Source organism: Urocitellus parryii, chromosome 11, assembly GCF_045843805.1.
Source record: "Urocitellus parryii isolate mUroPar1 chromosome 11, mUroPar1.hap1, whole genome shotgun sequence".
Lineage (NCBI taxonomy): Eukaryota > Metazoa > Chordata > Mammalia > Rodentia > Sciuridae > Urocitellus > Urocitellus parryii.
The window spans coordinates 82562983-83716415 of NC_135541.1; the positions used below are offsets into that span (position 1 = coordinate 82562983).

The following is a 1153433-nucleotide window of genomic DNA, read 5'->3' on the forward strand; positions in this document are numbered from 1 at the left end:
AATGTAAACATAAATTAAAATACACATTAACTGGAAATCTACTTGAGAAATTTTTTTTAACCTTGCAATAATGTGGCCATAATTCTTACATAATAGAACTTTTTGGACTCTACTTATAGTAAAATTTTACTATATCTTCCTTTATTCATTAATTCTACAGGGTTAATAAAATGTACACACTATTTATTGACAATGATCAGCATACAATTTATGTTATACTTATTGTATAATGAATGGGTTATCTTATTATACACTTCAAAACTCCTGTACAAGATAACATAAATATCATGAATATGAAAATAAGGTAAATAAAAAATTTTAGTTGAGTACACTTTGGTATGTATCTATTTTGATAGAATATAATATATTTGGTACTCATTTCCATAGAGAAAATACTTTTTTTCCTTTTAAATATTTCTTTGAAGACATTCAACATAGCCTTACTATTTGTAGTGGATTGAAAAAGGAATCTGCAAAATTCATGTCCATTGGAACCTCAGAATATGATCTTGTTTAGAAATAAGGTCTTTGCAAATGTAATTATTTAAGATGAGGCCATACAGGAATAGAATGTGCCCTCAAACCCAATGATTGATGACCTTGTAAGAAGGTCACGGGAAGACCCAGAGACATGTATAGGGTGAATACCTCCTATGACAAAGTCAGAGATTAAAGTGATGCAGCTAAAAGTCAAAGAAAACCAAGGATTGCTGGCAGCCACCACACATTAGAAAAGGGGCTAGGGAGAGAATCTCCTCTGAGCCTTTAGAAGGAACCCACTCTGCCAACACCTTTATTTTGATCTTCTGCCTCCTGAACTAGGACAGAGTAATTTTCTATTGTCTTAAGTCATGGGGTTACTGGTAATTTGTTACAGAAATCCTAGGAATCTGCCCTAGCTCAAATTTAAAACATCTCCTTCTGTGAATACTAATAAGTTGAGCATTTACTGGAGCTCCACAAATAACTGCCAGCTGGTAACTTTCCAAATGAGAGTTAACTATCTCACTGGTACCTATAGGAGCATTTCCACAGTAATCTTAACATGATGAAGAAAAACCATCTTCCCCTTCTTTTTCATAGAAAACACACTGTGGATTAATATAAAATGCTTTAGTGCAATTTAAATAGCTTTGATCACATGAATATTTTTATATGAATTATAGTCAAAGGAGATGACATAAATGAAGCTTGTCAAATTTTATGATGTAAAGAGATGCTACTCACAAGTAATTTGAAGAAATTTTTTATTCTTCTGTCAAAACCCACAGCTGGTGCCCACATTGTGTTTGATTATTTAATCTTGGGAAGACACCAATAAGAAAGAAGTGATCTACAATACTTATGAGAAAAAAAAACAGATTAAATGTATTTTCTTGAATGATGAATTTTCATGATTTTATAACATGGAGAAAAAATATAAAAAATGATAAATGCCACAGGAATAACTTTAAAATATTATTTTTAAAAAATATTTTTTTATTTGCCAATGAACTTTTATTTTATTTATTTATATGTGGTGATGAGAGTTGAATCAGATGCCTCACACATGCTAGGCAAGTGCTCTACCACTGAGCTACAACCCCAGCCCCACAAAATTGTTATTTTTGTCAAGTCATGAATGCATTTTATTCAGAATGAATTTGTGCAATTTGTATATTCATAGTTAAATATGTTATTGAGTCTGGAAAAAAAAAAAAAAAAAAAACACTTGGTTGAATAAATTGCTTTTATAGAAAAAGGCCTGCAACATGGTCCACAGAGGCTTACTCAAGCTGTCATTTTGATGTTCTGTTGCCCTCTACTGCTCAGAGAGACAAATTACAGTTAGCCCTTTTCTCTACCAAAGTTGATTTCTTTTCTACAGGTTAAAAGAAAGAAAAAAAAAAGTCCATTTGCTTAATCAACTACTTATGTTCAGAAATAAATAAATAATACTGGAAATTAGAATACATAAAATCATCTGTTTATGTCTCTGTGAACTCCTCAATGATAGGGACTCCTTGTTTTATCTTCATATCCCTGGCAGCCAATATGCTGTTTAGTATGGTTATGTACTCAATAAATGTTAGGTAAAGAAAATACTGAGGCAATCTGTGCAAATATTCATGTCTTCATTTATCATTTTTTTATGAAATTCCTTATTATAAATATCATTACCCTATATTTATAAAATTAGTAAAAAAAATTCTAATATATGAATTCCATAAAGAATTAAAGTTATTTTAACATCGATATTACTCACCATTTCAGACCCTTTATTTGTAGACATTTTGACTGTGGTTTAACGTGAGTACTTTTGTGGCTATGTTATTCTTTTTAGTTAACTAGAGATTTTTTGCTGGTTAGGATCAACTGTGGGAGGCAGAAAATGTGAAAATACTAGTGACTTAAGATCTGAATTTGTTTCTGTTACACACAAATCTATGTATATCAGGTCTGACATGAAGTTTCCATTGTCCACAGGATCCTGACTCCTTCTGTCTTATAGCTCTGTCATGTATCAGCCATGTGTACTAAGTGTTACGAACAGACACAGAACTTCTGTGAGAGTGCATTAGGATGTCTGTATGCCACATCAGAGTGGAGGTTGGCATATGGGTATACTGACAGAGGTGTGATGTAATGGTCCATTAAAACTCTATAAGATTGGTGTGCTCAATGCTTTTTTACTTTTTATTTATAGACAGAGTCTTCATAATTTGCTTTAGGACCTCACTATGCTCATGCTAGCTTTGAACTTGGGATTCTTCTGCTTCAGTCTCCCAAGCTGCTAGGACTATAGGCATGTGTCAGGGCTGGTGTGCTCAATTCTGAGCTACATGATGCCCAGTAAATTTCAGAAATTGATATCCTATGAATTTATAGCCCTAAATTAGTACTCATAGGGCCCAAATATCTTGTTTCTTTTGTAACATATGCTTCTCATTCTTCACAGTAATGATCTTGAATCTTTTATTTCCTCAAAATTCTGGTCCTCACACTCTGTCCTTCTGATACTTTCTGCTTTACATTCTTACATCCTCATTTTTGCCATAGTTCTTCATTTTTCATTTAAGAAATGGAAGCTACTGAATGGGCCCTTTCTCCACTAGGTCATATCTTTTTTCTACTGTCATATCTCCAAACTCTCAATAGAGTTTGCACGTATTTTTTTTTCTTTTTTTGCATTGAAGGATGACTATCTACAGCTGAAGTCAGCTACAGGTGTGAATACAGAGAATTGAATTTTCTCAAGAACAGGGTTTTGAAAATGAGTAAGAGAAATGGATTATAGAGCAGGGAATAAAGGGATGTGTAAGATACTGATTAAGATGATGGATCATGGAATCTAAGTGGGACTAAAGAGAGAAATGAGGACATGATGAAGTGAGGACTGTGACAATATGGAAACATTAATAAATTGTAGGTCCTGTGAGGTCCTTTTTATTTGCCTATTAGGTTATTTGTCTTCTTATTGATTTATAGAATTCCTTGTGTGTTCTGAGGGCCATATTTTGTTGGTTTTAAGGTTTGTAATTTCATTCTATCTGGGGGTTTTCCCCCAAATTTTTATGATATATTTTGATGCACAGATGTTTTAAACTTTACCAAATTTATATTTTATGATTTGTTTTTTATGTTTGAATCTGGAACTCCTTTTCTATACTGAGGTTTTAAAGGTTTAATTTAAATCTAGGAGATTAAAATTCTCCTAGAATTTAAAGGTTCACCTTTTTACATTTAGATCTTCACCTAAAATGTATTTTTATTTTTAGTCCTTAATGCTCATTAACTTATTTCTGTCCCATCAGTTCATCAAAGATGCTTAAAAAAATACTGATGCTTTTTTTTTCCAAATTCAAAAGACACAATTGAGGAATGGGCTCCAAATTTCCTTGTTCAGCTACTCTGAATGTGTGAACATATATTTATATATTGTATACATTTGCAATTGTCAATTCATGTTACATATCGGAAAGTTAATTTTTTCCCTTAGATGCACAAGCACAGGCTCACAGACACACACACACACACATACACACACACACACATTAGGATTTTGTTTTAGATACATACACATGCATATATATTCATATAAATGTAATACACCCCCCCCCACACAAACAAACATCCAAGGAGAAAACAACATTAGGACTTGTTTGGTATTATATGTGCATATGTATTTCTCCCTTGGCCCAGGTGGACCAAATGGGAGCTTTTCTACAGCAACCTTGATTTTGAGCACAACTGAATAAAACAGCCACCTCATAAACACAACCACTCAGCCAGTTTAGAGGCTGAATCAAAATTGTGTGGGACTCTCCAAACACAACTAGGGGGAACAATGTGTTCCCCAGCTGACACCTGAGTGGCCTCAGGATAGGCAAGGCCACAGCCTCCTGACCCCTGCTTGCTGTTGGAGGTTGCAGCGCTGCAGAAGCCCCCTGGTGCCCAATACCCAGCTACAGGGCTGGGGCTCTCCTTCCTTTTCGGGCTCTTTGGCACTCTGTCACCATGCTGCGCGGGGTGTGGGGCTTTCTGCTGCCCACGGTGGCCGGGCTTGATTACGATGAAACCTACTGCGTTTTTGAAGAGCTCTTCCGGAAGCTGGACCTTCATGGGTCGGGGATGGTGGACATCAAGGAACTTCTGAGAGGCCTGGAAGTCATGGGCGACCCTCTGATGGAGGACAGCAAGGTGGGGCGCTGTGGCATCTGGATGGCAGGGGGCTGGAGTAGGCCGCTTGAGGCCGCTCCATCATCCCCATCTCTCCTCAGGGACTCCGACGTTCTTTCCCAGTGAGCAGCTTCCTGCAAATGATGGGGCTCTGGGAACACTTGGTGCAAGTTCATGTTCTATTAGTGAGCTGCTCTGTGAAATGCACAGGGAACCTTACTGTTCTGCCTGAGGGGCCGCCACCACCACCCAAGTACATAGAAGGAAACATGAACCAACTAAGCCAGTGGAGGGCCCCTCTTGGTGGCTGATGATGGTTCCTCCAAGCGGTCTCCTCAAGGGCATCCCAGCTTGGAAACTGCTGCCTGCCCCCCTGCAGAGGAGTTGCTCCCAAGGCCCCATCCCTGGGCAAGTGCTCATCAGGGAGCAGGAGCATGTCTTGGGCTTTCCCCTGTGCAGTCACCTTTTGGCTGATGCAGGGAGGGGGCATTAATTACAACCACAGATTTACAGCACAACCATATACTAAAGACATATCTATAGTATAATACTGTACACTATGGTATAGAATTGTCATAAGCAAATGACAATATAATTACTATTGTATTTTCAGAGTCTCTTCATTTCTATAGCTGTGTATTTAACCAGTTGACCCAATAAAGTAAAAAAACAAAACAAAAACAAAAAAAAAACAGTGTTTTACTTTAAGCTTCTCTAAGAGACTACATGGCCCAATGGGCACTGTGAGAGAGGTTTTGGGGGTGCAAATATGTTTAAAAAGGACTGTGACCCCAGAATTTGTAGAAATCTATTTTCAAGATAAGATACAGAATTGAATTCAGAAAGAGAAAAGAAATAAATCTACTAAATTTCTCTCTGGAAGACTTGAATTAAATGATGGATGTGAAGGCAAGGGTCTCTGAGTCCAGAAAAAAACATGTTAGCATAGTAACAATCAACATTAAATGTATCATTCTTAAGATTTACAAAGTACATGCCAGAGAAAATGAGACAAGTATGTAGTATGAATAATGCTATCTCACATTTTACTTATGGAAATTGATGGTTTGTTCCCTGAGGCCTATCAAACCACAGATGGCAGTGTTAATAATAGTCAGTATGCATTGGTTACACTGGATTCTGGGAGGCCACATTTTCTTTCTAGTTGTTTTGCATTCACCTTTCATTATACAAATCAAAACAAATAAAAATAGCAACACCCTCCCCAGTGGTTATATCATTCTTCCCGACTGAATTTAGTCCTAGAATCTTACAATAGCATTTATCTTTTCAGCAAGAGCTGGATCCTCTCCTCTTCTTCATCAGGCTGTCTAGAGTTAGCACTGTCTTCTGTACCTCCACCTCAGGGATGACTTGGTTCCCCAGGGACATTGGCATTGTTTCTGGACATTTTTGAAGATTCTGTGTGTTTGTGCATGCACATATGTGTGCAAAGGACCAGGGATATTGCTAAACATGTCATATTGCACAGGACAACAAAGGATTACCTGAATACAAATGTCAATAGTATTGACTTTGAGGTACCCTGACTTATTTCAACTGCAAATTCCTAGTGTTCCTTGCTCCTCCCAATAGATGAACATACCAATTATTTCACTGACTACATGGAGGTGGCCTGAACAAACCTCTTCAGACTTTTGGTACTCTCATAATTTACTCAGTTGTAAAATGGGGACAATAATGGTGCTTACCTCTTAGGATTATTTGGATGGTTAATGAGCAAACATATGGAAAATGCTTAAAATTGCTTGCTGAGATTTAAGCAGATAATTAGCCTATATATTAAATATGTCAAGTATTTGTTTATCATTATTTATGCCTCTGCTTACTTTCTTTCCTTTAGTCTCAGGGAGTGAAGTGTTTCTTCTCCTTTTCAAGTTTGGTACTTCTTGATTTCATGTCCTCTTATCTACTTTAAAAGAGGAAAAGTAAAACTTTCTTTTGTTTTTCAATGCTTTTGGTGTGTTTTTGTTTTTGTTTTTAAAAGTGCAGAGTATTATACCCAGTGTCTCTCTACCTCTGAAATACATTCCCAGTTCTTTTCATTTCTTTCTTTCTTTTTTTTGAGAGAAGGTCTTGCTAGGTTGCCCAGGCTGGCCTCAAACTTCTGATTTTCATGCGTCAGTCTCCTGAGTTGCTGAGATTATAGGAATGTTCCATGGTCCCTAGCCAACTTTCTTTTCTTTATCCTATATTTTCAAATTCTTCCTGTCTCATAACAATGATCCTCCCTTGACCCTGGCTCTCCCATCTTTCCCTTTTCCTACTCTCTGCTCCACTTTCCGTCAAGGTCTTTGACAGAGCAAGCTCTACACTTTGTCTTATTTCCCTTACTCCATTTGTCTGTTTCCTTGGTCCCAGGCTTGATCATCACCAGGTTCTGACTGAATCTGTGTACACTTTGCATTTCATCACACTAGAAGCACATCAGAGAAGGTACCTGAAGCACACTGCTTACACTGGACATCTTCCTTCTCTTTCCCTTTATTGTGCACACCCCAGCCCACAGGACACACTGTATGGGGGAAGCACAGGTACCATTAGACTAGAATGTGCCAAGTGGGCAAGTGCATTCTCAGTCAATCAAGGCAGCACAAGTAATTTCTCAACTATTGGCCTTGGGCATGGCTGACTACAGTCATAGCATCTCTCTATGCCATTTTCATGCCTGGTAAAGGTCCCTGGAAGACAACTGCTGCAAACTTGCAGGCTTGTGTTGGTACAGTGCTCAGAGACATAGGTTCCTACTGGACACTTGTCACAGGTTAGTACCTGGCCCGTTGCATGGTCAACATGGCGGTATGTGCCAGTGAGACTTGGTTCTGGCTGAGCCATGATGGTGGTGCTAAGGAATCTAAGTAGGAGAAACGAGCCAGTGATCATAGTGGTTCCAATTCCGCAGGTGATGCGGCTTCAATAGGCAAGGGTAGTGCTGCTGCTTTCAGAGATTCCCAGGGCTGGGTGGGGGGGGCGTTCGCAGGGATGCCCGGGGCGGGGCTTGTGGCTCCGTGGTAGTTGGAATCTGTGGCTGCTATTGCCCAGCACCATATCCACTGCCGCTTCCTGGGTCCGGAGCCCATCTACCTCCAACACCCCTTTTGCACCGCAGCAGCTAGGCAGCAAGACAGAGGAGAAAGGTTGCAAGGGAGGTACTCAGCACCTGCCAAGTTGCGTGGCTGCCCTGGCTGGGAGAAACAGCCTGGGCTGTAGCCTGGGCCTCCAGGTGCACTCCTCAGAACGTGGCTGAGGAGAACCAATGGGGAGGGCTGGCCCAGAGACAGCAAAGGGACAACTTCTCATAGCAAATCCTCCAGCCACTACCAAATACCCTCCTCCGCTGCCCAGACCCACAGGCAAGGGACTGTCCTTTCTTCTTTAAGTTAAATATTTCTGGTATTTTGTCACTTTGAATGGAAGCTAATTAACACAATATCTTTATAATCACTTTAGAATTAAGGTCCTCTCTTACTTTCTTAATCTTCAATAGCATCAATCCTATTCTTGGTCCTTTGCTCTTATTATCTTATATACTTTCATAAAATCTATATAAATTTTAGAACCAGCTTGTTTAGTTACATACACATAAGCATACACACACATATACTCCCTTTTTGGATTTTGATTATAATTTATTAAATGTGTAGTATGGTTTACTGGTGAATTGGCAAATTTATAATATTAAATTTTCTCTCATAAACATTACATCTTGGCTGGGGATGTGGCTCAAGCAGTAGCGCGCTCGCCTGGTATGCGTGCAGCCCAGGTTTGATCCTCAGCACCACATACAAAGATATTGTGCCTGCCGATAACTAAAAAAGAAATATTAAAAAATCTCTCTCTCTCTCTACCTCTCTCTTTTTTTAAAAAATTACATCTTCACTTATTTAGATCTTTTTTTTTAACATGAGCACTTATTTATTGTAAAAGAAAAAAGCAATAACAGTTCCAGGGGATGAGTGGCTACCATCCTGCTAGGACACAGCAGCACAGTCGCACAGGAGTCAGACCCTTGAGTTCTGGAGATATGAGGGTTAACCAGGGATAGCCAAGGCCAAACCACTTTCTGGATGATCACTGGATCTGGATCTTATACTTGTCCCACTTCTTTTCAGGGTCATAGGGCTCCCAGCAGATGACAGGGAAGATGTGCTTGTTCTTCTCATACCAGCTCCTCAGCACCACTTTTCCTGCATGAGACTCATACTTCTCCACAGTGGCATCAATGAGTAGCCTCCCATCATCATGAAGATCAAAGTTAAAGAGTGGCCAATTTTTCCCACGTACCTTGGTAATGATGAAGTCACAGAAACTGTGATGATGGGGAATGTTTAGTCCTCCTTGATGTACATGAGCTGCTCCACCCTTGCTGACCTGAGCTTACTGAAGTCTTCATGCAGGATCTCAAGTGCCTTCTGGAGGAACAGCTGCATTGTATTGCCCCTTTCCATTTTGACTGTCTGCTGGTGCCCAGAGCCAGCCCAGTAACTGAAGGTGATTTCAATCTCTTCACTCTTAATCTTCTCCTGCTTGGCTTCTCATTCGTGCTACAGCTCTTCCCAGAGACAATTTTCCTCCTCCTCCCTGTCTTGGTCAGGCAAGAAGCTGGTGTCCACATCTGGGTTCTTCCCCAATTTCCTTCTCTGTGGTGATCTCTTCCCTTTCCAGCTCCTCCTCATGCATGGCCACCTCCTTCTCCTTTTCTCTTCCCTCCTCTTCTTTTTTGCAGTTGAAGGGCAGGTTAGAGATCTTCTGTTTGGCCTCCTTCTTGTGCTCTTTTCTCGCAGCTTCTCCAGCTTTAGCTGCAGCTCCTTTGACTGCTCCCTCTTAGCCAGCTGCTTTTCCTGCTCTGTCACCAGTGCTTCCTGTTAGGCTTGCATGTCATTCAGGGTCACAAGAAGGTGCTGGACTTGAGCTCTGCCTTCACAGCATCGTAGTGTGCAGAGAACTTCTTGTCAATGTTGGATCTTATTACATTCTCTTCTGTGATCCTTTGCTTCCTCTGCTCCATCTGCTCCCACTGCTCTTCCCATTTCTTCATCAGATTTTTGGCGCATCCTGCCTTGCTTGGAGCGCCCTTGTACTGAGCCTTGGTGGCGGCAGAGGTAGCGGTGGTGGCAACAACTGTGACAGCAGCCCAGCTAAATCCTAGATTTTTTTTTTTTTGCTACAGTCTGGCTGCAGCAAAATAAATGGGGGGTGATGAGGAACTTGTGTAGATTGATACAGAAGGAGTGGGAGCCATTTATTGTAGGACAGGAGGGGTATTTATACATTCCACACAGCTTATCTAATTAACATAAACTAGATACAGCAGTCAACCAATAAGGAATCTCCACACTTAATGGCTCCCTGGCATTACTTCATAAACCACTCCCTCTAGCAAAATGCCAGGTGCCATCCTGACTTGTTTACAGACCTTAACATTAACCACTCCCTCTGGCAAAATGCCAGGCTCCATTCAGACTTGTTTACAGACCTTAACATTTCCCCCTTTTGTTTAATTTAAATAACAACCCTAGTGGTTTTTACACAAACACCATAAATAATCTGCTACAAACAGAAGGGGAGGATACAAAATGCCAAAATACGAAGCCAATTGATGGCTCCATGCAAGAAGCCCTTGGAAAGATTATACCAGCAATGACACCATTAGCAAAGATACAGTTTGTTGTCTCAGTCCAGGTAAAGTAGTGTCTCAATAGATTAACTCACAGTCCAGGTAAATCACAGTCCAGGTAAGTTCTAAAGGCAGCTAGCTTAAATCATAGTCCAGGTAAGTTCTGTAGGCAGCTAGCTTAATCCGAAATGTCATTTGGTTCTCAGCAACACTGGAAATTCTTTTACCCTCCTCCTCACTGGCACTGGGATGAAGGCAGGAATTCTGGTAATGATGCTAAAAAAAATCCTGTATTATTCCAGCAGGCCCTTAAAAAACAACCTTCTGAACAATTTAGTACATTATCTCAAGGTTTTTTACATTTCAAATAAGCCTTAATAGTGCTCATTACTCATTAGCTTCCAGGTGTGGGAGAACCATTGTAGTTACTGGCCTTGGAAATGATCAAACTTAAGGGACTAGGGCTGTCTTCCCCCTGCCCTCCAGGGACAGCCATGCCTCCAGGTCAAGTTTGGATTTGGGCTCTTGCAGTGGCGTCCTGCTCCCGGGGCTGGGAGTGGGGATGGGGAAGAGCGGGCTGCCACCTCTTGGAAAGTCCTTGCTGCGCCATGACCTGCTGGCTCACGTGGCAGCCGCTGCACTGATTCATGCACCCTCCAGTAATGAAAAGTATTCAGTAATAGCCTTTTGCTGCAACTTTTTTCCTGATAATCCTTCTTCTTCTGAACTTTCTTTTTCTTTCTGACTAGAGTTTCTGGGCTTTTATCAACACATGCCCTAATTATTCTTGGTTCCACTGGGGTGCCTTCTTTTTTCAACAATTTACTTCTCACCCCTTCCATATTTTCATCACAAAGACAATACAACATTTCAAGACAAAACAAGACACAAACATACTGTATCGATCTTCTCCATTTTCTCAAAATGGCCATTTTTCCTCTAGCCCTATCTAGGGATGAGCATATTTGCTCCTGTCCTATCTAGGGAAAGGCAGCTTTTTTTTTTGTCACTTACCCCCAAATGTCCCAGGGCACCATCTGTCGCAGTCTAGCTGCAGCAGAATAATGGGGGTGGGGGTGGGGGTGACAAACAACTTGTGTAGATTGATACAGAAGGAGTGGGAGCCATTTATTGTAGGACAGGAGGGGTATTTATACATTCCACACAGCTTATCTAATTAACATAAACTAGATACAGCAGTCAACCAATAAGGAATCTCCACACTTAATGGCTCCCTGGCATTACTTCATAAACCACTCCCTCTGGCAAAATGCCAGGCGCCATTCAGACTTGTTTACAGACCTTAACATTTTTTAACAGAAGGGATTGTTAGACCACAACGCAAGAATAGACCACTGACTCCAATTGAAATCAAATTAAAGCAAACTTATTATTTCGACCGGCCGGGCTGCCTTGCCCCTCAAAATCATGGGAGCCAAGGACAGCCCCGATGCTTCTTTGTCGCCCAGTTTTATAGCCCAAAAAGTTACACAAAGGGGGGTAACAGATAACAACACTCTGAAGAGCATAACACAAGTTTACATTTTTGCTGGCCCCGGCATCAGAATTTATGGAGATCTTAGAGACTCAGAGAGGGTCCTTATCCGGCCAGGGAAGGCCAGAATTTATGAGGTGTCACTAAGGTTTAGGAAAGGGTTGTTATATGGTCAGGGAAAACCGGACCTGGGTGAGTTCAGGGCACGGGCAGGCATTCCAATCGGCTTTACAACATCAACTAATGGTCAGGCCATACAGACATCCTGATAATTTTACAGAAAACAGAAATGAATCCTTCATAACTTGTGACAAGCTGGCTTCTGATCTAATGAGATAACTAGGCTAGGTATATTAGGGATAAGTGATGAAAAATGTCCATTGGGAGATTTCTCAGTGAAAGCAGTTTCAGCAGTGTGACAAAGGGCTACATCAGACTGCAGAGGGCTATTGAATGAAAGGGAGGTGAGGAGATGAGGTCTGTTATTGTGGTTTATTGATTTAGAAATATTGAGATAAAGAAAGAGAACAAATGAGCAAGTCTAAATGTTATTTATTTTTTAAGGATAGGTGAGCTTTGAGGAAGAATATCTGTCAGAGAAGGACATGTTGCACATGATGTAGAGAGAGGAGGTGGCTTATAGATGACAGGGAGGGGTTGGAACCAACAGCTCAAGATGTGTGTGTGTGTGTGGGTGTTTGTGTGTGTGTGTGTGTTGAGGTGGAAATGACAATTTTCCCATGGTAAATAGAGAAGACCTTGAAGGTGACATTTGAGTAGATCTGAAGGAAGTGACATGGACTTGATGAATCCTTGGGGGGGGGGGAGCTTTCCAGAAAAAAAAATAGGAAGAGGTAGGGGCTGAAGGGAGTTTGGAATAGAGTGCATGAGAAAGAGGATGCCAGGAGGTGTGTCATTGAAGAGGTAACAGGCCAGATCACATGAGGTCTTGCAGGAAATTGTAAGGACTTGGACTTTTACTGATATATTATTGGATGGTTTTAAACAAGTGTGTGACATGATATAACTTAAGTTGTAACACCCTCACTCTTGCTGCTGTATTGAGAGTAGCTAGGGTAAGGATGAAATCAAGGAGAGCAATTAGAGTAGTTTTACAGCACAGACAAAATTTGAGGGTGGCTTGTACTAGGATGGAAGAAGTGAGAAATGTTTGGATTATTGATATATTTTGAAATGGTGACAGGATTTTCTTCTGGGTCATGTGTATGATACAAAAGAGGGTAGTCAGGAGTTTTGATATGAGCACTAAGAAGACTGGGGCTGACATGTAGTGGGATGGACAAGATTGTGAGAGAAACTGGGTTAGGACAGAGTGAATATCAGAATCTAGTTTTGTTTTTGTTAAGTTTCAGATGCTAATCTGACATCTAAGTAAAAATGTCAAGTAGGCAAATTGAACTAGTAATCTGGAGTTCAAAGAAACACCCTAGCTAGAGAGAGGAGGTGGCTTAGAGCTGACTGGGAGGGGTTGGAACCAACAGATTTCAGAAAGTCTTTAAAGCCATGAAACTGGGAGAGATGACCAGGGAGAGAGAATACAGTATACTTAGTCCTAATATTTTCCAATGTTAAGAGACAGGGATGTTAGAGTCTGTAAACAAGTCAGGATGGCACCTGGCATTAGAGTGTGTAAGCAAGTCAGGATGGCGCCTGGCATTTTGCCAGAGGGAGTGGTTTGTGAAACACCACGGAACCATTAAGTGTGGAGGTTCTTTATTATTGGTTGACTGCTGTATCTAGTTTATGTTAATTAAGATAAACTGTGTGTCATGTATATATACCCCTCCTGTGCTACAATAAACGGCTCCCACTCCTGCTGTATCAATGTACACAAGTTGTTGGTCACCCCCCCTGGTTATTTTGCAGCAGCCATGCTGTGGCAGATGGTGTCCCAAATGGGGAGCCCCAGGACACTCGGGTGTAAGTGATGAAAACTAAAGGTGCCTGTCCATAGATATGATGAGAGAAAATCTGCTCGTCCCTTGGCAGATAGGGTGAGAGGAAAAATGGTCATTTTGAGAAAATGGAGAAGATTGATACAGTATGTTTGTGTCTTATTTTGTCTCAGTGTATTGTATTATCTTTCTGACGAAAATATGGAAGGGGTGTTAAGTAAATTACTAAAGGAAGAAGGCACCCCAGTGGAAACAAGAATTGTTAGGGCATGTGTTGATGGAAGCCCAGGAACTCTAGTCAGAAAGAAGAAAGTTCAGAGGAGGAAGGATTATCAGAAAAAAAGTTGCAGCAAAAGGCTTTTACTGAATACTTTTCATTACTGGAGGGTGCGTGAATTGGTGTGGTGGCTGCCACGTGCCTGAGACGGTCATGGCACAGCAAGGACTTTCCAAGTGGTGGCAGAGGCTCTTCCCCGCCCCCTGCCCTGGGAGCAGGATGCCACTGAGAGCCCAGATAGAAACCTGACCTGGAGGCACAGTCTCTTCTCTCAGGCTCTTGCTCCCTGTGCCCAGTGACAGTTTGAGTCTGGAACACTCCCCGGACACTCCCCAGGGCCATCTGGGGCTGCCCAGGATGCTGCAGGTGGAATAAGGCCTGGCCCAAATCCCTGAAGTTTGATCATTTCCAAGGCCAGTAAATACAATGGTTCTCCCACACCTGGAAGCTAATGAGTAATGAGCACTATTAAGGCTTATTTCAAATGTAAATAACCTTGAGATAATGTACTAAATTGTTCAGAAGGTTGTTTTCTTAGTGGAATGCTACAGGATTTTCTTTAGCATCATTGCCAGAGTTCCTGCCTTCATCCCAGTGCTGGTTAGGATGAGGATGGAAAAATTTCCAGTGTTGCTGAAAACCGGACAAAACTTCAGCTGAGAAATTGACAAGACTTCTGAGCTGTTGCTGTTTCTGCTGCTACAGCTTAGGCTAGCTGCCTGCAGAACTTACCTGGACTGTGATTTAAGCTAGCTGTCTGCAGAACTTACCTGGACTGTGATTCACCTGGACCATGAGTTAATCTATTGAGACACTGCTTTACCTGGACTGAGACAACAAACTATAATCTACAACAAATTGTAACTCAGTATATTTGCTAATGGTGTCATTGCTGCTATAATTTTTCCAAGGGCTTCTTGCATGGAGCCATCAATTGGCTTGGTATTGTGGCATTTGGTATCCTCCCCTTCTGCTTGTAGCAGATTATTTATGGTGTTTGTGTAAAAACCACTAAGGTTGTTATTTAAATTAAACAAAAGGGGGAAATATTAGAGTCTGTAAACAAGTCAGGATGGTGCCTGGAATTTTGCCAGAGGGAGTGGTTTGTGAAGTAACACAAGGAGGTATTAAGTGTGGAGATTCCTTATTGGTTGACTGCTGTATCTAGTTTATGTTAATTAAGATAAGCTGTGTGTAATGTATATATACCCCTCCTTTGCTACAATAACAGGCTACTACTCCTGCTGTATCAATATACACAAGTCACCCCCCAGTTATTTTGCTGCAGCTGGTCTGTGGCACAGGGGAGATGGGCAGAATCACACAAAGTGACCCAGAAGGAGCAACTAGAGACAAAAGGGGAAAACAGTAGAATACTCTGTTCTGGAAGCCAAATACAGATGACAGTTTGGGAGGAGAGAGTTCTTTCTGTCAAATGACTCTGGTAAGCTAAGACAAGGACAGAGGATAGACCACTGGTTTAGCGCTGTGGAAGCCATTGGTGGAGTAATGGTGGTAAGATCTTAGTGGGTTCAAAAATCACAAGGAGAGATTGGAGACAAGGGAGGTAACTGTTGCTGAAGTGTTGTTGCAAGGTCAGAGACAGAAACAGAGTGATAGTGGGGAAGGTGGAGACAAGAGTCTTTTTGTTTTTATTTATTTATGATGAGACTGCTTGAGCACTCATGTTTTGGGAAGAATTGGGGTGACTTGGGGCCTGAGAATGAGTGTTAGTAATTGAACTGGTGGCTTGAGGAGATGCTTTAGGATTAGCAATAATCCCTGGAAAAATAATGAGGACAGAAGTTGGCTGAGGCAAGAATTTGAAACCAAAATTAGTAAAGCAATCTATCTTGCTGTCTTTCTTCAAATTCTTAATTTCATTTAGTTATTTGAGAAATTCTTTGATGTGTTTTTTTTTTTCTACTGATGTAATGATGATTGAACCTAGGGGTGCTTAACCATTGAAGTATATTTCCAGCCATTTTTTATGTTTAATTTAGAGACAAGGTCTCTCTGAGTCTGGCTTTGAACTAAGGATCCCTCTGCCTCAGCCTTCCAATCCACTGGGATTATGGGCTTGTGCCATTGTGCTGACTCTGATGGCAATTTTAAAAATTCATGAAATTGTCTTGAACAGTATCATCTCAATGGGAATTATAATCCCATGACTATTTATACTTCTTTTGACATTTTGGATATTAGATATTTTAGATCCATAAAAATGGAAATTTTATTTTAAGATCTGCATCCACAAAGGGTATTTGTCTGCATGACTCTATTGCTAGAGAGATTAGCAATGAAAAGAAGTTATACGATGAGGTTATAAGCAGAAAGAAGGAGAAATGTTGAAGAAGAAGCACTAGCAGATTGGGATGTAATAATAAGGACTTAAATTTCTGCAGTTCTTTATAATTTATGGTGACAATGTATATACCATCTCATTTAATAATCCGAATAGTTCCTTATTGTATGAATTATTCCCATATAAGTTGGTGTTCAGGGCTGTTAGGGGGCCTCCATATCACAAAAGTAACAATGGACAGAGGTCTACTATAATCCAGATTTTCAGACTTGATGTCATTTTGATGGTTTTGAAATTTATAAATCACAATTTCTATTTGAGCAAATTCTTTCTTAAAAAATGTATAGCACAGATGTTGATGGGTCAATGACAGTGGATCTGGATGAATGGAAGAAGCATTTCCTATTGAAACCGGCCAGAAATGTTGAGGAAATTGTTCATTACTAGAATCATTTTACTGTAAGTAGTCTCTTTTTACTATTTGTTTATTTTATGTCATGGGCATAAAAATGTAATACAGTCTATAAAATTATGTGTCAATGTGACCTATGCCTTAGGTCATTGTGGGGATTAAAGTAATTAATAAAAGAAAAGCATTTAGTGTAAATCATTTCTTCCATTTGTATTCTCTTGTCTTACCCCTCCTTTCCTCTTATATGACATTTTGTATAACCCTGAGGATCGCCTTCCATTTCCATGCAATTTCCCTTCTCACTCCCTTTCCCTCCCACCTCTCATCCCTGTTTACTGTAAATATTCTTCTCAAGCTCTTCGTCCCTACCCTGTCCTTGTATACACCCCTTATATCAAAGGAGTCATTTGGTATTTGTTTTTTAAAGATTGACTAGCTTCACTTAGCATAATCTGCTCTAATGCCATCCATTTCCCTCCAAATTCTATGATTTTGTCATTTTTTAATGCAGAGTAATACTCCATAGTGTATAAATGCCACATTTTTTTTATCCATTCATCTATTGAAGGGCATCTAGGCTGGTTCCACAGTCTTGCTATCGTGAATTGAGCTGCTATGAACATCGATGTAGCAGTGTCTCTGTAGCATGTTCTTGTTAGGGCTTTAGGGAATAGACCGAGAAGGGGAATAGCTGGGTCAAATGGTGGTTCCATTCCCAGCTTTCCGAGAAATCTCCATACTGCTTTCCAAATTGGCTGCACCAATTTGCAGTCCCACCAGCAATGAACAAGAGTGCCCTTTTCCCCGCATCCTCTCCAGCACTTATTGTTGTTTCACTTCCTAATGGCTGCCAGTCTTACTGGAGTGAGATGGTATCTTAGGGTAGTTTTGATTTGCATTTCTCTGACTGCTAGCGATGGTGAGCATTTTTTCATGTACTTGTTGATTGATTGTATGTCTTCCTCTGAGAAGTGTCTGTTCAGGTTCTTGGCCCATTTATTGATTGGGTTATTTGTTATCTTATTGTCTAATTTTTTGAGTTCTTTGTATATTCTGGTTATTAGGGCTCTATCTGAAGTGTGTGGAGTAAAGATTTGTTCCCAGGATGTAGGCTCCCTGTCTATCTCTCTTATTGTTTCTTTTGCTGAGAAAAAACTTTTTAGTTTGAGTAAGTCCCATTTGTTGATTCTATTTGTTAACTCTAGCGCTATGGGTGTCCTATTGAGGAATTTGGAGCCCGATCCCACAGCGTGTAGATCATAACCAACTTTTTCTTCTATCAGATGCCGTGTCTCTGATTTAATATCAAGCTCCTTGATCCATTTTGAGTTAACTTTTGTGCACGGCGAGAGATAGGGATTCAGATTCATTTTGGTGCAAGTGGATTTCCAGTTTTCCCAGCACCATTTGTTGAAGATGCTATCCTTCCTCCATTGCATGCTTTTAGCCCCTTTATCAAATATAAGATAGTTGTAGTTTTGTGGATTGGTTACTGTGTCCTCTATTCTGTACCATTGGTCCACCCGCCTGTTTTGGTACCAGTCCCATGCTGTTTTTGTTACTATTGCTCTGTAGTATAGTTTGAAGTCTGGTATCGCTATACCGCCTGATTCACACTTCCTGCTTAGTATTGTTTTTGCTATTCTGGGTCTTTTATTATTCCATATGAATTTCATGATTCTTTTATCTATTTCTACAAGATATGCTGTTGGGATTTTGATTGGCATTGCATTGAACTTATAGAGAACTTTTGGTAATATCGCCATTTTGATGATGTTAGTTCTGCCTATCCATGAGCAGGGTATGTTTTTCCATCTTCTAAGGTCTTCTTCTATGTCTTTCTTTAGGGTTCTGTAATTTTCATTGTATAAATCTTTCACCTCTTTTGTTAGGTTGATTCCCAAGTATTTTATTTTTTGGGGGGATATTGTGAATGGAGTAGTTGTCCTCATTTCCGTTTCAGAGGATTTGTTGCTGATATACAGGAATGCCTTTGATTTATGCGTGTTGATCTTATATCCTGCCACTTTGCTGAATTCATTTATTAGCTCTAATAGCTTCTTTGTAGACCCTTTTGGGTCTGCTAGGTATAGAATCATATCATCTGCAAATAGTGATAATTTAAGTTCTTCTTTTCCTATTTTTATGCCTTTAATTTCTTTTGACTGTCTAATTGCTCTGGCCAGTGTTTCGAGGACTATGTTGAACAGAAGTGGTGAGAGAGGGCATCCCTGTCTTGTACCAGATCTTAGAGGGAATGCCTTCAATTTTTCTCCATTCAGAATGATGCTGGCCTGTGGCTTATCATAGATTGCTTTTACAATGTTGAGGTATGATCCTGTTATCCCTAATTTTTCTAGCGTTTTGAAAATAAAGGGATGCTGTACTTTGTCGAATGCTTTTTCTGCATCTATTGAGATGATCATATGGTTCTTATTTTTAAGTCTATTGATGTGGTGAATAACATTTATTGATTTCCGTATATTAAACCAGCCTTGCATCCCAGGGATGAATCCTACTTGATCATGATGTATAATTTTTTTGATATGTATTTGAATCCGATTCGCCAGAATTTTATTGAGGATTTTTGCATCAAGGTTCATTAGAGATATTGGTCTGTAGTTTTCCTTCTTTGATGTGTCTTTGGTTTCGGAATCAGGGTGATGTTGGCCTCATAGAATGAATTTGGAAGTTCTTCCTCTTTTTCTATTTCCTGAAATAGCTTGAAAAGTATTGGTGTTAGTTCCTCTTTAAAGGTTTTGTAAAACTCTGCTGTATACCCATCCGGTCCTGGGCTTTTCTTAGTTGGTAGTCTTTTGATGGTTTCTTCTATTTCCTCTATTGTTATTGGTCTGTTTAGGTTGTCTATATCCTCCTGGCTCAATCTGGGCAGATCATAGGACTCAAGGAATTTATCTATGCCTTCACTATCTTCTATTTTATTGGAGTATAAGGATTCAAAGTAATTTCTGATTATCTTCTGTATTTCTGAAGTGTCTGTTGTGATATTGCCTTTTTCATCCCGTATGCTAGTAATTTGGGTTCTCTCTCTTCTTCTCTTCGTTAGCATGGCTAAGGTATGTCAATCAATGGAAGGGTAACTGACGTGATACAGCAATTTGTATATGGGGTAAAAGCGGGAGTTCATAATCCACTTGAATCAAACCGTGTAATATGATGTATTAAGAACTATGTAATGTTATGAACGACCAATAAAAAAAAAAAAAAGAAATGATCATGAAAGTAAAATACAACAGTTACTAATATGGCATTATGTAAAAATGTGGATGTGTAACCGATCTGATTCTGCAATCTGTATTTGGGGTAAAAATGGGAGTTCATAACCCACTTGAATCTAATGTATGAAATATGATATGTCAAGAGCTTTGTAATGTTTTGAACAACCAATAAAAAAAAAGAAACCTCCAAAGGTTTCCCATTAAATGAGCCAAAAAAAAAGAAAAAGAAAAAAATAATAGAATATTACTGCACATGATTTTATTCTCTTTTATTGCTGAGTAATATTCCATTGATGTGGTGATTATTATTATCCAAAGTACAGGTATGAAGACAAGAATTGGTGGGAATATACGATGTAATATGCTAATAACCTTGAATTGGATCATTATGCAATGCTAAGTGTATTGAGACATTCCATTGTACCCCATAAATATGTACAATTATTATGTGTCAATCAAAACTAAATATGAAAAATTGTGCTCTACATGTGTAATAAGAATTGTAATGCATTCTGCTGTCATATATAAAATAAATAAATAAATAAATAAATAAAAGAAAAGCATTTAGAATAACAATTGACATGTTAAGCACCATACTTTTTTAGCTATTATGATTACCAGTAGAAAGTAAAGGACTTTGAACTGAAACTGCTATTTCAAAGCTGTGATGTCTGTTGTTTTTTTTTTGTGAAATTTACCTTTTTTTTTTCTTCAACACTTAATTTTTTCTTAACATTCTGTGTTATGGCTGGGTACTGAGGTGTACCTGTAATTGTGAGACTGAGGCAGGGGAAGCACAAGTTCTAGTACAGCCTGGGATTACAGGTGTGAACCACTGCACCTGTCTTGTCATTTATAATCTTACCAAGAAGGTATTAGTATTGTTTCTACTTCACATTTGACCTAATTGAGGCCCAGAGGAGATTTTCAGTTAGGATTAGGGAGGTCAGGATTTGATTCCATCTGATTCTTGGGTCCAGGTTCTGTCCCCTCAAAAATTCCAACTTATGATACATGTATAACAGAACTTATTTTCTGCTTTAGGTATTATGTGGAAATTATCAGACTTTCACCACTTCCACTATAGTTCAAGATGTAAAACAAAACTCTTTTAAATATGTTTTATATATTTTATATATTTTTGTTAAAGTATATTCTGACTGAAGATAACATAGCCATCCACTAGATCTTGAACTCTAATGAGACTTTGACATTATTGCCAATTAAATAGCTACTAGCTCATTAGTAGTTTGTTTGATTTGAGTTTTGCCATATCTAAAAATATTTATTACAATTTGAAAGAATATTCTTTTTGTATTCCGTATTTCATAAATTGTTTTCAATTAAAAAATGAAAGATTTAAAAATTGGTAATGTAAAGATTGTCATAAACATGATAATCTAGTTATTTTAAATTTATAATTGACAATATTATTATCTACCACTAGTGTTCTAGGGTGGGGCAAAATTAGAGAATTCTCTCATTTCATTTGGAGATGGGTGATAAACATACAGTATACTTTAATTCATGGAGAGAATCCAAATTGTGTCATGAAGAGACAGAGACTGGTCCAGGAGTTACACTCACTCTTTATTCCCTACCATATGAAAGAACCTGTAATTGCTTGTGGTCCCTTTGAAGTAGACCATACCTTAAATTGTTTGCCTGTGCCTTGGGACCAAGTTTCTATGGGTCTGGTGATGTAACTGTGACAAGGGGAGAGGAAGGGTTTCCACTGCTTCCATGTTGCACTTAAGGCAGAAATTATGGGGCTCTAGCAACAATCTCTATCTACTTTTACCTTTTTGAGCCATGGAAGAACACATTACTTTCTAATTTTTACAGAAATAGAGATGAAGCAAGTGTGATTGGTTGCAGATATTCTGAAACCAAGAAGGGGAAAGGGGTACAAGACTTTTTTCAGTGTGCATATATTTTCACCTGTGTTCAGTCCTGTGCCTCATTGAATGAAAACGGGGGTAATTGATTTATAGTGGGAATTGCCTCCTGTGATTATAGAGGGTAAGAAGTTTTGTGATGTACTTTCTGCAAACTGGAGAACAAGGATACCTGCTAGTGTCCAAATCCACAGGCCTGAGTACCATGGTTCAACTCTCAGTCCAAGATCAAAGACTTGAGAACTGGGGTGAAGGGTGAGTCTACTGGCATAAGTCTTTGAGTCCTGAGATTCTGAGAGCATGAATACAAAGATATCCCAGCTCAAGAAAATAGAATGAATTTCCTTTCCTCTACCTTAATGTTCTATGATGACAATCAAATGGTTGGATGATGCCCACCTATGGTGGATCTATGCATTCAAAGCTAATCTCTTCTAGAAATACCCTCATAGAGACACATATGAAACCAACTACAGGGCATCACTTAGCCTAGTAAAGTTGGCACATAAAATTAAACATCACACTCTCTATGCATTTTATTTTTTCTTAAGTATTTTTTATTGCAATGTCATTTTACTCAACATTTTTTGGAACTTTCCTCAATCATATTTTTTAACTCTTCTGTCAAACTTATTATTTTAGCAATCAATACTTTAATGGTTCCTATTTTTTTTTTGTACTTTCTATTGAAATGAAGTGTTCTTAACCACTGAACCATATCCCTAGTCTTTTTTATTCAATTTTTAAATTTTTGAGACAGGGTTTCAAAAAGTGAGGCAGGTCTCACTAAGTTTCTTAGGATCTCACTAAGTTGCTGAGGGGGTTGAATTTTTGATTGCATTCTTCCTGCTTTAGCCTCATGACATTCTGGGATTACAGGTGTGTGCCACCACACCTGGCTTTTATAATTATATTGTCTTTCTTTACTTCTTCTTCTTCTTTTTAATTGAGAGGGGTTTTGCTATGTTGCTCAGGCTGCTCTTGAACTGAACTCAGATGTTCTTCCTACTAAAGCAATCACATAAGTTCTAGTAAATTTTTCCAAGACCTGTTGTATTTATTGGCAAAACAAAGTATTTTCTTCTATGAGTAGTAAGTAAATGTATCTGTTAAATGTTGTAAGCAGTTAATCTACTCCATTTTCACTCTGAACTGTTTTCCTTCCTCCTCACTTAATTCCATCCCTTTGGACACTGTCAGATCTGTTTCCTGAAACACTGTTCCCATCATATTTCATTATTCAACAGTGGTACCAATATTTACTGAGCAACATTCATCTTTCACAAAAGTTTTAGGACATATGTAGAATGTTATTTTATACTGTCTTGCTTTCCAGATTTTTTGTATTTAAGCTTTATTTCTCAAATTTTCCTTCCCTTGAAGGAAAAACTTTATATTAAGTTTATTTATTTCTCTTAATATACCATATACATATTCATAGATTCATTTCTAACTAAATTTAGTTGATATAACTGAAACTAAAGTAACATTTTTAATAAGGTGGGAATGATTATTTTTTAATTTTTATTTTTATTACTTCTTTTTAGTTATTCATGACAGCAGAGTGTATTTGATATAATTGTATAAGAAGGGAATGTATTTTATTCTAATTAGGACATCATTCTTATGGATGTACACCTTGCTGGGATTCACAGTGGGGTATTCCTACATGTACATAGAAAAATTATGTAAGATTAATTCTACTACCTTTTCTGTTTCTATTCCCTCTCCCTTCCCTTCATTCCCCTTTGTCTAATCTGAACTTCTGTTTTCTCACCACCCTGCCTTATTGTGGGTTAGCGTCCATATATCAGTGAAAACTTTTGGTTTTTGAGGATTGGCTTATTTCCTTAGCATGATAGTCTTCAGGTCCATCATTTACTGGCAAATGTCATAAAGGCTGAATAATACTCCATTGTGTATACGTACAACGTTTTTTTATCCATTCATCTTTTAAAGTGCACTGAGATTTCTTTTCACTCCAGTGAAATTGGCAATTATCAAGAATCCAAGTAACAATAATAAATGTTGGGAAGAATATGTTGAAAAAGGTACATTTATAGATTGTTGGTGAGACTACAAATTGGTGCAACCACTTTGGAATACAGTGTGGAGGGAGATTCCTTAGAAAACTAGGAATGGAACCACCATTTGACCCAGCTGTCCCACTCCTTAGCATATATCCAAACAATTTAAAATCACATAATACAGTCATGCAGGCACATTATAGTAGCATAACTCACAGTAGCTAAGCTATAATTATCTTGTTGAATGATAAAAGAAATGCAATTGTACTTTCATTGAAATAACAGATTCATCTATGTACACATGGACATTTTAATGCATCTATTTGAGAATTTTGCCTAATAATCAATAATTTTGCCTAATTGAGAATTTGCCTAATATCTCACTTTGATAATTTGCTTAATTTGAAGTGCCTCCTCAGAGTCCCTCTTAAGCAAGCTTTACTCTTCTTATCACCATAGGTATTCTTGCTTTCTCTGTGACCAGTTTTGTGATTTTCTTATATCTTGCCTGAATAATAACAAATCTACTACTTTTTAACATGGAAAGACACAGGATTATCAATTTTTTTTCTCCTTTATGCCTTAAGGCAGAAATAAAAATGCCAAGTGACTTTGAATATTATAACATTAAAAAAAAGTAGACCAGTGCCACAAGTTATAAATTTGGGGAACCTTTGTATGAAATGTGGCAGTAGGCTCCCTCAACATGCCTTTGCATCTTGGTTCCAGTCCATACAGCCACACTTTCCTCCTACTAAGCTGAGTGCCATAGTAGGACTAAGTGGCCATTTTGTCTGCTTTTTTGTTCATCAAATCATCAGGGACTAGCTATAACTCAACTATGGGAATATTTTAACTCTACCAGTAATGCAGCATGGCATATCTGAATTTTCAGTGCTAATGTCCTTATTGGCAGAAATAAGACCAAAGAATAACATGGGGCTTCCTTTTTTTGAACATTTGAGTTCTGGAGATAGGATGATCGATTATGTCAGTGGCCAGCTTATTTCACGATCAGGAAATATTGCTGAAGTAAGTATTAAATAAGTAAGGTGTGTTCTAGTTTAAAATAAGCAAAGGCACAATAAGAATTATTATATATAGATATATAATGTATACCTTTTTCCCTCCCTTCTTTGTATTTCTAGTTCTAATACATGGAAATTTGATTCATGAATTATTGGATAGCACAGTTTCATGTTATGATTTATCTCTTAAAATATGTGTAGCCTGTGAACACACCAAATTAACTTTTTAAATTATTTTTACAATAGGTTTGTAAAAGGTTGCAGGCTATGTTCTTCTACTTGAAGCAGATCCCAGGATACTATCCCATGTTACTTTGATGCTATATTAATTGGTGCATACACCACTCTTCTGGATGCAGCATGGAAGCAGATGTCAAGGTCTATCCAACAAAGCTTACACAAATAGGTGTGTTTACATAGAAACTATACACAGTGTCACTTTACACATGCTCTTAAAAGACCAAAGCATGAATTTTGGAGACTCAGAGCTGGAAAAGTTTTTAAGTGGAGAGTAAATTTATTAACATCCTTTAGTCTGAAACACACAAAAACAAACCCATATAAATTCTGTTCTATATAAAATATGTTTGGGGAAAAAACTTGTTTTATGTTATTTGTTTCTATTTATTTATTCATTGATTTTTTAAATTTAATTGATATAATGTTTAGAATATGTATATATAGTTCTTTCTCTAATTTTAATCGATTAAAAGAAAAGTATTCTGGTATTATTATGAATGTAATCTGCATTTTACAATGAACTTTTCTAAAATGAAACTACAAATGGAAATGAACTATGAGAGCCAGCAAGTTGATTTGCGCATGTTTTCAGATTTTTCAGAAAGAAAAATCACTTCAATTGTGCCATTTGTGTTACAACAATGCCTGGACTAAAGCCAGCTAAAATAATGGATGCCATGTAAGCAGTTTTGAAATCTAATCAAATTTAACATTTTTCCTACTATATTACTATTTTTATACATTGTTTGGAGAAATCATTTGAAGGGGAAAACAGAATAAAACTGCTATAAAGTTTTGTATTTTTACAGATTATATTTTAAACCCTATCACTTTTATTACAACTTTGTTCAGAATGGTTCAACCTTTGTGAAACACCTTTCACTGGGTTCAGTCCAAATGTGTGGAGTAGGAAAATTCCCTACTCTGCCACTTGTTTCACCTTCCTTTCTGGATGTACCATATAGGTTGAATGAGATGAGAAAGGAAAAGCAGCAGTGTTGTGCTTTTTTAGCAGGTAAAGAATTTTGTAGAAGGTTAAAATGTAAAAGTGAATAGTATTCAAAAGGAAAACTTACAAGAAAAAGACTTTTTTATTATTTAGTTATAATTGTGTATGAGGCATTTATGTGTGTTTTTATTGTGTCTGGTTAATCCTTTTCTTATAAGTCATGGTATTACTTTAAATCATATTTAAAATATATGTTTTAAATCATTATTTTACTATCCATTTTCCTATATCTCTTCCCAGTTTTTAAAAGAAACTTACCTAAAGATCATTTAAAGGTGTCCTATCAGTTACAAAACACAAAACTGATTTTAAATAATTATTATTGGTGATTAGGGTTGTGGCTCCGTGGTGAAATGCTTGCCTTGCATGTGTGAGGCACTGGATTCAATTATCAGCACTGCATATAAATAAATGAATAAAATAAAGGTCCATCAACATCTAATGAAAGTTTTTTTGTTTGTTTTTTAAAATGTTTTTTCAGTTATTGATAGACCTTTATTTTATCTATACATGGTACTGAGAATCTAACCCAGTGCCTCACACATGCCAGGCAAGTGCACTACCACTGAGCCATAGCTCCAGCCACAAGTAATAAAAGTTTTAAAAAATTATTATTATTATGCATACAGATGCTCTCAATTGGACATAAAATTCTTCCAGCCATGTTTACTGGTGTCTGTTCCTGAAAGTAGATTAAAAATTTCAATCAAATAACAAGTATGAGTAAGCAAAGTAGGTTAAAGAACAGGCTTTCCTTTAAAAAAATTTCCATCATATTTCTAGAAAATATTTAATACTTGAGGTCACTGAAGTTGAGAATTCTCAAAACTAACCTGAAATATGTGAAATTGTGAAAGTATTATATATCTTCATGGCTCTCTCTGTTAAATTTATATTCCTTTAAATTTGTATCTGCTCAGATCAAATGAAAAGGCTTCATGGTACCTAACAACTACAATAAAATTTACCTTTTCATTTAGAATGATCATAAAAAAATCATAAAACTCTTTTTTGAGAGTGGAGATGTAGTTCAAGTATGTGTGAGGCCCTAGGATCAATCCCTATCACCACAAAAATAAAAAATAAAACAATTTTATAAAAGAATAAAATTAAAACTTTGGTTTAGTTTGATAATTATTTCCTATTTTCTCTTGACTGTTGGATCATCTATTTCCTGTCATTTCCCAATGAATCCATGCAAATACTCATAAAACTGAACTGAGCCATTGTGGGGGGAAAAAACATGCTGATATGAAGAATTTTAGGTTTTAGCCTATTTTATAGAAGCCTATTACATCAAATAGTAATCTCAGTCTTTTGATTATATGCCGTTGCTGTTAAATACCCCTAATATATACATTTATTCATAAATTGTATACCAATATATGTTAATGGTACCTGATACACTTACATACCAAGTATAGTATAGTAAGTAAATATAAATTCTGGTATTTTCTTCTAGCATGGAATGTTTTGCATAGTGCTTACTGGCAAAATTAGAATAAACTCAGATTTGCAGGTAGTTTTTTTGGAGGTGAATTTTAAAATGGATGGGAATTCATTTCTTTGGTGATACTATTGCAAAACATGTTATAATTATAAACGTCTATAATAATTGACAAAGCAGAAATTATTCCAAAGATATATAATCTATAAGCTGTATACTTTCAGAGATGAAAAGGTTAATATGGATGTGTAGGGGGAGAAGAATAAAAGTTTCTTCATTGGATTAGACAAAGGGAAGTGAACAGAAGCAGGGATGGGAATAGGAAGCCCATAGAATGAATTGGGCAGTAACTTTCCTGTGTAATTATGAACACATTATCAGTATGTTATATGGGAATTTATATTCCATGTATGTATAATATGTCCAAATATACTCTACTTTCATGTATATCTAAAAAAGAACAAATAAAAAAGTTAATATAAATATTTCTACATATAATTGATACAGATTTTATAGCATTTTTTTTTAACAAAGACAGACTGTACATATTTTAGGATACACAAATTTAAAGTCACCTTTGAATCTCTCTATCCAGGTTTCATACAAAATGTTGAATGGGTTTTTTAAACTATAGAAATGCTTTCTGACACAGACTGATATATATATATATATATATATATATATATATATATATATATATATATATATTAGCTGCTGTCATTGTCATTATCATCAAAGTTTGTAGCCATCAATCATGTATATCAACCATATAATTATCATATTTTATTACTTTATATGTTAAATATTTGATTTCTTGCTTTTAATTCATTAAAATAAAGTTTTTTGTCTGTTTAAAGATATCTTGAAATCAATTGTCTAGCACTTGTTCTTGGGGCAGAGGATGTAACTCAGTAGTATAGTGCTGGCCTAGCATAAAGGAGTCCCTGGGTACTATCCCCAGAACATAAAAAAAAAAAAAAAAATCTAGCACTGTTTTTTATTCTCCTTTGGGTCTTTTAAAAATCTGGTAAATCAGATGTAGTGGTACACACTGTATTCTGATCATCAGAAGCTGAAACTGGAGAATGCCTGTACAACATAGAAAGAATCTATCTCCAACAAAAAAGCAAAAATTAACCTGATAAAAATATAGAATTGGGGCTGGGGTTGTGGCTCAGCAGTAGATCACTTGCCTGCTATGTGGAAGGTCCTGGGTTTGATCCTCAGCACCATATCTAAATCAATAATATAAAGTTATGTGTCCAACTACAACTAAAAACTAAATATTAAAAAAAAAGAATTGCTCTGGGGGTGGTGGCACATGCCTATAAATCCTATTGACTCAGGAGGCGGAGGCAGGAGGATCATGAGTTTAAAACTAGCATCAGGAATTAAGGCATGCTGACCCTAAGGAATGTAGTGAGACCCTGTATCAAAATAAATTAAACAAAATGCCTAGAAATTTGGCTCAGTGTTTAAGTGCCCCTGGGTTCAATCCCCAATACAAAAAGAAATGTGTGTGTGTGTGTGTGTGTGTGTGTGTGTGTATATATATATATATATATATATATATATATATATATATATATAATTTTTTATACATATAATTTATTCCATAAAAGTTGACATAACAAACATACATTTTGCAGATAAATTTTAGACAGTTTGCAGACACATTTGAACTTATTCTTCTACCCCATGTTTAGAGTAACTATTGTGTGATAATACAGTTCATGAATTTGTATTTACTTTTGTGATTGACATATATGATTTTTATGATTGACATATGTGATTATCATACATTTATATTGCCACATATTTATCTTTTCTGTTAGGCTTATCTCATTTTTCTTCTGTTTTTTTCTGCTGCTGGAGAAGAGATACTTTTATTTCACTTAAAGGTTACTGCTGATTACTGGACGATATTTAGAAGCCAGATAAGAGATCATCTAAAAAGTTACAATGCAAGTTTATGTCTTAATGTTTTCTATATGTTCTTCAAACATTTCTTCTCATCCATCTAGTCTCAACGTTTGAGAGGTATGTTTTCCATAAATATTTCAATGGTATTTTTACGAATGTTCATTGAAAAATATAATAAAAATTTAAAGGAGGTAAAAAACTTTGAATATGCCAAGTTCTACTCATTCATATTATAGGTTAGGTTATGTTCAGAATTTGTAAGTTTATTTTTATAAGATAAAATTTTTGATCATTTTATGTCTTTTATAATGAAGTTACTGCTGGCTTGTTGAGTCTTACAGAAAAAAAAAAAAAAAAGAGTTAGCAGGTTTCCTTCTGTTTGTTGCAAGCTTGCAAGCTCCAGTTTCCAGATTCAAATGATCTTTTCTTATGTCACACAATAATGTAAATGAATTTATTGGAGGTTGAAAAGAAAGTTCTGCAGCAGTGTGATTCAGAATGTTCCATAAATCAGTACTAACACCATCATCTGAGAACTTGTTAGAAATGCCTATTTTTCGTGCCTATGGCAGACCCCTGAATCTTAACCTGGAGATGGAGAGGGCAAGGTTCGTAGGAGAAACTGTCTTCAAATCATCTAGGTAGCAATCACCAACTGGAAGAATGATTAGGAAATGTGAAATGGAACAACTATTTTGAATACCTATAACACCGGGGTGATTTCCTTCCTCACTTTGTAGAGGTATTCATGGATCAGAAATCTTTTTATTCCATTTTCACATGTTTGACATTTATCTGGATTGTCAAGATTGCTAGAATTCTCACCTTTTATTAATTGGGAACATCATGTGCATACAGACCCTTTTGCATTTTAGAAAACAAAACTTTCCTATTGTACAATTACTGGACAAACATTAAAATGAAGCATAGAATTAATAAAATTTCTGAATGTTTTAGTTAAAAAGCATTAAAGTCTAGATGTTGTTAAATGACTTATTCCAAGGTCTTACAGGTGGAAAAGCTAGGAATTAGACCTCAGCCATCTTATTTCTTAATTTTATGATCTTTCCAGAACACAACTCCATCTTACAAATGAGATGCCCCAAATCTTCCGTCTCATTTGGTGTAGAATATAGTAGAATATATTTATACTAGAATTCTATTTTTAGAATAGAATTCTACTATAAATATATAGTAGAATTCTATTTTTAAATTTTAAATACCAATTTTAAAAATTGAGTGTTTTTTTAAAGTCAGCTTTTAGTCATTGGTTTTCTTATATATTTGCTTTGCTTTTGGTACCTTATAAAATAAAAGTTTATGCCTAATAATTACATAGATTTTGAAATACTATGGATTTCAAAAGTAGAATCTATAGCTATAAAGAACTTTAAAAACCACCCAGCCCAATCCCTGACTGCACAGATGAAAAACCTATTCAAAAAAGAGAAAGTCACAAATTGTTAGAGAAAAAAAACAAAGCTGCAACCAAAATCTCTTACTTTTAATTCAGTGCATGTTTATCATATTATGACTGCTTTATAAAAATATATATAAAAATAAATAAGGACAGGTGAGAAAATGTTTCCATGACACAGTCACCAAAAGTGACCATGTTTGTCTTCAGTTTTTAAGAGTATGTTTTCATTTTAAATGATCCACTCAATTCTGTTGTTTAGGAATATTATTTTAGCATTTGCTGGTACCCTGAGGCATGGTCTCATTCCTAATCTCCTCAGTGAAGGAACTTATGCCAGATACAATTGCCAGGATGCTGTGTGGTGGTGGCTGCAATGTATTCAAGATTACTGTAAAATGGTTCCAAATGGTGTAGAGATTCTCAAGTGCCCAGTTTCCAGAATGTATCCAACAGATGATTCTGTTCCTTTGCCTGTTGGCACATGAGTAAAGAGAATTTATTAAAACTTGTTTGCTAATACACAGTCAACATAAAACTGCTCCTTGCTTAAAGAGCTTGTAACATGGTAGAAGAGATGGTGTGTCCACATAAACATGGTCATTGCAAAGATGTACAAGTAGTACTATGCAGTCTCATACAAGGGAGAGAGGAATAGTAGGTGGGACCCAGGGAGGAAGACTTATAAAGTAACTAAAATTTCACCGAAATGCCCTCTGAAAATGTGAGTAGGATTTTAGGAGAGTTTGTGGGGGAATATGGGAAGACTTGAAAGATGAAAGGTACAGTAAAGCATATTGAGTTGAAGCACAGTTTAGGACATACTGCTCAGCCTAGTTTTAATTTCTGTGTACAACACCTGAGGGTAGGGAGAGAATATTGAAAGGGTGAACCAGGTGTAGAGGACCTCGGCAACCAATCCAGGTAGTTCAGAGTTCATCTTATGAACAATGTTGAACTGATACACATTTTTGAGTGTTTTTCCACAATAGGGAATGTACAATAATATTACGTTTTTGTCACTTCTGATCTGCTTTTGTTATCATGTGTTCAGTATAAGACTTCAGGGGTGGTGAAAACTGCTTCAGGGCTAGCATGTTTGTGTCCCCATGATGTTTATATTTATCACAAAATACTCAAAAAACATATGTCAAAAATAATTCTTTATCTATGTTCCATTGTCCTACGTGGGTTTATATTATCAAGTAGGTATTTATTTTAGACCTATTTATTTTCTCACAATTTGGTAAAAGTTGCACAATATTTTTCTGTGCTTCATACATTTTAAAACTATATCAAGAATTTTATATGATAGATTCAGGTTTATTCCCAGGTTTTTTAAAAAAATAAAGTTTAATCAAATATATAAGGACTCTAAATTTCATTTTTAGTTTACATGCTTCAACTTATTTAAAAAAAATACAATTATATATCTCCCTATTGTCATCCTAAGTATTACTTCATTATTAATATGGACAAAGAAAATTATCTGTGGACTCTTTACATTCACTGGGGATATTTTCTGAAGTTATGATAGATTCCCATGTTTGAGAGTACCACTTTGCACATAATTTAATCACTATTACCTATGTGTGCAAAGGTGTAAGAATATTTAGGTGATAAATTATAAGCTAAATTCATTTATTGTTTATTGTTCTGCTAGAAACTATTCAAGCTCATCATTTCACCTACCTGCAAAATTACAAATTATTTTGTCACAGGCCTGAATAGTTAAAACTACTAATGTTAAATATTCATATGACAGATTGTATTATTTTGTGTAGTAGGAGCTGCTGCTTTTCCCTGGGCCTACTCCAATCCTTATTTCTCCCTCCAAAGAAACGTATGTGTTTTCACATTACTTAAGTTGTGGGATTTAGGAGAAGATCAGTATGTAATTTCTAATAGAGGTCACATCCATTCTGTCTCAAACAGGATCAACCATTGTTTGAAGTAATACAGGAAGCCATGCAAAGACACATGCAGGGCATGCAGTTCCGAGAAAGAAATGCTGGACCACTGATAGATCGAAACATGAATTGGTGTGAATATAATGTGTATACAACCAGAGATATGAAAAATTGTGCTGTATATATGTAATAAGAATTGTAATGCATTCCGCTGTCATATATAAGTAAAAAAGAGATATAAAATATTTATGTTTTTATTAATTTAATCTGCTCCTAGGTATCTAGCCTATGAAATAATATAAAACACACAAAAAAGTCATATTATATCATGATATTGATCATACCACCATTTATAATTATATAAAAGGAAGAAACAGCCTTTACAATTAACAGAAAATATTTACATTGACCAGAATAAAAAAATTACAAAATTATACCTATGACACACAAATGTGAAATCTAGTAAAAAAATATTTGATATAAGCCATTTATAAAAAAAAATTACTGTATAAAAACATTAGAAGGAAATATTTCTTTTGATTTTAAAATATGATTATGATTTTATAATTTATGATTTTAAAATATAATATTATATTTAAAATATATTAATATGTTAATGTTAATATGTTAATATAATGGCACAATTTATAACATAACGTAATGAAACTTTGAGTTTCTAGGTAACTCACTGCACTCATTGGCAAATATTTTATACTCAAAATTACATTTTATATATTAATTTAAAATCATTAATTTATTATTTCTAGCAGAAACATCCAAATACTAACCATGCTAACCAAAGTTAGCTTCTAACAATCACTTATAGTTCTTTTATCCTTCAGTAAATCAATAAAAATAGATTTTATACTTAAAGAACATATTTTGTGATATCTTTGAATTAATTTCATTTTTTATTTCAAATTACAGATAGTGGTATAAATTCTACCTCAAACTTAGTACTCAAATTAAGCAGATATTAACATTCAGTTATATTTTCTTCAGATCTTTCTGTTTTTGTTTGAAAAGAAATAAACCATATCAGGTATATCCAAAGCTTCATCTCTTCTTTTCTTCCTTTTCTCTCTAGAATTAATGACTATCTTATAATCAGGGTTCACTATTTCCATGTATATTTTTAATGCTTTAGATTTTGTGTGTATTTGAGTATATGCAAATTACATGTGATCGATGTTGTGTTGTATATATTTAGTGTACTATAACATATACGCTGTGTAAATATTTGATGTATTTTAAAATTATACACAAATACGTGTATAATTTTATGAGTTTCATATAGACCAGATAGACATGCATAGCTGTATACATTAGTATTATCTATGTTTTAAGCTTTTGCAGAAAAAGTTTTTATTATATATCTCTTTTTATGACTTGTTTACTCAATCATTATGTCTTGGATATTTTTGTGTACATAAATCTACTTTTATATCATTCCTCTACTGAGTGGTTTATTTTTTTGCTGATAAAAGCAATGTAATGATGAATATTCTTATAAGCATCTCCATGTACAAAAAAGTAAGGATTTCTCTAGAGTATATTTAGAAAGAAATGTAATTACTGTTCAATTTTACGTCTCTAATTATTAAGATATTACCAAGTTGATCTTCAGAATAGTTGTCCTGGTTTATTATATTCCTATAAATTGTATAAATATTTTAAATACAATATTAATTTTCATTTGTTATATATAATATGTACCGGTTATAGAACATTTGTTTTATACATTTTTTGGGTTTTTTTAGGTTTTACTATAACTGCAGGGGTTGATGAAAATACAGGATTTATTTATGGAGGAAATTGCTTAAATTGTGGCACATGGATGGATAAAATGGGAGAAAGTGACAGAGCTAGAAACAGAGGAATCCCAGCCACTGCAAGGTAGTGTTTATTTTAAAGTGCTTTTGTAATTATGCCCTTTTTTTAAAAAAAATATGTTTTAAAATATATGTATATATTTTAGTTGTAGGTGAACACAATATCTTTTTTTTAATTTTTATGTCATGCAGAGGATCGAACCCAGTGCCTCAGGCATGCTAGGTGAGCACTCCACCACTTGAGCCACAGCCCCAGCCCCCTAATTATGCCCTTTTAATTTACCATTTTAGTTTTTAAAAACACATACTTGTCGAATCTTTTACTTTATTAATGATGTATTCTTCATAGTAAATCAATAAAAATCTGCCTCTCTTCCTCTCTTCTATTTTCTGACTCATCCTTTCTCCTTGTCATGCAGATGTGTTCCTTTTGATATATGTTATACAGCAAAGCTGTCTGTTCTTTTTTTTTTTTTTTTCAGAAATTATCATGGTTTTAGCCTCTGCAAGTACTTAAAAATCAAGTCTTATGATCTATTATCCCAGTGGTTAATATTTCATTGTGCATATCTTTAGTAAATAAGAGCAACCATCAGTGGTTCTGTCTTTTATGAAGTCTTTTCTCTTCATAAAAAGGGAATCTTTTTTCTTCGTAATTCTTTAAACTTTTGTCCCAGAATTTGTCATTTTTCTTTTTTTATTTCAGAAGCTATCAACAAATAGCTTCTTGTACTATATTAAGCTGAGAAGCTCTTTTCTTCAAATTTTATCTTCAGTAAGAATTATCTAAAAAATAATTTTTAAATACTTGCTACAAGACTGGAGGGTGTAGCTCCCTGGTAGAACACTTCTCTAACTTGGGTGAGGCCTGGTTTCAGTCTCCAGCAAAATTATATATTCCTTATTAAGTTAGGATTTCTTAGTAGATAGTTGCTTTTATAATGAAATGGTTATACTATTTATCAGAATTGTTTATTGAATACCTTCTTAAGATAATGCCTAAACAAATCCTACTTAGAGAATAAAATTTATTTTTAATTTTAGAGATGGGTCTGCTGTGGAAATTGTGGGCTTGTGTAAACCTGCCATTTGTTGGTTGCTGGAATTATCCCAAAAAATATTTCTCCTTATCATGAAGTTAGAGTAAAAAGACATTGTAAGCTGTTCCATTTATTTACAAAGAAACTTCTAATACTGTTTGTATTTTTTAACTATGTACTCATCATTTGATGCAGTTAGCTAATATTAGAAAACCATAAATTTCAAGAAGAAAGAAAAATCATTAATCTCCTCTATGGATATTGTAGCAAATCTAGTTACTAACCATATTTTTGATAGCAGTTTAAACTGAGGCAAGAAAAACAACATAGTTACTGCCTTATTGTGCTTTTCTTTTTTCTTAGTGTGACTGTGAACAGGTCCTATTTTCATGAACAATTTTGAAATCTTTACATCTTTTTTGAGAAAATTTTGTCCAATTGAAATATTATTTGAGCCACATAAATAATTTAAAATTTCTAATTCATTTGTTAAAAGTAAAAAGAAATGGATGAAATTAATTATGTTTCATTTAAGATAATGTTTGTGAAATATTATTCAACATGTAGTCAATATAAAACTATTCCTGAAATATTTTATATTTTGGGAAGTACAGAGTTTATGAAATACAGTAAATGTTTTATATCACATCTCAATTTAGGCTATCTACATTTTCAAAAAGTGGCCAATTTATTTTTCCGTAGTAGATAAAAAGTAATAAGTGTACTAAATATGACTTTTTGGGTCTTATTAGAGGTTTGAATTGCTTTAAATGTCTGAAACTGCCATGTCTTTTCATCATTTTCCAGGGAAAGTTGCAACAGTCTCATATGAAGAATTTAACAGAAAAATACAAGACAACTTTGAAAAACTGTTTCATGTTTCAGAAGATCCTTCTGATTCTAATGAGAAGCATCCAAATCTAGTTCACAAACGTGGCATATACAAAGACAGTTATGGAGCTTCAAGTCCTTGGTGTGACTACCAGCTCAGGCCTAATTTTACCATAGCAATGGTTGTGGTAAGTGACATGTTTGTTACTGTCCAAATTGTGATAGAATTTATGTAATTATTTTTATTTTTTTATTTTTTACTGTTTTCATTGAACTGCAGAAAAAGATATTGCTTACAAGCTAGTTTTATATAGTCCTTTATAATTAAAAAATTTGGCTTATCACCTTTAACATTTACCAATTAGTATCAAAAAATAGAAAACAATGGAAGATGATCAATGAAGTATTTTCCTGATGTATTTTTCACATCCTGAATACACTTAGAAAATGGATTTTGCTGTTTATGCCAAATCCAGCTTCTTCAATGAGCCCCTGACCCACTCAGTTGTCCTGAAAGCTAATGATGCCTGTATTTCCAATCATCTGTGCCACAACCAGTGCCTCAGCATGCTAGATGGGAAGTTCTGGTGTAGTGAATTACCAGGAATAGCTTAAATTCACATGCTCTTTTATTGATAATTAATAAATTTTGTATAGCCAATGATTCAAGAGTCTCTCCTTTTAAAATTCTGCCTAAGCTGTGAGGGCAATAAAATAGAGGTTTGTGTTTCTCCATGCCTGCCTAGCTGTTTCCATTTTGTCAAAAACATAACTAAACATGGTATTATAAATTACAGTAGAATGAAAAACACACAGGCACACAGGACAGCTTTGATTCAATGTGCATTTGATTTATCTGTGCAAAATTAATGCAGATCCTCTTCTCCTTCTTCTCTGTATTATAAGTAATTATATTGTTCTACATTTTATTATGCTCCTAGAAGCAGAAAGTGTGTTCAGATATACCTTAAAGGAAACTATTGTAAATATTATAAAGAATAAATTACATGAGTTGAAGTGAGTTCTATATTCCTAATAACTATGACAACTTCCTGTTGATCTAATACATTTTTGAAGAATATCCACATATTTTCCTAACTTCTAAGGCCTAGAACAGTGCTTCCAAGTTAGCCTCATGGAATTAAATCTGGTTAGGCATCTACTCTTAAATTCTGCCCACACTGTATTTTTAAAAATATTCATTCTTTTTCAAGATGATGATGTGTATATGTAGGTGAAAGTAATTCTTCTGTGATGTGAAAAAGTTGTATATTTGTTTTTGATATTCATTAGGCCCCTGAGCTGTTTACTACAGAAAAAGCATGGAGAGCATTGGAGATCGCAGAAAAAAAATTACTTGGTCCCCTTGGCATGAAAACTTTAGATCCAGAGTAAGTTGGAATCTAAGTATTAAGAATGTTGTTAGTATTATATTTAATCCAAATATATTAACACCAGCTATCAATTTTTCTTATCGATAACATCTCCAAAATTTCATTCAGATTGAGTTTTTAAAAGTGTCATCTGTACTTTCATTAAGCATTAGTACTCAGAATGCCTCTGTCTTATTCTGTATTCAATTATCAATTAGCGTTTTAGTTTATAAATCTAATGTCATGAATATTTTCTGATGTGCATTTTTCTGATCATAAAGGTGGTAAATGATTATTATAAACATTAGAAGTTACAGATATATAGAGAGAAAAACATAAAATTACTTTAAACCCCTTTATCTAGAAATAAGCATCATTATCATCTGATCTATCTGTGCATTTTTGTACAATTTGGACCATATGGGCATATACCTAAGAGAATTTATGGAAAACATTACATGGGGTTAATCGCCAGCACCAGAAGAAGAAAAATAATTCATTCCCTTGCTTCCTTTCTTCACCTCAATTCTACTCATCAAAGGTGGTCATTATTTTCTATATTGTTTCTACTAATAGTTGTTTCTACATTTCTAAAAAAGTATATGCTGCTGTTTTATGATATTGTAAGTATTAGGTATTATTCACATATAGTGATGACAGATGAGGATTTAATTCTGTTCTCAATATTAGTCTTATCCATCCTTTCTTTGTAATTATACTACTCTTTTTACTTTTATCCATAAATGATTTCATTTTTATTTTACAGTTGTGGGTTTATGCCTTTCAAACTTTGTTTTTTTCTTGAGTTTCTAATAACCCTTCTGTCTTTCCTTTATGATTTTTCTTTAAAACTTGATAGTTGTTATTAAATTGCTTTCTGTATGAATTGATGACAGAATCTCACCTTTGTAGAATTTTCCTACTTTACTATGTACTCATTTCCATCATGAGATGCAAAATTTTGAATGTTTTTTCTTAACTACATTCTGAGATTCTCATATTTTCAGAGTAGTTAAGAGGCACTGATTAAAACTAAAACACAAAGTTTATTTTTGTGGCCACATCTATCTTAAAAAAAAAACTTTGTATTTAAATTAAATCAAGTATACATAGCCCTTGTATTTTCTGTAACAATAATTTTGTAATATTGTTTGCTGCATAAATATGTTATAAATTCTACATACTATCAGAATGTATGTTGAATTGCTATTTGTAGTGTGATGATATGCCAAATATAATTTTAAAATAACATCATGGACATGTTTCAAAAACAACCTTTATAATCTATAACCAGTAAAACCTTATCTATAATATTTAGTAATTCAATTTATTATATGGCCATTTTAATTATTATTCATATATTAGAGACCTTTTGAAATACTTGACTTTAAACCAATGGTTAGTGTCAAGCTAACTCCTGGAAGGCAAGATACCTGAATATTTAATATTTTTTATATTAGTCAGTATTTATTAATTATTCCTGAACACATTGCTAAAGTCCTCTGGACTCATTATATACTTATTTAAGGTTAAATTATGTTTTAATGCTGAGCTTATTCTATGAATTGGAAGATAACATGATTATTTCTCTTAACATTGCTATTGAAATGTTTTTTAATGCTTTCTATGATATCTGAGCTTCTTTTATTTAACTTAAGTTCCAATCATTTTGCAGTGATATGGTTTAATCTGGAATATATGACAATGCCTTAGACAATGACAACTACAATCTTTCTAGAGGTTTCAATTATCACCAAGGACCTGTAAGAATTTCATTTTTCTCTGAGTTTTCAGTTAATTTTTCAAATAGTTTTACATATTCACAGTTCTTTCTCTTTCCTTTACTTTTAAATTATCTTTTATCAGGAATGGCTATGGCCTTTTGGATATTTTCTTCATGCAAAGTTATATTTTTCCAAATTGATGGGTCCAGAGTATAGTGCAAAAAAATGTTTTTGGTTAAAAACGTTCTTTCTCAACATTATGCTCATCTTGAGAGGTAAGTTGTCATGGGCATGTAATGTGTATAACTGGTGTGTCCTCAGTTCATTAGATATTAGGTAAGTTGGGTTTTCTTAGGATTCATTTCTCTGTGCTCTAGGTATCACAATGAAGCTTGAAACCTTTCTTGTTTAACATGGCAGAGTCCATCATGGAAATTTTACCTTCCCTTCATTACTTTAGATAGTAAGTTACTTAAAGCTAAGGATTTGATATTGTATGATTTGAACATAAGGAATAGCCATTGATTTTCAAAATTTAGCTCATATTGTTAGAATGTGGTTAGCAAAGAATAAATACAAAAAACAAAAATATTTGAATCAGGCCTTTTGAACTAGTTATATATATATATATATATATATATATATATATATATATATATATATATATATATATATCAACAATTTTCAAAAATGTTCCAATTATAGTTAAAATATTGGAATTGGCCTTTTGACTGTTATTTCAAAAACAGTTTCTCACCTCCTCTGTCATAAATATTAGCAGATTAACAGTGTCAGAATTACATATTTTTCTAAAATGGTACAAATTTCATCAAGTCTATCTTAATTTCTCAAATTCTAGATTATGTCTTCATCTTATTGCTCAGACTAATTAGGCGTAATTGGCATAAATTGTATCACCTCTCTTTCAAGAACATAAGGGACTTCAATGTATCTGGCAAACATTGCATGAAAACTGGTTTTCATTAGCTTAAATATACTCACAGAAAGCCCAACTCTGTCGTTGCCCTGTACTGTTTCTGGGAGTTTTGTATTTCTTTTCTCTTAGTCTTACTTTTAACAGATAAAAGGGAACAATCTGGCATTCCTGGCATCATTCTACTTTTTCCTGTCATCTCTTCACTTCAGACGTCTTATGAGACCTTGTTCCAGTAATTAATTATCTTCTTTGGTATTCCACTTTATCTTTCCTACTTAAGCTACAGAGATATCTGTCAGCCCATTCTAAAACAAAATCCCTTCATATAGTTATTAAACTCAAACCTGGTCCTGTCTCTCTTACCAGCCCATGTCCCTGTCAGGAGTAACCTCTTTTTTCTCTTTCCATTTTGACCACCCACTTAGTCATTACCACCTTCATCTGGCTTTCGCTCTCACCACTCTGGCAAAGCCACTCAACAAGATCTCTCCTAGTTTCCAGACCCCATGACTTCCCTTCAGTTCTCTTCTTTGAGCTGGCTACTGCTTTCCTTTTTTTCATGAAAAACCTTATGGTACCATTAGTATTAGGCTTCCCTTGTTTACATGGTAGAACTAATGGTAATAACAACAAATGATATTCATTGATCACTTAACCCTGTTCTAGGCATTATTCTAAATGCATGTATGTAAAATGACTAATTTAATCCAAACAACTATATAAAATCGCTACTATTACCATCATCATAATCTCTACCACCACCACATATTACTGTTGTTATCCACTTGTCCACTTACTCACTGTGTGACCATGAGGAAGTTGTTTAACTTCTCTAAAGCTTGGTTTTCTCATCTGCATAGAGTGAGTTGGGATCTTTGGAGGTTGGATTTTTTCAAAGACTAATATATTAACATATGTTACATAGACAAGATAATAAGACAGTTATGAGCTCTCATTAATTATCTTCATTTTATAAACAAAGTTAAGAAGGTGAAGTAACTTAGACAAAGTCAAACAGCAAGTAATCCACTTTAGCTTTTACTAAGATCCAGGAAGTCAGGTCCTCCAGGCTTTGCTCTTAACTGCACTATTAACTCTGTTTACACTTTCTCTGGCTTTTATTTCCAGCACCTAAATATGCTCATTCTCTAAAAATCCAAGGGATTTTGTTTGTTTGCTTGTTTCTTATTAATGTTATTGCTTTGCAATACTGATTTCTAAACTCAGGGCCACATACATGTCTGGCAAACACTCTACCAGTGAACTACATCCCCTTCCCAGGCAGGCTTTGAACTTGTGATTTTCTCACCATAGTATCCTAAGTAGCTGGGGATACAGATGTGTACCCTGGTTGCCTCTTGTCCTTTCTAATACAGGTGTTTAGTGCTATACATTTCCCCTTAAGTATCAGTTTATCATATTCCACAAATTCTGATAAGTTGTATACTTATTTAGTTGAAGTACTTCCTTTTCTTAAAATTTTTATTTGTTCTTTTTAGGTTTACTTAGCAGTAGAATGTATTTTGACATATTATACATACATGAATTATAACTTCCCATTCTTGTAGTTGTATATGATGTGGAGTTACACTGGTTGTGTATTCATATATGAACACAGAAAAGGGATGTCTTCTGTCTTTCCTATTTCCACCCTCCTTGCCTTGCCTCATTCCCCTTCGTCTAATCCAATGGCTTTCTATTCCCCCACCCCTTATTGTTTGTTAGCTTATCAGAGGGAACATTCAGCCTTTGTTTTTTGGGGATTCATTTATTTCACTTAGCATGATAAATCTCTAGCTCAATCCATTTACCTGGCAAATGCCATAATTTCATTCTTCTTTGTGGTAATATCCCATGGGTATATATTCCACCTTTTCTTTATCTGTTCATCTGTTGAATTGCACCTTGGTTAGTTCCATACCTTCACTACTGTGAATTGAGCTGTTGTAAACATTGGGGTGGCTATATCACTGTAGTATGCTGTTTTTCAGATCCTTTGGGTATATACAGAGGGGTGGGATAACTGGGTCCAATCGTGGTTCTATTCCAAGTTTGGTTGAAGTACTTTCTGTTTTCTCTTTGATTTCATCTTTCACTCATAGATTATTTAGAAATTCATTATTTAGTTTTCAAATGTTCATGAATTTTCCAGAGCTATTTCTATTATCGTTTTTAAAATTGAGTCCATTGTAGTCAAGGATTATACTCTGTGTGACTCAAATCCTTATAAATTTATTAGTAGTAATTATTCAGAATTTTTTGTCTAGGTAATTCATCTGTTTTCAGTTGCAAAGACAATATATTCTGGGGCGGGGGATGTGGCTCAAGTGGTAGCGCACTTGCCTGGCATGCGTCCGGCTCCGATTCGATCCTCAGCACCACATACAAACAAAGATGTTATGTCTGCCGAAAACTAAAAAATAAATATTAAAAAAATTCTCTCTCTCACTCTCTCTTAAAAAAAAAAGAATATATATTATGCAATCCTTAGGCGGCGTGTGTAGAAATGTCAGTTGGATCAAGTTGGTTGATGTTCAAATTCCTTAAGGGATTTCCACCTCCTTGTTCTATGAATTACTGACAAAGGAATATTGCAATCTCCTGCTGTACTTGTTTCTGTGTGCTGTTGTATATGTTTTTGTTTCAGGTGTTTTGAAACACTATTATTAAGTATATAAACATTTATGAAATCACCTTCCTTGTCACTGATACTTCTCTACTCCAAGGTCTACTTTCTTTAATATTAATATAGCACTCCAGATTTCTTTTATTTGTTACCAACGTATATTTTTCCATATTTATATTTTCAAACTATCTGTGCCTTCTCTGGCTCTGAAATCCCCTGAACAGATGTCCTGAGACATAAATGCCCTTCCCTTATTGTCTTACACTCCATACTAGGCAACCTCTACATGCAAGTGCCTTCCTTACATAACTTGAATTCAGATTACTCTCAACCACCCCCACACCTGTTGTGACCTCCACCTCCTTCCTTATACCTCTTGAGTGCTGACATCTTGCTTTGAAGTACTTGTAATCTATCTTAGTCAGCTTTCTCACTGCTGTGACAAAAAAGACCTGACAAGAACAGCAGAAAGAGGAAAAGTTTATTTGCGGGCTCACTGTTTCAGAGGTCTTAGTCCATAGACAGCTGGCTCTATTCCTTGGGGCTCAACTCCATTCCTTAGGGCTTGAGGTGAGGCTGAATATCAGGGCAAAAGGGTGTGGTGGAGGAAAACTGTTCAAGACATCACAACAGGAAGAATAGAAAGAGCTCTACTCCTCAAGGACAAAATATGTACCCAAAGTCAAATTCCCAGTGACCTAACTCCTGCAGGTACATCCTCCCTGCCTACAGTTACCACTTAGTCCCTGTCAGCAGATTAATTCACTGATTGGGTTAAGGCTGTCATAACCCAACCATTTCACCTTTAAATCTTACATTTTCTCACATGAGCTTTTGGAGAACACCTAATCTAAACCATAACACTATCCTTTCCTTCTTTTCTCCTCCTCTCTCTTATTGTAGATACCCCCTTTGTTCTGCCTGCCTAATGAATTTAGGGATGAATTTTTCAGGAAAATAGACTTCTTTATATTAGTATGGGTATGTTCCATGTATTAGTGTTCACATTTAATTGTGAGTAGCATAGTTTTATAATCTTATAATTTTAGTAATTTTATAACCTCTCTTTGTTTCATAAGATCAGTAGGACTTTGTTAAGTCCTACTGATGTGCTGCCATAACAAAGCACCACAAACTGAGTGACTTCACAGAAGCTGTTAAACAACAAGATATTGTCTCAATTTCTACAGCCAATAATCTGAAATCAAGGCATGGGCAGGGCCATTCTCTCTCTGAAGGCATTAGAGCTGTGAGAGCAAACCTTCAGTCTTCACTGGACATTCCTTTTGTGTGCATGTTGGTGTCCAAATTTCTCCTGTATAAGGATGCCAGTCATATTGGATTAGGGCCCACCTTACTCCAGTATAACCTCATCTTAACTAATCATATCTGCTAATAAGTAATCATGAATGTGGAGAATATAGTTCAACCACTAACAGATTACCCAACTATCCAACTTCAGAGATTTGGCATTTTGCTCTGAAGTAACTTTAATACTTGGAGTCATTTAAATAATTTTTCTGTATTTTACGTTTCTATTTGATAGATTTTTTTTAAGGAATATAATACCAGGCTAGAGTCATAGCTCAGTGGTAGAATGCTTGTCTAGCACATGTGAGGCACTGGGTTCATTCCTAAGCACTACATAAAAATAAATAAAGATATGTGTTCGTGTACATATACCTTTATTAAAAGATAAATATAATACCTAGCTTCTTTGATAATACCTACCAAAAATAACTCATATTCATCTCATGGAATTATTTTTCTATTTTAATTATGAAATATTTCCTATGAACAGACGAATATTTGTAACACAGTTGAGTTCCAATGAAAAACAAGGAAATTAATATATTCTCACAACCCCACTTAAGATAGAAAAAATATGGGCTGGAGTTGTAGTTTAGCTGTAAAGTGCTCACTTAGCATGTGCAAGACCCTAGGTTCAATTTTTGGCACCACATAAAAAAACAAATAGATGTTGTCTATCTACAACCAAAAAAACAAAAAATTAAAAAAGAAATATTACACATTTCTGTATTTTTATTTCTTTGAAATTTGCTTTATATTTTAGGATGCATTTTGAAACTAAGAATAAATTAGATACAATAATATTTCTGTGTTCTAGAACACATTTTTAAAGCTTTATTAATGCCTCTTAATTCTGTATAAGTAAGGAGAAATTCTAGCTCCTGTATCATAGAGTTACAGTGAGCATTAAATGAGGTGATGTATATAAATTACTAAATATTATAACATAAGTGTATACTATAAAAATTTGTTATTTAGTAAAATGAAAATGGTCAGTTTTTCCCAGTGACAATTACTATTGTTTATTTATTATTTTATTTAGTTTTACAGTTATATCAAGATCACACATGGGGATGTACCTCAAAAGCAGAGTGCTTGCCTAGCATGTATGAGGCCATGGAGTTAATTCCCAGCACCACAAACACACACAAATCACACATACTATCTACATAATTACAACTTGAGTCCTATAATTTATTCTAAAATAATGAAATTAAGCCTCAAAGAATATTCCTATATTGCCTGGAATGGTGAGGGTTTACTATATTTCTAATAGATAAAAGGATCCTTTGTATTTGAAAGTTATGAATCCTAAGGGTGGAATAGGAAAAAATAATTTTAATCTAAATTCTTTATATGGACATCTTTAGGATATTCTGGTTTATTTTGTTACAAGTGATTGTTTCTGTACTAAAAGGCATAAAAACATGAAGTATTAACTATATTGTTAAAATGTGTTAGATTATGTCTCATAAAAAATCCTTTCTATTTTTCAGATCCCCTTGGAAAGGACTTCCAGAACTGACCAATGAGAATGGACAGTATTGTCCTTTCAGCTGTGAGACATAAGCCTGGTCAATTGCTGTTGTTCTTGAAACACTTTATGATTTATAGTTTGTTCAGATATATTTAATAAATATACAACCTCATTATGCAATGCAAGATCATAATGCAAATGCCTATGTATACAAATTCAAGTTTTAAAAAAATATTTCATATAATATTGATGCCCAATTAGGTAATATTATAAAAGCATTGATTTATCTTTTCCCTTTTTAATGTATGAAGATAGCTTTCAGTTTGAAGAAGAGAAAAATTATGATTACCAACAAAATTTTCTTTTGAGTTCATTAAGTATTCCTTGAAATCCAGAGTTAGAAAAAGAAAACTTATCTTAATTTTCTACAAAATGAAAATGGAAAAGTATCTTTAAATTGTGGTATATATTCAGGAACAATACATACTGAACAGGCTGTGGATGATTAACATTCTCACCATGTACTATGAACTTCTTTTTTTTTTTTTTTTTTTGGTACTGGGGATTGAACACAAGGGGCACTCAACCACTGAGCCAGCCCAATGTTTTGTATTTTATTTAGAGACAGGGTTTCCCAGAGTTGCTTAGCACCTCTCTTTTGCTGAAGCTGGCTTTGAACTTGCAATCCTCCTGCCTCAGTGTCCTGAGCTGCTGGGATTACAGGTGTGCACAACTGCACCCAGCCTATGACTGCCTTCTTATTACCTTATTCAATATATATTTCAGAAGTGCTTCATGAATGTAGAATTATCAACATTTCTACCATATATGTTCATAAATGAAGCACAGATGTTCAAACTGTGATATTATTTTTTCACTGTTGTATCAATATGTTTTCAAATGTTATGAATATCAATAGTTTATTAAAGACAACTGACTTGTGCTAATGATGCATAGACTGGGAAAAAGCAGAGCATTAATAAATTGATTTCATTAAAAACAGTTTTGTAAAGTTAGCCTCAAGTTCCAGTTTCCTGATATATGAGATGACTTACATTTTCAAAATAGAAATTGTTGGACACATTTATGAGAACTTTCAAGAAGAAAAAAATGTTATATTAATTTTTAAAACTTGATAGCTCTCTCTAGTTTCTGTGCAAAAGTCTATTGACAGAGCATAATAAATACTGCTTTCTGTTAATGAAAGCCTACATTGATAAGTTCAGTATTGAGAACAATCTTTTTTTTTTTTTTTTTTTTTTTTTTGGTGCTGGGGAATCAAACCTCATACATACTAGGCAAGCACTCTACCACTGAGCCACATTCCCAGGCCAACAACAACCTTAATATAATAAAACTATAGATACAAATTCAGTAGTTATCTTGAATCCAAGAAAATAATTTGAAACATATTTTGTTTTAAGATACCTTAAACTTGAAAATGACATAAAAGTGAAAAGGTTTTTAACATTTATAAGAATTTTCATTTTTGAATAGTACTTATTTCCTAGATGGAATTTTTTTTACTATTTTTTTTCTTAAGAGTAAATTAATTATATCATTATACTTTTGTTTGGGAGAAATTAGTTGTAAAAATCCTCTCATTACTATTTAATATGATTCAGGGATATGCATGTTTATATATAAAATAATGATACAGTAGAACTTTTCTCAAGAGATCATATACATAACAACCTAAGAAATGAAAATAAAGATAGGCATTCAAGGCACAACTTCTAGTACCAAAATCTATAAATGCATCACATGTCAAATGTCCATGTTGAAAGGCTCATGCAGTTTACTGCAGGATTACCTACCCACCCTTCTGCAAAGCTGACCCTGCTTTAGAAATAGTTTTCACTAGCTTAGTTTTCTGGTACCTAACCTAGAGCAGATTAAGTCCTACAAATTCAAGGAAGCTTGTGATAGTAATCTGACCACTATATAAAAATAAGAATTTCCAGATTTTTCTTTTTTCTTCATTCCCTCCCTTACTCAATATATAACCTCCTATAAACTTTGGAGGTAAATGGAATGACCTTAACCTGGCCTAGAAGCCCATACCTGTTATCCCAGCAACTCAGGAGTCTGAGGCAGAAGGATCACAAGTTCAAGTCCAGCCTAGAAAACTTAGGGAGACCCTGTCTCAAAATAAAAAATGAAAAGGACTAGAGATGTAGTATAGTGATAGAGCACCACTGGGTTCAATCCCCAGTACTGGGGGTGGGGGAGACTTACCTTCCTTGAGGGAACTATTAGTTCATCCAAGGTTTATGTAGCTATGCTGCTGTACCCTAACAATACAGGAAATAACAAAGGTAACAGAAAACCTGCATAGGTAACTAAAGCAAGAACTGACAGCTGACAGTTAAATGTGACTAAATAAACAAATAAACAACAAGTTTATGGTTTTTAAAAAAATAGATATGCCAGTTTTTCTACTGTAGGGGAAATACGCATCTTGGTTAATGTTTTGGATATTGCATTCTTAATTAGGAGTATTAATGAAAGAACATTGTCATATTATGCATGGTCTGCTTTAAAGTTTAAAAAGGCATGTTGTGAGCTAGCAATGCAGCTCACTAGTAGAGTGCTTTCTTCGAATTTGCAAGGCCCCTTGGTTAGATCCCCCACATATCTCCCTCCCTCTCTCTCTCTCTCTCTCTCTCTCTCTCTCTCTCTCTCTCTCTCTCTCTCTCTCTCACACACACACACACACACACACAAACATTGGGGAAAAGACAAGAAGAAGAAGAAGGCATGTTCTGCATTATTCCATCCATGGTAGTTAAAGTAACACTTTTAGACTTTAGAAGGATAAATGCCATTTGACTAAAGAACATTTATGTAGAATGCTTCATTCCTGTGCAACACTGGATAAGCTATTATTATATTACATTTTGACAATGGTCTAATCCTTGGTTTTTCATTAATCCAAATCAAACTGAACCCTTCAAAATGAGAATTCAACTTGCCTCTTTTACCAGTGTACTGTGATATTTTAGTAACTTTTTAAAGGTAATTAAGGAAACATGAGACTTATCATATGTATCAATATTGTAATATGAATTGTAATCCATTCTAATATCAGTCTTATGCTGCTGTATCTAGTGGGCAAATTTCATTTAAATCTCTGTGTGCCAAGAAAATAAAATGTTTTCTAAAGGACTGTGTTTTGATTTCATTACATCATTTTCCAATTAACTTGACATTAATTAAGTATTTGCTTATTTGGGTGCTTACCTTTTTGATAGGATGTGTGGGGATAGAGAAGAATTTTAAGATATTTGATAATTTAGTTAGTCATGTCAAAATTTGGAGCAAATTAAACTCTTGATGTATTAATAGATCTATTAGCAACTATGTACTCCTCTTGTATGTCTTCAATACCATGAACTTTTCATTTTTCTTTCAACTTATTAAATGCAAATACTACATGCCAAATAGACATACATACATAGTTTCTACTGAAGTAACCAATAACGAATTTGTCACTTTTATTTTACTGAATAATATATATGTGTGTATATGTATAACCTAAATTGATATATTTAACTTTTGCCTTAAGTAGTGTTGTTTCATTTTTTAATGCAGATATATATCTTTATCTTCAGATAAAAGGTCTTAACCTAAAAATCTAAACCTGTAACTATCAAATGGTTTTAGGATAACTTATCAAACTTGCTAAGTTTACTTATTCAAATCCTCAAAGTTTTGATATAATAAACTCAAGGAATTTGCTTAGTGCTTTATTGTTTTTGTTTTTTCTATTTGTATGGGCCTTGAATTATAAAGCAGTATTGAAATCTTGTCATTTTGGCTGCAATTTTTTTTCTTAGAGAGAGAGAGAGAGAGAGAGAGAGAGAGAGAGAGAGAGAGAGAGGGAATTTCAATATATATATATTTTTTAAATTTTTGGCAGACACAACATCTTTGTTTGTATGGGGTGCTGAGGATCGAACTCCGGCCACACGCATGCCAGGCGAGTGCTCTAACGCTTAAGCCACATCCCTAGTCCCAACGTTTTTCCTAATATGTGTTTTCCTAATATTTTTGGTTTTGTTATTTTGGCTAGGAGAATTTTTTGTTTAACTCACAAAGGCTTTTAAGTTTTCTTTAATCAAATCTTTAATTTTTACTTATCTCTTCTCTCCCTTCAAATTTTAATCAGACACACAAAATTTAATAAACATTCCTTCTGTTTTCCTTTGGGCTTATGGGTTTTTTAACAGTTATCTGATGTGAGGTAAAAATCACTTAGGTTTTTTAAAAATTTTTGCACTCTAAATTAAAGTTGAATATGTTTATGGTAATGCCTTTTTTCAGTCATTGATTTTTTTTAATAGAGCTACATTTAGGGATTATTGTTGAAGTTATCTGCCTACACATTCACTTAACTACTGTAGTTTTTGTTTTAATATTTATTAGTTTTTTTCTTATCACCTTACTTTCTAACCAATTCCCTACTCTTCATTTTTCAGAATTTTCTTATATATTCCCAACTTGGTATTCTTATGTATTTTTCAAATCCAAAAACTATTTGTCTTTTTCACTAAGTACATTTAATAAGAACTAACATAATTACAGTATTTAATGCGTGCGACCCGGGTTCGATCCTCAGCACCACATACCAACAAAGATGTTGTGTCCGTCGAGAACTAAAAAATAAATATTTAAAAAAAAAAAAAGCAATTAAAATGTTTAAAAAAAATTTATATAAAAACATAGACTGTTTGGGAATTTTTTGTTTGTTTGATCTAGTTTTTTGTTTGTTTGCTTTTTCTTGCTGCAATTCTTCCTAATTTTTATGTTTTGATTGTTCAAAGCTATTCTAGTTCAACTGATAGCCTATTAGTCAAAATAAAGAATTTAAATACAAGGCTGAAAAGGTACATGTGAAAGTATGTATGAGAATACGTGTATATACACACACAAAAACACACACATATAAATACATATAAGTGTGTGTGTGTGTATATATATGTTTTGAACCAGGGAAAGTTTTAATGTAAGTCATATGAATACACTTATTACATTTGGTGATGAATGTATATATAGGAATATATAATAATATATATGCAAATATACCATTGATAATTGTTATGACAAAATACATATAATATTTATAATACAATATATGGTTTTATTTAAAATGAAGTTTAGGTTTAGGATAAATTGTATCTAGGAATATATAATGGTGTATATACTATTGGTATATACATTGGTAATTGAACATAAAACTCAAATATACTGAATATTTATATGATTATAAATGCTGACATGTATAATTACATTTAGGTATAGTGGTAAGATTTAGTACTAAAGTTTGGGTTGAGTTAAGGTAGAGGGTTGGGGAATGAATCTGTATATTCAGAAACATCAATATTCATAAGAATGTATGCTTGAGAATATGTATCAAATCTTATATAAAGATGTTTTGAAATAGAAAATTGTTTTATGTGATGCTTATGAATACACTGCAAAAATCCACTGTATTGGAGTCTTCTCATACTCTCTGAGATGTTGTATTCTGTTTAGGTAACACCTTGTGGAGAAGCTGCCTGTCTGCTTTCTTGGTTTCATGCCACAGAGCAACCAGAAACAGGACCACTTCTATTCTGCCATCTTGGATCTGCCCAAATAATTTTATTAGGGAGAACTGAGAAGACCCTTCTAAATAGATGGTGATAATAGAAGGAGTATGCACCTGTTAATTCTCTAAGGACCTATAAATTGAGAATGTGTAGCACATCTGACCCCTGTAGTTACAATAAGAGATAGCCACTTCTACCTTGCTTAGAAGAAGATAATACCCTCCAGATGTCAATAGACTCTATATTTGTAGGTATGGGTGCCCCATGGACAACAGGGAATTCACAGACTTTCAAAATCATGTACAGTTCCCCTCAAATAGAATGTGTTATGCAATTACTTAACTCCCCATCTCATGGTATCCCCAAACCTGGAGGTTTTATTAATTGCTCCCTGTGAATAGACACCAATAACTTTTTTGTTCTTTCCATGTCTGGAGCTTGAAGAGCATGTTCTCTGTAGGGATGTCAACTACACTTAACAATATAGAGCTAATATTAATAGTTTGCCTCTTCAACCCCCACCAACCCCTGTACTCAAGAGGATGGCTTCAGGAAACATTTTTGTCTCAGCACTTGCCATCTAAGCATCCTAGACATACACAGGAAAGTTGACATCTCCTTCAGATAGCTTATGTCTGTCTTTGTGTCTGGTCACTAGATGGTTTCACTGACAGGTGGGGATATCAAAATGGATGTTCTCAAAGTGCTTAGAAGAGGGAGAACTGGGATCAGTACTGGACCCCCTTTCTCTTTCAGTTCCCCACCCAGGAGGCCTGTCCCCATGGACTCTTGAATAGAGAGGTGAGCCCCAACATATGAGAGGTGCAAGTCTCACATGCACACATGGAGTCAAGAGCCCAAAGGAAAACTTGTCTTGGAATGCAACTGGATCCACACTTTGATGGTGACAGCAAAGTCAGCCTGAGCCTTTCCCGCACCAACTAGAGCTTTATGAAAAATACTAATTCTGCGAAATAATGGATGCTCTTCCAAGATAGGGAGAGAAATGGGAAGAGGAAGCCCAAATCCAATTGTTGGTTGTCAGGGTGTTGAGGCCTCTCCATGTTCTCTTAGGGTCAGACTGAAATCTGAGATTCCCCAATATGATGAGGTGAGCAGGATTGGGATTAGTATCAGAACTGCTCTCATGTCCTTGACTGTCCTTGGCCACGTGGATTTTGTAAGTATTTACATCTGAATCACCTTATTTCAGAGACCTGATACATAATATCTACATTTATACATGTGTGGTATCATTAATTAAATAATTTTCATAGTGATAATTCAGTAAACAAATTGTCCAATTAAAGCATTCACTAAGTAATATCATGTCGTTAGGTCTTTCTGACAATATAAAACAAAATGATGTCTAGGAATTTTTTTCATCTGATATAGAACATTTTTTCAGTAACAGTGTATCAATCCTAAGTCCACAACTCTGTGTCATGACATATCCAGCTCCTTTTTCTCCTTTCCCACTCTCTTTGAAATAAAGTGCAACCTCAAAAACAAGGTGCACAAATTGGTCTCCCTGATGATTCCATATTCAGACCATCCTCTCAATCTGTCTCCATGGCCATTTACTCAGTGTCCTTCTCAACCAGGGTCCACTTTGCTCAGATGTGAAGACTGAGCTTTCAGCCCTGCAAATCTACTTCATCTGGATCATGATCAACTTACTTTCTGGTGTTCCCTTCAGGTGGCACCCTTATCTGAGATATGAGACCCTCAGTGCAGAAGGAGGCAAGGGTCATGCCAGATCAGGAGCACCTGCCTTGCACAAAGACAGCTGTACTGAAAGAGCTCAGTAAGCTTCATGGGTGCATTGTTCTTGACACACATATGATAACATATACTGGTGAACACCTTTTCTTCCCACTGGCCTTCTACTTCAGACCTGTTATGAGACCTTGTTCCAGTAATTAATTATATTCTTTGATATTCCACTTTATCTTTCCTACTTAAGCTACAGAGATATCTGTCAGCCCATTCTAAAACAAAATCCCTTCATATAGTAATTAACTCAAACCTGGTCCTGTCTCTCTTACCAGCCCATGTCCCCTTCAGGAGTAACCTCTTTTTTCTCTCTCCATTTTGACCACCCACTTAGTCATTACCACCTTCATCTGGCTTTTGCTCTCACCACTCTGGCAAAGCCACTCAACAAGATCTCTCCTAGTTTCCAGACCCCATGACTCCCCTTCAGTTCTCTACTTTGAGCTGGCTACTGCTTTCCTTTTTTTCATGAAAAACCTTATGGTACCATTAGTATTAGGTTTCCCTTGTTTACATGGTAGAACTAATGGTAATAACAACAAATGATATTCATTGATCACTTAACCCTGTTCTAGGCATTATTCTAAATGCATGTATGTAAAATGAGTAATTTAATCCAAACAACTATATAAAATTGCTACTGTTACCATCATCATAATTTCCACCACCACCACATATTACTGTTGTTATCCACTTGTCCACTTACTCACTGTGTGACCATGAGGAAGTTGTTTAACTTCTCTAAAGCTTGGTTTTCTCATCTGCATAGAGTGAGTTGGGATCTTTGGAGGTTGGATTTTTTCAAAGACTAATATATTAACATATGTTACATAGACAAGATAATAAGACAGATATGAGCTATCATTAATTATCTTCATTTTATAAACAAAGTTAAGAAGGTGAAGTAACTTAGACAAAGTCAAACAGCAAGTAATCCACTTTAGCTTTTACTAAGATCCAGGAAGTCAGGTCCTCCAGGCTTTGCTCTTAACTGCACTATTAACTCTGTTTACACTTTCTCTGGCTTTTATTTCCAGCACCTAAATATGCTCATTCTCTAAAAATCCAAGGTATTTTGCTTGTTTGCTTATTTCTTATTAATGTTTTTGCTTTGCAATACTGATTTCTAAACTCAGGGCCACACACATGTCTGGCAGCCCATTCTAAAACATCCCCTGCCCAGGCAGGCTTTGAACTTGTGATTTTCCTACCATAGTATCCTAAGTAGGTTGGGATACAGATGTGTACCCTGGTTGCCTCTTGTCCTTTCTAATACAGGTGTTTAGTGCTATACATTTCCCCTAAAGTATCAGTTTATCATATTCCACAAATTCTGATAAGTTGTATACTTATTTAGTTGAAGTACTTCCTTTTCTTAAAATTTTTATTTGTTCTTTTTAGGTTTACTTAGCAGTAGAATGTATTTTGACATATTATACATACATGAATTGTAACTTCCCATTCTTGTAGTTGTATATGATGTGGAGTTACACTGGTTGTGTATTCATATATGAACATAAAAAAGGAACGTCTCTGTCTTTCCTATTTCCACTCTCCTTGCCTTGCCTCATTCCCCTTCATCTAATCCAATGGCTTTCTATTCCCCCAACCCTTATTGTGTGTTAGCTTATCAGAGAGAACATTTGGCCTTTGATTTTTGGGGATTCATTTATTTCACTTAGCATGATAAATCTCTAGCTCAATCCATTTACCTGGCAAATGCCATAATTTCATTCTTCTTTGTGGTGAGTAATATTCCATGGGTATATATTCCACCTTTTCTTTATTTGTTCATCTGTTGAAGGGCACCTGGTTAGTTCCATAGCTTCACTATTGTGAAGTGAGCTGCTGTAAACATTGGGGTGGCTATATCACTGCAGTATGCTGTTTTTCAGATCCTTGGGGTATATACAGAGGGGTGGGATAACTGGGTCCAATCATGGTTCTATTCCAAGTTTGGTTGAAGTACTTTCTGCTTTCTCCTTTGATTTCATCTTTCACTCATAGGTTACTTAGAAATTCATTATTTAGTTTTCAAATGTTCATGAATTTTCCAGAGCTATTTCTATTATTGTTTTTAAAATTGAGTCCATTGTATTCAAGGAATATACTCTGTGTGACTCAAATCCTTATAAACTTATTAGTAGTTATGATTCAGAATTTTTTGTCTAGGTAATTCATCTGTTTTCTGTTGCAAAGAACATATATTCTGGGGCTGGGGATGTGGCTCAAGCTGTAGCGAGCTTGTCTGGCATGCATGAGGCCTGGGTTCGATTCTAAGCACCACATACAAACAAAGATGTTATGTCTGCCAAAAACTAAAAAATAAATATTAAATAAATTCTCTCTCTCTCTCTGTCTCTCTCTCTCTCTTAAAAAAAAAAGAAGAATATATATTATGCAATCCTTAGGTGGCGTGTTGTAGAAATGTCAGTTGGTTCAAGTTGGTTGATGTTCAAATTCCTTAAGGGATTTCCATCTCCTTGTTCTATGAATTACTGACAAAGGAATATTGCAAACTCCTGCTGTACTTGTTTCTGTGTGCTGTTGTATATGTTTTTGCTCGAGTTGTTTTGAAACACTATTATTAAGTATATAAACATTTATGAAATCACCTTCCTTATCACTGATACTTCTCTGCTCCAAGGGCTACTTTCTTTAATATTAATATAGCACTCCAGATTTCTTTTATTTGTTACCAACATATATTTTTGCATATTTCTATTTTCAAACTATCTATGCCTTCTCTGGCTCTGACATCCCCTGAACCGATGTCCAGAGACATAAATGCCCTTCCCATATTCTCTTACACTCCATACTAGGCAACCTCTACATGCAAGTGCCTTTCTTACATCACTTGAATTCAGATTACTCTCAACCACCCCCACACCTGTGCCGCAGTCCGGCTGCAGCAAAATAGCCAGGGGGTGACGAATAACTTGTGTTCGTTCATACAGCAGGAGTAGGAGCTGTTTATTGTTGCGCAACAGAGCTATTTATACATTTTGCACAGCTTATCTTAATTAGCATAAACTAGATACATCAATCAACCAATAAGGCATCTCCACACTTAATGGCTCGCTTTTGTTACTTCTCAAACCACTCCCTCTGACATTTTGCCAGGCACAATCCAGACTTGTTTACGAACTATAACATTTCTCTGGCAAAATACCAGGTGTTATTTTTGACTTATTTACAGACCTTAACACACCTGTTGTGACCTCCACCTCCTTCCTTATACTTCTTGAGCACTGACATCTTGCTTTGAAGTACTTGTAATCTATCTTAGTCAGCTTTCTCACTGCTGTGACAAAAAAAGACCTGACAAGAACAGCAGAAAGAGGAAAAGTTTATTTGCAGGCTCACTGTTTCAGAGGTCTTAGTCCATAGACAGCTGGCTCTATTCCTTGGAGCTCAACTCCATTCCTTAGAACTTGAGGTGAGGCTGAATATCGGGGTAAAAGGGTGTGGTGGAGAAAACAGTTCAAGACATCACAACAGGAAGCAGAGAAAGAGCTCTACTCCTCAAGGACAAAATATATATCCCAAAGTCACATTCCCAGTGACCTACCTCCTGCAGGTACATCCTCCCTGCCTACAGTTACCATTTAGTCCCTGTCAGGAGATTAATTCACTGATTGGGTTAAGGCTGTCATAACCCAACCATTTCACCTTTAAATCTTACATTTTCTTACATGAGCTTTTGGAGAACACCTAATCTAAACCATAACACTATCCTTTTCTTCTTTTCTCCTCCTCTCTCTTATTGTAGATACCCCCTTTGTTCTGCCTGCCTAATGAATTTAGGGATGAATTTTTCAGGAAAGGAGACTTCTTTATACTAGTGTGTGTATGTTCCATGTACTAGTGTCCACATTTAATTGTGAGCAACATAGTTTTATAATCTTATAATTTTAGTAATTTTATAACATCATTTTGTTCCATAATATCAGTAGGACTTTGTTATGTCCAGGGCTGTCATAACAAAGCACCACAAACAGAGTGACTTCACAGAAGCTGTTAAACAACAGGATATTGTCTCAATTTCTGCAGCCAATAATCTGAAATCAAGGCATGGGCAGGGCCATTCTCTCTCTGAAGGCATTAGAGCTGTGAGAGCAAACCTTCAGTCTTCACTGGACATTCCTTTTGTGTGCATGTTGGTGTCCAAATTTCTCCTGTATAAGGATGCCAGTCATATTGGATTAGGGCCCACCTTACCCCAGTATAACCTCATCTTAACTAATCATATCTGCTAATAAGTAATCATGAATGTGGAGAATATAGTTCAACCACTTACAGATTACCCAACTATCCAACTTCAGAGATTTGGCATTTTGCTCTGAAGTAACTTTAATACTTGGAGTCATTTAAATAATTTTTCTGTATTTTACATTTCTATTTGATAGATTATTTTTAAGGAATATAATACCAGGCTAGGGTCATAGCTCAGTGGTAGAATGCTTGTGTAGCACATGTGAGGCACTGGGTTCATTCCTAAGCACTACATAAAAATAAATAAAGGTATGTGTTCATGTACATATACCTTTATTAAAAATAAATATAATACCTAGCTTCTTTGATAATACCTATCAAAAATAACTCATATTCACCTCATGGAATTATTTTCCTATTTTAATTATGAAATATTTCCTATGTACAGAAGAATATTTGTAACACAGTTGAGTTCCAATGAAAAGCAAGGAAATTAATATATTCTCACAACCCCACTTAAGATAGAAACATTATGGGCTGGGGTTGTAGTTTAGCTGTAAAGTGGTCACTTAGCATGTACAAGACCCTGGGTTCAATTTTCAGCACCACATATAAAAACAAAGAGATGTTGTCTATCTACAACCAAAAAAAATTAAAAAAATAAATATTACGGATTTTTGTATTTTCATTTTTTTGAAATTTGCTTCATATTTTAGGAGGTATTCTGAAACTAAGAATAAATTAGATACAATAATATTTCTGTGTTCTAGAACACATTTTTAAAGCTTTATTAATGCCTCTTAATTCTGTATAAGAAAGGAGTAATTCTAGCTCCTGTATCACAGAGTTACAGTGAGCATTAAATGAGGTAATGTATATAAAATACTAAATATTATAACATAAGTGTATACTATATAAATTTGTAATTTAGTAAAATGAAAATGGTCAGTTTTCCCAGTGACAATTACTAGTGTTTATTATTTTATTTAGTTTTACAGTTATATCAAGATCACACATGGGGATGTACCTCAAAAGTAGAGTGCTTGCCTAGCATGTATGAGGCCATAGAGTCAATTCCCAGCACCACACACAAAAAAACACACATACTATCTACATAATTACAACTTGAGTCTTATATTTTATTCTAAAATACTGAAATTAAGCCTCAAAGAATATTCCTATATTGCCTGGAATGGTGAGGGTTTAGTATATTTCTAATAGATAAAAGGATCCTTTGTATTTGAAAGTTATACATCCTAAGGATGGAATAGGAAAAAAATAATTTTAATCTAAATTCTTTATATGGACATCTTTACTATATTCTGCTTTATTTTGTTAGAAGTGATTGTTTCTGTACTAAAATGCAAAAAAACATGAAGTGTTAACTATATTGTTAAAATGTGTTAGATTATGTCTCATAAAAAATCCTTTCTAGTTTTCAGATCCCCTTGGAAAGGACTTCCAGAACTGACCAATGAAAATGGCCAGTATTGTCCTTTCAGCTGTGAGACACAAGCCTGATCAATTACTGTTATTCTTGAAACACTTTATGATTTATAGTTTGTTCAGATATATTTAATAAATATACAACTTCATTATGCAATGCAAGATCATAATGCCAATGCCTATGTATACATATTCAAGTTTTTTAGAAAATATTTCATATAATATTGATGCCCAATTAGATAAGATTATAAAAGCATTGATTTATCTTTTTCTTTTTTAATGTGTGAAGATAGCTTTCAGTTTGAATAAGAGAAAAATTATGATTACCAACAGAATTTTCTTTTGAGTTTATTAACTATTCCTTGAAATCCAGAGTTAGAAAAAGAAAACTTATATAATCTTCATTTTCTACAAAAGTGAAAATGTAAAAGTATCTTTAAATTGTGGTACATATTCAGGAACAATACACACTGAACAGGCTGTGGATAATTAACGTCCTCACCATGTACTATGACCTTTTTTTTTTGGTACTGGGGATTGAACTCAATGGGCACCCAACCACTGAGCCAGCCCTATGTTTTGTATTTTATTTAGAGACAGGATTTCCCGGAGTTGCTTAGCACCTCTCTTTTGCTGAAGCTGGCTTTGAACTTTCAATCCTCCTGCCTCAGCGTCCCGAGCTGCTGTGATTACAGGCATGCACAACTGCATCCGGCCTAAGACTGCCTTCTTAATACCTTATTCAATATATATTTCAGAAGTGCTTCATGAATGTAGAATTATCAACATTTCTACCATATATGTTCATAAATGAAGCACAGATGTTCAAACTGTGATATTATTTTTTCACTGTTGTATCAATATGTTTTCAAATGTTATGAATGTCAATAGTTTATTAAAGACAACTGACTTGTGCTAATGATGCATAGACTGGGAAAAAAGCAGAGCATTAAGAAATTGATTTCATTAAAAACAGTTTTGTAAAATTAGCCTCAAGTTCCAGTTTCCTGATATATGAGATGACTTATATTTTCAAAATAGCAATTGTTGGACACATTTATGGAAACTTTCAAGAAGAAAAAAATGTTATATTAATTTTTAAAACTTGATAGCTCTCTCTAGTTTCTGTGCAGAAGTCTATTGACAGAGCATAATAAATACTGCTTTCTGTTAATGAAAGCCTACATTGATAAGTTCAGTATTGAGAACAATCTATTTTTTTTTTTTTGATACTGGGGAATCAAACCCAGGACCTCATACATACTAGGCAAGCACTTTACCACTGAGCCACATTCCCAGGCTGACAACAATCTTAATTTAATAAAACTATAGATACAAATTCAGTAGTTATCTTGAATCCAAGAAAATAAGTTGAAACATATTTTGTTTTAGGATACCTTAAACTTGAAAATGACATAAAAGTGAAAAGGTTTTTAACATTTATGAGAAATTTCATTTTTGAATAGTACTTATTTCCTAGATGGAATTTTTTTCTTTACTATTTTTTTTTCTCAAGAGTAAATTAATTATATCATTATACTTTTGTTTGGGAGAAATTAGTTGTAAAAATCCTCTCATTACTATTTAATATTATTCAGGGATATGTATGTTTATATATAAAATAATGATGCAGTATTACTTTTCTCAAGAGATCATATACCGAACAAGCTTAGCTAATACTGAGAAATGAAAATAAAGATAGGCATTCAAGGCACAACTTCTGAGTACCAAAATCTATAAATGCATCAAATGTCAAATGCCCATGCTGAAAGGCTCATGCAGTTTACTGCAGGATTACCTACCCACCCTTTTGCAAAGCTGACCCTGCTTTAGAAATAGTTTTCACTAGCTTAGTTTTATGGTACCTAACCTAGAGCAGATTAAGTCCTACAAATTCAAGGAAGCTTGTGATAGTAATCTGACCACTATTTATAAATAAGAATTTCCAGATTTTCGTTTTTTCTTCATTCCCTCCCTTACTCAATATATAACCTCCTATAAACTTTGGAGGTAAATGGAATGACCTTAGCCAGGCCTAGAAACCCATACCTGTTATCCCAGCAACTTAGGAGTCTGAGGCAGGAGGATCACAAGTTCAAGTCCAGCCTAGACAACTTAGGGAGACCCTGTCTCAAAATAAAAAATGAAAAGGACTAGAGATGTAGTGTAGTGATAGAGCACCACTGGGTTCAATCCTCAGTACTGGGGGTGGGAGAGACTGAACTTCCTTGAGGGAACTATTAGTTCACCCAAGGTTTATGCAGCTATGCTGCTCTACTCTAACAATACAGGAAATAAGAAAGGTAACAGAAAACCTGCATAGGGAACTAAAGCAAGAACTGACAGCTGACAGTTAAATGTGACTAAATAAATAACAAGTTTATGGTTTTTAAAAAATAGATATGCTAGTTTATCTACTGTAGGGGAAATACCCATCTTGGTAAATCTTTTGGATATTGCATTCTAATTAGGAGTATTAATGAAAGAACTTTGTCATATTATGCATGGTCTGCTTTAAAGTTTTAAAAGGCATGTTGTGAGCTAGCAATGCCGCTCACTTGTAGATTGCTTAGAATTTGCAAGGCCCCTTGGTTAGATCCCCTGCATATCTCCCTCCCTCTCTCTCTCTCTCACACACACACACACACACACACACAGACAGACACACACACACAAACATTGGGGAAAAGACAAAGAAGAATAAGGCATGTTCTGCATTATTCCATCCATGGTAGTTAAAGTAACACTTTTAGACATTAGAAGGATAAATGCCATTTGACTGAAGAACATTTATGTAGAATGCTTTATTCCTGTGCAACACTGGATAAGCTGTTATTATATTACATTTTGAGAATGGTCTGATCCTTGGTTTTTCATTAATCCAAATCAATCTGAACCCTTCAAAATGAGAATGAAACTTGCCACTTTTACCAGTGTAATATGATATTTTAGTAACTTTTCAAAGGTAATTAAGGAAACATGAGACTTATCATATGTATCAATATTGTAATATGAATTGTAATCCATTCTGATATCAGTCTTATGCTGCTGTATCTAGTGAGCAAATGTCATTTATATCTCTGTGTGCCAAGAAAATAAAATGTTTTCTAAAGGACTGTGTTTTGATTTCATTACATCATTTTCTAATTAACTTGACATTTATTAAGTACTTGCTTATTTGGGTGCTTACCTTTTTGATAGGATGTGTGGGGACAGAGAAAGAAGAATTTTAAGATATTTGATAATTAGTCATGTCAAAATTTGGAGCAAATTAAACTCTTGATGTATAAATAGATCTATTTGCAAATATGCACTCCTATGTTTTCAATACCATGAACTTTTTATTTTTCTTTCAACTTATTAAATGCAAATACTACAAGCTAAATAGACATACATACATAGTTTCTACTGAAGTAACCAATAAAGATTTTGTCACTTTTATTTTACTGAATAATATATATGTATGTATATGTATAACCTAAATTGATATATTTAACTTTTGCCTTAAGTAGTATTGTTTCATTTTTTAATGCAGATATATACCTTTATCTTCAGCTAAAAGGTCTTAACCTAAAAATCTAAACCTGTAACTATCAAATGGTTTTGGTTAACTTATCAAACTTGCTAAGTTTACTTATTCAAATCCTCAATGTTTTGATATAATAAACTCAAGGAATTTGCTTAGTGGTTTATTGTTTTTGTTTTTTCTATTTGTATGGGCCTTGAATTATAAAGCAGTATTGAAATCTTCTCATTTTGGCTGCAATTTTTTTTTTTTTGAAAGAGAGAGAGAGAAAGGGAATTTCATTTTTTTTTAATTTTCGGCGGACGCAACATCTTTGTTTGTATGGGGTGCTGAGGATCGAACTCTGGCCACACGCATGCCAGGCGAGTGCACTAACGCTTAAGCCACATCCCTAGCCCTAACGTTTTTCCTAATATATTCTTTCCTAATTGCCACAGTCTGGCTGGGCACAAAATCACAAGCCACTCACAGCTTTGTAGATTCAAACAGCAATTCGTTATTCCCGAACTCACACCGGCACTCTACACATGTTCTGGGGAAATCTACATTCTGGGCAAAATCCACACTTCCACTCGGCTCTGTACCCCAAAAAATACTCTCTGAATCCCACAAGAACTCAACAGGAACTCAAGGAGCCAGCACACCTGAGGCAGCAGGATACGCCCTATTCCCAGCAGGGTACACCTTAATCCTGGATCCGCCCTAATCCAGTAGGATCCTTCCTAAACCGGGATCCACCCTGGTCCTTGAGCAGGGTCATCTTTCTTAAACATACATGCAATGTCACTGCAAATGTCCAAGGCAAGTCCATTTCCACGAGTCCTTCCTCTAAGCAACATGGGGTACACTGGCAAGGAAATTATCATACCTACTTGGCTAATGGCTCTCAGCATCTGCCCCCTTCTGATTAATTAAACAACAAGCAATGTGGCTTAAGGACCATGCCTGGTAAGTTGTCCAATTCAACATATGGTTCTTACCCGTCATGGAAAATACTGACCTCTAGGTGTCAGCATCCTGTCTTAGGTTGATACCACTGCAATCGGATCATACCCGTCACTGACTACCGGTCCAGCATACAGCCATACTTGTGGATAGGCCTATGCACCAGTGGGGGGGTGAGGTTCTTGCCTCACTTCTCTTGGCCCCCAAATTTAGCCTTGGTGCCAGTGGGGGGTGAGGTTTTTTGCTTCACCTCTGTTGGCCCCCAAATTTTAGACCATCACTAGCAGAAGGGAGGAGGATACAGAAATGCCATGACACCAAGCCAGTTGACGGCTCCTTTGGAAAAATTGCATCACTGGTGACACCATCAGCAAAGATATGCCAGCACTACCACAATTAACATAGGGTGTGCTGGCAAGGAAATAAAAATTGCATCACTAATGACACCATTAGCAAAGATATGCCACCACTACCACAATTCCTGCACCAAACTATAGTTCACAATGCATACAAGTGATATATAGTCCAGGCAAGTTCTGCAAGCAGTTCAAAGTGGAGGAGTCTATCAATATGTCCATTTCCTCCCAAAGTAAATCAAGTCCTTGATTGAGCATTACTTGTTGAGTTATATTCATTGATGCATCAGTTTATACAGTTTACTGTGATAGCTATCATAGAAGCTGTAGTTTGGTTTTATCTTAGTTTTCACCTGCACTGAGATGGAGATGGGAATTCTGGCAATGATGCTAAAGAGACATTATCCTGAACAGAATTATTAAATATGATGAAAAGGAAAGGTGAAAGTAAACAAACAGATCTCTTAACCTCCTTTAAAAACAATCCTTACATAATTTAAATTAGTAAACAAACAGATCTGTTAACCACCTTTAAAAACAATCCTTAACAGCTGTTTACCTAATTTAAATTAAACCATTTAAATAACGTGCATAAAAAAATAATAATTTGAATCCTTTTTTTCATGAGCGCTCTTCATATATGATATATGGACATATGCACACACAGACTTACAACACAAAACACAAATGTGCACACAAACGTACAACACATAACACAATAATAAAGGCCTTGTAGCTTTACCTAGGTGAAATCTCCATTGCAATGTTTAAAAACTCCACAGTCAAAAAATAAAACTGATCAGAAAAACATTAACCTAGGTTTGTATGAACTCAAAAAATAAAATAGAACTTTATGATGTGGGAAAATGCAATAATAAAATAGATATTGAAAAAAGCACCCTGGTTAATCTCTGTCACAGATGTAAGAATAGCCAAGCTGGAGCACTGGATATCAGCTGTTATAGATTTGAGTCCAATCATCTTCTTTTTGGTCTGTAGAAATTGCTTTAGTTAATCTCTCTGGAATCCAAATTGGCTGCTGTTCTCCCTCTGGAAAAACACAAACAGAACCCTGACTCCAGACAATCACTGGGTCAGGACCTTTCCATTGTCCTGTTAGAATATCTTTCCAAAGTACCTTGGGTTATGTACATTTTTTGGATACATATGTCTTTCCGCATCACTAAGTCCTGATGAATCCAAATTTAAAAAGTTTAGAGTAAAAAGGGTTATTTTAAGTTTATCTTTGGGGGATATATACCCCTTTCCAATTCCCTTTTTTTTTGGCTTTAATAAGTACGTTTTAATAGTTTGATGAGCTCTTTCAACTATGCCTTGTCCCTGTGGATCCTATGGGATTCCTGTTATATGAGTAATACCAAATGATGAGCAAAATTGTTTAAAAGAGGTAGAGGTATAACCAGGACCATTATCTGTTTTTAACTGTTTAGGAACGCCCACAGTGGCAAAATTTTGTAAGGAATGAGCTATAACATCTTTAGGTTTTTCTCCGGCATGAATTGAGCCCATCAAAAATCTGGAAGAAGTATCTACTGTAACATGTAAATATTTTAATTTTCCAAATTCTGGCAAGTGTGTGACATCCATCTGCCAAGTATGGTTGGGTATCAGTCCTCTAGGATTGACTCCAAGATTAACTTGTGGTAAAAAGGTCACACAATTTTCACATTGTATTATTATGTTTCTGGCTTGTTCCTTAGTTATTTTAAAACGCATTTGTAAAGTATTAGCATTAACATGAAACCTTTTATGAAAATTTGTAGCCTCTTCTAGTGTAGAGAAAATATGTATATTATGTGTAGTTTTATCTGCTAAATCATTGCCCAAACTAAGGGCTCCAGGAAATCATGTATGTGCCCTAATATGTCCTATAAAGAATGGATCTTTTCTATCCCAGATTAGACTTTGTATAGTGGAAAACAAAGAGAAAACAGTAGAGGAAGGGGAAATCCTACCAGCATCTTCAAGGGATACAATAGCATTAACTATATATTGACTATCAGAAAATAAATTAAATACAGAAGCTTTAAACATCACAAAAGCTTGTAAAACTGCTTTAAGCTCTACCTTTTGAGCTGATTGTTTGTGTACTAAAAATGTAAAAGTTTGATCAGGGGTAACTACTGCTGCTGTACCATTATTAGACGCATCAGTGCATATATTTGGAGCATTAATGACAGGTATTTTTCTTGTTATTTTAGGAAAAACTACAGGATGCTTAGACCAAAAAGACAACAAAGGATTAGATGGTAAATGATTATCAAATGAAACATTAGATTTGTACATGATTATTGTCTAAGTATTTAACTCATTAGCTAACTCATCCATTTGATTCATAGTATATGGAGTAATAATTTTATTGGGAGAAATTCCAAACACTCCCTTTGCTGCTCTTATTCCTTTGAGTATTAATTGTCCTACAGCCTCAGGATATGTAGCAAGAATAGTGTTAGGAGAATAAGATAAATGTATCCACAATAATGGACCTTCTTGCCAAAATACTCCTGTAGGAATATTTTTTGTTGGTAGTACAATAAATAATAAAGGCAAACTTATATCAATTCTATCCAAATGCATATTTTCCATATATTTCTCAGTAATTTTTAATGCCTTTCTTGCTTTAGGAGTTAACATGTGGGGTGAATTTGGATCTGATGGTCCTTTTAGAATATCAAATAAAGGTCCCATCTCTCCTGTTTGTATGCCTAGATAAGGCCTTATCCAATTTATGTCTCCCAATAACTTTTGAAAGTTGTTAAGTAATTCGAGTTGATCTACTTGTATTTGAATTTTTGGTGGACGGACCATGGTTGAGGATAATAGAATTCCTAAATAATTAATTGGAAAATTTAATTGTACTTTCTCTATTCCTATCTCTAGATTATAATTTTTTAATAAGTTTGTGAGTTTGGCATAACATTCCAGCAATGTGTTTTTATCTTTATGTGCTAATAATACATCATTCATATAGTGAAATATTTGTAGTTCAGGATTTTGATTTGTAAGTGGCTGGATTGCTTTGTTAACATAGATTTGACACATAGTTGGACTGTTAGCCATCCCTTGGGGGACTACTTTCCATTCATATCCTTGATCAGGACCTTTATGATTTAGTGCAGGGATAGTAAATGCAAAATGTGGACTATCCTCAGGATGAATTGGAATAGAAAAAAACCAATCTTTAATATCTATAGCTAAAACATGCCAGGTTTTTGGCAAAGCAGACAATTGAGGAATCCCTGATTGAGCAGGTCCCATAATAACCATCTAATTATTAATGGCTCTTAAATCTTGTAATAATCTCCATTTACCAGATTTTTTTTTTATGACAAAAATGGGAGTATTATGGGGAGATACAGAAAGTTGTATATGTCCTTTCGCTAATTGTTGTTTGACCAGATCATGGGCTACTTGTATCTTTTCTTTAGTCAGGGGCCACTGAGGAACCCACACTGGTCTTTCTGATTTCCCAGTAATTTTGATTGTCTCAGTGGCCCTTTCCAAAAATCCAACCCATGACTGTCTATTCCTTGATCTATTTGTATTGGTGCTGCTATACCTTGTTCTTGTTCTCCTAATATTTATTTTTTTCCTAAAACCTTGTCTAGGCATAGTAGTGGGCGCATTAGGATTGATGTTGTTTGTTAACGTCAAACCTAATTGATCTAGGACATCTCGTCCCCATAAATTTATAGGAAGATGATCCAGTACATATGGCTGTATAGTTCCTTCACATCCTTCAGGATCCTTCCAATCTAATATCATTGCACTTCTATGGGGATTAGTCACAACTCCTAGGCCTTGAAGCTTTTGAGTGGCTTGTTGTAATGGACAATATTTTGGCCGTTCTTGACGAGATATGATGCTAAGGTCAGTACCTGTGTCCAGTAGCCCATTAAACTCATGTCCTTGAATATTTAGTTTTAGCATTGGGCGAGAATCTAAATTTAAAGACAGCATAGCTCAATCTACACCTGTGGAGCCTAATCCCCTGGAACCTCTTTCTACACTATGACTAGAAAATTTATTATGAAGGCTGGGTATTATTAAGAACTATGCTATTCTATCTCCAGGTGAAATTACTGATATACCTCTTGGAGAACTAGCTATAAATTTTATTTCACCTACATAATCGGGATCAATTACCCCAGGACTTATCATAAGTCCTTTTAGTGTAGATGAACTACATCCCAATAATAAGCCTACTGTTCCTTGGGGAAGAGGTCTTTTTACTCCTGTGGGAATGATTTTACCTCCCATCTCTGGAGTTAGTACTGCTCTGGCAGAGGCGCAGATGTCCAACCCTGTGCTCCCTTGGGTTTGTCTGATGAGGGATTTAATGGACACTTTGTCCTGAGCACTACCCTGATGGTGTTGCTGGGTTCCTCCATTGCCCCGTATATTTGTGGTTGTGGGCCCCGGAGCATTGGGCCCCCCAGTCTGTTTTTTGGCAATGGAGCCTGATGCCTTTCTCCATGATATCATGGGTAAATACCTGGTCCTTGTCCGTTTTTTGATAAGGGAGTACCCTCTATGGTGTTTTGAGAATGACATTCATTAGCCCAATGTCTCCCTCTACGGCATCGTGGGCAAATACCTGGTACTCTATTCTTTTGATATCTAGTTTTGTTAAACCCTCCTCCTATGGGTCAACTCTTTTTAAAATGTCCTGTTTGTTCACAATTATAGCATGTTTTTTGCCTGGCATCTAAAGCCTGTTGTAGTACAGCTGCCAAGACTTGCCCTTGTTCATTAATGTCTCTACATAATTTAATATATGTGTTTAAATCTTCATGTCTCCATGGTCTAATAACCTCTCTGCAGCAACAATTTGCTTGGTTATAAGCCAGTTGTTTTATTAATGGCATTGCTTGATCTGTATCCCCCAAAATTCTGGCAGCTGTTTGAATAAGCCTATCTACAAAGTCAGCATAAGCTTCATTAGCTCTTTGTATTACCTTAGATAGCTGACCTTGTAAATCTCCATGTCCTTGTAAAGTCTTCCATGCCCTAACTGCGTCTGCAGCAATTTGTGCATATATAGCAGGATCATATTCAATTTGTTGCTGTTGACCCTCATAAGGTCCTTTTCCTAACAACATATCTAGATTTCTTTGAAAGTAACCGGCTGCTGCATTTCACCTAGCTGTCTCCATGCAAAATTCCTCATTGGCAACCTTCCATAACAAATATTGTCCTCCATTTAGCACAGATTTACACATGCTAGCCCAATCTGCTGGTGTCATGTCCAAGTTAGTAATGGACTTGACCATGCTTACTGTGAAGGGAGCTTGGGGACCATAGGTTGTTACAACCTCCTTTAACTGCTTCACTGTTTTAAAATCTAAAGCACAGTGAATTCACTGCCCTCCTACCTGTTCAAGTACAGGGCATGCTAATCTTTGAGGTCCTGTCTCAGGATCCCATTTATCAACTATGGGGTTTGAGGGCCACTCAGCTGTCTCCATTGGTGGGGCTGTTGGTTGAATTATGCCCTCTGGTGATAAAACGGAGTTAGTAACAGCCTCCTGTTGTGGCCTTTTTCCTAATAACCCCTTTTCCTTTAAATTTTCTTCCTCTGTCTGACTAGCTAGAGAGACCTTCTCTTTTGCTTGATCTAAAATGTCTTTCTACATGGTCTGAACCTCTAACAATTTACTTAACACCTCTTCGGTTGTTTTTTTACTAATTTCTAATCTGCTATAAAGATAACACACCCCAATAAGATAACACAGAACAAAAACAAAACTGAATGAAACAGAAACGGAATAAAAAATCACGGTATCAATTTTCTCTACCTCGGGGCCAACAAACTTCAAACCTTTAGGCAACCATTTTTCCCAGTTTGCCTGAGAAATTTCTAGGGATAGGCAGCTTGAAACAAAAACAAAATAAATCAAAAGAAGAACACATTGGTTTTTGAAATGGTCACCCATTCTCTCGCCTTCCAACAGGGGTGAGAAATTTCACTTACCTCCAAGTTTCAGACGTTGCGCGTACGGACCACCAAATGCCACAGTCTGGCTGGGCACAAAATCACAAGCCACTCACAGCTTTGTAGATTCAAACAGCAATTCTTTATTCCCGGACTCACACCGGCACTCTACACACATTCTGGGGAAATCCACATTCTGGGCAAAATCCACACTTCCACTCAGCTCTGTACCCCCCAAAATACTCTCTGAATTCCAGGAGAACTCAACGGGAACTCAAGGAGCGGGCACGCCTGAGGTAGCAGGATACGCCCTATTCCCAGCAGGGTACACCTTAAACCTGGAACCGCGCTAAACCCAAGGAGCAGGATACTCCCTATTCCCAGCAGGATACACCCTAAACCTGGATCCTCCCTAATCCAGTAGGATCCTTCCTAATCCTGGATCCACCCTGGTCCTTGAGCAGGGTCACCTTTCTCAAACATACATGCAATGTCACTGCAAATGGCCAAGGTAAGTCCATTTCCACGAGTCCTTCCTCTAAGCAACATGGGGTACACTGGCAAGGAAATTGTCATACCTACTTGGCTAATGGCTCTCAGCACCTAATATTTTTTGGTTTTGTTATTTTGGCTAGGAGAATTTTTTGTTTAACTCACAAAGGCTTTTAAGTTTTCTTTAATCAAATCTTTAATTTTTACTTATCTCTTCTCTCCCTTCAACTTTTAATCAGACACACACAATTTAATAAACATCCCTTCTATTTTCCTTTGGGCTTATAGGTTTTTTTTAACAGTTATCTGATATGAGATAAAAATCACTTAGGTTTTTTAAAAATTGTTGCACTCTAAATTCAAGTTTAATATGTTTATGGTAATGCCTTTTTTCAGTCATTGAATTTTTTTTTAATAGTAGGACCTACATTTAGGGATTATTGTTGAAATTATCTGCCTGTAGTTTTTGTTTTAATATTTATTAGTTTTTTTTTCTCATCAACTTACTTTCTAACCAATTCACTACTCTTAATTTTTCAGAATTTTCTTATATATTCCCAACTTGGCATTCTTATGTATTTTTCAAATCCAAAAACTATTAGTCTTTTTCACTAAGTACATTTAATAAGAACTAACATAATTACAATATTTAATTTTATGTAAGAACATAGACTGTTTGGGATTTTTTGTTTGTTTGATCTAGTTTTTTGTTTCTTTGCTTTTTCTTGCTGCAATTCTTCCTAGTTTTTATGATTTGGTTATTCAAAGCTATTTTAGTTCAACTGATAGCCTATTAGTCAAAATAAGAAATTCAAATACAAGGCTGAAAAGGTACATATGAAAGTATGTATGAGAATACGTGTATATACACACACATATAAATACGTATGTGTGTGTGTGTGTGTGTGTGTATAAATATATATATATATACATATATATATATATATATATATATATATATATATATTGAACTAGGGAAAGTTTTAATGTAAGTTATGTGAATACACTTATTAAATTTGGTGATGAATGTATATATAGGAATATATAATAATATATATGAAAATATACCATTGATAATTGTTATGACAAAATACACATAATATTTATATTACAATATATGGTCTTATGTAAAATGAAGTTTAGGTTTAGGATAAATTGTATCTAGGAATATATAATGATGTATATACTATTGGTATATACATTGGTAATTGAACATAGAACTCAAATATACTGAATATTTATATGATTATAAATGCTGACATGTATAATTAGATTTAGGTATAGTGGAAAGATTTAGTACTAAAGTTTGTGTTGAGTTAAGGTAGAGGGTTGGGGAATGAATCTGTATATTGAGAAACATCAATATTCATTAGAATGTATGCTTGAAATTATGTATCAAATCTTATATAAACATGTTTTGAAATAGGAAATTGTTTTATGTGATGCTTATGAATACACTGCAAACATCCACTGTATAGGAGTCTTCTCATACTCTCTGAGATGTTTTATTCCATCTAGGTAAGACCTTGTGGAGAAGCTGCCTGTCTGCTTTCTTGGTTTCATGCCACAGAGCAGCCAGAAACAGGACCACCTCTATTCTGCCATCTTGGATCTGCCCAAATAATTTTATTAGGGAGAACTGAGAAGACCCTTCTAAACAGATGGTGATAATAGAAGGATTATGCACCTGTTAATTCTCTGAGGATCTATAAATTGAGAATGTGTAGCACATCTGACCCCTGTAGTTACAATAAGGGAGAGCCCCTTCTACCTTGCTTTGAAAAAGATAACACCCTCCAGATGTCAATAGACTCTATACGTGTAGGTATGGGTGCCCCATGGACAACAGGTAATTCACAGACTTTCAAAATTATGTAAAGTTCCCCTCAAATAGAATGTGTTATGCACTTACTTAACTCCCCATCTCATAGTATCCCCAACCCTGGAGGTTTTATTTATTGCTCCCTGTGAATACACACCAATAACTTTTTTGTTCTTTCCATGTCTGGAGCCTCTAGAGCATGTTCTCTCTAGGGATGTGAACTACACTTAACAATATAGAGCTAATATTAATAGTTTGCTTCTTCGACCCCCACCAACCTCTGTACTCAAAAGGATGGCTTCAGGAAACATTTTTGTCTCAGCACTTGCCATCTAAGCATCCTAGACATACACAGGAAAGTTGACATCTCCTTCAGATAGCTGATGTCTGTCTTTGTGCCTGGTCACTAGATGATTTCACTGACAGGTGGGGATATCAAAATGGATGTTCTCAAAGTGCTTAGAAGAGGGAGAACTGGGATCAGTACTGGACCCCCTTTCTCTTTCAGTTCCCCACCCAGGAGGCCTGTCCCCATGGACTCTTGAATGGAGAGGTGAGCCCCAACATGCGAGAGGTGTAAGCCTCACATGCACACATGGAGTCAAGAGCCCAAAGGAAAACTTGTCTTGGAATGCAACTGGATCCACACTTTGATGGTGACAGCAAAGTCAGCCTGAGCCTTTCCTGCACCAACTAGAGCTTTATGATAAATACTAATTCTGTAAAATTATGAATGCTCTTACATGGTAGGGAAGGAAAGGGGAAGAGGAAGCCCAAATCCAATTGTTGGTTTTCAGGGTGTTGAGGCCTCTCCATGTTCTCTTAGGGTCAGACTGAAATCTGAGATTCTCCAATATGATGAGGTGAGCAGGATTGGGATTAGTATCAGAACTGCTCTCAGGTCCTTGACTGTCCTTGGCCACGTGGATTTTGTAAGTATTTACATCTCAATCACCTTATTTCAGAGACCTGATACATAATATCTACATTTATACATGTGTGGTATCATTAATTAAATAATTTTCATAGTGATAATTCAATAAACAAATTGTCCAATTAAAGCATTCACTATGTAATATCATGTCGTTAGGTCTTTCTGACAATATAAAACAAAATGTTGTCTAAGAATTTTTTTCATCTGATATAGAACATTTTTTCAGTAACAGTATATAAATCCTAGGTCCACAACTCTGCGTCATGACATATCCAGCTCCTTTTTGTCCCTTCCCACTCTCTTTGAAATAAAGTGCAACCTCAAAAAGAAAGTGCACAAATTGGTCTCCCTGATGATTCCATATTCAGACCATCCTCTCAATTTGTCTCCATGGCCATGTACTCAGTGTCCTTCTCAACCAGGATGCACTTTGCTCAGATGTGAAGACTGAGCTTTCAACCCTGCAAATCTACTTCATCTTGATCATGATCAACTTACTTTCTGGTGTCCAACTCAGGTGGCACCCTCATCTGAGATATGAGACCCTCAGTGCAGAAGGAGGCAAGGGTCATGATAGATAAGGACCACCTGCCTTGCACAAGGACAGCTGTCTTGAAAGAGCTCAGTAAGCTTCATTGGTGCATTGTTCTTGACACACATATGATAACATATACTGGTGAACACCTTTTCTTCTCACTGGCCTTCTACTTCTCCATGGGTTCCTACAATCTCTGTCAAGACTCATCCCATGTCTCAGTTTTTGGTCCCCTGCACAACTCCCACAGATACCAGAGCATGAAACCAGCTCTAGTAAAGATTTTGTAAGGATAGTTTGAAATGTCTGTTTAATAGCACATATCTTCACACTAATTTCTTATTGTTATCATATAGGGCATCTGCTTTTCATGACACCTCTCTCTCATTCTTCTCAATTTCTAAAGATTTTCGATTTTCACGTGACTGTAATAATAATTATAAATCGTCTCTCCTGTATTCCTATATAACATCTTTGTTCAGACAAATATCAATACCTACATGATACCTATATAAGGGTTATTATATATAATGGGTATGTATGAAGCATATCATTCTTATGCAAGTTTTGTGAAATTCATAGGTTTTCTCTTCTTTTCATTAATAGTGGTCTCCTCCTACTTTGATCTTGCTTGATTATTTATTTTCTTCTTCCAGCCCATAGTGCAACTATACCAAGTATGATTTCCTTGTCTTTGCCTTATAAACCTGGGGGGTATTGGTTTTTAACAATCCTATTTTACTTGAATTTTTTTATAAAATCAGAGAAACTTTACCTCCCAGCAAGCTTTCATCACTGGATATGTAAAAAGGAACAATAAAAATAGAAATATCCAACACTTTCTAGACTTTATTTCTGAACTCCCTTGTCCAAGACTGCTCTTTTGATTTGATGAATTTCTTATGTGGAAGAGTTTATTTTAGTGAGGTCATAGATAACGAATTCTGTTTGTAACGGAAACAAAAGGAGACAGATTCAAGGTGCAAAGGCAGAATGACAGAATGTCCCTTGTCTAAGCTGCCAGCTTCATTAATTTTAATAAACTATATTGGGTCACTGGTATTAGTTCATTATTGTTTGTTGTGTCATTAGGCAGGTTACAGAGCAACATTATGCAACTTATTCCTCAGTTACATACTATAGTTGCTGTGTGCAATGTTAGGAGCTTTGTGTAGCTCTCAAGAAAGTCTGTTGTTTAAAGTTACTGTTATGTAGACAGGTTCAGGTGCAGCAGAGCTTGGTGAAACGTTGCAGCTGTCAAACAAGAGACTTTCTTTATTCCCAGGAGCCTGATCAAGGTCGAGGAAAATAGGACTCTAATACAGAGCCTCCTAATGCCGGGCATTTGTATTGCAGTCAGGAATTTCCTATCTGCCAGGCATTCTGTGTCTTTGCACAGGAACTTCCTTAGCCACCAAGCATGCCACAACCATGAAGCTTTCAGAGACCCCAATCCCAAACACAGAATCCTTACACCTTTTGTCTCTGGTTTTCTTTTCAAAACTGCACTTAGATGCTTGCCTTGGAAAGAAGAACTCTCCCAACCTGGGATGTGATGCTCTTGAAGGTTCAGCTGCTGACAAACATGGGTCTCAAGTACATGGCCTCATTAATGCCACAACTGTCCTGTGACTGAAGATTATCAAAAGAAAGCTATGGTTTAGCAAATGGAGAATAGCATGCATATTCCCTAGCCTTCAAGCTTTGGGTACAGAGGTGATTGTATATGTGGAACTGAGATGCACTTACTCTTTTTAACTCTTTAAGATTATAATTCCCTCTCATGCTGTGTCTTCTATTCACCATTTTTTATAACAGCTGATGGAGATTCCATCTGGTCTTACCTCTATCTTCCTTGAGTTGATGCCCTGCCATCCTCTATAATCTGCATCTCTTCTTTGAATTGGGGTCTCTGTCACCACCATACCACAGCTCAGTGAGATTGGGGTCCTATACCTATGAAGAGCATCTTCTAAACACGTGCTATCCTCTCTCTGAAATCATACACTTCCTAGGCTTTCTTGGTCTTCTTTCCTTGACTACACTGCCTCTTTCTTCTGAGAGTGTGGCCTTCATAAGTCACTGGCACATGGCTCCTTCTCTTGGGCCTGCCTTGAGAAAAAAGACTGAGTCAACCCTGTACTGTTCTCTTGGACATGCAAATGAAAAGTGTTATAACTGATGAGAAAGAGCCCTGAATACAAACACTAAATTGCAAACTGGGCTCCAGGTGGGCGAAGCATACTAGCCTGAGGCACAAAGCACATTTGTCTTCAGCACCACTTGCACAGCCCTGTGCAACTGCACATGGGTTCTTCAGGACTCAGTGTCTGGAGATCATGGATTCATTTCAGCTGACATTAACTAGAGAACATTAGAAGACACCGTAAATGGATATCAGTCTAATAAACATACCCCAGAGTGGTGCTTCATAAGCTCAGATCCTGAGCTTCTTAGGGTCTGTGTTCTTTCTTTTTATTCCTGTTTCCACATTTACATGTCAAGTTAAGAGTATAAAATTCAACTTTATTGAAATTGAAGTCTGAAAATATCAGAGAGCATGTTTATTGACTAACTTCACAAAAGTTAATTGGGGGACCAGCTCTATCAAAACCCAATATAAGGGTGGGCATGGTGGTGCATGCATGTAATCCCAGCAGCTCAGGAGACTGAGGCAGCAGGATCTCGAGTTCAAAGCCAGCCTCAGCTACAGTGAGGCACCAAGCAATTCATTGTGACCCTTTCTGTAAATAAAACACAAAATAAGGCTGGGGATGTGGCTCAGTGGTTGAGTGTCCCTGAATTAAAACCCCAGTACCAAAAAAAGGGGGGGGATTTATGTGCAATTTGGGGATAAAAATGTCCACCTATAATGCCAAATGGGAAAGATCCAGTCATGAGGGAGTTGGAGAGATGATGGGAGTTAGGGATATATTCACTACATCTAAATGATGCCACCATGCAACAGATACCTGGGGAGATGTCCTTTAAGATAAATGTAAGAGCACACCTGAGATTCTCATGTAAATGGTCAGGAATATAATTTGTGTATCAGCATTTTCAAAAGCTCTCAGATAATTTTATCAAGGAGAAGGAGCACGGGGTACAATATGATCTCAGATTACCAACATGAAAACACTTCAAACATGTGGTTTACTGTAAGGAAAAGACTGAGCATCTATTAACCATTAAGAAAAAGTTAATTTGCCTCTCATGATGACTCGTTTTATGTCATATAAAAAAATTCAAAGGAAAACATGCAAATTTATGGCTTAAACCTGCAGCCTCTCTGTTGAACCACCTGTGTACAACTTTTTAGAATACAAGATAAAATAATAATAGCTGCATTGAAACTCAGTGCACAGAAAACAATACCTCCTACCATTACAAATAATCAAAATGAGTATTTCCTTTTTAATTTTTAAAACAAAACTGCAGTTTTTATCCAACCACATGAACTCACAGCCTTTTAATAAAATCAAAACCACAACTGTGAGTTCTACATGAGGTCCATTACTTTTATTAGGTAAAATTCCCCAATATATCTCTTCAGTCTCACTCCCATGAAGACTACAGAATGGCAAATCACCATGGAAATGCAGAAAATGATGGTTATTTAGACTGTATTCTGTCATTCTTGATACTAGTATGGAATACTGTCAAGAAATCTTTCTCAAAGGAGAACTTGGGGAAGGAAAAAGAGGGAGGGAGGAGAATACAGTAATACAAAATGTCATTGTTTTACCTGAGGTGTCCAGAGAGAATGTCCTTAAAATAGTTCACCTTCTGACAGGGTGCAGAGTCACCTGCAAGGAACTAGAGAAAAGGATTTGGGCTGTGGTTGCTCTCCCTTGGCTCATGGCACTGTGAATGACTTCTTTTTCTCTTCTCTCCTGATCTGCTTTGGAAGAACTGCTAATGTTTCCCATGGATTCTTCTGTCTGTCTAACCAAGGGGACCCAACAGTTCAGGTGCCTGGGATGCCTCCAGATGGCAGCCTTCCTCTCCCTCCCTGTATATTTATGGAAAGGGCCTGAGGCCTACGCTTTGGATCCTGGCTTCTTAAGAAAGGTCATGTGGATTTACTTAAAGCTCTACTTCTGTGGCATCACTATCTCCTCATTCGTAAAATGTGGTAGTGGTATTGGATGTGGTCCGTGGTTCCTGTTGGTTCACCCTTCTAGAATTGGTACAACCCACCCCCCATTGCCATTAGCACCTGGGGCACAGAGTTTTAAGTGTGTGCACTTTTACTCTAACTCTGCATCAGTTTATGTCTAAACATGCAATACTCGTGCTGAGTCTTCTTCCCTTGGAGGTGGGAAAAGCCCTCAGTTTAGTTAGATAAAGAGGTACAGGAGGAAGGTGGTTGGTATCACTGCTGATGGGTACCACAGAACAGGTGCCCAATGTCCTGCAGAAAAATAAATTCAACAAAAGCATGCAAGACTTGTAAGAAGAAAGTTTAAGCTATTAATATGTGATCTTAAATACTATACAAAGACATGTCATGTTCCTTGTGTGAAGATTAATAAATAGCCAACATTTTATGGTTATATGTACAAACCACACAAGTCCAAATGGAATTACTTTGAATTTGAATTACTGTTGGTTTACTTTTTTAAGACACAGGAAACGAGTATGGTGGAAGAGTATGCCATAGAAGATTATTTTAAATGCATATTAAATTAAGCAAAATAATGTGTCATTGATGAAAAAATATTAAATAAGGCATTACAAAGGTATAAACATTCCAGCTTGAAATTGCAATGTATATGGGGACCCAAAATATGATAAATTTGGTGTTTTAACTCAGTGGGGAAAGGAAAGGATTATATAATAATCATGATAACTGGATATCTTTTTTGAGAAACATTAAATTCTTTCCAACTAGATTCATTTTCCTCATATTCAAAAACACTGAGCATCAAACATTCTATTAATTTCCAGATTAAAAAAGAAAATCATGTGCCCCCAAAAAGATTAAAAAATGGAAAAATAACAAAATTGACTTCACCAGCCACACTAAATTTCAAAAAGAGGTAAAGACTTTAAATTCCTTATATATCTGATAGAAAATAATGTTCAGTCCTGAGTTCTCAGTGAAAATATCTATTAAGCCGTAATCTCCTAGGATGCTGGGTTGAACAATTCCATGCAGAAATGCTAATAAATCTATGACCATTGTCTCTACCCAGGAAATGCCAAACATACTCCATTTATCATGGCAAGGGTCTGCATAGTTGTGTGGAAGATGAAGATACAACCCTACATCTCTGGGAGTCTGCTGCTCACACTTTGTACCCTTTTCCTCATCATACTGGCCATAGAGGTGAACCAGCTTCATTGCTATCTGGCAGATGTTTTCTCCCCAGGGAAGGACTAGTGCCTGTTCTCTACTGGAATAAGCCCCAGGTCAGTGAGTGCAGTTGCATTGCTATGTCCCCTATGTGTCCATCCTTAGAAAGCTTCAGTACTCAGAAGTGATCACAAGTTCTGCCCTCTGTTTCCCACATCATGTCACACATATCTGAGGACAGGGCCATGTGCACACAAGGAGTTTTCTGCTTTTAGAGGAAACACTGTGAGCAATGTGGGTGTTATGTTATGGGCATATTCCTTAATAGAAAATAAATGAATCCATTTAACCTTTTCCACATCTTTTTTGTTTTGTTTTGTTTGATTGTTTGTTTGTTTGGAGTATTGAAATTTCTATTACAGGGTGGAGTTACTCCTATGTTTGGGATGGATTCCAAATCATGCCATGGGTAAAAAAAAATATATATATATTTTCAGATATTTGAATGTTTTTAAAAGCTTTAGAATACAGTGAGGCTTTATTTTGTTATCACAAGATAATAATTTACAGATATATTGGTCATGCATATTTATGATTTTAGACTTTGTGAGAATAACAATCATAACTCCCTGAAATGCTTCAAATCATATGTTGCATGATCCAATTTGCATTTTTGGAAGACCTGTCCTTCACAACTGAAGCAATAATGACTTAGGAATTCAGGAATTACAGGACTTAGATGAGATGAAGGTGTTGGCATTATAGGTAGAATCACAAGATTACTCAGAGGTAGAGTTCATGAGATTTTTTGATTAAAATGAATATGGAGAACAATGAGAACAAACTGTCAAGAGCATGTCCAAAGTTTCCAACTACAAGGGGTTGGACTGGAAAGACATTTTCTAATGCAGCAACACTGGAAGAGTTTAGAGGAATAGATAAAAGAGTTTGCTTTTGGACATGGTCACAGTATTGGGACTAGCCTGAAGTGCATTTGGAGGACATTATGGTTATGGATCTGGAATTTCATGAACCAGAATCACAGACCTTCTCTCCCAGGGAGCCTGGAACATTATAAGGATAAGATACATCTGGCACGTAATCCACTTCAAAGTACAAAAGAGATTTCAGGGAATGAGGATGCCAGATAAAACATTTGGATGTTTTGGATATATTACACATCTTTACATTGAAAATGTTTTCTGTTTATTGGACATTTAAATTTAATTGTGTATCTTCTATTTTATTTGCTAAATCTGATAATCCAGAGAATATACATATGTTCCTGTCTCCCTAATCTAATTTTCTGGCCTCTATACATCTCTGCCCTGGAGAAAATATGTAATTGAGGGCTCAGGGTTGGAACATGAGCTTGTCTAGAGCAGCTAGTTGCTTTGCTAATGCTACCTTGTGTCCCGCAATAGGACCAGGTGAAGGGGATGTTGCCTGTAAATATTTATGTTCTATTCTGAGGGGTCCCTCATAAGGCTTCCCCTCTTCTGTAAAAGAGAAAGTTTTTCTCCAAGTGAGAGATGTTTTCTCTCTCCATACTTGCCTCACTCTGGACAGGTCTCTTATCTGGATGATGCCTGCATCAGCAGTTCTTGCCACAAAGGGGCGATATGTGACAACAACCCATGAATGGGAAGGAAATCTGCACCTGACTACAGTGCTACAAAGGGGCAGACTGCACAGATATGAGGATGAGTGTGCCATGGGTGAGTACACAACATTTCCCTGCTTCCAGTGAGTGTCAGATCAGTCAGTGTTTAACCAGGAGCTCCTGTAACTCCAGGAGTGTGTTCCACCCAACTGTCACCTCTCTCCATTAAGTTAATTTGCAATTAACTCTTCACCATCACCTTATATTCCATTTGGGGAATTAAATATATGGAAGGTCTGTACTTGATTCTTCACATAAAGCCTTCCTCAGCAGCAGTTTAGCTAGGTACAGCATACTGAAAGGCACTAGAGCAGAGATTGCCTGTGCTCTTTATTTTTTTGTTTGTAAATTATGTAAAAAAAAATGGAGAGTAAAAATCTACATGTAGCAAAATGAAAAGTCAACCCTGTCTCTCACCTTGTACAAAAATCAACTCAAAGTGGATTACAGACTTAGGCACTAGGACAGAGACACTGTTCCTAATTGAAGAAAAAGTAGGCCAGAATCTCTTCAATATCAGCTTAGGAATTGATGTCCTCAATAAGACTCCTAAAGTGCACAAGTGAAATCAAGATCAATAATTGGGATGGATTCAAATTAAAAATTTTTCTTCACAGCAAAGACACAATCAATGATGTGAAGACAGAAACCACAGAATGGGGAAAAATTCTTCATCACACACACCTGTGATAGGGCAATAATCTCCAGGACACATTAAAAACTCAGAAACAAATAAACACAAAAACCCCAATAACTCAATCAATAGATGGGCAAAGAAACTGAACAGACACTTCAAAGAAGAAGAATTGCAATCAATCAACAAATATATGAAATAATGTCAAAATATCTACCTGAAGCCAGAATTAAGGACAGTCATTCAGTGTAGATAGGCAAGAATCAGATCTAGAGAAGGGAGTCGAGTTTCTGTCCAGGAGGTTGGAGACCACCTCTGAGGAATTGAAATCTTAATGCCTTCCTCCACCCATATCAAGACAACCTGCCAAAGCTCCAACCTATTGCTAAGGTAACCTGCCTCAGGGATTGTCCCTCCCTTCAGGGACTTGTAAAAGTTGTTAATTAATGCACCCTGGGACTACCTCCTGCCCATATCACTAAACCTGGGCCCCTCCAGCCCATCTGCTTCTCACCTTTTGACCATCACACCTGAGCAATCTCCTGGGCCTAGTCACACATGCAGGAAGGAATGAGATAAGGAGAAGACAGCAGGAAAGCAAAGGAAGACACAATGCTCTCACTCTTTGGGACACGAGAATACTAGTTATGGCCCCCTTTTTTTCCACAGGAGAAGTTTGTGTTACCCCTTTATAAATAAGCCCTGTTTTACATTCTTGCCTCTGAACCCTTTTTAAATTTATACTTAAACATGTGAGGAAGCAGATCTCATCACTGATAACTGGTGGTATCATAGCCATGAGAGAAATGCAAATCAAAACTACACTGAGATTCCACCTCACTCCAGTCAGAATGGCAATTATCAAGAATACAAGCAATAATAAATGTTGGCAAGAATGTGGGGAAAATATACACTCAAACATTGTTGGTGAGACTGAAAATTGGTGCAACCACTATGAAATGCAATATAGAGATTTCTCAGAAAATGTGGGATGGAACTACTATTTGACCCAGTCATGCCACCCCTCAGTTTATACCCAAAGGACTTGCAATCAGCATACAACAGTGAAACAGCCACCTCTCTCTGTCCATGGAGTCCAGTTCTGTTCCCCGGCCCTAGTTGAAGGGTGCTTGTTAGGAGGAGGGCCTGCTGCTCCTTCTGGGCAGCATTTGGAGCTCTTTTCTCTAACAGCAAGCACATTTTATAGGTTTCACTGGCTTCTGTTCTATGTATTAGAGACAGGATTATGGCTACAACCATGATTAATAGAGAAGTAATATGCCCCAGTTCAAAGAACAATGTATTAGTGGAAGATTAACCAGTGTGTGCCTTTGCTACAAGATAAACTGCCAATATCAAGGGAGATTTATTGAGATATCATCCTGGACATAAGGAAAATGGTCTGTGTAGGGGACAGAGGAAGGGGACATGGTTAGCTGCCCTCATTTTATGATGATATTTCCAAATCCATTTCTTCAACATTGTCAAAGGCCCTGGTCTTCATCCAGGGCCTCACACATGCCAAGTTTAAAGGCAGTTTTTTTTCTTTCTTTTTCTTTTTTTTTTTACTTTAATATAAATCTAATACACATAGCAGACACATGCTGATGGTAAAGAAATTTGAATTTTGAATTTTCCTCTTAGAACTGCTTTCAATGTGTCCCATAGATTCCGATATGTTGTGTCTGTGTTTTCATTTAACTCTAGGAATTTTTTAATTTCCTCCTTGATGTCTTCTAAAACCCATTGATCACTCAGCAACCTATTGTTCATTCTCCAAGTGATGCTTGCTTTTTCCTTTCTTCTTTTATCATTGATTTTCAGTTTCATTCCATTATGATCAGATAAGATGCATGGTATTATCTCTACCCCTTTGTACTGTCTAAGAGTTGCCCTGTGACATAGTATATGGTCTATTTTTGAGAAGGTTCCATGTGCTGCTGAGAAAAAAGTGTAGCTACTTGATGTTGGGTGGTATAGTCTATATATGTCAATTAAGTCTAGGTTGTTAATTGTGTTATTGAGTTCTATAGTTTCCTTATTTAACTTTTGTTTGGAAGATCTGTCCAGTGGTGAGAGAGGTGTGTTGAAGTCTCCCATGATTATTGTATGTTGGTCTATTAGACTCTTGAACTTGAGAAGAGTTTGCTTGATGAATACAGCTGCACCATTATTTGGGGCATATATATTTATGATTGTTATGTCTTGTTGGTGTATGGTTCCCTTGAGCAGTATGAAGTGTCCTTCTATATCCCTTTTGATTAGCTTTGGCTTGAAATCTATTTTATTAGATATGAGTATGGACACTCCTGCTTGTTTCCGCGGTCCATATGAGTGATATGATTTTTCCCAACCTTTCACCTTCAGTCTATGTATATCTTTTCCTATCAAATGCGTCTCCTGTAGACAGCATATTGTTGGGTCTTGTTTTTGATCCATTCTACTAGCCTGTGTCTCTTAATTGGTGAGTTTAAGCCATTAACATTTAGGGTTATTATTGAGATATGGTTTGTTCTTCTATCCATATTTGTTTATTGATGTTACTAAACCTGATTTGTTATCCTCTTTGACTACTTTCCCCCCTTTACTGTCCTACCTCCCATTGTTGGTTATCAATGTTGTTTTCCATTTCCTCTTCCTGTAATGTTTTGCCAAGGATTTTTTGAAGAGATGGTTTTCTAGCTGCGAATTCTTTTAACTTTTGTTTATTGTGGAAGGTTTTAATTTCATCTTCTAACCTGAAGCTTAATTTCGCCGGATACACGATTCTTGGTTGGAGCCCATTGTCTTTCAGTGTTTGAAATATGTTATTCCAGGATCTTCTAGCTTTCAGAGTCTGTGTTGAGAGATCAGCTGTTATCCTGATTGGTTTACCCCTAAATGTAATCTGCTTTCTTTCTCTTGCAGCTTTTAAAATTCTCTCCTTATTCTGTATGTTGGACATCTTCATTATAATGTGTCTAGGTGTGGATCTCTTATGATTTTGCACATTCGGCGTCCTGTAGGCTTCTAGGATTTGGGATTCTGTCTCAATCTTCAATTCTGGGAAGTTTTCTCGTATTATTTCACTGAATAGACTGTTTATTCCTTTGGAATGGAGCTCTGTGCCTTCCTGTATCCCAATGACTCTTAAATTTGGTCTTTTGATATTGTCCCATAATTCTTGGATGTTCTGCTCATGGTTTCTTAGCAGACTTGCTGAGCTGTCTATGTTCTTTTCCAGTTGAAATACTTTGTCTTCATTGTCTGATGTTCTCTCTTCTAAGTGATCTACTCTGCTGGTAGTATTCTCAATTGAGTTTTTAAGTTGGTTTATTGTTTCCTGCATTTCTAGAATTTCAATTTGTTTGTTTTTTATTACCTCTAATCTGAATACTTAGATTAATCTATATTAATCTAAATACACAAATGAAAGAATAGATTTCAACTTGCAGAAAGAGAAAGCAATTGCTAAGCCACAAAACCTAACTACTTAGGAGTAGATCTATAAAGATGTCATCATATTCTTTCCAAGACTGTTTTTTTTTTTTTTTTTTTTTACTTGCCTGAGCATAAGAAACATATCCCATGCCTTTGGAGATGAGAAAGCCTGCCCCTCTCCACTTCTAGATAAGTCCCTCAAAGGGATAAATAGATCTTTATCTATTTATAATTAGGTTCACAGACTGGGTCTTGCTCCAGGCTAGGCCCCGAATAAGAGAATAGCTGTATGAAAAAAAATTTGAGAGATTTACCTGCATCTCCTTGCTGCCTTTACAATGGAGGTGCTGCTTTGGGCTTTGCTGTCATTCTAATTTTAACAGACATGCTGAGAACCTGGGTACAGGTGGGTTAAGGAGGCTTTGTTTCCTGTGGGATTACATCATTATGCCAGGAGGCATCAGATGTGTTTTCTGGGGAGGAGAGAGAGGGCTTGGTGTAAGGAGATATCTCTGAGGGTCAACAGGTAGATATGAGTGGTCTGCAGCAGGCAGCTTGGAGAGGGATCCAAGGAAGGTCTCAGGGCCCTGCCAAATTTATTCCAGCATCTGTTAGAATAAATTAAATAAAGAAGTATCAGCAACATAATGAAATGTTTGTAGAATTATAGGTGATTTAGATAGTCCCTATCAATTCAAAATATATAAATTTAAATTATTCCAAACTTGACAAAGCTAACCTCCTAATTAGCCCATCCTCTTTAGTTAAGCACTGAAACTCAAGGCTTTAGTAGAAATTGTTTCAAAGCCCAGTCCTGGAAGAAGAACATACTAATTTCAATTTCATAGACTCTTTGTGCTGTTGGAGGGTAAAATGTTATAGTAGTCTCAATAAAAGAATTTCTCAAAACCTAATGTTTGAATCACCTGAAAATTCTAAAATGTATATATTGGGCCACACCCATCACAATCTATGTGATAGGGTCTAGGCATCTCATTTAAACCAAGAACTTTTAGTGGCTAATTTGCACATTAAAGTCTAAGAAACACTGAGAGATAATGAATTGTTTTCTTAGTTTTCAGAGTTCCATAAAACTATGCAAGAGACTATTTCCTGGGGTAATATATACATATTAATGAAACTCTAAGAATGTAAACAAAATGCTTTAATTTTATAAAATTTGATCATTATACTAAGTTAATATTCCATCGAGTAAGTTTCCTAGTGAATTCCAATTACCATAGGTAGATATAAAAGAGGTTGACTAACTGAAAAGTGAACTAGTGGTAAGCCAGCAGAAAGCATGTTCCAGAGGTTTCTGGAAGTATACTCACAGCAGCAGCAGCATCAGCAGCAGCAGCAGCAGCAGCAGCAGCAAGATAAGCCATCTTTGCTGACATCTGAGGTTCTGAAGCCAGAAGTAGACAGGCAGTCAGTATAGACAGACAAATCCTCAGGTCAGATCAAGGAGGCCAATTTTGAGTGAGTCCAGAAAGTTGGAGGTGTCTCCTGGGGGATTGAAATGTTAATTTATCAGAAACCTTCCTATCAAGAACCTGCCCCTGCTCCAGTCTGTTGCCAGGGTTAACTGTCCCAGTAATTGCCCCTTCCTACAAGGAGTCAAAAGGTTGTTAATTAGTGTGTCCTGGCCTGCTCCATTCTGCCCTTCCCGCTTCAGCACACTCCTTTTCCACCTTTTGGCCAGCCCACCAAGCAGCATTTCCTAGGCCTAGTCAGGAACACACTCAAAAGTCTTTGTCTCAGTGTGAATTCTTTGTTGTTTACTGAGAGTGTGTTTGTGGCCAAAGGATTTCCCACACTCACTGCAATCATAAAGATGTTCTACACTATAGATACTTTTATAATGGACAAATGTGGATTTGAGTATGAAGACTTTCCCACAATCATTGCACTCGTGAGGCCTTGCTCTCCTGTGTACTCTCTGGTGTACAATTAGGTTAGAATGATGGCTAAATTATTTTCCAATTTCACCACACTTATAAGGCAATTGTCCTGCGTGGATTCTCTTGGGCTGAATAAGGTTGCCTTTTCGACTGAAGGCTTTTCCACCTTCATTGCACTCCTAACGCCTTTCTCCAGCGTGGATCCTCCAGAGCTGGACAGTGTAGCTTTAGGACTAAAGGCGTTCCCACATTCCCTACACTTGTGATGCATTTGTCCAACATGCAGGATCCCCCCTGCTTGCAGTTCTCTGGTCTGCTTTCCTTTTCTTTTGGGTGATCTTCTGTGGCAAGGTCCAAGGCTCCTCCAAGCTCTGCAATCCTCAGAGCTCCTGGAGCAGCAAGGAACCCACAACACCCAACCTCCACCCCTCTGCCCAGCCCCCCTGCGCCATGTGGGCCCAGTGCCCGCTCACCCTGAGGTTAGTGCCCATGGCTAGATGGCCCTGCGACGTTGCCGCTCCTTGGTGGGGAGCGTGGGGAGCGCTGCCACCGCTGGGCGGGTGCTCCTTCTGCAGCGAAGCAGGCTCCTCACTTGGTGCTCCCCAGTGGGTACAAAGGGGTACACAGCACCCAACTGCCAACTGTCTCCCCTCGCGACCTCCCCGTGACCATCAGCACGGAATGGGCAGGCGATGCGGGTCCCCTGCTCCCTCATAATTATACCAGCTTTTAAATGATCTTCTATCAGAAACCTTGCATTAAACATAAAAGCTGCTCTAACTTTGGAGATGGAAACTAAGAAGAAAAAGTTTCTGGCTGTGTTTTTATATTGGCAATGATTTCTTATATTTGACACACAAAAAAGACAAACTATTAAGGTTAAAAAAAGATAAACACCATGGAATCCTAAACTTCTACTGTTTGAAAGATTCCATCAAGAAAATGAAAAGACAAATCCCTATAATATTTATAATAATAATAATAATAATATACTTTATAGATTAACAGTGTTCAGATATCTTATTTTAGGCTTATATATATTATTAAATTATTAAAACATATACTTAAGGCCACATAAAAGTTAGAAATAGTAAGACAAGCAACTTAAAGAGAGATCATAATATTTCAATCCATACTACACAAAAAAGAGAATGTAAACATCAAAGAGCACCTGAAAAGATGCTCAAAAGCATGAGTCATAGGAAAACAAAAATGAAGACCAAATCACATCCATCACAATGTCTAAAATTCAAATGACCATGCCAAGTGTTGGAAGGATTTAGAACAAACAACTGCAGCTCCATTCACTGTTGGTGAAAGGGATAAATGTTACAATCACTTTGAAAAACTGTTTGGTAGCTGCTCTAGGTGAACATGCATTTATCATGTGACCCGTCAATGCTGTCACCAGACATAGAAGCACAAAGCTACAAAAGAACCTGTAACATGAACTTCAGAAGAGCAATTCCAAATGGAAACAAGCAACATGTCCATTAGAAAGTGCATGGCTAAAACAAGTTATAGTCCTTACAATGGAATACTACTCAGCAAAAAAAAAACAACTGATACTAGTAATAACAGGAAAGAATCTCAGAAATAATATGCTGAGCAAAAGAAGTCTCAGATAGCAAAGAATGCATGACAAATTATTCCATTTATATTTAGTTGCACAGGCACTTTCCTTCCTGCAAGTTATTCTTTTCGGGTATTTTGTTCACAGTGAGAAAAACCTGACTAAAACAATTCTATTTCATGAACTTGAAAAACATGATAATATTGGCATATAAACAAATATGCTAATAATATATCAAATCAGTGGAAGAAATGATAGCTTTTAAAAGAAAATCATGTATTCTGGCACAATTAGGTGTCCATCTAGAAGGAAATGACGCTGAGCCACTGTCTCATCAGACTCAAAAATAATTTATAAATAGATATAAGCCTAAAATGTAAAAGAAAATTAACTTAAGTATTAATTTCAAGACAGTAGATGTGTCTTCCAATTTTTCTCCATGATATATCTCTTCCTTTGTTGATACTTTTGGGGGCTTGTTCATTAACCTTGAATCCTATGACCCTGGCAAAATCACAAATTAATACCAACAATTTTAGGAAGATTTCTTAGGATTTTCTACATACTTTTTTGTAAATAAAAGTAGTTTAACATCTTCATTTCTGCACTATATTTCTCTCGGCTTGTCTTTATTTTTCCTTATTTTGTGGACTAAGATATCCAGCATGATAGTAAGTGAACATGGTTCCAGAAGCTATCCTCACCTTGTTTCCTAGGTTACATGGGGAATATTCAGCATGTTACTAGTACCTGTATAAGTTGTTTGTTCTTAATAGACGCATTTTGTCATTAAGAATGATTTCCTCCTATTCCTAGTTCTCTCTCTCTCTCTCTCTCTCTCTCTCTCTCTCTCTCTCTCACACACACACACACACACACACACACACACACACAGAATTAAATCAGGAATGAGGTGAAGGAAGAAACCACCAGCCAAGAAGTGGGTGGCTTCTAGAACCAGAAAAATTAAGGAAGCCAGATGTGCCTGGGATCCTCCACTGGGTGACAGGCCTGTTCCCCAGTGATTTTAAGCCAGTGGGACCTTCTGTGGACTCCTAACCTACCACTCTGATATAATGGATTTGTGTTCTTCTCAGCCATGATGCTTGTGAAAATTTGTTATGGCAGCAATGGAAAATCATCCCTAGTGCCTCTGTCACTCACCTCAGTAGTGAGGAGATCTGAGGGACATGATAAATTCTCTGTAAATTCTGAAGGCCTTAGGTCAGTAGGTCAGGAGATACTATTACATATTTGAAGTGATACAATAGGTATTTGTCCTCTGTTTTATTTTTGTCCTCTTTTCTGGGACTTTTCTTTCCCTCTTATGGGGCTTTCACTCTATTTTCTGAAGTAAGCTGACTTACTAAGTATGACTATTTGAGTTGTCCTGTAATCATTAATAATTTTATCAAGGCGACCAGCCCTTGAGGCACAGAGATAAAGGAGAGAACTTTGCAGGCTGAAGCAATAACCTCAGGGCCAGAGATCCTTACCATTGGCTGCTTTGTCTTTAAATTCAATAATGGGTCTGAGGACTTTCCAACCATTCAGCTGATTTTTCCAGCAAATTCCTCTGTATTATAAAGGCAAAAGCAGTCATACAAATCCTTAAAACACCTGGTGAAATGCAGGTTGACTTCACATCTCCCCATAGGTGTGGCCATGTCTCTACCCAGGGAGGTCTCTTGAAGAGTCTTTTGTTGTTGCTGCTGGTAATGGTCCTGGTTTCATTGATGATGATTACAGTTTTTGTTCTAGCTTCCATTGTTTGTGTTCATTCTTAACTATTTCTAGGACATCATTGTAGAGTAATGGCTTTATTTTAATTCTGGAAGGTAAAAGGACACAAGAATTTTCTGAAGGATTATTTTAAATTTTTATTTCAAAATTTATGGAATGATATGATTTTCAATTAAGGTTCATAAATGAGTTCATTGTTGTGACTCAGTGACATGTATAATGTGTGGTAAACTGTGGTCTGCAGCCCACCTGTATCAGAATCATCACCAGTGTGTTAAATTGTGCCTGCATCAGAATCACCTGGGATACTTAAAGAAAGATTCAGATCCTAGATGATAGTTCAACTCCCACTGAAGCACTTGCCATTGCAGCCAGGGAAGTTGCACCCACAATCCCACAGTTGATGTTGAAACAGACAGCCTTTGAAATTAAAATCTTCAAATTCTTTTAACCTTTGATCTTCTTTATACTGAGGATGGAGGCCAAGGTACTGCCTGGCCCTGATGGGCACTGCAAAGGGGACCATGCACTGAGACAGGTTTCTGGCTAACATAGCCTAGTTAAATGTACACTTTGGTATTTCCTGTCTTTATTCCCACTGTACCCTCTGTCCTTATGAAACCTTTCAATGACACTGAGTCACCAACAATGGAGACTCATGAAAGAAAATATTTTCCTCAACCCAAACTGGAAAGAGACCTATATTTTCATTTCCATCCTGACTCCTGAGTTTTAGTGCTGCAGAAGAAACAGCAAAATATGTCCTTCCCCATGAAAACTAAAAAGGCACATCAATTTTAAGAATCACTCCATCATATCTTAGATTGGAGATTTTTACAAAATGGCAAGAGGGAAAATTGTAATTTTTAATCTTAGACTTCAGAATTATTATTCTTTGTTTAAGTTTTTATAATCTTTAATTTTTTTCTAAGTAGTTATACATGACAGCCGAATAAATTTTGACACACTGTACTCAAATGGAATACAACTACTCCTTCTTCTGTCTGAACATGGTGCAGTCACACTGATAGTGTAATCATACATGTATATAAGGTGCTGTTGTCCTTTTCATTCCACTGTCCTTCCCACATCCTCTCCCCTTCAGTCATCCCCCTCTGCCCAATCCGAAGTTCCTTCATTCTTCTCTATCCCCCTTCTCCCTTGCATTATTAATCACCATCCTCTTATCAGAGAAAACATTCAGCCTTTGGTTTTTTGAGTTTGGCTTATTTTCTTTTCTATTCTTAACACTTGTTCTAGGGACTGGTCTAGAAATAGGAAACAACACAAAAAATAGAAAGAAAGAAGAAAAAGAAACTATTTGTATATACAATTTTGCTTTCAAAGAAAAAATGCCACTGAAAGACTGTTATTCTGTTTCACCCTCCATGTCCATGACTGATGTTGGCCTTCAACATATGGCTACAGCAACATAAAAAGAAGTCTCTATCATACATGTATACACATCTACTCACATTTTAGGAAAACTCTGGAGACACAAAACAGACTTCAGTACAATTGGTGTCTTGCCCACACCACTAAAAAATAAGTAGAGGGCTGCCATATGCAAGACTTTGCATAGGCTTGGTGTGGACATCAAACTCCTTTCTGAGGGAAGTCAGGTTAATAATATGGGGCAGCATACTTAATGGGGGACAGGAGGGCAGTAAATTTTGGAGAACATGGTAATAAAGGAAGCTGATTGTTATAAGCTATGAACGAGAGGGCTTCTTTGAAGTCAACAATATCTTTCCCCACATGGACTCAAAGAGCTCAGACCTGATGGTGCAGTGCAAAGTCCAGCTGGCTTGGCTCAGAGGAGCTACCTGGTGAGGTGTGGATCTGTGAAAGGTGTTTGCTGAACACCACTGACACTGTTCAGAAGTGCCCTGCTTCTCACTAGGGTGCTTCTAGGACTTCCAAGGAATGCAATGTTGGAACCATATGACTCATGTGTAGGGGGCAGCTGTTGTCCCCAAGCTGATCATCTGAGGAGAGCTGTTGAGGTGAGAACCATGCTGTGGTAGGTGTTGTGCCACAGATGCTGTTCAGAAGCAGTGTCACAAAGTTTACCATTCAATCTTAGGTGCTCTTTCCTTAATGTTGGGCCTGGTGGTATTGGGCTACTTGTATTCCATCACTGCCAGGAAGTCATTTTGTCTTTCTGCCTACCCTAGTAGGACACATCTCTGATCACCTCTTCAGATCTGCACTAGTTTTGAATGAACAGGGCCCAAGATGCTCCTTAGCAGATAGGGTTATTCGGATAGGGGGCGGAGGTAGGCCAAGGCTTCCTTGTGCTTTAGAGACCTGCGGTGGCTTTGCTTCTTGTGTGGCTCCTGTAAGGCAAGGCTTTCAAGACAGGAGCACACGGCAGGGCCCTTAAGGACTTTATGAGAAAGCAAACAAAACAACCCTGTTCAGATGGAACTGTCAGACCTGATGATAGTGCCCAGAGGCTGGAAAGAGGGCAAACCATGCAGGAAGGTAGAAACAGGGTGAGAGATGATTAAGAGGATGAGACAAGGAGGTGCACTGGGTCTGGAGGAGATTCCAGGTTCCAGCTTAGAGGAGAAGTGTCCCTGTGCCCTCAAATCCTTGCTGTCCCAGCCACCATCCCACTGCATGCTGTGTGGTCATATCCTACCACTTCCTTTTCATGAGCCAGTTTATGCTACAAGTTATGTAGTCTGAAGGGAAATAAAGGCATTTGTCATCTTCTAGGAAAAGTAGAATGGAGCATGAAAAACACACATGTAGAAACAACTTGTGGTGATTGGAGAGGACATGTTGGGGGAAGTTCCCTGTTAAGTGTGTATATTAGTTTTCTTAAGGAGAGGACAAATTGACAGGGACCTCAGACATCATCTAAGTCTAGGTCCACCTTTTACAGATAAGGGGCATCAGCTCACAGAGACAAAGAGGCCAGCTAAAGCCATACAACCAGATAGTGACAAGTCTGTAGTTACAGACCAGACATCAGGAAGAAGACAGGGTGGTCTGCACACTAGAGGGAGCCAGTGGGAACTGGAGGCTTCTGGGTTAACTTGGCAGGGACAGGATGAGGCTGTACAGAGGCAATCTTGTAAGTGTTGTGCTAAAGTGGCTCAGGAAAGAAAACAATCCTCAGAGAAGAACCAAAGGGAAGTAGAAAACAAGAGCTAGTTAAATCATGACCCTTGATCCTTGATCATGCTATAGGGGTCAAAGCTCTCAGAGTACAATTTAGGACATTCCTAGGAGAATGCTCAGCTCCTCTGATATTTACCATCTAAGTGTAAAGATTTAATTTCTGATTTTTAAAACAATCAGTTACATATCAAGTTTTTCTTCAAAGTATTTCTAGAGAATTATAGCACAGCATTTAAGTAAATGTAGACAATATCTGGTACACATATTTAAATTTTTTTCCCTTAAAGTTCAGTGTTTTTATTATCAGTTTTTTTTTATGACAATGAGACCACATGGATCTTCCTTCATTTTTTTAAATGGTGTGTCAAAATAAAATTGCTGTTCTTAATCTAATATTGTGCACTCAAGTCAATTTATAAAGTTATGCCTTGTTTGATTTTTCATAAATTAGTTCAGGAAAGTCCAGAATGTACAAATGGCCTCAAGATCTCCTTGTAGACAACTAATTTACAGACTTTAAAAGTTTCTTCATTCAAGGACCAACTTAACTGCATTTCTCCCACCTTCTTGCTTGACTGACATCAAGGAGGGAAAATTGGGGTAAAGAGGAGAGACAATGACACAGGAGAGCAAGGTCAGGGCAGGGAGCTGAGGGGTCACGAGGGGGAAGGGATGGAACCCTAGCTAGAGGCTATCTAGGAGCTAAGACCTGTCTAGTGGACCAGATTATATGCTTCTGGAAGGTCAAAAGAGGTCAGAGTCACTTACAGATCTGATGATAGTTCCTGATGTGTTTGAAGCAGACTCTGTGACTCTGAAAGGTACAACTGATTCTTTAGCTTCAAGTTAGTCCTTGCTTTCTTCAAAACATCATGTGTCCTGGTCACTGAACAATAAAAGAGCCCCACAGAGCTGGAATTACCAACTGGGCCATACTTGCTGGGTGTATAATTTCTAAAGCATTTTCTTCTCACCCCTAAATCTTGGGTCTCTTTCTCACCCTTCTTCCCCTCCCTATGCACCCACAATTATTCATAACACAGGAGGGTTGGGCCCAGGGCATTAGGTGCTCCCCTCCCAACATTCCTGTGCCTCTCTTCTGACTATTCCTCTGCAGCACAAGTGGGGCATGTGAAAGACCACCCCTTTCCTTTGCAGCACCACAGATCAGGGACACCGATGCTGGCTGATAATGAACTGCTCCATGTTCTGCTTCTGCTTGTTTTCAGTCTTCAGACATTCAGCTGTGCTCTGTTTGGATACTTGGGCTCGCAGATCCAGGAGCTCCCTTTTCATTGACTCAACCTAGGGAAGAGGGACAGGCTCTCAGTCAACAGTTTGGAGAATGGATGCATCCAGTGCTTTGTGGTTCCTACCAATCAGAAGCACAACTCCACAATCTTCTCAACACTACCATGACTGAGTTCTCTCCATTATAGCCTCTCAATCCTCCAGCTCAGAACAGCTGAGGAAGAGACCACAGGTAGGAATGTTGAGAACCTTCAAGCCCCCAATCATACTAGCACAGACCTACATTTCTGTGGTCAAGGAGACCCCGACTCCACACCTGAAGGAAACTCTCAAGTGCAAACAAGACCTCCATATCAGTCCTTGTAAAAGTTTTCTCTCACCCTTCCCCCTACATGCAGGACTTGGAATTTCAAAGATATTATGTCTGGGACTTGGGGATGCCCTGATGACAGTGCTCAGGTTTCAAAATGTCTGTACCAACCTGAAGAAAGTAAAGTACCTCCCTGGAATTAACATAGTTTCATCATAAAATAAACTAGCAACTTTAATGTAGAACTGGAAAATGGAGAGGGGATCAAGAATCTAGCCCACTTCAGGGCTGGCAATAAGAAACAGCCTGATATATGAATAATTCTTTGGTGGCAGGGGAGGGGTGGTAGTGGTGGTTGTCTGTCTTTCCCTAAGACTGGCAGAGAGATCAAAATTTTAAAAGTATGTTAATATTCTAGGAGCATGATCAAAAGAAGTTGCAGGGTCATAGTGACATCCTCTGACCTTTTGACCTAGAAGACCTAAGGAGTGAAGAAGTTTAAAAGGCCCCCGAATTTCTGATCAAACTTCAGAATTATTGGAAGTGAACATTTATACATTACCAGGGTGTCTATGTCTATGCTCCTCTATTTTCTTTTCTTCTCTTTGAATTATTATCTTGGGGCTGTGTGTGAGGAGGAGTTAAGGTAATCAGAGCTTCAATGAAAGCAGCCATGATAGACCAGGGGTCTTCCTCCAGAATCCTTCACTAAGGTTTAGCACATTCTAACGCCCATGTAGCACCTGACACTCAGAAGCCCGGCAACTGAGAGTACAGAAGCTTATAAGGCAGAAGAGCGAGGCTTTTATCAGAAAATGACAAACTGAATGTTTTACAATAATTTGAGAAGAACTCAGATATACCTATTAGCCATGGTGTCAAAACACTAAGGATTTATTCAGGAAATGCTCAAGAACCATAGGATTTTAGTGAACTATTGTGAATATGCAATTGAGTTCAGTGAAGCTAGACTTAGACAAAATTTTTAAAAAGGCCATAATCAGGAAACTAGTGTTAAACCACAATGCAAAGAAAAGACCACAAAAAAGAAAGAAAGAAAGAAAGAAAGAAAGAAAGAAAGAGACCACCATTTCAAATTTTAAACCAAGTACCATGGTTTTCCAGGAACAAATAGCAGAATTTCCCTATAAATAAAGTCTGAGAATAGATGTAAATTTTAAATAGAAGCTAAAATTGTGCAACTTGTATTATTTCAAAAATGTTTTTTTTTTCCTTTTCTAAAATTCTTTTCCTCCCCTTGATATCAGGGAGTGAACCCTGGGGAGCTTTACCAGTGAGCCACATTCAGAGCCCTTATTTTTTGAGACAGGATCTCACTAATTTGTTGAGACTGGCTTTGAGTTTATGATACTCCTGTCTCAGACTCCTGAGCCACTGGGAATAAAGGCATGAACCTCCAATTTCTAAAATTGTAATTATCATATTTGTGCACCCAGCTTTCTGTCAGGAGAGTTAATTGAAAACTCTCCTGAAGGCTGGGATGTGTTTCAGTGGTAGAGAATTCTCCTTGCATGCTGAGGCCCTGGGTTTGAGCTCTAGTGCTAGAGAGAAGGAAGGAAGCAAGGAAGGAAGGAAGGAAGGAAGGAAGGAAGGAAGGAAGGAAGGGAGGGAGGAAGAAAGGAAGGAAGGAAGGAAGGAAGGAAAGAAGGTTGGAAGCAATGGGGGACCAAGAGAAAGGGAGAAATAGAAAGAGAAAGAGGGAGGGAGAGAGGGAGGAAGAAGGAAGGGAAGGAAGGAAGGAACAAAGAAAGGAATGGAGGTAAGGAAAAAGATCAGGAAAAAAATTATAATGAACACCAATTAAAATGTCTTCTGCTAACCTACATATTAACCATCCAATACAGGAACCAAAGCACTTATGTGACTGTTTAAATTAACTAAAATTTTAAAAAATCAAATTTCAGTATCTCAGTCCCACCACTTAATTTAAGAGTGCAATAACCACATGGGCTGGTGGCTATCATATCTGACAGTGCAGTGCAGATACCGTACATTTCTGTCATGGCAGAAAGGTCTATTGGACAACACTGATAAAGAGGAAGCATCACATCAAGGTACTGGTATTGTGGATGTGTTAAAAATATTCTATCAATGTGGAGAAGGCCCAGGACAGCAAATCACAGGAGCACTGGCTTGGAACCAGGAAAGAGAGGCCAGCAGTCCCAGGTGAAGAAGGAGGTCAGATGAGGTGATGAACCTGCAAGTGATGCTGGTGTGCACCTGTCTGCAAACCACTGCCCAAAGATGTAGGAGAAGAACGAGGTGGCACAAGAGGATTTGGGGCTGTGAACATGGCCAGTGGCAAAACTGTCAGACAGGTGTCAAGGTGCACAGTTCAACTCTCCCACGATATATAGTACATGATAAGAAATGTTGATCTTAACAAGGTGATTGTTAAGTGTACTGAGAATTCATTAGGTCAGGTACTGTTCTAAGCACTTTTCATCTCACTCAACAAACTCAAATGAATTACTAGTTGATCTACAAGGTTATTCATCTATGACCTCAAACTTGACCATTTAATTAAATGCCATTCAAGTTTGGTTTGTAAAAAAAAAAAAAATTGACACACACGAGGTACAGTGATACCCATTTGTAACCCCAGTGAAGTAGGGAAATCTCAAGTTCAAGGACAGCATGGGCAATTTTTAAAAGGTCTGGGGATGGAGCTCTGTGGTAAAGCACCCCTGGGTTCAGTTCCCAGTACAAAAAAAAGTAAGTAAGAAAGAAAGGCACTTTTCCCTTTTATCAGGAAAAATTAAGTTCTTGCCCTTGAACCAAGGTTCTCTTGAAAAAAACAATTCAGTAGATGTCTAGCTCTTGCTCAGCTTCAAATTCTTGAACTGAGTGCAGAAAATATTGCAGCCCAAACAGGCCATGTTGTTCTCTAAGCCTCCTGAGCTCATTATGCACACCACTGCATTTCGTGTTTTGGAACCTACAAAGACAGCGTGATGATTTAAAGTTCCATTTATTTTTCATTCCCATAATGAAAAAGCAGTCTCTTTTATTTCATCTTCAACAAAATACAGTTGTCAGACTGATAGAATTATCCAGAAATGACTTCATTTTCTAGACTGGAGCTAAGTGCCTAAGTATAGCAATAGTATTTCTAACTACAATGGTTAAAATAAAATTAGTACCACATAAACTATGTGAGTGTAAAAAAGAGCTTGAGATTTTTTAAACAGTTTTCCTGTTTAAAAATTATTTTCCAAATGACAATTGACAGCTTCATTTTCTAATATTTTCTGTGTCAGCCAAAGATTGCCAACTACATTTACATAACTTGTACTAAGATTTTTGGTTTTGCCAGGTTTTACCAGTGACAATTATAGGGATGCACTTAAAGTTCTTTCTGAATGATATTGTTTCATTACATTTCAGTATTTAGCGTTTTAAATATGTCCAAAGTCTTTCAGGACATGGGCTTCAACAAGAAAATTATACATTTACAATAAAATTCAATGCTGACCATAAGAACATTGTATATAATGGTGAAAGAAGTTTAGAACAATTTTTAAGATTAAAAAAAAATAAAGTATGTGCAACAGAGCAGAAACATTTGAAGTGATAAAATATTACTGGTTTTAAAACAAGTAACATGGCTTCTTTAAGCCTCACCATTCAAAGAGCAGACTAACTGTATTTCTTTTATTGTAAAAAGGATGATTTATAGAACTGTTAATTTCTAAAATTGTGGTACAATACAGTTTTTTCACAGATAAAGCTTGTTTTTGTTTCAAGGAGTATCTATGTAATCATCAAGGCCACTATGTACAGACACAAGAGGGGAGCCTAATTTCTTGGTCTCTTCCTCCTTAGACAGAGTCTTGATGTCCTCTTTCTTGTACTGGAATGCTCCTCATAGAGCTTGTGTTCCTCCTTGGTCTCAGCCTGGTCAGCCAGAAGCTTTTTGTTGGCCTTATTTAACTTCAGTTTGGGAATATGTTCCATGAGGATCCACTTGTTTTTGAACACATTGCCCTTCACCTTCAGATAGAGGCTGTGATACATGTGATAATCAATATTAGATTCATGGCATCTCTCAGCAGCCTACACAGAATCCGCATCCTCTGCACCCAGGTGATCATTTCCTGCATTGGGGCATTAGCTGTACTCTTCTGCTTAACTATTCATGCATGCCTGTGCCTCTGGGGAGCCAAGGTTCTTTTCTGGCATGGAGCCCCAGAATGGACAGTCACTGATTTTGTGGATGATCAGCCAACTTTGATCAGCTTCCAGATCTGCTGTTGAGAGTTGGCATTGGAGATTTCTTTGGTCTCATTTGAATCCAACCAAACCTTCTTTTTGCCACAGCAGAGGTCACTGGAGGCACCTCTTCTGAAGCCTGAGCGTCCTCCTGGCTGTACCTGTACCATGAAAGAAAAGAGCCCAATATAGTTTAATGTTTTTCATAATATATCTAAGATTTAAACATTAAATACTTGTAACATGTTTATATATATATATATATATATATATATATATATATATATATAGTGTACACATATATTCACACAATTGTCTTCATTTGTTAACAGTGCACAAATGGTTACATAGTACACAGATCATATTTACTTAAGCCTGTTACCTTATTTCTGAAGAGTTCAGTGAATCATGCTAATGTTTCATCTTTCACATTTGAGCAAAACATCCTGAATTCAATGCATGACTCTCTCTCTCTTCATATATATATATATATATATATATATATATATATATATATATATGTAATATATATATGTGTAATATATATATGTGTAATATATATATATATATATATATATATATATATATATATATATATATATATAAATAAATGTGATACAAATCACACAGCCAAACTCTGGCCTGCCACTTGTTTTTGTTTGTTTCTTTGTTTGTTTTATACTAAAAAATATTTTGGGGATTATTTTGGTTGAGTCAGGGTCTCTTCATATTGCCCAGGCTAGTCTTGAACTTGTGGAGTCAAACAATCTTCCTCAGGCTCTCAAGAAGCTGAGACTACTGGTTCCACCATGCCTGACTTTTTTTTTTTATATTGGGGTCTAGCTAAGTTGCCCAGGATGCCCTTAACTGAATTCTCCATCCACAGCCTCCTGAGTAGCTGGGATTTACAGATGTGCACCACCTAAATAATATTATTCTAGGAAGAAATATTGGGCAAGATAATTGTGGCCCTAACAAATCAAGTCTTTGAGATCAGATATCAAACCCAATGGTTCTCAAAGTTTAGTGAGTATAGGAGACCCCTGAAAGATCTGCTTAAAACAGTGGATTTCCAATCTCCATGCTTCAAAACCAAGATAACTCACCTGTGCATATCCAGCTGTCAGTCTTCAATTCCTGCTATACAAATTGTATTTGATGATTCAACATCAGAAATAGATACTAGGCAAATATAACTATCTCAATTAAATACCTACTAATAGAAAACAATAGTATCTCTAAAAAGTATAATACTGTATTTTATTTCTGAATTTTAACACTTATGATAATAATCCTTTCACAACTTCATTTTCCCAGTTACCAATTATTTAGAAAAGCCCCTTTTTTGGCAGATGAGCCAGCCATGAGGAGACAGTACCTCCCAATCTAGTTCCTTCAGTCCACAAGTGAGACTTCACCATCAGGGAATGTTCATGGCTTACCTGAGGTACTTCTGCTCCTCAATATTTTAGCCTCATTAGGATTCTCAGCTCAAGATTTCATAGCAGCCTGAGGTTTTCTCTAAAAGAAAGATGTTAATTCTTCTTTTAATGGCAAAGTTGTTTTCTGTCATTAGTTTGTGTGCATGTTGGGATGAAGCTATGTCTAGGGGGACAGTCAGTTGGAACCCAAGTCTGCACATTCTATTGTGCCCTAACAGATCAGACTTGGCTTTAAATTTCTCTGCCTCAAACCAACATTAGGCAATTAAAAAAAATCCTAAAGTTGGTTTAACACTAGTCATATATTGAACACAACTTGTACAGTATTAGCAAATATCAGCAAATTTCAAATTCAATTTGACTGTAATTTCTATCATCATCTAGTATTAGAAGAATCTTTGATAAAGACATTTACTCACAACTTAAGTCATAGGACATACAAATTTCTTGAGAAACCATAGAAAAAATACTATTAAGGAAAAGATGAAAGAATAGTTTAAAGATAAAAAAATCAAAACTAATCTCTTATCCATGTTGCATAATAAATTAACCAGAACGAATTTACAGGCATGAACAATGAACACTGAACAAGGTATTTGTGGACAATTGTCAGAACAAACACATCTTTGAAGCAATGCAGTGAGACCCCTGAATAGAGGTGACAAACTTGTCCTGTATGTTGATATCTAGATATCCAGAATAGAACTGAAGTTCCACTTTAAACTGACATAAAGAATTTTAATCGTTTTTTGGTTGTTTTTTTTTTTTGTTTTGTTTTTTTTTTTTGTTTTTTTTGAGAAAGGGTATTCCTATGTTGCCCAATTTGGGCATTCATCTAGCTCAGTCTCCCAAGTTTCTGGGATCACTGGCGAGTGCCACAAGGCCCAACAAAATTTTTTTTTTAATGATGTCAATTTAAATGTTAATCCAAAGAGGGACAGCTTTTTTAAAAATTGAAAACAGTCCTTCATAGAGTAAGTTATTAAATTTTCATAGTTGGCTTAAAAACAGTCCACCAATTAAGAAAGCAATCAAGTGCAAGAAATTCTAATACTTTCCCATTAATTCCATTAATGTCTAACATTTTTCTAGATTAATCTATGTATAAATAGAAGAAATCATGTTAATATAAGTAACAAGAAATAAATTGTCCTGTCATAAAATTACACAAGAATGACAAGTGTCTAAATAAAAACAGATTAATCTATTGACTGTTTATTCAAGTAATCACTAACCTAACACAGGCATGTACCTAAGAAAAGATTCTAAAGAGTAAAAGGATCTGGCAAACACAAATCCCTCCTGTTTACCAAAAGCATCACCTATAGCATACTTTGCATCAGTCATGCCTTCTCAGTGACATATTATTAACAACTACAGTATCCTGATTGTGCAAAGGTCGCACAGTCATTTGTTCTTTAAATATGGACTTGTATGAATGACCATACCAGGTTAATTGTCTTAATTGACCTCTTAATTCACCTTAATTGTGAAATTGACCTCTCCATGAAAAGATAGGGATATTAAAATAAGATGAGAAGAGCCTCATGGTATTTAATTTAAATCAACTTAAACAAATCTTAACCTAATTAGAAGGAATAATGCTTAACCTATTGAAAACTTTCAGTTAGGGTGACCTTAGAGCAGAATACAAGCTCTGGTGATTAAAACTTAGATCATGCCAGTTGAAGTAGCACAATCAATAATTGACCCAAACATTTGATTGAAAAAATAACTTTTTCTAGGGTCAATAGTGCAATCTTACTCTAGAGTCCATATTGGCAATAGGATTTACGACCTGGATGTTGGATGGTGTAACCATCATTAATGATCCATTTGTTCAATGAGTAAAGTCCTACATAATCTGAGATTAGATCCGAGCAATCCATGTTGGTTTATATGAATCCAATATTTCTCCCAGTACAACAGAACAAGAGACATAAGGCCTGCTTGTAAGAGCACCCTGGATTTAATGGCTGATATAATCTACAATCTAATACATAACTATATGCCCTGACTCCAAAAAGGACTTGTTAAAATGCTGATCCCATTAACGGCCTAACATTTTATAATCCAATGTTCAACTTCAATTCCTAACAGCAGGTTACAGTTAATCTACTTATTATCCCTATTTTTCTCATTATAGTGTTATTAGCACTACTTGAATAAAATGCATTGGATTATATGCAACTTCCTAAAAGTTCAAACTGTGTCAAAAGGCATAATATTATCATTGTTTATTCTAGGAACTCTCATAATTTTATTTATATATTTATTTATTTTGAGTACTGGGAATAAGACCCAGGGGTGCTCTACCACAAGACCCCAAGACCATATATATATATATATATATATATATATATATATATATATATATATATATTTTATTTTGAGACAGAGGCTTACTAAATTGCTTAGTACTTGATAAATTGCTGAGACTGGGCTTACATTTCTGCTCCTCCAGTCTCAGCTTCCCTAGTTGCTAGGATTATAAGAATGAGCCACTATACCCAGTGGAACTCCAATAATTTTAATTATCCCTTATATTTAGCCACCTTTGTACCAATCATTTCATCAACACTTGCATTCTGAGAAGCTACTGTGGGCCTAGCATTACTGAACAGTGTATAACACATACAGCTTAGACCACATGTAAAACTTAAGCTTCCTTCAATGCTGAAAATTATCATATCCATAACTATATTTGCATCAGTAAGATGATACTCTAAAAATTCTATAAACTGAATCACTACATAGCCTACCAATTAGTTTCATCAAAATATTTCTCTTAAACCAATTTGGCAAAAATATCCTAAATTTTTCATTAATTTTTTTCCAACTCACTATGAGCACTGCTTTTAAAATTAACAACCCAACTCTTTCTCCAAGCAATTACAGTAAGTACCATGTTTCCAAAACATCAGATATAGAAAAACCTACATATCTACATATTGATTTTCTACAAATATACTTAGTCATGGCATTTACTGTCAGAAAACTAGTTCAAGTCTATATTCTTTTTGAGGCGACTCTAATTCCAACTCTAATTATTATCACCTAGTGAGGAAACCAAGCTGAATAATTAAGTGCAAGACTTTATTTCCAGTTCTGTATGATGATTGGCTCTTCACCTGTACTGATAGCATTATTCTATGTTCAAAACTCTACAGGTTCATTCAATTTTTTTTAATAACCTACTACCGAATTACCAAGCTCCTTTTGTAATGGCCTTCTATGAATGGCAAACATAATAGGATTCACAGAAAAAAATGTCCCTTTACAGCCCCTGCTTCTAGTTCCAAAAGCACACATAGAAGCCGCAGTTGCTGGATCTACAGAACTTGCAGCTGTGTTACCAAGACTAGGAAGCTATAGTATAATAAGCACTACTATAATTTCAAATCCACTAATACAATGTATACCCTATCCATTTCTAATATAATTCCTATGGAGACTCACCAATTGCTACAAATAACAAACTCTATTTACTTGAAACAGCCTTAAAAATAGCTCATCACAAATTTATCCACATCATATAGCACTAGTAATTGTGGCCACACTTATCCAAAACCACAAAGTTTTACTGGAGTCACAGTTGTAATCATCCCACAGCTTCACATCATCAATGCCATTTTGCCTCACAAACTCAGACTATGAATCCATAGTGGAACTACTATTAGTTTGTGGAATACAGATATTAACTCCTTTAATAGTAACATGATGAGTACTGGTAAGTCTAACTAACCTATCTTCACCACCAAGTGTCAGCTCAGCTGGAGAATTATTTGTAGCTATAGCATCATTTTCCTGACTTAGTTTACCATCATCCTAAGAGGACTCAATATACTAATTATGGCCTAATATTCCCTCCACACATTAATCACAACATGAGGGCAATTCACATACCACCATGAAAACTTCCTTCACACTATAAAACAATATTTATACATCACCAACCTAAATCACTCCTGTCACTTAACCCACAAATATTTTAGCATCCATATAAACACAACATTAGACTGTGAATTTTACACTAGAAGCTTAAAACTCCTTATTTACCAAGAAAGTGTACAAGAATTGCTAACTCATGCCTCCTTTGAAGTCATGTTGTAAATTACTAGCTCATTTATAATGAAATGACTCTCAAATTTTAAAGAATAGAAATAAATAATCTGTTGATATTAGGAGCCAAATAAAAGTTAAAAAAAAAAAAAGCTAAATAAAAGTAACACATTTAGGGGAAGGGGGGGTGCTCCCCTGTAGAGTGCTTACTTTGCACATGTGAGGCACTGAGTTCCATCCTCAGCACCACTTTAAAAAAATAATAAAGGTATTGTGTCCATGTACAACTAAATATATATATATTTAAATATATTTAATAATATATAAATTAATAAATATAAATTTAAATATATGAAATAATTATTAATTAAATAATTATTTATTCTACTTGATATATCTTTTAAGGAATTTTTTTCGAGATTTGTTGTTTTACCTGTTTTCTTGCCACTTAATTTGTTGAAGAAATTGTGTTGTTTGTCCAATAGAATGGCGCACAGTCCACATTTTGTTGGGTATAACCTGTGGCAAGATTTAATTTTTTTCAGTCCTAAGCTTACAAAGAGGTAGTTAGATCTAGAACCTTTTGGCACTGGTAACCATTTGGGGCTGATAATTCCTTGTTGAGGATGGGGGCTCTCCTGTGCATGTAGGCTGTTTCATTGCATCCTTGGCCTCTACCCACTAGATGTCAGTAGAGCCCCCTTAGCTATCACAATCCTCCCTCCCCACCACCCTGCCCCCCAAAAAACAAAACAAAAACAAACAAAAAAAAAAAACCACAGGTCTCCAGAACTTATCAAAGGTTTTCATAGCAGACCTATGTTCTGCTGTGAAAAGTAGGTTACCTATACTACAAAATTAACAATATGGTTGATGTCACCACTGCAGATTAAAAGATCATTCATTCTGGAACCAGATACTTTGAAGACAATACCTGAGCATGATTTGAGGAATATTTAATTTCAGCCTGAACAGAATTTAATTCAAGGCTGATTTAAAAGCAACATATAGAGAATGTGAATTTCCTTTTGAGAAGAAAAAATACTAGAGACAATAATAAAATAAATTAGTAAAAACACAAGTAATTTCTTCTCCATGATGGAAAATTCTTTTCCATTATGGGAAACTTCTGTTTCCAGAAGTGTTTTTTAAGACTTGTTGAACAACCTAAGATGTTGGACTTACACAATAGATACAGTGATGGTTTTTCTTTTGGAGAGGCACTTTATACTTTTATTATAAACCAAGCATTTTGGTCTTGCAGAAAAGTATCATTTTAGTAATGCAGTTTTCATACTCAAAATGGATTTGTGTGCTATAAAATTACTTTAAACACAACACAAGACAAGGGAGATTAATAAAATAATACTTTTAATTTAAAGGAGAGATGAAAACTGTACAGCTCACCTGTAATTTCAAATGAGTGGGGAGGAGCCTAAGTTCAAGGCCAGACTCAACAACTCAGTGAGGCCCTGATAAACGTAGTGAGACCATGTCTCAAAATAGAAAACCAAAATGTCTGAGAATAGCTCAGTGGTACATCATCTCTGGGTCCAATCCCTATTAGAAATAATAATAATAATAATAATAATAATAATAATAATCAAAATAATAATTTAAAAGTGAACTACCACTTTTGTTTGTCTTTGCAAGTGCCATATTTTGCTGGATGCAGGATGACAGATAATATATTTAAAAGATTTAGGAGAAGGATTCAGATTGAAAAACAACCCTACTTATAATTTAACCAGTGAAGAGTAATTCTTAAAAAACCTTCTCTGTGTCAGGTTTGACATGTAATACTTGGATGTTTGAGGATGCTTTAAATACAGATCCATTGTGGAACTTGTTGAGAATAACCTGGAGCAGATAGAGTGGCAAACTTTGCTTCCTTGAACTCTTGAGAGTTGTCCTCTACCTGGTGATCGACTTTCAGAATCCTTACCCCTTTTGTTGGTATCCTTCAGTTTTGAGACATAAGGGGCTTTATGAGTTGTACATGGTGCATCATTCCTCTAGTGGTTTTGAAGGAATGTTTGTTTGGGGTGACTTCAGTACTATTAGTGCTATTGATTTGGGAACAGGTATGTTTAATCCTTATGGGTAAATTTTTAAAAATAAAATCTGAAAAACAATTGTGGATCCAGATTCTATTTATCATATCCAGGTAATTTAAGGATGAATTGGTCTCATTTTCACCAGACCCTTTTTCATATGAGAAGTGTCTCTCCTTTTTCTATCAGTGAATGGTGTCTCTCTTTCCTTATCACCTGTTGTCTATCTTCCTTATCTCTATCTCCATATTATTTTCTCTTTCCCTGAATCCACTTTTCCCTGTATCTTCTCCTGTCTCATTTGGTCTACTTTATTCTCTTATCTTTCTTCTCCCTTCATAATTTCCTCTCCTTTCCATACCTCTGTCTCTATTTGCTTTTCTCTTCCAAACACCATTGCTACCCATTACACCCACCATTTATCTTAATCAGGAATTTGTTCATGATATTGTTAATGACATAGCCAGTTCCATTTTAATCAGGAACACTATCATCTATATTAAAGGGAATGGTGGATAAATTCAAAAGTAATTAATGCATTTTAAAATAGACTTCAGAGGGTGTTTGAGGTTAAGGAACTTCTCCATATTTCCTTCCAAAAACCTTATTTACGATTTAACTGTGGCTGCTCCACTCCAGCCTCTGATAATTTCTTTCTTCTTATTAGTTTGCTTCAATTCAGGCATCATGAGTTTCCATATAGAAAGTGTTTGGTGCCTTTATTTTCCAGTAGTTAAAATTATGTTAAAAAGAAACAACACTCAGCAGGAAAGCTAGATTCACCAAAAACCAGGGTGCAGTTTTCTAGTTTCATCCTCCCAGGGCCCTCCAAGATGCCTCTACCCAGGTGCACCACCAGCCCCTACACCATCCAATAACAAAAACAAACAAACAGAAAATCACTTTTGGGGGTGGGGGAGGTTGGTGTTGAATTAATTTTCATGCCTGTTCTCTCCACAGTCAGAGCTGATCACAGAAAAGTGTAATCTGAAGCAAGAGCCACCTAAAAGTCAGTGTCAAATGAGCCAGTAGGGGGCAGGCTTGTCCCAGTGTGTCCCCTTTCCTATCAATTAACTTTCTACTGCTGGGTTTTAGAGCCAGATGCCATTGTGCCCAGTAGAGGGAATGGGCAGCTTTTTCGTGGATTCTGCCTTAGGTCAGGGTTGTCCATCTGTCCTTAGTAGTTTTTGTTTTCTTTCTCTCCTCCTCATCCTCCTTATGCTACTTCTACCCCTCTTTCTCCTCTCCATTCTTCATATTTTTCTTTTTTGGTACTGGTGTTTGAACTAAGAGTACTTAACCACTGAGCCACATCCCCAGCTCTTTTCAGTTTTTATTGAGGCAAGGTCTCACTAAGCTGCTTATGGCCTTGTTAAGTTGCTGAGACTGGCTTTGAACTTGTGATCCTTCTGCCTCAGCCTCCTAAACCCCTGGGATTACAATCATGACCCCCCACATCTGGTTCCCAGCCCTGTCTTATGCTGAGACAGGATCTCACTTTGTTCTCCATACTAGTCTCAAACTCATGATCATCCTGCTGCAGCCTCTTGAATAGCTAAATTATAGACAGGTACCAACAGGCTCCATTTAAATGTAAGCAGTGCTAAAAGCCACATATAGTATTTGAGAACATTTGCAAGTTAAGAGATGGAAAATGCTAACTCTGAGATGAGGCTCGATTGTCATGTGTATTTGGTACATGTGACAGTGTGTCATTTGGAGTGGAGTCCCAGGAAAAAAATAAATCAGAATAGAGTCCAGCCTTTGAAAAATGTTGTGTCATTCCAGGTTTGGTGAACAGCATCTGTAATCCAGTCTCCCTGGGAGGCTGAGGCTGGTGGATTATGAGTTCAAGCAACGCCTTGGCAATTCAACAAGACACTGTCTGAAAATACAAAATGAAAAAGCCTGGGATGTAGCTGTAACAGAGTATCCCCAGGCTTCAATACCCAGTAAAACACACCCACACATATTTGTAAAGGGGAAATAAACAAATTTAGCACAGTGTGGTGGCATGTGTCTGTAATTCGAATGACTTGGGGCTGAGGCAGGAGGATCAAATTGCTTAAGCAAGGATTAAATTGCTTCAGCAATTTAATGAGACCCTAAGCCACTTAGTGAGACCCTGTCTCAAACTGAAAATATATAAATGAAAAGGAGATGTAGCTCTGGGGTGTAGTGCACATGGATTCAATCCCAAGAACCAAAACCAAAACAAAACAAAAAATACAACAGAAAAACAAAAAGAAAAACAGAAGGAATGAAGTTTCATATGATCTGAACCAAAGCAGAAATTAAAACTATTAGAATGAAGGGAAACTACATGTAGAGACCCTAAGTCCAGACCTCTGGTCATTTGAAGAGAAAGAAATGTGATATTCTCTTTGCATCACAAACTATGTGCCACCATTTTGTGTTTCTTTTTTGGTACTGGGGACTGAACCCAGTGGTGCTCTACCACTGAGCTACATCTCCACCTCCATTTATTTTTATTTTGAGACAGATCTTGCTAACTTGCTCAGGCTGGCCTCCCACTTGTGCTTCTCCTGCCTCAGTTTCGGCACTGCTGGGTTTGCAGGCATGTGATACAACTTCTTGGCTGAAGGTCACTAGGGTAGATTGTCTGAGTGTAGACCTTCTAATGGTTCTGTTTTGAGCTCAGTTGCCATATACCACAAAATCACTTGTTGCCAAATGCTCTGTTCATATCCCTGATGCTAACATAACAATGAGGACACAATTTTGAGAAAAATGAAAGGGAATGTTTGCTATTTTGGTAGAAAAAAAAAACCCCAAAACAGAAGGTTTTCTGTCCCAAAGGCTGTCATTCTGCCTATCAGGAACAGGTTGTTATTTTTTTAACTTGATTTTTTTTTTAAATAAATGACAGCAGAATGTAACAGGGGTTTTCTTGATGCACAATTATTTATAATTCTGGTTGTATATAAAGTATGTTGACACCAATTCTTGTCTTCTTACATGTAATTGTATAATGGTATCCATCACATTCCACCATCCTTGCTAATACCCTGCCTCATTCTTTTACCTGTGACTCCTCTGCCATATCTAGAACTCATCTATTTCTCCCATGGTCCCCCTTCCTACCCCACTATGAGTCAGCCTCCTTAAAGCTGAGAAAATATTTGGCATTTGTTTTGGGAGGGAATTTCTAATTTCATTTAGCATTATCTTCTCCAATGCCATCCATTTACCTGTAAATGCCATGATTTTATTCTCTTTTAATGCTGAGTAAAATTCCATTGTGTATATATGCCACATTTTTTAATGCATTTTTCCACTGAAGGGCATCTAGGTTGGCTCCACAGTTTAGCTATTGTGAATTGTGCTGCTATATACATTGATGTCACTGTGTCCCTGTAGGATGCTGTTTTTAAGTCCTTTAGGTATAGTCTGAGGAGAGTAATAGCTTTGTCAAATGGAAATTCCATTCCCAGATTTCCAAAAATCTCTATACTGCTTTCTGTATTGGCTGCACCAATTTGCAGTCCCACCAGCAATATATAAGTGTGCCTTTCTCCCCACAACTGACCAACACTTATTGTTGTTTGTCTTCATAATAGTTGCCATTTTGACTGGAGTGAGATGATATCTTAGAGGAGTTTTGATTTGCATTTCTCTGATTGCTAGAGATGATGAACATCTTCTCATATGTTTGTTGTTGTTTCTATATACTTTTCTGAGAAGTGTCTGTTCAGGTCCTTGGCCCATTTGCTGTTTGGATTACGTGATTTTTTTGGTGCATAGCTTTTTGAGTTTTTTATATACCCTAGAGATTAGTGATGAACAGATTGTTTTTACAGAGGTGTTTCTGAGAAAATTAGATTAGAGTGAAGAAACCAGGAAGGAGAACATCAGAGACAAGAAGATCAGGGAGGAGGAAGTTAAGGAGAAGACTTGGGGGAAACAAAAAATATATGTAAGATTCAAAGTCACAAGGCATTTAGTGAAAACATCAAGAAAACCCCTGTTACACACTGAACCACATCCCAAACTCCCCCTTTTTTGTAGAAACTGGGATTAGAACCCGGGGGTACTTTAACACTGAGCCACATCCCTAGTACATTTTATTTTTTATTTTGAGTGCGGTTATCACATACTTGCTCAGGATGTCCATGAACTTGCAATCCTCTTGCCTCAGCTCCTAAGTTGGTGGAATTAGAGGTTGTTCAACTGTGTCCACTACAATCCACATTTTTAAAAAAAACCCACCCCAAAATTATATTCAACAAAAGAACAAGGTACACAAGTCACTTTTTATTTTTCTCTTATTTTTCCCCCCATTGGTACCAGAAATAGAACACAAGGACCCTAAATCCCTGAGCCACAGTTCTAGCATTTTTTAAAAATTCAGTAAATACAAGTTATAGGAAATGAATAGTTCAAGTATGCAACATGTAGGGCAAATAGGCCTTTCCAATGAGTTCCGTTCCTGATTGCTGAAGCTTATTGCTTTGAGATAAGATGAAACATTGGACTGTTTCATTGAAAATTAATAGACACAATTCCCTACATTATTTAAATGTAGGCACAGAATCAAATTTACTAGTTGCATTTTGCTAGTCTTATTTGTCTCTCAGAAATTCCCTTGGTGGCCCTAGGTGTGTAGGTCACTTTGTGCCACCACCAAGCAGATTTCAGATCTGCAGTGTTTCTAATTTTCAAGGCTGCTCTTCCTGGTTCTTTGATCATCTTCTCTAACGGGTGTCTCTGTTTGTTTCTACCTCTGCTCACACTTCTGTGCTATTGCATCTATCATATGGGCTCTGAGGCTGTAGGCTCTGCAACTTTGGACTCAATCAACCTTGGATTGAACATGGTTTAAAATAAGTTCATCTGTAATGAATGTGTAGAGTCTTTTTTCTTGTCATTATTCTCTAAACAGCACAGTGTAAACTGCTATTTAATGTTCACATTGTATGCTGTGTTGTAAGAAACCTCAAGATGGATTAAAGCACACTGGAGGATGTGCATATGTTATATGCAAACACTGCATCATTTATACCTGGACCTTGAACATGTGCAGAGTTTGGTGTACAAAGGAGTTGGGGTCCTGGAATCAAATCACTGTGGATACTGAGTGGAGCCTGTATGTGGCTTTGGGCTAGTGAGTATAATTTTCACATATAATTTTACTCTCTAGGTCACTTGAACCCTACATATTTTCACACATCAACAATCATTGGTTTTGTGGTGGGTACCAGGGATTGAACTCAGGGACACTCAACCACTGAGCCACATACCCTGCACAATGGTGAATATATTTTAGAGACAGGATCTCCCTGATGATGTTAGTGCCTTGCCACTGACGAGGCTGGGTTTGAACCTGTGATCCTCCTATCTCAGCCTCCTAAGCCACTGGGATTACAGGCATGTGCCACTGTGACTGGCAACCATGGCTCTTAGTATCTAAAACTAACCCAGGTATATTTAAGAAGAGATAATGTACAGTAAGCATGTTATAAAGCCCACAAAATTATTGGCAAATGTAGGACAATGCTGTGGAGGTGGGCAGGTACCAAAGGAAGCTGGCTAGTGTTGTAATGGGCAAAGATGTTGCATCTGCAGTGGAGGGGAGAAATAAGTCATATCACACACTAGTGCTTTTTTCAATGCTTTATTCACATAAATCACTCAATACAATTTCACTGCATATGTTCTTTATCAAGAAAATGATAATCCTTAATGCTGGGCACTGCAATACACATAATTGATTCAAAACTAAAAGTTCTAAGTTAACTCTGAGCCCAGAAAACACTTAATCATGCCAGACTCATTACAGACATTCCCTCTGCATGCTCAGCTCAAGTGCCAGGTTTAGAGTCTCAATTCTAAGGATCCACTGGATGCTCACTCACTCACAGTGATTAGGTCAGGAAACAATGGAGGCTTCTCCTGGGCTGGATGTAACAGCTGGTTGAGGGGACAGTCTTAAGAGGAAGTCACGATTCTCACCAGGGTCGAGATGTGGCTGTAGAGTTTGAGAGCAGTGAGGATGATGCAGAGGATCAGGTGGATAATGACAAGAGTTGGGATATTAGTGCAGGACCTCATCAGGCTCTCCAGCATGTGTCCATGAGTGCAGCTGGCTGAATGTCTGTTCACTTGCTCCATAATTTCTACTAAATATTGGGGCTCTGCTCACCATTTCAGTCCCTATCAGCTATTACTGTGTTTCTTAGTGATGTGTTACATTCTTGGGTCATGGCCTCTGGTTTGACAATTTCTGCCCTGACCTTTCACCTCTGACTCCCATCAGGGTGAAGGCAAATGACCATGACTTTACTCTGAATTTCCACTGGATTGTAAACAGAGACTTGTCTTTATCAGGCTGTGCCTGATTCATACTAGAGGGCTCTGGAGGCTGTGCATGGTGGACCTGCAGGCTTATTTTCAACTGGAAATACTTTGGCTTAGGCCATTTTTAGGTTAAGGCCATCCTTACATCTAGCCTGGATCACAGCTTGGAGCCCCACAGAAATCCTGATTAGGACCTTCAGCCAGGTGACATAGCACATTGGGGGCACAGGTCACACCTTAGGCATTAACCCCAAACCACATCAAGAAGCAGAAAAATACATTTGACATTTTCATTCCTATCTACTGATGGTGGACCCTGCCTTACTTGGAGACTCCCATGTTGCATGGGGAATTCCTTGACACAGGAAGGGCTTTCATTCAGAGGCCAACTAAACTACACCTCAGCTACAAACAAAAACTAACACATATTACCTATCTCTATATGTGTGTATGCATCATCCCTAACTTATTCTATTACCCCTGAAGAGTCCTGCTGGCCTCCCTTGCCAGAGGTCTTGAGAGTTCAGAGAAGGGGAACATGATGGAGATGTAGAGACTGCTCTGTAGCTCTGGGTTTGGGTCTTACCTGTCGGGCTGGGACAGCCCACCCATTGCTTTATTTGGTGAATCATATTCTATGGAAAAGCCTTTGTGTATCCCCCATAGAAAAATAAAAACACACTCACTCTCTCCTTCCAGTGTGGAAGCAGCACTCTTAAGATCTCAGAAATGGCCTTCCCTTGCATTTCAAAATTTTTTCTGTGCTGTATGGTTTCTTGGTGTATCTCACAGCCAGCTTTCTACAGGAAGGGAACACAGCATATCTTCCAGTTCAGGCCACAGGTGAGAGTAAAGGCTCTTGAATGGGTTGGGTCTAATGGGAAGTCAGCCCCTTTTATATTTGATTTTGAGACAAGGTCTCACTAAGTTGTTTAGGAGCTTGCTAAGTTGCAGAGGATAGCTTTCAATTTGCAATCCTCCTGCCTCAGGTTCCTGAGAGATTACATGCATACAGCAGTGGGCCTGGCTTACTTAACAGGAATATTTAAACATTCAAAAAACTAATAGGAAAGTTAAAAACAAAATGGTGAATGTTAAGCATGGCCACAGTAAGAGGTTAAGGAATGCAGGAAACCAGGAGAAGAAAACTAAGGCAACCAAAGCAGAAGTTACAAGGAAAAAGATGGAATCCAGAGTACTTGTATCAGAGCAGAGGGAGGTTCTGTTCTGTTCACCTTAAAATGCTCTTTGGGAACTGTAAAAATTTTCTAAATCCCAGAGGAAGCCCAATGAAAAAAACAAAAATGACAGCATGTTCACAAATGACAAAGAAGGAAATCCAAACTCATCCCAGAAGAAAACACCAACCCACAGAAACAGACTAGAGAGTAAGGGAAGAAAATAGAGAAAAAGATTGAAAGAGAAATCAGAAAGAGAAACTAAAAACAAATAAGACCAGTCAGAAATAATTCTGTGTCTTTCAATCAAAACCTTGAATTTAAAGGGATTAAACTCCCCAATTATAAGATGGAAAGTGACTGAGTGGATTTTCTTTTTTTAATGGACTCAGTCACCTGCTGTCTACAAGAAAATCACTTCACATCAGGACACACACAGAGTGACCGTGAAGGGATGGAAAAGATATTCCACATGAAGAAAACCAACCTAGAGCAGGAATGGCTATACTACTGTCAGATAAAATAGACTACAGATTAACACAATAAAAAGAGACAAGGTGATCACACGATGATAAAGGGGTCAATTCAGCAACATGAGACAGCAATTGTACAAATACATGTATCTGACACCCGAGCACCCACATGTGCAAAAGAGATATTACTGGAATGTAAAAGAAGAAGTAGCCTACAACACAGTAAGAACAGTGGGGGCTTCAACTCCCCTTTTCAGCACTGGACAGATCATCTCTGCACAGAGTAGACATTTACAGACCATACCACCTAACCACTGCAGAGCAAACATCCTTCTCACAGCACACGACACATTCTCCATTTATTCTCAAAATAAATCTCCATAAATTTAATAAGAATGGAATCCATAGCAGGGGGAACACCTGGAAAGTTACAAAGCATGGGAATTCTTCATCGTGTTCCCCCAAAACGAATGGGTCATTGAAGAAATCAATACATTGACATGTATGTGAGAAATAAGAAAAATAAATAAAAATTTAAAAAGAAAGTATTAAATGCCTGCAGACCAATGAACAGGGCCACACAAGATTTTCAAACCTGCGGATACAGCAAAAGCAATTCTAACTGGGAAGTCCTCAACATCAAATACCTTCATTAGGAAAATAGATCTCAAATAAATGGCCCAATATTGAATCTCAAGGGACTGGAAAAAATAAGGGTGGGTCATGCCCCAGTTAGTAAAATTGGGAGAAAGAATAAAATCCTAAAGCTTCTCGAGAAGCTGGGATCCCAGGCATGAGCCACTGCAACCGGCTTTTCATACTTGCGTGTTATTGTTTTGGGGACAAAGACAGTGAGCTCAATGGTGCCACACCAGTGAGCCCCATCCCCAGGTAGGATTTTGAAACAGGGTCTCACAAACTTGCTTACAACCTCACTAAATTACTTAGGCTGGCTTTGAACTCACCATCCTCTGCCTCACCTCCTGAGCTGCTGGAACTACAGCTGAGCACCACTGAGCCAGCTTTTCCAGTTGTTTTTGGAAGAGAATCTTTCAGGACATGAGTTTGACCCACCTGTCCAGACCAATTAAAGAATGCTTTCCATTGTTTTCATGTGGGTTGTGTTTCTTTCTTTTTGAATATTTCTAACAGATTAATTAATTAATTCTATTCCAATTAAACCTTCCCATAGTGGTCACACCAATTTTAGATTTATTTATTTGTTTACTTATTTCTCTGATGCCTTGGATGGAACCCAGGCCTTTCCACATGCTAGCAAGTGCTCCACCACTGAGAAATGTCCCAAGCTCCCTGAGTTAGATTTGATGAAGTTCACTCATTTATCTAGAATAGCATGTGTTCTTGGTTTCTAGATTATGGAGGTAAAACTGGACAGTGTTCCAGAAGGGGCTGTAGAGTCTTTGGATACAGGTGCACAAATGACTCTGCATCTTTCAGAGGCCAAGGAGAAAAACGCAGTCCCCACTTCCTGACCCAGCCACCCTTAAAACCCAGGTCCTGTTTGTTATGACATCCTACAGTTGTGTGCTCTCTCACAGCACAAATCAACCAAGAGTCAAAAGATGAGGAACTCAAAGGGAGGTGAGTGCTTTATCCCCAGGCATCTGAGAAAACAAAGTGCCCTCACAACCATTCCAGTGTTCAAGGGGTCTGGAGGCACTAGAATATCTTCAAGTCCCGTTTTAGTCATGATAACTCTTAAAAGAACACATGATGACAGATCTCATTATGCAGATTTTCCTTGACTTTATTTGATCCTACAATCCAACAAATTGAATGTCATTCAGAACCTTCCGCCTGCCCTACACGTGCAAGCTAGACTTAGAGCCCGAGAAAAGAAAGTGCCACAAAGAGGGATCAAGGCACAAAGATCACTCTGTGGGTGACAGAGAGGCCGGCTCTGCTTGGTCCCGACACTGCTACCAGTTCCAAGAGTGAGCTGCGCTCTGTTTACACATCAAAGTGGGTTCCAGTTCACTATGTGTGGGGGATTATTCAAGCCATAATTAAAACACGTCCACAGGCAGCTTTAGAACACCTCAAATGAAGACTGAGTGGACCTCGTTCTCATCCTTGGATGGGAAACTAAGGCTAAGGTTGCTCCACAACCCCCATCAGCGAAGTCCTCAGTGGAAGGAAGCGTTAGGGCAAGATCTGTCAGTTACGTGCAACTCCCGCCCCACCAGAGCTTGTAATTGATTCAGTTTCATTTTGAAATATTTTCAAGTGTTATCTACATATATGATTCTACTATTTTGCTGAAAGGTAATTTGGATACCTTCAAGGGGCACCACTAGTTTAAATGAGGACAGACTACCTAGGTGGATGACAGGCAAGGTTTGGTGAGGCCCAGAGGCTCTGATCAATGAGCAGCATGGACACTTCCTGCAGGCACTGGGAGTGAGGCAATTAGGCCTGTCTTGTGCACAGATGCCCTCGCCCAGCAGATCCAGAGACTGGGACCTGAGTTTTCTGGGTCTACATGGAGACCCATGAGGAAGGACCAGCATTTAATGTCTGGGTGGCACTGAGGTCCACTGAGAAGAGGTTTCCTTGCAATGGCTCATGTTCAATGCCTACGTAGAATGTTCCAATCCATGTGTGTGAATCTGCATGTGTTAAGCCACAGAGTAGCCACATATCATGACCAGATTTCAGTTTGATACCTTGACTTCTTGGGGCTGAACCTCATTGTTCACCAAGTACTCCATGCCTTCTTTCTCCACAGCACCTGGAGAATCCCAAGGTTTCCTTAGGAAGCCACGTAAATCCAGTGCAGAAGACGTCAGAAGACTAACCTTGAGATTCTGTTCATTTCTGACTATTTATGGACCAGCCATGAAACACAATAGCTTCTTTCTGTGCCCATCAAGCCTAAATCCCATTCTAGAAATCCAGGTCCCTATGTATATCTCTATAAAGACACATGTCCTGAAGGTCCTATCCTAGGGGGCTTCCCTCCAATGGAGCCCCCTGCTGTACTTTCCTTTCCCCATGCACACTTCAGGCAATGTCTGAAATGGTGGGCTCTGTGTTCCCTATAAGGTGACCTTACATCCTGCTTATACCTCCAATTGCCTAGAAGTATGTTTTTGAAACCCAACCAACTAGGCAGGTGTTGGACAGGAGAAGTGAGTGAGGCCCTGGTTATACATGAACTTGTAGCCACAATGGCGGCAGGGGACAGTACAGAACACAAGGATGTTTGGCTGCCTAAAGTCCCTCACTATTGCTGTCAGCTCAGCACAGAGTTGGGAGCATCTCCCTGGGTGGATGGAACCCCAGGCATCATAGCTCTCCACATGGGTAGGGTACAGCTCTACGCTCAACTGGCTCAGCCTGGCAGTGTGAAGCAGCAGGTTCCTCAGGGTTGACATAGAGAGGCAGTTCTCATGGAAGCTCAAGATCACAAGCTGGGAGCAGTGGCTCAGGGCAGGCAGGAGAGTCTGGAGTGGGAGTCAGTGATCCCACAATCTTCCAGGTCCAGGCTGTTCAGGGTGGTTGCAGTGCTCTCCAGCAGGATTTGGAGGGGCTCCAGACTGAAATCGGTCAGTTTTGTGCCCCTCAGTTCCAGGTGTCTGAGATGTCTGGTGTTTGGATATCGGGAAAGATAATTCCAGTCAGAATCTGACAGTGGGCAGTTGGTTATTGAGAGGGTCTTCAGGGGGGTCTTCAGGTGCCTAAGGAAAAACCAGAAAGTTAGTACTGAGGAGCAATGTCAAGGAGGGAGAAGACAAATTGGCCCAAACCCAAAGTCACCCTGGTGATCTGACAATGGTCCACACTTAGAATGCTGCCTTTTGCAGAATCTGGTCATTCACATAACCCCATGTCAGGGTGAGCCTTTCACCACATCTCCTGTGAAAAGATGAGTCCACATCTCTGTGTCCCCTCCTCACTGCCAAGCAGAAAGTCACAGGTCTGGCCACAGGAGGTCATGGGGAGTCATGTATGAAGGAAAAATTTGGGCAGGATGTAACAAAATCCCCTGGTGTTAACCCTCTGAGAGGCTCACACCCTATATCCTCAGCAAGATTTCCACCCCTGCTCCTGACCCTTACACCCAGGATCACTACCTGGAGTTCAGAACAGCCTTTCCCAGGTGGATATAGAGGCAGGTCCTCTGCTCCCAGCTGGGGAGCACAGAGCTTTTCTGTTGACGGGTGTAAGTGTGGGGGCTTCCCTCCTTCCAAGCCCTCTTCTCTACCCACTTTCCACCACCTTATTTGGACAGGCCTCCCATGGAGGAAACATCAATCCCATCCCTAGCTCCTGTCCCTCCCAACTGGATTCCCAGCATGGTGGCACTTCCCAGACTATGGACCCTCTTTTAGGAGTCTGCTCCAATGCACATTATGCGATCTAGCTTCAGGATCCAATAGGAACAAAAGGATAGGTTATTGAACTTCCAGTGTCTTATTAACCATCAGAGTTTCAGTGGCTGGTAGGTGCAAATTTCCTGTAACTGGTCTGCAGAGGGTGCTCTCCCCCATCTTACTCACCTGAGAACCTGTTCCAGGTGGCCCTTGAGGAGGAAGATAGCATTGGCACAGAACTTCCGCAGGCAGTCCATCCTGAGGAACTGCGAGGTGAGCTGGGCCAGCAGCTGCTCCTGCTCCTCTTGGGAAGTGTAGGCAGGCACATAGACCTGGGAGACAAGCAGCTTCCTCAGGTTCCTCATCTGGCCCAAGAAAGGAGCAAAAGCAGCCAAGCTGGAGGCCGCCCAGGTGCAGTGCACTTCCACCTTCTGGATAGAGTCCAGCTGCAGCAGTCTCAGGACCTTCCTGGTGTGGCTGGTGGGTTTCCCAATGATCTTCAGCCAATTGTAACACAGGTGCAGCCTGTCCCTTCTCTGTGTGACCCACAGGAACAAGTGGGACAGGAATTCATCCAGGGGTCTTTTTCTGAGGCTCAAGTCTATGAAAACCTTGAAGGGTTGCTTAGCTGTCATTGCTGGACCAAGTTTCAATGTTCGATTCTTCTTAATGTCTTCTGGTGAGCAGGAGTCAACCACAGCTCCAGACCACATCCTCCAGAAGTTCTGGGGAACATTCCGCAAATCCAGCACCTGCAGTTTCCACCTCCTGCGGGGACGACAGCAGAGTCTCAGCCCTGAGACCCCTTCCTTCACCTCTCAGCTGCTGCCCCCTGCTCCACCTCTTCCTTCTGTCTCACTTTTCTCCATCCACTTCCCTCCAATGCAGCCTGGTGGCCCCATTTGTACAGAGTGAGGCAGGGGCAGGTACAGCCTCCTCCTTCATGGGTCACCACAGCTGCCACAAGCACCTCCACATCTGGAAGCCTTTCCCAGATGGGGCTCAGCATGGCCAAGGCCTCTCCACCCCTCCTTGCTGGCAGCACAGGAAGCCTGTGGTGCACAATTCAGCACCAACTCTCCCTGCCTATACCCATTCCTTCCCTGGCCCCGAGGGTGCTCCCTTCCAGGCCACCTGGGTCCCCCTCACCTGGGGTGATCCTGCTGGGCAAGCAGCATGTCCAGCCCTTCCAGGGACACTCGGATCATCTCAAGCTGTGGCTTCCTCATCAGGGCCCCCAGGGGCAGGCGGGTGAAGGGCCAGGCCTGCACCATTTTCTTCAGGACCTCAGTGTGTCCCCTGCTGAAGGCCTCCACAAAGAGTGGTGGGAAGAGCGCTATGGGCAGGTCCTCCAGATCCAGGACAGCCCTGGACTTGTTGCTCAGCAGGCTGCGCCCTGCCAGCTCCAGCAGTGTGGGTGGGGACTGGACTCTCATTTTTGGGAGTCTGAAAGAAGAAAGATCCTGGAATATGGTCCAGAGAAAAGGCCACTATCCCATCCATTGCCAGCCTCTGGGAAGGGGGTACTGGGAAGTCTATAAACACACCTCACTATTATGAGTGAAAGCTTTGGATTATTAGGTTGTCCTTTTAAAGGGGAAATTGGAGTGTCATGTGACCTAAACAGTAGGCTCCTAGATTCAACAACTATATGGCTGAAAATGGGCTTGCCCTCATATGGGTGACATTCGTTTTATTTTTTTTTAAATGAACATTTATAAAGCTTGTGGCCATATTATAAAACACTTGGAAATTACAACAGAGTCTCATGGATATCTGTTACACATGTGAGATTCTGCCATCTTAGGGGGATGTTGAAGAGAACAAACAGATCAGAGCAGAATCTATGAACTATTCCATGAGATCATTTGAAGCTTTTGGTTTAATTTGTTTAAACAAATTATAAATTACAAAACAACATAGGTCATACATTATAGTCTTTTAGGGGCCAATATTGGCGACTGAATTTAGGACACTCAACCACTGAGCCACTTCCCTAAGCCTATTTTGTATTTGAGATGGAGACAGGGTCATCCTGATTTGTGTAGCATTTCGTGTTCTGAGGCTGGCTTTGAATTCTAGTCCTCCAGCCTCCTCAACCTCTTGTGTTGGTGGGATTATTGGTGTGTGCCACCAACCCAGCAAAAGAGTATAATTTATAGGCACACAATATAAATATTTCCATCATCAGAAAATAGAATTGCAATCAATTAGAATGAAATAGAAATCCAATCTCCTTGGTGAAAAAAAGTAGCTGGGGCTTGAACTGGGCTTGATCCTCAGCAGAACATAAAAATTAATAAATGGTGACCTGGGGATATACCTCTGTAATTAGAGTGCTTGCCTCGAATATACAAGGCCCTGGGTTCAATCACCATACCACCAAATAAATAAATAGGTAAATAAATAAATTATATTGTCCATATAATCCTTAAAAAACAAAAAAAAATAAACAAATGAATAAAAGTTGGGCGAGGGAGCCTACACTTATAATTCCATAGGCTCTGGAGACTGACACAGGAGGATCAAGGGATCAAAGCCAGCCTCAGCAAGAGCAGGTGCTAAGCAACTCAGTGAGACTCTGTCTCTAAATAAAATACAAAACAGGGCTGGGGATGTGGCTCAGTGGTAAAGTGCTCCTGAGTTCAATACCGGGTACCAAAAACATTTTAAAAAAAGGAAATTTGAAAGTGACATAAACCAAAATGAAAATCCTAATATTTAGCATAAAGGCAAAACCACACTGAGAAGCAAAATTGAAGTCCTAAGTTGCTTCATGAGAAAAGACAGGAACAAAATTGTTCCTGAATCCACACAGGTGAGGAGGGAAGGCGCTGGTCCTTAGGCCAGTGACGGACTTACGGGATCTGGCCAGGTGTGCAGGTGCTCTGAGCTTCAGTAGGTCAGGATGTGTCTCCTTAGGCTGCAAGACACTTGTGCTTCTCTTCTGGCTCTGCAGAAGCGTTTAGGACCTCTCTGGCCACGCCCCCACCTCCATCTGATTGATCAGCATCCAATCAGAAAGCAGTATGTGATCACCTTCCAAAATCTCCACCCACTTAATAATGGGTGGCGGTTAGACAATTGCATTTCTGTTTCTTCGGTCTCTTTGTTTTAGTCAGCTTTATGGTGCTGTAACTAAAAGACCCAAGGACAACAACTACAGAGGAGGAAATGTTTATTTGGGTGGCTTGGTTTCAGAGGCCTCAATCCAGAGACAACACCTCCAAGTTGAGACTGAACATCATGGCAGAAGCATATGGCAGAGGGAAGAGGCTCACATTTCCAGAAAGCAGAGAGAGAGAGATGGCCACTTGCAGATACAAACTCTACACCCATATTTACACCCCAAAGATCAGCTTCCTCCAGCCACAGCCCACCTGCCCCCATTATCTCCCAGTTAATCCCACCAGAGATTAATTCACTGGCTAGGTTATGGCTATAAAACAATCATTTGTCCTCCAAAACTTTGTCACATGTGAGCTGTTAAGAGACACAGCGTCTAAACCGTGATGGTCTTTTGGGGGTATCTTGTTGGAAAGTGTCCCTGCTCACATCACATAATCATATGTAAGATGGATAATTACAATTGGCTAAGTTTATATTTGGTTTCTGTTTCACATAATAACTTACCACAAACGAAACACATTTAATTTCATGTGTGTGCAGCTATATAGGATTAAGGCTACATCCAACACTGTCTCTGGTTTTTATGCTCTACAATATTTGAAATCTACACTCTGATTTAATTTTAAGTTTCTCTGGAATTTATCTGTGTGTCACCAGCTGAAAGGGTGACTTCATGCCACAGCCCTGGCTTCTCTTATTACCCCTGACTTGGTGCACAAGGCAGGTCAATATTACAGTCAACCTATATCACTACAGACAGTGTCTCTCCAAAGAAAAGTGTAGACAGTCATAATAGGGCAGGAATGCAGGACACTTAAGGAAAGATGAGTCAGTGCCCCATCCAGGAGGCAAAGGGAGACAGGGTGTCAAAGGCAGCTTTGAATCTATTATCACTGGTTCCACAGATTCAGTAGCAAGGGTGGCCTCAGTTCAAGGACAATAGGTGGTGACTGGCCAGGTGTCCTCTTAGAAATTATGGGTTTATTTTATGCACAGCTGAGGTTGGGGCTGACAGGTTTGTGATAGTTCCTGCCATCATGCAGGGCTGCCCAAGGACCTTCACTTTGCAGCACCCTGCTTCCCCTTCATCAGGATTTGACACAGTTACTTCCTGTTGATTTGAGCACCATTTATGTTTCCCCCTTGGGATGAAGATTTTTTTCCTCTGGATGCATCAGCTAATGGTTAGGGTTTCATTCTGTCTCAGTGCCAGGATGGACTTTTCCTGGTTGGTCCAGTCCCCCATTGGAGGGAATTAATAGATGACTAGGAATCAATGTTGATACTCATTAAGCCACATTTGAACAACAAGGTGGGTTTGGAGGGAGTGCCTCTCAGTGTCCCTCCACCAGGAAATCTCTGTTAAATTCAATTTTGCCTGCTCATTAGGCCTTGGGTATCTCATCTCCAAGCTTTGGCCTTTACTATTCTATGAAGAGTTAGACTTTTGCAGAAATTTTATGAGTATAGATGTTCATTTTTAAAAAATATTTAGGCCCTGAATTTATGAATTTTTATTTTTTGGCACTGGGGATTCAACCCAGGAGAGCTTTACCACTGAGCTACATCCTCACCTTTTTTCATTTTTATTAATTAATTATTTAGTTAATTAAATTATCATATATTCAGTTTGGGTACCAAGGTTTGAACCTAGGAGAATTACACCACTGAGCTACATTCCCAGGACTTTTTTTTAGATTTTTTTTTTTTTTAATTTCGAGACAGTTTCTCACTAAATTACTGAGACAGGCCTTGAATTTGAGATCCGTCTGCCTTAGCCTGCTAAATAGATGGTGTTATGGGGAGTCCCTCCAGAAAGCACTCTAATTCTGAATTTCAAATCAAAAGAGAGCTTTACTTACCTGACTAGGAACTGTCACCCACTACAGAGTCTCAAGCTCTGTGAGAGAACAGCAACTTTCTTATCCATCCAAAGACAATATAAGCACAAAATCCACAACTCAGTGACTTGCTTATCTTCATGTAAGCTAGACAATCATAGAAATTGAAACATTAATAAGTGGGGCCTGTGGGCTCTAGGCAGGATCAGAATTTTCCTGTCAGGAAGCCAGCACATTAGCTTTGAAGTTCATTTGAGCACATTCCTGGGTTCAATCAGGTGCTAGACAGTCACATCCTGAATTTGAGTGGGGGTCATCAGGATGAGAATCTTCTTCAAAGTCATGTAGACCCACAATAGCATTCAAACCCAGGATATAGCTCTTCCTGACCACCAATGCATCCTGAGTAGGGTAAAATTTGTGGGGAACAAATACAGAAATGCAATTTTTTAAAAATAAGAATACGGCTGCCATTTCAGTTTCTCAAAAACAGCTCTTATAACAGTGTTACAGAGGAGGCAGCAAAATGGAGTCTCAGGCCTGCCTATGAGATTTTTTGCTTTATAATTGTCTTATCTCACATTTCAAAATTTTATATCCATCATCTGTATTTTTTTACTATTACATAACTATAGGTGACACACTTATCGATTGTATTTATCATTTCACACCACAGCAGATGGGATTAAAAGTGTTCACCACAACACCCTGTTTTGAATTAGAATTTTGAAAAGATAGATCATTTGCCTAGCATGCATAAAGCACTGAGTTTTATCCCTAGCAACAATAAATAAAGAAATGAATAAATAAATACATGGATAGATAGATAGATAGATAGATAGACAGACAGACAGATAGATAGGTGAGAGACCTGTGTTCAAGTAAACTTGTTAGTGTTTTTTTTTCTTCTTAATCAATTAATCTGATTTTCATTATCTTCAGGGAAAACATCCAAATGATAACTCTTTTAAAAAAATACAGAGAGAGGAGAGAGAGAGAGAGAGAGAGAGAGAGAGAGAGAGAGAGAGAGAGAGAGAGAAAGAGAGAGAGAGAGTTTTTTAATATTTATTTTTCGGCGGACACAACATCTTTATTTGTACATGATGCTGAGGAATGAACACAGGGTTTCGTGCATGCCATGTGAGCATGCTACAGCTTGAGCCACATCCCCAGCCCAAATGATAACTATTGATGATAAACATTTTAAATCTTCATGGCTTAAAATCTGTTGGCAATGTACGATAACCAGTTATTAACAAGGTGATTTGATTGGAATACATTTTTATATAATGTCCAGAATAATATCTGAAAACATAAGAGATTTTTATGAATTTTTGCCATTATAAAGTAAATATTAATAAAGTATCCCAATAAATATAACGTGAAAATGTTATGTCATATTTGACATGACTTCCCATCATAACAAATTAGGCTAATTGCCTTAATGTCTCTTTTCTTGAAATCCCTTGAGCAAATATGAAGTTCTCTAGAACATCCCAATGTTAGCTCAAGGTCAAATGACTGTAGACTTTCATAATAGAGAAGTTAGTCAATAATCTCAAAAGGTTTAAAGCACTTAATGAAAACTGGGGTCCCAGATCATTATAAAAGATAAGTAATTTCACCAGAGTGATGAAAGATATTTAATGTGAATACAGAAAATTATGTCCTATGAAATAATACTTCAACTTTTAACAGAGATGATTCAGTTTTCCTTTTCCCATGTAATCAGAGAACTTGATAAAACCAACTTGAAGCCAAAAAACTTACTCTCCCCTCCTCCTGTACTGAGCATTGAACCAGGGGCACTATACCACTATGTTACCTGCCCAGTTCTGTTTTATTTTGAAACAGGCTTGCCAATTCGCCAAGTCTGGCCTGAATCTTGCCATCCTCCTTTCTCAGGCTCCTGAGAATCTAGAATTACAGGCATGGCCCACCTCACCTGGATTAAAAGAGCATCTGTTTGAGAAATGTTCAACTGGAGCATTCCACGTGGAAGCCATTACTCTTTTTAATTGTCTTTGGAATTGTTTGCCCACCAGTTTCAAAATGTGCTTGAGAATGAACCATAATAGACTCCACTGCAGTGCAGAAGAAAGTCTCTAATGGAGTTTCTTGGAATTTACAGGTCCCATTCTGTGTTTTATTAATCTCTTGAGAGCCAATGATAAAAATCCTATGATCTTCTTTGGAAAGTTCGGAGTTTAGAAGCAATTTTTTTTGGTGTAAAGTTGTGGTTTTGGCAGAGTCCACCTGAAGGTCTATTATCAAACTCTCAAGCTCAAGGAACTTCTCCTGCATGGTCCTCTGCCCTCCACTTTTGTGAGGTTTTGGTACATAAATTTCATTTTGATTCTGCAATCTTTCACAGTAGCATCATCAGCTGGGACACTGTGACCACGGAATATTCTAAGCGATTACATGGTCAGTATTGGCTACCTTGAGTTGTCTGAATCTGATGGCAATCACTTGGCATGCAAAAGGCTGCTGGACTGTGTGTTTTTGTGTGTATTTGTGTGTGTGTGTGTGTGTGTGTGTTTGCATTTGTGTGTGTAGTACTGGGGATTATGTGCCTGGGGCAGTTTACTATTGAGCTACACCCCCAACACTTTTTATATTTTAATTTGAGACAGGGTCTGACTCTGTTTCCCAGGCTGGCTTGCAATATCTGATCCTCTTGCCTCAGCCTGCCAAGTTACTAGGATTCTAAGTGTGCACCTCAGTACCTGGCCATAGAGCATTTAAAACCCTCAAGAGTTTACACTGCACTGGGGAGCAAGTGCCATAATTAAAAGAGAATAATAGCCTCAGACTGCAAAATTCCTCTGGATGAACGTTATACCAATACCGAGACCTCAAATTACTCTCAGACCACACATTGCTATTCCAATTAAGCCTTTATTGCTGGCCAGCAGCAGACACTCTCCTCTCTAAAAGCAAAGATAACTCCTTCAGTTATGCCTCATATTGAAGCCAAAAAACCACAAAAGGGAGATTTGGGGGTGTAGTCAATGTAACGAAGCAAATTGAATATGTAAAGAAGTGTAGTGTAGTACAATTCTATTTATATTTTTATATTAACCAAGTTTTAGACTCTGTAATGTGGAATAATACTCTAAAATAACAGTTGCTGTTTCACCAGAGATGTACAAACCTTCATTTGTCCAATTAGTTGCTCTAGAGCATAAACCTTAACAGACACAATGTATTTAATATTTTAAGAAGTGTTTGTCATTTTAATATGTGAATCAAACTTTGGTTTATATCAGCACATTAATATTTTCTCTTAGGGAATAACCTTGAATACTTTTAACTATTTGTGTTACATATATCAACAACTTAGTAATAAAGAAACATTTTAATATTTATCCTTTATTTAAGATGTTTATATTACTTACATAGACCCTAATGTTTACTTAGATATATTATAATTATATTTTACCACATAAAGACTTTCTTACCTGGAAACATGTTTTTACTAAACATACTTTTATATTTAGAACCTTTTAATATTTTTTAATCCATGGATCCCTCTTTTTGTTTATACCTTAAAATAACCCTTATCAATTTCTGAATTTAGATAAATTAATCCATTTTAATAAAAGAAAATATATTTACAGTGCTCTACTTGAAATTCAGTTAAAACCTCTGGAAGTTTTTATATGGAATTATACCTACTGGGACTTTTAACTTTTAATAACTTTGTTTTTGTGATAAAAAAAACTAATTTTAATTTTTTAAAATTTATCAATATATGAAAAAACCAACAGTGCTTAAATATTTTACCTTATGGAATTTAAGGAGTTAAGGTTACTTGACATTATATTTAACAGTTTACATTTAAAATGTGTAAACCAATCAGATGTATCTAACAAACATATCCATGATTAATTTCATATATGTCAGATCTAATTTACATTTTATTTAAAAAAGGTATAAGACAAGTGCATTGAATAGTGTTTGTAATTTTTTCCCATTGTAGAAAAATCCTAGAGACAATGGATATTAGACACTTTTTAGACATTAATATTTTATTAACAACTGTTTGACCACCTGGAAAAAAAAACTGTGCATTAGTAATTTTAAGGACATTTTTACTTTTATTCATTCACCCAATTTTTTTTTTATTGGTCGTTCATAACATTACATAGTTCTTAATACATCATATTACACGGTTTGAATCAAGTGGATTATGAACTCCCGCTTTTACCCCATATACAAATTGCTGTATCACAACAGTTACCCTTCCATTGATTGACATATTGCCTTTCTAGTGTCTGATGTATTCTGCTGTCTGTCCTATTGTCTACTATCCCCCCTCCCCTCCCCTCCCCTCCCCTTTTCTCTCTCTACCCCTTCTACTGTAAATCATTTCTTCCATTTGTATTCTCTTGACTTACCCCTCCTTTCCTCTTATATGACATTTTGTATAACCCTGAGGATCGCCTTCCATTTCCATGCAATTTCCCTTCTCACTCCCTTTCCCTCCCACCTCTCATCCCTGTTTACTGTGAATATTCTTCTCAAGCTCTTCGTCCCTACCCTGTCCTTGTTTACACCCCTTATATCAAAGGAGTCATTTGGTATTTGTTTTTTAAAGATTGACTAGCTTCACTTAGCATAATCTGCTCTAATGCCATCCATTTCCCTCCAAATTCTATGATTTTGTCATTTTTTAATGCAGAGTAATACTCCATAGTGTATAAATGCCACATTTTTTTTATCCATTCATCTATTGAAGGGCATCTAGGCTGGTTCCACAGTCTTGCTATCGTGAATTGAGCTGCTATGAACATCGATGTAGCAGTGTCCCTGTAGCATGCTCTTGTTAGGGCTTTAGGGAATAGACCGAGAAGGGGAATAGCTGGGTCAAATGGTGGTTCCATTCCCAGCTTTCCGAGAAATCTCCATACTGCTTTCCAAATTGGCTGCACCAATTTGCAGTCCCACCAGCAATGAACAAGAGTGCCCTTTTCCCCGCATCCTCTCCAGCACTTATTGTTGTTTGACTTCCTAATGGCTGCCAGTCTTACTGGAGTGAGATGGTATCTTAGGGTAGTTTTGATTTGCATTTCTCTGATTGCTAGCGATGGTGAGCATTTTTTCATGTACTTGTTGATTGATTGTATGTCCTCCTCTGAGAAGTGTCTGTTCAGGTCCTTGGCACATTTATTGATTGGGTTATTTGTTATCTTATTGTCTAATTTTTTGAGTTCTTTGTATATTCTGGTTATTAGGGCTCTATCTGAAGTGTGTGGAGTAAAGATTTGTTCCCAGGATGTAGGCTCCCTGTTTATCTCTCTTATTGTTTCTTTTGCTGAGAAAAAACTTTTTAGTTTGAGTAAGTCCCATTTGTTGATTCTATTTGTTAACTCTAGCGCTATGGGTGTCCTATTGAGGAATTTGGAGTCCGATCCCACAGCGTGTAGATCATAACCAACTTTTTCTTCTATCAGATGCCGTGTCTCTGATTTAATATCAAGCTCCTTGATCCATTTTGAGTTAACTTTTGTGCACGGCGAGAGATAGGGATTCAGATTCATTTTGGTGCAAATGGATTTCCAGTTTTCCCAGCACCATTTGTTGAAGATGCTATCCTTCCTCCATTGCATGCTTTTAGCCCCTTTATCAAATATAAGATAGTTGTAGTTTTGTGGATTGGTTACTGTGTCCTCTATTCTGTACCATTGGTCCACCCACCTGTTTTGGTACCAGTACCATGCTGTTTTTGTTACTATTGCTCTGTAGTATAGTTTGAAGTCTGGTATCGCTATACCGCCTGATTCACACTTCCTGCTTAGTATTGTTTTTGCTATTCTGGGTCTTTTATTATTCCATATGAATTTCATGATTCTTTTATCTATTTCTACAAGATATGCTGTTGGGATTTTGATTGGCATTGCATTGAACTTATAGAGAACTTTTGGTAATATCGCCATTTTGATGATGTTAGTTCTGCCTATCCATGAGCAGGGTATGTTTTTCCATCTTCTAAGGTCTTCTTCTATGTCTTTCTTTAGGGTTCTGTAATTTTCATTGTATAAATCTTTCACCTCTTTTGTTAGGTTGATTCCCAAGTATTTTATTTTTTGGGGGGATATTGTGAATGGAGTAGTTGTCCTCATTTCCGTTTCAGAGGATTTGTTGCTGATATACAGGAATGCCTTTGATTTATGCGTGTTGATCTTATATCCTGCCACTTTGCTGAATTCATTTATTAGCTCTAATAGCTTCTTTGTAGACCCTTTTGGGTCTGCTACATATAGAATCATATCATCTGCAAATAGTGATAATTTAAGTTCTTCTTTTCCTATTTTTATGCCTTTAATTGCTTTTGACTGTCTAATTGCTCTGGCCAGTGTTTCGAGGACTATGTTGAACAGAAGTGGTGAGAGAGGGCATCCCTGTCTTGTACCAGATCTTAGAGGGAATGCCTTCAATTTTTCTCCATTCAGAATGATGCTGGCCTGTGGCTTATCATAGATTGCTTTTACAATGTTGAGGTATGATCCTGTTATCCCTAATTTTTCTAGCGTTTTGAACATAAAGGGATGATGTACTTTGTCGAATGCTTTTTCTGCATCTATTGAGATGATCATATGGTTCTTATTTTTAAGTCTATTGATGTGGTGAATAACATTTATTGATTTCCGTATATTAAACCAGCCTTGCATCCCAGGGATGAATCCTACTTGATCATGATGTATAATTTTTTTGATATGTATTTGAATCCGATTCGCCAGAATATTATTGAGGATTTTTGCGTCAAGGTTCATTAGAGATATTGGTCTGTAGTTTTCCTTCTTTGATGTGTCTTTGTCTGGTTTCGGAATCAGGGTGATGTTGGCCTCGTAGAATGAATTTGGAAGTTCTCCCTCTTTTTCTATTTCCTGAAATAGCTTGAAAAGTATTGGTGTTAGTTCCTCTTTAAAGGTTTTGTAAAACTCTGCTGTATACCCATCCGGTCCTGGGCGTTTCTTAGTTGGTAGTCTTTTGATGGTTTCTTCTATTTCCTCTATTGTTATTGGTCTGTTTAGGTTGTCTATATCCTCCTGGCTCAATCTGGGCAGATCATAGGACTCAAGGAATTTATATATGCCTTCACTATCTTCTATTTTATTGGAGTATAAGGATTCAAAGTAATTTCTGATTATCTTCTGTATTTCTGAAGTGTCTGTTGTGATATTGACTTTTTCATCCCATATGCTAGTAATTTGGGTTCTCTCTCTTCTTCTCTTCGTTAGCATGGCTAAGGGTCTGTCAATTTTATTTATTTTTTCAAAGAACCAGCTTTTAGTTTTGTCAATTTTTTCAATTGTTTCTTTTGTTTCAATTTCATTAATTTCAGCTCTGATTTTAATTATTTCTTGCCTTCTACTTCTTTTGCTGTTGTTTTGCTCTTCTTTTTCTAGGATTTTGAGATGAAGTATGAGATCATTTATTTGTTGGTTTTTTCTTTTTTTGAGGAATGAACTCCAAGCAATGAATTTTCCTCTTAGAACTGCTTTCAATGTGTCCCATAGATTCCGATATGTTGTGTCTGTGTTTTCATTTAACTCTAGGAATTTTTTAATTTCCTCCTTGATGTCTTCTAAAACCCATTGATCACTCAGCAACCTATTGTTCATTCACCAGGTGATGCTTGCTTTTTCCTTTCTTCTTTTATCATTGATTTTCAGTTTCATTCCATTATGATCAGATAAGATGCATGGTATTATCTCTACCCCTTTGTATTGTCTAAGAGTTGCCCTGTGACATAGTATATGGTCTATTTTTGAGAAGGTTCCATGTGCTGCTGAGAAAAAAAGTGTAGCTACTTGATGTTGGGTGGTATAGTCTATATATGTCAATTAAGTCTAGGATGTTAATTGTGTTATTGAGTTCTATAGTTTCCTTATTTAACTTTTGTTTGGAAGATCTGTCCAGTGGTGAGAGAGGTGTGTTGAAGTCTCCCATGATTATTGTATGTTGGTCTATTAGACTCTTGAACTTGAGAAGAGTTTGCTTGATGAACACAGCTGCACCATTATTTGGGGCATATATATTTATGATTGTTATGTCTTCTTGGTGTATGGTTCCCTTGAGCAGTATGAAGTGTCCTTCTATATCCCTTTTGATTAGCTTTGGCTTGAAATCTATTTTATTAGATATGAGTATGGACACTCCTGCTTGTTTCCGAGGTCCATATGAGTGATATGGTTTTTCCCAACCTTTCACCTTCAGTCTATGTATATCTTTTCCTATCAAATGCGTCTCCTGTAGACAGCATATTGTTGGGTCTTGTTTTTTGATCCATTCTACTAGCCTGTGTCTCTTAATTGGTGAGTTTAAGCCATTAACATTTAGGGTTATTATTGAGATATTGTTTGTTCTTCTATCCATATTTGTTTATTGATGTTACTAAACCTGATTTGTTATCCTCTTTGACTACTTTCCCCCCTTTACTGTCCTACCTCCCATTGTTGGTTATCAATGGTATTTTCCATTTCCTCTTCCTGTAATGTTTTGCCAAGGATTTTTTGAAGAGATGGTTTTCTAGCTGTGAATTCTTTTAACTTTTGTTTATTGTGGAAGGTTTTAACTTCATCTTCTAACCTGAAGCTTAATTTCGCCGGATACACGATTCTTGGTTGGAGCCCATTGTCTTTCAGTGTTTGAAATATGTTATTCCAGGATCTTCTAGCTTTCAGAGTCTGTGTTGAGAGATCAGCTGTTATCCTGATTGGTTTACCCCTAAATGTAATCTGCTTTCTTTCTCTTGCAGCTTTTAAAATTCTCTCCTTATTCTGTATGTTGGACATCTTCATTATAATGTGTCTAGGTGTGGATCTCTTATGATTTTGAACATTCGGCGTCCTGTAGGCTTCTAGGATTTGGGATTCTGTCTCAATCTTCAATTCTGGGAAGTTTTCTCGTATTATTTCACTGAATAGATTGTTTATTCCTTTGGAATGGAGCGCTGTGCCTTCCTGTATCCCAATGACTCTTAAATTTGGTCTTTTGATATTGTCCCATAATTCTTGGATGTTCTGCTCATGGTTTCTTAGCAGACTTGCTGAGCTGTCTATGTTCTTTTCCAGTTGAAATACTTTGTCTTCATTGTCTGATGTTCTCTCTTCTAAGTGATCTACTCTGCTGGTAGTATTCTCAATTGAGTTTTTAAGTTGGTTTATTGTTTCCTGCATTTCTAGAATTTCAATTTGTTTGTTTTTTATTACCTCTATCTCCCTGTGAAATTGATCTTTTACTTCCTGGATTTGTTTGTCAATGTGATCTTTCATTGTCTGATTTTGCTGTCTCATGTCTTCCTTGAGACTCCAGATCATCTGAAGCATATATATCCTGAACTCTTTATCTGATATTCCATCTGTTGCAGCTATAACCTCTTCTAGAGTTGAGTTGACCTGCATTGCTTGTGGTCCTTTCTTTCCTTGTCTTTTCATACTGCTCGCGTTTCTTTCTGCTTGGTGCAACTGTTGTGTTTTGAAATTTACCCCCTATTTATTTATGTTGCTCTTGTATACTTGAAAAGTCTCCCTTGCAGGTGCGGGCGGCGGCTGTGCCCCTACTCCAATTGGGGTGACGTGTCTACCACGCTGGCGGCTCTCTGGGCCTGTTCCGGGAGTGGAAGGCGGCTCTGCTCTGTCTCTATTCCAATTGGGGTGTCGTGACTACAATGCTGGCAGGTCGCTGGGCCTCTTCCGGTCTTAGGCGGTGGGCTTGGCTGGCGGGATTCCACCTAATGGCAGTCCCTAACCTCCCTGCTTGCTAATTAATGGCTTCTCTGAGGCGCCACGCCTTCTGTAGCTGCGGGGCAGGCCGCGCGAATCAGTTGGCGTGGATCTCCGGGGTCCTGCTGCTGGCTGTTTTGATGTTGCAAGCTGTTGGAGAGTGGTGGTGTATTCTTCAGCTTTCCCGGATGGTGGCCGCTGACTGCCTGGATGGAGTGTCCGCTGTTTTGATGTTGCACTCTGAAGGAGAGTGGCGGTGTATCCTTCAGCTTTCCCGGATGGTGGCCGCTGACTGCCTCGGTGGAGTGTCCGCTGTGGGGGATGGGACTGTACCGCTTCCTTCCCCTTCTGAGATCCCGTGCTCGGCCCACGGGTCCGTGTGGGCTTGGCTGGTGGGATTCCACCTAATGGCCTTCCCTAACCTCCCTGCTTGCCAATTAATGGCTTCACTGAGGCGCCACGCCTTCTGTAGCCGCAGGGCAGGCCACGCGAATCAGTTGGCCTGGATCTCCGGGGCCCTGCTGCAGGCTGCTGGGATCCGTGGCACTCTATCACTTTGATTCACCCAATTTTAATTGAACCTTTTAGGTCATATGAAGCAAAGGTATTTGGATCCATTTTTTAAATTTTAATTTATGAGCTTATATGTCAATTTTTAGTACCAAATATATGTAGACATCGCAATACATGTAGACAGACAGTACCCTGGTCCCCCTACCCAAAACAGACAAACAAAAGCCTTGTAGGTTGTGAAAAAAAAAAAAAAAACTATTAGACTGAGAATTAATCCTTGTAAATTGGCCTTAGCACAAAGCAGAATGTAATTAGAAAAAACATATTAATCTAGGCATATCAGATCAAAATTATAAATTTAACAAATATAGACTTTCAAAAACCTTCCTGGCCTTCTTCCTGACTTGGGCCTGCTCATCAAAGGTGAAAAGAATAAAGGGAACATAGATAGATATCAGGGCCTTATTCCTCCCTGAAGGAACTTCCCAAAGAGGAAACACCATTGGTCTGCTATGGATTCAATTCTTATTAAATTTATGGAGATTTATTTTGAGAATAAATGGATAATGTGTCGTGTGCTATTGAGAAGGATGTTTGCTCTGTAGCAGTTGGGTGGGATGGTCTGTAAATGTCTACTGTGTGCAGAGATGATCTGTCCAGTGCTGAAAAGGGGAGCTGAAACCCCCACTGTTTTTACTGTGTCGTAGTGGACTTCTTCTTTTACATTCCAGTAATATCTGTTTTCACATGTGGGTGCTCTGGTGTTGGGTATGTGTATGTGTACAATTGCTGTCTCATTTTGTTGAATAGACCCTTTATCATGGTGTAGTCCCCTTGTCTCTTTTTATTGTGTTTTAATCTGTAGTCTATTTTATCTGATAGGAGTCTAGCCATTCCTGCTCTAGGTTGGTTTCCTTCTTGTGGAATGTCTTTTCCATCCCTTCACTGTCACTCTGTGTGTGTCCTGAGGTGAAGTGACTTTCTTGTAGACAGCAGGAACTGAGTCCATTAAAAAAAAAAATCCATTCAGTCACTTTACATCTTATAATTGGGGAGTTTAATCCATTTAAATTCAAGATTTTTTATTGAAAGATACAGAATTATTTCTGACTGGGATTATTTGTTTTTAGTTTCTTTTTCTGATTGCTCTTTAGTTCTTTTTCTCTGTTTTCCTCCCTTCCTCTCTAGTCTGTTTCTGTGGGTTGGTGTTTTCTACTGGGATAAGTTTGGATTTCCTTCTTTGTGTTTGTGAACATGCTGCCATTTTGTTTTTTCCTTTGGGCTTCCTCTGGGATTTAGAAAATTTTTATAATTACCAAGGAGTGTTTTAACCTGAACAGAACCTCCCTCTGCTCTGCTACGAGTACTCTGGATTCTGTCCTTTTCCTTGTAATTTGTGCTTTGGTTGCCTTGCTTTCCTTCTCCCGGTTTCATGCATTCCTTAACCTCTTACTTTGGCCATGCTTAACACTCACAGTTTTGTTTTTAACCCTAATGGGAGTAAGAGGTGAGAGTTTTGGGAAGAAACTTTCAAACCAGATGTCGTGACCCTAGAATGTAAGATGTCACTAAGAAACATGGTAAGAGCTGATAGGGACTGAAAGGGTGAGCAGAGGCCCAACATTTAGTAGAAATGATGGAGCAAGAAAACAGACATTTAGACAGCTGCACTCATGGCCAGATGCTGGAGAGCCTGATGAGGTCCTGCTCTGAAATCCCACCACTTCTCATCATCTGCCTGATCCTCTGCATCATCCTCACCACTCTCAAACTCTACAGCCACATCTCGACCCTGGAAAAAATGGTGCCTTCCTCTTATGACTCTGTCCTCGACAAGCAGGCACATCCAGCCCAGGAGAAGCCTCCATCAGTTCCTGACCTGATCACCTTGGTCTGAGTGATCCGCTGGACTTCAACCCTTAGACTTGAGACTCTAAACCTGGCTCTTGAGCCAATCATGCAGAGGAAATATCTGTAATGAGTCTGGCATGATTAAGTGTTTGCTGGGCTCAGAGTTAACATAGAATTTTTAGTTTTCAATTGATTATGTGTATTGCAGTGCCCAGCATTAAGGATTATCATTTTCTTGGTTAACAACCTATACAGTCAAATTGTATTGAGTGATTTGAGTGAATAAAGCATTACAAAACATTAGTGTGTTAAAAGGATTTATTTCTCCCCTCCACTGCAGATGTCATACCTTTGCCCATCCCAACTCTAGCCAGGTTCCCTTGGTCCCTGCCCACTTCCACAGAATTATTCCAACTTTCCCAGTAATCATGTGGGCTTTACAACATGCTTACAGTTGTTCTCTCTCTTTAAATATAACTGGGTTAGTTTTTGATACTAAGAATGATGGTTGCCAGTCACAGTGTCACATTCCTGTGATCCCCGTGGCTCAGGAGGCTGAGACAGGAGGATCACAGGTTCAATTCCAGCCTCAGCAATGGAAAGGCACTATGCTCATCAGGGAGACCTTGTCTCTAAAATATATCCACAATAGTGCTGGGGATGTTCCACCATGGTTAAGTGCTCCTGAGTTCAATCCCTGGTACCCACTACAAAACCAATGATTGTTAATATGTGAAAATATGTAGGGTTCAAGTGACCTAGAGAGTAAACACATATGTGAAAATTATACTCCCTAGCCAATGGCCAAGTACAGCCATCACTCAGTATCCACAGTGAATTGATTCTAGGACCTCCCCCTTGTATACCAAATTCTGCACATGTTCAAGGTCAGGTATAAATGATGCAGTGTTTGCATATAAACTATGCACATCCTCCTGTGTGCTTTAAACCATCTAGGGGTTCCTTATACCACAGCATACAATGGGAACATTATATAGCATTTTACAGTGTGCTGTTTAGAGAATAATGACGAGAAAAAAGTCTCTACACATTCAGCCAAGATGTACTTATTTTCAACCATGTTCAATTAAAGGTTGATTGAGTACAAGAAGGCAGACCCTACAGCCTCAGAGCCCAGACAAGATGCAGTAGTACAGAAGTGTGAGCAGAGGCAGAAACAAACAGAGACATCAGTTACAGAAGATGACCAAAGAACCAGGAAGAGCAGCCTTGAGAATTAGAAACACTGCAGCTCTGACATCTGCTTAGTGTTAGCACAAAGAGACCTACACCACTGGGGTCACTAAGGGCATTTCTGAGAGACAAATAAAATTAGCAAAATGCAACTGGTAAATTTCACTCAGTGCCTCGCCTTCAGTAATGCAGGGAATTGTGTCTCTATTAATTTTTCAATGAAGCAGTTCAATGTTTCATCTTAGCTCAAAATCAATAAGCTTCAGAAATCAGGTAATGGAACTAATAGGAAAGGCCTAATTACCCAACATGTTGTATAATTAAACTATTCATTTCCTGTAACTTGTATTTATTGAATTAAAAAAAAATGTTAGAACTGTGGCTCAGTGGTTTAGTGTCCTTGGGTTCTACTCCTGGTACAAAGGAAAAAGAAAAAAAAAAGAGAGAAATAGAAAAACAGACTTGTGTACCTTGTTTTTTGGCTGAATAAAATTTTGGGGTGGGGAGTTTTAAAAAATGTGGATTGTAATGGATACCGTGGCACAACCTCTAATTCCACCAACTCAGGATTTGAGGCAAGAAGATTGCAAGTTCACAGACATCCTGAGCAAGTTAGTAATAACCCCTCTCAAAATTAAAAAAATAAAATAAAATGTACAAGGGATGTGGCTCAGTGTTAAAGTACCCCTGGGTTCAATCCCCAGTTCCTCCACAAAAGGGAGAGTTTGGGATGTGGTTCAGTGTGTAACAGGGGTTTGCTTGATGCTTTAACTAAATCTCTTGTGGCTTTGAATCTTACATATTTTTTTTCCTTTCCTCCAGTCTTCTCCCTAACTTCCTCCTCCCTGATATTCTTGTCCATGATATTCCCCTTCCTGGTTTCTTCTCTCTAATCTAATTATCTCAGAATCACCTCTATAAAAGCAACCTCTTCAACATTAATCTCCAGGGTATATAAAGAACTCAAAAAGCTAAGCAACATAAAAACCATATAATCCAATCGACAAATGGGCCAAGGACCTGAACAGACACTTCTCAGAAGAGGATATAGAATCAATCCGCAAACATATGAAAAGATATTCATCATCTCTTGCAATCAGAGAAATGCAAATCAAAGCTACTCTAAAATATCATCTCACTCCAGTCAAAATGGCAGCTATTATGAAGACAAACAACAATAAGTGTTGGCCAGGGATGTGGGGATAATGGCACACTCATATATTGCTGGTGAGACTGCAAATTGGTGCAACCAATACAGAAAGCAGTATGAAGATTCCTTGGAAATCTGGGAATGGAATTTCCATTTGACAAAGCTATTACTCTCCTCAGACTATACCTAAAGGACTTAAAAACAGCACCCTACAGGGACACAGCCACATCAATGTTTATAGCAGCACAATTCACAATAGGTAAACTGTGGAGGGAACATAGATGCCCTTCAGTGGATGAATGGAAAAAAAAATGTGGCATATATACACAATGGAATTTTACTCAGCATTAAAAGAGAATAAAATTATGGCATTTACAGGTAAATGGATGACATTGGAGAAGATAATGCTAAGTTACAGAATCCCCCACCCCCCCAAAAAAAACAAATGCAAAATATTTTCTCAGCTTTAAGGAGGCTGACTAATGGTAGTGGAAGTAGGGGGACCATGGAAGGAATAGATTAATTCTAAATAGGGCAAAGGAGTGGGAGAGAAAAGAAGGGGGCAGGGGATTAGCAAGAATGCCGGAATGTGATGGACATCATTATACAAATACACTACACGTATGAAGACAAGAATTGGTGTCAACATATTTTATATACAACCAGAGATATAAAAAATTGTGCTGTGTACATGTAATAAGAATTGTAATGCATTCTGCTGTCATTTATTTTTTGTTTTTTAAATCAAGTAAAAAAAAAAAAAAAAACTGTTCCTCTGATAGGCAGAATGACAGCCTTTGGGACAGAAGACCCTCTTTTTTTGCTACCAAAATAGTAAACATTCCCTTTCCTTTTTCTGAAACCTGTGTCCTCATTATTACATTAGCATCAGGGAGGAGAACAAAGCATTTGACAACATTTGCTTTAGTGATATAGGGCAACTGAGCTCAAAACAGAACCTTTAGAGGGTCTACACTCAGACAGTCTTCCCTAGTTATCTAAAGCCAAGGAGTGGTAGCACATGTCTGCAAACCCAGCAATGCTGGAGGCTGAGACAGGAGAAGCACAAATGGGAAGCCAGACGCAGCAAGTTATCAAGATCCTATCTCAAAATGAAAATAAAAGGAGGTGGAGATGTACCTCCATGGTAGAGCACAACTGGGTTCAGTCCCCAGTACAAAAAAAAAAAAATACCACAAAATAGTGGCACATAGTTTGTAATGCAAAGAGAATATCACATATCTTTCTCTTCAAATGACCAGAGGTGTGGACTTAGTGTCTCTACATGCAGTTTGCCTTCATCCCAATAGTTTTGATTTCTGCTTTTGTTTAGATCATATGAAACTTCTTTCCTTCTGTTTTTCTTTTTCTTTTTTTTTAAGAATAGTCATTTTTTAATATTTATTTTTTAGTTTTCGGTGGACACAACATCTTTGTTTGTATGTGGTGCTGAGGATCGAACCTTGGCTGCACGCATGCCAGGCGAGCACACTACCACTTGAGCCACATCCCTGGCCCTTTTCTCCTTTTTTTGTTGTAATTTTTGTTTTGGTTTGGTTTTGGTTTTGGTTCTGGGGTTGAATCCAGGTGCACTAAAACACAGAGCTACATCTTTTTTTCATTTATATATTTTCAGTTTGAGACAGGGTCTCACTAAGTGGCTTAGGGTCTCATTAAATTGCTGAAGCAATTAAATCTTGCTGAAGCAATTTGATCCTCCTGCCTCAGCCCCAAGTCATTGGAATTATAGATACATGCCACCACACTGTGCTAAATTTCTTTATTTCCCCTTTACAAATATGTGTGGGAGTGTTTTACCGGGTATTGAAGCTCAGGGATGCTCTGTTACAGCTACATCCCAGGCTTTTTCATTTTGTATTTTTAGACAGTGTCTTGTTGAATTGCCAAGGCATTGCTTGAACTCATAATCCACCTGCCTCAGCCTCTCTGGGAGCTGAGGATTACAGGTGCAGATCACCAAATCTGGAATGACATATTTTTTATAGGCTGGACTCTATTCGGATCTGTTTGTTTCAAGGGACTCCACTCCAAAATGGCATGCTGTCACGTGTACAACATACACATGACAATCAAGCCTCATCTCAGAGTTAGCATTTTCCATCTCTTACTTGCAATGTTCTCAAATACTCTATGTGGCTTTTAGCATTGCTTACTTTTAAACGGAGCATGTTGGTACCTGTATAATCCAGCTATTCAAGAGGCTGCAGCAGGATGATCATGAATTTAAGACTAGTATGGAGAACAAAGTGAGATCCTGTCTCAGCATAAGACAGGGAAGGGAACCAGATGTGCTGGGCCATGATTGCTATCCCAGTGGTTTAGGAGGCTGAGGCAGGAGGATCATAATTTCAATGCCAGCCTCAGCAAGTTAACAAGGCCATAAGCAGCTTAGTGAGATCCTGCATCAATAAAAATTGAAAAGAGCTGGGGATGTGACTCAGTGGTTAAGTACTCTTAGTTCAAACACCAGTACCAAAAACGAAGATGAAGAATGGAGAGGAGAAAGAGGGGTAGAAGGAGAATAAGGAAGAGGAGGAGAAGAGAAAGAAAACAAAAACAGCTTTGGGCAAATGGACAACACTGACCTAAGGCAGAGTCCACCCACAAGCTGCCCATTCTCTCTACTGGGCACAATGATATCTGGCTCTAGAACCCAGCAGTAGAAAGTTACTTGATAGGAAAGGGGACACACTGGGACAAGCCTTCCCCCTACTGGCTCATTTGACACTGATTTCTAGGTGGCTCTTGCTTCAGATTACATTTTTCTGTGATTGGCGCTGACTGTGGAGAGAACAGGCATGAAAATTAATTCAAAACTAATCTCCCCCACCCCCACAAGTGATTTTCTGTTTGTTTCTGTTATTTGATATTGTGTAGGTGCTGGTAGTGCACCTGGGTAGAGGCATCTTGGAGGGCAATGGGGAGATGAAACTAGAAAACTGGACCCTGGTTGTTGATAAATCTAGCTTTCCTGCTGGACTAGAGCTCCTGTTACTCCTGGTGCAGGCAGAGCCTGGCTGCATGTGGCCTCTGGGAACCAAGGGCCTCAACTTCCCAACTCCCTCCAAGGCCAGTCTTACTACCCTTGATACTGCAGGTTTCTTCCCTGCCCAGGAGAAGCTTTACTCCTCTTTGTGGTGCAAAAGAGCAACCTCGGGTCAAGTTGCCTAAGGCCACCTCCATGGTCTGCCAAGCTGCTCATGGTCACTCAAGTGCAAGCCATTCTTTTCCACCTTGGTGGCAATGATTCCTCTGAATCAAACAGTCCCTTTAGGGAGCATGGTCCTCTCAATAGCCTTCTGGAAGTGGAAACAGACCTCAGACCATGTTCCAACCCTGCCCAAGCATGCCAATTTCCACTTAGCAAGCCCTGCCTGGGGCCACCTTTCCATCCTCAGCTCCCTGCTCTCCCCTAGTTCCAGGTGATGAGTGGTCTCCTATGTGCCTTCTGTGGGAACCTCCCAGCCAAACATTCTGGTCATTCACCCACACCTTCTTTGACTCCAATGGCTTGGGTCATAAGTTTATCTCAAGAATACTGACAAGGTATCAGACTGAAAGGCTGTAGGACAGAAAGGACAGGACTCTGGATTTGGAAAAAGCCTTGGACAAACAAAAGCTTTGGAGAAGATTCAGGAAAACCCCTGAGGAGGAAAGTTGAATTGTGTTCTGGTTGGGATGGCACTTACCTGTGTTATGGAAACCCAGCTGAAACCAGTCATTGTCAGAGGACCTTAGCAGCCAGAGAGAGCTTCTGAAACTGCATTTTGTCAATGGTAATCTAGGATTGAAAACATGCTAATTATCAGAATACGCACACACACACTCACATACACACACATACAGAAATATATCCATTTGATGGATTAATCCACTAATTGGGTTATAGCTCTCATGATCTGATCATTTCACCTCTTGCATTAACACAGATGCTTTTGGAGGACAACTTATATCCAAACCATATCAGAAATAATTGCTTTGGATACATATCTTCTGCTCTCCAACTGGCCAAATAACTCACAGTTCCCACCTCAGTGGATTATGGAGACTGGACTCTCATATTTAACATACAATGGGACCCCAATCTGGGTGACTCTCCTGAGGAGACCAATGGAGTTCATCTTTGGGAAGTTTCTTCAGGGAGGAATAAGGCCTTGTCATTTGTCTATGTTCCCTAAATGCTTTTCACCTTTGATGAGCAGGACCAATTCAGGAAGAAGATCAGGAAGGTTTTTGAAAATCTATATTTGTTAAATTCATAATTTTGATCTGATATGCCTGGGTTAATATGTTTTTCTGATTGCATTCTGCTTTGTTCTAAGGCCAATTTACAAGGGTTAATTCTCAGTCTAATAGGTTTTTAATAAATAACCTACAAGCCTTTTGTTTGTCAGTTTTGTGTAGGGGCACCGGGGTACTGTGTGTCTACATATATTGCCGTGTCTACATATATTTAGTACTAAAAATTGATATATGAGCTCATAAATTAAATTTTAAAAAAAGGATCCAAATACCTTTCCTTCATAGAATTTAAAAAGGTTCTATTGAAATTGGGTGAATAAATAAAAGTTAAAATGTCTTTAAAGTTACTAATGCACAATTTTGTTTCTATTTGGTCCGTTAATAAAATGTTAATATCTATAAAGTGTCTAATGTCCATTGTCTCTAGGATTTTTCTTCAATGGGAAAAAATTACAAATACTATTCAATGCACTTGTCTTATACCTGTTTTTTTTTAAAAAAATGTAAATTAGATCTGACCTATATAAAATTAACCATGGATGTGTGTGTTAGAGACATCTGATTGGTTTACAAAGTTTAAATGTTAACTGTTAAAGGTAATATCAAGTAATCAAACTCCTTAAATTGCAGAAGATAAAAATATTTAAGCACTGTTCTTGTTTTCATATATTGGTAAATTTAAAAAATTTAAAATTATTTTACCTTATCACCAAAACAAGGTTACTAAAATTTAAAAGTCCCAGCAGGTATAATTCTATATACAAATAGTCAAGAGGTTTCAACTGCATTTCAATTAGAGTACTATAAATATATTTTCTCCTATTAAAATGGATTAATTTATCTAAATTCAGAAATTGATAAGGGTGATTTTAAGGTATAAACAAAAAGAGGGATCCATGGATTAAAAATTATTAAAAGGTTCTAAATATAAAAAATATATTTAGTAAAAAACATGTTTCCAGGTAAGAAAGCCTTTGTGTGGTAAAACATAATTATAATACATCTAAACAATAGAGTCTAATAAGTAATGTGAACATCTATAAATGAAGGAAAAATATTAAAATGTTTTTTTATAACTAAGTTGTTGATATATGTAATGCAAATAGTTAACAGTATTCAAGGCTATTCCCTAAGAGCAAATATTAATGTGCTGATATAAACCAAAGATTGATTTACATATTAAAATGACAAACACTTCTTAAAACATTAATTACATTTTTTCTGTTAAGTTTTATTCTCTAGAGCAACTAACTGGACAAATGAATGTTTGTACATCTCTGGTGATATAGCAACTGTTATTTTAGAGTACTCTTCCACATTACAGATTCTAAAACCTGGTTAATATAAAAACATCAATAAAATTGATGTAGTCGACACTACTCTTCTTTACATATTCAATGTACTTGCTTACATTGGCTAGACCCCCAAATCTCCCTTTTTTGTTTTTGTTTTGGCTTAAATATGAGGCAAAATTGTAGGGGGTTCACCACTCTGACCATCTCACCTTTGGAGAGTAGAGTGCATGCTGCTGGCCAGCAATAAAGGCTTAATTGGAATGGCAATTTGTGGTCTGAGAGTTATTTGAGGGTCTCAGTATAAGTATAACATTCATCCAGAGGAATTTTGCAGTCTGAGGCTATTAATCTCCTTTTACTTATGGTACTTGATCCTTGGTGCAATATAATCTCTTGAGGGTTTTAAATGAACTATGGCTAGGACCGATGTGCACACTTAGAATAACAGTAACTTGGGAGGCTTAGGCAGGAGGATCAGAGCTTCCAAGCCAGCCTGACCAACATAGTCAGACCCTGTCTCAAATAAAAATATAAAAAAGTGTTGGGGTTGTAGCTCAGTAGAAAAGTGTCCCAGGTATATAATCCCAGGTAATGCACACACACACACACACACACACACACACACACACACAGTCCAGCAGCCATATGCATACCAAGTGATTGCCATCAGATTCAGACAACTGACCATGTCAGCCAACACTGACCATGTAAAGGCTCAGGATATTTCATGGCCACATTATCCCAGCTCTTGTTGCTACTGTGAGGGACTGCACAATCAAAATGAAATTATTTGTAGGAAAACCTCACAAAAGTGGAGGGCAGGGGACCATGCAGGAGAAGGTCCTTGAGCTTGGTCATTTAATAATAAACTTTCAGGAGGACTCTGCAAAAACCACAACATTACACACACACACACACACACACACACACACACACACACACACAAATGCTTTGAAACCCCTAAATTTTCAAACAAGATCATAGGATTTTTATCATTGGCTCTCAAGAAATTAATAAAACACAGAATGGGACCTGAAAATTCCAAAGAAACTCCAGGAGAGACTTTCTTCTGCACTGCAGAGGAATCTATTATGGTTCATTCTCAGGCACATTTTGAAATTGGTGTGCAAATGATTCCAAAGACAATTAAAAGCAGTAATGGCTTCCATGTGGAATGTTCCAGTTGAACATCTCTCAAACAGCTGGACTTCAAGAAGTTCATTAAAACCAGGTGAGGTGGGCCATGCCTGTAACTCCAGATTCTCAGGAGCCTGAGGCAGGAGGATGGCAAGATTCAGGCCAGACTTGGCCATTTGGCAAGCCTGTTTCAAAATAAAACAAAGAGATCTGGGAAGGTAGCTTAGTGGTAGAGTGCCCATGGTTCAATGCTCAGTAATGGAGGAGAGGAGAGTAAGTTTTTAGGGTTCAAATTGGTTTTATCAAGTTCTCTGATTACTTGGGAAAATGAAAACTGAGTCATCTCTGTTAAAAGTTGAAGTATGGGTTGGGAATGAGGCTCAAGTAGTAGCACGCTCGCCTGGTATGTGCAGGGTTTGATCCTCAGCACCATATAAAAATGAAATAAAGATGTTGTGTCTACCGAATACTAAAAAATAAATATTACAAAATTCTCTCTTAAAAAAAGTTGAAGTATCATTTCATAGGACATAACTTTCTGTATTAGCTTTAAATATCTTTCATCACTCTGGTTAAATGACTTATCTTTTATAATGATCTAGGACACCAGGTTTCATTAACCGCTTAAACCTTTTGAGATTATTGACTAACTTCTCTATGATCAAAGTCTACATTGTCATTTGACCTTAAGCTAACATTGGGATGTTCCAGAGAACTACATAGTTGCTTAAGGGATTTCTAGAAGAGAGACATTAAGTCAATTAGCCTAATTTGATACTAGGGGAAGTCCTGTCAAATATAACATAACTTTTTCAAATTATATTTAATTGTATATTTTATTAATATTTGCTTTAAAATGGCAAAAACTCATAAAAAATCTTATATGTTTTCAAACATAATTCTGGACACTATATTAAAATGCATGCCAATCAAATCACCTTGTTAATAGCTGGTTATAATAATATCCTAATAGATTTTTAACTATGATTATTCTAAATGTTTATCATCAAGAGTTACCATTTGGATTTTTCTCCTGAACATACCTACAATCAGATTAATTGGTTAAGAAGGAAAAACCCTCTATCACGTTTACTTGAACATAGGTATCTAATTCATATATATATATATATATATTCATTTCTTTATTAATTGATGCTAGGAATCAAACCCAGGGCCTCAATCATGCTAGGCAAATGCTCTACCTTTTCAAAATTGCATTTAATAAAAAAGGGTGTGGTGGTCAACAATTGTAATCCCATCAGCTGTAGTGTGAAGTGATAAATACAATCAATAAGTGTGTCACCTATAGGTAATGTAATAGTAAATAAATACAGAATATGGATATAAAATTTTGAAAAGTGAGATAAGACAATTATAAAGCAAGAACTCTTATAGTCAGGCCTGAGACTCCATTTTGCTGCCTCCTGTGAAAAACTGTTATAACAGCTGTTTTTGAGAAACTGAAATGACAGCTGTATTCTTATTTTTTTAAAAATTGCATTTCTGTACTTGGTACCCTACAAATTGTACCCTACTCATGATGCACTGGTGGTCATGAAGAGCTATATCCTGGGTTTGAATGCTATTGTGGGTCTAAATGACTTTGAAGTAGATTCTCATCCTGATGACCCCCACCCAAATTCAGGATGTGACTGTCTAGCACCTGCTTGAACCCAGGACCCTGCTCAACTGTACTGCAAAGCCAATTTGCTGGCTTCCTGACAGGAAAATTCTGATCCTGCCAAGAGCGCACAAGCCCCACTTATTAATGTTTGAATTTCTATGATTGGCTAGCTTACATGAGGATAAGCAAGTCAGTGAGTTGTGGATTTGTGCTTATATTGTCTTTGAATGGACCAGGAAGCTGCTGTTCTCTCACAGAACTTGAGTCTCTGTGGTGGGTGAGAGTCCCTAGTAAGCTAAATATAGATCTCTTTTGATTTGAAATTAAGACTTAGAGTGCTTTCTCGAGGGACTCCCCATAACACCATCTACTTAGCAGGCTAAGTCAGAGGATCTCAAATTCAAGGCCTGTCTCAGTAATTTAGTGAGAAACTGTCTCAAAATAAATTAAAAAAAATGGGCTGAGAATATAGATCAGTTGTATAGTTCCCCTGCATTCAAACATTGGTACCCAAACTGAATAAATGAATAATTTAATTAACTAAGTAATTAATTAATAAACATGAAAAAAGGTGAGGATGTAGCTCAGTGGTAAAGCTCTCCTGAGTTCAATCCCCAGTGCCAAAAATAAAGAAATAAATAAACAAAGAAAGAAAGAAAGAAAAACAAGTGAATTCAGGAACTAAATATTTTTATAAAAATGAACATCTATACTCATAAAATTTCTGCAAAAGTCTAACTCTTCATAGAATAGTAAAGGCCAAAGCTTGGAGATGAGATACCCAAGGCCTAATGAGCAGGCAAAATTGAATTTAACAGAGATTTCCTGGTGGAGGGACACTGAGAGGCACTCCCTCCAAACCCACCTTGTTGTTCAAATGTGGCTTAATGAGTATCAACATTGATTCCTAGTCATCTATTAATTCCCTCCAATGGGGGACTGGACCAACCAGGAAAAGTCCATCCTGGCACTGAGACAGAATGAAACCCTAACCATTAGCTGATGCATCCAGAGGAAAAAAATCTTCATCCCAAGGGGGAAACATAAATGGTGCTCAAATCAACAGGAAGTAACTGTGTCAAATCCTGATGAAGGGGAAGCAGGGTGCTGCAAAGTGAAGGTCCTTGGGCAGCCCTGCATGATGGCAGGAACTATCACAAACCTGTCAGCCCCAACCTCAGCTGTGCATAAAATAAACCCATAATTTCTAAGAGGACACCTGGCCAGTCACCACCTATTGTCCTTGAACTGAGGCCACCCTTGCTACTGAATCTGTGGAACCAGTGATAATAGATTCAAAGCTGCCTTTGACACCCTGTCTCCCTTTGCCTCCTGGATGGGGCACTGACTCATCTTTCCTTAAGTGTCCTGCATTCCTGCCCTATTATGACTGTCTACACTTTTCTTTGGAGAGACACTGTCTGTAGTGATATAGGTTGACTGTAATATTGACCTGCCTTGTGCACCAAGTCAGGGGTAATAAGAGAAGCCAGGGCTGTGGCATGAAGTCACCCTTTCAGCTGGTGACACACAGATAAATTCCAGAGAAACTTAAAATTAAATCAGAGTGTAGATTTCAAATATTGTAGAGCATAAAAACCAGAGACAGTGTTGGATGTAGCCTTAATCCTATATAGCTGCACACACATGAAATTAAATGTGTTTCGTTTGTGGTAAGTTATTATGTGAAACAGAAACCAAATATAAACTTAGCCAATTGTAATTATCCATCTTACATATGATTATGTGATGTGAGCAGGGACACTTTCCAACAAGATACCCCCAAAAGACCATCACGGTTTAGACGCTGTGTCTCTTAACAGCTCACATGTGACAAAGTTTTGGAGGACAAATGATTGTTTTATAGCCATAACCTAGCCAGTGAATTAATCTCTGGTGGGATTAACTGGGAGATAATGGGGGCAGGTGGGCTGTGGCTGGAGGAAGCTGATCTTTGGGGTGTAAATATGGGTGTAGAGTTTGTATCTGCAAGTGGCCATCTCTCTCTCTCTGCTTTCTGGAAATGTGAGCCTCTTCCCTCTGCCATATGCTTCTGCCATGATGTTCAGTCTCAACTTGGAGGTGTTGTCTCTGGATTGAGGCCTCTGAAACCAAGCCACCCAAATAAACATTTCCTCCTCTGTAGTTGTTGTCCTTGGGTCTTTTAGTTACAGCACCATAAAGCTGACTAAAACAAAGAGACCGAAGAAACAGAAATGCAATTGTCTAACCGCCACCCATTATTAAGTGGGTGGAGATTTTGGAAGGTGATCACATACTGCTTTCTGATTGGATGCTGATCAATCAGATGGAGGTGGGGGCGTGGCCAGAGAGGTCCTAAACGCTTCTGCAGAGCCAGAAGAGAAGCACAAGTGTCTTGCAGCCTAAGGAGACACATCCTGACCTACTGAAGCTCAGAGCACCTGCACACCTGGCCAGATCCCGTAAGTCCGTCACTGGCCTAAGGACCAGCGCCTTCCCTCCTCACCTGTGTGGATTCAGGAACAATTTTGTTCCTGTCTTTTCTCATGAAGCAACTTAGGACTTCAATTTTGCTTCTCAGTGTGGTTTTGCCTTTATGCTAAATATTAGGATTTTCATTTTGGTTTATGTCACTTTCAAATTTCCTTTTTTTAAAATGTTTTTGGTACCCGGTATTGAACTCAGGAGCACTTTACCACTGAGCCACATCCCCAGCCCTGTTTTGTATTTTATTTAGAGACAGAGTCTCACTGAGTTGCTTAGCACCTGCTCTTGCTGAGGCTGGCTTTGATCCCTTGATCCTCCTGTGTCAGTCTCCAGAGCCTATGGAATTATAAGTGTAGGCTCCCTCGCCCAACTTTTATTCATTTGTTTATTTTTTTTTGTTTTTTAAGGATTATATGGACAATATAATTTATTTATTTACCTATTTATTTATTTGGTGGTATGGTGATTGAACCCAGGGCCTTGTATATTCGAGGCAAGCACTCTAATTACAGAGGTATATCCCCAGGTCACCATTTATTAATTTTTATGTTCTGCTGAGGATCAAGCCCAGTTCAAGCCCCAGCTACTTTTTTTCACCAAGGAGATTGGATTTCTATTTCATTCTAATTGATTGCAATTCTATTTTCTGATGATGGAAATATTTATATTGTGTGCCTATAAATTATACTCTTTTGCTGGGTTGGTGGCACACACCAATAATCCCACCAACACAAGAGGTTGAGGAGGCTGGAGGACTAGAATTCAAAGCCAGCCTCAGAACACGAAATGCTACACAAATCAGGATGACCCTGTCTCCATCTCAAATACAAAATAGGCTTAGGGAAGTGGCTCAGTGGTTGAGTGTCCTAAATTCAGTCGCCAATATTGGCCCCTAAAAGACTATAATGTATGACCTATGTTGTTTTGTAATTTATAATTTGTTTAAACAAATTAAACCAAAAGCTTCAAATGATCTCATGGAATAGTTCATAGATTCTGCTCTGATCTGTTTGTTCTCTTCAACATCCCCCTAAGATGGCAGAATCTCACATGTGTAACAGATATCCATGAGACTCTGTTGTAATTTCCAAGTGTTTTATAATATGGCCACAAGCTTTATAAATGTTCATTTAAAAAAAAATAAAACGAATGTCACCCATATGAGGGCAAGCCCATTTTCAGCCATATAGTTGTTGAATCTAGGAGCCTACTGTTTAGGTCACATGACACTCCAATTTCCCCTTTAAAAGGACAACCTAATAATCCAAAGCTTTCACTCATAATAGTGAGGTGTGTTTATAGACTTCCCAGTACCCCCTTCCCAGAGGCTGGCAATGGATGGGATAGTGGCCTTTTCTCTGGACCATATTCCAGGATCTTTCTTCTTTCAGACTCCCAAAAATGAGAGTCCAGTCCCCACCCACACTGCTGGAGCTGGCAGGGCGCAGCCTGCTGAGCAACAAGTCCAGGGCTGTCCTGGATCTGGAGGACCTGCCCATAGCGCTCTTCCCACCACTCTTTGTGGAGGCCTTCAGCAGGGGACACACTGAGGTCCTGAAGAAAATGGTGCAGGCCTGGCCCTTCACCCGCCTGCCCCTGGGGGCCCTGATGAGGAAGCCACAGCTTGAGATGATCCGAGTGTCCCTGGAAGGGCTGGACATGCTGCTTGCCCAGCAGGATCACCCCAGGTGAGGGGGACCCAGGTGGCCTGGAAGGGAGCACCCTCGGGGCCAGGGAAGGAATGGGTATAGGCAGGGAGAGTTGGTGCTGAATTGTGCACCACAGGCTTCCTGTGCTGCCAGCAAGGAGGGGTGGAGAGGCCTTGGCCATGCTGAGCCCCATCTGGGAAAGGCTTCCAGATGTGGAGGTGCTTGTGGCAGCTGTGGTGACCCATGAAGGAGGAGGCTGTACCTGCCCCTGCCTCACTCTGTACAAATGGGGCCACCAGGCTGCATTGGAGGGAAGTGGATGGAGAAAAGTGAGACAGAAGGAAGAGGTGGAGCAGGGGGCAGCAGCTGAGAGGTGAAGGAAGGGGTCTCAGGGCTGAGACTCTGCTGTCGTCCCCGCAGGAGGTGGAAACTGCAGGTGCTGGATTTGCGGAATGTTCCCCAGAACTTCTGGAGGATGTGGTCTGGAGCTGTGGTTGACTCCTGCTCACCAGAAGACATTAAGAAGAATCGAACATTGAAACTTGGTCCAGCAATGACAGCTAAGCAACCCTTCAAGGTTTTCATAGACTTGAGCCTCAGAAAAAGACCCCTGGATGAATTCCTGTCCCACTTGTTCCTGTGGGTCACACAGAGAAGGGACAGGCTGCACCTGTGTTACAATTGGCTGAAGATCATTGGGAAACCCACCAGCCACACCAGGAAGGTCCTGAGACTGCTGCAGCTGGACTCTATCCAGAAGGTGGAAGTGCACTGCACCTGGGCGGCCTCCAGCTTGGCTGCTTTTGCTCCTTTCTTGGGCCAGATGAGGAACCTGAGGAAGCTGCTTGTCTCCCAGGTCTATGTGCCTGCCTACACTTCCCAAGAGGAGCAGGAGCAGCTGCTGGCCCAGCTCACCTCGCAGTTCCTCAGGATGGACTGCCTGCGGAAGTTCTGTGCCAATGCTATCTTCCTCCTCAAGGGCCACCTGGAACAGGTTCTCAGGTGAGTAAGATGGGGGAGAGCACCCTCTGCAGACCAGTTACAGGAAATTTGCACCTACCAGCCACTGAAACTCTGATGGTTAATAAGACACTGGAAGTTCAATAACCTATCCTTTTGTTCCTATTGGATCCTGAAGCTAGATCGCATAATGTGCATTGGAGCAGACTCCTAAAAGAGGGTCCATAGTCTGGGAAGTGCCACCATGCTGGGAATCCAGTTGGGAGGGACAGGAGCTAGGGATGGGATTGATGTTTCCTCCATGGGAGGCCTGTCCAAATAAGGTGGTGGAAAGTGGGTAGAGAAGAGGGCTTGGAAGGAGGGAAGCCCCCACACTTACACCCGTCAACAGAAAAGCTCTGTGCTCCCCAGCTGGGAGCAGAGGACCTGCCTCTATATCCACCTGGGAAAGGCTGTTCTGAACTCCAGGTAGTGATCCTGGGTGTAAGGGTCAGGAGCAGGGGTGGAAATCTTGCTGAGGATATAGGGTGTGAGCCTCTCAGAGGGTTAACACCAGGGGATTTTGTTACATCCTGCCCAAATTTTTCCTTCATACATGACTCCCCATGACCTCCTGTGGCCAGACCTGTGACTTTCTGCTTGGCAGTGAGGAGGGGACACAGAGATGTGGACTCATCTTTTCACAGGAGATGTGGTGAAAGGCTCACCCTGACATGGGGTTATGTGAATGACCAGATTCTGCAAAAGGCAGCATTCTAAGTGTGGACCATTGTCAGATCACCAGGGTGACTTTGGGTTTGGGCCAATTTGTCTTCTCCCTCCTTGACATTGCTCCTCAGTACTAACTTTCTGGTTTTTCCTTAGGCACCTGAAGACCCCCCTGAAGACCCTCTCAATAACCAACTGCCCACTGTCAGATTCTGACTGGAATTATCTTTCCCGATATCCAAACACCAGACATCTCAGACACCTGGAACTGAGGGGCACAAAACTGACCGATTTCAGTCTGGAGCCCCTCCAAATCCTGCTGGAGAGCACTGCAACCACCCTGAACAGCCTGGACCTGGAAGATTGTGGGATCACTGACTCCCACTCCAGACTCTCCTGCCTGCCCTGAGCCACTGCTCCCAGCTTGTGATCTTGAGCTTCCATGAGAACTGCCTCTCTATGTCAACCCTGAGGAACCTGCTGCTTCACACTGCCAGGCTGAGCCAGTTGAGCGTAGAGCTGTACCCTACCCATGTGGAGAGCTATGATGCCTGGGGTTCCATCCACCCAGGGAGATGCTCCCAACTCTGTGCTGAGCTGACAGCAATAGTGAGGGACTTTAGGCAGCCAAACATCCTTGTGTTCTGTACTGTCCCCTGCCGCCATTGTGGCTACAAGTTCATGTATAACCAGGGCCTCACTCACTTCTCCTGTCCAACACCTGCCTAGTTGGTTGGGTTTCAAAAACATACTTCTAGGCAATTGGAGGTATAAGCAGGATGTAAGGTCACCTTATAGGGAACACAGAGCCCACCATTTCAGACATTGCCTGAAGTGTGCATGGGGAAAGGAAAGTACAGCAGGGGGCTCCATTGGAGGGAAGCCCCCTAGGATAGGACCTTCAGGACATGTGTCTTTATAGAGATATACATAGGGACCTGGATTTCTAGAATGGGATTTAGGCTTGATGGGCACAGAAAGAAGCTATTGTGTTTCATGGCTGGTCCATAAATAGTCAGAAATGAACAGAATCTCAAGGTTAGTCTTCTGACGTCTTCTGCACTGGATTTACGTGGCTTCCTAAGGAAACCTTGGGATTCTCCAGGTGCTGTGGAGAAAGAAGGCATGGAGTACTTGGTGAACAATGAGGTTCAGCCCCAAGAAGTCAAGGTATCAAACTGAAATCTGGTCATGATATGTGGCTACTCTGTGGCTTAACACATGCAGATTCACACACATGGATTGGAACATTCTACGTAGGCATTGAACATGAGCCATTGCAAGGAAACCTCTTCTCAGTGGACCTCAGTGCCACCCAGACATTAAATGCTGGTCCTTCCTCATGGGTCTCCATGTAGACCCAGAAAACTCAGGTCCCAGTCTCTGGATCTGCTGGGCGAGGGCATCTGTGCACAAGACAGGCCTAATTGCCTCACTCCCAGTGCCTGCAGGAAGTGTCCATGCTGCTCATTGATCAGAGCCTCTGGGCCTCACCAAACCTTGCCTGTCATCCACCTAGGTAGTCTGTCCTCATTTAAACTAGTGGTGCCCCTTGAAGGTATCCAAATTACCTTTCAGCAAAATAGTAGAATCATATATGTAGATAACACTTGAAAATATTTCAAAATGAAACTGAATCAATTACAAGCTCTGGTGGGGCGGGAGTTGCACGTAACTGACAGATCTTGCCCTAACGCTTCCTTCCACTGAGGACTTCGCTGATGGGGGTTGTGGAGCAACCTTAGCCTTAGTTTCCCATCCAAGGATGAGAACGAGGTCCACTCAGTCTTCATTTGAGGTGTTCTAAAGCTGCCTGTGGACGTGTTTTAATTATGGCTTGAATAATCCCCCACACATAGTGAACTGGAACCCACTTTGATGTGTAAACAGAGCGCAGCTCACTCTTGGAACTGGTAGCAGTGTCGGGACCAAGCAGAGCCGGCCTCTCTGTCACCCACAGAGTGATCTTTGTGCCTTGATCCCTCTTTGTGGCACTTTCTTTTCTCGGGCTCTAAGTCTAGCTTGCACGTGTAGGGCAGGCGGAAGGTTCTGAATGACATTCAATTTGTTGGATTGTAGGATCAAATAAAGTCAAGGAAAATCTGCATAATGAGATCTGTCATCATGTGTTCTTTTAAGAGTTATCATGACTAAAACGGGACTTGAAGATATTCTAGTGCCTCCAGACCCCTTGAACACTGGAATGGTTGTGAGGGCACTTTGTTTTCTCAGATGCCTGGGGATAAAGCACTCACCTCCCTTTGAGTTCCTCATCTTTTGACTCTTGGTTGATTTGTGCTGTGAGAGAGCACACAACTGTAGGATGTCATAACAAACAGGACCTGGGTTTTAAGGGTGGCTGGGTCAGGAAGTGGGGACTGCGTTTTTCTCCTTGGCCTCTGAAAGATGCAGAGTCATTTGTGCACCTGTATCCAAAGACTCTACAGCCCCTTCTGGAACACTGTCCAGTTTTACCTCCATAATCTAGAAACCAAGAACACATGCTATTCTAGATAAATGAGTGAACTTCATCAAATCTAACTCAGGGAGCTTGGGACATTTCTCAGTGGTGGAGCACTTGCTAGCATGTGGAAAGGCCTGGGTTCCATCCAAGGCATCAGAGAAATAAGTAAACAAATAAATAAATCTAAAATTGGTGTGACCACTATGGGAAGGTTTAATTGGAATAGAATTAATTAATTAATCTGTTAGAAATATTCAAAAAGAAAGAAACACAACCCACATGAAAACAATGGAAAGCATTCTTTAATTGGTCTGGACAGGTGGGTCAAACTCATGTCCTGAAAGATTCTCTTCCAAAAACAACTGGAAAAGCTGGCTCAGTGGTGCTCAGCTGTAGTTCCAGCAGCTCAGGAGGTGAGGCAGAGGATGGTGAGTTCAAAGCCAGCCTAAGTAATTTAGTGAGGTTGTAAGCAAGTTTGTGAGACCCTGTTTCAAAATCCTACCTGGGGATGGGGCTCACTGGTGTGGCACCATTGAGCTCACTGTCTTTGTCCCCAAAACAATAACACGCAAGTATGAAAAGCCGGTTGCAGTGGCTCATGCCTGGGATCCCAGCTTCTCGAGAAGCTTTAGGATTTTATTCTTTCTCCCAATTTTACTAACTGGGGCATGACCCACCCTTATTTTTTCCAGTCCCTTGAGATTCAATATTGGGCCATTTATTTGAGATCTATTTTCCTAATGAAGGTATTTGATGTTGAGGACTTCCCAGTTAGAATTGCTTTTGCTGTATCCGCAGGTTTGAAAATCTTGTGTGGCCCTGTTCATTGGTCTGCAGGCATTTAATACTTTCTTTTTAAATTTTTATTTATTTTTCTTATTTCTCACATACATGTCAATGTATTGATTTCTTCAATGACCCATTCGTTTTGGGGGAACACGATGAAGAATTCCCATGCTTTGTAACTTTCCAGGTGTTCCCCCTGCTATGGATTCCATTCTTATTAAATTTATGGAGATTTATTTTGAGAATAAATGGAGAATGTGTCGTGTTCTGTGAGAAGGATGTTTGCTCTGCAGTGGTTAGGTGGGATGGTCTGTAAATGTCTACTCTGTGCAGAGATGATCTGTCCAGTGCTGAAAAGGGGAGTTGAAGCCCCCACTGTTCTTACTGTGTTGTAGGCGACTTCTTCTTTTACATTCCAGTAATATCTCTTTTGCACATGTGGGTGCTCGGGTGTCAGATACATGTATTTGTACAATTGCTGTCTCATGTTGCTGAATTGACCCCTTTATCATCGTGTGATCACCTTGTCTCTTTTTATTGTGTTAATCTGTAGTCTATTTTATCTGACAGTAGTATAACCATTCCTGCTCTAGGTTGGTTTTCTTCATGTGGAATATCTTTTCCATCCCTTCACGGTCACTCTGTGTGTGTCCTGATGTGAAGTGATTTTCTTGTAGACAGCAGGTGACTGAGTCCATTAAAAAAAGAAAATCCACTCAGTCACTTTCCATCTTATAATTGGGGAATTTAATCCCTTTAAATTCAAGGTTTTGATTGAAAGACACAGAATTATTTCTGACTGGTCTTATTTGTTTTTAGTTTCTCTTTCTGATTTCTCTTTCAATCTTTTTCTCTATTTTCTTCCCTTACTCTCTAGTCTGTTTCTGTGGGTTGGTGTTTTCTTCTGGGATGAGTTTGGATTTCCTTCTTTGTCATTTGTGAACATGCTGTCATTTTTGTTTTTTTCATTGGGCTTCCTCTGGGATTTAGAAAATTTTTACAGTTCCCAAAGAGCATTTTAAGGTGAACAGAACAGAACCTCCCTCTGCTCTGATACAAGTACTCTGGATTCCATCTTTTTCCTTGTAACTTCTGCTTTGGTTGCCTTAGTTTTCTTCTCCTGGTTTCCTGCATTCCTTAACCTCTTACTGTGGCCATGCTTAACATTCACCATTTTGTTTTTAACTTTCCTATTAGTTTTTTGAATGTTTAAATATTCCTGTTAAGTAAGCCAGGCCCACTGCTGTATGCATGTAATCTCTCAGGAACCTGAGGCAGGAGGATTGCAAATTGAAAGCTATCCTCTGCAACTTAGCAAGCTCCTAAACAACTTAGTGAGACCTTGTCTCAAAATCAAATATAAAAGGGGCTGACTTCCCATTAGACCCAACCCATTCAAGAGCCTTTACTCTCACCTGTGGCCTGAACTGGAAGATATGCTGTGTTCCCTTCCTGTAGAAAGCTGGCTGTGAGATACACCAAGAAACCATACAGCACAGAAAAAATTTTGAAATGCAAGGGAAGGCCATTTCTGAGATCTTAAGAGTGCTGCTTCCACACTGGAAGGAGAGAGTGAGTGTGTTTTTATTTTTCTATGGGGGATACACAAAGGCTTTTCCATAGAATATGATTCACCAAATAAAGCAATGGGTGGGCTGTCCCAGCCCGACAGGTAAGACCCAAACCCAGAGCTACAGAGCAGTCTCTACATCTCCATCATGTTCCCCTTCTCTGAACTCTCAAGACCTCTGGCAAGGGAGGCCAGCAGGACTCTTCAGGGGTAATAGAATAAGTTAGGGATGATGCATACACACATATAGAGATAGGTAATATGTGTTAGTTTTTGTTTGTAGCTGAGGTGTAGTTTAGTTGGCCTCTGAATGAAAGCCCTTCCTGTGTCAAGGAATTCCCCATGCAACATGGGAGTCTCCAAGTAAGGCAGGGTCCACCATCAGTAGATAGGAATGAAAATGTCAAATGTATTTTTCTGCTTCTTGATGTGGTTTGGGGTTAATGCCTAAGGTGTGACCTGTGCCCCCAATGTGCTATGTCACCTGGCTGAAGGTCCTAATCAGGATTTCTGTGGGGCTCCAAGCTGTGATCCAGGCTAGATGTAAGGATGGCCTTAACCTAAAAATGGCCTAAGCCAAAGTATTTCCAGTTGAAAATAAGCCTGCAGGTCCACCATGCACAGCCTCCAGAGCCCTCTAGTATGAATCAGGCACAGCCTGATAAAGACAAGTCTCTGTTTACAATCCAGTGGAAATTCAGAGTAAAGTCATGGTCATTTGCCTTCACCCTGATGGGAGTCAGAGGTGAAAGGTCAGGGCAGAAATTGTCAAACCAGAGGCCATGACCCAAGAATGTAACACATCACTAAGAAACACAGTAATAGCTGATAGGGACTGAAATGGTGAGCAGAGCCCCAATATTTAGTAGAAATTATGGAGCAAGTGAACAGACATTCAGCCAGCTGCACTCATGGACACATGCTGGAGAGCCTGATGAGGTCCTGCACTAATATCCCAACTCTTGTCATTATCCACCTGATCCTCTGCATCATCCTCACTGCTCTCAAACTCTACAGCCACATCTCGACCCTGGTGAGAATCGTGACTTCCTCTTAAGACTGTCCCCTCAACCAGCTGTTACATCCAGCCCAGGAGAAGCCTCCATTGTTTCCTGACCTAATCACTGTGAGTGAGTGAGCATCCAGTGGATCCTTAGAATTGAGACTCTAAACCTGGCACTTGAGCTGAGCATGCAGAGGGAATGTCTGTAATGAGTCTGGCATGATTAAGTGTTTTCTGGGCTCAGAGTTAACTTAGAACTTTTAGTTTTGAATCAATTATGTGTATTGCAGTGCCCAGCATTAAGGATTATCATTTTCTTGATAAAGAACATATGCAGTGAAATTGTATTGAGTGATTTATGTGAATAAAGCATTGAAAAAAGCACTAGTGTGTGATATGACTTATTTCTCCCCTCCACTGCAGATGCAACATCTTTGCCCATTACAACACTAGCCAGCTTCCTTTGGTACCTGCCCACCTCCACAGCATTGTCCTACATTTGCCAATAATTTTGTGGGCTTTATAACATGCTTACTGTACATTATCTCTTCTTAAATATACCTGGGTTAGTTTTAGATACTAAGAGCCATGGTTGCCAGTCACAGTGGCACATGCCTGTAATCCCAGTGGCTTAGGAGGCTGAGATAGGAGGATCACAGGTTCAAACCCAGCCTCGTCAGTGGCAAGGCACTAACATCATCAGGGAGATCCTGTCTCTAAAATATATTCACCATTGTGCAGGGTATGTGGCTCAGTGGTTGAGTGTCCCTGAGTTCAATCCCTGGTACCCACCACAAAACCAATGATTGTTGATGTGTGAAAATATGTAGGGTTCAAGTGACCTAGAGAGTAAAATTATATGTGAAAATTATACTCACTAGCCCAAAGCCACATACAGGCTCCACTCAGTATCCACAGTGATTTGATTCCAGGACCCCAACTCCTTTGTACACCAAACTCTGCACATGTTCAAGGTCCAGGTATAAATGATGCAGTGTTTGCATATAACATATGCACATCCTCCAGTGTGCTTTAATCCATCTCGAGGTTTCTTACAACACAGCATACAATGTGAACATTAAATAGCAGTTTACACTGTGCTGTTTAGAGAATAATGACAAGAAAAAAGACTCTACACATTCATTACAGATGAACTTATTTTAAACCATGTTCAATCCAAGGTTGATTGAGTCCAAAGTTGCAGAGCCTACAGCCTCAGAGCCCATATGATAGATGCAATAGCACAGAAGTGTGAGCAGAGGTAGAAACAAACAGAGACACCCGTTAGAGAAGATGATCAAAGAACCAGGAAGAGCAGCCTTGAAAATTAGAAACACTGCAGATCTGAAATCTGCTTGGTGGTGGCACAAAGTGACCTACACACCTAGGGCCACCAAGGGAATTTCTGAGAGACAAATAAGACTAGCAAAATGCAACTAGTAAATTTGATTCTGTGCCTACATTTAAATAATGTAGGGAATTGTGTCTATTAATTTTCAATGAAACAGTCCAATGTTTCATCTTATCTCAAAGCAATAAGCTTCAGCAATCAGGAACGGAACTCATTGGAAAGGCCTATTTGCCCTACATGTTGCATACTTGAACTATTCATTTCCTATAACTTGTATTTACTGAATTTTTAAAAAATGCTAGAACTGTGGCTCAGGGATTTAGGGTCCTTGTGTTCTATTTCTGGTACCAATGGGGGGAAAAATAAGAGAAAAATAAAAAGTGACTTGTGTACCTTGTTCTTTTGTTGAATATAATTTTGGGGTGGGTTTTTTTTAAAAATGTGGATTGTAGTGGACACAGTTGAACAACCTCTAATTCCACCAACTTAGGAGCTGAGGCAAGAGGATTGCAAGTTCATGGACATCCTGAGCAAGTATGTGATAACCGCACTCAAAATAAAAAATAAAATGTACTAGGGATGTGGCTCAGTGTTAAAGTACCCCCGGGTTCTAATCCCAGTTTCTACAAAAAAGGGGGAGTTTGGGATGTGGTTCAGTGTGTAACAGGGGTTTTCTTGATGTTTTCACTAAATGCCTTGTGACTTTGAATCTTACATATATTTTTTGTTTCCCCCAAGTCTTCTCCTTAACTTCCTCCTCCCTGATCTTCTTGTCTCTGATGTTCTCCTTCCTGGTTTCTTCACTCTAATCTAATTTTCTCAGAAACACCTCTGTAAAAACAATCTGTTCATCACTAATCTCTAGGGTATATAAAAAACTCAAAAAGCTATGCACCAAAAAAATCACGTAATCCAAACAGCAAATGGGCCAAGGACCTGAACAGACACTTCTCAGAAAAGTATATAGAAACAACAACAAACATATGAGAAGATGTTCATCATCTCTAGCAATCAGAGAAATGCAAATCAAAACTCCTCTAAGATATCATCTCACTCCAGTCAAAATGGCAACTATTATGAAGACAAACAACAATAAGTGTTGGTCAGTTGTGGGGAGAAAGGCACACTTACATATTGCTGGTGGGACTGCAAATTGGTGCAGCCAATACAGAAAGCAGTATAGAGATTTTTGGAAATCTGGGAATGGAATTTCCATTTGACAAAGCTATTACTCTCCTCAGACTATACCTAAAGGACTTAAAAACAGCATCCTACAGGGACACAGTGACATCAATGTATATAGCAGCACAATTCACAATAGCTAAACTGTGGAGCCAACCTAGATGCCCTTCAGTGGAAAAATGCATTAAAAAATGTGGCATATATACACAATGGAATTTTACTCAGCATTAAAAGAGAATAAAATCATGGCATTTACAGGTAAATGGATGGCATTGGAGAAGATAATGCTAAATGAAATTAGAAATTCCCTCCCAAAACAAATGCCAAATATTTTCTCAGCTTTAAGGAGGCTGACTCATAGTGGGGTAGGAAGGGGGACCATGGGAGAAATAGATGAGTTCTAGATATGGCAGAGGAGTCACAGGTAAAAGAATGAGGCAGGGTATTAGCAAGGATGGTGGAATGTGATGGATACCATTATACAATTACATGTAAGAAGACAAGAATTGGTGTCAACATACTTTATATACAACCAGAATTATAAATAATTGTGCATCAAGAAAACCCCTGTTACATTCTGCTGTCATTTATTTAAAAAAAAAATCAAGTTAAAAAAAATAACAACCTGTTCCTGATAGGCAGAATGACAGCCTTTGGGACAGAAAACCTTCTGTTTTGGGGTTTTTTTTTCTACCAAAATAGCAAACATTCCCTTTCATTTTTCTCAAAACTGTGTCCTCATTGTTATGTTAGCATCAGGGATATGAACAGAGCATTTGGCAACAAGTGATTTTGTGGTATATGGCAACTGAGCTCAAAACAGAACCATTAGAAGGTCTACACTCAGACAATCTACCCTAGTGACCTTCAGCCAAGAAGTTGTATCACATGCCTGCAAACCCAGCAGTGCCGAAACTGAGGCAGGAGAAGCACAAGTGGGAGGCCAGCCTGAGCAAGTTAGCAAGATCTGTCTCAAAATAAAAATAAATGGAGGTGGAGATGTAGCTCAGTGGTAGAGCACCACTGGGTTCAGTCCCCAGTACCAAAAAAGAAACACAAAATGGTGGCACATAGTTTGTGATGCAAAGAGAATATCACATTTCTTTCTCTTCAAATGACCAGAGGTCTGGACTTAGGGTCTCTACATGTAGTTTCCCTTCATTCTAATAGTTTTAATTTCTGCTTTGGTTCAGATCATATGAAACTTCATTCCTTCTGTTTTTCTTTTTGTTTTTCTGTTGTATTTTTTGTTTTGTTTTGGTTTTGGTTCTTGGGATTGAATCCATGTGCACTACACCCCAGAGCTACATCTCCTTTTCATTTATATATTTTCAGTTTGAGACAGGGTCTCACTAAGTGGCTTAGGGTCTCATTAAATTGCTGAAGCAATTTAATCCTTGCTTAAGCAATTTGATCCTCCTGCCTCAGCCCCAAGTCATTCGAATTACAGACACATGCCACCACACTGTGCTAAATTTGTTTATTTCCCCTTTACAAATATGTGTGGGTGTGTTTTACTGGGTATTGAAGCCTGGGGATACTCCCAGCTACATCCCAGGCTTTTTCATTTTGTATTTTCAGACAGTGTCTTGTTGAATTGCCAAGGCGTTGCTTGAACTCATAATCCACCAGCCTCAGCCTCCCAGGGAGACTGGATTACAGATGCTGTTCACCAAACCTGGAATGACACAACATTTTTCAAAGGCTGGACTCTATTCTGATTTATTTTTTTCCTGGGACTCCACTCCAAATGACACACTGTCACATGTACCAAATACACATGACAATCGAGCCTCATCTCAGAGTTAGCATTTTCCATCTCTTAACTTGCAAATGTTCTCAAATACTATATGTGGCTTTTAGCACTGCTTACATTTAAATGGAGCCTGTTGGTACCTGTCTATAATTTAGCTATTCAAGAGGCTGCAGCAGGATGATCATGAGTTTGAGACTAGTATGGAGAACAAAGTGAGATCCTGTCTCAGCATAAGACAGGGCTGGGAACCAGATGTGGGGGGTCATGATTGTAATCCCAGGGGTTTAGGAGGCTGAGGCAGAAGGATCACAAGTTCAAAGCCAGTCTCAGCAACTTAACAAGGCCATAAGCAGCTTAGTGAGACCTTGCCTCAATAAAAACTGAAAAGAGCTGGGGATGTGGCTCAGTGGTTAAGTACTCTTAGTTCAAACACCAGTACCAAAAAAGAAAAATATGAAGAATGGAGAGGAGAAAGAGGGGTAGAAGTAGCATAAGGAGGATGAGGAAGAGAGAAAGAAAACAAAAACTACTAAGGACAGATGGACAACCCTGACCTAAGGCAGAATCCACGAAAAAGCTGCCCATTCCCTCTACTGGGCACAATGGCATCTGGCTCTAAAACCCAGCAGTAGAAAGTTAATTGATAGGAAAGGGGACACACTGGGACAAGCCTGCCCCCTACTGGCTCATTTGACACTGACTTTTAGGTGGCTCTTGCTTCAGATTACACTTTTCTGTGATCAGCTCTGACTGTGGAGAGAACAGGCATGAAAATTAATTCAACACCAACCTCCCCCACCCCCAAAAGTGATTTTCTGTTTGTTTGTTTTTGTTATTGGATGGTGTAGGGGCTGGTGGTGCACCTGGGTAGAGGCATCTTGGAGGGCCCTGGGAGGATGAAACTAGAAAACTGCACCCTGGTTTTTGGTGAATCTAGCTTTCCTGCTGAGTGTTGTTTCTTTTTAACATAATTTTAACTACTGGAAAATAAAGGCACCAAACACTTTCTATATGGAAACTCATGATGCGTGAATTGAAGCAAACTAATAAGAAGAAAGAAATTATCAGAGGCTGGAGTGGAGCAGCCACAGTTAAATCGTAAATAAGGTTTTTGGAAGGAAATATGGAGAAGTTCCTTAACCTCAAACACCCTCTGAAGTCTATTTTAAAATGCATTAATTACTTTTGAATTTATCCACCATTCCCTTTAATATAGATGATAGTGTTCCTGATTAAAATGGAACTGGCTATGTCATTAACAATATCATGAACAAATTCCTGATTAAGATAAATGGTGGGTGTAATGGGTAGCAATGGTGTTTGGAAGAGAAAAGCAAATAGAGACAGAGGTATGGAAAGGAGAGGAAATTATGAAGGGAGAAGAAAGATAAGAGAATAAAGTAGACCAAATGAGACAGGAGAAGATACAGGGAAAAGTGGATTCAGGGAAAGAGAAAATAATATGGAGATAGAGATAAGGAAGATAGACAACAGGTGATAAGGAAAGAGAGACACCATTCACTGATAGAAAAAGGAGAGACACTTCTCATATGAAAAAGGGTCTGGTGAAAATGAGACCAATTCATCCTTAAATTACCTGGATATGATAAATAGAATCTGGATCCACAATTGTTTTTCAGATTTTATTTTTAAAAATTTACCCATAAGGATTAAACATACCTGTTCCCAAATCAATAGCACTAATAGTACTGAAGTCACCCCAAACAAACATTCCTTCAAAACCACTAGAGGAATGATGCACCATGTACAACTCATAAAGCCCCTTATGTCTCAAAACTGAAGGATACCAACAAAAGGGGTAAGGATTCTGAAAGTCGATCACCAGGTAGAGGACAACTCTCAAGAGTTCAAGGAAGCAAAGTTTGCCACTCTATCTGCTCCAGGTTATTCTCAACAAGTTCCACAATGGATCTGTATTTAAAGCATCCTCAAACATCCAAGTATTACATGTCAAACCTGACACAGAGAAGGTTTTTTAAGAATTACTCTTCACTGGTTAAATTATAAGTAGGGTTGTTTTTCAATCTGAATCCTTCTCCTAAATCTTTTAAATATATTATCTGTCATCCTGCATCCAGCAAAATATGGCACTTGCAAAGACAAACAAAAGTGGTAGTTCACTTTTAAATTATTATTTTGATTATTATTATTATTATTATTATTATTATTATTATTATTATTTCTAATAGGGATTGGACCCAGAGATGATGTACCACTGAGCTATTCTCAGACATTTTGGTTTTCTATTTTGAGACATGGTCTCACTACGTTTATCAGGGCCTCACTGAGTTGTTGAGTCTGGCCTTGAACTTAGGCTCCTCCCCACTCATTTGAAATTACAGGTGAGCTGTACAGTTTTCATCTCTCCTTTAAATTAAAAGTATTATTTTATTAATCTCCCTTGTCTTGTGTTGTGTTTAAAGTAATTTTATAGCACACAAATCCATTTTGAGTATGAAAACTGCATTACTAAAATGATACTTTTCTGCAAGACCAAAATGCTTGGTTTATAATAAAAGTATAAAGTGCCTCTCCAAAAGAAAAACCATCACTGTATCTATTGTGTAAGTCCAACATCTTAGGTTGTTCAACAAGTCTTAAAAAACACTTCTGGAAACAGAAGTTTCCCATAATGGAAAAGAATTTTCCATCATGGAGAAGAAATTACTTGTGTTTTTACTAATTTATTTTATTATTGTCTCTAGTATTTTTTCTTCTCAAAAGGAAATTCACATTCTCTATATGTTGCTTTTAAATCAGCCTTGAATTAAATTCTGTTCAGGCTGAAATTAAATATTCCTCAAATCATGCTCAGGTATTGTCTTCAAAGTATCTGGTTCCAGAATGAATGATCTTTTAATCTGCAGTGGTGACATCAACCATATTGTTAATTTTGTAGTATAGGTAACCTACTTTTCACAGCAGAACATAGGTCTGCTATGAAAACCTTTGATAAGTTCTGGAGACCTGTGGTTTTTTTTTTTTTTTGTTTTTGTTTTGTTTTTTGGGGGGCAGGGTGGTGGGGAGGGAGGATTGTGATAGCTAAGGGGGCTCTACTGACATCTAGTGGGTAGAGGCCAAGGATGCAATGAAACAGCCTACATGCACAGGAGAGCCCCCATCCTCAACAAGGAATTATCAGCCCCAAATGGTTACCAGTGCTAAAAGGTTCTAGATCTAACTACCTCTTTGTAAGCTTAGGACTGAAAAAAATTAAATCTTGCCACAGGTTATACCCAACAAAATGTGGACTGTGCGCCATTCTATTGGACAAACAACACAATTTCTTCAACAAATTAAGTGGCAAGAAAACAGGTAAAACAACAAATCTCGAAAAAAATTCCTTAAAAGATATATCAAGTAGAATAAATAATTATTTAATTAATAATTATTTCATATATTTAAATTTATATTTATTAATTTATATATTATTAAATATATTTAAATATATATATATTTAGTTGTACATGGACACAATACCTTTATTATTTTTTTAAAGTGGTGCTGAGGATGGAACTCAGTGCCTCACATGTGCAAAGTAAGCACTCTACAGGGGAGCACCCCCCCTTCCCGTAAATGTGTTACTTTTATTTAGCTTTTTTTTTTTTTTAACTTTTATTTGGCTCCTAATATCAACAGATTATTTATTTCTATTCTTTAAAAGTTGAGAGTCATTTCATTATAAATGAGCTAGTAATTTACAACATGACTTCAAAGGAGGCATGAGTTAGCAATTCTTGTACACTTTCTTGGTAAATAAGGAGTTTTAAGCTTCTAGTGTAAAATTCACAGTCTAATGTTGTGTTTATATGGATGCTAAAATATTTGTGGGTTAAGTGACAGGAGTGATTTAGGTTGGTGATGTATAAATATTGTTTTCTAGTGTGAAGGAAGTTTTCATGGTGGTATGTGAATTGCCCTCATGTTGTGATTAATGTGTGGAGGGAATATTAGGCCATAATTAGTATATTGAGTCCTCTTAGGATGATGGTAAACTAAGTCAGGAAAATGATGCTATAGCTACAAATAATTCTCCAGCTGAGCTGACACTTGGTGGTGAAGATAGGTTAGTTAGACTTACCAGTACTCATCATGTTACTATTAAAGGAGTTAATATCTGTATTCCACAAACTAATAGTAGTTCCACTATGGATTCATAGTCTGAGTTTGTGAGGCAAAATGGCATTGATGATGTGAAGCTGTGGGATGATTACAACTGTGACTCCAGTAAAACTTTGTGGTTTTGGATAAGTGTGGCCACAATTACTAGTGCTATATGATGTGGATAAATTTGTGATGAGCTATTTTAAGGCTGTTTCAAGTAAATAGAGTTTGTTATTTGTAGCAATTGGTGAGTCTCCATAGGAATTATATTAGAAATGGATAGGGTATACATTGTATTAGTGGATTTGAAATTATAGTAGTGCTTATTATACTATAGCTTCCTAGTCTTGGTAACACAGCTGCAAGTTCTGTAGATCCAGCAACTGCGGCTTCTATGTGTGCTTTTGGAACTAGAAGCAGGGGCTGTAAAGGGACATTTTTTTCTGTGAATCCTATTATGTTTGCCATTCATAGAAGGCCATTACAAAAGGAGCTTGGTAATTCGGTAGTAGGTTATTAAAAAAAATTGAATGAACCTGTAGAGTTTTGAACATAGAATAATGCTATCAGTACAGGTGAAGAGCCAATCATCATACAGAACTGGAAATAAAGTCTTGCACTTAATTATTCAGCTTGGTTTCCTCACTAGGTGATAATAATTAGAGTTGGAATTAGAGTCGCCTCAAAAAGAATATAGACTTGAACTAGTTTTCTGACAGTAAATGCCATGACTAAGTATATTTGTAGAAAATCAATATGTAGATATGTAGGTTTTTCTATATCTGATGTTTTGGAAACATGGTACTTACTGTAATTGCTTGGAGAAAGAGTTGGGTTGTTAATTTTAAAAGCAGTGCTCATAGTGAGTTGGAAAAAAATTAATGAAAAATTTAGGATATTTTTGCCAAATTGGTTTAAGAGAAATATTTTGATGAAACTAATTGGTAGGCTATGTAGTGATTCAGTTTATAGAATTTTTAGAGTATCATCTTACTGATGCAAATATAGTTATGGATATGATAATTTTCAGCATTGAAGGAAGCTTAAGTTTTACATGTGGTCTAAGCTGTATGTGTTATACACTGTTCAGTAATGCTAGGCCCACAGTAGCTTCTCAGAATGCAAGTGTTGATGAAATGATTGGTACAAAGGTGGCTAAATATAAGGGATAATTAAAATTATTGGAGTTCCACTGGGTATAGTGGCTCATTCTTATAATCCTAGCAACTAGGGAAGCTGAGACTGGAGGAGCAGAAATGTAAGCCCAGTCTCAGCAATTTATCAAGTACTAAGCAATTTAGTAAGCCTCTGTCACAAAATAAAATATATATATATATATATATATATATATATATATATATATATATATATATGGTCTTGGGGTCTTGTGGCAGAGCACCCCTGGGTCTTATTCCCAGTACTCAAAATAAATAAATATATAAATAAAATTATGAGAGTTCCTAGAATAAACAATGATAATATTATGCCTTTTGACACAGTTTGAACTTTTAGGAAGTTGCATATAATCCAATGCATTTTATTCAAGTAGTGCTAATAACACTATAATGAGAAAAATAGGGATAATAAGTAGATTAACTGTAACCTGCTGTTAGGAATTGAAGTTGAACATTGGATTATAAAATGTTAGGCCGTTAATGGGATCAGCATTTTAACAAGTCCTTTTTGGAGTCAGGGCATATAGTTATGTATTAGATTGTAGATTATATCAGCCATTAAATCCAGGGTGCTCTTACAAGCAGGCCTTATGTCTCTTGTTCTGTTGTACTGGGAGAAATATTGGATTCATATAAACCAACATGGATTGCTCGGATCTAATCTCAGATTATGTAGGACTTTACTCATTGAACAAATGGATCATTAATGATGGTTACACCATCCAACATCCAGGTCGTAAATCCTATTGCCAATATGGACTCTAGAGTAAGATTGCACTATTGACCCTAGAAAAAGTTATTTTTTCAATCAAATGTTTGGGTCAATTATTGATTGTGCTACTTCAACTGGCATGATCTAAGTTTTAATCACCAGAGCTTGTATTCTGCTCTAAGGTCACCCTAACTGAAAGTTTTCAATAGGTTAAGCATTATTCCTTCTAATTAGGTTAAGATTTGTTTAAGTTGATTTAAATTAAATACCATGAGGCTCTTCTCATCTTATTTTAATATCCCTATCTTTTCATGGAGAGGTCAATTTCACAATTAAGGTGAATTAAGAGGTCAATTAAGACAATTAACCTGGTATGGTCATTCATACAAGTCCATATTTAAAGAACAAATGACTGTGCGACCTTTGCACAATCAGGATACTGTAGTTGTTAATAATATGTCACTGAGAAGGCATGACTGATGCAAAGTATGCTATAGGTGATGCTTTTGGTAAACAGGAGGGATTTGTGTTTGCCAGATCCTTTTACTCTTTAGAATCTTTTCTTAGGTACATGCCTGTGTTAGGTTAGTGATTACTTGAATAAACAGTCAATAGATTAATCTGTTTTTATTTAGACACTTGTCATTCTTGTGTAATTTTATGACAGGACAATTTATTTCTTGTTACTTATATTAACATGATTTCTTCTATTTATACATAGATTAATCTAGAAAAATGTTAGACATTAATGGAATTAATGGGAAAGTATTAGAATTTCTTGCACTTGATTGCTTTCTTAATTGGTGGACTGTTTTTAAGCCAACTATGAAAATTTAATAACTTACTCTATGAAGGACTGTTTTCAATTTTTAAAAAAGCTGTCCCTCTTTGGATTAACATTTAAATTGACATCATTAAAAAAAAAATTTTGTTGGGCCTTGTGGCACTCGCCAGTGATCCCAGAAACTTGGGAGACTGAGCTAGATGAATGCCCAAATTGGGCAACATAGGAATACCCTTTCTCAAAAAAAACAAAAAAAAAAAACAAAACAAAACAAAAAAAACAACCAAAAAACGATTAAAATTCTTTATGTCAGTTTAAAGTGGAACTTCAGTTCTATTCTGGATATCTAGATATCAACATACAGGACAAGTTTGTCACCTCTATTCAGGGGTCTCACTGCATTGCTTCAAAGATGTGTTTGTTCTGACAATTGTCCACAAATACCTTGTTCAGTGTTCATTGTTCATGCCTGTAAATTCATTCTGGTTAATTTATTATGCAACATGGATAAGAGATTAGTTTTGATTTTTTTATCTTTAAACTATTCTTTCATCTTTTCCTTAATAGTATTTTTTCTATGGTTTCTCAAGAAATTTGTATGTCCTATGACTTAAGTTGTGAGTAAATGTCTTTATCAAAGATTCTTCTAATACTAGATGATGATAGAAATTACAGTCAAATTGAATTTGAAATTTGCTGATATTTGCTAATACTGTACAAGTTGTGTTCAATATATGACTAGTGTTAAACCAACTTTAGGATTTTTTTTAATTGCCTAATGTTGGTTTGAGGCAGAGAAATTTAAAGCCAAGTCTGATCTGTTAGGGCACAATAGAATGTGCAGACTTGGGTTCCAACTGACTGTCCCCCTAGACATAGCTTCATCCCAACATGCACACAAACTAATGACAGAAAACAACTTTGCCATTAAAAGAAGAATTAACATCTTTCTTTTAGAGAAAACCTCAGGCTGCTATGAAATCTTGAGCTGAGAATCCTAATGAGGCTAAAATATTGAGGAGCAGAAGTACCTCAGGTAAGCCATGAACATTCCCTGATGGTGAAGTCTCACTTGTGGACTGAAGGAACTAGATTGGGAGGTACTGTCTCCTCATGGCTGGCTCATCTGCCAAAAAAGGGGCTTTTCTAAATAATTGGTAACTGGGAAAATGAAGTTGTGAAAGGATTATTATCATAAGTGTTAAAATTCAGAAATAAAATACAGTATTATACTTTTTAGAGATACTATTTTTTTCTATTAGTAGGTATTTAATTGAGATAGTTATATTTGCCTAGTATCTATTTCTGATGTTGAATCATCAAATACAATTTGTATAGCAGGAATTGAAGACTGACAGCTGGATATGCACAGGTGAGTTATCTTGGTTTTGAAGCATGGAGATTGGAAATCCACTGTTTTAAGCAGATCTTTCAGGGGTTTCCTATACTCACTAAACTTTGAGAACCATTGGGTTTGATATCTGATCTCAAAGACTTGATTTGTTAGGGCCACAATTATCTTGCCCAATATTTCTTCCTAGAATAATATTATTTAGGTGGTGCACATCTGTAAATCCCAGCTACTCAGGAGGCTGTGGATGGAGAATTCAGTTAAGGGCATCCTGGGCAACTTAGCTAGACCCCAATATAAAAAAAAAAGTCAGGCATGGTGGAACCAGTAGTCTCAGCTTCTTGAGAGCCTGAGGAAGATTGTTTGACTCCACAAGTTCAAGACTAGCCTGGGCAATATGAAGAGACCCTGACTCAACCAAAATATTTTTTAGTATAAAACAAACAAAGAAACAAACAAAAACAAGTGGCAGGCCAGAGTTTGGCTGTGTGATTTGTATCACATTTATTTAAATATATATATATATATATATATATATATATATATATATATATTACACATATATATATTACACATATATATATTACATATATATATATATATATATATATATATATATATATATATGAAGAGAGAGAGAGTCATGCATTGAATTCAGGATGTTTTGCTCAAATGTGAAAGATGAAACATTAGCATGATTCACTGAACTCTTCAGAAATAAGGTAACAGGCTTAAGTAAATATGATCTGTGTACTATGTAACCATTTGTGCACTGTTAACAAATGAAGACAATTGTGTGAATATATGTGTACACTATATATATATATATATATATATATATATATATATATATAAACATGTTACAAGTATTTAATGTTTAAATCTTAGATATATTATGAAAAACATTAAACTATATTGGGCTCTTTTCTTTCATGGTACAGGTACAGCCAGGAGGACGCTCAGGCTTCAGAAGAGGTGCCTCCAGTGACCTCTGCTGTGGCAAAAAGAAGGTTTGGTTGGATTCAAATGAGACCAAAGAAATCTCCAATGCCAACTCTCAACAGCAGATCTGGAAGCTGATCAAAGTTGGCTGATCATCCACAAAATCAGTGACTGTCCATTCTGGGGCTCCATGCCAGGAAAGAACCTTGGCTCCCCAGAGGCACAGGCATGCATGAATAGTTAAGCAGAAGAGTACAGCTAATGCCCCAATGCAGGAAATGATCACCTGGGTGCAGAGGATGCGGATTCTGTGTAGGCTGCTGAGAGATGCCATGAATCTAATATTGATTATCACATGTATCACAGCCTCTATCTGAAGGTGAAGGGCAATGTGTTCAAAAACAAGTGGATCCTCATGGAACATATTCCCAAACTGAAGTTAAATAAGGCCAACAAAAAGCTTCTGGCTGACCAGGCTGAGACCAAGGAGGAACACAAGCTCTATGAGGAGCATTCCAGTACAAGAAAGAGGACATCAAGACTCTGTCTAAGGAGGAAGAGACCAAGAAATTAGGCTCCCCTCTTGTGTCTGTACATAGTGGCCTTGATGATTACATAGATACTCCTTGAAACAAAAACAAGCTTTATCTGTGAAAAAACTGTATTGTACCACAATTTTAGAAATTAACAGTTCTATAAATCATCCTTTTTACAATAAAAGAAATACAGTTAGTCTGCTCTTTGAATGGTGAGGCTTAAAGAAGCCATGTTACTTGTTTTAAAACCAGTAATATTTTATCACTTCAAATGTTTCTGCTCTGTTGCACATACTTTATTTTTTTTTAATCTTAAAAATTGTTCTAAACTTCTTTCACCATTATATACAATGTTCTTATGGTCAGCATTGAATTTTATTGTAAATGTATAATTTTCTTGTTGAAGCCCATGTCCTGAAAGACTTTGGACATATTTAAAACGCTAAATACTGAAATGTAATGAAACAATATCATTCAGAAAGAACTTTAAGTGCATCCCTATAATTGTCACTGGTAAAACCTGGCAAAACCAAAAATCTTAGTACAAGTTATGTAAATGTAGTTGGCAATCTTTGGCTGACACAGAAAATATTAGAAAATGAAGCTGTCAATTGTCATTTGGAAAATAATTTTTAAACAGGAAAACTGTTTAAAAAATCTCAAGCTCTTTTTTACACTCACATAGTTTATGTGGTACTAATTTTATTTTAACCATTGTAGTTAGAAATACTATTGCTATACTTAGGCACTTAGCTCCAGTCTAGAAAATGAAGTCATTTCTGGATAATTCTATCAGTCTGACAACTGTATTTTGTTGAAGATGAAATAAAAGAGACTGCTTTTTCATTATGGGAATGAAAAATAAATGGAACTTTAAATCATCACACTGTCTTTGTAGGTTCCAAAACACGAAATGCAGTGGTGTGCATAATGAGCTCAGGAGGCTTAGAGAACAACATGGCCTGTTTGGGCTGCAATATTTTCTGCACTCAGTTCAAGAATTTGAAGCTGAGCAAGAGCTAGACATCTACTGAATTGTTTTTTTCAAGAGAACCTTGGTTCAAGGGCAAGAACTTAATTTTTCCTGATAAAAGGGAAAAGTGCCTTTCTTTCTTACTTACTTTTTTTTGTACTGGGAACTGAACCCAGGGGTGCTTTACCACAGAGCTCCATCCCCAGACCTTTTAAAAATTGCCCATGCTGTCCTTGAACTTGAGATTTCCCTACTTCACTGGGGTTACAAATGGGTATCACTGTACCTCGTGTGTGTCAATTTTTTTTTTTTTACAAACCAAACTTGAATGGCATTTAATTAAATGGTCAAGTTTGAGGTCATAGATGAATAACCTTGTAGATCAACTAGTAATTCATTTGAGTTTGTTGAGTGAGATGAAAAGTGCTTAGAACAGTACCTGACCTAATGAATTCTCAGTACACTTAACAATCACCTTGTTAAGATCAACATTTCTTATCATGTACTATATATCGTGGGAGAGTTGAACTGTGCACCTTGACACCTGTCTGACAGTTTTGCCACTGGCCATGTTCACAGCCCCAAATCCTCTTGTGCCACCTCGTTCTTCTCCTACATCTTTGGGCAGTGGTTTGCAGACAGGTGCACACCAGCATCACTTGCAGGTTCATCACCTCATCTGACCTCCTTCTTCACCTGGGACTGCTGGCCTCTCTTTCCTGGTTCCAAGCCAGTGCTCCTGTGATTTGCTGTCCTGGGCCTTCTCCACATTGATAGAATATTTTTAACACATCCACAATACCAGTACCTTGATGTGATGCTTCCTCTTTATCAGTGTTGTCCAATAGACCTTTCTGCCATGACAGAAATGTACGGTATCTGCACTGCACTGTCAGATATGATAGCCACCAGCCCATGTGGTTATTGCACTCTTAAATTAAGTGGTGGGACTGAGATACTGAAATTTGATTTTTTAAAATTTTAGTTAATTTAAACAGTCACATAAGTGCTTTGGTTCCTGTATTGGATGGTTAATATGTAGGTTAGCAGAAGACATTTTAATTGGTGTTCATTATAATTTTTTTCCTGATCTTTTTCCTTACCTCCATTCCTTTCTTTGTTCCTTCCTTCCTTCCCTTCCTTCTTCCTCCCTCTCTCCCTCCCTCTTTCTCTTTCTATTTCTCCCTTTCTCTTGGTCCCCCATTGCTTCCAACCTTCTTTCCTTCCTTCCTTCCTTCCTTTCTTCCTCCCTCCCTTCCTTCCTTCCTTCCTTCCTTCCTTCCTTCCTTCCTTCCTTCCTTCCTTCCTTGCTTCCTTCCTTCTCTCTAGCACTAGAGCTCAAACCCAGGGCCTCAGCATGCAAGGAGAATTCTCTACCACTGAAACACATCCCAGCCTTCAGGAGAGTTTTCAATTAACTCTCCTGACAGAAAGCTGGGTGCACAAATATGATAATTACAATTTTAGAAATTGGAGGTTCATGCCTTTATTCCCAGTGGCTCAGGAGTCTGAGACAGGAGTATCATAAACTCAAAGCCAGTCTCAACAAATTAGTGAGATCCTGTCTCAAAAAATAAGGGCTCTGAATGTGGCTCACTGGTAAAGCTCCCCAGGGTTCACTCCCTGATATCAAGGGGAGGAAAAGAATTTTAGAAAAGGAAAAAAAAACATTTTTGAAATAATACAAGTTGCACAATTTTAGCTTCTATTTAAAATTTACATCTATTCTCAGACTTTATTTATAGGGAAATTCTGCTATTTGTTCCTGGAAAACCATGGTACTTGGTTTAAAATTTGAAATGGTGGTCTCTTTCTTTCTTTCTTTCTTTCTTTCTTTCTTTCTTTCTTTCTTTCTTTTTTGTGGTCTTTTCTTTGCATTGTGGTTTAACACTAGTTTCCTGATTATGGCCTTTTTAAAAATTTTGTCTAAGTCTAGCTTCACTGAACTCAATTGCATATTCACAATAGTTCACTAAAATCCTATGGTTCTTGAGCATTTCCTGAATAAATCCTTAGTGTTTTGACACCATGGCTAATAGGTATATCTGAGTTCTTCTCAAATTATTGTAAAACATTCAGTTTGTCATTTTCTGATAAAAGCCTCGCTCTTCTGCCTTATAAGCTTCTGTACTCTCAGTTGCCGGGCTTCTGAGTGTCAGGTGCTACATGGGCGTTAGAATGTGCTAAACCTTAGTGAAGGATTCTGGAGGAAGACCCCTGGTCTATCATGGCTGCTTTCATTGAAGCTCTGATTACCTTAACTCCTCCTCACACACAGCCCCAAGATAATAATTCAAAGAGAAGAAAAGAAAATAGAGGAGCATAGACATAGACACCCTGGTAATGTATAAATGTTCACTTCCAATAATTCTGAAGTTTGATCAGAAATTCGGGGGCCTTTTAAACTTCTTCACTCCTTAGGTCTTCTAGGTCAAAAGGTCAGAGGATGTCACTATGACCCTGCAACTTCTTTTGATCATGCTCCTAGAATATTAACATACTTTTAAAATTTTGATCTCTCTGCCAGTCTTAGGGAAAGACAGACAACCACCACTACCACCCCTCCCCTGCCACCAAAGAATTATTCATATATCAGGCTGTTTCTTATTGCCAGCCCTGAAGTGGGCTAGATTCTTGATCCCCTCTCCATTTTCCAGTTCTACATTAAAGTTGCTAGTTTATTTTATGATGAAACTATGTTAATTCCAGGGAGGTACTTTACTTTCTTCAGGTTGGTACAGACATTTTGAAACCTGAGCACTGTCATCAGGGCATCCCCAAGTCCCAGACATAATATCTTTGAAATTCCAAGTCCTGCATGTAGGGGGAAGGGTGAGAGAAAACTTTTACAAGGACTGATATGGAGGTCTTGTTTGCACTTGAGAGTTTCCTTCAGGTGTGGAGTCGGGGTCTCCTTGACCACAGAAATGTAGGTCTGTGCTAGTGTATGATTGGGGGCTTGAAGGTTCTCAACATTCCTACCTGTGGTCTCTTCCTCAGCTGTTCTGAGCTGGAGGATTGAGAGGCTATAATGGAGAGAACTCAGTCATGGTAGTGTTGAGAAGATTGTGGAGTTGTGCTTCTGATTGGTAGGAACCACAAAGCACTGGATGCATCCATTCTCCAAACTGTTGACTGAGAGCCTGTCCCTCTTCCCTAGGTTGAGTCAATGAAAAGGGAGCTCCTGGATCTGCGAGCCCAAGTATCCAAACAGAGCACAGCTGAATGTCTGAAGACTGAAAACAAGCAGAAGCAGAACATGGAGCAGTTCATTATCAGCCAGCATCGGTGTCCCTGATCTGTGGTGCTGCAAAGGAAAGGGGTGGTCTTTCACATGCCCCACTTGTGCTGCAGAGGAATAGTCAGAAGAGAGGCACAGGAATGTTGGGAGGGGAGCACCTAATGCCCTGGGCCCAACCCTCCTGTGTTATGAATAATTGTGGGTGCAGAGGGAGGGGAAGAAGGGTGAGAAAGAGACCCAAGATTTAGGGGTGAGAAGAAAATGCTTTAGAAATTATACACCCAGCAAGTATGGCCCAGTTGGTAATTCCAGCTCTGTGGGGCTCTTTTATTGTTCAGTGACCAGGACACATGATGTTTTGAAGAAAGCAAGGACTAACTTGAAGCTAAAGAATCAGTTGTACCTTTCAGAGTCACAGAGTCTGCTTCAAACACATCAGGAACTATCATCAGATCTGTAAGTGACTCTGACCTCTTTTGACCTTCCAGAAGCATATAATCTGGTCCACTAGACAGGTCTTAGCTCCTAGATAGCCTCTAGCTAGGGTTCCATCCCTTCCCCCTCGTGACCCCTCAGCTCCCTGCCCTGACCTTGCTCTCCTGTGTCATTGTCTCTCCTCTTTACCCCAATTTTCCCTCCTTGATGTCAGTCAAGCAAGAAGGTGGGAGAAATGCAGTTAAGTTGGTCCTTGAATGAAGAAACTTTTAAAGTCTGTAAATTAGTTGTCTACAAGGAGATCTTGAGGCCATTTGTACATTCTGGACTTTCCTGAACTAATTTATGAAAAATCAAACAAGGCATAACTTTATAAATTGACTTGAGTGCACAATATTAGATTAAGAACAGCAATTTTATTTTGACACACCATTTAAAAAAATGAAGGAAGATCCATGTGGTCTCATTGTCATAAAAAAAAAAAACTGATAATAAAAACACTGAACTTTAAGGGAAAAAAATTTAAATATGTGTACCAGATATTGTCTACATTTACTTAAATGCTGTGCTATAATTCTCTAGAAATACTTTGAAGAAAAACTTGATATGTAACTGATTGTTTTAAAAATCAGAAATTAAATCTTTACACTTAGATGGTAAATATCAGAGGAGCTGAGCATTCTCCTAGGAATGTCCTAAATTGTACTCTGAGAGCTTTGACCCCTATAGCATGATCAAGGATCAAGGGTCATGATTTAACTAGCTCTTGTTTTCTACTTCCCTTTGGTTCTTCTCTGAGGATTGTTTTCTTTCCTGAGCCACTTTAGCACAACACTTACAAGATTGCCTCTGTACAGCCTCATCCTGTCCCTGCCAAGTTAACCCAGAAGCCTCCAGTTCCCACTGGCTCCCTCTAGTGTGCAGACCACCCTGTCTTCTTCCTGATGTCTGGTCTGTAACTACAGACTTGTCACTATCTGGTTGTATGGCTTTAGCTGGCCTCTTTGTCTCTGTGAGCTGATGCCCCTTATCTGTAAAAGGTGGACCTAGACTTAGATGATGTCTGAGGTCCCTGTCAATTTGTCCTCTCCTTAAGAAAACTAATATACACACTTAACAGGGAACTTCCCCCAACATGTCCTCTCCAATCACCACAAGTTGTTTCTACATGTGTGTTTTTCATGCTCCATTCTACTTTTCCTAGAAGATGACAAATGCCTTTATTTCCCTTCAGACTACATAACTTGTAGCATAAACTGGCTCATGAAAAGGAAGTGGTAGGATATGACCACACAGCATGCAGTGGGATGGTGGCTGGGACAGCAAGGATTTGAGGGCACAGGGACACTTCTCCTCTAAGCTGGAACCTGGAATCTCCTCCAGACCCAGTGCACCTCCTTGTCTCATCCTCTTAATCATCTCTCACCCTGTTTCTACCTTCCTGCATGGTTTGCCCTCTTTCCAGCCTCTGGGCACTATCATCAGGTCTGACAGTTCCATCTGAACAGGGTTGTTTTGTTTGCTTTCTCATAAAGTCCTTAAGGGCCCTGCTGTGTGCTCCTGTCTTGAAAGCCTTGCCTTACAGGAGCCACACAAGAAGCAAAGCCACCGCAGGTCTCTAAAGCACAAGGAAGCCTTGGCCTACCTCCGCCCCCTATCCGAATAACCCTATCTGCTAAGGAGCATCTTGGGCCCTGTTCATTCAAAACTAGTGCAGATCTGAAGAGGTGATCAGAGATGTGTCCTACTAGGGTAGGCAGAAAGACAAAATGACTTCCTGGCAGTGATGGAATACAAGTAGCCCAATACCACCAGGCCCAACATTAAGGAAAGAGCACCTAAGATTGAATGGTAAACTTTGTGACACTGCTTCTGAACAGCATCTGTGGCACAACACCTACCACAGCATGGTTCTCACCTCAACAGCTCTCCTCAGATGATCAGCTTGGGGACAACAGCTGCCCCCTACACATGAGTCATATGGTTCCAACATTGCATTCCTTGGAAGTCCTAGAAGCACCCTAGTGAGAAGCAGGGCACTTCTGAACAGTGTCAGTGGTGTTCAGCAAACACCTTTCACAGATCCACACCTCACCAGGTAGCTCCTCTGAGCCAAGCCAGCTGGACTTTGCACTGCACCATCAGGTCTGAGCTCTTTGAGTCCATGTGGGGAAAGATATTGTTGACTTCAAAGAAGCCCTCTCGTTCATAGCTTATAACAATCAGCTTCCTTTATTACCATGTTCTCCAAAATTTACTGCCCTCCTGTCCCCCATTAAGTATGCTGCCCCATATTATTAACCTGACTTCCCTCAGAAAGGAGTTTGATGTCCACACCAAGCCTATGCAAAGTCTTGCATATGGCAGCCCTCTACTTATTTTTTAGTGGTGTGGGCAAGACACCAATTGTACTGAAGTCTGTTTTGTGTCTCCAGAGTTTTCCTAAAATGTGAGTAGATGTGTATACATGTATGATAGAGACTTCTTTTTATGTTGCTGTAGCCATATGTTGAAGGCCAACATCAGTCATGGACATGGAGGGTGAAACAGAATAACAGTCTTTCAGTGGCATTTTTTCTTTGAAAGCAAAATTGTATATACAAATAGTTTCTTTTTCTTCTTTCTTTCTATTTTTTGTGTTGTTTCCTATTTCTAGACCAGTCCCTAGAACAAGTGTTAAGAATAGAAAAGAAAATAAGCCAAACTCAAAAAACCAAAGGCTGAATGTTTTCTCTGATAAGAGGATGGTGATTAATAATGCAAGGGAGAAGGGGGATAGAGAAGAATGAAGGAACTTCGGATTGGGCAGAGGGGGATGACTGAAGGGGAGAGGATGTGGGAAGGACAGTGGAATGAAAAGGACAACAGCACCTTATATACATGTATGATTACACTATCAGTGTGACTGCACCATGTTCAGACAGAAGAAGGAGTAGTTGTATTCCATTTGAGTACAGTGTGTCAAAATTTATTCGGCTGTCATGTATAACTACTTAGAAAAAAATTAAAGATTATAAAAACTTAAACAAAGAATAATAATTCTGAAGTCTAAGATTAAAAATTACAATTTTCCCTCTTGCCATTTTGTAAAAATCTCCAATCTAAGATATGATGGAGTGATTCTTAAAATTGATGTGCCTTTTTAGTTTTCATGGGGAAGGACATATTTTGCTGTTTCTTCTGCAGCACTAAAACTCAGGAGTCAGGATGGAAATGAAAATATAGGTCTCTTTCCAGTTTGGGTTGAGGAAAATATTTTCTTTCATGAGTCTCCATTGTTGGTGACTCAGTGTCATTGAAAGGTTTCATAAGGACAGAGGGTACAGTGGGAATAAAGACAGGAAATACCAAAGTGTACATTTAACTAGGCTATGTTAGCCAGAAACCTGTCTCAGTGCATGGTCCCCTTTGCAGTGCCCATCAGGGCCAGGCAGTACCTTGGCCTCCATCCTCAGTATAAAGAAGATCAAAGGTTAAAAGAATTTGAAGATTTTAATTTCAAAGGCTGTCTGTTTCAACATCAACTGTGGGATTGTGGGTGCAACTTCCCTGGCTGCAATGGCAAGTGCTTCAGTGGGAGTTGAACTATCATCTAGGATCTGAATCTTTCTTTAAGTATCCCAGGTGATTCTGATGCAGGCACAATTTAACACACTGGTGATGATTCTGATACAGGTGGGCTGCAGACCACAGTTTACCACACATTATACATGTCACTGAGTCACAACAATGAACTCATTTATGAACCTTAATTGAAAATCATATCATTCCATAAATTTTGAAATAAAAATTTAAAATAATCCTTCAGAAAATTCTTGTGTCCTTTTACCTTCCAGAATTAAAATAAAGCCATTACTCTACAATGATGTCCTAGAAATAGTTAAGAATGAACACAAACAATGGAAGCTAGAACAAAAACTGTAATCATCATCAATGAAACCAGGACCATTACCAGCAGCAACAACAAAAGACTCTTCAAGAGACCTCCCTGGGTAGAGACATGGCCACACCTATGGGGAGATGTGAAGTCAACCTGCATTTCACCAGGTGTTTTAAGGATTTGTATGACTGCTTTTGCCTTTATAATACAGAGGAATTTGCTGGAAAAATCAGCTGAATGGTTGGAAAGTCCTCAGACCCATTATTGAATTTAAAGACAAAGCAGCCAATGGTAAGGATCTCTGGCCCTGAGGTTATTGCTTCAGCCTGCAAAGTTCTCTCCTTTATCTCTGTGCCTCAAGGGCTGGTCGCCTTGATAAAATTATTAATGATTACAGGACAACTCAAATAGTCATACTTAGTAAGTCAGCTTACTTCAGAAAATAGAGTGAAAGCCCCATAAGAGGGAAAGAAAAGTCCCAGAAAAGAGGACAAAAATAAAACAGAGGACAAATACCTATTGTATCACTTCAAATATGTAATAGTATCTCCTGACCTACTGACCTAAGGCCTTCAGAATTTACAGAGAATTTATCATGTCCCTCAGATCTCCTCACTACTGAGGTGAGTGACAGAGGCACTAGGGATGATTTTCCATTGCTGCCATAACAAATTTTCACAAGCATCATGGCTGAGAAGAACACAAATCCATTATATCAGAGTGGTAGGTTAGGAGTCCACAGAAGGTCCCACTGGCTTAAAATCACTGGGGAACAGGCCTGTCACCCAGTGGAGGATCCCAGGCACATCTGGCTTCCTTAATTTTTCTGGTTCTAGAAGCCACCCACTTCTTGGCTGGTGGTTTCTTCCTTCACCTCATTCCTGATTTAATTCTGTGTGTGTGTGTGTGTGTGTGTGTGTGTGAGAGAGAGAGAGAGAGAGAGAGAGAGAGAGAGAGAGAGAGAGAACTAGGAATAGGAGGAAATCATTCTTAATGACAAAATGCGTCTATTAAGAACAAACAACTTATACAGGTACTAGTAACATGCTGAATATTCCCCATGTAACCTAGGAAACAAGGTGAGGATAGCTTCTGGAACCATGTTCACTTACTATCATGCTGGATATCTTAGTCCACAAAATAAGGAAAAATAAAGACAAGCCGAGAGAAATATAGTGCAGAAATGAAGATGTTAAACTACTTTTATTTACAAAAAAGTATGTAGAAAATCCTAAGAAATCTTCCTAAAATTGTTGGTATTAATTTGTGATTTTGCCAGGGTCATAGGATTCAAGGTTAATGAACAAGCCCCCAAAAGTATCAACAAAGGAAGAGATATATCATGGAGAAAAATTGGAAGACACATCTACTGTCTTGAAATTAATACTTAAGTTAATTTTCTTTTACATTTTAGGCTTATATCTATTTATAAATTATTTTTGAGTCTGATGAGACAGTGGCTCAGCGTCATTTCCTTCTAGATGGACACCTAATTGTGCCAGAATACATGATTTTCTTTTAAAAGCTATCATTTCTTCCACTGATTTGATATATTATTAGCATATTTGTTTATATGCCAATATTATCATGTTTTTCAAGTTCATGAAATAGAATTGTTTTAGTCAGGTTTTTCTCACTGTGAACAAAATACCCGAAAAGAATAACTTGCAGGAAGGAAAGTGCCTGTGCAACTAAATATAAATGGAATAATTTGTCATGCATTCTTTGCTATCTGAGACTTCTTTTGCTCAGCATATTATTTCTGAGATTCTTTCCTGTTATTACTAGTATCAGTTGTTTTTTTTTTTGCTGAGTAGTATTCCATTGTAAGGACTATAACTTGTTTTAGCCATGCACTTTCTAATGGACATGTTGCTTGTTTCCATTTGGAATTGCTCTTCTGAAGTTCATGTTACAGGTTCTTTTGTAGCTTTGTGCTTCTATGTCTGGTGACAGCATTGACGGGTCACATGATAAATGCATGTTCACCTAGAGCAGCTACCAAACAGTTTTTCAAAGTGATTGTAACATTTATCCCTTTCACCAACAGTGAATGGAGCTGCAGTTGTTTGTTCTAAATCCTTCCAACACTTGGCATGGTCATTTGAATTTTAGACATTGTGATGGATGTGATTTGGTCTTCATTTTTGTTTTCCTATGACTCATGCTTTTGAGCATCTTTTCAGGTGCTCTTTGATGTTTACATTCTCTTTTTTGTGTAGTATGGATTGAAATATTATGATCTCTCTTTAAGTTGCTTGTCTTACTATTTCTAACTTTTATGTGGCCTTAAGTATATGTTTTAATAATTTAATAATATATATAAGCCTAAAATAAGATATCTGAACACTGTTAATCTATAAAGTATATTATTATTATTATTATTATTATTATAAATATTATAGGGATTTGTCTTTTCATTTTCTTGATGGAATCTTTCAAACAGTAGAAGTTTAGGATTCCATGGTGTTTATCTTTTTTTAACCTTAATAGTTTGTCTTTTTTGTGTGTCAAATATAAGAAATCATTGCCAATATAAAAACACAGCCAGAAACTTTTTCTTCTTAGTTTCCATCTCCAAAGTTAGAGCAGCTTTTATGTTTAATGCAAGGTTTCTGATAGAAGATCATTTAAAAGCTGGTATAATTATGAGGGAGCAGGGGACCCGCATCGCCTGCCCATTCCGTGCTGATGGTCACGGGGAGGTCGCGAGGGGAGACAGTTGGCAGTTGGGTGCTGTGTACCCCTTTGTACCCACTGGGGAGCACCAAGTGAGGAGCCTGCTTCGCTGCAGAAGGAGCACCCGCCCAGCGGTGGCAGCGCTCCCCACGCTCCCCACCAAGGAGCGGCAATGTCGCAGGGCCATCTAGCCATGGGCACTAACCTCAGGGTGAGCGGGCACTGGGCCCACATGGCGCAGGAGGGCTGGGCAGAGGGGTGGAGGTTGGGTGTTGTGGGTTCCTTGCTGCTCCAGGAGCTCTGAGGATTGCAGAGCTTGGAGGAGCCTTGGACCTTGCCACAGAAGATCACCCAAAAGAAAAGGAAAGCAGACCAGAGAACTGCAAGCAGGGGGGATCCTGCATGTTGGACAAATGCATCACAAGTGTAGGGAATGTGGGAACGCCTTTAGTCCTAAAGCTACACTGTCCAGCTCCGGAGGATCCACGCTGGAGAAAGGCGTTAGGAGTGCAATGAAGGTGGAAAAGCCTTCAGTCGAAAAGGCAACCTTATTCAGCCCAAGAGAATCCACGCAGGACAATTGCCTTATAAGTGTGGTGAAATTGGAAAATAATTTAGCCATCATTCTAACCTAATTGTACACCAGAGAGTACACAGGAGAGCAAGGCCTCACGAGTGCAATGATTGTGGGAAAGTCTTCATACTCAAATCCACATTTGTCCATTATAAAAGTATCTATAGTGTAGAACATCTTTATGATTGCAGTGAGTGTGGGAAATCCTTTGGCCACAAACACACTCTCAGTAAACAACAAAGAATTCACACTGAGACAAAGACTTTTGAGTGTGTTCCTGACTAGGCCTAGGAAATGCTGCTTGGTGGGCTGGCCAAAAGGTGGAAAAGGAGTGTGCTGAAGCGGGAAGGGCAGAATGGAGCAGGCCAGGACACACTAATTAACAACCTTTTGACTCCTTGTAGGAAGGGGCAATTACTGGGACAGTTAACCCTGGCAACAGACTGGAGCAGGGGCAGGTTCTTGATAGGAAGGTTTCTGATAAATTAACATTTCAATCCCCCAGGAGACACCTCCAACTTTCTGGACTCACTCAAAATTGGCCTCCTTGATCTGACCTGAGGATTTGTCTGTCTATACTGACTGCCTGTCTACTTCTGGCTTCAGAACCTCAGATGTCAGCAAAGATGGCTTATCTTGCTGCTGCTGCTGCTGCTGCTGCTGTGAGTATACTTCCAGAAACCTCTGGAACATGCTTTCTGCTGGCTTACCACTAGTTCACTTTTCAGTTAGTCAACCTCTTTTATATCTACCTATGGTAATTGGAATTCACTAGGAAACTTACTCGATGGAATATTAACTTAGTATAATGATCAAATTTTATAAAAATAAAAGCATTTTGTTTACATTCTTAGAGTTTCATTAATATGTATATATTACCCCAGGAAATAGTCTCTTGCATAGTTTTATGGAACTCTGAAAACTAAGAAAACAATTCATTATCTCTCAGTGTTTCTTAGACTTTAATGTGCAAATTAGCCACTAAAAGTTCTTGGTTTAAATGAGATGCCTAGACCCTATCACATAGATTGTGATGGGTGTGGCCCAATATATACATTTTAGAATTTTCAGGTGATTCAAACATTAGGTTTTGAGAAATTCTTTTATTGAGACTACTATAACATTTTACCCTCCAACAGCACAAAGAGTCTATGAAATTGAAATTAGTATGTTCTTCTTCCAGGACTGGGCTTTGAAACAATTTCTACTAAAGCCTTGAGTTTCAGTGCTTAACTAAAGAGGATGGGCTAATTAGGAGGTTAGCTTTGTCAAGTTTGGAATAATTTAAATTTATATATTTTGAATTGATAGGGACTATCTAAATCACCTATAATTCTACAAACATTTCATTATGTTGCTGATACTTCTTTATTTAATTTATTCTAACAGATGCTGGAATAAATTTGGCAGGGCCCTGAGACCTTCCTTGGATCCCTCTCCAAGCTGCCTGCTGCAGACCACTCATATCTACCTGTTGACCCTCAGAGATATCTCCTTACACCAAGCCCTCTCTCTCCTCCCCAGAAAACACATCTGATGCCTCCTGGCATAATGATGTAATCCCACAGGAAACAAAGCCTCCTTAACCCACCTGTACCCAGGTTCTCAGCATGTCTGTTAAAATTAGAATGACAGCAAAGCCCAAAGCAGCACCTCCATTGTAAAGGCAGCAAGGAGATGCAGGTAAATCTCTCAAATTTTTTTTCATACAGCTATTCTCTTCTTCGGGGCCTAGCCTGGAGCAAGACCCAGTCTGTGAACCTAATTATAAATAGATAAAGATCTATTTATCCCTTTGAGGGACTTATCTAGAAGTGGAGAGGGGCAGGCTTTCTCATCTCCAAAGGCATGGGATATGTTTCTTATGCTCAGGCAAGTAAAAAAAAAAAAAAAAAAAACAGTCTTGGAAAGAATATGATGACATCTTTATAGATCTACTCCTAAGTAGTTAGGTTTTGTGGCTTAGCAATTGCTTTCTCTTTCTGCAAGTTGAAATCTATTCTTTCATTTGTGTATTTAGATTAATATAGATTAATCTAAGTATTCAGATTAGAGGTAATAAAAAACAAACAAATTGAAATTCTAGAAATGCAGGAAACAATAAACCAACTTAAAAACTCAATTGAGAATACTACCAGCAGAGTAGATCACTTAGAAGAGAGAACATCAGACAATGAAGACAAAGTATTTCAACTGGAAAAGAACATAGACAGCTCAGCAAGTCTGCTAAGAAACCATGAGCAGAACATCCAAGAATTATGGGACAATATCAAAAGACCAAATTTAAGAGTCATTGGGATACAGGAAGGCACAGAGCTCCATTCCAAAGGAATAAACAGTCTATTCAGTGAAATAATACGAGAAAACTTCCCAGAATTGAAGATTGAGACAGAATCCCAAATCCTAGAAGCCTACAGGACGCCGAATGTGCAAAATCATAAGAGATCCACACCTAGACACATTATAATGAAGATGTCCAACATACAGAATAAGGAGAGAATTTTAAAAGCTGCAAGAGAAAGAAAGCAGATTACATTTAGGGGTAAACCAATCAGGATAACAGCTGATCTCTCAACACAGACTCTGAAAGCTAGAAGATCCTGGAATAACATATTTCAAACACTGAAAGACAATGGGCTCCAACCAAGAATCGTGTATCCGGCGAAATTAAGCTTCAGGTTAGAAGATGAAATTAAAACCTTCCACAATAAACAAAAGTTAAAAGAATTCGCAGCTAGAAAACCATCTCTTCAAAAAATCCTTGGCAAAACATTACAGGAAGAGGAAATGGAAAACAACATTGATAACCAACAATGGGAGGTAGGACAGTAAAGGGGGGAAAGTAGTCAAAGAGGATAACAAATCAGGTTTAGTAACATCAATAAACAAATATGGATAGAAGAACAAACCATATCTCAATAATAACCCTAAATGTTAATGGCTTAAACTCACCAATTAAGAGACACAGGCTAGTAGAATGGATCAAAAACAAGACCCAACAATATGCTGTCTACAGGAGACGCATTTGATAGGAAAAGATATACATAGACTGAAGGTGAAAGGTTGGGAAAAATCATATCACTCATATGGACCGCGGAAACAAGCAGGAGTGTCCATACTCATATCTAATAAAATAGATTTCAAGCCAAAGCTAATCAAAAGGGTTATAGAAGGACACTTCATACTGCTCAAGGGAACCATACACCAACAAGACATAACAATCATAAATATATATGCCCCAAATAATGGTGCAGCTGTATTCATCAAGCAAACTCTTCTCAAGTTCAAGAGTCTAATAGACCAACATACAATAATCATGGGAGACTTCAACACACCTCTCTCACCACTGGACAGATCTTCCAAACAAAAGTTAAATAAGGAAACTATAGAACTCAATAACACAATTAACAACCTAGACTTAATTGACATATATAGACTATACCACCCAACATCAAGTAGCTACACTTTTTTCTCAGCAGCACATGGAACCTTCTCAAAAATAGACCATATACTATGTCACAGGGCAACTCTTAGACAGTACAAAGGGGTAGAGATAATACCATGCATCTTATCTGATCATAATGGAATGAAACTGAAAATCAATGATAAAAGAAGAAAGGAAAAAGCAAGCATCACTTGGAGAATGAACAATAGGTTGCTGAGTGATCAATGGGTTTTAGAAGACATCAAGGAGGAAATTAAAAAATTCCTAGAGTTAAATGAAAACACAGACACAACATATCGGAATCTATGGGACACATTGAAAGCAGTTCTAAGAGGAAAATTCAAAATTCAAATTTCTTTACCATCAGCATGTGTCTGCTATGTGTATTAGATTTATATTAAAGTAAAAAAAAAAAAGAAAAAGAAAGAAAAAAAACTGCCTTTAAACTTGGCATGTGTGAGGCCCTGGATGAAGACCAGGGCCTTTGACAATGTTGAAGAAATGGATTTGGAAATATCATCATAAAATGAGGGCAGCTAACCATGTCCCCTTCCTCTGTCCCCTACACAGACCATTTTCCTTATGTCCAGGATGATATCTCAATAAATCTCCCTTGATATTGGCAGTTTATCTTGTAGCAAAGGCACACACTGGTTAATCTTCCACTAATACATTGTTCTTTGAACTGGGGCATATTACTTCTCTATTAATCATGGTTGTAGCCATAATCCTGTCTCTAATACATAGAACAGAAGCCAGTGAAACCTATAAAATGTGCTTGCTGTTAGAGAAAAGAGCTCCAAATGCTGCCCAGAAGGAGCAGCAGGCCCTCCTCCTAACAAGCACCCTTCAACTAGGGCCGGGGAACAGAACTGGACTCCATGGACAGAGAGAGGTGGCTGTTTCACTGTTGTATGCTGATTGCAAGTCCTTTGGGTATAAACTGAGGGGTGGCATGACTGGGTCAAATAGTAGTTCCATCCCACATTTTCTGAGAAATCTCTATATTGCATTTCATAGTGGTTGCACCAATTTTCAGTCTCACCAACAATGTTTGAGTGTATATTTTCCCCACATTCTTGCCAACATTTATTATTGCTTGTATTCTTGATAATTGCCATTCTGACTGGAGTGAGGTGGAATCTCAGTGTAGTTTTGATTTGCATTTCTCTCATGGCTATGATACCACCAGTTATCAGTGATGAGATCTGCTTCCTCACATGTTTAAGTATAAATTTAAAAAGGGTTCAGAGGCAAGAATGTAAAACAGGGCTTATTTATAAAGGGGTAACACAAACTTCTCCTGTGGAAAAAAAGGGGGCCATAACTAGTATTCTCGTGTCCCAAAGAGTGAGAGCATTGTGTCTTCCTTTGCTTTCCTGCTGTCTTCTCCTTATCTCATTCCTTCCTGCATGTGTGACTAGGCCCAGGAGATTGCTCAGGTGTGATGGTCAAAAGGTGAGAAGCAGATGGGCTGGAGGGGCCCAGGTTTAGTGATATGGGCAGGAGGTAGTCCCAGGGTGCATTAATTAACAACTTTTACAAGTCCCTGAAGGGAGGGACAATCCCTGAGGCAGGTTACCTTAGCAATAGGTTGGAGCTTTGGCAGGTTGTCTTGATAAGGGTGGAGGAAGGCATTAAGATTTCAATTCCTCAGAGGTGGTCTCCAACCTCCTGGACAGAAACTCGACTCCCTTCTCTAGATCTGATTCTTGCCTATCTACACTGAATGACTGTCCTTAATTCTGGCTTCAGGTAGATATTTTGACATTATTTCATATATTTGTTGATTGATTGCAATTCTTCTTCTTTGAAGTGTCTGTTCAGTTTCTTTGCCCATCTATTGATTGAGTTATTGGGGTTTTTGTGTTTATTTGTTTCTGAGTTTTTAATGTGTCCTGGAGATTATTGCCCTATCACAGGTGTGTGTGATGAAGAATTTTTCCCCATTCTGTGGTTTCTGTCTTCACATCATTGATTGTGTCTTTGCTGTGAAGAAAAATTTTTAATTTGAATCCATCCCAATTATTGATCTTGATTTCACTTGTGCACTTTAGGAGTCTTATTGAGGACATCAATTCCTAAGCTGATATTGAAGAGATTCTGGCCTACTTTTTCTTCAATTAGGAACAGTGTCTCTGTCCTAGTGCCTAAGTCTGTAATCCACTTTGAGTTGATTTTTGTACAAGGTGAGAGACAGGGTTGACTTTTCATTTTGCTACATGTAGATTTTTACTCTCCATTTTTTTTTACATAATTTACAAACAAAAAAATAAAGAGCACAGGCAATCTCTGCTCTAGTGCCTTTCAGTATGCTGTACCTAGCTAAACTGCTGCTGAGGAAGGCTTTATGTGAAGAATCAAGTACAGACCTTCCATATATTTAATTCCCCAAATGGAATATAAGGTGATGGTGAAGAGTTAATTGCAAATTAACTTAATGGAGAGAGGTGACAGTTGGGTGGAACACACTCCTGGAGTTACAGGAGCTCCTGGTTAAACACTGATTGATCTGACACTCACTGGAAGCAGGGAAATGTTGTGTACTCACCCATGGCACACTCATCCTCATATCTGTGCAGTCTGCCCCTTTGTAGCACTGTAGTCAGGTGCAGATTTCCTTCCCATTCATGGGTTGTTGTCACATATCGCCCCTTTGTGGCAAGAACTGCTGATGCAGGCATCATCCAGATAAGAGACCTGTCCAGAGTGAGGCAAGTATGGAGAGAGAAAACATCTCTCACTTGGAGAAAAACTTTCTCTTTTACAGAAGAGGGGAAGCCTTATGAGGGACCCCTCAGAATAGAACATAAATATTTACAGGCAACATCCCCTTCACCTGGTCCTATTGCGGGACACAAGGTAGCATTAGCAAAGCAACTAGCTGCTCTAGACAAGCTCATGTTCCAACCCTGAGCCCTCAATTACATATTTTCTCCAGGGCAGAGATGTATAGAGGCCAGAAAATTAGATTAGGGAGACAGGAACATATGTATATTCTCTGGATTATCAGATTTAGCAAATAAAATAGAAGATACACAATTAAATTTAAATGTCCAATAAACAGAAAACATTTTCAATGTAAAGATGTGTAATATATCCAAAACATCCAAATGTTTTATCTGGCATCCTCATTCCCTGAAATCTCTTTTGTACTTTGAAGTGGATTACGTGCCAGATGTATCTTATCCTTATAATGTTCCAGGCTCCCTGGGAGAGAAGGTCTGTGATTCTGGTTCATGAAATTCCAGATCCATAACCATAATGTCCTCCAAATGCACTTCAGGCTAGTCCCAATACTGTGACCATGTCCAAAAGCAAACTCTTTTATCTATTCCTCTAAACTCTTCCAGTGTTGCTGCATTAGAAAATGTCTTTCCAGTCCAACCCCTTGTAGTTGGAAACTTTGGACATGCTCTTGACAGTTTGTTCTCATTGTTCTCCATATTCATTTTAATCAAAAAATCTCATGAACTCTACCTCTGAGTAATCTTGTGATTCTACCTATAATGCCAACACCTTCATCTCATCTAAGTCCTGTAATTCCTGAATTCCTAAGTCATTATTGCTTCAGTTGTGAAGGACAGGTCTTCCAAAAATGCAAATTGGATCATGCAACATATGATTTGAAGCATTTCAGGGAGTTATGATTGTTATTCTCACAAAGTCTAAAATCATAAATATGCATGACCAATATATCTGTAAATTATTATCTTGTGATAACAAAATAAAGCCTCACTGTATTCTAAAGCTTTTAAAAACATTCAAATATCTGAAAATATATATATATTTTTTTTTACCCATGGCATGATTTGGAATCCATCCCAAACATAGGAGTAACTCCACCCTGTAATAGAAATTTCAATACTCCAAACAAACAAACAATCAAACAAAACAAAACAAAAAAGATGTGGAAAAGGTTAAATGGATTCATTTATTTTCTATTAAGGAATATGCCCATAACATAACACCCACATTGCTCACAGTGTTTCCTCTAAAAGCAGAAAACTCCTTGTGTGCACATGGCCCTGTCCTCAGATATGTGTGACATGATGTGGGAAACAGAGGGCAGAACTTGTGATCACTTCTGAGTACTGAAGCTTTCTAAGGATGGACACATAGGGGACATAGCAATGCAACTGCACTCACTGACCTGGGGCTTATTCCAGTAGAGAACAGGCACTAGTCCTTCCCTGGGGAGAAAACATCTGCCAGATAGCAATGAAGCTGGTTCACCTCTATGGCCAGTATGATGAGGAAAAGGGTACAAAGTGTGAGCAGCAGACTCCCAGAGATGTAGGGTTGTATCTTCATCTTCCACACAACTATGCAGACCCTTGCCATGATAAATGGAGTATGTTTGGCATTTCCTGGGTAGAGACAATGGTCATAGATTTATTAGCATTTCTGCATGGAATTGTTCAACCCAGCATCCTAGGAGATTACGGCTTAATAGATATTTTCACTGAGAACTCAGGACTGAACATTATTTTCTATCAGATATATAAGGAATTTAAAGTCTTTACCTCTTTTTGAAATTTAGTGTGGCTGGTGAAGTCAATTTTGTTATTTTTCCATTTTTTAATCTTTTTGGGGGCACATGATTTTCTTTTTTAATCTGGAAATTAATAGAATGTTTGATGCTCAGTGTTTTTGAATATGAGGAAAATGAATCTAGTTGGAAAGAATTTAATGTTTCTCAAAAAAGATATCCAGTTATCATGATTATTATATAATCCTTTCCTTTCCCCACTGAGTTAAAACACCAAATTTATCATATTTTGGGTCCCCATATACATTGCAATTTCAAGCTGGAATGTTTATACCTTTGTAATGCCTTATTTAATATTTTTTCATCAATGACACATTATTTTGCTTAATTTAATATGCATTTAAAATAATCTTCTATGGCATACTCTTCCACCATACTCGTTTCCTGTGTCTTAAAAAAGTAAACCAACAGTAATTCAAATTCAAAGTAATTCCATTTGGACTTGTGTGGTTTGTACATATAACCATAAAATGTTGGCTATTTATTAATCTTCACACAAGGAACATGACATGTCTTTGTATAGTATTTAAGATCACATATTAATAGCTTAAACTTTCTTCTTACAAGTCTTGCATGCTTTTGTTGAATTTATTTTTCTGCAGGACATTGGGCACCTGTTCTGTGGTACCCATCAGCAGTGATACCAACCACCTTCCTCCTGTACCTCTTTATCTAACTAAACTGAGGGCTTTTCCCACCTCCAAGGGAAGAAGACTCAGCACGAGTATTGCATGTTTAGACATAAACTGATGCAGAGTTAGAGTAAAAGTGCACACACTTAAAACTCTGTGCCCCAGGTGCTAATGGCAATGGGGGGTGGGTTGTACCAATTCTAGAAGGGTGAACCAACAGGAACCACGGACCACATCCAATACCACTACCACATTTTACGAATGAGGAGATAGTGATGCCACAGAAGTAGAGCTTTAAGTAAATCCACATGACCTTTCTTAAGAAGCCAGGATCCAAAGCGTAGGCCTCAGGCCCTTTCCATAAATATACAGGGAGGGAGAGGAAGGCTGCCATCTGGAGGCATCCCAGGCACCTGAACTGTTGGGTCCCCTTGGTTAGACAGACAGAAGAATCCATGGGAAACATTAGCAGTTCTTCCAAAGCAGATCAGGAGAGAAGAGAAAAAGAAGTCATTCACAGTGCCATGAGCCAAGGGAGAGCAACCACAGCCCAAATCCTTTTCTCTAGTTCCTTGCAGGTGACTCTGCACCCTGTCAGAAGGTGAACTATTTTAAGGACATTCTCTCTGGACACCTCAGGTAAAACAATGACATTTTGTATTACTGTATTCTCCTCCCTCCCTCTTTTTCCTTCCCCAAGTTCTCCTTTGAGAAAGATTTCTTGACAGTATTCCATACTAGTATCAAGAATGACAGAATACAGTCTAAATAACCATCATTTTCTGCATTTCCATGGTGATTTGCCATTCTGTAGTCTTCATGGGAGTGAGACTGAAGAGATATATTGGGGAATTTTACCTAATAAAAGTAATGGACCTCATGTAGAACTCACAGTTGTGGTTTTGATTTTATTAAAAGGCTGTGAGTTCATGTGGTTGGATAAAAACTGCAGTTTTGTTTTAAAAATTAAAAAGGAAATACTCATTTTGATTATTTGTAATGGTAGGAGGTATTGTTTTCTGTGCACTGAGTTTCAATGCAGCTATTATTATTTTATCTTGTATTCTAAAAAGTTGTACACAGGTGGTTCAACAGAGAGGCTGCAGGTTTAAGCCATAAATTTGCATGTTTTCCTTTGAATTTTTTTATATGACATAAAACGAGTCATCATGAGAGGCAAATTAACTTTTTCTTAATGGTTAATAGATGCTCAGTCTTTTCCTTACAGTAAACCACATGTTTGAAGTGTTTTCATGTTGGTAATCTGAGATCATATTGTACCCCGTGCTCCTTCTCCTTGATAAAATTATCTGAGAGCTTTTGAAAATGCTGATACACAAATTATATTCCTGACCATTTACATGAGAATCTCAGGTGTGCTCTTACATTTATCTTAAAGGACATCTCCCCAGGTATCTGTTGCATGGTGGCATCATTTAGATGTAGTGAATATATCCCTAACTCCCATCATCTCTCCAACTCCCTCATGACTGGATCTTTCCCATTTGGCATTATAGGTGGACATTTTTATCCCCAAATTGCACATAAATCCCCCCCCTTTTTTTGGTACTGGGGTTTTAATTCAGGGACACTCAACCACTGAGCCACATCCCCAGCCTTATTTTGTGTTTTATTTACAGAAAGGGTCACAATGAATTGCTTGGTGCCTCACTGTAGCTGAGGCTGGCTTTGAACTCGAGATCCTGCTGCCTCAGTCTCCTGAGCTGCTGGGATTACATGCATGCACCACCATGCCCACCCTTATATTGGGTTTTGATAGAGCTGGTCCCCCAATTAACTTTTGTGAAGTTAGTCAATAAACATGCTCTCTGATATTTTCAGACTTCAATTTCAATAAAGTTGAATTTTATACTCTTAACTTGACATGTAAATGTGGAAACAGGAATAAAAAGAAAGAACACAGACCTTAAGAAGCTCAGGATCTGAGCTTATGAAGCACCACTCTGGGGTATGTTTATTAGACTGATATCCATTTACGGTGTCTTCTAATGTTCTCTAGTTAATGTCAGCTGAAATGAATCCATGATCTCCAGACACTGAGTCCTGAAGAACCCATGTGCAGTTGCACAGGGCTGTGCAAGTGGTGCTGAAGACAAATGTGCTTTGTGCCTCAGGCTAGTATGCTTCGCCCACCTGGAGCCCAGTTTGCAATTTAGTGTTTGTATTCAGGGCTCTTTCTCATCAGTTATAACACTTTTCATTTGCATGTCCAAGAGAACAGTACAGGGTTGACTCAGTCTTTTTTCTCAAGGCAGGCCCAAGAGAAGGAGCCATGTGCCAGTGACTTATGAAGGCCACACTCTCAGAAGAAAGAGGCAGTGTAGTCAAGGAAAGAAGACCAAGAAAGCCTAGGAAGTGTATGATTTCAGAGAGAGGATAGCACGTGTTTAGAAGATGCTCTTCATAGGTATAGGACCCCAATCTCACTGAGCTGTGGTATGGTGGTGACAGAGACCCCAATTCAAAGAAGAGATGCAGATTATAGAGGATGGCAGGGCATCAACTCAAGGAAGATAGAGGTAAGACCAGATGGAATCTCCATCAGCTGTTATAAAAAATGGTGAATAGAAGACACAGCATGAGAGGGAATTATAATCTTAAAGAGTTAAAAAGAGTAAGTGCATCTCAGTTCCACATATACAATCACCTCTGTACCCAAAGCTTGAAGGCTAGGGAATATGCATGCTATTCTCCATTTGCTAAACCATAGCTTTCTTTTGATAATCTTCAGTCACAGGACAGTTGTGGCATTAATGAGGCCATGTACTTGAGACCCATGTTTGTCAGCAGCTGAACCTTCAAGAGCATCACATCCCAGGTTGGGAGAGTTCTTCTTTCCAAGGCAAGCATCTAAGTGCAGTTTTGAAAAGAAAACCAGAGACAAAAGGTGTAAGGATTCTGTGTTTGGGATTGGGGTCTCTGAAAGCTTCATGGTTGTGGCATGCTTGGTGGCTAAGGAAGTTCCTGTGCAAAGACACAGAATGCCTGGCAGATAGGAAATTCCTGACTGCAATACAAATGCCCGGCATTAGGAGGCTCTGTATTAGAGTCCTATTTTCCTCGACCTTGATCAGGCTCCTGGGAATAAAGAAAGTCTCTTGTTTGACAGCTGCAACGTTTCACCAAGCTCTGCTGCACCTGAACCTGTCTACATAACAGTAACTTTAAACAACAGACTTTCTTGAGAGCTACACAAAGCTCCTAACATTGCACACAGCAACTATAGTATGTAACTGAGGAATAAGTTGCATAATGTTGCTAACTCTGTAACCTGCCTAATGACACAACAAACAATAATGAACTAATACCAGTGACCCAATATAGTTTATTAAAATTAATGAAGCTGGCAGCTTAGACAAGGGACATTCTGTCATTCTGCCTTTGCACCTTGAATCTGTCTCCTTTTGTTTCCGTTACAAACAGAATTCGTTATCTATGACCTCACTAAAATAAACTCTTCCACATAAGAAATTCATCAAATCAAAAGAGCAGTCTTGGACAAGGGAGTTCAGAAATAAAGTCTAGAAAGTGTTGGATATTTCTATTTTTATTGTTCCTTTTTACATATCCAGTGATGAAAGCTTGCTGGGAGGTAAAGTTTCTCTGATTTTATAAAAAAATTCAAGTAAAATAGGATTGTTAAAAACCAATACCCCCCAGGTTTATAAGGCAAAGACAAGGAAATCATACTTGGTATAGTTGCACTATGGGCTGGAAGAAGAAAATAAATAATCAAGCAAGATCAAAGTAGGAGGAGACCACTATTAATGAAAAGAAGAGAAAACCTATGAATTTCACAAAACTTGCATAAGAATGATATGCTTCATACATACCCATTATATATAATAACCCTTATATAGGTATCATGTAGGTATTGATATTTGTCTGAACAAAGATGTTATATAGGAATACAGGAGAGACGATTTATAATTATTATTACAGTCACGTGAAAATCGAAAATCTTTAGAAATTGAGAAGAATGAGAGAGAGGTGTCATGAAAAGCAGATGCCCTATATGATAACAATAAGAAATTAGTGTGAAGATATGTGCTATTAAACAGACATTTCAAACTATCCTTACAAAATCTTTACTAGAGCTGGTTTCATGCTCTGGTATCTGTGGGAGTTGTGCAGGGGACCAAAAACTGAGACATGGGATGAGTCTTGACAGAGATTGTAGGAACCCATGGAGAAGTAGAAGGCCAGTGAGAAGAAAAGGTGTTCACCAGTATATGTTATCATATGTGTGTCAAGAACAATGCACCAATGAAGCTTACTGAGCTCTTTCAAGACAGCTGTCCTTGTGCAAGGCAGGTGGTCCTTATCTATCATGAATCTTGCCTCCTTCTGCACTGAGGGTCTCATATCTCAGATGAGGGTGCCACCTGAGTTGGACACCAGAAAGTAAGTTGATCATGATCAAGATGAAGTAGATTTGCAGGGTTGAAAGCTCAGTCTTCACATCTGAGCAAAGTGCATCCTGGTTGAGAAGGACACTGAGTACATGGCCATGGAGACAAATTGAGAGGATGGTCTGAATATGGAATCATCAGGGAGACCAATTTGTGCACTTTCTTTTTGAGGTTGCACTTTATTTCAAAGAGAGTGGGAAGGGACAAAAAGGAGCTGGATATGTCATGACGCAGAGTTGTGGACCTAGGATTTATATACTGTTACTGAAAAAATGTTCTATATCAGATGAAAAAAATTCTTAGACAACATTTTGTTTTATATTGTCAGAAAGACCTAACGACATGATATTACATAGTGAATGCTTTAATTGGACAATTTGTTTATTGAATTATCACTATGAAAATTATTTAATTAATGATACCACACATGTATAAATGTAGATATTATGTATCAGGTCTCTGAAATAAGGTGATTGAGATGTAAATACTTACAAAATCCACGTGGCCAAGGACAGTCAAGGACCTGAGAGCAGTTCTGATACTAATCCCAATCCTGCTCACCTCATCATATTGGAGAATCTCAGATTTCAGTCTGACCCTAAGAGAACATGGAGAGGCCTCAACACCCTGAAAACCAACAATTGGATTTGGGCTTCCTCTTCCCCTTTCCTTCCCTACCATGTAAGAGCATTCATTATTTTACAGAATTAGTATTTATCATAAAGCTCTAGTTGGTGCAGGAAAGGCTCAGGCTGACTTTGCTGTCACCATCAAAGTGTGGATCCAGTTGCATTCCAAGACAAGTTTTCCTTTGGGCTCTTGACTCCATGTGTGCATGTGAGGCTTACACCTCTCGCATGTTGGGGCTCACCTCTCCATTCAAGAGTCCATGGGGACAGGCCTCCTGGGTGGGGAACTGAAAGAGAAAGGGGGTCCAGTACTGATCCCAGTTCTCCCTCTTCTAAGCACTTTGAGAACATCCATTTTGATATCCCCACCTGTCAGTGAAATCATCTAGTGACCAGGCACAAAGACAGACATCAGCTATCTGAAGGAGATGTCAACTTTCCTGTGTATGTCTAGGATGCTTAGATGGCAAGTGCTGAGACAAAAATGTTTCCTGAAGACATCCTTTTGAGTACAGAGGTTGGTTGGGGTCGAAGAAGCAAACTATTAATATTAGCTCTATATTGTTAAGTGTAGTTCACATCCCTAGAGAGAACATGCTTTAGAGGCTCCAGACATGGAAAGAACAAAAAAGTTATTGGTGTGTATTCACAGGGAGCAATAAATAAAACCTCCAGGGTTGGGGATACCATGAGATGGGGAGTTAAGTAAGTGTATAACACATTCTATTTGAGGGGAACTTTACATAATTTTGAAAGTCTGTGAATTACCTGTTGTCCATGGGGCACCCATACCTACACGTATAGAGTCTATTGACATCTGGAGGGTGTTATCTTTTTCTAAGCAAGGTAGAAGGGGCTCTCCCTTATTGTAACTACAGGGGTCAGATGTGCTACACATTCTCAATTTATAGATCCTTAGAGATTTAACAGGTGCATAATCCTTCTATTATCACCATCTGTTTAGAAGGGTCTTCTCAGTTCTCCCTAATAAAATTATTTGGGCAGATCCAAGATGGCAGAATAGAGGTGGTCCTGTTTCTGGCTGCTCTGTGGCATGAAACCAAGAAAGCAGACAGGCAGCTTCTCCACAAGGTCTTACCTAGATGGAATAAAACATCTCAGAGAGTATGAGAAGACTCCTATACAGTGGATGTTTGCAGTGTATTCATAAGCATCACATAAAACAATTTCCTATTTCAAAACATGTTTATATAAGATTTGATACATAATTTCAAGCATACATTCTAATGAATATTGATGTTTCTCAATATACAGATTCATTCCCCAACCCTCTACCTTAACTCAACACAAACTTTAGTACTAAATCTTTCCACTATACCTAAATCTAATTATACATGTCAGCATTTATAATCATATAAATATTCAGTATATTTGAGTTCTATGTTCAATTACCAATGTATATACCAATAGTATATACATCATTATATATTCCTAGATACAATTTATCCTAAACCTAAACTTCATTTTACATAAGACCATATATTGTAATATAAATATTATGTGTATTTTGTCATAACAATTATCAATGGTATATTTTCATATATATTATTATATATTCCTATATATACATTCATCACCAAATTTAATAAGTGTATTCATATAACTTACATTAAAACTTTCCCTAGTTCAATATATATATATATATATATATATATATATATATATATATATACATATATATATATGTATATATATATATATTTATACACACATATACGTATTTATATGTGTGTATATACACGTATTCTCATACATACTTTCACATGTACCTTTTCAGCCTTGTATTTGAATTTCTTATTTTGACTAATAGGCTATCAGTTGAACTAAAATAGCTTTGAATAACCAAAACATAAAAACTAGGAATAATTGCAGCAAGAAAAAGCAAAGAAACAAAAAACTAGATCAAACAAACAAAAAATCCCAAACAGTCTATGTTCTTACATAAAATTAAATATTGTAATTATGTTAGTTCTTATTGAATGTACTTAGTGAAAAAGACTAATAGTTTTTGGATTTGAGAAATACATAAGAATGCCAAGTTGGGAATATATAAGAAAATTCTGAAAAATTAAGAGTAGTGAATTGGTTAGAAAGTAAGTTGATGAGAAAAAAAAAACTAATAAATATTAAAACAAAAACTACAGGCAGATAATTTCAACAATAATCCCTAAATGTAGGTCCTACTATTAAAAAAAAAAAATTCAATGACTGAAAAAAGGCATTACCATAAACATATTAAACTTGAATTTAGAGTGCAACAATTTTTAAAAAACCTAAGTGATTTTTATCTCATATCAGATAACTGTTAAAAAAACCTATAAGCCCAAAGGAAAATAGAAGGGATGTTTATTAAATTGTGTGTGTCTGATTAAAAGTTGAAGGGAGAGAAGAGATAAGTAAAAATTAAAGATTTGATTAAAGAAAACTTAAAAGCCTTTGTGAGTTAAACAAAAAATTCTCCTAGCCAAAATAACAAAACCAAAAAATATTAGGTGCTGAGAGCCATTAGCCAAGTAGGTATGACAATTTCCTTGCCAGTGTACCCCATGTTGCTTAGAGGAAGGACTCGTGGAAATGGACTTGCCTTGGCCATTTGCAGTGACATTGCATGTATGTTTGAGAAAGGTGACCCTGCTCAAGGACCAGGGTGGATCCAGGATTAGGAAGGATCCTACTGGATTAGGGAGGATCCAGGTTTAGGGTGTATCCTGCTGGGAATAGGGAGTATCCTGCTCCTTGGGTTTAGCGCGGTTCCAGGTTTAAGGTGTACCCTGCTGGGAATAGGGCATATCCTGCTGCCTCAGGCGTGCCCGCTCCTTGAGTTCCCGTTGAGTTCTCCTGGAATTCAGAGAGTATTTTGGGGGGTACAGAGCTGAGTGGAAGTGTGGATTTTGCCCAGAATGTGGATTTCCCCAGAATGTGTGTAGAGTGCCGGTGTGAGTCCGGGAATAAAGAATTGCTGTTTGAATCTACAAAGCTGTGAGTGGCTTGTGATTTTGTGCCCAGCCAGACTGTGGCATTTGGTGGTCCGTACGCGCAACGTCTGAAACTTGGAGGTAAGTGAAATTTCTCACCCCTGTTGGAAGGCGAGAGAATGGGTGACCATTTCAAAAACCAATGTGTTCTTCTTTTGATTTATTTTGTTTTTGTATCAAGCTGCCTATCCCTAGAAATTTCTCAGGCAAACTGGGAAAAATGGTTGCCTAAAGGTTTGAAGTTTGTTGGCCCCGAGGTAGAGAAAATTGATACCGTGATTTTTTATTCCGTTTCTGTTTCATTCAGTTTTGTTTTTGTTCTGTGTTATCTTATTGGGGTGTGTTATCTTTATAGTAGATTAGAAATTAGTAAAAAAACAACCGAAGAGGTGTTAAGTAAATTGTTAGAGGTTCAGACCATGTAGAAAGACATTTTAGATCAAGCAAAAGAGAAGGTCTCTCTAGCTAGTCAGACAGAGGAAGAAAATTTAAAGGAAAAGGGGTTATTAGGAAAAAGGCCACAACAGGAGGCTGTTACTAACTCCGTTTTATCACCAGAGGGCATAATTCAACCAACAGCCCCACCAATGGAGACAGCTGAGTGGCCCTCAAACCCCATAGTTGATAAATGGGATCCTGAGACAGGACCTCAAAGATTAGCATGCCCTGTACTTGAACAGGTAGGAGGGCAGTGAATTCACTGTGCTTTAGATTTTAAAACAGTGAAGCAGTTAAAGGAGGTTGTAACAACCTATGGTCCCCAAGCTCCCTTCACAGTAAGCATGGTCAAGTCCATTACTAACTTGGACATGACACCAGCAGATTGGGCTAGCATGTGTAAATCTGTGCTAAATGGAGGACAATATTTGTTATGGAAGGTTGCCAATGAGGAATTTTGCATGGAGACAGCTAGGTGAAATGCAGCAGCCGGTTACTTTCAAAGAAATCTAGATATGTTGTTAGGAAAAGGACCTTATGAGGGTCAACAGCAACAAATTGAATATGATCCTGCTATATATGCACAAATTGCTGCAGACGCAGTTAGGGCATGGAAGACTTTACAAGGACATGGAGATTTACAAGGTCAGCTATCTAAGGTAATACAAAGAGCTAATGAAGCTTATGCTGACTTTGTAGATAGGCTTATTCAAACAGCTGCCAGAATTTTGGGGGATACAGATCAAGCAATGCCATTAATAAAACAACTGGCTTATAACCAAGCAAATTGTTGCTGCAGAGAGGTTATTAGACCATGGAGACATGAAGATTTAAACACATATATTAAATTATGTAGAGACATTAATGAACAAGGGCAAGTCTTGGCAGCTGTACTACAACAGGCTTTAGATGCCAGGCAAAAAACATGCTATAATTGTGAACAAACAGGACATTTTAAAAAGAGTTGACCCATAGGAGGAGGGTTTAACAAAACTAGATATCAAAAGAATAGAGTACCAGGTATTTGCCCACGATGCCGTAGAGGGAGACATTGGGCTAATGAATGTCATTCTCAAAACACCATAGAGGGTACTCCCTTATCAAAAAACGGACAAGGACCAGGTATTTACCCATGATATCATGGAGAAAGGCATCAGGCTCCATTGCCAAAAAACAGACTGGGGGGCCCAATGCTCCGGGGCCCACAACCACAAATATACGGGGCAATGGAGGAACCCAGCAACACCATCAGGGTAGTGCCCAGGACACAGTGTCCATTAAATCCCTCATCAGACAAACCCAAGGGAGCACAGGGTTGGACATCTGCGCCTCTGCCAGAGCAGTACTAACTCCAGAGATGGGAGGTAAAATCATTCCCACAGGAGTAAAAAGACCTCTTCCCCAAGGAACAGTAGGCTTATTATTGGGATGTAGTTCATCTACACTAAAAGGACTTATGATAAGTCCTGGGGTAATTGATCCCGATTATGTAGGTGAAATAAAAATTATAGCTAGTTCTCCAAGAGGTATATCAGTAATTTCACCTGGAGATAGAATAGCATAGTTCTTAATAATACCCAGCCTTCATAATAAATTTTCTAGTCATAGTGTAGAAAGAGGTTCCAGGGGATTAGGCTCCACAGGTGTAGATTGGGCTATGCTGTCTTTAAATTTAGATTCTCGCCCAATGCTAAAACTAAATATTCAAGGACATGAATTTAATGGGCTACTGGACACAGGTACTGACCTTAGCATCATATCTCGTCAAGAACGGCCAAAATATTGTCCATTACAACAAGCCACTCAAAAGCTTCAAGGCCTAGGAGTTGTGACTAATCCCCATAGAAGTGCAATGATATTAGATTGGAAGGATCCTGAAGGATGTGAAGGAACTATACAGCCATATGTACTGGATCATCTTCCTATAAATTTATGGGGACGAGATGTCCTAGATCAATTAGGTTTGACGTTAACAAACAACATCAATCCTAATGCGCCCACTACTATGCCTAGACAAGGTTTTAGGAAAAAAATAAATATTAGGAGAACAAGAACAAGGTATAGCAGCACCAATACAAATAGATCAAGGAATAGACAGTCATGGGTTGGATTTTTAGAAAGGGCCACTGAGACAATCAAAATTACTGGGAAATCAGAAAGACCAGTGTGGGTTCCTCAGTGGCCCCTGACTAAAGAAAAGATACAAGTAGCCCATGATCTGGTCAAACAACAATTAGCGAAAGGACATATACAACCTTCTGTATCTCCCCATAATACTCCCATTTTTGTCATAAAAAAAATCTGGTAAATGGAGATTATTACAAGATTTAAGAGCCATTAATAATTAGATGGTTATTATGGGACCTGCTCAATCAGGGATTCCTCAATTGTCTGCTTTGCCAAAAACCTGGCATGTTTTAGCTATAGATATTAAAGATTGGTTTTTTTCTATTCCAATTCATCCTGAGGATAGTCCACATTTTGCATTTACTATCCCTGCACTAAATCATAAAGGTCCTGATCAAGGATATGAATGGAAAGTAGTCCCCCAAGGGATGGCTAACAGTCCAACTATGTGTCAAATCTATGTTAACAAAGCAATCCAGCCACTTACAAATCAAAATCCTGAACTACAAATATTTCACTATATGAATGATGTATTATTAGCACATAAAGATAAAAACACATTGCTGGAATGTTATGCCAAACTTACAAACTTATTAAAAAATTATAATCTAGAGATAGGAATAGAGAAAGTACAATTAAATTTTCCAATTAATTATTTAGGAATTCTATTATCCTCAACCATGGTCCGTCCACCAAAAATTCAAATACGAGTAGATCAACTCGAATTACTTAACAACTTTCAAAAGTTATTGGGAGACATAAATTGGATAAGGCCTTATCTAGGCATACAAACAGGAGAGATGGGACCTTTATTTGATATTCTAAAAGGACCATCAGATCCAAATTCACCCCACATGTTAACTCCTAAAGCAAGAAAGGCATTAAAAATTATTGAGAAATATATGGAAAATATGCATTTGGATAGAATTGATATAAGTTTGCCTTTATTATTTATTGTACTACCAACAAAAAATATTCCTACAGGAGTATTTTGGCAAGAAGGTCCATTATTGTGGATACATTTATCTTATTCTCCTAACACTATTCTTGCTACATATCCTGAGGCTGTAGGACAATTAATACTCAAAGGAATAAGAGCAGCAAAGGGAGTGTTTGGAATTTCTCCCAATAAAATTATTACTCCATATACTATGAATCAAATGGATGAGTTAGCTAATGAGTTAAATACTTAGACAATAATCATGTACAAATCTAATGTTTCATTTGATAATCATTTACCATCTAATCCTTTGTTGTCTTTTTGGTCTAAGCATCCTGTAGTTTTTCCTAAAATAACAAGAAAAATACCTGTCATTAATGCTCCAAATATATGCACTGATGCGTCTAATAATGGTACAGCAGCAGTAGTTACCCCTGATCAAACTTTTACATTTTTAGTACACAAACAATCAGCTCAAAAGGTAGAGCTTAAAGCAGTTTTACAAGCTTTTGTGATGTTTAAAGCTTCTGTATTTAATTTATTTTCTGATAGTCAATATATAGTTAATGCTATTGTATCCCTTGAAGATGCTGGTAGGATTTCCCCTTCCTCTACTGTTTTCTCTTTGTTTTCCACTATACAAAGTCTAATCTTGGATAGAAAAGATCCATTCTTTATAGGACATATTAGGGCACATACATGATTTCCTGGAGCCCTTAGTTTGGGCAATGATTTAGCAGATAAAACTACACATAATATACATATTTTCTCTACAGTAGAAGAGGCTACAAATTTTCATAAAAGGTTTCATGTTAATGCTAATAATTTACAAATGCGTTTTAAAATAACTAAGGAACAAGCCAGAAACATAATAATACAATGTGAAAATTGTGTGACCTTTTTACCACAAGTTAATCTTGGAGTCAATCCTAGAGGACTGATACCCAACCATACTTGGCAGATGGACGTCACACACTTGCCAGAATTTGGAAAATTAAAATATTTACATGTTACAGTAGATACTTCTTCCAGATTTTTGATGGGCTCCCTTCATGCCGGAGAAAAACCTAAAGATGTTATAGCTCATTCCTTACAAAATTTTGCCACTGTGGGCGTTCCTAAACAGTTAAAAACAGATAATGGTCCTGGTTATACCTCTACCTCTTTTAAACAATTTTGCTCATCATTTGGTATTACTCATATAACAGGAATCCCATAGGATCCACAGGGACAAGGCATAGTTGAAAGAGCTCATCAAACTATTAAAACGTACTTATTAAAGCCAAAAAAAAGGGAATTGGAAAGGGGTATATATCCCCCAAAGATAAACTTAAAATAACCCTTTTTACTCTAAACTTTTTAAATTTGGATTCATCAGGACTTAGTGATGCGGAAAGACATATGTATCCAAAAAATGTACATAACCCAAGGTACTTTGGAAAGATATTCTAACAGGACAATGGAAAGGTCCTGACCCAGTGATTGTCTGGAGTCAGGGTTCTGTTTGTGTTTTTCCAGAGGGAGAACAGCAGCCAATTTGGATTCCAGAGAGATTAACTAAAGCAATTTCTACAGACCAAAAAGAAGATGATTGGACTCAAATCTATAACAGCTGATATCCAGGGCTCCAGCTTGGCTATTCTTACATCTGTGACAGAGATTAACCAGGGTGCTTTTTTCAATATCTATTTTATTATTGCATTTTCCCACATCATAAAGTTCTATTTTATTTTTTGAGTTCATACAAACCTAGGTTAATGTTTTTCTGATCAGTTTTATTTTTTGACTGTGGAGTTTTTAAACATTGCAATGGAGATTTCACCTAGGTAAAGCTACAAGGCCTTTATTATTGTGTTATGTGTTGCACGTTTGTGTGCACATTTGTGTTTTGTGTTGTAAGTCTGTGTGTGCATATGTCCATATATCATATATGAAGAGCGCTCATGAAAAAAAGGATTCAAATTATTATTTTTTTATGCACGTTATTTAAATGGTTTAATTTAAATTAGGTAAACAGCTGTTAAGGATTGTTTTTAAAGGTGGTTAACAGATCTGTTTGTTTACTAATTTAAATTATGTAAGGATTGTTTTTAAAGGAGGTTAAGAGATCTGTTTGTTTACTTTCACCTTTCCTTTTCATCATATTTAATAATTCTGTTCAGGATAATGTCTCTTTAGCATCATTGCCAGAATTCCCATCTCCATCTCAGTGCAGGTGAAAACTAAGATAAAACCAAACTACAGCTTCTATGATAGCTATCACAGTAAACTGTATAAACTGATGCATCAATGAATATAACTCAACAAGTAATGCTCAATCAAGGACTTGATTTACTTTGGGAGGAAATGGACATATTGATAGACTCCTCCACTTTGAACTGCTTGCAGAACTTGCCTGGACTATATATCACTTGTATGCATTGTGAACTATAGTTTGGTGCAGGAATTGTGGTAGTGGTGGCATATCTTTGCTAATGGTGTCATTAGTGATGCAATTTTTATTTCCTTGCCAGCGCACCCTATGTTAATTGTGGTAGTGCTGGCATATCTTTGCTGATGGTGTCACCAGTGATGCAATTTTTCCAAAGGAGCCGTCAACTGGCTTGGTGTCATGGCATTTCTGTATCCTCCTCCCTTCTGCTAGTGATGGTCTGAAATTTGGGGGCCAACAGAGGTGAAGCAAAAAACCTCACCCCCCACTGGCACCAAGGCTAAATTTGGGGGCCAAGAGAAGTGAGGCAAGAACCTCACCCCCCCACTGGTGCATAGGCCTATCCACAAGTATGGCTGTATGCTGGACCGGTAGTCAGTGACGGGTATGATCCGATTGCAGTGGTATCAACCTAAGACAGGAGGCTGACAACTAGAGGTCAGTATTTTCCATGACGGGTAAGAACCATATGTTGAATTGGACAACTTACCAGGCATGGTCCTTAAGCCACATTGCTTGTTGTTTAATTAATCAGAAGGGGGCAGATGCTGAGAGCCATTAGCCAAGTAGGTATGATAATTTCCTTGCCAGTGTACCCCATGTTGCTTAGAGGAAGGACTCGTGGAAATGGACTTGCCTTGGACATTTGCAGTGACATTGCATGTATGTTTAAGAAAGATGACCCTGCTCAAGGACCAGGGTGGATCCCGGTTTAGGAAGGATCCTACTGGATTAGGGCGGATCCAGGATTAAGGTGTACCCTGCTGGGAATAGGGCATATCCTGCTGCCTCAGGTGTGCTGGCTCCTTGAGTTCCTGTTGAGTTCTTGTGGGATTCAGAGAGTATTTTTGGGGGTACAGAGCCGAGTGGAAGTGTGGATTTTGCCCAGAATGTAGATTTCCCCAGAACATGTGTAGAGTGCCGGTGTGAGTTCGGGAATAAAGAATTGCTGTTTGAATCTACAAAGCTGTGAGTGGCTTGTGATTTTGTGCCCAGCCAGACTGTGGCAATTAGGAAAGAATATATTAGGAAAAACGTTAGGGCTAAGGATGTGGCTTAAGCGTTAGTGCACTCGCCTGGCATGCGTGTGGCCAGAGTTCGATCCTCAGCACCCCATACAAACAAAGATGTTGCGTCCGCCGAAAATTAAAAAAAAATGAAATTCCCTTTCTCTCTCTCTCTTTCAAAAAAAAAAATTGCAGCCAAAATGAGAAGATTTCAATACTGCTTTATAATTCAAGGCCCATACAAATAGAAAAAACAAAAACAATAAACCACTAAGCAAATTCCTTGAGTTTATTGTATCAAAACATTGAGGATTTGAATAAGTAAACTTAGCAAGTTTGATAAGTTAACCAAAACCATTTGATAGTTACAGGTTTAGATTTTTAGGTTAAGACCTTTTAGCTGAAGATAAAGGTATATATCTGCATTAAAAAATGAAACAATACTACTTAAGGCAAAAGTTAAATATATCAATTTAGGTTATACATATACATACATATATATTATTCAGTAAAATAAAAGTGACAAAATCTTTATTGGTTACTTCAGTAGAAACTATGTATGTATGTCTATTTAGCTTGTAGTATTTGCATTTAATAAGTTGAAAGAAAAATAAAAAGTTCATGGTATTGAAAACATAGGAGTGCATATTTGCAAATAGATCTATTTATACATCAAGAGTTTAATTTGCTCCAAATTTTGACATGACTAATTATCAAATATCTTAAAATTCTTCTTTCTCTGTCCCCACACATCCTATCAAAAAGGTAAGCACCCAAATAAGCAAGTACTTAATAAATGTCAAGTTAATTAGAAAATGATGTAATGAAATCAAAACACAGTCCTTTAGAAAACATTTTATTTTCTTGGCACACAGAGATATAAATGACATTTGCTCACTAGATACAGCAGCATAAGACTGATATCAGAATGGATTACAATTCATATTACAATATTGATACATATGATAAGTCTCATGTTTCCTTAATTACCTTTGAAAAGTTACTAAAATATCATATTACACTGGTAAAAGTGGCAAGTTTCATTCTCATTTTGAAGGGTTCAGATTGATTTGGATTAATGAAAAACCAAGGATCAGACCATTCTCAAAATGTAATATAATAACAGCTTATCCAGTGTTGCACAGGAATAAAGCATTCTACATAAATGTTCTTCAGTCAAATGGCATTTATCCTTCTAATGTCTAAAAGTGTTACTTTAACTACCATGGATGGAATAATGCAGAACATGCCTTATTCTTCTTTGTCTTTTCCCCAATGTTTGTGTGTGTGTGTCTGTCTGTGTGTGTGTGTGTGTGTGTGTGTGAGAGAGAGAGAGAGAGAGGGAGGGAGATATGCGGGGGATCTAACCAAGGGGCCTTGCAAATTCTAAGCAATCTACAAGTGAGCGGCATTGCTAGCTCACAACATGCCTTTTAAAACTTTAAAGCAGACCATGCATAATATGACAAAGTTCTTTCATTAATACTCCTAATTAGAATGCAATATCCAAAAGATTTACCAAGATGGGTATTTCCCCTACAGTAGATAAACTAGCATATCTATTTTTTAAAAACCATAAACTTGTTATTTATTTAGTCACATTTAACTGTCAGCTGTCAGTTCTTGCTTTAGTTCCCTATGCAGGTTTTCTGTTACCTTTCTTATTTCCTGTATTGTTAGAGTAGAGCAGCATAGCTGCATAAACCTTGGGTGAACTAATAGTTCCCTCAAGGAAGTTCAGTCTCTCCCACCCCCAGTACTGAGGATTGAACCCAGTGGTGCTCTATCACTACACTACATCTCTAGTCCTTTTCATTTTTTATTTTGAGACAGGGTCTCCCTAAGTTGTCTAGGCTGGACTTGAACTTGTGATCCTCCTGCCTCAGACTCCTAAGTTGCTGGGATAACAGGTATGGGTTTCTAGGCCTGGCTAAGGTCATTCCATTTACCTCCAAAGTTTAGAGGAGGTTATATATTGAGTAAGGGAGGGAATGAAGAAAAAACGAAAATCTGGAAATTCTTATTTATAAATAGTGGTCAGATTACTATCACAAGCTTCCTTGAATTTGTAGGACTTAATCTGCTCTAGGTTAGGTACCATAAAACTAAGCTAGTGAAAACTATTTCTAAAGCAGGGTCAGCTTTGCAAAAGGGTGGGTAGGTAATCCTGCAGTAAACTGCATGAGCCTTTCAGCATGGGCATTTGACATTTGATGCATTTATAGATTTTGGTACTCAGAAGTTGTGCCTTGAATGCCTATCTTTATTTTCATTTCTCAGTATTAGCTAAGCTTGTTCGGTATATGATCTCTTGAGAAAAGTAATACTGCATCATTATTTTATATATAAACATACATATCCCTGAATAATATTAAATAGTAATGAGAGGATTTTTACAACTAATTTCTCCCAAACAAAAGTATAATGATATAATTAATTTACTCTTGAGAAAAAAAAATAGTAAAGAAAAAAATTCCATCTAGGAAATAAGTACTATTCAAAAATGAAATTTCTCATAAATGTTAAAAACCTTTTCACTTTTATGTCATTTTCAAGTTTAAGGTATCCTAAAACAAAATATGTTTCAACTTATTTTCTTGGATTCAAGATAACTACTGAATTTGTATCTATAGTTTTATTAAATTAAGATTGTTGTCGGCCTGGGAATGTGGCTCAGTGGTAAAGTGCTTGCCTAGTATGTATGAGGTCCTGGGTTTGATTCCCCAGTATCAAAAAAAAAAAAATAGATTGTTCTCAATACTGAACTTATCAATGTAGGCTTTCATTAACAGAAAGCAGTATTTATTATGCTCTGTCAATAGACTTCTGCACAGAAACTAGAGAGAGCTATCAAGTTTTAAAAATTAATATAACATTTTTTTCTTCTTGAAAGTTTCCATAAATGTGTCCAACAATTGCTATTTTGAAAATATAAGTCATCTCATATATCAGGAAACTGGAACTTGAGGCTAATTTTACAAAACTGTTTTTAATGAAATCAATTTCTTAATGCTCTGCTTTTTTCCCAGTCTATGCATCATTAGCACAAGTCAGTTGTCTTTAATAAACTATTGACATTCATAACATTTGAAAACATATTGATACAACAGTGAAAAAATAATATCACAGTTTGAACATCTGTGCTTCATTTATGAACATATATGGTAGAAATGTTGATAATTCTACATTCATGAAGCACTTCTGAAATATATATTGAATAAGGTATTAAGAAGGCAGTCTTAGGCCGGATGCAGTTGTGCATGCCTGTAATCACAGCAGCTCGGGACGCTGAGGCAGGAGGATTGAAAGTTCAAAGCCAGCTTAGCAAAAGAGAGGTGCTAAGCAACTCCGGGAAATCCTGTCTCTAAATAAAATACAAAACATAGGGCTGGCTCAGTGGTTGGGTGCCCATTGAGTTCAATCCCCAGTACCAAAAAAAAAAGGTCATAGTACATGGTGAGGACGTTAATTATCCACAGCCTGTTCAGTGTGTATTGTTCCTGAATATGTACCACAATTTAAAGATACTTTTACATTTTCACTTTTGTAGAAAATGAAGATTATATAAGTTTTCTTTTTCTAACTCTGGATTTCAAGGAATAGTTAATAAACTCAAAAGAAAATTCTGTTGGTAATCATAATTTTTCTCTTATTCAAACTGAAAGCTATCTTCACACATTAAAAAAGAAAAAGATAAATCAATGCTTTTATAATCTTATCTAATTGGGCATCAATATTATATGAAATATTTTCTAAAAAACTTGAATATGTATACATAGGCATTGGCATTATGATCTTGCATTGCATAATGAAGTTGTATATTTATTAAATATATCTGAACAAACTATAAATCATAAAGTGTTTCAAGAATAACAGTAATTGATCAGGCTTGTGTCTCACAGCTGAAAGGACAATACTGGCCATTTTCATTGGTCAGTTCTGGAAGTCCTTTCCAAGGGGATCTGAAAACTAGAAAGGATTTTTTATGAGACATAATCTAACACATTTTAACAATATAGTTAACACTTCATGTTTTTTTGCATTTTAGTACAGAAACAATCACTTCTAACAAAATAAAGCAGAATATAGTAAAGATGTCCATATAAAGAATTTAGATTAAAATTATTTTTTTCCTATTCCATCCTTAGGATGTATAACTTTCAAATACAAAGGATCCTTTTATCTATTAGAAATATACTAAACCCTCACCATTCCAGGCAATATAGGAATATTCTTTGAGGCTTAATTTCAGTATTTTAGAATAAAATATAAGACTCAAGTTGTAATTATGTAGATAGTATGTGTGTTTTTTTGTGTGTGGTGCTGGGAATTGACTCTATGGCCTCATACATGCTAGGCAAGCACTCTACTTTTGAGGTACATCCCCATGTGTGATCTTGATATAACTGTAAAACTAAATAAAATAATAAACACTAGTAATTGTCACTGGGAAAACTGACCATTTTCATTTTACTAAATAACAAATTTATATAGTATACACTTATGTTATAATATTTAGTATTTTATATACATTACCTCATTTAATGCTCACTGTAACTCTGTGATACAGGAGCTAGAATTACTCCTTTCTTATACAGAATTAAGAGGCATTAATAAAGCTTTAAAAATGTGTTCTAGAACACAGAAATATTATTGTATCTAATTTATTCTTAGTTTCAGAATACCTCCTAAAATATGAAGCAAATTTCAAAAAAATGAAAATACAAAAATCCGTAATATTTATTTTTTTAATTTTTTTTGGTTGTAGATAGACAACATCTCTTTGTTTTTATATGTGGTGCTGAAAATTGAACCCAGGGTCTTGTACATGCTAAGTGACCACTTTACAGCTAAACTACAACCCCAGCCCATAATGTTTCTATCTTAAGTGGGGTTGTGAGAATATATTAATTTCCTTGCTTTTCATGGGAACTCAACTGTGTTACAAATATTCTTCTGTACATAGGAAATATTTCATAATTAAAATAGGAAAATAATTCCATGAGGTGAATATGAGTTATTTTTGATAGGTATTATCAAAGAAGCTAGGTATTATATTTATTTTTAATAAAGGTATATGTACATGAACACATACCTTTATTTATTTTTATGTAGTGCTTAGGAATGAACCCAGTGCCTCACATGTGCTACACAAGCATTCTACCACTGAGCTATGACACTAGCCTGGTATTATATTCCTTAAAAATAATCTATCAAATAGAAATGTAAAATACAGAAAAATTATTTAAATGACTCCAAGTATTAAAGTTACTTCAGAGCAAAATGCCAAATCTCTGAAGTTGGATAGTTGGGTAATCTGTTAGTGGTTGAACTATATTCTCCACATTCATGATTACTTATTAGCAGATATGATTAGTTAAGATGAGGTTATACTGGGGTAAGGTGGGCCCTAATCCAATATGACTGGCATCCTTATACAGGAGAAATTTGGACACCAACATGCACACAAAAGGAATGTCCAGTGAAGACTGAAGGTTTGCTCTCACAGCTCTAATGCCTTCAGAGAGAGAATGGCCCTGCCCATGCCTTGATTTCAGATTATTGGCTGTAGAAATTGAGACAATATCCTGTTGTTTAACAGCTTCTGTGAAGTCACTCTGTTTGTGGTGCTTTGTTATGACAGCCCTGGACATAACAAAGTCCTACTGATATTATGGAACAAAATGATGTTATAAAATTACTAAAATTATAAGATTATAAAACTATGTTGCTCACAATTAAATGTGGACACTAGTACATGGAACATACACACACTAGTATAAAGAAGTCTCCTTTCCTGAAAAATTCATCCCTAAATTCATTAGGCAGGCAGAACAAAGGGGGTATCTACAATAAGAGAGAGGAGGAGAAAAGAAGAAAAGGATAGTGTTATGGTTTAGATTAGGTGTTCTCCAAAAGCTCATGTGAGAAAATGTAAGATTTAAAGGTGAAATGGTTGGGTTATGACAGCCTTAACCCAATCAGTGAATTAATCTCCTGACAGGGACTAAATGGTAACTGTAGGCAGGGAGGATGTACCTGCAGGAGGTAGGTCACTGGGAATGTGACTTTGGGATATATATTTTGTCCTTGAGGAGTAGAGCTCTTTCTCTGCTTCCTGTTGTGATGTCTTGAACTGTTTTCTCCACCACACCCTTTTACCCCGATATTCAGCCTCACCTCAAGTTCTAAGGAATGGAGTTGAGCTCCAAGGAATAGAGCCAGCTGTCTATGGACTAAGACCTCTGAAACAGTGAGCCTGCAAATAAACTTTTCCTCTTTCTGCTGTTCTTGTCAGGTCTTTTTTTGTCACAGCAGTGAGAAAGCTGACCAAGATAGATTACAAGTACTTCAAAGCAAGATGTCAGTGCTCAAGAAGTATAAGGAAGGAGGTGGAGGTCACAACAGGTGTGTTAAGGTCTGTAAATAAGTCAAAAATAACACCTGGTATTTTGCCAGAGAAATGTTATAGTTCGTAAACAAGTCTGGATTGTGCCTGGCAAAATGTCAGAGGGAGTGGTTTGAGAAGTAACAAAAGCGAGCCATTAAGTGTGGAGATGCCTTATTGGTTGATTGATGTATCTAGTTTATGCTAATTAAGATAAGCTGTGCAAAATGTATAAATAGCTCTGTTGCGCAACAATAAACAGCTCCTACTCCTGCTGTATGAACGAACACAAGTTATTCGTCACCCCCTGGCTATTTTGCTGCAGCCGGACTGCGGCACAGGTGTGGGGGTGGTTGAGAGTAATCTGAATTCAAGTGATGTAAGAAAGGCACTTGCATGTAGAGGTTGCCTAGTATGGAGTGTAAGAGAATATGGGAAGGGCATTTATGTCTCTGGACATCGGTTCAGGGGATGTCAGAGCCAGAGAAGGCATAGATAGTTTGAAAATAGAAATATGCAAAAATATATGTTGGTAACAAATAAAAGAAATCTGGAGTGCTATATTAATATTAAAGAAAGTAGCCCTTGGAGCAGAGAAGTATCAGTGATAAGGAAGGTGATTTCATAAATGTTTATATACTTAATAATAGTGTTTCAAAACAATTCGAGCAAAAACATATACAACAGCACACAGAAACAAGTACAGCAGGAGTTTGCAATATTCCTTTGTCAGTAATTCATAGAACAAGGAGATGGAAATCCCTTAAGGAATTTGAACATCAACCAACTTGAACCAACTGACATTTCTACAACACGCCACCTAAGGATTGCATAATATATATTCTTCTTTTTTTTTTAAGAGAGAGAGAGAGAGACAGAGAGAGAGAGAGAATTTATTTAATATTTATTTTTTAGTTTTTGGCAGACATAACATCTTTGTTTGTATGTGGTGCTTAGAATCGAACCCAGGCCTCATGCATGCCAGGCAAGCTCGCTACAGCTTGAGCCACATCCCCAGCCCCAGAATATATGTTCTTTGCAACTGAAAACAAATGAATTACCTAGACAAAAAATTCTGAATCATAACTACTAATAAGTTTATAAGGATTTGAGTCACACAGAGTATATCCCTTGAATACAATGGACTCAATTTTAAAAACAATAATAGAAATAGCTCTGGAAAATTCATGAACATTTGAAAACTAAATAATGAATTTCTAAGTAACCTATGAGTGAAAGATGAAATCAAAGGAGAAAGCAGAAAGTACTTCAACCAAACTTGGAATAGAACCATGATTGGACCCAGTTATCCCACCCCTCTGTATATACCCCAAGGATCTGAAAAACAGCATACCGCAGTGATATAGCCACCCCAATGTTTACAGCAGCTCACTTCACAATAGTGAAGCTATGGAACTAACCAGGTGCCCTTCAACAGATGAACAAATAAAGAAAAGGTGGAATATATACCCATGGAATATTACTCACCACAAAGAAGAATGAAATTATGGCATTTGCCAGGTAAATGGATTGAGCTAGAGATTTATCATGCTAAGTGAAATAAATGAATCCCCAAAAATCAAAGGCCAAATGTTCTCTCTGATAAGCTAACACACAATAAGGGTTGGGGGAATAGAAAGCCATTGGATTAGATGAAGGGGAATGAGGCAAGGCAAGGAGAGTGGAAATAGGAAAGACAGAGACGTTCCTTTTTTATGTTCATATATGAATACACAACCAGTGTAACTCCACATCATATACAACTACAAGAATGGGAAGTTACAATTCATGTATGTATAATATGTCAAAATACATTCTACTGCTAAGTAAACCTAAAAAGAACAAATAAAAATTTTAAGAAAAGGAAGTACTTCAACTAAATAAGTATACAACTTATCAGAATTTGTGGAATATGATAAACTGATACTTAAGGGGAAATGTATAGCACTAAACACCTGTATTAGAAAGGACAAGAGGCAACCAGGGTACACATCTGTATCCCAACCTACTTAGGATACTATGGTAGGAAAATCACAAGTTCAAAGCCTGCCTGGGCAGGGGATGTTTTAGAATGGGCTGCCAGACATGTGTGTGGCCCTGAGTTTAGAAATCAGTATTGCAAAGCAAAAACATTAATAAGAAATAAGCAAACAAGCAAAATACCTTGGATTTTTAGAGAATGAGCATATTTAGGTGCTGGAAATAAAAGCCAGAGAAAGTGTAAACAGAGTTAATAGTGCAATTAAGAGCAAAGCCTGGAGGACCTGACTTCCTGGATCTTAGTAAAAGCTAAAGTGGATTACTTGCTGTTTGACTTTGTCTAAGTTACTTCACCTTCTTAACTTTGTTTATAAAATGAAGATAATTAATGATAGCTCATATCTGTCTTATTATCTTGTCTATGTAACATATGTTAATATATTAGTCTTTGAAAAAATCCAACCTCCAAAGATCCCAACTCACTCTATGCAGATGAGAAAACCAAGCTTTAGAGAAGTTAAACAACTTCCTCATGGTCACACAGTGAGTAAGTGGACAAGTGGATAACAACAGTAATATGTGGTGGTGGTGGAAATTATGATGATGGTAACAGTAGCAATTTTATATAGTTGTTTGGATTAAATTACTCATTTTACATACATGCATTTAGAATAATGCCTAGAACAGGGTTAAGTGATCAATGAATATCATTTGTTGTTATTACCATTAGTTCTACCATGTAAACAAGGGAAACCTAATACTAATGGTACCATAAGGTTTTTCATGAAAAAAGGAAAGCAGTAGCCAGCTCAAAGTAGAGAACTGAAGGGGAGTCATGGGGTCTGGAAACTAGGAGAGATCTTGTTGAGTGGCTTTGCCAGAGTGGTGAGAGCAAAAGCCAGATGAAGGTGGTAATGACTAAGTGGGTGGTCAAAATGGAGAGAGAAAAAAGAGGTTACTCCTGAAGGGGACATGGGCTGGTAAGAGAGACAGGACCAGGTTTGAGTTAATTACTATATGAAGGGATTTTGTTTTAGAATGGGCTGACAGATATCTCTGTAGCTTAAGTAGGAAAGATAAAGTGGAATATCAAAGAATATAATTAATTACTGGAACAAGGTCTCATAACAGGTCTGAAGTAGAAGGCCAGTGAGAAGAAAAGGTGTTCACCAGTATATGTTATCATATGTGTGTCAAGAACAATGCACCCATGAAGCTTACTGAGCTCTTTCAGTACAGCTGTCCTTGTGCAAGGCAGGTGCTCCTGATCTGGCATGACCCTTGCCTCCTTCTGCACTGAGGGTCTCATATCTCAGATAAGGGTGCCACCTGAAGGGAACACCAGAAAGTAAGTTGATCATGATCCAGATGAAGTAGATTTGCAGGGCTGAAAACTCAGTCTTCACATCTGAGCAAAGTGGACCCTGGTTGAGAAGGACACTGAGTAAATGGCCATGGAGACAGATTGAGAGGATGGTCTGAATATGGAATCATCAGGGAGACCAATTTGTGCACCTTGTTTTTGAGGTTGCACTTTATTTCAAAGAGAGTGGGAAAGGAGAAAAAGGAGCTGGATATGTCATGACACAGAGTTGTGGACTTAGGATTGATACACTGTTACTGAAAAAATGTTCTATATCAGATGAAAAAAATTCCTAGACATCATTTTGTTTTATATTGTCAGAAAGACCTAACGACATGATATTACTTAGTGAATGCTTTAATTGGACAATTTGTTTACTGAATTATCACTATGAAAATTATTTAATTAATGATACCACACATGTATAAATGTAGATATTATGTATCAGGTCTCTGAAATAAGGTGATTCAGATGTAAATACTTACAAAATCCACGTGGCCAAGGACAGTCAAGGACATGAGAGCAGTTCTGATACTAATCCCAATCCTGCTCACCTCATCATATTGGGGAATCTCAGATTTCAGTCTGACCCTAAGAGAACATGGAGAGGCCTCAACACCCTGACAACCAACAATTGGATTTGGGCTTCCTCTTCCCATTTCTCTCCCTATCTTGGAAGAGCATCCATTATTTCGCAGAATTAGTATTTTTCATAAAGCTCTAGTTGGTGCGGGAAAGGCTCAGGCTGACTTTGCTGTCACCATCAAAGTGTGGATCCAGTTGCATTCCAAGACAAGTTTTCCTTTGGGCTCTTGACTCCATGTGTGCATGTGAGACTTGCACCTCTCATATGTTGGGGCTCACCTCTCTATTCAAGAGTCCATGGGGACAGGCCTCCTGGGTGGGGAACTGAAAGAGAAAGGGGGTCCAGTACTGATCCCAGTTCTCCCTCTTCTAAGCACTTTGAGAACATCCATTTTGATATCCCCACCTGTCAGTGAAACCATCTAGTGACCAGACACAAAGACAGACATAAGCTATCTGAAGGAGATGTCAACTTTCCTGTGTATGTCTAGGATGCTTAGATGGCAAGTGCTGAGACAAAAATGTTTCCTGAAGCCATCCTCTTGAGTACAGGGGTTGGTGGGGGTCGAAGAGGCAAACTATTAATATTAGCTCTATATTGTTAAGTGTAGTTGACATCCCTACAGAGAACATGCTCTTCAAGCTCCAGACATGGAAAGAACAAAAAAGTTATTGGTGTCTATTCACAGGGAGCAATTAATAAAACCTCCAGGTTTGGGGATACCATGAGATGGGGAGTTAAGTAATTGCATAACACATTCTATTTGAGGGGAACTGTACATGATTTTGAAAGTCTGTGAATTCCCTGTTGTCCATGGGGCACCCATACCTACAAATATAGAGTCTATTGACATCTGGAGGGTATTATCTTCTTCTAAGCAAGGTAGAAGTGGCTATCTCTTATTGTAACTACAGGGGTCAGATGTGCTACACATTCTCAATTTATAGGTCCTTAGAGAATTAACAGGTGCATACTCCTTCTATTATCACCATCTATTTAGAAGGGTCTTCTCAGTTCTCCCTAATAAAATTATTTGGGCAGATCCAAGATGGCAGAATAGAAGTGGTCCTGTTTCTGGTTGCTCTGTGGCATGAAACCAAGAAAGCAGACAGGCAGCTTCTCCACAAGGTGTTACCTAAACAGAATACAACATCTCAGAGAGTATGAGAAGACTCCAATACAGTGGATTTTTGCAGTGTATTCATAAGCATCACATAAAACAATTTTCTATTTCAAAACATCTTTATATAAGATTTGATACATATTCTCAAGCATACATTCTTATGAATATTGATGTTTCTGAATATACAGATTCATTCCCCAACCCTCTACCTTAACTCAACCCAAACTTTAGTACTAAATCTTACCACTATACCTAAATGTAATTATACATGTCAGCATTTATAATCATATAAATATTCAGTATATTTGAGTTTTATGTTCAATTACCAATGTATATACCAATAGTATATACACCATTATATATTCCTAGATACAATTTATCCTAAACCTAAACTTCATTTTAAATAAAACCATATATTGTATTATAAATATTATATGTATTTTGTCATAACAATTATCAATGGTATATTTGCATATATATTATTATATATTCCTATATATACATTCATCACCAAATGTAATAAGTGTATTCATATGACTTACATTAAAACTTTCCCTGGTTCAAAACATATATATACACACACACACACTTATATGTATTTATATGTGTGTGTTTTTGTGTGTGTATATACACGTATTCTCATACATACTTTCACATGTACCTTTTCAGCCTTGTATTTAAATTCTTTATTTTGACTAATAGGCTATCAGTTGAACTAGAATAGCTTTGAACAATCAAAACATAAAAATTAGGAAGAATTGCAGCAAGAAAAAGCAAACAAACAAAAAACTAGATCAAACAAACAAAAAATTCCCAAACAGTCTATGTTTTTATATAAATTTTTTTTAAACATTTTAATTGCTTTTTTTTTTTTTAAATATTTATTTTTTAGTTCTCGACGGACACAACATCTTTGTTGGTATGTGGTGCTGAGGATCGAACCCGGGTCGCACGCATTAAATACTGTAATTATGTTAGTTCTTATTAAATGTACTTAGTGAAAAAGACAAATAGTTTTTGGATTTGAAAAATACATAAGAATACCAAGTTGGGAATATATAAGAAAATTCTGAAAAATGAAGAGTAGGGAATTGGTTAGAAAGTAAGGTGATAAGAAAAAAACTAATAAATATTAAAACAAAAACTACAGTAGTTAAGTGAATGTGTAGGCAGATAACTTCAACAATAATCCCTAAATGTAGCTCTATTAAAAAAAATCAATGACTGAAAAAAGGCATTACCATAAACATATTCAACTTTAATTTAGAGTGCAAAAATTTTTAAAAAACCTAAGTGATTTTTACCTCACATCAGATAACTGTTAAAAAACCCATAAGCCCAAAGGAAAACAGAAGGAATGTTTATTAAATTTTGTGTGTCTGATTAAAATTTGAAGGGAGAGAAGAGATAAGTAAAAATTAAAGATTTGATTAAAGAAAACTTAAAAGCCTTTGTGAGTTAAACAAAAAATTCTCCTAGCCAAAATAACAAAACCAAAAATATTAGGAAAACACATATTAGGAAAAACGTTGGGACTAGGGATGTGGCTTAAGCGTTAGAGCACTCGCCTGGCATGCGTGTGGCCGGAGTTCGATCCTCAGCACCCCATACAAACAAAGATGTTGTGTCTGCCGAAAATTTAAAAAAAATATATATATATTGAAATTCTCTCTCTCTCTCTCTCTCTCTCTCTCTCTCTCTCTCTCTCTCTCTCTCTCTCAAAGAAAAAAAATTGCAGCCAAAATGACAAGATTTCAATACTGCTTTATAATTCAAGGCCCATACAAATAGAAAAAACAAAAACAATAAAGCACTAAGCAAATTCCTTGAGTTTATTATATCAAAACTTTGAGGATTTGAATAAGTAAACTTAGCAAGTTTGATAAGTTATCCTAAAACCATTTGATAGTTACAGGTTTAGATTTTTAGGTTAAGACCTTTTCTCTGAAGATAAAGATATATATCTGCATTAAAAAATGAAACAACACTACTTAAGGCAAAAGTTAAATATATCAATTTAGGTTATACATATACACACATATATATTATTCAGTAAAATAAAAGTGACAAATTCGTTATTGGTTACTTCAGTAGAAACTATGTATGTATGTCTATTTGGCATGTAGTATTTGCATTTAATAAGTTGAAAGAAAAATGAAAAGTTCATGGTATTGAAGACATACAAGAGGAGTACATAGTTGCTAATAGATCTATTAATACATCAAGAGTTTAATTTGCTCCAAATTTTGACATGACTAACTAAATTATCAAATATCTTAAAATTCTTCTCTATCCCCACACATCCTATCAAAAAGGTAAGCACCCAAATAAGCAAATACTTAATTAATGTCAAGTTAATTGGAAAATGATGTAATGAAATCAAAACACAGTCCTTTAGAAAACATTTTATTTTCTTGGCACACAGAGATTTAAATGAAATTTGCCCACTAGATACAGCAGCATAAGACTGATATTAGAATGGATTACAATTCATATTACAATATTGATACATATGATAAGTCTCATGTTTCCTTAATTACCTTTAAAAAGTTACTAAAATATCACAGTACACTGGTAAAAGAGGCAAGTTGAATTCTCATTTTGAAGGGTTCAGTTTGATTTGGATTAATGAAAAACCAAGGATTAGACCATTGTCAAAATGTAATATAATAATAGCTTATCCAGTGTTGCACAGGAATGAAGCATTCTACATAAATGTTCTTTAGTCAAATGGCATTTATCCTTCTAAAGTCTAAAAGTGTTACTTTAACTACCATGGATGGAATAATGCAGAACATGCCTTCTTCTTCTTCTTGTCTTTTCCCCAATGTTTGTGTGTGTGTGTGTGTGTGTGTGAGAGAGAGAGAGAGAGAGAGAGGGAGGGAGGGAGATATGTGGGGGATCTAACCAAGGGGCCTTGCAAATTCGAAGAAAGCACTCTACTAGTGAGCTGCATTGCTAGCTCACAACATGCCTTTTTAAACTTTAAAGCAGACCATGCATAATATGACAATGTTCTTTCATTAATACTCCTAATTAAGAATGCAATATCCAAAACATTAACCAAGATGCGTATTTCCCCTACAGTAGAAAAACTGGCATATCTATTTTTTTAAAAACCATAAACTTGTTGTTTATTTGTTTATTTAGTCACATTTAACTGTCAGCTGTCAGTTCTTGCTTTAGTTACCTATGCAGGTTTTCTGTTACCTTTCTTATTTCCTGTATTGTTAGAGTAGAGCAGCATAGCTGCATAAACCTTGGGTGAACTAATAGTTCCCTCAAGGAAGTTCAGTCTCTCCCACCTCCAGTACTGAGGATTGAACCCAGTGGTGCTCTATCACTACACTACATCTCTAGTCCTTTTCATTTTTTATTTTGAGACAGGGTCTCCCTAAGTTGTCTAGGCTGGACTTGAACTTGTGATCCTTCTGCCTCAGACTCCTGAGTTGCTGGGATAACAGGTATGGGCTTCTAGGCCAGGTTAAGGTCATTCCATTTACCTCCAAAGTTTATAGGAGGTTATATATTGAGTAAGGGAGGGAATGAAGAAAAAAGAAAAATCTGGAAATTCTTATTTTTATATAGTGGTCAGATTACTATCACAAGCTTCCTTGAATTTGTAGGACTTAATCTGCTCTAGGTTAGGTACCAGAAAACTAAGCTAGTGAAAACTATTTCTAAAGCAGGGTCAGCTTTGCAGAAGGGTGGGTAGGTAATCCTGCAGTAAACTGCATGAGCCTTTCAACATGGACATTTGACATGTGATGCATTTATAGATTTTGGTACTAGAAGTTGTGCCTTGAATGCCTATCTTTATTTTCATTTCTTAGGTTGTTATGTATATGATCTCTTGAGAAAAGTTCTACTGTATCATTATTTTATATATAAACATGCATATCCCTGAATCATATTAAATAGTAATGAGAGGATTTTTACAACTAATTTCTCCCAAACAAAAGTATAATGATATAATTAATTTACTCTTGAGAAAAAAAATAGTAAAAAAAATTCCATCTAGGAAATAAGTACTATTCAAAAATGAAAATTCTTATAAATGTTAAAAACCTTTTCACTTTTATGTCATTTTCAAGTTTAAGGTATCTTAAAACAAAATATGTTTCAAATTATTTTCTTGGATTCAAGATAACTACTGAATTTGTATCTATAGTTTTATTATATTAAGGTTGTTGTTGGCCTGGGAATGTGGCTCAGTGGTAGAGTGCTTGCCTAGTATGTATGAGGTTTGATTCCCCAGCACCAAAAAAAAAAAAAAAAAAAAAAAAAAAAAAAAGATTGTTCTCAATACTGAACTTATCAATGTAGGCTTTCATTAACAGAAAGCAGTATTTATTATGCTCTGTCAATAGACTTTTGCACAGAAACTAGAGAGAGCTATCAAGTTTTAAAAATTAATATAACATTTTTTTCTTCTTGAAAGTTCTCATAAATGTGTCCAACAATTTCTATTTTGAAAATGTAAGTCATCTCATATATCAGGAAACTGGAACTTGAGGCTAACTTTACAAAACTGTTTTTAATGAAATCAATTTATTAATGCTCTGCTTTTTCCCAGTCTATGCATCATTAGCACAAGTCAGTTGTCTTTAATAAACTATTGATATTCATAACATTTGAAAACATATTGATACAACAGTGAAAAAATAATATCACAGTTTGAACATCTGTGCTTCATTTATGAACATATATGGTAGAAATGTTGATAATTCTACATTCATGAAGCACTTCTGAAATATATATTGAATAAGGTAATAAGAAGGCAGTCATAGGCTGGGTGCAGTTGTGCACACCTGTAATCCCAGCAGCTCAGGACACTGAGGCAGGAGGATTGCAAGTTCAAAGCCAGCTTCAGCAAAAGAGAGGTGCTAAGCAACTCTGGGAAACCCTGTCTCTAAATAAAATACAAAACATTGGGCTGGCTCAGTGGTTGAGTGCCCCTTGTGTTCAATCCCCAGTACCAAAAAAAAAAAAAAAAAAAAAAGAAGTTCATAGTACATGGTGAGAATGTTAATCATCCACAGCCTGTTCAGTATGTATTGTTCCTGAATATATACCACAATTTAAAGATACTTTTCCATTTTCATTTTGTAGAAAATTAAGATAAGTTTTCTTTTTCTAACTCTGGATTTCAAGGAATACTTAATGAACTCAAAAGAAAATTTTGTTGGTAATCATAATTTTTCTCTTCTTCAAACTGAAAGCTATCTTCATACATTAAAAAGGGAAAAGATAAATCAATGCTTTTATAATATTACCTAATTGGGCATCAATATTATATGAAATATTTTTTTAAAACTTGAATTTGTATACATAGGCATTTGCATTATGATCTTGCATTGCATAATGAGGTTGTATATTTATTAAATATATCTGAACAAACTATAAATCATAAAGTGTTTCAAGAACAACAGCAATTGACCAGGCTTATGTCTCACAGCTGAAAGGACAATACTGTCCATTCTCATTGGTCAGTTCTGGAAGTCCTTTCCAAGGGGATCTGAAAAATAGAAAGGATTTTTTATGAGACATAATCTAACACATTTTAACAATATAGTTAATACTTCATGTTTTTATGCCTTTTAGTACAGAAACAATCACTTGTAACAAAATAAACCAGAATATCCTAAAGATGTCCATATAAAGAATTTAGATTAAAATTATTTTTTCCTATTCCACCCTTAGGATTCATAACTTTCAAATACAAAGGATCCTTTTATCTATTAGAAATATAGTAAACCCTCACCATTCCAGGCAATATAGGAATATTCTTTGAGGCTTAATTTCATTATTTTAGAATAAATTATAGGACTCAAGTTGTAATTATGTAGATAGTATGTGTGATTTGTGTGTGTTTGTGGTGCTGGGAATTAACTCCATGGCCTCATACATGCTAGGCAAGCATTCTGCTTTTGAGGTACATCCCCATGTGTGATCTTGATATAACTGTAAAACTAAATAAAATAATAAATAAACAATAGTAATTGTCACTGGGAAAAACTGACCATTTTCATTTTACTAAATAACAAATTTTTATAGTATACACTTATGTTATAATATTTAGTAATTTATATACATCACCTCATTTAACGCTCACTGTAACTCTATGATACAGGAGCTAGAATTTCTCCTTACTTATACAGAATTAAGAGGCATTAATAAAGCTTTAAAAATGTGTTCTAGAACACAGAAATATTATTGTATCTAATTTATTCTTAGTTTCAAAATACATCCTAAAATATAAAGCAAATTTCAAAGAAATAAAAATACAGAAATGTGTAATATTTCTTTTTTAATTTTTTGTTTTTTTGGTTGTAGATAGACAACATCTATTTGTTTTTTTATGTGGTGCCAAAAATTGAACCTAGGGTCTTGCACATGCTAAGTGAGCACTTTACAGCTAAACTACAACTCCAGCCCATATTTTTTCTATCTTAAGTGGGGTTGTGAGAATATATTAATGTCCTTGTTTTTCATTGGAACTCAACTGTGTTACAAATATTCTTCTGTTCATAGGAAATATTTCATAATTAAAATAGAAAAATAATTCCATGAGATGAATATGAGTTATTTTTGGTAGGTATTATCAAAGAAGCTAGGTATTATATTTATCTTTTAATAAAGGTATATGTACACGAACACATATCTTTATTTATTTTTATGTAGTGCTTAGGAATGAACCCAGTGCCTCACATGTGCTAGACAAGCATTCTACCACTGAGCTATGACTCTAGCCTGGTATTATATTCCTTAAAAAAAATCTATCAAATAGAAACGTAAAATACAGAAAAATTATTTAAATGACTCCAAGTATTAAAGTTACTTCAGAGCAAAATGCCAAATCTCTGAAGTTGGATAGTTGGGTAATCTGTTAGTGGTTGAACTATATTCTCCACATTCATGATTACTTATTAGCAGATATGATTAGTTAAGATGAGGTTATACTGGGGTAAGGTGGGCCCTAATCCAATATGACTGGCATCCTTATACAGGAGAAATTTGGACACCAACATGCACACAAAAGGAATGTCCAGTGAAGACTGAAGGTTTGCTCTCACAGCTCTAATGCCTTCAGAGAGAGAATGGCCCTGCCCATGCCTTGATTTCAGATTATTGGCTGTAGAAATTGAGACAATATCTTGTTGTTTAACAGCTTCTGTGAAGTCACTCAGTTTGTGGTGCTTTGTTATGGCAGCACATCAGTAGGACTTAACAAAGTCCTACTGATATTATGAAACAAAGAGAGGTTATAAAATTACTAAAATTATAAGATTATAAAACTATGCTACTCACAATTAAATGTGAACACTAATACATGGAACATACCCATACTAATATAAAGAAGTCTCTTTTCCTGAAAAATTCATCCCTAAATTCATTAGGCAGGCAGAACAAAGGGGGTATCTACAATAAGAGAGAGGAGGAGAAAAGAAGGAAAGGATAGTGTTATGGTTTAGATTAGGTGTTCTCCAAAAGCTCATGTGAGAAAATGTAAGATTTAAAGGTGAAATGGTTGGGTTATGACAGCCTTAACCCAATCAGTGAATTAATCTGCTGACAGGGACTAAGTGGTAACTGTAGGCAGGGAGGATGTACCTGCAGGAGTTAGGTCACTGGGAATTTGACTTTGGGTACATATTTTGTCCTTGAGGAGTAGAGCTCTTTCTATTCTTCCTGTTGTGATGTCTTGAACAGTTTTCCTCCACCACACCCTTTTGCCCTGATATTCAGCCTCACCTCAAGCCCTAAGGAATGGAGTTGAGCCCCAAGGAATAGAGCCAGCTGTCTATGGACTAAGACCTCTGAAACAGTGAGCCCGCAAATAAACTTTTCCTCTTTCTGCTGTTCTTGTCAGGTCTTTTTTGTCACAGCAGTGAGAAAGCTGACTAAGATAGATTACAAGTACTTCAAAGCAAGATGTCAGCACTCAAGAGGTATAAGGAAGGAGGTGGAGGTCACAACAGGTGTGGGGGTGGTTGAGAGTAATCTGAATTCAAGTTATGTAAGGAAGGCACTTGCATGTAGAGGTTGCCTAGTATGGAGTGTAAGACAATAAGGGAAGGGCATTTATGTCTCAGGACATCTGTTCAGGGGATTTCAGAGCCAGAGAAGGCACAGATAGTTTGAAAATATAAATATGGAAAAATATACGTTGGTAACAAATAAAAGAAATCTGGAGTGCTATATTAATATTAAAGAAAGTAGACCTTGGAGTAGAGAAGTATCAGTGATAAGGAAGGTGATTTCATAAATGTTTATATACTTAATAATAGTGTTTCAAAACACCTGAAACAAAAACATATACAACAGCACACAGAAACAAGTACAGCAGGAGATTGCAATATTCCTTTGTCAGTAATTCATAGAACAAGGAGGTGGAAATCCCTTAAGGAATTTGAACATCAACCAACTTGATCCAACTGACATTTCTACACACGCCGCCTAAGGATTGCATAATATATATTCTTTTTTTTTTTAAGAGAGAGTGAGAGAGAGAATTTTTTTAATATTTATTTTTTAGTTTTCGGCAGACATAACATCTTTGTTTGTATGTGGTGCTGAGGATCGAATCGGAGCCGGACGCATGCCAGGCAAGTGCGCTACCACTTGAGCCACATCCCCCGCCCCAGAATATATTGTCTTTGCAACTGAAAACAGATGAATTACCTAGACAAAAAATTCTGAATAATTACTACTAATAAATTTATAAGGATTTGAGTCACACAGAGTATAATCCTTGACTACAATGGACTCAATTTTAAAAACGATAATAGAAATAGCTCTGGAAAATTCATGAACATTTGAAAACTAAATAATGAATTTCTAAATAATCTATGAGTGAAAGATGAAATCAAAGAGAAAACAGAAAGTACTTCAACCAAACTTGGAATAGAACCACGATTGGACCCAGTTATCCCACCCCTCTGTATATACCCAAAGGATCTGAAAAACAGCATACTACAGTGATATAGCCACCCCAATGTTTACAACAGCTCAATTCACAGTAGTGAAGGTATGGAACTAACCAAGGTGCAATTCAACAGATGAACAGATAAAGAAAAGGTGGAATATATACCCATGGGATATTACCACAAAGAAGAATGAAATTATGGCATTTGCCAGGTAAATGGATTGAGCTAGAGATTTATCATGCTAAGTGAAATAAATGAATCCCCAAAAATCAAAGGCTGAATGTTCCCTCTGATAAGCTAACAAACAATAAGGGGTGGGGGAATAGAAAGCCATTGGATTAGACGAAGGGGAATGAGGCAAGGCAAGGAGGGTGGAAATAGGAAAGACAGAAGACATCCCTTTTCTGTGTTCATATATGAATACACAACCAGTGTAACTCCACATCATATACAACTACAAGAATGGGAAGTTATAATTCATGTATGTATAATATGTCAAAATACATTCTACTGCTAAGTAAAACTAAAAAGAACAAATAAAAATTTTAAGAAAAGGAAGTACTTCAACTAAATAAGTATACAACTTATCAGAATTTGTGGAATATGATAAACTGATACTTAAGGGGAAATGTGTAGCACTAAACACCTGTATTAGAAAGGACAAGAGGCAACCAGGGTACACATCTGTATCCCCAGCTACTTAGGATACTATGGTGAGAAAATCACAAGTTCAAAGCCTGCCTGGGAAGGGGATGTAGTTCACTGGTAGAGTGTTTGCCAGACATGTATGTGGCCCTGAGTTTAGAAATCAGTATTGCAAAGCAATAACATTAATAAGAAACAAGCAAACAAACAAAATCCCTTGGATTTTTAGAGAATGAGCATATTTAGGTGCTGGAAATAAAAGCCAGAGAAAGTGTAAACAGAGTTAATAGTGCAATTAAGAGCAAAGCCTGGAGGACCTGACTTCCTGGATCTTAGTAAAAGCTAAAGTGGATTACTTGCTGTTTGACTTTGTCTAAGTTACTTCACCTTCTTAACTTTGTTTATAAAATGAAGATAATTAATGAGAGCTCATAACTGTCTTATTATCTTGTCTATGTAACATATGTTAATATATTAGTCTTTGAAAAAATCCAACCTCCAAAGATCCCAACTCACTCTATGCAGATGAGAAAACCAAGCTTTAGAGAAGTTAAACAACTTCCTCATGGTCACACAGTGAGTAAGTGGACAAGTGGATAACAACAGTAATATGTGGTGGTGGTAGAGATTATGATGATGGTAATAGTAGCGATTTTATATAGTTGTTTGGATTAAATTAGTCATTTTACATACATGCATTTAGAATAATGCCTAGAACAGGGTTAAGTGATCAATGAATATCATTTGTTGTTATTACCATTAGTTCTACCATGTAAACAAGGGAAGCCTAATACTAATGGTACCATAAGGTTTTTCATGAAAAAAAGGAAAGCAGTAGCCAGCTCAAAGAAGAGAACTGAAGGGAAGTCATGGGGTCTGGAAACTAGGAGAGATCTTGTTGAGTGGCTTTGCCAGAGTGGTGAGAGCGAAAGCCAGATGAAGGTGGTAATGACTAAGTGGGTGGTCAAAATGGAAAGAGAAAAAAGAGGTTACTCCTGACAGGGACATGGGCTGGTAAGAGAGACAGGACCAGGTTTGAGTTTAATAACTATATGAAGGGATTTTGTTTTAGAATGGGCTGACAGATATCTCTGTAGCTTAAGTAGGAAAGATAAAGTGGAATACCAAAGAAGATAATTAATTACTGGAACAAGGTCTCATAAGACGTCTGAAGTGAAGAGATGACAGGAAAAAGTAGAATGATGCCAGGAATGCCAGATTGTTCCCTTTTATCTGTTAAAAGTAAGACTAAGAGAAAAGAAATACAAAACTCCCAGAAACAGTACAGGGCAACGACAGAGTTGGGCTTTCTGTGAGTATATTTAAGCTAATGAAAACCAGTTTTCATGCAATGTTTGCCAGATACATTGAAGTCCCTTATGTTCTTGAAAGAGAGGTGATACAATTTATGCCAATTACGCCTAATTAGTCTGAGCAATAAGATGAAGACATAATCTAGAATTTGAGAAATTAAGATAGACTTGATGAAATTTGTACCATTTTAGAAAAATATGTAATTCTGACACTGTTAATCTGCTAATATTTATGACAGAGGAGGTGAGAAACTGTTTTTGAAATAACAGTCAAAAGGCCAATTCCAATATTTTAACTATAATTGGAACATTTTTGAAAATTGTTGATATATATATATATATATATATATATATATATATATATATATATCTAGTTCAAAAGGCCTGATTCAAATATTTTTGTTTTTTGTATTTATTCTTTGCTAACCACATTCTAACAATATGAGCTAAATTTTGAAAATCAATGGCTATTCCTTATGTTCAAATCATACAATATCAAATCCTTAGCTTTAAGTAACTTACTATCTAAAGTAATGAAGGGAAGGTAAAATTTCCATGATGGACTCTGCCATGTTAAACAAGAAAGGTTTCAAGCTTCATTGTGATACCTAGAGCACAGAGAAATGAATCCTAAGAAAACCCAACTTACCTAATATCTAATGAACTGAGGACACACCAGTTATACACATTACATGCCCATGACAACTTACCTCTCAAGATGAGCATAATGTTGAGAAAGAACGTTTTTAACCAAAAACATTTTTTTGCACTATACTCTGGACCCATCAATTTGGAAAAATATAACTTTGCATGAAGAAAATATCCAAAAGGCCATAGCCATTCCTGATAAAAGATAATTTAAAAGTAAAGGAAAGAGAAAGAACTGTGAATATGTAAAACTATTTGAAAAATTAACTGAAAACTCAGAGAAAAATGAAATTCTTACAGGTCCTTGGTGATAATTGAAACCTCTAGAAAGATTGTAGTTGTCATTGTCTAAGGCATTGTCATATATTCCAGATTAAACCATATCACTGCAAAATGATTGGAACTTAAGTTAAATAAAAGAAGCTCAGATATCATAGAAAGCATTAAAAAACATTTCAATAGCAATGTTAAGAGAAATAATCATGTTATCTTCCAATTCATAGAATAAGCTCAGCATTAAAACATAATTTAACCTTAAATAAGTATATAATGAGTCCAGAGGACTTTAGCAATGTGTTCAGGAATAATTAATAAATACTGACTAATATAAAAAATATTAAATATTCAGGTATCTTGCCTTCCAGGAGTTAGCTTGACACTAACCATTGGTTTAAAGTCAAGTATTTCAAAAGGTCTCTAATATATGAATAATAATTAAAATGGCCATATAATAAATTGAATTACTAAATATTATAGATAAGGTTTTACTGGTTATAGATTATAAAGGTTGTTTTTGAAACATGTCCATGATGTTATTTTAAAATTATATTTGGCATATCATCACACTACAAATAGCAATTCAACATACATTCTGATAGTATGTAGAATTTATAACATATTTATGCAGCAAACAATATTACAAAATTATTGTTACAGAAAATACAAGGGCTATGTATACTTGATTTAATTTAAATACAAAGTTTTTTTTTTTTTTAAGATAGATGTGGCCACAAAAATAAACTTTGTGTTTTAGTTTTAATCAGTGCCTCTTAACTACTCTGAAAATATGAGAATCTCAGAATGTAGTTAAGAAAAAACATTCAAAATTTTGCATCTCATGATGGAAATGAGTACATAGTAAAGTAGGAAAATTCTACAAAGGTGAGATTCTGTCATCAATTCATACAGAAAGCAATTTAATAACAACTATCAAGTTTTAAAGAAAAATCATAAAGGAAAGACAGAAGGGTTATTAGAAACTCAAGAAAAAAAACAAAGTTTGAAAGGCATAAACCCACAAATGTAAAATAAAAATGAAATCATTTATGGATAAAAGTAAAAAGAGTAGTATAATTACAAAGAAAGGATGGATAAGACTAATATTGAGAACAGAATTAAATCCTCATCTGTCATCACTATATGTGAATAATACCTAATACTTACAATATCATAAAATAGCAGCATATACTTTTTTAGAAATGTAGAAACAACTATTAGTAGAAACAATATAGAAAATAATGACCACCTTTGATGAGTAGAATTGAGGTGAAGAAAGGAAGCAAGGGAATGAATTATTTTTCTTCTTCTGGTGCTGGCGATTAACCCCATGTAATGTTTTCCATAAATTCTCTTAGGTATATGCCCATATGGTCCAAATTGTACAAAAATGCACAGATAGATCAGATGATAATGATGCTTATTTCTAGATAAAGGGGTTTAAAGTAATTTTATGTTTTTCTCTCTATATATCTGTAACTTCTAATGTTTATAATAATCATTTACCACCTTTATGATCAGAAAAATGCACATCAGAAAATATTCATGACATTAGATTTATAAACTAAAACGCTAATTGATAATTGAATACAGAATAAGACAGAGGCATTCTGAGTACTAATGCTTAATGAAAGTACAGATGACACTTTTAAAAACTCAATCTGAATGAAATTTTGGAGATGTTATCGATAAGAAAAATTGATAGCTGGTGTTAATATATTTGGATTAAATATAATACTAACAACATTCTTAATACTTAGATTCCAACTTACTCTGGATCTAAAGTTTTCATGCCAAGGGGACCAAGTAATTTTTTTTCTGCGATCTCCAATGCTCTCCATGCTTTTTCTGTAGTAAACAGCTCAGGGGCCTAATGAATATCAAAAACAAATATACAACTTTTTCACATCACAGAAGAATTACTTTCACCTACATATACACATCATCATCTTGAAAAAGAATGAATATTTTAAAAAATACAGTGTGGGCAGAATTTAAGAGTAGATGCCTAACCAGATTTAATTCCATGAGGCTAACTTGGAAGCACTGTTCTAGGCCTTAGAAGTTAGGAAAATGTGTGGATATTCTTCAAAAATGTATTAGATCAACAGGAAGTTGTCATAGTTATTAGGAATATAGAACTCACTTCAACTCATGTAATTTATTCTTTATAATATTTACAATAGTTTCCTTTAAGGTATATCTGAACACACTTTCTGCTTCTAGGAGCATAATAAAATGTAGAACAATATAATTACTTATAATACAGAGAAGAAGGAGAAGAGGATCTGCATTAATTTTGCACAGATAAATCAAATGCACATTGAATCAAAGCTGTCCTGTGTGCCTGTGTGTTTTTCATTCTACTGTAATTTATAATACCATGTTTAGTTATGTTTTTGACAAAATGGAAACAGCTAGGCAGGCATGGAGAAACACAAACCTCTATTTTATTGCCCTCACAGCTTAGGCAGAATTTTAAAAGGAGAGACTCTTGAATCATTGGCTATACAAAATTTATTAATTATCAATAAAAGAGCATGTGAATTTAAGCTATTCCTGGTAATTCACTACACCAGAACTTCCCATCTAGCATGCTGAGGCACTGGTTGTGGCACAGATGATTGGAAATACAGGCATCATTAGCTTTCAGGACAACTGAGTGGGTCAGGGGCTCATTGAAGAAGCTGGATTTGGCATAAACAGCAAAATCCATTTTCTAAGTGTATTCAGGATGTGAAAAATACATCAGGAAAATACTTCATTGATCATCTTCCATTGTTTTCTATTTTTTGATACTAATTGGTAAATGTTAAAGGTGATAAGCCAAATTTTTTAATTATAAAGGACTATATAAAACTAGCTTGTAAGCAATATCTTTTTCTGCAGTTCAATGAAAACAGTAAAAAATAAAAAAATAAAAATAATTACATAAATTCTATCACAATTTGGACAGTAACAAACATGTCACTTACCACAACCATTGCTATGGTAAAATTAGGCCTGAGCTGGTAGTCACACCAAGGACTTGAAGCTCCATAACTGTCTTTGTATATGCCACGTTTGTGAACTAGATTTGGATGCTTCTCATTAGAATCAGAAGGATCTTCTGAAACATGAAACAGTTTTTCAAAGTTGTCTTGTATTTTTCTGTTAAATTCTTCATATGAGACTGTTGCAACTTTCCCTGGAAAATGATGAAAAGACATGGCAGTTTCAGACATTTAAAGCAATTCAAACCTCTAATAAGACCCAAAAAGTCATATTTAGTACACTTATTACTTTTTATCTACTACGGAAAAATAAATTGGCCACTTTTTGAAAATGTAGATAGCCTAAATTGAGATGTGATATAAAACATTTACTGTATTTCATAAACTCTGTACTTCCCAAAATATAAAATATTTCAGGAATAGTTTTATATTGACTACATGTTGAATAATATTTCACAAACATTATCTTAAATGAAACATAATTAATTTCATCCATTTCTTTTTACTTTTAACAAATGAATTAGAAATTTTAAATTATTTATGTGGCTCAAATAATATTTCAATTGGACAAAATTTTCTCAAAAAAGATGTAAAGATTTCAAAATTGTTCATGAAAATAGGACCTGTTCACAGTCACACTAAGAAAAAAGAAAAGCACAATAAGGCAGTAACTATGTTGTTTTTCTTGCCTCAGTTTAAACTGCTATCAAAAATATGGTTAGTAACTAGATTTGCTACAATATCCATAGAGGAGATTAATGATTTTTCTTTCTTCTTGAAATTTATGGTTTTCTAATATTAGCTAACTGCATCAAATGATGAGTACATAGTTAAAAAATACAAACAGTATTAGAAGTTTCTTTGTAAATAAATGGAACAGCTTACAATGTCTTTTTACTCTAACTTCATGATAAGGAGAAATATTTTTTGGGATAATTCCAGCAACCAACAAATGGCAGGTTTACACAAGCCCACAATTTCCACAGCAGACCCATCTCTAAAATTAAAAATAAATTTTATTCTCTAAGTAGGATTTGTTTAGGCATTATCTTAAGAAGGTATTCAATAAACAATTCTGATAAATAGTATAACCATTTCATTATAAAAGCAACTATCTACTAAGAAATCCTAACTTAATAAGGAATATATAATTTTGCTGGAGACTGAAACCAGGCCTCACCCAAGTTAGAGAAGTGTTCTACCAGGGAGCTACACCCTCCAGTCTTGTAGCAAGTATTTAAAAATTATTTTTTAGATAATTCTTACTGAAGATAAAATTTGAAGAAAAGAGCTTCTCAGCTTAATATAGTACAAGAAGCTATTTGTTGATAGCTTCTGAAATAAAAAAAGAAAAATGACAAATTCTGGGACAAAAGTTTAAAGAATTACGAAGAAAAAAGATTCCCTTTTTATGAAGAGAAAAGACTTCATAAAAGACAGAACCACTGATGGTTGCTCTTATTTACTAAAGATATGCACAATGAAATATTAACCACTGGGATAATAGATCATAAGACTTGATTTTGAAGTACTTGCAGAGGCTGAAACCATGATAATTTCTAAAAAAAAAAAAAAAAAAGAACAGACAGTTTTGCTATATAACATATATCAAAAGGAACACATCTGCATGACAAGGAGAAAGAACGGATGAGTCAGAAAATAGAAGAGAGGAAGAGAGGCAGATTTTTATTGATTTACTATGAAGAATACATCATTAATAGAGTAAAAGATTCGACAAGTATGTGTTTTTAAAAACTAAAATGGTAAATTAAAAGGGCATAATTAGGGGGCTGGGGTTGTGGCTCAAGTGGTAGAGCACTCACCTAGCATGCCTGAGGCACTGGGTTCGATCCTCAGCATGACACAAAAATAAAAAAAAAAAGAAGATATTGTATCCACTTACAACTAAAATATATACATATATTTAAAAATACTTTTTAAAAAGGGCATAATTACAAAAGCACTTTAAAATAAACACTACCTTGCAGTGGCTGGGATTCCTCAGTTTCTAGCTCTGTCACTTTCTCCCATTTTATCCATCCATGTGCCACAATTTAAGTGATTTCCACCATAAATAAATCCTGTATTGTCATCAACCCCTGCAGTTATATTAAAACCTAAAAAAACAAAAACATTTATAAAACAAACGTTCTATAACCAGTACATATTATATACAGCAAATGAAAATTAATATTTTATTTAAAATATTTATACAATTTATAGGAATATAATAAACCAGGACAACTATTCTGAAGATCAACTTGGTAATACCTTAAAAATTAGAGATGTAAAATTGAACAGTAATTACATTTCTTTCTCAATATACTCTAGGGAAATCCTTACTTCTGTGTACATGGAGATGATAAAAGCAATGTAATGATGAATATTCATCATTACATTGCTTTTATCAGCAAAAAAAAAAAAAACACTCAGTAGAGGAATGATTAAATGCTGTTTATATATAGGGAAACACCCTATATCATATAAAATTTTAAAAGTAGATTTATGTGAACAAAAATATCCAAGACAAAATGATTGTGTAAACAAGTCATAAAAGGAGATATATAATAAAAACTTTTTCTGTAAAAGATTAAAACATAGATAATACTAATGTATATAGCTATGCATGTCTATCTGGTCTATATGAAACTCATGAAATTATACACGTATTTGTGTATAATTTTAAAATACATCAAATATTTATACAGTGTATATGTTATAGTACACTGAATATATGCAACACAACGTAGATCACATGTAATTTGCATATAATCAAATACACACAAAAGTCTAAAGCATTAAAAATATACATGGAAATAGTGAACCGTGATTATACGATAGTCATTAATTCTAGAGAGAAAAGAAAGAAAAGAAGAGATGAAGCTTTGGATATACCTGATATGGTTTATTTCTTTTCAAACAAAAACAGAAAGATCTGAAGAAAATATAACTGAATGTTAATATCTGCTTAATTTGAGTACTAAGTTTGAGGTAGAATTTATACCACTATCTGTAATTTGAAATAAAAAACGAAATTAATTCAAAGATATCACAAAATATGTTCTTTAAATATAAAATCTATTTTTATTGATTTACTGAATGATAAAAGAACTATAAGTGATTGTTAGAAGCTAACTTTGGTTAGCAGGGTTAGTATTTGGATGTTACTGCTAGAAATAATAAATTAGTGATTTTAAATTAACATATAAAATGTAATTTTGAGCATACAATATTTGCCAATGAGTGTAGTGAGTTACCTAGAAACTCAAAGGTTCATTACATTATATTATAAATGGTGTCATATTAATATTAATATATTAATATATTTTAAATGTAATATTATATTTTAAAATCATAAATTATAAAATAATAATCATATTTTAAAATAAAAAGACATATATTTCCTTCTAATATTTTTATACAGTAATATTTTTATAAATGGCTTATATCCAAATATTTTTATTTAATAGATTTCACACTTGTGTGTCATAGGTATAATTTTGTAATTTTTTCATTCTGGTCAATGTAAATATTTTATGTTAATTGTAAAGGCTGTTTCTTCCTTTTATATAATTATAAATAATGGTATGATCAATATCATCATATAATATGACCTTTTTGTGTGTTTTAGATTATTTCATAGGCTAGATACCTAGAAGCAGATTAAATTAATAAAAACATAAATATTTTATATCTTTTTTCACTTATATATGACAGCGGAATGCATTACAATTCTTATTACATATATACAGCACAATTTTCCATATCTCTGGTTGTATACACAGTATATTCACACCAATTCATATCTTCATACAAGTACTTTGTATAATAATGATCATCAAAATTCACCATCATTAATAACCTATGCCCCCTCCCTTCCCTTCCAACCCCTCTGCCCTATCTAGAGTGGGATAGGGAGCAGGAATATGGGAGGAATATTTTATATCTCAATAAATACATTTGTAAATTTTCTTTTTTTTTTTTTTTGAGAAAGGGTCTTGCTAAGTTGCTTAGGACCTCACTAATTTGCTGAGGCTGGCTTTCAACTGGCAATCCTCCTGCTTTAGTCTCTCAAGCCATGGGATTACAGGTATGCATCACCATGCCTGACTGTAAATTATTTTAAAAAAGGAATGCCATCACAAATTGGTGTGAATATACTTAGTATACAACAAGAGATATGAAAAATTGTGCTCTATATGTTTAATAAGAATTGTAATGCATTCCACTGTCAAATATAAATAAAAAAAATTAAAAAATAAAATAAAAAAGGAATGCCATCATTAGTATATAAATACTTCTCAAAACTAAACATTTTTGATTTTGTTTGAATGGATCCCTCCCCACAAATTTAAAAATTGTAATCATGGCCTCCAGTGTATCTGAATGTGAATTTACTTAGAAACTGAACTTCACAAAGGTAATCAAGTTTCAAGGGTCATTAGGGTGGACCCTAATCCGATCTGACTGGTATCTTTAGAAGAGGAGATTTGGGCACAGATATACCCCAAGGGAAGATGATGTGAACTATAGGAAGAATGCCATGTGAACATGAAGATCCCATACTAAATAAAGAGAGAGGCTTGGAACAGATTTTCCCTCACAGCCTTTTTGAAAGTTGCCTTTTCTCTTCACCCTTGAATAGATCCAGTATTTGATGAAAGTGCGTAGCAACTGTTGTGCCCCTTTTCTTTTCTAGGGTGCACTCTACATGTGACTGTGATTTCCAAGGAAATTTGTTGCTATTTGCTGGGGTTTTTTGGGGGGAGGGAATTAATTTCTAACTCCTTCCACTTATAAATAAACACATGGATTGAGTCTGTAATTAAAAGAAAAAGTTTCCTGTCAGTCAATGTCTTATATATTTAGCACAGATTTGCAACTCAAAATTGTATGGCCTTTTTGGAACCCAGCTGTAGACTTGGTACATAGAAGTGTGGGCCAGAAGAGAGATGCCTACAAAATGACTGGCATCCTTTCAAGTTTGAGAATGTAGGCCTGCTTCACTAAGAAGCCAAGGATGTGGAGAGAATATTTACCAACAAGGGGAACAGCCAGGGGAAGTCCTTTATTTCTTTTTGGCACATAAAGACTCTCTATCCCATTGAGATTCTCTAATGATTCTCTAATGAAAATCATGGAAACAGTCTGGAGGAGAATCTCTGTAAGTGTTAAGAGGGTTTTTTTTTTCTTCCAGCTTATTTTGATTGTAATTTCTAGTTTTTAAAAATGTTGGATGGAAAATTTAATTTTATAATTTTTTATCACAAAAAAATCCTCAAAAAACTAACAAAAAAAGAGGAATGGAATTCTGATACACATACAACATGGTTGAAATGTAAAAAATTATGCTCAATGAAATAAGCCAGAAACAAAGAGCACATATATTATTATTTCAATTATATGAGGTACACAGACTATGATTTAGATGTTCTGGAAGCTGTAAGAGGTGTGGCCTGATGAAGGTGGTTGAGTCACTGGAGACATTACCATTGGAAAAGATCAATGATGACTTTCAGAGGGGATTTGGTTCCAAAGAATAATAATGTCCTGACCTCTAAATCTCTGGCTTTCTTTCTTGTCATGGGATCTCCCCCACACATAATCTCTCCCACTATAAGGGTATCTGGCATGATGTGATATAACAAAGAGGATCCTCACCAGAGACCAAACTCAACAGAGATGCTTCAGCTTATACTTTCAGCCTCCAAACATTTGAGCTAAATAATCTTTTTTCTGTATAAAGTGGCCTGCCTCAGGTATTTTGTTATAGTAACAGACACTGGACAAATACATTCAAATAGTTAAATTCATAGACACAGAAAGTAGAATAGCAATTTTTAGGAGCTGGGAAACGGGTAATGAGTACTTATTATTTACTGGGTAGTTTCTGTTTGGGATGACAAAAAAGTTCTGGAGATGGATAGTGATGATCCCTACACAACAATGTGAATGTAGTTAAAGCCCCTGAACTGCACACTTTCAAATGGCTAAACTGGGACATTTTATAATACAATACAGATGAATATACCACGGTGATTTTCACCTTTATGTGCATCTATTAAACACCAATTAAAAATGGCGTTTAAAATTAAAAATGTATAAGTAAATAAAAGACCAGTAGAGTAGAGGAAAGGGAATATGGTCAGGTGAACATGGTGGGGGAAAGAGGGGAAGGAAAGAAGAAGTACTAGGGAGTGAAGTGGAGCAAATGCTTGTGTGATTATCTCAAAATGAACCCAAAGTTATATATAACTATAATGCACTAATAAAACATTAAAATGACATATACATAAAATAATATGTGTTTTATAAAAAATAAATATACAATAAATGCATTAGAATGATTCTGTAAGAGAAATAGGGGAAAATGAAACAATTAGCCTTGCATTGGCTGGTAATGATTGTGTGCCATAAAATAAAGAAGAAGAAGTTAAAAGTTTATCAACTTTAACTTGATATACATATATCATTTTTGTAAAAACTGTTTTACAGGGGTAAAAGCCAAAGAGAGAGACCAGGGGAAAAAATCCTAGTTTGCCACTTAGTAGCTCTTTAGCTCTAGGCAGGCTACTCTTGTATTCTCATTTAGTAAAAATGAAAACAAAATAACTTGTTTCAAATGTTCTTTGGAGTATTAATTTGGAACAACATAGGTTAAATAGTTAGCACAATGCCTACCAGATAATGACTCAATTTATGGCAATTAATATTGATGTTATCATTTTAAATTGTAATCATCAATATAATTGTTAATATTGGCTGACTAGAATGATATGAAAATTCATATTTTCTGTATAAACTAAAAACTTGATGAGATCAGAATCAGTCTTATGTTTCTCATTGTTATATCTTAAGTTTTGCATCGATTACTGCAAAGTGAAAGAATGATTACAAGATTAAATTTCTCTGTATCAGTGAATATTCACTATGGAGTTAAAGTTCCATACCTTCATCCTTCATGTTTCTATCTATCTGTGGTTCAGCATTCCTTTCTTGGAACTGCATGCCCTGTATGTGTCTTTGCATGGCTTCCTGTATTACTTCAAACAATGGTTGATCCGGTTTGAGACAGAATGGATGTGACCTCTATTAGAAACTACATACTGATCTTCTCCTGAATCCCACACCTTAAGTAATGTGAAAACACATACTTTTCTTTGGAGGGAGAAATAAGGATTGGAGTAGGCCCAGGGAAAAGCAGCAGCTCCTACTACACAAAATAATACAATCTGCCATATGAATAATTAACATTAGTAGTTTTAACTATTCAGGCCTGTGACAAAATAATTTGTAATGTTGCAGGTAGGTGAAATGATGAGCTTGAATAGTTTCTAGCACAACAATAAACAATAAATGAGTTTAGCTTGTCATTTATCACCTAAATATTCTTACTCCTCTGCACACATATGTAATACAGACTAAATTATGTAAAAAAGTGGTACTCTCAAACATGGGAATCTATCATAACTTCAGAAAATATCCTCAGTGAATGTAAAGAGTCCACAGATAATTTTATTTGTCCATATTAATAATAAAGTAATACTTAGGATGACAATAGGGAGATATATAATTGTATTTTTAAAAAATAAGGTGAAACATGTAAACTAAAAATGAAATTTAGAGTCCTTATATATTGGATTAAACTTTATTTAAAAAAAAAACTGTGAATGAATCTGAATCTATCATATAAATTTCTTTATATAGTTTTAAAATGTATGAAGCACATAAAAATACTTTATAACTTTTACCAAATTGTGAGAACATAAATAGGTCTAAAATAAATACCTACTTGATAATATTAACCCATGTAGGACAATGGAACATAGATAAAGAATTATTTTTTGACATATGTTTTTTGAGTATTTTGTGATAAATATAAACATCATGGGGACACAAACATGCAAGCCCTGAAGCAGTTTTCACCACCCCTGAAGTCTTATACTGAACACATGATAACAAATGCAGATCAGAAGTGACAAAAATGTAATACTATTGTACATTCCCTATTGGGGAAAAACACTCAAATATATTTACCAGTACAACATTTTTCATAAGATGAACTCTGAACTACCTGGATTGGTTGCTGAGGTTCTCTCACTACCCTCAGGTGTTGTACACAGAAATTAAAACTAGGCTGAGCAGTATGTCCTAAATTGTCCTTAAACTCACTATGCTTTACTGTACCTCTCATCTTTCAAGTCTTCCCATATTCCCCCACAAACTCTCCTAAAATCCTACTCACATTTTCAGAGTGCATTTAGGTGAAATTTTAGTTACTTTATAAGTCTCCCTCCCTGGGTCCCACCTAGTACTCCTCTCTCCCTTGTATGAGACTGCATAGTACTACTTGTACATCTTTGCAATGACCATGTTTTTGTGGACACACCATCTCTTCTACCATGTTACAAGCTGTTTAAGCAAGTAGCAATTTTATGTTGACTGTGTATTAGGAAATAAGTTTGAATAAATTCTCTTTACTCATGTGCCAGCAGGCAAAGGAACAGAATCATCTGTTGGATACATTCTGGAAACTGGGCACTTGAGAATCTCTACACCATTTGGAACCATTTTACTGTAATCTTGAATGCACTGCAGCCACCACCCCCAGCATCCCAGCATTTGTATCTGGCATAAGTTTCTTCACTGAGGAGATTAGGAATGAGACCATGCCTCTGGGTACCAGCAAATGCTAAAATAATATTCCTAAACAACAGAATTGAGTGGATCATTTAAAATGAAAACATACTCTTAAAAACTGAAGACAAACATAGTCACTTTTGGTGACTGTGTCATGGAAGTATTTTCTCACCTGTCCTTATTTAATTTTATATGGATTTTTAGAAAGCAGTCATAATATGATAAACAAGTAATGAATTAAAAGTAAGAGATTTTGGTTGCAGCTTTGGTTTTTTTCTCTATCAATTTGTGACTTTCTCTTTTTTGAACAGTTTTTTCATCTGTGCAGTCAGGGATTGTGCTGGGTGATTTTTAAAGATCTTTATAGCTATTGATTCTACTTTTGAAATCCATAGTATTTCAAAATCTAAATAATTATTAGGCATAAACTTTTATTTAAAAAAAAAAACTTTTATTTTATAAGGTACCAAAAGCAAAGCAAATATATAAGAAAACCAATGACTAAAAGCTGATTTTAAAAAAACACTCAATTTTAAAAATTGGTATTTAAAATTTAAAAATAGAATTCTACTATAATACACCAAATGAGATGGAAGATTCGGTGCATCTCATTTGTAAGATGGAATTGTGTTCTAGAAAGATCATACAATTAAGAATTAAGGTGGCTGAGGTCTAAATCCTAGCTTTGCCACCTGTATGACCTTGGAATAAGTCATTTAACAATGTCTAGAATTTAATGCATTTTAACTAAAACATTCAGAAATTTTATTAATTCTATGCTTCAGTTTAATGGTTCTCCAGTCATAGTACAAAAGGAAAGTTTTGTTTTCTAAAATGCATGATGTTCCCAATTAATAAAAGGTGAGAATTCCAGCAATCTTGACCATCCAGATAAATGTCAGACATGTGAAAACCGAATAAAATGATTTCTGATCCATGAATACCTTTACAAAGGGAGGAAGGAAAATCACCCCTGTGGTATAGGTATTCAAAATAGTTGTTCCATTTCACATTTCCTAATCATACTTCCAGTTGGTGATCGCTACCTAGATGATGGGAAGACATTTTCTCCTACCAACCTTGCCCTTTCCATCTCCAGGTTAAGATTCAGGGGGTCTGCCATAGGCACGAAAAATAGGCATTTCTAACAAGTTCTCAGATGATGGTGTTAGTACTGATTTATGAAACATTCTGAATCACACTGCTGCAGAACTTTCTTTTCAACCTCCAATAAATTCATTTACATTATTGTGTGACATAAGAAAAGATCACTTGAATCTGGAAACTGGAGCTTGCAAGCTTGCAACAAACAGAAGGAACCCTGCTAATTTTTTTTTTTTTTCTGTAAGACTCAACAAGCCAGCAGTAACTTCATTATAAAAGATATAAAATGATCATAAATTTTATCTTATAAAGATAAACTTACAAATTCTGTACATAACCTAACCTATAATATGAAATAGTAGAACTTGGTATATTCAAAGATATTTTTCCTCCTTTAAATTTTTATTATATTTTTCAATGAACATTCGTAAAAATACCATTGAAAATTTTATGAAAAATATACCTCTCAAATGTTGAGACTAGATGGATCAGAAGAAATTTTTGAAGAACATATAGAAAACATTAAGACATAAACTTACATTGTAACTTTTTAGATGATCTCTTATCTGGCTTCTAAATATCGTCCAGTAACCAGCAGTAAACCTTTAAGTGCAATAAAATATCCCTTCGCCAGCGGCAGAAAAAAACAGAAGAAAAATGAGGTAAGCCTAACAGAAAAGATAAATATATATCAATATAAATATATGATAATCACATATGTCAATCATAAAAATCATATGTGTCAATCACAAAAATAAATACAAATCCATGAACTGTATTATCACACAATAGTTACTCTAAACAAGGGGTAGAAGAGTAAGTTAAAATGTTTCTGCATACTGTCTAAAATTTATCTGCAAAATGTATGTTTGTTATGGCAACTTTTATGGAATAAATTATATGAATAAAAATTATATAAATATATATATATATTCATATTTCTTTTTGTATTGGGGATTGAACCCAGGGGCACTTAACCCCTGAGCCAAATTTCCAGGCTTTTTTTTTTATTATTTTGAGACAGGGTCTCCTACATTCCTTATGGTCAGCATGCCTTAATTCCTGATGCTAGTTTTAAACTCTTGATCCTCCTGCCTCCACCTCCTGAGTCAATAGGATTTATAGGCATGTGCCACCACCCCCAGATCAATTCTTTTTTTTTTAATATTTAGTTTTTAGTTGTAGTTGGACACATACCTTTTTTTATTGATTTATATGTGGTGCTGAGAATCAAATCCAGGGCCCTGCATATGGCAGGCAAGTGCTATACTGCTGAGCCACAACCCCAGCCCCAATTCTACATTCTTATCAGGTTATATTTTTTGCTTGTTTGTTGGAGATAGATTCTTTCTATGTTGTGCAGGCATTCTCCAGTTTCAGCTTCTGATGCTCGGAATACAGTGTGTACCAAAACATCTGATTTACCAGATTTTTAAAAGACCCAAAGGAGATAAAATCTAGCACTTTTTTTTTATTTTTATTTTTATTTTTTTTATTATTATTTTTTATGTTCTGGGGATAGTACCCAGGGACTCTTGTATGCTAGGCCAGCACTTTACTACTGAGTTACATCCTCTGCCCCAAGAGCAAGTGCTAGACAATTGATTTCAAGATATCTTTAAACAGACAAAAAAACTTTATTTTAATGAATTAAAAGCAAGAAATCAAATATTTAACATATAAAGTAATATAATATGATAATTATAAGCTTTAAAGATTCTACCCTTCCTTTAAGGATAATAAATTAAACTAAATATGAAATGATTACCTGAATGATAACCAATTATATACATATTTACTCTATTATTCTGGAGTTAAACACATTACCAAATTTCCTATTAATTTAAAATAAATTAGTACTGTTACACTTTGTATACAATGAATAAATATGTTTGTCAACTGAAAATAAATATATTTTGGCTGGGTGTTGTGGCAAAAGCCTGTAATCCCAACAATCTGGCAGGCTGAAGCATGAAGTTCACAAATTTGAGGCCAGTCTCAACAATGTAGAAAAGCCCTAAGCAATTTATTGAGATCCTGCCTCAAAATTTAAAAAATAAAATAAAAAGGGCTAGGATGTAGCTCAGTTATAAAGCACCCCTAATTTCAACCTTCAGAACTGCCCCCTCAAAAAAGGAAAAGTAAAAATAAAAGAATTTTTAAAAACTGTTATACTTTCATAAAAAATTTTTGCAGATGAAAATGGGATTATGTATGCTAAACAATGAACATTTGTGGTAATTATAACTTTTATGTATAAGATAAAAATAGGATATGTAATAGAAAAAATTCTAAAATTTTACTTTTAGACTGATTTGAGTTTCTTTGTTTTTTTTTTTTTTTTCCCCTGTGATTCACGAGATTGAAGAAAGGTTCTTGTACATGTTAGGCAAGTGCTCTACCACTGATTTACATCCCCAGTCCAGTTGGGTTTTTTAATAAAACATTTGAAGAAATATGATTGCCAGCTGTCTCAAAGTAAAAATTTAAAAAGGGGTGGAGATGTAGCTCAGTGGTTAAGCACCTTAGGTTCAATCCCCAGTGCCAAAACAGAGAGAGAGAGAGATGAAGAGGAAGAAGAAAATAAGAAATATTAGAACAAAGGCAACATAATACATATTTTCTATGCTATCTCCAAAATGATGGTACAGAGTTTCCCTAAACACACTGTGTGTTTTTAAATATGTTTTTTAGTTGTCAAAGAACTTTATTTATATGCAGTGCTGAGAATTGAACCCAGTTCCTCACTCTTGCTAGGCACAATCCCAGCCCACACTGTGTATTTTTAAATAATGGTTGATATACACTATTGATGGCTTCAAACTTTGATGATGATAACAATGACAGCAGCTAACATATATGTAGCAGTCTGTGTCAGAAAGCATTCCTATAGTTTAACCCATTCAATATTTTGTATGAAACCTGGATAGAGAGATTCAAAGGTGACTTTAAATTTGTATATCCTAAAATATGTACAGTCTGTCTTTGTTAAAAAATGCTATAAAATCTGTATCACTGATATGTGGAAATATTTATATTAACTTTATTATTTGTTCTTTTTTAGATATACATGAGAGTAGAGTATATTTGTACATATTATACATACATGGAATATAACTTCCATGTATGTATAATATAACATACATGTATAATATAACACACTGATCATGTGTCCATAATTACACAGGAAAGTTACTGCCCAATTCATTCTACAAGCTTCCTATTTCCATCCCTGCTTCTGTTCACTTCCCTTTGTCTAATCCAATGAACAAACTTTTATTCTTCCCTCCCCACACACCCATATTAACCTTTTCATCTCTGAAAGTATACAGCTTATAGATTATATATCTTTGGAATAATTTCTGCTTTGTCAATTATTATAGAAGTTTATAATTATAACATGTTTTGCAATAGTATCACCAAAGAAATGAATTCCCAGACATTTTAAAATGCACCTCCAAAAAACCTACCTGCAAATCTGAGTTTATTATAATTTTGCCAGTAAGCACTAGGCAAAACATTCTATGCTAGAAGAAAATACCAGAATTTATATTTACTTACTATACTATACTTGGTATGTAAGTGTATCAGGTATGCATTTATGAATAAATGCATACATTAGGGGTATTTAACAGCAACAGAATATAATCAAAAGACTGAGGTTACTATTTGATGTAATAGGCTTCTATAAAATAGGCTAAAACCTAAAATTCTTCATATCAGCATGTTTTTTCCCCACAATGGCTCAGTTCAGTTTTATGACTATTTGCATGGATTCATTGGGAAATGACAGGAAATAGAAGATCAAACAGTCAAGTGAAAATATGAAATAATTATAAAACTAAACCAAAATTTTAATTTTATTCTTTTATAAAATTGTTTTATTTTTTAGTTTTGTGGTGATAGGGATTGATCCTAGGGCCTCACACATACTTGAACTACATCTCCACTCCCAAAAAAGAGTTTTATGATTTTTTTATGATCATTCTAAATGAAAAGGTAATTTTTACTGTAGTTGTTTGGTACTATGAAGCCTTTTCATTTGATCTGAGCAGATACAAATTTAAAGGAATATAAATTTAACAGAGAGAGCCATGAAGATATATAATACTTTCTACAATTTCACATATTTCAGGTTAGTTTTGAGAATTCTCAACTTCAGTGACCTCAAGTATTAAATATTTTCTAGAAATATGATGGAATGTTTTTTAAAGGGAAAGCCTGTTCTCTAACCTATTTTGCTTACTCATACTTGTTATTTGACTGAAGTTTTTAATCTACTTTCAGAAACAGATACCAATAAACATGGCTGGAAGTATTTTATGTCAAATTGACAGCATCTGGATGCATACCAATAATAATTTCTTAAAACTTTTATTACTTGTGGCTAGGGCTATGGCTCAGTGGTAGTGCACTTGCCTGGCATGTGTGAGGCACTGGGTTAGATTCTCAGTACCACATGTAAAGAGATAAAATAAAGGTGCATCAACAACTGAAAAAATACTTAAAAAAAATTTCATTAGATGTTGATGGACCTTTATTTTATTCATTTATTTATATGCAGTGCTGATAATTGAATCCAGTGCCTCACACATGCTAGGCAGGCATTGCACCACGGAGCCACAACCCCAATCTCCAATAATAATTATTTAAAATCAGTTTTGTGTTTTGTAACTGATAGGACACCTTTAAATGATCTTTAGATAAGTTTCTTTTAAAAACTGGGAAGAGATATAGGAAAATGGATAGTAAAATAATGATTTAAAACATATATTTTAAATATGATTTAAAGTAATACCACGAGTTAGAAGAAAAGGATTAACCAGACACAACAAAAACACACATAAATGCCTCATACACAATTATAACTAAATAATAACATGGTTAGTATTTTATGAGTATCAAAGAAATTTTACTAAGCAATAACATACAGTCTTGGATAACTTCATGAATTTTTTTTAAAAAGTCTTTTCCTTGTAAGTTTTCCTTTTGAATACTATTCACTTTTACATTATAACCTTCTACAAAATTCCTTACCTGCAGCTTAAGAAGCACAGCACTGCTGTTTTTCCTTTCTTATCTCATTCAACCTAAATGGTACATCCAGAAGGGAAGGTGAAAGAAGTGGCAGAGTAGGGAATTTTCCTACTCCAAACATTTGGACTGAACCCAGTGAAAGGTGTTTCACAAAGGTTGAACCATTCTGAACAAAGTTGTAATAGAAGTGATAGGGTTTAAAATCTAATCTGTAAAAATACAAAACTTTTTAGCAGTTTTTTTCTGTTTTCCCCCTTCAAATGATTTCTCCAAACAATGTATAAAAATAGTAATATAGTAGGAAAAATGTTAAATTTGATTAGGTTTCAAAACTGCTTACATGGCATCCATTATTTTAGCTGGCTTTAGTCCAGGCATCGTTGTAACACAAATGGCAGAATTGAAGTGATTTTTCTTTCTGAAAAATCTGAAAACATGCCCAAATCAATCTGCTGGCTCTCATAGTTAATTTCCATTTGTAGTTTCATTTTAGAAAATTTTAGTGTAAAAGGAAGATTACATTCATAATAATAGCAGAATACTTTTATTTTAATCGATGAAAATTAGAGAAAGAACTATATGTACATATTCTAAACATTATATCAATTAAATTTAAAAAATCAATGAATAAATAGAAACAAATAACATAAAACAAGTTATTTTCCCCAAACATATTTTATATAGGATAGAATTTATATGGGTTTGTTTTTGTGGGTTTCAGACTAAAGGATGTTAATAAACTTACTCTCCACTTAAAAACTTTTCTAGCTCTGAGTCTCCAAAATTCATGCTTTGGTCTTTTAAGAGCATGTGTAAAGTGACTCTGTGTATAGTTTCTATGTAAACACACCTATTTATGTAAGCTTTGTTGGAAATACCTTGACATCTGCTTCCATGCTGCATCCAGAAAAGTGGTGTATGCACCAATTAATATAGCATCAAAGTAACATGGGATAGTATCGTGGGATCTGCTTCAAGTAAAAGAACATAGCCTGCAACCATTTACCAACCTGATGTAAAAATAATTTAAAAAGTTAATTTGGAGTGTTCACAGGCTATGCATATTTTAAGAGATAAATCATAACATAAAACTGTGCTATCCAATAATTCATGAATCAAATTTCCATGTATTAGAACTAGAAATGCAAAGAAGGAAGGAAAACAGGTAAACATTATATATAGATATATAGTATATATCTATATATAATAATTCTTCTTGTGCCTTTGCTTATTTTGAACTAGAACACACCTTACTTATTTAATACTTACTTCAGCAATATTTCCTGATCATGATATAAACTGGCCACTGATATAATCGATCATCCTATCTCCAGATCTCAAATTCTCAAAAAAAGGATGCCCCAAGTTATTCTTTGGTCTTATTTCTGCCAATATGGACATTAGCCCTGATAATTCAGATATGCCATGCTGCATTACTGGTAGAGTCAAAATGTTCCCATAGTTGAGTTATGGCAAGTACCTGATGATTTGACATGAACAAAAAAGCAGACAAAATGGCCACTTAGTCCTACTATGGCACTCAGCTTAGTAGGAGGAAAGTGTGGCTTTATGGACTGGAACCAGATGCAAAGGCATGTTGAGGGAGCCTACTGCCACATTTCATATAAAGCTTCTCCAAAGTTATAACTTGTGGCACTGGTCTACTTTTTTTAATGTTATAATATTCAAAGTCAATTGGCATTTTTATTTTTGCCTTAAGGCATAAAAGAGAAAAAAATGATAATCCTGTATCTTTCCATGTTAAAAAGTAGTAGATTTGTTATTATTCAGGCAAGATTTAAGAAAATCACAAAACTGGTCACAGAGAAAGCAAGAATACCTATGGTGATAAGAAGAGTAAAGCTTGCTTTAGAGGGACTCAGAGGAGGCACTTCAAATTAAGCAAATTGTCAAAGTGAAATATTAGACAAATTCTCAAATAGGCAAAATTATTGATTATTAGGCAAAATTCACAAATAGATGCATTAAAATGTCCATGTGTACATCACAGAGTCTGTTATTTCAATGAAAGAACAATTGCATTTCTTTTATCATTCAACAAGATAATCATAGCTTAGCTACTGTGAGTTATGCTGCTATAATGTGCCTGCATGACTGTATTATGTGATTTTAAATTGTTTGGATATATGCTAAGGAGTGGGACAGCTGGGTCAAATGGTGGTTCCATTCTTAGTTTTCTAAGGAATCTCCCTCCATACTGTATTCCAGAGTGGTTGCACCAATTTGTAGTCTCACCAACAATGTATAAATGTACCTTTTTGAACATATCCTTCCCAACATTTATTATTGTTACTTGGATTCTTGATGATTGCCATTTTCACTGGAGTGAAATGAAATCTCAGTGCACTTCAAAAGATGAATGGATAAAAAAACATTGTATGTATACACAATGGAGTATTACTCAGCCTTTATGACATTTGCCAGTAAATGATGGACCTGAAGACTATCATGCTAAGGGAAATAAGCCAATCCTCAAAAACCAAAAGTTTTCACTGATATGTGGAAGCTAACCCACAATAAGGCAGGGTGGTGAGAAAACAGAAGTTCAGATTAGACAAAGGGAAATGAAGGGAAGGGAGGTGGAATAGAAAAAGAAAAGGTAGTGGAATAAATATTACATAATTTTTCTTTTTTTAAATTTTTTTATTTTTATTGTTGTTTGTTCAAAACATTACATAGTTCTTGATATATCATATTTCACACTTTGATTCAAGTGGGTTATGAACTCCCATTTTTACCCCATATACAGATTGCAGAATCACATCAGTTACACTTCCATTGATTTATGTATTGCCATGCTAGTGTCTGTTGTATTCTGCTGCCTTTCCTATCCTCTACTATCCCCCCTCCCCTACCCTCTCCTCCCCTCTTCTCTCTCTATTCTGTCTACTGTAATTCATTTATCCCCCTTGTATTTTTTCCCTTTCCCCTCACTTCCTCTTGTATGTAATTTTGTATACCCCTGAGGGTCTCCTTCCATTTCCATGCAATTTCCCTTCTCTCTCCCTTTCCCTCCCACCTCTCATCCCTGTTTAATGTTAATCTTCTTCTCATGCTCTTCATCCCTACTCTGTTCTTAGTTACTCTCCTTATGTCAAAGAAGACATTTGGCATTTGTTTTTTAGGGATTGGCTAGCTTCACTAAGCATAATCTGCTCTAATGCCACCCATTTCCCTCCAAATTCTATGATTTTGTCATTTTTTAATGCAGAGTAATACTCCATTGTGTATAAATGACACATTTTTTTATCCATTCGTCTATTGAAGGGCATCTAGATAGCTTCCACAGTCTTGCTACTGTGAATTGTGCTGTTATGAACATGGATGTAGCAGTGTCCCTGTAGCATGCTCTTTTTAGGTCTTTAGGGAATGGACCAAGAAGGGGAATAGCTGGGTCAAATGGTGGTTCCATTCCCAGCTTTCCAAGAAATCTCCATACTGCTTTCCAAATTGGCTGCACCAATTTGCAGTCCCACCAACAATGAACAAGTGTACCCTTTTCCCCACATCCTTGTCAGCACTTGTTGTTGTTTAACTTCATAATGTCTGCCAATCTTACTGGAGTGAGATGGTATCTTAGGGTGGTTTTGATTTGCATTTCTCTGACTGCTAGCAATGGTGAGCATTTTTTCATGTACTTCTTGATTGATTGTATGTCCTCCTCCGAGAAGTGTCTGTTCAGGTCTTGGCCCATTTGTTGATTGGGTTATTTGTTATCTTATTGTCTAATTTTTGGAGTTCTTTGTATACTCTTGTTATTAGGGCTCTATCTGGAAGGCTGGTTCAATATACGGAAATCAATAAATGTTATTCACCACATCAATAGACTTAAAAATAAGAACCATATGATCATCTCGATAGATGCAGAAAAAGCATTCAACAAAGTACAGCATCCCTTTATGTTCAAAACTCTAGAAAAACTAGGGATAACAGGAACATACCTCAACATTGTAAAAGCAATCTATGCTAAGCCTCAGGCTAGCATCATCCTGAATGGAGAAAAATTGAAGGCATTCCCTCTAAAATCTGGAACAAGACAGGGATGCCCTCTCTCACCACTTCTGTTCAACATTGTTCTCGAAACACTGGCCAGAGCAATTAGGCAGACAAAAGAAATTAAAGGCATAAAAATAGGAAAAGAAGAACTTAAATTATCACTATTTGCGGTTGACATGATTCTATACCTAGAAGACCCAAAAGGGTCTACAAAGAAACTATTAGAGCTAATAAATGAATTCAGCAAAGTGGCAGGATATAAAATCAACATGCATAAATCAAAGGCATTCCTGTATATCAGCGACAAATCCTCTGAAATGGAAATGAGGACAACCACTGCATTCACTATATCCTAAAAAAAAAAATAAAATACTTGGGAATCAACCTAACAAAAGAGGTGAAATACTTATACAATGAAAACTACAGAGCCCTAAAGAGAGAAATAGAATAAGATCTTAGAAGATGGAAAAATATACCCTGTTCATGGATAGGCAGAACTAACATCATCAAAATGGCGATATTACCAAAAGTTCTCTATAGGTTTAATGCAATGCCAATCAAAATCCCAATGGCATTTCTTATAGAAATAGAGAAAGCAATCATGAAATTCATATGGAAAAATAAAAGACCCAGAATACCAAAAACAATGCTAAGCAGGAAGTGTGAATCAGGTGGTATGGCTATACCAGACTTCAAACTACACTACAGAGCAATAATAACAAAAACATCATGGTACTGGTACCAAAACAGGCGGGTAGACCAATGTTACAGAATTGAGGACACAGAAACCAATCCACAAAACTACAACTATCTTATATTTGATAAAGGGGCTAAAAGCATGCAATGAAGGAAGGATAGCATCTTCAACAAATGGTGCTGGGAAAACTGGAAATCCATATGCAACAAAATGAAACTGAATCCCTTTCTCTCACCATGCACAAAAGTTAACTCAAAATGGATCAAGGATCTTGATATCAAATCAAAGACACGGCATTTAATAGAAGAAAATGTTGACTACGATCTATATACTGTGGGGTCGGGTTCCAAATTCCTCAATAGTACACCCATAGCACATAGAGTTAATAAAAAGAATCAACAAATGGGACTTACTCAAACTAAAAAGTTTTTTCTCAGCAAAAGAAACAATAAAGGAGGTAAATAGGGAGCCTACATCCTGGGAACAAATCTTTACTCCTTACATAATTTTTCTATGTACATGTATGAATACCCCATTGTGAATCCCACCAAGGTGTACATCCATAAGAATGATGTCCTAATTAGAATAAAATACATTCCCTGCTTATATAATTATATTAAATACACTCTGCTGTCATGAATAACTAAAAAGAAGCAATAAAAATAAAAATTAAAAAATAATCATTCCCATCTTATTAAAAATGTTATTTTAGTTTCAGTGATATAAACTAAATTTAGTTAGAAATGAATCTATGAACTATGTATATGGTATATTCTGAAAAATAAATAAACTTAATATAAAGTTTTTCCTTCAAGGGAAGGAAAATTTGGGAAATAAAGCTTAAATACAAAAAAATCTGGAAAGCAAGACAGTACAAAATAACATTCTACATATGTCCTAAAACTTTTGTGAAAGGTGAATGTTGCTCAGTAAATATTGGTACCACTGTTGAATAATGAAATATGATGGAACAGTGTTTCAGGAAACAGATCTGACAGTATCCAAAGGGATGGAATTAAGTGAGGAGGAAGGAACAACAGCTCAGTGTGAAAATGGAGTAGAGTAACTGCTTACAACAAGTAACAGATACATTTACTTACTACTCATAGAAGAAAATACTTTGTTTTACCAATAAATACAACAGGTCTTGGAAAAATTTACTAGAACTTATGTGATTGCTTTAGTAGGAAGAACATCTGAGTTCAGTTCAAGAACAGCCTGAGCAACATAGCAAAACCCCTCTCAATTAAAAAAAGAAGAAGAAGAAGAAGAAGAAGAAGAAGAAGAAGAAGAAGAAGAAGAAGAAGAAGAAGAAGAAGAAGAAGAAAAGAAAGATAGTATAAGTATAAAAGCCAGGTGTGGTGGAACACACCTGTAATCCCAGGTGGTCATGAGGCTAAAGCAGGAAGAATGCAAGTTCAAAAATTCAACCCCCTCAGCAACTTAGTGAAATCCTAAGAAACTTAGTGAGACCTGCCTCACTTTTTGAGATCCTGTCTCAAAAATTTAAAAGTTGAATAAAAAAAGCTAGGGATATGGATCAGTGGTTAAGAACACTTGAGTTCAATAGAAAGTACCAAAAAAAAATAGGAACCATTAAAGTATTGATTGCTAAAATAATAAGTTTGACAGAAGAATTAAAAAATATGATTGAGGAAAGTTCCAAAAAATGTTGAGTAAAATGACATTTTAATAAAAATACTTAAGAAAAAATAAAATGCATAGAGAGTGTGATGTTTAATTTTATGTGCCAACTTGACTGGGCTAAGTGAGGCCCTGTGGATGGTTTCATATGTGTCTCTCTGAGGGTATTTCTAAAAGAGATTAGCTTTGAATGTATAGATACACCATAGGTGGGCATCATCCAACCATTTGACTGTCATCATAGAACATTAAGGTAGCGGAAAGCAAATTCATTCTATTTTCTTGAGCTGGGACATCTTTGTTTTCATGCTCTCAGAATCTCAGGACTCAAAGACTTATGCCAGTAGACTCACCCTTCACCCCAGTTCTCAAGTCTTTGATCTTGGACTGAGAGTTGAACCATAGTACTCAGGCCTGTGGATTTGGACACTAGTAGGTATCCTTGTCCTCCAGTTTGCAGAATGTACATCACAGAATTTCTTACCCTCTATAATCACAGGAGGCAATTCCCATTATAAATCAATTACCCCCTTCTTTCATTCAATGAGGCAAAGGACTGAATACAGGTGAAAAAATATGTACACTGAAAAAAGTCTTGTGCCCCTTTCCCCTTCTTTAAATTCAGAATAGCTGCAACCAAGCACACTTGCTTCATCTCTATTTCTGTAAAAATTAGAAAGAAATATGTTCTTCCATGGCTCAAAAAGGTAAAAGTAGATAGAGATTGTTGCTAGAGTCCCATAATTTCTGCCTTAAGCACAACATGGAAAGAGTGGAAACCCTTCCTCTCCAATTGTCACAGTTATATCACTAGACCCATAGAAAATTGGCCCCAAGGCAGAGGCAAACAATTTAAGGTATGGCCTACTTCAAAGGGACCACAAGCAATTACAGGTTCTTTCATATGATAGGGAATGAAGAGTGAGTGTAACTCCTGGACCAGTCTCTGTCTCTTCATGACACAATTTTGATTCTCTCCATGAATCAAAGTATACTGTATGTTTATCACCCATCTTCAAAAGAAAGGAGAGAATTCTCTAATTTTGCCCCACCCTAGAACACTAGTGGTAGATAATAATGCTGTCAATTGGAAATTAAAAATAACTAGATTATCATGTTTATGACAATCTTTACATTACCAATTTTTAAATCTATCATATTTTTAATTGAAAACTATTTATATAATATGGAATACTAAAGGAATATTCTTTCAAATTCTAATAAATATTTTTAGCTATGGCAAAACTCAAATTAAACAAACTACTAGTGAGCTAGTAGCTATTTAATTGGCAATAATGTCAAAGTCTCATTAGAGTTCAAGATCTAGTGGATGGCTATGTTATCTTCAGTCAGAATATACTTTAACAAAAAAATATATAAAATATATAAAACATATTTAAAAGAGTTTTGTTTTACATCTCGACCTATAGTGGAAGTGGTGAAAGTCTGATAATTTCCATATAATACCTAAAGCAGAAAATAAGTTCTGTTATACATGTATCATAACTTGGAATTTTTGACGGGACAGAACCTGGACCCAGGAATCAGATGGAATCAAATCCTGACCTCCCTAATCCTAACTGAAAATCTCCTCTGGGCCTCGGTTACCTGAAATGTGAAGTAGAAACAATACTAATACCTTCTTTGTTAGATTATAAATGACAAGACAGGTTCAGTGGTTCACACCTGTAATCCCAGGCTGTACTAGATCTTGTGCTTCCCCTGCCTCAGTCTCCCAATTACAGGTACACCACACCACCCAGCCATAACACAGAAGGTTAAGAGAAAATTAAGTGTTGAAGAAAAAAAGGTAAATTTCACAAAGAAACAACAGACATCACAGCTTTGAAATACCAGTTTCAGTTCAAAGTCCTTTACTTTCTACTGGTAATCATAATAGCTAAAAAAGTATGGTGTTTAACATGTCAATTCTTATTCTAAATGCTTTTCTTTTATTAATTACTTTAATCCCCACAATGACCTAAGGCATAGGTCACATTGACACATAATTTTACACCCTGTGTTACATTTTTATGCCCATGACATAAAATAAACAAATAGTAAAAAAGAGACCACTTACAGTAAAATGATTCTAGTAATGAACACTTTCCTCAACATTTCTGACAGGTTTCAATAGGAAATGCTTCTTCCATTCATCAAGGTCCACTGTCATTGACACATCAAGATCTGTGCTATACATTTTTTAAGAAAGTATGTGCTCAAATAGAAATTGTGATTTATAAATTTCAAAAACTTCAAAATGACATCAAGTCAGAAAATCTGGATTATAGTAGAGCTCTGTCCATTGTTACTTTTGTGATATGGAGGCCACCTAACATCCATGAACCCCAATTTATGTGGGGATAATTCATACAATAAGGAACTATTCAGAGTATTAAATGAGATGGTATATACATTGTCACCATAAATTATAAAGAACTGCAGAAATTTAAGTCGTTATTATTACATCCCAATCTGCTAGTGGTTCTTCTTCAACATTTCTCCTTCTTTCTGCTTACAACCTCATCTTATAACTTCTTTTCATTGCTAATCTCTCTAGCAATAGAGTCATGCTGACAAATACCCTTTGTGGTTGCAGATCTTAAAAGACAATTTCCATTTTTATGGATCTAAAATATCTAATATCCAAAATGTCAAAAGAAGTATAAATAGTCATGGGATTATAATTCCCATTGATATGATACTGTTCAAGCCAATTTCATGAATTTTTAAATTTGCCACCAGAGCCAGCACAATGGCACAAGCCCATAATCCCAGTGGATTGGAAGGCTGAGGCAGAGGGATCGCTAGTTCAAAGCCAGACACAGAGAGACCTTGTCTCTAAATTAAACATAAAAAATGCCTGGAAATATAGTTCAATGGTTAAGCACCCCTAGGTTCAATCATCAGTACCTCAGTAGAAAAAAATTAAAGCAAAGAATTTCTCAAATAACTAAATGAAATTAAGAATTTGAAGAAAGACAGTGAGATACATTGCTTTACTAATTTTGGTTTCAAATTCTTGCCTCAGCCAACTTCTGTCCTCATTTTTTTTCAGGAATTATTGCTAATCCTAAAGCATCTCCTCAAGCCACTATTTCAATTTCTAACACTCATTCTCAAGCCCCAAGTCATCCCAATTCTTCCCAAAACATGAGTGCTCAAGCAGTTTCATCATAAATAAATAAAAACAAAAAGACTCTTGTCTCCACCTTCCCCACTATCACTCTGTTTCTGTCTCTGTCCTTGCAACAACACTTCATCAACAGTTACCTCCCTTGTCTCCAATCTCTCCTTGCCATTTTTGAACCCACTAAGATCTTACCACCATTACTCCACCAATGGCTTCCACAGTGCTAAACCAGTGGTCTATCCCCTGTCCTTGTCTTAGCTTATCAGAGTCATTTGACAGAAAGAACTATCTTCTCCCAAACTGTCATCTGTATTTGGCTTCCAGAACAGAGTATTCTACTGGTTTCACCTTTTTTCTCTAGTTGCTCCTTCTGGGTCACTTTGTCTGATTCTGCCCATCTCCCCTGTGCCACAGTCTAGCTGTAGCAAAATAACCAGGGGGTGACTTGTGTACATTGATACAGCAGGAGTAGGAGCCATTTATTGTAGCACAGGAAGGGTATATATACATGACACACAGCTTATCTTAATTAACATAAACTAGATACAGCAGTCAACCAATAAGGAATCTCCACACTTAATGCCTCACAGGTGTTACTTCACAAACCACTCCCTCTGTCAAAATGCCAGGCGCCAACCTGACTTGTTTACAGACTCTAACATTTCCCCCTTTTGTTTAATTTAAATAATGACCATAGTGGTTTTTACACAAACACCATGAATAATCTGCTACAAGCCGAAGGGGAGGATACCAAACACAACAATACCAAGCCAATTGATGGCTCAATGCAAGAAGCCCTTGGAAAAATTATAGCAGCAATGACACTGTTAGCATAGATACCAAGTTACAATTTGTTGTAGATTACAATTTATTGTCAGTCCAGGTAAAGCAGTGTCTCAATAGATTAACTCACAGTCCAGGTAAATCACAGTCCAGGTAAGTTCTGCAGGCAGCTAGCTTAAATCACAGTCCAGGTAAGTTCTGCAGGCAGCTAGCCTAAGCTGTAGCAGCAGAAACAGCAACAGCTCAGAAGTCTTGTCCATTTCTCAGCTGAAGGTTTGTCTGGTTTTCAGCAACACTGGAAATTTTTCCACCCTTGTCTTAACCAGAACTGGGATGAAGGCAGGAACTCTGGAAATGATGCTAAAGAAAATCTTGTAGTATTCCACTAAGAAAACAACCTTCTGAACAATTTAGTACATTATCTCAAGGCTTTTTACATTTGAAATAAGCCTTAATATTGCTCATTATTCATTAGCTTCCAGGTGTGGGAGAACCATTGTAGTTATTGGCCTTGGAAATGATCAAACTTCAGGGATGCAGGCTGGGCTGTCTTTCATCTGCAGCATCCTGGGCAGACCCAGATGGCCCTGGGGAGAGTCAGGGGAGTATTCCACACTCAACCTGTCACTAGGCACAGGGAGCAAGAGCCTAGGAGATTGTTCCTCCCCTTCAGGTTTCTATCTGGGCTCTCACAGTGGCATCCAGATCCCAGGGCAGGGGGCGGGGAAGAGCCGCTGCCACCAGTTGGAAAGTCCTTGCTGTGCCATGACCTGCTCAGGCACGTGGCAGCTGCCGCACCAATTCAGGCACCCTCCAGTAATGAAAGTATTCAGTAATAGCCTTTTGCTGCAACTCTTTTTCAGATAATCCTTCCTCCTCTGAACTTTCTTCTTTCTGAATAGAGTTCCTGGGCTTCCATCAACACATGCCCTAACTATTCTTGGTTCCACTGGGGTGCCTTCTTCCCTTAGTAATTTTCTTTTTTTTTTCTTTTTTTTTTTTTTGAGAGAGAGAGAGAGAGAGAGAGAGAGAGAATTTTTAATATTTATTCTTTAGTTCTTGGCGGACACAACATCTTTGTTGGTATGTGGTGCTGAGGATTGAACCCGGGCCGCACGCATGCCAGGCGAGCACGCTACCACTTGAGCCACATCCCCTGCCCCCCTTAGTAATTTTCTTAACACCCCTTCCATATTTTCATCACAAAGATAATTCAATACGCTAAGACAAATCAAGACAAAAACATACTGTATCAATCTTCTCCATTTTCTCAAAATGACCATTTTTCCTCTTGCCCATCTGCATAGGGACAAGCAGATTTGCTCCCATCCTATCTATGGATGGGCAACTTTTGTTTTCATCACTTACCCCCAAGTGTCCCTGGGCTCCCCGTATGCAACACCATCTGCCACAGCATGGCTGCAGATGACCAGGAACTTGTGTACATTGATACAGCAGGAGTGGGAGCCATTTATTGTAGCACAGGAGGGGTATATATACATGACACACAGCTTATCTTAATTAACATAAACTAGATACAGCAGTCAACCAATAAGGAATCTCCATACTTAATGGAACACTGGCATTAATTCACAAACCACTCCCTCTGGCAAAATGCAGGCGCCATCCTGACTTGTTTACAGACTCTAATGCCAGGTGCCATCCTGACTTGTTTACAGACTCTAACATCCCTGTCTCTTAACATTGGAAAATATTAGGACTCAGTACACTGTATTCTCTCTCCCTAGTCATCTCTCCCAGTCTCATGGCTTTAAAGACTTTCTGAAATCTGTTGGTTCCAACCCCTCCCAGTCAGCTATCAGCCACCTCCTCTCTCTTGCTAGGGTGTTTCTTTGAACTCCAGATTACTAGTTCAAGTTGCCTACTTGACATTTTTACTTAGATGTCAGATTAGCATCTGAAACTTAACAGAAACAAAACTAGATTCTGATATTCACTGTCTTAACCCAGTTTCTCTCACAATCTTGTCCATCCCACTACATGGCAGCCACAGTCTTCTAAGTGCTCATATCAAAACTCCTGACTACCCTCTTTTGTATCATACACATGACCCAGAAGAAAATCCTGTCACCATTTCAAAATATATCAATAATCCAAACAATTCTTACTTCTTCCATCCTAGTACAAGCCACCCTCAAATTTTGTCTGTGTTGTAAAACTATACTAACTGCTCTCCTTGATTTCATCCTTACCCTAGCTACTCTCAATACACCACCAAGAGTGAGGGTGTTACAACTTAAGTTATATCATGTCACACACTTGTTTAAAACCATCCAATAATATATCAGTAAAAGTCCAAGTCCTTACAATTTCCTGCAAGACCTCATGTGATCTGGCCTGTTACCTCTTCAATCACACACCTCCTGGCATCCTCCTTCTCTTTCACTCTATTCCAAACTCCCTTCAGCCCCTCCCTCTTCCTGTTTTTTTTTTTTTTTTTTTTTTTTTGGTAAAGCTCCCCTCACAGGATTCATTAATTCTTCCATGTCACTTCCTTCAGATCTACTCAAATGTCACCTTCATGGTTTTCTCTGTTTACCATGGGTAAACAGTTTCCACCTCAACACACACACACACACACACACACACACACAAACACACACACACATGTCTTGAGCTGTTGGTTGCAACATCTCCCTGTCAGCTATAAGCCACCTCCTCTCTCTACATCATGTGCAACATGTCCTTCTCTGACAGATATTCTTCCTCAAATCTCACCTATCCTTAAAAAAATAAATAACATTTAGACTTGCTCATTTGTTCTCTTTCTTTATCTCAATATTTCTAAATCAATAAACCACAATAACAGACCTCACCTCCTCACCTCCCTTTCATTCAATAGCCCTCTGCTGTCTGATGTAGCCCTTTGTCACACTGCTGAAACTGCTTTCACTGAGAAATCTCCCAATGGACATTTTTCAGCATTGATCCCTTCTGTTAAAAAAAAAAAAATCTAGGATTTAGCAGGGCTGCTGTCACAGTTGTTGCCACTGCCGCCACCTCTGCCGCCACCAAGGCTCAGTACAAGGGCGCCCCAAGCGAGGCAGGATGCGCCAAAAATCTGATGAAGAAATGGGAAGAGCAGCGGGAGCAGATGGAGCAGAGGAAGCAGCAGATCTCAGAAGAGAATGTAGTAAAATCCAACATTGACAAGAACTTCTCTGCACACTATGATGCTCTGAAGGTAGAGCTCAAGTCCAGCACCATCTTGTGACCCTGAATGACATGTAAGCCTAACAGGAAGCACTGGTGAAGGAGCAGGAAAAGCACCTGGCCAAGAGGGAGCAGTCAAAGGAGCTGCAGCTAAAGCTGGAGAAGCTGCGACAAAAGAGCACAAGAAGGAGGCCAAACAGAAGATCTCTAGCCTGCCCTTCACCTGGGAAAAAGAAGAGGAGGGAGGAGAAGATGAAGAGGAGGTGGCCATGCATGAGGAAGAGCTGGAAAGGGAAGAGATCACCACAGAGAAGGAAATTGGGGAAGAACCCAGATGTGGACACCAGCTTCTTGCCTGACCAAGACAGGGAGGAGGAGGAAAATTGTCTCTGGGAAGAGCTGTAGCAGGAGTGAGAAGTCAAGCAGGAGAAGATTAAGAGTGAAGAGATTGAAATCACCTTCAGTTACTGGGCTGGCTCTGGACACCAGCAGACAGTCAAAATGGAAAAGGGCAATACAATGCAGCAGTTCCTCCAGAAGGCACTTCAGATCCTGCGTGAAGATTTCAGTGAGCTCAGGTCAGCAGGGGTGGAGCAGCTCATGTACATCAAGGAGGACTAATCATTCCCTATCATCACAGTTTCTGTGACTTTCTTGTTACCAAGGTACGTGGGAAGAATTGGCCACTCTTTAACTTTGATCTTCATGATGATGGGTGGCTACTCAGTGATGCCACTGTGGAGAAGTATGAGTCTCATGCAGGAAAAGTGGTGCTGAAGAGCTGTTATGAGAAGAACAAGCAAATCTTCCCTGCCATCCGCTGGGAGCCCTATGACCCTGAAAAGAAGTGGGACAAGTATAAGATCCAGTGAGCATCCAGAAAGTGGTTTGGCCTTGGCTATCCCTGGTGAACCCCCATGTCTCCAGAACTCAAGGGTCTGACTCCCCTGTGACTGTGCTGCTGTGTCCTAGGAGGATGGTAGCCACTCATACCCTGGAACTGTTATTGCTTTTTTTTTTTTTTTAAAACAAATAAGTGCTCATGTTAAAAAAAAAAAAGATCTAAATAAATGAAGATGTAATTTTTTTGTTTGTTTTTGTTTTTGTTTTTAAAGAGAGAGGTAGAGAGAGAGAGAGAGAATATTTATTTTTTAGTTATTGGCAGGCACAACATCTTTGTTTGTATGTGGTTCTGAGGATCGAACCTGGGCCGCACGCATGCCAGGCGAGCAAGCTACCGTTTGAACCACATCCCCAGCCCCAAGATGTAATGTTTATGAGAGAAAATTTAATGTTATAAATTTGCTAATTCACCAGTAAATCATTCTACACATTTAATAAATTATAATCAAAATCCAAAAAAGGAGTATATGTGTGTGTATGCTTAAGTAGGTAACTAAACAGGCTGGTTCTAAAATTTATATAGAATTTATGAAAACATATAAGATAATAAGAGCAAAGGACCAAGAATAGGATTGGTGCTATTGAAGATTAAGAAAGTAAGACAGGACCTTAATTCTAAAGTGATTATAAAGATATTGTGTTAATTAGCTTCCGTTCAAAGTGACAAAATACCAGAAATAGTCAACTTAAAGAAGAAAGGACAGTCCCTTGCCTGCTGGTCTGGGCAGTGGAGGAGGGTATTTGGTAGTGGCTGGAGGCTTTGCTATGGGAAGTTGTCCCTTTGCTCTCTCTGGGCCAGTCCTCCTCAATGGTTCTCCTCAGCCGCTGAGGAGTGCTCCTGGAGGCCCAGGCTACAGCCGAGGCTATTTCTCCCAGCCCCGGCAGGTGCGCCACTTGGCAGGTGCTGAGTACCTCCTTTGCCACCTTTCTCCTCTGCCTGGCTGCCTGGCTGCCGCAGTGCACATGGGGTGTTGGAGGTAGATGGGCTCCGGACCCAGGAGGCGGCTGTGGATATGGCGCTGGGCAATAGCACCCACAGATTCCAGCTACCATGGAGCCACAAGCCCCGCCCCAGGCATCCCTGTGAGCGCCCCCGCTCCCCACAGCCCTGGGAACCTCTGAAAGCAGCAGCACCACTCTTGCCTATTGCAGCCGCATCACCTGCGGAATTGGAGCCACTATGATCACTGGCTCCTTTCTCCTACTTAGATTCCTTAGCACCCCCATCATTGCTAAGCCATAACCAAAGGCCCCAAGTCTCACTTGCACATACCGCCATGTTGACCATGCCACTGGCCAGGTACTAACCTGTGACAAGTGTCCAGTAGGAACCTATGTCTCTGAGCATTGTACCAACACAAGCCTGCGGGTTTGCAGCAGTTGTCTTCCAGGGACCTTTACCAGGCATGAAAATGGCATAGAGAGATGCTATGACTGTAGTCAGCCAAGCCCAAGGCCAATAGTTGAGAAATTACCTTGTGCTGCCTTGACTGACCGAGAATGCACTTGCCCACTTGGCACATTCTAGTCTAATGGTACCTCTGCCCCCCCATAGAGTGTGTCCTGTGGGCTGGGGTGTGCACAATAAAGGGACAGAGAACGAAGATGTCCAGTGTAAGCAGTCAACTCGGGGTACCTTCTCTGATGTGCTTCTAGTGTGATGAAATGCAAAGTGTACACAGATTGAGTCAGAACCTCTTGGTGAACAAGCCTGGGACAAAGGAAACAGACAAATGGAGTAAGGGAAATGAGACAGAAAGTGTAGACCTTGCTCTGTCAAAACCTTGACTGAAAGTAGAGCAGAGAGTTGGAAAAGGGAAAGATGGGAGAGCCAGGGTCAAGAGAGGATCATTGTTATGAGACAGGAAGAATTTGAAAATATAGGATAAAGAAAATAAAGTTGGCTAGGGACCATGGGACATTCGTATAATCTCAGCAACTCAGAAGACTGACACATGAAAATCAGAAGTTTGAGGCCAGCCTGGGCAACCTAGCAAGACCCTCTCTCAAAAAAAGAAAGAAATGAAAAGAACTGGGAATGTATTTTAGAGGTAGAGAGACACTGGGTATAATATTCAGCACTGTTTAAAAAAAAACAAAAACACACCAAAAGCATTGAAAAACAAAACAAAGTTTTACTTTTCCTCTTTTAAAGTAGATAAGAGGACATGAGATCAAGAAGTACCAAACTTGAAAAGGAGAAGAAACACTTTACTCCCTGAGACTAAAGGAAAGAAAGTAAGCACAGGCATAAATAAAGATAAACTAATGCTTGACATATTTAATATATAGGCTAATTATCTGCTTAAATCTCAGCAAGCAATTTTAAGCATTTTCCATATGTTTGCTCATTAACCATCAAAATAATCCTAAGAGGTAAGCACCATTATTGTCCCTATTTTACAACTGAGTAAACTATGAGAGTAACAAAAGTCTGAAGAGGTTTGTTCAGGCCACCTCCATGTACTCAGTGAAGTAATTGGTATGTTCATCTGTTGGAAGGGAGGAGCAAGGAATACTAGGAATTTTCAGTTGAAATAAGTCAGGGTACCTTAATGTCAATACTATTGACATTTGGATTCAGGTAATTCTTTTTTGTCCTGTGCAATATGACATGTTTAGCAATATTCCTGGCCCTTTGCACACATTTGTGCATGCACATACACACAGTCAGAATCTTCAAAAATGTCCCAAAACAATGCCAATGTCCCTGGGGAACCAAGTCATCCCTGAGGTGGAGGTACAGAAGATAGCACTAACTCTAGACAGCCTGATGAAGAAGAGGAGAGGATCTAGCTCTTGCTGAAAAGATAAATGTTATTGTAAGATTCTAGGGCTAAATTCAGTCGGGAAGAATGATATAACCACTGGGGAGGGTGTTGCTATTGTTGTTTGTTTTGAATTGTATAATGAAAGGTGAATGCAGAAAAACTAGAAAGAAAAAGTGGCCTCCCAGAATCCAGTGTAACCAATGCATACTGACTATTATTAACACTGACATCTGTGGTTTGATAGGCCTCAGGGAACAAACAATCAATTTCCATAAGTAAAATGTGATATAGCATTATTCATACTACATAATTGTCTCATTTTCTCTGGCATGTACTTTGTAAATCTTAAGAATGATACAGTTAATGTTGACTGTTACTATGCTAACATGTTTTTTTTTTCTGGACTCAGAGACCCTTGCCTTCACATCCATCATTTAATTCAAGTCTTCCAGAGAGAAATTTAGTAGATTTCTTATTTCTTTTCTCTTTCTGAATTTAATTCTGTTTCTTATCTTGAAAATAGATTTCTACAAAATCTGGGGTCACAGTCCTTTTTAAAAATATTTGCACCCCCAAAACCCCTCTCACACTGCCCATTGGGCCATGTAGTCTCTTAGAGAAGCTTAAAATAAAACACTGTTTTTTGGATTTTTTTGTTTTTGTTTTTTACTTTATTGGGTCAACTGGTTAAATACACAGTTATAGAAATGAAGAGACACTGAAAATACAATAGTAATTATACTGTCATTTGTTTATGACAATTCTATACCATAGTGTACAGTATTATACTATAGATATGTCTTTAGCATATGGTTGTGCTGTAAATCTGTGGTTGTAATTAATGCCCCCTCCCTGCATCAGCCAAAAGGTGACTGCACAGGGGAAAGCCCAAGACATGCTCCTGCTCCCTGATGAGCACTTGCCTTGGGAGCAACTCCTCTGCAGGGGCGCAGGCCCCAGTTTCCAAGCTGGGATGCCCTTGAGGAGAGCGCTTGGATGAACCATCATCAGCCACCAAGAGGGGCCCTCCACTGGCTTAGTTGGTTCATGTTTCCTTCTGTGTATTTGGGTGGTGGTGGCCCCTCAGGCAGAACAGTAAGGTTCCCTGGGCATTTCACAGAGCAGCTCACTAATAGAACATGAACTTGCACCAAGTGTTCCCAGAGCCCCATCATTTGCAGGAAGCTGCTCACTGGGAAAGAACGTCTGCGTCCCTGAGGAGAGATGGGAAAGATGGAGAGGCCTCGAGCGGCCTACTGCAGCCCCCTTCTGTCCAGACACCACCGCATCCCACCTTGATGTCCACCATCAGAGGGATGCCCATGACTTCCAGGCCTCTCGGCAGTTCCTCGATGTCCACCATCCCCGACCCATGAAGGTCCAGCTTCCGGAAGAGCTCTTCAAAAACGCAGTAGGTTTCATCGTAATCAAGCCCGGCCACCATGGGCAGCAGAAAGCCCCACACCCCGCGCAGCATGGTGACAGAGTGCCAAAGAGCCCAAAAAGGAAGGAAAGCCCCAGCCCTGTAGCTGGGTAGTGGGCACCAGGGGCTTCCACAGCGCTGCAACTGCCAACAGCACGCAGGGGTCAGGAGGCTGTGGCCTTGCCTATGCTGAGGCCACTCAGGTCTCAGCTGAGGACCACATTGTTCCCCCTAGTTGTGTTTGGCTGGAGAGTCCCACACAATTTTGATTCAGCCTCTAAACTGGCTGAGTGGTTGTGTTTATGAGGTGGCTGTTTTCTTCAGTTGTGCTCAAAATCAAGGTTGCTGTAGATAAGCTCCCATTTGGTCCTCCTGGGCCAAGGGAGAAATACATATGCACATATAATAACAAACAAGTCCTAATGTTGTTTTCTCCTTGGATGTGTGTGTGTGGGGGAGGGTGTGTATTACATATATATGAATATATATGCATGTGTATGTATCTAAAACAAAATCCTAATGTGTGTGTGTGGGGGGGTGTCTGTGAGGGTGTGCGTTTACATCTAAGGGAAAAAAATTAACTTTCTGATATGTAACATGAATTGACAATTGCAAATGTATACAATATATAAATATATGTTCACACATTCAGAGTAGCTGAACAAGGAAATTTGGAGCTCTTTCCTCAATTGTGTCTTTTGAATTTGGAAAAAAAAAGCAACAGCATTTTTTTAAGCATCTTTGATGAACTGATGGGATAGAAATCAGTTAATGAGCATTAAGGACTAGAAATAAAAATACATTTTAGGTGAAGTTCTAAATGTAAAAAAAGTGAACGTTTAAATTCTAGGAGAATTTTAATCTCCTAGATTTAAATTAAACCTTTAAAACCTCAGTATAGAAAAGGAGTTCCAAATTCAAACATAAAAAACAAATCATAAAATATAAATTCGGTAAAGTTTAAAACATCTGTGCATCAAAATATATCATAAAAATTTGGGAGGAAACCCCCAGATAGAATGAAATCACAAACCTTAAAACCAACAAAATATGGTGCTCAGAACACACAAGGAATTCTATAAATCAATAAGAAGACAAATAACCTAATAGTCAAAGAAAAAGGACCTCACAGGACCTACAACTTGTTAATGTTTCCATATTGTCACAGTCCTCACTTCATCATGTCCTCATTTCTCTCTGTAGTCCCAATTAGATTCCATGATCCATCATCTTAATCCTTATCTTACACATCCCTTTAATCCCTTTATTCCCTGCTCTATAATCCATTTATCTTACTCATTTTCAAAACCCTGTTCTTGAGAAAATCCAATTCTCTGTATTCACACCTGTAGCTGACTTCAGCTGTAGATAGTCCTCCTTCAATGAAAAAAAGAAAAAAAATAGGTGCAAACTCTATTGAGAGTTTGGAGGTATGACAGTAGAAAAAAGATATGACCTTGTGGAGAAAGGGCCCATTCAGTAGCTTCCATTTCTTAAATGAAAAATGAAGAACTATGAAAAAAATGAGGATGTAAGAATGTAAAGCAGAAAGTATCAGAAGGACAGGGTGTGAGGACCAGAAATTTGAGGAAATAAGAGATTCAAGATCATTACTGTGAAGAATGAAGGCTATGTTACAAAAGAAACAAGATATTTGGGCCCTATGAGTACTAATTTAGGGCTATGAATTCATAGGATATCAATTTTTGAAATTTACTGTGCATCATGTAGCTCAGAATTGAGCACACCAGCCCTGACATATGCCTATAATCCTAGCAGCTTGGGAGACTGAAGCAGAAGAATCACAAGTTCAAAGCTAGCCTGAGCATAGTGAGGTCCTAAAGCAAATTATGAAGACTCTGTCTATAAATAAAAAATAAAAAGGCATTGAGCACACCAATCTTATAGAGTTTTAATGGACCATTACATCACACCTTCTGTCAGTATACCCATATGCCAACCTCCACTCTGATGTGGCATACAGACATCCTAATGCACTCTCACAGAGGCTCCGTATCTGTTCGTAACACTTAGTACACATGGCTGATACATGACAGAGCTATAAGACAGAAGGAGTCAGGATCCTGTGGACAATGGAAACTTCATGTCAGACCTGATATACATAGATTTGTGTGTAACAGAAACAAACTCAGATCTTAAGTCACTAGTATTTTCACATTTTCTGCTTCCCACAGTTGATCCTCACTAACCAGCAAAAAATCTCTAATTAACTAAAAAGAATAACATAGCCACAAAAGCACTCATGTTAAACCACAGTCAAAATGTCTACTAATAAAGGGTCTGAAATGGTGAGTAATATCGATGTTAAAATAACTTTAATTCTTTATGGAATTCATATATTAGAAATTTTTTACTAATTTTATAAATATAGGGTAATGATATTTATAATAAGGAATTTCATAAAAAATGATAAATGAAGACATGAATATTTGCAAAGATTGCCTCAGCATTTTCTTTACCTAACATTTATTGAGTACACAACCATACTAAACAGCATATTGGCTGCCAGGGATATGAAGATAAAACAGGGAGTCCCTATCATTGAGGAGTTCACAGAGACATAAACAGATGATTTTATGTATTCTAATTTCCAGTATTATTTATTTATTTCTGAACATAAATAGTTGATTAAGCAAACCAATTTTTTTTTCTTTTTTTTTTAACCTGTAGAAAAGAAATCAACTTTGGTAGAGAAAAGGGCTAACTGTAATTTGTCTCTCTGAACAGTAGAGGGCAACAGAACATCAAAATGACAGCTTGAGTAAGCCTCTGTGGACCATGTTGTAGGCCTTTTTCTATAAAAGCAATTTATTCAACCAAGTGTTTTTTTTTTTTTTTCCCCAGACTCAATAACATATTTAACTATGAATATACAAATTGCACAAATTAATTCTGAATAAAATCCATTCATGACTTGACAAAAATAACAATTTTGTGGGGCTGGGGTTGTAGCTCAGTGGTAGAGCACTTGCCTAGCATGTGTGAGGCATCTGATTCAACTCTCATCACCACATATAAATAAATAAAATAAAAGTTCATTGGCAAATAAAAAATATTTTTTAAAAATAATAATTTTAATTTATTCCTGTGGCATTTATCATTTTTTTTTATATTTTTTCTCCGTTATAAAATCATGAAAATTCATCATTCAAGAAAATACATTTAATCTGTTTTTTTTTTCTCATAAGTATTGTAGATCACTTCTTTCTTATTGGTGTCTTCCCAAGATTAAATAATCAAACACAATGTGGGCACCAGCTGTGGGTTTTGACAGAAGAATAAAAAAAAATTCTTCAAATTACTTGTGAGTAGCATCTCTTTACATCATAAAATTTGAAATGCTTTATTTATTTCATCTCCTTTGACTATAATTCATATAAAAATATTCATGTGATCAAAGCTATTTAAATTGCACTAAAGCATTTTATATTAATCCACAGTGTGTTTTCTATGAAAAAGAAGGGGAAAATGGCTTTTCTTCGTCATGTTTTAAGATTACTGTGGAAATGCTCCTCTAGGTACCAGTGAGTTAGTTAACTCTCATTTGGAAAGTTATCAGATGGCAGTTATTTGTGGAGCTCCAGTAAATGCTCAACTTATTAGTATTCACAGAAGGAGATGTTTTAAATTTGAGCTAGGGCAGATTCCTAGGATTTCTGTAACAAATTACCAGTAACCCCATGACTTAAGACAATAGAAAATTACTCTGTCCTAGTTCAGGAGGCAGAAGATAAAAATAAAGGTGTTGGCAGAGTGGGTTACTTCTAAAGGCTCAGAGGAGATTCTCTCCCTAGCCCCTTTTCTAACTTGTGGTGGCTGCCAGCAATCCTTGGTTTTCTTTGACTTTTAGCTGCATCACTTTAATCTCTGCCTTTGTCATAAGAGGTATTCACCCTATATGTGTCTCTGGGTCTTCCCATGACCTTCTTACAAGGTTGTCAATCATTGGGTTTGAGGGCACATTCTAATCCTGTATGGCCTCATCTTAAATAATTACATTTGCAAAGACCTTATTTCTAAACAAGATCATATTCTGAGGTTCCAATGGACATGAATTTTGCAGATTCCTTTTTCAATCCACTACAAATAGAAAGGCTATTTTGTGTGTCTTCAAAGAAATATTTAAAACGAAGAAAAGTATTTTCTCTATGGAAATGAGTACCAAATATATTCTATCAAAATAGATACATACCAAAATGTACTAAACTAAATTTTTTTTATTTACCTTATTTTCATATTCATGATATTTATGTTATCTTGTACAGGAGTTTTGAAGTGTATAATAAGATAACCCATTTATTATACAATAAGTATAACATAAAATGTATGCTGATCATTGTCAACAAATAGTGAGTACATTTTATTAACCCTGTAGAATTAATAAATAAAAGAAGATATAGTAAAATTTTACTATAAGTAGAGTCCAAAATGTTCTATTATGTAAGAATTATGGCCACATTATTGCAAGGTTAAAAAAAATTTCTCAAGTAGATTTCCAGTTAATGTGTATTTTAATTTATGTTTACATTTATAAAATGTATAAGAAACAAATTATTTTAAAATTGTACCATATATTAAATTTAAAAAGCCTTAAATAATCACAGAGCACTCTTCACCCTACACACCTTTACCCTGTCCCCATTTGAGAATTGCAGCCAGGTGAAGTATGAAACCAATTACCAACGCAGTTCTACCTCAATTTATATTATCTTCTTCTTTTTTCCTTTTTTTTTAGTTGTAGATGGACACAACACTTTCTTTCTTTCTTTCTTTCTTTCTTTCTTTCTTTCTTTCTTTCTTTCTTTCTTTCTTTCTTTCGTTCTTTCTTTCTTTTTATGTGGTGCTGAGGATCAAACCCAGTGCCCCACATGTGATGCAAGTTCTCTACCACTGAGCTACAACCACAGCCCTGAATTCACATGATCTTAGAGACACTTTTAGAGTTTTCAGAGAATAAAAATCAAGACTAAAGAACTTTAAAAAGATGATAAAGGGAAATGCCATTATGTTGCTTAACGACAGGGATGTATTTTAAAAAACAAATCCTTAGACAATGTTATTGAGTGAACACCAGAGTGCACATACACAAACCTAGGTGGCATAGCCCCACTACACACTAAGCTGTATCTTCTAGCTACCAAGTATAAGGTTTGTCTTGTTGATAAAATTATCTGCATTCAGCACATGACTCTACAATGAATTGTACAATTCTCATTATCAGAAAGGAGGAAATGCATCTGGGTTTTGAAAAAAGTCAATTTTTTGTAGCAACGAGTTGTTTGAAAAAATCTTTCTGAAAGATAAAGATAGCTGATAAGGTCTCTTAAAAATTCCTAAAATAATCACAATAACAGGCTTAATAAGGGTACTATGTTGTGTTGTTAAAATGAAGGTCATAAAGCTAAACCATAACTCATACAATGCAGTTATGGCTAAGACTAGGCCAATGATTGTTCCAACTTATTTGAAGAATAGAGGTTAAATAATTGAAACAAATGTCCTCTAAACACACTTCAAGTATCACCCTCCTACTGGCCTTTTGGTAGGCAGAGGATGAAAGACTCTACAAGCCATGCTCCCTGATGAAAACCCAAAATTAGTAGTCGGAGCTGCTAGTTCTGAACATGCTTTAAAACAATTGAGCAGACAGAGAAGTGACCTTTTAAAGATAGTATACCCAAATCAAACTCTGGTTGAATACATGACACATTCCTGCAAGGAAACTTCTGGGGTTTCAAGACCCAGCCAAAGACTTCTTCTTCCCTACTTTTCTAAGGCCTAATGATAAATGGGAATTAATTCAGAACAAGAAGGGAAGCAGGAGAAGAATTGCCAGTGCAGAATGGAATATGCAAGAAGTGATTTTTGTGTAGGAGAGATAAGTCTCCATGGCAGAAACCCACAGAAGCTTCAGGCTCAGTTTGCAGGTGCCTCTAAGGGCAGAGAGCTAGGAGGCTAAAATGGAAGGATTGTTTGAAAGTGGGCGTAGCACATGATGGCACCAGATATCTGCCTACACTTCCTGCCTTCCTCTGCCATTTTTAAATACATGAAATACCAACTAGCATTTCACCTCTGGGAAAAATAAAATAAGTTTTCTTCTTCTGAAAAACAGAATAAACTGAGGAAAATTAGGTATGCTGAGGATGGACATCAATGTCCTCAGTAAAGCCCTCTGCCTTCTTCTTTGGAGTTCCAAATCTCTCCCTGCAAAACTAAAACTCATCAACATTCTAACCCCAAGATTAAGGCAACTAGTGGGTAAATCTGTTTATTGACACTGTGGTTAGCTGGGGCTAGGGTTGTGGCTCAGTGGTAGCACACTTGTCAGGCATGTGTGAGGCACTGGGTTTGATCCTCAGTACCACATAAAAATCAACAAATTAATTAATTAAATAAAGGTATTTGTCCATCCCCAATTTATATATATATATATATATATATATATATATATATATATATATATATATATATAAGCTGTGTTTAACTATATAACAATAACTTGACTTCCTCATTCCTTAACCTGATGCTTTTCTGGGAAGGGACTACCAGACTGGGTATTTCATTTTCTGGCCTCCCTTATATCCAAATGTAGCTATTTAACTACACAGAATGTGAGTAGAAGTGGTGTGTGTCACTTTCAGGTCAGGTAGTTTAAGACAGCAACTGCAAACCTGGGATGTAGCACAATGGTACAGCACATGCTAAACATTTGTGAGGCCATGTGTTCTGTACCCAGTGGATGGTCGGGTGGTGGGGAGGAAGTGGGAAAGAAAGGAAGGAATAAAGAAAGAAATAGTGCCTTTTCACATTCTCACTCACCCTGTGCCAGCCAGAAGCAGAAGCCACAAAGGTCAAAGATGGCTGCAGCATCAGTTGAAGTTGCCTGGGTCTCTGAGTCACTACATGAGGAAAAGCCATCCATGAATCAGGAACATCTGAACCATGCTGCAGTTGAGAAACAAGCAAATATCATAGAAAATCAATGAAGTTTTGAGGCTTATTTTGGTAACCAGCATTACCATAATTAATTATCCTTCCCATGAACATGGAGCTCCCAGCACAGGCACTTAACTTGTAGGAGGAAAGACCTATATATTCAATAGTTAGAAACTCCAAAAAGCAATCTAGGACAGTCCCATTCTTAAACATGATGGGCAACTAAAGATCCACTTTAGTGGTAAAGTGCCCCTAGCTTCAAATCCCAGTAACTCCCCAAATAAAATTGAAGTGTTGAAAGACAAAGAAAATAAGCAGAATAAACAAACAAATCCAAGATTTACTAAATCAGAAAAAAAGAACAGAGATTGTAGGCTTATAAAATAGGAAAAAAAAAACTAAAATATTTGAATTTGTATTCTTAGAGAAATTTGAAAATATATTAATTACTTCCACAAAATTAGCCCTAGATAATCCTACTCCTCACACTGCCCCCCCACACACATCAAAATAAAAATACAAAAGGAAAGTCTTGTAAACTAAACATATGATTGCTAAAATTTTAAAAATCAATTGAAAGTTCATGGGACAGTGTGCCAGGTTTTGTGGCACATACCTGTAATCCCAGGGACTCAGGACGCTCAGACAGGAGGATCACAAGTTTCAGGCCAGCTCCAGCAACTTAGTAAGACCATGTCTTAAAATAAAAACATAAAAAGGACTGGGTATGTAATTTAGTGGTAAAGTACCCCTAGGTTCAATCCCCAGTAACATCCCAAATAAAATTGAAGTGTTGAAAGACAAAGACTAGGACCCCTTCTAGAATATAAATCAAAAGATTAGAAAAAGAGAGCTTCAGAGAAGGTGAAACAAAGAAAATAAATCCTTAAGTTCCAACATCCAGCAAATAGAATAGAGAAGAAAAATAGCTGGGGATATAGCTCAGTTGGTAGATTGCTTGCTTCACATGCACAAGGCCCTGGATTCAATCCCCAGCATCACACAAGCACACACAAAAAATGCTGGGCCTGGGGTTGTGGCTCAGCAGTAGAGAGCTCACCTAGCATGTCTGAGGTGCACCTGTGAAGCCCTGGATTCGATCCTCACCACCACATAAGAATGAAATAAAGATAATGTGTCCAAATACAACTAAAAAATAATCAATACTTAAAAAATATTTTAAAACAATAGAGAAGAAATAAAAATAAGTAAGAATGAAATGGTAAAACTTATAGAGAGATCTCCTCCAAAGTTGAAGACATAACTATTCTTAAGAAAGGGGATAAAGGAGTACCAAGGGAAAAAAAAGACCATGTCATGTTACCACGAAATTTTAGAACACCAAATGATTAGAGAAAGGATTTTATTTGTATATTTTACTGTAGTAAGAACATATAAGATGAGGTCTACCTTTTTTACTACATTTTAAGTTTATTGGACAGTGTGCTCACTGCAAGTACAGTGTTGTACAGCAGATCTCTAGAACTTACTTATCCTGGTTCACTGAAACTTTCTAGACATGGAACAGAAACTGCCCATTTCCCCTCCCCCAGTACCTGGCAGCCACCATTATATTTCTGCTTTTACAAATTTGACTATTTTAGGAATCTCTTGGAAGTGGAATATTGCAGGATATGTCCTTCTGTCATGAACTCATTTCAGTGAGCATAATGCCCTATACGCTTATCTCTGTTGTTGCAAATGGCAGAATTTTCTTCTTTTTATGGCTGAATAGAATTTCCATTGTGTACATACCACATTTTCTTGATACATTCACATCCTGATGGACATTTAGGTCGATTTCATATCTAGGCTATTGTGCACAGTGCTGCAATAAAACATAGGAAAAGTAGATTTTTTTAAAGTCTCTAGAGAAAAAGAGGAAAAAGAGGTCACTTACCAAGAAACAATAATAAACTGGCATCAAACTTCTTATTAGGAACACTCTGTGCTAGAAGAGAAAGAAACAATGTCTTCACCATTCTGAGGAGGGAAAAACTTTGAATATCCAATTTTGTGCTGCCCTAACTGTTCTTGGTTCCACTAGGGTGCCTCCTTCCCTTAGCAATTTACTTAACACCCCTTCAAGATTTTTGTAACAAAGACAATACAACAAAAAATGTATTAATCCTCTCCATTTTTTCAAAATGCCAATCCTTCCTCTTGTCCTATCTACTTCTAGGGATGAGCAGATTTGCTCCTGTCCTATCTCTAGGGATGGGCAGCTTTTCCTTGTCTCTTACCCCTGAGTGTCCCGGGGCTCCCCATATGGGCCACCATCTGTCGAAGTCTGGCTTGGCAAAATAACTGGGGTGGGGGTGGGGGGGTGGATTGTTAAAAGAAACTTGTGAAGGTTGATACAGCGGGAGCCACTTTATTATGAGACAGAGAAGTATATATACCCAACTAATTACACACAGCTTAACTTAATTAACATAAACTAGATACAGCAGTCAACTAATAAGGAATCCTCATCATCTTAATGATTATACACAGCTTAACTTAATTAACATCATTAGATACAGCAGTCAGTCAGTCATTAAGGAATCTGCATCATCTTAATGGCTCACTGGCGTTACTTCTCAAACCACTCCCCCTGACAAAGTGCCAGGTGCCATCTTAACTTGGTTGTGACTCTCAACATTGTGCTCTACCAAACTATAAATCAACATGAAGGCATATGAAAGACATCTTCAAATTTGCAAGTGCTCAGAAATTTCATCTCCCTTCTATGTGTTTGTTTGTTTCTGTTCAATATGCCTTTGGATATATTCCAGAGAAGTGAGGTACAAACCAATAATGAGGTACAATAAGAGGGATTGGAACTAGGAGTGAAGTTTAATAAAAAAAAAAATCCAGGTTGAGAGTTGTGCATGGAGTTTGCTAAACAATCTAAATCAGAATAGGAAGCCATTTGGCCCCCAAATACAATGCCTTAAAGAACAAAAATGAAATGTGGCCTACATTAAAGATAGAATAATTATGGAAATGTGTGATATCCATAAAAAAATGTTCCATAAAGAAATGTTCTCTCAGTAAAAATAAAAGAAAGACAAATAGAAATTTCAGGAAACACAAACAACAAAAATTGTGTAAAATAAGTCATGATACAAATACAAAGCCCATTAAAATACAGCATCATCTTAAGTTATTTCTGAAATGATAAAAGAGAATTTATTTCATTTGGGCACTAGAACATTCTTCTCCTAGGATTCTAGAGATCATGACCTTCAATCTATAAAAAGAAATGTAATTGTTGCACATTATTTGACTATGAAGTAAATGATAGTTAAAAAGACACAATAATATAAATTAGGGAAAGCACTAAGTTTCAATTTTGAAGATCAACCTATAAGCAACATATGAAAGATGGGTCTCAGGTAAAGAATGAATTTGGAATTGACCTTGAAATGCAAAAGCAAAAATACAGCTGACAGAATATGTGAGGGTTCAGGTAGAAGCATGTAGAAGATGGAAGAAAGGAGAAAAGGTCCAATTGCCTCATCAAAGCATATCCAGAGTCTCAGGCAGGACTGCCTCTGAGGATGCAGGAGGATTCCGGCCCTAGGGGGGATAGCTGGGGGGGGGAAGCAGTGGGGGCTGCCAATGGGAGCCAGGATGATCGGCTCGCCCCTGGAGCGCCATGGCAGGGCAGCCTCCACCTCACCCTCTTGGGCTGGGGAGCCGTTGCCCACAGGCTCCGAAGGGCAGAGGCAGGGGTCACTGTGGCCTCTGTCGAGCAGCCTGTCAGCGCCTGTTGTTGGGCCTCAACAGATGGTGTGAGGCCCCAACGGCTCAACTCCTACAGTGGCCCTGCCTGGGTCTCTGGCTCACAGGTCGAAAGCCTCTAGAAAAAGCAGCCGCTTTTTCCATGGTTTGGCTTGGATATTGGTGGAACCCTTGTCATGCTTGTTTAATTTGAACCCAAAGACATCACTGCTGAATAAGAAGAGGAAGAAGTGGAGAGTCTTCAAAGCCTTCGAAATTACTTGACCTCCAATGTGGCTTATGGGCCCAGGGGCATTAGGGACCTGCACCTGGAGCTGAAGGCCCTGACTCTGTGTGAATGCAAAGATAGGTGGTCTTCAGCTTTGCAAACTGCATGAACTAGACTGCTTAATCCAAGGAATTTTATGTATTGACTCAGTTGGTTTCAATGGACTATCACAGTGCTATTACTTTGAAAATCATGCTGATTCTGAAAAATGTCAGAAGTTACCATTTGAGTTGAAAAACCCACATCCTCTGCTTCTGGTGAACATTGGCTCAGGGGTTAGCATTTTAGCAGTGTACTCCAAAGATAATTACAAGAGGGTCACAGGCACAAGTCTTAGAGGAGGATATTTTTTTGGTGTCTGCTGTCTTCTTACTGGCTGTACCACTTTTGAAGAAGCTTTTGAAATGGTATCTTGTGGAGGTAGCACCAAAGTGGATAAACTAGTGTGAGATATTTATGGAGGAGATTATGAGAGGTTTGGATTGTCAGGCTGGGCTATAGCTTCGAGAACATTAACTAGGTGGTATTTGTTGGAAATTTTTTGAGAATTAATACCATCGCCATGCAGCTTTTGGCATATGCTTTGGATTATTGGTCCAAGAAACAGTTGAAAGCACTTTTTTCAGAACATGAGGGTTATTTTGGAGCTGTCGGAGCACTCCTGGAACTCTTGAAGATTCCCTGATTGTTACCTGGGAGGGTATCCTGAAATTTCTACAATGGGATCTGTGGAGTTTTGTTTTTTAAAAGACTTACTCAGTTTTATGATCCTGTACTACCTGAATCAAGTTGAGAAATGACATGTATTTTTCTAAGTCATCAAGATAAATCCTTAAAAAAATTCAGTCTAATCTAGCAACCAGTAAGGAAAAAAGCATTAAAAAACAAGTGGACCATGTTCAGGCAGCATGAGGATTGCTGTGTTTAAGTTGCCCTTCAGAGTAGCACTGTTACACCTGTGGTGTTTTTGGAAATCTCAGCATAACTCACTGCAGACACCTTGGAAGAGCTGTCCTGCCTTGAGCTGGCTGTGGTTGTGCATCCTGATTTAACTTTCTGTGTGCAGGACAGGCTTCTGTGTGTGATAATCTAGTCACTGTTTTCTCAGTACAGCCTTTGAGATCACCTGTGAATTACTCTGGTTTGCATTTAGCCTTTGTGTGTACATATTGAAAAATGGTTTATTTTAAGCATCTGCAAACTTAATTGTGTGGGTTAGTTCTGTTCCTGAAACTGAAAAAGCAACTTTTAGAAGGGCAGCTCTTGTGTTACTTCTCTAAATCATGGGAAGATCCATATGGAAGGAGAAAACTGGTGGCAGAATTCCCTAGGGTAAGGGGCATAATGACCTGACCAAAGTGGGTGAGCTAGTGGAAAAAGCAGAGGCTGGCAGTGTGACACCAAACAGCCTCTGGAATTGACAGCTCTTCAAAAAGCCATGTAGAGAGTATCCTTTCAGGCTGAGTAGCAAAGGAGGATTTGAAATGTCTGCTGATGAAATCTGGGAGCCTCTGGGGCTCATGGGTTTCAGGCTACTTGAGTGTCTTGCTAAGGACTGGTGCTCATGGGTTTCAGGCTACTTGAGTGTCTTGCTAAGGACTGGACCTTTTCTTTCTGATGTGCACAATAAGTTAAGAAGCATTCACCTTGGAGACAGTGCAGCTTTTATATCTAATGTACCAAGTGATGTGGGAATCACAGTTGAAGGCAAGGAAAGGCCTGGTATAAAGCAGCCTTGTAACCAGAAGGAAGATCTTAAGGTCTTCCCTGTTCTGTGATCTCTACATGTAGCTCAGTTTCTTTCTGTGGTGGAAGAGAGGGGTGAGTAGATTGGGTGTTGGCTGTGTGATGGCAGCAGAGAGCCAGCTGCATGCAGGGCATCCCATAGCCTTTTCCCCAAGGAACATGTGCCTTTATGCATGTGCCTTGACACATCTAGAGGGTGGGTCCAGCTGGGCTGGGGCCTCCTGCAGCAGAGTAAGAGTGTTTTTGCTTGGATTGCAGTCTACCCTTATTGCAGCCACTTATCTCTAGGCCTTCCACTCTCAGTTGTCTGCTTGTTGACTGCACTTTCTCCTTGCTTCCCAAAACACCACCACCATCTATCCACTTGTACTGGGACTAGAGTTAGGTATTTCTCAGCTCCTGTGCCCTTGGATTTCCTGCTCCTCTGGGCAGATTATTCCCATGAACTTCCATCTCATGGAGCACATGAGGTTATGACAGTGCTCTACATCGGCAGTCTTTTCAGCCCTGGCTATTCCTACAGTCTAGCCTAGAAGGAAATTGAAGCCCAGAAGAACAAATATACCCAAGGTTACACAGCTGCAAATGGGCAGAACTGGAATCAAGCCCAGATCCCTCTGGACCCAGAGCATGAGCTGTGAATGTCTTGCTGGCCTTCCTCCAATCCACTGCTCCTCTCTTGAGAAGCTGTTTTTTCCTCACTTTTTACCTTGTGTTCAGCCCACCGTCATTCCATGAGAGTGTTCTTTATAGGCCACCAGTGAACCTCAAGTTACAAATCTAATGGGTATTTCAGGATCTTAGCTCTGTCAGCTCTTAGCAGGCTCCTCTTGCTTCTCTGCCTTGTGAGATATTTCCATCTTTGCCAGCGTATTCTCTGATGACAGATGGTGTCAGTTCTCAGACACAATCCTGGATCTCCTCAAGCCATCACCACAATCCTGGATCTCCTCAAGGCAGCACCCCACCCAGATGGACCTTGAACTCAAGCCCTAGATGCTGTTTCCTCTCCACCTGTGGACCTCCAAGCTATCCCTGCAGATGTGCACATCCTCATCCAAGCTTCCTGTTATCTCAGGACCTTTAGCCCATAAGGTGCACTCAGGGTGGTCACCATGGCCAACACCCTGTCTGCTCTCAGTGGTTGTCCTAGTCTGCATTCTATCTGGTGGCCTGAGTGTCTCACCTTATCCTACCCCCAGTAGAAGCAGCATGTGAGCTGTGGCTATGGTGCAGAGAAAAATATATGGAGGAGGGTGGCTGGTAAGTGGTAGGAGGTGGCTGGGGGTAGGGAGATGAGGGCAGTAAGGGCACCTATGCTTGATTTTGGACTATCAAATAGGCAGCTGAGTTTTTAAGTCAGAGATACAGAGCTGGATAATGTGCATGCAGATGGGAAAAGCAATGGGATTTTGTGAATTCCAAAAGCATGAGAAAAATAATGGTAATGCAATGGACAGTGAAGGAATAAAAGACAAAACAAGCTATTCATAGGGGCTAGTGGCTGAGACTGAGTGTAGGTCTTCAGGCACCTGGTGGAGAATGGATGAGGCTGTCCAGATTCAACTACATGGTCATAGATGGCCTCACAACAAGTTTTCCTGAAGCCATGGGACTGAAGCTAAGCTACAGATGTCCTAGTGAGGAGTGAGGAGTAGCACTGGCTTAGAGGACTTTGGACCAACACTTTTTCTCTTCAAGACAAATATTTTCAGGTCTGGGATATATAGCAAGAGGGTTGGTTTGGGGGTGAATTCTTGGGGTCATGTGGGCTGAACAGGGAAAAAGCCCAGTCCTGCTACTTCAGGCCACCCTGAGTTCACAGTTGGAGACTGTCAACATGTGCCTGTATAATTGAAGCCTAGGTAGTTGGTAAGGCCTGGACTTCCACTGTAATCTCCATTTGAAGCCTAGAATTCTCAAACTATTGTCTGTTACAAAAGTGGCTAAAGGCATCAGCACCTACCTCCTCTGCTTAAGCAGAACCTTTCCCTTTGTATTTCCAAGTCTTGCTACCCAGGCAACTACTCTGAGTTGAAATGCACACACTTGAACATTAAGTATTTTCAAAACCTGCTTTTTATTTACATGTGTTTCAGTTTTTAAAAAAGTGATTAGCAAAAAAAAATACATTAAAATTTTAAAATATCAATTAAATATACAAAAATATACCTTACAAAAAAAGTATATCCAGAACAGGCTACTTCACTAACTCCAAGAGCACTGCCTACTCAGAAGGAACCTCATCTTTCTGGGTTATTTAAGAGCTGCATGGTCAGTCCCCTGCCTCCACCAATGTCTTCCTGCACCTATCAACATGGAAGACACACACAGCCTTCTAAACACAGGCCAGATCATGTCACTTCTCTGCTCAAAACCTTGCAGTGGTTTCCCATTGAACTTAGAGTTAAAAAAAAATCCCTAAATTGATCCATGTGGCCTTCCACCATCTCACACTCCTGCTTTGAGGCTTTTGCTGTTGCCCCTGTCTGGAACTTTCTTCCAAAGATATTCACATGGAATACAGAAAGTGAATAGATAATATCTTTCATGGTTTTGTTTGTGTTCCTAGGGATAGAACCCAGGGACTCCTGCATGCTAGGCAAGTACTTTACCACTGAGCTATACCCCCAGCCCTTATCTATTTTTATTTTGAGACACAGTCTCCCTACATTAGCCAGTCTGGTCCCAAACATGCAATCCTCCTGCCTCAACATCCTGAAATAGATGGGATTACAGGTATGAACCACTGTACTCAGAAGACAGTAACTTTTAATTTGAGAAATAAAGAAATATCAGCAAAAGCATATAATTGAATGCCTGGAGGTCATTACCAGAATACTAAAAAGAAAAAATAATTATTTTTTGCAGTACTGGCAATTAAAAAGTGGCTGCTGTTTCTCATGTGCTGAATAACACAGCAGTCCACAAGCACAATGGTTGTCCTATAATGTGATATCTAGTGGTTATTGACATGGTAATTGTTCCAGTTTGTATAAGTACATACTGTGGTGTTCATACAATGACAAATTGCCTAAAGATACATTTTTCAGGACATAGCACAACCATAGGCAATGCATGACCATATGTATGTTTGTGATGAGCTGAGAAATGAATTCTTGAAGGATAAGCACCAGATTACTTGCAGATGTAACTTTTCAGGGATCAGTTGAAAGGAATATGGGGATAATAATCAGTATTAAAGGTTTTAGTCTTTTTAACCTGCCAAAAAGGGGAGAATATTTGCCTGTGGTAAGTGGGACTAGGAAAAAGGCTAAACACTTGTTTTTCTATAAAAACTCTCCAATAGTATTTTATTTTTACCTTGATGGAAAGTAAAGAAAATTAATTTTAAAAAAGAAGAAGAATAAACAGTTCTTGGTTCAGTCTAGCACATACAAAAATGTACACTTGAACCCCAAAGTACCATCACAACTGAGATGATGCTAGATTTGGAAATTTTCAAAGTTTTACCAGCTGCTCACTAATAAAATAAGATAACATGAAACATTTGTTTTTAAGCATTTTAACTTCTTGATATCAACCCGCAAGGATTTCAAAATGTTCCTCTATTAACAACATAGTCAAAATATGAATATCAGGGCCTCTTCTCTTATTCACCTGTCAGCTGCTTGGGAACTGGTCCTTTATTTTAACATTTGGTCTTATTTTTCTCCCTCTGGATCACGTGGTTGGCTTGGCCAAATGCAAGTGTAACATGCCAAGGCAAACATCTGTCACTAGGCAGCAGGACATTTATTGGTCTTACCTAAAAGAGTGTTTTCTACACCAGGAACACTGTAGTCATTAAGCCAAGATGAGAACCCAACCTCGGTGAATGGTGTGGCTTGACCTCAAAGTCTCAGGGAGCAGCCAGATTCTCCCCATGCTCACAGAGTCCTGGAGGGCCCAGCCTCTCCTTGTCAAGCAATGTCTAGAAAGAGAACAGGGAGGAAATTCTGATGAAGAAACAATAGGCAGGTGTACAAAGAGTTATTTGAGTCACTTCTATAGTTTCTATACAACTCAAGGGCTAAAACTAAGAGTGGCTTCTGCTGCTTATTCATGGGTCAGCCTTGGCATCTGATGCAAATGCTCTTCCAAACCCTAGCTGGCCAGGGGGGATAATAAACACAGTTTTGTCAAGACTGCAAGCAAAAGTGAAATTCTGGTTCTCTACCCCTGATTTTATCCCAGGCAGGAAGGGAAAAAAATAACAAAAGTTTCCTGTATCTCCTCAGCAGATCTTTAGCATGGGAATGAGTATGTTGCCCTGGTTATGAAGATCAATTGACTACAACATAGGTAAGTGCCAATTCAAACTGGCCTGTGGTGCCACATGCCTGTAATCCCAGTGACTAGAGAGGATAAGGCAGGAGGATAGCAAGTTGGAGACCAACCTCAGTAACTTAGTGGGGCCCTGTCTCAAAGAGAAAACGAAAAGTGCCTAGGAGGATACAGCTCAGTGGTAGAGATTTACGTAGCATATAGGAGGCTCTGTGTTCAATTCCCAGCACCAGGAAAAGGGGTGATAAGGGGTGGGGTGTGTGGGAGAAAAGCCATTTAAGGTGTTTAAGATAACAGGTCCCAAAAACTTTGTCTGTGTATTTATGTGTGAACTTTTGAGAACAAATGCCTGAAGGCTATATTGCAGTCCACACAGGTTAATTTGTTATGAAGTTTATTAAGTTTATAAGACATCTAACAATTACATTTTGGAAGTGGGTGTTTGGAGAGTAACATGTCGTTAGAGTGCATGATTAGAATGTACAAGTCCCTAGAATTAGTCCCCAGCATCAAAAGATACAATACAAGTAAAATAAAAATTGGGAGAATGTATCAAATATGACATTCATTTTAGAATTATTAATATCATTCCATTTTTTTCTGACAATGATATTTCTCAAGGATTGATTGTCCTTTAAGATCATTCTTGCTTCTTGAAAGAAAACCCCTATTATCACCTAATTAACTATGGCTCCCCCAATTCTCCAAAATAGTGGGGCAATGGGTTAGAAAGGGAACTTCCTTTTAGAGTACTTTTTAAAAAGTCACCCCCTCCAAGTACTGGGGATTAAAACCAGGGGCACTCTTACACTGAGCTACATCCTCAGTTCTTATTTATTTATTTATTTATTTAGAGACAGGATCTCACTAAGATGCTGAGGCTGGCCTTGAACTTGCAATCCCCCTGACTCAGCTTCCTCCACTGCTAGGCCTGAGCCACCTCATTCGCCTCTCCCACTGCTTCTTGATTTCTTAGTTTTTAGGCCTCTTAAGCATGATCCCAAGTATGCATTAAAACCAAGAGTTTTTTTGTTTACCTCATAACAAAAATTTTTCCTAAAATCGCTCCCTTTGCCCACCCTGTTATTCTCATCTGAACATATTATTTTAATTTACAGCTTCTATCCCAGGTTATAATCCTAAATTGTAACTATTTGCCAAAGTATTTCCACTTTCCTCATACAACTGAACTTCATTTCCTGATCTCACCTGCAGTTAGGTGTAGCCAGATGACTGTTCTAGCCAAGGGAATATAGGCAGCAAAAAGTAGCTTCCGGGTCTAGCCTGCAGAGTTCTGCCACATGTAATCCTCCATTCTCTTTTTCCATTTACCAATTTCATAGATAAGATTTAAATACCCAGAGGAGTATAGAACTGCAAAGGAGAAGTAGGTTAGTGCTTATGGAGAGAGTCCAGGATCTTAAAGACATCAGCAGCAGCCTGGTTGGATCATTCCCTAACCAAAAGCAAGTTTTTACTGGATTAGTCTTTTGAGTTCTCTCTCTCTCTCTCAACTTGACTTTGAACTCTGGCACTTTACTGCTAAGCAACATCCCCAACCCTTTTTATTCTGGGACAGGATCTCACTAAGTTGCTGAAGGTCTTGCTAGATTGCTGACACTGGCCTTGAACTTTCATGCCTCCTGCCTCAGTCCCCCATGTCCCTGGAATTAAAGGTAAGCACCAGGGCACCCACAGGAGTTTTCTTCTTATAGAAGATTCTAGTTAATAAATTGAACAAATAATGATAGAATTAGATTACCACCATTTTAAACACTAATGAATTAATGAATCTAGACAATGATCATCAATGACTGTTATTGTTGATGGAAATAGGGATCTTTGAGATTATTCACAGAATACTAAGAACCCTTCATTGAGGCCTAGGGCTCTCTTTTCTATTTACATTCACTTCCAGATCGTAATCAATCCCAGTTTTTAATACATCTATACATTGATAACTTCCAAAATTATATCCCCTTCTCTAACAATCCATCAAAGTTCTAGATTTCTATTTTGATCACCTTCTCAAAGTCTCTACTTGGCTCCTTACAAGGAATCTAAAGCATAACATGTCTTCCCCATCTGAGTAGATGAGTCTAGGCCACTATTGTCTATCACCCAGTGACAATCTTCTAAGGGGCCCTCTCTAGGAAGTTCTTCACACAACATCCAGAGCCAGTTACCTTTTCAAAAACACAAATCAGCACTGTAGCAGGGCTTGCTGAGATCCTGGTGGAGAATCTCTCAGAGCTTCTGCCAGCAGCCCTAGGAGGCCATGGGGCAGACTGGGAGGTGGCCTATGCTGCTACTGAAGAGCAGGGCTCAGCGGGCGCCCTGGCTCAGTGCCCTGGCAGCATGTCCCAGGGGGTCCTGCTCAATGGGCTCAATGTCAGTGTCACTCACTTCCCCACCCCCAAGCAGACACTATTCCAGGACCAAAGTCCTTCCTATACTGCTTGTGGTAGGCCCACTCAGACCTGGACTCAGACAAGGTAAGGGGGGCGCAGGCCCGCCAGGGGCCCCGGCCCCGCGCATAGGCCACAGGACAGCACTGCAACCTGGTGCCAACTGCTGTCACAGGGACTCCGGTCACCATTCCAAGGGCGCCCTTTGCCCTTGCCTCCTGCCTCCAGTGGTGGAGGAGGACGTCCCCCAGACCCCTGACTTAGCTGCAGACCTACTTTTTCTCCCTGGACTCTGGCCCTGGGGTGAAAGGGGTGCCTATTTAATTGACAGGATCCCAGGGACCTTGGATCTGTGTTGAACTCCTTGAGACATGGGAAGCTGGTCCTTAACAAAGACCTCGCTGAGGAAGGAGTGTGGGAAGAAGCAGAATTTTACAACATCACCTCACTGGTAAAACTTGTAAAGGACAAAATTAGAGAACGAGACAGCAAAACATCACAGGTGCCTGTGAAGCATGTATACCCTGTGTTCAGTGTCAGGAGGAGAGGCTCACACAGATGGTGTCCACCATGCCTGATGGCTGGAAATTTGAGCAGCTGGTCAGTATGGGCTCCTCTTACAACTATGGGAAGGAAGACCTGGCCGAGCTCTCCTTGTGGTTTCCAAGGAGCTGCCCAACACCCCATATGGTACAACCAGTGAGCCCAGTGAGGAGGCCAAGATTTTGCAAGAACGGGGCTCAAGGATGAGAGATGCAGCACTGACAGCCGAGGAAATGATATACTTTTGCCAAAGATTCAGTGAAACGCCATGTCCAGGAAGTACGTATGTTAGAAGAAAACTGCTTTTGATCATTTCTGTAGAGATCTGGGTCTGCATCCTTTTTTGCCTCAGAGATGGCTGGTGAGAGATAGCCCAGCTGTCTAAGGCCAGGCATCCCCATGGACAGGAAGCACAGGGGCCAGGGGGGCTCTCTGGGAGCCTGCTCTGTTCTTTCCCAGTGTTGAATGGGACTGAGGCAGGGTTCTCCCAACTAGCCTGCACAGTCCTGAAGACCATTGGAAGGGCAGGACCCTTGGTGCTACATTCACAGTCTGTGATAGCAGTTCAGGCCTCACCAGGAGGAAGGAGCAGCAGCCATGTGGATTGTCCAGCACACTGTGACTCAGGTCCAGATGCCTGGGTGATCACTGTTTAAGCACCTGAACATCATCCTCAGGTCAGGGAGGATGCTCTGTCTTCAGTGTGATCAGTTGACAGTTTCTCAACCTCAGCAAAGACCCCTGACAATGGTGGACTCCACATCATCACTACTTTCTGGGCACCTACCCTGAGGGCCGGCCTCCTTCAGAGCCAGGCTCTTATTCCAGCCTGCACAGCTAGGACAGTCAAGGCTTCTTGATTTGTATTTTCCAGGCAAGAGATTTTTGTATCCCTTTTTTTTAAGTGTGGATAGATTACCCAATGTTTATATTCTTTAGACATGACTAAAAGTGTTGCTATGTTTTAGATGGATCTGTCAAATTGTTAAAAGAGAAGTAGAAGTTTTGCCTCATGGGTTCCACCTGAGGGCTCATCGGGGAGCTGGTGCCCACCAGTGCCTTTGTCACACCTGGGATGGAGGCTAGGTGGAGGCCTGTCCCCTAGCTTCTGGAACTGACACTCCGAGTCACATTGAAGAGTAGGGATATTTTTAGTGCATCATGTGTCTCTTCCACTCTGGCTCTGTTTTCTCTGTAAAACTATGCAGTTCTTCTTTCTAATACTCCTGGAGCATTTGAGACTTGACACAACTTACATGACCCAGCCAGTGTGCCATCCATGCTGCTGGGGTTACTGTAGAGGCTGCCCCCTGCAGGCTCTAAGACTCTTGAGTGGGGGCTGGGAGCCTGGCTCCAGTGAGCAAGCTCTGCCTCTTGAACTCTGCTTCCCAGGGGAGCTGTGCAGACTGACCACTGGAGTTGCCTGTGTGAGGTCAGATGCTCTGATGCTGTCCAATGTCAATGCTTGCAGAAACTTCTTGCCTAGGTCCTCTTTTTTTTTTTCTTTGCCAATAACCTGATTAACCAAGTTTTTCAGCATCTAGGATTTACCTCCTCCTTTTGTAAGGCCTCTTGTATGTTGTTAAAGGTTCAGCTTAAACAATTTATAAAAACCTTTCTATAGGGCAGATTTAGTCACTGGCTGAACTGGTCCTCCCCAGCAGAGCTCCAAGGAAAGGTGTCCCTGTTGGCCCTGGGGAGCTGCTGGGTACTAGCATTTTTTGATTTTGACATTGACATAATAGGTATGCTTGTGGATTGTTTTGTTTTTGTTTTTTAACTTAAAGATATTAAGACTTAATTCATTCAAATTTATCCTAAGGTGATATTTATATTTTTGTACTTTTTTCAGTATCCATATTTTATCAGCTTACCATTTAATGCCTAAGTTTCTCCTGAAAATAGCAAATAAAATTGTGTATTTATAAATGAAAAAAAAATCAGATAATGCCACAAACTTATGCAGAATCCTCATACATTCTCCTTTCACACTCAGTAAAATTCAGACTTTTTTTCATGGCCTCTTCCTTCCTGGATACCTCTCTGACTTAACTTTCTACCACTCTTCTGATTCTTTACTCTTCTCTACTTTTGTGATTGTTCCTTGAAGGCAATAGCTCCTTGCTGCCTCTGGGCCTTTGCATCTTCTCTTCTTCTGCCTGGTATACTCTTCTACCACGTGTCCTCATGGCTTTGTCACTCACATCATTCAGAAATCCTAAAGAAGCCTTTCTGGACAATCTATCAAAAAATAGCTCCTTAGCCATTCACAGTGGTGCACATTTGTAATCTTCGAAGTTTGTGAAGCTGAGGCACGAGAATCTAAAGTTCAAAGTCAGCCTCTGCAACTTAGCAAGACTTGTCTCATAATAATAAATAAAAGACAAAGGGTCTGGGGATGTAGCTCAGTGGTTAAGCAACCCTGGGTTCAATCCCTGATAATCCTCCCAAAATAGCATCTTGCCTCTTCCCATGGCCACCACCCACTTTCACCATCTCCTTCCCCTGTTTACTCTTTTCCATTGCCCTATTACTACTTGATATTACATATTCACTTGCTTATTATGTGTCCATTTAAAGCCTGAGGAAGTTCATGAGCACAGGAATTTTGTGTGCCTTGTCCACTACTGTTTCTTCGGTGCATAGAAGAAGTGCTCTCAATGCATAGGAATGCAATATATATATATATATATATATATATATATATATATATATATATATATAGTTTTTGAACAAACAAATATATTAATGGATTCTAAACAAATGTTCCTGTTTCACTCAATTAGAGTTGTGAATATAATTTAGCAAATCCTATATATTGTTTACTGATTGGGTAATCTTAGGAGAGTTGTTTAATATCCCTGTGCCTCAATTTCTTCATCAGAGAAATCTAAGAAAATGTCACCTATTTCATTAAATATGAGGTTTGAATAAATGAATACATGAAGTGCTTATTCTGGAATAATAACTACTAATAATAAGTATTCTATTAGTGCTTGCTGATATTGTTGGGTTTTGTTTATTTATTTATTTATTTTTTTTGGTGGTGTTTGGATTGAACCCAGGGCCTCATGCATGTGAGGCAAGCACCCTACCAACTGAGCTATATCCAGCCTCCTGATATTGTTATTGTTACAGAAATCTAGACTTTCAAAGTTTAAATTAAGGATGTAGAAGAAAGGGCCATTTTTCACATTATAAAGGACATTTGAAAATCATAACAAATGAATGTGCATTAGGATTTACAAAGCAGAGGTTAAAAGTAGTAGAGAAACTTGAAATGAAAGTCTTAGAAACTTCTGCCAATTAAAAATCAATCAGCAGCTGGGTGTGGTGGCACATGCCTGTAATCACAGCAGTTTAGGAGGCTGAGGCAGAAGCACCTCAAATTCAAAGCCAGCCTCAGGAAAAGCAATGTGCTGAGCAACTCAGTGAGACCCTGTCCCTAAATAAAATACAAAAAAAGAGCTGGGGATGTGGCTCAGTGGTCAACTGTCCCTGAGATCAATCCCCAGTACTAAAAATAAATAAAATAAAAATCAGCAATAAAGACAAAGGAAGTCTGAAACTATGATGGAACCATTCAAATTTGATTAACAACCAAAAAATTAGTTTATATACAACTTTACAGGATAACAATTGCAGTTTATATCAAAGCACATATGTATCTTTTAAACTAAATGCCACAATATAAGCAAAGAAGATGGAATCCTTTCCCACTATTTTTGTGTTCCCACACCACAAAGCACCATGTCCCTCTTTACTAACAGCTTTGATCTGAAGGAAGCAACATAATTTTTGCTCCATCCCAGACTTATCACATTAGTGCAAAGCCAATAAACTTGACCCACAAAAAGGGTTCTACAAATGAAGGTGATTGATTAGCTAAGTATTAACTATCAATTCTGCACTAAAAATAAGCCAAAAATTGAAGCAAAACTATGGATTTTTTTAATAAAATTTGATTTTAAGCCAGTTGCTTATTCATTTATCTCAGTTTCTTTTTCTACATGTAATTAGGGAAAAAATGTCTTTTTCTATCTTTTTTGCTGTTGTTATCTGCATTGTACTGGTGTTTTTACTTTGTATTAAAACCATCAGGATTCTGCTGTACTCTCCTTTGGCCAAACTGTCTTGCCAAGCATGTAGCATTCTTCTGTTCCCACAAAACAACCTCCCACCTTTTCTTACAATTTCAAAGCATGCCAAAGAAAGGAAATTGTGCTTGGTGTTTCAACATACCTTGAGCCTCAGCCCTCCTGTCCCTCCAACAGCCAGGCAAAAGAAGAGCTTCTCATAAAGACAGTTCTTAAGATTCAAGGGAGAATTAAAAATCAGTGAAGTTAACTATAGCACTATAAATACCATTCTAGTTGAGCCTACCGCACATTCCTACTGTGATTTCAGATTGAAAATGCAAAGCCATTGATATGGAATAAAGTATTGCTTAGGAAATTTTGTGTTATAAAATGGCTCAAAAAATTTTAAAAAATAAAAAAATGACTCACTTGTAATAACAGATCTTCCCTCCCTATTTAGTACCTTGTGAAGCAATTGGTTAAGCACTATTGTTGTTGTTGTTGTTATTATTATTATTATTATTATATCTTAACCAATTTGGAAATCTGAATACTCTTTCTCAGAGAGATTGCCAACTGAGAAATTGTATTTCATTTCATGACAACAATTGTCTATGGGCTATTTATTTTAAATTTGTTAAGCATATCAGATTTAATCTAGAAAGTCTTTCATTTTAAGTGTTCAAAGAGCATGTGAGCTAAACGCTTAAATCAAGTCTTTCCAAGGATGGACACTTTTTGTTGTTGGTACAATAAATATCTTTTCTGCTACTTTAAGAATTCTCTTGGTTAAAGATATTTAATGCAGTAAGAAAATCTATAGACCTCAGACACTTTGCTAACCATGAAGGTCAGCTTAAAGTTACAAGAAGCATTTTTTCAACCCTCAGTCTGAGAGAATAAATACACTTAAGAAATAAAGAAATAGTATTAAATACAAGTAACCTGGACACTCATTACCTCAGTGCAAAAATTCAAGATGTCCCCAGTGCCTTTCTCATTTTCATCATTGGCATCAGTTTTATATATATATATATATATATATATATATATATATATATATATATATATATATATAGAGAGAGAGAGAGAGAGAGAGAGAGAGAGAGAGAGATGAATAGATGGATATAGATGCCTAAAATTTATGTATTTTTTTTCTAAAATATATTTTGAATGTGTTTCTTTCTTACAAGAGCATATTTTCTAATGTCAACCTAAATCTGATTTCCCTCCTGCATTTCTTAAATTTTCTTGAAGTACCACCATCCTATTTATCACGGAGTCTTTTAATACCAAAGTAATTTTTTAAAATTCTTCCCTTATTTCATCACCATATGCACTTAGTTGCCAGGTTCTATTGGTTCTAGCTTTGCAATAACCTCTCGGGTGCCCTCCTCTCCAATCCCCCTAACTCAAGAGATTACCTGCCCTGCTGTGATATGTACTCCTACAATTTGTCCCTGCATTTAGCCTCTCCCTATCTCAAGGCAAATAGTTCTCTCAAATCAATCTTTTAATAAACAACTATGATTCTTCATTCCCTTCTCAAATGTCTTATAAACTACAAAACAAAACTTAGATGCCCCTCTCTAGCATTTAAAACCAGAATATGACTTTGATCTACCATCCACCACTGAGCCACATCCCTAGTCCTATTTTGTATATTTTTTATTTAAAGACAGAAGTTTCATGGAGTTGATTAACATCTCTCTGTTGCTGAGGCTCGCTTTGATCCTCCTGTCTCTGCCTCCCAAGCTGCTGGGATTACAGGTGTGTACCACCAAGCACAGATGTTTTGTTTTGTTTTGTTTTGTTTTGTTTTGCTTTTAGTTGTAGATGGACATAATACCTTTATTTATTTATTTATTTATTTATTTTTTATGTGGAGCTGAGGATGGAACCCAAGGCCTCCCAAGTGTGAGGTGAGCGTTCTACCACTGAATTACAAACCCAGCACTGCGACTGGCTTTTGTGCATAGTTTTTTAAAAACATTTTTAGTTGTAGCTGTACAGAATAATTTTCTCTATTTATTTACATTTTTGTGTTGCTGAGGATTGATCCCAGTGCCTCACATGTGCTAGGCTAGCACTCTACCATTGAGCCACAATCCCAGCCCTTGTGCACAATTTTTAATGGACATTTCACAGGAAAGCAGGGAGCTAAAACTCCAAACCTCTGTTCTTGCATTCTGATGAAAGAATATTTAAAGTCAGACAATGAAAGCCATGCAAGAGAACTTGATTATAAGTAAATGTAAAGAGAAAGTGAGGTGAAAGTAAAGTAAAATTCTATTGAGGCTTAAGCAGAGAGCACTGTCAAGAGAGAAGATGGGCTGTCTCCCAGCAGAGAATGACAAAGGAGACAATGCTGTCTCCAGGTTCATTACTGTGTGCTGTTTACCAGGAGAACTGGGGACTGCCTTCTGCACTCTTTGCCAATCAGATGTTCAACTCCTCCTTCACCTCAGGCAGTGGAGTTTTGACCTTAACAGTCATCTCAGGGGCTGTCATGGTGGCCATCCTTTTGGGGAGTGGGGAGTGGTCATCTACAAGTCAATCCCATGTTAATGTGGGCACTGGAGTCAATAGCCAGTTAGAAGTTACCTTAGTGCACCTGAGCTACTAAAGGAGCCTCCTTTCCCACACCAATGGAAACCCCTGTAGCCATAAATTCTAGCCTCACACCAGTCTTAATGGGCCCTGTCAAGAGTTAGTCCCATTAATCCTTTCCTCTTGATGTGTGTTCTCATTAGCGTCTTTGCTTCTATTTATTTTCTACAAATGAACTACCATAATTTGCTTTCTCATCTACTTTGGAAGTAGTTTAAAGAACACTTCTGACATTGCCATTCATTTCACTACTCATCTCTAGCTACTGCCTAACAGACAGATATGCAGAACTATTCTACTTTCTTTATCATTAGGATGAAGCAACACTCCTGATTTGGCCCTAGCTTGTTCAAATAACATTTGAAACACCATCAATTCTAAATATGTCCCATGTGAACACAGCACCTGGTAGTAACCATTTCCTGAAAAATAAATTCTTTGTTTCACTATGAACTTTTTGGATCACCTTAAGACATCATCAGATTTATTCTTATTTTGTTTTGTTTGTTATTTTCTGTGTGTGCCTAACAAAGTCTTGTTATTAAAACAAAACAAAACAATACCTCAGTAAATATTGAATGAATGAATGAATTAATCAGCCACATAATCAATGGATGAAATGAGCATGCACATTGTACTTTTTTCCTACTATCTCCATATTAAGAAATAGAGCCAATAAAGAGCTTGGTTCCTACTATCTCTGTATTAAGAAAGAAAGCCCCAAATACATATAGCAGAATCACATCTGTTACATACTCACATTTTTACATAATGGCATATTAGTGACTGTCTTAATCTGCTACCTTTCCTAACCCCTAGAAATGGGAGTTCAAAACCCAATAGAGTCAAATGTATGAAAGATGATTTATCAAGAGCTCTGTAATGTTTGGAACAATCAATAAAAAAAAAGAAAGCCAATAAAGAGCACCACAGATAAAAGTAAATACATGCTAAGTTGAATTCATACAATTTTAGAGCCAAAGAGGACCTTAGAGATGATTCCAGTTACTTCTCTCCCTTTATGAGTACATAGTTGTTTTGAATACGTATTAGCAAAAACATTTAGTTTTTCTCCCTCCTTGAGGGCAAAGACATTATAATGACCAGTGTCCTTGCCTTCACCTCACCTGTTCACCTGTTGCTTGGGGGATTGTAGGCACTCAAAGGTTTCTGAGTGATGGCATGAGAGTGCATGTAGCCCTCTGTTGTCCAATAAGCAGCCATTAGGTACATGAGGCTATTTAATTAATTAGAATTAAATAAAATTTAAAATTTATCCTTTGTCACACCAGCCTCATTTCAAGTGTCTGTCATCATATGTGGCTAGTGACTACCACATAAGCAGAGAACAATCCCTTCATTGTAGAAAGTTCTATTGGCCAATGCTGGTCTAGACAATTTCCCTCAATTTGCAGAACTGAATGAGCTCAGGGAAGTTGTCACTTGCACAAAAACAAGCTATTAGGAGCAGAACTGGGAGTAAAACTGGAAACTCCTAAATCAAATCCATTGTTGTTAAGTAATAGATGATTCATTGCAGAATTCCAATTATGTGCAACCTTAACTTAGAGTTCCAGTGATATTATATGAAACATGGTCTTTGACTTATGATCCCTATAGAAGTTATTTGTATTTTAATTATCAATTTGAATGTTTTATTAAAAATTTACAGCAGGTACAAAATGTATCTAGGAGTTCTGTACTTCTGGTGTATGAGTAAAAAATGATGCTAACTTTCAAAATGCTTTCAATGTGTTTATCAAAAATAATATTAAAATATTATGGGTTTGTGCCAATTTAATTAGAAAAATTGATTCATAGAATAGAATCTGGATTTAAAGGATGCTTTTTATTTTGGTTTCTTTTAATGCAGTCCCAGATTTACTGATTTGTAAAAATTGACTGGATCTTAAACAAAAAATGAATAGTTTGTTATGACTTGAAATTCAAAGTTGGTTTGAATTTGAAAAGATTTTTTTTCTCCTTTAATAGGGAGCATCAGTGTTTTTTTCAATGCCTTTAGAGAAAAAGTCTAATTTTCTACAACTTCCATGATGTCTTTGTTTATGAAATTAGTGTTTAGTGTTCTCTGGAAAAAGAGAAATCCAGTTCAGCCTGATAGGACCCGAATAATTATAAAAAGGTGATGTGCTAGTAGAAGCAAATGTGACTCCATTTTGTTTTATGACTTCATCCTATAAAACAACCATGCCAAGTAGAAGAGTCATAACTGGGGCAAAATGTTCTTTTCCTTTTGCTATAGAAGCCTTTAAGAACACGGAACTAACCTAATGGGGCATTGTTTTTGTAACTAGGGTAACGGGGCTCTGTTTCTGTAACTGGGGTGACTGGGCTAACTGTGATTGGTTAGGCTTCCCTCTGCTTGACTGCACTGTCCTGTTTCTGAAACCTGGCTTGCTTGCATTGGCTAGACCCCCTGAACATCCCTTTTGTGATTTTCAGGATTATAAGGAGTTCCCTTGCAATTGTTCGGGGCTGATCAGGGGAACAGCTTTATGTTCTGGTCAGCCACCACCGGTGTGCTTCAATAAAGGCTTGATTCAATTATTTGTGAGTGGTCTGGTAGTCAGTTTATGAAACCCTGGGACAAAGCTTTAACTATAACAGTGACAAAGCCACTGTTTCTGATCATTCATCTGGCTTCCCTAACAGTAGACTGTGAAGAAGGCTAGGAAAGGAAGGACCAAGTAAGAATTTGGAGATCCCCTTCAGGTTATCCCCTAGAGAGAACTTAGAGTTCTCACAGTTGCTCAGCTGAAGATCACTTTTGATCCACTCAAGTTATGTCCTAACTAGAAAAAAGTTCTTGAAAAACCATTCTCGTTTCTTTTTCTGTCTTCGTTTTTTCATTTGAGCTTTCTACTTATACACAGTCATTGAGTTCATCCCAAGAAATTCATGGTATTTTGTTTTGCTTTTTATTCTAGGAATTGAACCCAGAGGCACTTGACCATGGAGCTACATCCCCAACCCTTTTTTAATTTTTATTTTGATCTCCTAAGTTGCTTAGTGCCTTACTAAGTTTTCCAGGCTGGCCTCTAACTTGTGTTCCTCCTGCCTCAGCCTTCTAAGTTGCTGGGATTACAGGTGTGCACCACCACATCTGGCTAAACATTATAGTTTCTGATGGAAAATTCTACAATCTAATATTTGTTTCTAAAAGCTACAAAGGCAATTTTTCATCTTTCCATAGAAATTTGAACATGGGTCAAACAAAAAGAAATAATGATGAAAGAGATCAAGTTTTAGCATTAAAAGATAATTCAGAAAGGTTCTATATTTGAAAACCTTTATTCTTTAATCAGGATTACTAGTATTAAATATGATTATGTATCAGTTCTTAGGGATCAATAATATCTATTCAACCACGATACCAAAGAAAAATGTGTGTTTACCACCACATTTCTTCAGAAGTGAACTTTAAAAAAAAATTTTTTGGATGTTGATGGACCTTTATTTTATTCATTTATTTATATAGGGTGCTAAGAATTTCACCCAGTGCCTCACACATGCCAGGCCAGCACTCTATCACTGATTGATAACACCAACCCAGGAAGTGAATTAAAAAACAAAACAAAACAAAACAAAAATAACTTTTTCTTGGCTAGGAATGTAATTATTTTGAGGTCCTATGTGTTTTTTAAATCTCTCTCTCTCTCTCTCTCTCTCTCTCTCTCTCTCTCTCTCTCTCTCTCTCTTTTTCTCTCATACCCCCCCCACACACACAAATTTTATAGACTTCCAATAGGGAACCAGGCTGATAGAGCCTTTTCCATCTACAACACCTGGCTTCAAAGGTCATTCTTGACACTAATATGCAGCCATCAGATGGAAAGAAGATTGACAGGATCACACCCAGGAATTCTTCAAGAACCAGGCTTGGAAGTTGCACACATTTTGCTGACTGAAATTTTCTTGCAGCTACATCTAATTACTAGGAATAGTTTAAGTAAGAAATATCAGCTTTGGGAGTTGAAGGTGTTTGCTCTAAGAAGTTTAAAACTTCATTTTTTGTTTACAAGACCAAGGTAATATGTATACTATTAGGGCTCTTCATTTGAGGAGTTTATTTTCAATTAAGCTGGCAGTTGGTAGGATAAGGAGGATGATGGTGAAGTATAAGACTGATGCTAGTTGACCAAAAATAATGAATGGGTTAGTGTAAATAGGTCAGCTACCAGAATTCAGAATATCAGAATATACACTGACTCAATGGTAGGAACATCATGCTACTTTGTTTAGATATATGGAGTATAGGAAAGAGTATAAGAATTAGGATAGAAAAAACTAAGGCCAATATGCCTCCTAGTTTATTAGGAATAGATCGGAGGATGGCATAGGCGAATAGAAAGTATCATTCTGGTTTAATGTGAGGGGTTGTTTAAAGGGTTAGCAGATGTGTAATAATTGGGGTCTCCTAGGAAGTCTGGTGAGAATAAGACAAGGACTATTAGGACTAGGATAAGGAGAAGGCCCCCAAGGATGTCTTTGATAGTATAATATGGGTGAAAAGGGATTTTATCTGAGTCAGAGATAAGGCCAGAGAGATTGTTTGACCCTATCTCCTGGAGGAAAAGAAGGTGATTATTACTAGTGCTTCGATAATAAATGGTAGTACAAAGTGAAATGCAAAGAATCCTGTTAAAGTAGCTATGTCAACTGAGAACCCTCCTAAAATTCATTCCACGAGGGTGGTTCCAATGTAGGGGATAGCACATAGAAGATTTGTAATTACAGTTGCCTCTCAGAGTGATATTTGGCCTCAGGGAAGAACACAGCCTATAAATGCTGTGGCTATTACAGCAAAGAGAAGAATAACTCATGTTTCATGTTTCAAAGTAGGTGTAGGACACATAATACAACCCTCAACCTATGTGAAGGAAGAGACAGATAAGGAATATTGAGGTGCCATTAGCATGTATATAACAAATGAGTCAACAGTAATTAATGTCTCCACAAATGTGAGTGTCAGTTGAGAAGGCTGTTACTATGTCTGATGTGTAGTGTATTGCTAGAAATAGCCCTGTAAGAATTTGGATAGCTAGGCAGAGACCTAAAAGGGAACCGATGTTTCATCATGTGGAAATATTAGAGGGTGCAGGTAAGTCGATAAAGGAGTGGTTGATGATTTTTATTAAGGGATGAGTTTTGCGGATATTTATCATTAATGTTTTTATAGTTGAATAACAATGATGATTTTTCATGTCATTGTTCATGGTTACATTCCATGTAAAAATAATGACATACATTACATATTTATTAAGCATACTTTTGTTTGAGGTTTTGTAAGATTTTCCTCAAAGCCGTCTTCTATTTATGGTAGGTTAGTGTTAATTGTTAGTGGAGAAATTGGGTGTGAGGTTGTATTACATTTTGGAGGGTCTTTTTTTAGGTTTGATAGTATTTTTAATTTATTTAGGAGATATGTTAGTGGTATTTGGTTATACTACAGCTATAGCAATGGAAGAATATCCTGAGACATGGAGGTCAAGTGTAGTAATTTGGGGTGTACTGTTGTTAAGATTTTTAATGGAGTTTTTGATTGTTATGTTTATGGTATTGTATGATGAGGTAGAGATTGTAATTGAATTTAAGAATTCTGAGAATTGAATGATGTTTGAGGGGGGATGAGTTAGGTTTGATTCCTGAGGATTTAATGGGGGTGGCAGGTATGTATAGTTATGGGAGTTGATTGATGGTTGTAGAAGGTTGATCATTATTTGTTAGTATTTTTATTGTAATTGAAATTACACATGGAAATAGAGTACAGTGATAATTGCTAGTAGTGTTGAGATTAGGAAGGATAGGAAATACAATTTGATGAGACCCTTTTGGTTTGAGGTTTTAACAGAGGCCCTTGAGTGAAGGTTGGCCATGAGTTTGAGGATGCCTTTTTCTAATCAGACTAGGTCTAGCAGGGTTGATGAGAGTTTTTGACTCATAACGAGGTTAAGGTAGAGAACTGAGCAGTGAATAATAGTAAGGAAATACCCTAATAGTTTGGAAAACATTGATGTGCTTGAGTACATTTTAGTTTTAAGATAGAGGGTTATTAAATTTAGTTCCATAGCAATTATAAATCCTATAATGGTGATTAGTAGTGCTGAGATTTTTAGATACATAGGCATGGTTAGTACTGGAACATTTATAGGCAGGATGTGGTAGGAAAGGATAAATTCTGCAAAGATACTGCTGATTAGAAAGAGTTTAATTGAATTAAGTAGCTGGGGGTTGTTTTCATTGCTAGAGTTTAGTGTTGAAAATTGAGGCTGTCCTTTAAGGGCATAGAAGATAATTCGTGTACTATAGACAGCAGTTAGGGAAGTGGCAAGAAGTGTGATAGTAAGGGCTCAGGCGTTGGTGGTATACAATGTGTTTGCAGACACAATAATTAGGGCTTTGAAATAAAATCCAGTAGATAAAGGGTCCCTGTTAGTGCTAGGCTTCCAATAATAAGTGAGGTTGGGGTGAATGGAAAGGCTTTGAATAGGCCTCCTATTTTTTGAATATTTTGTTCATCATTTAGGTTATGAATTGATTGACCCAAAACATATAAATAGTATGGCTTTGAAGAATGCATGGGTGCAGATGTGGAGAAATGCTAAGTTAATTCCAGTAGTGAGTATTATTAATTCTAGTTGGCTTGAGGTAGAAAATGCGATAATTTTCTTAATATCATTTTGGGTGAGGGCACAGATGGCAGTGAATAAGGTGGTAATGGCTCCCAGGCAGAGAGTAAGTGTTTGGATAGTCTTTCTATGTTCTATTAGGGGATAAAAACAAATAAGAAGAAATACTCCTGCTACTACTCTAGTGCTGGAGTGGATTAGAGCTGATTAGGGAGTAGGGCCTTCCATGGCAGAGGGCAATCAGGGGTGTAGGCCAAATTGGGTGGATTTTCCTGTTTCTGTTAAGAGTAAGCATAGGAGGAGAAGTAGAGATACATCTATTATGAAGAGTTGTTTATTTATCATGAGTTTGAGTTGAGTAGAAATCATGCTATGGCTGAAACAAATCCAATGTCACCAATTTGGTTGTATACAATAGTTTGGAGGGCTGCTGTATTAACATCTGTGCGATCATATCATCAACCAATATGTAAGAATGATATAATGCCTACTCCCTCTCAGCCAATGAACAGTTGGAATAGGTTGTTGAATGTGACTAAGATTATCATGGTAATGAGGAATATTAGTAGATATTTGAAGAAGCGGTTGATAAAGAAGTCTGAGTGTATATATCATATTGAGAATTCTATAATTAATCATTTAACAAATAGTGCTATGGGCATGAATAGCATAGAGAAGTAATCTAATTTGAAGCTTATGGAGAGAATAAAAATTTGAATTGTCATTCAGTGTCAGTTTGAAATAACAAGTTCATAATTTGAATTGAAAAATATTAGTGTTGGAATTATACACAATGAATATGCATAGATAATAGATGTTTTTACATAGTTTGGGTAGTTGCTGTGTTTATAGGAGTTGGTTATGGTTAGGAGAATGGGGAAAGTTAGTGTAATAAGTGACATAAGGATGAGTGAAGAAAATATATTAATTACTTTTATTTGGAGCAATTTTTTGCTCCTAAGACCAATGGATTACTTCTATATAAGTTAAGAAAGTCATGGGTGTAATCACGGAGAGCATGAATTAGCAGTTCTTGCATACTTTCTTGGTAAATAAGGGATTATGTTTCTCTATTGTTAGATTCACAAACTAAAGTTTTATTTAAACTATATTTACAGTATAAATGTCCCAGGATGATAGTAGGATTTGCTGATAGAATGATAAGTGGGAAGAGTTGAAGTAACATGAGTGTGTTTTCTCACGTGAAAGAAGGATTAATGTTAGATGTGTGGTATGTAAATTTTCCCAGTTGTGTTATGATTTATATATATAGTGAGTAAAGGGCAGTGATTAATATATTAAGGCCAGTTAAAGTAATCGTAATATTTGATCAGGTGAATGATGATGTGATAATGAATAGTTCTCCAATCAAGTTAATTGTCGGGGGAAGAGCTAGATTAGTTAGACTAGCCAGAACTCATCATGTTGCCATAAGGGGAAGAATGGATTGTAAGCCTTGGGCTAGCCTTATAGTTCGGCTATGAATTTACTCATAATTAGTGTTTGTGAGACAAAATAGTATGGAGGATGTTAATCCATGGTTAATTATTAGTGCTGTGGTTTCTATGAAGCTTCAGGGTGTTTGAATTACAATTGCTACAATAACTAATGCTAATGACTTACTGATGAGTAGGCAATGAGGATTTTAGGTCTTTTTGTTATAAGCAGACTGAGCTTGTTATAATTATATCTCATAGCGATAACATAATAAAGAGATATGCCATATTACTTGCAATAGGGTGGAGTAGAGCTGAAATTTGAATTATTCCGTATCTGCCAAGTTTGAGTAGAATAGCTGCCAGGATCATAGAGCCTGCAACAGAGGCTTCAATATGGGCTTTGGGGAGTCAAATGTGGAGACCATATAAGGGTATTTTTACTATAAAGGTTATAATACATGCCAGTCACAAGATATCACTAGTTCAGGAAGAAGACAGTACAGATGACTGGTATATACAGATAATAAAGTTTATGGACCCAGTGGATTTTTGAACAGACTAATGTTACCAGAAGGGGAAGGGAACCTACCAGAGCATAAAATAAGAAGTACAGTACTGCATTTAGATGCTCACTTTGCTTTCCTCATCGAGTAATAATAATTAATGTGGGGATTAGGGTGGCTTTGAATAGAATATACAATATGATTAGTTTGGTGACTGAAAAAGTTATAATTAAAAATGATTGGGCTGGGGATGTGGCTCAAGCTGTAGCATGCTCGCCTGGCATGCGCGTGCAATGGTGGGTTCCATCCTCGCACCACATACAAATAAAGATGTTGTGTCTGCAGAAAACTAAAAAATAAATATTTAAAAAAATCTCTCTCTCTCTCTCTCTCTCTCTCTCTCTCTCTCTCTCTCTCTCTCTCTGTCTCTCTTTAAAATATGATTGAAAGGAAATTAGTATAAGAATATAAGTTTTTTTTTAAGATCAGTGGCTCTCGGGCTAAGTGGTTTTGGCTTGCTAGAAATGTAAGGGGAAGGAGTCATGGTGTTAAATCAGTAAAGGGGAAGATAGCGGATCTGAGAAGAAAGTTAGTGAGAAAATTAGATCTGTGTTTTCTGTTTGATTTAATGTAATGAGCACCATTAGCTGATTATCAGACTATGGATCGAGGGGTTGATTCAAATTATTGAGGGGTTTGAGAATCATATAAGGGGGAGAGTAGAATTGTAGGTATAATAATTTTTAACATTGAAGGATATTTAGGTTCTGAACATAGTCTAGTCCATATGTGTTAGACACTATTACAAGGAGAGCTAGCCCTAAGGACGCTTCACACGCTGCAAACACTAGTAAGACAATAGGGATTATAAATGATAAGGAAAAGTGAAAGTTTAGAATTAGGAGGGAGCATAAGACAAATATATATAATATTATGCCTTCTAGGCATAGCAATGATGATATTAAATGAGACAAGTAAGATGTTGTATAAACTAGGAGGATGTTAAGTATGATAATAGGCATTTTGATAATTATGGTAACCCATAGTCTAGTGAGTCCAAATCACTTGTTTTATCTTAAACTAATTATCATATTCAATTCATTCTAAGCCTTTTTGAACTCATTCATTGGCTAACCAAAGGATGAGAATTAGAACTAGAAAAATGTTATAGTTAGTATAAGATTGAGATTGTTTGAGAGGCTCAGGGAAGGGGGAGAAGTAGAGAAATTTCTAAGTCAAATAAAAGGAATGTAATTGCAACAAGGAAAATTTTATTGAGAATGGTAGGTGGGTAGATCCTATGGGATCAAAATACATTCATAGAGACTTGCTTTATAGGTGTATACATTTAGCTGGGGTAATCAAAATGCCATGAGACTAGTAATAGTGCAATAGAAGAATTGATAAGTAGGGAGATTATAAGGTTTATTACTCTCTCCTGGGTTTTACCAAGGCTTATTTATTGGACGTCAACTGTACTGATTAATACTAAGGGAGTATGAGCCTCATCAATAAATAGTTACATAAAGGAATAGTCATATAGCATCTATAAAATGTCAGTATCATGAGGCTGCTTCAAATCCAAAATGGTGATTAGATGTAAAGTGGAAATTCAATTGATGAATAAGGCATACTAAAAGCAAGGTTGACCCAATAATAAGGTGGAGACCATGAAAGCCTGTAGCCATGAAAAATGTTGAGCCATATACACCATCTGAGATTGTGAAAGATGTTTCTAAGTATTCTGAGGCTTGAAGTAAGGTTAAATATAATCATAGTGCAATCATGGTGGATAATGCTTGAATTATGTGTTTTCGGTCCCCTTCAGTTAGACTGTGATGGGGCCAGGTAATTGAGACCTCTGAAGCTAAAAACATGGAGGTGTTGAGTAGTGGAACTTCTAGGGGATTAAGAGGGTTAATTCCCATTGGAGGGCATCAGCTGCCTAATTCTGGATTGGGAGCTAGACTGGAGTGATAAAATGCTCAGAAAAATCCAGCGAAGAAGAATATTTCTGAAATGATGAATAGGAATATCCCATATCATAAACCTTTTTGAACAATTGTTATATAGTGCCCTTGGAATGTACCTTCATGTGCAATATCTCATCATCATTAGTATATTGTAAGGATGATGGCTATTAGGCCTAAAATGAAGAGAAAAGAGTAATTAAAGTGGAATCATCTTACTAGACCGGATGTTAAGAGTAGGCGAGAAAGGACTCTTGTTAAAGATCAGGGGCTAGGATTAACTATATGATAGGCATGGGTTTGGTGGGTCATTAAGTATTATCATGTAAATATAAACTTACTAGGAGGGTAAAGACATAGGCTTGAATTAGTGAGACAGCAAATTCAAGTATTGTTAATATATAAGTATTGTTAATATAAAGTTGGATAGCTGTGGGAGGGCTAATCGATGTTAATACTAGGGTGGATCCTCCAATTAAGTGTATAATAAAGTGGCCAGCTGTAATATTAGCTGTTAGTCATTTGGCTAGTGCTATGGGTTGAATAAAAAGGCTAATTGTTTTTATAATAATTAATATTGGGATAAGGGGGATAGGGGTTCCTTATGAAAGAAGATGGGCAAGGGATGCTTTAGTCTTGTGGTGGAAACCAGTAATTACTGCACCTGCTCATAGGGGAATGGCCATTCCTAAGTTCATTGACATCTGAGTTGTTGGTATAAAAGAGTGAGAGAGTAGACCTAGTAGATTTGTAGAGACCATGAATAGAATCAGTGAAATTAGTATTAGGGATCAGGTTGATCATTTTGGGTTATGTATGGCCATTATTTGTTTTAGTACAAGGTGAATTAATCACTGTTTGAATGATACTAGGTGGTTGTTGATAAGTTGGTTGGGTGAGGGAAAGATGATGTTGGGGAACATAATAATAAAGATAACAATAGGAAGTCCTATTATTGTAGGGATAATGAAAGAGGCAAGTAAATTTTCATTCATCTTTCTTCTCATATGGTTTTTTGTTCAGTTAAACTAATGTCTTTGTGGGAAGGGTTAGACGGGTACAGATGGTTTGAAATTATAAGTTGAAATATGAATAATAGGGCTAGGATCATTGATAAAATTGTAACAAATTATGCTCATGTGTCTAATTTGGGCATCTCATTATGAGGAGATTTTGGCTCCTAATCTTCAACTTAAAAGGTTGACGCTGCTGTAGCTTCATAATGAATTTATAACATTGGTGAGGATCAACTTTCAAAATGTTTTAATGGGACCAGATCAAGGACGATTAGCATAAAGCTACAGATTTCAGAACATTGCCCATAGTCAAGTCCCGGCCATGTTGATGTTAAGGTAGCCTGACTAAGTCAACCAGGAATTGCATCCATTTTTAAGCCAAGGGATGGGACCACTCAGGAGTGGAGCATGTCTTCAGATGAAATTAGTATTTGCACAGGTAACTCTATTGGAAGTACTACTCAGTTATCTACTTCCAGAAATTGAGGATCTCCTGCAGCCAGATCCAAGGTTGGAATCATATAGGAGTCAAAACTAAGATCTTCGTAGTCTGTATATTCATAACTTCAATATCACTGATGGCTTTTAGTTTTTACCATTAGAGATGGGTCGTTAATTTTGTCCATTATGTATAGAATACAGAGTGAGGGAAGGGCAATTAAGATGAGAATAATAGCAGGAAGAATAGTTCAGATAGTTTCTACTTCTTGGGCGTCTACGGTACTAGTATGGGTTAGTTTTGTAGTTAATACCAATGAGATAATGTAGAGGACAAGAGAGCTAATTAAGAACACAATTATAAGAGTGTGGTCATGAAAGTGTAGGAGCTCTTCTATAATAGGTGATGTGGCATCTTGAAATCCTAATTCAAGGGAGTATCCCATAGAGATATAAAGGAGTTTAACCTATAAGTTAACTTTTACAAAGTTATGTAATTATTTTACTAATATCTCATGAAGAAAGTCACAATGGTTATGGGGCTGGCTTGAAACTAGTTTTAGGAAGTTCAGTTCTTCCCTTTCTTGGTCCAGGCTTTAATAAAAGTCGGTTCTTCAAATGTGTGATAAGGTGGAGGGCACCCGTGTAGTCATTGTAAGTTACTGGGTGTTAACTCTATGGTAAGAACTTCTTGTTTTGATGCAAATACCTCTCAAATTATAAAAATTATTATTATGATAGCTGTGAGGGAAATAAATGAGCCCATCAAAGATACAGTGTTTCATGCTGTGTATGCATCTGAGTAGTGGGAGTATCCACATAGTATTCCTGATAATCCCAAGAAGTGTGAGGGAAGAAAGTTACATTTACCCCTACAAACATTACAGTAAAGTAGATTTTAGCTCATATATTATTTAGCATATACCAGAAAAAAGGGGAAATCAGTGAACGAACCTTCCTACGATGGCAAATATGGCTCGTATACATATGACATAGTAAAAATGAGCTACAACATAATATGTAACATGTAAGACAATATCTAATGAAGAGTTAGCCAGAATGATTCCTGTTAGCAGGAATTTGCTAACCTCCAATGGTGAATAAGAAAATGAAGCTGAGGGCTCATTGTATTGCTGGTGACCATTTAATATTATCTCCATGTAAGGTTGCTTAGTCAATTGAAAATTTTACCCCTCTTGGAATAGCAATAATTATCATTGCAGATTTGAAGGAAGCTCGGGTATCATTGACATCTATCCCAACAGTGAACATGTGGTGCACTGTTACAATGAATCCCAGAAAACCAATAGATATTATAGCTCATACTTTTCCTATATAACTAAATGGTTGCTTTTACCTGACTATATTTTACAATATGGGAGATAATACCAAACCTTAGTAGAATAAGAATATAGATCTCAGGGTGCCCAAAGAATCAGAATAATTGTTGATAGAGGATAGGATCTCCACCTCCCATGGGGTCAAAGAATATAGTATTTAGATTTCAATCTGTTAGAAGTGTTGTAATCCCTGCTGCAAAGACTGGAAGAGATAAAAGAAGGAATACTGCTGTAATTAGTATGGATCATACTAACAGAGGGTTTTGATATTGGAATATAGCAGTGGGTTTTATGTTAATAATTGTAATAAAATTAATTGCTCTTAGAATTGATGATAATCCTGCTAAGTGAAGGCAGAAGATGGTTAATTCTACTGAGGTTCCTACATGGGCAAAATTTCCAGCTAGTGGGGGATATACTGTTCAACCTGTTCCCGCTCCTGCTTCAACTATAGAAGAAGCAAGCAAGAGGAGGAAGGAGGTGGGAAGGAGCCAGAAGCTCATGTTATTTATATGGGGAAATGGTATATCAGGGGCTCCGATTATAAGGGGTACTATTCAGTTCCCAAATACATCAATCATAATTGCCATGAGTATAAAGAAATTTATAACAAATGCGAGTGTAGTTACGATAACATTATAGATCTGATCATTGTCTAAGAGGACTCCGGGGGTTGGCCTAATTCATCCCAAATTAATAGACTAAGTGCGTTCCTTCTATTCCAGCTCAAGTGTCAAATAGGAGGTAAAGTGTTCCGATATCTTTGTGATTAGTTGAAAAGAATCAACGGTTGATGAACATAGGTAGATGGTAAAATGGCCAAGTAAGTATTAGACTATAAATCTAAAGACAGAGGTTGAGCTCTCTTTTTACCAAGCCCAGAGGTGAATAATAGCATTGAATTGCAAATTCAAAGGAGCAGCTTCAACTCTGCCAGGGCTTCTCTGGCATTTTTACTTAACACAGGAGAAGTAGATTGAAGCCAGGTGAATTAGGCATTTAGCTGTTAACTGAAGTTTTATGGGTTTAAATCCCATTATTCTAGATGGAAAGGGCTTAGCTTAATTAATTGATTTGAATTCAGTTGATGTAAGGTAGAGTCTTGCAGTCCTTAACTCAGGAATTAAGTGTTGGACACTTACTTAGGGCTTTGAAGGCCCTTGGTCTGGGTTAACCTAAATTCCTAGCTCAGAGATGATAGGGGAGGTGTGAGTGGTAGGGAGAGGACAGAGATAATAATAAAATTTGGTAGAAGGGGAGTTAGTTTTGTATTTTAATTTTTTTATTTTTTTTAAAGAGAGAGTGAGAGAGGAGAGAGAGAGAGAGAGAGAGAGAGAGAGAGAGAGAGAGAGAGAGAGAGTTTTAAATATTTATCTCTTAGTTCTCGGTGGACACAACATCTTTGTTGGTATGTGGTGCTGAGGATCGAACCTGGGCCAAACTCATGCCAGACGAGTACGCTACCGCCTGAGCCACATTCCCAGCCCAGTTTTGTATTTTTAAAAGTCACTTTATTTTAGTGTTGTTAAATGATGGAAATAGGGTTAGGGATGTAGAATAAATAAGTCATGTGTAGAAATATCAATTTAGGAGGTCTAGTATTGCTATTAGTATGAGAAGATGATATTGTTGTTTGAAATTAGTTCCTTAATAATAATTAATTTGGGGGCAAATCGGGTTAGAGGAAGTAATCCTCCTATTGATATTAGTATGATTAGAATTGATGGGGTTAGTAGGAGGAATTTATTTTATAAATTTGAAAAGGAGAGGGTAGAAGCTTTTTGTTGTATTGGAGAAGTATAAATATATTAATGGTAAGTAATATAAATGATTAAGTTAAATATTATCAAAGTTGGATTATATGTAATAATTGCTATTATTCATCCTATATTCGTGATTGATGAATATGCTAAGATTTTTCATAGTTGAGTTTGGTTGAGTCCTTCTTAGCCTCTTAACATAATAGACAGGATTCCCATAAGTAATATAAGGGTGGAGTTTATGGAAGATGCAATTTGATATGTATGGAGTTTGGGGCAATTTTTTGTCATGTTAGTAGGATTAGTCCTGATTTAAGTGCAATTCCTTGAGTGACCTCTGGTACTCAAAGGTGAAATGGGGCAAGTCTCATTTTTATTGAGTGTGCTACTGTGAATATGAATGATGAGATTTTATTGCATGAATTGGATAGGGTCCATTGGCCTAAGTTTGTAAAATTAATAATTGTGCCTATTATTAAGATTACTGATGCAGTGGCTTGAATTAGGAAATATATGCATGCAGCTTCTGTGGAATTATTCCTTTAGGATGGGAATAATTGCCAGCATACTTATTTCTAAGCCTAATCAAATAAGTAGTCAGTGGGAGCTAAATAGTGTAATTATTGTTCCAGAAAATAAGGAGAGGTAGATTGTGGAGGATTTTAAGGGATTAATTAATACATGAAGGATATAAACCAACATTTTCGGCGTATAGGCCCGATGGCTTATTTAGCTGACCTTACTTTTTAGGACACAGTGTAAAGGTAGCATGAAGAATTTTGAATTCTTAGGATTAGGTTCAAGTCCTATGGTTCTAAAAATAAGAGGATTTAAACTTCTATTATTTACTCAATCAAAGTAACTGTTTTACCAGAGATATTTTTTAGATTAGGTGTGATATACATGCAGTGATAATGAGAAGGGAGATATGTCACATGCATAGGACCAGAGTGAGGCATAGGAAGCTTTTTCATTAAAGATGCATAAGTTGATCATAACGAAATCGTGTATAGAATGCTCAAATTCATAGAAGTTAAAATGAGGGTTTTTAGGGTGAAACTGAGTGTAAAAGTTTCAGGAAGGGAAGGGATGAGTAATGTTCCGATAAAGAAGGTTGCTCTTAGGGCATTCATTATAATAATATTTGTGTATTCAGCTATAAAAAATAAGATGAAAGGGCATATTCGACATTGAAGCCTGATACAAGTTCTGATTCTCCTTCCGTTAGTCAAATGGAGTTTGGTTGGTCTCTGCTAGTGTTGAGATGAATCACTTTATTGCTAGGGGTCATGTCAGTAGTAGTAGTCATGTGAACTGTTGAGTAGTAATAAGGGTAGATAGAGTAAAGGAGCCATTTATTAGTAATACAGAGAGGAGAATAATGGCTAGGGTTACTTCATATGAGATTGTGCTATGACTCATCATGCTCCAATTAGAGCATATTTAGGGTTGGAGGCTCAGCCTGACCACAGGATTGCATATACAGCTAGGCTTGAGGTAGCAAGAATGAATAGTACGCCTATATTTATGTTGGTCAGGGGTTGGGGTATGGGTAGGGGGATTCACATGATAAATGCCAGGGTTAGGGCTAGGGTAGGAGCAACAATAAATAGTATAATTGATGATGTCAAAGGTTAACTATCAGTGTTAACTATCAGTGAATTATTCGGTCTGATATAAACTTATGCAGGGAGAACTATCTTCTTGTTACTCATTTTAACATAATTTCTTCTATAAGAAAAATAGATTAGTTCAGTGTTGGTTTAGGAGGTTATTGAGAGTTAGGTATTAAGTTTTGATGATTAGGTTAAGCTTTAATGCTTTTTCAATTGAAGACTGCTTTTAGGCCAACTATGGAAATTAGCAGATTTACTCCCTAATTAAGGTTTTTCCTTGATTCTAAAGAGCTGTCCCTCTTTAGATTAACATTTAAAATTACATTTGGCTTGCTTGTGCTTCAGGTAAATTTAAAGTAGATCTAAAATTCTAATCTGGACAACCAACTATCACCAAGCTGCCTAAGCTTTTCACCTCTACTTATAAGTCATTCCCCTGTTTTGCAACATAGACAGATGAGCTCTTATTAGCTGCTCTTAAGTAGCTCATCTGGTTTCAAGGTGCTTGGCTTAAATTCTTCTTGTCAAGGGTTTTCTGGTCAAATCATTATGCAAAAGGTAGAAGTTTTAGTCTTTGCTTTTTTACACTATAAATTTTTTTTTTTCATCTTTCCCTTATGGTGCTTTCTCTATAGCTCCTGGTAATAATTTCTATCTCCTCTACTTTTATTTAAGATAAATGTTTTATTTATTAAAATGAATCATATTTTAGTGGGAAGGGATTGTGGGCTAGCATTAGTTCAAAATGTTCATAGTGGGTGAAATCTCCCGGGTGTAGGCCGGGTGATTTAGTGAATAAGCTACATTTTGTTTATTCCAAACACACTTTCCAGTATGTCTACCTTGTTATGACTTATCTCTTCTCATACAGTCTAATCAAGTGGATTATGTATCAGGTTTTGTGTAATTATATTTGAAGAGGGTGAAGGGTGGTGTGTGCATACTTTATTGCCCAATTCAGCTAAGCTCTCTATTCTTAACTTACTACTAAATCCGACTTGAGCTTTTAAGTTTCATAAAGCTGTCGTGAAGATTTGTTCTAAGAAGTAGAAAATGTAGTCCATTACTTTCCACCTTATAGGCTACACCTTGACCTAACATATTAATGTAAAATTCTCTTGCTTACTATAAGAACTTGTTAGGGTTTGCTGAAGATGGCAGTATATATGCTGATAAATGCTAAAGGTGGTGAGGTATATCAGGGTTTATCGATTATAGAACAGGCTCCTCTAGAGGGATGTAAAGCTCTGCCAAGTCCTTTGAGTTTTAGGCCATTGCTTGTAGTACTCTGGCGAACATTCTTGTTTGTTGAATGTTTATATTTAGGGCTAAGCAGAGTGGGTTATCTCTAATCCCAGTTTGGATCTTAGCTATCCTGAATTACTAGAAAGCAGGTTTGGTGATAACCTTGAACTCTATGCTATAGTCCATCCATTTGGTCACCAAATCACCATTTCATCCTTTATTTTTAGCAAACAAATAATATGCTCATTCCCTCACCAAGTAAGATAACCTAAAATCCCACCCAGCCATTGCATTAAATTCAAAATACAGGATTCCCAGGTAACGCGCAGGATTCTCCATCTGGTCGTGATATCTCTCCATATTATCCTGTGGCCCAATAATTCTCAACCAGAGGTAGTTTTTGTGGAATGTCTGGAAACGTTTTGACTGACACAATTCGGGGTGTGAGCGGGATACTATTGGCAACTAGTGTGCAGAGGCCAGGAAGGCTGCTGAACATTATAAAATACACAGGACAGCCCCACAAAAAGAACTTTCCAGTCCAACATATTAGTAGTGCTGAGGGTGAGAAACTCTACTGCAACCCATGAACTGATATCTGTTCCAACCTGCACCCAGTATGTAACAATGCAGCAAATTTACTGCAATCAACATGTCCAGGTAGGAAAGCAGGGAAAAGAAGACACTGGCCTATGCAAAGATGAGATTCTGCTAGGAGGCACTGTGAAGGACCTGAACAGGAAGTTCCACCACTAGACCCTGGTACCACTCTCAGTGGGGAACCCCCTTGTCCTTGGTCCCCTGTGGTCACTAGGTCTGTGTTCTGTAAGTTCTTCCTCTAAGCCTGCATTTGAAATGGGTATTGAGAAGCATGACTTCTGTAGAAAGAGTACAGCTTTTAAAATAAGCTCTTAAGTGATTTTCTTAGCAGTACAATTTCTCAAACACTGAAAAGACTTTTGATCCATTTCCTTCCCTGTCAGTTCCATAAGCCAGTAAACATGAAAGTTTCCTAGAGATAAATCTTGATCCTATTTCTTTGCTTCTTCATTCCTATGCCTCTTCTCCTCTGAATTTGAGGGAGCTACTTAGAGACCTCCAATGTGAGGCCATGCCCTAAATCTAATTTTTGCTGCATAACTGAAATTTCATCGACCTTTGTTGCTCAAACGCCTTTTCAGATTTTTTTCCTATTCTTTGAAGTATAGAATAGTCAGTTTTTTCAACCCCTCAAGGCTCCAAAGTTCTGAACTCTCTATATTCCTTTTTCATCATGTTTGGAAACATTTTCATTATTCTAGGAGCTCATCTTATTTTTCCAATATCTTGTTAAATACAGCCAGTGAATATAGCCTACCAGCATTTCATTTTCCAACCTCTTCTAGAGCTATGGGATTTAGAGGCATCTTATTGTCCTTTTAAATTACTGCAGTCAATTCTTACCAAATGTCTTGTACTATGGTTTCAATACCCAAAATTTGTACTGAAACTGAATCAATATAGGACAGTAAGAGAAAGAACCTTTAGGAGGTGTTTAGAGCTCTTCCCCCATGAATGGATTACCTCATTTATGTGATTGATAGATTAACACAATAATAGGATAATGGATTGAGAGTGGGTTTGCTACAAAAAGCAGTTCTCATGGTCCCTCTCTCCTGCCTTGTGATGCCTTGCAACACTTTGGGACTCTGCCAGCAAGAAGGCCATCACCAGATGCAGTCCTTTGACCTTGAAGCAGAACTATAAGCCAAAATAAACCACTCTTCATTGTAACCTATCCAAATTGTGGCATTATGTTTTTAATAGGAAAAAAGATACCAAGACATTTTGCCATGGATTTCCATTTTCCAGTCTCTGGTAAGTTTTCTTGCTGTCTACAGCCTGATAAGTTTGAGATTTTTAAAAGAGCATCCTGCTTCTGTAACAATTTTTGTATGAAGAAAATGCTAGTTGTTGTGGCATTTTGAGCATATTCTGTGCCCAGGCTGGTACTGCCATTTGGCAAGAGGCCCGAGAGGTAGGGCGGCTCAACGGGCTGGAGGACCAAGTGCATGTCCTGCAGGGTCCGGTGGAGATGGTGGAGTTGCCAGAGCACGTGGATGCCATCGTAAGCGAGTGAATGGGCTATGGACTTCTGCATGAGTCCATGCTGAGCTCTGTGCTGCACCTGCAGACCCAGTGGCTGAGGGAGGTCGGTAGTCTCCTACTGATTTTCACTGAGCTCCTTGTAGCCCCCATCAGCGACCAGATGCTGGAGTGGTGCCTAGGATTTTGGAGCCAGGTGAAGCAACACTAAGGCATGGACATGAGTTGCCTAGAGAGTTTCGCCACAAGCTGCCTCATGAGCCACTCAGAGATCTTGGTGCAGGGTCTGTCCGGCCAGGATGTGTTGGCCTGGTTGTAGCACTTTGCTCAGCTCCAGCTGACCTGCGGGCCTGGAGCTGGAGCTGGAGGCAAGTTGGGTGGGAACTTCCGCTATAGCTGTTATGGCTGGGTGCCCTTGCATGGTTTGGCCTTTTGGTTCCAGGTGACCTTCCCTGGAGGAGATTCGGAGAAACCCCTGGTGCTGTCCATCTCGCCTTTGCACCGGGCCACACTCTGGAAGCAGGCACTCCTCTTCCTAAAGGAGACAGTACAAGTGGAGCAAGGCAGGGTCATTTCAGCAGAGATCATGCTGCTGCCCTCCCAGGACAACCCTCTTCACCTGTGCTTTCTGCTGCGCTACAAAATGGGGGACCAGGATGAAAAGACCAAAGACTTTGCCATGGGGGAATGAGCATTGCTTTTTCTCCCAACCACCTCCCAAGGCAGCCTGGCCTGTTTGGGAGAGGAATAGGGAGGTCGGAGGAGAAAGGGAGATTTCATGTGCAAATAGGGGACTATCTCTCTTTTCCCACATGGTTCTTGGGGAGAGAGAGTGACTTCAGTCTCCATTAGAGGAGATTCTTCTGGCAATTTTTAAAGTGATCTTCTCAATCACGGATACAACATGCTTAAAAGCCTTAAAAGCATGTGGTAACAAGCACTTGTATTTCCATTTCTTTTCTTTCATGGAGGAAAAAAAAAAGATGGATAAAATGTCAGTTTATGGTGGGTCCCATGCACCAACTAAACACCTCACACCTTATCTAAGTCTGCAGCTGGGAAAAGGGTATACGAGTTCAGTTTCATTCTGGAAGTTTCCACTATGACTTAACCTCTCCAGAGCCTTAATTTCTGTGTCTGAATTCCCTCCATTGCTAGATGCCTGTAGGCTATGGTACTTGTTCCTCATTGTTCCCTAAATAAAATTCATTACTAGTAATTAAGGGGTGGAGATTAGGAAGTAGTTTATATAACCCAGTTCCTACTACTTATTGGGTGCTAAAGTTTATGAACACATGGAAATGGACTTTATATACTTATATAGCATACCTAAGAATTTCAAAATCCACATTTAGGAAAAAAAAGTCTGAAAAACTGTGAAGTAGCATGGATTTTAAAAATTCTTATTACTATTAAAACTGAACCAAGAAAACGTCTTATTGTGTTCCATAATATTGGAGTAATTATGAAACAGGCAGATAGAGAAGGTTTCTGGACCTAAACCCAGGCCTTATTCATTACCATGGGTACATTATTTAAGCTCACTAAAATAAGGAAAATACATTCCCAGCTAGAAAAGTGTAGTCAATTTAAACATGTGGAGGGATTAAATAACTTGGCCTATTTACATCTAGTGAAAGTTCCTTTCTTTTCTTTTTTAACTTTTTTTTTTTTTTTAAGATCACCCAAATGTGAAAGTTGTGAATTTGGGAAAATGGCTTGTAATGAAGTGTGAGTCATGTTGTCCAATTCATTCCACTGATATTTCCCTCCTTATCTCTATGGCAAATAAAACATTTGCATTCCTATTATTTTTAGAGATTAAGTAAGACTTTTGTGCTGTTTATGAGTTATAGTGCTTTTTGCCTTTTTAATGCCAGTTCTTAAGTGTTACAAACCCTTCAGAACATAGCTTCAGGACAATTCAAAAGACTAAAGGTATGGTTTTTGCATATTAGTAGCTTTTATAGGCTAATAGAAAAAGTGCAGAAGTTGTGTTCTTAAGTACTCTAGCATTTTATTTATTGTAACTTGCATTCTCTTTTTCTTCACTGCATATTAAAGTATTTAAGTCTAAAAATAAAAATAAAAGAAATATCTGGAAAAAGCAAAATCTTAGAAACAAATGGTAGATAAATTGTTTTCACTTGAGTCTGAGGGGTGGGAGGGAGGTATAGAATGACTACTAATGAGTGCAAGCTTTCTTTTGGAGGAAACAAAAATGTTCTAAAATTGATTATGGTGATTTCACATACTGAATATACTAAAAACCATTAAAAATATCTTTTAAATAGATAAATTGAGTATTATGTGAATTATATCAAAAAAGTTGTTTTAAAAAACAAGTGTTTTCTGATTAATTCCCATCATGCACAATCTAATTCCTTGGACAAGTGCATTCTTTTATTTAACAAATACCTATTGAATATCTACTAGATACTATTTCAGGAATTAAACTACTTATTATTTTTTGCTTTTTTCAATACTATGAAATTATTTTTCTTGGTGTTTATTCTCTTATCTGTACAATGTATAAAGATTTTATTATTCTGATTTATCTTGATTTCCATAATCTGTATAGTGGCTATTTTTTTTATTAAATTTAGATTTTTAGGATCAGATTATGTATCTAAATTCTATTAGAAATTTTTAACTTGTATGGCAGTTTATACTCAAGAGCAAATGTTATCATGTGTCATGTTAGCCGGTGAGTTTTATGTTTATTATTCCTACCAATATATCCATTATGGATTGAATAAAAGAATTTCTTTTTTTCTTAGGTGATTCTGAATATTGTCCTCCAGCCTCTGTCTTAGGGTTTAGGGAACAAAGTTCTTCAAGGTTGACATTTCCCACTTTTGACAGATTTGCTAAGACATGGACAGAACCATGAAGGAATGTTGAAAACATAGTGTCCAGCAAGAGAGCAGAGAATGTTTTGGGATATAGTGAGGGACAAGAATGCAAAGTGTATTGAGTGTTAGATTTTGTGTGGATGCCAACATAAAAATTGGGCTTACTTCTGTTAGGTGCAGGACAGGCTGAGTAAGCTGTCTGCAGGGCATGCCAAACAAAGTTAGCTGCAGGATGACCTGGCCTCTCAAACCCTCTGTCTGGTTCTTTATCACCTGTTTACTTCAAGCCCAAATGCCCAAGCCCCCGCTCAAGGCTGAGCACTTTTCCCCCCTGCTCAAGGCTGAACACTCAGCCCAACACTCAAGGCCTAATACTTAACCCCCTTGTGCTAACAAGGCAGCTTGCAGACCCAGAGACCCCATTGTGCTATAAAAACTCCCTCCTGCTGGGCCCCTCTCTGTCTCTTGCTATCTCTCTTGCTTTCTCTGTCTCTCTCTCTCTCTCTCTCTCTCTCTCTCTCTCTCTCTCTCTTGCGCTCTCTCTCTCTCTCTCTCTCTTTCTCTTTCTCTCTCTCCTCTTTCTGTCTTTTCTCCTCTGTTGCACTGCTGTAATAAAGATCTCTTGGTTGATCTGAGTGTTGTGGTCACTTTCCTTTCATTGGTGTCGAATCCCGGGAGAGGGTTAAAACCCACTTTTGGGTCCCTCTTCCTTCCGAAGTGCCACTAACTGGACAGCCTGAACCCATTTGCTCGACCACCAGAACTCCATCCTCCACCGGACTTCAATTGGTGAGTTTCCCCTTCCTGGAGTCCTAAACCCAATGGTGGTGGCAGGAGGATTTGACCATTGACAATCCAGCAAACCTCTTTGCCCACCTGTGGGGAGGAAAACACCCCACCACAGCCTTTAAGGCCACAGTGGTCCTCAGGGACTCTTTCCTTGGGCAGATTAGACTCTTGGGTTCAAAATTATTCCCCTTCCCAGCTGGTAGTTTACCAGAATAGGCTTTGTAGGTCTCCCTCAAAGGACTGTGTAACCTCCAGGGACACATAGCAGAGAACCAAACATCACACCCTACCCAGACCTTCACGGTTTCAGTGGTTCTCATAAAGTCCTAGTCCTCACCTTCACGGGGGTGCTAGAGAGATGCTTACTCTCCCCTTCCTCTCTCTTCCCCTCTCTCTCTCTTTCCCCTCTTTATGGCCCTGGGATTATCTGGCGTCTCCAGGAGGGTTCCCAAAAAACCTTGGCCAAGGTCTCCCTCGGCTCTGGCTCCATCCAGGAGGAGAGCTTCCACTGTCAGGATTTGGTGATGACCAATCTCTGCAGCTCGAACCTGCCACTAAGGCACTCCTAATTTTTGGCTCTAGTGGGGATGCCCCTTTTGCCAATAAATCAGTTTCCTCCTCCTCTCTTATACTATCTTTGTGTCTTCTTCCCTCTCCCTTATACTATGTTTGTGTCTCCTTCCTTCTCCCCTATACTACTTTGCGTCCTCTTCCCTTCTCCTTATACTACGTTTGTGACATGGGTAATCTGTCCTCTCTGCCGGTCGACTCTCCCCTACAATGCCTCTTGGATAACCTCAAAACCCTCTCCTTGACACCAGACATCAAACCCAAAAATTGATCAAATATAGCACCCAGCCCTGGCCCACATATCCCTTTAACAACCAAAGCAGATGGCTCCCTTTTGGGTCCCTGGATCCCTCCATTCTAAGGGATCTCTATAATTACTGTGAGCATTCAAAAAAATAGTTAAAGATCACTTTCTAATTGCTCCGTTCCAATTATGCTCTCTGCACCTCTTGCAAACATCTACAAATTCTTCCAGCTTACAAATCAACTCCCCCAACCATCGATCCCCAACTTTCTCCTCCTCCGCACTCCAGGTGCTGGACACCCCCTTGCTAGTTTTTCACAAGTGCTGACTACATTTATAAGATAAGGGAGTTACTTACTGGGCTCCATGGTAACAGCTGGCAGGGGGAGGAAAGAAAGGGAAGAAAAAGCTCTCCCCTTCCCAGGTGTCCATGAAGGGTTAACTTTCCCAGAACAGGAAAGAAAAAAAAAAAACTGCTTTTTTGAACTTCTGCAGACTGTGAACTTCTGAGCTCCTTCCCTTATATGCTGGGTGCAACATTCTGAAACTACCTAAACTTGGAGTTCAGGGGATTAATTGATTATAGCAGAAGCTCTGCCCTCTGAATCTAGCTGCAACCAAATAAAACTGTTTCCCTATCTTCACTGCTATCTTACGTGCCTTGCCTTGTCCATCCCTAGCACAATATAATTATATACATTTAAACATTGTTTATGCTTTCATGAAATGGTAAACAGATGTGATTAATTGTGTACTGCAAATAACAAACTATCTCTTATTAAATTGGAATAATTTGCCTAAATTCAGAAATTTACAAGGATTATTTCAAAGTGTGAATAAAGAAAGAGTTAACAGATGGGAAAGAGAAATTAAAAGGTTCTAAGTATGGATTTAATAGAAGGAAAATGTGTTTCTGGATAAGAGAGTCTATTAAGTAAATAAGAGGGTTTAAGCAAATGATAAAGAAGGTCTGTGTACATTGGCTATATAAGTTTAAGCAAGTGATAAAGAAAGTCTACGTACATTGGTTATGTATGTAAGTTTTTTGAGCAAGTAATCTTGAAGGAATTCAGGATTATACAACTATGGTTAAACAACAACTGTTATTTTGCAATATTGTAATATGTTATTTCTTTAAGAGCTAAACTTGATTAATATGAAAACATAAATGTAATTGTGGTACTATTACTCTTCTTTGTATATTAAATGTGTTCATATTTTCCAGGTATATAAGTCTTTAAGATAGGAGCTTTAAAAAAATTATATCAATCTGATGTTCTCCAAAAGGTTGAATGGTAATTTTAGGCTTATTAAAATAACATATTGAAGATGTATTTATATCATTTAATGTTCTATAACTGGACCTGTTATGAATAAGATTAATATAAAGTTCTATACACTGGGTACAATTTAAATGTAATATCATATTGTGTTAGCTAATATTCATGTGACATCAAGCAACAATATATGTAAACTTTATAAAATAATATATTTCTAAAAAAGATCAACTTCAATACTAGAACACTTTACCTAAGATTTATAAAGAGCCCTGGCTTACCTGAGATAAGTCTATGCCTTCCATCTTACTACATGTCAGAATGACTCCAAAGTAGGCCAAACTTCAGCTAAAGCCCAATACTCTTAATTTAAGGTGAAACTAACATTGCTGGATGTTTATGATCAAGACTTAAACTTAAATTAAAATGGCCAAGAAAACCAATATTTGGCCCTTGCCCTCTGAGTCAGTCTGAAATCTAGGGAACAGGGAATTTTTCTAAAGCGCTTTGCACCTCTAGCTCACATAACCTCCTCATCAGGGAGACTATTGAGACCACTGGAGAATGAAAAGCCAATCAGTGCATTTGCTATGAAGAGTAGGTTCATTAGAGACAAGAGACATCCCTGATGCTTCCAAGGGAAGCCACATGGTCAAGCAAGACCTGGACCCATCCTAGCGCAAATGGCACTAGCAGAACTAAGAAGCTGTTCTCAAGTTCCCCCACGAGAGTGACCCCTATGGGAACTCAGCTGACTCTTCACAATAAATAGAAACAAAGTCAATTTTGTCCAGCTTGATCTTAAACACCTACCAAACAGTTAAGCCAAAGCACAGACATTCCTAGGAGTAATGAAGGACAAGAACAGCTAGAAAAGAGGAGATAGCAACCAGGCCAACAGTCTCCATGGGGAATGTTCACTCAAATATGGCGTTGGCTCCTCCCCCTCACAGGACCCCTATTAGTTCTCTTCATGTTTCTCCTAATAGGACCATGACTATTGAATTGCCTACAGAAGTCCCTGCAAGATCAGATACATAAATTCACCAACCAGTCATTCAATCAAGTACCAGCCCCTGATGCCCAAGACAGAGACCTGGGACTCATGACCAACTCCTCTAACTCCAGAGACTCTGTGCCTATCTAAAACTCTCTCTAACCCGTTTTTCCAGTTTTCACAACCCCTCTTTCACATCCTAGGAATGAGAACTACTGTCCAGCAGGTCCACTCTGCTTGTTCAGTGTGCTCTACAGTATCCCCACAAAGAAGCAACAAACCTAAACTCCCCACACATCAGATGAGGAGCCACTAGCCATGCAAAGACTGGTAGATCAACTTCACTCACATGCCTAGGCACAAATAGCTTCCCTACCTACTTACTTTGGTTGATACTTTTTCAGGTTGGATAGATGCCTTCCCTACATCCTGGGAAATTGCTGACACTTGCCTGCATCCTCATTGAGGGGACCATTCCCAGGTTAAGACATCCCACCTCCATCCAGTCAGACCACAGTCCCACCTTCACTTCTCAGGTTTTTCAACTAGTCTCCAAAGGCCTCAACATCACTTAGAGGCTCCACATCCCCACCCAACCCCAGTCCTTGGGTAAGGTTGAGAGGCCTAAGAGCATTCTCAATGATCATCTCACTAAACTTGCTTGAACTCAGGTTATTCTGGCCCAATTTCCTACTGTTGGCCCTCACCTGAATTCAGATAGCCCCAAGAGCCCCCTCAGGCCTTAGCCCCTTTGAGCAACTATATGGGTGCCCTTTCTTAACCACTCAAAGCTTTCCAATCATTCCTCCTCCCCTTATGTTCTACATGTTCTATCTCACACTTCTATGCAAACTCCTAAGGGAAATGTAGACCAGTGCCTTCCTCTGCTATTCATTGCCTCAATCCCAACACAACCACAAACTGAGGTGGACCCTCTTCAACTGGGTGACTCAGTCTTACTTCAGGAACTGCATTCTCAATCGTTGGAGCCTTAATGGACGGGACCCCGTACGGTCATACTTACTACCCCAATGGTGACCAAGCTTTTGGGCCACTCCCCCTGGTACCATGTCTCCCATCTTAAAAGGCACCTTTCCAAATGTCCAGTCCTGGACTTCCACCATACCCACCAAACTCAAAATTTCTCACCAACCCTCTTCTTCTTGTTCTAATCATTATTCTCTCTCAGTTTTTATCTCAAACCACAGATGCTGCTTCTACAACCAAGCCACCAGGATGACACCACCTACTCTCACTTTATGGGTCGAGGCAATTGCTCTTCCACTGGCTGCAATCAGGCTGTCACCATTAACATTACTGGATTCAATCAAGTCACTTCAATACTTCCTAGATTCCCTACAACAAGACCAATGACTGACACCAAAGATTTCCTCCTATCCGAAAGGGTTTGATGCCATTGACAACCAATGGCTTCAAAGAACTTTTATGGACTTTACCCCTACCAAAGTAGTTATCTATAGCCACTGAGTGTTATTTTTTGTTGAGAGCCACAGCCTAGTCGGAATGGCCCCTGGCATGTTGTCAGAAGTGTTGGTTGAGAGGCAAGCCATTAAGATGATGCTGGATTGAAACAGGTTGTGTATTCAATTGTATATAGACCCCTGCTGTCCTCCTGGGAAGCCTGCTACTTTGAAATTCTCCTGGGGATTCCTGGGGAGTTCACCTTGGTTGGTAAAGTTCTGGTGGTGGGAGTTCCGGTTGGTGTGTGGTGTGCCTAGAAGGGCCTCATGGGTGGTGTTCTGTTCTCAGGAGTTCCAAAAATAAATAAAGTTTGTTCCTGCTTGAGTAGCTTGTGATTTGTACCCAGCCAGACTGCAGCAATTTTTGGTTGTCCTGGTATTCTCAGATCTGTCCCCGACCCCAACATTCCTCCACTTCCCCTTCTAGGCCCAACTCCGCCCACCATTAAGCAGGAAGTAGCCAAAGGACTTTACACCATCCCCCATGTCACTTAGAAAAGCAAAAAAGGGAGGAATGTTAGGTGAAGTACATGCTGAGTAAGCTGTCTGCAGGGCATGCCAAACAAAGGAAGCTGCAGGATGACCTTGTCTCTCAAACCCTCTTCTGGTTATTTATCACCTGTTTGCTTCAAGCACAAATGCCCAAGCCCCCACTCAAGGCTGAGCGCTTTGCCCCCCTGCTCAAGGCTGAACACTCAGCCTGCCACTCAAGGCTGAACATTTAACCCCCTTGTGCCAACAAGGCAGCTTGCAGACCCAGACACCCCATTAGATTCTGGCTATAAAAACTCCCTACTGCCGGGCCCCCCCCCTCTCTCTCGCTTGCTCTCTCTTGCTTTCTCTCTCTCTCTCTTGTGTTCTCTCTCTCTCTCTCTCTCTCTCTCTCTCTCTCTCTCTCTCTGTCTCTTCTCTTTCTCTCTTTTCTCCTCTCTTTTCCTGCTCTAATAAAGATCTCTTGGTTGCTCTGAGTGTTGTGGTCACTTTCCTTTCAACTTCTGTAGCCAATATGAACTTTTAAAAATTTTTTTAGATGTAGATGGACACAATACCTCAATTTAATTTATTTACTTATCTGTTGTGCTGAGGATCCTAACCCAGTACCTTACACATGCTAGGCAAGCACTCTCTACCATTGAGCCATAATCCCATCCCAGCAATATGATGTTGAACTCACTTTTTACTGAGTTTAAAATTATAACAAGATCAGTATAGAAAATTTGGAAAATGCATAAAATTACCAAGAAGGAAAAATGTAACCCATCAGTGGTTATCACTATTAACATTTTGGAGTATAGCTTTCTAGTTTCCTCTGATTCATTTCTTTACATAGTTGAAACTAAATTGCATACACGTATTTTAACTTGTTTTGTTTAACACTGACATTATAAAATAAGCATTTTCCATGTTGTTAAGAACTTTAGCATATGTTATTTTAATAGTGCCGTACATAATATTCTTTCAGGATTGCAGTGTAATTGAGGATTGTTCATTTTAGATATCCCTATTGTTTACAATTTACTGCCTTTATTTTTTATACATATTTCTTTTGGATCTCTGAATGTAAGGTGCAAGTAAAGTGTATGAAGGTATGTATATGGTTGAGGGATAGCAAATAAAACAATACCCAAGGGCCAGAGGATGGAATTTTGGTAGAAAGAGACCTGTTTCAGGAAAATGAGGGGCATGATACACGAATAAAAATATGAAAAATAAAATGGCTCTGGAACTGTGTGGATACATGGGGTGGGGTTAGAGCTGCTGCTTTTATTTGACAATATATTATCGATCTCTGAAGCAGACCTTTCATTGAGTCCTAGGAGAAAAACCAGGTTTCCAGGACTCAGTGAGTGAGCAAGTGGTGAAGCTCAGAAGCATGGAGTGTAATTGTATTTTTGGGAGGTTTGTTGATGAAGAGAAGGAGAAAAATGGAATGAGGTAAAAGGGAGAAAACAAGAACAAGTAGCATTTTTATTTTATGTGTTTATTTATAAAGATAGAGACTGGAACATTGTTAGGGCCAAGGTATAGCATAAGAGAAAAAAGTGGGTTGGGATTGTGGCTCAGTGGTAGCGCACTTGCCTGGAATGTGTGAGGCACTGGGTTTGATTCTCAGTATCACACATAAATAAATAAATAAATAAATAAATAAATAAATAAATAAATGACAAGTAATAACTAAAAGGGAGAGAGAGAGAGAGAGAGAGAAAGAGAGAGAGAGAGAGAGAGAGAGAGAATAGGGATATGAGTATTAAAAACAAACTAAAGATTGGAAGTCCATCTGCTGTTTTACATTTTTTTCTTTTTTGTCTTAACCCTGGTAGTTAGTTTCAGAAGAAGCTTTCAGACTCCTCGTAATCATTTGGTATTTCCATGCCTTGTGGCTTAGAATCTGACCTACACTCAAGACCTATTTTAGCCTAATGAAATGAGGAACTACACATAATGTTGATTTTAGACTTTGCATGTTTGTTTTTGTTTCATATGTGTCATAGTAGCATAGCATTAGAATAAGCTCATTTAGTAACATTCTCTCTGAAATTTTATATATTTAAATATATAAAATATATAAAATTATATAAAATTTTATATATTTCCTTGACCACAGACTGCAACCACATTTCAATGGTAGTTTCTGGGAATTCTCTAGTGCTGATGTCTAAACAAATTATTAACATTTTATCTCCTATTGTTAATCTTTTTTGACCTCTTCAGGTTCCCAGTATGTTTTTTATTTTTAAAATATCACCTTTATGTCTCATCTGTGCATTTTGGTCATTCCTTATTGTTAATCAATGATTTCTAGCAAGCTCACCTGATTATCTTTCTTGGACTGTTCTTGTCAAATAAAGACGGCAGCTCTAACACCACCCAATGTATCCACAAAGTGCCAGAGCCATTTTATTTCCCATACAAAAGATTGTTCATAGAGCTTGCAAAAGAAGGTAATTGGTCCTAAAAGTTTGCTTTAGACTAAATAAAGAGTCTTTTATAAGCAACTGTAAATGAGCCACTATAAATGACACAATTTCTACTAATGGAAAAATAATCATCAGGTTAATAATACAGATAATATGTATTTGCAATTAAATAAGTTAAGAATTGTAAATTCATTATACTAATAAAGTGCCAGGCTTCCTTCAGCAACCAGGAAATCAGTAATAACTGCAACATTAGCACTTAGCATTTTCTCATTTGTGAAAACTAATATATCAGCTCGTAACAAGTCAAAATAAATTTGAAAACTCTTTTTGCTACTCTAACTGTATAAAACCTAGCTGCTATATAACTCTCTGCTGTATTATATTGCCTTCAAAGAAACATCTGTTTAGCATTCAAAATAATTAAGAAGATGTTTTAATTTTTTTTTTCAGTTTCTCTAACTCAGCTACCTGTTCATTCTAGGTTTTCTTGATGTGAGAGGTGGTGTCAGACAGGTCAAGTAATGCAATGTAATGCATAAATATGAAGCTTATTTGTACCAATTGTGATCATTATCAGCAGGGAATTCCACAGTAAAACTGTTCCATCATTGCACCAGAAACAATGCAACTCCAAGAAGAAAATATAGGATCAACATTTCAGCATACAGGCATAGAAAATGACTTTCTCTATAGGACCCCAAAAGCTCAAGAAATAATGCTAAGAGTTAATAAATGAGATGGCACCAAATTAAAAGGCTTCTGCACAGCAAAGGCAATATTTAAGAATGGAAATAGAGAACTTAAAGAATGGGAGAAAATCTTTGCCTAGCTACTGTATTGAGAGAGGATTAATATCTAGAATATATAAAGAACTCAAAAAAATCAAATGACCCATTTAATAAATATAAACATACAAATGTATTAAACAGACACTTCTTAATAAAAAAAAATACAAATGGCCACAAATATATGAAAAAAATGTTCAACATCATTAGCAATTAGGGAAATGCAAATCTCACAACAGTCAAAATGGCAGTCATTAAGAATTCTAATAATAATAAATGCTGGAGAGGATGTGGAGAGAAAGGGACACTTTTACACTGTTGGTGGGATTGTACATTAGTACAAGCACTATGGAAATCAGTATGGAGGTTCCTTAAATGGAACCACCATATGACTCATCTTTACCAATCCTCAGTGTTTATCCTAAAGAATTAAAGTCATCATATTATAAGGTTACATGTATATCCATGTTCATAGCAAAACAATTCACAATAACCAATCTATGGAAGTAGCCTTGGTGTCCATTGACATTTGAATGGATTAAAAAATGCAGTGTACATACACGATGAAACTTTATTGAGCCATAAATAAAAATAAAATTATGTCATTTGAAAGAAAATGAATGGAAACAGAGAGTATTATGTTAAGCAAAATAAACCAAAGTCAGAAGATCAAGTGTTGTTATGTTTTTCTCTGATATGTAGAGGCTAGAGAGAAAAAGGAAAACAAAAGTTGGGGTGGATCTCCTAAAAATCAGTGGGAGGTCAAAAAGAGGAAAGGGACCAGTGAGTGGGAGAAGGGAAGTGAGGGAACAGTGCTAAGGAATGATATTGGCCAAATTATATTCTTATAATGTGTGCATGTATGAATATGTAACAAAAATCCCATCAATGTGTATAACTATGATACACCAATAAAAATATTGAAAATAAAATTCATGACACAAAAAGGAAAAGAAAAACTATTCCACTAAAGAAATACCCCAGCATGTGTGCTCAGTACAGGCCTTTTATATACAGCCTCCATGGAATCTCATCCTTTCACAGATGTGTAGATACAGCCCTTCCAGTCTCCTGCCCAGACCTTCCTTCAAAGTAAAGCTAGCTACTAGTGTTGCTGTTTCTTTGATGGTAATTTACTTCAGCTGCAGGAGTTTGTATGTTTGTGATATCATTATTGTGAGGATAATCCAGACAGCCAGAATGGAGCTTCACACTAAAGTTTGCAGCATTTTTTGTGCTGTTTTGTCATGCTCCAACTGTGTCATATTTGCTCTTTCATTTTAATCTCAATAATGTAAACATTTTGCATTCTTCTCCTTAACTGTCTCTCCAAGAATGTCTTGGTGGCCTATACAGGCTTTTCTCACTCCACTACTTAATATTCCTGTTACAGAAAACCCTTATACATTTTACTCCTCTAGAATTATGTATTTCTCTTTTGTAAGAACTTTGTTGGTAATACCAGCAAAATACTTTCATAATACATATCAAAATTACATTAAACTCTTATCCCTTGCTCTTGTATCTTTTCTTTACAATGAGACTACTACAGACCTACATGTAGAAGACTCCAGGAGTTTAGCAGAACAAGAGAAATATGTTAAGCAGGGACATAAGAAAAGCTTTGGAGTGAAGGCTTTTTTTTTTTTTCAAACTTGACAAGCTTTTAATGTCTGCCTAAGGCCAACACTGACTATTGCTGTGTACCATTATTAAGTATTCAATAGATTGAACTGTAGATATTTCACAGAAGTGATTCATTTGCAGTAGGGAATCATTTGGCACCAAGAGACTGGGGCTTATGAACAGCTTGTGATGACAACAGGAAAGTGCAAAGAAAGAGCCCCATTTGGTTTTGCTGGACTCAGTCACATCCATGGGCACTTGGGGCTGGATGCAGCTCAGCAGAGCCCAGAGCGAAATGACAAATGGGGCCACTGAGTGCTCGTACATGGTGGGGAGGGGTGGCCTTTGGCTATGGTTCATTAAGGAGATGGAGGTTTCTCCTTGAAAACCTGGGCAGCAGCTTTGAGAGTCTTTCCAAGGATTTAGTCCTGACTTTAACAGGCCTATGTAAAGGTTTCTTTTGTCTGAGTTTGGGTGTTTTGCAAGGTTTTAGCCATTGAGCTTATTTATTTTCTTTTTTTTTTTATTGGTCGTTCATAACATTACATAGTTCATAATACATCATATTACACAGTTTGATTCACGTGGATTATGAACTCCCCCTTTTACCCCATATACAAATTGCTGTATCATATCAGTTTCCCTTCCATTGCTTGACATATTGCCTTTCTAGTGTCTGATGTATTCTGCTGTCTGTCCTATTCTCTACTATCCCCCCTCCCCTCCCCTCCCCTCCCCTCCCCTTTTCTTTCTCTACCCCTTCTACTGTAAATCATTTATTCCATTTGTATTATCTTGTCTTGCCCCTCCTTTCCTCTTATATGACATTTTGTATAACCCTGAGGATCGCCTTCCATTTCCATGCAATTTCCCTTCTCACACCCTTTCCCTCCCACCTCTCATCCCTGTTTAATGTAAATCTTCTTCTCAAGCTCTTCGTCCCTACCCTGTCCTTGTTTACTCCCCTTATATCAAAGGAGTCATTTGGTATTTGTTTTTTAAAGATTGACTAGCTTCACTTAGCATAATCTGCTCTAATGCCATCCATTTTCCTCCAAATTCTATGATTTTGTCATTTTTTAATGCAGAATAATACTCCATAGTATATAAATGCCACATTTTTTTTATCCATTCATCTATTGAAGGGCATCTAGGCTGGTTCCACAGTCTTGCTATCGTGAATTGAGCTGCTATGAACATCGATGTAGCAGTGTCCCTGTAGCATGCTCTTGTTAGGGCTTTAGGGAATAGACCGAGAAGGGGAATAGCTGGGTCAAATGGTGGTTCCATTCCCAGCTTTCCGAGAAATCTCCATACTGCTTTCCAAATTGGCTGCACCAATTTGCAGTCCCACCAGCAATGAACAAGAGTGCCCTTTTCCCCGCCTCCTCTCCAGCACTTATTGTTGTTTCACTTCCTAATGGCTGCCAGTCTTACTGGAGTGAGATGGTATCTTAGGGTAGTTTTGATTTGCATTTCTCTGACTGCTAGCGATGGTGAGCATTTTTTCATGTACTTGTTGATTGATTGTATGTCCTCCTCTGAGAAGTGTCTGTTCAGGTCCTTGGCCCATTTATTGATTGGGTTATTTGTTATCTTATTGTCTAATTTTTTGAGTTCTTTGTATATTCTGGTTATTAGGGCTCTATCTGAAGTGTGTGGAGTAAAGATTTGTTCCCAGGATGTAGGCTCCCTATTTATCTCTCTTATTGTTTCTTTTGCTGAGAAAAAACTTTTTAGTTTGAGTAAGTCCCATTTGTTGATTCTATTTCAGTGAAATAATACAAGAAAACTTCCCAGACTTGAAGAATGAGACAGAATCCCAAATCCTAGAAGCCTACAGGACGCCGAATGTGCAAAATCATAAGAGATCCACACCTAGACACATTATAATGAAGATGTCCAACATACAGAATAAGGAGAGAATTTTAAAAGCTACAAGGGAAAGGAAGCAGATTACATTTAGGGGTAAACCAATCAGGATAACAGCTGATCTCTCAACACAGACTCTAAAAGCTAGAAGATCCTGGAATAACATATTTCAAACGCTTAAAGAAAATGGATTCCAACCAAGAATCGTGTATCCGGCGAAATTAAGCTTCAGGTTAGAAGATGAAATTAAAACCTTCCATGATAAACAAAAGTTAAAAGAATTCGCAGCTAGAAAACCATCTCTTCAAAAAATCCTTGGCAAAACATTACAGGAAGAGGAAATGGAAAATAACATTGATAACCAACAATGGGAGGTTGGACAGTAAAGGGGGGAAAGTAGTCAAAGAGGATAACAAATCAGGTTTAGTAACATCAATAAACAAATATGGATAGAAGAACAAACCATATCTCAATAATAACCCTAAATGTTAATGGCTTAAACTCACCAATTAAGAGACACAGGCTAGTAGAATGGATCACAAAACAAGACCCAACAATATGCTGTCTACAGGAGACGCATTTGATAGGAAAAGATGTACATAGACTGAAGGTGAAAGGTTGGGAAAAATCATATCACTCATATGGACCACGGAAACAAGCAGGAGTGTCCATACTCATATCTAATAAAATAGATTTCAAGCCAAAGCTAATCAAAAGGGATAAAGAAGGACACTTCATACTGCTCAAGGGAACCATACACCAACAAGACATAACAATCATAAATATATATGCCCCAAATAATGGTGCAGCCGTGTTCATCAAGCAAACTCTTCTCAAGTTCAAGAGTCTAATAGACCACCATACAGTAATCATGGGAGACTTCAACACACCTCTCTCACCACTGGACAGATCTTCCAAACAAAAGTTAAATAAGGAAACTATAGAACTCAATAACACAATTAACAACCTAGACTTAATTGACATATATAGACTATACCACCCAACATCAAGTTGCTACACTTTTTTCTCAGCAGCACATGGAACCTTCTCAAAAATAGACCATATACTATGTCACAGGGCAACTCTTAGACAATACAAAGAGGTAGAGATAATACCATGCATCTTGTCTGATCATAATGGAATGAAACTGAAAATCAATGATAAAAGAAGAAAGGAAAAATCAAGCATCACCTGGAGAATGAACAATAGGTTGCTGAGTGATCAATGGGTATTAGAAGACATCAAGGAGGAAATTAAAAAATTCCTAGAGTTAAATGAAAACACAGACACAACATATCGGAATCTTTGGGACACATTGAAAGCAGTTCTAAGAGGAAAATTCATTGCTTGGAGTTCATTCCTCAAAAAAAGAAAAAACCAACAAATAAATGATCTCATACTTCATCTCAAAATCCTAGAAAAAGAAGAGCAAAACAACAGCAAAAGAAGTAGAAGGCAAGAAATAATTAAAATCAGAGCTGAAATTAATGAAATTGAAACAAAAGAAACAATTGAAAAAATTGACAAAACTAAAAGCTGGTTCTTTGAAAAAATAAATAAAATTGACAGACCCTTAGCCATGCTAACGAAGAGAAGAAGAGAGAGAACCCAAATTACTAGCATACGGGATGAAAAAGGCAATATCACAACAGACACTACAGAAATACAGAAGATAATCAGAAATTACTTTGAATCCTTATACTCCAATAAAATGGAAGATAGTGAAGGCATAGATAAATTCCTTGAGTCTTACGATCTGCCCAGATTGAGCCAGGAGGATATAGACAACCTAAACAGACCAATAACAATAGAGGAAATAGAAGAAACCATCAAAAGACTACCAACTAAGAAAAGCCCAGGACCGGATGGGTATACAGCAGAGTTTTACAAAACCTTTAAAGAGGAACTAACACCAATACTTTTCAAGCTATTTCAGGAAATAGAAAAAGAGGGAGAACTTCCAAATTCATTCTACGAGGCCAACATCACCCTGATTCCGAAACCAGACAAAGACACTTCAAAGAAAGAAAACTACAGACCAATATCTCTAATGAACCTTGATGCAAAAATCCTCAATAAAATTCTGGCGAATCGGATTCAAATACATATCAAAAAAATTATACACCATGATCAAGTAGGATTCATCCCTGGTATGCAAGGTTGGTTCAATATACGGAAATCAATAAATGTTATCCACCACATCAATAGACTTAAAAATAAGAACCATATGATCATCTCGATAGATGCAGAAAAAGCATTCGACAAAGGACAGCATCCCTTTATGTTCAAAACTCTAGAAAAATTAGGGATAACTGGATCATACCTCAACATTGTAAAAGCAAGCTATGATAAGCCACAGGCCAGCATCATTCTGAATGGAGAAAAATTGAAGGCATTCCCTCTAAGATCTGGTACAAGACAGGGATGCCCTCTCTCACCACTTCTGTTCAACATAGTCCTCGAAACACTGGCCAGAGCAATAAGGCAGACAAAAGAAATTAAAGGCATAAAAATAGGAAAAGAAGAACTTAAATTATCACTATTTGCAGATGATATGATTCTATACCTAGCAGACCCAAAAGGGTCTACAAAGAAGCTATTAGAGCTAATAAATGAATTCAGCAAAGTGGCAGGATATAAGATCAACACGCATAAATCAAAGGCATTCCTGTATATCAGCGACAAATCCTCCGAAACGGAAATGAGGACAACTACTCCATTCACAATATCCCCCAAAAAAATAAAATACTTGGGAATCAACCTAACAAAAGAGGTGAAAGATTTATACAATGAAAATTACAGAACCCTAAAGAAAGACATAGAAGAAGACCTTAGAAGATGGAAAAATATACCCTGCTCATGGATAGGCAGAACTAACATCATCAAAATGGCGATATTACCAAAAGTCCTATATAAGTTCAATGCAATACCAATCAAAATCCCAACAGCATATCTTGTAGAAATCGATAAAAGAATCATGAAATTCATATGGAATAATAAAAGACCCAGAATAGCAAAAACAATACTAAGCAGGAAGTGTGAATCAGGCGGTATAGCGATACCAGACTTCAAACTATACTACAGAGCAATAGTAACAAAAACAGCATGGTACTGGTACCAAAACAGGCGGGTGGACCAATGGTACAGAATTGAGGACACAGTAACCAATCCACAAAACTACAACTATCTTATTTTTGATAAAGGGGCTAAAAGCATGCAATGGAGGAAAGATAGCATCTTCAACAAATGGTGCTGGGAAAACTGGAAATCCATTTGCACCAAAATGAATCTGAATCCCTATCTCTCCCCGTGCACAAAAGTTAACTCAAAATGGATCAAGGAGCTTGATATTAAATCAGAGACATGGCATCTGATAGAAGAAAAAGTTGGCTACGACCTACATGCTGTGGGGTCGGGCTCCAAATTCCTCAATAGGACACCCATAGCGCTAGAGTTAACAAATAGAATCAACAAATGGGACTTACTCAAACTAAAAAGTTTTTTCTCAGCAAAAGAAACAATAAGAGAGATAAACAGGGAGCCTACATCCTGGGAACAAATCTTTACTCCACACACTTCAGATAGAGCCCTAATAACCAGAATATACAAAGAACTCAAAAAATTAGACAATAAGATAACAAATAACCCAATCAATAAATGGGCCAAGGACCTGAATAGACACTTCTCAGAGGAGGACATACAATCAATCAACAAGTACATGAAAAAATGCTCACCATCGCTAGCAGTCAGAGAAATGCAAATCAAAACTACCCTAAGATACCATCTCACTCCAGTAAGACTGGCAGCCATTAGGAAGTGAAACAACAATAAGTGCTGGAGAGGATGTGGGGAAAAGGGCACTCTTGTTCATTGCTGGTGGGACTGCAAATTGGTGCAGCCAATTTGGAAAGCAGTATGGAGTGAAGTCTTAAATCATAACATTTTGTGGTTTATGTAATGCTTTATGTGTATCTATAAAAACAGTAAATATTCCTTTTTTCTTTTTTTAAGAGAGAGTGAGAGAAGAGAGAGAGAGAGAGAGAGAGAGAGAGAGAGAGAGAATTTTTTTTAATATTTATTTTTTAGTTCTCGGCGGACACAACATATTTGTTGGTATGTTGTGCAGAGGATGGAACCCGGGCCGCACGCATACCAGGCAAGCGTGCTACCGCTTGAGCCACATCCCCAGCCCTAAATATTCCTTCTTATAGTTTTATTTTTAATAAGAAACTACTCACATATGTTTATGGGGTACCATGTGATGTTTCAGATAAATTAGCATATGCATCACCTCAGTATTTGTCATTTCTTTGTAATGAGAGCATTTAAAAATTCTGTCTTAGCTATTTTGAAAAACACATTATTACTAATTATAGCCCTCCTCCTATCTAACTTAACCTCATGCCTGTTTACCAAAGTCTCCCCTTTCCCCATCTAACCTCCTGGCTGCCTCCTGCCTCCCTGCCACACACATGAGACTTGGTAAACACCATTGTACTCTCCACTTCTATGATTTTGACTCTTAGATTCCACATGTTAAGTGAGAGCATAGGTTTTTTTCTCCCACTACTTGGCTTATTTCACTTAACATAATCTCCTCACTTAACATACTGTCATCCATATTGTTATAAATGCAGAATTTCCTGTTTCTGTAGGGTGAATAGTATTTCATTGTGGATGTATACCACCATATCACCTTTTGAAAGACTCCTTTCATGGGTGGGGCGACACGGGTTATTTCTGTATCTTGGCTATTGCAAGCAATGCCTCAGTTAACACAGTGGTATATACACTAAGAGCCACAAGTTTCTTGAGGAAACTGCCAATAAAATTATAAAATATGTGACTATAGAAAGTGTCCACAGCTATTATTTTCACCTGTGTTTTTAGAATATTCACAAAGGGCAAAAAGACTTTTTTTTTCAAATATACAGCACTTTTTAAATAACAGATAACCTCAGTTTTTCGTATTTTTTAAGAGCTAACTTTTTATTTATTTTTTTTCATGTTATTGTACATTTCTTTGTCTTATTCAGAAAGGTGTTAGTTTTATGCCTCTCTGAAAAACATTTTTACCTTCTTTTGAAAGGCATAGTTTGGACTAGGTATAGACGCCACAGTTCACATCAACTTCTGAGTTCCTATTCCCTTGTTGCTTTCTCCATTTTTTTTATAATTGCAGGACTGGGATTGAATCTCATGCTTAGTTGTCCTTCATTCACAAAGCTGCATTGCCAACTCTTTTAACAAGTGTGATTAGATGTATCCATCTTACAGTACCATGCAGAATGTATCCACCATCCAGTACTACTATGTAGTGCCAGGTAGAATAGTCCCATTGCCCTAAAAATCCACTATGTACCATCTTGTCTTCCTTCCTCTACTCCAACCCCAGTTCCTTTCACTTTCTTTTTAGTCTTACCTTTTTCAGTAGGTCACAATTCATAAATGGATTTTAATTTCCTATGTCCTCCAAGGTGGTGAAGTCTGGCTGGGCACAAAATAACCGAGCCGCCACACAGCCTTGTAGGTTCAAACAGCAACTCTTTATTTTGGAACTCTCACCACCACTCTACACACACTTCCTAGGAACACACTCCCTCCACCAGGGTCTTGTGCCAATTCTCCTGGAACCAAGAGAACTCCAGGGGAACTCCAAATAGAGGGTGCCAGAGGCAGCAGGATCTGCCCTAATCCCAGAGCCCCAGAGCAGCCCTATTCTCAGGGCAGGTTCACGTTTCAACCATTCCCTCTGGCAAAATGCCAGGAGTCATTCCGACTAAACTGTGGCTCTGGACATGCAGGATTTTTAATCTTATTGAAATTGGGGTGTTTTGTTTGATTTTCTAGACTGGGTGTGTGTTCTCAAAATTTCATTTTGAGGTCTTTCCTTGGATTGATCTAGCAATTTTTCTTTCATTTTTTATTGTGTCTTCTGGGTCTGTATTGTTCTTTCTAGAAAGTGTGGAATTGATGAATTTGTATAGCTCTAGCCAAAAGAATTTACTTTCTTCAATGAGTTTGAATTTTAGACCCTATGTAAGTGAGATCAAGCAGTATTTGTCTGCGTCTGGGTTATTTCCCTTGGCATAATATCCTCCAGGTTTATCTACATTGTTGCAAATGGAAAAAATTTCTCCCCCTCAATCCAGTTCATGGGGCCTCCGCCTTCCTGCGGAGCCCTGGTGCCTGGGCTTCAGTAGCTTCTGGTGAAGTGAGGGTATGGGGGTGGTGAGGGGGGGTGTGGCACTCTGCTAGCAAGGTCCTTGCTGGCCACTATGCCACCATCCAGTCTGCCTCCAGACACCACATGACCCTGGGAATGTCCAGCATGTGTGAAGCCGCCACACCCAGCCACATCGCCTTGGCCAGCCATGCCCAGGACCTGAAGCCCCAGACAGGCCCCTCTCAGCACCTTGCCATGGAGCGATTTCCCAGCCCAAGGTGCTGGCATCCAAGGCACCCTGCCAGTCCTGGACCTGATGCTCCTGCAGCCGCGGGTTGTACTCTGCCCAGTCTCATCCCTCTCTGGGGATGGGGGAAGGCCCCAGCCTTCCGTTATCCTCTTGTCAGAGCTGTAGCACCCCAGCCATAGCGGGAGTCCCAGCCATGACACTCTGGAGGTCCTCCATGGCCAAGGAGGTCATCTGAATAGTGCTGACTTTCTCGCTCTCCCCTGGCTCTGGCGGCATAGGAGTTCCCCCCAACACCCAGGTTATGGGGTCTCCCACCTGGAGGGGTGAGTCCCCTCTAAATGGCTGAGGGGGTATACAAGCTCCCCCTAGACACCCAGGTGGGAGGAGTCTCCCGCCAGAAAGGGAAAGTACCCTCTACCATGGCTGTGGTGGTGTAACAGCTAGCCCTGATACCAAGGTGGGAGTGGACTCCTGCCTGGAGGGGCCAGTCCCCACTACCTTGGCTTCAGGGGTATAGGAGCTCCACCCACCACACCCAGGTGGGAGGGATCCCCCGCCTGGAGGAGCAAATCCCCTCTACCCTGGCTCTATAGGATCTCCCACACACACACAGGTAGGAGGGGTCTCCTGCCTGGAAGGGCCAGTCCCCTTTACCCTAGCTGTGGTGATATATGAGATCCGGCTGACACACAGGTAGGAAGTGTCTCCTGCGTGGAGGGGCAAGTCCCAGCTAGCCTGACTGTGGCTTTATATGAGCTCCACCTGACACCCAGGTGGGAGGGGTCTCTGTCCTAAAAGGGTGATTTTCCCCTTCCCTGACTGCAGGGGTTTACCAGCTTTCCCAAGACCAAGGTGCGAGGGGTCTCCTGCTTGGAGTGGCGAATGCCCTCTATTCTAGCTGCTGTGGTTTAGGAGCTCCCCCCCATACCAAGATGGGAGATATCTCCCACTGGAAAGGGCGCATCCCCTCCACCCTGGCTCTGGAGATACATGAGCTCCTCCCCACACCCAGGGGAACGTGGTTTCTTGCCTTGATGGGCAAGTCCCCTCTACAATGGCTGCAGCAGTATAAGAGCTCCCCCGACAACTAGGTGAAAGGGGGTCTCCCACCTGAAGGGGCGAGTCCCCTCTACCCTGGCCAATGAGGAATACAAGCTCGCCCTGGCACCAAGATGGGAGGTGTCTCTCACCTGGAGGAGCGTGTTCACCTTACCCTGGCTGCAGCAGTATATGAGTTTCCCCTGACACCCAGGTGGGAGCAGTCTTCCAACTGGAGGTGCATGTCCACTCTACCCTGACTCTGGTGGTATAGGAGCGCCCCCTGATACCCTGGTTATGGTGTCTCCTGACTAGAGAGTTGAGTCCCCTCTACACTGGCTGAGGGGGTATAGGAGCCCCCCCCCCGCATAGCCAGGTGAGAGGGGTCTCCCTCCTGGAGCAATGAGTCCCTTCTACCCTGGCTGTGGATGTATTCAAGCTCTTCAAGACACACAGGTGGGAGTGGTCTTCTGTATGGACAGGAGAGTCTCCTCTACCCTGGCTTTCACGGTATACAAGTTTCCCTGACACCCAGGTGGGAGAGGTATCCCGCCTGGAAGTGCGAGTCTCCTCTACTTTACCTTTTGCCATATAAGAGCTCCTAGTACACCCAGGTGGGAGGGATCTTCTGCCTGCAGGGGCATGTTCCCTCTACCCTTGCTGTTACAGTATTGGAGCTCCCTCTGACAGCCAGCTGGGTGGGGATCCTGCTTGTAGGAGTGAGTCCCCTCTACCTGGATGCTAAAGTAATCAAGCTCCCTTGGACACCCAGGTGGGAGGGGTCTCCCTATTGGAGGGGCGAGTCCTCTCTACCCTGCCTGCAGCAGTATAAGAACTCCCCCTGACACCCAGGTGGAAGGGTCTCCCTCCTGGAGCTGCAAGTCCCATCTACCTAGGACACCCAGATAGAAGGGGTCTCCCATCTGGAGGGGAGAGTTCCCTCTACCCCACCTGCAGTGGTTTAGGAACTCCCCAGCCACCCAGGTGGGAGGGGTCACCCACCTGAAGAAGAAAGTACCCTCTACCACGGCTACAGTGGTATAAGATCTCCCTCTGACACCCATGTGGGAGGGACCTCCTGCATGGAGGAGCAATTCCCCACTACTCTGTATTTACTGAATTAAAAAAAAATGCTAGAACTGTGGCTCAGTGGTTTAGTGTCCTTGGGTTCTACTCTCGGTACCAAAGGGGGAAAAAAAGAGGAGAAAAAGATAAAGTGACTTGGGTACCTTGTTCTTTTGCTGAATAAAATTTTGGGGTGCGGAGTTTTAAAGGCTGTCATTCTGCCTATCAGAGGCATAGGTTGTTATATTTTTACTTGATTTTTTTTTTAAATAGAGTACTGGTATCAGAGCAGAGTGAGATTCTGTTCAGCTTAAAACGCTATTTGGAAACTGTAAAAAAATTTCTAATTCCCAGAGGAAGCCCAAAGAAAAAACAAAAATAACAGCATGTTCACAAATGACAAAGAAGGAAATCCAAATTTATCCCAGAACAAAACAAAAACAGACTAGAGAGTAAGGGAGAAAAACAGAGGAAAAAGATCTAAACAGAAATCAGAAAGAGAAACTTAAAACAAACAAGACCAGCAGAAATAATTCTGTATCTTTCAATCAAAAATCTTGAATGTAAAGGGAATAGACTCCCCTATTTTAAGATGTAAAGTGACTGAATGGATTTTCTTTTTTTAATGGACTCAGTCACTTGCTGTCTACAAGAAAGTCACTTCACCTCAGGACACACACAGAGTGACAGTGAAGGGATGGAAAAGATATTCCACATGAAGAAAACCAACCTAGAGCAGGAATGGCTAGACTCCTGTCAGATAAAATAGACTACAGATTAAAACACAATAAAAAGAGACAAAGTGATCACACCATGATAAAGGGGTCAATTCAGCAAGATGATACAGAAATTGTACACATAAATGTGCCCTACACCGAGCACCCACATGTGCAAAACAGATATTACTGGAATGTAAAAGAAGAAGTCAACTACAACACAGTAAGAACAATGGGGGCTTCAAATCCCCCCTTTTTTGAGAGAGAGAGAGAGAGAGAGAGAGAGAGATTGATTTAATATTTATTATTTAGTTTTTTTGTTGGACACAATCTTTGTTTGTATGTGGTGCTGAGGATGGAATCTGGGCCCCTCACATGCCAGGCAAGCACACTACTGCTTGAGCCACATGCCAAGCCCAGTCAACTCCTCTTTTCAGCACTGGACAGATCATGTCTGCACAGGGTAGACATTTACAGACCATCCCACCCAACCACTGCAGAGCAAACATCCTTCTCAACAGCACGCGGCATATTCTCCATGTATTCTCAAAATAAATCTCCATAAATTTAATAAGAATGGAATCCATAGCAGGGGGAACACCTGGACAGTTACAAAGCATGGGAATTCTTCAGCGTGTTCCCCAACAACCAATAGGTCATTGAAGAAATCAAATCATTGTTATGTATGTAAGAAATAAGAAAAATAAATAAAAATAAAAAAGAAAGTGTAAAATGTCTGCAGACCAATGTAAAGGGCCACGCAAGATATTCAAACCTGGGGATACAGCAAAAGCAATTCTAACTGGGAAGTCCTCAGCAAGAAATAGCTTCATGAGGAAAATAGATCTCGAATAAATGGCCCAATATTGCATCTCAAGGGACTGAATAATATAAGGATGGGTCATGCCCCAGTTAGTAAATTTGGGAGAAGGAATAAAATCATGAAGCTTCTAGAGTACCTGGCATGTGCCACTGCAACTGGCTTTTCATACATGATTTTTATTGTTTTGGGGACCAAGCAGTGAACCCAAGGGTGCCACACCAGTGAGCCCCATCCCCAGGTAGGATTTTAAAACAGGGTCTCACAAACTTGCTTACAACCTCTCTAAGATGCTGAGGCTGACTTTGAACTCATCATCCTCCTGCCTCACATCCTGAGCTGCTGGAACTACAGCTGAGCACCACCAAGCCAGCTTTTCCAATTGTTTGTGGAAGAGAATCTTTCAGGACATCAATTTGACCCACCTGTCCAGAACAATTAAAGAATGCATTCCATTGTTTTCATGTGGGTTGTGCTTCTTTCTTTTTGAATATTTCTAACATATAGACAGCTTTATTTCAATTAAACCTTCCCAATGTGGTCACATCGTTTTTGGATTTATTTTTTTGTTGTTTACTTATCTCTGTGATGCCTTGGATGGAACCCAGGCCCTTCCACATGCTAGCAAGTGCTCCACCACAAAGAAACGTCCCCAGCTCCCTGAGTTAGCTTTGATGAAGTTCACTCATTTCTCTAGAATAGCATGGTTTCTGGGTTTTCTAAGTTGTGGAGGTAAAATTGGCCAGTGTTCCAGAAGGGGCTGTAGAGTCTTTGGATACAGGTGCACAAAGGACTGTGCATCTTTCAGTGGCCAAGGAGTGAAACCCAGTCCCCACTTCCTGACCTGGCCACCCTTACAAACCAGGTCCTGTTTGTTATGACATCCTACAGTTGTGTGCTCGCTCACAGCACAAATTAACCTAGAGTCAAAAGATGAGAAACTCAAAGGGAGGTGAGTGCTTTATCTCCAGGCATCTGAGAAAACAAAGTGCCCTCACAATCCTTCCAGTGTTCAAGGGGTCTGGAGGCACCAGAGTATCTTCAAGTCCCTTTTTAGCCATGATAACTCTTAAAAGAACACATGATGACAGATCTCATTATGCAGATCTTCCTTGACTTTATTTGATCCTTGAATCTAACAAAATGAATGCCATTCAGAACCTTCCACCTGCCCCACATGTGCAAGCTAGACTTAGAGCTGGAGAAAAGGAAGTGCCACAAAGAGGGAGCAAGGCACAAAGATCACTCTGTGGGTGACAGAGAGGCCGGCTGTGCTTCACCCAGACTCTGCTACCAGTTCCAAGAGTGAGCTGCAGTCTGCTTACACATCAAAATGGGTTCCAGTTCACTATGTGTGGAGAATTATTCAAGCCATAATTAAAACATGTCCACAGGCAGCTTTACAATACCTCAAATGAAGACTGGGTGGACATTGTTCTCATCCTTGGATGAGAAACTAAGGCTAAGGTCACTGCACAACCCCATCAGCCCTGTCCTCAGTGGAGAGAAGTGTTAGAGGAAGATCTCTCAGTTATGTGTTAAACGTGCCCCTTCCACCAGAGCTTGTAATGGATTCAGTTTCATTTTGAAATATTCACAAGTGTTATCTACCTATATGATTCTACTATATTGCTGAAAGGGAATTTGGGTACCTTCAAGGGGCACCAAAGGTTTAACTGTGGACAGACTACCTAGGTGGATAACAGGCAAGGTTTGTGAGTCCCAGAGGTTCTGATCAAGGTGCAGCATGGACACCTCCTGCAGCACTGGGAGAGGGACAATGGGGCCTGTCTTATGCACAGATGCCCTTGCCCAGCACACCCAGAGACCAGGACCTGAGTATTCAGGGTCTACATGGAGACCCATGAGGAAGAACCAACATTGAATGTCTAGGTGGCACTGAGGTCCACAGAGAAGAGATTTTCTTTCAATGGCTCATGTTCAATGCCTACATAGAATGTTCCAATCCACCTGTGTGAACATGCATGTGTTAAGCCACAGAGTAGCCACACATCATAACCAGATTTCAGTTTAATACCTTGACTTCCTGGGGCTGAATGTCATTGTTCACCAAGTACCCCATGCCTTCTTTCTCCATGAACACCTGGAGAATCCCAAGGTTTCATTAGAAAGCCACGTAAATCCAGTGCAGAGGATGGCAGAAGACTAACCTTGAGATTCTGTTCATTTATGATGATTTATGGACCAGCCATGAAAGAAAGTACCATCTTTCTGTGCCCATCAAGCCTGAATCCCACTCTAGAAATCCAGGTCCCTATGTATGTCTCTATAGAGACACATGTCCTGAAGGTCTTATCCTAGGGGTGTTTTCCTCCAATGGAGCCCCCTGCTGTACTTTCCTTTTCCCATCCACACTTTAGGCAATGCCTGAAATGGTGGGCTCTGTGTTCCCTCTAAGATGACCTAACATCCTGGGTATACATACAATTGCCTAGAAGTACACTTTTGAAACACACTCAACTAGGCAGCTATTGGACAGGAACACTGAATGAGGCCCTGGTTATACATGAACTTGGAGCCACAATGACGACAGGGGACACTACAGAACATAAGGATGTTTGGCTGCCTAAAATCCCTCACTATTGCTGTCAGCTCAGCACAGAGTTGGGAACATCTCCCTGGGTGGATGGTACCCCAGGCATCATAGCTCTCCAGAGGGGCAGGGTACAGCTCTACGCTCAACTGGCTCAGCCTAGCAGTGTGAAGCAGCAGGTCACTCAGGGTTGACATAGAGAGGCGGTTCCCATGGATGCTCAAGATCACAAGCTGGGAGCAGCGGCTCAGGGCAGGCAAGAGGGCTTGGAGCTGGGAATCAGTGATCCCGCAAGCTGCCAAGTCCAGGCTGTTGAGGGTGGTTGCAGTGCTGTCCAGCAGGATTTGGAGGGGCTCCAGACTGAAATCGGTCAGTTTGATGCCCCTCAGTTCCAGGTGTCTGAGCTGTCTGGCGTTTGGATATCGGGAAAGATAATTCCAGTCAGAATCTGACAGTGGGCAGTTGGTAATTGAGAGGGTCTCCAGGGGGGTCTTCAGGTGCCTAAGAAAAAACCAGACAGTTAGTTCTGAGGATCAATGTCAAGGAGGGAGAAGACAAATTGGCCCAAACCCAAAGTCACCCTGGTGATCCCACAATGGTCCACACTTAGGATGCTGCCTTTTGCAAAATCTGGTCATTCACATCACCCCATGTCAGGGTGAGCCTTTCACCACATCTCCTGTGAACAGAAGAGTCCACATATCTGTGTCCCCTCCTCACTGCCAAGCAGAAAGTCACAGGTCTGGCCACAGGAGGTCATGGGGAGTCATGTATGAAGGACAAATTTGGGCAAGATGTAACAGAATCCACTGGGGTTAACCCTCTGAGAGGCACACACCCTATATCCTCAGCAAGATTTCCACCCCTGCTCCTGACCCTTACACCCAGGATCACTACCTGGAGTTCAGAACAGCCTTCCCCAGGTGGGTATAGAGGCAGATCCTCTGCTCCCAGCTGGGGAGCACAGAGCTTCCCTGTTGACAGGTGTCAGTGTGGGGGCTTCCCTCCTTCCAAGCACTCTTCTCTACCTGCTTTCCACCACCTTCACTGGACAGGCCTCCCACGGAGGAAACATCAATCCCATTTCTAGCTTTTGTCCCTCCCAACTGGATTCCCAGCATGGTGGCACTTCCCAGACTCTGGAGCCTCATTTAGTAGTCTGCTCCAACACATGTTATGCGAACTAGCTTCAGGATCCAATAGGAACTAAAGGATGAGTTATTTACCTTCCAGTGCCTTATTAACCATCAGAGTGTCAGTGGCTGGTAGGTGACAATTTCCTGTAACTGGTCTGCAGAGGATATTCACCCCCTCTTACTCACCTCAGCACCTGTTCCAGGTGGCCCTCGAGGAGGAAGAGAGCATTGGCACAGAACTTCCGCAGGCAGTCCATCCTGAGGAACTGCGAGGTGAGCTGGGCAAGCAGCTGCTCCTGCTCCTCTTGGGAGGTGTAGGCAGGCACATAGACCTGGGAGACAAGCAGCTTCCTCAGGTTCCTCATCTGGCCCAAGAAAGGAGCACAAGCAGCCAAGGTGGAGGGCGCCCAGGCACAATGCACTTCCACCTTCTGGACAGAGTCCAGCTGCAGCAGTCTCAGGACCTTCCTGGTGTAGCTGGTGGGTTTCCCAAAGATCTTCAGCCTATTGCAACACAGGTGCAGCCTGTCCCTTCTCTGTCTGACCCACAGGAACAAGTGGGTCAGGAATTCATCCAGGGGTCTTTTTCTGAGGCTCAAGTCTATGAAAACCTTGAAGGGTGGCTTAGCTGCCATTGCTGGAACAAGTTTCAATGTTTGATTCTTCTTAATGTCTTCTGGTGAGCAGGTGTCCACCACAGCTCCAGACCACATCCTCCAGAAGTTCTGTGGAACATTCCGCAAATCTAGCACCTGCAGTTTCCATCTCCTGTGGGAACAACAGCAGAGTATCAGCCCTGAGGTCCCTTCCTTCCCCTCTCAGCTGCTGTCCCCAGCTCCCCCTCTTCGTTCTGTCTCACTTTTCTCCATTCACTTCCCTCCCATCCAGCCTGGTGCCCCCACTTGTACAGACTGAGGCAGGGGCAGGTATAGCCTCCTTCATGGGTCATCACAGCTGCCACAATCACCTCAACATCTGGAAGCCTTTCCCAGATGGGGCTCAGCATGGCCAAGGCCTCTCCACCCCTCCTTGCTAGCAGCACAGGAAGCCTGTGGTGCACAATTTAGCACCCACTCTCCCTGCCTATACCCATCCCTTCCCTGGCACCCAGGGTGCTCCCTTCCAGGCCACCTAGGTCCCCCTCACCTGGGGTGATCCTGCTGGGCAAGCAGCATGTCCAGCCCTTCCAGGGCCACTTGGATCATCTCAAGCTGTGGCTTCCTCATCAGTGCCCCCAGGGGAAGGCTGGTGAAGGGCCAGGCCTGCACCATTTTCTTCAGTATCTCAGTGTGTCCCCTGCTGAAGGCCTCCACAAAGAGTGGTGGGAAGAGCTCTATGGGCAGGTCCTCCAGATCCAGGACAGCCCTGGACTTGTCGCTCAGCAGGCTGCGCCCTGCCAGCTCTAGCAGCGTGGGTGGGGACTGGATGCTCATCCTGGGGAGTCTGAATGAAGAAAACTCCTGGAAAATGGTCCAGGGAAAAGGTCACTATCCCATCCATTGCCAGCCTCTGGGAAGGGGGTACTGGGAAGTATACAAGCACATCTCACCCTTATGGGGGAAAGCTTTGGATTATTATTTTGTCCTTTTAAAAGGGGGAATTGGAGTGTCAAGTGACCTAAACAGTAGGCTCCTAGATTCAACAACTATAAGGGTGGAAATAGACTAGCCCTCATATGGATAACATTCCTTTTATTTTTTTTTTAAATGAGCATTTATAAAGCATGTGCCTATATTATGAAACACTTGGAAATTACAACAGAGTCTCATGGATATCTGTTACACATGTGAGATTCTGCCAACTTAGGGGGATGTTGAAGAGAACAAATAGATCAGAACAGAACTCTTCCATGATATCATTTGAAGCTTTTGGTTTAATTTGTTTAAACAAATTATAAAAGTAGAAGACCACCTAGGCCATAGAGTATACTCTTTTAGGGGCCAATATTGGCGACTGAATTTAGGACACTCAACTACTGAGCCACTTCCCTAACCCTATTTTGTATTTGAGATGGAGACAGGGACTTACTGATTTGTGTAGCATTTCATGTTCTGAGGCTGGCTTTGGACTCTAGTCCTCCTGCCTCCTCAACCTCTTGAGTTGGCGGGATTATTGGTGTGTGCCACCACACCCAGCAAAAGAGTATAATTTATAGGCACACAATATAAATATTTCCATCATCAGAAAATAGAATTGCAATCAATTAGAATGAAATAGGAATCCAATCTCCTTGGTGAAGAAAGTGGCTGGGGCCCGAACTGGACTTGATCCTCAGCAGCACATAAAAATTAATAAATAGTGATGTGGGGATATACCTCTGTTATTAGAGTGCTTGCCTCGAATATACAAGGCCCTGGGTTCAATCACCATACCACCAAATAAATAAATAGATAAATAATTAAATTATATTGTTCATATAAACCTTAAAAAACAAAAATTAAACAAATCAATAAAAGTTGGGCATGTGAGCCTAGACCTATAATCCCAGGGGCTCTGGAGACTGACAAAGGAGGATCAAGGGATCAAAGCCAGCCTCAGCAAGAGCAGGTGCTAAGCAACTCAGTGAGACCCTGTGTCTAAATAAAATACAAAACAGGGCTGGGGATGTGGCTCAGTGGTAGTGCTCCTGAGTCCAATACCTGGTACTTCTGAGTTCAATACCTGGTACAAAAAAAAAAAAGAAAGAAAGAAAGAAAAGAGAAGAAAACAAAAGTAATTTGAAAGTCACATAAACCAAAATGGAAATCCTAACATTCAGCATAAAGGCAAAACCAAACTGAGAGGCAAAATCGAAGGCCTAAGTTGGTTCATGAGAAAAGACAGGAACAAAATTGTTCCTGAATCCACACAGGTGAAGAGGGAAGGCGCTGTTCCTTAGGACAGTGAAGGACTTACAGAATATGGCCAGGTGTGCAGGTGCTCTGAGCTTCAGCAGGTCAGGATGTGTCTCCTTAGGCTGCAAGACTCTTGTGCTTCTTTTCTGGCTCTGCAGAAGCTTTTATGGACCTCTCTGGCCACGCCCCCACCTCCATCTGGTTGATCAGCATCCAATCAGAAAGCAGTATGTGATCACATTCCAAAATCTCCGCCCACTTAATAATGCTTGCATTAGTTCATTGAATCTGATGGTCATGCAAGAGCGCAGAATCGGGAGATGTGAGAGTCAGCGACGACTTTGTCCATGCACTCCCCACCATGGACTCAATTTTGTCCATATGTGACCCTCCTGTTTCTACTGTGAGATATAAAAGTATTTAATCCCTAATGTAAGAAAAACATTACTTGAAAATACCTTTCTACAGGGATCTTTGCCATATCAAAATTATTTGAAAAAAATAATTTTCAAAAATAGTTTGAAAATTCCAGAGAGAAAACAACTTTTTGAAGACAGTAGTGTCATCCACAAAGATTATAGAATGGAAACCATGTTTCCCACAGTCACACAAGTATCAAGTTAACTTGCAGCAAATATGAGCACAATAAGTTAGGTAGAGCACAAAGGAGGGTAGAATCAGTCTTCTAGACTTAGGGCAAGATTTCTTCTGTCTCTTTGTACTGGGGATGAAACCCATTGGCTCTCTTCCAGTGAGCCACATCCCCATTCCTTTTTAATTTTTTGCTTTTATTTGGAGGCACAGTCTCACTAAATTGCTTAGGTCCTCCCTAAGTTGCTGAGGCTGGCCTCAAACTTGCCATGCCCCTTCCTCAAGTCTCCTGATTGCTTTGATTACAGGCACGGGCCACTATGTCCCATCAGACTTGGGAACCTCTGAAAGCCACTGAGGGTGGAAGTGTTGGTCAACTTGGGATGTTGGAAAGAAAGACACAGGGTTGGACAGTAGGTATCCTTGACTTCAGGGAAGCCACCAATTAGAGAGCCTTTCTTCAGAATCAGGGACTGCCCCAGGGCATATCTCACAGAAAACCTTTACCCCAGGCACTTTCCAAGGCCTTAACCTGGGAGAAGAACAGAAGCAAAGGAAAATTTCAAGAGTCTGAGCAAAATGAAATTCTAAAATTCAGGAAGGAGAGACAGAAAGTGATGGAATGCTCGGATGAGCCATGTGAGGTGAGCACTTCCAGGGAACATGTAGAAGGAATGGTTTTATGGGTGGTGGTTAGACAATTGAATTTCTGTTTTTTCAGTCTGTCTTTGTTTTACTTAGCTTTATGGTGCTGTAACCAAAAGACCCAAGGACAACAACTACAGAGGAGGACATATTTATTTGGGTGGCTTGGTTTTAGCGGCCTCAATCCAGAGACAGCACATCCAAGTTGAGACTGAATCTCATGGCAGAAGTGTGTGGCAGAGGGAAGAGGCTCACATTACCAGAAATCAGAGAGAGAGAGAGAGAGAGAGAGAGAGAGAGAGAGAGAGAGAGAGAGCGATTTTTAATATTTATTTTTTTTATTTTTTGGCGGACACAACATCTTTATATGTATGTGATGCTGAGGATTGAACCCAGGGTCACAGGCATGCCAGGTGAGCAAGATACCACATGAGCGACATCCCCACCCACATGATAACTCTTGATTCTAAACATCATGGTTAAAAATCTGTTGGGAATTTACAATAACCAGTTATTAACAAGGTGTTTTGATTGGCATACATTTTAATATAGTGTCCAGAATTATGTCTAAAAACATATGAGATTCTTTACAAATTTTTGCCATTTAAATCAAATATTAATAAAATATCTAAAGAAATATAACTTGAAAAAGATATGTCATATTTGACAGGACTTCCCCTAGTATCAAATTAGGCTAATTGCCTTAATATCTCTCTTCTAGAAATCCCTTGAGCAAATATGGAGTTCTCTAGAACATCCCAATGTTAGCTCAAGGACAAATGACAATGTAGACTTTGATCATAAAAAGTTAGTCAATAATCTCAAAAGGTTTAAAGCACTTAATGAAACCTGGGGTCCCAAATCATTATAAAAGATAAGTCATTTAACCAAAGTGATGAAAGATATTTAAAGTGAATACAGAAAGTTATGTCCTATGAAATAATACTTCAACTTTTAACAGAGATGATTTAGTTTTACTTTTCCCATGCAATCAAAGAACTTGATAAAACCAACTTGAAGCCTAAAATCTTACTCTCCCCTCCTCCAGTACTGAGCATTGTACCAGGGGCCAACTGCCCAGTTCTCTTTGGTTTATTTTGAAACAGGCTTGCCAAATGACCAAGTCTGGCCTGAATCTTGCCATCCTCCTTCCTCAGTCTCCTCAGAATCTGGAATTACAGGCATGGCACACCTCAACTTGCTTAAAAGAGCAGCTGTTTGAGAGATGTTCAACTGAACATTCCACGTGGAAGCCATTATTGTTTTTAATTGTCTTCGGAATCATTGCCCAGCAGTTTCAAAATGTGCTTGAGAATGAATCATAATTGAATCCACTGCAGTGCAGAAGAAAGGCTCTCCTGGAGTTTCTTGAAAGTTGCAGGTCCCATTCTGTATTTTATTAATCTCTTGAGAACCAATGATAAAAATCTTATGATCTTCTTTGGAAAGTTAGGAGTTTAGAAGCCATGTTTTTTTGGTGTAATGTTGTGGTTTTGTCAGAGTCCTCCTGAAAGTCTATTATCAAACTATCAAGCTCAAGGACCTTCTCCTGCATGGTCCCCTGCCCTCCACTTTTGTGAGGATTTGGTGCATAAATTTCATTTTGATTCTGCAATCTTTCACAGTAGCATCATCAGCTGGGACACTGTGACCACGAAATATTCTAAGATATTACATGGTCAGTCTTGGCTCCCTTGAGTTGTCTGAATCTGATGGCAATCACTGGGCATGCTTGAGGCTGCTGGACATGTGTGTGTGTGTGTGTGTGTGTGTGTGTGTGTGTGTGTGTAGTACCGGGGACTATGTACCTGGGGCAGTTTACTACTGAGCTACACCCCCAAACACTTTTTATAATTTTATTTGAGACAGGGTCTGACTATGTTGACCAGGCTTGCTTGGAGTCTCTGATCCTCCTGCCTCAGCCTCCCAAGTTACTGGGACTGTATGTGTGCACCTCAGTACCTGGCCATAGAGCATTTAAAACCCTCAAGAGATTACATTGCACCTGGGAGCAAGTGCCATAACTAAAAGGAGAATTATAGCCTGGGACTGCAAAATTCCTCTGGATGAATGTTATATGGATACTAAGACCCTGAAATAACTCTCAGACCACACATTGCCTTTCCAATTAAGCCTTTATTGCTGTCCAGCAGCAGACACTATACTCTCTAAATGCGAGATGTTCAGAGTAACATACCTCCTTCAGTTATGCCTCATATTTCAGCCAAAAAAACCACAAAAGCGAGATTTGGGGGTCAAGCCAAGGTAACCAAGCACACTTAATATGTAAAGAAGAGTAGTGTACTACAATTTTATTGATGTTTTAAATCAACCAAGTTTTATACTCTGTAATGTGGAACAATACTCTAAAATAACAGTTGCTGTTTCACCAAAGGTATACAAACCTTCATTTGTCCAGTTAGTAGCTCTAGAGAATAAAACTTAACAGACATAATGTAATTAATATTTTAAGAACTGTTTGTCATTTTAATATGTGAATCAAACTTTGTTTTATATCAGTACATTAATACTTGATCTTAGGGAATAACCTTGAATACTTTTAACTATTTGTATTACATATATAAACAACTTAGTTATAAAAAAATTTTAACATTTCTCCTTTATTTATAGATGTTTACATTACTTACTTAGACCCTTTTGTATACTTAGATGTATTATAATTATGTTTTACCACACAAAGCCTTTCTTACCTGGAAACATGTTTTTTACTAAATATATTTTTATATTTAGAAGCTTTTAATAATTTTTGATCCATGGATCCCTCTTTTTGCTTATACCTTAAAATAACCCTTATCAATTTATGAATTTAGATAAATTAATCCATTTTAATAAGAGGAAATATATTTATAGTACTCTAATTGAAATGCAGTTAAAACCTCTTGACTATTTGTATATAGAATTATACCCACTGGGACTTTCAATTTTTAGTAATTTGTTTTGGGGATAATGTAATATGAATTTTTTTTTAATTTACCAAAATATGAAAACACCAACAATGATTAAATATTTTACCTTATGGAATTTAAAAAGTTTGATTATTTGATATTACATTTAATAGTTAACATTTAAACTTTGTAAACCAATCAGATGTCTCTAACAAACACATCCATGATTAATTTCATATAGATCATATCAAATTTACATTTTTTTAAAAAGGTATAAGACAAGTGCATTGAATAGCATTTGTAATTTTTTTCCCATTGAAGAAAAATCCTAGAGACAATGAATGTTAGACACTTTATAGACATTACCATTTTATTAAATATTTGATCACCTAGAAACAAAACTCTGCATTAGTAACTTTAAAGACATTTTGACTTTTATTTATTCACCCAAATTTCAATTGAACCTTTTAAATCATATGAAGCAAAAGTATTTGTATCCATTTTTTAAAATTTTAATTTCTGAGCTCATATATTAATTTTTAGTACTAAATATATGTAGACATGGCAATACATGTAGACGAAGAGTACCCCGGTGCCCCTACACAAAACAGACAAACAAAAGCCTTGTAGATTATTTGTTAAAAACCTATTAGACTATTAATTAACCCTTGTAAATTGGCCTTAGAACAAAGCAGACTGTAATTAGAAAAACATATTAACCTACGTGTATCAGATCAAAATTATGAATTTAACAAATATAGGCTTTCAAAACCATTCCTGTCCTTCTTCCTGAGGTGGTCCTGCTCATCACAGGTGAAAAGAATTAAGGGAACATAGACAAATGCCAGGGCCTTATTCCTACCTGAAGGAACTTTCCAAAAAGGAACTCCATAGGTCTCCTCAGGAGAGTCACCCAGGTTGGGGTCTCATTGTATGTTAAATATGAGAGCCCAGTCTCCATAATCCACTGAAGTGGGAATTGTGAGTTCTTTGGGAAGTTGGGGACCAGAAGATATGTGTCAAAGGCAAGTGTTGTAAAGGTAAAATTTCTAAGCTGCAAAAGTCTGAGTTAAAGTGTAAAAGACCGGGAATTGTAAAGTTTCTAAATTACAAGGCCTGGGCTAAAAAGTGAAAGACAAGGTATTGTTACAATTCCTCTGCTACCCCCAGAACCTGTAATCTCTGTAGCTGTTACGACAATACTGGAACTGCCCAGTAAATATTTCCATTGATTCCCTGGTTGTTTAATAGCTAAGGGTTCCAAGTAGCTCGGCAGGTAAGCATCCAGGCCACAAAACCAATCAGTTTAAATGTGTACCCTGCTTAAGCGTGACCAATCACCCCTTCCCAGACTGTTCCCAACAATGAATGTACTAATCCTATCTAGAGTTGTTGTTCAATTTTCCTGCACCACATGATGAGTTGTTCTGATGTATGCAAAGCCCCCAGCCTTCTCCAAAGAGTGTACTTAAGCTTTGCTTGACCTCTGCTCTGGGCTCTGGGCTGCTCTCCCTTCTTGATTGAGCACAGAGCCCCAGCGCACTGGAACAGATCCCCAATAAATCCCCTTCTGCAATTGCATGAAGCCAGTTTCTTGTGTGGTCTCTCCCTACGACACTCTGCCAGACCCTTTACAGTGTCTCTTATATGGTTTGGATATAAGTTGTCCTCCAAAAGCCTCTGTGTTAATGCAAGAGGTGAAATGATCAGATCATGAGAGCTATAATCCAATCAGTGGATCAATCCATCAAATGGATTTATTTCTGTGTGTGTGTGTGTGTATTCTGTTAATGAGAATGGTTTAAATCCTAGATAACTATTGATAAAAGGCAGTTTCAGAAGCCCTTTCTGGCTGCTAGGGTCCTCTAACAATGACTGCTTTGAGCTGGGTTTCCATAACCCAGGTAGGTGCCATCCCAACCAGAACACAACTCAACTTTCCTCCTCAGGGGTTTTCCTGAATCTTCTCCAAAGCTTTTGTTTGTCCAAGGCTTTTTCTAAATCCAAAGAGTCCTGTCCTTTCTGTCCTAAAGTCTTTTAGTCTGATACGTTGTCAGGACTCTTAGGATAATCTTATGACCCAAGCCACTGGAATGAAAGAAGGTTTGGGAGGATGACCAGAATTTTCAGCTGGGAGGTGCCCACAGAAGGCACATAGGAGTCCACTCATCACCTGGAACTAGGGGAGTTCAGGGAGTTGGGGCTGGAAAGGTGGCCCCAGGCAGGGCTTGCTAAGTGGCAATTGGAAGGTTTGGGCAGGGTTGAAACATGGACTGAGGTCTGTTTCCATTTCCAGAAGGCTGTTGAGAGGATCATGCTCCCTAGAGGGAATTAACAAGAAACAGAGACAGCATCAGAGGAATCATAGCCACCAAGGTGAAAAAGGCTGGCTTGCACTTGAGTGACAATGAACAGCTTGGCAGACCATGGAGGTGGCCCTGGGCAACTTGACTGGAGGTTGCTCTTTTGCACCACAAAGAGGAGTAAAGCTTCCTCTGGACAGGGAAGAAACCTACAGTGGCAAGGGTAGTAAGACTGGCCTTTGGGGGAGTTGGGCGAGTTGAGGCCCTTGGTTCCCAGAGGCCACATGCAGCCAGGCTCTGCTTGCACCAGGGGTCACAGGAGCTCTAGTCCAGGAAGAAAAAACACCCAACAGGAAAGCTAGATTCACCAACAAATAGGGTCCAGTTTTCTAGTTTTGTCTCCCCATTGCCTTCCAAGATGCCTTTAACCAGGTGCACCACCAGCCCCTACACACCCTCCAATAATAAAAACAAACAAACAAAAAAAAACTGAAAATCACTTCTGGGGGTGGGGGAGATTGGTTTTGAATTAATTTTCATGGCCACTCTCCACAGTCAGTGCCAATCACAGAAAAGTGTAATCTGAAGCAAGAACCACCTAAAAATCAGTGTCAAAAGAGCAAGTAGGGGGCAGGCTTGTCCCAGTGTGTCCCCTTTCCTATCAAGTGACTTTCTACTTCTGGGTTCTAGAGCCAGATATCATTGTGCCCAGTAGAGGGAATGGGCAGCTTGTACTTTGAGTCTGCCTTAGGTCAGGGTTGTCCATTTGCCCTTAGCTGTTGTTGTTTTCTTTCTCTCCTCCTCCTCCTCCTCCTTATTCTCCTTTTACCCCTCTTTCTCCTCCCCATTCTTCATCTTTTTTTTTTTTTTTTGGTACTGGTGTTTGAACTCAAGGTACAAAACCACTGAGCCACATCCCTAGCTCTTTTCAATTTTTATTGAGGCAAGTTCTCACTAAGCTGATAATGGCTTGTTAAGTTGCTGAGACTGGCTTTGAACTTGTGATCCTTTCTGCCTCAGGCTCCTAAACCACTGGGATTACAATCATGGCCCACCACATATGGTTCCCATCCCTGTCTTATGCTGAGACAGGATCTCACTTTGTTGTCCATACTAGTCTCAAACTCATCATCATCCTGCTGCAGCCTTTTGAATAGCTGGATTACAGACTGGTACCAACATGCTCCGTTTAAATGTAAGCAATGCTAAAAGCCACATATAGTATTTGAAAACACAGCTTGGAACCCCCACAGACATCCTGATTAGAACCTGCTTCCAGGTTACATAGCACATTGGGGGCACAGGTAACACCTTAAGCATTAACCCCAAACCACATCAGGAGGCAGAAAAATACATTTGACATTTTCATTTGTATCAACTGATGGTGGATCCTGCCTTACTTGGAGACTCCCATGTTGGGTGGGGAATTCCTTGGCACAGGAAGATCTTTCATTCAGAGGCCAACTAAACTAAATCCTCAGCTACAAACAAAAACTAACACATATTACCTATCTCTATATGTGTGTATGCACCATCCCTAACTTATTCTATTACCCCTGAAGAGTCCTGCTGGCCTCCCTCACCAGAGTTCTTGAGAGTTCAGAGAAGGGGAACGTGATGGAGATGTAGAGACTGCTCTGTAGCTCTGGCTTTGGGTCTTACCTGTCGGGCTGGGACAGCCCACCCATTGCTTTATTTGGTGAATCATATTCTATGGAAAAGCCTTTGTGTATCCCCCATAGAAAAATAAAAACACACACTCAACTCTCTCCTTCCAGTGTGGAAGCAGCACTCTTAAGATCTCAGGACTGGACTGCCCTTGCGTTTCAAAATTGTTTCTGTGCTGTGTGGTTTCTTGGTGTATCTCACAGCCAGCTTTCTGCAGGAAAGGAACACAGCATATCTTCCAGTGCAGGCCTAAGGTGAGAGTACAGTCTCTTGAAGGTGTTGGATCTAATGGGAAGTCAGCCCTTTTTATATTTTATTTTGAGACAAAGTCTCACTAGATTGTTTAGTCCCTTGCTAAGTTGCTGAGGATAGCTTTCAATTTGCAATCCTCTGCCTCAGTTTCCTGAGGGATTACATGCATACAGCAGTGTGCCTGGCTTACTTAACAGGAATATTTAAGCTTTCAAATGAGTAATAGGAAAGTTAAAAACAAAATAGTGAGTGTTAAGCATGGCCAAAGTAAGAGGTTAAGGGATGCACAAAACCAAGAGAAGGAAACCAAGGCAACCAAATCACAAGTTACAAGGAAAAAGACGGAATCCAGAGTACTGGTATCAGAGCAGAGGGAGGTTCTGTTCAGCTTAAAATGCTCTTTGGAAACTGTAAAAATTTTCTAAATCCCAGAGGAAGCCCAAAGAGAAAAACAAAAATGATGGCATGTTCACAAATGACAAAGAAGGAAATCCAAATTTATCCCAGAAAAAAACACCAACCCACAGAAACAGACTAGAGAGGAAGGGAGGAAAACAGAGAAAAAGATCTAAAGAGAAATCTGAAAAAGAAACTAAAAACAAATAAGACCAGTCAGAAATAATTCTGTATCTTTCAATCAAAAACCTTGAATCTAAAGAGAATAAACTCCCCAATTTTAAGATATAAAGTGACTGAATGGATTTTCTTTTTTTAATGGACTCATTCACCTGCTGTCCAAAAGAAAATCATTTCACCTCAGGACACACACAGAGTGGACAGTGAAGGGATGGAAAAGATATTCCACATGAAGAAAACCAACCTAGAGCAGGAATGGCTAGACTCCTGTCAGATAAAATAGACTACAGATTAAAGCACAATAAAAAGAGACAAGGTGATCACACCATGATAAAGCGGTCAATTCAGCAAGATGATACAGAAATTGTACACATAAATGTGCCCGACACCTGAGCACCCACATGTGCAAAACAGATATTACTGGAAATTAAAAAAATAAGTGGACTATAACACAGTAAGAACAGTGGGGGCTCCAAATCCCCCGTTTTTTTTGTTTTTTTTTTTTGAGAGAGAAAGAGAATAAATTTTAATATTTAACTATTTAGTTTTTTGGCAGACACAATCTTTGTTTGTATGTGGTGCTGAGGATAGAATCAGAGCAGCACGCATGCCAGGCAAGCATGCTACTGCTTGAGCCACATCCCCATCCCAGTCAACTCCCCTTTACAGCCCTGGACAGATCAACTCTGCACAGAGTAGACATTTACAGACCATCCCACCCAACCACTGCAGAGCAAACATCCTTCTCAACAGCACACAACACATTCTCCATTTATTCTCAAAATAAATCTCTATAAATTTAATAAGAATGGAATCCATAGCAGGGGGAACACCTGGACAGTTCCAAAGCATGGGAATTCTTCAGAGTATTCCCCAACAACCAATGGGTCATTGAAGAAATTTGAGATTTTGGGAATCATTTGTTATTTTTTGTAATATTTTATTTTTAATTTTTAATTGTAGTTAAACCTGGTTCCTTTATTTATTTATTTATTTATTTTTATGTGGTGCTGAGGATTGAACCCATGGTTTGCAAGTGCTAGAGGAGTGCTCTACCACTGAGCCACAATGCCAGGCCCCCTACATCATTTGTTACTAATAAGCCTGGCTTATTATGACTAGAATGTACCTAGGATTAGACACTGCTATTGCTGCTGTCAGCACTGACTCTCACACCCTGAAGATCACAAGGGGAGTGTGAATGTCACATACATGTCATCACACTTCACAAGTGACCTGCAAATGCAGGAAGGTAACCTTCATTTACTTGTACATTTTTTTTCTAAGAATATCTCTTTGGCAGACCTTATTTGTAACTGGAACTCAAGTGGGAAGTGAATCTGAGAAATGTCATTTTTAGCTCTTCAATTTCTTCAAACAGCATGGTGGAGTGGACTTGGAAGGGATACCAGTAATGTACCCATAATGCAAGTTCTTTAAATGCAGGGGTAGTTATGCTAATTATGTTTATATGTTTTGTATCCAGTTTGGGACCTGGCATTAGTGGGTGTCAAAAAATATTTCTTGAAATAATCTGAATTTATGAAATAATCCTAATTTTTTTTCTTTCTCAGGTGAAATAATAGAGATGTAAAATATGTGCTAAAACTATTGGCTGCTAAGGATTTGAGAGTTCTGAAAGTACTCTGGACTATGAGAAGGAAATAGCAGAAGGCACCAATACAAAGGGGGTGGATGTGGGCAGAAGAGAAAATAGCATACCAAACAATTAGAGAATACCTTGTAAGTTAAGTTGATTCAACTGTAAATAAAACTCAAAATGACAGTGGCTTAAATATGACAGGAGCTCATTGTTTCCTTAAAGACAGCAGGTAAACTCATGCACTGTTTTGCCATCATCTTTAATGTGTGGTTTTGACCAGATGGTTGAAGATAGCTGCTTGTGCTCCAGCCACCATTTCTCAATTTTAGTCAGTGAGAAGATGGTTGGAAGTATGCTCCCTCCTTTCAACAACACTTCCTAGAAGATGCACACTCCTCTTTTATTTAAATATCATTTAAATTAATGTACAATGCGAACAGACGTGATGAGGCCTGGTCCATAGAGACTGCCCTTATTTGATCCTCTTCATTTCTGGCAACTTCTGGTCAGATTTTGACATCAAGGGAAACATAGGATATCACATATTGGAGGACAGTGCCTCTACTAGCCTGGATCCCTAGGTGATTATGAAGCAAAGAGGTAGCTAGGTTGTCTGTGGGAGCTCTTATAACTCTGCAACCTGGGTAAAGAGGACTTGCTCCTTCAGGCGAGACACCCCTCCCACCTTGGCATCTAGGCTAGCCTGTATTCTGCCTCAGCCCATGTAGAGGGGACTCACCACTACAATCATGAGAACCCTTCCATCTGAGTGCCCAGTGGTGGTGGTAGGGGGCTTGTGTACAGCTGCAGCCAGGGTAGCAGGCACTCACCCCTCCAGTCGGGATACCCCTTTCACCTGGGTGTCAGGGGGAGCTCCTATCTAGGTGCAGCTAGAGTAGCAGGACTCGCCCCTCTAGGCAAGAGACCCCTCACACCTGGGTTTGTATGGGGGCTCCTATAGAGCTGCAGCCAGGGTAACAGGTACTCACCACTCTAGGCGGGAGACCCCTTTCACCTGGGCTTCTGGGGGAACTCATATACCTCCTCAAGGAGAGTAGAGGGGACTTGCCTCTCCAGGCAGGAGACTCCTCCCAACTGGGTGTCAGAGGAGCTAATACACCTTCCCAACCAAGGTAGTGGGGATTCGTGCCCCCAGGAGGAGACCTCTCCCACCTGAGTTTCGGGGATCTTGTATACCACTGCAGCCAGTTTAGAGGGGATTTGCCACTCCAGGCAAAGACCCCTCCAACTTGGGTGTAGAGGGGATCTCATATACAACTGCAGCCAGGGTAGAGTACACTCGCCCCGCCAGGCTGGAGACTTCTCCTACCTGGGTGTCCTGGAATCTCTTATATGGCACCAGCCAAAGTAGAGTGGACTCTCGCCCTTCCAGGCAGGAGACCCCTTCTACCTGTGTGTGGGGGGTGAGCTTGTATACTGCCACAGCCAGGATACAGGGGACTCCCCTGTCTAGGCCAGAGACCCCTTCTACCTGTGTGTCAGGGTAGCTTGTATACTGCCACAGCAGGAGTAGAGTGGACTTGCCCCTTCAGGCCGGAGACCCCTCCCACGTGGGTGTCAGGGGAGTTCTTATACTGCCTCAGCCAAGGTAGAGGTGACTTGCCCTTCCAGGCGTGAGACTCCTTCCACCTGGGTGTCCGGGGGAGCACCTATACAGCCACAGGCAGGGTACAGGGGACTCTACCCTCCAGGCTGGAGACCCTTGACACCTGTTGTCAGGGGAACTCCTATACACAGCACCAAGCGTAGAGGGGACTCTCCCTTCCAGGTGGGAGATCCCTGCCATCTGTGTGTGGGGGGGTGAAGCTTTTATACCCCTGCAGCCAGAGCAGTGGGGACTTGCTTCTCAAGGCAGGAGACCACTCCCACCTGGGTATCAGGGGGAGATCTTATACCACCTTAGGGTAGAGGGGACTCACCTGTCCATGCGAAAGACCACTTTCACTTGTGTGTAGGGGGGCAATTGTATACCACCTTAGCCAAGGTAGTAAAGACTTGTCCCTCCAGGAGGTAGACCCCTCCCACCAGAGTGTCTGGGAGAGCTTGTATAAGGCCTCAGCCAGGGTAGAGGGGACTCATTGTTCCAGGAGGAGACCCCTCCCATCTGGGTGTTGGGGGGGGCTCCTATACCCCTGTAGCCAGGGTAGAGTGGACACACTCCTACAGGTGAGAGACCCCTCCAATCTTGGTGCCAGGGCGAGCTTGTATTCTGCCTTAGCCAGGGTAGAGAGAACTCGCCCCTCCAAGCGGGAGACCCCTCCCACCTGGGAGTTGCGCGGGGGCAGGTATACATCTGCCGCCAGGGTAGCTGGGACTCGCACCTCTAGGCAGGAGAACACTTTCATCTGGTTGTCAGGGGGATCTCTTATCCTGCTGCAGCCATTGTAGAATAAACTCGCCCCTCAAGGCAAGAGACCACTCCCCCCTGGGTGTGTGGGGGAGCTTGTGTATCTACAGAGACAGAGTGGAGGAGACTCACCCCTTCCAGCGGGAGACACCTCCCATCTTGGTTGGAGGGGGGAGCTCCTATACCACAGCAGCCAGAATAGAGGGGACTCCCTTCTCCAAGCAGGATACCCCTCCCATCTTGTTCTCTGGGAAAGCTGGTAAACCCCTGCAGCCAGGGTAGGGAGAAGTCACCCTTCTAGGCTGGCGACATCTCCAATGTCTGTGTCATGTAGAGCTCCTTAACAGCTGCAGCCAGGTTAGAGGAGACTCCTTCCTCCATGTGGAAAAACCCTCCCTCCTGGGTGTCAGGTGGAGCTCATATATCCCAGCAGCCAGGTTACAGGCAACTAGCACCTCCAGTTGAGAGACACCTCCCACCTGGGAATGGTGATAATTCGGATACTGCCTTAGCCAGGGTAGAGCAGACACACAGGAGATGCCTAATGCAGTAAAAGTTTTTTCTCGCACCAAAATATTTACTGCAGATGTGGACAGTTGCTCTCCATGTTCTTAGAATCTAGGATGCTTCAACTTTGTAGATACAATGTTACACCAGGGACTCTTCCGTGACTTTTGTGGCAGGGAAGAGACAGTCTAGAGAGTGCTCACAGCTTGTGATGGTGTCATCCTGGAAGTAACACATTACTTCCTCTCAGGTATAATTGGCTAGAATTAGTCACATGGTCCTATCTACATGTGGACCTAGAAATGTAAGCTTCCATATTTGGAAGTAAAGGAGTCACAAAAAAGGAAGCAAGAATGTGAAGAGAGAGCCTACAGAATGGGGGGAAAATCTTTGCTACCTGCACCTCAGATAGAGCAGTAATCTCCAGGATATATAAAGAACTCAAGAAACTTAACAGCAGCTGGATGTGGTGCTGCACGTCTATAATCCCAGCAGTTTGGGAGGCTGAGACAGGAGAATTGTGACTTCAAAGCCAGCCTCAGCAATTGTGAGGTGCTTAGCAACTCAGTGAGACCCTGTCTCTAAATAAAATACAAAATATTGGTGGGGATGTGGCTTAGTGGTCGAGTGCCCTGAGTTCAATCCCGGTACCAAAAAATAAACAAAAATAAAAAACAAACTAACACCAAAACCAAATAAATAACCCAATCAATAAATGGGCAAAGGAACTGAATGTACACATCACAAAAGAAATACAATTGGTTAATAAATATATGAAAAAAATGTTCAAATCTATATCAATTAGAGAAATGCAAATTAAAACTACACTGAGGTGCAGTTTGGTTTAGTGAAAATGTGAACCCTAGCAAGTATCAAAGTAATCTCACTCCAGTCAGAATGCCAATTATCAAGAATACAAATAACAGTAAATGTTGGTGAAGATGTGGGTGAAAATGTACCCTCATACATTGCTGATGGGACTACAAATTGGTGCAAGTACTAAGGAAAGCAGTAGGGAGATTCCTTAGAAAACATTGAATGAAACCACCATTTGACCTAGTTATCCCACTTCTCGGCACATTCCCAAGAAACTTAAAATCAGTGTACTATAGTGATACAGCCACATCAATGTTTACAACAGCTCTATTCACCATAGCTAAACTAATGAACCAAATTATGTTTCTTTCAAAAATGGATAAAGAAAATGTGGTATACATACATAATGGACTATTACTCAGCCAAATAGAAGAATGAAATTATAGCATTTGCCAATAAATGCATGGAACTGTAGACAATCATGCTAAGTGAAACAAGTCAATCCCCAAAAATCAAAAGCCAAGTGTACTGATATGCAAATGCTAACACACAAAAGGAGAGGCATGAAGGGAAAATAGAAGTTCTTTGAATTAGACAAAGGGGAATGAAGGGAAGAGAGAGGCAATGAGAATAGGAAAGACAGTGAAATGAATCAGACATAACTTTCCTATGTTCATATATGAATATACAACCAGTGTAACACCACATCTTACACAACCACAAGAATAGGAAGTTATACTCCATGCATATATGATATGTCAAAACACACTCTACTGTCATGTATAACTAAAAAGAACAAATAAAAAAAATTTAAAAAGAAGTGAAATAGGACCAGACTAGTTATGTTCATCATAACTGATGTGACTTTGGACTCACTTTTCTGGGGATTTCTACTCCTTCATCCCTTCTAAGGACCTCAGAAGCACTGAAATGCCAAATGAAATTCCTTTGTGTTTTGAAATATCTAGAGTGGTTGTGGATTCCTACAGTAAATGCTGGCTGAATCAAGTGTGTACTGGTAGCTTTGTATAATTTTACCACTACCTGACCTTAAAATCTCTGCCTCCTAAGGCTGTCCTGTATGAACTGCATATTCCAAGCTCCTTTGCCTTCTGGCTTTGGTTGGGTGGGATCATGGGAAAATCCAGCAGAAAATGAGAAAATAAGAATTGAGACAGATCAGGATATCTCTCTCTGCCTCCTTAACTCCCCATTAAACTGTGAGTTCTTGATCCTGCCTCCAACTCTGTAGGCTCCTTTCATTAAACTTCCCTCTTGAGTACACTTTGAGTATGATGTCTGTTTTGAACCTGATTCATAGCAGGTATTTAATAAGCAAAAATTTTCAACTATAAGTCTAAAAAAGAGTAACAGACCATCTCCCATCTCCCAATTTTACTACAGCTGGAGGTCTTTCTAAGATGCCCTTCTTCTGCCTTAAAACATCAGTGGCTCCCAAGTATAACCATCACCACACCCCCACTGTAAGCTGCAGCCAGACAGAAGTAATTTCAGCTCCCTCTGCAACGTGTTCTCTTCCTCTGAGCCTCTGCACATGCAGCCTAGGCTGGAAACTGCTCACCAACCCCACTTTCATCTAAAAGTCACTTACCCTCAGAAGCTTCCCTGAGATGGTAGAATACTTGTTGAGGGCCACAGCCCAGTCAGGATGACTGCATGGTATTTTGCCAGAAGGGAGTGTTTGAAAGGTGATGCCAGGGAGCTGTTGAGATGATGGTGGTTATGTTAAGCTGTGTATTCAACTGTATCTTAGACCTTTACTGTCAGGCAATAGGGCGGGCGACTCTTGTTGCCTTAGGCGTGTCCTCTACTTTGGAGTTCCCATAGAGTTCTGGAGAGTGAGTGTGCTCAGCCCGGTGGAGTAGGAGAGAGTCCCCGGGGAGGGTGCATGGAGTGCAGGTGGAGTTTGGGCAATAAAGTTTCCTGTTTGAACATACAAGTGCTTTGTGGCAGCTCGGTTATTTGTGCCCAGCCAGACTGCAGCAAATACTCTCCCTCTGCAGTCTTTATGTACCATAATACAGAGAGAGTATTCACTGTTACATTGTACTACGACTGCCTACTTACCTGTGTCCTCCAAAACTGTAAGATCTAGAACAAGGAAAGAGTCCTAGGACAGGAAATGAGTCTTTCCCTCTCCCTGTGCGTCTCTGTCTCTTTCTGTTGCCCATTGATCTGTTGCTTTTCTCTTTTCTTCCATTCATTTGTATTTAGATTCCAGCATAATAGCCTGGCACACAGTAGGTCTTAGTAACTACAAATGTTGAATGGTTAAAACTCTCTCTTGGCTTCCAGGTCATCTCTCTTTCTTGATTTTTCTCTTTCTCTGGCTTTCCTCTTTCTTTGTTCTTGGAAGTCTTCACAATCAACTCCTCCTCTGTCTACCTATTAACTATTCTTCAGAGCAGCTCATTCTTATCTGCCTTTTGGACTTCAGCCATCAGTAAATACCACAATCCCCCAAAGCATATTTTCAATCTTAACCTTTCACATGAGCTAAGGCTGGCCCTCTCTCCCTTCAAGCAGTTCAGATAAAGTCTCATTATTTCTCCATTCCCAACCTGGCCTCCTCCTGCTTCCAGTACTCAGTCCACTCAGTTGTCCAAGTGACAAACTTCAAAGTCCCCCATTGTTTTTCCCCCTTTGTCCTGCTGGGCAACATGTTTCATCCATTTTCACAATTTACACTCTGTTTCTGAGTCTTTATTTTTCCTAATTCTTTTACCAAGAACACTTTGCACCCACTTTAACTCAAACACTTTGCATTCTTTGAAATTCAGAAAACTGGTCAATTTCAATTCATTGCTTCTTCCTCCAAGTTCTACTGAAGTGATTTCTGTTTTTGTCTGCTGTGGGATTTGTTTGTTTGTTTGTTTTTGCAGTTCAGGGATTTGAACCCAGGACCTTGCACACATGCTAGTTAAGCACTCTACCACTGTGCTATAGATCCCCCACGCTTGTTAAAATTTTGGGCCAGGGTCTCAGTTTCCCAGTCTGGCCTCCCACTTGTGATCCTCCTGCCTCAGCCTCAGAAGCAGCTGGGCTTGATGGGTAGCTGAGCCGAGTAGATGGCTAGGGCACCTGGCTTGATGCCATGACTTTTAATGTTGGATCTAAACATGTCTCCATCAGTAGAAGATAAAATTATTAGGTTGTGTTTTTTTTTTTTTTTTTTTTAGTCATTGGGACTAGCTTGTGATTGATATTTTATGCAATTAATATATTTTATATGAATGAATGAATAAATGAATTAACTGGGAAAGAGAATCTTTTCAATTACACCCTTTCAGAGGTTATTGCAAGAAAATCTTTGAGATTAAAGGATAATAGTCTCAGTTGAAAAACCTGAACTTCATGTGACCAAGTCAATATACACTTTAACAAGATATTGTATGTGCTTATACAGGACAGTTAATTGCTATGCACGTAGCAAGATTTTTTTTTTAAGCTTACACTGCAGAATTTGATTTTAAACATTTTCAATTCCGAGTATGGGCAAGTTTTAAAAGGGAAGGTGTGATTTTAACTCCTTCTATGCTCTTTTTTACCCTGGGTGACAGGCATTAGATAAAAGAAAAAAAAAAAAAAAAAGCCTGTATCAGTACAGGGCTGGGCACTTGGTAGGCCCTCAACACATTTTAATCCCTTTCTGTTTTCCTCTTCTTTATTTCATATTTGAAGGTTTGTGAATGTTGATTATTTAAGAGAAGTTTTAGTTTTTGGATTTCAATTTGACTAAAACAACGTCATATTCTGACAGTCCCTATTAATTCTGAAACCCAAGGGAAAGAAATCGCTGGAAGGGGAGGGGGAGAAAAGAGGTGGCGCAAAAACTGAAAGCAAAGGCGCCCAGGAAGCCATAGAAGGCAGCTTTTTTGGCTGCCTTTGTCTTTTTTAAGCCCAAAGAGGCGTGATGCGCTAACTGCAGTCAAGGTTAGTTTCCCCCAGGAGGCGCCCGCCTGCCCAGAATCTCCCCGCCCTCCAGGTGCCTCCTGCTTCCGCCCTGCAGTGCGCTGCAGATCGCGGCCGCTGGGGGCGCCAGGGGCCGAGTTTCTGAGGTGGAGACAGCGACCTTACTCCGAGCTTCGTCTCTCAAAGCTCTCAGAAGGGTGGCCACAGTGGCGAGGTGCGCACCAAAGGGCGCCCTTTCCCCGGGCAAGCTGCAGCACAACTGCTTGCCAAAGGCGCCTGGGGTCCGTGAAGCAGCCGCCGCCGGGCTCAGGTTCAGGCTGCTGGAGAGGCTGCGGCAGAGATCCTGGCCCCTGCTGTTCAGTGGCGCCCCGGGTCTGGGCAGATCCTGGACTCAGGGGAGCTCAGGCGGCGCCAGGCTGCGCAGCCCACTCGATGGCGCCTGGCTCTCACAAGGATGAAGAAGTTTAAGTTTAAGGTGGACTTCGAGCTCAAGGTACCCTTCATCAGTGGAGTCCTCTTCTTCAAGATGTGGCTGCTGGTCGGCCACAGCTTCACTGCAGGTAAGGCGCCCTCCGTGCCTGGCACGCCTCCAGAGCCCTACCTGTGCAGCCTTGGCTGGTTCATGGACAGCATCCCTTCCCTTAGCCCCTTCATTCCAGGCTGGCAGCCAGCCTTGTGAGCTCCCTGTCCTGCAGGGACCCGTCAAAAACCAGTCAGGAATGTATCCATCACCACAAAGTGCTCCACAAATGGGTTTAATTAGATTGGCCTTGGCTTCTGCATTCCTCGCTCCAAATGGTTCCTGGTGACAGCTCTTTCCTCCCAATTCTCTAGGAATGGGAGCAATGGCCAAAGGGAGAGAGAGGATGCTTCTTGTTTCCTCTAAGACATTTCCATATTTGTAAAATACAAGGTGTAATTGGAGCTGTTGTTAAAAATAAAAAGGATCCCAGCTTCTCTGAGTTCTAAGAACGACCCCTGTGAACAGCCTGTGCTTGGTGTCACTCTTCTTTTTGGTGGGCTAAGAGGGGTTTTGTGCACCCAGATTGAGGCTGAGGTAGGCCAGGTTGGCCTTAATTTAAGGCAAGTGTTCCTAGCAGATGAGGCAACAGTCCATGAGACTGTAGATTGCTTCTCCAGCTCCAAGCTAATGCTCATCTAAATACCTGTCTTAAAGTGACCACAGTGAGTCTCAATGTGGGGGACTTAGAACCAGGAGGGGATCCCAAACTCTGTGCTCATTTTGAAATGAGCCTCTCCCTGTGCGCCCTGTGCACTCTCTGGGAGAGACATTAATAGGTTCCAGAATGCAGCCAGGTGTGGCAATGTTCCTTGAGTAATTTCAGGGTTATTCGCAGACTGACAGATTTGCCCTAGGGTGTTTTTCTATTTTCTTGAAAAGAAAAAAAAAAGTTTATCACTGAATTTTTGAGTTCTTGAGGTCAAGGAGAAGGGTTAATGATCTTTGTTTAACCCAAATATATATATAGTGGTCACAGACTTTATTTTTACACTAAAAATATTGTACTTTCTTTTTATCTATCATCCCATTAAAATTGTAAAGGAAATAATGTCAATGGATTGTGGAATTGGATCCAGAAAATTGTCCACTGTGGCAATATTGAAGATTATGGCAGCCTGATAATGTCTGGTTGGGTAAACCAAAGGACGTTTTAAGCACTATTGATTCTCAAAATTAATAAATAGTCCACTGAGGATAATTTTAAAAATTAAGTTTGGTAACAAATCTGAGGATATTCAGCTAATTAATTATAGAACATAATTTTTAGCACACCTGTAAGAGAATAATGAATGGTACAAATAATATGTGTGTGTGTGTGTGTGTGTGTGTGTGTGTGTGTGTGTGTGTGTATAACCAGCTCCCAAGGTATGGAAAAGCCTATATTAATTCCAAGTGTACTGTAGGTGAAAGTGACAGTCTTGTTTTGCTGCTAGGTTCTACCCCCCTACCTGGAGCAGATAGGTGAGTACTCCTGGCAATGGTGACACCTGGTGGTCAGGACACTTGCTGGCTACCTTTTGAATATAATTCATTAGTTCTTTCTTTTTTCTTTTCTTTTCTTTTCTTTTTTTTTTTTCTTTTTCTTTTTTTTTTTTTTTTTTGTACAGGGTCTTTAACTCAGGAGTACTGGGCCAGTTAGCCACATTCCCAGCTCTATTCTGTATTTTATATTTATACACAGGGTCTGGCTGAGTTCCTTAGGGCCTCACCATTGCTGAGGCTGGCTTTGAACTCACAATCCTCCTAAAATATACTATCATATTTAATTCTCATGGCAAGCCTAGGGATCCACATTTTGTGAATAAATGATTCAAAGTCCCCACAGATGATATGTGTGATGCTGAGATTCTGATACAGGTGTAACATTAAACAGGGTGATGCCAGATAAAAGGAGAAAGTGTGTTCTGTGCTGAAGAGTTTCTAAATAGGCAGCTTCCTAAAGATTTTAAAGTGCAGTGAGTATCATTTGATTTGTCCTCTGCAAGAGTTGGAAAGGAAAAACTATGCTGTGGTAAGCTTCACCCTTTCTCTTCCAGCTAAAATCTGGCTTTAATCAAGGTAAACACTGTTAAGCATATTGCTTGATTTTTTCTTCCTTTTTTTTCCCTTTTAGACTGAGCAGAGAATGAGAAAATTCTGATTCTTGATTTATCCCCCCCTCTTCATCCTCAATTCTTTTTTAATTTATTTTTTTAATTTCTTTTTGTAGTTGTAGATGGACAGAATGCCTTTGTTTATTTTTATGTGGTGCTAAGGATTGAACCCAGTGCCTCACACAGGCTAGGTAAGTGCTCTGCCACTGAGTTACAGCCCCACCCCTTCTCCTCATTTCTTATCATTACAAAATTTGTATTTATGAAAAAAAAAAAAGAATAGTGCTTGGTACAGCCAAAAAACAAATAAACATAATTTGAGGGAAATGTTTCAAAATAAGAAGTATATGCCTTTGAAGTTAGGTAGAGAGAGTTAGCATAAAGCTAAGAACAAGAGTTTGCAATGAGGTAGGTTTAAGCCTAATCCCAGTTCCACTATGGTAGATCTGGTTGTGGTTACATAGGCTCTCAAAGTTAAAAAACTGTAAAATTAAAACAGTCACTGGCACTTGAGGAGATTTTGAGGATTTAGTAAGCTGATGTACCTAAAATGTGCCCAAAAGTGCTTTGGCATCTAGTTGGCACTTATTAAAAAATGTCTGCTTGCTTTAGATGTCATAGTTAATTTCTTTTTCCTGACAAGTACAAAAATGTTGATTTAAGAAACATTCCTCATTTTACAAGGGAAAAAAGAAATCCTGAAATACCAGTGGTAAGTAAATTATTTCAAAATTGCATAACTCTTACCTAGTGGATGCCAGTCTAGGAATGCAACTTTGAGTAAATGCTAGGTTTTAATTTCTAAAAATCGATTTGTGGGACCCTTTTAAATCAGAAACATTAAACACTGTAACATTTCTCCAATAAATATGTGAAATCAATAATATGTAAAAGATTTAATAAAGCACACTAAAGACTGCTGTCTTTATAAAGGTTTACCAGGTTGTTCTTTGCTAGTGTCTGGGAACCTGAGTGGTAAATAGTTCTATACCTGATATAAAACTTCATCTAAATGATACAAGCAGCTCAATGTGCCTAGACTGCACAAAGTGTGATTCTTGATAAACACCTTCTGAGAGTCATGCATTTGGGTCCAAATTAAGCAAAGGGTGCTAAAGTAACCAACCTAATAAAAACCTTCAGCACTGAGTCTCTAATGAGTTTTCCTAGTAGACAACACATGCCACAATTTGATGCTAAAGAAATCGTGCCTGAGTCTGCTTAGTATCCTGTTGCTGTAATAAATCATAGACATAAAACAACTATATACTGAGTCCTGTGAGTTCTCCTGAGGAATCTCTAAACCCAGAGATGGTCTTGGGAACCCCCCTACATGAACTAGTGTGAAATAATATTTGTTTGTTAGAGAAAAGTCTTGGAGATATATAGAAAATTCTCTGTCTCTTACACACACATACACACACACCACACACTTGGCTTTGTATAAAACCTAAACATGCAGATACTTCATTTTTCACCAAATATTAATTGTGAATTTACCAGTTTCTAGCTGTTAGGAATCATGAGAAGTACAACAAATAAAGTTTCCACAAAAAATTACCTCAAGTTAATAAAAATAATTATAATTATTTGTCAGTAGGAGACAGTATGACTTGCTGCCCTGTCCATGGGTCAGACAATATATAAGGGTTGTTGAAATTATAAAGGAAAAGAGTTCATTTACAGCTGTACTAGTTACTCAAAATTGTATTTGCATTTCAGTTGAGCATGCTGGGAGGATGGATTTTTATTGACAAGAAAGTGAAGTGGGAGGATAGTTTGAGCAAGACACTCATAGAATTGGTTCTACATCATCCTGATTCCACAGAGTTCATGTGGAGAAAAAGCAGAAGATTATAAAAAGCTTTTGAATGCCATTTTAGTTTGCTTTCCACTGCTCATAGGATAAAATTCAAGCTAGGATTCTTGAACTGAGTTGTAGTATGATTAAAGTGATATTTTTGCTTCCTGGCAGGATGACGCTTTTGAATTTAAGTGATAATAGATGTGATGAGGAGAAAAATTAGGAGCCTATTAAAATAATGCAGGCAGAAGCTAATGAGATGCTGAACTCAAGTTTCTCATATGAGTGACTGATAAATGAAAATGCTGTGATAGAGCCCTTGATGCCAGGAGAGAAATAAGGAAGTCCAGACAATTGTATATGGTGGTAGAAGATATGAAGACTTAAGTTGATTACATGATAACATGATACATTGGGGGTGACAGTGAGTCTGATAAGCAGTCGAAGTCACATTTATTGTGATACATGTGTTTCTTAAATTCTAGTCTATGGGAGCCATACAAACCTGCTTATTTCTCATTTAGGTCTTCCTTATACTGTTTTGGCCTTTTAGTGATTGTTAGTGAAAATTAATTTTAGAAGGATCCAGTTTCTTAAGGGAATGTTTGCTCAGTGAAGAGGTTAAAAAGAAATAAGACTAGAAGGTATTTATTTGTAATGAATGATGTTGTTATTATGATTTTGGTACTGGGAATTTAACCCAGGGGTGATTAACCACTGAGCCTCATCCTCAGCCATTTTTATGTTTTATTTTGAGACAGGGTCTTTTTAAGTTGCTTAGAGCCTCACTAAATGCTGAGTCTGACTTTGGACTCGGGATCCTCCTGCCATAACCTGCCATGCCCCCAGTCATTGGGATTAAAGGGGAGAGCCACCATATCCAACTATAACTGTTATTAAAATGGTCAGGGTAAATGGTTAGATTTTACATAACCACAATTATTATAACACTTGGAAAATACCTTGTACAATTATATTGGTCTATTCAGCTAAGCCAAATTCTTGCATAATAAAATATTTTCAAATATCTCTTAGACAAAATATTATATTTTTTGAATCTTTTTAGAGTTCTTCTTTTGTAAACATTTAAATCACTTTTGAAGTTTTATTAAGACTGTCAGGATAAATTTAATTCTGTTCTGTTTAAATAAAGGAAGAATTTTTTTCTACATATTTTAGGCCAATTTTCCTTATTTCTTCATCTCTATGGGTGGATGGGTGCTAATACCTAAAGTAATTTTTCAGATTTCACATGAGTTTGTGGCAAAAACACATGTGAATTCAGGGAGTGTCCAGGAAGCTATTAAACACGTCTGTGTATTGGATCTTTTACTTTGTAAACAAGCTGAAAAGATTTCTCTTTTTTTTTTTTTGTCAAAGACTGTCTTTATGTTTTCAAGATTTTATTTGTTTTTTTAACTTGTATAACAAATATTTATTATTTTAACTAAATTATTTATTCTAATTTGGAAAACATGATGGCAGAATAGAATTTATTTCCTATTACATAAATAGAGCACGAGTTTTCAAGTCACTGATTGTACACAAAATATTTCACAGTGTTCATGTCTATGTACATGTACTTAGGGTAATGGTTTCTAACTCATTTCCCCATCATTCCTACCCCTGTGCCCCCTCCCTGTTTTCAAGATTTTAATTCACTTCATTGTTTATTTCTTTTTAGTAATTTTCCATACTTCAAAAGTAATATAGACTCATGTGGAAAATTTAGAAATGCAAAAAGAAAAGAACAAAAATTGCATGTAAATGAACAATCCAGAAATAAACACTATTACTGATATTTTGGTGTATGACCTAAAAACCTATATCAATCCCCACGTATACATACATACATAGACATATATGTGTGCCCTCTCCACAATCATCAGCATTTTTAAAAAGAGATAATAATGTAATTAATACATTTTTTGACTTCTATATCATTAAATATTCAATGTTAAAGTGCTTTAAAATTAGCATACTATAGGGATCCATGCATAATAAAGTTTATAGCAGTGCAACGCCAAATACTGGAGTAAAGGAACCAGTCTAGGTGCCCATCAGCAGATGAAAGGATAAAGAAAATGTAATATATATAATGGAATTCTACTCATCCATAAAGCGGGATGAAATCATGGCATTTGTGAAGTAAACAAGACTCAGAAAATCAAGGGCAAATGTTTTCTCTCATATGCTAAAGCTAGAGCAAAATAAGGGGGAATAGGTGGGGGCCCCATGCAAATAGAAGGGAGACCATTGTAGTAGAAGAGGAGGATTGAAGGGAAGGAGGAGGGACTGTAAAAGGGAGGATGCACAATAAATTGACCAAATTTATGATCTGTACATATATGATTGTACCACAATGAATTCCACCTTTATGTGCACCTATAAAACACCAATTTAAAAAAACAATAAATACATAGAAGGAAGATCAGCAGAGCAGAGAAAGGGAATAGAGCCAGGGAAGAGGGGAGGGAAAAAGAAAGTATCTGGGACTGAAATGGAGCAAATCGCATTCCAGTCATGTATGATTGTATCAGAATGAACTCCACTATTATGTATAATTATAATGTGCTAATAAAAATGAAAATGTTTTAAATAGATGCATATCATTCTATTTTGTTAATTTTCATGATTTATTGTACCAACCTTTTTGTAGCAGTCGGGTTCTTGTTGTTATTTTGAGATGCTGGGTATTGGACCTCTACGTCTGGGCCATATCCCCAGCTCTTTTTTTCCTTTGTAATTAATACTTTTTTTAAAATAAATAAACCATCATAAGTATCCACATAGCCCAATTTTGTGCATGATTATTTAGGATTAACACTTAGAAATGGAAATATCTAGTAATGCATGCATGTTTTTAAAACATTTGACATGTACTGCCAGTTCACCCTTTTGCATTAAATTGAGTTTTGATGATGAAAAAAAATAATAAATATCAAATATCAAAAGTAACCAATATTAGAAAATGCTGTTTGACTATATGACAGATAATTGTTTACACCCTTGCTCCAGCAATGGCCCTTCTGGGTATATATCCAAAGGCAATTAAATCCGTATACTGAAGAGAAGTCTGCACTCCCACATTCATTGCAACATTATTCACAATAGCCAAGACACTGAAACAACCTGTCTGTAACATATGAATGGATTTTTAAAATGAGGTATATCCAATGGAATAATATTCAGTCTTTAAAAAGAAATAAATCCTTTCATTTATGACAAAGTGGATGAACCTGGAGGACATTATGCTAAATGAGGTAAGCCAGGCATAGACAGTGCACATGTGTAACATGAAAAAGGCCAACTCGTGGAAGCAGAAAATAGAATGATGGTCTCCAGAGCATAGGGGTGGAAGGTATGGGGAATTTCTAATTTCTGTTAGAATGAATAAGTCCCAGAGATATATTGTATATCATAATTATTAGAGTTAATGTACATTTAGAAATTGCTGAGAGTGGATGATAAATGTTCTGAGAACAAAAAAAAAGTAAATTGGTGAAATTATTAACTTAATTGAACCATTTCACAATGTACACATATATCAAAACATCATTATACACCATGTAATAACACATTATGAAATAAATATATAATTGAGTGCATAATTTTTGGTCAACTATATATTAATATAAATAAAGATGTAAGAAGAACTCTTTATATCCTCACTGGAAATGGAATCATCAATTCACTTTATTATAATAGCTGTGATCTACTAGTAGCTAACACTTATTTTAGCACTATATATATATATATATATATATATATATATATATATATATATATACATATGATGTATAAAAGTACAAATTGTTCATTCATTAAACACCTTCTGAATACCTGGTAGGCACCAGACATTGGGAAGGATGTTAGGAATCTCTAGTAATGATGACATCCATACCGGAAATTAAACAGCAGACTTTTCTCTGGAGCCTTCTATGAGGTAGGCATGGAACAGGAATCCTCCACCTAATTTAGTTCCCATTTTATAATTAAAGAACAAAGAATTAGAGAAAATATCTAATGCAAATGATCAGCTCTACTTGCAAAGCGGTTATCTAAATTATGATCTGTTAGGCTCAAAAACGTGTCCAGCTATGTCACACTGTGCTCATAGAGAAGACAGACGTACTTTCCCCAAAAAACAAAGGTGACAAAGGACAGAGATGTGTGGAGAGTAAGAAGATACCATGGTACATGCTGTCCTCCAGTATTGGTCTGACCCTTCACAGATGTCTAACAGAGAACGTCAGACCAATACTACAAGGTCCATGGATTTTCTCGTGCATATTTTCTCTGTCTCCAATGCTTTCTTTTTGAGTCCCTTCCTTCTGGGACTGTGAAGTTGATTCAGTCAGGCTTCTCTGGCCTGCAGGTCACAGGTGCAGAGGCCATAGGACTCACTGGATTCATGTGGCGTTTGGCTGCCCGGGGGTCGGTGTAGGGCAGAAGAGCGCAAACCTGCTCAGCACACCTCCTAGCTGGCCTGCCAAGCCAGACCAGACTCCCTCATGGTGGGATACTAACAGAATGACAAGGGGTCAGAGAGGGCAGAGTCTGTTTGTTCGGCCAGCAGCACCCCAATGGAATCAGCCACTTGTTTCTGCTGATCTCATTTTTTCATCTCTTCCAAGGCCTGATCAGTTTAGTTTTCTTTAAGTTGTGTTTATATTAGTCACAAGCAGTGGCTGTTGGTGACCAAAGAACCCAGTTAACAGAGGGTATCTACATGCTGGAGCAACCGAGTGCTCCACAGGGGTCACTTCCTTTAATTGTCAGCAAAAGCAGATGTAGTAGGAAGGAAATTATGGACTCTACATGAGAAAGCTGGGCACAGAGATGTCAGGTCAACTTCTCCATGCCACACAGCTAGGCAGTGTTGGAGCTGTGACTCAAACTGGGCTCTGTCAGACCTCAGAGTTCATATCCAGAGCCTTCCTGCAGTCACCACCTCAGTGAAATGTCAGGTGCACACAGTGCTATGGGGCCAGGGAGATTGATATAGTCAACCCAGCTTAGGAGTCAAGAGGGACATTGCCGTCCAGCTGAAATCCATCAGATGCATCCACAGAGAGGGGACAGGTGGGCCTAGCATACTAGGTGACCAAGTTAGGAAGGACATTGCAAGCAGAGAGCCTGTCCAGGAGACCTGGTCTCTTGCTAGTCTTCAAGAGACCAGGAAGACAGATGGCCCAGCACTAGTTGATTCGTGGCTCATCCCCCTTGGAATGAGGTTCCACATTCACCTGGCTTCTGAAGTTTCATCCCGACTCTTGGGGTTCAGGCAAGCAGTCCCTATCTTATCCCCCACCTCTCGGTGACCCGTTTTTGTTCCTGCTTCTTCCTGGGCATCCGATTACCTGCTGTCTGAATCCACCAGCCACCTCTGCCTCAGGGGTCACTGGAACCAGTGCCTGTTTAGGGGGTGTTCATGGAAACCTCACAAGGTCCTTGGGGAGATGGGCTCCAGGCACCCCTATCAGATGCACCATGAACCAACCATGCAGTTAACAGGGCTCTTTCATGGAAGCCAATGGACCATCCCAGACTCACAGAATAAAGGCTTGTTTGAACCCTTTTTGAAAACTCATAGTTTGCTTTCTACACATGCACTGGTGGGGATTTCTCCAGGATTTTGTTCAGTTGATGCCCAGGGTTAAATTTTCAGCTTTGGAATGAACTCAGAGGTGTTGAACTGGCATAGGTTTTGGAGTTAAAATTCAAACAGCTTCACAAAGGATGCTTTCTGGGGAAGAGCAGCTGCTCCCAGAGGCTTTGCTGCCACCTTTCCAGATCCTCCTATGAGCATCTTCTCTCTTTCATGATGGCTTACCTGCCCACCCTTCAGTGGGACATGATGGTGACAGCATGCAGGCTGTCAGCCAGACGACTGGACATGGGGGTCAGAGAGCAAGCACTGGAGTTATTTTGGCGGGCTTTCCTTGAATAGGCACTTGGATTTAGGTGGCCAACACGTTGATCTTAGTTCCTACTGGAGGTCAAAGTCACTACTATGGAGCTGGGAAGAGTCATGTGGATCCCAGGCTTGGTGCTGGGGCCACCTGCTCTGCTCTCTGTGTTCGTCTTACTCTGGTCGACGCCTCAGAGTGGTGTGTCCTTTGTGCGGAACCTGATGGCAAGGTGCAAGGCGGCTGGGTCCGACTTCTTGGGCAGATCATGGTCCAGAACTCATGGTCCAACTGCAGTCAGTTCTGCTGACCAGTGTCATCTATGAACGTTGTTATTCCAAAGTACTCCTTTTGTTTCAGGTTGAAGTGTGAAGCCACAAGGTCCAGCAGCTCTCTTGACAGAACTTTGGGCTGAACCAGCAGCTCCAGCCTTCTGTCATCCAGGAGCTGCACCTGTAGTGCCTGTCCTCTGTCATCTGGTACACATCCGCAGCCCACACAAGTCCTCAGCACCTGATGGCAAGCGCGCACCCGCTCCATCTCCGCAGCATGGACACTGTCAGGTTCCACATGAAGGGGCTGCTGGTGAACAGCAGGTCCTCCACGCAGCACATGAACAACGAGGCCATCCTCTTGGCTCCGCCAGGGTCCCCACCGCCATCCCAACGCCACGTCCAGGGGCAGCAGCGTCAAGCCTGTTGCCTGGCTGGTTTAAAGTGTGCATCCCGGCCTGTTCCAGGTTGGTGGGCTAAGCTCCACCAACTCCTAATATATTTTTAAGTCTTTACGTTAATCCTCAAAATAATCCTATGAGGAAGTACTAATGTTTTCTCATTACTATTGCTATTATTACCATTGTTGTTATTATTACTCTCATTTTCTACCTGAAGAAATAGAAACACAAAGAATTGTAGAAAAGTCAGCTGGTAAGTTCAGAGCCAAGAGGCAGGCTGGCTCCATGGTCCATTTTTAATCATAGACTTTAATGCTGCTTACGTTTTGGGTTGTATGCTTTCTCAGCTTTATGTTTTAGAAAACCAATACATAAATCTATGTAGTATAATTTTTCCTGAATGTTAATTATAGGAAATTGGTTCCAATATGTGATACCACGAAATGGTTAGTAGACCTGGACCATTTATATTTGCCTCAAGATAGTCATATATAAAAGATAAAAAATATAATACTCATGCATATACTCTATTTTTCAAGCTGTGGCTTTCTAGTTCTAAGTCTACAATATTCAGTCTCATTACTAGGTATTCATGCCTTGTAAAACTTTTGCTAATGCCATTTTATGCCACTAAGTTAATATTCACCATTATATCATTAAACTATGCACACAAGGCAGGAGAATCTGAAATTCAAAACAAGTTTGGGCAACTTGGAGAGGACCTAAAATTTTTAAAAAGGCTAGAATGTGGCTCAGTGGTAATATACACTGAATTCAGTTCCTCAGTACAAGAGAATGGGGGAGAGATGAAGGTCTTCAAATGCTGAGAATTGAAAATATATATATATAAACACACACACACACACACACACACACACACACACACACATATATATATATATATATGCTTATATAGTATATAAAATAAAATATACATGTATAGTCTAGCTCATATATATATATATATATATATATATATATATATATATATATATACTATATATGCATATATATGCATGTATATTTTACATTCCTAATTTTACCCAATTCTTACAAGACCCCTTTAACAGAAGTAAAAAAAAAATATTGCTACTCTTCTTGGATTAGCAGATATATCATAACACATTTAAAAAATTTTAATGTTAAGCATACTATCAGAATAAGGGTTTAGAAAAACAAAAATATTCTGAAAAGACCATTTATCCTAGTACATGAGAAATAATTGAAGTGCTAGATAGTTTAGGAACTGTCTCATAGAAAATAAGTAGATCTGGGGCTGGGGTTATGGCTCAGTGGTAGAGCTCTCACCTCGAACATGTAAGGCCCTGAGTTGGATCCTCAGCACCACATACAAATAAAATAAAATAAAGTTCACAAAAAAAAGAAAAAGAAAAGAAGTTTCATCTGACATTAGTGTCACAAGAGCACAAAATGAGGACCAATAGGTGGGAGCTCTAGGGAAGTAGATTTATAATCAACCTAAAGAGCATGTCCCAATGCTTTGTACTGACTGGACATCGAATGGGTATCTTTCAGAGGATGGTGGAATCCTCAGCACCATCTGAATAACTGTTTTGGGAAATGTTGAAGAGTGAATCTTTGGAAATTTTTTTTAAATACTTTTTTAGTTGTAAATGGACACAATATTTTTGTATGCATTTATTTTTATGAGGTGCCAAGGATTAAACCCAGTGCCTCACAAATGTGAGTGGAGTGCTCTACCACTGAGCTACCACCCCATCCCAGAATCTTTGCAAGTTTGCTAAGTATTCTGTTCCCTTCTCTCTGCAGTAGATTAAATACCTGTGGAACTCAGAAGTGATCATATGACTTTCTCTGACCAATGAGATGTGAGCAAAAGTGACATCTGTCATTTCTGGGCAGAAGGTTTAAGAGAAATGATGTAGTTTGCTGTGTCTCTTTTCCTTTACTACAAACAGCTGTCCATGTGTGGTCAACCTGGACAATAAATGAATATGGTATGGTTCAGAGCCTCAAGTGACCTCCACTAGACATTAACATGAACAGAAACAAACCCTTGGATGTTTTTTGAACCATCAAAATTTCAGGGTTGCATATTAACTGAAGCATAATGGACCCTATCCTGACTGATACAGACTCTTCTTTATTTAGGTGACCCCTAAAACCAATCCTATACATGAAGTTTTTAGGATGTGATATCATCTGCAGTATTTTTTAGTTGTTTACTTCCTGTATTTCTTCCTTATAGTTGAGTTGTAATTATCAAGGGTTATAGAGTCAAGAAAAAAAATCATGTATTGTTGGGTTGTAACTCAGTAGTAAAATGCTTGTCTCATAAGAATGAAGGCCTGGGTTTTATCCCCAGTTACACCCCCCTACACATACACAACATACAAGAATCATGAATTGTCAAAGTTACCCTTGAAAATAATGAGAAACACCCACAAAACCAAAACAATAAATGCAGTAGTATATGCATATCTCTGTCAGTATTATACATAAATTTACAATGAAGTTGTTTGATTATTTTTTAAGGATAATGTTGCATGACAATACATATCTTTAAATTCTAGAATTATACCTGTGTAGCAAGATGTGCATGTTTTAATATTACCAGAAAACTAAGGACAAAGTAACTGAAGAAATTGAAATTGGTGTCTCCCATTTCATGCTGACTGGGGGCTTTTGCTCTCTGAGTGGAGTGGTGATGGAGACCCTGTGCTCTTTTTCCCCACTATGACTCTACGTGTTATGTTCTCTAAGTTACATGTGCCATGCCATGGTGCAATTGTGTGGCACTTCTTTCCTTCCTTATAGTTTGAGTATTAAGGGCTGGGGTTGTGGCTCAGTGTTAGAGCTCTTGCCTAGCACATGTGAGGCCTTGAGTTCATTCCTCAGGACCACATAAAATAAATAAAGATACTGTGTCCATCTACAACTAAAAAATAAATATTTCAAAAAAAATTTTGAGTATTAAAAAGCGAGCTTAGGTCCTGAACCAAAATTTCAGGTGATCACAGATTAGAGGAGACCGACAAATTTGGACTATATGTTCTTGTGTCATAACTCATTTATTTTAAAAAAGTAAGAAGAAGCTTAAACTAAATAGAAGTTTATTTCTCTCTTATATAAAGTACAAACTGGCATGGTAGTTCTGCCTTGTCAAGTTGTCAGGGGCCTGGTCTCTTTTTATCTTGTTTTCAGGGTATGGTGCTCATCCACAGGGATTAACTTGGCTCACCCTACATCCGAATTCTAGCCCCAACCTTTGGGAATGAGGAAAGGGGATGACTAGGTCCCTTTTGCTCACAGTCCATTGACCAGAATATAAGCAGAATGTCACATTCAATTGTCCCGAAGGATAAAAAATGTAATCATTGCTGGGTTCCATATACCTAGAAAACAATTCTAATTATAATAAATGGAGGGGACAGCAGCTATCAGGAGACAATTAGCTTCTGTATACCTCTGTTTTAGAGATAAGAAAGTTGATCCTCAGAAAATAATTTGTTCAAGGTCTCAAATAACTAAGATATTTGAAAAGCTGTCCAAAAAAGAGAAGTTAGAGTTATGCTGAGTACATCAGAAGTCAGAACCAGAATTGGTAGGGAGATGTTAAAGGAGGCATGTTTCTATACAGTTAATATTAGAACAAATAATTTTCAACATTTAGAAGAGTACAATAATGAAGAGCCTACCTCAGTGCTATTTCCAATTGAATGGCCTTGTCCATTTGTCAGGGATGTCATTCGTAGCTAGGCACCATGCCTGTAATCCCAGCACCTTGTTTGAGGTGGGAGGATTGCAATTTTGAAGCCAGCCTCAGCAACTCAGGCTCTCAGCAACTTAGTAAGACCCTATCTTAAAATGGAGAGAGATTAATAGATAGATAGATAGATAGATAGATAGATAGATAGATAGATATACCATTCTTCATTAGGAAGATGGGTCACTTGGGTGATTCTTAAATCTTTTCTAATTGCAAGTGTCTATGATTGAGCATTCAGTTTTGTCTCCTAATATGAGTGTTCCTAAACCTTTCTTTTTTAGCCAGGACCAGTCAGCTTATATTAGCCAAATATGTATGTGTTTGTTTCCTTGGTAACCTATCCTTTCCCTACCTCTCCTTCAAGCTTCTTTTAGTTAATTCACATTCCAACCTTTCTTCAAGATCTTGATGTAATTTAATGTCTCATCAGTTTGATTGCCACACCTGTCCCAACTACAGCCTACCCACATGTTTTTCTCCAACCCTTGGTGTACATACTAAATATGTTGTTAGTATGTTGGTTATTTGTTTAATGAATGAAGAAGCTTCCTCACCATCCTACTTTGACTTCTCACTCAGTTGTTATAATTCTTGTTCCTACCAGTCTCTTAACAACAAATTTGTTCTTCAAATTACCTTTATTGATAATTACCATGCCATGTAAAAACTGCAATTATACAAATATGAAGAAAAAGAAGAAGAAGAAGAAAAAGAAGAAGAAGAAGAAGAAGAAGAAGAAGAAGAAGAAGAAGAAGAAGGAGGAGGAGGAGGAGGAGGAGGAGGAGGAGGAGGAGGAGGAGGGGGGGAGGAAATTAAGAAGTATTTAACTACTTTTTTACTTTTTTTCCCTTTTTGTGGAGGGGAGTTAGGAGACATGGAAGAGATTTCTTTAGGAAAGTTTTTTTTTTTTTAATTCTAACTGGAGGAGGAAATAGAGTGGCAGAAGGAACAGCATACACAGCATGAGCAACATGGTGTGTTCAGGGCACAGTGAGGATAGTGGTATTTTACTGATGCCACAGAAAGATAGGGAGAGGAAGTGGTTATTTCAAGGAATCTAGACTTGTGTGCATACTGTATTTAGGGAGTCAAAAACAGAAGGGTGACTTAAACAAAGTGATAGGTGGCTTTAGGCTGAAATTGAAGGGAATGCTTATTTGACAGACCACCTTAGCTTTCTCAGCAATCAAGAAAGGTAGACGAAGGTATGATAAAATATCAGAAAAGATTCTACAAGTGATGGAATGGGAAGAAGAACAAAGGCAAGTCCAAAAGGCCCCACTGAAATTTTAAAATATGAATTTTAGTATGAGTAGCATGCACATTTGTACAGTTTTTTTCAGCAATGCTCATTGTTTAGGTGTAGGAGAAAATGGATGGCAGGATTGATTCAGGTTTAGAAGTTGATAGCTTGACGGAAAGGTCAAAGGCAAGGGATTAAGAGTGTTGAAAAAATTTTAAGCAATCAATTATGGGATCCAAATTGCATAAGAAAGAAAACCAGGCCAAAAAGATAAATCTGGAAAGTATAGAATGTTTGGAAGATGAGGCCTCAGTGATGTCAAAGAAGGTGTGCATTTAAGCAGTAATGCTATTATGCTTGATTAATCTGGAGGAGGGATAGAGATTCAAGAGTGGGATATTAAAGCCTGAGTTTTATTCAGTAAAGTAGTGTAGAGTGGGCAAGGTCAAGAGTGTGGGTGTTGCTGAAATGGCATGAATGCTTAGGTAGGGCAAAGAATGCTGAGCCTAGTGTGTTAGGTTATTTGTCTAGTGTTTTAAGGTAGCTAGTATGATTGCAGGTGTTGGGGTGAAGACAGAGATTGCAAAACAGATATTTCAACTGTAGTATCAACTAGGAGAAGAGCATGATATAACCAGACATATTGTATCTTCAGATTTTGAGTCTTAAGTTTGAAAGTAGAAGGGTGACAACCTGCAAGTGACAGGGTGCTACAAAGGGCTGGTGCTGCCTCTGGACCTGTGGGAGATGGAGGTGGAGAATTAACCTCCTACCAGCAAGGGCATAATTCCAGTGGTATCCTCTTGAGGTAGTCAGGTTTCATTTAGGCAGTAAGTGGAGGGTTAGTGAAAAGACTGAGAATGTGAGGGTTTGCTGAATCCTGGAGCAAAGGTTTAAGTTGGTGTGACAGAATGAGGGGAAAGAAATTTGCAACAAGAGAATGAATCAGAGTGAGTTTAGGTGTAGGAGAAAATGGATGGTACGATTGATTCAGGTTTAGAAGTTGATAGCTAGATGGAAGGGTCAAAAGGCAAGGGATTAAGAGTGGGGAAAGAAATATAAGCAATCAATTATGGGATCCAAATTGCATAAGGATGGCAACCAGGACAGGGAAATTTTTAAAAATCCAAAACAAAGAGTGAAAAAAGACAGAGGAAATTGGGAACTGAAAGAGAATAGGTGACCAGGACTTCCATTTTCATCTTCTCCTGTGGATTGTGGGGATAAAATATACAGGTAGAACTGAGAGGCCTGAGGATGTTGAATATGGACATGAAATAATTTCTATCAAAGGCCCCGGAGATACAAGGGGACTGTCTCACCCCTCTACTTTTGGACTCAATCTTTATCACCATCTGCCTATTAGCTCTCATTTCAGAAAAATAGTATTCCTATTATTCCCTGAAATCCCTATATCTTTGACCCAATCCACATCTCATTTCCTTCTCCTTGTTTTGTTATGCAATTCTGAGCTAAATTCATGAAAAAATAATCTACAATTCCAATCTCTTAAGAATTCCTCTTCCCCCTTTTAACCCTTACTCTGAGTCTTGCTGTACCATTTGACTCAAAATATTTTTTGCTAATATCATCAGTCATCTCCAGTTGACATAACTAATCAATATTTTCTCATTTGTACATTTGTGCTCTGCTCAGAACTTTATCATTACCTATTTCTTGAAACTTGAGTATTTTGGTTTCATGAACCATATTCTCTACTTTTACCTCCCACTTCTTTATTTCCTTTACTTAATTCTCTGAGGGTATTACTTCTCCCCATTATTAAAAATCAACTTTATTTTAAAAGCAAGTACATAGTTTCCATATACCTCCTGTGCTCCCACTCAAAGAGGCTTCCCACCATGGTCATCCTGCGTTTGTTACAGAGGCATACTTGTTACATTCAGCAATCCACACTGACACCTCATTGTTCCCTAAATTGTGTAGTTTCCATTAAGGATCAATCTTGCTGTAAGGTATTGTATGAGTCTTGACAAATGTATAATGACATGTATCCACCATTGTATTATAATAGTGAATAATTTCACCACCCTAAAAATCCTCTGTAGGTTTTCTATTTTCCCTGTATCCTCAACCACTAATCTTTTTACTTTCTCCATAATTTTTCTTCTTATCATAATATTATGTAGTTAGAATCAAACAGTATGGAGCCCTTTCGGATTGGTGTCTTTCACTTAGTAATATGCATCTAAGCTTCCTCCATGTCTTTTCATTTCTTCCTAACTTTTTTGATTTTTAGTGCTTAATAATATTCTGTTATCTAGAATTCAATTCATTTCTTTTCATCAGAACATCTTGATTGCTTCCAAGTTTGGGAAGTTATGAATAAAGATGCTATAAACATGTATAGTTAGGGTTTTATGTGGATATGTTTTCAATTCACTGGATTAAATACCAGAGAACATGACTGCTGAACCACATGGGAAAGTATTGTCCACCCTTTTTAAAGGCGAATGGTCCATAGGAGGCCAGTCATTAGTATTCTGCTTTGTAAATAGGTAACTTAAGGTCAAAAAACTTAAATGACTTACCCAAGGATTACACAGTAATAAGTGATAGAGCAGGTCTAAACTTTGGGATTTCTCCCTCCTGGTCCAAGACTTTTTATTATCTTACGTGGCTTCCTCATTACATAACAGAGAAAAAGTTTGGATTTCTTACCCAGGGGTCTAAGTCTAAAATTATCACACAGCTCAAAAAGACTGCAGTAATGTTGTACCTAGAACTGGGTGGGGAAAAAGTACAAGCAAGAAACATATAATATTTTAATACGTTTAAGAGTGATGAGGATATTAAAGTTTCTAAAAAAACCCCAAGAGTTTTATTTATATTAAAACATGTTTAGATGATAGTGAAATAGCAACTTATAGGAGGGAAGAAAATATTTACAAATCACATATTCCATAAGGGTTTAATATCCAGAGTTGGGCTGGATTTGTGCCTCAGTGGCAGGTCATTTGCCTAGCATGTGTGAGGTACTAGGTTCAATTTCCAGCACCACATAGAAAAATAAATAAAATAAAGATATTATGTCCAACTACAACTAAAAATATTTTTTAAAAATATCCAAAGTAATGGGCTTGGGTTGTGGCTCAGCGGTAGAGTGCTTGCCTAACATGTGTGAGACCCTGCACCAAATAAAAATAAAGAAGTAAAATAAACATATGTGTGCAACTAGAACTAAAAAATAAATATATTTAAAAAAATACAAAGTGAATAAAGAACTCCTTCAACTCAACAACAATACAACTTGATTAAAAATGGGCAAAGGATTTCTCCAAAGAAGTTGCACAAATGACCAATAAGCACAAGATGTACAGCATCACTTATCATTTGGGAAATGAAAATCAAACTACAATAGGAACCACCTCACACCCATTAGGATTTTCTACTATTTAAAATTAATAATAATGACAAGTGTTGACAGTGGAATGGAAAAATAGAAACCCTCTTGTGTTGTTAGAGTAATGTAAAATAGTACAGCCACTATGGAAAACAGTATGGCAGTTGCTGAAAAACCTTAATAAACAATTCCACTTTGGGGTATAAGTACCCGAAAGAATTGATAACAAACCCAAACAGGTATTTGCACAACCATGCTCATAGCATTATTTGCAGTAGCCGAAAGGTGTAGGCATTTTAAATGTCCATCAAAGGTTGAATGAATAAACAAAATTTGGCATACACACATATAGTAGAATAGTATTCATCCTTATAAAGGAAGGGAATTCTGATACAACATTTATGAAATTTAAGGATACGATGCTATGTGAACTAAGGACAAATACTGTATAATTCTTCTTAACTTAGTTAATCTGACCCAGAGTTGTCAGATTAATAGAGACAGAAAATTAGATTGGTGGTTGTCATGGAATGAATAGTGGAATGGGGACATGATTATGGAAATGGAGTTTTGGTTGTGTAAGATAAAAATTTCTGAACATTGGACACACAATTGCATGACTGTAATTAACCCAATGAACTGTACACTTAAAAATGGTTGTGATGGTGAACGTTATGTGTATTCTACCATTATTTTTTTAAAAATGAGTAAATATTTTGACCAAGCCCCAGATTTTTATAAGGCTAAGCTAATTATTTATATGTTATTATATTCAAGTAAAGTACACAAGTGTTAAAAACAATTTTTTTCAATACTCAATTTTTGATGAGTTCAGTCAGTCACACTACTAACTAATATGATTTAGTAAATAATAGACATGTAGGCTTAGGCTTATACAGTGATTACTTTTTATTTGATACTTTTGGAAAGTTCCTCCATTGCCGAAGTCTGGCTGGGCACAATTCAGGAGCCACTTGTCAAAAGAAATGAACTTTATTTTAAGAACACACACGCCACACCACACAGCTCTTCATGAAAACCTTCAGAGCCCAACTGCCACCACTGGCTTCCCACAAGCCTCTCAACCTCCCCCACACCTCCTGCTCTGAGGCCAATTGGCTGGGTCACATGGACAGAGCTAAGAAAAAGTCCCCCAATGAGCAGCTCCATGGTCTGAAAGGGTAGGGAAACAATCCAATGAGCATCACTGCAGAGGAGCCAATCAGTTGGCAGCTAGAAGTTTGCTGGGGCTGCTGTGAGCCAATCATCAGCTGGCAGCTGGAAGTTTGCTGGCAGCTGCAAGTTTGCTGGCAGCTGGAAGTTTGCTGGGGCCCCTTCTGCTGTGGCCACTGTGAGCCAATCATCAGCTGGCAGCTGGTACTGGCAGCTGGAAGTTTGCTGGGGCCCTTTCGGCTGTGGCTCTCAACACTCCCTCATAGTATAACGTTTAACTCTGAGGCATTGCCAAGTTGTTTTTCAAGAGGCTGCACTAGGAAATGCTTTCTTGACAGAAACACAAGTGCAAGCAAATGTGCTTCAGGTTGACTGGGTTCTGGGGGCTCAGGGTTCTACAAAATTTAGATTTCAATCCAAGGTTATGGTAAAACATGTGAAGTTCAATGCCAGTCTTTTTTTTTTTTTTTTTTTTTTTTTTTTTGGTATAGGAAGGGAACATGGAAGGTGCCTACAGGACCTTAGCAGAATCCTCACCAAGGATGGGCACTGAGGAAATGAGGCTACACAGTGGTGCTGTGATGTGTCTGGCCTCCTTTGATGGCAGGGAAACTGTAAAAGTGCTGGTGGATCCGCAAAGTGGAAATGGCTCCAAAAATCAATTTCTTTTTTATCACTCCCCAGTATGGGGACTGGAACCCAGGAACATTCTACCTCTGGGCTGTATCCCCAGCCCTTTTTAAAAACTTGATTTTGAGACAGGGTCTTGCTAAGCTGTCCAGGTTGTCCTCAAACTTGCAATCCTCATGCCTCAGTTTCCTGAGTAGTTGGGATTATAGATGGTGAAATGAGAAGGTCATCATTATGCCAAATACATGTATGAAGACATGAATAGGTATGAATATACTTTGTATATGAACATAGATGTGAAATATTGTGCTCTATATATGTAATATGAATTGTAATGCATTCCACTGTCATAAGTAAATAAAAAATAAAATATGTGTTTTATAAGAGATAAATAAATGAGATGCTTTTTTATGTTAGAAATGCAAAATAATAGCTTTTGTAATATATAAATAATCTCAAAGTCTAAAAATTATTCCAAGTACAATATAATGTGGTATATGTTTTTGTCATTTTACCCTTCTTATACTAACATTTCTGTTGTAAGGACCCAACTCCCTTGGAACATTTCAGCAATAATTAATGGCAAAAGCAGCTGCCACCCATAAGTTCAGAAAATGGAGATTTCCCACAAGATGTAGATACTGTGAATGCATTGTCATATTTCGAGGTCTTAAATGTGAAGAGGTAAGATCTTTATGGAATCACATTTTTTTTCTTTTGCTATATACTTCTTTGTTATGATTTTACTTATTTGGAGATGTGTGTGTCCACACACATATAAATATATATAAATTTGTTGTTTGTTCTCCTGGGAATTAAATTCAGTGTCTTGAACGTGCCATATTTTTAGAGAGAGAAGAGAAAGAGAGAGAGAGAATTTTTTAACATTTATTTTTCTGTTTTCGGTGGAAAAAATATCTTTTTTTAAATTTTATTTTTTATGTAGTGCTGAGGATCGAACCCAGAGTCCCATGCACACCATGCGAACACATTACTGCTTGAGCCACATCCCCAGCCCATCTACCCTTTCTTAAAATTGTGTTTTGAAATGGGTTCTTACTAGATTGGTCTGGTCTTCAACTTGTGAAATTCCTGTTTCAACCCCTCAAGTAGCTGGAATCATGGGCATATGCCATCACACCTGGGTTGCCAGTACTTTTTAAAAAAGTCCCACATTTGATTTCTATAGTTTTCTTCTTTGTTTTCCTGTTAAATGTAATTCACAAACTACAAATAGTACTTTTTAACTTATTTTTGTCATTATTAGTCGGTCTGTATTTTGCTTAGTTGTGAATAATTTTAAGTTGAGTCAATCAGTTTTCAAATATCATTTTCATTAGTGTCTACTTGTCTGCCATAAAAAATTCATGGCAAACTTAACCATCGTTTGCGGACATTGGAAACTTTGGGGGAAAATACACTTATTTGGAGCAGAATGGTCCTGTGTTGCCAAAAAGGAGCCAGATGGCATTCCTTTCATAATCAAAACGTGTACTTTAGAAATTGAAAAGACTGCCTTGTGTTTACAAATATGTTGTTTACTCTTAAAACTCTAAAAACATAAATGCCTTTGTGATTTGTTTTAATGAAAGAGACTTTAAGAAAATCAGCACTCTCCATTTGTAATAACTAAATTTATTCACATTTATTTGGAAAATGTTAATTTATTTTATTTCAACTTGTATTTTTTAAATAGTAATAAAAATTGAAGTAGATACATCAACTCTGTCTAGATGTCTGCATTTAGCTCTTTGTACTAAACTAAAATATTGCATTCTGTTTTTCTTTTTTCTTCAAGGGAATTTACTGAGTCAGTGGCAACAAGGCAAAAATCCCAATACTGTGTCAAGCTCTGGAAAACAGAAGGCATTTAGTAGATCTGTCCGAATTTTCTTCACATGACATCTGTGAAGTGTTAAAATTTTACCTTCAACAGGTTCAAGTATTATTCTAAACCTACCATCAAATGCAAAGAGCAAAAATATTTTATATTTCATATTTTTCATTGGTATAGACTATGTCATCACCCCCCTCATTATTCTAAGATTTTTATTATTTTATTACCTTTTATTTTTTTAAATTTTTATTGTTGGTTGTTCAAAACATTACATAGTTCTTGATATATCATATTTCACACTTTGATTCAAGTGGGTTATGAACTCCCATTTTTACCCCATATACAGATTGCAGAATCACATCAGTTACACATCCACTGATTTACCTATTGCCATACTAGTGTCTGTTGTATTCTGCTGCCTTTTCTATCCTCTACTATCCCCCCTCCCCTCCCCTCCCATCTTCTCTCTCTACCCCATCTACTGTACTTCATTTATCCCCCTTGTTTTTTTCCCTTTCCCCTCACTTCCTCTTGTATGTAATTTTGTATAACCATGATAATATTCCATTTCCATACAATTTCCCTTCTCTCTCCTTTTTCCTCCCACCTATTGTCCCTGTTTAATATTAATCTTCTTCTCATGCTCTTCCTCCCTACTCTGTTCTTAGTTACTCTCCTTATATCAAAGAAGACATTTGGCATTTCTTTTTTAGGGATTGGCTAGCTTCATTTAGCATAATCTGCTCTAATGCTATCCATTTCCCTGAAAATTCCATGATTTTGTCTTTTAATGCAGAGTAATACTCCACTGTGTATAAATGCCACATTTTTTTTATCCATTCATCTATTGAAGGGCATCTAGGTTGGTTCCACAGTCTTGCTATTGTTAATTGTGCTGCTATGAACATCGATGTAGCAGTGTCCCTGTACTATGCTCTTTTTAGGTCTTTAGGGAATAGACCGAGAAGGGCAAAAGCTGGGTCAAATTATGGTTCCATTCCCAGCTTTCCAAGAATTCTCCATACTGCTTTCCAAATTGGCCACACCAATTTGCAGTCCCACCATTAATGTACAATTGTACCCTTTTCCCCACATCCTCCTAGCACTTGTTGTTGTTTGACTTCATAGTGGCTGCCAATCTTACTGGATTGAGATGGTATCTTAGGGTGGTTTTGATTAGCATTTCTCTGACTGCTAGAGATGGTGACCATTTTTTCATGTACTTGTTGATTGATTGTAGGTCCTCCTCTGAGAAGTTTCTATTCAGGTCTTTGGCCAATTTTTTGATTGGGTTATTAGTTTTCTTATTGTTTAATTTTTTGAGTTCTTTGTATACTCTGGATATTAGGGCTCTATCTGAAGTGTAAGGAGTAAAGATTTGTTCCCATGATGTAAGTTCCCTATTTACCTCTCTTATTGTTAATTTTGCTGAGAAAAAAACCTTTTTAGTTTGAGTAAGTGTATTTGTTGATTCTTGTTTTAACTCTTGTGTTATACGTGTCCTATTAAGGAATTTGGAGCCCGACCCCACAATATGTAGATTAAAGCCAACTGTTTCTTCTATCAGATGCAGAGTCTCTGTTTTGATATCAAGCTCCTTGATCCATTTTGAGTTAAATTTTGTGCATGGTGAGAGAAAGGGATTCGGTTTCATTTTGTTGCATATGGATTTCCAGTTTTCCCAGTACCTTTTTTTGAGGATGCTATCCTTCCTCCATTGCATGCTTTTAGCCCCTTTATCAATATAAGATAGTTGTAATATTGTGGATTGGTTTCTGTGTCCTCTATTTTGTTCCATTGGTCCACCCGCCTGTTTTGGTACCAGTACCATGCTGTTTTTGTTCCTATTGCTCTGTAGTATAATTTGAAGTCTGGTATCGCTATACTGCCTGATTCACACTTCCTGCTTAGAGTTGTTTTTGCTATTCTGGGTCTTTTATTATTCCAGATGAATTTCATGATTGCTTTATCTATTTCTACAAGAAATGCCATTGGGATTTTGATTGGCATTGCAGTAAACCTATAGAGAACTCTTGGTAATATTGCCATTTTGATGATGTTAGTTCTGCCTATCCATGAACAGGGTATATTTTTCCATCTTCCAAGATATTCTTCTATTTCTCACTTTAGGGTTCTCTAGTTTTCATTGTATAAGTCTTTCACCTCTTTTGTTAGGTTGATTCCCAAGTATTTTATTTTTTGTAGGATATTGTGAATGGAGTGGTTATCCTCATTTCCATTTCAGAAGATTTGTTGCTGATATCACGGAATGCCTTTGATTTATGCGTGTTGATTTTATATCCTGCCACTTTGCTGAATTCATTTATTAGCTCTAACAGTTTCTTTGTAGACCCTTTTGGGTCTTCTAGGTGTAGAATCATGTCATCTGCAAATAGTGATAATTTAAGTTCTTCTTTTCCTATTTTTATACCTTTAATTTCTTTCGTCTGATTGTTCTGGCCAGTGTTTCGAGAACAATGTTGAACAGAAGTGGTGAGAGAGGGCATCCCTGTCTTGTTCCAGATTTTAGAGGGAATACCTTCAATTTTTCTCCATTCAGAATGATGCTAGCCTGAGGCTTAGCATAGATAGCTTTTACAATGTTGAGGTATGTTCCTGTTATCCCTAGTTTTTCTAGAGTTTTGAACATAAAGGGATGCTGTACTTTGTCAAATGCTTTTTCTGCATCTATTGAGATTATCATATGGTTCTTATCTTTAAGTCTATTGATGTGGTGAATAACATTTATTGATTTCCGTATATTGAACCAGCCTTGCATACCAGGGATGAATCCTACTTGATCATGGTGCACATTTTTTTTGATATGTTTTTGTATCCAATTCTCCAGCATTTTATTGAGGATTTTTGCATCTAGGTTCATTAGAGATATTGGTCTGTAGTTTTCTTTCTTTGAAGTGTCTTTGTCTGGTTTAGGAATCAGGGTGATGTTGGCCTCGTAGAATGAATTTGGAAGTTCTCCCTCTTTTTTCTATTTCCTGAAATAGCTTGAAAGGTATTGGTATTAGTTCTTCTTTAAAGGTTTTGTAAAACTCTGCTGTATACCCATCCGATACTGGGATTTTCTTAGTTGGCAGTCTTTTAATGGATCCTTCTATTTCCTCAATTGATATTGGTCTGTTTAGGTTTTCTATATCCTCCTGACTCAATCTGGGCAGATCATATGACTTAAGAAATTTATCGATGCCTTCACTGTCTTCTATTTTGTTGGAGTATAAGGATTCAAAATAATTTCTAATTATCTTCTGTATTTCCGAAGTGTGTGTTGTGATATTGCCTTTTTCATCCTATATGCTAGTAATTTGATTTCTCATTCTTCTTCTCTTCATTAGCATGGCTAAGGGTCTGTCAATCTTATTTATTTTTTCAAAAAACAAACTTTTAGTTTTGTCAATTTTTTCAATTGTTTGTTTTGTTTCGATTTAATTAATTTCAGCTCTGATTTTAATTATTTCTTGCCTTCTACTACATTTGCTGTTGTTTTGCTCTTCTTTTTCTAGGATTTTGAGATGAAGTGTGAGAACATTTATTTGTTTGTTTGTTTTTCTTTTTTAAGGAATGAACTCCAAGCAATGAATTTTCCTCTTAGAACTGCTTTCATTGTGTTCCATAGATTCCAATATGTTGTGTCTGTATTTTCATTTATCTCTAAGAATTTTTTAATTTCCTTCTTGATGTCTTCTATAACCCATTGATCATTCAGTAACCTATTGTTCATTCTCCAAGTAATGCATGATTTTTCCTTCCTTCTTTTATCATGGATTTCCAATTTCATTCCATTATGATCAGATAAGATGCATGGTGTTATCTCTACTCCTTTATACTGTCAAAGAGTTGCCCTGTGACATATTATATGATCTATTTTTGAGAAGGATCCATGTGCTGCTGAGAAAAAAAAAGTGTCACTGCTTGATGTTGGGTGGTATATTCTATATATGTCAATTAATTCTAGGTTATTAATTGTATTACTGAGTTCTATAGTTTCTTTATTCAACTTTTGTTTGGAAGATCTGTCCAGTGGTGAGAGAAGTGTGTTGAAGTCTCCCATAATTATTGTATTGTGGTCTATTAGACTCTTGAACTTGAGAAGAGTTTGTTTGATGAACATAGCTGCACCATTGTTTGGGGCATATATATTTAAGATTGTTATGTCTTGTTGGTGTATGGTTCCCTTGAGCAGTATGTAGTATCCCTCTTTATCCCTTTTGATTAACTTTGGCTTGAAATCTATTTTATTTGATATGAGTATGGACACTCCTCCTTGTTTTCGAAGTCCATATGAGTGATATGATTTTTCCCAACCTTTCACTTCCAGTCTATGTATGTCTTTTCCTATCAGATGTGTCTCCTGTAGGCAGCATATTGTTGGATCTTTTTTTTTTTTTTTTTTTTTGATCCATTCTACTAACCTGTGTCTCTTAATTGGTGAGTTTAAGCCATTAACATTTAGGGTTATTATTGAGATATGGATTGTTTTTCCAACCATATTTGTTTATTTATGTTACTTAACATGTTTTTTTTTTCCTGTTTCATTATTGTCTCCCTTTACTCTACTACCTCCCACTGTTGGTTTTCATTGTTATTTTCCATTTCCTCTTCCTGTAATGTTTTGTTGAGGATGTTTTGGAGATGGTTTTCTAGCTGCAAATTCTTTTAACTTTTGTTTATCATGGAAGGTTTTAATTTCATCTTCCAACCTGAAGCTTAATTTTGCTAAATACACAATTCTTGGTTGGAACCCATTTTCTTACAGCGTTTGAAATATGTTGTTCCAGGATCTTCTAGCTTTCAGAATCTGTGTTGAAAGATTAGCTGTTATCCTGATTGGTTTACCCCTAAATGTAATCTGCTTCCTTTCTCTTGTAGCTTTTAAAATTCTCTCCTTATTTTGTATGTTGGGCATCTTCATTATAATGTGTCTAGGTATGGATCTCTTATGCTTTTGCACATTCGGCATCCTGTAGGCTTCTAGGATTTGGGATTCTGTCTCATTCTTCATGTCTCGGAAGTTTTCTCCTATTATTTCATTGAACAGATTGCTCATTCCTTTGGTTTGAACCTCTATACCTTTCTGTATATATTTTATTTTTCTGTATATATTTCTGTATATATTTTATTTCCCAATGACTCTTAAGTTTGGTCTCTTTATTTTATCCCACATTTCTTGGATGTTCTGCTCATGATTTCTTAAAAGTCTTGCTGAGCTGTCTGTGTTCTTTTCAAGTTGAGATACTTTGTCTTCATTGTTTGATGTTCTATCTTCTAAGTGTTCTACTCTGCTGATAGTATTCTCCTTTGAGTTTTTAATTTGGTTTATTGCTCCCTGCATTTCTTGGATTTCTGTTTGTTTGTTTTTTATAACCTCTATCTCCCTGTATAGTTCATCTTTTGCTCCTTGGATTTGTTTATGTAATTCATTGGTGAAATGATATTTCATTGTCTGATTTGGCTGTCTAATGTCTTCCTTGAGACTCCAGATCATTTGAAGCATGTAAAAAACCTTCAAAAACCTTCTAAGACATTTTCTTGTCTTTTTCTTCTTGAATAAGTAAATTACTCAAATTGTGAGATCATGTTTTAGTATTCAAGAAGTCTGATTTTCTATTCCTTTGATGAAATTTTTTAAATGATTATATGATGCTCTTTTATTGTGGATATCCATAAATTTTTCTCATTAAGGGTTCTTTACTCTATTTGGCCTCTAACCTCTGTAGAAATACAATGAGACCCTCATATATAACCTTAAATTTTCTATAGCAACATAAAAATTAAAAATAAAGTGAAGCGAATTTTATTATATCATTGAACATTTTGAATATCTAGTTTTTTAAATTATGAGGTATTTTGTTTCTTTATTTATTTGTATTTCATATCTTTTTTTTGAAATCTGGTATCTATTTTTTTTATTTAGAATACATCTAAATTTAGATCAGTTCCATTTCCAGTACTCTTTCACCATATCTGACTAATTGCCAGCATATTGACAGTATCATTTTACACCTTCAATTTGTTCTTTTTCTACTCATTTTGAATTTGTTCTTTCATGGTGCCTAGATATATTAGAGTTTGGACTTGAAATAGCTTTGGAAGCACTTGAACACATCAAGGCTTTTTTAAAAACTTTGAACTTTACTATAAAGTGGTCTAGGTGGACTGTTTGGTATATGCCTAACTACATGTCTCTAGTTCCCTGTTCTGGCACTGCTGTGATCCTCCTGAGAAGGCATTTTATTTAATTGTAGATGGACACAATATTTTTAATTTATTTATTTAATTTTTTTTCTGTGGTGATGATGATCAAACCTAGTGCCTCACACATGCCAGATGAGTGCACCACAATGAGCCACAACCCTAGTCCCCCAGGAAATGTTTTTTTTTTTCTTTCCTAGAGATACAGTACCAATATTTTGGGAGTCAGGGTTACTAAGACTGTAGGATCTGTGCTTTCAGTGTGCATATAGCCAACATATCCCCATTTGAAGACAGTTACCTCTCTGTACCTTATGTTTGGCATTGCCTCAATTCAGAGAGCCTGTGTATACCATTGCCCAGAGAAAAATTTTCCAGAGTTTCAGAAAGGAGATTGCTCTAGTACATGGAGTGGAGACAGGATTCTATAAAGAGCTAAGCTTTCTCAGCTGGCCCACCTGCAACCTAACCCAAGATCAGAGGACCTGGTAGTGATTGTCCAGGTCCCTTTTGGATTCTGAAAATCATGTTGAGTGACAAAGTGTCAGTTCTCTTGAAAATGATGCATCACGACTTATTCATATGCTTTTCTACTTGTGAATTGTTGCTTTTTTTTTTTTCTATTTTCCTAGTCCTTATGAGCCTACTGTATTTTAGTGGAATTGCAGGAGGGAAAAAATTAAGTATAAATTGCTGGATCTACAATGTTAGCCCAGGAAAGCATTGATAACCCTTTAATCACATTCTACAGACCCTTCAACTGAGAATTGGAGGTTGATACCTTTGAATGACTATAAGTCTCATAATGTGTCATCCTTAATCTTGTTTAGTCAGTCAGGGAGAGGAGATGAATTGGCTCCAATACAATAAACTTACATTCTGTTGAGGAATTTTTGTATGTCTAAGACTTTCATTTGGGAAAGTGTGCTCAATTCTTGAAATAGTGTTAGAGGGTAGCCTTTATCTGACTCATTGACCTAAAGCTCCAAGAGGTGAAGTGAGTTGCTTCAGATCCCAGAGTGGTGAAGATAGAAACTGATCACAGGGCAACACTCTAACTTCCTACAGATTTTATAGGACATCATGTAGCTAACGGTTCACTGAATTTTCTAGTGTAGATCAATAGAAACATTGAAATTCATTATGACAGTGGATATTTGTTGTAAAAACTTTTTCTTTTGATCTATTCATGGCAAATCATCCTGTTTTAAAGTTTCTTGAGATGTTGACAGTATGTTTTTGTAGGTCATATTGTCTTGTGCTGATCTTCATTTTTGCCCAAGTAAAATCTATGCTTTTAAACTTTGGTATTTTTACCCCTTACTCATAAAATCCATGCATTTCTGATTCATTTTATAGATTTTGTGCACTATTCTATGTTTGTTCCAATAAAACAGCTGAAGATTATGCTATTTGGGGGGCAGATGTGAATATAATGTGTTTAGGATAGAGATGAAGAGTATTAAAATCCCATGATGAAGCTTAAAGTTTAAACTTCATTTAAAGTTTAGAATTCCACTTATTATCTATTAATTTGTTATTAACATAAATAAAATTTATAGTCAAGATTTTGATTTGCTTTCTAAGTCACTTCTCTACCAAACATATATATTTTATTTTATGGGCAGTGATGAAGCTTAGTACTTGAGTGCTTGCATAGCATGCTTGAGGACCTAGGTTCAATCCCCAGTACTGAAAAAGATATCAATAAATACAGATTGACTTTAGATTTTGTTAATCTAAAGGGACATGCTAAATTATTTGAGTAATTCTCACTTATAGTTGACTTTAACAAAGAAAACAGGCAGATGATTTTTTTCAAAATATTTATTTTTTGGTTGTAGCGGAATGCAATACCTTTATTTTATTTATTAATTTTTATGTGGTGCTGAGGATCAAACCCAGGACTCCACATGTGCTAGGCAAACACTCTACCTCTGAGCCACAACCTTAGCCCAAATGTATTTTTAATATTATTTGTTTCTTTAGCTACCAGCACCATTGGTTTTATTCCAGTGGTACCAGGAATTTATGGAGATTGCAAATGTCATCCAACATATTAACCAAGAACAGGACACCAAAAGGGACAACTCTGAAGACAACACATCTCCAAATATGTTTATGGAAATCAACCAAACTCTTCTCAAAACCAAGGAATTTATAAGACAATTGCCACTGTCCAATTTTGACACTCTACATTACCTTATCGTCCATCTTAAGAGGTAAGAATTTTTATACCATAACCATTTTTAATTGAACAGGGCAATAGTGTTCATTATTTATGTTGTTGTGGTATGATTTTCAAAATAATTTTTAGGATGTTTTTATTATGTGTTGGGAGAGAGAGACATTGAATACATCTTCATTCAGCAAACATGGTACCCTCAGATGCTTCTTGTGTGGCAGGCTCTGGCTGGTGAAACTAGGATGGAAACATAGGGTTTCTGCTATTTGTGGGCTCATCGTCTTAGTGTACAGATCTATATATAACCACAGTTCACCATCATCCTTTTTCTAGTAGCTGTGCACAGCTTGTAGGCATGCAGAGGTAGTTTGGGGGTAGGGATAGAGCAGAAGAAGCAAAAGGCCTTGTGTCTGATTTTAGGAACTGAGGGGTGACTTGGAAGTGAATGTGCAGATGAGCATACGAGGCAGAGAGTAATAAACATGGAGACACAAGAAAGCATTTTACATTTAGAAAATTTGATTTCATTAGCCTACAATATAACAAGCAGTAGCAGGAACTGTGCTACCCTTCCTAGAGACTTGATAAAAAAAATCTTACCTCCCTGGCAAATGAGTTGACCATATTGTTTCTATACCCACTAAAGAACTTGGAATCAGGAATTTCACATATTCAGATTTGCCTGCTAGACGTTTCTGTCAGCAATTAAGATATCCGTTTTAAATTTTTTTTAATTTATTTTTTGTGGCTGGAATTGTGGCTCAGCAGTACAGCATGTGCAAGGTGGGCAGGGCCCTGGGTTTGAACCTCAGCCCCACATACAAATAAATAAATAAAATAAAAATTAAGAAAATTATTAGTTCAAATCAGTTATACATGACAGCAAAATGCTTTTCAATCCATTGTACACAAATGGAGCACAAATTTGAATTTATCTGTACATGATGTAGAGTCATACCACATGTGCCATCATACATGTACTTAGGGTAATGATGTTCCTCTCATTCCACCATCTTTCCTACCCCATACCTCTCCTCTTCCTTCCCTCTCCTGAGCCCAATCCATATTCCTACATCCCCAGAGACCCAATTATGTATCAATATTTATTTATCAGAGTGAATTTTCACCTTTGATTTGGGGGGATTGGCTTACTTTATGATATTCACCAACTCCATCCATTTACCTGTAAATGCCATTATTTTATTCTCTTGTAATGCTGAGTAATAGTCCATTGTGTATATATACCACAGTTGTTTTTTAACTATTCATCTGTTGAAGGGCTTCAAATTATTCCATGAAATACAAAAGGAGGAAACCCTTCCAAACTCACTCTGTGAAGCTAGTATCACCCTGATACCCAAACCAGTCAGAGACACATCAAGGAAAAAAATTTCAAAGCCATATCCCTGATGAACATAGATGCAAAAGTTCTCATTAAAATTCTGGCTAATCACATACAAAAACATATGAAAAAAAAAAAAAAACAATGCACCATGATCAAGTTGTGTATTCCAGGGATGCAAGGTTGTTTTGACATACAGAAATCAATAAATGTAATTCATCACATCATTAAACTTAAAGAGAAGAACCCAATGATTATATAAATTGATGCAGAGAAAGCATTTGACAAAATACAGTACCTTTTCATGTTCAAATCATTAGAAAAACTAGGGGTAGTAGGAATATACCTCAACATAGTAAAAGCTCTCTATGCTAAACCTAAGGCTAACATCATTCTAAATGAAGAAAAATTGGAAGCATTCCATCTAAAAATTGATCAACATCATCCTTGCCACTGTAGCCAGAGCAATTAGATGAAAGAAATTCAAGGAAATATGAATAGGAAAAGAAAAACTCAACTTATCATTCTTTGCCAATGACATATTTTCATACTTGGAGGATCCAAAAAACTCTACCAGAAAACTTCTAGAATAATAAATTAATTTGGCAAAGTAGCAAGATATAAAATTAATACTCAGAAATCAAATGCATTTCTATACATCAGTGATGAATCCTCTGAAAGACAAGTAGCAAAACTCCTCCTCCCTTGTCTAGCACATGTCTGAAAACAAAGACAGTCCATTACCTCTCTGCAAAGAAAAGCACTGGACTCACTGAGTCCATTTATCTGATTTGATATATATAGTGAATCTATCTATCTATCTATCTATCTATATCACTATATTGTTATATAGATATAGATATATTCACTATATATATATATATATATATAGATAGATAGATAGATAGATAGTTATATTAAATATATATATATCTCACAGCTTTTTTACCCATAGATAAATCTAGTATCATCCTGATAGCTAAACCAGGGAGACACATATTTCCTTAGATAGTCATAGAAATAACAAGCTGAGAGTGTTTGAAGTAAAACTAGAACATTGACAGTGTCAATAGAACAGAAAGACGTTCAGGAAGAGAATCATTTAGGCTAGAAAACTAGGTGAGGGCAGCTGGGAGTGTGGCTAGTGATAGAACACTTACCTAGCACATGTGAGACACAGGGTTTGATACTCAGCACTGCATAAAAATAAATATATAAAATAAAGGTATTGTGTCCATCTCTACGTAAAAATTATTTTTTTAAAAAAAAAAAAGAAAACTAACTGGGCAGTGAAAGAGAAATTGACAGTGATTTTTCACTTTCCAGTATAAGAAATGGGGAGTATATCCCACATACAAAGATGGAGCAATTTTTGGGGTGTTTTTCTTCCTTCTGCTACTGAGTTCAGTAGTTCCTTCTACTTACATGCATTTTATCCTAATATAGTACTCTGAAACTCAGTTTGGTGTGTGGTAAGTATCATAATGAAACAAAGGATTCTTTCCCTATACCCACTAAACTTGACCCTTGACAAATGTTTTGTAGTCTTCTATAGCCCATGTTATCTCCACCCTTCTCAAGTCATAGTGAACTACAATTAAGGACCTCTATTAGGCAAATCTCATACACTTTATGTGTTCTTCTTTTAAGGGTTGTAGTCCATTCTGAAGAAAATCTGATGAACTCAAAAAACTTGGATGTGGTATTTGGACCCTTTCTGATGAGGCCCAGGCCTACAACCACTCCTGGTTCCATCTCCTCCTCCCTTGTTGCATATGCCAATCAGGCCCTTTTGGTAGAGTTCCTCATTACCAATGCACAGATGATCTTCGATGGGTCCCTCGAGCCACAAAATATTTCATCTAGTACTGATGTTGTTGCACCTCCGGTGAATTAAAGCCCTCCTTCCAAACCTGTAATATCAACAGAACATTCCACAAAGTCACAATATTTTTCTACAAAGAAAGTGAGTTTTGACCATTACAGAATTGCATTAAATTTGTGATGTTTATATTAACAAGTTAATAGTCTTTGAACTGTTTGGTTTGAGATGTGTTTTGCTTTTAGTTTAAAAATTTTCTTGTACCAATAGGATATCCACACTGCAGATATTGAAATTAAAAATTATGAATTGACTATATCATTTAAGAAATCAGAATGCAAAATGCATTGGAAAAATGGGATGCATGTCTCATTGGTGAGTGGTCATGTAACATATATGTTTGCATATTTCAAACCTTGCCAAGAAGTCATGATTAAAAACCAAGGTGAGGGCTGGGCTTTTAGCTCAGTGGTAAAATGCTTGCCTCAGCATCTGTGAGGCCATGAGTTGGATCCTCAGTACCATATAAAACAAATAAATAAAGATAAAAATATTGTGTCCATCTACAATACTCATCCTTTAAAAAAAACAAGGTGTTTTAAATTGAGGTAAGTTCAAACTTCAAGGTTTTATTAGTTAATTTTTCTAGCCACTGAGAAAGTTTAATGAATGTCATTAAAATGCTTTGTTTCTTTCTTGTAAAAAGATATCTTGAAATTCATAAATTATTTTTGTTCTCTTTCTGAAATTTGTTTTCACCTTTACTTCTTTGTCATCAATTAAAATCAAAGCAGAAAAAAGAATCAGGACTCCTGAAACAAAAAAATAGACTAAAATTCATTGATGTCCCTTTACCTTTGGCCTAACTTTTTTTCTACCATAAGTAACACCAATAAATGTTTGTTATTTTAAAAAATGTACTAAAAGTCTGGAACTGTCATAAAATAAAAATTTGTACAGATAAAGCTAAGGGATAAAACAGTATCAGAAGCATTAAAATATCTAAAGCCAAATAACAAAACTATATAATTTAAATTATAATATATTTATATATTATATATTATGTATTATATATTATATACAACATATTATAGATTTACATATAACTATATGATATATTATAAGTTGTTTATATATAATTATAATATAATACATGTGTTTTATATATTGTATTAATATAAATTATACTAATATAATACTTGTATTATTATCTTATTAAGTATAAAAATTTTATTATTATATAATTACCTTACAATGATATGTAATATAATGTAAATTAATATAAATATAAATATATTACAATGTTGAGGTATGATCCTGTTATCCCTAATTTTTCTAGCGTTTTGAACACAAATACCAAATGACTCCTTTGATATAAAGGGTGTAAACAAGGACAGGGTAGGGACGAAGAGCTTGAGAAGAATATTTACAGTAAACAGGGATGAGAGGTGGGAGGGAAAGGGAGTGAGAAGGGAAATTGCATGGAAATGGAAGGCGATCCTCAGGGTTATACAAAATGTCATATAAGAGGTAAGGAGGGGTAAGTCAAGAGAATACAAATGGAAGACATGATTTACAGTAGAAGGGGTAGAGAGAGAAAAGGGGAGGGGAGGGGAGGGGAGGGGAGGGGGGATAGTAGACAATAGGACAGACAGCAGAATACATCAGACACTAGAAAGGCAATATGTCAATCAATGGAAGGGTAACTGATGTGATACAGCAATTTGTATACGGGGTAAAAGTGGGAGTTCATAATCCACTTGAATCAAACCATGTAATATGATGTATTAAGAACTATGTAATGTTATGAACGACCAATAAAAAAAAAAAATAGCACAATAATAGGGGCTGGGGATGTGGCTCAAGGAGTAACGCGCTTGCCTGGCATGCACGGGGCTCTGGGTTGGATCCTCAGCACCACATACAAATAAAAGATGTTATGTCCAGGCTGGGGATGTGGCTCAAGTGGTAGCGCGCTCGCCTGGCACGCGTGCGGCCCGGGTTCGATCCTCAACACCACATACAAAGATGTTGTGTCCGCAGAAAACTAAAAAAAATAAATAATAAAATTCTAAAAAAAAATATATATATATATAAATATATTATATGATATATAATAAATATGTTATATATAATAAAATAATAGTTATATATTTATTTTATATATATTATTCTATTATATGTGTATATAATATATATGTATTTCATATATTATATTTAATTTATTTTAAGTACATTTATATCATAAATATTTTTATATGTAATGTATATAATTTATATAATATATATGCTTATATAATTATATATAAATAGATATAATTTGTGTATAAATATACAAATATGTTATGTAAATATATTATATGAATTATATATAATATATGAATATGAATATATAATATGAATATATAATATATTTATATATTAATATACATAAAATTTATATATATATAATTTACATATTTTTATTATATGTATATATGATAAAATAAATATATTATATATAATATAAATTAAAATGCTATATAAATATATTGTTTTTAATTTATATTATATATGTATTATATAATATGCAATATATTTATGTAATATTATAGTTTAAATTATATAGATAAATTATGTCTTATTTGACTTTAGATGATTTTAATACATTTGATAGCTTTTAACTCCTTAACTTTATCTTTATAAATCTTTAGTTTATGTCAATTTTAACCTTTTTTGTATTTTTTATAATGGTCTTAAGAAATGCGTGCTTAAGAAAGATATTTTTAATTTCAATGCATTTTCTCTTGACATTATGAGAGTTTGGTTAAAAACATTCCTTTGGATGTAGGCCTGTAATTCCAGTAGCTTGGGAGGCTGAGACAGGTGGATCTCAAGTAGAAAGCCAACCTTAGCAATGGCAAAACTCTTAGCAACCCTGTCTTTAAATAAAATTCACAATAAGACTGGGGATGTGGCTCAATGGTTGAGTGTCCCTTAGTTCAATTTCCATTACGCCCCCCCCCAAAAAAAAAGTCCTTTTGTTTAAAATGTTTTGACTTATAAATCACTTTACATACTTTTTCTACCTGGACTATCAACCAGTGAAAACATATATGTCATTAGAATGGAACAATAATGTATTTAAGTTCATTTTGAGAGTATGAAAGGTTGATCTTAACCAGGGGATGGTGAAGTGTACTAAAAATTTATTAGGTCAGGTACTGTTCTAAGCACTTTTCATCTCAACAAACTCAAAGGAACTCCTAGTTGATCTACATAAGAGTTGGCCCTTTCTCATTTTGTGATTGCAAGAAGAGTTCATGGTGCTACTTGGTCCACGGCCAGTGCAGATGCTATGAACAGTTTGGTCATGTGGGAAAATCCTCAGGGAATTTAAATTAAAGACACAGACACCATTTTACCTTTAAACCGGTTCTGGGATGGCTCCTTGAACCCTCAGCCTCAAGCTCCCCAGGGGGGCAGTGAGGTTTTACTGAAGGGGGGGGAGAGAGAGAGAGAGAGAGAGAGAGAGAACACACTAGGGAGAGGGCTTTTATTGGGAAACAAAAAATTCTGGGGAAAATTTCATTCAATTAAGGTCAAGGGGGGGCAATGTAGCAAGGTCAGGCACAATGATTGGATCTTTGGGTCAGTGGTGAGACACGCCTCCACATGGAAGAGCTCTCAAACCCAAGAAGGGTGGGGAGAGCTCTGCCACATTAAAAGTGTCTGAGCACCTCACACCTAGCCAGGGAGTAAACTCAGTCAGTTCAAGGATGGACTCCCACAGTGCTGCACTTTGAAGGGAAGGGAAACAAATATATATAATGACTCCTCTCTAGGGAGCAGAGTGGCTCAGCAGCTCAGCAGCTTGTGGGTCACCCAGTTCCAGGAATGGGGGGTTGGTCCAGAAAACTCACCCAGTTCCAGAACTGCAGGGTTCTGGGAGATCACTTCATTGTAGGGTCTAGGATTCTTATCCAGTTCCACGACTGCAGAATCTTGGGAGGCCTGCTGCCCCCAGCAGAACAGACAGCCAAACTAAAGGTTGAGTGAATTTCCTAGGACACCAAATAAAACAGCCAGGACAACTCCTCTGCCTCAAGCTCCCCAAATGGGAGAGCAAGGAATGTCAAGAGGGGCTGGTGAGAGTGAGCATGTCCAAGAGTGGACTTTTACTGGGAGACACTCAGTCTTTAGAAAATTCCATCCAAAAAAGGTCAAGAGGGGCAGGGTTACAAGGACAGGTAAGGTAATTCGACCTCTGGGGTTATAGGAGGGCATGCCTAAACATGAAGACACATTCTGCTACTTCCAGGATCAGGGCAGCAATGTAGGGCCACTTTGAATGTGGCAAGATCACTGGAAGTGACTGACAGAGCTGCAACCAATCCGGGAAGAAAAATGTTGGTCACTCAGAGCAACAGCCCCCCACAGAGGCCTATCCAGTTCTAGGACTGGAAGGTCTAGGAAGCTCACAGAGTTCCAGCATTGCAGGGTCCTGGCTCTTACCCAGAGTTGTAGGGTTTTCTGACCTGTAGGGTGAAGATGCAGCTTAGCCAATGCTCTGTTTTCTGAACCCATGGCACTACATTCATCTCGGCCCTTGTAAGTCTGGCTGCTCAGCTAGGTCCCAAGAAGTGATGTGAAACTTCAGTCAGATGTGGGTTATGACTGCTGTGGGCACTCAGATGCCTCTTCCAGGAGGCAGCATACAGTCCCAGCTCAGGCTCTGAGGGGAAGGGTGCACCAGAGCCTGGGAGCACTGATGTGTGGCTTCACTGCAGCCTGACCCCATGGGGTAGGCTGTGACAGGGGCTGAGCTCAGGAGTGGCAGGCCACCAAGTGTGGGTGGTTTAGCAGTGGCTAAGTCTCAGGGAAGCTGGGGTGCCATGGCTGTTTGTCACCTAAGCAAGACACAATCCAGCAGTATTCCCAGTCCCCAGGTGCCATGGTCTAATAGTTGTGCTGGCCACAAGAGTCAGGTACACAGTCACCTCCTTTTCTTCTAGGAGCTCAGATATGTGGACTCCAGGCAGTCCCCTCAGGGGAGCTGAGTGGCATGAGAATACAAGAGTCCTAGTAGTGAGTATGGAAGGTGTCTAAGGTTTGGGTGGAAGCTGCTGGGGTCGCCTTGCTTGATTAGTCCACACAGGGAGGAGGCTCCCTTGTTCTGAGCTGCTCCTGGCTGTTGATTGCTGAGAGCCACAGCCGAGTCTGTATGGCCCCTGGCATTTTGCCAACAGTATTGATTGACAGGCAAGGCGTTAATATCCGCCTCTGCAGCTACTTTTGAGTTCTAGCGCTATTTTTGAGTTCTCGTGCTATTTTTAGTTCTCACGGGGATTCCCCGGGAGTTCCCATTGGTTGGCGAAGTGCAGGAGGAGGGATTTCCCGGGGAGATATTTCCGGCTGGGGGTTCCTGCAGGAGCCTCGTGGCTTTTCGGGAGGATTCCCCAGGAGCGTGTGTGAGGTTTTTTCTTGCAATAAAAAAAAAATAAAGTTTGTTCCTGCTTCAGTGGCTCGTGATTTGTGCCCAGCCAGACTGCGACATTTGGCAGCCCGCACGGGTAACGTCTGAAGCTTCGGGGTAAGTGAAATTGCTTACCCCTAAGGGAAGGCAAGAGAATGGGTGACCATTTTAAAAAACAATATGTTCTTGCTTTGATTTGTTTTGGTTTTGTTTCAAGCTGCCTATCCCTAGAATTTTCTCAGGCAGACTGGGAAAAATGGTTGGCTCAAGGTTTGAAGTTGTTTGCTCCTGAGGAAGAGATAGAAATAGACCACAAATGCACATGTCCAGAAAATAGGAAAATTGATACAACGATTTTTTGTTCCATTTTTGTTTCATTCTGCTTCGGTTTTTTTTTTTTTTGTGTGTGTGTGTTATCTTTTTGGGTTGCGTTATCTTTGTAACAGATTAGAAATTAGTAAAAAACAAACTGAAAGAGTGTTAAATAAATTGTTAGAGGTTCAAACCATGGAGAAAGACAATTTAGATCAAGCAAAAGAGAAGGTCTCTCAAGCTAGTCAGACAGAGGAAGAAAATTTAAAGGAAGAAAGCTTAGAGGAGAAACAGCTATCAGGGGGGAAGGAACAACAGGAGGCTGCTACTAACACCGATCTATCACCAGAGGGCGTAATTCAGCCAACAGATCCACCTATGGAGATAGCTGAGTGGCCCTCAACCCCCTCAACCCTCGTAGTTGATAGATGGGATCCTGAGACAGGACCTCAAAGATTAGCATGCCCTGTACTTGAGCAGGCAGGAGGGCAGTGAATTCACAGTGCATTAGAGTTCAAAACAGTGAAGCAATTAAAGGAGGCTGTAACAACCTATGGTCCTCATGCACCCTTCACTGTAAGCATGGTGAAATCCATTACTAACTTGGACATGACTCCAGCAGATTGGGCTAGCATGTGTAGATCTGTGCTAAATGGAGGACAATATTTGTTATGGAAGGTTGCCAATGAGGAATTTTGCAGGGAGACAGCTAGGCGAAATGCAGCAGCTGGTTACCCTCAAAGAAATCTAGATATGTTGTTAGGAAAAGGAACTTATGAGGGTCAACAGCAACAAATTGAATATGATCCTGGCGTATACGCACAAATTGCTGTAGATGCAGTTAGGGCATGGAAAACTTTACAGGGGCATGGAGATTTACAAGGTCAATTATCTAAGGTAATACAAGGAACTAATGAACCTTATGCTGAATTTGTAGATAGGCTTATTCAAGCAGCTTCCAGAATTTTGGGGGATACAGAACAAACAATGCCATTTATAAAACAACTGGCTTATGACCAAGCAAATCGTTGCTGCAGAGAGGTCATTAGACCATGGAGACATGAAGATTTAAACACATATATTAAATTATGTAGAGACATTAATGAACAAGGACAAGTCTTGGCAGCAGTACAACAGGCTTTAGATGCCAGGCCAAAAACATGCTACAATTGTGAACACACAGGACATTTTAAAAGGAGTTGCACCATAGGAGGAAGGTTTAACAAAGTTAGGTATCAAAGGAATAGAACTCCGGATATTTGCCCACGATGCCGTAGAGGGAGACACTGGGCTAATGAATGCCGTTCTCAAACCACCATAGAGGGTACTCCATTATCAAAAAATGGACAAGGACCAGGTGGTTACCCACGATATCGTGGAGAAAGGCATCAGGCTCCATTGCCAAAAAACGGACAGAGGGGCCCAATTCTCCGGGGCCCACGACCACAAATGTACAGGGCACTGGAGGAACCCAGAGAAACCATGGAGGAACCCAGCAACACCATCAGGGTAGTACCCAGGACACATTATCCATCAGATCTCTCATCAGACGAACCAGAGGGAGCGCAGGGTTGGACATCTGTGCCTCTGCCAGAGCAGTACTAACTCCAGAGATGGGAGTTCAAATCATTCCCACAGGAGTAAAAGGACCTCTTCCCCAAGGAACAGTAGGCTTATTGTTAGGACGCAGTTCTTCTACGCTAAAAGGACTTATGATAAGTCCCGGGGTAATTGATCCTGATTATGAAGGTGAAATAAAAATTATAGCTAGTTCTCCAAAGGGTATATCAGTAATTTCACCAGGAGATAGAATAGCACAGTTTTTAATAATATCCAGCCTACATGATAAATTTTCCAGTAGTACTATGGAAAGAGGTTCCAGGGGTTTAGGCTCCACAGGTGTAGATTGGGCTATGCTGTCTTTGAATTTAGATTCTCGCCCAAAGCTAAAACTAAATATTCAAGGACATGAATTTAATGGGCTACTGGATACAGGTGCAGACCTTAGCATCATATCTCGTCAAGAATGGCCAAAACATTGGCCATTACAACAAGCCACTCAAACGCTTCGAGGCCTAGGAGTGGCAACTAATCCCCATAGAAGTGCAATGGTCTTAGATTGGAAGGATCCTGAAGGATGTGAAGGAACTATACAGCCATATGTATTGGATCATCTTCCGGTAAATTTATGGGGACGAGATGTCTTAGATCAATTAGGTTTGACATTAACAAATAATATCAATCAAAATGCACCCACTATTATGGCTAGACAAGGTTTTAGGAAAGGAAAAAGATTAGAAAACCAAGAACAAGGTATAGCAGCACCAATACAAATAGATCAAAGAATAAATAGACATGGACTGGGTTTTCAGAAGGGGTCACTGAGGCAATAAAAATCACTTGGAAATCAGATAGACCGGTATGGGTTTCTCAGTGGCCCCTGACTAAAAAAAAGATACAAGCAGTCCATGACCTGGTCAAACAACAATTAGCGGAGGGACATATACAACCTTCTGTATCTCCCTATAATACTCCCATTTTTGTCATTAAAAAGAAATCTGGTAAATGGAGATTATTACAAGATTTAAGAGCCATTAATAATGAGATGGTTATTATGGGACCCGCTCAATCAGGGATTCCTCAATTGTCCGCTTTACCAAAAACCTGGTATGTTTTAGCTATAGATATTAAAGATTGTTTCTTTTCAATTCCAATTCATCCTGAGGATAGTCCACATTTTGCATTTACTATCCCTGCACTGAATCATGAAGGTCCTGATCAGAGATATAAATGGAAAGTGCTCCCTCAAGGGATGGCTAACAGCCCAACTATGGGTCAAATTTATGTTAATAAAGCAATCCAGCCACTTAGAAATCAAAATCCTGAACTACAAATATTTCACTATATGGATGATGTATTGTTAGCACACAAAGATAAAAACACATTGTTGGAATGTTATGCCACACTTACAAATTTGTTAAAAAATTATAATCTAGAGATAGCAATAGATAAAGTACAATTAAATTTTCCAATTAATTATTTAGGAGTTCTATTATCCTCAACCATGGTCCGTCCACCAAAAATTCAAATACGAGTAGATCAACTCAGATCACTTAACGACTTTCAAAAGTTATTAGGAGACATAAATTGGATAAGGCCTTATCTAGGCATACCAACAGGAGAGTTGGGACCTTTATTTGATATCCTAAAAGGTCCATCAGATCCAAATTCACCCCGCATATTAACTCCTGAAGCAAGAAAGGCATTAAAAATTATTGAAACATATATGGAAAATATGCATTTGGATAGAATTGATATAAGTTTGCCTTTATTATTTATTGTAATACCAACAAAAAATATTCCTACAGGAGTATTTTGGCAAGATGGTCCGTTATTGTGGATACATTTATCTTATTCTCCTAACACTATTCTTACTAGGTATCCTGAGGCTGTAGGACAATTAATACTCAAAGGAATAAAAGCAGCAAAGGGAGTGTTTGGAATTTCTCCCAATAAAATTATTACTCCATATACTATGGATCAAATTTATGAGTTAGCTAATGAGTTAAATACTTGGGCAATAATCATGTCTAAATCTAATGTTTCATTTGATAATCACTTACCATCTAATCCTTTGTTGTCTTTTTGGTCTAAGCATCCTGTAGTTTTTCCAAAAATGTCAAGAAAAACCCCTATCATGCATGCTCCAAATATATTCACTGATGGGTCAAATAATGGTAAAGCAGCAGTAGTTACCCCTGATCAAACTTTTACATTTTTAGTACCCAAACAATCAGCTCCAAAGGTAGAGCTTAATGCAGTTTTACAAGCTTTTGTGATGTTTAAAGATTCTGTATTTAATTCATTTTCTGATAGTCAGTATATAGTTAATGCTATAATATCCCTTGAAGATGCTGGTAGGATTTCCCCTTCCTCTACTGTTTTCTCTTTGTTTTCCACTATACAAAGTCTAATCTGGGATAGAAAAGATCCATTCTTTATAGGACATATCAGGGCACATACAGGATTGCCTGGAGCCCTTAGTTTGGGCAATGATTTAGCAGATAAAACTACACATGATATACATATTTTTTCTACTGTAGAAGAAGCTACAAATTTTCATAAAAGGTTTCATGTTAATGCTAATACTTTACAAAAGCATTTTAAAATAACTAAGGAACAAGCCAGGCATATAATAAAACAATGACAAAATTGTGTGACCTTTTTACCACAAGTTAATCTTGGAGTCAATCCTAGAGGACTGATACCTAACCATATTTGGCAGATGGATGTCACACACTTGCCAGAATTTGGAAAATTAAAATATTTACATGTTACAGTTGATACTTCTTCTGGATTTTTTATGAGCTCCCTTCATGCCGGAGAAAAAACTAAAGATGTTATAGCTCATTGCTTACAAAATTTTGCCACTGTGGGTGTTCCTAAACAGTTAAAAACTGATAATGGTCCTGGTTACACTTCTAACTCTTTTAAACAATTTTGCTCATCTTTTGGTATTACTCATATAACAGGAATCCCATACAATCCACAGGGACAAGGCATAGTTGAAAGAGCTCATCAAACTATTAAAACGTACTTATTAAAGCAAAAAGAGGGAATTGGAAAGGGGTATATATCCCCCAAAGATAAACTTAAAATAACCCTTTTTACTCTAAACTTTCTAAATTTGGATTCATCAGGACTTAGTGCTGCGGAAAGACATATGTATCCGAAAAATGTACATAAGCCTAAGGTACTTTGGAAAGATATTCTAAGAGGACAATGGAAAGGTCCCGACCCATTTATTGTCTGGAGTCGGGGTTCCGTTTGTGTGTTCCCACAGGGAGAACAGCAGCCGATTTGGATTCCAGAGAGGTTAACCAAAACAATTTCTACAGAAAAAGAAGATGATTTGACTGAAATCCATAACAGCTGATATCCAGAGCTCCAGCTTGGCTATTCTTACATCTGCGACAGTGATTAACCACGGTGCCTTTTTTCAATATCTATTTTATTATTGCATTTTTCCCACATCATAAAGTTCTATTTTATTTTTTGAGCTCATACAAACCTAGGTTAATGTTCTTCTGATCAGTTTTGGTTTTTGACTGTGTTTTATTTTTTGACTGTGGAGTTTTTAAACATTGCAATGGAGATTTCACCTAGGTAAAGCTACAAGGCCTTTACTATTGTCTTATATGTTGTATGTTATGTGCGCACACTTCTGTTTTGTGTTGTATGTCTGTATGTGTGTATGTCCATATATCTTATATGAGGAGCACTCATGAATAAATGGATCCGAATTTTTTTTATTCACGTGATTTTAATGGTTTAATTTAGATTGGGTAAACAGCTGTTGAAAATTGTTTTATTATGTGAACAAATAAGGAGGTTAACAGATCTGTTTGTTTGCTTTCACCTTTCCTTCTCATTATATTTAATAATTCTGTTCAGGATAATGTAAATTGTTCAAAAAATTGTTTTCTTAATGCCTGTTGGAATGTTACATAATTTTTTTCCTAGCATCATTACCAGAATTCCTATCTTCATCCCAGTGCCGGTGAAGACAAAGATAAAACCAAACTACAGCTTCTTCAGTAGTTATCGCAACAAACTGTATAAACTGATGCATCAGTGAATAATAACTCAACAAGTAATGCTCAATCAAGGAGTCAATTTACTTTGGGAGGAAATGGACATATTGACAGATTCCTCTACTTTGAACTGCTTGGAGAACTTGCCTGGACTATGTATCACTTGTATGCATTGTGAACTATCTGTTGGTGCAGCGAATTGTGGTAGTGCTGGAGTATTTTTGCTGATGGTGTCACCAGTGGTACAATTTTTCAAAGGAGCCCTCAATTGGCTTGATATCATGGCATTTTTCATCCTCCTCCCTTCTACTAGTGATGGTCTAAAATTTGGGGGCCAACAGAGGTGAGGCAAAGAACCTCACCCCCCCCACTGGCACCAAGGCCAAATTTGGGGGCCAACAGAGGTGAGGCAAAGAACCTCACCCCCCACTGGTGCAAAGGCCTATCCACAAGTATGGCTGTATGCTGGACCGGTAGTCAGTGACGGGTATGATCCGATTGCAGTGGTACCAACCTAAGACAGGAGGCTGACGCCTAGAGGTCAGTTCATCCGATGATGGGTAAGGACCATATGTTGAATTGGACTACCTAACAGGCACAGTCCCTAAGCCACATTACTTCTTGTTTAATTAAACAGAAGGGGGGAGATGCTGAGAGCCACAGCCGCGTCTGTATGGCCCCTGGCATTTTGCCAACAGTATTGATTGACAGGCAAGGCGTTAATATCCGCCTCTGCCGCTACTTTTGAGTTCTAGCGCTATTTTTGAGTTCTTGTGCTATTTTTAGTTCTCGCGGGAATTCCCCGGGAGTTCCCATTGGTTGGCGAAGTGCAGGAGGAGGGATTTCCCGGGGAGATATTTCCGGCTGGGGGTTCCTGCAGGAGCCTCGTGGCTTTTCGGGAGGATTCCCCAGGAGCGTGTGTGAGGTTTTTTCTTGCAGTACAAAAAATAAAGTTTGTTCCTGCTTCAGTGGCTCGTGATTTGTGCCCAGCCAGACTGCGGCAGTTGATGGCGTGTCAGACATTAAGTGTGTCCTATACTCTGTGTGAACATCCCAGGTTCCCATGCTCTATCTGGCTTCTGCTGATCCTTAGATGTGCTCTGAGGCTCTCTTCACTTACCCTCACCAAAATGCATTGCTTATTTTTGGGAGTTGTCTTTGTGGGAGGAAGGATGGTAGGACTTCTAGTCAGACTTCTTGCTAGCATCTCTCCTCCCTAGAAATTTTTACTTTAAAATCAGAATAATCATACCCAGTATCACCATGTTTAATCAAATTTGTATTGGAGACCCTCATGAGTAAAATATAGTGAGAATAAAAGAAAGTAGAAGAATGGAATACGAAAATATAGAAAGCTTAAACTTGCATTATTTTCAGGTGATGACTATTTTTTTAATATTATTTTTTAATTTTTTAAATTTTAGATGGACCCAATATCTTTATTTTTTTAATGTGGTGCTGAGGATCGAACCCAGTGCCTCCCACATGACAGGCGAGTGCTCTACCACTTGAGCCACATCCCCAACCCAAACTGTTTATATTTTGAAAAAAAAATGTAATCTCCAGAAAGATTATTGGAAATACCTATAGAAATTGTCAAGGTTCCTGAATAAAAGCTTGAGGTATAAAATTAAAATTAAAGTGTTATATTCCAGTGGCAAATAATTAGAAATTGTGATTGAACAGGATGTACTATTTATAATAGTATCAGAGACTGAAATTACCCAAATAATCAAATAATAGACTTAAGACTTATATAGACAAATTATAAAATTTTATTAGGGTACATTCAAAAGAACATAAATATATAAAGGCATATACTACATTTGTCAATATAAGATTTAGTCTAGGTCATTTTTAAAAGAATTTTTAAGGTAGCCAGTTGCGGTGGTGCACACATGTAATGCCTGCAGCTCAGGAGGCAGAGACAGGAGGATCATGAGTTGAATGCTAGCCACTGCAAAAGCAGGCACTAAACAATTCAGTGAGAGCGTATCTCTGAAATAAAATACAAAATAGCCTGGGGATGTGGCTCCATGGTAGAGTGCCCATAAATTCAATCCCCAGTACATCCTTCCCCCTCCCAAGTATTTTGAAGGCTAAAACACCATGAAATCTAAAGAGGAACCTGGAGTGGGTCTGGCCTATCAATTAATTATTAAGCTATTATTATTATAAATTAAGCAAATGCCATTATAAAGTTGTTCTGATTAAAATAGTATAATGCTGGTGCAGACGTAGAAATTACATTAAGTACAAAATTACTTTGATGTAACAGCAACCTCCTATTAATTAGACATTTCATTTTGCATGAAAACACAGAGGCTCACAAAACAACTGGGCATTCTAGAATCAGAGAGTTTTTGAAGAATTTGAAAATTGCCGCAGTCTGGCTGGGCACAAATCACCAAGCAGCCACAACGCACTTGTATCTTCAAACAGAAAACTTTATTGCCCGAATTCCACCAGCACTCCACGCACACTCCCCGGGAACTCTCTCAGCTCTCCACCTGGCTCTGCCCCCACTCTCTCAGAAGGTGAGAACTCCATGGGAACTCCAAAGTACAGGGTGCCCTAGGCAGCAAGAGAAGCCCTATTGCGGGACAGTAAAGGTCTATATACAATTGAATACACAGCTTAACATAACCATCATCATCTCAATGGCTTGCTGGATTCACCTCTCAATGACTGCCTTCTAGCAAAATGCCATGTGTCATCCCGACTTGGTTGTGGCCCTCAACAAAAAATGTTCAGTAAAATACAAGAGGAAATTCATTGCAAAATTACACACTAGGGTAGTGTGCAAGAAGAATGCAGAATGGAAGCAATATACAATCTAAATGTCTGAATGTTCTATTCCTCATGACATACCCACTCCCATGCACACATTAGGCTTTCTCGGTAACAGTGTAATAGGTTAGTTGTGAGGACCAGACTGAAGTAACCAAGGCTTCTCAGCAGAGGGAGTTTTCCGAGAGCCATGCACTCTTGCTCTTTTGGCAGATGCAGGGGCAACGCTATTGGTCAAAGCCACAATTCTCTCGTTTTCTTAATTTTTAATTTGTTTTAATTAGTTATACATGACAGTAGAATGCACCTATATACTTTGATATATCATACGTAGATGGGATATAATTTCTCTTTTTCTGAGTGTACATATTTTAGAATCACATTTGTCATACAGTCACATATATATAAAGTAATAATGTCTGCTTCATTCTACTATCTTTCTTATCCCCATATCCCCTGCCTTCCCCTCCTTTCACTTCCCTCTACCTAAGGTAATGCTATATTTTTAATACACATATATACCACAATTTTTGTATTTCTGTTTGTATATAAAGTATGTTGACACCCAATTCAAGTCTTAATAAATAAAATTTCACCATCCTTGCTAATCCCCTGCCCCCTCCCTTTCTCTCCCACCCCTCTACTCTATTTCTCCCATTCTCTCCCTCCCAACCCCAACAAGAGTCAACTTTCTTATATCAGAAAAAACATTCAGTATTTGTTTTGGGGGGATTGACTAACTTCACTTAGTATTATCTTCTCCAGCGCCATCCATTTACATGCAAATGCCATGGTATTGTTCTTTTTTAATGCTGAGTAAAATTCCTTTGTGTATATATGCCACATTTTTTTATCCATTAATCCACTGAAGGACATCAGGTTCACTCACTTCTATTTCATTCTTCTATCTTTCCTATCCCCACATCCCTGCCTTCCCCTCCTTTAGCTATTGTGAATTGTGCTGCTATAAACATTGATGTGGCTGTGTCCCTGTAGTATCCTGTTTTTAAGTCCTTTGGATATAGTCTGAGGAGAGGAATAGCTGGGTCAAATGGTGGTTCCATACCTCCATACTGTTTTCTATTTTGGCTGCACCAATTTGCAGTCCCACCAGCAATGTATGAGTGTACCTTTTTCCCACATCCTCACCAACACTTATTGTTGTTTGTCTTCATAATAGCTGCCATTCTGACTGGAGTGAGATGATATCTTAGAGTAGTTTTGATTTGCATTTCTCTGATTGCTAGAGATGATGAGCATTTTTTCTTATATTTATTGATTGATTGTATATCCTCTTCTGAGAAGTGTCTGTTCAGGTCTTTAGCCCATTTGTTGATTGGGTTATTTGATTTTTCTGTGTTTAGCTTTTTGAGTTCTTTATGTACCCAAGAGATTAGAGCACTATCTGATATGTAAGGTGTAAAGATTTGCTCCCAGGATGTAGGCTCTCTGTTCACCTCACAGATTTTTTTTTTTTTTTTTTTTTTCTGAAAAGAAACTTTTTAGTTTGATTCCATCCCATTTATTGATTCTTGGTTTTAATTCTTGTACAGTAAGAGTCTTATTAAGGAAGTTGGGGTCTAATCCCACATGGTGAAGATTAAGGCCTATTTTTTCTTCTATTAGACTCAGAGTCTCTCACAACTCTCTTTACAATACTGAGTAAGTGGCAATTATTTTACTTGGGTAGACTTTTCATAGGGTCAGAATAGATGTCATGAAAGAAAGAGAGCTGTCCATCTGTAGGGGACAGGTCTCTGCTTCATGGCTACTTAGTGTTGAGAGGGTTCTATAAGCAGTGTTCTGATACTACCACATTAAAAAAAATTATGTCCAACATATATTTTTCCCAATGAAAGCTCTATCACACAGGTTACTATTATTACCCTTCTATACACCTGGATGTCTTATGATCATATTTTTTATTTTTACTCTGTAGTGGAAAGAAACATTCTCAACTGATGTAGCAAGAATAATTTATCAATAGAATAAAAACACAAGTTTATCAACACATTCTTAAGAATCCCAGAATCAGAACTGTCCACATGGATAACTTGGATTCATGATGGAGATGGCATCATAGAGAAGTAGGAAAAGAGATAATTAGTTAACAAATGGGACTGGAGAATTGACATTCCACAAATAAAATACACACTTGCATTCCCACATCATTCCATATGCATTGTCAACTCTAGATGTATTAACCATGTTAATATTTTAAAAGGAAATTTTAAAATGATTAGTGCAAAATATTGTGGATAGCTTTTAAAACTTGATCTTACAAAATATTTCCTAAGAATGCACGCATGAAAACAAATGATCACATGAGAAAAGATTAGTAATTTGAGCACATAAAATTAAAAACATCTGGGGCTGGGGCTGGAGCTCAGTGGTGGAGTGCTTGTCTACCATGTGCAAGGTGCTGGGTTTGATTTTCAGCACCACATAAAAATAAATAAATAAAATAAAAGTATTGTGTCCAACTATAACTAAAAGATATATTTTTTAAAAAATTAAAGACATCTGTATGTCCAAAGATGTCTTAAACAGGAAGACCAGGGTGCTGCTGGGTGAAAAAGGGTGCCCAGCAAAGATGCTGCTGAACTTTGTCGGAAGAGCATAAGGAGCACCTGGCCTTCCTGCCGAAGTGGTGGTGGAGTTTGGGTGGATTGGATGGAGTTCCTGAGGTGAGGGACCATCCCCAAGGTCTACGAGGATGCCACCAGGAAGCTCAACGTGAGCAGCAACATTGTCCAGCATGGTGTGGAAGGGTTGACCTACCTGCTCACCGAGAGCTCCAAGCTCATGGATTACTGAAATGGATTTCCAAGACTCTGTTTTTGTTTTGGGATTCTCTGAAGAACTGAACAAATTATTGCTTAAGCTTTACCTGGACAACAGAAAAGAGTTCAGGACTATTCTGGGTGAATTGGCACCCAGCCTTCCCAGTTACCACAGCCTTGAGTGATGACTAGATGTACAGCTTGCAAGCAGAAGTCTCAGGCAACAGATTCAGCCAGCAGTGACTATAAAACTACACCTAAATCAGAATGGAGAACATAACACCAAAGTTCTGCAGACAGACTCAGCCACCCTCCTTCATTTAGTTCAGCAACTGTAACAATCTTTGGAGGAGATGAAAACAAACCACTGTAGGAGAGTAATTCACAACATCAAGTAGTACCAAGTGTTAAGGTCCTAATACCTTTGACTCATTTGTGAATGGATGACATTCAGGAATTACTTTGCAGAATTAATTTTTATTATTTGGTGTTGATAAATGCATCTAGATTCCATGAAATTCCTTTTCCTATTCCAGGATATTGAGGTCATAATCAGAAGCTAAATTCAAGTTCGTTTTCTGGTGCTAAATGTGGTCAGCTTCTTGACAGATTAAAATGTAATATTTAATATTAAATGTGTAAACAGGATTGAATCAACTAGAATTGATTCTATACTGTTCATATCTACTGAATATATGAGTAATACCCTGTATTGATACACCTTGTGTGCCTAACTAGTATTTTCTTCCTTATTGATCAATTTTGAGAATAAAATTTACAGCTAATTCATTTCCTATTGAGAGTATTTCAAAATAGTACAATATTTCTGACTTTTAAAAGCATCTCATGATGTTACCAGCTACAGAATAATGTAAAGTGAGTATGAGTTTTTTAAATTATATGCCCATATTGTTATAGGAAGTTCATGCATTTTTCTTTGAATGTAAAGATAAGTAGTTTTTACCATATTGCTGAAGTTTGACTTATGGTTCATTGACTTAAGTAGTACTCAATTTTGTGTGATTGTTAATAATATTTTCACAAGCATTAATTTTTTCCATATACCCAAAGCAACTAAGAGACACATTGTCATTTACATTTATAAATAATGCATACAAGAATAATGTAATCAATGCTTGATTATCTGGGGGAAGAAAGATGTCTTAAACTAAAAATGTTTAGAAATTTAAGAATATATTTTCAATATAACTGATAGTTTCAATATAACTAACACACTTGAAAATTAAAAATATGTAAATATAACCTACAAATTGGTAAGAAAATATAATTAATCTAGTTAAAAATGACCAAAATATATGACTGGAAATTTTACAAAGGAATACAAATGACTATCAAACACAGAAAAGGAATGTAACATTATCAATGGCAATAAATACAGACCTCATAATGAAATAGCTTCTGAAAGTTTTATTGCCAACAACTAAGAGATCATGAGAAAGTGCCTGGACACCTTCAAGGAGACTAGACCAAGGACATCTCACATGTGATCGACACTGTGGCAACTGATGCTACTTCTAGGAAGAGAGCTGGGTGTGACCTCTGGACTGACCTCTCATATGCCCTGTGACCAGCAGCCACATTCCCAGAACATATACTACAAAGAGTCCCACACAAAGGAGGCCTGTGCCTAAAGCTCATAGCAATGAGGTTCTGAGCAGCAAAAACCTGAAGACCTCTCAAAAGTGCATAAGCAAGAGAGTGAGCAAGGCAACCAGGTACATCCACAGGCTGGCTCCAGTCAAAACCAGTGAGCACAGTGGGTGAGTTTAAGGACCACCACTCTTTGATGGCTATTTTTTTGTGTCCAGCTGGCAAGGTTATGGTCCCAGGTTGTTTGGTTAAGCATCAGTCTAGATGTGGAAAAATACTTCTTAGCTGTGATTAACATTGACTTTGAGTAACATAGGCTACCCTTTATAGTGTAGGTGGGCCTCATCTAATCAGTTGACAGCCTTAAGAGCAATAACTGAGGTTCCTAAAGCAGAAAGAATTCTTCTCAAGGCTGCAACATAGAAGACTCATCTGAGTTTCCAAGCTGCTAACTTATGGAATTGACTTGAGACTGCAGCATCTACTTTTTCCTAAATTTCCAGCCTGCTGACAAGTGCCATGGATTTCAGATTGTCTGCTCCCATAATATGAAACAACACATAAAAACTAATCTCTCTCCCATTCTCTCTCTCCTTATCTCTTCCCAGACTACACAGAATGCAGATACATTCAACAGAATATTTTTGTTAAATTAAAGGATCACTAAAATATTATACATTTATATGCATTTGTACACACACACAAACACATACACATACACATATAATGTTAGGAATACTAACAGCTGCAATAAAACTTCAAAAAAGCGAGAGAATAAGGACTCCTAAAGGTGGAAAGAGGCAGGGGGAAAGCGTACACTTCCATGAAAGTTGTTACACTTGAATTTTCAAGGTAGGTTTATGAGAAATAACTAAAAACTTAATAAAAGCAGGCCAGTATGGACAATGTAAGTGTGTTATCAATGTGAGTTATGGGCAATTGAATCTTTGGCATCTGTTATCTTTTGAAACATAGGAAAATTAGTAATCAATGTTTCAATGATGTGCATGGATTTCTGGTGGCAGTGGATGGAGGTGGAAGAGGAAAACAAAGGCCACATGCTGAGGAGAGGCACTTTCCCACACCTGTGCTCATTTTTCAGTCATCTGACCAGAGAACAGAACTGTGGAATCTTGGCTGTCCCTGGAGTCACCTGGGAAGTTCTTAGTGCCTGGATCTCACCCCCGACATCCCCATTTATTGGCCTTAGAATGAATTTAGGAAAGGACATATCTGAAGGCTCACCAAGGGGTTCTCGTTGCAGGTCTGGGACTCCCTGCGAGACAGGATGCTCTCAGGCTGCAGGTGTCTGAGCCCTGATTTAAATTTAGTTTCAAGCAAGTGAAGAGCACAACCAGATATGCTTTGTACAAAGAGTACAGGGCAGAGGGTAGAGGACAGATGAGCAAGAGGACAGGCTGGCAGTTGGATGCCCGTCTTGGTGGCTTTGGAGAAAGGTGAGGCCTTTGGGAGCAAATGTGCTGACTGTGGGGTGTGGAGGCCAAGAGGGAAAGATGCTCAGGGGTGTCTGGTGGGACTCAGGATTTCAAGCTGGTGATTAGGTAGTTTGTGATAAGTAGTGATGGTGAGCAGATTGGAACCCCTGGCCCTTTGATGTGCCAGCTCTGCAGCACCTGGGAACTCATTGCTGCAGAAAAATATTTGTTAATCATTGGATGGCTTGAGAGAAAGTTAAAAGCAATGAGTGATTATGGGCATGGTGACATATTCCTGTAATCCCATCAGATCAGGAGGTTGAGGCAGAAGGATCCTGAGTTCAAAGCCAGCCTCAGCAAAAGTGAGATGCTAAGCAACTGAGTGAGACCCTGTCTCTAAATAAAATACAAAAAAGGGCTGGGATGTGGCTTAGTAGTTGACTGACCCTGAGATCAATCCCTGGTATACTTACTCCAAAAAAATTTTTTTTTAAATAAATGCAATGTGTGATCTGTGCATTTTCTCCCAGAGGGCTGTTCAGGAAACTTTGCTTCTCATTATTTGGTTCCTTGTGCCATGTCTGTTGGTGGCACAGCTGTTCTAGAGAGCAGGATTGATGGTTACTATTAAACCCAAAGACTTCTCATGAGTTGTTCCACGGGGCCAGTTGCACTCACCTCTGTCTTCAGGTTTCCACAATGCTGGTGTAGTCCCATGAACATCTTCTTGGTTTTATTTTATCTGTTTTTAAATAAAAAGTGAGGATCTATTGAATTTTCACCTAAAGTCATTAGCAAATAACATTTTTCCCCTTAGTTCACAGTGTCACAGCAAACCATCTAAATGGTATTCATGGGCAGAGTAATTTTAATATTAATAAACTTAATGATGATTTAAAAGCAAATTAAAAATTTAATCTTTCATTAATTCATGACATAGTTATAGAAAGCCTAGTTATTATGACTTTAATAAAAGGTCTTTTGGAGATTATCACATTTTATTTGAAAAGAAACTGAAGGGCAAAATTTCTAAATCTAACTTGCAGTTCAAATCTTCCAATTTCTCCTCCTTTTCTGGAGGCAGGATGAAGCTTAAAGACTTCCTTTCACTCTTTTCTGCTTTCTTAGTATGGACTTCCCATCTCCTCCTGGCTGATGATTTATTTGAGTTTCTTAGGATGGAGGAGGAATAATCCAGGGGATGGGAAACCAAGAGCTGCAGCTTGACTAGACAGCGCATGGACAGGTACCCGGTTGAAGGGCTGCAAGTGCTGGGTCCAGGCTGCCCGCAGCCCCCAGGCACAAATGTTTGCCAAATTAAGCTCAGAAATACATCAGGATTTTTTAAGGGAGTTGGGAGTAGAGGAAAAGCATCTCTGGTTTGTGAGATCACATGAGGAGAAGATGGTTGCCTGGGCCGCTGCTCTGTCAGGTCACTGGCTCTGGAATAGAGCTCAGAACAGAAAAGGTCAGAGCCCAGTCAGAGGTTGCCTGCCTCTCGCCTCCCTGTAACTGTGCTTTGGCAGCCTGCACCTTCTGATGGACTCAGCACCAGTATCTGCAGCTGCTCAGTCTGCGAGAAGAGCTGTGTGAAGACAGGCATGTCAGGAGGTGTCAGGAGTAGTAGGGATGAGAGCCTGGGCCTGGCTCCAGCACAGTAGCGAGTCTGAGTCGCACCAGGTTGTAGTGACGGCTGCATGGCAGCCTGGCAAAATTCAACTGTCCTGACCTCTGAAGGTAAGGATGAGCTCACATTGTTTTGGGGACCACGCTGCATACCACTTTTAAATATGTTTATAAGGAACTGGCTTCAGAGATATCACCAGGCACTGCTCACGGAGTTCAATGGGAGGCCAGAAGGTAAGACAGGTTTCCAGAAGGTAAGACAGAAATATCCAATAAGATCCGACCCCTCACACAGTATCCTCCTCACCCTCTCTCCTGTACAATAAAAGGTCTGAAGGTCGTTACACCTCTCAGCACTGGGCTGGGGACACAGGGGTGACTCTGTACCCTGCTTCAATTCTGGCTGATGGCATTACTATAACAGTGCATGTCTGAAATGTTAGAGGGGCATTTATGATCATTAGAAATAATCAAGTCCACACCAAGGAAAAAAGTCTAAGAGAATATTCAATACTTTATAGCTAAATGACTTTGGGACCTTAAGATACAATATCCACGTGGTTCTTAAAGGACTCATAAATACTCAATTTAAAGGGGAATTATTAACATGGAGGTTTATGATCAGAGCATTGAAATTACATTGATCATGTCTACTCTGGCTCTAAAAATAAAAAATGGAATAATAATCCAGCTATCTAAGCGAGAAGGCTGCAAGCCATATCTTGCATGGTAAAGCAACATCTGAGATTGTCACAGATCAGGGACCCTGCTCCAGGAGACCTTCCTGGAAATGCCCCCAAGGACTCTCAATGGACCCAGCTTCTAGCCCCAACTCAGCCTGTCAGGGGGGAGTGTGCGCATCATTTGCTGTTAGATTTTGTTTCTTTGAGGCAGAGAGGACACATATCAGAGTGAGAGAGGTTGATGGAGGCAGCTTCTCAGGAAGAGATCTGCCCATGATCTGGAATGGGACCTTCCAAAGTTCTGGTTGTCCTGGGACAGGCATGGAGAATGCAAAACAAGAGATGATCTGAGGGTCTTTGGTGAGGGTTTACAGGATAGAGGGGTGGACCATGATGAGAAATGGAGAAGTAGAGTGCCCAGGCCTCTCCTTAGATACCTGCAGCTCCTGAGAGTGTCGAGGAATAACAAGCCGATTCAGACACCTCCTAGAATGGAAATGACAGAAAAACTCACAATTCCTGTCCTACCTACCCTAGGATCTGTTGGAAAAATACAGTAAGATCATCCTAGAAATAGATGAATTCTAGATAGGGCAGAGGGGTGGGGGGGAAAGGGAAGGGGCAAGGGTTAGCAAGGATGGTGGAATGTGATGGACATCATTATCCAAAGTACATGTATGAAGACATGAATTGGTGTCAACATGCTTTATATACAAACAGAGATATGAAAAATTATGCTGTATACATATAATAAGAATTGTAATGCATTCTGCTGTCATTTATTTTTTAAAAAGTCAATAAAAATAAATTTTAAAAAATGAGAAGCTAAAAAAAGAGATTAATAATAATAAAATAAAATAAAATAATTATAATAATTTCTCTGAAAAAACAAGATCATCCTGGAGACTAAAAATTGCAGTCCAAATGCAAGCTCCACAAAACACACATGAACATTGATTAATTATTTCCTGAATGGACAAAGCCAACAAATGGGCGGTGGTGCAGAGGAGAGAAAAATCACTTCTCAGCAACTAAAAAGAATTAATCACTGCCTCTCCTAAGACATTCACTGGCCATATTGGGTGGATTGGTACATTAGTTAAGAATACAGACCTGGGGCTCTCACTTGACTTCACACTCAGCTTTCTTACTCTCTGTACCTCAGTTTCCTCATCTACAAAATAAGACAATTGTGATATTTCCTATTGAATATTTTCTGTCATGATCAGAGGATGTAAAATACTTCATAAAAGAAAGACTGAGAGGAAAAACAGGGCTAGAAAAAGAATCTGGGCGTGGAGTTATTGTTTTAGACTTTGCATGTGAGGTCAGGAGACTGAACAATGCCTCAGGGAAAGATCTACACAGGGAGCTCAAGAATTGAGCCCCAAGGCAAACTGACTTAGGAGGTTAGGAAAACAGCAAAGAAGTTGCCTTTTACCTAAGATTGCACAGCCATTTGGGTTGGAAAGAAGCAGGACAAGAGTGTCATTCTGAGCTCTTGAATGAGCTAAGAGATCTTAAAACTGCTAATGTTATGCCAGATTCATGGGACCCCAGTTGATCTCCAGGCACCAAATCCAATGAAATCACACAAGAGTCTTTATTGCAAGCTCAAGCCTGGACTCACAACCATTCCCAATGCAGGAGTGAGTCCCGGTCCTTTGTTCAGTGAGATTTTATAAGTTTTGGGGGGATACTGTATGCATCACAACATCACACAGCAAATCATTTCATACCACGGGAAAGTCAAACAACAACTCTCAACATTGATTATTGTTAGACCACGACGCAAGAAAAGACCACTGACTCCAATTAAAATCAAATTAAAGCAAGCTTATTATTTCGACCGGCCAGGCTTCCTTGCCCCTCAAAATCGTGGGAGCCAAGGACAGCCCCGAGGCTTCTTTGTGGCCCAGTTTTATAGCCCAAAAAGTTACACAAAGGCGGGGTTACAGATAACAACATTCTGAAGAGCATAACACAAGTTTACATTTTTGCTGGCCCCAGCATCAGAATTTATGGAGATCTTAGAGACTCAGAGAGGGTTGTTATCTGGCCAGGGAGGGCCAGAATTTATGAGGCGTCACTAAGGTTTAGGAAAGGGTTGTTATATGGTCAGGGAAAACCGGACCTGGGTGAGTTCAGGGCACGGGCAGGCATTCCAATCAGCTTTACAACATCAACTAATGGCCAGGCCATACAGACATCCTGATATTTTTACAGAAAACAGAAATGAATCCTTCATAACTTGTGACAAGATGGCTTCTAATCTAATGAGATAACTAGGCTAGGTATATCATTAGCACATTCAATGGCGGGAACAAGTTGGTAGGGGTGATTGGTTAATACAAAAGGGGGATTTGTTTGAACTGATTGGTTTAGGCCATGAGGGGGTATATGTGCTATACTACATGGTTTCCCAACATGTTATCAACCACCATAAACTACTTGGGTATCATCTGGCATTCCAGGTATTTTCCCTGTTTCATGCTGATTGAAGGTTGTTAGGGGGGTTGCTATGGGTCCTCACCTAGCCTAACTGAGTCAGGAACACCTGGTGGCACAGACCTCTCCTGTTATTTACAGACAAACAACTCAGCAGGGTGGGTATGTGCTTAGGAGTGTTCTGTGGGTTTTTCCAAAGACAAGGGTCACGCCCTCTTCCTTAGGACAGGCCTTGAAGTAGAAGCTGCTGTTATTTATTTATTTTTAAAAATGGAGTTACATTAGTTTCTCACTAAGAGGGGTCTGGGGCTTGACCCCTCCTTTGTGGTCTTAACACTATCCAATAAATGCCATTCATGGGTTCGATCACATGAGGCCAAGAATTTCCAATGGATTTCACAGCAATGTGGAGGTCATCATTGACTTCAGAGTGCACTTTGAAAGGGAGGTGTGTTAAGAGGTTAACAGGAAAGTTGTGGAAGTTAAATTGAACAGTTTATTTGAACAAATAATATTCCTGAATATTTCTGAAGCAGGCAGTTCTCAGAACCAGGAGAAGGCTGGAGAGCTCTGCTCTGTAGATGGTGGGCATTTCCAGATCAAGCTGGGAAGTTGAGTACATTCAGGGCTCCCATGTTGAGAGCCAGGAGTTTGCCTTGCCTGGTCATGCATGGTCTGGTGCTAGGCAGCTTGTGATTGGCTGAAGCTCAGCTATGTGTGATTGGCTGAGACTTGGCTGCTTCCTTATACTACTGAGTTTAGTTTCCAGTTTGTTTTTGAACTACATTGGGTGGCTATTTGTTATACAGGAATTCAAAGCATGACCACAGTCTCTGATCAGGACTCCTATTCATTTAACATGACAGATGGGGGCAACAGCATCACTGAGGAGCATTCCAGATAGAGCTCAGAGAGACAGTCTACAGGTAGAAGAAGAGATTTGGGGAACTGAGCCACTGAGTATGGTTGGAGATGGGTGGGAGACGTAAGGGGGGAGCTGAGCCACCAGAGGAAGAGCAGCAGATCCCCATGAGTCTGAGGTCCTGGCAGCTTTGAATCCACAGTGTGAGCTTGTTTTGGTCCTCATTTCCATATCTGAGGCTGTGTAAGCAGGTCTCCTTCTTGCTTTGACACTGACATCCTTCAGACAAATTTCTAGAGGCAAAAATACAAATCGACATGAGAAAAGAACCACATACACTTGGGAGTGAGCCCAGGGCTTCTCGAAGTAAGAAATGTGAAAAGACCTGAAAGAACCTGAATCTTGCAGAACTAAACAAACAAGTCTAGTGCTGCCTGAAAGCTTCTGGGGTGACCTTCAATGTGCCTTGTGACCACTCTGGCTTCATGTTCATGTGGTCTATATACATCAAAATTAGTGGCTTGTTTCTGTCCTTTGATAGAAAGGATTTTCTATCAAAGGACTTTTAAGATTTTCACTGAATGTTCACTGTGCACAAAGAACTTTATAGTCAAGAAGATGTTGAATGGCCTAACTGTGTAAATCTCACAATACCTCAGGTACACAACAGATTTTTATATGCATCACTTTATTTACTATCAAAGAAACCCTAAGAAATAGGTCTTATCTTCCCCTTTTTTTATAAAAAGAAATCAGAAACCCAGTCCAGACAATGTACTTCACAAGTGGCCACGTCAGCAATGGCTCCCAGGCTACCTTACCCCAGACCCAGGGCTATTCCCAAATACAAGTCAGTCATCCCTTAGCAGTAGGGCATGTTCTGAGAGATGTGCTGAAAGGTGATTTTATTGTTACGTGAACATAAGAAACTGTGCTTACCCAAAATAAGGTATTTGCAACATCAGTAGGAAATATGATTTTGAGATTATTGTCATACACAAAGTCCATCAGATGTGGCACATGATCATTCAGCAGAAGTGGCACCCCTTTGTGATCACCACATTGCACCCCAAAGGCAAGGCCTGAACAGTGTTAGCACACAGGAGGAGGGAATCAAGGAGTCACCTTGGAGCTCTGTCCAGGATATTCTCTGAATCCCATACCTGTGTTCTCTTCTCCTCTCACACAAGGCTTTCATCACTACAGGGATGGTTTCTGATGCCCCCAGAAGCCTTTACAATGCCCACCTGGAGCTAATTAAGGTGTGGTTCAATCATACTGACATTTCTGTGCTTCTCTTTTCTCACCTGAAAAATTAGAGGGTTGAGCTTCATCAAAGTTGTTCTTGAACCTTTGAGGCCAGAATCACTTCTTTGAGGGTTTGTGGCTCTGCTCCACGTAACTGGATAGCTGAAATTTGGATTGTTGTATAAATAAGACATTACCTTGTTTCCTTGTAATGAATGTGTTTATAACTATCCCTTCTACTAGGATGTAGAAAAACATTTCATCTTACAAGCACCACTCAACGGACTTTGCCTTTACTTGGACATTTTGGCTCTGATCTGTCATTGTGGGAAGAGAAGAGATGCAGTCTTTTCAGGGCAGAAATCACTTTAGTTCTCTAACTCTGCCATCTCCATGTTTTCTCAGTTAATAAATTACATCTCATGTTTATTTTTTGAATATTCTTTTTTCAGTATATAAAAAAGAATGAATTAAAATAAGAATGAATTAAATTTGCAATTACCAAGGAATAAAGGAGTTCCTGTTTAAAAAAAAAAAATGATGTTAGCCGGGCTCAGTGGTACATGCCTGTAATCCCAGCAGCTCAGGAGGCTGAGCCAGGAGGATCAGGAGTTCAAAGCCAGCCTCAGCAAAAGTGAGGCGCTAAGCAACTCAGTGAGATTCTGTCTCTAAATAAAATACAAAATAAGGCTGGGTCTGTGGCTCAGTAGTGGAGTGCCCCTGAGTTCAAACCTTGGTACCCCAAAACATAGGTTTTTATCTATTGAGGAAATATACCTATTTTTCATATAAATGAATTCAAGTAAATATGCTTTACACCAGTCAAGTCATCTTCAAAGTAAAAAAAAAAAAAGAAAAAAGGAAAGCTTTCTTTACCTGAGCAGTCTATTACCATGATATTTCCATGTACTTTAATCATAATTCTTTAAAAATATTGGGGAAATAACTGGAAAATCTAAACCATAAATTAATCACTAAACTTTTCTCTTTTTGAAGGCTTGCAAATAGAATTTACATATCACTTTCTGAGTAAAAACTCAGGTGCATATGATTAAAAAATACAACCTTTGACAGTGTAAAATATCACTTTTCATAGAGAAATTACAAGACAGTGTCTGATCTTTGTATTTTGAAAGAAAAAAAAAACATTTCTTTTCTATTATTCAATTTGAAGCAAAAATTCCAAAATTGTTTTATGAAAAAACTTTCTTTCAACCCAGGGCTGTACTTCTGAGAGTTACACTTCATGGTCTTTTCCATTCACATCTGACTGAAAGCAGAATGGCTGCACCATTTTAAATACATACAAAGATATAATGAAGTTAGGCAGAGGAGCATGACATTGCTTCTCTTATTTATTTATTTATTTATTTATTTATACTTATTGACCTTTTTTGATTTATTTGTATGTGGTGCTGAGACTCAAATTCAGTACCTCACACATGCCAGACAAGTGCAATACCACTGAGCCACAGCCATAGCCCCTGCTTTTCTTCTTTTGACATATTTCTTTCTGGGTCCTCTGAACTTGTAATTTCTGTTTAAAAATGTCCCATTAATTCCTATTAGGGAGTTACTAGTAAGGAAAATTGCATGTTAGCTTCTATCAATCTGTATCAATAAGTGTTAACCATTCTCAGTTAAAAGCCCTCCTTTTAGCCCTACTTATGTGAAAACATCATGCACCTCAGCAAACCATTCAGGAAATTAATGCACTTCAGCCTACACAAGCACTTGTTGATGCATATTAGCATTATAGATTTTAATTAGAAATAATGTCAGTCTTTTCTTGCCTGCATTGTAGTGCATGGGCTGCCATCTGCTTACAATAATGAATCTGACACTCCATGTAAATTGATTTGCTACCTCTCTTGGCAGCATAATGGCTTGAATATTGATCCTAATCACAGAGCAGTTGCAGGTATTTCATTGAATACCAACAGGACAGATTGGGCGCTGTGGCTTCTGAAACATAGTTGGAATGACAGTAGAAACAAAGGTGCATTTTTCTGTCTCCCCCACCCCTGCACCACCAGGTTCAACTTTCCCCCTCTCAGAGTGGCTGTGGGTTTCATTATTTCTCAATATTTCAGTACAACTAGAAACACAGTCAACAAATTTAGTGAGCAACAAGACTCAAGCGTAGAACACCTAAGCTATCCCTACCTGGCTCTCTCTGAGAGATGTCACTCCAGTGACCAGAAGGGCTCTGTGTACCAGCCAAACCCTTGATATCACTGCCCAATATGGTAGCCACCACACATGTTGCCAGTTATATTTAAAGTAATTAAAAGTAAGTGAACTAAGAAACAAACTCCTCAGGTCACAAACAGATATATGTTCAGTTTTCTGCACATTCAAAAGATGAAACAATCCCACATTTTCAGTGATGGATGAATGGATAAACAAAATGTGCTGTGTATACACAGTGGAATATTATTTGGACTTAATTAACTCTAGTACATTTTGCAAATTAGATGAACCTTGAGTACAGTACACTAAGTAAAATAATGTAGTCACAAAGAAAAATATTACGTGATTCTCCTTATATGAGGTTCTCAGAATCATTGTTTAGTCCAAACAAAGTTTTACATTTACAAGATGAGAAATTCTGGGGCTGGGGTTGTAGCTCAGTGGTAGAGTGCTAGCCTAGCACATTCAAGGTGCTGGGTTTGATCCTCAGCACCACATAAAATTGATAAACATAATAAATGTATTGTATCCAACAACAACTAAACACACACACACACACACACACACACACACACACACACATATATATATATATATATATATATATATATATATATATATATATTTAAGATGGAAATTTCTGGCAATTGATGTTGGTTATGGAGGCACAACAATGTCAATGTGTTTAATGTCACAGATTTAAAAGTGCTTACATAGCAAATGCCCCCAATGCTCCGGAAAAACTGCCGACCAACACATGCGGCATTCTCCCAGACCCCAACAGGAAGTCCCTCCTCTGGAATTCCCTCCTACCGCACTTTCCCAACAAATGAGGACTCTCCAGGTATCCCTTAGCAGGCCAAGGTGGACAGCAGGTATCTAATATCCATAAGAATGCAGATCTTAACATAATCATATCATCACAATGGCTTGCTGGCTTCACCTATCAACCAAAAATGCCATGCATCATACTACTTGGCTATGGCTCTTAGCAATTAGACTTCAGGTTTAACCACTTTTGTTTTACTTTTGTTATAATTTTAAAAAGACAAATTACTGTAAATGTTAAACCTGTAGTGTGGTTTGATTCTAGAAACAAAATCTTTCTATTGTTTTATAATAATTTGAAGCTGAGAATATTTTTTAAAATTTATGTTCATCAGTATAGAAAAATAATTTTTGGAATATTTTTCCACCTAGTTTCTTGAATTTTAAATGTCTGCATCATATAAACACACACACACACACACACACACACACACACACACACACACATATATATATTAGATACATAAAATTATATCGATATATAGATACTATATCTATATATCTATGATATAGACATTGATATATACACATAGACAATTTTCTAATTACCACCTCATAATCACTTTTGTGCATTTATCTTTACTAATCAGAAGACTGAAAGAAAATCTTTTTAAGTGCATTTGCATTTACTTCATTTGCTACTGCATTTATTTCAATTAATAAAAGTAGTGCAACCAGCTTTTATTGATCATCCTTTTGATTCCAGGCTGCTGAGTACTCAGGAAACCAGAATTCTTAGACATACAAGACAACACTCCTTTCAAGCTCATGTTCCAGTGTTGGAGACAAACATGTCAACTGTGACTCAGTGAGGAGCAGTGCTTCTAATGAGGAGAATAAGCCAGGAGAGTGGAGGCTTCCTGAGGGCAGGCAGTGCCCTTCCAGCTTAGCAAGATCTGGGGGGCCCAGGGGGCCAGCACTGAAGCCACCAAGCATTCTATGCACAGGGGCTCGTACAGACAGACTACTGAAGCAGTCGTTATAAATGCACTCAGGTTAGAAGTTCTGCTGACAGGTGTATGCTGGGACAGGTGGGTGTGGTTGTGTTCATCTGTATTCTGAGTACAGGAGGCAGAGCGTTCCAGGTGGGCAGGCTATCTGGCATTTCTGTAGTTGTGCCAGGACATCCTTGTGACTTGAGTCTGGCCCTTGCAGAAGCAGCATGAGCAGACATAGTGACTTGCCATCACCAGAATGCTAAGAGGCTTAGGAGATGAGGCCATGGCTAATAGGGAGGACAAAGAGGACATGGGGACCACGGCTCAGAAGGAATCAGCAGGAGGCAGATGGAAGGCAGGTGGAGAGCACAGAGAAGGTGGGGAGAGGTTTCAGCTCCTACACAGACCAGTCTGAGAAGGTGGGAAGTCATCAGGAGGTGGGTTAAGATGCAATGGCTGACCCTGAACAAGGACACCTGGGGCCCAGGGCAGTGGGAGTGGCTGGGAGAACTGAAGCAGCAGGCACCATCTCTCTTCTCCACGTGGCAGCTGCATATCAGACCTGGTCCATCTGTGACTTCCAGGTCTACTTAGTCCTCCTTCCATGTAAATGCCTTCTTTCACTCTCAAACAAACAGATTAAATTTGCCACGAGAAAAGTTCCTCATCTAGAACCAAACCCTCTGCCTTTCAGGCCATGAGGCCATCACTATGTCCCCGCATGTGAGGCCCTAAAGCAAGCATCCATGCTCTGCACCCACTGAATGGAAGCCCCACCTGGGAGGAACCTGGAGGAGGCAGAGCTGGGCTGATGCAGGGCTCCCAGCAGTCCCACCTCCCTGGGACCTGAGGCAAGTGGATCTGCATCCAAGTGGCAGCAATGGAGGCTCAGTGGCAAAGTGGCTCTCTGGGTTTGGATGCTAGATGGAGCAACATGATTTCAATTTACTTGGAAATAAACAATCATCCAACCTTGATTCTAGATATGACATAGTCATATTTGTGTTTTAAGAAACTGGAGAAAATGAAGTTCCCAGATGTTAATGAGGCAGAGTCCATTGGGAGAGGCTTGAGGCAGGGGATTATTAGAAGCGAATTTCTTTATGGGGTCCCCAGGGCTGTGACAGGAAGGGGCAGAAGTGGTACAGCAGCAGAGTAGTGTGGGGGACTATGGAAGAGAAAAACAAATGTCATGGGTGCCTACTGTTCCTAGCATTCGTAGCCAGAAGCATGTCTCATATTTGAAATAGGGAACCCAGAAAAGAAGATGTGGAGGAAAGGAAACTGGAATTAGGTGAAGCTTTAAAGGACCAGCAGCTCAAAGAGGCCTGGCAGGCACAGGGAAGAGAAAGTCTCCAGACTCAGATAAACCCAGGTTTGGGGAGATGTGTGCAGGGGACCTCTGTGTGATCCAACTGGCGGAGGAAAGCAATTGAGAGAACTAAAAAAAGAAAAGTCCCAACAAATGCAGGCATCCAAGGCAAGCATGAAAGGAACATTTAGAAAACAAGCTGCCTGTGAGCATGGAGGCCCATTGAGAGGATGACTTCCAACCCAGAGAAGCAACTCTGCCTGGGAGAGGCCCTGGCTTGGAATAGACCCTCCCAAGACAAAGACCCAGCACCTGCAGGACTGAGGACAGACAACAAGTGAAGCCAGAGGTGAATGCTGCTGGGTCATGTGATCAGACAGCTTCCTGCCAATCAAGATGGGGCTAAAGCAAAGGCCTCCATGTGGCAGGACACAAATAACTCAGGTACCAGGACCTGGGACTGCGAGGGAGCGAGAAGGGCATTGTAGTTGCTAAGAGAGGCACCTGGGTAAGAAGACAGAAGGTAGATTTGTGTTGCACTAAAAAGGTGAAAGAAAACCACAGGGGCTTGCAAGCAAGTTCTGAGGTGCACAACTTGGTTTTCTACGTAGATGTCCCTCCCTGTACTCTGGGGTCACTCCTGATGCCACACCTGGGGGTGTGGGCACTTCTTACTGAGCTGGGACCAACCACAGAAGCCAGGAAGGGGGAAGACTCTTGTCAGAACACTGCATGGGCCCTGCAAGGGTGACTGGAGAGACCTTCCAGCTGTCCTGACCCGGGCCTGGGGAAGCCATTCATCAGTCAGGGAAGACTTATAAAGGGGAGACTCAAGCACGCTCACACAGCTCTACCCCCCAGTCTTGGAGCTTTGCTGGGAGATAATTTGTTTTATATATTTTACAGATGTATTTGGTAACATAAGAAGTTCCCAATGTTTATTGGGAATATAATCATATGTCCAAGTTTGGTCAGACTTTAATGACTTCTCTCTCCAAGTTCAATGTTGACTGGGCTTTGAAAATCAGTGAAATTTTTATGTTAATTGTGCTGCCCTCTAAACTGGAAGGGAGTTGCTCTTCCCTGAGTCACTCCAACATGTGTCTGTGTTAGCTCCTGCCCAGGCTCTTCTGAATGACAGTTGCCGCACATGACCCCATCTGCAGGTGTTTCCAGGAAAAAGCATCCCAGCCTCTATGTTAAAAAGGGTTTCTTTGCTGTTGAATTTAACATCAGACCAAAGATAGTCTTTTAACACTCAAAGAGAGCAGGGGAAAATCCAATCTCCTTCTAAATGTAGTCAAAGCCAGTGCAGCATTTTTCAGGGGGAAGAAGAACGAAGGGAGGCCCAGCATGTTGGGCTGTCAGACACAGGAGCTCATGTGCTCAGTGCAGGTGGGAAGCAACATTGGTCATCAGGCATCCCCAAAAAGGATAAGAGAAAGGAGAGCCACAGGAGGTCTTTCCTGGCAAATATTAAGCTTCTTCCATCTCATTCTAAATACAGAGCTCAAAATAAACCTAGTATTTTGAGGGGTGGAAAGACCATCTTGCCATGATCATGTAAAAGAAATGTAGTTATGCAATAAAGTTGAGCCAATTGTTTACCTTTTCAAGAAAAAGGAATGACTGGCCTTGGTGGCATTTGGTGTCCACTGCTGTACCAATTTAGGGATGAAAAGTTCTGGAGAGATGAGGAGAACTGGCCCTTCTTAGTTTCTTTTGCAGACCCAATGTCTAACTCTGCAGAGGTTGAATGTACTCCTGGTTGTGTAGATAATCATATTGCTCATAACTCAACTCTTCACACCTTAAATTGAGCCATGATTGACTTTGGAGAAAATGTCCTCTCATATTAAATAGCCTTTTGTCTTGGCATCTAGGAACCAGAACTATACACTGGGCACTGTAAGTAGGGGCCAGGAGCAAGCAGTCAAGGCCCTGTGCTCCCTGAGGCTGGCTGGGGTGGACAGCAGTGGTCAGAGAAGATCCAAAAGTACAGCCAGTGAGCTGGATGCTCTCAGACAGCAGAATGTGCTGCCACCATAGGGCAGGATGACACTCAAGGGTGATGAGACACAGTGGCCCTTAGGGATCCCTGGTGACCAGAGAGGCCCAGGCTGTGTTCTGTGCAGAAGACCCTGCATCAGGCTGCAGATAATGCTTTCCTCTCTGATGTGAAGTGTCCGCCTGATAGCAGGGTACATATCCATGAGATACCATGGACACTCAGGAGGCATAAGCGAAACTGTGAACCCGTTGCTGGGGACCATCCTCTCTGTGCTCTGCCTAATTGCTGGAAAACTGAGGTTCAGTGGCTCCCCTTTCTGGGGCTCCATTTCTCCAAGAAGAAAATGAGTGACTGCATCTGCTGATGGTTGAGCATTCCTCAGACACCACTCTGTACTTTCTGAATGACATGTCACTATAGCATCAGGCAACACAGTGCAGTGGTGAGTCTCACACATGCTTCTTAAAGGGAAAATTTGTTTCTTAATTGTTTGCCTAAAGAGACTGTTGTACTTCCAAAAAATAAAAACACATAAAAACTCAATAAATGTTAAAGCAAAATACCTTTCATTTATATAGTGATTCTGAAAATATTTCACTGTGCAATAGTCCCAGCTGGTCGTTTTTTACAAAAGCATTCTCATTACCTCAATTTTATTGCCAAGAAATGAAAAAAGGAGGAAATTGTAGATGCCTAAGAAAAATCCACTTTTAATAATGCTGAGTCGTGTTCCTATATGAAACATAAGAATTTTTAATCAGATTGTACAATCAGAGGGCCAGATATAATTTCTATAGGCACAATTATTGCTAATTCTTATTTCAAACACTATGAATATTCTTAGGAATTATTTCCACCCCCTTGAAGGACTTTTAAGCCATTAGCTCATGTAGCATTCAACTACCTGCCAAGCATTTTATTAGTCTCTCCAAGCACACAAAGTAAACCTCAAGGTTCCTGTTGAAAAAATTGCAGGTTCTGAATGATAGAAAATAGTCTTAAGTTGCTTTAAGAGAACGTTCAAGGTAAAGCTGTAGAAAGACTGAGCAAGCCTTGGAGAAAACAAGAAAAAAGGAAGAAACTAACTGTCCCCAAGATTCCAGGGGAAGGGGATTTTTAAAGTAAGTGAATACTCAGTGCATCCTGGAGCTAGGTAGTGACCAGTGTCCATTTGTCCTATAAGACCACAAAGGCTGGAGGGAATAAGTGAGCTGGGCAGAGCCACCAAACTGGTGAGTAAAGAAACTGGCTTCAGCCTTCCAGGTCTTGTTCCAATGCCTCCACCCACATTCTGTTTGAGTCCTGACCTGTCTTCCCTGGGACCATGCCTATAAAGGCTGCTGCAGCAAAGGCCTCAGCATTTGTAGAGTTCACTGTGAAGATTGCAATTCCGCCTTCTCTCTTTGTTCAGATGCTTGGCAGTGGATGTTTCTGGCTGTTCCCATTATTCTGGACTAGACACTCTGAAATTAAGCCCTCCTCAATGGCAATACATCGAGTATTGCTGACTTATTCAACTAGGAGAACTTGGCACATGGCGGAGGGCACTGAGAGATCAATTCTGTGACCTCTTCAGCTGTGTGGGCACAGTGAGTCTTAAACCAACTGAATGCTGTTAGCTCAGGATCACTAGGCAATGCTGGGCCAAAGTGGACCTGGGGCGAGCAGTTTGCACCCCTCAGAACCCACACCGAGCCCGGAGCGGTTGAATTCAGGCTCTCTGTATGCAGTTTCTAGTTGATTGTTTGCATCTCCCTGCCAAGCCATTGTGACTCAGTGCTACAGACGCTGCTCCCATTGAATACAGAAACAACTCTTTGGTTTCTCTGTGACCCTTTTGAGGTGATACCAACGAAGCCTTCATAGACAGCAGGCCCAGGATTGGGACAGGACGTGGCAGAGCCTGACTGGACCCACCCTTCGCATCGAACACCTGGCAAAGGGAACGGTCGGCCGCCCTTCGCAATGGACACCACCATGGCAGAGAACTGACGTCACCAGAAATCAGCGGAGGGGACAGCTTCATGGAAACTGACATCTGTAGGTGTGTGACCCCCGGGCCCCTCCTCTCCACACAGTGGGGAAATCTCAAGGGCCCCCCACCCAGCTCTCCCGTGAGCATGATTGTCAGACTGAGGGAGTCAGGAGTGGAGCATGATCACTGGCTACCGCTCCCACCAGCACTGAAAATCAAGGTCTCTGGTGCCAGCTCCCATGGACATGGCTACTGGAGGGCAGGCAGAATAATTTGATGGCTCCCAGCCCCGCGCTCCACAACCTTAGGGTCTGGGGAATGGCAAACAGAGAGAGTGTGCCCAGTCATTCAAGAAAATAGGGGTAGTGGGAGCGGCAGACCAGGCATGTAACCAGTTTTGTGGTGAACATCATCAGTGGGTGGGCCCTGGCTGGAGGAAAAGCGGGAACGTGACTGGAGACCAGGAAAGGCTCTGGGTGCCCAGAATTGGAGAGCTGACCAGTGGGGGAGGAGGAGCCAACTCACAGGGACTGGTTCCTGTGTATTGAGAGGAGAAGCATGGCCCGGTGGGCACAGCTCCACCTATTGGAAGAGAAGTTAATCGAACTCTAAGACTGCATTTTTAAATTTTTTTATTTTAATTTATTTTTATTTTTTTATTTTTTTTTGTCTTCATTTCTTTTCAATTTCCTTATTCCCCATTTCTTGAATTCTACCTGTTTACTCTTATTCTCTTTAGCAACTTCTTCCCTCCCCTTCTAATACCTTTCCTCCCAAGCAAGATGATGCTATTTATATGTAATTTACTAAATGTATATAAGTAAATGTTCTGAGGCATTATATAGTGATATCAATTCCCCAGCTACCCCGAAATACTCCAGACTTTTCTCCTGTTAATATCCCTCATCAGTAGGGCAATCTTCCAAGGTTGCCAAGATATGCCAACCTCTATACCATCACATCACTCGACCTAAACATAAGTCCCAAGACCAAACTGAAGATAGCTATATGCCATCAGAATCCATATGCATTTTACGAAACAAATGAATCTGCTTTAAAGTGCAATAAAATTCATCATCTCTAGTCATAGTCTCCCATCACAAAGGAGAGACTCTGGAGATACACAAAACCAAAATAAATTTATAGGAGTAAACAGTAACTCAGCAGTCAAAGTGAACTGGAAGTAACATGAGCAGCATGAAAAAGCAATGAAAAAAGGAGTACAAACAATGCAGGACAGGCTAAATCTACAGGAGAACCTAGAGGCATCAGAAAAAAATGGTCAAATAAAGAACTCAAGAAATACCTTATACAGATGGAATGGAATCTTAAAGAGGACATGAGACAGAAAATTCAAATAAATGAAAGAACACATTTAAAATAACTTACATAAACAGATTCAAGAAGCAAATAAGCAACTTTACCAGGAGATAGAGATTATTAAAAAAATCAAACAATAATCCTACAAATGAAGGAAACTATAAACCAAATTAAAAACTCAAACAAGAGTATCAGTAGCAGAGTGGAGCAAGTAGAAGTCAGAATGTCACACAATGAAGACAAAATATATCATCTTGAAAAGAGTCTAGCCAACCCAGAAAAGGCTGGTAAGAAACCATGAGAAAAACATCCAAGAGATATGGGATAACATAAAAAAAAAAAACTTAAGAGTCATCAGGATAGAGGAAGGTTAAGAGGACCAAACCAAGGGAATGAGCAATCTGTTGAATGAAATAATTTTAGAAAACTTTCCAGATATAAAAAAGGAAATGAATGTACAAATTCTAGATGCATACAGGACACCGAGCATACAAAATCACAGTAGACCAACACCAAAACACATTGTTTTGAAGACATCCAATAAACAGAACAAAGAGAAAATATTGAAAGCTACAAGAGAAAGGAGGCAGATTACATTCAGGGGTATACCAATAAGGTTAACGGCTGATTTTTCATCACAGACGCTGAAAGCATGAAGATCCTGGAACAATGTATTTCAAATACTGAAAGACAATGGATGCCAACCAAGAATTTTATATCCAGCAAAATTATGCTTCAGGTATGACAACAAAATAAAAATATTTCATGATAAACAAAAGTTAAAAGAATTCACAGCCAGAAAACCAGCATTGCAAAGCATCTTGAGCAAAACACTACACGAGAAAGAAATGAAAAACAACAACCAAAACCAACAGTGGGAAGTACCTCAGTAAAGCAAGAGTGGGGGGAAAAAGCTAATCATGGAGAAACAAACCAAATTTAAAAAAAGATAAATAATCAAACATGACTGGAAGTACAAACCATATATCAATACTAACCCTAAACGTTAATGGCTTAAACTCACCAACAAAGCGACATAGGCTTGTAACCTGGATTAAAAAACAGATCCAACAATATGCTGCCTTCAGGAGACACATCTGATTGGAAAAGACATACACAGACTGAATGTGAAGGGATGGGAAAAATCATACCACGCACATGGTCCTCAGAAGCAAGAAGGTGTGGCCATCCTCTTATCAAATAAAATCAAGACTAAGTTAATCAAAAGGGATAAGGAAGGACATTATATACTGTTAAAAGGAATCATTCATCAACAATACACAACAAGTATCAATATTTATGCACCAAATAATGGTGCTGCAACATTCATAAACTCTCCTCATGTTCAAGAATCAAATAGACAACAACACAATAATTATGTGTGACTTCAACACACCTCTCTCACCATTGGACAGATCCTCCAAACAAAAGTTGAATAAAGAAATTATAGAACTCAATAACACAATCAATAACCTAGACTTAATTGTCATATATAGAATATATCAACCATCATCAAGTGGATACACATACTTCTCAGCAGCACATGGATCCTACTCAAAGAGAGACCATATATTATGCCATAGGGCAACCCTTAGTAAATATAAAGGTGTGGAGTTAATACCATGCATCTTATCTGATCATAATGGAATGAAACTTGAAATCAATGATAAAAGAAAGAAGAAAAAATCCTATATCACTTGGAAAATAAACAATATGTTACTGAATGATCAATGGGTTACAGAAGACATAAAGGAGGAAATAAAAAAAAATTCTTAGAGATAAATGAAAATACAGACACAACATATCGGAATCTATGGGACACAAGGAAAGCAGTTTTAAGAGGGAAATTCATTGCCTGGGGTTCATTACTCAGAAAAAGGAAAAAAAAAAACAAAAAATAAATGAGCTCACACTTCATCTCAAAACCCTAGAAAAGGAAGAGCAAAACAACAGCAAATGTAGCAGAAGGCAAGAAATAATTAAAATCCGAGTGGAAATCAATGAAATTGAAACCAAAGAAATTATTGAAAAAATTGCAAAACCAAAAGTTGGATCTTTGAAATCATAAATAATATTGACATACCCTTAGCCATGCTAACAAAGAGAAGAAGAGAGAGAACTCAAATTACTAATATATAGGATGAAAAAGACAATATCACAACAGACACTACAGAAATACAGAATAAAATTAGAAATTATTTTGAAACACTATATTCCAATAAAATAGAAGATAGTGAAGACATCGATAAATTCTTAAGTCATATGATTTGCCTAGATTGAGTCAGGAGGATACACACAATTTAAACAGACCAACATCAATGGAGGAAACCAAAGAAGCCATCAAAAGACTACCAACCAAGAAAAGACCAGGACCGGATGGGTATACAGCAGAGTTTTACAAAACCTTTAAAGAAGAATTAATACCAATACTTTTCAAGTTATTTCAGGAAATAGAAAAAGAGGGAGCTTTTCCAAATTCATTCTATGAGGCCAACATCACCCTGATTCTGAAACCAGACAAAGACACTTCAAAGAAAAATACAGACCAATATCTCTAATGAACCTAGATGCAAAAATCCTCAATAAAATTCTGGCAAATCAGATACAAAAACATATCAAAAATAATTGTGCACCATGATCAAGTAGGATTCATCCCTTGTATGCAAGGCTGGTTCAATATATGGAAATCAATAAATGTTATTCAACAAATCAATAGTCTTAAAGATAAGAACCATATGATCATCTCGATAGAAGCAGAAAAAGCATTTGACAAAGTACAGCATCCCTTTATGTTCAAAACACTAGAAAAACTAGGGATAACAGGAACTTACCTCAACATTGTACAAGCTATCTATGCTAAGCCTCAGGCTAGCATCATTCTAAATGGAGAAAAATTGATGGTATTCCCTCTAAAATCTGGAACAAAACAGGGATGCCTTTTCTCACCACTTCTATTCAATATAGTTCTCAAAATACTGGCCAGCGCAACTAGACAGACAAAAGAAACTAAAGATAGGAAAAGAAGAATTTAAATTATCACTATTTGCGGATGACATAATCCTATACCTAGGAGACCAAAAAGGTTTTACAAAGAAACTAATAGAGCTAACAAATGAATTCAGCAAAGTAGCAGGATATAAAATCAATATAACAAATCTTCTGAAATGGAAATGAGGACAACCATCCCATTCACAGTATCCTCAAAAAAATAAAACACTTGGGAATCAACCTAACAAAAGAGGTGAAAAATTTATGCAATAAAAACTACAGAACCCTAAAGAGAGAAATAGAAGAAGATCTTAGAAGATGGGAAAATATAGCCTGTTCATGGATAGGCAGAACTAACATCATCAAAATGGAGATATTACCAAAAGTTCTCTATAGGTTTAATGCAATGCCAATCAAAATCCCAATGGCATTTCTTGTAGAAATAGGTAAAGCAATCATGAAATTCATCTGGAAAAATAAAAGACCCAGAATAGAAAAAGCAATTCTAAGCAGAAAGAGTGAAAAAGGCGACGTAGCAATACCAGACCTCAAACTCAACTACAGAGCAATAGTCACAGAAACAGCATGGTACTGGTACCAAAACAGGCGGGTGGACTAATGGTACAGAATAGAGGACACAGAGACCAATCCACAAAATTACAAGTATCTTATATTTGATAAAGTGGCTAAAAGCATGCAATGGAGAAAGGATATCATCTTCAATAAATGGTGATGGGAAAATTGGAAATCCATATGCAACAAAATGAATCTGAATTCCTTTATCTTGCCATGCATAAAAGTTACCTCAAAATGGATCAAGGAGCTTGATATCAAAACAGAGACTCTGCTTATGATAGAAGAAAAAGTTGGCTTTAATCTACATATTGTGGGGTCGGGCTCCAAATTCCTTAATATGACACCTATAGCACAAGAGTTAAAACAAGAATCAACAAATAGACTTACTCAAACTAAAAAGTTTTTTCTCAACAAGAAAAACAATAAGAGAGGTAAATAGGGAGCCTACATCCTGGGAACAAATTTTTATTCCTCCCATTTCAGATAGAGCCCTAATATCCAGAGTATGCAAGGAACTCAAAAAATTAACCAATAAGGAAATAAATAAGCCAATCAACAAATAGGTCAAGGACCTGAACATACACTTCTCAGAGGAGGACATACAATCAATCAACAAGAACACGAAAAAATGCTCACCATAGCTAGCAGTGAGAGAAATGCAAATCAAAACCACCCGAAGATACCATCTCACTGCAGTAAGATTGGCAGCCATTATGAAGTAAAACAACAATAAGTGCTGGTGAGGATGTGGGGAAAAATGTACACTTGTACATTGCTGGTGAACTGCAAATTGGTTTAGCCAATTTGGAAAATAGTATGGAGATTCTTTGGAACGCTGGGAATGGAACCAGCATTTGACCCAGATATTGCCCTTCTCAGACTATTCTCCAAAGACCTTAAAAGAGCGTCCTATAGGGATACAGCTACATTGATGTTCATAGCAGCACAATTCACAATAGCTAGACTCTGGAACCAACCTAGATGCCCTTCCATAGACGAATTGATAAAAAAGTGGCATTTATACAGAATGGAATATTATTCAGCACTAAAAAATGACAAAATCATGGAATTTGCAGGGAAATGGATGGCATTAGAGCAGATTATGCTAAGTGAAGCTAGCCAATCCCTAAAAAAACAAATGACAATTGTCTTCTTTGATATAAACAGGGCAACTCAGAACAGAGCAGGGAAGAAGAGCTTGAGAAGAAGGTTACCATTAAACAGAGACAAGAGGTAGGAGGGAAAGGGAGAGAGAAGGGAAATTTCATGGAAATGGAAGGAGACCCTCATTGTTATACAAAATTACATATAAGAGGAAGTGAGGGGAAAGGGAAAAAAACAGAGAGAAATGAATTAAAGTAGATGGGGTAGAGAGAGAAGAAGGGAGGGGAGGGGAGGGAGATAATAGAGGATAGGAAAGGCAGCAGAATACGACATTAGTATGGCAGTATGTAAAAACGTGGATGTGTAACTGATGTGATTCTGTAATCTGTATATGGGGTAAAAATGGGAGTTCATAACCCTCTTGAATCAAATGTATGAAATATGATATGTCAAGAGCTTTGTAATGTTTTGAACAACTGAATAATAAAACAAACAAACAAACAAAGAAACAAACAACACAGAAACGAACCTTCCTATAATCCCAGCTACTCAGGAAGCTAAGGCATGAGGATTGCAAGTTTGAAGGGCAACCTAGACAGCTTAGCATAGCAAGACTCTGTCTTAAAATAAAGTTTTTAAGAAGGGCTGGGGATACAGCTCAGTGGTAGAATGTTCCTGGATTCCAGTCCCCATAGTGGGGAGTGATAAAAAAGAAATTGATTTTTGGAGCCATTTCCACCTTGTGGATCCACTAGCAATTTTACAGTTTCCCTGCCATCAAAGGAGGCCAGGCACATCAAAGCACCATTATATAGCTTCATGTCCTCAGTGCCCATCCATGGTGAGGATTCTGCTGAGGGTCCTGTAGGCACCTTCCATGTTCCCCTCCTATACCCTCACAGTCCTGGCATTGAACTTCACATGTTCCACCATGACATTGGATTGAAATCTAAATTTTGTAGAAGCCAGCACCCCCAGAACCCAGTCAACCTGAACACATTTGCTTGCACTCATGTTTCTGTCAAGAAATCATTTCCTAATGCAGCCTCTTGAAAAACAACTTGGAAATGCCTCAGAGTTAAACATTATACTATGATGAAGGAACTTTCCAAAAGGGTCAAATAAATGTTAATCACTGTTTAAGTCTTAACCTATATGTCTATAGTTTACTAAATCATATAAGTTAGAAGAGTGACTGACTGGACTCATCAAAAATTGAGTATTGAAAAAAAATCTTTTTTAACACTCATGTACTTTGCTTGAAAATAATAACACATAAATAATTAGCTTAGCCTTATGAAAATCTAAGACTTGGTCAAAATATTTTTTTTAAATAATGGTAGAATACACATAATGCTCACAACCAAAACCATTTTTAAGTGTACAGTTCAGTTCAGTGGGTTAATTACAGTCATGCGGTTGTGTGCCCAATCTTCAGAACTCTTTAACTTACAAACCAAAACTCCAGTTCCATTAAGCATCTCCCCATTTCACTATTCATTCCCTGACAACCACCAATCTAACTTTCTGTCTCTATGAATCTCACTACTCTGGGTCAGATTAACTAATGTTAAGTAGAATTATATAGTATTTGTCCTTAGCTCACATAGCATCATATACTTAAATTTCAAAAATGTTGTATCAGGATTCCCTTTCTTTTTAAGGATGAATACTATTCTACTCTGTGTGTGTATGCCAAATTTTGTTTACTCATTTAACCTTTGATGGACACTTAAAATGCCTACACCTTTTGGCTATTGCAAATAATGCTATGAACATGGGTGTCCAAATACCTGTTCGGTTTTTGTTATCAATTCTTTTGGGTACTTATACCCCAAAGTGGAATTGTTTATTAAGGTTTTTCAGCGACTGGCATACTGTTTTCCATAGTGGCTTTGCTATTTTACATTACCCCACCAACAACACAAGAAGGTTCCTATTTTTCCATTCCCTTGTCAACACTTGTCATTATTACTATTTTTGAATAGAAGCCAAACCTAATGGGTGTGAGGTAGTTCCTACTTGTAGTTTTGATTTTAATTTTCCTAATGAGAAGTGATGATGTGCATCTTGTGCTTATTGGTCATTTGTGCAACTTCTTTGGAGAAGTCCTTTGCCCATTTTTTAATCAAATTTTGTTGTTGTTGAGTTGAAGGAAATCGTTATTTACTTTGGATTTAAAAAAAAAATACTTAATTTTTAGTTCTAGTGGACACATACCTTTCTTTTACTTATTTATTTTTATGTGGTGCAGGGCCTTGCATGTGCTAGGCAAGCACTGTACCACTGAGCCACAACCCAAGCCCATGACTTTGGGTTTTTAAAAAAATATATTTTTAGTTGTATTTGGACATAATAACTTTATTTTATTTATTTTTATATGTGGTGCTGAAAATCAAACCTAGTACTTCACACATGCTAGGCAAGTGCCCTGCCATTAGGCCACAATCCAGCTCAACTCTGGATATTAAACCCTTATGGAATATGTGATTTGTAATTATTTTCTTCCATCCCATAAGTTGTTATTTTACTATCAACATGTTTTACATACAAATAAAACTCTTGGATTTTTAGAAACTTTAATATCCTCATCACTCTTGAATGCCTTAAATATTATGCATTTATAGCTTGTACTTTTTCTCCACCCAGTTGTAGGTATGATGTTACTGCAGTCTTTGTTGAGCTGTGTGATAATTTTAGACTTAGAGCCCTGGGTAAGAAATCTAAACTTTTTCTCTCTTAAGTAATGAGGAAGCCACTTAAGATAGTAAAAAGTCTTGGATCAGTAGGGAGAAATCCCAAAGTTTAGACCTGCTCTATCACTTATTACTGTGTAATCCTTGGGTAAGTCATTTATCTTTTGTGACCTTAAGTTACATGTTTACAAACACAATACTAATGACTGGCCTCCTGTGGACCATTCGCCTATGAAAAGTGTGGACAATACTTTCCCATGTGGTCCAGCAGTCATGTTCTCTGGTATTTAATCCAGTGAATTGAAAATATACCCACATAAAACCCTAACTATACATGCTTATAGCATCTTTATTCATAACTTCCCACACTTGGAAGCAATCAAGATGTTCTAATGAAAACAAATGAATTGAAATCCAGATTACAGAATATTATTAAGCACTGAAAAACAAAAAGTTAGGAAGCCATGAAAAGACTTAGAGGAAGCTTAGATGAATATTACTAAGTGAAAGACCAGTCTGAAACGACTCCATACTGTTCGATTCTAACTAAAAGATTCGATTCTGAAAAAAAAAACACATGGAGAAAGTAAAAAGATTAGTGGTTCAGGAGACAGGGAAAATAGGAAACTTACAGAGGATTTTTAGGGAAGTGAAATTATTTAGTATTATACTAGAATGGTGGATACATGTCATTATACATTTGTCAAGACTCATACAATACCTGACACCAAGATTGATCCTTATTGGAAATGATGCATTTTAACTATGTACTTGTTTTTAAAATAAAATTATTTTTTTAGAAATGTGGAGAAGTAACACCCTCAGAGAATTTAGTAAAGGAAATAAAGAAGTGGGAGGCAAAAGTAGAGAATATGGTTCATGAAACCAAAATACTCAAGTTTCAATAAATAGGTAATAATAGAGTTCTGAGCAGAGCACAAAGGTACAAATGAGAAAATATTGATTAGTTATGTCAACTGGAGATGACTGATGATATTAGCAAAAACAATTTTTGAGTCAAATGGTACAGCAAGACTGAGTAAGGGCTAAATGGGAGAAAAAGAATGCTTGAGAAATAGGAAATATAGATTATTTTTTCATGAAATTTGGATCAGAATTGCATAGCAAAACAGGGAGAAGGAAATAAGATGTGGTTTGGGTGAAAGATATAGGAATGGCAGGGAATGGGAGGAACATTATTTTTTCTGAAATGAGAGCTAATAGGAAGATGGTGATGAGGATTAAGTCCATAGGTAGGGGGGTGAGAGAGATGCCTTGTATCTCTGGGGCCTTTGATATAAACTATTTCATGTCCATATTGGACATCCTCAGTCCTCTGTTCTACCTATGCCTTTCACCCTCACAATCCACAGGAGAAGATGAAAATGGAAATCCTGGTCACCTATTCTCCTTCAGTCCCCAATGTGCTCTGTCTTTTCTCACTCTTCACTTTGGATTTTTAAAAAATTTCCTGGCCTGGTTTCCATCCTTATGCAATTTGGATCCCATAATTAATTGCTTAAATTTCTTTCCACACTCTTAATCCCTTGCCTTTTGACCCTTCCATCTAGCTATCAACTTCTAAACCTGAATCAATCCTACCATCCATTTTCTCCTACACCATAACCTCACTCTGATTCATTCTCTTATTGTAAATTTCTTTCCTCTCATTCTGTCACACCAACTTAAACCTTTGCTCCAGGATTCAACAAACCCTCACATTCTCAGTCTTTTCATTAACCCTCCACTTACTGCCTAACTGAAACCTGGCTACCTCAAGAGAATACCACTGGAATTATGCCCCTGCTGGTAGGAGGTTAATTCTCCACCTCCATCTCCCACAGGTCCAGAGGCAGCACCAGCACTTTGCAGCACCTTGTCACTTGCAGGTTGTCACCCTTCTACTTTCAACCTTAAGACTCAATATCTGAAGGTACAACATGTCTGGTTATGTCATGCTCTTCTCCTAGTTGATACTACAGTTGAAATATCTGTTTTGCAGTCTCTCTCTCTTCACCCCAACACCTGCAATCATACTAGCTACCCTAACACTAGACAAATAACCTAACACACTAGGCTCAGCATTCTTTGCCCTACCCAAGCATTCATGCCATTTCAGCAACACCCACGCCCTTGACTTTGCCCACTTTACACTGCTTTACTGAAGGAATCTCAGGCTTTAAGAACCCACTCTTAATTCCCTCCCTCTTCTCCAGCTTAATCCAGCATCACTGCATTACTGCTTAAATACACACCTTCTTTGACATCACTGAGGCCTTCATCTTCCAAACATTCTATACTTTCCAGATCTATCTTCCTGACATGGTTTCCTTCCTTATGCAATTTGGATCCCATAATTGATTCCTTAAATTTCTTTCAACATTCTTATCCCTTGTCTATTGACCCTTCCATCTAGCTATCAACTTCTAAACCTGAATCAAATCTACCATCCATTTTCTCCTACACCTAACCTATGAGCATTCCTGGAGGAAACTGTATAAATGTGCATGCTACTGTTAGTAAAATTCATATTTTAAAATTTCAGTGGGGCCTTTTGGAGTTGCCCTTGTTCTACTTCCTATTCCGTCACTTGCAGAAGCTTTTCTGATATTTTATCATACCTTAGTCTACATTTCTTAATTGCTGAGAAAGCTAAGGTGGTCTTTCAAATGAGAATTCCTCTCGATTTCAGCCTAAAGCCAACCTACCACTTTGTTTAAGTCACTCTTCTGGTTTTGGCTCCCTAAATACAGAATGCACACAAGCCTAGACTCCTTGAAATAACCACTTCCTCTCACTATCTTTCTGTGGCAGCATAAAATACTAGTATCCTCACTGTGCCCTCAACACACCATGTTGCTCAGGCTGCTGTGTATGCTGTTCCTTCTGCCGCTCCATTTCCTCCTCCAGTTAGACTTAAAAAAAAACAAACAAACAAACAAAAATCTTTGCTAAAGAAATCTCTTCCATGTGTCCTAACTCCCCTCAATGAAAAATGGAAAAAAAGCACTTAAATACTTCTTACTTTCCTCCTCCTCCTCCTCCTCCTCCTCCTCCTCCTCCTCCTCCTCCTCCTCCTCCTCCTCCTCTTCCTCCTTCTCCTCCTCCTCTTCCTTCTTCTTATTTGTATTACTGCAATTTTTACATGGCATGGTAATTAAACATAAAGGTAATTTGAAGAATAAATTTGGTGTGAAGGGACTGGTAGGAACAAGAATTATAACAACTGACTGAGAAGTCAAAGTAGGATGGTGAGGGAGGTTCTTCATTCATTAAACAAATAACCAACATATTATCAACATATTTAGTATGTACACCAAGGGTTGGAGAGAAACAAGTGGGTAGGCTGTAGGTTGGGACAGGTATTGGAATCAAACAGATGAGACATTAAATTATATCTAGATATTGAAGAAAGGTTGGAATGTGAATCAACTAAAAGAAGCTTGAAGGAGAGGTAGGGAAAGGATAGGTTACCAAGGAAACAAACACATACATATTTGGCTAATATAAGCTGACTCGTCCTAGCTAAAAAAAAAGAAAGGTTTAGGAACATTGGCATTAGGAGAAAAAACTGAAAGCTCAAAAGCAGACTCTTGGAATTAGAACAGACCTTAAGAGTCACCTAAGTGACCCATCTTCCTAATGAAAAATGTTCTCTCTCTCTCTCTCTCTCTCTCTCTCTCTCTCTCTCTCTCTCTCTCTCTCAATTTTAAGATAGGGTCTTGCTAAGTTACTGAGACTCTGAGTTGTTGAGGCTGGCCTCAAACTTGCAATCCTCCTGCCTCAGCCAAGGTGCTGGGATTACAGGAATGGTGCCTAAGTAAGAATGATGTCCCTGACAAATGGACAAGGCCATTCAATTGGTAGTAACACTGAGGTAGCCTCTTCATTATTGTACTCTTCTAAATGTTGAAAATTATTTTTTCTAATATTAACTGTATAGAAACATGCCTACTTTAATGTCTCCCTACCAGTCCTGCTTCTGAATTCTGATGTATCCAGCATAACTCTATGTCCTCTTTATGGGCCAGTTTTTCAAATATCTTAGTTATGTGCAGCCTTGAACAAGTAATTTTTTGAGGATCAGCTTTCTCATCTCTAAAAAAGAGGTGTACAGAATCTAATTGTCTCCAGATATCTGCTGTCCCCTCCATTTATTATAATTAGATTTTTTTTCTAGGTATATGGAACCCAGCAATGATTACATTTTTATCCTTCTGGATAATTGAATGTGATATTCTGCTTATGTTCTGGTCAATGGACTCTGAGCAGAAAAGACCTCCTCATCCCCTTTCCTCATTCCCAAAGTTTGGGGCTAGAATTTGGATGTAGAGTGAGCCAACTTAATCCTTGTGGATGAGCACAATACCCTGAAAACAAGATAATAAGAGACCAGGCCCCTGACAACTTGACAAGGCAGAACTACCATGTCAGTTTGGACTTTATATAAGAGAGAAATAAACTTCTATTTTGTTTAAGCTACTTGTTATTTTTTAAAAATAAGTGTGTTATGACACAAGAACATATTGTCCAAATTTGTTGATATCCTCTAATCTCCGGTCACATGAAAGTTTGCTTCATGCCCTAAGCTAGCTTCTAATACTCAAACTGTTTTTTTTTTTTGAAATATTTATTTTTTAGTTGTAGATGGACACAGTATCTTTATTTTATTTTATGTGGTGCTGAGGATCGAATCCAAGACCTCACATGTGCTAGGCGACAGCTCTATCACTGAGCAACAACCCCAGCCTGCCACAGTCTGGCTGCAGCAAAATAACCACGGCGTGACGAATAACTTGTGTACGTTGATACAGCAGGAGTTGAAGCCATTTATTGTAGGACAGCAGAGCTATTTATACATTTTGCACAGCTTATCTTAATTAGCATAAACTAGATACATCAGTTAACCAATAAGGAATCTCCACACTTAATGGCCCACTTTTGTTACTTCTCAAACCACTCCCTCTGGCATTTTGCCAGGCACCATCCAAACTTGTTTACGAACTCTAACATTTTCTGGCAAAATACCAGGTGTTATTTTGACTTGTCTACAGACCTTAACACCAGCCCTTAATACTCAAACTATAAGGAAGAAAAGAATTATTGTACAATTGCACCACAGCATGGCACATGTAACATAGGGAACATAACACTTAGAGTCATAGTGGGGAAAAAGAGCACAGGGTCTCCCTCACCACTCCACTCAGAGAGCACAAGCCCCCAGTCAGCATGAAATGGGAGACACCAATTTTAATTTCTTCAGTTACATTGTCCTTAGTTTCCTGGTAACTATTAAAACATGCACATCTTGCTACACAAATATAATTCTAGAATTTAAAGATATGTACTATTGTGCAATATGATCCTTAAAATCATAATCCAACAACTTCATTGTAAATTTATGTAAGATACTAACAGAGATATGCATATGCTATATGCATTTACTGTTTTTGTTTTGTGGGTGTTTCTCATTATTTTCAAGGGTAACTTTGACAATCCATGATTCATGTGTGTTGCATATGTGGGGGAGGTGTACTGGGGATAAAATCCAGGGCTTCATGCTTACAAGACAAGCATTCTACTACTGAGTTACAACCCAACAATTCATGATATTTTTTCTTGACTCTATAACCTTTGACAATTACAACTCAATTATAAGGAAATAAAGGAAGTAAACAACTAAAAAATACTTCAGATGATATCATATCCTGAAAACTTCAGGTGTAGAAGTGGTTTTAGAGGTCACCTAAATCAAAAAGAATCTGTATCTGTCAGGATAGGGTCCATTATGCTTCAGTTAATATGCAACCCCCCAATTCTGATGGTTCAAAAAACATCCAAGGGTTTGTTTCTGTTTATCTAATGTCTAGTGGAGGTCACCTGAGGTTCTGCCCCATACCATATTCATTTGGTGACCAGGTTGGCCACACATGGACAGCTGTTTGTGGTAAACAAAAAGAGACACAGCAAATTGCATCATTTCTCTTAAACCTTCTGCCCAGAAATGGCAGATATCAGTTTTGCTCACATCTCATTGGTCAGAGAAAGTTATATGATCACTTCTGAGTTCCACAGGAATTTAATCTACTGCAGAGAGAAGGGAACAGAATACTTAGAAAACTTGTAAAGATTCTAGGATGGGGTGGTAGCTCAGTGATAGAACACTTGCCTCAAATTTGTGAGGCACTGGGTTTGATCCTTGGCACCACATAAAAATAAGTACATAAAAAGATATTGTGTCCATTTACAACTAAAAAAAGTATTTTAAAAAAACTTCCAAAGATTCTCCCTTCAACAGTTCCCAAAACAGTCATTCAGTCAGTGCTTAGGACTCCACCATCCTCTCAAAGAAATCCATTCAATGATGAGTCAGTACAAAACATTAAGAAGTGCTCCTTTAGGTTGATTACAAAACTACTCCCCTGGAGCTCCCTCCTATTGGTCCTCATTTTGTGCTTTTGTGAAAGTAAAGTCAGATCTACTTCTTTTCTTTTTCTTTTTTTTAACTTTATTTTATTTTATTTATTTATACATGGTGCTTAAGATTGAACCCAGGGCCTTACATGTGCAAGGTGAGGGCTCTACTGCTGAGCCATAACCCCAGCCCCAGATCTACTTATTTTCTATGAGGTAGTTCCTAAACTATCTAGCACTTCAATTATCCCTCATGTAAGAAGATGCATGGTCTTTTCTGAATATTTTTCTTTTTCTAAGCCCCTATTCTGATAATAAATTTCCTTAACATTAAAAAAATTAAAAATGTGTTATGACATATCTCCTAATCCAAGAAGAGTAGCAATGGTTTTTTACTTCTGTTAAAGGGGTTTTGTAAGAATTGAGTAAAATTAGGAATGTAAAATATGCATACATATATATGCATATATAGTATATATATGCTAGACTATATGTGCATATTTTATTTTATATACTAAAAAGCATATATATATATATATATATATATATATATATATATATGTGTGTGTGTGTGTGTGTGTGTGTGTGTGTGTGTGCTTGTGTGTGTGTGTGTGTGTGTATTTTTTTTTTCAATTCTCAGCATTTGAAAACCTTCATATCTCCCCTACTCTCTTGTAATGAGGAACTGAATTCAGGTGTATGTTACCAGTGAGCCACATTCCAGCCCTTTTTTCAAATTTTGAGTCCTCTCCAAGTTGCCCAAACTTGTTTTGAATTTGAGATTCTCCTGCCTTATATGCATGGCTTACTGATATAATAGTGAATATTAACTTAGTGGCATAAAATGGTATCAGCAAAAGTTTTACAAGGCATGAATACCTAGTAATGAGACTGAATTCTTCAAACTTAGAACTAGAAAGCCACAGCTTAAAAAATAGAGTATATGCATGAGTATTATGTTTCTTATCTTTTATATACGATTATCTTGAGGCAAATGTAAATGGTCCAGGTCTACTAACCCATTTATTAGTATCACATATTGGAACCAATTTCCTATAACTAACATTCAGGAAAAGTCATACTACATAGACTTATGTATTTGTTTTCTAAAACATAAAGCTGAGAAAGCATACAACCCAAAACGTAAGAACCATTAAAGTCTAGTGATTAAAAATGGACCCGGGAGCCTGCCTGACTCCTGGCTCTGCACTTACTAGCTGACTAACTTTCAACATTTCTTTGTGCTTCTGTTTCTTCAGGTATAAAATCAGAGTAATAATAACAACAATGGTAATGATAGCAATAGTAATGAGAAAATAATAGTAATTCCTCATAGGATTATTTTGAGGAGTAACATAAAGATTTAAAAATATATTAGGAGCTGGCGGAGCTTAGCACAGCCTGCGGTCGGTCTGAGCGCACTCAGGTCACTGGTGCCAACTGCGACCCTTGGCTGGCTGGTGCCCAATCCCACCGCATGCTGCCCAGAACTGGCTGGGGCGCGAGCTTTAGACCAGCCAGGCGGCAGGCATGACACAGCTGCCCGCAAAGGTGGCATTGAGATGGCGGTGGGGAGCCCGCACCCAAGCCACGAGGATGGCCACGGTGTAAGTGTGCGGTGTTGAGGACCTGCTGTTTACCAGCAGCCCCTTCATGTGGAACCTGACAGTGGACACGCTCTGGAGATGGTCTACGGAGTGGCTGCTGGCTTGCCACCAGGTGCTGCGGACATGTGCATGCTGCAGATGTGTACCTGATGACAGAGGACAGGCACTTCCAGGTGCACCTTCTGGATGACAGAAGGCTGGAGCTGCTGGTTCAGCCCAAACTTCTGTCAAGAGAGCTGCTGGATCTGGTGGCTTCACACTTCAACCTGAAACAAAAGAGTACTTTTTGTTCATAGATGACACTGGTCAGCAGAACTGGCTGCAGTTGGACCACCGAGTTCTGGACCATGAGCTGCCCAAGAAGACGGGCCCAGCCGCCTTGCACCTTGCCATCAGGTTCCGCACATTGGAGACACTACTCGTTTCTGTGGGGCGTGGACCAGAGTAAGACGAACACAGAGAGCAGAGAAGCTGGCCCTAGCACCAAGCCTGGGATCCAACTATGCTCAGGCAGAAGCAGGCACCAGGACAGGTCACGGAGAGATGGGACTGCTTCCTGGAACCCCAAGAGTCAGGGTGGGACTTCAGAAGCCAAGTGAATGCAGAACCTCATTCCGAGGGGGATGAGCCACGAATCAACTAGTGCTGGGCCATCCATCTTCCTGGACTCTGGAAGACCAGCAAGAGACCAGGTCTCACGAACAGGCCCTCTGCCTGAGATGTCCTTCCTAACTTGGTCACCTAGTGTGCTTGGCTCACTTGTCCCCTCTCTGTGGCTGCATCTGATGGATTTCACCTGGGCGGCAATGTCCCTCTTGACCCATAAGCTGGGTTGACAACATCCATCTCCCTGGCCCCACAGTACTGTGTGCACATCATATTTCACTGAGGTGGTGGCTGCAAGAAGGCTCTGGATTTGAACTCTGAGGTCTGACAGACCCCAGTTTGAGTCACAGCTCCAACACTGCCTAGCTGTGTGGCATGGAGAAGTTGACCTGACATCTCTGTGCCCCAGCTTTCTCATGTAGGGTACCGCAGTCCGGCTGCAGCAAAATAACCGGAGAGTGACAAACAACTTGTGTAGATTGATGCAGCAGGAGTGGAAGCCGTTTATTGTAGGACAGGAGCTGTATTTATACATTCCACACAGCTTATCTAATTAGCATAAACTAGATACATCAGTCAACCAATAAGGAATCTCCACACTTAATGGCTCCCTGGCCTTACTTTACAAACCACTCCCTCTGGCATTTTGCCAGGCGCCATCCTGACTTGTTTACAGACTCTAGTAGTAGGGTCCATCATTTCTTTTGTACTGCATCTGCTTTTGCTGACGATTAAAGGAAGTGACCCCTGTGGAGCACTTGGCTGCTCCAGCACGTTGATGCCCTCTGTTAACTGGGTTCTTTGGTCACCAACAGCCACTGCTTGTGACTAACATAAACACAACTTAAAGAAAAAACTAAACTGATCAGGTCTTGGAAGAGATGAAAAGATGAGATCAGCAGAAACAAGTGGCCGATTCCATTGGGGTGCTGCTGGCCAAACAAACAGACTCCACCCTCTCTGACTCTTGGTCATTCTGTTAGTATCCCACTGTGAGGGAGTCTGCTCTGGCTTGGTGGCAGCGCAGACAGGAGGTGTGCTGAGCAGGTGTGTGCTCTTCTGTCCTACTCACTCACCAGGGCAGCCTCAAGCCACACGCACCAAGTGAGTCCTGAGGCCTCTGCACCTGTGACCTGCAGGCCAGAGCAACATGACTGAGTCAACCTCACAGTCCCAGAGTAAGGGACTTAAAAAGAAACATTGGAGACAGAGAAAATATCCACTAGAAAATCCATGGACCTTGTAGTATTGGTCTGACCCTTCTCTGTTAGAGATCCATGAAGTTCCTGCTGGAGGACAGCATGTACCATGGTGTCTCCTCACTGTCTGCACATCTACTGTCCTTTGTGACCCTTGGTCTTCAGGGAAAGTACATCTGTCTTCTCTATGAGGTCAGAGTGACGTAGCTGGACACATTTATGATCCTAACAGAGCATAAGTTAGTTGACCGCTTTGCAAGTAGAGCAGATCATTTGCATTAGACATTTTCTCTAATTCTTTGTTCTTTAATTATAAAATGGGAACTAAATCAGGTGGAGGATTCCTGTGCCATGCCTATCTCATAGAAGGCTCCAGAGAAAAGTCTGCTGTTACCTTTGCAGTATCAATGTCGTCATTACTATAGATTCCTAACATCCTTCCCAATGTCTGGTGCCTAATAGGTATTCAGAAGGTGTTTAGTGAATGAGCAATTTGTACTTTTATACATACACATGATCATATACATATAATTTAATTGAAAAAAAAAGTATATATATATTAGGAAAGTGCTCAAATAAGTGTTATCTACTAGTAGATTATAGCTATTATAATAATGTGAATTGATGATTCCATTTCCAGTGAGGATATAAAGAGTTCTTCTTATATCTTTGTTTATATTAATACATAATTGACACACAAAAGTTGTGCACTCAATTATATGTTTATTTTGTAATGTGTTATTACAAGGTATACAATGATGTTTTGATATATGTGTATATTGTGAAATGGTTCAATTAAATTAATAATTTCACCAATTCACTTGCTTTTTGTTGTCAGATCATTTATCATCCACTCTCAGCAATTTCTAAATGTACATTAACTCTAATAATTATGATATACAATATATCTCTGGCACTTATTCATTCTAACAGAAATTAGAAATTCCCCATACCTTCCACCCCTATGCTCTGGAGACCACCATTCTATTCTCTGCTTCCACGAGTTGGCCTTTTTCATGTTACACATGTGCACTGTCTATGCCTGGCTTACCTCATTTAGCATAATGTCCTCCAGTTTCATCCACTTTGTCACAAATGACAGGATTTATTTCTTTTTAAAGATTGAATTTTATTCCATTGGATATACTACATTTTAAATATTCATTCATCTGTTACAGACAGGATGTTTCAGTGTCTTGACTATTGTGAATAATGTTGCAATGAACATGGGAGTGCAGACTTCTCTTTAGCATACTGATTTAATAGCCTTTGGCTATATATCCAGAAGGCGATTGCTGGAACCAGGGTGTAGACAATTATCTGCCATATGGTCAAACAGCATTTTCTAATATTGGTTATTTTTGATATTTAATACTAATTAGTGTTTTTTCCATCATCAAAACTCAGTTTAATGCAAAAGGGTAAACTGGAAGTATATGTCAAAGGTTTTTAAAGCATGCATGCATTACTAGATATTTCCATTTCTAAGTGTTAATCCTAAATAATCATGCACCAAATTGGGCTATATGGATGCTTATGGTAGTTTATTTATAAAAAAATATTAAGTACCAAGAAAAAAAGGGCTGGGGACGTGGACCAGAGGTAGAGGTCCAATACTCAGCATTTCAAAACAACAAGAATCTGACTGCTACAAAAATCGTTGGTACAATAAATCATGGAAATTAATAAAATAGAATGATATGCATCTATTTAAAACATTTTCATTTTTATTAGGACATTATAATGATATATAACAGTGGAGTTCATTCTGATACAATCATACATGACTAGAATGCAATTTGCTTCATTTCAGTCCCAGATACTTCCTCTTTCCCTCCCCTCTTCCCTGGCTCTATTCCCTTCCTCAGCTCTACTGATCTTCCTCCTATGTATTTATTGTTTTTTCAACTGGTGCTTTATACGTGCACATGAAGGTATAATTCATCATGGTCCAATCATATATGTTCAGATCATAAATTTGGTCAATTTATTCTGCATCCTCCCCTTTACAGTCCCTCCTCCTTCCCCTTCAATCCTACTTTTCTACTACTTTGGTCTCCCTTCTATTTGCATGGGCCCCCTGCCTTTTCCCCTTATTTTGCTCTAGCTTCAGCATATGAGAGAAAACATTTGCCCTTGATTTTCTGAGTCTTGTTTACTTCACAAATGCCATGATTTCATCCCTCTTTATGGCTGACTAGAATTCCATTATATATATATTACATTTTCTTTATCTTTTCATCTGTTAATGTGCACCTAGACTGGATCCATTACTCCCTATTGTGCACTGCTCTGGTATAAACATTGGAATGCATGGATCGCTATAGTATGCTAATTTTAAAGCACTTTAACATTTAATATTTAATGATATAGAAGTAAAAAAATGTATTAAGTACATTATAATCTCTTTTAAAAGAATTTGATGATTGTGGAGAGGTTGGGCATATACATCTATGTATGTATATATATATGTGGGGATTGATAGAGTTTCCTAAGTCATACACCAAAATATAAGTAATAGTGTTTATTTCTGGATTGTTCATTTATGGGCAATTTTTGTTGTTTTCTTTTTGCTTTTCTAAGTTTTCCAAATGAGTCTATATTACTTTTGAAGTATGGAAAAATTAGTAAAAAGAAATAAACAATGCAGTGAATTAAAACCTTGAAAACAGGGAGGGGGGCACAGTGGGTAGGAATGATGGTGGAATGAGTTAGACATGATTACCCTAAGTACATGTACATAGACACGAACAGTGTGAAATACTTTGTGTACAATCAATGACTTAAAAAATTGTGCTCTATATGTGTCATATGAAATAAATTGCATTCTGCCATCATGTATACCAAATTAGAATAAATAATTTAGTTAAAATAATAGACAAATATTTGTTATACAAGTTAAACAAATAAAATCTTGAAAACATAAAGACAGTCTTTGACAAAAAAGAGAGAAATCTTTTTAGCTTGTTTACAAAGTAAAAGATCTAATAAACAGAAGTGCTCAATTGCTTCCTGGACATTCCCTGAATTCATATTAGTTTTTGCCAAAAACTCATGTGAAATCTAAAAAATTACTTTACCTATTACCACCCACCCACTCACACAGGTGAAAAAATAGGAAAAAATTGGCCTAAAATATGTAGAAAAAATTTCTTTCTTTGTTTAAAAAGAACAAAATTAAATGTATCCTGACAGTCTTAATAAAACTTCAAAAGTGATTTAAATGTTTACAAAAGAAGAACTCTAAAAAGATTCAAAAAATATAATATTTTGTCTAAGAGATATTTGAAAATATTTTATTATGCAAGAATTTGGCTTCAGCTGAATAGACCAATATAATTGTACAAGGTATTTTCCAAATATTATAATAATTATGGTTATGCAAAATTTAACCATTTACCCTGACCATTTTAATAACAATTGTAGTTGGATATGGTGGCTCTCCCCTGTAATCCCAATGATTGGGGGTGTGGGGGGTTATGGCAGGAGGATCCCGAGTCCAAAGTCAGACTCAGCGTTTAGTGAGGCTCTAAGCAACTTAAAAAGACCCTGTCTTAAAATAAAACATAAAAATGGCTGGGGATGATGCTCAGTGGTTAATTACCCCTGGGTTTAATTCCCAGTACCAAAATCATAATAACAACATCATTCATTACAAATAAATATCTTTTAGTCTTATTTCTTTTTAACCTCTTCACTGAGCAAACATTCTCTGGAGAAACTGGATCCTTCTAAAATTAATTTTCACTAACAATCACTAAAAGGCCAAAACAGTATAAGGAAGACCTAAATGAGAAATAAGCAGATCTGTATGGCACCCATAGACTAGAATTTAAGAAACACATATATCACAATAAATGTGACTTCAACTGCTTATCGGACTCACTGTCACCTCCAAATGTATCATGTTATCATTTTATCAACTTAAGTCTTCACATCTTCTACAACCATATACAATATTCCCCTTAAACAAAACAAAGGATTCTCTGGACTTCCTTATTTCTCTCCTGGCATCAAGGGATCTATCACAGCATTTTCATTCATCAGTCACTCATATGAGAAACTTGAGTTCAGGATCTCGTTAGCTCCTGCCTGCTTTATTTAAATAGGCTCCTAATATGTCTCCTCATCTCATCTATTATCACTTGAATTCAAAAGCATCAGCCTCCCAGGAAGCTCGAATATCAATTTAATCATACTACAACTCAGTTCAAGAATCCTAGCTTGAATTTTATCCTATGAGCAGTGGAAAGCAAACTATAATGGCATTCAAAGGCTTTTTCTAATCTTCTGCTTTTGCTCCATATAAACTCTGTGGAATCAGGATGATCTAGAACCAATTCTATGAGTGTCTTGCTCAAGCTGTCCTCCCACCTCACTTTCTTGTCAATGCAAATTCATCCTCCCAGCATGCTCAACTGAAATGCAAATATAATTTTCAGTAACCAGTACAGCTGTAAATGAACTCTTTTCCTTTATAATTTCATGCTCACATATTGTCTGAACCATGTACAGGGCAACAAGTCATAGTGTCTCCTACTGACAAATAAGTATAATTATTTTTTTTTATCTTGAGGTAATTTTTTGTGGACCCTTTATTTGTTGTACTTCTCATGATTCCTAACAGCTAGAAACTGGTAAATGCACAATTGATATTTGGTGAAAAATGAAGTATCTGCATGTTTAGGTTTTATACAAAGCCAAGTGTGTGGTGTGGGTGTATGTGTGTGTAAGAGACAGAGAATTTTCTATATATCTCCAAGACTTTTCTCTAACAAACAAATATTATTTCACACTAGTTCATGTAGGGGGGTTTTCAAGACCATCCCTAGGTTTGGTGATTCCTCAGGAGAACTCACAGGACTAAGCATATAGTTGTATTATGGCTACGATTTATTACAGCAACAGGATACAAAGCAGACTTAGGCACAATTTCTTTAGCATCAAATTGTCACATGTGTTGTCTACTAGGAAAACTCATTAAAGACTCAGTGCTAAAGATTTTTATTAGATTGGTTACTTTAGCACCCTTTGCATAATTTGGACCCAAATGCATGACTCTCAGAAGGTGTTTATCAAGAATCACACTTTGTGCAGTCTAGGCACATTAAGCAGCTTGTATCATTTAGATGAAGTTTTATATCAGGTATAGAACTATTTACCACTCAGGTTGCCAGACACTAGCCAAGAACAACCTGGTAAACCTTTCTAAAGAGAGCAGTCTTGAGTGTGCTTTATTATATCTTTTACATATTATTGATTTCACATTTTTTATGGGAGAAATGTTACAGTGTTTAATGTTTCTGATTTAAAAGAGTCAGACAAATGGATTTTTAGAAATTAAAACCTAGCATTTAATTATAGTTGCATTCCTAGACTGGCATCCACTGGGTAAGAGTTATGCAATTTTGAAATAACTTACTTACCACTGGTATTTCAGGATTTCTTTTTTCCCTTGTAAAATGAGGAATGTTTCTTAAATCAACATTTTTGTACTTGTCAGGAAAAAGGAATTAACTATAACATCTAAAGCAAGCAGACCTTTTGAAAAAGTTCGTCATCTACTCTTTAAGTGCCAACCAGATGCCAAAGCACTGTTGGGTATCTTAGGCACATCAGCTTACTAAATCCTCAAAATTGCCTCAAGTGTTAGTGACAGATTCAATTTTACAGATTTCTAACTTCGAGAGCCTAAGTAACCACATCCAGGTCTACCATGGTGGAACTGGAATTACACTTAAACCTATCTCATTTCACTCTTGTTCTTAGCTTTATGCTAACACTCTCTACCTAACTACAAAGGCACAAAATTCTTATATTGAATCATTTCCCTCAAACTCTGTTTCTTTGTTTCTTTGTTTGGCTGTATCAAGCACTATTCTTTTTTTCCATAAAAACAAATTTGTAATCAAAGGAACTGAGAAGCAGGGGTGGGGCTGTAGCTCAGTGGCAGAGCACTTACCTAGCCTGTGTGAGGCACTGAGTTCAATCCTTAGCACTGCGTAAAATAAACAAAGGCATTCTGTCCATCTACAACTACAAAAATAAACAAAAAATAAAGAAAGAAAGAATTGATGATGAAGAGGGGGGAAAAATCAAGAATCAGAGTTTTCCCATTCTCTGCTCAGCCTAAAAGATAAAAAAGGGAAAAAAAAAAAAACAAGCAATATGCTTAACTGTGTTTACCTTGATTAAAGCCAGATTTTAATTGAAAAGAAAGGGTGAAGCTTATCACAGGATAGTTTTTCATTTCCAAGTCTTGCAGAGGACAAATCAAATGATACCCACTGCACAAAATATTCATTAGGAAACTGCCTATTTAGAAACTCTTCAGCACAGAACACACTTTCCCCCTTTATCTGGCATAACCCTGTTTGATGTTACACCTGTATCAGAATCTCGGCATTACACATATCATCTGTGGGGACTTTGAATCATTTATTCACAAAATGTGGATCCCTAGGCTTGCTGTGAGAATTAAATAGGATAGTATATTTTGTGAAGATCGTGAGTTCAAAGCCAGCCTCAGCAATGATGACGTGCTAAGCAACTCAGCCAGACCCTGCTATAAATATAAAATACAAAATAGTGCTGGGGATGTGGCTCAGTTGTCCACTACTCCTGAGTTTAAGCACTGGTAGCAAAAAAAAAAAAAATTATATTCAAAAGGCCTAGTGGACATGTTTGCCTGCAATGATTTAATAACTGACTTAAGAAGGTAGCCAGCAAGTGTCCTGACCACCAGGTGTCACCATTGGGCCAGGAGTACTCACCTAACTGCTCCAGGTAGTGGGGTAGAACCTAGGAGCAAAACAAGACTACCTCTTTCACCTACAGTACATTCAAAATTGATATACGCTTTTCTGCACCTTGGGAGCTGGTATTATACACACACACACACACACGCACAGACACACACACACACACAAACACACACACACACACACACATATATATTATTTGCCCCATTCATTATTCTCATGCAGATGTGCTAAAAATTATGTAGTATAATTAAAAAATAGCTGAATATCTCAGATTTGTTACCAAAGTTTGATTTTTAAAATTATCCTCAGTGGATTATTTATTAATTCTAAGAATCAATAGTGCTTTACATTTCCTTTGGTTTAGCCAACCAGATATTATTGGGCTCCCATAGACTTCAATATTGCCATAGTGGACAATTTTCTGGCTCCAATTCCACAATCCATTGACATTATTTCCTTTACAATTTTAAAGGGATGATAGATAAAAAAGAAAGTACAGTATTTTAGTGTAAAAATAAAGTTTGTGACCACTATATGTGGGTTAAACAAAGATTATTAACCCTTCTCCTTGACCTCAAGAACTCAAAAATTCAGTTATAAACTTTTTTTTTCTATTTTTTTGAAAAGAAAAAAAAACACCCTAGGGCAAATCTGTCAGTCTGTGAATAATCCTGAAATTACTCAAGGAACATTGCCACACCTGGCTGCATTCTGGAACCTACTAATGTCTCTCCCAGAGAGTGCACAGGGTGCACAAGGAGAGGCTCATTCCAAAATGAGCACAGAGTTTGGGCTTCCCTCCTGGTTCTAAGTCCCCCACATGGAGACTCACAGTGGTCACTTCAAGACAGGTAATTCGATGAGCATTAGCTTGGAGCTGGAGGTGCAATCTACAGTCTCATCAACTGTTGCCTTATCTGCTAGGAGCAATTCCCTTAAGTTAAGGCCGACCTGGCCTTCCTCAGCCTCAATCTGGTTGTGCAAAACCCCTCCTAGCCCACCAGAAAGAAGAGTGACACCAAGCACAGGCTGTTCACAGTGGTCCTTCTTGGAACTCAGAAAATCTGGGAACTTTCTTTATTTTTAACAACAGCTCCAATTCCACTTTGTATTTTACAAATATGGAAATGTCTTAAGGGAAACAAGAAGCAACCTCTCTCCCCCTTTGGCCATCGCTCCCATTCCTAGAGAATTGGGAGGAAAGTGCTGTCATCAGGAACCATTTGGAGCCAGGAAGGCAGAAGCCAAGGACAACCGACAACCTAGATAAACCCATTTGTGGAGCACTTTGTGCTGATGGATACATTCCTGACTGGTTTCAGACAGGTCTCTGGAGGTCAAGGAGCTCAGGAGGCTGCCTGCCTGGCTAGAACGAAGGGGCTAAGGGGAGGGATGCTTTTCACCAACCAGCCAATGATGCGCAGGTGGGGTTCAGGGCCTCGGGTGGACCGGGAGGCAGGGAGGGCGTCTTACCTGGAGGACTCTGCAGTGAAGCTGCTGCCATACAGCAGCCACATCTTGCAGAAGAAGACACCATTGACGTAGGGTACCAAGGAGAGCTCCTCGAGCTGGAAGTCCACCTTAAACTTAAATTTCTTCATCATGGTGAGAGCCAGGCGCTGGCAAGCGGGCTGCATGGGCTGCGGGGGCAAGCGCCCCCTTAGCTCTGTTGAGCCCCAGATCCACTCAGACCCATGGCCAGGGCCTCTATCTGAGCTCGGGGGTGGGGGGGGTGGGGGGGCGGTGCGAGCCGACAAGGCCAGTGCTGGGACCACCGCTTCCGCCTCTCTGGGACCACTGCCTCCCCTTCTCCCAGCAGCTGGGGCCAGAGTGCGGCTGCGGCTGCGGCCTGGACCCTGGCCGCCTTTGGCAAGCGGTTGTGCTGCAGCTGGCACAGGGAAACGGCGCCCTTTAGGTGTGCACCTCTCTGCTGTGGCCAACAAAATATTTTTTATACGCTGGACTCGATTCTGATCTATTTCTTTCCCAGGACTCCACTCCAAAGTGGCACGCTGTCACATGTGCAAGATACATATAACAATCGAGCCTTATCTCAAAGTTAGCATTTTCCATCTTTTAACTTGCAAATGTTCTCAAATACTCTATATGGCTTTTAGCATTGCTTACATTTAAATGGAGCATGTTGGTACCTGTCTGTAATCCAGCTATTCAAGAGGCTGCAGCAGGATGATCATGAGTTTAAGACTAGTATGGAGAACAAAGTGAGATCCTGTCTTAGCAAAGACAGGGCTGGGAACTAGATGTGGTGGGCCATGATTGTAATCCCAGTGGTTTAGGAGGCTGAGGCAGAAAGTATCACAAGTTCAAAGCCAGTCTCAGCAACTTAACAAGGCCATTATCAGCTTAGTGAGACCTTGCCTCAATAAAAATTGAAAAGAGCTAGGGATGTGGCTCAGTGGTTTTGTACCTTGAGTTCAAACACCAGTACCAAAAAAAAAAAAAAAAAAGATGAAGAATGGGGAGGAGAAAGAGGGGTAAAAGGAGAATAAGGAGGAGGAGGAGGAGGAGAGAAAGAAAACAACAACAGCTAAGGGCAAATGGACAACCCTGACCTAAGGCAGACTCAAAGTACAAGCTGCCCATTCCCTCTACTGGGCACAATGACATCTGGCTCTAGAACCCAGAAGTAGAAAGTCACTTGATAGGAAAGGGGACACACTGGGACAAGCCTGCCCCCTACTTGCTCTTTTGACACTGATTTTTAGGTGGTTCTTGCTTCAGATTACACTTTTCTGTGATTGGCACTGACTGTGGAGAGTAGCCATGAAAATTAATTCAAAACCAATCTCCCCCACTCCCAAAAGTGATTTTCTGTTTGTTTGTTTTTGTTATTGGAAGGTGTGTAGGGGCTGGTGGTGCACCTGGGTAGAGGCATCTTGGAGGCCCCTGGGGAGATGAAACTAGAAAACTGGACCCTATTTGTTGGTGAATCTAGCTTTCCTGCTGGGTGTTTTTTCTTCCTGGACTAGAGCTCCTGTGACCCCTGGTGCAAGCAGAGCCTGGCTGCATGTGGCCTCTGGGAACAGAGGGCCTCAACTCCCCAACTCCCCCAAAGGCCAGTCTTACTACCCTTGCCACTGTAGGTTTCTTCCCTGCCCAGGAGAAGCTTTCCTCCTCTTTGTGGTGCAAAAGAGCAACCTCAGGTCAAGTTGCCCAGGGCCACCTCCACGGTCTGCCAAACTGCTCATAGTCACTCAAGTGCAAGCCAATCCTTTTCACCTTGGTGGCAATGATTCCTCTGATGCTGTCTCTGTTTCTTGTTAATTCCCTCTAGGGAGCATGGTCCTCTCAACAGCCTTCTGGAAATGGAAAAAGACCTCAGGCCATGTTCCAACCCTGCCCTAGCCTGCCAATTGCCACTTAGCAAGCCTTGCCTGGGGCCCCCTCTCCAGCCCCAGCTCCCTGCTCTCCCCTAGATCCAGGTGATGAGTGGTCTCCTATGTGCCTTCTGTGGGCACCTCCCAGCCAAACATTCTGGTCATCCCCCCCACACCTTTGTTCACTCCAGTGGCTTGGGTCATAAGATTATCTCGAGAGTCCTGACGAGGTACCAGACTGAAAGACTTTAGGACAGAAAGGACAGGACTCTTTGGATTTGGAAAAAGCCTTGGACAAACAAAAACTTTGGAGAAGATTCAGGAAAACCCCTGAGGAGGAAAGTTGAATTGTGTTCTGGTTGGGATGGCACCTACCTGGGTTATGGAAACCCAGCTAAAACCAGTCATTGTCAGAGGACCTTAGCAGCCAGAGAGGGCTTCTGAAACTGCCTTTTGTCAATAGTTATCTAGGATTCAAAACATGCTAATTAACAGAATATATATATATATATATATATATATACATATATATATATATATATATATATATATATATACACACACACACACACACACACACACACACACACACACACAGAGAGAAATATATCCATTTGATGGATTAATCCACTGATTGTATTATAGCTCTCATGATATGATCATTTCACCTCTTGCATTAACACAGAGGCTTTTGGAGGACAATTTATATCCAAACCATATCAGAGACACTTGCCTTTGACACATATCTTCTGCTCCCCAACTTCCCAAAGAACTCACAGTTCCCACCTCAGTGGATTATGGAGACTGGACTCTCATATTTAACATACAATGAAACCCCAACCTGGGTGACTCTCCTGAGGAGACCTATGGAGTTCCTCTTTGGGAAGTTCTTTCAGGTAGGAATAAGGCCCTGTCATTTGTCTATGTTCCCTTAATTCTTTTCACCTTTGATGAGCATGACCACCTCAGGAAGAAGGACAGGAAGGGTTTTGAAAGTCTATATTTGTTAAATTCATAATTTTGTTCTGATACACGTAGGTTAATATCTTTTTCTAATTACATTCTGCTTTGTTCTAAGGCCAATTTACAAGGGTTAATTCTCAGTCTAATAGGTTTTTAACAAATAACCTACAAGGCTTTAGTTTGTCTGTTTTGTGTAGGGGAACTGGGGTACTCTCCGTCTACATGTATTGCCATGTCTCTCTCTCTCTCTCTCTCTCTCTCTCTCTCTCTCTATATATATATATATATATATATATATATATATATATATATATATATATATATATTTAGTACTAAAAATTGATATATGAGCTCTGAAATTAAAATTTAAAAAATGGATACAAATACTTTTACTTCATATGATTTAAAAATTCAATTGAAATTGGGTGAATAAATAAAAGTCAAAATTTGTTTAAAGTTACTAATGCAGAATTACAATTTAATAAAATGGTAATGTCTATAAAGTGTCTAACATCCATTGTCTCTAGGATTTTTCTTCAATGGGAAAAAATTATAAATGCTATTCAATGTACTAGTCTTACACCTTATTAAAAAATGTAAATTTGATCTGACCTATATGAAATTAATCATGGATGTGTTTGTTAGAGGCATCTGATTGGTTTACAAAGTTTAAATGCTAACTATTAAATGTAATATCAAATAATCAAACTTTTTAAATTCCATAAGGTAAAATATTTAAGCATTCTTGGTGTTTTCATATTTTGGTAAATTTAAAAGTTCAATTTACTTTACATTATATACAAATAGTCAAGAGGTTTCAACTGCATTTCAATTAGAGTACTATAAATATATTTCTTCTTATTAAAATGGACTAATTTATCTAAATTCAGAAATTAATAAGGGTTATTTTAAGGTATAAACAAAAAGAGGAATCCCTGGATCAAAAATTATTAAAAGCTTCTAAATATAAAAATATATTTAGTAAAAAACATGTTTCCAGGTAAGAAAGGCTTTGTGTGGTAAAACATAATTATAATACATCTAAGTAAACAAGAGGTTCTAAGTAAGTAATGTAAACATCAATAAATAAAGTAGAAATATTAAATGTTTTTTTATAACTATAGTTGTTAATATATGTAATACAACTAGATAAAAGTATTCAAGGTTATTCCCTAAGAGCAAATATTAATGTACTGATATAAACCAAAGTTTGATTTACCTATTAAAATGACAAACACTTCTTAAAATATTAGTTACATTGTGTCTGTTAAGTTTTATTCTCTAGAGCTACTAACTGGACAAATGAATGTTTGTATACCTCTGGTGAAACAGCAACTGTTATTTTAGAGTATTTTTCCACATTAGAGTCTAAAACTTGGTTGATATAAAAATATCAATAAAATTGTAGTACACTACTCTTGTTTACATATTAAGTGTGCTTGCTTACCTTGGCTTGACCCCCAAATCTCACTTTTGTGGTTTTTTAGCCTAAATATGAGGCATAACTGAAGGTGGTATGTTATTCTGACCATCTCGCTTTTAGAGAGTAGAGTGTCTTCTGCTGGCCAGCAATAAAGGCTTAATTGGAATGGCAATGTGTGGTCTGAGAGTTATTTCAGGGTCTCGGTATCCATATAACATTCATCCAGAGGAATTTTGCAGTCCGAGGCTATAATTCTCCTTTTAGTTATGGCACTTGCTCCCAGGTGCAATGTAATCTCTTGAGGGTTTTAAATGCTCTATGGCCGGGTACTGAGGTGCACACATAGAGTCCCAGTACCTTGGAAGGCTGAGGCAGGAGGATCAGAGATTCCAAGCAAGCCTGGTCAACATAGTCAGTCCCTGTCTCAAATAAAAATATAAAAAGTGTTTGGGGGTGTAGCTCAGTAGTAAACTGCCCCAGGTACATCATCCCCGGTACTACACACACACACACACACACACACACACACACACACACACACACATGTCCAGCAGCCTCATGCATGCCCAGTGATTGCCATCAGATTCAGACAACTTAAGGGAGCCAAGACTGACCATGTAATGGCTTAGAATATTTCGTGGTCACAGTGTCCCAGCTGATGATGCTACTGTGAAAGATTGCAGAATCAAAATGAAATTTATGTACCAAATCCTCACAAAAGTGGAGGGCAGGGGACCATTCAGGAGAAGGTCCGTGAGCTTGATAGTTTGATAATAGACTTTCAGGAGGACTCTGACAAAACCACAACATTACACCAAAAAAACATGGCTTCTAAACTCCTAACTTTCCAAAGAAGATCATAAGATTTTTATCATTGGCTCTCAAGAGATTAATAAAATACAGAATGGGACCTGCCCTGCAACTTTCAAGAAACTCCAGGAGAGCCTTTCTTCCACACTGCAGTGGATTCTATTATGATTCATTCTCAAGCACATTTTGAAACTGCTGGGCAATGATTCTGAAGACAATTAAAAACAGTAATGGCTTCCACGTGGAATGTTCAGGTGAACATCTCTGAAACAGCTGCTCTTTTAAGCAAGGTGAGGTGTGCCTTGCCTGTAATTCCAGATTCTGAGGAGCCTGAGGAAGGAGGATGGCAAGATTCAGGCCAGACTTGGTCATTTGGCAAGACTGTTTCAAAATAAACCAAAGAGAACTGGGCAGTTGGCCCCTGGTACAATGCTCAGTACTGGAGGAGGGGAGAGTAAGATTTTAGGCTTCAAGTTGGTTTTATCAAGTTCTTTGATTACATGGGAAAAGTAAAACTAAATCATCTCTGTTAAAAGTTGAAGTATTATTTCATAGGACATAACTTTCTGTATTCACTTTAAATATCTTTCATCACTTTGGTTAAGTGACTTATCTTTTATAATGATTTGGGACCCCAGGTTTCATTAAGTGCTTTAAACCTTTTGAGATTATTGACTAACTTTTTATGATCAAAATCTACATAGTCATTTGACCTTGAGCTAACATTGGGATGTTCTAGAGAACTCCATATTTGCTCAAGGGATTTCTAGAAGAGAGACATTAAGGCAATTAGCCTAATTTGATATGAGGGGAAGTCCTGTCAGATATGACATAACTTTTTCAAGTTATATTTATTTAGATATTTTATTAATATTTGATTTAAATGGCAAAAATTTGTAAAGAATCTCATATGTTTTTAGACATAATTCTGGACACTATATTAAAATGTATGTCAATCAAATCACCTTGGTAATAACTGGTTATTGTAAATTCCCAACAGATTTTTAACCACGACGATTCTAAATGTTTAGCATCAAGAGTTATCATGTGGGTGGGGATTTGGATAATGTGGTATCGTGCTCACCTGGCATGCACGCAGCCCTTTGTTCAATCCTCAGCATCACATACATATAAAGATGTTGTGTCCGCCAAAAAATAAAATATTAAATCTCTCTCTCTCTCTCTCTCTCTCTCTCTCTCTCTCTCTCTCTCTCTCTCTCTGTCTCTCCCTCTCTAAAAAAAAAATTATGATTTGGATTATTGCCCTGAACATAACTAAAATCAGATTAATTAAGAAGACAAAAACCACTAACAAGTTTACTTGAACACAGGTCTATCATCTATCTATCTGTCTGTCTATCTATCTATGTATTTATTTATTCATTTATTTATTTATTGATGCTAGGGTTCAAACTCAGGGCCTCATGCATGCTAGGCAAATGCTCTATCTTTTCACAACTGGAATTCAAAACAGGGTGTGGTGGTGAACACTTTTAATCCCATCTGCTGTTTTGTGAAGTGATAAATACAATCAATATGTTTGTCAGTTATGGGTTCCAGATTAGTAAAAAATACTGACGATGGATATAAAAACTTGAAAAGTGAGATAAGACAATTATAAAGCAAGAACTCTCATAGGCAGGCCTGAGACTCCATTTTGCTGCCTCCTATGAAAGACTGTTATAAGAGCTATTTCTGAGAAACTGAAATGGCAGCTGTTTTCTTACAAAGCACTTCTGTACTTTGTACCCCACAAATTGTACCCTACTCAGGATGCACTGGTGGACATGGAGAGCTGTATCCTGGGTTTGATGCTATTTGGGGTCTACATGACTGAAGTAGATTCTCATCCCGATGACCCCCACCCAAATTCAGGATGTGACTGTCTAGCACCTGCTTGAACCCAGGACCGTGCTCCACTGAACTGCAAAGCTAATGTGCTGGCTCACTGACTGGAAAATTTTGATCCTGCCTAGAGCCCAGAGGCCCCACTTATTAATATTTTAATTTCTATGATTGGCTAGCTTTACATGAGGATAAGCAAGTCACTGAGTTATGGATATTGTGCTTATAATGTCTTTGGATGGATCAGGAAGCTGCTGTCCTCTCACAGAGCTTGAGACTCTGTGGTGGGTGACAGTCCCTAGTCAGGGAAGTAAAGGTCTCTTTTGATTTGAAATTCAGACTTAGAGTGCTTTCTGGAGGGACTCCCCATAACACCATCTATTCAGCAGGCTAAGGCAGAAGGATCTCAAATTCAAGGCCTGTCTCAGTAATTTAGTGAGAACCTGTCTAAAAAAAAAAAATAGAAAGAAAGAAAGAAAGAAAGAAAGAAAGAAAGAAAGAAAGAAAGAAAAAAACTTAAAAAAAAATGGGCTCTGGATGTAGCTCATTGGTGTAGTGCCCCAGGGTTCAAACCTTGGTACCCAAACTGAATTCATGAAAAAGTAAATTATCTAAATAATTAACTAATAAAAATGAAAAAAAAAAGCTGAGGATGTAGCTCAGTGGTAAAGCTCTCCTGGGTTCAATCCCCAGTGTCAAAAAATAAAAAATAAAAATACATAAATTCAGGGCTTAAATAGTTTTTTTAAAAATGATCACCTGTACTCATAAAATTTCTGCAAAAGTGTAACTCTTCATAGAACAGTAAAGGCCAGAGCTTGGAGATAAGATACCCAAGGCCTAATGAATAGGCAAAATTGAATTTAAAAGTGATTTCCTGGTGGAGGGACTCTGAGAGCCACACCCTCCAAACCCACCTTGTTCAAATGTGGCTTAATGAGTTTCAACATTGATTCCTAGTCATCTATTAATTCCCTCCAATGGGGGACTGGACCAACCAGGAAAAGTGTATCCTGGCACTGAGATACAATCAAACCCTAACCATTATGTGATACATCCAGAGAAAAAAATCTTCATCCAAAGGGGGAAACATAAATGGTGCTCAAATCAACAGGCAGTAACTGTGTCAAATCCTGATGAAGGGCAAGCAGGGTGCTGGGAAGCTAAGTTCCCTGGACAGCCCTGCCTGATGGCACGAGCTATCACAAACCAGTCAGCCCCAACCTCAGCTCTGCATAAAATCCACCCAAACCCTCACCCCCCATGTTTTCTAAGAGGAAACCTGGCCAGACACCACCTATTGTCCTTGAACTCAGGCCACCCTTGGTACTGAATCTGTGGAGCCATTGATAATTGATTCAAAGCTGCCTTTGACACCCTGTCTCCCTTTGCCTCCTGGATGGGGCTCTGACTCATATTTCTTTGGGGGTGCTGCATTCCTGCCCTATTATGTTTGACCACACTTGTCCTTTGGAGAGCCACTGTCTGCTGTGACTGAGGTGATTGTCATTTTGACCTGCCTTGTGCACCAAGTCAGGAATACTAAGAGAAGTCAGGGCTGAGGCATGAAGTCACCCTTTCAGCTGGTGACACACAGACAAATTCCAGAGAAACTTAAAATTAAATCAGAGAGTAGATTTCAAATATTGTAGAGCATAAAAACCAGAGACAGTGTTGGATGTAGCCTTAATCCTATATAGCTGCACACACACATGAAATTAAATGTGTTTCATTTTTGGCAAGTTATTATGTGAAACAGAAACCAAATATATCCTTAGCCAATTGTAATTATCCAACTAACATGTGATTATGTGATGTTAGCAGGGATATTTTCCAACAAGATACCCCAAAAGACCATCACGGTTTAGATGCTGTGTCTCCCAACAGCTCATATGTGACAATGTTTTTGGAGGAGAAATGATTGGTTTATAGCCTTAACCTAGCCAGTGAAATAATCCCTAGTGGGATTAACTGGGGGATAATGGGTGCAGGTGGGCTGTGGCTGGAGAAAGCTGATCTCTGAGGTGTGAATATGGGTGTAGACTTTGTATCTTCAAGTGGCCATATCTCTCTCTCTCTCTAGCTCTCTCTCTCTCTCTCTCTCTCTCTCTCTCTCTCTCTCTCTCTCTGATTTCTGGTAATGTGAGCCTCTTCCCTCTGCCACACACTTCTGCCATGAGATTCAGTCTCAACTTGGATGTGCTGTCTCTGGATTGAGGCCACTAAAACCAAGCCACCCAAATAAACATTTCCTCCTCTGTAGTTGTTGTCCTTGGGTCTTTTGGTTACAGCACCATAAAGCTAAGTAAAACAAAGACAGACTGAAAAAACAGAAATTCAATTGTCTAACCACCACCCATAAAACCATTCCTTCTACATGTTCCCTGGAAGTGCTCACCTCACATGGCTCATCCAAGCATTCCATCACTTTCTGTCTCTCCTTCCTGAATTTTAGAATTTCATTTTGCTCAGACTCTTGAAATTTTCCTTTGCTTCTGTTCTTCTCCCAGGTTAAGGCCTTGGAAAGTGCCTGGGGTAAAGGTTTTCTGTGAGATATGCCCTGGGGCAGTCCCTGATTCTGAAGAAAGGCTCTCTAATTGGTGGCTTCCCTGAAGTCAAGGATACCTACTGTCCAACCCTGTGTCTTTCTTTCCAACATCCCAAGTTGCCCAACACTTCCACCCTCAGTGGCTTTCAGAGGTTCCCAAGTCTGATGGGGCATAGTGGCCCGTGCCTGTAATCAAAGCAATCAGGAGACTTGAGGAAGGGGCATGGCAAGTTTGAGGCCAGCCTCAGCAACTTAGGGAGGACCTAAGCAATTTAGTGAGACTGTGCCTCCAAATAAAAGCAAAAAATTAAAAAGGAATGGGGATGTGGCTCACTGGAAGAGAGCCAATGGGTTTCATCCCCAGTACAAAGAGACAGAAGAAATCTTGCCCTAAGTCTAGAAGACTGATTCTACCCTCCTTTGTGCTCTACCTAACTTATTGTGCTCATATTTGCTGCAAGTTAACTTGATACTTGTGTGACTGTGGGAAACATGGTTTCCATTCTATAATCTTTGTGGATGACACTACTGTCTTCAAAAAGTTGTTTTCTCTCTGGAATTTTCAAACTATTTTTGAAAATTATTTTTTTCAAATAATTTTGATATGGCAAAGATCCCTGTAGAAAGGTATTTTCAAGTAATGTTTTTCTTACATTAGGGATTAAATACTTTTATATCTCACAGTAGAAACAGGAGGGTCACATATGGACAAAATTGAGTCCATGGTGGGGAGTGCATGGACAAAGTCGTCGCTGACTCTCACATCTCCCGATTCTGCGCTCTTGCATGACCATCAGATTCAATGAACTAATGCAAGCATTATTAAGTGGGCGGAGATTTTGGAATGTGATCACATACTGCTTTCTGATTGGATGCTGATCAACCAGATGGAGGTGGGGGCGTGGCCAGAGAGGTCCATAAAAGCTTCTGCAGAGCCAGAAAAGAAGCACAAGAGTCTTGCAGCCTAAGGAGACACATCCTGACCTGCTGAAGCTCAGAGCACCTGCACACCTGGCCATATTCTGTAAGTCCTTCACTGTCCTAAGGAACAGCACCTTCCCTCCTCACCTGTGTGGATTCAGGAACAATTTTGTTCCTGTCTTTTCTCATGAACCAACTTAGGCCTTCGATTTTGCCTCTCAGTTTGGTTTTGCCTTTATGCTGAATGTTAGGATTTCCATTTTGGTTTATGTGACTTTCAAATTACTTTTTTTTCTTCTCTTTTCTTTCTTTTTTTTTTTTTTTTGTACCAGGTATTGAACTCAGAAGTACCAGGTATTGGACTCAGGAGCACTACCACTGAGCCACATCCCCAGCCCTGTTTTGTATTTTATTTAGAGACAGGGTCTCACTGAGTTGCTTAGCACCTGCTCTTGCTGAGGCTGGCTTTGATCCCTTGATCCTCCTTTGTCAGTCTCCAGAGCCCCTGGGATTATAGGTCTAGGCTCACATGCCCAACTTTTATTGATTTGTTTAATTTTTGTTTTTTAAGGTTTATATGAACAATATAATTTAATTATTTATCTATTTATTTATTTGGTGGTATGGTGATTGAACCCAGGGCCTTGTATATTCGAGGCAAGCACTCTAATAACAGAGGTATATCCCCACATCACTATTTATTAATTTTTATGTGCTGCTGAGGATCAAGTCCAGTTCGGGCCCCAGCCACTTTCTTCACCAAGGAGATTGGATTCCTATTTCATTCTAATTGATTGCAATTCTATTTTCTGATGATGGAAATATTTATATTGTGTGCCTATAAATTATACTCTTTTGCTGGGTGTGGTGGCACACACCAATAATCCCGCCAACTCAAGAGGTTGAGGAGGCAGGAGGACTAGAGTCCAAAGCCAGCCTCAGAACATGAAATGCTACACAAATCAGTAAGTCCCTGTCTCCATCTCAAATACAAAATAGGGTTAGGGAAGTGGCTCAGTAGTTGAGTGTCCTAAATTCAGTCGCCAATATTGGCCCCTAAAAGAGTATACTCTATGGCCTAGGTGGTCTTCTACTTTTATAATTTGTTTAAACAAATTAAACCAAAAGCTTCAAATGATATCATGGAAGAGTTCTGTTCTGATCTATTTGTTCTCTTCAACATCCCCCTAAGTTGGCAGAATCTCACATGTGTAACAGATATCCATGAGACTCTGTTGTAATTTCCAAGTGTTTCATAATATAGGCACATGCTTTATAAATGCTCATTTAAAAAAAAAATTAAAAGGAATGTTATCCATATGAGGGCTAGTCTATTTCCACCCATATAGTTGTTGAATCTAGGAGCCTACTGTTTAGGTCACTTGACACTCCAATTCCCCCTTTTAAAAGGACAAAATAATAATCCAAAGCTTTCCCCCATAAGGGTGAGATGTGCTTGTATACTTCCCAGTACCCCCTTCCCAGAGGCTGGCAATGGATGGGATAGTGACCTTTTCCCTGGACCATTTTCCAGGAGTTTTCTTCATTCAGACTCCCCAGGATGAGCGTCCAGTCCCCACCCACGCTGCTAGAGCTGGCAGGGCGCAGCCTGCTGAGCGACAAGTCCAGGGCTGTCCTGGATCTGGAGGACCTGCCCATAGAGCTCTTCCCACCACTCTTTGTGGAGGCCTTCAGCAGGGGACACACTGAGGTCCTGAAGAAAATGGTGCAGGCCTGGCCCTTCACCAGCCTTCCCCTGGGGGCACTGATGAGGAAGCCACAGCTTGAGATGATCCAAGTGGCCCTGGAAGGGCTGGACATGCTGCTTGCCCAGCAGGATCACCCCAGGTGAGGGGGACCTAGGTGGCCTGGAAGGGAGCACCCTGGGTGCCAGGGAAGGGATGGGTATAGGCAGGGAGAGTGGGTGCTAAATTGTGCACCACAGGCTTCCTGTGCTGCCAGCAAGGAGGGGTGGAGAGGCCTTGGCCATGCTGAGCCCCATCTGGGAAAGGCTTCCAGATGTTGAGGTGATTGTGGCAGCTGTGATGACCCATGAAGGAGGCTATACCTGCCCCTGCCTCAGTCTGTACAAGTGGGGGCACCAGGCTGGATGGGAGGGAAGTGAATGGAGAAAAGTGAGACAGAACGAAGAGGGGGAGCTGGGGACAGCAGCTGAGAGGGGAAGGAAGGGACCTCAGGGCTGATACTCTGCTGTTGTTCCCACAGGAGATGGAAACTGCAGGTGCTAGATTTGCGGAATGTTCCACAGAACTTCTGGAGGATGTGGTCTGGAGCTGTGGTGGACACCTGCTCACCAGAAGACATTAAGAAGAATCAAACATTGAAACTTGTTCCAGCAATGGCAGCTAAGCCACCCTTCAAGGTTTTCATAGACTTGAGCCTCAGAAAAAGACCCCTGGATGAATTCCTGACCCACTTGTTCCTGTGGGTCAGACAGAGAAGGGACAGGCTGCACCTGTGTTGCAATAGGCTGAAGATCTTTGGGAAACCCACCAGCTACACCAGGAAGGTCCTGAGACTGCTGCAGCTGGACTCTGTCCAGAAGGTGGAAGTGCATTGTGCCTGGGCGCCCTCCACCTTGGCTGCTTGTGCTCCTTTCTTGGGCCAGATGAGGAACCTGAGGAAGCTGCTTGTCTCCCAGGTCTATGTGCCTGCCTACACCTCCCAAGAGGAGCAGGAGCAGCTGCTTGCCCAGCTCACCTCGCAGTTCCTCAGGATGGACTGCCTGCGGAAGTTCTGTGCCAATGCTCTCTTCCTCCTCGAGGGCCACCTGGAACAGGTGCTGAGGTGAGTAAGAGGGGGTGAATATCCTCTGCAGACCAGTTACAGGAAATTGTCACCTACCAGCCACTGACACTCTGATGGTTAATAAGGCACTGGAAGGTAAATAACTCATCCTTTAGTTCCTATTGGATCCTGAAGCTAGTTCGCATAACATGTGTTGGAGCAGACTACTAAATGAGGCTCCAGAGTCTGGGAAGTGCCACCATGCTGGGAATCCAGTTGGGAGGGACAAAAGCTAGAAATGGGATTGATGTTTCCTCCGTGGGAGGCCTGTCCAGTGAAGGTGGTGGAAAGCAGGTAGAGAAGAGTGCTTGGAAGGAGGGAAGCCCCCACACTGACACCTGTCAACAGGGAAGCTCTGTGCTCCCCAGCTGGGAGCAGAGGATCTGCCTCTATACCCACCTGGGGAAGGCTGTTCTGAACTCCAGGTAGTGATCCTGGGTGTAAGGGTCAGGAGCAGGGGTGGAAATCTTGCTGAGGATATAGGGTGTGTGCCTCTCAGAGGGTTAACCCCAGTGGATTCTGTTACATCTTGCCCAAATTTGTCCTTCATACATGACTCCCCATGACCTCCTGTGGCCAGACCTGTGACTTTCTGCTTGGCAGTGAGGAGGGGACACAGATATGTGGACTCTTCTGTTCACAGGAGATGTGGTGAAAGGCTCACCCTGACATGGGGTGATGTGAATGACCAGATTTTGCAAAAGGCAGCATCCTAAGTGTGGACCATTGTGGGATCACCAGGGTGACTTTGGGTTTGGGCCAATTTGTCTTCTCCCTCCTTGACATTGATCCTCAGAACTAACTGTCTGGTTTTTTCTTAGGCACCTGAAGACCCCCCTGGAGACCCTCTCAATTACCAACTGCCCACTGTCAGATTCTGACTGGAATTATCTTTCCCGATATCCAAACGCCAGACAGCTCAGACACCTGGAACTGAGGGGCATCAAACTGACCGATTTCAGTCTGGAGCCCCTCCAAATCCTGCTGGACAGCACTGCAACCACCCTCAACAGCCTGGACTTGGCAGCTTGCGGGATCACTGATTCCCAGCTCCAAGCCCTCTTGCCTGCCCTGAGCCGCTGCTCCCAGCTTGTGATCTTGAGCATCCATGGGAACCGCCTCTCTATGTCAACCCTGAGTGACCTGCTGCTTCACACTGCTAGGCTGAGCCAGTTGAGCGTAGAGCTGTACCCTGCCCCTCTGGAGAGCTATGATGCCTGGGGTACCATCCACCCAGGGAGATGTTCCCAACTCTGTGCTGAGCTGACAGCAATAGTGAGGGATTTTAGGCAGCCAAACATCCTTATGTTCTGTAGTGTCCCCTGTCGTCATTGTGGCTCCAAGTTCATGTATAACCAGGGCCTCATTCAGTGTTCCTGTCCAATAGCTGCCTAGTTGAGTGTGTTTCAAAAGTGTACTTCTAGGCAATTGTATGTATACCCAGGATGTTAGGTCATCTTAGAGGGAACACAGAGCCCACCATTTCAGGCATTGCCTAAAGTGTGGATGGGAAAAGGAAAGTACAGCAGGGGGCTCCATTGGAGGAAAACACCCCTAGGATAAGACCTTCAGGACATGTGTCTCTATAGAGACATACATAGGGACCTGGATTTCTAGAGTGGGATTCAGGCTTGATGGGCACAGAAAGATGGTACTTTCTTTCATGGCTGGTCCATAAATCATCATAAATGAACAGAATCTCAAGGTTAGTCTTCTGCCATCCTCTGCACTGGATTTACGTGGCTTTCTAATGAAACCTTGGGATTCTCCAGGTGTTCATGGAGAAAGAAGGCATGGGGTACTTGGTGAACAATGACATTCAGCCCCAGGAAGTCAAGGTATCAAACTGAAATCTGGTTATGATGTGTGGCTACTCTGTGGCTTAACACATGCATGTTCACACAGGTGGATTGGAACATTCTATGTAGGCATTGAACATGAGCCATTGAAAGAAAATCTCTTCTCTGTGGACCTCAGTGCCACCTAGACATTCAATGTTGGTTCTTCCTCATGGGTCTCCATGTAGACCCTGAATACTCAGGTCCTGGTCTCTGGGTGTGCTGGGCAAGGGCATCTGTGCATAAGACAGGCCCCATTGTCCCTCTCCCAGTGCTGCAGGAGGTGTCCATGCTGCACCTTGATCAGAACCTCTGGGACTCACAAACCTTGCCTGTTATCCACCTAGGTAGTCTGTCCACAGTTAAACCTTTGGTGCCCCTTGAAGGTACCCAAATTCCCTTTCAGCAATATAGTAGAATCATATAGGTAGATAACACTTGTGAATATTTCAAAATGAAACTGAATCCATTACAAGCTCTGGTGGAAGGGGCACGTTTAGCACATAACTGAGAGATCTTCCTCTAACACTTCTCTCCACTGAGGACAGGGCTGATGGGGTTGTGCAGTGACCTTAGCCTTAGTTTCTCATCCAAGGATGAGAACAATGTCCACCCAGTCTTCATTTGAGGTATTGTAAAGCTGCCTGTGGACATGTTTTAATTATGGCTTGAATAATTCTCCACACATAGTGAACTGGAACCCATTTTGATGTGTAAGCAGACTGCAGCTCACTCTTGGAACTGGTAGCAGAGTCTGGGTGAAGCACAGCCGGCCTCTCTGTCACCCACAGAGTGATCTTTGTGCCTTGCTCCCTCTTTGTGGCACTTCCTTTTCTCCAGCTCTAAGTCTAGCTTGCACATGTGGGGCAGGTGGAAGGTTCTGAATGGCATTCATTTTGTTAGATTCAAGGATCAAATAAAGTCAAGGAAGATCTGCATAATGAGATCTGTCATCATGTGTTCTTTTAAGAGTTATCATGGCTAAAAAGGGACTTGAAGATACTCTGGTGCCTCCAGACCCCTTGAACACTGGAAGGATTGTGAGGGCACTTTGTTTTCTCAGATGCCTGGAGATAAAGCACTCACCTCCCTTTGAGTTTCTCATCTTTTGACTCTAGGTTAATTTGTGCTGTGAGCGAGCACACAACTGTAGGATGTCATAACAAACAGGACCTGGTTTGTAAGGGTGGCCAGGTCAGGAAGTGGGGACTGGGTTTCACTCCTTGGCCACTGAAAGATGCACAGTCCTTTGTGCACCTGTATCCAAAGACTCTACAGCCCCTTCTGGAACACTGGCCAATTTTACCTCCACAACTTAGAAAACCCAGAAACCATGCTATTCTAGAGAAATGAGTGAACTTCATCAAAGCTAACTCAGGGAGCTGGGGACGTTTCTTTGTGGTGGAGCACTTGCTAGCATGTGGAAGGGCCTGGGTTCCATCCAAGGCATCACAGAGATAAGTAAACAACAAAAAAATAAATCCAAAAACGATGTGACCACATTGGGAAGGTTTAATTGAAATAAAGCTGTCTATATGTTAGAAATATTCAAAAAGAAAGAAGCACAACCCACATGAAAACAATGGAATGCATTCTTTAATTGTTCTGGACAGGTGGGTCAAATTGATGTCCTGAAAGATTCTCTTCCACAAACAATTGGAAAAGCTGGCTTGGTGGTGCTCAGCTGTAGTTCCAGCAGCTCAGGATGTGAGGCAGGAGGATGATGAGTTCAAAGTCAGCCTCAGCATCTTAGAGAGGTTGTAAGCAAGTTTGTGAGACCCTGTTTTAAAATCCTACCTGGGGATGGGGCTCACTGGTGTGGCACCCTTGGGTTCACTGCTTGGTCCCCAAAACAATAAAAATCATGTATGAAAAGCCAGTTGCAGTGGCACATGCCAGGTACTCTAGAAGCTTCATGATTTTATTCCTTCTCCCAAATTTACTAACTGGGGCATGACCCATCCTTATATTATTCAGTCCCTTGAGATGCAATATTGGGCCATTTATTCGAGATCTATTTTCCTCATGAAGCTATTTCTTGCTGAGGACTTCCCAGTTAGAATTGCTTTTGCTGTATCCCCAGGTTTGAATATCTTGCGTGGCCCTTTACATTGGTCTGCAGACATTTTACACTTTCTTTTTTATTTTTATTTATTTTTCTTATTTCTTACATACATAACAATGTTTTGATTTCTTCAATGACCTATTGGTTGTTGGGGAACACGCTGAAGAATTCCCATGCTTTGTAACTGTCCAGGTGTTCCCCCTGCTATGGATTCCATTCTTATTAAATTTATGGAGATTTATTTTGAGAATACATGGAGAATATGCCGCGTGCTGTTGAGAAGGATGTTTGCTCTGCAGTGGTTGGGTGGGATGGTCTGTAAATGTCTACCCTGTGCAGACATGATCTGTCCAGTGCTGAAAAGAGGAGTTGACTGGGCTTGGCATGTGGCTCAAGCAGTAGTGTGCTTGCCTGGCATGTGAGGGGCCCAGATTCCATCCTCAGCACCACATACAAACAAAGATTGTGTCCACCAAAAAAACTAAATAATAAATATTAAATCAATCTCTCTCTCTCTCTCTCTCTCTCTCTCTCTCTCTCTCTCTCAAAAAAGGGGGGATTTGAAGCCCCCATTGTTCTTACTGTGTTGTAGTTGACTTCTTCTTTTACATTCCAGTAATATCTGTTTTGCACATGTGGGTGCTCGGTGTAGGGCACATTTATGTGTACAATTTCGGTATCATCTTGCTGAATTGACCCCTTTATCATGGTGTGATCACTTTGTCTCTTTTTATTGTGTTTTAATCTGTAGTCTATTTTATCTGACAGGAGTCTAGCCATTCCTGCTCTAGGTTGGTTTTCTTCATGTGGAATATCTTTTCCATCCCTTCACTGTCACTCTGTGTGTGTCCTGAGGTGAAGTGACTTTCTTGTAGACAGCAAGTGACTGAGTCCATTAAAAAAAGAAAATCCATTCAGTCACTTTACATCTTAAAATAGGGGAGTCTATTCCCTTTACATTCAAGATTTTTGATTGAAAGATACAGAATTATTTCTGCTGGTCTTGTTTGTTTTAAGTTTCTCTTTCTGATTTCTGTTTAGATCTTTTTCTCTGTTTTTCTCCCTTACTCTAGTCTGTTTCTGTGGGTTGGTGTTTTTTTCTGGGATAAATTTGGATTTCCTTCTTTGTCATTTGTGAACATGCTGTTATTTTTGTTTTTTCTTTGGGCTTCCTCTGGGATTTAGAAATTTTTTACAGTTTCCAAAGAGCGTTTTAAGCTGAACAGAATCTCCCTCTGCTCTGATACCAGTACTCTATTTAAAAAAAAATCAAGTAAAAATATAACAACCTATTCCTCTGATAGGCAGAATGACAGCCTTTAAAACTCCGCACCCCAAAATTTTATTCAGCTAAAGAACAAGGTACCCAAGTCACTTTTTCTTTTTCTCCTCTTTTTTTCCCCCTTTGGTACCGGGAGTAGAACCCAAGGACACTAAACCACTGAGCCACAGTTCTAGCATTTTTTTTTTTAATTCAGTAAATACAGAGTAGTGGGGAATTGCTCCTCCATGCAGGAGGTCCCTCCCACATGGGTGTCAGAGGGAGATCTTATACCACTGTAGCCGTGGTAGAGGGTACTTTCTTCTTCAGGTGGGTGACCCCTCCCACCTGGGTGGCTGGGGAGTTCCTAAACCACTGCAGGTGGGGTAGAGGGAACTCTCCCCTCCAGATGGGAGACCCCTTCTATCTGGGTGTCCTAGGTAGATGGGACTTGCAGCTCCAGGAGGGAGACCCTTCCACCTGGGTGTCAGGGGGAGTTCTTATACTGCTGCAGGCAGGGTAGAGAGGACTCGCCCCTCCAATCGGGATACCCCTCCCACCTGGGTGTCTAAGGGAGCTTGATTACTTTAGCATCCAGGTAGAGGGGACTCACTCCTACAGGCAGGATCCCCACCCAGCTGGCTGTCAGAGGGAGCTCCAATACTGTAACAGCAAGGGTAGAGGGAACATGCCCCTGCAGGCAGAAGATCCCTCCCACCTGGGTGTACTAGGAGCTCTTATATGGCAAAAGGTAAAGTAGAGGGGACTCGCACTTCCAGGAGGGATACCTCCCTCACCTGGGTGTCAGGGAAACTTGTATACCGTGAAAGCCAGGGTAGAGGGGACTCTCCTGTCCATACAGAAGACCACTCCCACCTGTGTGTCTTGAAGAGCTTTAATACGTCCACAGCCAGGGTAGAAGGGACTCATTGCTCCAGGAGGGAGAACCCTCTCACCTGGCTATGGGGGGGGGCCCTCCTATACCCCCTCAGCCAGTGTAGAGGGGACTCAACTCTCTAGTCAGGAGACACCATAACCAGGGTATCAGGGGGAGCTCCTATACCACCAGAGTCAGGGTAGAGTGGACATGCACCGCCAGTTGGAAGACTGCTCCCACCTGGGTGTCAGGGGCAACTCATATACTGCTGCAGCCAGGGTAAGGTGAACACGCTCCTCCAGGTGAGAGACACCTCCCATCTTGGTGCCAGGGCGAGCTTGTATTCCTCATTGGCCAGGGTAGAGGGGACTCGCCCCTTCAGGTGGGAGACCCCCTTTCACCTAGTTGTCGGGGGAGCTCTTATACTGCTGCAGCCATTGTAGAGGGGACTTGTCCATCAAGGCAAGAGACCACGTTCCCCTGGGTGTGGGGAGGAGCTCATGTATCTCCAGAGCCAGGGTGGAGGGGATGCGCCCTTTCCAGTGGGAGATATCTCCCATCTTGGTATGGGGGGGAGCTCCTAAACCACAGCAGCTAGAATAGAGGGCATTCTCCACTCCAAGCAGGAGACCCCTCGCACCTTGGTCTTGGGAAAGCTGGTAAACCCCTGCAGTCAGGGAAGGGGAAAATCACCCTTTTAGGACAGAGACCCCTCCCACCTGGGTGTCAGGTGGAGCTCATATAAAGCCACAGTCAGGCTAGCTGGGACTTGCCCCTCCATGCAGGAGACACTTCCTACCTGTGTGTCAGCGGGATCTCATATATCACCACAGCTAGGGTAAAGGGGACTGGCCCTTCCAGGCAGGAGACCCCTCCTACCTGTGTGTGTGTGGGAGATCCTATACAGCCAGGGTAGAGGGGATTTGATCCTCCAGGCGGGGGATCCCTCCCACCTGGGTGTGGTGGGTGGAGCTCCTATACCCCTGAAGCCAAGGTAGTGGGGACTGGCCCCTCCAGGCAGGAGTCCACTCCCACCTTGGTATCAGGGCTAGCTGTTACACCACCACAGCCATGGTAGAGGGTACTTTCCCTTTCTGGCGGGAGACTCCTCCCACCTGGGTGTCTAGGGGGAGCTTGTATACCCCCTCAGCCATTTAGAGGGGACTCACCCCTCCAGGTGGGAGACCCCATAACCTGGGTGTTGGGGGGAACTCCTATGCCGCCAGAGCCAGGGGAGAGCGAGAAAGTCAGCACTATTCAGATGACCTCCTTGGCCATGGAGGACCTCCAGAGTGTCATGGCTGGGACTCCCGCTATGGCTGGGGTGCTACAGCTCTGACAAGAGGATAACGGAAGGCTGGGGCCTTCCCCCATCCCCAGAGAGGGATGAGACTGGGCAGAGTACAACCCGCGGCTGCAGGAGCATCAGGTCCAGGACTGGCAGGGTGCCTTGGATGCCAGCACCTTGGGCTGGGAAATCGCTCCATGGCAAGGTGCTGAGAGGGGCCTGTCTGGGGCTTCAGGTCCTGGGCATGGCTGGCCAAGGCGATGTGGCTGGGTGTGGCGGCTTCACACATGCTGGACATTCCCAGGGTCATGTGGTGCCTGGAGGCAGACTGGATGGTGGCATAGTGGCCAGCAAGGACCTTGCTAGCAGAGTGCCACACCCCCCCTCACCACCCCCATACCCTCACTTCACCAGAAGCTACTGAAGCCCAGGCACCAGGGCTCCGCAGGAAGGCGGAGGCCCCATGAACTGGATTGAGGGGGAGAAATTTTTTCCATTTGCAACAATGTAGATAAACCTGGAGGATATTATGCCAAGGGAAATAACCCAGACGCAGACAAATACTGCTTGATCTCACTTACATAGGGTCTAAAATTCAAACTCATTGAAGAAAGTAAATTCTTTTGGCTAGAGCTATACAAATTCATCAATTCCACACTTTCTAGAAAGAACAATACAGACCCAGAAGACACAATAAAAAATGAAAGAAAAATTGCTAGATCAATCCAAGGAAAGACCTCAAAATGAAATTTTGAGAACACACACCCAGTCTAGAAAATCAAACAAAACACCCCAATTTCAATAAGATTAAAAATCCTGCGTGTCCAGAGCCACAGTTTAGTCGGAATGACTCCTGGCATTTTGCCAGAGGGAATGGTTGAAAGGTGAACCTGCCCTGAGAATAGGGCTGCTCTGGGGCTCTGGGATTAGGGCAGATCCTGCTGCCTCTGGCACCCTCTATTTGGAGTTCCCCTGGAGTTCTCTTGGTTCCAGGAGAATTGGCACAAGACCCTGGTGGAGGGAGTGTGTTCCTAGGAAGTGTGTGTAGAGTGGTGGTGAGAGTTCCAAAATAAAGAGTTGCTGTTTGAACCTACAAGGCTGTGTGGCGGCTCGGTTATTTTGTGCCCAGCCAGACTTCACCACCTTGGAGGACATAGGAAATTAAAATCCATTTATGAATTGTGACCTACTGAAAAAGGTAAGACTAAAAAGAAAGTGAAAGGAACTGGGGTTGGAGTAGAGGAAGGAAGACAAGATGGTACATAGTGGATTTTTAGGGCAATGGGACTATTCTACCTGGCACTACATAGTAGTACTGGATGGTGGATACATTCTGCATGGTACTGTAAGATGGATACATCTAATCACACTTGTTAAAAGAGTTGGCAATGCAGCTTTGTGAATGAAGGACAACTAAGCATGAGATTCAATCCCAGTCCTGCAATTATAAAAAAATGGAGAAAGCAACAAGGGAATAGGAACTCAGAAGTTGATGTGAACTGTGGCGTCTATACCTAGTCCAAACTATTCCTTTCAAAAGAAGGTAAAAATGTTTCTCAGAGAGGCATAAAACTAACACCTTTCTGAATAAGACAAAGAAATGTACAATAACATGAAAAAAAATAAATAAAAAGTTAGCTCTTAAAAAATACGAAAAACTGAGGTTATCTGTTATTTAAAAAGTGCTGTATATTTGAAAAAAAAAGTCTTTTTGCCCTTTGTGAATATTCTAAAAACACAGGTGAAAATAATAGCTGTGGACACTTTCTATAGTCACATATTTTATAATTTTATTGGCAGTTTCCTCAAGAAACTTGTGGCTCTTAGTGTATATACCACTGTGTTAACTGAGGCATTGCTTGCAATAGCCAAGATACAGAAATAACCCGTGTCGCCCCACCCATGAAAGGAGTCTTTCAAAAGGTGATATGGTGGTATACATCCACAATGAAATACTATTCACCCTACAGAAACAGGAAAATCTGCATTTATAACAATATGGATGACAGTATGTTAAGTGAGGAGATTATGTTAAGTGAAATAAGCCAAGTAGTGGGAGAAAAAAACCTATGCTCTCACTTAACATGTGGAATCTAAGAGTCAAAATCATAGAAGTGGAGAGTACAATGGTGTTTACCAAGTCTCATGTGTGTGGCAGGGAGGCAGGAGGCAGCCAGGAGGTTAGATGGGGAAAGGGGAGACTTTGGTAAACAGGCATGAGGTTAAGTTAGATAGGAGGAGGGCTATAATTAGTAATAATGTGTTTTTCAAAATAGCTAAGACAGAATTTTTAAATGCTCTCATTACAAAGAAATGACAAATACTGAGGTGATGCATATGCTAATTTATCTGAAACATCACATGGTACCCCATAAACATATGTGAGTAGTTTCTTATTAAAAATAAAACTATAAGAAGGAATATTTAGGGCTGGGGATGTGGCTCAAGCGGTAGCGCGCTTGCCTGGTATGCGTGCGGCCCGGGTTCCATCCTCTGCACAACATACCAACAAATATGTTGTGTCCGCCGAGAACTAAAAAATAAATATTAAAAAAAAATTCTCTCTCTCTCTCTCTCTCTCTCTCTCTCTCTCTCTCTCTCTCTCTTCTCTCACTCTCTCTTAAAAAAAGAAAAAAGGAATATTTACTGTTTTTATAGATACACATAAAGCATTACATAAACCACAAAATGTTATGATTTAAGACTTCACTCCAAAGCTTTTCTTATGTCCCTGCTTAACATATTTCTCTTGTTCTGCTAAACTCCTGGAGTCTTCTACATGTAGGTCTGTAGTAGTCTCATTGTAAAGAAAAGATAGAAGAGCAAGGGATAAGAGTTTAATGTAATTTTGATATGTATTATGAAAGTATTTTGCTGGTATTACCACAAAAGTTCTTACAAAAGAGAAATACATAATTCTAGAGGAGTAAAATGTATAAGGGTTTTCTGTAACAGGAATATTAAGTAGTGGAGTGAGAAAAGCCTGTATAGGCCACCAAGACATTCTTGGAGAGACAGTTAAGGAGAAGAATGCAAAATGTTTACATTATTGAGATTAAAATGAAAGAGCAATTATGACACAATTAGAGCATGACAAAACAGCACAAAAAATGCTGCAAACTTTAGTGTGAAGCTCCATTCTGGCTGTCTGGGTTATCCTCACAATAATTATATCACAAACATACAAACTCCTGCAGCTGAAGTAAATTACCATCAAAGAAACAGCAACACTAGTAGCTAGCTTTACTTTGAAGGAAGGTCTGGGGAGGAGACTGGAAGGGCTGTATCTACACATCTGTGAACGGATGAGATTCCATGGAGGCTGTATATAAGAGGCCTGTACTGAGCACACATGCTGGGGTATTTCTTTAGTGGGATAGTTTTTCTTTTCCTTTTTGTGTCATGAATTTTATTTTCAATATTTTTATTGGTGTATCATAGTTATACACATTGATGGGATTTTTGTTACATATTCATACATGCACACATTATAAGAATATAATTTGGCCAATATCATTCCTTAGCACTGTTCCCTCACTTCCCTTCTCCCACTCACTGGTCCCTTTCCTCTTTTTGACCTCCCACTGATTTTTAGGAGATCCACCCCAACTTTTGTTTTCCTTTTTCTCTCTAGCCTCTACATATCAGAGAAAAACATAACAACACTTGATCTTCTGACTTTGGTTTATTTTGCTTAACATAATACTCTCTGTTTCCATTCATTTTCTTTCAAATGACATAATTTTATTTTTATTTATGGCTCAATAAAGTTTCATCGTGTATGTACACCGCATTTTTTAATCCATTCAAATGTCAATGGACACCAAGGCTACTTCCATAGATTGGTTATTGTGAATTGTTTTGCTATGAACATGGATATACATGTAACCTTATAATATGATGACTTTAATTCTTTAGGATAAACACTGAGGATTGGTAAAGATGAGTCATATGGTGGTTCCATTTAAGGAACCTCCATACTGATTTCCATAGTGCTTGTACTAATGTACAATCCCACCAACAGTGTAAAAGTGTCCCTTTCTCTCCACATCCTCTCCAGCATTTATTATTATTAGAATTCTTAATGACTGCCATTTTGACTGTTGTGAGATTTGCATTTCCCTAATTGCTAATGATGTTGAACATTTTTTCATATATTTGTGGCCATTTGTATTTTTTTTAAGAAGTGTCTGTTTAATACATTTGTATGTTTATATTTATTAATTGGGTCATTTGATTTTTTTGAGTTCTTTATATATTCTAGATATTAATCCTCTCTCAATACAGTAGCTAGGCAAAGATTTTCTCCCATTCTTTAAGTTCTCTCTTTCCATTCTTAATTATTGCCTTTGCTGTGCAGAAGACTTTTAATTTGGTGCCATCTCATTTATTAACTCTTAGCATTATTTCTTGAGCTTTTGGGGTCCTATAGAGAAAGTCATTTTCTATGCCTGTATGCTGAAATGTTGATCCTATATTTTCTTCTTGGAGTTGCATTGTTTCTGGTGCAATGATGGAACAGTTTTACTGTGGAATTCCCTGCTGATAATGATCACAATTGGTACAAATAAGCTTCATATTTATGCATTACATTGCATTACTTGACCTGTCTGACACCACCTCTCACATCAAGAAAACCTAGAATGAACAGGTAGCTGAGTTAGAGAAACTGCAAAAAAAAAAAAATTAAAACATCTTCTTAATTATTTTGAATGCTAAACAGATGTTTCTTTGAAGGCAATATAATACAGCAGAGAGTTATATAGCAGCTAGGTTTTATACAGTTAGAGTAGCAAAAAGAGTTTTCAAATTTATTTTGACTTGTTACGAGCTGATATATTAGTTTTCACAAATGAGGAAATGCTAAGTGCTAATGTTGCAGTTATTACTGAGTTCCTGGTTGCTGAAGGAAGCCTGGCACTTTATTAGTATAATGAATTTACAATTCTTAACTTATTTAATTGCAAATACATATTATCTGTATTATTAACCTGATGATTATTTTTCCATTAGTAGAAATTGTGTCATTTATAGTGGCTCATTTACAGTTGCTTATAAAAGACTCTTTATTTAGTCTAAAGCAAACTTTTAGGACCAATTACCTTCTTTTGCAAGCTCTATGAACAATCTTTTGTATGGAAAATAAAATGGCTCTGGCACTTTGTAGATACATTGGGTGGTGTTAGAGCTGCCGTCTTTATTTTTGACAAGAACAGTCCAAGAAAGATAGTCAGGTGAGCTTGCTAGAAATCATTGATTAACAATAAGGAATGACCAAAATGCACAGATGAGACATAAAGGTGATATTTTAAAAATTAAAAAACATACTGGGAACCTGAAGAGGTCAAAAAAGATTAACAATAGGAGATAAAATGTTAATAATTTGTTTAGACATCAGCACTAGAGAATTCCCAGAAACTACCATTGAAATGTGGTTGCAGTCTGTGGTCAAGGAAATATATAAAATTTTATATAATTTTATATATTTTATATATTTAAATATATAAAATTTCAGAGAGAATGTTACTAAATGAGCTTATTCTAATGCTATGCTACTATGACACATATGAAACAAAAACAAACATGCAAAGTCTAAAATCAACATTATGTGTAGTTCCTCATTTCATTAGGCTAAAATAGGTCTTGAGTGTAGGTCAGATTCTAAGCCACAATGCATGGAAATACCAAATGATTACGAGGAGTCTGAAAGCTTCTTCTGAAACTAACTACCAGGGTTAAGACAAAAAAGAAAAAAATGTAAAACAGCAGATGGACTTCCAATCTTTAGTTTGTTTTTAATACTCATATCCCTATTCTCTCTCTCTCTCTCTCTCTCTCTCTCTCTCTCTCTCTCTCTCTCTCTCTCTTTTAGTTATTACTTGTCCTTTATTTATTTATTTATTTATGTATTTATTTATTTATGTGTGATACTGAGAATCAAACCCAGTGCCTCACACAATCCAGGCAAGTGCGCTACCGCTGAGCCACAATCCCAACCCCCTTTTTTCTCTTATGCTATACCTTGGCCCTAACAATGTTCCAGTCTCTATCTTTATAAATAAACACATAAAATAAAAATGCTACTTGTTCTTGTTTTCTCCCTTTTACCTCATTCCATTTTTCTCCTTCTCTTCATCAACAAACCTCCCAAAAATACAATTACACTCCATGCTTCTGAGCTTCACCACTTGCTCACTCACTGAGTCCTGGAAACCTGGTTTTTCTCCTAGGACTCAATGAAAGGTCTGCTTCAGAGATCGATAATATATTGTCAAATAAAAGCAGCAGCTCTAACCCCACCCCATGTATCCACACAGTTCCAGAGCCATTTTATTTTTCATATTTTTATTCGTGTATCATGCCCCTCATTTTCCTGAAACAGATCTCTTTCTACCAAAATTCCATCCTCTGGCCCTTGGGTATTGTTTTATTTGCTATCCCTCAACCATATACATACCTTCATACACTTTACTTGCACCTTACATTCAGAGATCCAAAAGAAATATGTATAAAAAATAAAGGCAGTAAATTGTAAACAATAGGGATATCTAAAATGAACAATCCTTAATTACACTGCAATCCTGAAAGAATATTATGTACGGCACTATTAAAATAACATATGCTAAAGTTCTTAACAACATGGAAAATGCTTATTTTATAATGTCAGTGTTAAACAAAACAAGTTAAAATACATGTATGCAATTTAGTTTCAACTATGTAAAGAAATGAATCAGAGGAAACTAGAAAGCTATACTCCAAAATGTTAATAGTGATAACCACTGATGGGTTACATTTTTCCTTCTTGGTAATTTTATGCATTTTCCAAATTTTCTATACTGATCTTGTTATAATTTTAAACTCAGTAAAAAGTGAGTTCAACATCATATTGCTGGGATGGGATTATGGCTCAATGGTAGAGAGTGCTTGCCTAGCATGTGTAAGGTACTGGGTTAGGATCCTCAGCACAACAGATAAGTAAATAAATTAAATTGAGGTATTGTGTCCATCTACATCTAAAAAAAATTTTAAAAGTTCATATTGGCTACAGAAGTTGAAAGGAAAGTGACCACAACACTCAGAGCAACCAAGAGATCTTTATTAGAGCAGGAAAAGAGAGGAGAAAAGAGAGAAAGAGAAGAGACAGAGAGAGAGAGAGAGAGAGAGAGAGAGAGAGAGAGAGAGAGAACACAAGAGAGAGAGAGAGAGAAAGCAAGAGAGAGCAAGCGAGAGAGAGGGGGGTGGCCCAGCAGTAGGGAGTTTTTATAGCCAGAATCTAATGGGGTGTCTGGGTCTGCAAGCTGCCTTGTTGGCACAAAGGGGTTAAATGTTCAGCCTTGAGTGGCAGGCTGAGTGTTCAGCCTTGAGCAGGAGGGCAAAGCGCTCAGCCTTGAGTGGGGGCTTGGGCATCTGTGCTTGAAGCAAACAGGTGATAAATAACCAGAAGAGGGTTTGAGAGACAAGGTCATCCTGCAGCTACCTTTGTTTGGCATGCCCTGCAGACAGCTTACTCAGCAAGTACTTCACCTAACATTCCTCCCTTTTTGCTTTTCTAAGTGACATGGGGGATGGTGTAAAGTCCTTTGGCTACTTCCTGCTTAATGGTGGGCGGAGTTGGGCCTAGAAGGGGAAGTGGAGGAATGTTGGGGTCGGGGACAGATCTGAGAATACCAGGACAACCAAAAATTGCTGCAGTCTGGCTGGGTACAAATCACAAGCTACTCAAGCAGGAACAAACTTTATTTATTTTTGGAACTCCTGAGAACAGAACACCACCCATGAGGCCCTTCTAGGCACACCACACACCAACCGGAACTCCCACCACCAGAACTTTACCAACCAAGGTGAACTCCCCAGGAATCCCCAGGAGAATTTCAAAGTAGCAGGCTTCCCAGGAGGACAGCAGGGGTCTATATACAATTGAATACACAACCTGTTTCAATCCAGCATCATCTTAATGGCTTGCCTCTCAACCAATACTTCTGACAACATGCCAGGGGCCATTCCGACTAGGCTGTGGCTCTCAACAAAAAATAACACTCAGTGGCTATAGATAACTACTTTGGTAGGGGTAAAGTCCATAAAAGTTCTTTGAAGCCATTGGTTGTCAATGGCATCAAACCCTTTCGGATAGGAGGAAATCTTTGGTGTCAGTCATTGGTCTTGTTGTAGGGAATCTAGGAAGTATTGAAGTGACTTGATTGAATCCAGTAATGTTAATGGTGACAGCCTGATTGCAGCCAGTGGAAGAGCAATTGCCTCGACCCATAAAGTGAGAGTAGGTGGTGTCATCCTGGTGGCTTGGTTGTAGAAGCAGCATCTGTGGTTTGAGATAAAAACTTGAGAGAGAATAATGATTAGAACAAGAAGAAGAGGGTTGGTGAGAAATTTTGAGTTTGGTGGGTATGGTGGAAGTCCAGGACTGGACATTTGGAAAGGTGCCTTTTAAGATGGGAGACATGGTACCAGTGGGAGTGGCCCAAAAGCTTGGTCACCATTGGGGTAGTAAGTATGACCGTACGGGGTCCCGTCCATTAAGGCTCCAACGATTGAGAATGCAGTTCCTGAAGTAAGACTGAGTCACCCAGTTGAAGAGGGTCCACCTCAGTTTGTGGTTGTGTTGGGATTGAGGCAATGAATAGCAGAGGAAGGCACTGGTCTACATTTCCCTTAGGAGTTTGCATAGAAGTGTGAGATAGAACATGTAGAACATAAGGGGAGGAGGAATGATTGGAAAGCTTTGAGTGGTTAAGAAAGGGCACCCATATAGTTGCTCAAAGGGGCTAAGGCCTGAGGGGGCTCTTGGGGCTATCTGAATTCAGGTGAGGGCCAACAGTAGGAAATTGGGCCAGAATAACCTGAGTTCAAGCAAGTTTAGTGAGATGATCATTGAGAATGCTCTTAGGCCTCTCAACCTTACCCAAGGACTGGGGTTGGGTGGGGATGTGGAGCCTCTAAGTGATGTTGAGGCCTTTGGAGACTAGTTGAAAAACCTGAGAAGTGAAGGTGGGACTGTGGTCTGACTGGATGGAGGTGGGATGTCTTAACCTGGGAATGGTCCCCTCAATGAGGATGCAGGCAAGTGTCAGCAATTTCCCAGGATGTAGGGAAGGCATCTATCCAACCTGAAAAAGTATCAACCAAAGTAAGTAGGTAGGGAAGCTATTTGTGCCTAGGCATGTGAGTGAAGTTGATCTACCAGTCTTTGCATGGCTAGTGGCTCCTCATCTGACGTGTGGGGAGTTTAGGTTTGTTGCTTCTTTGTGGGGATACTGTAGAGCACACTGAACAAGTAGAGTGGACCTGCTGGACAGTAGTTCTCATTCCTAGGATGTGAAAGAGGGGTTGTGAAAACTGGAAAAAGGGGTTAGAGAGAGTTTTAGATAGGCACAGAGTCTCTGGAGTTAGAGGAGTTGGTCATGAGTCCCAGGTCTCTGTCTTGGGCATCAGGGGCTGGTACTTGATTGAATGACTGGTTGGTGAATTTATGTATCTGATCTTGCAGGGACTTCTGTAGGCAATTCAATAGTCCTGGTCCTATTAGGAGAAACATGAAGAGAACTAATAGGGGTCCTGTGAGGGGGAGGAGCCAACGCCATATTTGACTGAACATTCCCCATGGAGACTGTTGGCCTGGTTGCTATCTCCTCTTTTCTAGCTGTTCTTGTCCTTCATTACTCCTAGGAATGTCTGTGCTTTGGCTTAACTGTTTGGTAGGTGTTTAAGATCAAGCTGGACAAAATTGACTTTGTTTCTATTTATTGTGAAGAGTCAGCTGAGTTCCTATAGGGGTCACTCTCGTGGGGGAACTTGAGAACAGCTTCTTAGTTCTGCTAGTGCCATTTGCGCTAGGATGGGTCCAGGTCTTGCTTGACCATGTGGCTTCCCTTGGAAGCATCAGGGATGTCTCTTGTCTCTAATGAACCTACTCTTCATAGCAAATGCACTGATTGGCTTTTCATTCTCCAGTGGTCTCAATAGTCTCCCTGATGAGGAGGTTATGTGAGCTAGAGGTGCAAAGCGCTTTAGAAAAATTCCCTGTTCCCTAGATTTCAGACTGACTCAGAGGGCAAGAGCCAAATATTGGTTTTCTTGGCCATTTTAATTTAAGTTTAAGTCTTGATCATAAACATCCAGAAATGTTAGTTTCACCTTAAATTAAGAGTATTGGGCTTTAGCTGAAGTTTGGCCTACTTTGGAGTCATTCTGACATGTAGTAAGATGGAAGGCATAGACTTATCTCAGGTAAGCCAGGGCTCTTTATAAATCTTAGGTAAAGTGTTCTAGTATTGAAGTTGATCTTTTTTAGAAATATATTATTTTATAAAGTTTACATATATTGTTGCTTGATGTCACATGAATATTAGCTAACACAATATGATATTACATTTAAATTGTACCCAGTGTATAGAACTTTATATTAATCTTATTCATAACAGGTCCAGTTATAGAACATTAAATGATATAAATACATCTTCAATATGTTATTTTAATAAGCCTAAAATTACCATTCAACCTTTTGGAGAACATCAGATTGATATAATTTTTTTAAAGCTCCTATCTTAAAGACTTATATACCTGGAAAATATGAACACATTTAATATACAAAGAAGAGTAATAGTACCACAATTACATTTATGTTTTCATATTAATCAAGTTTAGCTCTTAAAGAAATAACATATTACAATATTGCAAAATAACAGTTGTTGTTTAACCATAGTTGTATAATCCTGAATTCCTTCAAGATTACTTGCTCAAAAAACTTACATACATAACCAATGTACGTAGACTTTCTTTATCACTTGCTTAAACTTATATAGCCAATGTACACAGACCTTCTTTATCATTTGCTTAAACCCTCTTATTTACTTAATAGACTCTCTTATCCAGAAACACATTTTCCTTCTATTAAATCCATACTTAGAACCTTTTAATTTCTCTTTCCCATCTGTTAACTCTTTCTTTATTCACACTTTGAAATAATCCTTGTAAATTTCTGAATTTAGGCAAATTATTCCAATTTAATAAGAGATAGTTTGTTATTTGCAGTACACAATTAATCACATCTGTTTACCATTTCATGAAAGCATAAACAATGTTTAAATGTATATAATTATATTGTTCTAGGGATGGACAAGGCAAGGCACGTAAGATAGCAGTGAAGATAGGGAAACAGTTTTATTTGGTTGCAGCTAGATTCAGAGGGCAGAGCTTCTGCTATAATCAATTAATCCCCTGAACTCCAAGTTTAGGTAGTTTCAGAATGTTGCACCCAGCATATAAGGGAAGGAGCTCAGAAGTTCACAGTCTGCAGAAGTTCAAAAAAGCAGTTTTTTTTTTCTTTCCTGTTCTGGGAAAGTTAACCCTTCAAGGACACCTGGGAAGGGGAGAGCTTTTTCTTCCCTTTCTTTCCTCCCCCTGCCAGCTGTTACCATGGAGCCCAGTAAGTAACTCCCTTATCTTAGAAATGTAGTCAGCACTTGTGAAAAACTAGCAAGGGGGTGTCCAGCACCTGGAGTGCTGATTTTTCCCAGACAGTAGCCAAGTAAAACAGGGCAACATGAAAATAGGAAGTTTATCTACACTAAACTGTTTTGTAGAGATTCTTTTGCTGAAAGTCCTCAAATCAGCCATGATGACTATTGCTGGAGAAGGTCAGTTAAGACTTTTCTGTGGGCCTGGGTAGGGAGGGGGAAGATGGGAAGGCGGGGCTGAGAGCAGCTCTGGTGGATCTAAGAATGAAGAAGAAGATGTAAAAGAATAATTGGAAAGGGGTTTGGGGTTTTCGATAGCAAAGAAAACTTGAGCAGTAGAACAGGTAGAGCAGAGGGGAAGACAGGAGTGAATATCTCAAAAAGCCTGTAAGGGACTTTAATTCTTAGTAACCTGTTTTTAATGATGACAAAGCAACTTTAAAGGCCATTTTCACCAGATCTTGAACAGAGGTCTGAAGTCTCTCCTCAGCTGTTTTGAGCTTTGGGTTAGCTGGTAAGAGTACCTGGTGGGACTGAGTTTGGGCACTGACAGGAGAAGAGAGGAGTGAGTGTGTGGAGGGATTCCTTCAGTAACTGCTACCTCAGCAAGGGGGCAAGAGTCTGAGGAAGGGTGGTGATGTACATTTTTGATCTAGTATTTGGAGGGGAGAAAGCAGGTTACTGAGGTGGGAGTGAAGGCAGAAAGTCTGGGGCAGATGGCTGAGGGTGAGGACTTAATCGAGCCAGGCTATAGGATGGAGGTTCATTCTCAGGGTCAAAAGTAGTGGATGAGTGCAGAGGAGGAGAAAGTTGGGGATCGATGGTTGGGGGAGTTGATTTGTAAGCTGGAAGAATTTGTAGATGTTTGCAAGAGGTGCAGAGAGCATAATTGGAATGGAGCAAGAAGAAAGTGATCTTTAACTATTTTTTTGAATGCTCACAGTAATTGTAGAGATCCCTTAGAATGGAGGGATCCAGGGACCCAAAAGGGAGCCATCTGCTTTGGTTGTTAAAGAGATATGTGGGCCAGGGCTGGGTGCTATATTTGATCAATTTTTGGGTTTGATGTCTGGTGTCAAGGAGAGGGTTTTGAGGTTATCCAAGAGGCATTGTAGGGGAGAGTCGACCGGCAGAGAGGACAGATTACCCATGTCACAAACGTAGTATAAGGAGAAGGGAAGAGGACGCAAAGTAGTATAGGGGAGAAGGAAGGAGACACAAACATAGTATAAGGAGAAGGGAAGAGGACGCAAAGTAGTATAGGGGAGAAGGAAGGAGACACAGACATAGTATAAGGGAGAGGGAAGAAGACACAAAGATAGTATAAGAGAGGAGGAGGAAACTGATTTATTGGCAAAAGGGGCATCCCCACTAGAGCCAAAAATTAGGAGTGCCTTAGTGGCAGGTTCGAGCTGCAGAGATTGGTCATCACCAAATCCTGACAGTGGAAGCTCTCCTCCTGGATGGAGCCAGAGCCGAGGGAGACCTTGGCCAAGGTTTTTTGGGAACCCTCCTGGAGACGCCAGATAATCCCAGGGCCATAAAGAGGGGAAAGAGAGAGAGAGGGGAAGAGAGAGGAAGGGGAGAGTAAGCATCTCTCTAGCACCCCCGTGAAGGTGAGGACTAGGACTTTATGAGAACCACTGAAACCGTGAAGGTCTGGGTAGGGTGTGATGTTTGGTTCTCTGTTATGTGTCCCTGGAGGTTACACAGTCCTTTGAGGGAGACCTACAAAGCCTATTCTGGTAAACTACCAGCTGGGAAGGGGAATAATTTTGAACCCAAGAGTCTAATCTGCCCAAGGAAAGAGTCCCTGAGGACCACTGTGGCCTTAAAGGCTGTGGTGGGGTGTTTTCCTCCCCACAGGTGGGCAAAGAGGTTTGCTGGATTGTCAATGGTCAAATCCTCCTGCCACCACCATTGGGTTTAGGACTCCAGGAAGGGGAAACTCACCAATTGAAGTCCGGTGGAGGATGGAGTTCTGGTGGTCGAGCAAATGGGTTCAGGCTGTCCAGTTAGTGGCACTTCGGAAGGAAGAGGGACCCAAAAGTGGGTTTTAACCCTCTCCCGGGATTCGACACCAATGAAAGGAAAGTGACCACAACACTCAGATCAACCAAGAGATCTTTATTACAGCAGTGCAACAGAGGAGAAAAGACAGAAAGAGGAGAGAGAGAAAGAGAAAGAGAGAGAGAGAGAGAGAGAGCGCAAGAGAGAGAGAGAGAGAGAGAGAGAGACAGAGAAAGCAAGAGAGATAGCAAGAGACAGAGAGGGGCCCAGCAGGAGGGAGTTTTTATAGCACAATGGGGTCTCTGGGTCTGCAAGCTGCCTTGTTAGCACAAGGGGGTTAAGTATTAGGCCTTGAGTGTTGGGCTGAGTGTTCAGCCTTGAGCAGGGGGGAAAAGTGCTCAGCCTTGAGCGGGGGCTTGGGCATTTGGGCTTGAAGTAAACAGGTGATAAAGAACCAGACAGAGGGTTTGAGAGGCCAGGTCATCCTGCAGCTAACTTTGTTTGGCATGCCCTGCAGACAGCTTACTCAGCCTGTCCTGCACCTAACAGAAGTAAGCCCAATTTTTATGTTGGCATCCACACAAAATCTAACACTCAATACACTTTGCATTCTTGTCCCTCACTATATCCCAAAACATTCTCTGCTCTCTTGCTGGACACTATGTTTTCAACATTCCTTCATGGTTCTGTCCATGTCTTAGCAAATCTGTCAAAAGTGGGAAATGTCAACCTTGAAGAACTTTGTTCCCTAAACCCTAAGACAGAGGCTGGAGGACAATATTCAGAATCACCTAAGAAAAAAAGAAATTCTTTTATTCAATCCATAATGGATATATTGGTAGGAATAATAAACATAAAACTCACCGGCTAACATGACACATGATAACATTTGCTCTTGAGTATAAACTGCCATACAAGTTAAAAATTTCTAATAGAATTTAGATACATAATCTGATCCTAAAAATCTAAATTTAATAAAAAAAATAGCCACTATACAGATTATGGAAATCAAGATAAATCAGAATAATAAAATCTTTATACATTGTACAGATAAGAGAATAAACACCAAGAAAAATAATTTCATAGTATTGAAAAAAGCAAAAAATAATAAGTAGTTTAATTCCTGAAATAGTATCTAGTAGATATTCAATAGGTATTTGTTAAATAAAAGAATGCACTTGTCCAAGGAATTAGATTGTGCATGATGGGAATTAATCAGAAAACACTTGTTTTTTAAAACAACTTTTTTGATATAATTCACATAATACTCAATTTATCTATTTAAAAGATATTTTTAATGGTTTTTAGTATATTCAGTATGTGAAATCACCATAATCAATTTTAGAACATTTTTGTTTCCTCCAAAAGAAAGCTTGCACTCATTAGTAGTCATTCTATACCTCCCTCCCACCCCTCAGACTCAAGTGAAAACAATTTATCTACCATTTGTTTCTAAGATTTTGCTTTTTCCAGATATTTCTTTTATTTTTATTTTTAGACTTAAATACTTTAATATGCAGTGAAGAAAAAGAGAATGCAAGTTACAATAAATAAAATGCTAGAGTACTTAAGAACACAACTTCTGCACTTTTTCTATTAGCCTATAAAAGCTACTAATATGCAAAAACCATACCTTTAGTCTTTTGAATTGTCCTGAAGCTATGTTCTGAAGGGTTTGTAACACTTAAGAACTGGCATTAAAAAGGCAAAAAGCACTATAACTCATAAACAGCATAAAAGTCTTACTTAATCTCTAAAAATAATAGGAATGCAAATGTTTTATTTGCCATAGAGATAAGGAGGGAAATATCAGTGGAATGAATTGGACAACATGACTCACACTTCATTACAAGCCATTTTCCCAAATTCACAACTTTCACATTTGGGTGATCTTAAAAAAAAAAAAAAGTTAAAAAAGAAAAGAAAGGAACTTTCACTAGATGTAAATAGGCCAAGTTATTTAATCCCTCCACATGTTTAAATTGACTACACTTTTCTAGCTGGGAATGTATTTTCCTTATTTTAGTGAGCTTAAATAATGTACCCATGGTAATGAATAAGGCCTGGGTTTAGGTCCAGAAACCTTCTCTATCAGCCTGTTTCATAATTACTCCAATATTATGGAACACAATAAGACGTTTTCTTGGTTCAGTTTTAATAGTAATAAGAATTTTTAAAATCCATGCTACTTCACAGTTTTTCAGACTTTTTTTTTCCTAAATGTGGATTTTGAAATTCTTAGGTATGCTATATAAGTATATAAAGTCCATTTCCATGTGTTCATAAACTTTAGCACCCAATAAGTAGTAGGAACTGGGTTATATAAACTACTTCCTAATCTCCACCCCTTAATTACTAGTAATGAATTTTATTTAGGGAACAATGAGGAACAAGTACCATAGCCTACAGGCATCTAGCAATGGAGGGAATTCAGACACAGAAATTAAGGCTCTGGAGAGGTTAAGTCATAGTGGAAACTTCCAGAATGAAACTGAACTCGTATACCCTTTTCCCAGCTGCAGACTTAGATAAGGTGTGAGGTGTTTAGTTGGTGCATGGGACCCACCATAAACTGACATTTTATCCATCTTTTTTTTTTTTCCTCCATGAAAGAAAAGAAATGGAAATACAAGTGCTTGTTACCACATGCTTTTAAGGCTTTTAAGCATGTTGTATCCGTGATTGAGGAGATCACTTTAAAAATTGCCAGAAGAATCTCCTCTAATGGAGACTGAAGTCACTCTCTCTCCCCAAGAACCATGTGGGAAAAGAGAGATAGTCCCCTATTTGCACATGAAATCTCCCTTTCTCCTCCGACCTCCCTATTCCTCTCCCAAACAGGCCAGGCTGCCTTGGGAGGTGGTTGGGAGAAAAAGCAATGCTCATTCCCCCATGGCAAAGTCTTTGGTCTTTTCATCCTGGTCCCCCATTTTGTAGCGCAGCAGAAAGCACAGGTGAAGAGGGTTGTCCTGGGAGGGCAGCAGCATGATCTCTGCTGAAATGACCCTGCCTTGCTCCACTTGTACTGTCTCCTTTAGGAAGAGGAGTGCCTGCTTCCAGAGTGTGGCCCGGTGCAAAGGCGAGATGGACAGCACCAGGGGTTTCTCCGAATCTCCTCCAGGGAAGGTCACCTGGAACCAAAAGGCCAAACCATGCAAGGGCACCCAGCCATAACAGCTATAGCGGAAGTGCCCACCCACCTTGCCTCCAGCTCCAGCTCCAGGCCCGCAGGTCAGCTGGAGCTGAGCAAAGTGCTACAACCAGGTCAACACATCCTGGCCGGACAGACCCTGCACCAAGATCCCCGAGTGGCTCATGAGGCAGCTTGTGGCGAAACTCTCTAGGCAACTCATGTCCATGCCTTAGTGTTGCTTCACCTGGCTCCAAAAGCCTAGGCGCCACTCCAGCATCTGGTCGCTGATGGGGGCTACAAGGAGCTCAGTGAAAATCAGTAGGAGACTACCGACCTCCCTCAGCCACTGGGTCTGCAGGTGCAGCACAGAGCTCAGCATGGACTCACGCAGAAGTCCATAGCCCATTCACTCGCTTACGATGGCATCCACGTGCTCTGGCAACTCCACCATCTCCACCGAACCCTGCAGGACATGCACTTGGTCCTCCAGCCCGTTGAGCCGCCCTACCTCTAGGGCCTCTTGCCAAATGTCTCTACCAGCCTGGGCACAGAATATGCTCAAAATGCCGGTGCCTATGCCCACCTCCAACAAGGTCTTGCCTTGCAGAGCTGCCCAGTTCAGCAGGATGCCAAGGCGGTAGGCATTGGTGAGGACGCAGTTGGAGATCCTCTCCTCCCCGACATGTCCCTGTAGCACTCCTAGTACAGGTGGTCCTGCTTGCTTGCTCTTAGTCCTCTGGGGTCGGGATCATGGCAAGTCCACCTCCTGCTCCCCGTCCTCTTCTTCTTCAGTTCTCTCCCCTCCTTTGCTGCCCCCCCCACGACTCTCCAGATATTTCATATAAATGGAATCATACAATATGTGGTCTTTTGTGATTGGCTTCTTAACTTGATGTATTCAGGTTTCACCTACAGTGCAGCATGTATCAGTAGTTCATTTCTTTTTATTGCCAAATATTCCCTTTTATGGATACACCACATTTTATTCAGTTGACAGATCCTGGGGTCATTTACATATTTTTGGCTCTTATGAATAATGCCATATGAAATTCATGTGCAAGTTTCTATGTGAACATTTTATTTTCATTTCTCTAGCATATATACCTTTGGGACTTACTGGGGCATATGCTCTTTCCCCTTACTGGTTAAGGGTAAGTTCAAAGAAAAAAACGGAACTGTTAATTCTGGCTGAGAAATTAGAAAAGACTACTTAGTAAAAGTGGAATGTGAGCTAAGTTTTGAAATAGGAGTGATAGGATTCAACCAGAAAAGGGAAAATGAGATGACAGAAAGTCAGACATTTTGACTTCAATAACATTTGACTTATATTTGCATATCATTATCCACAGTACATTTATGAAAACACAAATTGGTGTAAATATATTTTATATACAACAAGAGATATGAAAGCTGTGCTCTGTAAGTGTAATACAAATTGTAATGTATTCCGCTGTCATATAAAAAATCAATTAAAAAAAGGCATTTTAAAGAGTGGTATATCAGTAGTAAATCTTCATCAACACAGCATATGTTTTTACTTCTGAATGTTTTATTTGTATATTATAGTTACACATAATAGTGGGGCTCATTTTGACATAATTATATATCATGGAATAAAATTTTCTCCACTTCAGTCCCCAGTACTTCCCCTTTTCCTCTCCTTCTCCCTCCTCCTATTTCCTTTCTACTCTAATGGTCTTCCTTCTATTTATTTATAATTTTAAAATTTAGTTCTTTATATATAAACATAAAGGTCAAATTCACTGTGGTGCATTCACATGTACATAGCATAATTTGGTGAATTTTAATCCATTGTTCCTCTCCTTTCCCATTCCTCCTCCCTCCCCATCCATTCCTCCACTGATCTCCCTTCCTTTTTCACAGGATTCCTCCCCCACTTTTTCCCCTTCCCTTGGTCAAGCTTCCTTCTATGAGAGAAAACATTCAACCTTGACTTTCTGAATCAGACTTATTTAATATATATATATTAGTAAAATACTCACAAAATTTAATATTTAACTAGAACTCTACAATTTCATGGCATTGAGTACATTCACATTTGTACAACCATCACCAACAACCATCTTCAGAACATTTCCATCTTGGCAAATTGCAACATTTCACCCTTAATAAAGATAACTCCCAGACTGGCAACCTCCACTCTACTCCTAGAGTACTTTTGGACTGTTTCTTTTTCACTTAGTAAGAGAGATCCACCACTGACTAATGGGTGGTGTCTATATTTACAGGCCTTGCTGCACATACATGATTGAGTGTATTGTAAGGACAGGTAACAGAAAATAGGGAAAAAAAGAGGTGGAGACAAAAACTGAACATATGGATCTCTATCCACAGGCTTAAGCAGCCCTGTCACAGATCTGCCTGATTATTTCACATCAAGAAATTGACCTTCCACCTGGTGCTGTGGTGCATACCTGTAATCCCACCAGCCTGGGAGGCTGAGGCAGGAGGATTGCAAATTCAAATCCAGCCTCAGCAAAAGCAAGGGGCTAAGCAACTCAGTGAGACCCTCTCTCTAAATAAAATACAAAAGAAAAGAAGGCTGGGGATGAGACTTGGTGGTTGAGCACACCTGAGTTCAATCCAGAGTACTAAAAAAAAAAGCAAAAAAAAAAAAAAAAAACAGAAATTGACCTTGACCTTGACCTTCCTATAATCCCAACTACTCAGGAAGCTGAGGCATGAGGATTGCAAATTTGAGGGCAACCTGGGCAGTTTAGCAAGACCCTGTCTCAAAATAAAGTTTGTAAAAAGGGCTGGGGATGCATTTCAGAGGTAGAATGCTCCTGGGTTCCATTCCCCAGATTTTTGGAGCCATTTTCACTTTGCAGATCCACCAGCAGTTTCACACTTTCTCAGTTTCCCTGCCTTCACATGAGGCCAGGCACATCACAGCACCACTATAGCTTCATGTCCTCAGTGCCCATCCATGGTGAGGATTCTGCTGAGGGTCCTGTAGGCACTTCCATGTTCCCCTCTTGTACCATCACAGTCCTGGCATTGAACATCACATGTTTTACCATGACCTTGGATTGAAATCTAAATTTTGTAGAACCCTGAGCCCCCAGATCCCAGCTAACCTGAAGCACACTTGCTTGCACTGATGCTTTCTGTCAAGAAAGCATTTCCTAGTGCAGCCTCTTGAAAAACAACTTGGCAATGCCTCAGAGTTAAACAGTTATACTATGATGGACGAACTTTCCAAAAGTGTCAAATAAAAATTAATCACTGTATAATCCTAGGCTATATGTCTACTAAATCATATTAGTTAGTAGAGTGACTGACCGGACTCATCAAAAATTGAGAATTAAAGAAAATTCTTGTTAACACTTGTGTACTTTACTTGAATATAATAACACATAATTAGCTTAGCCTTATAAAAATATGGGGCTTGGTCAAAATATTTACACATTTTTTAAATTAATGGTAGAATACACATACCACTCACCATCACAACCATTTTTAAGTATACAGTTCAGATCAGTTGCTTAATTACAGTCACGTGGTTGTGTGCCCAATCTTCAGAACTCTTTATCTTACAAAACCAAAACTCCATTTCCATTTAGCAACTCCATATTCCACTATTCATTCCCTGGCAATCACCAATCTAACTTTCTTTCTCTATGAATCTTACTACTCTGGGTCAGATTAACTAATGTTAAGCAGAATTATACAGTATTTGTCCTTAGTTCACATAGCATCGTATCCTTGAATTTTATTAATGATGTATCAGAATTCCCTTCCTTTTTAAGGATGAATAGTATTCTACTATATGTGTGTATGCCAAATTTTGTTTATCCATTTAACCTTTGATGGACACTTAAAATGCTTACACCTTTGGCTACTGCAAATAATGCTATGAGCATGGGTGTCCAAATACCTGTTTGTTTTTTATTATCAATTCTTTTGGGGACTTATACCCCAAAGTGGAATTGCTTATTAAGTTTCCTCAGCAACTGCCATACTGTTTTCCATAGTGGCTGCACTATTTTACATTACCCGACCAACAACACAAGAGGGTTCCTGTTTTTCCATTCCCTTGTCAACACTAGTTACTATTATTATTTTTTAATAGTAGCCAATCATAATGGGTGTGAGGTGGTTCCTAATTGTAGTTTTGATTTTCATAATGGTAAATTATGCTGTACATCTTGTGCTTATTGGTCATTTGTGCAACTTCTTTGGAGAAATCCTTTGCCCATTTTTTAATCAAGTTTTATTGTTGAGTTGAAGGAGTTCTTTATTTACTTTGTATTTTTTTCAATATTTATTTTTTATTTGTAGTTTGACACATACCTTAATTTTACTTATTTATTTTTATATGATGAAGGGCCTCACCCATGCTAGGCAAGCACTCTACTGCTGAGCTAAAACCCCAGCCCATAACTTTGCGTATTTTTTAAAAAAATATTTTTAGTTCTAATTGGACATAATAACTTTATTTATTTTTCTATGTGGTGCAGAAAATCGAACCCAGTGCCTCACACATTCTAGGCAAGTGCCCTACCACTGAGCCACAAACCCAGCCCAACTCTGAATATTAAACCCTATGGGATATGGGATTTGTAAGTATTTTCATCCCTTGTATAAGTTGCTATTTCACTATCGACTTAACAAGTTTTAAATATAAATAAAACTCTTGGGTTTATTTGAAACTTTAATATCCTCATCACTCTTGAAGGTCTTAAAATATTATACTTTTCTAGCTTGTACCTTTTCCCTACCCAGTTCTAGGTATGACATTACTGCAGTCTTTTTTGAGCTGTGTGATAATTTTAGACTTAGACCTCTGGGTAAGAAATCTAAACTTTTTCTCTGTCATGTAATTAGGAAGCCACATAAGACAGTAAAACGTCTTGGACCAGTAGGGAGAAAACCCAAAATTTAAACCTGCTCTATCACTTATTACTAGTGTAATACTTGTGTAAGTCATTTAACTTTTTTGACCTTAAGTTACATGTTTACAAAGCAGAATGTTAATTATTGGCCTCCAGTGAACCATTCACCTTTATAAAGCATGGACAACATTTTCACCATGTGGTCCAGCAGTCATGTTCTCTGGTATTTAACCCAGTGAATTGAAAACATATCCATATAAAACCCTAACTATGCATGTTTATAGCTTCTTTATTTATAACTGCCCAAACTTGGAAGCAATCAAGATGTTCTGATGAAAACAAATGAATTGAATTCTAGATAACAGAATATTATTAAGCACTAAAAAAAAGTTAGGAAGCCATGAAAAGACATGGAGGAAGCTTAGATGCACATTACTAAGCAAAAGACACCAGTCTGAAAGGGCTCCAAACTATTCGATTCCAACTACATAATATTCTGAAAAAAAAATTTTTAAAAGAATTGAGGAAGAAGGGGGGAATAAATAAAAAATCAGACTTTTCTCATTCTCTGCTCAGCCTAAAAGGTACAAAAAAGGAACAAAAAATCAAGCAATATGCTTACCTGTGTTTACCGTGATTAATGCCAGATTTTAGTTGGAAGAGAAAGGGTGAAGCTTATCACAGGATAGTTTTTCATTTCCATGTCTTGCAGAGGACAAATCAAATGATACCCACTGCACCTTAATACCATCAGGAAGCTGCCTATTTAGAAACTCTTCAGCACAGAACACACTTTTCCCCTTTATCTGGCATCACCCTGTTTGATGTCACACCTGTATCAGAATCTCGGCATTACACATATCATCTGTGGGGACTTTGAATCATTTATTCACAAAATGTGGATCCCTAGGCTTGCTGTGAGAATTAAATAGGATAGTATATTTCAGGAGGATCCTGAGTTCAAAGCCAGCCTCAGCAATGGTGAGGTGCTAAGCAATTCAGCCAGACCCTGTGTATAAATATAAAATACAAAATAGGGCTGGGGATGTGGCTCAGTGGTCCAGTCCTCCTGAGTTCAAGCCCCGGTACCAATATATATATATATATATATATATATATATATATATATATATACCAATATATATATATATATTGGTATATATATATATATATATATATATATATATATATATATATATATATATTCAAAAAGCCTAGTGGACATGTTTGCCTGCAATGACTAAATAACTGACTTAAGAAGGTAGCCAACAAGTGTCCTGACCACCAGGTGTCACCATTGGGCCAGGATTATTCACCTAACTGCTCCAGTCAGGGGGTAGAACCTAGCAGCAAAACAAGACTGTCACTTTCACATAGAGTACATTCAGAATTGATATAGGCTTTTCCCTACCTTGGGAGCTGGTAAACACACACACACACACACACACACATATAATTTGAAATATTATAATATTTCAGTATTCTCTTATAGGTGTGCTAAAAATTATGTACTAAAATTAATTAGCTGAATATCCTCAGATTTGTTACCAAAATTTAATTTGTAAAATTATCCTCAGTGCACTATTTATTAATTTTGAGAATCAATAGTGCTTTGCACATCCTTTCGTTTACCAACCAGACATTATTGGTCTCCCATAGACTTCAACATTGACACAATGGACAATTTTCTGGCTCCAATTCCAAAATCCATTGACATTATTTCCTTTACAATTTTAATGAGATGACAGATAAAAAAGAAAGTACAATAGTTTTAGTGTAAAAATAAAGTTTGTGACCACTAAATGTGGGTTAAACAAAGATTATTAACCCTTCTCCTTGACCTCAAGAACTCAAAAATTCAGTTATAAACTTTTTTTTGTTGTTTTCTATTTTATTGAAAAGAAAAAAAAAAACACCCTAGGGCAAATCTATCAATCTGTGAACAACCCTGAAATTACTCAAGGAACATTGCCACACCTGGCTGCATTCTGGGACCTACTAATGTCTCTCTTAGAGAGTGCACAGGGTGCACAGCAAGAGGCTCATTTCAAAATGAGCACAGAGGTTGGGCTTCCCTCCTGGTTCTAAGTCCCCCACATTGAGGCTCACAGTGGTCACTTCAAGACAGGTAATTCGATGAGCATTAGCTTGGAGCTGGAGGTGCAATCAATAGTCTCATGGACTGTTGCCTCATCTGCTAGGAACACTTGCCTTAAATTAAGGCTGACATGTCCTACCTCAGCCTCAATCTGGGCATGCAAAATCCCTCCTAGCCCACCAGAAAGAAGAGTGACACCAAGCACAGGCTGTTCAGAGCACATTCTTGGAACTCCAGCAGCTGGGGTCATTTTTTTTTAAATTCCACTTTGTAAGAAGCACTTAATGCTTCTTAAGGAAAACAAGAAGCATCCTCTCTCCCTTTGGCCATCTCTCCCATTCCTAGAGAATTGGGAGGAAAGAGCTGTCACCAGGAACCATTTGGAGCCAGGAATGCAGAAGCCAAGGCCAGGTTAGATAAACCCATTTGTGAAGCACTTTGTGCTGATGGATACATTCCTGACTGGTTTCAGACCAGTCCCTGGAGGACAGCGAGCTCAGGAGGCTGGCTGCCTGGCTGGAATGAAGGGGCCAACATAAGGGATGCTGTCCATGAACCAGCCTAGGCTGCGCAGGGGGCGTGGCAGCTCAGGAGGAGCAGGAGACCCGGAGGACTCCGGGGTGAAGCTGCTGCTGTGCAGCAGCCCCATCTTGCAGAAGAGGACCCCATTGACTTAGGGTACAGAAGAGAGCTCCTGGAGCTCGAAGTCCACCTTAAACTTACACTTCTTTAACATTGTGAGAGCCAGGCGCCAGCAATCGGGCAGCACAGGCGGGTGCCGCCCCCTTAGCTCCGCTAAGCCCCGATCCGCCCAGATCTAGGGCTGGGGCCTCCAGCTGCGCACAGGGGCGAGGCAGGGGGCTCCGGGGCTGTGGCGGCAAGGCCTCCACTCTCTCTCGGTAGCCCAGGTCGAGAGCGGCTGGGGCACCAACCTCGGCTGACCTCCAGGAGCAGTTGTGCTGCAGCTGGCCCAGGAAGGGTGCCCTTAGGTGCGCACCTCGCCGCTGTCGCCATCCTTCTGAGAGCTGTGAGAAGTGGAGCTCAGAGTGTGGTCCCTGTCTCCACCTCAGCCACTCGGGATCTGCAGCGCGATCTGCAGCGCACTACTGGGCGGAAGCGGGAGGCACAGGGAGGGCGGGGAAACTAAACCTCAATGGCAGTTAGCGCCATCACGACTCTCTGGGGTTAAAAACAACAACAACAACAGCAGCGGCCAAAAAAAGCTTCTTTCTACAGCTTTCTGGGCACCTTTGGTTTCAGTTTTTGCACCGCCTCTTTTCTCCCCCTGCCCTTTCAGCTATTTCTTTCCCTTGGGTTTCAGAGTTAATAGGGAATGTCAGAATATGACGTTGTTTTAGTCAAATTGAAATCCAAAAACTAAAACTTCTTTTAAATACTCAATATTCTCGAACCTTCAAATATGAAATAAAGAAGAGGAAAAAGGAAAGGGATTAAAATGTGTTGAGGGCCTACCAAGTGCCCAGCCCTGTACTGATACAGGCATTTCTTTTTTCTTTTATCTAATGCCTGTCACCCAGGGTAAAAAAGAGCATAGAAGGAGTTAAAATCACACCTTTCCTTTTAAAATTTGCCCATACTCGGAACTGAAAATGCTTAAAATCAAAGTCTGCAGGGAAAGCTTAAAAAAAAAAAAAATCTTTGTACTTGCATAGCAATTACCTGTCCTGTATAAGCACATGCAATATCTTGTTAAAGTGTATGTTCACTTGGTTACATAAAGTTCAGGTTTTTCAACTGAGATTTTTATCCTTCAATCTCAAGGACTCTCTTGCAGTAACCTCTGAAAGGGTGTAATTGAAAACATTCTCTTTCCCAGTTAATTCATTTATTCATTCATTCATATAAAATATTTTAATTACATAAAATATCAATCACAAGCTAGTCCCAATTATTTAAAAAAAAAAGAAAAAAAAACTAAGAATTTTATCCTTTACTGATGCAGACCTGTTTAGATCCAACATTAAAAGACATGGCATCAAGCTAGGTGCCTAGAAGTCTACTTGGCTCAGCTACCCATCAAGCCCAGCAGCTCTGAGGCTGAGGCAGGAGGATCACAAGTGGCAGCCCAGCCTGGGAAACCAAAACCCTGCCTCAAAATTTTTACAAGTGTGGGGGATCTATAGCTCCAGGAAAAAAAAAAAAATAGGAAGAGGTAGGGACTGAAGGGAGTTTGGAATAGAGTGAATGACAAAGAGGATGCCAGGAGGTGTGTCATTGAAGAGGTAACAGGCCAGATCACATGAGGTCTTGCAGGAAATTGTAAGGACTTGGGCTTTTACTGGTATATTATTTGATGGTTTTAAACAAGTGTGTGTCATGATATAACTTAAGTTGTAACACCCTCACTCTTGGTGGTGTATTGAGAGTAGCTAGGGTAAGGATGAAATCAAGGAGAGCAGTTAGTATAGTTTTACAACACAGACAAAATTTGAGGGTGGCTTTTACTAGGATGGAAGAAGTAAGAACTGTTTGGATTATTGATATATTTTGAAATGGTGACAGGATTTTCTTCTGGGTCATGTGTATGATACAAAAGAGGGTAGTCAGGAGTTTTGATATGAGCACTTAGAAGACTGTGGCTGCCATGTAGTGGGATGGACAAGATTGTGAGAGAAACTGGGTTAGGACAGAGTGAATATCAGAATCTAGTTTTGTTTTTGTTAAGTTTCAGATGCTAATCTGACATCTAAGTAAAAATGTCAAGTAGGCAACTTGAACTAGTAATCTGGTGTTCAAAGAAACACCCTAGCAAGAGAGAGGAGGTGGCTGATAGCTGACTGGGAGGGGTTGGAACCAACAGCTTTCAGAAAGTCTTTAAAGCCATGAGACTGGGAGAGATGACTAGGGAGAGAGAATACAGTGTACAGAGTCCTAATATTTTCCAATGTTAAGAGACAGGGATGTTAGAATCTGTAAACAAGTCAGGATGGCACCTGGCATTAGAGTCTGTAAACAAGTCAGGATGGCGCCTGCATTTTGCCAGAGGGAGTGGTTTGTGAAGTAACGCCAGTGCGCCATTAAGTGTGGAGATTCCTTATTGGTTGACTGCTGTATCTAGTTTATGTTAATTAAGATAAGCTGTGTGTCATGTATATATACCCCTCCTGTGCTACAATAAACGGCTCCCACTCCTGCTGTATCAATGTACACAAGTTCCTGGTCACCCCCCAGTTATTTTGCTGCAGCCATGCTGTGGCAGATGGTGTCCCATACGGGGAGCCCAGGGACACTTGGGGGTAAGTGATGAAAACAAAAGTTGCCCATCCATAGATAGGATGGGAGCAAATCTGCTCATCCCTAGGCAGATGGGCAAGAGGAAAAATGGTCATTTTGAGAAAATGGAGAAGATTGATACAGTATGTTTTTGTCTTGATTTGTCTCAGTGTATTGAATTATCTTTGTGATGAAAATATGGAAGGGGTGTTAAGAAAATTACTAAGGGAAGAAGGCACCCCAGTGGAACCGAGAATAGTTAGGGCATGTGTTGATGGAAGCCCAGGAACTCTAGTAAGAAAGAAGAAAGTTCAGAGGAGGAAGGATTATCAGAAAAAAAGTTGCAGCAAAAAGCTATTACTGAATACTTTTCATTACTGGAGGGTGCGTGAATTGGTGCGGCAGCTGCCACATGCGCGAGCAGGTCATGGCACAGCAAGGACTTTCCAAGTGGTGGCAGCGGCTCTTCCCTGCCCCCTGCCCGGGAGCAGGATGCCACTGTGAGAGCCCAGATAGAAACCTGACGGGGAGGCACAATCTCCTAGGCTCTTGCTCCCTGTACCTAGTGACAGGTTGAGTCTGGAATACTCCCCGGACTCTCCCCAGGGCCATCTGGGGCTGCCCAGGATGCTGCAGGTGGAATAAGGCCTGGCCCGAATCCCTGAAGTTTGATCATTTCCAAGGCCAATAACTGCAATGGTTCTCCCACACCTGGAAGCTAATGAATAATGAGTACTATTAAGGCTTATTTCAAATGTAAAAAACCTTGAGATAATGTACTACATTGTTCAGAAGGTTGTTTTCTTAGTGGAATACTACAGGATTTTCTTTAGCATCATTTCCAGAGTTCCTGCCTTCATCCCAGTGCTGGTTAAGACAAGGGTGGAAAAATTTCCAGTGTTGCTGAAAACCGGACAAAACTTCAGCTGAGAAATGGACAAGACTTCTGAGCTGTTGCTGTTTCTGCTGCTACAGCTTAGGCTAGCTGCCTGCAGAACTTACCTTTATTGTGATTTAAGCTAGCTGCCTGCAGAACTTACCTGGACTGTGATTTACCTGGACTGTGAGTTAATCTATTGAGACACTGCTTTACCTGGACTGAGACAATAAATTGTAATCTACAACAAATTGTAACTCGGTATCTTTGCTAACACTGTCATTGCTGCTATAATTTTTTCCAAGGTCTTCTTGCATTGAGCCATCAATTGGCTTGGTATTGTGGCATTTGGTATCCTCCCCTTCGGCTTGTAGCAGATTATTTATGGTGTTTGTGTAAAAACCACTATGGTCATTATTTAAATTAAATAAAAGGGGGAAATATTAGAGTCTGTAAACAAGTCAGGATGGTGCCTGGCATTTTGACAGAGGGAGTGGTTTGTGAAGTAACACCTGTGAGGCATTAAGTGTGGAGATTCCTTATTGGTTGACTGCTGTATCTAGTTTATTTTAATTTAGATAAGCTGTGTGTAATATATATATATATATATATATATATATATATATATATATATATATACCCCTCCTGTGCTACAATAAATGGCTCCTACTCCTGCTGTATCAATGTACACAAGTCACCCCCTGGTTATTTTGCTACAGCTAGACTGTGGCACAGGGGATATGGGCAGAATCAGACAAAGTGACCCAGAAGGAGCAACTAGAGAGAAAAGGGGAAAACAGTAGAATACTCTGTTCTGGAAGCCAAATACAGATGACAGTTTGGGAGGAGGTAGTTCTTTCTGTCAAATGACTCTGATAAGCTAAGACAAGGACAGGGGATAGACCACTGGATTTAGCCCTGTGGAAGCCATTGGTGGAGTAATGGTGGTAAGATCTTAGTGGGTTCAAAAATGGCAAGGAGAGATTGGAGACAAGGGAGGTAACTGTTGATGAAGTGTTGTTGCAAGGACAGAGACAGAAACAGAGTGATAGTGGGGAAGGTGGAGACAAGAGTCTTTTTGTTTTTATTTATTTATGATGAAACTGCTTGAGCACTCATGTTTTGGGAAGAATTGGGATGACTTGGGGCTTGAGAATGAGTGTTAGAAATTGAACTGGTGGCTTGAGGAGATGCTTTAGGATTAGCAATAATTCCTGAAAAAAAATGAGGACAGAAGTTGGCTGAGGCAAGAATTTGAAATCAAAATTAGTAAAGCAATGTATCTCACTGTCTTTCTTCAAATTCCTAATTTCATTTAGTTATTTGAGAAATTCTTTGCTTCAATTTTTTTCTACTGAGGTACTGATGATTGAACCTAGGGGTGCTTAACCATTGAACTATATATATTTCCAGCCAGTTTTTATGTTTTATTTAGAGACAAGGTCTCTCTGAGTCTGGCTTTGAACTAGCGATCCCTCTGCCTCAGCCTTCCAATCCACTGGGATTATGGGCTTGTGCCATTGTGCTGGCTCTGATGGCAATTTTAAAAATTCATGAAATTGGCTTGAACAGTATCATCTCAATGGGAATTATAATCCCATGGCTATTTATATTTCTTTTGACATTTTGGATACTAGATATTTCAGATCCATAAAAATGGAAATTGTCTTTTAAGATCTGCAACCACAAAGGGTATTTGTCAGCCTGACTCTATTGCTAGAGAGATTAGCAATGAAAAGAAGTTATAAGATGAGGTTGTAAGGAGAAATGTTGAAGAAGAACCACTAGCAGATTGGGATGTAATAATAACGACTTAAATTTCTGCAGTTCTTTATAATTTATGGTGACAATGTATATACCATCTCATTTAATACTCTGAATAGTTCCTTATTGTATGAATTATCCCCACATAAATTGGGGTTCATGGATGTTAGGTGGCCTCCATATCACAAAAGTAACAATGGACAGAGCTCTACTATAATCCAGATTTTCTGACTTGATGTCATTTTGAAGTTTTTGAAATTTATAAATCACAATTTCTATTTGAGCACATACTTCCTTAAAAAATGTATAGCACAGATCTTGATGTGTCAATGACAGTGGACCTTGATGAATGGAAGAAGCATTTCCTATTGAAACCTGTCAGAAATGTTGAGGAAAGTGTTCATTACTAGAATCATTTTACTGTAAGTGGTCTCTTTTTTACTATTTGTTTATTTTATGTCATGGGCATAAAAATGTAACACAGGGTGTAAAATTATGTGTCAATGTGATCTATGCCTTAGGTCATTGTGGGGATTAAAGTAATTAATAAAAGAAAAGCATTTAGAATAACAATTGACATGTTAAACACCATACTTTTTTAGCTATTATGATTACCAGTAGAAAGTAAAGAACTTTGAACTGAAACCGGTATTTCAAAGCTGTGATGTCTGTTGTTTCTTTGTGAAATTTACCTTTTTTTCTTTAACACTTAATTTTCTCTTAACATTCTGTGTTATGGCTGGGTGCTGTGGTGTACCTATAATTAGGAGACTGAGGCAGGGGAAGCACAAGATCTAGTACAGCCTGAGATTACAGGTGTGAACCACTGCACCTGTCTTGTCACTTATAATCTTACAAAGAAGGTATTAGTATTGTTTCTACTTCACATTTGAGGTAACCGAGGCCCAGAGGAGATTTTCAGTTAGGATTAGGGAGGTCAGGATTTGATTCCATCTGATTCCTGGGTCCAGGTTCTGTCCCCTCAAAAATTCCAAGTTATGATACATGTATAACAGAACTTATTTTCTGCTTTAGGTATTATGTGGAAATTATCAGACTTTCACCACTTCCACTATATGTCGAGATGTAAAACAAAACTCTTTTAAATATGTTTTATATATTTTATATTTTTTTGTTAAAGTATATTCTGACTGAAGATAACATAGCCATGCACTAGATCTTGAACTCTAATGAGACTTTGACATTATTGCCAATTAAATAGCTACTAGCTCACTAGTAGTTTGTTTGATTTGAGTTTTGCCATAGCTAAAAATATTTATTAGAATTTGAAAGAATTTTCTTTTAGTATTCCATATTATATAAATAGTTTTCAATTAAAAATATGATAGATTTAAAAATTGGTAATGTAAAGATTGTCATAAACACGATAATTCAGTTATTTTTAATTTACAATTGACAACATTATTATCTACCACTAGTGTTCTAGGGTGGGGCAAAATTAGAGAATTATCTCCTTTCTTTTGAAGATGGGTGATAAACATACAGTATACTTTGATTCATGGAGAGAATCAAAATTGTGTCATGAAGAGACAGAGACTGGTCCAGGAGTTACACTCACTCTTTATTCCCTATCATATGAAAGAACCTGTAATTGCTTGTGGTCCCTTTGAAGCAGGCCATACCTTAAATTGTTTGCCTGTGCCTTGGGGCCAAGTTTCTATGGGTCTGGTGATGTAACTGTGACAAGGGGAGAGGAAGGGTTCCCACTCTTTCCATGTTGTACTTAAGGCAGAAATTATGGGGCTCTAGCAACAATCTCTATCTACTTTTACCTTTTTGAGCCATGGAAGAACATATTTCTTTCTAATTTTTACAGAAATAGAGATGAAGCAAGTGTGCTTGGTTGCAGCTATTCTGAATTTAAAGAAGGGGAAAGGGGCACAAGACTTTTTTCAGTGTGCATATTTTTTCACCTGTATTCAGTCCTGTGCCTCATTGAATGAAAGAAGGGGGTAATTGATTTATAATGGGAATTTCCTCCTGTGATTATAGAGGGTAAGAAGTTCTGTGATGTACTTTCTGCAAACTGGAGAACAAGGATACCTGCTAGTGTCTAAATCCACAGGCCTGAGTACCATGGTTCAACTCTCAGTCCAAGATCAAAGACTTGAGAACTGGGGTGAAGGGTGAGTCTACTGGCATAAGTCTTTGAGTCCTGAGATTCTGAGAGCATGAAGACAAAGATGTCCCAGCTCAAGAAAATAGAGAGAATTTGCTTTCCTCTACCTTAATGTTCTATGATGACAGTCAAATGGTTGAATGATGCCCACCTATGGTGTATCTATGCATTCAATGCTAATCTCTTCTAGAAATACCCTCATAGAGACACATATGAAACCAACTACAGGGCATCACTTAGCCCAGTCAAGTTGGCACATAAAATTAAACATCACACTCTCTATGCATTTTATTTTTTCCTAAGTATTTTTTTATTAAAATGTCATTTTACTCAACATTTTTTGGAACTTTCCTCAATCATATTTTTTAACTTTACTGTCAAACTTATTATTTTAGCAATCAATACTTTAATGGTTCCTATTTTTTTTTTTTTGGTACTTTCTATTGAACTCAAGTGTTCTTAACCACTGATCCATATCCCTAGCCTTTTTTATTCAACTTTTAAATTTTTGAGACAGGGTCTCAAAAAGTGAGGCAGGTCTCACTAAGTTTCTTAGGATCTCCCTAAGTTGCTGAGGGGGTTGAATTTTTGAACTTGCATTCTTCCTGCTTTAGCCTCATGACCTTCTGGGATTACAGGTGTGTGCCACCACACCTGGCTTTTATACTATCTTTCTTTTCTTCTTGTTCTTCTTCTTTTTTTTAATTGAGAGGGGTTTTGCTATGTTGCTCAGGCTGTTCTTGAACTGAACTCAGATGTTCTTCCTACTAAAGCAATCACATAAGTTCTAGTAAATTTTTCCAAGACCTGTTGTATTTATTGGCAAAACAAAGTATTTACTTCTATGAGTAGTAAGTAAATGTATCTGTTACTTGTTGTAAGCAATTACTCTATTCCATTTTCACTCTGAGCTGTTGTTCCTTCCTCCTCACTTAATTCCATCCCTTTGGACACTGTCAAATCTGTTTCCTGAAACACTGTTCCATCATATTTCATTATTCAACAGTGGTACCAATATTTACTGAGCAACATTCACCTTTCACAAAAGTTTTAGGACATATGTAGAATGTTATTTTATACTGTCTTGCTTTCCAGATTTTTTTGTATTTAAGCTTTATTTCCCAAATTTTCCTTCCCTTGAAGGAAAAACTTTATATTAAGTTTATTTATTTCTCAGAATATACCATATACATAGTTCATAGATTCATTTCTAACTAAATTTAGTTTATATCACTGAAACTAAAATAACATTTTTAATAAGATGGGAATGATTATTTTTTAAGTTTTATTTTTATTGCTTCTTTTTAGTTATTCATGACAGCAGAGTGTATTTGATATAATTATATAAGCAGGGAATGTATTTTATTCTAATTAGGACATCATTCTTATGGATGTACACCTTGGTGGGATTCACAGTGGGGTATTCATACATGTACATAGAAAAATTATGTAAGGAGTAAAGATTTGTTCCCAGGATGTAGGCTCCCTATTTACCTCTCTTATTGTTTCTTTTGCTGAGAAAAAACTTTTTAGTTTGAGTAAGTCCCATTTGTTTATTCTTGTTATTAACTCTATGTGCTATGGGTGTCCTATTGAGGAATTTGGAGCACGACCCCACAGTATGTAGATCATAGCCAACTTTTTCTTCTATCAAACGCCGTGTCTTTGATTTGATATCAAGCTCCTTGATCCATTTTGAGTTAACTTATGTGCATGGCGAGAGAAAGGGATTCAGTTTCATTTTGTTGCATATGGATTTCCAGTTTTCCCAGCACCATTTGTTGAAGATGCTATCCTTCCTCCACTGCATGCTTTTAGCCCCTTTATCAAATATAAGATAGTTGCAGTTTTGTGGATTTTTTTCTGTGTCCTCAATTCTCTACCATTGGTCTACCCGCCTGTTTTGGTACCAGTACCATGCAGTTTTTGTTATTATTGCTCTGTAGTATAGTTTGAAGTCTGGTATCGCTATACCACCTGATTCACACTTCCTGCTTAGAGTTGTTTTTGCTATTCTGGGTCTTTTATTTTTCCATATGAATTTCATGATTGCTTCCTCTATTTCTATAAGAAATGCCATTGGGAGTTTGATTGGCATTACATTAAACCTATAGAGAACTTTTGGTAATATAGCCATTTTGATGATGTTAGTTCTGCCTATCCATGAACGGGGTATAGTTTTCCATCTTCTAAGATCTTCTTCTATTTATCTCTTTAGGGATCTGTAGTTTTCATTGTATAAGTCTTTCACTTCTTTTGTTAGGTTGATTCCCAAGAATTTTATTATTTTTGAGGATATTGTGAATGAAGTGGTTGTCCTCATTTCCATTTCCGAGGATTTGTCGCTGATATACAGGAATGCCTTTGATTTATGCGTGTTATTTTTATATCCTGCCACTTTGCTGAATTCATTTATTAGCTCTAATAGTTTCTTTGTAGACCCTTTTGGGTCTTCTAGGTATAGAATCATGTCAACTGCAAATAGTGATAATTTAAGTTCTTCTTTTCCTATTTTTATGCCTTTAATTTCTTTTGTCCGTCTAATTGCTCTGGCCAGTGTTTGGAGAACTATGTTAAACAGAAGTGGTGAGAGAGGGCATCCCTGTCTTCTTCCAGATTTTAGAGGGAATGCCTTCAATTTTTCTCCACTCAGAATGATGCTAGCCTGAGGCTTAGCATAGATTGCTTTTACAATGTTGAGGTATGTTCCTGTTATCCCTAGTTTTTCAAGAGTTTTGAACATAAAGGGATGCTGTACTTTGTTGAATGCTTTTTCTGCATCTATCGAGATGATCATATGGTTCTTATTTTTAAGTCTATTGATGTGGTGAATAACATTTATTGATTCCCGTATATTGAACCAGCCTTCCAGATAGAGCCCTAATAACCAGAGTATACAAAGAACTCAAAAAATTAGACAATAAGATAACAAATAACCCAATCAACAAATGGGCCAAGACCTGAACAGACACTTCTCAGAGGAGGACATACAATCAATTAACAAGTACATGAAAAAATGCTCACCATTGCTAGCAGTCAGAGAAATGCAAATCAAAACCACCCTAAGATACCATCTCACTCCAGTAAGATTGGCAGCCATTATGAAGTCAAACAACAAGTGCTGGCGAGGATGTGGGGAAAAGGGTACACTTGTTCATTGTTGGTGGGACTGCAAATTGGTGCAGCCAATTTGGAAAGCAGTATGGAGATTTCTTGGAAAGCTGGGAATGGAACCACCATTTGACCCAGCTATTCCCCTTCTCGGTATATTCCCTAAAGACCTAAAAAGAGCATGCTACAGGGACACTGCTACATCGATATTCATAGCAGCACAATTCACAGTAGCAAGACTGTGGAAGCAATCTAGATGCCCTTCAATAGACGAATGGATAAAAAAATGTGGCATTTATACACAATGGAGTGTTACTCTACATTAAAAAATGACAAAATCATAGAATTTGGAGGGAAATGGGTGGCATTAGAGCAGATTATGCTTAGTGAAGCTAGCCAATCCCTAAAAAACAAATGCCAAATGTCTTCTTTGACATAAGGAGAGTAACTAAGAACAGAGTAGGGATGAAGAGCATGAGAAGAAGATTAACATTAAACAGGGATGAGAGGTGGGAGGGAAAGGGAGAGAGAAGGGAAATTGCATGGAAATGGAAGGAGACCCTCAGGGGTATACAAAATTACATACAAGAGGAAGTGAGGGGAAAGGGAAAAAATACAAGGGGGATAAATGAATTACAGTAGACAGAATAGAGAGAGAAGAGGGGAGGAGAGGGGAGGGGAGGGGGGATAGTAGAGGATAGGAAAGGCAGCAGAATACAACAGACACTAGTATGGCAATACATAAATCAATGGAAGTGTAACTGATGTGATTCTGCAATCTGTATATGGGGTACAAATGGGAGTTCATAACCCACTTGAATCAAATTGTGAAATATGATATATCAAGAACTATGTAATGTTTTGAACAACCAATAAAAAAAAAATAAATAAAAGCTGACTTTAAAAAAACACTCAATTTTAAAAATTGGTATTTAAAATTTTAAAATAGAATTCTACTATAATACACCAAATGAGATGTAAGATTTGGTGCATCTCATTTGTAAGATGGAGTTGTGTTCTAGAAAGATCATAAAATTAAGAAATAAGATGGCTGATGTCTAAATTCTATTTTTGCCACCTGTATGACCTTGGAATAAGTCATTTAACAATGTCTAGACTTTAATGCTTTTTAACTAAAACATTCAGAAATTTTATGAATTCTATGCTTCAGTTTGATGGTTGTCCAGTCATAGTACAATAGGAAAGTTTTGTTTTCTAAAATGCAAAAGGGTCTGTATACACATGATGTTCCCAATTAATAAAAGGTGAGAATTCTAGCAATCTTGACCATCCAGATAAATGTCAAACATGTGAAAACCGAATAAAATGATTTCTGATCCATGAATACCTCTACAAAGGGAGGAAGGAAAATCACCCCTGTGGTACAGGTATTCAAAATAGTTGTTCCATTTCATATTTCCTAACCATACTTCCAGTTGGTGATTTCTACCTAGATGATGTGAAGACAGTTTCTCCTACCAACCTTGCCCTCTCCATCTCCAGGTTAAGATTCAGGGGGTCTGCCACAGGCATGAAAAATAGGCATTTCTGACAAGTTCTCAGATGATGGTGTTAGTACTGATTTATGAATCATTCTGAATCACACTGCTGCAGAACTTTCTTTTCAACCTCCAATAAATTCATTTATATTATTGTGTGACATAAGAAAAGATCATTTGAATCTGGAAACTGGAGCTTGCAAGCTTGCAACAAACATAAGGAAACCTGCTAACTTTTTTTTTTTTTTCTGTAAGACTCAACAAGCCAGCAGTAACTTCATTATGAAAGACATAAGATGATCATAAAGTTTATCTTATAAAAATAAACTAACAAATTCTGAACATAACCTAACCTATAATATGAATGAGTAGAACTTGGTATATTCAAAGATTTTTTCCTCCTTTAAATTTTTATTATATTTTTCAATAAACATTCGTAAAAATACCATTGAAAAATTTATGGAAAACATACCTCTCAAATGTTGAGACTAGATGGATCAGAAGAAATTTTTGAAGAACATATAGAAAACATTAAGACATAAACTTACATTGTAACTTTTTAGATGATCTCTTATCTGGCTTCTAAATATCGTCCAGTAACCAGCAGTAAACCTTTAAGTGCAATAAAATATCCCTTCGCCAGCAGCTGAAAAAAACAGAAGAAAAATGAGGTAAGCCTAACGGAAAAGATAAATATGTATCAATATAAATATATGATAATCACATATGTCAATCATAAAAATCATATATGTCAATCACAAAAATAAATACAAATCCACGAGCTGTATTATCACACAATAGTTACTCTAAACAAGGGGTAGATGAGTAAGTTAAAATGTGTCTGCAAACTGTCTAAAATTTATACTGGGGATTGAACCCAGGGGCACTTAACAACTGAGCCAAATTTCTAGGCTTTTATTATTATTATTATTTTGAGACAGGGTCTCCTACATTCCTTATGGTCAGCATGCCTTAATTCCTGAGGCTAGTTTTAAACTCATGATCCTCCTGCCTCCACCTCCTGAGTCAATAGGATTTATAGGCATGTGCCACCACCCACAGAGCAATTCTTTTTTTTTAATATTTAGTTTTTAGTTGTAGTTGGACACATACCTTTATTTTATTGATTTATATGTGGTGCTGAGCATCAAACCCAGGGCCCTGCACATGGCAGGCAAGTGCTCTACTGCTGAGCCACAACCCCAGCCCCAATTCTATATTCTTATCAGGTTATATTTTTTGCTTGTTTGTTGGAGATAGATTCTTTCTATGTTGTGCAGGCATTCTCCAGTTTCAGCTTCTGATGCTTGGAATACAGTGTGTACCAAAACATCTGATTTACCAGATTTTTAAAAGACCCAAAGGAGATAAAATCTAGCACTGTTTTTTTATTTTTATTTATTTTTATTTTTATTTTATTATTATTATTTTTTTTATGTTCTGGGGATAGTACCCAGGGACTCCTGTATGCTAGGCCAGCACTTTACTACTGAGTTACATCCTCTGCCCCAAGAGCAACTGCTAGACAATTGATTTCAAGATATCTTTAAACAGACAAAAAAACTTTATTTTAATGACTTAAAAGCAAGAAATCAAATATTTACCATATAAAGTAATATAATATGATAATTATATGCTTTAAAGATTCTACCCTTCCTTTAAAAATAATAAATTAATCTAAATATGAAATGATTACCTGAATGATAACCAATTATATACATATTTACCAAATTTCCTATTAATTTAAAATAAATTAGTACTGTTACACTTTGTATACAATGAATAAATATAATGTTTGTCAACTGAAAATAAATATATTTTGGCTGGGTGTTGTGGCACAAGCCTGTAATCCCAACAATCTGGCAGGCTGAAGCATAAAGTTCACAAATTTGAGGCCAGTCTCAACAATGTAGAAAAGCCCTAAGCAATTTAGTGAGATCCTGGCTCAAAATTTTAAAAAATAAAATAAAAAGGGCTAGGATGCAGCTCAGTTATAAAGCACCCATAATTTCAACCTTCAGAACTGCCCCCTCAAAAAAGGAAAAGTAAAAATAAAAGAACTTTTAAAAACTGTTATACTTTCAAAAAAAAATTTTGCAGATAAAAATGGGATTATGTATGCTAAACAATGAACATTTGTGGTAATTAAAACTTTTATGTATAAGATAAAAATAGGATATGTAATAGAAAAAATTCTAAAATTTTACTTTTAGACTGATTTGAGTTTCTTTTTTTTTTTTTTTTCCCCTGTGATTCACGAGATTGTAGAAATGTCCTTGTACATGTTAGGCAAGTGCTCTACCACTGATTTACATTCCCAGTCCAGTTGGGTTTTTTAATAAAACATTTGAAGAAATATGATTGCTAGCTGTCTCAAAGTAAAAATTTAAAAAGGGGTGGAGATGTAGCTCAGTGGTTAAGCACCCTAGGTTCAATCCCCAGTGCCAAAACAGAGAGAGAGAGAGATGAAGAGGAAGAAGAAAATAAGAAATATTAGAACAAAGGCAACATAATACATATTTTCTATGCTATCTCCAAAATGATGGTACAGAGTTTCCCTGCACACACTGTGTGTTTTTAAATATGTTTTTTAGTTGTCAAAGAACTTTGTTTATGTATATGCAGTGCTGAGAATTGAACCCAGTTCCTCACTCTTGCTAGGCACAATCCCAGCCCACACTGTGTATTTTTAAATAATGGTTGATATATACTATTGATGCCTTCAAACTTTGATGATGATGACAATGAGAGCAGCTAACATATATGTAGCAGTCTGTGTCAGAAAGCATTCCTATAGTTTAACCCATTCAATATTTTGTATGAAACCTGGATAGAGAGATTCAAAGGTGACTTTAAATTTGTATATCCTAAAATATGTACAGTCTGTCTTTGTTAAAAAATGCTATAAAATCTGTATCACTGATATGTGGAAATATTTATATTAACTTTTTTATTTGTTCTTTTTTAAAAATACATGAGAGTAGAGTATATTTGGACATATTATACATACATGGAATATAACTTCCCATATAACACATTGATCATGTGTCCATAATTACACAGGAAAGTTACTGCCCAATTCATTCTACAAGCTTCCTATTTCCATCCTTGCTTCTGTTCACTTCCCTTTGTCTAATCCAATGAACAAACTTTTATTCTTCCCTCCCCACACACCCATATTATCCTTTTCATCTCTGAAAGTATACAGCTTATAGATTATATATCTTTGGAATAATTTCTGCTTTGTCAATTATTATAGAAGTTTATAATTATAACATGTTTTGCAATAGTATCACCAAAGAAATGAATTCCCAGCCATTTTAAAATGCACCCCCCAAAAACCTACCTGCAAATCTGAGTTTATTATAATTTTGCCAGTAAGCACTAGGCAAAACATTCCATGCTAGAAGAAAATACTAGAATTTATATTTACTTACTATACTATACTTGGTATGTAAGTGTATCAGGTACCATTAACATATATTGGTATACAATTTATGAATAAATGCATACATTAGGGGTATTTAACAGCAACAGAATATAATCAAAAGACTGAGATTACTATTTGATGTAATAGGCTTCTATAGAATAGGCTAAAACCTAAAATTCTTCATATCAGCATTTTTTTTACCCACAATGGCTCAGTTCAGTTTTATGACTATTTGCATGGATTCATTGGGAAATGACAGGAAATAGAAGATCAAACAGTCAAGTGAAAATATGAAATAATTATAAAACTAAACCAAAGTTTTAATTTTATTCTTTTATAAAATTGTTTTATTTTTTAGTTTTGTGGTGATAGGTATTGATCCTAGGGCCTCACACATACTTGAACTACATCTCCACTCCCAAAAAAGAGTTTTATGATTTTTTTTATGATCATTCTAAATGAAAAGGTAATTTTTACTGTAGTTGTTTGGTACCATGAAGCCTTTTCATTTGATCTGAGCAGATACAAATTTAAAGGAATATAAATTTAACAGAGAGAGCCATGAAGATATATAATACTTTCTACAATTTCACATATTTCAGGTTAGTTTTGAGAATTCTCAACTTCAGTGACTTCAAGTATTAAATATTTTCTAGAAATATTATGGAATGTTTTTTAAAGGGAAAGCCTGTTCTCTAACCTATTTTGCTTACTCATAATTGTTTTTGATTGAAGTTTTTAATCTACTTTCAGGAACAGATACCAATAAACATGGCTGGAAGTATTTTATGTCAAATTGGCAGCATCTGGATGCATACCAATAATAATTTCTTAAAACTTTTATTATTTGTGGCTGGGGCTATGGCTCAGTGGTAGTGCACTTGCCCGGCATGTGTGAGGCACTGTGTTAGATTCTCAGTACCACATATAAATAGATAAAATAAAGGTGTATCAACAACTGAAAAAATACATTAAAAAATGAACAAAAAAAATTTATTAGATATTGATGGAACTTTATTTTATTCATTTATTTATATGCAGTGCTGATAATTGAATCCAGTGCTTCACACATGCTAGGCAGGCATTGCACCACAGAGCCACAACCCCAATATCCAATGATAATTATATAAAATCAGTTTTGTGTTTTGTAACTGATAGGACACCTTTAAATGATCTTTAGATAAGTTTCTTTTAAAAACTGGGAAGAGATATAGGAAAATGGATAGTAAAATAATGATTTAAAACATATATTTTAAATATGATTTAAAGTAATACCATGAGTTAGAAGAAAAGGATTAACCAGACACAACAAAAACACACATAAATGCCTCATACACAATTATAACTAAATAATAACATGGATAGTATTTTATGAGTATCTAAGAAATTTTACTAAGCAATAACATACAGTCTTGGATAACTTCATGAATTTTTTTAAAAAGTCTTTTTCTTGTAAGTTTTCCTTTTGAATACTATTCACTTTTACATTTTAACCTTCTACAAAATTCCTTACCTGCAGCTAAAGAAGCACAGCATTGCTGTTTTTCCTTTCTGATCTCATTCAACCTATATGGTACATCCAGAAGGGAAGATGAAAGAAGTGGCAGAGTAGGGAATTTTCCTACTCCAAACATTTGGACTGAACCCAGTGAAAGGTGTTTCACAAAGGTTGAAAAATTCTGAACAAAGTTGTAATAAAAGTGATAGGGTTTAAAATATAATCTGTAAAAATACAAAACTTTTTAGCAGTTTTATTCTATTTTCCCCTTCAAATGATTTCTCCAAACAATGTATAAAAATAGTAATATAGTAGGAAAAGTGTTAAATTTGATTAGATTTCAAAACTGCTTACATGGCATCCATTATTTTAGCTGGCTTTAGTCCAGGCATTGTTGTAACACAAATGGCAGAATTGAAGTGATTTTTCTTTCTGAAAAATCTGAAAACATGCCCAAATCAACCTGCTGGCTCTCATAGTTAATTTCCATTTGTAGTTTCATTTTAGAAAATTTTAGTGTAAAAGGCAGATTACATTCATAATAATAACAGAATACTTTTCTTTTAATCGATGAAAATTAGAGAAAGAACTATATGTACATATTCTAAACATTATATCAATTAAATTTAAAAAATCAATGAATAAATAAATAGAAACAAATAACATAAAACACGTTATTTTCCCCAAACATATTTTATATAGAATAGAATTTATATGGGTTTGTTTTTGTGTGTTTCAGACTAAAGGATGTTAATAAATTTACTCTCCACTTAAAAACTTTTCCAGCTCTGAGTCTCCAAAATTCATGCGTTGGTCTTTTAAGAGCATGTGTATAGTGAATCTGTGTATAGTTTCTATGTAAACACACCTATTTATGTAAGCTTTGTTGGAAATACCTTGACATCTGCTTCCATGCTGCATCCAGAAGAGTGGTGTATGCACCAATTAATGTAGCATCAAAGTAACATGGGATAGTATCGTGGGATCTGCTTCAAGTAAAAGAACATAGCCTGCAACCATTTACCAACCTGATGTAAAAATAATTTAAAAAGTTAATTTGGAGTGTTCACAGGCTATGCATATTTTAAGAGATAAATCATAACATAAAACTGTGCTATCCAATAATTCATGAATCAAATTTCCATGTATTAGAACTAGAAATACAAAGAAGGAAGGAAAACAGTTAAACATTATATATATATACATCATATTATATATATATATATACATATATATATGTATATATATATATATATATATATATATTATAATTCTTCTTGTGCCTTTGCTTATATTGAACTAGAACACACCTTACTTATTTAATACTTACTTCAGCAATATTTTCTGATCATGATATAAACTGGCCAGTGACATAATCGATCATCCTATCTCCAGATCTCAAATGTTCAAAAAAAGGATGCCCCAAGTTATTCTTTGGTCTTATTTCTGCCAATATGGACATTAGCCCTGAAAATTCAGATATGCCATGCTGCATTACTGGTAGAGTCAAAATGTTCCCATAGTTGAGTTATGGCAAGTACCTGATGATTTGACATGAACAAAAAAGCAGACAAAATGGCCACTTAGTCCTACTATGGCACTCAGCTTAGTAGGAGGAAAGTGTGGCTGTATGGACTGGAACCAGATGCAAAGGCATGTTGAGGGAGCCTACTGCCACATTTCATACAAAGCTTCTCCAAAGTTATAACTTGTGGCACTGGTCTACTTTTTTTAATGTTATAATATTCAAAGTCAATTGGCATTTTTATTTTTGCCTTAAGGCATAAAAGAGAAAAAAAAATTGATAACCCTGTATCTTTCCATGTTAAAAAGTAGTAGATTTGTTATTATTCAGGCAAGATTTAAGAAAATCACAAAACTGGTCACAGAGAAAGCAAGAATACCTATGGTGATAAGAAGAGTAAAGCTTGCTTTAGAGGGACTCAGAGGAGGCACTTCAAATTAAGCAAATTGTCAAAGTGAAATATTAGGCAAATTCTCTAATAGGCAAAATTATTGATTATTAGGCAAAATTGTCAAATAGATGCATTAAAATGTCCATGTGTACATCGCAGAGTCTGTTATTTCAATGAAAGAACAAATGCATTTCTTTTATCATTCAACAAGATAATCATAGCTTAGCTACTGTGAGTTATGCTGCTATAATGTGCCTGCATGACTGTATTATGTGATTTTAAATTGTTTGGATATATGCTAAGGAGTGGGACAGCTGGGTCAAATGGTGGTTCCATTCTTAGTTTTCTAAGGAATCTCCCTCCATACTGTATTCCAGAGTGGTTGCACCAATTTGTAGTCTCACCAACAATGTATAAATGTACCTTTTTGAACATATCCTTCCCAACATTTATTATTGTTACTTGGATTTTTGATGATTGCCATTTTCACTGGAGTGAAATGAAATCTCAGTGCACTTCAAAAGATGAATGGATAAAAAAACATTGTATGTATACACAATGGAGTATTACTCAGCCTTTATGACATTTGCCAGTAAATGATGGACCTGAAGACTATCATGCTAAGGGAAATAAGCCAATCCTCAAAAACCAAAAGTTTTCACTGATATGTGGAAGCTAACCCACAATAAGGCAGGGTGGTGAGAAAACAGAAATTCAGATTAGACAAAGGGGAATGAAGGGAAGGGAGGTGGAATAGAAAAAGAAAAGGTAGTGGAATTAATATTACATATTTTTTCTTTTTTTAATTTTTTTTTATTTTTATTGTTGTTTGTTCAAAACATTACATAGTTCTTGATATATCATATTTCACAATTTGATTCAAGTGGGTTATGAACTCCCATTTGTACCCCATATACAGATTGCAGAATCACATCAGTTACACTTCCATTGATTTATGTATTGCCATACTAGTGTCTGTTATATTCTGCTGCCTTTCCTATCCTCTACTATCCCCCCTCCCCTCCCCTCTCCTCCCCTCTTCTCTCTCTATTCTGTCTACTGTAATTCATTTATCCCCCTTGTATTTTTTCCCTTTCCCCTCACTTCCTCTTGTATGTAATTTTGTATACCCCTGAGGGTCTCCTTCCATTTCCATGCAATTTCCCTTCTCTCTCCCTTTCCCTCCCACCTCTCATCCCTGTTTAATGTTAATCTTCTTCTCATGCTCTTCATCCCTACTCTGTTCTTAGTTACTCTCCTTATGTCAAAGAAGACATTTGGCATTTGTTTTTTAGGGATTGGCTAGCTTCACTAAGCATAATCTGCTCTAATGCCACCCATTTCCCTCCAAATTCTATGATTTTGTCATTTTTTAATGTAGAGTAACACTCCATTGTGTATAAATGCCACATTTTTTTATCCATTCGTCTATTGAAGGGCATCTAGATTGCTTCCACAGTCTTGCTACTGTGAATTGTGCTGCTATGAATATCGATGTAGCAGTGTCCCTGTAGCATGCTCTTTTTAGGTCTTTAGGGAATATACCGAGAAGGGGAATAGCTGGGTCAAATGGTGGTTCCATTCCCAGCTTTCCAAGAAATCTCCATACTGCTTTCCAAATTGGCTGCACCAATTTGCAGTCCCACCAACAATGAACAAGTGTACCCTTTTCCCCACATCCTCGCCAGCACTTGTTGTTTGACTTCATAATGGCTGCCAATCTTACTGGAGTGAGATGGTATCTTAGGGTGGTTTTGATTTGCATTTCTCTGACTGCTAGCAATGGTGAGCATTTTTTCATGTACTTGTTAATTGATTGTATGTCCTCCTCTGAGAAGTGTCTGTTCAGGTCTTGGCCCATTTGTTGATTGGGTTATTTGTTATCTTATTGTCTAATTTTTTGAGTTCTTTGTATACTCTGGTTATTAGGGCTCTATCTGGAAGGCTGGTTCAATATACGGGAATCAATAAATGTTATTCACCACATCAATAGACTTAAAAATAAGAACCATATGATCATCTCGATAGATGCAGAAAAAGCATTCAACAAAGTACAGCATCCCTTTATGTTCAAAACTCTTGAAAAACTAGGGATAACAGGAACATACCTCAACATTGTAAAAGCAATCTATGCTAAGCCTCAGGCTAGCATCATTCTGAGTGGAGAAAAATTGAAGGCATTCCCTCTAAAATCTGGAAGAAGACAGGGATGCCCTCTCTCACCACTTCTGTTTAACATAGTTCTCCAAACACTGGCCAGAGCAATTAGACGGACAAAAGAAATTAAAGGCATAAAAATAGGAAAAGAAGAACTTAAATTATCACTATTTGCAGTTGACATGATTCTATACCTAGAAGACCCAAAAGGGTCTACAAAGAAACTATTAGAGCTAATAAATGAATTCAGCAAAGTGGCAGGATATAAAAATAACACGCATAAATCAAAGGCATTCCTGTATATCAGCGACAAATCCTCGGAAATGGAAATGAGGACAACCACTTCATTCACAATATCCTCAAAAATAATAAAATTCTTGGGAATCAACCTAACAAAAGAAGTGAAAGACTTATACAATGAAAACTACAGATCCCTAAAGAGATAAATAGAAGAAGATCTTAGAAGATGGAAAACTATACCCCGTTCATGGATAGGCAGAACTAACATCATCAAAATGGCTATATTACCAAAAGTTCTCTATAGGTTTAATGTAATGCCAATCAAACTCCCAATGGCATTTCTTATAGAAATAGAGGAAGCAATCATGAAATTCATATGGAAAAATAAAAGACCCAGAATAGCAAAAACAACTCTAAGCAGGAAGTGTGAATCAGGTGGTATAGCGATACCAGACTTCAAACTATACTACAGAGCAATAATAACAAAAACTGCATGGTACTGGTACCAAAACAGGCGGGTAGACCAATGGTAGAGAATTGAGGACACAGAAAAAAATCCACAAAACTGCAACTATCTTATATTTGATAAAGGGGCTAAAAGCATGCAGTGGAGGAAGGATAGCATCTTCAACAAATGGTGCTGGGAAAACTGGAAATCCATATGCAACAAAATGAAACTGAATCCCTTTCTCTCGCCATGCACATAAGTTAACTCAAAATGGATCAAGGAGCTTGATATCAAATCAAAGACACGGCGTTTGATAGAAGAAAAAGTTGGCTATGATCTACATACTGTGGGGTCGTGCTCCAAATTCCTCAATAGGACACCCATAGCACATAGAGTTAATAACAAGAATAAACAAATGGGACTTACTCAAACTAAAAAGTTTTTTCTCAGCAAAAGAAACAATAAGAGAGGTAAATAGGGAGCCTACATCCTGGGAACAAATCTTTACTCCTTACATAATTTTTCTATGTACATGTATGAATACCCCACTGTGAATCCCACCAAGGTGTACATCCATAAGAATGATGTCCTAATTAGAATAAAATACATTCCCTGCTTATATAATTATATCAAATACACTCTGCTGTCATGAATAACTAAAAAGAAGCAATAAAAATAAAACTTAAAAAATAATCATTCCCATCTTATTAAAAATGTTATTTTAGTTTCAGTGATATAAACTAAATTTAGTTAGAAATGAATCTATGAACTATGTATATGGTATATTCTGAGAAATAAATAAACTTAATATAAAGTTTTTCCTTCAAGGGAAGGAAAATTTGGGAAATAAAGCTTAAATACAAAAAAATCTGGAAAGCAAGACAGTATAAAATAACATTCTACATATGTCCTAAAACTTTTGTGAAAGGTGAATGTTGCTCAGTAAATATTGGTACCACTGTTGAATAATGAAATATGATGGAACAGTGTTTCAGGAAACAGATTTGACAGTGTCCAAAGGGATGGAATTAAGTGAGGAGGAAGGAACAACAGCTCAGAGTGAAAATGGAATAGAGTAATTGCTTACAACAAGTAACAGATACATTTACTTACTACTCATAGAAGTAAATACTTTGTTTTGCCAATAAATACAACAGGTCTTGGAAAAATTTACTAGAACTTATGTGATTGCTTTAGTAGGAAGAACATCTGAGTTCAGTTCAAGAACAGCCTGAGCAACATAGCAAAACCCCTCTCAATTAAAAAAAAGAAGAAGAACAAGAAGAAAAGAAAGATAGTATAAAAGCCAGGTGTGGTGGCACACACCTGTAATCCCAGAAGGTCATGAGGCTAAAGCAGGAAGAATGCAAGTTCAAAAATTCAACCCCCTCAGCAACTTAGGGAGATCCTAAGAAACTTAGTGAGACCTGCCTCACTTTTTGAGACCCTGTCTCAAAAATTTAAAAGTTGAATAAAAAAGGCTAGGGATATGGATCAGTGGTTAAGAACACTTGAGTTCAATAGAAAGTACCAAAAAAAAAAAAAATAGGAACCATTAAAGTATTGATTGCTAAAATAATAAGTTTGACAGTAAAGTTAAAAAATATGATTGAGGAAAGTTCCAAAAAATGTTGAGTAAAATGACATTTTAATAAAAAAATACTTAGGAAAAAATAAAATGCATAGAGAGTGTGATGTTTAATTTTATGTGCCAACTTGACTGGGCTAAGTGATGCCCTGTAGTTGGTTTCATATGTGTCTCTATGAGGGTATTTCTAGAAGAGATTAGCATTGAATGCATAGATACACCATAGGTGGGCATCATTCAACCATTTGACTGTCATCATAGAACATTAAGGTAGAGGAAAGCAAATTCTCTCTATTTTCTTGAGCTGGGACATCTTTGTCTTCATGCTCTCAGAATCTCAGGACTCAAAGACTTATGCCAGTAGACTCACCCTTCACCCCAGTTCTCAAGTCTTTGATCTTGGACTGAGAGTTGAACCATGGTACTCAGGCCTGTGGATTTAGACACTAGCAGGTATCCTTGTTCTCCAGTTTGCAGAAAGTACATCACAGAACTTCTTACCCTCTATAATCACAGGAGGAAATTCCCATTATAAATCAATTACCCCCTTCTTTCATTCAATGAGGCACAGGACTGAATACAGGTGAAAAAATATGCACACTGAAAAAAGTCTTGTGCCCCTTTCCCCTTCTTTAAATTCAGAATAGCTGCAACCAAGCACACTTGCTTCATCTCTATTTCTGTAAAAATTAGAAAGAAATATGTTCTTCCATGGCTCAAAAAGGTAAAAGTAGATAGAGATTGTTGCTAGAGCCCCATAATTTCTGCCTTAAGTACAACATGGAAAGAGTGGGAACCCTTCCTCTCCCCTTGTCACAGTTACATCACCAGACCCATAGAAACTTGGCCCCAAGGCACAGGCAAACAATTTAAGGTATGGCCTGCTTCAAAGGGACCACAAGCAATTACAGGTTCTTTCATATGATAGGGAATAAAGAGTGAGTGTAACTCCTGGACCAGTCTCTGTCTCTTCATGACACAATTTTGATTCTCTCCATGAATCAAAGTATACTGTATGTTTATCACCCATCTTCAAAAGAAAGGAGATAATTCTCTAATTTTGCCCCACCCTAGAACACTAGTGGTAGATAATAATGTTGTCAATTGTAAATTAAAAATAACTGAATTATCGTGTTTATGACAATCTTTACATTACCAATTTTTAAATCTATCATATTTTTAATTGAAAACTATTTATATAATATGGAATACTAAAAGAAAATTCTTTCAAATTCTAATAAATATTTTTAGCTATGGCAAAACTCAAATCAAACAAACTACTAGTGAGCTAGTAGCTATTTAATTGGCAATAATGTCAAAGTCTCATTAGAGTTCAAGATCTAGTGCATGGCTATGTTATCTTCAGTCAGAATATACTTTAACAAAAAAATATAAAATATATAAAACATATTTAAAAGAGTTTTGTTTTACATCTCGACATATAGTGGAAGTGGTGAAAGTCTGATAATTTCCACATAATACCTAAAGCAGAAAATAAGTTCTGTTATACATGTATCATAACTTGGAATTTTTGAGGGGACAGAACCTGGACCCAGGAATCAGATGGAATCAAATCCTGACCTCCCTAATCCTAACTGAAAATCTCCTCTGGGCCTCGGTTACCTCAAATGTGAAGTAGAAACAATACTAATACCTTCTTTGTAAGATTATAAGTGACAAGACAGGTGCAGTGGTTCACACCTGTAATCTCAGGCTGTACTAGATCTTGTGCTTCCCCTGCCTCAGTCTCCTAATTATAGGTACACCACAGCACCCAGCCATAACACAGAATGTTAAGAGAAAATTAAGTGTTAAAGAAAAAAAGGTAAATTTCACAAAGAAACAACAGACATCACAGCTTTGAAATACCGGTTTCAGTTCAAAGTTCTTTACTTTCTACTGGTAATCATAATAGCTAAAAAAGTATGGTGTTTAACATGTCAATTGTTATTCTAAATGCTTTTCTTTTATTAATTACTTTAATCCCCACAATGACCTAAGGCATAGATCACATTGACACATAATTTTACACCCTGTGTTACATTTTTATGCCCATGACATAAAATAAACAAATAGTAAAAAAGAGACCACTTACAGTAAAATGATTCTAGTAATGAACACTTTCCTCAACATTTCTGACAGGTTTCAATAGGAAATGCTTCTTCCATTCATCAAGGTCCACTGTCATTGACACATCAAGATCTGTGCTATACATTTTTTAAGGAAGTATGTGCTCAAATAGAAATTGTGATTTATAAATTTCAAAAACTTCAAAATGACATCAAGTCAGAAAATCTGGATTATAGTAGAGCTCTGTCCATTGTTACTTTTGTGATATGGAGGCCACCTAACATCCATGAACCCCAATTTATGTGGGGATAATTCATACAATAAGGAACTATTCAGAGTATTAAATGAGATGGTATATACATTGTCACCATAAATTATAAAGAACTGCAGAAATTTAAGTCGTTATTATTACATCCCAATCTGCTAGTGGTTCTTCTTCAACATTTCTCCTTACAACCTCATCTTATAACTTCTTTTCATTGCTAATCTCTCTAGCAATAGAGTCAGGCTGACAAATACCCTTTGTGGTTGCAGATCTTAAAAGACAATTTCCATTTTTATGGATCTGAAATATCTAGTATCCAAAATGTCAAAAGAAATATAAATAGCCATGGGATTATAATTCCCATTGAGATGATACTGTTCAAGCCAATTTCATGAATTTTTAAAATTGCCATCAGAGCCAGCACAATGGCACAAGCCCATAATCCCAGTGGATTGGAAGGCTGAGGCAGAGGGATCGCTAGTTCAAAGCCAGACTCAGAGAGACCTTGTCTCTAAATAAAACATAAAAACTGGCTGGAAATATATATAGTTCAATGGTTAAGCACCCCTAGGTTCAATCATCAGTACCTCAGTAGAAAAAAATTGAAGCAAAGAATTTCTCAAATAACTAAATGAAATTAAGAATTTGAAGAAAGACAGTGAGATACATTGCTTTACTAATTTTGATTTCAAATTCTTGCCTCAGCCAACTTCTGTCCTCATTTTTTTCAGGAATTATTGCTAATCCTAAAGCATCTCCTCAAGCCACCAGTTCAATTTCTAACACTCATTCTCAAGCCCCAAGTCATCCCAATTCTTCCCAAAACATGAGTGCTCAAGCAGTTTCATCATAAATAAATAAAAACAAAAAGACTCTTGTCTCCACCTTCCCCACTATCACTCTGTTTCTGTCTCTGTCCTTGCAACAACACTTCATCAACAGTTACCTCCCTTGTCTCCAATCTCTCCTTGCCATTTTTGAACCCACTAAGATCTTACCACCATTACTCCACCAATGGCTTCCACAGGGCTAAATCCAGTGGTCTATCCCCTGTCCTTGTCTTAGCTTATCAGAGTCATTTGACAGAAAGAACTACCTCCTCCCAAACTGTCATCTGTATTTGGCTTCCAGAACAGAGTATTCTACTGTTTTCCCCTTTTCTCTCTAGTTGCTCCTTCTGGGTCACTTTGTCTGATTCTGCCCATATCCCCTGTGCCACAGTCTAGCTGTAGCAAAATAACCAGGGGGTGACTTGTGTACATTGATACAGCAGGAGTAGGAGCCATTTATTGTAGCACAGGAGGGGTATATATATATATATATATATATATATATATATATATATATATATTACACACAGCTTATCTAAATTAAAATAAACTAGATACAGCAGTCAACCAATAAGGAATCTCCACACTTAATGCCTCACAGGTGTTACTTCACAAACCACTCCCTCTGTCAAAATGCCAGGCACCATCCTGACTTGTTTACAGACTCTAATATTTCCCCCTTTTATTTAATTTAAATAATGACCATAGTGGTTTTTACACAAACACCATAAATAATCTGCTACAAGCCGAAGGGGAGGATACCAAATGCCACAATACCAAGCCAATTGATGGCTCAATGCAAGAAGACCTTGGAAAAAATTATAGCAGCAATGACAGTGTTAGCAAAGATACCGAGTTACAATTTGTTGTAGATTACAATTTATTGTCTCAGTCCAGGTAAAGCAGTGTCTCAATAGATTAACTCACAGTCCAGGTAAATCACAGTCCAGGTAAGTTCTGCAGGCAGCTAGCTTAAATCACAATAAAGGTAAGTTCTGCAGGCAGCTAGCCTAAGCTGTAGCAGCAGAAACAGCAACAGCTCAGAAGTCTTGTCCATTTCTCAGCTGAAGTTTTGTCCGGTTTTCAGCAACACTGGAAATTTTTCCACCCTTGTCTTAACCAGCACTGGGATGAAGGCAGGAACTCTGGAAATGATGCTAAAGAAAATCCTGTAGTATTCCACTAAGAAAACAACCTTCTGAACAATGTAGTACATTATCTCAAGGTTTTTTACATTTGAAATAAGCCTTAATAGTACTCATTATTCATTAGCTTCCAGGTGTGGGAGAACCATTGCAGTTATTGGCCTTGGAAATGATCAAACTTCAGGGATTCGGGCCAGGCCTTATTCCACCTGCAGCATCCTGGGCAGCCCCAGATGGCCCTGGGGAGAGTCCGGGGAGTATTCCAGACTCAACCTGTCACTAGGTACAGGGAGCAAGAGCCTAGGAGATTGTGCCTCCCCGTCAGGTTTCTATCTGGGCTCTCACAGTGGCATCCTGCTCCCGGGCAGGGGGCAGGGAAGAGCCGCTGCCACCACTTGGAAAGTCCTTGCTGTGCCATGACCTGCTCGCGCATGTGGCAGCTGCCGCACCAATTCACGCACCCTCCAGTAATGAAAAGTATTCAGTAATAGCTTTTTGCTGCAACTTTTTTTCTGATAATCCTTCCTCCTCTGAACTTTCTTCTTTCTTACTAGAGTTCCTGGGCTTCCATCAACACATGCCCTAACTATTCTCGGTTCCACTGGGGTGCCTTCTTCCCTTAGTAATTTTCTTAACACCCCTTCCATATTTTCATCACAAAGATAATTCAATACACTGAGACAAATCAAGACAAAAACATACTGTATCAATCTTCTCCATTTTCTCAAAATGACCATTTTTCCTCTTGCCCATCTGCCTAGGGATGAGCAGATTTGCTCCCATCCTATCTATGGATGGGCAACTTTTGTTTTCATCACTTACCCCCAAGTGTCCCTGGGCTCCCCGTATGGGACACCATCTGCCACAGCATGGCTGCAGCAAAATAACTGGGGGGTGACCAGGAACTTGTGTACATTGATACAGCAGGAGTGGGAGCCGTTTATTGTAGCACAGGAGGGGTATATATACATGACACACAGCTTATCTTAATTAACATAAACTAGATACAGCAGTCAACCAATAAGGAATCTCCACACTTAATGGCGCACTGGCGTTACTTCACAAACCACTCCCTCTGGCAAAATGCAGGCGCCATCCTGACTTGTTTACAGACTCTAATGCCAGGTGCCATCCTGACTTGTTTACAGATTCTAACATCCCTGTCTCTTAACATTGGAAAATATTAGGACTCTGTACACTGTATTCTCTCTCCCTAGTCATCTCTCCCAGTCTCATGGCTTTAAAGACTTTCTGAAAGCTGTTGGTTCCAACCCCTCCCAGTCAGCTATCAGCCACCTCCTCTCTCTTGCTAGGGTGTTTCTTTGAACACCAGATTACTAGTTCAAGTTGCCTACTTGACATTTTTACTTAGATGTCAGATTAGCATCTGAAACTTAACAAAAACAAAACTAGATTCTGATATTCACTCTGTCCTAACCCAGTTTCTCTCACAATCTTGTCCATCCCACTACATGGCAGCCACAGTCTTCTAAGTGCTCATATCAAAACTCCTGACTACCCTCTTTTGTATCATACACATGACCCAGAAGAAAATCCTGTCACCATTTCAAAATATATCAATAATCCAAACAGTTCTTACTTCTTCCATCCTAGTAAAAGCCACCCTCAAATTTTGTCTGTGTTGTAAAACTATACTAACTGCTCTCCTTGATTTCATCCTTACCCTAGCTACTCTCAATACACCACCAAGAGTGAGGGTGTTACAACTTAAGTTATATCATGACACACACTTGTTTAAAACCATCAAATAATATACCAGTAAAAGCCCAAGTCCTTACAATTTCCTGCAAGACCTCATGTGATCTGGCCTGTTACCTCTTCAATGACACACCTCCTGGCATCCTCTTTGTCATTCACTCTATTCCAAACTCCCTTCAGTCCCTACCTCTTCCTATTTTTTTTTTTCCTGGAGCTATAGATCCCCCACACTTGTAAAAATTTTGAGGCAGGGTTTTGGTTTCCCAGGCTGGGCTGCCACTTGTGATCCTCCTGCCTCAGCCTCAGAGCTGCTGGGCTTGATGGGTAGCTGAGCCAAGTAGACTTCTAGGCACCTAGCTTGATGCCATGTCTTTTAATGTTGGATCTAAACAGGTCTGCATCAGTAAAGGATAAAATTCTTAGTTTTTTTTTCTTTTTTTTTTAAATAATTGGGACTAGCTTGTGATTGATATTTTATGTAATTAAAATATTTTATATGAATGAATGAATAAATGAATTAACTGGGAAAGAGAATGTTTTCAATTACACCCTTTCAGAGGTTACTGCAAGAGAGTCCTTGAGATTGAAGGATAAAAATCTCAGTTGAAAAACCTGAACTTTATGTAACCAAGTGAACATACACTTTAACAAGATATTGCATGTGCTTATACAGGACAGGTAATTGCTATGCAAGTACAAAGATTTTTTTTTTTTTTAAGCTTTCCCTGCAGACTTTGATTTTAAGCATTTTCAGTTCCGAGTATGGGCAAATTTTAAAAGGAAAGGTGTGATTTTAACTCCTTCTATGCTCTTTTTTACCCTGGGTGACAGGCATTAGATAAAAGAAAAAAGAAATGCCTGTATCAGTACAGGGCTGGGCACTTGGTAGGCCCTCAACACATTTTAATCCCTTTCCTTTTTCCTCTTCTTTATTTCATATTTGAAGGTTCGAGAATATTGAGTATTTAAAAGAAGTTTTAGTTTTTGGATTTCAATTTGACTAAAACAACGTCATATTCTGACATTCCCTATTAACTCTGAAACCCAAGGGAAAGAAATAGCTGAAAGGGCAGGGGGAGAAAAGAGGCGGTGCAAAAACTGAAACCAAAGGTGCCCAGAAAGCTGTAGAAAGAAGCTTTTTTTGGCCGCTGCTGTTGTTGTTGTTGTTTTTAACCCCAGAGAGTCGTGATGGCGCTAACTGCCATTGAGGTTTAGTTTCCCCGCCCTCCCTGTGCCTCCCGCTTCCGCCCAGTAGTGCGCTGCAGATCGCGCTGCAGATCCCGAGTGGCTGAGGTGGAGACAGGGACCACACTCTGAGCTCCACTTCTCACAGCTCTCAGAAGGATGGCGACAGCGGCGAGGTGCGCACCTAAGGGCACCCTTCCTGGGCCAGCTGCAGCACAACTGCTCCTGGAGGTCAGCCGAGGTTGGTGCCCCAGCCGCTCTCGACCTGGGCTACCGAGAGAGAGTGGAGGCCTTGCCGCCACAGCCCCGGAGCCCCCTGCCTCGCCCCTGTGCGCAGCTGGAGGCCCCAGCCCTAGATCTGGGCGGATCAGGGCTTAGCGGAGCTAAGGGGGCGGCACCCGCCTGTGCTGCCCGATTGCTGGCGCCTGGCTCTCACAATGTTAAAGAAGTGTAAGTTTAAGGTGGACTTCGAGCTCCAGGAGCTCTCTTCTGTACCCTAAGTCAATGGGGTCCTCTTCTGCAAGATGGGGCTGCTGCACAGCAGCAGCTTCACCCCGGAGTCCTCCGGGTCTCCTGCTCCTCCTGAGCTGCCACGCCCCCTGCGCAGCCTAGGCTGGTTCATGGACAGCATCCCTTATGTTGGCCCCTTCATTCCAGCCAGGCAGCCAGCCTCCTGAGCTCGCTGTCCTCCAGGGACTGGTCTGAAACCAGTCAGGAATGTATCCATCAGCACAAAGTGCTTCACAAATGGGTTTATCTAACCTGGCCTTGGCTTCTGCATTCCTGGCTCCAAATGGTTCCTGGTGACAGCTCTTTCCTCCCAATTCTCTAGGAATGGGAGAGATGGCCAAAGGGAGAGAGGATGCTTCTTGTTTTCCTTAAGAAGCATTAAGTGCTTCTTACAAAGTGGAATTTAAAAAAAAATGACCCCAGCTGCTGGAGTTCCAAGAATGTGCTCTGAACAGCCTGTGCTTGGTGTCACTCTTCTTTCTGGTGGGCTAGGAGGGATTTTGCATGCCCAGATTGAGGCTGAGGTAGGACATGTCAGCCTTAATTTAAGGCAAGTGTTCCTAGCAGATGAGGCAACAGTCCATGAGACTATTGATTGCACCTCCAGCTCCAAGCTAATGCTCATCGAATTACCTGTCTTGAAGTGACCACTGTGAGCCTCAATGTGGGGGACTTAGAACCAGGAGGGAAGCCCAACCTCTGTGCTCATTTTGAAATGAGCCTCTTGCTGTGCACCCTGTGCACTCTCTAAGAGAGACATTAGTAGGTCCCAGAATGCAGCCAGGTGTGGCAATGTTCCTTGAGTAATTTCAGGGTTGTTCACAGATTGATAGATTTGCCCTAGGGTGTTTTTTTTTTTCTTTTCAATAAAATAGAAAACAACAAAAAAAAGTTTATAACTGAATTTTTGAGTTCTTGAGGTCAAGGAGAAGGGTTAATAATCTTTGTTTAACCCACATTTAGTGGTCACAAACTTTATTTTTACACTAAAACTATTGTACTTTCTTTTTTATCTGTCATCTCATTAAAATTGTAAAGGAAATAATGTCAATGGATTTTGGAATTGGAGCCAGAAAATTGTCCATTGTGTCAATGTTGAAGTCTATGGGAGACCAATAATGTCTGGTTGGTAAACGAAAGGATGTGCAAAGCACTATTGATTCTCAAAATTAATAAATAGTGCACTGAGGATAATTTTACAAATTAAATTTTGGTAACAAATCTGAGGATATTCAGCTAATTAATTTTAGTACATAATTTTTAGCACACCTATAAGAGAATACTGAAATATTATAATATTTCAAATTATATGTGTGTGTGTGTGTGTGTGTGTTTACCAGCTCCCAAGGTAGGGAAAAGCCTATATCAATTCTGAATGTACTCTATGTGAAAGTGACAGTCTTGTTTTGCTGCTAGGTTCTACCCCCTGACTGGAGCAGTTAGGTGAATAATCCTGGCCCAATGGTGACACCTGGTGGTCAGGACACTTGTTGGCTACCTTCTTAAGTCAGTTATTTAGTCATTGCAGGCAAACATGTCCACTAGGCTTTTTGAATATATATATATATATATATATATATATATATATATATATATATATATATATATACCAATATATATATATATATTGGTATATATATATATATATATATATATATATATATATATATATATATATTGGTACCGGGGCTTGAACTCAGGAGGACTGGACCACTGAGCCACATCCCCAGCCCTATTTTGTATTTTATATTTATACACAGGGTCTGGCTGAATTGCTTAGCACCTCACCATTGCTGAGGCTGGCTTTGAACTCAGGATCCTCCTGTAATATACTATCCTATTTAATTCTCACAGCAAGCCTAGGGATCCACATTTTGTGAATAAATGATTCAAAGTCCCCACAGATGATATGTGTAATGCCGAGATTCTGATACAGGTGTGACATCAAACAGGGTGATGCCAGATAAAGGGGAAAAGTGTGTTCTGTGCTGAAGAGTTTCTAAATAGGCAGCTTCCTGATGGTATTAAGGTGCAGTGGGTATCATTTGATTTGTCCTCTGCAAGACATGGAAATGAAAAACTATCCTGTGATAAGCTTCACCCTTTCTCTTCCAACTAAAATCTGGCATTAATCACGGTAAACACAGGTAAGCATATTGCTTGATTTTTTGTTCCTTTTTTGTACCTTTTAGGCTGAGCAGAGAATGAGAAAAGTCTGATTTTTTATTTATTCCCCCCTTCTTCCTCAATTCTTTTAAAAATTTTTTTTTCAGAATATTATGTAGTTGGAATCGAATAGTTTGGAGCCCTTTCAGACTGGTGTCTTTTGCTTAGTAATGTGCATCTAAGCTTCCTCCATGTCTTTTCATGGCTTCCTAACTTTTTTTTAGTGCTTAATAATATTCTGTTATCTAGAATTCAATTCATTTGTTTTCATCAGAACATCTTGATTGCTTCCAAGTTTGGGCAGTTATAAATAAAGAAGCTATAAACATGCATAGTTAGGGTTTTATATGGATATGTTTTCAATTCACTGGGTTAAATACCAGAGAACATGACTGCTGGACCACATGGTGAAAATGTTGTCCATGCTTTATAAAGGTGAATGGTTCACTGGAGGCCAATAATTAACATTCTGCTTTGTAAACATGTAACTTAAGGTCAAAAAAGTTAAATGACTTACACAAGTATTACACTAGTAATAAGTGATAGAGCAGGTTTAAATTTTGGGTTTTCTCCCTACTGGTCCAAGACGTTTTACTGTCTTATGTGGCTTCCTAATTACATGACAGAGAAAAAGTTTAGATTTCTTACCCAGAGGTCTAAGTCTAAAATTATCACACAGCTCAAAAAAGACTGCAGTAATGTCATACCTAGAACTGGGTAGGGAAAAGGTACAAGCTAGAAAAGTATAATATTTTAAGACCTTCAAGAGTGATGAGGATATTAAAGTTTCAAATAAACCCAAGAGTTTTATTTATATTTAAAACTTGTTAAGTCGATAGTGAAATAGCAACTTATACAAGGGATGAAAATACTTACAAATCCCATATCCCATAGGGTTTAATATTCAGAGTTGGGCTGGGTTTGTGGCTCAGTGGTAGGGCACTTGCCTAGAATGTGTGAGGCACTGGGTTCGATTTTCTGCACCACATAGAAAAATAAATAAAGTTATTATGTCCAATTAGAACTAAAAATATTTTTTTAAAAAATACGCAAAGTTATGGGCTGGGGTTTTAGCTCAGCAGTAGAGTGCTTGCCTAGCATGGGTGAGGCCCTTCATCATATAAAAATAAATAAGTAAAATTAAGGTATGTGTCAAACTACAAATAAAAAATAAATATTGAAAAAAATACAAAGTAAATAAAGAACTCCTTCAACTCAACAATAAAACTTGATTAAAAAATGGGCAAAGGATTTCTCCAAAGAAGTTGCACAAATGACCAATAAGCACAAGATGTACAGCATAATTTACCATTATGAAAATCAAAACTACAATTAGGAACCACCTCACACCCATTATGATTGGCTACTATTAAAAAATAATAATAGTAACTAGTGTTGACAAGGGAATGGAAAAACAGGAACCCTCTTGTGTTGTTGGTCGGGTAATGTAAAATAGTGCAGCCACTATGGAAAACAGTATGGCAGTTGCTGAGGAAACTTAATAAGCAATTCCACTTTGGGGTATAAGTCCCCAAAAGAATTGATAATAAAAAACAAACAGGTATTTGGACACCCATGCTCATAGCATTATTTGCAGTAGCCAAAGGTGTAAGCATTTTAAGTGTCCATCAAAGGTTAAATGGATAAACAAAATTTGGCATACACACATATAGTAGAATACTATTCATCCTTAAAAAGGAAGGGAATTCTGATACATCATTAATAAAATTCAAGGATACGATGCTATGTGAACTAAGGACAAATACTGTATAATTCTGCTTAACATTAGTTAATCTGACCCAGAGTAGTAAGATTCATAGAGAAAGAAAGTTAGATTGGTGATTGCCAGGGAATGAATAGTGGAATATGGAGTTGCTAAATGGAAATGGAGTTTTGGTTTTGTAAGATAAAGAGTTCTGAAGATTGGGCACACAACCACGTGACTGTAATTAAGCAACTGATCTGAACTGTATACTTAAAAATGGTTGTGATGGTGAGTGGTATGTGTATTCTACCATTAATTTAAAAAATGTGTAAATATTTTGACCAAGCCCCATATTTTTATAAGGCTAAGCTAATTATGTGTTATTATATTCAAGTAAAGTACACAAGTGTTAACAAGAATTTTCTTTAATTCTCAATTTTTGATGAGTCCGGTCAGTCACTCTACTAACTAATATGATTTAGTAGACATATAGCCTAGGATTATACAGTGATTAATTTTTATTTGACACTTTTGGAAAGTTCGTCCATCATAGTATAACTGTTTAACTCTGAGGCATTGCCAAGTTGTTTTTCAAGAGGCTGCACTAGGAAATGCTTTCTTGACAGAAAGCATCAGTGCAAGCAAGTGTGCTTCAGGTTAGCTGGGATCTGGGGGCTCAGGGTTCTACAAAATTTAGATTTCAATCCAAGGTCATGGTAAAACATGTGATGTTCAATGCCAGGACTGTGATGGTACAAGAGGGGAACATGGAAGTGCCTACAGGACCCTCAGCAGAATCCTCACCATGGATGGGCACTGAGGACATGAAGCTATAGTGGTGCTGTGATGTGCCTGGCCTCATGTGAAGGCAGGGAAACTGAGAAAGTGTGAAACTGCTGGTGGATCTGCAAAGTGAAAATGGCTCCAAAAATCTGGGGAATGGAACCCAGGAGCATTCTACCTCTGAAATGCATCCCCAGCCCTTTTTACAAACTTTATTTTGAGACAGGGTCTTGCTAAACTGCCCAGGTTGCCCTCAAATTTGCAATCCTCATGCCTCAGCTTCCTGAGTAGTTGGGATTATAGGAAGGTCAAGGTCAAGGTCAATTTCTGTTTTGTTTTTTTTTTTTGCTTTTTTTTTTAGTACTCTGGATTGAACTCAGGTGTGCTCAACCACCAAGTCTCATCCCCAGCCTTCTTTTCTTTTGTATTTTATTTAGAGAGAGGGTCTCACTGAGTTGCTTAGCCCCTTGCTTTTGCTGAGGCTGGATTTGAATTTGCAATCCTCCTGCCTCAGCCTCCCAGGCTGGTGGGATTACAGGTATGCACCACAGCACCAGGTGGAAGGTCAATTTCTTGATGTGAAATAATCAGGCAGATCTGTGACAGGGCTGCTTAAGCCTGTGGATAGAGATCCATATGTTCAGTTTTTGTCTCCACCTCTTTTTTTCCCTATTTTCTGTTACCTGTCCTTACAATACACTCAATCATGTATGTGCAGCAAGGCCTGTAAATATAGACACCACCCATTAGTCAGTGGTGGATCTCTCTTACTAAGTGAAAAAGAAACAGTCCAAAAGTACTCTAGGAGTAGAGTGGAGGTTGCCAGTCTGGGAGTTATCTTTATTAAGGGTGAAATGTTGCAATTTGCCAAGATGGAAATGTTCTGAAGATGGTTGTTGGTGATGGTTGTACAAATGTGAATGTACTCAATGCCATGAAATTGTAGAGTTCTAGTTAAATATTAAATTTTGTGAGTATTTTACTAATATATATATATTAAATAAGTCTGATTCAGAAAGTCAAGGTTGAATGTTTTCTCTCATAGAAGGAAGCTTGACCAAGGGAAGGGGAAAAAGTGGGGGAGGAATCCTGTGAAAAAGGAAGGGAGATCAGTGGAGGAATGGATGGGGAGGGAGGAGGAATGGGAAAGGAGAGGAACAATGGATTAAAATTCACCAAATTATGCTATGTACATGTGAATGCACCACAGTGAATTTGACCTTTATGTTTATATATAAAGAACTAAATTTTAAAATTATAAATAAATAGAAGGAAGACCATTAGAGTAGAAAGGAAATAGGAGGAGGGAGAAGGAGAGGAAAAGGGGAAGTACTGGGGACTGAAGTGGAGAAAATTTTATTCCATGATATATAATTATGTCAAAATGAGCCCCACTATTATGTGTAACTATAATATACAAATAAAACATTCAGAAGTAAAAACATATGCTGTGTTGATGAAGATTTACTACTGATATACCACTCTTTAAAATGCCTTTTTTTAATTGATTTTTTATATGACAGCGGAATACATTACAATTTGTATTACACTTACAGAGCACAGCTTTCATATCTCTTGTTGTATATAAAATATATTTACACCAATTTGTGTTTTCATAAATGTACTGTGGATAATGATATGCAAATATAAGTCAAATGTTATTGAAGTCAAAATGTCTGACTTTCTGTCATCTCATTTTCCCTTTTCTGGTTGAATCCTATCACTCCTATTTCAAAACTTAGCTCACATTCCACTTTTACTAAGTAGTCTTTTCTAATTTCTCAGCCAGAATTAACAGTTCCGTTTTTTTCTTTGAACTTACCCTTAACCAGTAAGGGGAAAGAGCATATGCCCCAGTAAGTCCCAAAGGTATATATGCTAGAGAAATGAAAATAAAATGTTCACATAGAAACTTGCACATGAATTTCATATGGCATTATTCATAAGAGCCAAAAATATGTAAATGACCCCAGGATCTGTCAACTGAATAAAATGTGGTGTATCCATAAAAGGGAATATTTGGCAATAAAAAGAAATGAACTACTGATACATGCTGCACTGTAGGTGAAACCTGAATACATCAAGTTAAGAAGCCAATCACAAAAGACCACATATTGTATGATTCCATTTATATGAAATATCTGGAGAGTCGTGGGGGGGGGGCAGCAAAGGAGGGGAGAGAACTGAAGAAGAAGAGGACGGGGAGCAGGAGGTGGACTTGCCATGATCCCGACCCCAGAGGACTAAGAGCAAGCAAGCAGGACCACCTGTACTAGGAGTGCTACAGGGACATGTCGGGGAGGAGAGGATCTCCAACTGCGTCCTCACCAATGCCTACCGCCTTGGCATCCTGCTGAACTGGGCAGCTCTGCAAGGCAAGACCTTGTTGGAGGTGGGCATAGGCACCGGCATTTTGAGCATATTCTGTGCCCAGGCTGGTAGAGACATTTGGCAAGAGGCCCTAGAGGTAGGGCGGCTCAACGGGCTGGAGGACCAAGTGCATGTCCTGCAGGGTTCGGTGGAGATGGTGGAGTTGCCAGAGCACGTGGATGCCATCGTAAGCGAGTGAATGGGCTATGGACTTCTGCGTGAGTCCATGCTGAGCTCTGTGCTGCACCTGCAGACCCAGTGGCTGAGGGAGGTCGGTAGTCTCCTACTGATTTTCACTGAGCTCCTTGTAGCCCCCATCAGCGACCAGATGCTGGAGTGGCGCCTAGGCTTTTGGAGCCAGGTGAAGCAACACTAAGGCATGGACATGAGTTGCCTAGAGAGTTTCGCCACAAGCTGCCTCATGAGCCACTCGGGGATCTTGGTGCAGGGTCTGTCCGGCCAGGATGTGTTGACCTGGTTGTAGCACTTTGCTCAGCTCCAGCTGACCTGCGGGCCTGGAGCTGGAGCTGGAGGCAAGGTGGGTGGGCACTTCCGCTATAGCTGTTATGGCTGGGTGCCCTTGCATGGTTTGGCCTTTTGGTTCCAGGTGACCTTCCCTGGAGGAGATTCGGAGAAACCCCTGGTGCTGTCCATCTCGCCTTTGCACCGGGCCACACTCTGGAAGCAGGCACTCCTCTTCCTAAAGGAGACAGTACAAGTGGAGCAAGGCAGGGTCATTTCAGCAGAGATCATGCTGCTGCCCTCCCAAGACAACCCTCTTCACCTGTGCTTTCTGCTGCGCTACAAAATGGGGGACCAGGATGAAAAGACCAAAGACTTTGCCATGGGGGAATGAGCATTGCTTTTTCTCCCAACCACCTCCCAAGGCAGCCTGGCCTGTTTGGGAGAGGAATAGGGAGGTCGGAGGAGAAAGGGAGATTTCATGTGCAAATAGGGGACTATCTCTCTTTTCCCACATGGTTCTTGGGGAGAGAGAGTGACTTCAGTCTCCATTAGAGGAGATTCTTCTGGCAATTTTTAAAGTGATCTCCTCAATCACGGATACAACATGCTTAAAAGCCTTAAAAGCATGTGGTAACAAGCACTTGTATTTCCATTTCTTTTCTTTCATGGAGGAAAAAAAAAAAGATGGATAAAATGTCAGTTTATGGTGGGTCCCATGCACCAACTAAACACCTCACACCTTATCTAAGTCTGCAGCTGGGAAAAGGGTATACGAGTTCAGTTTCATTCTGGAAGTTTCCACTATGACTTAACCTCTCCAGAGCCTTAATTTCTGTGTCTGAATTCCCTCCATTGCTAGATGCCTGTAGGCTATGGTACTTGTTCCTCATTGTTCCCTAAATAAAATTCATTACTAGTAATTAAGGGGTGGAGATTAGGAAGTAGTTTATATAACCCAGTTCCTACTACTTATTGGGTGCTAAAGTTTATGAACACATGGAAATGGACTTTATATACTTATATAGCATACCTAAGAATTTCAAAATCCACATTTAGGAAAAAAAAAGTCTGAAAAACTGTGAAGTAGCATGGATTTTAAAAATTCTTATTACTATTAAAACTGAACCAAGAAAACGTCTTATTGTGTTCCATAATATTGGAGTAATTATGAAACAGGCTGATAGAGAAGGTTTCTGGATCTAAACCCAGGCCTTATTCATTACCATGGGTACATTATTTAAGCTCACTAAAATAAGGAAAATACATTCCCAGCTAGAAAAGTGTAGTCAATTTAAACATGTGGAGGGATTAAATAACTTGGCCTATTTACATCTAGTGAAAGTTCCTTTCTTTTCTTTTTTAACTTTTTTTTTTTTTTTAAGATCACCCAAATGTGAAAGTTGTGAATTTGGGAAAATGGCTTGTAATGAAGTGTGAGTCATGTTGTCCAATTCATTCCACTGATATTTCCCTCCTTATCTCTATGGCAAATAAAACATTTGCATTCCTATTATTTTTAGAGATTAAGTAAGACTTTTATGCTGTTTATGAGTTATAGTGCTTTTTGCCTTTTTAATGCCAGTTCTTAAGTGTTACAAACCCTTCAGAACATAGCTTCAGGACAATTCAAAAGACTAAAGGTATGGTTTTTGCATATTAGTAGCTTTTATAGGCTAATAGAAAAAGTGCAGAAGTTGTGTTCTTAAGTACTCTAGCATTTTATTTATTGTAACTTGCATTCTCTTTTTCTTCACTGCATATTAAAGTATTTAAGTCTAAAAATAAAAATAAAAGAAATATCTGGAAAAAGCAAAATCTTAGAAACAAATGGTAGATAAATTGTTTTCACTTGAGTCTGAGGGGTGGGAGGGAGGTATAGAATGACTACTAATGAGTGCAAGCTTTCTTTTGGAGGAAACAAAAATGTTCTAAAATTGATTATGGTGATTTCACATACTGAATATACTAAAAACCATTAAAAATATCTTTTAAATAGATAAATTGAGTATTATGTGAATTATATCAAAAAAGTTGTTTTAAAAAACAAGTGTTTTCTGATTAATTCCCATCATGCACAATCTAATTCCTTGGACAAGTGCATTCTTTTATTTAACAAATACCTATTGAATATCTACTAGATACTATTTCAGGAATTAAACTACTTATTATTTTTTGCTTTTTTCAATACTATGAAATTATTTTTCTTGGTGTTTATTCTCTTATCTGTACAATGTATAAAGATTTTATTATTCTGATTTATCTTGATTTCCATAATCTGTATAGTGGCTATTTTTTTTATTAAATTTAGATTTTTAGGATCAGATTATGTATCTAAATTCTATTAGAAATTTTTAACTTGTATGGCAGTTTATACTCAAGAGCAAATGTTATCATGTGTCATGTTAGCCGGTGAGTTTTATGTTTATTATTCCTACCAATATATCCATTATGGATTGAATAAAAGAATTTCTTTTTTTCTTAGGTGATTCTGAATATTGTCCTCCAGCCTCTGTCTTAGGGTTTAGGGAACAAAGTTCTTCAAGGTTGACATTTCCCACTTTTGACAGATTTGCTAAGACATGGACAGAACCATGAAGGAATGTTGAAAACATAGTGTCCAGCAAGAGAGCAGAGAATGTTTTGGGATATAGTGAGGGACAAGAATGCAAAGTGTATTGAGTGTTAGATTTTGTGTGGATGCCAACATAAAAATTGGGCTTACTTCTGTTAGGTGCAGGACAGGCTGAGTAAGCTGTCTGCAGGGCATGCCAAACAAAGTTAGCTGCAGGATGACCTGGCCTCTCAAACCCTCTGTCTGGTTCTTTATCACCTGTTTACTTCAAGCCCAAATGCCCAAGCCCCCGCTCAAGGCTGAGCACTTTTCCCCCCTGCTCAAGGCTGAACACTCAGCCCAACACTCAAGGCCTAATACTTAACCCCCTTGTGCTAACAAGGCAGCTTGCAGACCCAGAGACCCCATTGTGCTATAAAAACTCCCTCCTGCTGGGCCCCTCTCTGTCTCTTGCTATCTCTCTTGCTTTCTCTGTCTCTCTCTCTCTCTCTCTCTCTCTCTCTTGCGCTCTCTCTCTCTCTCTCTCTCTTTCTCTTTCTCTCTCTCCTCTTTCTGTCTTTTCTCCTCTGTTGCACTGCTGTAATAAAGATCTCTTGGTTGATCTGAGTGTTGTGGTCACTTTCCTTTCATTGGTGTCGAATCCCGGGAGAGGGTTAAAACCCACTTTTGGGTCCCTCTTCCTTCCGAAGTGCCACTAACTGGACAGCCTGAACCCATTTGCTCGACCACCAGAACTCCATCCTCCACCGGACTTCAATTGGTGAGTTTCCCCTTCCTGGAGTCCTAAACCCAATGGTGGTGGCAGGAGGATTTGACCATTGACAATCCAGCAAACCTCTTTGCCCACCTGTGGGGAGGAAAACACCCCACCACAGCCTTTAAGGCCACAGTGGTCCTCAGGGACTCTTTCCTTGGGCAGATTAGACTCTTGGGTTCAAAATTATTCCCCTTCCCAGCTGGTAGTTTACCAGAATAGGCTTTGTAGGTCTCCCTCAAAGGACTGTGTAACCTCCAGGGACACATAACAGAGAACCAAACATCACACCCTACCCAGACCTTCACGGTTTCAGTGGTTCTCATAAAGTCCTAGTCCTCACCTTCACGGGGGTGCTAGAGAGATGCTTACTCTCCCCTTCCTCTCTCTTCCCCTCTCTCTCTCTTTCCCCTCTTTATGGCCCTGGGATTATCTGGCGTCTCCAGGAGGGTTCCCAAAAAACCTTGGCCAAGGTCTCCCTCGGCTCTGGCTCCATCCAGGAGGAGAGCTTCCACTGTCAGGATTTGGTGATGACCAATCTCTGCAGCTCGAACCTGCCACTAAGGCACTCCTAATTTTTGGCTCTAGTGGGGATGCCCCTTTTGCCAATAAATCAGTTTCCTCCTCCTCTCTTATACTATCTTTGTGTCTTCTTCCCTCTCCCTTATACTATGTCTGTGTCTCCTTCCTTCTCCCCTATACTACTTTGCGTCCTCTTCCCTTCTCCTTATACTATGTTTGTGTCTCCTTCCTTCTCCCCTATACTACTTTGCGTCCTCTTCCCTTCTCCTTATACTACGTTTGTGACATGGGTAATCTGTCCTCTCTGCCGGTCGACTCTCCCCTACAATGCCTCTTGGATAACCTCAAAACCCTCTCCTTGACACCAGACATCAAACCCAAAAATTGATCAAATATAGCACCCAGCCCTGGCCCACATATCTCTTTAACAACCAAAGCAGATGGCTCCCTTTTGGGTCCCTGGATCCCTCCATTCTAAGGGATCTCTACAATTACTGTGAGCATTCAAAAAAATAGTTAAAGATCACTTTCTTCTTGCTCCATTCCAATTATGCTCTCTGCACCTCTTGCAAACATCTACAAATTCTTCCAGCTTACAAATCAACTCCCCCAACCATCGATCCCCAACTTTCTCCTCCTCTGCACTCATCCACTACTTTTGACCCTGAGAATGAACCTCCATCCTATAGCCTGGCTCGATTAAGTCCTCACCCTCAGCCATCTGCCCCAGACTTTCTGCCTTCACTCCCACCTCAGTAACCTGCTTTCTCCCCTCCAAATACTAGATCAAAAATGTACATCACCACCCTTCCTCAGACTCTTGCCCCCTTGCTGAGGTAGCAGTTACTGAAGGAATCCCTCCACACACTCACTCCTCTCTTCTCCTGTCAGTGCCCAAACTCAGTCCCACCAGGTACTCTTACCAGCTAACCCAAAGCTCAAAACAGCTGAGGAGAGACTTCAGACCTCTGTTCAAGATCTGGTGAAAATGGCCTTTAAAGTTGCTTTGTCATCATTAAAAACAGGTTACTAAGAATTAAAGTCCCTTACAGGCTTTTTGAGATATTCACTCCTGTCTTCCCCTCTGCTCTACCTGTTCTACTGCTCAAGTTTTCTTTGCTATCGAAAACCCCAAACCCCTTTCCAATTATTCTTTTACATCTTCTTCTTCATTCTTAGATCCACCAGAGCTGCTCTCAGCCCCGCCTTCCCATCTTCCCCCTCCCTACCCAGGCCCACAGAAAAGTCTTAACTGACCTTCTCCAGCAATAGTCATCATGGCTGATTTGAGGACTTTCAGCAAAAGAATCTCTACAAAACAGTTTAGTGTAGATAAACTTCCTATTTTCATGTTGCCCTGTTTTACTTGGCTACTGTCTGGGAAAAATCAGCACTCCAGGTGCTGGACACCCCCTTGCTAGTTTTTCACAAGTGCTGACTACATTTCTAAGATAAGGGAGTTACTTACTGGGCTCCATGGTAACAGCTGGCAGGGGGAGGAAAGAAAGGGAAGAAAAAGCTCTCCCCTTCCCAGGTGTCCTTGAAGGGTTAACTTTCCCAGAACAGGAAAGAAAAAAAAACTGCTTTTTTGAACTTCTGCAGACTGTGAACTTCTGAGCTCCTTCCCTTATATGCTGGGTGCAACATTCTGAAACTACCTAAACTTGGAGTTCAGGGGATTAATTGATTATAGCAGAAGCTCTGCCCTCTGAATCTAGCTGCAACCAAATAAAACTGTTTCCCTATCTTCACTGCTATCTTACGTGCCTTGCCTTGTCCATCCCTAGAACAATATAATTATATACATTTAAACATTGTTTATGCTTTCATGAAATGGTAAACAGATGTGATTAATTGTGTACTGCAAATAACAAACTATCTCTTATTAAATTGGAATAATTTGCCTAAATTCAGAAATTTACAAGGATTATTTCAAAGTGTGAATAAAGAAAGAGTTAACAGATGGGAAAGAGAAATTAAAAGGTTCTAAGTATGGATTTAATAGAAGGAAAATGTGTTTCTGGATAAGAGAGTCTATTAAGTAAATAAGAGGGTTTAAGCAAATGATAAAGAAGGTCTGTGTACATTGGCTATATAAGTTTAAGCAAGTGATAAAGAAAGTCTACGTACATTGGTTATGTATGTAAGTTTTTTGAGCAAGTAATCTTGAAGGAATTCAGGATTATACAACTATGGTTAAACAACAACTGTTATTTTGCAATATTGTAATATGTTATTTCTTTAAGAGCTAAACTTGATTAATATGAAAACATAAATGTAATTGTGGTACTATTACTCTTCTTTGTATATTAAATGTGTTCATATTTTCCAGGTATATAAGTCTTTAAGATAGGAGCTTTAAAAAAATTATATCAATCTGATGTTCTCCAAAAGGTTGAATGGTAATTTTAGGCTTATTAAAATAACATATTGAAGATGTATTTATATCATTTAATGTTCTATAACTGGACCTGTTATGAATAAGATTAATATAAAGTTCTATACACTGGGTACAATTTAAATGTAATATCATATTGTGTTAGCTAATATTCATGTGACATCAAGCAACAATATATGTAAACTTTATAAAATAATATATTTCTAAAAAAGATCAACTTCAATACTAGAACACTTTACCTAAGATTTATAAAGAGCCCTGGCTTACCTGAGATAAGTCTATGCCTTCCATCTTACTACATGTCAGAATGACTCCAAAGTAGGCCAAACTTCAGCTAAAGCCCAATACTCTTAATTTAAGGTGAAACTAACATTGCTGGATGTTTATGATCAAGACTTAAACTTAAATTAAAATGGCCAAGAAAACCAATATTTGGCTCTTGCCCTCTGAGTCAGTCTGAAATCTAGGGAACAGGGAATTTTTCTAAAGCGCTTTGCACCTCTAGCTCACATAACCTCCTCATCAGGGAGACTATTGAGACCACTGGAGAATGAAAAGCCAATCAGTGCATTTGCTATGAAGAGTAGGTTCATTAGAGACAAGAGACATCCCTGATGCTTCCAAGGGAAGCCACATGGTCAAGCAAGACCTGGACCCATCCTAGCGCAAATGGCACTAGCAGAACTAAGAAGCTGTTCTCAAGTTCCCCCACGAGAGTGACCCCTATAGGAACTCAGCTGACTCTTCACAATAAATAGAAACAAAGTCAATTTTGTCCAGCTTGATCTTAAACATCTACCAAACAGTTAAGCCAAAGCACAGACATTCCTAGGAGTAATGAAGGACAAGAACAGCTAGAAAAGAGGAGATAGCAACCAGGCCAACAGTCTCCATGGGGAATGTTCAGTCAAATATGGCGTTGGCTCCTCCCCCTCACAGGACCCCTATTAGTTCTCTTCATGTTTCTCCTAATAGGACCAGGACTATTGAATTGCCTACAGAAGTCCCTGCAAGATCAGATACATAAATTCACCAACCAGTCATTCAATCAAGTACCAGCCCCTGATGCCCAAGACAGAGACCTGGGACTCATGACCAACTCCTCTAACTCCAGAGACTCTGTGCCTATCTAAAACTCTCTCTAACCCCTTTTTCCAGTTTTCACAACCCCTCTTTCACATCCTAGGAATGAGAACTACTGTCCAGCAGGTCCACTCTACTTGTTCAGTGTGCTCTACAGTATCCCCACAAAGAAGCAACAAACCTAAACTCCCCACACGTCAGATGAGGAGCCACTAGCCATGCAAAGACTGGTAGATCAACTTCACTCACATGCCTAGGCACAAATAGCTTCCCTACCTACTTACTTTGGTTGATACTTTTTCAGGTTGGATAGATGCCTTCCCTACATCCTGGGAAATTGCTGACACTTGCCTGCATCCTCATTGAGGGGACCATTCCCAGGTTAAGACATCCCACCTCCATCCAGTCAGACCACAGTCCCACCTTCACTTCTCAGGTTTTTCAACTAGTCTCCAAAGGCCTCAACATCACTTAGAGGCTCCACATCCCCACCCAACCCCAGTCCTTGGGTAAGGTTGAGAGGCCTAAGAGCATTCTCAATGATCATCTCACTAAACTTGCTTGAACTCAGGTTATTCTGGCCCAATTTCCTACTGTTGGCCCTCACCTGAATTCAGATAGCCCCAAGAGCCCCCTCAGGCCTTAGCCCCTTTGAGCAACTATATGGGTGCCCTTTCTTAACCACTCAAAGCTTTCCAATCATTCCTCCTCCCCTTATGTTCTACATGTTCTATCTCACACTTCTATGCAAACTCCTAAGGGAAATGTAGACCAGTGCCTTCCTCTGCTATTCATTGCCTCAATCCCAACACAACCACAAACTGAGGTGGACCCTCTTCAACTGGGTGACTCAGTCTTACTTCAGGAACTGCATTCTCAATCGTTGGAGCCTTAATGGACGGGACCCCGTACGGTCATACTTACTACCCCAATGGTGACCAAGCTTTTGGGCCACTCCCACTGGTACCATGTCTCCCATCTTAAAAGGCACCTTTCCAAATGTCCAGTCCTGGACTTCCACCATACCCACCAAACTCAAAATTTCTCACCAACCCTCTTCTTCTTGTTCTAATCATTATTCTCTCTCAAGTTTTTATCTCAAACCACAGATGCTGCTTCTACAACCAAGCCACCAGGATGACACCACCTACTCTCACTTTATGGGTCGAGGCAATTGCTCTTCCACTGGCTGCAATCAGGCTGTCACCATTAACATTACTGGATTCAATCAAGTCACTTCAATACTTCCTAGATTCCCTACAACAAGACCAATGACTGACACCAAAGATTTCCTCCTATCCGAAAGGATTTGATGCCATTGACAACCAATGGCTTCAAAGAACTTTTATGGACTTTACCCCTACCAAAGTAGTTATCTATAGCCACTGAGTGTTATTTTTTGTTGAGAGCCACAGCCTAGTCGGAATGGCCCCTGGCATGTTGTCAGAAGTATTGGTTGAGAGGCAAGCCATTAAGATGATGCTGGATTGAAACAGGTTGTGTATTCAATTGTATATAGACCCCTGCTGTCCTCCTGGGAAGCCTGCTACTTTGAAATTCTCCTGGGGATTCCTGGGGAGTTCACCTTGGTTGGTAAAGTTCTGGTGGTGGGAGTTCCGGTTGGTGTGTGGTGTGCCTAGAAGGGCCTCATGGGTGGTGTTCTGTTCTCAGGAGTTCCAAAAATAAATAAAGTTTGTTCCTGCTTGAGTAGCTTGTGATTTGTACCCAGCCAGACTGCAGCAATTTTTGGTTGTCCTGGTATTCTCAGATCTGTCCCCGACCCCAACATTCCTCCACTTCCCCTTCTAGGCCCAACTCCGCCCACCATTAAGCAGGAAGTAGCCAAAGGACTTTACACCATCCCCCATGTCACTTAGAAAAGCAAAAAGGGAGGAATGTTAGGTGAAGTACTTGCTGAGTAAGCTGTCTGCAGGGCATGCCAAACAAAGGTAGCTGCAGGATGACCTTGTCTCTCAAACCCTCTTCTGGTTATTTATCACCTGTTTGCTTCAAGCACAGATGCCCAAGCCCCCACTCAAGGCTGAGCGCTTTGCCCTCCTGCTCAAGGCTGAACACTCAGCCTGCCACTCAAGGCTGAACATTTAACCCCTTTGTGCCAACAAGGCAGCTTGCAGACCCAGACACCCCATTAGATTCTGGCTATAAAAACTCCCTACTGCTGGGCCACCCCCCTCTCTCTCGCTTGCTCTCTCTTGCTTTCTCTCTCTCTCTCTCTTGTGTTCTCTCTCTCTCTCTCTCTCTCTCTCTCTCTCTCTCTCTCTGTCTCTTCTCTTTCTCTCTTTTCTCCTCTCTTTTCCTGCTCTAATAAAGAATCTCTTGGTTGCTCTGAGTGTTGTGGTCACTTTCCTTTCAACTTCTGTAGCCAATATGAACTTTTAAAAATTTTTTTAGATGTAGATGGACACAATACCTCAATTTAATTTATTTACTTATCTGTTGTGCTGAGGATCCTAACCCAGTACCTTACACATGCTAGGCAAGCACTCTCTACCATTGAGCCATAATCCCATCCCAGCAATATGATGTTGAACTCACTTTTTACTGAGTTTAAAATTATAACAAGATCAGTATAGAAAATTTGGAAAATGCATAAAATTACCAAGAAGGAAAAATGTAACCCATCAGTGGTTATCACTATTAACATTTTGGAGTATAGCTTTCTAGTTTCCTCTGATTCATTTCTTTACATAGTTGAAACTAAATTGCATACATGTATTTTAACTTGTTTTGTTTAACACTGACATTATAAAATAAGCATTTTCCATGTTGTTAAGAACTTTAGCATATGTTATTTTAATAGTGCCGTACATAATATTCTTTCAGGATTGCAGTGTAATTAAGGATTGTTCATTTTAGATATCCCTATTGTTTACAATTTTCTGCCTTTATTTTTTATACATATTTCTTTTGGATCTCTGAATGTAAGGTGCAAGTAAAGTGTATGAAGGTATGTATATGGTTGAGGGATAGCAAATAAAACAATACCCAAGGGCCAGAGGATGGAATTTTGGTAGAAAGAGATCTGTTTCAGGAAAATGAGGGGCATGATACACGAATAAAAATATGAAAAATAAAATGGCTCTGGAACTGTGTGGATACATGGGGTGGGGTTAGAGCTGCTGCTTTTATTTGACAATATATTATCGATCTCTGAAGCAGACCTTTCATTGAGTCCTAGGAGAAAAACCAGGTTTCCAGGACTCAGTGAGTGAGCAAGTGGTGAAGCTCAGAAGCATGGAGTGTAATTGTATTTTTGGGAGGTTTGTTGATGAAGAGAAGGAGAAAAATGGAATGAGGTAAAAGGGAGAAAACAAGAACAAGTAGCATTTTTATTTTATGTGTTTATTTATAAAGATAGAGACTGGAACATTGTTAGGGCCAAGGTATAGCATAAGAGAAAAAAGGGGGTTGGGATTGTGGCTCAGCGGTAGCGCACTTGCCTGGATTGTGTGAGGCACTGGGTTTGATTCTCAGTATCACACATAAATAAATAAATACATAAATAAATAAATAAATAATGGACAAGTAATAACTAAAAGAGAGAGAGAGAGAGAGAGAGAGAGAGAGAGAGAGAGAGAGAGAATAGGGATATGAGTATTAAAAACAAACTAAAGATTGGAAGTCCATCTGCTGTTTTACATTTTTTTCTTTTTTGTCTTAACCCTGGTAGTTAGTTTCAGAAGAAGCTTTCAGACTCCTCGTAATCATTTGGTATTTCCATGCATTGTGGCTTAGAATCTGACCTACACTCAAGACCTATTTTAGCCTAATGAAATGAGGAACTACACATAATGTTGATTTTAGACTTTGCATGTTTGTTTTTGTTTCATATGTGTCATAGTAGCATAGCATTAGAATAAGCTCATTTAGTAACATTCTCTCTGAAATTTTACATATTTAAATATATAAAATATATAAAATTATATAAAATTTTATATATTTCCTTGACCACAGACTGCAACCACATTTCAATGGTAGTTTCTGGGAATTCTCTAGTGCTGATGTCTAAACAAATTATTAACATTTTATCTCCTATTGTTAATCTTTTTTGACCTCTTCAGGTTCCCAGTATGTTTTTTTATTTTTAAAATATCACCTTTATGTCTCATCTGTGCATTTTGGTCATTCCTTATTGTTAATCAATGATTTCTAGCAAGCTCACCTGACTATCTTTCTTGGACTGTTCTTGTCAAATAAAGATGGCAGCTCTAACACCACCCAATGTATCTACAAAGTGCCAGAGCCATTTTATTTTCCATACAAAAGATTGTTAATAGAGCTTGCAAAAGAAGGTAATTGGTCCTAAAAGTTTGCTTTAGACTAAATAAAGAGTCTTTTATAAGCAACTGTAAATGAGCCACTATAAATGACACAATTTCTACTAATGGAAAAATAATCATCAGGTTAATAATACAGATAATATGTATTTGCAATTAAATAAGTTAAGAATTGTAAATTCATTATACTAATAAAGTGCCAGGCTTCCTTCAGCAACCAGGAACTCAGTAATAACTGCAACATTAGCACTTAGCATTTCCTCATTTGGGAAAACTAATATATCAGCTCGTAACAAGTCAAAATAAATTTGAAAACTCTTTTTGCTACTCTAACTGTATAAAACCTAGCTGCTATATAACTCTCTGCTGTATTATATTGCCTTCAAAGAAACATCTGTTTAGCATTCAAAATAATTAAGAAGATGTTTTAATTTTTTTTTTTTTTTGCAGTTTCTCTAACTCAGCTACCTGTTCATTCTAGGTTTTCTTGATGTGAGAGGTGGTGTCAGACAGGTCAAGTAATGCAATGTAATGCATAAATATGAAGCTTATTTGTACCAATTGTGATCATTATCAGCAGGGAATTCCACAGTAAAACTGTTCCATCATTGCACCAGAAACAATGCAACTCCAAGAAGAAAATATAGGATCAACATTTCAGCATACAGGCATAGAAAATGACTTTCTCTATAGGACCCCAAAAGCTCAAGAAATAATGCTAAGAGTTAATAAATGAGATGGCACCAAATTAAAAGTCTTCTGCACAGCAAAGGCAATAATTAAGAATGGAAAGAGAGAACTTAAAGAATGGGAGAAAATCTTTGCCTAGCTACTGTATTGAGAGAGGATTAATATCTAGAATATATAAAGAACTCAAAAAAATCAAATGACCCAATTAATAAATATAAACATACAAATGTATTAAACAGACACTTCTTAAAAAAAATACAAATGGCCACAAATATATGAAAAAATGTTCAACATCATTAGCAATTAGGGAAATGCAAATCTCACAACAGTCAAAATGGCAGTCATTAAGAATTCTAATAATAATAAATGCTGGAGAGGATGTGGAGAGAAAGGGACACTTTTACACTGTTGGTGGGATTGTACATTAGTACAAGCACTATGGAAATCAGTATGGAGGTTCCTTAAATGGAACCACCATATGACTCATCTTTACCAATCCTCAGTGTTTATCCTAAAGAATTAAAGTCATCATATTATAAGGTTACATGTATATCCATGTTCATAGCAAAACAATTCACAATAACCAATCTATGGAAGTAGCCTTGGTGTCCATTGACATTTGAATGGATTAAAAAATGCGGTGTACATACACGATGAAACTTTATTGAGCCATAAATAAAAATAAAATTATGTCATTTGAAAGAAAATGAATGGAAACAGAGAGTATTATGTTAAGCAAAATAAACCAAAGTCAGAAGATCAAGTGTTGTTATGTTTTTCTCTGATATGTAGAGGCTAGAGAGAAAAAGGAAAACAAAAGTTGGGGTGGATCTCCTAAAAATCAGTGGGAGGTCAAAAAGAGGAAAGGGACCAGTGAGTGGGAGAAGGGAAGTGAGGGAACAGTGCTAAGGAATGATATTGGCCAAATTATATTCTTATAATGTGTGCATGTATGAATATGTAACAAAAATCCCATCAATGTGTATAACTATGATACACCAATAAAAATATTGAAAATAAAATTCATGACACAAAAAGGAAAAGAAAAACTATCCCACTAAAGAAATACCCCAGCATGTGTGCTCAGTACAGGCCTCTTATATACAGCCTCCATGGAATCTCATCCGTTCACAGATGTGTAGATACAGCCCTTCCAGTCTCCTCCCCAGACCTTCCTTCAAAGTAAAGCTAGCTACTAGTGTTGCTGTTTCTTTGATGGTAATTTACTTCAGCTGCAGGAGTTTGTATGTTTGTGATATCATTATTGTGAGGATAACCCAGACAGCCAGAATGGAGCTTCACACTAAAGTTTGCAGCATTTTTTGTGCTGTTTTGTCATGCTCTAATTGTGTCATATTTGCTCTTTCATTTTAATCTCAATAATGTAAACATTTTGCATTCTTCTCCTTAACTGTCTCTCCAAGAATGTCTTGGTGGCCTATACAGGCTTTTCTCACTCCACTACTTAATATTCCTGTTACAGAAAACCCTTATACATTTTACTCCTCTAGAATTATGTATTTCTGTTTTGTAAGAACTTTTGTGGTAATACCAGCAAAATACTTTCATAATACATATCAAAATTACATTAAACTCTTATCCCTTGCTCTTCTATCTTTTCTTTACAATGAGACTACTACAGACCTACATGTAGAAGACTCCAGGAGTTTAGCAGAACAAGAGAAATATGTTAAGCAGGGACATAAGAAAAGCTTTGGAGTGAAGTCTTAAATCATAACATTTTGTGGTTTATGTAATGCTTTATGTGTATCTATAAAAACAGTAAATATTCCTTTTTTCTTTTTTTAAGAGAGAGTGAGAGAGAGAGAGAGAGAGAGAGAGAGAGAGAGAGAGAGAGAGAGAGAGAATTTTTTTTAATATTTATTTTTTAGTTCTCGGCGGACACAACATATTTGTTGGTATGTTGTGCAGAGGATGGAACCCGGGCCGCACGCATACCAGGCAAGCGCGCTACCGCTTGAGCCACATCCCCAGCCCTAAATATTCCTTCTTATAGTTTTATTTTTAATAAGAAACTACTCACATATGTTTATGGGGTACCATGTGATGTTTCAGATAAATTAGCATATGCATCACCTCAGTATTTGTCATTTCTTTGTAATGAGAGCATTTAAAAATTCTGTCTTAGCTATTTTGAAAAACACATTATTACTAATTATAGCCCTCCTCCTATCTAACTTAACCTCATGCCTGTTTACCAAAGTCTCCCCTTTCCCCATCTAACCTCCTGGCTGCCTCCTGCCTCCCTGCCACACACATGAGACTTGGTAAACACCATTGTACTCTCCACTTCTATGATTTTGACTCTTAGATTCCACATGTTAAGTGAGAGCATAGGTTTTTTTCTCCCACTACTTGGCTTATTTCACTTAACATAATCTCCTCACTTAACATACTGTCATCCATATTGTTATAAATGCAGAATTTCCTGTTTCTGTAGGGTGAATAGTATTTCATTGTGGATGTATACCACCATATCACCTTTTGAAAGACTCCTTTCATGGGTGGGGCGACACGGGTTATTTCTGTATCTTGGCTATTGCAAGCAATGCCTCAGTTAACACAGTGGTATATACACTAAGAGCCACAAGTTTCTTGAGGAAACTGCCAATAAAATTATAAAATATGTGACTATAGAAAGTGTCCACAGCTATTATTTTCACCTGTGTTTTTAGAATATTCACAAAGGGCAAAAAGACTTTTTTTTTCAAATATACAGCACTTTTTAAATAACAGATAACCTCAGTTTTTCGTATTTTTTAAGAGCTAACTTTTTATTTATTTTTTTTCATGTTATTGTACATTTCTTTGTCTTATTCAGAAAGGTGTTAGTTTTATGCCTCTCTGAGAAACATTTTTACCTTCTTTTGAAAGGAATAGTTTGGACTAGGTATAGACGCCACAGTTCACATCAACTTCTGAGTTCCTATTCCCTTGTTGCTTTCTCCATTTTTTTATAATTGCAGGACTGGGATTGAATCTCATGCTTAGTTGTCCTTCATTCACAAAGCTGCATTGCCAACTCTTTTAACAAGTGTGATTAGATGTATCCATCTTACAGTACCATGCAGAATGTATCCACCATCCAGTACTACTATGTAGTGCCAGGTAGAATAGTCCCATTGCCCTAAAAATCCACTATGTACCATCTTGTCTTCCTTCCTCTACTCCAACCCCAGTTCCTTTCACTTTCTTTTTAGTCTTACCTTTTTCAGTAGGTCACAATTCATAAATGGATTTTAATTTCCTATGTCCTCCAAGGTGGTGAAGTCTGGCTGGGCACAAAATAACCGAGCCGCCACACAGCCTTGTAGGTTCAAACAGCAACTCTTTATTTTGGAACTCTCACCACCACTCTACACACACTTCCTAGGAACACACTCCCTCCACCAGGGTCTTGTGCCAATTCTCCTGGAACCAAGAGAACTCCAGGGGAACTCCAAATAGAGGGTGCCAGAGGCAGCAGGATCTGCCCTAATCCCAGAGCCCCAGAGCAGCCCTATTCTCAGGGCAGGTTCACCTTTCAACCATTCCCTCTGGCAAAATGCCAGGAGTCATTCCGACTAAACTGTGGCTCTGGACACGCAGGATTTTTAATCTTATTGAAATTGGGGTGTTTTGTTTGATTTTCTAGACTGGGTGTGTGTTCTCAAAATTTCATTTTGAGGTCTTTCCTTGGATTGATCTAGCAATTTTTCTTTCATTTTTTATTGTGTCTTCTGGGTCTGTATTGTTCTTTCTAGAAAGTGTGGAATTGATGAATTTGTATAGCTCTAGCCAAAAGAATTTACTTTCTTCAATGAGTTTGAATTTTAGACCCTATGTAAGTGAGATCAAGCAGTATTTGTCTGCGTCTGGGTTATTTCCCTTGGCATAATATCCTCCAGGTTTATCTACATTGTTGCAAATGGAAAAAATTTCTCCCCCTCAATCCAGTTCATGGGGCCTCCGCCTTCCTGCGGAGCCCTGGTGCCTGGGCTTCAGTAGCTTCTGGTGAAGTGAGGGTATGGGGGTGGTGAGGGGGGGTGTGGCACTCTGCTAGCAAGGTCCTTGCTGGCCACTATGCCACCATCCAGTCTGCCTCCAGGCACCACATGACCCTGGGAATGTCCAGCATGTGTGAAGCCGCCACACCCAGCCACATCGCCTTGGCCAGCCATGCCCAGGACCTGAAGCCCCAGACAGGCCCCTCTCAGCACCTTGCCATGGAGCGATTTCCCAGCCCAAGGTGCTGGCATCCAAGGCACCCTGCCAGTCCTGGACCTGATGCTCCTGCAGCCGCGGGTTGTACTCTGCCCAGTCTCATCCCTCTCTGGGGATGGGGGAAGGCCCCAGCCTTCCGTTATCCTCTTGTCAGAGCTGTAGCACCCCAGCCATAGAGGGAGTCCCAGCCATGACACTCTGGAGGTCCTCCATGGCCAAGGAGGTCATCTGAATAGTGCTGACTTTCTCGCTCTCCCCTGGCTCTGGCGGCATAGGAGTTCCCCCCAACACCCAGGTTATGGGGTCTCCCACCTGGAGGGGTGAGTCCCCTCTAAATGGCTGAGGGGGTATACAAGCTCCCCCTAGACACCCAGGTGGGAGGAGTCTCCCGCCAGAAAGGGAAAGTACCCTCTACCATGGCTGTGGTGGTGTAACAGCTAGCCCTGATACCAAGGTGGGAGTGGACTCCTGCCTGGAGGGGCCAGTCCCCACTACCTTGGCTTCAGGGGTATAGGAGCTCCACCCACCACACCCAGGTGGGAGGGATCCCCCGCCTGGAGGATCAAATCCCCTCTACCCTGGCTGTATAGGATCTCCCACACACACACAGGTAGGAGGGGTCTCCTGCCTGGAAGGGCCAGTCCCCTTTACCCTAGCTGTGGTGATATATGAGATCCCGCTGACACACAGGTAGGAAGTGTCTCCTGCATGGAGGGGCAAGTCCCAGCTAGCCTGACTGTGGCTTTATATGAGCTCCACCTGACACCCAGGTGGGAGGGGTCTCTGTCCTAAAAGGGTGATTTTCCCCTTCCCTGACTGCAGGGGTTTACCAGCTTTCCCAAGACCAAGGTGCGAGGGGTCTCCTGCTTGGAGTGGAGAATGCCCTCTATTCTAGCTGCTGTGGTTTAGGAGCTCCCCCCCATACCAAGATGGGAGATATCTCCCACTGGAAAGGGCGCATCCCCTCCACCCTGGCTCTGGAGATACATGAGCTCCTCCCCACACCCAGGGGAACGTGGTCTCTTGCCTTGATGGACAAGTCCCCTCTACAATGGCTGCAGCAGTATAAGAGCTCCCCCGACAACTAGGTGAAAGGGGGTCTCCCACCTGAAGGGGCGAGTCCCCTCTACCCTGGCCAATGAGGAATACAAGCTCGCCCTGGCACCAAGATGGGAGGTGTCTCTCACCTGGAGGAGCGTGTTCACCTTACCCTGGCTGCAGCAGTATATGAGTTGCCCCTGACACCCAGGTGGGAGCAGTCTTCCAACTGGCGGTGCATGTCCACTCTACCCTGACTCTGGTGGTATAGGAGCTCCCCCTGATACCCTGGTTATGGTGTCTCCTGACTAGAGAGTTGAGTCCCCTCTACACTGGCTGAGGGGGTATAGGAGGGCCCCCCCCCATAGCCAGGTGAGAGGGTTCTCCCTCCTGGAGCAATGAGTCCCTTCTACCCTGGCTGTGGACGTATTAAAGCTCTTCAAGACACACAGGTGGGAGTGGTCTTCTGTATGGACAGGAGAGTCCCCTCTACCCTGGCTTTCACGGTATACAAGTTTCCCTGACACCCAGGTGAGGGAGGTATCCCTCCTGGAAGTGCGAGTCCCCTCTACTTTACCTTTTGCCATATAAGAGCTCCTAGTACACCCAGGTGGGAGGGATCTTCTGCCTGCAGGGGCATGTTCCCTCTACCCTTGCTGTTACAGTATTGGAGCTCCCTCTGACAGCCAGCTGGGTGGGGATCCTGCCTGTAGGAGTGAGTCCCCTCTACCTGGATGCTAAAGTAATCAAGCTCCCTTAGACACCCAGGTGGGAGGGGTATCCCGATTGGAGGGGCGAGTCCTCTCTACCCTGCCTGCAGCAGTATAAGAACTCCCCCTGACACCCAGGTGGAAGGGTCTCCCTCCTGGAGCTGCAAGTCCCATCTACCTAGGACACCCAGATAGAAGGGGTCTCCCATCTGGAGGGGAGAGTTCCCTCTACCCCACCTGCAGTGGTTTAGGAACTCCCCAGCCACCCAGGTGGGAGGGGTCACCCACCTGAAGAAGAAAGTACCCTCTACCACGGCTACAGTGGTATAAGATCTCCCTCTGACACCCATGTGGGAGGGACCTCCTGCATGGAGGAGCAATTCCCCACTACTCTGTATTTACTGAATTAAAAAAAAAATGCTAGAACTGTGGCTCAGTGGTTTAGTGTCCTTGGGTTCTACTCCCGGTACCAAAGGGGGAAAAAAAGAGGAGAAAAAGAAAAAGTGACTTGGGTACCTTGTTCTTTAGCTGAATAAAATTTTGGGGTGCGGAGTTTTAAAGGCTGTCATTCTTCCTATCAGAGGAATAGGTTGTTATATTTTTACTTGATTTTTTTTTAAATAGAGTACTGGTATCAGAGCAGAGGGAGATTCTGTTCAGCTTAAAACGCTCTTTGGAAACTGTAAAAAATTTCTAAATCCCAGAGGAAGCCCAAAGAAAAAACAAAAATAACAGCATGTTCACAAATGACAAAGAAGGAAATCCAAATTTATCCCAGAAAAAAACACCAACCCACAGAAACAGACTAGAGAGTAAGGGAGAAAAACAGAGAAAAAGATCTAAACAGAAATCAGAAAGAGAAACTTAAAACAAACAAGACCAGCAGAAATAATTCTGTATCTTTCAATCAAAAATCTTGAATGTAAAGGGAATAGACTCCCCTATTTTAAGATGTAAAGTGACTGAATGGATTTTCTTTTTTTAATGGACTCAGTCACTTGCTGTCTACAAGAAAGTCACTTCACCTCAGGACACACACAGAGTGACAGTGAAGGGATGGAAAAGATATTCCACATGAAGAAAACCAACCTAGAGCAGGAATGGCTAGACTCCTGTCAGATAAAATAGACTACAGATTAAAACACAATAAAAAGAGACAAAGTGATCACACCATGATAAAGGGGTCAATTCAGCAAGATGATACCGAAATTGTACACATAAATGTGCCCTACACCGAGCACCCACATGTGCAAAACAGATATTACTGGAATGTAAAAGAAGAAGTCAACTACAACACAGTAAGAACAATGGGGGCTTCAAATCCCCCCTTTTTTGAGAGAGAGAGAGAGAGAGAGAGAGAGAGAGAGAGAGAGAGATTGATTTAATATTTATTATTTAGTTTTTTTGGTGGACACAATCTTTGTTTGTATGTGGTGCTGAGGATGGAATCTGGGCCCCTCACATGCCAGGCAAGCACACTACTGCTTGAGCCACATGCCAAGCCCAGTCAACTCCTCTTTTCAGCACTGGACAGATCATGTCTGCACAGGGTAGACATTTACAGACCATCCCACCCAACCACTGCAGAGCAAACATCCTTCTCAACAGCACGCGGCATATTCTCCATGTATTCTCAAAATAAATCTCCATAAATTTAATAAGAATGGAATCCATAGCAGGGGGAACACCTGGACAGTTACAAAGCATGGGAATTCTTCAGCGTGTTCCCCAACAACCAATAGGTCATTGAAGAAATCAAAACATTGTTATGTATGTAAGAAATAAGAAAAATAAATAAAAATAAAAAAGAAAGTGTAAAATGTCTGCAGACCAATGTAAAGGGCCACGCAAGATATTCAAACCTGGGGATACAGCAAAAGCAATTCTAACTGGGAAGTCCTCAGCAAGAAATAGCTTCATGAGGAAAATAGATCTCGAATAAATGGCCCAATATTGCATCTCAAGGGACTGAATAATATAAGGATGGGTCATGCCCCAGTTAGTAAATTTGGGAGAAGGAATAAAATCATGAAGCTTCTAGAGTACCTGGCATGTGCCACTGCAACTGGCTTTTCATACATGATTTTTATTGTTTTGGGGACCAAGCAGTGAACCCAAGGGTGCCACACCAGTGAGCCCCATCCCCAGGTAGGATTTTAAAACAGGGTCTCACAAACTTGCTTACAACCTCTCTAAGATGCTGAGGCTGACTTTGAACTCATCATCCTCCTGCCTCACATCCTGAGCTGCTGGAACTACAGCTGAGCACCACCAAGCCAGCTTTTCCAATTGTTTGTGGAAGAGAATCTTTCAGGACATCAATTTGACCCACCTGTCCAGAACAATTAAAGAATGCATTCCATTGTTTTCATGTGGGTTGTGCTTCTTTCTTTTTGAATATTTCTAACATATAGACAGCTTTATTTCAATTAAACCTTCCCAATGTGGTCACATCGTTTTTGGATTTATTTTTTTGTTGTTTACTTATCTCTGTGATGCCTTGGATGGAACCCAGGCCCTTCCACATGCTAGCAAGTGCTCCACCACAAAGAAACGTCCCCAGCTCCCTGAGTTAGCTTTGATGAAGTTCACTCATTTCTCTAGAATAGCATGGTTTCTGGGTTTTCTAAGTTGTGGAGGTAAAATTGGCCAGTGTTCCAGAAGGGGCTGTAGAGTCTTTGGATACAGGTGCACAAAGGACTGTGCATCTTTCAGTGGCCAAGGAGTGAAACCCAGTCCCCACTTCCTGACCTGGCCACCCTTACAAACCAGGTCCTGTTTGTTATGACATCCTACAGTTGTGTGCTCGCTCACAGCACAAATTAACCTAGAGTCAAAAGATGAGAAACTCAAAGGGAGGTGAGTGCTTTATCTCCAGGCATCTGAGAAAACAAAGTGCCCTCACAATCCTTCCAGTGTTCAAGGGGTCTGGAGGCACCAGAGTATCTTCAAGTCCCTTTTTAGCCATGATAACTCTTAAAAGAACACATGATGACAGATCTCATTATGCAGATCTTCCTTGACTTTATTTGATCCTTGAATCTAACAAAATGAATGCCATTCAGAACCTTCCACCTGCCCCACATGTGCAAGCTAGACTTAGAGCTGGAGAAAAGGAAGTGCCACAAAGAGGGAGCAAGGCACAAAGATCACTCTGTGGGTGACAGAGAGGCCGGCTGTGCTTCACCCAGACTCTGCTACCAGTTCCAAGAGTGAGCTGCAGTCTGCTTACACATCAAAATGGGTTCCAGTTCACTATGTGTGGAGAATTATTCAAGCCATAATTAAAACATGTCCACAGGCAGCTTTACAATACCTCAAATGAAGACTGGGTGGACATTGTTCTCATCCTTGGATGAGAAACTAAGGCTAAGGTCACTGCACAACCCCATCAGCCCTGTCCTCAGTGGAGAGAAGTGTTAGAGGAAGATCTCTCAGTTATGTGCTAAACGTGCCCCTTCCACCAGAGCTTGTAATGGATTCAGTTTCATTTTGAAATATTCACAAGTGTTATCTACCTATATGATTCTACTATATTGCTGAAAGGGAATTTGGGTACCTTCAAGGGGCACCAAAGGTTTAACTGTGGACAGACTACCTAGGTGGATAACAGGCAAGGTTTGTGAGTCCCAGAGGTTCTGATCAAGGTGCAGCATGGACACCTCCTGCAGCACTGGGAGAGGGACAATGGGGCCTGTCTTATGCACAGATGCCCTTGCCCAGCACACCCAGAGACCAGGACCTGAGTATTCAGGGTCTACATGGAGACCCATGAGGAAGAACCAACATTGAATGTCTAGGTGGCACTGAGGTCCACAGAGAAGAGATTTTCTTTCAATGGCTCATGTTCAATGCCTACATAGAATGTTCCAATCCACCTGTGTGAACATGTATGTGTTAAGCCACAGAGTAGCCACACATCATAACCAGATTTCAGTTTGATACCTTGACTTCCTGGGGCTGAATGTCATTGTTCACCAAGTACCCCATGCCTTCTTTCTCCATGAACACCTGGAGAATCCCAAGGTTTCATTAGAAAGCCACGTAAATCCAGTGCAGAGGATGGCAGAAGACTAACCTTGAGATTCTGTTCATTTATGATGATTTATGGACCAGCCATGAAAGAAAGTACCATCTTTCTGTGCCCATCAAGCCTGAATCCCACTCTAGAAATCCAGGTCCCTATGTATGTCTCTATAGAGACACATGTCCTGAAGGTCTTATCCTAGGGGTGTTTTCCTCCAATGGAGCCCCCTGCTGTACTTTCCTTTTCCCATCCACACTTTAGGCAATGCCTGAAATGGTGGGCTCTGTGTTCCCTCTAAGATGACCTAACATCCTGGGTATACATACAATTGCCTAGAAGTACACTTTTGAAACACACTCAACTAGGCAGCTATTGGACAGGAACACTGAATGAGGCCCTGGTTATACATGAACTTGGAGCCACAATGACGACAGGGGACACTACAGAACATAAGGATGTTTGGCTGCCTAAAATCCCTCACTATTGCTGTCAGCTCAGCACAGAGTTGGGAACATCTCCCTGGGTGGATGGTACCCCAGGCATCATAGCTCTCCAGAGGGGCAGGGTACAGCTCTACGCTCAACTGGCTCAGCCTAGCAGTGTGAAGCAGCAGGTCACTCAGGGTTGACATAGAGAGGCGGTTCCCATGGATGCTCAAGATCACAAGCTGGGAGCAGCGGCTCAGGGCAGGCAAGAGGGCTTGGAGCTGGGAATCAGTGATCCCGCAAGCTGCCAAGTCCAGGCTGTTGAGGGTGGTTGCAGTGCTGTCCAGCAGGATTTGGAGGGGCTCCAGACTGAAATCGGTCAGTTTGATGCCCCTCAGTTCCAGGTGTCTGAGCTGTCTGGCGTTTGGATATCGGGAAAGATAATTCCAGTCAGAATCTGACAGTGGGCAGTTGGTAATTGAGAGGGTCTCCAGGGGGGTCTTCAGGTGCCTAAGAAAAAACCAGACAGTTAGTTCTGAGGATCAATGTCAAGGAGGGAGAAGACAAATTGGCCCAAACCCAAAGTCACCCTGGTGATCCCACAATGGTCCACACTTAGGATGCTGCCTTTTGCAAAATCTGGTCATTCACATCACCCCATGTCAGGGTGAGCCTTTCACCACATCTCCTGTGAACAGAAGAGTCCACATATCTGTGTCCCCTCCTCACTGCCAAGCAGAAAGTCACAGGTCTGGCCACAGGAGGTCATGGGGAGTCATGTATGAAGGACAAATTTGGGCAAGATGTAACAGAATCCACTGGGGTTAACCCTCTGAGAGGCACACACCCTATATCCTCAGCAAGATTTCCACCCCTGCTCCTGACCCTTACACCCAGGATCACTACCTGGAGTTCAGAACAGCCTTCCCCAGGTGGGTATAGAGGCAGATCCTCTGCTCCCAGCTGGGGAGCACAGAGCTTCCCTGTTGACAGGTGTCAGTGTGGGGGCTTCCCTCCTTCCAAGCACTCTTCTCTACCTGCTTTCCACCACCTTCACTGGACAGGCCTCCCACGGAGGAAACATCAATCCCATTTCTAGCTTTTGTCCCTCCCAACTGGATTCCCAGCATGGTGGCACTTCCCAGACTCTGGAGCCTCATTTAGTAGTCTGCTCCAACACATGTTATGCGAACTAGCTTCAGGATCCAATAGGAACTAAAGGATGAGTTATTTACCTTCCAGTGCCTTATTAACCATCAGAGTGTCAGTGGCTGGTAGGTGACAATTTCCTGTAACTGGTCTGCAGAGGATATTCACCCCCTCTTACTCACCTCAGCACCTGTTCCAGGTGGCCCTCGAGGAGGAAGAGAGCATTGGCACAGAACTTCCGCAGGCAGTCCATCCTGAGGAACTGCGAGGTGAGCTGGGCAAGCAGCTGCTCCTGCTCCTCTTGGGAGGTGTAGGCAGGCACATAGACCTGGGAGACAAGCAGCTTCCTCAGGTTCCTCATCTGGCCCAAGAAAGGAGCACAAGCAGCCAAGGTGGAGGGCGCCCAGGCACAATGCACTTCCACCTTCTGGACAGAGTCCAGCTGCAGCAGTCTCAGGACCTTCCTGGTGTAGCTGGTGGGTTTCCCAAAGATCTTCAGCCTATTGCAACACAGGTGCAGCCTGTCCCTTCTCTGTCTGACCCACAGGAACAAGTGGGTCAGGAATTCATCCAGGGGTCTTTTTCTGAGGCTCAAGTCTATGAAAACCTTGAAGGGTGGCTTAGCTGCCATTGCTGGAACAAGTTTCAATGTTTGATTCTTCTTAATGTCTTCTGGTGAGCAGGTGTCCACCACAGCTCCAGACAACATCCTCCAGAAGTTCTGTGGAACATTCCGCAAATCTAGCACCTGCAGTTTCCATCTCCTGTGGGAACAACAGCAGAGTATCAGCCCTGAGGTCCCTTCCTTCCCCTCTCAGCTGCTGTCCCCAGCTCCCCCTCTTCGTTCTGTCTCACTTTTCTCCATTCACTTCCCTCCCATCCAGCCTGGTGCCCCCACTTGTACAGACTGAGGCAGGGGCAGGTATAGCCTCCTTCATGGGTCATCACAGCTGCCACAATCACCTCAACATCTGGAAGCCTTTCCCAGATGGGGCTCAGCATGGCCAAGGCCTCTCCACCCCTCCTTGCTGGCAGCACAGGAAGCCTGTGGTGCACAATTTAGCACCCACTCTCCCTGCCTATACCCATCCCTTCCCTGGCACCCAGGGTGCTCCCTTCCAGGCCACCTAGGTCCCCCTCACCTGGGGTGATCCTGCTGGGCAAGCAGCATGTCCAGCCCTTCCAGGGCCACTTGGATCATCTCAAGCTGTGGCTTCCTCATCAGTGCCCCCAGGGGAAGGCTGGTGAAGGGCCAGGCCTGCACCATTTTCTTCAGTATCTCAGTGTGTCCCCTGCTGAAGGCCTCCACAAAGAGTGGTGGGAAGAGCTCTATGGGCAGGTCCTCCAGATCCAGGACAGCCCTGGACTTGTCGCTCAGCAGGCTGCGCCCTGCCAGCTCTAGCAGCGTGGGTGGGGACTGGACGCTCATCCTGGGGAGTCTGAATGAAGAAAACTCCTGGAAAATGGTCCAGGGAAAAGGTCACTATCCCATCCATTGCCAGCCTCTGGGAAGGGGGTACTGGGAAGTATACAAGCACATCTCACCCTTATGGGGGAAAGCTTTGGATTATTATTTTGTCCTTTTAAAAGGGGGAATTGGAGTGTCAAGTGACCTAAACAGTAGGCTCCTAGATTCAACAACTATATGGGTGGAAATAGACTAGCCCTCATATGGATAACATTCCTTTTAATTTTTTTTTTTAAATGAGCATTTATAAAGCATGTGCCTATATTATGAAACACTTGGAAATTACAACAGAGTCTCATGGATATCTGTTACACATGTGAGATTCTGCCAACTTAGGGGGATGTTGAAGAGAACAAATAGATCAGAACAGAACTCTTCCATGATATCATTTGAAGCTTTTGGTTTAATTTGTTTAAACAAATTATAAAAGTAGAAGACCACCTAGGCCATAGAGTATACTCTTTTAGGGGCCAATATTGGCGACTGAATTTAGGACACTCAACTACTGAGCCACTTCCCTAACCCTATTTTGTATTTGAGATGGAGACAGGGACTTACTGATTTGTGTAGCATTTCATGTTCTGAGGCTGGCTTTGGACTCTAGTCCTCCTGCCTCCTCAACCTCTTGAGTTGGCGGGATTATTGGTGTGTGCCACCACACCCAGCAAAAGAGTATAATTTATAGGCACACAATATAAATATTTCCATCATCAGAAAATAGAATTGCAATCAATTAGAATGAAATAGGAATCCAATCTCCTTGGTGAAGAAAGTGGCTGGGGCCCGAACTGGACTTGATCCTCAGCAGCACATAAAAATTAATAAATAGTGATGTGGGGATATACCTCTGTTATTAGAGTGCTTGCCTCGAATATACAAGGCCCTGGGTTCAATCACCATACCACCAAATAAATAAATAGATAAATAATTAAATTATATTGTTCATATAAACCTTAAAAAACAAAAATTAAACAAATCAATAAAAGTTGGGCATGTGAGCCTAGACCTATAATCCCAGGGGCTCTGGAGACTGACAAAGGAGGATCAAGGGATCAAAGCCAGCCTCAGCAAGAGCAGGTGCTAAGCAACTCAGTGAGACCCTGTCTCTAAATAAAATACAAAACAGGGCTGGGGATGTGGCTCAGTGGTAGTGCTCCTGAGTCCAATACCTGGTACTTCTGAGTTCAATACCTGGTACAAAAAAAAAAAAAAAGAAAGAAAAGAGAAGAAAAAAAAGTAATTTGAAAGTCACATAAACCAAAATGGAAATCCTAACATTCAGCATAAAGGCAAAACCAAACTGAGAGGCAAAATCGAAGGCCTAAGTTGGTTCATGAGAAAAGACAGGAACAAAATTGTTCCTGAATCCACACAGGTGAGGAGGGAAGGCGCTGTTCCTTAGGACAGTGAAGGACTTACAGAATATGGCCAGGTGTGCAGGTGCTCTGAGCTTCAGCAGGTCAGGATGTGTCTCCTTAGGCTGCAAGACTCTTGTGCTTCTTTTCTGGCTCTGCAGAAGCTTTTATGGACCTCTCTGGCCACGCCCCCACCTCCATCTGGTTGATCAGCATCCAATCAGAAAGCAGTATGTGATCACATTCCAAAATCTCCGCCCACTTAATAATGCTTGCATTAGTTCATTGAATCTGATGGTCATGCAAGAGCGCAGAATCGGGAGATGTGAGAGTCAGCGACGACTTTGTCCATGCACTCCCCACCATGGACTCAATTTTGTCCATATGTGACCCTCCTGTTTCTACTGTGAGATATAAAAGTATTTAATCCCTAATGTAAGAAAAACATTACTTGAAAATACCTTTCTACAGGGATCTTTGCCATATCAAAATTATTTGAAAAAAATAATTTTCAAAAATAGTTTGAAAATTCCAGAGAGAAAACAACTTTTTGAAGACAGTAGTGTCATCCACAAAGATTATAGAATGGAAACCATGTTTCCCACAGTCACACAAGTATCAAGTTAACTTGCAGCAAATATGAGCACAATAAGTTAGGTAGAGCACAAAGGAGGGTAGAATCAGTCTTCTAGACTTAGGGCAAGATTTCTTCTGTCTCTTTGTACTGGGGATGAAACCCATTGGCTCTCTTCCAGTGAGCCACATCCCCATTCCTTTTTAATTTTTTGCTTTTATTTGGAGGCACAGTCTCACTAAATTGCTTAGGTCCTCCCTAAGTTGCTGAGGCTGGCCTCAAACTTGCCATGCCCCTTCCTCAAGTCTCCTGATTGCTTTGATTACAGGCACGGGCCACTATGCCCCATCAGACTTGGGAACCTCTGAAAGCCACTGAGGGTGGAAGTGTTGGGCAACTTGGGATGTTGGAAAGAAAGACACAGGGTTGGACAGTAGGTATCCTTGACTTCAGGGAAGCCACCAATTAGAGAGCCTTTCTTCAGAATCAGGGACTGCCCCAGGGCATATCTCACAGAAAACCTTTACCCCAGGCACTTTCCAAGGCCTTAACCTGGGAGAAGAACAGAAGCAAAGGAAAATTTCAAGAGTCTGAGCAAAATGAAATTCTAAAATTCAGGAAGGAGAGACAGAAAGTGATGGAATGCTTGGATGAGCCATGTGAGGTGAGCACTTCCAGGGAACATGTAGAAGGAATGGTTTTATGGGTGGTGGTTAGACAATTGAATTTCTGTTTTTTCAGTCTGTCTTTGTTTTACTTAGCTTTATGGTGCTGTAACCAAAAGACCCAAGGACAACAACTACAGAGGAGGAAATGTTTATTTGGGTGGCTTGGTTTTAGTGGCCTCAATCCAGAGACAGCACATCCAAGTTGAGACTGAATCTCATGGCAGAAGTGTGTGGCAGAGGGAAGAGGCTCACATTACCAGAAATCAGAGAGAGAGAGAGAGAGAGAGAGAGAGAGAGAGAGAGAGAGAGAGCTAGAGAGAGAGAGAGATATGGCCACTTGAAGATACAAAGTCTACACCCATATTCACACCTCAGAGATCAGCTTTCTCCAGCCACAGCCCACCTGCACCCATTATCCCCCAGTTAATCCCACTAGGGATTATTTCACTGGCTAGGTTAAGGCTATAAACCAATCATTTCTCCTCCAAAAACATTGTCACATATGAGCTGTTGGGAGACACAGCATCTAAACCGTGATGGTCTTTTGGGGTATCTTGTTGGAAAATATCCCTGCTAACATCACATAATCACATGTTAGTTGGATAATTACAATTGGCTAAGGATATATTTGGTTTCTGTTTCACATAATAACTTGCCAAAAATGAAACACATTTAATTTCATGTGTGTGTGCAGCTATATAGGATTAAGGCTACATCCAACACTGTCTCTGGTTTTTATGCTCTACAATATTTGAAATCTACTCTCTGATTTAATTTTAAGTTTCTCTGGAATTTGTCTGTGTGTCACCAGCTGAAAGGGTGACTTCATGCCTCAGCCCTGACTTCTCTTAGTATTCCTGACTTGGTGCACAAGGCAGGTCAAAATGACAATCACCTCAGTCACAGCAGACAGTGGCTCTCCAAAGGACAAGTGTGGTCAAACATAATAGGGCAGGAATGCAGCACCCCCAAAGAAATATGAGTCAGAGCCCCATCCAGGAGGCAAAGGGAGACAGGGTGTCAAAGGCAGCTTTGAATCAATTATCAATGGCTCCACAGATTCAGTACCAAGGGTGGCCTGAGTTCAAGGACAATAGGTGGTGTCTGGCCAGGTTTCCTCTTAGAAAACATGGGGGGTGAGGGTTTGGGTGGATTTTATGCAGAGCTGAGGTTGGGGCTGACTGGTTTGTGATAGCTCGTGCCATCAGGCAGGGCTGTCCAGGGAACTTAGCTTCCCAGCACCCTGCTTGCCCTTCATCAGGATTTGACACAGTTACTGCCTGTTGATTTGAGCACCATTTATGTTTCCCCCTTTGGATGAAGATTTTTTTCTCTGGATGTATCACATAATGGTTAGGGTTTGATTGTATCTCAGTGCCAGGATACACTTTTCCTGGTTGGTCCAGTCCCCCATTGGAGGGAATTAATAGATGACTAGGAATCAATGTTGAAACTCATTAAGCCACATTTGAACAAGGTGGGTTTGGAGGGTGTGGCTCTCAGAGTCCCTCCACCAGGAAATCACTTTTAAATTCAATTTTGCCTATTCATTAGGCCTTGGGTATCTTATCTCCAAGCTCTGGCCTTTACTGTTCTATGAAGAGTTACACTTTTGCAGAAATTTTATGAGTACAGGTGATCATTTTTAAAAAAACTATTTAAGCCCTGAATTTATGTATTTTTATTTTTTATTTTTTGACACTGGGGATTGAACCCAGGAGAGCTTTACCACTGAGCTACATCCTCAGCTTTTTTTTTTCATTTTTATTAGTTAATTATTTAGATAATTTACTTTTTCATGAATTCAGTTTGGGTACCAAGGTTTGAACCCTGGGGCACTACACCAATGAGCTACATCCAGAGCCCATTTTTTTTTAAGTTTTTTTCTTTCTTTCTTTCTTTCTTTCTTTCTTTCTTTCTTTCTTTCTTTCTTTCTATTTTTTTTTTTTTAGACAGGTTCTCACTAAATTACTGAGACAGGCCTTGAATTTGAGATCCTTCTGCCTTAGCCTGCTGAATAGATGGTGTTATGGGGAGTCGCTCCAGAAAGCACTCTAAGTCTGAATTTCAAATCAAAAGAGACCTTTACTTCCCTGACTAGGGACTGTCACCCACCACAGAGTCTCAAGCTCTGTGAGAGGACAGCAGCTTCCTGATCCATCCAAAGACATTATAAGCACAATATCCATAACTCAGTGACTTGCTTATCCTCATGTAAAGCTAGCCAATCATAGAAATTAAAATATTAATAAGTGGGGCCTCTGGGCTCTAGGCAGGATCAAAATTTTCCAGTCAGTGAGCCAGCACATTAGCTTTGCAGTTCAGTGGAGCACGGTCCTGGGTTCAAGCAGGTGCTAGACAGTCACATCCTGAATTTGGGTGGGGGTCATCGGGATGAGAATCTACTTCAGTCATGTAGACCCCAAATAGCATCAAACCCAGGATACAGCTCTCCATGTCCACCAGTGCATCCTGAGTAGGGTACAATTTGTGGGGTACAAAGTACAGAAGTGCTTTGTAAGAAAACAGCTGCCATTTCAGTTTCTCAGAAATAGCTCTTATAACAGTCTTTCATAGGAGGCAGCAAAATGGAGTCTCAGGCCTGCCTATGAGAGTTCTTGCTTTATAATTGTCTTATCTCACTTTTCAAGTTTTTATATCCATCGTCAGTATTTTTTACTAATCTGGAACCCATAACTGACAAACATATTGATTGTATTTATCACTTCACAAAACAGCAGATGGGATTAAAAGTGTTCACCACCACACCCTGTTTTGAATTCCAGTTGTGAAAAGATAGAGCATTTGCCTAGCATGCATGAGGCCCTGAGTTTGAACCCTAGCATCAATAAATAAATAAATGAATAAATAAATACATAGATAGATAGACAGACAGATAGATAGATGATAGACCTGTGTTCAAGTAAACTTGTTAGTGGTTTTTGTCTTCTTAATTAATCTGATTTTAGTTATGTTCAGGGCAATAATCCAAATCATAATTTTTTTTTTAGAGAGGGAGAGACAGAGAGAGAGAGAGAGAGAGAGAGAGAGAGAGAGAGAGAGAGAGAGAGAGATTTAATATTTTATTTTTTGGCGGACACAACATCTTTATATGTATGTGATGCTGAGGATTGAACAAAGGGCTGCGTGCATGCCAGGTGAGCACGATACCACATTATCCAAATCCCCACCCACATGATAACTCTTGATGCTAAACATTTAGAATCGTCGTGGTTAAAAATCTGTTGGGAATTTACAATAACCAGTTATTACCAAGGTGATTTGATTGACATACATTTTAATATAGTGTCCAGAATTATGTCTAAAAACATATGAGATTCTTTACAAATTTTTGCCATTTAAATCAAATATTAATAAAATATCTAAATAAATATAACTTGAAAAAGTTATGTCATATCTGACAGGACTTCCCCTCATATCAAATTAGGCTAATTGCCTTAATGTCTCTCTTCTAGAAATCCCTTGAGCAAATATGGAGTTCTCTAGAACATCCCAATGTTAGCTCAAGGTCAAATGACTATGTAGATTTTGATCATAAAAAGTTAGTCAATAATCTCAAAAGGTTTAAAGCACTTAATGAAACCTGGGGTCCCAAATCATTATAAAAGATAAGTCACTTAACCAAAGTGATGAAAGATATTTAAAGTGAATACAGAAAGTTATGTCCTATGAAATAATACTTCAACTTTTAACAGAGATGATTTAGTTTTACTTTTCCCATGTAATCAAAGAACTTGATAAAACCAACTTGAAGCCTAAAATCTTACTCTCCCCTCCTCCAGTACTGAGCATTGTACCAGGGGCCAACTGCCCAGTTCTCTTTGGTTTATTTTGAAACAGTCTTGCCAAATGACCAAGTCTGGCCTGAATCTTGCCATCCTCCTTCCTCAGGCTCCTCAGAATCTGGAATTACAGGCAAGGCACACCTCACCTTGCTTAAAAGAGCAGCTGTTTCAGAGATGTTCACCTGAACATTCCACGTGGGAGCCATTACTGTTTTTAATTGTCTTCAGAATCATTGCCCAGCAGTTTCAAAATGTGCTTGAGAATGAATCATAATAGAATCCACTGCAGTGTGGAAGAAAGGCTCTCCTGGAGTTTCTTGAAAGTTGCAGGGCAGGTCCCATTCTGTATTTTATTAATCTCTTGAGAGCCAATGATAAAAATCTTATGATCTTCTTTGGAAAGTTAGGAGTTTAGAAGCCATGTTTTTTTGGTGTAATGTTGTGGTTTTGTCAGAGTCCTCCTGAAAGTCTATTATCAAACTATCAAGCTCACGGACCTTCTCCTGAATGGTCCCCTGCCCTCCACTTTTGTGAGGATTTGGTACATAAATTTCATTTTGATTCTGCAATCTTTCACAGTAGCATCATCAGCTGGGACACTGTGACCACGAAATATTCTAAGCCATTACATGGTCAGTCTTGGCTCCCTTAAGTTGTCTGAATCTGATGGCAATCACTGGGCATGCATGAGGCTGCTGGACATGTGTGTGTGTGTGTGTGTGTGTGTGTGTGTGTGTGTGTAGTACCGGGGATGATGTACCTGGGGCAGTTTACTACTGAGCTACACCCCCAAACACTTTTTATATTTTTATTTGAGACAGGGACTGACTATGTTGACCAGGCTTGCTTGGAATCTCTGATCCTCCTGCCTCAGCCTTCCAAGGTACTGGGACTCTATGTGTGCACCTCAGTACCCGGCCATAGAGCATTTAAAACCCTCAAGAGATTACATTGCACCTGGGAGCAAGTGCCATAACTAAAAGGAGAATTATAGCCTCGGACTGCAAAATTCCTCTGGATGAATGTTATATGGATACCGAGACCCTGAAATAACTCTCAGACCACACATTGCCATTCCAATTAAGCCTTTATTGCTGGCCAGCAGAAGACACTCTACTCTCTAAAAGCGAGATGGTCAGAATAACATACCACCTTCAGTTATGCCTCATATTTAGGCTAAAAAACCACAAAAGTGAGATTTGGGGGTCAAGCCAAGGTAAGCAAGCACACTTAATATGTAAACAAGAGTAGTGTACTACAATTTTATTGATATTTTTATATCAACCAAGTTTTAGACTCTAATGTGGAAAAATACTCTAAAATAACAGTTGCTGTTTCACCAGAGGTATACAAACATTCATTTGTCCAGTTAGTAGCTCTAGAGAATAAAACTTAACAGACACAATGTAACTAATATTTTAAGAAGTGTTTGTCATTTTAATAGGTAAATCAAACTTTGGTTTATATCAGTACATTAATATTTGCTCTTAGGGAATAACCTTGAATACTTTTATCTAGTTGTATTACATATATTAACAACTATAGTTATAAAAAAACATTTAATATTTCTACTTTATTTATTGATGTTTACATTACTTACTTAGAACCTCTTGTTTACTTAGATGTATTATAATTATGTTTTACCACACAAAGCCTTTCTTACCTGGAAACATGTTTTTTACTAAATATATTTTTATATTTAGAAGCTTTTAATAATTTTTGATCCAGGGATTCCTCTTTTTGTTTATACCTTAAAATAACCCTTATTAATTTCTGAATTTAGATAAATTAGTCCATTTTAATAAGAAGAAATATATTTATAGTACTCTAATTGAAATGCAGTTGAAACCTCTTGACTATTTGTATATAATGTAAAGTAAATTGAACTTTTAAATTTACCAAAATATGAAAACACCAAGAATGCTTAAATATTTTACCTTATGGAATTTAAAAAGTTTGATTATTTGATATTACATTTAATAGTTAGCATTTAAACTTTGTAAACCAATCAGATGCCTCTAACAAACACATCCATGATTAATTTCATATAGGTCAGATCAAATTTACATTTTTTAATAAGGTGTAAGACTAGTACATTGAATAGCATTTATAATTTTTTCCCATTGAAGAAAAATCCTAGAGACAATGGATGTTAGACACTTTATAGACATTACCATTTTATTAAATTGTAATTCTGCATTAGTAACTTTAAACAAATTTTGACTTTTATTTATTCACCCAATTTCAATTGAATTTTTAAATCATATGAAGTAAAAGTATTTGTATCCATTTTTTAAATTTTAATTTCAGAGCTCATATATCAATTTTTAGTACTAAATATATATATATATATATATATATATATATATATATATATATATATATATATATATAGAGAGAGAGAGAGAGAGAGAGAGAGAGAGAGAGAGAGACATGGCAATACATGTAGACGGAGAGTACCCCAGTTCCCCTACACAAAACAGACAAACTAAAGCCTTGTAGGTTATTTGTTAAAAACCTATTAGACTGAGAATTAACCCTTGTAAATTGGCCTTAGAACAAAGCAGAATGTAATTAGAAAAAGATATTAACCTACGTGTATCAGAACAAAATTATGAATTTAACAAATATAGACTTTCAAAACCCTTCCTGTCCTTCTTCCTGAGGTGGTCATGCTCATCAAAGGTGAAAAGAATTAAGGGAACATAGACAAATGACAGGGCCTTATTCCTACCTGAAAGAACTTCCCAAAGAGGAACTCCATAGGTCTCCTCAGGAGAGTCACCCAGGTTGGGGTTTCATTGTATGTTAAATATGAGAGTCCAGTCTCCATAATCCACTGAGGTGGGAACTGTGAGTTCTTTGGGAAGTTGGGGAGCAGAAGATATGTGTCAAAGGCAAGTGTCTCTGATATGGTTTGGATATAAATTGTCCTCCAAAAGCCTCTGTGTTAATGCAAGAGGTGAAATGATCATATCATGAGAGCTATAATACAATCAGTGGATTAATCCATCAAATGGATATATTTCTCTCTGTGTGTGTGTGTGTGTGTGTGTGTGTGTGTGTGTGTGTATATATATATATATATATATATATATATGTATATATATATATATATATATATATTCTGTTAATTAGCATGTTTTGAATCCTAGATAACTATTGACAAAAGGCAGTTTCAGAAGCCCTCTCTGGCTGCTAAGGTCCTCTGACAATGACTGGTTTTAGCTGGGTTTCCATAACCCAGGTAGGTGCCATCCCAACCAGAACACAATTCAACTTTCCTCCTCAGGGGTTTTCCTGAATCTTCTCCAAAGTTTTTGTTTGTCCAAGGCTTTTTCCAAATCCAAAGAGTCCTGTCCTTTCTGTCCTAAAGTCTTTCAGTCTGGTACCTCGTCAGGACTCTCGAGATAATCTTATGACCCAAGCCACTGGAGTGAACAAAGGTGTGGGGGGGATGACCAGAATGTTTGGCTGGGAGGTGCCCACAGAAGGCACATAGGAGACCACTCATCACCTGGATCTAGGGGAGAGCAGGGAGCTGGGGCTGGAGAGGGGGCCCCAGGCAAGGCTTGCTAAGTGGCAATTGGCAGGCTAGGGCAGGGTTGGAACATGGCCTGAGGTCTTTTTCCATTTCCAGAAGGCTGTTGAGAGGACCATGCTCCCTAGAGGGAATTAACAAGAAACAGAGACAGCATCAGAGGAATCATTGCCACCAAGGTGAAAAGGATTGGCTTGCACTTGAGTGACTATGAGCAGTTTGGCAGACCGTGGAGGTGGCCCTGGGCAACTTGACCTGAGGTTGCTCTTTTGCACCACAAAGAGGAGGAAAGCTTCTCCTGGGCAGGGAAGAAACCTACAGTGGCAAGGGTAGTAAGACTGGCCTTTGGGGGAGTTGGGGAGTTGAGGCCCTCTGTTCCCAGAGGCCACATGCAGCCAGGCTCTGCTTGCACCAGGGGTCACAGGAGCTCTAGTCCAGGAAGAAAAAACACCCAGCAGGAAAGCTAGATTCACCAACAAATAGGGTCCAGTTTTCTAGTTTCATCTCCCCAGGGGCCTCCAAGATGCCTCTACCCAGGTGCACCACCAGCCCCTACACACCTTCCAATAACAAAAACAAACAAACAGAAAATCACTTTTGGGAGTGGGGGAGATTGGTTTTGAATTAATTTTCATGGCTACTCTCCACAGTCAGTGCCAATCACAGAAAAGTGTAATCTGAAGCAAGAACCACCTAAAAATCAGTGTCAAAAGAGCAAGTAGGGGGCAGGCTTGTCCCAGTGTGTCCCCTTTCCTATCAAGTGACTTTCTACTTCTGGGTTCTAGAGCCAGATGTCATTGTGCCCAGTAGAGGGAATGGGCAGCTTGTACTTTGAGTCTGCCTTAGGTCAGGGTTGTCCATTTGCCCTTAGCTGTTGTTGTTTTCTTTCTCTCCTCCTCCTCCTCCTCCTTATTCTCCTTTTACCCCTCTTTCTCCTCCCCATTCTTCATCTTTTTTTTTTTTTTTTTTTTTTTTTTTTGGTACTGGTGTTTGAACTCAAGGTACAAAACCACTGAGCCACATCCCTAGCTCTTTTCAATTTTTATTGAGGCAAGGTCTCACTAAGCTGATAATGGCCTTGTTAAGTTGCTGAGACTGGCTTTGAACTTGTGATACTTTCTGCCTCAGCCTCCTAAACCACTGGGATTACAATCATGGCCCACCACATCTAGTTCCCAGCCCTGTCTTTGCTAAGACAGGATCTCACTTTGTTCTCCATACTAGTCTTAAACTCATGATCATCCTGCTGCAGCCTCTTGAATAGCTGGATTACAGACAGGTACCAACATGCTCCATTTAAATGTAAGCAATGCTAAAAGCCATATAGAGTATTTGAGAACATTTGCAAGTTAAAAGATGGAAAATGCTAACTTTGAGATAAGGCTCGATTGTTATATGTATCTTGCACATGTGACAGCGTGCCACTTTGGAGTGGAGTCCTGGGAAAGAAATAGATCAGAATCGAGTCCAGCGTATAAAAAATATTTTGTTGGCCACAGCAGAGAGGTGCACACCTAAAGGGCGCCGTTTCCCTGTGCCAGCTGCAGCACAACCGCTTGCCAAAGGCGGCCAGGGTCCAGGCCGCAGCCGCAGCCGCACTCTGGCCCCAGCTGCTGGGAGAAGGGGAGGCAGTGGTCCCAGAGAGGCGGAAGCGGTGGTCCCAGCACTGGCCTTGTCGGCTCGCACCGCCCCCCCACCCCCCCCACCCCCGAGCTCAGATAGAGGCCCTGGCCATGGGTCTGAGTGGATCTGGGGCTCAACAGAGCTAAGGGGGCGCTTGCCCCCGCAGCCCATGCAGCCCGCTTGCCAGCGCCTGGCTCTCACCATGATGAAGAAATTTAAGTTTAAGGTGGACTTCCAGCTCGAGGAGCTCTCCTTGGTACCCTACGTCAATGGTGTCTTCTTCTGCAAGATGTGGCTGCTGTATGGCAGCAGCTTCACTGCAGAGTCCTCCAGGTAAGACGCCCTCCCTGCCTCCCGGTCCACCCGAGGCCCTGAACCCCACCTGCGCATCATTGGCTGGTTGGTGAAAAGCATCCCTCCCCTTAGCCCCTTCGTTCTAGCCAGGCAGGCAGCCTCCTGAGCTCCTTGACCTCCAGAGACCTGTCTGAAACCAGTCAGGAATGTATCCATCAGCACAAAGTGCTCCACAAATGGGTTTATCTAGGTTGTCGGTTGTCCTTGGCTTCTGCCTTCCTGGCTCCAAATGGTTCCTGATGACAGCACTTTCCTCCCAATTCTCTAGGAATGGGAGCGATGGCCAAAGGGGGAGAGAGGTTGCTTCTTGTTTCCCTTAAGACATTTCCATATTTGTAAAATACAAAGTGGAATTGGAGCTGTTGTTAAAAATAAAGAAAGTTCCCAGATTTTCTGAGTTCCAAGAAGGACCACTGTGAACAGCCTGTGCTTGGTGTCACTCTTCTTTCTGGTGGGCTAGGAGGGGTTTTGCACAACCAGATTGAGGCTGAGGAAGGCCAGGTCGGCCTTAACTTAAGGGAATTGCTCCTAGCAGATAAGGCAACAGTTGATGAGACTGTAGATTGCACCTCCAGCTCCAAGCTAATGCTCATCGAATTACCTGTCTTGAAGTGACCACTGTGAGTCTCCATGTGGGGGACTTAGAACCAGGAGGGAAGCCCAAACTCTGTGCTCATTTTGGAATGAGCCTCTCCTTGTGCACCCTGTGCACTCTCTGGGAGAGACATTAGTAGGTTCCAGAATGCAGCCAGGTGTGGCAATGTTCCTTGAGTAATTTCAGGATTATTCACAGACTGACAGATTTGCCCTAGGGTGTTTTTTTTTCTTTTCAAAAAAATAGAAAAAAAAAGTTTATAACTGAATTTTTGAGTTCTTGAGGTCAAGGAGAAGGGTTAATAATCTTTGTTTAACCCACATATAGTGGTCACAAACTTTATTTTTACACTAAAATACTGTACTTTCTTTTTTATCTATCATCCCTTTAAAATTGTAAAGGAAATAATGTCAATGGATTGTGGAATTGGAGCCAGAAAATTGTCCACTATGGCAATATTGAAGTCTATGGGAGCCCAATAATATCTGGTTGGCTAAACCAAAGGAAATGTAAAGCACTATTGATTCTTAGAATTAATAAATAATCCACTGAGGATAATTTTAAAAATCAAACTTTGGTAACAAATCTGAGATATTCAGCTATTTTTTAATTATACTACATAATTTTTAGCACATCTGCATGAGAATAATGAATGGGGCAAATAATATATATGTGTGTGTGTGTGTGTGTGTTTGTGTGTGTGTGTGTGTCTGTGCGTGTGTGTGTGTGTGTGTATAATACCAGCTCCCAAGGTGCAGAAAAGCGTATATCAATTTTGAATGTACTGTAGGTGAAAGAGGTAGTCTTGTTTTGCTCCTAGGTTCTACCCCACTACCTGGAGCAGTTAGGTGAGTACTCCTGGCCCAATGGTGACACCTGGTGGTCAGGACACTTGCTGGCTACCTTCTTAAGTCAGTTATTAAATCATTGCAGGCAAACATGTCCACTAGGCCTTTTGAATATAATTTTTTTTTTTTTTGCTACCAGTGCTTAAACTCAGGAGTAGTGGACAACTGAGCCACATCCCCAGCACTATTTTGTATTTTATATTTATAGCAGGGTCTGGCTGAGTTGCTTAGCACGTCATCATTGCTGAGGCTGGCTTTGAACTCACGATCTTCACAAAATATACTATCCTATTTAATTCTCACAGCAAGCCTAGGGATCCACATTTTGTGAATAAATGATTCAAAGTCCCCACAGATGATATGTGTAATGCCGAGATTCTGATACAGGTGTAACATCAAACAGGGTTATGCCAGATAAAGGGGGAAAGTGTGTTCTGTGCTGAAGAGTTTCTAAATAGGCAGTTTCCTAATGAATATTTTGTGCAGTGGGTATCATTTGATTTGTCCTCTGCAAGACTTGGAAATGAAAAACTATCCTGTGATAAGCTTCACCCTTTCTTTTCAATTAAAATCTGGCTTTAATCAAGGTAAACACAGTTAAGCATATTGCTTGTTTTTTTTTTTTTCCCTTTTTTATCTTTTAGGCTGAGCAGAGAATGGGAAAACTCTGATTCTTGATTTTTCCCCCCTCTTCATCATCAATTCTTTCTTTCTTTATTTTTTGTTTATTTTTGTAGTTGTAGATGGACAGAATGCCTTTGTTTATTTTACGCAGTGCTAAGGATTGAACTCAGTGCCTCACACAGGCTAGGTAAGTGCTCTGCCACTGAGCTACAGCCCCACCCCTGCTTCTCAGTTCCTTTGATTACAAATTTGTTTTTATGGAAAAAAAGAATAGTGCTTGATACAGCCAAACAAAGAAACAAAGAAACAGAGTTTGAGGGAAATGATTCAATATAAGAATTTTGTGCCTTTGTAGTTAGGTAGAGAGTGTTAGCATAAAGCTAAGAACAAGAGTGAAATGAGATAGGTTTAAGTGTAATTCCAGTTCCACCATGGTAGACCTGGATGTGGTTACTTAGGCTCTCGAAGTTAGAAATCTGTAAAATTGAATCTGTCACTAACACTTGAGGCAATTTTGAGGATTTAGTAAGCTGATGTGCCTAAGATACCCAACAGTGCTTTGGCATCTGGTTGGCACTTAAAGAGTAGATGACGAACTTTTTCAAAAGGTCTGCTTGCTTTAGATGTTATAGTTAATTCCTTTTTCCTGACAAGTACAAAAATGTTGATTTAAGAAACATTCCTCATTTTACAAGGGAAAAAAGAAATCCTGAAATACCAGTGGTAAGTAAGTTATTTCAAAATTGCATAACTCTTACCCAGTGGATGCCAGTCTAGGAATGCAACTATAATTAAATGCTAGGTTTTAATTTCTAAAAATCCATTTGTCTGACTCTTTTAAATCAGAAACATTAAACACTGTAACATTTCTCCCATAAAAAATGTGAAATCAATAATATGTAAAAGATATAATAAAGCACACTCAAGACTGCTCTCTTTAGAAAGGTTTACCAGGTTGTTCTTGGCTAGTGTCTGGCAACCTGAGTGGTAAATAGTTCTATACCTGATATAAAACTTCATCTAAATGATACAAGCTGCTTAATGTGCCTAGACTGCACAAAGTGTGATTCTTGATAAACACCTTCTGAGAGTCATGCATTTGGGTCCAAATTATGCAAAGGGTGCTAAAGTAACCAATCTAATAAAAATCTTTAGCACTGAGTCTTTAATGAGTTTTCCTAGTAGACAACACATGTGACAATTTGATGCTAAAGAAATTGTGCCTAAGTCTGCTTTGTATCCTGTTGCTGTAATAAATCGTAGCCATAATACAACTATATGCTTAGTCCTGTGAGTTCTCCTGAGGAATCACCAAACCTAGGGATGGTCTTGAAAACCCCCCTACATGAACTAGTGTGAAATAATATTTGTTTGTTAGAGAAAAGTCTTGGAGATATATAGAAAATTCTCTGTCTCTTACACACACATACACCCACACCACACACTTGGCTTTGTATAAAACCTAAACATGCAGATACTTCATTTTTCACCAAATATCAATTGTGCATTTACCAGTTTCTAGCTGTTAGGAATCATGAGAAGTACAACAAATAAAGGGTCCACAAAAAATTACCTCAAGATAAAAAAAAATAATTATACTTATTTGTCAGTAGGAGACACTATGACTTGTTGCCCTGTACATGGTTCAGACAATATGTGAGCATGAAATTATAAAGGAAAAGAGTTCATTTACAGCTGTACTGGTTACTGAAAATTATATTTGCATTTCAGTTGAGCATGCTGGGAGGATGAATTTGCATTGACAAGAAAGTGAGGTGGGAGGACAGCTTGAGCAAGACACTCATAGAATTGGTTCTAGATCATCCTGATTCCACAGAGTTTATATGGAGCAAAAGCAGAAGATTAGAAAAAGCCTTTGAATGCCATTATAGTTTGCTTTCCACTGCTCATAGGATAAAATTCAAGCTAGGATTCTTGAACTGAGTTGTAGTATGATTAAATTGATATTCGAGCTTCCTGGGAGGCTGATGCTTTTGAATTCAAGTGATAATAGATGAGATGAGGAGACATATTAGGAGCCTATTTAAATAAAGCAGGCAGGAGCTAACGAGATCCTGAACTCAAGTTTCTCATATGAGTGACTGATGAATGAAAATGCTGTGATAGATCCCTTGATGCCAGGAGAGAAATAAGGAAGTCCAGAGAATCCTTTGTTTTGTTTAAGGGGAATATTGTATATGGTTGTAGAAGATGTGAAGACTTAAGTTGATAAAATGATAACATGATACATTTGGAGGTGACAGTGAGTCCGATAAGCAGTTGAAGTCACATTTATTGTGATATATGTGTTTCTTAAATTCTAGTCTATGGGTGCCATACAGATCTGCTTATTTCTCATTTAGGTCTTCCTTATACTGTTTTGGCCTTTTAGTGATTGTTAGTGAAAATTAATTTTAGAAGGATCCAGTTTCTCCAGAGAATGTTTGCTCAGTGAAGAGGTTAAAAAGAAATAAGACTAAAAGATATTTATTTGTAATGAATGATGTTGTTATTATGATTTTGGTACTGGGAATTAAACCCAGGGGTAATTAACCACTGAGCATCATCCCCAGCCATTTTTATGTTTTATTTTAAGACAGGGTCTTTTTAAGTTGCTTAGAGCCTCACTAAACGCTGAGTCTGACTTTGGACTCGGGATCCTCCTGCCATAACCCCCCACACCCCCAATCATTGGGATTACAGGGGAGAGCCACCATATCCAACTACAATTGTTATTAAAATGGTCAGGGTAAATGGTTAAATTTTGCATAACCATAATTATTATAATATTTGGAAAATACCTTGTACAATTATATTGGTCTATTCAGCTGAAGCCAAATTCTTGCATAATAAAATATTTTCAAATATCTCTTAGACAAAATATTATATTTTTTGAATCTTTTTAGAGTTCTTCTTTTGTAAACATTTAAATCACTTTTGAAGTTTTATTAAGACTGTCAGGATACATTTAATTTTGTTCTTTTTAAACAAAGAAAGAAATTTTTTCTACATATTTTAGGCCAATTTTTTCCTATTTTTTCACCTGTGTGAGTGGGTGGGTGGTAATAGGTAAAGTAATTTTTTAGATTTCACATGAGTTTTTGGCAAAAACTAATATGAATTCAGGGAATGTCCAGGAAGCAATTGAGCACTTCTGTTTATTAGATCTTTTACTTTGTAAACAAGCTAAAAAGATTTCTCTCTTTTTTGTCAAAGACTGTCTTTATGTTTTCAAGATTTTATTTGTTTAACTTGTATAACAAATATTTGTCTATTATTTTAACTAAATTATTTATTCTAATTTGGTATACATGATGGCAGAATGCAATTTATTTCATATGACACATATAGAGCACAATTTTTTAAGTCATTGATTGTACACAAAGTATTTCACACTGTTCGTGTCTATGTACATGTACTTAGGGTAATCATGTCTAACTCATTCCACCATCATTCCTACCCACTGTGCCCCCCTCCCTGTTTTCAAGGTTTTAATTCACTGCATTGTTTATTTCTTTTTACTAATTTTTCCATACTTCAAAAGTAATATAGACTCATTTGGAAAACTTAGAAAAGCAAAAAGAAAACAACAAAAATTGCCCATAAATGAACAATCCAGAAATAAACACTATTACTTATATTTTGGTGTATGACTTAGGAAACTCTATCAATCCCCACATATATATATACATACATAGATGTATATGCCCAACCTCTCCACAATCATCAAATTCTTTTAAAAGAGATTATAATGTACTTAATACATTTTTTTTACTTCTATATCATTAAATATTAAATGTTAAAGTGCTTTAAAATTAGCATACTATAGCGATCCATGCATTCCAATGTTTATACCAGAGCAGTGCACAATAGGGAGTAATGGATCCAGTCTAGGTGCACATTAACAGATGAAAAGATAAAGAAAATGTAATATATATATAATGGAATTCTAGTCAGCCATAAAGAGGGATGAAATCATGGCATTTGTGAAGTAAACAAGACTCAGAAAATCAAGGGCAAATGTTTTCTCTCATATGCTGAAGCTAGAGCAAAATAAGGGGAAAAGGCAGGGGGCCCATGCAAATAGAAGGGAGACCAAAGTAGTAGAAAAGTAGGATTGAAGGGGAAGGAGGAGGGACTGTAAAGGGGAGGATGCAGAATAAATTGACCAAATTTATGATCTGAACATATATGATTGGACCATGATGAATTATACCTTCATGTGCACGTATAAAGCACCAGTTGAAAAAACAATAAATACATAGGAGGAAGATCAGTAGAGCTGAGGAAGGGAATAGAGCCAGGGAAGAGGGGAGGGAAAGAGGAAGTATCTGGGACTGAAATGAAGCAAATTGCATTCTAGTCATGTATGATTGTATCAGAATGAACTCCACTGTTATATATCATTATAATGTCCTAATAAAAATGAAAATGTTTTAAATAGATGCATATCATTCTATTTTATTAATTTCCATGATTTATTGTACCAACGATTTTTGTAGCAGTCAGATTCTTGTTGTTTTGAAATGCTGAGTATTGGACCTCTACCTCTGGTCCACGTCCCCAGCCCTTTTTTTCTTGGTACTTAATATTTTTTTATAAATAAACTACCATAAGCATCCATATAGCCCAATTTGGTGCATGATTATTTAGGATTAACACTTAGAAATGGAAATATCTAGTAATGCATGCATGCTTTAAAAACCTTTGACATATACTTCCAGTTTACCCTTTTGCATTAAACTGAGTTTTGATGATGGAAAAAACACTAATTAGTATTAAATATCAAAAATAACCAATATTAGAAAATGCTGTTTGACCATATGGCAGATAATTGTCTACACCCTGGTTCCAGCAATCGCCTTCTGGATATATAGCCAAAGGCTATTAAATCAGTATGCTAAAGAGAAGTCTGCACTCCCATGTTCATTGCAACATTATTCACAATAGTCAAGACACTGAAACATCCTGTCTGTAACAGATGAATGAATATTTAAAATGTAGTATATCCAATGGAATAAAATTCAATCTTTAAAAAGAAATAAATCCTGTCATTTGTGACAAAGTGGATGAAACTGGAGGACATTATGCTAAATGAGGTAAGCCAGGCATAGACAGTGCACATGTGTAACATGAAAAAGGCCAACTCGTGGAAGCAGAGAATAGAATGGTGGTCTCCAGAGCATAGGGGTGGAAGGTATGGGGAATTTCTAATTTCTGTTAGAATGAATAAGTGCCAGAGATATATTGTATATCATAATTATTAGAGTTAATGTACATTTAGAAATTGCTGAGAGTGGATGATAAATGATCTGACAACAAAAAGCAAGTGAATTGGTGAAATTATTAATTTAATTGAACCATTTCACAATATACACATATATCAAAACATCATTGTATACCTTGTAATAACACATTACAAAATAAACATATAATTGAGTGCACAACTTTTGTGTGTCAATTATGTATTAATATAAACAAAGATATAAGAAGAACTCTTTATATCCTCACTGGAAATGGAATCATCAATTCACATTATTATAATAGCTATAATCTACTAGTAGATAACACTTATTTGAGCACTTTCCTAATATATATATACTTTTTTTTTCAATTAAATTATATGTATATGATCATGTGTATGTATAAAAGTACAAATTGCTCATTCACTAAACACCTTCTGAATACCTATTAGGCACCAGACATTGGGAAGGATGTTAGGAATCTATAGTAATGACGACATTGATACTGCAAAGGTAACAGCAGACTTTTCTCTGGAGCCTTCTATGAGATAGGCATGGCACAGGAATCCTCCACCTGATTTAGTTCCCATTTTATAATTAAAGAACAAAGAATTAGAGAAAATGTCTAATGCAAATGATCTGCTCTACTTGCAAAGCGGTCAACTAACTTATGCTCTGTTAGGATCATAAATGTGTCCAGCTACGTCACTCTGACCTCATAGAGAAGACAGATGTACTTTCCCTGAAGACCAAGGGTCACAAAGGACAGTAGATGTGCAGACAGTGAGGAGACACCATGGTACATGCTGTCCTCCAGCAGGAACTTCATGGATCTCTAACAGAGAAGGGTCAGACCAATACTACAAGGTCCATGGATTTTCTAGTGGATATTTTCTCTGTCTCCAATGTTTCTTTTTAAGTCCCTTACTCTGGGACTGTGAGGTTGACTCAGTCATGTTGCTCTGGCCTGCAGGTCACAGGTGCAGAGGCCTCAGGACTCACTTGGTGCGTGTGGCTTGAGGCTGCCCTGGTGAGTGAGTAGGACAGAAGAGCACACACCTGCTCAGCACACCTCCTGTCTGCGCTGCCACCAAGCCAGAGCAGACTCCCTCACAGTGGGATACTAACAGAATGACCAAGAGTCAGAGAGGGTGGAGTCTGTTTGTTTGGCCAGCAGCACCCCAATGGAATCGGCCACTTGTTTCTGCTGATCTCATCTTTTCATCTCTTCCAAGACCTGATCAGTTTAGTTTTTTCTTTAAGTTGTGTTTATGTTAGTCACAAGCAGTGGCTGTTGGTGACCAAAGAACCCAGTTAACAGAGGGCATCAACGTGCTGGAGCAGCCAAGTGCTCCACAGGGGTCACTTCCTTTAATCGTCAGCAAAAGCAGATGCAGTACAAAAGAAATGATGGACCCTACTACTAGAGTCTGTAAACAAGTCAGGATGGCGCCTGGCAAAATGCCAGAGGGAGTGGTTTGTAAAGTAAGGCCAGGGAGCCATTAAGTGTGGAGATTCCTTATTGGTTGACTGATGTATCTAGTTTATGCTAATTAGATAAGCTGTGTGGAATGTATAAATACAGCTCCTGTCCTACAATAAACGGCTTCCACTCCTGCTGCATCAATCTACACAAGTTGTTTGTCACTCTCCGGTTATTTTGCTGCAGCCGGACTGCGGTACCCTACATGAGAAAGCTGGGGCACAGAGATGTCAGGTCAACTTCTCCATGCCACACAGCTAGGCAGTGTTGGAGCTGTGACTCAAACTGGGGTCTGTCAGACCTCAGAGTTCAAATCCAGAGCCTTCTTGCAGCCACCACCTCAGTGAAATATGATGTGCACACAGTACTGTGGGGCCAGGGAGATGGATGTTGTCAACCCAGCTTATGGGTCAAGAGGGACATTGCCGCCCAGGTGAAATCCATCAGATGCAGCCACAGAGAGGGGACAAGTGAGCCAAGCACACTAGGTGACCAAGTTAGGAAGGACATCTCAGGCAGAGGGCCTGTTCGTGAGACCTGGTCTCTTGCTGGTCTTCCAGAGTCCAGGAAGATGGATGGCCCAGCACTAGTTGATTCGTGGCTCATCCCCCTCGGAATGAGGTTCTGCATTCACTTGGCTTCTGAAGTCCCACCCTGACTCTTGGGGTTCCAGGAAGCAGTCCCATCTCTCCGTGACCTGTCCTGGTGCCTGCTTCTGCCTGAGCATAGTTGGATCCCAGGCTTGGTGCTAGGGCCAGCTTCTCTGCTCTCTGTGTTCGTCTTACTCTGGTCCACGCCCCACAGAAACGAGTAGTGTCTCCAATGTGCGGAACCTGATGGCAAGGTGCAAGGCGGCTGGGCCCGTCTTCTTGGGCAGCTCATGGTCCAGAACTCGGTGGTCCAACTGCAGCCAGTTCTGCTGACCAGTGTCATCTATGAACAAAAAGTACTCTTTTGTTTCAGGTTGAAGTGTGAAGCCACCAGATCCAGCAGCTCTCTTGACAGAAGTTTGGGCTGAACCAGCAGCTCCAGCCTTCTGTCATCCAGAAGGTGCACCTGGAAGTGCCTGTCCTCTGTCATCAGGTACACATCTGCAGCATGCACATGTCCGCAGCACCTGGTGGCAAGCCAGCAGCCACTCCGTAGACCATCTCCAGAGCGTGTCCACTGTCAGGTTCCACATGAAGGGGCTGCTGGTAAACAGCAGGTCCTCAACACCGCACACTTACACCGTGGCCATCCTCGTGGCTTGGGTGCGGGCTCCCCACCGCCATCTCAATGCCACCTTTGCGGGCAGCTGTGTCATGCCTGCCGCCTGGCTGGTCTAAAGCTCGCGCCCCAGCCAGTTCTGGGCAGCATGCGGTGGGATTGGGCACCAGCCAGCCAAGGGTCGCAGTTGGCACCAGTGGCCTGAGTGCGCTCAGACCGACCGCAGGCTGTGCTAAGCTCCGCCAGCTCCTAATATATTTTTAAATCTTTATGTTACTCCTCAAAATAATCCTATGAGGAATTACTATTATTTTCTCATTACTATTGCTATCATTACCATTGTTGTTATTATTACTCTGATTTTATACCTGAAGAAACAGAAGCACAAAGAAATGTTGAAAGTTAGTCAGCTAGTAAGTGCAGAGCCAGGAGTCAGGCAGGCTCCCGGGTCCATTTTTAATCACTAGACTTTAATGGTTCTTACGTTTTGGGTTGTATGCTTTCTCAGCTTTATGTTTTAGAAAACAAATACATAAGTCTATGTAGTATGACTTTTCCTGAATGTTAGTTATAGGAAATTGGTTCCAATATGTGATACTAATAAATGGGTTAGTAGACCTGGACCATTTACATTTGCCTCAAGATAATCGTATATAAAAGATAAGAAACATAATACTCATGCATATACTCTATTTTTTAAGCTGTGGCTTTCTAGTTCTAAGTTTGAAGAATTCAGTCTCATTACTAGGTATTCATGCCTTGTAAAACTTTTGCTGATACCATTTTATGCCACTAAGTTAATATTCACTATTATATCAGTAAGCCATGCATATAAGGCAGGAGAATCTCAAATTCAAAACAAGTTTGGGCAACTTGGAGAGGACTCAAAATTTGAAAAAAGGGCTGGAATGTGGCTCACTGGTAACATACACCTGAATTCAGTTCCTCATTACAAGAGAGTAGGGGAGATATGAAGGTTTTCAAATGCTGAGAATTGAAAAAAAAAAATACACACACACACACACACACAAGCACACACACACACACACACACACACACACACACATATATATATATATATATATATATATATATATGCTTTTTAGTATATAAAATAAAATATGCACATATAGTCTAGCATATATATACTATATATGCATATATATGTATGCATATTTTACATTCCTAATTTTACTCAATTCTTACAAAACCCCTTTAACAGAAGTAAAAAACCATTGCTACTCTTCTTGGATTAGGAGATATGTCATAACACATTTTTAATTTTTTTAATGTTAAGGAAATTTATTATCAGAATAGGGGCTTAGAAAAAGAAAAATATTCAGAAAAGACCATGCATCTTCTTACATGAGGGATAATTGAAGTGCTAGATAGTTTAGGAACTACCTCATAGAAAATAAGTAGATCTGGGGCTGGGGTTATGGCTCAGCAGTAGAGCCCTCACCTTGCACATGTAAGGCCCTGGGTTCAATCTTAAGCACCATGTATAAATAAATAAAATAAAATAAAGTTAAAAAAAAGAAAAAGAAAAGAAGTAGATCTGACTTTACTTTCACAAAAGCACAAAATGAGGACCAATAGGAGGGAGCTCCAGGGGAGTAGTTTTGTAATCAACCTAAAGGAGCACTTCTTAATGTTTTGTACTGACTCATCATTGAATGGATTTCTTTGAGAGGATGGTGGAGTCCTAAGCACTGACTGAATGACTGTTTTGGGAACTGTTGAAGGGAGAATCTTTGGAAGTTTTTTTAAAATACTTTTTTTAGTTGTAAATGGACACAATATCTTTTTATGTACTTATTTTTATGTGGTGCCAAGGATCAAACCCAGTGCCTCACAAATTTGAGGCAAGTGTTCTATCACTGAGCTACCACCCCATCCTAGAATCTTTACAAGTTTTCTAAGTATTCTGTTCCCTTCTCTCTGCAGTAGATTAAATTCCTGTGGAACTCAGAAGTGATCATATAACTTTCTCTGACCAATGAGATGTGAGCAAAACTGATATCTGCCATTTCTGGGCAGAAGGTTTAAGAGAAATGATGCAATTTGCTGTGTCTCTTTTTGTTTACCACAAACAGCTGTCCATGTGTGGCCAACCTGGTCACCAAATGAATATGGTATGGGGCAGAACCTCAGGTGACCTCCACTAGACATTAGATAAACAGAAACAAACCCTTGGATGTTTTTTGAACCATCAGAATTGGGGGGTTGCATATTAACTGAAGCATAATGGACCCTATCCTGACAGATACAGATTCTTTTTGATTTAGGTGACCTCTAAAACCACTTCTACACCTGAAGTTTTCAGGATATGATATCATCTGAAGTATTTTTTAGTTGTTTACTTCCTTTATTTCCTTATAATTGAGTTGTAATTGTCAAAGGTTATAGAGTCAAGAAAAAAATATCATGAATTGTTGGGTTGTAACTCAGTAGTAGAATGCTTGTCTTGTAAGCATGAAGCCCTGGATTTTATCCCCAGTACACCTCCCCCACATATGCAACACACATGAATCATGGATTGTCAAAGTTACCCTTGAAAATAATGAGAAACACCCACAAAACAAAAACAGTAAATGCATATAGCATATGCATATCTCTGTTAGTATCTTACATAAATTTACAATGAAGTTGTTGGATTATGATTTTAAGGATCATATTGCACAATAGTACATATCTTTAAATTCTAGAATTATATTTGTGTAGCAAGATGTGCATGTTTTAAGAGTTACCAGGAAACTAAGGACAATGTAACTGAAGAAATTAAAATTGGTGTCTCCCATTTCATGCTGACTGGGGGCTTGTGCTCTCTGAGTGGAGTGGTGAGGGAGACCCTGTGCTCTTTTTCCCCACTATGACTCTAAGTGTTATGTTCCCTATGTTACATGTGCCATGCTGTGGTGCAATTGTACAATAATTCTTTTCTTCCTTATAGTTTGAGTATTAAGGGCTGGTGTTAAGGTCTGTAGACAAGTCAAAATAACACCTGGTATTTTGCCAGAAAATGTTAGAGTTCGTAAACAAGTTTGGATGGTGCCTGGCAAAATGCCAGAGGGAGTGGTTTGAGAAGTAACAAAAGTGGGCCATTAAGTGTGGAGATTCCTTATTGGTTAACTGATGTATCTAGTTTATGCTAATTAAGATAAGCTGTGCAAAATGTATAAATAGCTCTGCTGTCCTACAATAAATGGCTTCAACTCCTGCTGTATCAACGTACACAAGTTATTCGTCACGCCGTGGTTATTTTGCTGCAGCCAGACTGTGGCAGGCTGGGGTTGTTGCTCAGTGATAGAGCTGTCGCCTAGCACATGTGAGGTCTTGGATTCGATCCTCAGCACCACATAAAATAAAATAAAGATACTGTGTCCATCTACAACTAAAAAATAAATATTTCAAAAAAAAAAACAGTTTGAGTATTAGAAGCTAGCTTAGGGCATGAAGCAAACTTTCATGTGACCGGAGATTAGAGGATATCAACAAATTTGGACAATATGTTCTTGTGTCATAACACACTTATTTTTAAAAAATAACAAGTAGCTTAAACAAAATAGAAGTTTATTTCTCTCTTATATAAAGTCCAAACTGACATGGTAGTTCTGCCTTGTCAAGTTGTCAGGGGCCTGGTCTCTTATTATCTTGTTTTCAGGGTATTGTGCTCATCCACAAGGATTAAGTTGGCTCACTCTACATCCAAATTCTAGCCCCAAACTTTGGGAATGAGGAAAGGGGATGAGGAGGTCTTTTCTGCTCAGAGTCCATTGACCAGAACATAAGCAGAATATCACATTCAATTATCCAGAAGGATAAAAATGTAATCATTGCTGGGTTCCATATACCTAGAAAAAAAATCTAATTATAATAAATGGAGGGGACAGCAGATATCTGGAGACAATTAGATTCTGTACACCTCTTTTTTAGAGATGAGAAAGCTGATCCTCAAAAAATTATTTGTTCAAGGCTGCACATAACTAAGATATTTGAAAAACTGGCCCATAAAGAGGACATAGAGTTATGCTGGATACATCAGAATTCAGAAGCAGGACTGGTAGGGAGACATTAAAGTAGGCATGTTTCTATACAGTTAATATTAGAAAAAATAATTTTCAACATTTAGAAGAGTACAATAATGAAGAGGCTACCTCAGTGTTACTACCAATTGAATGGCCTTGTCCATTTGTCAGGGACATCATTCTTACTTAGGCACCATTCCTGTAATCCCAGCACCTTGGCTGAGGCAGGAGGATTGCAAGTTTGAGGCCAGCCTCAACAACTCAGAGTCTCAGTAACTTAGCAAGACCCTATCTTAAAATTGAGAGAGAGAGAGAGAGAGAGAGAGAGAGAGAGAGAGAGAGAGAGAGAACATTTTTCATTAGGAAGATGGGTCACTTAGGTGACTCTTAAGGTCTGTTCTAATTCCAAGAGTCTGCTTTTGAGCTTTCAGTTTTTTCTCCTAATGCCAATGTTCCTAAACCTTTCTTTTTTTTTAGCTAGGACGAGTCAGCTTATATTAGCCAAATATGTATGTGTTTGTTTCCTTGGTAACCTATCCTTTCCCTACCTCTCCTTCAAGCTTCTTTTAGTTGATTCACATTCCAACCTTTCTTCAATATCTAGATATAATTTAATGTCTCATCTGTTTGATTCCAATACCTGTCCCAACCTACAGCCTACCCACTTGTTTCTCTCCAACCCTTGGTGTACATACTAAATATGTTGATAATATGTTGGTTATTTGTTTAATGAATGAAGAACCTCCCTCACCATCCTACTTTGACTTCTCAGTCAGTTGTTATAATTCTTGTTCCTACCAGTCCCTTCACACCAAATTTATTCTTCAAATTACCTTTATGTTTAATTACCATGCCATGTAAAAATTGCAGTAATACAAATAAGAAGAAGGAAGAGGAGGAGGAGAAGGAGGAAGAGGAGGAGGAGGAGGAGGAGGAGGAGGAGGAGGAGGAGGAGGAGGAAAGTAAGAAGTATTTAAGTGCTTTTTTTCCATTTTTCATTGAGGGGAGTTAGGACACATGGAAGAGATTTCTTTAGCAAAGATTTTTGTTTGTTTATTTGTTTTTTTTTAAGTCTAACTGGAGGAGGAAATGGAGCGGCAGAAGGAACAGCATACACAGCAGCCTGAGCAACATGGTGTGTTGAGGGCACAGTGAGGATACTAGTATTTTATGCTGCCACAAAAAGATAGTGAGAGGAAGTGGTTATTTCAAGGAGTCTAGGCTTGTGTGCATTCTGTATTTAGGGAGCCAAAACCAGAAGAGTGACTTAAACAAAGTGGTAGGTTGGCTTTAGGCTGAAATCGAGAGGAATTCTCATTTGAAAGACCACCTTAGCTTTCTCAGCAATTAAGAAATGTAGACTAAGGTATGATAAAATATCAGAAAAGCTTCTGCAAGTGACGGAATAGGAAGTAGAACAAGGGCAACTCCAAAAGGCCCCACTGAAATTTTAAAATATGAATTTTACTAACAGTAGCATGCACATTTATACAGTTTCCTCCAGGAATGCTCATAGGTTAGGTGTAGGAGAAAATGGATGGTAGATTTGATTCAGGTTTAGAAGTTGATAGCTAGATGGAAGGGTCAATAGACAAGGGATAAGAATGTTGAAAGAAATTTAAGGAATCAATTATGGGATTCATATTGCATAAGGAAGGAAACCAGGTCAGGAAGATAGATCTGGAAAGTATAGAATGTTTGGAAGATGAAGGCCTCAGGGATGTCAAAGAAGGTGTGTATTTAAGCAGTAATGCAGTGATGCTGGATTAAGCTGGAGAAGAGGGAGGGAATTAAGAGTGGGTTCTTAAAGCCTGAGATTCCTTCAGTAAAGCAGTGTAAAGTGGGCAAAGTCAAGGGCGTGGGTGTTGCTGAAATGGCATGAATGCTTGGGTAGGGCAAAGAATGCTGAGCCTAGTGTGTTAGGTGATTTGTCTAGTGTTAGGGTAGCTAGTATGATTGCAGGTGTTGGGGTGAAGAGAGAGAGACTGCAAAACAGATATTTCAACTGTAGTATCAACTAGGAGAAGAGCATGACATAACCAGACATGTTGTACCTTCAGATATTGAGTCTTAAGGTTGAAAGTAGAAGGGTGACAACCTGCAAGTGACAAGGTGCTGCAAAGTGCTGGTGCTGCCTCTGGACCTGTGGGAGATGGAGGTGGAGAATTAACCTCCTACCAGCAGGGGCATAATTCCAGTGGTATTCTCTTGAGGTAGCCAGGTTTCAGTTAGGCAGTAAGTGGAGGGTTAATGAAAAGACTGAGAATGTGAGGGTTTGTTGAATCCTGGAGCAAAGGTTTAAGTTGGTGTGACAGAATGAGAGGAAAGAAATTTACAATAAGAGAATGAATCAGAGTGAGGTTATGGTGTAGGAGAAAATGGATGGTAGGATTGATTCAGGTTTAGAAGTTGATAGCTAGATGGAAGGGTCAAAAGGCAAGGGATTAAGAGTGTGGAAAGAAATTTAAGCAATTAATTATGGGATCCAAATTGCATAAGGATGGAAACCAGGCCAGGAAATTTTTTAAAAATCCAAAGTGAAGAGTGAGAAAAGACAGAGCACATTGGGGACTGAAGGAGAATAGGTGACCAGGATTTCCATTTTCATCTTCTCCTGTGGATTGTGAGGGTGAAAGGCATAGGTAGAACAGAGGACTGAGGATGTCCAATATGGACATGAAATAGTTTATATCAAAGGCCCCAGAGATACAAGGCATCTCTCTCACCCCCCTACCTATGGACTTAATCCTCATCACCATCTTCCTATTAGCTCTCATTTCAGAAAAAATAATGTTCCTCCCATTCCCTGCCATTCCTATATCTTTCACCCAAACCACATCTTATTTCCTTCTCCCTGTTTTGCTATGCAATTCTGATCCAAATTTCATGAAAAAATAATCTATATTTCCTATTTCTCAAGCATTCTTTTTCTCCCATTTAGCCCTTACTCAGTCTTGCTGTACCATTTGACTCAAAAATTGTTTTTGCTAATATCATCAGTCATCTCCAGTTGACATAACTAATCAATATTTTCTCATTTGTACCTTTGTGCTCTGCTCAGAACTCTATTATTACCTATTTATTGAAACTTGAGTATTTTGGTTTCATGAACCATATTCTCTACTTTTGCCTCCCACTTCTTTATTTCCTTTACTAAATTCTCTGAGGGTGTTACTTCTCCACATTTCTAAAAAAATAATTTTATTTTAAAAACAAGTACATAGTTAAAATGCATCATTTCCAATAAGGATCAATCTTGGTGTCAGGTATTGTATGAGTCTTGACAAATGTATAATGACATGTATCCACCATTCTAGTATAATACTAAATAATTTCACTTCCCTAAAAATCCTCTGTAAGTTTCCTATTTTCCCTGTCTCCTGAACCACTAATCTTTTTACTTTCTCCATGTGTTTTTTTTTCAGAATCGAATCTTTTAGTTAGAATCGAACAGTATGGAGTCGTTTCAGACTGGTCTTTCACTTAGTAATATTCATCTAAGCTTCCTCTAAGTCTTTTCATGGCTTCCTAACTTTTTGTTTTTCAGTGCTTAATAATATTCTGTAATCTGGATTTCAATTCATTTGTTTTCATTAGAACATCTTGATTGCTTCCAAGTGTGGGAAGTTATGAATAAAGATGCTATAAGCATGTATAGTTAGGGTTTTATGTGGGTATGTTTTCAATTCACTGGATTAAATACCAGAGAACATGACTGCTGGACCACATGGGAAAGTATTGTCCACACTTTTCATAGGCGAATGGTCCACAGGAGGCCAGTCATTAGTATTGTGTTTGTAAACATGTAACTTAAGGTCACAAAAGATAAATGACTTACCCAAGGATTACACAGTAATAAGTGATAGAGCAGGTCTAAACTTTGGGATTTCTCCCTACTGATCCAAGACTTTTTACTATCTTAAGTGGCTTCCTCATTACTTAAGAGAGAAAAAGTTTAGATTTCTTACCCAGGGCTCTAAGTCTAAAATTATCACACAGCTCAACAAAGACTGCAGTAACATCATACCTACAACTGGGTGGAGAAAAAGTACAAGCTATAAATGCATAATATTTAAGGCATTCAAGAGTGATGAGGATATTAAAGTTTCTAAAAATCCAAGAGTTTTATTTGTATGTAAAACATGTTGATAGTAAAATAACAACTTATGGGATGGAAGAAAATAATTACAAATCACATATTCCATAAGGGTTTAATATCCAGAGTTGAGCTGGATTGTGGCCTAATGGCAGGGCACTTGCCTAGCATGTGTGAAGTACTAGGTTTGATTTTCAGCACCACATATAAAAATAAATAAAATAAAGTTATTATGTCCAAATACAACTAAAAATATATTTTTTTAAAAACCCAAAGTCATGGGCTTGGGTTGTGGCTCAGTGGTACAGTGCTTGCCTAGCACATGCAAGGCCCTGCACCACATAAAAATAAATAAGTAAAAGAAAGGTATGTGTCCACTAGAACTAAAAATTAAGTATTTTTTTTTTAAATCCAAAGTAAATAACGATTTCCTTCAACTCAACAACAACAAAATTTGATTAAAAAATGGGCAAAGGACTTCTCCAAAGAAGTTGCACAAATGACCAATAAGCACAAGATGCACATCATCACTTCTCATTAGGAAAATTAAAATCAAAACTACAAGTAGGAACTACCTCACACCCATTAGGTTTGGCTTCTATTCAAAAATAGTAATAATGACAAGTGTTGACAAGGGAATGGAAAAATAGGAACCTTCTTGTGTTGTTGGTGGGGTAATGTAAAATAGCAAAGCCACTATGGAAAACAGTATGCCAGTTGCTGAAAAACCTTAATAAACAATTCCACTTTGGGGTATAAGTACCCAAAAGAATTGATAACAAAAACCGAACAGGTATTTGGACACCCATGTTCATAGCATTATTTGCAATAGCCAAAAGGTGTAGGCATTTTAAGTGTCCATCAAAGGTTAAATGAGTAAACAAAATTTGGCATACACACAGAGTAGAATAGTATTCATCCTTAAAAAGAAAGGGAATCCTGATACAACATTTTTGAAATTTAAGTATATGATGCTATGTGAGCTAAGGACAAATACTATATAATTCTACTTAACATTAGTTAATCTGACCCAGAGTAGTGAGATTCATAGAGACAGAAAGTTAGATTGGTGGTTGTCAGGGAATGAATAGTGAAATGGGGAGATGCTTAATGGAAATGGAGTTTTGGTTTGTAAGTTAAAGAGTTCTGAAGATTGGGCACACAACCGCATGACTGTAATTAACCCACTGAACTGAACTGTACACTTAAAAATGGTTTTGGTTGTGAGCATTATGTGTATTCTACCATTATTTAAAAAAAATATTTTGACCAAGTCTTAGATTTTCATAAGGCTAAGCTAATTATTTATGTGTTATTATTTTCAAGTAAAGTACATGAGTGTTAAAAAAGATTTTTTTTCAATACTCAATTTTTGATGAGTCCAGTCAGTCACTCTTCTAACTTATATGATTTAGTAAACTATAGACATATAGGTTAAGACTTAAACAGTGATTAACATTTATTTGACCCTTTTGGAAATTTCCTTCATCATAGTATAATGTTTAACTCTGAGGCATTTCCAAGTTGTTTTTCAAGAGGCTGCATTAGGAAATGATTTCTTGACAGAAACATGAGTGCAAGCAAATGTGTCCAGGTTGACTGGGTTCTGGGGGTGCTGGCTTCTACAAAATTTAGATTTCAATCCAATGTCATGGTGGAACATGTGAAGTTCAATGCCAGGACTGTGAGGGTATAGGAGGGGAACATGGAAGGTGCCTACAGGACCCTCAGCAGAATCCTCACCATGGATGGGCACTGAGGACATGAAGCTATATAATGGTGCTTTGATGTGCCTGGCCTCCTTTGATGGCAGGGAAACTGTAAAATTGCTAGTGGATCCACAAGGTGGAAATGGCTCCAAAAATCAATTTCTTTTTTATCACTCCCCACTATGGGGACTGGAATCCAGGAACATTCTACCACTGAGCTGTATCCCCAGCCCTTCTTAAAAACTTTATTTTAAGACAGAGTCTTGCTATGCTAAGCTGTCTAGGTTGCCCTTCAAACTTGCAATCCTCATGCCTTAGCTTCCTGAGTAGCTGGGATTATAGGAAGGTTCGTTTCTGTGTTGTTTGTTTCTTTGTTTGTTTGTTTGTTTTATTATTCAGTTGTTCAAAACATTACAAAGCTCTTGACATATCATATTTCATACATTTGATTCAAGAGGGTTATGAACTCCCATTTTTACCCCATATACAGATTACAGAATCACATCAGTTACACATCCACGTTTTTACATACTGCCATACTAATGTCGTATTCTGCTGCCTTTCCTATCCTCTATTATCTCCCTCCCCTCCCCTCCCTTCTTCTCTCTCTACCCCATCTACTTTAATTCATTTCTCTCTGTTTTTTTCCCTTTCCCCTCACTTCCTCTTATATGTAATTTTGTATAACAATGAGGGTCTCCTTCCATTTCCATGAAATTTCCCTTCTCTCTCCCTTTCCCTCCTACCTCTTGTCTCTGTTTAATGGTAACCTTCTTCTCAAGCTCTTCTTCCCTGCTCTGTTCTGAGTTGCCCTGTTTATATCAAAGAAGACAATTGTCATTTGTTTTTTTAGGGATTGGCTAGCTTCACTTAGCATAATCTGCTCTAATGCCATCCATTTCCCTGCAAATTCCATGATTTTGTCATTTTTTAGTGCTGAATAATATTCCATTCTGTATAAATGCCACTTTTTTATCAATTCGTCTATGGAAGGGCATCTAGGTTGGTTCCAGAGTCTAGCTATTGTGAATTGTGCTGCTATGAACATCAATGTAGCTGTATCCCTATAGGACGCTCTTTTAAGGTCTTTGGAGAATAGTCTGAGAAGGGCAATATCTGGGTCAAATGCTGGTTCCATTCCCAGCGTTCCAAAGAATCTCCATACTATTTTCCAAATTGGCTAAACCAATTTGCAGTTCACCAGCAATGTACAAGTGTACATTTTTCCCCACATCCTCACCAGCACTTATTGTTGTTTTACTTCATAATGGCTGCCAATCTTACTGCAGTGAGATGGTATCTTCGGGTGGTTTTGATTTGCATTTCTCTCACTGCTAGCTATGGTGAGCATTTTTTCGTGTTCTTGTTGATTGATTGTATGTCCTCCTCTGAGAAGTGTATGTTCAGGTCCTTGACCTATTTGTTGATTGGCTTATTTATTTCCTTATTGGTTAATTTTTTGAGTTCCTTGCATACTCTGGATATTAGGGCTCTATCTGAAATGGGAGGAATAAAAATTTGTTCCCAGGATGTAGGCTCCCTATTTACCTCTCTTATTGTTTTTCTTGTTGAGAAAAAACTTTTTAGTTTGAGTAAGTCTATTTGTTGATTCTTGTTTTAACTCTTGTGCTATAGGTGTCATATTAAGGAATTTGGAGCCCGACCCCACAATATGTAGATTAAAGCCAACTTTTTCTTCTATCATAAGCAGAGTCTCTGTTTTGATATCAAGCTCCTTGATCCATTTTGAGGTAACTTTTATGCGTGGCAAGATAAAGGAATTCAGATTCATTTTGTTGCATATGGATTTCCAATTTTCCCATCACCATTTATTGAAGATGATATCCTTTCTCCATTGCATGCTTTTAGCCACTTTATCAAATATAAGATACTTGTAATTTTGTGGATTGGTCTCTGTGTCCTCTATTCTGTACCATTAGTCCACCCGCCTGTTTTGGTACCAGTACCATGCTGTTTCTGTGACTATTGCTCTGTAGTTGAGTTTGAGGTCTGGTATTGCTACGTCGCCTTTTTCACTCTTTCTGCTTAGAATTGCTTTTTCTATTCTGGGTCTTTTATTTTTCCAGATGAATTTCATGATTGCTTTACCTATTTCTACAAGAAATGCCATTGGGATTTTGATTGGCATTGCATTAAACCTATAGAGAACTTTTGGTAATATCTCCATTTTGATGATGTTAGTTCTGCCTATCCATGAACAGGCTATATTTTCCCATCTTCTAAGATCTTCTTCTATTTCTCTCTTTAGGGTTCTGTAGTTTTTATTGCATAAATTTTTCACCTCTTTTGTTAGGTTGATTCCCAAGTGTTTTATTTTTTTGAGGATACTGTGAATGGGATGGTTGTCCTCATTTCCATTTCAGAAGATTTGTTATATTGATTTTATATCCTGCTACTTTGCTGAATTCATTTGTTAGCTCTATTAGTTTCTTTGTAAAACCTTTTTGGTCTCCTAGGTATAGGATTATGTCATCCGCAAATAGTGATAATTTAAATTCTTCTTTTCCTATCTTTAGTTTCTTTTGTCTGTCTAGTTGCGCTGGCCAGTATTTTGAGAACTATATTGAATAGAAGTGGTGAGAAAAGGCATCCCTGTTTTGTTCCAGATTTTAGAGGGAATACCATCAATTTTTCTCCATTTAGAATGATGCTAGCCTGAGGCTTAGCATAGATAGCTTGTACAATGTTGAGGTAAGTTCCTGTTATCCCTAGTTTTTCTAGTGTTTTGAACATAAAGGGATGCTGTACTTTGTCAAATGCTTTTTCTGCTTCTATCGAGATGATCATATGGTTCTTATCTTTAAGACTATTGATTTGTTGAATAACATTTATTGATTTCCATATATTGAACCAGCCTTGCATACAAGGGATGAATCCTACTTGATCATGGTGCACAATTATTTTTGATATGTTTTTGTATCTGATTTGCCAGAATTTTATTGAGGATTTTTGCATCTATGTTCATTAGAGATATTGGTCTGTATTTTTCTTTGAAGTGTCTTTGTCTGGTTTCAGAATCAGGGTGATGTTGGCCTCATAGAATGAATTTGGAAAAGCTCCCTCTTTTTCTATTTCCTGAAATAACTTGAAAAGTATTGGTATTAATTCTTCTTTAAAGGTTTTGTAAAACTCTGCTGTATACCCATCCGGTCCTGGTCTTTTCTTGGTTGGTAGTCTTTTGATGGCTTCTTTGGTTTCCTCCATTGATGTTGGTCTGTTTAAATTGTGTGTATCCTCCTGACTCAATCTAGGCAAATCATATGACTTAAGAATTTATCGATGTCTTCACTATCTTCTATTTTATTGGAATATAGTGTTTCAAAATAATTTCTAATTTTATTCTGTATTTCTGTAGTGTCTGTTGTGATATTGTCTTTTTCATCCTATATATTAGTAATTTGAGTTCTCTCTCTTCTTCTCTTTGTTAGCATGGCTAAGGGTATGTCAATATTATTTATGTTTTCAAAGATCCAACTTTTGGTTTTGCAATTTTTTCAATAATTTCTTTGGTTTCAATTTCATTGATTTCCACTCGGATTTTAATTATTTCTTGCCTTCTGCTACATTTGCTGTTGTTTTGCTCTTCCTTTTCTAGGGTTTTGAGATGAAGTGTGAGCTCATTTATTTATTTATTTATTTTTTCTTTTTCTGAGTAATGAACCCCAGGCAATGAATTTCCCTCTTAAAACTGCTTTCCTTGTGTCCCATAGATTCCGATATGTTGTGTCTGTATTTTCATTTATCTCTAAGAATTTTTTTTATTTCCTCCTTTATGTCTTCTGTAACCCATTGATCATTCAGTAACATATTGTTTATTTTCCAAGTGACATAGGATTTTTTCTTCTTTCTTTTATCATTGATTTCAAGTTTCATTCCATTATGATCAGATAAGATGCATGGTATTATCTCCACACCTTTATATTTACTAAGGGTTGCCCTATGGCATAATATATGGTCTCTCTTTGAGTAGGATCAATGTGCTGCTGAGAAGTATGTGTATCCACTTGATGATGGTTGATATATTCTATATATGACAATTAAGTCTAGGTTATTGATTGTGTTATTGAGTTCTATAATTTCTTTATTCAACTTTTGTTTGGAGGATCTGTCCAATGGTGAGAGAGGTGTGTTGAAGTCACACATAATTATTGTGTTGTTGTCTATTTGATTCTTGAACATGAGGAGAGTTTATGAATGTTGCAGCACCATTATTTGGTGCATAAATATTGATACTTGTTGTGTATTGTTGATGAATGATTCCTTTTAACAGTATATAATGTCCTTCCTTATCCCTTTTGATTAACTTAGTCTTGATTTTATTTGATAAGAGGATGGCCACACCTTCTTGCTTCTGAGGACCATGTGCGTGGTATGATTTTTCCCATCCCTTCACATTCAGTCTGTGTATGTCTTTTCCAATCAGATGTGTCTCCTGAAGGCAGCATATTGTTGGATCTGTTTTTTAATCCAGGTTACAAGCCTATGTCGCTTTGTTGGTGAGTTTAAGCCATTAACGTTTAGGGTTAGTATTGATATATGGTTTGTACTTCCAGTCATGTTTGATTATTTATCTTTTTTTAAATTTGGTTTGTTTCTCCATGATTAGCTTTTTCCCCCCACTCTTGCTTTACTGAGGTACTTCCCACTGTTGGTTTTGGTTGTTGTTTTTCATTTCTTTCTCGTGTAGTGTTTTGCTCAAGATGCTTTGCAATGCTGGTTTTCTGGCTGTGAATTCTTTTAACTTTTGTTTATCATGAAATATTTTTATTTTGTTGTCATACCTGAAGCATAATTTTGCTGGATATAAAATTCTTGGTTGGCATCCATTGTCTTTCAGTATTTGAAATACATTGTTCCAGGATCTTCATGCTTTCAGCGTCTGTGATGAAAAATCAGCCGTTAACCTTATTGGTATACCCCTGAATGTAATCTGCCTCCTTTCTCTTGTAGCTTTCAATATTTTCTCTTTGTTCTGTTTATTGGATGTCTTCAAAACAATGTGTTTTGGTGTTGGTCTACTGTGATTTTGTATGCTCGGTGTCCTGTATGCATCTAGAATTTGTACATCCATTTCCTTTTTTATATCTGGAAAGTTTTCTAAAATTATTTCATTCAACAGATTGCTCATTCCCTTGGTTTGGTCCTCTTAACCTTCCTCTATCCTGATGACTCTTAAGTTTTTTTTTTTTTTTATGTTATCCCATATCTCTTGGATGTTTTTCTCATGGTTTCTTACCAGCCTTTTCTGGGTTGGCTAGACTCTTTTCAAGATGATATATTTTGTCTTCATTGTGTGACATTCTGACTTCTACTTGCTCCACTCTGCTACTGATACTCTTGTTTGAGTTTTTAATTTGGTTTATAGTTTCCTTCATTTGTAGGATTATTGTTTGATTTTTTTAATAATCTCTATCTCCTGGTAAAGTTGCTTATTTGCTTCTTGAATCTGTTTATGTAATTTATTTTAAATGTGTCCTTTCATTTATTTGAATTTTCTGTCTCATGTCCTCTTTAAGATTCCATTCCATCTGTATAAGGTATTTCTTGAGTTCTTTATTTGACCATTTTTTTCTGATGCCTCTAGGTTCTCCTGTAGATTTAGCCTGTCCTGCATTGTTTGTACTCCTTTTTTCATTGCTTTTTCATGCTGCTCATGTTACTTCCAGTTCACTTTGACTGCTGAGTTACTGTTTACTCCTATAAATTTGTTTTGGTTTTGTGTATCTCCAGAGTCTCTCCTTTGTGATGGGAGACTATGACTAGAGATGATGAATTTTATTGCACTTTAAAGCAGATTCATTTGTTTCGTAAAATGCATATGGATTCTGATGGCATATAGCTATCTTCAGTTTGGTCTTGGGACTTATGTTTAGGTCGAGTGATGTGATGGTATAGAGGTTGGCATATCTTGGCAACCTTGGAAGATTGCCCTACTGATGAGGGATATTAACAGGAGAAAAGTCTGGAGTATTTCGGGGTAGCTGGGGAATTGATATCACTATATAATGCCTCAGAACATTTACTTATATACATTTAGTAAATTACATATAAATAGCATCATCTTGCTTGGGAGGAAAGGTATTAGAAGGGGAGGGAAGAAGTTGCTAAAGAGAATAAGAGTAAACAGGTAGAATTCAAGAAATGGGGAATAAGGAAATTGAAAAGAAATGAAGACAAAAAAAAATAAAAAAATAAAAATAAATTAAAATAAAAAAATTTAAAAATGCAGTCTTAGAGTTCGATTAACTTCTCTTCCAATAGGTGGAGCTGTGCCCACCGGGCCATGCTTCTCCTCTCAATACACAGGAACCAGTCCCTGTGAGTTGGCTCCTCCTCCCCCACTGGTCAGCTCTCCAATTCTGGGCACCCAGAGCCTTTCCTGGTCTCCAGTCACGTTCCCGCTTTTCCTCCAGCCAGGGCCCACCCACTGATGATGTTCACCACAAAACTGGTTACATGCCTGGTCTGCCGCTCCCACTACCCCTATTTTCTTGAATGACTGGGCACACTCTCTCTGTTTGCCATTCCCCAGACCCTAAGGTTGTGGAGCGCGGGGCTGGGAGCCATCAGATTATTCTGCCTGCCCTCCAGTAGCCATGTCCATGGGAGCTGGCACCAGAGACCTTGATTTTCAGTGCTGGTGGGAGCGGTAGCCAGTGATCATGCTCCACTCCTGACTCCCTCAGTCTGACAATCATGCTCACGGGAGAGCTGGGTGGGGGGCCCTTGAGATTTCCCCACTGTGTGGAGAGGAGGGGCCCGGGGGTCACACACCTACAGATGTCAGTTTCCATGAAGCTGTCCCCTCCGCTGATTTCTGGTGACGTCAGTTCTCTGCCATGGTGGTGTCCATTGCGAAGGGCGGCCGACCGTTCCCTTTGCCAGGTGTTCGATGCGAAGGGTGGGTCCAGTCAGGCTCTGCCACGTCCTGTCCCAATCCTGGGCCTGCTGCCTATGAAGGCTTCGTTGGTATCACCTCAAAAGGGTCACAGAGAAACCAAAGAGTTGTTTCTGTATTCAATGGGAGCAGCGTCTGTAGCACTGAGTCACGATGGCTTGGCAGGGAGATGCAAACAATCAACTAGAAACTGCATACAGAGAGCCTGAATTCAACCGCTCCGGGCTCGGTGTGGGTTCTGAGGGGTGCAAACTGCTCGCCCCAGGTCCACTTTGGCCCAGCATTGCCTAGTGATCCTGAGCAAACAGCATTCAGTTGGTTTAAGACTCACTGTGCCCACACAGCTGAAAAGGTCACAGATTTGATCTCTCAGTGCCCTCCGCCATGTGCCAAGTTCTCCTAGTTGAATCAGTCAGCAATACTCGATGTATTGCCATTGAGGAGGGCTTAATTTCAGAGTGTCTAGTCCAGAATAATGGGAACAGCCAGAAACATCCACTGCCAAGCATCTGAACAAAGAGAGAAGGCGGAATTGCAATCTTCACAGTGAACTCTACAAATGCTGAGGCCTTTGCTGCAGCAGCCTTTATAGGCATGGTCCCAGGGAAGACAGGTCAGGACTCAAACAGAATGTGGGTGGAGGCATTGGAACAAGACCTGGAAGGCTGAAGCCAGTTTCTTTACTCACCAGTTTGGTGGCTCTGCCCAGCTCACTTATTCCCTCCAGCCTTTGTGGTCTTATAGGACAAATGGACACTGGTCACTACCTAGCTCCAGGATGCACTGAGTATTCACTTACTTTAAAAATCCCCTTCCCCTGGAATCTTGGGGACAGTTAGTTTCTTCCTTTTTTCTTGTTTTCTCCAAGGCTTGCTCAGTCTTTCTACAGCTTTACCTTGAACGTTCTCTTAAAGCAACTTAAGACTATTTTCTATCATTCAGAACCTGCAATTTTTTCAACAGGAACCTTGAGGTTTACTTTGTGTGCTTGGAGAGACTAATAAAATGCTTGGCAGGTAGTTGAATGCTACATGAGCTAATGGCTTAAAAGTCCTTCAAGGGGGTGGAAATAATTCCTAAGAATATTCATAGTGTTTGAAATAAGAATTAGCAATAATTGTGCCTATAGAAATTATATCTGGCCCTCTGATTGTACAATCTGATTAAAAATTCTTATGTTTCATATAGGAACACGACTCAGCATTATTAAAAGTGGATTTTTCTTAGGCATCTACAATTTCCTCCTTTTTTCATTTCTTGGCAATAAAATTGAGGTAATGAGAATGCTTTTGTAAAAAACGACCAGCTGGGACTATTGCACAGTGAAATATTTTCAGAATCACTATATAAATGAAAGGTATTTTGCTTTAACATTTATTGAGTTTTTATGTGTTTTTATTTTTTGGAAGTACAACAGTCTCTTTAGGCAAACAATTAAGAAACAAATTTTCCCTTTAAGAAGCATGTGTGAGACTCACCACTGCACTGTGTTGCCTGATGCTATAGTGACATGTCATTCAGAAAGTACAGAGTGGTGTCTGAGGAATGCTCAACCATCAGCAGATGCAGTCACTCATTTTCTTCTTGGAGAAATGGAGCCCCAGAAAGGGGAGCCACTGAACCTCAGTTTTCCAGCAATTAGGCAGAGCACAGAGAGGATGGTCCCCAGCAACGGGTTCACAGTTTCGCTTATGCCTCCTGAGTGTCCATGGTATCTCATGGATATGTACCCTGCTATCAGGCGGACACTTCACATCAGAGAGGAAAGCATTATCTGCAGCCTGATGCAGGGTCTTCTGCACAGAACACAGCCTGGGCCTCTCTGGTCACCAGGGATCCCTAAGGGCCACTGTGTCTCATCACCCTTGAGTGTCATCCTGCCCTATGGTGGCAGCACATTCTGCTGTCTGAGAGCATCCAGCTCACTGGCTGTACTTTTGGATCTTCTCTGACCACTGCTGTCCACCCCAGCCAGCCTCAGGGAGCACAGGGCCTTGACTGCTTGCTCCTGGCCCCTACTTACAGTGCCCAGTGTATAGTTCTGGTTCCTAGATGCCAAGACAAAAGGCTATTTAATATGAGAGGACATTTTCTCCAAAGTCAATCATGGCTCAATTTAAGGTGTGAAGAGTTGAGTTATGAGCAATATGATTATCTACACAACCAGGAGTACATTCAACCTCTGCAGAGTTAGACATTGGGACTGCAAAAGAAACTAAGAAGGGCCAGTTCTCCTCATCTCTCCAGAACTTTTCATCCCTAAATTGGTACAGCAGTGGACACCAAATGCCACCAAGGCCAGTCATTCCTTTTTCTTGAAAAGGCAAACAATTGGCTCAACTTTATTGCATAACTACATTTCTTTTACATGATCATGGCAAGATGGTCTTTCCACCCCTCAAAATACTAGGTTTATTTTGAGCTCTGTATTTAGAATGAGATGGAAGAAGCTTAATATTTGCCAGGAAAGACCTCCTGTGGCTCTCCTTTCTCTTATCCTTTTTGGGGATGCCTGATGACCAATGTTGCTTCCCACCTGCACTGAGCACATGAGCTCCTGTGTCTGACAGCCCAACATGCTGGGCCTCCCTTCGTTCTTCTTCCCCCTGAAAAATGCTGCACTGGCTTTGACTACATTTAGAAGGAGATTGGATTTTCCCCTGCTCTCTTTGAGTGTTAAAAGACTATCTTTGGTCTGATGTTAAATTCAACAGCAAAGAAACCCTTTTTAACATAGAGGCTGGGATGCTTTTTCCTGGAAACACCTGCAGATGGGGTCATGTGCGGCAACTGTCATTCAGAAGAGCCTGGGCAGGAGCTAACACAGACACATGTTGGAGTGACTCAGGGAAGAGCAACTCCCTTCCAGTTTAGAGGGCAGCACAATTAACATAAAAATTTCACTGATTTTCAAAGCCCAGTCAACATTGAACTTGGAGAGAGAAGTCATTAAAGTCTGACCAAACTTGGACATATGATTATATTCCCAATAAACATTGGGAACTTCTTATGTTACCAAATACATCTGTAAAATATATAAAACAAATTATCTCCCAGCAAAGCTCCAAGCCTGGGGGGTAGAGCTATGTGAGCGTGCTTGAGTCTCCCCTTTATAAGTCTTCCCTGACTGATGAATGGCTTCCCCAGGCCCGGGTCAGGACAGCTGGAAGGTCTCTCCAGTCACCCTTGCAGGGCCCATGCAGTGTTCTGACAAGAGTCTTCCCCCTTCCTGGCTTCTGTGGTTGGTCCCAGCTCAGTAAGAAGTGCCCACACCCCCAGGTGTGGCATCAGGAGTGACCCCAGAGTACAGGGAGGGACATCTACGTAGAAAACCAAGTTGTGCACCTCAGAACTTGCTTGCAAGCCCCTGTGGTTTTCTTTCACCTTTTTAGTGCAACACAAATCTACCTTCTGTCTTCTTACCCAGGTGCCTCTCTTAGCACCTACAATGCCCTTCTCGCTCCCTCGCAGTCCCAGGTCCTGGTACCTGAGTTATTTGTGTCCTGCCACATGGAGGCCTTTGCTTTAGCCCCATCTTGATTGGCAGGAAGCTGTCTGATCACATGACCCAGCAGCATTCACCTCTGGCTTCACTTGTTGTCTGTCCTCAGTCCTGCAGGTGCTGGGTCTTTGTCTTGGGAGGGTCTATTCCAAGCCAGGGCCTCTCCCAGGCAGAGTTGCTTCTCTGGGTTGGAAGTCATCCTCTCAATGGGCCTCCATGCTCACAGGCAGCTTGTTTTCTAAATGTTCCTTTCATGCTTGCCTTGGATGCCTGCATTTGTTGGGACTTTTCTTTTTTTAGTTCTCTCAATTGCTTTCCTCCGCCAGTTGGATCACACAGAGGTCCCCTGCACACATCTCCCCAAACCTGGGTTTATCTGAGTCTGGAGACTTTCTCTTCCCTGTGCCTGCCAGGCCTCTTTGAGCTGCTGGTCCTTTAAAGCTTCACCTAATTCCAGTTTCCTTTCCTCCACATCTTCTTTTCTGGGTTCCCTATTTCAAATATGAGACATGCTTCTGGCTACGAATGCTAGGAACAGTAGGCACCCATGACATTTGTTTTTCTCTTCCATAGTCCCCCACACTACTCTGCTGCTGTACCACTTCTGCCCCTTCCTGTCACAGCCCTGGGGACCCCATAAAGAAATTCGCTTCTAATAATCCCCTGCCTCAAGCCTCTCCCAATGGATTCTGCCTCATTAACATCTGGGAACTTCATTTTCTCCAGTTTCTTAAAACACAAATATGACTATGTCATATCTAGAATCAAGGTTGGATGATTGTTTATTTCCAAGTAAATTGAAATCATGTTGCTCCATCTAGCATCCAAACCCAGAGAGCCACTTTGCCACTGAGCCTCCATTGCTGCCACTTGGATGCAGATCCACTTGCCTCAGGTCCCAGGGAGGTGGGACTGCTGGGAGCCCTGCATCAGCCCAGCTCTGCCTCCTCCAGGTTCCTCCCAGGTGGGGCTTCCATTCAGTGGGTGCAGAGCATGGATGCTTGCTTTAGGGCCTCACATGCGGGGACATAGTGATGGCCTCATGGCCTGAAAGGCAGAGGGTTTGGTTCTAGATGAGGAACTTTTCTCGTGGCAAATTTAATCTGTTTGTTTGAGAGTGAAAGAAGGCATTTACATGGAAGGAGGACTAAGTAGACCTGGAAGTCACAGATGGACCAGGTCTGATATGCAGCTGCCACGTGGAGAAGAGAGATGGTGCCTGCTGCTTCAGTTCTCCCAGCCACTCCCACTGCCCTGGGCCCCAGGTGTCCTTGTTCAGGGTCAGCCATTGCATTTTAACCCACCTCCTGATGACTTCCCACCTTCTCAGACTGGTCTGTGTAGGAGCTGAAACCTCTCCCCACCTTCTCTGTGCTCTCCACCTGCCTTCCATCTGCCTCCTGCTGATTCCTTCTGAGCCGTGGTCCCCATGTCCTCTTTGTCCTCCCTATTAGCCATGGCCTCATCTCCTAAGCCTCTTAGCATTCTGGTGATGGCAAGTCACTATGTCTGCTCATGCTGCTTCTGCAAGGGCCAGACTCAAGTCACAAGGATGTCCTGGCACAACTACAGAAATGCCAGATAGCCTGCCCACCTGGAACGCTCTGCCTCCTGTACTCAGAATACAGATGAACACAACCACACCCACCTGTCCCAGCATACACCTGTCAGCAGAACTTCTAACCTGAGTGCATTTATAACGACTGCTTCAGTAGTCTGTCTGTACGAGCCCCTGTGCATAGAATGCTTGGTGGCTTCAGTGCTGGCCCCCTGGGCCCCCCAGATCTTGCTAAGCTGGAAGGGCACTGCCTGCCCTCAGGAAGCCTCCACTCTCCTGGCTTATTCTCCTCATTAGAAGCACTGCTGCTCACTGAGTCACAGTTGACATGTTTGTCTCCAACACTGGAACATGAGCTTGAAAGGAGTGTTGTCTTGTATGTCTAAGAATTCTGGTTTCCTGAGTACTCAGCAGCCTGGAATCAAAAGGATGATCAATAAAAGCTGGTTGCACTACTTTTATTAATTGAAATAAATGCAGTAGCAAATGAAGTAAATGCAAATGCACTTAAAAAGATTTTCTTTCAGTCTTCTGATTAGTAAAGATAAATGCACAAAAGTGATTATGAGGTGGTAATTAGAAAATTGTCTATGTGTATATATCAATGTCTATATCATAGATATATAGATATAGTATCTATATATCGATATAATTTTATGTATCTAATATATATATGTGTGTGTGTGTGTGTGTGTGTGTGTGTGTGTTTATATGATGCAGACATTTAAAATTCAAGAAACTAGGTGGAAAAATATTCCAAAAATTATTTTTCTATACTGATGAACATAAATTTTAAAAAATATTCTCAGCTTCAAATTATTATAAAACAATAGAAAGATTTTGTTTCTAGAATCAAACCACACTACAGGTTTAACATTTACAGTAATTTGTCTTTTTAAAATTATAACAAAAGTAAAACAAAAGTGGTTAAACCTGAAGTCTAATTGCTAAGAGCCATAGCCAAGTAGTATGATGCATGGCATTTTTGGTTGATAGGTGAAGCCAGCAAGCCATTGTGATGATATGATTATGTTAAGATCTGCATTCTTATGGATATTAGATACCTGCTGTCCACCTTGGCCTGCTAAGGGATACCTGGAGAGTCCTCATTTGTTGGGAAAGTGCGGTAGGAGGGAATTCCAGAGGAGGGACTTCCTGTTGGGGTCTGGGAGAATGCTGCATGTGTTGGTCGGCAGTTTTTCCGGAGCATTGGGGGCATTTGCTATGTAAGCACTTTTAAATCTGTGACATTAAACACATTGACATTGTTGTGCCTCCATAACCAACATCAATTGCCAGAAATTTCCATCTTAAATATATATATATATATATATATATATATATATATATATGTGTGTGTGTGTGTGTGTGTGTGTGTGTGTGTGTTTAGTTGTTGTTGGATACAATACATTTATTATGTTTATCAATTTTATGTGGTGCTGAGGATCAAACCCAGCACCTTGAATGTGCTAGGCTAGCACTCTACCACTGAGCTACAACCCCAGCCCCAGAATTTCTCATCTTGTAAATGTAAAACTTTGTTTGGACTAAACAATGATTCTGAGAACCTCATATAAGGAGAATCACGTAATATTTTTCTTTGTGACTACATTATTTTACTTAGTGTACTGTACTCAAGGTTCATCTAATTTGCAAAATGTACTAGAGTTAATTAAGTCCAAATAATATTCCACTGTGTATACACAGCACATTTTGTTTATCCATTCATCCATCACTGAAAATGTGGGATTGTTTCATCTTTTGAATGTGCAGAAAACTGAACATATATCTGTTTGTGACCTGAGGAGTTTGTTTCTTAGTTCACTTACTTTTAATTACTTTAAATATAACTGGCAACATGTGTGGTGGCTACCATATTGGGCAGTGATATCAAGGGTTTGGCTGGTACACAGAGCCCTTCTGGTCACTGGAGTGACATCTCTCAGAGAGAGCCAGGTAGGGATAGCTTAGGTGTTCTACGCTTGAGTCTTGTTGCTCACTAAATTGGTTGACTGTGTTTCTAGTTGTACTGAAATATTGAGAAATAATGAAACCCACAGCCACTCTGAGAGGGCGAAAGTTGAACCTGGTGGTGCAGGGGTGGGGGAGACAGAAAAATGCACCTTTGTTTCTACTGTCATTCCAACTATGTTTCAGAAGCCACAGCGCCCAATCTGTCCTGTTGGTATTCAATGAAATACCTGCAACTGCTCTGTGATTAGGATCAATATTCAAGCCATTATGCTGCCAAGAGAGGTAGCAAATCAATTTACATGGAGTGTCAGATTCATTATTGTAAGCAGATGGCAGCCCATGCACTACAATGCAGGCAAGAAAAGACTGACATTATTTCTAATTAAAATCTATAATGCTAATATGCATCAACAAGTGCTTGTGTAGGCTGAAGTGCATTAATTTCCTGAATGGTTTGCTGAGGTGCATGATGTTTTCACATAAGTAGGGCTAAAAGGAGGGCTTTTAACTGAGAATGGTTAACACTTATTGATACAGATTGATAGAAGCTAACATGCAATTTTCCTTACTAGTAACTCCCTAATAGGAATTAATGGGACATTTTTAAACAGAAATTACAAGTTCAGAGGACCCAGAAAGAAATATGTCAAAAGAAGAAAAGCAGGGGCTATGGCTGTGGCTCAGTGGTATTGCACTTGTCTGGCATGTGTGAGGTACTGAATTTGAGTCTCAGCACCACATACAAATAAATCAAAAAAGGTCAATAAGTATAAATAAATAAATAAATAAATAAATAAATAAATAAGAGAAGCAATGTCATGCTCCTCTGCCTAACTTCATTATATCTTTGTATGTATTTAAAATGGTGCAGCCATTCTGCTTTCAGTCAGATGTGAATGGAAAAGACCATGAAGTGTAACTCTCAGAAGTACAGCCCTGGGTTGAAAGAAAGTTTTTTCATAAAACAATTTTGGAATTTTTGCTTCAAATTGAATAATAGAAAAGAAATGTTTTTTTTTTCTTTCAAAATACAGAGATCAGACACTGTCTTGTAATTTCTCTATGAAAAGTGATATTTTACACTGTCAAAGGTTGTATTTTTTAATCATATGCACCTGAGTTTTTACTCAGAAAGTGATATGTAAATTCTATTTGCAAGCCTTCAAAAAGAGAAAAGTTTAGTGATTAATTTATGGTTTAGATTTTCCAGTTATTTCCCCAATATTTTTAAAGAATTATGATTAAAGTACATGGAAATATCATGGTAATAGACTGCTCAGGTAAAGAAAGCTTTCCTTTTTTCTTTTTTTTTTTTTTTTTACTTTGAAGATGACTTGACTGGTGTAAAGCATATTTACTTGAATTCATTTATATGAAAAATAGGTATATTTCCTCAATAGATAAAAACCTATGTTTTGGGGTACCAAGGTTTGAACTCAGGGGCACTCCACTACTGAGCCACAGACCCAGCCTTATTTTGTATTTTATTTAGAGACAGAATCTCACTGAGTTGCTTAGCGCCTCACTTTTGCTGAGGCTGGCTTTGAACTCCTGATCCTCCTGGCTCAGCCTCCTGAGCTGCTGGGATTACAGGCATGTACCACTGAGCCCGGCTAACATCATTTTTTTTTTTAAACAGGAACTCCTTTATTCCTTGGTAATTGCAAATTTAATTCATTCTTATTTTAATTCATTCTTTTTTATATACTGAAAAAAGAATATTCAAAAAATAAACATGAGATGTAATTTATTAACTGAGAAAACATGGAGATGGCAGAGTTAGAGAACTAAAGTGATTTCTGCCCTGAAAAGACTGCATCTCTTCTCTTCCCACAATGACAGATCAGAGCCAAAATGTCCAAGTAAAGGCAAAGTCCGTTGAGTGGTGCTTGTAAGATGAAATGTTTTTCTACATCCTAGTAGAAGGGATAGTTATAAACACATTCATTACAAGGAAACAAGGTAATGTCTTATTTATACAACAATCCAAATTTCAGCTATCCAGTTACGTGGAGCAGAGCCACAAACCCTCAAAGAAGTGATTCTGGCCTCAAAGGTTCAAGAACAACTTTGATGAAGCTCAACCCTCTAATTTTTCAGGTGAGAAAAGAGAAGCACAGAAATGTCAGTATGATTGAACCACACCTTAATTAGCTCCAGGTGGGCATTGTAAAGGCTTCTGGGGGCATCAGAAACCATCCCTGTAGTGATGAAAGCCTTGTGTGAGAGGAGAAGAGAACACAGGTATGGGATTCAGAGAATATCCTGGACAGAGCTCCAAGGTGACTCCTTGATTCCCTCCTCCTGTGTGCTAACACTGTTCAGGCCTTGCCTTTGGGGTGCAATGTGGTGATCACAAAGGGGTGCCACTTCTGCTGAATGATCATGTGCCACATCTGATGGACTTTGTGTATGACAATAATCTCAAAATCATATTTCCTACTGATGTTGCAAATACCTTATTTTGGGTAAGCACAGTTTCTTATGTTCACGTAACAATAAAATCACCTTTCAGCACATCTCTCAGAACATGCCCTACTGCTAAGGGATGACTGACTTGTATTTGGGAATAGCCCTGGGTCTGGGGTAAGGTAGCCTGGGAGCCATTGCTGACGTGGCCACTTGTGAAGTACATTGTCTGGACTGGGTTTCTGATTTCTTTTTATAAAAAAAGGGGAAGATAAGACCTATTTCTTAGGGTTTCTTTGATAGTAAATAAAGTGATGCATATAAAAATCTGTTGTGTACCTGAGGTATTGTGAGATTTACACAGTTAGGCCATTCAACATCTTCTTGACTATAAAGTTCTTTGTGCACAGTGAACATTCAGTGAAAATCTTAAAAGTCCTTTGATAGAAAATCCTTTCTATCAAAGGACAGAAACAAGCCACTAATTTTGATGTATATAGACCACATGAACATGAAGCCAGAGTGGTCACAAGGCACATTGAAGGTCACCCCAGAAGCTTTCAGGCAGCACTAGACTTGTTTGTTTAGTTCTGCAAGATTCAGGTTCTTTCAGGTCTTTTCACATTTCTTACTTCGAGAAGCCCTGGGCTCACTCCCAAGTGTATGTGGTTCTTTTCTCATGTCGATTTGTATTTTTGCCTCTAGAAATTTGTCTGAAGGATGTCAGTGTCAAAGCAAGAAGGAGACCTGCTTACACAGCCTCAGATATGGAAACGAGGACCAAAACAAGCTCACACTGTGGATTCAAAGCTGCCAGGACCTCAGACTCATGGGGATCTGCTGCTCTTCCTCTGGTGGCTCAGCTCCCCCCTTACGTCTCCCACCCATCTCCAACCATACTCAGTGGCTCAGTTCCCCAAATCTCTTCTTCTACCTGTAGACTGTCTCTCTGAGCTCTATCTGGAATGCTCCTCAGTGAAGCTGTTGCCCCCATCTGTCATGTTAAATGAATAGGAGTCCTGATCAGAGACTGTGGTCATGCTTTGAATTCCTGTATAACAAATAGCCACCCAATGTAGTTCAAAAACAAACTGGAAACTAAACTCAGTAGTATAAGGAAGCAGCCAAGTCTCAGCCAATCACACATAGCTGAGCTTCAGCCAATCACAAGCTGCCTAGCACCAGACCATGCATGACCAGGCAAGGCAAACTCCTGGCTCTCAACATGGGAGCCCTGAATGTACTCAACTTCCCAGCTTGATCTGGAAATGCCCACCATCTACAGAGCAGAGCTCTCCAGCCTTCTCCTGGTTCTGAGAACTGCCTGCTTCAGAAATATTCAGGAATATTATTTGTTCAAATAAACTGTTCAATTTAACTTCCACAACTTTCCTGTTAACCTCTTAACACACCTCCCTTTCAAAGTGCACTCTGAAGTCAATGATGACCTCCACATTGCTGTGAAATCCATTGGAAATTCTTGGCCTCATGTGATCGAACCCATGAATGGCATTTATTGGATAGTGTTAAGACCACAAAGGAGGGGTCAAGCCCCAGACCCCTCTTAGTGAGAAACTAATGTAACTCCATTTTTAAAAATAAATAAATAACAGCAGCTTCTACTTCAAGGCCTGTCCTAAGGAAGAGGGCGTGACCCTTGTCTTTGGAAAAACCCACAGAACACTCCTAAGCACATACCCACCCTGCTGAGTTGTTTGTCTGTAAATAACAGGAGAGGTCTGTGCCACCAGGTGTTCCTGACTCAGTTAGGCTAGGTGAGGACCCATAGCAACCCCCCTAACAACCTTCAATCAGCATGAAACAGGGAAAATACCTGGAATGCCAGATGATACCCAAGTAGTTTATGGTGGTTGATAACATGTTGGGAAACCATGTAGTATAGCACATATACCCCCTCATGGCCTAAACCAATCAGTTCAAACAAATCCCCCTTTTGTATTAACCAATCACCCCTACCAACTTGTTCCCGCCATTGAATGTGCTAATGATATACCTAGCCTAGTTATCTCATTAGATTAGAAGCCATCTTGTCACAAGTTATGAAGGATTCATTTCTGTTTTCTGTAAAAATATCAGGATGTCTGTATGGCCTGGCCATTAGTTGATGTTGTAAAGCTGATTGGAATGCCTGCCCGTGCCCTGAACTCACCCAGGTCCGGTTTTCCCTGACCATATAACAACCCTTTCCTAAACCTTAGTGACGCCTCATAAATTCTGGCCCTCCCTGGCCAGATAACAACCCTCTCTGAGTCTCTAAGATCTCCATAAATTCTGATGCTGGGGCCAGCAAAAATGTAAACTTGTGTTATGCTCTTCAGAATGTTGTTATCTGTAACCCCGCCTTTGTGTAACTTTTTGGGCTATAAAACTGGGCCACAAAGAAGCCTCGGGGCTGTCCTTGGCTCCCACGATTTTGAGGGGCAAGGAAGCCTGGCCGGTCGAAATAATAAGCTTGCTTTAATTTGATTTTAATTGGAGTCAGTGGTCTTTTCTTGCGTCGTGGTCTAACAATAATCAATGTTGAGAGTTGTTGTTTGACTTTCCCGTGGTATGAAATGATTTGCTGTGTGATGTTGTGATGCATACAGTATCCCCCCAAAACTTATAAAATCTCACTGAACAAAGGACCGGGACTCACTCCTGCATTGGGAATGGTTGTGAGTCCAGGCTTGAGCTTGCAATAAAGACTCTTGTGTGATTTCATTGGATTTGGTGCCTGGAGATCAACTGGGGTCCCATGAATCTGGCATAACATTAGCAGTTTTAAGATCTCTTAGCTCATTCAAGAGCTCAGAATGACACTCTTGTCCTGCTTCTTTCCAACCCAAATGGCTGTGCAATCTTAGGTAAAAGGCAACTTCTTTGCTGTTTTCCTAACCTCCTAAGTCAGTTTGCCTTGGGGCTCAATTCTTGAGCTCCCTGTGTAGATCTTTCCCTGAGGCATTGTTCAGTCTCCTGACCTCACATGCAAAGTCTAAAACAATAACTCCACGCCCAGATTCTTTTTCTAGCCCTGTTTTTCCTCTCAGTCTTTCTTTTATGAAGTATTTTACATCCTCTGATCATGACAGAAAATATTCAATAGGAAATATCACAATTGTCTTATTTTGTAGATGAGGAAACTGAGGTACAGAGAGTAAGAAAGCTGAGTGTGAAGTCAAGTGAGAGCCCCAGGTCTGTATTCTTAACTAATGTACCAATCCACCCAATATGGCCAGTGAATGTCTTAGGAGAGGCAGTGATTAATTCTTTTTAGTTGCTGAGAAGTGATTTTTCTCTCCTCTGCACCACCGCCCATTTGTTGGCTTTGTCCATTCAGGAAATAATTAATCAATGTTCATGTGTGTTTTGTGGAGCTTGCATTTGGACTGCAATTTTTAGTCTCCAGGATGATCTTGTTTTTTCAGAGAAATTATTATAATTATTTTATTTTATTTTATTATTATTAATCTCTTTTTTTTAGCTTCTCATTTTTTAAAATTTATTTTTATTGACTTTTTAAAAAATAAATGACAGCAGAATGCATTACAATTCTTATTATATGTATACAGCATAATTTTTCATATCTCTGTTTGTATATAAAGCATGTTGACACCAATTCATGTCTTCATACATGTACTTTGGATAATGATGTCCATCACATTCCACCATCCTTGCTAACCCTTGCCCCTTCCCTTTCCCCCCCACCCCTCTGCCCTATCTAGAATTCATCTATTTCTAGGATGATCTTACTGTATTTTTCCAACAGATCCTAGGGTAGGTAGGACAGGAATTGTGAGTTTTTCTGTCATTTCCATTCTAGGAGGTGTCTGAATCGGCTTGTTATTCCTCGACACTCTCAGGAGCTGCAGGTATCTAAGGAGAGGCCTGGGCACTCTACTTCTCCATTTCTCATCATGGTCCACCCCTCTATCCTGTAAACCCTCACCAAAGACCCTCAGATCATCTCTTGTTTTGCATTCTCCATGCCTGTCCCAGGACAACCAGAACTTTGGAAGGTCCCATTCCAGATCATGGGCAGATCTCTTCCTGAGAAGCTGCCTCCATCAACCTCTCTCACTCTGATATGTGTCCTCTCTGCCTCAAAGAAACAAAATCTAACAGCAAATGATGCGCACACTCCCCCCTGACAGGCTGAGTTGGGGCTAGAAGCTGGGTCCATTGAGAGTCCTTGGGGGCATTTCCAGGAAGGTCTCCTGGAGCAGGGTCCCTGATCTGTGACAATCTCAGATGTTGCTTTACCATGCAAGATATGGCTTGCAGCCTTCTCGCTTAGATAGCTGGATTATTATTCCATTTTTTATTTTTAGAGCCAGAGTAGACATGATCAATGTAATTTCAATGCTCTGATCATAAACCTCCATGTTAATAATTCCCCTTTAAATTGAGTATTTATGAGTCCTTTAAGAACCACGTGGATATTGTATCTTAAGGTCCCAAAGTCATTTAGCTATAAAGTATTGAATATTCTCTTAGACTTTTTTCCTTGGTGTGGACTTGATTATTTCTAATGATCATAAATGCCCCTCTAACATTTCAGACATGCACTGTTATAGTAATGCCATCAGCCAGAATTGAAGCAGGGTACAGAGTCACCCCTGTGTCCCCAGCCCAGTGCTGAGAGGTGTAACGACCTTCAGACCTTTTATTGTACAGGAGAGAGGGTGAGGAGGATACTGTGTGAGGGGTCGGATCTTATTGGATATTTCTGTCTTACCTTCTGGAAACCTGTCTTACCTTCTGGCCTCCCATTGAACTCCGTGAGCAGTGCCTGGTGATATCTCTGAAGCCAGTTCCTTATAAACATATTTAAAAGTGGTATGCAGCGTGGTCCCCAAAACAATGTGAGCTCATCCTTACCTTCAGAGGTCAGGACAGTTGAATTTTGCCAGGCTGCCATGCAGCCGTCACTACAACCTGGTGCGACTCAGACTCGCTACTGTGCTGGAGCCAGGCCCAGGCTCTCATCCCTACTACTCCTGACACCTCCTGACATGCCTGTCTTCACACAGCTCTTCTCGCAGACTGAGCAGCTGCAGATACTGGTGCTGAGTCCATCAGAAGGTGCAGGCTGCCAAAGCACAGTTACAGGGAGGCGAGAGGCAGGCAACCTCTGACTGGGCTCTGACCTTTTCTGTTCTGAGCTCTATTCCAGAGCCAGTGACCTGACAGAGCAGCGGCCCAGGCAACCATCTTCTCCTCATGTGATCTCACAAACCAGAGATGCTTTTCCTCTACTCCCAACTCCCTTAAAAAATCCTGATGTATTTCTGAGCTTAATTTGGCAAACATTTGTGCCTGGGGGCTGCGGGCAGCCTGGACCCAGCACTTGCAGCCCTTCAACCGGGTACCTGTCCATGCGCTGTCTAGTCAAGCTGCAGCTCTTGGTTTCCCATCCCCTGGATTATTCCTCCTCCATCCTAAGAAACTCAAATAAATCATCAGCCAGGAGGAGATGGGAAGTCCATACTAAGAAAGCAGAAAAGAGTGAAAGGAAGTCTTTAAGCTTCATCCTGCCTCCAGAAAAGGAGGAGAAATTGGAAGATTTGAACTGCAAGTTAGATTTAGAAATTTTGCCCTTCAGTTTCTTTTCAAATAAAATGTGATAATCTCCAAAAGACCTTTTATTAAAGTCATAATAACTAGGCTTTCTATAACTATGTCATGAATTAATGAAAGATTAAATTTTTAATTTGCTTTTAAATCATCATTAAGTTTATTAATATTAAAATTACTCTGCCCATGAATACCATTTAGATGGTTTGCTGTGACACTGTGAACTAAGGGGAAAAATGTTATTTGCTAATGACTTTAGGTGAAAATTCAATAGATCCTCACTTTTTATTTAAAAACAGATAAAATAAAACCAAGAAGATGTTCATGGGACTACACCAGCATTGTGGAAACCTGAAGACAGAGGTGAGTGCAACTGGCCCCGTGGAACAACTCATGAGAAGTCTTTGGGTTTAATAGTAACCATCAATCCTGCTCTCTAGAACAGCTGTGCCACCAACAGACATGGCACAAGGAACCAAATAATGAGAAGCAAAGTTTCCTGAACAGCCCTCTGGGAGAAAATGCACAGATCACACATTGCATTTATTTAAAAAAAAATTTTTTTGGAGTAAGTATACCAGGGATTGATCTCAGGGTCAGTCAACTACTAAGCCACATCCCAGCCCTTTTTTGTATTTTATTTAGAGACAGGGTCTCACTCAGTTGCTTAGCATCTCACTTTTGCTGAGGCTGGCTTTGAACTCAGGATCCTTCTGCCTCAACCTCCTGATCTGATGGGATTACAGGAATATGTCACCATGCCCATAATCACTCATTGCTTTTAACTTTCTCTCAAGCCATCCAATGATTAACAAATATTTTTCTGCAGCAATGAGTTCCCAGGTGCTGCAGAGCTGGCACATCAAAGGGCCAGGGGTTCCAATCTGCTCACCATCACTACTTATCACAAACTACCTAATCACCAGCTTGAAATCCTGAGTCCCACCAGACACCCCTGAGCATCTTTCCCTCTTGGCCTCCACACCCCACAGTCAGCACATTTGCTCCCAAAGGCCTCACCTTTCTCCAAAGCCACCAAGACGGGCATCCAACTGCCAGCCTGTCCTCTTGCTCATCTGTCCTCTACCCTCTGCCCTGTACTCTTTGTACAAAGCATATCTGGTTGTGCTCTTCACTTGCTTGAAACTAAATTTAAATCAGGGCTCAGACACCTGCAGCCTGAGAGCATCCTGTCTCGCAGGGAGTCCCAGACCTGCAACGAGAACCCCTTGGTGAGCCTTCAGATATGTCCTTTCCTAAATTCATTCTAAGGCCAATAAATGGGGATGTCGGGGGTGAGATCCAGGCACTAAGAACTTCCCAGGTGACTCCAGGGACAGCCAAGATTCCACAGTTCTGTTCTCTGGTCAGATGACTGAAAAATGAGCACAGGTGTGGGAAAGTGCCTCTCCTCAGCATGTGGCCTTTGTTTTCCTCTTCCACCTCCATCCACTGCCACCAGAAATCCATGCACATCATTGAAACATTGATTACTAATTTTCCTATGTTTCAAAAGATAACAGATGCCAAAGATTCAATTGCCCATAACTCACATTGATAACACACTTACATTGTCCATACTGGCCTGCTTTTATTAAGTTTTTAGTTATTTCTCATAAACCTACCTTGAAAATTCAAGTGTAACAACTTTCATGGAAGTGTACGCTTTCCCCCTGCCTCTTTCCACCTTTAGGAGTCCTTATTCTCTCGCTTTTTTGAAGTTTTATTGCAGCTGTTAGTATTCCTAACATTATATGTGTATGTGTATGTGTTTGTGTGTGTGTACAAATGCATATAAATGTATAATATTTTAGTGATCCTTTAATTTAACAAAAATATTCTGTTGAATGTATCTGCATTCTGTGTAGTCTGGGAAGAGATAAGGAGAGAGAGAATGGGAGAGAGATTAGTTTTTATGTGTTGTTTCATATTATGGGAGCAGACAATCTGAAATCCATGGCACTTGTCAGCAGGCTGGAAATTTAGGAAAAAGTAGATGCTGCAGTCTCAAGTCAATTCCATAAGTTAGCAGCTTGGAAACTCAGATGAGTCTTCTATGTTGCAGCCTTGAGAAGAATTCTTTCTGCTTTAGGAACCTCAGTTATTGCTCTTAAGGCTGTCAACTGATTAGATGAGGCCCACCTACACTATAAAGGGTAGCCTATGTTACTCAAAGTCAATGTTAATCACAGCTAAGAAGTATTTTTCCACATCTAGACTGATGCTTAACCAAACAACCTGGGACCATAACCTTGCCAGCTGGACACAAAAAAATAGCCATCAAAGAGTGGTGGTCCTTAAACTCACCCACTGTGCTCACTGGTTTTGACTGGAGCCAGCCTGTGGATGTACCTGGTTGCCTTGCTCACTCTCTTGCTTATGCACTTTTGAGAGGTCTTCAGGTTTTTGCTGCTCAGAACCTCATTGCTATGAGCTTTAGGCACAGGCCTCCTTTGTGTGGGACTCTTTGTAGTATATGTTCTGGGAATGTGGCTGCTGGTCACAGGGCATATGAGAGGTCAGTCCAGAGGTCACACCCAGCTCTCTTCCTAGAAGTAGCATCAGTTGCCACAGTGTCGATCACATGTGAGATGTCCTTGGTCTAGTCTCCTTGAAGGTGTCCAGGCACTTTCTCATGATCTCTTAGTTGTTGGCAATAAAACTTTCAGAAGCTATTTCATTATGAGGTCTGTATTTATTGCCATTGATAATGTTACATTCCTTTTCTGTGTTTGATAGTCATTTGTATTCCTTTGTAAAATTTCCAGTCATATATTTTGGTCATTTTTAACTAGATTAATTATATTTTCTTACCAATTTGTAGGTTATATTTACATATTTTTAATTTTCAAGTGTGTTAGTTATATTGAAACTATCAGTTATATTGAAAATATATTCTTAAATTTCTAAACATTTTTAGTTTAAGACATCTTTCTTCCCCCAGATAATCAAGCATTGATTACATTATTCTTGTATGCATTATTTATAAATGTAAATGACAATGTGTCTCTTAGTTGCTTTGGGTATATGGAAAAAATTAATGCTTGTGAAAATATTATTAACAATCACACAAAATTGAGTACTACTTAAGTCAATGAACCATAAGTCAAACTTCAGCAATATGGTAAAAACTACTTATCTTTACATTCAAAGAAAAATGCATGAACTTCCTATAACAATATGGGCATATAATTTAAAAAACTCATACTCACTTTACATTATTCTGTAGCTGGTAACATCATGAGATGCTTTTAAAAGTCAGAAATATTGTACTATTTTGAAATACTCTCAATAGGAAATGAATTAGCTGTAAATTTTATTCTCAAAATTGATCAATAAGGAAGAAAATACTAGTTAGGCACACAAGGTGTATCAATACAGGGTATTACTCATATATTCAGTAGATATGAACAGTATAGAATCAATTCTAGTTGATTCAATCCTGTTTACACATTTAATATTAAATATTACATTTTAATCTGTCAAGAAGCTGACCACATTTAGCACCAGAAAACGAACTTGAATTTAGCTTCTGATTATGACCTCAATATCCTGGAATAGGAAAAGGAATTTCATGGAATCTAGATGCATTTATCAACACCAAATAATAAAAATTAATTCTGCAAAGTAATTCCTGAATGTCATCCATTCACAAATGAGTCAAAGGTATTAGGACCTTAACACTTGGTACTACTTGATGTTGTGAATTACTCTCCTACAGTGGTTTGTTTTCATCTCCTCCAAAGATTGTTACAGTTGCTGAACTAAATGAAGGAGGGTGGCTGAGTCTGTCTGCAGAACTTTGGTGTTATGTTCTCCATTCTGATTTAGGTGTAGTTTTATAGTCACTGCTGGCTGAATCTGTTGCCTGAGACTTCTGCTTGCAAGCTGTACATCTAGTCATCACTCAAGGCTGTGGTAACTGGGAAGGCTGGGTGCCAATTCACCCAGAATAGTCCTGAACTCTTTTCTGTTGTCCAGGTAAAGCTTAAGCAATAATTTGTTCAGTTCTTCAGAGAATCCCAAAACAAAAACAGAGTCTTGGAAATCCATTTCAGTAATCCATGAGCTTGGAGCTCTCGGTGAGCAGGTAGGTCAACCCTTCCACACCATGCTGGACAATGTTGCTGCTCACGTTGAGCTTCCTGGTGGCATCCTCGTAGACCTTGGGGATGGTCCCTCACCTCAGGAACTCCATCCAATCCACCCAAACTCCACCACCACTTCGGCAGGAAGGCCAGGTGCTCCTTATGCTCTTCCGACAAAGTTCAGCAGCATCTTTGCTGGGCACCCTTTTTCACCCAGCAGCACCCTGGTCTTCCTGTTTAAGACATCTTTGGACATACAGATGTCTTTAATTTTTTAAAAAATATATCTTTTAGTTATAGTTGGACACAATACTTTTATTTTATTTATTTATTTTTATGTGGTGCTGAAAATCAAACCCAGCACCTTGCACATGGTAGACAAGCACTCCACCACTGAGCTCCAGCCCCAGCCCCAGATGTTTTTAATTTTATGTGCTCAAATTACTAATCTTTTCTCATGTGATCATTTGTTTTCATGCGTGCATTCTTAGGAAATATTTTGTAAGATCAAGTTTTAAAAGCTATCCACAATATTTTGCACTAATTATTTTAAAATTTCCTTTTAAAATATTAACATGGTTAATACATCTAGAGTTGACAATGCATATGGAATGATGTGGGAATGCAAGTGTGTATTTTATTTGTGGAATGTCAATTCTCCAGTCCCATTTGTTAACTAATTATCTCTTTTCCTACTTCTCTATGATGCCATCTCCATCATGAATCCAAGTTATCCATGTGGACAGTTCTGATTCTGGGATTCTTAAGAATGTGTTGATAAACTTGTGTTTTTATTCTATTGATAAATTATTCTTGCTACATCAGTTGAGAATGTTTCTTTCCACTACAGAGTAAAAATAAAAAATATGATCATAAGACATCCAGGTGTATAGAAGGGTAATAATAGTAACCTGTGTGATAGAGCTTTCATTGGGAAAAATATATGTTGGACATAATTTTTTTTAATGTGGTAGTATCAGAACACTGCTTATAGAACCCTCTCAACACTAAGTAGCCATGAAGCAGAGACCTGTCCCCTACAGATGGACAGCTCTCTTTCTTTCATGACATCTATTCTGACCCTATGAAAAGTCTACCCAAGTAAAATAATTGCCACTTACTCAGTATTGTAAAGAGAGTTGTGAGAGACTCTGAGTCTAATAGAAGAAAAAATAGGCCTTAATCTTCACCATGTGGGATTAGACCCCAACTTCCTTAATAAGACTCTTACTGTACAAGAATTAAAACCAAGAATCAATAAATGGGATGGAATCAAACTAAAAAGTTTCTTTTCAGAAAAAAAAAAAAAAACAACAAAAAAAATCTGTGAGGTGAACAGAGAGCCTACATCCTGGGAGCAAATCTTTACACCTTACATATCAGATAGTGCTCTAATCTCTTGGGTACATAAAGAACTCAAAAAGCTAAACACAGAAAAATCAAATAACCCAATCAACAAATGGGCTAAAGACCTGAACAGACACTTCTCAGAAGAGGATATACAATCAATCAATAAATATAAGAAAAAATGCTCATCATCTCTAGCAATCAGAGAAATGCAAATCAAAACTACTCTAAGATATCATCTCACTCCAGTCAGAATGGCAGCTATTATGAAGACAAACAACAATAAGTGTTGGTGAGGATGTGGGAAAAAGGTACACTCATACATTGCTTGTGGGACTGCAAATTGGTGCAGCCAAAATAGAAAACAGTATGGAGGTATGGAACCACCATTTGACCCAGCTATTCCTCTCCTCAGACTATATCCAAAGGACTTAAAAACAGGATACTACAGGGACACAGCCACATCAATGTTTATAGCAGCACAATTCACAATAGCTAAAGGAGGGGAAGGCAGGGATGTGGGGATAGGAAAGATAGAAGAATGAAATAGAAGTGAGTGAACCTGATGTCCTTCAGTGGATTAATGGATAAAAAAAATGTGGCATATATACACAAAGGAATTTTACTCAGCATTAAAAAAGAACAATACCATGGCATTTGCATGTAAATGGATGGCGCTGGAGAAGATAATACTAAGTGAAGTTAGTCAATCCCCCCAAAACAAATACTGAATGTTTTTTCTGATATAAGAAAGTTGACTCTTGTTGGGGTTGGGAGGGAGAGAATGGGAGAAATAGAGTAGAGGGGTGGGAGAGAAAGGGAGGGGGCAGGGGATTAGCAAGGATGGTGAAATTTTATTTATTAAGACTTGAATTGGGTGTCAACATACTTTATATACAAACAGAAATACAAAAATTGTGGTATATATGTGTATTAAAAATATAGCATTACCTTAGGTAGAGGGAAATGAAAGGAGGGGAAGGCAGGGGATATGGGGATAAGAAAGATAGTAGAATGAAGCAGACATTATTACTTTATATATATGTGACTGTATGACAAATGTGATTCTAAAATATGTACACTCAGAAAAAGAGAAATTATATCCCATCTACGTATGATATATCAAAGTATATAGGTGCATTCTACTGTCATGTATAACTAATTAAAACAAATTAAAAATTAAGAAAACGAGAGAATTGTGGCTTTGACCAATAGCGTTGCCCCTGCATCTGCCAAAAGAGCAAGAGTGCATGGCTCTCGGAAAACTCCCTCTGCTGAGAAGCCTTGGTTACTTCAGTCTGGTCCTCACAACTAACCTATTACACTGTTACCGAGAAAGCCTAATGTGTGCATGGGAGTGGGTATGTCATGAGGAATAGAACATTCAGACATTTAGATTGTATATTGCTTCCATTCTGCATTCTTCTTGCACACTACCCTAGTGTGTAATTTTGCAATGAATTTCCTCTTGTATTTTACTGAACATTTTTTGTTGAGGGCCACAACCAAGTCGGGATGACACATGGCATTTTGCTAGAAGGCAGTCATTGAGAGGTGAATCCAGCAAGCCATTGAGATGATGATGGTTATGTTAAGCTGTGTATTCAATTGTATATAGACCTTTACTGTCCCGCAATAGGGCTTCTCTTGCTGCCTAGGGCACCCTGTACTTTGGAGTTCCCATGGAGTTCTCACCTTCTGAGAGAGTGGGGGCAGAGCCAGGTGGAGAGCTGAGAGAGTTCCCGGGGAGTGTGCGTGGAGTGCTGGTGGAATTCGGGCAATAAAGTTTTCTGTTTGAAGATACAAGTGCGTTGTGGCTGCTTGGTGATTTGTGCCCAGCCAGACTGCGGCAATTTTCAAATTCTTCAAAAACTCTCTGATTCTAGAATGCCCAGTTGTTTTGTGAGCCTCTGTGTTTTCATGCAAAATGAAATGTCTAATTAATAGGAGGTTGCTGTTACATCAAAGTAATTTTGTACTTAATGTAATTTCTACGTCTGCACCAGCATTATACTATTTTAATCAGAACAACTTTATAATGGCATTTGCTTAATTTATAATAATAATAGCTTAATAATTAATTGATAGGCCAGACCCACTCCAGGTTCCTCTTTAGATTTCATGGTGTTTTAGCCTTCAAAATACTTGGGAGGGGGAAGGATGTACTGGGGATTGAATTTATGGGCACTCTACCATGGAGCCACATCCCCAGGCTATTTTGTATTTTATTTCAGAGATACGCTCTCACTGAATTGTTTAGTGCCTGCTTTTGCAGTGGCTAGCATTCAACTCATGATCCTCCTGTCTCTGCCTCCTGAGCTGCAGGCATTACATGTGTGCACCACCGCAACTGGCTACCTTAAAAATTCTTTTAAAAATGACCTAGACTAAATCTTATATTGACAAATGTAGTATATGCCTTTATATATTTATGTTCTTTTGAATGTACCCTAATAAAATTTTATAATTTGTCTATATAAGTCTTAAGTCTATTATTTGATTATTTGGGTAATTTCAGTCTCTGATACTATTATAAATAGTATATCCTGTTCAATCACAATTTCTAATTATTTGCCACTGGAATATAACACTTTAATTTTAATTTTATACCTCAAGCTTTTATTCAGGAACCTTGACAATTTCTATAGGTATTTCCAATAATCTTTCTGGAGATTACATTTTTTTTTTCAAAATATAAACAGTTTGGGTTGGGGATGTGGCTCAAGTGGTAGAGCACTCGCCTGTCATGCGGGAGGCACTGGGTTCGATCCTCAGCACCACATTAAAAAAATAAAGATATTGGGTCCATCTAAAATTTAAAAAATTAAAAAATAATATTAAAAAAATAGTCATCACCTGAAAATAATGCAAGTTTAAGCTTTCTATATTTTCGTATTCCATTCTTCTACTTTCTTTTATTCTCACTATATTTTACTCATGAGGGTCTCCAATACAAATTTGATTAAACATGGTGATACTGGGTATGATTATTCTGATTTTAAAGTAAAAATTTCTAGGGAGGAGAGATGCTAGCAAGAAGTCTGACTAGAAGTCCTACCATCCTTCCTCCCACAAAGACAACTCCCAAAAATAAGCAATGCATTTTGGTGAGGGTAAGTGAAGAGAGCCTCAGAGCACATCTAAGGATCAGCAGAAGCCAGATAGAGCATGGGAACCTGGGATGTTCACACAGAGTATAGGACACACTTAATGTCTGACACGCCATCAACTGCCGCAGTCTGGCTGGGCACAAATCACGAGCCACTGAAGCAGGAACAAACTTTATTTTTTGTACTGCAAGAAAAAACCTCACACACGCTCCTGGGGAATCCTCCCAAAAAGCCACGAGGCTCCTGCAGGAACCCCCAGCCGGAAATATCTCCCCGGGAAATCCCTCCTCCTGCACTTCGCCAACCAATGGGAACTCCCGGGGAATTCCCGCGAGAACTAAAAATAGCACAAGAACTCAAAAATAGCGCTAGAACTCAAAAGTAGCGGCAGAGGCGGATATTAACGCCTTGCCTGTCAATCAATACTGTTGGCAAAATGCCAGGGGCCATACAGACGCGGCTGTGGCTCTCAGCATCTCCCCCCTTCTGTTTAATTAAACAAGAAGTAATGTGGCTTAGGGACTGTGCCTGTTAGGTAGTCCAATTCAACATATGGTCCTTACCCATCATCGGATGAACTGACCTCTAGGCGTCAGCCTCCTGTCTTAGGTTGGTACCACTGCAATCGGATCATACCCGTCACTGACTACCGGTCCAGCATACAGCCATACTTGTGGATAGGCCTTTGCACCAGTGGGGGGTGAGGTTCTTTGCCTCACCTCTGTTGGCCCCCAAATTTGGCCTTGGTGCCAGTGGGGGGGGTGAGGTTCTTTGCCTCACCTCTGTTGGCCCCCAAATTTTAGACCATCACTAGTAGAAGGGAGGAGGATGAAAAATGCCATGATATCAAGCCAATTGAGGGCTCCTTTGAAAAATTGTACCACTGGTCACACCATCAGCAAAAATACTCCAGCACTACCACAATTCGCTGCACCAACAGATAGTTCACAATGCATACAAGTGATACATAGTCCAGGCAAGTTCTCCAAGCAGTTCAAAGTAGAGGAATCTGTCAATATGTCCATTTCCTCCCAAAGTAAATTGACTCCTTGATTGAGCATTACTTGTTGAGTTATTATTCACTGATGCATCAGTTTATACAGTTTGTTGCGATAACTACTGAAGAAGCTGTAGTTTGGTTTTATCTTTGTCTTCACCGGCACTGGGATGAAGATAGGAATTCTGGTAATGATGCTAGGAAAAAAATTATGTAACATTCCAACAGGCATTAAGAAAACAATTTTTTGAACAATTTACATTATCCTGAACAGAATTATTAAATATAATGAGAAGGAAAGGTGAAAGCAAACAAACAGATCTGTTAACCTCCTTATTTGTTCACATAATAAAACAATTTTCAACAGCTGTTTACCCAATCTAAATTAAACCATTAAAATCACGTGAATAAAAAAAATTCGGATCCATTTATTCATGAGTGCTCCTCATATAAGATATATGGACATACACACATACAGACATACAACACAAAACAGAAGTGTGCGCACATAACATACAACATATAAGACAATAGTAAAGGCCTTGTAGCTTTACCTAGGTGAAATCTCCATTGCAATGTTTAAAAACTCCACAGTCAAAAAATAAAACACAGTCAAAAACCAAAACTGATCAGAAGAACATTAACCTAGGTTTGTATGAGCTCAAAAAATAAAATAGAACTTTATGATGTGGGAAAAATGCAATAATAAAATAGATATTGAAAAAAGGCACCGTGGTTAATCACTGTCGCAGATGTAAGAATAGCCAAGCTGGAGCTCTGGATATCAGCTGTTATGGATTTCAGTCAAATCATCTTCTTTTTCTGTAGAAATTGTTTTGGTTAACCTCTCTGGAATCCAAATCGGCTGCTGTTCTCCCTGTGGGAACACACAAACGGAACCCCGACTCCAGACAATAAATGGGTCGGGACCTTTCCATTGTCCTCTTAGAATATCTTTCCAAAGTACCTTAGGCTTATGTACATTTTTCGGATACATATGTCTTTCCGCAGCACTAAGTCCTGATGAATCCAAATTTAGAAAGTTTAGAGTAAAAAGGGTTATTTTAAGTTTATATTTGGGGGATATATACCCCTTTCCAATTCCCTCTTTTTGCTTTAATAAGTACGTTTTAATAGTTTGATGAGCTCTTTCAACTATGCCTTGTCCCTGTGGATTGTATGGGATTCCTGTTATATGAGTAATACCAAAAGATGAGCAAAATTGTTTAAAAGAGTTAGAAGTGTAACCAGGACCATTATCAGTTTTTAACTGTTTAGGAACACCCACAGTGGCAAAATTTTGTAAGCAATGAGCTATAACATCTTTAGTTTTTTCTCCGGCATGAAGGGAGCTCATAAAAAATCCAGAAGAAGTATCAACTGTAACATGTAAATATTTTAATTTTCCAAATTCTGGCAAGTGTGTGACATCCATCTGCCAAATATGGTTAGGTATCAGTCCTCTAGGATTGACTCCAAGATTAACTTGTGGTAAAAAGGTCACACAATTTTGTCATTGTTTTATTATATGCCTGGCTTGTTCCTTAGTTATTTTAAAATGCTTTTGTAAAGTATTAGCATTAACATGAAACCTTTTATGAAAATTTGTAGCTTCTTCTACAGTAGAAAAAATATGTATATCATGTGTAGTTTTATCTGCTAAATCATTGCCCAAACTAAGGGCTCCAGGCAATCCTGTATGTGCCCTGATATGTCCTATAAAGAATGGATCTTTTCTATCCCAGATTAGACTTTGTATAGTGGAAAACAAAGAGAAAACAGTAGAGGAAGGGGAAATCCTACCAGCATCTTCAAGGGATATTATAGCATTAACTATATACTGACTATCAGAAAATGAATTAAATACAGAATCTTTAAACATCACAAAAGCTTGTAAAACTGCATTAAGCTCTACCTTTGGAGCTGATTGTTTGGGTACTAAAAATGTAAAAGTTTGATCAGGGGTAACTACTGCTGCTTTACCATTATTTGACCCATCAGTGAATATATTTGGAGCATGCATGATAGGGGTTTTTCTTGACATTTTTGGAAAAACTACAGGATGCTTAGACCAAAAAGACAACAAAGGATTAGATGGTAAGTGATTATCAAATGAAACATTAGATTTAGACATGATTATTGCCCAAGTATTTAACTCATTAGCTAACTCATAAATTTGATCCATAGTATATGGAGTAATAATTTTATTGGGAGAAATTCCAAACACTCCCTTTGCTGCTTTTATTCCTTTGAGTATTAATTGTCCTACAGCCTCAGGATACCTAGTAAGAATAGTGTTAGGAGAATAAGATAAATGTATCCACAATAACGGACCATCTTGCCAAAATACTCCTGTAGGAATATTTTTTGTTGGTATTACAATAAATAATAAAGGCAAACTTATATCAATTCTATCCAAATGCATATTTTCCATATATGTTTCAATAATTTTTAATGCCTTTCTTGCTTCAGGAGTTAATATGCGGGGTGAATTTGGATCTGATGGACCTTTTAGGATATCAAATAAAGGTCCCAACTCTCCTGTTGGTATGCCTAGATAAGGCCTTATCCAATTTATGTCTCCTAATAACTTTTGAAAGTCGTTAAGTGATCTGAGTTGATCTACTCGTATTTGAATTTTTGGTGGACGGACCATGGTTGAGGATAATAGAACTCCTAAATAATTAATTGGAAAATTTAATTGTACTTTATCTATTGCTATCTCTAGATTATAATTTTTTAACAAATTTGTAAGTGTGGCATAACATTCCAACAATGTGTTTTTATCTTTGTGTGCTAACAATACATCATCCATATAGTGAAATATTTGTAGTTCAGGATTTTGATTTCTAAGTGGCTGGATTGCTTTATTAACATAAATTTGACACATAGTTGGGCTGTTAGCCATCCCTTGAGGGAGCACTTTCCATTTATATCTCTGATCAGGACCTTCATGATTCAGTGCAGGGATAGTAAATGCAAAATGTGGACTATCCTCAGGATGAATTGGAATTGAAAAGAAACAATCTTTAATATCTATAGCTAAAACATACCAGGTTTTTGGTAAAGCGGACAATTGAGGAATCCCTGATTGAGCGGGTCCCATAATAACCATCTCATTATTAATGGCTCTTAAATCTTGTAATAATCTCCATTTACCAGATTTCTTTTTAATGACAAAAATGGGAGTATTATAGGGAGATACAGAAGGTTGTATATGTCCCTCCGCTAATTGTTGTTTGACCAGGTCATGGGCTGCTTGTATCTTTTTTTTAGTCAGGGGCCACTGAGAAACCCATATCGGTCTATCTGATTTCCAAGTGATTTTTATTGCCTCAGTGACCCCTTCTGAAAACCCAGTCCATGTCTATTTATTCTTTGATCTATTTGTATTGGTGCTGCTATACCTTGTTCTTGGTTTTCTAATCTTTTTCCTTTCCTAAAACCTTGTCTAGCCATAATAGTGGGTGCATTTTGATTGATATTATTTGTTAATGTCAAACCTAATTGATCTAAGACATCTCGTCCCCATAAATTTACCGGAAGATGATCCAATACATATGGCTGTATAGTTCCTTCACATCCTTCAGGATCCTTCCAATCTAAGACCATTGCACTTCTATGGGGATTAGTTGCCACTCCTAGGCCTCGAAGAGTTTGAGTGGCTTGTTGTAATGGCCAATGTTTTGGCCATTCTTGACGAGATATGATGCTAAGGTCTGCACCTGTATCCAGTAGCCCATTAAATTCATGTCCTTGAATATTTAGTTTTAGCTTTGGGCGAGAATCTAAATTCAAAGACAGCATAGCCCAATCTACACCTGTGGAGCCTAAACCCCTGGAACCTCTTTCCATAGTACTACTGGAAAATTTATCATGTAGGCTGGATATTATTAATAACTGTGCTATTCTATCTCCTGGTGAAATTACTGATATACCCTTTGGAGAAGTGGCTATAATTTTTATTTCACCTTCATAATCAGGATCAATTACCCCGGGACTTATCATAAGTCCTTTTAGCGTAGAAGAACTGCGTCCTAACAATAAGCCTACTGTTCCTTGGGGAAGAGGTCCTTTTACTCCTGTGGGAATGATTTGAACTCCCATCTCTGGAGTTAGTACTGCTCTGGCGGAGGCGCAGATGTCCAACCCTGCGCTCCCTCTGGTTTGTCTGATGAGAGATCTGATGGATAATGTGTCCTGGGTACTACCCTGATGGTGTTGCTGGGTTCCTCCATGGTTTTTCTGGGTTCCTCCAGTGCCCTGTACATTTGTGGTCGTGGGCCCCGGAGAATTGGGCCCCTCTGTCCGTTTTTTGGCAATGGAGCCTGATGCCTTTCTCCACGATATCGTGGGTAACCACCTGGTCCTTGTACATTTTTTGATAATGGAGTACCCTCTATGGTGGTTTGAGAACGGCATTCATTAGCCCAGTGTCTCCCTCTACGGCATCGTGGGCAAATATCCGGAGTTCTATTCCTTTGATACCTAACTTTGTTAAACCTTCCTCCTATGGTGCAACTCCTTTTAAAATGTCCTGTGTGTTCACAATTGTAGCATGTTTTTGGCCTGGCATCTAAAGCCTGTTGTACTGCTGCCAAGACTTGTCCTTGTTCATTAATGTCTCTACATAATTTAATATATGTGTTTAAATCTTCATGTCTCCATGGTCTAATGACCTCTCTGCAGCAACGATTTGCTTGGTCATAAGCCAGTTGTTTTATAAATGGCATTGTTTGTTCTGTATCCCCCAAAATTCTGGAAGCTGCTTGAATAAGCCTATCTACAAATTCAGCATAAGGTTCATTAGTTCCTTGTATTACCTTAGATAATTGACCTTGTAAATCTCCATGCCCCTGTAAAGTTTTCCATGCCCTAACTGCATCTACAGCAATTTGTGCGTATACGCCAGGATCATATTCAATTTGTTGCTGTTGACCCTCATAAGTTCCTTTTCCTAACAACATATCTAGATTTCTTTGAGGGTAACCAGCTGCTGCATTTCGCCTAGCTGTCTCCCTGCAAAATTCCTCATTGGCAACCTTCCATAACAAATATTGTCCTCCATTTAGCACAGATCTACACATGCTAGCCCAATCTGCTGGAGTCATGTCCAAGTTAGTAATGGATTTCACCATGCTTACAGTGAAGGGTGCATGAGGACCATAGGTTGTTACAGCCTCCTTTAATTGCTTCACTGTTTTGAACTCTAACGCACTGTGAATTCACTGCCCTCCTGCCTGCTCAAGTACAGGGCATGCTAATCTTTGAGGTCCTGTCTCAGGATCCCATCTATCAACTACGGGGGTTGAGGGGGTTGAGGGCCACTCAGCTATCTCCATAGGTGGAGCTGTTGGCTGAATTACGCCCTCTGGTGATAGATCGGTGTTAGTAGCAGCCTCCTGTTGTTCCTTCCCCCCTGATAGCTGTTTCTCCTCTAAGCTTTCTTCCTTTAAATTTTCTTCCTCTGTCTTACTAGCTTGAGAGACCTTCTCTTTTGCTTGATCTAAATTGTCTTTCTCCATGGTTTGAACCTCTAACAATTTATTTAACACTCTTTCAGTTTGTTTTTTACTAATTTCTAATCTGTTACAAAGATAACGCAACCCAAAAAGATAACACACACAAAAAAAAAAAAACGAAGCAGAATGAAACAAAAATGGAACAAAAAATCGTTGTATCAATTTTCCTATTTTCTGGACATGTGCATTTGTGGTCTATTTCTATCTCTTCCTCAGGAGCAAACAACTTCAAACCTTGAGCCAACCATTTTTCCCAGTCTGCCTGAGAAAATTCTAGGGATAGGCAGCTTGAAACAAAACCAAAACAAATCAAAGCAAGAACATATTGTTTTTTAAAATGGTCACCCATTCTCTTGCCTTCCCTTAGGGGTAAGCAATTTCACTTACCCCGAAGCTTCAGACGTTCCCCGTGCGGGCCGCCAAATGCCGCAGTCTGGCTGGGCACAAATCACGAGCCACTGAAGCAGGAACAAACTTTATTTTTTTTTTTATTGCAAGAAAAAACCTCACACACGCTCCTGGGGAATCCTCCCGAAAAGCCACGAGGCTCCTGCAGGAACCCCCAGCCGGAAATATCTCCCCGGGAAATCCCTCCTCCTGCACTTCGCCAACCAATGGGAACTCCCGGGGAATCCCCGTGAGAACTAAAAATAGCACGAGAACTCAAAAATAGCGCTAGAACTCAAAAGTAGCTGCAGAGGCGGATATTAACGCCTTGCCTGTCAATCAATACTGTTGGCAAAATGCCAGGGGCCATACAGACGCGGCTGTGGCTCTCAGCAATCAACAGCCAGGAGCAGCTCAGAACAAGGGAGCCTCCTCCCTGTGTGGACTAATCAAGCAAGGCGACCCCAGCAGCTTCCACCCAAACCTTAGACAACTTCCATACTCACTACTAGGACTCTTGTATTCTCATGCCACTCAGCTCCCCTGAGGGGACTGCCTGGAGTCCACATATCTGAGCTCCTAGAAGAAAAGGAGGTGACTGTGTACCTGACTCTTGTGGCCAGCACAACTATTAGACCATGGCACCTGGGGACTGGGAATACTGCTGGATTGTGTCTTGCTTAGGTGACAAACAGCCATGGCACCCCAGCTTCCCTGAGACTTAGCCACTGCTAAACCACCCAAACTTGGTGGCCTGCCACTCCTGAGCTCAGCCCCTGTCACAGCCTACCCCATGGGGTCAGGCTGCAGTGAAGCCACACATCAGTGCTCCCAGGCTCTGGTGCACCCTTCCCCTCAGAGCCTGAGCTGGGACTGTATGCTGCCTCCTGGAAGAGGCATCTGAGTGCCCACAGCAGTCATAACCCACATCTGACTGAAGTTTCACATCACTTCTTGGGACCTAGCTGAGCAGCCAGACTTACAAGGGCCGAGATGAATGTAGTGCCATGGGTTCAGAAAACAGAGCATTGGCTAAGCTGCATCTTCACCCTACAGGTCAGAAAACCCTACAACTCTGGGTAAGAGCCAGGACCCTGCAATGCTGGAACTCTGTGAGCTTCCTAGACCTTCCAGTCCTAGAACTGGATAGGCCTCTGTGGGGGGCTGTTGCTCTGAGTGACCAACATTTTTCTTCCCTGATTTGTTGCAGCTCTGTCAGTCACTTCCAGTGATCTTGCCACATTCAAAGTGGCCCTACATTGCTGCCCTGATCCTGGAAGTAGCAGAATGTGTCTTCATGTTTAGGCATGCCCTCCTATAACCCCAGAGGTCGAATTACCTTACCTGTCCTTGTAACCCTGCCCCTCTTGATCTTTTTTTGGATGGAATTTTCTAAAGACTGAGTGTCTCCCAGTAAAAGTCCACTCTTGGACATGCTCACTCTCACCATCCCCTCTTGACATTCCTTGCTCTCCCATTTGGGGAGCTTGAGGCAGAGGAGTTGTCCTGGCTGTTTTATTTGGTGTCCTAGGAAATTCACTCAACCTTTAGTTTGGCTGTCTGTTCTGCTGGGGGCAGCAGGCCTCCCAAGATTCTGCAGTCGTGGAACTGGATAAGAATCCTAGACCCTACAATGAAGTGATCTCCCAGAACCCTGCAGTTCTGGAACTGGGTGAGTTTTCTGGACCAACCCCCCATTCCTGGAACTGGGTGACCCACAAGCTGCTGAGCTGCTGAGCCACTCTGCTCCCTAGAGAGGAGTCATTATATATATTTGTTTCCCTTCCCTTCAAAGTGCAGCACTGTGGGAGTCCATCCTTGAACTGACTGAGTTTACTCCCTGGCTAGGTGTGAGGTGCTCAGACACTTTTAATGTGGCAGAGCTCTCCCCACCCTTCTTGGGTTTGAGAGCTCTTCCATGTGGAGGCGTGTCTCACCACTGACCCAAAGATGCAATCATTGTGCCTGACCTTGCTACATTGCCCCCCCTTGACCTTAATTGAATAAAATTTTCCCCAGAATTTTTTGTTTCCCAATAAAAGCCCTCTCCCTAGTGTGTTCTCTCTCTCTCTCTCTCTCTCTCTCTCTCTCTCTCTCTCTCTCTCTCTCTCTCTCTCTCTCTCTCTCTCTCTCTCTCTCTCTCTCCCCCCCTTCAGTAAAACCTCACTGCCCCCCTGGGGAGCTTGAGGCTGAGGGTTCAAGGAGCCATCCCAGAACCGGTTTAAAGGTAAAATGGTGTCTGTGTCTTTAATTTAAATTCCCTGAGGATTTTCCCACATGACCAAACTGTTCATAGCATCTGCACTGGCTGTGGACCAAGTAGCACCACGAACTCTTCTTGCAATCACAAAATGAGAAAGGGCCAACTCTTATGTAGATCAACTAGGAGTTCCTTTGAGTTTGTTGAGATGAAAAGTGCTTAGAACAGTACCTGACCTAATAAATTTTTAGTACACTTCACCATCACCTGGTTAAGATCAACCTTTCTTACTCTCAAAATGAACTTAAATACATTATTGTTCCATTCTAATGACATATATGTTTTCACTGGTTGATAGTCCAGGTAGAAAAAGTATGTAAAGTGATTTATAAGTCAAAACATTTCAAACAAAAGGACTTTTTTTTGGGGGGGTAATGGAAATTGAACTAAGGGACACTCAACCATTGAGCCACATCCCCAGTCTTATTGTGAATTTCATTTAAAGACAGGGTTGCTAAGAGTTTTGCCATTGCTAAGGTTGGCTTTCTACTTGAGATCCACCTGTCTCAGCCTCCCAAGCTACTGGAATTACAGGCCTACATCCAAAGGAATGTTTTTAACCAAACCCTCATAATGTCAAGAGAAAATGCATTGAAATTAAAAATATCTTAAGCACGCATTTCTTAAGACCATTATAAAAAATACAAAAAAGGTTAAAATTGACAAAAACTAAAAATTTATAAAGATAAAGTTAAGGAGTTAAAAGCTATCAAATGTATTAAAATCATCTAAAGTCAAACAAGACATAATTTATCTATATAATTTAAACTATAATATTACATAAATATATTGCATATTATATAATACTTATATAATATAAATTAAAAACAATATATTTATATAACATTTTAATTTATATTATATATAATATATTTATTTTATCATATATACATATAATAAAAATATATAAATTATATATATATAAATTTTATGTATATTAATATATAAATATATTATATATTCATATTATATATTCATATTCATATATTATATATAATTCATATAATATATTTACATAACATATTTGTATATTTATACACAAATTATATCTATTTATATATAATTATATAAGCATATATATTATATAAATTATATACATTACATATAAAAATATTTTTGATATATACGTACTTAAAATAAATTAAATATAATATATGAAATACATATATATTATATACACATATAATAGAATAATATATATAAAATAAATATATAAGTATTATTTTATTATATATAACATATTTATTATATATCATATAATATATTTATATTTATATTAATTTACATTATATTACATATCATTGTAAGGTAATTATATAATAATAAAATTTTTATACTTAATAAGATAATAATACAATTATTATATTAGTATAATTTATATTAATACAATATATAAAACACATGTATTATATTATAATTATATATAAACAACTTATAATATATCATATAGTTATATGTAAATCTATAATATGTTGTATATAATATATAATACATAATATATAATATATAAATATATTATAATTTAAATTATATAGTTTTGTTATTTGGCTTTAGATGTTTTAATGCTTCTGATACTGTTTTATCCCTTAGCTTTATCTGTACAAATTTTTATTTTATGACAGTTCCAGACTTTTAGTACATTTTTTAAAATAACAAACATTTATTGGTGTTACTTATGGTAGAAAAAAAGTTCCTACACCAGATGTGCATGACCCAATCATTAAATTGAACATTTCTGAGGTGAACACATATTCTGACCTATATTTTTATATCCGGTTTTTTAAGATAGCCAATTCCTCCTCTCTCTCTTCCCCAAAACATGTGAGCAACTGCTAATGCAAAGCAGTAAAGAGCCACTTGGGCTATAGCATTTTCAACTCCAATCTGTGGTGAAGATTCCAATTACATTCGACTTAAGTTCTCTCAGTTTTCTCCTAATGAAAGTTCTGAGTCCAGTATTTACAATATTACAGCACTAGCAGATCAGTGTCTTCAACTCATCTCTTTCTGCTGTATCCTCTTCACCAGTTGGGGGAGGGCCTACACTTCCATAGAATTTGCTGCTAACTGGCTGAACAATTTCTTCTAGTTCCTTCTTTTCAGTTTTGAAGTTTTCAATGTCAGCTTCTTGGCAGCTTTGCAGCCATTCAGTCTTTTCCTCTACAGCTTTTTCCATGGTCTCCTTATCTTCAGAGGAAAGTTTGCCTCTCAACTTTTCTTTATCTCCAATCTGTTACTTTATAGAGTAGGCATAGCTTTTCAACTCATTCCTACTATCAGTATGCTCCTTGAGTCTTTTGTTTTCCTCAGCAAACTTCTCAACATCATTAACCATCTTTTCAATTTCTTCAAGTGTCAAGCAATTTTGGTCATTGGTAATTGTAGTCTTATTTTTGTTCTCTGTACCTTTGTCTTCAGCTGTCGCCCAAAGAAAGGCATTCACATGTATCTCAAAAGTGACTTCAATCTGGGGGACCCCACAGGAGGAATTCCAGTGAGATCAAATGTACCCAGAAGGTGGTTGTCTTTTTTCAGGGGTCCTTTATCTTCATAGACCTTGATTGGAACAGTAGGTTGCTTATCAGAAGCTGTAGAAAAGATCTGAGACTCTTGGTGGGTACCACAGTGTTCCTTGGTATCACTTTGGTCATGACACCTCCCACAGTTTCAATACCAAATGTCAGGGGACATACATCAAGCAGAGCAAGGTCACCTGTATCTTGATCATCAGAGAGTATACCAGCCTGGACAGTGTCACCATATGCAACAGCCTCATCTGGGTTTATGCCACAGAATGGTTCCTTGCCATTGAAGAACTATTTAACAAGTTGCTGAATCTTTGGAATTTGACTAGAGCCACCAACAAGAACAATCTCATCAATATCAGACTTCTACAAGTCAGAATCCTCCAGTACTTTCTGAACAGGTTTCATGGTAGACCAGAACAGGTCCATGTTTTCTCTTCAAATTTTGCCTGAGTCAGGGTTTCAGAAAAGTCTTCTCCTTCATAGAAGAACTGAATTTTAATTCTTGCTTAATGTTGGGCAGACAGGACCCACTTGGCCTTTTCTACTTCATGCTGGAGTTTCTGCACAGCTCTGTTTACTTTCCTAACATATTTGCAAGTCTTCTTTTTGTACAGCCTGATGAAATGTTCCATAACACGCTGGTCAAAGTCTTCTTCACCTGGATGAGTATCTCTATTGGTGGCCATGACTTTGAAGACATCAAATTGTCAATGGGGAGAAGAGACACATAGAAGGTTCCACCACCCAGATCAAACACCAGGATCTTCTTCTTTTCCTCCCTCTTCTCCAGGCAATAAGCAATAGTAGCTGCTGTAGGCTCACTGATGATCCTCATAACATTCAGGCCAGCAATAGTTCCAGCATCTTTGGTTGCTTCCCACTGGCATCATTAAAATAGGCTGGTTCAGTAACAACTGCATAGGTAACCTTCTTCCCAAATAAGCCTCTTTCATTTTAATGAGAATTATAGCAGAGATTTCTTCTGGAGCAAATGTGTTAGTTTGCCCACCTCCAATATCAACCTGAATGTATGGCTTAGGTTTCTCTTCAAACACTTTGAAAGGCAAGAACTTAATGTCTTGCTGCACAGAAGGGTCATTCCCATTGCTGCCAATGAGCCGCTGGGCATCAAAGACCATGTTCTCAGGATTGGAGGTGAGCTGGTTCTTGACTGTATCGCGCTGATCAGACATTCTTCTTCAGGGGTGAAGGGCACATTAGACAGCCTGAAGCGGTTGCCCTGATCATTGGAGATGATCTCCAGTGGCCATTCTTGAACACCCCGATGCAAGAGTAAGTGGTCCCCAGGTTGATGCCCAGCACGGTACCCACGTGGTTTTTTTGTCATCCTCCTCATCCGTGCTGCACAGAGCAGCAGCAGAACCACGGCCACCAGAGAAAGCTTCATCTTTCCCTAGCTGTTGGCCACTTGCTCTCCTCAGCAGACAGCCAGAAGTCCCAGGCAATGCAGCAACAGGCCGCAGCTGAGAGGAGTGAGGTTACAGGTCTCTCACACTCGAGATGCCTCAACTCTGACAGTCTGTGTTGTCTCTGCCAATGTCTCAAACTTTTTAGTATTGAAGTGCATTTTCTTTCTACAATTATATTAATTACTATAAGTAAAAATTGACAAGTAGAATGCTAGTAAACACAGATTTCCAAGCTTTTAGGCCACTATGTAAATTTTAAAATGTTAAGTGAATTGCCAATGCTTCCATACATGCTATAACAACACAATTGATCAAAGGTGCACTAGAACATTATGTGGAAAAAAATATATTCATACCCAATCAAGATTTTTCAGGCACTTGCATTCAGAAGCATTTCATGAATCAGCACCAGGTTTTCTCCAAAATAAAGCTCATTTTCCCCTACTTCCCCTATTTTTTGAGAATGATATTATACATTAAAGATGCATTTACATGAATCATTTTATAGAGAAAATTATTTTAAATTTAAAATTATAATACTTATTTTATGCATACCCTCAAAAACACAGAATTTGAAGACAATACCAGTGAGGCACTATCATTCTATATGACTAAAACACTACCATTCTATATGACTAGCAAACACAATTCAAGGCAAAAAGGCAAAATATACACTTTGACAATCCTATACAAAAGGGGTTCTTTCACTGCATTCTTTCATAAAATAAACACAATACATAAAAATGAAAAAAGAAAAAGAAAAAGTGAATTTTGTCAACCCTACACAAACTGTGGCATTTCAAATTCAAGGTCTTGACACTCTTCCATTTGTTTTAGCCTGAGTCCCTGGCACATTGGATTCATGTCAGGCAGGCCGAGCTCCTCAGAGTTCTCTTTAGGCTCAGAAGCTGGCTTCAAAGCATAAGCTGATGTGCTGTCTGCCTCTGGAACATCTTTCTCCACATGACTCAGGGGAGTAAGAGCTGTACTAGGAGACACTGCTGCTGAAGGTGAAGCTGGTCTCTCCTCAGTCCCCCTGACTTTACTGATCAGGGTAGGTGGTTTGTAAAATGTTGTCCCGAGTTGGAGTTGCAGTATTCTGGGTGCTCTTGCTGGAGAAAGACGGTGAGAATGAGAGGACAGTCTCACTGGTGTTTCTCTTGCTGAAATAGCTGGCATGTTGGGCTGTGTGTCATCATTGGAATGGTCACCACTAACCTTGATGCTCATTGTCACTTTTTCCTGGAGTAAACTTGGCAAAATCACTGCACTCATGCCAGTTAAGTTCTTTGGTTCACATTGTTGTCCCTGAGTTTTTTGTGGAATCTGCTGATCAAAACCATGTAATTTGGAGCCAACAGAAGTAGGGGTATCTTTTCTATTAAGTCCTTCAATGGTAAGATTTTGGCAAAACTTGTCTGAATTGACATTTCCCACATTTATGCTGCTTTTCTCATTAGGAGACCTTGCAAGATGGAACCTATCTAAAGACAAACAGAAACATCTGATCTTGGTGCTTGGCATAGGCCTCTGTATATCATTTGTTGTTACATCAGATTTCAGACTAAGTGGTTTCATGGTTTTACATGTATTGTCCATCTTTTGTGATGCTGATTTAAGTTCCTTGTGATCAGAAAAAGAAGAGATTTTTTTTAACTTCATGGAGCTTGGTTAATAAGGAAGTGTGGTTATTTATTGATGGGCATTCTCTCAAACAACAGAGTCTTACATATTTTTCCAACATTATTTTCTCAGTTATCTATGCAGAGGAATCAAAAATCCATACAATATTAAAGGTACATTTTTAATTAAAGAATTACTTTTAAAAATTTATCTTAATAGAACTAATGGTCACAAATCACATAATTTTTTTTAAGAAAACACTTCCTATAGTAACTTGTTTTAATATACTACCCATGAATGAATATTTTCTGGGTTAAGACGTTCCTGATTTCAACAGACAGACAATGGTAACTCCAGAACAGTAACACTATTCTGTATACCAAGAAATGCCATGTCCTGAATCCCAAAGACTTTGTCTGTCACTTAATATGCTTTCCAGCTACATTCTGTCCATACTGAGGGTAACACACCAGAGAGGACTTGGATGCTCTCCCAGCTGATCCACTAATACATGGCAACATCTGAACAAAGGATGATTTAAGAGCTCTCAAAATTGCCATTGTGCTACTGGTCCTGGAGACTCCAGATTTACCTCCTTCTCTTTCTCCTCTAGTCTGGTCCCAAGGTCCCTGTTTTTTCCCCTAGAAGCCTAGCTTCTCACACTCTGTCTTTGCTGCATATACCCCAGAAGCTCCTGTTGCTAGAAAAGGGCATCCCTCTGGCCATGATCCTCATTTCACTGCTGTGAAACATCAGAAAACTGTGTGCCTTGCCATGGGTCTGATGGCTTTCCAACAGCCCTGTTCTAGCCCACAGTCCTCATCCCTGTCACCTGATCCTTCTCCCATATCTTTGAGCAGTGGTTTTCAGACAGGTGCACATCAGCATCACTTGCAGGTCATCATCTCATCTGACATCCTTCTTCACCTGAGGCTTCTGGCCTTTCTTCCCTGGTTCCCAGGCAGTGCTCATGTGATTTGCTGTCCTGGGCCCTTCTCCACATTGATAGAAGGGAGTGAGCCATTGTGGTTGGATGGCAACCACTAGAACATATTTACAGTCCTGCAGAACTTCTAGCACCACTTCTAGCTGCCTGGGTGCTCTGTCTCAGCCCCTGCTCCAGTTCTGCCCTGGGCAAGCCTAGTGCACTAGCCCTACCTGCCTTCTTCTGTCAAGACAAACTCCTATGTGGAGATATGTTGGCAGGTGGTGTTAATGATCTAAAAAAGAAAAGGCTCAGAATTACTTGGTATGTAATGAAAACTTCAAATATATTAAAATTATTTATTGTTATTACTATACCTACCTGGGAATCCAATTTCATTGGACAGCGAAACAAGATTTCATTTAGGAATGAGAAAGGATGAGGTTCAAATCTTGAATCAACAATAATTTAGAGACATGACACATGGCATTATTTGCCTTCCTCAGACTGTTAGCTATGGCTTAAATGAGGCCAAGGTTCATAGCACAGAAGTGCTAATAAGATCAAATCAGATAAATTGAATCAGTGAGTCCAGTGCTTTTCTTTGCAGAGAGGTAATGGACTGTCTTTGTTTTCAGACTTTCTCAGGCTACACTCATTGATATTTCATTAATTTTATATATCAAATTTAACATTTATGGCTATATATTGAAAAATTCTGATTTAGCTCCACTTAAACAGTAATGAATGAAAGTTTTTCAACCCCCTTATGAGAAAACATTCACTGAAATCAAACGGTCAAAAAACAGTGAACAAAAAGACTGGAGCCAAGAAAATGGAAGACATGTGTGCTTAATGTGCTAAAGTTAGGCCAAAAGTAAAGGGACATCAATGAATTTTAGTCTATTTTTTTGTTTCAGGAGTCCTGATTCTTTTTTCTGCTTTGATTTTAATTGATGACAAAGAAGTAAAGGTGAAAACAAATTTCAGAAAGAGAACAAAAATAATTTATGAATTTCAAGATATCTTTTTACAAGAAAGAAACAAAGCATTTTAATGACATTCATTAAACTTTCTCAATGGCTAGAAAAATTAACTAATAAAACCTTGAAGTTTGAACTTACCTCAATTTAAAACACTTTGTTTTTTTTTAAAGGATGAGTATTGTAGATGGACACAATATTTTTATCTTTATTTATTTGTTTTATATGGTACTGAGGATCCAACTCATGGCCTCACAGATGCTGAGGCAAGCATTTTACCACTGAGCTAAAAGCCCAGCCCTCACCTTGGTTTTTAATCATGACTTCCTGGCAAGGTTTGAAATATGCAAACATATATGTTACATGACCACTCACCAATGAGACATGCATCCCATTTTTCCAATGCATTTTGCATTCTGATTTCTTAAATGATATAGTCAATTCATAATTTTTAATTTCAATATCTGCAGTGTGGATATCCTATTGATACAAGAAAATTTTTAAACTAAAAGCAAAACACATCTCAAACCAAACAGTTCAAAGACTATTAACTTGTTAATATAAACATCACAAATTTAATGCAATTCTGTAATGGTCAAAACTCACTTTCTTTGTAGAAAAATATTGTGGCTTTGTGGAATGTTCTGTTGATATTACAGGTTTGGAAGGAGGGCTTTAATTCACCGGAGGTGCAACAACATCAGTACTAGATGAAATATTTTGTGGCTCGAGGGACCCATCGAAGATCATCTGTGCATTGGTAATGAGGAACTCTACCAAAAGGGCCTGATTGGCATATGCAACAAGGGAGGAGGAGATGGAACCAGGAGTGGTTGTAGGCCTGGGCCTCATCAGAAAGGGTCCAAATACCACATCCAAGTTTTTTGAGTTCATCAGATTTTCTTCAGAATGGACTACAACCCTTAAAAGAAGAACACATAAAGTGTATGAGATTTGCCTAATAGAGGTCCTTAATTGTAGTTCACTATGACTTGAGAAGGGTGGAGATAACATGGGCTATAGAAGACTACAAAACATTTGTCAAGGGTCAAGTTTAGTGGGTATAGGGAAAGAATCCTTTGTTTCATTATGATACTTACCACACACCAAACTGAGTTTCAGAGTACTATATTAGGATAAAATGCATGTAAGTAGAAGGAACTACTGAACTCAGTAGCAGAAGGAAGAAAAACACCCCTAAAAATTGCTCCATCTTTGTATGTGGGATATACTCCCCATTTCTTATACTGGAAAGTGAAAAATCACTGTCAATTTCTCTTTCACTGCCCAGTTAGTTTTCTTTTTTTTTAAAAAAAAATAATTTTTACGTAGAGATGGACACAATACCTTTATTTTATATATTTATTTTTATGCAGTGCTGAGTATCAAACCCTGTGTCTCACATGTGCTAGGTAAGTGTTCTATCACTAGCCACACTCCCAGCTGCCCTCACCTAGTTTTCTAGCCTAAATGATTCTCTTCCTGAACGTCTTTCTGTTCTATTGACACTGTCAATGTTCTAGTTTTACTTCAAACACTCTCAGCTTGTTATTTCTATGACTATCTAAGGAAATATGTGTCTCCCTGGTTTAGCTATCAGGATGATACTAGATTTATCTATGGGTAAAAAAGCTGTGAGATATATATATTTAATATAACTATCTATCTATATATCTATCTATATATATATATAGTGAATATATCTATATCTATATAACAATATAGTGATATAGATAGATAGATAGATAGATAGATTCACTATATATATCAAATCAGATAAATGGACTCAGTGAGTCCAGTGCTTTTCTTTGCAGAGAGGTAATGGACTGTCTTTGTTTTCAGACATGTGCTAGACAAGGGAGGAGGAGTTTTGCTACTTGTCTTTCAGAGGATTCATCACTGATGTATATAAATGCATTTGATTTCTGAGTATTAATTTTATATCTTGCTACTTTGCCAAATTAATTTATTATTCTAGAAGTTTTCTGGTAGAGTTTTTTGGATCCTCCAAGTATGAAAATATGTCATTGGCAAAGAATGATAAGTTGAGTTCTTCTTTTCCTATTCATATTTCCTTGAATTTCTTTCATCTAATTGCTCTGGCTACAGTGGCAAGGATGATGTTGATCAATTTTTAGATGGAATGCTTCCAATTTTTCTTCATTTAGAATGATGTTAGCCTTAGGTTTAGCATAGAGAGCTTTTACTATGTTGAGTATATTCCTACTACCCCTAGTTTTTCTAATGATTTGAACATGAAAAGGTACTGTATTTTGTCAAATGCTTTCTCTGCATCAATTTATATAATCATTGGGTTCTTCTCTTTAAGTTTAATGATGTGATGAATTACATTTATTGATTTCTGTATGTCAAAACAACCTTGCATCCCTGGAATACACAACTTGATCATGGTGCATTGTTTTTTTTTTTTTTCATATGTTTTTGTATGTGATTAGCCAGAATTTTAATGAGAACTTTTGCATCTATGTTCATCAGGGATATGGCTTTGAAATTTTTTTCCTTGATGTGTCTCTGGCTGGTTTGGGTATCAGGGTGATACTAGCTTCACAGAGTGAGTTTGGAAGGGTTTCCTCCTTTTGTATTTCATGGAATAATTTGAAGCCCTTCAACAGATGAATAGTTAAAAAACAACTGTGGTATATATACACAATGGACTATTACTCAGCATTACAAGAGAATAAAATAATGGCATTTACAGGTAAATGGATGGAGTTGGTGAATATCATAAAGTAAGCCAATCCCCCCAAATCAAAGGTGAAAATTCACTCTGATAAATAAATATTGATACATAATTGGGTCTCTGGGGATGTAGGAATATGGATTGGGCTCAGGAGAGGGAAGGAAGAGGAGAGGTATGGGGTAGGAAAGATGGTGGAATGAGAGGAACATCATTACCCTAAGTACATGTATGATGGCACATGTGGTATGACTCTACATCATGTACAGATAAATTCAAATTTGTGCTCCATTTGTGTACAATGGATTGAAAAGCATTTTGCTGTCATGTATAACTGATTTGAACTAATAATTTTCTTAATTTTTATTTTATTTATTTATTTGTATGTGGGGCTGAGGTTCAAACCCAGGGCCCTGCCCACCTTGCACATGCTGTACTGCTGAGCCACAATTCCAGCCACAAAAAATAAATTAAAAAAAATTTAAAACGGATATCTTAATTGCTGACAGAAACGTCTAGCAGGCAAATCTGAATATGTGAAATTCCTGATTCCAAGTTCTTTAGTGGGTATAGAAACAATATGGTCAACTCATTTGCCAGGGAGGTAAGATTTTTTTATCAAGTCTCTAGGAAGGGTAGCACAGTTCCTGCTACTGCTTGTTATATTGTAGGCTAATGAAATCAAATTTTCTAAATGTAAAATGCTTTCTTGTGTCTCCATGTTTATTACTCTCTGCCTCGTATGCTCATCTGCACATTCACTTCCAAGTCACCCCTCAGTTCCTAAAATCAGACACAAGGCCTTTTGCCTCTACTGCTCTATCCCTACCCCCAAACTACCTCTGCATGCCTACAAGCTGTGCACAGCTACTAGAAAAAGGATGATGGTGAACTGTGGTTATATATAGATCTGTACACTAAGACGATGAGCCCACAAATAGCAGAAACCCTATGTTTCCATCCTAGTTTCACCAGCCAGAGCCTGCCACACAAGAAGCATCTGAGGGTACCATGTTTGCTGAATGAAGATGTATTCAATGTCTCTCTCTCCCAACACATAATAAAAACATCCTAAAAATTATTTTGAAAATCATACTACAACAACATAAATACTGAACACTATTGCCCTGTTCAATTAAAAATGGTTATGGTATAAAAATTCTTACCTCTTAAGATGGACGATAAGGTAATGTAGAGTGTCAAAATTAGACAGTGGCAATTGTCTTATAAATTCCTTGGTTTTGAGAAGAGTTTGGTTGATTTCCATAAACATATTTGGAGATGTGTTGTCTTCAGAGTTGTCCCTTTTGGTGTCCTGTTCTTGGTTAATATGTTGGATGACATTTGCAATCTCCATAAATTCCTGGTACCACTGGAATAAAACCAATGGTGCCAGTAGCTAAAGAAACAAATAATATTAAAAATACATTTGGGCTAAGGTTGTGGCTCAGAGGTAGAGTGTTTGCCTAGCACATGTGGAGTCCTGGGTTTGATCCTCAGCACCACATAAAAATTAATAAATAAAATAAAGGTATTGCATTCCGCTACAACCAAAAAATAAATATTTTGAAAAAATCATCTGCCTGTTTTCTTTGTTAAAGTCAACTATAAGTGAGAATTACTCAAATAATTTAGCATGTCCCTTTAGATTAACAAAATCTAAAGTCAATCTGTATTTATTGATATCTTTTTCAGTACTGGGGATTGAACCTAGGTCCTCAAGCATGCTATGCAAGCACTCAAGTACTAAGCTTCATCACTGCCCATAAAATAAAATATATATATTTGGTAGAGAAGTGACTTAGAAAGCAAATCAAAATCTTGACTATAAATTATATTTATGTTAATAACAAATTAATAGATAATAAGTGGAATTCTAAACTTTAAATGAAGTTTAAACTTTAAGCTTCATCATGGGATTTTAATACTCTTCATCTCTATCCTAAACACATTATATTCACATCTGCCCCCCAAATAGCATAATCTTCAGCTGTTTTATTGGAACAAACATAGAATAGTGCACAAAATCTATAAAATGAATCAGAAATGCATGGATTTTATGAGTAAGGGGTAAAAATACCAAAGTGTAAAGGGCATAGATTTTACTTGGGTAAAAATGAAGATCAGCACAAGACAATATGACCTACAAAAACATACTGTCAACATCTCAAGAAACTTTAAAACAGGATGATTTGCCATGAATAGATCAAAAGAAAAAGTTTTTACAACAAATATCCACTGTCATAATGAATTTCAATGTTTCTATTGATCTACACTAGAAAATTCAGTGAACCGTTAGCTGCATGATGTCCTATAAAATCTGTAGGAAGTTAGAGTGTTGCCCTGTGATCAGTTTCTATCTTCACCACTCTGGGATCTGAAGCAACTCACTTCACCTCTTGGAGCTTTAGGTCAATGAGTCAGATAAAGGCTACCCTCTAACACTATTTCAAGAATTGAGCACACTTTCCCAAATGAAAGTCTTAGACATACAAAAATTCCTCAACAGAATGTAAGTTTATTGTATTGGAGCCAATTCATCTCCTCTCCCTGACTGACTAAACAAGATTAAGGATGACACATTATGAGACTTATAGTCATTCAAAGGTATCAACCTCCAATTCTCAGTTGAAGGGTCTGTAGAATGTGATTAAAGGGTTATCAATGCTTTCCTGGGCTAACATTGTAGATCCAGCAATTTATACTTAATTTTTTCCCTCCTGCAATTCCACTAAAATACAGTAGGCTCATAAGGACTAGGAAAATAGAAAAAAAAAAGCAACAATTCAAAAGTAGAAAAGCATATGAATAAGTCGTGATGCATCATTTTCAAGAGAACTGACACTTTGTCACTCAACATGATTTTCAGAATCCTAAAGGGACCTGGACAATCACTACCAGGTCCTCTGATCTTGGGTTAGGTTGCAGGTGGGCCAGCTGAGAAAGCTTAGCTCTTTATAGAATCCTGTCTCCACTCCATGTACTAGAGCAATCTCCTTTCTGAAACTCTGGAAAATTTTTCTCTGGGCAATGGTATACACAGGCTCTCTGAATTGAGGCAATGCCAAACATAAGGTACAGAGAGGTAACTGTCTTCAAATGGGGATATGTTGGCTATATGCACACTGAAAGCACAGATCCTACAGTCTTAGTAACCCTGACTCCCAAAATATTGGTACTGTATCTCTAGGAAAGAAAAAAAAAACATTTCCTGGGGGACTGGGGTTGTGGCTCATTGTGGTGCACTCATCTGGCATGTGTGAGGCACTAGGTTTGATCATCATCACCACAGAAAAAAATAAATAAATAAATTAAAAATATTGTTTCCATCTACAATTAAATAAAATGCCTTCTCAGGAGGATCACAGCAGTGCCAGAACAGGGAACTAGAGACATGTAGTTAGGCATATACCAAACAGTCCACCTAGACCACTTTATAGTAAAGTTCAAAGTTTTTAAAAAAGCCTTGATGTGTTCAAGTGCTTCCAAAGCTATTTCAAGTCCAAACTCTAATATATCTAGGCACCATGAAAGAACAAATTTAAAATGAGTAGAAAAAGAACAAATTGAAGGTGTAAAATGATACTGTCAATATGCTGGCAATTAGTCAGATATGGTGAAAGAGTACTGGAAATGGAACTGATCTAAATTTAGATGTACTCTAAATAAAAAAATAGATACCAGATTTCAAAAAAAAAGATATGAAATACAAATAAATAAAGAAACAAAATACCTCATAATTTAAAAAACTAGATATTCAAAATGTTCAATGATATAATAAAATTCGCTTCACTTTATTTTTAATTTTTATGTTGCTATAGAAAATTTAAGGTTATATATGAGGGTCTCATTGTATTTCTACAGAGGTTAGAGGCCAAATAGAGTAAAGAACCCTTAATGAGAAAAATTTATGGATATCCACAATAAAAGAGCATCATATAATCATTTAAAACATTTCATCAAAGGAATAGAAAATCAGACTTCTTGAATACTAAAACATGATCTCACAATTTGAGTAATTTACTTATTCAAGAAGAAAAAGACAAGAAAATGTCTTAGAAGGTTTTTGAAGGTTTTTTACATGCTTCAAATGATATGGAGTCTCAAGGAAGACATTAGACAGCAAAATCAGACAATGAAATATCATTTCGACAATGAATTACATAAACAAATCCAAGGAGCAAAAGATGAACTATACAGGGAGATAGAGGTTATAAAAAACAAACAAACAGAAATCCAAGAAATGCAGGGAGCAATAAACCAAATTAAAAATTCAAAGGAGAATACTACCAGCAGAGTAGAACACTTAGAAGATAGAACATCAAACAATGAAGACAAAGTATCTCAACTTGAAAAGAACACAGACAGCTCAGCAAGACTTTTAAGAAATCATGAGCAGAACATCCAAGAAATGTGGGATAAAATAAAGAGACCAAACTTAAGAGTCATTGGGATACAGAAAGGTATAGAGGTCCAAACCAAAGGAATGAGCAATCTGTTCAATGAAATAATAGGAGAAAACTTCCGAGACATGAAGAATGAGACAGAATCCCAAATCCTAGAAGCCTACAGGATGCCGAATGTGCAAAAGCATAAGAGATGCATACCTAGACACATTATAATGAAGATGCCCAACATACAAAATAAGGAGAGAATTTTAAAAGCTACAAGAGAAAGGAAGCAGATTACATTTAGGGGTAAACCAATCAGGATAACAGCTAATCTTTCAACACAGATTCTGAAAGCTAGAAGATCCTGGAACAACATATTTCAAACGCTGTAAGAAAATGGGTTCCAACCAAGAATTGTGTATTTAGCAAAATTAAGCTTCAGGTTGGAAGATGAAATTAAAACCTTCCATGATAAACAAAAGTTAAAAGAATTTGCAGCCAGAAAACCATCTCCAAAACATCCTCAACAAAACATTACAGGAAGAGGAAATGGAAAATAACAATGAAAACCAACAGTGGGAGGTAGTAGAGTAAAGGGAGAAAATAATGAAAGAGGAAAAACAAACCATGTTAAGTAACATAAATAAACAAATATGGTTGGAAGAACAATCCATATCTCAATAATAACCCTAAATGTTAATGGCTTAAACTCACCAATTAAGAGACACAGGTTAGTAGAATGGATCAAAAAAAAAAAAGATCCAAAAATATGCTGCCTACAGGAGACACATTTGATAGGAAAAGACATACATAGACTGGAAGTGAAAGGTTGGGAAAAATCATATCACTCATATGGACTTCGAAAACAAGGAGGAGTATCCATACTCATATCAAATAAAATAGATTTCAAGCCAAAGTTAATCAAAAGGGATAAAGAGGGATACTACATACTGCTCAAGGGAACCATACACCAACAAGACATAACAATCTTAAATATATATGCCCCAAACAATGGTGCAGCTATGTTCATCAAACAAACTCTTCTCAAGTTCAAGAGTCTAATAGACCACCATACAATAATTATGGGAGACTTCAACACACTTCTCTCACCACTGGACAGATCTTCCAAACAAAAGTTGAATAAAGAAACTATAGAACTCAGTAATACAATTAATAACCTAGAATTAATTGACATATATAGAATATACCATCCAACATCAAGCAGTGACACTTTTTTTTCTCAGCAGCACATGGATCCTTCTCAAAAATAGATCATATACTATGTCACAGGGCAACTCTTTGACAGTATAAAGGAGTAGAGATAACACCATGCATCTTATCTGATCATAATGGAATGAAATTGTAAATCCATGATAAAAGAAGGAAGGAAAAATCATGCATTACTTGGAGAATGAACAATAGGTTACTGAATGATCAATGGGTTATAGAAGACATCAAGAAGGAAATTAAAAAATTCTTAGAGATAAATGAAAACACAGACACAACATATTGGAATCTATGGAACACAATGAAAGCAGTTCTAAGAGGAAAATTCATTGCTTGGAGTTCATTCCTTAAAAAAGAAAAAAACCAAACAAATAAATGTTCTCACACTTCATCTCAAAATCCTAGAAAAAGAAGAGCAAAACAACAGCAAATGTAGTAGAAGGCAAGAAATAATTAAAATCATAGCTGAAATTAATTAAATTGAAACAAAACAAACAATTGAAAAAATTGACAAAACTAAAAGTTTGTTTTTTGAAAAAATAAATAAGATTGACAGACCCTTAGCCATGCTAATGAAGAGAAGAAGAATGAGAACTCAAATTACTAGCATATAGGATGAAAAAGGCAATATCACAACACACACTTCAGAAATACAGAAGATAATTAGAAATTATTTTGAATCTTTATACTCCAACAAAATAGAAGACAGTGAAGGCATCGATAAATTTCTTAAGTCATATGATCTGCCCAGATTGAGTCAGGAGGATATAGAAAACCTAAACAGACCAATATCAATTGAGGAAATAGAAGGAGCCATTAAAAGACTGCCAACTAAGAAAATCCCAGTATCGGATGGGTATACAGCAGAGTTTTACAAAACCTTTAAAGAAGAACTAATACCAATACTTTTCAAGCTTTTTCAGGAAATAGAAAAAAGAGGGAGAACTTCCAAATTCATTCTACGAGGCCAACATCACCCTGATTCCTAAACCAGACAAAGACACTTCTAAGAAAGAAAACTACAGACCAATATCTCTAATGAACCTAGATGCAAAAATCCTCAATAAAATGCTGGAGAATTGGATACAAAAACATATCAAAAAAAAATGTGCACCATGATCAAGTAGGATTCATCCCTGGTATGCAAGGCTGGTTCAATATACGGAAATCAATAAATGTTATTCACCACATCAATAGACTTAAAGATAAGAACCATATGATAATCTCAATAGATGCAGAAAAAGCATTTGACAAAGTACAGCATCCCTTTATGTTCAAAACTCTAGAAAAACTAGGGATAACAGGAACATACCTCAACATTGTAAAAGCTATCTATGCTAAGCCTCAGGCTAGCATCATTCTGAATGGAGAAAAATTGAAGGTATTCCCTCTAAAATCTGGAACAAGACAGGGATGCCCTCTCTCACCACTTCTGTTCAACATTGTTCTCGAAACACTGGCCAGAACAATCAGACGAAAGAAATTAAAGGTATAAAAATAGGAAAAGAAGAACTTAAATTATCACTATTTGCAGATGACATGATTCTACACCTAGAAGACCCAAAAGGGTCTACAAAGAAACTGTTAGAGCTAATAAATGAATTCAGCAAAGTGGCAGGATATAAAATCAACACGCATAAATCAAAGGCATTCCGTGATATCAGCAACAAATCTTCTGAAATGGAAATGAGGATAACCACTCCATTCACAATATCCTACAAAAAATAAAATACTTGGGAATCAACCTAACAAAAGAGGTGAAAGACTTATACAATGAAAACTAGAGAACCCTAAAGTTAGAAATAGAAGAATATCTTGGAAGATGGAAAAATATACCCTGTTCATGGATAGGCAGAACTAACATCATCAAAATGGCAATATTACCAAGAGTTCTCTATAGGTTTACTGCAATGCCAATCAAAATCCCAATGGCATTTCTTGCAGAAATAGATAAAGCAATCATTAAATTCATCTGGAATAATAAAAGACCCAGAATAGCAAAAACAACTCTAAGCAGGAAGTGTGAATCAGGCGGTATAGCGATACCAGACTTCAAATTATACTACAGAGCAATAGTAACAAAAACAGCATGGTACTGGTACCAAAACAGGCGGGTGGACCAATGGAACAAAATAGAGGACACAGAAACCAATCTACAATATTACAACTATCTTATATTGATAAAGGGGCTAAAAGCATGCAATGGAGGAAGGATAGTATCCTCAAAAAAAGGTGCTGGGAAAACTGGAAATCCATATGCAACAAAATGAAACCGAATCCCTTTCTCTCACCATGCACAAAAGTTAACTCAAAATGGATCAAGGAGCTTGATATCAAAACAGAGACTCTGCATCTGATAGAAGAAACAGTTGGCTTTAATCTACATATTGTGGGGTCGGGCTCCAAATTCCTTAATAGGACACCTATAACACAAGAGTTAAAACAAGAATCTACAAATACACTTACTCAAACTAAAAAGGTTTTTTTCTCAGCAAAATTAACAATAAGAGAGGTAAATAGGGAACCTACATCATGGGAACAAATCTTTACTCCTTACTTCAGATAGAGCCCTAATATCCAGAGTATACAAAGAACTCAAAAAATTAAACAATAAGAAAACTAATAACCCAATCAAAAAATGGGCCAAAGACCTGAACAGAAACTTCTCAGAGGAGGACCTACAATCAATCAACAAGTACATGAAAAAATGGTCACCATCTCTAGCAGTCAGAGAAATGCTAATCAAAACCACCCTAAGATACCATCTCAATCCAGTAAGATTGGCAGCCACTATGAAGTCAAACAACAAGTGCTAGGAGGATGTGGGGAAAAGGGTACATTAATGGTGGGACTGCAAATTGGTGTGGCCAATTTGGAAAGCAGTATGGAGAATTCTTGGAAAGCTGGGAATGGAACCATAATTTGACCCAGCTTTTGCCCTTCTCGGTCTATTCCCTAAAGACCTAAAAAGAGCATAGTACAGGGACAATGCTACATCGATGTTCATAGCAGCACAATTAACAATAGCAAGACTGTGGAACCAACCTAGATGCCCTTCAATAGATGAATGGATAAAAAAATGTGGCATTTATACACAATGGAGTATTACTCTGCATTAAAAGTCAAAATCATGGAATTTTCAGGGAAATGGATAGCATTAGAGCAGATTATGCTAAATGAAGCTAGCCAATCCCTAAAAAAGAAATGCCAAATGTCTTCTTTGATATAAGGAGAGTAACTAAGAACAGAGTAGGGAGGAAGAGCATGAGAAGAAGATTAATATTAAACAGGGACAATAGGTGGGAGGAAAAAGGAGAGAGAAGGGCAATTGTATGGAAATGGAATATTATCATGGTTATACAAAATTACATACAAGAGGAAGTGAGGGGAAAGGGAAAAAAACAAGGGGGATAAATGAAGTACAGTAGATGGGGTAGAGAGAGAAGATGGGAGGGGAGGGGAGGGGGGATAGTAGAGGATAGAAAAGGCAGCAGAATACAACAGACACTAGTATGGCAATAGGTAAATCAGTGGATGTGTAACTGATGTGATTCTGCAATCTGTATATGGGGTAAAAATGGGAGTTCATAACCCACTTGAATCAAAGTGTGAAATATGATATATCAAGAACTATGTAATGTTTTGAACAACCAACAATAAAAATTTAAAAAAATAAAAGGTAATAAAATAATAAAAATCTTAGAATAATGAGGGGGGTGATGACATAGTCTATACCAATGAAAAATATGAAATATAAAATATTTTTGCTCTTTGCATTTGATGGTAGGTTGAGAATAATACTTGAACCTGTTGAAGGTAAAATTTTAACACTTCACAGATGTCATGTGAAGAAAATTCGGACAGATCTACTAAATGCCTTCTGTTTTCCAGAGCTTGACACAGTATTGGGATTTTTGCCTTGTTGCCACTGACTCAGTAAATTCCCTTGAAGAAAAAAGAAAAACAGAATGCAGTATTTTAGTTTAGTACAAAGAGCTAAATGCAGACATCTAGACAGAGTTGATGTATCTACTTCAATTTTTATTACTATTTAAAAAATACAAGTTGAAATAAAATAAATTAACATTTTCCAAATAAATGTGAATAAATTTAGTTATTACAAATGGAGAGTGCTGATTTTCTTAAAGTCTCTTTTTCATTAAAACAAATCACAAAGGCATTTATGTTTTTAGAGTTTTAAGAGTAAACAACATATTTGTAAACACAAGGCAGTCTTTTCAATTTCTAAAGTACACGTTTTGATTATGAAAGGAATGCCATCTGGCTCCTTTTTGGCAACACAGGACCATTCTGCTCCAAATAAGTGTATTTTCCCCCGAAGTTTCCAATATCCGCAAACGATGGTTAAGTTTGCCATGAATTTTTTATGGCAGACAAGTAGACACTAATGAAAATGATATTTGAAAACTGATTGACTCAACTTAAAATTATTCACAACTAAGCAAAATACAGACCGACTAATAATGACAAAAATAAGTTAAAAAGTACTATTTGTAGTTTGTGAATTACATTTAACAGGAAAACAAAGAAGAAAACTATAGAAATCAAATGTGGGACTTTTTTAAAAAGTACTGGCAACCCAGGTGTGATGGCATATGCCCATGATTCCAGCTACTTGAGGGGTTGAAACAGGAATTTCACAAGTTGAAGGCCAGACCAATCTAGCAAGAACCCATTTCAAAACACAATTTTAAGAAAGGGTAGATGGGCTGGGGATGTGGCTCAAGCAGTAATGTGTTCGCATGGTGTGCATGGGACTCTGGGTTCGATCCTCAGCACTACATAAAAAATAAAATTTAAAAAAAGATATTTTTTCCACCGAAAACAGAAAAATAAATGTTAAAAAATTCTCTCTCTCTCTTTCTCTTCTCTCTCTAAAAATATGGCACGTTCAAGACACTGAATTTAATTCCCAGGAGAACAAACAACAAATTTATATATATTTATATGTGTGTGGACACACACATCTCCAAATAAGTAAAATCATAACAAAGAAGTATATAGCAAAAGAAAAAAAATGTGATTCCATAAAGATCTTACCTCTTCACATTTAAGACCTCGAAATATGACAATGCATTCACAGTATCTACATCTTGTGGGAAATCTCCATTTTCTGAACTTATGGGTGGCAGCTGCTTTTGCCATTAATTATTGCTGAAATGTTCCAAGGGAGTTGGGTCCTTACAACAGAAATGTTAGTATAAGAAGGGTAAAATGACAAAAACATATACCACATTATATTGTACTTGGAATAATTTTTAGACTTTGAGATTATTTATATATTACAAAAGCTATTATTTTGCATTTCTAACATAAAAAAGCATCTCATTTATTTATCTCTTATAAAACACATATTTTATTTTTTATTTACTTATGACAGTGGAATGCATTACAATTCATATTACACATATAGAGCACAATATTTCACATCTATGTTCATATACAAAGTATATTCATACCTATTCATGTCTTCATACATGTATTTGGCATAATGATGACCTTCTCATTTCACCATCTATAATCCCAACTACTCAGGAAACTGAGGCATGAGGATTGCAAGTTTGAGGACAACCTGGACAGCTTAGCAAGACCCTGTCTCAAAATCAAGTTTTTAAAAAGGGCTGGGGATACAGCCCAGAGGTAGAATGTTCCTGGGTTCCAGTCCCCATACTGGGGAGTGATAAAAAAGAAATTGATTTTTGGAGCCATTTCCACTTTGCGGATCCACCAGCACTTTTACAGTTTCCCTGCCATCAAAGGAGGCCAGACACATCACAGCACCACTGTGTAGCCTCATTTCCTCAGTGCCCATCCTTGGTGAGGATTCTGCTAAGGTCCTGTAGGCACCTTCCATGTTCCCTTCCCATACCAAAAAAAAAAAAAAAAAAAAAAGACTGGCATTGAACTTCACATGTTTTACCATAACCTTGGATTGAAATCTAAATTTTGTAGAACCCTGAGCCCCCAGAACCCAGTCAACCTGAAGCACATTTGCTTGAACTTGTGTTTCTGTCAAGAAAGCATTTCCTAGTGCAGCCTCTTGAAAAACAACTTGGCAATGCCTCAGAGTTAAACGTTATACTATGAGGGAGTGTTGAGAGCCACAGCCAAAAGGGCCCCAGCAAATTTCCAGCTGCCAGTACCAGCTGCCAGCTGATGATTGGCTCACAGTGGCCACAGCAGAAGGGGCCCCAGCAAACTTCCAGCTGCCAGCACCAGCTGCCATCTGATGATTGGCTCACAGTGACCCCAGCAGAAGGGGCCCCAGCAAACTTCCAGCTGCCAGCAAACTTCCAGCTGCCAGCTGATGATTGGCTCACAGCAGCCCCAGCAAACTTCTAGCTGCCAACTGATTGGCTCCTCTGCAGTGATGCTCATTGGATTGTTTCCCTACCCTTTCAGACCACGGAGCTGCTCATTGGGGGACTTTTTCTTAGCTCTATCCATGTGACCCAGCCAATTGGCCTCAAGAGCAGGAGGTGTGGGGGAGGTTGAGAGGCTTGTGGGAAGCCAGTAGTGGCAGTTGGGCTCTGAAGGTTTTCATGAAGAGCTGTGTGGTGTGGCATGTGTGTTCTTAAAATAAAGTTCATTTCTTTTGACAAGTGGCTCCTGAATTGTGCCCAGCCAGACTTCGGCAATGGAGGAACTTTCCAAAAGTATCAAATAAAAAGTAATCACTGTATAAGCCTAAGCCTACATGTCTATCATTTACTAAATCATATTAGTTAGTAGTGTGACTGACTGAACTCATCAAAAATTGAGTATTGAAAAAAATTGTTTTTAACACTTGTGTACTTTACTTGAATATAATAACATATAAATCATTAGCTTAGCCTTATAAAAATCTGGGGCTTGGTCAAAATATTTACTCATTTTTAAAAAAATAATGGCAGAATACACATAACGTTCACCATCACAACCATTTTTAAGTGTACAGTTCATTGGGTTAATTACAGTCATGCAATTGTGTGTCCAATGTTCAGAAATTTTTATCTTACACAACCAAAACTCCATTTCCATAATCATGTCCCCATTCCACTATTCATTCCATGACAACCACCAATCTGATTTTCTGTCTCTATTAATCTGACAACTCTGGGTCAGATTAACTAAGTTAAGAAGAATTATACAGTATTTGTCCTTAGTTCACATAGCATCGTATCCTTAAATTTCATAAATGTTGTATCAGAATTCCCTTCCTTTATAAGGATGAATACTATTCTACTATATGTGTGTATGCCAAATTTTGTTTATTCATTCAACCTTTGATGGACATTTAAAATGCCTACACCTTTCGGCTACTGCAAATAATGCTATGAGCATGGTTGTCCAAATACCTGTTTGGGTTTGTTATCAATTCTTTTGGGTACTTATACCCAAAGTGGAATTGTTTATTAAGGTTTTTCAGCAACTGCCATACTGTTTTCCATAGTGGCTGTACTATTTTACATTACTCTAACAACACAAGAGGGTTTCTATTTTTCCATCCCATTGTCAACACTTGTCATTATTATTATTTTTAAATAGTAGAAAATCCTAATGGGTGTGAGGTGGTTCCTATTGTAGTTTGATTTTCATTTCCCAAATGATAAGTGATGCTGTACATCTTGTGCTTATTGGTCATTTGTGCAACTTCTTTGGAGAAATCCTTTGCCCATTTTTAATCAAGTTGTGTTGTTGTTGAGTTGAAGGAGTTCTTTATTCACTTTGTATTTTTTTTAAATATATTTATTTTTTAGTTCTAGTTGGACACATATGTTTATTTTACTTCTTTATTTTTATTTGGTGCAGGGTCTCACACATGTTAGGCAAGCACTCTACCGCTGAGCCACAACCCAAGCCCATTACTTTGGATATTTTTAAAAAATATTTTTAGTTGTAGTTGGACATAATATCTTTATTTTATTTATTTTTCTATGTGGTGCTGGAAATTGAACCTAGTACCTCACACATGCTAGGCAAATGACCTGCCACTGAGGCACAAATCCAGTCCAACTCTGGATATTAAACCCTTATGGAATATGTGATTTGTAAATATTTTCTTCCCTCCTATAAGTTGCTATTTCACTATCATCTAAACATGTTTTAATATAAATAAAACTCTTGGGTTTTTTTTAGAAACTTTAATATCCTCATCACTCTTAAATGTATTAAAATGTTATATGTTTCTTGCTTGTACTTTTTCCCCACCCAGTTCTAGGTACAACATTACTGCAGTCTTTTTGAGCTGTGTGATAATTTTAGACTTAGACCCCTGGGTAAGAAATCCAAACTTTTTCTCTGTTATGTAATGAGGAAGCCACGTAAGATAATAAAAAGTCTTGGACCAGGAGGGAGAAATCCCAAAGTTTAGACCTGCTCTATCACTTATTACTGTGTAATCCTTGGGTAAGTCATTTAAGTTTTTTGACCTTAAGTTACCTATTTACAAAGCAGAATACTAATGACTGGCCTCCTATGGACCATTCGCCTTTAAAAAGGGTGGACAATACTTTCCCATGTGGTTCAGCAGTCATGTTCTCTGGTATTTAATCCAGTGAATTGAAAACATATCCACATAAAACCCTAACTATACATGTTTATAGCATCTTTATTCATAACTTCCCAAACTTGGAAGCAATCAAGATGTTCTGATGAAAAGAAATGAATTGAATTCTAGATAACAGAATATTATTAAGCACTAAAAATCAAAAAAGTTAGGAAGAAATGAAAAGACATGGAGGAAGCTTAGATGCATATTACTAAGTGAAAGACACCAATCCGAAAGGGCTCCATACTGTTTGATTCTAACTACATAATATTATGATAAAAAGAAAAATTATGGAGAAAGTAAAAAGATTAGTGGTTGAGGATACAGGGAAAATAGAAAACCTACAGAGGATTTTTACAACTTCATTGTAAATTTATGTATGTAAATTCATGTATAAATTTATGTATAATAAAATACATGTATGTATGTAAATTTATGTATAAATTTATGTATGTATGTATGTATGTAAATGTATGTATGTATTATGTATGTATGTATGTATTATGTATGTATGTATGTAAATTTATGTATAAATTTATGTATAATAAAATACAGAGGATTTTTACAACTTCATTGTAAATTTATGTATAATACTGACAGAGATATGCATATACTACTGCATTTATTGTTTTGGTTTTGTGGGTGTTTCTCATTATTTTCAAGGGTAACTTTGACAATTCATGATTCTTGTATGTTGTGTATGTGTAGGGGGATGTAACTGGGGATAAAACCCAGGCCTTCATTCTTATGAGACAAGCATTTTACTACTGAGTTACAACCCAACAATACATGATTTTTTTTCTTGACTCTATAACCCTTGATAATTACAACTCAACTATAAGGAAGAAATACAGGAAGTAAACAACTAAAAAATACTGCAGATGATATCACATCCTAAAAACTTCATGTATAGGATTGGTTTTAGGGGTCACCTAAATAAAGAAGAGTCTGTATCAGTCAGGATAGGGTCCATTATGCTTCAGTTAATATGCAACCCTGAAATTTTGATGGTTCAAAAAACATCCAAGGGTTTGTTTCTGTTCATGTTAATGTCTAGTGGAGGTCACTTGAGGCTCTGAACCATACCATATTCATTTATTGTCCAGGTTGACCACACATGGACAGCTGTTTGTAGTAAAGGAAAAGAGACACAGCAAACTACATCATTTCTCTTAAACCTTCTGCCCAGAAATGACAGATGTCACTTTTGCTCACATCTCATTGGTCAGAGAAAGTCATATGATCACTTCTGAGTTCCACAGGTATTTAATCTACTGCAGAGAGAAGGGAACAGAATACTTAGCAAACTTGCAAAGATTCTGGGATGGGGTGGTAGCTCAGTGGTAGAGCACTCCACTCACATTTGTGAGGCACTGGGTTTAATCCTTGGCACCTCATAAAAATAAATGCATACAAAAATATTGTGTCCATTTACAACTAAAAAAGTATTTAAAAAAATTTCCAAAGATTCACTCTTCAACATTTCCCAAAACAGTTATTCAGATGGTGCTGAGGATTCCACCATCCTCTGAAAGATACCCATTCGATGTCCAGTCAGTACAAAGCATTGGGACATGCTCTTTAGGTTGATTATAAATCTACTTCCCTAGAGCTCCCACCTATTGGTCCTCATTTTGTGCTCTTGTGACACTAATGTCAGATGAAACTTCTTTTCTTTTTCTTTTTTTGTGAACTTTATTTTATTTTATTTGTATGTGGTGCTAAGGATCCAACTCAGGGCCTTACATGTTCGAGGTGAGAGCTCTACCACTGAGCCATAACCCCAGCCCCAGATCTACTTATTTTCTATGAGACAGTTCCTAAACTATCTAGCACTTCAATTATTTCTCATGTACTAGGATAAATGGTCTTTTCAGAATATTTTTGTTTTTCTAAACCCTTATTCTGATAGTATGCTTAACATTAAAATTTTTTAAATGTGTTATGATATATCTGCTAATCCAAGAAGAGTAGCAATATTTTTTTTTTTACTTCTGTTAAAGGGGTCTTGTAAGAATTGGGTAAAATTAGGAATGTAAAATATACATGCATATATATGCATATATAGTATATATATATATATATATATATATATATATATATATATGCTAGACTATACATGTATATTTTATTTTATATACTATATAAGCATATATATATATATGTGTGTGTGTGTGTGTGTGTGTTTATATATATATATTTTCAATTCTCAGCATTTGAAGACCTTCATCTCTCCCCCATTCTCTTGTACTGAGGAACTGAATTCAGTGTATATTACCACTGAGCCACATTCTAGCCTTTTTAAAAATTTTAGGTCCTCTCCAAGTTGCCCAAACTTGTTTTGAATTTCAGATTCTCCTGCCTTGTGTGCATAGTTTAATGATATAATGGTGAATATTAACTTAGTGGCATAAAATGGCATTAGCAAAAGTTTTACAAGGCATGAATACCTAGTAATGAGACTGAATATTGTAGACTTAGAACTAGAAAGCCACAGCTTGAAAAATAGAGTATATGCATGAGTATTATATTTTTTATCTTTTATATATGACTATCTTGAGGCAAATGTAAATGGTCCAGGTCTACTAACCATTTCGTGGTATCACATATTGGAACCAATTTCCTATAATTAACATTCAGGAAAAATTATACTACATAGATTTATGTATTGGTTTTCTAAAACATAAAGCTGAGAAAGCATACAACCCAAAACGTAAGCAGCATTAAAGTCTATGATTAAAAATGGACCATGGAGCCAGCCTGCCTCTTGGCTCTGAACTTACCAGCTGACTTTTCTACAATTCTTTGTGTTTCTATTTCTTCAGGTAGAAAATGAGAGTAATAATAACAACAATGGTAATAATAGCAAGAGTAATGAGAAAATATTAGTACTTCCTCATAGGATTATTTTGAGGATTAACGTAAAGACTTAAAAATATATTAGGAGTTGGTGGAGCTTAGCCCACCAACCTGGAACAGGCCGGGATGCACACTTTAAACCAGCCAGGCAACAGGCTTGACGCTGCTGCCCCTGGACGTGGCGTTGGGATGGCGGTGGGGACCCTGGCGGAGCCAAGAGGATGGCCTCGTTGTTCATGTGCTGCGTGGAGGACCTGCTGTTCACCAGCAGCCCCTTCATGTGGAACCTGACAGTGTCCATGCTGCGGAGATGGAGCGGGTGCGCGCTTGCCATCAGGTGCTGAGGACTTGTGTGGGCTGCGGATGTGTACCAGATGACAGAGGACAGGCACTACAGGTGCAGCTCCTGGATGACAGAAGGCTGGAGCTGCTGGTTCAGCCCAAAGTTCTGTCAAGAGAGCTGCTGGACCTTGTGGCTTCACACTTCAACCTGAAACAAAAGGAGTACTTTGGAATAACAACGTTCATAGATGACACTGGTCAGCAGAACTGACTGCAGTTGGACCATGAGTTCTGGACCATGATCTGCCCAAGAAGTCGGACCCAGCCGCCTTGCACCTTGCCATCAGGTTCCGCACAAAGGACACACCACTCTGAGGTGTCGACCAGAGTAAGACGAACACAGAGAGCAGAGCAGGTGGCCCCAGCACCAAGCCTGGGATCCACATGACTCTTCCCAGCTCCATAGTAGTGACTTTGACCTCCAGTAGGAACTAAGATCAACGTGTTGGCCACCTAAATCCAAGTGCCTATTCAAGGAAAGCCCGCCAAAATAACTCCAGTGCTTGCTCTCTGACCCCCATGTCCAGTCGTCTGGCTGACAGCCTGCATGCTGTCACCATCATGTCCCACTGAAGGGTGGGCAGGTAAGCCATCATGAAAGAGAGAAGATGCTCATAGGAGGATCTGGAAAGGTGGCAGCAAAGCCTCTGGGAGCAGCTGCTCTTCCCCAGAAAGCATCCTTTGTGAAGCTGTTTGAATTTTAACTCCAAAACCTATGCCAGTTCAACACCTCTGAGTTCATTCCAAAGCTGAAAATTTAACCCTGGGCATCAACTGAACAAAATCCTGGAGAAATCCCCACCAGTGCATGTGTAGAAAGCAAACTATGAGTTTTCAAAAAGGGTTCAAACAAGCCTTTATTCTGTGAGTCTGGGATGGTCCATTGGCTTCCATGAAAGAGCCCTGTTAACTGCATGGTTGGTTCATGGTGCATCTGATAGGGGTGCCTGGAGCCCATCTCCCCAAGGACCTTGTGAGGTTTCCATGAACACCCCCTAAACAGGCACTGGTTCCAGTGACCCCTGAGGCAGAGGTGGCTGGTGGATTCAGACAGCAGGTAATCGGATGCCCAGGAAGAAGCAGGAACAAAAACGGGTCACCGAGAGGTGGGGGATAAGATAGGGACTGCTTGCCTGAACCCCAAGAGTCGGGATGAAACGTCAGAAGCCAGGTGAATGTGGAACCTCATTCCAAGGGGGATGAGCCACGAATCAACTAGTGCTGGGCCATCTGTCTTCCTGGTCTCTTGAAGACTAGCAAGAGACCAGGTCTCCTGGACAGGCTCTCTGCTTGCAATGTCCTTCCTAACTTGGTCACCTAGTATGCTAGGCCCACCTGTCCCCTCTCTGTGGATGCATCTGATGGATTTCAGCTGGACGGCAATGTCCCTCTTGACCCCTAAGCTGGGTTGACTATATCAATCTCCCTGGCCCCATAGCACTGTGTGCACCTGACATTTCACTGAGGTGGTGACTGCAGGAAGGCTCTGGATATGAACTCTGAGGTCTGACAGAGCCCAGTTTGAGTCACAGCTCCAACACTGCCTAGCTGTGTGGCATGGAGAAGTTGACCTGACATCTCTGTGCCCAGCTTTCTCATGTAGAGTCCATAATTTCCTTCCTACTACATCTGCTTTTGCTGACAATTAAAGGAAGTGACCCCTGTGGAGCACTCGGTTGCTCCAGCATGTAGATACCCTCTGTTAACTGGGTTCTTTGGTCACCAACAGCCACTGCTTGTGACTAACATAAACACAACTTAAAGAAAACTAAACTGATCAGGCCTTGGAAGAGATGAAAAAATGAGATCAGCAGAAACAAGTGGCTGATTCCATTGGGGTGCTGCTGGCCGAACAAACAGACTCTGCCCTCTCTGACCCCTTGTCATTCTGTTAGTATCCCACCATGAGGGAGTCTGGTCTGGCTTGGCAGGCCAGCTAGGAGGTGTGCTGAGCAGGTTTGCGCTCTTCTGCCCTACACCGACCCCCGGGCAGCCAAACGCCACATGAATCCAGTGAGTCCTATGGCCTCTGCACCTGTGACCTGCAGGCCAGAGAAGCCTGACTGAATCAACTTCACAGTCCCAGAAGGAAGGGACTCAAAAAGAAAGCATTGGAGACAGAGAAAATATGCACGAGAAAATCCATGGACCTTGTAGTATTGGTCTGACGTTCTCTGTTAGACATCTGTGAAGGGTCAGACCAATACTGGAGGACAGCATGTACCATGGTATCTTCTTACTCTCCACACATCTCTGTCCTTTGTCACCTTTGTTTTTTGGGGAAAGTACGTCTGTCTTCTCTATGAGCACAGTGTGACATAGCTGGACACGTTTTTGAGCCTAACAGATCATAATTTAGATAACCGCTTTGCAAGTAGAGCTGATCATTTGCATTAGATATTTTCTCTAATTCTTTGTTCTTTAATTATAAAATGGGAACTAAATTAGGTGGAGGATTCCTGTTCCATGCCTACCTCATAGAAGGCTCCAGAGAAAAGTCTGCTGTTTAATTTCCGGTATCGATGTCATCATTACTAGAGATTTCTAACATCCTTCCCAATGTCTGGTGCCTACCAGGTATTCAGAAGGTGTTTAATGAATGAACAATTTGTACTTTTATACATCATATGTATATATATATATATATATATATATATATATATAGTGCTAAAATAAGTGTTAGCTACTAGTAGATCACAGCTATTATAATAAAGTGAATTGATGATTCCATTTCCAGTGAGGATATAAAGAGTTCTTCTTACATCTTTATTTATATTAATATATAGTTGACCAAAAATTATGCACTCAATTATATATTTATTTCATAATGTGTTATTACATGGTGTATAATGATGTTTTGATATATGTGTACATTGTGAAATGGTTCAATTAAGTTAATAATTTCACCAATTTACTTTTTTTTTGTTCTCAGAACATTTATCATCCACTCTCAGCAATTTCTAAATGTACATTAACTCTAATAATTATGATATACAATATATCTCTGGGACTTATTCATTCTAACAGAAATTAGAAATTCCCCATACCTTCCACCCCTATGCTCTGGAGACCATCATTCTATTTTCTGCTTCCACGAGTTGGCCTTTTTCATGTTACACATGTGCACTGTCTATGCCTGGCTTACCTCATTTAGCATAATGTCCTCCAGGTTCATCCACTTTGTCATAAATGAAAGGATTTATTTCTTTTTAAAGACTGAATATTATTCCATTGGATATACCTCATTTTAAAAATCCATTCATATGTTACAGACAGGTTGTTTCAGTGTCTTGGCTATTGTGAATAATGTTGCAATGAATGTGGGAGTGCAGACTTCTCTTCAGTATACGGATTTAATTGCCTTTGGATATATACCCAGAAGGGCCATTGCTGGAGCAAGGGTGTAAACAATTATCTGTCATATAGTCAAACAGCATTTTCTAATATTGGTTACTTTTGATATTTGATATTTATTATTTTTTTTTCATCATCAAAACTCAATTTAATGCAAAAGGGTGAACTGGCAGTACATGTCAAATGTTTTAAAAACATGCATGCATTACTAGATATTTCCATTTCTAAGTGTTAATCCTAAATAATCATGCACAAAATTGGGCTATGTGGATACTTATGATGGTTTATTTATTTTAAAAAAAGTATTAATTACAAAGGAAAAAAAGAGCTGGGGATATGGCCCAGACGTAGAGGTCCAATACCCAGCATCTCAAAATAACAACAAGAACCCGACTGCTACAAAAAGGTTGGTACAATAAATCATGAAAATTAACAAAATAGAATGATATGCATCTATTTAAAACATTTTCATTTTTATTAGCACATTATAATTATACATAATAGTGGAGTTCATTCTGATACAATCATACATGACTGGAATGCGATTTGCTCCATTTCAGTCCCAGATACTTTCTTTTTCCCTCCCCTCTTCCCTGGCTCTATTCCCTTTCTCTGCTCTGCTGATCTTCCTTCTATGTATTTATTGTTTTTTAAATTGGTGTTTTATAGGTGCACATAAAGGTGGAATTCATTGTGGTACAATCATATATGTACAGATCATAAATTTGGTCAATTTATTGTGCATCCTCCCTTTTACAGTCCCTCCTCCTTCCCTTCAATCCTCCTCTTCTACTACAATGGTCTCCCTTCTATTTGCATGGGGCCCCCACCTATTCCCCATTATTTTGCTCTAGCTTCAGATTATGAGAGAAAACATTTGCCCTTGATTTTCTGAGTCTTGTTTACTTCACAAATGCCATGATTTCATCCCTCTTTATGGATGAGTAGAATTCCATTATATATATTACATTTTCTTTATCCTTTCATCTGCTGATGGGCACCTAGACTGGTTCCTTTACTCCAGTATTTGGCGTTGCACTGCTATAAACTTTATTATGCATGGATCCCTATAGTATGCTAATTTTAAAGCACTTTAACATTGAATATTTAATGATATAGAAGTCAAAAAATGTATTAATTACATTATTATCTCTTTTTAAAAATGCTGATGATTGTGGAGAGGGCACACATATATGTCTATGTATGTATGTATACGTGGGGATTGATATAGGTTTTTAGGTCATACACCAAAATATCAGTAATAGTGTTTATTTCTGGATTGTTCATTTACATGCAATTTTTGTTCTTTTCTTTTTGCATTTCTAAATTTTCCACATGAGTCTATATTACTTTTGAAGTATGGAAAATTACTAAAAAGAAATAAACAATGAAGTGAATTAAAATCTTGAAAACAGGGAGGGGGCACAGGGGTAGGAATGATGGGAAAATGAGTTAGAAACCATTACCCTAAGTACATGTACATAGACATGAACAGTGTGAAATATTTTGTGTATAATCAGTGACTTGAAAACTCGTGCTCTATTTATGTAATAGGAAATAAATTCTATTCTGCCATCATGTTTTCCAAATTAGAATAAATAATTTAGTTAAAATAATAAATATTTGTTATACAAGTTAAAAAAACAAATAAAATCTTGAAAACATAAAGACAGTCTTTGAAAAAAAAAAAGAGAAATCTTTTCAGCTTGTTTACAAAGTAAAAGATGCAATACACAGACGTGTTTAATAGCTTCCTGGACACTCCCTGAATTCACATGTGTTTTTGCCACAAACTCATGTGAAATCTGAAAAATTACTTTAGGTATTAGCACCCATCCACCCATAGAGATGAAGAAATAAGGAAAATTGGCCTAAAATATGTAGAAAAAAATTATTCCTTTATTTAAACAGAACAGAATTAAATTTATCCTGACAGTCTTAATAAAACTTCAAAAGTGATTTAAATGTTTACAAAAGAAGAACTCTAAAAAGATTCAAAAAATATAATATTTTGTCTAAGAGATATTTGAAAATATTTTATTATGCAAGAATTTGGCTTAGCTGAATAGACCAATATAATTGTACAAGGTATTTTCCAAGTGTTATAATAATTGTGGTTATGTAAAATCTAACCATTTACCCTGACCATTTTAATAACAGTTATAGTTGGATATGGTGGCTCTCCCCTTTAATCCCAATGACTGGGGGCATGGCAGGTTATGGCAGGAGGATCCCGAGTCCAAAGTCAGACTCAGCATTTAGTGAGGCTCTAAGCAACTTAAAAAGACCCTGTCTCAAAATAAAACATAAAAATGGCTGAGGATGAGGCTCAGTGGTTAATCACCCCTGGGTTAAATTCCCAGTACCAAAATCATAATAACAACATCATTCATTACAAATAAATACCTTCTAGTCTTATTTCTTTTTAACCTCTTCACTGAGCAAACATTCCCTTAAGAAACTGGATCCTTCTAAAATTAATTTTCACTAACAATCACTAAAAGGCCAAAACAGTATAAGGAAGACCTAAATGAGAAATAAGCAGGTTTGTATGGCTCCCATAGACTAGAATTTAAGAAACACATGTATCACAATAAATGTGACTTCGACTGCTTATCAGACTCACTGTCACCCCCAATGTATCATGTTATCATGTAATCAACTTAAGTCTTCATATCTTCTACCACCATATACAATTGTCTGGACTTCCTTATTTCTCTCCTGGCATCAAGGGCTCTATCACAGCATTTTCATTTATCAGTCACTCATATGAGAAACTTGAGTTCAGCATCTCATTAGCTTCTGCCTGCATTATTTTAATAGGCTCCTAATTTTTCTCCTCATCACATCTATTATCACTTAAATTCAAAAGCGTCATCCTGCCAGGAAGCAAAAATATCACTTTAATCATACTACAACTCAGTTCAAGAATCCTAGCTTGAATTTTATCCTATGAGCAGTGGAAAGCAAACTAAAATGGCATTCAAAAGCTTTTTATAATCTTCTGCTTTTTCTCCACATGAACTCTGTGGAATCAGGATGATGTAGAACCAATTCTATGAGTGTCTTGCTCAAACTATCCTCCCACTTCACTTTCTTGTCAATAAAAATCCATCCTCCCAGCATGCTCAACTGAAATGCAAATACAATTTTGAGTAACTAGTACAGCTGTAAATGAACTCTTTTCCTTTATAATTTCAACAACCCTTATATATTGTCTGACCCATGGACAGGGCAGCAAGTCATACTGTCTCCTACTGACAAATAATTATAATTATTTTTATTAACTTGAGGTATTTTTTTTGTGGAACCTTTATTTGTTGTACTTCTCATGATTCCTAACAGCTAGAAACTGGTAAATGCACAATTAATATTTGGTGAAAAATGTAGTATCTGCATGTTTAGGTTTTATACAAAGCCAAGTTTATGGTGTGTGTGTATGTGTGTGTAAGAGACAGAGAATTTTCTATATATCTCCAAGACTTTTCTCTAACAAACAAATATTATTTCACACTAGTTCATGTAGGGGGGTTCCCAAGACCATCTCTGGGTTTAGAGATTCCTCAGGAGAACTCACAGGACTCAGTATATAGTTGTTTTATGTCTATGATTTATTACAGCAACAGGATACTAAGCAGACTCAGGCACGATTTCTTTAGCATCAAATTGTGGCATGTGTTGTCTACTAGGAAAACTCATTAGAGACTCAGTGCTGAAGGTTTTTATTAGGTTGGTTACTTTAGCACCCTTTGCTTAATTTGGACCCAAATGCATGACTCTCAGAAGGTGTTTATCAAGAATCACACTTTGTGCAGTCTAGGCACATTGAGCTGCTTGTATCATTTAGATGAAGTTTTATATCAGGTATACAACTATTTACCACTCAGGTTCCCAGACACTAGCAAAGAACAACCTGGTAAACCTTTATAAAGACAGCAGTCTTTAGTGTGTTTTATTAAATCTTTTACATATTATTGATTTCACATATTTATTGGAGAAATGTTACACTGTTTAATGTTTCTGATTTAAAAGGGTCCCACAAATCGATTTTTAGAAATTAAAACCTAGCATTTACTCAAAGTTGCATTCCTAGACTGGCATCCACTAGGTAAGAGTTATGCAATTTTGAAATAATTTACTTACCACTGGTATTTCAGGATTTCTTTTTTCCCTTATAAAATGAGGAATGTTTCTTAAATCAACATTTTTGTACTTGTCAGGAAAAAGAAATTAACTATGACATCTAAAGCAAGCAGACATTTTTTAATAAGTGCCAACTAGATGCCAAAGCACTTTTGGGCACATTTTAGGTACATCAGCTTACTAAATCCTCAAAATCTCCTCAAGTGCCAGTGACTGTTTTAATTTTACAGTTTTTTAACTTTGAGAGCCTATGTAACCACAATCAGATCTACCATAGTGGAACTGGGATTAGGCTTAAACCTACCTCATTGCAAACTCTTGTTCTTAGCTTTATGCTAACTCTCTCTACCTAACTTCAAAGGCATATACTTCTTATTTTGAAACATTTCCCTCAAATTATGATTCTTTGTTTTTTGGCTGTACCAAGCACTATTCTTTTTTTTTTCATAAATACAAATTTTGTAATGATAAGAACTGAGGAGAAGGGGTGGGGCTGTAACTCAGTGGCAGAGCACTTACGTAGCCTGTGTGAGGCACTGGGTTCAATCCTTAGCACCACATAAAAATAAACAAAGGCATTCTGTCCATCTACAACTACAAAAACAAATTAAAAAAATAAATTAAAAAAGAATTGAGGATGAAGAGGGGGGGATAAATCAAGAATCAGAATTTTCTCATTCTCTGCTCAGTCTAAAAGGGAAAAAAAGGAAGAAAAAATCAAGCAATATGCTTAACAGTGTTTACCTTGATTAAAGCCAGATTTTAGCTGGAAGAGAAAGGGTGAAGCTTACCACAGCATAGTTTTTCCTTTCCAACTCTTGCAGAGGACAAATCAAATGATACCCACTGCACTTTAAAACCTTTAGGAAGCTGCCTATTTAGAAACTCTTCAGCACAGAACACACTTTCTCCTTTTATCTGGCATCACCCTGTTTAATGTTACACCTGTATCAGAAACTCAGCATCACACATATCATCTGTGGGGACTTTGAATCATTTATTCACAAAATGTGGATCCCTAGGCTTGCTGTGAGAATTAAATATGATAGTATATTTTAGGAGGATTGTGAGTTCAAAGCCAGCCTCAGCAATGGTGAGGCCCTAAGGAACTCAGCCAGACCCTGTGTATAAATATAAAATACAGAATAGAGCTGGGAATGTGGCTAACTGGCCCAGTACTCCTGAGTTAAAGCCCCTGAACAAAAAAAAAAAAAAAAAAAAAGAAAAAGAAAAAGAAAAAAAAAAGAAAAGAAAAGAAAAGAAAAAAGAAAGAACTAATGAATTATATTCAAAAGGTAGCCAGCAAGTGTCCTGACCACCAGGTGTCACCATTGCCAGGAGTACTCACCTATCTGCTCCAGGTAGGGGGGTAGAACCTAGCAGCAAAACAAGACTGTCACTTTCACCTACAGTACACTCGGAATTAATATAGGCTTTTCCATACCTTGGGAGCTGGTTATACACACACACACACACACACACACACACACACACACACACACACACATATTATTTGTACCATTCATTATTCTCTTACAGGTGTGCTAAAAATTATGTTCTATAATTAATTAGCTGAATATCCTCAGATTTGTTACCAAACTTAATTTTTAAAATTATCCTCAGTGGACTATTTATTAATTTTGAGAATCAATAGTGCTTAAAACGTCCTTTGGTTTAGCCAACCAGACATTATCAGGCTGCCATAATCTTCAATATTGCCACAGTGGACAATTTTCTGGATCCAATTCCACAATCCATTGACATTATTTCCTTTACAATTTTAATGGGATGATAGATAAAAAGAAAGTACAATATTTTTAGTGTAAAAATAAAGTCTGTGACCACTATATATATATTTGGGTTAAACAAAGATCATTAACCCTTCTCCTTGACCTCAAGAACTCAAAAATTCAGTGATAAACTTTTTTTTTTCTTTTCAAGAAAATAGAAAAACACCCTAGGGCAAATCTGTCAGTCTGTGAATAACCCTGAAATTACTCAAGGAACATTGCCACACCTGGCTGCATTCTGGAACCTATTAATGTCTCTCCCAGAGAGTGCACAGAGCGCACAGGGAGAGGCTCATTTCAAAATGAGCACAGAGTTTGGGATCCCCTCCTGGTTCTAAGTCCCCCACATTGAGACTCACTGTGGTCACTTTAAGACAGGTATTTAGATGAGCATTAGCTTGGAGCTGGAGAAGCAATCTACAGTCTCATGGACTGTTGCCTCATCTGCTAGAAACACTTGCCTTAAATTAAGGCCAACCTGGCCTACCTCAGCCTCAATCTGGGTGCACAAAACCCCTCTTAGCGCACCAAAAAGAAGAGTGACACCAAGCACAGGCTGTTCACAGGGGTCATTCTTAGAACTCAGAGAAGCTGGGATCCTTTTTATTTTTAACAACAGCTCCAATTACACCTTGTATTTTACAAATATGGAAATGTCTTAAAGGAAACAAGAAGCATCCTCTCTCTCCCTTTGGCCACTGCTCCCATTCCTAGAGAATTGGGAGGAAAGAGCTGTCACCAGGAACCATTTGGAGCGAGGAATGCAGAAGCCAAGGCCAATCTAGTTAAACCCATTTGTGGAGCACTTTGTGCTGATGGATACATTCCTGACTGGTTTTTGACGGGTCCCTGCAGGACAGGGAGCTCACAAGGCTGGCTGCCCGCCTGGAATGAAGGGGCTAAGGGAAGGGATGCTGTCCTTGAACCAGCCAAGGCTGCGCAGGCAGGGCTCTGGAGGCGCGCCAGGCACGGAGGGCGCCTTACCTGCAGTGAAGCTGCGGCCGACCAGCAGCCACATCTTGAAGAAGAGGACTCCACTGATGAAGGGTACCTCGAGCTCGAAGTCCACCTTAAACTTAAACTTCTTCATCCTTGTGAGAGCCAGGCGCCGGCTAGCGGGCTGCGCAGCCGGGCGCCGCCTTAGCTCCCCTGAGTCCAGGATCTGCCCAGACCCGGGGAGCCGATGAACAGCAGGGGCCAGGACCGCCGCCGCAGCCTCTCCAGCAGCCTGAACCTGAGCCCGGCGGCGGCTGCGTCACGGACCCCAGGCGCCTTCGGCAAGCAGTTGTGCCGAAGCTCGGAGTAAGGTCACTGTCTCCACCTCAGAAACTCGGCCCCTGGCGCCCCCAGCGGCCGCGATCTGCAGCGCACTGCAGGGCGGAAGCAGGAGGCACCTGGAGGGCGGGGAGATTCTGGGCAGGCGGGCGCCTCCTGGGGGAAACTAACCTCGACTGCAGTTAGCGCATCATGCCTCTGGGCTTAAAAAAGACAAAGGCAGCCAAAAAAGCTGCCTTCTATGGCTTCCTGGGCGCCTTTGCTTTCAGTTTTTGCGCCACCTCTTTTCTCCCCCTCCCCTTCCAGCGATTTCTTTCCCTTGGGTTTCAGAATTAATAGGGACTGTCAGAATATGACGTTGTTTTAGTCAAATTGGAATCCAAAAACTAAAACTTCTCTTAAATAATCAACATTCACAAACCTTCAAATATGAAATAAAGAAGAGGAAAACAGAAAGGGATTAAAATGTGTTGAGGGCCTACCAAGTGCCCAGCCCTGTACTGATACAGGCCTTTTTATCTAATGCCTGTCACCCAGGGTAAAAAAGAGCATAGAAGGAGTTAAAATCACACCTTCCCTTTTAAAATTTGCCCATATTCGGAATTGAAAATGTTTAAAATCAAATTCTACAGGGTAAGCTTAAAAAAAAAATCTTGCTACGTGCATAGCAATTAACTGTCCTGTATAAGCACATACAATATCTTGTTAAAGTGTATATTGACTTGGTCACATAAAGTTCAGGTTTTTCAACTGAGACTATTATCCTTTAATCTCAAAGATTCTCTTGCAATAACCTCTGAAAGGGTGTAATTGAAAAGATTCTCTTTCCCAGTTAATTCATTTATTCATTCATTCATATAAAATATTTAATTGCATAAAATATCAATCACAAGCTAGTCCCAATGACTAAAAAAAAAAAAAAAAAAAAAAAAAAAAACAACCTAATAATTTTATCTTCTACTGATGGAGACATGTTTAGATCCAACATTAAAAGTCATGGCATCAAGCCAGGTGCCCTAGCCATCTACTTGGCTCAGCTACCCATCAAGCCCAGCTGCTTCTGAGGCTGAGGCAGGAGGATCACAAGTGGGAGGCCAGACTGGGAAACTGAGACCCTGGCCCAAAATTTTAACAAGCGTGGGGGATCTATAGCACAGTGGTAGAGTGCTTAACTAGCATGTGTGCAAGGTCCTGGGTGCAAATCCCTGAACTGCAAAAACAAACAAACAAACAAATCCCACAGCAGACAAAAACAGAAATCACTTCAGTAGAACTTGGAGGAAGAAGCAATGAATTGAAATTGACCAGTTTTCTGAATTTCAAAGAATGCAAAGTATTTGAGTTAAAGTGGGGGCAAAGTGTTCTTGGTAAAAGAATTAGGAAAAATAAAGACTCAGAAACAGAGTGTAAATTGTGAAAATGGATGAAACATGTTGCCCAGCAGGACAAAGGGGGAAAAACAATGGGGGACTTTGAAGTTTGTCACTTGGACAACTGAGTGGACTGAGTACTGGAAGCAGGAGGAGGCCAGGTTGGGAATGGAGAAATAATGAGACTTTATCTGAACTGCTTGAAGGGAGAGAGGGCCAGCCTTAGCTCATGTGAAAGGTTAAGATTGAAAATATGCTTTTGGGGATTGTGGTATTTACTGATGGCTGAAGTCCAAAAGGCAGATAAGAATGAGCTGCTCTGAAGAATAGTTAATGGGTAGACAGAGGAGGAGTTGATTGTGAAGACTTCCAAGAACAAAGAAAGAGGAAAGCCAGAGAAAGAGAAAAATCAACAAAGAGAGATGACCTGGAAGCCAAGAGAGAGTTTTAACCATTCAACATTTGTAGTTACTAAGACCTACTGTGTGCCAGGCTATTATGCTGGGATCTAAATACAAATGAATGGAAGAAAAGAGAAAAGCAACAGATCAATGGGCAACAGAAAGAGACAGAGACGCACAGGGAGAGGGAAAGACTCATTTCCTGTCCTAGGACTCTTTCTTTGTTCTAGATCTTACAGTCTTGGAGGACAAAGGTAAGTAGGCAGTCATAGTACAATGTAACAGTGAATACTCTCTCTGTATTATGGTACATAAAGACTGCAGAGGGAGAGTATTTGCTGCAGTCTGGCTGGGCACAAATAACCGAGCTGCCACAAAGCACTTGTATGTTCAAACAGGAAACTTTATGCCCAAACTCCACCTGCACTCCATGCACCCTCCCCGGGAACTCTCTCCCACTCCACCGGGCTGAGCACACTCACTCTCCAGAACTCAATGGGAACTCCAAAGTAGAGGACACGCCTAAGGCAACAAGAGTCGCCGGCCCTATTACCTGACAGTAAAGGTCTAAGATACAGTTGAATACACAGCTTAACATAACCACCATCATCTCAACAGCTCCCTGGCATCACCTTTCAAACACTCCCTTCTGGCAAAATACCATGCAGTCATCCTGACTTGGCTGTGGCCCTCAACAAGTATTCTACCATCTCAGGGAAGCTTCTGAGGGTAAGTGACTTTTAGATGAGAGTGGGGTTGGTGAGCAGTTTCCAGCCTAGGCTGCATGTGCAGAGGCTCAGAGGAAGAGAACACATTGCAGAGGGAGCTGAAATTACTTCTGTCTGGCTGCAGCTTACAGTGGGGGTGTGGTGATGGTTATACTTGGGAGCCACTGATGTTTTAAGGCAGAAGAAGGGCATCTTAGAAAGACCTCCAGCTGTAGTAAAATTGGGAGATGGGAGATGGTCTGTTACTCTTTTTTAGACTTATAGTTGAAAATTTTTGCTTATTAAATACCTGCTATGAATCAGGTTCAAAACAGACATCATACTCAAAGTGTACTCAAGAGGGAAGTTTAATGAAAGGAGCCTACAGAGTTGGAGGCAGGATCAAGAACTCACAGTTTAATGGGGAGTTAAGGAGGCAGAGAGAGATATCCTGATCTGTTTCAACTCCTATTTTCTCATCTTCTGCTGGATTTTCCCATGATCCCACCCAACCAAAGCCAGAAGGCAAAGGAGCTTGGAATATGCAGTTCATACAGGACAGCCTTAGGAGGCAGAGATTTTAAGGTCAGGTAGTGGTAAAATTATACAAAGCTACCAGTACACACTTGATTCAGCCAGCATTTACTGTAGGAATCCATAACCACTCTAGATATTTCAAAACACAAAGGAATTTCATTTGGCATTTCAGTGCTTCTGAGGTCCTTAGAAGGGATGAAGGAGTAGAAATCCCCAGAAAAGTGAGTCCAAAGTCACATCAGTTATGATGAACATAACTAGTCTGGTCCTATTTCACTTCTTTTTAAATTTTTTTATTTGTTCTTTTTAGTTATACATGACAGTAGAGTGTGTTTTGACATATCATATATGCATGGAGTATAACTTCCTATTCTTGTGGTTGTGTAAGATGTGGTGTTACACTGGTTGTATATTCATATATGAACATAGGAAAGTTATGTCTGATTCATTTCACTGTCTTTCCTATTCTCATTGCCTCTCTCTTCCCTTCATTCCCCTTTGTCTAATTGAAAGAACTTCTATTTTCCCTTCATGCCTCTCCTTTTGTGTGTTAGCATTTGCATATCAGTACACTTGGCTTTTGATTTTTGGGGATTGACTTGTTTCACTTAGCATGATTGTCTACAGTTCCATGCATTTATTGGCAAATGCTATAATTTCATTCTTCTATTTGGCTGAGTAATAGTCCATTATGTATGTATACCACATTTTCTTTATCCATTTTTGAAAGAAACATAATTTGGTTCATTAGTTTAGCTATGGTGAATAGAGCTGTTGTAAACATTGATGTGGCTGTATCACTATAGTACACTGATTTTAAGTTTCTTGGGAATGTGCCGAGAAGTGGGATAACTAGGTCAAATGGTGGTTTCATTCAATGTTTTCTAAGGAATCTCCCTACTGCTTTCCTTAGTACTTGCACCAATTTGTAGTCCCATCAGCAATGTATGAGGGTACATTTTCACCCACATCTTCACCAACATTTACTGTTATTTGTATTCTTGATAATTGGCATTCTGACTAGAGTGAGATTACTTTGATACTTGCTAGGGTTCACATTTTCACTAAACCAAACTGCACCTCAGTGTAGTTTTAATTTGCATTTCTCTAATTGATATAGATTTGAACATTTTTTTCATATATTTATTAACCAATTGTATTTCTTCTGTGATGTGTACATTCAGTTCCTTTGCCCATTTATTGATTGGGTTATTTATTTGGTTTTGGTGTTAGTTTGTTTTTTATTTTTGTTTATTTTTTGGTACCGGGATTGAACTCAGGGCACTCGACCACTAAGCCACATCCCCACCAATATTTTGTATTTTATTTAGAGACAGGGTCTCACTGAGTTGCTAAGCACCTCACAATTGCTGAGGCTGGCTTTGAAGTCACAATTCTCCTGTCTCAGCCTCCCAAACTGCTGGGATTATAGACGTGCAGCACCACATCCAGCTGCTGTTAAGTTTCTTGAGTTCTTTATATATCCTGGAGATTACTGCTCTATCTGAGGTGCAGGTAGCAAAGATTTTCCCCCCATTCTGTAGGCTCTCTCTTCACATTCTTGCTTCCTTTTTTGTGACTCCTTTACTTCCAAATATGGAAGCTTACATTTCTAGGTCCACATGTAGATAGGACCATGTGACTAATTCTAGCCAATTATACCTGAGAGGAAGTAATGTGTTACTTCCAGGATGACACCATCACAAGCTGTGAGCACTCTCTAGACTGTCTCTTCCCTGCCACAAAAGTCACGGAAGAGTCCCTGGGGTAACATTGTATCTACAAAGTTGAAGCATCCTAGATTCTAAGAACATGGAGAGCAACTGTCCACATCTGCAGTAAACATTTTGGTGCGAGAAAAAACTTTTACTGCATTAGGCATCTCCTGCGTGTCCGCTCTACCCTGGCTAAGGCAGTATAGGAATTATCACCATTCCCAGGTGGGAGGTGTCTCTCAACTGGAGGTGCTAGTTGCCTGTACCCTGGCTGCTGGGGTATATGAGTTTTCCACATGGAGGAAGGAGTCTCCTCTAACCTGGCTGCAGCTGTTAAGGAGCTCTACATGAGACAGACATTGGAGATGTCGCCAGCCTAGAAGGGTGACTTCTCCCTACCCTGGCTGCAGGGGTTTACCAGCTTTCCCAGAGAACAAGATGGGAGGGGTATCCTGCTTGGAGAAGGAAGTCCCCTCTATTCTGGCTGCTGTGGTATAGGAGCTCCCCCCTCCAACCAAGATGGGAGGTGTCTCCCGCTGGAAGGGGTGAGTCTCCTCCACTCTGTCTCTGTAGATACACAAGCTCCCCCACACACCCAGGGGGGAGTGGTCTCTTGCCTTGAGGGGCGAGTTTATTCTACAATGGCTGCAGCAGGATAAGAGATCCCCCTGACAACCAGATGAAAGTGTTCTCCTGCCTAGAGGTGCGAGTCCCAGCTACCCTGGCTGCAGATGTATACCTGCCCCCGCGCAACTCCCAGGTGGGAGGGGTCTCCCGCTTGGAGGGGCGAGTTCTCTCTACCCTGGCTAAGGCAGAATACAAGCTCGCCCTGGCACCAAGATGGGAGGGGTCTCTCACCTGTAGGAGTGTGTCCACTCTACCCTGGCTACAGGGGTATAGGAGCCCCCCCCAACACCCAGATGGGATGGGTCTCCTCCTGGAACAATGAGTCCCCTCTACCCTGGCTGAGGCCTTATACAAGCTCTCCCAGACACTCTGGTGGGAGGGGTCTACCTCCTGGAGGGACAAGTCTTTACTACCTTGGCTAAGGTGGTATACAATTGCCCCCCTACACACAAGTGAAAGTGGTCTTTCGCATGGACAGGTGAGTCCCCTCTATCCTAAGGTGGTATAAGATCTCCCCCTGATACCCAGGTGGGAGTGGTCTCCTGCCTTGAGAAGCAAGTCCCCACTGCTCTGGCTGCAGGGGTATAAAAGCTTCACCCCCCCACACACAGATGGCAGGGATCTCCCACCTGGAAGGGAGAGTCCCCTCTACGCTTGGTGCTGTGTATAGGAGTTCCCCTGACAACAGGTGTCAAGGGTCTCCAGCCTGGAGGGTAGAGTCCCCTGTACCCTGCCTGTGGCTGTATAGGTGCTCCCCCGGACACCCAGGTGGAAGGAGTCTCACGCCTGGAAGGGCAAGTCACCTCTACCTTGGCTGAGGCAGTATAAGAACTCCCCTGACACCCACATGGGAGGGGTCTCCCGCCTGAAGGGGCAAGTCCACTCTACTCCTGCTGTGGCAGTATACAAGCTACCCTGACACACAGGTAGAAGGGGTCTCTGGCCTAGACAGGGGAGTCCCCTGTATCCTGGCTGTGGCAGTATACAAGCTCACCCCACACACACAGGTAGAAGGGGTCTCCCGCCTGGAAGGGCTAGAGTCCACTCTACTTTGGCTGGTGCCATATAAGAGATTCCAGGACACCCAGGTAGGAGAAGTCTCCAGCCTGGCGGGGCGAGTGTACTCTACCCTGGCTGCAGTTGTATATGAGATCCCCTCTACACCCAAGTTGGAGGGGTCTTTGCCTGGAGTGGCAAATCCCCTCCAAACTGGCTGCAGTGGTATACAAGATCCCCGCAACTCAGGTGGGAGAGGTCTCCCTCCTGGGGGCACGAATCCCCACTACCTTGGTTGGGACGGTGTATTAGCTCCTCTGACACCCAGTTGGGAGGAGTCTCCTACCTGGAGAGGCAAGTCCCCTCTACTCTCCTTGAGGAGGTATATGAGTTCCCCCAGAAGCCCAGGTGAAAGGGGTCTCCTGCCTAGAGTGGTGAGTACCTGTTACCCTGGCTGCAGCTCTATAGGAGCCCCCATACAAACCCAGGTGTGAGGGGTCTCTTGCCTAGAGGGGCGAGTCCTGCTACTCTAGCTGCACCTAGATAGGAGCTCCCCCTGACACCCAGGTGAAAGGGGTATCCCGACTGGAGGGGTGAGTGCCTGCTACCCTGGCTGCAGCTGTACACAAGCCCCCTACCACCACCACTGGGCACTCAGGTGGAAGGGTTCTCATGATTGTAGTGGTGAGTCCCCTCTACATGGGCTGGGGCAGAATACAGGCTAGCCTAGACACCAAGGTCGGAGGGGTCTCTCGCCTGAAGGAGAAAGTCCTCTCTACCCAGGTTGCAGAGTTATAAGAGCTCCCACAGACAACCTAGCTACCTCTTTGCTTCATAATCACCTAGGGATCCAGGCTAGTAGAGGCACTGTCCTCCAATATGTGATATCCTATGTTTCCCTTGATGTCAAAATCTGACCAGAAGTTGCCAGAAATAAAGAGGATCAAATAAGGGCAGTCTCTATGGACCAGGCCTCATCATGTCTGTTCACATTGCACATTAATTTAAATGATATTTAAATAAAAGAGGAGTGTGCATCTTCTAGGAAGTGTTGTTGAAAGGAGGGAGCATACTTCCAACCATCTTCTCACTGACTAAAATTGAGAAATGGTGGCTGGAGCACAAGCAGCTATCTTCAACCATCTGGTCAAAACCACACATTAAAGATGATGGCATAACAGTGCATGAGTTTACGTGCTGTCTTTAAGGAAACAATGAGCTCCTGTCATATTTAAGCCACTGTCATTTTGAGTTTTATTTACAGTTGAATCAACTTAACTTACAAGGTATTCTCTAATTGTTTGGTATGCTATTTTCTCTTCTGCCCACATCCACCCCCTTTGTATTGGTGCCTTCTGCTATTTCCTTCTCATAGTCCAGAGTACTTTCAGAACTCTCAAATCCTTAGCAGCCAATAGTTTTAGCACATATTTTACATCTCTATTATTTCACCTGAGAAAGAAAAAAAAAATTAGGATTATTTCATAAATTCAGATTATTTCAAGAAATATTTTTTGACACCCACTAATGCCAGGTCCCAAACTGGATACAAAACATATAAACATAATTAGCATAACTACCCCTGCATTTAAAGAACTTGCATTATGGGTACATTACTGGTATCCCTTCCAAGTCCACTCCACCATGCTGTTTGAAGAAATTGAAGAGCTAAAAATGACATTTCTCAGATTCACTTCCCACTTGAGTTCCAGTTACAAATAAGGTCTGCCAAAGAGATATTCTTAGAAAAAAATGTACAAGTAAATGAAGGTTACCTTCCTGCATTTGCAGGTCACTTGTGAAGTGTGATGACATGTATGTGACATTCACACTCCCCTTGTGATCTTCAGGGTGTGAGAGTCAGTGCTGACAGCAGCAATAGCAGTGTCTAATCCTAGGTACATTCTAGTCATAATAAGCCAGGCTTAGTAGTAACAAATGATGTAGGGGGCCTGGCGTTGTGGCTCAGTGGTAGAGCACTCCTCTAGCACTTGCAAACCATGGGTTCAATCCTCAGCACCACATAAAAATAAATAAATAAATAAAATAAAGGAACCAGGTTTAACTACAATTAAAAATTAAAAATAAAATATTACAAAAAATAACAAATGATTCCCAAAATCTCAAATTTCTTCAATGACCCATTGGTTGTTGGGGAACACGCTGAAGAATTCCCATGCTTTGGAACTGTCCAGGTGTTCCCCCTGCTATGGATTCCATTCTTATTAAATTTATAGAGATTTATTTTGAGAATAAATGGAGAATGTGTCGTGTGCTGTTGAGAAGGATGTTTGCTCTGCAGTGGTTGGGTGGGATGGTCTGTAAATGTCTACTCTGTGCAGAGTTGATCTGTCCAGGGCGGTAAAGGGGAGTTGACTGGGATGGGGATGTGGCTCAAGCTTGCCTGGCATGCGTGCTGCTCGGATTCTATCCTCAGCACCACATACAAACAAAGATTGTGTCTGCCAAAAAACTAAATAGTTAAATATTAAAATTTATTCTCTCTCAAAAAAAAAAAAAACGGGGGATTTGGAGCCCCCACTGTTCTTACTGTGTTGTAGTCCACTTATTTTTTTAATTTCCAGTAATATCTGTTTTGCACATGTGGGTGCTCAGGTGTCGGGCACATTTATGTGTACAATTTCTGTATCATCTTGCTGAATTGACCGCTTTATCATGGTGTGATCACCTTGTCTCTTTTTATTGTGCTTTAATCTGTAGTCTATTTTATCTGACAGGAGTCTAGCCATTCCTGCTCTAGGTTGGTTTTCTTCATGTGGAATATCTTTTCCATCCCTTCACTGTCCACTCTGTGTGTGTCCTGAGGTGAAATGACTTTCTTTTGGACAGCAGGTGAATGAGTCCATTAAAAAAAGAAAATCCATTCAGTCACTTTATATCTTAAAATTGGGGAGTTTATTCTCTTTAGATTCAAGGTTTTTGATTGAAAGATACAGAATTATTTCTGACTGGTCTTATTTGTTTTTAGTTTCTTTTTCAGATTTCTCTTTAGATCTTTTTCTCTGTTTTCCTCCCTTCCTCTCTAGTCTGTTTCTGTGGGTTGGTGTTTTTTTCTGGGATAAATTTGGATTTCCTTCTTTGTCATTTGTGAACATGCCATCATTTTTGTTTTTCTCTTTGGGCTTCCTCTGGGATTTAGAAAATTTTTACAGTTTCCAAAGAGCATTTTAAGCTGAACAGAACCTCCCTCTGCTCTGATACCAGTACTCTGGATTCCGTCTTTTTCCTTGTAACTTGTGATTTGGTTGCCTTGGTTTCCTTCTCTTGGTTTTGTGCATCCCTTAACCTCTTACTTTGGCCATGCTTAACACTCACTATTTTGTTTTTAACTTTCCTATTACTCATTTGAAAGCTTAAATATTCCTGTTAAGTAAGCCAGGCACACTGCTGTATGCATGTAATCCCTCAGGAAACTGAGGCAGAGGATTGCAAATTGAAAGCTATCCTCAGCAACTTAGCAAGGGACTAAACAATCTAGTGAGACTTTGTCTCAAAATAAAATATAAAAAGGGGTGACTTCCCATTAGATCCAACACCTTCAAGAGACTGTACTCTCACCTTAGGCCTGCACTGGAAGATATGCTGTGTTCCTTTCCTGCAGAAAGCTGGCTGTGAGATACACCAAGAAACCACACAGCACAGAAACAATTTTGAAACGCAAGGGCAGTCCAGTCCTGAGATCTTAAGAGTGCTGCTTCCACACTGGAAGGAGAGAGTTGAGTGTGTGTTTTTATTTTTCTATGGGGGATACACAAAGGCTTTTCCATAGAATATGATTCACCAAATAAAGCAATGGGTGGGCTGTCCCAGCCCGACAGGTAAGACCCAAAGCCAGAGCTACAGAGCAGTCTCTACATCTCCATCACGTTCCCCTTCTCTGAACTCTCAAGAACTCTGGTGAGGGAGGCCAGCAGGACTCTTCAGGGGTAATAGAATAAGTTAGGGATGGTGCATACACACATATAGAGATAGGTAATATGTGTTAGTTTTTGTTTGTAGCTGAGGATTTAGTTTAGTTGGCCTCTGAATGAAAGATCTTCCTGTGCCAAGGAATTCCCCACCCAACATGGGAGTCTCCAAGTAAGGCAGGATCCACCATCAGTTGATACGAATGAAAATGTCAAATGTATTTTTCTGCCTCCTGATGTGGTTTGGGGTTAATGCTTAAGGTGTTACCTGTGCCCCCAATGTGCTATGTAACCTGGAAGCAGGTTCTAATCAGGATGTCTGTGGGGGTTCCAAGCTGTGGTCCAGGCTAGCTGTAAGGATGGCCTTAACCTAAAAACTGCATGTTGAAAATGAACCTGCATGTCCACCAGGCACAGCCTCCAGAGCCCTCTACTATGAATCAGGCACAGCCTGATAAAGACAAGTCTCTGTCCACAACCCAGTGGAAACTCAGAGTGCAGTCATGGTCATTTGCCTTCCCCCTGATGGGAGTCAGAGGTGAGAGGTCAGGGCAGAAATTGTCAAACCAGAGGTCATGACCAGGGAATGTAAGATGTCACTAAGAAACACAGTAATAGCTGATAGGGACTGAAAAGGTGAGCAGAGCCCCAACATTTAGTAGAAATGATGGAGCAAGTGAACAGACATTCAGCCAGCTGTAATCATGGCAAAATGCTGGAGTGCCTGATGAGGTCCTGTACTAATATCCCAACTCTTGTCATTATCTGCCTGATCCTCACATTCATTCTCACTGCTCTCAAACTCTACAGCCACATCTTGACCCTGGTGAGAATGGTGACTTCGTCTTAAGATTGTCTCCTCAACCAGATGTCACATCCAGCCTAGGAGGAGCCTCCATCGGTTCCTGTTCTGATCAAAATGGTCTGAATGAGTGAGCAATTGCTGGACTTCAACCCTAAGACTTGAGACTCTAAACCTGGCACTTGAGCTGAGCATGCAGTGGGAATGTCTGTAATGAGTCTGGCATGGTTAAGTGTTTGCTGTGCTCAGAGTTAACTTAGAATTTTTAGTTTTGAATTGATTATGTGTATTGCAGTGCCCAACATTAAGGATTATCATTTTCTTGATTAAGAACATATACAATAAAGTTGTATTGAGTGATTTGAGTGAATAAAGCATTGAAAAATGCATTAGTGTGTGGATATGATTTATTTCTCCCCTCCACTACAGATGTCACACCTTCACCCATCCCAACACTAGCCAGGTTCCCTTGGTCCCTGCCCACTTCCACAGCATTTTCCTAACTTTGCCAATAATCTTGTGGGCTTTACAACATCCTTACTGTACATTCTCTTAAATGTACCTGGGTTAGTTTTTGATGCTAAGAACCACGGTTGCTACTCACAGTGGCACATGCTTGTAATCCCAGGGGATTAGGAGGCTGAGATAGGAAGATCATGATTCAAAACAGCCTCAGCAATGACAAGGCACTAAGCTCATCAGGGAGTTCCTGTCCCTAAAATATATTCACAATTTTGCTGGGGATATGGCTCAGTGGTCGAGTGCCCCTGACTTTAATCCCTGGTGCCCACCACAAAACAAATGATTGTTGATGTGTGAAAATATGTAGGGTTCAAGTGACCTAGAGAGTAAACGCATATGTGAAAATTATACTCCCTAGCCAAAGGCCAAGTACAGCCTTAATTCAGTATTCACAGTGAATTGATTCCATAACTCCCCCCCCCCTTTGTATACCAAACTCTGCACATGTTCAAGGTCCAGGTATAAATGATGCAGTGTTTGAATATAACCTATGCACATCCTCCAGTGTGCTTTAAACCATCTTGAGGTTCCTTATCACATTTAACACAATGGGAATATTATATAGCAGTTTACACTGTGCAGCATGGAGAATAATGACAAGAAGAAAGACTCTACACATTAAGCACAGAGAAACTTATTTTCAACCATGTTCAATCCAAGGTTGATTGAGTCCAAAGATCCAGACACTACAGCCTCAGAGCCCAGATGAGAGACACAATAGCACAGAAGTGTGAGCAGAGGTAGAAGCAAACAAAGACATCAGATACAGAAGATGACCAAAGAACCAGGAAGAGCAGCCTTTAGAATAAGAAGCACCACAGCTCTGACATCTGCTTGGTGTCAGCACAAAAAGACCTACACCCCTAGGGACAACAAGGGCATTTCTGAGAGACAAATAAGACTAGCAAAATGCAACTGGTAAATTTCATTCAGTGCCTAGGTTTCAATAATGAAGGGTATTGTGTCTCTATTAATTTTTTAATGAAACAGTTCAATGTTTCATCTTACCTCAAAGCAATAAGCTTCAGAAATAAGGAACTGAACTAATAGGAAAGGCCTAATTGCCCAACATGTTGTATAATAAAACTATTCATTTCCTATAACTTGTATTTACTGAATTTAAAAAAATACTAGAACTGTGGCTCACTGGTTTAGTGTCCTTGGGTTCTACTCCTGGTACCAAAGGGGAGGGGAAGAGGAGAAAAAGAAAAAGTAACTTGGGTATCTTGTTCTTTTGCTGAATAAAAAGGGGTGGGTAATTTTAAAAAAGGTGGATTGCAGTGGACACAGTGGCACAACCTCTAATTCCACCAACTCAGGAGCTGAGGCAAGAGGATTGCAAGATCACAGACATCCTGAGCAAGTTAGGGATAACCCCTCTCAAAAAAAAAAAAAGTCCTAGGAATGTGGCTCAGTGTTAAAGTAGCCCTGGGTTCAATCCCCAGTCCCTCCACAATAGAGTGAGTTTGGATGTGGTTCAGTGTGTAACAGGGTTTGCTTGATGCTTTCACTAAATCCCTTGTGGCTTTGAATCTTACATATTTTTTTTCTTTCCCCCAAGTCTTCTCCCTAACTTCCTCCTTGTAATCTTCTTGTCCCTGATGTTCTCCTTCCTGGTTTCTTCTCTCTAATCTAATTTTCTCAGAATCACCTCTAAGAAACAACGTGTTCAGCACTAATCTCTAAGGTATATAAAGAACTCAAAAAGCTAAGCACCAAAACAAAACAAAACAAAACAAAACAAAACAAAAAACAAGTAACCCAAGGACCTGAACAGGCACTTCTCAGAAAAGGATATACAATCAATCAACAAACATATGAAAAGATGTTCATCATCTCTAGCAATCAGAGAAATGCAAATCAAAATTACTCTAAGATATCATCTCACTCCAAACAGAATGGCAGCTATTATGAAGACAAACAACAATAAGTGTTGTCGAGGATGTGGGGATAAAGGCACACTCATATATTGCTGGTGGTACTGCAAATTGGTGCAACCAATACAGAAAGCAGTATGGAGATTCCTTGGAAATCTGGTAATGGAATTACCATTTGACAAAGCTATTATTCTCATCAGACTATACCCAAAGTACTTAAAAACAGAATCCTACAGGGACACAGCCACATCAATCTTTATAGAAGCACAATTCACAATAGCTGAACTGTGGAGCCAACTTAGATGTCCTTCATAAGATGAATGGATAAAAAATATAGATTATATACACAATGGAATTTTACTCAGCATTAAAAGAGAATAAAATCATGGCATTTACAGGTAAATGGATGACATTGGAGAAGATAATGCTAAGTGAAGTTAGAAAATCGCCCCCCCCCAAAAAAAAAACAAATGCCATATATTTTCTCAGCTTTAAGAAGGCTGACTCATAGTGGAGTATGGAGGGGGACCATAGGAAGAATAGATGAATTCTAGATAGGGCAGAGGAGTGGGAGGGAAAATAAGGGCGCAGGGGATTAGCAAGGATGGTGGAATGCAATGGACATCATTACACAAATACATGTATGAAGAGAAGAATTGGTGTCAGCATAATTTATATACAACCATAGATATAAAATATTGTGCTGTATACGTGTAATAAGAATTATAATGCATTCTGATGTCATTTATTTTTTTTAAATCAAGCAAAATATATAACAACCTATTTCTCTAATAGAGAGAATGACAGCCCTTGTGACAGAAGACCTTCTGTTTTTTTTTTTTCCTACCAAAATAGTAAACATTCTCTTTCCTTTTTCTCAAAACTGTGTCCTCATTATTACATTAGCTTCAGGGACGAGAACAGAGCATTTGAAAACAAGTGCTTTAGTGGCATAGGGCAACTGAGCTCAAAACAGAACCTTTAGAGGGTCTACACTCAGACAGTCTTTCCTAGAGACCTGCAGCCAAGGAGTGGTAGCACATGCCTGCAAACCCAACAACGCCAGAGGCTGAGGCAGGAGAAGCACAAGTGGGAGGCCAGCCTCAGCAAGTTAGCAAGATCTGTCTCAAAATAAAAAGAAAAGGAGGTGGAGATGTAGTTCGGTGGTAGAGCACCACTGGGTACAGTCCCCAGTACCAAAAAAGAAACACAAGATTGTGGCACATAGTTTGTGATGAAAAGAGAATATCACATTTCTATCTCTTCAAATGACCAGAGGTCTGGATTTAGGGTCTCTACATGCAGTTTCCCTTCACCCCAATAGTTTTGATTTCTGCTTTGGTTTAGATCATATGAAACTTCTTTCCTTCTGTTTTTCTTTTCCTTTTTCTGTTGTATTTTTTGTTTTGTTTTGGTTTTGATTTTGGTCCTAGGGATTGAATCCAGGTGCACTACACCACATAGCTACATCTCCTTTTCATTTATATATTTTCAGTTTGAGACTGGGTCTCAATAAGTGGCTTAGGGTCTCATTAAATTGCTGAAGCAATTTAATCGTTGCTTAAGCAATTTGATCTTCCTGCCTCAGCCCCAAGTCATTGGAATTACAGACACATGCCACTACACTGTGCTAAATTTCTTTATTTCCACTTTGCAAATATGTGTGGGTGTGTTTTACCAGGTATTGAAGCCCAGGAATGATCTGTTGCAGCTACATCCCAGGCATTTTCATTTTGTATTTTCAGACAGTGTCTTGTTAAATTTCCAAGGGTGTTGCTTGAACTCTTAATCCACCTGCCTTTGCCTCCCAGGAAGCTGGGATTACAGGTGCAGGTCACCAAACCTGGAATGACACAATATTTTTTACACGCTGGACTCAATTCTGATCTATTTCTTTCCCAGGACTCCACTCCAAAGTGGCACGCTGTCACATGTACAAGATACACATGACAATCGAGCCTCATCTCAAAGTTAGCATTTTCCATCTCTTACTTGCAAATGTTTTCAAATACTATATGTGGCTTTTAGCATTGCTTACATTTAAACGGAGCATGTTGGTACCGGTCTGTAATCCAGCTATTCAAAAGGCTGCAGCAGGATGATGATGAGTTTGAGACTAGTATGGAGAACAAAGTGAGATCCTGTCTCAGCATAAGACAGGGATGGGAACCATATGTGGTGGGCCATGATTGTAATCCCAGTGGTTTAGGAGCCTGAGGCAGAAAGGATCACAAGTTCAAAGCCAGTCTCAGCAACTTAACAAGGCCATTATCAGCTTAGTGAGACCTTGCCTCAATAAAAATTGAAAAGAGCTTGGGATGTGGTTCACTGGTTAAGTTCCCTGAGTTCAAACACCAGTACCAAAAAAAAAAATAGAAGATGAAGAATGGGGAGGAGAAAGAGGGGTAGAAGGAGAATAAGGAGGAGGAGGAGGAAAAAAGAAAGAAAACAACAACAGCTAAGGGCAAGTGGACAACCCTGACCTAAGGCAGAGTCCACCCACAAGCTTCCCATTCCCTCCACTGGGCACAATGACATCTGGCTCTAGAACTCAGCAGTAGAAAGTCACTTGATAGGAAGGGGGACACACTGGGACAAGCCTGCCACCTACTTGCTCTTTTGACACTGATTTTTAGGTGGTTCTTGCTTCAGATTACACTTTTCTGTGATTGGCACTGACTGTGGAGAGTGGCTATGAAAATTAATTCAAAACCAATCTCCCCCACCCCCAGAAGTGATTTTCTGTTTTTTTTTTTTTGTTTTGTTTTGTTTTTATTATTGGAGGGTGTGTAGGGGCTGGTGGTGCAACTGGTTAGAGGCATTTTGGAAGGCAATGGGGAGACAAAACTAGAAAACTGGACCCTATTTGTTGGTGAATCTAGCTTTCCTGTTGGGTGTTTTTTCTTCCTGGACTAGAGCTCCTGTGACCCCTGGTGCAAGCAGAGCCTGGCTGCATGTGGCCTCTGGGAACCAAGGGCCTCAACTCCCCAACTCCCCCCAAAGGCCAGTCTTACTACCCTTGCCACTGTAGATTTCTTCCCTGTCCAGGGGAATCTTTCCTCCTCTTTGTGGTGCAAAAGAGCAACCTCCAGTCAAGTTGCCCAGGGCCACCTCCATGGTCTGCCAAGCTGTTCATGGTCACTCAAGTGCAAGCCAGTCTTTTTCACCTTGGTGGCTATGATTACTCTGATGCTGTCTCTGTTTCTTGTTAATTCCCTCTAGGGAGCATGATCCTCTCAACAGCCTTCTGGAAATGGAAACAGACCTCAGTCCATGTTTCAACCCTGCCCAAACCTTCCAATTGCCACTTAGCAAGCCCTGCCTGGGGCCACCTTTCCAGCCCCAACTCCCTGAACTCCCCTAGTTCCAGGTGATGAGTGGACTCCTATGTGCCTTCTGTGGGCACCTCCCAGCTGAAAATTCTGGTCATCCCCCCAAACCTTCTTTCATTCCAGTGGCTTGGGTCATAAGATTATCCTAAGAGTCCTGACAATGTATCAGACTAAAAGACTGTAGGACAGAAAGGACAGCACTCTTTGGATTTAGAAAAAGCCTTGGACAAACAAAAGCTTTGGAGAAGATTCAGGAAAACCCCTGAGGAGGAAAGTTGAGTTGTGTTCTGGTTGGGATGGCACTTACCTGGGTTATGGAAACCCAGCTCAAAGCAGTCATTGTTAGAGGACCCTAGCAGCCAGAAAGGGCTTCTGAAACTCCTTTTATCAATAGTTATCTAGGATTTAAACCATTCTCATTAACAGAATACACACACACACACACACACACACACACACACATACAGAAATATATCCATTTGATGGATTAATCCACTGATTGGATTATAGCTCTCATGATCTGATCATTTCACCTCTTGCATTAACATAGAGGCTTTTGGAGGACAACTTATATCCAAACCATATCAGAGACACTGTAAAGGGTCCGGCAGAGTGTCGGAGGGAGAGACCACACAAGAAACTGGCTTCATGCAATTGCAGAAGGGGATTTATTGGGGATCTGTTCCAGTGCGCTGGGGCTCTGTGCTCAATCAAGAAGGGAGAGCAGCCCAGAGCCCAGAGCAGAGGTCAAGCAGAGCTTAAGTACACTCTTTGGAGAGGGCTGGGGGCTTTGCATACATCAGAACAACTCATCATGTGGTGCAGGAAAATTGAACAACAACTCTAGATAGGATTAGTACATTCATTGTCTGGGAAGGGGTGATTGGTCACGCTTAAGCAGGGTACACATTTAAACTGATTGGTTTTGTGGCCTGGATGCTTACCTGCTGAGCTACATGGAACTCTTAGCTATTAAACAACCAGGGAATCAATGGAAATATTTACTGGGCAGTTCCAGTATTGTCCTAACAGCTACAGAGATTACAGGTTCCGGGGGTAGCAGAGGAATTGTAACAATACCTTGTCTTTCACTTTTTAGCCCAGGCCTTGTAATTTAGAAACTTTACAATTCCCGGTCTTTTACACTTTAACTCAGACTTTTGCAGCTTAGAAATTTTACCTTTACGACACTTGCCTTTGACACATATCTTCTGGTCCCCAACTTCCCAAAGAACTCACAATTCCCACTTCAGTGGATTATGGAGACTGGGCTCTCATATTTAACATACAATGAGACCCCAATCTGGGTGACTCTCCTGAGGAGACCTATGGAGTTCCTTTTTGGAAAGTTCCTTCAGGTAGGAATAAGGCCCTGTCATTTGTCTATGTTCCCTTAATTCTTTTCACCTGTGATGAGCAGGACCACCTCAGGAAGAAGGACAGGAATGGTTTTGAAAGTCTATATTTGTTAAATTCATAATTTTGATCTGATACACGTAGGTTAATATGTTTTTCTAATTACAGTCTGCTTTGTTCTAAGGCCAATTTACAAGGGTTAATTAATAGTCTAATAGGTTTTTAACAAATAATCTACAAGGCTTTTGTTTTTCTGTTTTGTGTAGGGGCACCGGGTACTCTTCGTCTACATGTATTGCCATGTCTACATATATTTAGTACTAAAAATTAATATATGAGCTCAGAAATTAAAATTTTAAAAAATGGATACAAATACTTTTGCTTCATATGATTTAAAAGGTTCAATTGAAATTTGGGTGAATAAATAAAAGTCAAAATGTCTTTAAAGTTACTAATGCAGAGTTTTGTTTCTAGGTGATCAAATATTTAATAAAATGGTAATGTCTATAAAGTGTCTAACATTCATTGTCTCTAGGATTTTTCTTCAATGGGAAAAAATTACAAATGCTATTCAATGCACTTGTCTTATACCTTTTTAAAAAATGTAAATTTGATATGATCTATATGAAATTAATCATGGATGTGTTTGTTAGAGACATCTGATTGGTTTACAAAGTTTAAATGTTAACTATTAAATGTAATATCAAATAATCAAACTTTTTAAATTCCATAAGGTAAAATATTTAATCATTGTTGGTGTTTTCATATTTTGGTAAATTAAAAAAAATTCATATTACATTATCCCCAAAACAAGGTTACTAAAAATTGAAAGTCCCAGTGGGTATAATTCTATATACAAATAGTCAAGAGGTTTTAACTGCATTTCAATTAGAGTACTATAAATATATTTCCTCTTATTAAAATGGATTAATTTATCTAAATTCATAAATTGATAAGGGTTATTTTAAGGTATAAGCAAAAAGAGGGATCCATGGATCAAAAATTATTAAAAGCTTCTAAATATAAAAATATATTTAGTAAAAAACATGTTTCCAGGTAAGAAAGTCTTTGTGTGGTAAAACATAATTATAATACATCTAAGTATACAAAAGGGTCTAAGTAAGTAATGTAAACATCTATAAATAAAGGAGAAATGTTAAAATTTTTTTATAACTAAGTTGTTTATATATGTAATACAAATAGTTAAAAGTATTCAAGGTTATTCCCTAAGATCAAGTATTAATGTACTGATATAAAACAAAGTTTGATTCACATATTAAAATGACAAACAGTTCTTAAAATATTAATTACATTATGTCTGTTAAGTTTTATTCTCTAGAGCTACTAACTGGACAAATGAAGGTTTGTATACCTCTGGTGAAACAGCAACTGTTATTTTAGAGTATTGTTCCACATTACAGAGTATAAAACTTGGTTGATTTAAAAACATCAATAAAATTGTAGTACACTACTCTTCTTTACATATTAAGTGTGCTTGGTTACCTTGGCTTGACCCCCAAATCTCGCTTTTGTGTTTTTTTTGGCTGAAATATGAGGCATAACTGAAGGTGGTATGTTACTCTGAACATCTCGCTTTTAGAGAGTAGAGTGTCTGCTGCTGGACAGCAATAAAGGCTTAATTGGAAAGGAAATGTGTGGTCTGAGAGTTATTTCAGGGTCTTAGTATCCATATAACATTCATCCAGAGGAATTTTGCAGTCCAAGGCTATAATTCTCCTTTTAGTTATGGCACTTGCTCCCAGGTGCAATGTAATCTCTTGAGGGTTTTAAATGCTCTATGGCCAGGTACTGAGGTGCACACATAGAGTCCCAGTAACTTGGGAGGCTGAGGCAGGAGGATCAGAGATTCCAAGCCAGCCTGGTCAACATAGTCAGACCCTGTCTCAAATAAAAATATAAAAAGTGTTTGGGGGTGTAGCTCAGTAGTAAACTGCCCCAGGTACATAGTCCCCGGTACTACATACACACACACACACACACACACACACACACACACACACATGTCCAGCAGCCTCATGCATGCCCAGTGATTGCCATCAGATTCAGACAACTCAAGGGAGCCAAGACTGACCATGTAATGGCTTAGAATATTTCGTGGTCACAGTGTCCCAGCTGATGATGCTACTGTGAAAGATTGCAGAATCAAAATGAAATTTATGTACCAAATCCTCACAAAAGTGGAGGGCAGGGGACCATGCAGGAGAAGGTCCTTGAGCTTGATAGTTTGATAATAGACTTTCAGGAGGACTCTGACAAAACCACAACATTACACCAAAAAAACATGGCTTCTAAACTCCTAACTTTCCAAAGAAGATCATAAGATTTTTATCATTGGCTCTCAAGAAATTAATAAAATACAGAATGGGACCTGCAACTTTCAAGAAACTCCAGGAGAGCCTCTTTTCTGCACTGAAGTGGATTCAATTATGATTCATTCTCAAGCACATTTTGAAACTGCTGGGCAATGATTCCGAAGACAATTAAAAACAATAATGGCTTCCACGTGGAATGTTCAGTTGAACATCTCTCAAACAGCTGCTCTTTTAAGCAAGTTGAGGTGTGCCATGCCTGTAATTCCAGATTCTGAGGAGACTGAGGAAGGAGGATGGCAAGATTCAGGCCAGACTTGGTCATTTGGCAAGCCTGTTTCAAAATAAACCAAAGAGAACTGGGCAGTTGGCCCCTGGTACAATGCTCAGTACTGGAGGAGGGGAGAGTAAGATTTTAGGCTTCAAGTTGGTTTTATCAAGTTCTTTGATTACATGGGAAAAGTAAAACTAAATCATCTCTGTTAAAAGTTGAAGTATTATTTCATAGGACATAACTTTCTGTATTCACTTTAAATATCTTCCATCACTTTGGTTAAATGACTTATCTTTTATAATGATTTGGGACCCCAGGTTTCATTAAGTGCTTTAAACCTTTTGAGACTATTGACTAACTTTTTATGATCAAAGTCTACATTGTCATTTGACCTTGAGCTAACATTGGGATGTTCTAGAGAACTCCATATTTGCTCAAGGGATTTCTAGAAGAGAGATATTAAGGCAATTAGCCTAATTTGATACTAGGGGAAGTCCTGTCAAATATGACATATCTTTTTCAAGTTATATTTCTTTAGATATTTTATTAATATTTGATTTAAATGGCAAAAATTTGTAAAGAATCTCATATGTTTTTAGACATAATTCTGGACACTATATTAAAATGTATGCCAATCAAAACACCTTGTTAATAACTGGTTATTGTAAATTCCCAACAGATTTTTAACCATGACGATTCTAAATGTTTAGAATCAAGAGTTATCATGTGGGTGGGGATGTGGCTCATGTGGTATCGTGCTCACCTGGCATGCCTGTGACCCTGGGTTCAATCCTCAGCATCACATACATATAAAGATGTTGTGTCCGCCAAAAAATAAAAAAAATAAATATTAAAAATCTCTCTCTCTCTCTCTCTCTCTCTCTCTCTCTCTCTCTCTCTGATTTCTGGTAATGTGATCCTCTTCCTTCTGAAACAAGCTTGTGCCATGAGATTCAGTCTCAACTTTGATGTGCTGTCTCTGGATTGAGGCCGCTAAAACCAAGCCACCCAAATAAACATTTCCTCCTCTGTAGTTGTTGTCCTTGGGTCTTTTGGTTACAGCACCATAAAGCTAAGTAAAACAAAGACAGACTGAAAAAACAGAAATTCAATTGTCTAACCACCACCCATAAAACCATTCCTTCTACATGTTCCCTGGAAGTGCTCACCTCACATGGCTCATCCAAGCATTCCATCACTTTCTGTCTCTCCTTCCTGAATTTTAGAATTTCATTTTGCTCAGACTCTTGAAATTTTCCTTTGCTTCTGTTCTTCTCCCAGGTTAAGGCCTTGGAAAGTGCCTGGGGTAAAGGTTTTCTGTGAGATATGCCCTGGGGCAGTCCCTGATTCTGAAGAAAGGCTCTCTAATTGGTGGCTTCCCTGAAGTCAAGGATACCTACTGTCCAACCCTGTGTCTTTCTTTCCAACATCCCAAGTTGCCCAACACTTCCACCCTCAGTGGCTTTCAGAGGTTCCCAAGTCTGATGGGGCATAGTGGCCCGTGCCTGTAATCAAAGCAATCAGGAGACTTGAGGAAGGGGCATGGCAAGTTTGAGGCCAGCCTCAGCAACTTAGGGAGGACCTAAGCAATTTAGTGAGACTGTGCCTCCAAATAAAAGCAAAAAATTAAAAAGGAATGGGGATGTGGCTCACTGGAAGAGAGCCAATGGGTTTCATCCCCAGTACAAAGAGACAGAAGAAATCTTGCCCTAAGTCTAGAAGACTGATTCTACCCTCCTTTGTGCTCTACCTAACTTATTGTGCTCATATTTGCTGCAAGTTAACTTGATACTTGTGTGACTGTGGGAAACATGGTTTCCATTCTATAATCTTTGTGGATGACACTACTGTCTTCAAAAAGTTGTTTTCTCTCTGGAATTTTCAAACTATTTTTGAAAATTATTTTTTTCAAATAATTTTGATATGGCAAAGATCCCTGTAGAAAGGTATTTTCAAGTAATGTTTTTCTTACATTAGGGATTAAATACTTTTATATCTCACAGTAGAAACAGGAGGGTCACATATGGACAAAATTGAGTCCATGGTGGGGAGTGCATGGACAAAGTCGTCGCTGACTCTCACATCTCCAGATTCTGCGCTCTTGCATGACCATCAGATTCAATGAACTAATGCAAGCATTATTAAGTGGGCGGAGATTTTGGAATGTGATCACATACTGCTTTCTGATTGGATGCTGATCAACCAGATGGAGGTGGGGGAGTGGCCAGAGAGGTCCATAAAAGCTTCTGCAGAGCCAGAAAAGAAGCACAAGAGTCTTGCAGCCTAAGGAGACACATCCTGACCTGCTGAAGCTCAGAGCACCTGCACACCTGGCCATATTCTGTAAGTCCTTCACTGTCCTAAGGAACAGCGCCTTCCCTCCTCACCTGTGTGGATTCAGGAACAATTTTGTTCTTGTCTTTTCTCATGAACCAACTTAGGCCTTCAATTTTGCCTCTCAGTTTGGTTTTGCCTTTATGCTGAATGTTAGGATTTCCATTTTGGTTTATGTCACTTTCAAATTACTTTTGTTTTCTTCTCTTTTCTTTCTTTCTTTCTTTTTTTTTTTTTTTTTGTACCAGGTATTGAACTCAGAAGTACCAGGTATTGGACTCAGGAGCACTACCACTGAGCCACATCCCCAGCCCTGTTTTGTATTTTATTTAGAGACAGGGTCTCACTGAGTTGCTTAGCACCTGCTCTTGCTGAGGCTGGCTTTGATCCCTTGATCCTCCTTTGTCAGTCTCCAGAGCCCCTGGGATTATAGGTCTAGGCTCACATGCCCAACTTTTATTGATTTGTTTAATTTTTGTTTTTTAAGGTTTATATGAACAATATAATTTAATTATTTATCTATTTATTTATTTGGTGGTATGGTGATTGAACCCAGGGCCTTGTATATTCGAGGTAAGCACTCTAATAACAGAGGTATATCCCCACATCACTATTTATTAATTTTTATGTGCTGCTGAGGATCAAGTCCAGTTCGGGCCCCAGCCACTTTCTTCACCAAGGAGATTGGATGCCTATTTCATTCTAATTGATTGCAATTCTATTTTCTGATGATGGAAATATTTATATTGTGTGCCTATAAATTATACTCTTTTGCTGGGTGTGGTGGCACACACCAATAATCCCGCCAACTCAAGAGGTTGAGGAGGCAGGAGGACTAGAGTCCAAAGCCAGCCTCAGAACACGAAATGCTACACAAATCAGTAAGTCCCTGTCTCCATCTCAAATACAAAATAGGGTTAGGGAAGTGGCTCAGTAGTTGAGTGTCCTAAATTCAGTCGCCAATATTGGCCCCTAAAAGAGTATACTCTATGGCCTAGGTGGTCTTCTACTTTTATAATTTGTTTAAACAAATTAAACCAAAAGCTTCAAATGATATCATGGAAGAGTTCTGTTCTGATCTATTTGTTCTCTTCAACATCCCCCTAAGTTGGCAGAATCTCACATGTGTAAAAGATATCCATGAGACTCTGTTGTAATTTCCAAGTGTTTCATAATATAGGCACATGCTTTATAAATGCTCATTTAAAAAAAAATTAAAAGGAATGTTATCCATATGAGGGCTAGTCTATTTCCACCCATATAGTTGTTGAATCTAGGAGCCTACTGTTTAGGTCACTTGACACTCCAATTCCCCCTTTTAAAAGGACAAAATAATAATCCAAAGCTTTCCCCCATAAGGGTGAGATGTGCTTGTATACTTCCCAGTACCCCCTTCCCAGAGGCTGGCAATGGATGGGATAGTGACCTTTTCCCTGGACCATTTTCCAGGAGTTTTCTTCATTCAGACTCCCCAGGATGAGCGTCCAGTCCCCACCCACGCTGCTAGAGCTGGCAGGGCGCAGCCTGCTGAGCGACAAGTCCAGGGCTGTCCTGGATCTGGAGGACCTGCCCATAGAGCTCTTCCCACCACTCTTTGTGGAGGCCTTCAGCAGGGGACACACTGAGATACTGAAGAAAATGGTGCAGGCCTGGCCCTTCACCAGCCTTCCCCTGGGGGCACTGATGAGGAAGCCACAGCTTGAGATGATCCAAGTGGCCCTGGAAGGGCTGGACATGCTGCTTGCCCAGCAGGATCACCCCAGGTGAGGGGGACCTAGGTGGCCTGGAAGGGAGCACCCTGGGTGCCAGGGAAGGGATGGGTATAGGCAGGGAGAGTGGGTGCTAAATTGTGCACCACAGGCTTCCTGTGCTGCCAGCAAGGAGGGGTGGAGAGGCCTTGGCCATGCTGAGCCCCATCTGGGAAAGGCTTTCAGATGTTGAGGTGATTGTGGCAGCTGTGATGACCCATGAAGGAGGCTATACCTTCCCCTGCCTCAGTCTGTACAAGTGGGGGCACCAGGCTGGATGGGAGGGAAGTGAATGGAGAAAAGTGAGACAGAACGAAGAGGGGGAGCTGGGGACAGCAGCTGAGAGGGGAAGGAAGGGACCTCAGGGCTGATACTCTGCTGTTGTTCCCACAGGAGATGGAAACTGCAGGTGCTAGATTTGCGGAATGTTCCACAGAACTTCTGGAGGATGTGGTCTGGAGCTGTGGTGGACACCTGCTCACCAGAAGACATTAAGAAGAATCAAACATTGAAACTTGTTCCAGCAATGGCAGCTAAGCCACCCTTCAAGGTTTTCATAGACTTGAGCCTCAGAAAAAGACCCCTGGATGAATTCCTGACCCACTTGTTCCTGTGGGTCAGACAGAGAAGGGACAGGCTGCACCTGTGTTGCAATAGGCTGAAGATCTTTGGGAAACCCACCAGCTACACCAGGAAGGTCCTGAGACTGCTGCAGCTGGACTCTGTCCAGAAGGTGGAAGTGCATTGTGCCTGGGCGCCCTCCACCTTGGCTGCTTGTGCTCCTTTCTTGGGCCAGATGAGGAACCTGAGGAAGCTGCTTGTCTCCCAGGTCTATGTGCCTGCCTACACCTCCCAAGAGGAGCAGGAGCAGCTGCTTGCCCAGCTCACCTCGCAGTTCCTCAGGATGGATTGCCTGCGGAAGTTCTGTGCCAATGCTCTCTTCCTCCTCGAGGGCCACCTGGAACAGGTGCTGAGGTGAGTAAGAGGGGGTGAATATCCTCTGCAGACCAGTTACAGGAAATTGGCACCTACCAGCCACTGACACTCTGATGGTTAATAAGGCACTGGAAGGTAAATAACTCATCCTTTAGTTCCTATTGGATCCTGAAGCTAGTTCGCATAACATGTGTTGGAGCAGACTACTAAATGAGGCTCCAGAGTCTGGGAAGTGCCACCATGCTGGGAATCCAGTTGGGAGGGACAAAAGCTAGAAATGGGATTGATGTTTCCTCCGTGGGAGGCCTGTCCAGTGAAGGTGGTGGAAAGCAGGTAGAGAAGAGTGCTTGGAAGGAGGGAAGCCCCCACACTGACACCTGTCAACAGGGAAGCTCTGTGCTCCCCAGCTGGGAGCAGAGGATCTGCCTCTATACCCACCTGGGGAAGGCTGTTCTGAACTCCAGGTAGTGATCCTGGGTGTAAGGGTCAGGAGCAGGGGTGGAAATCTTGCTGAGGATATAGGGTGTGTGCCTCTCAGAGGGTTAACCCCAGTGGATTCTGTTACATCTTGCCCAAATTTGTCCTTCATACATGACTCCCCATGACCTCCTGTGGCCAGACCTGTGACTTTCTGCTTGGCAGTGAGGAGGGGACACAGATATGTGGACTCTTCTGTTCACAGGAGATGTGGTGAAAGGCTCACCCTGACATGGGGTGATGTGAATGACCAGATTTTGCAAAAGGCAGCATCCTAAGTGTGGACCATTGTGGGATCACCAGGGTGACTTTGGGTTTGGGCCAATTTGTCTTCTCCCTCCTTGACATTGATCCTCAGAACTAACTGTCTGGTTTTTTCTTAGGCACCTGAAGACCCCCCTGGAGACCCTCTCAATTACCAACTGCCCACTGTCAGATTCTGACTGGAATTATCTTTCCCGATATCCAAACGCCAGACAGCTCAGACACCTGGAACTGAGGGGCATCAAACTGACCGATTTCAGTCTGGAGCCCCTCCAAATCCTGCTGGACAGCACTGCAACCACCCTCAACAGCCTGGACTTGGCAGCTTGCGGGATCACTGATTCCCAGCTCCAAGCCCTCTTGCCTGCCCTGAGCCGCTGCTCCCAGCTTGTGATCTTGAGCATCCATGGGAACCGCCTCTCTATGTCAACCCTGAGTGACCTGCTGCTTCACACTGCTAGGCTGAGCCAGTTGAGCGTAGAGCTGTACCCTGCCCCTCTGGAGAGCTATGATGCCTGGGGTACCATCCACCCAGGGAGATGTTCCCAACTCTGTGCTGAGCTGACAGCAATAGTGAGGGATTTTAGGCAGCCAAACATCCTTATGTTCTGTAGTGTCCCCTGTTGTCATTGTGGCTCCAAGTTCATGTATAACCAGGGCCTCATTCAGTGTTCCTGTCCAATAGCTGCCTAGTTGAGTGTGTTTCAAAAGTGTACTTCTAGGCAATTGTATGTATACCCAGGATGTTAGGTCATCTTAGAGGGAACACAGAGCCCACCATTTCAGGCATTGCCTAAAGTGTGGATGGGAAAAGGAAAGTACAGCAGGGGGCTCCATTGGAGGAAAACACCCCTAGGATAAGACCTTCAGGACATGTGTCTCTATAGAGACATACATAGGGACCTGGATTTCTAGAGTGGGATTCAGGCTTGATGGGCACAGAAAGATGGTACTTTCTTTCATGGCTGGTCCATAAATCATCATAAATGAACAGAATCTCAAGGTTAGTCTTCTGCCATCCTCTGCACTGGATTTACGTGGCTTTCTAATGAAACCTTGGGATTCTCCAGGTGTTCATGGAGAAAGAAGGCATGGGGTACTTGGTGAACAATGACATTCAGCCCCAGGAAGTCAAGGTATCAAACTGAAATCTGGTTATGATGTGTGGCTACTCTGTGGCTTAACACATGCATGTTCACACAGGTGGATTGGAACATTCTATGTAGGCATTGAACATGAGCCATTGAAAGAAAATCTCTTCTCTGTGGACCTCAGTGCCACCTAGACATTCAATGTTGGTTCTTCCTCATGGGTCTCCATGTAGACCCTGAAAACTCAGGTCCTGGTCTCTGGGTGTGCTGGGCAAGGGCATCTGTGCATAAGACAGGCCCCATTGTCCCTCTCCCAGTGCTGCAGGAGGTGTCCATGCTGCACCTTGATCAGAACCTCTGGGACTCACAAACCTTGCCTGTTATCCACCTAGGTAGTCTGTCCACAGTTAAACCTTTGGTGCCCCTTGAAGGTACCCAAATTCCCTTTCAGCAATATAGTAGAATCATATAGGTAGATAACACTTGTGAATATTTCAAAATGAAACTGAATCCATTGCAAGCTCTGGTGGAAGGGGCACGTTTAGCACATAACTGAGAGATCTTCCTCTAACACTTCTCTCCACTGAGGACAGGGCTGATGGGGTTGTGCAGTGACCTTAGCCTTAGTTTCTCATCCAAGGATGAGAACAATGTCCACCCAGTCTTCATTTGAGGTATTGTAAAGCTGCCTGTGGACATGTTTTAATTATGGCTTGAATAATTCTCCACACATAGTGAACTGGAACCCATTTTGATGTGTAAGCAGACTGCAGCTCACTCTTGGAACTGGTAGCAGAGTCTGGGTGAAGCACAGCCGGCCTCTCTGTCACCCACAGAGTGATCTTTGTGCCTTGCTCCCTCTTTGTGGCACTTCCTTTTCTCCAGCTCTAAGTCTAGCTTGCACATGTGGGGCAGGTGGAAGGTTCTGAATGGCATTCATTTTGTTAGATTCAAGGATCAAATAAAGTCAAGGAAGATCTGCATAATGAGATCTGTCATCATGTGTTCTTTTAAGAGTTATCATGGCTAAAAAGGGACTTGAAGATACTCTGGTGCCTCCAGACCCCTTGAACACTGGAAGGATTGTGAGGGCACTTTGTTTTCTCAGATGCCTGGAGATAAAGCACTCACCTCCCTTTGAGTTTCTCATCTTTTGACTCTAGGTTAATTTGTGCTGTGAGCGAGCACACAACTGTAGGATGTCATAACAAACAGGACCTGGTTTGTAAGGGTGGCCAGGTCAGGAAGTGGGGACTGGGTTTCACTCCTTGGCCACTGAAAGATCCACAGTCCTTTGTGCACCTGTATCCAAAGACTCTACAGCCCCTTCTGGAACACTGGCCAATTTTACCTCCACAACTTAGAAAACCCAGAAACCATGCTATTCTAGAGAAATGAGTGAACTTCATCAAAGCTAACTCAGGGAGCTGGGGACGTTTCTTTGTGGTGGAGCACTTGCTAGCATGTGGAAGGGCCTGGGTTCCATCCAAGGCATCATAGAGATAAGTAAACAACAAAAAAATAAATCCAAAAACGATGTGACCACATTGGGAAGGTTTAATTGAAATAAAGCTGTCTATATGTTAGAAATATTCAAAAAGAAAGAAGCACAACCCACATGAAAACAATGGAATGCATTCTTTAATTGTTCTGGACAGGTGGGTCAAATTGATGTCCTGAAAGATTCTCTTCCACAAACAATTGGAAAAGCTGGCTTGGTGGTGCTCAGCTGTAGTTCCAGCAGCTCAGGATGTGAGGCAGGAGGATGATGAGTTCAAAGTCAGCCTCAGCATCTTAGAGAGGTTGTAAGCAAGTTTGAGAGACCCTGTTTTAAAATCCTACCTGGGGATGGGGCTCACTGGTGTGGCACCCTTGGGTTCACTGCTTGGTCCCCAAAACAATAAAAATCATGTATGAAAAGCCAGTTGCAGTGGCACATGCCAGGTACTCTAGAAGCTTCATGATTTTATTCCTTCTCCCAAATTTACTAACTGGGGCATGACCCATCCTTATATTATTCAGTCCCTTGAGATGCAATATTGGGCCATTTATTCGAGATCTATTTTCCTCATGAAGCTATTTCTTGCTGAGGACTTCCCAGTTAGAATTGCTTTTGCTGTATCCCCAGGTTTGAATATCTTGCGTGGCCCTTTACATTGGTCTGCAGACATTTTACACTTTCTTTTTTATTTTTATTTATTTTTCTTATTTCTTACATACATAACAATGTTTTGATTTCTTCAATGACCTATTGGTTGTTGGGGAACACGCTGAAGAATTCCCATGCTTTGTAACTGTCCAGGTGTTCCCCCTGCTATGGATTCCATTCTTATTAAATTTATGGAGATTTATTTTGAGAATACATGGAGAATATGCCGCGTGCTGTTGAGAAGGATGTTTGCTCTGCAGTGGTTGGGTGGGATGGTCTGTAAATGTCTACCCTGTGCAGACATGATCTGTCCAGTGCTGAAAAGAGGAGTTGACTGGGCTTGGCATGTGGCTCAAGCAGTAGTGTGCTTGCCTGGCATGTGAGGGGCCCAGATTCCATCCTCAGCACCACATACAAACAAAGATTGTGTCCACCAAAAAAACTAAATAATAAATATTAAATCAATCTCTCTCTCTCTCTCTCTCTCTCTCTCTCTCTCAAAAAAGGGGGGATTTGAAGCCCCCATTGTTCTTACTGTGTTGTAGTTGACTTCTTCTTTTACATTCCAGTAATATCTGTTTTGCACATGTGGGTGCTCGGTGTAGGGCACATTTATGTGTACAATTTCGGTATCATCTTGCTGAATTGACCCCTTTATCATGGTGTGATCACTTTGTCTCTTTTTATTGTGTTTTAATCTGTAGTCTATTTTATCTGACAGGAGTCTAGCCATTCCTGCTCTAGGTTGGTTTTCTTCATGTGGAATATCTTTTCCATCCCTTCACTGTCACTCTGTGTGTGTCCTGAGGTGAAGTGACTTTCTTGTAGACAGCAAGTGACTGAGTACATTAAAAAAAGAAAATCCATTCAGTCACTTTACATCTTAAAATAGGGGAGTCTATTCCCTTTACATTCAAAATTTTTGATTGAAAGATACAGAATTATTTCTGCTGGTCTTGTTTGTTTTAAGTTTCTCTTTCTGATTTCTGTTTAGATCTTTTTCTCTGTTTTTCTCCCTTACTCTCTAGTCTGTTTCTGTGGGTTGGTGTTTTTTTCTGGGATAAATTTGGATTTCCTTCTTTGTCATTTGTGAACATGCTGTTATTTTTGTTTTTTCTTTGGGCTTCCTCTGGGATTTAGAAATTTTTTACAGTTTCCAAAGAGCGTTTTAAGCTGAACAGAATCTCCCTCTGCTCTGATACCAGTACTCTATTTAAAAAAAATCAAGTAAAAATATAACAACCTATTCCTCTGATAGGCAGAATGACAGCCTTTAAAACTCCGCACCCCAAAATTTTATTCAGCTAAAGAACAAGGTACCCAAGTCACTTTTTCTTTTTCTCCTCTTTTTTTCCCCCTTTGGTACCGGGAGTAGAACCCAAGGACACTAAACCACTGAGCCACAGTTCTAGCATTTTTTTTTTAATTCAGTAAATACAGAGTAGTGGGGAATTGCTCCTCCATGCAGGAGGTCCCTCCCACATGGGTGTCAGAGGGAGATCTTATACCACTGTAGCCGTGGTAGAGGGTACTTTCTTCTTCAGGTGGGTGACCCCTCCCACCTGGGTGGCTGGGGAGTTCCTAAACCACTGCAGGTGGGGTAGAGGGAACTCTCCCCTCCAGATGGGAGACCCCTTCTATCTGGGTGTCCTAGGTAGATGGGACTTGCAGCTCCAGGAGGGAGACCCTTCCACCTGGGTGTCAGGGGGAGTTCTTATACTGCTGCAGGCAGGGTAGAGAGGACTCGCCCCTGCAATCGGGAGACCCCTCCCACCTGGGTGTCTAAGGGAGCTTGATTACTTTAGCATCCAGGTAGAGGGGACTCACTCCTACAGGCAGGATCCCCACCCAGCTGGCTGTCAGAGGGAGCTCCAATACTGTAACAGCAAGGGTAGAGGGAACATGCCCCTGCAGGCAGAAGATCCCTCCCACCTGGGTGTACTAGGAGCTCTTATATGGCAAAAGGTAAAGTAGAGGGGACTCGCACTTCCAGGAGGGATACCTCTCTCACCTGGGTGTCAGGGAAACTTGTATACCGTGAAAGCCAGGGTAGAGGGGACTCTCCTGTCCATACAGAAGACCACTCCCACCTGTGTGTCTTGAAGAGCTTGAATACGTCCACAGCCAGGGTAGAAGGGACTCATTGCTCCAGGAGGGAGAACCCTCTCACCTGGCTATGGGGGGGGCCCTCCTATACCCCCTCAGCCAGTGTAGAGGGGACTCGACTCTCTAGTCAGGAGACACCATAACCAGGGTATCAGGGGGAGCTCCTATACCACCAGAGTCAGGGTAGAGTGGACATGCACCGCCAGTTGGAAGACTGCTCCCACCTGGGTGTCAGGGGCAACTCATATACTGCTGCAGCCAGGGTAAGGTGAACACGCTCCTCCAGGTGAGAGACACCTCCCATCTTGGTGCCAGGGCGAGCTTGTATTCCTCATTGGCCAGGGTAGAGGGGACTCGCCCCTTCAGGTGGGAGACCCCCTTTCACCTAGTTGTCGGGGGAGCTCTTATACTGCTGCAGCCATTGTAGAGGGGACTTGCCCATCAAGGCAAGAGACCACGTTCCCCTGGGTGTGGGGAGGAGCTCATGTATCTCCAGAGCCAGGGTGGAGGGGATGCGCCCTTTCCAGTGGGGGATATCTCCCATCTTGGTATGGGGGGGAGCTCCTAAACCACAGCAGCTAGAATAGAGGGCATTCACCGCTCCAAGCAGGAGACCCCTCACACCTTGGTCTTGGGAAAGCTGGTAAACCCCTGCAGTCAGGGAAGGGGAAAATCACCCTTTTAGGACAGAGACCCCTCCCACCTGGGTGTCAGGTGGAGCTCATATAAAGCCACATTCAGGCTAGCTGGGACTCGCCCCTCCATGCAGGAGACACTTCCTACCTCTGTGTCAGCGGGATCTCATATATCACCACAGCCAGGGTAAAGGGGACTGGCCCTTCCAGGCAGGAGACCCCTCCTACCTGTGTGTGTGTGGGAGATCCTATACAGCCAGGGTAGAGGGGATTTGCTCCTCCAGGCGGGGGATCCCTCCCACCTGGGTGTGGTGGGTGGAGCTCCTATACCCCTGAAGCCAAGGTAGTGGGGACTGGCCCCTCCAGTCAGGAGTCCACTCCCACCTTGGTGTCAGAGCTAGCTGTTACACAACCACAGCCTTGGTAGAGGGTACTTTCCCTTTCTGGCGGGAGACCCCTCCCACCTGGGTGTTGAGGGGGAGCTTGTATACCCCCTCAGCCATTTAGAGGGGACTCACCCCTCCAGGTGGGAGACCCCATAACCTGGGTGTTGGGGGGAACTCCTATGCTGCCAGAGCCAGGGGAGAGCGAGAAAGTCAGCACTATTCAGATGACCTCCTTGGCCATGGAGGACCTCCAGAGTGTCATGGCTGGGACTCCCGCTATGGCTGGGGTGCTACAGCTCTGACAAGAGGATAACGGAAGGCTAGGGCCTTCCCCCATCCCCAGAGGGGCATGAGACTGGGCAGAGTACAACCCGCGGCTGCAGTAGCATCAGGTCCAGGACTGGCAGGGTGCCTTGGATGCCAGCACCTTGGGCTGGGAAATCGCTCCATGGCAAGGTGCTGAGAGGGGCCTGTCTGGGGCTTCGGGGCCTGGGCATGGCAGGCCAAGGCGATGTGGCTGGGTGTGGCTGCTTCACACATGTTGGACATTCCCAGGGTCATGTGGTGCCTGGAGGCAGACTGGATGGTGGCAGAGTGGCCAGCAAGGACCTTGCTAGCAGAGTGCCACACCCCCCTCACCCCCCCCATACCCTCACTTCACCAGAAGCTACTGAAGCCCAGGCACCAGGGCTCCGCAGGAAGGCGGAGGCCCCATGAACTGGATTGAGGGGGAGAAATTTTTTCCATTTGCAACAATGTAGATAAACCTGGAGGATATTATGCCAAGGGAAATAACCCAGACACAGACAAATACTGCTTGATCTCACTTACATAGGGTCTAAAAGTCAAACTCATTGAAGAAAGTAAATTCTTTTGGCTAGAGCTATACAAATTCATCATTTCCACACTTTCTAGAAAGAACAATACAGACCCAGAAGACACAATAAAAAATGAAAGAAAAATTGCTAGATCAATCCAAGGAAAGACCTCAAAATGAAATTTTGAGAACACACACCCAGTCTAGAAAATCAAACAAAACACCCCAATTTCAATAAGATTAAAAATCCTGCATGTCCAGAGCCACAGTTTAGTCGGAATGACTCCTGGCATTTTGCCAGAGGGAATGGTTGAAAGGTGAACCTGCCCTGAGAATAGGGCTGCTCTGGGGCTCTGGGATTAGGGCAGATCCTGCTGCCTCTGGCACCCTCTATTTGGAGTTCCCCTGGAGTTCTCTTGGTTCCAGGAGAATTGGCACAAGGACCCTGGTGGAGGGAGTGTGTTCCTAGGAAGTGTGTGTAGAGTGGTGGTGAGAGTTCCAAAATAAAGAGTTGCTGTTTGAACCTACAAGGCTGTGTGGCGGCTCGGTTATTTTGTGCCCAGCCAGACTTCACCACCTTGGAGGACATAGGAAATTAAAATCCAATTATCAACTGTGACCTACTGAAAAAGGTAAGACTAAAAAGAAAGTGAAAGGAACTGGGGTTGGAGTAGAGGAAGGAAGACAAGATGGTACATAGTGGATTTTTAGGGCAATGGGACTATTCTACCTGGCACTACATAGTAGTACTGGATGGTGGATACATTCTGCATGGTACTGTAAGATGGATACATCTAATCACACTTGTTAAAAGAGTTGGCAATGCAGCTTTGTGAATGAAGGACAACTAAGCATGAGATTCAATCCCAGTCCTGCAATTATAAAAAAATGGAGAAAGCAACAAGGGAATAGGAACTCAGAAGTTGATGTGAACTGTGGCGTCTATACCTAGTCCAAACTATTCCTTTCAGAAGAAGGTAAAAATGTTTCTCAGAGAGGCATAAAACTAACACCTTTCTGAATAAGACAAAGAAATATACAATAACATGAAAAAATAAATAAAAGTTAGCTCTTAAAAATTAAGAAAAACTGAGGTTATCTGTTATTTAAAAAGTGATGTATATTTGAAAAAAAAAGTCTTTTTGCCCTTTGTGAATATTCTAAAAACACAGGTGAAAATAATAGCTGTGGACACTTTCTATAGTCACATATTTTATAATTTTATTGGCAGTTTCCTCAAGAAACTTGTGGCTCTTAGTGTATATACCACTGTGTTAACTGAGGCATTGCTTGCAATAGCCAAGATACAGAAATAACCTGTGTCCCCCCACCCATGAAAGGATTCTTTCAAAAGGTGATATGGTGGTATACATCCACAATGAAATACTATTCACCCTACAGAAACAGGAAATTCTGCATTTATAACAATATGGATGACAGTATGTTAAGTGAGGAGATTATGTTAAGTGAAATAAGCCAAGTAGTGGGAGAAAAAAACCTATGCTCTCACTTAACATGTGGAATCTAAGAGTCAAAATCATAGAAGTGGAGAGTACAATGGTGTTTACCAAGTCTCATGTGTGTGGCAGGGAGGCAGGAGGCAGCCAGGAGGGTAGATGGGGAAAGGGGGAGACTTTGGTAAACAGGCATGAGGTTAAGTTAGATAGGAGGAGGGCTATAATTAGTAATAATGTGTTTTTCAAAATAGCTAAGACAGAATTTTTAAATGCTCTCATTACAAAGAAATGACAAATACTGAGGTGATGCATATGCTAATTTATCTGAAACATCACATGGTACCCCATAAACATATGTGAGTAGTATCTTATTAAAAATAAAACTATAAGAAGGAATATTTAGGGCTGGGGATGTGGCTCAAGCGGTAGCGCGCTTGCCTGGTATGCGTGCGGCCCGGGTTCCATCCTCTGCACAACATACCAACAAAGATGTTGTGTCCGCCGAGAACTAAAAAATAAATATTAAAAAAATTCTCTCTCTCTCTCTCTCTCTCTCTCTCTCTCTCTCTCTCTCTCTTCTCTCACTCTCTCTTAAAAAAAGAAAAAAGGAATATTTACTGTTTTTATAGATACACATAAAGCATTACATAAACCACAAAATGTTATGATTTAAGACTTCACTCCAAAGCTTTTCTTATGTCCCTGCTTAACATATTTCTCTTGTTCTGCTAAACTCCTGGAGACTTCTACATGTAGGTCTGTAGTAGTCTCATTGTAAAGAAAAGATACAAGAGCAAGGGATAAGAGTTTAATGTAATTTTGATATGTATTATGAAAGTATTTTGCTGGTATTACCACAAAAGTTCTTACAAAAGAGAAATACATAATTCTAGAGGAGTAAAATGTATAAGGGTTTTCTGTAACAGGAATATTAAGTAGTGGAGTGAGAAAAGCCTGTATAGGCCACCAAGACATTCTTGGAGAGACAGTTAAGGAGAAGAATGCAAAATGTTTACATTATTGAGATTAAAATGAAAGAGCAAATATGACACAGTTGGAGCATGACAAAACAGCACAAAAAATGCTGCAAACTTTAGTGTGAAGCTCCATTCTGGCTGTCTGGGTTATCCTCACAATAATGATATCACAAACATACAAACTCCTGCAGCTGAAGTAAATTACCATCAAAGAAACAGCAACACTAGTAGCTAGCTTTACTTTGAAGGAAGATCTGGGCAGGAGACTGGAAGGGCTGTATCTACACATGTGTAAAAGGATGAGATTCCATGGAGGCTGTATATAAAAGGCCTGTACTGAGCACACATGCTGGGGTATTTCTTTAGTGGAATAGTTTTTCTTTTCCTTTTTGTGTCATGAATTTTATTTTCAATATTTTTATTGGTGTATCATAGTTATACACATTGATGGGATTTTTGTTACATATTCATACATGCACACATTATAAGAATATAATTTGGCCAATATCATTCCTTAGCACTGTTCCCTCACTTCCCTTCTCCCACTCACTGGTCCCTTTCCTCTTTTTGACCTCCCACTGATTTTTAGGAGATCCACCCCAACTTTTGTTTTCCTTTTTCTCTCTAGCCTTTACATATCAGAGAAAAACATAACAACACTTGATCTTCTGACTTTGGTTTATTTTGCTTAACATAATACTCTCTGTTTCCATTCATTTTCTTTCAAATGACATAATTTTATTTTTATTTATGGCTCAATAAAGTTTCATCGTGTATGTACACTGCATTTTTTAATCCATTCAAATGTCAATGGACACCAAGGCTACTTCCATAGATTGGTTATTGTGAATTGTTTTGCTATGAACATGGATATACATGTAACCTTATAATATGATGAGTTTAATTCTTTAGGATAAACACTGAGGATTGGTAAAGATGAGTCATATGGTGGTTCCATTTATGGAACCTCCATACTGATTTCCATAGTGCTTGTACTAATGTACAATCCCACCAACAGTGTAAAAGTGTCCCTTTCTCTCCACATCCTCTCCAGCATTTATTATTATTAGAATACTTAATGACTGCCATTTTGACTGTTGTGAGATTTGCATTTCCCTAATTGCTAATGATGTTGAACATTTTTTCATATATTTGTGGCCATTTGTATTTTTTTTATTAAGAAGTGTCTGTTTAATACATTTGTATGTTTCTATTTATTAATTGGGTCATTTGATTTTTTTTGAGTTCTTTATATATTCTAGATATTACTCCTCTCTCAATACAGTAGCTAGGCAAAGATTTTCTCCCATTCTTTAAGTTCTCTCTTTCCATTCTTAATTATTGCCTTTGCTGTGCAGAAGCCTTTTAATTTGGTGCCATCTCATTTATTAACTCTTAGCATTATTTCTTGAGCTTTTGGGGTCCTATTGAGAAAGTCATTTTCTATGCCTGTATGCTGAAATGTTGATCCTATATTTTCTTCTTGGAGTTGCATTGTTTCTGGTGCAATGATGGAACAGTTTTACTGTGGAATTCCCTGCTGATAATGATCACAATTGGTACAAATAAGCTTCATATTTATGCATTACATTGCATTACTTGACCTGTCTGACACCACCTCTCACATCAAGGAAACCTAGAATGAACAGGTAGCTGAATTAGAGAAACTGCAAAAAAAAAAAAAAAAAATTAAAACATCTTCTTAATTATTTTGAATGCTAAACAGATGTTTCTTTGAAGGCAATATAATACAGCAGAGAGTTATATAGCAGCTAGGTTTTATACAGTTAGAGTAGCAAAAAGAGTTTTCAAATTTATTTTGACTTGTTACGAGCTGATATATTAGTTTTCACAAATGAGGAAATGCTAAGTGCTAATGTTGCAGTTATTACTGAGTTCCTGGTTGCTGAAGGAAGCCTGGCACTTTATTAGTATAATGAATTTACAATTCTTAACTTATTTAATTGCAAATACATATTATCTGTATTATTAACCTGATGATTATTTTTCCATTAGTAGAAATTGTGTCATTTATAGTGGCTCATTTACAGTTGCTTATAAAAGACTCTTTATTTAGTCTAAAGCAAACTTTTAGGACCAATTACCTTCTTTTGCAAGCTCTATGAACAATCTTTTCTATGGAAAATAAAATGGCTCTGGCACTTTGTGGATACATTGGGTGGTGTTAGAGCTGCCCTCTTTATTTGACAAGAACAGTCCAAGAAAGATAGTCAGGTGAGCTTGCTAGAAATCATTGATTAACAATAAGGAATGACCAAAATGCACAGATGAGACATAAAGGTGATATTTTAAAAATAAAAAACATACTGGGAACCTGAAGAGGTCAAAAAAGATTAACAATAGGAGATAAAATGTTAATAATTTGTTTAGACATCAGCACTAGAGAATTCCCAGAAACTACCATTGAAATGTGGTTGCAGTCTGTGGTCAAGGAAATATATAAAATTTTATATAATTTTATATATTTTATATATTTAAATATATAAAATTTCAGAGAGAATGTTACTAAATGATCTTATTCTAATGCTATGCTACTATGACACATATGAAACAAAAACAAACATGCAAAGTCTAAAATCAACATTATGTGTAGTTCCTCATTTCATTAGGCTAAAATAGGTCTTGAGTGTAGGTCAGATTCTAAGCCACAATGCATGGAAATACCAAATGATTACGAGGAGTCTGAAAGCTTCTTCTGAAACTAACTACCAGGGTTGAGACAAAAAAGAAAAAAATGTAAAACAGCAGATGGACTTCCAATCTTTAGTTTTTTTTAATACTCATATCCCTATTCTCTCTCTCTCTCTCTCTCTCTCTCTCTCTCTCTCTCTCTTTTAGTTATTACTTGTCCTTTATTTATATATTTATTTATTTATTTATTTGTTTGTTTATTTATGTGTGATACTGAGAATCAAACCCAGTGCCTCACACATTCCAGGCAAGTGTGCTACCGCTGAGCCACAATCCCAACCCCCTTTTTTCTCTTATGCTATACCTTGGCCGTAACAATGTTCCAGTCTCTATCTTTATAAATAAACACATAAAATAAAAATGCTACTTGTTCTTGTTTTCTCCCTTTTACCTCATTCCATTTTTCTCCTTCTCTTCATCAACAAACCTCCCAAAAATACAATTACACTCCATGCTTCTGAGCTTCACCACTTGCTCACTCACTGAGTCCTGGAAACCTGGTTTTTCTCCTAGGACTCAATGAAAGGTCTGCTTCAGAGATCAATAATATATTGTCAAATAAAAGCAGCAGCTCTAACCCCACCCCATGTATCCACACAGTTCCAGAGCCATTTTATTTTTCATATTTTTATTCATGTATCATGCCCCTCATTTTCCTGAAACAGGTCTCTTTCTACCAAAATTCCATCCTCTGGCCCTTGGGTATTGTTTTATTTGCTATCCCTCAACCATATACATACCTTCATACACTTTACTTGCACCTTACATTCAGAGATCCAAAAGAAATATGTATAAAAAATAAAGGCAGTAAATTGTAAACAATAGGGATATCTAAAATGAACAATCCTTAATTACACTGCAATCCTGAAAGAATATTATGTACGGCACTATTAAAATAACATATGCTAAAGTTCTTAACAACATGGAAAATGCTTATTTTATAATGTCAGTGTTAAACAAAACAAGTTAAAATACATGTATGCAATTTAGTTTCAACTATGTAAAGAAATGAATCAGAGGAAACTAGAAAGCTATACTCCAAAATGTTAATAGTGATAACCACTGATGGGTTACATTTTTCCTTCTTGGTAATTTTATGCATTTTCCAAATTTTCTATACTGATCTTGTTATAATTTTAAACTCAGTAAAAAGTGAGTTCAACATCATATTGCTGGGATGGGATTATGGCTCAATGGTAGAGAGTGCTTGCCTAGCATGTGTAAGGTACTGGGTTAGGATCCTCAGCACAACAGATAAGTAAATAAATTAAATTGAGGTATTGTGTCCATCTACATCTAAAAAAATTTTTTAAAGTTCATATTGGCTACAGAAGTTGAAAGGAAAGTGACCACAACACTCAGAGCAACAAAGAGATCTTTATTAGAGCAGGAAAAGAGAGGAGAAAAGAGAGAAAGAGAAGAGACAGAGAGAGAGAGAGACAGAGAGAGAGAGAGAGAGAGAGAGAGAGAGAGAGAGAGAGAACACAAGAGAGAGAGAGAGAAAGCAAGAGAGAGCAAGCAAGAGAGAGGGGGGTGGCCGGGCAGTAGGGAGTTTTTATAGCCAGAATCTAATGTGGTGTCTGGGTCTGCAAGCTGCCTTGTTGGCACAAGGGGGTTAAATGTTCAGCCTTGAGTGGCAGGCTGAGTGTTCAACCTTGAGCAGGGGGGCAAAGCGCTCAGCCTTGAGCGGGGGCTTGGGCATTTGTGCTTGAAGCAAACAGGTGATAAATAACCAGAAGAGGGTTTGAGAGACAAGGTCATCCTGCAGCTACCTTTGTTTGGCATGCCCTGCAGACAGCTTACTCAGCATGTACTTCACCTAACATTCCTCCCTTTTTGCTTTTCTAAGTGACATGGGGGATGGTGTAAAGTCCTCTGGCTACTTCCTGCTTAATGGTGGGCGGAGTTGGGCCTAGAAGGGGAAGTGGAGGAATGTTGGGGTCGGGGACAGGTCTGAGAATACCAGGACAACCAAAAATTGCTGCAGTCTGGCTGGGTACAAATCACAAGCTACTCAAGCAGGAACAAACTTTATTTATTTTTGGAACTCCTGAGAACAGAACACCACCCACGAGGCCCTTCTAGGCACACCACACACCAACCGGAACTCCCACCACCAGAACTTTACCAACCAAGGTGAACTCCCCAGGAATCCCCAGGAGAGTTTCAAAGTAGCAGGCTTCCCAGGAGGACAGCAGGGGTCTATATACAATTGAATACACAACCTGTTTCAATCCAGCATCATCTTAATGGCTTGCCTCTCAACCAATACTTCTGACAACATGCCAGGGGCCATTCCAACTAGGCTGTGGCTCTCAACAAAAAATAACACTCAGTGGCTATAGATAACTACTTTGGAGGGGTAAAGTCCATAAAAGTTCTTTGAAGCCATTGGTTGTCAATGGCATCAAACCCTTTCGGATAGGAGGAAATCTTTGGTGTCAGTCATTGGTCTTGTTGTAGGGAATCTAGGAAGTATTGAAGTGACTTGATTGAATCCAGTAATGTTAATGGTGACAGCCTGATTGCAGCCAGTGGAAGAGCAATTGCCTTGACCCATAAAGTGAGAGTGGGTGGTGTCATCCTGGTGGCTTGGTTGTAGAAGCAGCATCTGTGGCTTGAGATAAAAACTGAGAGAGAATAATGATTAGAACAAGAAGAAGAGGGTCGGTGAGAAATTTTGAGTTTGGTGGGTATGGTGGAAGTCCAGGACTGGACATTTGGAAAGGTGCCTTTTAAGATGGGAGACATGGTACCAGGGGGAGTGGCCCAAAAGCTTGGTCACCATTGGGGTAGTAAGTATGACCGTACGGGGTCCCGTCCATTAAGGCTCCAACGATTGAGAATGCAGTTCCTGAAGTAAGACTGAGTCACCCAGTTGAAGAGGGTCCAACTCAGTTTGTGGTTGTGTTGGGATTGAGGTAATGAATGGCAGAGGAAGGCACTGGTCTACATTTCCCTTAGGAGTTTGCATAGAAGTGTGAGATAGAACATGTAGAACATAAGGGGAGGAGGAATGATTGGAAACTTTTGAGTGGTTAAGAAAGGGCACCCATATAGTTGCTCAAAGGGGCTAAGGCCTGAGGGGGCTCTTGGGGCTATCTGAATTCAGGTGAGGACCAACAGTAGGAAATTGGGCCAGAATAACCTGAGTTCAAGCAAGTTTAGTGAGATGATCATTGAGAATGCTCTTAGGCCTCTCAACCTTACCCAAGGACTGAGGTTGGGGGGGGATGTGGAGCCTCTAAGTGATGTTGAGGCCTTTGGAGACTAGTTGAAAAACCTGAGAAGTGAAGGTGGGACTGTGGTCTGACTGGATGGAGGTGGGATGTCTTAACCTGGGAATGGTCCCCTCAATGAGGATGGAGGCAAGTGTCAGCAATTTCCCAGGATGTATGGAAGGCATCTATCCAACCTGAAAAAGTATCAACCAAAGTAAGTTGGTAGGGAAGCTATTTGTGCCTAGGCATGTGAGTGAAGTTGATCTACCAGTCTTTGCATGGCTAGTGGCTCCTCATCTGACGTGTGGGGAGTTTAGGTTTGTTGCTTCTTTGTGGGGATACTGTAGAGCACACTGAACAAGCAGAGTGGACCTGCTGGACAGTAGTTCTCATTCCTAGGATGTGAAAGAGGGGTTGTGAAAACTGGAAAAAGGGGTTAGAGAGAGTTTTAGATAGGCACAGAGTCTCTGGAGTTAGAGGAGTTGGTCATGAGTCCCAGGTCTCTGTCTTGGGCATCAGGGGCTGGTACTTGATTGAATGACTGGTTGGTGAATTTATGTATCTGATCTTGCAGGGACTTCTGTAGGCAATTCAATAGTCATGGTCCTATTAGGAGAAACATGAAGAGAACTAATAGGGGTCCTGTGAGGGGGAGGAGCCAACGCCATATTTGACTGAACATTCCCCATGGAGACTGTTGGCCTGGTTGCTATCTCCTCTTTTCTAGCTGTTCTTGTCCTTCATTACTCCTAGGAATGTCTGTGCTTTGGCTTAACTGTTTGGTAGGTGTTTAAGATCAAGCTGGACAAAATTGACTTTGTTTCTATTTATTGTGAAGAGTCAGCTGAGTTCCCATAGGGGTCACTCTCGTGGGGGAACTTGAGAACAGCTTCTTAGTTCTGCTAGTGCCATTTGCGCTAGGATGGGTCCAGGTCTTGCTTGACCATGTGGCTTCCCTTGGAAGTATCAGGGATGTCTCTTGTCTCTAATGAACCTACTCTTCATAGCAAATGCACTGATTGGCTTTTCATTCTCCAGTGGTCTCAATAGTCTCCCTGATGAGGAGGTTATGTGAGCTAGAGGTGCAAAGTGCTTCAGAAAAATTCCCTGTTCCCTAGATTTCAGACTGACTCAGAGGGCAAGAGCCAAATATTGGTTTTCTTGGCCATTTTAATTTAAGTTTAAGTCTTGATCATAAACATCCAGCAATGTTAGTTTCACCTTAAATTAAGAGTATTGGGCTTTAGCTGAAGTTTGGCCTACTTTGGAGTCATTCTGACATGTAGTAAGATGGAAGGCATAGACTTATCTCAGGTAAGCCAGGGCTCTTTATAAATCTTAGGTAAAGTGTTCTAGTATTGAAGTTGATCGTTTTTAGAAATATATTATTTTATAAAGTTTACATATATTGTTGCTTGATGTCACATGAATATTAGCTAACGCAATATGATATTACATTTAAATTGTACCCAGTGTATAGAACTTTATATTAATCTTATTCATAACAGGTCCAGTTATAGAACATTAAATGATATAAATACATCTTCAATATGTTATTTTAATAAGCCTAAAATTACCATTCAACCTTTTGGAGAACATCAGATTGATATAATTTTTTTAAAGCTCCTATCTTAAAGACTTATATACCTGGAAAATATGAACACATTTAATATACAAAGAAGAGTAATAGTACCACAATTACATTTATGTTTTCATATTAATCAAGTTTAGCTCTTAAAGAAATAACATATTACAATATTGCAAAATAACAGTTGTTGTTTAACCATAGTTGTATAATCCTGAATTCCTTCAAGATTACTTGCTCAAAAAACTTACATACATAACCAATGTACGTAGACTTTCTTTATCACTTGCTTAAACTTATATAGCCAATGTACACAGACCTTCTTTATCATTTGCTTAAACCCTCTTATTTACTTAATAGACTCTCTTATCCAGAAACACATTTTCCTTCTATTAAATCCATACTTAGAACCTTTTAATTTCTCTTTCCCATCTGTTAACTCTTTCTTTATTCACACTTTGAAATAATCCTTGTAAATTTCTGAATTTAGGCAAATTATTCCAATTTAATAAGAGATAGTTTGTTATTTGCAGTACACAATTAATCACATCTGTTTACCATTTCATGAAAGCATAAACAATGTTTAAATGTATATAATTATATTGTTCTAGGGATGGACAAGGCAAGGCACGTAAGATAGCAGTGAAGATAGGGAAACAGTTTTATTTGGTTGCAGCTAGATTCAGAGGGCAGAGCTTCTGCTATAATCAATTAATCCCCTGAACTCCAAGTTTAGGTAGTTTCAGAATGTTGCACCCAGCATATAAGGGAAGGAGCTCAGAAGTTCACAGTCTGCAGAAGTTCAAAAAAGCAGTTTTTTTTTTCTTTCCTGTTCTGGGAAAGTTAACCTTTCAAGGACACCTGGGAAGGGGAGAGCTTTTTCTTCCCTTTCTTTCCTCCCCCTGCCAGCTGTTACCATGGAGCCCAGTAAGTAACTCCCTTATCTTAGAAATGTAGTCAGCACTTGTGAAAAACTAGCAAGGGGGTGTCCAGCACCTGGAGTGCTGATTTTTCCCAGACAGTAGCCAAGTAAAACAGGGCAACATGAAAATAGGAAGTTTATCTACACTAAACTGTTTTGTAGAGATTCTTTTGCTGAAATTCCTAAAATCAGCCATGATGAATATTGCTGGAGAAGGTCAGTTAAGACTTTTCTGTGGGCCTGGGTAGGGAGGGGGAAGATGGGAAGGCAGGGCTGAGAGCAGCTCTGGTGGATCTAAGAATGAAGAAGAAGATGTAAAAGAATAATTGGAAAGGGGTTTGGGATTTTCCCTAGCAAGGAAAACTTGAGCAGTAGAACAGGTAGAGCAGAGGGGAAGACAGGAGTGAATATCTCAAAAAGCCTGTAAGGGACTTTAATTTTTAGTAACCTGTTTTTAATGATGACAAAGCAACTTTAAAGGCCATTTTCACCAGATCTTGAACAAAGGTCTGAGGTCTCTCCTCAGCTGGTTTGAGCTTTGGGTTAGCTGGTAAGAGTACCTGGTGGGACTGAGTGTGGGCACTGACAGGAGAAGAGAGGAGTGAGTGTGTGGAGGGATTCCTTCAGTAACTGCTACCTCAGCAAGGGGGCAAGAGTCTGAGGAAGGGTGGTGATGTACATTTTTGATCTAGTATTTGGAGGGGAGAAAGCAGGTTACTGAGGTGGGAGTGAAGGCAGAAAGTCTGGGGCAGATGGCTGAGGGTGAGGACTTACTCGAGCCAGGCTATAGGATGGAGGTTCATTAGCAGGGTCAAAAGTAGTGGATGAGTGCGGAGGAGGAGAAAGTAGGGGATCGATGGTTGGGGGAGTTGATTTGTAAGCTGGAAGAATTTGTAGATGTTTGCAAGAGGTGCAGAGAGCATAATTGGAACGGAGCAAGAAGAAAGTGATCTTTAACTATTTTTTTGAATGCTCACAGTAATTGTAGAGATCCCTTAGAATGGAGGGATCCAGGGACCCAAAAGGGAGCCATCTGCTTTGGTTGTAAAGGGATGTGTGGGCCAGGGCTGGGTGCTATATTTGATCAATTTTTGGGTTTGATGTCTGGTGTCAAGGAGAGGGTTTTGAGGTTATCCAAGAAGCATTGTAGGGGAGAGTTGACCGGCAGAGAGGACAGATTACCCATGTCACAAACGTAGTATAAGGAGAAGGGAAGAGGACGCAAAGTAGTATAGGGGAGAAGGAAGGAGACACAAACATAGTATAAGGAGACAGGAAGAGTACGCAAAGTAGTATAGGGGAGAAGGAAGGAGACACAGACATAGTATAAGTGAGAGGAAAGAAGACACAAAGATAGTATAAGAGAGGAGGAGGAAACTGATTTATTGGCAAAAGGGGCATCCCCACTAGAGCCAAAAATTAGGAGTGCCTTAGTGGCAGGTTCAGGCTGCAGAGATTGGTCATCACCAAATCCTGACAGTGGAAGCTCTCCTCCTGGATGGAGCCAGAGCCGAGGGAGACCTTGGCCAAGGTTTTTTGGGAACCCTCCTGGAGACGCCAGATAATCCCAGGGCCATAAAGAGGGGAAAGAGAGAGAGAGGGGAAGAGAGAGGAAGGGGAGAGTAAGCATCTCTCTAGCACCCCAGTGAAGGTGAGGACTAGGACTTTATGAAAACCACTGAAACCGTGAAGGTCTGGGTAGGGTGTGATGTTTGGTTCTCTGTTATGTGTCCCTGGAGGTTACACAGTCCTTTGAGGGAGACCTACAAAGCCTATTCTGGTAAACTACCAGCTGGGAAGGGGAATAATTTTGAACCCAAGAGTCTAATCTGCCCAAGGAAAGAGTCCCTGAGGACCACTGTGGCCTTAAAGGCTGTGGTGGGGTGTTTTCCTCCCCACAGGTGGGCAAAGAAGTTTGCTGGATTGTCAATGGTCAAATCCTCCTGCCACCACCATTGGGTTTAGGACTCCAGGAAGGGAAAACTCACCAATTGAAGGCCGGTGGAGGATGGAGTTCTGGTGGTCGAGCAAATGGATTCAGGCTGTCCAGTTAGTGGCACTTCGGAAGGAAGAGGGACCCAAAAGTGGGTTTTAACCCTCTCCCGGGATTCGACACCAATGAAAGGAAAGTGACCACAACACTCAGATCAACCAAGAGATCTTTATTACAGCAGTGCAACAGAGGAGAAAAGAGAGAAAGAGGAGAGAGAGAAAGAGAAAGAGAGAGAGAGAGAGAGAGCGCAAGAGAGAGAGAGAGAGAGAGACAGAGAAAGCAAGAGAGATAGCAAGAGACAGAGAGGGGCCCAGCAGGAGGGAGTTTTTATAGCACAAATCTAGTGGGGTCTCTGGGTCTGCAAGCTGCCTTGTTAGCACAAGGGGGTTAAGTGTTAGGCCTTGAGTGGTGGGCTGAGTGTTCAGCCCTGAGCAGGGGGGAAAAGTGCTCAGCCTTGAGCAGGGGCTTGGGCATTTGGGCTTGAAGTAAACAGGTGATAAAGAACCAGACAGAGGGTTTGAGAGGCCAGGTCATCCTGCAGCTAACTTTGTTTGGCATGCCCTGCAGACAGCTTACTCAGCCTGTCCTGCACCTAACAGAAGTAAGCCCATTTTTTATGTTGGCATCCACACAAAATCTAACACTCAATACACTTTGCATTCTTGTCCCTCACTATATCCCAAAACATTCTCTGCTCTCTTGCTGGACACTATGTTTTCAACATTCCTTCATGGTTCTGTCCATGTCTTAGCAAATCTGTCAAAAGTGGGAAATGTCAACCTTGAAGAACTTTGTTCCCTAAACCCTAAGACAGAGGCTGGAGGACAATATTCAGAATCACCTAAGAAAAAAAGAAATTCTTTTATTCAATCCATAATGGATATATTGGTAGGAATAATAAACATAAAACTCACCGGCTAACATGACACATGATAACATTTGCTCTTGAGTATAAACTGCCATACAAGTTAAAAATTTCTAATAGAATTTAGATACATAATCTGATCCTAAAAAACTAAATTTAATAAAAAAATAGCCACTATACAGATTATGGAAATCAAGATAAATCAGAATAATAAAATCTTTATACATTGTACAGATAAGAGAATAAACACCAAGAAAAATAATTTCATAGTATTGAAAAAAGCAAAAAATAATAAGTAGTTTAATTCCTGAAATAGTATCTAGTAGATATTCAATAGGTATTTGTTAAATAAAAGAATGCACTTGTCCAAGGAATTAGATTGTGCATGATGGGAATTAATCAGAAAACACTTGTTTTTTAAAACAACTTTTTTGATATAATTCACATAATACTCAATTTATCTATTTAAAAGATATTTTTAATGGTTTTTAGTATATTCAGTATGTGAAATCACCATAATCAATTTTAGAACATTTTTGTTTCCTCCAAAAGAAAGCTTGCACTCATTAGTAGTCATTCTATACCTCCCTCCCACCCCTCAGACTCAAGTGAAAACAATTTGTCTACCATTTGTTTCTAAGATTTTGCTTTTTCCAGATATTTCTTTTATTTTTATTTTTAGACTTAAGTACTTTAATATGCAGTGAAGAAAAAGAGAATGCAAGTTACAATAAATGAAATGCTAGAGTACTTAAGAACACAACTTCTGCACTTTTTCTATTATCCTATAAAAGCTACTAATATGCAAAAACCATACCTTTAGTCTTTTGAATTGTCCTGAAGCTATGTTCTGAAGGGTTTGTAACACTTAAGAACTGGCATTAAAAAGGCAAAAAGCACTATAACTCATAAACAGCACAAAAGTCTTACTTAATCTCTAAAAATAATAGGAATGCAAATGTTTTATTTGACATAGAGATAAGGAGGGAAATATCAGTGGAATGAATTGGACAACATGACTCACACTTCATTACAAGCCATTTTCCCAAATTCACAACTTTCACATTTGGGTGATCTCAAAAAAAAAAAAAAAACAAAGTTAAAAAAGAAAAGAAAGGAACTTTCACTAGATGTAAATAGGCCAAGTTATTTAATCCCTCCACATGTTTAAATTGACTACACTTTTCTAGCTGGGAATGTATTTTCCTTATTTTAGTGAGCTTAAATAATGTACCCATGGTAATGAATAAGGCCTGGGTTTAGGTCCAGAAACCTTCTCTATCAGCCTGTTTCATAATTACTCCAATATTATGGAACACAATAAGACGTTTTCTTGGTTCAGTTTTAATAGTAATAAGATTTTTTAAAATCCATGCTACTTCACAGTTTTTCAGACTTTTTTTTCCTAAATGTGGATTTTGAAATTCTTAGGTATGCTATATAAGTATATAAAGTCCATTTCCATGTGTTCATAAACTTTAGCACCCAATAAGTAGTAGGAACTGGGTTATATAAACTACTTCCTAATCTCCACCCCTTAATTACTAGTAATGAATTTTATTTAGGGAACAATGAGGAACAAGTACCATAGCCTACAGGCATCTAGCAATGGAGGGAATTCAGACACAGAAATTAAGGCTCTGGAGAGGTTAAGTCATAGTGGAAACTTCCAGAATGAAACTGAACTCGTATACCCTTTTCCCAGCTGCAGACTTAGATAAGGTGTGAGGTGTTTAGTTGGTGCATGGGACCCACCATAAACTGACATTTTATCCATCTTCTTTTTTTTCCTCCATGAAAGAAAAGAAATGGAAATACAAGTGCTTGTTACCCCATGCTTTTAAGGCTTTTAAGCATGTTGTATCCGTGATTGAGGAGATCACTTTAAAAATTGCCAGAAGAATCTCCTCTAATGGAGACTGAAGTCACTCTCTCTCCCCAAGAACCATGTGGGAAAAGAGAGATAGTCCCCTATTTGCACATGAAATCTCCCTTTCTCCTCCGACCTCCCTATTCCTCTCCCAAACAGGCCAGGCTGCCTTGGGAGGTGGTTGGGAGAAAAAGCAATGCTCATTCCCCCATGGCAAAGTCTTTGGTCTTTTCATCCTGGTCCCCCATTTTGTAGCACAGCAGAAAGCACAGGTGAAGAGGGTTGTCCTGGGAGGGCAGCAGCATGATCTCTGCTGAAATGACCCTGCCTTGCTCCACTTGTACTGTCTCCTTTAGGAAGAGGAGTGCCTGCTTCCAGAGTGTGGCCCGGTGCAAAGGCGAGATGGACAGCACCAGGGGTTTCTCCGAATCTCCTCCAGGGAAGGTCACCTGGAACCAAAAGGCCAAACCATGCAAGGGCACCCAGCCATAACAGCTATAGCGGAAGTGCCCACCCACCTTGCCTCCAGCTCCAGCTCCAGGCCCGCAGGTCAGCTGGAGCTGAGCAAAGTGCTACAACCAGGCCAACACATCCTGGCCGGACAGACCCTGCACCAAGATCTCCGAGTGGCTCATGAGGCAGCTTGTGGCGAAACTCTCTAGGCAACTCATGTCCATGCCTTAGTGTTGCTTCACCTGGCTCCAAAAGCCTAGGCGCCACTCCAGCATCTGGTCGCTGATGGGGGCTACAAGGAGCTCAGTGAAAATCAGTAGGAGACTACCGACCTCCCTCAGCCACTGGGTCTGCAGGTGCAGCACAGAGCTCAGCATGGACTCACGCAGAAGTCCATAGCCCATTCACTCGCTTACGATGGCATCCACGTGCTCTGGCAACTCCACCATCTCCACCGAACCCTGCAGGACATGCACTTGGTCCTCCAGCCCATTGAGCCGCCCTACCTCTAGGGCCTCTTGCCAAATGTCTCTACCAGCCTGGGCACAGAATATGCTCAAAATGCCGGTGCCTGTGCCCACCTCCAACAAGGTCTTGCCTTGCAGAGCTGCCCAGTTCAGCAGGATGCCAAGGCGGTAGGCATTGGTGAGGACGCAGTTGGAGATCCTCTCCTCCCCGACATGTCCCTGTAGCACCCCTAGTACAGGTGGTCCTGCTTGCTTGCTCTTAGTCCTCTGGGGTCGGGATCATGGCAAGTCCACCTCCTGCTCCCCGTCCTCTTCTTCTTCAGTTCTCTCCCCTCCTTTGCTGCCCCCCCCACGACTCTCCAGATATTTCATATAAATGGAATCATACAATATGTGGTCTTTTGTGATTGGCTTCTTAACTTGATGTATTCAGGTTTCACCTACAGTGCAGCATGTATCAGTAGTTCATTTCTTTTTATTGCCAAATATTCCCTTTTATGGATACACCACATTTTATTCAGTTGACAGATCCTGGGGTCATTTACATATTTTTGGCTCTTATGAATAATGCCATATGAAATTCATGTGCAAGTTTCTATGTGAACATTTTATTTTCATTTCTCTAGCATATATACCTTTGGGACTTACTGGGGCATATGCTCTTTCCCCTTACTGGTTAAGGGTAAGTTCAAAGAAAAAAATGGAACTGTTAATTCTGGCTGAGAAATTAGAAAAGACTACTTAGTAAAAGTGGAATGTGAGCTAAGTTTTGAAATAGGAGTGATAGGATTCAACCAGAAAAGGGAAAATGAGATGACAGAAAGTCAGACATTTTGACTTCAATAACATTTGACTTATATTTGCATATCATTATCCACAGTACATTTATGAAAACACAAATTGGTGTAAATATATTTTATATACAACAAGAGATATGAAAGCTGTGCTCTGTAAGTGTAATACAAATTGTAATGTATTCCGCTGTCATATAAAAAATCAATTAAAAAAAGGCATTTTAAAGAGTGGTATATCAGTAGTAAATCTTCATCAACACAGCATATGTTTTTACTTCTGAATGTTTTATTTGTATATTATAGTTACACATAATAGTGGGGCTCATTTTGACATAATTATATATCATGGAATAAAATTTTCTCCACTTCAGTCCCCAGTACTTCCCCTTTTCCTCTCCTTCTCCCTCCTCCTATTTCCTTTCTACTCTAATGGTCTTCCTTCTATTTATTTATAATTTTAAAATTTAGTTCTTTATATATAAACATAAAGGTCAAATTCACTGTGGTGCATTCACATGTACATAGCATAATTTGGTGAATTTTAATCCATTGTTCCTCTCCTTTCCCATTCCTCCTCCCTCCCCATCCATTCCTCCACTGATCTCCCTTCCTTTTTCACAGGATTCCTCCCCCACTTTTTCCCCTTCCCTTGGTCAAGCTTCCTTCTATGAGAGAAAACATTCAACCTTGACTTTCTGAATCAGACTTATTTAATATATATATATTAGTAAAATACTCACAAAATTTAATATTTAACTAGAACCCTACAATTTCATGGCATTGAGTACATTCACATTTGTACAACCATCACCAACAACCATCTTCAGAACATTTCCATCTTGGCAAATTGCAACATTTCACCCTTAATAAAGATAACTCCCAGACTGGCAACCTCCACTCTACTCCTAGAGTACTTTTGGACTGTTTCTTTTTCACTTAGTAAGAGAGATCCACCACTGACTAATGGGTGGTGTCTATATTTACAGGCCTTGCTGCACATACATGATTGAGTGTATTGTAAGGACAGGTAACAGAAAATAGGGAAAAAAAGAGGTGGAGACAAAAACTGAACATATGGATCTCTATCCACAGGCTTAAGCAGCCCTGTCACAGATCTGCCTGATTATTTCACATCAAGAAATTGACCTTCCACCTGGTGCTGTGGTGCATACCTGTAATCCCACCAGCCTGGGAGGCTGAGGCAGGAGGATTGCAAATTCAAATCCAGCCTCAGCAAAAGCAAGGGGCTAAGCAACTCAGTGAGACCCTCTCTCTAAATAAAATACAAAAGAAAAGAAGGCTGGGGATGAGACTTGGTGGTTGAGCACACCTGAGTTCAATCCAGAGTACTAAAAAAAAAAGCAAAAAAAAAAAAAAAAAAAAAAAACAGAAATTGACCTTGACCTTGACCTTCCTATAATCCCAACTACTCAGGAAGCTGAGGCATGAGGATTGCAAATTTGAGGGCAACCTGGGCAGTTTAGCAAGACCCTGTCTCAAAATAAAGTTTGTAAAAAGGGCTGGGGATGCATTTCAGAGGTAGAATGCTCCTGGGTTCCATTCCCCAGATTTTTGGAGCCATTTTCACTTTGCAGATCCACCAGCAGTTTCACACTTTCTCAGTTTCCCTGCCTTCACATGAGGCCAGGCACATCACAGCACCACTATAGCTTCATGTCCTCAGTGCCCATCCATGGTGAGGATTCTGCTGAGGGTCCTGTAGGCACTTCCATGTTCCCCTCTTGTACCATCACAGTCCTGGCATTGAACATCACATGTTTTACCATGACCTTGGATTGAAATCTAAATTTTGTAGAACCCTGAGCCCCCAGATCCCAGCTAACCTGAAGCACACTTGCTTGCACTGATGCTTTCTGTCAAGAAAGCATTTCCTAGTGCAGCCTCTTGAAAAACAACTTGGCAATGCCTCAGAGTTAAACAGTTATACTATGATGGACGAACTTTCCAAAAGTGTCAAATAAAAATTAATCACTGTATAATCCTAGGCTATATGTCTACTAAATCATATTAGTTAGCAGAGTGACTGACCGGACTCATCAAAAATTGAGAATTAAAGAAAATTCTTGTTAACACTTGTGTACTTTACTTGAATATAATAACACATAATTAGCTTAGCCTTATAAAAATATGGGGCTTGGTCAAAATATTTACACATTTTTTAAATTAATGGTAGAATACACATACCACTCACCATCACAACCATTTTTAAGTATACAGTTCAGATCAGTTGCTTAATTACAGTCACGTGGTTGTGTGCCCAATCTTCAGAACTCTTTATCTTACAAAACCAAAACTCCATTTCCATTTAGCAACTCCATATTCCACTATTCATTCCCTGGCAATCACCAATCTAACTTTCTTTCTCTATGAATCTTACTACTCTGGGTCAGATTAACTAATGTTAAGCAGAATTATACAGTATTTGTCCTTAGTTCACATAGCATCGTATCCTTGAATTTTATTAATGATGTATCAGAATTCCCTTCCTTTTTAAGGATGAATAGTATTCTACTATATGTGTGTATGCCAAATTTTGTTTATCCATTTAACCTTTGATGGACACTTAAAATGCTTACACCTTTGGCTACTGCAAATAATGCTATGAGCATGGGTGTCCAAATACCTGTTTGTTTTTTATTATCAATTCTTTTGGGGACTTATACCCCAAAGTGGAATTGCTTATTAAGTTTCCTCAGCAACTGCCATACTGTTTTCCATAGTGGCTGCACTATTTTACATTACCCGACCAACAACACAAGAGGGTTCCTGTTTTTCCATTCCCTTGTCAACACTAGTTACTATTATTATTTTTTAATAGTAGCCAATCATAATGGGTGTGAGGTGGTTCCTAATTGTAGTTTTGATTTTCATAATGGTAAATTATGCTGTACATCTTGTGCTTATTTGTCATTTGTGCAACTTCTTTGGAGAAATCCTTTGCCCATTTTTTAATCAAGTTTTATTGTTGAGTTGAAGGAGTTCTTTATTTACTTTGTATTTTTTTCAATATTTATTTTTTATTTGTAGTTTGACACATACCTTAATTTTACTTATTTATTTTTATATGATGAAGGGCCTCACCCATGCTAGGCAAGCACTCTACTGCTGAGCTAAAACCCCAGCCCATAACTTTGCGTATTTTTTAAAAATATATTTTTAGTTCTAATTGGACATAATAACTTTATTTATTTTTCTATGTGGTGCAGAAAATCGAACCCAGTGCCTCACACATTCTAGGCAAGTGCCCTACCACTGAGCCACAAACCCAGCCCAACTCTGAATATTAAACCCTATGGGATATGGGATTTGTAAGTATTTTCATCCCTTGTATAAGTTGCTATTTCACTATCGACTTAACAAGTTTTAAATATAAATAAAACTCTTGGGTTTATTTGAAACTTTAATATCCTCATCACTCTTGAAGGTCTTAAAATATTATACTTTTCTAGCTTGTACCTTTTCCCTACCCAGTTCTAGGTATGACATTACTGCAGTCTTTTTTGAGCTGTGTGATAATTTTAGACTTAGACCTCTGGGTAAGAAATCTAAACTTTTTCTCTGTCATGTAATTAGGAAGCCACATAAGACAGTAAAACGTCTTGGACCAGTAGGGAGAAAACCCAAAATTTAAACCTGCTCTATCACTTATTACTAGTGTAATACTTGTGTAAGTCATTTAACTTTTTTGACCTTAAGTTACATGTTTACAAAGCAGAATGTTAATTATTGGCCTCCAGTGAACCATTCACCTTTATAAAGCATGGACAACATTTTCACCATGTGGTCCAGCAGTCATGTTCTCTGGTATTAACCCAGTGAATTGAAAACATATCCATATAAAACCCTAACTATGCATGTTTATAGCTTCTTTATTTATAACTGCCCAAACTTGGAAGCAATCAAGATGTTCTGATGAAAACAAATGAATTGAATTCTAGATAACAGAATATTATTAAGCACTAAAAAAAAGTTAGGAAGCCATGAAAAGACATGGAGGAAGCTTAGATGCACATTACTAAGCAAAAGACACCAGTCTGAAAGGGCTCCAAACTATTCGATTCCAACTACATAATATTCTGAAAAAAAATTTTTAAAAGAATTGAGGAAGAAGGGGGGAATAAATAAAAAATCAGACTTTTCTCATTCTCTGCTCAGCCTAAAAGGTAAAAAAAAGGAACAAAAAATCAAGCAATATGCTTACCTGTGTTTACCGTGATTAATGCCAGATTTTAGTTGGAAGAGAAAGGGTGAAGCTTATCACAGGATAGTTTTTCATTTCCATGTCTTGCAGAGGACAAATCAAATGATACCCACTGCACCTTAATACCATCAGGAAGCTGCCTATTTAGAAACTCTTCAGCACAGAACACACTTTTCACCTTTATCTGGCATCACCCTGTTTGATGTCACACCTGTATCAGAATCTCGGCATTACACATATCATCTGTGGGGACTTTGAATCCTTTATTCACAAAATGTGTGTGGATCCCTAGGCTTGCTGTGAGAATTAAATAGGATAGTATATTTCAGGAGGATCCTGAGTTCAAAGCCAGCCTCAGCAATGGTGAGGTGCTAAGCAATTCAGCCAGACCCTGTGTATAAATATAAAATACAAAATAGGGCTGGGGATGTGGCTCAGTGGTCCAGTCCTCCTGAGTTCAAGCCCCGGTACCAATATATATATATATATATATATATATATATATATATATATATATATATATATATATATATATATATTCAAAAAGCCTAGTGGACATGTTTGCCTGCAATGACTAAATAACTGACTTAAGAAGGTAGCCAACAAGTGTCCTGACCACCAGGTGTCACCATTGGGCCAGGATTATTCACCTAACTGCTCCAGTCAGGGGGTAGAACCTAGCAGCAAAACAAGACTGTCACTTTCACATAGAGTACATTCAGAATTGATATAGGCTTTTCCCTACCTTGGGAGCTGGTAAACACACACACACACACACACACACACACACACACACACACACACACACACACATATAATTTGAAATATTATAATATTTCAGTATTCTCTTATAGGTGTGCTAAAAATTATGTACTAAAATTAATTAGCTGAATATCCTCAGATTTGTTACCAAAATTTAATTTGTAAAATTATCCTCAGTGCACTATTTATTAATTTTGAGAATCAATAGTGCTTTGCACATCCTTTCGTTTACCAACCAGACATTATTGGTCTCCCATAGACTTCAACATTGACACAATGGACAATTTTCTGGCTCCAATTCCAAAATCCATTGACATTATTTCCTTTACAATTTTAATGAGATGACAGATAAAAAAGAAAGTACAATAGTTTTAGTGTAAAAATAAAGTTTGTGACCACTAAATGTGGGTTAAACAAAGATTATTAACCCTTCTCCTTGACCTCAAGAACTCAAAAATTCAGTTATAAACTTTTTTTTGTTGTTTTCTATTTTCTTGAAAAGAAAAAAAAAACACCCTAGGGCAAATCTATCAATCTGTGAACAACCCTGAAATTACTCAAGGAACATTGCCACACCTGGCTGCATTCTGGGACCTACTAATGTCTCTCTTAGAGAGTGCACAGGGTGCACAGCAAGAGGCTCATTTCAAAATGAGCACAGAGGTTGGGCTTCCCTCCTGGTTCTAAGTCCCCCACATTGAGGCTCACAGTGGTCACTTCAAGACAGGTAATTCGATGAGCATTAGCTTGGAGCTGGAGGTGCAATCAATAGTCTCATGGACTGTTGCCTCATCTGCTAGGAACACTTGCCTTAAATTAAGGCTGACATGTCCTACCTCAGCCTCAATCTGGGCATGCAAAATCCCTCCTAGCCCACCAGAAAGAAGAGTGACACCAAGCACAGGCTGTTCAGAGCACATTCTTGGAACTCCAGCAGCTGGGGTCATTTTTTTTTTTAATTCCACTTTGTAAGAAGCACTTAATGCTTCTTAAGGAAAACAAGAAGCATCCTCTCTCCCTTTGGCCATCTCTCCCATTCCTAGAGAATTGGGAGGAAAGAGCTGTCACCAGGAACCATTTGGAGCCAGGAATGCAGAAGCCAAGGCCAGGCTAGATAAACCCATTTGTGAAGCACTTTGTGCTGATGGATACATTCCTGACTGGTTTCAGACCAGTCCCTGGAGGACAGCGAGCTCAGGAGGCTGGCTGCCTGGCTGGAATGAAGGGGCCAACATAAGGGATGCTGTCCATGAACCAGCCTAGGCTGCGCAGGGGGCGTGGCAGCTCAGGAGGAGCAGGAGACCCGGAGGACTCCGGGGTGAAGCTGCTGCTGTGCAGCAGCCCCATCTTGCAGAAGAGGACCCCATTGACTTAGGGTACAGAAGAGAGCTCCTGGAGCTCGAAGTCCACCTTAAACTTACACTTCTTTAACATTGTGAGAGCCAGGCGCCAGCAATCGGGCAGCACAGGCGGGTGCCGCCCCCTTAGCTCCGCTAAGCCCCGATCCGCCCAGATCTAGGGCTGGGGCCTCCAGCTGCGCACAGGGGCGAGGCAGGGGGCTCCGGGGCTGTGGCGGCAAGGCCTCCACTCTCTCTCGGTAGCCCAGGTCGAGAGCGGCTGGGGCACCAACCTCGGCTGACCTCCAGGAGCAGTTGTGCTGCAGCTGGCCCAGGAAGGGTGCCCTTAGGTGCGCACCTCGCCGCTGTCGCCATCCTTCTGAGAGCTGTGAGAAGTGGAGCTCAGAGTGTGGTCCCTGTCTCCACCTCAGCCACTCGGGATCTGCAGCGCGATCTGCAGCGCACTACTGGGCGGAAGCGGGAGGCACAGGGAGGGCGGGGAAACTAAACCTCAATGGCAGTTAGCGCCATCACGACTCTCTGGGGTTAAAAACAACAACAACAACAGCAGCGGCCAAAAAAAGCTTCTTTCTACAGCTTTCTGGGCACCTTTGGTTTCAGTTTTTGCACCGCCTCTTTTCTCCCCCTGCCCTTTCAGCTATTTCTTTCCCTTGGGTTTCAGAGTTAATAGGGAATGTCAGAATATGACGTTGTTTTAGTCAAATTGAAATCCAAAAACTAAAACTTCTTTTAAATACTCAATATTCTCGAACCTTCAAATATGAAATAAAGAAGAGGAAAAAGGAAAGGGATTAAAATGTGTTGAGGGCCTACCAAGTGCCCAGCCCTGTACTGATACAGGCATTTCTTTTTTCTTTTATCTAATGCCTGTCACCCAGGGTAAAAAAGAGCATAGAAGGAGTTAAAATCACACCTTTCCTTTTAAAATTTGCCCATACTCGGAACTGAAAATGCTTAAAATCAAAGTCTGCAGGGAAAGCTTAAAAAAAAAAATCTTTGTACTTGCATAGCAATTACCTGTCCTGTATAAGCACATGCAATATCTTGTTAAAGTGTATGTTCACTTGGTTACATAAAGTTCAGGTTTTTCAACTGAGATTTTTATCCTTCAATCTCAAGGACTCTCTTGCAGTAACCTCTGAAAGGGTGTAATTGAAAACATTCTCTTTCCCAGTTAATTCATTTATTCATTCATTCATATAAAATATTTTAATTACATAAAATATCAATCACAAGCTAGTCCCAATTATTTAAAAAAAAAGAAAAAAAAACTAAGAATTTTACCCTTTACTGATGCAGACCTGTTTAGATCCAACATTAAAAGACATGGCATCAAGCTAGGTGCCTAGAAGTCTACTTGGCTCAGCTACCCATCAAGCCCAGCGGCTCTGAGGCTGAGGCAGGAGGATCACAAGTGGCAGCCCAGCCTGGGAAACCAAAACCCTGCCTCAAAATTTTTACAAGTGTGGGGGATCTATAGCTCCAGGAAAAAAAAAATAGGAAGAGGTAGGGACTGAAGGGAGTTTGGAATAGAGTGAATGACAAAGAGGATGCCAGGAGGTGTGTCATTGAAGAGGTAACAGGCCAGATCACATGAGGTCTTGCAGGAAATTGTAAGGACTTGGGCTTTTACTGGTATATTATTTGATGGTTTTAAACAAGTGTGTGTCATGATATAACTTAAGTTGTAACACCCTCACTCTTGGTGGTGTATTGAGAGTAGCTAGGGTAAGGATGAAATCAAGGAGAGCAATTAGTATAGTTTTACAACACAGACAAAATTTGAGGGTGGCTTGTACTAGGATGGAAGAAGTAAGAACTGTTTGGATTATTGATATATTTTGAAATGGTGACAGGATTTTCTTCTGGGTCATGTGTATGATACAAAAGAGGGTAGTCAGGAGTTTTGATATGAGCACTTAGAAGACTGTGGCTGCCATGTAGTGGGATGGACAAGATTGTGAGAGAAACTGGGTTAGGACAGAGTGAATATCAGAATCTAGTTTTGTTTTTGTTAAGTTTCAGATGCTAATCTGACATCTAAGTAAAAATGTCAAGTAGGCAACTTGAACTAGTAATCTGGTGTTCAAAGAAACACCCTAGCAAGAGAGAGGAGGTGGCTGATAGCTGACTGGGAGGGGTTGGAACCAACAGCTTTCAGAAAGTCTTTAAAGCCATGAGACTGGGAGAGATGACTAGGGAGAGAGAATACAGTGTACAGAGTCCTAATATTTTCCAATGTTAAGAGACAGGGATGTTAGAATCTGTAAACAAGTCAGGATGGCACCTGGCATTAGAGTCTGTAAACAAGTCAGGATGGCGCCTGCATTTTGCCAGAGGGAGTGGTTTGTGAAGTAACGCCAGTGCGCCATTAAGTGTGGAGATTCCTTATTGGTTGACTGCTGTATCTAGTTTATGTTAATTAAGATAAGCTGTGTGTCATGAATATATACCCCGCCTGTGCTACAATAAACGGCTCCCACTCCTGCTGTATCAATGTACACAAGTTCCTGGTCACCCCCCAGTTATTTTGCTGCAGCCATGCTGTGGCAGATGGTGTCCCATACGGGGAGCCCAGGGACACTTGGGGGTAAGTGATGAAAACAAAAGTTGCCCATCCATAGATAGGATGGGAGCAAATCTGCTCATCCCTAGGCAGATGGGCAAGAGGAAAAATGGTCATTTTGAGAAAATGGAGAAGATTGATACAGTATGTTTTTGTCTTGATTTGTCTCAGTGTATTGAATTATCTTTGTGATGAAAATATGGAAGGGGTGTTAAGAAAATTACTAAGGGAAGAAGGCACCCCAGTGGAACCGAGAATAGTTAGGGCATGTGTTGATGGAAGCCCAGGAACTCTAGTAAGAAAGAAGAAAGTTCAGAGGAGGAAGGATTATCAGAAAAAAAGTTGCAGAAAAAGCTATTACTGAATACTTTTCATTACTGGAGGGTGCGTGAATTGGTGCGGCAGCTGCCACATGCGCGAGCAGGTCATGGCACAGCAAGGACTTTCCAAGTGGTGGCAGCGGCTCTTCCCTGCCCCTTGCCCGGGAGCAGGATGCCACTGTGAGAGCCCAGATAGAAACCTGACGGGGAGGCACAATCTCCTAGGCTCTTGCTCCCTGTACCTAGTGACAGGTTGAGTCTGGAATACTCCCCGGACTCTCCCCAGGGCCATCTGGGGCTGCCCAGGATGCTGCAGGTGGAATAAGGCCTGGCCCGAATCCCTGAAGTTTGATCATTTCCAAGGCCAATAACTGCAATGGTTCTCCCACACCTGGAAGCTAATGAATAATGAGTACTATTAAGGCTTATTTCAAATGTAAAAAACCTTGAGATAATGTACTACATTGTTCAGAAGGTTGTTTTCTTAGTGGAATACTACAGGATTTTCTTTAGCATCATTTCCAGAGTTCCTGCCTTCATCCCAGTGCTGGTTAAGACAAGGGTGGAAAAATTTCCAGTGTTGCTGAAAACCGGACAAAACTTCAGCTGAGAAATGGACAAGACTTCTGAGCTGTTGCTGTTTCTGCTGCTACAGCTTAGGCTAGCTGCCTGCAGAACTTACCTTTATTGTGATTTAAGCTAGCTGCCTGCAGAACTCACCTGGACTGTGATTTACCTGGACTGTGAGTTAATCTATTGAGACACTGCTTTACCTGGACTGAGACAATAAATTGTAATCTACAACAAATTGTAACTCGGTATCTTTGCTAACACTGTCATTGCTGCTATAATTTTTTCCAAGGTCTTCTTGCATTGAGCCATCAATTGGCTTGGTATTGTGGCATTTGGTATCCTCCCCTTCGGCTTGTAGCAGATTATTTATGGTGTTTGTGTAAAAACCACTATGGTCATTATTTAAATTAAATAAAAGGGGGAAATATTAGAGTCTGTAAACAAGTCAGGATGGTGCCTGGCATTTTGACAGAGGGAGTGGTTTGTGAAGTAACACCTGTGAGGCATTAAGTGTGGAGATTCCTTATTGGTTGACTGCTGTATCTAGTTTATTTTAATTTAGATAAGCTGTGTGTAATATATATATATATATATATATATATATATATATATATATATATATATATATAAATATATACCCCTCCTGTGCTACAATAAATGGCTCCTACTCCTGCTGTATCAATGTACACAAGTCACCCCCTGGTTATTTTGCTACAGCTAGACTGTGGCACAGGGGAGATGGGCAGAATCAGACAAAGTGACCCAGAAGGAGCAACTAGAGAGAAAAGGGGAAAACAGTAGAATACTCTGTTCTGGAAGCCAAATACAGATGACAGTTTGGGAGGAGGTAGTTCTTTCTGTCAAATGACTCTGATAAGCTAAGACAAGGACAGGGGATAGACCACTGGATTTAGCCCTGTGGAAGCCATTGGTGGAGTAATGGTGGTAAGATCTTAGTGGGTTCAAAAATGGCAAGGAGAGATTGGAGACAAGGGAGGTAACTGTTGATGAAGTGTTGTTGCAAGGACAGAGACAGAAACAGAGTGATAGTGGGGAAGGTGGAGACAAGAGTCTTTTTGTTTTTATTTATTTATGATGAAACTGCTTGAGCACTCATGTTTTGGGAAGAATTGGGATGACTTGGGGCTTGAGAATGAGTGTTAGAAATTGAACTGGTGGCTTGAGGAGATGCTTTAGGATTAGCAATAATTCCTGAAAAAAATGAGGACAGAAGTTGGCTGAGGCAAGAATTTGAAATCAAAATTAGTAAAGCAATGTATCTCACTGTCTTTCTTCAAATTCTTAATTTCATTTAGTTATTTGAGAAATTCTTTGCTTCAATTTTTTTCTACTGAGGTACTGATGATTGAACCTAGGGGTGCTTAACCATTGAACTATATATATTTCCAGCCAGTTTTTATGTTTTATTTAGAGACAAGGTCTCTCTGAGTCTGGCTTTGAACTAGCGATCCCTCTGCCTCAGCCTTCCAATCCACTGGGATTATGGGCTTGTGCCATTGTGCTGGCTCTGATGGCAATTTTAAAAATTCATGAAATTGGCTTGAACAGTATCATCTCAATGGGAATTATAATCCCATGGCTATTTATATTTCTTTTGACATTTTGGATACTAGATATTTCAGATCCATAAAAATGGAAATTGTCTTTTAAGATCTGCAACCACAAAGGGTATTTGTCAGCCTGACTCTATTGCTAGAGAGATTAGCAATGAAAAGAAGTTATAAGATGAGGTTGTAAGGAGAAATGTTGAAGAAGAACCACTAGCAGATTGGGATGTAATAATAACGACTTAAATTTCTGCAGTTCTTTATAATTTATGGTGACAATGTATATACCATCTCATTTAATACTCTGAATAGTTCCTTATTGTATGAATTATCCCCACATAAATTGGGGTTCATGGATGTTAGGTGGCCTCCATATCACAAAAGTAACAATGGACAGAGCTCTACTATAATCCAGATTTTCTGACTTGATGTCATTTTGAAGTTTTTGAAATTTATAAATCACAATTTCTATTTGAGCACATACTTTCTTAAAAAATGTATAGCACAGATCTTGATGTGTCAATGACAGTGGACCTTGATGAATGGAAGAAGCATTTCCTATTGAAACCTGTCAGAAATGTTGAGGAAAGTGTTCATTACTAGAATCATTTTACTGTAAGTGGTCTCTTTTTTACTATTTGTTTATTTTATGTCATGGGCATAAAAATGTAACACAGGGTGTAAAATTATGTGTCAATGTGATCTATGCCTTAGGTCATTGTGGGGATTAAAGTAATTAATAAAAGAAAAGCATTTAGAATAACAATTGACATGTTAAACACCATACTTTTTTAGCTATTATGATTACCAGTAGAAAGTAAAGAACTTTGAACTGAAACCGGTATTTCAAAGCTGTGATGTCTGTTGTTTCTTTGTGAAATTTACCTTTTTTTCTTCAACACTTAATTTTCTCTTAACATTCTGTGTTATGGCTGGGTGCTGTGGTGTACCTATAATTAGGAGACTGAGGCAGGGGAAGCACAAGATCTAGTACAGCCTGAGGTTACAGGTGTGAACCACTGCACCTGTCTTGTCACTTATAATCTTACAAAGAAGGTATTAGTATTGTTTCTACTTCACATTTGAGGTAACCGAGGCCCAGAGGAGATTTTCAGTTAGGATTAGGGAGGTCAGGATTTGATTCCATCTGATTCCTGGGTCCAGGTTCTGTCCCCTCAAAAATTCCAAGTTATGATACATGTATAACAGAACTTATTTTCTGCTTTAGGTATTATGTGGAAATTATCAGACTTTCACCACTTCCACTATATGTCGAGATGTAAAACAAAACTCTTTTAAATATGTTTTATATATTTTATATTTTTTTGTTAAAGTATATTCTGACTGAAGATAACATAGCCATGCACTAGATCTTGAACTCTAATGAGACTTTGACATTATTGCCAATTAAATAGCTACTAGCTCACTAGTAGTTTGTTTGATTTGAGTTTGCCATAGCTAAAAATATTTATTAGAATTTGAAAGAATTTTCTTTTAGTATTCCATATTATATAAATAGTTTTCAATTAAAAATATGATAGATTTAAAAATTGGTAATGTAAAGATTGTCATAAACACGATAATTCAGTTATTTTTAATTTACAATTGACAACATTATTATCTACCACTAGTGTTCTAGGGTGGGGCAAAATTAGAGAATTATCTCCTTTCTTTTGAAATGGGTGATAAACATACAGTATACTTTGATTCATGGAGAGAATCAAAATTGTGTCATGAAGAGACAGAGACTGGTCCAGGAGTTACACTCACTCTTTATTCCCTATCATATGAAAGAACCTGTAATTGCTTGTGGTCCCTTTGAAGCAGGCCATACCTTAAATTGTTTGCCTGTGCCTTGGGGCCAAGTTTCTATGGGTCTGGTGATGTAACTGTGACAAGGGGAGAGGAAGGGTTTCCATTCTTTCCATGTTGTACTTAAGGCAGAAATTATGGGGCTCTAGCAACAATCTCTATCTACTTTTACCTTTTTGAGCTATGGAAGAACATATTTCTTTCTAATTTTTACTGAAATAGAGATGAAGCAAGTGTGCTTGGTTGCAGCTATTCTGAATTTAAAGAAGGGGAAAGGGGCACAAGACTTTTTTCAGTGTGCATATTTTTTCACCTGTATTCAGTCCTGTGCCTCATTGAATGAAAGAAGGGGGTAATTGATTTATAATGGGAATTTCCTCCTGTGATTATAGAGGGTAAGAAGCTCTGTGATGTACTTTCTGCAAACTGGAGAACAAGGATACCTGCTAGTGTCTAAATCCACAGGCCTGAGTACCATGGTTCAACTCTCAGTCCAAGATCAAAGACTTGAGAACTGGGGTGAAGGGTGAGTCTACTGGCATAAGTCTTTGAGTCCTGAGATTCTGAGAGCATGAAGACAAAGATGTCCCAGCTCAAGAAAATAGAGAGAATTTGCTTTCCTCTACCTTAATGTTCTATGATGACAGTCAAATGGTTGAATGATGCCCACTTATGGTGTATCTATGCATTCAATGCTAATCTCTTCTAGAAATACCCTCATAGAGACACATATGAAACCAACTACAGGGCATCATTTAGCCCAGTCAAGTTGGCACATAAAATTAAACATCACACTCTCTATGCATTTTATTTTTTCCTAAGTATTTTTTTATTAAAATGTCATTTTACTCAACATTTTTTGGAACTTTCCTCAATCATATTTTTTAACTTTACTGTCAAACTTATTATTTTAGCAATCAATACTTTAATGGTTCCTATTTTTTTTTGGTACTTTCTATTGAACTCAAGTGTTCTTAACCACTGATCCATATCCCTAGCCTTTTTTATTCAACTTTTAAATTTTTGAGACAGGGTCTCAAAAAGTGAGGCAGGTCTCACTAAGTTTCTTAGGATCTCCCTAAGTTGCTGAGGGGGTTGAATTTTTGAACTTGCATTCTTCCTGCTTTAGCCTCATGACCTTCTGGGATTACAGGTGTGTGCCACCACACCTGGCTTTTATACTATCTTTCTTTTCTTCTTGTTCTTCTTCTTTTTTTTAATTGAGAGGGGTTTTGCTATGTTGCTCAGGCTGTTCTTGAACTGAACTCAGATGTTCTTCCTACTAAAGCAATCACATAAGTTCTAGTAAATTTTTCCAAGACCTGTTGTATTTATTGGCAAAACAAAGTATTTACTTCTATGAGTAGTAAGTAAATGTATCTGTTACTTGTTGTAAGCAATTACTCTATTCCATTTTCACTCTGAGCTGTTGTTCCTTCCTCCTCACTTAATTCCATCCCTTTGGACACTGTCAAATCTGTTTCCTGAAACACTGTTCCATCATATTTCATTATTCAACAGTGGTACCAATATTTACTGAGCAACATTCACCTTTCACAAAAGTTTTAGGTCATATGTAGAATGTTATTTTATACTGTCTTGCTTTCCAGATTTTTTTGTATTTAAGCTTTATTTCCCAAATTTTCCTTCCCTTGAAGGAAAAACTTTATATTAAGTTTATTTATTTCTCAGAATATACCATATACATAGTTCATAGATTCATTTCTAACTAAATTTAGTTTATATCACTGAAACTAAAATAACATTTTTAATAAGATGGGAATGATTATTTTTTAAGTTTTATTTTTATTGCTTCTTTTTAGTTATTCATGACAGCAGAGTGTATTTGATATAATTATATAAGCAGGGAATGTATTTTATTCTAATTAGGACATCATTCTTATGGATGTACACCTTGGTGGGATTCACAGTGGGGTATTCATACATGTACATAGAAAAATTATGTAAGGAGTAAAGATTTGTTCCCAGGATGTAGGCTCCCTATTTACCTCTCTTATTGTTTCTTTTGCTGAGAAAAAACTTTTTAGTTTGAGTAAGTCCCATTTGTTTATTCTTGTTATTAACTCTATGTGCTATGGGTGTCCTATTGAGGAATTTGGAGCACGACCCCACAGTATGTAGATCGTAGCCAACTTTTTCTTCTATCAAACGCCGTGTCTTTGATTTGATATCAAGCTCCTTGATCCATTTTGAGTTAACTTATGTGCATGGCGAGAGAAAGGGATTCAGTTTCATTTTGTTGCATATGGATTTCCAGTTTTCCCAGCACCATTTGTTGAAGATGCTATCCTTCCTCCACTGCATGCTTTTAGCCCCTTTATCAAATATAAGATAGTTGTAGTTTTGTGGATTTTTTTCTGTGTCCTCAATTCTCTACCATTGGTCTACCCGCCTGTTTTGGTACCAGTACCATGCAGTTTTTGTTATTATTGCTCTGTAGTATAGTTTGAAGTCTGGTATCGCTATACCACCTGATTCACACTTCCTGCTTAGCATTGTTTTTGGTATTCTGGGTCTTTTATTTTTCCATATGGATTTCATGATTGCTTTCTCTATTTCAATAAGAAATGCCATTGGGATTTTGATTGGCATTACATTAAACCTATAGAGAACTTTTGGTAATATCGCCATTTTGATGATGTTAGTTCTGCCTATCCATGAACAGGGTATATTTTTCCATCTTCTAAGATCTTATTCTATTTCTCTCTTTAGGGATCTGTAGTTTTCATTGTATAAGTATTTCACCTCTTTTGTTAGGTTGATTCCCAAGTATTTTATTTTTTTTTTGAGGATATAGTGAATGGAGTGGTTGTCCTCATTTCCATTTCAGAAGATTTGTCGCTGATATACAGGAATGCCTTTGATTTATGCGTGTTGATTTTATATCCATGCTGTGACCAGTTTTGTGATTTTCTTAAATCTTGCCTGAATAATAACAAATCTACTACTTTTTAACATGGAAAGATACAGGATTATCAATTTTTTTCTCTTTTATGCCTTAAGGCAAAAATAAAAATGCCAATTGACTTTGAATATTATAACATTAAAAAAAGTAGACCAGTGCCACAAGTTATAACTTTGGGGAAGCTTTGTGTGAAATGTGGCAGTAGGCTCCCTCAACATACCTTTGCATCTGGTTCCAGTCCATAAAGCCACACTTTCCTCCTACTAAGCTGAGTGCCATAGTAGGACTAAATGGCCATTTTGTCTGCTTTTTTGTTCATGTCAAATCATCAGGTACTTGCCATAACTCAACTATGGGAACATTTTGTCTCTACCAGTAATGCAGCATGGCATATCTGAATTTTCAGGGCTAATGTCCATAATGGCAGAAATAAGACCAAAGAATAACTTGGGGCAACCTTTTTTTGAACATTTGAGATCTGGAGATAGGATGATCGATTATGTCAGTGGCCAGTTTATATCATGATCAGGAAATATTGCTGAAGTAAGTATTAAATAAGTAAGGTGTGTTCTAGTTCAAAATAAGCAAAGGCACAAGAAGAATTATTATATATATATATATATATATATATATATATATATATATATATATAATGTTTACCTGTTTTCTTCCTTCTTTGCATTTCTAGTTCTAATACATGGAAATTTGATTCATGAATTATTGGATAGCACAGTTTTATGTTATGATTTATCAATTAAAATATGCATAGCCTGTGAACACTCCAAATTAACTTTTTAAATTATTTTTACATCAGGTTGGTAAATGGTTGCAGGCTATGTTCTTTTACTTGAAGCAGATCCCACGATACTATCCCATGTTACTTTGATGCTATATTAATTGGTGCATACACCACTCTTCTGGATGCAGCATGGAAGCAGATGTCAAGGTATTTCCAACAAAGCTTACATAAATAGGTGTGTTTACATAGAAACTATACACAGAGTCACTTTACACATGCTCTTAAAAGACCAAAGCATGAATTTTGGAGACTCAGAGCTGGAAAAGTTTTTAAGTGGAGAGTAAATTTATTAACATCCTTTAGTCTGAAACACACAAAAACAAACCCATATAAATTCTATCCTATATAAAATATGTTTGGGGAAAATAACTTGTTTTATGTTATTTGTTTCTATTTATTTATTCATTGATTTTTTAAATTTAATTGATATAATGTTTAGAATATGTACATATAGTTCTTTCTCTAATTTTCATCGATTAAAAGAAAAGTATTCTGCTTTTATTAAATGTAATCTTCCTTTTACACTAAAATTTTCTAAAATGAAACTACAAATGGAAATTAACTATGAGAGCCAGCAGGTTGATTTGGGCATGTTTTCAGATTTTTCAGAAAGAAAAATCACTTCAATTCTGCCATTTGTGTTACAACGATGCCTGGACTAAAGCCAGCTAAAATAATGGATGCCATGTAAGCAGTTTTGAAACCTAATCAAATTTAACATTTTTCCTACTATATTACTATTTTTATACATTGTTTGGATAAATCATTTGAAGGGGGAAAACAGAATAAAACTGCTAAAAAGTTTTGAATTTTTACAGATTAGATTTTAAACCCTATCACTTTTATTACAACTTTGTTCAGAATGGTTCATCCTTTGTGAAACACCTTTCACTGGGTTCAGTCCAAATGTTTGGAGTAGGAAAATTCCCTACTCTGCCACTTCTTTCACCTTCCCTTCTGGATGTACCATATTGGTTGAATGAGATAAGAAAGGAAAAACAGCAGTGCTGTGCTTCTTTAGCTGCAGGTAAGGAATTTTGTAGAAGGTTAAAATGTAAAAGTGAATAGTATTCAAAAGGAAAACTTACAAGAAAAAGACTTTTTAAAAAAATTCATGAAGTTATCCAAGACTGTATGTTATTGCTTAGTAAAATTTCTTTGATACTCATAAAATACTAACCATGTTATTATTTAGTTATAATTGTGTATGAGGCATTTATGTGTGTTTTTGTTGTGTCTGGTTAATCCTTTTCTTCTAACTAGTGGTATTACTTTAAATCATATTTAAAATATATGTTTTAAATCATTATTTTACTATCCATTTTCCTATATCTCTTCCCAGTTTTTAAAAGAAACTTATCTAAAGATCATTTAAAGGTGTCCTATCAGTTACAAAACACAAAACTGATTTTAAATAATTATTATTGGAGATTGGGGTTGTGGCTCCGTGGTGCAATGACTGTCTAGCATGTGTGAGGCACTGGATTCAATTATCAGCAATGCATATAAATAAATGAATAAAATAAAGGTCCATCAACATCTAATGAATTTTTTTTTTGTTTTTTTAAGTATTTTTTCAGTTGTTGATACACCTTTATTTTATCTATTTATATGTGGTACTGAGAATCTAACCCAGTGCCTCACACATGCCAGGCAAGTGCACTACCACTGAGCCATAGCCCCAGCCACAAGTAATAAAAGTTTTAAGAAATTATTATTGTTATGCATCCAGATGCTGTCAATTTGACATAAAATACTTCCAGCCATGTTTATTGGTATCTGTTCCTGAAAGTAGTTTAAAAACTTCAATCAAATAACAAGTATGAGTAAGCAAAATAGGTTAGAGAACAGGCTTTCCCTTTAAAAAACATTCCATCATATTTCTAGAAAATATTTAATACTTGAGGTCACTGAAGTTGAGAATTCTCAAAACTAACCTGAAATATGTGAAATTATAGAAAGTATTATATATCTTCATGGCTCTCTCTGTTAAATTTATATTCCTTTAAATTTGTATCTGCTCAGATCAAATGAAAAGGCTTCATAGCACCAAACAACTACAGTAAAAATTACCTTTTCATTTAGAATGATCATAAAAAAAATCATAAAACTCTTTTTTGGGAGTGGAGATGTAGTTCAAGTATGTGTGAGGCCCTAGGATCAATCCCTATCACCACAAAACTAAAAAATAAAACAATTTTATAAAAGAATAAAATTAAAATTTTGGTTTAGTTTTATAATTATTTCATATTTTCACTTGACTGTTTGATCTTCTATTTCCTGTCATTTCCCAATGAATCCATGCAAATAGTCATAAAACTGAACTGAGCCATTGTGGGGAAAAAACATGCTGATATGAAGAATTTTAGGTTTTAGCCTATTTTATAGAAGCCTATTACATCAAATAGTAATCTCAGTCTTTTGATTACATTCTGTTGCTGTTAAATACCCCTAATGTATGCATTTATTCATAAATGCATTCCTGATACACTTACATACCAAGTATAGTATAGTAAGTAAATATAAATTCTGGTATTTTCTTCTAGCATGGAATGTTTTGCCTAGTGCTTACTGGCAAAATTATAATAAACTCAGATTTGCAGGTAGATTTTTTGGAGGTGCATTTTAAAATGGCTGGGAATTCATTTCTTTGGTGATACTATTGCAAAACATGTTATAATTATAAACTTCTATAATAATTGACAAAGCAGAAATAATTCCAAAGATATATAATCTATAAGCTGTATACTTTCAGAGATGAAAAGGTTAATATGGGTGTGTGGGGAGGGAAGAATAAAAGTTGTTCATTGGATTAGACAAAGGGAAGTGAACAGAAGCAGGGATGGGAATAGTAAGCTTGTAGAATGAATTGGGCAGTAACTTTCCTGTGTAATTATGGACACATGATCAGTGTGTTATATGGGAAGTTATATTCCATGTATGTATAATATGTCCAAATATACTCTACTCTCATGTATATCTAAAAAGAACAAATAAAAAAGTTAAAATAAATATTTCCACATATCAGTGATACAGATTTTATAGCATTTTTTAACAAAGACAGACTGTACATATTTTAGGATATACAAATTTAAAGTCACCTTTGAATCTCTCTATCCAGGTTTCATACAAAATGTTGAATGGGTTAAACTATAGGAATGCTTTCTGACACACACTGCTACATATATGTTAGCTGCTGTCATTGTCATCATCATCAAAGTTTGAAGCCATCAATAGTGTATATCAACCATTATTTAAAAATACACAGTGTGGGCTGGGATTGTGCCTAGCAAGAGTGAGGAACTGGGTTCAATTCTCAGCACTGCATATAAATAAACAAAGTTCTTTGACAACTAAAAAACATATTTAAAAACACACAGTTTGTGCAGGGAAACTCTGTACCATCATTTTGGAGATAGCATAGAAAATATGTATTATGTTTGCCTTTGTTCTAATATTTCTTATTTTCTTCTTCCTCCTCATCTCTCTCTCTCTCTCTGTTTTGGCACTGGGGATTGAACCTAGGGTGCTTAACCACTGAGATACATCTCCACCCCTTTTTAAATTTTTACTTTGAGACAGCTAGCAATCATATTTCTTCAAATGTTTTATTAAAAAACCCAACTGGACTGGGGATGTAAATCAGTGGTAGAGCACTTGCCTAACATGTACAAGGACCTTTCTTCAATCTCGTGAATCACAGGGGAAAAAAAAAAAAAAAGAAACTCAAATCAGTCTAAAAGTAAAATTTTAGAATTCTTTCTATTACATATACTATTTTTATCTTTTACATAATAGTTATAATTACCACAAATGTTCATAGTTTAGCATACATAATCCCATTTTCATCTGCAAAAATTTTTTATGAAAGTATAACAGTTTTTAAAAATTCTTTTATTTTTACTTTTCCTTTTTTGAGGGGGCAGTTCTGAAGGTTGAAATTAGGAGTGCTTTATAACTGAGCTACATCCTAGCCCTTTTTATTTTATTTTTTAAATTTTGAGCCAGGATCTCAATAAATTGCTTAGGGCTTTTCTACATTGTTGAGACTGGCCTCAAATTTGTCAACTTCATGCTTCAGCCTGCCAGATTGTTGAGATTACAGGCTTGTTCCACAACACCCAGCCAAAATATATTTATTTTCAGTTGACAAACATATTTATTCATTGTATACAAAGTGTAACAGTACTAATTTATTTTAAATTAATAGGAAATTTGGTAATATGTTTAACTCCAGAATAATAGAGTAAATATGTATATAATTGGTTATCATTCAGGTAATCATTTCATATTTAGTTTAATTTATTATCCTTAAAGGAAGGGTAGAATCTTTAAAGCCTATAATTATCATATTATATTACTTTATATGTTAAATATTTGATTTCTTGCTTTTAATTCATTAAAATAAATTTTTTTTGTCTGTTTAAAGATATCTTGAAATCAATTGTCTAGCACTTGCTCTTGGGGCAGAGGATGTAACTCAGTAGTGAAGTGCTGGCCTAGCATACAAGAGTCCCTGGGTACTATCCCCAGAACATAAAAAATAATAATAAAAAAATAAAATTAAAAATAAAAAAACAGTGGTAGATTTTATCTCCTTTGGGTCTTTTAAAAATCTGGTAAATCAGATGTTTTGGTACACACTGTATTCTGAGCATCAGAAGCTGAAACTGGAGAATGCCTGCACAACATAGAAAGAATCTATCTCCAACAAACAAGCAAAAAATATAACCTGATAAGAATGTAGAATTGGGGCTGGGGTTGTGGCTCAGCAGTATAGCACTTGCCTGCCATATGCAGGGCCCTGGGTTTGATCCTCAGCACCACATATAAATCAATAAAAAAAAGGTATGTGTCCAACTACAACTAAAAACTAAATATTTAAAAAAAAAGAATTGATCTGGGGGTGGTGGCACATGCCTATAAATCCTATTGACTCAGGAGGTGGAGGCAGGAGGATCATGAGTTTAAAACTAGCCTCAGGAATTAAGGCATGCTGACCATAAGGCATGTAGGAGACCCTGTCTCAAAATAATAAAAAAAAAAAGCCTGGAAATTTAGCTCAGTGGTTAAGTGCCCCTGGGTTCAATCCCCAATACAAAAAGAAATATGAATATATATATATATATATATATATATATATATAATTTTTTATACATATAATTTATTCCATAAAAGTTGACATCACAAACATACATTTTGCAGATAAATTTTAGACAGTATGCAGACACATTTTAACTTACTCTTCTATCCCTTGTTTAGAGTAACTATTGTGTGATAATACAGTTCATGGATTTGTATTTATTTTTGTGATTGACATATATGATTTTTATGATTGACATGTGATTATCATATATTTATATTGATATATATTTATCTTTTCTGTTAGGCTTACCTCATTTTTCTTCTGTTTTTTTCTGCCACTGGCGAAGGGATATTTTATTGCACTTAAAGGTTTACTGCTGGTTACTGGACGATATTTAGAAGCCAGATAAGAGATCATCTAAAAAGTTACAATGTAAGTTTATGTCTTAATGTTTTCTATATGTTCTTCAAAAATTTCTTCTGATCCATCTAGTCTTAACATTTGAGAGGTATATTTTTCATAAAATTTTCAATGGTATTTTTACGAATGTTCATTGAAAAATATAATAAAAATTTAAAGGAGGAAAAATATCTTTGAATATACCAAGTTCTACTATTTCATATTATAGGTTAGGTTATGTACAGAATTTGTAAGTTTATCTTTATAAGATAAAATTTATGATCATTTTATGTATTTTATAATGAAGTTACTGCTGGCTTGTTGAGTCTTACAGAAAAAAAAAAAAAATTAGCAGGGTTCCTTCTGTTTGTTGCAAGCTTGCAAGCTCCAGTTTCCAGATTCAAGTGATCTTTTCTTATGTCACACAATAATGTAAATGAATTTATTGGAGGTTGAAAAGAAAGTTCTGCAGCATTGTGATTCAGAATGTTTCATAAATCAGTACTAACACCATCATCTGAGAACTTGTTAGAAATGCCTATTTTTCGTGCCTATGGCAGACCGGCTGAATCTTAACCTGGAGATGGAGAGGGCAAGGTTGGTAGGAGAAACTGTCTTCACATCATCTAGGTAGCAATCACCAACTGGAAGTATGGTTAGGAAATGTGAAATGGAACAACTATTTTGAATACCTATACCACAGGGGTGATTTTCCTTCCTCCCTTTGTAAAGGTATTCATGGATCAGAAATCATTTTATTCGGTTTTCGCATGTTTGACATTTATCTGGATGGTCAAGATTGCTAGAATTCTCACCTTTTATTAATTGGGAACATCATGCATTTTAGAAAACAAAACTTTCCTTTTGTACTATGACTGGAGAACCATTAAACTGAAGCATAGAATTAATAAAATTTCTGAATGTTTTAGTTAAAATGCATTAAATTCTAGACATTGTTAAATGACTTATTCCAAGGTCATACAGGTGGCAAAGCTAGGATTTATACTTCAGGCACCTTATTTCTTAATTTTATGATCTTTCTAGAACACAATTCCATCTTACAAATGAGATGCACCAAATCTTCCATCTAATTTGGTGTATTATAGTAGAATTCTATTTTTAAATTTTAAATACCAAATTTTAAAATTGAGTGTTTTTTTTAAAGTCAGCTTTTAGTCATTGGTTTTCTTATATATTTGCTTTGCTTTTGGTACCTTATAAAATAAAAGTTTATGCCTAATAATTACTTAGATTTTGAAATACTATGGATTTCAAAAGTAGAATCAATAGCTATAAAGATCTTTAAAAATCACCCAGCACAATCCCTGACTGCACAGATGAAAAAACTGTTCAAAAAAGAGAAAGTCACAAATTGATAGAGAAAAAAACCAAAGCTGCAAACAAAATCTCTTACTTTTAATTCATTACTTGTTTATCATATTATGACTGCTTTCTAAAAATACATATAAAATTAAATAAGGACAGGTGAGAAAATACTTCCATGACACAGTCACCAAAAGTGACTATGTTTGTCTTCAGTTTTTAAGAGTATGTTTTCATTTTAAATGATCCACTCAATTCTGTTGTTTAGGAATATTATTTTAGCATTTGCTGGTACCCAGAGGCATGGTCTCATTTCTAATCTCCTCAGTGAAGAAACTTATGCCAGATACAATTGCCGGGATGCTGGGTGGTGGTGGCTGCAGTGCATTCAAGATTACAGTAAAATGGTTCCAAATGGTGTAGAGATTCTCAAGTGCCCAGTTTCCAGAATGTATCCAACAGATGATTCTGTTGCTTTTCCTGCTGGCACATGAGTAAAGAGAATTTATTAAAACTTATTTGCTAATACACAGTCAACATAAAATTGCTACTTGCTTAAACAGCTTGTAACATGGTAGAAGAGATGGTGTGTCCACAAAAACATGGTCATTGCAAAGATGTACAAGTAGTACTATGCAGTCTCATGCAAGGGAGAGAGGAGTACTAGGTGGGACCCAGGGAGGGAGACTTATAAAGTAACTAAAATTTCACCTAAATGCACTCTGAAAATGTGAGTAGGATTTTAGGAGAGTTTGTGGGGGAATATGGGAAGACTTGAAAGATGAAAGGTACAGTAAAGCATAGTGAGTTTAAGAACAATTTAGGACATACTGCTCAGCCTAGTTTTAATTTCTGTGTACAACACCTGAGGGTAGGGAGAGAATATTGAAAGGGTGAACCAGGTGTAGAGGACCTCAGCAACCAATCCAGGTAGTTCAGAGTTCATCTTATGAAAAATGTTGAACTGGTAAATATATTTGAGTGTTTTTCCCAATAGGGAATGTACAATAATATTACATTTTTGTCACTTCTGATCTGCATTTGTTATCATGTGTTCAGTATAAGACTTCAGGGGTGGTGAAAACTGCTTCAGGGCTTGCATGTTTGTGTCCCCATGATGTTTATATTTATCACAAAATACTCAAAAAACATATGTCAAAAAATAACTCTTTATCTATGTTCCATTGTCCTTCATGGGTTAATATTATCAGTAGGTATTTATATTAGACCTATTTATGTTCTCACAATTTGGTAAAAGTTATAAAGTATTTTTATGTGCTTCATACATTTTAAAACTATATAAAGAAATTTATATGATAGATTCAGATTTATTCACAGTTTTTTTTAAATAAAGTTTAATCAAATATATAAGGACCCTAAATTTCATTTTTAGTTTACATGCTTCACCTTATTTTTTAAAAATACAATTATATATCTCCCTATTGTCATCCAAAGTATTACTTTTTTATTAACATGGACAAAGAAAATTATCTGTGGACTCTTTACATTCACTGTGGATATTTTCTGAAGTTATGATAGATTCCCATGTTTGAGAGTACCACTTTTTTACATAATTTAATCACTATTACATATGTGTGCAGAGGAGTAAGAATATTTAGGTGATAAATGACAAGCTAAACTCATTTATTGTTTATTGTTCTTCTAGAAACTATTCAAGCTCATCATTTCACCTACCTGCAACATTACAAATTATTTTGTTACAGGCCTGAATAGTTAAAACTACTAATGTTAATTATTCATATGGCAGATTGTATTATTTTGTGTAGTAGGAGCTGCTGCTTTTCCCTGGGCCTACTCCAATCCTTATTTCTCCCTCCAAAGAAAAGTATGTGTTTTCACATTACTTAAGGTGTGGGATTTAGGAGAAGATCAGTATGTAGTTTCTAATAGAGGTCACATCCATTCTGTCTCAAACCGGATCAACCATTGTTTGAAGTAATACAGGAAGCCATGCAAAGACACATACAGGGCATGCAGTTCTGAGAAAGGAATGCTGGACCACAGATAGATAGAAACATGAAGGATGAAGGTATGGAACTTTAACTCCATAGTGAATATTCACTGATACATAGAAATTTAAACTTGTAATCATTCTTTCACTTTGCAGTAATCGATGCAAAACTTAAGATATAACAATGAGAAACATAAGACTGATTCTGATCTCATCAAGTTTTTAGTTTATACAGAAAATATGAAGTTTCATATCATTCTAGTCAGCCAATATTAACAATAATATTGATGATTACAATTTAAAATGATAACATCAATATTAATTGCCATAAATTGAGTCATTATCTGGTAGGCATTGTGCTAACTATTTAACCTATGTTGTTCCAATTTAATACTCCAAAGAACATTTGAAACAAGTTATTTTGTTTTCATTTTTACTAAATGAGAATACAAGAGTAGCCTGCCTAGAGCTAAAGAGCTACTAAGTGGCAAACTAGGATTTTTTCCCCTGGTCTCTCTCTTTGGCTTTTACCCCTGTAAAACAGTTTTTACAAAAATGATATATGTATATCAAGTTAAAGTTGATAAACTTTTAACTTCTTCTTCTTTATTTTATGGCACACAATCATTACAAGCCAATGCAAGGCTAATTGTTTCATTTTCCCGTATTTCTCTTACAGAATCATTCCAATGCATTTATTGTATATTTATTTTTTATAAAACACATATTATTTTATGTATATGTCATTTTAATGTTTTATTAGTGCATTATAGTTATATATAACTTTGGGTTCATTTTGAGATAATCACACAAGCATTTGCTCCACTTCACTCCCTACTACTTCTTCTTTCCTTCCCCTCTTTCCCCCACCCATGTTCACCTCACCATATTCCCTTTCCTATACTCTAATGGTCTTTTATTTACTTACACATTTTTAATTTTAAGCACCATTTTTAATTGGTGTTTAATAGATGCACATAAAGGCGAAAATCACCGTGGTATATTCATCTGTATTGTATTATAAAATGTCCCAGTTTAGCCATTTGAAAGTGTGCAGTTCAGGGGCTTTAACTACATTCACATTGTTGTGTAGCGATCATCACTATCCATCTCCAGAACTTTTTTGTCATCCCAAACAGAAACTACCCAGTAAATAATAAGTACTCATTACCCTTTTCCCAGCTCCTAAAAATTACTATTCTACTTTCTGTGTCTATGAATTTAACTATTTGAATGTATTTGTCCAGTGTCTCTTACTATAACAAAATACCTGAGGCAGGCCACTTTATACAGAAAAAAGATTTTTTTAGCTCAAATGTTTGGAGGCTGAAAGTATAAGCTGAAGCATCTCTGTTGAGTTTGGTCTCTGGTGAGGATCCTCTTTGTTATATCACATCATGCCAGATACCCTCATAGTGGGAGAGATTATGTGTGGGGGAGATCCCATGACAAGAAAGAAAGCCAGAGATTTAGAGGTCAGGACATTATTATTCTTTGGAACCAAATCCCCTCTGAAAGTCATCATTGATCTTTTCCAATGGTAATGTCTCCAGTGACTCAACCACCTTCATCAGGCCACACCTCTTACAGCTTCCAGAACATCTAAATCATAGTCTGTGTACCTCATATAATTGAAATAATAATATATGTGCCCTTTGTTTCTGGCTTATTTCATTGAGCATAATTTTTTACATTTCAACCATGTTGTATGTGTATCAGAATTCCATTCCTCTTTTTTTGTTAGTTTTTTGAGGATTTTTTTGTGATAAAAAATTATAAAATTAAATTTTCCATCCAACATTTTTTAAAACTAGAAATTACAACCAAAATAAGCTGGAAGAAAAAAAAAACCCTCTTAACACTTACAGAGATTCTCCTCCAGACTGTTTCCATGATTTTCATTAGAGAATCATTAGAGAATCTCAATGGGATAGAGAGTCTTTTGTGCCAAAAAGAAATAAAGGACTTCCCCTGGCTGTTCCCCTTGTTGGTAAATATTCTCTCCACATCCCTGGCTTCTTAGTGAAGCAGGCCTACATTCTCAAACTTGAAAGGATGCCAGTCATTTTGTAGGCATCTCTCTTCTGGCACCACACAGCTATGTACCAAGTCTACAGCTGTGTTCCAAAAAGGCCATACAATTTTGAGTTGCAAATCTGTGCTAAATATATAAGACATTGACTGACAGGAAACTTTTTCTTTTAATTACAGACTCAATCCATGTGTTTATTTATAAGTGGAAGGAGTTAGAAATTAATTCCCTCCCCCAAAAAAAACCCCAGCAAATAGCAACAAATTTCCTTGGAAATCAGAGTCACATGTAGAGTGCACCCTAGAAAAGAGAAGGGGCACAACAGTTGCCGCCCACTTTCATCAAATACTGGATCTATTCAAGGGTGAAGAGAAAAGGCAACTTTCAAAAAGGCTGTGAGGGAAAATCTGTTCCAAGCCCCTCTCTTTATTTAGTATGGGATCTTCATGTTCACATGGCATTCTTCCTATAGTTCACATCATCTTCCCTTGGGGTATATCTGAGCCCAAATCTCCTCTTATAAAGATACCAGTCAGATTGGATTAGGGTCCACCCTAATGACCCTTGAAACTTGATTACCTTCGTGAAGTTCAGTTTCTAAGTAAATTCACATTCAGATACACTGGAGGCCATGATTACAATTTTTAAATTTGTGGGGAGGGATCCACTCAAAAAAATAAAAAATGTTTAGTTTTGAGAAGTATTTATATACTAATGATGGCATTCCTTTTTTATTTTATTTTTTTATTTTTTTATTTATATTTGACAGTGGAATGCATTACAATTCTTATTAAACATATAGAGCACAATTTTTCATATCTCTGATTGTATACTAAGTATATTCACACCAATTTGTGATGGCATTCCTTTTTTGAAATAATTTACAGTCAGGCATGGTGATGCATACCTGTAATCCCATGGCTTGAGAGACTAAAGCAGGAGGATTGCCAGTTGAAAGACAGCCTCAGCAAATTAGTGAGGTCCTAAGCAACTTAGCAAGACCCTTTCTCAAAAAAAAAAAAAAAAGAAAATATAAAATATTCCTCCCATATTCCTGCTCCCTATCCCACTCTAGATAGGGCAGAGGGGTTGGAAGGGAAGGGAGGGGGCATAGGTTATTAATGATGGTGAATTTTGATGATCATTATTATACAAAGTACATGTATGAAGATATGAATTGGTGTGAATATACTGTGTATACAACCAGAGATATGAAAAATTGTGCTGTATATATGTAATAAGAATTGTAATGCATTCCGCTGTCATATATAAGAAAAAAAGATATAAAATATTTATGTTTTTATTAATTTAATCTGCTTCTAGGTATCTAGCCTATGAAATAATCTAAAACACACAAAAAGGTCATATTATATGATGATATTGATCATACCATTATTTATAATTACATAAAAGGAAGAAACAGCCTTTACAATTAACAGAAAATATTTACATTGACCAGAATGAAAAAATTACAAAATTATACCTATGACACACAAGTGTGAAGTCTATTAAATAAAAATATTTGGATATAAGCCATTTATAAAAATATTACTGCATAAAAATATTAGAAGGAAATATATGTCTTTTTATTTTAAAATATGGTTATGATTTTATAATTTATGATTTTAAAATATAATATTACATTGAAAATATATTAATATTAATATGACACCATTTATAACATAATGTAATGAACCTTTGAGTTTCTAGGTAACTCACTACACTCATTGGCAAATATTGTATGCTCAAAATTACATTTTATATGTTAATTTAAAATCACTAATTTATTATTTCTAGCAGTAACATCCAAATACTAACCCTGCTAACCAAAGTTAGCTTCTAACAATCACTTATAGTTCTTTTATCATTCAGTAAATCAATAGAAATAGATTTTATATTTAAAGAACATATTTTGTGATATCTTTGAATTAATTTCGTTTTTTATTTCAAATTACAGATAGTGGCATAAATTCTACCTCTAACTTAGTACTCAAATTAAGCAGATATTAACATTCAGTTATATTTTCTTCAGATCTTTCTGTTTTTGTTTAAAAAGAAATAAACCATATCAGGTATATCCAAAGCTTCATCTCTTCTTTTCTTTCTTTTCTCTCTAGAATTAATGACTATCGTATAATCAGGGTTCACTATTTCCATGTATATTTTTAATGCTTTAGACTTTTGTGTGTATTTGATTATATGCAAATTACATGTGATCTATGTTGTGTTGTATATATTCAGTGTACTATAACATATACACTGTATAAATATTTGATGTATTTTAAAATTATACACAAATACATGTATTGTGTATAACAAATACGTGTATTTCATGAGTTTCATATAGACCAGATAGACATGCATAGCTATATACATTAGTATTATCTATGTTTTAATCTTTTACAGAAAAAGTTTTTATTATATATCTCCTTTTATGACTTGTTTACACAATCATTTTGTCTTGGATATTTTTGTTCACATAAATCTACTTTTATAAATTTTATATTTTATCATATAAAATATAGGGTGTTTCCCTATATATAAACAGCATTTAATCATTCCTCTACTGAGTGGTTGTTTTTTTTTTTGCTGATAAAAGCAATGTAATGATGAATATTCATCATTACATTGTTTTTATCATCTCCATGTACACAGAAGTAAGGATTTCCCTAGAGTATATTTAGAAAGAAATGTAATTACTGTTCAATTTTACATCTCTAATTTTTAAGGTATTACCAAGTTGATCTTCAGAATAGTTGTCCTGGTTTATTATATTCCTATAAATTATATAAATATTTTAAATAAAATATTAATTTTCATTTGCTGTATATAATATGTACTGGTTATAGAACATTTGTTTTATACATGTTTTTGTTTTTTTAGGTTTTAATATAACTGCAGGGGTTGATGACAATACAGGATTTATTTATGGTGGAAATCACTTAAATTGTGGCACATGGATGGATAAAATGGGAGAAAGTGACAGAGCTAGAAACAGAGGAATCCCAGCCACTGCAAGGTAGTGTTTATTTTAAAGTGCTTTTGTAATTATGCCCTTTAAAAAAAAATATTTTTAAATATATGTATATATTTTAGTTGTAGGTGGATACAATATCTTTTTTTTTTTTTAATTTTTATGTCATGCTGAGGATCGAACCCAGTGCCTCAGGCATGCTAGGTGAGTGCTCTACCACTTGAGCCACAACCCCAGCCCCCTAATTATGCCCTTTTAATTTACCATTTTAGTTTTTAAAAACACATACTTGTCGAATCTTTTACTCTATTAATGATGTATTCTTCATAGTAAATCAATAAAAATCTGCCTCTCTTCCTCTCTTCTGTTTTCTGACTCATCCGTTCTTTCTCTTTGTCATGCAGATGTGTTCCTTTTGATATATGTAATATAGCAAAACTGTCTGGTTTTTTTTTTTTTTTTTTTAGAAATTATCATAGTTTCAGCCTCTGCAAGTACTTCAAAATCAAGTCTTATGATCTATTATCCCAATGGTTAATATTTCATTTTGCATATCTTTTGTAAATATGAGCAACCATCAGTTGTTCTGTTTTTTATGAAGTCTTTTCTCTTCATAAAAAGGGAATCTTTTTTCTTCGTAATTCTTTAAACTTTTGTCCCAGAATTTGTCATTTTTCTTTTTTTTATTTCAGAAGCTATCAACAAATAGCTTCTTGTACTATATTAAGCTGAGAAGCTCTTTTCTTCAAATTTTATCTTCAGTAAGAATTATCTAAAAAACAATTTCTAAATACTTGCTACTAGACTGGAGGGTGTAGCTCCCTGGTAGAACACTTCTCTAACTTGGGTGAGGCCTGGTTTCAGTCTCCAGCAAAATTATATATTCCTTATTAAGTTAGGATTTCTTAGTAGATAGTTGCTTTTATAATGAAATGGTTATACTATTTATCAGAATTGTTTATTGAATACCTTCTTAAGATAATGCCTAAACAAATCCTACTTAGAGAATAAAATTTATTTTTAATTTTAGAGATGGGTCTGCTGTGGAAATTGTGGGCTTGTGTAAACCTGCCATTTGTTGGTTGCTGGAATTATCCCCCCAAAAATATTTCTCCTTATCATGAAGTTAGAGTAAAAAGACATTGTAAGCTGTTCCTTTTATTTACAAAGAAACTTCTAATACTGTTTGTATTTTTTAACTATGTACTCATCATTTGATGCAGTTAGCTAATATTAGAAAACCATAAATTTCAAGAAGAAAGAAAAATCATTAATCTCCTCTATGGAAATTGTAGCAAATCTAGTTACTAACCATATTTTTGATAGCAGTTTAAACTGAGGCAAGAATAACAACATAGTTACTGCCTTATTGTGCTTTTCTTTTTTCTTAGTGTGACTGTGAACAGGTTCTATTTTCATGAACAATTTTGAAATCTTTACATCTTTTTTGAGAAAATTTTGTCCAATTGAAATATTATTTGAGCCACATAAATAATTTAAAATTTTCTAATTCATTTGTTAAAAGTAAAAAGAAATGGATGAAATTAATTATGTTTCATTTAAGATAATGTTTGTGAAATATTATTCAACATGTAGTCAATATAAAACTATTCCTGAACTATTTTATATTTTGGGAAGTACTGAGTTTATGAAATACAGTAAATGTTTTATATCACATCTCAATTTAGGCTATCTACATTTTCAAAAAGTGGCCAATTTATTTTTCCCTAGTAGATAAAAAGTAATAAGTGTACTAAATATGACTTTTTGGCTCTTATTAGAGGTTTGAATTGCTTTAAACGTCTGAAACTGCCATGTCTTTTCATCATTTTCCAGGGAAAGTTGCAACAGTCTCATATGAAGAATGGAACAGAAAAATACAAGACAACTTTGAAAAACTGTTTCATGTTTCAGAAGATCCTTCTGATTCTAATGAGAAGCATCCAAATCTAGTTCACAAACGTGGCATATACAAAGAGAGTTATGGAGCTTCAAGTCCTTGGTGTGACTACCAGCTCAGGCCTAATTTTACCATAGCAATGGTTGTGGTAAGTGACATGTTTGTTACTGTCCAAATTGTGATAGAATTTACTTAATTTTTTTATTTTTTACTGTTTTCATTGAACTGCAGAAAAAGATATTGCTTGCAAGCTAGTTTTATATAGTCCTTTATAATTCAAAATTTTGGCTTATCACCTTTAACATTTACCAATTAGTATCAAAAAATAGAAAACAATGGAAGATGATCAATGAAGTATTTTCCTGATGTATTTTTCACATCCTGAATACACTTAGAAAATGGATTTTGCTGTTTATGCCAAATCCAGCTTCTTCAATGAGCCCCTGACCCACTCAGTTGTCCTGAAAGCTAAAGAAGCCTGTATTTCCAATCATCTGTGCCACAACCAGTGCCTCAGCATGCTAGATGGGAAGTTCTGGTGTAGTGAATTACCAGGAATAGCTTAAATTCACATGCTCTTTTATTGATAATTAATAAATTATGTATAGCCAATGATTCAAGAGTCTCTCCTTTTAAAATTCTGCCTAAGCTGTGAGGGCAATAAAATAGAGGTTTGTGTTTCTCCATGCCTGCCTAGCTGTTTCCATTTTGTCAAAAACATAACTAAACATGGTATTATAAATTACAGTAGAATGAAAAACACACAGGCACACAGGACAGCTTTGATTCAATGTGCATTTGATTTATCTGTGCAAAATTAATGCAGATCCTCTTCTCCTTCTTCTCTGTATTATAAGTAATTATATTGTTCTACATTTTATTATGCTCCTAGAAGCAGAAAGTGTGTTCAGATATACCTTAAAGGAAACTATTGTAAATATTATAAAGAATAAATTACATGAGTTGAAGTGAGTTCTATATTCCTAATAACTATGACAACTTCCTGTTGATCTAATACATTTTTGAAGAATATCCACACATTTTCCTAACTTCTAAGGCCTAGAACAGTGCTTCCAAGTTAGCCTCATGGAATTAAATCTGGTTAGGCATCTACTCTTAAATTCTGCCCACACTGTATTTTTTAAAATATTCATTCTTTTTCAAGATGATGATGTGTATATGTAGGTGAAAGTAATTCTTCTGTGATGTGAAAAAGTTGTATATTTGTTTTTGATATTCATTAGGCCCCTGAGCTGTTTACTACAGAAAAAGCATGGAGAGCATTGGAGATCGCAGAAAAAAAATTACTTGGTCCCCTTGGCATGAAAACTTTAGATCCAGAGTAAGTTGGAATCTAAGTATTAAGAATGTTGTTAGTATTATATTTAATCCAAATATATTAACACCAGCTATCAATTTTTCTTATCGATAACATCTCCAAAATTTCATTCAGATTGAGTTTTTAAAAGTGTCATCTGTACTTTCATTAAGCATTAGTACTCAGAATGCCTCTGTCTTATTCTGTATTCAATTATCAATTAGCGTTTTAGTTTATAAATCTAATGTCATGAATATTTTCTGATGTGCATTTTTCTGATCATAAAGGTGGTAAATGATTATTATAAACATTAGAAGTTACAGATATATAGAGAGAAAAACATAAAATTACTTTAAACCCCTTTATCTAGAAATAAGCATCATTATCATCTGATCTATCTGTGCATTTTTGTACAATTTGGACCATATGGGCATATACCTAAGAGAATTTATGGAAAACATTACATGGGGTTAATCGCCAGCACCAGAAGAAGAAAAATAATTCATTCCCTTGCTTCCTTTCTTCACCTCAATTCTACTCATCAAAGGTGGTCATTATTTTCTATATTGTTTCTACTAATAGTTGTTTCTACATTTCTAAAAAAGTATATGCTGCTGTTTTATGATATTGTAAGTATTAGGTATTATTCACATATAGTGATGACAGATGAGGATTTAATTCTGTTCTCAATATTAGTCTTATCCATCCTTTCTTTGTAATTATACTACTCTTTTTACTTTTATCCATAAATGATTTCATTTTTATTTTACAGTTGTGGGTTTATGCCTTTCAAACTTTGTTTTTTTCTTGAGTTTCTAATAACCCTTCTGTCTTTCCTTTATGATTTTTCTTTAAAACTTGATAGTTGTTATTAAATTGCTTTCTGTATGAATTGATGACAGAATCTCACCTTTGTAGAATTTTCCTACTTTACTATGTACTCATTTCCATCATGAGATGCAAAATTTTGAATGTTTTTTCTTAACTACATTCTGAGATTCTCATATTTTCAGAGTAGTTAAGAGGCACTGATTAAAACTAAAACACAAAGTTTATTTTTGTGGCCACATCTATCTTAAAAAAAAAAACTTTGTATTTAAATTAAATCAAGTATACATAGCCCTTGTATTTTCTGTTACAATAATTTTGTAATATTGTTTGCTGCATAAATATGTTATAAATTCTACATACTATCAGAATGTATGTTGAATTGCTATTTGTAGTGTGATGATATGCCAAATATAATTTTAAAATAACATCATGGACATGTTTCAAAAACAACCTTTATAATCTATAACCAGTAAAACCTTATCTATAATATTTAGTAATTCAATTTATTATATGGCCATTTTAATTATTATTCATATATTAGAGACCTTTTGAAATACTTGACTTTAAACCAATGGTTAGTGTCAAGCTAACTCCTGGAAGGCAAGATACCTGAATATTTAATATTTTTTATATTAGTCAGTATTTATTAATTATTCCTGAACACATTGCTAAAGTCCTCTGGACTCATTATATACTTATTTAAGGTTAAATTATGTTTTAATGCTGAGCTTATTCTATGAATTGGAAGATAACATGATTATTTCTCTTAACATTGCTATTGAAATGTTTTTTAATGCTTTCTATGATATCTGAGCTTCTTTTATTTAACTTAAGTTCCAATCATTTTGCAGTGATATGGTTTAATCTGGAATATATGACAATGCCTTAGACAATGACAACTACAATCTTTCTAGAGGTTTCAATTATCACCAAGGACCTGTAAGAATTTCATTTTTCTCTGAGTTTTCAGTTAATTTTTCAAATAGTTTTACATATTCACAGTTCCTTCTCTTTCCTTTACTTTTAAATTATCTTTTATCAGGAATGGCTATGGCCTTTTGGATATTTTCTTCATGCAAAGTTATATTTTTCCAAATTGATGGGTCCACAGTATAGTGCAAAAAAATGTTTTTGGTTAAAAACGTTCTTTCTCAACATTATGCTCATCTTGAGAGGTAAGTTGTCATGGGCATGTAATGTGTATAACTGGTGTGTCCTCAGTTCATTAGATATTAGGTAAGTTGGGTTTTCTTAGGATTCATTTCTCTGTGCTCTAGGTATCACAATGAAGCTTGAAACCTTTCTTGTTTAACATGGCAGAGTCCATCATGGAAATTTTACCTTCCCTTCATTACTTTAGGTAGTAAGTTACTTAAAGCTAAGGATTTGATATTGTATGATTTGAACATATGGAATAGCCATTGATTTTCAAAATTTAGCTCGTATTGTTAGAATGTGGTTAGCAAAGAATAAATACAAAAAACAAAAATATTTGAATCAGGCCTTTTGAACTAGTTGAGATATATATATATATATATATATATATATATATATATATATATATATAACAATTTTCAAAAATGTTCCAATTATAGTTAAAATATTGGAATTGGCCTTTTGACTGTTATTTCAAAAACAGTTTCTCACCTCCTCTGTCATAAATATTAGCAGATTAACAGTGTCAGAATTACATATTTTTCTAAAATGGTACAAATTTCATCAAGTCTATCTTAATTTCTCAAATTCTAGATTATGTCTTTATCTTATTGCTCAGACTAATTAGGCGTAATTGGCATAAATTGTATCAACTCTCTTTCAAGAACATAAGGGACTTCAATGTATCTGGCAAACATTGCATGAAAACTGGTTTTCATTAGCTTAAATATACTCGCAGAAAGCCCAACTCTGTCGTTGCCCTGTACTGTTTCTGGGAGTTTTGTATTTCTTTTCTCTTAGTCTTACTTTTAACAGATAAAAGGGAACAATCTGGCATTCCTGGCATCATTCTACTTTTTCCTGTCATCTCTTCACTTCAGACCTCTTATGAGACCTTGTTCCAGTAATTAATTATCTTCTTTGGTATTCCACTTTATCTTTCCTACTTAAGCTACAGAGATATCTGTCAGCCCATTCTAAAACAAAATCCCTTCATATAGTTATTAAACTCAAACCTGGTCCTGTCTCTCTTACCAGCCCATGTCCCTGTCAGGAGTAACCTCTTTTTTCTCTTTCCATTTTGACCACCCACTTAGTCATTACCACCTTCATCTGGCTTTCGCTCTCACCACTCTGGCAAAGCCACTCAACAAGATCTCTCCTAGTTTCCAGACCCCATGACTTCCCTTCAGTTCTCTTCTTTGAGCTGGCTACTGCTTTCCTTTTTTTCATGAAAAACCTTATGGTACCATTAGTATTAGGCTTCCCTTGTTTACATGGTAGAACTAATGGTAATAACAACAAATGATATTCATTGATCACTTAACCCTGTTCTAGGCATTATTCTAAATGCATGTATGTAAAATGACTAATTTAATCCAAACAACTATATAAAATCGCTACTATTACCATCATCATAATCTCTACCACCACCACATATTACTGTTGTTATCCACTTGTCCACTTACTCACTGTGTGACCATGAGGAAGTTGTTTAACTTCTCTAAAGCTTGGTTTTCTCATCTGCATAGAGTGAGTTGGGATCTTTGGAGGTTGGATTTTTTCAAAGACTAATATATTAACATATGTTACATAGACAAGATAATAAGACAGTTATGAGCTCTCATTAATTATCTTCATTTTATAAACAAAGTTAAGAAGGTGAAGTAACTTAGACAAAGTCAAACAGCAAGTAATCCACTTTAGCTTTTACTAATATCCAGGAAGTCAGGTCCTCCAGGCTTTGCTCTTAACTGCACTATTAACTCTGTTTACACTTTCTCTGGCTTTTATTTCCAGCACCTAAATATGCTCATTCTCTAAAAATCCAAGGGATTTTGTTTGTTTGCTTGTTTCTTATTAATGTTATTGCTTTGCAATACTGATTTCTAAACTCAGGGCCACATACATGTCTGGCAAACACTCTACCAGTGAACTACATCCCCTTCCCAGGCAGGCTTTGAACTTGTGATTTTCTCACCATAGTATCCTAAGTAGCTGGGGATACAGATGTGTACCCTGGTTGCCTCTTGTCCTTTCTAATACAGGTGTTTAGTGCTATACATTTCCCCTTAAGTATCAGTTTATCATATTCCACAAATTCTGATAAGTTGTATACTTATTTAGTTGAAGTACTTCCTTTTCTTAAAATTTTTATTTGTTCTTTTTAGTTTTACTTAGCAGTAGAATGTATTTTGACATATTATACATACATGAATTATAACTTCCCATTCTTGTAGTTGTATATGATGTGGAGTTACACTGGTTGTGTATTCATATATGAACACAGAAAAGGGATGTCTTCTGTCTTTCCTATTTCCACCCTCCTTGCCTTGCCTCATTCCCCTTCGTCTAATCCAATGGCTTTCTATTCCCCCACCCCTTATTGTTTGTTAGCTTATCAGAGGGAACATTCAGCCTTTGATTTTTGGGGATTCATTTATTTCACTTAGCATGATAAATCTCTAGCTCAATCCATTTACCTGGCAAATGCCATAATTTCATTCTTCTTTGTGGTAATATCCCATGGGTATATATTCCACCTTTTCTTTATCTGTTCATCTGTTGAATTGCACCTTGGTTAGTTCCATACCTTCACTACTGTGAATTGAGCTGTTGTAAACATTGGGGTGGCTATATCACTGTAGTATGCTGTTTTTCAGATCCTTTGGGTATATACAGAGGGGTGGGATAACTGGGTCCAATCGTGGTTCTATTCCAAGTTTGGTTGAAGTACTTTCTGTTTTCTCTTTGATTTCATCTTTCACTCATAGATTATTTAGAAATTCATTATTTAGTTTTCAAATGTTCATGAATTTTCCAGAGCTATTTCTATTATCGTTTTTAAAATTGAGTCCATTGTAGTCAAGGATTATACTCTGTGTGACTCAAATCCTTATAAATTTATTAGTAGTAATTATTCAGAATTTTTTGTCTAGGTAATTCATCTGTTTTCAGTTGCAAAGACAATATATTCTGGGGCGGGGGATGTGGCTCAAGTGGTAGCGCACTTGCCTGGCATGCGTCCGGCTCCGATTCGATCCTCAGCACCACATACAAACAAAGATGTTATGTCTGCCGAAAACTAAAAAATAAATATTAAAAAAATTCTCTCTCTCACTCTCTCTTAAAAAAAAAAGAATATATATTATGCAATCCTTAGGCGGCGTGTGTAGAAATGTCAGTTGGATCAAGTTGGTTGATGTTCAAATTCCTTAAGGGATTTCCACCTCCTTGTTCTATGAATTACTGACAAAGGAATATTGCAATCTCCTGCTGTACTTGTTTCTGTGTGCTGTTGTATATGTTTTTGTTTCAGATGTTTTGAAACACTATTATTAAGTATATAAACATTTATGAAATCACCTTCCTTGTCACTGATACTTCTCTACTCCAAGGTCTACTTTCTTTAATATTAATATAGCACTCCAGATTTCTTTTATTTGTTACCAACATATATTTTTCCATATTTATATTTTCAAACTATCTGTGCCTTCTCTGGCTCTGAAATCCCCTGAACAGATGTCCTGAGACATAAATGCCCTTCCCTTATTGTCTTACACTCCATACTAGGCAACCTCTACATGCAAGTGCCTTCCTTACATAACTTGAATTCAGATTACTCTCAACCACCCCCACACCTGTTGTGACCTCCACCTCCTTCCTTATACCTCTTGAGTGCTGACATCTTGCTTTGAAGTACTTGTAATCTATCTTAGTCAGCTTTCTCACTGCTGTGACAAAAAAGACCTGACAAGAACAGCAGAAAGAGGAAAAGTTTATTTGCGGGCTCACTGTTTCAGAGGTCTTAGTCCATAGACAGCTGGCTCTATTCCTTGGGGCTCAACTCCATTCCTTAGGGCTTGAGGTGAGGCTGAATATCAGGGCAAAAGGGTGTGGTGGAGAAAACTGTTCAAGACATCACAACAGGAAGAATAGAAAGAGCTCTACTCCTCAAGGACAAAATGTGTATCCCAAAGTCAAATTCCCAGTGACCTAACTCCTGCAGGTACATCCTCCCTGCCCACAGTTACCATTTAGTCCCTGTCAGCAGATTAATTCACTGATTGGGTTAAGGCTGTCATAACCCAACCATTTCACCTTTAAATCTTACATTTTCTCATATGAGCTTTTGGAGAACACCTAATCTAAACCATAACACTATCCTTTCCTTCTTTTCTCCTCCTCTCTCTTATTGTAGATACCCCCTTTGTTCTGCCTGCCTAATGAATTTAGGGATGAATTTTTCAGGAAAAGAGACTTCTTTATATTAGTATGGGTATGTTCCATGTATTAGTGTTCACATTTAATTGTGAGTAGCATAGTTTTATAATCTTATAATTTTAGTAATTTTATAACCTCTCTTTGTTTCATAATATCAGTAGGACTTTGTTAAGTCCTACTGATGTGCTGCCATAACAAAGCACCACAAACTGAGTGACTTCACAGAAGCTGTTAAACAACAAGATATTGTCTCAATTTCTGCAGCCAATAATCTGAAATCAAGGCATGGGCAGGGCCATTCTCTCTCTGAAGGCATTAGAGCTGTGACAGCAAACCTTCAGTCTTCACTGGACATTCCTTTTGTGTGCATGTTGGTGTCCAAATTTCTCCTGTATACGGATGCCAGTCATATTGGATTAGGGTCCACCTTACTCCAGTATAACCTCATCTTAACTAATCATATCTGCTAATAAGTAATCATGAATGTGGAGAATATAGTTCAACCACTAACAGATTACCCAACTATCCAACTTCAGAGATTTGGCATTTTGCTCTGAAGTAACTTTAATACTTGGAGTCATTTAAATAATTTTTCTGTATTTTACATTTCTATTTGATAGATTTTTTTAAGGAATATAATACCAGGCTAGAGTCATAGCTCAGTGCTAGAATGCTTGTCTAGCACATGTGAGGCACTGGGTTCATTCCTAAGCACTACATAAAAATAAATAAAGATATGTGTTCATGTACATATACCTTTATTAAAAGATAAATATAATACCTAGCTTCTTTGATAATACCTACCAAAAATAACTCATATTCATCTCATGGAATTATTTTTCTATTTTAATTATGAAATATTTCCTATGAACAGAAGAATATTTGTAACACAGTTGAGTTCCAATGAAAAACAAGGACATTAATATATTCTCACAACCCCACTTAAGATAGAAAAAATATGGGCTGGAGTTGTAGTTTAGCTGTAAAGTGCTCACTTAGCATGTGCAAGACCCTAGGTTCAATTTTCAGCACCACATAAAAAAACAAATAGATGTTGTCTATCTACAACCAAAAAAACAAAAAATTAAAAAAGAAATATTACACATTTCTGTATTTTTATTTCTTTGAAATTTGCTTTATATTTTAGGATGTATTTTGAAACTAAGAATAAATTAGATACAATAATATTTCTGTGTTCTAGAACACATTTTTAAAGCTTTATTAATGCCTCTTAATTCTGTATAAGTAAGGAGTAATTCTAGCTCCTGTATCATAGAGTTACAGTGAGCATTAAATGAGGTAATGTATATAAATTACTAAATATTATAACATAAGTGTATACTATAAAAATTTGTTATTTAGTAAAATGAAAATGGTCAGTTTTTCCCAGTGACAATTACTATTGTTTATTTATTATTTTATTTAGTTTTACAGTTATATCAAGATCACACATGGGGATGTACCTCAAAAGCAGAGTGCTTGCCTAGCATATATGAGGCCATGGAGTTAATTCCCAGCACCACAAACACACACAAATCACACATACTATCTACATAATTACAACTTGAGTCCTATAATTTATTCTAAAATAATGAAATTAAGCCTCAAAGAATATTCCTATATTGCCTGGAATGGTGAGGGTTTAGTATATTTCTAATAGATAAAAGGATCCTTTGTATTTCAAAGTTATGAATCCTAAGGGTGGAATAGGAAAAAAATAATTTTAATCTAAATTCTTTATATGGACATCTTTAGGATATTCTGGTTTATTTTGTTACAAGTGATTGTTTCTGTACTAAAAGGCATAAAAACATGAAGTATTAACTATATTGTTAAAATGTGTTAGATTATGTCTCATAAAAAATCCTTTCTATTTTTCAGATCCCCTTGGAAAGGACTTCCAGAACTGACCAATGAGAATGGACAGTATTGTCCTTTCAGCTGTGAGACATAAGCCTGGTCAATTGCTGTTGTTCTTGAAACACTTTATGATTTATAGTTTGTTCAGATATATTTAATAAATATACAACCTCATTATGCAATGCAAGATCATAATGCAAATGCCTATGTATACAAATTCAAGTTTTAAAAAAATATTTCATATAATATTGATGCCCAATTAGGTAATATTATAAAAGCATTGATTTATCTTTTCCCTTTTTAATGTATGAAGATAGCTTTCAGTTTGAATAAGAGAAAAATTATGATTACCAACAAAATTTTCTTTTGAGTTCATTAAGTATTCCTTGAAATACAGAGTTAGAAAATGAAAACTTATCTTAATTTTCTACAAAATGAAAATGGAAAAGTATCTTTAAATCGTGGTATATATTCAGGAACAATACATACTGAACAGGCTGTGGATAATTAACGTTCTCACCATGTACTATGAACTTCTTTTTTTTTGGGGGGGGGTACTGGGGATTGAACTCAAGGGGCACTCAACCACTGAGCCAACCCAATGTTTTGTATTTTATTTAGAGACAGGGTTTCCCAGAGTTGCTTAGCACCTCTCTTTTGCTGAAGCTGGCTTTGAACTTGAAATCCTCCTGCCTCAGTGTCCTGAGCTGCTGGGATTACAGGTGTGCACAACTGCACCCAGCCTATGACTGCCTTCTTAATACCTTATTCAATATATATTTCAGAAGTGCTTCATGAATGTAGAATTATCAACATTTCTACCATATATGTTCATAAATGAAGCACAGATGTTCAAACTGTGATATTATTTTTTCACTGTTGTATCAATATGTTTTCAAATGTTATGAATATCAATAGTTTATTAAAGACAACTGACTTGTGCTAATGATGCATAGACTGGGAAAAAAGCAGAGCATTAATAAATTGATTTCATTAAAAACAGTTTTGTAAAGTTAGCCTCAAGTTCCAGTTTCCTGATATATGAGATGACTTACATTTTCAAAATAGAAATTGTTGGACACATTTATGAGAACTTTCAAGAAGAAAAAAATGTTATATTAATTTTTAAAACTTGATAGCTCTCTCTAGTTTCTGTGCAAAAGTCTATTGACAGAGCATAATAAATACTGGTTTCTGTTAATGAAAGCCTACATTGATAAGTTCAGTATTGAGAACAATCTTTTTTTTTTTTTTTTTTTTTTTTTTTTGGTGCTGGGGAATCAAACCTCATACATACTAGGTAAGCACTCTACCACTGAGCCACATTCCCAGGCCAACAACAATCTTAATATAATAAAACTATAGATACAAATTCAGTAGTTATCTTGAATCCAAGAAAATAATTTGAAACATATTTTGTTTTAAGATACCTTAAACTTGAAAATAACATAAAAGTGAAAAGGTTTTTAACATTTATAAGAATTTTCATTTTTGAATAGTACTTATTTCCTATATGGATTTTTTTTTTTTACTATTTTTTTCTCAAGAGTAAATTAATTATATCATTATACTTTTGTTTGGGAGAAATTAGTTGTAAAAATCCTCTCATTACTATTTAATATTATTCAGGGATATGCATGTTTATATATAAAATAATGATACAGTAGAACTTTTCTCAAGAGATCATATACATAACAACCTAAGAAATGAAAATAAAGATAGGCATTCAAGGCACAACTTCTAGTACCAAAATCTATAAATGCATCAAATGTCAAATGTCCATGTTGAAAGGCTCATGCAGTTTACTGCAGGATTACCTACCCACCCTTCTGCAAAGCTGACCCTGCTTTAGAAATAGTTTTCACTAGCTTAGTTTTCTGGTACCTAACCTAGAGCAGATTAAGTCCTACAAATTCAAGGAAGCTTGTGATAGTAATCTGACCACTATTTAAAAATAAGAATTTCCAGATTTTTCTTTTTTCTTCATTCCCTCCCTTACTCAATATATAACCTCCTATAAACTTTGGAGGTAAATGGAATGACCTTAACCTGGCCTAGAAACCCATACCTGTTATCCCAGCAACTCAGGAGTCTGAGGCAGGAGGATCACAAGTTCAAGTCCAGCCTAGACAACTTAGTGAGACCCTGTCTCAAAATAAAAAATGAAAAGGACTAGAGATGTAGCTTAGTGATAGAGCACCACTGGGTTCAATCCCCAGTACTGGGGGTGGGGGAGACTTACCTTCCTTGAGGGAACTATTAGTTCATCCAAAGTTTATGTAGCTATGCTGCTCTACCCTAACAATACAGGAAATAAGAAAAGTAACAGAAAACCTGCATAGGGAACTAAAGCAAGAACTGACAGCTGACAGTTAAATGTGACTAAATAAACAAATAAACAACAAGTTTATGGTTTTTAAAAAATAGATATGCTAGTTTATCCACTGTAGGGGAAATACACGTCTTGGTAAATCTTTTGGATATTGCATTCTTAATTAGGAGTATTAATGAAAGAACATTGTCATATTATGCATGGTATGCTTTAAAGTTTAAAAAGGCATGTTGTGAGCTAGCAATGCAGCTCACTAGTAGAGTGCTTTCTTCGAATTTGCAAGGCCCCTTGGTTAGATCCCCCACATATCTCCCTCCCTCTCTCTCTCTCTCTCTCTCTCTCTCTCTCTCTCTCTCTCACACACACACACACACACACACACACACACACACACACACAAACATTGGGGAAAAGACAAGAAGAAGAAGAAGGCATGTTCTGCATTATTCCATCCATGGTAGTTAAAGTAACACTTTTAGACTTTAGAAGGATAAATGCCATTTGACTAAAGAACATTTATGTAGAATGCTTCATTCCTGTGCAACACTGGATAAGCTGTTATTATATTACATTTTGACAATGGTCTGATCCTTGGTTTTTCATTAATCCAAATCAATCTGAACCCTTCAAAATGAGAATGCAACTTGCCTCTTTTACCAGTGTACTGTGATATTTTAGTAACTTTTCAAAGGTAATTAAGGAAACATGAGACTTATCATATGTATCAATATTGTAATATGAATTGTAATCCATTCTAATATCAGTCTTATGCTGCTGTATCTAGTGGGCAAATTTCATTTAAATCTCTGTGTGCCAAGAAAATAAAATGTTTTCTAAAGGACTGTGTTTTGATTTCATTACATCATTTTCCAATTAACTTGACATTAATTAAGTACTTGCTTATTTGGGTGCTTACCTTTTTGATAGGATGTGTGGGGACAGAGTAGAATTTTAAGATATTTGATAATTTAATTAGTCATGTCAAAATTTGGAGCAAATTAAACTCTTGATGTATTAATAGATCTATTAGCAACTATGTACTCCTCTTGTATGTCTTCAATACCATGAACTTTTTATTTTTCTTTCAACTTATTAAATGCAAATACTACATGCAAAATAGACATACATACATAGTTTCTACTGAAGTAACCAATAAAGATTTTGTCACTTTTATTTTACTGAATAATATATATGTGTGTATATGTATAACCTAAATTGATATATTTAACTGTTGCCTTAAGTAGTGTTGATTCATTTTTTTAATGCGGATATATATCTTTATCTTCAGATAAAAGGTCTTAACCTAAAAATCTAAACCTGTAACTATCAAATGGTTTTAGGTTAACTTATCAAACTTGCTAAGTTTACTTATTCAAATCCTCAAAGTTTTGATATAATAAACTCAAGGAATTTGCTTAGTGGTTTATTGTTTTTGTTTTTTCTATTTGTATGGGCCTTAAATTATAAAGCAGTATTGAAATCTTGTCATTTAGGCTGCAATTTTTTTTCTTTGAGAGAGAGAGAGAGACAGAGAGAGACAGAGAGAAAGGGAATTTCAATATATATTTTTTTTAAATTTTCGGCTGACACAACATCTTTGTTTGTATGGGGTGCTGAGGATCGAACTCCAGCCACACGCATGCCAGGCGAGTGCACTAACGCTTAAGCCACATCCCTAGCCCCAACGTTTTTCCTAATATATGTTTTCCTAATATTTTTGGTTTTGTTATTTTGGCTAGGAGAATTTTTTGTTTAACTCACAAAGGCTTTTAAGTTTTCTTTAATCAAATCTTTATTTTTTACTTATCTCTTCTCTCCCTTCAAATTTTAATAAGACAAACACAATTTAATAAACATTCCTTCTATTTTCCTTTGGGCTTATGGATTTTTTAACAGTTATCTGATAGGAGGTAAAAATCACTTAGGTTTTTTAAAAATTATTGCACTCTAAATTCAAGTTGAATATGTTTATGGTAATGCCTTTTTTCAGTCATTGATTTTTTTTTAATAGTAGGACCTACATTTAGGGATTATTGTTGAAGTTATCTGCCTAGACATTCACTTAACTACTGTAGTTTTTGTTTTAATATTTATTAGTTTTTTTTTCTTATCACCTTACTTTCTAACCAATTCCCTACTCTTTATTTTTCAGAATTTTCTTATATATTCCCAACTTGGCATTCTTATGTATTTTTCAAATCTAAAAACTATTAGTCTTTTTCACTAAGTACATTTAATAAGAACTAACATGATTACAATATTTAATTTTATGTAAGAACATAGACTGTTTGGAATTTTTTGTTTGTTTGATCTAGTCTTTTGTTTGTTTGCTTTTTCTTGCTGCAATTCTTCCTAATTTTTATGTTTTGATTGTTCAAAGCTATTTTAGTTCAACTGATAGCATATTAGTCAAAATAAGAAATTTAAATACAAGGCCCAAAGGAAAACTTGTCTTGGAATGCAACTGGATCCACACTTGATGGTGACAGCAAAGTCAGCCTGAGCCTTTCCTGCACCAACAAGAGCTTTATGAAAAATACTAATTCTGCAAAATAATGGATGCTCTTCCAAGGTAGGGAAGGAAAGGGGAAGAGGAAGCCCAAATCCAATTGTTGGTTGTCAGGATGTTGAGGCCTCTCCATGTTCTCTTATGGTCAGACTGAAATCTGAGATTCTCCAATATGATGAGGTGAGCAGGATTGGGATTAGTATCAGAACTGCTCTCAGGTCCTTGACTGTCCTTGGCCACCTGGATTTTGTAAGTATTTACATCTCAATCACCTTATTTCAGAGACCTGATAAATAATATCTACATTTATACATGTGTGGTATCATTAATTAAATAATTTTCATAGTGATAATTCAGTAAACAAATTGTCCAATTAAAGCATTCACTAAGTAATATCATGTCGTTAGGTCTTTCTGACAATATAAAACAAAATGATGTCTAGGATTTTTTTTCATCTGATATAGAACATTTTTTCAGTAACAGTGTATAAATCCTAGGTCCACAACTCTGTGTCATGACATATCCAGCTCTTTTTTCTCCTTTCCCACTCTCTTTGAAATAAAGTACAACCTCAAAAAGAAGGTGTACAAATTGGTCTCCCTGATGATTCCATATTCAGACCATCCTCTCAATCTGTCTCCATGGCCATGTACTCAGTGTCCTTCTCAACCAGGGTCCACTTTGTTCAGATGTGAAGACTGAGCTTTCAGCCCTGCAAATCTACTTCATCTGGATCATGATCAACTTACTTTCTGGTGTTCAATTCAGGTGGCACCCTCATCTGAGATATGAGACCCTCAGTGCAGAAGGAGGCAAGGGTCATGACAGATAAGGAGCACCTGCCTGGCACAAGGACAGCTGTATTGAAGAAGCTCAGTAAGCTTCATGGGTGCATTGTTTTTGACACACATAGGATAACATATACTGGTGAACACCTTTTCTTCCCACTGGCCTTCTACTTCTCCATGGGTTCCCACAATCTCTGTCAAGACTCATCCCATGGCTCAGTTTTTGGTCCCCTGCACAACTCCTACAGATACCAGAGCATGAAACCAGCTCCAGTAAAGATTTTGTAAGGATAGTTTGAAACATCTGTTTAATACCACATACCTTCACACTAATTTCTTATTGTTATCAAATAGGGCATCTGCTTTTCATGACACCTCTCTCTCATTCTTCTCATATTTCTAAAGATTTTTGATTTTCACGTGACTGTAATAATAATTATAAATCATCTCTCCTGTATTCCTATATAACATCTTTGTTCAGACAAATATCAATACCTACATGATACCTATACAAGGGTTATTATATATAATGGGTAAATATGAAGCATATCATTCTTATGCAAGTTTTATGAAATTCATAGGTTTTGTCTTCATTAATAGTGGTGTCCTTCTACTTTGATCTTGCTTGATTATTTATTTTCTTCTTCCTGCCAGTAATGCAACTATACCAAGTATGATTTCCTTGTCTTTGCCTTATAAACCTGGGGGCTATTGGTTTTTAACAATCCTATTTTACTTCAATTTTTTTATATAAAATCAGAGAAACTTTACCTCCCAGCAAGCTTTTCATCACTGGATATGTAAAAAGGAACAATAAAAATAGAAATATCCAACACTTTCTAGACTTTATTTCTGAACTCCCTTGTCCAAGACTGCTCTCTTGATTTGATGAATTTCTTATGTGGAACAGTTTATTATAGTGAGGTCATAGATAATGAATTCTGTTTGTAAAGGAAACAAAAGGAGACAGATTCAAGGTGCAAAGGCAGAATAACAGAATGTCCCTTGTCTAAGCTGCCACCTTTATTAATATTAATAGATTATATTGGGTCACTGGCATCAGTTCATCATTGTTCGTTGTGTCATTAGGCAGGTTACAGATTTAGCAACATTATGCAGCTTATTCCTCAGTTACATACTATAGTTGCTGTGTGCAATGTTAGGAGCTTTGTGTAGCTCTCAAGAAAGTCTGTTGTTTAAAGTTACTGTTATGTAGACAGATTCAGGTGCAGCAGAGCTTGGTGAAACGTTGCAGCTGTCTAACAAGAGACTTTCTTTATTCCCAGGAGCCTGAGATCAAGGTCGAGGCAAATAGGACTCTAATACAGAGCCTCCTAATGCTGGGCATTTGTATAGCAGTCAGGAATTTCCTATCTGCCAGGCATTCTGTGTCTTTGCACAGGAACTTCCTTAGCCACCAAGCATGGCACAATCATGAAGCTGTCAGAGACCCTAATCCCAAACACAGAATCCTTACACCTCTTGTCTCTGGTTTTCTTTTCAAAACTGCACTTAGATGCTTGCCTTGGAAAGAAGAATTCTCCCAACCTGGGATGTGATGCTCTTGAAGGTTCATCTGCTGACAAACATGGGTCTCAAGTACATGGCCTCATTAATGCCACAACTGTCCTGTGACAGAAGATTATCAAAAGAAAGCTATGGTTTAGCAAATGGATAATAGCGTTCAAATTCCCTGGCCTTCAAGCTTTGGGTACAGAGGTGATTATATATGTGGATCTGGGATGCACTTACTCTTTTTAACTCTTTAAGATTATAATTCCCTCTCATGCTGTGTCTTCTCTTCACCATTTTTTATAACAGCTGATGGAGATTCCATCTGGTCTTACCTCTATCTTCCTTGAGTTGCTGCCCTGCCATCTTCTATAATCTGCATCTCTTCTTTGCATTGGGATCTATGTCACAACCAGACAACAGCTCAGTCAGATTGGGGTCCTATACCTATGAAAAGCATCTTCTAAACACGTGCTATCCTCTCTCTGAAATCATACACTTCCTAGGCTTTCTTGGTCTTCTTTCCTTGACTCCACTGCCTCTTTCTTCTGAGAGTGTGGCCTTCATAAGTCACTGGCACATGGCTCCTTCTCTTGGGCCTGCCTTGAGAAAAAAGACTGAGTCAACCCTGGACTGTTCTCTTGGACATGCAAATGAAAAGTGTTATAACTGATGAGAAAGAGCCCTGACTACAAACACTAAATTGCAAACTGGACTCCAGGTGGGAGAAGCATACTGGCCTGAGGCACAAAGCACATTTGTCTTCAGCACCACTATCACAGCCCTGTGCAACTGCACATGGGTTCTTCAGGACTCAGTGTCTGGAGATCATTGATTCATTTCAGCTGACATTAACTAGAGAACATTAGAAGACACCGTAAATGGATATCAGTCTTATAAACATACTCCAGAGTGGTGCTTCATACAGCTCAGATCCTGAGCTCCTTAGGGTCTGTGTTCTCCCTTTTTATTCCTGTTTCCACATTTACATGTCAAGTTAAGAGTATAAAATTCAACTTTATTGAAATTGAAGTCTGAGAATATCAGAGAGCATGTTTATTTACTAACTTCACAAAAGTTAATTGGGGGACCAGCTCTATCAAAACCCAATATAAGGGTGGGCATGGTGCTGCATGCCTGTAATCCCAGCAGCTCAGGAGACTGAGGCAGCAGGATCTCGAGTTCAAAGCCAGCCTCAGCTACAGCGAGGCACCAAGCAATTCATTGTGACCCTTTCTGTAAATAAAACACAAAATAGGGCTGGGGATGTGGCTCAGTGGTTGAGTGTCCCTAAATTAAAACCCCAGTACCAAAAAAGGGGGAGATTTATGTGCAATTTGGGGATAAAAATGTCCACCTATAATGCCAAATGGGAAAGATCCAGTCATGAGGGAGTTGGGGAGATGATGGGAGTTAGGGATACATTCACTACATCTAAATGATGCCACCATGCAACAGATACCTGGGGAGATGTCCTTTAAGATAAATGTGAGAGCACACCTGAGATTCTCATGTAAATGGTCAGGAATATAATTTGGGTATCAGCATTTTCAAAAGCTCTCAGATAATTTTATCAAGGAGAAGGAGCACGGGGTACAATATGATCTCAGATTACCAACATGAAAACACTTCAAACATGTGGTTTACTGCATGGAAAAGACTGAGCATCTATTAACCATTAAGAAAAAGTTAATTTGCCTCTCATGATGACTCATTTTATGTCATAGAAAAAAAAATTCAAAGGAAAACATGCAGATTTATGGCTTAAACCTGTAGCCTCTCTGTTGAACCACCTGTGTACAACTTTTTAGAATACAAGATAAAATAATAATAGCTGCATTGAAACTCAGTGCACAGAAAACAATACCTCCTACCATTACAAATAATCAAAATGAGTATTTCCTTTTTAATTTTTAAAACAAAACTGCAGTTTATATCCAACCACATGAACTCACAGCCTTTTAATAAAATCAAAACCACAACTGTGAGTTTTACATGAGGTCCATTACTTTAATTAGGTAAAATCCCCCAATATATCTCTTCAGTCTCACTCCCATGAAGACTACAGGATGGTAAATCACCATGGAAATGCAGAAAATGATGGTTATTTAGACTGTATTCTGTCATTTTTGATACTAGTATGAAATACTGTCAAGAAATCTTTCTCAAAGGAGAACTTGGGGAAGGAAAAAGAGGGAGGGAGGAGAATACAGTAATACAAAATGTCATTCTTTTACCTGAGGTGTCCAGACAGAATGTTCTCAAAATAGTTCACCTTCTGACAGGGTGCAGAGTCACCTGCAGGGAACTAGAGAAAAGGATTTGGGCTGTGGTTGCTCTCCCTTGGCTCATGGCACTGTGAATGACTTCTTTTTCTCTTCTCTCCTGATCTGCTTTGGAAGAACTGCTAATGTTTCCCATGGATTCTTCTGTCTGTCTAACCAAGGGGACCTAACAGTCCAGGTGCCTGGGATGCCTCCAGATTGCAGCCTTCCTCTCCCTCCCTGTATATTTATGGAAAGGGCCTGAGGCCTACGCTTTGGATCCAGGCTTCTTAAGAAATGTCATGTGGATTTACTTAAAGCTCTACTTCTGTGGCATCACTATTTCCTCATTCGTAAAATGTGGTAGTGGTATTGGATGTTGTCCGTGGTTCCTGCTGGCTCACCCTTCTAGAACTGGTCCCACCCACCCCCCATTGCCATTAGCGCCTGGGGCACAGAGTTTTAAGTGTGTGCACTTTTACTCTTACTCTGCATCAGTTTATGTCTAAACATGCAATACTGGTGCTGAGTCTTCTTCCCGTGGAGGTGGGAAAAGCCCTCAGTTTAGTTAGATAAAGAGGTACAGGAGGAAGGTGGTTGGTATCACTGCTGATGGGTAGGACAGAGCAGGTGTCCAATGTCCTGCAGAAAAATAAATTCAACAAAAGCATGCAAGACTTGTAAGAAGAAAGTTTAAGTTCTTAATATGTGATCTTAAATACTATACAAATACATGTCATGTTCCTTGTGGGAAGATTAATAAATAGCCAACACTTTATGGTATATGTACAAACCACACAAGTCCAAATGGAATTACTTTGAATTTGAATTACTGTTGGTTTACTTTATTAAGACACAGGAAACAAGTATTGTGGAAGAGTATGCCATAGAAGATTATTTTAAATGCATATTAAATTAAGCAAAATAATGTGTCATTGATGAAAAAATATTAAATAAGGCATTACAAAGGTATAAACATTCCAGCTTGAAGTTGAAATGTATATGGGGACCCAAAATATGATAAATTTGGTGTTTTAACTCAGTGGGGAAAAGAAAGGATCATATAATAATCATGATAACTGGATATCTTTTGGAGAAACATTAAATTCTTTCCAACTAGATTTATTTTCCTCATATTCAAAAACACTGAGCATCAAACATTCTTTTAATTTACAGATTAAAGAAAGAAAATCATGTGCCCCCAAAAAGATTAAAAAATGGAAATATAACAAAATTGACTTCACCAGCCACACTAAATTTCAAAAAGAGGTAAAGACTTTAAATTCCTTATATATCTGATAGAAAATAATGTTCAGTTCTGAGTTCTCAGTGAAAATATCTATTAAGCCCTAATCTCCTAGGATGCTGGGTTGAACAATTCCATGTAGAAATGCTAATAAATCTATGACCATTGTCTCTACCCAGGAAATGCCAAAGGTACTCCATTTATCATGGCAAGGGTCTGCATAGTTGTGTGGAAGATGAAGATACAACCCTACATCTCTGGGAATCTGCTGCTCACACTTTGCACCCTTTTCCTCATCATACTGGCCATAGAGGTGAACCAGCTTCATTGCTGTCTGGCAGATGTTTTCTCCCCAGGGAAGGACTAGTGCCTGTTCTCTACTGGAATAAGCCCCAGGTCAGTGAGTGCAGGTGCATTGCTATGTCCCCTATGTGTCCATCCTTAGAAAGCTTCAGTACTCAGAAGTGATCACAAGTTCTGCCCTCTGTTTCCCACATCATGTCACACCTATCTGAGGACAGGGCCATGTGCACACAAGGAGTTTTCTGCTTTTAGAGGAAACACTGTGAGCAATGTGGGTGTTATGTTCTGGGCATGTCCCTTAATATAAAATAAATGAATCCCTTTAACCTTTTCCACATTTTTTTGTTTTGTTTTGTTTGATTGTTTGTTTGTTTGGAGTATTGAAATTTCTGTTACAGGGTGGAGTTACTCCTATGTTTGGGATAGATTCCAAATCATGCCATGGGTAAAAAAAAATATTTTCAGATATTTGAATGTTTTTAAAATCTTTAGAATACAGTGAGGCTTTATTTTGTTATCACAAGATAATAATTTATAGATATATTGGTCATTCATATTAATGATTTTAGACTTTGTGAGAAGAACAATCATAACTCCCTGAAATGCTTCAAATCATATATTGCATGATCCAATTTGCATTTTTGGAAGACCTGTCCTTCACAAGTGAAGCAATAATGACTTAGGAGGTCAGGAATTACAGGACTTAGATGAGATGAAGGTGTTGGCATTATAGGTAGAATCACAAGATGACTCAGAGGTAGAGTTCATGTGATTTTTTTGATTAAAATGAATATGGAGAACAATGGGAACATACTGTCAAGAGCATGTCCAAAGTTTCAAACTACAAGGGGTTGGACTGGAAAGACATATTCTAATGCAGCAACACTGGAAGAGTTTAGAGGAATAGATAAAAAAGTTTGCTTTTGGACATGGTTACAGTATTGGGACTAGCCTGGAGTGCATTTGGAGGACATTATGGTCATGGATCTGGAATTTCATGAACGAGAATCACAGACCTTCTCTCCCAGGGAGCCTGGAACATTATAAGGAAAGGATACAACTGGCACATAATCCACTTCAAAGTACAAAAGAGACTTCAGGGAATGAGGATGCCAGATAAAACATCTCGATGTTTTGGATATATTACACATCTTTACATTGAAAATGTTTTCTGTTTATTGGACATTTAAATTTAATTGTGTATCTTCTATTTTATTTGCTAAATCTGACAATCCAGAGAATATACATATGTTCCTGTCTCCCTAATCTAATTTTCTGGCCTCTTTACATCTCTGCCCTGGAGAATATGTGTAGTTGAGGGCTCAGGGTTGGAACATGAGCTTGTCTAGAGCAGCTAGTTGCTTTGCTGATGCTACAGTGTGTCCCGCAATAGGACCAGGTGAAGGGGATGTTGCCTGTAAATATTTATGTTCTATTCTGAGGGGTCCCTCATAAGGCTTCCCCTCTTCGGTAAAAGAGAAAGTTTTTCTCCAAGTGAGAGATGTTTTCTCTCTCCATACTTGCCTCACTCTGGACAGGTCTCTGCATGATGCCTGCATCAGCAGTCCTTGCCACAAGGGGGCGATGTGTGACAACAACCCATGAATGGAAAGGAAATCTGCACCTGACTATAGTGCTACAAAGGGGCAGACTGCACAGATATGAGGATGAGTGTGCCATGGGTGAGTACACAACTTTTCCCTGCTTCCAGTGAGTGTCAGATCAGTAAGTGTTTAACCAGGAGCTCATGTAACTCCAGGAGTGTGTTACACCCAACTCTCACCTCTCTCCATTAAGTTAATTTGCAATTAACTCTTCACCATCACCTTATATTCCATTTGGGGAATTAAATATATGGAAGGTCTGTACTTGATTCTTCACATAAAGCCTTCCTCAGCAGCAGTTTAGCTAGCTACAGCATAATGAAAGGCACTAGAGTAGAGATTGCCTGTGCTCTTTTTTTTTGTTTGTAAATTATGTAAAAAAAAAATGGAGAGTAAAAATCTACATGTAGCAAAATGAAAAGTCACCCCTATCTCTCACCTTGTACAAAAATCAACTCAAAGTGGATTACAGACTTAGGCACTAGGACAGAGACCCTGTGCCCAATTGAAGAAAAAGTAGGCCAGAATCTCTTCAATATCAGCTTAGGAATTGATGTCCTCAACAAGACTCCTAAAGTGCACAAGTAAAAAAAAATCAAGATCAATAATTGGGATGGATTCAAATTAAAAATTTTTCTTCACAGCAAAGACACAATCAATGATGTGAAGACAGAATCCACAGAATGGGGAAAAATTCTTCATCACACATAGGGCATTAATCTCCAAGACACATTAAAAACTCAGAAACAAATAAACACAAAAACCCCAATAACTCAGTCAATAGATGGGCAAAGAAACTGAACAGACACTTCAAAGAAGAAGAAATGCAATCAATCAACAAATATATGAAATAATGTTCAAAATATCTACCTGAAGCCAGAATTAAAGACAGTCATTCAGTGTAGATAGGCAAGAATCAGATCTATAGAAGGGAGTCTAGTTTCTGTCCCGGAAGTTGGAGACCACCTCTGAAGAATTGAAATCTTAATGCCTTCAGAACCCTTCCTCCACCCTTATCAAGACAACCTGCCAAAGCTCCAACCTATTGCTAAGGTAACCTGTCCCAGGGATTGTCCCTCTCTTCAGGGAATTGTAAAAGTTGTTAATTGATGCACCCTGGGATCACCTCCTGTCCATATCACTCCACCTGGGCCCCTCCAGCCCATCTGCTTCTCACCTTTTGACCATCACACCTGGGCAATCTCCTGGGCCTAGTCACACATGCAGGAAGGAATGAGAAGGAGAAGACAGCAGGAAAGCAAAGGAAGACAGAATGCTCTCACTCTTTGGGACACCAGAATACTAGTTATGGCCCCCTTTTTTTCCACAGGAGAAGTTTGTGTTACCCCTTTATAAATAAGCCCTGTTTTACATTCTTGCCTCTGAACCCTTTTTAAAGTTATACTTAAACATGTGAGGAAGCAGATCTCATCACTGATAACTGGTGGTATCATAGCCATGAGAGAAATGCAAATCAAAACTACACTGAGATTCCACCTCACTCCAGTCAGAATGGCAATCATCAAGAATACAAGCAATAATAAATTTGGCAAGAATGTGGGGGAAATATACACTCAAACATTATTGGTGAGACTGAAAATTGGTGCAACCACTATGAAATGCAATATAGAGATTTCTCAGAAAATGTGGAATGGAACTACTATTTGACCCAGTCATGCCACCCCTCAGTTTATACCCAAAGGACTTGCAATCAGCATACAACAGTGAAACAGCCACCTCTCTCTGTCCATGGAGTCCAGTTCTGTTCCCCGACCCTAGTTGAAGGCTGCTTGTTAGGAGGAGGGCCTGCTGCTCCTTCTGGGCAGCATTTGGAGCTCTTTTCTCTAAGAGCAAGCACATTTTATAGGTTTCACTGGCTTCTGTTCTATGTATAGAGATAGGATTATGGCTACAACCATGATTAATAGAGAAGTAATATGCCCCAGTTCAAAGGAAAATGTATTAGTGGAAGATTAACCAGTGTGTGCCTTTGCTACAAGATAAACTGCCAATATCAAGGGAGATTTATTGAGATATCATCCTGGACATAAGGAAAATGGTCTGTGTAGGGGACAGAGGTAGGGGACATGGTTAGCTGCCCTCATTTTATGATGATATTTCCAAATCCATTTCTTCAACCTTGTCAAAGGCCCTATTCTTCATCCAGGGCCTCACACATGCCAAGTTTAAAGACAGTTTTTTCTTTCTTTTTCTTTTTTTTTACTTTAATATAAATCTAATACACATAGCAGACACATGCTGATGGTAAAGAAATTTGAATTTTGAGAAACTACTAACCTGAATACTTAGATTAATCTATATTAATCTAAATACACAAATGAAAAAATACATTTCAACTTGCAGTAAGAGAAAGCAATTGCTAAGCCACAAAACCTAACTACTTAGGAGTAGATCTATAAACATGTCATCATATTCTTTCCAAGACAGTTTTTTTTTTTTTTTTTTACTTGCCTGAGCATAAGAAACATATCCCATGCCTTTGGAGCTGAGAAAGCCTGCCCCTCTCCACTTCTAGATAAGTCCCTCAAAGGGATAAATAGATCTTTATCGATTAATTAGGTTCACAGACTGGGTCTTGCTCCAGGCTAGGCCCCAGAGAAGAGAATAGCTGTATGAAAAGAAATTTGAGAGATTTACCTGCATCTTCTTGCTGCCTTTACAATGGAGGTGCTGCTTTGGGCTTTGCTGTCATTCTAATTTTAACAGACATGCTGAGAACCTGGGTACAGGTGGGTTAAGGAGGCTTTGTTTCCTGTGGGATTACATCATTATGCCAGGAGGCATCAGGTGTGTTTTCTGGGGAGGAGAGAGAGGGCTTGGTGTAAGGAGATATCTCTGAGGGTCAACAAGTAGATATGAGTGGCCTGCAGCAGGCAGCTTGGAGTGGGATCCAAGGAAGGCCTCAGGGCCCTGCCAAATTTATTCCAGCATCTGTTAGAATAAATTAAATAAAGAAGTATCAGCAACATAATGAAATGTTTGTAGAATTATAGGTGATTTAGATAGTCCCTATCAATTCAAAATATATAAATTTAAATTATTCCAAACTTGACAAAGCTAACCTCCTAATTAGCCTATCCTCTTTAGTTAAGCACTGAAACTCAAGGCTTTAGTAGAAATTGTTTCAAAGACCAGTCCTGGAAGAAGAACATACTAATTTCAATTTCATAGACTCTTTGAGGGTAAAATGTTATAGTAGTCTCAAGAACATACTAATTTCAATTTCATAGACTCTTTGAGGGTAAAATGTTATAGTAGTCTCAAGAAAAGAATTTCTCAAAACCTAATGTTTGAATCACCTGCAAATTCTAAAATGTATATATTGGGCCACACCAATCACAATCTATGTGATAGGGTCTAGGCATCTCATTTAAACCAAGAACTTTTAGTGGCTAATTTGCACATTAAAATCTAAGAAACACTGAGAGATAATGAATTGTTTTCTTAGTTTTCAGAGTTCCATAAAACTATGCAAGAGACTATTTCCTGGGGTAATATATACATCTTAATGAAACTCTAAGAATATAAACAAAATGCTTTTATTTTTTAATAAATTTAATCATTAAACTAAGTTAATATTCTATCCAGTAAGTTTCCTAGTGAATTCCAATTACCATACGTAGATGTAAAAGAGGTTGACTAACTGAAAAGTGAACTAGTGGTAAGCCAGCAGAAAGCATGTTCCAGAGGTTTCTGGAAGTATACTCACAGCAGCAGCAGCAGCAGCAGCAGCAGCAGCAGCAGCAGCAGCAGCAGCAGCAGCAAGATAAGCCATCTTTGCTGACATCTGAGGTTCTGAAGCCAGAAGTAGACAGGCCGTCAGTATAGACAGTAAAATCCTCAGGTCAGATCAAGGAGGACCATTTTGAGTGAGTCCAGAAAGTTGGAGATGTCTCCAGGGGGATGGAAATGTTAATTTATCAGAAACCTTCCTCCACTCTTATCAAGAACCTGCCCCTGCTCCAGTCTGTTGCCAGGGTTAACTGTCCCAGGAATTGCCCCTTCCTACAAGGAATCAAAAGGTTGTTAATTAGTGTGTCCTGGCCTGCTCCATTCTGCCCTTCCTGCTTCAGCCCACCAGTTTTCCACCTTTTGGCCAACCCACCAAGCAGCATTTCCTAGGCCTAGTCAGGAACACACTCAAAAGTCTTTGTCTCAGTGTGAATTCTCTGTTGTTTACTGAGAATGTGTTTGTGGCCAAAAGATTTCCCACACTCACTGCAATCATAAAGATGTTCTACACTATAGCTACTTTTATGATGAACAAATGTGGATTTGAGTTTGAAGACTTTCCCAGAATCATTGCGCTTGTGAGGCCTTGCACTCCTGTGTACTCTCTGGTGTACAATTAGGTTAGAATGATGGCTAAATTATTTTCCAATTTCACCACACTTATAAGGCAATTGTCCTGCGTGGAATCTCTTGGGCTGAATAAGGTTGCCTTTTCGACTGAAGGCTTTTCCACCTTCATTGCACTCCTAAGGCCTTTCTCCAGCTTGGATCCTCCGGAGCTGGACAGTGTAGCTTTAGGACTAAAGGCGTTCCCACATTCCCTACACTTGTGATGCATTTGTCCAACATGCAGGATGCCCCTGCTTGTAGTTCTCTGGTCTGCTTTCCTCTTCTTTTGGGTGATCTTCTGCGGCAAGGGCCCAGGCTCCTCCCAGCTCTGCAGTCCTCAGAGCTCCTGGAGCAGCAAGGAGCCCACAAAACCCAACCTCCGTCCCTCTGCCCAGCCCTCCTGTGCCATGTGGGCCCAGCATCCGCTCACACTGAGGGTAGTGCCCGCTCACACTGAGGGTAGTGCCCATGGCTAGATGGCCCTGCCACGTTGCCGCTCCTCGGTGGGGAGCGCTGCCACCGTTGGGCTGGTGCTCCTTCTGCAGTGAAGCAGGCATCTCACTCCAACCAGCTCCTCACATGGTGCTCCCCAGTGGGTGCAAAGGGGTACACAGCACCCAACTGCCAACTGTCTCCCCTCGCGACCTCCCCATGACCATCATCACGGAATGGGCAGGCGCTGCGGGTCCCCTGCTCCCTCATAATTATACCAGCTTTTAAATGATCTTCTATATTCTGCATTAAACATAAAATCTGCTCTAACCTTGGAGATGGAAACTAAGAAGAAAAAGTTTCTGGCTGTGTTTTTATATTGGCAATGATTTCTTATATTTGACACACAAAAAAGACAAACTATTAAGGTTAAAAAAAGATAAACACCATGGAATCCTAAACTTCTACTGTTTGAAAGATTCCATCAAGAAAATGAAAAGACAAATCCCTATAATATTTATAATAATAATAATAATAATAATAATAATAATATACTTTATAGATTAACAGTGTTCAGATATCTTATTTTAGGCTTATATATATTATTAAATTATTAAAATTTATATACTTAAGGCCACATAAAAGTTAGAAATAGTAAGACAAGCAACTTAAAGAGGGATCATAATATTTGAATCCATACTACACAAAGAAGAGAATGTAAACATCAAAGAGCACCTGAAAAGATGCTCATAAGCATGAGTCATATGAAAACAAAAATGAAGACCAACTCACATCCATCACAATGTCTAAAATTCAAATGACCATGCCAAGTGTTGGAAGGATTTAGAACAAACAACTGCAGCTCCATTCACTGTTGGTGAAAGGGATAAAAGTTACAATCACTTTGAAAAACTGTTTGGTGGCTTCTCTAGGTGAACATGCATTTATCATGTGACCCGTCAATGCTGTCACCAGACATAGAAGCACAAAGCTACAAAAGGACCTGTAACATGAACTTCAAAAGTGCAGTACTCAAGAGAAATTCCAAATGGAAGCAATCAACTTAGAAAGTGCATGGCTAAAACAAGTTATAGTCCTTACAATGGAATACTACTCAGCAATAAAAAAACAACTGATACTAGTAATAACAGGAAAGAATCTCAGAAATAATATGCTGAGCAAAAGAAGTCTCAGATAGCAAAGAATGCATGACAAATTATTCCATTTATATTTAGTTGCACAGGCACTTTCCTTCCTGCAAGTTGTTCTTTTTGGGTATTTTGTTCACAGTGAGAAAAACCTGACTAAAACAATTCTATTTCATGAACTTGAAAAAACATGATAATATTGACATATAAACAAATATGCTAATAATATATCAAATCAGTGGAAGAAAGGATAGCTTTTAAAAGAAAATCATCTATTCTGGCACAATTAGGTGTCCATCTAGAAGGAAATGATGCTGAGCCACTGTCTCATCAGACCCAAAAATAATTTATAAATAGATATAAGACTGAAATGTAAAGGAAAATTAACTTAAATATTAATTTCAAGATAGTAGATGTATAACATTGGCATTGGGGAGTTTTCAGCTAACACTGGAAACTCAGCACATGTAAAGAAAAAAAGTAACTTATTTGATAACACTAAAGTCTTCCAATTTTTCTCCATGATATATCTCTTCCTTTGTTGATACTTTTGGGGGCTTGTTCATTAACCTTGAATCCTATGACCCTGGCAAAATCACAAATTAATACCAACAATTTTAGGAAGATTTCTTAGGATTTTCTACATACTTTTTTGTAAATAAAAGTAGTTTAACATCTTCATTTCTGCACTATATTTCTCTTGGCTTGTCTTTATTTTTCCTTATTTTGTGGACTAAGATATCCAGCATGATAGTAAGTGACCATGGTTCCAGAAGCTATCCTAACCTTGTTTCCTAGGTTACATGGGGAATATTCAGCATGTTACTAGTACCTGTATAAGTTGTTTGTTCTTAATAGATGCATTTTGTCATTAAGAATGATTTCCTCCTATTCCTAGCTCTCTCTCTCACACACACACACACAGAATTAAATCAGGAATGAGGTGAAGGAAGAAACCACCAGCCAAGAAGTGGGTGGCTTCTAGAGCCAGAAAAATTAAGGAAGCCAGATGTGCCTGAGATCCTCCACTGGGTGACAGGCCTGTTCCCCAGAGATTTTAAGCCAGTGGGACCTTCTGTGGACTCCTAACCTACCACTCTGATATAATGGATTTGTGTTCTTCTCAGCCATGATGCTTGTGAAAATTTGTTATGGCAGCAATGGAAAATCATTCCTAGTGCCTCTGTCACTCACCTCAGTAGTGAGGAGATCTGAGGGACATGATAAATTCTCTGTAAATTCTGAAGGTCTTAGGTCAGTAGGTCAGGAGATACTATTACATATTTGAAGTGTACAATAGGTATTTGTCCTCTGTTTTCTTTTTGTCCTCTTTTCTGGGACTTTTCTTTCTCTCTTATGGGGCTTTCACTCTATTTTCTGAAGTAAGCTGACTTACTAAGTATGACTATTTGAGTTGTCCTGTAATCACTAATCATTTTATCAAGGTGACCAGCCCTTGAGGCACAGAGATAAAGGAGAGAACTTTGCAGGCTGCTGCAATAACCTCAGGGCCAGAGGTCCTTACCATTGGCTGCTTTGTCTTTAAATTCAATAATGGGTCTGAGGACTTTCCAACCATTCAGCTGATTTGCCAGAAAATTCCTCTGTATTATAAAGGCAAAAGCAGTCATACAAATCCTTACAACACCTGGTGAAATGCAGGTTGACTTCACATCTCCCCATAGGCGTGACCATGTCTCTACCCAGGGAGGTCTCTTGAAGAGTCTTTTGTTGTTGCTGCTGGTAAGGGTCCTGGTTTCATTGATAATGATTACAGTTTTTGTTCTAGCTGCCATTGTTTGTGTTCATTCTTTACTATTTCTAGGACATCATTGTAGAGTAATAGCTTTATTTTAATTCTGGAAGGTAAAAGGACACAAGAATTTTCTGAAGGATTATTTTAAATTTTTATTTCAAAATTTATGGAATGATATGATTTTCAATTAAGGTTCATAAATGAGTTCATTGTTGTGACTCAGTGACATGCATAATGTGTGGTAAACTGTGGTCTGCAGCCCATCTGTATCAGAATCTTCAGCAGTGTGTTAAATTGTGCCTGCATTGGAATCACCTGGGATACTTAAAGAAAGATTCAGATCCTAGATGAGAGTTCAACTCCCACTGAAGCACTTGCCATTGCAGCCAGGGAAGTTGCACCCACAATCCCTCAGTTGATGTTGAAACAGACAGCTTTTGAAATGAAAATCTTCAAATTCTTTTAACCTTTGATCTTCTTTATACTGAGGATGGAGGCCAAGGTACTGCCTGGCCCTGGTGGGCACTGCAAAGGGGACCATGCACTGAGACAGGTTTCTGGCTAACATAGCCTAGTTACATGTACACTTGGGTATTTCCTGTCTTTATTCCCACTGTGCCCTCTGTCCTTATGAAAGCTTTCAATTACACTGAGTCACCAACAATGGAGACTCATGAAAGAAAATATTTTCCTCTATTTTACTCAACCCAAACTGGAAAGAGACCTATATTTTCATTTCCATCCTGACTCCTGAGTTTTAATGCTGCAGAAGAAACAGCAAAATATGTCCTTCCCAATGAAAACTACAAAGGCACATCAATTTTAAGAATCACTCCATCATATCTTAGATTGGAGATTTTTACAAAATGGCAAGAGGGAAAATTGTAATTTTTAATCTTAGACTTCAGAATTATTATTCTTTGTTTAAGTTTTTATAATCAAAATTTTTTTCTAAGTAGTTATACATGACAGCCGAATAAATTTTGACACACTGTACTCAAATGGAGTACAACTACTCCTTCTTCTGTCTGAACATGGTGCAGTCACACTGATAGTGTAATCATACATGTATATAAGGTGCTGATGTCCTTTTCATTCCACTGTCCTTCCCACATCCTCTCCCCTTCCATCATCCCCCTCTGCTCAATACAAAGTTCCTTCATTCTTCTCTATCCCCCTTCCCCCTTGCATTATGAATCACCATCCTCTAATCAGAGAAAATGTTCAGCCTTTGGTTTTTTGAGTTTGGCTTATTTTATTTTCTATTCTTAACATTTGTTCTAGGGAATGGTCTAGAAATGGGAAACAACGCAAAAAAAAAAAAAAGAAAGAAAGAAAGAAAAAAACTATTTGTATATACAATTTTGCTTTCAAAGAAAAAATGCCACTGAAAGACTGTTATTCTGTTTCACCCTCCATGTCCATGACTGATGTTGGCCTTCAACATACGGCTACAGCAACATAAAAAGAAATCTCTATCATACATGTATACACATCTACTCACATTTTTGGAAAACTCTGGAGACACAAAACAGACTTCAGCACAATTGGTGTCTTTCCCACACCACTAAAAAATAAGTAGAGGGCTGCCATATGCAAGACTTTGCATAGGCTTGGTGTGGACATCAAACTCCTTCCTGAGGGAAGTCAGGTTAAATATGGGACAGCATACTTAATGGGGGACAGGAGGGCAGTAAATTTTGGAGAACATGGTAATAAAGGAAGCGGATTGTTATGAGCTATGAATGAGAGGGCTTCTTTGAAGTCACCAATACCCTTCCCCACATGGACTCAAAGAGCTCAGACCTGATGGTGCAGTGCAAAGTCCAGCTGGCTTGGCTCAGAGGAGCTACCTGGTGAGGTTTGGATCTGTGAAAGGTGTTTGCTGAACACCACTGACACTGTTCAGAAGTGCCCTGCTGCTCACTAGGGTGCTTCTAGGACTTCCAAGGAATACAATGTTGGAACCATATGACTCATGTGTAGGGGGCAGCTGTTGTCCCCAAGTTGATCATCTGAGGAGAGCTGTTGAGGTGAGAACCATGCTGTGGCAGGTGTTGTGTCACAGATGCTGTTCAGAAGCAGTGTCACAAAGTTTACCATGCAATCTTAGGTGCTCTTTCCTTAATGTTGGGCCTGGTGGTATTTGGCTACTTGTATTCCATCACTGCCAGGAAGTCATTTTGTCTTTCTGCCTACCCTAGTAGGACACATCTCTGATCACCTCTTCAGATCTGCACTAGTTTTGAATGAAGAGGGCCCAAGATGCTCCTTAGCAGATAGGGTTATTCATATAGGGGGTGGAGGTAGGCCAAGCCTTCCTTGTGCTTTAGAGACCTGTGGTGGCTTTGCTTCTTGTGTGGCTCCTGGAAGGCAAGGCTTTCAAGACAGGAGAACACAGCAGGGCCCTTAAGGACTTTATGAGAAAGCAAACAAAACAACCCTGTTCAGATGGAACTGTCAGACCTGATGATAGTGCCCAGAGGCTGGAAAGAGGGCAAAGCATGCAGGAAGGTAGGAACAGGGTGAGAGATGATTAAGAGGATGAGCCAAGGGGGTGCACTGGGTCTGGAGGAGATTCCAGGTTCCAGCTTAGAGGAGAAGTCTCCCTGTGCCCCCAAATCCTTGCTGTCCCAGCCACCATCCCACTGCATACTGTGTGGTCATATCCTACCACTTCCTTTTCATGAGCCAGTTTATGCTACAAGTTATGTAGTCTGAAGGGAAATAACGGCCTTTGTCATCTTCTAGGAAAAGTAGAATGGAGCATGAAAAACACACATGTAGAAACAACTTGTGGTGATTGGAGAGGACATGTTGGGGGAAGATCCCTGTTAAGTGTGTATATTAGTTTTCTTAAGGAGAGGACAAATTGACAGGGACCTCAGACATCATCTAAGTCTAGGTCCACCTTTTACAGATAAGGGACATCAGCTCACAGAGACAAAGAGGCCAGCTAAAGGCATACAACCAGATAGTGACAAGTCTGGAGTTACAGACCAGACATCAGGAAGAAGACAGGGTGGTCTGCACACTAGAGGGAGCCAGTGGGAACTGGAGGCTTCTGGGTTAACTTGGCAGGGACAGGATGAGGCTGTACAGAGGCAATTTTGTCAGTGTTGTGCTAAAGTGGCTCAGGAAAGAAAGCAATCCTCAGAGAAGAACCAAAAGGAAGTAGAAAACAAGAGCTAGTTAAATCATGGCCCTTGATCCTTAATCATGCTATAGGGGTCAAAGCTCTCAGAGTACAATTTAGGAACATTCCTAGGAGAATGCTCAGCTCCTCCGATGTTTACCATCTAAGTGTAAAGATTTAATTTCTGATTTTTAAAACAATCAGTTACATATCAAGTTTTTCTTCAAAGTATTTCTAGGGAATTATAGCACAGCATTTAAGTAAATGTAGACAATATCTGGTACACATATTTAATTTTTTTTCCCTTAAAGTTCAGTGTTTTTATTATCAGTTTATTTTTTTATGACAATGAGACCACATGGATCTTCCTTCATTTTTTTAAACTGGTCTGTCAAAATAAAATTGCTGTTCTTAATCTAATATTGTGCACTCAAGTCAATTTATAAAGTTATGCCTTATTTGATTTTTCATAAATTAGTTCAGGAAAGTCCAGAATGTACAAATGGCCTCAAGATCTCCTTATAGACAACTAATTTACAGACTTTAAAAGTTTCTTCATTCAAGGACTAACTTGACTACATTTCTCCCACCTTCTTGCTTGACTGACATCAAGGAGGGAAAATTGGGGTAAAGAGGAGAGACAATGACACAGGAGAGCAAGGTCAGGGCAGGGAGCTGAGGGGGCACAAGGGATGGAACCCTAGCTAGAGGCTATCTAGGAGCTAAGACCTGTCTATTGGACCAGATTATATGCTTCTGGAAGGTCAAAGGAGGTCAGAGTCACTTACAGATCTGATGATAGATCATGATGTGTTTGAAGCAGACTCTGTGACTGTGAAAGGTGCAACCGATTCTTTAGCTTCAAGTTAGTCGCTGCCTTCTTCAAAACATCATGTGTCCTGGTCACTGAACAATAAAAGAGCCCCACAGAGCAGGAATTACCAACTGGGCCATACTTGCTGCGTGTGTAATTTCTAAAGCATTTTCTTCTCACCCCTCAATCTTGGGTCTCTTTCTCACCCTTCTTCCCCTCCCTCTGCACCCACAATTATTCATAACACAGGAGGGATGGCCCCAGGGCATTAGGTGCTCCCCTCCCAACATTTCTGTGCCTCTCTTCTGACTATTCCTCTGCAGCACAAGTGGGGCATGTGAAAGACCTCCCCTTTCCTTTGCAGCACCACAGATCAGGAACACCGATGCTGGCTGATAATGAACTGCTCCATGTTCTGCTTCTGCTTGTTTGCAGTCTTCAGACATTCAGCTGTGCTCTGTTTGGATACTTGGGCTCACAGATCCAGGAGCTCCCTTTTCATTGACTCAGCCTGGGGAAGAGGGACAGGCTCTCAGTCAACAGTTTGGAGAATGGATGCTTCCAGTGCTTTGTGGTTCCTACCAATCAGAAGCACAACTCCACAATCTTCTCAACACTACCAAGACTGAGTTCTCTCCATTATAGCCTCTCAATCCTCCAGCTCAGAACAGCTGAGGAAGAGACCACAGGTAGGAATGTTGAGAACCTTCAAGCCCCCAATCATACTAGCACAGACCTACATTTCTGCGGTCAAGGAGACCCCGACTCCACACCTGAAGAAAACTCTCAACTGCAAACAAGACCTCCATATCAGTCCTTGTAAAAGTTTTCTCTCACCCTTCCCCCATACATGCAGGACTTGGAATTTCAAAGATATTATGTCTGGGACTTGGGGATGCCCTGATGACAGTGCTCAGGTTTCAAAATGTCTGTACCAACCTGAAGAAGGTAAAGTACCTCCCTGGAATTAAAAAAGTTTCATCATAAAATAAACTAGCAACATTAATGTAGAACTGGAAAATGGAGAGGGGATCAAGAATCTAGCCCACTTCAGGGCTGGCAATAAGAAACAGCCTGATATATGAAGAATTATTTGGTGGCAGAGGAGGGGTGGTAGTGGTGGTTGTCTGTCTTTCCCTAAGACTGGCAGAGAAATAAAAAAAATTAAAAGTATGTTAAGATTCTAGGAGCATGATCAAAAGAAGTTGCAGGGTCATAGTGACATCCTCTGACCTTTTGACCTAGAAGACCTAAGGAGTGAAGAAGTTTAAAAGGCCCCTGAATTTCTGCTCAAACTTCAGAATTATTGGAAGTGAACATTTATGCATTACCAGGGTGTCTATGTCTGTGCTCCTCTATTTCCTTTTCTTCCCTTTGAATTATTATCTTGGGGCTGTGTGTGAGGAGGAGTTAAGGTAATCAGAGCTTCAATGAAAGCAGCCATGATAGACCAGGGGTCTTCCTCCAGAATCCTTCACTAAGGTCTAGGACATTCTAACAGCCCATGTAGCACCTGACCCTCAGAAGCCCTGCAACTGAGAGTACAGAATCTTATAAGGCAGAAGAGCTAGGCTTTTACCAAAAAATGACAAACTGATTGTTTTACAGTAATTTGAGAAGAACGCAGATATACCTATTAGCCATGGTGTCAAAACACTAAGGATTTGTTCAAGAAATGCTGAAGAACCATAGGATTTTAGTGAACTATTGTGAATATGCAATTGAGTTCAGTGAAGCTAGACTTAGACAAAATTTTTAAAAAGGCCATAATCTGGAAACCAGTGTTAAACCACAATGCAAAGAAAAGACCACAAAAAAGAAAGAAAGAAAGAAAGAAAGAAAGAAAGAAAGAAAGAAAGAAAGAAAGGACCATTATTTCAAATTTTAAACCAAGTACGATGGTTTTCCAGGAACAAATAGCAGAATTTCCCTATAAATAAAGTCTGAGAATAGATGTAAATTTTAAATAGAAGCTAAAATTGTGCAACTTGTATTATTTCAAAAATGTTTTTTCCTTTTCTAAAATTCTTTTCCTCCTCTTGATATCAGGGAGTGAACCCTGGGGAGCTTTACCAGTGAGCCACATTCAGAGCCCTTATTTTTTGAGACAGGATCTCACTAATTTGTTGAGACTGGCTTTGAGTTTATGATACTCCTGTCTCAGACTCCTGAGCCACTGGGATTAAAGGCATGAACCTCCGATTTCTAAAATTGTAATTATCATATTTGTGCACCCAGCTTTCTTTCAGGAGACTTTAATTTAAAACTCTCCTGAAGGCTGGGATGTGTTTCAGTGGTAGAGAACTCTCCTTGCATGCTGAGGCCCTGGGTTTGAGCTCCAGTGCTAGAGGGAAGGAAGGAAGGAAGGAAGGAAGGAAGGAAGGAAGGAAGGAAGGAAGGAAGGAAGGAAGGTTGGAAGCAATGGGGGACTGAGAGAAAGGGAGAAATAGAAAGGAAAAGAGGGAGGGAGAGAGGGAGGAAGAAGGAAGGGAAAGAAGGAAGGAACAAAGAAAGGAATGGAGGTAAGGAAAAAGATCAGGAAAAAAATTATAATGAACACCAATTAAAATGTCTTATGCTAACCTACATATTAATCATCCAATACAGGAACCAAAGCCCTTATATGACTGTTTAAATTAATTAAAATTTTAAAAAATCAAATTTCAGTATCTCAGTCCCACCATTTAATTTAAGAATGCAATAACCACATGGGCTGGTGGCTATCATATCTGACAGTGCAGTGCAGATACTGTACATTTCTGTCATGGCAGAAAGGTCTATTGGACAACACTGATAAAGAGGAAGCATCACATCAAAGTACTGGTATTGTGGATGTGTTAAAAATATTCTATCAATGTGGAGAAGGCCCAGGACAGCAAATCACAGGAGCACTGGCTTGGAACCAGGTAAGAGAGGCCAGCAGTCCCAGGTGAAGAAGGAGGTCAGATGAGGTAATGAACCTGCAAGTGATGCTGGTGTGCACCTGCCTGCAAACCATTGCCCAAAGATGTAGGAGAAGAACCAAGTGGCACAAGAGGATTTGGGGCTGTGAATCCAAAGAGGGACAGCTTTTTAAAAATTGAAAACAGTCCTTCACAGAGTAAGTTATTAAATTTTCATAGTTGGCTTAAAAACAGTCCACCAATTAAGAAAGCATTCAAGTGCAACAAATTCTAATTCTTTCCCATTAATTCCATAAATGTCTAACATTTTTCTAGATTAATCTATGTATAAATAGAAGAAATCATGTTAATATAAGTAACAAGAAATAAATTGTCCTGTCATAAAATTACACAAGAATGGCTAGTGTCTAAATAAAAACAGATTAATCTATTGACTGTTTATTCAAATAATCACTAACCTAACACAGGCATATACCTAAGAAAAGATTCTAAAGAGTAAAAGGATCTGGCAAACACAAATCTCTCCTGTTTACCAAAATCATCACCTATAGCATACTTTGCATCAGTCATGCCTTCTCAGTGACATATTATTAACAACTACAGTATCCTGATTGTGCAAAGATTGCACAGTCATTTGTTCTTTAAATATGGATTTGTATGAATGACCATACCAGGTTAATTGTCTTAATTGACCTCTTAATTCAACTTAATTGTGAAATTGACCTCTCCATGAAAAGATAGGGATATTAAAATGAGAAGAGCCTCATGGTATTTAATTTAAATCAACTTAAACAAATCTTAACCTAATTATAAGGAATAATGCTTAACCTATTGAAAACTTTCAGTTAGGGTGACCTTAGAGCAGAATACAAGCTCTGATGATTAAAACTTAGATCATGCCAGTTGAAGTAGCAAAATCAATAATTGACCCAAACATTTGATTGAAAAAATAACTTCTTCTAGGGTCAATAGTGCAATCTTACTCTAGAGTCCATTTTGGCAATAGAATTTACGACCTGGATGTTGGATGGTGTAACCATCATTAATGATCCATTTGTTCAATGAGTAAAGTCCTACATAATCTGAGATTAGATCTGAGCAATTCATGTTGGTTTATATAAATCCAATATTTCTCCCAGTACAACAGAACAAGAGACATAAGGCCTGCTTGTAAGAGCACCCTGGATTTAATGGCTGATATAATCTACAATCTAATACATAACTATATGCCCTGACTCCAAAAAGGACTTGTTAAAATGCTGATCCCCTTAATGGCCTAACATTTTATAATCCAATGTTCAACTTCTCTTCCTAACAGCAGGTTACAGTTGATCTACTTATTATCCCTATTTTTCTCATCATAGTGTTATTAGCACTACTTGAATAAAATGCATTGGATTATATGCAAATTCCTAAAAGTTCAAACTATGTTAAAAGGCATAATATTATCATTGTTTATTCTAGGAACTCTCATAATTTTATTTATATATTTATTTATTTTGAGTACTGGGAATGAGACCCAGGGGTGCTCTACCACAAGACCCCAAGACCTTATAATTTTTTTTTATTTTGAGACAGAGGCTTACTAAATTGCTTAGTACTTGATAAATTGCTGAGACTGGGCTTACATTTCTGCTCCTCCAGTCTCAGCTTTCCTAGTTGCTAGGATTATAAGAATGAGCCACTATACCTAGTGGGACTCCAATAATTTTAATTATCCCTTATATTTAGCCACCTTTGTACCAATCATTTCATCAACACTTGCATTCTGAGAAGCTACTGTGGGCCTAGCATTACTGAACAGTGTATAACACATACAGCTTAGACCACATGTAAAACTTAAGCTTCCTCCAATGCTGAAAATTATCATATCCATAATTATATTTGCATCAGTAAGATGATACTCTAAAAATTCTATAAACTGAATCACTACATAGCCTACCAATTAGTTTCATCAACTTATTTCTCTTAAACCAATTTGGCAAAAATAGCCTAAATTTTTCATTAATTTTTTTCCAACTCACTATGAGCACTGCTTTTAAAATTAACAACCCAACTCTTTCTCCAAGCAATTACATTAAGTACCATCTTTCCAAAACATCAGATATAGAAAAACCTACATATCTACATATTGATTTTCTACAAATATACTTAGTCATGGCATTTACTGTCAGAAAACTAGTTCAAGTCTATATTCTTTTTGAGGCGACTCTAATTCCAACTCTAGTTATTATCACCTATTGAGGAAACCAAGCTGAATAATTAAGTGCAAGACTTTATTTCCAGTTCTATATGATGATTGGCTCTTCACCTGTACTGATAGCATTATTCTATGTTCAAAACTCTACAGGTTAATTCAATTTTTCTTAATAACCTACTACCGAATTACCAAGCTCCTTTTGTAATGGCCTTCTATGAATGGCAAACATAATAGGATTCACAGAAAAAATATCCCTTTACAGCCCCTGCTTCTAGTTCCAAAAGCACACAAAGAAGCCGCAGTTGCTGGATCTACAGAACTTGCAGCTGTGTTACCAAGACTAGGAAGCTATAGTATAATAAGCACTACTATATTTTCAAATCCACTAATACAATGTATACCCTATCCATTTCTAATATAATTCCTATGGAGAATCACCAATTGCTACAAATAACAAACTCTATTTACTTGAAACAGCCTTAAAAATTGCTCATCACAAATTTATCCGCATCATATAGCACTAGTAATTGTGGCCACACTTATCCAAAACCACAAAGTTTTACTGGAGTCACAGTTGTAATCATCCCACAGCTTCACATCATCAATGCTATTTTGCCTCACAAACTCAGACTATGAATCCATAGTGGAACTACTATTAGTTTGTGGAATACAGATATTAACTCCTTTAATAGTAACATGATGAGTACTGGTAAGTCTAACTAACCTATCTTCACCACCAAGTGTCAGCTCAGCTGGAGAATTATTTGTATTTATAGCATCATTTTCCTGGCTTAGTTTACCATTATCCTAAGAGGACTCAATATACTAATTATGACCTTATACTCCCTCCACACATTAATCACAACATGAGGGCAATTCACATACCACCAGGAAAACTTCCTTCACACTAGAAAACAATATTTATACATCACCAACCTAAATCACTCCTGTCACTTAACCCACAAATATTTTAGCATCCACATAAACACAACATTAGATTGTGAATTTTACACTAGAAGCTTAAAACTCCTTATTTACCAAGAAAGTGTACAAGAATTGCTAACTCATGCCTCCTTTGAAGTCATGTTGTAAATTTCTAGCTCATTTATAATGAAATGGCTCTCAACTTTTAAAGAATAGAAATAAATAATCTGTTGATTTTAGGAGCCAAATAAAAGTTAAAAAAAAAAAAGCTAAATAAAAGTAACACATTTAGGGGCAGGGGGTGGGGCTCCCCTGTAGAGTGCTTACTTTGCACATGTGAGGCACTGGGTTCGATCCTCAGCACCACATTAAAAAAATAATAAAGGTATTGTGTCCATGTACAACTAAATATATATAAATTAATAAATATAAATTTAAATATATGAAATAATTATTAATTAAATAATTAATTATTCTACTTGATATATCTTTTAAGGAATTTTTTTTAGAGATTTGTTGTTTCACCTGTTTTCTTGCCACTTAATTTGTTGAAGAAATTGTGTTGTTTGTCCAATAGAATGGCCCACAGTCCACATTTTGTTGGGTGTAACCTGTGGCATAATTTAATTTTTTTCTGTCCTAAAGCTTACAAAGAGGTAGTTGGATCTAGAACCTTTTGGCACTGGTAACCATTTGGGGCTGATAATTCCTTGTTGAGGATGGGGGCTCTCCTGTGCATGTAGGCTGTTTCATTGCATCCTTGGCCTCTAACCACTAGATGTCAGTAGAGCCCCCTTAGCTATCACTGCCTTGCCTCCCAAAAAACAAAACAAAACAAAACAAAACAAAACAAAACAAAACAAAAAACACAGGTCTCCAGAACTTATCAAAGGTTTTCATAGCAGACCTATGTTCTGCTGTGAAAAGTAGGTTACCTATACTACAAAATTAACAATATGGTTGATGTCACCACTGCAGATTAAAAGATCATTCATTCTGGAACCAGATACTTTGAAGACAACACCTGAGCATGATTTTAGGAATATTTAATTTCAGCCTGAACAGAATTTAATTCAAGGCTGATTTAAAAGCAACATATAGAGAATGTGAATTTCCTTTTGAGAAGAAAAATACTAGAGACAATAATAAAATAAAATAGTAAAAACACAAGTAATTTCTTCTCCATTATGGAAAATTATTTTCCATTATGGGAAACTTCTTTTTCCAGAAGTGTTTTTTAAGACTTGTTGAACAACCTAAGATGTTGGACTTACACAATAGATACAGTGATGGTTTTTCTTTTGGAGAGGCACTTTATACTTTTATTATAAACCAAGCATTTTGGTCTTGCAGAAAAGTATCATTTTAGTAATGCAGTTTTCATACTCAAAATGGATTTGTGTGCTATAAAATTACTTTAAACACAACACAAGACAAGGGAGATTAATAAAATAATACTTTTAATTTAAAGGAGAGATGAAAATTGTGCTGCTCACCTGTAATCCCAAATGAGTGGGGAGGAGCCTAAGTTCAAGGCCAGACTCAGCAACTCAGTGAGGCCCTGATAAACGTAGTGAGACCATGTCTCAAAATAGAAAACCAAAATGTCTGAGGATAGCTCAGTGGTACATCATCTCTGTGTCCAATCCCTAGTAGAAATAATAATAATAATAATAATAATAATAATAATAATTTAAAAGTGAACTACCATTTTTATTTGTCTTTGCAAGTGCCATAATTTTCTGGATGCAGGATGACAGATAATATATTTAAAAGATTTAGGAGAAGGATTCAGATTGAAAAAAAACCCTACTTATAATTTAACCAATGAATAGTAATTCTTAAAAAACCTTCTCTGTGTCAGGTTTGACATGTAATACTTGGATGTTTGAGGATGCTTTAAATACAGATCCATTGTGGAACTTGTTGAGAATAACCTGGAGCAGATAGAGTGGCAAACTTTGCTTCCTTGAACTCTTGAGAGTTGTCCTCTACCTGGTGATCGACTTTCAGAATCCTTACCCCTTTTGTTGGTATCCTTCAGTTTTGAGACATAAGGAGTTTTATGAGTTGTACATGGTGCATCATTCCTCTAGTGGTTTTGAAGGAATGTTTGTTTGTGGGTCTTCAGTACTATTAGTGCTATTGATTTGGGAACAGGTATGTTTAAGCCTTATGGGTAAATTTTTAAAAATCAAATCTGAAAAACAATTGTGGATCCAGATTCTATTTATCATATCCAGGTAATTTAAGGATGAATTGGCCTCATTTCCACCAGACCCTTTTGCATATGAGAAGTGTTTCTCCTTTTTCTATCAGTGAATGGTGTCTCTCTTTCCTTATCACCTGTTGTCTATCTTCCTTATCTCTATCTCCATATTATTTTCTCTTTCCCTGAATCCACTTTTCCCTGTATCTTCTCCTGTCTCATTTGGTCTACTTTATTCTCTTCTCTTTCTTCTCCCTTCATAATTTCCTCTCCTTTCCATACCTCTGTCTCTATTTGCTTTTCTCTTCCAAACACCATTGCTACCCATTACACCCACCATTTATCTTCATCAGGAATTTGTTCATGATATTGTTAATGACATAGCCAGTTCCATTTTAATCAGGAACACTCTCATCTTTATTAAAGGGAATGGTGGATAAATTCAAAAGTAATTAATGCATTTTAAAATAGACTTCAGATGGTGTTTGAGGTTAAGGAACTTCTCCATATTTCCTTCCAAAAACCTTATTTATGATTTAACTGTGGCTGCTCCACTCCAGCCTCTGATAATTTCTTTCTTCTTATTAGTTTGCTTCAATTCAGGCATCATGAGTTTCCATATAGAAAGTGTTTGGTGCCTTTATTTTCCAGTAGTTAAAAGGATGTTAAAAAGAAACAACACTCAGCAGGAAAGCTAGATTCACCAAAAACCAGGGTGCAGTTTTCTAGTTTCATCTCCCCAGGGCCCTCCAAGATGCCTCTACCCAGGTGCACCACCAGCCCCTACACCATCCAGTAACAAAAACAAACAAACAGAAAATCACTTTTGGGGGTGGGGGATGTTGGTGTTGAATTAATTTTCATGCCTGGTATCTCCACAGTCAGCGCTGATCACAGAAAAGTGTAATCTGAAGCAACAGCCACCTAAAAATCAGTGTCAAATGAGCCAGTAGGGGGCAGACTTGACCCAGTGTGTCCCCTTTCCTATCAATTAACTTTCTACTGCTGGGTTTTAGAGCCAGATGCCATTGTGCCCAGTAGAGGGAATGGGCAGCTTGTGGGTGGACTCTGCCTTAGGTCAGGGTTGTCCATCTGTCCTTAGTTGTTTTTGTTTTCTTTCTCTTCTCCTCCTCCTCCTTATGCTACTTCTAGCCCTCTTTCTCCTCTCCATTCTTCATCTTTTTCTCTTTTGGCACTGGTGTTTGAACTAAGAGTACTTAACCATTGAGCCACATACCCAGCTCTTTTCAGTTTTTATTGAGGCAAGGTCTCACTAAGCTGCTTATGGCCTTGTTAAGTTGCTGAGGCTGGCTTTGAACTTGTGATCCTTCTGCCTCAGCCTCCTAAACCACTGGGATTACAATCATGGCCCAGCATATCTGGTTCCCATCCCTCTTTTATGCTGAGACAGGATCTCACTTTGTTCTCCATACTAGTCTTAAACTCATGATCATCCTGCTGCAGCCTGTTGAATAGCTAAATTATAGACAGGTACCAACAGGCTCCATTTAAATGTAAGCAATGCTAAAAGCCACATATAGTATTTGAGAATATTTGCAAGTTAAGAGATGGAAAATGCTAACTCTGAGACGAGGCTCGATTGTCATGTGTATTTTGTACACGTGACAGCGTGTCATTTGGAGTGGAGTCCCAGGAAAAAAATAAATCAGAATAGAGTCCAGCCTTTGAAAAATGTTGTGTTGTTCCAGGTTTGGTGAACAGCATGTGTAATCCAAGCTCCCTGGGAGGCTGAGGCAGGTGGATTATGAGTTCAAGCAACGCCTTGGCAATTTAACAAGACACTGTCTGAAAATACAAAATGAAAAAGCCTGGGATGTAGCTGTAACAGAGCATCCCTAGGCTTCAATACCCAGTAAAACACACCCACACATATTTGTAAAGGGGAAATAAAGAAACTTAGCACAGTGTGGTTGCATGTGTCTGTAATTCCAATGACTTGGGGCTGAGGCAGGAGGATCAAATTGCTTAAGCAAGGATTAAATTGCTTCAGCAATTTAATGAGACCCTAAGCCACTTAGTGAGACCCTATCTCAAACTGAAAATATATAAATGAAAAGGAGATGTAGCTCTGGGTTGTAGTGCACCTGGATTCAATCCCCAGAACCAAAACCAAAACAAAAACAAAAAATACAACAGAAAAACAAAAAGAAAAACAGAAGGAATGAAGTTTCATATGATCTGAACCAAAGCAGAAATTAAAACTATTAGAATGAAGGGAAACTACATGTAGAGACCCTAAGTCCAGACCTCTGGTCATTTGAAGAGAAAGAAATGTGATATTCTCTTTGCATCACAAACTATGTGCCACCATTTTGTGTTTCTTTTTTGGTACTGGGGACTGAACCCAGTGGTGCTTTACCACTGAGCTACATATCCACCTCCATTTATTTTTATTTTGAGACAGATCTTGCTAACTTGCTGAGGCTGGCCTCCCACTTGTGCTTCTCCTGCCTCAGTTCCGGCATTGCTAGGTTTGCAGGCATGTGATACAACTTCTTGGCTGTAGGTCACTAGGGAAGACTGTCTGAGTGTAGACCTTCTAATGGTTCTGTTTTGAGCTCAGTTGCCATATACCACAAAATCACTTGTTGCCAAATGCTCTGTTCGTATCCCTGATGCTAACATAACAATGAGGACACAGTTTTGAGAAAAATGAAAGGGAATGTTTGCTATTTTGGTAGAAAAAAAAAACAGTAGGTCTTCTGTCCCAAAGGCTATCATTCTGCATATCAGGAACAGGTTGTTATTTTTTTTTAACTTGATTTAAAAAAAATAAATGACAGCAGAATGTAACAGGGGTTTTCTTGATGCACAATTATTTATATCTCTGGTTGTATATAAAGTATGTTGACACCAATTCTTGTCTTCTTACATGTAATTGTATAATGGTATCCATCACATTCCACCATCCTTGCTAATCCCCTGCCTCATTCTTTTACCTGCGACTCCTTTGCCATATCTAGAACTCATCTATTTCTCCCATGGTCCCCCTTCCTACCCCACTATGAGTCAGCCTCCTTAAAGCTGAGAAAATATTTGGCATTTGTTTTGGGAGGGAATTTCTAATTTCACTTAGCATTATCTTCTCCAGTGCCATCCATTTACCTGTAAATGCCATGATTTTATTCTCTTTTAGTGCTGAGTAAAATTCCATTGTGTATATATGCCACATTTTTTTTCATTCATCCACTGAAGGGCATCTATGTTCCCTCCACAGTTTACCTATTGTGAATTGTGCTGCTATATACATTGATGTGGCTGTGTCCCTGTAGGATGTTGTTTTTAAGTCCTTTAGGTATAGTCTGAGGAGAGTAATAGCTTTTTCAAATGGAAATTCCATTCCCAGATTTCCAAAAATCTCTATACTGCTTTCTGTATTGGCTGCACCAATTTGCAGTCCCACCAGCAATATATAAGTGTGCCTTTCTCCCCACAACTCACCAACACTTATTGTTGTTTGTCTTCATAATAGTTGCCATTTTGACTGGAGTGAGATGATATCTTAGAGTAGTTTTGATTTGCATTTCTCTGATTGCTAGAGATGATGAACATCTTCTCATATGTATGTTGTTGATTTTATATACTTTTCTGAGAAGTGTCTGTTCAGGTCCTTGGCCCATTTGTTGATTGGATTATGTGATTTTTTTGGTGCATAGCTCTTTGAGTTCTTTATATACCCTAGAGATTAGTGATGAACAGATTGTTTTTACAGAGGTGTTTCTGAGAAAATTAGATTAGAGTGAAGAAACCAGGAAGGAGAACATCAGAGACAAGAAGATCAGGGAGGAGGAAGTTAAGGAGAAGACTTGGGGAAAACAAAAAATATATGTAAGATTCAAAGCCACAAGTCATTTAGTGAAAGCATCAAGCAAACCCCTGTTACACACTGAACCACATCCCAAACTCCCCCTTTTTTGGAGGAACTGGGGTTTGAACCCGGGGGAACTTTAACACTGAGCCACATCCCTAGTACATTTTATTTTTTATTTTGAGTGGGGTTATCACATACTTGCTCAGATGTCCATGAACTTGCAATCCTCTTGCCTCACCTCCTAAGTTGGTGGAATTAGAGGTTGTTCAACTGTGTCCACTACAATCCACATTTTTAAAACCCCCACCCCAAAATTATATTCAACAAAAGAACAAGGTACCCAAGTCAGGACCTCATCAGGCTCTCCAGCATGTGTCCATGAGTGCAGCTGGCCGAATGTCTGTTCACTTGCTCCATCATTTCTACTAAATATTGGGGCTCTGCTCACCATTTCAGTCCCTATCAGCTATTATCGTGTTTCTTAGTGATGTGTTACATTCTTGGGTCATGACCTCTGGTTTGACAATTTCTGCCCTGACCTTTCACCTCTGACTCCCATCAGGGTGAAGGCAAATGACCATGACTTTGCTCTGAATTTCCACTGGGTTGTGAACAGAGACTTGTTTTTATCAGGCTGTGCCTGATTCATACTAGAGGGCTCTGGAGGCTGTGCCTGGTGGACCTGCAGGTTTATTTTCAACTGGAAATACTTTGGCTTAGGCCATTTTTAGGTTAAGGCCATCCTTACATCTATCCCGGATCACAGCTTGGAGCCCCACAGAAATCCTGATTAGGACCTTCAGACAGGTGACATAGCACATTGGGGGCACAGGTCACACCTTAGCATTAACCCCAAACCACATCAGGATGCAGAAAAATACATTTGACATTTTCATTCCTATCTACTGATGGTGGACCCTGCCTTACTTGGAGACTCCCATGTTGGGTGGGGAATTCCTTGACACAGGAAGGGCTTTCATTCAGAGGCCAACTAAACTACACCTCAGCTACAAACAAAAACTAACACATATTACCTATTTATATATGTGTGTATGCATCATCCCTCACTTATTCTATTACCCCTGAAGAGTCCTGGTGGCCTCCCTTGCCAGAGGTCTTGAGAGTTCAGAGAAGAGGAACATGATGGAGATGTAGAGACTGCTCTGTAGCTCTGGGTTTGGGTTGTACCTGTCAGGCTGGGACAGCCCACCCATTGCTTTATTTGGTGAATCATATTCTATGGAAAAGCCTTTGTGTATCCCCCATAGAAAAATAAAAACACACACTCACTCTCTACTTCCAGTGTGGAAGCAGCACTCTTAAGATCTCAGAAATGGCCTGCCCTTGCATTTCAAAATTTTTTCTGTGCTGTATGGTTTCTTGGTGTATCTCACAGCCAGCTTTCTACAGGAAGGGAACACAGCATATCTTCCAGTTCAGGCCACAGGTGAGAGTAAAGGCTCTTGAATGGGTTGGGTCTAATGGGAAGTCAGCCACTTTTATATTTGATTTTGAGACAAGGTCTCACTAAGTTGTTTAGGAACTTGCTAAGTTGCAGAGTATAGCTTTCAATTTGCAATGCTCCTGCCTCAGGTTCCTGAGAGATTACATGCATACAGCAGTGTGCCTGGCTTACTTAACAGGAATATTTAAACATTCACATAACTAATAGGAAAGTTAAAAACAAAATGGTGAGTGTTAAGCATGGCCACAGTAAGAGGTTAAGGAATGCAGGAAACCAGGAGAAGAAAACTAAGGCAACCAAAGCAGAAGTTACAAGGAAAAAGATGGAATCCAGAGTACTTGTATCAGAGCAGAGGGAGGTTCTGTTCTGTTCAGCTTAAAATGCTCTTTGGAAACTGTAAAATTTTTCAAAATCCCAGATGAAGCCCAACGAAAAAAACAAAAATGACAGCATGTTCACAAATGACAAAGAAGGAAATCCAAACTTATGCCAGAAGAAAACGCCAACCCACAGAAACAGACTAGAGAGTAAGGGAAGAAAATAGAGAAAAAGATTGAAAGAGAAATCAGAAAGAGAAACTAAAAACAAATAAGACCATTCAGAAATAATTCTGTATCTTTCAATCAAAACCTTGAATTTAAATGGATTAAACTCCCCAATTATAAGATGGAAAGTGACTGAGTGGATTTTCTTTTTTTAATGGACTCAGTCACCTGCTGTCTACAAGAAAATCACTTCACATCAGGACACACACCGAGTGACGGTGAAGGGATGGAAAAGGTATTCCACATGAAGAAAACCAACCTAGAGCAGGAATGGCTAGACTACTGTCAGATAAAATAGACTACAGATTAACACAATAAAAAGAGACAAGGTGATCACACGATAAATGGGGTCAATTCAACAACATGAGACAGCAATTGTACAAATACATGTATCTGACACCCGAGCACCCACATGTGCAAAAGAGATATCACTGGAATGTAAAAGAAGAAGTCGCCTACAACACAGTAAGAACAGTGGAGGCTTCAACTCCCCTTTTCAGCACTGGACAGATCATCTCTGCACACAGTAGACGTTTACAGACCATTCCACCTAACCACTGCAGAGCAAACATCCTTCTCAACAGCACACGACACATTCTCCATTTATTCTCAAAATAAATCTCCATAAATTTAATAAGAATGGAATTCATAGCAGGGGGAACACCTGGAAAGTTACAAAGCATGGGAATTCTTCATCGTGTTCCCCCAAAATGAATGGGTCATTGAAGAAATCAATACTTTGTCATGTATGTGAGAAATAAGAAAAATAAATAAAAATAAAAAAAGAAAGTATAAAATGCCTGCAGACCAATGAACAGGGCCACACAAGATATTCAAGCCTGCAGATACAGCAAAAGCAATTCTAACTGGGAAGTCCTCAACAACAAATACCTTCATTAGGAAAATAGATCTCAAATAAATGGCCCAATATTGAATCTCAAGGGACTGGAAAATATAAGGGTGGGTCATGCTCCAGTTAGTAATATTGGGAGAAAGAATAAAATCCTAAAGTTCCTCGAGAAGCTGGGATCCCAGGCATGAGCCACTGCAACAGGCTTTTCATACTTGCTTGTTATTGTTTTGGGGACAAAGGCAGTGAACTCAAGGGTGCCACACCAGTGAGCCCCATCCTCAGGTAGGATTTTGAAACAGGGTCTCACAAACTTGCTTACAACCTCACTAAATTACTTAGGCTGGCTTTGAACTCACCTTCCTCTGCTTCACCTCCTGAGCTGCTGGAACTACAGCTGAGCAACACCAAGCCAGCTTTTTCAGTTGTTTTTTGAAGAGAATCTTTCAGGACATCAATTTGACCCACCTGTCCAGACCAATTAAAGAATGCTTTCCATTGTTTTCATGTGGGTTGTGTTTCTTTCTTTTTGAATATTTCTAACAGATTAATCAATTAATTCTATTCCAATTAAACCTTCCCATAGTGGTCACACCAATTTTATATTTATTTATTTGTTTACTTATTTACCTGATGCCTTGGATGGAACCCAGGCCTTTCCACATGCTAGCAAGTGCTCCACCACTGAGAAATGTCCCAAGCTCCCTGAGTTAGATTTGATGAAGTTCACTCATTTTTCTAGAATAGCATGTGTTCTTGGTTTCTAGATTATGGAGGTAAAACTGGACAGTGTTCCAGAAGGGGCTGTAGAGTTTTTGAATACAGGTGCACAAATGACTCTGCATCTTTCAGAGGCCAAGGAGAAAAACGCAGTCCCCACTTCCTGACCCAGCCACCCTTACAACCCAGGTCCTGTTTGTTATGACATCCTACAGTTGTGTGCTCTCTCAGAGCACAAATCAACTTAGAGTCAAAAGATGAGGAACTCAAAGAGAGGTGAGGGCTTTATCCCCAGGCATCTGAGAAAACAAAGTGCCCTCAAACCAATCCAGTGTTCAAGGGGTCTGGAGGCACCAGAGTATCTTCAAGACCCTTTTTAGTCATGATAACTCTTTAAAGAACACATGATGACAGATCTCATTATGCAGATTTTCCTTGACTTTATTTGATCCTACAATCCAACAAATTGAATGTCATTCAGAACCTTCCACCTGCCCCACATGTGCAAGCTAGACTTAGAGCCCGAGAAAAGAAAGTGCCATAAAGAGGGATCAAGGCACAAAGATCACTCTGTGGGTGACAGAGAGGCCGGCTGTGCTTGGTCCAGACTCTGCTACCAGTTCCAAGAGTGAGCTGTGCTCTGTTGACACATCAAAGTGGGTTCCAGTTCACTATGTGTGGGGGATTATTCAAGCCATAATTAAAACACGTCCAGAGGCAGCTTTAGAACACCTCAAATGAAGACTGAGTGGACCTCGTTCTCATCCTTGGATGGGAAACTAAGGCTAAGGCCGCTCCACAACCCTATCAGTGCAGTCCTCAGTGGAAGGAAGCATTAGGGCAAGATCTGTCAGTTATGTGCAACTCCCACCCCACCAGAGCTTGTAATTGATTCAGTTTCATTTTGAAATATTTTCAAGTGTTATCTACATATATGATTCTACTATTTTGCTGAAAGGTAATTTGGATACCTTCAAGGGGCACCACTAGTTTAAATGAGGATAGACTACCTAGGTGGATGACAGGCAAGGTTTGATGAGGCCCAGAGGCTCTGATCAAAGAGCAGCATGGACACTTCCTGCAGGCACTGGGAGTGAGGCAATTAGGCCTGTCTTGTGCACAGATGCCCTTGCCCAGCAGATCCAGAGACTGGTACCTGAGTTTTCTGGGTCTACATGGAGACCCATGAGGAAGGGCCAGCATTTAATGTCTGGGTAGCACTGAGGTCCACTGAGAAGCGGTTTCCTTGCAATGGCTCATGTTCAATGCCTACGTAGAATGTTCCAATCCATCTGTGTGAATCTGCATGTGTTAAGCCACAGAGTAGCCACATATCATGACCAGATTTCAGTTTGATACCTTGACTTCTTGGGGCTGAACCTCATTGTTCACCAAGTACTCCATGCCTTCTTTCTCCACAGCACCTGGAGAATCCCAAGGTTTCATTAGGAAGCCAGGTAAATCCAGTGCAGAAGACATCAGAAGACTAACCTTGAGATTCTGTTCATTTCTGACTATTTATGGACCAGCCATGAAACACAATAGCTTCTTTTTGTGCCCATCAAGCCTAAATCCCATTCTAGAAATCCAGGTCCCTATGTATGTCTCTATAAAGACACATGTCCTGAAGGGCCTATCCTCGGGGGGCTTCCCTCCAATGGAGCCCCCTGCTGTACTTTCCTTTCCCCATCCACACTTCAGGCAATGTCTGAAATGGTGGGCTCTGTGTTCCCCATAAGGTGACCTTACCTCCTGCTTATACCTCCAATTGCCTAGAAGTATGTTTTTGAAACCCAACCAACTAGGCAGGTGTTGGACAGGAGCAGTGAGTGAGGCCCTGGTTATACATGAACTTGTAGCCACAACGGCGACACGGGACAGTACAGAACACAAGGATATTTGGCTGCCGAAAGTCCCTCACTATTGCTGTCAGCTCAGCACAGAGTTGGGAGCATCTCCCTGGGTGGATGGTACCCCAGACATCATAGCTCTCCACAGGGGTAGGGTACAGCTCTACGCTCAACTGGCTCAGCCTGGCAGTGTGAAGCAGCAGGTTCCTCAGGGTTGACATAGAGAGGCAGTTCCCATGGAAGCTCAAGATCACAAGCTGGGAGCAGCGGCTCAGGGCAGGCAGGAGAGTCTGGAGGTGGGAGTCAGTGATCCCACAATCTTCCAGGTCCAGGCTGTTCAGGGTGGTTGCAGTGCTCTCCAGCAGGATTTGGAGGGGCTCCAGACTGAAATCGGTCAGTTTTGTGCCCCTCAGTTCCAGGTGTCTGAGCTGTCTGGTGTTTGGATATCGGGAAAGATAATTCCAGTCAGAATCTGACAGTGGGCAGTTGGTTATTGAGAGGGTCTTCAGGGGGGTCTTCAGGTGCCTAAGGAAAAACCAGAAAGTTAGTACTGAGGAGCAATGTCAAGGAGGGAGAAGACAAAATGGCCCAAACCCAAAGTCACCCTGGTGATCTGACAATGGTCCACACTTAGAATGCTGCCTTTTGCAGAATCTGGTCATTCACATCACCCCATGTCAGGGTGAGCCTTTCACCACATCTCCTGTGAAAAGATGAGTCCACATCTCTGTGTCCCCTCCTCACTGCCAAGCAGAAAGTCACAGGTCTGGCCACAGGAGGTCATGGGGAGTCATGTATGAAGGAAAACTTTGGGCAGGATGTAACAAAATCCCCTGGGGTTAACCCTCTGAGAGGCTCACACCCTATATCCTCAGCAAGATTTCCACCCCTGCTCCTGACCCTTACACCCAGGATCACTACCTGGAGTTCAGAACAGCCTTTCCCAGGTGGGTATAGAGGCAGGTCCTCTGCTCCCAGCTGGGGATCACAGAGCTTTTCTGTTGACAGGTGTAAGTGTGGGGGCTTCCCTCCTTCCAAGCCCTCTTCTCTACCCACTTTCCACCACCTTATTTGGACAGGCCTCTCATGGAGGAAACATCAATCGCATCCCTAGCTCCTGTCCCTCCCAACTGGATTCCCAGCATGGTGGCACTTCCCACACTATGGACCCTCCTTTAGGAGTCTGCTCCAATGCACATTATGCATTCGATCCTATTCAGGATCGAATAGGAACAGAAGGATAGGTTATTGAACTTCCAGTGTCTTATTAACCATGAGAGTTTCAGTGGCTGGTAGGTGCAAATTTCCTGTAACTGGTCTGCAGAGGGTGCTCTCCCCCATCTTACTCACCTCAGCACCTGTTCCAGGTGGCCCTTGAGGAGGAAGATAGCATTGGCACAGAACTTCCGCAGGCAGTCCATCCTGAGGAACTGTGAGGTGAGCTGAGTGAGCAGCTGCTCCTGCTCCTCTTGGGAGGTGTAGGCAGGCACATAGACCTGGGAGACAAGCAGCTTCCTCAGGTTCCTCATCTGGCCCAAGAAAGGAGCAAAAGCAGCCAAGCTGGAGGCCGCCCAGGTGCAGTGCACTTCCACCTTCTGGATAGAGTCCAGCTGCAGCAGTCTCAGGACCTTCCTGGTGTGGCTGGTGGGTTTCCCAAAGATCTTCAGCCTATTGCAACACAGGTGCAGCCTGTCCCTTCTCTGTGTGACCCACAGGAACAAGTGGGTCAGGAATTCATCCAGGGGTCTTTTTCTGAGGCTCAAGTCTATGAAAACCTTGAAAGGTTGCTTAGCTGCCATTGCTGGACCAAGTTTCAATGTTCGATTCTTCTTAATGTCTTCTGGTGAGCAGGTGTCAACCACGGCTCCAGACCACATCCTCCAGAAGTTCTGGGGAACATTCCGCAAATCCAGCACCTGCAGTTTCCACCTCCTGCGGGGACGACAGCAGAGTCTCAGCCCTGAGGCCCCTTCCTTCACCTCTCAGCTGCTGCCCCCTGCTCCACCTCTTCCTTCTGTCTCACTTTTCTCCATCCACTTCCCTCCCCACTTGTACAGACTGAGGCAGGGACAGGTACAGCCTCCTCCTTCATGGGTCACCACAGCTGCCACAAGCACCTCCACATCTGGAAGCCTTTCCCAGATGGGGCTCAGCATGGCCAAGGCCTCTCCACCACTCCTTGCTGGCAGCACAGGAAGCCTGTGGTGCACAATTCAGCACCAACTCTCCCTGCCTATACCCATTCCTTCCCTGGCCCCGAGGGTGCTCCCTTCCAGGCCACCTGGGTCCCCCTCACCTGGGGTGATCCTGCTGGGCAAGCAGCATGTCCAGCCCTTCCAGGGCCACTTGGATCATCTCAAGCTGTGGCTTCCTCATCAGGGCCCCCAGGGGCAGGCGGGTGAAGGGCCAGGCCTGCACCATTTTCTTCAGGACCTCAGTGTGTCCCCTGCTGAAGGCCTCCACAAAGAGTGGTGGGAAGAGCTCTATGGGCAGGTCCTCCAGATCCAGGGCAGCCCTGGACTTGTCGCTCAGCAGGCTGCGCCCTGCCAGCTCCATCAGCGTGGGTGGGGACTGGACGCTCATCCTGGGGAGTCTGAAAGAAGAAAGATCCTGGAATATGGTCCAGAGAAAAGGCCACTATCCCATCCATTGCCAGCCTCTGGGAAGGGGATACTGGGAAGTCTATAAACACACCTCACTCTTATGGGTGAAAGCTTTGGATTATTAGGTTGTCCTTTTAAAAGGGAAATTGGAGTGTCATGTGACCTAAACAGTAGGCTCCTAGATTCAACAACTATATGGCTAAAAATGGACTTGCCCTTATATGGGTGACATTCGTTTTAATTTTTTTAAAAAATGAACATTTATAAAGCTTGTGGCCATGTTATAAAACACTTGGAAATTACTACAGAGTCTCATGGATATCTGTTACACATGTGAGATTCTGCCATCTTAGGGGGGATGTTGAAGAGAACAAACAGATCAGAGCAGAATCTATGAACTATTCCATGAGATCATTTGAAGCTTTTGGTTTAATTTGTTTAAACAAATTATAAATTACAAAACAACATAGGCCATACATTATAGTCTTTTAGGGGCCAATATTGGCGACTGAATTTAGGACACTCAACCACTGAGCCACTTCCCTAAGCCTATTTTGTATTTGAGATGGAGACAGGGTCTTACTGATTTGTGTAGCATTTCGTGTTCTGAGGCTGGCTTTGAATTCTAGTCCTCCAGCCTTCTCAACCTCTTGTGTTGGTGGGATTATTGGTGTGTGCCACCAACCCAGCAAAAGAGTATAATTTATAGGCACACAATATAAATATTTCCATCATCAGAAAATAAAATTGCAATCAATTAGAATGAAATAGAAATCCAATCTCCTTGGTGAAAAAAAGTAGCTGGGGCTTGAACTGGGCTTGATCCTCAGCAGAACATAAAAATTAATAAATGGTGACCTGGGGATATACCTCTGTAATTAGAGTGCTTGCCTCGAATATACAAGGCCCTGGGTTCAATCACCATACCATCAAATAAATAGGTAAATAAATAAATTATATTGTCCATATAATCCTTAAAAATCAAAAAAATAAACAAATGAATAAAAGTTGGGCGAGGGAGCCTACACTTATAATTCCATAGGCTCTGGAGACTGACACAGGAGGATCAAGGGATCAAAGCCAGCCTCAGCAAGAGTAGGTGCTAAGCAACTCAGTGAGACTCTGTCTCTAAATAAAATACAAAACAGGGCTGGGGATGTGGCTCAGTGGTAAAGTGCTCCTGAGTTCAATACCGGGTACCAAAAACATTAAAAAAAAAAGGAAATTTGAAAGTGACATAAACCAAAATGAAAATCCTAATATTTAGCATAAAGGCAAAACCACACTGAGAAGCAAAATTGAAGTCCTAAGTTGCTTCATGAGAAAAGACAGGAACAAAATTGTTCCTGAATCCACACAGGTGAGGAGGGAAGGTGCTGGTCCTTAGGCCAGTGATGGACTTACGGGATCTGGCCAGGTGTGCAGGTGCTCTGAGCTTCAGTAGATCAGGATGTGTCTCCTTAGGCTGCAAGACACTTGTGCTTCTCTTCTGGCTCTGCAGAAGCGTTTAGGACCTCTCTGGCCACGCCCCCACCTCCATCTGATTGATCAGCATCCAATCAGAAAGCAGTATGTGATCACCTTCCAAAATCTCCACCCACTTAATAATGGGTGGCGGTTAGACAATTGCATTTCTGTTTTTTCGGTCTCTTTGTTTTAGTCAGCTTTATGGTGCTGTAACTTAAAGACCCAAGGACAACAACTACAGTGGAGGAAATGTTTATTTGGGTGGCTTGGTTTCAGAGGCCTCAATCCAGAGACAGCACCTCCAAGTTGAGACTGAACATCATGGCAGAAGCATGTGGCAGAGGGAAGAGGCTCACATTACCAGAAAGCAGAGAGAGAGATGGCCACTTGCAGATACAAACTCTACACCCATATTCACACCCCAAAGATCAGCTTCCTCCGGCCACAGCCCAACTGCCCCCATTATCTCCCAGTTAATCCCACCAGAGATTAATTCACTGGCTAGGTTATGGCTATAAACCAATCATTTGTCCTCCAAAACATTGTCACATGTGAGCTGTTAAGAGACACAGCGTCTAAACCGTGATGGTCTTTTGGGGGTATCTTCTTGGAAAGTGTCCCTGCTCACATCACATAATCATATGTAAGATGGATAATTACAATTGGCTAAGTTTATATTTGGTTTCTGTTTCACATAATAACTTACCACAAATGAAACACATTTAATTTCATGTGTGTGTGCAGCTATATAGGATTAAGGCTACATCCAACACTGTCTCTGGTTTTTATGCTCTACAATATTTGAAATCTACACTCTGATTTAATTTTAAGTTTCTCTGGAATTTATCTGTGTGTCACCAGCTGAAAGGGTGACTTCATGCCACAGCCCTGGCTTCTCTTATTACCCCTGACTTGGTGCACAAGGCAGGTCAATATTACAGTCAACCTATATCACTACAGACAGTGTCTCTCCAAAGAAAAGTGTAGTCAGTCATAATAGGTCAGAAATGCAGGACACTTAAGGAAAGATGAGTCAGTGCCCCATCCAGGAGACAAAGGGTGACAGGGTGTCAAAGGCAGCTTTGAATCAATTATCACTGGTTCCACAGATTCAGTACCAAGGGTGGCCTCAAGTTCAAGGACAATAGGTGGTGACTGGCCAGGTGTCCTCTTAGAAATTATGGGTTTATTTTATGCACAGCTGAGGTTGGGGCTGACTGGTTTGTGATAGTTCCTGCCATCAGGCAGGGCTGCCCAGGGACCTTCACTTTGCAGCACCCTGCTTCCCCTTCATCAGGATTTGACAAGGTTACTTCCTGTTGATTTGAGCACCATTTATGTTTCCCCCTTGGAATGAAGATTTTTTTTCCTCTGGATGCATCACCTAATGGTTAGGGTTTGATTCTATCTCAGTGCCAGGATGGACTTTTCCTGGTTGGTCCAGTCCCACATTGGAGGGAATTAATAGATGACTAGGAATCAATGTTGATACTCATTAAGCCACATTTGAACAACAATGTGGGTTTGGAGAGAGTGGCTCTCAGTGTCCCTCCACCAGGAAATCTTTGTTAAATTCAATTTTGCCTATTCATTAGGCCTTGGGTGTCTCATCTCCAAGCTTTGGCCTTTACTATTCTATGAAGAGTTAGACTTTTGCAGAAATTTGATGAGTATAGATGTTCATTTTTTAAAAAAAATATTTAGTTCCTGAATTCATTTGTCTTTCTTTCTTTCTTTCTTTCTTTCTTTCTTTCTTTCTTTCTTTCTTTCTTTCTTTCTTTCTTTTTGGCACTGGGGATTGAACTCAGGAGAGCTTTATCACTGAGCTACACCCTCACCTTTTTTTCATTTTTATTAATTAATTACTTAGTTAATTAAATTATTCATTTATTCAGTTTGGGTACCAATGTTTGAATGCAGGGGAACTATACCACTGATCTATATTCTCAGCCCATTTTTTTTATTTATTTTGAGACATGCTCTCACTAAATTTCTGAGACAGGCCTTGAATTTGAGATCCTCTGACTTAGCCTGCTAAGTAGATGGTGTTATGGGGAGTCCCTCCAGAAAGCACTCTAAGTCTTAATTTCAAATCAAAAGAGATCTATAATTAGCTTACTAGGGACTGTCACCCACTACAGAGTCTCAAGCTCTGTGAGAGAACCGCAACTTTCTGATCCATCCAAAGGCAATATAATCACAAAATCCACAACTCAGTGACTTGCTTAACTTCATGTAAGCTAGCCAATCATAGAAATTGAAACATTAATAAGTGGGGCCTGTGGGCTCTAGGCAGGATCAGAATTTTCCCATCAGCAAGCCAGCACATTAGCTTTGAAGTTCATTTGAGCACATACCTGGGTTCAAGCAGGTGCTAGACAGTCACATCCTGAATTTGGGTGGGGGTCATCAGGATGAGAATCTACTTCAAAGTCATGTAGACCCACAATAGCATTCAAACCCAGGATATAGCTCTTCATGACAACCAGTGCATCCTGAGTAGGGTACAATTTGTGGGGAACAAATACAGAAATGCGATTTTTAAAAAATAAGAATACAGCTGCCATTTCAGTTTCTCAAAAACAGCTCTTATAACAGTTTTTCAGAGGAGGCAGCAAAATGGAGTCTCAGGCCTGCCTATGAGAGTTTTTGCTTTATAATTGTCTTATCTCACATTTCAAAATTTTATATCCATCATCTGTATTTATTTACTATTACATTACCTATAGGTGACACACTTATTGATTGTATTTATCACTTGACACTACAGCTGATGGGATTACAATTGTTGACCACCACACCCTTTTTTTTAAATACAATTTTGAAAAGATAGACCATTTGCCTAGCATGCATAAGGCACTGAGTTTGATCCCTAGAAACAATAAATGAAGAAATGAATAAATAAATACATGAATAGATAGATTGATAAATAGATAGATAGATAGATAGATAGACAGACAGACAGATAGGTGAGATACCTGTGTTCAAGTAAACTTGTTAGTGTTTTTTTTTTTCTTCTTAATCAATTAATCTGATTTTCATTATCTTCAGGGAAAACATCCAAATGGTAACTCTTTTTAAAAAAAAATACAGAGAGAGGGGAGAGAGGAGAGAGAGAGAGAGAGAGAGAGAGAGAGAGAGAGAGAGAGAGAGAGAGAATTTTTTAATATTTATTTTTTGGTGGACACAACATCTTTATTTGTACTTGATGCTGAGGAATGAACACAGGGCTGCACGAATGCCATGTGAGCATGCTACAGCTTGAGTCACATCCCCAGCCCAAATGATAACTATTGATGATAAACATTTTGAATCTTCATGGCTTAAAATCTGTTGGCAATGTATAATAACCAGTTATTAACAAGGTGATTTGATTGGAATACATTTTTATATAATGTCCGGAATAATATCTGAAAACATAAGAGATTTTTTATGAATTTTTGCCATTTTTTTTTTTTTTAGGAAGAGAATGATAGAATTTTATTGAGGTTTGTCTGACTCCAAATACAATGCTTTGATCACATTGCTGGATATAGTCACACATATTCATTTCTAAGATAAAGTTCGCATTACAAATAAGTAGTAAACAACTATGATTATTCAGTAAGTGTTTGGGACAAAGGGTGTTATTTGGGGAAAAAATTAAAACAATCAAGATTTAAATTCCTTTTTTTAATTTTTTTTTATTGTTGGTCATTCAAAACATTACATAGTTCTTAGTACATCATATTTCACAGTTTGATTCAAGTGGGTTATGAACTCCCAATTTTACCCCGTATACAGATTGCTGTATCACATCAGTTACACTTCCATTGATTGACAAATTGCCTTTCTAGTGTCTGATGTATTCTGCTGTCTGTCCTATTCTCTACTATCCCCCCTCCCCTCCCCTCCCCTCCCCTCCCCTTTTCTCTCTCTACCCCTTCTACTGTAAATCATTTCTTCCATTTATATTATCTTGTCTTACCCCTCCTTTCCTCTTATATGTCATTTTGTATAACCCTGAGGATCGCCTTCCATTACCATGTGATTTCCCTTCTCACTTCCTTTCCCTCCCACCTCTCAACCCTGTTAATGTAAATCTTCATCTCAAGCTCTTCATCCCTACCCTGTCCTTGTTTCCTCCCCTTATATCAAAGGAGTCATTTGGTATTTGTTTTTTAAAGATTGACTAGCTTCACTTAGCATAATCTGCTCTAATGCCATCCATTTCCCTCCAAATTATATGATTTTGTCATTTTTTAATGCAGAGTAATACTCCATTGTGTATAAATGCCACATTTAATAAAGTATCTCAATAAATATAACTTGAAAATGTTATGTCATATTTGACATGACTTCCCATCATATCAAATTAGGCTAATTGCCTTAATGTCTCTTTTCTTGAAATCCCTTGAGCAAATATGAAATTCTCTAGAACATCCCAATGTTAGCTCAAGGTCAAATGAGTATGTAGACTTTCATAATAGAGAAGTTAGTCAATAATCTCAAAAGGTTTAAAGCACTTAATGAAAACTGGGGTCCCATATCATTATAAAAGATAAGTCATTTCACAAGAGTGATGAAAGATATTTAAAGTGAATACAGAAAATTATGTCCTATGAAATAATACTTCAACTTTTAACAGAGATGATTCAGTTTTCCTTTTCTCATGTAATCAGAGAACTGGATAAAACCAACTTGAAGCCTAAAAACTTACTCTCCCCTCCTCCTGTACTAAGCATTGAACCAGGGGCACTCTACCACTAAGTTACCTGCCCAGTTCTCTTTGTTTTATTTTGAAACAGGCTTGCCAATTGGCCAAGTCTGGCCTGAATCTTGCCATCCTCCTGCCTCAGGCTCCTGAGAATCTAGAATTACAGGCATGGCCCACCTCACCTGGCTTAAAAGAGCATCTGTTTGAGAAATGTTCAACTGGAACATTCCACGTGGAAGCCATTACTCTTTTTAATTGTCTTTGGAATCATTTGCCCACCAGTTTCAAAATGTGCTTGAGAATGAACCATAATAGAATCCACTGCAGTGCAGAAGAAAGTCTCTAGTGGAGTTTCTTGGAAGTTGCAGGTCCCATTCTGTGTTTTATTAATCTCTTGAGAGCCAATGATAAAAATCCTATGATATTCTTTGGAAAGTTCGGAGATTAGAAGCAATTTTTTTGGTGTAAAGTTGTGGTTTTGGCAGAGTCCTCCTGAAAGTCTATTATCAAACTCTCAAGCTCAAGGACCTTCTCCTGCATGGTCCTCTGCCCTCCACTTTTGTGAGGATTTGGTACATAAATTTCATTTTGATTCTGCATTCTTTCACAGTAGCATCATCAGCTGGGACACTGTGACCACGGAATATTCTAAGCCATTACATGGTCAGTATTGGCTACCTTGAGTTGTCTGAATCTGATGGCAATCACTTGCCATGCAAAAGGCTGCTGGACTGTGTGTTTTTGTGTGTATTTTTCTGTGTGTGTGTGTGTGTGTGTGTGTGTGTGTTTGCATATGTGTTTGTAGTACTGGGGATTATGTGCCTGGGGCAGTTTACTATTGAGCTACACCCCCAACACTTTTTATATTTTAATTTGAGACAGGGTCTGACTCTGTATTCCAGACTTGCTTGGAATATCTGATCCTCTTGCCTCAGCCTCCCAAGTTACTAGCATTCTAAGTGTGCACCTCAGTACCTGGCCATAAAGCATTTAAAACCCTCAAGAGTTTACACTGCACTGGTGAGCAAGTGCCATAATTAAAAGAGAATAATAGCCTCAGACTGCAAAATTCCTCTGTATGAACGTTATACCAATACCGAGACCTCAAATTACTCTCAGACCACACATTGCCATTCCAATTAACCCTTTATTGCTGGCCAGAAGCAGACACTCTCCTCTCTAAAAGCAAAGATAACTCCTTCAGTTATGCCTCATATTGAAGCCAAAAAACCACAAAAGGGAGATTTGGGGGTGTAGTCAATGTAACCAAGCAAATTGGATATGTAAAGAAGTGTAGTGTAGTACAATTCTATTTATATTTTTATATTAACCAAGTTTTAGACTCTGTAATGTGGAATAATACTCTAAAATAACAGTTGCTGTTTCACCAGAGATGTACAAACCTTCATTTGTCCAATTAGTTGCTCTAGAGCATAAACCTTAACAGACACAATGTATTTAATATTTTAAGAAGTGTTTGTTATTTTAATATGTGAATCAAACTTTGGTTTATATCAGCACATTAATATTTTCTCTTAGGGAATAACCTTGAATACTTTTAACTATTTGTGTTACATATATCAACAACTTAGTTATAAAGAAACATTTTAATATTTATCCTTTATTTAAGATGTTTATATTACTTACATAGACCCTATTGTTTACTTAGATATATTATGATTATATTTTACCACGTAAAGACTTTCTTACCTGGAAACATGTTTTTACTAAGCATACTTTTATATTTAGAACCTTTTAATATTTTTTAACACATGGATCCCTCTTTTTGTTTATACCTTAAAATAACCCTTATCAATTTCTGAATTTAGAAAACTTAATCCATTTTAATAAGACAAAATATATTTACAGTGCTCTACTTGAAACGCAGTTAAAACCTCTTGAAGTTTTTATATGGAATTATACCTACTGGGACTTTTAACTTTTAATAACTTTGTTTTTGTGATAAAAAAGTAATTTTAAATTTTTAAAATTTATCAATATAAGAAAAAACCAACAGTGCTTAAATATTTTACCTTATGGAATTTAAGGAGTTAAGGTTACTTGACATTATATTTAACACTTTACATTTAAAATGTGTAAACCAATCAGATGTATCTAACAAACATATCCATGATTAATTTCATATATGTCAGATCTAATTTACATTTTATTTTAAAAAAGGTATAAGACAAGTGCATTGAATAGTGTTTGTAATATTTTCCCATTGAAGAAAAATCCTAGAGACAATGGATATTAGACACTTTTTAGACATTAACATTTTATTAACAACTGTTTGACCACCTAGAAACAAAACTGTGCACTAGTAACTTTAAAGACATTTTGACTTTTATTCATTCACCCAATTTCAATTGAACCTTTTAAGTCATATGAAGCAAAGGTATTTGGATCCATTTTTTAAATTTTAATTTATGAGCTTATATGTCAATTTTTAGTACCAAATATATGTAGACATGGCAATACATGTAGACAGACAATACCCCGTCCCCCTACCCAAAACATACAAACAAAAGCCTTGTAGGTTATTTGTTTAAAAACAAAAAACTATTAGACTGAGAATTAATCCTTGTCAATTGGCCTTAGCACAAAGCAGAATGTAATTAGAAAAACATATTAATCTAGGCATATCAGATCAAAATTATAAATTTAACAAATATAGACTTTCAAAAACCTTCCTGGCCTTCTTCCTGACTTGGGCCTGCTCATCAAAGGTGAAAAGAATTAAGGGAACATAGATAGATGTCAGGGCCTTATTCCTCTCTGAAGGAACTTTCCAAAGAGGAAACACCATTGGTCTGCTATGGATTCAATTCTTATTAAATTTATGGAGATTTATTTTGAGAATAAATGGAGAATGTGTCGTGTGCTATTGAGAAGGATGTTTGCTCTGCAGCAGTTGGTTGGGATGGTCTGTAAATGTCTACTGTGTGCAGAGATGATCTGTCCAGTGCTGAAAAGGGGAGTTGAAACCCCCACTGTTTTTACTGTGTTGTAGTCGACTTCTTCTTTTACATTCCAGTAATATCTGTTTTCACATGTGGGTGCTTGGGTGTCAGGTACATGTATGTGTACAATTGCTGTCTCGTTTTGTTGAATAGACCCTTTATCATGGTGTGATCCCCTTGTCTCTTTTTATTGTGTTTTAATCTGTAGTCTATTTTATCTGATTGGAGTCTAGCCATTCCTGCTCTAGGTTGGTTTCCTTCTTGTGGAATGTCTTTTCCATCCTTTCACTGTCACTCTGTGTGTGTCCTGAGGTGAAGTGACTTTCTTGTAGACAGCAGGAACTGAGTCCATTAAAGAAAATCCATTCAGTCACTTTACATCTTATAATTGGGGAGTTTAATCCATTTAAATTCAAGGTTTTTTATTGAAAGATACAGAATTATTTCTGACTGGTCTTATTTGTTTTTAGTTTCTTTTTCTGATTTCTCTTTAGTTCTTTTTCTCTGTTTTCCTCCCTTCCTCTCTAGTCTGTTTCTGTGGGTTGGTGTTTTCTACTGGGATAAGTTTGGATTTCCTTCTTTGTCTTTGTGAACATGCTGCCATTTTGTTTTTTCCTTTGGGATTCCTCTGGGATTTAGAAAATTTTTATAATTACCAAAGAGTGTTTTAAGCTGAAAAGAACCTCCCTCTGCTCTGCTACCAGTACTCTGGATTCTGTCCTTTTCCTTGTAATTTGCACTTTGGTTGCCTTGCTTTCCTTCTCCTGGTTTCATGAATTCCTTAACCTCTTACTTTGGCCATGCTTAACACTCACAGTTTTGTTTTTAACCCTAATGGGAGTCAGAGGTGAGAGTTTTGGGTATAAATTTTCAAACCAGATGTTGTGACCCTAGAATGTAAGATGTCACTAAGAAACATGGTAAGAGCTGATAGGGACTGAAAGGGTGAGCAGAGCCCCAACATTTAGTAGAAATGATGGAGCAAGAAAACAGACATTTAGACAGCTGCACTCATGGCCAGATGCTGGAGAGCCTGATGAGGTCTTGCTCTGAAATCCCACCACTTCTCATCATCTGCCTGATCCTCTGTATCATCCCCACCACTCTCAAACTCTACAGCCACATCTCGACCCTGGAAAAAATGGTGCCTTCCTCTTATAACTGGGTCCTCAACAAGCAGGCACATCCAGCCCAGGAGAAGCCTCCATCAGTTCCTGACCTGATCACTGTGGTCTGAGTGAATGAACATCTGATGGACTTCAACCCTTAGACTTGATACTCTAAACCTGGCTCTTGAGCCAAGCATGCAGAGGAAATATCTGTAATGAGTCTGGCATGATTAAGTGTTTGCTGGGCTCAGAGTTAACATAGAATTTTTAGTTTTCAATTGATTATTTGTATTGCAGTGCCCAGCATTAAGGATTATCATTTTCTTGGTTAACAACCTATACAGTGAAATTGTATTGAGTGATTTGAGTGAATAAAGCATTAAAAAACATTAGTGTGTTAAAAGGATTTATTTCTCCCCTCCACTGCAAATGTCATACCTTTGCCCATCCCAACACTAGCCAGGTTCCCTTGGTCCCTGCCCACTTCCACAGCATTATTCCAACTTTCCCAGTAATCATGTGGGCTTTACAACATGCTTACAGTTGTTCTCTCTCTTTAAATGTACCTGGGTTAGTTTTTGATACAAAGAATGATGGTTGCCAGTCACAGTGTCACATTCCTGTGATCCCAGTGGCTCAGGAGGCTGGGACAGGAGGATCACAGGTTCAATTCCAGCCTCAGCAATGGAAAGGCACTAAGCTCATGAGGGAGACCTTGTCTCTAAAATATATCCACAATAGTCATGGGGATGTTCCACCATGGTTAAGTGCTCCTGAGTTCAATCCCTGGTACCCACTACAAAACCAATGATTGTTAATGTGTGAAAATATGTAGGGTTCAAATGATCTAGAGAGTAAACACATATGTGAAAATTATACTCCCTAGCCAAAGGCCAAGTACAGCCATCACTCAGTATCCACAGTGAATTGATTCCAGGACCCTCCCTTTGTATACCAAATTCTGCACATGTTCAAGGTCAGCTATAAATGATGCAGTGTTTGCATATAACCTATGCACATCCTCCTGTGTGTTTTAAACCATTTAGGGGTTCCTTATACCACAGCATACAATGGGAACATTACATAGCAGTTTACACTGTGCTGTTTAGAGAATAATGACAAGAAAAAAGTCTCTACACATTCAGCCAAGATGTACTTATTTTCAACCATGTTCAATCCAAGGTTGATTGAGTCCAAGGAGGCAGACTCTACAGCCTCAGAGCCCAGACAAGATGCAGTAGTACAGAAGTGTGAGCAGAGGCAGAAGCAAACAGAGACATCAGTTACAGAAGATGACCAAAGAACCAGGAAGAGCAGCCTTGAGAATTAGAAACACTGCAGCTCTGACATCTGCTTAGTGTCAGCACAAAGAGACCTACACCAGTGGGGTCACTAAGGGCATTTCTGAGAGACAAATAAAATTAGCAAAATGCAACTGGTAAATTTCACTCAGTGCCTTGACTTCAGTAATGCAGGGAACTGTGTCTCTATTAATTTTTCAATGAAACAGTTCAATGTTTCATCTTAGCTCAAAATCAATAAGCTTCAGTAATCAGGTAATGGAACTAATAGGAAAGGCCTAATTGCCCAACATGTTGTATAATTAAACTATTCATTTCCTATAACTTGTATTTATTGAATTTAAAAAAATGCTAGAACTGTCGCTCAGTGGTTTAGTGTCCTTGGATTCTACTCCTGGTACAAAGGAAAAAGAAAAAAAAAAGAGAAATAGAAAAACAGACTCGTGTACCTTGTTTTTTTGCTGAATAAAATTTTGGGGTGAGGAGTTTTAAAAAAATGTGGATTGTAATGGACACAGTGGCACAACCTCTAATTCCACCAACTCAGGATATGAGGCAAGAAGATTGCAAGTTCACAGACATCCTGAGCAAGTTAGTAATAACCCCTCTCAAAATAAAAAAAAATGTACTAGGGATGTGGCTCAGTGTTAAAGTACCCCTGAGTTCAATCCCCAGTTCCTCCACAAAAGGGGGGAGTTTGGGATGTGGTACAGTGTGTAACAGGGGTTTGCTTGATGCTTTCACTAAATCTCTCGTGGCTTTGAATCTTACATATTTTTTTTCTTTCCCTCAAGTCTTCTCCCTAACTTCCTCCTCCCTGATATTCTTGTCCCTGATATTCCCCTTCCTGGTTTCTTCTCTCTAATCTAATTATTTCAGAATCACCTCTATAAAAGCAACCTCTTCAACACTAATCTCCAGGGTATATAAAGGACTCAAAAAGCTAAGCACCATAAAAACCACATAATGCAGTCAACAAATGGGCCAAGGACATGAACAGACACTTCTCAGAAGAGGATATAGAATCAATCCACAAATATATGAAAAGATATTCATCATCTCTAGCAATCAGAGAAATGCAAATCAAAGCTACTCTAAAATATCATCTCACTCCAGTTAGAATGGCAGCTATTAGGAAGACAAACAACAATAAGTGTTGGCCAGAGATGTGGGGATAATGGCACACTCATATATTTCTGGTGAGACTGCAAATTGGTGCAACCAATACAGAAAGCAGTATGAAGATTCCTTGGAAATCTGGGAATGAAATTTCCATTTGACAAAGCTATTACTCTCCTCAGACTATACCTAAAGGACTTAAAAACAGCATCCTACAGGGACACAGCCACATCAATGTTTATAGCAGCACAATTCACAATAGGTAAACTGTGGAGGGAACATAGATGCCCTTCAGTGGATGAATGAAAAAAATGTGGCATATATACACAATGGAATTTTACTCAGCATTAAAAGAGAATAAAATCATGGCATTTACAGGTAAATGGATGACATTGGAGAAGATAATGCTAAGTTACAGAATCCCCCACCCAAAAAAAAAAAACAAATGCCAAATATTTTCTCAGCTTTAAGGAGGCTGACTAATAGTAGGGGAAGGAGGGGGACCATGGAAGGATTAGATTAATTCTAAATAGGGCAAAGGAGTGGGAGAGAAAAGAAGGGGGCAGGGGGTTAGCAAGAATGCTGGAATGTGATGGACATCATTATACAAATACACTACACATATGAAGACAAGAATTGGTGTCAACATATTTTATATACAACCAGAGATATAAAAAATTGTGCTGTGTACATGTAATAAGAATTGTAATGCATTCTGCTGTCATTTATTTTCTGTTTTTTATTTATTTATTTTTTATTGGTCGTTCATAACATTACATAGTTCTTAATACATCATATAACACGGTTTGATTCAAGTGGATTATGAACTCCCGCTTTTACCCCGTATACAGATTGCTGTATCACATCAGTTACCCTTCCCTTGATTGACATATTGCCTTTCTAGTGTCTGATGTATTCTGCTGTCTGTCCTATTCTCTACTATCCCCCTCCCCTCCCCTCCCCTCCCCTCCCCTTTTCTCTCTCTACCCCTTCTACTGTAAATCATTTCTTCCATTTGTATTAACTTGTCTTACCCCTCCTTTCCTCTTATATGACATTTTGTATAACCCTGAGGATCGCCTTCCATTTCCATGCAATTTCCCTTCTCACTCCCTTTCCCTCCCACCTCTCATCCCTGTTCAATGTAAATCTTCTTCTCAAGCTCTTCGTCCCTACCCTGTCCTTGTTTCCTCCCCTTATATCAAAGGAGTCATTTGGTATTTGTTTTTTAAATATTGACTAGCTTCACTTAGCATAATCTGCTCTAATGCCATCCATTTCCCTCCAAATTCTATGATTTTGTCATTTTTTAATGCAGAATAATACTCCATAGTATATAAATGCCACATTTTTTTATCCATTCATCTATTGAAGGGCATCTAGGCTGGTTCCACAGTCTTGCTATCGTGAATTGAGCTGCTATTAACATCGATGTAGCAGTGTCCCTGTAGCATGCTCTTGTTAGGGCTTTAGGGAATAGACCGAGAATGGGAATAGCTGGGACAAATGGTGGTTCCATTCCCAGCTTTCCGAGAAATCTCCATACTGCTTTCCAGATTGGCTGCACCAATTTGCAGTCCCACCAGCAATGAACAAGAGTGCCCTTTTCCCCCCATCCTCTCCAGCACTTATTGCTGTTTGACTTCCTAATGGCTGCCAGTCTTACTGGAGTGAGATGGTATCTTAGGGTAGTTTTGATTTGCATTTCTATGACTGCTAGCGATGGTGAGCATTTTTTCATGTACTTGTTGATTGATTGTATGTCCTCCTCTGAGAAGTGTCTGTTCAGGTCCTTGGCCCATTTATTGATTGGGTTATTTGTTATCTTATTGTCTAATTTTTTGAGTTCTTTGTATATTCTGGTTATTAGGGCTCTATCTGAAGTGTGTGGAGTAAAGATTTGTTCCCAGGATGTAGGCTCCCTGTTTATCTCTCTTATTGTTTCTTTTGCTGAGAAAAAACTTTTTAGTTTGAGTAAGTCCCATTTGTTGATTCTATTTGTTAACTCTAGCGCTATGGGTGTCCTATTGAGGAATTTGGAGCCCGATCCCACAGCGTGTAGATCATAACCAACTTTTTCTTCTATCAGATGCCATGTCTCTGATTTAATATCAAGCTCCTTGATCCATTTTGAGTTAACTTTTGTGCACGGCGAGAGATATGGATTCAGATTCATTTTGGTGCAAATGGATTTCCAGTTTTCCCAGCACCATTTGTTGAAGATGCTATCCTTCCTCCATTGCATGCTTTTAGCCCCTTTATCAAAAATAAGATAGTTGTAGTTTTGTGGATTGGTTACTGTGTCCTCTATTCTGTACCATTGGTTACCCTCCTGTTTTGGTACCAGTACCATGCTGTTTTTGTTACTATTGCTCTGTAGTATAGTTTGAAGTCTGGTATCGCTATACCGCCTGATTCACACTTCCTGCTTAGTATTGTTTTTGCTATTCTGGGTCTTTTATTATTCCATATGAATTTCATGATTCTTTTATCAATGTCTACAAGATATGCTGTTGGGATTTTGATTGGCATTGCATTGAACTTATATAGGACTTTTGGTAATATCGCCATTTTGATGATGTTAGTTCTGCCTATCCATGAGCAGGGTATATTTTTCCATCTTCTAAGGTCTTCTTCTATATCTTTCTTTAGGGTTCTGTAATTTTCATTGTATAAGTCTTTCACCTCTTTTGTTAGGTTGATTCCCAAGTATTTTATTTTTGGGGGGGATATTGTGAATGGAGTAGTTGTCCTCATTTCTGTTTCAGAGGATTTGTCGCTGATATACAGGAATGCCTTTGATTTATGCGTGTTGATCTTATATCCTGCCACTTTGCTGAATTCATTTATTAGCTCTAATAGCATCTTTGTAGACCCTTTTGGGTCTGCTAGGTATAGAATCATATCATCTGCAAATAGTGATAATTTAAGTTCTTCTTTTCCTATGTTTATGCCTTTAATTTTTTTTGTCTGCCTAATTGCTCTGACCAGTGTTTCCAGGACTATGTTGAACAGAAGTGGTGAGAGAGGGCATCCCTGTCTTGTACCAGATCTTAGAGGGAATGCCTTCAATTTTTCTCCATTCAGAATGATGCTGGCCTGTGGCTTATCATAGATTGCTTTTACAATGTTGAGGTATGATCCAGTTATCCCTAATTTTTCTAGAGTTTTGAACATAAAGGGATGCTGTACTTTGTCGAATGCTTTTTCTGCATCTATTGAGATGATCATATGGTTCTTATTTTTAAGTCTATTGATGTGGTGAATAACATTTATTGATTTCCGTATATTGAACCAACCTTGCATCCCAGGGATGCCTCCTACTTGATCATGGTGTATAATTTTTTTGATATGTATTTGAATCCCATTCGCCAGAATTTTATTGAGGATTTTTGCATCAAGGTTCATTAGAGATATTGGTCTGTAGTTTTCTTTCTTTGAGGTGTCTTTGTCTGGTTTTGGAATCAGGGTGATGTTGGCCTCGTAGAATGAATTTGGAAGTTCTCCCTCTTTTTCTATTTCCTGAAATAGCTTGAAAAGTATTGGTGTTAGTTCCTCTTTAAAGGTTTTGTAAAACTCTGCTGTATACCCATCCGGTCCTGGGCTTTTCTTAGTTGGTAATCTTTTGATGGTTTCTTCTATTTCCTCTATTGTTATTGGTCTGTTTAGGTTGTCTATATCCTCCTGCCTCAATCTGGGCAGATCATAAGACTTAAGGAATTTATCTATGCCTTCACTATCTTCTATTTTATTGGAGTATAAGGATTCAAAATAATTTCTGATTATCTTCTGTATTTCTGAAGAATCTGTTGTGATATTGCCTTTTTTCATCCCGTATGCTAGTAATTTGGGTTCTCTCTCTTCTTCTCTTTGTTAGCATGGCTAAGGGTCTGTCAATTTTATTTATTTTTTCAAAGAACCAACTTTTAGTTTTGTCAATTTTTTCAATTGTTTCTTTTGTTTCAATTTCATTAATTTCAGCTGTGATTTTAATTATTTCTTGCCTTCTACTTCTTTTGCTGTTGTTTTGCTCTTCTTTTTCTAGGATTTTGAGATGAAGTATGAGATCATTTATTTGTTGGTTTTTTCTTTTTTTGAGGAATGAACTCCAAGCAATGAATTTTCCTCTTAGAACTGCTTTCAATGTGTCCCATAGGTTCCGATATGTTGTGTCTGTGTTTTCATTTCACTCTAGGAAGTTTTTAATTTCCTCCTTGATGTCTTCTAAAACCCATTGATCATTCAGCAACCTATTGTTCATTCTCCAATTGATGCTTGATTTTTCCTTCCTACTTTTATCATTGAATTTCAGTTTCATTCCATTGTGATCAGATAAGATGCATGGTGTTATCTCTACCCCTTTATATTGTCTAAGAGTTGCCCTGTGACATAATATATGGTGTATTTTTGAGAAGGTTCCATGTGCTGCTGAGAAAAAAGTGTAACTACTTGATGTTGGGTGGTATAGTCTATATATGTCAATTAAGTCTAGATTGTTAATTGTGTTATTGAGTTCTATAGTTTCCTTATTTAACTTTTGTTTGGAAGATCTGTCCAGTGGTGAAAGAGGTGTGTTGAAGTCTCCCATGATTATTGTATGGTGGTCTATTAGACTCTTAAACTTGAGAAGAGTTTGCTTGATGAACACAGCTGCGCCATTATTTGGGGCATATATATTTATGATTGTTATGTCTTGTTGGTGTATGGTTCCCTTGAGCAGTATGACGTGTCCTTCTTTATCCCTTTTGATTAACTTTTGTTTGAAATCTATTTTATTAGATATGAGTATGGCCACTCCTGCTTGTTTCCGCAGTCCATATGAGTGGTATGATTTTTCCCAACCTTTCACCTTCAGTCTATGAATATCTTTTCCTATCAGATGCGTCTCCTGTAGGCAGCATATTGTTGGGTCTTGTTTTGTGAACCATTCTGCTAGCCTGTGTCTCTTGATTGGTGAGTTTAAGCCATTAACATTTAGGGTTATTATTGAGATATGGTTTGTTCTTCTAGCCATATTTATTTATTGATGTTACTAAACCTGATTTGTTATCCTCTTTGACTACTTTCACCCCTTTACTGTCCTACCTCCCATTGTTGGTTTTCAATGTTATTTTCCATTTCCTCTTCCTGTAGTGTTTTGCCAAGGATTTTTTGAAGTGATGGTTTTCTAGCTGCAAATTCTTTTAACTTTTGTTTATCGTGGAAGGTTTTAATTTCATCTTCCATCCTGAAGCTTAATTTCACCGGATACACGATTCTTGGTTGGAACCCATTTTCTTTCAGTGTTTGAAGTATGTTATTCCAGGATCTTCTAGCTTTCAGAGTCTGTGTCGAGAGATCAGCTGTTATCCTGATTGGTTTACACCTAAATGTAATCTGCTTTCTTTCTCTTGCAGCTTTTAAAATTCTCTCCTTATTCTGTATGTTGGACATCTTCATTATAATGTGTCTAGGTGTGGATCTCTTATGATTTTGCATATTCGGCGTCCTGTAGGCTTCTAGGATTTGGGATTCTGTCTCATTCTTCATGTCTGGGAAGTTTTCTCGTATTATTTCACTGAATAGACTGTTTATTCCTTTGGTTTGGAGCTCTGTGCCTTCTTGTATCCCAATGACTCTTAAATTTGGTCTTTTGATATTGTCCCATATTTCTTGGATGTTCTGCTCATGGTTTCTTAGCAGACTTGCTGAGTTGTCTATGTTCTTTTCCAGTTGAAATACTTTGTCTTCATTGTCTGATGTTCTCTCTTCTAAGTGATCTACTCTGCTGGTAGTATTCTCAATTGAGTTTTTAAGTTGGTTTATTGTTTCCTGCATTTCTAGGATTTCTATTTGTTTGTTTTTTATTACCTCTATCTCCCTGTGAAATTGATCTTTTACTTCCTGGATTTGTTTGTCAATGTGATCTTTCATTGTCTGATTTTGCTGTCTCATGTCTTCCTTGAGACTCCAGATAATCTGAAGCATGTATATCATGAACTCTTTATCTGACATTCCATCAGTTGCAGCTATTACCTCTTCCAATGTTGAGTTGACCTGCATTGCTTGTAGTCCTTTCTTTCCTTGTCTTTTTATACTGCTCGCGTTTCTTTCTGCTTGGTGCAATTGTTGTGTTTTTGAAATTTACCCCCTGGCCTGTCTTTCCAGTGGGCCGCAGGTATCTTTGCTCCCCCCACTCCGGCACCTTGCCGCTCCCCAGTGCGCGCCACAGACTCCAGCCTCAGGGCGATTGCCTATCAGGCTATGCGCCCCTCCGTGCGGAGAAAAGGAGCTCCCGCAGTCGAACTTTGCACGATGGAAATCTGTCTGGAGCCCCTCGATTTCGCTGGAAATTGGCGGCAGCCGACTACGGGATCGGGCAGGGCGGCCCAAGCCACTCAGGGTGACCACCGCTTGCAAAAGCGGTTGCTTTCTCCGGGACTTGACTTCTGCACCCGCCGCTGTGCCCCCTGTGGAGCCGGGTAGCTGAGGCCGCGTGGTTAGGGACCGGGCGGTAGAAGTGGCTGCTCTCAGAGCGAGCGCTATGCCTCCCGGGGAGCCCGGATGGCGGAGGCCGACTGCGGGTTCGGGCGGGGCGGCCCAAGCCGCTCAGGGTGACCGCCGCTTGCAAAAGCGGTTGCTGGCTCCGGGACTTGACTTCTGCACCCGCCGCGGTGCCACCTGTGGAGCCGGTTAGCTGTGGCCGCGTGGTTAGGGACCCGGAGGGAGAAGCGGCTGCTCCCAGAGCGAGCGCTATGCCTTCCGGGGGAGCCCGGATGGCGGAGGCCAACTGCGGGTTCGGGCGGGGCGGCCCCAGCCGCTCAGGGTGACCGCTGCTTGCAAAAGCGATTGCTGGCTCCGAGACTTGACTTCTGCACCTGCCGCGGTGCCACCTGTGGAGCCGGTTAGCTGTGGCCGCGTGGTTAGGAACCGGACAGGTGGGGTGGCTGCTCGCAAAGCGAGAGCTAGGCCTCCCAGGGGAGCCCCTTGCCGGATTGGCTAATGTCTGCGGACTAGACCTCTGTGCCTGAGTGGCCGCCCAAGATCCACTTCTCTGGGACAAACTGTCACTTCCAATAAACCTACCAGATCACGGCTGCTCTCCTCTAAAGGGAATTATGCTAGGAGTTCCTCCATATGTAGGCTGCAGCTGTCCAGGTGGGTCTTTCTTATCCCTTTAAAGTGGAGACGTTGGAATCGCTGCTTCCTCGCCGGCCGCCATGTTGGATCCCCCCATTTTCTGTTTTTTAAATCAAGTAAAAAAAAAAAAAAAACAACCTGTTCCTCTGATAGGCAGAATGACAGCCTTTGGGACAGAAGACCCTCTTTTTTTGCTACCAAAATAGTAAACATTCCCTTTCCTTTTTCTGAAACCTGTGTCCTCATTATTACATTAGCATCAGGGAGGAGAACAAAGTATTTGACAACATTTGCTTTAGTGATATAGGGCAAATGAGCTCAAAACAGAATCTTTAGAGGGTCTACACTCAGACAGTCTTCCCTAGTTACCTAAAGCCAAGGAGTGGATCTATTTCTTTCCTGGGACTCCACTCCAAAGTGGCATGCTGTCATGTGTACAACATACACATGACAATCAAGCTTCATCTTAGAGTTAGCATTTTTCATCTCTTACTTGCAATGTTCTCAAATACTCTATGTGGCTTTTAGCATTGCTTACATTTAAACGGAGCAGGTTGGAACCTGTCTAATCCAGCTATTCAAGAGGCTGCAGCAGGATGATCATGAGTTTGAGACTAGTATGGAGAACAAAGTGAGATCCTGTCTCAGCATAAAAGAGGGATGGGAACCAGATGTGCTGGGCCATGATTGCTACCCCAGTGGTTTAGGAGGCTGAGGCAGGAGGATCATAAGTTCAATGTCAGCCTCAGCAAGTTAACAAGGCCATAAGCAGCTTAGTGAGATCCTGCATCAATAAAAATTGAAAAGAGCTGGGGATGCGGCTCAGTGGTTAAGTACCCTGAGTTCAAACATCAGTACTAAAAAAGAAGAAGATGAAGAATGGAGAGGAGAAAGAGGGGTAGAAGGAGAATAAGGAAGAGGAGGAGAAGAGAAAGAAAACAAACCCAGCTAAGTGCAAATGGACAACCCTGACCTAAGGCAGAGTCCACCCACAAGCTGCCCATTCCCTCTACTGGGCACAATGACATCTGGCTCTAGAACCCAGCAGTAGAAAGTTACTTGATAGGAAAGGGGACACACTGGGACAAGCCTGCTCCCTACTGGCTCATTTGACACTGATTTCTAGGTGGCTCTTGCTTCAGATTACATTTTTCTGTGATTGGCTGACTGTAGAGAGAACAGGCATGAAAATTAATTCAAAACCAATCTCCCCCACCCCCAAAAGTGATTTTCTGTTTGTTTCTGTTATTCGATGTTGTGTAGGTGCTGGTAGTGCACCTGGGTAGAGGCATCTTGGAGGGCAATGGGGAGATGAAACTAGAAAACTGGACCCTGGTTGTTGATAAATCTAGCTTTCCTGCTGGACTAGAGCTCCTGTCACCCCTGGTGCAGGCAGAGCCTGGCTGCATGTGGCCTCTGGGAACCAAGGGCCTCAACTTCCCAACTCCCTCCAAGGCCAGTCTTACTACACTTGATACTGCAGGTTTCTTCCCTGCCCAGGAGAAGCTTTACTCCTCTTTGTGGTGCAAAAGAGCAACCTCGGGTCAAGTTGCCTAAGGCCACCTCCATGGTCCGCCATGCTGCTTATGGTCACTCAAGTGCAAGCCATTCTTTTTCACCTTGGTGGCAATGATTCCTCTGAGTCAAACAGTCCCTCTAGGGAGCATTGTCCTCTCAATAACCTTGTGGAAGTGGAAACAGACCTCAGACCATGTTCCAACCCTGCCCAAGCCTGCCAATTTCCACTTAGCAAGCCTTGCCTGGGGCCACCTTTCCAGCCCCAGCTCCCTGCTCTCCCCTAGTTCCAGGTGATGAGTGGTCTCCTATGTGCCTTCTGTGGGAACCTCCCAGCCAAACATTCTGGTCATTCACTCACACCTTCTTTGACTCCAATGGCTTGGGTCATAAGATTATCTCAAGAGTCCTGACAAGGTATCAGACTGAAAGGCTGTAGGACAGAAAGGACAGGACTCTGGATTTGGAAAAAGCCTTGGACAAACAAAAGCTTTGGAGAAGATTCAGGAAAACCCCTGAGGAGGAAAGTTGAATTGTGTTCTGGTTGGGATGGCACTTACCTGGGTTATGGAAACCCAGCTAAAACCAGTCATTGTCAGAGGACCTCAGCAGCCAGAGAGAGCTTCTGAAACTGCATTTTATCAATGTTAATCTAGGATTGAAAACATGCTAATTATCAGAATACACACACACACACACACACATACAGAAATATATCCATTTGATGGATTAATCCACTGATTGGGTTATAGCTCTCATGATCTGATCATTTCACCTCTTGCATTAACACATGCTTTTGGAGGACAACTTATATCCAAACCATATCATAAATAATTGCTTTGGATACATATCTTCTACTCTCCAACTGGCCAAATAACTCCCAGTTCCCACCTCAGTGGATTATGGAGACTGGACTCTCATATTTAACATACAATGGGACCCCAAAATCTGGGTGACTCTCCTGAGGAGACCAATGGAGTTCATCTTTGGGAAGTTTCTTCAAGGAGGAATAAGGCCCTGTCATTTGTCTATGTTCCCTTAAATCTTTTCACCTTTGATGAGCATGACCAATTCAGGAAGAAGGCCAGGAATGTTTTTGAAAATCTATATTTGTTAAATTCATAATTTTGATCTGACATGCCTAGGTTAATATGTTTTTCTGATTGCATTCTGCTTTGTTCTAAGGCCAATTTACAAGGGTTAATTCTCAGTCTAATAGGTTTTTAATAAATAACCTACAAGCCTTTTGTTTGTCTGTTTTGTGTAGGGGCACCGGGGTACTGTGTGTCTACATATATTTAGTACTAAAAATTGATATATGAGCTCATAAATTAAATTTTAAAAAAAGGATCCAAATACCTTTCCTTCATAGAATTTAAAAAGGTTCTATTGAAATTGGGTGAATAAATAAAAGTTAAAATGTCTTTAATGTTACTAATGCACAGTTTTGTTTCTATTTGGTCAGTTAATAAAATGTTAATATCTATAAAGTGTCTAATATCCATTGTCTCTAGGATTTTTCTTCAATGGGAAAAATTACAAATACTATTCAATGCACTTGTCTTATACCTGTTTTTTTTTTAAATGTAAATTAGATCTGACCTATATAAAATTAATCATGGATGTGTGTGTTAGAGACATCTGATTGGTTTACAAAGTTTAAATGTTAACTGTTAAAGGTAATATCAAGTAATCAAACTCCTTAAATAGCAGAAGATAAAAATATTTAAGCACTGTTCTTGTTTTCATATATTGGTAAATTTAAAAAATTTAAAATTATTTTACCTTATCACCAAAACAAGGTTACTAAAATTTAAAAGTCCCAGAAGGTATAATTCTATATACAAATAGTCAAGAGGTTTCAGCTGCATTTCAATTAGAGTACTATAAATATATTTTCTCTAATTAAAATGGATTAATTTATCTAAATTCAGAAATTGATAAGGGTTATTTTAAGGTATAAACTAAAAGAGGGATCCATGGATTAAAAATTATTAAAAGGTTATAAATATAAAAATATATTTAGTAAAAAACATGTTTCCAGGTAAGAAAGCCTTTGTGTGGTAAAACATAATTATAATACATCTAAGTAAACAATAGAGTATAAGTAAGTAATGTAAACATCTATAAATAAAGGAAAAATATTATAATGTTTTTTATAACTAAGTTGTTGATATATGTAACACAAATAGTTAACAGTATTCAAGGCTATTCCCTAAGAGCAAATATTAATGTGCTGATATAAACCAAGAATTGATTAAATATTAAAATGACAAACACTTCTTAAAATATTAATTACATTTTTTCTGTTAAGTTTTATTCTCTAGAGCAACTAACTGGACAAATGAAGGTTTGTACATCTCTGGTGATATAGCAACTGTTATTTTAGAGTATTCTTCCACATTACAGATTCTAAAACCTGGTTAATATAAAAAATCAATAAAATTGATGTAGTTGACACTACTCTTCTTTACATATTCAATGTACTTGCTTACATTGGCTAGACCCCCAAATCTCCCTTTTTTGGTTTTTTGGCTTAAATATGAGGCAAAATTGTAGGGGGTTCACCACTCTGACCATCTCACTTTTGGAGAGTAGAGTGTATGCTGCTGGCCAGCAATAAAGGCTTAATTGGAATGGCAATTTGTGGTCTGAGAGATATTTGAGGGTCTCAGTATAAGTATAACATTCATCCAGAGGAATTTTGCAGTCTGAGGCTATTATTCTCCTTTTACTTATGGTACTTGATCCCTGGTGCAATATAATCTCTTGAGGGTTTTAAATGAACTATGGCTAGGACCGATGTGCACACTTAGAATCCCAGTAACTTGGGAGGCTTAGGCAGGAGGATCAGAGCTTCCAAGCCAGCCTGACCAACATAGTCAGACCCTGTCTCAAATAAAAATATAAAAAGTGTTGGGGTTGTAGCTCAGTAGAAAAGTGTCCCAGGTATATAATCCCAGGTAATGCACACACACACACACACACACACACACACACACACACACACATACACAGTCCAGCAGCCATATGCATACCAAGTGATTGCCATCAGATTCAGACAAATGACCATGTCAGCCAACACTGACCATGTAAAGGCTCAGGATATTTCATGGCCACAGTATCCCAGCTGATGATGCTACTGTGAAGGACTGCAGAATCAAAATGAAGTTATTTGTAGGAAAACCTCACAAAAGTGGAGGGCAGGGGACCATGCAGGAGAAGGTCCTTGAGCTTGGTCATTTAATAATAAACTTTCAGGAGGACTCTGCAAAAACCACAACATTACACACACACACACACACACACACACACACACACACACACACACACAAATGCTTTGAAACCCCTAAATTTTCAAACAAGATCATAGGATTTTTATCATTGGCTCTCAAGAGATTAATAAAACACAGAATGGGACCTGCAAATTCCAAAGAAACTCCAGGAGAGACTTTCTTCTGCACTGCAGAGGAATCTATTATGGTTCATTCTCAAGCACATTTTGAAATTAGTGTGCAAATGATTCCAAAGACAATTAAAAGTACTAATGGCTTCCATGTGGAATGTTCCAGTTGAACATCTCTCAAACAGCTGGACTTCAAGAAGTTCATTAAAACGAGGTGAGGTGGGCCATGCCTGTAACTCCAGATTCTCAGGAGCCTGAGACAGGAGGATGGCAAGATTCAGGCCAGACTTGGCCAATTGGCAAGCCTGTTTCAAAATAAAACAAAGAGAACTGGGCAGGTAGCTTAGTGGTAGAGTGCCCATGGTTCAATGTTCAGTACTGGAGGAGAGGAGAATAAGTTTTTAGGGTTCAAATTGGTTTTATCAAGTTCTCTGATTACTTGGGAAAATGAAAACTGAGTCATCTCTGTTAAAAGTTGAAGTATGGGTTGGGAATGAGGCTCAAGTAGTAGCACCCTCGCCTGGCATGTGCAGGGTTTGATCCTCAGCACCACATAAAAATAAAATAAAGATGTTGTGTCTACTGAATACTAAAAAATAAATATTACAAAATTCTCTCTTAAAAAAAAGTTGAAGTATCATTTCATAAGACATAACTTTCTGTATTAGCTTTAAATATCTTTCATCACTCTGGTTAAATGACTTATCTTTTATAATGATCTAGGACTCTAGGTTTCATTAAGCACTTTAAACCTTTTGAGATTATTGACTAACTTCTCTGTGATCAAAGTCTACATTGTCATTTGACCTTGAGCTAACATTGGGATGTTCCAGAGAACTACATAGTTGCTTAAGGGATTTCTAGAAGAGAGACATTAAGTCTATTAGCCTAATTTGATTTGATGGGAAGTCCTGTCAAATATAACATAACTTTTTCAAATTATATTTAATTGTATATTTTATTAATATTTGCTTTAAAATGGCAAAAACTCAAAAAATCTTATGTTTTCAAACATAATTCTGGACACTATATTAAAATGCATGCCAATCAAATCACCTTGTTAATAGCTGGTTATAATAATATCCTAATAGATTTTTAACTATGATTATTCTAAATGTTTATCATCAAGAGTTACCATTTGGATTTTTCTCCTGAACATAACATAACTACAATCAGATTAATTGGTTAAGAAGGAAAAAACCTCTATCACATTTACTTGAACACAGGTATCTCATTCATATATATATATATATATATATATATATATATATATATATATATATATATATATATATTCATTTCCTTATTTATTGATGCTAGGAATCAAACCCAGGGAATCAATCATGCTAGGCAAATGCTCTACCTTTTCAAAATTGTATTTAAAAAAAAGGGTGTGGTGGTCAACAATTGTAATCCCATCAGCTGTAGTGTCAAGTGATAAATACAATCAATAAGTGTGTCACCTATAGGTAATGTAATAGTAAATAAATACAGATGATGGATATAAAATTTTGAAATGTGAGATAAGACAATTATAAAGCAAAAACTCTCATAGGCAGGCCTGAGACTCCATTTTGCTGCCTCCTCTGAAAAACTGTTATAAGAGCTGTTTTTGAGAAACTGAAATGGCAGCTGTATTCTTATTTTTTAAAAATCGCATTTCTGTATTTGTTCCCCACAAATTGTACCCTACTCAGGATGCACTGGTTGTCATGAAGAGCTATATCCTGGGTTTGAATGCTATTGTGGGTCTACATGACTTTGAAGTAGATTCTCATCCTGATGACCCCCACCCAAATTCAGGATGTGACTGTCTAGCACCTGCTTGAACCCAGGTATGTGCTCAAATGAACTTCAAAGCTAATGTGCTGGCTTGCTGATGGGAAAATTCTGATCCTGCCTAGAGCCCACAGGCCCCACTTATTAATGTTTCAATTTCTATGATTGGCTAGCTTACATGAAGTTAAGCAAGTCACTGAGTTGTGGATTTTGTGATTATATTGCCTTTGGATGGATCAGAAAGTTGCGGTTCTCTCACAGAGCTTGAGACTCTGTAGTGGGTGACAGTCCCTAGTAAGCTAATTATAGATCTCTTTTGATTTGAAATTAAGACTTAGAGTGCTTTCTGGAGGGACTCCCCATAACACCATCTACTTAGCAGGCTAAGTCAGAGGATCTCAAATTCAAGGCCTGTCTCAGAAATTTAGTGAGAGCATGTCTCAAAATAAATAAAAAAAATGGGCTGAGAATATAGATCAGTGGTATAGTTCCCCTGCATTCAAACATTGGTACCCAAACTGAATAAATGAATAATTTAATTAACTAAGTAATTAATTAATAAAAATGAAAAAAAGGTGAGGGTGTAGCTCAGTGATAAAGCTCTCCTGAGTTCAATCCCCAGTGCCAAAAAGAAAGAAAGAAAGAAAGAAAGAAAGAAAGAAAGAAAGAAAGAAAGAAAGAAAGAAAGAAAGACAAATGAATTCAGGAACTAAATATTTTTTTTAAAAAATGAACATCTATACTCATCAAATTTCTGCAAAAGTCTAACTCTTCATAGAATAGTAAAGGCCAAAGCTTGGAGATGAGACACCCAAGGCCTAATGAATAGGCAAAATTGAATTTAACAAAGATTTCCTGGTGGAGGGACACTGAGAGCCACTCTCTCCAAACCCACATTGTTGTTCAAATGTGGCTTAATGAGTATCAACATTGATTCCTAGTCATCTATTAATTCCCTCCAATGTGGGACTGGACCAACCAGGAAAAGTCCATCCTGGCACTGAGATAGAATCAAACCCTAACCATTAGGTGATGCATCCAGAGGAAAAAAAATCTTCATTCCAAGGGGGAAACATAAATGGTGCTCAAATCAACAGGAAGTAACCTTGTCAAATCCTGATGAAGGGGAAGCAGGGTGCTGCAAAGTGAAGGTCCCTGGGCAGCCCTGCCTGATGGCAGGAACTATCACAAACCAGTCAGCCCCAACCTCAGCTGTGCATAAAATAAACCCATAATTTCTAAGAGGACACCTGGCCAGTCACCACCTATTGTCCTTGAACTTGAGGCCACCCTTGGTACTGAATCTGTGGAACCAGTGATAATTGATTCAAAGCTGCCTTTGACACCCTGTCACCCTTTGTCTCCTGGATGGGGCACTGACTCATCTTTCCTTAAGTGTCCTGCATTTCTGACCTATTATGACTGACTACACTTTTCTTTGGAGAGACACTGTCTGTAGTGATATAGGTTGACTGTAATATTGACCTGCCTTGTGCACCAAGTCAGGGGTAATAAGAGAAGCCAGGGCTGTGGCATGAAGTCACCCTTTCAGCTGGTGACACACAGATAAATTCCAGAGAAACTTAAAATTAAATCAGAGTGTAGATTTCAAATATTGTAGAGCATAAAAACCAGAGACAGTGTTGGATGTAGCCTTAATCCTATATAGCTGCACACACACATGAAATTAAATGTGTTTCATTTGTGGTAAGTTATTATGTGAAACAGAAACCAAATATAAACTTAGCCAATTGTAATTATCCATCTTACATATGATTATGTGATGTGAGCAGGGACACTTTCCAAGAAGATACCCCCAAAAGACCATCACGGTTTAGACGCTGTGTCTCTTAACAGCTCACATGTGACAATGTTTTGGAGGACAAATGATTGGTTTATAGCCATAACCTAGCCAGTGAATTAATCTCTGGTGGGATTAACTGGGAGATAATGGGGGCAGTTGGGCTGTGGCCGGAGGAAGCTGATCTTTGGGGTGTGAATATGGGTGTAGAGTTTGTATCTGCAAGTGGCCATCTCTCTCTCTGCTTTCTGGTAATGTGAGCCTCTTCCCTCTGCCACATGCTTCTGCCATGATGTTCAGTCTCAACTTGGAGGTGCTGTCTCTGGATTGAGGCCTCTGAAACCAAGCCACCCAAATAAACATTTCCTCCACTGTAGTTGTTGTCCTTGGGTCTTTAAGTTACAGCACCATAAAGCTGACTAAAACAAAGAGACCGAAAAAACAGAAATGCAATTGTCTAACCGCCACCCATTATTAAGTGGGTGGAGATTTTGGAAGGTGATCACATACTGCTTTCTGATTGGATGCTGATCAATCAGATGGAGGTGGGGGCGTGGCCAGAGAGGTCCTAAACGCTTCTGCAGAGCCAGAAGAGAAGCACAAGTGTCTTGCAGCCTAAGGAGACACATCCTGATCTACTGAAGCTCAGAGCACCTGCACACCTGGCCAGATCCCGTAAGTCCATCACTGGCCTAAGGACCAGCACCTTCCCTCCTCACCTGTGTGGATTCAGGAACAATTTTGTTCCTGTCTTTTCTCATGAAGCAACTTAGGACTTCAATTTTGCTTCTCAGTGTGGTTTTGCCTTTATGCTAAATATTAGGATTTTCATTTTGGTTTATGTCACTTTCAAATTTCCTTTTTTTTTTTAATGTTTTTGGTACCCGGTATTGAACTCAGGAGCACTTTACCACTGAGCCACATCCCCAGCCCTGTTTTGTATTTTATTTAGAGACAGAGTCTCACTGAGTTGCTTAGCACCTACTCTTGCTGAGGCTGGCTTTGATCCCTTGATCCTCCTGTGTCAGTCTCCAGAGCCTATGGAATTATAAGTGTAGGCTCCCTCGCCCAACTTTTATTCATTTGTTTATTTTTTTGATTTTTAAGGATTATATGGACAATATAATTTATTTATTTACCTATTTATTTGATGGTATGGTGATTGAACCCAGGGCCTTGTATATTCGAGGCAAGCACTCTAATTACAGAGGTATATCCCCAGGTCACCATTTATTAATTTTTATGTTCTGCTGAGGATCAAGCCCAGTTCAAGCCCCAGCTACTTTTTTTCACCAAGGAGATTGGATTTCTATTTCATTCTAATTGATTGCAATTTTATTTTCTGATGATGGAAATATTTATATTGTGTGCCTATAAATTATACTCTTTTGCTGGGTTGGTGGCACACACCAATAATCCCACCAACACAAGAGGTTGAGAAGGCTGGAGGACTAGAATTCAAAGCCAGCCTCAGAACACGAAATGCTACACAAATCAGTAAGACCCTGTCTCCATCTCAAATACAAAATAGGCTTAGGGAAGTGGCTCAGTGGTTGAGTGTCCTAAATTCAGTCGCCAATATTGGCCCCTAAAAGACTATAATGTATGGCCTATGTTGTTTTGTAATTTATAATTTGTTTAAACAAATTAAACCAAAAGCTTCAAATGATCTCATGGAATAGTTCATAGATTCTGCTCTGATCTGTTTGTTCTCTTCAACATCCCCCCTAAGATGGCAGAATCTCACATGTGTAACAGATATCCATGAGACTCTGTAGTAATTTCCAAGTGTTTTATAACATGGCCACAAGCTTTATAAATGTTCATTTTTTAAAAAAATTAAAACGAATGTCACCCATATAAGGGCAAGTCCATTTTTAGCCATATAGTTGTTGAATCTAGGAGCCTACTGTTTAGGTCACATGACACTCCAATTTCCCTTTTAAAAGGACAACCTAATAATCCAAAGCTTTCACCCATAAGAGTGAGGTGTGTTTATAGACTTCCCAGTATCCCCTTCCCAGAGGCTGGCAATGGATGGGATAGTGGCCTTTTCTCTGGACCATATTCCAGGATCTTTCTTCTTTCAGACTCCCCAGGATGAGCGTCCAGTCCCCACCCACGCTGATGGAGCTGGCAGGGCGCAGCCTGCTGAGCGACAAGTCCAGGGCTGCCCTGGATCTGGAGGACCTGCCCATAGAGCTCTTCCCACCACTCTTTGTGGAGGCCTTCAGCAGGGGACACACTGAGGTCCTGAAGAAAATGGTGCAGGCCTGGCCCTTCACCCGCCTGCCCCTGGGGGCCCTGATGAGGAAGCCACAGCTTGAGATGATCCAAGTGGCCCTGGAAGGGCTGGACATGCTGCTTGCCCAGCAGGATCACCCCAGGTGAGGGGGACCCAGGTGGCCTGGAAGGGAGCACCCTCGGGGCCAGGGAAGGAATGGGTATAGGCAGGGAGAGTTGGTGCTGAATTGTGCACCACAGGCTTCCTGTGCTGCCAGCAAGGAGTGGTGGAGAGGCCTTGGCCATGCTGAGCCCCATCTGGGAAAGGCTTCCAGATGTGGAGGTGCTTGTGGCAGCTGTGGTGACCCATGAAGGAGGAGGCTGTACCTGTCCCTGCCTCAGTCTGTACAAGTGGGGAGGGAAGTGGATGGAGAAAAGTGAGACAGAAGGAAGAGGTGGAGCAGGGGGCAGCAGCTGAGAGGTGAAGGAAGGGGCCTCAGGGCTGAGACTCTGCTGTCGTCCCCGCAGGAGGTGGAAACTGCAGGTGCTGGATTTGCGGAATGTTCCCCAGAACTTCTGGAGGATGTGGTCTGGAGCCGTGGTTGACACCTGCTCACCAGAAGACATTAAGAAGAATCGAACATTGAAACTTGGTCCAGCAATGGCAGCTAAGCAACCTTTCAAGGTTTTCATAGACTTGAGCCTCAGAAAAAGACCCCTGGATGAATTCCTGACCCACTTGTTCCTGTGGGTCACACAGAGAAGGGACAGGCTGCACCTGTGTTGCAATAGGCTGAAGATCTTTGGGAAACCCACCAGCCACACCAGGAAGGTCCTGAGACTGCTGCAGCTGGACTCTATCCAGAAGGTGGAAGTGCACTGCACCTGGGCGGCCTCCAGCTTGGCTGCTTTTGCTCCTTTCTTGGGCCAGATGAGGAACCTGAGGAAGCTGCTTGTCTCCCAGGTCTATGTGCCTGCCTACACCTCCCAAGAGGAGCAGGAGCAGCTGCTCACTCAGCTCACCTCACAGTTCCTCAGGATGGACTGCCTGCGGAAGTTCTGTGCCAATGCTATCTTCCTCCTCAAGGGCCACCTGGAACAGGTGCTGAGGTGAGTAAGATGGGGGAGAGCACCCTCTGCAGACCAGTTACAGGAAATTTGCACCTACCAGCCACTGAAACTCTCATGGTTAATAAGACACTGGAAGTTCAATAACCTATCCTTCTGTTCCTATTCGATCCTGAATAGGATCGAATGCATAATGTGCATTGGAGCAGACTCCTAAAGGAGGGTCCATAGTGTGGGAAGTGCCACCATGCTGGGAATCCAGTTGGGAGGGACAGGAGCTAGGGATGCGATTGATGTTTCCTCCATGAGAGGCCTGTCCAAATAAGGTGGTGGAAAGTGGGTAGAGAAGAGGGCTTGGAAGGAGGGAAGCCCCCACACTTACACCTGTCAACAGAAAAGCTCTGTGATCCCCAGCTGGGAGCAGAGGACCTGCCTCTATACCCACCTGGGAAAGGCTGTTCTGAACTCCAGGTAGTGATCCTGGGTGTAAGGGTCAGGAGCAGGGGTGGAAATCTTGCTGAGGATATAGGGTGTGAGCCTCTCAGAGGGTTAACCCCAGGGGATTTTGTTACATCCTGCCCAAAGTTTTCCTTCATACATGACTCCCCATGACCTCCTGTGGCCAGACCTGTGACTTTCTGCTTGGCAGTGAGGAGGGGACACAGAGATGTGGACTCATCTTTTCACAGGAGATGTGGTGAAAGGCTCACCCTGACATGGGGTGATGTGAATGACCAGATTCTGCAAAAGGCAGCATTCTAAGTGTGGACCATTGTCAGATCACCAGGGTGACTTTGGGTTTGGGCCATTTTGTCTTCTCCCTCCTTGACATTGCTCCTCAGTACTAACTTTCTGGTTTTTCCTTAGGCACCTGAAGACCCCCCTGAAGACCCTCTCAATAACCAACTGCCCACTGTCAGATTCTGACTGGAATTATCTTTCCCGATATCCAAACACCAGACAGCTCAGACACCTGGAACTGAGGGGCACAAAACTGACCGATTTCAGTCTGGAGCCCCTCCAAATCCTGCTGGAGAGCACTGCAACCACCCTGAACAGCCTGGACCTGGAAGATTGTGGGATCACTGACTCCCACCTCCAGACTCTCCTGCCTGCCCTGAGCCGCTGCTCCCAGCTTGTGATCTTGAGCTTCCATGGGAACTGCCTCTCTATGTCAACCCTGAGGAACCTGCTGCTTCACACTGCCAGGCTGAGCCAGTTGAGCGTAGAGCTGTACCCTACCCCTGTGGAGAGCTATGATGTCTGGGGTACCATCCACCCAGGGAGATGCTCCCAACTCTGTGCTGAGCTGACAGCAATAGTGAGGGACTTTCGGCAGCCAAATATCCTTGTGTTCTGTACTGTCCCGTGTCGCCGTTGTGGCTACAAGTTCATGTATAACCAGGGCCTCACTCACTGCTCCTGTCCAACACCTGCCTAGTTGGTTGGGTTTCAAAAACATACTTCTAGGCAATTGGAGGTATAAGCAGGAGGTAAGGTCACCTTATGGGGAACACAGAGCCCACCATTTCAGACATTGCCTGAAGTGTGGATGGGGAAAGGAAAGTACAGCAAGGGGCTCCATTGGAGGGAAGCCCCCCGAGGATAGGCCCTTCAGGACATGTGTCTTTATAGAGACATACATAGGGACCTGGATTTCTAGAATGGGATTTAGGCTTGATGGGCACAAAAAGAAGCTATTGTGTTTCATGGCTGGTCCATAAATAGTCAGAAATGAACAGAATCTCAAGGTTAGTCTTCTGATGTCTTCTGCACTGGATTTACCTGGCTTCCTAATGAAACCTTGGGATTCTCCAGGTGCTGTGGAGAAAGAAGGCATGGAGTACTTGGTGAACAATGAGGTTCAGCCCCAAGAAGTCAAGGTATCAAACTGAAATCTGGTCATGATATGTGGCTACTCTGTGGCTTAACACATGCAGATTCACACAGATGGATTGGAACATTCTACGTAGGCATTGAACATGAGCCATTGCAAGGAAACCGCTTCTCAGTGGACCTCAGTGCTACCCAGACATTAAATGCTGGCCCTTCCTCATGGGTCTCCATGTAGACCCAGAAAACTCAGGTACCAGTCTCTGGATCTGCTGGGCAAGGGCATCTGTGCACAAGACAGGCCTAATTGCCTCACTCCCAGTGCCTGCAGGAAGTGTCCATGCTGCTCTTTGATCAGAGCCTCTGGGCCTCATCAAACCTTGCCTGTCATCCACCTAGGTAGTCTATCCTCATTTAAACTAGTGGTGCCCCTTGAAGGTATCCAAATTACCTTTCAGCAAAATAGTAGAATCATATATGTAGATAACACTTGAAAATATTTCAAAATGAAACTGAATCAATTACAAGCTCTGGTGGGGCGGGAGTTGCACATAACTGACAGATCTTGCCCTAATGCTTCCTTCCACTGAGGACTGCACTGATAGGGTTGTGGAGCGGCCTTAGCCTTAGTTTCCCATCCAAGGATGAGAACGAGGTCCACTCAGTCTTCATTTGAGGTGTTCTAAAGCTGCCTCTGGACGTGTTTTAATTATGGCTTGAATAATCCCCCACACATAGTGAACTGGAACCCACTTTGATGTGTCAACAGAGCACAGCTCACTCTTGGAACTGGTAGCAGAGTCTGGACCAAGCACAGCCGGCCTCTCTGTCACCCACAGAGTGATCTTTGTGCCTTGATCCCTCTTTATGGCACTTTCTTTTCTCGGGCTCTAAGTCTAGCTTGCACGTGTGGGGCAGGTGGAAGGTTCTGAATGACATTCAATTTGTTGGATTGTAGGATCAAATAAAGTCAAGGAAAATCTGCATAATGAGATCTGTCATCATGTGTTCTTTAAAGAGTTATCATGACTAAAAAGGGTCTTGAAGATATTCTGGTGCCTCCAGGCCCCTTGAACACTTCAAGGTTTGTGAGGGCACTTTGCTTTCTCAGATGCCTGGTTTGTAAGGGTGGCCGGATCAGGAAGTGGGGACTGGGTTTCACTCCTTGGCTACTGAGTGATTCAGAGTCCTTTGTACACCTGTATCCAAAGACAATACAGCCCCTTCTGGAACACTGGCCAATTTTACCTCCAAAATTTAGAAACCCAGAAACCTTGCTATTTTAGAGAACTGAGTGAACTTCATCAAAGCTAACTCAGGGAGCTGGAGACATTTCTCAGTTGTGGATCACTTGCTAGCATGTTGAAGGGCCTGGGTTCCATCCAAGGCATCACAGAAATAAGTAAACAAATAAATAAATTCCAAAATTATGTGACTACATTGGGAAGTTTTATTTGGAATAGAGCTGTCTATCTGTTAGAAATATTCAAAAAGAAGGATCCAGAACCGACATAAAAATAATGGAATGCGTTCTTTAATTGGTCTGGACAGGTGGGTCAAATTGATGTCCTGAAAGATTCTCTTCAAAAAACAACTGCAAAAGCTGGCTTGGTGGTGCTCAGCTGTAGTTCTAGCAGTTCAGGAGGTGAGGCAGGAGGCTGGTGAGTTCAAAGCCAGCCTCAGCAATTTAGTGAGGTTGTAAACAAGTTTGTGAGACCCTGTTTCAAAATCCTACCTGGGGATGGGGCTCACTGATGTGGCACCTTGAGTTCACTGCCTGGTCCCCAAAACAATAACAAACAACTATGAAAAGCTGGTTGCAGTGGCACATGCCTGGCATCTCAGCTACTCAAGAAGTTTTATGATTTTATTCCTTCTCCCAATTTTACAAACTGGGGCATGACTTATCCTTATTTTTTCCAGTCCCTTGAGATGCAATATTGGGCCATTTATTTAAGATCTATTTTCCTAATAAAGGTATTTCTTGCTGAGGACTTCCCAGTTAGAATTGCTCTTGCTGTATCCCCAGGTTTGAATATCTTGTGTGGTCTTTTTCATTGGTCTGCAGTCATTTTACACTTTCTTTTTTAAATTTTTATTTATTTTTCTTATTTCTTACATACATGACAATGTTTTGATTTCTTCAATGACCCATTGGTTGTTGGGAAACACGCTGAAGAACTCCCATGATTTGTAACTGTCCAGGTGTTCCCCCTGCTATGGATTCCATTCTCATTAAATTTATGGGGATTCATTTTGAGAATAAATGGAGAATGTGTCATGTGCTGTTGAGAAGGATGTTTGCTCTGCAGTGGTTGGGTGGGATGGTCTGTAAATGTCTACTGTGTGCAGAGGTGATCTGTCCAGTGTTGAAAAGGGGAGTTGAAGCCCCTACTGTTCTTATTGTGTCATAGTTGACTTTCTTCTTTTACATTTCAGTAATATCTGTTTTGAACATGTGGGTTTTCGGGTGTCGGGTACATGTATGTGTACAATCGCTGTCTCACAATGCTGAATTGACCACTTTATCATGGTGCCATCACCTTGGGGTTTTTTTTATTGTGTTTTAATCTGTAGTCTATTTTATCTATCAGGAGTCTAGCCATTTCTGCTCTAGGTTGGTTTTCTTTGTGTGGAATATTTTTTCATCCTTTCACTATCACTCTGTGTGTGTCCTGAGGTGAAATGACTTTGTTGTACACAGCAGGTAACTGAGTCCATTAAAAAAAAGAAAATGCATTCAGTCACTTTATGTCTTATAATTGGGGAGTTTAATCCCTTTAAATTCAAGGTTTTTGATTGAAAGATACAGAATAATTTCTAACTGGTCTTATTCATATTTAGTTACTTTTTCTGATTTCTATTTAGATCTTTTTCTATGTTTTCCTCCCTTCCTTTCTAGTCTGTTTCTGTGGGTCATGTTTTCTTCTGGGATAAGATTGGATTTCCTTCTTTGTCATTTTTAAACAAGCCATCATTTTTGTTTTTCTCTTTGGGCTTCCTCTGGGATTTAGAAAATTTATATACTTACCAAAGATCATTTTAAGCTGAACATAACCTCCCTCTGCTCTGATACCAGTACTCTGGATTCCAGCTTTTTCCTTGTAACATTTGCTTTGATTGCCTGGGTTTCCTTCTCCTGGTTTCGTGTATTCCTTAACCTCTTACTGTGGCCTTGCTTAACACTAACCATTTTGTTTTTAAATTTCCTATTTGTTATGTGAAAGTTTAAATATCCCTGTTATGTAAGCCAGGCACACTTCTGTATGCATGTGATCTCTCAGGAACCTGAGGCAGGAGCATTGCAAATTGAAAGCTATCCTCAGCAACTTAGCAAGCTCCTAAACAACTTAGTGAGACCTTGTCTCAAAATCAAATATAAAAAGGGCTGACTTCCCATTTGATCCAATACCTTCAAGAGCCTGTAGTCTCACCTGAGGCCTGTACTGGAAGATATGCTTGTGTTCCCTTCAAGCAGAAAGCTGGCTGTGAGATACACCAAGAAACCATACAGCACAGAAAAAAATTTGAAATGCAAGGGCAGGCCAGTTCTGAAATCTTAAGAGTTCTGCTTCCACACTGGAAGAAGAGAGTGAGTGTGTGTTTTTATTTTTCTATGGGGGATACACAAAGGCTTTTCCATAGAATATGATTCACCAAATAAAGCAATGGGTGGGCTGTCACAGCCCGACAGGTAACACCCAAACCCAGAGCTACAGAGCAGTCTCTACATCTCCATCACGTTCCCCTTCTCTTAACTCTCAAGAACTCTGGTGAGGGAGGCCAGCAGGACTCTTCAGGGGTAATAGAATAAGTTAGAGATGGTGCATACACACATATATAGATAGGTAATATGTGTTAGTTTTTGTTTGTAGCTGAGGTGGAGTTTAGTTGGCCTTTGAATGAAAGCCCTTCCTGTGTCAAGGAATTCCCCACTCAACATGGGAGACTCCAAGTAAGGCAGAGTCCACCATCAGTTGATAGGAATAAAAAAGTCAATTGTATTTTTCTGCTTCCTGATGTAGTTTGGGGTTAATGCCTAAGGTGTGACCTGTGTCCCCAATGTGCTAGGTCACCTGGCAGCAGGTCTTAATCAGGATGTCTGTGGGGGTTCCAAGCTGTGGTCCAGGCTAGCTGTAAGGATGGCCTTAACATAAAAATGGCCTAAGCCTGAGTATTTCCAGTTGAAAATGAACCTGCAGGTCCACCAGGCACAGCCTCCAGAGCCCTCTAGTATGAATCAGGCACAGCCTGATAAAGACAAGTTTCTGTTCACAACCCAGTGGAAACTCAGAGTGAAATCATGGTCATTTGCCTTCACCCTGATGGGAGTCAGAGCTGAGAGGTCAGGGCAGAAATTGTCAAACCAGAGGTTGTGACCTGAGAATGTAAGAGGTCACTAAGAAACACGGTAATAGCTGATAAGGACTGGAAAGGTGAGCAGAGCCCCAACATTTAGTAGAAATCATGGAGCAAGTGAACAAACATTCAGCCACCTCCACTCATGGCCACATGCTGGAGAGCCTGATGAGTTCCTGCACTAATATCGAACTCTTGTCATTATCTGCCTTATCCTCTGCATTGTCCTCACTGCTCTCAAACTCTACAGCCACATCTGGACCCTGGTGAGAATGGTGATTTCCTCTTAAGACTGTCTCTTCATCCAGCTATCACATCCAGACCAGTAGAAGCCTCCATCGGTTCCTGACCTGATCACTGTGATCTGAGTTAAGTGAGCATCTGCAGGACCCTTAGACTTGAGACTTTAAACCTGGCCCTTGAGCTGGGCATGCAGAGGTAATGCCTGTAATGAGTCTGGCATGATTAAGTATTTGCTGTGCTCAGAGTTAACTTAGAATTTTTAGTTTTGAATTGATTATATGTATTGCAGTGCCCAACATTAAGGATTATCATTTTCTTCATTAAGAACCTATACAATGAAGTTGTATTGAGTGATTTGAGTGAATAAAGCATTGAAAAAAGCATTAGTGTGTGAATATGATTTATTTCTCCCCTCCACTGCAGATGTCACACCTTTGCCCATCACAACACTAGCCAGCTTTAATTGGTCCCTGCCCACTTCCACAGCATTGTCTTAACTTTGCCAACAATCTTGTGGGCTTTACAACATGCTTACTGTACATTCTCTCTGCTTAAATATACCTGGGTCATTTTTTGATACTAAGAACCATGGTTGCCGGTCACAGTGTCACATGCCTGTAATTGCAGTAGCTGAGGAGGTTGAGCTAAGAAGATCACAGGTTCAAAACAGCCTCAGCAATGGCAAGGCACTAAGCTCATCAGGGAGTTCCTTTCCCTAGAATATATTCACAATTGTGCTGGGGATCTGGCTCAGTGGTCCAGTGCCCCTGAGTTCAATCCCTGGTGCCCACCACAAAACCAATGATTGTTGATGTTTGAAAATATGTAGGGTTCAAGTGACCTAGAGAGTAAAAACATATGTGAAAATTATACTCCCTAGCCAAAGGCCAAGTACAGCCTTCATTTAGTATCCACAGTGAATTGATTCAAGAACACACCTTTTTTTATACCAAACTCTGCACATGTTTAAGGTCCAGGTATAAATAATGCAGTGTTTGCATGTAACCTATGCACATCCTCCCATGTGCTTTAAACCATCTCAAGGTTCATTATAACATTTAATACAATGGGAACATTATATAGCAGTTTATACTGTGCTGTTTAGAGAATAATGACAAGAAAAAAGACTCTACACATTCAGCACAGATAAACTTATTTTCAACCATGTTCACTCCAAGGTTGATTGAGTCCAAAGATGTAGACCCTACAGCCTCAGAGCCCAGATGAGAGTCACCATAGCGCACAAGTGTGAGCAGAAGCAGAAGCAAACAGAGACATCAGTTACAGAAGATGACCAAAGGACCAGGAAGAGCAGCCTTGAGAATTAGAATCACTGCAGCTCTCACATCTGCTTGGTGTCAGCTCAAAGAGACCTACAACCCTAGGGCCTCCAAGGGCATTTCTGAGAAACAAATAAGACTAGAAAAATGCAACTGGTGAATTTCATTCCATGCCTAGGTTTCAATAATGAAGGGAATTGTGTCTCTATTAATTTTTCAATAAAAAAGTCCAATGTTTCATCTTACCTCAAAGCAATAAGGTGCAGAAATCAGAAACTGAAGTAAAAAAAAGGCCTAATTGACCAACATGTTGTATGATTAAATTATTGATTTCCTATAACTTGTATTTACTGAATTTTAAAAAAATGCTAGAACTGTGGCTCAGTGTTTTAGTGTCCTTGGGTTCTACTCCTGGTACCAAAGGAAGAAAAAAGATGAGAAAAAGAAAAAGTCACATGGGTACCTTGTTCTTTTGCTGAATAAAATTTTGGGGTGGGAAGTTTTTAAAATGGTGGATTGTAGTGGAAACAGTGGCACAACCTCTAATTCCACCAACTCAGGAGCTGAGGCAAGAAGATTGCAAGTTCACAGACATCCTGAGCAAGTTAGTGATAACCCCTCTCAAAATAAAAAATAAAATGTACTAGGGATGTGGGTCAGTGTTAAAGTACCCCTGGGTTCAATCCCCAGTTACTCCACAAAAGGAGGAGTTTGGGATGTGGTTCAGTGTATACCAGGGGTTTGCTTGATGCTTTCACTAATTTCCTTGTGGCTTTGAATCTTACATATTTTTTTCTTTCCCCCAAGTATTCTCCCTAACTTCCTACTCGTGATCTTCTTGTCCCTGGTGTTGTCCTTCCTGGTTTCTTCTCTCTAATCTAATTTTCTCAGAATCACCACTTTAAAAACAACCTGTTCAGAACGAATCTCTAGGGTATATAAATAACTCAAAAAGCTAAGCACCAAAAACAAGCAACCGAATCAACAAATGAGCCAAGAACTTGAACAGGAACTTTTAGAAGAGGATATACAATCAATCAACGCATGTATGTAAAGGTGTTCATCATCTGTAGCAATCAGAGAAATGCAATTCAAAGGTACTTTAAGATATCACCTTACTCCAGTCAGAATGGCAGCTATTATGAAGACAAACAACAATAAGTGTTGGCGAGGATGTGGGGATAAAGGCACACTCATATATTGCTGGTAGGACTTCAATTTGGTGCAGCCAATACAGAAAGCATTATGGAGATTCCTTGAAAATTTGGGAATGGAATTAGCATTTAACAAAGCTGTTACTCTCCTCAGACTAAGCCCAAAGGACTTAAAAACAGCATCCTACAGGGACACAACCACATCAATGTTTATAGCAGCACAATTCCCAATAGGTAAACTGTGGAGCCAACTTGGATGTTCTTCAGTGGATGAATGGATAAAAAAAATGTGCCATATATACACAATGGAATTTTACTCAGCATTAAAAAAGAATGAAACCATGGCATTTACAGGTAAATGGATGGCATTGTAGAAGATAATGCTAAGTGAAGTTAGAAATTCCCTCCCAAAACAAATGCCAAATATTTTCTCAGCTTTAAGGAGGCTGACTCATAGTTGGGTATGGAGGGGGACCATGGGGAGAATAGATGAATTCTAGATAGGGCAGAGGAATGGGAGGGAAAAGAAGGGCACAGGGGATTAGCAGGGATGGTGGAATGTGATGGACATCATTATACAAATACATGTATGAAGACAAGCATTGGTGTCAACATACTTTATATACAACCAGAAATATAAAAAAATTGTGCTGTATACATGTAATAAGCATTATAATGCATTCTGCTGTGATTAATTTTTTAAATCAAGTAAAAAAATAACATCCTATTCCTCTGATAGGCAGAATGACAGCCTTTAATACTTCCCACCCCAAAATTTTATTCAGCAAAAGAACAAGGTACCCAAGTCACTTTTTTTTCTTCTCTTTTTTTCCCCTTTTGGTACCAGGATTAGAATCCAAGGACACTAAACCACTGAGCCACAGTTCTAGCATTTTTTTAAAATTCAGTAAATACAGAATAGTGGGGAATTGCTCCTCCAGGCAGGAGAACCCTCCCACATGGGTGTCAGGTGGAGACCTTATACCACTGTAGCCATGGTAGAGGGTATTTTCTCCTTCAGGTGGGTGACCCCTCCCACCTGGGTGGCTGGGAAGTTCCTATACTATTGCAGGCAGGGTAGAGGTAACTCCCCCCTCCAGATGGGAGATCCCTTCTATCTGGGTGTCCTGGGGAGCTCCTATAACCCTGCAGATAGGGTAGAGGTGAGTCGAAGCTCCAGAAGGGAGACCACTTCCAACTGGGTGCCAGGGGGAGTTCTTATACTGCTGCAGCCAGGGTAGAGAGGGCTCTCCCTTCTAGTTGGGAGAACCCTCCCACATGGGTGTCTGGGTGAGCTCCTATACCTCTGCAGCCATGGTAAAGGGGACTCACTCCTACAGGCTGGATCCCCACAGCAAGGGTAGAGGGAACATGCCTCTGCAGGCAGAAGACCCCTCCCACCTGGGTGTACTAGGAGCTCTTATATGACAAAAGGTAAAGTAGAAGGGACTAGCCTTTCCAGGTGGGATACCCCTCCTACCTGTGTGTCAGGGAAGCTTGTATACTTGGAAAGCCAGGGTAGAGGGGACTCTACTGTCCATGCAGAAGACCACTCCCACCTTTGTGTAGGGGGGCACTTGTATACCACCTTAGCCAAAGTAGAGAAGACTTGCTCCTCCAGGTGGCAGACACCTCCCACCTGGGTATCTGGAAGAGCTTGTATACCTCCACAGCCAGGGTATAAGGGACTCATTGCTCCATGTGGGAGACCCCTCTCACCTGGCTATGGGCGGGGGCCGCCTATACCCCCTCAGCCAGTGTAGCAGGGACTTGATTCTCTAGTCGGGAGACCCAATAACCTGGGTGTCTGGGGGAGCTCCTATACCACCAGGGTCAGGGTAAAGTGGATATGCATCTCCAGTTGGAAGACCTCCAGTTGCAACTCCAGTTGGAAGACCGCTCCCACCAGGGGAAAGTCATACATTGCTGCAGCCAGGGTAAAGTGGACTCTCCCCTCCAAGCATGAAACCCTTCCCTTCTGGGTGTCTGAGAGAGCCGGTACACCCACTCAGCCAGGGTAGAGGGACTCACCCCTCTAGGCGGGAGACCCTTCCCACTTGGGTAACAGGGAAAGCTCCTTAACTGCTGCAGCCAGGGTAGAGTGGACTCGACTCTGCAGGCGGAAGACCCCTCCCTCCTTGGTGTCAGAGGGAGCTCATATCCAGGGTAGAGGCAACTCGCACCTGAGGCAAGAAACACCTCCCAACTGGGAATGGGAGTATCTCCTATACCCCCTTAGCCCGTGTAGGGTAGAGGGGACTCCCTGCTCCAGGTGGAAGACCCCTCCCACCTGGGTGTCAGGTGGAGCTCATATACCCTAGCAGCCAGGGTAGAGGCAACTAGCACCTACAGGCAAGAGACACCTCCCACCTCCCACCTGGGAATGGGGGTAACTCCTATACTGCCTTAGCCAGGGTTGAGGGGACTAGCTCCTCCAGGCAGAACACCCCTCCCACCTGGGTGTCTGGTGAGCTCATATACCCCAGCAGCCAGGGTAGAGGCAACTCCCTCCTCCAGGCGAGAGATACCTACCACTTGGGGATGGGGGTAATTTCTATACCACCTTAGCCCGGGTAGAGGGGACTCGCCCCTCCAGTCTTGTGACCCCATAACCTGGGTGATGGGGGAGCTCATCCATTCCACCTGGTTGTTCAGGGGAGTTCATATACTCCCACAAGCAGTGTAGCGGGGTCTCGCAACAGGAGGCAGGAGACCCCTTCCATCTGGGTGTAGGGGGACCTCGTATACCACTGCAGTCAGGGTAGAGTGGCCTGGCCTCTCCAGGCCAGAGTCCCTCCCACCTGGGTGTCAGGTGGAGATTATTTACCCCAGAAATGGTAGAGGGAACTCGCCCCTTCAGGCGAGAGATACCTCCCTCCAGGGTGTCAGTGAAAGCTAGTAAACCATTTCAGCCAGTGTAGAGGGGACTTGCCCCTTCAGGCGGGAGATTCCTCCCATCTGGATATGGGGTGGTGGGGTGCTCATATACCTCAGCAGCCACGGTCGAGGTAACTGGCACCTCGAGTCCAGAAACTCCTCCCACCTGGGAATGGTAGTAACTTCTATACCGCCTTAGCCAAGGTATAGGGGACTCGCCCCTCCAAGTGGGAGACCCCATAACCTGGTTGAGGGGGAGAGCTTCTATACCCTTAGACCCAGGAGAGAGGGGACTCGACCCTCCAGGCAGAAGATCCCTTCCATATGGTTGTCAGGGGAGTTCATATACTGTCACAGACAGGGTAGAGGGGACTCTACACTCAAGGTGGACAACCTCTCCCACCTGGGTGAAGGGAAACTCTGATACCACTGCAGCCAGTATAGAGAGAACTCACCTCTTCAATCCAGAGATCCTACCAGCTGGCTGTCAGGGGGAAGGCCTTTACAGCCACAGCCAGGGTAGAGGGGACTCATACCTCCAAGAGAGAGACCCATCCAACCTGGGTGTCAGGGAAAGCTAGTAAAGCACTGCAGCCAGGGTAGAGGGACTCACTCCTTAAGGAGGGAGACCCTCCCATCTGGGCATGGGGGATGGAGCTCCTGTTAGACCAGGACGCAAGAAAAGACCACTGACTCCAATTAAAATCAAATTAAAGCAAGCTTATTATTTCGACTGGCTGAGCTGCCTTTCCCTCCCAAAACGGCGGTAACAAGACAGCCCCCTACCTTTCATACAGCCCAGCTTTATAGCCCAGAAAGTTACACAAAAGGGGTGTTACAGATATCAGAACTCTGACAAGCATCACACTAATGGTAGTTTACACATTTTTTTTTTTTTTTTGCTGGCCCCAACATCAGAATTTATGAGGACCATTAGAGCCTCAGTCAGGATGGCCAGGGAAGGTCAATATTTATGAGGTGTCACTAAAGTTTCAGAGAGGGCTGCTATCTGGTCAGAGAGCCAGGCATGGGTGAGTTCAAGACACGGGCAGGCATTCCAAGCAGGTTCAGAATTTGCAGTAATTTATAGTAAAGCCAAAATTATCTTTTCATGGCTTTGTGGCAAGATGGATCCCAATTTTAATAAAAGATCAGGTTGGGTCTATCATTCCCCCCTTTTCTTATGTGTCCCTTTCAAATCTTTGATAGGGTAGGGTAAGAGTACTGAGGGAATTTTAATCCCTCAGGCAACAGTCTCCAACTTTTAGAACTCACCCAAAACTGGTCTCCCTGATTTTACCTGACTTAATGAATTACTTATATTGACAGTCTATTTTTGGGTCCATTGTTGTAAGAAGAGAGGCGTCGCTCGTTTTGGCTTCTTCTGAGCTGAGAGGGGGTGACAACATGAGGGGGCACGGCATGAGGTGTGAGTTGCCTTTTAGAAGTCAGTTAAGTGACATGAGTTGCCTTTTAGAAGTCAGTTCAGTTTGAAGTCTGGTTGGGGAAGAACAGGTTGTAAAGTCATCTGGGGATGGTGCTTCTATGAGAGAAACAAAAACCATGAGTACTGAATAAATGTTGCAGCAGCTGGAACATGTCACTGTATATAAGTTCCCTCACCAGCCTTTAACATCCCCAGTTATCAGGACTGTAAGCATAACATTTAACTTTTAGGGTTACAGTTGTCCCTCCCCATAAGATACAGTTTAATAATTTAATGTCATCTGATCTTGCAAAATTCTTTTACTAGTATGAGCTCTGTGTCTAATAGAGAAACCTTTAATTCTGTTACTCAGGGCTGCATAATCATATTAGCAAACACGAAGCCTACCTGTGTAGGTTAGGAATATCTGTAGGCCTTAAACTAAAAACTTCTGTCTCTGGCAGCTCCTCTTGATAGTCTCTTTTGATAGTTATCAGGCATTTCTGTCTGAGAATCCTTCTTTGTAGCCTCCAGTCTTACTTATTTTGGGAGGCTAACATAAAGTGTATACCTTAAAATATATTATTATTATTATTATTATTATTATTATTATTATTATTATTATTTAAAATGCCCAGGAATGGCTGTATTTTGGTTTTAATGTCTTTGCTAAGTGTTTAAGATGAAGCAGTCAAACTGACTTTTGTTTCTATCTATTGTTAACAGTCAGCTGAGTTTTTATGGGAATCATTCCTGGGGAAACTTGAGAGCAGCTTCTCAGTTCTGTTAGTGCCATTTGCGCTAGGATGGGTCCAGATCTTGCTTGACCACGTGGCTTCCCTCAGAAGCATCAGGGATGTCTCCCTTCTCTGATGACTCTCCTCTTCATAGCAAATGCACTGATTGGCTTTATGTTCTCTAGTGGTCTCATTAGTCTCCCTGATCGGGAAGTTATGTGGCCCAGAGTTGCAAAGCTCTTTAGAGAAGTCCCTTGTTCCCTGGATTCAGACTGACTCAGAGGGCAAGAGCCAAATATTGTTTTTTTCTGGCCCTTTTAATTTAACTTTAATTTTAAAACTTAATCTTAAACATCCAGCAAATAAATTTTAACAGCCTTACATTAAGAGTACTGGGCTTTAATGTCTATAACTTTATAATTATTTATCTTTTTTATTAATTGGGATCTGTATTATCCTATCTGTCTTGTAGGTGATGGCTTATTATCTTAAATTAACCCATGTTGTGTTCTTAAAGCAACATTTTTGTAAAACACTATCAGGGAATCTTTAGATCACTTATAAGGAAATTACAAAATAAAATTAACAAGAGTAAAAACACTTAGTTCGTGTAATAGCTACCCTGAATTTTTGGCTGAGTTATACATTATATCCCCTGTTTGAGCTCCTACTAATCTTGACAGAAATAAAACAACTTTTGAACATAACTTTAAATGAACTAAAATCTGGTCTACTGATTTTGTAGTCATTCTCACATGTAGTAAGATGGGACACAGAGCCTTTTCTCAGGTAAGGCAGAGCTCTTTATAAATCTTAGTGTTTTAGTTCTAAAGCTGATCACTTTTTTTAAATATCATTTTACAAAGTTTACATAAATTGTTTGAGGTCACATGAACATTAGCTAACACCATATGATATCACATTTAAAACATGAATTAAAGAAAGGCTGAAAGTTTTTTAACCTTTTCATAGATTAGGCTCTCATTAACTTAAAAATACATTTAAATTGTTCCCCAATGTAAAAAGTAACATAAAACTTTACATATCTTATTGATAACAGGTAAATAAATCCCCAATATATTTTACCATACAACATCAGAACACCAGCTTGATACAATGCTCTTTTAAAGTTTCTACCTTACAGACTTGTATACCTGGAAGATATGAGCACATTAATGGCATCAAAATTACATTGATATTTCTACATAACCAAGTTTAGCTTTTAAAGAAATGGCAGTACACTGCTCTAAAATAACAGTTCTTATTTAACCAGTTGTTTAATTTTTATGGTTGCTTGCTCTATAAAACAAATAAAACTTAATAAACACAATGTTATTGGTAAACTTATGTTTTAAGAAATTTTTGTCTCTTTAACATGACTGATTTTTACAATCTTATACAGACCTTAGTAAAAACTTATACAAACCTTAGTAAATCAATCAGATATCTAACAAAAGTACTCATGAATGAGTAACCCTATATCAAAATTACTTTACTTATTTTATCAAAATATTAGACAAGTGTATTGAACAGTGCTAGCCATTTTGTTGTTGTTGTTGAAGGAAAAGTCCTAGAACCAAGGCATTTTAGACATTGTATAGACATTAATATTTATGAGTTTTTTTTTTGAACACCTAGGAAAACTTGTAAGCTTAAATTTAAAGACATTTATTTTTATCTGTTTATCCAATTTAAATTGAACCATTTAAATCACATGAATTAAAGATCTTTGGATCCATTTTTTTAAAATTTGTTTTTATGAGCGCTCCTTATATATGTTAATTTGTATATCATATATATGATATACGGACATACGTGTATATATAGACATACAACACATAACAAAAGTGTGCACACATAACAATAGTAAAGGCCTTAGTAGCTCTTCGAAGGTGAAATCTCCATTGCAATGTTTCAAAAACTCCAGTTGGTCAAAAATAGAACTGATCAGAAAAACATTAACTTAGGTCTATAGGATCAAAATCATGAGCTCAAAAAATACAGAATCTAAGGAAAAAACAAGAGTCCTAGAAAAAATGACTGGCCAGTAATTAGTAAATACCATACACTTTACTTTTTTTTTTTTTTTTTTTTTTTAGGCCTCAGATCAGTCTCCTACTGAGCTTGCAGGCTTCTTTCATTTGCATTTCAACATAAGTCCTGGCTGAGGTCTGAAGGAGCAGGGGAAAACTGCTATTCTGAGCAGACACCTCAGGCCGAAGGCATTTTAACCATATGTCATAATTTTCAGGTTCCGATGTTGAAAATTATGATACAAGTTTAAGATACAATTCACAAAATTTTATCTTTACATCTTGTTTTGTCAACAGATACCATACTATGATTTACTATCCTTGTCCAAATTAATGCACTGGTACACACAGTGACATTTTCCCAGGCTACCCAATTCAAAATTGGTGAAAAAAAAAGACTGAATGATTGGGAAGTTACTTGCCAACTTGGAAGTAAAGTTCTTTAGTTTTCCATCCTAAGTATTTAAGTTCTCTGGCATGAATTATCTGAAATCATAAACTAAACAATTACCTAAACCCAACTTTTAACTGCAAGATTGTGCAATGCTTCAAAAACCCATTCAGATACCAGATTGTTACAATAAAACATCATCTTTTAGACACACTTTCAGCCAAGATCATTCCCAAGAAACAATTTATAATATCAACACACTATTGCACATGTCTTAAAGGGCCAGAAACAAAGACACAAGATAGACAGACAGAAAGGAGCTCCAGACTATGGCTGACAGACAGAAACCTTTAAAACAGAGCAGATAAGAGAAAAATCTCCTACACCAGTGGCACCGTAGATGTCCGCACAAGGGGACCAGATGTTTTCACAGAGGGTCAACCTGAAATGTAAAATCAAGGGTCTCAATGGTGACTTAACTGCATTTAGTGTACCCTTTTTCTTTTTTTCTTTTTTTAGGAAGACAGATGTGGCATAATCCTTACAGTGCAGGGAAGAAAGGAGGGAATTCCCCAAAGCAACAGGGCTTCGGCAGCTGCTGGAAGTCCCTCAGTCCCTCCTTTTACTTACAGGATTAGCTCCTCTGGTTTGGTTCCACCCCAGGCACACTTCAGCTCCTAACATTTCAGTAGTCAGTTCTCAAAAAGTTCTGGGGGTGGGTGGTATCAAAATTTGTAACTGAAAGTTCGGTTCCTGACCTTGAAGCCAATTAATGCCAATTTAATAATGAGGACAGGGTTTTGAGAAAAAGAAAAATGGAGTTTTATTGCTTTGCTAACAAAGGAGAAACACAGGGGACTCTGCCCAAAGGTTTTGACTCTCTAGATCTGGGGGGACAAGGGGTTTTAAAGGAGTCTCACTTGTTAACCTGGGAGATACTCAGTTCTTAGATCCCCAGCAGGCTGCCCTCTGCAGTGGGTGTGCTCCAGCAGCCAGCTAGGGGCTTATCTCATCCTGCTTAACAAAGGGGGGTAAAGTTCATCACAGTTCCTTAAAACACAGTTCAAAGGGGTGTCAGGCTTACTTGCTTTATTACCTATTTTCACGTCCAATATCCTTAAGTTTTTATCACAGAAATCACACAACAAAACACACAAAAATAAACAAACAAAAAACATAAAATAGAACACAGAACAAAACACAAGAAAACAGAAACCCGGTGCGGAAACAGAAAAACAGAGGAGCAATGCAACGTCTTGCTAAAGCTCTGGGGTAGGAGTGTGTGCATGCCCGTCAGCACCTCTCTACCCTTCCAGAGGAATTCCCTACAGAATAGAACAGAAGACAGAACAATTTCTTGTTACTGTCCAGACAGGAGTATATGTGAGCCTCGCCAGGCCACCTCTCTGTCATCAAAAGATATCTCCCTTAACTGGATATCAGATGTTATAAAGGCACCACTTACCTATGGAGGCCTCCTCCACCAGGTGCTTGCTGATAGTTTTAGTGTGGCAGTTCACTGCAGTGCTCCAGGGACCGAAGGCTCACCCTGAGGCCTTGGAACGTCTCAAGTTGTGCACCCCCTAGAGTGGCTCTCCATCCCGGAGCCCTGGAGCGAAGGCCGGCTTCAGAATTTCCATTTTTCTGGTCTTATGATCTGGTCAGGCAGGGTCATCTGGCTGCGGCCTCCAAAATGTTAGACCAGGATGCAAGAAAAGACCACTGACTCCAATTAAAATCAAATTAAAGCAAGCTTATTATTTCAACTGGCTGGGCTGCCTTTCCCTCCCAAAACGGCGGGAACAAGACAGCCCCCCACCTTTCCTACAGCCCAGCTTTATAGCCCAGAAAGTTACACAAAAGGGGTGTTACAGATAACAGAACTGTGACAAGCATCACACTAATGGTAGTTTACACATTTTTTTTTTTTTTTTGCTGGCCCCAACATCAGAATTCATGAGGACCATTAGAGCCTCAGTCAGGATGGCCAGGGAAGGCTAATATTTATGAGGTGTCACTAAAGTTTCAGAGAGGGCTGCTATCTGGTCAGAGAGCCAGGTATGGGTGAGTTCAAGACACAGGCAGGCATTCCAAGCAGGTTCAGAATTTGCAGTAATTTATAGTAAAGCCAAAATTATCTTTTCATGGCTTTGTGGCAAGATGGATCCCAATTTTAATAAAAGATCAGTTTGGGTCTATCACTCCTATACCATAGCAGCCAGAATAGAGGGGACTCGGCCCTTCAAGCAGAGACCCCTCCCACCTGGGTTTCTGGGAGAGCTGGTACACCACCTCAGCCAGGGTTGTGGGGAGTCTCCCCTGTAGGCGGGACACCCCTCCCACCTGTGTGTCAGAAGGAATTCCTATACTGTTATAACCAGGGTAGAGTGGACTTGTCCTTTCAGTTGGTAGACCCCTCCCATGTGGGTTTCTCGGTGAGCTCTTATCCCTCTCCAGCAAGTGTAGAGGGGACTTGTCCCTCCAATCGGGAGACCCCTCCCACCTGGATTTGAGAAGGAGATCCTATACTGTCACAGCCAGGGAAGAGGGGACTCACCCCTCCAGGTGGGAGACCTCTCCCACCTGGGTTTCAGGGGGAGCTCTTATTCTGCTGCAGCCAGGGTAGAGGGGACTGGACCCTCCAGGAGGGTGACCCCTTCCACCTGGGTGTCCTAGGGAGCTCCTACACCACAAAGCCAGGATAGAGGGGACTTGCCCCTCCAGGTGGGAGACTCCTCCCGCAGGGTGTCAGGAGGTGTTGAGGGCCACAGCTGAGTCAGGATGACAGCATGGCATATTGCCAGAAGGGAGTAGTTGAGAGGTGATGCCAGCAAGCCATTGAGATGATGATGGTTATTTTAAGCTGCGTATTCAATTGTATATTTGACCTTTACTATCTTGCAATAGGGTGGCTCTTGCTGCCTCAGGTGCCACTACTTTGGAGTTCCCATGGAGTTCTCCCGGCGTTCTGAGAGACCAGGATTCTGAGAGACCAGTGGAGGGTGAGAGAGTTCTTGGGGTGTGCGTGTGGAGTGCTGGTGGAGTTCAGGCAATAAAGGAGTTCCTGTTTGAACCTACAAGTGCCTCCTGGCGGCTAGGTTATTTTGTGCCCAGCCAGACTGTGGCAAGTGGGAGTTCCTACACTGCTGCAGCCAGGGTAGAGCAGACTTGCCTTGCCAGTCAGGAGACCCCTCCCACCTGGCTGTCTGGGTGAGCTCCTCTACCTCTGCAGCAAGGATTAAGGGAACTTCCCCATCCAATTGGGAGACCCCTCCTATCTGGGTGTCAGGGGGAGCTCCTATGACCCTGAAGCTAGAGTAGAGGGGACTTGCCTCTCCAGTGAAGAGACCCCGTAACCTGGGTGTTATGGGGAGTTCCTATACTGCCAGAGTCAGGGGAGAGGGGACTCGACCCTCCATGTGGAAAATCCCTTCCACCGATTTTCCACCTGATTGTCAGGGTAGTACATATAGTGCTACAGGCAGGGGAGAGGGGACTCTCACTCCAGGCTTGAGACCCCTCCCACCTAGGTGTAGGGGAAATTTCCTATATCATTGTAGCCAGGGTAGAGAGGACTTGCCCCTCCAGGAGCAAGACCCCTCCCACCTGGGTGTCTGGTGGAGCTCATATACCCCAGAAGCCAGAGTAGAGGCGACTCACACCTCCAGGCAAGAGACACCTCCCACCTGGGAATGGGGGTAACTCCTATACCACCTAAGCCTGGGTAGAGGGGGCTTGCCCTTCCAGACAGAAGATCCCTACTGACATGGGTGTCTGGCGAGGGAGGGTTCTTATACAGCTACAGATGGGTAGCAGTGACGTACCTCTCAAGGCCAGTGTCTTCTCCTCCTGCAGTTAGGATGGGCCTCTTATACCCCCTCAGCCAGGGTTGAAGGGACTCGCCCCTTCAGGCTGGAGACCTTCCCACTAGGGTGTGGGGGAGGAACTCATACCACAGCATCCAGGGAAGAGGGGATTTGCCCCTCAAGGCAGGAGACCCCTCCGACTTGGGTGTTGTTGGGAACTTGTATACCACCTTAGCCAGGGTAGAGGAGACTAGCCCATCCAGGCAGGAGACCTCTCCAACCTGGCTGTCAGCAGGAGCTCATATACCACCACAGCCAGGGTAGAAAATACTTGCCCCTCCTGGCAGGAGATCCGTCCCACCAGGGTGTCAGTGGGAGCTCATATACAGCCACAGTCAGGCTAGAGGGGACTCGCCCCTCCATGCGAGAGACCCTTCCCACCTATGTGTCAGCGGGATCTCATATATCACCACAGCCAGGGTAAAGGGGACTGGCCCTTCCAAGCAGGAGACCCCTCCCACCTGTGTGTGTGTGGGGGGGAGATCCTATACCACCACAGCCAGGGTAGAGGGGATTTGCTCCTCCAGGTGGGAGATCCCTCCTCCTTGGTGTGGGGGATGGAGCTCCTATACCCCTGAAGCCAAGGTAGTGGAGATTCACCCATACAGGCAGGAGACCACTCCCACCTTGGTGTCAGGGCGAGCTGTTACAACACCACAGCCATGGTAGAGAGTACTTTCCCCTTCTGGTGGGAGACCCCTCCCACCTGGGTGTGGGGAGAGCACATATACTCCTGCAGCCCTGTAGAGGGGACTCGACCCTCCAGGCGGAAGACCCCATAACCTGGGTGTGTGTGTGGGATCTCCTATGCTGTCAGAGCCAGGGGAGAGCGAGAAGGTCAGGACTATTCAGATGACCGCCATGACCATGGAGGACATCCAGAGCGCCATGGCCGGGACTCCCACGATGGCTGTGGGGGCTACAGCTCTGACAAGAGGTAACCGAAGGCCAGGGCCTCCCCCCATGGCCCCAGAGGGCGAGGAGACTGGGCCAAGAACAACCGGCTGCTGGAGGAGCATCAGGTCTGGGAATGGCAGGGTGCCTTGGATGCCAGCGACTTGGGCTGGGAGAACACTCCATGGCAAGGTGCTGAGAGGGGCCTGTCTGGGGCTTCAGGCCTAGGCAAGGGTAGGCCAATGCTAAGTGGCTGGGCATGGCGGGTTCACACATGCTGGACATTCCCAGGGTCATGTGGTGCCTGGAGGCAGACTGGATGATGGCATTGTGGCCAGCCAGGATCTTGGCAGCAGAGTCCCACACCCCACCCTCACCCCCACCCATACCCCCACTTAACCAGAAGCTACTGAAGCCCCCGCACCATGGTTCCGCAGGAAGGAGGAGGCCCCATGAACTGGGTTGTGGGGAAGAAGTTTTGCCATTTTCAACAATGTAGATAAACTTGGAGGATATTATGCAAAGTGAAATAACCCAGACACAGACAAATACTGCACGATCTCATTTATAGAGTCTAAAAGTCAAACCCATTGAAGAAAGAAAATTCATTTGGCTACAGCTATACAAATTCATCAGTTCCACACCTTGTAGAAAGAACAATACAGATGCAGAAGACACAATAAAAAATGAAACAAAAATTCCTAGATTAATCCAAGGAAAGACCTCATAATGAAATTTTGAGAACACACACCCAGTCTAGAAAATCAATCAAAACACCCCAATTTCAATAAGATTAAAAATCCTGCAAGGACATAGGAAATTAAAATCAGTTTATGAACTGTGGCCTACTGAAAAAGGTAAAACTAAAAAGAAAGTGAAAGGATCTGGGGTTGGAGTAGAGGAAGGAAGACAATATGGTACATAGTGGATTTTTAGGGCAATGGAACTATTCTACCTGGCACTAAATAGTAGTACTGGATGGTGGATACATTCTGCATGGTAGTGTATGATGGATACATCTCATCACACTTGTTAAAAGTGTTGGGAATGTAGCTTTGTGAATGAAGGACAACGAATCCTGGGTTCAGTCCTAGTCCTGCAATTATAAACAAATGGAGAAAGCAACAAGGAAATATAGAACTCAGAAGTTGATGTGAACTGTGGCGTCTATACCTAGTCCAAACTATGCCTTTCAGAAGAAGGTAAAAATGTTTGTCAGAGATGCATAAAACTAACACCTTTCTGAATAAGACAAAGAAATGTACCATAACATGAAAAAAATAAAAGGCTCTTAAAAATTAAGAAAAACTGAAGTTATCTGTTATTTAAAAAGTGCTGTATATTTGAACAAAAAGTCTTTTTGCCCTTTGTGAATATTCTAAAAACACAGGTGAAAATAATAGTTGTGGACACTTTCTATAGGCACATATTTTATAATTTTATGGGCAATTTCCTCAAGAAACTTGTGGCTTTTAGTGTATATACCACCATGTTAACTGAGGCATTGCTTGCAATAGCCAAGATACAGAAATAACCTAAGTGTCCCTCCACACATGAAGGGATTCTCTAAAAGGCAATATGGTGGTATACATCCACAATGAAATACTATTCACCCTATGGAAACAGGAAATTCTGCATTTATAACAATATGGATGACAGTATGTTAAGTGAGGAGATTATGTTAAGTGAAATAAGCCAAGTAGTGGGAGAAAAAAACCTATGCTCTCACTTAACATGTAGAATCTAAGAGTCAAAATCATAGAAGTGGAGAGTACAATGGTGTTTACCAAGTCTCATGTGTGTGGCAGGGAGGCAGGAGGCAGCCAGGAGGGTAGATAGGGAAAAGGGGAGACTTTGGTAAACAGGCATGAAGTTAAGTTATATAGGAGGAGGGCTATAATTAGTAATAATGTGTTTTTCAAAATAGCTAAGACAGAATTTTAAATGCTCTCATCACAAAGAAATGATAAATACTGAGGTGATGCATATGCTAATTTATCTGAAACATCACATGGTAACCCATCAACATATGTGAGTATGTTTAATTAAAAATAAAACTATAAGAAGGAATATTTACTGGTTTTTATAGAAATATATAAAGTATTACATAAACCACAAAATGTTATGATTTAAGACTTCACTCCAAAGCTTTTCTTATGTCCCTGCTTAAAATATTTCTCTTGTTCTGCTAAACTCCTGGAGTCTTTTACATGTAGGTCTGTAGTAGTTGCATTGTAAAGAAAAGATACAAGAGCAAGGGATAAGAGTTTAATGTAATTTTGATATGAATTATGAAAGTATTTTGCTGGTATTACTACAAAAGTTCTTATCAAAAGAGAAATACATAATTCTAGAGGAATAAAATGTATGGGGTTTTTCCTGTAACAGCAATATTAAGTAGTGAAGTCAGAAAAGCCTGTATAGGCCACCAAAACATTCTTGCAGAGACAGATAAGGAGAAGTATGCAAAAGGTTTACACTATTGAGATTAAGAATGAAAGAGCTAATATGACAGAGTTGGAGCATGACAAAACAGCACAAAGAATGCTCCATAATTTAGTGTGAAGCTCCACTCTGGCTGTCTGGGTTATCCTTACAATAATGGTATCACAAGCATACAAACTCCTGCAGCTGAAGTAAATTACCATCAAAGAAACAGCAACACTTCTAGCTAGCTCTACTTTGAAGGAAGGTCTGAGGAGGAGCCTGGAAGGGCTCTATCTACACATCTTGAAAGGATGAGATTTCAAGGAGGCTATATATAAAAGGCCTGTACTGAGCACACATGCTGGGGTATTTCTTTAGTGGCACAGTTTTTTCCTTTTTGTGTCATGAATTTTATTTTCAATATTTTTATTGGTGTATCATAGTTATACACATTGATGGGATTTTTTGTTACATATTCATACATGCACAAATTATAAAAATATAATTTGGCCAATATCATTCCTTAGCACTTTTCCCTCACTCCCCTTCTCCCACTCCCTGGTCTCTTTCCTCTTTTGACCTCCAACTGATTTTTAGGAGGTCTACCCCCAATTTTTGTTTTCCTTTTACTCTCTAGCCCTTACATATCAGAGGAAAAACATAACAACCCTTGATCTTCTGACTTTGGCTTATTTTGCTTAACATAATAGTCTCTAGTTCCATCCATTATCTTGCAAATGACATAATTTTATTTTTATTTATGGCTCAATAAAGTTTCATCATATATGTACACCACATATTTTTAATCCCTTCATCTGTCCATGGACACTAAGGCTCGTTCCATAGATTGGTTATTGTGAATTGTGTTGCTATAAACATAGATATACATGTCATATAATTAAAGTCAACATATACATATAGTATGATGACTTTAATTCTTTAGGATAAACACTGAGGATTGGTATAGCTGAGTCATATGCTATACCAATGTACAATCCCACCAACAGTGTAAAAGTGTTCCTTTCTCTCCACATCCTCTCCAGCATTTATTATTTGTATTGTTAATGACTGTCATTTTGACTGTTGTGAGATTTGCATTTTCCTAATTGCTAATAATGTTGAACATTTTTTTATATATTTGTTGGCCATTTGTATTTCTTCTTTTAAGAAGTATCTGTTTAATACATTAGTATGTTTTTATTTATTAATTGGGTTATTTGATTTTTTTGAGTTCTTTATATATTCTACATATTAATCCTCTCTCAAAACAGTAGCTAGCAAAGATTTTATCCCATTCTTTAGGTTCTCTCTTTCCATTCTTAATTGTTGCCTTTGCTGTGCAGAAGCCTTTTAATTTGGTGCCATCTCATTTATTAACTCTTAGCATTATTTCCTGAGCTTTCAGTGTCCTATGGAGAAATTCATTTCCTATGCCTGTATGCTGGAATGTTGATCCTATATTTTCTTCTAGGAGTTGCATTGTTTCTGGTGCAATGATGGCACAGTTGTACTGTGGAATCTCCTGCTGATAATGATCACAATTAGTACAAATAAGCTTCATATTTATGCATGACATTGCATTACTTGACCTGTCTGACACCACCTCTCACATCTAGGAAACCTCAGAGTGAACAAGGTAGGTGAGTTAGAGAAACTACAAAAAAAAAATTAAAACATCTTCTTAATTATTTTGAATGCTAAACAGACGTTTCTTTGAAGGCAATATAATACAGCAGAGAGTTATATAGCAGCTAGGTTTTATACCATTTGGAGTAGCACAAACTGTTTTCAAATCCATTTTGATTTGTTACCAGCTATTGTATTAGTTTTCTCAAATGAGAAAATGCTAAGTGCTAATGTTTTAGTTATTACTGATTTCCTGGTTGCTGAAGGAAGCATGACAATTTATTAGTTTAATTAATTTACAATTCTTAACTTATTTAATTGCAAATACATATTATCTGTATTATTAGCCTGATGATTATTTTTCCATTAGTAGAAATTTTAAGTGTCATTTATACTGGCTCATTTACAGTTGCTTATAAAAGATTCTTTGTTAATTTAGTCTAAAGCAAAATTTTAGGACCAATTATCTTCTTTTGCAAGCTCTATGAACAATCTTTTGTATGGAAAATAAAATGGCTCTGGTACTTTGTGGATACATTGGGTGGTGTTAGAGCTGCTGGCTTTATTTGACAATAACAATCCAAGCAAGATAGTCAGGTGAGCTTGCTAGAAGTCATTTATTAACAATAATGAATGACGAAAATGCACAGATGAGACATAAAGGTGATATTTTAAAAATATAAAACATACTGGGAACCTGAACAGGTCAAAAAAGTTTAACAATAGTAGATAAAATGTTAATAATTTGTTTAGAAATCAGCACTAGAGAATTCCCAGAAACTCCTATTAAAATGTGGTTGCAGTCTGTGGACAAGGAAATATATAAAATTTTATATAATTTAATATATTTTATATAAATAAATATATAAATATTTAAATATATAAAATATATAAAATTTCAGAGAGAATGTTACTAAATGAGCTTATTCTAATGCTATGCTACTGATGACACATATGAAACAAAAACAAACATGCAAAGTCTAAAATCAACATTATGTGTAGTTCCTCATTTCTTCAGGCTAAAAAAGGTCTTGAGTGTAAGTCAGATTCTAAGCCACAATGCATGGAAATACCAAATGATTAGGAGGAGTCTGAAAATTTCTTCTGAAACTAACTACCAGGATTAAGACAAAAAAGAAAAAAAATAAAACAGCAGATGGACTTCCAATCTTTATTTTGTTTTTAATACTTGTATCCCGATTTTCTCTCTCTCTCTCTCTCTCTCCCTCTCTCTCTCTCTCTCTCTCTCTCTCTCTTTTAGTTATTAATTGTCCTTTATTTATTTATTTATATGCGATACTGAGAATCAAACCCAGTGTCTCACACATTCCAGGCAAGTGCGCTACTGCTTAGCCACAATCCCAACCCCCATCTTCTCTTATGCTTCTCTTATTGTTCTTGGCCCAAACAATGTTCCAGTCTCTATCTTTAAAAATAAATACATAAAATAAAATTGCTACTTGTTCTTGTTTTCCCCATTTTACCTCATTCCGTTTTCTCCTTCTCTTCATCAACAAACCGCCCAAAAGTACAGTTACACTCCATATTTCTGAGCTTCACCACCTCCTCACTCCCTTAGTCCTGGAAACCTGGTTTTTGCTCCTAGGAATCAATGAAAAGTCTCCTTCAGAGCTTGCTAATATCTTGTCAAATAAAGACAGCAGCTTTAACACCAACCCATGTATCCACACAGTGCCAGAGCCATTTTATTTTCCATATTTTTATTGTTGTCTCTTGCTACCAAAATTCCATCCTCTGGCCCTTGGGTATTGTTCTATTTGCTATCCCTTATCCACCTACATACCTTCATATACCTTACTTGAACCTTACATTCAGAGATCAAAAAAAATGTATAAATAATAAAGGCAGTGAATTGGAAAAGACAGGGATATCCAAAATGAACAATCCTTAATTACACTCCAATTCTGAAGGAATATTATGTATGGCACTTTTAAAATAACATATGCTAAAGTTCTTAACAACTTGGAAAATGCTTATTTTATAATGTCAGTTTTAAACAAAGCAAGTTAAGATACGTGTATGCAATTAATTTCAACTATGTAAAAAAAAATGAATTGGAGGAAACTAGAAAGCTGTAATCCAAAATGTTAATAGTGATAACTGCTGATGGGTAACATTTTTCCTTCTTGGTAATTTTCTGCATTTTCCAAATTTTCTATACTGATCTTGTTATAATTTTAGACTCAGTGAAAAAGTGAGTTCAACATCATATTTCTGGGATGGGATTATGGCTCAAAGGTAGAGAATGCTTGCCTAGCATTTGTAAGGCACTGGGTTTCATTCCTCAGCACAACAGATAAATAAATTAATTAAATTGAGGTATTATGTCCATCTACATCTAAAAAAAATTAAAACGTTCATATTGGCTACAGAAGTAAGCCCAATTTGTATGTTGGCATTCACACAAAATCTAACCCTGAATACACTTTCCATTTTGTCGCTCACTATATCCCAAAACATTCTCTGATCTCTTGCTGGAAACTACATTTTCAGCATTCCTTCATGGTTCTGTCCATGTCTTAGCAAATCTGTCAAAAATGAGAAATGTCAATCCTGAATAGAATCACCTAAGAAAAAAAGAAATTATTTTATTCAATCCATAATGGATATATTGGTAGCAATAATAAATATAAAACTCACTGGCTAACATGACACAGGATAACATTTGCTCTTGAGTATAAACTGCCACACAAGTTAAAAATTCCTAATAGAATTTAGATACATAATCTGATCCTAAAAAACTAAACTTGATAAAAATAATAGCCACTATATATATTATGGAAATAAAGATTAATCAGAATAAACACCAAGAAAAATAATTTCATAGTATTAAAAAAATAACAAGTAGTTTAATGCCTGAAGCATTATCTAATAGATACTCAACAGGTATTTCTAAACAAAAGAATGCACTTGCCCAAGGAATTAGATTGTGCCTGATGGATATTAGTCAGAAAACACTTGTTTTATAAAACAGCTTTTTTGATATAATTCACATAATATTCAATTTACCTATCTAAAAGATGTTTTTAATGGTTTTTAGTATATTCAGTATGTGAAATCACCCTAAGCAATTTTAGAACATTTTTGTTACCTCCAAAAAACAGCTTGCACTCATTAGTAGTCATTCTATACCTCCCTCCCACCACTCAGACTCAAGTCACAACCATTTAAAGATTTTGCTTTTTCCATATATTTCTATTTTTTAGACTTAAATACTTTAATATGCAATGAATAAAAGAGCAGAAAATGCAAGTTACAATAAATACAATTCTAGAGTACTTAAGAACACAATTTCCACACTTTTTCTATTAGCATATAAAAGCTAATAATATGCAAAAACCATAGCTTTAGTCCTTTGAATTGCCCTGAAGTTAAGTTCTGAAGGGTTTGTAACACTTAGTAACAGATATTAAAAAGGCAAAAAGCATTATAACTCATAAACAGTACTCAAAACTTACTTAATCTGTAAAAATAATAGGAATGTAAATGTTTTATTTGCCATAGAGATAAGGGGGAAACATCAGTGGAATGAATTGGACAACATGACTCACACTTCATTACAAGCCATTTTCCAAAATTCACAACTTTCACATTTGGGTGATCTTAAAAAAAAAAAAGTTAAAAAAGAAAAGAAAGGAACTTTCACTAGATGTAAATAGGCCAAGTCATTTAATACCTACACATGTTTAAATTGACTACACTTTTCTAGCTGGAAATGTATTTTCCTTATTTTAGTGAGCTTAAATAATGTACCCATGGTAATGAATAAAACCTGGGTTTAGGTCCAGAAACCTTCTCTATCAGCTTGTTTCATAATTACTCCAATATTATGGAACATAATAAGACATTTTCTTTGTTCAGTTTTAATAGTAATAAGAATTTTTAAAATCCATGCTACTTCACAGTTTTTCAGACTTTTTTCTCCTAAATATAGTATTTTGAAATTCTTAGGTATGCTATATAATTATATAAAGTCCATTTCCATGTGTTCATAAACTTTAGCATACAATAGAAGTAGTAGGAATTAGGCTATTTAAACTACTTCCTCATCTCCACCCCTTAATTACCAGTAATGAGTTTTATTTAGAAAACAATGAGGAACAAGTACCATAGCCTACAGGAATCTAGAAATGGAAGGAACTCAGACACAGAAATTAAGGCTCTGGAGAGGTTAAGTCATAGTGGAAACTTCTGGAGTGGAACTGAACTCTTGTACCCTTTTTCCAGCTGCAGACTTAGATAAGGTGTGAGGTGTTTAGTTTGTGCATGGACCCAGCATAAACTGACATTTTATCCATCTTTTTTCCCCCATGAAACAAAAGAAATGGAAATACAAGTGCTTGTTACCACATGCTTTTAAGGCTTAAAAGCCTATCAATAAGCATGCTGTATCTGTGATTGAGGAGATCACTTTATAAATTGCCAGAAGAATCTCCTCTAATGGAGACTGAAGTCACTCTCCCTCCCCAAGAACCATGAGGGAAAAGAGAGATAGTCCCCTTCTTGCACAAGGGGTCTTCCTTTCTCCTCTGACCTCCCTATTCCTCTCCCAAACAGGCCAGGCTGCCTTGGGAGGTGGCTGTGAGAAAAAGCAAGGCTCAGTCCTCCATGGCAAAGTCTTTGGTCTTTTCCTCCTGGTCCCCTACTTTGTAGTGCAGCAGAATGCTGCAGTCTGGCTGGGCACAAACCATGAGCCACTGAAGCAGGAACAAAATTTATTTTTGAACTGCAAGAAAACACTTCACACATGCTCCCAGGAATTCTCCCAAAATCCAGGCAGCTCATCCAGGAACAAGCCACCAGAAATATCTCCTCCGGAAATCCCTCCTCCTGCACTTCCCCAACCAATGGGAACTCTCGGGGAATCCCCGGGAATTCCCAGGAGAACTCCAAGGCATCGTGAGAACTCAATAGTAGCGGCTGAGGCGATAGTAATGCCTCGCCTGTCAACCAATACTGTTGACAAAATGCCAGGGGCCGTACAGACTCTGCCATGGCTCTCAGCATCTCCCCCCTTCTGTTTAATTGAACAACAAGCAATGTGTCTTAGGGACCCTGCCTGTTAGGTTGTCCAATACAACATATCCTACTTACCCATCATCGGATGATCTGACCTCTAGGCGTCAGCCTCCTGTCTTTGGTTGGTACCACTGCAATTGGATCATACCCGTCACTGACTACCAGTCCAGCATATAACCATACTTGTGGATAGGCCTTTGCACCAGTGTGTGGGGGGGTTGAGGTTCTTAGCCTCACCTTTGTTGGCCCCTAAATTTGGCTTTGGTGCCAGTGGGAGGGTGAGGTTCTTTGCCTCACCTCTCTTGGTCCCCCAATGTTAGACCATCACTAGTAGAAGGGAGGAGGATGCAAAATGCCATGACACTAAGCCAATTGAGGGCTCCTTTGAAAAATTGTACCACCTGTGACACCATCAGCAAAGATACTCCAGCACTACCACAATTCGCTGCAACAACAGATAGTTCACAATGCATACAAGTGATACATAGTCCAGGCAAGTTCTGCAAGCAGTTCAAAGCAGAGGAATCCATCAATATGTCCATTTCCTCCCAAAAGTAAACTGACTTCTTGATTGAGCATCCCTTGTTGAGTTATTATTCTTTGATGCATCAGTTTATACAGTTTGTTGTGATAACTATCAAAGAAGCTGTAATTTTGTTTTATCTTTGTCTTCACTGGCACTGGGATGAAGATAGGAATTCTGGCAATGATGCTAAAAAAAATTATGTAACATTCCAACAGGTACTAAGAAAACAATTTTCTGAACAATTTACATTATCCTGAACAGAATTATTAAATATAATAAAAAGGAAAGGTGAAAGTAAACAAACAGATCTGTTAACCTCCTTATTTGTACACATATTAAAACAATCCTCAACAGCTGTTTACCCAATTTAAATTAAACCATTAAAATCACGCGAATAAAAAAATATTTGGATCCATTTTTTCATGAGCGCTCCTCATATATGATCTATGGATATATGCACATACAGACATACAACACAAAACAAGTGTGCACACAAACGTACAACACATAAGAAAATAGTAAAGGCTTTGTAGCTTACACAAGTGAAATCTCCATTGCAATGTTTAAAACTCCACAGTCAATAAATAAAACTGATCAGAAAAACATTAACCTAGGTCTGTATGAGCTCAAAAAATAAAATAGAACTTTATGATGTGGTAAAAGGCAATAATAAAATAGATATTGAAAAAAGCATCCTGGTTAATCACTGTCGCAGATGTGAGAATAGCCAAGCTGGAGCTCTGGATATGAGGTGTTATGGATTTGAGTCAAATCATCTTCTTTTTGGTCTGTAGAAATCGCTTTGGTTAGTCTCTCTGGAATCCAAATCGGCTGTTGTTCTCCCTGTGGAAACACACAAACAGAACCCCAACTCCAGACAATCACTGGTTCAGGACCTTTCCATTGTCCTGTTAGAATATCCTTCCAAAGTACCTTAGGCTTATGTACATTTTTTGGACACATATGCCTTTCTGCAGCACTAAGCCCTGATGAATCCAAATTTCAAAAGTTTAGAGTAAAAAGGGTTATTTTAAGTTTATCTTTGGGGGATATATATACCTCTTTCCAATTCCCTCTTTTTGCTTTAATAAGTACATTTTAATAGTTTGATGAGCTCTTTCAACTATGTCTTGTTCCTGAGGATTGTATGGGATTCCTGTTATATGAGTAATGCCAAATGATGAGCAAAATTGTTTAAAAGAGGTAGAAACATAAACTGGACCATTATCTCTTTTTAACTGTTTTGGAACGCCCACAGTGGCAAAATTTTGTAAGCAATGAGCTATAACATCTTTAGTTTTTCTGCGGCATGAATGGAGCCCATCAAAAATCTGGAAGAAGTATCAACTGTAACATGCAAATATTTTAATTTTCCAAATTCTGGCAAGTGTGTGACATCCATCTGCCAAATATGGTTAGGTATCAATACTCTAGGATTGACTCTAAGATTAACTTGTGGTAAAAAGGTCACACAAGTTTGACATTGTTTTATTATTTGTCTAGCTTGTTCCTTGGTTATTTTAAAAAGGTTTTCTAAAGTATTAGCATTGACATGGAACCTTATATGAAAATTTGTTGCTTCTTCTAGTGTAGAGAAAATATGTATGTCATGTGTAGTTTTATCTGCTAAATCATTGCCCAAACTAAGGGTTCCAGGCAATCCTGTATGTGCTCTGATATATCCTATAAAGAATGGATCTTTTCTGTCTCAGATTAGACTTTGTATAGTGGAAAACAAAGAGAAAACAGTAGAGGAAGGAGAAATCCTACCAGCATCTTCAAGAGATACTATAGCATTAACTACATACTGACTATCAGAAAATAAATTAAATACAGAATCTTTAAGCATCAGAAAAGCTTGTAAAACTGCAATAAGCTCTGCCTTTTGAGCTGATTGTTTGGGTACTAAAAAATGGAAAAGTTTGATCAGGGGTAACTACTGCTGCTATACCATTATTTGACCCATCAGTGAATACATATGGAGCATTAATGATAGGGGTTTTTCTAGTCATTTTTGGAAAAACTACATGATGCGAAGACCAAAAAGACAACAAAGGATTAGATGGTAAGTGATTATCAAATGAAACATTAGATTTACACATGATTATTGCCCAAGTATTTAACTCATTAGCTAACTCATCAATTTGATCCATAGTATATGGAGTAATAATTTTATTGGGAGAAATTCCAAACACTCCCTTTGCTGCTTTTATTCCTTTGAGTATTAATTGTCCTACAGCCTCAGGATACCTAGTAAGAATCGTGTTATGAGAATAAGATAAATGTATCCATAATAATTGCCAAAATACTCCTGTAGGAATATTTTTTGTTGGTAGTACAATAAATAATAAAGGCAAACTTATATCAATTCTATCCAAATGCATATTTTCCATATATTTTTCAATAATTTTTAATGCCTTTCTTGCTTCAGGCACTAACATGCGGGGTGAATTTGGACCTGATGGAACTTTTAGGATATCAAATAAAGGTCCCAACTCTCCTGTTGGTATGCCTAGGTTAGGTCTTATCCAATTTATGTCTCCCAATAACTTTTGAAAGTCGTTAAGTGATTTGAGTTGATCTACTCATATTTGAATTTTTGGTGGACAGACCATGGTTGAGGATAATAGAACTCCTAAATAATTAATTAAAAATTTAATTGTACTTTATCTATTGCTATCTCTAGATTATATTTTTTAATACATTTGTAAATGTGTCATAACATTCCAGCAATGTGTTTTTATCTTTGTGTGCTAACAATACATCATCCATATAGTGAAATATTTGTAGTTCAGGATTTTGATTTCTAAGTGGCTGGATTTCTTTGTTAACATAAATTTGACACATAGTTGGGCTGTTAGTCATCCCTTGAGGGAGTACTTTCCATTCATATCTCTGATCAGGACCTTCATGATTCAGTGCAGGGATAGTAAATGCAAAACGTGGACTATCCTGAGGATGAATTGGAATTGAAAAAAAAAATCTTTAATATCTATAGCTAAAATGTACCAGGTTTTTGGCAAAGCAGACAATTGAGGAATCCCTGATTGAGCAGGTCCCATAATAACCATCTCATTATTAATGGCTCTTAAATCTTGCAATAATCTCCATTTACCAGATTTCTTTTTAATGACAAAAATGGGAGTATTATAGGGAGATACTGAAGGTTGTAAATGTCCCTCCACTAATTGTTGTTTGACCAGGTCATGTGCTGCTTGTATATTTTCTTTAGTCAGGGGCCACTGAGGAACCCATACTGGTCTTTCTGATTTCCAAGTAATTTTTATTGCCTCAGTGACCCCTTCTGAAAACCCAATCAATGTCTATTTATTCCTTGATCTATTTGAATTGGTGCTGCTATACCTTGTTCTCTTATTTTTTTTTCTTTCCTGAAACCTTGTCTAGCCCTAATAATGGGTGCATTTGGATTAATGTTATTTGTTAATGTCAAACCTAATTGATATAGGACATCTCGTTACCATATATTTACAGGAAGATGATCCAATACATATGGCTGTATAGTTCCTTAACATCCTTCAGGATCTTTCCAATCTAATACCATTGCACTTCTATGGGGATTAGTTGCCACTCCTAGGGCTCAAAGCGTTTGAGTAGCTTGTTGTAACGGCCAATGTTTTGGCCATTCTTGACGAGATATGATGCTAAGGTCCAGTAGCCCATTAAATTCATGTTTTTGAATACTTAGTTTTAGCATTGGGCGAGACTATAAATTTAAAGACAGCATAATCCAATCTACACCTGTGGAGCCTAATCCCCTGGAACCTCTTTCTATACTACTGCTGGAAAATTTATCATGTAGGCTGGGTATTATTAATAACTGTGCTATTCTATCTCCTGGTGAAATTACTGATATACCTTTTGGAGAACTAGCTATAATTTTTATTTCACCTTCATAATCGGGATCAATTATCCCAGGACTTATCATAAGTCCTTTTAGAGTAGAAGAATTAACAATAAGCCTACTGTTTCTTGGGGAAGAGGTCCTTTTACTCCTGTGGGAATGATTTGAACTCCCATCTCTGGAGTTAGTACTGCTCTGGCAGAGGCGCAGATGTCCAACCCTGTGCTCCCTCTGGTTCATCTGATGAGAGATCTGATGGATAATGTGTCCTGGGCACTACCCTGATGGTATTGCTGGGTTCCTCCATGGTGTTTCTGGGTTCTTCCAGTGCCCCGTATATTTTTGGTCGTGGGCCCCAGAGAATTGGGCCCCCCCTGTCCTTTTTTTGGCAATGGAGAATGATGCCTTTCTCCACGATATTGTGGGTAAACACCTGGTCCTTGTCCGTTTTTTGATAATGGAGTACCCTCTATGGTGGTTTGAGAATGGCATTCATTAGCCCAATGTCTCCCTCTATGGCATCGTGGGCAAATACCCGGTATTCTATTCCTTTCATACCTAGCTTTGTTAAATCCTCCTCTTATGGGGCAATTCCTTTTAAAATATCCTGTTTGTTCACAATTGTAGCATGTTTTTGGCCTGGCATCTAAAGCCTGTTGTACTTCAGCTGCCAAGACTTGCCCTTGTTCATTAATGTCTCTACATAATTTAATATATGTGTTTAAATCTCCATGTTTCCATGGTCTAATGACCTCTCTGCACCAACAATTTGCTTGGTCATAAGCCAGTTGTTTAATGAATGGCATTTCTTCTTCTGTATCCCCCAAAACTCTGGTAGCTGTTTGAATAAGCCTATCTACAAATTCAGCGTAAGGTTCATTAGCTCCCTGTATTACCTTAGATAATTGACCTTGTAAATCTCCATGTCCTTGTAAAGTCTTCCAAGCCCTAACTGCATCTGCAGCAATTTGTGCATATATAGCAGGATCATATTCATTTTGTTGCCGTTGAATATTAATGACTGGCCTCCTGTGAACCATTCACCTTTATAAAGGATGGACAACATTTTCACCATGTGGTCCAGCAGTCATGTTCTCTGGTATTTAACCCAGTGAATTGAAAACATATCCATATAAAACCCTAACTATGCATGTTTATAGCATCTTTATTCATAACTGCACAAACTTGGAAGCAATCAAGACGTTCTGATGAAAACGAATGAATTTAATTCTAGATAACAGAATATTATTAAGCACTGAAAAAAAAAAGTTAGAAAGCCATGAAAAAACATGGAGGAAGCTTAGATGCACATTACTAAGCAAAAGACACCAGTCGGAAAAGGGCCCCTAACTGTTCTATTCCAATTACATAATATTCTGATAAAAAAAAACTTAATTTTTAAAAAAGAATTGAGGATGAAGGGGGGAATAAATCAACAATCAGACTTTTCTCATTCTCTGCTCAGCCTAAAAGGTAAAAAAAAGAAAAAAAATCAAGCAATATGCTTACCTGTGTTTACCTTGATTAAAGCAAGATTTTAGTTGGAAGAAAAAGGGTGAAGCTCATCACAGGATAGTTTTTCATTTCCAAGTATTGCAGAGGATAGATCAAATGATAACCACTGCACCTTAAAACCATTAGGAAGCTGCCTATTTAGAAACTCTTCAGCACAGAACACACTTTCCCCCTTTATCTGGCATCACCCTGTTTGAAGTTACACCTGTATCAGAATCTCAGCATTACACATATCATCTGTGGGAACTTTGAATCGTTTATTCACAAAATGTGGATCCCTAGGCTTGCTGTGAGAATTAAATAGGATAGGATATTTCAGGAGGATCATGAGTTCAAAGCCAGCCTCAGCAATGGTGAGGCACTAAGCAATTCAGCCAGACCCTGTCTATAAATATAAAATACAAAATAGGGCTGGGGATGTGGCTCAGTGGTCCAGTCCTCCTGAGTTCAAGCCCCGGTTCCTATATATATATATATATATATATATATATATATATATATATATATATATATATTCAAAAGGCTTAGTGGACATGTTTGCCTGCAATGACTAAATAACTGACTTAAGAAGGTAGCCAACAAATGTCCTGACCACCAGGTGTCACCATTGGGCCAGGAGTACTCACCTAACTGCTCCAGGCAGGGGGTAGAACCTAGCAGCCATACAAGACTGTCCCTTTCACCTACAGTACATTCAGAATTGATATAGGCTTTTCCCTACCTTGGGAGCTGGTATTACACACACACACACACACACACACACACACACACACACACATATTGTTTGCACCATTCATCATTCTCTTACAGGTGTGCTAAAAATTATGTACTATAATTAATTAGCTAAATATACTCAGATTTGTACCAAAATGTAATTTTTAAAATTATCCTCAGTGGACTATTTATTAATTTTGAAAATCAATAGTGCTTTACACATCCTTTGGTTTAGCCAACCAGACATTATCAGGATCCCATAGACTTCAATATTGCCACAGTGGACAATTTTCTGGCTCCAATTCCACAATCCATTGACATTATTTCCTTTACAATTTTAATGGGATGACAGATAAAAAAGAAAGTACAATAGTTTTAGTGTAAAAATAAAGTTTGTGACCACTATATGTGGGTTAAACAGATTATTAAGCCTTCTCCTTGACCTCAAGAACTCCAAAATTGAGTTATAAACTTTTTGTTTTCTATTTTCTTAAAAAGAAAAAAACACCCTAGGGCAAATCTATCAATCTGTGAATAACCGTGAAATTACTCAAGGAACATTGCCACACCTGGCTGCATTCTGGGACCTACTAATGTCTCTCCTAGAGAGTGCACAGGGCGCACAGGGAGAGGCTCATTTCAAAATGAGCACAGAGTTTGGGCTTCCCTCCTTGTTCTAAGTCCCCCACATTGAGACTCATTGTGGTCACTTCAAGACAGGTAAGTAGATGAGCATTAGTTGGGAGCTGGAGATACAATCTACAGTCTCATGAACTGTTGCCTCATCTGCTAGGAACAGTTGCCTTAAATTAAGGCCAACCTGGCCTACCTCAGCCTCAATCTGGGTGCTCAAAACCCCTCCTAGCCCACCAGAAAGAAGAGTGACACCAAGCACAGTCTGTTTAGAGTGGATTCTTGGAAATCCAGCAGCTGGGGTTATTTATTTATTTTTTTAAACAACATCTCCAATTCCGCTTTGTATTTTACAAATAAGAAAATGTTTTAAGGTAAACAAGAAGCATCCTCTCTCTCCCTTTGGCCATCTCTCCCATTCCTAGAGAATTGGGAGGAAAGAGATGTCACCAGGAACCATTTGGAGCCAGGAACACAGAAGCCAAGGCCAGCCTAGATAAGCCCATTTGCGAAGCCCTTTATTCTGATGGATACATTCCTGACTGGTTTCAGACTGGTCACTGGAGGACAGCCAGCTCAGGAGGCTGGCTGCCAGGCTGGAATGAAGGGGCCAAGGGAAGGGAAGCTGTCCATGAACCAGCAAGCCTGCATAGGCCAGGCTTGGCAGCTCAGGAGGAGCAGGAAGCTTGGAGGGCGCCTTACCTGAAGGACTCCGGGGTGAAGCTGCTGCCATCCAGCAGCCCCATCTTGCAGAAGAGGACCCCCATTGAGGTAGGGTACCCAGGAGAGCTCCTCCAGCTCGAAGTCCTCCTTAAACTTCTTCATCATTGTGAGAGCCAGGCGCCTGGGAGCAGGCTGCGCAGGGGGGCGCCGCTGAGCCCCGGATCTGCCTAGATCCATGCTCAGGGCCTCAAGCTGAGCACAGGGGCGCGGCCGGGTTGCCTAAGGTAGGCTGGGGCAGGGAACACCGCCGCTGCCTCTGGCGGAAGCCCAGGCCGGAGTGCAGCGGGGGCAGCGGCATAAACCCTGGCCGACCTCCACCAGCGGTTGTGCTGCAGCTGGCCCAGGGAAAGGGCGCCCTTAGGTGCGCACCTCGCTGCTGGTGCCACCTTTCTGAGAGCTGCGAGAGGAGAAGTTTGGAGTATGGTGGCTGTCTCAGCCTCAGCGACTCCAGCCCGGGCGCCCCCAGCGGCCCGATCTGCAGCTCACTGCCTGGTGGAAGCAGGAAGCAGGGGGTGGGCGGGGAGATTCAAGGTGGGCTGGCGCCTCGCTAGGAAAGTAATCATGAAAGCAGTTAGCGCGTCAGCCTCTCTGGGGTTAAAAAAAGACAAACATGGCAAAAAAGCTTCTTTCTACAGATTCTGGGCGCCTTTGGTTTCAATTTCTGCACCGTCTCTTTTCTCCCCCTCCCCTTCCAGCTATTTCTTTCCCTTGGGTTTCAGAGTTAATAGGTAATGTCAGAATATGACGTTGTTTTAGTCAAATTGAAATCCAAAAACTAAAACTTCTTTTAAATACTCAACATTTGCGAACCTTCAAATATGAAATGAAGAAGAGGAAAAAGGAAAGGGATTAAAATGTGTTGGGGACCTACCAAGTGCCCAGCCTTGTACTGATACAGGCATTTTTTTTTTCTTTTATCTAATGCCTGTCACCCAGGGTAAATAAGAGCATAGAAGGAGTTAAAATCACACCTTCCCTTTTAAAATTTGCCCAAACTCGGAATTGAAAATGCTTAAAATCAAATTCTGCAGGGTAAGCTTAAAAAAAAAAAAACTTCCTACTTGTATAGCAATTACCTGTCGTGTATAAGCACATGCAATATATTATTAAAGTTTATGTTCACTTGATTACATAAAGTTCAGGCTTTTCAACTGAGATTTTTATTCTTTAATCTCAAGGATTCTCTTGCAGTAACCTCTGAAAGGGTGTAATTGAAAAGATTCTCTTTCCCAGTTAATTCATTTATTCATTCATTCATATAAAATATTTTAATTAGATAAAATGTCAATCACAGGCTAGTCACAATGAATAAATAATAATAAAAAAACAACCTAGGAATTTTACCCTCTACTGATGGAGACCTCTTTAGATCCAACACTAAAAGACATGTCATCAAGCCAGGTGCCTAGGAGTCTACTTGGCTCAGCTACCCATCAAGCCCAGCGGCTTCTGAGGCTGAGGCAGGAGGATCACAAGTGGCAACCCAGCTGGGAAACCAAGCCCCTGCCTCAAAATTTTAACAAGCATGGGGGATTTATATCTCAGTGGTAGAGTGCTTAACTAGCATGTGTGTAAAGTCCTGGGTTCAAACCCCTGAACTGCAAAAACTAACAAATTCCTCAAGCAGACAAATATAGAAATCACTTACGTAGAACTTGGAGGAAGAGGCAATGAATTGAAATTGATGAGTTTTCTGAATTTCAGATAATGCAAAAGATTTGAGATAAAGTGGGGGGAACGTATTCTTGGTAAAAGAAATAGGAAAAATGAAGACCAAGAAACAGAGTGTAAAATGTGAGAATGGGTAAAACTTGTTGCCCAGCAGGACAGAAGTGGGAAAACAGTTGGAAGAGTTGGGGGACTTTGAAGTTTGTCACTTGGACAACTGAGTGGACAGAGTATTGGAAGCAGGAGGAGGACAGGTTGGGAATAGAGAAATAATAAGGCTTTATCTGAACTGATTGCAGGGAGAGAGGGCCAGCCTTAGCTCATGTGAAAAGTTAAGATTGAAAATATGCTTTTGGGTATTGTGGTATTTACTGATGGCTGAAGTCCAAAAGGCAGATAAGAATGAGTTGCTCTGAAGAAAAATTAATGGGTAGACAGAGGAGGAGTTGATTGGGAAGTCTTTCAAGAACAAAGAGCCAGAGAAAGAGGCAAATCAAGAAAGAGAGATGACCTGGAAACCAAGAGAGAGTTTTAACCATTCAATATTTATAGTTACTAACACCTACTGTGTGCCATGCTATTATGCTGGGATCTAGATACAAATGAATAAGACACACAGGGACTTACAAATGAATGGAAAAAAAAACAGAAAAGCAACAGATCAATGAGAGACAGAAAGAGAGATAGAGACACACAGAGAAAGGGAAAGACTTAATTCCTGTCCTAGGACTCATTCCTTGTTCTAGATCTTACAGTCTTGGAGGACACAGGTAAGTAGGCAGTCGTAGTACAATGTAACAGTGAATACTCTCTCTGTATTATGGTACATAAAGACTGCAGAGGGAGAGTATTCTACAATCTCAAGGAAGCTTCTGAGGGTAACTGACTTTTGATAAGAGTGGGGGTGGGGAGAAGTTTCCAGCCTAATCTGCATGTGCAGAGGCTCAGAGGAAGAGAACACATTTCAGAGGGAACTGAAATTACTTCTGTCTGGCTGCAGTTTAAAGTGGGGGTGTGGTGATGGGTAGAGTTGAGAGCCACTGATGTTTTAAGGCAGAAGAAGGGCATCTTAGAAGACCTCCAGCTGTAGTAAAATTGGAAGATGGGAGATGGTCTGTTACTCTATTTTGGATTTACAGTGGAAAAACTTTGCTTATTAAACACCTGCTATGGGCCAGGGTCAAAACAGACATCATACTCAAAGTGTTTAGATGGAGGAAGTTTAATGAAAGGACCCTACTGAGTTGGGGGCACGATCAAGAACTCACAGTTTTGTGGGGAGTTGAAAGGAGGCAGAGATAAATATTCTGATCTGTCTCAACTCCTGTTTTCTCATCTCCTACTGGAGTCTCCCATGATCTGCCCCAACCAAAGCCAGAAGGCAAAGGAGCCTGGATATAGCAGTTCATACAGGACAGCCTTAGGAAGCAGAGATGATAAGGACAGGTAGTAGTAAAAGTATATAAAGCTACCAGCACACACCCAATTCATCCAGCATTTACTGTAGGAATCCACAAGCACTCTAGATATTTCAAAACACAAAGGAATTTCATCTGGCATTTCAGTGCTTCTGAGGTCCTTGGAAGGGATGGAGGAGTAGAAATCCCCAGACCAGTGAGTACAAAGTTACATCAGTTATGATGAACATTACTAGTCTGGTTTATTTCACTTCCTTTTAAAAGAATTTTTATTTCTTCTTTTTAGTTATACATGACAGTAGAGTGTATTTTGAAGCACAAGCAAGCCAAATGTAATTTTAAATGTTAATCTAAAAGGGTCAGCTCTTTAGAAACAACAAAAAACCTTAATTAGAGAGTAAATATGCTAATTTCCATAGTTGGCCTCAAAGCAGCCATCAATTGAAAAAGGATTAAAGCTTAACCTAATCATCAATACTTAATACCTACCTCTCAATAACCTCCTAAAACCAACACTGGACTAATCTATTATTCTTATAGAAAAAATTATGTTAAAATGAGAAACAAGTAGATAGTTCTCCCTGCATAAATTTATATCAGACCAAATAATTCACTGATAGTTAACAACTTCATAATATTAAATAAATCATAAAACTATTATTAATAGCATTGTTAACCCAACACTGGTGTGCACTTAAGGGTAAGATTTTTAAAAAGTAAAAGGAACTCGGCAAACATTAACCCCACCTGTTTACCAAAAACATCACCTCTAGCATAATCAGTATTAGAGGCACTGCCTGCCCAGTGACACACGTTTCACCCGTACAAAGGTAGCATAATCACTTGTTCTTTAAATAGGGACTAGTATGAATGGCTTGAGGAGAATTTAACTATCTCTTACTTTTAATCAGTGAAATTGACCTTCCCGTGAAGAGGCAGGAATATTCTAATAAGATGAGAAGACCCTATGGAGCTTAAATTTAGTAGTCTAACAGCCTTAACTTCACCTACAGGGTCAAAATTATTCTTAACAGACTAAAAATTTTGGTTGGGGTGACCTTGGAGTACAAACAAACCTCCGAATGATAATCATCTAGACATAACATGTCCAAATTAGGACTCATCAGTTGACCCAAACTATTGATAAATAGAACAAGTTACCCTAGGGATAACAGTGCAATCCTACTCAAGAGTTCATATGGACAGCTTAAGGTTTATGACCTCAATGTTGCATCAGGACATCCAAATGGTTTAACCGCTATTAATGGTTCCTTTGTTCAACGATTAAAGGCCTAAGTGATATGAGTTCAGACTGGAGAAATCCAGGTCTGTTTCTATTACTATATTTCTCCCAGTACAAAAGGACAAGAGAAATGAGGCCAATTTAACACTTATGCCTTAGATAAATAAATGAAATAATCTAAATCTAGTAAACTATTATAAATATCCTGCCCCGGAAAAGGGCTTATTAAGATGGCAGAGCCCGGTAATTGCATAAGACTTAAAACTTTATACAGACGTTCAATTCCTCTTCTTAACATTAATGTTTCTATTAATCCTCCTCCTCCTAATTATCCCAATCCTGGTAGCCATTGTTTTCCTAACCCTTATTGAACAAAAAATACTAGGCTACATTCAACTCCATAAAGGCCCCAATGTCATCAGGCCCTATGGCTTACTCCAACCATTTGCTGATGCAATAAAACTATTCATTAAAGAGCCCATAAAACCTTTAACATCATCAATTATACTATTTATTGTTGCTCCTACCCTAGCCCTAACCCTGGTATTTACCATGTGAATCCCTGTTAGAGTCTGTAAACAAGTCAGGATGGCGCCTGGCAAATGTTAGAGTCTGTAAACAAGGCTGGATTGTGCCTGGCATTTTGCCAGAGGAAGTGGTTTGTGAAGTAACGCCAGCGAGCCATTAAGTGTGGAGATTCCTTATTGGTTTACTGATGTATCTAGTTTATGTTAATTAAGATAAGCTGTGTGGAATGTATAAATACCTCTGTTGTCCTACAATAAACGGCTCCCAGTCCTGCTGTATTGATCTACACAAGTCGTTAGTCACCCCCCAGTTATTTTGCTGCAGCCGGACTGCGGCAAATCCCCCTACCCATAATCCAACCCCTGATCAACATAAATATAGGCGTACTATTCATTCTCACTACCTCAAGCCTAGCTGTGTATGCAATCTTGTGTCAGGCTGAGCCTCCAACTCTAATAAACTGTAATCAGAGCATTTACAATCTCATATTAAGTAACACTAGTCATTATTCTCCTCTCTGCATTACTAATAAATGGCTCCTTTACTCTATCTACCCTTATTACTACTCAAGAGTTCACATGACTACTACTACCAACATGACCACTAGCAATAAAGTGATTCATCTCAACACTAGCAGAGACCAACCAAGCTCCATTTGACTTAACAGAAGGAGAATCACAACTTGTATCTGGCTTCAACATCGAATATGCAGCCAGCTCTTTCACCTTATTTTCATATCTGAATACACATATATTATTATATATTACTTTAACTGGCCTTAATATATCAATCACTGCCCTTTACACACTATATATATTAATCATAACACAATGGGAAAATTTTACATACCACACGTCTAACATTGATCCTTCTTTCATGCGAGAAAACACACTTATGTTACTTCACCTCTTCCCACTTATCATTTTACCAGCAAATCTTACTATCATTTTCCATTGCTATTCCTGTAGTATAACTAAATACCACTAACATACCTCCTAAATAAATTTAAAATACTATCAAATATAAAAACGACCCTCCAAAATATAATACAACCCCACATCCAATTCCTCCACTAACAATTAACCCTAATCCACCATAAATAGTGTTGGTGCAGCGACTTGTGGTAGTGTTGGAGTATTTTTGCTGATGATGTCATCGGTGGTACAAATTTTCCAAAAGGAGCCATCAATTGGCTTGGTGTATCTTCCTCCCTTCTGCTTGTCATGATCGTTCAGCTAAAATTTGGGGGCCAACAGAGGTGAGGCAAAAAACCTCAGCCCCCCGCTGGTACAAAGACCTCTCCACAGGTGTGGCTTTATACTGGACCAGTAGTCAGTGATGGGTAAGATCCAATTACAATGGTACCAACCTAAGACAGGAGGCTGACGCTCTGAGGTCAGCTCATCCGATGACGGGTAAGGACCATATGTAGTTTTGGACAACCTAAGGCAGGCACGGTCCCTAAGCCACATGCTTGTTGTTTAAACAGAGAGGGGGAGATGTTGAGAGCCACAGCCAAAGGGGCCCCAGCAAACGTCCAGCTGCCAGCAAACTTCCAGCTGCCGGCTGATGATTGGCTCACAGCGGCCCCAGCAACATCTAGCTGATTGGCTCCTCTGCGGTGATGTTCATTGGGCTGTTTCCCCGCCCTTCAGACTGCCAGCTGATGATTGGCTCACAGCGGCCCCAGCAACATCTAGCTGATTGGCCCCTCTGCGTTGATGTTCATTGGGCTGCTTCCCTGCCGTTTCAGACCACAGAGCTGCTCATTGGGGGACTTCTTTGGCTCTGCCCATGCGACCCAGCCAATCGGCCTCAAGAGCAGGAGGATATTGGGAGGTGGTGAGGCTTGTGTTGGGGTGAGAGGCTTGTGGGAAGCCGGTGGTGGCAGTTGGGCTCTGAGGGTTTTTTCCTGAGGAGCTGTTTTGTTTGGTGTTTGTAGTTCTAAAAATAAAGTTAGTTTCTTTTGACAAGTGGCTCCTGAATTGTGCCCAGCCAGACTGCTGCAAAATAGGAGACGGCTTTGAGGAAAATCCTACAAAATCTAAAACAAAAAGTATATTTAATAAATATGTAACGTATGTCATTATTTTTATATGGAATTTAACCATGACCAATTACATGAAAAATCAACATTGTTATTCAACTATAAAAACATTAATGATAAACATCCGCAAAACTCATCCCTTAATTAAAATCATCAACTACTTCTTTATTGACTTACCTGCACCCTCTAATATTTCTGCATGATGAAACTTTGGCTCCCTTTTAGGCTTCTGCCTAGCTATCCAAATTCTCACAGGGCTATTTCTGGCAATACACTACACATCAGACACCATAACAGGCCTCTCATCTGTCACTCACATTTGTTGAGACATTGTACTACCATTTATTATTGCAGCACTAGTAATAATTCACCTTCTTTTCCTCCATGAGACAGGGTCAAACAATCCCTCTGGCCTTATCTCTGACTCAGATAAAATCCCTTTTCACCCATACTCTATTATCAAAGACATCCTTGGGGTCCTTCTCCTTATCCTAGTCCTAATAGTCCTTATCTTATTCTCACCAGACTTCCTAGGAGACACCAATAATTCCACACCTGCTAACCCTTTGAACACACCCCCTCATGTTAAACCAGAAAGACTTTTTTTTTTTTTTTGCCTACACCATCCTCTGATCTATTCCTAATAAACTAGGATGCATATTGGCCTTAGTTTTTTCTATCCTAATTCTTATACTCTTTCCTATACTCCATATATCTAAACAAGGGTAGCATGATGTTCCTATCATTGAGTCAGTGTATATTCTGAATCCTGGTAGCTGACCAATTTATGCTGGTAGCAGGCCCACCATGGCCGCTGGGGATTCAACCCCCAGTCTTTTGTTATGCATGTCAATGTGGCCAGTTCACAAGGCCATGATGCAGGCTTGCGGTTTCCTGTTTATCTGCCTCGAGCATATGTGTCTCCCGGGAACATTTTGACCTGTTCGGAGCCTTCTGATATGGGACGGTGGCGTAACCCAAGGATGCAGTTATTACTCTTTCTTCCTCACTTTTGAGTGATTTCCCACAGCTGTTAAGAAAGATATATAAGGGGAACAAATTTGGCAATAAAGAGCACACGCTTCCTCCTGGATGAAGAACCTTGGTGTCCTGTGTATTTCTTAACCTCGCCGCCCCTCACCGGACTTGGCTCCTGTTAGCTAGAAGTGGCATCTGGAGGTCCCCACCGAGATCCGGAAAGCAGGGGTAAGCGGACAAGGCTCACCTTCTAAGGTAGAAGGGGGAGGATTGGTTCAAAGATAATTTAAAGAGACAAGGTACGTACCATGGGTAACTCAACAGCGAAGCTTCACCTGGCCAACGAAGTTAAAGAACTGTTAAGCAAACAAGGAACAGGGATAAAAACCAAGACAGCATCTGAATTCATTGAAACTATAGCCCAGGCTTGTCCTTGGTTTCTGACAGGAGGCTTTCTCAATAACAGTGATTAGGATTTGCTGAAGCAGGATCTCCAAAAGTTGTTGAGAGACTAGGGTCCGGATAGAGTCCTGATTGCTACTTTCTCTCTCTCTCTCTATGGAGATTGGTTAAGGACACTCTTTTAACTGACAAAGTAAAGATTAAGGATCAACTTGCCGAGTGCGAGCAAGCCCTCAGTGAGGTTCAGGAAGAGCAGATGGCTGCATCTCTGAAGGACGAAGGTCCCTCGCAAGACTTAAATTGTAAGGCAAAGAGGCATCTTCAGGTCCCTGCTTCAGAAAAGGGTGATGAGGATCTTAATTCTCTCTCTCTCCGAGGAGGAGGAATTGGAAAGAGAGATAGAGGAATTGGAGGGTTGATTGAGGATGAGGAAGTCAAAATTGAAAGCGCCTACCGCCCCAATCGCTGTTGCGCTCCCTCCTTATAATCCCTATTGGGACGAGGACAACCCCAGAAGGCGCAGGGGTGCTCAGTGGCAGCCTAAGACAGTCCAAACTTTTCCAGTGATTGAAAACTTGGGTGCCAATGGACAACCGGCCAGAGCGCATGTTCCTTTAGCCTTTAAGGATATTAAACAACTAAAGGAGGCAGTTACTAATTATGGACCCCATGCTCCCTTCACATTGACTCTCTTCGAATCTTTCTCTGCCAATCAGCTGATACCGAGTGACTGGCAACAGCTTTGCAGGGCTGTGTTGTCCGGAGGAGATTTTTTGCTGTGGAAAAGTGAAAATCAAGAGAGGTGTTGCGAGCAAGCCCGAGTCAATCAGGACGCTGGCTTCCCACGGCGTAACCTCGAAATGTTAACAGGCTCAGGACAATATGCTATCATAAATCAACAAATTAATTATGATCCTGGGGTCTATGCTCAGATAGCCACAGCAGCCGGGAAATGGGAACAGGGGCCCGCCCCGGGCCCCAGAAGCCAAGGTGTACGGGGCAATCCAGGGACGGAATGGTGCCCCGGGGAGTGGGCGACTTCGTCACCTCCCACAGGCCAACCCCTTTCTATCTCTAGACTCCCCAGTGGAATGCCAGGAAGTGCAGGACGTACATGAGCTGCAACCGCAGGTCGAAGAGATAGAACAAGCTGCTACCACAGTAAGATCTTGGCCAGGCAGGGGAAAATGCAGACAATATCAAACAAAATGCAATCGGCTAGGAAAACTTGGGAACTTTTGCCCCGAAAATGGGCAGCGGACTCCATGTTGTTTGCATCATCATGGTAACCATGGGGTGCCTGGCCAGAAGAGTGGCTTCCTGGTCCCACCTCCCACACTTTTGCGGGCTTCTGATTGGTTCTTCCACAGTCACTCAGGACTTCTAGTCCCGCCTTCCAGCCACTAACCTGTACTACTGTGTTTCAGATTTCTACCAGAGCTGCTTAGAGCCTGTATTTTTAAAAATGCCTACCTGTAAATGCTAACGAAAGATATCTTTTTCAGACAAAATTTAATTCCACAGGTTTCTATGTTACAGTCCTAAATTTAAGTTAGTTCTAAGTTAAATAACCTGACTTTTCTCTATAGTTGTGTTACTAAATAATGTTCTATTGATGAGAAGATATCAAATATGCTTCTTTATATTTTACTTTTAATTTTGGAGGTTATGAGGATGCATTTGCTCACCACAGGAACAAGCCGGCAAAGTTCCTGTGATGACCAAAAAATCCTTATTCGCATTGCTAACTATAAAAATAAAAATGTATACTCAAGGATCTTATTTCAGTTACATCAAGTGATGTCACATAGAAGAGTGCACTCCTAGTTAAAAATAAATTAAAATGGATCCAAATATTTTAAGACCACGTGGTTTCATAAAGTTAATACAATTATAAGTTAAGATCTTATTCTCAATATGTATTTGTTTAGATATTTAGATAACCTATATTTGTTAATCTATAAATTAATTAGCACATGCCTAATTGATTAGTTAATATATATTTGCCTAATTGTTTTTCTTCAACAGAAAACCCATAATTTATGTTTTATATTTACATTTATCAGATACTCTGCCTTTTCAGTTACAAATATTTGAGATAAATGTGTTTACTATAAATTTGCTTTTAAGTGAAAATACAATCAAGTAGTTTCTAATTCTCAAAGTTACTGTTTAAACTCATAAGATGATAAATAATTATAATTATTTCTACAAAATATCTAAGGGTTTAAACTATATTTTCATTGATATTTCTTATCAAAGTATAATAATCTGTTTATAGATTCTAAGGTTTTCAGAAATTGTTCCAAAGTATAAGAAAAAAAAAACTCTACAAAAGAGTTTAATGTAGATAAACTTCCACTTTTCATGTTGTCCTGTTTTACTTGACTACTGTCTGAAAAAACCAGCACTCCAGGTGCTGGACACCCCCTTTCAAAAATATGTAAACAAAGCCTCTGGCCTTGAGCTGGGCTTCACAGTCCTGACTACATTTCTAAGATAAGGAAGTTACTAACTGGGCTCCATGGTAACAGCTCGCAAAAAAAAAAAAAAAGAAAGAAAGAAAGAAAGAAAGAAAAAGGAAGAAAAAGTTCTCCCCCTCTCAAGTGTCCTTGAAGGGTTAACTTGAGCAGAACAAAAAAAAAACCCTGCCTTTTGTGAACTTCTGCAAACTGTGAACTTCTAAGCCCCCCCCCCCCTTTACATGCTAGGTGCAAAATTCTGAAACTATCTAATTTAGGATTCAGGGAATTAATTGATTATGGCAGAAGCTGTGCACTCTGAATCTAGCTGCAACTAAATAAGACTGTTTCCCTATCTTCGATTCTATTTTAAGTGCCTTGCCTTGTCCATCCCTACAATGGTATAATTCTATATACCTAAACATTGTTTATGTTTTCATGAAATGGTCAACAGATGTGATTAATTGTGTTCTGCAAATAACAAAATATCTATTATTAAAATGGAATAATTTGCCTAAATTCAAAAATTTACAAGGATTATTTCAAAGTGTAAACAAAGAAGGAGTTAACAGATAGGAAAAAGAAATTAGAAGGTTCTAAATATGGATTTAATAGAAGGAAATGTGTTTCTGGATAAGAGAGTCTATGTGATTAAGTAAATAAGAGGGTTTAAGCAAGTAATGAACACCACCCTAAGTGGTTATGCGTAAACAAACCAAAGATTAACCCCCCTGGTCCCGAAAAAACCCTCAGTAACTGCTCCACAACTTGTACTTATACTTCAGCAGTTCATGTCTCCTGCTATGAGACGGCCTCAATTTGTGTATACAAGGGACAACAGCATTTTGAGGCCAAATTGACCAAGACTTGGTCAGAGAAGGGAGTGGGGGTGAGCTATCACTTTACTCCATTTCTTTTTGGCCAAGGGGGAGTTGAATCTAAACTCCGGTTGGCTGGGTGCCAGGGTGAGGTTGGTAAGTCCTCCTGTTGGCCCACTGTAGCCCCTACAGGGATATCTGACAGGGGGGACCGCCTGATTCTGTTAAACATCTTCAAATCATCAGGCTTTTGAAACCACAGGTCCCTGACCTCATATACCACCCCTTAGTGCTGCCTAAGTCTCAGCTCCCAGATCTGGATGCCAATACGTGGAATATCTTAAAAACCACCCTTTTCTTACTTAACAACTCTGATCCCATGCTTGCTAGTGACTGCTGGCTCTGCATGACAACCGGGGTGGTCATGCCTGTGGCAGTTCCTATCAATGTCACCATATCTGATGATGAGACCTGTGAGCCTGGGCTACCTTTCAAGGTCCAACCTATGGGCACTTTTACAGAATGTCTCCTGGGTATGATGCAAAACAATACCTACGATGTGGATGTTGGAGTGACCTCCTATGGGAACTGCTCGACAGTGAAGAATTATTCCTCACCTACTCCAGCCCTCTGTCCCCCTAATGGAACTGTTTTTATATGTGGGGAAATTTCTGCCCTCCCTCAACTCCCTACAAATTGGACAGGTGTCTGCGTTCTCACCCTGCTCCTCCCTTACATAACCATTGTCCCTGGGGATGAGCCCCTGCCCATCCCCAGCCTAGATACTCTAGTGAGAAGACACAGGCGAGCTATACAGGCTCTACCATTACTCGCCACACTGGGGATAACGGCTGCTGTGGGCACAGGCACAGCTGGACTGGGTACAGCGATACATTCTTATCTTATCTCAGCAGCTTATAGATGACTTGCAGACCCTATCTGGCACTATTAGGGACCTACAAGACCAAATTGACTCTTTGGCAGAAGTGGTCCTCCAAAATAGGCGAGGCCTAGACTTACTGACTGCCAATCAGGGGAGAATCTGTTTAGCCTTAGGAGAAAGGTGCTGCTTCTATGCCAATAAATCGGGCATAGTTCGCACTAAAATCAAGGACCTTCAAGAAGACCTAGAGAAAAGGAGAAAAGAATTATTCAAGAACCCTCTTTGGACTAGGATGAATGGGTTCCTGCCCTACCTTCTTCCCCTCCTGGGGCCCTTACTGGGTCTTCTTTTGATTGCAACCTTGGGACTTTGTGTTGCAAATAGGATAACTCAATTCATTAAGGACCAGATTAACATTTTAACCTCCAAGCCAATACAGGTTCACTACCAATGCCTGGAGATGGACGACTCTGCCCACGAGGTGTACTTACAACCCATCCGGAGATGAGATGTAACTGGACAGGAGCCAATACCCGAGCCCTCCTATGTGTGCCTACTTTTGCCCAGGTCCCTAATTACCCTGCAAACTTGGTGCCATCATCCCAGATCCTTATGTTCAGAAAGCTCCCTGGTCATAGCTATCCCACTGGCAAAGATGATGACTGGGATCCGCAGTTGTACCCTGCTGGCCATGACATCCTAACTGAAAAGTGTCCGTTTACGTAGGACAAGAGCTGATCTTGTAGTACCCAGTGACTGGCAACTTCCACGCTTGCACTGCAACCTAAACCAGGGGAATGGGGCCTCCCCAGAGATGGGAAAGCAGTGCAGGGGCAGTGGATGACCTAAGACAGGGGCTACTTGATTCCCTTTGACATGCAAAAAACAAAAAAGGGGGACTTGCTGGTAGCAGGCCCACCCTGGCCCCTGGGGATTCAACCCCCAGTCTTTTGTTATGCATGTCAATGTGGCCAGCTCACAAGGCCATGACACAGGCTTGCGGTTTCCTGTTTATCTGCCTCGAGCATATGTGTCTCCTGGGAACATTTTGACCTGTTTGGAGCCTTCTGATATGGGATGGTGGCGTAACCCAAGGATGCAGTTATAACTCTTCCCTCCTCACTTTTGAGTGATTTCCCGCAGCTGTTAAGAAAGATATATAAGGGGAACAAATTTGGCAATAAAGAGCGCTCGCTTACTCCTGGATGAAGAACCTTGGTGTCCTGTGTATTTCTTAACCTCACCGCCCCTCCCCGGACTCTGCTCCTCTTAGCTGGACGCGGCAAATTTACATTAACCTTAATCGGAGATCAACCTGTAGAATACCCATTCATTATTATTGGTCAACTAGCATCAGTCTTATACTTCACCATCATCCTCCTTATTTTATCAACTGCCAGCTTAATTGAAAACAAACTCCTCAAATGAAGAGTCCTAATAGTATAAACATTACCTTGGTTTTGTAAACCAAAAATGAAGTTATAAACTTCTTAGAGCAATCACCTCAGGGAAGAAAAATAGACTATTCCACCTTCAACTCCCGATATTTCTTACTTAAACTATTCCTCATAATTAGATGTAGCTGGAAGACAATTTCAGTTAATGAAATGTGTGCAACTTCTAAGCCTGGATCATGAAGAACTCCTGAGTGTGATCCTGTCATTCTTCTTTCCATCTGATGGCTGAATATTAGTGTCAAGAATGACCTTTGAAGCCAGGTGTTGTAGATGGAAAAGGCTCTATCAGCCAGGTTCCCTATTGGAAGTCTATAAAATTTAGTGTGTGTGTGTGTGTGTGTGTGTGTGTGTGTGTGTGTGTGTGATTTAAAAAACACATAGGAGCTCAAAATAATTACATTCCTAGCCAAGAAAAGTTTTTTTTTTTTAATTCACTTCCTGTGTTGGAGTTGTGGCTCAGTGATAGAGTGCTTGCCTAGCAGGTGTGAGACACTGGATTCAATTCTCAGCACTTTATATAAATAAATGAATAAAATAAAGGTCCATCAACATCTAAAAAAGTTTTTAAAAAGTTCACTTCCAAAGAATGTGGTGGTAAACACACATTTTTCTTTGGTCTTGTGGTTGAATAGATATTATTGATCCCTAAGAACTGATACATAATCATCCTTAATACTAGTTTACCTGATTGAAGAATAAAGGTTTTCAAATATGGAACCTTTCTGAGTTATCTTTTAATGCTAAAAATTTATCTCTTTCATCACTAGTTGTTTTTGTTTGACCAATGTTCAAATTTCCGTGGAAAGATAAAAAATTGCCTTTGTAGTTTTTAAAAACAAAAATTAGGTGGTAGAATTTTCTTTCAGAAACTATAATGTTTAGCCAGATGTGGCAGTGCACACCTATAATCCCAGCAACCCAGGAGGCTGAGGAAGGAAGATCACAAGTTAGAGGCCAGTCTGGAAAACTTTGTAATGCCCTAAGCAACTTAGAAGATCAAAATAAAAAATAAAAAATGTGTTGGGGAAGTAGCTCCATGGTCAAGTGCCTCTGGGTTCAATTCCTGGAATAAAAAAAAATAGCATGAGTTTGTTGTGATGAACTCCACTACTATGTATAAGTAGAAAGCTTAAATGAAAAAAAAAGAGAGAGAGAGAAAAGAAACAAGAATGTTTTTTCAAGAACTTTTTTCTACTTAGGACATAACTTGAGTGGATCAAGAGTGATCAAGAAGTCTTAGATTCAATCCCCATAACCACATACACACAAAACAATTCTATCATATTGTCACCTGGACACAAATATTTATTCCCTCTCAATGTGCTTTTTTTTTCTTTTTTGCTAGTGTCTAGCTATAGTATTGAGTCCAGGACTTTTCTGTATTAGATTATGTCTTCTATCTGACATGATGTTGCCTCTTATTTATTAAATATGCACATTTATTTCTTAAACTTTCTTTAGTTCAGTATGCAGGTATTACTGTGCATTCAACTAGAGAATACAAAAACAAATGTTTGCTCTTCTCAAGGAATTCCGAGTAGAAAAATAATGAGAAGAAAGTTGAGAAAAAGCCATTTACATGACTATCTTCATAGTACTTCAGAGGTAGGAGCAATTGCTTCCAGACAGGAAAAGAAGACTTTGTGGGGGATGTGGCACAGAGCTAGACCTTGAGCCTTGTAGGAAGTGTAAGACCTACAAAGGCAGAGAAGGAAAGAAAGGCCATTTCCAAGGCAGGAAAGCATGAAGGTAGGGAGGAGAAGAATCAAAGTTAAAAGCAAATAAAACAATAGCTGTGAAAAAGTAGAGGAAAAGCAGTTTGGGGATCTAGATCATGGGCATATTCTGGTTTTAAATGCTAGACAGGGGCATCTAGGTTTTGTCTTGCAGTTTGTAATGCATTTGAGAAGGGAATGAAAAATTATAGTTATTCATTAAAAAATTGATTTGACAGAACTATTTGCCTTGAGATATGGAGAGGCTAAATGCAGGAAAAAATTGTAGGAGTAGTTATCATAGCAGGGAAGGTAATCCCTTGAGTTAGGGGGATTGGAGAGGAGGGCACTGGAGAGGTTATTTCAAAGGTAAACCCAATAGAACCTGGCAACTCAGTGAATATGGTGCTGAAATAAGGGAAGAATTTTTAAAAATGACTTTGGTATTAAAAGTCTCCCTGATAGATAAAAATTTAAGAAATGCAGGAGGAAAATCAGATTTAGGTTGACATTAGAAAATATGCTCTTATAAGGAAGAAAAATATTTTGGAAAAAAAATACACATAATTTTTAGGAATCTATATTCATCTATTCATATATATATTTACTTTAACTGATGCCAATGACAAAAATGAGAAAGGCACTGGGGACATCTTGAATTTTTGCACTGAGGTAATAAGTGTCCAGGTTACTTGTATTTAATACTGTTTCCTTTATTACATAAATGTATTTATTCTCTCAGAGTGAGGGTTGGAAAAATGCCTCTTTTAACTTTAAGCTGACCTTCCTGGTTAGCCAAGTGTCTGAGGTCTATAGATTTTCTTACTGTATTTGAAATCTGTAGCCAAGGAGATTCTTAAAATAGCACAAAAAATCTTTATTGTAACAACAAAAAAGTATCCATCCTTGGAAAGACTTGATTTAAGCTTTCAGCTCACACGTTCTTTGAACACTTAAAATGAAGGGCTTTCTAGATTAAATATGACATGCTTAACAAATTTTAAATAAATAGCCCATAGACAATTGCTGTCATGAAATGAAATACAATTTCTCAGTTGGCAATCTCTGAGAAGAAGTATTCAGATTTCTGAATTGGTTAAGATATAATAATAATAATAATAATAATAATAATAATAATAATTGTTTAACCTAAGCAATACTTTATTCCATATTTATGGCTTTGCATTTTCAATCTGAAATCACAGTAGGAATATGTGGTAGGCTTAACTAGTATAGTATTTATAGTGCCATAGTTCAAAAATGAGAATTTTTAATTCACTGATTTTTAATTCTACTTTGAAACTTAAGAGCTGTCTTTATGAGAAGATCTTCTTTTGTCTGGCTGTTGGAGGGACAGGAGGACTGAGGCTCATGTTATGTTGAGACACCCAATTTTCTTTCTTTGGCATGCTTCAAAATTCTAAGAAAAGATGGGAGGTTGCTTTGTGGGAACAAGAAAATGCTATATGCTTGGCAAGTCAGTTTGGTCAAAGGAGAGTACAGCAGAATCAAAACACCAGAATAATTCAGATAACAACAACAAAAAAAAAAGATATAATTTTTTTCTAGTGAATGTAGGAAAAGAAACAGAGATAAATACATAAGCAACTGGCTTAAAAACAAATTTTATCAAAAATATCCATATAGTTTGCTTCAATTTTTGGCTTCTTTTCAGTGAAGAATTGATAGTTAACATTTAGCTAATCAATCACCTTCATTAGCAGAACACTTTTTTGTGGGTCAAGTTTATTGGCTTTGAACTAATGTGATAAGTCTGGGCTGGAGCAAAAATTATGTTGCTTCCTCCAGATCGAAGTTGTTAGTAAAGAGGGACATGGTGGTTATGTGGTGTAGAAGGCGCAAAGACAGTGGGAAAGGATTCTATCATCTTTGCTGATATTGTGGCATTTAGTTTTAAAGATACAGATGTGCTTCAATATATACTGCAATTTTTATCCTGTGAAGTTGTATATAAACTAATTTTTTTGGTTGTTAATCAAATTTGAATGGCTCCATCATAGTTTCAGACTTCCTTTTTCTTAATTGCTGATTTTTATTTTATTTATTTTTAGTTCTGGGGATTGATCTCAGGAGCACTTGACCACTGAGCCACATTCCCAGCTCTATTTTGTATTTTATTTAGAGTCAGGGTCTCACTGAGTTGCTCAGCACATTGCTTGTCCTGAGGCTGGCTTTGAACTCCTGATGCTTCTGCCTCAGCCTCCTAAACTGCTGTGATTAATGGCATGCTCCACTGCACCCAGCTGCTGATTGATTTTTAATTGGCAGAGGTTTCTAAGACTTTCATTTCAAATTTCTCTTCTATTTTTTTTTTAATTTCTGCTTTGTAAACCCAAATACACATTCATTTGTTATGATTTTCAAATTTCTTTTATAAAGTGAAAAACAGCCCTTTCATCTAGCTCCTTAATTTAAACTTTGAAAGTCTAGATTTCTTTATAAATAACAATAACAGGAGGCTGGGGATATAGCACAGTTGGTAGGGTGCTTTCCTCACATGCTCAAGGCCCTGGGTTCAATCCCAAGCACCACCAAATAAATAAATAAATAAATAAATAACCAAAACCCAACAATATCAGCAAGCACTGATTGAATAAGTATTATTATTATTAGGCATTATTCCAGAATAAGCACTTCATGTATTCATTTATTCAAACCTCATACTCAATGAAATAGATGACATTTCTTACATTTCACAGATGAAGAAATTGAGGCACAGGGAGATTAAACAACTCTCCTCAGATTATCCAATCAGTAAGCAATATATAGGGTTTGCTAAATTAGATTCACACCTCTAATTACAGGCACATTATTTTAGAATCCGTTAATTCATTTGTTTGTTCAAAAATATACATATTGCATTGAGAGCACTTCTTTTATGCACTGAAGAAACAGCAGTGGACAAGGCACACAAAATTCCTGTGCTCATGAACTTCCACAGGCTTTAAATGGACACATAACAAGCAAGCAAATATGTAATATCAAGAAGTAATAGTGCAATGAAAAACAGTAAAACAGGGGAAGGAGATGGTTAAAATGGGTGGGGCCAATGGAAGAGGCAAGATTTTTTTTTTTAGTGGGGGGTTATCAAGGATTGAACCCAGGGTTGCTTAACCACTGAGCTACAACTCCAGCCCCTTTTGTCTTTTATTTTTTATTATGAGACAAGGTCTGCTAAGTTGCAGAGGCTGACTTTGAACTTGAGATTCTCCTGCCTCAGGCTCCCAAACTACGAGAATTACAAATGTGCATCACTGTGCCTGGCTAAGGTGCTATTTTTTGATAGATTGTCCAGAAAGGCTTCCCCAGGATGTCTGAATGATGTGAGTGACAAAGCCATGAGCACACGTGGTTGAAGAGTGTACCACACAGAAGAAGAATAGATGCAAAGGTCCAGAGGCAAGAAGGAGCTATTGCCTTCTGCCAGGGACTAGAAGGAAATTCTCCTTCAAAGATTAGCCTGACAGCCCCCTGGGAGACATCCTGCCTGGGAGGCATCCTGCAGCTACCTATCTCCCTGGAACATCCTGTGGCTATCAGGATCATCAGACATCTTGCAGCTGGCAGTTTTACCACCCACATCCAGCAATTGCTGATTACAGAGCTTCCCCATCCCCAGCATATAAATACCCCTGTGTGAACAATAAAAGTTTGCTGCTTGATCAGACTCCTGTCTTGCTGTCACCTTTTGTGTCTCTATGTCCCTTCATTCCACCCCATCTAGGTTCGGTGCCCACGTTGATGTGTCCTGCCAGATGGGATATTTGGTGCCCAAAGTGGGGCTCGAGCCTTTGACTGAGAAGGAACGCCATCCTCCGGGAAGACTTGGCCAAGTGGAGCTTGTGATTGCCTAGGCAGACACAACAGAGAGACAGATCCAGGAGGAGAGTGAGGACGATGCATGGTGAGTGACCCACCATGGGACAAGCAGTTTCGTCACATGATTTGTTTTTGTCAGGCCTCAAGGAGGCCCTCAAGACACAGGGGGCGCATGTTAAGAAAAAGGACTCAAAATTATTCTTTTCATACATAGGAGAATTGTGTCCGTGGTTTCCCCTTGAAGGGACCATTGATGGTAAAAGATGGCTTAGAGTAGGAGACTGTTTAAAAGATTATTATGAAACCTTTGGCCCAGAAAAGGTGCCTGTTCCCACCTTTTCTTACTGGAACTTAATTAATGAAATTCTTAAAAGTTCACCCTTTGACAATGGTACCTTAAAACTTGTCAGGATTGGGGAAGAGGCTATGCAAAAGACCTCTTGTCCCCCTTCGGCATGTCCTTCAGTTAGTATAGACATAGACCCTTATCAGTCTCCTCAGGACCCTGGGAACCTTCTTGGTTCCCCCTCAAATTCCCACCCTAATGAATAAGGCACCAACGGTTACCAACCGCCTTTATCCAGTTTTAAATCCCGGAGACACATTGACCCCTGGGGAGGAGGCTACCTTGGAGAAGGAAGCAGCACGCTACCATTCAGAAGACCTGCTACCTCTCAGGACCCTGCCACACCCTATAGGACTTACACATCTACCTCCCTCCTATATCCCTCCTGCCTTTTGTGCTCTGGCCCTTCAGGGGCCAACTGCCCCCTCAGATATTTTTCTCCACTTCCCCTGCCTAACCTGGCTCCCTTGCGAGAGTCTCTCCAACATAGACGGGAACAGATACAACTCTTAAAAGAATTAAGATCCCTTGACTCTGAGCTTCGCTCATTAGCCTTAGGCACAGAGTCAACCCGAGCTGGCCCAATGCAGTCTAATACAAAGGCTAAGCTGAGCCACCGGCCTGTTCTCGCCTTCCCAGTCACCCGCAGTCAGACAGATAAGCCCGCCCAGGCTGAAGACTCAGAGGGGGATCAAGAGGAGGAAGCAGGGGAAACGGATCAAGGGGACGAAGGGGGGGAAGGGCAAGAGGAAGATCAGGACTCAGAGGATGACACAAAAAATTAAGCCTGGATTTCTTAAGATGGTGGCGAAGGGAGTGCATCACCCCCGTGTACCGCATCACTGTGCGGGAGAATGACCACTTAGAATGGCTAAAAGCTATCTTGTTAGGAATTTCCAGCAAAATTGGGGTGCTCCAAAACCTAGAGGAAGGATTTTCATCGCACGAGGATCAGCTACGGGGGCTCAAAGGCAAGCGATTTGTCCGCACGGAGGGTCACGCTGCTTATTCAGCAAATCGCCCCTAGGCTAGAGTCTGCGGTGCGCGCTGGGAAATGAGGAGATAGCAATGCAAAGATACAGCGCTGCGGATTCTGTGGGCTCCTGCCAGCTGTGCAATCACTGTACTCAGTGCTGAATTCTGGGTTTGAGACGGGGAAAGGAAGCGGTCCAATTTGGTTCTCCACACCGGTCAGACCACAGAGGAAGCCAGTGGCCACCATCTTGGAAAGCTGACGCCACCATCCCTGTTTTCAACTGATCACAGCTCATTCAGCTATAAAACAGGTAATTTCAGGTTGCCATTCGCCTGGGTCTCACAGACAAATTACTCAGGGTCAGTGCTAAAGAACCCGCAGAAACTGCTTCTTGGAGCCTACTCCTATCAGAACATACACAGAGCCCGGAGTGGCTGAATTCTGGCTCCCAGAACTGCTCTGGCCCAGGGCTAAAGAACCCGCGGAAACTGTTTCTCAGTCCGGGTCCTGCTGAATACTGTGGAGGTAAATACCAACCGAGCCTTCATAGGCAGTGGCAACAGGATTGAGACGGGGCTTGTGAGGGCTGGTCAAGACTCACCTGTTGCTTTGGTCACCCAGCAAAGGGAGCAAAATGCTGCCGTTTGCATGGGATACCAACATGGCAGAGATCTGATGTCATCAGAAAGCGTCAGAGGAGATAACTTCATTGATACCAGTGGCGAAAGAAACAGTTGGTCTCCTGGTAAAGAAAGTGAGTCACATACACCCGAGTCTCTCTCACTTTGTCATCAAGCCAGAGGGGCAGAGCAGAGAAGCCGCCTGCACCCAGAAAAGGCCCAGTGACCTGCCAGCGTGGTAGTCACGTCACCCCAAATGGAGTAGGGGCAGAGCAGAGGCGCTGCCCGCACCCGGAACAGGCCCAGCGACCCGCAGGCATGGTAGTCACGTCACCCCAATTGGAATAGGGGCAGAGCAGAGCTGAGACCGCACCTGGAACAGGCCCAGCGACCCGCCAGCGTGGCAGTCATGTCACCCCAATTGGAGTAGGGGCAGAGCAGAGCCGCCGCCCAAGCCCGCAAAGTAGGCAGACCTGTGACCGACCGGAGGAACAGTTCCCAGAGGCCCGCCGGCGAGGTAGTCACGTCACCCCAATTTGAGTAGGGACAGAGCAGAGCCGCCACCCGCGCCCGGAACAGGCCCAGTGGTCTGCCGGCTTGGTAGTCACGACACCCCAAATGAAGTAGGGGCAGAGGAGAGCCTCCACCCTCTCCCACAAGGTAGGCAGGCCTGTGACCGGTGGAACAGGCCCAGTGGCCTGCCGGCGCGGCAGACACGTCACCCCATTTGGAGTAGGGGGATAGCAGAGCCACCGCCTGTGCCCGCAAGGTAGGCAGAACTGCGACCGACCAGAGGAACAGGCCCAGCGGCCTGCCGGCATGGTGGACACATCACCCCAACTAGAGTAGGGGCAGAGCAGAGCCGCTGCCCGAGCCTGGAACAGGCCCAGCGGCCCGCCGGTGTGGTAATCACCTCACCTTAATTGGAGTAGGGGCTGAGCAGAGCTGCTGCCTGCGCCTGGAACAGGACCAGCGGCCCGCCGGTGTGGTAATCACGTCACTTTAATTGGAGTAGGGGCAGAGCATAGCCTCCTCCCACGCACAGAACAGGCCCAGCGACCCGCCAGCTTGGTAGACTCCTCACCCCAATTGGAGTAAGGGCAGAGCAGAGCCGCAAGGTAGGCAGACCTGCGACCCACCGGCAGAACAGGCCCAGGGGTCCTCGGGCATGTAGACACGTCACACCAATTGGAGGAGGGGCAGGGAGAGCCACAAACCACGCCTGCAAGGTAGGCAGACCTGCGACCGACCGGCAGAAGAGACCCAGCGGCCTGTCAGCGTGGTGGTAGACAGATCACCCCAATTGTAGGAGGAGCACAGCAGCCGCCCGCCCCTGCAAGGGAGACTTTTCAACTATACAAAAGCAATATGAATATATAGGGGGAAAATTTCAAAAACACAGCAGGTTCACCAAGAAGAAAGAAATGCGAGCAGTATGAAAATACAAGGAAAGAAAGGACCACAAGCAATGCAGGTCAACTCAACTTTAGAAGAGGTAATAGCTGCAGCAGATGGAATGTCAGATAAAGAATTCAGGATATACATGCTTCAGATGATCTGGAGTCTCAAGGAAGACATTAGACAGCAAAATCAGACAATGAAAGATCACTTCCACAATGAATTACATAAACAAATCCAAGAAGCAAAAGATCAACTATACAGGGAGATTGAGGTTATAAAAAACAAACGAACTGAAATCCTAGAAATTCAGGAAGCAATAAACCAACTTAAAAACTCAATTGAGAATACTACCAGCAGAGTAGGAAGACTTAGAAGATAGAACATCAGACAATGAAGACAAAGTATTTCAACTTGAAAAGAACATAGACAGCTCAGCAAGACTGTTAAGAAACCATGAGCACAACATCCAAGAAATATGGGATAACATAAAGAGACCAAACTTAAGAGTCATTGGGATACAGGAAGGTATAGAGGTCCAAACCAAAGGAATGAGAAATCTATTCAATGAAATAAAACTAGAAAACTTCGCAGACTTGAAGAATGAGACAGAATCCCAAATCCTAGAAGCCTACAGGATGCCGAATGTGCAAAATCATAAGAGATCCACACCTAGACACATTATAATGAAGATGCCCAACATACAGAATAAGGAGAGAATTTTAAAAGCTACAAGAGAAAGGAAATAGATTACATTTAGGGGTAAACCAATCAGAATAACAGCTGATCGTTCAACACAGACTCTGAAAGCTAGAAGATCCTGGAATAACATATTTCAAACACTGAAAGAAAATGGGTTCCAACCAAGAATTGTGTATCCAGCGAAATTAACCTTCAGGATGGAAGATGAAATTAAAACCTTCCAACATAAACAAAAGTTAAATGAATTTGCAGCTAGAAAACCATATCTTCAAAACATCCTTGGCAAAAACATTACAGGAAGAGGAAATGGAAAATAACAATGAAAACCAACAGTGGGAGGTAGGACAGTAAAGGAGGGAAAAATGATCAAAGAGGAAAACAAACCATGTTTAGTAACATAAATAAACAAATATGGCTGGAAGAACAACCCATATCTCAATAATAAGCCTAAATGTTAATGGCTTAAACTCACCAATTAAGAGACACAGGCTAGTAGAATGGAACACAAAACAAGACCCAACAATATCCTGTCTAGAGGAGACGCATTTGATAGGAAAAGACATACATAGACTGAAGGTGAAAGGTTGGGAAAAATCATATCACTCATATGGACTTCGGAAACAAGCAGGAGTATCCATACTCATATCAAATAAAATAGATTTCAAGCCAAAGTTAATCAAAAAGGATAAAGAGGGACACTACATACTGCTCAAGGGAACCATACACCAAAAAGACATAACAATCATAAATATATATGTCCCAAACAATGGTGCAGCTATGTTCATCAAGCAAACTCTTCTCAAGTTCAAGAGTCTAATAGACCACCATACAATAATCATGGGAGACTTCAACATACCTCTCTCACCACTGGACAGATCTTCCAAACAAAAGTTGAATAAGGAAACTATAGAATTCAATAACACAGTTAATAACCTAGACTTAATTGACATATATAGAATATACCACCCAACATCAAGCAGTTACACGTTTTTCTCATCAGCACATGGATCCTTCTCAAAAATAGATCATATATTATGTCACAAGGCAAGTCTTTGCCAATATAAAGGAGTAGAGATAATACCATGCATCTTAACTGATCATAATGGAATGAAACTGAAAATCAACAATAAAAGAAGGAAGAAAAAATCATGCATCTCTTGGAGAATGAACAGTAGGTTACTGAATGATCAATGGGTTATAGAAGACATCAAGGAGAAAATTAAAAAATTATTAGAGACAAACGAAAACACAGACACAACATATCGGAATCTATGGGACACATTGAAATCAGTTCTAAGAGGAAAATTCATTGTTTGGAGTTCATTCCTTAAAAAAAGAAAAAACCAACAAATAAATGATCTCATACTTCATCTCAAAATCCTGGAAAAAGAAGAGCAAAACAACAGCAAAAGAAGTAGAAGGCAAGAAATAATTAAAATCAGAGCTGAAATTCATGAAATCGAAACAAAAGAAACAATTGAAAAAATTGACAAAACTAAAAGTTTGTTCTTTGAAAAAATAAATAAAATCAACAGACCCTTAGCTATGCTAACGAAGAGAAGAAGAGACAGAACTCAAATTAAGAGCATACAGGATGAAAAAGGCAATATCACAACAGACACTTCCAAAATACAGAAGATAATTAGAAATTATTTTGAATTTTTATACTCCAATAAAATAGAAGATAGTGAAGGCATTGATAAATTTCTTAAGTCATATGATCTGCCCAGATTGAGGCAGGAGGATATAGACAACCTAAACAGACCAATATCAATTGAGGAAATAGAAGAAACCATCAAAAGAATACCAACTAAGAAAAGCCTAGGACCCGATGGATATACAGCAGAGTTTTACAAAACCTTTAAAGAGGAACTAATACCAATACTTTTCAAGGTATTTCAAGAAATAGAAAAAGAGGGAGAACTTCCAAATTCATTCTACAAGGCCAACATCACCCTGATTCCTAAACCAGACAAAGAAACTTCAAAGAAAGAAAACTACAGACCAATGTCTCTAATGAACCTCGATGCAAAAATCCTCAATAAAATTCTGGCGAATCAAATTCAAAAACACATCAAAAAAATTGTGCACCATGATCAAGTAGGATTCATCCCTGGGATGCAAGGCTGGTTCAATATACGGAAATCAATAAATGTTATTCACCACATCAATAGACTTAAAAATAAGAACCATATGATCATCTCGATAGATGTGGAAAAAGCATTCGACAAAGTACAGCATCCCTTTATGTTCAAAACTCTCAAAAAACTAGGGATAACAGGAACATACCTCAACATTGTAAAAGCAATCTATGTTCAGACTCAGGCTAGCATCATTCTGAATAAAGAAAAATTGAAAGCATTTGCTCTAAAATCTGGAACAAGACAGGGATGCCCTCTCTCACCATTTCTGTTCAACATAGTTCTCAAAACACTGGCCAGAGCAATTAGACATACGAAAGAAATTAAAGGCATAAAAATAGGAAAAGATGAACTTAAATTATCACTATTTGCAGATGACAAGATTCTATACCTAGCAGACCCAAAAGGGTCTACAAAGAAATTATTAGAGCTAATAAATGAATTCAGCAAAGTGGCAGGATATAAAATCAACATGCATAAATCAAAGGCATTCCTGTATATCAGCGACAAATCCTCTGAAATGGAAATGAGGACAACCACTCCATTCACGATATCCTCAAAAAAAAAAAAAAACTAAAGTACATGGGAATCAACCTAACAAAAGAGGTGAAAGACTTATACAATAAAAACTACAGAACCCTAAAGAGAGAAATAGAAGAAGATCTTAGAAGATGGAAAGATATACCCTGTTCATGGATAGGCAGAACTAACATCATCAAAATGGCGATATTACCAAAAGTTCTCTATAGGTTTAATGCAATGCCAATCAAAATCCCAAAGGCATTTCTTGTAGAAATAGATAAAACAATCATTAAATTCATATGGAAAAATAAAAGACCCAGAATAGCAAAAACAATACTAAGCAGGAAGTGTGAATCAGGCGGTATAGCGATACCAGACTTCAAACTATACTATAGAGCAATAGTAACAAAAACAGCATGGTACTGGTACCAAAACAGGCAGGTGGACCAATGGTACAGAATAGAGGACACAGAAACCAATCCACAAAACTACAACTCTCTTATATTTGATAAAAGGGCTAAAAGCATGCAATGGAGGAAGGATAACATCTTCAACAAATGGTGCTGGGAAAACTGGAAATCCATATGCAACAAATTAAACTTAATCCCTTTCTCTCGCCATGCACAAAAGTTAACTCAAAATGGATCAAGGGGCATGATATCAAATCAGAGACACGGCATCTGATAGAAGAAAAAGTTGGCTACGATCTACATACTGTGGGGTCGGGCTCAAAATTCCTCAATAGGACACCCATAGCACAAGAGTTAATAACTAGAATCAACAAATGGGACTTACTCAAACTAAAAAGTTTTTTTCTCAGCAAAAGAAACAATAAGAGAGGTAAATAGGGAGCCTACATCCTGGGAACGAATCTTTACTCCTCACACTTCAGATAGAGCCCTAATATCCAGAGTATACAAAGAACTCAAAAAATTAGACAATAAGATAACAAATAACCCAATCAACAAATGGGCCAAGGACCTGAACAGACACTTCTCAGAGAAGGACATACAATCAATCAACAAGTACATGAAAAAATGCTCGCCATCTCTAGAAGTCAGAGAAATGCAAATCAAAACCATGCTTATATACCATCTCACTCCAGTAAGATTGGCAGCCATTAGGAAGTCAAACAACAAAAAGTGCTGGTGAGGATGTGGGGAAATGGGTACACTTGTACATTGCTGGTGGGACTGCAAATTGGTGCAGCCAATTTGGATAGCAGTATGGAGATTTCTTGGAAAGCTGGGAATGGAACCACCATTTGACCCAGCTATTCCCCTTCTCGGTCTATTCCCTAAAGACCTAAAAAGAGCATGCTACAGGGACACTGGTACATTGATGTTCATAGCAGCACAATTCACAATAGCAAGACTGTGGAACCAACCTAGATGCCCTTCAATAGATGAATGGATAAAAAAATGTGGCATTTATACACAATGGAGTATTACTTTGCATTAAAAAACGGCAAAATCATACAATTTGCAGGGAAATGGATGGCATTAGAGCAGATTATGATAAGTGAAGCTAGCCAATCCCTAAAAAACAAATGCCAAATGTCTTCTTTGATATAAGGAGAGTATCTAAGAACAGAGTAGGGACGAAGGGCATGAGAAGAAGATTAACAATAAACAGGGATGAAAGGTGGGAGGGAAAGGGAGAGAGAAGGGAAATTGCATGGAAATGGAAAGAGACCCTCAGGGGTATACAAAATTACATATAAGAGGAAGTGAGGGGAAAGGGAAAAAAATACAAGGGGGAGAAATGAATTACTGTAGAAGGGGTAGAGTGAGAAGAGGGGAGGGGAGGGGAGGGGGTATTGTAGAGGATAGGAAAGGCAGCATAATACAACAGACACTAGTATGGCAATATGTAAATCAATGGTTGTGTAACCGATGTGATTCTGCAATCTGTATACGGGGTAAAAATGTTAGTTCATAACCCACTTGAATCAAAGTGTGAAATATGATGTATCAAGAACTATGTAATATTTTGAACAATGAACAATAAAAATTAAGAAAAAAAGAGATCTCATTGTAGACAACTAATTTACAGAGTTTAAAAGTTTCTTCATTCAAGGACCAACTTTACTGCATTTCTCCCACCTCCTTGCTTGACTGACGTCAAGGAGCGAAAATTGGGGTAAAGAGGAGAGACAATGACACAGGAGAGCAAGGGCAGGGCAGGGAGCTGAGGGGGCTTGAGGGCAAAGGGATAGAATCCTAGCTAGAGGCAATCTAGGAGCTAAGGCCTGTCTAGTGAACCAGAATATATGCTTCTGGAAGGTCAAAGGAGGTCAGAGTCACTTACAGATCTGATCATAGACCATGAAGTGTTTGAAGCAGGCTTTCTGAGTGTGAAAGGTGCAATCGATTCTTTAGCTCCAAGTTAGTCCTTTCCTTCTTGAAAACATCATGTGTCCTGGTCACTGAAACAATTAAAGAGCCCCACAAAGCATGAGTTACCAACTGGACCCTATTTTCAGCTGTGTTCTGAAGGAGCCTTTCCTGTTTTGATACTTGGGCTCACAAATCCAGGAGCTTCCTTTCCATTGACTCAACCTGGAGAAGAGGGACAGGCTCTCAGACAACAGTTTTGAGATTGGATGCATCCAGTGCATTGTGGTTATACCAATCAGAAGCACAAGTCCGAAATCTTCTCAACACTTCCCAGACTGAGTTTTCTCCATTGCAGCCTCTCAATCCTCCAGCTCAGAACAGCTGAGGAAGAGACCACAGGTAGGAATGTTGAGAAACTAGCACAGACCTACATTTCTGTGGTCAAGGAGACCCTGACTCCACACCTGCAGGAAACTCCCAACTGCAAACAAGACCTCCATATCAGTCCTTGTAAAAGTTTTCTCTCACCCTTCCCCCATATATGAAGGACTTGGAATTTCAAAGATATTATGTCTGGGACTCAGGGGTGCCCTGATGACAGTGCTCAGGTTTCAGAATGTCTGTACCTACCCGAAGAAGGTAAAGTACCTTCCTGGAATTAACATAGTTTCATCCTAAAACATACCAGCAACATTAATGTAGAACTGGAAACTGGAGAGGGGATCAAGAATCTAGCCCACCTCAGGGCTGGCAATAAGAAACAGCCTAATATATGAACAATTCTTTGACGGCAGGGCCGGTAGTGGTTGTCTATCTTTCCCTAAGACTGGCACAGAGATAAAAATTTTAAAAGTATGTTGGGATTCTAGGAGCATCACCAAAAGAAGTTGCAAGGTCATAGTGACATCCTCTGACCTTTTGACCTAGAAGACCTAAGGAGTGAAGAAGTTTAAAAGGCCCCCGAATTTCTGCTCAAACTTCAGAATTATTGGAAGTGAACATTTATGCATTACCAGGGTGTCTATGTCTGTGCTCCTCCATTTTCTTTTTTTCTTTTTGAATTATTATCTTGGGAGATGGGTGTGAGGAGAAGTTAAGGTAATCAGAGCTTCAATGAAAGCAGCCATGATAGACCAGGGGTCTTCCTCCAGAATCCTCCACTAAGGTCTAGCACATTCTAACAACCCATGTAGCTCCTGACCCTCAGAAAGCCCTGCAACTGAGAATACAGAATCTTATAAGGCAGAAGAGCTAGGCTTTCACTAGAAAATGACAAACTGAATGTTATAATGTAATTTGTGAAGAATGCAGGTATCCCCATTAGCCACGGTGACAAAACACTAAGGATTTGTTCAAGAAATGCTAAAGAACTATAGGATTTTAGTGAACTATTGTGAATATAGAATTGAGGACAGTGAAGCTAGACTTGGTCAAGATTAAAAAAAGGGCCATAATTTGGAAACCAGTGTTAAACCACAATGCAAAAAAAAAAGGCCACCAAAAAGAAAGAAAGAAAGAAAGAAAGAAAGAAAGAAAGAAAGAAAGAAAGAAAGAAAGACTGTTTCTAATTTTAAGCTAAGTACCATGGTTTTCCAGGAATGAATAACAGAATTTTCCTATAAATAAAGTCTGAGAATAGATGTAAATTTTAAATAGAAGCTAAAATTGTGCAACTTGTATTATTTTAAAAATGTTTCTTTCCTTTTCTAAAATTCCTTTCCCTCCCTTGATATGGCTGAGTGAAACCTGGGGAGTTTTACCAGTGAGCCACATTCAGAGCCCTTATTTTTTGAGACAGGATCTCACTATTTTGTTGAGACTGGCTTTGAGCTTATGATTCTCTTGTCTCAGACTTCTGAGCCACTGGGATTAAAGGCATGGACCTCCCATTTCTAAAATTGTAATTATCATATTTGTGCACCCAGCTTTCTTTCAGGAGACTTTAATTGAAAACTCTCCTGAAGGCTGGGATGTTTCAGTGCTAGAGTACTTTTCTTTCATGCTGAGGCCCTGCACTTGAACTCCAGTGCTAGAGAGAAGGAAGGAAGGAAGGAAGGAAGGAAGGAAGGAAGGAAGGAAGGAAGGAAGGAAGGGGGGAAGGAGAGAAATGGAGAAAGAGAAAGGGCAAAAGTGAGGGAGAGAGGGAGAAAAAAGGAATGGAAGGAAGGAAGTAACAAAGAAAGGAAGGCAGGTAAGGAAAAAGATCAGGAAAAGAAAACTATAATGAACACCAATTAAAATGTTTTCCGCTAACCTACATATTAATCATCCAATAAAGGAACCAAAGCTTTGTATGACTATTTAAATTAATTAAAATTTTACAAAGTCAAATTTCAGTATCTCAGTCCCACCACTTATTTCAACAGCTCAGTAACCACATGGGCTGGTGGCTATCATATCGACAGTGCAGTGCAGATACCGTACATTTCTGTCATGGCAGAAAGGTCTATTGGACAACACTGATAAAGAGGAAGTATCACATCAAGGTACTGATATTGTGGATATGTTAAAAAATATTCAATAATATTCAACATCATTTATGTTATAAAAAAACACTTAGCAAATTGTGACCTATAAGAGGACATCCTGAAACCAAAAGAAGACCTTCTTACCAAGCCAGTCAAATTGCAGCATCTCATTCATGATTTTGACAAAATAGCATCATTTGGAAAATAGCCTCTTCACTGTGTATATACTAAAAAGTATTGTAATGACTTTAAAAGTCCGAACTCTTATGTACAAATCTGGGTTGATTATCAATCGAATGTTACAAATAGAAAACCAACCAGGAAAACTAGTTCATCTAATTCATAATAGCACAGTATTAAAATAATAGACTGGAAATTCCTCCATGAAACAAAGCCAAGGGAGGGGTGTGTTACCACAGTGAAAGTTCTTTACTGACTAACTGCTCAACAGAGGTAAAACTAGACTTCTGAAATTCATTAGGAATTTTCTAAAATTTATTGACTGTGGTCTGTCTGTAGCTCATTATGCACATATGTGAATATACTTTTTCAATTTAACTATTTTGTTCACTTTTTCTAAATTTTTTTTGTTGAAAGAGTTCATAAAAATTGATTAAAAAAAACTATTGCTACTGCAGTTCTAGGTACTAGTAGAGCTAAATTTCAATTTATATATGAAAATAGTGCCATATATGATAACTTTGATCTTAAATCTGGTATAAGGTATAAGGTCTAAAAACCACTGCACTGAAGTTTAGTAACTCCTATTTATTCCATTCTGGGCATTATGCAAAGTGCTTAATTCCATTTATCTAATTTACTTCATGTAACAACTATGTGATATAAAGTACGTAGTATTAATACCATAGCCTAACAGACTGATCTTAGTTCAATAATGTGCTCCAAATTGTGCTGCCAATGAGTCATTCTGTCAGGATTTTAACCCAGCTAGCTTCCATTTATTTTACTCTCCCAAGATCTAAAGCTCCTAATGAGGAATATTAAAAAAAAAGATAAGTTAAAATTTTTAATTTTGATTGCTTATTAATATCAGGTAATTTAAATTTTTGTTTCTTAGTAGATCATTAAGACCACATGCCAACAGAGAACCATATAGGAGTCTGCCATGACAGAGGAAGGCAGGAAGGGCTAGTGCAATGAACTGGCCCAGGGTAGAACTGGAGCAGGAACTGAGCCAGCACCCAGGCAGCTGGCTACAGAGCCTGCACACTTCATGGTGCTAGAAGTTCTGCAGGACTGTAAATATGTTCTGGTGTTTACTATCCAACCACAATGGCTCAGCTCCCTTCTATCAATGTGGAGAAGGGCCAAGGACAGCAAATCACAGGAACAGTGCCTAGGAACCAGGGAACAGAGGCCAGCAGCCCCAAGTGAAGAAGGAAGTCAGATGAAATGATGAACCTGCAAGTTATGCTGATGTGCACCTGTCTGAAAACCACTGCCCAAGGATGTGGGAGAAGGCCCAGGTGGCATTGAAGAGGATTGTGGGCTGTGAACATGGCCAGTGGCAAAACTGTCAGACAAGTGTCAAGGTGCACAGTTTCTGCTATCACATGATATATATTACTCAATATAAAATGTTAATCTTAACAAGGTGATAATGAAGTGTACTGAGAATTTATTAGGTCAGGTACTGTTCTGAGCACTTTACATCTCACTCAACAAACTCAAACGAACTCCTAATTGATCTACAAGGTTATGCATCTATGAACTCAAACTTGGCCATTTAATTAAATACCAATCAACTTTGGTTTGTAAAAAAAAATTGACACACACCAGGTACAGTGACACACATTTGTAATCCCAGTGAAGTAGGAGAATCTAAAGTTCAAGGACAGCATGGGCAATTTAAAAAAGGTCTGGGAATGTAGCTGTGTGGTAAAGCACCCCTGGGTTCAGTTCCCAGTACCAAAAGAAAAAAAAAGTAAGTAAGAAAGAAAGGCACTTGTCCCTTTTGTCAGGAAACACTAAGTTCTTGCCCATGAACCAAGGTGCTCTTGAAAAAAAAGAATTCAGTAAATGTCTAGATTTTGCTCAGCTTCAAATTCTTGAACTGCTTTCTGAGTGCAGAAAATATTGTGGCCCAAACAGGCCATGATGTTCTCTAAGCCTCCTAAGCTCATTATGCACATCACTACATTTTGTGTTTTGGAACTTATAAAGACAATGTAATGATTTAAAGGTCCATTGATTTTTCATTCCCATAATAAAAAATCAGACTTTTTAGTTCATCTTCAACAAATTCTAGTTGTCAAACTGATAGAATTAGCCAGAAGCAACTTCATTTTCTAGTCTGGAGCTAAGTGCCTAAGTATATAAATAGTATTTCTCACTACAATGGTTAAAATAAAATTTTTACCACATAAACTATATGGGTGAGAAAAAGAGCTTGACTTAAAAAAAAGTTGTCCTCTGTTAAGCATAGTTTTTATTTTCCAAATGACAATTGACAGCTTTATTTTCTAATATCTTCTGTATCAGCCAAAGTTCTTTCTGAATAATATGGTTTTGTTACATTTCAGTATTTAGCTTTTTAAATATGTCCATAGTCTTTCAGGACATTGGCTTCAACAAGAAAATTATACATTTCCAATAAAATTCAATGCTGACCATTTGAACATTGTATGTAATGGTGAAAGAAGTTCAGAACAGTGTTGAAGATTAAAAAAATAAAGTATGTAAAACAGAGCAAAATATTTAAAGAGTGATGAACTATTTCTGGTTTTACAACAAGTAACATGGCTTCTTTCAGCCTCACAATTCAAAGAACAGACTAACTGTATTTCTTTTATTGTAAAAATGACAATTTATAAAACTGTGAATTTCTAAAATTGTGGTACAATATAGTTTTTTTTAACAGATAAAGCTTGTTTTTATTTCAAGGAGTATCTATGTAATCATCAAGGCCACTATGTACAGATACAAGAGGGGAGCCTAATTTCTTGGTCTCTTCCTCCTTGGACAGAGTCTTGATGTCCTCCTCTTTGGCCTGGAATGCTCCTCACAGAGCTTGTATTCCTCTTTGGTCTCAGCCTGGTCAGCAAGAAGCTTCTTCTTTGCATTATCTACCTTCAGTTTTAGAATATGTTCCATGAGGATCCACTTGTTTTTGAACACATTGCCCTTTACCTTCAGGTAGAGGCTGTGATACATGTGGTGGTTAATCTTAGATTCATGGTGTCTCTGAGCAGCCTACACAGAATTCACATCCTCTGCACCCAGGTAATCTTCTCCTGCATTGGAGCATTAACTATACTCTTCTGCTTACCTATGCCCACATGCCTGTGTCTCTGGAGAGCCAAGGAATTTTTCTGGCATGGAGCCTCAGAATGAATAGTCACTGGTTTTGTGGATGATCAGCTATCTTTGATCAGCTTCCAAATCTGCTGATGAGAGTTGGCATTGAAGATTTCATTGGTTTCATTGGGATCCAACCAAAGCTTCTTTTGCCACAGCAAGGGAAACTGGAGGCACCTCTACTGAAGCCCGAGCATCCTCTTGGCTGCTCCTGTAGCTGTGAAAGAAAAGAGCCCAATACAGTTTGAAATTTTTCATAATATATCTAAGATTTAAATATTATATACTTATAACATGTTTCTCTCTATATATAATGTACACATATATTCAAACCATTGTCTTCATTTGTTAACAGTGCACAAATGGTTGCATAGTACAGAGATCATATTTACTTAAGCTTGTTAGCTTATTTCTGAAGAGTTCCGTGAATCTTGTTAGTTTTTCATTTTTCACATTTGAGCAAAACATCCTGAATTCAATGCATGACTCTCTCTCTTCATATATATATGTGTATATATATATATATATATATATATATATATATATATATATTTTTTTTTTTTTTTAAATAAATGTGATACAAATCACATAGGCCAAATCTGGCCTGTCATTTGTTTTTGTTTGTTTGTTTGTTTGTTTTATACTAAAAAATGTTTTGAGGATTGTTTTGGTTTGAGTCAGGGTCTCTTCATATTGCTCAGGCTAGTCTTGAACTTGTTGGCTCAAACAATCTTTCATCTTCAGGCTCCAAGAAGCTGAGACTATTGGTCCCACCATGACTGACTTTTTTTTTTCTAATATTGGGGTCTTGCTAAGTTGCCCAGGCTGCCCTTGAACTCGATTCTCCATCAACAGCCTCCTGAATAGCTGGGACTACAGATGTGCATCACCTAAAAAATTATTATTTTAGGGAGAAATATTGGGCAAGATAATTCAAATCTTTGAGATCAATTGTCAAAATCAATAGTGAGTATAGGAGACCCCTGAAAGATCTGCTTAAAATGTGGATTTCTAATCTCCATGCTTCCAAACCAGGATAACCCACCTGTGCATACCCAGCTGTCAGTCATCAATTCCTGCTATAAAAATTGTATTTGATGATTCAACATCAGAAGTAGATAATAGGCAAATATGACTATCTCAACTCAATACCTTCTAACAGAAAAAAAAGTATCTCAAAATATTGTAATACTGTATTTTATTTCTGAATTTCAACACTTATGATAATAAGCCTATCACAACTTCATTTTCACAGTTGCCAATTATTTAGAAAAGTCTCTCTTTTTGGCAGATTAGCCAGCCATGAGGAGACAGTACCTCCCAGTCTAGTTCCCTCACTCCACAAGAGAGACTTCAATGTCAGGGAATGTTCATGGCTTACCTGAGGTGCTTCTTCTCTTCACTACTTCAGCCTCATTAGGACTCTGAGCTCATGATTTCCTAGCAGCCTGGGGTTCTCTCTAAAAGAAAGATGTTAATTCTTCATTTAATGGCAAATTTGTTTTCTGTTGTAAGTTTGTGTGCATGTTGGGATGAAGCTATGTCTGGGGACAGTCAATTGGAACCCAAGTCTGCACATTCTATTGTGCACTAGTAGATTAGACTTGGTTTTAAATTTCTCTGCCTCAAACCAACATTAGGAATTTAAGAAAATGCTAAAGTTGGTTTAATACTAGTCATATATTAAACTCAACTTGTACAGAATTACAAGTATCAGCAAATTTCAAATGCAATTTGATGGTAATTTCTATCATCATCTAGTATTAGATAAATCTTTGAGGAAGACATTTACTCCCAACTAAAAGCATAGGACATACAAATTTCTTGAGGCACCATAGAAAAAAATATCATTAAGGGAAAGATGAAAGAATATTTTTAAGTTAACAAATTTCAAAGCTAACCTCTTATGCACATTGCATAGTGAATTAACTAGAATAAATCAACAAGGATAACTTCAGCTATGAACACAGAACACTGAACAAGGTATTCGTGGACAATTATAAAAAAAAATACATCTTTGAAGCAATGCAGTGAGACCCCTGAATAGAGGTGACAAACTAGTCCTGTATGGTGATATCTGTTTATCCAGAATAGAATTGAAGTTCCAGTTTAAACTGACCTAAAGGAATTTTATTTATTATTATTATTATAATTTTTTTTTTTTTTTTTGGTGGGGGACAGGGTCTTCCGATGTTGCCCGGTTCGGCTTTGAAATCACATTCCTTTAGCTCAGTCTCCCAAGTTGCTGGGATCACAGGTGAGTACCGCAAGGCCCAACAAAAATTTTTATAATGATATCAATTTAAATGTTAAACCAAAGAGGGACAGATTTTTAAAAATGGAAAACAGTCCTTCATAGAGTAATTTATTAAATTTTCATAGGTGGCTTAAAAAGAGTCCACCAATTAAGAAAGCATTCAAGTGCAACAAATTCTAATACTTTCCCATTATTTCCATAAATGCCTAACATTTTTCTAGATTAATCTATGTATAAATAGAAGAAATCATGTTAATATAAGTAACAAGAAATAAATTGTCCTGTCATAATATTACACAAGAATGGCTATATATTGATAGCTAGAGTCTAAATAAAAACAGATTAATCTGTTGACTGTTTATTCAAATAATCACTAACCTAACACAGGCATGTTCCTAAGAAAAGATCCTAAAGAGGAAAAGATCTGGCAAACACAAATCCCTCCTGTTTACCAAAATCATCACCTATAGCATACTTTGCATCAGTCATGCCTTCTCAGTGACATATTATTAACAACTACAATATCCTGACTGTGCAAAGGTCGAACAATCATTTGTTCCTTAAATATGGACTTGTATGAATGACCATACCAGGATAATTGTCTTAATTTCAGTGAAATTGACCTCTCCATGAAAACATAGGGATATTAAAATAAGATGAGAAGACCCTCATGGTACTTAATTTAAGTCCACTTAAACAAATCTTAACCTAATTATAAGGAATAATGCTTAACCTATTGAAAACATTCAGTTGGGGTGACATTTGAGCAGAATACAGCCTCTAATGATTAAAACTTAGATAATACCAGCTGAAGTAGTACAATAATTAATTGACCCAAATATTTGATTGAAAAAATAAGTTTCTCTAGAGTCAATAGTGCAATACTATTCTAGAGTCCATATTGGCAATAGGGTTTACGACCTGGTTGTTGGATGGCATAACCATCATTAAGGATCCATTTGTTTAATGAGTATAGTCCTACATAATCTGAGGTTATATCAGAACAAGCCATGTTGGTTTATATGAATCCAATATTTCTCCTAGTACAACAGAACACGGCCTGCTTGTAAGAGCACCCTGCATTTAATGGCTGGTATAATCTACAATCTAATACATAACTATATGCCCTGACTCTAAAAAGAGCTAGTTAAAATGTCTGATCCCCTTAATGGGCTAACATTTTATAATCCAATGTTCAACTTCTCTTCCTAACAACAGGTTCAAAGTTAATCTACTTATTATCCCTATTTTTATTATCATAGGGTTATTAGCACTACTTGAATAAAATGCTTTAGATTATATGCAACTTCCTAAAGGTTCAAACTATGTTAAAAGGCACAATATTGTCACTGTTTATTCTAGGAACTCTCATAATTTTATTTATACATTTATTCATTTTTTGGTACTGGGAATGAGACCCAATGGTGCTCTACCACAGAGTTACATACCCAAGATCTTATAAATTTTTATTTTGAGACACTCTTACTAAATTGCTTAGGACTTGCTAAATTGCTGAGTTTGGCCTTAAATTTTTGCTTCTCCATCCTCAGCTTCCTGAGTTGGTAGGATTATAGGCATGAGCCACTATACCCAGTGGGACTCTCATAATTTTAATTATCACTTATATTTAGCCACCTTTATACCAATCATTTCATCAACACTTGCATTCTGTGAAGCTTCTGTGGGCCTAGCATTACTGAACAGTGTGTAACACATACAGCATAGACCATATGTAAACTTAAACTTCCTCCTATGCTGAAAATTATCATACCCATAATTACATTTGCATCAGTAAGATGATACTCTAAAAATTCCATGAACTGAATCACTATATAGGCTACCAATTAGTTTCATCAACTTATTTCTCTTAAACCAATTTGGCAAAAATAGCCTAAATTTTTCATTTTTTTTTCTCCAACTCACTATGAGCACTACTTTTAAAATTAACAACCAACTCTTTCTCCAAGCAATTACAGTAAGTACCATATTTCCAAAACATCAGATATAGAAAAAAACTACATATCTACATATTAGTTTTCTACAAATCTGCTTAGTCATTGCATTTACTGCCAGAAAACTAGTTCTAATCTATATTCTTTTTGAGGTGACTCTAATTCCAACTCTAATTATGATCACCCAATGAGGAAATCAAGCTTAATAATTAAGTGCAAGACTTTATTTCCTGTTCTATATGATGATTGTCTCTTTACCTGTACTGATAGCATTATTCTATGTTCAACACTCTACAGGTTCATTTAATTTTTTAATAACCTTCTACCAAATTACTAAGCTCCTTATGTAAAGGTCTTCTATGATTGGCAAATATAGTAGCATTCACAGTAAAAATATCCCTTTACAGACCCTGCTTCTGGTAACCAAAAGCACACATAGAAGCTGTAGTTGCTGGATCTACAGACTTGCTGCTGTGTTACCAAGACTAGGAGGCTATAGTAGAATAAGCACTACTATAATTTCAAATCCATTAATACAACGTATACCCTATCCATTTCTAATATAATTCTTATGGAAAATCACCAAATACTACAAATAACAAACTCTATTTACTTGAAAGAGCCTTAAAAATTTCTCATCACAAATTTATCCACATCATATGGCACTGGTAATTGTGGCCACTCTTATCCAAAACCACAAAGTTTTATTGGAGTCACAATCCTAATCATCCCACAGCCTCACATCATCAATGTTATTTTGCCTCACAAACTCAGACTATGAATCCATAGTAGAACTACTATTGGTTTGTGGAATACAGATATTAACTCCTTTAATAGTAACATGATGAGTACTGGTAAGTCTAACTAACCTATCTGCATCACCAAGTATCAGCTCAGCTGGAGAATTATTTGTAGTAATAGCATGATTTTCATGACTTAGTTTTACCATTATCCTAAGAGGACTCAATATATTAATTATGGCCTTATATTCCCTCCACACATTAATCACAATGCGAGGAGAATTCACATACCACCTTAATAACATGAAATCGTCCTTCACACTAGAAAACAATATATACACATCACCTACTTATATAACTTCTGTCACTTAACCCACAAATATTTTAGGATCCACTTAAACAAAACATTGGATGGTGAATCTTACACTAGAAGCTTTAAACTCCATAATTACCAGAAACTGTACAAGAATTGCTAACTCATGCCTCCTTTGAACTCATGTTGTAAATTTCTAGCTCATTTATAACAAAATGACTCTCAACTTTCAAAGAATAGAAATAAATAATCTGTTGATTTTAGGAGCCAAATAAAAGTAAAAAAAAAAAAGCTAAATAAAAGTAACATATTTAAGGGCTGGGGCTGGGCATGGGGCTCACCTGTAGAGTGCTTACCTTGCACATGTGAGGCACTGAGGCACTGGGTTCAATCCTCAGCACCACATTTAAAAAAAATTTATAAAGTATTGTGTCCATGTACAACTAAATAAACATATACTTAAATATATATTTAATAATATATAAATTTAATAAATATAAATTCAAATATATTAAATAATTATTAATTAATTAATTAATTCTCCCACTTGATATATCTTTTATGGATTTTTTTTTAATTTTAGAGATTTGTTGTTCTACCTGTTTTCTTCCAACTTAATATTTTGAAGAAATTGTGTTGTTTGTCCAATAGAATGGCCCACAGTCCAAGTTTTGTTGGATGTATCATGTGGCATAATTTAATAATTTTCTGTCCTAAAGCTTACAAAGCAGTAGTTGGATCTAGAACCTATTGGTACTATTAACCATTTGGGGCTGATAATTCCCTGATGAGGATGGGGGCTTCCTGTGCATGTAGGCTGTTTAGTAGCATCCTTGGCCTCTACCCACTAGATGTCAGTAGAGCCCCCTTAGCTATCACAATCCTCCATCCCCACCATCCCCCCAAAAAAACACAAACAAAAACTCAGGTCTCAAAATCTTGTCAAATTTTTTCATAGCACACCTGTGTTCTGCTGTGAAAAGTAGGTTACTTTTACTACAAAATTAACAATATGGTTGATGTCACCACTGCAGATTAAAAGATCATTAGGTCTGGAACCACAGATACTTCGAAGAGAACACCTGAACACGATTTTAGAAATATTTAACTTAAGCCTGCACAGAATGGCTGACTCAAAAGCAACATATAGAGAATATGAATTTCCTTTTGAGAAGGAAAAATATCAGAGACAATAATAAAATAAAATAGTAAAAACGCAAGTAATTTCTTTTCCATGATGGAAAATTCTTTTCCATTATTGGAAACTTCTTTTTCCCAGAAGTGTTTTTCTAAGACTTGTTGAACAACTTAAGATGTTGGACTTACACAATAGATATAATGATGGTTTTTCTTTTGGAGAGGCATGTTATACTTTTATTGTAAACCAAGCATTTTGGCCTTGGAGAAAAGTATTATTTTAGTAATGCAGTTTTCATTCTCAAAATAGATTTGTGTGCTATAAAATTACATTAAACACAACAGAAGTCAGGGGAGATTAATAAAATAATGCTTTTAATTTAAAAGAGAGCTGGAAGCTCTGCTGCACACCTGTAATCCCAAACGAGTGGGGAGGAGCTAAGTTCAAGGCCAGCCTCAGCAACTCAGTGAGGCCCTGACCAACTTAGTGAGACCCTGTCTCAAAATAGAAAACCAAAAGGTCTGAGGATGGCTTAGTGGTACACCATCTCTGGGTCCAATTCCTAGTACCAAAAAAATAAAATTAAAAAAAAATTTAAAATTGAACTACCATTTTTGTTTGTCTTTGCAAGTGACGTCATATCTGGATGCAGGATGACAGATAATATATTTAAAGGATTTAGGAGGAGGATTCAGACTGAAAGACAACCCCACTTATAATTTAACCAATGAATATTAATTCTTCAAAAAACTTCTCTGTATCAGATTTGACATGTAATACTTGGCTGTTTGAGGATGCTTTAAAGGCACACCTGTTGTGTAGGGTGTTGAGAATAACCTGGAGCAGATAGGGTGGCAAACTTTGCTTCCTTGAACCCTTGAGAGTTGCCCTCTACCTGTTGATTGACTTTCAGAATCCTTATGCCTTCTGTTGGTATCCTTCAGTTTTGAGTCATAAGTGATTTAATGAGTTGTACATGGTGCATCATTCCTCTAGTGGTTTTTGAAGGAATGTTTGTTTGGGGTGTCTTCAGTACTATTAGTGCTATTGATTTGGGAACAGGTATGTTTAAGCATTATGGGTAAAGTTTTAAAAATCAAATCTGAAAAACAATTGTGGATCCAGATTCTATTTATCATTTCCAGGTGATTTAAGGACAAATTGGCCTCATTTCCATCAGAACTTTTTGCATATGAGAAGTGTTTCTCCTTCTTTTTCTATCAGTGAATGGTGTCTTTCTTTATCACCTGTTGTCTATCTTCCTTATCTCTATCTCCATTTTATTTTCTCCTTCCCTGACTCTACTTTTCCCTGTATCTTCCCCTGTTTCATTTGGTCTACTTTATTCTCTTCTCTTTCTTCTCATTTTGTAATTTCCTCTCCTTTCCACACCTCTGTCTCTATTTGCTTTTCTCTCCCAAATACCATTGCTCCCCATTCCACCCACCATTTCTCTTCATCAGGAACTTGTTCATGATATTGTTAATGACATAGCCAGTTCTATTGTATTCAGGAACACCATCATCTTTATTAAATGGAATGATGGATAAATGCATAAGTAATTAATACATTTTAAAATAGACTTCAGAGGGTGTTTGGGGTTAAGGAACTTCTCCACATTTCCTTCCAAAAACCTTATTTATGATTTAACTGTGGCTGCTCCACTCCAGCCTCTGATAATTCCTTTCTTCTTATTAGTTTGCTTCAATTCAGGCAGCATTAGTTTCCATATAGAGAGTGATGACTTTATTTTCCAGTAGTTACAAGGATGTTTGGTTTGAAGGTTTCCTGAGTTTTTGTGGCTCAACCTTGGTAGTATTGTGTTTGGGGTGTGAAGGGATAAGTTGTGAGTCTGAAAAATTCAGCACAGAACTCACATAGTAACCAAAGAGCCTCATTTCTATCTTTTCTAAGTAGTACCCAAGGGACAAAATTTGTTTTATTTCCTCAATACTGTTTTTCCTGTAATGTTTCTATTATTAAAGAAGTGTTCTGTTCTCTGTCAGTGAGTGGTTTTTCCTATCTCACCACCCCAACTTATTGGTTTATCATGCTGGCCTCCTTTTTCTAAGTGGGGAGTCTCTTCCTCCTCTTGTTTCTTTGTGCCTTCACTTGTTACTGCCTTCCATCATTTCATCTCTCTCCCTATGTACACCCCCATTTTCTGTCCACTTCTCACATTCTCCTGGGTCTTTTCAGTTTCTCCCTATAAGATCATTTTTCTGTGTCCCAGCTTGTTGATCCCAGACACACTACCTGTGTTTCTGGTTATTTTTTTTCCTGACAGTTCCTGTCCTTAGATAAGTGGCATTGCTTGTTCCAATAAGTAGTGCAGGCCAGGAGTTCTTGGGGCGGATTAGTTTATATACCCATTCCATAGTCATTTTCTCTCATTCTGAGATGAATTTTGAGAGTGCAGATGGAGAAAGTAAGATAGACCTGCATGGAAAATACTGCCCTCTACTGTGGGCAGAGTAGTGGGCTGGTTTCAATTTAAATTTGTGTTTGTTTGTTTTTACCAAAATCTGCTTTTAATAAGTGAACAGACCACCAGCCCCTACCCAGCTTTACCTGCACAGCCACTGCTGGCCCAGCTGCCACCTCACAGCAGGCCATCACCAGCCAGTAGTGATCCTCACAGCCGCCTGTTGAAGTCACCATCTCCATGCCTGTAAAGGGATGCCGCAGAGACCGACTGCTGCTTTCAGTGCCTTTAGTGGACTGGAAATCTCAGTAAACTTCTCTGAGCAGCAAGGAACAAGGACTTGTTCAGACATCCCAGAACTGGATGTAGAAGTTGGCAGTAGACACAATCAATAAATAGACAACTTCTCAAATAAAAAGACTCCACATGAGCTCCCCTCAGGAAGACATTCACACACCTGACTGCAAAGCACACCTACCTCTGGCCAACGAGAGGGCAGCAGGCAGCCTTTGGAGGGTCAAGCAAGGGAGACAGGTGCTGGAGACCTCGCTGCATGATGTTTCCATTTGAGAGCTGTGGGGGTCAGCAGGGACCACAGCAGCTGCCATTGAAAACAGGGCACGAATTCCCCCCCCCCCCAGGCACTCTTGGCATGCCTTGTGCATGTAAGGAGGTGAGAGAGGGCTTCCTGTTGTGGTCTAAATGCCTCTGAAAAAGGTCGGTGTCTCTGCACACTTCCTACCCCAGTAGAGGAAACAGTTACTATGGATCCCAACGGAGTCCTCAGACCCCGGGCTGTACTGGGGTCACTTAAGAGTCTGTTTTTTCTTTGGCACTGCGGGCCACTTGGGCTGCCACAGTGGTTATGGATGCAGAGGGTGTCCATGCTGACAGACATGGTCTTGGCTGGATCAGGATGAACGGTTTCGGCCAGAGCTGTATTTGTACAGCTTGTAGATCATCTTCTTGGTGATTCTCCTGGGACCTGGGCCCATGAGCTTGCATATCTCCTCGGTGTCCGGATAGTAGCAGTACAGTGACCTGAACTGGTAGCCTGTATCACGAAATAGGATGAAGTAGTGATTGGCGTCACACTTCTCCAGCTCCTCCAATATGGAGTTCTTGTGAGGCTCCTTCACCTTCCCGGCAGTGGGAGATGGCCTTGTGGATGATGGGCCTGTTGGAGTTTCTACTGGACTCCTTGAAGAGCTTGGGACCTGTGTACTCCACCACCTAGGCCAGGGAGGAAGCTGCCAAGGCCGTTTCCCAGTCCTGGTCTGTTCTCCTGCTTGGGTTGATGGCAGGGTCCTCGCCAATGAAATCCTGTTCCACTTCTTCTATGTCTCCTGCATCAGAGTCAGAATCTGGCCTCGGGCAGCCCAGGGCTTTTTATAGGGGGTTCCAGAGCTTCTTGGGCCAACACATAACCTCCCCTCTGTGTCTCCATCAGCCCTGACTAGGTGAAGGAAAAAGCCATTGGCAGACTGTCACTGAGACTAGGGATCCAATCTGCCAATGGCCAGAGGCCCCCCCCCATGCACTTCTGTAGCTCCTGCAGACTGCAGCCCTACTCTGCAGGGTTAGTGCTGGCAGCAAGCTCTGAGGACGGAATTGGGTGAAATTGCTATTCAAGTCACGATGGCAGCAGGTTGAGTGCCCTCCCTGGGCCTCATGGGCACAATGTTCCAAGGTCTCCTTTCCCCTCGCTCATCTTCCTTGGTCATGGTCTGCTTCTTTTTGCTGGCCTCAGCACTGCTGGCAGCAGGGGCTCCAAGAAATATCTGTCAGGCTTATTCTCTAGGGCATCCACCTGCCTCTGGGGGACTGGATCAGTGCGCTTCACAGCTGATATCCTGTGATCCACGGTCCGCCCTCACCTGCAGCTGGCCCTGGTTCCACCCCCACAAACGCTGGCCAGTGGCTGGTCTCTGGGGGACTTGGCAGTGCATGGCGGGAGGGGCTTATGTGGCCAGGGTGGTCTTGGAGGTGGCTTGATAGGGCATTCAAGGGCCATGCATGGGGATGGAGGCAGCGAGCTCTGGCCCTCTCTCACCATGCATTAGGCGGGATTCTGAGTCCTGGACGCTGGAGGAAGCGCGGGGATGAGTGTGGGATGGTGGTAGTAGCTTTGGCGCTGCATTGGGCTGGGAACTGCAGAGATGGCTGCTGACCAATTGCCATCTGGGGTCAGGGCGGCCACAGGGTCGCGCGGTGGTCCCGGAGGGGAGATGGCTGTGGGCGGGGCGGGGTCTCCCAGGAGAATGGAACCTTTGGATGGGCGCCTAGGAGACTTAGACATCAGGAGCGGGCACTATGGGAACTGGAACACTGTGGTCCTTGGTGATCAGTGAGCAGTTGGAGCAGGATGACGATGCTGCGGCAGCTGCGGACTAGAGCAATACTCGTGATACTCAGGATACTCACTGGTTAACTTGACTTTTCCTTCTTGGTTTTCGGGTATTCACAATCGTCTTTCCCACTGGGATCTTTTTGTAAGTTTGGTGACATTTCCTGAAATTTCATTCTGATGAGTACCTAGGTAAAGAAACTAACAAGTGCTGTTCCCTTTTTACTTTTTCTTTACCCACTTCACCTCATCTAGGCCTTGGTTGATGACTACTTTGGGGAGGGGAAGGGGGTCTAAAGATGCAGGGACACTCTCCTTGCCTTTATTTCTGAGTGCTCCCCTGTTGCATCTCTATCCTACCTCTTCTCTGTCCTTCCCTTATTACTGTCCCTTCTGTTTCCATTCACTATTTTTCAACCATGACCTTAGCACACAAAGTTAGGGTGTAAATTGGAATTGATAAGCTGGGAGATCCCAACTGCTACAAGAAGAGATGTCCCTGTGAGTATGTGGCGAGGATGCCCCAAGACCATGTCGGTGATAAAAATCTGGTGTTCCAAAGGTCGTCCCCCCTTCTGTGGAAACCAAGTGGACCAGGACTGTCCTTTTCTTTGAGTAAGACAGGTACTAGTTTATTTCACTTTTTCACTACTGTCCCTGCCTTAGAGACCAAGGATAGGGTTCCACACTGAGTCATTTGGATCTTTGACATCCACTGAGTTCTTTGAATCTTTTGGGGGGAAGGGAGGAGTGTTAGGTGTTTTGTGAATATTCCAAGACCATTTTTAAACACAGGCAGCTTTTTGTTCCATATCATTTTTGGTTTTTTCCTCTTTGCGTTCACTTCACCTCCTTATTGAGTTTGGGTGTAGGGGTCTCCCTCTTCATGAAAAAGAATTCAAAATTAGATGTGAAGGTGAGTATTTCAGATGAGTAAATAAATCACAGCACATTATACATGTGTGTCTTTGAAATTTAGATCCCTCCCCCAGTGTGTTCTTTAAGCAGTTTGCCAGAAATACCTATTTAGAAATGCTTCCTTATTGTAAGAACTGTGCAAGTGAGGAACAGTGACACTTAAGCCTCATTAGGTTGACAATACCTATAGCTCTGGTCTCATGATTTTGATAAAACCTTTCAGACTGAATTTGAAGAAAGTCCAATGGGCCCAGGTAGAAAATTTTCAGCCCCCAAGTTGGCAGGATATTGAAGTTTGGCTGAGTTGAAGAATCACTATTCAGTGAATGTAGGGTAAAACCAGCCCATTCCACCTCCCGAAAATAGAACAACCTCTCAATTATCATCACCTTCACCTCCCACTTGTAAAAGCCCTTGACCTAGGAATGTGGGCATTTACAACTTCTCTTTGTCCAAGAGGGTTAGTACTACCAGTGAAAAAAGATGATTCTCAGAAGGGATTCTGGAAGGATTTTGATTCCTGTCTATTGTAATTTATTCAGCATTCACTCTGAAAATTTATCAGGATCTCACTTTATGCTAAACAGAGTCTCTGTAGAACCTTTCCATTTAATGAGTGGCAGAATACAATAACCAAAAACTAGAGCCAACGGAATGATTATTTTCAATGGAGGGAATGAAGTGGTACTTTTGTGTGAGCTTGAAAGTAAAGGGTAACTTTAATAAGCACAGAAGTGGGGAGGCTTTCTGCACAGAATTGCTGGTTATCTCTAATGTCTACCATGATCTCACTGCTTTGACAGTGCAGCCATGTGCTCAGAGCCACTGAGGAATCTGAAAGAGAGCTCTGTAGGTGGCCAGAATGTGCAGGTATCTCAAATCAAGCCAGAACCACTTGATTTAAGACAACAAGTCATAGACAGCTCTGCTTTGAAGCTTTGAAGAGTAGTTGGTTTGATGTTTCTTTTTAATTTCCCATTCACTTTCATCATGGTGATGAGCCACACACATAAAGAAAATTCATGTGTGTAAAGAATCCAGGGGATTGATAAAGGTTTGGAGCACATTGTGGTCTTTTCTGTGGAAAGTGGTATGTCTTTTATTAATTGTCTTTATTATTACATGATAAGAAATGAGCCACCTTGTTCATAGAGCAGATATTTGGCAATAATGTCTCCCTTGATAAGAGTTTTATTTTTCTTGAAGAAAGTTTCAGGGTGTATTGCTGAGAAAGTTTTCAAATGTCACAGTCTTCCTTTTTATTTTATTTGTTATGGTGTTACATATTGAACCAGGGCTTCATGCATGATAGGAAAGCACTCTACCACTGAACTACTCTCTAGCCCCATAGTCTTCCTTTGAAAGAAAAAGGTGGGAGCTAATTAACATGTTTATAGAAGTATTAGGCAAGGGTAAGTTCAGTTTCAACTTCAGGGTGTATGCAGACAGAACCTTCCATAATTTTACTTATAATATATTTCTCTAATATTCACTGAGTACCACCATGATGTCACATTTGTGCTTAGCATGTTAGAATGAATGGCTGGCTTCCACAGGACATTCAGGGGACTCTAGGATTGGTTGAGCCTTGCTGGAGAGAAATGGGAAGGAGAGTGATGGAGCTTATGGGGATGATCTTGAGATAGCCCAGAGTAGAACTGAAGGTCAACTAAAAAAACAAAAACAAGTTTTTATTATGGCAAATTTCAAACATGCATGAAGTAGGTCAAACAATATTTGAACTCTGTGTATACAACCTCAGTTTCAAAAATTATCAACACCTGAACAGTCTTTTATCTGTACTACCATTATAATTAATAATCCTTAAAAGCAATTATACACAGTACATCAACATGGCTGTGTTCCCAAAACATCCTTTATTTATAAAACTAGGCAGCTGCCCTTCATAACCTTGAATTCAAAGGATAGTGTTCGGTTGTATGTTTAGGTGTGTGGTTCCTGTTCATTTTAGAGTTGACTGAAATAAGGTTTGAGGTTCATCCCTCACATTATGGATATCTGTTATTTCAGCACCATTTATTGAAAGACCATGGAATTACTTTGGCATCTCTGTCAGAAATTGGTTGAATGGGATCCAAGGTGGCAGAGTAGAGGAAATCCTGTTTCTGGCTGCTCTGTGGCAGAATCAGAGAAAGTTATCAGGTGGCTTCTCCTGCTCAGGATCTTTCCTTGAGGGAACACAACATCTCAGCTCATGTGACAGGACTCCATCAGCAGATCTTCGCAGAATCCACCAGAGCTGCGAACAACAAGCAGAACTCAGAGCCTCTGTGTTCAGGTGAGACTCCAAAGTCCACAGTTAAAGCACAGGCGTGACTCTCAAGTGGGGGAGCAGAGACACCAACTCAGCACCTTGGTGCAGTGGCAGAACTCCAGAGGACAGTCTGCTCCCACGCAGGTCCCCAGCCGAAGTCTGGCTGTAGCAAAATAACCAGGGGGTGACGAACAACTTGTGTATGTTGATACAGCAGGAGTGGGACCCCTTTATTGTAGGACAGGAGGAGTATTTATAGATGCCACACAGCTTATCTAATTAACATAAACTAGATACAGCAGTCAACCAATAAGGAATCTCCACACTTAATGGCTCGCTGGCGCCACCTCACAAACCACTCACCCTGGCAATATGCCAGGCGCCATCCAGACTTGTTTACACACTCTAACATTTGCCAGATGCCATCCTGACTTGTTTATAGACTCTAACATTCCATGAAATAGAAAAGGAGGAAACCCTTCCAAACTCATCCTGTGCAGCTAGTATCACACTGATAGCCAAACCAGCCAGAGACACATCAAAGAAAGAAAATTTCAGACCCATATCCCAGATGAACATAGATGCAAAAATTCTCAATAAAATTCTGGCAAATCACATACTAAAAAAGTGCACCATGATCAAGTTGTGTATTCCAGAGATGCATGGTTGGTTCCACATACAGAAATCAATAAATGTAACTCATCAAATCAATGAACTTAAAGAGAAGAATCCTATGATTTTATCAATTGATGCAGAGAAAGCATTTGACAAAGTACAGTACATTTTCATGTTCAAATCATTAGAAAAACTAGAGGTAGTAGGAATATACCTTGCCAAATGCCAATGTCTCGGCTTGGCACAAGATCTCGAGCCACCACACAGCTTTGTAAGTTCAAACAGCAATTCTTTATTCCCGATCTCACACCAGCCTCCACACACGCTCAGGGGAAAATCTCTATCTCCCCCACAATACACGTCCTAAATACTTTTTCTCCATGAGAACTCAGCGGGAACTCAGGCAGCAGGCACGCCCTACTCCCAGCAGCAATAATCTTCAACCTCCCACTTCCCTAAAACTCCTTTTGTCTTAAACCGGGAACACCCTAAGGAGCGGGATACTTCCTCAAACCTGATCAGCTCTAAACCCGGATCTGCCTTGGTCCTTGAGCAAGGTCACCTTACATGCAATGTCAACAGCGAAATCCATTTAATATGGGGTACGCTGGCAAGGAAATTTTGAAGCGTTATTCCTACTTGACAATGGCCCTCAGCATTTCCCCACTTCTGATTAATTAAACAACAAGCAATGTGGCTTAGGACTGTGCCTGGTAGGTTGTCCAATTCAACATATGGTTCTTACCCGTCATGGGAGAACTGACCTTTAGGCATCAGTTTCCTGTCTTAGGTTGAATCCACTGCAACCAGATCAACCCGTCACTGACTACCGGTCCAGCATTCAGCCATTGCCGCAGTCTGGCTGGGCACAATTCAGGAGCCACTTGTCAAAAGAAACAAACTTTATTTTTAAAACTACAAACGCCAAACAAAACAGCTCCTCAGGAAAAACCTTCAGAGCCCAACTGCCACCACCGGCTTCCACACGCCTCTCCCACACACCAACAACCACCTCCCACAATCCTCCTGCTCTTGAGGCCCATTGGCTGGGTCGTGTGGGCGGAGCCAAAGAAGTCCCCCAATGAGCAGTTCCGTAGTCTGAAGGGCAGGGAAACAGCCCAATGAACATCACCTCAGAGGAGCCAATCAGCTAGATGTTGCTGGGGCCGCTGTAAACCAATCATCAGCTGGCAGTCTGAAGGGCAGGGAAACAGCCCAATGAACATCATCGCAGAGGAGCCAATCAGCTAGATGTTGCTGGGGCAGCTGTGAGCCAATCATCAGCCGGCAGCTGGTTGCTGGCAGCTGGAAGTTTGCTAGGGTCCCTTTGGCTGTGGCTCTCAACAAGCCATGCTTGTGGATAGGCCTATGCACCAGTGGGGGGGGGGGTGAGGTTCTTGCCTCACCTCTGTTGGACCCCAAATTTAGCCTTGGTGCCAGTGGGGGGGTGAGGTTCTTTGCCTCAACTCTGTTGGCCCCCAAATTTTAGACCATCACTAGTAGAAGGGAGGAGGATACAGAAATGCCACGACACCAAGCCAATTGACAGCTCCTTTAGAAAAACTGCATCACTGGTGACACCATCAGCAAAGATGCCAGCATTACCACAATTAACATGGGGTACCCTGGCAAGGAAATTGCATCACAGGTGACACCATCAGCAAGGATATGCCAGCAGTACCACAATTCGATGCACCAGACTATAGTTCACAATGCATGCAACTGATATATAGTCCAGGCAAGTTATGCAAGCAGTTCAAATCGGAGGAGTCTATCAATATGTCCATTTCCTCCCAAAGTAAATCAAGTCCTTGATTAAGCATTACTTGTTGAGTTATATTCATTGATGCATCAGTTTATACAGTTTACTGTGATAGCTATCATAGAAGCTGTAGTTTGGTTTTCTTAGTCTTCACCAGCACTGGAATGGAGATGGGAATTCTGGCAATGATGCTAAAGAGACATTATCCTGAACAGAATTATTAAATATAATGAAAAGGAAAGGTGAAAGTAAACAAACAGATCTGTTAACCACCTTTGAAAAGAATCATTAACAGCTGTTTACCTAATTTAAATTAAACCATATAAATCACGTGAATAAAAAAAAATTCGGATCCATTTTTTCATGAGCTCTCCTCATATATAAAATATGGACATACACACATACAGACATGCAACACAAAACAGTGCACACATAACATACAACACATAAGAAAATAGTAAGTAAAGGCCTTGTAGCTATACCTAGGTGAAATCTTCATTGCAATGTTTAAAAACTCAACAGTCAAAAAATAAAACACAGTCAAAAAATAAAACTGATCAGAAAAACATTAACATAGGTTTGTATGAGCTCAAAAAATAAATTAGAACTTTATGATGTGGGAAAAATGCAATAATAAAATAGATATTGAAAATAAAGCACCGTGGTTAATCACTGTTGCAGATGTAAGAATAGCCAAGCTGGAGCTCTGGATATCAGCTGTTATGGATTTGAGTCAAATCATCTTCTTTTTCTGTAGAAATTGCTTTAGTTAATCTCTCTGGAATCCAAATCCACTGCTGTTCTCCCTGCGGAAACACACAAACGGAACCCCGAATCCAGACAATAACTGGATCAGGACCTTTCCATTGTCCTGTTAGAATATCTTTTCAAAGTACCTTAGGCTTATGTACATTTTTTGGGTACATATGTCTTTCCACAGCACTAAGTCCTGATGAATCCAAATTTAAAAAGTTTAGAGTAAAAAGGGTTATTTTAAGTTTATCTTTGGGGGATATATACCCCTTTCCAATTCCCTCTTTTTGCTTTAATAGGTACGTTTTAATAGTTTGATGAGCTATTTCAACTATGCCTTGTCCCTGTGGATTGTATGGGATTCCTGTTATATGAGTAATACCAAATGATGAGCAAAATTGTTTAAAAGAAGTAGACGTATAACCAGGACCATTGTCAGTTTTTAACTGTTTAGGAACACCCATAGTGGCAAAATTTTGTAATCAATGAGCTATAACATCTTTAGTTTTTTCTCCAGCATGAAGGGAGCCCATCAAAAATCCAGAAGAAGTATCAACTGTGACATGTAAATATTTTAATTTTCCAAATTCTGGCAAGTATGTGACGTCCATCTGCCAAATATGGTTAGGTATCAGTGCTATAGGATTGACTCCAAGATTAACTTGTGGTAAAAAGGTCACACAATTTTGACATTGTTTTATTATATGCCTGGATTGTTTCTTAGTTATTTTAAAATGCTTTTGTAAAGTATTAGCATTAACATGAAACCTTTTATGAAAATTTGTAGCTTCTTCTCTCCTAGAGAAAATATGTACATCATGTGTAGTTTTATCTGCTAAATCATTGCCCAAACTAAGGGCTCCAGGCAATCCTGTATGTGCCCTAATATGTCCTATAAAGAATGGATCTTTTCTGTCCCAAATTAGACTTTGTATAGTGGAAAACAAAGAGAAAACAGTAGAGGAAAGGGAAATCCTACCAGCATCTTCAAGGGGTATTATAGCATTAACTATATATTGACTATCAGAAAATAAATTAAATACAGAGTCTTTGAACATCACAAAAGCTTGTAAAACTGCATTAAGCTCTACCTTTTGAGTTGATTGTTTGGGTACTAAAAATGTAAAAGTTTGATCAGGGGTAACTACTGCTGCTGTACCATTATTAGACCCATCAGTGAATATATTTGGAGCATTCATGATAGGTGTTTTTCTTGTCATTTTAGGAAAAACTACAGGATGCTTAGACCAAAAAGACAACAAAGGATTAGATGGTAAATGATTATCAAATGAAACATTCGATTTACACATAATTATTGCCCAAGTATTTAACTCATTAGCTAACTCATCAATTTGATCCATAGTATATGGAGTAATAATTTTATTGGGAGAAATTCCAAACACTCCCTTTGCTGTTCTTATTCCTTTGAGTATTAATTGTCCTACAGCCTCAGGATACCTAGTAAGAATAGCGTTAGGAGAATAAGATAAATGTATCCACAATAATGGACCTTCCTGCCAAAATACTGCTGTAGGAATATTTTTTGTTGGTAGTACAATAAATAATAAAGGCAAACTTATCTCAATTCTATCTAAATGCATATTTTCCATATATGTTTCAATAATTTTTAATGCTTTTCTAGCTTTAGGAGTTAACATTCGGGGTGAATTTGGATCTGATGGACCTTTTAGGATATCAAATAAAGGTCCCAACTCTCCTGTTGGTATGCCTAGATAAGGCCTTATCCAATTTATATCTCCCAACAACTTTTGAAAGTCGTTAAGTGATTTGAGTTGATCTACTCGTATTTGAATTTTAGGTGGACAGACCATGGTTGAGGATAATAGAACTCCTAAATAATTAATTGAAAATTTAATTGTACTTTCTCCATTCCTATCTCTAGATTATAATTTTTTAATAAGTTTGTAAGTGTGGCATAACATTCCAGCAATGTGTTTTTATCTTTATGTGCTAATAATACATCATCCATATAATGAAATATTTTTAGTTCAGGATTTTGATTTCTAAGTGGCTGGATTGCTTTATTAACATATATTTGACATAGAGTTGGACTGTTAGCCATTCCTTGAGGGAGTACTTTCCATTCATATCTCTGATCAGGACCTTCATGATTTAATGCAGGGATAATAAATGCAAAACGTGGACTATCCTCGGGATGAATTGGAATAAAAAAAAAAACAATCTTTAATGTCTATAGCTAAAACATGCCACGTTTTTGGTAAAGCAGACAATTGAGGAATCCCTGATTGAGCAGGTCCCATAATAACCATCTCATTATTAATGGCTCTTAAATCTTGCATTAATCTCCATTTACCTGATTTCTTTTTGATGACAAAAATGGGAGCATTATGGGGAGATATGGAAGGTTGTAAATGTCCTTCCACTAATTGTTGTTTGACCAGATCATGGGCTACTTTTATTTTTTCTTTAGTCAGGGGCCACTGAGGAACCCACACTGGTCTTTATGATTTCCAAGTAATTTTGATTGTCTCAGTGACCCCTTCTGAAAATCCAACCCATGTCTGTCTGTTCCTTGATCTATTTGAATTGGTGCTGCTATACATTGTTCTTGTTTTCCTAATCTTTTTTCTGTCCTGATACCTTGTCTAGCCCTAGTAGTGGGTGCATTAAGATTGATGTTATTTGTTAACATCAAACCTAGTTGATCTAGGACATCTCGTCCCCATAAATTAATAGGAAGGTGATCCAAAACATATGGCTGTATAGTTCCTTCACATCCTTCAGGATCCTTCCAATCTAATACCATAGCACTTCTATGGGGATTAGTCGCCACTCCTAGGCCTCGAAGCATTTGAGTGGCTTGTTGTAATGGCCAATGTTTTGGCCATTCTTGAAGAGATATGATGCTAAGGTCAGCACCTGTGTCTAGCAGCCCATTAAATTCATGACTCTGAATATTTAGTTTTAGCATTGGGCGAGAATCTAAATTTAAAGACAACATAGCCCAATCTACACCTGTGGAGCCTAATCCCCTGGAACCTCTTTCTACATTAAGACTAGAGAACTTACTATGTAGGCTGGGTATTATTAACAACTGTGCTATTCTATCTCCAGGTGAAATTACTGATATACCTCCTGGAGAACTAGCTATAATTTTTATTTCACCCACATAATCGGGTCAATTACCCCAGGACTTATCATAAGTCCTTTTAATGTAGATGAACTACGTCCCAATAATAAGCCTACTGTTCCTTGGGGAAGAGGTCCTTTTACTCCCGTAGGAATGATTTGAACTCCCATCTCTGGAGTTAATACTGCTCTGGCAGAGGCGCAGATGTCCAACCCTGTGCTCCCTCGGGTTTGTCTGATTTAATGGACAATGTGTCCTGGGCATCACCTTGATGGTGTTGCTGGTTTCCTCCAGTGCTCCGTATATTTGTGGTTGTGGGCCCCGGAGCATTGGGCCCCCCAGTCCGTTTTTTGGCAATGAAGCCTGATGCCTTTCTCCACGATATCATGGGTAAATACCTGATCCTTGTCTGTTTTTGAAAAGGGAGTACCTTCTATGGTGGTTTGAGAACAGCATTCATTAGCCCAATGTCTCCCTCTACGGCATCGTGTGCAAATACCCGGTATTCTATTCCTTTGATTTCTAGTTTTGTTAAAACCTCCTCTTATGGGGCAACTCCTTTTAAAATGTCCTGTTTGTTCACAATTATAGCATGTTTCTGACCTGGCATCTAAAGCCTGTTGTACTGCAGCTGTCAAGACTTGCCCTTGTTCATTAACATCTCTACATAATTTAATATATGTGTTTAAATCTTCATGTCTCCATGGTCTAATAACCTCTCTGCAGCAACAATTTTCTTGGTCATAAGCCAGTTGTTTTATTAATGGCATTGCTTGTTCTGTGTCCCCCAAAATTTTGGCAGCCGTTTGAATAAGCCTCTCTACAAAGTCAGCGTAAGGTTCATTAGGTCTCTGTATTACCTTAGATAGCTGACCTTGTAAATCTCCATGTCCTTGTAAAGTCTTCCATGCCCTAACTGCATCTGCAGCAATCTGTGCATATACAGCAGGATCATATTCAATTTCTTGCTGCTGACCCTCATAAGGTCCTTTTCCTAACAACATATCTAGATTTCTTTGAGGGTAACTGGCTGCTGCATTTCGCCTAGCTGTCTCCATGCAAAATTCCTCATTGGCAACCTTCCATAACAAATATTGTCCTCCATTTAGCACATATTTACACATGCTAGTCCAATCTTCTGGCATCATGTCCAAGTTAGTAATGGACTCGACCATGCTTTCCGTGAAGGGGGCTTGAGGACCATAGGTTATTACAGCCTCCTTTAACTGCTTCACTGTTTTAAATTCTAAAGCGTGGTGAATTCGCTGCCCTCCTACCTGTTCAAATACAGGGCATGCTAATCTTTGAGGTCCTGTCTCAGGATCCCACTTATCAACTACGGGGTTTGAGGGTCACTCAGCTGTCTCCATCAGTGGGGCTGTTGGTTGAATTATGCCCTCTGGTAATAAAACGGAGTTAGTAACAGCCTCTTGTTGTGGCCTTTTTCCTAATAACCCCTTTTCCTTTAAATTTTCTTCCTCTCTCTGACTGGCTCTAGAGACCTTCTCTTTTGCTTGATCTAAAATACCTTTCTCCATGGTCTGAATCTCTAACAATTTACTTAACACCTTTTCGGTTTCTTTTTTACTAATTTCTAATCTTCTATAAAGATAACGCAACCCAATAAGATAACACAAAACAAAACCGCAACTGAATGAAACAAAAACTGAATAAAAATTCGCTGTATCAATTTTCTCTTTCTCGGGGCTAACAAACTTCAAACCTTGAGCCAACCATTATTCCCGGGTTGCCTGAGAAATTTCTAGGGACAGGCAACTTGAAACAAAAACAAAATAAATCTTCAAAACAAGAACACATTGTTTTTTGAAATGGTCACCCATTCTTTCGCCTTTCCTCAGGGGCGAGCAATTTACATACCTCCAAGTTTCAGACGTTCCGCGTATGGACCACCAAATGCCAAATTCCAATGTCTCGGCTTGGCACAAGATCACGAGCCACCACACAGCTTTGTAGGTTCAAACAGCAATTCTTTATTCCCGATCTCACACCAGCCTCCACACACGCTCAGGGGAAAATCTCTATCTCCCCCACAATACACGTCCTAAATACTTTTTCTCCATGAGAACTCAGCGGGAACTCAGGCAGCAGGCACGCCCTACTCCCAGCAGCAATAATCTTCAACCTCCCACTTCCCTAAAACTCCTTTTGTCTTAAACCGGGAACACCCTAAGGAGCGGAATACTTCCTCAAACCTGATCAGCTCTAAACCCGGATCCACCTTGGTCCTTGAGCAAGGTCACCTTACATGCAATGTCAACAGCGAAATCCATTTAACATGGGGTACGCTGGCAAGGAAACTTTGAAGCATCATTCCTACTTGACAATGGCCCTCAGCAATACCTCAACACAGTAAAAGCTCTCTATGCTAAAACTAAGGCTAACATCATTCTAAATGAAGAAAAATTGGAAGCATTCCATCTAAAAATTGTTCAACATAATCCTTGCCACTCTAGCCAGAGCAATTAGATGAAAGAAATTCAAGGGAATATGAATAGGAAAAGAAGAACTCAAATTATCTTTCTTTGCCAACAACATAATTTTATACTTGGAGGATCCAAAAAACTCCACCAGAAAACTTTTAGAATAATAAATGAATTTGGCAAAGTAGCAGGATATAAAATTAATACCCATAAATCAAATGCATTTATATACATCAGTGATGAATCCTCTGAAAGACAAATAGCAAAACTACCCCATTCACTATATATATCACAGCTTTTTTACCCATAGATGAATCTAGTATCATCCTGATAGCTAAACCAGGCAGAGACAGATTTCCTTAGATAGTCAAAGAAATAAAAAGCTAAGAGTGTTTGAAGTAAAACCAGGACATTGATAGTGGCAATAGAACAGAGAGATGTTCAGGAGAGAGAATCATTTAGGCTAGAAAACTAGCTGTGGGCAGCTGGGAGTGTGGCTAGTGATAGAACAGTTGCATAGCACATGTGAGACACTGGGTTTGATACTCACCACTGCATAAAAATAAATAAATAAAGTAAAGGTATTGTGTCCATCTCTACTTAAAAATTATTTTTTTAAAAAAGAAAACTAACTGGGCAGTGAGAGAGAAATTGACAGTAATGTTTCTGTTTCTAGTATACGAAACGGGGAGTATATCCCACATACAAAGATGGAGCAATTTTTAGAGGTGTTTTTCTTCCTTCTGCTACTGAGTTCAGTAGTTCCTTCTACTTACATGCATTTTATCCTAATATAGTATTCTGAAACTCAGTTTGGTGTGTGGTAAGTATCATAATGAAATAAAGAATTCTTTCCCTATACCCACTAAACTTGACCCTTGACAAATGTTTTATAGTCTTCTATAGCCCAAGTTTTCTCCACCCTTCTCAAGTCATAGTAAACTACCATTAAGGACATCTATTAGGCAAATCTCATACACTTTATGTGTTCTTCTTTTCAGGGTTGTAGACCATTCTGAAGAAAACCTGATGAACTCAAAAAACTTGGGGGTGGTATTTGGACCCTGTCTGATGAGGCCCAGGCCTACAACCACTCCTTGTACCATCTCCTCCTCCCTTGTTGCATATGCCAATCAGGCCCTGTTGGTAGAGTTCCTCATTACCAATGCACAAATGATCTTGGATGGGTCCCTAGAGCCACAAAATGTTTCATCTAGTACTGATGTGGTTGCACCTTGGGTGGATAAAAGCCTTCCTTCCAAATCCATAATATCAACAGAACATTCCACAAAGTCACAATATTTTTCTACAAAGCAAGTGAGTTTTGACCATTACAGAATTGGATTAAATTTGTGATGTTTATGTTAACAAGTTAATAGTTTTGAACTATTTGTTTTGAGATATGTTTTGCTTTTATTTTAAAACTTTTCTTGTATCAATAGGATATCCACACTGCAGATATTGAAATTAAAAATTAGGAATTGGCTACATCACTTGAGGAGTCAGAATGCAAGCAAAATGCATTGGAAAAACTGGATGCATGTCTCATTGGTGAGTTGTCATGTAAGATATGTCTTTGCATATTTCAAACCTTGCCAAGAAGTTGTGATTAAAAACCAAGTTGAGGGCTGGGCTTGTAGCTCAGTGGTAAAATGCTTGCCACTGAGGCCATGAGTTGGATCCTCAGTACCATATAAAACAAATAAATAAAGATAAAAATATTGTGTCCATCTACAATACTCATCCTTTAAAAAAAACAAGGTGTATTAAGGTGAGGTAAGTTCAAACTTCAAGGCTTTATTAGTTAACTTTGCTACTCATTGAGAAAGTTTAATGAATGCCATTTAAATGAATATCATGCTTTGTTCCTTTTCTTTTAAAAAGATATCTTGAAATTCATAAATTATTTTTGTTCTCTTTCTGAGATTTGTTTTCACCTTTACTTCTTTGTCATCAATTAGAGTCAAAGCAGAAAAAATCTGGACTCCTGAAACTCAGAAAAATAGACACCTAAAGTTTTTTGATGTCCATTTACCTGGGCCTAACTTTAGCACATTAAGCACACATGTCTTCCATTTTCTTGGCTCCAGTCTTTTTGTTCACTGCTTTTTGATCATTTTATTTAAGTGAATGGTTTCTGGTTAAGGGTGTTAATAACCTTTCATTTATTACTGCTTTAGTAGAGCTAAATCCGAATTTTTCAATATATGGCCATACATGTAAAATTATATATATATAAAATTAATGAAATATCAATGAGTGTAGCCTGAGAAATTCTGAAAATAAAGACAATCCATTACCACTCTGCAAAGAAAAGCACTGGACTCACTGATTCCATTTATATGATTTGATCTCATTAACACTTCTGTGCTATGAATCTTGGCCTAATTTAAGCCATAGCTAACAGTCTGAGGAAGGTAAATAATGCCAAGGATCTTGTCCCTAAATTATTGTTGATTCAAGATTTGAACCTCATCCTGTGTCATTCCTAAATGTAACCTTGTTTCACTGTCCAATGAAATTGTATTCCCAGGTAGGCATAGTAATAACAATAAATAATTTTAAAATATTTGAAGTTTTCATTACATACCAGGTAAGTCTGAGCCTTTTCTTTAGAAGATCATTAACACCACATGCCAACATATCTCCACATAGGAGTCTGTCTTGACAGAAGAAGGCAGGTAGGGCTAGTACACTAGACTTGCCCAGAGCAGAACTGGAGCAGGAGCTGAGACAGCACCCAGGCAGCTAGAAGTGGTGCTAGAAATTCTGCAGGACTGTAAATATGTTCTGGTGTTTGCCATCCAACCACAATGGCTCAGCTCCCTTCTATCAATGTGGAGAAGGGTCCAGGACAGCAAAGCACATGAGTATTGTCTGGGAACCAGAGAAGAGAGGCCAGCAGCCTCAGGTGAAAAGGGAGGTCAGATGAGATGATGACCTGTGATCATCATCAAGTGATGTTGGTGTGCCCCTGTCTGCAAACCACTTCCCAAGGATATGGGAGAAGGACCAGGTGGCAGGGTTGAGGACTGTGGGCAATGAACAGGGCTGTTGGAAATCCATCATACCAGTGGCAAGGCACACAGTTTTCTGATGTTTCTCAGCAGTGAGAGGAGGATCATAGCCAGAGGGCTGCACCTTTCTAGCAACAGCAGCTTCTGGGGTACTTGCAGCAAAGTCAGAGTGTGAGATGCTAGGGTTCTAGGTGAGAAAACAGGGGCCTTGGGACCAGACAAGTGGAGAAAGAGAAGGAAGTAAATCTGGAGTCTCCAGGACCAGTAGCACAATGGCAATTTTGACAGCTCTTCAACCTTCCTTTGTCCAGAGGATGTTTCCATGTATTAGTGGATCAACTGTGAGATCATCCAAGTCCTCTGTGGTGTCTTGCCCCCAGTATGGACAGAATGTAGCTGGAAAGCAGATTAAGTGACAGGCAAAGTCCTTGGGATTCAGGACATGGCATTTGTTGCTGTACAGAATAGTGTTACTATTCTAGAGTTACCATTGTCTGCCTGTTGAAAACAGGAAAGTCCTAACCCAGAAAATATTCATTCATGAGTAGTATATTAAAACAACTTACTACAGGAAGTGTTTTTTTTTTAATTTTATGTGCTTTGTGACTATTTGTTCTATTAAGATAAAATTTAAAAAGTAATGCTTTAATTAAAAATGTGCCTTTAATATTGTATGGATTTTTAATTCCTCTGCATAGATGACTGAGAAAATAATGTTGGTAAAAAATATGTAAGACTCTGTTGTTTGAGAGAATTCCCATTCATAAATAACCACACTTCCTTATTAACCAAGCTCCATGAAGGTAAATAACAACACTCTTCTTTTTCAGATCACGAAGAACTTGAATCATCATCACAAAAGATGGACAATACATGTAAAACCACGAAACCACTTAGTCTGAAATCTGATGTGACAACAAATGATATACCGAGGTCTATGCCATGCCCCAAGATCAGATGTTTCTGTTTGCCTGTAGATATGTTCCCTCTTGCAAGCTTTCCTAATGAGAAAAACAGCAGAAATGTGGGAAATGTCAATTCAGACATGTTTTGCCAGAATCTTACCTTTGAAGGACTTAATAGAAAAGATACCCCTACTACTTTTGGCTCCCAAATTAATGGTTTTGATCAGCAGAGTCCACAAAAATCTCAGGGACAACAATACAAAGCAAAGAACTTAACTGGCACAAGTGCAGTGATTTTGCCAAGTGTACTCCAATGAGCATCAAGGTTAGTAGTGACCATTCCAAAGGTGCCACACAGCCCAACATGCCAGCCAGTACAGCAAGAGAGGCACCAGTGAGACTGTCCTCTCATTCTCACCTTCTTGCTCCTGCAAGAGCACCCAGAATACTGCAGCCCCATCTCAGGACAACATTTTACAAACCACCTACCCTGACCAGCAAAGTCAGGGGGACTGAGGAGAGACCAGCTTCACCTTCAGCAGCAGTGCCTCCTAGCACAGCTCTTACTCCCCTGAGTCATGTGAAGAAATCTGTTCCAGAGGCAGACAGCACATCAGCTTATGCTTTGAAACCAGCTGCTGAGCCGAAAGAGAACTCCGAGGAGCTCAGCCTGCCTGACATGAATCCAATGTGCCAGGGACTCAGGCTAAAACAAATGGAAGAGTTACAAGACCTTGAATTTGAAATGCCACAGTTTGTGTAGGTTGTTAAAATTCAGTTTTTCTTTTTCTTGTTTTGTTTTTATGTATTGTGTTTATTTTATGAAAGAATGTTGTGACAGAACCCCTTTTGTATAGGATTGCCAAAGTGTATATTTTGCCTTTTGGCCTTGTATCGTATTTGCTAGTCATATAGAATGATAATGTTTTAGTCATATAGAATGATAGTGTTCACTGGTATTGTCTTTAAATTCTGTGTTTTTGAAGTTATGCATAAAATAAGTATTTTAATTTTTAATTTAATATAATTTTCTTTATAAAGTGATTCATGTAAATGTATCTTTAATGTATAATATTGTTCTCAACAAATAGGGGCAGTAGGGGGAAAGGAGCTTTATTTTGGAGCAAACCTGGTGCTGATTCATAAAATGCTTCTCAAGGCAAGTGCCTGAAAAATCTTGATTGGGTATGAATATATTTTTTCCCACATAATGTTCTAGTGCATCTTTGAACACTTGTGTTGTTATAGCATGTATGGAAGCATTGGCAATTCACTTAACTTTTTTAATATTTACATAGTGGCCTAAAAGCTTGCAAATCTGTGTTTACTAGCATTCTACTTGTCAATTTTTACATATGGTAATTAATACAATTGTAGAAAGAAAATTCACTTCAATATTAAAAAGTTTGAGATATTGGCAGAGATAACACAGATGGACAGAGTTGAGGTATCTCAAGTGTAAGAGACCTGTAACCTCTCTGCTCTCAGCTGCGGGCTGTTGCTGGATTCCCTACGACTTCTGGCTGTCTGCTGAGGAGAGCAAGTGGCCAACAGCTTGGGCAAGATGAAGCTCTCTCTGGTGGCTGCGGTTCTGCTGCTGCTCTGCGCAGCACGGCTGAGGAGGATGACAAGAAAATGACATGGGTACCGTGGTTGGCATTGACCTGGGGACCACTTACTCTTGTGTTGGGGTGTTCAAGAATGGCCACTGGAGATCATTTCCAACAATCAGGGCAAGCGCTTCAGGCTGTATTATGTGGCCTTCACCACTGAAGAAGAACTTCTGATCCACGATATAGTCAAGAATCAGCTCATGTCCAATCCTGAGAACATGGTCTTCGATGCCCAGCAGCTCTTTGGCAGCACTGGGAATGACCCTTCTGTGCAGCAAGACATCAAGTTCTTGCCTTTCAAGGTGTTTGAAGAGAAACCTAAACCATGCATGCAGGTTGATATTGAAAGTGGGCAAACTAAGACATTTGCTCCAGAAGAAATCTCTGCTATTATTCTCACTAAAATGAAAGAGACTGCTGAGGCTTATTTGGGAAAGAAGGTTACCCATGCAGTTGTTACTGTACCAGCCTGTTTTAATGATGCCCAGCAGCAAGCAACCAAAGATGCTGTAACTATTGCTGGCCTGAATGTTATGAGGATCATCAATGAGCCTACAGCAGCTGCTATTGCTTATGGCCTGGATAAGAGGGAGGGAGAGAAGAACATTCTGATGTTTGGTCTGGGTGATGGAATCTTCTATGTGTCTCTTCTCCCCATTAACAATTTGATGTCTTCCAAGTCATGGCCACCAACAGAGATACTCATCGGGGTGGAGAAGACTTTGACCAGTGTGTTATAGAACATTTCATCAGGTGGTACAAAAAGAAGACTGGCAACTGTGTTAGGAAAGAAAACAGAGCTGTGCAGAAACTCCAGCATGAAATAGAAAAGGCCAAGTGGGCCCTGTCTCCTCAACATTAAGCAAGAATTAAAATTGAGTCCTTCTATGAAGGAGAAGACTTTTCTGAAACCCTGACTGAGGCAAAATTTGAAGAGAAAACATGGACCTGTTCTGGTCTACCATGAAGACTGTTCAGAAAGTACTGGAGGATTCTGACTTGAAGAAGTCTGATATTGATGAGATTGTTCTTGTTGGTGGCTCTACTCAAATTCCAAAGATTCAACAACTTGTTAAAAAGTTCTTCAATGGCAAGGATCAGTCCTGTGGCATAAACCCAGATGAGGCTGTTGCATATGGTGACACTGTCCAGGCTGGTGTACTCTCTGATGATCAAGATACAGGTGACCTAGTACTGCTTGATATATGTCCCCTGACACTTGGTATTGAAACTGTGGGAGGTGTCATGACCAAACTGATACCAAGGAACACTTTCGTACCCACCAAGAAGTCTCACTTCTTTTCTACAGCTTCTGATAATCAACCTACCGTTCCAATCAAGGTCTATGAAGGTAAATAACCCCTGAAAAAAGACACCCACCTTCTGAGTACATTTTATCTCACTGGAATTCCTCCTGCTCCCCAGGGGGTCCCTCAGATTAAAGTCACTTTTGAGATAGATGTGAAAGGTATTCTTTGGGTGACAGGTGAAGACAAAGGTTCAGAGAACAAAAATAAGATTACCATTACCAATGACCAAAATTACCTGACACCTGAAGAAATTGAAAAGATGGTTAAGGATGTTCAGAAGTTTGCTGAAGAAGACAAAAGACTCAAGGAGTGCATTGATACTAGGAATGAGTTGGAAAGCTACGCCTACTTTCTAAAGTATCAGATTGGAGATAAAGAAAAGTTGGGAGGCAAACTTTCCTCTGAAGATAAGGATACCATGGAAAAAGCTGTAGAGGAAAAGTTTGAATGGCTGGAAAGCCACCAAGAAGCTGACATTGAAGACTTCAAAACTAAAAATAAGGAACTAGAAGAAATTGTTCAGCCAATTATCAGCAAATTCTATGGAAGTGTAGCCAGCCCCCCACCCCACTGACTGGTGAAGAGGATACAGCAGAAAGAGACGAGTTGAAGACACTGATCTGCTAGTGCTGTAACATTGTAAATACTGGACTCAGAACTTTCCTTAGGAGAAAACTGAGAGAACTTAAGTCTTGAATGTAATTGGAATCTTCACCTCAGAGTGGAGTTGAAAAATGCTATAGCCCAAGTGGCTGTTTACTGCTTTCCATCAGCAGTTGCTCATATGTTTTGGGGAAGAGAGAGAGGAGGAATTGGCTATCTTAAAAAACTGGATATAAAAATGTGGGTCAGGATATGTGTTCACCTCAGAAATGTTCTATTTAATGATTGGGTCATGCACATCTTGTGTAGGAACTTTTTTCTATCATAAGTGACACCAATAAATGTTTGTTATTAAAAAAAATACTAAAAGTTTTGAACTGTCATAAAATAAAAATATGTACAGATAAAGCTAAGGGATAAAACACTATCAGAAGCATTAAAACCATCTAAAGCCAAATAACTAAACTATATAATTTAAATTATAATATATTTATATATTATATATTATGTATTATATATTATATAATACATATTAAAGATTTACATATATCTATATGATATATTATAAGTTGTTTATATATAATTATAATATAATCCAAGTTTTATATATTATATTAATATAAATTATACTAATATAAAATTGTATTATTATATTATTAATAATAGAAATTATATTATTATATAATTACATTACAATGATGTGCAATATAATATAAATTAATATAAATCTAAATATATTATATGATATATAATAAATATGTTATATATAATAACATAATATTTATATATTTAATTTATATATTATTTTATTATATGTGTATATAATATATATGTATTTCATATATCATATATAATTTATATTAAACACATATGAATCATAAACATTTTGGAATGTAATATATATATAATTTATATAACATATACTTATATATTTATATATTAATATATATAATTTATATATAAATATATAAGAATGTTATGTAAATATATTACATAAATTATATATAATATATTATTATGAATATATAATATATTTATATATTAATATATTAATATATAATTAATATTAATATATTATATATTTGTATTATATGTATATATGATAAAATAAATATATTGTGTATAACATAATATAAATTAGAATGTTATATAAATATATTGCATGTAATTTATATTATATATGTATTATATAATATGCAATATATTTATATAATATTATAATTTAAATTATATAGATAAATTATGTCTTATTTGACTTTAGATGATTTTAATACATTTGATAGTTTTTAAACCCTTAACTTTATCTGTATAAATTTTTATTTTATGACATTTTTAACCTTTTTTGTATTTTTTATAATGGTCTTAAAAAATGTGTGCTTCAGATATTTTTAATTTCAATGCATTTTCTCTTGACATTATGAGGGTTTGTTTAAAACCATTCCTTTGGATGTATTCCTGTAATCCCAGTAGCTTGGGAAGCTGAGACAGGTGGATCTCAAGTAGAAATCCAGCCTTAGCAATGGCAAAACTCTTAGCAATCCTGTCTTTAAATAAAATTCAGAATAAGACTGGCGATTCCACTCAATGGTTGATTGTCCCTTAGTTCAATTTCCAGTACCCCCCCCAAAAAAAAATCCTTTGGTATGAAATGTTTTGACTTATAAATCACTTTACATACTTTTTCTACCTGGACTATCAACCAGTGAAAACGTATATGTCATTAGAATTGAGCAATAATTTATTTAAGTTCATTTTGAGAGTATAGTAAGTCACATTGTTTGCAATTTGAGAGATGTAGATGACTGAATGCATTTCACTTATGAAATACCAAGTTTTATAAACTAGTCCCTTCCTGTTATTTTCTGGGTTTCATCATCTTGCCTAAAAAATGATGTAAAAGGGACAAAAATAAAATAGCCTTCTTTGGTATGTGTGAACTATATTGTGAGTCAATGTTTTTGTATGATCATATTATACTTGATAAAAATTATATGTACAGGTTTATACACACATTATTATATGTAAATTATTTCAAGTACAATAAGTTATTGTGGCTTCTCTGAAATTGTTACCTCTTGGAGTATGATACTTTAAGATTATTAACTATTGACTCAGTGGTCAACACATGGGCTCATCACTTGACTATGATATGAAATGTGTTTTAGAGCCTGTTGTCTTATAGTTCTCCATAACATTAAAGACTAAGGAGAAATGAACAAATGGCCTTTTTAATGCTAAAAAAGCCATTTTTTAGCCTTCCTTATACAAAGTACAAGAATCATATTGGTTTGAAAACTTAAAAATAAAATCAGAGCTAACATTTATTGAGCTTTGTGTATTTAGACTTTACCAAGTTGAAATTTCACACCAACCTCTAATGGGTAAGTAAGAATTTTATAATTTCTGTGTTACAGATGAGGAAACTGAGGCTTAGCTAAGTGACATGCTTTCAGTTTTCAGAGATGCAGCAAGCAGAATTGAATCTCAAATACAGGGTTGTGAAATTTTGATTACTGCTTCTTTTTGGGGGGTACCAGAGAGCCACATCCACAACCCTATTTTATTTTTTATTTACAGCAGGATCTCACTGAATTTCTCAGTACCTTGCTTTTGCTTTTGCTAAGGCTGGCTTTGACCTTGCAATTCTCCTGCCTCAGCCTCCCAGTGGGATTACAGGCATGAGCCACTGTGCCTGGCTGGTTAGTGCTCTTAATGAATGTGATTACTAAATAATAGTAGGAAACACTGAAAAATAGAAAATGCATCTTTTGATGTTTTTATTGTAAAATACACTTATAATTTGCCATTTAGACCATTTTGAAGTATACAGTTCAGGAACACTAAGTATATTCACATTGTCCAAAGTGGCATGTATTGCTGCATCATCAGTTGACAGAAAGCAGAAGAGGGGAAAGGGATGTGAATGATGTGTGAAGCCTCTTATATAAGGGCATTCATTCTGTTAAAAAATAGAGAGCCCCATGATCTAATCACATGTTTTTACTTATAAATCACATTACATAGTTTTTCTACCTGTACTATCAACCAGTGAAAATGTATATATCATTAGAATTGAGAAATGATTTATTTAAGTTGATTTTGAGAGTATAGTAAGTCTCATTGTCCCTTTTGCTGCTGTCACAATGGTGATTGTCACAACACATACATTTGGGAAGAACATATTCAGACCATAGCAACCATGTTTAATATATACACTGTAAAGAGAAATCCTTCTGGGGAAAGAATGTTGGTTTAAATCATGTGGAAAATACTTTCTATCTCTGAACCTAAGACTGTAGGGTAAATAGACCTTGATTCTAGTTGGGCTGTTTCCAAATATGTGCCCATAGACATGGCAGTGCCCTGTGCTGATGCAGCTTGCATCCTGAGGCTTCAGCTACCAGCCAGGGATCACTGCACTGTGGCCCTAGTTCCCATCTCCATCTTGCTACTAACATGAATTGATGTCACTATTGGATTGTAGAATTTAAGGACTGTTGTGTAGTTTAAAGATTTAGGTTGCTGATATTTAATTACAATAATTAAACAAACATTTAATGACAATTTACTATATACCATCACCATGCTAGATAACAGAGACAAGACAGTCTTTAAAAACACATACTTGGCTGAAATAAAGCTCACAGTTAAGTGCTTGCCTAACATGTGCGAGGCACTGCGTTCAATTTCCAGTACTAAAAACAAACAAAAAACCTTTCTGTATTTGTGGAACTTACAACTAAATACTATCAGGAATTGGCAGCTAACTCTTAGTGGATTCTATTTTCACATTTGAAAAAGTCAGATTTGTTCAAGTACCATATTTTTCCAGAAAAAAAATAGCAGAATGTCCTGTAAATAAAAGTCTGAGAATAGGAGTAAATTTTTAAATTGAAGCTAAAATTGTGTAACTTGTATTATTTCAATTTTTTTTTCCATTTGTAAAATTCTTATCTTCCTCTTGGTACTGGGGAGTGAACCCTGGGGAGCTTAACCACTGAGTCACATTCAGAGATCTTATTTTTTGAGACAGGATCTCATTAATTTATTGAGACTGGCTTTGAGCTTATGATCCCCCTGTCTCACACTCCCAAGCCACTGGGATTAAAGGCATGAATCTCCCATTTCTAAAATTGTAATTATCATATTTGTGCACCCACCTTTCTATCAGAAGAATTTAATTGAAAACTCTCCTGAAGTCTGGGATGTGTTTCAGTGGTAGAGCACTTTCCTTGCATGCTGAGGCCCTGGAATTGAGCTCCAGTGCTAGAGAGAATGAATTAATGAAGGAAGGAAGGAAGGAAGGAAGGAAGGAAGGAAGGAAGGAAGGAAATAAGGAGGGAAGGGAGTAGGGAAGAAAGAGAAAGAGAGAAAGGGAAGGAGGGAGGGAGAGAGAGTGGAAGGAAGGAAGGAAGGAAGGGAGGGAGGGAGGAGGAAGGAGGGAAGAGAGAGAGAGAGGGAGAAAGAGAGGAAGAAAAGGAGTGAGGGAGAGAGGGAGGGAGGGAGGAAGGAATAAGGGAAGGGAGGGATAAAAAAGGGAGGGGAGGGAGGCTGGAAGAGTGAAAGACAGAAAGGGAAGGAGGGAGAGAGAAAGGGAGGAAGGAAGGAAGGGAGGGATGGAGGAAGGGAGTGAGGGAAAATGAAGGAAGAAGAAAAGAAGGAAGGAAGAAAGAAGAAAGGAAGGGGAAGAGAGAGTAGAAGGAGGGAGGAAGAAAGGAAGGGAAGGAAGGGAGGAAAGAAAGGAAGGGAAGGAAAAAGATTAAGAAAGTTATAATGAACACCAATTAAAATGTCTTCTGCTAACCTACATATTAGTCATTCAATACAGGAACCAAAACCCTTGTATGACTATTTAAATTAATTAAAATCCTACAAAATCAAATTTCAGTTCTTCACTCCCACCAGTTATTTCTAGAGCTCAATAACCACATGGGCTGGTGGCTATCTTATCTGACAGTGCAGTGCAGACACCGTATATTTCTGTCATGTCAGAAAGGTCTATTGGACAACACTGATTAAGAGGAAGCATCACATCAAGGTATTGGTATTGTGAATGAGTTAAAGAATATTCAATAAAATTCAACAACATACATGTTAAAAAAAAACACGTAGCAAATTGTGACCTACAAGATAACATCCTGAAAGCAAAAGATGACCTTCTTAACAACCAGTCAAATTGGCAGCATCTCATTCATGATTTTATCAAAATAACATCATTTGGAAAATAGCCTCTTTGCTGTATATATACAAAAAAGCATTGTGATGACTTTAAATTCCCAACTCTTGTATAAAAATATGGGTTGATTATCAATTGAATGTTACAAATAGAAAACCAACCAGGAAAACTTGTTCATCTAATGCATAATAGCACAGCACTAAAATAACAGACTGGAAATTCTTCCATGAAACAAAGCCAAGCTAGAGGTGTGTTAACACAGTGAAAGTTCTTTGTTGACTAACTGCTCAACAGGGGTTAAACTAGACTTCTAAAATTCATAAGGAATTTTCTAAATTTTTTAACTGTGGTCTGCCTTTAGTGAATATATATATATATATATATATATATATATATATATACTTTTTAACTATATTTAATTCACTTTTCTAATATATTTTTGTTGCAAGAGTTCATAAACACTGATTTAAAAAACTACTTCTTGCTACTGCAGTTCTAGACACTAGTAGAGCTAAATTCCAATTGATATATGAAAATAGGGTCCTATATGATATCTTTGATCTTAAATCTGGTATCAATAATCATAAGGTCTAAAAACCACTACACTGAAGTTTAGTAATTCCTATTTATTATATGCTGGGAATTATACAAAGTGCTTAATTCCATTTATTTTATTTACTTCTGTAACAACTGTGTGTTATGAAATAGGTAGTATTAATCCTATAGCCTAACAGGCTGATCTTAGTTTAATAATGTGCTCCAAATTGTGCTCCCAGTGAGTCGTTCAGTCAGAATTTGAACACAGCTAGCTTCCATTAATTTTACTATCCCAAGATCTAGAGCTCCTAATGAGGAATATTAAGAAAAGATAAGTTAAAATTTTTAATTTTGACTGCTTATTACATACCAAGTAATTATAAGCCTGTTCCTTAGTAGATCATTAAGACCACATGCCAACATATCACCACATAGGAGTCAGTCTTGACAGAGGAAGGCAGGTAGGGCTAGTGCAATGGACTTGCCCCGAGCAGAACTGGAGCAGGAGCTGAGCCACCACCAAGGCAGCTGGCTGCAGAGTCTGCACTCTTCATGGTGCTAGAAGTTCTGCAGGACTGTAAATATGTTCTGGTGTTTACCATCCAACCACAATGACTCAGCTCCCTTCTATCAATGTGGAGAAGGGCCCAGGAGAGCAAATCACATGAGCAGTGCCTGGGAACCAGGAAAGAGAGGCCAGTAGCCTCAGGTGAAGAAGGAGGTCAGATGAGATTATGACCTGCAAATGATGCTGGTGTGCACCTGTCTGCAAACCACTGACCAAGGATGTGGGAGAGGGAGCAGGTGACAGGGATGAGGACCATGGGCTATGAACAGGGCCATTGGAAAGCCATCAGACCACTGGCAAGGCACAGAGTTCCACTATTTCAGGATACATAGTACACAATAAGAAATGTTGATCTTAACCAGGTGATGGTGAAGTGTACTGAGAATTTATTAGGTGAGTTACTGTTCTAAGCACTTTTCATCTCAACAAACTCAAATGAACTCCTAGTTGATCTACATAAGAGTTAGCCCTTTCTCATTCTATGATTGCAAGAAGAGTTTGTGGTGCTATTTAGTCCAGGGCCAGTGCAGATGGTGTGAACAGTTTGGTCACGTGGGAAAATCCTCAGGGAGATTAAATTAAAGACACAGACACCATTTTACCTTTAAACCAGCTCTGGGATGGCTCCTTGAACCCTCAGCCTCAAGCTCCCCAGGGAGGCAGTGAGGTTTTACTGAAGATGAGTGAAGGGGAGAGAGAGAGAGAGAGAGAGAGAGAGAGAGAGAGAGAGAAAGAGAGAATGCTAGGGATAGGGCTTTTATTGGGGAACAAAAAAATTCTGGGGAAAATATTTTATCCAATGAAGGTCAAGGGTGGGCAATGTGGCAAGGTCAGGTGCGATGATTGGATCTTTGGGGCAGTGGTGAGATGTGCGTCCACATGGAAAAGCTCTCAAACCCAAGAAGGGTGGGGAGAGCTCTGCCACATTAAAATTGTCTGAGCACCTCACACCTAGCCAGGGAGTAAACTCAGTCAGTTCAAGGATGGACTCCCACAGTGTGCACTTTGAAAGCAAGGGAAACAAAAATATATAATGACTTCTCTCTAGGGAGCAGAATGGCTCAGCAGCTCAGCAGCTTGGGGATCGCCCAGTTCCAGGAATGGGGCAGGGGGGCGGTCCAGAAAACTCACCCAGTTCCAGAGCTGCAGGGTTCTGGGAGATCACTCCATTGTAGGGTCTAGGATTCTTATCCAGTTCCAGAACTGCAGAATCTTGGGAGGCCTGCCACCCCCAGCAGCGCAGGCAGCCAAACTAAAGTTTGCTCGAGTGAATTTCTTAGGATACCAAATAAAACACCGAGGACAGCTCCTCTGCCTCAAGCTCCCCAAATGGGAGAGCAAGGAATGTCACGAGGGGCTGGTGAGAGTGAGCATGTCCAAGAGTGGACTTTTACTGGGGAGACCCTCATTCTTTAGAAAATTCCATTCAAACAAGGTCAAGAGGGGCAGGGTTACAAGGACAGGTAAGGTAATTCGACCCCTGCGGTTATAGGAAGGCATGCCTAAGCATGAAGACACATTCTGCTACTTCCAGGATCAGGGCAGCCATCTAGGGCCACTTTGAATGTGGCCAGATCACTGGAAGTGACTGACAGAGCCACAACCAATCAGGGAAGGAAAATGCTGGTCACTCAGAGCAACAGCCCCCCACAGAGGCCTAGCCAGTTCTAGGACTGGAAGTTCTAGGAAGCTCACACAGTTCTAGCATTGCAGGGTCCTGGGTCTTACCCAGAGTTGTAGGGTTTTCTGACCTGTAGGGTGAGGATGCAGCTTAGCCAATGCTCTGTTTTCTGAACCCATGGCAATACATTCATCTCAGCCCTTGGAAGTCTAGCTGCTCAGCTAGGTCCCAAGAAGTGATATGAAACTTCAGTCAGATGTGGGTTATGACTGCTGTGGGCACTCAGATGCCTCTTCCAGGAGGCAGCCTACAGTCCCAGCCCAGGCCCTGAGGGGCAGGGTGCACCAGAGACTGGGAGCACTGATGTGTGGCTTCACTGCAGCCTGGACCCATGGGGTAGGCTGTGACAGGGGCTGAGCTCAGGAGTGGCAGGGCACCAAGTGTGGGTGGTTTAGCAGTGCCTAAGTCTCAGAGAAGGTGGGGTGCCATGGCTGTTTGTCACCTGAGAAAGACACAATCCAGTAGTATTTCCGGTCCCGATGTGCCATGCTCTAATAGCTGTGCTGGCCACAGGAGTGGGGTACACCATCACCTCCTTATTTTCTGGGAGCTCAGATGTGTGGACTCCAGGCAGTCCCCTCAGGGGATCTGAGTGGCATGAGAATACAAGAGTCCTAGTAGTGAGTATGGAAGGTGTCCAAGGTTTGGGTGGGAGCTGTTGGGGTCCTCTTGCTTGATTAGTCCACACAGGGAGGTGGCTCCCTTGTTCTGAGCTGCTCCTGGCTGTTGATGGCATGTCAGACACTAAGTGTGTCCTATTCTCTGTGTGAACATCCCAGGTTCCCATGCTCTATCTGGCTTCTGCTGATCCTTAGATGTTCTCTGAGGCTCTCTTCACTTAGCCTCACCAAAATGCATTGCTTATTTTGGGAGTTGTCTTTGTGGGAGAAAGAATGGTAGGGCTTCTAGTCAGACTTCTTGCCAGCATCTCTCCTCCCTAGAAATATTTACTTTAAAATCAGTATAATCATACCCGGTATCACCATGTTTAGTCAAATTTGTATTGGAGATCCTCATGAGTAAAATATAATGAGAATAAAAGAAAGTAGAAAAATGGAATACTAAAATATAGAAAGCTTAAAATTGCATTATTTTCAAATTATGACTATTTTTTAATATTTTTTATTTTTTTAAATTTTAGATGGACCTGATATCTTTATTTTATTTTTTTAATGTGGTGCTGAGGATCAAACCCAGTGCCTCCCACATGCCAGGCAAGCACACTACCACTTGAGCCACATCCCCAGCCCAAAATATTTATATTTTGAAAAAAATGTAATCTCCAGAAAGATTATTGGAAATACCTATAGAAATTGTCAAGGTTCCTGAATAAAAGCTTGAAGTATAAAAGTAAAATTAAAATTTTATATTCCAGTGGCAAATGATAGAAATTGTGATTGAACAGGATATACTATTTACAATAGAATCAGAGACTGAAATTGCCTAAATAATCAAATAATAGACTTAAGACTTCTGTAGACAAATTATAAAATTTTATTTGGGGATGTTCAAAAGAACATAAATACATAAAGGCATATACTACGTTTGTCAATATAAGACTTAGTCTAGGTCATTTTTAAAAGTATTTTTAAGCAGCCAGGAGCAGTGGCACACACATGTAATACTAGTAGCTCAGGAGGCAGAGACAGGAGGATCATGAGTTCAAAGCTAGCCTCAGCAAAAGCAGGCACTAAACAATTCAATGAGACCGTGTCTCTGAAATAGAATACAAAATAGGGCTGGGAATGTGGCTGTATGGTAGAGTGCCCCTAAATTCAGTCCCCAGTACATCCTCCCCCCCAAAAAATAAAAAGTATTTTGAAAGCTAAAACATCATTTAATCTAAAGAGGAACCTGTAGTGGGTCTGGTCTATCAATTAACTATTAAGCTATTATTGTTATAAATTAAGCTATTGTCATTATTAAGTTGTTCAGATTAAAATAGTATAATGCTGTTGGAGACATAGAAATTACATTAAGTACAAAACTACATTGATGTAAAAGCAACCTCCTATCAATTAGACATTCCATTTTGCATGAAAACACAGAGGCTCACAAAACAACTCAGCATTCTAGAATCACAGAGTTTTTGAAGAATTTAAAAATGTTCAGTAAAATGCAAGAGGAAATTCATTGCAAAATTACACACTAGGGTAGTGTGCAAGAAGAATGCAGAATTGAAGCAATATAAATCTAAATGTCTGGATGTTCTATTCCTCATGGCATACCCACTCGCATGCACACATTAAGCTTTCTCAGTAACAGTGTAAGAGGTTAGTTGTGAAGACCAGACTGAAGGTAAGCAAGGCTTCTCAGCAGAGGGAGTTTTCCGAGAGCCATGCACTCTTGCTCATTTGGGAGATGCAGGGGCAACGCTATTGGTCAAAGCCACAATTCTCTCTTTTTTAAAAATTTTTAATTTGTTTTAATTAGTTATACATGACAGTAGAATGCACTTATATACTTTGATATATTATACGTAGATGCAATATAATTTCTCTTTTTCTGAGTGTACATATTGTAGAATCACATTGGTTATACAGTCATATATATATATATATATATATATATATATATATATATATATATATATATATAAAGTAATAATGTCTGTTTCATTCTTCTTTCTTATCCCCATATCCCCTGACTTCCCCTCCTTTCACTTCCCTCTACCTAAGGTAACGATATATATATTTTTTGCATTACAATTCTTAATACACATATATACCACAATTTTTGTATTTCTGTTTGTATATAAAGTATGTTGACACCCAATTCAAGTCTTGATAAATCACATTTCACCATCGTTCCTAATCCCCTGCCCCCTCCCTTTCTCTCTCACCCCTCTACCCTATTTCTCCCATGCTCTCCCTCCCAACCCGACCATGAGTCAACCTTCTTATATCAGAGAAAACATTCAGTATTTGTTTTGGGGGAATTGACTAACTTCACTTAGCATTATCTTCTCCAGTGCCATCCATTTACATGCAAATGCCATGGTTTTAATCTCTTTTAATACTGAATAAAATTCCATTGTGTATATATGCCACATTTTTTTTTATCCATTCATCCACTGAAGGACATCTAGGTTGGCTCACGTCTATTTCATTCTACTATCTTTCTTATCCCCACATCCCTGCCTTCCCTTCCTTTAGCTATTGTGAATTGTGCTGCTTTAAACATTGATGTGGCTGTGTCCCTATAGTATGCTATTTTTAAGTCCTTTGGATATAGTCCAAGGACAGGAATAGCTGGGTCAAATGGTGGTTCCATACCTCCATACTGTTTTCTATATTGGCTGCCCCAATTTGCAGTCCCACCAGCAATGTATGAGTGTACATTTTTCCCCAATTCCTCACCAACACTTATTGTTATTTGTCTTCATAATAGCTGCCATTCTGACTGGAGTGAGATGATATCTTAGAGTGGTTTTGATTTGCATTTCTCTGATTGCTAGAGATGATGAGCATTTTTTCTTATATTTATTGATTGATTGTATATCCTCTTCTGAGAAGTGTCTGTTCAGGTCCTTAGCCCATTTGTTGATTGGGTAATTTGTTTTTTCAGTGTTCAGCTTTTTGAGTTCTTTATGTACCCTAGAGATTAGTGCACTATCTGATAAGTGACGTGTAAAGATTTGCTCCCAGGATGTAGGCTCTCTATTCACCTCACAGATTGTTTCTTTTGCTGAAAAGAAACTTTTTATTTTTTTATTTATTTTTCATTGGTTGTTCAAAACATTACAAAGCTCATGACATATCATCTTTCCTACATTTGACTCAAGTGGGTTATGAACTTCCATTTTTACCCCAAATTCAAATTGCAGAATCACATCGGTTACACATTCACATTTTTCCATAATGGCATATTAGTGACTGTTGTATTCTACTACCTTTCCTATCCCCCTCCCCTCCCCTTCCATCTTCCCTCTCTACCTCATCTGCTGTTGTTTAATTCTCTCCCTTGTTTCCCCCCCTTTCCCCTCACAACCTCTTATATGTAATTTTGTGTAACATTGAGGGTCTCCTACCATTTCCATATGATCTCCCTTCTCTCTCCTTTTCTCTACCCCCACTCTCCTCTGGTTAATGTTAATCTTTTCCGCATGCTCCTCCTCCCTGTTCTGTTCTTAGTTGCTCCCTTTATATCAAGGAAGACATTTGGCATTTGTTTTTTAAGGATTGGCTAGCTTTACTTAGCATAATCTGCTCTAGTGCCATCCATTTCCCTGCAAATTCTATGATTTTGTCGTTTCTTAATGCAGAGTGCTACTCCATTGTGTATAAATGCCACATTTTTTTTTATCCATTCATCTATTGAAGGGCATCTAGGTTGGTTCCACAGTCTAGCTATTGTGAATTGTGCTGCTATGAACGTCGATGTGGCAGTATCCCTGTAGTACACTCTTTTAAGGTCTTCAGGGAATTGTCGAGAAGGGCAATAGCTGGGTCAAATGGTGGTTCCATTCCCAGATTTCCCAGGAATCTCCATACTGCTTTCCAAATTGGCCGCACCAATTTGAAGTCCCACTAGCAATGTACAAGAGTACCCCTTTCCTCACATCCTTGCCAGCACTTGTTGTTGTTTGACTTCATAATGGCTGCCAATCTTACTGGAGTGAGATGGTATATAAGCATGGTTTTGATTTGCATTTCTCTGACTGCTAGCGATGGTGAGCATTTTTTCCTGTACTTGTTGATTGATTGTATGTCCTTCTCTGAGAAGTGTCTGTTCAGGTCCTTGGCCCATTTGTTGATTGGGTTATTTGTTATCTTATTGTTTAATTTTTTTAGTTCTTTGTATATTCTGGATATTAGGGCTCTATCTGAAGTGTGAGGGGTAAAAATTTGTTCCCAGGATGTAGGCTCTCTATTTACCTCTCTTATTGTTTCTCTTGCTGAGAAAAAAACTTTTTAGTTTAAGTAAGTCCCATTTGTTTATTCTTGTTATTAACTCTTGGGCTATGGGCATCCTATTCAGGAATTTGGAGCCCGACCCCACAATATGTAGATCAGAGCCAACTTTTTCTTCTATGAGACACAGTGTCTCTGATTTGATATCTAGCTCCTTGATCCATTTTGAGTTAACTTTTGTGCATGGCGAGAGAAAGGGATTCAGTTTCATTTTGTTGCATATGGATTTCCAGTTTTCCCAGCACCATTTGTTGAAGATGCTATCCTTCCTCCATTGCATGCTTTTAGCCCCTTTATCAAATATAAGAAAGTTGTAATTTTGTGGATTGGTCTCTGTGTCCTCTGTTCTGTACCATTGGTCCACCTGCCTGTTTTGGTACCAGTACCATGCTGTTTTTGTTACTATTGCTCTGTAGTACAGTTTGAAATCTGGTATTGCTATACCTTCAGATTCACACTTCCTGCTTGGAATTGCTTTTGCTATTCTGGGTCTTGTATTTTTCCATATGAATTTCATGATTGTTTCGTCTATTTCTACAAGAAATGCCGCTGGGATTTTGATTGGCATCACATTAAACCTGTAGAGAACTTTGGGTAATATTGTCATTTTGATGATGTTAGTTCTGCCTATCCATGAACAGGGTACATTTTTCCATCTTCTAAGATCTTCTTCTATTTCTCTCTTTAGGGTTTCTGTAGTTTTCATTGTATAAAACTTTTACCTCTTTTGTTAGGTTGATTCCCAAGTGTCTTATTTTCTTTGAGGATATTGTGAATGGAGTGGTTTTCCTCATTTCCGTTTCAGAAGTTTTATTACTAATACATAGGAATTCCTTTGATTTATGCATGTTGAGTTTATATCCTGCCACTTTGCTGAATTCATTTATTAACTCTAGCAGTTTCTTTGTAGACCTTTTTGAGTCTGTTAAATATATTATCATGTCATCTGCAAATAGTGATAATTTAAGTTCTTCTTTTCCTATTTTTATGCCTTTAATTTCTTTTGTCTGTCTAATTGCTCTGGCTAGTATTTTGTGGTGAGCCATTTCTGTGAACTGTGGCCGCCATTACAAGATGGCGCTGGTTTCCCCTGTAGTCTGTGACAAACAACTCCTTATCAGAATGAGTTGGCACGCTGTGACTTGGCACCCTGTGAGAAAAGTCCACGTGGCAGCTTCGCATTGGGGCTTAAGGTGCTTTATTAAGGCTGGGAGGGGCATCCGAGGGAAGAAGAAAAAGTATCAAGGACCTGAATAAACTGCTGAGAGAAGATTCCCGAGTTGCGTCTTCCTTGCGGGCAAGGGGTCGCGACAAGTGGTGCCGAGACCCGGGAACCAGAACTTTCAGTCAGTCAGGGGTGGTGCACTGGTTAGTCCCAGGTAAGTGGGATCTGCAATGAAAGCAGGGATAGTCCCAGTAAGTGGGATCCGCGTCCAAAGCGGGGTCAGCTCCTCTGCAAAGAGAGAGCCTCATATTTATTGCAGCTGCACTGTGTACTTTCACTTTTGTTTTCTGTGTTTCTTTTGTTGTGTCATCTCGTTTTTGTTTTTTGTGGTATCTCTTGTTGTTTTTTGTGCGTCTTTTGTTGTTGTGTCATGGGTGTCGCATCTTCAAGTCCGCTCCTCCTGGCCCTAGATGACCTGTTACGTTCCAAGGGCCTGGAAGTGAAACGTAGTACTTTAGAGAGATTTTTACAGAAGACAGATATTGCTGCGCCGTGGTTTGCATTTTCGGGCAGCCTTACTATACCTAGTTGGGACAAATTAGGGAAAGATCTGGATTTCGCTTACAAACAAGGAACTTTAAGGGGCAGTACCATTCCGCTTTGGAAATTAGTGAGGGGGTGTATAATGGATGGTAAATGCCAAAAAGCTGTGAGCAAAGGTCAGGCCGTTCTTGAGCAGTTGCATGAAGAAAAATCGGAGGGGTCACATAGCGAGGTAGCAGAAAGTCTTAGGAGTAAGAGTGGTGAACAGATAAGGGAGTCTAAAGTTAAACAGAGGAGAAGGCTCTATCCAGACTTGACTGAGTTAAAAACTCCCAAGGACACAAGTAGCTCGGACAGTTCTGAGGAATTAGATCCACCCTAGCCGCTCTCAACCCCGCCTTCTCATCTTCCCCCTCCCTATCAGGCCCACAGAAAAGTCTTATTTGACCTTCTCCAGAATATTCACCATGGCTTATTTTAGGACTTTCAGCAAAAGAATCTCTACAAAAAGGTTTAATGTAGATAAACTTCCTATTTTCATGTTGCCCTGTTTTATTTGGCTACTGTCTGAAAAAATCAGCATTCCAGGCACTGGACACTCCCTTACTAGTTTTTCACAAAAATATGTAACAAGGCCTCTGGCCTTGAGCTGGGCTTCACAGTGCTGACTACATTTCTAAGATAAGGGAGTTACTAACTGTGCTCCATGGTAACAGCTGGCAGGAGGAAGAATTGGAAAGGGAGATAGAGGAACTGGAGGGTCGATTGAAAAAGTCAAGATTTAAAGCACCTACAGCCCCGATCGCTGTCACGCTCCCTCCTTATAACCCCGATTGGGACAAGGACAACCCCAGAAGGCTGGGGGGTGTTCAGTGGCAGCCTAAGACGGCCCAAACTTCCCAGTAATTGAAAACTTGGATGCCGATGGACAGCCGGCCAGAATACATGTTCCTTTAGCCTTTAAGGATATTAAACAACTAAAGGAGGCAGTTACTAATTACAGACCCCTGCCAATCAGCCGACACCTAGTGACTGGCAACAGCTTTGCATGGCTGTGTTGTCCGGAGGGGATTTTTTGTTGTGGAAAAGTGAAAATCAAGAGAGGTGTCGCGAGCTAGCCCGAGTCAATCAGGACGCCGGCTTCCCACGGCGTAACCTTGAAATGTTAACAGGCTTGGGATTATATGCTATCATAAATCAACAAATTAATTATAATCCTGGGGTCTATGCTCAGATAGCTGCAGCAGCCGTTCAGGCTTGGAAGGCTCTACCTATTTCAAATGCTAAAACAAAAATTTCAAAAATTGCTCAAGGACCCTCTGAGCCTTATTCTGACTTCATTGCCTGATTGATACAGGTAGCAGAAAAAATATTCCCTAACTTGGAACAAGCCATGCCGGTCATTAAGCAATTGGCTCTTAAAAATGTAAACTCCTATTGCCAAAATGCTATTAAATCTACCAGAGCAAAGAGTGTTGATGACATGATTCGAGCTTGTAAGGATATTGATGGAGCTCATATTACTGGACAGGTTCTGGCCGCTGCCCTCAAACCAGGAACAGGGGCCCACCCCAAGGTCTACTGGGCAATCCAGGGGCGGAATGGTGCCCCGGGGAGTGGGCAACTTCGTCACCTCCCACAGACCAACCCCTTTCTATCTGTAGACTCCCCAGGGGAACGCCAGGAAGTGCAGGATATACAAGAGCTGCAACCGCAGGTCACAGAGACAGAACAAACTGCTACCGCAGTAAGATCATGGCCAGGCGGGGGAAAATACAGACAAACTCAAACAAAATGCAATTGGCTAGGAAAACTTGGAGAACTTTTGCCCCAAAAATGGGCAACGGACTCCATGTTGTTTGCATCACCATGGTAACCATGGGGTGCCTGGCCGGAAGAGTAGCTTCCTGGTCCCACCTCCCACACCTTTTCGGGCTTCTGATTGGTTCTTCCACAGTCACTCAGACAGGACTTCTAGTCCCGCTTTCCAGCCACTAACCTGTACTGCTGTGTTTCAGGTTTCTACCGGAGCTGCTCAGAGCCTGTATTTTTTTTAACAAAAAAAAAAAAAAAAATGCCTACCTGTAAATGCTAATGAAAGATATCTTTTTCAGACAAAATTTAATTCCACAGGTTTCTATGTTACAGTCCTAAATTTAAGCTAGTTCTAAGTTAAATAACCTGACTTTTTCTCTATAGTTGTGTTACTACATAATGTTCTATTGATGACAGATATCAAATATGCTTCTTTTTACTTTACTTTTAATTTTAAAGGTTATGAGGATGCATTTGCTCGCCACAGGAACAAGCCGGCAAAGTTCCTGTGATGACCAAAAAATCCTTATTTTCATTGCTAACTATAAAAATAAAAATGTATACTCAAGGATCTTATTTCAGTTACATCAAGTGACGTCACATTAAAGAGTGCACTCCTAGTTAAAAATAAATTTAAATGGATCCAAATATTTTAAGACCACATGGTTACATAAAGTTAATACAATTATAAGTTATGTTCTTATTCTTTATATATATATTTTAGATATTTAGATAACCTATATTTGTTAATCTATAAATTAATTAGCACATGCCTAATTAATTAGTTAATATATATTTGCCTAATTGTTTTCTTCAACAGAAAACCCATAATTTATGTTTTATATTTACATTTATCAGATACTCTGCCTTTTCAGTTACAGATATTTGAGATAAATGTGTTTACTATAAATTTGCTTTTAAGTAAAAATACAATCAAGTAATTTCTAATTCTCAAGGTTATTGTTCAAACTCATAAAATGATAAATTATTATAATTATTTCTCCAAAATATCTAAAGGTTTTAACTTTATTTTCATTGATATTTCTTATCAAAATATAATAATTTGTTTATAGATTCTAAGGTTTTCAAAAATTGTTCCAAAGTATAAAAAGAAATTTAAAAAAAAAAAAAGGGGCACACATGCCTCCTCCTGGATAAAGAACCTTGGTGTCCTGTGATTTTTTTTTATTTTTTAACCTCGACGTCTCTCGCCGACTCGGTTTCCGTTAGCCGGACTTAGCATCTGGAGGTCCTTACCGAGATTCAGAAAGCAGAGGTAAGCGGACAAGGCTCACCTTCTAAGGGAGAAGGGGGAAGATTGGATCAAAGATAATTTAAAGAGACAGGGTACATACCATGGGTCACTCAACAGTGAAACTTCGTCTGGCCAACGAAGTTAAAGAACTGTTAAGCAAACAAGAAACAGAAATAAAAACCAAGACAACAACTAAATTCGTTAAAGCTATAGCCCAGGCTTGTCCTTGGTTTCTGACAGGAGGCTTTCTTAATAACAGTGATTGGGATTTGGTAAAGCAGGATCTCCAAAAGTTGTTGAGGGACCAGGGTCCAGATAGAGTCCCGATTGCTACTTTCTCTCTATGGAGATTGGTAAAGGATGCTCTTTTAACTGATAAAGTGAAGATTAAGGAACAGCTTGCTGAATGCAAACAGGCTCTTAATCAGGTCCAAACTGCTGCCACTATTAATCAGGTTATTCAACAAACTTCCAACATACTCGAATCTCAAAGTAAAATTAATCAACATATTTTGTCAGGGATTTTAGCTGCCAACCAAAGAATAGATTTACTCCAAGCTCAGGTAGAAGAATTGGCTGACTTGGTGCTTTTGGGTTGCGTTGACCAACGTGCACATTTATGCATAACCTCTGTCAGATTTAATAATTCCAGGAATGCTTCCCGCATCATCGGAGAGTACTTGGCCGGAAACTGGTCCATGGAAGCGGAAGACATGATCCAGTCTCAACTAACCCAAATAGCTGTCTTGAACAGTACCCGTGTCGATCCCGTGACCTTGGGACAATTCACCGATTGGATATCTTCTGCCTTTTCCTTTTTTAAAGAGTGGGTGGGGGTAGGTGTTTTTGGTGCAATGTGTTGCTTCGGTATGTTCCTCTGTTTGTGGTTTCTCTGTCGCCTCAAGGCCCGCAATGCTCACGATAAGGCTATGATCATACAAGCTCTTGCAGCTTTAGAAAATGGCAATTCACCTCAAGTCTGGCTTTCGCATCTTAAACAGTAAATCTTTGACATGGTCGTTGCACCCCAAGTTATTATAACATTGCACTGGGATCGACATGTCTTTCCTCGCTGTTCTCTTAGTGTTGGAAAGCCCTTGCACTCTGCCGGTCTTGCTGCCATTGCACGCAGATGGGTTTCCACACTAGTGCTTCTCTATCGCTTTAAAGTCCGTGCCTTTCTTTCAGGGTGCTGTCAACTTGTTTGTCATTGTACACAGCCACAGTTCAGCCTCAGCTATCCCCCTCCGTCCACCATCGTCACGGTACAGGATGCGAGGCAAGGCACTGCACTTGAGTGATCCTTGGAGTGGACCTCAAGGAGAGCATGTCCTATTGCATGCGGGTTTGACGTCCTTCCTTACCCCACCTTATCCACGCCCCGCCCCACGAAAAAAGGCGTCGGCTGATATGGCCTCGGATCTGGGGAAGGCGCCTCCTTAGGGCTGAGCCATACTATGCAGCCACTTCTGCACAGTGGGATAGGACCTCTACTCTCGCCTGTATTGTCATACAAAAACAAAAAAGGGGGAACTGTGGTGAGCCGTTTCTGTGAACTGTGGCCGCCATTACAAGATGGCGCTGGTTTCCCCTGTAGTCTGTGACAAACAACTCCTTATCAGAATGAGTTGGCACGCTGTGACTTGGCACCCTGTGAGAAAAGTCCACGTGGCAGCTTCGCATTGGGGCTTAAGGTGCTTTATTAAGGCTGGGAGGGGCATCCGAGGGAAGAAGAAAAAGTATCAAGGACCTGAATAAACTGCTGAGAGAAGATTCCCGAGTTGCGTCTTCCTTGCGGGCAAGGGGTCGCGACAGTATTTCAAGAACTAAATTGAATAGAAGTGCTGAGAGAGGGCACCCTTGTCTTGTTCCAGATTTTAGAGGGAATGCCTTCAGTTTTTCTCCATTTAAGATGATGCTAGCCTGAGGTTTAGCATATATAGCTTTTACAATGTTGAGGTAAGTTCCTGTTATCCCTAGTTTTTCTAGTGTTTTGAACATAAAGGAATGCTGTATTTTGTTGAATGATTTTTCTGCATCTATCAAGATGATCATATGGTTCTTATATTTAAGTCTATTGATGTGGTGAATAACATTTATTGATTTCTGTATATTGAACCAGCCTTGCATCCCAGGGATGAATCCTACTTGATCATGGTGCACAATATTTTGATATGCTTTTGTATTCCATTTGTCAGGATTTTATTGAGAATTTTTGCATCCAAGTTCATTAGAGGTATCGGTCTGTAGTTTTCTTTCTTTAGAGTGTCTTTGTCTGGTTTCTGGATCAGGGTGATGTTGGCCTCACAGAATGAATTTGGAAGAGCTCCTTCTTTTTCTATTTTTTGAAATAACTTGAAAAGTATTGGTATTAATTCTTCTTTGAAGGTTTTGTAAAACTCCGCTGTATACCCATCAGGTCCAGGGCTTTTCTTGGTTGGTAGTCTTTTGATGGCTTCTTCTATTTCTTCCTTTGTTATTGGTCTGTTTAAATTGTGTGTGTCTTCCTGTCTCAATCTGGGCAGATCGTATGACTTAAGAAATTTATCAATATCTTCACTATCTTCTATTTTATTTGAATATAGGGTTTCAAAATACTTTCTAATTATCTTCTGTATTTCTGTAGTTTCTGTTATGATATTGCATTTTTCATCCCGTATGTTAGTAATTTGAGTTCTCTTTCTTCTTCTCTTCGTTAGCATGGCTAAGGGCCTGTCGATCTTATTTATTTTTTCAAAGAACCGACTTTTAGTTTTATCAATTTTTTCAATTTTTTTGTTTCAATTTTGTTGATTTCTGCTCTGATTTTAATTGTTTGTTGTTTTCTACTACATTTGCTGTTGTTTTGCTCTTCCTTTTCTAGGGTTTTGAAGTGTAGTGTGAGTTCATTTATTTGTTGGTTTTTTTTTCTTTTTTTTTGAGGAAAGAACTTCAGGAAATGAATTTCCCTCTTAAAACAGCTTTCATTGTGTCCCATATATTCTAGTATGTTGTGTCTGTATTGTCATTTATCTATAAGAATTTTTTTATCTCCTCCTTTATGTCTTCTGTAACCCATTGATCATTCAGTAACATATTGTTCATATTCCATGTGATGTAGGATTTTTCCTTCCTTCTTTTATCATTGATTTCCAGTTTCATTCCATTATGATCAGATATGGTGCATGGTATTATCTCCACACCTTTATATTTACTAAGAGTTGCCCTATGGCATAATATATGGTCTATCTTTGAGTAGGATCCATGTGCTGCTGAGAAGAACGTGTATCCAATTGATGATGGTTGATATATTCTATATATGTCGGTTAAGTCTAGGTTATTGATTGTGCTCTTGAGTTATACAGTTTCTTTATTCAGCTTTTGTCTAGAGGATCTGTCTAATGGTGCGAGTGGTGTGTTGAAGTCATCCATAATTATTGTGTTGTGGTCTATTTGACTCTTGAACTTGAGGAGAGTTTGTTTTATGAATGTTGCAGCACCATTGTTTGGTGCATACAAATTGATAATTGTTATGTCTTGTTGGTGGATGGTTCCTTTTAACAGTATATAGTGTCCTTCTTTATCCCTTTTGATTAACTTAGATTTGAAGTTCGATTTGAGTGTGGCCACTCCTGCTTGCTTCCGAGGGCCATGTGAATGGTATGATTTTTCCCAACCTTTCACCTTCAATCTGTGTATGTCTTTTCCTATCATATGAGTCTCCTGAAGGCAGCATATTGTTGGATTTGTTTTTTTCATCCAGGTTACTAGCCTATGTTTCTTGATTGGTGAATTTAGGCCATTAACATTAAAGGTTACAATGGAAATATGGTTTGCACTTCCAGTCATGTTTATTTATTTATTTATTTTAGTTTGGCTAGTTTTTACTCTTTGGTTATTTTCCTCCCCCTTTACTGAGATACCTCCCACTGTTAGGTTGGGTCGCTATTTTTCAATTCCTCTTCTTGTAGTATTTTGCTCAAAATGCTTTGCAGTGCTGCTTTTCTGGCTGTGAATTCTTTTAGCTTTTGTTTATCGTGAAATATTTTAATTTCATTGTCAAATCTGAAGCTTAATTTTGCTGGGTACAGTATTCTTGGTTGGAATCCATTATTTTTCAGTGTTTGAAATACATTGTTCCAGGATCTTCTAGCTTTCAAAGTCTGTGATGGAAAATCAGTCGTTAACCTAATTGGTTTACCCCTGAATGTAATCTGCCTCCTTTCTCTTGTAGCTTTTAATATTCTCTCCTTGTTCTGTATGTTGGCTATCTTCATAATTATATGTCTTGGAGTTGGTCTATTATGGTTTTGAATGTTTGGGGTCCTGTAGGCTTCCAGGATTTGGCAATCCATTCCATCTTTCATCTCTGGGAAGTTTTCTAGAATTATTTCATTTAATAGGTTATCCATTCATTTGGTTTGAACTTCTATGCCTTCTTCTATCCCGATGACTCTCAAATTTGTTTTTTTATGACATCCCTTATCTCTTGAATAGATTGCTCATGATATTTAAGCATCTTTTCTTTGTTGACTATATTCTTTTCAAGTTGATAAACTTTGACTTCATTATCTGATGTTCTGACTTCTACTTGACTTAGTCTATTTGTAATATTCTCGTTTGAGTTTTTAATTTGGTTTACAGTTTCCTGCATTTCTAGGATTACTGTTTGATTTTTTTTTAAGATCTCTATCTACTGGTAAAGCTTGTTCTTTGCCATTTGATTTTGTTTGTTTAATTCGTTTTCAAAATATACTTTCATTGCTTGGTCTTGCTGTCTCATGTCTTCTCTAATATTCGGTTCCATCTGAGTTAGGTATGCCTTGAGTTCTTTCCCTATCCATGTTTCTCATGCTTCTAGGTCCTCCTGTAGATTTAAGTTGTCCTGCATTGTTTGTAATCCTTTTTTCCCTTGTTTTTTCATGTTGTTCACGTTACTTTCCAGCTCTGTTTGATTGCTGTGTTTCTGCTCTCTCCTATGAATTTGTTTTGGTTTTGTATATCTCTGTTGTCTCTCCTTTGTGGTGGTAGACTATGCCTGCTAAAGTGGATTCTGATGGGAAGGAGTTCCAATAGCCAAACTCCGGTGACGTCACCTCTCTGCTATGGAAGACTCCAGGCTCCTTGCCAGGGTGTCCAAAGGGAGGGCTGGGACTGGTCTGTCTCTGGTTGTTTTCAGCTCCAAGTTAGCTACTTCATGAAGGCCTGGCTATAGACCTCTTCCTAGAGTCTCTGTGACTTACCTGCTGGGCCGCACCTCGGGGTCTAGCTGTGCGGTCGCCAGAGGGCGGGCGGTCGCCAGCAGGAGGGCGGTCTCCACCTGCCTAGTGTCACAGGCAGCGGGCATGCGGTCACCGGTGGGTGGGCGGTCTCTAGCCGCCCAGTTGCACGGGCAGCCTGTGGGTGGTCACCGGCAGGCAGGCGGTCTCCATCCTCCCAGGTGCATGGGCAGCATGCGGGTGGTCGCCAGCGGGTGGGCGGTCTCTAGCCGCCCAGTCACGAGGGCTTGGCCTCTCATCCCCTGGCTTCTCCTGCTAGCCCTGGTTGCCCCTGCTAGCAGGGCTTTCCCCTGTGTAATGCCTCTCAGCAGTTCAAACTGTCCTCTGGGCCTGCAATTTGCTGGGTGTGGAGGGTGGCTATTGGGAAACCCGGCACAATATTGTTTTGATTTTTTCCCCTTGCCCCTCCCCCAGTGCTGGCTGGACAGGTTTCATTTTCGCCGCTGATGGGAGGGGGAGTTGAAGGTCTGGTGTCTCTACCTTTCCCCACGTCTCTATGCAGGCTCGTTATGATAATCCCTCCCTTGGGAAGCCTGGGAGAGATTTTATGTGAATTCCCCACTGTATGGGGGATGGGCTTTGTAACACACACTTGTTTTATTGTTGCAATCTGTGGGAGAGTGGCGGTGGTGATGTCAGCTCTCCAAGATGGTGGCCGCTGGCTTCCTTGGTGGACTTTCGTTGTGGGAGATAGAACTCGACCGCTTCCTTCCCCATCTCTAATCCTGAACTCAGCCCAAAGCTCAGTGAGGGCACAGCCGGCAGGATTCCACAGAATCCGTAGCACTGTTTCTCTCTGCTTGCTGGTTGCTTCTCGGCGGCACCCCGCTGTCTGTAGCCGCGGGGCGGGCTGCACAACGGGTGGCAGATCAGTCAGCCTGGAACTCCAGTTGCACAGTTGGCTCATGTTAGAGATTCAATAACCAGTCCTCGGTGCTCAAAATCCTTCCTCTAGGTTTCGGTGCACCCCTATTTTGCTGTAAATTCCTAACAATATAGCTTTTTGTTGCTCTAACTCGTTATTTACCTGCGCAGTGATGCAGTACACGGGGTGTGATGCACTCTATTCACGGCTATCTTGGAGTCTCCAAGAAACTTTTTAGTTTCATTCCATCCCACTTATTGATTCTTGGTTTTAATTCTTATACAGTAATTCTTATTAAGGAAGTTGGGGCCTAATCCCACATGATGAAGATTAAGGCCTATTTTTTCTTCTATTAGATGCAGAGTCTCTCACAACTCTCTATACAATACTGAGTAAGTGGCAATTATTTTACTTGGGTAGACTTTTCATAGGGTCAGAATAGATGTCATGAAAGAAAGAGAGCTGTCCATCAGTAGGGGACAGGTCTCTGCTTCATGGCTACTTAGTTTTGAGTGGGTTCTATAAGCAGTGTTCTGATACTCCCACATTAAAAAAAAATATGTCCAACATATATTCTTCCCAAGGAAAGCTCTATCACACAGGTTACTATTATTACCATTATATACAAGTGGATGTCTTATTATCATATTTTTTTCTTTTTACTCTGTAGTGGAAGGAAACATTCTCAACAGATGTAGCAAGAATCATTTATCAACAGAATAAGAACACAAGTTTATCAACACATTCTTAAGAATCCCAGAAACAGAACTGTCCACATGGACAACTGGGATTCATGATGGAGATGGCAACATAGAGAAGTAGGAAAAGAGAGAATTACTTAACAAACGGGACTGGAGAATTAACATTCCACAAATAAAATACACACTTGCATTTCTACATCATTCCATATGCATTGTCAACTCTAGATATATTAACCATGTTAATATTTTAAAAGGAAATTTTAAAATGATTAGTGAAAAATATTGTGGATAGCTTTTAAAACTTGATGTTACAAAATATTTCCTAAGAATGCATGCATGAAAACACATGATCACATGAGAAAAGATTAGTAATTTGATCACATAATATTAAAAACATCTGGGGCTGGGGCTGGAGCTCAGCGGTGGAGTGCTTGCCTACCATGTGCAAGGTGCTGGGTTTTATTTTCAGCACCACATAAAGATAAATAAATAAAATAAAAGTATTGTGTCCAACTATAACTAAAAAATATTTTTTTTAAAAAAATTAAAGACATCTGTATGTCCAAAGGTGTCTTAAACAGGAAGACCAGCATGCTGCTGGGTGAAAAAGGGTGCCCAGTGAAGATGCTGCTGGACTTGTCGGAAGAGCATAAGGAGCACCTGGCCTTCCTGCTGAAGTGGTGGTGGAGTTTGGGTGGATCGGGGTGGGGTTCCTGAGGCAGAGGAACAATCCCCAAGGTCTACAAGGGTGCCAGCAGGAAGCTCAACCTGAGCAGCAACACGGTCCAGCATGGTGTGGAAATGTTGACCTACCTACTCACTGAGAGCTCCAAGCTCATGATTTTTGAAGTGGATTTCCAAGACTCTGTTTTTGTTCTGGGATTCTCTGAAGAACTGAACAAATTATTGCTTCCACTTTACTTGGACAACAGAAAAGAGATCAGGACTATTCTGGGTGAATTGACACCCAACCTTCCCAGTTACCACAGCCTTGAGTGGTGACTAGATGTACAGCTTGCAAGCAAAAGCCTCAGGCAACAGATTAAGCCAGCCGTAACTATAAAACTAAACCCAAATCTGAGTGGAGACCACAACACCAAAGTTCTGCAGACAGACTCAGCCACCCTACTACATTTAGTTCAGCAACTGTAACAATCCTTGGAGGAGATGAAAACAAACCACTGTAGGAGAGTAGTTCACAACATCAAGTAGTACCAAGTGTTAAGGTCCTAATGCCTTTGACCCATTTGTGAATGGATGACATTCAGGAATTACTTTTCAGAATTAATTTTTATTAATTGGTGTTGATAAATGCATCTAGATTCCATGAAATTCCTTTTCCTATTCCAGGATATTGAAGTCATGATCAGAAGTCAAGTTCCTTTACTGGTGCTAAATGTGGTCAGCTTCTTGACAGATTGAAATATAATTTTGTATTTTAAATGTGTAAATAGGATTGAATCCACTAGAAATGAATCTATACTGTTCATATCTTCTGTATATATGAGCAATACCCTGTTTTTGGTACATTTTTTTCTGCTTAACTAGTATTTTCCTCCATGTTGATCAATTTTGAGAATAAAATTTACAGCGAATTCCTTTCCTATTCAGAGTATTTATAAATAGTACAATATTTCTGACTTTTGAAAGCATCTCATGATGTTACTAGCTACAGAATAATGTAAAGTGAGCATGAGTTTTTTAAATTATATGCCCATATTTTTATAGGAATTTCATGCATTTTTCTTTGAATGTAAAGATAAGTAGTTTTTACCATATTGCTGAAGTTTGACTTATGGTTCATTGACTTAAGTAGTACTCAATTTTGTGTGATTGTTAATAATATTTTCACAACATTAATTTTTCCCTTATACCCAAAGCAACTAAGAGACACACTGTCATTTACATTTATAAATAATGGATACAAGAATAATGTAATCAATGCTTGATTATCTGGGGAAAAAAAGATGTCTTAAACTAAAAATGTTTAGAAATTTAAGAAAATATTTTCAATATAACTGATAGAGTTTCAATATAACTAACACACTTGAAAATTAAAAATATGTAAAGATAACCTACAAACTGGTAATAAAAATATAATTAATCTAGTTAAAAATGGCCAAAATGCATGACAAGAAATTTTACAAATGAATACAAATGACTATCAAACACAGAAAAGGAATGTAACATTATCAATGACAATAAATATAGACCTCATAATGAAAGAGCTTCTGAAGGTTTTATTGCCAACAGCTAAGAGACCTTGAGAAAGTGCCTGGACACCTCCAAGGAGACTAGACCAAGGGCATCTCACATGTGATAGACACTTGTGGCAACAGATGCTGCTTCTAGGAAGAGAGCTGGGTGTGATCCCTGGGCTGACCTCTCATATGCCCTGTGACCAGCAGCCACATTCCCAGCACATATACTAGGGACAGTCCCACACAAAGGAGGCCTGTGCCTAAAGCTCGTAGCAGTGAGGTTCAGAGCAGCAAAAACCTGAAGACCTCTCAAAAGTGCATAAGCAGGAGAGTGAGCAAGGCAACCAGGTACATCCACAGGCTGACTCCAGTCAAAACCAGTGCGCACAGTGGGTGAGTTTAAGGACCACCACTCTTTGATGGCTATTTTTATGTGTCCAGCTGGCAAGGTTATGGTCCCCAGTTGTTTGGTTAAGCATCAGTCTAGATGTGGAAAAATACTTCTTAGCTGTGATTAACATTGACTTAAAGTAACATAGGCCACACTTTATAGTGTAGGTGGACCTCATCTAATCAGTTGACAGCCTTAAGAGGAAGAACTGAGGTTACTAAAGCAGAAAGCATTCTTCTCAAGGCTACAGCATAGAAGACTCATCTGAGTTTCCAACCTGTTCACTTATGGAATTGACTCAAGACTGCAGCATCTACTTTTTCCTAAATTTCCAGCCTGCTGACAAGTGCCATGGATTTCCTATGGTCTGCTCCCATAATATGAAACAACACATCAAAACTAATCTCTCTCCTATTCTCTCTCTCCTAATCTCTTCCCAGACTACACAGAATGTAGATACATTCAACAGAATATTTTTGTTAAATTAAAGCATCACTAAAATATTATACATTTATATGCATTTGTACACACACACACACACACACACACACACACACATACATATACACATATAATGTTAGGAATACTAACGGCTGCAATAAAACTTCAAAGAAAGTGAGAGAGTAAGGACTCCTAAAGGTGAAAGAAGGTAGGCGAAAGCATATACTTCCATGAAAGTTGTTACACTTGAATGTTCAAGGTAGGTTTATGAGAAATAACTAAAACTTAATAAAAGGAGGCCATTATGGACAATGTAAGTGTGTTATCAATGTGAGTTATGGGCAATTGAATCTTTGGCATATGATATCTTTTGAAACATGAGAAAATTAGTAATCAATGTTTCAATGATGTGCATGGATTTCTGGTGGCAGTGGATGGGGGTGGAAGTGGAAAACAAAGGCCACATGCTGAGGAGAGGCACTTTCCCACACCTGTGCTCATTTTTCAGTCATCTGACCAGCAGACAAAACTGTGAAATCTTGGCAATCCCTGGAATCACCTGGGATGTTCTTAGTGCCTGAATCTCACCCCCAGACATCCACATTTATTGGCCTTAGAATGAGTTTAGGAAAGGACATATCTGAAGGCTCACTTTTGTTTAAAAACAGATAAAATAAAACCAAGAAGATGTTCATGGGACTACACCAGCATCTTGGAAACCTGAATACAGAGGTGAGTGCAACTGGCCCCGTGGAACAACTCATGAAAAGTCTGTGGGTTTCATAGTAACCATCAATTCTGTTCTCTAGAAAAGCTGTGCCACAAACAGACACGGCACAAGGAACCAGAGAATGAGAGGCAAAGTTTTCTCAACAGCCCTCTGGTAGGAAATGCACAGATCACCCCTTGTTTTTATTAAAAAAAAATTGGAGTAAGGGTACCATGGATTGAACTCAGGGTCACTCAACCACTGAGCCACATCCCAGACCCTTTTTTGTATTTTTTTTAGAGACAGGGTCTCACTGAGTTGCTTAGAATCTCATTTTTGCTGAGGCTGCCTTTGAACTTAGGATCCTTCTGCCTCAAACTCCAGAGCCGCTGGGATTACAGTTGGCTCTGATCTACATATTGTGGGGTCGGGCTCCAAATTTCTTAATAGTACACCTATAGCACAAGAGTTAAAACAAGAATCAACAAATGGGACTTACTCAAACTAAAAAAAAAAGTTTTTTTTCTCAACAAGAGAAACAATAACAGAGGTAAATAGGTAGCCTACATCCTGGGAACAAATTTTTATTCTTCTTACTTCAGATAGAGCCCTAATATCCAGAGTATACTAAGAACTCAAAAAATTAAACAATAACAAAACAAATAACCCAATCAACAAATGGGCCAAGGACCTGAACAGACACTTCTCAGAGGAGGACATACAATCAATCAACAAGTACAGGAAAAAATGCTCACCATCTCTAGCAGTGAGAGAAATGCAAATTAAAACCACCCTGAGATACCATCTCACTCCAGTAAGAATGGCAGCCATTAGGAAGTCAAACAACAACAAATGCTGGCGAGGATGTGGGGAAAAGAGTACACTTGTACATTGCTGGTGGGACTGCAAATTGGCACAGCCAATTAGAAAGCAGTATGGAGATTTCTTGGAAAGCTGGGAATGGAACAACCATCTGACCCAGACATTCCCCTTCTCGGACTATTCCCCAAAGACCTTAAAAGAACATACTATAGGGATACAGCTACATCAGTGTTCATAGCAGCACAATTCACAATAGCTAGACTGTGGAACCAACCTAGATGCCCTTCAATAGATGAATGGATAAAAAAAAATGTGGCATTTATACACAATAGAATATTACTCAGCACTAAAAAATGACAAAATCATGGCATTTTCAGGGAAATGGATGGCATTAGAGCAGATTATGCTAAATGAAGCTAGCCAATCCCTAAAAAACAAACGCCAAATGTCTCCTTTGATATAAGGAGGGCAACTCAGAACAGAGCAGGGAGGAAGAACATGAGAAGAAGGTTACCATTAAACAGAGAGGAGATATAGGAGGGAAACGGAAGAGAAGAGAAATTGCATGGAATTGGAAGAGACCCTCATTGTTATACAAAATTACATATGCGAGGAAGTGAGGGGAAAGAGAAAAAAAACAAGAGAGAGAAATGAATTACAGTAAATGGAGTAGAGAGAGAAGATGGGAGGGGAGAGGAAGGGAGATGGGGATAGTAGAGGATAGGAAAGGCAGCAGAATACAACAGACACTAGTACAGTAGTATGTAGAAACATGGATGTGTAACCGATGTGATTCTGCAATCTGTATATGGGGTAAAAATGGGAGTTCATTACCCACTTGAATCAAATGTATGAAATATAATATGTTAAGAGCTTTGTAATGTTTTGAACAACTAATAATAAAAGAAAGAAACAAACAAAAAAACAGAAATTAACCTTCCTATAATCCCAACTACTCAGGAAGCTGAGCCATGAGGATTGAAAGTTTGAGGGCAACCTAGACAGCTTAGCAAGACCCTGTCTCAAAATCAAGTTTTAAAAACGGGCTGGGAATACAGCTCAAAGGTAGAAATTTCCTGGGTCCCAGTCACCATACTGGGGAATGATAAAAAAGAAGTTGATTTTTGGAGCCATTTCCACTTTGCGGATCCACCAGCACTTTTACAGTTTCCCTGCCATAAAAGGAGGCCAGGCACATCACAGCACCACTATATAGCTTCATGTCCTCAGTGCCCATCCATGGTGGGGATTCTGCTGAGGGTCCTGTAGGCACCTTCCATGTCCCTCTCCTATACCATCACAGTCCTGGCAATGAACTTCACATGTTTTACCATGACCTTGGATTGAAATCTAAATTTTTTAGAACCCTGTGCCCCCAGAAGCCAGTCAACTTGAAGCACATTTGCTTGTACTCATGTTTCTGTCAAGAAAGCATTTCCTAGTGCAACCTCTTGAAGAACAACTTGGCAATGCCTCAAAGTTAAACATTATACTATGATGGAGGAACTTTCCAAAAGTGTCAAATAAAAGTTAATCACTCTAAAGCCTAAACCTATGTCTACAGTTTACTAAATCATATTAGTTAGTGGAGCGACTGAATAGACTCATCAAAAATTGAGTATTGAAAAAAATTCTTTTTCAACACTCATGTACTTTACTTGAATATAATAACACATAAATAATTAGCTTAGTAAAAAAATCTGGGGCTTGGTCAAAATATTTACTCATTTTTTAAAATAATGGTAGAATACACATAACGCTCACAACCACAACCATTTTTAAGTGTACAGTTCACTTCAGTGGGTTAATTACTGTCATGCGGTTTTGTGCCCAATCTTCAGAACACTTTAACTTACAAACCAAAACTCCATTTCCATTAAGTATCTCCCCATTCCACTATTCATTCCATGGCAACCACTAATCTAATTTTCTGTCTCTATGAATCTTACTAATCTGGGTCAGTTTAACTATGGTTAAGTAGAATTATACGGTATTTGTCCTTAGTTCACATAGCATCATATACTTAAATTTCATAAATGTTGTATCAGAATTTCCTTCCTTTTTAAGGATGAATACTATTCTACTCTATGTGTGTATGACAAATTTTGTTTATTCATTCAACCTTTGATGGACACTTAAAATGCCTACACCTTTTGGATATTGCAAATAATGCTATGAGCATGGGTGTCCAAATACCTGTTTAGTTTTTGTTACTAATTATTTTGGGTAGTTATACCCCAAAGTGGAATTATTTATTAAGGTTTTTCAGCAACTGCCATACTGTTTTCCATAGAGGGTGTACTATTTTACATTACCCCACCAACAACACAAGAAGGTTCCTATTTTTCCATTCCCGTGTCAACACTTGTGATAATTACTATTTTTAAATAGTAGCCAATCCTAATGGGTGTGAGGTTATTCCTTCTTGTAGTTTTGATTTTCATTTCCCTAATGAGAAGTGATGCTGTGCATCTTGTGCTTATTGGTCATTTGTGCAACTTCTTTGGAGAAGTCCTTTGCCCATTTTTTAATCAAGTTTTATTGTTGTTGAGTTGAAGGAGTTCTGTATTTACTTTGGATTTGAAAAAAATATTTAATTTTTAGCTCTAGTGGACACATATCTTTATTTTGATTATTTATTTTTATGTGGTGCAGGGCCTTGCATGTCCTAGGTGAGTGCTGTACCACTGAGCCACAACCCAAGCCCATTACTTTGGGTATTTAAAAAAATATTTTATTTGTAGTTGTACATAATGACTTTATTTTATTTATTTTTCTATGTGGTGCTGAAAATCAAACCCATTACCTCACATATGCTAGACAAGTGTCCTGCCACTGAGCCACAATCCAGCTCAACTCTGGATATTAAACCCTTATAGAATATGTGAATTGTAAATAATTTCTTCCATCCTATAAGTTGTTATTTCACTATCAACTTAACATGTTTTACATATAAACAAAACTCTTGGGTGTTTTAGAAACTTTAATATCCTAATCACTCTTGAAGGCCTTAAAATATTACAAATTTATAGCTTGTACTTTTTCTCCACCCAGTTCTAGGTATGATGTTACTGCAGTCTTTTTTGAGCTGTGTGATAATTTTAGACTTAGATCCCTAGTTATGAAATCTAAACTATTTCTCTGTTATGTAATGAGGAAGCCACAAAGTCTTGGACCAGTAGGGAGAAATCCCAAAGTTTAGACCTGCTCTATCACTTATTCCTGTGTAATTTTTGGTTGAGACATTTAACTTTTTTGACCTTAAGTTATATGTTTACAAAGCAGAATACTAATGGCTGGCCTCCTGTGGACCATTCGCCTATTAAAAGGGTGGACAATACTTTCCCATGCGGTCCAGGAGTCTTGTTCTCTGGTATTTAATCCAGTGAATTGAAAACATATCCACATAAAACCCTAAGTATACATGTTTATAGCATCTTTATTCATAACTGCCCAAACTTGAAAGCAATCAAGTTGTTCTGATGAAAACAAATGAATTGAATTCTAGGTAACAGAATATTATTAAGCACTAAAAAAACAAAAAGTTAGCAAGGCATGAAAAGACATGGAGGAAGCTTAGATGCATATTACTAAGTGAAAGACCAGTCTGAAAGGGCTCCATACTGTTTGATTCTAACTACATAATATTCTGAAAAAAAAGAAAAATTATGGAGAAAGTAAAAAGATTAGTGGTTCAGGAGAGAGGGAAAATAGGAAACCTATAGAGGATTTTTAGGGCAGTGAAATTATTTAGTATTATACTAGAATGGTGGATACATGTCATTATACATTTGTCAAGACTCATACAATACCTGACACCAAGATTGGTCCTTAATGGAAATGATGTATTTTAGGGGACAATGATGTGTCTGTGTGGATTGCTCAATGTAACAAGTATACCACTGTAACAAATGCAGGATGACCATGGTGGGGAAGGCTCTTTGAGTGGGAGCACAGGAGGTATATAGAAACTATGTACTTGTTTTTAAAATAAAATTGATTTAAAAAAAAAATGAGGAGAAGTAACACCCTCGGAGAATTTAGTAAAAGAAATAAAGAAGTGGAAGGTAAAAGTAGAGAATATGGTTCATGAAACCAAAATACTCAAGTTTCAAGAAATAGGTAATGATAGAGTTCTGAACAGAGCACAAAGGTACAAATGAGAAAATATTGATTAGTTATGTCAACTGGAGATGACTGATGATATTAGCAAAAACAATTTTTGAGTCAAATGGTACAGCAAGACTGAGTAGGGTTAAAAGGAAGAAAAAGAATTCTTAAGAGATATGAAATATAGATTATTTTTTTCATGAAATTTGTATCAGAATTGCATAGCAAAACAGGGAGAAGGAAATAAGATGTGGTTTGGGTGAAAGATATAGGAATATCAGGGAATGGAAGGAATATTATTTTTCTGAAATAAGAGGTAATAGGTAGATGGTGATGAGGATTATGCCCAAAGGTAGAGGGGTGAGAGAGGCACCTTGTATTCCCAGGGCCTTTGATATAAACTATTTCATGTCCATATTGGACATCCTCAGGCCTCTGTTCTACCTATGCCTTACATCCCCAGAATCCACAGGAGAAGATAAAAATGGAAGTCCTGGTAACCTATTCTCCTTCAGTCCCCAATGTGCTCTGTCTTTTCTCACTCTTCACTTTGGATTTTTAAAAAAAAAAATTCTGGCTTGGTTTCCATCCTTATGCAATTTGGATCCAATAATTAGTTGCTTAAATTTCTTTCCACACTCTTAATCCCTTGCCTTTTGACCCTTCCATCTAGCTATCAATTTCTAAATCTGAATCAATCATACCATCCATTTTCTCCTATACCTAACCTCATTCTGATTCACTCTCTTGTTGTAAATTTCTTTCCCCTCATTCTGTCACACCAACTGAAACCTTTGTTCCAGGATTCAACAAATCCTCACATTCTCAATCTTTTCACTAACCCTCCACTTACTGCCTAACTGAAACCTGGCTACCTCAAGAGGATGCCACTGGGATTATTCCCCTGCTAATAGGACATTTATTCTCCACCTCCATCTCCCACAGGTTCCAAGGCAGCACCAGCACTTTTCAGCACCCTGTCATTTGCAGGTTTTCACTCTTCTATTTTCAAACTTAAGACTCAAAATCTCAAGGTACAACATGTCTGGTTATGTCATGCTCTTCTTCTAGTTGATCTTACAGTTGAAATATTTGTTTTGCAATCTCTCTCTCTTCACCCCAAAATCTACAATCATACTAGCTACCTTAACACTAGACAAACAACCTAACATCCTAGGCTCAGCATTCTTTGCCCTACTCAAGCCTTCATGCCATTTCAGCAACACCCATGCCCTTGACCTTGCCCATTCTACACTGCTTTACTGAAGGAATTTCAGGCTTTAATAACCCACTTTTGAATCCCTATCCCTCCTCCAGTTTAATCCAGCTTCACAGCATTACTGCTTAAATACACACCTTCTTTGACATCACTGAGGCCTTCATCTTCCAAACATTCTATACTTTCCAGATTTATCTTCCTGGCCTGGTTTCCTTCCTTATGCAATCTGGATCCCATAATTGATTCCTTAAATTTCTTTCAACACTCTTAATCCCTTGCCTATTGACCCTTCCATCTAGCTATCAACTTCTAAATCCGAATCAATCCTACCATCCATTTTCTCCTGCACCTAACCTATGAGCATTGCTGGAGGAAACTGTATAAATGAGCATGCTACTGTTACTGAAATTCATATTTTAAAATTTCAGTGGGGCCTTTTGGACTTCCCTTTGTTCTACTTCCTATACCATCACTTCAGAAGCTTTTCTGATATTTTATCATACCTTAGTCTACCTTTCTTGATTTCTGAGAAAGCTAAGGTGGTCTATCAAATGAGAATTCCTCTCAATTTCAGCCTAAAGCCAACCTACCACTTTGTTTAAGTCACTCTTCTGTTTTTGGCTCCCTAAATACAGAATGCACTCAAGTCTAGACTCCTTGAAATAACCACTTCCTCTCACTATTTTTCTGTGGCAGCATAAAATACCAGTATCCTCACTGTGCCCTCAACACACCATGTTGCTCAGGCTGCTGTATATGCTGTTCCTTCTGCCATCTATTTCCTCCTCCAGTTAGACTTAAAAAACAAACAAACAAACAAAAACTTTGCTAAAGAAATCTCTTCCATGTCTCCTAACTCTCGTCAATGAAAAAAGGAAAAAAAGCACTTAAATACTTTCTACTTTCCTCCTCTTCTTCCTCCTCCTCCTCCTCCTCCTCCTCCTCCTCCTCCTCCTCCTCCTCCTCCTCATCCTCCTCCTCCTTCTTCTTCTTTGTATTACTGCAATTTTTACATGGCATGGTAATTATCCATAAAGGTAATTTGAAAAACAAATTTGGTTTGAAGGGACTGGTAGGAACAAGAATTATAACAACTGAATGAGAAATCAAAATAGGATGGTGAGGAAGTTTCGTCATTTATTAAACAAATAACCAACGTATTAACAACATACTTAGTATGTACACCAGGTGTTGGAGAAGAACAAGTGGGTAGGTTGTAGGTTTGGACAGGTATTGCAATAAAATGGATGAGAAATTAAATTATATCTGGATCTTGAAGAAAGGTTGGAATGTGAATCAACTAAAAGAAGCTTGAAGGGAAATGATAGGTTACCAAGAAAAAAAACACATACATATTTGGCTAATATAAGGTGACTGGTCCTGGCTAAAAAAGAAAGGTTTAGGAACACTGGTATTAGGAGACAAAACTGAAAGCTCAATCACAGACTCTTGGAATTAGAAAACACCTTAAGAATCACCTAAGTGACCCATCTTCCCAATGAAGTATGTTCTCTCTCTCTCTCTCTCTCTCTCTCTCTCTCTCTCTCTCTCTCTCTCTCTCATTTTAAGATAGGGTCTTGCTAAGTTGCTGAGAGTCTGATTTGCTGAGGCTGGCCTCAAACTTGCAATCCTCCTGCCTCAGCCAAGGTTCTGGTATTACAGGCATTGTGCCTAAGTAAGAATGACATCCCTGACAGATGGACAAAGCCATTCAATTGGTAGTACCACTGAGGTAGCCTATTCATTATTGTACTCTTCTAAATGTTGAAAATTATTTTTTCTAATATTAACTGTATAGAAACATGCCTCCCTAACAGTCCTGGTTCTGACTTCTGATGTACCCAGCATAACTCTATGTCCTCTTTATCACCAGTTTTTCAAATATCTTAGTTATGTGCATCCTTGAACAAATAATTTTCTGAGGATCATCTTTCTCATCTCTAAAAAAGAGGTGTACAGAAGCTAATTGTCTCCTGATAGCTGTTGTCCCCTCCATTTATTATAATTATATTTTTTTCTAAGTATATGTAACCCAGCAATGATTACATTTTTTTTATCCTTCTGGACAATTGAATGTGACATTCTGCTTATGTTCTGGTCAATGGACCGTGAGCAGAAGAGACATCCTCATCCCCTTTCCTCTCTCCCAAAGGTTGGGGCTAGAATTTGGATGTAGGGTGAGCCAACTTAATCCCTGTGGATGAGCACAATACCCTGAAAACAAGATAAAAAGAGACCAGGCTCCTGACTACTTGACAAGGCAGAACTACCATGCCAGTTTGGACTTTATATGAGAGAAATAAACTTCTATTTTGTTTAAGCTTCTTGTTACTTTTTAAAAAATAAATGTGTTATGACACAAGAACATATTGTCCAAATTTGTTGGTCTCCTCTAATCTTTGGTCACCTGAAATTTTGCTTCAGGACCTAAGCTTGCTTTTTAATACTCAAACTATTTTTTTGAAATATTTATTTTTTTAGTTGTAGATGGACACAGTATCTTTATTTTATTTTATGTGGTGCTGAGTGATAGAGCACTTGCCTCAAATTTGTGAGGCACTGGGTTCGATCCTTGGTACCACATAAAAATAAATACATAAAAAGGTATTGTGTCCATTTACAACTAAAAAGTATTTTTAAAAAAATCTTCCAAAGATTCTCTCTTCAACATTTCTCAAAACAGTGATTCAGTCAGTGCTTAGGACTCCATCATCCTCTCAAAGAAACCCATTCGAACATGAGTCAGTACACAGCATTGGGAAGTGCTCCTATAGGTTGATTACACATCTACTCCCCTGGAGCTCCCTCCTATTGGTCCTTATTTTGTGCTCTTGTGACAGTAAAGTCAGATCTACTTCTTTTCTTTTTCTTTTTTTTAACTTTATTTTATTTTATTTATTTATACGTGGTGCTTAGGATTGAACCCAGGGCCTTACATGTGCGAGATGAGGGCTCTACGGCTGAGCCATAACCCCAGCCCCAGATCTACTTATTTTCTATGAGGTAGTTCCTCAACTATCTACACTTCAATTATCTCTCATCTAATAGGATGCATGGTCTTTTCTGAATATTTTTCTTTTTCTAAACCCATATTCTGATAATAAATTTCCTTAACTTTAAAAAAATTAAAAATGTATTATGACATATCTCCTAATCCAAGAAGAGTAGCAATGATTTTTTTACTTCTGTTAAAGGGGTTTTGTAAGAATTGAGTAAAATTAGGAATGTAAAATATACATGCATATATATGCATATATAGTATATATATGCTAGACTATATGTGCATATTTTATTTTATATACTAAAAAGCATATATATGTGTGTGTGTATGTGTATATATATATATTCAATTCTCAGCATATGATAACCTTCATCTCTCCCCCACTCTCTTGTACTGAGGAACTGAATTCAGGTGTATGTTACCACTGAGCCACATTCCAGCCCTTTTTAAAATTTTGAGTCCTCTCCAATTTGCCCAAACTTATATTGAATTTGAGATTCTCCTGTCTCATGTGCATGGCTTACTGATATAATGGTGAATATTAACTTAGTGGCATAAAATGGTATTAGCAAAAATTTTAAGAGGCATGAATACCTAGTAATGAGACTGAATTTTGCAAACTTAGAACTAGAAAGCCACAGCTTAAAAAATAGAGTATATGCATGAGTATTATGTTTCTTATCTTTTATATATGATTATCTTGAGGCAAATGTAAATGGTCCAGGTCTACTAACCCATTTAGTTGCCGCAGTCTGGCTGGGCACAAGTCACGAGCCACTCAAGAGGAACAAACTTTATTTCTGAACTCCGCCAGCACACTCCACACACGCTCCCCAGGAACTCTTCTGAATGCCATGCGGCTTCTCCAGGAACCACACACCGGAAATCCCTCCTCCCGCACTTCCCCAACCAATGGGAACTCTCCGTGAATCCTCATGAGAACTCCAAAGTAGCTCAAGAACTCCTAAGTAGCAGGCCCAGGCGGACAGTAAAGGTCTAATATACAACTGAATGAATCCAGCATCATCTTAATGGCTTGCCTCTCAAACAATACTATTGACAAAATGCCAGAGGCCATTCCGACTTGGCTGTGGCTCTCAGCATCTCCCCCTTTCTGTTTAATTAAACAACAAGCAATGTGGCTTTGGGACCGTGTCTGTTAGGTTTTCCAATAAACATATGGTTCTTACCCATCATCAGATGAGCTGACCTCAAGACGTCAACCTCCTGTCTTAGGTTGGTACCACTGCAATTAGATCTTCCCCATTACTGACTACCGGTCCAGCATATAGCCATAATTGTGAATAGGCCTATGCACCAGTGGGGGGGTGAGGTTCTTTGCCTCACCTCTGTTGGCCCCCAAATTTGGCCTTTGCACCAGTGGGGGGGTGAGGTTCTTTGCCTCACCTCTGTTGGCCCCAAAATTTTAGATCATCACTAGTAGAAGGGAGAAGGATGCAAAATGCCACCACACCAGGCCAAATGATGGCTCTCTTTGGAAAAATTGTACCACCAATGACACCATCTACAAAGATATGCCAGCACTACCACAATTCACTGCATCAACAGATAGTTCACAATGCATACAAATGATACAGAGTCCAGGCAAGTTCTGCAAGCAGTTCAAAGCAGAGGAATCCATCAATATGTCCATTTCCTCCCAAAGTAAATCAACTCCTTGATTGAGCATTACTTGTTGAGTTATTATTCATTGATGCATCAGTTTATACAGTTTGTTGTGATAACTATCAAAGAAGCTGTAGTTTGGTTTTATCTTTGTCTTCACCAGCACTGGGATGAAGATAGGAATTCTGGCATAGATGGCTAAAAAAAAAAAATGTAACATTCCAACAGGTACTAAGAAAACAATTTTCTGAACAATTTACATTATCCTGAACAGAATTATTAAATATAATAAAAAGGAAAGGTGAAAGTAAACAAACAGATCTGTTAACTTCCTTTTTTGTTCACATATTAAAATAATCCTCAACAGCTGTTTACCCAATTTAAATTAAAACATTTAAATCACGTGAATAAAAAAAAATTTGGATCCATTTTTTCATGAGTGCTTCTCATATATGACATATGGACATACTCACAGACAGATATACAACACAAAACAGAAGTGTGCACACATAACATACGACACATAAGACAATAGTAAAGGCCTTGTAGCTTTACACAGGTGAAATCTCCATTGCAATGTTTAAAAACTCCACAGTCAAAAAATACAACTGATCAGAAAAACCTTAATCTAGGTCTGTATGAGCTCAAAAAATAAAATAGAACTTTATGATGTGGGAAAGGGCAATAATAAAATAGATATTGAAAAAGACATCCTGGTTACCACCTGGGTTTGACTCTTTTTTGGATATCCCATCCTTTTTTCTGTAACTTGCATATGGGTCTGAAGGTATTCCCACAAGCAAGCCTCAAGGTTTTTTTTTTACATTTGAAATAGGCCTTAATGGTGTTCATTATTCATTAGCCTCCAGGTGTGGGAGAATCACTGTTGCAGATGTAAGAATAGCCAAGCTGGAGTTCTGGATATCAGCTGTTATGGATTTGAGTCAAATCATCTTCTTTTTGGTCTGTAGAAATCGCTTTGGTTAGTCTTTCTGGAATCCAAATTGGCTACTGTTCTCCCTGTGGAAACACACAAACAGAACCCTGATTCCAGACAATCACTGGGTCAGGACCTTTCCATTGTCCTGTTAGAATATCCTTCCAAGGTACCTTAGGCTTATGTACATTTTTTGGACACATATGCCTTTCCAAAGCACTGAGCCCTCAAGAATCTAAATTTTAAAAGTTTAGAGAAAGGGTTATTTTAAGTTTATCTTTGGGGGATATATACCCCTTCCAATTCCCTCTTTTTGCTTTAATAAGTACATTTTAATAGTTTGATGAGCTCTTTCAACTATGATTTGTCCCTGTGGAATTTATGGAATTCCTGTTATGTGAGTAATGCCAAATGATGAGCAAAATTGTTTAAAAGAGGTAGAAGTATAACCAGTACCATTATCTGTTTTTAACTGTTTTTGAACACACACAGTGGCAAAATTTTGTAAGCAATTGAGCTATAATATCTTTAGTTTTTTCTCCAGCATGAAGGCATCTTAACCACCTTCAATTTAACCTTTTAAAGCCTTTCAATTATCATCTATACTGTACTTTTACATTGTTTTTCACCACCTACAGCTTCACTCTTTTAAATGAGGCTTAGATTCTGTTTAAATCGGTTTAATGTTAATTTCCACGGCTGCCCTTCAACTAAAGGCTTTTAGTAAGGACTCTGCAATCCTCTTTAGACAACTTCTTTAAATCTTTTTTTCTTTTCCTTTTTCTTTTTTACTCCATTAAGAAGCTTTGTCTCAATCTGCCATGTACAAACACCTTTTCTTCTTTTTCCCTTTCTCAAGTTTTCAAAGTGAGCCTAGTTTCCTCAAAATCTTTTCAAATGGCATTAAAATTACTTTAAAAACTTAACACTAGGCAGTATTTTAGAAAGCTATTTCCTATTTATGTCTGATAAAGTTATCCTAGTCACTATCTTTTCCTTTTAGATCAGAAAAACTTATCTGCCGCTTCCTCAAGCTGGGCTGCCATCTCCTGTGCTTTCTCTGCACTCGCTGCCTGAATGCCTCCTTTCTCTAGCAATTTACTTAACACCCTTTTGGTTTGGTTTTTACTAATTTTTAATTCCATATTTCTGTGACGAAGATACCCCTCACTAAGATAATGCAAAAGAAAACTGAGACAAAATGAAACAAAAATGGAACAAAAATTTATTATATTAGTCTTTCTATCCTCCTGAAATGTCCATCTGTGCTTTCTCCCTATCTGTTCCTCAGATGCAAATAGTTTTTCCTCAGATGTGAGTGGCTTTTCTTCCGTCCCACCCATCTCCAAGGACTGGCAACTTAAAACAAAAGCGAAACAAAACGGAAGAAGAATCTTTAAATGGTTACCCATCCTCTCACACTGCCCTCAGGATCGAGCAGTTTACCTTATCACTTACCCTCAAGCTTTCCCCGCATGGGCCACCAAATGCCACAGTCTGGCTGGGCACAAATAACGAGCCACTCAATAGGAACAAACTGTATTTCTGAACTCCACCAGCTCACTCCACACAGGCTCCCCAGGAACTTTCCGAATGCCACGCCACCCGACTCCTCCAGGAACCACACAGCAGAAATCCCTCCTTTGGAAATCCCTCCTCCTGAACTTCCCCAAACAATGGGAACTCTCTGGGAATCCCCAGGAGAACTCCATGTAGCAGGCCGAGAGGCAGACAATAAAGGTCTAATATGCAACCGAATCAATGCAGCATCATCTTAATGGCTTGCCTCTCAACCAATACTATTGGCAAAATGCCAGGGGCCATTCTGACTTGGCTGTGGCTCTCAGCATTTAGTGGTATCACATATTGGAACCCATTTCCTATAACAACATTCAGGAAAAGTCATATTACGTAGACTTATGTATTTGTATTCTAAAACATAAAGCTGAGAAAACATACAACCCAAAACGTAAGAACCATTAAAGTCTAGTGATTAAAAATGGACACTGGAGCCTGCCTGACTCCTGGCTCTGCACTTCCTAGCTGACTAACTTTCAACATTTCTTTGTGCTTCTGTTTCTTCAGGTATAAAATCAGAGTAATAATAACAATAATAATGAGAAAATAATAGTACTTTCTCATAGGATTATTTTGAGGAGTAACATAAAGAATTAAAAATATATTAGAAGCTTGCCGAGTTTAGCACAGCCTGTGGGCGGACTGGGCACACTGAGGCCGCTGGTGCCAACTGCGACCCTTGGCTGGCTGGTGCCCAATCCTGGGGCATACTGCTAGAAACCGGCCAGGTGCGAGCTTTAGACAAGCCAGGCGGCATGCTTGACACAGCTGCAGAGGTGGCAATAGTATGGTGGTGGGGACCCTGCACCCAAGCCAAGAGGATGGCCACGGTGTTCATGTGCTGCGTGGAGGACATACTGTTCACCAGCAGCCACTTCGTGTGGAACCTGACAGTGTCCACGCTCTGGAGATGGTCTACAGAGTGTCTTGCCACAAGATGCAGCGGACTTGTGCAGGCTGTGGATGTGTACCAGATGACAGGGGACAGGCACTGCCAGGTGCACCTCCTGGATGACAGAAGGCTGGAGCTGCTGGTTCAGCCCAAACTGCTGTCAAGAGAGCTGCTGGATCTGGTGGCTTCACACTTCAACCTGAAACAAAAGAGTACTTTTTGTTCATAGATGACACTGGTCAGCAGAATTGGCTGCAATTGGACTACCGAGTTCTGGACAATGATCTGCCCAAGAAGCCAGGCCCAGCCACTTTGCCGCTTGCCATCAGTTTCCACTCATCGGAGACACCTCTCGTTTCTCTGGGGTGTGGACCAGAGTAAGACGAACACAGAGACTAGAGCAGCTAGCCTCAGTGCCAAGCCTGGGATCTGCCTATGCTAAGGAGAAGCAGGCACCAGGACAGGTAACCAAGAGGTAGGACTGCTTGCTGGAACCCCAAGGGTCAGGGTGAGACTTCAGAAGCCAGGTGAATGCAGAAACTCATTCCGAGGGGGATGAGCCACGAATCAACTAGTGCTAGGCCATCCATCTTCCTGGACTCTCGAAGGCCAGCAAGATACCAGGTCTCAAGAACAGGCCCTCTGCCTGCGATGTCCTTCCTAACTTGGTCACCTAGTGTCCTTGGCTCATTTTTCCCCTCTCTGTGGCTGCATCTGATGGATTTCAGCTGGGCGGCAATGTCCCTCTTGACCCATAAGCTGGGTTGACTACATCCATCTCCCTGGCCCCACAGCACTGTGTGCACGTTACATTTCACTGAGGTGGTGGCTGCAGTAAGGCTCTGGATGTGAACTCAGAGGTCTGACAGACCTCAGTTTGAGTCACAGCTCCAACACTGCACAGCTGTGTGGCATGGAGAAGTTGACCTGACATCTCTGCGCCCCAGCTTTCTCATGTAGAGTCCATAATTTCCTTTCTACCACATCTGCTTTTGCTGACAATTAAAGGAAGTGACTTTGTGGAGCACTCGGTTGCCCCAGCACATAGATACCCCCTGTTAACTGGGTTCTTTGGTCACCAACAGCCACTGCTTGTGACTAACATAAACACAACTTAGAGAAAACTAAACTGATCAGGTCTTGGAAGAGATGAAACTCCACCAGCTCACTCCACACAGGCAGAAACAAGTGGCCAATTCCATTGGGGTGTTGCTGGCCAAACAAACAGACTCAGCCCTCTCTGATCCCTGGTCATTCTGTTAGTATCCCACTGTGAGGGAGTCTGGTCTGGCTTGGTGGCAGCACAGCTAGGAGGTGTGCTGAGCAGGTGTGTGCTCTTCTGCCCTACTCCCGCACCGGGGCAGCCTCAAGCCACATGCACCCAGTGAGTCCTGCGGCCTCTGCACCTGTGACCTGCAGGCCAGAGAAACCTGACTGAGTCAACTTCACAGTCCCAGAGGAAGGGACTTAAAAAGGAAGCATTGGAGACAGAGAAAATATGCATGAGAAAATCAGTGGACCTCATAGTATTAGTCTGACCCTTCTCTGTTAGAGATCCATGAAGTTCCTGCTGGAGGACAGCATGTACCATGGTGTCTCCTCAGGGAAAGTATATCTTCTCTATGAGGTCAGTGTGACATAACTGGACACATTTTTGAGCCTAACAGACCATACGTTAGTTAATCACTCTGTAAGTATAGTGAATCATTTGCATTAGACATTTTCTCTAATTCCTTGTTCTTTAATTATAAAATGGGAACTAAAACAGGTGGAGGATTCCTGTTCCATGCCTACCTCATAGAAGGCTCCAGAGAAAAGTCTGCTGTTTAATTCCCAGTATATCCGATGTCATCATTACTAGAGATTCCTAACACCCTTCCCAATGTCTGTTGCCTAATGGGTATTCAGAGGTGTTTAATGAATGAAAAATTTGTACTTCCCAATGTCTGTTGCCTAATAGATATTCAGAGGTGTATAATTAATGAACAATTTGTACTAATATATATTAGAAAGTGCTCAAGTAAGTGTAAACTACTATTAGATCATAGCTATTATAATAATGTGAATTGATGATTCCATTTCCAGTGAGGATATAAAGAGTTCTTCTTATATCTTTATTTATATTAATATATAGTTGACACAAAAAAATTGTGCACTCAATTATGTATTTATTTCATAATATGTTATTACATGGTATACAATAATGTTTTGATATATGTGTACTTTGTGAAATGGTTCAATTAAATTAATAATTTCATCAATTCACTTGATTTTTTTTTGTCAGAACATTTATCATCCACTCTCAGCAATTTCTAAATGTATATTAACTTTAATAATTATGATATACAATATATCTCTGGGACTTATTCATTCTAACAGAAATTAGAAATTCCCCATACCTTTCACCCCTATGTTCTGGGGACCACCATTCCATTCTCTGCTTCCGAGAGTTGGCCTTTTTCATGTTACACATGTGCACTGTCTATGCCTGTCTTATATCATTTAGCATAATGCCCTCCAGTTTCATCCACTTTGTCACAAATGACAGGATTTATTTCTTTTTAAAGATTGAATTTTATTCCATTGGATATACCACATTTTAAATATTCATTCATCTGTTACAGAAAGGATGTTTCAGTGTCTTGGCTATTGTGAACAATGTTGCAATGAACATGGGAGTGCAGACTTCTCTTCAGCATACTGATTTAACAGCCTTTGGCTATATACACAGAAGGGCGATTGTTGGAACCAGGGTGTAAACAATTATCTGCCATATGGTCAAACAGCATTTTCTAACATTGGTTATTTTTGATATTTAATACTTATTAGTGTTTTTTCCATCATCAAAACTCAGTTTAATGCAAAAGGGTAAACTGGAAGTATATTACAAAGGTTTTAAAAGCATGCATGCATTACTAGATATTTCTATTTCTAAGTGTTGATCCTAAATAATCATGCACCAAACTGGGCTATATGGATGCTTATGGTGGTTTATTTATAAAAATATGAATTACAAAGGAAAAAAGAGCTGGGGACGTGGACCAGAGGTAGAGGTCCAATACCCAGCATACCAAAACAACAAGAATCTGACTGCTACAAAAAGATTGGTACAATAAATCATGGAAATTAATAAAATAGAATTATATGCATCTATTTAAAACATTTTAATTTTTATTAGCACATTATAATTATACATAATAGTGGAGTTCATTCTGATACAATCATACATGACTAGAATGCGATTTGCTCCATTTCAGTCCCAGATACTTCCTCTTTCCCTCCCCTCTTCCCTGTCTCTGTTCTCTTCTTCAACTCTACTGATCTTTATCCTATGTATTTATTGTTTTTTAAATTGGTGATTTATATGTGCACATGAAGGTGGAATTCATCATGGTACAATCATATATGTACAGATCATAAATTTGGTCAATTTATTCTGCATCCTTCCCTTTACAGTCCCTCCTCCTTCCCCTTCAATCCTCCTCTTCTACTACTTTGGTCTCCCTTCTATTTGCATGGGGCCCCTGCCTTTTCCCCCTTATTTTGCTCTAGCTTCAGCATATGAGAGAAAACATTTGCCCTTGTTTTTCTGAGTCTTGTTTACTTCACAAATGCCATGATTTCATCCCTCTTTATGGCTGAGTAGAATTCCATTACATATATTATTTTTCTTTATCTTTTCATCTGTTGATTTGCACCTAGACTGGATCCATTACTCCACTATAGTGCACTGCACTGCTATAAACATTGGTATGCATGGATCGCTATAGTATGCTAATTTTAAAGCACTTTAACATTTAATATTTAATTATATAGAAGGAAAAAATGTATTAAGTACATTATGATTTCTTATAAAAGAATCTGATGATTGTGGAGGGGTTGTGCATATACATCTATGTATGTATGTATATGTGGGGATTGATAGAGGTTTCTAAGTCATACACCAAAATATCAATAATAGTGTTTATTTCTGGATTTTCATTTATGGGAAATTTTTGTTCTTTTCTTTTTGCTTTTCTAAGTTTTCCACATGAGTCTATATTACTTTTGAAGTATGGAAAAATTAGTAAAAAGAAATAAACAATGCAGTGAATTAAAATCTTGAAAACAGGGAGGGGGCATGGAGGTAGGAATGATGGTGGAATGAGTTAGACATGATTACCCTAAGTACATGTAAATAGACACAAACAGTGTGAAATACTTTGTGTACAATCAATGACTTGAAAAATTGTGCTCTATCTGTGTCATGTGAAATAAACTGCATTCTGCCATCATGTATACCAAATTAGAATAAATAATTTAGTTAAAATAATAAATATTTGTTATACAAGTTAAACAAATAAAATCTTGAAAACATAAAGAAAGTCTTTGACAAAAAAGAGAGAAATCATTTTAGCTTGCTTAAAAAGTAATAGGTCTAATAAACAGAAGTGCCTAATAGCTTCCTGGACACTCCCTGAATTCATCTGAAATCTGAAAAATTACTTTACCTATTAGCACCCACCCACTCACACAGGTGAAGACATAGGAAAAAATTGGCCTAAAATATGTAGAAAAAATTTCTTTCTTCATTTAAACACAACAAAATTAAATTTATCCTGGCAGTCTTAATAAAACTTCAAAAGTGATTTAAATGTTTACAAAAGAAGAAATCTAAAAAGATTCAAAAAATATAATATTTTGCCTAAGAGATATTTGAAAATATTTTATTATGCAAGAATTTGGCTTCAGCTGAATAGAACAATATAATTGTACAAGGCACTTGCCAAATGTTATAATAATTGTGGTTATGTAAAATCTAACCAGTTACCCTGACCATTTTAATAAAAATTATAGTTGGATACGGTGGCTCTCCTCTGTAATCCCAATGACTAGGGTTGTGGGGGGTTATGGCAGGAGGATCCCAATTTCAAAATCAGACTCAGCATTTAGTGAGGGTCTAAGCAATTTAAAAAGACCCTGTCTCAAAATAAAACATAAAAATGGCTGGGGATGAGGCTCAGTGGTTAATCACCCCTGGATTTAATTCCCAGTACCAAAATCATAATAACAACATCATTCATTACAAATAAATACCTTTTTGTCTTATTTCTTTTTAACCTCTTCACTGAGCAAACATTCCCTGGAGAAACTGGATCCTTCTAAAATTAATTTTCACTAACAATCACTAATAGGCCAAAACAGCATAAGGAAAACCTAAATGAGAAATAAGCAGGTTTGTATGGCTCCAATAGACTAGAATTTAAGAAAAATATATATCACAATAAATGTGACTTTAACTGCTTATCAGACTCACTATCACCTCCAAATGTAACATATTATCATGTTATCAACTTAATTCTTCATATCTTCTACCACCATATACAATATTTCCCTTAAACAAAACAAAGAATTGTCTGGACTTCCTTGTTTCTCTCCTGGCATCAAGGGATCTATCACAATATTTTCATTTATCAGTCACTCATATGAGAAACTTGAGTTCAGGATCTCATTAGCTCCTGCCTGCATTATTTTCATAGGCTCCTCATTTGTCTCCTCATCTCATCTATTATCACTTGAATTCAAAAGCATCAGCCTGCCAGGAAGCTCAAATATCACTTTAATCATATTACAACTCAGTTCAAGAATCCTAGCTTGAATTTTATCCTATGAGCAGTGAAAAGCAAACTATAATGGCATTCAAAGGCTTTGTCTAATCTTCTGCTTTTGATCCATTTGAACTCTGTGGAATCAGGAAGATCTAGAACCAATTCTATGAGTGTCTTGCTCAGCTGTGCTCCCACCTCACTTTCTTGTCAATGCAAATTCATCCTCCCAGCATGCTCAACTGAAATTCAAATACAATTTTCAGTAACCAGTACAGCTGTAAATGAACTCTTTTCCTTTATAATTTCAACAACCCTTATATATTGTCTGACCCATGGACAGGGCAGCAAGTCATACTGTCTCCTACTGACAAATAATTATAATTGTTTTTTTAACTTGAGGTAATTTTTTGTGGACCCTTTATTTGTTGTACTTCTCACAGTTCCTAACAGCTAGAAATTGGTAAATGTACAATTAATATTTGGTGAAAAATGAATTATTTGCATTTTAGATTTTATACAAAGCCAAGTGTGTGGTGTGTGTGTGTATGTGTGTTTAAGAGACAGAGAATTTACTACATATCTCCAAGACTTTTCTCTAACAAACAAATATTTTTTTCACACTAGTTCATGTATGGGGGTTCCCAAAGCCATCCCTGGGTTTGGTGATTCTTGAGGAGAACTCACAGGACTCAGCATATAGTTGTATTGTGGCTACGATTTATTATAGCAACAGGATAGAAAGCAGACTCAGGCACAATTTCTTTAGCATCAAATTGTCACATGTGTTGTCTACTAGAAAAACTCATTAGAGACTCAGTGCTGAAGGTTTTTATTAAGTTATTTACTTTAGCACCCTTTGCTTAATTTGGACCCAAATGCATGACTCTCAGAAGGTGTTTATCAAGAATCACACTTTGTGCTGTCTAGGCACATTGAGCATCTTGTATCATTTAGATGAAATTTTATATCAGGTATAGAACTATTTACCACTCAGGTTCCCAGACACTAGCCAAAAACAACCTGGTAAACCTTTCTAAAGACAGCAGTCTTGAGTGTGCTTTATTATATCTTTTACATACTATTGATTTCACATTTTTATGGGAGAAATGTTATAGTGTTTAAAGTTTCTGATTTAAAAGGGTCCCACAAATGGATTTTTAGAAATTAAAACATAGCCTTTAATTATAGTTGCATTCCTAGACTGGCATCCACTAGGTAAGAGTTATGCAATTTTGAAATAATTTATTTACCACTGGTATTTCAGGATTTATTTTTTCCCTTGTAAAATGAGGAATGATTCTTAAATCAACATTTTTGTACTTGTCAGGAAAAAGGAATTAACTATAACATCTAAAGAAAGCAGACCTTTTCAAATAAGTTTGCCATCTATTCTTTAAGTGCCAACTAGATGTCAAAGCACTGTTGTGTATCTTAGGCATATCAGCTTACTAAATCCTCAAAATCACCTCAAGTGTCAGTGACGGGTTCAATTTTACAGATTTTTAACTTCGAGAGCTTAAGTAACCACAACCAGGTCTACCATGGTGGAACTGGGATTAGGCTTAAACCTACCTCATTCCAAACTCTTGTTCTTAGCTTTATGCTAACTCTCTCTACCTAACTTCAAAGGCACATACTTCTTATTTTGAATCATTTTTCTCAAACTCTGTTTCTTTGTTTGTTTGTTTGTTTGTCTGTACCAAGCACTATTCTTTCTTTCCAGAAATACAAATTTATAATGAAAGGAACTGAGGATGAGGGGTGGGGCTGCAGCTCAGTGGCAGAGCACTTACCTAGCGTGTGTGAGGAACTGGGTTCAATCCTTGGCACCACATAAAAGTAAACAAAGGCATTCTGTCCATCTACAACTACAAAAACAAACAAAAAATAAAGAAAAATTGATGATGAAGAAGGGGAGATAATCAAGAGTTTTCCCATTCTCTGCTCAGCCTAAAAGATTAAAAAAAAAAGAAAAAAAAACAAGCAATATGCTTAACTGTGTTTACCTTGATTAAAGCCAGATTTTAATTGGAACAGAAAGGGTGAAGCTTATCACAGGATAGTTTTTCATTTCCAAGTCTTGCAGAGGACGAATCAAATGATACCCACTGCACACAAAAAAATCATTAAGAAGCTGCCTATTTAGAAACTCTTCAGCACAGAACACACTTTCCCCTTTTATCTGGCATCACCCTGTTTGAAGTTATACCTGTATCAGAATCTTGGCATTACACATATCATCATTTATTCACAAAATGTGGATCCCTAGGCTTGCTGTGAGAATTAAATAGGATAGTATATTTCATGAAGATCGTGAGTTCAAAGCCAGCCTCAGCAGTGGTGAGGGGCTAAGCAACTGAGCCAGACCCTGCTATAAATATAAAATACAAAATAGGGCTGGGGATGTGGCTCAGTGGTCCAGTACTACTGAGTTCAAGCCCTGGTACCCCAAAAAATTATATTCAAAAGGCCTATACATGTTTGCCTGCAATGACTCAATAACTGACTTAAGAAGGTAGCCAGCAAGTGTCCTGACCACCAGGTATCACCATTGGGCCAGGAGTACTCACCTAACTGCTCCAGGTAGTGAAGTAGAACTTAGGAGCAAAACAAGATTATCATTTTCACCTACAGTACATTCAAAATTGATATAGGCTTTTCTGCACCTTGGGAGCTGGTATTATACACACACACACACACACACACACACACACACACACACACATATATGTATATATATTATTTGCACCATTCATTATTCTCTTACAGGTGTGCTAAAAATTATGTACTATAATTAATTAGCTGAATATACTCAGATTTGTTACCAAAATTTAATTTTAAAAATTATCCTCAGTGGTTTATTTATTGAGAATCAATAGTGCTTTTCATATCCTTTGGTGTAGCCAAACAGACATTATCGGGCTCCCATAGACTTCAATATTGCCACAGTGGACAATTTTCTGGCTCCAATTCCACAATCCATTGACATTATTTCCTTTACAATTTTAATGGGATGATAGATAAAAAAGAAAGTACAATATTTTTTGTGTAAAAATAAGGTTTGTGACCACTATATGAGGATTAAACAAAGATTATTAACTCTTCTCCTTGACCTCAAGAACTCAAAAATTCAGTGATAAACTTTTTTTTCTATTTTCTTGAAAAGAAAAAAAATACCCTAGGGCAATTCTATCAATCTGTGAATAATCCTGAAATTACTCAAGGAATATTGCCACACCTGGCTGCATTCTGGAACCTACTAATGTCTCTCCCAAAGAGTTCACAGGGTAAATAGGGAGAGGCTCATTTCAAAATGAGCACAGAGTTTGGGCTTCCCTCATGGTTCTAAGTCCCCCACATTGAGACGCACAGTGTGGTCACTTCAAAACAGGTATTTTGATGAGCATTAGCTTGGAGCTGGAGGTGCAATCTACAGTCTCATCACTGTTGCCTCATCTGCTAGGAACCCTTGCCTTAAAATAAGGCCAACCTGGCCTACCTCAACCTCAATCTGGATGCACAAAACCCCTCCTAGCCTACCAGAAAGAAGAGTGACACCAAGCATAGGCTGTTCACAGTGGTCGTTCTTGGAACTCAGAGCATCTGGAATCTTTTTGTTTTTAACAACATCTCCAATTTCACTTTGTATTTTACAAATATGGAAATGTCTTAAGGGAAACAAGAAGCATCCTCTCTCCCCCTTTGGCCATCTTTCCCCTTCCTAGAGAATTGGGAGGAAAGAGCTGTCATCAGGAACCATTTGGAGCCAGGAATGCAGAAGCCAAGGCCAACCTAGATAAACCCATTTGTGGAGTTTCTGTGACAAACAGAAAAAATCATGAGCAAAAAAAAAAAGAAGAAGCTTATAAAACTAAATATGGATCTCAGCATTAACAGCTGAACAGAGACAAGAATTAATTCACTTTAATTAAAAAATCACGAGTGGACGATAGTGTGTAGAAACTGAAAATTTACAAACTATTTGCAACCTGGAATCGCTGACTATTCATAAACTACACAGATGGATCATGGGTGGTGGTGAACAGCAGAAAGGGATTATGGATGAATCTGCATTGCTCTACTGATCCCCATGCCACCAGTCTCCGAGGAAATCCTGACTTTGATTAGATACTGAGCCAGGCTAATGAGGGCAGCAGATCCAGGGAAGGATCAGTAGATCCTTCCACTGGATTCGCAATTTTGATCTGTGCCCCAACAAATGAAGAATCTCATTGATTTTGGCGCCTTGTCGTGCAGCCAATCAAATCCTTTGGAATGGTGAGTTCATGAGAAGTAGTCTGAGCAGATGCATCCAAATCTGCACTGAAACCAGTGCTGCCATGTGTCATAGGAAAATGAGACTGTTGCATTGCCAACTGGTGCAGCTTGGTCAAATCTGGCTGTGGAATGGCATACTGTCCTTGAATGGTATAGCCCTCTAGACGTGGTCCCTCCAGGTCAAGGTTGAGGCACATGGATGGGATAGTGTGGGTAAAGCTTGCACTGTCACTGCCTGTGCTGTACCTGCCCTGAACACCTGCAAAGATGAATGGAGAACTTGACTGCTTGGGCCAGTATGGATTGGTCATGCCCTTGGAGGGAGGGAACTCCAACATGACCATGCAAATGATGGATTGCACAATGGCAGCAATAATGCTGGCCAATAGCTGGTCTCTGGGGGCCTTGGTGGTGCACGGAGGGGATGGGGAAACTGTGGCCAGGATGTTCTTGCAGGTGGCTTGACAAGGCATCCAAGGGCCATTCGTGGGGGATGGAGGCAGCGAGCTCTGGCCCTCTCTGGCTGCACGTTGGGCTGGAGTCTGTATCCTGGATGCTAGAGAGAGCGCTTGGATGAGTGTGGGATGGCGGTAATCGCTCTGGCGCTGGACTAGGTTCAGGACTGCAGAGATGGCTGCTGGCCAATTGCTGTCCAGGGTCAGGATGGTCACGGGGTCAGCCGTGGTCCCAGAAGGGTGGCAACTGCTGGTGGGGCGGAGTCCTCTGGGAGGATGGAACCTTGGGATGGGCGCCCACGAATGGTGGACGTCACGATCAGGTGCTATGAGAACGCTTTGGTCCTTGGTGATCAATAAGCATTTGGAGCAGGACGAAGACACTGCAGCATCTGCAGACTAGTGTGATAATCAGGATACTCACAAGTTAAATTAACTTTTCCTTCTTGGTTTTACGGCTTCATGTTCGTCTTTCCCACTGGGATCTTTCTTGTAAGTGTGGTGACATTTCCTGAAATTCCATTCTGATGAGTACTTAGGTAAAGAAACTAAAAAGTGCTGTTCTGTTTGTGCTTTTTGTTTACACACTACACCTCATCCAGGCCTTGGTTGATGACTACTTTGGGTGGGGAGGGGGGCCTAAAGGTGCAGGGGCACCCTCCTTGCCTTTCTTTCTGAGGGCCCCCTGTGTTGCATCTCTATCCTACCTCTTCTCTGTCCTTCCTTTGTTATTGTCCCTCTGTTTCCATTCACCTTTTTTCAACCATGGCCTTAGGATGGCAAGTTAGGGTCTAAATTGGAATTGACAAGCTGGGAGATCCCAACTGCTTCAAGGAGAGTATATCCCTGTGAGTATGTTGCCAGGATGCCCCAGGACCCTGTTGTGATCAAAATTTGGTGTTCCAGAGGTGGCCTGGCTTCTGTGGAAACCAAGTGGACCATAAGTGTCCTTTTCTTTGAGTCAGACAGGTGCTGGTTTATCTCACTTTTTCACTACTGTCCCTGTCTTAGAGACCAAGGAGAGGGTTCCACACTGAGTCCTTTGGATCTTTGACATCCACTGAGTTCTTCAGATGTTTTGGGGGAAGGGACAAGTGTTAAGTGTTTTGTGAACATTCCAAGTTTGTTTCCAAACAGAAGGAAGCTTTCTGTTATCTATCAGTTTTGTTTTGTTTTTTCTCTTTGGGTTCACTTCACCTCCTTATTGAGTTTAGGTGTAGGGGTCTCCCTCTTCATGAAAAAGAATTCAAAATTAGATGTGAAGGTGAGTATTTAGGGTGAGTAAATAAATCACAGCACATGATACATGTGTGTCTTCAAGATTTAGATCCTTCCCGGCCCACCACCAATGTGTTCTTTAAGCCATTTGCCAGAAATGCCTACTTAGAAATGCTTCCTTATTGTAAGAACTGTGCAAGTGAGGAACAGTGATACTTAAGCCTCATTAGGTTGACAATACCTATAGCTCTTGTCTCATGATTTTGATAAAACCTTTCAGACTGAATTTGAAGAAAGCCCAATGGGCCCATATAGAAAATTTTCTGCCCTCAAGTTGGCAGAATATTGGACTTGGGCTGAGTTGAAGAAACATTAATCAGTAAATGTAGGGTCACACCAGCCCCATTAACCTCCTGAAAATAGAACAACCTCTCAATTATCATCCCTTTCACCTCCCACCTGTAAAAGCCCTTGACCTAGGTATGTGGGCCTTTACAACTGCTCTTCGCCCCAAGGGGTTAGTACTACCATTGAACAAAGATGATTCCCAGAAGGGATTCTGGAAGGATTCTGATTCCTGTCTATTGTAGTTTATTCAGCATTCACTCTGAATATTTATCAGGGTCTCACTTTATGCTAGACGGACTTCCTGTAGAACCTTTCCATTCAATGAGTGGCAGAATACAATAATCAATTTTCAATGAAGGGAATGAAAAGGCATTTTTCAAGAAGTGATATTTTTATGTGAGCTTGAAAGTAAAGGCTAACTATAATAAGCAAAGAAGGGGGGGGGGCTTCCTGCACAGAATTGTTGGTTATTTCTAATGTCTACCAGGATCTCACTGCTTTTACAGTGCAGCCATGTGCTCAGAGCCACTGAGGAATCTGAACAAGAGCTGTGCAGGTGGCCAGAATGTGCAGGTATCTCAAATCAAGGCAGAACCACTTGATTTGAGACAACAAGTCACAGACAACAGCTCTGCTTTGAAGCTTTGATGGCAATTTAGTTTGCTGTTTCCTTTTAATTTCAATTCACTTCCATCATGGTGATGAGCCACACACATAAAGAAAATTCATGTGTGTAAAGAAACCAGGGGATTGATAAAGGTTGGGAGCACATTCTGGTCATTTCTGTGGAAAGTGATATGTGTTTTATTAATTGTCTTTATTATTATGTGATAAGGAAATGAGACACCTTGTTCATAGAGCAGATATTTTGCTATAATGCCTCCCTTGATAAGAGTTTTATTTTTCTTGAAGAAAGTTTCAGGGTGTGTTGCTGAGAAAGTTTCAAATGTCACAGTCTTCCTTTTTATTTTATTTTTTTGTAGTGCTACATATTGAACGAGGTCTTCAGGCATGCTAGGCAAACACTCTACCACTGAACTACACTCTAGTTCCACAGTCTTCTTTGAAAGCAAGAGGTAGGAGCTAATTAACATGTTTATAGAAGTATTAGGGAAGGGTAAGTTTAGTTTCAACTTCAGGGTGTATGCAGACAGAACCTCCCATAATTTTACTTATAATATATTTCTCTAATATTCATTTGATGTCACATTTGTGCTTAGCATGTTAGATTGGTTTGTAATTGGCTGGCTTACACAGAACATTCAGGGGACTCCAGGATTGGTTGAGCCCTGAGTCACATATGTACTTTACTGGAGAGAAATGGGAAGGAGAGTGATGGGGCTTATGGGGATGACCTTGAGATAGCCCAGAGTAGATCTGAAGGTAGACTAAAAAAACAAAAACAAGTTTTAATTATGGGAAATTTCAAACAGGCATGAAAGTAGACCAAACAGTATTTGAACTCTGTGTATACCTCAGTTTCAAAAATTATCAACTCATGAACAGTCTACTACCATTATAAATAATAATCTTTAAAAACAATTACGCACAATACACTAACATGGCTGTGTCCCTAAAACCTTCTTTATTTATAAAAAATAGGTAGCTGCCTTTTATAACCCTGAATTCAAGGATGGATAGTGTTAGGTTGTATGTTTAGGTGTATGGTTCCTGTTCATTTTAGAATTGACTGAAATAAGGGTTGAGGTTCATCCTTCACAAGATGGATATCTGTTACTTCATCACCATTTATTTAAAGACCACAGAATTACTTTGGCATCTCTGTCAGAAAGGGCACCTACTATGTGCCAGCCACTGACACTCTCATGGTGAACAAGACACTGGAAGGTAAATATCCCATTGCCGCAGTCTGGCTGCAGCAAAATAACCAGGTTGTGAAGAGCAACTTGCATAGATTGATACAGCAGGAGTAGGAGCCGTTTATTGTAGGACAGGAGGGGTATTTATACATTCCACATAGCTTATCTTTTTTTTTATTGTTGGTCGTTCAAAACATTACATAGTTCTTAATATATCATATTTCACAGTTTGATTCAAGTGGGTTATGAACTCCCAATTTTACCCCGTATAAAGATTGCTGTATCACATCAGTTACCCTTCCATTGATTTACATATTGCCATTCTAGTGTCTCACTCCCAGTGCCTGCAGGAGGTGTCCATGCTGCATGTTGATCAGAGCCTGTGGGCCTCACCAAACCTTGCCTGTCATCCACCTAGGTAGTCTGTCCTCAATTCAATTAGTGGTGCCCATTGAAGGTATCCGAATTCCCTTTCAGCAAAATAGTAGAATCATAAAGGTAGATAACACTTGCAAATATTTCAAAATGAAACTGAATAAATTACAAACTCTGGGCGGGGGATGTGTTGCACATAACTGACAGATCTTCCCCAACTCTTCCCATCTCTCTCTACCAAGGGACACAAGGTGGCCTCTTTTGAATCAGCATATGGTCAGAAGATGAGTAAGGATGAAGTGGCTGTGGGCAAATGGGTGGCCCTGCCTGGTCCTAGACCAAGATGCCCTAAGGGACAACTCTCTGATGGGGAATCAGCTGAGGACTGGGCTGATGGGGTTGTGCAGTGACCTTAGCCTTAGCTTCCCATCCAAGGATGAGAACGAGGTCCACCCACTCTTCATTTGAGTATCCTACAGCTGCCTATGGATGTGTTTTGATTTTGGCCTAAAGGCTTCTCCAAACATAGTGAACTGAAACCCACTTTGATGTGTAAGCAGACTGCAGCTGGCTCTTGGAACAGGTAGCAGAGTCTGGGCCATGCATAGCCAGCTCATGTGTCCCACACACAGTAAACTATGTGCCTCACCCTCCTCTTCATGAAAGTTCCTTTTCTGTGGCTCTAAGTCTAACTAGCACACGTGGTGGGCGGAAGGTTCTGAGCAGGATTTGTTCTGGACTGCTGCTGAATTCTAGGTTCAAATAAAGCCAAAGATCTGCAAAATGAGATGTGTCATCATTTGTTCTTTTAAGAGTTATCATGACTAAAAAAAAAAAAAAAAAAAAAAAAGACTTAAAGATATTCTGGTGCCTCCAGACCCCTTGAACACTGGAAGGGTTGTGAGGGCTCTTGGTCTTCCCAGAGCCCTGTGGATAAAGCACTCACATCTCTTTGAGCTGCTCATTTTTCACTCTAGGTTCATTTGTGCTGTGAGACAGCACACAAATGTATGATGTAATGACAAACGGGATCTGGTGTGTAAGAGTGGCTGGATAGGCAGATAGAAATGGGTTCCACTCCTTGTGTGATAGTCCAGCCAAAGTGACTTTATATTGTTTTTTGACTCCATTTTGTAAAACAACCATGCAAAGTAGAAGGGTCATGATGAGGGCAAGATGTTCTTTTCCTTTTGCTATAGAAACCTTTAAGAACATGGAACTACCTAACAGGGCATTGTTTCTGTAACTAGGGGAACAGGTCTCTGTTTCTGTAACTAGGGTGACTGGGCTAATTGTGATTGGCTGAGCGTCCCTCCACCTGACTGCACGCTCTCACTTCTGTAACTTGGCTTGCTTGCATTGGCTGGACCCCCAAACACCCCTTTTGTTGTTTTCAGGCTTATAAGGAGCACCCTTGAAATTGTTTGGGGCTGATCAGAGGAACAGCTTTATGTTGTGGTCAGTTGCCACCTGTGTGCTTCAATAAAGGCTTGATTCAATTATACATGAGTAGTCTAGAAGCCAATCTATGAAACCCCAGGATGATGCTTTAACTATAACACTTGGAGCAGCTACTGAAAGATGCAGAGTCCTTTGTGCATCTGGATCAAAACAGTGTAGAACCCCTTCTGGAACACTGGCCAATTTCACCTATACAGTCTAGGAACACAGAACCCATGCTTTTCTAGAGAAATGAGTGAATTTCATCAAAACTAACTCAGGGAGCTAGGGAATCACTCAGTGGTAGAGCATTTGCCTAGCATGTGGAAGGGCCTGGATTCCATCCAAGGCATCACAGAAATAAGTAAATAAATAATTCTAAAAATGATGTGACCATATTGGGAAGGTTTAATTGGAATAGAGCTGCCTATCTGTTAGAAATATTTGAAAAGAAAGAACCAGAACCCACATGAAACAATGGAATGCATTCTTTATTTGGTCTGGACAGGTATGTAAAATTGATGTTCTGAAAGATTATTTTCCAAAAACAACTGCAAAAGCAAGATTGGTGATGCTCAGCTATAGTTCCATAGTTCAGGAAGCTGAGACAGGAGGATGGTGAGTTCAAAGGCAGCCTCATCAATTTAGTGAGGCTGTAAGCAAGGTTACAAGACCCTTTCTCAAAATCCTCCCTGAGGGTGTGACTCAGTGGCAAAGCACCCTTGGCTGCAATGTCTGGTCCCCAAGACAATAACAAGTACAAAAATCTGATTGGAGTGGCACGTGTCTGGAATCCAGCTACTTGAAAAGTTTAATTAATTCACATCTTCTCCCAATTTACTAATTGGGGGCATAGTCCATGCTTACTTTTTCCAATCCCTTGACATGTAGTATTGGGCCACTTATTTGAGATTTTTTCCTAATGTAGATATTTCTTGCTGGAAACTTCCCACTTAGAATTACTTTTGCTGTATCCACAGGTTTGAATATCTTGTGTGGCCCTGTTCATTGGTCTGCAGGCATTTTACACTTTCATTTTGATTTCTTCAATGACCCATTGGTTGTTGGGGAACACGCTGAAGAATTCCCATGCTTTGTAACTGCCTGGGGGTTCCTCCTGATATGGACATAACCTATGTACATGCTCCTGTGTGCTTTAAATCACCTCAATATTCCTTAGTCACTGCATACAATGGGAATAATACATATTGGTTTACACTATGCTGTTTAGAAAATAATGACAAGAAAAAGTCTCTACACATTCAGCATAGATACACTCATTTTCAACCATGTTCAATCCAAGGCTGATTAAGTCCAAGAATGCAGACCCTACAGCCTCAGAGCCCAGATGAGAGATGCAATAGCACGGAAGTGTGAGCAGAGGCAGAAGCAAACAGGGACATCAGTTACAGAAGATGACCAAAGAACCAGGAGGAGCAGCCTTGAGAAGTAGAAGCACCACAGCTATAACATCTGCTTGGTGTCAGCACAGAGAGACCTACACCTCTGGGAACACTAAGGGCATTTCTGAGAAATAAGTTAGTACGAGTGAAGCTGGTGAAGTTCCTTAGATGCCTAGGTTTCAGTAATTCAGGGAATTGTGTCTCTATTATTATTTTTTCAATGGATAAATCCAATGTTTTATCTTACCTCAAAGCAATACGCTTCAGAAATCAGGGGACTGAATAATAGGAAAGGCCTAATTGCCTAATATGCTCTATAAATTAAACTATTTTTTTCCTTAAGGTTGTATTTATTGAATAAAAAGAAAGAAAGGGGGAAAAAAAGGCTGGAAATGTGACTCAGCAGTTCACTGTTTCTGGGTTCATCACCTGGTACCAAATAATAATAATAATAATAATAATAATAATAATAATAATAATAATAAAAAGAAAGAAAGAAAAAGTAATTTCTGGTATTTTGTTATTTTATTGAACACAATTTGTGGGGGGGTTAAAAAATGTGGATTGTAGTGGACATGGTGACACACACCCAAAGTCCACCAACTCAGGAGCTGAGGCAGGAGGATTGCAAGTTCAAGGACAGCCTGGGCAAGTTAGTGAGACACCGTCTGAAAGTAAAACATGAAATGGGCTGGGAATGTGGCTCAGTGGTCCAACATCCCTGCATTCAACCCCCAGTTTCTCCAAAATATGGGGTTTGGGGATGTGGTTCAGTGCATAACAGGGGTTCTCTTGATGCTTTCCCTATATCCCTTGTGGCTTTGAAACTTACACATTTTGTTTCTTTTTCTCAAATCTTCTCCCTAACCTTCTCCTCCCTGATCTTCTTTTCCCTGATCTCCTTCCTGGTTTCTCTCTAATCTCATTTTCTCTAAACATCCCTTTAAAAACAACCTTTTCCTGTTAATGGGAAGAATCACAATCTTTGGGACAGGAGTCCCCTGTGTTTCTCTTTTGTGAGCAAAGTAATAAACATTCTTTTTTTTTTCTCAAAACTTTGTCCTTATTATTAAATTGTCATCAGGGTCAAGGACAGAGCTTTTGGCATCCAGTGGTATAGTGCCCCTGGGTTCAATCTTTGATACAAAAAATAAATAAATAAGCAAGAAAGCAGGATGAGCATACTTATCCCTAGGCCAGTGGCCAGTGGACATTTTATAGTCCCCATGATTCTTTCCTGGTTTTAAAAAGTTTTAAATACTTTCCTACAACCACATGCACTCCAAACTACTGCCATCAGTTTCAGACAACTCAAGGAAACTAACACTGGTTGTGTCCTTGCTAAGGATGTCTATGAGCCAGGAACTCCTGTGTACTTATAGGTGAAGCTAATGGTGAAAGTTTTCCATCAAAATGACACCACTCCAACACAACAGGGCTGGCAGGATGCTAGGAAGTGGACATCCTGGACCACAACTGCCTGGTAACAGGAGCCATCTTGCCACAGTCCGGCTGCAGCAAAATAACCGGGGGGTGACGAACAACGTGTATACTTTGATACAGAAGGAGTGGGAGCCATTTATTGTAGGACAGGAGAGGTATTTATACATTCCACACAGCTTATCTTAATTAACATAAACTACATATAGCAGTCAACCAATAAGGAATCTCCACACTTAATGGCTCCCTGGCGTTACTTCACAAACCACCCCCTCTGGCAAAATGCCAGGCGCCATCCAGACTCTAACATTTGCCAGGCGCCATCCTGACTTGTTTACAGACCCTAACACCATCACAAAAGACTCACAGAAGCACAGCCTTATGCAAAACCTTAGGTCTTCACTAAGATTCTCAGGCTGACTTTGAACTTCAAATCTTCCTGCCTCTGCCTCCCAAGTATTTGAGATTATAGACATGCACCACTGCATCCTGCTCACAATTATTTGTTCTGAGAAGATATCGATGCAGCAGGTCCCTGTCATCCTGGAACAAGGCCACCCTTGTTACTGAATCTTTGCAGCCAATTATAAATGTTTCAAAGCACCTTATGCAGCCTCTGAAACCCTGCCTCCCTTTGCCTCCTGGATGGGCCAGACTTTACTTGGGGTCCTGCATTTTCTGTCCCTTCTAAAGTCAGTTTTTGGAGAGACACTCTATTGTTATTTGGGTGGCAGAAACATCTACCTGTCTCTAGTCCCAAGCACCAAGTCAAGGGTGGCAGCCGAAAGTGACACCTTGCCATTTCAACCCTCTTGCTCAGCTGCCTCAAGAGATGCCCCAAAGCAAGAAAGAGGTAAAGACACGTCAAATTTGAAGGCTGGGCTTCGAACATTTCTCATCAAAAACTCCCATTTATGTCTTAAAAGTAATCCTAAGCATGCTTCAACTGCAAACATAAGTGAAATGAACATGGGTAATTTCTGCTAAACACTTAAGAAAAAGGCCTAACCCAAACCAACAAAAACAAACAAAAAAAAGCAAATCTCCGTGTTTGGTGGTGCCCACTTGTAATCCCTGCAACTCAGAAGGCTGAGGCAGGAGAATCACAAGTTCCAGGCCACCTTGGCAACTTATCCAGGGCTATCTCAAATTTTAAAAAGGGCTGTAGACATATATGACTGCAACATACATTTGTACAACCAGAGAAATAAAAAGATGTGCTGCAATTGTGTACAATGAATCAAAATGAATTCTGGTGTCATATATGCCTAATAAGAATAAGTAAATAAATATGTAGATACTTAAAGAAAGTTCTAATTAGTTGAGGTTCATTATAGAGACTGTCATTTAACTGAGACAACAGAGAGTGGAGATATGGGGAACGGGAAAGAAAATTTTGGTGATTTGAGTTCTACAATATGATATGGTTTGTCAATTTTCAAAGAATTATAATAAAATTTCACTGAAGGTAAAATAAATAAATAAATAGGTTAGATAAATAAATAAATAAGTCACCAAACCCCACAGAGACTCCATTCAGGCTGCTTGGTGGCATACACCTTTAGTCCCAGCTACTCGGGAGGCTGAGGCAGAAGGATTGCTTGAGCCCACGAGTTCAAGATGAGCTTGGACAACTGGACTCAAAACAGAACCTCTATGAGGTCTACTCTCAGTCTTACCCAGTGACCTACAGCCTAGGAGAGGTAGCACATGTGTGTAAACCCAGCAACTCTGGAGGCTGAGGCAGGAGAAGCACAAGTTGAAGGCCAGCCTCAGCAATTAAGCAAGATCCTGTCTCCAAATAAAAAATAAAAGGAGCTGGAGATGTAGCTTGGTGTTAGAAGACCACTGGGTTCAGCCTCCAATACCAAAAAAGAAACAAAAAATGGTGACACGTAGTTTGTGATGGCAAAGAGGATATCATATTCTGTCTCTCCAAAGGACCAGATGTCTGCATTTTGTGTCTCTGAATGCAGTTTTGCCTCCATCCCAATAATTTTGATTTCTGCTTTGGTTTAGATCATATTCAATTTCTTTCCTTCTGATTTTCTTTTTTTTAATGAATTTCCACCTATTTATCAACTTTAATTTCAAAATACTTCTCCCTTTGAATCTTCATGGTAACTTTGATTCCAGTTAGAGAAACAGACTCAAAAAAGTAGATGGGACTCAGAGAAATGGCTACTGCAGTTTTCCAAACATAGTTGTCCTTCCTTCTCTCTGGGTCTGATACTCTTAAGACAAGTCTCTTCTTAAATAATTTGACAAATCTTCAATGGTTGCAGGACTGGAGCAGGCATTTCAGTAAATATCCGTTGAATGAATGAAGAGTAAGGAAACCCTTATTCAGAGCAAAGCACTGATGTTCTTATTTAACATTCAGCCACTCAGTACCTCAAAGTTTCTTAACACTCTCATGCTTGGGCTTAGTTGCCTTCATTTAAATTTTTTTCTTTTTCTATTTTTTTTTTGTTTGTTTTTATTTTGTCTCTGGGAGTTGAATCCAGGGGCACTATACCCCTGAGCTACATCTCCAACCCTTTTTATTTATATATTTTTATTTTAAAACAGGGTCTCACTGAGTTGCTTAGGGTCTCACTAGATTGCTGAACCTAGCCTTGAACTTGTAATCCTCCTGCCTCAGCCTCCCAGGTAGCTGGGATTACAACTTCAGGTCACCAAACCTGGAACTACAGAATATTTTTCATAGGCTGCACTCTATTGTGATCTATTTCTTTCCTGGGACTGCACTACAAAGTGGCACACTGTCGCATGTACAAGATATATGTGACAATTGAGGCTCATCTCAGAGTTAGCATTTTCCATCTCTTATTTCCAAATGCTCTCAAATACTATATGTGGCTTTTAGCATTGGTTATATTTAAACTGTTCATGGTGTAACCTGTCTGTAATCCAGGTATTCAAGAAGCTGAGGCAGGAAGATCATGAGTTTGAGACTTATCTGGACAACTTAGTGAGATTCTGTCTCAAAATAAAACAGGGTTGGGAGCCGGGTGTGGTGAGTGAAGGGTGTCTGTAATCCCAGTGTCTTGGGAGGCTGAGGCAGAAGGATCACAAGTTCAAAGCCAGCCACAGCAAATTAGCAAGGTCCTAAGCAGCCTCAATATAAAAATAAAAAGAGCTGAGGATGTGGTTCAGTGGTTAAGTACCCTGAGATCAATCTTTGGTCATCAAAAACAAACAGAGCTTAGGATGTAGCTCAGAGGTAAAGCACCCTGAGTTTAATCCTGTGCCACAAAATGAATAAATAAGTAGATAAATACAAACCAAAAGGGGTAAGGGTGTAGCTCAGTAGTAAGCTACCCTTTGCTTCAATCCCTAGAATCACCAAAAAAAAAAAAAAGAAAAATATAAGTAAGTAAATTAATTTAAAAATTGCTCATTCTAAAAATGAAAACCGATAGCACCCACTTTAGTTATTTATTTACTGAAGCTATAGATTGAACTCAGGGGCACTCTATTACTGAGCTACATCCCCAACCCTATTTTATTTTCATTTTGATACATGGTCTCACTAAGTTCTAGGCTGGCCTGGAATTTGTGATCCTCCTGCCTCAGTCTCCCAAGCCATCGGGTTATAGGCCTGAACCACCAGGCCTGGTTTGGCACCCAGTGAGTGAAACTGGATCAATCGATTGCCAAAGCAGCCACTTCAGCTGAGTTGTTTCCTCTAGTGGGTATAAGGTAGAGCTGTGGAGCTTGGCTGTGAATGATGTGTTTGGGTGGGGCATTCCCCCAGGATCCTTTCCATGCAGACTCCAGAGGATCAGCAGCTGGCCCCACCTATGCTCCAGGAGTGGGCAGGGAGCAGCCTCCTGAAGGACAAGTCCAGGGCCATCCTAGCTCTGGAGGACCTGCCCATATAGTTCTTCCCACCACTCTTCATGGAGGCCTTCAGCGGGGACACACTGAGGTCCTGAAGAAAATGGTGCAGGCTTGGTCCTTCACTGTGGTGAGCCGTTTCTGTGAACTGTGGCCTCCATTACAAGATGGTGCTGGTTTCCCCTGTAGTCTGTGACAAACAACTCCTTATCAGAATGAGTTGGCACGCTGTGACTTGGCACCCTATGAGAAAAGTCCACGTGGCAGTTGTGCATTGGGGCTTTATCTGCTTTATTAAGGCTGGGGCACATGGGAGTAGTAGTAGTGGCAGTAGTAGTAGCAGTAGTAGTAGTGGCAGTAGGAGTAGCAGTAGAAGTAGTAGTAGGAGTAGCAGTAGAAGCTAAAAGACATGTCAATACAAAGGCCTGAATAAACAGCTGAAAGAAGAAAAAGTATCAAGGACCTGAATAAACTGCTGAAAGAAGATTCCTGAGTTGCGTCTTCCTTGCGGGCAAGGGGTCGCGACAAGTGGTGCCGAAACCCGGGAACCAGAACTTTCAGTCAGTCAGGGGTGGTGCACCGGTTAGTCCCAGGTAAGTGGGATCTGCGATCAAAGCAGGGATAGTCCCAGTAAGTGGGATCCGCGTCCAAAGCGGGGTCAGCTCCTCTACAAAGAAAGAGAGAGCCTCATATTTATTGCAGCTGCACTGTGTACTTTCACTTTTGTTTTCTGTGTTTCTTTTGTTGTGTCATTTCGCTTTTGTTTTTTGTGTTTCTTTTGTTGTTGTGTCCTCTGTAGATAAAGAGAGAGCGGGGAAAAAATAAATAAATAAATAAGACGCTCCTCTGTAGATAAAGAGAGAGTGGGGTTTTGTATTTTCACTTTCTTTATACTGCTTGGAACAGTATGGGTGCTACTCCCTCAAGTCCAATTTTGCTGGCCTTGGACGGGTTACTGCGTTCTAAGGGACTTAAAGTGAAGCGGAGCACATTACAGAGGTTTTTAGAAGAGACTGACTCTGTAGCTCCTTGGTTTGCTTTTTCAGGGAGTCTCACGATTCCCAGTTGGGACAAATTAGGGAAAGATCTGGATTTCGCTTACAAACAAGGAACTTTAAGGGGCGGTACCATTCCGCTTTGGAAATTAGTGAGGGGGTGTATAATGGATGGTAAATGCCAGAAAGCTGTGAGCGAGGGTCAGGCCGTTCTTGAGCAATTGCATGAAGAAAAATCGGAGGGGTCACATAGCGAGGTAGCAGAAAGTATTAGGAGTAAGAGGGGTGAACAGACAAGGGAGTCTGAAGTTAAACAGAGGAGAAGGCTCTATCCGGACTTGACTGAGTTAAAAACTCCCAAGGACACAAGTAGCTCGGACAGTTCTGAGGAATTAGATCCACCCTAGCCGCTCTCAACCCCGCCTTCTCATCTTCCCCCTCCCTATCAGGCCCACAGAAAAGTCTTAATTGACCTTCTCCAGAATATTCACCATGGCTTATTTTAGGACTTTCAGCAAAAGAATCTCTACAAAAAGGTTTAATGTAGATAAACTTCCTATTTTCATGTTGCCCTGTTTTATTTGGCTACTGTCTGAAAAAATCAGCATTCCAGGCACTGGACACTCCCTTACTAGTTTTTCACAAAAATATGTAACAAGGCCTCTGGCCTTGAGCTGGGCTTCACAGTGCTGACTACATTTCTAAGATAAGGGAGTTACTAACTGGGCTCCATGGTAACAGCTGGCAGGAGGAAGAATTGGAAAGGGAGATAGAGGACCTGGAGGGTCGATTGAAAAAGTCAAGATTTAAAGCACCTGCAGCCCCGATCGCTGTCACGCTCCCTCCTTATAACCCCGATTGGGACAAGGACAACCCCAGAAGGCTGGGGGGTGTTCAGTGGCAGCCTAAGAAGGCCCAAACTTCCCAGTAATTGAAAACTTGGATGCCGATGGACAGCCGGCCAGAGTACATGTTCCTTTAGCCTTTAAGGATATTAAACAACTAAAGGAGGCAGTTACTAATTACGGATCCCATGCCCCCTTTACATTGACTCTCTTCGAGTCTTTCTCTGCCAATCAGCTGACACCTAGTGACTGGCAACAGCTTTGCATGGCTGTGTTGTCCGGAGGGGATTTTTTGTTGTGGAAAAGTGAAAATCAAGAGAGGTGTCGCGAGCTAGCCCGAGTCAATCAGGACGCCGGCTTCCCACGGCATAACCTTGAAATGTTAACAGGCTTGGGACAATATGCTATCATAAATCAACAAATTAATTATAATCCTGGGGTCTATGCTCAGATAGCTACAGCAGCCATTTAGGCTTGGAAGGCTCTACCTATTTCAAATGCTAAAACAAAAATTTCAAAAATTGCTCAAGGACCCTCTGAGCCTTATTCTGACTTCCTTGCCTGATTGATACAGGTAGCAGAAAAAATATTCCCTAACTTGGAACAAGCCATGCCGGTCATTAAGCAATTGGCTCTTAAATATGCAAATTCCTATTGCCAAAATGCCATTAAATCTACCAGAGCAAAGAGTGTTGATGACATGATTCGAGCTTGTAAGGATATTGATGGAGCTCATATTACAGGACAGGTTCTGGCCGCTGCCCTCAAAACGGAAACAGGGGCCCGGCCCGGGCCCCGGAAGCCTAGGTGTATGGGGCAATCCAGGGACGGAATGGTACCCCGGGGAGTGCGCGACTTCGTCACCTCCCAGGGACCAACCCCTTTCTATCTGTAGACTCCCTAGGGGAATGCCAGGAAGTACAGGATGTACAACTGCAACCGCAGGTCGCAGAGACAGAACAAGCTGCTACCGCAGTAAGATCTTGGCCAGGCGGGGGAAAATGCAGACAAAATCAAACAAAATACAATCGGCTAAGAAAACTTGGAGAACTTTTGCCCTGAAAATGGGCACCAGACTCCATGTTGTTTGCATCACCATGGTAACCATGGGGTGCCTGGCCGGCATAGCTGCTTCCTGGTCCCACCTCCCACACTTTTGCGGGCTTCTGATTGGTTCTTCCACAGTCACTCAGACAGGCCTTCTGGTCCCGCTTTCCAGCCACTAACCTGTACTGCTGTGTTTCAGGTTTCTACCGGAGCTGCTCAGGGCCTGTATTTTTTTTAAAACAAAATGCCTACCTGTAAATGCTAATGAAAGATATCTTTTTCAGACAAAATTTAATTCCACAGGTTTCTATGTTACAGTCCTAAATTTAAGCTAGTTCTAAGTTACATAACCTGACTTTTTCTCTATAGTTGTGTTACTAAATAATGTTCTATTGATGGGAGATATCAAATATGCTTTTTTATATTTTACTTTTAATTTTGAAGGTTATGAGGATGCATTTGCTCGCCACAGGAACAAGCCGGCAAAGTTCCTGTGATGACCAAAAAATCCTTATTTTCATTGCTAACTATAAAAATAAAAATGTATACTCAAGGATCTTATTTCAGTTACATCAAGTGACGTCACATAGAAGAGTGCACTCCTAGTTAAAAATAAATTTAAATGGATCCAAATATTTTAAGACCACGTGGTTACATAAAGTTAATACAATTATAAGTTATGTTCTTATTCTTTATATATATATTTTAGATATTTAGATAACCTATATTTGTTAATCTATAAATTAATTAGCACATGCCTAATTGATTAGTTAATATATATTTGCCTAATTGTTTTTCTTCAACAGAAAACCTATAATTTAAGTTTTATATTTACATTTATCAGGTACTCTGTTTTTTCAGTTACAGATATTTGAGATAAATGCGTTTACTATAAATTTGCTTTTAAGTAAAAATACAATCAAGTAATTTCTACTTCTCAAGGTTATTGTTCAAACTCATATAATGATAAATTATTATAATTATTTCTCCAAAATATCTAAAGGTTTTAACTTTATTTTCATTGATATTTCTTCTCAAAATATAATAATTTGTTTATAGATTCTAAGGTTTTCAAAAATTGTTCCAAAATATAAAAAGCAAAAAAAAAAAAAAAAAAAAAAAGAAAACAACAACAAAAAAAAAACACACATGCCTCCTCCTGGATGAAGAACGTTGGTGTCCTGTGATTTTTTTATTATTTTTTAACCTCGACGTCTCTTGCCGGACTCGGTTTCCGTTAGCCGGACTTGGCATCTGGAGGTCCTTACCGAGATTCGGAAAGCAGAGGTAAGCGGACAAGGCTCACCTTCTAAGGGAGAAGGGGGAAGATTGGATCAAAGATAATTTAAAGAGACAGGGTACGTACCATGGGTAACTCAACAGTGAAACTTCGTCTGGCCAACGAAGTTAAAGAACTGTTAAACAAACAAGGAACAGGAATAAAAACCAAGACAGCAACTGAATTCGTTGAAGCTATAGCCCAGGCTTGTCCTTGGTTTCTGACGGGAGGCTTTCTTAATAACAGTGATTGGGATTTGGTAAAGCAGGATCTCCAAAAGTTGTTGAGGGACCAAAGTCCAGATAGAGTCCCGATTGCTACTTTCTCTCTATGGAGATTGGTAAAGGATGCTCTTTTAACTGATAAAGTGAAGATTAAGGAGCAGCTTGCTAAATGCAAACAGGCTCTTAATCAGGTCCAAACTGCTGCCACTATTAATCAGGTTATTCAACAAACTTCCACCATACTCGATTCTCAAAATAAAGTTAACCAACATCTTTTGTCAGGGATTTTAGCTGCCAACCAAAGAATAGATTTACTCCAAGCTCAGGTAGAAGAATTGGCTGACTTGGTGCTTTTGGGTTGTGTTGACCAACATGCACATTTATGCATAACCTCTGTCAGATTTAATAATTCCAGGAATGCTTCCCGCATCATCGGAGAGTACTTGGCCGGAAATTGGTCCATGGTGGCAGAAAATTTGATCCAGTCTCAACTGACTCAGAAAGCTGTTTTGAACGACACCCATGTCATACCGGTGACTTTGGGACAATTCACCCTTTGGATTTCTTCTGCCTTTTCCTTTTTTAAGGAATGGGTGGGAATAGGCATTTTTGGTGCAATGTGTTGCTTTGGTATGTTTCTCTACTTGTGGTTTCTCTGTCGCCTCAAGGCCCGCAGTGCTCACGATAGGGCTATGATCATACAAGCTCTTGCTGCTTTAGAAAATGGCAACTCGCCACAAGTCTGGCTTGTGCATCTTAAACAGTAAACCTTTGACATGGTCGTTGCACCCCAAGTTACATTGCACTGGGATCGACATGTCCTTCTTTTGTCACTCTTCTAGTGTTGGAACTTCTACCATATCTTTCCTTTGTGCATACCTCTCCTCCCTGCCTTTCTGCACTAGGATCTTTGCTAGCTAATCTTACAGTCCAACTACACCTGCCATTTGATGGTGATGGTCATGGGTCCTGTTTATGGAGGCGGTTACCATAACAATGTCCTGTTGGCCACAACACGCTGAGCTGATCTTGTAGTACCCAGTGACGGGCAACTTCCACGCTTGCACTGCAACCTAAGACAGGGGAGTGGGGCCTCCCCAGAGACGGGTAAGCAGTGCAGGGGCGGTGGACGACCTAAGACAGGGGCTACTTGATTCCCTTTGACATGCAATAAACAAAAGAGGGGAACTTGCTGATAGCAGGCCTTCCCTGGCCCCCGGGGCCCAGCCCCCAATTCCTTGTTCTGCATGTCAAAGTGGCCAGTTCACAAGGCCATGACATATGTGCTCCACGGGAACGTCTTGACCTTTATCTAACAATGGCAGATGTCACAACCAAATTTCTCCCCCTCTCTATTGTCCGTGCCTTTCTCTTAGGGTGTTGCCAACTTAATTTTGTCTGCACTACAAAGACAGCCTCAGCTGTCCCCCTTTGTCTACCATCGTCACGATACAGGATGCAAGGCAAGGCACTGCACTTGAGTGATCCACTTGAGTGGACCTCAAGGGGAGCATGTCCTATTGCATGCGGGTTTGACGTCCACGCCCCGCCCCACGAAAAAAGGCGTCGGCTGATATGGCCTCAGGTTTGGGGAAGGGCCCTCCTTAAGGCTGGGCCATACTATGCAGCCACTTCTGCACAGTGGGATAGGACCTCTACTCTCGCCTGTATTGTCGTAATAAAACAAAAAAGGGGGAACTGTGGTGAGCCGTTTCTGTGAACTGTGGCCTCCATTACAAGATGGCGCTGGTTTCCCCTGTAGTCTGTGACAAACAACTCCTTATCAGAATGAGTTGGCACGCTGTGACTTGGCACCCTATGAGAAAAGTCCACGTGGCAGTTGTGCATTGGGGCTTTATCTGCTTTATTAAGGCTGGGGCACACAGGAGTAGTAGTAGTGGCAGTAGTAGTAGCAGTAGTAGTAGTGGCAGTAGGAGTAGCAGTAGAAGTAGTAGTAGGAGTAGCAGTAGAAGCTAAAAGACATGTCAATACAAAGGCCTGAATAAACAGCTGAAAGAAGAAAAAGTATCAAGGACCTGAATAAACTGCTGAAAGAAGATTCCTGAGTTGCGTCTTCCTTGCGGGCAAGGGGTCGCGACACTTTACCTACCTGCCCTTGGGGTCCCTGATGAGAAGCCACAGCTGGATATGATCCGAGTGGCACTGGATGGGCTGGATATGCTGGCTGCGCAGCAGGATCGCCCCAGGTGAGGGGGACCCTGGAAGGGAGTGCCTTGGGCGGCCAGGGTGTGGGCAGGGAGAGTAGGTGCTGAAGTGTGTCTAACAGGCTTCCTGTGCTGCCAGCAAGGAGGAGTGGAGAGGCCTTGGCCATGCTGAGCCCCACCTGGGAGTGGCTTCCCAATGTGGAGGGTGCTTGTGGCAGCTGCCATGACCCCTGAAGGAGGTTGTGCCTGCCCCTCCCTCAGCTGGTACAGGTGGGGGCACCAGGGTGGATTGGAGGGGCAAGGGGTAGAAAAAAGTGAGACAGAAGGAAGATGTGGAGCAGGGGGCAGCAGCTGAGAGGTGAAGGAATGGGCCTCAGGGCTGAGATTCTGCTGTCATCCCCACAGGAGGTGGAAACTGCAGGTGCTGGGTGTGCGGAAGGTTCATGTGAACTTCTGGAGAATGTGGTCTGGAGCTGTGGTCCAAGCCTGGTCACCAGGAGTCATGAAGGAGAGGCAAACAGTGATGGCCTCTCTAGACACAGGGCCCACTCTGCCTTTGAAGGTGTTAGTAAACCTGTGCTTTCAGCAAAGACCCCTGAATGCATTCCTCTCCTTCCTCTTTCAGTGGGTGGATGAGAGGAAGGGTCTTACAGCTGTGCTGTAAGAAGCTGCAGGTGTGCTCTTTGCCCATTTATAGCATCAAGAGGATCTTGGAGAGATTGGACCTGGACTTTATCCAGCAAGTGGATGTGCAGTGTTCCTGGAGACTATCTACTTTGTCTACTTTTGCTACCTATTGGGGCCAGATTAGCAACCTGAGGAAGCTCTTTTTCTCCCCTATATGTCTGCTTATGCTTCCCAGGAGGAGAAAGATCAGTTGATGAATGATATTACCTCACAGTTTGCCAAGATGGACAGCCTCCAGAGGCTGCACCTGGATGGTTTCTTTCTCCTAGATGGCCAGCTGTGCCAGGTGGTCAGGTGAGAAAGCAGAGGGAACTTTCCTAGGAGATCAGAGAAAACTCTTTGTTACATGAAACTTCAGTAGGCACCTGCTGTGTGCCAGCCAAGATGACTTAACATTGATGGAGAAGTTAGAAAGTCAATGAAGTGTTTGTACTCTGTCCTGAAGCCAGGTCTCAAATAACCCCCAACAGAGAAACAGAGTCCTAAACAGGGGTCCGTGGTCTGGGGAGCAGAACTCTGCTGAGGAGCCAGGTGGGGGGAGAGGAGCTAGTGAGTGGATGTGAGGTTCCTTCCCTGGGATGCCTGTCCAGCAAAGGTGGTGAGAAGCAGGGTAGAGGGGAGGGCGCTGGAGGAGGGAAGCCCACACACCTGCACCTTTCAACAGGGAAGCTCTGTGCTCTCCAGTAGGGAGCAGAGAACCTGCCTCGAATGCCCCCCTGGGGAAGGATGCTCTGAGCTCTGGGTGGTGATTCTGGACTGGAGGGTGAAGAGCAGAGGTGGAGGGTACAGGGTCTGAGCCCCGCAGGAGGGCAACCCCAGTTTGTGTTTCTCCATGTTGCCTGGGTTTGTTATTTGTGCATGTCTCACCCTGACCCCCTCTGGCTACAGCTGTGGCTTTCTACTTGGTAGTGAGGAGGGGCACCTTAGAGATGATGGACCCACCTGGTCACTCAAGTGGGGGTGAAAGGCTCAGCATGAAATAGGGTGACATGAAGGAGCAGATTCTGCAGCAGGCAGAGTCCTGGGTGGAGACCATCATCTGAAGGTCAGAGTGACCTTTAGCTTGGGCCAATTTGTATGCTCCCACCTTGACATCACTCCTCAGAACTAACTGCTTGATCTTTGCTTACACTCCTGAAGACCCCTCTGGAGACCCTCTCAATAACCGACTGCCTACTCTCAGATCCAGACTGGAATGATCTGTCGGGGTCTCCAAACCTTGATCAGCTAATACACCTGATGGTGTGGGACAGCAAATTGACAAATTTCAGTCCTGAGCCCCTTATAATTCTGCTAGAGAATGCTGCAGCCTCCCTTGAGACACTAAACTTGCAGAACTGTGGGATCACACACTCCCAGCTCCAGGCCATCCTACCTGTCCTGAGCTGCTGCTCCCAGCTCAGGGTCTTGAGCTTCAATGGGAATGACATCACCATGTGGGTCCTGAGCAACCTGCTGCTTCACACTTCCAGGCTGACCTGGTTGAATCTAGAGAGGTACCCTGACCCTCTGGAGAGCTATGATGCCCAGGATGCCATCCATCCAGGGAGACTTTTCCAACTCATCGATGAGCTGATGTGGATACGAGGGATGTGAGAGGGCCAACAGATGTCCTTTTCTATACTAAACCCTGCCATAGATGTGGCAACTGGTTTATCTATAACCTGCACTCCAGTCCATGTTGCTGTTGGCTGCCTGCCTAGTGGGATGCATATATCAGAAAAGTTCCCCTGTGCACTTGAAAATAAAGGTAAGACACGAGTGTCTCTCCAAGGGGAACTAGAAACAGGATGCCAGGGCACTGCTTAACACAAACGGGAAGAGAAAAGCTGATGCAGGAGGCCTGAGTCACAGGGGCTTGGTTCCCTTCAGGAGATGGGAGACTTGGGACCGACGGGGACATGTGCCTTAGGAGTCAGAAACAGGAATCTGAAATTCTGGAAGTAGATTTGTGCTGAGAGGTACATAGGGCATTAAACCTGCATGAATGGTTGCAAACGAGCGACTTGGGGAACTTGCGGCAGAGCCTGTGCTGTCCTCAAAGGTTTTCAAATTAAAGTTCAGGAAGCTAACCCAGTGGCTGATCAGTGCTGATAAGTGACACTGGAGCCGAGGACCTCATGGCATCAAAATAATGCAGGGCCATTCTGAGTATACCCTCCATTCTTTACTTCTCTCTGGGTGCCATTCCTTCCAATGCATGTTGCTGTTTACTGGGGTTTTGCACCTGTGGTTGCCCACAGAAGTGAGAACACTAACCTGCTCTCCAAAGGAGTTTATCTGGGAATAATAGGAGACTTCCATCTGAATTACTCAGGTCATAGTGGACCACAGCTGTATTCACAAGGGCTGAGGTTGAGGTTCAGGGAAAAATAGTCTGAGTCTCTCTCTCTCTCTCTCTCTCTCTCTCTCTCTCTCTCTCTCTCTCTCTCTGTGTGTGTGTGTGTGTGTGTGTGTGTGTGTGTTGGGGATTGAACCCAAGGGTGCCCTACTATTGTCCTAGAAATGCCTCTCACTCCATTTGCAAATGATTTCTTTTATGGTCTCCTATGGCACAGGATTCTAAAATAGTTTTTCTTCACCTTTAACGGCAGGTGGCGAATGAGAGCCATAAGACCTCCTTGGATAAACTTGAGTGCTCTGCAGATGAAGTCTATTACTGCCAGGAGTGGTGGCAAATGCCTGTAATCCCAGCAGCTCAGGAGGCTGAGGCAGAGGGATTGCAGGTTCAAAGCCAGTCTCAGCAAATAGTGGGGCTCTAAGAAACTCAGTGAGACCCTGTCTCTAAATAAAATACAAAATAAGGCTGGGGATGTGGCTCAGTGGTCCAGTAACCCTGAGTGAAATCCTGGTACCCCTCCACAAAAAAAAAGAGAGAAAAAATGAAAAAGTCTATTACTTAGGTTATGCTCTGATTATGCAGGAAATTTCCCTCTTACCTGAAGAAGGAAAGACATACCAGGTCTCCATAAACCCAGAACTGAGATAATTAAGAGGTTTCCCTTCCATCTCTAAGATCCAAATCCTCTGATATTGTAACCCAGCTTTTATAATTTCTCTCTAAAAGTGTTTTTTCAGTACTTGAGATAGAACCATGAGGCTCTCTAGCACTGAAATACAACCTCAGTCTTTTAATAATTTTATTTTGAGGTAGGGTCTGTTGCCTGAGCTGCTCGACACACAGAACTAAAATCCCAGCAACTCAAGAGGCTGAGGTAAGAGGATCATAAGTTCAAGGCCAGCTGCAACAATTTAGGGAGACCCTGCCTCAAAAAATAAAAAGGGCTAAGAATGTGACTCAGTGGTAGTGCACCCCTGGGTTCCATCCCCAGCACCATAAAAAAACAAATAAATTGCACTTGCTGTACTCCAGCTGCTGGCAATGTCAGAGAAGGAGATGCTGGAGAGTGACCAAGTGACCTCAGAGTCTGGTCCCCTGTTCATTCCAGAAGGATGGACTCATCACCACAAACACAGAAGTAGAGGGCTAAAAAGGGGTCTGTGGTCTGGGAAGTGGAACGCTGCTGGGAAGCCAGGTGGTGGGGAGAGGAGCTAGTGAGGTGTGTATGAGGTTCCTTCCCTGGGAAGCCTGTCCAGCAAAGGTGGTGAGCAGCAGGGTAGAGTGGAAGGCGCTGGAGGAGGGAAGCCCCCACACCTGAACCTTGCAACAGGGAAGCTCTGTGCTCTCCAGCAGGGAGCAGAGGAGCCACGTCCAATGCCCCCCTGGGGAAGGCTGCTCTGAGCATCAGGTGGTGATTTGGAGTTGAGGGTGAGGAGCAGGGATGGAGGCCTTGCAGATGGTGGACCTACCTGGTGTAAGGCTCACTCTGAAATGGGTGATGTGAGTGAGCAGATTCTGCAACAGGCAGAATCCTGGGTGTTGACCATCATCAGAGGGTCAGGGTGACGTTGGGCTTGGGCCAATTTCTTTTCTCCCACCTTGACATCGCTCCTCAGAACTAACTGCCTGGTGTCTCCTTAGGCAACCCTTCCCACCAGACCCTCTCAATTACTAACTCCCTGTACTTGGAATCAGAGTTGAAGCATATGTCCCTGTGCCTGGGTATCAGTCAGCTGAAGCACATGGATCTTGATGGCATCAAAATTTAAATCCAGGTGTGGTAGTGAACAGCTCTAATCCTAGTGGCTCAGGAGGCTGAGGCAGGAGGATAAAAAGTTCCAAACCAGCCCCAATGACTTAAATCCTCAGCAACTTGGCAAGAGCCTGTCTCAAAATAAAAAAAGGAAGTGGACTGGGGATGTAGGTCTGTGTTAGAGCACCCCTGGGTTCAATTCCCAGTCCCCCTTCCTCCAAGAAAACATCCAGTTGAAGTCCGGTGCCCCTCCAAGTTCTACAGAAAGTTGTAGTTACTGTGCAGACCTTGGAATTGCAGGACTGAGAGGTCATGGACTCGCAGCTCCATGCCACCCTCCTTCCCTGAACCGATGCTCCCATGTTCAGCTTCTATGGTGCCTCCCCACATCAGTCCTGGAGAACCACCTGCTGCACTCTGCCAGGCTGAGCCCCTTAAGCCTGAAGTGTGTGTGCCGCCCCTCTGTAGACCAATCGGTGTCCTACTCTCCACGTTGGAGGTTTGTCCAGCTTTGTGCTAAGCTGATGGGGATACTGAGGGACATTAGGCCTGTGCCCTCTCCTGTGCTTACTGGGTAGACAGGTTCCTTTTAAAGTGGTGGAACTGGATGTTTTATGGCCCAGGTACCTGTGCTGCTACTGTGTGCTTCCCAGTCGGGTGCATAGGAAAAGCTTTCCTCTGGGCACTTAGAAATGAAATTTAGCATGTAGCTGCAAATGTAGAGGACACAGAACCCTGGCTTCAGGATACCTGGGAAAAGACTGAGGTGAAGGATTCCCCCCTTCCTGGGGTGGGGAATAGGACTTGGGCTTCTTTCCCCTCCAGGTAAACACATTACTCCTGAGCTGCATTCACAGCTCAGCAAGTTAGTCAGTTCCTCAGAAACTTAGTGAGAACCTGTCTGAAGAAAAATTGAAGGCTAGGGATATGACTCAGTGGTAGAGCACTCCTGGGTTTCATCCCTAGTACCAAAAATTTGTTTAAAATAAAAATAAAAGGGCTGGGGATATAGATCAGTAGTAGAGAGCCTCTGGGTTCATTCCCCTGGACCACAAAAATGAATGAAAGATGAATAAATGGACTGGGCATGGTGACACATGACTGTAATCCCAGAAGCTCAGGAGCTGAAGCAGGAGGATTCAAAGTTCAGGTCCAGCCACAGCAATTCAATGAGGCCCTAAGCAATTTAGCAAGACCTTGTCTCAAAATAAAAAATACAGAGGGCTAGGGATGTGGCTGAGTGATTAACCATCCTTGGGTTCAGTCCCCAATACCGAAAAGGAATAAAAAAATGAAGTTTTAAGAAAAATTAGCGTTCAGCAGCCAGAAGAGGATGGATTTGAGGAGCCCAAGACTGTTTACCTGCAGACTGTTTTCCAAGTAATAGATTTCACACGCCACCTGCTGGTAGCTCAGAACTCGTGGCATGAGTTTTTATAAGCATAACTACCATTGACTATTTTTGAGTGGTATTTTTCAAAACCCAGTACTGTAAAATGATGTTTGAGTATAAATATCTGTGCTGTGATTTTTTTTTATTGTTGGTAGTTCAAAACATTACACAGTTCTTAATATATCATATTTCACAGTTTGATTCAAGTGGGTTGTGAACTCCCATTTTTACCCCATATACAGATTGCTGTATCACATCAGTTACACTTCCATTGATTTACATATTGCCATTCTAGTGTCTGATGTATTCTGCTGTCTATCCTATTCTCTACTATCCCCCCTCCCCTCCCCTCCCCTCCCCTCTTCTCTCTCTACCCCCTCTACCTTAAATCATTTCTTCCACTTGTATTATTCTTCTCTTACCCCTCCTTTCCTCTTATATGTAATTTTGTATAACCCTGAGGATAAACTTCCATTTTCATGCAATTTCCCTTCTCTCTCCCATTCCCTCCCACCTCTCATCCCTGTTTAATGTTAATCTTCTTCTCTAGCTCTTGGTCCCTACCCTGTCCTTAGTTACTCCCCTTATATCAATGAAATCATTTGGCATTTGTTTTTTAAGGATTGGCTAGCTTCACTTAGCATAATCTGCTCTAATGCCATCCATTTCCCTCCAAATTCTATGATTTTGTCGTTTCTTAATGCAGAGTACTACTCCATTGTGTATAAATGCCACATTTTTTGTATCCATTCATTTATTGAAGGTCATCTAGGTTGGTTCCTCAATCTTGCTATCGTGAATTGTGCTGCTATGAATATCGATGTAGCAGTGTCCCTGTAACATGCTCTTATTAGGTCTTTAGGGAATAGACCGAGAAGGGGAATAGCTGGGTCAAATGATGGTTCCATTTCCAACTTTCCAAGAAATCTCCATACTGCTTTCCAAATTGGCTGCACCAATTTGCAGTCCCACCAACAATGAACAAGTGTACCCTTTTCCCCACATCCTCGCCAGCACTTGTTGTTGTTGGACTTCCTAATGGCTGTCAATCTTACTGGAGTGAGATGGTATATCAGGGTGGTTTTGATTTGCATTTCTCTGACTGCTAGCGATGGTGAGCATTTTTTCATGTATTTATTGATTGATTGTATGTCCTCCTCTTGGAAGTGTCTGTTCAGGTCCTTGGCCCATTTGTTGATTGGGTTATTTGTTATCTTATTGTCTAATTTTTTGAGTTCTTTGTATACTCTGGATATTAGGGCTCTATCTGAAGTGTGAGGAGTAAAGATTCATTCCCAGGATGTAGGCTCCCTATTTACCTCTCTTATTGTTTCTTTTGCTGAGAAAAAACTTTTTAGTTTGAGTAAGTCCCATTTGTTGATTCTAGTTGTTAACTCTTGCGCTATGGGTGTCCTATTGAGGAATTTTGAGCCCGACCCCACAGTATGTAAGTCATAACCAACTTTTTCTTCTATCAGATGCCGCGTCTCTGATTTAATATCAAGCTCCTTGATCCATTTTGAGTTAACTTTTGTGCATGGTGAGAGAAAGGGATTCAATTTCATTTTGTTGCATATGGATTTCCAGTTTTCCCAGCACCATTTGTTGAAGTTGCTATCCTTCCTCCGATGCATGGTTTTAGCCCCTTTATCAAATATAAGATATTTGTAATTTTGTGGATTGGTTTCTGTGTCCTCTATTCTATACCATTGGTCCACCTGCCTGTTTTGGTACCAGTACCATGCTGTTTTTGTTACTATTGCTCTATAGTATAGTTTGAAGTCTGGTATCGCTATACAGCCTGATTCACACTTCCTGCTTAGCATTGTTTTTCCTATTCTGGGTCTTTTATTTTTCCATATGAATTTCATGATTGTTTTATCTATTTCTGCAAGAAATGCTGTTGGGATTTTGATTGGCATTGCATTGAACTTATAGAGAACTTTTGGTAATATCGCCATTTTGATGATGTTAGTTCTGCCTATCCATGAAGAGGGTATATTTTTCCATCTTCTAAGGTCTTCTTCTATATCTCTCTTTAGGGTTCTGTAGTTTTCATTGAATAAGTCTTTCACCTCTTTTGTTAGGTTGATTCCCAAGTATTTTATTATTTTTGAGGATATTGTGAATGGAGTGGTTGTCCTCGTTTCTATTTCAGAGGATTTGTCACTGATATACAGGAATGCCTTTGATTTATGCGTGTTGATTTTATATCCTGCCACTTTTCTGAATTCATTTAATAGCTCTAATAGTTTCTTTGTAGACCTTTTGGGTCTGCTAGGAATAGAATCATGTCATCTGCAAATAGTGATAATTTAAGTTCATCTTTTCCTATTTTTATGCCTTTAATTTCTTTCGTCTGTCTAATTGCTCTGGCCAGTGTTTCAAGAACTATGTTGAACAGAAGTGGTGAGAGAGGGCATCCCTGTCTTGTTCCAGATTTTAGAGGGAATGCCTTCAATTTTTCTCCTTTCAGAATGATGCTAGCCTGAGGCTTAGCATAGATTGCTTTTAGAATGTTGAGGTATGTTCCTGTTATCCCTAGTTTTTCTAGAGTTTTGAACATAAAGGGATGCTGTACTTTGTCGAATGCTTTTACCGCATCTATCAAGATGATCATATGGTTCTTATATTTAAGTCTATTGATGTGGTGAATAACATTTATTGATATCCATATATTGAAACAGCCTTGCATACCAGGGATGAATCCTACTTGATCATGGTGCACATTTTTTTTGATATGTTTTTGTATCTGATTCTCCAGAATTTTATTGAGGATTTTTGCATCTAGGTTCATTAGAGATATTGGTCTGTAGTTTTCTTTCTTTGAAGTGTCTTTGTCTGGTTTTGGAATCAGGGTGATGTTGGCCTCGTAGAATGAATTTGGAAGTTCTCCCTCTTTTCCTACTTCCTGAAATAGCTTGAAAAGTATTGGTATTAGTTCCTCTTTAACGGTTTTGTAGAACTCTGCTGTATACCCATTCAGTCCTGGGCTTTTCTTAGATGGTAATCATTTGATGGTTTCTTCTATTTCCTCAATTGATATTGGTCTGTTTAGGTTGTCTATATCCTCCTGACTCAATCTGGGCAGATTATATGACTTAAGAAATTTATCGATGCCTTCACTATCTTCTATATTATTGGAGTATAAGGCTTCAAAATAATTTCTGATTATCTTCTGTATTTCTGAAGTGTCTGTTGTGATATTGCCTTTTTCACCCCGTATGCTAGTAATTTGAGTTCTCTCTCTTCTTCTCTTCACTAGCATGGCTAAGGGTCTGTCAATTTTATTTATTTTTTCAAAGAACCAACTTTTAGTTTTGTCAGTTTTTTCAATTGTTTCTTTTGTTTCGATTTCATTAATTTCAGCTCTGATTTTAATTATTTCTTGCCTTCTACTTCTTTTGCTGTTGTTTTGCTCTTCTTTTTCTAGGATTTTGAGATGAAGTATGAGATCATTTATTTGTTGTTTTTTTTTCTTTTTTTAAGGAATGAACTCAAAGCAATGAATTTTCCTCTTAGAACTGCTTTCAATGTGTCCCATAGATTCCGATATGTTGTTTCTGTGTTTTCATTTAACTGTAAGAATGTTTTTAATTTCCTCCTTGATGTCTTCTAAAACCCATTGATCATTCAGTAACCTATTGTTCATTCTCCAAGTGATCCATGATTTTTCCTTCCTTCTTTTATCATTGATTTTCAGTTTCATTCCATTATGATCAGATATGACGCATGGTATTATCTCTACTCCTTTATATTGTCTAAGAGTTGCCCTGTGACATAATATATGATCTATTTTTGAGAAGGATCCATGTGCTGCTGAGAAAAAAGTGTAACTGCTTGATGTTGTGGTATATTCTATATATGTCAATTATGTCTAGGTTGTTAATTGTGTTATTGAGTTCTATAGTTTCCTTATTCAACTTTTGTTTGGAAGATCTGTCCAGTGGTGAGAGAGGTGTGTTGAAGTCTCCCATGATTATTGTATGGTGGTCTATTAGACTCTTGAACTTGAGAAGAGTTTGCTTGATGAACATAGCTGCACCATTGTTTGGGGCATATATATTTATGATTGTTATGTCTTTTTGGTGTATGGTTCCCTTGAGCAGTATGTAGTGTCCCTCTTTATCCTTTTTGATTAACTTTGGCTTGAAATCTATTTTATTTGATATGAGTATGGATACTCCTGCTTGTTTCCGAAGTCCATATGAGTGATATGATTTTTCCCAACCTTTCACCTTCAGTCTATGTATATCTTTTTCTATCAAATGCGTCTCCTGTAGGCAGCATATTGTTGGGTCTTGTTTTGTGATCCATTCAACTAGTCTGTGTCTCTTAATTGGTGAGTTTAAGCCATTAACACTTAGGGTTATTATTGAAATATGGTTTGTTCTTCCAGCTATATTTGTTTATTAATGCTACTAAACCTGATTTGTTTTCCTCTTTGATTATTTTCCCCCCTTTACTGTCCTACCTCCCACTGTTGGTTTTCATTGTTGTTTTCCATTTCCTCTTCCTGTAATGTTTTGCCAAGGATTTTTTGAAGAGATGGTTTCCTAGCTGCGAATTCTTTTAACTTTTGTTTATCGTGGAAGGTTTTAATTTCATCTTCCATCCTGAAGCTTAATTTCGCCGGATACACGATTCTTGGTTGGAACCCATTTTCTTTTAGTGTTTGAAATATGTTATTCCAGGATCTTCTTGCTTTCAGAGTCTGTGTTGAGAGATCAGCTGTTATCCTGATTGGTTTACCCCTAAATGTAATCTGCTTCCTTTCTCTTGTAGCTTTTAAAATTCTCTCCTTATTCTGTATGTTGGACATCTTCATTATAATGTGTCTAGGTGTGGATCTCTTATGATTTTGCACATTTGGCGTCCTGTAGGCTTCTAGGATTTGGGATTCTGTCTCATTCTTCAAGTCTGGGAAGTTTTCTCGTATTATTTCACTAAATAGAATGTTTATTCCTTTGGTTTGGAGCTCTGTGCCTTCCTGTATCCCAAAGACTCTTAAGTTTGGTCTTTTAATATTATCCCATAATTCTTGGATGTTCTGCTCATGGTTTCTTAGCAGACTTGCTGAGCTGTCTATGTTCTTTTCAAGTTGAAATACTTTGTCTTCATTGTCTTATGTTCTATCTTCTAAGTGATCTACTCTGCTGGTAGTATTCTCAATTGAGTTTTTAAGTTGGTTTATTGCTTCCTGCATTTCTAGGATTTTTATTTGTTTGTCTTTTATTACCTCTATCTCCCTGTGAAATTGATCTTTTACTTCCTGGATTTGTTTATGTAGTTCCTTGTCAATGTGATCTTTCATTGTCTGATTTTGCTGTCTCATGTCTTCCTTGAGACTCCAGATCATCTGAAGCATGTATATCCTGAACTCTTTATCTGACATTCCATCTGTTGCAGCTATTACCTCTTCTAAAGTTGAGTTGACCTGCATTGCATTGCTTGTGGTCCTTTCTTTCCTTGTCTTTTAATACTGCTGGCGTTTCTTCCTGCTTGGGGAAACTGTTGTGTTTATGAAATTTTCCCTCTATTTATTTATATTGCTCTTGTATAGTTGAAAAATCTTCCTTGCAGGGCAGGTAGTGGCTGTGATCCTCCTCCAATTGGGGTGATCTGTATAACACGCTGGTGGGCCCCTAGGTCTGCTCTGCCAGTTGGTCGAAGGTCTGCCTACCCAGCAGGCACGTGGGGCAGCTCTGTCAATCCACAGGTTGCTGGGCCTAACCTCCTGGTGGGTCGAAGGTCCGCCCGCCTACCTTGCAGGTGCGGGGGGAGGGGACGGCTCCACCCTCAGCAGACCGCTGGGCCTGATCTGCCGGTGGTCACAGTCCCGCCTACCTTGCAGGCACTGGGGGAGGGGGTGGGCCTGCCCCTCAGCAGGCCGCTGGACCTTCTCTGCTGGTGGGTCGCAGGTCCGCCTACCCTGCAGGCGCGTGGGGCAGCTCTGTCACTCCACAGGTTGCTGGACCTGACCTTCTGGTGGGTCGCAGGTCCGCCTACCTTGCAGGTGCAAGGAGAGGGGGCTGCTCCGCCCCTCAGCAGGCCGCTGGGCCTGATGTGCCGGTGGTCAGAGTTCCGCCTAACTTGCAGGCACGGAGGGAGGGGGCGGCTCCGCCCCTCAGCAGGCCACTGGGCCTGATATGCCTGTGGTCAGAGTTCTGCCTACATTGCAGGCACGGGGGGAGGGGGCAGGCCAGCCCCTCAGCAGGCCTCTGGACCTGTCCTGCTGGTGGGTTGCAGGTCCGCCTACCCTACAGGTGCTTGGGGCAGCTCTGTCACTCCGCAGGTTGCTGGGCCTGACCTGCCCGTGGGTCGCATGTTGGCCTACCTTGCAGGTGCTGTGCTGTGATTTTTTAAATAATGTTAATATTAATTGGTTTCAAAACTGTAAGGGAAATTTAGTACTGGGTTAGCTTTTGTTATTGTAACCAAAATGCCTGACAAAAAGAACTTAAAACAGAGAGCTAGGCAGGGTGGCACATGCATGTAATCACAGTGGTTCAGGAGGCTAAGACAGGAGGATCAATACTTCAAAGCCAACCTCAGTAAAAGTGGGGCACTAAGCCACTCAGTGAGGTGCTTTCTCTAAAATACAAAATAGGGCTGTGGATGTGACTTGGTGGCTGAGTGCCCCTGAGTTGAATCCCTGGAACCGCACCAACTAAAAAAAAAGAAAAAAAATAAATGGGCATGAAAGTGCTCACCTGTAAACACAGGAGGTTGAGGCAGGAGGATCACAAGTTCCAGGCCAGCTTGGAACCTTAGCAAAATCATGTCTCAAAATTTAAAAAATAAAATAAAAATGGAATGGGGAGTAGCTCAATGGTAGAGGAATCCCTGGGTTCAATCTTTAGGAAAGAAAAAAGGCAGAAGATTTCTTTTGGCTCACAGGTGGAGAGCCTCAGCCAGGGTTAGCCATCTACACTGTTCTGGCCCCTGAGTGAGGCAGAACAACATGGTCCAAAGGCCTAGTGGAGCAGAGCTGCTCAGCTCCTGGGAACCAGAAAGCAGAGAAAGCAAGAAAGAGATCAGCAACAAGACACAATCCCCCATGGGCCAGCTGCCCAGTGACCTACCTGCTCCAGGCACGCCCTCCCCCTTACAGTTACAGCTCAGTAACTCACTCAAATTGTTAGCCCATACAGTAGATTAAACAATGAGGCACTAGAGCTCTAATCACTGCCTTAGCCCCACCACTGACCTTGCTGCACTGGGGATCACATTTTTTTTTCAAAATGTGAGCTTTTAGGGGAACATTTCTAGATCCAAAACATAACGAGTACTTTCAAATACTACATTTAAAATAAATGTCTAACTTGATTTGCTCTCTCAAAGCAAACAAGACATAAAAAAAATAACCTTAGACATAAATGAGTGAGATTTATTTCTTTAAATAAGCATTCAGAATAGTAAAATGTTAGCTGGGCATAGTGGCTCATGCCTGTCATCCCAGCAACTCCGGAGGATGAGGAAAAGAAGACCCCCAACTCCAATTTTATATCAAATTAAAGCAAGCTTGTATTCTGGCCAGCCAGCACTGTCTCCCCTGAAACCCGTGGGTTAGAGGACAGTCCCCCAGCTCTCTAGAAACAAGGTTTTATAGCACAAAATGTTACACAAGGGGGGGTTCTTGGAAATTCACAGATTACAGGATTTTCACAAGCATAATACAAAGGCAAGTAGTAGGTAAATGATCTACATGGCTCAACATTTCAAGTTAGGGAGTAAATTTAGATCCCAACACCAGAATTTATGAGGCACCACTAAGGTTTAAGAGAGGGTTGTTATCTGGTCAGGGAAAGCCAGGAATGGGTGAGTTCCAGGCATGGGCAGGCATTCCAAGCAAGTTTAGAAATCACAGTAATATATAGTAAAACAGAAATGACCTTTTCATGTCTTTGTGATGAGGTGGCTCCCAATCTTAAGATGGAATTAGGCTGGGCTCATCACCTTCCACTGTCCCCTCTAGCCTTGCCTGGATGTGCCTCTCTGGCATTATACTTTGGCATTTGGGGAAGCAAGGATTCCCAGGTAAACAGAAGGAGAGATCAACATTAGATCTGGAACCCTACTCCCTCCCCTTTTTTTAACATAGGCTGGATTTTGTTTGTTTGTTTGTTTTGTTTTAGAGTAGTTTTAAAACCACCTCAAAACTGAGCAGAAGCTCCATGGTTCCCAAATCCCTCTGCCTTCCCAACCTCCCCCAGGACCAGCATCTCACACCACAGTGGTACTTATGCTACAATTCATGCCTCTGAGAAACCGATGTGACTCCATTTTTGAAAACAGTTTTTATCTCAAGGCCTGTCCAGAGGGAGGGGGCATGACCCTTGTGCTTGGAAAAACCCACTGAGCACTTGTAAGCACATACCTACCCTGCTAAGTTGTTTGTCTGCAAGTAACAGGAGAGATCTGCAGCACCAGGTGTCCCTGACTCAGTTAGGCTAGGTGAGGACCCATAGCAACCCCCTAGCAACCACAAGTTAGCATGAGAGAGGGGAAAATACTTGGAATGCCAGAAGAACCCCCAGTAGTCTTGGTGGTTGATAACATGTTGGGAAACCATGTAGTTTAGCACATACGCCCCTCATGAATTAAACCAGTCAGTTCAAAGGAATCTCTCTCTTGAACTAACCAATCACCCCTACCCAACTTGTTCCTGCCAGTGTTAAGAGTTAAGAGTTAAGTGTTAAGAGTTGTTTGATTTTCCCACGGTGTGTGATGATTTGCTGTGTGATGTTGTAACACATAGAGTATCTCCCAAAACTTATAAAATCTCATTGAACAAAGGACCAGGACTCACTCCTTGGGACAGCTGCATTGGAAACGGTTGTGAGTCCAGGCTCGAGCTTGCAATAAAGACCCTTGTGTGACTATATCTGTTTCAGCTCCTGGAGGTCTATTGGGGTTCCTCGAATCTGGCATTACACCTCTACTATGACACATCAGTGTTATGCGAAGTCCGTAGTTGAATCCAGTTCTAGAGTCTACACTTCTGGGGTTAGAAATGCCCAATGACATTGTATCCACCATTATAGAGTCACGCAGAATAATTCACAGCTTACAGTTCCTTGGTGCTCCAGCTGTTCAGCCCTCTCTCCCACCCCAACCTGGCAACCACTGGGCTTTATCCTGTGCCCCTGGTTTTCTGTCTTTAGGAATGTCTACAGTACACTGCCCTTGATTGTCTTCCCTCCCTGGTGACTGCACTTCAGGACCCCTGCATCTTTTCACAGCTGTGTGGACCACTGTGTGTGTCTCCATTCCCCAACTGCAGGACATCTGGTGCCATTGAACAGAGCAGCTGGGGTCCCCATCTGACCCCCTGGGGAGCTTCACTCATGTGGTGAATACCTGGAGCTCCATGACTGGATCATGGGCTAAGGATGTTTTCCAGCTGTTTACTGGACAATCTCACCTGATAGATGGAGCTGCCCCTTGAAGGGCAGGGGCTGTGACTCCATCTCCCTTGGAGCTGAGCATGGAACCTGAGGCTATGATCACTGTGTGTGTGTGTGTGTGTGTGAGAGAGAGAGAGAGAGAGAGAGAGAGAGAGAGAGAGAGAGAGCATGTGTGCATGTGTGTGTGTGTATGAAAGTCCAGCAATCCTAAGGGGCCCATGTGGGCAAACTTCACTCAGTTTTCATACATTCTTTCCCCACGTAATGCACAACCACATTCTCCCTGTAATAGGTCCAGTAATGCAGACACCTTCCCTGGCCTTGCCCTTCATCCTGTTTCCAAGCATGGGTACCTCTTGGCTTCTCAATGTCTTCTCCCTGTTTTTAGCTTATCTCTCTTGAATCTTGTTTCATCTTCTCTCATAGATCATTTTTGCCAATTTAGAAACAATTTTCCATTGAAAACAAGAAAGAAAATCCTTTCTCGCTCTCCACACCACACCCCACCCAGCCACCTATTTATTCCTGCCTAGCGGACATTCTTAGCATTCCCTTCTCTCTCTATGAATCTCCCATATATTTTTTTGTGGGGTGGGCAGATACTTGGGATTTAATCCAGGGGCAGTTAACCACTGAGCCATGTCCCCAGCCCTTTTTATGTTTTATTTTGAGACAGGGTCTCACTAAGTGGCTGAGGCTGATTTTGAACCTGTGGTCCTCCTGCCTCAGTCTCCTGTAGCTGGGGTTAACAGGCATGCACCATCATACCTGGCAGACAAATATTTTTCCCTGTGTCAATTGAGATGATTTTTTTGCTTTATTTCATTGATATGGTTAATCAATGAAATTGTTATTCAAATATCACAGGAGATTTGCATTCCAGGTTTATTCCAAAGGTTAAACCAATCTTGCATTCCTGATGGATTTTCAACCCTAACCAATCTTGCTTGGTCTTGGTCCATATACTGCCAGAGGCAATTTCTTTCTTCCCCTTCCTTCCTTCCTTCCTTTTTTCCTTCCTTCCTTCCGTCCTTCCTTCCTTCCTTCCTTTCTCCTCACCTACCCTCCATTTCTTTCTTTTTTCCTCCTTTTTTCCTTTCTTTTCCTCCCCCTCTTTTACTTTCTTCCTTCCTTCCCTCTCTCCCTCCCTCTATCCCTCCTTTCCTTCCTTCCTTCCTTTTCCCCACTGTATGAAGAGAGTTCTCTGTCACCAATCTACATCTCTAACCTTTTTATCTTTTCTTTTTTTTATTCTGAGACAGAGTCTCACTAAGCTGCTGAGGCTAGCCTGGATCTTGCCATCTCCTGGCAGCTTCTCTGAGTTGCTGGGGTTACAGGGGTGAGATACTTTGCCTGACTGTTGGAGGCAAATTTATCCAGACCTCAAAGTCAGAAAAAAATGTCAACTTGACTTAGGAGGTTCTGCTAACACCAGAAACCTGCACTGTGACACCCAGGCTTGTCTCAAGGCTGGCAGGCTCCCAGCAAGAAATCCAAATGTGAATCTGAAGATTCTTCTGGAATCTGTAAAGCCCCCTAAGTCACCACTTTCCCCAGAACTAACACAAGTGAAAGATGTAATGCTTGAACCCAGCTTTCTTCTTCACTGATAAATAAAACTAGTTCCAGAGATTTTTCTCTCCCTCTGGAGATAGCCTGCACTCTGCCTTGAGTGAGTATTCCTTGCTTTAACCCCAAAGGCATCTTCCTTGAAATTGCACCATTCTCCCTAGAATTTGTATCTATTTTACCAAATAAACCTCTCTCTGTGGCTAAGGGAAAAAAAAAAACAGTGTAAGAGCCAAGTGTGGTGGCAGATAACTATAACACTGGCCACATCAGAGGCTGAGGAAGGAGGACTGCAAATTCAAGGCTGAGCTCACCAATTTATCATGGCCCTTAGCAATTTGGCCAGAACTTGCATCAAAATAAAAGAAAGAACTGGGGAGGCAGTTAAGTGTTAAAGCATCACTGGGTTCCATCACCAGCATTTAAAAAGGGTGGGGAGAAGGAAGATGGCAGGCCAGAGGAAGGCAGAATTCTGTGTCGGTCCATGATCCAGATCTCACCTAGTTGGAATACTCCATTTCAGAGAGTGTTTGAGGACTCCTAAACAACTGCTTTCCACAGAAATCACCAGGACCGTGACCCTGCAAAGGGCTAAGGGCCTCAACATTGGAGTAGGAATGAATAAAAAAAAGAAGTGGCCTAATACACAATGAAATTTTACTCAGCAATAAAAGAGAATAAAATTATGGCATTTACAGGTAAATGGATGGCATTGGAGAAGATAATGCTATGTGAAGTTAGCCAATCCCCCAAAAGCAAATGCCATTCTAATGTTTTCTCTGATATAAGGTGACTGACTTACAGTGGGGTAGGGAGGGGGAGCTTGGGAGGAATAGATGAACTCTAGATAGGGCAGAGGGGCAGGAGGGGAAGGGAAGGGGCAGAGGATTAGCAAGGATTGTGGAATGAGATGGACTTCATTATCCAAAGTACATATATAAAGACAGGAATTGGCACAAACATAATTTATATACAACCAGAAATATGAAAAAAATGTGCTATATATGTGTAATAAGAATTGTAATGCATTCTACTGTCATTATTTTTTAAAAGTCAATTAAAATAAAAGAAGAAAAAAGGGGTGGGGCCTGGGGAGGCAGAGCCAAACTAAAAAAGCCTGGTTTCAAATGCCAGTATCATAAGTAAGTAAATCAATGAATCTAGTTATCATAGAGATTTAAAAAGTAGTTACTAACATATAATATATATTAAAAACAGTTTTTGCCAGGTGCTGTGTCTTATTCCTATAATCCCATCAATTTGGGAGGCTGAGGCAGGAAGATCACAAAAAAGATCATCATTACCTCAGTAATTTATCAGGGCTCTCAGCAACTTAGTGAGACCCTGTCACAAAATAAAAAATAAAAAGGGCTAGGGATGTAGCTCAGTGGTAAAGCGCCCTGGGTTCAAACTCTGGTACCAAAAATAAATAAATAAATAAACAATGGTTTGTGTGGGTCTTGGTGGCAAGTGCCTATAATCCCAGCTACAGAGGCAATGCAGGAGGATAGCTAGTTCAAAGTTAGCCTCAACAAAGGTGAGGCACTAAGCAACTCAGTGAGACCCTGTCTCTAATAAAATACAAAATAGGTCTGGGGATGGGGCTCAGTTGCTGAGTGTCCCTGAGGTTAATCCTCAGTAGCCCCACCCCTGCAAAAAAAAACAGGCCAGTTTGGGCAACTCAGTGAGAACTTCTCTCAAAATAAAAACTGAGAAGAGCTGGGGATGTGACTCGGTGTTAGAACAACCTGGGGTTCAGTCCCCGGTAGTACAAACAACCAATCAGAACCAAACAAAGATGAAACTAATTTGTTCTTATATTGTATTTTATGAAGTGGTTTTTGAAAGCTCAAACAGAAGTGAATATGTGAGAGAAGGCTTGAGACTCTCGGGAGCAATTTTCATAGACCTTTCTCACTATTTTATTACTTAGAGCCAGTACTGCTGGTTGGGAGAGTTTTTTCCTTTCTTTCTTTTTGCTAAAATGTTTCATATTCAATGTACCTGAGCATGCCTCCTGCTTGCCCTGCTTCCAGAAAGTTCTCATCCAAAGTCTTGAATCTCCCCTAACAAGGGCAAAACCTGCAAGGGAGATCTAGATGAGATGCACAAGGGAAGTCACCGTGATCTCAGCATCTGGGGATATGGCACCCTGTGTGTGAAGTCGAGTCCACTGTGGAAAGACATTGGTCTTCAAAAGCAGGCTGGAAGGGGAGGGAGAGGAGGGAGGGGGCCAGGGGGTAGGAATGAGCGTGGAATGAGTCAGACACCATTACCCCAAGTACATGTATAAGACATGAATGGTATGAAAATACTCTGTGAACAACCAGTGTCTTGAAAAATTACGCTCTATACGTGTAATATGAATTGACTGTCATTGTGTATAACAAAATAGAATAAAAATAATAATAAATAAATGAACTAGGAATTCCCTCAATATTTTCAAAAATTGTTCATAACATTAGCTTATTTAGAGAGTCTGCTGGGATTATGAGAGTCTGTACCTCAAGGTACAATTGATTGATATTTCTTTATGACTAGACTCAGGTTAAGTATGTACAAACAAACAAAAGGGTAGATCCAGGAGAAAACAACAGGAGTAGCAGAAGCTGCGGCTCTTTAGAGGAAAATAAATGCTTAAAAGGAACGTGCAGCAGGAGTTCTGTGCCACCTGTCAGGACACAGCTGTGGATATGCCTCTGGTGGACAATGTGGGCTGGTACTGTGAAGGTCCACACGGGTTGCCTGGGGACTGGGGTGCACTAGAGATTCTCAGAACTGGCAGTAAAGTGAATGCCAGCCCCAGAGGCCAACCGGAGCACCTTGGTATTTTCTGTAGTTCACTCAGGACATAAATTGTGACCCATAGTTCCTGAACTCCTCCCAGGTCCCCTGAGCATTTTAATAATACTCTGGATTCTCTTCCAGCAATGTGATCTGATGTGAATGACTTGGGCTCAATAGTAGTTCTTGCTTTCTTTTATTTTATTCGATTCAACAGAAAGAAACTTGTACCCTAATTGATGAAAACTGATGTTTTCCTGTTAAGAAAGCACTACCACCCTCAATTTTCTTTCTTTCTTTCTTTCTTTCTTTCTTTCTTTCTTTCTTTCTTTCTTTCTTTCCTTCTTTCTTTCCTTCCTTCCTTCTTTCTTTCTTTCTTTTTCTTTCTTTTCTTTTTTTTTTTTTTTGTACCAGGAATTGAACTCAGGGGCACTCAACAATTGAGCCACATTCCCAGCCTTTTTTGTATTTTATTTAGAGACAGAGTCTCACTGAGTTGCTTATCTCAACAGCATTCTTGCTGTTGCTGAAGATGGCTTTGAACCCAGGATCCTCCTGCCTCAGCCTTCTGAGCTGCTGGGATTACAGGTGTGTGCCACCATGCTCAGCTTTTATTTTTTATTTTAAGACAGGGTCTTGCTAAGTTGCTGAGGGCCTCGTTAAGTTGCTGAGGCTTCCCCTGGACTTGTGATCCTCTTGCCTCAGCCTCTCCTGTCTCTGTGATAACAGGGGTGTGCCACCATGCCTGGCATTACCCCAAATTTAAACACCTTGAAGAACAAACAAGAGGTTTTGATCAGATAAGCAGGCCTCCACCATTGATTTATTAGTTGGTTAAATCGTGTCATTTTTTTAAAAAATTATAAAATTGTATTTATTTTGGATATATTTTTTGTTCTTTTTTGGTATTATGGATTGAACCTAGGGGGCTTGACTACTCAGCCACCTTCCCAGCCCTTTTTATTTTATTTTGAGACAGGCTCTCACTAAGTTGCTTAGGGCTTTGCTAAATTGCCAAAGCTGTGATCCTCCTGCTCAACTTCCCCAGTTGCTGGGATTATGAGTTTGTGCCTTAGCACCTGGCCAGAAAATATCTTTCAATATGGAGTTCCCCAGTTCATGGATTGCTTTTTTGTCGAATAAACTTTTATCTTGTAAATGCATTAGATTTAATATTTAACATTATGGCTTTAGGAATGTTTCTTTCTTGAAACAAGAAAAGAGTGTTCATTAGATTAAAAGAAAATACCCATATTGGGTGGGGATGTAACTCTATGGTAGAGGAGTTGCTCACTGCAAAATAATTGGGCCTGATTGTGGACACCTCCCTGTAGTCCTGGCCACTTTGGAGACTGAGGCAGGAGGATCACACACTCAATGCTAGCCTGGGCAACTTAGTGAGAGGTTTTCTCAAATAAAATTAAAAAGGGTTGGGGATATAGCTCAGAGATAGAACACCCCTAGGTTCCACAAAAAAACAGTACCACAAAAATCCCCAAAGGCAGCAAGAGGAGAGCTTGAAGTAGATTGAGAGTTTCAAAGTTATTTTCCATATAAGAAGGGGCCGGGGAGGTGGAGCAAGAGAAAAATCATGGATTGGTTAACCCCAGACTACTTCAAGTTACTTTTTTAGGGATTAAAAGATGAAGTCTCATACTCCCATACCCTAGACACCTCTTTTTCCTGTAGTTAAAGGGAATTAAAGGTGTAAGGGTTTTCATACTTCTGCTTTTCTTAAAGCAATGGAGGTTTTCTAATTTTGTTTTATTATTTTCTGTTTATTTAGTTGCAGTGCTGAAGATCCTATCGAGGAGTGCTCCACCATTGAGCTCTCTATCACAAAGCTTTAAAAACAATTTTGTTGTTGTGAGACAGGGTCTCCCTACATTGCCCAGGCTGGCCTAAAACTTGATATCCCCCTGTCACAGTCCTCGTCCTGGACACCAATCTAATAACAAGACAAGGTCTTGAGAAAAAAGAAAAAAAGGTGTATTGCTGTGATTTCACCTATTCACAGGAAAGGGGTAGGGGATAGAGGTGATTCAGAGAAAAGGAGAATAAGGAGGAGAGATCAGGAAGAAGAAGATCAGGGAGAAGTTTAGGGAAAAAGAAAATTATATATATATATGTGTTTCAAAGCCCCATGGGCCATATATAGTCAAAACATCAAGTGAACCCCTGTTGCGCTCTTTACAATTATATAATTAATGTGGCAACTTTGTGTCCTTCCCATATTTCAAATAGAGACAGATGCAGTGGTGCACATCTTTAATCCCAGAAAATTGGGAGACTGGGGCAGGAGAATTGCAAATTTAAAGTCAGCAATTTAGGAAAACCCTGTCTCAAAAAAAAAAAAAAAAAAAAAAAAAAAAAAAAAAAACAAAGGCTGGGGATGTATCTCACCTATGGATTCAATTCCCAGTACCAAAAATAAAAACAAAACAAACAAACAACAAAAAAGAATGAAAGGAAAGAAGGCAGGAAGGCAGGAAGGCAGGAAGTGCTGGTAGCAGGCCTTTCCCAGGCCCCTGAGGCCCAGCCCCCAGGTAGCAGGCCTTTCCCAGGCTCCTGAGGCCCAGTGCCCAGTTCTTTGTAATGCATGTCAAAGTGGCCAGCTCACTAGGCCATGAAAGCAGGCTTGCGGTTTTCCTGCTTGTCTGCCTGAGACATATGTGTTCCACAGGAACGCCAGGAACGTCTTGACCTTTTTCTGCTCTGGTGGACTCCCTGATAAGAGAAGTTTCAGTGTCTAACAATGGCAGATGTCGTAGCCGAATTTCTCCCCTCTCCCTCCCTTTTCTGAGTAATTTTCCACTCCTGCTGCTTGGGGGATATAAGGGGAGGATGTTAGTAATAAAGAGAGACTCCTGGATGAAGAACCTTGGTGTCCTGTGTATTTCTTAACCTCATCGTCCCTCGCCGGACTCGGTTCCAGTTAGCCGGACGCGGCAGAGTGGAGGTCCCACCGATTCGGAAAGAGGGGTAAGCGAATGAGGCTCACCTTCTAGGATAAGGGGGAGGATTGGTTAATAAGTATATAAGAAAAAGGGGGGTGCGCACCATGGGTAACTCAACAGCAAAGCTTCGTCTGGCCAACAAGGTTAAAGAGCTGTTAAGCAAGCAAGGAACAGGAATAAAAACCAAAACTGCAACTGAATTTGTTGAAACTATAGCCCAGGCTTGTCCTTGGTTTCTGACAGGGGGATTTCTTCTTAATAATACTGATTGGGACCTGGTAAAACAGGACCTCCAAAAAATTTTGAGAGACAGTGGTCCAGACAGTATACCCATTGCTACCTTCTCCCTATGGAGATTGGTAAAAGATGCTCTATTGACAGATAAAGTCAAGATCAAAGAACAACTTGCTGAGTGTGAACAAGCCCTTAATGAGGTACAGGAAGAACAAGTGGCTGCGTCCTTAAAGGACGAGAATTCTGACCAGGGCTCGAAGAAAAGGACTAAAAGGCGCCTCCGAGTGTCCGCCCCAGAGGGGGAGGAGGGAGACTCTAGTTCTCTTTCCGAAGAGGAGGGAGAACTAGAGAGGGAGATAGAGGAATTGGAGGGTCGCTTAAGTAGATCAAATTGGAAAGATTCCAATACCCCAGGAGCTGCCTCTCGGGCTGCCACCGCTCCCCCTCCTTATAATCCTAATTGGGATCCAGACAATCCCCGAAGACAGGGAGGGGTCCAGTAGCGCGCCAAACATGCCCTGGCTTTTCCCGTGGCAGAAACCCGTGATGAGGATGGGCCACCGGTCAGGACGCATGTTCCCTTAGCTTTTAAAGACATTAAGCAATTGAAGGAGGCTGTCACTAACTACGGACCTCACGCCCCTTTCACTTTGACACTTTTGGGGGCCTTTTCTGCCAACCAGTTAACTCCTGGTGACTGGCAACAGCTTTGCAGGGCGGTGTTATCGGGAGGAGATTTCTTGCTTTGGAAAAGTGAAAATCAGGAAAGGTGCCGAGAATTGGCTCATATCAATCAAGATGCTGGGTTCCCACAGGGTAATCTGGAGATGTTGACTGGGTCCGGACAGTATGCCTCTCTGAATCAACAAATTAACTATGACCCCGGGGTATACGCCCAGATTGCAACAGCAGCAATCCACGCCTGGAAGGCATTGCCCCTTTCTAATTCTGAGACAAAAATTTCAAAAATTACTCAAGGACCCTCTGAATCTTACTCTGACTTCATTGCCTGATTAATGCAGGTGGCAGGAAAAATATTCCCTAACTTGGAACAGGCCATGCCAGTTATTAAACAATTGGCTTATGAAAATGCAAATTCCTATTGCCAAACTGCTATTAAGTCTTCTAGGGCAAGGAGTGTTGATGACATGATCCGAGCTTGCAAAGATATTGATGGAGCTCATATTACTGGACAGGTCCTGGCTGCTGCCCTTAAAACAGGATTGTCAGGGTCTGATGGTAAAAGGGCCCGACCCAAAGGTTGCTTCCGATGTAAAAAGGAGGGACATATTAAGCGGAGTTGTCCCGAAGGGAATAGACGGGGCCGAGAAGGCACCCCTGGCCCCTGTCCCAGGTGCGGTAAGGGAAATCATTGGAGCAGTGAGTGTCGTTCTAAGTTTGATGCTCAGGGACACCCCTTGCAGCCGGGAAACGGGAACAGGGGCCCTCCCTGGGCCCCGGAAGCCAGAGTGTACGGGGCAATCCAGGGACGGAATGGGGCTCCGGGGAGTGGGCGACTTCGTCACCTTCCTCAGACCAATCCCTTTCTGTCCGGGAGCTCCCCCGAGGGACACCCGGAAGTGCAGGATTGGACCTCAGTTCCACCTCCCGAGTGGTACTAACTCCACAGATGGGCCCCCAGACCCTGCCAACCGGGACTTTTGGCCCCTTGCCAGAAGGAACTGTAGGATTGATCCTTGGAAGAGGTAGTGCTTTCCATAAAGGACTTAGGATACTCACAGGTGTAGTTGATAGTGATTATCATGGGGAGTTAAAGATTGTTGCTGAGGCAACTCAGGGGATTGTTATCATTCCCCCCGGGGAGAGAATAGCACAACTATTATTGTTGCCAGTAGCACCATTGCCCAATCGAGCCTTACAGATAACTCGGGGTGCTGGCAGCTTCAGCTCCACCGGCAGCCCTCAGGCCTTTTGGATAGCGCATTTAGACTCCCGGCCACAATTAACCATTAGGATACAAGATAAAATCTTTAAAGGAATATTAGATACAGGAGCTGATGTCTCTGTTGTCTCTAAAAGACAATGGCCATCTGCTTGGCCTCTCCAAGATCCCTCAGCTGTCTTACAGGGGATCGGGCAAACTAGACCAGAAAAAAGCACCTCTTTTCTAAAATGGAGAGATGAGGAAGGACGCAGTGGTTACTTTCAGCCTTACGTGGTGGCCGGACTCCCCACAAACCTTTGGGGAAGGGACCTGCTTCAACAAATGGGAGCTATTCTTACCACTCAAACCCTAAAAGGGAGTAATAGATTTGTTAATGATATGATGTTAGATATGGGATGGCTTCCCGGAAAAGGACTGGGGAAAAATCATGAGGGAAGGGTCACACCTGTGGATCCCACGGAGAAAGTCACCCAAAAGGGTGGGGACCGAAAGGGGCTAGGAAATTTTTCCTAGGGGCCACTGAAGTGCGGCCATGTCCTCTATCTATCACTTGGCTATCAGATGACCCTGTGTGGATAGAACAGTGGCCCCTAACCAAGGACAAGTTACAGGCTGCAACCCTTCTAGTTCAAGAACAGCTTAGGATGGGACATGTGGTGCCTTCCACTTCTCCCTGGAACACTCCCATTTTTGTCATAAAAAAGGAATCTGGGAAATGGAGACTCCTCCAGGATCTGCGGGCTATTAACAACACAATGCAGCCCATGGGATCTTTGCAGCCAGGACTACCCTTCCCCACGGCTATCCCTAAAGATTGGCATCTCATTATTTTGGACCTAAAAGATTGCTTCTTTTCTATTCCCCTGGCACCCCAGGATCGTAAACGTTTTGCTTTTTCTTTACCATCAACAAACTTTAGGGAACCCTACCAGCGATTTGAATGGACAGTCTTACCTCAGGGAATGGCTAATAGTCCTACTATGTGTCAATATTTTATAGCAAAAATTTTGCAACCCTTTAGGCAACAATTCTCAAACTTTTACCTCGTCCATTATATGGATGATATACTGTTGGCAGGCCCTGATAGGAAGGAACTTTTCCGGTCTTATGAAGTCCTCCAGTCCCTATTAAAGGGAGCCGGACTGATTATAGCCCCAGAGAAGATACAAATTCAATTCCCTTATAACTACCTAGGATACACTATTAACAAGATAGGGATCACTCCCCAGAGGCCTCAATTCCAGGTAAATCAGCTTAGAACCCTGCACCAGTGGCAGACATTTCTGGGGGAAATTCAGTGGCTACGGCCTTCTCTCCATGTCCCTACTGGGGAACTTAAACCCCTGTATGATCTTTTAAAAGGAGACCCCTCACCCACCTCCCCGCGAAAGCCTACTCCAGAAGCCCTAAAAGCGCTTAAATTGATAGAGACAGCCATACAAGAGATGCAGGTGATGCAGGTGGACTATTCCCAGTCTTTGTTATTCATCGTTCTTCCGTCAAAACTCACTCCGACGGGGGTCTTTTGGCAGACTGGTCCTATTTATTGGGTTCACTTACCTGCATCCCCCTCTCGGGTCCTGGTACCCTTCCATGACCTGGTAATACAACTAGTTTGGAAAGCAAAATATCTGGGGGATGCCTTGTTTGGAAAGACCTTTGATATTCTCATATTACCATATAATCAAGACATTCTTTCTAAATTAAGACAGGAACATGATCTCTGGTGTCTCTTCTTCTGTAGTTTCATGGGACAGGTTGACAATCATTACCCTAAAAGCAGACTCCTTGAAAGTCTAAAGACATGTACAATAATTTTCCCCAAGATCCTGAAAAAGAATCCTCTCCCAGGGGCACAAACCGTCTTCACCGACGGAGCTAAAGATGGGTTTGCTGTCGTTTCAGATGGGAACCGGGTCATCCGCAAGAGAGTGACAGATCGCTCGGCCCAAAAGGTGGAGGTTGAGGCCTTAATATTGGCCTTAAGGACATATAGTTCGGTGCCCCTTAATATTTTCACAGACAGTCTCTATATCGCCAGGCTTGCCTCCGAGATTGAGACAGCACCTTATATTGGAAAACGATCCACCATTATGGAACAACTACAGACAGTGCAGCTTCTTATATGGGCTAGGACAGATCCTCTTTTCATAGGTCACATTAGAAGTCATTCTGGGCTTCCAGGTCCTCTGGCTGCAGGCAACGCCATGGCAGACGCTGCCACACATGCCACTAACCTTGTATATACAATAACTGAGTATGATAAGGCCCTACAACTTCATAATAAATTCCACCTAAACGCACAAACTTTACGTTTCCGCTCAGGATGTTCCCGGGATCAAGCTTTAAAAATTGTCTCCCTATGTCCTACTTGTGCACCTTTTATCCATTCCCCTTCTCTGGGAGTTAACCCAAGGGGCCTTCAGCCAAATGACATCTGGCAAACTGATGTAACTCATATCCCTAGTTTTGGAAAGTTGTCCTTTGTACATGTCAGTATAGACACATTTTCTAGTTTTATCTCTGCTACTCTACATTCAGGAGAAAAGGCTAAAGATGTGATACAACACTATGTAAAAACCTTTTCCTTTATGGGAACTCCTCGATGCATAAAAACAGATAATGGCCCAGCTTATGTCAGTCAAACATTTTAAAAATTTTGCTCACAGTGGGATATTATACACAAAACAGGACTCCCATATAATCCCCAAGGACAGGCCATTGTTGAACGGGCCAATCAACATCTTAAAACCTATTTGCAAAAAACAAAAGAGGGGGAGATATACCAGAGTTGCCAGGGACCACATGCACTATTAAATATAACCCTATTCATTTTAAATTTTTTGCTCACTGACGCCGATGGCCGTACAGCGGCGCAACGTCACTTTTCCTCTCCCACCATACAAAAGGCACAGATAAGATGGAAGGATCTGGCTACAGGGAAGTGGCAACCTCCTGCTCCACTCTTAGCTAGAGTGAGGGGAGCTGTATGTGTTTTTCCCCCAGGGACTGAGAAGCCCATTTGGGTCCCGGAGCGCTGCACCAGACCGGTGGATGAAAATTCAAGACAAAATGAAGTTCCCAAGATGGCTGATCCTGCCGCTGATGCTCCCACCCCTTCAAGTGAACGCCAAGACACACCTCATGAGCTGGACCCTGCTTGTGACATTCCTTCTGGACAGGTTTGTTGAAGGAGGACTTGACCCCCCATCTGGGAATATTCATGAGTATCTTTTTGGAGCCCCTTGTGAGTGCAAGGGAGGGCCACGGCACTTGGCCCCCTCTGGTTTTACCCAAAGCGTTGACTGTGGGGCTAAAGTGGCCTATATGGCGGCTGAACTCAATCAAAACATCGGAGGATTTAATCAGCCAAAATGGGTATGTGTTAATAAGCCAAAACTTGTTGTCCCTAGTTCGACTGAGACTCTTGGAAACTGTTCCGCCACTTGTCATTATACCTCGGCGGTGCACATCGCCTGTTATGAATCAGCCTCAATTTGTGTTAATAATCAAGGAAAACAGTATTTTGAGGCCACCCTGACTAAAACCCATGGAGAAGGGGGGGTCACTTATCATTTTACTCCTTTTCTCGGTGACTGGGGAGGAGAAGGCATTGAAACTAAATTACTGGAGGCGGGATGTGAGGGCACCGTGGGCAAACCCTCCTGTTGGCCCATGCAGGCCCCTGTCGGAGTCTCTGATGGAGGAGGACCCACTGATGCTATTAAACATCTTCAGGTGATTAAGCTTTTAAAGCCGGAGATCCCTAAGCTTACATATCATCCCTTGGTATTGCCAAAATCCCAGCTTCCTGATTTGGATGCCAATACATTAGATATCCTAGAAACCACCTTTTCTTTGCTTAACAGTTCTAATCCTACCCTTGCTGGTGATTGCTGGCTCTGTATGACGACGGGGGCAGTTATGCCAGTGGCGGTCTCCATTAATTATACCATAAATGATGATAACACATGTCAGTCTGGACTACCTTTTAAGGTACAGCCTCTGGGTAGTTTTACGTCATGCCTCCTAGGCTAGGCATGATGCAAAATAATGCTTATGATGTTGATGTTGGAGTCTCCTCCTTTGGAAACTGCACAACGGTAAAGAATTATTCTTCACCTACTCCATCCATCTGTCCCCCTAATGGCACAGTTTTTATGTGCGGAGGAAACTTAGCTTTTCCCAGGCTTCCAGTAAATTGGACTGGTGGTTGTGTTCTAGCTTTATTGCTTCCTGATATAACAATTATTTCAGGAGATGAACCCTTACCCATTCCTAGCCTAGACACCCTAGTTATAAGACATAAGAGAGCTATCCAGGCCCTGCCACTCCTTGTTGGCCTTGGGATAGCCGCTGCTGTGGGCACAGGCACGGCAGGATTGGGCATGGCTATACACTCCTACCGCCGTCTATCTCAACAACTTATAGATGATGTACAAGCCCTGTCGGGAACCATTAAGGACTTACAGGACCAAATAGATTCCCTAGCAGAGGTAGTTCTCCAAAACAGGCGGGGCTTAGATTTGCTGACTGCTAACCAAGGGGGCATTTGTTTGGCCCTTGGGGAGAGGTGCTGTTTTTATGTTAACAAATCTGGTATAGTTCGCACAAAAATTAAACAGCTCCAAGAAGACATAGAAAAGAGAAGGAGGGAATTATTCGAAAACCCTCTCTGGACTGGACTTAATGGATTTTTGCCTTATCTCCTTCCTTTATTGGGACCATTATTGGGCCTCCTTTTATTGATAGCCATAGGACCCTGCATTGTAAATAGGATAGTACAATTCATTAAAGATCAAATTAATATCTTAGTTTCTAAGCCAATCAATACAGGTTCATTATCAGCGCTTGAGGATGGATGATCGCCCTCCTGAGATATATTTCAGGCAGATCCGAAGATAAATACCCTCCTTAAAAGAAGAATTTCTGCCATATCTTTCCTCTGTGCATACCTCTCCTCCCTGCCCTTCTGTGCTAGAATCTTTGCTGCCTAATCTTACGGTCCAACTACATCTGCCATTTGACAGTGATGGTCATGAGTCCTGTACATGGAGGCGGTTGAACGTTCACCATAACAATGTCTTGCTGGCCATAACACCCCGAGCTGATCTTGTAGTACCCAGTGACGGGCAACTTCCACGCTTGCATTGCAACCTAAGCCAGGGGAATGGGGCCTCCCCAGAGACGGGTAAGCAGTGCAGGGGCAGTGGACGACCTAAGACAGGGGCTACTTGATTCCCTTTGACATGCAAAAAACAAAAGAGGGGGACTTGCTGGTAGCAGGCCTTTCCCAGGCCCCTGAGGCCCAGCCCCCAGGTAGCAGGCCTTTCCCAGGCTCCTGAGGCCCAGTGCCCAGTTCTTTGTAATGCATGTCAAAGTGGCCAGCTCACTAGGCCATGAAAGCAGGCTTGCGGTTTTCCTGCTTGTCTGCCTGAGACATATATGTTCCACAGGAACGCCAGGAACGTCTTGACCTTTTTCTGCTCTGGTGGACTCCCTGATAAGAGAAGTTTCAGTGTCTAACAATGGCAGATGTCGTAGCCGAATTTCTCCCCTCTCCCTCCCTTTTCTGAGTAATTTTCCACTCCTGCTGCTTGGGGGATATAAGGGGAGGATGTTAGTAATAAAGAGAGACTCCTGGATAAAGAACCTTGGTGTCCTGTGTATTTCTTAACCTCATCGTCCCTCGCCGGACTCGGTTCCAGTTAGCCGGACACAGCAGGAAGGAAGGAAGGAAGGAAGGAAGGAAGGAAGGAAGGAAGGAAGGAAGGAAGGAAGGAAAGGGGTATAACATTAAACTGAAGTCAGGCATGGTAGCCCAGTCCTATAATTCCAACTGCTCCTCCATGGCTAAGCAGAAGGATTCCAAGAACACTGCCAGCCTAAGCAACATTGTGAGGCCCCTATCTCAAAACAAATTAAACTTAATAATAATTGAATTATTTAAATGTGTCCATACACATATACTCCATTTTTTTGTGATTCTAAACACACTGAGTTTTCAGAAATTCTTTTAAATTTTAAATATCTTTACATCTAGAATCAAGTGAAACATAATTTAAATACTGGACTTAGTTTTCTTCCATCTGATAGGGTGAAACAAGTTAATCTAGTTAAAATAAACATTAAATATTTCTGAGTGAGGTAGACATGGTAAAAAGAGTAGTTTGTTGGTCAGGCACAGTTGCACATACTTATAATCCTCATGACTTGGGAGGCTGAAGCAGGAGGATGGCAGGTTTGAGGCCAGCCTGGGCAAGTGAGACTCTGTCTCAAAATAAAAAATAAAAAGGGCTATGAATGTAGCTCAGTGGTAGAGCATCTCTGAATTAAACTCTAATAAAACACACACACACACACACACACACACACACACACACAGATTTATTTATCCATATTCTTCAGTTTCTGCCCTGCAATAGGTGGATTAAACCCCCAGTACCAAAAATAAAAACAAACAAACAAACAAGAAAAAAGAATGAATGAAAGAAAGGAAGGAAGGAAGGAAGGAATGATTGAAGAAAGGAAGGAAGGAAGGAAGAAAGGAAGGAAGAAAAAAATCTGTATATTAATGGGGCAGGAGACTAAATGTTCCCAGGAAGCTCTGTTTCCAAAATGAGTGTGGAGGACCAGAGGGCTGCTGCTCTCCAAGTTTGGGCAACACAAGAGTGGTCATCAGTTTTTAAGAGTAGCCCTCACAATCCACAGAATTCTATCACAGAATAAATCATAAAGTTATGTGGCTTTCGGGGAGGTACTGGGGATCAAAATCAGGACACCACACTTGCAAAGCACATGCTCTACCACTGAGCTATACCCACAGCACAAAACACTTCATGATTTTTGTCAAAACTTATGAGACAAAGCCGGGCATGGTATCACACACCTATAATCCCAGCTTCTTAGGGGACTGAGGTAGGAGGATCATAGGTTCAAGGCCAGCCCCAGCAATTTAGCAAGACCCTAAGCAACGTTCTGAGACCATGTGTCAAAATAAAAAATAAAAAGAACTGGGAACATGGCTCATTGGTAAGGCACCCCTGGGTTCAATCCCCAGGATACATTAAAAAAAAAAGATAGTATTTTTGCTAGCAATTTTTTTTTTTTTGGTACCAGGGATTGAACCCAAGGTTTCACATGTGCTAGGCAAACACTGTTCCACTGAGCTTATTTTCTATCCCTGTTATTGATTTTTTTTCTTTTGTACTGGGAATTGAACTCAGGGGCACGTAATCACTGAACCACATCCCCAGCCCTTATGATTTTTTTTTTATTTTTAAAACAGGGTCTCACTGAATTGCTTAGGGCCTCTCTAAATGGCTGATGCTGGTTTTGTACTCTCTATCCTCTTGCCTCAGCCTCCTTAGCCGCTGGGATTACACGTTTGTGCCACTATGCCTGGTTCCTGTTGTTGAATTTTTGATTGCACAAAAAGACATAAGGATTCAAACTTGTCGTGCCATTGACACAGGCCTGTTTGGGAATTCAGGTTTTGTCTTCTTTCTCTCCTGATTTTTACAAAGGTTATATATCAACTTAATTTCTGTTTGAGAGTTAATATGGGTTACTGCATTTTGATTTTCAGTCTAGTCTGTTAGAGCCTAGAGCGTAAAATAGTCCAAAATAGCCACCTCATATAACTCTTATCTGACATGCTTTTATTTATACCAAGAATTTAAACCAGGGGCTCTTGACCACTGAACTTTATCCCCAGTCCTTTTTTATTGGGGGAGGGGGTACCATGGATTGAACTCAGGGACATTCAACCACTGAGCCACATCCCCAGCATTATTTTTGTATCTTATTTACAGATATGGTCACACTGATTGCTATGTGCCTCACCATTGCTAAGGCTGGTTTGAACTCAAGATACTCCTGTCCTAGCCTCCAGAGCAGCTGAAATCATAGGCATGCACCACTGTGCCTGGCTTCCCCAGTCCTTTTTATTTTTAAACAGGGTCTTGATATGCTGCTGATGGTCTTACTAAATTAAAGTGCTGAGGCAGGCTCAAACTTGCAATCCTCCTGCTTCAGCCTCCCCAGTTTCTCAGACTACAGACCTGTACCACCATGCCTCACTATTATCTAACACTCTTTAAAATATCATTGTTCCTTATACTTTGCTTTTCTAGGATAAAGGACCCTGGCACTGTGTGGGGCTCAGCATTTCCTGGGAAATGCCCCTGTCGGAAGAACCCTGACAGTGAAAGGCTCCAGGTGGTGGCTACCATGATGAGAGAGACCCACACTTTCACCTACATTTTTTGCTCCCCAACATTCTGAGAGGTAACCACATGTTCCACCCTCAGTGGCTTCAGACATGGAAAACTGGCCTTCCTAGGGCTGGTAGTCAAAGCTGCTCTCTGGTCTCAAGTACCAACTCATATTTGGTGAAAATATTCTCAAGCCAGTTTGCTGAGCTGATCACCCTGAAACATCCTATGCCTTGTAAGGGAGCAAAAGACTGCTTCTCCCTCCCTGTCCTCAAGTGTAGCAAGAGGTTTTAGGAGTCTCTGTTGTGTCTCTAGCAACTCCTTTCCAATTTCTTTTCTACTGAGCCACTTTTTGTATTTTATTTTGTATTTTATTTTGTATTTTATTTTATTTTAACTCAATTCTTGTTGAGTTACTCAGGGCCTTGCTAAATTTCTGAGGTCAGCCTTGAACTTGCAATCCTCCTGCCTCAGCCTCTGTTGCTACTGGGATTAGAGGTGTGTGCTGCCACATCGGGCTTCATAAAGCATTTTTGTTTTTGTTTTTGAGATGGGTTCTCACCGTGCTGACCAGGCTAGCCTGGAGCTCCTTGCTTTAGGGATTGACCTCCTTCAGCCTCTGGGGCTTCTGGCATAGTAGATGGGATTAAACAAGTGAGCCATCACACATAAGAGGTTGTAACTCTAGAACAAGTTCACAATATTAGTGTGGCCACGTAACCCTGAACAATGAGCTTTCAGGTATTTCTCTCTGTCCAATATCAGATTAAGTCCATTGATGTCTCATGCTCAGAACTGAGGGTGACCCTATGAATGAAACTCTGTGAAAGAAATCCATGAGAGGATCTCCACCCCACCCAGAATCCCTTCCTCTTCCTGCCTGGAGATCTGCTAAAACCAATCAATAAACTGAAAATCCAACCAGGATTAATTGGATGAGATTGAATAATCTAGTCAGATATGAGCTTTCAATTAGAAGGGAGGGGTTTGGAGAGGAGGAATAAAAGCTTCAGACCAGCAAGAGAAGGTTCCAGAGAATCCTGGACCAAGAGTCACTGCCTGGATCTGTTGACACTTGGAGAGCCATACCATTCCATCCAGATGTGCAGATAGGTAAGTGACAGCCCTCCCTAAGGATGTGCCACCCTGTCTACCCACAGCCAGTCTGCCCTGGTGACTGCAGCTCAGGTTGCCCCCACTGCTGCTGCTGCTGCTTCTTTAGGGATTGAACCCAAGGATGCTTTACCACTGAGCCTCATCTCCACAGACCTGTTTTTTATTTTGAATCAGGGTCTAAGTTGGTCAACTTCTTGCTAAGGTTCTGTGGCTGACCTGCAACTTGACTTTTTTTTGGACTGGGGATTGAACTCAGGGCTGCTTAACAAATGAGCTATATCTCCAGCAACTTTTACTTTTTTTTTTTTGACACAGGGCCTCAGTAAGTTGCCTAGAATCTCCCTAAATTTCTAAGGCTGGCCTTAAACTTTTGATGCTCCTGCCTCAGCCTCCTAAATTTCTAGGATTACCAGCATGCACCACTGGACCAAAATTTTTTTTTTTATTTTTTGGGCACCAGGGATTGAACTCAGGGGCACTCAACCATTTGAGCCACGTCTCCAGCCCTGTATTTTTTTTAGAGACAGGGTCTCACTAAGTTGCTTAGACAGGGTCACACTGAGTTGCTTAGTGCCTCACCATTGTTGAGGCTGGCTTTCAAGATCCTCCTGTCTTAGCCTCTCAAGCTGCTAGGATTACAGGCATGTGTCACTGCACCTGGCCCAGTCCAAAAATTTTAAGTGAGAGCTATCTATTTGATTTTGAATTGTTTTGACAATTTGCATATGTAGTCTATATTCCTTTTAATTACAGTTCATGGAATTTGTGGTATTGTGATTTTACAAATTATTTTATATTTAGAGCTTAAAACAGGGTGAGGGTGTGCTCAGTGTTAGAAGACTTGCCTAGTACGAGGACCTGGGTTCAAACCCCATCACCGTAAAAAAAAGGAATATGTGTGCATGTATGTGATGTATACATTTTTATATCAGTGTTTTATTACTGGATTTTGGTGACACAATTTGGATAGAATGTATTCTTCCAAAGGTTCAAGGGGTGCAAGGGGTGAGAGGATTGGGTTATAAGATCCATAATCAGTACATTCATCTATTTAATAGATTTGATAGGACTACATACTGGGTGATAAACTCTAGGCAGGTGAGGTGTGGCTGGAGGAAATAGGGCCCTGTGGGTGTGTCATTGGGTTTATATTTTTGCCACCAAAGGCTTGGTCCCCATCCTCCATGCCGATCTAATAGCAATGACAAGATATTGAGAAAAAGGAAAAAGGTTTATTGTTTTGCTAGCAAAGAAACACAGGGACTAGTGTCCCAAAGCCTATGCTTCTGCCTATCCTCAGGAACAGGGGGCCTTTATAGATGTGATTCAATAAAATGGGATTAGGAAGGAGAGATCAAGAAGGACATCAGGGAGATTATGAAAGAGAAGATTAGAGAAAAGAAGATGCAGGGGTGGGGGGAGAAACATATAAGTTTCAAAGCCACAAGGGATATAGTGAATGCATCCTGTGAAGCCCTGTTAAAGTTTCTTGGCACCGTGCCCACCATTTCAGGCTGCCCTGTACTGATCAGCTTTTCTGAGGCTCTGTTTGGTCATGTTCTTCTGCCTCTTGAGCAATGGAGCTGGCTGTCCATGGAAGGAACCTCTGAAACCAGGAACCCCAAAGAAACTTCCTCTAAGTTCAGCAACAAAAAGTTCTGATTTTCATTTTTGTGGTCCAATGGGGATCTAACCCAAGGCTATATGTGGGCTCAGTAACCTCCTATATAACTGAGCTACCACCCTCAGCACAGCCCTAAGCTATAGCTATATCTAGTTTTATATCTGTACATGTCCACATATATATATGGTTTTATGTGTGTATGTGTGGTACAGGGAATTGAACCCAGGGCCTCACATTCTTGGCAAGCTCAATACCACTGAACCACATCTTGAGCTTCGGACAAGGTCTTGCTCAGTTTCCCAGTCTGCCCTAACACTGAATTTGCCCTGGGGGTTGGTGACTTAACGGGGCCTCTGGGCTTTCTCAGTGACCTGGGCTTTCTCAGTGACACAGTCCTTCCCACATAAAGGCTGAGTAACCCTTCTTAATACAGCAGCTTTTAAAGGACACCTCCCTCATATCCAAACCATGACTGGGACACATGCCTTTGACCCATGTCCACTTCTCCCTAACTTCTCTAAGAGTTTGCAGCTTCCACCTCAGTGGATTATAGAGACTGGACTCTGCATGCTAAGGTCCTCTGACAAGACTGGTTTTAGGTGGGGTAATGGCAACTCATCACCTTGAACTAGGGAGAGCAGGGAGGTGGGCCTGGAGAGGTGCCCCCAGGGAAGGGCTTGCCAAGAGCCAGTTGGCAGGCTTGCATAATGTTGCAACATGGCCTGAGGTCATTTTCATTTCCAGAAGGCTGAGAGGACCAAGTTCCCCAGAGTGAATTAACAAGAAATAGGGACACTATCAGAGGACTCAGTAGCACCAGGTGGGAAAGACTGGCTTGCCCTTGAGTGACCTTGGGAAGCTTGGCACCCTGGGCAACTTGACTGGAGGCTGATGATTTGCACTCTACAGAGGAGTAAAGCTTCTCTTGGGTCAGGGATATTTCTGTACTGACAAGGGTAGCAAAACTGGCCATGCAGGCAGATGGGGAGTTGAGGCCCTTGATTCTCAGAGATGACATGAGGCCAGGCTCTGCCTACAGCAGGAGTCACAGGATCTCTAGCCCAGGAAAAGCAAAACCTAGCAGGAAAGCTAGATTCACCACAACTAGGATCCAGTTTCCAGTTTCATCTACCCAGCGACCTCCAAGATGCCCCATATCTCAGGTGCAGAAACCAAGGCCTTGGGGCCAGCACCTTCATATCTAGCTGACAGAGACCTCAAGTGAGCCCTAAAAGACTCGAAGGCCAACATCAAATTGCATTCAAGTTCAAGCTCTCCAAGCATCAGGACACTACCTAGGTGCACCAACAGTGCTTCTTCCCCCACCCACTGTGTCTAATAATAAAAATAAACAAACAGAAAATCACTTTCTGGGGTGGGGGAGATCTAGTTTTGAATTAATTTTCTTTTTTTATTAGTTGTTCAAAACATTACATAGCTATTGACATATTTGATACATTTGATTCAAGTGGGTTATGAACTCCCATTTCCCCCGTATACAGAATGCAGAATCACATCGATTACACATCCACGTTTTTACATATTGCCATACTATTGTCTGTTGTATTCTGCTATCTTTCCTATCCTCTACTATCCCCCCTTCCCTCCTCTCCCCTCCCATCTTCTATCTCTACCCCATCTACTGTACTTCATTTTTCTGCCTTGGTTTCCCCCCCCTTTCCCTTCACCTTCTCTTATATGTAATTTTGTATAACGATGAGGATCTCCTTCCATTTCCATGCAATTTCCCTTCTCTCTCCCTTTCCCTCCCACCTCTCATCCCTGTTTAATGTTAATCTTCTTCTCATGCTCTTCCTTCCTGCTCTGTTCTTAGTTGCTCTCCTTATATCAAAGATGACATTTGGCATTTATTTTTTAGGGATTGGCTAGCTTCACTTATCATAATCTGCTCTAGTTCCATCCATTTCCCTGCAAATGCCATGATTTTGTCATGTTTTTATTGCTGAGTAGTACTCCATTGTGTATAAATGCCACATTTTTTTATCCATTCATCTATTGATGGGCATCTAGGTTGGTTCCACAGTCTAGCTATTGTGAATTGTGCTGCTATGAACATCAATGTAGCAGTATCCCTATAGTACACTCTTTTAAGGTCTTTAGGGAATAGTCCAAGAAGGGGAATAGCTGGGTCAAATGGTGGTTCCATTCCCGGCTTTCCGAGGAATCTCCATACTGCTTTCCATATTGGCCACACCAATTTGCAGTCCCACCAGCAATGAACAAGTGTACCCTTCTCCCCACATCCTCGCCAGCACTTGTTGTTGTTTGACTTCAAAATGGCTGCCAATCTTACTGGAGTGAGATGGTATATCAGGGTGGTTTTGATTTGCATTTCTCTGATTGCTAGAAATGGTGAGCATTTTTTCATGTACTTGTTGATTGATTGTATGTCCTCCTCTGGGAAGTGTCTGTTCAGGTCCTTGGCCCATTTGTTGATTGGGTTATTTGTTATCTATTGTTTAATTTTTTGAGTTCTTTGTATACTCTGAATATTAGGGCTCTATCTGAAGTGTGAGGAGTAAAGATTTGTTCCCAGGTGTAGGCTCCCTATTTACCTCTCTTATTCTTTCTCTTGCTGAGTGAAAAACCTTTTTAGTTTAAGTAAATCCCATTTGTTGATTCTTGTTATTAACTCTTGTGCTATGGGTGTCCTATTAAGGAATTTGGAGCCCGACCCCACAATATGTAGATCGGAGCCAACTTATTCTTCTATCAGATGCAGAGTCTCTGATTTGATCCTTTTTGAGTTAACTTTTGTGCATGGCAAGAGAAAGGGATTCAGTTTCATTTTGTTGCATATGGATTTCCAGTTTTCCCAGTACCATTTGTTGAAGATGCTATCCTTCCTCCATTGCATGCTTTTAGCCCCTTTATCAAATATAAGATGGTTGTAATTTGATGGGTTGGTCTCCGTGTCCTCTATTCTATACCATTGGTCCACCCACCTGTTTTGGTACCAGTACCATGCTGTTTCGTTACTATTGCTCTGTAGTATAGTTTGAAATCTGGTATCGCTATACCACCTGATTCACACTTCCTGCATAGAATTGCTTTTGCTATTCTGGGTCTTTTATTTTTCCATATGAATTTCATGATTGCTTTATCTATTTCTACAAGAAATGCTGTTGGGATTTTGATTGCCATTGCATTAAACCTATAGAGAACTTTTAGTAATATTGCCATTTTGATGATGTTAGCCCTGCTTATCCATGAACAGGGTATATCTTTCCATCTTCTAAGATCTTCTTCTATTTCTCTCTTTAGGGTTCTGTAGTTTTCATTTTATAAATCTTTCACTTATTTTGTTAGATTGATTCCCAAGTATTTTTTTTTTTGAGGATATTGTGAATGGGGTGGTTGTCCTCATTTCCATTTCAGAAGATTTGTTGCTGATATACAGGAATGCCTTTGATTTATTCATGTTGATTTTATATCCTGCCACTTTTCTGAATTCATTTATTAGCTCTAATAGTTTCTTTGTAGACCCTTTTGGGTCTTTTAGGTATAGAATCATGTCAGGCACAAATAGTGATAATTTAAGTTTTTCTTTTCCTATTTTTATGCCTTTAATTTCTTTTGTCTGTCTAATCGCTCTGGCTAGTATTTTGAGAACTAAATTGAATAGAAGTGGTGAGAGAGGGCATCCCTGTCTTGTTCCAGATTTTAGAGGGAATGCCTTCAGTTTTTCTCCATTTAGAATGATGCTAGCCTGAGGCAGCATAGGTAGCTTTTACAATGTTGAGGTAAGTTCCTTTTATCCCTAGTTTTTCTAGTGTTTTGAACATAAAGGGATGCTGTACTTTGTTGAATGCTTTTCTGTGTCTACCAAGATGATCATGTGGTTCTTTTCTTTAAGTCTATTGATGTGGTGAATAACATTTATTGATTTCTGTATATTGAACCAGCCTTGCATCCCAGGGATGAATCCTACTTGATCATGGTGTACAATTTTTTTGATATGCTTTTGTATCTGATTCGCCAGAATTTTATTGAGGATTTTTGCATCTAGGTTCATTAGAGATATTGGTCTGTAGTTTTCTTTCTTTGAAGTGTCTTCGTCTGGTTTCAGGATCAGGGTGATGTTGTCCTCATAGAATGAATTTGGAAGAGCTCCTTCTTTTTCTATTTCCTGAAATAACTTGAAAAGTATCAGTATTCATTCTTCTTTGAAGGTTTTGTAAAACTCTGCTGTATACCCATCCGGTCCAGAGCTTTTCTTGGTTGGTAGTCTTTTGATGGCTTCTTCTATTTCTTCCTTTGTTATTGGTCTGTTTAAATTGTGTGTATCTTCCTGACTCAATCTGAGCAAATCATATGACTTAAGAAATTTATCAATATCTTCACTATCTTCTATTTTATTGGAATATAGGGTTTCAAAATAATTTCTAATTATCTTCTGTATTTCTGTAGTGTCTGTTGTGATATTGCCTTTTTCATCCCGTATGTTAGTAATTTGAGTTCTCTCTCTTCTTCTCTTCATTAGCATGGCTAAGGGTCTGTCAATCTTATTTATTTTTTCAAAGAGCCAACTTTTAGTTTTATCAATTTTTTCAATGGTTTCTTTCATTTCAATTTCATTGATTTCCGCTCTGATTTTAATTATTTCTTGCCTTCTACTACATTTGCTGTTGTTTTGCTCTTCCTTTTCTAGGGTTTTGAGATGAAGTGTGAGCTCATTTATTTCTTGTTTTTTTTTTTTCTTTTTCTTTTTCTTTTTTTTTTTTTTTTGAGGAATGAACTCCAGGCAATGAATTTCCCTCTTAAAACTGCTTTCATTGTGTCCTATAGATTCTGATATGTTGAAACAATTTTCATTTGTCTCTAAGAAGTTTTAGATTTCCTCCTTTATGTCTTCTGTAACCCATTGATCATTCAGTAACATATTTTTTCATTTTCCAGGTGATGCAGGATTTTCCCTTCCTTCTTTTATCATTGATTTCCAGTTTCATTCCATTATGATCAGATAAGATACATGGTATTATCTCCACACCTTTATATTTACTAAGGGTTGCCCTATGGCATAATATATGGTCTATCTTTCAGAAGGATCTATGCACTGCTGAGAAGAATGTACATCCACTTGATGATGATTGATATATTCTATATAAGTTGGTTAAGTCTAGGTTATTGATTGTGTTATTGAGTTCTATAGTTTCTTCATTCAACTTATGTCTGGAGGATCAGTCCAATGGTGAGAGTGGTGTGTTGAAGTCACCAATAATTATTGTGTTCGGTCTATTTGACTCTTGAACTTGAGGAGAGTTTGTTTTATGACAGTTGCAGCACCATTATTTGGTGCATACATATTGATAATTGTTATGTCTTGTTGGTGAATGGTTCCTTTTAACAGTATTAGTGTCTTTCTTTATCCCTTTTGATTAACTTAGGTTTGAAGTTGATTTTATTTGATATGAGTATGGCCACTCCTGCTTGCTTCCGAGGACCATATGAGTGGTATGATTTTTCCCAACCTTTCACCTTCAGTCTGTGTATGTCTTTTACTATCATATGAGTCTCCTGAAGACAGCATATTGTTGGATCTGTTTTTTTTTTTTTTTTTTTTTTTTTTTAATCCAGGTTACTAGCCTAAGTCTCTTGATTGGTGAGTTTAAGCCATTAACGTTTAGTGTTACTATTGATATATGGTTTGTACTGCCAGTCATGTTTATTTATTTATTTATTTTAATTTGGCTTGTTTTTTCTCTTTGGTAATTTTCCCCCCTTTACTGAGTTACCTCTCATTGTTAGTTTTGGGTGCTGTTTTACATTTCCTCTTCTTGTAGTGTTTTGCTCAAAATGCCTTGCAGTGCTGGTTTTCTGGCTGTGATTTTTTTTAACTTTTGTTTATCATGAAATATTTTAATTTCATTGTCAAACCTGAAGCTTAATTTTGCTGGATACAGTATTCTTGGATTGAATCCATTATTTTTCAGCTTTTAAAATACGTTGTTCCAGGATCTTCTCGCTTTCAACATCTGTGATGAAAAATCAGCCATTAACCTAATTGGTTTACCTCTGAATGTAATCTGCCTCCTTTCTCTCATAGCTTTTAATATTCTCTCCTTATTATGTATGTTGGATATCTTCATAATTATGTGTCTTGGAGTTGGTTTATTATGGTATTGTATGTTTGGGGTCCTGTACCAGGATTGGCAATCCACTCCATCTTTCAGATCTGGAAAGTTTTCTAAGATTATTTCATTTAACAGATTGTTCATTCCTTTGGTTTGGACCTCTATACCTTCTTCTATCCCAATGACTCTTGTTTGTTTTTTTATGACATCCCATATCTCTTGGATGCCTTGCTCATGATTTCTTACCAACCTTTCTGTGTTGACTATATTCTTTTCGAGTTGATAAACTTTGTCTTCATTATCTAATGTTCTGAATTCTATTTGATCTAGTCTATTTGTAATATTCTTGTTTGAGTTTTTTATTTGGTTTATGGTTTCCTGCATTTCTAGGATTACTGTTTGATTTTTTTAAAAAATCTCTATCTCCTGGTAGAGTTCATTTTTTGCTATTTTAATCTGCTTATGCAATTCATTTTCAAAGTATTCTTTCATTGTTTGGACTTGCTGTATAATGACTTCTTTAAGATTCCATTCTATCTGAGTCAGGTATGCCTTGAGTTCTTTCTCTGTCCATTTTTCTGATGCCTCTAGGTTCTCCTGTAAATTTAAGTTGTCCTGCATTGTTTGTAATCCTTTTTTCCCTTGTTTTTTTCATGGTGTTCATGTTACTTTCCAACTCTGTTTAACTGCTGTGTTTCTGATTTATACTATAAATTTGTTTTGGTTTTTTATATCTCTGTGGTGTCTCCTTTGTGGTGGGAGACTATGCCTAGAAATGTTGGCCTTTATTGTAATTTAAAGCTGATTCATTCGATTCATAAATGGCTTACGAATTCTGTATGCATATAGTGATTTGTTTTTTGGTCTTAGGACTTTATGTTTAGGTTAGGTGCTATGATGGTATGAAGGTTAGTATGTCTTGGCTACTTTGGAAGATTGTCTACTGAAGGGAGATATTAACAGGCAATTGGATCAGGGTATGTGATAATAGTTAGGTATTTATGAACCCTATAGTCAGCCTCGAAACAATCACCTATTTGCATTTAAAAATTACACGTAATGAATGACGTAATGCTTGGGATGAAAGTTAGGGGGAAGGGGAAGGAAGGAGTTCTTAAAGAGAAAGAGGGAGAGAAAGATAGGTAGAATAGAGGAGAATGGAAAGAACAATAAAAATTGAAAAGGGAAAAGAAAGAAGGAAGAAAAAGAAAAAAATGAAGTCTTAGAGATCTATTTTCTTCTCTTCCAGTAGGTGGATCTGTGCCCTCTAAGCCGAGATTTTGCCCTCTATGTGCCTGCAGCAATCCCTGTAAGGCAGCTCCTGGGCATCTCTCCAATCCTGTTAGTCCAGAGCCATTTCTCTTCTCTGGCCCCTCCCCCCTTCCTCCTGCCAGCCAGCATGTCCCCTCTCACTGGAGGTGATCTCCAAGGATCTGGTTACACTTGCAGTCCCACTGCGTGACCTATTTCCTGAACGACTGAGCACTCTCTCTGTCATTCATCCAAACCCCAGGGCTGTGGAGCAGTGATCTGGGAACTGACAGTTTAATTTGTCCGGACCCCTTTGGTGGGCATGCCCCCGGGAACTGGTGGCTAAGACCTTGTGTGTCACTGCTGGTGGTGGGGGAGTTGGGGATTGGGAATCCTCTCTGCTTCCCTTGGCCCCTACTGTCACGCCCACGCTGCTGGCGTTAGTGGGAGTTGGGGGTCAGGAGTCCCCTCTGCTTCCATTGGCCACTACAGTCATGCCCATGCTGCTGGCAGTAGAGGGAGTTGGGGGTTGGGAGTCTCCTCTGCTTCCCTTGGCCACTACACTCACGCCCACGGAGCTCTGGGGTGAGATTGTTGAGGTTTCCCAGCTGTAAGTATCTGGTGGGGGTGGGAATCACACACCTGCTAAAGCTGATTCCGCTGGGAAGGGATCCCATCCACTGAACTCTGGTGATGTCATAGCTCTCTGCTATGGCGGGCCCCAGGCTCCTTGCCAGAGTGTCCGATGAGAGGGGTGGGTCTGGCCTGTCTCTAGTCTGACCCAGTCTCGGTTGATTTCAGTTCCGGTTCGCTGTTTCATGAAGGGTTGGTTAGCAACCTACCTCTTCATAGGGTCTCTACGCCCGCCTTGCTGAACCACCCCCTACTGTGCTGGTCGCCAGGCAGTGCCGGCGGACCCAGAACTCTGGGCCTCGTGGCAGAGATTCACCCATCTGGGGAAAACTGTCACCTCCAATAATCCCAAAATTCCCCAGCAGGTCTCACTTTAGCGGAATTTTGCTAGGAGTTTCTCAGCAGGTAGAATCTGAACGTTATAATGCATCTCTCTGTCCCCGTGGTTGAGGAGGTACTGAAAGCACTGCCTCCCCGCCAACTGCCATGTTGAGTCTCCCCCTTCTTTGAATTAATTTTCAAGTCTGCTCTCCAGAGTGAGCACCAAACACAGAAAAATGAAATCTGAAGCCAGAGCCACCTGTACATCAGCCACTAGGGGGCAGGCATGTTCCAGTGTGTCCCATCTCCCCCAAGCAATTTTCTACTGTGGGGTCCTAGAGCCACTTTTCATTGTGCCCAGTAAAGGGAATGGTCAGCTCATGGGTGGACTCTGCCTTGGGTCTGGGTTGTCCATTTGCCCTTAACTTTATTGTTCTTTCCCTCTTCTCTTCCTCCTCCTCCTTATTATCTTTTTGCCACCCTTTCTCGTCCCCCTTCTTCATCTCCTTCTTTCTTCATACTGGGCATTGAATTCAGGGGTGCTTAAGCACTGAGCCACATCCCCAGCTCTTTTTATTTTTTATTGAGGCAGGTTCTCACTAAGCTACTTAGGGCCATGGTAAGTTGCTGAGCTTGGCTTTGAACTCACTAGCCTTCTGCCATAGCCTCTCAAGCCACTGGGATTACAGACACATGCCACCATATTTGGCTCCCAGACATATTTTATTTTGAGCCAGGATCTTGCTAAGTTTTCCAGACTAGCCTCAACCTCATGTTCCTCCTGCTCAGCCTCTTGAATAGCTGTATTATAGACAGGTACCACCATACTCAGTTTAAATGTAAACAACGCTAAAAGCCACATATAGTATTTGAGAGCATTTGGAAATAAGAGATGGAAAATGCTAATTCTGACATGAGGCTCAATTGTCATGTGTATCTTGTACACATGACAGTGTGCCACTGTGGAGTGAAATCCAGGGAAAGAAATAAATCAGAAGAGTCTAGCCTATTAAAAATATTGTGTAGTACCAGATTTGGTGACCTGCCCCTATAATCCCAGCTACTTGGGTAGTTCAAGATGCCCTCTTCCTAGCACCTCCCTCAGCCCTGTTTTGTCAGAGTTTGACATGGAGTGGTGTCATTTTGATGTAAAACATTCACCATTAGCTCCACCGGTAAGTGCACAGGAGTTCACGGCTGATAGACATCCTCAGCAAGGACACAACCAGAGTTGGTTTACTTGAGTTGTCTGAAACTGATGGCAACAGTTTGGAGTGCTTTTGGTTGTAAGGAAAGTGTTTAAAACCCTTTAAAGCCAGGAAGGCAAGCATGGGGACTATAAAAGAAATAATCGCCAATGACTGAGAGATAGGTATGCTCATCCTGCTTGCTTGCCTGATTATTTATTTATTTTTAGTATTGAAGATTGAACCTAGGGGCACTATACAAGGGTAAGTAAAAGGTTGGTCTCCCCAGTGACAATCCAATAACCAGGACACAGTTTTCAGAAAAAGGAAAAAGAATGTTTATTACTTTGCTAGCAAAGGAGGAACCCAGGGAACTCCTGTCCCAAAGGCTGTGGTTCTGCCCATCAGCAGGAACAGGTTGTTTTTAAAGAGGTGTTTCAGAGAAAATGAGATTAGAGAGGAGAAACCAGGAAGGAGAAGATCAGGGAAAGGAAGTTCAGGGAGGAGAAGGTTAGGGAGAAGATTTTGGGGGAAAATGTAAATTTCAAAGGCACAGGGGATATAGTGAGAAACTGATGTGACACTGTTTTCGGGATACCAGCCTCTAACTCAGATCAAAGCCTGTCCAAGGAAGGGGGCATGACCCTTGTTTTTGGAAAAACCCAGAGAGCACTCCTAGGCACATACCCACCCTGCTGAGTTGTTTATCTACAAATAACAGGAAAGATCTGAGGCACCAGGTGTCCCTGACTCGGTTAGGCTAGGTGAGGACCCATAGCAACCCCCTAGCAACCTCCAATCAGCATGAGACAGGGAAAATACCTGGGTTGCCAGATGACCCTCCCAGTAGTTTATGGTGATTGATAACATGTTGGGAAAACATATAGTTCAGGAGTACTCCCATCATGGCTTAAAGCAATGAGTTCAAAGGAATCCCCCTATTGTACTCACCAATCACCCCTACCCAACTTGTTCCCACCAGTGAATTTGCTAATCCTGTTTTAGAGTTGTTTTATGATTTTTGCTTGGTGTGTGATGATTTGCTAAGAGATGCTATAATGTATGTGAAGTCCTTGCCTTCCCCAAAGAGTGTATAAAACTGCTCAAACCCTGGGCTCAGGGCCTCTCAACATCACCAATTGCTGTCCTGACCAGCAGGACACATCAATGAGGATGGCGAACCTAGGCGGGGAGGAATGAAGGGACAAGAGACACAAGGGATGACAGCAAGACAGGAGTTCTGATCAAGCTGCAAATTTTTATTGTTCACACAGGGGTATTTATATACTGGGGGTGGGGAAGCTTTCTTATCGGCAGTTGCTGGATGTCTGCACAGGGTGAGATAACCGCAGGACATTTCAGGAAGACAGATGGCCACAGAATGTCTCAGGGAGATAGATGGCTGCAGGATGTCTCCCAGGGGGCTGTTTTTTGTAAGTGTCAGGCTATTCTTTGAAGGAGAACTTCCTTCTAGCCCCTGACATTTCCCCCTTTCTTATATAAAGTATCTGACCATACCTTATTGTCCATGTTTTTTAGGGGGTGATAGAGGCGCTGTTCCTCTAGGAGGCCTTAGAAGATCTCCTGATCCGAGTGAGCGTCTTCACTAGGAGATTTTGTGGCCTTGGCATGTTTTTGGAGGAGATGGCTTTGAGGGGGAAGCATGCCAACTGCCATGCACCAGAGCGTGTCACTCAGAGGTCTTGGGTTTGGGGATCCGAGGATCCATCCTCCTGCAGTCCTTCCTGCACCCTCCATTATTTTGGCCTAACATCCTCACTTCCATGGGTGTGTCCTCCCCCAAGAGGAGGGGCCCATGGAGGAGGGATAACTTAACCCTTATGGCAAGGGCAGAAGATGGTTGGTCAGAGCTGTTACTTATACTTTTTATATAAGAAGGAGAGATCTGTGGGGATGTAAACTTAAGAAATAAGCCTGTGAGAAGGGTGGAACATCCTTTTAAGTGTTGGCAGCGCGGTCTTCCATCTCCAGATGATGATAGTGGACCTGTATGGGCTTAGAGGCCAAAATATTAATCTGTTCTTTAATAAATTGTACCAGCCTGTTTATAATGCATGGTCCTATGGACACCATTAAAAGTAAACCCAATAATGGGTCTAATAGGAGAAGAAGGTAGGGTAGAAATCCATTAAGCCCAGTCCAGAGGGGATTTTTAAATAGTTCACTTCGTCTCTTTTCTAGATCTTCTTGAAGCTGCTTAATTTTAGTGCATACTATGCCTGATTTTTTGTCATGAAACCAGCATCGTTCCCCTAAGGCCAAGCAAATACCTCCCTGGTTAGTGTCAGCAAATCTAAGCCTCGTCTGTTTTGAAGGACCACTTCTGCCAGGGAGTCTATTTGGTCCTGTAAATCTTTAATGGTTCCTGATAGAGTTTGTACATCATTTATAAGTTTTTGAGACAGGCCACGGTAAGAGTGTATAGCCATGCCTAAGCCAGCTGTACCTGTGCCCACAGCAGCTGTTATTCCAAGGCTGGCAAGGAGTGGGAAGGCCTGTATTGCCCGCCTGTGTCTTTTGACTAAGGTGTCTAAACTAGGAATGGGTAGAGGTTCATCTCCTGGGACAATAGTTATATCAGGGAGTAATAAGGCAAGAACACAGCCGCTGGTCCAATTCGCCGGAAGCCTGGGGAAGGCCGAGTTTCCTCCACACATAAAAACTGTGCCATTGAGGGGACAAAGAGGTGGGGTGGGTGAGGAATAATTTTGTACTGTTGAGCAATTTCCAAAGGAAGTAACTCCAACATCAATATCATAGGTATTATTCTGCATCACGCCCAAAAGACATAATATAAAAGTGCCTATAGGCTGTACTTTAAAAGGAAATCCAGGTTGGCATGTATTATCATTGTCTATGATAGAATTAATAGGAACTGCCATAGGCATGATTGCCCCTGTTGTGATGCAGAGCCATCAATCACCAGCAAGGGTGGGGTTGGAATTATTAAGCAAGGAGAAGGTAGTTTCCAAAATATCTAATGTATTGGTATCTAAATCTGGGAGCTGGGATTTAGGCAGCATTAAGGGATGATATATGAGCTCAGGGATTTGGGGTTTCAAAAGTTTGATTATCTGAAGATGCTTGACAGCATCAGTGGGTCCTCCACCATCAGAGACCCCTGTAGGGACCTTAATGGGCCAGCAGGAGGGTTTACCGACAGTGCCTTGGCATTCAGCTGACTGTAGCTTGGTGTATTTGCCTTCTCCTCCCCGGTCAAAGAGAACAGGGGTATAATGAATAGTGGTCCCCCCTGCTGCATGAGTTTTAGTTAGGGTGGCTTCAAAAAATTGTTTTCCCTGCTTGTTAACACAAATTGAGGCCGACTCATAACAAGAGACATGCATCGCCTGGGTATGCGTACAAGTTGCAGAACAATTTTGGAGAGCTTTACTTGTACTGGTGGGAATAATCTTTGGCTTGTTAACACACATCCATTTAGGCTGATGAACTCCTCAGAGTTTATGGTCAACCTCGGCATGGAGGTAAGCCACCTTAGTCAACCAGTCAGCAGTCTGGGTCCAAATAGTGGGAGCCTGAGCCCAAGATCCTCCCTTGCATTTGCAGGGGGTGCCTAAAAGGTACTCCATGATGTTAGAATGTGGAGGGCTAAGGCCTCTGTGTACAAACCTGTTCAGCAGAAGTGCCTTAAGCAGGATCCTCACACAGATTGTTGGCTGCATCTGAAAAAGAAGAAAATTTGTCCTCAGGGGGAGGGCCTCCATCCCTGGGTTGAGGTAAGTCATTAACCTGTTTAACCAGGCATTCTGGTAACCATCCTGGGGCTGCTTGCTCTTGGTCCAAAACACAAGCTGAGCCTCATCCCCAGATGAGGACAGGATCTGGGCCTTTCCATTTATTTGTAAGGGGATCGTTCCACAAAACAGGTGGGTGAACAGAATTGGATGAGGGATGCCAGTGTCTGTCTGCGGCTGAATGGCCTTCACTGTCTAGGGTAAGAAAATTAAGGGAAAATAATGCACGGTTAAGGCAATCCCTGGGAGTGGTAAATACAAGGGCGGAAGCCTTAAGGTGGGTTAGCCAAGTCTTTAAGGTAAGGTGGGCACATTCCACAATGCCTTGGCCCTGAGGGTTGTATGGAATTCCAGTAGTATGACAAATTTGCAAGGTAGCACAAAACTGTTTAATATGTATTGGTTTATCCATTACGAAAAAGGCTGAAACAAGATGAGAAAGGACATCTTTGGTAGCCTCTCTGGAATGTGGTGATGCAAAAATAAAGCCACTGAAGGTATCTATAGAAACGTGTATATATTTGGTTTTTCCAAATTCAGGAAAATGAGTAACATCCATTTGCCAAACCTGATTGGGCAGTAATCCTCGGGGGTTAACTCCCAAGTGTTGAATGGGGAGAGAGACAGTGCAAGAAGGACATGCTTTTACTATTTCTCGTGCCTGTTGCCTGATAACTTTACAAAGTAATTGAAGGCTCTAGGAATTTAGATGGTGAAGATTGTGTAACTCCGTGGCCTTTTGAATGGAGCCAACAAAAATTGGAAAGATGGAATGAGTTACCACATCAGTTGGGCATTACCTTGGATAGCTTGGCCAGTATTTTTATTTCTCCAGTGAAATCATTATCAATAATGCCAGGGAAAACCTGAACACCTTGTAAGGTAGTAGAGGCTCTTCCAAGAATAAGGGCACACGTATGAGATGGAGGGGGACCCATAATTCCAGTGGGTATTATCTGGGGCCCTTGCATGGAGTCTAATATTGTATTGGTGGTGGCACAGAGGTCCAATCCTGCGCTGCCTGGGGTTGCTTGTTGGAAGGAGGCAATTGTGGAGAAGGATTTTGAGGTAGGTTGGGAGTTTGGGAGGGAACTAACCTTATTGCCCCTGGGTTTGTCCCAGGGGAGGTCGGGGCCAGGGGCTGGCCCCGAAAGGAGTTTCCCTGGAAGCAGGAAGAAATAGGCTGTCCAAGGGCATTTGTCTTAGATCTACACTCATTGGCCCAGTGACAACCTTTACCACATCTAGGGCAAAGGGTGGCTGGGGGCGGTTTAGCCCCGGTTTGAGGAGGCTTTGTTTGCCTGTCAGACACTCATGTGCAAAATGGCCAGGTTGTTTACAAATAAAGCAAGTACGTGAGCCAGGATTGTGAAAGGCCTTGGTAAAGGCGGCACCTATGGCGAGACCCATGGCATGGGCTGCACCCACCCCGGCACAGAGTCTAATAAAGTCAGAAAGTTCTCCTTTATCCTTATGTGGTCAAAGAACATCCTGACATGCCGGGTTGGTGTTTTAAAAGGCAAGATGTTTTACAAAGGCGCTTTTGCTTTTGCTTGGTCCAAGCAGCCTTTCCGCGGCTAGGTTGAGCTGGGCAACAAAGTCTCTATAAGGCTCGTTAGGCCCTTGTCAAATTTTTGCCAGGGAAGTGGTAGCTGAGCCCTTTTGAGGGAGGCATCTCCAAGCATGTAAGCCAGCCATCTGAATCTGCGCCAAAAGTCCAGCAGGGAAACGCGCCTGTTTAGGGCTAGTGTCAAAGGGTGCATTGCCCACTAGCTTAACATAAGTCCAGGATTTAGAGGAGGCCTTAGTTAAATTTTTTTGAGCAGTTTCCCGACTGTGCTCTTTGAAATCTGCATTCCATAAGAGGAAGTCTCTGGCACTGAGGGTAGCTCAGGCTAAAAATTTCCAATAATTAGGAGTAAGCCATTGTGCACTGTGACTCTCTAATAAAGCCAATGTGTAGGGCGCAGTGGGTCCATAATGAGCACAAGCCTTTTTAAGGTTTTCAAGAAAATGCAGGCTTAATTTTTTGTAGACACTCTGGGTTCCTTCCTGCCTAGGGGTGAACTCCTCATCCTCTGAGTCCTGATCTTCCTCCTGCCATTCCCCCGCTTAGTCCCCTTGATCCGTTCCCCACCACCCCCCACTCCCCCCTTCCTCCTCCTGATCCTCCTCTTTCTCCTCAACCTGGGTGGGCTTATCTGTCTGACTGCGGGTGACTGGGAAGGGGAGAACAGGCCGATGGCGTAGCTTAGCCTTTATATTAGACCGCCTTGGGCCAGCTCGGGTTGACTCTGTGCCTAAGGCTAATGAGCAGAGCTCAGTGTCAAGGGATCTTAATTCTTTTAAAAGTTGGATCTGTTCTCGTCTATGTTGGAGAGACTCTCGCAAGGGAGCCAGGTTAGTCAGGGGAAGTGGGGAAAAAATATCTGAGGGGGCAGTTGGCCCCTGAAGGGCCGGAGCACAAAAGGCAGGAGGGATATAGGAGGGAGGTGGATTTGTAAGTCCTATAGGCTGTGGCAGGGTTCTGAGAGGTGGCAGGTCTTCTGAATGGTAGCGAGCTGCTTCCTTCTCCAAAGTAGCCTCCTCCCCAGGGGTCAATGTGTCTCCGGGATTTAAAACTGGATAAAGGCGGTTGGTAACCATTGGAGCATTATTCATTAGGGTGGGATTTTGAGGGGGAACAAGAAGGTTCCCGGGGTCCTGGGAAGACTGAGAAGGGTCTATGTCTATACTAACTGAAGGGCATGCTGAGGGGGGATGAGAGGAACGAGACGTCTTTTGCATAGCCTCCTCCCCAATCCTGACAAGTTTTAAGGTACCATTGTCAAAGGGTGAACTTTTAAGAATTTCATTAATTAAGTTCCAGTAAGAAAAGGTGGGAACAGGCACCTTTTCTGGGCCAAAGGATTCATAATAATCTTTTAAACATTCTCCTACTCTAAGCCATTTTTACCATCAATGGTCCTTTCAAGGGGAAACCATGGACACAATTCTCCTATGTATGAAAAGAATAATTTTAAGTCATTTTTCTTAACATGCGCCCCCCCCCAAGGGCCTCCTTGAGGCCTGACAAAAACAAATCATGTGACAAAACTGCTTGTCCCATGGTGGGTCACTCACCGTGCGTCTTCCCCACTCTCCTCCTGAATCTGTCTCTAGGTCGTGTCTGCCGAGGTGATCATGAGCTCTGCTTGGCCAAGTCTTCCTGGAGGACGGCGTTCCTACTCAGTCAAAGGCTCGAGTGCACAATGTTGGGCGCCAAATGTCCCGACCCGCAGGACACATCAACGTGGGCAGTGAACCTAGAAGGGGAGGAATGAAGGGACAAGAGACACGAAGGATGACAGCAAGACAGGAGTTCTGATCAAGCTGCAAATTTTTATTGTTCACACAGGGGTATTTATATGCTGGGGATGGGGAAGCTCTCTAATCAGCAATTGCTGAATGTGGGTGGTAAAATTGCCAGCTGCAAGATGTCTGATGATCCTGATAACTGCAGGGTGTTCCAGGGAGATAGGTAGCTGCAGGATGTCTCCCAGGCAGGATGTCTCTCAGGGGGCTGTTTCTTGTAAATGTCAGGCTATTCTTTGAAGGAGAATTTCCTTCTAGCCCTTGACACTTGAGACCCTGTGTCAAAAGAAAAAATGAGGACTGGGATGTATCTCAGTCATAACACTATGTATTAAGCACCTGTGTGGCTAGACAGGGGGTCAGGTATGGTCCTCATGGATGAAGATGGCAGGTGAGTCCCTGTCTCTGGGGCTGGCCACCTATAAGAAGCAAGAATGTGCAATGTGGCCAACGGTGATCCATTCCTTTTATGGAACAACCATGGGTGGTCGAACGGGTGTTCAGAGAGGGCCTCAGAGGTGATGCCAACTGTGACCTGGAGGAGGAGCCAATCTAGTATTGGGGAGTATGGGGCATATGGGGACAGCAGAGAGCCCCCTGCCTGCCCCTTCCACAGGCAGAGCCACAGTCACCACAGTAGTTGAACCCCTGCTCCAGCTACTGATCCTGCATAGCAAGTAGCAGAGGTTCACTCCAAGAGGGAGAGAGAGCCAATTGCTTGAAGGAGAGTGACCTAAGCAACATGCTGCTGCTGCAGAAGGTGACAGCACTTTGACCTTTTTTCACACTCCTCCCAAATGCAGCCTGGCCACAATTGTACAGATCTGAGCCCCTTCAGAACACACATCTGCTCATTCTGGAAGCTGCAGATGCTTGGAGCAAGGAGAGAGTTATTTGATCGCAAAAAGAATAGTGGAGAAATGGTTTGGGTAAATCCACAAGAATGGGGTCCAGGAGTGTCCTGTTTTATTGGTCACACTGGGCAGATTGTTAGCAAATGACCAAATAAAAAAACCCATTTTGAGCCTCCACCAAACAGAAAACAATCCTAGTCTTGTATCCTGTTCCTCAGTTATGCCAGAAGGTAGCCTTGAACCTCCAGTGGTGTCTGAATTAGGCAACTGGAAGTCCTTTTAAATAGCCTGGTCACACAGTGCAGACTAAAATTCTAAAGTACCTGCAATTTCTGTCCTCTGACCTTGGCTACGGTTGTCTGATCTTTCTGAATTAACCTCCCCCTCACTTCCCTGAACAAATATGCAGGCAGCACCAGGCTTACAGGACTGCTGGTCTGTCTTGGTAGCTCAGACTTGCTTCTTGGCCCTGAGCAGAGGCACAGAAAAAAAGCAGAGCTTCAAATCCAGCAAGGCAGGTATGGCAGTTATGCCCCATGCTTCCAAAGGATTACAAATTAGCAGCTGGGTGTGGTAGCACACACCTGTAGTCCCAGTAGCTTGGGAGACTGAGGCAGGAGAATCAAGTCCAAGGCTACCCTCAGCAACTTAATTATGTCCTGGGCAACTTGGAAACTGTCTTAAAAATAGTTGGGGATGTGGCCTAATTGTTGAGCACCCTTTGGTTCAATACCCACACACACACACAAAAAAAAAAAATCATCATACCAGTGAAAATTTAGTACATTTTTATTATGTAATAATAGAGCCAAAAACAAGTAGCATAATGAAATGAAGGCCCTTATACCTATCTTCCTGATGGCCAACATAACCCATTTTTCAGGGGCACTGGGGATTGAAGCCTGGGTATTTGACCAGAGCTACATCCCCAGCCCTTATTTTGAGATGGTTTTCCTGAGTTTTCAAGGCTGGACTCAAACTTGAGGCCATATGCACTCATGAATCCCATCAGAAATTTATAGGAAGCATTTCTTGAGGTTCTGGAGATCAAACTCATGGCCTCATGCCTGCAGGGTGCACTCTACCTGAGCCTCACCCCCAGCCCAAGAAAGCTAATGTGTTGTGCATGTCAACAATCCCCTGCCTATCGAATTTCCACTGGGTTTCAGGCAATAAAATCTGTATGTTTGAGGTGAAGAACACAATCATAAGAATAAATCTGGATGTCATGGACAGGCCTGATGTCCTTCACCAGCTGCCTCAATTCCTTCCGAACCTGGTCAAATTTCATGGGGTTGATCTCAGTCCAAAAACCCCAGAAGATTTCATCAAAGCTCTTCAGAGGGGCAGGGTAGTTCGCTTGTTCCAGCAGCAGGCTAGCAGTGTGGCTCAGCAAGTTCTTAAGAGCAGTCAAGGGGATTTGGTTCCCACAGAAACTGAAGGTTTTGAGCTGGGAACAGTGACCCAGGGCTGGTGAGATGGCATTTAGCTGGGACTCTGTTATCTCACAAAACTCTAAGACCAGGGTCTCAAGAGTGTGTGCCATGTTCTCCAGCAAGACCCAGAGGGGCTCAGGACTCATATCTTTCATGGAAAAAGAGCTCAGATCCAGACACTTTAGTTGATCAGTGCTTGGACACATGGACAGATGCTTTAAATCCTTCTCCTTGAGCGGACAACCTCTCAGCGAGAGTGTTTTCAAGGGGGTCCGACTCCTGGAGAGAAAGCAAAGAGTTACTTTGGGTGAATGAGGGCACCAAGTGGATAGAGTGGGAAATGGTAGGAGAGAACTGTCTAATCCCAAACCCAAGGTCGCCCTGACCTTCTGATGATGGTGGACCCCCAGGACACTTCGGGTTGCAGAATCTGCTCCTACACTCACCCATTTCAGGGTGAGCCTTTCACCACCACTTGAGTGACCAGGTGGGTCCATCATCTCTAAGGCTCCTCCACTCACTGCCAAGCCAAAGGCCACAGCTCTGGCCACAGGAGGTCAGGGGGAGTCATGTAGGAAGGAAAATTCTGGGCAAGATGAAGGAAACCAACCCGGGTTATCCACAGGGGAGGTTCACACCCTTTTCCCTCCATCCCTCCTCCTCACCCTCAACTCCAAATCACCACCTGAGGCTCAGAGCAGCCTTTCCCAGGGAGGCATTGGGGGCGGCTCCTCTGCTCCTCCCTGGAGAGCACAGAGTTTCTCTGTTGCAAGGTCAGGTGTGGGGGCTTCCCTAATCCAATGCCCTCTCCTCTACCCTGTCTACCACCTCCTTCGCTGGATAGGCCTCCTAGAAAAGGAATCTCATCCACCCTCACTAGCTCGTGTCCCTCCCAGCTGGCTTTCCAACATGGTGGCACTTCCCAGACCATGCACCCCAGTTTAGCCCTCTGCTTCTGTGTGGGTGGTGATGAGACCATCCTTCAGGACTGAGCAGGGGACCAGAACATGGGGTCACTCGGTCATTCTCCAGCATCTTTTCCCCTGAAATGGCTAGTGGCCAGGGCACAAGCCCTTTTAATGCTCAGTAAGCAAAAATGGCTTTTGCGGCAATGTGCACCCCTCATGCTTACAGGAGGATTTTGTGCAGCGCTCCGTAGAGGAAGAAGACTTTGTTCACATAGAGCTCACGGAGTTTGTTCACCTTCCTCAGTTGAAGGCTGAATCTATGAGAATAACACCTGTTTATGGAGCGGCCTGTGAAGACCTGTGGGCTCAAGTCAGAGATATGGACGATGCGAAGGTTCCTCATCTCGATCAGGACAAAACAAAAATGTTCCATTATTTCTCGAGTCCAGTGCTGAGCATTCACCTCCAGTTCCCGCACGTAGTACAATGGCAGAGTCCTCAGGAATTTAGAGAGTTTCAAGTAGAAACCCCCAATCTGAAGCTTCTCACAGTATATACGGACCACCCCCTTTCTCTCCTCCACCCACTCCCTGAGGCTGCCAAGGAATCTTTGGAAGACTTTGTCCAGATCAAAATCTATGAAGATTTTCAAGTGTGGCTTCCCTGCTCTTTGGCTACATTTCTCTCTTTCCTTTGGAGACATGGCCTCTTGTGAGCAGGCACCCAGTGGAGCTCTGGACCACTCATTGGGGCAGTCCTGATTCACTTCCTGAAAATTGATTGCTTTCAGTTTCCATTTCCTACGGAGAAAATGGGAAGGAGGCTCAAAAAATAGACAAAGACCCACCGACTTCCAACCTGTGCATTAGACCCCAGTGAACCCCTTGTTCTGGGTGGCTGCTCCTCTGCTCTCCTATTTTTCTCCGAGTCCTTTCTCCTTGAATCCAGCCAGGGACCCTTCCTGTGGAGGGGGCAGGGCATCCTAGTCTCTGGCACCACCTGGTCCACCCTTCACCCTGTCCTGCCTCCCCCAGATGTCTCTTCCTGGGCCCCCCTCACCTGGGGTAAATGTTCTTGGAAATCAGCCAGTCTAATCCATTCAGTAGGGTTTTTAAGGCTTTCACATCTCTTGTCCTCAGCAGGTAGCCCACGGGCAGACAGGCCAAGGGGCAGTACAGCACCATCTTCTTTAGCATCTCCATGTGACCCCCCATTATAGCCTCCTTGTACAACTGCAGTGTAAGCACCCTGGGCAGGTATTCCAGACTGGGAATGAGCAAGGCCTCATTGTGCAGTATATTCTGTATCACCATGTCCTGGAGTGTGGGTACGGTCCTGATGCTCATCCTGTTGAATCTGCAGGGAACAGAGGCACCCTTTCAGGCCAAGCCTGAAAAACCCCTTCTCATCCAGCTGAGGTCCAAATCCTGGTAAGCCATAGCTCTGTGGTGGTGGGGATCAAATCCTCAGTACCCAGATCCACCTCTGGTCCCCCGAACACTAATCCCACTAGTTATCAAGAAGTCTAAAGGCTCACCAGTCCCCCTATGGACAGGTGACTCATCCTCACTTTTGAGATCGTGGGGAGTGAACCAAGGGCTGAATGCATGCCAGGGAAGTGCCTTACCACTGATCCACATCCCAAACCTAAACCTCACTTAGGACCCCCTTAAAGAGAATAGAAATGTCACAGGGCCAATGCCCAGCCTGGTGGCACAAGCCTGTAATTCTAGCAACTTGGGACACTGAGGCAATAGGACTACAAGTAAAGTCCAGCCTCAGCAACTTAACAAGACCCAAGGCACTCGTGAGAGACCCAACCAGAATAAATAATTCAAAGGGCTGGAATGTGGCTAAGTGGTAAAGAACCCTGAGTTCAATCCCCATTACCAAAAAATATTTTTTAAATAATGAGAACCTCAAGTTCAAGGGCAGACTGGGAAACTGAGCAAGATCTTGTCCGAGGCTGAAGATGTGGTTCAGTGGTATCCAGCTTGCCGAGCATGTGAGGCCCTGGGTTCAATTCCCTGTACCACACATACACACACAAAACCATAAACATATGTGGACATGTACAGATGTAAATCTACATATAGCTATAGCTTAGGAGCTTGCTGAGGGTGGTAGCCCAGTGATATAGGAGGTTATCGAGCCCACATAGAGCCTTGGGTTAGATACCCATTGGACCCCAAAAATGAAAATCAGAACTTTTGGTTGCTGAACTTAGAGGAAGTTTCTTTGGGGTCCCTGGTTTCAGAGGTTCATTCCACGGACAGCCAGCTCCATTGCTCAAGAGGCAGAAGAACATGACCAAACAGAGCCTCAGAAAAGCTTATCAGGGGGGTGGCACTTCTTCCCTCCTCCTCCTTGCGTTAGTTCAGGTCGCAGAGGAGACACCGCTGCAGTTGCCGCCACATCGGGGATTTCTGGCTCTTTTCTCTTCGCCTTAAATTTAGGTGTCTTTTATGAATAATCAAAAGCAGCAAAAGCCAACGCTATCAGGCCAGCGTTTTAAAACCAGAAAAGGAGATGAAAAAGAGAAGTTTGACCCTACTCAGTTTCAAGACTGTATTATTCAAGGCTTAACTGAAACTGGTACTGATTTGGAAGCAGTAGCTAAGTTTCTTGATGCTTCTGGAGCAAAACTTGACTATCGCCGATATGCAGAAACACTCTTTGACATTCTGGTGACTGGTGGAATGCTGGCCCCAGGTGGTACACTGCCAGATGACATGATGCGTACACATGTCTGCGTGTTTGCAGCACAAGAAGACCTAGAGACCATGCAAGCATTTGCTCAGGTTTTTAACAAGTTAATCAGGCGCTACAAATACCTGGAGAAAGGTTTTGAAGATGAAGTAAAAAAGCTGCTGCTGTTCTTAAAGGGTTTTTCAGAGTTGGAGAGGAACAAGCTGGCTATGTTGACTGGTGTTCTTCTGGCTAATGGAACACTTAATGCATCCATTCTTAATAGCCTTTATAATGAGAATTTGGTTAAAGAAGGAGTTTCAGCAGCTTTTGCTGTAAAACTCTTTAAATCATGGATAAATGAAAAAGACATCAATGCAGTAGCTGCAAGTCTTCGGAAAGTCAGCATGGATAACAGACTGATGGAACTTTTTCCTGCCAACAAGCAAAGCGTTGAACACTTCACAAAGTATTTTACTGAGGCAGGCTTGAAAGAGCTTTCAGAGTATGTTTGCAATCAACAGACCATAGGAGCTCGCAAGGAGCTCCAGAAAGAACTTCAAGAACAGATGTCCCGTGGAGATCCATTTAAGGATATAATTTTATATGTCAAGGAAGAAATGAAAAGAAACAACATTCCAGAACCAGTTGTCATTGGGATAGTCTGGTCAAGTGTAATGAGCACTGTGGAGTGGAACAAAAAAGAGGAGCTTGTAGCAGAGCAAGCCATCAAGCACTTGAAGCAATACAGCCCTCTACTTGCTGCCTTTACTACTCAAGGTCAGTCTGAGCTGACTGTTACTGAAGATTCAGGAGTATTGTTATGACAACATTCATTTCATGAAAGCCTTCCAGAAAATAGTGGTGCTTTTTTATAAAGCTGAAGTCCTGAGTGAAGAGCCGATTCTGAAGTGGTATAAAGATGCACATGTTGCAAAGGGGAAAAGTGTCTTCCTTGAACAAATGAAAAAGTTTGTTGAATGGAACAAAAATGTTGAAGAAGAATCGGAGTCTGAAGCTGAAGAAGGTGACTGAATTTTGAAACTACATCCTCAGTAAAGCAAAGAGGAGTTGTAGATAAAATGTCATGTCTCATGTGTCCTGGTTCTTACATCTTCCTACCTCCCTATATCAAGCATGATATAAGGGCTTTCATGGCAAATTTTATTTTAACTGTTTCTATGGTTACTGGAAATTTTGGGTTTAGTTTCTAAAACCATGTTTTAAGTAGCTACAGGAGCTATAGATTTGAATCTAAAGTTGCATTAGTCTTTTCAGTTATCTTCTACCTCCTGTATTTTCTACTGTAATAATGTAATTTAAGGCCTTCCACAATGAACAGTTCACTTTATTCCCTGGGTTTTCTGTATATAAACAGTTTTCAAGATATGCTTTGGTTAAAAATAATTTGTTATAAAAATTCTGTTTGCAAATTAAACTGTAAAAGTATCCAAAGTCTCAAAAGGCAATGGTTTGTGTGATAATTTGGTATGCCTAGAGCCCTATTCATTAATGAAAGTCTCTTACACAGTAATTGAACTCATTAACATGATCCTGAGTATTTGGACCATTGCTTTCATGTTAACATTTACTTGTATTTTTAATCCCAGATGTCCTTAAGTTCAATTGTTTGCTTTCTGTCTCTCATCATTAGTGAAGCTATGGAGAACAAACTTGAAGTTTGAGGAATCTCATATGTCAGAGATGGTGGGAAGAAGAAAATTGAGCTTTTTCCCATTGAGAAACTTCTGCATTTAGTTTTATCTTTCTAGGCAAAACAAATGGGTACTTTTTTCATATGAACATTTTCAAATGTACCATATAAGTCTTATTTTGGGCTCAGAATACCCTTAGTTTGATATGAAAGGACTTCTAAAAAAGTGTGAATAGAGGAAATGACTGTTATAGACCCCATAAAATTGTTGAGAATGTTAAGAGTCAGCATGTTCTAATTGGGGATCTGAATTTAACTTGTATTTCCTTTTGGCTTAGAGCATTTGTTCCAAAGAATGAAGTACAATAATTGTATATTCTCACTTGGTCGTACTGGACTGGCTTCATTCTCTTAGTACATTCAGTAATGACTCAAGCATCTGGCTATTAATGTACCCTAGTTGCCAACTCTTAATTGCCATGAGCCAAATATTTCTTCTATGTGATTAATCCATTTATTTTAATGGCTGCCTTTTAATTTTTCATCTTTTTATTTTCTTGCTGCTGCCCATCCATGTATGTAGTCATTAAGGGGAAAATATTACAACATTTTTGGGTGGAAAGGCATTGTGTTATAAGTGAATGTTTTGAAGGATTTTTTAATTGAAAGAAACTAGCCTGGAATAATGCCACCAGAGATTGAGTGGAAATTACCCCTTTTGAAGGTGCCATTCTTATTAGCCAAGAAGTTGGTATTTAAACATTCATCTTGAGGGAATAACATGTAATATATAATTTGAAATAAAGTTATAGTGACCTTAAGAAGAGCATTATAACAGATAACATTGTGGGAATGGGGTGATTTTGTTAAATGAATAACTTGGATAAAGTTTTCATGTGCAGGCAAAATGTATTCACTAGATTTCTACATAGTGATCTGCTTTTACTTTGTAATTTGTAGTCCGAAAAACACTTTTTTTTAAATAAAGTCCATCCTTACACTTAGGAAAAAAAAGAAAAGAAAAGCTGATCAGTACAGGGCAGCCTGGAGGTGGTGGGCAGGGTGCCAAGAAACTTTAACAGGGCTTCACCTGATGCTTTTACTGTATCCCTTGTGGCTTTGAAACTTACATGTTTCTCCCCCCGCATCTTCTTTTCTCTAACCTTCTCTTTCATGATCTCCCTGATCTCCTTCCTAATCCCATTTTCTTGAATCACCTGTATAAAAGCCCCCTATTCCTGAGGATAGGCAGAAACACAGGCTATGGGACACTAGTCCCTGTGTTTCTTCTTTGCTAGCAAAACAATAAACCTTTTTCCTTTTTCCATTGCTAATGGATCAGCATGGAGGATGGGGACCAAGCCTTTGGTAACAAAAATATAAACCCAAAGACACACCCCAGGGACCTATTTCCTCCAGCCACACCTCACCTGCCTAGAGTTTATCACCCAGTATGTAGTTTTTTCAAATCCATTAAATAGATGAATGTACTGATTATGGATCTTATAACCCAATCGTCTCACCCCTTGCATTAACACTTGAACCATTGGGAGAATACATCCTATCCAAACTGTGACACCAAAATCCAGTAATAAAACATTGATATAAAATGTATACATCACATATATGCGCACATATTCCTTTGTTTTGCGGTGATGGGGTTTGAACACAGGTCCTCGTACTAGGCAAGTCTTCTAACACTGAGCACACCCTCACCCTGTTTTAAGCTCTAAATACAAAATGACTTGTAAAACCACAATACACAAATTTCATGAACTGTCATTTAAAGGAATATAGACTACATATGAAAATTGTCAAGACAATTCAAAATCAAATACATAGCTCTCACCTAAAAATGTTGCACTGGGCCAGGCGCAGTGGCACACGCCTATAATCCCAGCAGCTAGGGAGGCAAAGACAGGAGGATCTTGAAAGCCAGCCTCAGCAAAGGTGAGGCACTAAGCAACTCAGTGAGACCATGTCTAAGCAACTCAGTGAGACCCTGTCTCTAAATAAAATACAAAAATTGGGCTGGGGATGTGGCTCAAATGGTCAAGTGCCCCTGAGTTCAAACTTTGATGCCAAAAAAAAAAAAATTCAATGGGTGTAGTGGTGCATGCTGCTAACCCCAACAATTTAGGAGGTTGAGGCAGGAGCATCAAAAGTTTAAGGCCAGCCTTAGCAGTTAGGAAGATTCTAGGCAACTTATTGGGACCCTGTGTCAAAAAAATAAATAAATAAAAGGTGCTGGAGATGTGGATCAGTTGTTAAGCAGCCCTGAGTTCAATCCCCAGTCCACAAAAAGTCAAGTTGCGGGTCAGCCACTGCACCTTAGCAAGATGTTGACCAACTTAGGTAGACCCTGATTCAAAATAAAACACAGGTCTGTGAAGATGAGGCTAAGTGGTAAAGCATCCTTGAGTTTAATCCCTGAAGAAGCAGCAGTGGTGGCAAACTGGGCTGCAGTCACCAGGGCAGACTGGCTGTGGTAGACAGGGTGGCACATTCTTAGGGGTGGCTGTCACTTACCCTCTCTGCACATCTGGATGGAATGGTCTGGCTCTCCAAGTGTAAACAGATCCAGGCAGTGACTCTTGGTCCAGGATTCTCTAGAACTTTCTCTGGCTGGTCTGAAGCTATTATTCCTTCTCTCCAAACCCCTCCCTTCCAATGAGAAGCTCATATCTGACTAGATTATTGAATCTCATCCAATTAATCCTGGTTGGGTTTTCAGCTTATTGATTGGTTTTAGCGGATCTCCAGGCAGGAAGAGGAAGGGATTCTGGGTGGGCTGGAGATCTTCTCTTGGATTTCTTTCACAGAGTTTCATTCACAGGGTCACTCTCAGTTCTGAGCATGAGACACCAAAGGACTTCATCTGATATTGGACACAGAGAAACACCTTAAAGCTCATTGTTCAGGGGTCCGTGGCCACACTGATATTGTGAACATGTTCTAGAGTTAAAACCTCTTAGGTGTGATGGCTCACTTCTTTAATCCCATCTATGCCAGCAGCCCCAGAGGCTGAAGGAGGGCAATCCCTAAAGCAAGGAGCTCCAGGCTAGCCTGGTCAGCAGGGTGAGAACCCATCTCAAAAACAAAAACAAAAATGCTTTATGAAAACGGGCATGGCTGCACACACCTCTAATCTCAGTAGCTCCAGAGGCTGAGGCAGGAGGATTGAGATTTCAAGGCTGGCCTCAGCAATTTAGCGAGGCCCTGAGCAACTCAACAAGACCCTGTCTCAAAATAAAATACAAAAAGTGGCTCAGTAGAAAAGAAATTGGAAAGGAGTTGCTAGAGACACAACAGAGACTCCTAAAACCTCTCAGAACCCTTGAGGACAGGGAGGGAGAAGCAATCTTTTGTTCCCTTACAAGGTAAAGGGTGTTTCAGGGGGATCAGCTCAGCAAACTGGCTTGAGAATATTTTCACCAAATATGAGCTGGAACCTGAGACCAGAGAGCAGCTTCGACTATCAGCCCTGGAAAGGCCACTTTTCCATGTCTGAAGCCACTGAGGGTGGAAGCTGTGGGTACCTCTCAGGATGTTGGGGAGCAAGAAATGGAGGTCAAAGTGTGGGTCCCTCTCATCATGGCAGCCACTACCTGGAGCCTTTTAGTGTCAGGGTTATTCCTACAGGGGCATTTCCCAGGCAATGCTGAGCCCCACACAGTGTCAGGGTCCTTTATCCTATAAAAGCAAAGTCTAAGGAACAATGACATTTTAAAGAGTGTTCGATAATAGCAAGGCGTGGTGGTACAGGTCTGTAGTCTGAGAAACTGGGGAAGCTGAGGCAGGAGGATTGCAAGTTTGAGCCTGCCTCAGCACTTGAATTTAGTAAGACCACTGGCAGCATATCAAGTTCATGTTTAAAAATAAAAAGGACTGGGGAAGCCAGGCACAGTGGTGCACGCCTATGATCTCAGTGGATCAGGAGGCTGAGACAGGAGGATCTTGAGTTCAAAGCCATCCTCAGCAATAGTGAGGCACTCTTAGCAATCATTGGCACCATATCTCTAAATAATATACCAAAATAGTGCTGGGGATGTGGCTCAGTGGTCGAGTGCCCATGAGTTCAATCCCCAGTACCAAAAAATAAATTTAAAAAATATATAACAGGGATAGGGAAGAAGCTCAGTGGAAAAGTGCTTTCCCAGCATATGTAAAACCTTGGGTTCAATCCCTGGTACCAAAAAAAAAAAAAAACTGCTAGCAAAATTACTTTTTTTAAAAAAATGTATCCTGGGGATTGAACCCAGGGGTATTTACAAATGAGCCATGTTCCCAGTTCTTTTTATTTTTTATTTTGAGACAGGGTCTCAGAACATTGCTTAGGGTCTTGCTAAATTGCTGGGGCTAGCCTTGAAACTATGATCCTCCTGCCTTAGTCTTCTAAGAAGCTGGGATTATAGGTGTGTGATATCATGCCTGGCTTTGTCTCATAAGTTTTGACCAACATCATGAGTATTTTGAGCTGTGGGTATAGCTCAGTGGTAGAGCACATGCTTAGCATGTGTGCTGTCTTGGTTTTGATCTCCCATACCTCCCCCATAGCCACATAACTTTATGATATATTCTGTGATAGAATTCTGTGGACTGTGAGGGCTACTCTGAAAAACTGATGACCACTTTTGTGTTGCCCAGACTCGGAGAGCAGCAGCCCTCTGGTCCAACACACTCATTTTGGAACACAGTTTCCTGGGAACATTTAGTCTCGTACCCCATTTATGTACAGATTACCTATTGCAGGGGAATAACTGAAGAACATGGATAAAGAAATCATTCTGTGTGTGTGTGTGTGTGTGTGTGTGTGTTTGTGTGGGTGTGTTTTATTAGATTTTAATCTAGGGGTGCTCTACCACTAAGCTACATTCATAGACTTTTTATTTTTAATTTTGAGATAGTCAAACTTGTCCAGGCTGGCCTCAAACCTGCCATCCTCCCGCCTCAGTCTACCAAGTCACTAGGATTATCGGTATGTGCCACTGTGCCCAACCAACAAACTACTCTTTTTACCATGTCTTCCTCACTCAGAAATATTTAATGTTTATTTTAACTAGATTAACTTGTTTCATGAAGCCCTATCAGATGGACTAAAACTAAGTCCAGTATTAAATTATGTTTCACTTGATTCTAGATGTAAAGATAATTTAAAATTAAAAAGAATTTCTGAAAAATCCTCTGTCTAGAATCACTAAAAATAGTGCACATGTGTATGGACACATTTAAATAATTCAATTATTATTAAGTTTAATTTGTTTCATGATAGGGGCCTCCCAATGTTGCTCAGGCTGGCAGTGTTCTTGGAATCCTTCTGCTGAGCCTTGGGGGAGCAAATTATAGGACTGGGCTACCATGCCTCACTTCAGTTTAATGTTATACCCCTTCCTCCCTTTCTCTCTCCCTCCCTCCCTTTCTCTCTCCCTCCCTCCTTTTCTTCCTTCTTCCCTCCCTCTCTCCCTGCCTCCCTCTCTCCTTTCCTTCCTTCCTTCCTCCGTCCTTCCTCCCTTCCTTCCTTCTTTCCTTCCTTCCTTTCTTTCTTCCTTCCTCCTTCCTTCCTTACTTTCATTCTTTTTTGTTTTTTGTTGTTTGTTTTTATTTTTAATACTGGGCATTGAATCCACAGGTGCTGTACCACTGAGATACATCCCCATTGTTTTTTGTTTTCTTTTGAACAGAGTTTTCCGAAATCGCTGACTTTGAATTTGCAATTCTCCTCCCTTGGTCTCCCAGTTTGCTGGGATTAGAGATGTGCACCACTGCATCAGTCTCTATTTGAAAATATGGGAAGGACACAAAGTAGCCACATTAAATTATATAGGAGTGTAACAGGGGTTCACTTGATGCTTTGACTATATAGCCCTTGGGACTTTGAAACCTACATGTTTGGTTTTTTTTTCCCTAAACTTCTCCCTGACCTTATTCTTCCTGATCTCTCCTCCTTAATCTCCTTTTCTCTAAATCATCTCTATCCCCTACCCCTTTCCTGTGAATAGGTAAAATGACAGCAATAAATCTTCTTTTTCATTTTTCTCAAGACCTTATCTTTGTTATTAGATTGGTTTCCAGGGAGAGGACTGTGACTGGGGGATATCAAGTTTGAGGACAGCCTGGGCAATTTAGGGAGACATTGTCTCACAACAAAAATTTTGTTTTTAAAGCATGGGCATAGAGAGTTCAATGGTGGAGCACTCCTGGATTGGATCCCCAGCACTGTAAACCAAATAAGTAGAAAAAAAAAACCCTAGAGAACCTCCATTGCTTTAAGAAAAGCAGAAGTGTGAAAACCCTTACACTTTTAATTCCCTTTAACTACAGGAAAAAGAGGTGTCTAGGGTATGGGAGTATGAGACTTCATCTTTTAATCCCTAAAAAAGTGTCTTCAAGTAGTCTGGGGTTAACCAATCAGTGATTTTTCTCTTGCTCCACCTCTTGCCCCTCCTTACAGGGAAAATAAGTTTGAAATTGTCAATCTACTTCAAGCTCTGCTCTTGCTGCCTTTGGGGGTTTTTGTGGTACTGGTTTTCTTTGTGGAATCTAGGGGTGCTCTACCTCTGAGCTATATGCCCAATCCTTTTTAATTCTATTTGAGAAACGCTGTCACTAAGTTGTCCAGGCTGGCTTTGAGTGTGTGATCCTCCTGCCTCAGCCTCCAAAAGAGGCCGGGACCACAGGGAGGTGTGTACCATCAGGCCCAGTTTCCTGTTTTATTTTGCAGTGAGCAACTCCTCTACCATAGAGCTACATCCCCACCCAATATGGGTATTTTCTTTTAATCTAATGAACACTCTTTTCTTGTTTCAGGAAAGAACATTCCTAAAGCCATAATGTTCAATATTAAAATCTAATGCATTTACAAGATAAAAAAGTTTATTCGAGTAAAAAGCAATCCATGAACTGGGGAACTCCACATTGAAAGACATTCCCTGGCCAGGTGCGATGGCACACACTCATAATCCCCGCACCTGGGGAAGTTGAGCAGGAGGATCACAGCCTGGGCAATTTAGCAAGGCCCTAAGCAACTTAGTGAGAGCCTGTCTCAAAATAAAACAAAAAGGGCTGGGAAGGTAGCAGAGTTTTCAAGCCCCTAGGTTCAATCCATAATATCAGAAAAGAAAAAAAAAATATCCAAAATAAGTACAACTTTATAATTTAAAAAAAATGACATGATTTAACCAACTAATAAATCAATGGTGGAGGCCTGCTTATCTGATCAAAACCTCTTGTTTGTTCTTCAAGGTGTTTAAATTGGGATGATGCCAGGCATGGTGGCACATGCCTGTTTTCACAGAGACAGGAGAGGCTGAGGCAAGAGGATCACAAGTTCATGGGCAGCCTCAGTAACTTAATGAGGCCCTCAGCAACTTAGCAAGACCCTGTCTTAAAATAAAAAATAAAAGCTGAGCATGGTGGCATACATCTGTAATCCCAGTGGCTCAGGGGGCTGAGGCAGGAGGATTGTGGGTTCAAAGCCATCTTTAGCAACAGCAAGGATGCTGTTTCGCTAAGGAGCTCAGAGAGACCCTGTCTCCAAATAAAATGCAAAATAGGGCTGGGGATGTGGCTCAGTTGTTGAATGCCCCTGAGTTCAATTCCTGGTACAAAAAAATATATATATAAAATAAAATTGAGGGTAGTAGTGCTTGCTTTGTTAACAGGAAAACATCAGTTTTCATCAATTAGGGTACAAGTTTCTTTCTGTTGAATAGAATGAATTAAAAGAAAGCAAGGACTACTATGAGCCCAGATTATTCACCTCAGATCACACTGCTGGAAGAGCATCCAAAGTATTATTAAAATGCTCAGGGGACCTGGGCGGAACTCAGGAACTATGGGTCCTTATCACAATTTATGTTCTGAATGAACTACAGAAAATACCTGGGTGCTCCCGTCGGCCTCTGGGGCTGGCTTCCACTTTACTGCCAGTTCTGGGAATCTCTGGTGCACCCCAGTCCCAGGGCAACCCATGTGGGACCTTCCCAATGCCAGCCCACATTGTCCACCAGAGGCATAGCCACAGCGGTGTCCTGCCAGGTGGCACAGAGCTCCTGCTGCACGTTCCTTGGAACCATTTATTTTCTCTGCAGAGCTGCAGCCTCTGATGCTCCTGCTGTTTCCCCCTGGATCTGCCTTTTTAAAATTGATTTTGTAGCATTTCAGTCAGTTGTGCATATTTAATCTGAGTTATAAAGAAATATCAGTCAATTGTACCTTGAGGTACAGACTCTCGTAATCCCAGCAGACTCTCTAAATAAGCTAATATTATGAACAATTTTTGAAAATATTGAGGGAATGTCTAGTTCATTTATTTTATTATTTTTTAATTCCATTTTGTTATACACAATGGCAGAATGCAGTCATTCCCTATTACACATATAGAACGCAATTTTTCAAGACACTGATTGTACACAGAGTATTTTCTCACCATTCGTGTCTTATACATGTACTTGGGCTAATGGTGTCTGACTCATTCCACCATCATTCCTATCCCCTGGCCCCCTCCCCCTGCCCTCCCCTTCCCGCCTTCTTTTGAAGACCATTGTCTTTCCACAGTGGACTCGGTCTGTCTTCACACACAGGGTGCCATGTTCCCAGATGCTGAGATCAGGGTGGCTTCCCCTGTGCAGCTCATCTAGATCTCCCTGGCAGGTTTCACCGTCGTTAGGGGAGATGGAAGACTTCAGTTGAGAACATTCTGGAAGCAGGGCAACTAGGAGGCATGCTCAGGTACATTGAATATGAAACATTTTAACAAAAAGAAAGAAAGAAAGGAAAAAACCCTCCCCAACCAGGAGTACTGGCTCTAAGTACTAAATCAGTGAGAAAGGTCTATGATAATTGCTCCCGACAGTCTCCAGCCTTCTCTCACATATTCACTTCTGTTTGAGCTTTTAAAAAATAACTTCATAAAATACAGTATAAGAAAAAATTGGTTTCATCTTTGTTTGGTTCTGATTGGTTGTTTGCACTACCGGGGACTGAGCCCCATGCTGTTCTAACACCAAGTCACATCCCCAGCTCTTCTCAGTTTTTATTTTGAGACAAGATCTCACTGAGTTGCCCAAATTGGTCTTTTTTTTTTTGCAGGGGGGTGGGACTACTGATGATTAAACTAAGGGGCACTCAGCCACTGAGCCCCATCCCCAGCCCTAATTTGTATTTTATTTAGAGACAGGGTCTCACTGAGTTGCTTAGTGTCTCACTTGTATTGAGGCTGGCTTTTAACTCTGGATTCTCCTGCCCTCGCCTCTGTAGCTGGGATTATAGGCATTCACCATCAAGACCCACACAAACCATTGTTTATTTATTTATTTATTTTGGGTACTGGAGTTTGAACCCAGGGCCACATTACCACTGAGCTACATCCCTAGCCCTTTTTATTTTTTATTTTGAGACAGGGTCTCACTAAGTTGCTGAGAGCTTTGATAAATTACTGAGGTAATGATGATCTTTTTTATGATCCTCCTGCCTCACCCTCCCAAATTGTTGGAATTATAGGCATAAGACACAGCACCTGGCAAAAACTGTTTTTAACATATATTATATAATAGTAACTACTTTTTAAAACTCTATGGTAACTAGATTCATTTATTTACTTACTTATGGTACTGGCATTTGAAACCAAGCTTTTCTAGTTTGGCTCTGCCTCTCCAGCCCCCACCGTTTTTTACTTCTTTTATTTTAATTGGCTTTTTAAAAGTAAATGACAGTAGAATGCATTACCACTCTTATTACACATATAGAACACAATTTTTCATATCTCTGGTTGTATATAAATTATGTTCATGCCAATTCGTGTCTTCATACATGTACTTTGGATAATGATGTCCATCACATTCCACCATCCTTGCTAATCCCCTGCCCCCTCCCTTCCCCTCCCAAACCTCTGCCCTATGTAGAGTTCATCTATTCCTCCCAAGCTCCCCCTCCCTACGCCACTATGTGTCCCTCACCTTATATCACAGAAAACACTAGAATGCCATTTGTTTTTGGGGGATTTTCTAACTTCACTTAGTATTATCTTCTCCAATGCCATCCATTTACCTGCAAATACCATGAGTTTATTCTCTTTTATCACTGAGTAAAATTTCATTGTGTATATAGGCCACTTTTTTTTAACTCATTTCTGCTCAAATGCTGAGGCCTGAAGCCTTGTGCGGCGTCACAGTGCTGGTGATTTCTGTGGAAAGCACCTGTTTAGGAGTCCTCAAATTTTATGCTCGAATTTGGGACCCCCAAAAGACCACCAGAGACCCAAGATCGATGTAAATAGCAAAGAGGTGTTTATTGCAAGCTAGCTGGGTCCTCCGAGCGCACACACAGCAACGGGTGATGCTGATAGGCCCTGAGCCCAGGGTTTGCAGCAGTTTTATACATTCTTTGGAGAAGGCAGGGACTTCACATACATCATAATATCTCTTAGCAAATCATCACACATTGCAGGAAAATCAAATAACAACTCTTAAACATGATTAGCACATTCACTGGTGGGAACAAGTTGGGTAAGGGTGATTGGTCAGTACAAAAGGGGTATTCATTTGAACTGATTGGTTTAAGCCAAAAGGGGTGTTCCTGCTGAACTACATGGTTTCCCAACATGTTATCAACCACCATAAACTACTGGGAGGGTCATCTGGCATCCCAGGTATTTTCCCTGTCTCATGCTGATTGGTGGCTGCTAAGAGGGAGAGGAGCTAGTGAGTGGGTGTGAGGTTCCTTCCCTGGGAGGCCTGTCCAGCAAAGGTGGTGAGAAGCAGGGTAGAGGGGAGGGCGCTGGAGGAGGGAAGCCCCCACACCTGCACCTTTCAACAGAGAAGCTCTGTGCTCTCCAGCGGGGAGCAGAGTAGCTGCCTCCAATGCCCCCCTGGGGAAGGCTGCTCTGAGCTCTGGGTGGTGATTCTGGACTGGAGGGTGAGGAGCAGGGGTGGAGGGTACAGGTGTGAGCCCCGCAGGAGGGCCACCCCAGTTTGTGCGGCTCCATCTTTCCTGGGTTTGTTATTTGTGCATGTCTCACCCTGACCTCCTCTGCTACAGCTGTGGCTTTCTGCTTGTGAGTGAGGAGGGGTGCCTTAGAGATGATGAACCCACCTGATCCGTCAAGTGGGGGTGAAAGGCTCAGCATGAAACAGGGTGACGCAAATGAGTCGATTCTTCAACAGGCAGAGTCCTGAGTGGAGACCATCATCAGAAGGCCAGGGTGACCTTGGGCTTAGGCCAATTTGTCTTCTCCTACCTTGACATCACTCCTCAGAACTAACTGCTTGATCTTTGCTTAGGCTCCTGAAGACCCCCCCTGGAGACCCTCTCAATAACCGACTGCCTACTCTCAGATCCAGACTGGAATGATCTGTCGGGGTCTCCAAACCTCGACCAGCTAATACACCTGACACTGTGGGGCAGCAAATTGACGCGTTTCAGTCCCGAGCCACTCGTAATTCTGCTAGAGAATGCTGCAGCCACCCTTGAGACCCTAAACTTGCAGGACTGTGGGATCACCAACTCCCAGCTCCAGGCCATCCTACCTGTCCTGAGCTGCTGCTCCCAGCTCAGGGTCTTGAGCTTCAATGGGAATGACATCTCCATGTTGGTCCTGAGCAATCTGCTGCTTCACACTTCCAGGCTGACCCTGTTGAGCCTAGAGAAGTATCCTGCCCCTCTGGAGAGCTATGATGCCCAGGGTGCCATCCACCCAGGGAGACTTTTCCAACCCATCGATGAGCTGATGGAGATACTGAGGGATGTGAGAGAGCCAAAGAACGTCCTTTTCTATACTAAACCCTGCCATAGATGTGGCAACTGGTTTATCTATAACCTGCCCTCCAGTCCGTGTCACTGTTGGCTGCCTGCCTAGTGGGATGCATATATGAGAAATGTTCTCCTGTGCACTTGAAAATAAAGGTAAGACACCAGTGTCTCTCCAAGGGGAACTAGAAACAGGATACCAGGGCACATAACATGAGTAGGTACAGAAAAGCTGATGCAGGAGGCCTGGGTCACAGAGGCTTGGTTCCCATTGGGAGACATGGAACCGATGGGGACATGTGTCTTAGGAGTCAGAAACAGGAATCTGAATTTCTGGAAGTACATTTGTGCTGAGAGGTACACAGGGCATGACCCCTGCATGGATGGTTGCAAATGAGTGACTTGCAAATGAGCCACTTGGGGAACTTGTGGCAGATCCTCTGCTGTCCTCCAGGGGTTTCACCTTAAAGGTCAGGAAGCTAACCCAGTGGCTGACCAGTGCTGATCAGTGACACTGGAGCCGAGGACCTTATGGCCTCACAATAGTGCAGGGCCATTCTGAGTATACCCTCCATTCTTTACTTCTCTCTGGGTGACATTCGTTCTGATGCATGTGGCTGTTCGATGGGGTAATGTGCCTGTGGTTGCCCACGGAACTGAGAACACTAACCTGCTCTCCAAAGGAGTTTATCTGAGAAGACTTCCATCTGAGTTATTCAGGTCATAGTGGACCACAGCTGTATCCCCAAGGGCTGAGGTTCAGGGAAAAATAGTCTGAGTCTTCGTGTGTGTGTGTGTGTGTGTGTGTGTTGGGGATTGAACCCAAGGGTGCCCTACTACTGTAGAGAACTTCATAGAATACAACTTTAAATCCTTGTATAATTTAACAACTCATCCGTCAAGAAACCTAAAGGGAGGTTGGACATGTACCCAACAGTTAGGTGCAATAGATAAAATTATAAATCCAAGATTTCCTGCAATTCCAAACCCCAGCACCTATCATCTAATGGGCCTGCAGACTCCAAATGGTTCGCAAAAGACAACTTCACTCTGCTGTCTCTGGTACCCAGGTGATAAGCAGAGCCAACACTGTTGCCTTCTGAAAAATCAGCAATAAACCCAGACTGGGAATCTACATGTGTGCCCTGAAACCCCACATCACCCCTCTCAGGCATCACGCCAAGACCTCTCAACCATACAATGTCCTAGAAATGCCTCTCACTCAATTTGCAAATGATTTGTTTTATGGTCTCCTACCGCACAGGATTCTAAAATAGTTTTTCTTCACCTTTAACAGTAGGTGGCAAATGAGAGCCATAAGACCTCCTTGGATAAAGTTGAGTTCTCTAAAGAAGAAATCCATTATGCCTGGAGCAGTGCCACATGCCTGTAATCCCAGAGCTCAGGAGGCTGAGGCAGAGGGATAGCAGGTTCAAAGCTAGTCTCAGCAAAAAGTGAGGCACTAAGCAACTCAGTGAGACCCTGTCTCTAAATAAAATACAAAATAAGGCTGGGGATGTGGCTCAGTGGTCCAGTACCCCTGAGTGAAATCCCAATACCCCCCCAAAAAAAAACAAAGAAATAAAGAAAAAACTCTATTACTTAGGTTATGCTGTGATTATGCAGGAAATTTCCCTCTTACCTAAAGAAGAAAAGACATCCCAGGTCTCCCTAAACCCAGAACTGAGATAATTAAGAGGTTTCCCTTCCATCTCTAAGATTCAAATCCTCTATGATATTGTAACCCAGCTTTTATAATTTCTCTCTAAAAGTTTTTTTCAGTACTTGGGATGGAACCCTGAGGCTCTCTACCACTGAAATACACCTCAGTCCTTTTAATAATTTTATTTTGAGGTAGGGTCAATTGCCTGAGCTGCTGGACACAATGGCACAGAACTAAAAGCCCAGCAACTCAGGAGGCTGAGGCAAGAGGATCATAAGTTCAAGGCCAGCTGCAACAATTTAGGGAGACCCTGCCTCAAAAAATAAAAAGGGCTGGGAATGTGACTCAGTGGTAGTGCACCCCTGGGTTCCATCCCCAGCACCATAAATAAACAAATAAATTGCACTTGCTATACCCAGGCCACTGGTGATGTCAGAGAAGGAGATGCTGGAGAGTGACCGAGTGACCTCAGGGTCTGGTCCCCTGTTTAGTCCTGAAGAATGGACTCATCACCACCCACACAAAAGCAGAGGGCTAAACAGGGGTCTGTGGTCTGGGAAGCAGAACTCTTCTGGGAAGCCAGGTGGTGGGGAGAGGAGCTAGTGAGGTGGGTGTGAGGTTCCTTCCCTGGGAGGCATGTCCAGCAAAGGTGGGGAGAAGCAGGGTAGAGGGGAGGGTGCTGAAGGAGGGAAGTCTCCACACCTGCACCTTGTAACAGGGAAGCTCTGTGCTCTCCAGCAGGGAGCAGAGAGCCACCTCCAATGCCCCCCTGGGGAAGGCTGCTCTGAGCATCATGTGGTGAATTGAACTTGAGGGTGAGGAGCAGGGATGGAGGCCTTGCAGATGGTGGACCTACCTGGTGTAAGGCTTACCCTGAAATGGGTATTGTGAATGAGCAGATTCTGCAACAGGCAGAATCCTGGGTGTTGACCATCATCAGGGGTCAGGGTGACCTTGGGCTTGGGCCAGTTTGTCTTCTCCCACCTTGTCTTTGCTCCTCAGAACTAACTGCCTGGTGTCTCCTTAAGCAACATTCCCACCAGACCCTCTCAATTACTAACTCACTGTACTTAGAATCAGAGTTGAAGCATCTGTCCCTGGGCCTGAATATCAGTCAGCTGAATCACATGGATCTTGATGGCATCAAAATTTAAAGCCAGGTGTGGTGGCGAACACCTCTACTCCTAGTGGCTCACAAGGCTGTGGTAGGAGGATCAGAAGTTCCAAACTAGCCCCAGTGACTTAGATCCTCAACAACTTGGCAAGACCCTGTCTCAAAATAAAAAAGGAAGTGGACTGGGGATGTAGGTCTGTGTTAGAGCACCCCTGGGTTCAATTCCCAGTCCCCCTTCCTCCAAAAGTTGTCCAGGTTAAGTCTTGTGCCCCTCCAAGTTCTGCTACAGAAAGTCGTAGCTACTCTGCAGACCTTGGAATTGCAGACTGTGAGTTCATGGACTCACAGCTCCATGCCACCTCCCTTCCCTGAGCCACTGCTCCCAGCTCACCATGTTCAGGTTCTATGGCGCCTCCCCAGGTCAGTCCTGGAGAACCACCTGCTGCACTGTGCCAGGTTGAGCCAGTTAAGCCTAGAGCGTGTGCCCCGCCCCTCTGGAGACCAATCAGTGTCCTACTCTCCACGTTGGTGGTTTGTCCAGCTTCGCGTTAAGCTGATGGGGATACTGAGGGACATTAGGACTCCCCTGAACATCTGGATCTGTGCCCCCTCCTGTGCTTACTGGGTAGACAGGTGCCCTTTAACCTGGTGCAACTGGATGTTTCATGGCCCATGTCCCTGTCAGGAAGCAGCTGTGCTGGTACTATGTGCCTTCCCAGTCAGATGCATAGGAAAAGCTTTCCTCTGGGCACTTAGAGATGAAACTTAGCATGTAGCTGCAAATTCAGAGGACACAGAACCCTGGCTTCAGGGTAGCTGGGAAAAGACTGAGGTGAAGGATTCCCTGCTTCCTGGGGTGGGAATAGAATTTGGCCTTCCTGCTGGCTAAGTGAACACACTACACCTGAGCTGCATTCACAGCCTCAGTAAGTTAGCCAGGCCCTCAGCAACTTAGTGAGAACCTGTCTGAAAATGAAAAAAATTGAGGGCTAGGGATGTGGCTCAGTGGTAGAGCACCCCTGAGTTTCATCCCTAGTATCAAAAATTTGTTTAAGCGGCTGGCCGACGGGCAGGCTTGGCGTGTCCCTTCCATCTGGCTGGCGGGGGAGGCGGTGTGAAGCCCGCAGCCCGCCGCCAGCCCATGGAGGCTTTTTCCTGGACGCCCCGCTAGCCCCGCAGTGGCCGCGCCCCCGCGCCCGTGGAGGTAGTGCCCAGTGCCCGCTACGTGAGTGCCCAGGGTCAGGCGCACCCGCAGCCCTTCAGCTGGTGGAAAGACTACCTGGGGCTCGCTACGCTCATCACCAAGGCGGTGGATGGCGAACCGCGCTTCCTGCAGCGCCCATGGCGAGAATGGCGGTAGCGGCTCTCCGCCCTCTTCGTCGTCCTGGTCCTGTTGCTTCCCCCACACGGGGACCGGGCCCGGGCGCTGGGGCCGGCCAACTACTACTAGGACGATGAAGACGACGACAACGAGGAGCCGGGTCCGGGGCCTCTTCCTGGGGGGCTCGCTGGAGCTATCCGCGCTGGAGCTATGCGCATGCCCCGCCGAAAATGGTCTGCTGGAGGAGCGCTTCACAGAGCTGATCCCGTTCGCAGGTTGCGCAGCCACGGTGCTGCTGGGCTGCGTGCCCGCCGACGCCACCACCCTCGAGGTGACGCCGCGAGAGGAGCGGGCCCCGGCGTGGGCGGCTGAGCCCCGACTGGAAGCTACCTCGGGGATGGCCACTGCCCGGCTGCTCAAACCCGAGCTGCAGGTGTGCGTGTTCTGCTGGAACAACAAGGAGGCGGTGGCTCTCTACACCACCCACATCCTGAAGGGCCCCGACGGGAGAGTGTTGTGCCCGGTTCTGCGTCGCTACACGTGCCCCCGTATGGCGCCAGCGGCGACAATGCGCACACCATCAAGTATTGTCCACTCTCCAAAGTGCCAGCACCGACAGCTGGGCGTCCGCCGCCACGTGGCGCTAGGGACAATCTGCCAGGCAGGAAGCTGCGCTGAGGGCTCTGCATCCAGTCTGATGGCACCTGACGCTACTGCATTCGCTGCCTGCCCTCCATTTTGTTCTGCGAAAGATCTTTCCCTGTTTATTGGGGAGATGCGGAGCTGTCAGCACAGGCTCAACCTGGAACATCATGAAATCGGCTGTGCAGAGTACTTCTGTCAAGCAGATTGAGACTAGACGCTGATTTTTTTTTTCTTTTTTTTGGAGGGGGATGGATGAGGGGGACTGTGTTTCTAGTTTGCACACATCCAGGACTGCGAAGAAGGCTGGATGTGTATTTCACTAATTGAATATGGCAGCCGAGAGACGCTGTTTATTTACTGTATACGTCGACCTAGAGTCGCTATGAAATTATCTCTAATCTTGGGTGTGTCGTTTTATGAATGGAAGCACTTTACTAGGTCTAGTATATTTTTTAATAGCCTCTGAACTGAGCTTAAAACTGACGATTTTATGGAATATCAGCAAAATGATTATTTTATTGCTTGATGCACTATGTTAGTTGTCCTTAGTTTATATTCTAATTCCAGGCGAAGCAATTATAAGCATCATAAGAAGTGAAATTTAGTTCTTTTCAGTATTAATTTGGGTGGGTATTCCCTCCTTGTGGCTTGTTTCTGTCCTAAAAGGAGGTGTAAAATGCAGTCTGTAGCAGGTAGAATACAGCTCCTTTTATGTACCAGATCTTTTATTATAGAACTAGCAACTAGCCTTTTCACCTTTAAGAACTGTGCCAAGTCATAATCATATTGTGTATACACTTGGAGATGGTGCTGTTAAATCTAAAGAAAAAAAATTTTCAAAAATTGTTTAAAAGTAAAAATTAAAGGGCTGGGGATATAGATCAGTAGTAGAGAGCCTCTGGGTTCATTCCCCTGGACCACAAAAATGAATGAAAGATGAATAAATGGACTGGGCATGGTGACACATGACTGTAATCCTGGCAGCTCAGGAAGCTGAGGCAGGAGGATTCAAAGTTCAGGTCCAGCCTCAGCAACTCAGTGATGCCTTAAGAAATTTAGCAAGACCTTATCTCAAAATAAAAATTACAGAGAGCTAGGGATGTGGCTCAGTGATTAACTATCCTTGGGTTCAGTCTCCAGTACCAAAAAGGAATAAACAAATAAAGTTTTAAGGAAAATTAGTGTTCAGCATCCAGAAGAGGGTGGATTTGGGGAGCACTGTTTACCTGCAGTAATCTCAAGATAAACTTTTCCAAGTAGTAGATTTCACACTCCACCTGCTGGTAGCTCAGAAGTCGTGGCATGAGTTTTTATAAGCATAACTATCATTGACTATTTTTGAGTGGTATTTTTCAAAACCCAGTACTGTAAAATGATGTTTGAGTATAAACATTTGTGCTGTGATATTTAAATAATGTGCATATTAATTGATTTCAAAACTGTAAAAGAAATTTAGTACTGGGTTAGTTTTTTGTTATTGTAACCAAAATGCCTGACATAAAGAACTTAAAACAGAGAGCTGGGCAGGGTGGCACACACCTGTAATCCCAGCAGTTCAGGAGGCTAAGACAGGAGGATCACTACTTCAAAGCCAGCCTCAGTAAAAGTGAGGCACTAAGCAACTCAGTGAGACCCTGTCTCTAAAATACAAAATAGGGCTGTGGATGTGACTCAGTGGCTGAGTGCCCCTGAGTTGAATACCTGGATCTCCACCACAAAAAAAAAAAAAAAAAAATTGCAATGGGCATGAAAGTGCCCATCTGTGAACCCAGAAGGTTGAGGCAGGAGGATCACAAGTTCCAAGCCAGCTTGAAACCTTAGTGAAATCCTGTCTCAAAATTTAAAAAATAAAATTAAAATGGACTGTGGAGTAGCTCAATGGTAGAGGAACCCCTGGGTTCAATCTTCAGTGCCAGGAAAAAAAAAAAAAAAACAAAGCAGAAGATTTCTTTTGGCTCACAGCTGGAGAGCCTCAGGCAGGGTTAGCCAGCTCCACTGTTCTGGCCCCTGAGTGACGCAGAACAACATGGCCCAAGGGCCTGGTGGAGCAGAGCTGCTCAGCTCCTGGAAACCAGAAAGCAGAGGAAGCAAGAAAGAGGTCAGCAACAAGACACAACCCCCAGGGGCCAGCCTCCTAGTGACCTACCTGCTCCAGGCACGCCCCCTCCCTTACAGTTACAGCTCAGTAACCCACTCAAATTGTTAGGTTCTCCAGTAGATTAAACACTGAGGGGTTACAGCCCTCACTGCCTAAGCCCCACCTCTGACCTTGCTGCACTGGGGATCATGTGTTTTGTTTTTTTTTTTTCAAAACGTGAGCTTTCAGGGGAACATTTCTAGATCCAAACCATAAGAAGTCCTTTCAAATACTATAGCAGGATATTTAAAATAAATGTCTAACTTGATTTGTTCTCTCAAGACAAACAAAATTTAAAAACATAATTTTAGACATAAATGAGTGAGATTTATTTCTTTAAATAAGCATTCAGTATAGTAAAATGTTACCTGGGCATGGTGGCTCATGCCTGTCATCCCAGCAACTCTGGAGGCTGAGGCAGGGAGATCCCAAGTTCAAAGTCAACCTCCCCAATATGGCAAGGCCCTGAACAAGTTGGAGAGAACCTGTGTTAAAATTAAAACAAACAACAACAAAGTCAGGGCAGAGAGGGTGGACCAGGGATGTTGTTCAAAGGTAAAATGGCCCCAATTCAGTTCTCAAAAGGAGGGGACTGGGGATGTGGCTCAATGTGAAGTGCCCCAGGGTTCAATTCCCATTACCAGAAGAAAAGAAAGAAGAGGAGGAGGAAGGAGGAGGAGAAGCAAAGTCAGATTTTAAGGACAGGTAGTTAGTGTAGTTAGGTAAATTGGGTCAAATATCAAGTTCCATAAAGAAAATGGAGACCATAGTGGGAATGGAAGAAGAGGGTGTCCAATCTGAGCCTGGGAAACCTGAACAACACCTGGGTTATTGAATGTTAAAGTCCCCAAGGTGTGGGGTGCATCCTAGAGAACTGTTCAGGAGGTAACTCCCAGCAAACAGGGAGGTGCTAATCAAACCACCCCAGGCCCTTACTGCCCAGATCACTCCTCCCCTTGCTCCTCCCTGGCCCATCCCTCCACCTATTTCCCACCTTTTGGCCTTCCCTCCTGCATCCCCCACCACTGCAGGATGGAGGGAAACAAAGGACAGGGGTGTGAGAGGACTAAAAGAAGACCTTAGCTATAAAAAAAGGGAGACCCCCCCTTCCACAGATTCTGCCTTTTGGGTCCCCTTCTTCCTCTGGGGGGAAGTCATTTCTGCTGTCCTTTAATAAAGCCTTCTGTTAAACCACGATGCAGAGAAGACCCCAACTCCAATTTTAAATCAACTTAAAGCAAGCTTGTAATTCTGGCCGGCCTGGACTCTCTCTGGATACCCATGGGTTAGAGGACACTGCCCCAGCTCTCTAGGAACAAGGTTTTATAGCACAAAAAGTTGCAAAGGGGGGGGGGTATTGAAACTTACAGATTACAGGATTTTGACAAGCATAATACAAAGGCAGGTAGTAGGTTAATGATGCACATAGCTCAACATTTCAAGTTAGGGAGTAAATTTAGATCCCAACGCCAGAATTTATGAGGCCCCACTAAGGTTTCAGAGAGGGTTGTTATCTGGTTAGGGAAAGCCAGGCATGGGTGAGTTCCAGGCAAGGCAGGCATTCCAAGCAAGTTTAGATATCACAGTAATTTATAGTAAAACAGAAATGACCTTTTCATGTCTTTGTGATGAGGTGGCTCCTAATCTTAAGATGGAATTAGGCTGGGCTCATCACCTTCCTCTGTCCCCCCTCCCCTTGCCTCCATGGGCCTCTCTGGAGATATACTTCAGCATTCTGGGAAGCAAGGACTCCCTGGTAAACAGAAGGAGAAACCAACATTAGACCTGGAAGCCTGCCCTTATGTTTTGTTTTGTTTTGTTTTGTTTTTTAACATAGACTGGAATTTGTTTGTTTGTTTGTTTTGTTTTAGAGTAGTTTTAAAACCACATCAAAACTGAGCAGAAGCTCCATGCTTCCCAAGTCCCTCTGTCTACCCAGCCTCCCCCAGGACCAGCATCTCACAACAGAGTGGTACATACGCTACAATTCATGCCTCTGAGAAACTGATGTGACTCCATTTTTGAAAACAGCTTCTACCTCAAGGCCTGTCCAGAGGGAGGGGGTGTGACCCTTGTCCTTGGAAAAACCAACAGAGCACTCCTAGGCACATACCCGCCCTGCTGAGTTGTTTGTCTGCAAATAAAAGGAGAGATCTGCAGCACCAAGTGTCCCTGACTCAGTTAGGCTAGGTGAGGATCCATAGCAACCCCCTAGCAACCACCAATCAGCATGAGACAGGGAAAATACCTGGAATGCCAGATGACGCGTCAGTAGTCTTGGTGGTAGATAACCTGTTGTTTAGCACATACACCCCTCATGGATTAAACCAATCAGTTCAAAAGAATCCCCCTCTTGAATTAACAATCACCCCTACCCAACTTGTTCCCACCAGTGATTGTGCTAATCAATGTTAAGAGTTGTTTGGTTCTCCTGTGGTGTGTGATGATTTGCTGTGTGACATTGTGACACATAGAGTATCCCCCAAAACCTATAAAATCTCACTGAACAAAGGACCAGGACTCACTCTCTGGGACCACTGCATCGGAAACCGTTGTGAGTCCAGGCTTGAGTTTGCAATAAAGACTCTTTTGTGATTGTATCTTGAAGTCTATTGGGGTCCCATGAATCTGGCATTATACCTCTACTGTGACACATCAGTGTTATGCAAAGTCCATAGTTGACTCTGGTTCTAGAATCTACACTTCTGGGGTTAGAAATGCCCAATTACATGGTATTTACTATTATAGTGTCATGCAGAATAATTCACAGTTTACAGCCCCTGGGTGCTCCAGCTGTTCAGCCCTCTCTCCCACCCAAACTTGGCAACCACTGGGCTTTATCCTGTGCCCCTGGTTTTCTGTCTTCAGGAATGTCTACAGTATACCACCCTCAGTTGGCTTCCCTCCCTGGTGACTGCACTTCAGGTCCCCTGAACCTTTTCACAGCTGTGTGGACCACTGTGTGTGTGTCTCCATTCCCCAACTGCAGGACATCTTGTGCCACTGAACAGAGCAACTGGGGTCCCCACCCGACCCCTGGGGCAGCTTCACTCATGTGGTGAGTACTTGGAGCTCCAGGCTGGATCATGGGCTAAGGATGTTTTCCAGCTATTTACTGGACAATCTCATCTGATAGACGGACCTGCCCCTTGAAGGGCAGGGGCTGTGTCTCCATCTCCCTTGGAGCTGAGCATGGAACCTGAGGCTATGGTCACTACATGAGTGCATGTGTGAGTGTGTGTGTGTGTGTGTGTGTGTGTGTGCATGCCGTTTGTGTATGAAAGTCCACCAATCTTAAGGGCCCACGTGGGCAACCTTCACTTGGTTTTCGTAAGTTCTTTCCCCATGTAATGCACAACCACATTCTCCCTGTAAAAGGTCCAGTAATGCAGACACATTCCCTGGCCTTGCCCTTCATCCTGTATCAAGCATGGGTACCTCTTGGCTTCTCAATGCCTTCTCCCTGTTTTTAGCTCCATCTCTCTTGAATCTTGTTTCATCTTCTCTCATAGATCATTTTTGCCAATTTAGAAACAATTTTCCATTGAAAACAAGAAAGAAAATAATAAGAAAGAAAAACCTTTCTCGATCTCCATGCCCCCACCCCAGCCACCGATTCATTCCTGCCTAGGAGACCTTCTTAGCCTTCCCTTCTCTCTCTCTGAATATCCCATATATTTTTTGCAGGGTGGGTGGGTACTTGGGATTTAATCCAGGGGCACATAACCACTGAGCCATGTCCCCAGGCCTTTTTATGTTTTATTTTGAGACAGGGTCTCACTAAGTGGCTGAGGCTGATTTTGAACCTGTGGTCCTCCTGCCTCAGTCTCCTGTAGATGGGGTTAACAGGCATGCACCTTCATACCTGGCAGACAAATATTTCTCCCTGTGTCAATTGAGATGATTCTTCTTTCTTCTTCTTCTTTTTTTTTTTTTTGCTTTATTCCATTGATATGGTTAATCAATGAAATTGTTATTCAAATATGAAAGGAGATTTGCATTCCAGGTTTATTCCAAGTGTTAAGCCAATCTTGCAGGGGCTGGGGATGTGGCTGAAGTGGTAGCGTGCTCACCTGACAGGCATGCAGCCTGGGTTCAATCCTCAGCACCACATACAAAACAAAGATGTTGTGTCCACTGAAAACTAAAAGTAAATAAATAAATAAATATTAAAATTCTCTCTTTCTCAAAAAAAAAGTTTACTTATAAAACAAAAGAACAATCTTGCATTCCTGATAGATTTTCAACCCGTAACCTGTCTTGCCTGGTCTTGGTCTGTATATTGCCAGAGGCAATTTCTTTCTCCCCCTTCCTTCCTTCCTTTCTCCTCCCCTACCCTCCATTTCTTTCTTTTTCTCCTTTCTTTTCCTCCTCCCTCCCTTTATTTCTTCCTTCCTTCCTTCCCTCTCTCCCTCTCTCTTTCCCTCCTTTCCTCCCTTCTTTCCTTTTCCCCTATATGAAGGATTGAACTCAGGAGTCCTCTGTCACCAAGCTACATATCTGCCCTTTTTTATCTTTTCATGTTTTATTCTGAGACAGGGTCTCACTAAGCTGCTGAGGCTACCCTGGATCTTGCCATCTCCTGCCAGCTTCTCTGAGTTTCTGGGGTTACAGGGGTGAGCCACCTTGCCTGACTGTCAAAGGCAAATTTACCCAGACCTCAAAGTCAGAAAAAAAAAAACCTTGAACTTGACTTAAGAAGTTCTGCTAATACCAGAAACCTGCACTGGGACCCTCAGGCTTGTCACAGGGCTGGCAGACTCCCAGCAAGAAATCCAAATGTGAATCTGAAGCTTCTTCTGGAATCTGTAAGCCCCTAACTCACTACTTTCCCCAGAACTAACACAAGTGAAAGATTTAATGCTTGAACCTCAGCTTTCTTCTTCAGTGATAAATAAAACTAGTGCCAGAGATTTTCTCTTCCTCTGGAGATAGCCTGCACTCTGCCTTTGTTATGCTCAATTTCAGGACCCCCCAAAGACCACCAGAGACCAAGATCAATACAAACAGCAAAGAGGTGTTTATTGTGAGCTAGCTTGGTCCTCCACGTGCACACAGCAACTGATGTCACTGAGAGGCCTCGAGCCCAGGGTTGCACGAGTTTTATACATTCATTGGAGAAGGCAGGGACCCCATATACATCCTAGCATCTCTTAGCAAATCATCACATACCCTGGGAAAATCAAACAACAACTCTAAAACATGATTAGCACATTCACTGGCAGGAACAAGTTGGGTAGGACTGATTGGTTACTACCAGAGGGAGTTTCATTTGAACTGATTGGTTTAAGCCAAGAGGGGTGTTCATGCTGAATTACACGGTTTCCCAACACCATGGAGGGTCATCTGGCATCCCAGGTATTTCCCTGTCTCATGCTGATTGCTCATTGCTAGGGGGTTGCTATGGGTCCCCACCTAGCCTGACTGAGTCAGGGACACCTGGCACAGCAGATCTCTCCTGTTATTTGTAGATAAACAACTTAGCAAGGTGGGAATGTGCCTAGGAGTGCTCTGTGGGTCTCTCCAAGGACAAAGGTCATGTCCCTTCCTTGGACAGGCTTTGCTCTGAGTTAGAGGCTGGTTTTTCAGTGTCTCTAGCAACTCTTTTCCAATTTCTTTTCTACTGAGCCACTTTTTGTATTTTATTTTGAGACAGGGTCTTGTTGAGTTGCTCAGGGCCTCACTAAATTGCTGAGGCCAGCCTTGAACTTGCAATCCTCCTGCCTCAGCCTCTGGAGCTAGTGGTATTAGAAGTGTGTGCTGCCACGCCCGGCTTCATAAAGTATTTTTGTTTTTGTTTTTGAGATGGGTTCTCACCCTGCTGACCAGGCTAGCTTGGAGCTCCTTGCTTGAGGGATTGCCCTCCTTGATGGAAGTTAGGGTCCCACCTTCCTGTGAGGCTTGGAGGCAGAGGCCCCACCTTTCCTGAACACATGTCAAAGAGCTGGTCCCCAAATCCTTGACAGAGACACACTTGAGTTGCAGGCATGAATTTCACACACATCTCAAAGGGACAGCAGACACTATGCTATGCCCTTTATGTAGATGCTCTGAGGGGGGTCGGCTTCGGGGGCAGATGATGTTTGAGTGATCAGTGTCTCCACCACCCCTGGGCCTGGCCTCCCGCTACTGCAAGCCCTGCTGGAGACTGGCCATCTCCAGAGATTTGGATGGACTCCTTATTGCTGAGTATTCCACAGATCTCACCAGTGACTCTTTCCCTGACCCCTGAGCCATGATCCTGGGATGGCTCCTGTTCTGGGACCCCTGATGTCATCATACCCGTGACAAGTGGTTGCTCCTGTACTTGTCTTCTCTGGCAGGAAACCACCACAGTGGAGGCCTGATGGCCTGCTGCCTGACCAGAGCCTGGCCTGGGGTGGCCACTTAACAAATCCTGAATGAACGAGCGAACCGGTCTTGGGTACGAAGCCTCTAGGACAGAGAGGGCTTAGGCAGGAAAAGTGGAGGGAATGAGAGGAAAGAACAGACCAAAGAATCTGGTACCCGTAGGTAGTAGTACCCACCCTCCACAGAAAACCTTAACTAAGCTTCTCCAGAAATCTTCACCATAATTGGTTTTAGAACTATGGGCAAAAATGTCTCTACAAAAGAGTTCAATGGAGGTAAACTTCCTATGTTCCTGCTGCTCTATTACTTGGCCACTGTCCTGGAAGAGATCAGCACCCAAGTGCTCGAGGCCTCTATACTTATTTTCCACAAATATGCATCCAGTATAGTAGTACAGTATAGAAGTGTGTCCGCAAATGCAAAATGTGATAATAAAAAGATAAATCCTTTAACAAGGCCTCTGGCCTTGAGCTGGGCTTCACAGAGATGTCTACATTTCTAAGATCAGAGAAGTTACCACCTGGGCTCCATGATAACAGCTGGTAGGGGAGGAGAGAAAAGAGAGATGAAGCTCTCCCCTTCTCAGGTGTTGTCCTTGAAGGGTCAACTTGCCCAGCACAGGGAAAGAAAAAGCTGCTCTTATGTGAACTTCTGAGCTCCTCCCCTTACATGTTGGGTATAATGTTCTGAAACTGCCTGAACTCGGGGTTCAGGATACTAATTGAGTACAGTGAAAGCTGTGCCCTCTGAACTTGGCTGCAGCCAAATAAAATTGTTTCCTGCTATCTTTGGGGCCCTGCCTTTCTGCACTAGAGGAGGGGCCAAGATAGTAGCCCTGTGCATCAGGAGATGTTTGAAGGGGTGGTAGGAGCTGTAGGCTTTTGTTCTTGTGTGTGTGTGTGTGTGTGTGTGTGTGTGTGTGTATGTGTGTGTTGTTGGGAGAGTGCTGGGGATTGAACTCATGCATTCTGGTGAGTGCTCTACCACTGAGCGATGCCCCCAGGCCCAGCTGTGTCCCCCGTGGACTTCTGTACAGGGTCAGGGCTGCAATAGGCGGGCCTTTCCTGGTGGAAATCAGAGAGCGGGACCACAAGTAACAAGAGCAGTTAATTCCACACTGCACATTGGACCGGGGCCTCTGCCCTCCCTCTCCCTCCTTCCCACTATCACACTCATCCCCCCCTGGACAAGCAAATCAGTCACTTTAGAAGACACGGGATTAGCAGAGCATCGAGTCTTTGAGGGAGTCCATCAGACAAAAGGCTGACCTCAGTCAGGCTCAGAATCTGCAAGAATCGATCTCTGGGATATAAAATAACCTAAGCTGTGTCCAGTCTCCTCCCTGGAGGGGCAGGTGGTGGACAAGAACAGATGAAGAACACCCCCTCCAACTTCCCTAGGTTTTAAGTTGTTTTTATATGGAAATCCTGTCCAAGTAATTAACAGAAGTAATTAGGGGTCAGATGGTCACAAATGAAAATCACTCAGTATCCAGCACTGGTGCCAGGGCCGGCAGTGCCAAGGGCGAGGGGCTGGCCTGATGATGTGGCAGTCTGACCACGGCTCTGGAGGAAGGCTAGGTGTCCTAGCAGCCTGAGCTGTGACAGAGACAGGCAACTACCAAAGAAGGAAACATAAGCGGCTCCCAGAGCCCCAGGCTCAGGGCCCTGCCCTTTGTAAGGCAGAGAGGGAAGTTTTCCTTTAATGTACTGAGTGTGAATCTCCCTGTCCCTGGGCCTCACACAGGATGTGCAGCTTTTAAATCCTTGAAAAGGGCAGGAATTTATCACCCATCCATTCATCCCACCCACCTGCCATCCACAACCCACGCATCTGTTCATAACCCACCCACTTATCCAAACCCAAAAGAGAGAGAGAGAGAGAAGGAGGGAGGGACAGAGAGGTGTCAGAGGGATTCCTTAGGGGAGCTGGCTCAGGTGATCATGGAGGCTGGGATGTCCCATGATGTGCAGAAAGTTGGAGACACTGGGAAGCCTGTGGTTCAGTCCAAGTCCAAAGGCCTGGGGGCCAGGGGAGCCGGCAGCACAAGTCCGGGGGTCAGAATGCTGGAGAACCTGGGGTCTGACGTCCAAGGTCAGGAGAAGGGTGTTGGCTCCAGAAGAATGTGCCAGTGAGTTCACCTTTTCTCTGCCTTTTTGTTCTGTCCAGGCCCTCGGCTGATGGGAAAAGGCCTGTCCTCACTGGGTAGGAGCCACTATCCACCAACTGAAAGGCCAGGCTCCACCAGACACCCCCAGAAAGGGCGTTGTTGCAGCCCGCTGAGTACCCCTTAGCCCAGGCAAGCTGATGCCTTAAACTAACCATCACAGAGGGTGACAGGGGAGGGTTTCTTTGCTGGGATTGGCAGGGAGGGCCTCTCTGAGAGGGTGACCTTGAGAGGAGATCTGGATGCCAAGACAGAGGAAATACTTGAGGGAAAGCATCCCAGATAGAGAGGACAGCAAGGAGCAAGGGTCCTGTGGCTGGGACCAGCTGGAATTATGCAAGGACCCCAAGGTGGGTGGGCAGCTTCAGGGTGCTAATAATGGGGAGAGGGACAGAAGCAGGTCCCTTTGGGACCTCAGGACAGCATGATGGGCTAAGGGTCACTGGGGTGAGCAGCCGGCCCCACTCAAGTGCCCCAGGTGCTCAGGTAGAGTGGAGATACTCTGCTCTGCTTGAATATTTTGTGATTCTAGCATCCTAACCCTTGGGTACAATATTCCCCCCACCAGTCCTTCACCTTCTATGGTTTCAGTTAGCTGTAGTCAACCATAGTCTGGCAATATTAAATGGAAAATTCCTGAGATAAATACTTCACGTGTTGTAATAACATTTACTCATTTGTTTGTTTATTTTGTACTGGGGATTGCTAGTACAAAATCTGGCTTTACCACTGAGCCTAATCCCCAGCCCTCTTTATTTTTTATTTTGAGACAGGATTTTGCTAAGTTGCTTAGGGGGCTTCGCTAAGTTGCTGAGGCTGGCCTCAAACTTGTCATCCTCCTGCCTCAGCCTCCTGAATCTCTGGATTACAGTCATGCACCAGCACACCTGGCTAAATAAATTCTATTGTAGTATAATGCTAGACTTATTATATTTTATTAGGAGTATTGCTGACCTCTTACTGTGTCTAATTTATTTATTTATTTAAAGTCCTGGAAATTGAATCAAGGGCCTCATCCATGTTAGGAAAGCACTTCACTGAGCCATATCCCCAGCCCTTTTTATTTGATTTTGAGACAGGGTCTCACCAAGTTGCCCAGGCTGGCCTTGAAGGGGTGATCCTCCTGCCTCAACCCCCTGAGTAGTTTGGATTACAGATGTGTGGCCACTGTGCTGGGCACTGTGACTAATTTATAAATTAAGGTTTACCATAGGTGCATATGTGCAGGGAACACATGGAATAAGTGGGGTTGGGCACCCTCTGTGGTTGCAGGCATCCCCTGGGGTCGCTGTGAACAAGGGTCTACTTCGAAGCTTCCCCCCCAGATGCCCAGCTAGACGGCTGCGGTGCTTCTGGAAGGCCAGCACAGTGGGCTCCGCTGTGGACCAGCTGCACTCTGCCCCGCCTCCCCACTCCTAGGGACTCGCCCTCCAGCCAGGTCACTTGCTGTAGCTCTTGACCTGGGAACCGTGTGTCTGTGTCTTTGGGCCACAGTTCAGGGGCCCACCCGCCAGGCCTGGGCCAAGGTTGTTATTTAATGATGGGTGACACCCTCAGTCTGGCCTCATCTGTGGGGACAGAGGATTCCACAGGGAGGAAGGGTCCTGTCCCATGGGCCACCATAGAGCCCCTGAGGAGGTCCCTGCGTTTCTCACCTCCGAGGCGATGGCTCGGGTGTGTGCGGAGTCCACAGCCTCCCCGGGAGCCCCAGGACTTTCCGGCTTCCTGGATGTCCATCCTGCGCCTGCTCCAGGGCCTCGGCTGCTCCGGCTGGGCAGCGGCAGCCCTGCCCCAGGGAAGCTGCTCAAGTTTCTAAACAGGAGTGGAGGGAGCTGAGGAAGGGGAGGTCTTAGAGTCCAGGAAGAGACTGGAGGCAGACATTAGAGGGCTGGTCCTCAGCCTGTCCATGGGACTAGGCCTGGTCCCTGGCAGCGGGCATGGTTCCCATTTCTGGGACAGGCAGGGTGGCCCTGTCGTGTGCTGGGGGCTGAAAGGAAGCTCAGTGTGTGAGCACCTCCAGAAACAGGCACTTCCTGATCAAGCTCCTGGGCAGGCAGGAATGGCCTGAGGAGGGCCCCCAAGGGGCCATGATGTCCTGGGCCAAGCTGAGCAGACATGGTGGCCTCTCGATGGATGCCGTCAGACTGGCCTTCTCAAGAGGAAGTCTCCCTGTCCCCACCTATCACCTGAGGGTTGTAGCCTGGGCCAGGGGACTCTTGCATTCAGGCAGGAAGGGTGACAGTGGCCAGGACATTATTTAGGTGTTCAGCTGTCCTCATTTGCCTTCCTAGGTGAGTGGGCTCTGGGAGCTGGTGGGTCGTATGTGTGGAAGTAGCTCCAACATTCATGCAGATTCTGAGCGCAGAGGGGCAGCTGGGTCCTTAGGCCACCACAGCAGGGCTGGGGACAGCTATGAAATGGAGAAGCCAGAGGCTGGTCTGCGGACTGACTCTGGGACTCTGCTGTGCTTCCCTAGAAGGCACTCTGGGACTCTCAGGGACAAGGGCAGGGAAGACAGTTGATGGGCAGGGTGCACCCCTTGCTGCACGGGGATCTTCCCATTCTGCCAAGAAATCAGGGTCACTGACTCCCCAAGGAGGGCTCCTGGCTCCAAGAGGATCTGTAGCCTGCCAAGGCCACTTGGCTGTGAGGACCGGCTGGTCACTCCCTGGGAGCTGCTGTGGAGACAGCTGACATTCATTCGCTCCGCGGTGGGATTCCATTCAGAGGCCGAGGGGGCCTGAGCACGGTGGTCTGTGCCCGATGCTGAAGGGATGGTTCTTGAAAACCAGCTCCTGGCTCGGCTTCCAACAGGACTCGGAGCAAAGCATGCGCAGCAAATGGTCCCGACTGTGGGTGTGAGGATTTCCCAAAAAAGGACATAGTATTTTTCCAGGGCCAAAATATAAGTCACACCCTGGGAAGGTATGTTCATTAAAAAAAAAAAAATGATCCCATATTCAAACAGCAGAGAACAGTGGTCTTTCTCATTTTTAAACTCTCTTTTTTCCACGGAAAAACATTTAAAGTTTGGAGGTGTGTTTATTAGCCTGGGGACTTAGGAACAAAGCTACCTTGTTGGTTGCAGGCAGGTGACACCCACAGGGGCCTGCAGATGTGGCTCAGGAGTAGAGCGCTGGCCTCACATGCAGAGCCCCGGGTTCTACCCCATTATCACAAAGAAAAAAGAAAAAGAAAAGAAGACCCCAAGGGGTTTCCTTCTCAGATCATGCACAGGGTTTGAACAGATCACTTATGCAAATAATGAGTCACTTAAACCTTGAGGCCACTAAAAAGGAGTTTATAGCCAAGGTACAGAGATGGTGGCTATCTTAGTAAAATATATTTTTTGACTGTGAGAGATTTTTATTCAATTTGTTGGTGTTTGGGGCTGGGGATAGGACCCAGGGGTGCTCTTCCACTGAGCTACAGCCCCAGCCCATGTATATATATATATATATACACACACATACATACATATACACATATATGTGTACACACACACACACACACACACACACATAGTTGTAGATGGACACAATACCTTTATTTTATGTATGTATTTTTTAATGCTTTGCTGAGGATCGAATCCAGTGCCTCATCCATGCTAGGCAAGCATTCTACCACTGAACCACAATCCCAGTCTCACCAGCCCTTATTTTTTATTTTGAGACAGGGTCTTGCTAAGTTGCTGAGGCTGGCCTTGAACTTGGAATCCTCCTGCCTCAGCCTTCTGAGTAGCTGGAATCACAGGCAAGTGCCACTCCACTCAGCTGTAATAAAATTAGTTTTAAGACAAAATATTAATGCACTCTTAAAACATTTTTTTCACTTGACATTTTATCTGTCTGTACCCGTTATTATTACAAAAATAAAAAATGTCAAAATTCAGTACAATATCTGCACCAGTAGTTGCCTAAACAAATATTAACTTCTATAAAACCATTAACTTAATTCAGTTCTATTAAAAGAGATTCAACATTCCCTCAGTTAACAAGATATAAATAGTGGTATATATGTTTTAAAGCAGAAAAGCCCAAAAAACCAAGGAGAAAATGTTAAATATTTTGGTCTGACGGTTCCTACAAGTGGTAACTTCCAATACGTATAAAGGAAATGTTCAAGGATAAAACTCTAGAGTGCAAGTAGAAAAACAGTCAATCAGAATTTACCCCAGGCTACATCGTTAAGTGGCATTAAGTTGGGGCACCATGTATGGCCCCATGTCACCGTGTTCTTCATCTAAAGACTTCCCTGCAAGACAAGTTGCAAAGTTTAAATGAGAAGACAGGAAAAAAGAGACTCATTTTTTTTTTTTTTTAAGCTGGGCATTGAACCCAGGTGCTTTACCACTGAGCCATGTCCCCAGTCCTTTTTATTTTTTTTTATTCTGAGACAGGGTTTCCCTAAATTGCTGAGACTGGCCTTGAACTTTTGATCCTTTCTGATAGGAACAGGTGTGCTTTGTTTGGCTCTTTTCTTTGCACAAATCACTACTAGGCATCTCTGTGAGGATACTCCGTGTGCTGGGAAGCAGCCACATCATCAGGAACTCTACAGAGAAGAGCAAACCAGCTTTTCAAAACTACACCCATGTGTAAAAGGTAAATCACCACGCACCCCATTTATTGTCCCAGTTTATCGTGATTAGATATAACTCACAAAAAGAAAAAATGGCAATTTCTAGTGATAATATTAAAACATATATAGACACTGGCATAAGGAAAAAATATGCCTTTATTTTTTGTGGTAGTGGGGATAGAACCCAAGGGAATACCACTGAGCCTCATCCCTAGTTCTTTAAGGTTTTTTTTTTTTTTTTTTTAGACAGGGTCTTGCTAAGCTGCTGAGGCTGGCCTTGAACTTGCCATCCTCCTGCCTCAGCCTCCTGAGCTGCTGGGATGACAGGCGTGCACCACCACACATGGCTTGTTCCCAGTTTTTCAAAGGAATTTTATATCCAGGAAGTAATGGTTCCACTGAGCATTATGTGAAAACCCCTCTTTTTCCCCCCAGAATAATGTTCATGCTAAAACTGTGGGATGTGGAAAATACTGACCCTGCCTCACTCATGAACCCCTTCAGGGACTGCTGCACAGGGCTGGTACCATGACCCTTGGGAGGCAGTGTGACCCTTGGGAGGCAGGTTGAAAGACTAGAGGAGACAGGGTGGGAACTTCATCCTCCAGATCCCACTAGAACAGGACCTAGCACCATGTCCATTGCCTGGGCACCACCTCCTGAGGATTATGGGACAAACACACTCTTCAATGGGGCTGAGAAGGGTTCAAGCCTGCAGCTGTGACCCAGAGAGTGGTGCTCCTGGGGATGGGGAACAGGTGATGGCAGCTGCTCCACACAAGCCCGGCTGAGTGTGTGGACAGGCTGTGAGCAGCAGGTGACAGAGATGATGACATTAAGTAGTGTCTGACTCCTGGCTTCTGAACTCCTCCCACTGAGCTCTTCTGGAGTCTTCTCCCCTTCCTGCATGGCCCAATGTGAGTGGAGCCTCCCTCTGTCCTGAGTGAATACCTTCCCCCAGGAGCCTCCATTCCCATCAGGGTGTAAGTGTTGGCTGGAGCTTTCAGACAGAAACTCTAGCAGCGTCTCATGGCTCAGGATGACGTGTTTCTGTGTGTCTACGTGGTTTTCTCAACAGAAGTGCCACCTTCCCCGACATCAGAGCCCACTTGGCAGCTCCCTAAGGTGCTGAGGTAACCATGGAGACCAGGAGGAGGCTGCTCACTTCTCTACCTGCCCAGGGACTGTGAGAAGACAGCCCCTCTGAGCCAAGGATCTCTGCTGGTGACCATAATGCTGGACCAGGAGTCTCCTCAAGGTTGACGAGGGTAAAGAAGGGTAGGGAAGGAGAGTGGAAGAAGAGGAAGAAAGGAGGGAGGGAGGGAGGGGAGAGAAGAGGGAATCAGAACCCGGTTTGAAGGCTACGGATCACAGGAATACTGGTTTTATATGTCAGCTTGACTAGGCTACAGGGTGCCCAGATATTTGGTTAGTTCTGTGTGTCCACTGAGGGTGTTTCTGGATGAGATTAACATTTGAATAGGTAGAGTGACTTAGATGACCCTTCCTCATGTATTGGACATCATCCATTCCACTGAGGACCTGAAGAGAACAAGAAGGTTGAGAAAGGGGACATTTGTTCTCTGTCCCCCTGACTGCTGAGCTGGGGCTTTTCCTACCCTTGGATCAAATGTCACCATTGGCTTCCAGCTCACCAGCCACGGCTCCTGCTCCTCAGCCTCCACAACAGTGTTAACCAATCTCTTATAGTAAATCTCTTTTTACACCTCCTATTGACTCTGTTTCTCTACTTCTCAGAGACCCCTGAAGAATGTGCCCTCTATCTGCTCTAGAGCAGCTGTCAAATTACTTTCTATCACAGGAGTTCATTGATTTTCTTTGTGGAAAGTTTCTCTACATGCAATGATACTTTTGGCTCCTTGCTGGTCTCATGTCCTACCCATAAAAATATAAGGCCTTCCAAAGAGAGCAGGACTGTCTTTCTTAATTAAAGCAGTATCTGGCATTTAGCAATCACTCAATAATTATTAATGGAAGCAAAAGTCGAGAGATGAAGGAAATATAGCAGATATATTATGAAGCTGGGCACATTGGTGCAGACTTGTAATCCCAGCTCCTCAGGAGGCTGAGGCAGGAGGATCACAATTTAGAGTCCAAACTCAGCAACTTGGAACCTTAAAAAGGGGTGGGGATGTAGGTCGGTGGTAGAGCATTCCTGTATTCAATCCTCAGTGCTGCAAAGAGAAAATAAAAAGATATCCATTATGAGTAACAAAGGAGAAATGTTTTCCCCAAATATCCCAGGAGCTTCTTGAGAGCCTTTTATCCAAGATTCTGTCGCAGCCTGTCCAATGCTGCTCATGTGATGTCTTGCATCAACCCAGGGACACACAACCTGTCTCACATGGTCTCCAACCAAAGTGCTGCGTTCCACATCCTAAAAAACGCTACCTATCACAGCCCACTACAAGAAAAGTTTTCCAAAAGTTCCAGAGAGGACGAGTCAGGGTCTGTAGAATGGCCCAGTGGGACAGGCTGAGGAGGACTCAGGAGGGGCTGGGGGAAGGGGAGCACCGTGACTCCAAAGAGAGAAAGTGACTGTCCCTCCTCTGCAAGTTGCTGCCTCTCAGGAAGAGGGTCAGGGTTTGCGTTATACCAATGAAGGTTTTTTCCAGTGACTTACCAAAACAATAGCAGTGAATGGCCTGTGGCCAGTTCTCATTTCTTTCCTTGATAACCATTTTTAAAAATTAATTTTTCAAGGACCCAGGGATTGAACTCAGGGCACTTTAACCCTGAGCTTCATGCCCAGCTCCACCTCCCTTTTTTAAGACAGGGTTGCTGAGGCTGGCCTCACTTGTGATCCTTCTTCCTCAGCCTCCGGAGGAACTGGGATTACAGGCATACACTTTGTTCCACTTTAGCTGAATGGGGTCTCCTAGTCTGCTTGGGCCACTATAACAGAACACCACACCTGGGGTGATTTATAAACAACACATTTATTTCCCACAGTTCTGGGAGATGGAATTGGGAGATGGGGGTGTCAAGATTGAACTCCCATTCCTGGTTCATGGATGGCTGGCTTCTGGCTGTGTCCTACCTGCTGAGGGAGTGAGGGGTTTTCTGGCATCTCTACTCTGAGGGCAATCAGGAGAGTCCCACCCTCACGACATCCCAGGGGCTTCACCCCCCTGGGGATGAGGAATCCACACAGGGAAGTGGGGAGGGTCACAAAGGTCTATTGCACATAGATTGATTTGTTCTCCATACAACATTCCAAGGCTGCTGAGGCCTATTATATGGAGAGAATCCTGCTTCCGTGGAGGAGGCTCTGAACTGGAGCGCTGCCTGGGCAGCTTCCCGGCCTTGGGGGGAAGAGGTTGATGCTGGTCTCCCAAGCACAGCTCCGGCCCAGAAAGAAGGGCTGGAAGATGCGTCTTGGCATTTCCTGCAGAGACCCCGGCTGGGTCCTCCCGGGCCCCGCAGCCTGCACCGAGAGTCGGCCCTGCTCAGGAGCGACCCACCTAAGCTCCCCAGGCTTCTGGACGCTGCGATGGGCGGGGCTAGCGGGTGCCCCAGTCCCCTTCCCTGAGGAGACTCTGTTCTGTTCATGGAGGGTGGCTGGTGCCTCCCTGTCTTCAGCGCTTTCCCCTGCCTCTCCGAGAGGCTCCGCTGGCTGGGGGTTGCCAAGGGACGCGCCCGAGCAGGGGGCTCAGTCATCCTCGTCCTCGTCCTCGTCTTGGCATCCTTGTTGGGGGCGCATCTCTGGAAGCACTTCACGACGGTGGCCAGGAAGAAGCTGGAGATGATGGCCGCGATGGAGACCGCCACGCCCGAGAAGACGATGATGAACAAGTGGGTGAGCCACAGGCTGAACTTGCACTCGCTGAAGCTGGCCTTCAAGAGCTGCCGCAGCGCCACCCTGCGGTTCTCCAGGGGCAGCGAGCACTGGATTTCGTCCAGGCCTGTGGAGAGGCAGTGGCCAGAGGGTCAGCCTCAGCCCGGACCAACGGGAGTCCCACCCCACCCCAGACACGAGGGGACAGGAGCTGGGCTGAGCGGAACTGGGACTTCTCTAGACCTCAGTGTCACCATCGTGGGGAGAATCAGGACATGGCTCTTCCCTGGGCTCCTAGAGGGTTAGGGGCCGTTTGGATTTGGATTTAGGGTGGCATGGGGGTCTTTACACTCCACTTAGGGTTGGGGACCTCTCTAGACCCGGTCACAGCCTGCCATGGCAGGGAGCAGGAGGTGGCAGCAGGTGCAGGGACTAGGAGCAGGGCCCACCCGGTGGCAGGACCCTCCAGGCTGCAGGGCCATCGCCCCACTGGATGCCACGCTCCTCTCCACCGTCCTCAGGGCAGACAGGAAGAGAGGCTTGCCACCGTGTAAACCCCACCACGCCGACAGAGGAGAGGGGAGGAAGAGGAGGCAGCTGGAGGGGGCCTTCCGGTGGCATCTGGTACTTTTTATTTTTTGTACTGGGGACTGAACCCAAGGTTGTCATCCACCACTGAGTTACAGGTTTCATAAGCTGCGGAGGCTGGCCTTGAACTTGGGATTCTCCTGCCTCAGCCTCCTCAGCGAATCACTGGGACAATAGGCATGTGCCACCACCCCCAGATGGAGTATTTGATACTTGGAACTTGAGTGAAGCTCTGGTGCTGAAGAGTCACCAGAAGACTGTGCTTGGATGCAGGCTCCCCAGGGACCCATCCAGAGGTGGGGGGGGGGGGGCTTATCTGCATTTTTTTTTTTTTTTTTAGTACTGGGCATTGAAACTAGAGGTGCTTAGTCACTGAGGCACATCCCCAGCCCTTTTGTTTACATTTTACTGAGGGACAGGGCCTTGCTAAATTACTGATGCTGGCTTTGAACTCCCTGTCCTCCTGCCTCAGCCTTCTGAGCTGCTGGGATTTCAGGGAAGCACCACTGTGCCAGCCCACACTGCATTTTCTAATAACTGGGGGATTCTGTTGTGGCCGGAGGCAACTTTGAGAAGCTTCACTATCCAAACATCCAAGGAAGGGGCCTGAGCCCACCCCTGATATGACCAGAGGAGGCCTCTTGAACTCTGCTTTCTTTATTGGGTTGACTGTAGGATTTCACTTGAGTGTTTGACTAATTTAAGAAGAAGCCTTAAACCCTCCAGTCTAGAAAAATGTTAACGATGGAGCACATGCTGAGTAAGGGCTTGCTAATAATAACCACCACACCACCATCTCCACAAGGATGGCTCCATAGGACTCACCCAGGCTCTGTTCTGAGCACCTGACTTAGATGAACTCATTTAATCCTTACAACAACTCCGTAGAAAGGCCTCGATATCAGCCCCACTTTTCAGAAGGGAATGGGCTCAGACAGGTGAAGTCACTACTCAAAGTGGGACAGCTAGTAAATGGCTGAGCCCAGATTCAAACCCAAGCAACCTGGCTCTGGAGCCACTATGCCTCCAAAAGAAAGAGAAAGGGCGAGAAGCCAGGACGAGAGGGCAGGGTGGGAACAAAAGACTCTGGGCACTTCCTCCCCAGGGCTGCCATCAGGTAGCCACCTGGTCATAGGAGACACAGTTTCCAGGGTAAACAGTTCATAACATGTTTAGAGATACCTTTGATGACTCCCCCGTTTTGGTGAGCTGTTTCTCTTGGGGTCCCCCCGTCTGCCATCAGTGAAGTAGGAGGCAGTCAGAGTGGCAGGCAGGTGATGCCTGTCCCTACCCTCGACTTAGATGAGGAAGGCAAAAATGAAAAAGGGAAGGATGGCACTCATGGTTCTGTAGTTTCCTCATGGTCCTCAGAGACCAAAGGAAGATTGGGTTTCAACCTTGGAGAGACGCAGCTTGAGAGGGGTTGTGGGTCTCACTGTATAAGAGGGCAGAGAGGACTGTTTTAAATGGGGGTTAGTAACTCCATATGGGATGCCCTCAAGGTGGGCCACCAAACATGTGGTAAGAATGACCTGATAGGGTCCAGTCCACTTTGCAGAGAATTGAGAGGAGGCGGCGGGCTTTTGGGAGTGGTAAAAGTACCAGGTCACCAGGAGACAGAGTGGGGGAAAGAGAAGAGGCAGAATTGGCTTTGCCAGAACAACATCCCTGTGTTGCCAAAGAAGGATCCTAGTGTATGCAAGAAGGGGCCAGAAAAGATGAGGAACAAGAGGTAGTGGAGAATCAGAGGGTGGTGAGCTGAGCAGGGAGGTGGGCTGTCCATATAGAAGCTCAAAGGGGAGGTGTCGAGTGGCTTCTTTGGGAGGGCCTGAAACAGAGGAAGAGCCAAGGAAGGAGTTTAGTTCAGTCTAAATGTAATTCAAGGGGCAGTAGACATTGAGAGGGGCTCCCTTTGCCAAAGTGAAGGCTCTGATGAGGGCAACAAGTTCAGCCTGCTGATATTGGGAGTGGAGGCTCTTACACAACTGAGGCTAGAGAGACTATTGCCTACCCTTCCTCGTGAATTCCCTCCTGAAGGAAGAAGGAGCCATCTGTGAACCATGTATATGTTGCCTGGAGTGAGAGGCATTCCTGTGTGTGGGAGGGGTGGGGAAGGAGGTTCTCCAGAGTTTCTAAGCATGAATGGGGAAGAGGAGAAGACGTGGATGACTCCTGAGGAGGGGAAATGAGAGTCGCAGAGTTTAAGGGTGAGCAGGTGGGGAAATTAAGAGTAGGATCTTTCACCAGAAAAACCTATAGAGATATCTCTGCTTTCAGGGGGTAAGGAATATAAGCCCTTGTAGGTGGGGAGTTCCTTTAGGTGAGGGGGAGCCAGGATGCTGAGTGGGGCCCCAAAATTGAGTTTCTTTATCTCATTCATGAGTGCAGAGGCTGCAGCAACGAGGGGCCCATCTCCGAACAGTAGGGTCAAGACCCTTCAATAGATAAATGATCCAGGGCAAAGGTTGGTCCCAGCATGTGTCTAAGGACATGTAGAGCAAACCCCTGCTTTTCAACCACATAAAGGTGAAAAGGGCATGTGATGTCAGGGAGATGGGGAGAGAGAGAAAGTTTTCTTCTGTATTGTAGCCAAGGGAAGATTTAAATTGACACTTTTTTTTTTTTTTTTTTTTTTTTAGTCTTAGGCCTCTTATCCAGCTGAGTCTGTCCTTTGTATTTCAATGTTATCTTCAGTATGGCCTTGGCCAGGGACACTGCTGCCCAGGGCTTTACAATGTTCAATGCCAATAGAAGAAGGAAGGAGGTTTATGGGTCCTTGTTTGTCTAGAAGGAGGATCTCTGGAGGAATCCAGAGCTTTAGTGGCAAGTAGAAGCTGGGCAGGGAATCAAGAGGAGCCCTGGAAGGCTTAGATTGGACAGAGGAGAAACCTGCATAGAAGGGATTTCCTTCCATTTTCCTGAGTGCTTTCAAAAGTTATAAAGATTCCATAAAATATTGGGCTCCAAGGTGCCATTAGGTGATCATTGTCCAAGTCATAAAAGGGCCAAGACTGAATGGAAAGTTGAATTATTCAGGAGCCAAATGAAGTGGGGCTATGTGGGTGAGGGGGCAGTGGAGAGGTGAGTCAGATGGGATTCTGGATTGGGAGTTTCCCAAGGCAAGTTGGATTGCTGGAGTGGCTACAGGGAGGTGTCCCCAGCTCTAGGAAAAACCAGAGTGACGGAGGGGACAGAGTGAAAAGGGGTCACCACCACACAATTCTCTGGCCCCAGAGCTGAAGCCTTCCTGGGACTGAGAGAAGGGAGTCCTCACCCGCTACTTCCCTAGTTCCAGGATTTGCCATAGAGAGTCTTGGTGCCTGGCCAGGGCTTTCATGAGTTCCACAGAGGAGCTGAGAACCAAGACCCAAGAGTGAACTCGCTAAGGGAAAGTGATGGGAAGTCGAGAATCTTGGTGCTGGGCCAAGATCTAAGTTAACTTTTGTCTCTAGAGTGGAGACTTGTCACTGCCATCTCTATGAAATAGAGTTGTGAGAAGGAAGGTTGAGGAAGAGAAAAGTCACTTCCCCAAGGGAGGCCAGTGTGTGGTAAAGAAGAGTCCTAGGTGAATGGAAGGTGTGTGGTCATTGTCCTGGGCCCTCAGGCCAAGGACCAAAGCAGCCCAAATACCCAGATGAAAGAGCAAAGCTGTTGAAAGAATGTGATCAAGGCATCTCTGCAAAGAGAGGGACAGCATCAGCAAGGAGGGAGAGCAGGTGTTGTGATTGGGCAGAAAATGGAGGAGGTTTTGAGACAGATGTGAATGGGCTCATGGTGTGAGGTGATAGAAGGACTGGAAACGTCCACCTCAGAAGCAGGTCATGGGAAGGCACTGGCCAACAGAGTAGGGGATGGTCCTAAGGTAAGGATGAGGTTCAGGGGAGCACCCGGTGAGTCTGCATGGAAGCGACTATGAGGGGAGAAGGAGAGCATAGCCCCCAACTTTGTGAGGATGTCCCTTCACATAAGAGGAACAGGACACTGTGGATTGACCAAAGAGGAATGAGTAAAAATTAGAGAGCCACAAACACAAACAAGGCTAGGTGTCTCCAAGGGTTGGTAGTTGGCATCCAGAAGACCTTGAGGACTGAATATGTAGCCCCAGTGTCTAGGATGAAGGAGACAGGCCTACCTGAAATACGCAGAGTTGCCCTGAAGTTATCTCTTCAACACACAGTAGTTGAAGAGATCCCTGATAACATTGGGATCTAGAGTGCCCTGAGTTTCCATGGAGTGATGGTAGTGGTTGGGTGATGAGGACCTGGGTTTTGTCAATCCTCTTCAGCCACTATAAGAGTTGAAAAAGGGAACCAGGAGGGCTGGATGTCCGGGGGCTCCTATGAGCTTGGGGACAGTCAGTGGCCCTGTGTCCCTCTTGATGGCATTTAGGACAAAGACCCAGAGGCTTACAAGGCTTAGGACATGTAAAAGCCTAATGACCCATCTGACCACATTTAAAACAGGATCTGAAAAGACCCTAGGGACTCTTCCTTGGGCCAGTGGAACCAATCATAGATGCTGAGGCCAGATAGATGGCTTGAGCGAGCATCTGATATCTCTGCTTTCAGGCCTTCTTGTCTACCTCATTATACACCTTAAAGGTCACTTCCAGAACCTCACTTAGGGAGTTAGGGGCCTCCTCTCAATGTGTCTTAGTTTGGCCTTAATATCAGAGAAAATCTGGGAGAAAAATTATGTCCCTAGTAGTTGTCTCCCATCTGGAGCCTCAGGGTCCAGATTAATATATTGTAATAAAGCCTTAGTCATCAATCTAAAAATGCTGAAGGTTTTCATTATTATCTTGGAATTCTTCTTGGAGTGTTTCAGAATTGATAACCTTATGGCTGCCTTTCTAAGTCCTGCCATGAGGCAAGTAATGCATTGGTTTCTACTAGTTATTCCTCAGGAAAATTCTAATCCCAGTTGGGGTCCTGGTCAGGGACTGCTTCAATGTCAACCAGATTGGCAGGGGAGGTCTGATGTATAATGTATTCAGCATAATTTCTAGCTTGCTCCCAAACTCACCTGTGATCCTCAGGCAGGGGGGTGTTAGACAAGATCATATGGACACCATGGAAGGTCAAATTATATGATTGAGTCAGATATTGAAACCCTTTGATATATGTGGTGTGGCTTGAAGTATGAACCAAGCCCACTTTTCTGTCTGGGAAAGATCTGATAAAGGGAAAAACACATGAACCTGGGTTATACCATGTACCCCAGACAGAGATGTGGGTTGGGCAGTGGCAGCCTGTGAGCACGTGGCAGGAGGAGAGAAGCTGGAAGGGCCAAGGGGCCAGCTGTTGTGGTAGCTTCATCAGAAAGAGAACTGTGGCAAGGTGGGTGTCTCACCCAGTGGGTCAAAGGAGGAGGAGTCCTGGGTAGAATCTTCTGTCCCTTTGGAAGAAGGTGTAGGGGAGGTGAGGGCTGAGAGGACTTGTGTGGGAGAGCAAGAGCTAGAGAGAGAGGGATTAGGACATGGAAAGGAGAAGGCCTGAGCATATGACATCTCTTTCCATTTTCCTGAACACTCACAATAGTTGAAGAGTTCCCTGATAACATTGGGCTCTAGAGTGCCCTCAAGCAGCAATTAAGAGTCATTATTCAAAGGATATTGAAGCCAGATTTGATTGCACAAGCAGGTAAGTTTTGCGGGGTTTAGATCTGGGGTGAGAGAGACCCTAGGTTAGCCAGGAGGCAGCCTAGAGGACTCTGGGAGGGAATGGATGAGGAGCCACCCATGAGACATAGGATGTGAATTTAAACGTGGGCCATCCCCCAGTCTTGAGTGTCACCTAGTTGAGAGCATGGTTATGCTCAAGTGGTTGTCAACCCTGCTGGGTAAGCGTAAGACCAGGATCCCATAGAGGTACTTCAGACCCAGCCAGGACAATGTACGAGGGGCAAAAGCCCATATAAGGTAAAGATACCCATAGATGGGGGAAAGTCCATAGAGATTAAACCAAGGCTGAGAGGTAGTCTCACAGGAACAGCTCCCAATCATCCTTGGTGGTTTTGTCTCTAAACCCAGGACCCAAATAAATGAGCACTTATACACTGAGTAGATAGGAGGAATCAGCAGTAGCTGTGAATGTTGTGCCTGGGGGTGCCCCCAACCACATAGAATGCCAGATGATCAACCATCACTTCCCAGGAACTGTAGGTCCTTTAGGTTGACTGGAGATGAAATGTCTGGTGTTGGGGGCAGAGAGGGCCTTCGGCAGAATAGAGAAGCGGGTTCCATGACGGAATCCAGATTGGGGCCCCGGGGAAACTCTGTGAACCTCAAAGGGGAGATTGGGCACACCAAGGAACCCAATCTTGGGAGGCTCAGGAATCAGAGCCAGGTGGGTCCTAATATGGGTGTTTAGGGTTGGGTGGTAAAGCAAAAGTTTTTCCTTAAAATGGCTGCTGTCACTTGAAATGGCCATCCAGATACTAAGCAAGAATCTTATACTTCTCAAGCCTGTTTGCTGAGTCAATCCCCCCAAACACCCTTTACCTTGTAGGGGAACCAAAGCCTGCTTCTCTGTCCCTGTCCTTAATGGTAGTGTAAGGTTTTAGGAGTCTCTGCTGTGTCTCTAACAACTCCCTTCCAATTTTTCTTTTTGTTTTAGTACCTACTATAATGCCAGATTCGTCATACCCCACTAGACCTCCAGGAGCCAAATCTGATGCAATCACACAAGAGTCTTTATTGCAAGCTCGAGCCTGGACTCAGAACCATTTAGGATGCAGCAGTCCCAGGGAGTGAGTCCTGGCCCTTAATTCAGTGATGATTTATAATTTTTGGGGGGATATTCTATGCATCACAACATCACACAGCAAATCATTTCACACAGTGGGAAAATCAAACAAAAACTCTTAACATTGATTAGCACATTCTCTGGTGGGAACAAGTTGGGTAAGGGTGATTGGTTAGTTCAAAAGGTGGATACATTTGAACTGATTGGTTTAAGCTGTGAGGCGTGTATGCAGTAAACTACATGGTTTGCTAACATGTTATCAATCACCAAAACTACTAGGAGGGTCATCTGGCATTTCAAGTATGTTCCCTGTCTCACTCTGATTGGTTGTTGCTATGGTCTGAAATTAGTCTCAAGCATTCTTTGGTCTTGCATTGCTGAGTCAAGGCTATCTGGTCACTGCAGTTAGGCACATTCTATGTGCCTAGAAATGCTGGATCATTCTCCGCCCCCCGCCGCCCGCCCCCCTGCTTTGGACAGGCCCTGCTCTGAGGTAGAGGCTGGTTATTTCAAAAATGGAGTCATATCAATTTCTCACTATAAGGTCATTGCTTAGCACCTGGATGGCCATCTTGAATGACACCTGGCATATTAAGGAGAATATTTCACTTTCCTGCCCAAGGGCATTTGAGAAAGTCTCACCAAACCTTCATATCAACCAAACCCTTAACCATCTGCATGAGAACCCACTGGGCACTGATTCCTGATCCTCCACCATAAAAGTCCCAGAATTGAACCCTGTTCTGTCCCTCTCTCCTATAGAGAGATGGCCTTTACTTGTCAAGTGTGAAAAATCAACTCTCATGTGTATCTCTGCCTGGTCTCTGTCTTTCATTTCTTGCTTATCTGTCTCTTGTTCCTCACTTTCCCTTCACTCCCAATCTGATTTTCTGTTGTTTTTGGTAAAAAAATCTTTAAGGACATCAATTTTACATGCCTGTGCATACCAATTAAAAAATGTATTCGATTGTTTTCATTTGGGTCCTGGTTCTTTGTTAAGTACTCCTCACAGAGACAATTTTCTTCAAATTAAAACTTCCCCCTGGAGTCACATCAATATTGGATTTATTTATTCATTTATTTGTTTACATGCTTTTGTGGCTCTGGGGATGGAACCCAGGCCCTTCCACATGCTAGGCAAGTGGTCTACAACTGAGCTATGTCCCCAGGCCCTCAGTTAATTTTTATGAAGTTCATTCATTTCTGTAGAAAAGCATGGGTTCTGGGTTCCTAGATTATACAGGTGAAATTGGCCCGTGTTCCAGAAAGGGATCTAGACTCTTTTGATGCAGATGCATAAAGGAATGTGCATCTTTGATTAGCACTCCAGGGAGTGGAACCCAGTCCCCTTCTGACCCAGCCACCCTCACACACCCAGTCCTGTTTGTCATGACATCCTACAGTTGTGGGCTGTCTCACAGCACACATGAACCTACAGTGAAAACATGAGGAATTCAAAGAGCAGTCTGGGTGCTTTATCCCCAGGCTGTGTGGAGACACATGCAGCTTACAGTAATTATACAATTCAAGGAGTCTGGACACACTAGAATATCGTCAAGTCCCTTTTTGGTCATGAAGATCCTTAAAAGAACAAATGATGACAAATCTCGTACTGAAGATCTTCCTTGCCTTTATTTAATCCTAAATCCAGCAGCAGTGCAGAATGAATGCTGTTGAACTTTCCACCTGCCCCACGTGAAAGCTAGATTTAGAGCCCTAGGAAAGCAAGTGCCATAAACAGTGGTGAAGCACAAAGATCACTGTGTGGGGGCCAGATGGGCTGGCTGTGCTTGGCTGGGACTCTGCTACCTGTTCCTAGAGGGAGCTGCAGTCGCTTACACATCAAATTAGGTTCCCATTCACTATGTGTGGAGAAAACTTCAGGTTCAAATTAAAACACACACACAGGCAGCTTTAAGAAACTTCAAATAAAAATTGGGTGACTTCCTTCTCCTCAGATGGGCAGCTAAGGCTAAGGTCACTGCACAACCCCACCAGTGTGAGTCCTCAGCAGGAGCTGTCGCTAAGGAGATCCTGGTCTCAGACCAGGTAGCAAGTCAGGGTCACACATTTCCCCAGAGCTACCCTATCCTTACTCATCCTCTCACCATCTGCTGATTAAAAGAGGCCATCTTGTGTCCCTGGGTAGGGAGAGACTGGAAGTGTTCGAGGAAGATCCATCAGTCATGAACAGCCCCCACCTCACCAGAGGTTGTAATTTATTCAGTTTGAGTTAGGAATGTTTGCAAGTGTCATCTACGTATATGATTCTACGATTTTGCTGAAAGGTAATCTGTATACCTTTATTGGTACACATTGCTAGTTTAATTGAGGAAAGACTACCCAGCAGGATGGCAGGCAAGGTTTGGTGAGGCCCAGAGGCTCTGGCCTGTTGCCAGTGCAGCCAAAGCCCAGGACCCAAGGCTTCTGGGTCTACACAGAGACCCACAAGGAGGGGCCAGTGCTAAGTGTCTAGGCACTGAAGTGTCAGGGCACTGAAGTCCCCTGAGGAATGGTTTTCTTCCAATTCCACTGACCACTTAGAATGTTCCAGGCCTGCTGTGGGCACCTGTATGCCTTAAACCACAGAGTAGATGGCACACATAATGGCCAAATATCAGTTTGATACCTTGAGTTCCCAGGGCTGAACCTCATTGAACATCAAGAACCCAGGGCCATCTTTCTCCATAAGCACCTGGAGAATCCCAAGGTTTAAATTAGAAATCCAGGAAAATCCATCACACAGGACATGAGAAGACTAACCTTGAGATTCCATTCATTTCTGACTATTTATTTATGGACCATCCATGAAACAAAATAGCTTCTTCATATGTGCATGAAGCCTAAATACCATTCTAGAAATCCAGGTCCCTAATTATGACCCTATACAGACACATATGGCTCTATACAGAGGGTCCAATCTTCAAGGGGTTCCTTCCAATGTGTCTCCTGCTTCAGTTTCCTTTCCCCATCCACATTCCAAACAGTGTCTGAAATGCTGGGCTCTAAGTTTCCTTCACAATCATACTACATTCTGGTTATACCTCCAGTTGCCTAGAAGATACCTTTTTATACACACCCAACTAGGCAGCTGTTGGACAGGAACAGTGAATGAGGCCCTGGTTGTAGAGGAACATGCGGCCACATTGAGGACATGGGACAGTACAGAACACAAGGACATTTGGCTGCCTAAATTCCCTCACTATTGCTGTGAGCTCAGCACAGAGTTGGGAACATCTCCCTGGGTGGATGGCACCCTGCATATCATAGCTCTCCAGAGGGGCAGGGTACAGTTCTATGCTCAACTGACTCAGCCTGGCAGTGTGAAGCAGCAGGTCCCTCAGGACTGACATGGAGATGTGGTTCCTGAAAAAGCACAAGATCCTGAGCTGGGAGCAGTGGCTCAGGGCAGGCAGGATGGCTTGGAGCTGGGAGTCTGTCATCTCACAGGCTTCCAAGTCCAGGTTCTTCAGGGTGGCTGCAACCATCTCCAGAAGAATTTGGAGGGGCTCTGGACTGAAATTGGTCAGTTTGGTGCCCCTTAGATCCAGGCATTTGAGCTGGCTGGTGTTTGGGCAGCAGGAGAGATAATTCCAGTCGGAATCTGAGAGCGGGCAGTTGGTTATTGAGAGGGCCTCCAGGGGGGTCTTCAGGTGCCTACGGAGAAACAAGGCAGTTAGTTCTGAGGGAGAAAATGAATTGGCCTAAACCCAATGTCTCCATGGCCATCTGAATATGGTTGGCATTTTGCAGAATCTGCCCGTTCAGGTCACTGCATTTCAGTCTGAGCCTTTTCCCACCACTTTTGTGACCAGGTGGATCCACCATCTCTAAGATCCCCATCCTCAATAACAAGCAGAAAGCCACATCTCTGGTCAGAAGAGGTCAAGGGGAGTCATGTACAAAGGATAAACCAGGCAAGATGTGTCAAAACCTAGTGGGGTTAACCCCCGCAGGATTCACATCCTGCTCCCTCTGCAAGGCCTCCATCCCTGCTCCTCACCCTGGACTGCAGAATCACTACCTGGAGCTCAGAACTGCCTTCCTTACATGAGCATTAGAGGTGGGTCTCTGTGCTACCAGCTGGAGAGCACAGAGCTTCCCTGTTTGGGGTACAGGTGTAGGGACTTCCCCTCCTTCACTGCCCTCTCCTCTACCCTGCTTTGCACCTCTGTTGCTAGACAGGCCTCCCAGAAAAGGAACCTCAACCAACCTCAATAAATCCTGTCCCCATCAGCTGGTTTCCCAGCATGGTGGCACCTCCCAGATCATGGACCCTGGTTTAGCCCTTTGCTCTAACACAGGTTAGAAGAAGGAGCTTCAGGATACAATAGGAACAGATGAGGGGTTATTTACCTTCCAGTGTCTCATTTACCATGAGAGTGTCAGTGGCTGGCACACAGTAGGTGCCCTTTCATATTTACTGATACTGGTCTGCAGAAGATGCTCACCCCCCTTACTCACCTCAGTACCTGCTCCAGGTGGCCATTGAGAATGAGGAAACCATCCACACAGAACGTCTGCAGGCAGTCCATCCTGAGGAACTGTGAGGTGAGCTGGGCGAGCAGCCACTCCTGCTCCTCTGGGGAGGTGTGGGCAGGCACACGGACCTGGGAGACAAGCAGCTTCCTCAGGTTCCTCATCTGGCCCAAGAAAGGAGCATAAGCAGCCAAGGTGGAGGGCGCCCAGGTGCAGTGCACTTCCACCTTCTGGACAGAGTCCAGCTGCAGCAGTGTCAGGACCTTCCTGGTGTGGCCTGTGGGTTTCCCAAAGATCTTCAGCCAACTGCAACACAGGTGCAGCCTGTCCCTTCTCTGTGTGACCCACAGGAACAAGTGGGTCAGGAATTGATCCAGGGGACTTTTTGTGAGGTTCAAGTTTATGAAAACCTTCAAGGGTGGCTTAGCTCCCATTGCTGGACCATGTTTCAGCATTTGATTCTTCTTCATGGCCTCTGGTGAGCAGGCATCAACCATGGCTCCTGACCACATCCTCCAGAAGTTGTGCCGAACATTCCGCAAATCCAGCACCTGCAGTTTCCACCTCCTGCGGGGACCACAGCAGAGTCTCAGCCCTGAGGCCCTTTCCTTCCCCTCTCAGCTGCTGCCCCCTGCCCCACCTCTTTCTTCTGTCTTGCTTTTCTCCACCCACTTCCCTCCAATACAGGCTGCTGACCTGTAGCAGCTGAGGGAGGGGCAGATTCAGCCCTCTTCAGGGGTCACTGCAGCTGCCACAAGCACCCTCCACATTTGGGTCACATTCCCAGATGGGGCTCAGCATGGGCAAGGCCTCTCCAAAACCTCTCTTGTGGCACTCTTCAGCACCCAGTCTCCCCACCCACAGCCATCACTTCCCTGGTCCCCAGGGTGCTTCCAGGCCACCTGGGTCCCCCTCACCTGGGGCGATCCTGCTGGGCAAGCAGCATGTCCAGCCCATCCAGTGCCACTCGGAGCATCTCCGGCTGTGGCTTTCTCATCAGGGCCCCCAGGGGCAGGCAGGTGAAGGGCCAGGCCTGCACCATTTTCTTCAGGACCTCAGTGTGTCCTCTGCTGAAGGCCTCCACAAAGAGTGGTGGGAAGAGCTCTATGGGCAGGTCCTCCAGATTCAGGACGGCCCTGGACTTGTCGCTCAGCAGGCTGCGCCCTGCCAGCTCCAGCAGCGTGGGTGGGGACTGGGTGCTCATCCTGGGGAGTCTGAAAGAAAAAGGATCCTGAAAAATGGTCCAGGGAAAAGGCCACTATCTCATACATGTGCAGCCACTGGTAAGGGGGTAGTGGGGAGTCTAAAAGCTCACATCACCCGTAATGGGGGAAAGCCTTTGATTATTATTTTGTCCTTATAAAATGGGAAGTGAAGTATCATAACACAGTAGGCTCCTCAGTTTCAACAACTACCATGGCTGGGAAAGGACTAGCCCTCAAATGGATGATGTTACTTATAATTTTAAAACATTAAATATGCAAATATAAAGTATGTACCCACATTATAAAAGATTGGAAATTACAGCAGAGTCACATGGATATCTGTTACCCATGTGAGATTCTGCCATCTTATGGGGAGTGAAGAGACAAAATGAATTAGAATAGAGTCTGTGAATTGTTACATAATATGGTTTTAAGGTTTTTGTTTAATATGTTTAAACAAATTATAAAATTACAAGACACATAGGCCATAAAGTATCATGTTTTGGAGGGATAGTATTGGGGATTGAACTCAAGGGCATTCAACCACTGAGCCATTTCTTCAACCCTATTTTGCATTTAGTTGGAGACATGATCTCACTGAGTTGTTTAGCACCTGATGTTGATGTGGCTGGCTTTGAACATTATTCCTCCTGCTTCCTCAACCTCCTAAATTGCTGGTTTTATAGGCATATGCCACCAAGCACAGCAAAAAGTATAATTTTAAGGATGCACAATATAAATATTTTTATTATCAGAAAATGGAATTCCAGGGCTGGGGATATGGCTCAAGCAGTAGTGCACTTGCCTGGCATGCGTGGGGCACTGGGTTCGATCCTCAACACCACATAAAAATAAAAAATAAAGATATTGTATCTACCTAAATCTAAAAAATAAATATTAAGTAAAAATAAATAAATAAATCTTCCTTTAAAAAAAGAAGATAGAATTCTAATCAATTAGATTGAAATAGGATTGCAATCTACTTAAGTAATTTTAAAGTGGGTGGGGCTGGAGCTCAGTGGAAGAGCAGTTGCCTAGTATGTGTGAAGCACTGAGTTTGATCCTCAGCAGCACAAAAAAATTAATAAATGGTGGGCTGGGGATTAGGTCTATTGGTATATGCTTGCCTCATATGCACAAGGCCCTGGTTTCAATCACCAGCACTGCCAAATAAATAGATAAAAGAATGCAGTCCATGTAAACTTATTTTTATTTTATTTTATTTTTTAAATGCGGGACATGTGTGCACAAGCCTATATTCCCAGGGGCTCTGGAGATTGAGACAGGAGGATCATGCATGCAAAGCCAGCCTCAGCAAGAGCGGTGCTAAGCAATTTAGTGAGATCCTTTCTCTAAATAAAATATGGAATAGGGCTTAGATGTGGCTCAGTGGTTGAGTGCCCCTGAGTTCAATCCCTGGAACCACCCCCCCCCCAAAAAAAAAGAAAGAAAGAAAGTGGAAATCTTAATATTCAGGATTCACTGAGAGACAAACCCTAAGTCCTAAATTGGTTCATGAGGAAAAACAGAAAATTGTTCCTGAATCTGCACAGGTGCTCAGGGTGGTGTGGGACTTACAGGATTTGTCCAGTTGTCCGGTGTGCTCGGAGCCTCAGCATGTCGTTATGGTTCTCCTTGGGCTCCAGGACTCTTGTGTTTTTTCTCTGGCTCCGCAAAAACTTTTATGCACCTCCCAGACCACGCCCCCACCTCCACCTTTTGACTAGTATCCAATCAGAAAGCAGTATCTAATCACATGCCCCAATCTCCACCCACGTAATCCTGATCGGATTTTCTTTCTCCAGATTAATTGATTGAATCCCATGTTTTTGCAGGAGGGCAGAATCAGGGAGAGTGAGGGCCAGGGTTGCCTCTGTCCATGTACTCCACACGGAGGACTGAATTTTGTCCATATGTGACTCTCCTGTTCCTGCCTGGAAGACAGAAAAGCAATGAATCCCTACAGTAAGAAAAAACAAAACCCCCCAAATATCATTGTGATATCTTTGCCATATCCAAAATATTTTTTAAAAAATATTTCCTAAAGATTCCATAGTAAAACAGCTTTTTGAAGATACTAGCATCATTCACGAAGAAAACAGATGGAAACCAGGTGTCCAACAGTCACATAGGTGTGACATTACCTTGCAATAGATCACAGCCACTCAGGAGGAAGAATAGACATCAAGGGTGAAATCAGTCTTCTAGACTTGGGGGAAGACTTGTCCTGTCTGTCTGTTTGAACTGGGGATTGAACCCATTGGTGCTCTACCACTGAGCCATATCCTAGCCCTTCTCCTATTTTTTTTGGGGGGGGGGGATTTTAAGACAGGGTCTCACAAAATTGCTTAGGTCTTCACTAAGTTTCTGAGGCTGGCCTCAAACTTCCCATCCTCCTGCCTCAGTCTCCAGAGTCACCGGGATCAGAGGCATGGGCCGCCATGCCCCACCAGATGGAAATATAGAAATCCACAGAGGGTGGAAACTGTGGGCAACTTGGAATGTTGGACAGAAAGACACAGGTTTGGATATCAGGTGTCCCTGACTTCAGGAAAGCCACCACCTGAGAGCCTTCCCTCAGAATCAGGGACCCCCCAGGGCACATCTCCCAGGCAGTTTCCAGGGCCCTTTGGGCTGTGAGAAGTACCAGAGGAAAATATGAAGAGTCTAAAAAACATAATTCAGGAATTGAGGACAGAGAGACAGAGAGAGGGAGTGCTTGGATGATGAGCCATGTGAGGGGAGGGCTTACAGGGAAGATGTAGAAGGAATGGTTTGATTGGCGGCAGATACAGAATTGCATTTCTGCTTTGTTGTTCTGTCTTTGTGTTAGTCAGCTTTTTCATGCTGTCACTACAACACCCAACCCCAACAACTACAGAGGAGGAAAAGTTTATTTGGTTTCAGATCCCAATCCAAAGACTGCAGGCTCCATTGCTTGTGGCCTCACCTTCAAGGTGAGTCTGAACATCATGGTGGAAGAGTGTGGCAGAGGGAAGTGGCTCACATCATTAGAAAGCAGAGAGGGAGAGAGATGGCCCCTTGCCAGATACAAAATATACACCCATATTCATACCCCCAATGATCAGCTTCCTCCAGCCACACTCTACCCACCCCCACTTATCCCTAATCCCATCATGGATTGATTCATTGTGTAGGTGAAGGCTCTAAACCAATCATTTCTCCTCAAAAACATTGTCACATGTGAGCTATTCAGAGACACTGAATCTAAACCATTATTGCTTTTTAGGCTCCACAACAATTGAAATCTAGTCTCTCAACTGAATTCTAAATTTCTCTGCCATTTGTCTGTGTGTTGCCAGCTGGAAAGGGTGACTTCACGCCACAGCCCTGCCTTCTCTTACCACCCTTGACTTGGTGCAGGAGGCAGGTAGATGTTTCTGTCAACCTAAGTCACAACAGACAGTGGCTCTCCAAAGAACAAGGGTAGTCAGACATAATAGGGCAGGAATGCAGGACACCCAAAGAAAGATGAGTCAGAGCCCCATCCAGGAGACAAAGGGAGACAGGGTATCAAAGGCAGCTTTGAATCAATTATCACTGGCTCCACAGATTCAGTACCAAGGGTGGCCTCTGTTCAATAGGCGTTGGCTCTCTGATCTCCAGGTCCAGGCCTCTGATTTTCTGTTGGGAGCTGGACTTTTGCAGAAAATGTATAGTTTAGGTGTTCATTTAAAAAAAAAAATATTTAGGTGGTGATTTTATTTAGTTTTAATTTTCTCTAGCAGTGGGAATTAAACCTATGGATGGTTTAACACTCAGCTGCATCCCCAGCCCATTTATTTATTTATTTATTTATTTATTTATTTATTTATTTATTTATTGAGACAGGTTCTCACTAAATTGCTCAGATTGGGGTCAAATTTGAGATCCTCATGCCTTAGCAACCTAAGTAGATGGGATTACAAGTGTGCACCACCACACCCTATTTTGAATTAAAATTTAAAAAGGTAGAGCATTTTCCTAGCATTCAGAAGAACCTGGATTTGCACCCTTGCATGAAAAGTATAAATAAACATATGGATAAATAAATAAGCAAACAAAAAAATCAGAAACCTGTGTTCAAGTACACTATTTAGAGTTGTTTTTCTTCTTTTTCATTTCTTTCTTTTTTAAAAAACTTTTTTGTATGAAGCTGATTATAGTTACTAATATGGGAAATATCTGAATGGTTACACTTTCTGATAAACACTTAGAATACCCATGCTTAAAAATGTGTTGATAAATTGCTTTAACCAGCTATTAACAAGGTGATTTGATTGGCAGACGTTTTAATATAGTTTCCTAAAGTATGTCTAAAAATATGAGAATTTTTATGAATTTAGTGGAATTTTGAAGCAAATATCAATAAAAGAGCCAAATAAATGTAACTTGAAAAAGGTTATATTATGTCTTATTTGACAGGGCTTCCCATCTCACAAATTAGGCTAATTGCCTTAATGTTTTTCTTCTAGAATTACCTTGAGAAATTCTGTAGCCCTGTGGAACATCCCAATGTTAGCTGAAGGTCAAGTGACAATGTAGAATCTGATCCTAGAGAAGTTAGTCAACAATCTCAAAAGGTTTAAAGCACTTAATGAAAGTAAGGGCCTAGATCATTATAAACCTTAAGTCATTTAGCAAAAGTGCTGAAAGATTTTGAAAGCTAATATAGAAAGTTGTGTCATAGGAAACAATAATTCAAATTTTAACAGAGATGACTCAGTTTTTGTTTTTCCAAGTAATCAGAGACCTTGTTAAAACCAACCTGAAGTGGGCTGGGGATGTGGCTCAAGCAGTATCGCGCTCGCCTGGTATGCGGCCCGGGTTCGATCCTCAGCACCACATACCAACAAAGATGTTGTGTCCGCCGAGAACTAAAAAATAAATATTAAAAATTCTCTCTCTCTCTCTCTCTCTCTCTCTCTCTCTCACACACACACACACACACACACACACTCTCTCCTCTCTCACTCTCTCTTTAAAAACAAACAAACAAACAAACAAACAACCTGAAGCTAGTAAGGCTGAGACAAGAAGACTGAGAGTTCAAAGCCAGCCTCAGCAAAGGGGAGGCACTAAGACACTCAGTGAGACCCTGTCTCTAAATAAAATACAAAGTAGGGCTGGGGACATGGCTCAGTGGTCAAGTGCCCCTGAGTTCAATTCCTAGGATCAATCAATCAATAAATAGTAAAAGGTTACTCCCCACAGCTCTAGTACTGAGCATTGAACCAGGGGCACTCTGCCACTAAGCTACGTGCCCAGTTCATTTTGTTTTATTTTGAAACAGGTTTGCCAAATTGCCAAGTCTGGCATGAATCTTGCCATCTGCCTGCCTCAGCCTCTGAGAAGGTGGAATTACATGTATGACTCATCTCACCTGGCTTAAAATGTACTTGTTAGAATGCAGCTATTTGGTGGTTGTTCATCTGGAACATTCCACATGAAAGCTATCACCATTTTGAATTATCTTTGGTATCATTTGTCCACCAATTTCCAAATGTGCTTAAGAATGAACCATAATAATCTCAGTTGGAGTGCAGAAGAAAGACTCTCCTGGCATTCCTTGGAGTTTGCAGGTCCCATTCTGTGTTTTACTAATCTCTTGGGAGCCAAGAGAAAATCTGATGATCTTGTTTGGAAAGTCAAGGGTTTGGAAGCAGTGTGTGTGTGTGTGTGTGTGTGTGTGTGTGTGTGTGTGTGTGTGTATCTGTTTATGTGGTTTTGGCAGAGTCCTCCTGGAAGTTCCTTTGATCAAAATATCAAACTTAAGGACCTTCTCTTGCATGGTCTCCTGCCTCCACTTTTGTCAGGTTTGGTACAAATAAATTCATTTTGTTTCTGCAGAGTTTCACAGTAGCATCCTCAGCAGGGACACTGTGGTCATGGAATATCCTCAGCCATTACACAGTCACCATTGGCTCCATTGAGTTGTCTGTATCTGATGGCAATCATTTGGCAGGCATGTGGCTGCTTGATCGTGTGTGTGTGTGTGTGTGTGTGTGTGTGTGTGTGTGTGTAATACTGGGGATTGAACCTGGGACAATTTACTACTGAGCAATACCCCCAGCCCCTTTTTTTTTTTTAAATTTTGAGGCAGGGTCTCTCTAGGTGGTCCAGACTGGCTTGAAACCTTCAAATCTCCTGTCTCAGCCTCCATGTTGCTGGGATTATAGGTGTGCACCATGGTACCTGGCCATAGAGCATTTAACACCTTTGAGAGATTGCATCACACCAGGGAGAAGCACCTTACTTATGAGGAGAATAATAGCCTCGGACTGCAAAATTCCTCTGGATGAAGATTCCCAGGAACCAAGATTTATCCAACTGAATAAGTCAATGGTGGAGCTTGTTCTCATCTCATGAAAAGCACCCATTTCTTCTTTAAAAAATTTTATATTTTTATCAGAAACATCACTTTTCACGAATTAGGGCACAAACTCCTTCCTGATGAACAGCAGGACAAAGAGATCACTTCCCCTCTGGAGTGTGCCTGAGGCCAAATCCCTCTCAGACTGCAGTGCTAGTAGGCAATTCAAAGGTTCAAACTGTTTGTAACAGTTGCTAAAATATTATTAAGTGAATTTTCCAATTTAGAGATTCCTACCTGAGGTAAAATTTCTCCTACAAAAGAATGCCTTCAGATGATTGGTACTCTACTCCATTTTCTGTTACTGTCATGAAATACCTGAGACAGACTTTTTTTTAAAGAGATTTATTTAGCTCACAGTTCTGAAAAATACAAGGCCAAAATCAGGAAGCCCCCTTGGTTTGGCCTGTGGGAGGAAGCCAAAGAACAACCCGGGGCTCAGGGTCAGGCTTGTAAACAACTCTCAGAAGGACAGACTCAGCATCCCAGGAGAACCATCCCTTTCTAAGAACACACAAAGCTTCCATTACCTGAAGCTTTAAGGGATAAATTGCACCAAACCATAGCATAGGGATAGAGCTAGACGTGATCACAGCCACCTCAGTCATTGTGGCTAGTTTGCCCACCAGTTGATCCCAAGCCCTAGAGGCCAACAAAGTTATTAACAATCAAGAAACATGTTGTTTCAGTCGCTGATACCCAGACTTGTACTTCTCTTCTGACATCTATCTTTTATTGGGGATTTACCTCCCATCACTTTTTAATTTTTATTTTAAGCCAGGATCTCCCTGGGTTGCTGAGGGTCTTTATAAGTTCCCAGGCTGGCCTTGAACTTGCCATTCTCGTGCCTCAGCCTACCCAGCTGCTGGGATTACAGGCGTTCCCCCACCAGTCCTGGCCTGGCCTGTTTCTTAATATCCACTTACATGTCAGACACAGTATAGATTTGAGAATGTCTTGGTACTGCCCTGGTGGAAGTCCACTGTCTTGCTGCTGCTTGAGACACCTCTGCCTTTAGTCTCCAATAAGGGTCTTAAACTGTTTCTGGTATTAGGGAAGAGAAATGGAATTTATCATTCTTGGGGGGGTTCATTGTCCATGCAAACAAAACAAAAGAAAAACAAACAACATGTATATGTTAACTAGATAAAAACCAGAGATCCAGGTTTCCCACTCCTGTAACTGCAGTAACTCAGGAGGCTGAAGCAAAATGATTGCGCTCTTGAGGCCAGCCTGGGCAGCTTAGCAAGACTGTGTCTCAACATAAAAAATGAAAAGGACTGGGCATGGAGCTCAGTGGTAGAGCACTCACCTAGGGATCCTGGGTTCCATCCCCTGTACTGAGACAGGCAGGAAGGAAGGAAAGAAAGATAGACCTGAGTGAACACCAGGAGTGAATGGTGGGCTCTCAGGGACACGAGAGATAGAAACAGGGCCAAAGGCACCTGTCCCAGTCTCCATGGTGGCTGTCATCTGGAGCCTTTTGAGTTCTTCCCAAAGTGGGATATTTCCCAGACTGCTTCAACCCGAATCAGTTTCTATGTCTCTTGAGCCCATAAGGGAATTCTCTGTAGCATAATGAAAGGAGAGAGTTTGAGTAACAGTCAATCAGCAATTGGGGAGCATCAGAGTTAAAAAGTTGCACACCTTCATGCAACCTGTCAGACGCAAGTGCCTATGGGAAAATGCAAAAGGGATCTTTGTTGGTGTGTGTTGGTGTTGCAGCTCCAGGGATTGAATCCAGGGTGCGGTCCACCAAGCACCACCCCTAGCCCTTTTTATTTATTATTACTTTTAGCTTCAGTGCAGTTTTATTCTAATTCATTGAAAATTGATAAACCATATCATATTGTAAAACTCAAATCACCAAAACATTCTTTCCCGTTCCCCATATCTCCACTCTCTTGAGTCATCTCAGTAAATGACAGTCTCTACAATGAATCTCAAGTAACTAGAACTTTTTTTCTTTCATTATCTATCCATCTATCATTCTAATTAGGCAAATATCACAGCAGAATGCATTTTGATTCCCTGTACACAATTGCAGCACAACTTTTCCTTTCTCTTGTTGTACACCATGTAGCATCGCACCATATGTGCAGTCACACATGGTGCATCCCTTTTTAAAATTTGAGATAGGACTTGCTATCTTACACAGGCTGGCCTGGAGCTTGTCATCCTCCTGCCTCAGCCTCATGAGTGGCTGTGATTACACCCAGAGAGTCCTTTTGGTTTGTTTTTGTTGGTTTGGGCTGTGCCTTTTTCTTTTTTTAAAGAAATCACCCATATTTGTTTCACTTACGTTTGCAGTTGAAACAGGCTTAGGATTATTTTTAAGACCTAGATGGTGGTTTAAGCTGAGGAATATTTGAAGTCCAGCCTTCAAATTTGACTTGTCTTACCTCTTTCTTGCCTTTGGGCATCTCTTGAGGCAGCTGAGCAAGAGGGTTGAGATGGCAAGGTGTCACTCTCAGGTGCCACCCTTGACTTGGTGCTTGGGCCTAGAGACAGGTAGATGTTTCTGCCACACAGGTAACAACAGAGAGTGGCTCTCCAAACACTGACTTTAGAAGGGATAGGGAATGCATGATACTCAAGCAAAGAGAGTCAGGGGGCCCATCCAGGAGGCAAAGGAAGACAGGACTTCAAAGGCCACATAAGGTGCTTTGAAACCATTATCATTGGCTGCAACAATACAGTAACAAGGGTGGCCTTGGTCCAGGATGACAAACAGCTGCTGAAAGGGTGTCTTTTCATAAAAATATAACTTTGTGCAGGATGCAGTGGTGCATGTGTGTAATTCCAGAGACTCAGGAGGTGGAGGCAGGAGGATTGCAAGTTCAAAGCCAGCCTGAGCAACTTATTGAGGGCCTAAGAATCTTACTGAGACCCTGATGCAAAATAAAAACTAAGAAAGGGTTGGGGATGTGGTTCAGTGGTATAGGAACCCAGGGTTCAATCCCTGGTACCTAAAAAAATTTAAAGAAAGAAAAATATTTTTTTTATGTACAATTTGTGGTGGATTTTGCATAGGGCTGTGGTTCTGTGAGTCTTTTGGTATGGCTCTGGTTAGCAGGCAGTTGTGGTCCAGGATGCCCACTTCCTAGCACCCTGCCAGCCCTGCTGTGTTGGAATGGTGTCATTTTGATGGAAAACTTTCACCATTAGCTTCACCTGTAAGTACGCAGTTGTTCACAGCTGATCAACATCCTCAGCAAGGACACAACCAGTGTTGGATTCCTTGAGTTGTCTGAAACTGATGGCAGTAGTTTGGAGTGTGTGGTTGTAGGAATGTGTTTTGAAAGGAAAGTGACCACAACACTTGGAGCGACCAAGAGATGTTTATCGCAGCAGTGCAACAGAGGAGAAAAGAGAGAAAGAAAAGAAAAAGAGAGCAATGGAGAGCAAAAGCAAGAGAAGAAAGAGACAGCAAGAGCAATAGAGCAAGAGCAAGAGAGAGGGGCCTGGCAGGAAGGAATTTTAGAGCCCAAATCTAATGGGTTCTCTGGGTCTGCAAGCTGCCTTGTTGGCACAAGGTGGGTTGTGTGTTCAGCCTCGAGCAGGGGTGTAAAGTGCTCAGCCTTGAGCAGGGGCTTGGGCATTTGGGCTTGAAGCAAACAGTTGATAAAGAACAAGACAGAAGGGTTGGAGTGGCCAGGTCACCCTGCATCTAACTTTGTTAGGCATGCCCTGCAGAGAGCTTACTCAGCCTGTCCTGAACCTAACATGTTTAAAACCCTTTAAAGCCAGGAAGGCAAGCATGGCGACTATAACAGAAATAATTGCCAATGACCTAGGGAAAGGTATGCTGATCCTGCTTGCTTGTTGATTATTTATTTTTAGTATTGGAGATTGAACCCAAGGGAGCTATACCACTGGTTGCTAAAAGCTCAGACTCCCTGATGCCAACCCTATAAGGAGTACACAGTTTTCAGAAAAAAAGAAAAGGGATATTTGTTAAATTGCTAGCAAAAGAGGAAATGAGAGAACTCCTGTTCCAAAGGCTGTGTTTCTGCCCATCAGCAGGAACAGGTTTTTTAAATGAGCAGTTTCAGAGAAAATGACATTAGAAAGGAGAAACCAGGAAGGAGAAGATCATGGAGGAGAGGTAATGAAGAAGATTTGGGGGAGAAAAATGTAAGTTTCAAAGCTACAAGAGATATGTAAAAGAGCATCAAGTGAGCCCCTATTACACACTGAACCAATTCCTAACCTGCTCTTTTTTGGAGAAGCTGGGGTTTGAACACAAGGTTGTTTGACCACTGAGCCGTGTCCCAGGTCTCTTGTTTTTTTTATCTTGAGACAGGGTCTCACTAACTTGCCTAGGTTGTTCTTGAATTTACAATTCTCCTGCCTCAGCTCCTGAGTTGGTGGAATTACAGGTGTGTGCCACGTGTCCACTACAATCTATTAAAAAAAAAAACAAAAAAAACCCCTGTGCTCTCACAGGATATGAGGGCAGAGAGGAGTGTTTTAAATGTGGGTTAGCAACACGATATGGGATGCCCGCAAAGTGGACCACCAAACAAGTGGTAAGAATGACCCAATAGAGTCCAGTCCATTTTGCAGAGAATTGAGAAGAGGCGGCGGGCTTTTGGGAGTGGGAAAAGTACCAGGTCACCAGGAGACAGAGTGTGAGAAAGAGAAGAGGCAGAATTGGCTTTGCCAGAACAACATCCCTGTGTTGCCAAAGAAGGATCCTAGTGTATGCAAGAAGGGGCCAGAAAAGATGAGGAGCAAGGGGTAGTGGAGAATCAGAGGGTGGTGAGCTGAGCAGGGAGGTGGGCTGTCCGTATAGAAGCTCAAAGGGAAGGTGTCGAGTGGCTTCTTTGGGAGGGCCTGAAACAGAGGAAGAGCCAAGGAAGGAGTTTTGTTCAGTCTAAATGTAATTCAAGGGGCAGTAGACATTGAGGGAAGCTCCCTTTGCCAAAGTGAAGGCTCTGATGAGGGCAACAAGTTCAGCCTGCTGATATTGGGAGTGGAGGCTCTTACACAACCGAGGCTAGAGAGACTATTGCCTACCCTGCCTGATGAATTTCCCCCTGAAGGAAGAAGGAGCCACCTGGGAACCAAGACTCAGAGTGAACTTGCGAAGGAGAAGGGATGGGAAGGTCGAGAATCTTGGTGCTGGGCCAAGATCTAAGTTAACTTTTGTGTCTCAAGAGGAGACTTCTCACTGCCATCTCCAGGGGGTAGACTTGTGAGGAGGAGGGGAGGAGAAGGGTAGAGTCACTTCCCCATGGGAGCCGGTGAGAGGATAAAGAAGAAGAGCCCTAGGTGAATGGAAAAAGGTGTGTGGTCATTGTCCTGGGCTCTCAGACCAGAGTCCAAACCAGCTCAAATCCTCAGAGGGGAGAGAAAGTCTGTTAGGATCACGTCTGCTCTGCAAAGAGAGGGACAGCATCAGCAAGGAGGGAGAGCAAGTGTTGTGATTGGGCAGAAAATGGAGGAGGTTTTGACAGATGTGAATGGGCTCGTGGTGTGAGGTGATAGAAGGACTGAAAACGTCCACCTCAGAAGCGGGTCATGGGAAGGTACTGGCCAACAGAGTAGGGGATGGTCCTAAGGTAAGGGTGAGGGTCAGAGGAGCAGCAGGTGAGTCTGAATGGAAGTATCTATGAGGGGAGAAGCAGAGCATAGTCCCCAACTTTGTGAGGATGTCCCTTCCCATAAGGGGAACAGGAAACTGTGGAATGACCAAAAAGGAATGTGTAAAAATTAGAGAGCCACAAGCACAAACAAGGCTAGGTGTCTGTAAGGGTTGGTAGTCAGCCCCCAGAACACCCTGAGGACTGAATATGTAGCCCTGGTGTCTAGGAGGATGGAGAGGGGGCCTACCTGACATACACAGTGTTACCCTGAGTTTCCATGGAGTGATGGTAGTGGTTGGGTGATGGGGACCTGGATCTTTTCAGTCCTCTGCAGCCAGTCCTAAGATTTGGAAAGGGGAACCCTAAGGACCAGGTGGCTGGGGGGCCCCCATGTACTAAGGGAATGTGAACAGCCCAGTGTCCCTCTTGATGACGTTTAGGACAAAAATCCAGAAATTATGAGGCTTGGGACATGTACGAGCCCAGTGACCCATCTGACCACATTTAAAACAGGGTCTGAGTGGTCCTGAGGGACCACTCATGACACCAGGGACAGATGGCTTGAGTGAGAATCTGCTATCTCTGCTTTCAGGCCTTCTCACCTCTCTCATTATACACCTTAAAGATCACTTCCTGAACTTCAGCTTTGGGATTTAGAAGCCCCCTCTCAAAGCATCTGTCACAAGGAGACAAAATTGCAATGTATGCAGTCCAGGGGAGAAATAAAGACTGTCCACGTGCTTCTGCCCCTTTTGATGCTTTATTCACTCAAATTACTCAATGCAATTTCACTCTATAGGTTCTTTTTTTAATATTTATTTTTTTAGGTGTAGATGGAAACAACACCATGTCTTTATTTTATGTGGTGCTGAGGATTGAACCCGTGTCCCGCCCATGCTAGGTGAGAGCTCTACCACTGAGCCACAATCCCAGCCCTCAATAGGTTCTTAATCAAGAAAAATGACAATCCTTAATGCTAGGCACTGCAATAGACATAATCAATTCACAGCAAACAATTCTAGATTAATTTTAAGCATTGCAAACACATTTAATCATGACAGGCTAATGACAGACATTCCCTCTGCATGCTTATTCTTCTCAAGCCTCCTTGCTGAGCCAATCCCCCCCAAACACCCTTTATCTTGTAGGGGAACCAAAGAGTGCTTTTCCCTCCCTGTTCTCACGGGTAAGTTTTAGGAGTCTCTGCTGTGTCCAACTTTCTCTTTTCTTTTTAGGACTTATAAAGTTCTTGGTTAGCACCTGGATGGACATCTTAAATGACAGCTGCCATTTTAAGGAAAACATTTCACTTTCCTGACCAAGGGTGTTTCTGAGAAAAGCTCACCAGCATTCAAATTAAAAAAAAAAAAAAAAGCATTTCATTGTGTTCATATGGGCTCTGTTCTCCTCACAGTTAGATAATTTTCTTCAAATTAAAACTTCCCCCTGGAGTCACATCAATATTGGATTTACTTATTCATTTGTTTGTTCACATACATTTGTGATTGTGGGGATGGAACCCAGGCCCTTCCACATGCTAGGCAAGTGCTCTACCACTGAGCTATGTCCCCAGGCACTCCGTTATTTTTTATGAAGTTCATTCATTTCTGTAGAAAAGCATGGGTTCTGGGTCCCTAGATGGTACAGGTGAAATTGGCCAGTGTTCCAGAAGGGGATCTAGACTCTTTTGATGCAGATGCACCAAGGAATGTTATAAAAAATCAAATGTGACTGCGTTACTATTAGTGTCCTTGATGGAGTTTGCCTGCAAACAAAATACTCTATCGAGATATAGAAAGGCAACAACAGACATGCTTGCAAACGAGGTGTCTGCTGTCCTTGGGAGGGCTTACTTGCAAACGAGGGGCTCCTTCAAGGTTTAGATAAAATAACAACTAACATGCTTGAAAACGAGATGTTTACTATCCCTGGGAGAATCTACTCGCAAACGAGAGACTTCTTCAAGGTTTAGATAGATAACAACAAACATGCTTGTAAGCGAGGTGTCTACTGACCTTGGGAGAACTTACCTACAAACAGGATGTTCTGCCAAATGGGCTAAGAGGGCACTAAGAAAAATTTTTTATCTGTTCTAAACAAAGAGCAGAGCTCAACATACTCCAGGCCGAAAGTAGATTAACCATGAGAAGCGGGTCACTTCTAATTAGAAAGTAAAACTTCTATGCGCTATGTTTAACTAGCTGAAAGACCTGATTTATTGATGTTGGAAGGCTGCCTTCTTTGTTCACAATACTATAAAAAGATTGCTTATACACAATAAAGGACTTTTTTTTCTGCTGCTACTTTACTTGCTCTGCTTCTTCTTTTTCTTTCTTTTCCCATGCTAACCTGCAAGTGAATTACTGCAACAGAATGTGCACCTTTCAGTAGCACTCCAGAGAGTGGAACCCAGTCCCCTTCTGACCCGGCCACCCTTACACACCCGGTCCTGTTTGTTATGACATCCTACAGTTGTGGGCTGTCTCACAGCACAAATGAACCTAGAGTCAAAAGATGAGGAATTCAAAGAGCAGACTGGGTGCTTTATCCCTAGGGCTGTGTGGGGACACATGCAGCTCTCAGTCCTTATACAATTCAAGGAGTCTGGACACACCAGAATATCTTCAAGTCCCTTTTTGGTCATGAAAACCCTTAAAACAACCAGTGATGACACATCTCATATTGCAGATCTTCCTTGCCTTTATTTGATCCTAGAATCCAGCAGCAGAGCAGAATGAATGCTCTTCAGAACTCCCCACCCCACCCACCACACATGCAAGTTAGACATAGAGCCAGAGGAAAGGAAGTGTCATAAAGAGGTGTGAGGCACACAGATCCCTGTGTGGGGGACAGATGGGCTGGCTGTGTAGGACCTGGACTCTGCTACCTGTTCCAAGAGTGAGCTGCAGTCTGCTTAAACATCCAACTGGGTTCTAGTTCACTGTGTGTGGAGAAGCCTTCAGGCCCAAATTAGAACAAGCAGCTTTAGGATAACTCAAAAGAAGATTGGCTGGACCTCCTTCTCCTTCTTGGATGGGAAGCTAAGGCTAAGGTCACTGCATAATACCACCAGGCTGAGTCCTCAGCAGGAGTCGTCATTTAGGGGATCTTGGTCTAAGACCAGGCAGCACAGGCTGGGCCACCCTTGTGCCCACAGCCACCTCATCCTTACTCATCCTCTGATCATCTGCTGATTGAAAGCCTTGTGTCCCTGGGTAGGGAGAGATGGGAAGTGTTAGGAGAAGATATGTCAGTTATGAGCAGCCTTCTCCCCCACCAGAAGGTGGTAATTTATAAAGTTTAGTTTAGACACATTTGCAAGTGTGATCTACCTATATAATTCTACTATTTTGATGAAAGCTAATTTGGATGGTTTCATTGGCCATGACTATATTATTTCAGGATAGACTTTGTAGCAGGATGATAGGCAAGGTTTTGCGAGGCCCAAAGACCCTATTTTATTCTCATTGCATCCGAAGACCAAGACACCAAGTTTCTAGGTCTATGAGGAGACCCACAAGGATGGGTGAACCTTGAGTGTCTTGGTGGCACTGAGGTCACCTAAGAAGGGAAGATGTCAGAGGATTAATCTCGAGATGCCGTTCATTTCAGACAACTTATTTATGGACAACCCATGAAACAAAATAGTCTCTTTATATGTGCATGAAGCATAAATCCCATTCTAAAATTCCAGGCCCCTTGTGATGACTCTATACAGACACATATGGCTCTATACAGAAGGTCCAATCTTCAGGGGCTTCCTTCCAATGTAGCCCCCAGCATCTGATTCCTTTCCCCATCCGCACTTCAGGCAGTGTCTAAAATGCTGGGCTCTGAGTTTCCTTCATGATCCCTCTACATCCTGGTTATACATCCAATTGCGTAGAGGGCAGCTTTTTATACACACCCAACTAGACAGCTGTTGGACAGAAACAGTGATTGAGGCCCTGGTTGTAGAGGAACATGCTGCCACATTGAGGACATGGGACAGTACAGAACACAAGGACCTTGGGCTGCCTAAAGTCCTTCAATAGTGCTGTGAGCTCAGCACAGAGTTGGGAACATCTCTCTTGGTGGATGGCACCCTGGGCATCATAGCTTTCCAGAGGGGCAGGGTATAGCTCTATGCTCAACTGGCTCAGCCTGGCAGTGTGACAGAGCAGGTCCCTGAGGACTGACATGGAGATGCGATTCCGGAAAAAGCACAAGATCCTGAGCTGAGAGCAGCGGCTCAGGGCAGGCAGGATGGCTTGGAGCTGGGATTCCGCAATCTCACAGGCTTCCAAGTCCAACCTGTTCAGGGTGGAGGCAACAGCCTCCAGCAGAATTTTGAGGGGCTCTGGACTGAAATTGGTCAGTTTGAGGTATCTCAGATCCAGGCGTCTGAGCTGGCTGGTGTTTGGGCAGCGGGAGAGATAATTCCAGTCGGAATCTGAGAGCGGGCAGTTGGTTATCGAGAGGGTATCCAGGGGGGTCTTCAGGTGCCTAAGGAGGAACCAGGCAGTTAGTTCTGAGGGAGAAGACAAATTGGCCCAAACCCAAGGTCACTGTGACCATCTGAACATGGATGACATTTTGTAGAATCTGCTCATTCAGGTCACTCCAATTCAACCTGAAACTTTTACCACTACTTGTGTGACCAGGTGGGTCCTCCATCTCTATGAATGTCACCCTCAATGACAAGCAGAAAGCCACAAATCTAGCCCCAGGAAGTCAGGAAGAGTCATGTACCAAAGGCAAATACAGGAAAGATGTGTCAAAACACGCTGGGGTTAACCCCTGCAGGGCTCACTCCCTGTACCCTCAGCAAGGTCTCACTTCCTGCTCTTCACTCACAACCCCTGAGTCATCACCTGGAGATCAGACCTGCCTTCCCCAGGAGGGCATTTGAAGTGGGCTCCTCTGCTCCCAGAGGGAGGACAACAGGGCTTCCTTGTTGAACGGGTACAGGTGTGGGGGCGTCCCTCCTTCAAAGTCCTCACCTCTACCCTGCTTTGTTCCCCTGTCGCTGGACAGGGCTCCCGGGGAGGGTACCTCACACCCACCTCACTAGCTCCTGTCCTCATCAGCTGGCTTCCCAGCATGATGTCACTTCCCAGACCATGAACCCTGGTTTAGCCCTTTGCTCTAACACAGGTTAGGAGATCGAGCTTCAGGATACAACAGGAAGAGATGATGGGTTATTTACCTTCCAGTGCCTTGTTCACCATGAGAGTGTCAGTGGCTGGCACACAGTAGGTGCCCTTTCAGATTTACTGATACTGGTCTGCAGAGGAAGCTCATCCCCCTTACCCACCTCAGCACCTGCTCCAGGTGGCCCTCGAGGAGGAGGACAGCATCCACATAGAACTTCCTCAGGCAGTCCATCCTGCGGAACTGTGAGGTGAGCTTCGAGAGCAGCCTCTCCTGCTCCTCTGGGGAGGTGTGGGCAGGCACGCGGACCTGGGAGACAAGCAGCTTCCTCAGGTTCCTCATCTGGCCCAAGAAAGGAGCACAAGCAGCCAAGGTGGAGGGCGCCCGGGTGCAGTGCACTTCCACCTTCTGGACAGAGTCCAGCTGCAACAGTCTCAGGACCTTCCTGGTGTGGCGGGTGGGTTTCCATAAGATCTTCAGCCAACTGCAACACAGGTGCAGCCTGTCCCTTCTCTGTGTGACCCATAGGAACAAGAGAGTCAGGAATTCATCCAGGGGCCCTTCTGTGAGGCACAAGTCTATCAATATCTTCAAGGGCTGCTTAGCTGCCATTGCTGGACCAAGTTTCAATGTTCGATTCTTCTTCATGTCCACTGGTGAGCAGGCATCAATCACGGCTCCAGACCACGTCCTCCAGAAGTTAAGTGGAAGCATCCGCAAATCCAGCACCTGCAGTTTCCACCTCCTGCGGGGACCACAGCAGAGTCTCAGCCCTGAGGCCCCTTCCTTCCCCTCTCAGCTGCTTCTCCCTGCTCCACCTCTTCGTTCTGTCTCACTTTTCTCCACCCACTTCCCTCCAATCCAGCCCAGTGCCCCCACTTGTAGAGACCGAGGCAGGGGCAGGTACAGCCTCATTCAGGGGTCAGCACAGCTGCCACAAGCACCTCCACATCTGGAAGCCTTTCCCAGATGGGGCTCAGCATGGCCAAGGCCTCTCCACCCCTCCTTGCTGGCAGCACAGGAAGCCTGTGGAGCACACTTCAGCACCAACTCTCCCTGCCTATACCCATCCCTTCCCTGGCACCGAGGGTGCTCCCTTCCAGGCCACCTGGGTCCCCCTCACCTGGGGCGATCCTGCTGGGCAAGCAGCATGTCCAGCCCATCCAGTGCCACTCGGAGCATCTCAGGCTGTGGCTGCCTCATCAGGGCCCCCAGGGGCAGGCAGGTGAAGGGCCAGGCCTGCACCATTTTCTTCAGGACCTCAGTGTGTCCCCTGCTGAAGGCCTCCACAAAGAGTGGTGGGAAGAGCTCTATGGGCAGGTCCTCCAGATTCAGGACGGCCCTGGACTTGTCGCTCAGCAGGCTGCGCCCTGCCAGCTCCAGCAGCGTGGGTGGGGACTGGGTGCTCATCCTGGGGAGTCTGAAAGAAGAAGGATCCTGAAAAATGGTCCAGGGAAAAGGCCACTATCCCATCCATTGCTAGCCACTGGGAACGGGGTACTGGGGAGTGTAAAACTCACCCCAACCTTAATGGGGGAAAGCTTTGCTTATTATTTTGACCTTATAAAATGGGAATTGGAGTGTCATGTGACTTAATGCAGTAGGCTCCTCAGTTTCAACAACTACAGAGGCTCAGAAAGGATTTGCCCTCACATGGGTGATGTTATTTTTAACTTCAAAAAATTTAATGGGCAATTATAAAGCATGTGCCCATATTATAAAACACTTGGAAATTACAACAGAGTCTCATGGATATCTGTTACACATGTGAGATTCTGCCACCTTAGTTGGGAGGTCAAGAGAACAAACAGATCAGAAGAACAGAGTCTGTGAAGTGTTGCATGAGATAGTTTAAAGCTTTTGGTTTATTTGTTTAAGCAAATTATAAAATTACAAAACTACATAAGCCTTAAAGTATAATTTGGGGGATGAGGCAATATTGGGGATTGAATTCAGGACACTCAAACAGTAAGTCACTGCCCCAAGCCATATTTTGTATTTTAGTTGGAGACAGGGTCTCACTAATTTGCTCAGCACCTCGTGCTGCTGTGGCTGGCTTTGAACTCTAATTCTCTGGCCTCCTCAAACTCTGGAGGTGTTGGGATTACAGGTGTGTGCCACCACACCCAACAAAACAGTATAATTTTAAGGGCACACAAAGTAAACTTTTTTATTATCAGGAAATAGAATTCCAATCAATTAGATGAAATAGGATTGCAATTCACTTCCTTGGTTAAGTAATTTTAAATTGGCTTTGCCTGGAGCTCAGTGGAAGAGCACTTTCCTAGGACATGTGAGGCACTGGGCTTGACCCTCAGCAGCAGCTAAAAATTCTTAAAGTTGGGCTGGGGACATACCTCTGTTGATAGAGTGCTTGCCTCCCATGCACAAGGCCCTGGTTCAAACACCATACCACCAAATAAATAAATGGATAAATAAATTATATTGTCCATATAAACTTTAGAAAACAACAATTTAGAAAAAGAAAAAGTGCGGGCCGTGGGTGCACAAGCCTGTAATCCCAGGGTCTCCAGAGAACTCATTCCGGGGGCTGATGCGATCAAAGTCAGCCTCAGCAAGAGTAGGCGCTAAGCAACTCAGTGAGACCCTGTCTCAAAATACAGCACAAAACATGGATGCGGATGTGGCTCAGTGTTTGAGTGCCCCTTGGTTCAATAGCCCATACCAAAGAAAGAAAGAAAGAAAATTGAAAGTGACATAAACCAAAGTGGAAATCCTAGAGTTCAGGATCAAGGTAAAACTACACTGAGAGGCAAAATCGAAGTTCTAAATTGGTTCATGACAAAAGACAGGGAAAAAAATTGTTCCTGAATCCACACAGGTGAGGCGGGAACGGGGTGGTGCTCAGGGCAGTGAGGGACTTACGGGATCGGTCCAGGTGTGCAAGGTTCTCGGAGCCTCAGCAGGCCAGGCTGGTCCTCCTTGGGCTCCAGGACTCTTGTGTTTCTCTTCTGGCTCCACAGAAGCTTTTATGGACCTCTCTGACCACGCCCCCACCTCCATCTGATTGGCTGGCATCCAATCAGAAAGCAGTATCTGATCAGGTTCTCCAGTCTCCACCCATTTAATCCGGATCGGATTGTCTTCCTCCAGATTGATTGTTTGAATTCGATCTCATGAAAGTGTGCAGAATCCGGGAGAGTGTGACAGTCCGGGATGCGTCCTTCCATGCACTCCACACCATGGACTCAATTTTGTCCATATGTGACCCTCCTGTTTCTCCCGTGAGACAGAAAAGCAGTGAGTCCCTAAGAAAAAACAACACCTGAAAATAGCTTTCAAAGGGGTCTTTGGCCATATCAAAATTATTTGAATTTTTTTTCCAAAAATTCCATAGTAAAAACAGCTTTTTGAGGACAGTAGTGTCATCCACGAAGACCACAGAATGGAAACCATCTTGACAACAGTCACACAAGTTTCGAGTTACCTTGCAGCAAATCTGGGCACACTCAGAGAGGAAGAGCAGACAAGGAGGGTGGAATCAGTCTTCTAGACTTAGGGCAAGACTTCTCTTGTTTGTTTGTCTGTACTGGGGATTGAACCCATTGGTTCTCAACCACTGAATCACATCCCCTGCCCTTTTTATTTTTTGCTTTTATTTGGAGATAGTTTCTCACTAAATTGCTTAGGTCCTCACTAAGTTGCTGAGGCTGGCCTCAAATTTGCCATCCTCCTGCCTCAGTCTCCTGAGTTTCTGTGATTATAGGCATGGGCCAACATGCCCCTGATGGGGACTTGGAAAAGTCTGAAATCCACCAAGGGTGGAAACTGTGGGCAACTTGGGAATGGGAGAGAAAGACACAGGGTTGGACAGCAGGTGTTTCTGAAATCAGGGAGGCCACCCACTGGAGAGTCTTCCTGCAGAATCAGGGACCCGAGGGCACATCTCCCAGGCAGCCTTTGCTCCAGGCAGTTTCCAGGGCTCTTTAGGCTGTGAGAAGTTCACAGGCAAAGGAAAACTTGAAGAGCCTGAGTAAAAAGTGATTCAGGAATTGAGGAAGGAGAGACGGAAAGAGAGAGAGTGCTTGGATGATGAGCCATGTGAGGGGAGGACTTACAGGGAAGATGTAGAAGGAATGGTTTGATTGGCGGCAGATACAGAATTGCATTTCTGCTTTGTTGTTCTGTCTTTGTGTTAGTCAGCTTTTTCATGCTGTCACTACAACACCCAACCCCAACAACTACAGAGGAGAAAAAGTTTATCTGGGGACTCATGGTTTCAGAGGTCGCAATGCGCCACAGCAGATTCCATTCCTTGGGCCCTCACCTTCAAGGTGAGGCTGACCATTATGGTGGGAGATTGTGGCAGAGGGAAGGTGCTCACATTATTAGAGAACAGAGAGGGAGAGAGATGGCCCCTTGCCAGATACAAAATATACACATCATATTCACACCCGCAACAATCAGCTTCCTCCAGCCACACTCCACCTGCCCCCTGTTATCACTCAGTTAATCCCATTAGGAATTAACTTACTGACAAGGTTAAAGCTATAAACCAATCATGTCTCCTCCAAAACCATTGTCTCACAGGTGAGCTGTTGGGAGACACAGCATCTAAACCATGATAGACTTCTTGGGTGTCTTGTTGGAAAATATCGCTGCTCACATCACAGTTGGCTGAGATGATCTTTGGTTTCTGTTTCACATAATGACTTACCACAAATGATCCACATTTAATCTCCTATGTGTGCAGTGAAGTAGGGCTAAGGCTATTTCAGAGACCTCATTGCTTTTTAGGCTCCACAATATTGAAATCTAGTCTCTCAATTGAATTCTGAATTTCTCTGCCATTTGTCTGTGTGTAGCCAGCTGAAAGGGTGACTTCATGCAACAGCCCTGCCTTCTCCTACCACCCTTGACTTGGTGCAGGAGGCAGGTAGATGTTACTGTCAACCTGGGTCACAACCGACAGTGGCTCTCCAAAGAACAAGGGTAGTCAGACATAATAGGGCAGGAATGCAGGACACCCAAAGAAAGATGAGTCAGAGCCCCATCCAGGAGGCAAAGGGAGACAGGGTGTCAAAGGCAGCTTTGAATCAATTATCACTGGCTCCACAGATTCAGTACCAAGGGTGGCCTCAGTTCAAGGACAACAGGCAGCGACTGGCCAGGTGTCTTCCTAGAAAACTTGGGGGTACAGGTTGGGGTAGGTTTTATGCACAGCTGAGGTTGTGGCTGACTGGTTTGTGATAGTTCCTGCCATCAGGCAGGACTGCCCAGGGACCCTCCCTTCCCAGCACCCTGCTTCCCCTTCATCGGGGTTTGACACAGTTCCTGCCTGTTGATTTGAGCACCACTATATTTCCCCCTTGGTATGAAGATTTTTTCTCTGGATGCATCACATAATGGTTAGGGTTTGATTCTCTCTCAGTGCCAGGATGGACTTGTCCTGGTTGGTCCATCTCCCATTGGAGGGAATGAATAGATGAG

General features: G+C 39.7%; 5 protein-coding genes, 1 non-coding gene and 16 pseudogenes across 6 annotated transcripts; 12 read left to right on the plus strand and 10 right to left on the minus strand.

The window, feature by feature from the left end:
- Positions 1-8751: 8751 nt before the first annotated feature.
- Positions 8752-14780, minus strand: LOC113177927 (protein FAM50A pseudogene; annotated as a pseudogene).
- A 246361-nt stretch (positions 14781-261141) lies between these two features.
- LOC144249313 (protein FAM50A pseudogene) lies at positions 261142-262626 on the plus strand (annotated as a pseudogene).
- A 14791-nt stretch (positions 262627-277417) lies between these two features.
- On the plus strand, positions 277418-278493 carry LOC144249235 (pantothenate kinase 2, mitochondrial pseudogene; annotated as a pseudogene).
- A 7006-nt stretch (positions 278494-285499) lies between these two features.
- On the plus strand, positions 285500-287448 carry LOC113178282 (BTB/POZ domain-containing protein KCTD5-like; annotated as a pseudogene).
- A 23582-nt stretch (positions 287449-311030) lies between these two features.
- Positions 311031-311502, minus strand: LOC144249432 (18S ribosomal RNA). The gene has a single exon (XR_013342229.1). It is a non-coding gene; the product is annotated as an 18S ribosomal RNA (ribosomal RNA).
- Positions 311503-312110: 608 nt separating this feature from the next.
- On the plus strand, positions 312111-314234 carry LOC144249314 (protein arginine N-methyltransferase 6-like; annotated as a pseudogene).
- A 60354-nt stretch (positions 314235-374588) lies between these two features.
- Positions 374589-948267, plus strand: LOC144249315 (rho GTPase-activating protein 29-like; annotated as a pseudogene).
- Positions 415024-415598, plus strand: LOC144249127 (COMM domain-containing protein 2 pseudogene; annotated as a pseudogene).
- LOC144249128 (protein arginine N-methyltransferase 6-like) lies at positions 497994-499085 on the minus strand (annotated as a pseudogene).
- LOC144249129 (protein arginine N-methyltransferase 6-like) lies at positions 536842-544707 on the plus strand (annotated as a pseudogene).
- LOC144249130 (COMM domain-containing protein 2 pseudogene) lies at positions 627060-627634 on the minus strand (annotated as a pseudogene).
- On the minus strand, positions 645819-668596 carry LOC144249131 (rho GTPase-activating protein 29-like). The gene is given in 8 exon segments (XM_077791325.1): positions 645819-646661; positions 648945-649049; positions 649176-649491; positions 652434-652666; positions 660693-660832; positions 661104-661290; positions 661947-662086; positions 668407-668596. Coding segments are annotated over 8 exon segments (2154 nt in total).
- LOC144249132 (protein arginine N-methyltransferase 6-like) lies at positions 728720-729811 on the minus strand (annotated as a pseudogene).
- Positions 813869-816500, minus strand: LOC144249133 (PRAME family member 20-like). The gene is made up of 3 exons (XM_077791326.1): positions 816375-816500; positions 815268-815806; positions 813869-814442 (listed from the first exon to the last, which is right to left on the minus strand). The coding sequence occupies exons 1-3, from the start codon at positions 816498-816500 to the stop codon at positions 813869-813871; spliced, it is 1239 nt and encodes a 412-aa protein (XP_077647452.1).
- Positions 847602-849527, plus strand: LOC144249134 (PRAME family member 20-like). Its single transcript, XM_077791327.1, has 2 exons — positions 847602-848128; positions 848954-849527. The coding sequence occupies exons 1-2, from the start codon at positions 847602-847604 to the stop codon at positions 849525-849527; spliced, it is 1101 nt and encodes a 366-aa protein (XP_077647453.1).
- On the minus strand, positions 920116-929601 carry LOC113178150 (large ribosomal subunit protein eL19 pseudogene; annotated as a pseudogene).
- Positions 948268-949068: 801 nt separating the features above from the next.
- On the plus strand, positions 949069-951054 carry LOC113178105 (endoplasmic reticulum chaperone BiP pseudogene; annotated as a pseudogene).
- Positions 951055-976131: 25077 nt separating this feature from the next.
- Positions 976132-976719, plus strand: LOC144249071 (COMM domain-containing protein 2 pseudogene; annotated as a pseudogene).
- Positions 976720-1080405: 103686 nt separating this feature from the next.
- Positions 1080406-1081884, plus strand: LOC144248975 (eIF5-mimic protein 2 pseudogene; annotated as a pseudogene).
- A 16123-nt stretch (positions 1081885-1098007) lies between these two features.
- LOC144249060 (nanos homolog 1-like) lies at positions 1098008-1098865 on the plus strand (annotated as a pseudogene).
- A 14808-nt stretch (positions 1098866-1113673) lies between these two features.
- Positions 1113674-1130884, minus strand: LOC144249316 (PRAME family member 20-like). Its single transcript, XM_077791572.1, has 5 exons — positions 1130598-1130884; positions 1129666-1130247; positions 1128458-1128858; positions 1117554-1117994; positions 1113674-1113741 (listed from the first exon to the last, which is right to left on the minus strand). The coding sequence occupies exons 1-5, from the start codon at positions 1130882-1130884 to the stop codon at positions 1113674-1113676; spliced, it is 1779 nt and encodes a 592-aa protein (XP_077647698.1).
- A 15467-nt stretch (positions 1130885-1146351) lies between these two features.
- Positions 1146352-1149392, minus strand: LOC144249317 (PRAME family member 12-like). Its single transcript, XM_077791573.1, has 4 exons — positions 1149113-1149392; positions 1148146-1148263; positions 1146934-1147334; positions 1146352-1146410 (listed from the first exon to the last, which is right to left on the minus strand). The coding sequence occupies exons 1-4, from the start codon at positions 1149390-1149392 to the stop codon at positions 1146352-1146354; spliced, it is 858 nt and encodes a 285-aa protein (XP_077647699.1).
- Between the last annotated feature and the right edge of the window lie 4041 nt (positions 1149393-1153433).

Excerpts from the sequence above, each read along its gene's own strand:
- LOC144249317 (XM_077791573.1), bottom strand. The coding sequence starts at position 1,149,392 with ATGAGCACCCAGTCCCCACCCACGCTGCTGGAGCTGGCAGGGCGCAGC. Across the intron at positions 1,147,335-1,148,145 it reads CACCTGGAGCAGGTGCTGAG|GCACCTGAAGACCCCCCTGG; the intron begins GTGGGTAAGGGG and ends GTTCCTCCTTAG. Across the intron at positions 1,146,411-1,146,933 it reads GGAAAGCTATGATGCCCAGG|GTGACCTCAGTGCCACCAAG; the intron begins GTGCCATCCACC and ends TTCCCTTCTTAG.
- LOC144249133 (XM_077791326.1), bottom strand. The coding sequence starts at position 816,500 with ATGAGCGTCCAGTCCCCACCCACGCTGATGGAGCTGGCAGGGCGCAGC. Across the intron at positions 815,807-816,374 it reads TCCCACCACTCTTTGTGGAG|AACTTCTGGAGGATGTGGTC; the intron begins GCCTTCAGCAGG and ends AATGTTCCCCAG. Across the intron at positions 814,443-815,267 it reads CACCTGGAACAGGTGCTGAG|GCACCTGAAGACCCCCCTGA; the intron begins GTGAGTAAGATG and ends GTTTTTCCTTAG.
- LOC144249316 (XM_077791572.1), bottom strand. The coding sequence starts at position 1,130,884 with ATGAGCACCCAGTCCCCACCCACGCTGCTGGAGCTGGCAGGGCGCAGC. Across the intron at positions 1,130,248-1,130,597 it reads GCCCAGCAGGATCGCCCCAG|GAGGTGGAAACTGCAGGTGC; the intron begins GTGAGGGGGACC and ends TGGTCCCCGCAG. Across the intron at positions 1,113,742-1,117,553 it reads CAGAAGCCTGGGGAGCTTAG|GGAAGTCTTTAGATGAAGAA; the intron begins GTGGGTCGCTCC and ends CTTGTCTTGCAG.
- LOC144249134 (XM_077791327.1), top strand. The coding sequence starts at position 847,602 with ATGTGGTCTGGAGCCGTGGTTGACACCTGCTCACCAGAAGACATTAAG. Across the intron at positions 848,129-848,953 it reads CACCTGGAACAGGTGCTGAG|GCACCTGAAGACCCCCCTGA; the intron begins GTGAGTAAGATG and ends GTTTTTCCTTAG.